Consider the following 1,147,919-nt stretch of genomic DNA (forward strand, 5'->3'; position numbering starts at 1 on the left):
TGCCAACTTCCAGTTCTGCAATACCCCCTGAGAGGTGAGGGCACCCCTCCCCGATGAGAGCATCCACTATTTATTCCAATTTCCAGTTCTGCGATACCCCCTGAGAGGCGAAGGCACCCCTCCCCCATCACAGCATCCACTCTTTATCCCAACTTCCAGTTCTGCGATACCCCCTGAGAGGTGAGGGCACCCCTCCCCCATCACAGCATCCACTCTTTATGCCAAATTCCAGTTCTGCGATACCCCCTGAGAGGTGAAGGCACCCCTCCCCCATCACAGCATCCACTCTTTATCCCAACTTCCAGTTCTGCGATACCCCCTGAGAGGTGAGGGCATCCCTCCCCCATCACAGCATCCACTCTTTATGCCAAATTCCAGTTCTGCGATACCCACTGAGAGGTGAGGGCACCCCTCCCCCATCATAGCATCCACTCTTTATGCCAACTTCCAGTTGTGCGATACCCACTGAGAGGTATAGGCACCTCTCCCCCATGACAGCATCCACTCTATATGCCAACTTCCAGTTCCGCAATACCCCCTGAGCCATGAGGGCACCCCTCCCCCATCACAGCATCCACTCTTTATGCCAACTTCCAGTTCTGTGATACCCCCTGAGAGGTATAGGCACCCCTCCCCCATCACAGCATCCACTCTTTATGCCAACTTCCAGTTCTGCAATTCCCCCTGAGAGGTGAGGGCACACCTCCCCCATCACAGCATCCACTCTTTATGCCAAATTCCAGTTCTGCGATACCCACTGAGAGGTGAGGGCACCCCTCACCCATCACAGCATCCACTCTTTATGCCAACTTCCAGTTCTGCGATACCCACTGAGAGGTATAGGCACCTCTCCCCCATGACAGCATCCACTCTTATGCCAACTTCCAGTTCTCCAATAGCCCCAGAGAGGTGAGGGCACCCCTCCCCCATGACAGCTTCCACTCTATATGCCAACTTCCAGTTCTGCGATACCCACTGGGAGGTATAGGTACCCTCCCCCATCACAGCATCCACTCTTTATGCCAACTTCCAGTTCTGCGATACCCACTGAGAGGTATAGGCACCCCTCCCCCATCACAGCATCCACTCTTTATGCCAACTTCCAGTTCTGCAATACCCCCTGAGAGGTGAGAGCACCCCTCCCCCATCACAGAATCCACTCTTTATGCCAACTTCCAGTTCTGCAATACCCCCTGAGAGGTGAGGGCACCCCTCCCCCATCACAGCATCCACTCTTTATGCCAACTTCCAGTTCTGCAATACCCACTGAGAGGTGAGGGCACCCCTCCCCCATGACAGCATCCACTCTATATGCCAACTTCCACTTCTGCAAGACCCACTGAGAGGTGAGGGCACCCCTCCCCCATGACAGCATCCACTCTATATGCCAACTTCCACTTCTGCGATACCCCCTGAGAGGTGAGGGCACCCCATCACAGCATCCACTCTTTATGCCAACTTCCAGTTCTGCGATACCCACTGAGAGGTGAGGGCATCCCTCCCCATCACAGCTTCCACTCTATATGCCAACTTCCAGTTCTGCGATACCCCCTGAGAGGTGAGGGCACCCCTCCCCATGACAGCTTCCACTCTTTATGCCAACTTCCAGTTCTGCGATACCCACTGGGAGGTATAGGTACCCCTCCCCCATGACAGCATCCACTCTTTATGGCAATTTCCAGTTCTGCGATACCCCCTGAGAGGTGAGGGCACCCCTCCCCCATCACAGCATCCACTCTTTATGCCAACTTCCAGTCTGCGATACCCCCTGAGAGGTGAGGGCACCCCTCCCCCATCACAGCATCCACTCTTTATGCCAACTTCCAGTTCTGCGATACCCCCTGAGAGGTGAGGGCACCCCTCCCCCATCACAGCATCCACTCTTTATGCCAAATTCCAGTTCTGCGATACCCCCTGAGAGGTGAGGGCACCCCTCCCCCATCACAGCATTCACTCTTTATCCCAACTTACAGTTCTGCGATACCCCCTGAGAGGTGAGGGCACCCCTCCCCCATCACAGCATTCACTCTTTATCCCAACTTCCAGTTCTGCGATACCCCCTGAGAGGTGAGGGCACCCCTCCCCCATCACAGCTTCCACTCTATATGCCAACTTCCAGTTTTGCGTGCAATACCCACTGGGAGGTATAGGTACCCTCCCCATCACAGCTTCCACTCTTTATGCCAACTTCCAGTTCTGCGATACCCACTGGGAGGTATAGGTACCCCTCCCCCATGACAGCATCCACTCTTTATGCCAACTTCCAGTTCTGCGATACCCCCTGAGAGGTGAGGGCACCCCTCCCCCATGACAGCATCCACTCTTTATGCCAACTTCCAGTTCGGCGATACCCCCTGAGAGGTGAGGGCACCCCTCCCCCATGACAGCATCCACTCTTTATGCCAACTTCCAGTTCTGCGATACCCCCTGAGAGGTGAGGGCATCCCTCCCCCATCACAGCATCCACTTTTTATGGCAACTTCCAGTTCTGCGATACCCCCTGAGAGGTGAGGGCACCCCTCCCCCACCACAGCTTCCACTCTATATGCCAACTTCCAGTTCTGCGATACCCCCTGAGAGGTGAGGGCACCCCTCCCCATTACAGCATCCACTCTTTTTCCCAACTTCCAGTTCTGCGATACCCCCTGAGAGGTGAGGGCACCCCTCCCCCATCACAGCATCCACTCTTTATGCCAACTTCCAGCTCTGCGATACCCCCTGAGAGGTGAGGGCACCCCTCCCCCATCACAGCATCCACTCTTTATCCCAAATTCCAGTTCTGCAATACCCCCTGAGAGGTGAGGGCACCCCTCCCCCATCACAGGATCCACTCTTTATGCCAACTTCCAGTTCTGCGATACCCACTGAGAGGTATAGGCACCTCTCGCCCATGACAACATCCACTCTATATGCCAACTTCCACTTCTGCAATACCCACTGAGAGGTGAGGGCACCCCTCCCCCATCACAGTATCCACTCTTTATTACAACTTCCAGTTCTGCGATACCCACTGAGAGGTATAGGCACCTCTCCCCCATGACAGCATCCACTCTATATGCCAACTTCCACTTCTGCAATACCCACTGAGAGGTGAGGGCACCCCTCCACCATCACAGCATCCACTCTTTATGCCAACTTCCAGTTCTGCGATACCCACTGAGAGGTATAGGCACCTCTCCCCCATGACAGCATCAACTCTATATGCCAACTTCCACTTCTGCAATACCCACTGAGAGGTGAGGGCACCCATCCCCCATCACAGCGTCCACTCTATATGCCAACTTCCAGTTCTGCGATACCCACTGGGAGGTATAGGTACCCTCCCCCATGAGAGCATCCACTCTTTATGCCAACTTCCAGTTCTGCAATACCCACTGGGAGGTATAGGCACCCATCCCCATGACAGCATCCACTCTATATGCCAACTTCCACTTCTGCAATACCCCCTGAGAGGTATAGGCACCCCTCCCCCATCACAGCATCCACTCTTTATGCCAACTTCCAGTTCTGCAATACCCCCTGAGAGGAGAGGGCACCCCTCCCCCATCACAGCATCCACTCTTTATGCCAACTTCCAGTTCTGCAATACCCACTGAGAGGTATAGGCACCTCTCCCCCATGACAGCATCCACTCTTATGCCAACTTCCAGTTCTCCAATAGCCCCAGAGAGGTGAGGGCACCCCTCCCAGATCACAGCATCCACTCTTTATGCCAACTTCCAGTTCTGCGATACCCACTGAGAGGTATAGGCACCTCTCCCCCATGACAGCATCCACTCTATATGCCAACTTCCACTTCTGCAATACCACCTGAGAGGTATAGGCACCCCTCCCCCATCACAGCATCCACTCTTTATGCCAACTTCCAGTTCTGCAATACCCCCTGAGAGGTGAGGGCACCCCTCCCCATCACAGAATCCACTCTTTATGCCAACTTACAGTTCTGCAATACCCCCTGAGAGGTGAGAGCACCCCTCCCCCATCACAGCATCCACTCTTTATGCCAACTTCCAGTTCTGCAATACCCACTGAGAGGTGAGGGCACCCCTCCCCCATGACAGCATCCACTCTATATGCCAACTTCCACTTCTGCAAGACCCACTGAGAGGTGAGGGCACCCCTCCCCCATGACAGCATCCACTCTATATGCCAACTTCCACTTCTGCGACACCCCCTGAGAGGTGAGGGCACCTCTCCCCCATCACAACATCCACTCTTTATGCCAACTTCCAGTTCTGCGATACCCACTGAGAGGTGAGGGCATCCCTCCCCATCACAGCTTCCACTCTATATGCCAACTTCCACTTCTGCGATACCCCCTGAGAGGTGAGGGCACCCCTCCCCCATCACAGCATCCACTCTTTATGCCAACTTCCAGTTCCGCAATACCCCCTGAGAGGTGAGGGCACCCCTCCCCCATCAAAGCTTCCACTCTATATGCCAACTTCCAGTTTTGCGTGCGATACCCACTGGGAGGTATAGGTACCCTCCCCATCACAGCTTCCACTCTTTATGCCAACTTCCAGTTCTGCGATACCCACTGGGAGGTATAGGTACCCCTCCCCCATGACAGCATCCACTCTTTATGCCAACTTCCAGTTCTGCAATACCCCCTGAGAGGTGAGGGCACCCCTCCCCCATGACAGCATCCACTCTTTATGCCAACTTCCAGTTCGGCGATACCCCCTGAGAGGTGAGGGCACCCCTCCCCCTTCACAGCATCCACTCTTTATGCCAACTTCCAGTTGTGCGATACCCACTGAGAGGTATAGGCACCTCTCCCCCATGACAGCATCCACTCTATATGCCAACTTCCAGTTCCGCAATACCCCCTGAGCCGTGAGGGCACCCCTCCCCCATCACAGCATCCACTCTTTATGCCAACTTCCAGTTCTGTGATACCCCCTGAGAGGTATAGGCACCCCTCCCCCATCACAGCATCCACTCTTTATGCCAACTTCCAGTTCTGCAATTCCCCCTGAGAGGTGAGGGCACACCTCCCCCATCACAGCATCCACTCTTTATGCCAAATTCCAGTTCTGCGATACCCACTGAGAGGTGAGGGCACCCCTCACCCATCACAGCATCCACTCTTTATGCCAACTTCCAGTTCTGCGATACCCACTGAGAGGTATAGGAACCTCTCCCCCATGACAGCATCCACTCTTATGCCAACTTCCAGTTCTCCAATAGCCCCAGAGAGGTGAGGGCACACCTCCCCCATGACAGCTTCCACTCTATATGCCAACTTCCAGTTCAACGATACCCACTGGGAGGTATAGGTACCCTCCCCCATCACAGCATCCACTCTTTATGCCAACTTCCAGTTCTGCGATACCCACTGAGAGGTATAGGCACCCCTCCCCCATCACAGCATCCACTCTTTATGCCAACTTCCAGTTCTGCAATACCCCCTGAGAGGTGAGAGCACCCCTCCCCCATCACAGAATCCACTCTTTATGCCAACTTCCAGTTCTGCAATACCCCCTGAGAGGTGAGGGCACCCCTCCCCCATCACAGCATCCACTCTTTATGCCAACTTCCAGTTCTGCAATACCCACTGAGAGGTGAGGGCACCCCTCCCCCATGACAGCATCCACTCTATATGCCAACTTCCACTTCTGCAAGACCCACTGAGAGGTGAGGGCACCCCTCCCCCATGACAGCATCCACTCTATATGCCAACTTCCACTTCTGCGATACCCCCTGAGAGGTGAGGGCACCCCATCACAGCATCCACTCTTTATGCCAACTTCCAGTTCTGCGATACCCACTGAGAGGTGAGGGCATCCCTCCCCATCACAGCTTCCACTCTATATGCCAACTTCCAGTTCTGCGATACCCCCTGAGAGGTGAGGGCACCCCTCCCCATGACAGCTTCCACTCTTTATGCCAACTTCCAGTTCTGCGATACCCACTGGGAGGTATAGGTACCCCTCCCCCATGACAGCATCCACTCTTTATGGCAATTTCCAGTTCTGCGATACCCCCTGAGAGGTGAGGGCACCCCTCCCCCATCACAGCATCCACTCTTTATGCCAACTTCCAGTCTGCGATACCCCCTGAGAGGTGAGGGCACCCCTCCCCGATCACAGCATCCACTCTTTATGCCAACTTCCAGTTCTGCGATACCCCCTGAGAGGTGAGGGCACCCCTCCCCCATCACAGCATCCACTCTTTATGCCAAATTCCAGTTCTGCGATACCCCCTGAGAGGTGAGGGCACCCCTCCCCCATCACAGCATTCACTCTTTATCCCAACTTACAGTTCTGCGATACCCCCTGAGAGGTGAGGGCACCCCTCCCCCATCACAGCATTCACTCTTTATCCCAACTTCCAGTTCTGCGATACCCCCTGAGAGGTGAGGGCACCCCTCCCCCATCACAGCTTCCACTCTATATGCCAACTTCCAGTTTTGCGTGCAATACCCACTGGGAGGTATAGGTACCCTCCCCATCACAGCTTCCACTCTTTATGCCAACTTCCAGTTCTGCGATACCCACTGGGAGGTATAGGTACCCCTCCCCCATGACAGCATCCACTCTTTATGCCAACTTCCAGTTCTGCGATACCCCCTGAGAGGTGAGGGCACCCCTCCCCCATGACAGCATCCACTCATTATGCCGACTTCCAGTTCGGCGATACCCCCTGAGAGGTGAGGGCACCCCTCCCCCATGACAGCATCCACTCTTTATGCCAACTTCCAGTTCTGCGATACCCCCTGAGAGGTGAGGGCACCCCTCCCCCACCACAGCTTCCACTCTATATGCCAACTTCCAGTTCTGCGATACCCCCTGAGAGGTGAGGGCACCCCTCCCCCATTACAGCATCCACTCTTTATCCCAACTTCCAGTTCTGCGATACCCCCTGAGAGGTGAGGGCACCCCTCCCCCATCACAGCATCCACTCTTTATGCCAACTTCCAGCTCTGCGATACCCCCTGAGAGGTGAGGGCACCCCTCCCCCATCACAGCATCCACTCTTTATCCCAAATTCCAGTTCTGCGATACCCCCTGAGAGGTGAGGGCACCCCTCCCCCATCACAGGATCCACTCTTTATGCCAACTTCCAGTTCTGCGATACCCACTGAGAGGTATAGGCACCTCTCGCCCATGACAACATCCACTCTATATGCCAACTTCCACTTCTGCAATACCCACTGAGAGGTGAGGGCACCCCTCCCCCATCACAGCATCCACTCTTTATTACAACTTCCAGTTCTGCGATACCCACTGAGAGGTATAGGCACCTCTCTCCCATGACAGCATCCACTCTATATGCCAACTTCCACTTCTGCAATACCCACTGAGAGGTGAGGGCACCCCTCCACCATCACAGCATCCACTCTTTATGCCAACTTCCAGTTCTGCGATACCCACTGAGAGGTATAGGCACCTCTCCCCCATGACAGCATCCACTCTATATGCCAACTTCCACTTCTGCAATACCCACTGAGAGGTGAGGGCACCCATCCCCCATCACAGCGTCCACTCTATATGCCAACTTCCAGTTCTGCGATACCCACTGGGAGGTATAGGTACCCTCCCCCATGAGAGCATCCACTCTTTATGCCAAATTCCAGTTCTGCAATACCCACTGGTAGGTATAGGCACCCATCCCCATGACAGCATCCACTCTATATGCCAACTTCCACTTCTGCGAAACCCACTGAGAGGTATAGGCACCTCTCCCCCATGACAGCATCCACTCTATATGCCAACTTCCACTTCTGCAATACCACCTGAGAGGTATAGGCACCCCTCCCCCATCACAGCATCCACTCTTTATGCCAACTTCCAGTTCTGCAATACCTCCTGAGAGGTGAGGGCACCCCTCCCCATCACAGAATCCACTCTTTATGCCAACTTACAGTTCTGCAATACCCCCTGAGAGGTGAGAGCACCCCTCCCCCATCACAGCATCCACTCTTTATGCCAACTTCCAGTTCTGCAATACCCACTGAGAGGTGAGGGCACCCCTCCCCCATGACAGCATCCACTCTATATGCCAACTTCCACTTCTGCAAGACCCACTGAGAGGTGAGGGCACCCCTCCCCCATGACAGCATCCACTCTATATGCCAACTTCCACTTCTGCGATACCCCCTGAGAGGTGAGGGCACCTCTCCCCCATCACAACATCCACTCTTTATGCCAACTTCCAGTTCTGCGATACCCACTGAGAGGTGAGGGCATCCCTCCCCATCACAGCTTCCACTCTATATGCCAACTTCCACTTCTGCGATACCCCCTGAGAGGTGAGGGCACCCCTCCCCCATCACAGCATCCACTCTTTATGCCAACTTCCAGTTCCGCAATACCCCCTGAGAGGTGAGGGCACCCCTCCCCCATCACAGCTTCCACTCTTTATGCCAACTTCCAGTTCTGCGATACCCACTGGGAGGTATAGGTACCCCTCCCCCATGACAGCATCCACTCTTTATGCCAACTTCCAGTTCTGCAATACCCCCTGAGAGGTGAGGGCACCCCTCCCCCATGACAGCATCCACTCTTTATGCCAACTTCCAGTTCGGCGATACCCCCTGAGAGGTGAGGGCACCCCTCCCCCATGACAGCATCCACTCTTTATGCCAACTTCCAGTTCTGCGATACCCCTTGAAAGGTGAGGGCATCCCTCCCCCATCACAGCATCCACTTTTTATGGCAACTTCCAGTTCTGCGATACCCCCTGAGAGGTGAGGGCACCCCTCCCCCACCACAGCTTCCACTCTATATGCCAACTTCCAGTTCTGCGATACCCCCTGAGAGGTGAGGGCACCCCTCCCCCATTACAGCATCCACTCTTTATCCCAACTTCCAGTTCTGCGATACCCCCTGAGAGGTGAGGGCACCCCTCCCCCATCACAGCATCCACTCTTTATGCCAACTTCCAGCTCTGCGATACCCCCTGAGAGGTGAGGGCACCCCTCCCCCATCACAGCATCCACTCTTTATCCCAAATTCCAGTTCTGCGATACCCCCTGAGAGGTGAGGGCACCCCTCCCCCATCACAGGATCCACTCTTTATGCCAAATTCCAGTTCTGCGAAACCCCCTGAGAGGTGAGGGAACCCCATCCCCCATCACAGCATCCACTCTTTATTCCAACTTCCAGTTCTGCGATACCCACTGAGAGGTATAGGCACCTCTCGCCCATGACAACATCCACTCTATATGTCAACTTCCACTTCTGCAATACCCACTGAGAGCTGAGGGCACCCCTCCTCCATCACAGCATCCACTCTTTATTACAACTTCCAGTTCTGCAATACCCACTGAGAGGTATAGGCACCTCTCCCCCATGACAGCATCCACTCTATATGCCAACTTCCACTTCTGCAATACCCACTGAGAGGTGAGGGCACCCCTCCCCCATCACAGCATCCACTCTTTATGCCAACTTCCAGTTCTGCGATACCCACTGAGAGGTATAGGCACCTCTCCCCCATGACAGCATCCACTCTATATGCCAACTTCCACTTCTGCAATACCCACTGAGAGGTGAGGGCACCCATCCCCCATCACAGCGTCCACTCTATATGCCAACTTCCAGTTCTGCGATACCCACTGGGAGGTATAGGTACCCTCCCCCATGACAGCATCCACTCTTTATGCCAACTTCCAGTTCTGCAATACCCACTAGGAGGTATAGGCACCCATCCCCATGACAGCATCCACTCTATATGCCAACTTCCAGTTCTGCAATACCCACTGAGAGGTGAGGGCACCCCTCCCCCATGACAGCATCCACTCTTTATGGCAATTTCCAGTTCTGCGATACCCCCTGAGAGGTGAGGGCACCCCTCCCCCATCACAGCATCCACTCTTTATGCCAACTTCCAGTCTGTGATACCCCCTGAGAGGTGAGGGCACCCCTCCCCCATCACAGCATCCATTCTTTATGCCAAATTCCAGTTCTGCGATACCCCCTGAGAGGTGAGGGCACCCCTCCCCCATCACAGCATCCGCTCTTTATCCCAACTTCCAGTTCTGCGATACCCCCTGAGAGGTGAGAGCACCCCTCCCCCATCACAGCATCCGCTCTTTATGCCAAATTCCAGTTCTGCGTTACCCACTGAGAGGTGAGGGCACCCCTACCCCATCACAGCATCCACTCTTTATGCCAACTTCCAGTTCTGCGATAATCACTGAGAGGTATAGGCACCTCTCCCCCATCACAGCATCTACTCTATATGCCAACTTCCACTTCTGCAATACCCCCCTGAGAGGTGAGGGCACCCCTCCCCATGACAGCTTCCACTCTATATGCCAACTTCCAGTTCTGCGATACCCCCTGAGAGGTGAGGGCACCACTCCCCCATCACAGCATCCACTCTTTATGCCAACTTCCAGTTCTGCGATACCCCCTGAGAGGTGAGGGCACCCCTCTGCTATGACAACTTCCTCTCTATATGCCAACTTCCAGTTCTGCGATACCCACTGGGAGGTATAGGTACCCTCCCCCATCACAGCATCCACTCTTTATGCCAACTTCCAGTTCTGCGATACCCCCTGAGCCGTGAGGGCACCCCTCCCCCATCACAGCATCCACTCTTTATGCCAACTTCCAGTTCTGCGATACCCACTGAGAGGTATAGGCACCTCTTCCCCATGACAGCATCCACTCTTTATGCCAACTTCCAGTTCTGCAATACCCCCTGAGAGGTGAGGGCACCCCTCCCCCATCACAGCTTCCACTTTATATGCCAACTTCCAGTTCTGCAATACCCCCTGAGAGGTGAAGGCACCCCTCCCCCATCACAGCTTCCAATTTATATGCCAACTTCCAGTTTTGCGTGCGATACCCACTGGGAGGTATAGGTACCCTCCCCCATCACAGCATCCAATCTTTATGCCAACTTCCAGTTCTGCAATACCCACTGGGAGGTATAGGCACCCATCCCCATGACAGCATCCACTCTTTATGCCAACTTCCAGTTCTGCAATACCCCCTGAGAGGTGAGGGCACCCCTCCCCCATCAGAGCATCCACTCTTTATCCCAACTTCCAGTTCTGCGATACCCCCTGAGAGGTGAGGGCACCCCTCCCCCATCACAGCATACACTCTTTATGCCAAATTCCAGTTCTGCGATACCCCCTGAGAGGTGAAGGCACCCCTCCCCCATCACAGCATCCACTCTTTATCCCAACTTCCAGTTCTGCGATACCCCCTGAGAGGTGAGGGCATCCCTCCCCCATCACAGCATCCACTCTTTATGCCAAATTCCAGTTCTGCGATACCCACTGAGAGGTGAGGGCACCCCTCCCCCATCACAGCATCCACTCTTTATGCCAACTTCCAGTTCTGCAATACCCCCTGAGAGGTGAGGGCACCCCTCCCCGATGAGAGCATCCACTATTTATTCCAATTTCCAGTTCTGCGATACCCCCTGAGAGGCGAAGGCACCCCTCCCCCATCACAGCATCCACTCTTTATCCCAACTTCCAGTTCTGCGATACCCCCTGAGAGGTGAGGGCACCCCTCCCCCATCACAGCATCCACTCTTTATGCCAAATTCCAGTTCTGCGATACCCCCTGAGAGGTGAAGGAACCCCTCCCCCATCACAGCATCCACTCTTTATCCCAACTTCCAGTTCTGCGATACCCCCTGAGAGGTGAGGGCATCCCTCCCCCATCACAGCATCCACTCTTTATGCCAAATTCCAGTTCTGCGATACCCACTGAGAGGTGAGGGCACCCCTCCCCCATCATAGCATCCACTCTTTATGCCAACTTCCAGTTGTGCGATACCCACTGAGAGGTATAGGCACCTCTCCCCCATGACAGCATCCACTCTATATGCCAACTTCCAGTTCCGCAATATCCCCTGAGCCGTGAGGGCACCCCTCCCCCATCACAGCATCCACTCTTTATGCCAACTTCCAGTTCTGTGATACCCCCTGAGAGGTATAGGCACCCCTCCCCCATCACAGCATCCACTCTTTATGCCAACTTCCAGTTCTGCAATTCCCCCTGAGAGGTGAGGGCACACCTCCCCCATCACAGCATCCACTCTTTATGCCAAATTCCAGTTCTGCGATACCCACTGAGAGGTGAGGGCACCCCTCACCCATCACAGCATCCACTCTTTATGCCAACTTCCAGTTCTGCGATACCCACTGAGAGGTATAGGCACCTCTCCCCCATGACAGCATCCACTCTTATGCCAACTTCCAGTTCTCCAATAGCCCCAGAGAGGTGAGGGCACCCCTCCCCCATGACAGCTTCCACTCTATATGCCAACTTCCAGTTCTGCGATACCCACTGGGAGGTATAGGTACCCTCCCCCATCACAGCATCCACTCTTTATGCCAACTTCCAGTTCTGCGATACCCACTGAGAGGTATAGGCACCCCTCCCCCATCACAGCATCCACTCTTTATGCCAACTTCCAGTTCTGCAATACCCCCTGAGAGGTGAGAGCACCCCTCCCCCATCACAGAATCCACTCTTTATGCCAACTTCCAGTTCTGCAATACCCCCTGAGAGGTGAGGGCACCCCTCCCCCATCACAGCATCCACTCTTTATGCCAACTTCCAGTTCTGCAATACCCACTGAGAGGTGAGGGCACCCCTCCCCCATGACAGCATCCACTCTATATGCCAACTTCCACTTCTGCAAGACCCACTGAGAGGTGAGGGCACCCCTCCCCCATGACAGCATCCACTCTATATGCCAACTTCCACTTCTGCGATACCCCCTGAGAGGTGAGGGCACCCCATCACAGCATCCACTCTTTATGCCAACTTCCAGTTCTGCGATACCCACTGAGAGGTGAGGGCATCCCTCCCCATCACAGCTTCCACTCTATATGCCAACTTCCAGTTCTGCGATACCCCCTGAGAGGTGAGGGCACCCCTCCCCATGACAGCTTCCACTCTTTATGCCAACTTCCAGTTCTGCGATACCCACTGGGAGGTATAGGTACCCCTCCCCCATGACAGCATCCACTCTTTATGGCAATTTCCAGTTCTGCGATACCCCCTGAGAGGTGAGGGAACCCCTCCCCCATCACAGCATCCACTCTTTATGCCAACTTCCAGTCTGCGATACCCCCTGAGAGGTGAGGGCACCCCTCCCCCATCACAGCATCCACTCTTTATGCCAACTTCCAGTTCTGCGATACCCCCTGAGAGGTGAGGGCACCCCTCCCCCATCACAGCATCCACTCTTTATGCCAAATTCCAGTTCTGCGATACCCCCTGAGAGGTGAGGGCACCCCTCCCCCATCACAGCATTCACTCTTTATCCCAACTTCCAGTTCTGCGATACCCGCTGAGAGGTGAGGGCACCCCTCCCCCATCACAGCATTCACTCTTTATCCCAACTTCCAGTTCTGCGATACCCCCTGAGAGGTGAGGGCACCCCTCCCCCATCACAGCTTCCACTCTATATGCCAACTTCCAGTTTTGCGTGCAATACCCACTGGGAGGTATAGGTACCCTCACCATCACAGCATCCACTCTTTATCCCAACTTCCAGTTCTGCGATACCCCCTGAGAGGTGAGGGCATCCCTCCCCCATCACAGCATCCACTCTTTATGCCAAATTCCAGTTCTGCGATACCCACTGAGAGGTGAGGGCACCCCTCCCCCATCACAGCATCTACTCTTTATGCCAACTTCCAGTTCTGCAATACCCCCTGAGAGGTGAGGGCACCCCTCCCCGATGAGAGCATCCACTATTTATTCCAATTTCCAGTTCTGCGATACCCCCTGAGAGGCGAAGGCACCCCTCCCCCATCACAGCATCCACTCTTTATCCCAACTTCCAGTTCTGCGATACCCCCTGAGAGGTGAGGGCACCCCTCCCCCATCACAGCATCCACTCTTTATGCCAAATTCCAGTTCTGCGATACCCCCTGAGAGGTGAAGGCACCCCTCCCCCATCACAGCATCCACTCTTTATCCCAACTTCCAGTTCTGCGATACCCCCTGAGAGGTGAGGGCATCCCTCCCCCATCACAGCATCCACTCTTTATGCCAAATTCCAGTTCTGCGATACCCACTGAGAGGTGAGGGCACCCCTCCCCCATCATAGCATCCACTCTTTATGCCAACTTCCAGTTGTGCGATACCCACTGAGAGGTATAGGCACCTCTCCCCCATGACAGCATCCACTCTATATGCCAACTTCCAGTTCCGCAATACCCCCTGAGCCATGAGGGCACCCCTCCCCCATCACAGCATCCACTCTTTATGCCAACTTCCAGTTCTGTGATACCCCCTGAGAGGTATAGGCACCCCTCCCCCATCACAGCATCCACTCTTTATGCCAACTTCCAGTTCTGCAATTCCCCCTGAGAGGTGAGGGCACACCTCCCCCATCACAGCATCCACTCTTTATGCCAAATTCCAGTTCTGCGATACCCACTGAGAGGTGAGGGCACCCCTCACCCATCACAGCATCCACTCTTTATGCCAACTTCCAGTTCTGCGATACCCACTGAGAGGTATAGGCACCTCTCCCCCATGACAGCATCCACTCTTATGCCAACTTCCAGTTCTCCAATAGCCCCAGAGAGGTGAGGGCACCCCTCCCCCATGACAGCTTCCACTCTATATGCCAACTTCCAGTTCTGCGATACCCACTGGGAGGTATAGGTACCCTCCCCCATCACAGCATCCATTCTTTATGCCAACTTCCAGTTCTGCGATACCCACTGAGAGGTATAGGCACCCCTCCCCCATCACAGCATCCACTCTTTATGCCAACTTCCAGTTCTGCAATACCCCCTGAGAGGTGAGAGCACCCCTCCCCCATCACAGAATCCACTCTTTATGCCAACTTCCAGTTCTGCAATACCCCCTGAGAGGTGAGGGCACCCCTCCCCCATCACAGCATCCACTCTTTATGCCAACTTCCAGTTCTGCAATACCCACTGAGAGGTGAGGGCACCCCTCCCCCATGACAGCATCCACTCTATATGCCAACTTCCACTTCTGCAAGACCCACTGAGAGGTGAGGGCACCCCTCCCCCATGACAGCATCCACTCTATATGCCAACTTCCACTTCTGCGATACCCCCTGAGAGGTGAGGGCACCCCATCACAGCATCCACTCTTTATGCCAACTTCCAGTTCTGCGATACCCACTGAGAGGTGAGGGCATCCCTCCCCATCACAGCTTCCACTCTATATGCCAACTTCCAGTTCTGCGATACCCCCTGAGAGGTGAGGGCACCCCTCCCCATGACAGCTTCCACTCTTTATGCCAACTTCCAGTTCTGCGATACCCACTGGGAGGTATAGGTACCCCTCCCCCATGACAGCATCCACTCTTTATGGCAATTTCCAGTTCTGCGATACCCCCTGAGAGGTGAGGGCACCCCTCCCCCATCACAGCATCCACTCTTTATGCCAACTTCCAGTCTGCGATACCCCCTGAGAGGTGAGGGCACCCCTCCCCCATCACAGCATCCACTCTTTATGCCAACTTCCAGTTCTGCGATACCCCCTGAGAGGTGAGGGCACCCCTCCCCCATCACAGCATCCACTCTTTATGCCAAATTCCAGTTCTGCGATACCCCCTGAGAGGTGAGGGCACCCCTCCCCCATCACAGCATTCACTCTTTATCCCAACTTACAGTTCTGCGATACCCCCTGAGAGGTGAGGGCACCCCTCCCCCATCACAGCATTCACTCTTTATCCCAACTTCCAGTTCTGCGATACCCCCTGAGAGGTGAGGGCACCCCTCCCCCATCACAGCTTCCACTCTATATGCCAACTTCCAGTTTTGCGTGCAATACCCACTGGGAGGTATAGGTACCCTCCCCATCACAGCTTCCACTCTTTATGCCAACTTCCAGTTCTGCGATACCCACTGGGAGGTATAGGTACCCCTCCCCCATGACAGCATCCACTCTTTATGCCAACTTCCAGTTCTGCGATACCCCCTGAGAGGTGAGGGCACCCCTCCCCCATGACAGCATCCACTCTTTATGCCAACTTCCAGTTCGGCGATACCCCCTGAGAGGTGAGGGCACCCCTCCCCCATGACAGCATCCACTCTTTATGCCAACTTCCAGTTCTGCGATACCCCCTGAGAGGTGAGGGCATCCCTCCCCCATCACAGCATCCACTTTTTATGGCAACTTCCAGTTCTGCGATACCCCCTGAGAGGTGAGGGCACCCCTCCCCCACCACAGCTTCCACTCTATATGCCAACTTCCAGTTCTGCGATACCCCCTGAGAGGTGAGGGCACCCCTCCCCATTACAGCATCCACTCTTTTTCCCAACTTCCAGTTCTGCGATACCCCCTGAGAGGTGAGGGCACCCCTCCCCCATCACAGCATCCACTCTTTATGCCAACTTCCAGCTCTGCGATACCCCCTGAGAGGTGAGGGCACCCCTCCCCCATCACAGCATCCACTCTTTATCCCAAATTCCAGTTCTGCAATACCCCCTGAGAGGTGAGGGCACCCCTCCCCCATCACAGGATCCACTCTTTATGCCAACTTCCAGTTCTGCGATACCCACTGAGAGGTATAGGCACCTCTCGCCCATGACAACATCCACTCTATATGCCAACTTCCACTTCTGCAATACCCACTGAGAGGTGAGGGCACCCCTCCCCCATCACAGTATCCACTCTTTATTACAACTTCCAGTTCTGCGATACCCACTGAGAGGTATAGGCACCTCTCCCCCATGACAGCATCCACTCTATATGCCAACTTCCACTTCTGCAATACCCACTGAGAGGTGAGGGCACCCCTCCACCATCACAGCATCCACTCTTTATGTCAACTTCCAGTTCTGCGATACCCACTGAGAGGTATAGGCACCTCTCCCCCATGACAGCATCAACTCTATATGCCAACTTCCACTTCTGCAATACCCACTGAGAGGTGAGGGCACCCATCCCCCATCACAGCGTCCACTCTATATGCCAACTTCCAGTTCTGCGATACCCACTGGGAGGTATAGGTACCCTCCCCCATGAGAGCATCCACTCTTTATGCCAACTTCCAGTTCTGCAATACCCACTGGGAGGTATAGGCACCCATCCCCATGACAGCATCCACTCTATATGCCAACTTCCACTTCTGCAATACCCCCTGAGAGGTATAGGCACCCCTCCCCCATCACAGCATCCACTCTTTATGCCAACTTCCAGTTCTGCAATACCCCCTGAGAGGAGAGGGCACCCCTCCCCCATCACAGCATCCACTCTTTATGCCAACTTCCAGTTCTGCAATACCCACTGAGAGGTATAGGCACCTCTCCCCCATGACAGCATCCACTCTTATGCCAACTTCCAGTTCTCCAATAGCCCCAGAGAGGTGAGGGCACCCCTCCCAGATCACAGCATCCACTCTTTATGCCAACTTCCAGTTCTGCGATACCCACTGAGAGGTATAGGCACCTCTCCCCCATGACAGCATCCACTCTATATGCAAACTTCCACTTCTGCAATACCACCTGAGAGGTATAGGCACCCCTCCCCCATCACAGCATCCACTCTTTATGCCAACTTCCAGTTCTGCAATACCCCCTGAGAGGTGAGGGCACCCCTCCCCATCACAGAATCCACTCTTTATGCCAACTTACAGTTCTGCAATACCCCCTGAGAGGTGAGAGCACCCCTCCCCCATCACAGCATCCACTCTTTATGCCAACTTCCAGTTCTGCAATACCCACTGAGAGGTGAGGGCACCCCTCCCCCATGACAGCATCCACTCTATATGCCAACTTCCACTTCTGCAAGACCCACTGAGAGGTGAGGGCACCCCTCCCCCATGACAGCATCCACTCTATATGCCAACTTCCACTTCTGCGACACCCCCTGAGAGGTGAGGGCACCTCTCCCCCATCACAACATCCACTCTTTATGCCAACTTCCAGTTCTGCGATACCCACTGAGAGGTGAGGGCACCCCTCCCCCATCACAGCATCCACTCTTTATGCCAACTTCCAGTTCCGCAATACCCCCTGAGAGGTGAGGGCACCCCTCCCCCATCAAAGCTTCCACTCTATATGCCAACTTCCAGTTTTGCGTGCGATACCCACTGGGAGGTATAGGTACCCTCCCCATCACAGCTTCCACTCTTTATGCCAACTTCCAGTTCTGCGATACCCACTGGGAGGTATAGGTACCCCTCCCCCATGACAGCATCCACTCTTTATGCCAACTTCCAGTTCTGCAATACCCCCTGAGAGGTGAGGGCACCCCTCCCCCATGACAGCATCCACTCTTTATGCCAACTTCCAGTTCGGCGATACCCCCTGAGAGGTGAGGGCACCCCTCCCCCTTCACAGCATCCACTCTTTATGCCAACTTCCAGTTGTGCGATACCCACTGAGAGGTATAGGCACCTCTCCCCCATGACAGCATCCACTCTATATGCCAACTTCCAGTTCCGCAATACCCCCTGAGCCGTGAGGGCACCCCTCCCCCATCACAGCATCCACTCTTTATGCCAACTTCCAGTTCTGTGATACCCCCTGAGAGGTATAGGCACCCCTCCCCCATCACAGCATCCACTCTTTATGCCAACTTCCAGTTCTGCAATTCCCCCTGAGAGGTGAGGGCACACCTCCCCCATCACAGCATCCACTCTTTATGCCAAATTCCAGTTCTGCGATACCCACTGAGAGGTGAGGGCACCCCTCACCCATCACAGCATCCACTCTTTATGCCAACTTCCAGTTCTGCGATACCCACTGAGAGGTATAGGAACCTCTCCCCCATGACAGCATCCACTCTTATGCCAACTTCCAGTTCTCCAATAGCCCCAGAGAGGTGAGGGCACACCTCCCCCATGACAGCTTCCACTCTATATGCCAACTTCCAGTTCAACGATACCCACTGGGAGGTATAGGTACCCTCCCCCATCACAGCATCCACTCTTTATGCCAACTTCCAGTTCTGCGATACCCACTGAGAGGTATAGGCACCCCTCCCCCATCACAGCATCCACTCTTTATGCCAACTTCCAGTTCTGCAATACCCCCTGAGAGGTGAGAGCACCCCTCCCCCATCACAGAATCCACTCTTTATGCCAACTTCCAGTTCTGCAATACCCCCTGAGAGGTGAGGGCACCCCTCCCCCATCACAGCATCCACTCTTTATGCCAACTTCCAGTTCTGCAATACCCACTGAGAGGTGAGGGCACCCCTCCCCCATGACAGCATCCACTCTATATGCCAACTTCCACTTCTGCAAGACCCACTGAGAGGTGAGGGCACCCCTCCCCCATGACAGCATCCACTCTATATGCCAACTTCCACTTCTGCGATACCCCCTGAGAGGTGAGGGCACCCCATCACAGCATCCACTCTTTATGCCAACTTCCAGTTCTGCGATACCCACTGAGAGGTGAGGGCATCCCTCCCCATCACAGCTTCCACTCTATATGCCAACTTCCAGTTCTGCGATACCCCCTGAGAGGTGAGGGCACCCCTCCCCATGACAGCTTCCACTCTTTATGCCAACTTCCAGTTCTGCGATACCCACTGGGAGGTATAGGTACCCCTCCCCCATGACAGCATCCACTCTTTATGGCAATTTCCAGTTCTGCGATACCCCCTGAGAGGTGAGGGCACCCCTCCCCCATCACAGCATCCACTCTTTATGCCAACTTCCAGTCTGCGATACCCCCTGAGAGGTGAGGGCACCCCTCCCCGATCACAGCATCCACTCTTTATGCCAACTTCCAGTTCTGCGATACCCCCTGAGAGGTGAGGGCACCCCTCCCCCATCACAGCATCCACTCTTTATGCCAAATTCCAGTTCTGCGATACCCCCTGAGAGGTGAGGGCACCCCTCCCCCATCACAGCATTCACTCTTTATCCCAACTTACAGTTCTGCGATACCCCCTGAGAGGTGAGGGCACCCCTCCCCCATCACAGCATTCACTCTTTATCCCAACTTCCAGTTCTGCGATACCCCCTGAGAGGTGAGGGCACCCCTCCCCCATCACAGCTTCCACTCTATATGCCAACTTCCAGTTTTGCGTGCAATACCCACTGGGAGGTATAGGTACCCTCCCCATCACAGCTTCCACTCTTTATGCCAACTTCCAGTTCTGCGATACCCACTGGGAGGTATAGGTACCCCTCCCCCATGACAGCATCCACTCTTTATGCCAACTTCCAGTTCTGCGATACCCCCTGAGAGGTGAGGGCACCCCTCCCCCATGACAGCATCCACTCATTATGCCGACTTCCAGTTCGGCGATACCCCCTGAGAGGTGAGGGCACCCCTCCCCCATGACAGCATCCACTCTTTATGCCAACTTCCAGTTCTGCGATACCCCCTGAGAGGTGAGGGCACCCCTCCCCCACCACAGCTTCCACTCTATATGCCAACTTCCAGTTCTGCGATACCCCCTGAGAGGTGAGGGCACCCCTCCCCCATTACAGCATCCACTCTTTATCCCAACTTCCAGTTCTGCGATACCCCCTGAGAGGTGAGGGCACCCCTCCCCCATCACAGCATCCACTCTTTATGCCAACTTCCAGCTCTGCGATACCCCCTGAGAGGTGAGGGCACCCCTCCCCCATCACAGCATCCACTCTTTATCCCAAATTCCAGTTCTGCGATACCCCCTGAGAGGTGAGGGCACCCCTCCCCCATCACAGGATCCACTCTTTATGCCAACTTCCAGTTCTGCGATACCCACTGAGAGGTATAGGCACCTCTCGCCCATGACAACATCCACTCTATATGCCAACTTCCACTTCTGCAATACCCACTGAGAGGTGAGGGCACCCCTCCCCCATCACAGCATCCACTCTTTATTACAACTTCCAGTTCTGCGATACCCACTGAGAGGTATAGGCACCTCTCTCCCATGACAGCATCCACTCTATATGCCAACTTCCACTTCTGCAATACCCACTGAGAGGTGAGGGCACCCCTCCACCATCACAGCATCCACTCTTTATGCCAACTTCCAGTTCTGCGATACCCACTGAGAGGTATAGGCACCTCTCCCCCATGACAGCATCCACTCTATATGCCAACTTCCACTTCTGCAATACCCACTGAGAGGTGAGGGCACCCATCCCCCATCACAGCGTCCACTCTATATGCCAACTTCCAGTTCTGCGATACCCACTGGGAGGTATAGGTACCCTCCCCCATGAGAGCATCCACTCTTTATGCCAAATTCCAGTTCTGCAATACCCACTGGTAGGTATAGGCACCCATCCCCATGACAGCATCCACTCTATATGCCAACTTCCACTTCTGCGAAACCCACTGAGAGGTATAGGCACCTCTCCCCCATGACAGCATCCACTCTATATGCCAACTTCCACTTCTGCAATACCACCTGAGAGGTATAGGCACCCCTCCCCCATCACAGCATCCACTCTTTATGCCAACTTCCAGTTCTGCAATACCTCCTGAGAGGTGAGGGCACCCCTCCCCATCACAGAATCCACTCTTTATGCCAACTTACAGTTCTGCAATACCCCCTGAGAGGTGAGAGCACCCCTCCCCCATCACAGCATCCACTCTTTATGCCAACTTCCAGTTCTGCAATACCCACTGAGAGGTGAGGGCACCCCTCCCCCATGACAGCATCCACTCTATATGCCAACTTCCACTTCTGCAAGACCCACTGAGAGGTGAGGGCACCCCTACCCCATGACAGCATCCACTCTATATGCCAACTTCCACTTCTGCGATACCCCCTGAGAGGTGAGGGCACCTCTCCCCCATCACAACATCCACTCTTTATGCCAACTTCCAGTTCTGCGATACCCACTGAGAGGTGAGGGCATCCCTCCCCATCACAGCTTCCACTCTATATGCCAACTTCCACTTCTGCGATACCCCCTGAGAGGTGAGGGCACCCCTCCCCCATCACAGCATCCACTCTTTATGCCAACTTCCAGTTCCGCAATACCCCCTGAGAGGTGAGGGCACCCCTCCCCCATCACAGCTTCCACTCTTTATGCCAACTTCCAGTTCTGCGATACCCACTGGGAGGTATAGGTACCCCTCCCCCATGACAGCATCCACTCTTTATGCCAACTTCCAGTTCTGCAATACCCCCTGAGAGGTGAGGGCACCCCTCCCCCATGACAGCATCCACTCTTTATGCCAACTTCCAGTTCGGCGATACCCCCTGAGAGGTGAGGGCACCCCTCCCCCATGACAGCATCCACTCTTTATGCCAACTTCCAGTTCTGCGATACCCCTTGAAAGGTGAGGGCATCCCTCCCCCATCACAGCATCCACTTTTTATGGCAACTTCCAGTTCTGCGATACCCCCTGAGAGGTGAGGGCACCCCTCCCCCACCACAGCTTCCACTCTATATGCCAACTTCCAGTTCTGCGATACCCCCTGAGAGGTGAGGGCACCCCTCCCCCATTACAGCATCCACTCTTTATCCCAACTTCCAGTTCTGCGATACCCCCTGAGAGGTGAGGGCACCCCTCCCCCATCACAGCATCCACTCTTTATGCCAACTTCCAGCTCTGCGATACCCCCTGAGAGGTGAGGGCACCCCTCCCCCATCACAGCATCCACTCTTTATCCCAAATTCCAGTTCTGCGATACCCCCTGAGAGGTGAGGGCACCCCTCCCCCATCACAGGATCCACTCTTTATGCCAAATTCCAGTTCTGCGAAACCCCCTGAGAGGTGAGGGAACCCCATCCCCCATCACAGCATCCACTCTTTATTCCAACTTCCAGTTCTGCGATACCCACTGAGAGGTATAGGCACCTCTCGCCCATGACAACATCCACTCTATATGTCAACTTCCACTTCTGCAATACCCACTGAGAGCTGAGGGCACCCCTCCTCCATCACAGCATCCACTCTTTATTACAACTTCCAGTTCTGCAATACCCACTGAGAGGTATAGGCACCTCTCCCCCATGACAGCATCCACTCTATATGCCAACTTCCACTTCTGCAATACCCACTGAGAGGTGAGGGCACCCCTCCCCCATCACAGCATCCACTCTTTATGCCAACTTCCAGTTCTGCGATACCCACTGAGAGGTATAGGCACCTCTCCCCCATGACAGCATCCACTCTATATGCCAACTTCCACTTCTGCAATACCCACTGAGAGGTGAGGGCACCCATCCCCCATCACAGCGTCCACTCTATATGCCAACTTCCAGTTCTGCGATACCCACTGGGAGGTATAGGTACCCTCCCCCATGACAGCATCCACTCTTTATGCCAACTTCCAGTTCTGCAATACCCACTAGGAGGTATAGGCACCCATCCCCATGACAGCATCCACTCTATATGCCAACTTCCAGTTCTGCAATACCCACTGAGAGGTGAGGGCACCCCTCCCCCATGACAGCATCCACTCTTTATGGCAATTTCCAGTTCTGCGATACCCCCTGAGAGGTGAGGGCACCCCTCCCCCATCACAGCATCCACTCTTTATGCCAACTTCCAGTCTGTGATACCCCCTGAGAGGTGAGGGCACCCCTCCCCCATCACAGCATCCATTCTTTATGCCAAATTCCAGTTCTGCGATACCCCCTGAGAGGTGAGGGCACCCCTCCCCCATCACAGCATCCGCTCTTTATCCCAACTTCCAGTTCTGCGATACCCCCTGAGAGGTGAGAGCACCCCTCCCCCATCACAGCATCCGCTCTTTATGCCAAATTCCAGTTCTGCGTTACCCACTGAGAGGTGAGGGCACCCCTACCCCATCACAGCATCCACTCTTTATGCCAACTTCCAGTTCTGCGATAATCACTGAGAGGTATAGGCACCTCTCCCCCATCACAGCATCCACTCTATATGCCAACTTCCACTTCTGCAATACCCCCCTGAGAGGTGAGGGCACCCCTCCCCATGACAGCTTCCACTCTATATGCCAACTTCCAGTTCTGCGATACCCCCTGAGAGGTGAGGGCACCACTCCCCCATCACAGCATCCACTCTTTATGCCAACTTCCAGTTCTGCGATACCCCCTGAGAGGTGAGGGCACCCCTCCCCCATGACAGCATCCACTCTTTATCCCAACTTCCAGTTCTGCGATACCCCCTGAGCCGTGAGGGCACTCCTCCCCCATCACAGCATCCACTCTTTATCCCAACTTCCAGTTCTGCAATACCCCCTGAGAGGAGAGGGCACCCCTCCCCCATAACAGCATCCACTCTTTATGCCAACTTCCAGTTCTGCAATACCCCCTGAGAGGTGAGGGCACCCCTCCCCCATCACAGCATCCACTCTTTATGCCAACTTCCAGTTCTGCAATACCCCCGGAGAGGTGAGGGCACCCCTCCCCCATCACAGCTTCCACTTTATATGCCAACTTCCAGTTTTGCGTGCGATACCCACTGGGAAGTATAGGTACCCTCCCCCATCACAGCATCCACTCTTTATGCCAACTTCCAGTTCTGCAATACCCACTGGGAGGTATAGGCACACATCCCCATGACAGCATCCACTCTTTATGCCAACTTCCAGTTCTGCAATACCCCCTGAGAGGTGAGGGCACCCCTCCCCATGACAGCTTCCACACTTTATGCCAACTTCCAGTTCTGCGATACCCACTGGGAGGTATAGGTACTCCTCTCCCATGACACATCCACTCTTTATGCCAACTTCCAGTTCTGCGATACCCCCTGAACCGTGAGGGCACCCCTCCCCCATCACAGCACCCACTCTTTATGCCAACTTCCAGCTCTGCGATACCCCCTGAGAGGTGAGGGCACCCCTCCCCCATCACAGCATCCACTCTTTATGCCAACTTCCAGTTCTGCAATACCCCCTGAGAGGTGTGGACACCCCTCCCCCATCACAGCTTCCACTTTATATGCCAACTTCCAGTTTTGCTTGCGATACCCACTGGGAGGTATAGGCACCCATCCCCATGACAGCATCCACCCTTTATGCCAACTTCCAGTTCTGCAATACCCCCTGAGAGGTGAGGGCACCCCACCACATGACAGCTTCCACCCTTTATGCCAACTTCCAGTTCTGCAATACCCCCTGAGAGGTGAGGGCACCTCTCCCCCATCACAGCATCCACTCTTTCTTCCAATTTCCAGTTCTGCGATACCCCCTGAGAGGTGAGGGCACCCCTCCCCCATCACAGCATCCACTCTTTATCCCAACTTCCAGTTCTGCGATACCCCCTGAGAGGTGAGGGCACCCCTCCCCCATCACAGCATCCACTCTTTATGCCAAATTCCAGTTCTGCGATACCCCCTGAGAGGTGAGGGCACCCCTCCCCCATCACAGCATCCACTCTTTATCCCAACTTCCAGTTCTGCGATACCCCCTGAGAGGTGAGGGCACCCCTCCCCCATCACAGCATCCACTCTTTATGCCAAATTCCAGTTCTGCGATACCCACTGAGAGGTGAGGGCACCCCTCCCCCATCACAGCATCCACTCTTTATGCCAACTTCCAGTTCTGCGATACCCACTGAGAGGTATAGGCACCTCTCCCCCATGACAGCATCCACTCTTATGCCAACTTCCAGTTCTGCGATACCCTCTGAGAGGTGAGGGCACCCCTCCCCCATGACAGCTTCCACTCTATATGCCAAATTCCAGTTCTGCGATACCCACTGGGAGGTATAGGTACCCTCCCCCATCACAGCATCCACTCTTTATGCCAGCTTCCAGTTCTGCGATACCCACTGAGAGGTATAGGCACCTCTCCCCCATGACAGCATACACTCTTTTTGCCAACTTCCAGTTCTGCGATTCCCCTGAGCCGTGAGGGCACCCCTCCCCCATCACAGCATTCACTCTTTATCCCAACTTCCGAAGATACCCCCTGAGAGGTGAGGGCACCCCTCCCCCATCACAGCATCCACTCTTTATCCCAACTTCCAGTTCTGCGATACCCCCTGAGAGGTGAGGGCACCCCTCCCCCTTCACAGCATCCACTCTTTATGCCAAATTCCAGTTCTGCGATACCCACTAAGAGGTGAGGGCACCCCTCCCCCATCACAGCAGCCACTCTTTATGCCAACTTCCAGTTCTGCGATACCCACTGAGAGGTATAGGCACCTCTCCCCCATGACAGCATCCACTCTTATTCCAACTTCCAGTTCTCCAATACCCCCAGAGAGGTGAGGGCCCCCCTCCCCCATGACAGCTTCCACTCTATATGCCAACTTCCAGTTCTGCAATACCCACTGGGAGGTATAGGTACCCTCCCCCATCACAGCATCCACTCTTTATGCCAACTTCCAGTTCTCCGATACCCCCAGAGAGGTGAGGGCACCCCTCCCCCATCACAGCATCCACTCTTTATGCCAAATTCCAGTTCTGCGATACCCCCTGAGAGGTGAGGGCACCCCTCCCCATCACAGCATACACTCTTTATGCCAATTTCCAGTTCTGCGATACCCCCTGAGAGGTGAGGGCACCCCTCCCCCATCACAGCATCCACTCTTTATGCCAACTTCCAGTTCTGCAATACCCCCTGAGAGGTGAGGGCACCCCTCCCCCATCACAGCTTCCACTCTATATGCCAACTTCCAGTTTTACGTGCGATACCCACTGGGAGGTTTAGGTACCCTCCCCCATCACAGCATCCACTCTTTATGCCAACTTCCAGTTCTGCAATACCCCCTGAGAGGTGAGGGCACCCCTCCCCATGACAGCTTCCACTCTTTATGCCAACTTCCAGTTCTGCGATACCCACTGGGAGGTAAAGGTACCCCTCCCCCATGACAGCATTCACTCTTTATGCCAACTTCCAGTTCTGCGATACCCCCTGAGAGGTGAGGGCACCCCTCCCCCATCACAGCATCCACTCTTTATCCCAACTTCCAGTTCTGCGATACCCCCTGAGAGGTGAGGGCACCCCTCCCCCATCACAGCATCCACTCTTTATCCCAACTTTCAGTTCTGCGATACCCCCTGAGAGGTGAGGGCACCCCTCCCCCATCACAGCATCCACTCTTTATGCCAACTTCCAGTTCTGCGATACCCACTGATAGGTATAGGCACCTCTCCCCCATGACAGCATCCACTCTTATGCCAACTTCCAGTTCTGCGATACCCCCTGAGAGGTGAGGGCACCCCTCCCCATGACAGCTTCCACTCTATATGCCAACTTCCAGTTCTGCGATACCCACTGGGAGGTATAGGTACCCTCCCCCATCACAGCATCCACTCTTTATGCCAACTTCCAGTTCTGCGATACCCACTGAGAGGTATAGGCACCTTTCCCCCATGACAGCATCCACTCTATATGCCAACTTCCACTTCTGCAATACCCCCCTGAGAGGTATAGGTACCCTCCCCCATCACAGCATCCACTCTTTATGCCAACTTCCAGTTCTGCAATACCCACTGGGAGGTATAGGCACCCATCCCCATGACAGCATCCACCCTTTATGCCAACTTCCAGTTCTGCAAAACCCCCTGAGAGGTGAGGGCACCCCTCCCCATGACAGCTTCCACTCTTTATGCCAACTTCCAGTTCTGCGATACCCACTGGGAGGTATAGGTACCCCTCCCCCATGACAGCATTCACCCTTTATGCCAACTTCCAGTTCTGTGATACCCCCTGAGAGGTGAGGGCACCCCTCCCCCATCACAGCATCCACTCTTTATCCCAACTTCCAGTTCTGCGATACCCCCTGAGAGGTGAGGGCACCCCTCCCCCATCACAGCATCCACTCTTTATGCCAAATTCCAGTTCTGCGATACCCCCTGAGAGGTGAGGGCACCCCTCCCCCATCACAGCATCCACTCTTTATCCCAACTTCCAGTTCTGCGATACCCCCTGAGAGGTGAGGGCACCCCTCCCCCATCACAGCATCCACTCTTTATGCCAACTTCCAGTTCTGCGATACCCACTGATAGGTATAGGCACCTCTCCCCCATGACAGCATCCACTCTTATGCCAACTTCCAGTTCTGCGATACCCCCTGATAGGTGAGGGCACCCCTCCCCATGACAGCTTCCACTCTATATGCCAACTTCCAGTTCTGCGATACCCACTGGGAGGTATAGGTACCCTCCCACATCACAGCATCCACTCTTTTTGCCAACTTCCAGTTCTGCGATACCCACTGAGAGGTATAGGCACCTCTCCCCCATGACAGCATCCACTCTATATGCCAACTTCCACTTCTGCAATACCCCCCTGAGAGGTATAGGTACCCTCCCCCATCACAGCATCCACTCTTTATGCCAACTTCCAGTTCTGCAATACCCACTGGGAGGTATAGGCACCCATCCCCATGACAGCACCCACCCTTTATGCCAACTTCCAGTTCTGCAATACCCCCTGAGAGGTGAGGGCACCCCGCCACATGACAGCTTCCACTCTTTATGCCAACTTCCAGTTTTGCGATACCCACTGGGAGGTATAGGTACCCCTCCCCATGACAGCATCCACTCTTTATGCCAACTTCCAGTTCTGCGATACCCCCTGAGAGGTGAGGGCACCTCTCCCCCATCACAGCATCCACTCTTTATTCCAATTTCCAGTTCTGCGATACCCCCTGAGAGGTGAGGGCACCCCTCCCCCATCACAGCATCCACTCTTTATCCCAACTTCCAGTTCTGCGATACCCCCTGAGAGGTGAGGGCACCCCTCCCCCATCACAGCATCCACTCTTTATGCCAAATTCCAGTTCTGCGATACCCCCTGAGAGGTGAGGGCACCCCTCCCCCATCACAGCATCCACTCTTTATCCCAACTTCCAGTTCTGCGATACCCCCTGAGAGGTGAGGGCATCCCTCCCCCATCACAGCATCCACTCTTTATGCCAAATTCCAGTTCTGCGATACCCACTGAGAGGTGAGGGCACCCCTCCCCCATCACAGCATCCACTCTTTATGCCAACTTCCAGTTCTGCGATACCCACTGAGAGGTATAGGCACCTCTCCCCCATCACAGCATCCACTCTTATGCCAACTTCCAGTTCTGCGATACCCCCTGAGAGGTGAGGGCACCCCTCCCCCATGACAGCTTCCACTCTATATTCCAACTTCCAGTTCTGCGATACCCACTGGGAGGTATAGGTACCCTCCCCCATCACAGCATCCACTCTTTATGCCAACTTCCAGTTCTGCGATACCCAGTGAGAGGTATAGGCACCTCTCCCCCATGACAGCATCCACTCTATATGCCAACTTCCACTTCTGCAATACCCCCCTGAGAGGTATAGGCACCCCTCCCGCATCACAGCATCCACTCTTTTTGCCAACTTCCAGTTCTGCGATACCCCCTGAGCCGTGAGGGCACCCCTCCCCATCACAGCATCCACTCTTTATGCCAACTTCCAGTTCTGGGATACCCACTGAGAGGTATAGGCACCTCTTCCCCATCACAGCATCCACTCTTTTTGCCAACTTCCAGTTCTGCGATACCCCCTGAGACGTGAGGGCACCCCTCCCCCATCACAGCATTCACTCTTTATCCCAACTTCCAGTTCTGCGATACCCCCTGAGAGGTGAGGGCACCCCTCCCCCATCACAGCATCCACTCTTTATGCCAAATTCCAGTTCTGCGATACCCACTGAGAGGTGAGGGCACCCCTCCCCCATCACAGCATCCACTCTTTATGCCAACTTCCAGTTCTGCGATACCCACTGGGAGGTATAGGTACCCTCCCCCATCACAGCATCCACTCTTTATGCCAACTTCCAGTTCTGCGATACCCACTGAGAGGTATAGGCACCCCTACCCATGACAGCATCCACTCTATATGCCAACTTCCAGTTCTGCGATACCCACTGAGAGGTATAGGCACCCCTACCCATCACAGCTTCCACTCTATATGCCAACTTCCAGTTTTGCGTGCGATACCCACTGGGAGGTATAGGCACCCATCCCCATGACAGCATCCACCATTTATGCCAACTTCCAGTTCTGCAATACCCCCTGCGAGGTGAGGGCACCCCTCCCCATGACAGCTTCCACTCTTTATGCCAACTTCCAGTTCTGCGATACCCACTGGGAGTTATAGGTACCCCTTCCCCATGACAGCATTCACTCTTTATGCCAACTTCCAGTTCTGCGATACCCCCTGAGAGGTGAGGGCACCCCTCCCCCATCACAGCATCCACTCTTTATCCCAACTTCCAGTTCTGCGATACCCCCTGAGAGGTGAGGGCAACCCTCCCCCATCACAGCATCCACTCTTTATGCCAAATTCCAGTTCTGCGATACCCCCTGAGAGGTGAGGGCACCCCTCCCCCATCACAGCATCCACTCTTTATCCCAACTTCCAGTTCTGCGATACCCGCTGAGAGGTGAGGGCACCCCTCCCCCATCACAGCATCCACTCTTTATGCCAAATTCCAGTTCTGCGATACCCACTGAGAGGTGAGGGCACCCCTCCCCCATCACAGCATGCACTCTTTATGCCAACTTCCAGTTCTGCGATACCCACTGATAGGTATAGGCACCTCTCCCCCATGACAGCATCCACTCTTATGCCAACTTCCAGTTCTGCGATACCCCCTGAGAGGTGAGGGCACCCCTCCACTATGACAGCTTCCTCTCTATATGCCAACTTCCAGTTCTGCGATACCCACTGGGAGGTATAGGTACCCTCCCCCATCACAGCATCCACTCTTTATGCCAACTTCCAGTTCTGCGATACCCCCTGAGCCGTGAGGGCACACCTCCCCCATCACAGCATCCACTCTTTATGCCAACTTCCAGTTCTGCGATACCCACTGAGAGGTATAGGCACCTCTTCCCCATGACAGCATCCACTCTATATGCCAACTTCCACTTCTGCAATACCCCCTGAGAGGTATAGGCACCCCTCCCCCATCACAGCATCCACTCTTTATCCCAACTTCCAGTTCTGCGATACCCCCTGAGCCGTGAGGGCACCCTCCCCCATCACAGCATCCACTCTTTATCCCAACTTCCAGTTCTGCGATACCCACTGAGAGGTGAGGTCACCCCTCCCCCATCACAGTATCCACTCTTTATGCCAAATTCCAGTTCTGCGATACCCCCTGAGAGGTGAGGGCACCCCTCCCCCATCACAGCATTCACTCTTTATCCCAACTTCCATTTCTGCGATACACCCTGAGAGGTGAGGGCACCCCTCCCCCATCACAGCATCCACTCTTCATGCCAACTTCCAGTTCTGGGATACCCACTGATTGGTGAGGGCACCCCTCCCCCATCACAGCATCCACTCTTTATGCCAACTTCCAGTTCTGCGATACCCACTGAGAGGTATAGGCACCTCTCCCCCATGACAGCATCCACTCTTATGCCAACTTCCAGTTCTCCAATACCCCCAGAGAGGTGAGGGCACCCCTCCCCCATGACAGCTTCCACTCTATATGCCAACTTCCAGTTCTGCGATACCCACTGGGAGGTATAGGCACCTCTCCCCCATGACAGCATCCACTCTATATGCCAACTTCCAGTTCTGCAATACCCCCTGAGAGGTGAGGGCACCCCACCCCCATCACAGCATCCACTCTTTATGCCAACTTCCAGTTCTGCGATACCCACTGAGAGGTATAGGCACCTCTCCCCCATGACAGCATCCACTCTATATGCCAACTTCCAGTTCTGCAATACCTCCTGAGAGGTGAGGGCACCCCTCCCCCATCACAGCATCCACTCTTTATGCCAACTTCCAGTTCTGAAATACCCCCTGAGAGGTGAGGGCACCCCTCCCCCATCACAGCTTCCAATTTATATGCCAACTTCCAGTTTTGCGTGCGATACCCACTGGGAGGTATAGGTACCCTCCCCCATCACAGCATCCAATCTTTATGCCAACTTCCAGTTCTGCAATACCCACTGGGAGGTGAGGGCACCCCCCCCCATCACAGCATCCACTCTTTATGCCAACTTCCAGTTCTGCAATACCCCCTGAGAGGTGAGGGCACCCCTCCCCCATCACAGCTTCCAATTTATATGCCAACTTCCAGTTTTGCGTGCAATACCCCCTGAGAGGTGAGGGCACCCCTCCCCATCACAGCATCCACTCTTTATGCCAACTTCCAGTTCTGCAATACACCCTGAGAGGTGATGGCACCCCTCCCCCATCACAGCATCCACTCTTTATGCCAACTTCCAGTTCTGCAATACCCCCTGAGAGGTGAGGGCACCCCTCCCCCATCACAGCTTCCACTCTATATGCCAACTTCCAGTTCTGCAATACCCACTGGGAGGTATAGGTACCCCTCCCCGATGAGAGCATCCACTATTTATGCCAACTTCCAGTTCTGCGATACCCCCTGAGAGGTGAGGGCACCCCTCCCCCATCACAGCATCCACTCTTTATGCCAACTTCCAGTTCTGCAATACCCACTGGGAGGTATAGGCACCTCTCCCCCATGACAGCATCCACTCTATATGCCAACTTCCAGTTCTGCAATACCCCCTGAGAGGTGAGGGCACCCCTCCCCCATCACAGCATCCACTCTTTATGCCAACTTCCAGTTCTGCGATACCCACTGAGAGGTATAGGCACCTCTCCCCCATGACAGCATCCACTCTTTATGCCAAATTCCAGTTCTGCAATACCCCCTGAGAGGTGAGGGCACCCCTCCCCCATCACAGCATCCACTCTTTATGCCAACTTCCAGTTCTGCAATACCCCCTGAGAGGTGAGGGCACCCCTCCCCCATCACAGCTTCCAATTTATATGCCAACTTCCAGTTTTGCGTGCGATACCCACTGGGAGGTATAGGCACCCCTCCCCATGACAGCATCCACTCTTTATGCCAACTTCCAGTTCTGCAATACCCACTGGGAGGTATAGGCACCCCTCCCCCATCACAGCATCCACTCTTTATGCCAACTTCCAGTTCTGCGATACCCCCTGAGAGGTGAGGGCACCCCTCCCCCATCACAGCATCCACTCTTTATGCCAACTTCCAGTTCTGCGATACCCCCTGAGAGGTGAGGGCACCCCTCCCCCATCACAGCATCCACTCTTTATGCCAACTTCCAGTTCTGCGATACCCCCTGAGAGGTGAGGGCACCCCTCCCCCATCACAGCATCCACTCTTTATGCCAACTTCCAGTTCTGCGATACCCCCTGAGAGGTGAGGGTACCCCTCCCCCATGACAGCTTCCACTATTTACCTAGCAGTCTAGTGTTGGTACCTGTTCTTAGGAGCTTGTGTCATCACATGGGCCGAAACCCCCTTGGCTCCAATTCCTGATGAGCAACACTTTTCCAGTCCAGTCATCTGCGCATGCTCAAAATGCACTTAAAACAAGCCCAGCCAATGCCAAACTTTCCATTTAATGAATCCTTGTCCCACAGAGTCCGCTGGAGGAAAATATCACTACCTAGTTATGCGATTAGAAGTTTGTTTGGTCCGTTTTGTTTATTATTGCTTTACTGATTGTTTTTATTTATGTATTTGGTTATTTCTCCCTTCCTGCACTGTACAAATTAGCTCTGTGTGTTGAGAGGTAAGTCTTTTCTAGTTTGATGGTTGTTGTTTTTCAAACTAGTCCCTATTTTTCAAACATTTTCTTGCTTTTGTTAGATCATTTTTCAGTGCTGGTTTTCAGCTCTCAGGATTTAGAAACTCTGGGCAGAGAATGTCCCAACCCCAAATGCCCCGAGGGGGGTTCCCTCCAGCAGAGGGGTGGGGGGGCATGAGACTTCACACACTTGCACCAGGCCCCTCTTCTGATGCTCACAACTGTGTCTTTCCTGAGGCTTTGCTGTCTCTGCACCAGGGGCAGGCTCCACCTGCTGCCATCAGCATGGAAACAGAACCATGAAGGAAATCATCACATATCCACCTTCCCACCCTCTTCTGGATCAGAGAGAAGGAGTCTCCCAGGTCACACACCTGAGCTCAGCTCCTCAGGCGTCTCCCGGGTCACACACCTGAGCTCAGCTCCTCAGGCGTCTCCCGGGTCACACACCTGAGCTCAGCTCCTCAGGAGTCTCCCGGGTCACACACCTGAGCTCAGCTCCTCAGGCGTCTCCCGGGTCACACACCTGAGCTCAGCTCCTCAGGCGTCTCCCGGGTCACACACCTGAGCTCAGCTCCTCAGGCGTTTCCCGGGTCACACACCTGAGCTCAGCTCCTCAGGCGTCTCCCAGGTCACACACCTGAGCTCAGCTCCTCAGGCGTCTCCCGGGTCACACACCTGAGTCCCGGGTCACACACCTGAGCTCAGCTCCTCAGGCGTCTCCCAGGTCACACACCTGAGCTCAGCTCCTCAGGCGTCTCCCGGGTCACACACCTGAGCTCAGCTCCTCAGGCATCTCCCGGGTCACACACCTGAGCTCAGCTCCTCAGGCGTCTCCCGGGTCACACACCTGAGCTCAGCTCCTCAGGCGTCTCCCGGGTCACACACCTGAGCTCAGCTCCTCAGGCGTCTCCCAGGTCACACACCTGAGCTCAGCCACTCAGGTGTCTCCCATGTCACGGTCACACACCTGAGCTCAGCTCCTCAGGCGTCTCCCGGGTCACGGTCACACACCTGAGCTCAGCTCCTCACGCGTCTCCGGGGTCACACACCTGAGCTCAGCTCCTCAGCTGTCTCCCGGGTCACACACCTGAGCTCAGCTGCTCAGGCGTCTCCCGGGTCACACACCTGAGCTCAGCTCCTCAGGTGTCTCTCGGGTCACACACCTGAGCTCAGCTCCTCACGCGTCTCCCGGGTTACACACCTGAGCTCAGCTCCTCAGGCGTCTCCTGGGTCACACACCTGAGCTCAGCTCCTCACGCGTCTCCCGAGTTACACACCTGAGCTCAGCTCCTCACGCGTCTCCCGGGTCACACACACGAGCTCAGCTCCTCAGGCGTCTCCCGGGTCACACACCTGAGCTCAGCTCCTCACGCGTCTCCCAGGTCACACACCTCAGCTCAGCTCCTGAGCAGGGGACAAGGACTCAGGGCCGCTTGAATGGACTCCAGCACAGGTCTTCTTTTGTAAGGAAGGACCAGCTGCCCTGTCATAAGCATCCACACATCCCATGTCCTTTGGGAGACGAGGGCCCTGCCTTGTACTTCTCTTTGCTCACTGGGACTTGTAGCCTTTGATTTATAATCAACAAGGCCCAAGTTATGCCAGGATGCACAGAAGAAAACAGGACTATCTGGGTGTCTCCCGGGTGACAAGGGGCATGTTGGTACATAGGGGGGTGTCTAGGGACTCCCAAAGCATCCCATGTCACCCACTGGGACCCTGCACTCCCATGTCACCCACTGGGACCCTGCACTCCCATGTCACCCACTGGGATCCTGCACTCCCATGTCACCCACTGGGACCCTGCACTCCATTGTCACCCACTGGGACCCTGCACTCCCATGTCACCCACTGGGACCCTGCACTCCCATGTCACCCACTGGGACCCTGCACTCCCATGTCACCCACTGGGATCCTGCACTCTCATGTCACCCACTGGGATCCTGCACTCCCATGTCACCCACTGGGACCCTGCACTCCCATGTCACCCACTGGGACCCTGCACTCCCATGTCACCCACTGGGACCCTGCACGCTGTCCTGGATTGCAGTTCCTTAAGGCGTGTGCCACGGACGTGCCTGGGCTGTAAAGCAAAATAAACATACTGGGCATATATGGGCTGGCCTTCTGCCATCAGATGTTACAGAGTGGGGTTTGTTATGGAAAGAACACTGGCTGCAACCTGGGATAGTTGGGACAATGCATCTTGTGATGTCGTGCACGAGTTGGGGAAGTGACGCAGAGTTAGGGAGGGGTTCCTGGGCAGGGAAAGGGTCAGTTGAGAATTAAAATAAAGAAGATTGATCACACATCCCTGGCGTCGTGTCAGTTAATCGCAACGGAGCGGTCCTCTGTAGCCAAGGACTCAGCCTTTCACATTGGCGACGATCAGAGGAAGGCCCACACAGCGGGTCACGGCCCCCACAGCCTGCATTCCTCCCGGCGGTGTAGAGGGCGGCATGAGACCACCCCATACCATACATGCCAACCTTCCGACACTCCTGGGAGGGAGATTTCCCCAGGGAAATTGGGAGACGTGCATTTTCCCATAGGAATCTATTGTGGCTACTGTTATTTTAGGCGGGAGATCGTGAAAAAGAGCTATATTTTTCTGTGAAAAATCGGGAGGGTTGGCATGTACGTCATGCCGTCGTATTGGTGTGCCCCGCTCACTGTGAGCGTACAGCGGGTGGGCGGCGGGAGCTGAGATGGAAGGAGGGGTGAGGTTCAGCACTCTAGGGAATCAGCGCACCTGCGGCGGTTTTCTTTGCAGTCAGCACCGTGCGGGCGCGGAGGCCCAAAACACAAAATGGCGCCACCTGGGGAACTGCAAGATAAGTGTGCTGGCCCATGAGTTGAACGGAAGGTACACCTGTGGGTTGACATACACAGATATCAGAGGGGGCACGCGCTATCACTGGCACAAAGGCGCTAGACCAGGGAAAAGTGACAATACACAGTGCCATACGAAAGGCAAGCACTGTCTGTACTAACATAGCTGAACTCCCAGCAAGGCTGAGCAGCCTGTTGGACGAAATTTGTGGGGGAACAGTGCAAGAGAAATCAACCACGTATCCCATGCCCATGGAGGGTATCATCATGTCGGACGGTGAGGTACCGGCCACAGTGTCGGCAAGGCCTTCAGACGCCTATCAGCAGACTCCAGGTGAGACCCAAGTTATGTACCGGCTCCCTGAATTTGACCTGCGTGACACCAGCAATCTCGGACCAAGACACACATGCAGGGAAGTCATTTCCGCAGTGTGCTCGCACAAGTCACACGCAGCATGTCTTCAGATTCATGCACCCAACAGTGGGTGTATTCTAAGCTTTAAGACTGGAGTAAACATGGGGCTGGTACATGTCCTCTACCAGTTGATGGCACATATGTATCTGGCAAAAGTTGAAGACATAGACAAGGTGTTCCCAAAACTATTCAATGGACTTGGAAAGCTCAGGGATTGCACAATTCATCTTCACATAGACCCTCACGTCAAGCCCATAGCCCAACACTACTGGGACATCTCGATCAACATGCAGAGACAGGTGGAGGATGAACTCAAGAAAGTATTGGATTAACAAGTCATTGAACCCGCTGAGGGGCCCACACCTTGGGCTTCCCTCATAGTACCAGTCTCCAAAAAGGTGACAGAAGGGTCCATCTGGTTATGTATGGACTAGAGAACAGCAAATGAGGTGATACAAAGAGGGAGACATCAGGCGCCTCGAATCACATACATGATTCACCCTCTTCAGGGTTCAAGGGTATTATCGAAACTGGACCTCACTAAGGGGTATCACCAGCTAGAAATTGCCTCGGAATCAAGGTATATAACCACATTCATGGTGCACATGGGTTTGTACCAATATAGACGACTCAGTTTCTGAATATCGTCTGCAGCCGAGATCTTTCAGGATGAGATCCACAAAGTCATATGACACATCCCGAACTGTTTAAACTTCTCAGACAATGTCCTGGTGTTTTAAAAATCCATTGAGGATCATGACGCCACACTCCACTGGGTGTATTCAGCACTTGAGGCACCGGGTCTGACATTAAACAATAACAAATGCAAGTTGTGCAAGGACTCACTGAGATTTTTCAGAAACATTTCCCGACTCACTGAGATTTTTCAGAAACATTTCCTGGCTCACTGAGATTTTTCAGAAACATTTCCCGGCTCACTGAGATTTTTCAGAAACATTTCCCGGCTCACTGAGATTTTTCAGGAAAATGTTTTCGGCTCACTGAGATTTTTCAGAGACATTTTCTCGGACAAAGGAATGCGACCTGATCGAGACAAAGTGGCGGTGCTCAATGACGCCACGAGACCACAGAAGGTGTCCAAGCTACTATCCTTTCTGGGGCTTGCTAGCTATTTCTTCAGGCACCAGCAAGACTATGCCACCATCAGTATGCCAGTGAGGCACCTCACCAAACATGAGCAGGCGTTTCAGTCAATGCAGGAATGTCAGGAAGACTTTGAGACCAGCTGCAACAATATCTCCAAAGTGGAAGACATGGGGACTCATCCCCTCCGCTCCCCGGCACCCGGCTGTTAGGGAGAATTCTCTGTTAAGGCTAATTTCCCAAACCTAGTGAGTCCCCAAGCAGCTTTGCTGGATTTTTGGGGTTTGTATTTTTCACCTGCTAAGAGTGAGACTCTTTTTCTCCCACTCTTAGACATGATTTGAGAATGTCCTTTGACTATGTAATGTGTTTTATGGGCTATGGGGTCTATGGGGTCTTTTGGGTCTTTTGGGGTCCATAGGGCTTCATGTGTTTTTGGTAACTCTTAGCATGTTTGATTGACAGCTAGGCTGATGAATGGGGGTTTTGCTGCATGAAAGCAAGGCTTTGGGGACTGGAACTTCAGAGGTCGCCACAGGACCTAAAGAATTCGAAGAGGGGAGAAGCTGAGCCATCTACAACGACGACACCACTGGTGGAGCCCTGCTGTACGAAACTCACCACTTTCCCGACGACAGAGAAGATCTTCTTCCAGGAGAGTCTTCTTCCCTTTGAGGTGGTGGGACCAACCAGTTCGCCTTTTTCGCCTTGCTGGAAAAATCGCCCATGCCAATGTCTCATGGTCAAATCGCCCATGCCAAGCACCCCGGGGGCCGGATAGCCACGCTTCACCACTACCACGAATAAAAGGGTAGTACCTTTTAACCGGGAAACTCCGCGGCTGGTTTATTCCCTGGCAGTGCAGCGATCCCCAGCTTTCCTCCACGTCAAGATCTTCTCTTCCCCTGGACGAAGCACCAACTTGCACCCGCTGCCAGGAACAACTGTCCCCGCTGGAGCTTTCTCACCATTTCAGGTACTGTGTCCCTCCTGGTCTCCCTTGCAACAGACTGTCCAAGGTGTCCCGTAAATCCTTGACTCTCTACCCTGGGGTGACCTCGGACCTGTTAACATTACCTTTCTAACTTGATCCAACCTCTTTTTGACTCTCCTGCAAAGACTTTTAGTGCCTTTCAACTGTGTGATCTTGGGCACATTACGCCTTGCTCTCTCCAAGAGTGGGCCTGGCCTATGAACTTTTTGCTCTACAGTAGACCCTGGCTTTCCTGACTTGCTGTGGTTCTTTAAAAGTGTTGGTATTGTGTATTTTTCCTATTTCTGCTTTTTCTCTCCCTTTTTAAATAATTATTGGAGTGCCATCTATGGTTACGCGCTCACCTCTGTTTTGCTAAATAAGTGGTGTATTAACCTAGACTTGTCAAATAATTAATTAGGGAGGTGTATATATTTCTAGTGACTGTATTTGTACTTGTTTGACATATTAGTGCCAGTGTATTTTTACAAGTGTGTTTTTAAATAAATAATTATATACTTTTATACCAAAGCTCTGGTCAGTGTTTGCTTTTACTACTGTATTTTGGGCCCTATTGTGTATACTCTATATACTGCCTAACTCTTCTTGAGAGAAGCCACAGCTGCCAGGTAAATCTGGGTGGTATAGACTGCTACCAATTGGGTTTACTGCTAACACCTGTAGTCTTAAACTTTTTGCAGTGGTCCCTAAGGGAACTGCAGGTTTCTGCCTAACACTGGTGTACAGCGGTGGGATTTGTATTGAGTATACATTTTAGTGTGCTTATAGATACCTTAGTGCAACTAACCACAAAGCTTAGCACTAAAAAGTTTATTTTCTAACCTGTCAACTATGGAAAGTTATAGTCAAGAGTCCCTTGCTACAAAAACTGCTGATTGTTTAAGAGTTCTCTGTAAGCATAAGAATCTCATGACTAAAGGCAAGACAATGGAGTTAATAGAAAGGTTGTTAGCAAACGAAAGTCTGGGGGATGGTTCAGAGGAACCCACTATCCGAGAGAATGTAGATAACAGTAATGACATTGATATTGATCAAAGTATTGATAATCCTGAGGAAGGGTCAGAAGAGGAGGGTGAGGCTGTTGTAACTGTCCCCCCCTGGGCCTCTGTCTGCTCTACCAGCTGTACCTACTGGATCTTTACCAGGTCCCACATTTAGTCCTCAATGTCTTGAACTAGAGAAAATGAAACTTGAATTGGAGTTTAAGAGACTTAATGCTCAAGCAGAACAAAGACACCAAGAACTGAATCAAGAACTAAGGCTCAGAGAAATGGAGCTCAAGCATGAGCTAGAGATGAAGAAATTGTCTGTTGAAAATGCTTCTCTCTCCAGATCCTCTAGGAGTACCAGTCCCTAAATACCCCGGATGCCTAAAGAGATTGTGGGTATGTTTGAGCCTAAGTTGGATGTGTTGGATTGGTTGGCTATGTTTGAGTATAATCATGGGCTCCAGGACACCTCAGGGAATGAGTTACTTTGAAGACCCCTTCCCAGTACCTTAAGAGGTTTAGTACCCTCAAAAAGCATGCTGGTACCCCTTGGGCTACCTGGGTGAGTGAAAGTTTGAAGAACTTAGAGGGATGGATTAAGGGTTACAAGGTGAACACTTATGAGGGAATGAAGAATCGTGTGATGTTGGAGTCAATTTATGATGCCTGCTCTCCTGACCTCAGACAGCACTTGGCTGATTCAAAGGCAATTGATCCTAAGAGGTTAGCAAGGGCTGTTGACTTGTGGGTTGCACAAGGTTGCTCACAAGGATTCAGGGGTAACTCAGAAAAAGGATGAGGGAAAGCAGCCACCAAAAGGGAACCAAGAGATTTCTAATACCTCCCAACCCAAAGAGGACCCCAAACAACAAAATAACCAGGGTAAGACCCAAGGGTAACCACAACAGGCTAGTGTACCTTCTGGTCACAAACTAGAAGGAGGTCAGAACAAGCCACCCTTCCAGAGAGCATTTGGAACATTCTATCTCTGTGGGGCAACTGACCACTTCAAAGGAGATCCAAAATGTAAGGGTAAACCTACAGGGATCAGCACAGGCTCCTTAGCCTTCACTCCTGAGGAGGAAGTCCACATGTCTAGTGCTCACATTGAAGTCTTTGCTGAAGAACCTTTGGGTCTTCAAGCAAGTGCATCAGTAGAGTCCATGGGTCTGGTTAGTACTCAGAATAGGAGTGTGTACAACTCCATACCAGAAAACTCTAACATTTATTATATGGACAGTGTTCTTGTCAATGGCCAGGATACCCCTGCCAGGCGAGACTCTGGGGCCAGCAGAACAGTAGTGGATGAAAGCTTTTTCAGGCCTGAGGATGTTGCTAATGCACCCAAAGGTCCCACTAAGATGTCTGGAGGCCCTGTCCAAATGGTTCCAATTCTACCAGCCCTCATTCAGTGTAATGACATGACAGTGTTGATTCCTGTCAGTGTTCAAACTGAGGTGCCTGGGAGAGTCCTGTTGGGGAATGATCTAAGAACTCTAGGAGTAGTATCCAGTACCCCCAGGCCTCCCAGTATGGAGACCTAGAACCAAACCAAATTGGCTAGAGAGGCCACCTTAAGGAACCACTCTAAGCCTGTGGGAACCTCTACAGAGAACCCCACTACAAGCCCTGGTGTTGGTAAATTGACCTCTGACCCAGGCAAATTTCAGGCTAAAATGTTAGGGAAAAGGGAGCCCGAACCAAGCTCCATCATTATTCCCCCAGTTTTAGAGTCTGTGACTCCCCCTGCTTCTGAGGAAGAGGTGGATAGACCAACTGGACCCCTACCTAGGCCTAAGAGAACTGGTAATTCTCAGTGCTGGTGGAAAACTAGAAAATAAAAGTCTAAGGCCAAAAGCCTTCAGACTGTTGGACCTTCTACTGAAGACTCCAACTCAAATCCTAGCATTAGGAGTGAAACTCCTAAAGTAGGTAATGGTAGATCTAAGAGGAAGGAAAAGCATGTACCTTGCTTATCTCCATCCCCTCCAACCAAGAGGCCCAAAACCCAACCTTCTCTCAACAGAGAGGTGGTGAGGAACTCTGGAGGCCCCTCTAGATCTAAGGAAATCCTTTATAAGGGCCCCTTGAAAAAGCCTAACACAGGTTCAGAAGTTGTACCAACTTCTGAGGGGCTGGTCAACCAGATCCCATAGTTTTAAAAAGACTGATGTTCCTCAAAGGGTTTGTATGTCATATACCTTACAAAGGAAAACCTTTGACTCTACCATTGAACATAGGTCAGGGTGTTACCACCAAAATGCTGATGGTCTCTCTAGGATGTTTATAATCGACTAGAGGTATGAGATTCATCCAGGAGTGGATTAAATCCGCCTGTCCCTTAGTCTGGGGGGGGGGGTGCGAGTGTTAGGGGGAATTCTCTGTTAAGGCTAATTTCTCAAACCTAGTGAGTCCCCCAGTAGCTTTGCTGGATTTTTGGGGTTTATTTATTTCTCCTGCTAAGAATGAGACTCTTTTTCTCCCACTCTTAGGCATGATTTGAGAGTGTCCTTTGACTATGTATGTGTTTTATGGGCTATGGGGTCTTTTACTTCATAGGGCTTCATGTGTTTTTGGTAAGTGTGTAACACAGCACCCTCAGTGCAGTAACACAAGGGTGTCACAGTGACCCCCTAACATAGACTCCATACCCTGGGACTGACTACTGTCTCCCAGGGCATGTAAAGTCACCATTGACTTTACTAGTCTTAAATTGTGAGCAGAACCAGTACAAACCATCATATTGTGGAAGTACTGGTAGGGGTAATTCGATTGCCCCTGGGTCTGTTTTCCAAGGGGGCACTGTCCAGTCCCCCCTTGTCGAGTTTCTGGTTGGTGACAGTGGATACCACGCAAAATATTCCACCGGAATATTTCCTATGGGATTTTCCCATTCATTTTAAACGCACCACTTTTTTGGTGCAATATTAAAGATACCGCCGGGTTATTTATTTAATATTTATTCCCCGGTTGGGTCTTTTTGCCAGAACTCGGTTTTAAAATGGCATTTGTGTTCGCCTCTGTTACTCCAACCCAAGTAGAGCCCCTTGTTCCACTTTTGTCGGGCTTCTGCACAGAAGCCTCCAAAAGTGGTGCCACTCAGACTGGGTCTACAGGATGTGTGGGAGAGGGGAAAAGGCACCCTGGACTGAGTTGCCTTGGCAACTCAAGTCGCACTCTTGTATGATTGGCCCAGTGGTGAGCCGCCCAGCTTACCACTTAGCATGTTTGATTGACAGCTAGGCTGATGAATGGGGGTTTTGCTGCATAAAAGCAGGGCTTTGGGTACTGGAACTTCAGAAGTCGTCACACGACCTAAAGAATCCAAAGAGGGGAGAAGCTGAACCATCTATAACGACGACACCACCGGTGGAGCCCTGCTGTACGAAACTCACCACTTTCCCGACGACAGAGAAGATCTTCTTCCAGGAGAGTCTTCTTCCCTTTGATTTGGTGCGACCAACCAATTCGCCTTTTTCTCCTTCCTGGATCCTGGCTATTCGGCCGCCAAGCACCCCGGCGGCCGAATAGCCATGCTTCACCACTACCGCGACTAAAAGGGTAGTACCTTTTAACCGGGAAACTCTGCGTCTGGTTTCTTCCCTGGCAGTGCAACGATCCCCAGCTTTCCTCCACATCGAGATCTTCTCTTCCCCTGGACGAAGCACCGACTTGCACCCGCTGCCACAAACAACTGCCCCCTGCTGGAGCTTTCTCACCATTTCAGGTACTGTGTCTCGCCTGGTCTCCCTTGCAACAGACTGTCCAAGGTGTCCCGTAAATCCTTGACTCTCTATCCTGGGGTGACCTCGGACCTGTTAACATTACCTTTCTAACTTGATCCAACCTCTTTTTGACTCTCCTGCAAAGACTTTTAGCGCCTTTCCACTGTGTGATCTTGGGCACATTACGCCTTGCTCTCTCCAAGAGTGGGCCTGTCCTATGAACTTTTTTGCTCTACAGTAGACCCTGCCTTTCCTGACTTGTTGTGGTTCTTTAAAAGTGTTGGTATTGTGTGTTTTTCCTGTTTCTGCCTTTTCTCTCCCTTTTTAAATAATTATTGGAGTGCCATCTATGGGTCCGCGTTCACCTCTGTTTTGCTAAATAAGTGGTGTATTAACCTAGACTTGTCAAATAATTAATTAGGGAGGTGTATATATTTCTAGTGACTGTGTTTGAACTTGCTTGACATATTAGTGGCAGTGTATTTTTACAAGTGTTTTTAAATAAATAATTATATACTTTTATACCAAAGCTCTGGTCAGTGTTTGCTTGTACTACTGTATTTTTAGCCCTATTGCGTATACTCTATATACTGCCCTACTCTTCTTGAGAGAAGTCTGACTGCTCAGCCACAGCTACCAGGTAAATCTGGGTGGTACAGACTGCTACCAATTGGGTTTACTGCTAACACCTGTAGTCTTAAACTTTTTGCAGGGGTCCCTAAGGGAACTGCACAGGTTTCTGCCTATTTCTGGCAATGGGGAATTACCAGGGCATTACAGCCCATGTGGACCGGGTAATTCCCCATTGCTGGGTGCCAGTAAAAATGACTCCACTTTCCCATTTGAGGCCCATTGGACTCAATGGAAAGGGGAGCAAGGTAATACCGGAACCATTCTGAATGGTGCCGGTGTATCCATCAAGGTCTGCGAGCGGGTGCCCTTCTGCCTGCCAGGTCAGACCTGGCAGGTAGAAGGGCACCCGCTCGCAGACACGTAGTTTGTCGGTCCGGTAACAAAGGTGCTGGTAGCTTACCGGCACCGTTGATAACCGTTCCGCCTCACTCGTAATGAGGCCCATGGCGTACTTTCACGCTGACCGGACCACGGAAGTGGTTGTGGACACTAGCCCAGTTGGAATAGGTGCCATTTTGACACAACAAGACAAAGACAATCCGCCCAGACAATTCATAGCAGCATATGCCAGCCAGAGCTTCACGCACACAGAGCAGGCATACTCACAGGCATACTCACAGACATACTCACAGGCTGAGAAAGAGAGCCTGGCCGTTATTTGGGCCTGTGAGTATTTCCATCTGTTTCTCTACGGGAAGGCATTCACAGTTGCCACGGACCACCAGCCCCTCCTGGCGATCTCTGGCAACCCAAAGGCAAGGATGCCCCTGAGAATTGCAAGGTGGGTCCTGTGTCTGCAGGATTACAAATTCAACATTGTTCACTGTCCGGGTGACGAGGCAAGCCCAGCTGACTACCTGTCCAGACACCCGACAGGGCAGGCGAGGGTGAGCCTGTGCATCGCACACGCATACCTCAACTACATGGTGCACCACATGCAACCTTTCCCGGTGGACTGGGCCACACTTAAGAAGAAATCAGAATGAGGTCCTGAACTGCTCATCATCGCAAGCTGTTTGAACAAAGGAAAAACGAAGCATGCGAGGGCACAGGTGAAAATCCAGACCGTGGCTGTGCAGGATGACGTGCGCTGTTTGGAACTGGTGCAGGATGAACTACGGTGGTGGAGGAGCACATTGTCCTGAAAGGATGTAGAGTCATACTGCCCAGCATGCTCCGGCAGCGTGTTGTCCATCTCGCACATGAGGGCACTGGGGGTGGTCTGGATAGAACTGGCCATGGACTTCTTTGGGCCACTGAGGCATCTAGGCGCTAGTTACAGAAAGCAGAGGTCACATTCGGTAGTTAGAGTCAGGTGAAATTCATACACAGCATCGGGCAGTGTGGGACATAATCGGTGGAGTAGCACGTGGCACGTGGGGATGGACCCCACGTGCTACTGGTGATCGATAAACATTCTAATTCCCCAAATGCACAGATAATTGTGACCACATCTGCTGCCTGTGTTTTACTGGTGCTGGATGGAATCCTCTCGGAAACAATGGGGTCTGGTCTTTCCACTAATGGAACAGTATGGATCTTGGTACAGTATGGGCCTCATTACGAGGTGGGGGGTAAGGGATTACCGGCACTGATAAGGGCACCGGTGCCAGTAATCCCTTACCTCCCTACTACGAGTTCCCTTTGCGGGTCCTTCCTTAACGCCTGTTTTTTGCAGGTGTTAAGGACGGGACCCGCAAAGGGGCTCTAGAGCTAATAATGGTACCGCAATTTGCAGTACCGTTATTAGCGCCTTCCCATTCCCATTGAGCCCTATGGGGGCTCCAATGGGAATGGGGAATGGCCCTGGTGAATGGGGAATTACCGGTCCCTCTGACCTCGGAATGGACCGGTAATTGTTCCATTCACCAGGGAGGAGTCGGAAGGGTTTTGGAAGCAGCCATGGAGCTGATAGCTCCATGGCTACCTCCAACCTCGTAATGAGGCCCTATGTGTTGAGTTCAATAAAACATGGCCAAAATGAATCAGCCTCCAAACGAACCCTTTAAAAATCCTGGATAATCCAGGTCAACATACAGGTAATCCAAATATATTGGTTTTCCCTCTAAAATTTCGCAGAAATACTGCATTCTACATGCATTTTTTCTTCTGCGGTTCAATCTGTAGTCGCTATTTATTTAATTGTTGAATCTTTTAAATCTTTTTTTATGTATAGAGTTAATCTTGTTCATATATGACAAAAATTAATATACAGAAAATCACAGACACATGTATTAGTGAATTCAATGTGAAACAAAAATACAGATATAAAATCCTGCTACACACAGGTATTAATTGACCACTTCAATGCAGTCAAACATAACATAAAAGTAAACTGTGATTGTATCAGAGTCATTAGGAGTGGGCCAATGAATGATTATGCTATACGTTCAATCATGACCAGTCCATGGTCAAAGTGAAAGAAGACCAGTGCTTCAGGTTCCAATCCTCTCGACATAAGTCATCAAAGCGGACAATAATCCTCCGTTCACTAGCCAGGACTTCGCACACTTTGCAGGATACGTGGGTTTTCACCATAGGAGGATCACACCGTTATGGTCACAATCCCAGCGAATTGCAGAGCAGTTCATGGCCAACATCAAGCGATCTCTGCAGGTGACCCAAGTCATTAGAAGCCATTTCAAACAGTCTCTATACCAGCTGCTCAGGGAGTACAAGCACGACCTTTGCAGCACCACGGGAGTATGTCCTGCTGATCTCATGTATGGTCTGGAGAGCAATTCGTACCCAACTACCAGAGGGCCCCAGTGTTCGTCCCAAGACCCCGCGAGACAACAAGACAGGGCTCGTGACCAGACAGAGAAAGAGAAAATGAAGGACAGGGCAGATGCCAGGAGGAGAGCCAAGGAAAGCAACCTACAAGTAGGAGACCAGGTGGTAGTGACTAATCATAACAGACAAAAGGGGAACAATTCTGACCACCCAAAGAGGGTCTCGCAGGTCAATAACACAAACACCTGGCATTTCAGCAGATGCCAAAGTGAGGACATGCCCTTGTGGAACCCTACCCGGGCTGACCGGCATGGCTCAGATTCAGATGACTCTTATCTAGGGGACAGAGAGCTGAAGAGGAGACAGCCGGCCCAGCTGGTGGCCCTGAGGTAGCCCCATCGGGACCGGCAAGATACCCTCAGCTGTCCCGCATAAAGCCCCGCTGACTGATTGAAGAGATGGGGTAAAATGTCATCTAACATGTTAAGAAAGGGGGAGATGTGATATTGTGCACCGGCGTTTGGCTAGGGGAGGGGCCTCGTTAGGCCAAGAGTTGCGGAAGTGACGCAGAGTTAGGGAGGGGTTACGGGGGAGGGAAAGGGTCTGTAGCCAAGACCTCCGCCTTTCACACATCTTCCCCCTGAATATGGCTACTTTCATACGTGCCAACATTCTGTAGCATTTAGAAACACTTGTGTAAAGGTGCGTTATAAATACCAAATCATATCGTATCATATCTGGGAGGGAAATTTCATCAGAGAAATCATGGGAAATTATTTTTCCTATAGGAATGCATTTGGTTGGAATTATTTGGGGAGGGAGAATGTGAAAAATAGCAATATTGTTCACTGAAAAATCGTGAGTCAACCGGGAGGGTTGGCATGTATTTACGTGGCATGTCTGGCTCCCATGAAACACACCTGAGCAGGTTTATGAACTGCAGGCACATGTGAAATAGGTTCTGGAAAAAAGTGGGTCCCTCTAAGAAAACTGCTTATGTCCATGAGAAATTCTGATTGTTCCAAAATCTAAGAGAGGAACCAGCCATCGAAGCAAAGCTGCCCAGTGGAGGTCTATGTTTGCAAACTTTGCTAATTAGTGCCTTTTCTCAGAGAATTACTTTTAATTCGAGTCTCTTGACTGAACATGCCCTGCTAATTCGTGCCTGATCTTTTCCTGAACATGCCTGGCTAATTAGTGCCTCTTCTTTGCCTGAACATGCCTTGCTAATTAGCGCCTCTTCTTTGCCTGCACATGCCTTGCTAATTAGCGCCTCTTCTTTGCCTGAACATGCCTTGCTAATTAGTGCCACTTCTTTGCCTGAACATGCCTGGCTAATTAGTGCCTCTTCTTTGCCTGCACATGCCTTGCTAATTAGCGCCTCTTCTTTGCCTGAACATGCCTTGCCTGAACATGCCTTGCTAATTAGTGCCTCTTCTTTGCCTGAACATGCCTTGCTAATTAGTGCCTCCTCTTTGGCTGCACATGCCTTGCTAATTAGTGCCTCTTCTCTGCCTGCACATGCCTGGCTAATTAGTGCCTCCCCTTTGCCTGCACATGCCTGGCTAATTAGTGCCTCTTCTTTGCCTGAACATGCCTTGCTAATTAGTGCCTCTTCTTTGCCTGCACATGCCTTGCTAATTAGTGCCTCTTCTTTGCCTGAACATGCCTTGCTAATTAGCGCCTCTTCTTTGCCTGAACATGCCTGGCTAATTAGTGCCTCTTCTTTGCCTGCACATGCCTTGCTAATTAGCGCCTCTTCTTTGCCTGAACATGCCTTGCTAATTAGTGCCACTTCTTTGCCTGAACATGCCTGGCTAATTAGTGCCTCTTCTTTGCCTGCACATGCCTTGCTAATTAGCGCCTCTTCTTTGCCTGAACATGCCTTGCCTGCACATGCCTTGCTAATTAGCGCCTCTTCTTTGCCTGAACATGCCTTGCTAATTAGTGCCTCCTCTTTGCCTGCACATGCCTGGCTAATTAGTGCCTCCCCTTTGCCTGCACATGCCTGTTTAATTAGTGCCTCTTCTTTGCCTGCACATGCCTGTCTAATTAGTGCCTCTTCTTTGCCTGCACATGCCTGGCTAATTAGTGCCTCTTCTTTGCCTGCACATGCCTTGCTGATTACTGCCTGTTCTTTGTCTGAACATGCCCTGCTAATTAGTGCCCCTTCTTCGCCTGAACATGCCTGGCTAATTAGTGCCTCTTCTTTGCCTGAACATGCCTGGCTGATTAGTGCCTCTTCTTTGCCTGAACATGCCTTGCTAATTAGTGCCTCTTCTTTGCCTGAACATGCCTTGCTAATTAGTGCCTCTTCTTTGCCTGCACATGCCTTGCTAATTAGTGCCTCTTCTTCGCCTGAACATGCCTTGCTAATTAGTGCCTCTTCTTTGCCTGAACACGCCTGGCTAATTAGTGCCTCTTCTTTGCCTGAACACGCCTGGCTAATTAGTGCCTCTTCTTTGCCTGAACATGCCTTGCTAATTAGTGCCTCTTCTTTGCCTGAACATGCCTTGCTAATTAGTGCCTCTTCTTTGCCTGCACATGCCTGGCTAATTAGTGCCTCTTCTTTGCCTGTACATACCTTGCTAATTACTGCCTCTTCTTCGCCTGAACATGCCTGGCTAATTAGTGCCTCTTCTTTGCCTGAACATGCCTTGCTAATTAGTGCCTCTTCTTTGCCTGAACATGCCTTGCTAATTAGTGCCTCTTCTTTGCCTGCACATGCCTTGCTAATTAGTGCCTCTTCTTCGCCTGAACATGCCCGGCTAATTAGTGCCTCTTCTTTGCCTGAACATGCCTTGCTAATTAGTGCCTCTTCTTTGCCTGAACATGCCTTGCTAATTAGTGCCTCTTCTTTGCCTGAACATGCCTGGCTAATTAGTGCCTCTTCTTCGCCTGAACATGCCTGGCTAATTAGTGCCTCTTATTCGCCTGAACATGCCTGGCTAATTAGTGCCTCTTCTTTGCCTGAACATGCCTGGCTAATTAGTGCCTCTTCTTCGCCTGAACATGCCTTGCTAATTAGTGCCTCTTCTTCGCCTGAACATGCCTGGCTAATTAGTGCCTCTTCTTTGCCTGTACATGCCTTGCTAATTAGTGCCTCTTCTTCGCCTGAACATGCCTGGCTAATTAGTGCCTCTTCTTTGCCTGTACATGCCTTGCTAATTAGTGCCTCTTCTTCGCCTGAACATGCCTTGCTAATTAGTGCCTCTTCTTCGCCTAAACATGCCTGGCTAATTAGTGCCTCTTCTTCGCCTGAACATGCCTTGCTAATTAGTGCTTCTTCTTTGCCTGAACATGCCTGGCTAATTAGTGCCTCTTCTTTGCCTGAACACGCCTGGCTAATTAGTGCCTCTTCTTTGCCTGCACATGCCTGGCTAATTAGTGCCTCTTCTTTGCCTGCACATGCCTGGCTAATTAGTGCCTCTTCTTTGCCTGTACATGCCTTGCTAATTAGTGCCTCTTCTTCGCCTGAACATGCCTGGCTAATTAGTGCCTCTTCTTTGCCTGTACATGCCTTGCTAATTAGTGCCTCTTCTTCGCCTGAACATGCCTTGCTAATTAGTGCTTCTTCTTTGCCTGAACATGCCTGGCTAATTAGTGCCTCTTCTTCGCCTGCACATGCCTGGCTAATTAGTACCTGTTCTTTGCCTGAACATGCCTTGCTAATTAGTGCCTCTTCTTTGCCTGCACATGCCTGGCTAATTAGTGACTGTTCTTCGCCTGAACATGCCTTGCTAATTAGTGCCTCTTCTTCGCCTGAACATGCCTGGCTAATTAGTGCCTCTTCTTCGCCTTAACATTCCTAGCTAATTAGTGCCTCTTCTTTGCCTGAGCATGCCTTGCTAATTAGTGCCTCTTCTTTGGCTGCACATGCCTTGCTAATTAGTGCCTCTTCTTCGCCTGAACATGCCTTGCTAATTAGTGCCTCTTCTTTGTCTGAACATGCCTTGCTAATTAGTGCCTCTTCTTCGCCTGAACATGCCTGGCTAATTAGTGCCTCTTCTTCGCCTGAACATGCCTTGCTAATTAGTGCCTCTTCTTCGCCTGAACATGCCTTGCTAATTAGTGCCTCTTCTTCGCCTGAACATTCCCTGCTAATTAGTGCCTCTTCTTTGCCTGAACATGCCTTGCTAATTAGTGCCTCTTCTTCGCCTGAACATGCCTGGCTAATTAGTGCCTCTTATTTGCCTGAAGGTGCCTGGCTAATTAGTGCCTCTTCTTTGCCTGAACGTGCCTTGCTAATTGGTGCCTCTTCTTTGCCTGAACATGCCCTGCTAATTAGTGCCTCTTCTTTACCTGCACATGCCTGGCTAATTAGTGCCTCTTCTTTGTCTGAACATGCCTTGCTAATTAGTGCCTCTTCTTCGCCTGAACATGCCTTGCTAATTAGTGCCTCTTCTTTGCCTGCACATGCCTTGCTAATTAGCGCCTCTTCTTTGCCTGAACATGCCTGGCTAATTAGTGCCTCTTCTTTGCCTGCACATGCCTTGCTAATTAGCGCCTCTTCTTTGCCAGAACATGCCTTGCTAATTAGTGCCACTTCTTTGCCTGAACATGCCTGGCTAATTAGTGCCTCTTCTTTGCCTGCACATGCCTTGCTAATTAGCGCCTCTTCTTTGCCTGAACATGCCTTGCCTGCACATGCCTTGCTAATTAGCGCCTCTTCTTTGCCTGAACATGCCTTGCTAATTAGTGCCTCCTCTTTGCCTGCACATGCCTGGCTAATTAGTGCCTCCCCTTTGCCTGCACATGCCTGTTTAATTAGTGCCTCTTCTTTGCCTGCACATGCCTGTCTAATTAGTGCCTCTTCTTTGCCTGCACATGCCTGGCTAATTAGTGCCTCTTCTTTGCCTGCACATGCCTTGCTAATTACTGCCTGTTCTTTGTCTGAACATGCCCTGCTAATTAGTGCCCCTTCTTCGCCTGAACATGCCTGGCTAATTAGTGCCTCTTCTTTGCCTGAACATGCCTGGCTGATTAGTGCCTCTTCTTTGCCTGAACATGCCTTGCTAATTAGTGTCTCTTCTTTGCCTGAACATGCCTTGCTAATTAGTGCCTCTTCTTCGCCTGCACATGCCTTGCTAATTAGTGCCTCTTCTTCGCCTGAACATGCCTTGCTAATTAGTGCCTCTTCTTTGCCTGAACACGCCTGGCTAATTAGTGCCTCTTCTTTGCCTGAACACGCCTGGCTAATTAGTGCCTCTTCTTTGCCTGAACATGCCTTGCTAATTAGTGCCTCTTCTTTGCCTGAACATGCCTTGCTAATTAGTGCCTCTTCTTTGCCTGCACATGCCTGGCTAATTAGTGCCTCTTCTTTGCCTGTACATACCTTGCTAATTACTGCCTCTTCTTCGCCTGAACATGCCTGGCTAATTAGTGCCTCTTCTTTGCCTGAACATGCCTTGCTAATTAGTGCCTCTTCTTTGCCTGAACATGCCTTGCTAATTAGTGCCTCTTCTTTGCCTGCACATGCCTTGCTAATTAGTGCCTCTTCTTCGCCTGAACATGCCCGGCTAATTAGTGCCTCTTCTTTGCCTGAACATGCCTTGCTAATTAGTGCCTCTTCTTTGCCTGAACATGCCTTGCTAATTAGTGCCTCTTCTTTGCCTGAACATGCCTGGCTAATTAGTGCCTCTTCTTCGCCTGAACATGCCTGGCTAATTAGTGCCTCTTATTCGCCTGAACATGCCTGGCTAATTAGTGCCTCTTCTTTGCCTGAACATGCCTGGCTAATTAGTGCCTCTTCTTCGCCTGAACATGCCTTGCTAATTAGTGCCTCTTCTTCGCCTGAACATGCCTGGCTAATTAGTGCCTCTTCTTTGCCTGTACATGCCTTGCTAATTAGTGCCTCTTCTTCGCCTGAACATGCCTGGCTAATTAGTGCCTCTTCTTTGCCTGTACATGCCTTGCTAATTAGTGCCTCTTCTTCGCCTGAACATGCCTTGCTAATTAGTGCCTCTTCTTCGCCTGAACATGCCTGGCTAATTAGTGCCTCTTCTTCGCCTGAACATGCCTTGCTAATTAGTGCTTCTTCTTTGCCTGAACATGCCTGGCTAATTAGTGCCTCTTCTTTGCCTGAACACGCCTGGCTAATTAGTGCCTCTTCTTTGCCTGCACATGCCTGGCTAATTAGTGCCTCTTCTTTGCCTGCACATGCCTGGCCAATTAGTGCCTCTTCTTTGCCTGTACATGCCTTGCTAATTAGTGCCTCTTCTTCGCCTGAACATGCCTGGCCAATTAGTGCCTCTTCTTTGCCTGTACATGCCTTGCTAATTAGTGCCTCTTCTTCGCCTGAACATGCCTTGCTAATTAGTGCTTCTTCTTTGCCTGAACATGCCTGGCTAATTAGTGCCTCTTCTTCGCCTGCACATGCCTGGCTAATTAGTACCTGTTCTTTGCCTGAACATGCCTTGCTAATTAGTGCCTCTTCTTTGTCTGCACATGCCTGGCTAATTAGTGACTGTTCTTCGCCTGAACATGCCTTGCTAATTAGTGCCTCTTCTTCGCCTGAACATGCCTGGCTAATTAGTGCCTCTTCTTCGCCTGAACATGCCTAGCTAATTAGTACCTCTTCTTTGCCTGAGCATGCCTTGCTAATTAGTGCCTCTTCTTTGGCTGCACATGCCTTGCTAATTAGTGCCTCTTCTTCGCCTGAACATGCCTTGCTAATTAGTGCCTCTTCTTTGTCTGAACATGCCTTGCTAATTAGTGCCTCTTCTTCACCTGAATATGCCTGGCTAATTAGTGCCTCTTCTTCGCCTGAACATGCCTTGCTAATTAGTGCCTCTTCTTCGCCTGAACATGCCTTGCTAATTAGTGCCTCTTCTTCGCCTGAACATTCCCTGCTAATTAGTGCCTCTTCTTTGCCTGAACATGCCTTGCTAATTAGTGCCTCTTCTTCGCCTGAACATGCCTGGCTAATTAGTGCCTCTTATTTGCCTGAAGGTGCCTGGCTAATTAGTGCCTCTTCTTTGCCTGAACGTGCCTTGCTAATTGGTGCCTCTTCTTTGCCTTAACATGCCCTGCTAATTAGTGCCTCTTCTTTACCTGCACATGCCTGGCTAATTAGTGCCTCTTCTTTGTCTGAACATGCCTTGCTAATTAGTGCCTCTTCTTCGCCTGAACATGCCTTGCTAATTAGTGCCTCTTCTTTGCCTGCACATGCCTGGCTAATTAGTGCCTCTTCTTTGCCTGTACATCCCTTGCTAATTACTGCCTGTTCTTTGCCTAAACATGCCCTGCTAATTAGTGCCTGTTCTTTGCCTGAACATGCCTTGCTAATTAGTGCCTCTTCTTTGCCTGAACATGCCTTGCTAATTAGTGCCTCTTCTTTGCCTGCACATGCCTGGCTAATTAGTGCCTCTTCTTTGCCTGTACATGCCTTGCTAATTACTGCCTGTTCTTTGCCTAAACATGCCCTGCTAATTAGTGCCTGTTCTTTGCCTGAACATGCCTTGCTAATTAGTGCCTCTTCTTCGCCTGAACATGCCTGGCTAATTAGTGCCTCTTCTTTGCCTGAACATGCCTTGCTAATTAGTGCCTCTTCTTCGCCTGAACATGCCTGGCTAATTAGTGCCTCTTCTTCGCCTGAACATGCCTGGCTAATTAGTGCCTGTTCTTCGCCTGAACATGCCTTGCTAATTAGTGCCTCTTCTTCGCCTGCACATGCCTTGCTAATTAGTGCCTCTTCTTTGCTTGAACATGCCTTGCTAATTAGTGCCTCTTCTTAGTGCCTCTTCTTTGCCTGAACATGCCTTGCTAATTAGTGCCTCTTCTTCGCCTGAACATGCCTGGCTAATTAGTGCCTCTTCTTCGCCTGAACGTGCCTGGCTAATTAGTGCCTCTTCTTTGCCTGAACACGCCTGGCTAATTAGTGCCTCTTCTTTGCCTGAACATGCCTGGCTAATTAGTGCCTCTTCTTTGCCTGAACATGCCTTGCTAATTAGTGCCTCTTCTTTGCCTGAACATGCCTTGCTAATTAGTGCCTCTTCTTTGCCTGGACGTGCCTGGCTAATTAGTGCCTCTTATTTGCCTGAACATGCCTGGCTAATTAGTGCCTCTTCTTTGCCTGAACATGCCTTGCTAATTAGTGCCTCTTCTTTGCCTGAACATGCCTTGCTAATTAGTGCCTCTTCTTTGCCTGAACATGCCCTGCTAATTAGTGCCTCTTCTTTGCCTGAACATGCCTTGCTAATTAGTGCCTCTTCTTTGCCTGAACGTGCCTGGCTAATTAGTGCCTCTTCTTTGCCTGAACATGCCTTGCTAATTAGTGCCTCTTCTTTGCCTGAACATGCCCTGCTAATTAGTGCCTCTTCTTTGCCTGCACATGCGTGGCTAATTAGTGCCTCTTCTTTGCCTGGACGTGCCTGGCTAATTAGTGCCTCTTCTTTGCCTGAACATGCCCTGCTAATTAGTGCCTCTTCTTTGCCTGAACATGCCTTGCTAATTAGTGCCTCTTCTTTGCCTGAACGTGCCTGGCTAATTAGTGCCTCTTCTTTGCCTGAACATGCCTTGCTAATTAGTGCCTCTTCTTTGCCTGAACATGCCCTGCTAATTAGTGCCTCTTCTGTGCCTGAACATGCCTGGCTAATTAGTGCCTCTTCTTTGCCTGAACATGCCTTGCTAATTAGTGCCTCTTCTTTGCCTGAACATGCCCTGCTAATTAGTGCCTCTTCTTTGCCTGAACATGCCCTGCTAATTAGTGCCTCTTCTTTGCCTGAACGTGCCTGGCTAATTAGTGCCTCTTCTTTGCCTGAACATGCCTTGCAAATTAGTGCCTCTTCTTTGCCTGAACATGCCCTGCTAATTAGTGCCTCTTCTTTGCCTGCACATGCGTGGCTAATTAGTGCCTCTTCTTTGCCTGGACGTGCCTGGCTAATTAGTGCCTCTTATTTGCCTGAACATGCCTGGCTAATTAGTGCCTCTTCTTTGCCTGAACATGCCTTGCTAATTAGTGCCTCTTCTTTGCCTGAACATGCCTTGCAGATAAAGGGCTCTTCTCAGTGTATGTCTATCCCTTACTGCTGCTTGACTTCATGCTGTGCATGTTCCCTTTCTGCGCGCGTCATTAGTATCTCGGCACTGCGCATGCTCGTGTAATTAAAGTCCCCGCACTGCGCATGTCCGCTCTTCAGCTCTGCGCTCGGCTCTCCCCTAGAGATCGATAGCTCTGGCATCTGCAGTCCCCCTGTGGATGTGCACTTATGTGTCTGGATCTTCATCCCTCCTCCTCCTCCTCCTCCTCCTCACAATCTATGAAGGAATAATGACAGCATAAGCTGCTGCAGGTGAGGAGCAGGACCTCACCTCTGCCCCCCTTTATGCACATTCTGCCCATCCTTGCTCCTGTGCATGTGGGGGGAAGGGGCTGTGGATAGGGGGGCATAAACTGCGGCAGGTGAGGGGCAGGGCCTCCCCTCTGCCTCCCTTTATGCACCTTCTGCCCATCCTTTCTCCTGTGCATGTGGTGGGGGGAGAGCCTGGGTAGTGGGGTGAGTCCCTCTCCCCCCCTTGACTTTCCATTATAGCTCCTCTCTGGGTGTCTTTTAAGCGCTTGGAGAATCTAAATCACTTCATTCTTGTTAAAGATGAATTAATAATCTAATGTCTGCTTTCTCCAGCCCTGAATACTTTATTGGTGTGTCTCGTGTTCAGCAAATGTGAGAAGCGCAGCCTGCAAAGCTGAGTACCTGCCTTGTAACTGTTTCTGTATCGCTACAGTCCCCCTACCAGCTCTTAACACCTTTGCACTTGCCACCTGTTGGCCGTTACTTTTACTTATTGTTTTTATTCTATTCCCATGTACTGCACTGTCCCTTCCCCACGCACTTTCTCCCTTCCCCCTTCCCATGCACTTGCGTGATCTGAATGACAACTGGCCTAGTAGGATCGTTGTCTGTCCTCCCTCTGTTTCCCCCTCCCTCATCGCGTGTATATGCGCGTTATAAATGCCATATCATAATTAAACATATTGAAACACAACAAAGTTGATATGGTTTTGGCACAATGAAAAGGACAGTAAAACCACTAAGAAGTCCCGGTAAAGGAATATACCAGGATGTTGACATTTGGGGAAAGATTTCAGGCAGGGAAGTATACCAGGCAATCCACCCGATTTGTATAACGTTTCTAACATTGTGGGGAGATACCTGGCAGAGGAATATACCAGTGGATCTAAGAAGCCTAGACGGGAAGTCCTGGCAACCAAATATACCAGGCATTTTGAAACTGCATATGAACTTTAAAACTGTGGGAACTTGCAGGGGAGTCTACCAGGAGATGGGAAGAACTCACAAGTGGATTCCTGGCAAAGCAGTACACCAGAGAAGCTAAAGCAACCTTATTGTGGAATCTTTTATATGAATGAGAACTTTTGTGAATCTGGTAACTTTGTGAATCCAGTAGAAAGAAACCAAGGAAGTGTTGGATGTCAGGAGAAGCATTGTTTGAACAAGAACTTCCTGAATCTAGCATAAAGAACTAAGAAGTCTGAGGAGTCAATAATGCGAGGTAGACAACTGTTTGTCGATTTCTCAAAATATGTCATTTTATTAAAATATAGTGAGAAAATACCTGCCCTGCCCGACTCTACAGAGAAATTCCCTCCCTAGTCTAAGGCTAAGGAAACATTCTCCAGCATGGGAAAACTGACCCTCTCACTAAACAACTAATATACAAAAGAAATGACATAAGATCACAATGCAATAACTAATATTAAAACAGTATCAGAATGGTTTTCTCCTCTCCAGGAAAATGTCCCTTCACCAGGCTTCAAAGTCACTTCAAAATAGTCTACAAAAGAAAAGAAAGGGGTTTTAACCAGTTATTGAAAGTTCAAAGTCAAACAAAAAGTCACCAAACAAAATCCCACTGGTAACAATTGCTTATTCCTGGTGAAAAGCTCCCTTTCCAACTTCCAGAAATCAAATAGCAGCAATGGTAATCCTGGTTATGATTGTTAACTGTCTCTGTTTCTGGATCTTCTGCTAAATTGTCACAGTTCAACACCATACACTTATTTACAGCTTCTTCTGTTCCATCCTTACATTTGGTATATTTGTCAGGATGTTTTCTCTGTGCTGCTGCTTCCCGTTTCAACAACAACACGTCCACTGCTGGTGCTATGGGAACCGGTACCTTTTTCCCACAGTACGTTCTGCTTCAACCACTTCAATGTAACATCTGCGGTCACTTTTAAATGTCACCACAGTTCAAGTGTCACTACTACTACTTCAGCAATGGTGCATTATTAGGTAGACACTGGTCCTGTGAGTTGCACTGCTTCCCTGATGTCCTCTGTTTCGTCTACTACTTCTGGCTTGCTGGGGACCCACAACCTTCTCCAGCATGGGTGTCTTCGGTCCGGCCACTTAAGGGATTTTGTTTTCACCCGAGATCCTAAGCTTGACTTCTGCTTCTGGCCTTAGTCTCCTGCACTTCCACGGCTTTGTAATAACTCTAACACGGCTCACATGGGGAAAACTCCTGCTCGTCTTCCGCTGCGCAGCCTCTGCAACTGAGAGCTTGACGGAAAAGGACTCTCTCAGAGCGTGCAGATAAAAATCTGCTGTCTCCATGCTTCGGTATCCCTTCCATTCTTCCACTTTCTCGTGATTTGCCTGCCTCATGCTTCTCCTCTACTACTGCTACTATGGCCAGCCTTCCAGTCCGTATTCCAGTTCCTTATACGCCTGCTTTCTTGCTCGAGCATTTTATGCCTCCCAGCTTGTGTGATAGACTTCAGGTGTGAGCCATTACCTTCAATTGCCTGACTCCTACAATGGCTACCAGGCCAAATTGCCTGACTACTACACATGCACGCCTCTTTAACCCTTTTCATCTCAGTCCCCCTAGGATTCTGGGACTTGTAGTTTATTCTGCAAAAAATAGGTTTTTCAACTTCTACATTCTTTTTAAAGGTAGATGTTACTCCCTTAATATTTTTAGCAGAGGGGCTGTGAGATTTGACTTTCACAGAGGAAGGTAGTGTAGAGAAGACAAGATCTCCATATCCCTTTACATTGTACACTTGGGACTGAGGAAGGGGTTTAGTTTGGGATACCGAAAAGCTTCCTTCTTTGGGTATAACTTGCTCTCCTTTCATAACCTTAGGGGTCACAGCCCCAGGTCTAACATAAGGGTAGAGACATCACAATGGCAATAAGCCATGACCTCGTTGGGCAGATGTGGAAGAATGCTCCTGTTAGAGGAAACATTCTGCATCGCATCCCATGGAATCCTCCCACTACCCTGGGCCCTGTCTCCTCCCAGGTGATCCTCCCGTAGTACACCACCGTGGGGGTTGGGATCAGGAAGTTTCTGCCCTCTCCTGGCCACTACCCTGGGCCCTGTCTCCTCCCAGGTGATCCTCCCGTAGTACACCACCCCCAGGGTTGGGATCAGGAAGCGTCTGCCCTCTCCTGGCCGCTACCCTGGGCCCTGTCTACACCCAGGTGATCCTCCCGCAGTACACCACCCCAGGGTTGGGATCAGGAAGTGTCTGCCCTCTCCTGGCCGCTACCCTGGGCCCTGTCTACACCCAGGTGATCCTCCCGCAGTACACCACCCCAGGGTTGGGATTAGGAAGCGTCTGCCCTCTCCTGCCCACCTGCAGTACACCACCCCAGGGTTGGGATTAGGAAGCGTCTGCCCTCTCCTGGCCGCTACCCTGGGCCCTGTCTCCTCCCAGGTGATCCTCCCGCAGTACACCACCCCAGGGTTGGGATTAGGAAGCGTCTGCCCTCTCCTGGCCGCTACCCTGGGCCCTGTCTCCTCCCAGGTGATCCTCCCGCAGTACACCACCCCAGGGTTGGGATTAGGAAGCATCTGCCCTCTCCTGGCCGCTATCCTGGGCCCTGTCTACACCCAGGTGATCCTCCCGCAGTACACCACCCCAGGGTTAGGATCAGGAAGCTTCTGCCCTCTCCTGGCCGCTACCCTGGGCCCTGTCTCCTCCCAGGTGATCCTCCCGCAGTACACCACCCCAGGGTTGGGATTAGGAAGCGTCTGCCCTCTCCTGGCCGCTACCCTGGGCCCTGTCTCTGCCCAGGTGATCCTCCCGCAGTACACCACCCCAGGGTTGGGATCAGGAAGCTTCTGCCCTCTCCTGGCCGCTACCCTGGGCCCTGTCTCTGCCCAGGTGATCCTCCCGCAGTACACCACCCCAGGGTTGGGATCAGGAAGCTTCTGCCCTCTCCTGGCCGCTACCCTGGGCCCTGTCTACACCCAGGTGATCTTCCCGCAGTACACCACCCCAGGGTTGGGATCAGGAAGCTTCTGCCCTCTCCTGGCCGCTACCCTGGGCCCTGTCTCCTCCCAGGTGATCCTCCCGCAGTACACCACCCCAGGGTTGGGATCAGGAAGTTTCTGCCCTCTCCTGGCCGCTACCCTTGGCCCTGTCTACACCCAGGTGATCCTCCCGCAGTACACCACCCCAGGGTTGGGATCAGGAAGCTTCTGCCCTCTCCTGGCCGCTACCCTGGGCCCTGTCTCCTTCCAGGTGATCCTCCCGCAGTACACCACCCCAGGGTTGGGATTAGGAAGCGTCTGCCCTCTCCTGGCCGCTACCCTGGGCCCTGTCTCTGCCCAGGTGATCCTCCCGTAGTACACCACCCCAGGGTTGGGATCAGGAAGCTTCTGCCCTCTCCTGGCCGCTACCCTGGGCCCTGTCTCCTCCCAGGTGATCCTCCCGCAGTACACCACCCCAGGGTTGGGATCAGGAAGCTTCTGCCCTCTCCTGGCCGCTACCCTGGGCCCTGTCTACGCCCAGGTGATCCTCCCGCAGTACACCACCCCAGGGTTGGGATCAGGAAGCTTCTGCCCTCTCCTGGCCGCTACCCTGGGCCCTGTCTCCGCCCAGGTGATCCTCCCGCAGTACACCACCCCAGTGTTGGGATCAGGAAGCTTCTGCCCTCTCCTGGCCGCTACCCTGGGCCCTGTCTCCGCCCAGGTGATCCTCCCGCAGTACACCACCCCAGGGTTGGGATCAGGAAGCTTCTGCCCTCTCCTGGCCGCTACCCTGGGCCCTGTCTCCTCCCAGGTGATCCTCCCGCAGTACACCACCCCAGGGTTGGGATCAGGAAGCTTCTGCCCTCTCCTGGCCGCTACCCTGGGCCCTGTCTTTGCCCAGGTGATCCTCCCGCAGTACACCACCCCAGGGTTGGGATCAGGAAGCTTCTGCCCTCTCCTGGCCGCTACCCTGGGCCCTGTCTCCGCCCAGGTGATCCTCCCGCAGTACACCACCCCAGGGTTGGGATCAGGAAGCTTCTGCACTCTCCTGGCCGCTACCCTGGGCCCTGTCTACACCCAGGTGATCCTCCCGCAGTACACCACCCCAGGGTTGGGATCAGGAAGCTTCTGCCCTCTCCTGGCCGCTACCCTGGGCCCTGTCTCTGTCCAGGTGATCCTCCCGCAGTACACCACCCCAGGGTTGGGATCAGGAAGCTTCTGCCCTCTCCTGGCCGCTACCCTGGGCCCTGTCTCCTCCCAGGTGATCCTCCCGCAGTACACCACCCCAGGGTTGGGATCAGGAAGCTTCTGCCCTCTCCTGGCCGCTACCCTGGGCCCTGTCTCCGCCCAGGTGATCCTCCAGCAGTACACCACCTCAGGGTTGGGATCACGAAGCTTCTGCCCTCTCCTGGCCGCTACCCTGGGCCCTGTCTCCGCCCAGGTGATCCTCCCGCAGTACACCACCCCAGGGTTGGGATCAGGAAGCTTCTGCCCTCTCCTGGCCGCTACCCTGGGCCCTGTCTCCGCCCAGGTGATCCTCCCGCAGTACACCACCCCAGGGTTGGGATCAGGAAGCTTCTGCCCTCTCCTGGCCGCTACCCTGGGCCCTGTCTACACCCAGGTGATCCTCCCGCAGTACACCACCCCAGGGTTGGGATCAGGAAGCTTCTGCCCTCTCCTGGCCGCTACCCTGGGCCCTGTCTCCTCCCAGGTGATCCTCCCGTAGTAGACTACCCCAGGATTGGGATCAGGAAGCTTCTGCCCTCTCCTGGCTGCTACCCTGGGTCCTGTCTCTGCCCAGGTGATCCTCCCGAAGTAGACTACCCCAGGGTTGGGATCAGGAAGCTTCTGCCCTCTCCTGGCTGCTACCCTGGGTCCTGTCTCTGCCCAGGTGATCCTCCCGCAGTACACCACCCCAGGGTTGGGATCAGGAAGCTTCTGCCCTCTCCTGGCCGCTACCCTGGGCCCTGTCTCCGCCCAGGTGATCCTCCCGCAGTACACCACCCCAGGGTTGGGATCAGGAAGCGTCGGCCCTCTCCTGGCCGCTACCCTGGGCCCTGTCTACACCCAGGTTATCCTCCCGCAGTACACCACCCCAGGGTTGGGATCAGGAAGCTTCTGCCCTCTCCTGGCCGCTACCCTGGGCCCTGTCTACACCCAGGTGATCCTCCCGCAGTACACCACCCCAGGGTTGGGATCAGGAAGCTTCTGCCCTCTCCTGGCCGCTGCCCTGGGCCCTGTCTCATCCCAGGTGATCCTCCCGCAGTACACCACCCCAGGGTTGGGATCAGGAAGCTTCTGCCCTCTCCTGGCCGCTACCCTGGGCCCTGTCTCCTCCCAGGTGATCCTCCCGTAGTAGACCACCCCGGGGTTGGGATCAGGAAGCTTCTGCCCTCTCCTGGCCGCTACCCTGGGCCCTGTCTCCTCCCAGGTGATCCTCCCACAGAACACCATCCAGGGGTTGGGATCAGGAAGCTTCTACCCTCTCCTGGCCGCTACCCTGGGCCCTGTCTCCTCCCAGGTGATCCTCCCGCAGTACACCACCCCAGGGTTGGGATCAGGAAGCGTCTGCCCTCTCCTGGCCGCTACCCTGGGCCCTGTCTCCTCCCAGGTGATCCTCCCGCAGTACACCACCCCAGGGTTGGGATCAGGAAGCGTTTGCCTTCCCCTGGCCACCTGAGAGGGGACTTGAGGCAGGGTTTCCATGAGGGATCTGTATGATTCTTCACAAGACACTTTTGCCATCCTCCCTAACTGTCCAGGGGAAGGGAACACCCTCTGGATCCAAGGGTTTCTCTGTTGGATTTATCTTTATATTTTGGTTATGAACACATTTTACTAAATATAAGTCAGAGCCATTTCCTTGCACCCCTTAGTGGTTTGTTTCTAGTGTGAGGGTCAGATTAGACGTCTTTAGAACAGGGTCAGAGAGGCATTTATCCAACCCATTTATGTTTAAGTAAACTGTCAGACAATGAGAATATTACATCTTTGTGTTTGCCTCTCAATTCTGACCTCTCACAGAGCGCACTCCGATTGGGAGCAGGAAGAGCGTGTGCATCTAGGGATCAGAGAAAGAGCACGGGGAGTAGGCACAGAGAGAGCACATGGGGAACAGAGAGAGTGCGCGTGGGGAAAGAGAGAGCATGCGGGCGCACATGGGGAGTGGAGAGAGCACAAGCGTGCTTGTGGAGTGGAGAAAACGGGCACGATAGCACACATCCGTGCAGAGCCTGCTGATGCAGGTTTGAATCCCGACATCCTTCCGCGGTCGATAAATGAGCACCACACACTGTGGGAAATAAGCAGTGCTCCGATACCGGAGGGTTCGTAGCGCTATCTAAATGCCCAAACAAACAAACGCACTTGTGAAGTGGGGAGAGCGTGCGGGCACGTGGAGGGCGGAAAGAGTGAGGGCGTGTGGAGAGCATAGAGTCAGCATGGGAATGGCAAAATGAGGCAGAGCGCATGCGCAATGTGCATCATTTGCCCTTTTTGAAATTCAGCAGGAAAATCAAATGTTACAGCAAGAATTGGGGCATTTGCTCGAGCGTAATAAAGATGTGTGTTTGTATTATGAAAAATGCACAGGTTTAACCACTGTATAAGTAGAGGCAGGTGGCTTACAGACCCACATGCAGAGTTGGATTGAAGCATAAATGAGGGACTAGTGGGAGAGTTCCCTGTGCAAGGAAAAGCAGGTGTATTGAAGGATGGGGACTAGCGGGAAGTCTTTCCCAAATGTCATGATGAAATGAAATACATTTCCATGTAAATGAGGTCATCTACTCTTTCTGTTCATATATTTTACACCATAATGATTAGGTGGTAAGCATTTTAGGAATATGGCATTGTTTTAATATTAAGTTTACTTATAATATTTCACATGTTATACAGCTTATATTTTTGGCTTCCAGCTTTGGGTCACCCTTTCAGTTTAGATGAGATAGTGGGCAGTGGTAGTTAAGTTTGGTTTGATATATTTTTTTGTTTTTGTTATATTGGTTAATAGAATATAAACCTTAAACATATTGGGCTTTACAGTTCAGCCAAATAATATTAATTGTGGAAATCTGTTCCTTTCCTTCAGTTCCTTGCTGATTTGTATTTTTTGCAGCAGTCTCATTCAACCATCGCTACCTAGAATGTCAATTATTTTGTCCATCATTTTCATGGCAGTGATTGTTATGCCAAATTTTTCTGCAGGTAGAATTCCTCCCCACCACATTTCATCATTCAGATGGGGGTATTGTTGATAGTAGTCACCTAGGAATGTTTGGCGAATTTCTGTAAAACCTAAGCAGGATATTATGAGGTGTTTTAGTGTCTCTGTGTTTCCAAATGAGTCACAAAATCGGCAGCCCGAGTCTTTATGAGCAATCTGTTTCCTCATTAACTTGATTTCCCCCGTAGCCAGAATGTTCAGTCGGCTTCTTATCAGCAAGTCCCGATAATAGGCTGATGGGAACTTTTTTTGGTAGCTTAGGGGAGATTTAGTTTCTTGATTTCCCAACAGATGGTAATACACATCTTAGATCCACTTCTTAGGTCTAAAGTACCTTGCCAGTCCTGGTCTTTACTGTACATGGTGAGGCCGGTAAAATAGCTCAGCGGGTTGAGCGCTCGCTGCTGCAATCTGAGTCTGATCTGCAGGTCGCAGGTTTGAATCCCGGCAAGGCCAACTCAGCCTTTCATCCTTCTGAGGTCGATAAATGAGTACCAATTTCGGTTGGGTGATATTGTATCTAAATATGTGCTCTGTAAAATGCTTTGGATTAAGGCGCTATATAAATAACACATCATTATCATTATCTACATTTATTCCTTCCAAGAAAACTTGACAGGATCTTTTCCATATTGAATAGTAGGTATCTGAGTTTATGTCAACTCTGTTCAGAATGGCAAAAGAAGCTGGTGGAGATTCTGTTATGCACTTCCTATACAGGGAAATGGTTTTCCACACCACTGTCGTCTGCATAGATTGAAGTCGTAGTTCGAATTGGATCATATAGCCAGGCTGAGAATTTGGGAGTCGCAGGATTCTCCTCCAAAAATAGCGTTCACCTGTATCCCAAAACCTCTGAAGCAGGTTAATTAATGCCTGCGCACCATATGTAAGGACTGCCACCACCTTTTGTTTGTAGAATGTTATGGTGGGCATTAGTGAGTACCTGGCATATCGATTAGGGATTGCTCTACCTTGGTTTGTCAACTTGAACAACTTCTCTCGAATAAGCTGATAATGGCCTGAGTGTTTGAAATTATTGTTGATTCTAACTTCTAAGTATGTGATTGAATCAACTACTTCTAGTTGTTGATTGCTCAGGAACCACCTATTTAGATCTTTAGTTTTTTTTCTACCCCAAGCCTTTTTGAGGATCAAGCTTTTGGATTTCCCCACATTCGCCTTCATCTGATTCTCTTCAAGGAAACATTGAAAGGCATTTAGACGTCTTTGCAGACTGATGGGCGTCTGGTCAATAAACACCAGGTTGTCTGCGTACAGAACCCATGATATGGGACTTACGTTTACTTTTGGTGGGAAAGCTTGCACTTCCTTTTGATTTTCATCCATGTCTATCATATATAGGACAAACAATATAGGTGCCAGTGCACAGCCTTGCTTTATTCCTCAGTAGGTACATATCTTATTGGATAGATGGCCGTCTTTAGACAGTTAGATTTGGATTTTGGTGTCCGAGTATAGGGCTCCTATTGCTTCTATTAGGCAATCGGGACATCCCCGTTTTTTCAACTTCATCCATAGGCGCTCGCGGCCAACCGAGTCGAAAGCTTGTTCAAGGTCCATAAAACCAAGAAAAATGTTGGACTTTTTGTTAATTGCCTGTTTCTTCAATAGGTTCAATAAGAGCAGAAAGGCAGTTTGTCTTGGATCTAATATATCTGTTGTAGTTGCCCACCTTGTCAGGTCTCTTAGTAATAGGGAGGCAAAGAGTTTGCCTATTGAATCCAGTAAGGCAATGGGGCGGTAATTTCTGGGGTCCCCTCGATCGCCTTTCTTATATATGGGGATAATTATTCCCTCTTTCCACGAGAGGGGAATTGATTTCGTCGTCATAACTTGTTTAAAGAGCAAGTAAATCATTTCACCCAATTTTTCTTTGTTTGATTTCAGTTCCATATTAGAGATGCCGTCCGGGCCGGCAGCTCTTGATGTGCTTAATTTCTGGATCATCAGGTCAATGTCAAGGCGATCAAAGTTTATCTTTCAGGGGTCCAGAGTAGGTTTCACATCATTGGCAGATAGAACTTGCAGAGTCTTCCTTCTGAACAGCTCTGTATAATGCTCGGTCCAGGTGCTTGGTTTGTTGTAATTGCCACTTGAACATCGTCACCTTTATTAATTATCTCCCACAGATTTCGCGCATTGCTCGTGGATATTGCTGCAAGAATCTTTTCCGCATTGGCTTGCGCTCTCATTGCTTTTGTGGACCTAATCCAGTTTTTATATGTCTGTTTTAATTGCCAAATTCTTTCCCTTTTGGTATCATTGGGGTTCTTTCGGATTTCTTGAATGTCTGATCTAAGCTTTTTCCTCTTGATGACTAGGTGTTTATCACAGGTAGGCTTCCTGGTCACTTCCCTCGTGCTATATGATTTCCTTTCCACTTCATTAGCTTTTAGCAGCCATCGATATTCGACTGTTGAAGGGTTAGACCTTACATAGGATTCGTACTCTTTTGTTACCTTTGGTATTTCCTCCGGTTTGATTCGTAGATGATTTAGTCCCCAGGTCACAGCCACCGGTTCCATTTTTTTTAGACAATTATTTGTGTTTGCTAGAGGGATAGTTGTTTCAATTTTCAGGAGCTCATGATCACGTGCATCACGGCACACTACTTCAAAGGTTTCAATTTGCCTCAGCATATTTTTCGAGAGGTAGCAGTAGTCAATGCATGCCGGTTTGTTTCCCCGCCCCCAGGTGGGTGCGCCATGAAGGTCCCCCTTTGTTTTGCCGTTTAGTCTCCTCACGTCTCTTATGGCCATTGCTTTTAACCTTTCTGATGCTCTACCCTTCAGCTGGGACGCTGTAATATCCTGCCCATCATTTTGTAGGAGCTTGATATTCAGGTCTATGCAAAGTATAATCAGTTGGCTTGGGGCTTTCAACATTGATGTGTCCATTTCTCTAGCTATGTCATTCAAGTAAGATTCAGGAGAGAGGTCATTTCCATTCCAATATGTATTAATCACTAGTAGTTTGATATGTAGGCCATTTGCGACAATCGTAATTTCCAAGATCTGTAGGCCAGGGTTAGGATTTCATCTGGTCATTACTTTTAGAGTGTTCTTTAATTTTACCAGCATCAGTAGGCCTCCATAGGGTCTGGCCGTAGGTCCTTTTCTGGCCAGATTTAGGAACACCTCATAATTTTCACAGATCGGCTTTTTCATCGTCTTCTCTTGAGAACAGGTGCAGTAATCCACATGTGTTCGCCATCTTAGTCTCTTGTCCTCCTCCTTGCTCTCACTCTATTGCTCTTGTTTCCTAGGTAGAGCATCAGCCATCCACGACCAATCTTGTGGGTTTGCTTTATCTCCTTGTTTTATGCCCCTGCTCTTGTGCGTTTTATCTTGAGTCATTTTCCGCCGCTAAAGCCACGTCCACCTCACCTATTACGCTGTCAATCCTATAAGAAATGATGTGCTTTTAGAGGGGTACAGTGGGGGTGCAGACACCTTGGATTTGTCGCAGCATTATCTGCCTCTGTATTTCCTGAGCGCCAACTGTTCATACGTGTCTGAACCATCCCAAATCGTAATGGACCACATTATGAGTTTGGCAGTAGCCGTGCCGGTAAAACCCGCCCGGCTACCACCAAACTCATCAAAATACCAGCACCTGGCAATGAGGAATTACTGGGTAATTCTGAATTAGCCGGACCCGGTAATTCCGTCATTGCCGGGTGCCAGTGCCTGTCAGTCCTCATAGGGCTCAATGGGAATGGGGACGTCAGACGCACCGGCACCATTTACAACAGTGCCAGTGCATCCGACTTGCTGTGCTTGCGGGTGCCGCTCTGCCCGCCAGGTCAGACGTGGCGGGCAAAGCGGCACCCGGGAGCACAACTGGTAGTATGGCGGTCCGGATTCAACGGCACCGGTAAGCTTACCAGTGCCGTTGTATCTGGACCGCCATACTCATAATGAGACCGTCTGTCTCCTTCCTCACATACCCAGATTCTGACAGCCAAGGATGGAGATAGTGCTGTCGGCCACATGCTGCACCGGCCATCGCAGCTCATGGCACCCAGCATGATTGTCTAAATGTGGATTGCTGGCATGTTCTATGAAACATGCTTACTTCATTAAACACAATCAGATCTCTAAATAGGCATGCTTTGGATATTCATGATCTATTGCCTACTCTAGACCTTGACATCCTCTGCTTAATGGAGACTTGGTTATCTGAGGCCAATGGCTCAACCATAGCGATGGCCGTCCCAGAAGGTACTCCATCAAGTGTCAAAATCGACCAGCAGGCATAGGTGGGGCGGTGGCGGTCGTTGCGAAAGAACACTTTCAGTTTTGTGAGGCGAGAATCACATGCAAAGACTTTGAGGTTTTACATCTGAAACTTACCACCTCCCCTTGCAGCTGCTTAAATCTTATCCTAATGTATCGACCACCACAAGACATGGTATACTTTAATCCCTTAACTGCCATAGGTTTACCCCCCCCCCAGTACCAACCTCTTTGTTACATTAGATATCTCGGCCAAATGTGGCCCCTTTTTTCTCACATGTAGCCCGTCGTAACACCACCGAGGAATTCTAGTTTGCTGTAGAGGGTGAGAGAAAAATAATCAAAAAAGGGGGACATTTGGGGTTTTTCAGAAAATGCCAATATAATGATGTACAAAGAAGCCTGTGTTTTTCTTTTCCTTGTAAGAGCTAGGAACAAATGGTTTGTTGTGCTGAATTTGCCATTTTCCAGGCTTTCAGGAACAGGTTGAGTGGAAACCAAAAAACATATCATGACATGGTTACAAGCCATTTTGTGAGAGGAAGGCGATTGTGTCCTTTTTTGTCCAATTGGACATGCATGGACGGAATGGAAGAGAAGGGTAGGAAAGCTGAATGGGAAGCCAGAAAGGCATACATTTCTGAAATGTAGACAAAATTCCAAGTTTAGGAAGGGGTGATTTGCACAGGTCAGGCAACAACTATGTAGGGTAAAATTCCATAGTTTGGGGAAAAACCAGGAAAATGACAGAAAAAAGGTATGTGGTGGACATGGTTGGCCCGGTAAGGCAATGGCTTCTGTGAATTTTGAGAAAAACAATACTCCCCTACATTCCCCCGACTCTTCCAGTTAGGAAATAAAAATGTTCGTAATGTTTCACAAAACAAGCAATACCACAAGCCAAAAACTGAGCCATGGTACACAGGATTTTTATGTGTATGGCCTAAACAGACACACTTAGCATGTGTAAATAATGAAAACAAATGTGGTGAGGAAGGGCAAGCATACATGTTCTGAAAGAGTACAGGCAGACCCTTTGAAGGGTAGGCGACTTGTGCAGGTTACAAAAGTGTATACGGCCTAACGCAACAATTAAATGTAGGTCACATTTGGGAAATAAAAGGGTTGTGTGACAAAGTGCAGCAGCAAATGTGTCAACGTTATGAAAACCATGTAAACAGAACAAATGTCATGCCTTCCCACATTCCCACAGGTGTCCTGACAAAAATGGTACCTCACGTGTGTGGGTGCACCTACCGGAGCGCAAAGGGAAGAAGCTAAACAACTGGTAACCCCAAGTATTTTGGCAGAGCAGATTTTGCTCATGTGAAAAATGTACAGATTTGGGCCTAGGATGTCGAAGCCACCAAGGAAAACAGGGAACCTCATGCATTTCCAAAAAGAAGACACCCGTGGGAATCCACAAATGTCTGGCTTGTGCAAATCGCCCCAGAATGTATTACACACAAGCCCCGGCAAAGAAACACATGGGAGACAGGTTCCCAAGGCCAGGGACATTACCCCCGACTTTCCTGGAGCTCTTGGTGGTCTGCGTTACAGCTTCTCCCTCTGGGAAAGGACGGGGAATGTCCCGAGCCTCCCTGGAACCAATGCTGGGCTTGGGGACTTTAATCCTACATGGCAGTCAGCCACCCAAGGCCAGGGATATGACCCCCTAATGCCCTGGAGCTCTGGCTGGGTTGCGTTACAGCTTCTCCATCTGGGAAAGGACGGGGACCCTGCCAAGGCTCCTTGGACCCACTGCTGGGCTTGGGGACGGTCAAACCACATGGGAGACATGCGCCCAAGGCCGGGGGCATCACCTCCAACCACCCTGAAGGTCTTGCTGGCCTGTGTTACAGCTTTTCCCCACCAGGGAGTCCTGGCAGTGTGCCAATACCTCCCCGAAGGGAAGAACTGTAATGCAGGCCAGCCAGAACTCCACGATGGTTGGAGGTGATGCCTCTGGCTTTGGGTGCCTTGTCTCCCATGTCGGTCAACCGCCCCCAAGTCCAGCAGCAGTTCCGGGGAGCCCCGGCAGGATCTCCATTTCTCCCCGGAGGTGACATCTGTAACGCAGCACAGCCAGAGGTGCAGCCTGGACTTGCGGACTGTCAACCTACATCAGAGACAGCTGCTCACAGGGAAACACCAATGTTATTCTGGCATGGGGGGCAATTTATGGCCTGACCCTGCAATTGTGTCCCAGCCCACTAAAATATCTCCCCAGACGCCCCACCCCAAATGGATTGGAGGGCCTCTCATGTAGCCCTCCTTGGGGGCAGATAGGGGCAGAAATCTGCCCCCAGGGAGAGCTACATGAGGTGCCCCCCATCCAAGTCAAGACACTAGGGGTATTCTTCAAAGCTGACATCATTACTGAAATAGAGACTACCTATACAGTAAAAAATTGCAATTACTTTCTGAAACTAATGAGGAAGATTCATCCTTTTATCTCAGAAGAAAACAGTGCCTTAATCGGTAGAGCCATTATTCTATCTGGAATTGACTACTGCAACGCCCTGTTGATTGGGCGAGAAAAAAGTGCATTCAACGGCTACGAACCCTCCAAAACGACGCAGTCAGGATCATTAAGGGCATCCCTAGATGGGAACCTATCTCGGCAAGGAGAGAATCCCTCCATTGGTTGCCCATTGCTGCTCGTATCCACTTCAAATCTGCCAACATTGTCCATAAATGTCTCTATGGTCATGCCCCAAACTACCTAAAGAGCCGGACATCTTCCTACATTCCCAACCAGGCTCCAACTTGTGAATGATTAAAACGCTCAGATTCAGAAATGCAGGAGAACTTCGTAGAGCCTTTCCGAAGAGGGCCGCTCAGATGTGGAACACGCTCCCAAGCAAACTTCGACTAGAACAAAATCTCAATAGTTTTCGAGCCCAATTTAATATGCTACTGTTCAAAATGGGTTAACACGTACTCACTAGGAAACTCTGATATCCCCCTTGCATGTTCCCTGCGCATTACAAAAGTGTGCGCAAACAACAAACACGTATATACAGCTACGATGAATGTCCCATTCTGTGGCCCCCTAGGAGAAATTACGTTTCACGCAACGCACAGGCATCCCATAAAAGCAAGAAAAAGAGATAAGCAACCCCTGTAGCCCACGTGCGTGTAAAAAAAAACACGCCATACGGTGTGGCAGCCAGGAACCCAAAAAATATGTTCCTTGATCAACATGCAGGCTAGTATGGGAGGAAAAAGGGGTACGTGACAAACATGGACACACGCAGTGGGAAAAATAGCGGGTGCGACTCACCGTCTGCTTTGCATGTAGAAGAAGAACGCGTAGCCAACACCCACCTGCTGCAAAGTAATCGCGTGTGAACCCCAACGCCTGGAAAACACACGCACCACGTTCCACGAAAAGCACGTACAGAGCGATGGAAACCCACGTGGGACACTCAACCCGTGCCAGGGAAATGCCCACACGTGTTACGTCACATACGCGCTTACACGCTAAGGCCCTTTCCTCGAATTACACGCTGATGTGCAGTTTTTTCACATGCCAAATCACTCCGTATCAAGCTGGCCACGCGACAACACACGGAAGACCACGTTCCTGCCCAGAAAGCCAAATTACTGCCCCAGAGCCCCGAGCAGCCTCCCACGAGCCAACTGCTGCTGCCTGCCTGCTGCCACCGTGTCCTGCCATTTAGTGCCTGCACATCTGCCATCTGCAGGGGTCCAGTTGCTGTGACCACCCCTGCTGGAACAGAAGACTCCTGACTGGTGTTCCATCACTTCACAGCCCACCCCCACGACCCAGTTTCCCACCCACACCTGCCTCAGGGGTTGCCATGTCCGACACAACACCTTCCGGCACTAGTGGCAACCCCCCAGCAGAGAGGCAGAGGGCTACCAGCTTCAGTGAAAAGGAAGTTGGTATCCTGGTGGAGCAAGTTCTGGGGCATTATGATGCCCTCTTCACACCATCGCGCGCCGACAATGAAGGGTGGAAGAGGATCTGGAAGGACATAGTGGTTGCCATAAACGCGGAGGGGGTGGCACCCCACAACATCAAACACCTCCAGAAGCGCTGGGAGGACTACAAGTCCACTGCCTCCAAGGGGAGGACTACGCGCCACTTGGAGGCAGCGGATGCAGTGGGGCGCCGGGCCCCGCTTACTACACAGCAGATGAGGGTCCTGGAGCACATTCACCCAGTGCTTCACCACCAGATCCTCAGGATGCAGGCCCGTCTGGAGTCGAGCAGTAAGTGCCCATGCATACACGTTTAAAACACTGCATGTTGAAGCGTGGTGGTAGTTAGCTACTCGGCTGCATGTGTGACATGGGTCATGTATGGATGTTTGTGTGCAGGGAAATGATGGTGCTGCATGTGAGTCGAGTCAGGCGTGACCCACATGGATGGTGTATGTGTTACAATGCATCATGCTGAGCAGCATGAGGAATGCACACATGTATGCATGCGCCTGTACTTTGACATGTTTGGGGTGAGAGATTTGTGTTGCTGTCATGGACATGCATGATGTACATGTCCGTGTGTCAGAGTAGTGTGTGTGCCATAGATGCATGACACATGTCCGTGATGATGTGTTGAATCACTGATACAGCCTACTCATCCTTGTGTCCACTGTGTCTGTGGGCATACGGGGCCAGATGCATGACCCTCTGGTGATGCGCGTGCATGTGATCAGCATGTCCCATGATGCATGTGAGTTTCAGGCCACCATTGGATGTTTCTACGGTGCGGTGGACATGGATGCAAATTATTCTTGCATGTACCATGCCGGTTCATGCATGTGTGTTGCCTACACTGACCCATGTGTTGTTGGGAGACATGATGGAAGTGACGGTTGACAGTGCCACTGATGTGCTATTGCTTTCTGTCTAGGGGACTTTTGTACAGTACTCTGATGCTTGTGTTCAATGTCTCCCTTTACACAGCGGCGAGTGATGAAGAGGGCGGAGACGGCGCTGTGGAGGAAAGCGGCAAGGATGCCTCCACCGGCCGGCGACGCATGGCCCAGTCACCCTCCCAGGAAATTCCATCATCCGGGAGCGAGGGGACTGGTGCAGCGTCTGCCACTACGGCTGCAGCGGAAGGGGCGGATGAGCCCCCACAGGGGCTTGCTATGGCAGAAGACGGTGTGGAGCCATCCAGGTTGGTGGTGTGTATAGAGGAGGAGGCCGCTACAGAGCCGGACATGGGGCCTGGTGGGGGTGGTACCACTGGTGCAAGTGGTGAGGCCAGGGGCAGGGGCAGGAGGCAGCACAGGTCGCCGTGAAGGTGCCTGTGCATGTCTCTGTCCCTGACACTGTGACTGCATCACCATGCACCAGCAGGGATGCCCCGTCCCAGGCCTGTCTGCAGGTAGGGGGGAGGTCCACGTCATCTGGCACTCCTCTACCTGCGGACGAGGGGACCTGTGACTTGATGGAGACCGTCCTGATTGGTGTTGCGTTGCGCACACGTGTCATTCGTGATGAGGTGCGTGCTTCCTGAAGGGACCACGCACGTCATCACGAAGAGCTGTGTGCCAACGTGACCCAGTTGGGAGGGGCCATGGTCGGGGGTTTCCGCCATGTGTCGGCCAGTCTTGCGGCCCTCTCCTCCTCTGTGCACACTATATGGCAGTTGTTCTCCGTGCTGTCTTCCGGCCCAGATGCCACCAGGGCCCCCTGTGGATCTGCCCCAGCCAACGCAGCCATCCAGGTGGAGATCCCATCCCTGCCGCGGTCTGAAGTCAGAGGTCCAGCAGGGGGGCCACCCCACCAACTGGACCCCAGGGGTGGAGGATGTGCCAGCATCATCAGGCAGGGCACGTGCACGACGGCGCCGGTGGATTCCATCAGCCCGGATGCCGTCGTGGTGGCAGAGGCAGTTGCGTCGGAGGCAGCAGCAGGCTCAGTGTGGGAGGCATCATGACTCGGGGCCATCAACACCCCGGGGGCAGGCATCGGCCGAGGGGCATGAGGACCCCGGACTGGGAGTGTCTTCCGTGTGGCAGCGGTTGGGCGGGCAAATAGATGCGGAGAGGCGGCGGGCGGAGAGGGCACAGCTCAGAATGGTCAGCGCGGAGAACTCCATGCACCAGGCTTTGAGGCGGGTGGAGGGGCTCGAGGAAACTCGCGGGGATTTGAGGGATTCCATGGCTGCATCCCTGTGAGACCTCGAGTCCAGGGAACAGGCCCGCCTCCGGAACATGGACATGGAGTTCAATGATGCCCTGGGCCGGAACATCAAACAGTGAGCTGTGGGACTAGCCTGCCGCCTTTGTAAATAGTTATGTAGTTGTAGGTTTCCTTTCTTTTTTTTTCCTTTGGGTGCATGGACTATGACCTGCCTTTTTGTTAATAGTTATTTATTAGGTAGGTTTTTTCTTAGGTTTCCTTTGGATTGTTGGGCACATGGACCCTTGATTTTTATATTGTATATAGTTATGGACCTGATTTTACATATTTATTTTTACCATGGAGGAATGGTTTTGTTTTTATTTTGGATTTGGTGCTATAGACGGACACTTTGGAGGCATTTTTCTTTGCATTTTATTCAATTCACCATTAATAATTTTTCCTTGATTTCGGACATCCTTTTATTTATCATTTAATTCTTATGTAATTTTGTTTCATTCATTCATTTTTGCATTTAATACATTTTTATTTTTTACTTCATTTGTGTGGTCTCTCATTGGTTTCGTGCATGTCACAATGTGGGTTTTCTCAGTCATGTGTCGCCATTGTGTGGGTCTGACGGACTTGTACTCATGCGCATACTGGTGATTTAGCATCTATCATGACATGGAGATTTCAATTTAGAGTGGATGGAATGCTTGGTTGGGTGTTTGGACTGGGGTGGCATGGGGTGGGATTTGAGTGGCCATAAGGTCCATGGATCTGGATTGTGATGACGTGTTGGGCGGGGGACATAAGTCGGGGCCTGCTGGCAGGTGCCCGTCACTGGGGGCGGTGGGGGACATGAGTCGGGGCCTTCTGGCAGGTGTCCGTCACTGGGGGGGGGTGGGGGACATAAGTCGGGGGTCCCAAGTGCATGGTGCCATGTGGCCTGCCTGTGGGGCATGCCCAGGGTGGATGGGCTGCCTTCCGGGCATGCCCAGGGGTGTGGGGTGGTGCCCTGTGGTGTTGGCTGCCTGAGGGGTATGGGGGGTGGGCACACTGGGAGGGAACACACTGCCAAATCACATGTGATACTTCACACGCACACCTCAGAATACACATACCCCGCTCGCACCAGGCCAATAGCGTGTAAAACTTCACACGCACCCCTCGGAATACACGTAACCCGCTCGTGCAAGGCCAATAGCGTGTAAAACTTGTGGTGGTCCTGTGGTGGTCAGAATCGTGTAACCTCAAGGAAAATTCTAATAAATACAAACATGACGATAAGAAAGTTTAATACATTGACAATCACATGCATTTTAATATAAAACTGGAATCGAGGCGGTCACCCGACTACTTAAACAAGTGAATGGCCTCTGTTCCAGGAAGCAGTTTATACCAAAGTGAAGCCACAAAAACATACACATGGCGGCACTACTAACAATATATGTTTTTAATTTTAACACATAATGGCAGAACGGCTAAAGCACAACATTCTTATAATCAGCATTTCATTAAGTTTATGAACTCAGGTGGGCATGGTTTACATTCCACAGGTCATCTTATCCAGGATCAATTTAATCTGTTAAATGCCTCTGTCCAGTGTTCCTTCCTGGAATCTAGATAGAACGGCCATGATGTCATTATGCTTAAAACTCATTTAAGGCAATAATGCACATTTCATTTTCAAAACTACACATGACTGGTGCTGCCTCGCAGCTCTGTGAATATTTATATTCCATTTGCCCTTTCTACTCTAGTCACTGTTAGGCAGAATCCTGTGCAGTGCCCTTAGGGACCACTACACACAATTAAGACTACAGGTGGCAATACAAGTTTTACCTTTGGTACACGCCTGTACTACTATGTTATAGTGGTAGCAGTAGCAGAGCAGCCAGGCTTATCTCAAGAGTATATGAGCAGCAGCAGAGATTACACAAAGGGACCACAATTACTGTGACTCAAGCAAACACTGACTCAAGTTTTCAGGTAAAAAATATAAGTACATTTATTTTTAAACCATTTGTTAGCAACACGACACTTCCATTAATTCATAAACCACACGTAAAATATACTACAACTAACCAATTAACTTTGTACAGTATTATTCGAGGTAAGTACCCTGTGTTTGAATGGACCGGTGTTACGAAACAGAACACGTTACCGGGAATACAATTACGATCACTTTTTGACAGTTCAGTCTACTAGATAAACGCGGCAAGAAATGCTACCGGGGTAAAAACACACTTAGCACCCGAGATACCCAGTGCGAGTTGGGGGCAAAAATCACAGGCAATATGATAGTTAGGCAGACAGAATCGAAGAACACACTTAGACATGAATTCAAGAGTCAAAGGGCCAGAGCCAAAGTCAAATGACACCGGGTGCCTGTTGTCGAGGATCACACAGTCGGACAGTTCGAGATTCAACATTGCAAAGAGTACTTTGATATTGTCAGTGTTCGGAAGCAAAAGTTATAAGAAGGAGGGAAAAGTAAGGACAAGCCTTAAAGTAGAGGAATAGGGATTTCACCCAAAATTCCTCAAGCAGGACACAGTACCTTTCTCAAAGAACGAAGCTGGTGCCACAGCAGTTGTTCCTGTTGGATTCCCGCAGACCCACGCTTTCCTGCAGCTTCTGCACGAAGAAGGACGATGAGGGGGTCCGCACCACACAGGGATGAGGCCGGCAGCAGCGACAATGAATAAAAAGTGTGCTCCTTAAAAACAGGAGAGGGCCTTCAGGTGGCTATCTGGACCACTACAGCAGTGTGTAGCGATTCCGACCACAAAGGCGACCTCGGGCTGAAGAAGATGAGCTGGTTATCCCCACCAGGCTCAAGGGAAGAAGACTCTGGTGTGGATCTTCTCTTAGTCGTTGAAGGGTAGATAGTTCAGGACTGCAGCAGTGCTTCACCGGTACGGGGTAGTTTCAGCAGTCGTCCTCTCCTCCACTTCTCGTCAGTTCCTTGTAGTTCCAGTGGCGACTCTCTGACATTCAGCCCAAGAGAACTGCCTTTTATGCGCAAATCCCCCATTCACACAGCCTGGCTGTCAATCACCCATCAGGGGGGTTGTCCAGCCTGGACAACCACCCTGGCCAATCATGACAAAGTGCGACTTGGGTTTCCTAGGATACCCTCTGCAGGGGGTGACTACACCCCTCCCTCACATTCAGCCCACCTAGACACCCAGGCACCTTGAGAAGGGCTTCTAGGTAGAACACAAGAAGGAGTTTAACAAAAAGAAATGGCGAATAAACCGCACCGGAGCCAAGCGAAAGAGGATTTGGTCAAGCGGGTTTTAGTTTGAGGCTAACACAATAGCCTACAATATTACCACGGTTATATAAGATAACCGCGGTAGAAATTTAGGGTGGATACCACGGCCACCAGCCATGTCTAAATGTTAAAAGAGCGAAACAATGCTCTAGGAGGTACAGATAAAAAGAGTTAAGAGTTAACCTTTCCAGCACTCCATGTAAGATGGTGTGTACTGGATCTGTGGTTAAATTTGACTAAGTAAAGTTAATTGTAACTTTACCCTTTTCTGGGGGACAGTAGTCACCTCAGAAATGGAGTCGGTGGGAGTCTGAATGACAACCCTGTGCCACTGCACAGAAGGTGCTGTGCGACACACACAAAGAAGGGGGCTACTGAAGTGGTGTACTCCAGGGCTCAGAATCTTAAAAAACAGGTAAAACACATAGCAAAATACAGGTAAGAGTGGGGGAAAAGCTCGCACTCTTACCAGGTGGAAAGAAACAACTCCAGAGATCCAGCAAAGCTGCTGAGGGACTCACTAGGTAAGGGAAATTATCCATAGAATGAAAATTCTCCCTAACAGTCACAAAGGTAATTTTGTAAACATTCCTTTCTTGGAAATGTTGACTTCTGCAGTAATGTTGCCGATTGCAGGTTCACACACTCCCTTCTCCAATTTCCACTTGATGGACATTGCCCGTTTACATGTGTTGTGCCAAGGCGAGTCTAATTAGCCATGTGAGAATACATAGCACTACCACCCAGCCTCCAACATTACACACCTTTGTTGCCAGACCATGATCTCCTGGTTCGCCCTCATCATGTTTCCCTTCTGTATCACGTTGGACAACATACCCTGCAGCAGCAACAGTTACATAACCTACCAGGATGGCCTAGCCAAACTCGGATGCCCAAGACACCACCCCATCCCCTGCCCCACACCCTTCCTACCATCCGTGTCCCCCTTCCTATCCACTCACCACCAGCCTCATACTCCCCCGTTAACCTCCCAGCCAACACAACACACAGCCACCCTAGACCGAACACTAAGCTTCACCATACCATACCAAACTGAAAACCAAACACCCTACACCATCCAAGCCTCCTGGCCTAACCCGCTCCTCCTTCACTCCTAACCTCACAGCCCGCAACGACAGACTGGGCGCTAGGCTCCCCACCACAACTACTAGGCCCAACGCCAAACCTAATACCAAAACCAATACAAAGCACAATGCGCCTTATAAGCCCATACCACCCCCACTAAAAGGAGCCCTACTGAATGTCAGATCCTTGGCTGCCCACCCCACAGAAATCACGGACATCATTCTCACCAATGATCTTGATTTCCTAGCCTTAACAGAAACGTGGCTTCATGAGGCATCCGGACCACACTTATCGCTAGCCATCCCGGACAAATACTCCATCCTCAGAGCTGATAGACCTAACACTAGAGGAGGAGGCGTAGTGATCATCTACAAATCCTCCTTAGACTTCAGATCAGCTTCCTCAGTGTCACTCACATCCTGTGAGATACTCACTGCCAAATTGCAAACTTCCCCCACAAACACGATCACCCTCCACCTCATATACAGAGCCCCATGTCCCCCTGGGGTCTTTGAAGAAGACCCCACATCTCTCATTGCTGAAAACTCCAAGCCCTCAGCACAAATTATGACCCTCGGGGACTTCAACCTCGGTTACCAGGACCCGAACGATGCACATGCTGCATCTCGAGCCAATGTTCTAACAGAACATGACTTCACACAACTCAATGTACTCCCCACCCACCAAAAGGGCAGAATCCTTGACTGGGTAGCAACTTACAATTGCAACACAACCTGCAAGGACCCCAACTTCTGGCATGGACAGATCATCACCTGATCCCTCTCGAGGTCAACATTAATCATGTACTACCCAATAAATCCCCCCTGGCACCAGCCTGTTCCACAAGGAACAATCGCAACATCAATGCCGAAGCCTTACTACCTCTGGTCCTACCCACCCTCAACGCTCTCCCAGCCAACGCTGACTTAAACCTATTGATTGACACCTTCAATGACTCCATGGCTAAGGCGATGGACACCATTGCCCCCCTGAAACTACGCAAAGACAAGCCAAAAGCTCATCTGAACTCGTGGTACAGCCCTGAACTCAAATTACTCAGAAAAAAGAAAGCTAAGGCACAACTCACATGGAAGACCAACCCCTCCGTGGAAAACAAATCTAACCTCACGAACATCTCCTCTATATACAAAAGCGAGATAATTCGTACCAAAAAAGATGTATCCAACACCAGGATTCCTCATGCAGGGTCCTCCACTAAAGAATTATTCAGAATTCTGAAAGAACTAGAAAACCCTATTTCACCTCCAGACACCAGCTTGAAAGACACATCCTGGTGCCACCAGCATCCAAAATGCCCTCAACAACAAAATCTCAGGACTCCAAACCAAAATAGAGGACAAACGCCAACAACTCTCCAATAACAAGGTCACCAACCCTGGCCTACCCACGGCCAACAATACTAGCTCTGGCTTCTCGTTTAAGAAACTTACCACAACTGAAGTCCAAAAAATTATCACCTCCTTAAAACCATCGAAATGCAAAGGGGACCGCTGTCCTGCCCCGATCATAAAAGACGCAGCTAGAGAGCTCTCCCCCTTCATCACCAAACTTATTAACCTATCCTTCATCAATAATTCAGTCCCCAGCAACTTAAAACAATCATGGGTTCTCCCACTCCTAAAAAATCAATCTCTCGACCCAGCCATACCCACCAACTACAGGCCCATCACCACAGTCCCCTTCCTACTAAAAATCCTGGACAGAGTCACCTACATCCAAATTCAGGAATACCTGGAATCCAACCAACTGCTAGGAATACGTCAATCTGGCTTCAGACCTCAACACGGAAAACAGAAACTGCCCTTGTTGATCTCAAAAGCCAGATTGATGAAATTAAAGACAAAGGCAATGCCGCAATTCTACTCCTCCTAGACCTCTCAGCGGCCTTTGACTTGGTCAGCCACGAAATCCTTTGCAATCACCTAGCCACTGCAGCTCACTTCTCCTCTTCTGCCATCACCTGGATACAATCTTTCCTTGTAAATATAACCATGCGGGTCTTATCAACAACAGCTGCAGCAGACCCCATCCCCATCTCATGCGGGGTCCCACAGGGCTCCTGTGTATCCCCCACTTTGTACAACATATTTACAAAGCCTCTATTTGACCAACTAGACCATCTGGGTGTCACCTACACGAATTACGTAGATGACACCCAGATACTCCTCACTATCACAGGCAATTACCAAGCAGACGTCACCCAGATCAACAAAATATTCTCCATCATTCAGGCATGGGTGGCCTCTCATGGCCTCTGCCTGAATGATGAGAAGACAGAGCTCCTCATCATCGGCTCCCCCAACACCCTAACTAAACTCAATCCCAGTTACAATAACATCACGATCGATGGCCACACCATCCCTATAGCCAAAAGCGTGAAAACCCTTGGCTTCTATCTAGATGCCAACACCAAACACACCAATATGACCGCTTCAGCCGCCGTCTACACTGGCAAGCTCATTAGGGCCAGCAGACCACTCCTTTCACCCTACAGCTGCCTCACCCTTGCCAGCGCCCTCATACAATCCAAACTAGATTACTGCAACAGCCTGTACCTAGGTGCTAATCAATCCGTACTCAACAAGCTGCAGGTAATACAAAATAACGCCCTGCGCGCAGTCCTCAACATTCCCAGACGAGAGCATATCTCCTCCACTAGGAAAGCCTGCAAACGGCTATACATACGCCAGAAAATTGACTTGAAAACCATCTGCCTCATGTACAAGTCCCTTAATAACCTAGCACCACCATATGTAGATAACAAATTCACCATGAAACCTGCCACCAGAACCACCAGATCCTCCAACACGCTATGCTTGACAGTGCCCAGATTCCACTTAAAAAGAGCCGGAGGAACCAGCTTCACAGTACTTGCCTCCCAACTCTGGAACACCCTACCTCTCGACATCAACACCATCGAGTCCTTCCAGATCTTCAGGAAGCAGGTCATAAGCTGGCTCCTGACCAAAGAATAGTACTACTGACTCCTCACCTCACATCGCCCGCTCAGTAAACTGCTGCATGTATTGTAAATGACTGCATATTGAAATTGTATATTGCTAACTGTAAATTGTACTCCTTTATACAATATATGTATATAGTATAGGTAGTTATGTATTAATTATGTAACACAAAGATATTTATCTATTATGTAACCGTCTTCTTAAAGCGCCCTTCTACCTCTGGGTTTGGAGCGCTATACAAATAAATAAAACAAACAAACAAACATCTTTTTCCAATTAGACTAAAGATGGCCCAAGATAACGAATTTTGAATATTTGACTCCCTATGTTTTGAAGTTGAAATTAAATTGACCTTTTGCGCGTATAAAAATGTAGGTCACTCCCAGTAGTGGCATTTGTTGTACATACATAAAAATACTGTAAGTAAAACATTTCTCTTTGTACTTTTCAGTTTCCTCTGTACATTATTTAGTAACACCTATAGAACACCTTCCAGTGTTACTGCACGGCTGGTATCCCTGGCTACCCATAGAACACCGTCCAGTGTTACTGCCTGGCTGGTATTACTGGGCACCTATAGAACACCATCCAGTATTACTGCCTGGCTGGTATCACTGGGTACCTATAGAACACCTTCCAGTGTTACTGCATTGCTGGTATTACTGGGTACCTATAGAACACCTTCCAGTGTTACTGCATGGCTGGCATCACTGGTGCCTATAGGACACTGTGGAAAACTCAATTTTATACGCTCATCATGTCCACAATATAACCCAACAAAGCTATACAAAATATCAGCTCATACCATGTAACTTGCAGTATAACCTGCTGTTTTAATGTAGCACCACTTAAGGCCATTTTCACTTATAAAAGCTGAAAGAGTAGGCCTCACATTAAGCCATTTGCCTGCTCAAATACACGATGCATGAAAAACTGCTTCTCTCGTCAAATGTATGAACAATACAGCTTGACTTCTATACAGAATATGTACGCATTTAGTTTTAGACAAATACATCAGATTAACCCCAGATGTGACAAATTCCTGCTGACATTAATTGGAAGTTACCGAAAAATGTATTAATAAAATGAGACTGGCAGAGCACTTCCCCTTTTCTGCTCGTGGTCTGAACTTTGTACACAGTAAAGCTGCTCTCTTCTTTTAATTCTTTTTTTCACATTTCCTCCTATTCCTCTGACATGACCCTGTGACGCGAATGCACTTTGAAATACATATACTGTCCTGACAAATTTTAGGATTACATCGCAGAAGTAACAGAGGGATGATTAATCAGCCACAGGATGTCTAGGCACGTATTGCGTGGAAAATGTTGTCAATTATCTGCCTATATAAACGGGAACATTCTGCTTGTAATTTGTCAGGCAGTAAGCTGCGGTGGCTATTTGCCATTGTGGCTTTTGGCTTTCCTATAAATATATATATATATGTTTTATAATAAATGCAAGCTTGTGTGGAAACTTCTGTGTCAGAGTCTATGAAAATATATGATGTAAAGATTGTTGTTTTTATTATATCCAGACGGGCGAATCCCATCACATGGCATTGTAAATTCCCTTTTTTAAAACACCTTCGATTGTTACTGCATGGCTGGTATCCCTGGGTACCTATAGAACACCTTCCAGTGTTACTGCCTGGCATCACTGGGCACCCATAGAACACCTTCCAGTGTTACTGCATGGCTGGTATCACAAGGCAGCTATAGAACACCTATCCCTGGGTACCTATAGAACACCTTCGATTGTTACTGCATGGCTGGTATCCCTGGGTACCTATAGAACACCTTCCAGTGTTACTGCCTGGCATCACTGGGCACCCATAGAACACCTTCCAGTGTTACTGCATGGCTGGTATCACAAGGCAGCTATAGAACACCTATCCCTGGGTACCTATAGAACACCTTCCAGTGTTACTGCATGGATGGTATCACTGGGCCAAGCAAGTCCACGGAGCGAAGGGGATGAGGCAGGAAGGCTGGCACCTGTGTGCAATCTTAGTGCCATCTTAGAACAAGGACATCCCTGTTACATGAGCAAAAATCAAAAAGGCTACACCCTCTGGCTACCTTCAGATCCAAGACATCCTCGTCTGGAGGGCTGGATGCCATAAAAGGTCCAAGGAGCTAGACACGGCACCTTAAACCCAATCTGAGAGATCACAGGAGTCCAGCGCAGACTGTAATGAAACAGAGCGATATAAAACATTTCTTAATGGCTGGCATAAGACATGCTGGCACTTTCTGCACCTGAAGTTTAGTCATATACGCCAGACACCCAGGAAAAACAATGACATCACCATAGTCAAGTCTGGAAAGACATAGTGTTCAAACAATTGAGTATGAAGGTTAAAAACGGGAGGGCTATTCTGCAAACATGTAAACTGTGGAAATAAACTGTCAACCACTGTTTTTGAGGGACAAGTGAGAGTGAAGCATGCAGAGTGCGACCCCAAAAATAAATATACCTATATGTCAGAGTTCAATGTAGCCAGTGAGATCCCATTTGCTCGTTCATGATATTCCAGATGTGCCAGAGTTCAATGCAGACAGTGAGATCCCATTCACTCGTTTATGATATACCAGATGTGTCAGAGTTCAATGTAGCCAGTGGGATCCCATTCACGTGTCAGAGTTCAATGCAGCCAGTGAGATCCCATTCACTCGTTCATGATATACCAGATGTGTCTGAGTTCAAAGTAGCCAGTGAGATCCCATTCACTCGTTCATGATATACCAGATGTGCATGAGTTCAATGCAGCCAGTGAGATCCAATTCACTCGTCCATGATATACCAGATGTGCATGAGTTCAATGCAGCCAGTGAGATCCCATTCACTCGTCCATGATATACCAGATGTGTCTGAGTTCAATGTAGCCAGTGAGATCCCATTCACTCGTTTATGATATACCAGATGTGCATGAGTTCAATGCAGCCAGTGAGATCCCATTCACTCGTCCATGATATACCAGATGTGTCAGAGTTCAATGCAGCCAGTGAGATCCAATTCACTCGTTCATGATATACCAGATGTGTCAGAGTTCAATGCAGCCAGTGGGATCCCATTCACTTGCTCATGATATACCAGATGTGCATGAGTTCAATGCAGCCAGTGAGATCCCATTCACTCGTTCATGATATACCAGATGTGTCAGAGTTCAAAGCAGCCAGTGGGATCCCATTCACTTGCTCATGATATACCAGATGTGCATGAGTTCAATGCAGCCAGTGAGATCCCATTCACTTGTTCATGATATACCAGATGTGCATGAGTTCAATGCAGCCAGTGAGATCCCATTCACTCGTTCATGATATACCAGATGTGTCAGAGTTCAAAGCAGCCAGTGAGATCCCATTCACTTGTTCATGATATACCAGATGTGCATGAGTTCAATGCAGCCAGTGAGATCCCATTCACTCGTTCATGATATACCAGATGTGTCAGAGTTCAAAGCAGCCAGTGGGATCCCATTCACTTGCTCATGATATACCAGATGTGCATGAGTTCAATGCAGCCAGTGAGATCCCATTCACTCGTTCATGATATACCAGGTGTGTCAGAGTTCTATGCCGCCAGTGAGATCCCATTCACTCGTTCATGATATACCAGATGTGTCAGAGTTCAAAGCAGCCAGTGAGACCCCATTCACTCGTTCATGATATACCAGATGTGTCAGAGTTCAAAGCAGCCAGTGAGATCCCATTCACTCGTTCATGATATACCAGATGTGTCAGAGTTCAAAGCAGCCAGTGAGATCCCATTCACTCGTTCATGATATACCAGATGTGTCAGAGTCCAAAGCAGCCAGTGAGACCCCATTCACTCATCCATGATATACCAGATGTGTCAGAGTTCAATGCAGCCAGTGAGATCACATTCACTCGTCCATGATATACCAGATGTGCATGAGTTCAATGCAGCCAGTGAGACCCCATTCACTCATCCATGATATACCAGATGTGTCAGAGTTCAATGCAGCCAGTGAGATCCCATTCACTCGTCCATGATATACCAGATGTGCATGAGTTCAATGCAGCCAGTGAGACCCCATTCACTCGTTCATGATATACCAGATGTGTCAGAGTTCAATGCAGCCAGTGAGATCCCATTCACTCGTCCATGATATACCAGATGTGCATGAGTTCAATGCAGCCAGTGAGACCCCATTCACTCGTTCATGATATACCAGATGTGTCAGAGTTCAAAGCAGCCAGTGAGATCCCATTCACTCGTTCATGATATACCAGATGAGTCAGAGTTCAATGCAGCCAGTGAGATCCAATTCACTCGTTCATGATATACCAGATGTGCATGAGTTCAATGCAGCCAGTGAGATCCCATTCACTCGTCCATGATATACCAGATGTGTCAGAGTTCAATGCAGCCAGTGAGATCCAATTCACTCGTTCATGATATACCAGATGTGTCAGAGTTCAATGCAGCCAGTGAGATCCCATTCACTCGTCCATGATATACCAGATGTGTCAGAGTTCAATGCAGCCAGTGAGACCCCATTCACTCGTTCATGATATACCAGATGTGTCAGAGTTCAAAGCAGCCAGTGAGATCCCATTCACTCGTTCATGATATACCAGATGTGTCAGAGTTCAAAGCAGCCAGTGAGATCCCATTCACTCGTTCATGATATACCAGATGTGTCAGAGTTCAATGCAGCCAGTGGGATCCCATTCACTCGTTCATGATATACCAGATGTGTCAGAGTTCAAAGCAGCCAGTGAGATCCCATTCACTCGTTCATGATATACCAGATGTGTTAGAGCTCAATGCAGCCAGTGAGATCCCATTCACTCGTCCATGATATACCAGATGTGCATGAGTTCAATGCAGCCAGTGGGATCCCATTCACTCGTTCATGATATACCAGATGTGTCAGAGTTCAATGCAGCCAGTGAGATCCCATTCACTCGTTCATGATATACCAGATGTGCATGAGTTCAATGCAGCCAGTGAGATCCCATTCACTTGTTCATGATATACCAGATGAGTCACAGTTCAATGTAGCCAGTGAGATCCCATTCACTCGTCCATGATATACCAGATGTGCATGAGTTCAATGCAGCCAGTGGGATCCCATTCACTCGTTCATGATATACCAGATGTGTCAGAGTTCAATGCAGCCAGTGAGATCCCATTCACTCGTTCATGATATACCAGATGTGCATGAGTTCAATGCAGCCAGTGAGATCCCATTCACTTGTTCATGATATACCAGATGAGTCACAGTTCAATGTAGCCAGTGAGATCCCATTCACTCGTCCATGATATACCAGATGTGCATGAGTTCAATGCAGCCAGTGGGATCCCATTCACTCGTTCATGATATACCAGATGTGTCAGAGTTCAATGCAGCCAGTGAGATCCCATTCACTCGTTCATGATATACCAGATGTGCATGAGTTCAATGCAGCCAGTGAGATCCCATTCACTTGTTCATGATATACCAGATGAGTCACAGTTCAATGTAGCCAGTGAGACCCCATTCACTTGTTCATGATATACCAGATGAGTCACAGTTCAATGTAGCCAGTGAGATCCCATTCACTTGTTCATGATATACCAGATGGGTCAGAGTTCAATGTAGCCAGTGAGTGAGATCCCATTCACTCGTTGATGATATACCAGATTATCATGAGTTCAATGCAGCCAGTGAGATCCAATTCACTCGTTCATGATATACCAGATTATCATGAGTTCAATGCAGCCAGTGAGATCCCATTCACTCGTTCATGATATACCAGATTATCATGAGTTCAATGCAGCCAGTGAGATCCAATTCACTCGTTCATGATATACCAGATTATCATGAGTTCAATGCAGCCAGTGAGATCCCATTCACTCGTTCATGATATACCAGATTATCATGAGTTCAATGCAGCCAGTGAGATCCCATTCACTCGTTCATGATATACCAGATTATCATGAGTTCAATGCAGCCAGTGAGATCCCATTCACTCGTTCATGATATACCAGATTATCATGAGTTCAATGCAGCCAGTGAGATCCCATTCACTCGTTCATGATATACCAGATGTGCATGAGTTCAATGCAGACAGTGAGACCCCATTCACTCGTTCATGATATACCAGATGTGCATGAGTTCAATGCAGCCAGTGAGATCCCATTCACTTGTTCATGAAATACCAGATGTGTCAGAGTTCAATGTAGCCAGTGAGACCCCATTCGCTCGTTCATGATATATCAGATGTGCCAGAGTTCAATGTAGCCAGTGAGACCCCATTCACTCGTTCATGATATACCAGATGTGTCAGAGTTCAAAACAGCCAGTGAGACCCCATTCACTCGTTCATGATATACCAGATGTGTCAGAGTTCAATGCAGCCAGTGAGATCCCATTCACTTGTTCATGATATACCAGATGGGTCAGAGTTCAATGCAGCCAGTGAGACCCCATTCACTCATTCATGATATGCCAGATGTGTCAGAGTTCAATGTAGCCAGTGGGATCCCATTCACTCATTCATGATATACCAGATGTGTCAGTGTTCAATAAAGCCATCGAGATCCCATTCACTTGTTCATGATATACCAGATGGGTCAGCGTTCAATAAAGCCAGTGAGATCTCATTCACTCGTTCATGATATACCAGATGAGTCAGAGTTTAATGCAGCCAGTGAGATCCCATTCACTCATTCATGATATACCAGATGTGCATGAGTTCAATGCAGCCAGTGAGATCCCATTCATTCGTTCATGATATACCAGATGTGTCAGATTTCAATGTGGCCAGTGAGATCCCATTCACTCATTCATGATATACCAGATGTGTCAGAGTTCAATGTAGCCAGTGAGTGAGATTGTCACGCCCCTGCGGAGACCATGGTCTCTGTGGCATAGATGGTCTCTTAGACGGATTGCGGCCATCTTTACTCCCAAGATGGCCGCCGCTACGGATGGTGTGGGTCTAGGTTTACACCAAGACCGCGCGGTGGAAGGACCGCCCCCCGGCTCCGGAGCCGGTTCATCTGTTCCTGCAGACAACGCGCGGAAACGTTGCTACTCTTCCACAACAACGCTTCGTGAGTTCGAAACTAGGATCTATTGCTTACTAGTTTGTTTGTCACTCCTTCTGTGTAATTCTACCCTTTTCACTCACCTATTTTCAGACCTGACTCCTTCTCCCAAATCTTGCACGACATCGGAGACTCGAGTGGACTCTCTCAGCCTCACTCGTTACAAGCTGAACCTCACTGATCGGTTTGCTAGTGAGAACTTCTCCCTGGCGAGCGGTACGTGAGAATTGATAGTCCCTTGTAGACCTGTGGGTTAGAAATAGACCCAGGATTGACACCTAACATTATCTCACCTCTGCAGAAACAGGGATATGCGAGGTCCGATCCGCAGCATTGAGATTTGAGAATCGTTCTCTTTCGGGAACGTCCTCAAGGTTACTCCTATCCGAGTCTTATCGGAAGATCTGCAATATAGCTCGATAAGTGGTGTCCCCTTTCCGATCAGGTACTCTTCGTATTTTTTTTCTACCCATATTCTGCTTTCTAGTTTCCCTTCTTAAACTTATCACTTTCCTCTGTCTTTATTCAGACGGCTCCCCTTCAGCGGATAGTCCGGGTACCAAGAACCTCTCCAGACAGACGACATCCATCCAGAGCATCGACACAGGGTTTTCTTCCCCAGAGGGTTTCCCTGGGGTCCTTCCCCTCCTTACTCCTTGTATTGTGGGCGGAGGAAGGGTCTCAGGGAGGCACTCATTCTCTACCCCTGTCGGAATCTTTCAGAAGAAGGCAGCTTAGGAAGGCGAACGACTGGTGTTTCTCTAAGGTAACCTTTTGGTGTTATTCAAATTTCTTGTAAATTGTCTAATTATTACAGTTAGCAACGCCCAAAAAGAAACAAAGATTAGAAATTACTGGGGTTTCCCAGGCGCTGAACGGTTGCCTTAAAGAAGTCAATAGTTCAAGGAGATATCATGGACGCAGCCCAACAGCAGCAATTGGTTTCTGCAGTCCAGTCTTTGACTGCAGAAGTCCAGGCATTAAAACAGGAAAATGACTTCTTGAGACAACAGGTTGGAAGGGTACCTAGTTGTTCAGAATTACCTCCAGGTCCCATTCCAGGGGGTTTATATGATGGGAATCCCCACAAACTTAAAGCTTTTATCGAAGCATGTACTGTCCAGTTTTCGTTCAAGACGGCCTTCTTTCAGAGTGATCGTGACAGGGTGGGACATATGATAGCTAACTTGACTGGACAGGCATTGGCATGGGCTACACCACTCGTTGTGACAAACAATGCTCTGCTAGACTCCTATCCCGCCTTTCTGAACAGTCTTAGATCCATGTTCAGTAGACAAGAGATCACCATTTCCTCCCAAGAGCAATTATTGGACTTCAAACAGGGATCACAGGATCTACTGTCTTATATCACCTCTTTTAAACAGCTTGCTGCGGGTACCTCTTGGGCTGATGATGCTCTGATAACACTATTTCGTAGGGGTTTGAATGAGGAACTTAAAGACGAGGTGTCTAGAGTGTCTCGACCTCCCAACCTAGCGGAAATGATTACATTAGTGATGCAGATGGACTACCGTCTACAGGAAAGGCTCAGAGAACGACGTTGAAATCGTTCTGTGAGACCATTGACTACGCATCCTACTAGTCCCATGAAAAACCCAATTGATGAACCAATGCAGATAGGAATCACAAGAGGAAGAGGTAGACTCACCTTGGAGGAACGTAATCGACGGAGAGCTAAGGGCTTGTGTATGTATTGTGGGTCCAAAGACCACCCAGTACAAGATTGCCCCATCACCCCTACCAAACGACAGGGAAACGCTTCCTCCCTACCGCATGGGGAACCGCGGCTAGGGAGCCAATAATAGGTTCCTCAACCAAGTCTTTGACTTCTCAAATCACAGACACACCCGATCCTCCCATGATTGTCATTCAGGTTTCAATGGAATGGGGCACCTCCGAGCCAATTTTGGTTCCCGCATTGATTGATTGCGGAGCTGCGGGGAATTTTGTAGACACCCATTGGAAGAATGACAAGAATATACCATGCTCCCTAAAGACCATTGCGGTTCCAGTAGAATCTGTTGACGGAAGTCCATTGATTTCCAGTCCTATCAGGGAACAAACAAGACCGATTCAAATGAAGATTGCATCTCATCAAGAGACTATTGTATTCGATGTCATTCGTACAGCACATTATCCCTTGATATTGGGGTTACCGTGGCTTAGAGCCCATAATCCATACATTAATTGGAAGGCCGGCACAATATTTCTAGGATCAGAACATTGCCTTACTCATTGCCTTTCTGGTGGAGCGTTAGGGTTCTGTTCTACACACTCCATCCAAGAAAGGAATTGCACTACCTCGGTGTTACATAACATCCAGGAGATTCCTCCTGACTACCAAGAATTTCAAGTAGTGTTTTCCAATTCAGAGCTCGCAGAATTACCTCCTCATCGTAGAGATGATTGCGCCCTTGAACTAGCTCCTGGTGTTCCAATCCCCTTTGGGCGCATGTATATACTATCAGCGCGCGAACGGGAAGTCCTAAATGAGTATCTCCAGAAGAATTTACATAACGGTCTCATTCAGGAATCCACTTCTCCTGCCGGCGCCTCACTGTTCTTTATCCCTAAGAAGGATTCGGCAGAACTCAGACCATGTGTAGACTATCGGGGTTTGAACAAGATCACCACTCCGGATCGCTACCCGATGCCCTTAATCCCGGATATTCTTGAGGCAGTCAAGGGTGCCAAGATATTTACCAAGCTAGACCTACGCGGAGCTTACCATCTTATCCGAATCCGCGTAGGGGATGAATGGAAAACTGCCTTTCGTACTCCCTTGGGCCACTATGAATACAAAGTGATGCCATTCGGACTTTCCAATGCACCAGCTGTTTTCCAACGTTTTATGGATCACATATTCTCGGATATTCTTCTACATACCGTCATTGTCTATTTAGACAACATACTGGTCTTCTCTGTATCCATGTCCGACCATATCCGGCATGTGAAGGAAGTATTGCAGAGACTGGAGGAGAATCATCTTTTTTGCAAGTTAGACAAGTGTGAATTCCGCAAGGATAGAGTGGCCTATTTGGGTTATATACTATCCGCCGAGGGAGTTGCCATGGATCCCAGGAAGATCTCTGCTATAACAGAATGGCCAGTTCCACTGGGTGTTAAAGATCTGCAGAGATTCTTAGGATTCGCCAACTTTTATAGGCGTTTCATTCCCCACTATTCAGAGAAGATTCTCCCTATGACGGCTCTCCTTAAGAAGAATGCTAAGTTCTTTTGGTCAGACGGGGCTCAAATAGCCTTTGAGAGTCTCAAGGAAGATTTCACCAAGGAACCTATACTCCTCACCCCTGACCAAAACAAGAGGTTCATTGTAGAATCGGACGCCTCGCATCATGCGGTAGGTGCCGTTCTACTGCAAGAGAATGAACAAGGAGACGAGTGTCCTGTGGCCTATCTATCTAAAACACTCTCACCTTCTGAGATCAATTACTCAGTCCTCGAAAAGGAATTATTAGCTATTAAGAGAGCCTTTGAGGAATGGCGACATCTGCTACTAGGGGCCAAACATGCCATTGAAGTACGGACCGATCACAGCAATCTCCGAGCCCTACAATACTCTCAAACACGAAATAGCCGCCAAGCTCGTTGGGCCCATTTTTTTTCGCCCTATGATATCGTCTTCTCCTTCATACCGGGAAGAGTCAACCTCAAGGCAGATGCATTATCCAGAAAGGATTACAACTCAACCACTCCCTTCGGTTCCGAACCCTTGTTTCCCAAGGCCAGAATTTTGCAGGAAATCACCACCTTTCTTCAACTGGTGGCTATGGATACCTCTCGATTTATTCAGACCAATCCTCGATTTGCCGCTCTCTGGATGCTTACCTCATCTCAAGGATGCTTCTATAGAGACAAACAGTTATTCATTCCCTCCGAAGAATTAAGAAGAGTAGTCCTTCAGCTCTGTCATGATTCTCCGATGGCAGGGCATCGAGGTATGGCTAATACCAAGGAATTGATTCAACGCCATTTTTGGTGGCCAAGGTTGAGTAGAGATATCAGAGACTATGTTTCAGCATGTGCCATATGTTTACAAACAAAGGTCCCTCGATCGGCCCCAGTTGGTCTCCTATCGGTGATGCCGATTCCGGATCGTCCCTGGCAGATAATTTCGACAGATTTCATAGTCGAACTCCCTATCTCGGATGGCTGTACAGTAATTATGGTTACAATCGACTACTTTACGAAGATGGTACACTTTATTCCTCTACCATGCATTCCCACTGCAGCTCAGATGGCGAAAATATTCCTTTCACGGATCTTCACGCTCCATGGGCTTCCAGAAACCATCATCTCCGATCGTGGTTCCCAATATACTTCACGTTATTGGCAACAGATATGTAAAAGCCTCAAAATTTCCCGGGCATTGAGTTCTGGCTTCCATCCTCAAACTAACGGCCAGACGGAACGACTGAACCAGACATTGGAGGGCTATCTGCGCTGCTACATCTCAGCCTCACAGGACAACTGGGTTTCTCTATTACCATTGGCGGAGTTTGCCTACAATAACTCCCGTCATTCCGCTCTGGGTTCCAGTGCTTTTTTTTGCTCATATGGATTTCACCCTTCCTGTTTTCCTACTGGCCTTCCTTCTTCATCACGATTTCCAGATGTGGATAACCTACTTCAAGTTATCCAGACAGGACATTTGGCGGCCAAATCTTTGCTACTTGAGGCTCAGGATAGAGTAAAACGATTTGCAGACAAGCACCGTTCTCCAGCGCCCTCCCTGAAGGCGGGTGATTTGGTATGGTTGGCCTCTCGTTTCTTACCACGGCATCTGGTCCCGTCCAAGCTGTCTCCTAAATATTTCGAACCTTTCCCCATCCTACAGAAGTTGGGTTCCTCTGCTTTCAAACTCAGACTTCCCCCTTCTTGGTCCCGGATTCATCCCGTGTTTCATGTATCCCAACTGAAGATAGATGTGTGTGATCGATTTTCAAGATTAAGGAATACTCACCCTCCTCCGGTGTCTACCCCGTCAGGTCCTGAATATGAGGTGGCGGATATTTGTGACTCTCGTATCTTTCGAGGTCGACTTCAGTTTTTGATTGACTGGCAAGGTTATACTCCTGCTGACCGTTGCTGGGAACCTGCCTCTGCAGTGCATGCACCGGCTCTTGTTCGCCGATTCTTCCGTAACCATCCAGGGAAGCCGGGGGCCCCTGCCCTTCGGAGGGGGCATACTGTCACACTGGCATGTGGCATAGATGGTCTCTGTGCCATCTATGCCACAGAGACCATGGTCTCTGTGGCATAGATGGTCTCTTAGACGGATTGCAGCCATCTTTACTCCCAAGATGGCAGCCGCTACGGATGGTGTTGGTCTAGGTTTACACCAAGACCGCGCGGTGGAAGGACCGCCCCCCGGCTCCGGAGCCGGTTCATCTGTTCCTGCAGACAACGCGCGGACGCGTTGCTACTCTTCCACAACAACGCTTCGTGAGTTCGAAACTAGGATCTATTGCTTACTAGTTTATTTGTCACTCCTTCTGTGTAATTCTACCCTTTTCACTCACCTATTTTCAGACCTGACTTCTTCTCCCAAATCTTGCACGACATCGGAGACTCGAGTGGACTCTCTCAGCCTCACTCGTTACAAGCTGAACCTCACTGATCGGTTTGCTAGTGAGAACTTCTCCCTGGCGAGCGGTACGTGAGAATTGATAGTCCCTTGTAGACCTGTGGGTTAGAAATAGACCCAGGATTGACACCTAACATTATTTCGCCTCTGCAGAAACAGGGATATGCGGGGTCCGATCCGCAGCATTGAGATTTGAGAATCGTTCTCTTTCGGGAACGTCCTCAAGGTTACTCCTATCCGAGTCTTATCGGAAGATCTGCAATATAGCTCGATAAGTGGTGTCCCCTTTCCGATCAGGTACTCTTCGTATTTTTTTTCTACCCATATTCTGCTTTCTAGTTTCCCTTCTTAAACTTATCACTTTCCTCTGTCTTTATTCAGACGGCTCCCCTTCAGCGGATAGTCCGGGTACCAAGAACCTCTCCAGACAGACGACATCCATCCAAAGCATCGACACAGGGTTTTCTTCCCCAGAGGGTTTCCCTGGGGTCCTTCCCCTCCTTACTCCTTGTATTGTGGGCGGAGGAAGGGTGTCAGGGAGGCACTCATTCTCTACCCCTGTCGGAATCTTTCGGAAGAAGGCAGCTTAGGAAGGCGAACGACTGGTGTTTCTCTAAGGTAACCTTTTGGTGTTATTCAAATTTCTTGTAAATTGTCTAATTATTACAGAGATCCCATTCACTCGTTTATGATATACCAGATGTGTCGGTTCAATGCAGCCAGTGAGTGAGATCCCATTCACTCATTCATGATATACCAGATGTGCATGAGTTCAATGCAGCCAGTGAGATCCCATTCACTTGTTCATGATATACCAGATGAGTCACAGTTCAATGTAGCCAGTGAGATCCCATTCACTTGTTCATGATATACCAGATGGGTCAGAGTTCAATGCAGCCAGTGAGATCCCATTCACTCATTCATGATATGCCAGATGTGTCAGAGTTCAATGTAGCCAGTGAGACCCCATTCGCTCGTTCATGATATGCCAGATGTGTCAGAGTTCAATGTAGCCAGTGAGACCCCATTCGCTCGTTCATGATATACCAGATGTGTCAGTGTTCAATAAAGCCATCGAGATCCCATTCACTCATTCATGATATACCAGATGTGTCAGAATGCAATGCAGCCAGAGTTCGATATACCAGATGTGCATGAGTTCAATGTAGCCGGTGAGATCCCATTCACTCGTTCATGATATACCAGATGTGTCAGAGTTCAATGTAGCCAGTGAGATCCCATTCACTCGTTCATGATATACCAGATGTGCATGAGTTCAATGTAGCCAGTGAGATCCCATTCACTTGTTCATGATATACCAGATGTGTCAGAGTTCAATGCAGCCAGTGAGATCCCATTCACTCGTTCATGATATACCAGATGTGTCAAGAGTTCAATGCAGCCAGTGGGATCCCATTCACTTGTTCATGATATACCAGATGTGTCAGAGTTCAATGCAGCCAGTGGGACCCCATTCACTTGTTCATGATATACCAGGTGTGTCAGAGTTCAATGTAGCCAGTGAGATCCCATTTACTCGTTCATGGTTAACAGGTAACTCTGAAAGTTTACTGAAGCTTTTGCTGATCTCCCAAATAAGCATACAAGACTCAGAGAGTTGAGACAGTAGAGTCGGTAGCAGTAGGAGAAGAGTAGCCTGGCCAATGGCAGAAAATAAAATGTTAGGATAGGGGTTAAGGCGGACCCCTGGGGCACACTAAATGCTGTCACTCAGGGACTGAGGCGTCATAGCTACTTATGTTCTATTCGGCTGGAAGGCTTGAATAGGTAGGGTCTCTGATGCAGGCATCCCTTAGATTAGGTAAGATCTAATGTTCACTGGTGTCAAAGGCAACCAAGAGGTCCAAGAGAATAGTAAAGGCTTCCCATATTCACTGATGCAGTTTCTCACCGGTATATGTTCTGTAGCATCAACTACCCAAATGATTACTCATTTAGTGCTAGGCAGCCTTTTGGTAATTAATTTGTATGGCAGTACCCAAGTATATCGGAGGGTCTATAGATATTCATTCAACCACTGTTTTTTAAGGCTTTTTCAAAATGTTAGTGCCCAACCATTTGCCTTAGGTCCTTAGGCAAAATGTTCCACAGGATTGGTACCTTAGTACAGAAGGTGCTATCTTCTTTTAGAATATTCCAGAAGGGATGCCATTTGAAACAGCAGTGAATCAACGAATGGTAAACAGACACTATTTTTGAGCAAAGAAAACTGGGAATTGTTTTTGTGACAGGTTTGTTTGTTTGTTTATTTTATTTATATCGCGCACCTGACCCAAAGGTAACTGGGCGCTAGTAAGACAGTAATGGTTACATGGCATAGTATAGACAATTTTATACATGAGAGATGCAGTTTATACAGTCAGGGTAAAATTACAATGGGAGATATATACATATTATACAGTCATAACATTGGGTCATAACAATAGTACAATAGGTCTTCCACAGTTTTGATTAATAGCCATGCCAAACTCATTACCACCAAACACGTGCTTTCTCCTCCCCAAAGCTTCAATTCCAGTGGATATGCCACCACAGGCATATCCTCGCTCATGACTGATAAGAACATCCTGCGTACTGAAGTGTTTCCTACATTCCATACACTGACATGGACCTTCATGGTCATCTTCTGTCTGGTGCCTAATGAGGCCACTGTCCACATTCAGTGTGTGCACTGTTACGCTTTCCCACCTGTATGTGTTCTTTGGTGGGAGATAAAATGTATCTTCAAAAAGAAGTTCTTCCCACATGCAGTACACATATAAGGTTTCTCGTGTGTATGTGAGAACTGATGGTAAAGAAGACCTCCCTGCCGACAGAACCTTTTCCCACATTCAGTGCACTCAGAAGGTTTCGCACCTGGTGGTGAATAAACTGCCCCTTTAGAACAAACTCTTTCCACATTCAGTGCACTCATGAGGATTCTGACCTGTTTGCGTTCTCTAGTGGACAGTAAGCTTTCCCTTCTCAGCAAATCCTTTCCTTTATAGCAGTCGCAATGTAAGCACCTAGAGTGCAGATCCTGGTAATAACCTCTATCATATTGGCACAACATATATCGCCTGAATAGGAAAACAAAGCCAACAAGGACAGCAAGTTTCTAATAAAATCTGTTCCCAGCCGGTCAAGTGGCACAACGAGTAGAGCGCTCGCTTTGACACCCGTGCAGAGCCTGAATCCCGGCGGGGCAAAACTCAGCCTTTCATCCTTCCGAGGTCGATAAATGAGCACCACACACAGTGGGTAATAATAAGCAGCACTCAGATACCTGAGGGTTCGTAGCGCTATATAAATGCCAAATTATTATTTATTATTATTTATTAAGTGCACTCATACGGTTTCTCACCTGTATGTGTTCTCTGGTGGTTAATAAGATGCCCCTTCTGAGCAAACCCTTTCCCACATTCAGTGCACTTATGAGGTTTCTCACCTGTATGCTTTCTCAGGTGGAGAGTAAGCTGTCCCTTCTGAGCAAACCCTTTCCCACATTCAGTGCACTCATGAGGTTTCTCACCTGTATGTGTTCTATGGTGGTGAATAAGCTGTCCCTTCTGAGCGAACCCTTTCCCACATTCAGTGCACACATGAGGTTTCTCACCTGTATGTGTTCTCAGGTGGATAGTAAGTTGTCCCTTCACAGAAAATCCTTTCCCACATTCAGTGCACTCATGAGGTTTCTCACCTGTATGTGTTCTCAGGTGGAGATTAAGAGATACTTTATGAGAAAATCCTTTCCCACATTCAGTGCACTCATGGGGTTTCTCACCTGTATGTGTTCTCAGGTGGATAGTAAGTTTTCCCTTCTCAGCAAATCTTTTCCCACATTCACTGCACTCATGAGGTTTTTCACCTGTATGTGTTCTCAGGTGGAGAGTAAGCTTTCCCTTCTCAGCAAATCCTTTCCCACATTCAGTGCACTTATGAGGTTTTTCACCTGCATGCGTTCTCAGGTGGAGAGTAAGAGATAACTTATGAGCAAATCCTTTCCCACATTCAGTGCACACATGAGGTTTCACACCTGTATGTGTTCTCTGGTGGCAAGTAAGCGCTCCTGTCTGTGCAAACCCTTTCCCACATTCAGTGCATTTATGAGGTTTCACACCTGTATGCATTCTCTGGTGGATAGTAAGCTCTCCCTTCTGTGCAAACCCTTTCCCACATTCAGTGCACTCATGAGGTTTCTCACCTGTATGTGTTCTCAGGTGGCTAGTAAGATTTCCCTTCTCAGCAAATCCTTTCCAACATTCAGTGCACACATGAGGTTTCTCACCTGTATGTGTTCGCTGGTGGATAGTAACCAGCCACTTCTGAGCAAACCGTTTCCCACATTCAGTGCACTCATGAGGTTTCACACCTGTATGTGTTCTCTGGTGGATAGTAAGCACTACCTTCTGTGCAAACCACTTCCCACATTCAGTGCACACATAAGGTTTCCTGCATGTATGTATTCTCTGGTGGATAGTAAGCTCTCCCTTATGTGCAAACCCTTTCCCACATTCAACGCACACATGAGGTTTCCCACCTGTATGTGTTCTCTGGTGGATAGTAAGCTCTCCCTTGTGATCAAACCCTTTTCCACATTCAGTGAACTCATGAGGTTTCTCACTTGAATGTGTCCTCAGGTGGCAGATAAGGGTATTATGCAAATGGACACTATTCTCAAATTCATTTAACTGATAAGATCTTTCACCTATGTTTTGACATGGGCAATACATATATTCCGTCGATAAATCCTTTTTCCACATTCTGTTCATAGGTAAAGCTTCTGGCCAGATTAATTCATGAGGTGCTTTAGAAGAGAACTCTTTCTATTGAAACATTTCCAAAATTCAGAAAGCAGATGAGTTTTTTCACGTGTAGGTCACTTCTGGTGACAAAGAAGATTTATCTTCTGACTGAAGCTTTTCAAATATTCAGGTCATGGATAATATTTGTCAATTCACATATACAGGTGTTTTAAAAAATAATGTAATATAACAACCCTTACATTCGACATGCATGTAAAATAGCACTTACATATGTTCTCTCAGAACTAATAGGCAAACAAGCTTTTCTTACTGCCCATCAAAGACTGTTGCTATCATTCTCAAAGTTGCTATCATTAGTCTGTAATGCTAGTTATGTATTTTAGCGTTGTGTTGCTGGATGCTACAATACATGTGTTGAATGGATGAAACCCAGCATGTTTTTTATAGGTTTCTCAATCCCAGCTCCTGTATACTCTGAGAAGACAACTGAACCACATGCGTGTATCCTTCCAAGATGTTCGGAAACTCCACTGTGTATCGATGAAGCTTTGCACCTTATTAGTCCAGTGAATTTAACAATCAGTCTTGTTGCATTTCTATGGCTTCAATCACCTATTGAAATTAAAGAAGCACATTATTAGTTTCAACGCGTGCACAGTCCCCGGCATCACATGTTACAGGCAGCGTGGTTCTCAGTAATAGTGATGTGCATTAGTTCATTACTCACATAATAACTACGGCTTTGAAGTGCCATCTATTGGGAAAAAGGCACACATGCAGGTGGCAGAGTAGTGATCTTCGGATGATAAAATATAATGTGATAGAGGTGATATTCAGCAGAAATAGTGTGATTCATTTTTATTTAGAACCATTGAGAGTATCCAAGAACATGAGGAAAAACAAATGAGGCCTTGTGAGTGGACAAGACATTTTCTGTGGATATTTTAAACATCAGGACCAAGCATGTGCTTTCTATTTTTTTATTTCTTCAGATCGAATTCAACTAGCACATGAAAGCTCCTCATTTCCATGTATTACACATTACATATACTTACACGTGATAAAGGCAGGTGTTTGACATTAGGTGAGCAGCTTTGCCACCAATCGTACACATCGTTTGAGCAATCTATTATGACATCAGTGATGACATCATTACCTTTGGACACATGTATACTGCCACAAACACAAATATGTAAGCAACAGCACTATTGAAGAAGTGAGGGCTGAACTGAGATTAAAAGACAAAGCACCAATCTCTTCCCACAGGGAGAATGGCACAGCCCATGCTGGCACTACCAACCTCTTCCCACAGGGAGAAGGGCACAGCCAATGCCGACACTCCCAATCTCTTCGCACAGTGATAATGGCAAAGCCCATGCTGACACTAGCAATCTCTTCCCACAGTGAGAATGGCACCGGCCATGCTGGCACTACCAATCTCTTCCCACAGGGAGAATGGCACAGCCCATGCTGGCACTACTAACCTCTTGCCACAGGGAGAAGGGCACAGCCCATGCTGACACTACCAATCTCTTCCCACAGTGGGAATGGCACAGCCCATGCTGGCACTACCAATCTCTTCCCACAGGGAGAATGGCACAGCCCATGCTGGCACTATTAACCTCTTCCCACAGGGAGAATGGCACAGCCCATGCTGGAACTACTAACCTCTTGCCACAGGGAGAAGGGCACAGTCCATGCTGACACTACCAATCTCTTCCCACAGTGGGAATGGCACAGCCCATGCTGGCACTACTACCTCTTCCCACAGGGAGAATGGCACAGCCCATGCTGACACTACCAATTTCTTCCTTCAGTGACAATGGCACAGCCCATGCTGGCACTACCAATCTCTTACCTCAGTGAAAATAGCACAACCCATGCTGGCACTACCAATCTCTTCCGACGGAGAATGGCACAGCCCATGCTGGCACTACTAATCTCTTCCCACAGGGAGAATGGCACAGCCCATGCTGGCACTACCAACCTCTTCCCACAGGGAGAATGGCACAGCCCATGCTGGCACTACTAATCTCTTCCCTCAGTGAAAATGGCACAGCCCATGCTGGCACTACCAATCTCTTCTCACAGGGAGAAATGCACAGCCCATGCTGACACTACCAATCTCTTCTCACAGGGAGAATGGCACATCCCATGCTGGCACTAGCAACCTCTTATCACAGGGAGAATGACACAGCCCATGCTGGCACTACCAATCTCTTCCCTCAGTGAAAATGGCACAGCCCATGCTGGCACTACCAATCTCTTCCCTCAGTGAAAATGGCACAACCCACGCTGGCACTACTAATCTCTTCCCACAGGGAGAATGGCACAGCCCATGCTGGAACTACTAATCTCTTCCCACAGGGAGAATGGCACAGCCCATGCGGGCACTACCAATCTCTTCCCACAGGGAGAATGGCACAGCCCATGCTGGCACTCCTAATCTCTTCCCACAGGGAGAAGGGCACAGCCCATGCTGGCACTATTAATCTCTTCCCACAGGGAGAATGGCACAGCCCATGTTGGCGCTACCAACCTCTTTCCACAGGGAGAATGACACAGCCCATGCTGGCACTACTAACCTCTTCCAACAGGGAGAATGGCACAGCCCATATTGGCACTACCAACCTCTTTCCACAGTGATAATGGCACAGCCCATGCTGGCACTACTAATCTCTTCCCACAGTGAGAATGGCACAGCCCATGCTAGCACTACCAATCTCTTCCCTCAGTGAAAATGGCACAGCCCATGCTGGCACTACCAATCTCTTCGCACAGGGAGAATGGCACAGCCCATGCTGCCACTACCAACCTCTTCCCTCAGTGAAAATGGCACAGCCCATGCTGGCACTACTAACCTCTTCCCACAGGGAGAATGGCACAGCCCATGCCGACACTACCAATCTCTTCCTTCAGTGACAATGGCACAGCCCATGCTGGCATTACCAATCACTTCCCTCAGTGAAAATGGCACAACCCATGCTGGCACTACCAATCTCTTCCCACAGGGAGAATGGAACAGCCCATGCTGGCACTTCTAATCTCTTCCCACAGGGAGAATGGCACAGCCCATGCTGGCACTACAAATCTCTTCACACAGGGAGAATGGCACAGCCCATGCTGGCACTACTAATCTCTTCCCACAGGGAGCATGACACAGCCCATGCTGGCACTACCAATCTCTTCCCTCAGTGAAAATGGCACAACCCACGCTGGCACTACTAATCTCTTCCCACAGGGAGAATGGAACAGCCCATGCTGGCACTACCAACCTCTTCCCACAGGGAGAAGGGCACAGCCCATGCTGACACTACCAATCACTTCCCACAGTGGGAATGGCACAGCCCATGCTGGCACTACCAATCTCTTCAAACAGGGAGAATGGCACAGCCCATGCTGGCACTACTAACCTCTTCCCACAGGGAGAATGGCACAGCCCATGCTGACACTACCAATCTCTTCCTTCAGTGACAATGGCACAGCCCATGTTGGCGCTACCAACCTCTTTCCACAGGGAGAATGACACAGCCCATGTTGGCACTACCAACCTCTTTCCACAGTGATAATGGTACAGCCCATGCTGGCAGTACTAATCTCTTCCCACAGTGAGAATGGCACAGCCCATGCTAGCACTACCAATCTCTTCCCTCAGTGAAAATGGCACAGCCCATGCTGGCACTACCAATCTCTTCGCACAGGGAGAATGGCACAGCCCATGCTGCCACTACCAATCTCTTCCCTCAGTGAAAATGGCACAGCCCATGCTGGCACTACCAATCTCTTCCCTCAGTGAAAATGGCACAACCCACGCTGGCACTACTAATCTCTTCCCACAGGGAGAATGGCACAGCCCATGCTGGAACTACTAATCTCTTCCCACAGGGAGAATGGCACAGCCCATGCGGGCACTACCAATCTCTTCCCACAGGGAGAATGGCACAGCCCATGCTGGCACTCCTAATCTCTTCCCACAGGGAGAAGGGCACAGCCCATGCTGGCACTATTAATCTCTTCCCACAGGGAGAATGGCACAGCCCATGTTGGCGCTACCAACCTCTTTCCACAGGGAGAATGACACAGCCCATGCTGGCACTACTAACCTCTTCCAACAGGGAGAATGGCACAGCCCATGTTGGCACTACCAACCTCTTTCCACAGTGATAATGGCACAGCCCATGCTGGCACTACTAATCTCTTCCCACAGTGAGAATGGCACAGCCCATGCTAGCACTACCAATCTCTTCCCTGAGTGAAAATGGCACAGCCCATGCTGGCACTACCAATCTCTTCGCACAGGGAGAATGGCACAGCCCATGCTGCCACTACCAACCTCTTCCCTCAGTGAAAATGGCACAGCCCATGCTGGCACTAATAGCCTCTTCCCACAGGGAGAATGGCACAGCCCATGCCGACACTACCAATCTCTTCCTTCAGTGACAATGACACAGCCCCTGCTGGCATTACCAATCACTTCCCTCAGTGAAAATGGCACAACCCATGCTGGCACTACCAATCTCTTCCCACAGGGAGAATGGCACAGCCCATGCTGGCACTTCTAATCTCTTCCCACAGGGAGAATGGCACAGCCCATGCTGGCACTACAAATCTCTTCACACAGGGAGAATGGCACAGCCCATGCTGGCACTACTAATCTCTTCCCACAGGGAGCATGACACAGCCCATGCTGGCACTACCAATCTCTTCCCTCAGTGAAAATGGCACAACCCATGCTGGCACTACTAATCTCTTCCCAGAGGGAGAATGGAACAGCCCATGCTGGCACTACCAACCTCTTCCCACAGGGAGAAGGGCACAGCCCATGCTGACACTACCAATCACTTCCCACAGTCGGAATGGCACAGCCCATGCTGGCACTACCAATCTCTTCAAACAGGGAGAATGGCACAGCCCATGCTGGCACTACTAACCTCTTCCCACAGGGAGAATGGCACAGCCCATGCTGACACTACCAATCTCTTCCTTCAGTGACAATGGCACAGCCCATGTTGGCGCTACCAACCTCTTTCCACAGGGAGAATGACACAGCCCATGCTGGCACTACTAACCTCTTCCAACAGGGAGAATGGCACAGCCCATGTTGGCACTACCAACCTCTTTCCACAGTGATAATGGTACAGACCATGCTGGCAGTACTAATCTCTTCCCACAGTGAGAATGGCACAGCCCATGCTAGCACTACCAATCTCTTCCCTCAGTGAAAATGGCACAGCCCATGCTGGCACTACCAATCTCTTCGCACAGGGAGAATGACACAGCCCATGCTGCCACTACCAACCTCTTCCCTCAGTGAAAATGGCACAGCCCATGCTGGCACTACTAACCTCTTCCCACCGGGAGAATGGCACAGCCCATGCTGACACTACCAATCTCTTCCTTCAGTGACAATGGCACAGCCCATGCTGGCATTACCAATCACTTCCCTCAGTGAAAATGGCACAACCCATGCTGGCACTACCAATCTCTTCCCACAGGGAGAATGGCACAGCCCATGCTGGCACTTCTAATCTCTTCCCACAGGGAGAATGGCACAGCCCATGCTGGCACTACAAATCTCTTCACACAGGGAGAATGGCACAGCCCATGCTGGCACTACTAATCTCTTCCCACAGGGAGAAGGGCACAGCCCATGCTGGCACTATTAATCTCTTCCCACAGGGAGAATGGCACAGCCCATGTTGGCGCTACCAACCTCTTTCCACAGGGAGAATGACACAGCCCATGCTGGCACTACTAACCTCTTCCAACAGGGAGAATGGCACAGCCCATGTTGGCACTACCAACCTCTTTCCACAGTGATAATGGCACAGCCCATGCTGGCACTACTAATCTCTTCCCACAGTGAGAATGGCACAGCCCATGCTAGCACTACCAATCTCTTCCCTCAGTGAAAATGGCACAGCCCATGCTGGCACTACCAATCTCTTCGCACAGGGAGAATGGCACAGCCCATGCTGCCACTACCAACCTCTTCCCTCAGTGAAAATGGCACAGCCCATGCTGGCACTACTAACCTCTTCCCACAGGGAGAATGGCACAGCCCATGCCGACACTACCAATCTCTTCCTTCAGTGACAATGGCACAGCCCATGCTGGCATTACCAATCACTTCCCTCAGTGAAAATGGCACAACCCATGCTGGCACTACCAATCTCTTCCCACAGGGAGAATGGCACAGCCCATGCTGGCACTTCTAATCTCTTCCCACAGGGAGAATGGCACAGCCCATGCTGGCACTACAAATCTCTTCACACAGGGAGAATGGCACAGCCCATGCTGGCACTACTAATCTCTTCCCACAGGGAGCATGACACAGCCCATGCTGGCACTACCAATCTCTTCCCTCAGTGAAAATGGCACAACCCACGCTGGCACTACTAATCTCTTCCCACAGGGAGAATGGAACAGCCCATGCTGGCACTACCAACCTCTTCCCACAGGGAGAAGGGCACAGCCCATGCTGACACTACCAATCACTTCCCACAGTGGGAATGGCACAGCCCATGCTGGCACTACCAATCTCTTCAAACAGGGAGAATGGCACAGCCCATGCTGGCACTACTAACCTCTTCCCACAGGGAGGATGGCACAGCCCATGCTGACACTACCAATCTCTTCCTTCAGTGACAATGGCACAGCCCATGTTGGCGCTACCAACCTCTTTCCACAGGGAGAATGACACAGCCCATGCTGGCACTACTAACCTCTTCCAACAGGGAGAATGGCACAGCCCATGTTGGCACTACCAACCTCTTTCCACAGTGATAATGGTACAGCCCATGCTGGCAGTACTAATCTCTTCCCACAGTGAGAATGGCACAGCCCATGCTAGCACTACCAATCTCTTCCCTCAGTGAAAATGGCACAGCCCATGCTGGCACTACCAATCTCTTCGCACAGGGAGAATGGCACAGCCCATGCTGCCACTACCAACCTCTTCCCTCAGTGAAAATGGCACAGCCCATGCTGGCACTACTAACCTCTTCCCACAGGGAGAATGGCACAGCCCATGCTGACACTACCAATCTCTTCCTTCAGTGACAATGGCACAGCCCATGCTGGCATTACCAATCACTTCCCTCAGTGAAAATGGCACAACCCATGCTGGCACTACCAATCTCTTCCCACAGGGAGAATGGCACAGCCCATGCTGGCACTTCTAATCTCTTCCCACAGGGAGAATGGCACAGCCCATGCTGGCACTACAAATCTCTTCACACAGGGAGAATGGCACAGCCCATGCTGGCACTACTAATCTCTTCCCACAGGGAGCATGACACAGCCCATGCTGGCACTACAATCTCTTCCATCAGTGAAAATGGCACAGCCCATGCTGGCACTACCAATCTCTTCCCTCAGTGAAAATGGCACAACCCACGCTGGCACTACTAATCTCTTCCCACAGGGAGAATGGAACAGCCCATGCTGGCACTACCAACCTCTTCCCACAGGGAGAAGGGCACAGCCCATGCTGACACTACCAATCACTTCCCACAGTGGGAATGGCACAGCCCATGCTGGCACTACCAATCTCTTCAAACAGGGAGAATGGCACAACCCATGCTGACACTACCAATTTCTTCCTTCAGTGACAATGGCACAGCCCATGCTGGCATTACCAATCTCTTCCCTCAGTGAAAATGGCACAACCCATGCTGGCACTACCAATCTCTTCCCACAGGGAGAATGGCACAGCCCATGCTGGCACTTCTAATCTCTTCCCACAGGGAGAAGGGCACAGCCCATGCTGACACTACCAATCTCTTCCCACAGTGGGAATGGCACAGCCCATGCTGGCACTACCAATCTCTTCCCACAGGGAGAATGGCACAACCCATGCTGGCACTACTAACCTCTTCCCACAGGGAGAATGGCACAGCCCATGCTGACACTACCAATCTCTTCCTTCAGGGAGAATGGCAAAGCCCATGCTGACACTACCAATCTCTTCCCACAGAGAGAATGGCACAGCCCATGCTGGCACTACCAATCTCTTCCTTCAGGGAGAATGGCACAGCCCATGCTGGCACTACCAATCTCTTCACACAGGGAGAATGGCACAGCCCATGCTGGCACTCCTAATCTCTTCCCACAGGGAGAAGGGCACAGCCCATGCTGGCACTATTAATCTCTTCCCACAGGGAGAATGGCACAGCCCATGTTGGCGCTACCAACCTCTTTCCACAGGGAGAATGACACAGCCCATGCTGGCACTACTAACCTCTTCCAACAGGGAGAATGGCACAGCCCATGTTGGCACTACCAACCTCTTTCCACAGTGATAATGGCACAGCCCATGCTGGCACTACTAATCTCTTCCCACAGTGAGAATGGCACAGCCCATGCTAGCACTACCAATCTCTTCCCTGAGTGAAAATGGCACAGCCCATGCTGGCACTACCAATCTCTTCGCACAGGGAGAATGGCACAGCCCATGCTGCCACTACCAACCTCTTCCCTCAGTGAAAATGGCACAGCCCATGCTGGCACTAATAGCCTCTTCCCACAGGGAGAATGGCACAGCCCATGCCGACACTACCAATCTCTTCCTTCAGTGACAATGGCACAGCCCATGCTGGCATTACCAATCACTTCCCTCAGTGAAAATGGCACAACCCATGCTGGCACTACCAATCTCTTCCCACAGGGAGAATGGCACAGCCCATGCTGGCACTTCTAATCTCTTCCCACAGGGAGAATGGCACAGCCCATGCTGGCACTACAAATCTCTTCACACAGGGAGAATGGCACAGCCCATGCTGGCACTACTAATCTCTTCCCACAGGGAGCATGACACAGCCCATGCTGGCACTACCAATCTCTTCCCTCAGTGAAAATGGCACAACCCACGCTGGCACTACTAATCTCTTCCCAGAGGGAGAATGGAACAGCCCATGCTGGCACTACCAACCTCTTCCCACAGGGAGAAGGGCACAGCCCATGCTGACACTACCAATCACTTCCCACAGTCGGAATGGCACAGCCCATGCTGGCACTACCAATCTCTTCAAACAGGGAGAATGGCACAGCCCATGCTGGCACTACTAACCTCTTCCCACAGGGAGAATGGCACAGCCCATGCTGACACTACCAATCTCTTCCTTCAGTGACAATGGCACAGCCCATGTTGGCGCTACCAACCTCTTTCCACAGGGAGAATGACACAGCCCATGCTGGCACTACTAACCTCTTCCAACAGGGAGAATGGCACAGCCCATGTTGGCACTACCAACCTCTTTCCACAGTGATAATGGTACAGACCATGCTGGCAGTACTAATCTCTTCCCACAGTGAGAATGGCACAGCCCATGCTAGCACTACCAATCTCTTCCCTCAGTGAAAATGGCACAGCCCATGCTGGCACTACCAATCTCTTCGCACAGGGAGAATGGCACAGCCCATGCTGCCACTACCAACCTCTTCCCTCAGTGAAAATGGCACAGCCCATGCTGGCACTACTAACCTCTTCCCACAGGGAGAATGGCACAGCCCATGCTGACACTACCAATCTCTTCCTTCAGTGACAATGGCACAGCCCATGCTGGCATTACCAATCACTTCCCTCAGTGAAAATGGCACAACCCATGCTGGCACTACCAATCTCTTCCCACAGGGAGAATGGCACAGCCCATGCTGGCACTTCTAATCTCTTCCCACAGGGAGAATGGCACAGCCCATGCTGGCACTACAAATCTCTTCACACAGGGAGAATGGCACAGCCCATGCTGGCACTACTAATCTCTTCCCACAGGGAGAAGGGCACAGCCCATGCTGGCACTATTAATCTCTTCCCACAGGGAGAATGGCACAGCCCATGTTGGCGCTACCAACCTCTTTCCACAGGGAGAATGACACAGCCCATGCTGGCACTACTAACCTCTTCCAACAGGGAGAATGGCACAGCCCATGTTGGCACTACCAACCTCTTTCCACAGTGATAATGGCACAGCCCATGCTGGCACTACTAATCTCTTCCCACAGTGAGAATGGCACAGCCCATGCTAGCACTACCAATCTCTTCCATCAGTGAAAATGGCACAACCCACGCTGGCACTACTAATCTCTTCCCACAGGGAGAATGGAACAGCCCATGCTGGCACTACCAACCTCTTCCCACAGGGAGAAGGGCACAGCCCATGCTGACACTACCAATCACTTCCCACAGTGGGAATGGCACAGCCCATGCTGGCACTACCAATCTCTTCAAACAGGGAGAATGGCACAGCCCATGCTGGCACTACTAACCTCTTCCCACAGGGAGAATGGCACAGCCCATGCTGACACTACCAATCTCTTCCTTCAGTGACAATGGCACAGCCCATGTTGGCGCTACCAACCTCTTTCCACAGGGAGAATGACACAGCCCATGTTGGCACTACCAACCTCTTTCCACAGTGATAATGGTACAGCCCATGCTGGCAGTACTAATCTCTTCCCACAGTGAGAATGGCACAGCCCATGCTAGCACTACCAATCTCTTCCCTCAGTGAAAATGGCACAGCCCATGCTGGCACTACCAATCTCTTCGCACAGGGAGAATGGCACAGCCCATGCTGCCACTACCAATCTCTTCCCTCAGTGAAAATGGCACAGCCCATGCTGGCACTACCAATCTCTTCCCTCAGTGAAAATGGCACAACCCACGCTGGCACTACTAATCTCTTCCCACAGGGAGAATGGCACAGCCCATGCTGGAACTACTAATCTCTTCCCACAGGGAGAATGGCACAGCCCATGCGGGCACTACCAATCTCTTCCCACAGGGAGAATGGCACAGCCCATGCTGGCACTCCTAATCTCTTCCCACAGGGAGAAGGGCACAGCCCATGCTGGCACTATTAATCTCTTCCCACAGGGAGAATGGCACAGCCCATGTTGGCGCTACCAACCTCTTTCCACAGGGAGAATGACACAGCCCATGCTGGCACTACTAACCTCTTCCAACAGGGAGAATGGCACAGCCCATGTTGGCACTACCAACCTCTTTCCACAGTGATAATGGCACAGCCCATGCTGGCACTACTAATCTCTTCCCACAGTGAGAATGGCACAGCCCATGCTAGCACTACCAATCTCTTCCCTGAGTGAAAATGGCACAGCCCATGCTGGCACTACCAATCTCTTCGCACAGGGAGAATGGCACAGCCCATGCTGCCACTACCAACCTCTTCCCTCAGTGAAAATGGCACAGCCCATGCTGGCACTAATAGCCTCTTCCCACAGGGAGAATGGCACAGCCCATGCCGACACTACCAATCTCTTCCTTCAGTGACAATGACACAGCCCCTGCTGGCATTACCAATCACTTCCCTCAGTGAAAATGGCACAACCCATGCTGGCACTACCAATCTCTTCCCACAGGGAGAATGGCACAGCCCATGCTGGCACTTCTAATCTCTTCCCACAGGGAGAATGGCACAGCCCATGCTGGCACTACAAATCTCTTCACACAGGGAGAATGGCACAGCCCATGCTGGCACTACTAATCTCTTCCCACAGGGAGCATGACACAGCCCATGCTGGCACTACCAATCTCTTCCCTCAGTGAAAATGGCACAACCCATGCTGGCACTACTAATCTCTTCCCAGAGGGAGAATGGAACAGCCCATGCTGGCACTACCAACCTCTTCCCACAGGGAGAAGGGCACAGCCCATGCTGACACTACCAATCACTTCCCACAGTCGGAATGGCACAGCCCATGCTGGCACTACCAATCTCTTCAAACAGGGAGAATGGCACAGCCCATGCTGGCACTACTAACCTCTTCCCACAGGGAGAATGGCACAGCCCATGCTGACACTACCAATCTCTTCCTTCAGTGACAATGGCACAGCCCATGTTGGCGCTACCAACCTCTTTCCACAGGGAGAATGACACAGCCCATGCTGGCACTACTAACCTCTTCCAACAGGGAGAATGGCACAGCCCATGTTGGCACTACCAACCTCTTTCCACAGTGATAATGGTACAGACCATGCTGGCAGTACTAATCTCTTCCCACAGTGAGAATGGCACAGCCCATGCTAGCACTACCAATCTCTTCCCTCAGTGAAAATGGCACAGCCCATGCTGGCACTACCAATCTCTTCGCACAGGGAGAATGACACAGCCCATGCTGCCACTACCAACCTCTTCCCTCAGTGAAAATGGCACAGCCCATGCTGGCACTACTAACCTCTTCCCACCGGGAGAATGGCACAGCCCATGCTGACACTACCAATCTCTTCCTTCAGTGACAATGGCACAGCCCATGCTGGCATTACCAATCACTTCCCTCAGTGAAAATGGCACAACCCATGCTGGCACTACCAATCTCTTCCCACAGGGAGAATGGCACAGCCCATGCTGGCACTTCTAATCTCTTCCCACAGGGAGAATGGCACAGCCCATGCTGGCACTACAAATCTCTTCACACAGGGAGAATGGCACAGCCCATGCTGGCACTACTAATCTCTTCCCACAGGGAGAAGGGCACAGCCCATGCTGGCACTATTAATCTCTTCCCACAGGGAGAATGGCACAGCCCATGTTGGCGCTACCAACCTCTTTCCACAGGGAGAATGACACAGCCCATGCTGGCACTACTAACCTCTTCCAACAGGGAGAATGGCACAGCCCATGTTGGCACTACCAACCTCTTTCCACAGTGATAATGGCACAGCCCATGCTGGCACTACTAATCTCTTCCCACAGTGAGAATGGCACAGCCCATGCTAGCACTACCAATCTCTTCCCTCAGTGAAAATGGCACAGCCCATGCTGGCACTACCAATCTCTTCGCACAGGGAGAATGGCACAGCCCATGCTGCCACTACCAACCTCTTCCCTCAGTGAAAATGGCACAGCCCATGCTGGCACTACTAACCTCTTCCCACAGGGAGAATGGCACAGCCCATGCCGACACTACCAATCTCTTCCTTCAGTGACAATGGCACAGCCCATGCTGGCATTACCAATCACTTCCCTCAGTGAAAATGGCACAACCCATGCTGGCACTACCAATCTCTTCCCACAGGGAGAATGGCACAGCCCATGCTGGCACTTCTAATCTCTTCCCACAGGGAGAATGGCACAGCCCATGCTGGCACTACAAATCTCTTCACACAGGGAGAATGGCACAGCCCATGCTGGCACTACTAATCTCTTCCCACAGGGAGCATGACACAGCCCATGCTGGCACTACCAATCTCTTCCCTCAGTGAAAATGGCACAACCCACGCTGGCACTACTAATCTCTTCCCACAGGGAGAATGGAACAGCCCATGCTGGCACTACCAACCTCTTCCCACAGGGAGAAGGGCACAGCCCATGCTGACACTACCAATCACTTCCCACAGTGGGAATGGCACAGCCCATGCTGGCACTACCAATCTCTTCAAACAGGGAGAATGGCACAGCCCATGCTGGCACTACTAACCTCTTCCCACAGGGAGGATGGCACAGCCCATGCTGACACTACCAATCTCTTCCTTCAGTGACAATGGCACAGCCCATGTTGGCGCTACCAACCTCTTTCCACAGGGAGAATGACACAGCCCATGCTGGCACTACTAACCTCTTCCAACAGGGAGAATGGCACAGCCCATGTTGGCACTACCAACCTCTTTCCACAGTGATAATGGTACAGCCCATGCTGGCAGTACTAATCTCTTCCCACAGTGAGAATGGCACAGCCCATGCTAGCACTACCAATCTCTTCCCTCAGTGAAAATGGCACAGCCCATGCTGGCACTACCAATCTCTTCGCACAGGGAGAATGGCACAGCCCATGCTGCCACTACCAACCTCTTCCCTCAGTGAAAATGGCACAGCCCATGCTGGCACTACTAACCTCTTCCCACAGGGAGAATGGCACAGCCCATGCTGACACTACCAATCTCTTCCTTCAGTGACAATGGCACAGCCCATGCTGGCATTACCAATCACTTCCCTCAGTGAAAATGGCACAACCCATGCTGGCACTACCAATCTCTTCCCACAGGGAGAATGGCACAGCCCATGCTGGCACTTCTAATCTCTTCCCACAGGGAGAATGGCACAGCCCATGCTGGCACTACAAATCTCTTCACACAGGGAGAATGGCACAGCCCATGCTGGCACTACTAATCTCTTCCCACAGGGAGCATGACACAGCCCATGCTGGCACTACAATCTCTTCCATCAGTGAAAATGGCACAGCCCATGCTGGCACTACCAATCTCTTCCCTCAGTGAAAATGGCACAACCCACGCTGGCACTACTAATCTCTTCCCACAGGGAGAATGGAACAGCCCATGCTGGCACTACCAACCTCTTCCCACAGGGAGAAGGGCACAGCCCATGCTGACACTACCAATCACTTCCCACAGTGGGAATGGCACAGCCCATGCTGGCACTACCAATCTCTTCAAACAGGGAGAATGGCACAACCCATGCTGACACTACCAATTTCTTCCTTCAGTGACAATGGCACAGCCCATGCTGGCATTACCAATCTCTTCCCTCAGTGAAAATGGCACAACCCATGCTGGCACTACCAATCTCTTCCCACAGGGAGAATGGCACAGCCCATGCTGGCACTTCTAATCTCTTCCCACAGGGAGAAGGGCACAGCCCATGCTGACACTACCAATCTCTTCCCACAGTGGGAATGGCACAGCCCATGCTGGCACTACCAATCTCTTCCCACAGGGAGAATGGCACAACCCATGCTGGCACTACTAACCTCTTCCCACAGGGAGAATGGCACAGCCCATGCTGACACTACCAATCTCTTCCTTCAGGGAGAATGGCAAAGCCCATGCTGACACTACCAATCTCTTCCCACAGAGAGAATGGCACAGCCCATGCTGGCACTACCAATCTCTTCCTTCAGGGAGAATGGCACAGCCCATGCTGGCACTACCAATCTCTTCACACAGGGAGAATGGCACAGCCCATGCTGGCACTCCTAATCTCTTCCCACAGGGAGAAGGGCACAGCCCATGCTGGCACTATTAATCTCTTCCCACAGGGAGAATGGCACAGCCCATGTTGGCGCTACCAACCTCTTTCCACAGGGAGAATGACACAGCCCATGCTGGCACTACTAACCTCTTCCAACAGGGAGAATGGCACAGCCCATGTTGGCACTACCAACCTCTTTCCACAGTGATAATGGCACAGCCCATGCTGGCACTACTAATCTCTTCCCACAGTGAGAATGGCACAGCCCATGCTAGCACTACCAATCTCTTCCCTGAGTGAAAATGGCACAGCCCATGCTGGCACTACCAATCTCTTCGCACAGGGAGAATGGCACAGCCCATGCTGCCACTACCAACCTCTTCCCTCAGTGAAAATGGCACAGCCCATGCTGGCACTAATAGCCTCTTCCCACAGGGAGAATGGCACAGCCCATGCCGACACTACCAATCTCTTCCTTCAGTGACAATGGCACAGCCCATGCTGGCATTACCAATCACTTCCCTCAGTGAAAATGGCACAACCCATGCTGGCACTACCAATCTCTTCCCACAGGGAGAATGGCACAGCCCATGCTGGCACTTCTAATCTCTTCCCACAGGGAGAATGGCACAGCCCATGCTGGCACTACAAATCTCTTCACACAGGGAGAATGGCACAGCCCATGCTGGCACTACTAATCTCTTCCCACAGGGAGCATGACACAGCCCATGCTGGCACTACCAATCTCTTCCCTCAGTGAAAATGGCACAACCCACGCTGGCACTACTAATCTCTTCCCAGAGGGAGAATGGAACAGCCCATGCTGGCACTACCAACCTCTTCCCACAGGGAGAAGGGCACAGCCCATGCTGACACTACCAATCACTTCCCACAGTCGGAATGGCACAGCCCATGCTGGCACTACCAATCTCTTCAAACAGGGAGAATGGCACAGCCCATGCTGGCACTACTAACCTCTTCCCACAGGGAGAATGGCACAGCCCATGCTGACACTACCAATCTCTTCCTTCAGTGACAATGGCACAGCCCATGTTGGCGCTACCAACCTCTTTCCACAGGGAGAATGACACAGCCCATGCTGGCACTACTAACCTCTTCCAACAGGGAGAATGGCACAGCCCATGTTGGCACTACCAACCTCTTTCCACAGTGATAATGGTACAGACCATGCTGGCAGTACTAATCTCTTCCCACAGTGAGAATGGCACAGCCCATGCTAGCACTACCAATCTCTTCCCTCAGTGAAAATGGCACAGCCCATGCTGGCACTACCAATCTCTTCGCACAGGGAGAATGGCACAGCCCATGCTGCCACTACCAACCTCTTCCCTCAGTGAAAATGGCACAGCCCATGCTGGCACTACTAACCTCTTCCCACAGGGAGAATGGCACAGCCCATGCTGACACTACCAATCTCTTCCTTCAGTGACAATGGCACAGCCCATGCTGGCATTACCAATCACTTCCCTCAGTGAAAATGGCACAACCCATGCTGGCACTACCAATCTCTTCCCACAGGGAGAATGGCACAGCCCATGCTGGCACTTCTAATCTCTTCCCACAGGGAGAATGGCACAGCCCATGCTGGCACTACAAATCTCTTCACACAGGGAGAATGGCACAGCCCATGCTGGCACTACTAATCTCTTCCCACAGGGAGAAGGGCACAGCCCATGCTGGCACTATTAATCTCTTCCCACAGGGAGAATGGCACAGCCCATGTTGGCGCTACCAACCTCTTTCCACAGGGAGAATGACACAGCCCATGCTGGCACTACTAACCTCTTCCAACAGGGAGAATGGCACAGCCCATGTTGGCACTACCAACCTCTTTCCACAGTGATAATGGCACAGCCCATGCTGGCACTACTAATCTCTTCCCACAGTGAGAATGGCACAGCCCATGCTAGCACTACCAATCTCTTCCATCAGTGAAAATGGCACAGCCCATGCTGGCACTACCAATCTCTTCCCTCAGTGAAAATGGCACAACCCACGCTGGCACTACTAATCTCTTCCCACAGGGAGAATGGAACAGCCCATGCTGGCACTACCAACCTCTTCCCACAGGGAGAAGGGCACAGCCCATGCTGACACTACCAATCACTTCCCACAGTGGGAATGGCACAGCCCATGCTGGCACTACTAATCTCTTCAAACAGGGAGAATGGCACAGCCCATGCTGGCACTACTAACCTCTTCCCACAGGGAGAATGGCACAGCCCATGCTGACACTACCAATCTCTTCCTTCAGTGACAATGGCACAGCCCATGCTGGCACTACCAATCTCTTCCCTCAGTGAAAATGGCACAACCCATGCTGACACTACCAATTTCTTCCTTCAGTGACAATGGCACAGCCCATGCTGGCATTACCAATCTCTTCCCTCAGTGAAAATGGCACAACCCATGCTGGCACTACCAATCTCTTCCCACAGGGAGAATGGCACAGCCCATGCTGGCACTTCTAATCTCTTCCCACAGGGAGAAGGGCACAGCCCATGCTGACACTACCAATCTCTTCCCACAGTGGGAATGGCACAGCCCATGCTGGCACTACCAATCTCTTCCCACAGGGAGAATGGCACAACCCATGCTGGCACTACTAACCTCTTCCCACAGGGAGAATGGCACAGCCCATGCTGACACTACCAATCTCTTCCTTCAGGGAGAATGGCAAAGCCCATGCTGACACTACCAATCTCTTCCCACAGAGAGAATGGCACACCCCATGCTGGCACTACCAATCTCTTCCTTCAGGGAGAATGGCACAGCCCATGCTGGCACTACCAATCTCTTCACACAGGGAGAATGGCACAGCCCATGCTGGCACTACTAATCTCTTCCCACAGGGAGAGAGGCACAGCCCATGCTGACACTACCAATCTCTTCTCACAGGGAGAATGGCACAGCCCTTGCTGGCACTACCAATCTCTTCTCACAGGGAGCATGACACAGCCAATGCTGGCACTACAATCTCTTCCATCAGTGAAAATGGCACAGCCCATGCTGGCACTACCAATCTCTTCTCTCAGTGAAAATGGCACAACCCACGCTGGCACTACTAATCTCTTCCCACAGAGTTAATGGCACAGCCCATGCTGGCACTACCAATCTCTTCCCACAGGGAGAATGGCACAGCCCATGCTGGCACTACCAACCTCTTCCCACAGTGGGAATGGCACAGCCCATGCTGGCACTACCAATCTCTTCCAACAGGGAGAATGGCACAGCCCATGCTGGTACTACTATTCTCTTCCCACAGGGAGAATGGCACAGCCCATGCTGACACTACCAATCTCTTCCTTCAGTGACAATGGCACAGCCCATGCTGGCACTACCATTCTCTTCCCTCAGTGAAAATGGCACAGCCCATGCTGGCACTACCAACCTCTTCCCACAGGGAGAATGGCACAGCCCATGCTGGCACTACTAATCTCTTCCCTCAGTGAAAATGGCACAGCCCATGCTGGCACTACCAATCTCTTCCCACAGGGAGAATGGCACAGCCCATGCTGGCACTACTAACCTCTTGCCACAGGGAGAAGGGCACAGCCCATGCTGACACTACCAATCTCTTCCCACAGTGGGAATGGCACAGCCCATGCTGGCACTACCAATCTCTTCCCACAGGGAGAATGGCACAGCCCATGCTGGCACTACTAACCTCTTCCCACAGGGAGAATGGCACAGCCCATGCTGACACTACCAATCTCTTCCTTCAGGGAGAATGACAAAGCCCATGCTGACACTACCAATCTCTTCCCACAGTGAGAATGGCACAGCCCATGCTGGAACTACCAATCTCTTCCTTCAGGGAGAATGGCACAGCCCATGCTGGCACTACCAACCTCTTCTCACAGGGAGAATGGCACAGCCCATGCTGGCACTACTAACCTCTTGCCACAGGGAGAAGGGCACAGCCCATGCTGACACTACCAATCTCTTCCCACAGTGGGAATGGCACAGCCCATGCTGGCACTACTAACCTCTTCCCACAGGGAGAATGGCACAGCCCATGCTGACACTACCAATTTCTTCCTTCAGTGACAATGGCACAGCCCATGCTGGCACTACCAATCTCTTCCCTCAGTGAAAATGGCACAACCCATGCTGGCACTACCAATCTCTTCCAACAGGGAGAATGGCACAGCCCATGCTGGCACAAATCTCTTCCCACAGGGAGAATGGCACAGCCCATGCTGGCACTACCAACCTCTCCCCACAGGGAGAATGGCACAGCCCATGCTGGCACTACTAATCTCTTCCCTCAGTGAAAATGGCACAGCCCATGCTGGCACTACCAATCTCTTCTCACAGGGAGAAATGCACAGCCCATGCTGACACTACCAATCTCTTCTCACAGGGAGAATGGCACAGCCCATGCTGGCACTACCAACCTCTTATCACAGGAAGAATGACACAGCCCATGCTGGCACTACCAATCTCTTCCCTCAGTGAAAATGGCACAGTCCATGCTGGCACTACCAATCTCTTCCCTCAGTGAAAATGGCACAACCCACGCTGGCACTACTAATCTCTTCCGACAGGGAGAATGGCACAGCCCATGCTGGAACTACTAATCTCTTCCCACAGGGAGAATGGCACAGCCCATGCGGGCACTACCAAGCTCTTCCCACAGGGAGAATGGCACAGCCCATGCTGGCACTCCTAATCTCTTCCCACAGGGAGAAGGGCACAGCCCATGCTGGCACTATTAATCTCTTCCCACAGGGAGAATGGCACAGCCCATGTTGGCGCTACCAACCTCTTTCCACAGGGAGAATGACACAGCCCATGCTGGCACTACTAACCTCTTCCAACAGGGAAAATGGCACAGCCAATGTTGGCACTACCAACCTCTTTCCACAGTGATAATGGCACAGCCCATGCTGGCACTACTAATCTCTTCCCAGAGTGAGAATGGCACAGCCCATGCTAGCACTACCAATCTCTTCCCTCAGTGAAAATGGCACAGCCCATGCTGGCACTACCAATCTCTTCCCACAGGGAGAATGGCACAGCCCATGCTGGCACTACCAACCTCTTCCCTCAGTGAAAATAGCACAGCCCATGCTGGACCTACCAATCTCTTCGCACAGGGAGAATGGCACAGCCCATGCTGTCACTACCAACCTCTTCCCTCAGTGAAAATGGCACAGCCCATGCTGGCACTGCTAACCTCTTTCCACAGGGAGAATGGCACAGCCCATGCTGACACTACCAATCTCTTCCTTCAGTGACAATGGCACAGCCCATGCTGGCATTACCAATCACTTCCCTCAGTGAAAATGGCACAACCCATGCTGGCACTACTCTCTTCCCACAGGGAGAATGGCACATCCCATGCTGGCACTTCTAATCTCTTCCCACAGGGAGAATGGCACAGCCCATGCTGGCACTACAAATCTCTTCACACAGGGAGAATGGCACAGCCCATGCTGGCACTACTAATCTCTTCCCACAGGGAGAGAGGCACAGCCCATGCTGACACTACCAGTCTCTTCTCACAGGGAGAATGGCACAGCCCATGCTGGCACTACCAATCTCTTCTCACAGGGAGCATGACACAGCCCATGCTGGCACTACAATCTCTTCCATCAGTGAAAATGGCACAGCCCATGCTGGCACTACCAATCTCTTCCCTCAGTGAAAATGGCACAACCCACGCTGGCACTACCAATCTCTTCCCACAGGGAGAATGGAACAGCCCATGCTGGCATTCCAACCTCTTCCAACAGGGAGAAGGGCACAGCCCATGCTGACACTACCAATCACTTCCCACAGTGGGAATGGCACAGCCCATGCTGGCACTACCAATCTCTTCCAACAGGGAGAATGGCACAGCCCATGCTGGCACTACTAACCTCTTCCCACAGGGAGAATGGCACAGCCCATGCTGACACTACCAATCTCTTCCTTCATTGACAATGGCACAGCCCATGCTGGCACTACCAATCTCTTCCCTCAGTGAAAATGGCACAACCCATGCTGACACTACCAATCTCTTCCCACAGGGAGAATGGCACAGCCCATGCTGGCACTTCTAATCTCTTCCCACAGGGAGAATGGCACAGCCCATGCTGGCACTACTAATCTCTTCCCACAGGGAGAGAGGCACAGCCCATTCTGACACTACCAATCTCTTCCTTCAGTGACAATGGCACAGCCCATGCTGACACTACCAATCTCTTCCTTCAGTGACAATGGCACAACCCATGCTGGCATTACCAATCTCTTCCCACAGGGAGAATGGCACAGCCCATGCTGGCACTTCTAATCTATTCACACAGGGAGAATGGCACAGCCCATGCTGGCGCTACTAATCTCTTCCCACAGGGAGAGAGGCACAGCCCATGCTGACACTACCAATCTCTTCCTTCAGTGACAATGGCACAGCCCATGCTGGCATTACCAATCTCTTCCCTCAGTGAAAATGGCACAACCCATGCTGGCACTACTAATCTCTTCCCACAGTGAGAATGGCACAGCCCATGCTAGCACTACCAATCTCTTCCCTCAGTGAAAATGGCACAGCCCATGCTGGCACTACCAATCTCTTCCCACAGGGAGAATGGCACAGCCCATGCTGGCACTACCCACCTCTTCCCTCAGTGAAAATAGCACAGCCCATGCTGGCACTACCAATCTCTTTGCACAGGGAGAATGGCACAGCCCATGCTGCCACTACCAACCTCTTCCCTCAGTGAAAATGGCACAGCCCATGCTGGCACTACTAACCTCTTCACACAGGGAGAATGGCGCAGCCCATGCTGACACTACCAATCTCTTCCTTCAGTGACAATGGCACAGCCCATGCTGGCATTACCAATCTCTTCCCTCAGTGAAAATGGCACAACCCATGCTGGCACTACCAATCTCTTCCCACAGGGAGAATGGCACAGCCCATGCTGGCACTTCTAATCTATTCCCACAGGGAGAATGGCAAAGCCCATGCTGGCACTACCAATCTATTCACACAGGGAGAATTGCACAGCCCATGCTGGCACTACTAATCTCTTCCCACAGGGAGAGGGGCACAGCCCATGCTGACACTACCAATCTCTTCTCACAGGGACAATGGCACAGCCCATGCTGGCACTACCAATCTCTTCTCACAGGGAGCATGACACAGCCAATTCTGGCACTACAATCTCTTCCATCAGTGAAAATGGCACAGCCCATGCTGGCACTACCAATCTCTTCCCTCAGTGAAAATGGCACAACCCACGCTGGCACTACTAATCTCTTCCCACAGAGTTAATGGCACAGCCCATGCTGGCACTACCAATCACTTCCCACAGGGAGAAGGGCACAGCCCATGCTGACACTACCAATCACGTCCCACAGTGGGAATGGCACAGCCCATGCTGACACTACCAATCACGTCCCACAGTGGGAATGGCACAGCCCATGCTGGCACTACCAATCTCTTCCAACAGGGAGAATGGCACAGCCCATGCTGGCACTACTAACCTCTTCCCACAGGGAGAATGGCACAGCCCATGCTGACACTACCAATCTCTTCCTTCAGTGACAATGGCACAACCCATGCTGGCACTACCAATCTCTTCCCTCAGTGAAAATGGCACAGCCCATGCTGGCACTACCAACCTCTTCCCACAGGGAGAATGGCACAGCCCATGCTGGCACTACCAATCTCTTCCCACAGGGAGAAATGCACAGCCCATGCTGACACTACCAATCTCATCTCACAGGTAGAATGGCACAGCCCATGCTGGCACTACCAACCTCTTATCACAGGGAGAATGACACAGCCCATGCTGGCACTACCAATCTCTTCCCTCAGTGAAAATGGCACAGCCCATGCTGGCACTACCAATCTCTTCCCTCAGTGAAAATGGCACAACCCACGCTGGCACTACTAATCTTTTCCCACAGGGAGAATGGCACAGCACATGCTGGCACTACTAATCTCTTCCCACAGGGAGAATGGCACAGCCCATGCGGGCACTACCAATCTCTTCCCACAGGGAGAATGGCACAGCCCATGCTGCCACTCCTAATCTCTTCCCACAGGGAGAAGGGCACAGCCCATGCTGGCACTATTAATCTCTTCCCACAGGGAGAATGGCACAGCCCATGTTGGCGCTACCAACCTCTTTCCACAGGGAGAATGACACAGCCCATGCTGGCACTACTAACCTCTTCCAACAGGGAGAATGGCACAGCCCATGTTGGCACTACCAACCTCTTTCCACAGTGATAATGGTACAGCCCATGCTGGCACTACTAATCTCTTCCCACAGTGAGAATGACACAGCCCATGCTGGCACTACTAACCTCTTCCAACAGGGAGAATGGCACAGCCCATGTTGGCACTACCAACCTCTTTCCACAGTGATAATGGCACAGCCCATGCTGGCACTACTAACCTCTTCCCACAGGGAGAATGGCACAGCCCATGCTGACACTACCAATCTCTTCCTTCAGTGACAATGGCACAACCCATGCTGGCACTACCAATCTCTTCCCTCAGTGAAAATGGCACAGCCCATGCTGGCACTACCAACCTCTTCCCACAGGGAGAATGGCACAGCCCATGCTGGCACTACCAATCTCTTCCCACAGGGAGAAATGCACAGCCCATGCTGACACTACCAATCTCATCTCACAGGTAGAATGGCACAGCCCATGCTGGCACTACCAACCTCTTATCACAGGGAGAATGACACAGCCCATGCTGGCACTACCAATCTCTTCCCTCAGTGAAAATGGCACAGCCCATGCTGGCACTACCAATCTCTTCCCTCAGTGAAAATGGCACAACCCACGCTGGCACTACTAATCTTTTCCCACAGGGAGAATGGCACAGCACATGCTGGCACTACTAATCTCTTCCCACAGGGAGAATGGCACAGCCCATGCGGGCACTACCAATCTCTTCCTACAGGGAGAATGGCACAGCCCATGCTGCCACTCCTAATCTCTTCCCACAGGGAGAAGGGCACAGCCCATGCTGGCACTATTAATCTCTTCCCACAGGGAGAATGGCACAGCCCATGTTGGCGCTACCAACCTCTTTCCACAGGGAGAATGACACAGCCCATGCTGGCACTACTAACCTCTTCCAACAGGGAGAATGGCACAGCCCATGTTGGCACTACCAACCTCTTTCCACAGTGATAATGGCACAGCCCATGCTGGCACTACTAATCTCTTCCCACAGTGAGAATGGCACAGCCCATGCTGGCACTACCAATCTCTTCGCACAGGGAGAATGGCACAGCCCATGCGGGCACTACCAATCTCTTTCCACAGGGAGAATGGCACAGCCCATGCTGGCACTAGTAATCTCTTCCCACAGGGAGAAGGGCACAGCCCATGCTGGCACTACTAATCCCTTCCCACAGAGAGAATGGCACAGCCCATGCTGGCACTACTAATCTCTTCACACAGGGAGAATGGCACAGCCCATGCTGACACTACCAATCTCTTCTCACAGGGAGAATGGCACAGCCCATGCTGGCACTAGCAATCTCTTCTCACAGGGAGCATGACACAACCCATGCTGGCACTACCAATCTCTTCCCTCAGTGAAAATGGCACAGCCCATGCTGGCACTACCAATCTCTTCCCTCAGTGAAAATGGCACAACCCACGCTGGCACTACTAATCTCTTCCCACAGAGTTAATGGCACAGCCCATGCGGGCACTACCATTCTCTTTCCACAGGGAGAATGGCACAGCCCATGCTGGCACTACTAATCTCTTCCCATAGGGAGAAGGGCACAGCCCATGCTGGCACTACTAATCTCTTCCCACAGGGAGAATGGCACAGCCCATGTTGGCACTACCAACCTCTTTCCACAGGGAGAATGACACAGCCCATGCTGGCACTACTAATCTCTTCCCACAGGGAGAATGGCACAGCCCATGTTGGCACTACCAACCTCTTTCCACAGTGAGAATGGCACAGCCCATGCTGGCACTACCAATCTCTTCCCACAGTGCAAATGGCACAGCCCATGCTGGCACTACCAATCTCTTTCCACAGGGAGAATGGCACAGCCCATGCTGGCACTACCAACCTCTTCCCTCAGTGAAAATGGCACAGCCCATGCTGGCACTACCAATCTCTTCGCAAAGGGAGAATGGCACAGCCCATGCTGCCACTACCAACCTCTTCCCTCAGTGAAAATGGCACAGCCCATGCTGGCACTACCAATCTCTTGCCACAGGAAGAATGGCACAGCCCATGCTGGCACTACTAATCTCTTCCCACAGGGAGAAGGGCACAGCCCATGCTGGCACTACTAATCTCTTCCCATAGGGAGAATGGCACAGAACATGCTGGCACTACTAATCTCTTCCCTCAGTGAAAATGGCACAGCGCACGCTGGAGCTACCAACCTCTTCCCTCAGTGAAAATGGCACAGCCCATGCTGGCACTACCAATCTCTTCTCACAGGGAGAGTGGCACAACCCTTGCGGGCACTACTAATCTCTTCCCATAGGGAGAATGGCACAGAACATGCTGGCACTACTAATCTCTTCCCTCAGTGAAAATGGCACAGCGCACGCTGGAGCTACCAACCTCTTCCCTCAGTGAAAATGGCACAGCCCATGCTGGCACTAATCTCTTGCCAGAGGGAGAATGGCACAGCCCATGATTGCACTACTAATCTCTTCCCTCAGTGAGAATGGCACAGCCCATGCTGACACTACCAATCTCTTCCCACAGGGAGAATGGCACAGCCCATGCTGGCACTACTAATCTCTTCCCTCAGTGAAAATGGCACAGCACATGCTGGAGCTACCAACCTCTTCCCTCAGTGAAAATGGCACAGCCCATGCTGGCACTAATCTCTTGCCAGAGGGAGAATGGCACAGCCCATGATGGCACTACTAATCTCTTGCCACCGGGAGAATGGCACAGCCCATGCTGGCACTACCAATCTCTTCCCACAGTGAGAATGGCACAGCCCATGCTGACACTACCAATCTCTTCCCACAGGGAGAATGGCACAGCCCATGCTGGCACTACTAATCTCTTCCCTCAGTGAAAATGGCACAGCACATGCTGGCACTACCAACCTCTTCCCTCAGAGAAAATGGCACAGCCCATGCTGGCACTACTAATCTCTTCTCTCAGTGAAAATGGCACAGCCCATGCTGGCGCTACCAATCTCTTCCCTCAGTGAAAATGGCACAGCCCACGCTGACACTACTAATCTCTTCCCACAGGGAGAATGGCACAACCCATGCTGGCCCTACCAATCTCTTCCCACAGTGAGAATGGCACAGCCCACGCTGACACTACCAATCTCTTCCCACAGTGAAAATGGCACAGCCCATGCTGGCACTACTAATCTCTTCTCACAGGCAGAATGGCACAGCCCATGATGGCACTACTAATCTCTTCCCTCAGGGAGAATGGCAGAGCCCATGATGGCACTACTAATCTCTTCCCTCAGTGAATATGGCACAGCCCATGCTGGCACTACCAATCTCTGCCCACAGGGAGAATGGCACAGCCCATGCTGACACTACCAATCTCTTTCCTCAGTGAAAATGGCACAGTCTATGCTGGCACTACCAGTCTCTTCCCTCAGTGATAGTGGCACAACCCAATCTGGCACAACTAATCTCTTCCCACAGGGAGAATGGCACAGTCTATGCTGGCACTAATCTCTTCCCACAGGGAGAATGGCACAGCCCATGCTGGCACTACTAATCTCTTCCCGCAGTGAAAATGGCACAGCCCATGCTGGCACTACTAATCTCTTCCCACAGGGAGAATGGCACAGCCCATGTTGGCACTACCAACCTCTTTCCACAGGGAGAATGGCACAGCCCATGCTGACACTACCAATCTCTTTCCTCAGTGAAAATGGCACAGCCTATGCTGGCACTACCAGTCTCTTCCCTCAGTGATAGTGGCACAACCCAATCTGGCACAACTAATCTCTTCCCACAGGGAGAATGGCACAGTCTATGCTGGCACTAATCTCTTCCCACAGGGAGAATGGCACAGCCCATGCTGGCACTACTAATCTCTTCCCGCAGTGAAAATGGCACAGTCCATGCTGGCACTACTAATCTCTTCTCACAGGGACAATGGCACAGCCCATGCTGGCACTACTAATCTCTTCCCACAGGGAGAATGGCACAGTCCATGTTGGCACTACCAACCTCTTTCCACAGGGAGAATGGCACAGCCCATGCTGGCACTACCAATCTCTTCCCTCAGTGAAAATGGCACAGCCCATGCTGGCACTACCAATCCCTTCCCACAGGGAGAATAGCACAGCCCATGCTGGCACTACCAACCTCTTTCCTCAGTGAAAATGGCACAGCCCATGCTGGCACTACCAATCTCTTCGCACAGGGAGAATGGCACAGCCCATGCTGCCACTACCAACCTCTTCCCTCAGTGTAAATGGCACAGCCCATGCTGGCACTACCAATCTCTTGCCACAGGAAGAATGGCACAGCCCATGCTGGCACTGCTAATCTCTTCCCACAGGGAGAAGGGCACAGCCCATGCTGGCACTACTAAACTCTTCCCACAGGGAGAAGGGCACAGCCCATGCTGGCACTATTAATCTCTTCCCACAGTGAAAATGGCACAGCCCATGCTGGCACTACCAATCTCTTCCCTCAGTGAGAATGGCACAGCCCATGCTGCACTACTAATCTCTTCCCACAGGGAGAAAGGCACAGCCCATGCTGACACTACCAATCTCCTCCCACAGTGGGAATGGCACAGCCCATGCTGGTACTACTAATCTCTTCCCACAGGGAGAATGGCACAGCCCATGCTGGCACTACTAATCTCTTCCCTCTGGAAGAATGGCACAGCCCATGCTGACATTGCCAATCTCTTCCCACGGGGAGAATGGTAGTGCCAGCATGGGCTGTGGCAATCTCTTCCCACAGGCTGAATGGCACAGACCATGCTGGCACTACTAATTTCTTCCCACAGGGAGAATGGCACAGTCCATGCTGGCACTACTAATCTCTTCCCGCTGGGAGAATGGCACAGCCCATGCTGGCACTACTAATCTCTTCCCACAGGGAGAATGGCATAGCCCATGTTGGCACTACCAATCTCTTCCCTCAGTGAAAATGGCACAGCCCATTCTGCCACTACCAATCTCTTCCCACAGGGTGAATGGCACAGCCCATGCTGGCACTACCAACCTCTTCCCTCAGTGAAAATGGCACAGCCCATGCTGGCACTACCTACCAATCTCTTCACACAGGGAGAATGGCACAGCCTATGCTGGCACTACCAACTTCTTCCCTCAGTGAAAACGGCACAGCCCATGCTGGCACTACCAGTCTCTTCCCTCATTGAGAATGGCACAGCCCATGCTGGCACTACTAATCTCTTCCCTCAGTGAAAATGGCACAGCGCACGCTGGCGCTACCAACCTCTTCCCTCAGTGAAAATGGCACAGCCCATGCTGGCACTACTAATCTCTTGCCACCGGGAGAATGGCACAGCCCATGATGGCACTACTAATCTCTTCCCTCAGTGGGAATGGCACAGCGCATGCTGGCGCTACCAACCTCTTCCCGTAGTGAAAATGGCACAGCCCATGCTGACACTACCAATCTCTTCCCACAGGGAGAATGGCACAGCCCATGCTGGCACTACTAATCTTTTCCCTCAGTGAAAATGGCACAGCGCATGCTGGCACTACTAATCTCTTCCCTCAGTGAAAATGGCACAGCGCATGCTGGCGCTACCAACCTCTTCCCTCAGTGAAAATGGCACAGCCCATGCTGACACTACCAATCTCTTCCCACAGGGAGAATGGCACACCCCATGCTGGCCCTACCAATCTCTTCCCACAGTGAGAATGGCACAGCCCATGCTGACACTACCAACCACTTTTCTCAGTGAAAATGGCACAGCCCATGCTGGCGCTACCAATCTCTTCCCTCAGTGAAAATGGCACAGCCCACGCTGACACTACCAATCTCTTCCCACAGGGAGAATGGCACACCCCATGCTGGCCCTACCAATCTCTTCCCACAGTGAGAATGGCACAGCCCATGCTGACACTACCAATCTCTTCCCACAGTGAAAATGGTACAGTGCATGCTGGCACTACTAATCTGTTCCCACAGGGAGAATGGCACAGCCCATGATGGCACTACTAATCTCTTCCCTCAGGGAGAATGGCAGAGCCCATGATGGCACTACTAATCTCTTCCCTCAGAGAAAATGGCACAGCCCATGCTGGCACTACCAATCTCTTTCCTCAGTGAAAATGGCACAGCGCACGCTGGCCCTACCAACCTCTTCCCTCAGTGAAAATGGCACAGCCCATGCTGGCACTACTAATCTCTTGCCGGAGGGAGAATGGCACAGCCCATGATGGCACTACTAATCTCTTCCCTCAGTGGGAATGGCACAGCGCATGCTGGCACTACTAATCTCTTGCCAGAGGGAGAATGGCACAGCCCATGCTGACACTACCAATCTCTTCCCACAGTGAAAATGGCACAGCCCATGCTGGCACTACTAATCTCTTCCCTCAGTGAAAATGGCACAGCCCATGCTGGCACTACTAATCTCTTCCCTCAGTGAAAATGGCACAGCCCATGCTGGCACTACTAATCTCTTGCCAGCGGGAGAATGGCACAGCCCATGATGGCACTACTAATCTCTTCCCTCAGTGGGAATGGCACAGCGCATGCTGGCGCTACCAACCTCTTCCCGCAGTGAAAATGGCACAGCCCATGCTGGCACTACTAATCTCTTGCCACCGGGAGAATGGCACAGCCCATGCTGGCACTACCAATCTCTTCCCACAGTGAGAATGGCACAGCCCATGCTGACACTACCAATCTCTTCCCACAGGGAGAATGGCACAGCCCATGCTGGCACTACTAATCTCTTCCCTCAGTGAAAATGGCACAGCGCATGCTGGCACTACTAATCTCTTCCCTCAGTGAAAATGGCACAGCGCATGCTGGCACTACCAACCTCTTCCCACAGTGAAAATGGTACAGTGCATGCTGGCACTACTAATCTGTTCCCACAGGGAGAATGGCACAGCCCATGATGGCACTACTAATCTCTTCCCTCAGGGAGAATGGCAGAGCCCATGATGGCACTACTAATCTCTTCCCTCAGAGAAAATGGCACAGCCCATGCTGGCACTACCAATCTCTTTCCTCAGTGAAAATGGCACAGCGCACGCTGGCCCTACCAACCTCTTCCCTCAGTGAAAATGGCACAGCCCATGCTGGCACTACCAATCTCTTCCCACAGTGAAAATGGCACAGCCCATGCTGGCACTACCAACCTCTTCTCTCAGTGAAAATGGCACAGCCCATGCTGGCGCTACCAATCTCTTCCCTCAGTGAAAATGGCACAGCCCACGCTGACACTACTAATCTCTTCCCACAGGGAGAATGGCACAACCCATGCTGGCCCTACCAATCTCTTCCCACAGTGAGAATGGCACAGCCCACGCTGACACTACCAATCTCTTCCCACAGTGAAAATGGCACAGCCCATGCTGGCACTACTAATCTCTTCTCACAGGCAGAATGGCACAGCCCATGATGGCACTACTAATCTCTTCCCTCAGGGAGAATGGCAGAGCCCATGATGGCACTACTAATCTCTTCCCTCAGTGAAAATAGCACAGCCCATGCTGGCACTACCAATCTCTTCCCACAGGGAGAATGGCACAGCCCATGCTGACACTACCAATCTCTTTCCTCAGTGAAAATGGCACAGCCTATGCTGGCACTACCAGTCTCTTCCCTCAGTGATAGTGGCACAACCCAATCTGGCACAACTAATCTCTTCCCACAGGGAGAATGGCACTGTCTATGCTGGCACTAATCTCTTCCCACAGGGAGAATGTCACAGTCCATGCTGGCACTACTAATCTCTTCTCACAGGGAGAATGGCACAGCCCATGCTGGCACTACTAATCTCTTCCCGCAGTGAAAATGGCACAGCCCATGCTGGCACTACCAATCTCTTCCCACAGGGAGAATGGCACAGCCCATGTTGGCACTACCAACCTCTTTCCACAGGGAGAATGGCACAGCCCATGCTGGCACTACCAATCTCTTCCCTCAGTGAAAATGGCACAGCCCATGCTGGCACTACCAATCTCTTCCCACAGGGAGAATGGCACAGCCCATGCTGGCACTACCAACCTCTTCCCTCAGTGAAAATGGCACAGCCCATGCTGGCACTACCAATCTCTTCGCACAGGGAGAATGGCACAGCCCATGCTGCCACTACCAACCTCTTCCCTCAGTGAAAATGGCACAGCCCATGCTGGCACTACCAATCTCTTGCCACAGGAAGAATGGCACAGCCCATGCTGGCACTACTAATCTCTTCCCACAGGGAGAAGGGCACAGCCCATGCTGGCACTACTAATCTCTTCCCACAGGGAGAAGGGCACAGCCCATGCTGGCACAACTAATCTCTTCCCACAGTGAAAATGGCACAGCCCATGCTGGCACTACCAATCTCTTCCCTCAGGGAGAATGGCACAGCCCATGCTGGCACTACTAATCTCTTCCCACAGGGAGAATGGCACAGCCCATGCTGACACTGCCAATCTCTTCCCACGGGGAGAATGGCACAGCCCATGCTGGCACTACCAATCTCTTCCCACAGGGTGAATGGCACAGACCATGCTGGCACTACTAATTTCTTCCCACAGGGAGAATGGCACAGTCCATGCTGGCATTACTAATCTCTTCCCGCTGGGAGAATGGCACAGCCCATGCTGGCACTACTAATCTCTTCCCACAGGGAGAATGGCATAGCCCATGTTGGCACTACCAATCTCTTCCCTCAGTGAAAATGGCACAGCCCATTCTGCCACTACCAATCTCTTCCCACAGGGTGAATGGCACAGCCCATGCTGGCACTACCAACCTCTTCCCTCAGTGAAAATGGCACAGCCCATGCTGGCACTACCTACCAATCTCTTCGCACAGGGAGAATGGCACAGCCCATGCTGGCACTACCAACTTCCTCCCTCAGTGAAAACGGCACAGCCCATGCTGGCACTACTAATCTCTTCCCACAGGGAGAATGGCACAGCCCATGCTGGCACTACCAATCTCTTCCCACAGTGGGAATGGCACAGCCCATGCTGGCACTACCAGTCTCTTCCCTCATTGAGAATGGCACAGCCCATGCTGGCACTACTAATCTCTTCCCTCAGTGAAAATGGCACAGCGCACGCTTGCGCTACCAACCTCTTCCCTCAGTGAAAATGGCACAGCCCATGCTGGCACTAATCTCTTGCCAGAGGGAGAATGGCACAGCCCATGATGGCACTACTAATCTCTTCCCTCAGTGGGAATGGCACAGCGCATGCTGGCGCTACCAACCTCTTCCCGTAGTGAAAATGGAACAGCCCATGCTGGCAATCCTAATCTCTTGCCACCGGGAGAATGGCACAGCCCATGCTGGCACTACCAATCTCTTCCCACAGTGAGAATGGCACAGCCCATGCTGACACTACCAATCTCTTCCCACAGGGAGAATGGCACATCCCATGCTGGCACTACTAATCTCTTCCCTCAGTGAAAATGGCACAGCGCATGCTGGCACTACTAATCTCTTCCCTCAGTGAAAATGGCACAGCGCATGCTGGCGCTACCAACCTCTTCCCTCAGTGAAAATGGCACAGCCCATGCTGACACTACCAATCTCTTCCCACAGTGAAAATGGCACAGCCCATGCTGGCGCTACCAATCTCTTCCCTCAGTGAAAATGGCACAGCCCACGCTGACACTACTAATCTCTTCCCACAGGGAGAATGGCACACCCCATGCTGGCCCTACCAATCTCTTCCCACAGTGAGAATGGCACAGCCCATGCTGACACTACCAATCTCTTTCCACAGTGAAAATGGCACAGCCCATGCTGGCACAACAAATCTCTTCCCACAGGGAGAATGGCACAGCCCATGATGGCACTACTAATCTCTTCCCTCAGGGAGAATGGCAGAGCCCATGATGGCACTACTAATCTGTTCAGTCAGTGAAAATGGCACAGCCCATGCTGGCACTACCTACCAATCTCTTCGCACAGGGAGAATGGCACAGCCCATGCTGGCACTACCAACTTCTTCCCTCAGTGAAAACGGCACAGCCCATGCTGGCACTACTAATCTCTTCCCACAGGGAGAATGGCACAGCCCATGCTGGCACTACCAATCTCTTCCCACAGTGGGAATGGCACAGCCCATGCTGGCACTACCAGTCTCTTCCCTCATTGAGAATGGCACAGCCCATGCTGGCACTACTAATCTCTTGCCACCGGGAGAATGGCACAGCCCATGCTGGCACTACCAATCTCTTCCCACAGTGAGAATGGCACAGCCCATGCTGACACTACCAATCTCTTCCCACAGGGAGAATGGCACAGCCCATGCTGGCACTACTAATCTCTTCCCTCAGTGAAAATGGCACAGCGCATGCTGGCACTACTAATCTCTTCCCTCAGTGAAAATGGCACAGCGCATGCTGGCGCTACCAACCTCTTCCCTCAGTGAAAATGGCACAGCCCATGCTGACACTACCAATCTCTTCCCACAGTGAAAATGGCACAGCCCATGCTGGCGCTACCAATCTCTTCCCTCAGTGAAAATGGCACATCCCACGCTGACACTACTAATCTCTTCCCACAGGGAGAATGGCACACCCCATGCTGGCCCTACCAATCTCTTCCCACAGTGAGAATGGCACAGCCCATGCTGACACTACCAATCTCTTCCCACAGTGAAAATGGCACAGCCCATGCTGGCACTACTAATCTCTTCCCACAGGGAGAATGGCACAGCCCATGATGGCACTACTAATCTCTTCCCTCAGGGAGAATGGCAGAGCCCATGATGGCACTACTAATCTGTTCAGTCAGTGAAAATGGCACAGCCTATGCTGGCACTACCAATCTCTTCTCACAGGGAGAATGGCACAGCCCATGCTGGCACTACCAATCTCTTCCCACAGTGGGAATGGCACAGCCCATGCTGGCACTACCAGTCTCTTCCCTCATTGAGAATGGCACAGCCTATGCTGGCACTACCAATCTCTTCCCACAGGGAGAATGGCAAAGCCCATGCTGGCACTACCAATCTCTTCCCACAGTGGGAATGGCACAGCCCATGCTGGCACTACCAGTCTCTTCCCTCATTGAGAATGGCACAGCCCATGCTGGTACTACTAATCTCTTCCCTCAGTGAAAATGGCACAGCGCACGCTGGCCCTACCAACCTCTTCCCTCAGTGAAAATGGCACAGCCCATGCTGGCACTACTAATCTCTTGCCAGAGGGAGAATGGCACAGCCCATGATGGCACTACTAATCTCTTCCCTCAGTGGGAATGGCACAGCGCATGCTGGCACTACTAATCTCTTGCCAGAGGGAGAATGGCACAGCCCATGCTGACACTACCAATCTCTTCCCACAGTGAAAATGGCACAGCCCATGCTGGCACTACCAACCTCTTCTCTCAGTGAAAATGGCACAGCCCATGCTGGCGCTACCAATCTCTTCCCTCAGTGAAAATGGCACAGCCCACGCTGACACTACTAATCTCTTCCCTCAGTGAAAATGGCACAGCGCATGCTGGCGCTACCAACCTCTTCCCTCAGTGAAAATGGCACAGCCCATGCTGGCACTACTAATCTCTTCCCTCAGTGAAAATGGCACAGCCCATGCTGGCACTACTAATCTCTTCCCTCAGTGAAAATGGCACAGCCCATGCTGGCACTACTAATCTCTTGCCAGCGGGAGAATGGCACAGCCCATGATGGCACTACTAATCTCTTCCCTCAGTGGGAATGGCACAGCGCATGCTGGCGCTACCAACCTCTTCCCGCAGTGAAAATGGCACAGCGCATGCTGGCACTACTAATCTCTTCCCTCAGTGAAAATGGCACAGCGCATGCTGGCACTACCAACCTCTTCCCTCAGAGAAAATGGCACAGCCCATGCTGGCACTACTAATCTCTTCCCACAGTGAGAATGGCACAGCCCATGCTGGCACTACCAATCTCTTCCCACAGTGAAAATGGCACAGCCCATGCTGGCACTACCAACCTCTTCTCTCAGTGAAAATGGCACAGCCCATGCTGGCGCTACCAATCTCTTCCCTCAGTGAAAATGGCACAGCCCACGCTGACACTACTAATCTCTTCCCACAGGGAGAATGGCACAACCCATGCTGGCCCTACCAATCTCTTCCCACAGTGAGAATGGCACAGCCCACGCTGACACTACCAATCTCTTCCCACAGTGAAAATGGCACAGCCCATGCTGGCACTACTAATCTCTTCTCACAGGCAGAATGGCACAGCCCATGATAGCACTACTAATCTCTTCCCTCAGGGAGAATGGCAGAGCCCATGATGGCACTACTAATCTCTTCCCTCAGTGAAAATAGCACAGCCCATGCTGGCACTACCAATCTCTTCCCACAGGGAGAATGGCACAGCCCATGCTGACACTACCAATCTCTTTCCTCAGTGAAAATGGCACAGCCTATGCTGGCACTACCAGTCTCTTCCCTCAGTGATAGTGGCACAACCCAATCTGGCACAACTAATCTCTTCCCACAGGGAGAATGGCACTGTCTATGCTGGCACTAATCTCTTCCCACAGGGAGAATGTCACAGTCCATGCTGGCACTACTAATCTCTTCTCACAGGGAGAATGGCACAGCCCATGCTGGCACTACTAATCTCTTCCCGCAGTGAAAATGGCACAGCCCATGCTGGCACTACCAATCTCTTCCCACAGGGAGAATGGCACAGCCCATGTTGGCACTACCAACCTCTTTCCACAGGGAGAATGGCACAGCCCATGCTGGCACTACCAATCTCTTCCCTCAGTGAAAATGGCACAGCCCATGCTGGCACTACCAATCTCTTCCCACAGGGAGAATGGCACAGCCCATGCTGGCACTACCAACCTCTTCCCTCAGTGAAAATGGCACAGCCCATGCTGGCACTACCAATCTCTTCGCACAGGGAGAATGGCACAGCCCATGCTGCCACTACCAACCTCTTCCCTCAGTGAAAATGGCACAGCCCATGCTGGCACTACCAATCTCTTGCCACAGGAAGAATGGCACAGCCCATGCTGGCACTACTAATCTCTTCCCACAGGGAGAAGGGCACAGCCCATGCTGGCACTACTAATCTCTTCCCACAGGGAGAAGGGCACAGCCCATGCTGGCACAACTAATCTCTTCCCACAGTGAAAATGGCACAGCCCATGCTGGCACTACCAATCTCTTCCCTCAGGGAGAATGGCACAGCCCATGCTGGCACTACTAATCTCTTCCCACAGGGAGAATGGCAAAGCCCATGCTGGCACTACCAATCTCTTCCCACAGTGGGAATGGCACAGCCCATGCTGGCACTACCAGTCTCTTCCCTCATTGAGAATGGCACAGCCCATGCTGGTACTACTAATCTCTTCCCTCAGTGAAAATGGCACAGCGCACGCTGGCCCTACCAACCTCTTCCCTCAGTGAAAATGGCACAGCCCATGCTGGCACTACTAATCTCTTGCCAGAGGGAGAATGGCACAGCCCATGATGGCACTACTAATCTCTTCCCTCAGTGGGAATGGCACAGCGCATGCTGGCACTACTAATCTCTTGCCAGAGGGAGAATGGCACAGCCCATGCTGACACTACCAATCTCTTCCCACAGAGAAAATGGCACAGCCCATGCTGGCACTACCAACCTCTTCTCTCAGTGAAAATGGCACAGCCCATGCTGGCGCTACCAATCTCTTCCCTCAGTGAAAATGGCACAGCCCACGCTGACACTACTAATCTCTTCCCTCAGTGAAAATGGCACAGCGCATGCTGGCGCTACCAACCTCTTCCCTCAGTGAAAATGGCACAGCCCATGCTGGCACTACTAATCTCTTCCCTCAGTGAAAATGGCACAGCCCATGCTGGCACTACTAATCTCTTCCCACAGGGAGAATGGCACAGCCCATGTTGGCACTACCAACCTCTTTCCACAGGGAGAATGGCACAGCCCATGCTGGCACTACCAATCTCTTCCCTCAGTGAAAATGGCACAGCCCATGCTGGCACTACCAATCTCTTCCCACAGGGAGAATGGCACAGCCCATGCTGGCACTACCAACCTCTTCCCTCAGTGAAAATGGCACAGCCCATGCTGGCACTACCAATCTCTTCGCACAGGGAGAATGGCACAGCCCATGCTGCCACTACCAACCTCTTCCCTCAGTGAAAATGGCACAGCCCATGCTGGCACTACCAATCTCTTGCCACAGGAAGAATGGCACAGCCCATGCTGGCACTACTATTCTCTTCCCACAGGGAGAAGGGCACAGCCCATGCTGGCACTACTAATCTCTTCCCACAGGGAGACGGGCACAGCCCATGCTGGCACAACTAATCTCTTCCCACAGTGAAAATGGCACAGCCCATGCTGGCACTACCAATCTCTTCCCTCAGGGAGAATGGCACAGCCCATGCTGGCACTACTAATCTCTTCCCACAGGGAGAATGGCAAAGCCCATGCTGGCACTACCAATCTCTTCCCACAGTGGGAATGGCACAGCCCATGCTGGCACTACCAGTCTCTTCCCTCATTGAGAATGGCACAGCCCATGCTGGTACTACTAATCTCTTCCCTCAGTGAAAATGGCACAGCGCACGCTGGCCCTACCAACCTCTTCCCTCAGTGAAAATGGCACAGCCCATGCTGGCACTACTAATCTCTTCCCACAGGGAGAATGGCATAGCCCATGTTGGCACTACCAATCTCTTCCCTCAGTGAAAATGGCACAGCCCATTCTGCCACTACCAATCTCTTCCCACAGGGTGAATGGCACAGCCCATGCTGGCACTACCAACCTCTTCCCTCAGTGAAAATGGCACAGCCCATGCTGGCACTACCTACCAATCTCTTCGCACAGGGAGAATGGCACAGCCCATGCTGGCACTACCAACTTCCTCCCTCAGTGAAAACGGCACAGCCCATGCTGGCACTACTAATCTCTTCCCACAGGGAGAATGGCACAGCCCATGCTGGCACTACCAATCTCTTCCCACAGTGGGAATGGCACAGCCCATGCTGGCACTACCAGTCTCTTCCCTCATTGAGAATGGCACAGCCCATGCTGGCACTACTAATCTCTTCCCTCAGTGAAAATGGCACAGCGCACGCTTGCGCTACCAACCTCTTCCCTCAGTGAAAATGGCACAGCCCATGCTGGCACTAATCTCTTGCCAGAGGGAGAATGGCACAGCCCATGATGGCACTACTAATCTCTTCCCTCAGTGGGAATGGCACAGCGCATGCTGGCGCTACCAACCTCTTCCCGTAGTGAAAATGGCACAGCCCATGCTGGCAATCCTAATCTCTTGCCACCGGGAGAATGGCACAGCCCATGCTGGCACTACCAATCTCTTCCCACAGTGAGAATGGCACAGCCCATGCTGACACTACCAATCTCTTCCCACAGGGAGAATGGCACAGCCCATGCTGGCACTACTAATCTCTTCCCTCAGTGAAAATGGCACAGCGCATGCTGGCACTACTAATCTCTTCCCTCAGTGAAAATGGCACAGCGCATGCTGGCGCTACCAACCTCTTCCCTCAGTGAAAATGGCACAGCCCATGCTGACACTACCAATCTCTTCCCACAGTGAAAATGGCACAGCCCATGCTGGCGCTACCAATCTCTTCCCTCAGTGAAAATGGCACAGCCACGCTGACACTACTAATCTCTTCCCACAGGGAGAATGGCACACCCCATGCTGGCCCTACCAATCTCTTCCCACAGTGAGAATGGCACAGCCCATGCTGACACTAACAATCTCTTTCCACAGTGAAAATGGCACAGCCCATGCTGGCACAACAAATCTCTTCCCACAGGGAGAATGGCACAGCCCATGATGGCACTACTAATCTCTTCCCTCAGGGAGAATGGCAGAGCCCATGATGGCACTACTAATCTGTTCAGTCAGTGAAAATGGCACAGCCCATGCTGGCACTACCTACCAATCTCTTCGCACAGGGAGAATGGCACAGCCCATGCTGGCACTACCAACTTCTTCCCTCAGTGAAAACGGCACAGCCCATGCTGGCACTACTAATCTCTTCCCACAGGGAGAATGGCACAGCCCATGCTGGCACTACCAATCTCTTCCCACAGTGGGAATGGCACAGCCCATGCTGGCACTACCAGTCTCTTCCCTCATTGAGAATGGCACAGCCCATGCTGGCACTACTAATCTCTTGCCACCGGGAGAATGGCACAGCCCATGCTGGCACTACCAATCTCTTCCCACAGTGAGAATGGCACAGCCCATGCTGACACTACCAATCTCTTCCCACAGGGAGAATGGCACAGCCCATGCTGGCACTACTAATCTCTTCCCTCAGTGAAAATGGCACAGCGCATGCTGGCACTACTAATCTCTTCCCTCAGTGAAAATGGCACAGCGCATGCTGGCGCTACCAACCTCTTCCCTCAGTGAAAATGGCACAGCCCATGCTGACACTACCAATCTCTTCCCACAGTGAAAATGGCACAGCCCATGCTGGCGCTACCAATCTCTTCCCTCAGTGAAAATGGCACAGCCCACGCTGACACTACTAATCTCTTCCCACAGGGAGAATGGCACACCCCATGCTGGCCCTACCAATCTCTTCCCACAGTGAGAATGGCACAGCCCATGCTGACACTATCAATCTCTTCCCACAGTGAAAATGGCACAGCCGATGCTGGCACTACTAATCTCTTCCCACAGGGAGAATGGCACAGCCCATGATGGCACTACTAATCTCTTCCCTCAGGGAGAATGGCAGAGCCCATGATGGCACTACTAATCTGTTCAGTCAGTGAAAATGGCACAGCCCATGCTGGCACTACCAATCTCTTTCCTCAGTGAAAATGGCACAGCCTATGCTGGCACTACCAATCTCTTCTCACAGGGAGAATGGCACAGCCCATGCTGGCACTACCAATCTCTTCCCACAGTGGGAATGGCACAGCCCATGCTGGCACTACCAGTCTCTTCCCTCATTGAGAATGGCACAGCCCATGCTGGCACTACTAATCTCTTCCCTCAGTGAAAATGGCACAGCGCACGCTGGCGCTACCACCTCTTCCCTCAGTGAAAATGGCACAGCCCATGCTGGCACTACTAATCTCTTGCCAGAGGGAGAATGGCACAGCCCATGATGGCACTACTAATCTCTTCCCTCAGTGGGAATGGCACAGCGCATGCTGGCACTACTAATCTCTTGCCAGAGGGAGAATGGCACAGCCCATGCTGACACTACCAATCTCTTCCCACAGTGAAAATGGCACAGCCCATGCTGGCACTACCAACCTCTTCTCTCAGTGAAAATGGCACAGCCCATGCTGGCGCTACCAATCTCTTCCCTCAGTGAAAATGGCACAGCCCACGCTGACACTACTAATCTCTTCCCTCAGTGAAAATGGCACAGCGCATGCTGGCGCTACCAACCTCTTCCCTCAGTGAAAATGGCACAGCCCATGCTGACACTACCAATCTCTTCCCACAGTGAAAATGGCACAGCCCATGCTGGCACTACCAACCTCTTCTCTCAGTGAAAATGGCACAGCCCATGCTGGCGCTACCAATCTCTTCCCTCAGTGAAAATGGCACAGCCCACGCTGACACTACTAATCTCTTCCCACAGGGAGAATGGCACACCCCACGCTGGCCCTACCAATCTCTTCCCACAGTGAGAATGGCACAGCCCATGCTGACACTACCAATCTCTTCCCACAGTGAAAATGGCACAGCCCATGCTGGCACTACCAATCTCTTCCCACAGTGGGAATGGCACAGCCCATGCTGGCACTACCAGTCTCTTCCCTCATTGAGAATGGCACAGCCCATGCTGGCACTACTAATCTCTTCCCTCAGTGAAAATGGCACAGCGCACGCTGGCGCTACCAACCTCTTCCCTCAGTGAAAATGGCACAGCCCATGCTGGCACTACTAATCTCTTGCCAGAGGGAGAATGGCACAGCCCATGATGGCACTACTAATCTCTTCCCTCAGTGGGAATGGCACAGCGCATGCTGGCACTACTAATCTCTTGCCAGAGGGAGAATGGCACAGCGCATGCTGGCACTACTAATCTCTTGCCAGAGCGAGAATGGCACAGCCCATGCTGACACTACCAATCTCTTCCCACAGTGAAAATGGCACAGCCCATGCTGGCACTACCTACCTCTTCTCTCAGTGAAAATGGCACAGCCCATGCTGGCGCTACCAATCTCTTCCCTCAGTGAAAATGGCACAGCCCACGCTGACACTACTAATCTCTTCCCTCAGTGAAAATGGCACAGCGCATGCTGGCGCTACCAACCTCTTCCCTCAGTGAAAATGGCACAGCCCATGCTGACACTACCAATCTCTTCCCACAGTGAAAATGGCACAGCCCATGCTGGCACTACCAACCTCTTCTCTCAGTGAAAATGGCACAGCCCATGCTGGCGCTACCAATCTCTTCCCTCAGTGAAAATGGCACAGCCCACGCTGACACTACTAATCTCTTCCCACAGGGAGAATGGCACACCCCACGCTGGCCCTACCAATCTCTTCCCACAGTGAGAATGGCACAGCCCATGCTGACACTACCAATCTCTTCCCTCATTGAGAATGGCACGGCCCATGCTGGCACTACTAATCTCTTCCCTCAGTGAAATTGGCACAGCGCACGCTGGCGCTACCAACCTCTTCCATCAGTGAAAATGGCACAGCCCATGCTGGCACTACTAATCTCTTGCCAGAGGGAGAATGGCACAGCCCATGATGGCACTACTAATCTCTTCCCTCAGTGGGAATGGCACAGCGCATGCTGGCACTACTAATCTCTTGCCAGAGGGAGAATGGCACAGCCCATGCTGACACTACCAATCTCTTCCCACAGTGAAAATGGCACAGCCCATGCTGGCACTACCAACCTCTTCTCTCAGTGAAAATGGCACAGCCCATGCTGGCGCTACCAATCTCTTCCCTCAGTGAAAATGGCACAGCCCACGCTGACACTACTAATCTCTTCCCTCAGTGAAAATGGCACAGCGCATGCTGGCGCTACCAACCTCTTCCCTCAGTGAAAATGGCACAGCCCATGCTGACACTACCAATCTCTTCCCACAGTGAAAATGGCACAGCCCATGCTGGCACTACCAACCTCTTCTCTCAGTGAAAATGGCACAGCCCATGCTGCCGCTACCAATCTCTTCCCTCAGTGAAAATGGCACAGCCCACGCTGACACTACTAATCTCTTCCCACAGGGAGAATGGCACACCCCACACTGGCCCTACCAATCTCTTCCCACAGTGAGAATGGCACAGCCCATGCTGACACTACCAATCTCTTCCCACAGTGAAAATGGCACAGCCCATGCTGGCACTACTAATCTCTTCCCACAGGGAGAATGGCACAGCCCATGCTGGCACTACTAATCTCTTCCCACAGGGAGAATGGCACAGCCCATGATGGCACTACTAATCTCTTCCCTCAGGGAGAATGGCAGAGCCCATGATGGCACTACTAATCTCTTCCCTCGGGGAGAATGGCAGAGCCCATGATAGCATTACCAATCTCTTTCCTCAGTGAAAATGGCACAGCCTATGCTGGCACTATCAATCTCTTCCCACAGGGAGAATGGCACAGCCCATGCTGACACTACCAATCTCTTCCCTCAGTGATAGTGGCACAACCCAATCTGGCACTACTAATCTCTTCCCACAGGGAGAATGGCACAGTCTATGCTGGCACTAATCTCTTCCCACAGGGAGAATGTCACAGTCTATGCTGGCACTAATCTCTTCCCACAGGGAGAATGTCACAGTCCATGCTGGCACTACTAATCTCTTCTCACAGGGAGAATGGCACAGCCCATGCTGGCACTACTAATCTCTTCCCGCAGTGAAAATGGCACAGCCCATGCTGGCACTACCAAACTCGTCCCACAGGGAGAATGGCACAGCCCATGCTGGCACTACTAATCTCTTCCCACAGGGAGAATGGCACAGCCAATGCTGACACTACTAAACTCTTCCCACAGGGAGAATGGCACAGCCTATGTTGGCACTACCAATCTCTTCCCACAGTGAGAATGGCACAGCCCATGCTGGCACTACTAATCTCTTCCCACAGGGAGAATGGCACAGCCCATGATGGCACTACTAATCTCTTCCCTCAGGGAGAATGGCAGAGCCCATGATGGCACTACTAATCTCTTCCCTCAGTGAAAATGGCACAGCCCATGCTGGCACTACCAATCTCTTTCCTCAGTGAAAATGGCACAGCCTATGCTGGCACTACCAATCTCTTCCCACAGGAAGAATGGCACAGCCCATGCTGGCACTACCAATCTCTTCCCACAGTGGGAATGGCACAGCCCATGCTGGCACTACCAGTCTCTTCCCTCATTGAGAATGGCACAGCCCATGCTGGCACTACTAATCTCTTGCCAGAGGGAGAATGGCACAGCCCATGATGGCACTACTAATCTCTTCCCTCAGTGGGAATGGCACAGCGCATGCTGGCACTACTAATCTCTTGCCAGAGGGAGAATGGCACAGCCCATGCTGACACTACCAATCTCTTCCCACAGTGAAAATGGCACAGCCTATGCTGGCACTACCAACCTCTTCTCTCAGTGAAAATGGCATAGCCCATGCTGGCGCTACCAATCTCTTCCCTCAGTGAAAATGGCACAGCCCACGCTGACACTACTAATCTCTTCCCTCAGTGAAAATGGCACAGCGCATGCTGGCGCTACCAACCTCTTCCCTCAGTGAAAATGGCACAGCCCATGCGGACACTACCAATCTCTTCCCACAGTGAGAATGGCACAGCCCATGCTGACACTACTAATCTTTTCCCATTGTGAAAATGGCACAGCCCATGCTGGCACTACCAACCTCTTCTCTCAGTGAAAATGGCACAGCCCATGCTGGCGCTACCAATCTCTTCCCTCAGTGAAAATGGCACAGCCCACGCTGACACTACTAATCTCTTCCCACAGGGAGAATGGCACACCCCATGCTGGCCCTACCAATCTCTTCCCACAGTGAGAATGGCACAGCCCATGCTGACACTACCAATCTCTTCCCTCAGTGAAAATGGCACAGCCTATGCTGGCACTACCAATCTCTTCCCACAGGGAGAATGGCACAGCCCATGCTGACACTACCATCTCTTCCCACAGTGATAGTGGCACAACCCAATCTGGCACTACTAATCTCTTCCCACAGGGAGAATGGCACAGTCTATGCTGGCACTAATCTCTTCCCACAGGGAGAATGTCACAGTCTATGCTGGCACTAATCTCTTACCACAGGGAGAATGTCACAGTCCATGCTGGCACTACTAATCTCTTCTCACAGGGAGAATGGCACAGCCCATGCTGGCACTACTAATATCTTCCCACAGGGAGAATGGCACAGCCCATGCTGGCACTACCAAACTCGTCCCACAGGGAGAATGGCACAGCCCATGCTGGCACTACTAATCTCTTCCCACAGGGAGAATGGCACAGCCAATGCTGACACTACTAAACTCTTCCCACAGGGAGAATGGCTCAGCCTATGTTGGCACTACCAATCTCTTCCCATAGGGAGAATGGCACAGCCCATGCTGGCACTACCAACCTCTTCCCACAGTGAAAATGGCACAGCCCACGCTGACACTACTAATCTCTTCCCACAGGGAGAATGGCACACCCCATGCTGGCCCTACCAATCTCTTCCCACAGTGAGAATGGCACAGCCCATGCTGACACTACCAATCTCTTCCCACAGTGAAAATGGCACAACCCATGCTGGCACTACTAATCTCTTCCCACAGGGAGAATGGCACAGCCCATGATGGCACTACTAATCTCTTCACTCAGGGAGAATGGTAGAGCCCATGATGGCACTACTAATCTCTTCCCTCAGTGAAAATGGCACAGCCCATGCTGGCACTACCAATCTCTTCCCACAGGGAGAATGGCACAGCCCATGCTGACACTACCAATCTCTTTCCTCAGTGAAAATGGCACAGCCTATGCTGGCACTACCAATCTCTTCCCACAGGGAGAATGGCACAGCCAATGCTGACACTACCAATCTCTTCCCTCAGTGATAGTGGCACAACCCAATCTGGTACTACTAATCTCTTCCCAAAGGGAGAATGGCACAGTCTATGCTGGCACTAATCTCTTCCCACAGGGAGAATGTCACAGTCCATGCTGCCACTACTAATCTCTTCTCACAGGGAGAATGGCACAGCCCATGCTGGCACTACTAATCTCTTCCCGCAGTGAAAATGGCACAGCCCATGCTGGCACTACCAAACTCGTCCCACAGGGAGAATGGCACAGCCCATGCTGGCACTACTAATCTCTTCCCAAAGGGAGAATGGCACAGCCAATGCTGACACTACTAAACTCTTCCCACAGGGAGAATGGCACAGCCCATGCTGGCACTACCAACCTCTTCCCACAGTGAAAATGGCACAGCCCATGCTGGCACTACCAACCTCTTCCCACAGTGAAAATGGCACAGCCCATGCTGGCACTACCAATCTCTTCCCACAGGGAGAATGGCACAGCCCATGCTGGCACTACTAACCTCTTCCCACAGGGAGAATTGCACAGCCCACGCTAGCACTACCAATCTCTTCCCACAGTGAGAATGGCACAGCCCACGCTGGCACTACCAATCTCTTCCCACAGGGAGAATGGCACAGCCCATGCTGGCACTACTAACCTCTTCCCCCAGGGAGAAGGGCACACCACATGCTGACACTACCAATCTCTTCCCACGGGGAGAATGGCACAGCCCATGCTGGCACTACCAATCTTTTCCCACAGGGAGAATGGCACAGCTCATGCTGGCACTACTAATCTCCTCCCTCGGTGAGAATGGAACAGTCCATGCTGGCACTACTAATCTCTTCCCTCTGGGAGAATGGCACAGCCCATGCTGGCACTACCAATCTCTTTCCTCAGTGAAAATGGCACAGCCCACGCTGGCACTACCAATCTCTTCCCACAGGCAGAATGGCATAGCCCATGCTGGCACTACCAATCTCTTCACACAGGGAGAATGGCACAGCCCATGCTGGCACTACTAATCTCTCCCCAGAGGGAGAGAGGCACAGCCCATGCTGACACTACCAATCTCTTCTCACAGGGAGAATAGCACAGCCCATGCTGGCAATACCAATCTCTTCTCACAGGGAGCATGACACAGCCCAGGCTGGCACTACAATCTCTTCCATCAGTGAAAATGGCACAGCCCATGCTGGCACTACCAATCTCTTCCCTCAGTGAAAATGGCACAACCCACGCTGGCACTACTAATCTCTTCCCACAGAGTTAATGGCACAGCCCATGCGGGCACTACCAATCTCTTTCCACAGGGAGAATGGCACAGCCCATGCTGGCACTACCAATCTCTTCCCTCAGTGAAAATGGCACAACCCACGCTGGCACTACTAATCTCTTCCCACAGAGTTAATGGCACAGCCCATGCTGGCACTAGTAATCTCTTCCCACAGGGAGAAGGGCACAGCCCATGCTGGCACTACTAATCTCTTCCCACAGGGAGAATGGCACAGCCCATGCTGGGACTACCAATCTCTTCCCTCAGTGAAAATGGCACAGCCCATGCTGGCACTACCAATCTCTTCTCACAGGGAGAATGGCACAGCCCATGCTGGCGCTACCAATCTCTTCTCACAGGGAGCATGCCACACCCCATGCTGGCACTACCAATCTCTTCCCTCAGTGAAAATGGCACTGCCCATGCTGGCACTACCAATCTCTCCCCTCAGTGAAAATGGCAAAACCCACGCTGGCACTACTAATCTCTTCCCACAGAGTTAATGGCACAGCCCATGCTGGCACTACTAATCTCTTCCCACAGGGAGAAGGGCACAGCCCATGCTGGCACTACTAATCTCTTCCCACAGGGAGAATGGCACAGCCCATGCTGGGACTACCAATCTCTTCCCTCAGTGAAAATGGCACAGCCCATGCTGGCACTACCAATCTCTTCACACAGGGAGAATGGCACAGCCCATGCTGACACTACCAATCTCTTCTCACAGGGAGAATGGCACAGCCCATGCTGGCACTACCAATCTCTTCTCACAGGGAGCATGCCACACCCCATGCTGGCACTACCAATCTCTTCCCTCAGTGAAAATGGCACTGCCCATGCTGGCACTACCAATCTCTCCCCTCAGTGAAAATGGCAAAACCCACGCTGGCACTACTAATCTCTTCCCACAGAGTTAATGGCACAGCCCATGCTGGCACTACTAATCTCTTCCCACAGGGAGAATGGCACAGCCCATGCGGGCACTACCAATCTCTTTCCACAGGGAGAATGGCACAGCCCATGCTGGCACTACTAATCTCTTCCCACAGGGAGAAGGGCACAGCCCATGCTGGCACTAGTAATCTCTAACCACAGGGAGAATGGAACAGCTCATGTTGGCACTACCAACCTCTTTCCACAGGGAGAATGGCACAGCCCATGCTGGCACTACCAATCTCTTCCCTCAGTGAAAATGGCACAGCCCATGCTGGCACTACCAATCTCTTCCCACAGGGAGAATGGCACAGCCCATGCTGGCACTACCAACCTCTTCCCTCAGTGAAAATGGCACAGCCCATGCTGCCACTGCCAACCTCTTCCCTCAGTGTAAATGGCACAGCCCATGCTGGCACTACCAATCTCTTGCCACAGGAAGAATGGCACAGCCCATGCTGGCACTACTAATCTCTTCCCACAGGGAGAAGGGCACAGCCCATGCTGGCACTACTAATCTCTTCCCACAGGGAGAAGGGCACAGCCCATGCTGGCACTACTAATCTCTTCCCACAGTGAAAATGGCACAGCCCATGCTGGCACTACCAATCTCTTCCCTCAGTGAGAATGGTACAGCCCATGCTAGCACTACTAATCTCTTCCCACAGGGAGAATGGCACAGCCCATGCTGGCACTACTATTCTCTTCCCTCTGGGAGAATGGCACAGCCCATGCTGACACTACCAATCTCTTCCCACGGGCAGAATGGCACAGCCCATGCTGGCACTACCAATCTCTTCCCACAGGGAGAATGGCACAGACCATGCTGGCACTACTAATCTCTTCCCACAGGGAGAATGGCACAGTCCATGCTGGCACTACTAATCTCTTCCCACAGGGAGAACGGCACAGCCCATGCTGGCACTACTAATCTCTTCCCACAGGGAGAACGGCATAGCCCATGTTGGCACTACCAATCTCTTCCCTCAGTGAAAATTGCACAGCCCATGCTGCCACTACCAATCACTTCCCACAGGGTGAATGGCACAGCCCATGCTGGCACTACCAACCTCTTCCCTCAGTGAAAATGGCACAGCCCATGCTGGCACTACCAATCTCTTCGCACAGGGAGAATGGCACAGCCCATGCTGGCACTACCAACTTCTTCCCTCAGTGAGAATGGCACAGCCCATGCTGGCACTACTAATCTTTTCCCACAGGGAGAATGGCACAGCCCATGCTGGCACTACCAATCTCTTCCCACAGTGGGAATTGCACAGCCCATGCTGGCACTACCAGTCTCTTCCCTCATTGAGAATGGCACAGCCCATGCTGGCACTACTATTCTCTTCCCACAGGGAGAATGGCACAGCCTATGCTGGCACTGCTAATCTCTTCCCTCAGTGAAAATGGCACAGCGCATGCTGGTGCTACCAACCTCTTCCCTCAGTGAAAATGGCACAGCCCATGCTGACAATTCTAATCTCTTCCCTCAGTGAAAATGGCACAGCGCATGCTGGCACTACTAATCTCTTCCCTCAGTGAAAATGGCAAAGCGCATGCTGGCGCTACCAACCTCTTCCCTCAGTGAAAATGGCACAGCCCATGCTGGCACTACTAATCTCTTCCCACAGTGAAAATGGCACAGCCCATGCTGGCACTACCAACCTCTTCTCTCAGTGAAAATGGCACAGCCCATGCTGGCGCTACCAATCTCTTCCCTCAGTGAAAATGGCACAGCCCACGCTGACACTACTAATCTCTTCCCACAGGGAGAATGGCACAGCCCATGCTGGCCCTACCAATCTCTTCCCACAGTGAAAATGGCACAGCCCATGCTGGCACTACTAATCTCTTCCCACAGGGAGAATGGCACAGCCCATGATGGCACTACTAATCTCTTCCCTCAGGGAGAATGGCAGAGCCCATGATGGCACTACTAATCTCTTCCCTCAGTGAAAATGGCACAGCCCATGCTGGCACTACCAATCTCTTCCCACAGGGAGAATGGCACAGCCCATGCTGACACTACCAATCTCTTCCCTCAGTGATAGTGGCACAACCCAATCTGGCACTACTAATCTCTTCCCACAGGGAGAATGGCACAGTCCATGCTGGCACTACTAATCTCTTCCCACAGTGAGAATGGCACAGCCCATGCTGACACTACCAATCTCTTCCGACAGTGAAAATGGCACAGCCCATGCTGGCACTACCAACCTCTTCTCTCAGTGAAAATGGCACAGCCCATGCTGGCGCTACCAATCTCTTCCCTCAGTGAAAATGACACAGCCCACGCTGACACTACTAATCTCTTCCCACAGGGAGAAAGGCACAGCCCATGCTGGCCCTACCAATCTTTTCCCACAGTGAGAATGGCACAGCCCATGCTGACACTACCAATCTCTTCCCACAGTGAAAATGGCACAGCCCATGCTGGCACTACTAATCTCTTCCCACAGGAAGAATGGCACAGCCATGATGGCACTACTAATCTCTTCCCTCAGGGAGAATGGCAGAGCCCATGATGGCACTACTAATCTCTTCCCTCAGTGAAAATGGCACAGCCCATGCTGGCACTACCAATCTCTTCCCACAGGGAGAATGGCACAGCCCATGCTGACACTACCAATCTCTTTCCTCAGTGAAAATAGCACAGCCTATGCTGGCACTACCAATCTCTTCCCACAGTGAGAATGGCACAGCCCATGCTGACACTACCAATCTCTTCCCTCAGTGATAGTGGCACAACCCAATCTGGCACTACTAATCTCTTCCCACAGGGAGAATGGCACAGTCTATGCTGGCACTAATCTCTTCCCACGGGGAGAATGTCACAGTCCATGCTGGCACTACTAATCTCTTCTCACAGGGAGAATGGCACAGCCCATGCTGGCACTACTAATCTCTTCCCGCAGTGAAAATGGCACAGCCCATGCTGGCACTACCAAACTCGTCCGACAGGGAGAATGGCACAGCCCACGCTGGCACTACTAATCTCTTCCCACAGGGAGAATGGCACAGCCAATGCTGACACTACTAAACTCTTCCCACAGGGGGAATGGCACAGCCCATGTTGGCACTACCAATCTCTTCCCATAGGGAGAATGGCACAGCCCATGCTGGCACTACCAACCTCTTCCCACAGTGAAAATGGCACAGCCCATGCTGGCACTACCAATCTCTTCCCACAGGGAGAATGGCACAGCCCATGCTGGCACTACTAACCTCTTCCCACAGGGAGAATCGCACAGCCCACGCTAGCACTACCAATCTCTTCCCACAGTGAGAATGGCACAGCCCACGCTGGCACTACCAATCTCTTCCCACAGGGAGAATGGCACAGCCCATGCTGGCACTACTAACCTCTTCCCAGAGGGAGAAGGGCACACCCCATGCTGACACTACCAATCTCTTCCCACGGGGAGAATGGCACAGCCCATGCTGGCACTACCAATCTCTTCCCACAGGGAGAATGGCACAGCCCATGTTGGCACTACCAATCTCTTCCCACAGGGAGAAAGGCACAGCCCATGCTGGCACTATTAATCTCCTCCCTCGGTGAGAATGGAACAGTCCATGCTGGCACTACTAATCTCTTCCCTCTGGGAGAATGGCACAGCCCATGCTGGCACTACCAATCTCTTTCCTCAGTGAAAATGGCACAGCCCACGCTGGCATTACCAATCTCTTCCCACAGGCAGAATGGCACAGCCCATGCTGGCACTACCAATCCCTTCCCACAGGGAGAATGACACAACCCATGCTGACACTACCAATCTCTTCCCTCTACCAATCTCTTCCCACAGGGAGAATGGCACCGCCCATGCTGACACTACCAATCTCTTCCCACAGGGAGAATGACAATCAATACAGTAGAATCAATAACACCCTAGAGGAACTGGGCTTCAACCAGAAGATCACTGAGCCCACCCATATCAAAGGGAGAACTCTGGACTGGCTAGCTGTGCACAACTGCCCAGTCCTGGTCTCTGCCATACTCCCGCAGCCCTGGACAGACCATTACTTGATCTCGTTCACCCTAGAGGCAACCCCAGCAGAAACTAACAGCACAGCTCCAGCTGTCCAATCCCAAAATAAAAAAAACATCACCCCCGAAAACTTGATCCCGCTAATCACACCAACCATGAATGCCATCCAGGATCACACAGATCCATGCACGATGGTGGACATCTATAATAAAATCATTCCCTCATCTCTTGATGCCATAGCCTCTTTGAAGCTAAAAAAGAGCAAGCCCCGGAAACACATCAACTCCTGGTTTTAGCCTCATCTTAAAGCCCTCAGACAGGAAAAGCGACGTTGTGAAAAAACCTGGCGAGCTCACCCCTCAGAAAATAACAAAAAAAAAAAATTGGTGCAGTCTAGCTTCCCAATATAAAAAAGAAATTATATTGGTCAAACAAACGCCTTATAGTACGCGAATCTCACAAGCTAAATCTAACACTAGAGAGCTTTTCACAATACTTAAAGAGGTCAAATCCCCGATCCAAGTGCCCGACTTGTGTATCAAAGATAAAAACTGGTGCACGGGCATACAAAATGCCCTAGCGAACAAAATCTCCTCCCTTAAGACTAAGATAAGCATTAAAAAAGAATCTCTGCTCCCCTCTACTAAGCCGAGTACCATCACCCATAAAAAGGATCACCTGACTCAATCACCCCCCCAGCGCACAACCCCCCCTTTAACTTCCATAAAGTATCCACCAAAGAGGTAGAAAATACTATTCTCACCCTCAAAACTTCAAACTGTCACGGAGACCTATGCCTCGCTCAAATGATTAAGGATGCAGCCCGTGATCTCGCACCATTTATTACCAAACTAATAAATGCGTCTTTCACATCAGGCACCGTACATAATAATTTAAAACAGTCCTGGGTCCTCCCTCTGCTTAAAAAAACGAATTTAGACCCATCCACTCCAACTAACTACCGCCCCATTACCACAGTACCGTTTCTTCTTAAAATCCTCGACAAAATAGCATACCAACAGATCCAACATTACCTTGAGCACTTCCATCTCCTAGGCGTCCGACAATCGGGCTTCAGGCCACAGCATGGAACCGAAACTGCACTTATAGATCTCAAGGCACAGATAGACGAGCTGAGAGACCAGGGTAAGACAGCACTATTGCTACTCCTTGATCTCTCGGCGGCCTTCGATCTGGTCGACCATGTGATCCTGTGCAACCACCTACAAAAAGCTGCCCACTTCTGTCAAGAAGCAACCAATTGGATCAAATCCTTCCTTAACAACCGCACGATGAGAGTCTTCTCATTGTCAGCAGCAGCCGACCCTACACCTATCACTTGCGGCGTGCCTCAAGGATCTTGCGTCTCCCCTACACTTTATAACATCTTCACGAAGCCCCTTTTTGATGATCTAGACTATCTGGGTATCACCTACACTAATTACGCCGATGATACCCAGATCCTCATCCCGTTGTCGGGGGATTATGACAAGGATTTGGCCTTCGTTAATAAAGTGTACCTCATCATCCAGGCATGGATGGCCTCACACGGTCTATGCCTGAATGATGACAAGACGGAACTCCTTATTCTAGGCTCTACACACTACCTCAACAAGCTGGACCACAAATACTCATCGTTCATAATTGATGATAACGAGATCAAGGTAGCTAAGGAGGTTAAAACCCTTGGCTTCTATCTAGATTCCACCATTACCTTCAACAAACAAGTGAATGCAATGGCCTCCGCCACCTTCTACACTTGCAAACTCATTAGGGCAGCCAAACCCTTTCTCTCCCCCACCAACTGTACCACCCTGGCCAGGGCGCTGATCCAGTCCAAGTGGGACTATTGCAAAGCTCTATATGTAGGTTGTAACAAATATATCTCAAACAAAATTCAAATCCTCCAAAATAATGCCCTTAGAGCGGCCCTCAGTATCCCGAAGAAAGCCCATATCTCTGATTCCAGAAGATCTGTCAACTGGCTATCCACCAAGGACAAGATATTCCTTAAATCAGTGTCTCTGATTCATAAATGCCTCCACCAAGCAGTCCCTCAATACCTCAATACCTCATCTCCAGATTTACTAGACCCACCGTCTCTCGCTCCTCGAGAACGGCCAATTCCAACCTTCTTTTGGTGCCCAGGTTCAAACGTACAATGTCTGGAGGCAACAGCTTTCCAGTAAAAGCAGGGCAATTCTGGAACTCCCTTTCACCTACCTGCAGGGAGGATCTACCCTACCACCAGTTCAGAGCCAGGACTATCCACTGGCTCAAACCTCTCGACTCATAACGACCTTCCGATGCCCGGATGCGCTACTACCATGTGGCTCCTTACCTCATTGAATGTAAATATGTATATAGTATTGCCTATAATGTATATGTTCTACCCTTCCTATTCGGCGTGATACGTCCGGCACTGTAACCGCAGCTGGCTACCCCTGGGTTAGGTGCGCATTATAAATAAATACAATACAATACAATACCGCCCATGTTAACACTACTAATCTCTTCCCACAGGGAGAATGGCACAGCCCATGCTGGCACTACTAATCTCTTCCCACAGTGAGAATGGCACAGTCCATGCTGGCACTACCAATCTCTTCCCTCAGTGAGAATGGCACAGCACATGCTGGCACTACCAACCTCTTCCCTCAGTGAAATTGGCACAGCCCATGCTGGCACTACCAATCTCTTCCCACAGGGAGAAAGGCACAGCCCATGCTGACACTACCAATCTCTTCCCACAGGGAGAAAGGCACAGCCCATGCTGACACTACCAATTTCTTCCCACAGGGAGAATGGCACAGCCCATGCTGGCACTACTAATCTCTTCCCTCAGTGAAAATGGCACAGCGCATGCTGGCGCTAGCAACCTCTTCCCACAGGGAGAATGGCACAGCCCATGCTGACACTACCAATCTCTTTCCTCAGTGAAAATGGCACAGCACATGCTGGCACTACCAATCTCTTCCCACAGGGAGAATGGCACAGCCCATGCTGGCACTACCAATCTCTTCCCTCAGTGATAGTGGCACAGCCCATGCTGGCACTACTAATCTCTTCCCACAGGGAGAATGGCACAGTCCATACTGGCACTACTAATCTCTTCCCACAGGGAGAATGGCACAGTCCATGCTGGCACTAATAATCTCTTCCCACAGGGAGAATGGCAGAGCCCATGCTGGCACTACTAATCTCTTCCCACAGTGAAAATGGCACAGCTCATGCTGGCACTACCAATCTCTTCCCACAAAGAGAATGGCACAGCCCACGCTGGCACTACCAATCTCTTCCCACAGGGAGAATGGCCCAGCCCACGCTGGCACTACCAATCTCTTCCCACAGTGAGAATGGCCCAGCCCATGCTGGCACTACCAATCTCTTCCCACAGGGAGAATGGCACAGCCCACGCTGGCACTACTAATCTCTTCCAACAGTGAGAATGGCACAGCCCATGCTGGCATTACCAATCTCTTCCCACAAGGAGAATGGCACAACCCATGCTGGCACTACTAATCTCTTCCCTCAGTGATAGTGGCACAGCCCATGCTGGCACTACCAATCTCTTTCCTCAGTGAAAATGGCACAACCCATGCTGGCACTACTAATCTCCTTCCTCGGTTAGAATGGCACAGTCCATGCTGGCACTACTAATCTCTTCCCTCGGGGAGAATGGCACAGCCCATGCTGGCACTACCAATCTCTTCCCACAGGGAGAATGGCACAGCCCATCACCGATCTACCTCCATGCTCCGGATACAATACGATTCTAGTAATCGTGGACTTATTCTCCAAGATGGCGCATTTCATTCCGCTCAAAGGTTTGCCAACAGCAGCAACTCTGGCCCGAGAATTTCTCGAAAACATCGTCCGACTGCACGGTTTTCCTTCGGTTCTAATTTCGGATCGAGGTAGTCAATTTATTTCTCATTTTTGGCGAAGTTGCTGTCGGTCGGCTCAAATTGATGTGAGACTATCGACCAGTCACCACCCTCAGACCGACGGACAAACCGAGAGGACCAATCAAACTCTGGAACAGTATTTACGCTGCATGCTGCAACAAACTGAAAAAACTTGGAAAGACATCCTTTGGATAGCCGAATATGCCTACAATAACTCTGTCCATTCGGGAACTGGGAAAACCCTGTTTTTTCTTTTGTACGGCAGTCACCCTCGAACCTCGGAGTTGGATTCCCTCCAAGATCTTGAAACACCAGCAGTAGACTACCTGCATTTTACAATCACCCAAGCCTTTAAGGAAGCTGTTTCTCACCTTCAAAGGGCTAAAGAACAATACAAGAAAGGAGCAGATCAACATCGGAAGGAAGCCCCTCAATATCAAGTAGGGGATCAAGTCTGGTTATCCACCAAATATCTACCTCTAAAAGGGCCACGCACATTCAACCCAAGATACCTTGGTCCCTATTCCAGCACTACCATAGTAAATCCAGTAGCGGTCAAGTTGGACTTGCCCCCGCACATGAAGATACATCCGGTCTTCCACGTCTCTCTATTAAAACCCGTGCAACCTCAAACCCGACTAACTAAATCTTCAAAACCTATCCTAGTTGATGGAGAACTCGAGTTTGAAGTCAAAAGCATTCTGGACTCCAAGATCTCCAAATCTAAACTATTTTACCTAATTGACTGGAAAGGCTACGGCCCCCAAGAGAGATCCTGGGAACCTGCTGAATATGTCCACGCTCCTCGCCTAATCAAAAGATTTCACCGAACATTTCCTGACAAGCCAAAACCCCCGGAGAAGCCCGGTTTGGGAGGGGCCTTGAGGGGGGGTACTGTCATGATCTCTGCTTCCAAAAGGTCAGGGTTTTCCCAACTCCCTTGGAAGCAGATCCATAACCCAGATTCCGAGTGCCAACCAGTCCCAATTGGGACCTTTTGGACCCAGTCCTGGCGCCAGTGGCACCAGGCTCATAAATATGCCCAGTCCCAGCGCTGGAAGCGCCGGGCTCATAATGCTTGGGTGGACTTACCTGCAGCAGACCATGCTGCTTACTTGCCTGCCAGTTGAGCCTCTGATCCTCTTCTGTTTGGAACTACTTTTCCTGTTGGGTGGGGCAGGAGCCACTCCCTAGATTCAGAACACTGGAACTCTTCTGGAAAGCAGGAACTCTTTTCTTACCTAGGCGTGGCTGTGGAAGGAGACACCTAAGCACTACAGGAGGCTATTTAAACCACACCCGATGGATGAATCTTGCTTTGCGTTATTCTGCATCCTCTGCAGCAGAACGCTCATCGTGTCTTCTGCATCTGAGCCTGGTCCTAAGGAAAAAGGCTTACCATCCTGAATCCAGTCTTCAGCAACACCTATAAAGACAAGAAAGAACAGGTTAGCATTACGGTCTTCAGTGACAGCTCTTCACTTACCTGGTCCATCGGCTGTCACCAACGCCTCGGGCTGCATTCCGGCATCTGAAAGACAAAGGCTTACCTACTCTTCGTGCGCTCCGGAGGTCTTCACACTGCATTCCGGCATCTAAAAGACAAAAGCTTACCAACTCTTTGCACGCTCCGGAGGCCTTCGGCGCTGCATCCCGCATCTGAAAGACAAAACAAGGTGCATTTAAAGACATTGGGGAACTTTAATACTCACGTGCCATTACTCCTTTCCACATCTAACCCAGTGGGTATTCCGGCACCCTGCAGCCGCTCCGAACTTGTACCTGCAAAATAAAAAGACAGTTAGAGCGCATCGTGAAGCAGGCAAACAAGCGCTTACTTACGTGCTTCCAGGCGCTTCTATTCATCACACGGGCTCCATCTTCAACTCACTTCAGCCCGTCATCCGCCATCGCTGGAACCCTGCAAAACAAGAAACATCATTACTAAAGACTTTATAGACATTAGAATTACTCGAAACTTACCGTTCGTGCAGTAAACGACGGACAGCAGTCCTCTGAAGTCAAGAGGCCTGCTCCCCTTATCCAGTGAAGAAACTGGTTACAGCACCCTGCCCCGAAGCAGATGGAGAGCACGGCGTTCACTTACCTAAGGTGAGAGCGTTAACCTTTGGGGTTCTACAGGAGAAGAGAAAGGGAAGAAGAGAGAGACATTAAATAACCCAGTTCCTTAATCCCATATTTTCTATCTGCAGACATCTTACCCCTCAAGTCAGACATACAGTGCACAGAGGTCCAGCCCAAAGAGCCAGCCGTGTGTTACACATCACCTTTGCAGATACGGTATACGCCCAGTCAAGACCGGCGCCTCTACGGGAATCAGGTGAGCGTTACAGGCACTACCAATCCCTTCCCACAAGGAGAATGGCACAACCCATGCTGGCACTACTAATCTCTTCCCTCAGTGATAGTGGCACAGCCCATGCTGGCACTACCAATCTCTTTCCTCAGTGAAAATGGCACAACCCATGCTGGCACTACTAATCTCCTTCCTCTGTGAGAATGGCACAGTCCATGCTGGCACTACTAATCTCTTCCCTCGGGGAGAATGGCACAGCCCATGCTGGCACTACCAATCTCTTCCCACAGGGAGAATGGCACAGCCCATGTTGGCACTACCAATCTCTTCCCACAAAGAGAATGGCACAGCCCACGCTGGCACTACCAATCTCTTCCCACAGGGAGAATGGCCCAGCCCACGCTGGCACTACCAATCTCTTCCCACAGGGAGAATGGCCCAGCCCATGCTGGCACTACCAATCTCTTCCTCCAGGGAGAATGGCACAGCTCACGCTGGCATTACCAATCTCTTCCCACAGGCAGAATGGCACAGCCCATGCTGGCACTACCAATCCCTTCCCACAGGGAGAATGACACAACCCATGCTGACACTACCAATCTCTTCCCACAGGGAGAATGGCACAGCCCATGCTGGCACTACCAATCTCTTCCCATAGGGAGAATGGCACCGCCCATGCTGACACTACCAATCTCTTCCCACAGGGAGAATGACAATCAATACAGTAGAATCAATAACACCCTAGAGGAACTGGGCTTCAACCAGAAGATCACTGAGCCCACCCATATCAAAGGGAGAACTCTGGACTGGCTAGCTGTGCACATCTGCCCAGTCCTGGTCTCTGCCATACTCCCGCAGCCCTGGACAGACCATTACTTGATCTCGTTCACCCTAGAGGCAACCCCAGCACAAGCTAACAGCACAGCTCCAGCTGTCCAATCCCGAAATAAAAAAAAACATCACCCCCGAAAACTTGATCCCGCTAATCACACCAACCTTGAATGCCATCCAGGATCACACAGATCCATTCACGATGGTGGACATCTATAATAAAATCATTCTCTCATCTCTTGATGCCATAGCCTCTTTGAAGCTAAAAAAGAGCAAGCCCCGGAAACACATCAACTCCTGGTTTTAGCCTCATCTTAAAGCCCTCAGACAGGAAAAGCGACGCTGTGAAAAAACCTGGCGAGCTCACCCCTCAGAAAATAACAAAAAAAAAAAATTGGTGCAGTCTAGCTTCCCAATATAAAAAAGAAATTATATTGGTCAAACAAACGCCTTATAGTACGCGAATCTCACAAGCTAAATCTAACACTAGAGAGCTTTTCACAATACTTAAAGAGGTCAAATCCCCGATCCAAGTGCCCGACTTGTGAACTGGTGCACGGGCATACAAAATGCCCTAGCGAACAAAATCTCCTCCCTTAAGACTAAGATAAGCATTAAAAAAGAATCTCTGCTCCCCTCTACTAAGCCGAGTACCGTCACCCATAAAAAGGATCACCTGACTCAATCACCCCCCAGCACACAACCCCCCCTTTAACTTCCATAAAGTATCCACCAAAGAGGTAGAAAATACTATTCTCACCCTCAAAACTTCAAACTGTCACGGAGACCTATGCCCCGCTCAAATGATTAAGGATGCAGCCCGTGATCTCGCACCATTTATTACCAAACTAATAAATGCGTCTTTCACATCAGGCACCGTACATAATAATTTAAAACAGTCCTGGGTCCTCCCTCTGCTTAAAAAACCGAATTTAGACCCATCCACTCCAACTAACTACCGCCCCATTACCACAGTACCATTCCTTCTTAAAATCCTCGACAAAATAGCATACCAACAGATCCAACATTACCTTGAGCACTTCCATCTCCTAGGCGTCCAACAATCGGGCTTCAGGCCACAGCATGGAACCGAAACTGCACTTATAGATCTCAAGGCACAGATAGACGAGCTGAGAGACCAGAGTAAGAGAGCACTATTGCTACTCCTTGATCTCTCGGCGGCCTTCGATCTGGTCGACCATGTGATCCTGTGCAACCACCTACAAAAAGCTGCCCACTTCTCTCAAGAAGCAACCAATTGGATCAAATCCTTCCTTAACAACCGCACGATGAGAGTCTTCTCATTGTCAGCAGCAGCCGACCCTACACCTATCACTTGCGGCGTGCCTCAAGGATCTTGCGTCTCCCCTACACTTTATAACATCTTCACGAAGCCCCTTTTTGATGATCTAGACGATCTGGGTATCACCTACACTAATTACGCCGATGATACCCAGATCCTCATCCCGTTGTCGGGGGATTATGACAAGGATTTGGCCTTCGTTAATAAAGTGTACCTCATCATCCAGGCATGGATGGCCTCACACGGTCTATGCCTGAATGATGACAAGACGGAACTCCTTATTCTAGGCTCTACACACTACCTCAACAAGCTGGACCACAAATACTCATCGTTCATAATTGATGATAACAAGATCAAGGTAGCTAAGGAGGTTAAAACCCTCGGCTTCTATCTAGATTCCACCATTACCTTCAACAAACAAGTGAATGCAATGGCCTCCGCCACCTCCTACACTTGCAAACTCATTAGGGCAGCCTAACCCTTTCTCTCCCCCACCAACTGTACCACCCTGGCCAGGGCGCTGATCCAGTCCAAGTGGGACTATTGCAAAGCTCTATATGTAGGTTGTAACAAATATATCTCAAACAAAATTCAAATCCTCCAAAATAATGCCCTTAGAGCGGCCCTCAGTATCCCGAAGAAAGCCCATATCTCTGATTCCAGAAGATCTGTCAACTGGCTATCCACCAAGGACAAGATATTCCTTAAATCAGTGTCTCTGATTCATAAATGCCTCCACCAAGCAGTCCCTCAATACCTCATCTCCAGATTTACTAGACCCACCGTCTCTCGCTCCTCGAGAACGGCCAATTCCAACCTTCTTTTGGTGCCCAGGTTCAAACGTACAATGTCTGGAGGCAACAGCTTTCCAGTAAAAGCAGGGCAATTCTGGAACTCCCTTTCACCTACCTGCAGGGAGGATCTACCCTACCACCAGTTCAGAGCCAGGACTATCCACTGGCTCAAACCTCTCGACTCATAACGACCTTCCGATGCCCGGATGCGCTACTACCATGTGGCTCCTTACCTCATTGAATGTAAATATGTATATAGTATTGCCTATAATGTATATGTTCTACCCTTCCTATTCGGCGTGATACGTCCGGCACTGTAACCGCAGCTGGCTACCCCTGGGTTAGGTGCGCATTATAAATAAATACAATACAATACAATACCGCCCATGTTAACACTACTAATCTCTTCCCACAGGGAGAATGGCACAGCCCATGCTGGCACTACTAATCTCTTCCCACAGTGAGAATGGCACAGCCCATGCTGGCACTACTAATCTCTTCCCTCAGTGATAGTGGCACGGCCCATGCTGACACTACCAATCTCTTCCCACATGGAGAATGGCACAGCCCATGCTAGCACTACCAAACTCTTCCCACAGGGAGAATGGCAGAGCCCACGCTGGCACTACCAATCTCTTCCCACAGGGAGAATGGCCCAGCCCACGCTGGCACTACCAATCTCTTCCCACAGGGAGAATGGCCCAGCCCATGCTGGCACTACCAATCTCTTCCCACAGGGAGATTGGCACAGCCCACGCTGGCACTACTAATCTCTTCCAACAGTGAGAATGGCACAGCCCATGCTGGCATTACCAATCTCTTCCCACAAGGAGAATGGCACAACCCATGCTGGCACTACTAATCTCTTCCCTCAGTGATAGTGGCACAGCCCATGCTGGCACTACCAATCTCTTTCCTCAGTGAAAATGGCACAACCCATGCTGGCACTACTAATCTCCTTCCTCGGTGAGAATGGCACAGTTCATGCTGGCACTACTAATCTCTACCCTCGGGGAGAATGGCACAGCCCATGCTGGCACTACCAATCTCTTTCCTCAGTGAAAATGGCACAGCCCACGCTGGCACTACCAATCTCTTCTCACAGGGAGAATGGCACAACCCAGGCTGGCACTCCCAATCTCTTCCCACAGGGAGAATGGCACAGCCCATGCTGGCACTACTAATCTCTTCCCACAGGGAGAAGGGCACAGCCCATGCTGGCACTGCTAATCTCTTCCCTCAGTGATAGTGGCACATCCCATGCAGACACTACCAATCTCTTGCCACGGGGAGAATGGCACAGCCCATGCTGGCACTACTAATCTCTTCCCTCAATGAAAATGGCACAGTGCATGCTGGCACTAGCAATCTCTTCCCACAGGGAGAATGGCACAGCCCATGCTGGCACTACCAATCTCTTCCCACAGGGAGAATGGCACAGCCCAAGCTGGCACTACCAATCTCTTCCCACAGGGAGAATGACACAGCCCATGCTGACACTACCAATCTCTTCCCACAGGGAGAATGGCACAGCCCATGCTGGCACTACCAATCTCTTCCCTCTACCAATCTCTTCACACAGGGAGAATGACACCGCCCATGCTGGCACTACCAATCTCTTCCCACAGGGAGAATGGCACAGCCCATGCTGACACTACCAATCTCTTCCCACAGGGAGAATGGCATAGCCCATGCTGGCACTACTAATCTCTTCCCACAGGGAGAAGGGCACAGCCCATGCTGGCACTACTAATCTCTTCCCTCAGTGATAGTGGCACAGCCCATGCTGACACTACCAATCTCTTGCCACGGGGAGAATGGTACAGCCCATGCTGGCACTACTAATCTCTTCCCTCAATGAAAATGGCACAGTCCATGCTGGCACTACTAATCTCTTCCCACAGGGAGAATGGCACAGCCCATGCTGGCACTACCAATCTCTTTCCTCAGTGAAAATGGCACAGCCCATCCTGGCACTACCAATCTCTTCCCAAAGGGGGAATGGCACAGCCGATGCTGACACTACCAATCTCTTCCCGCAGGGAGAATGGCACAGCCCATTCTGGCACTACCAATCTCTTCCAACAGGGAGAATGGCACAGCGCATGCTGGCACTACCAATCTCTTCCCACAGGGAGAATGGCACAGCCCATGCTGGCACTACTAATCTCTTCCCTCGGTGAAAATGGCACAGTCCATGCTGGCACTACCAATCTCTTCCCTCTACCAATCTCTTCCCACAGGGAGAATGACACCGCCCATGCTGGCACTACCAATCTCTTCCCACAGGGAGAATGGCACAGCCCATGCTGACACTACCAATCTCTTCCCACAGGGAGAATGGCATAGCCCATGCTGGCACTACTAATCTCTTCCCACAGGGAGAAGGGCACAGCCCATGCTGGCACTACTAATCTCTTCCCTCAGTGATAGTGGCACAGCCCATGCTGACACTACCAATCTCTTTCCACGGGGAGAATGGTACAGCCCATGCTGGCACTACTAATCTCTTCCCTCAATGAAAATGGCACAGTCCATGCTGGCACTACTAATCTCTTCCCGCAGGGAGAATGGCAGAGCCCATGCTGGCACTACCAATCTCTTTCCTCAGTGAAAATGGCACAGCCCACCCTGGCACTACCAATCTCTTCCCACAGGGAGAATGGCACAGCCCATGCTGGCACTACCAATCTCTTCCCGCAGGGAGAATGGCACAGCGCATGCTGGCACTACCAATCTCTTCCCACAGGGAGAATGGCACAGCCCATGCTGGCACTACTAATCTCTTCCCTCGGTGAAAATGGCACAGTCTATGCTGGCACTACCAATCTCCTCCCACAGGGAGAATGGCACAGCCCATGCTGGCACTACCAATCTCTTCCCACAGGGAGAATGGCACAGCCGTTGCTGGCACTACTAATCTCTTCCCACAGGGAGAATGGCACAGCCCATGTTGGCACTACCAACCTCTTTCCACAGGGAGAATGGCACAGCCCATGCTGGCACTACCAATCTCTTCCCTCAGTGAAAATGGCACAGCCCATGCTGGCACTACCAATCTCTTCCCACAGGGAGAATAGCACAGCCCATGCTGGCACTACCAACCTCTTCCCTCAGTGAAAATGGCACAGCCCATGCTGGCACTACCAATCTCTTCGCACAGGGAGAATGGCACAGCCCATGCTGCCACTACCAACCTCTTCCCTCAGTGAAAATGGTACAGCCCATGCTGGCACTACCAATCTCTTGCCACAGGAAGAATGGCACAGCCCATGCTGGCACTACTAATCTCTTCCCACAGGGAGAAGGGCACAGCCCATGCTGGCACTACTAATCTCTTTCCTCAGTGAAAATGGCACAGCCCATGCTGGCACTACCAATCTCTTCTCACAGGGAGAATGGCACAACCCATGCTGGCACTCCCAATCTCTTCCCACAGGGAGAATGGCACAGCCCATGCTGGCACTACTAATCTCTTCCCACAGGGAGAAGGGCACAGCCCATGCTGGCACTACTAATCTCTTCCCTCAGTGATAGTGGCACAGCCCATGCTGACACTACCAATATCTTGCCACGGGGAGAATGGCACAGCCCATGCTGGCACTACTAATCTCTTCCCTCAATGAAAATGGCACAGCACATGCTGGCACTACTAATCTCTTCCCACAGGGAGAATGGCACAGCCCATGCTGGCACTACCAATCTCTTTCCTCAGTGAAAATGGCACAGCCCACCCTGGCACTACCAATCTCTTCCCACAGGGAGAATGGCACAGCCCATGCTGACACTACCAATCTCTTCCCGCAGGGAGAATGACACAGCCCATGCTGACACTACCAATCTCTTCCCACAGGGAGAATGGCACAGCCCATGCTGGCACTACCAATCTCTTCCCTCTAACAATCTCTTCCCACATGGAGAATGACACCGCCCATGCTGGCACTACCAATCTCTTCCCACAGGGAGAATGGCACAGCCCATGCTGACACTAACAATCTCTTCCCACAGGGAGAATGGCATAGCCATGCTGGCACTACTAATCTCTTCCCACAGGGAGAAGGGCACATCCCATGCTGGCACTACTAATCTCTTCCCTCAGTGATAGTGGCACAGCCCATGCTGACACTACCAATCTCTTGCCACGGGGAGAATGGCACAGCCGATGCCGGCACTACGAATCTCTCCCCTCAATGAAAATGGCACAGTCCATGCTGGCACTACTAATCTCTTCCCACAGGGAGAATGGCACAGCCCATGCTGGCACTACCAATCTCTTTCCTCAGTGAAAATGGCACAGCCCACCCTGACACTACCAATCTCTTCCCACAGGGAGAATGGCACAGCCCATGCTGGCACTACCAATCTCCTCCCACAGGGAGAATGGCACAGCCCATGCTGGCACTACCAACCTCTTCCCTCAGGGAAAATGGCACAGCTCATGCTGGCACTACTAATCTATTCCCTCGGTGAAAATGGCACAGTCCATGCTGGCACTACCAATCTCCTCCCACAGGGAGAATGGCACAGCCCATGCTGGCACTACTAATCCCTTCCCACAGTGAAAATGGCACAGCCCATGCTGGCACTACCAATCTCTTCCCTCAGTGATAGTGGCACAGCCCACGCTGACACTACCAATCTCTTCCCACGGGGAGAATGGCACAGCCCATGCTGGCACTACTAATCTCTTCCCTCAATGAAAATGGCACAGCTCATGCTGGCACTACTAATCTCTCCCCTCAGTGAAAATGGCACAGTCCATGATGGCACTACCAATCTCCTGCCACAGGGAGAATGGCACAGCCCATGCTGGCACTACCAATCTCTTCCCACAGGGAGAATGGCACAGCCCATGCTGGCACTACTAATCTATTCCCTCGGTGAAAATGGCACAGTCCATGCTGGCACTACCAATCACCTCCCACAGGGAGAATGGCACAGCCCATGCTGGCACTACTAATCTATTCCCTTGGCGAAAATGGCACAGTCCATGCTGGTACTACCAATCTCCTCCCACAGGGAGAATGGCACAGCCCATGCTGGCACTACTAATCCCTTCCCTCAGGGAGAATGGCAGAGCCCATGATGGCACTACCAATCTCTTCCCACAGGGAGAATGACACAGCCCATGCTGACACTACCAATCTCTTCCCACAGGGAGAATGGCACAGCCCATGCTGGGACTACCAATCTCTTCTCTCTACCAATCTCTTCCCACAGGGAGAATGACACCGCCCATGCTGGCACTACCAATCTCTTCCCACATGGAGAATGGCACAGCCCATCCCGACACTACCAATCTCTTCCCACAGGGAGAATGGCACAGCCCATGCTGGCACTACTAATCTCTTCCCACAGGGAGAAGGGCACAGCCCATGCTGGCACTACTAATCTCTTCCCACAGGGAGAATGGCACAGCCCATGCTGGCACTACCAATCTCTTCCCACACGGAGAATGGCACAGCCCATGCTGGCACTACTAATCTCTTCCCTCGGTGAAAATGGCACAGTCCATGCTGGCACTACCAATCTCCTCCCACAGGGAGAATGGCACAGCCCATGCTGGCACTACCAATCTCTTCCCACAGGGAGAATGGCACAGCCCATGCTGACACTACCAATCTCTTCCCACAGGGAGAATGGCACAGCCCATGCTGGCACTACTAATCTCTTCCCTCGGTGAAAATGGCACAGTCCATGCTGGCACTACCAATCTCCTCCCACAGGGAGAATGGCACAGCCCATGCTCGCACTACCAATCTCTTCCCACAGGGAGAATGGCACAGCCCATGCTGGCACTACTAATCCCTTCCCACTGGGAGAATGGCACAGCCCACGATGGCACTACATTCAAAGATCGAATTTAAAATGAACTCCAAACACATTATTTTTCCCCAGAATTGACAAAAAGAAGAACCTTGTGCCGGAGACCAATAGAATGAAATGTTTGGCAATGAGGCAAAATGTGTGGGGGATTTCCCTAAACTGACAACTACCGTTATTGATAACCACCTGCTGTGATCACTTCTGTACCTTTATTGTACTACATTGTGTGCTCTACTGCTTTTTGTACATGTTGTAGGATATATGTAAATAGGGTGTATATGCTATGGAATCTATGGAACATATGTAAATTTGCCTACCAAGTCTTTGCGCCTGGATGCCCCTGGGCCTGGCGCGCATTACAAATAAATAAAATACAAACACAAATCGTCCCATTTGCCAACCTTCTTGTTTTTCCAAATGCCTCATTTCTATGTACTGCAGTTAATTGACCAGAAAGGTAACAACGTCATTGCCCTGTTAAAATGATCTCTGGTTAGTGTTCAGTAGGGGTAACCCTCGGCGGTATTGTTTGGGAGCATATGTAAATGGTTCTAATAATTGTCTGTTTCCTAGAACGCTTTCAAGGTCCCTTCTTTTTGTGGATCCTAACAATTCGACCCTCGGTCCAACCTCAGCAGGACACTGTACCCTCAGCGCTCTGACCAAGTACTCACTCAATCGTATCATCAGAACGGCTTGCATCACATCTCCAATAACTAGTGGGGATGTGGCCCCATCATTGTAACAGCCAAGAACTGATTGCCACCATGTACTGATCACACACATCGTCACTGATATACTGTGGAGATTCCGGGCACCCATCTCTAGTGGACTCTGCTCAACATATTCTCACAGATCCAGGATCTGCTAGGAGAGAACTCCTATGACATCATCTATTCCAAATGTAACAACGCTGTTTGTGAGTCATATGGCATCAAATCCTAGGATACGATTTATTACGTATAAATAATGTGCATAGTTGGTCATCCCAGGATGCGCGAGCCACACACCATCCACCTGTCCATCAGACAGTCAGTTCTAAAATATGTGTATGTGGGTCTAGTGGAGGCAGCCTTCACAACAGTATATGCGAGAAACCTTGACATCTAGTGTGGGGGGAAACACCAGTTTTAGGCGACCGGATACAATCACTTTTCCAGCCATATGTAGTGTTGGCTCTTCCCGTCTGTTAGGCAGAATCATATGCAGTACCCTTTAGGAACACAACATATTATTAAGACTACAAGTGTAAGTACAATTTCACCTTTGGTACAAGCCTGTACTACACAGTAAAGTGGTAGCGATGACTGAGCAGTCAGACTTATTTCAAGAGTAAAGTGAGTAGTATCAGAAGTTACACAAAGGACAGCAATTACTATGGTTCAAACAAACACTGACTCAAGGTTTCTGAGTAAAATAATATACATTTATTTACACCATCAGTTATAAAACAGTTCACTAATATAAAGCAGCAGAAAATAATAATCTTAAACACTACACCACACCCAATCAATTCTGGACAAGTTAAGCTCAAAATAAAGTGTGAGCAAAATGGCACTCCAGCAATTTAAAAAGGGAGGGAAAGGACAAGGTTATCCAAAATCAACACCACCAACAAGTCATAGGCAGGGCAATCTAGAACAACTAGGATTCAAGTCAATAGGCCTGGGCCAATGTTAATGGTTCAGAGTCTTTGCAGAGGATCACACAGTTCAGAGTAGTTTGCGGCTAAGTCTTTGCAAAGAGTTCAAAACGAAGTTGGTTGGAGGAAAAGTTATTCAACAGAGTAGAGAAGGACAAGCCTTCGGAGAGGCGAAAGATTTAAAACACTTTCACTGCGTTCGGACGGAACGAACGTTCGGATTTGAACAGTACCTTAGATGAAGAAGAATGCTGTAGCTGAGGCGGTGGTTCCTGGCGGCTCACGGTTCCTGAAGCGACTGTCAGACTGACAAGAAGGTAAAAGACTGGAGGGTCATGCGCTGCCCAGGGAAGAAGCCAGCAGCAGAGCAAAGCAGCGAATAAAAGGTGTGCTCCTTAAAAGCACAAAGGGACTCTCTGTAACTGGTTATCCAGTGTCCTGTACCACAGCAAATTCGACCAGGCTGAAGAGGAGGTCCAAGGACTTTGTGAGCTGGTTGGTCCCACCAGGCTCAAGAGGAGAAGACTCCTTGTGGATCTTCTCTGTCTTTGGAGTTTCGTGCAATTAGGACCTGCAGCATGGCTTCATCGGGTGTCCAGTAGTTGCAGCAGTCGTCTTCCTTCAGCTTCTCGTTGGTTCTCTCGATCCAGTGGCGACTATGCCTTCCTAGTCCCAGAGACCTGCTTTTTAAGCAGTTTTCCCCCCATTCACACAGCCTGGCTGTCAATCACACAGCAGGGTCCTGGCAGTACAGTCACCTAGCCAAACAAACTAGAGAGCGACTTGGGTCTCCAAGGAGACCCTGTGGAGGGGGCATCAAACCCCTCCCTCACATCCTGTCCACCCATACACTCAGGCGCCTAAGGAGGCCTTCTGTGCAGAAGCCCGCCAAAGGATGGCAAACAAAGTAACTAAACCTGATTTGGCGCGCAGAGTAAAACACGAGAATGACCTTTACAAAAAGAAATGGCGAATAAACCCAGCTGAACCGAATAAAAATAAAAGGGGTCCAGCGGGTTTAGAGTTTGAGGCTACCACCACAGCCTCTAACATTACTGAGGCTATTTTCATAGCCCGCTGTAAAATAAAAATGATAGATACCACTGCCATCAGCCAAATCTTAGAGAAAGGGGAACAAAATAATGTTCCATGAGAAACAGACAAAAAAGGATAACTATTAACCCTTCCAGTACTCTATGGAAGATAGTTTGTACTGGGTCTGTAAATTTAAAAAAAGACTAGTAAAGTCAATGGCAACTTTACATGTTCTGGGAGACAGTAGTCAGTCCCAGAAAATGGACTTTAATAGTGGGAAGTCTAAAAAGACAACCCTGTGCCACTGCACTAAAGGTGCTGTGTGACACACAGTAAAAAGATGATGTCTATGGAGTATCGAGACTCCATAGTCCATGAGCACAAAATGTACAACACACAGCAAAACAGATCTAAGAGTGGGGAAAAAAAGCTCACACTCTTAGCAGGTGAAAAAAATAAATCCTAGAAATCCAGCAAAGCTGCTGAGGGACTCAGTATGTAAGGGAAATTAGCCATTTTGGAGAATTCTCCCTAACACCGTCTGGTTCTGCAAGTGCGTGTTCCTCTGGGCAGCGGAGCCGGCCCATGAGTGACTGAGGGGCAGGTGGTGAGACCCTTACTTCCGTTTGTGAGAAGCCGTGAGAGCAGAGGAGCTGCAGCATCAACTAAAGTGACCAGTGAGTTTCTGTGAGTAAAGAAACGTGGTGCATGAGCGAGAGGAAAAGAAGATACACTGTGGCAGAGCAGTACGTGTTGTCAATAAACCTGTGAGTGCTTCTGAACTGTATGAACAATCGAAGGCTATGCTTACGAGGTTGAACAAAGATACTGGCCCTCATTACAACAATGGCGCTAAACCATGGCGCTATTAGCACCATGGTTGGTGCCGGTGTTGTAACGGGTCCGCCATGGTTCAATGGGGAATTACCACCCCATTCCAAGGTTGGCGGGGCGGTAATTCCCCATTGAACTATGGCCCTTCCCCATTCCCATTCCCATTTTCGCCCCATAGGGCTCAATGGGACTGGGGAAGGCGCTAAGTACAGTACCACAAATTGCGGTACCGTACTTAGCACCAAGGTCCCTTTGCGGGTCCCTACTTTAACGGCTGGTGTAGACCAGCCGTTAAGGTCGGGTCCCGCAAAGGGACCTCTTAATCAGGCGTTAAGGTCTTAATGGCGCTGACACCTTTTACGGTGCCGTTAAACCCTTAACGCCAGGGTCATAATGACCCCCACTGTATATCAGAGTGATCGCTTATAGAAGATTTGGAACATTTTGAAATCCTTTCGAGTAACAGAGAAAGACTGATATGTTGGAAAGAGAATATCTTGAAACAGGATATCAGAGTGGTCAGGTGCAGGCAATAGGCACCGTTTTGAAAGTTCTCACCTTGGTCTTCTATTGATGTTTATTTTGTATGGAATGCTTAGAAATTGTTGCATACAATCTATTACTGTTGTATGTTTTAGTTAGAAGTAAGGAAGTTCATTAAAACATATTTCCTCTAAGCTTGAAACCCACATTCCTGCCAGACCTGAGAAAAAGGAACAACGGTGAACAACCAATGACACTCAGAAGAGACCCGGAAGCTGGAGCAAGGATACACTGCAGCCTGATCAGCCAATGACACTCAGAAGAGACCCGGAAGCTGGAGCAAGGATACACTGCAGCCAGATCAGCCAATGACTTTCAGAAGAGACCCGGAAGCAGGAGCAAGGACACACTGCAGCCTGATCAGCCAATGACACTCAGAATTGACCCGGAAGCAGGAGCAAGGATACACTGCAGCCAGATCAGCCAATGACTTTCAGAAGAGACCCGGAAGCAGGAGCAAAGATACACTGCAGCCTGAGCAGCCAATGACACTCAGAATTGACCCGGAAGCAGGAGCAAGGATACACTGCAGCCAGATCAGCCAATGACTTTCAGAAGAGACCCGGAAGCAGGAGCAAGGATACACTGCAGCCTGAGCAGCCAATGACACTCAGAAGAAACCCAGAAACAGGAGCAAGCACACACAGCAGCCTGATCAGCTGTCACTCAATGTCACGATGCAGGGCAGAGATCTGTGAGATTCCCGTGGAATTTGGAAGGGGCACCTGCTTTATAATGGAAACCTGACTAATGGATGGCTAAAAGTTATTAGCTCTCAAATCCCCAACACCTTCAAGCTCAGTCAATGAGAAAGATAAAGGTGGTGTAGGAATCACTGTGAAACACAGAGAGCACCTCAAACACGTGGATTGGGACCTCACAGATTCACCACATTGTGATGGACTATTGATTAATCTTGCACATAACCAGGAAACCAACTCATCCTTTCCACTCATAAACATACCACTATTCTGGTACAGCAAGGCAACATTTGCATAAGACGTTTAGAACTGGTAGAACACAAACGCCAATCCATCCTCAGACGTCAATATTTGGTTTGAAAAAATAGACTGAATCCTCTCCCACACCACTCAGCTCCAACATGGCTAGTTTGCACCTCAAACCAATGGTAAAGGGAGCCACGCATACTGGGCACAGGTTTCTGTCAAGAAGGCTTGATAACCACATTAACCCCATTCCAGTACTCCTGAGCAATCTTATGATTCCTTTCAGCATCAACGCAGCTGAAGTTGCTGAAGCTGGAACCCTGTGGCCCTAGTGTATGTTTTTGGGCACCTGTGTGTGGCCTACATAGCAGGGTACGGGCTGGTGGCAGCTCTGTGCTAAATTGACAGGTGCTCTTTTGGGATACCCAGGCCCTGTCATAGGAATCAGTTGATTCCTGATAGGAGACAAGATGGTCTCTGTGTCCTCTTGGTTTCTATTACCTGTTCATTTGTTTTCCCAAAGTCCTGGGAAGCCCTGACTCTGTCCCTTCCCCTGACCGGCTGTTGGTGGAAGAACCATATACTGTACATTTGGAGATGTTATAATGAGCGTAAAGTACAGGCGAAGGACTAATGTGTCTGCGTTACAATGTATTTCAAATAATGTTGCAGTCAGACTGGCGCCCCCTAAAGTTTGGCATCTGACGCAGCCACCTCGTGTTTCATGGACACAGCGGCACTGCACGTGTATGCGATTACAACTTCTCATGAATGCGTTGAGGCATTTTGTTGCAAAGTGAGAATGTATTTAGATTCTGAGTGGAGGTCACCAGCTTTGATTTTTTGGTTGCGAGCTAAGGAAGCCCACGCATCGGCCAGAAACTATAAAGGTCAATTGTTTTTTGACCTTGACAGAAAAGGAATATTTTGTGAGAAATGCAGTGAGAGGAGGTTTGTACTAATGAACATTTGATAAGCTTATGCATTCCAAAAGTGTGTAAGGAGCATGTAAAATCAGTTCATCAAGAGTCTTTGGTGCGAGCGCATTGGGCATCACGGTCTGAGTTACGGGAAGAGAATGGAGACAGTGAATATCATGTAAATTTGCTTTTGTCGACTGTACACCGGAACGAACATTAACTTATTATTAACTGAACATTTATTTTGGCAATGTACCTCACATACTACCTTTCTGTGTGGTTGTCTTTTTTATGTAGCTATGGGGAGTACAGAATGTAGGTGTATGTAGACTAACACTAGATTCACCCAGGTTGAACGCTAATATTTCTTTAAAATGTCCTGTATGACCATATCCAATTGTGTATCAGTTTCCACAATCTTTTTGTCTTGTTCAAGATTGTTTGATGTGTGTGCTAATCGTTAGTTTAAACTCTATGCCGAATTAAGAAATCAATACATTTATTGTGATAAAGGTCGAGTATTGATACTTATTTTCTGTTATGTTTTCAAAATAGCTACATGCTGCCTTACTGCGATTTCCATGGATTCCAGATGCCAACTGATGGATTTTTTATACGCCATGTGCACCTCGTCGGCAACGGCTGGCTCACCTTGACTGTTTTGTGGGACGATCGTGCAGGGCCCATCCCCGTACGCTGCACTAGCGATTAGGAGTAACATAACATCTTTTATGGTGCTTTAGGCCCAAGTTGTTGTAGACGCCCTAGAATTCACTGTGCGACCCAAGCGGTTGCTTTATTGAAAACAAACACTTTGTGTATGCAAAAAGAACAACGTGTGCATCACAATTAACATTTTGGACCACGAGCGAAGAAACAAATTTGCAATTTCATTGAATATGGAAATAGTCGGATGTCCTCGGAGAGCTCATTGTGAAATAAAAGTAATTTACAAATTGTACAGTGTTATTGATTTCTTTTAAAGACTGCTTTAATATTTCGATTTTTGAGAAGGTATGTTGTTAGTTGATGTGTGTCGCTTTTCGGTTTCTGCGTCACGTCACGTAGGTAATTATGGGCGCATTTGCCTACGCTGAAGAGGAACGTCACAGAGAAAGGTGTTGACTATCACTGGGGTTGGTTATGTGAGGGTCAGGGGTGGAGCAAATGATTTAGTGACGTCACAGCAGTTTACCTTTGGCAGATGCAGCAATGGATGAGAATAGCACAAGATGGGCGCGCCCTGCTGCCAGATTTCGTATGTTTCCAAAAGAGGCGACATGAGGTAAGGAACAAGTTACTTACCTGTAACTGTTGTCCTCCAGCATGGGTCTGGCATGGATTCACATACTCATTCCCCATCGTCAGGCTGGGAATCCTCGGTAAAGAAAAAATCAGTATCAGTTTGGTTTCTGATCTGTCTTTCTTAGTAGTAACCAATCACTGGTCTCTGGGTCATACTGCCCCCAGCCAATGACTGCCCTCTCCCTAAGCACCTCCCGTGGCAGCCATCCTCAGATTTGGTAGCACGTGAAGTGGCAGTATGACCAAGTGAAGAGCCGCAGAGGGGTAGAAGGGAGGGTTTGCATGTGAATCCATGCCAGACCCATGCTGGAGAACAACAGTTGCAGGTAAGTAACTTGTTCCTTCTCCAGCATGTGGTCTGGCATGGATTCACATGCTCATGAATATAAGAATACATAGCAGTACACACATGCACAACCATGGGAGGTGGAAAAGGGTCAACATTAAGCATTACATAGACTCAACATTAAGCAACTCTTACCTCCTCACCAAGCCCACCTTCAGGCGAACAGGTTGCGCAGCACTGCTTGGCCAACCCTGATCTCCTCCCTGGAGTCCCGATCGACACAGTAGAATCTCGTGAAGGTGTGCGTCGACCTCCATGTAGCAGCCCTGCAGATGTCCAGCAGGGGCACACCAGACAAGAACGCCGTAGTAGCAGCGATCGCTCTGGTCGAATGGGTTCTCGGACGGCCGGGCAACAGTCGGTTTGCCAACCGGTGACAGTGCATGATGCAGCCGGAAAGCCATCTGGAAATGGAAGCCTTCGATAGGGTCTTCCCTTGGTTCACAGGTCCAAAGTTCACAAAAAGCTGTGTTGTCTTCCGAAAACTCTTTGTGCGGTCCACGTAGAACTTCAGCGCTCTAGCTACATCCAGCGAGTGCAAAGTCCTCTCGGCCGGCGACAAAGGTGACGTTAAGAAAACTGGTAACACCAAGGGCTCGTTGGAAGTCTGACGGCACCTTGGACATGAAGGAGGGATGTGTCCTCAGCACCACCCTCGTCTCGTGGAAAGTCAAGTATGGAGGCTTGCAGGATAGGGCCTGGATCTCTCCCACCCGTCGTGCGGAGGTGATGGCCACAAGGAACGCTGTTTTCCACGACAGGAACTTCAACGGTGCAGAGTGCAGAGGCTCAAATGGCGGCCCCATGCGCCTGGTCAGCACCAAGTTGATCTCCCACGCCAGGGCCGGAGCCTTCACCGGCGGGAATGATCGGAACAGTCCTTTCATAAATTCCTTAACCAGTCGATGAGACCACAGGGATGATCGTCCTGTAGTGCTGGTGTATCGGGAAATCACTGCTAGATGGATCTTGATGGAAGCATGAGCTAGCCCCGCCTTGGCCAGCGACAGCAGGTACGGCAGCACTTGAGGGGCCGTAATTCGCAGAGGGTTAATCTTCTGTGCACGGCACCAGACAGAGAACCTCTTCCACTTGTGTCCGTAGCACTTGAGAGTGGAGGACGCCCTGGCCTTTGCAAGCACCACCTTGCAGTCCGCTGGGATATCGTACTCTCCAAACTCTAGTGCTGCAGGAGCCAGGCCTGCAAGTTCAGCAACTCCGGGTCGTGATGGAGGATAGCGCCTCCTTCTCTGGAGAGAAGATATGCGTCCGTCGACAGTTTGACTGGGGAGGATGCTGACAAGTAGGTCCGGAAACCAGATCTGTCTCGGCCACGTGGGTGCGAATACGATCATCCTGCACCGGGACCTCTTGAGTTGGTTGATGAGTCGAAGCAGCAATAGCAATGGAGGGAATGCATACAGGAACAGGCTGTCCCAGGGGAACGAGAAAGCACTGGGGAAACCTGCTGGCGAACCTCTAGCACTTGGAGTTCATCGCCGGTTTGCCCCATCGTTGGAAAAGTCAATTCACTTTATCCTGACGCAGTCCCCACTCGTGGCACGAGCGCACCTCCCTGCTGAGTGAGTAGGCGATGGTGTTCTTTATTCCTGCCAGATGGAAGGGCACCAGAAACATCCCCTGGGCGACAGCCCAGTGCCACAGATCCTGGGCCTCCTTGGACAGGGCTGGGGATATGGTGCCTCCCTGCTTCCGGATGTAGAAAATTGTGGTGGTGTTGTTGGTGAAGATCCGAAGATCCTCACCACCTTGCCCTTGAGGGATGGGAGAAACGACCCAAGGTCACAGAACACTGCTCAGAGCTCCAGGATGTTGATGTCGAGTGACCTCTCCTCTGGGAGCCAAAGGCCTCCCGCGTGCAGGTCTCCGGTGTGCGCTCCCCATCCCTCCAGGGAGGCATCCGTCATCACCGTCTCCTGATGTGCTGGGGTCTGAAAGTCTGTGCCAGCCGCGAGCCGCGCGTGGGTACCCCACCACCGAATTGCTTGGCGGAAGACCATGATGAGCGGGATTGTGTCTTTGAAACTGCGTCGAGGAACTCCTGTAGAGGACGTATCTGCAGCCTGCATAGGTGCACCAGGAAGATGCACAAGGACATCATGCCGAGAAGGGACTTGATGGGCCTTACCCTGGCCACGTCGGTGGCCAGCAGGCGCTACACCTTGCCCAGGATGGCCTTTGTCCTTTCCTCCGACGACGAGCCCAATCGTGCCACTGTATCGAGCTTGGCTCCCAGAAACAGTGCGACCTGCGACCGAACTAGGTGGGATTTGGGGAAGTTGATGGAGAATCCCAATCCGTGAGCAGTTGGACGGTCTTCGCTGTATGCTCGACGGCGAATTCCCTTGTCCTTGCTCGGATGAGCCAATCGTCCAGGTAGGGGTAAATGTGGATCCCCTGCAGGCGTAGCCGCGCTGCCACTGGTGCTAGGCACTTGGTGAATACCCTGGGCGCCGACTTCAATCTGAATGGAAGGGCCTTGAATTGGTAGTGCCGCCCTTGGACCACGAATCTGAGAAACTTTCGGTGACCTTTTAGAATGGGGATGTGGAAGTAAGCAGCCTCCAAGTCCGGCCACGATAGGAAGTCGCCATCCTCCAGCTGTCCTAGCACGTGCTGGAGGGTCACCATCCGGAACTTCTGGGCCTTGATGTATTTGTTTAATCGACGCAGGTCGAGGATGGGTCGCCAACCGCCTGTCTTCTTTCTGACGAGGAAGTATCTTGAGTATACTCCGGAGCCCCGGAACCTCTTTGAGACAAGCTTGATGGCTCCTTTCTTGAACATCGCCCTTACTTCTAACAGCAGTTGAGGGACGTGATTTTCCTTCCTGGCCACGGGAGGAATGCGGGGACACTTGTTAGGCAGAATCATGTGCAGTGCCCTTAGGGACCACTACACACAATTAAGACTACAGGTGGCAATACAAGGTTTACCTTTGGTACAAGCCTGTACTACTATGTTAGAGTGGTAGCAGTAGCGGAGCAGCCAGGCTTATCTGAAGAGTATATGAGCAGTAGCAGAGATTACACAAAGGGACCACAATTACAGTGACTCGAGCAAACACTGACTCAAGGTTTTAGGTACAAAATATAAGTACATTTATTTTTAAACCATTTGTTATCAACACGACACTTCTATTAATTCATAAACCACACGTAAAATATACTACAACTAACCAATTCACTTTGTACAGTATTATTCGAGGTAAGTACTCTGTGTTTGAATGGACCGTTGTTACGAAACAGAACACGTTACCGGGAATACAAAAAATGCGATCACTTTTTGACAGTTCAGTCTACTAGATAAACTCGTATCCGTGGCAAGAAATGCTACCGGGGCAAAAACACACTTAGCACCCGAAAAACCCAGAGAGAGGTGGTGAGAAAAATCACAGGCAATATGTTGGTTAGGCAGACAGAATCGAAGAACACATATAGACAGGTATTCAAGAGTCAAAGGGCCGGAGCCAAAGTCAAGTGACACCGGGTGCCTGTTGTAGAGGAGCACACAGTCGGATAGTTCAAGATTCAACGGTGCCCAGATTACTTTCATATTAGCAATGTTCAGAAGCAAAAGTTATAAGAAGGAGGGAAAAGTAAGGACAAGCCTTAAAGTAGAGAAATAGGGATTTCACTCTAACTTCCTCAAACAGGACACAGTACCTTTCTCAAAGAACGAAGCTGGTGCCACGGCAGTTGTTCCTGTTGGTTTCCCGCAGACCCACGCTTTCCTGCAGCTTCAGCACGAAGAAGGACGACGAGGGGCTCCGCAACACACAGGGATGAGGCCAGCAGCAGCGACAATGAATAAAAGGTGTGCTGCTTAAAAATAGGAGAGGGTCTTCAGGTGGCTATCCGGACCACTACAGCAGTGTGCTGCGATTTTGAGCACGAAGGCGACCTCTGGCTGAAGAAGATGAGCTGGTTATCCCCACCAGGCTCAAGGGAAGAAGACTCCGGACTGGATCTCCTTTAAGTCGTTGAAGGGTAGATAGTTCAGGACTGCAGTAGGGCTTCACCGGGGCGGGGTAGTTGCAGCAGTCGACCTCTCCTCCACTTCTCGTCGGTTCCTTGTAGTTCCAGTGGCGACTCTCTGACTTCCAGACAAAGAGACCTGCCTTTTATGCGCAAAACCCCCATTCACACAGCCTGGCTGTCAATCACCCAGCAGGGGTGTTGTCCAGCCCGGACAACCACCCTGGCCAATCATGACAAAGTGTGACCTGGGTTTCCTAGGATACCCTGTGCAGGGGGTGACTACACCCCTCCCTCACATTCAGCCCACCTAGACAACCAGGCGCCTTGAGGAGGGCTTCTAGGCAGAAGCCCACCAAAAGACAGTTAACAAAAAAGGCAAACCTAGTTTGCCGTGCAAAGTAATACACAAGAAGGTGTTTAACAAATAAAAATGGCGAATAAACCGCACCGGAGCCTGACAAAAAAGGATTTGGTCAAGCGGGTTTAAGTCTGAGGCTAACACAATTGCCTACAATATTACAACGGTTATATAAGATAACCGTGCTAGAATTTTAGGGTAGATACCACTGCCACCAGCCATGTCTAAATGTTAAAAGAGTGAAACAATGCTCTAGGAGGTAAAGATAAAAAGAGTTAAGAGTTAACCCTTCCAACACTCTATGTAAGATGGTGTGTACTGGATCTGTGGTTAAATTCGACTAAGTAAAGTTAATGGTAACTTTACCCTTTTCTGGGGGACAGTAGTCGCCTCAGAAATGGAGTCGGTGGGAGTCTGAACGACAACCCTGTGTCACTGCACTGAAGGTGCTGTGTGACAAGCAAAAAAAGGGGGCCACTGAGATGGTGTACTCCAGAGCCCACATTCACAAAAACAGGTAAAAAGACATAGCAAAATACCACTAAGAGTGGGGGAAAGCTCACACTCTTACCAAGTGGAAAGAAACAACTCCAGAGATCCAGCAAAGCTGGTGAGGGACTCACTAGGTAAGGGAAATTAGCCATGAAATGATAATTCTCCCTGACAGCACTTCTTCAGAAATTCGAGAGTGTGCCCGTGGGCCAGGGCATCCAACAGCCAACGGTCGGTGGAGATGGACTCCCACACGCTGACGAACTTCGCCAGCCGGCTTCCCAACGGGGTGCTCAGGTGGGGGCCCGACGCTACAGCCGGTTCGGTCCTACTTGGCGGTGGCCTTGCTGCCCTGGCCTCTTTGGCGACGACGAGATCCTCCTGACTTGCCGCACCCTCTGTAGGCCTCTTGCGACGAGGAACGGGCCGCCTGGCGGTACGCAGAGGAGCCACCGCCGAATCCTTTGGAGGCAAGCTTGCCTCCAGAGTTCCGAAAGTGCGGCTGTCGTTGCTGCAAAACTCGTAAGGCCCAAGCCGTCTCTGTGTCAGTCTTGATGGCCTGAAGTGACTCATCCACTGTCTTTCCAAACAGGTTGTTCCCGTCGAAGGACATGTCCAGAACTCTGGTTTGCATGTCCTGGTGGAAATCCGTTGACTTGAGCCGCCCCTGCCGTCGAAGGCAAACACTGTTGCCCAACTGGCAGAGCCCGGTGTCAGCAATGTCTGTGGCCACCGTTATGGCGTGGTCCGACGCCACCTCACCTTCCTGCCAGGATTCCAGGACCTCCAGGGCCTCTGCCCTCTTGTTGTCCGGGAGGAAGTCCAGCAGGGAGCGATCTTGAACCACAACTCCCTGTTGTAGTGGGCCACAATTGCCAGGGCTTTGGCTGTCTTAATTGCCGTCGCAGCAGATGAGATGACTTGTCGTCCCATGGCGTCCATTTTTTTTCCCTCGCCGTCCGGTGGGGAGGTTGAAGCTGAACCCATCGCCCCCACCGCTTTCTTCTTGGCCACCGCCGAGATGACCAAATCCGGGGTCGGCTGTGCCCTAAGGCACAAAGGGGTGGAATTGAGGACCCAGTACTTCTTCTCGTACCGATCCCTCTTAGCAGGCATCGTGGACGGGTCCTTCAGGAGAGCAAGTCCCTCGTCCCAGATGTCATCAAACAACGGCACTGAGAGGACTGTCTTCCTCTTGGCCTCACGCCATTGATAGAGGAAGCCTTCCTTCTTTTGTTCTTCGGGGCAGAGCTGGAAAAGCTCGGATGCCCTGGCAATCATGGCGTGGAAGGTGCCAATTTCGTCGGGTGGGGAGGCCCGAGGGGTTGGTGATGGAAGGCCCATCCCGTCGTCACCACCGTCGTCATCCGTCCCTGTCATTCCCATGTCATCCCTAGGATCAGGGCAAGGAGATGAAGGATGAGAGGGCCGCAAAGACTGGAAGGGCAGGGGGATGAACTCTCCTCTGCTTGTTTGGAGGGCTTCCCGACGGGCCCGGTTCTGCTGGGTCGTACGTTGGGGGTAGAGGCAACCTCGTCCTTATCTCCGTGCATAAGGCCAGGATTGCCATCAAGATGGCCCCCAAGTTGTCCTGAGGCTAGGGCACCAGCTGCGATGGGCGCAATGGTTGCTCCTCCTCCACGGAAGCCTCGTCAGTGCCACCGTCGCTCTCTTCGTCCGCCTCGTCGGGATTCCTCCCGTGGGACCGGACCTCCTCATACGTCTTGTTGAGAACCTTCACGACTTCAACCAGCTCCCCTTCTGAGGCTGTATCCGTGTCCGTAACGGCCACCGCCCCCCCTCTTTTTCCACCAGGGTTTTCACAGGGGTCTTATCGATGGGCTGAAAAGAGGATTCCCTCCGCGGAGGCAGGGAAACTCTGGGCCCCGAGGTTGCCTCCACTGGGTAGCCTCCACAGGCTTCGCCAGGGCCACCACGACTCCCTCGAATCAAGGCCTTCACCACCTTAGGTGCGCTTGATGCCTTCACCTTGGGGGCAGGGTTACCGCCTCGCTCCCCTTCGGCTGGTTCCTTTGGGATCGACCGGGGCCTTTCCAGAAGCTTACCCGGGTTCCCCGATTTTCTCTTCCCCGAGCCAGAGCGTTGGCTCATGATTGATGCCGTCGGTGAAAGTGCACCATGCCTGGCAGCCGAGGAGCCCGACCCTTCGGCGCTCCCGGTGCCCGCAGACTCGCAGTGCTTTGCCTTCTGTTGGACCCCCCGTCGCCGGGGCGCCCTCACAGAACTTAGAAGACCGCTCGGACTTCTTCTTCTTCTCACCTGCCGGGCCCTTCTCCAGCCAGCTGGCGAGGCGGATCCGACGATCCTTCATAGTCCGTTCCGACAAATTCTTGCAAAACGCACAGTCCTTCTCCAAGTGCGTTTTGTCTTCGTGAAGGCAGTAGATGTTAGTGAGAATTCTCTTATAAGGCTAATTTCCAATATCTAGTGAGTCCCCCAGCAGCTTTGCTGGATTTTTGGGGTTTGTTTTTTTCTCCTTCTAAGAGTGAGACTCTTCTACTCCCACTCTTAGACATGATTTGAGGTATGTCTTTGACTTGTTATGTGCGTATGGGCTATGGGGTTCCTTTTTACTCCATAGGGTATCATCTGTTTTTCTGATGTGTGGACACAGCACCCTCAGTGCAGTACCACAGGGGTGTCACAGTGACCCCCAAACATAGACTCCATACCTTGGGACTGACTACTGTCTCCCAGGGCATGTAAAGTCACCATTGGCTTTACTAGTCCAAATTTGTGAACAGAACCAGTACAAACCATCATATTGTGGAAGTAATGGTAAGGGGTCATTCGATTGACCCTGGGTCTGTTTTCGAGGGGGCACTGTCCTGTCCCCCCTCGTCAAGTTTCTGGCTGGTGGCAGTGGTTACCACGCAAAATATTCCACCGCAATATTCTCTATGGGATTGTCCCATGGATTTTAAACGCACCACTTTTTGGTGCAATGTTAACGATACCGCTGGTTTATTTATTTAATATTAAATCACTGGTTGGGTCTTTTTGCCAGAACTCTTTTCTAAAATGGTGTTTGTGTCCGTCTCTGTAACTCTGACCAAGGTCGAGCCCTTTGTTCCACTTTTTGGCGGGCTTCTCCACAGAAGCCCTCCAAATGGTGCCACTCTGTCTGGGTTCCACAGTAAGGGTGGAGGGAGGAATTGGCACCCTGGACTGGGTTGCCTTAGCAACCCAAGTCGCACTCTACTCTGATTGGCCCAGTGGTGAGCCGCCCGGCTCACCACTTAGCATGTGTGCTTGACAGCTAGGCTGATGAATGCAGGTTTTTCTGTATAAAAGCAGAATCCGGAGCCCGAGAGCCCCAAACGGGAAAGCAGATTCAGGCAGAAACACAACGCGGTTGTGTTGGAAAACGCTGCGGTTTTTCTTTCCGAGTTTCTCAGGCTCCTCCGAGCCGGAGGAGCCTGAGAAACTTGGAAAGAAAAACCGCAGCGTTTTCCAACACAATAACGTTGTATTTATGTTTGCGGTCGCTCCAAAAGCGACCGCAAACATAAATACATTTTTAAAGCTGCGGTTTTATTTCTAAGTTTTCCGGGCTCCTCCAGCCCGGAAAATTTAGAAAAAAAAACCCAGCTAGTGCTTATTTTTTAAAAAAAATAAATAGCACTTACCGAGATTCAGCTGCAGCTTTCCTGCTCTGGTCTCCGGTCCCCGTCCTCCGCGTACAGCACTAATGAAGGGAAAGCCACCCAGCGGTAGCTTTTGTTTACTACAGCTGGCTGGCTGGCTTTTCCTTCATTAGTGCCGCAAAAGCAAAAGCCAGCACAGGAGGGCATCCATTTCACAAAATGGATGCACCCATGTGCTTGCTTTTGCGAATTTTGAGCTTGAATAGCTCAAAATTTTACATAGGAAGTTTTAAAAAAGAGAATGCTAGTATTTTTTTTTTTATGTTGCCTATCTATTTTTTAAATAACATTTTTTACTAGACCATGCCTTTAATCTTTTTGCAGTGTTCCCCAAGGGAACTGCACAGGATTCTGCCTAACAGTAGAGACATCTCGAATGCTCGTCCTCCTTGAACACATTCTGTAATCCGCATCCAGGGCAGTTCCTAAACAGCTTGGATCCGGGTGTCGAGCTTCCCTTGTCCTGGGCCATATCCACGAGGTAGGCCTCAGAATATTCTGGAATCCTCCAAGAAGCGTAACCCGACGAAAACTTCGGCCTTGAGGGGCGTAGAAAAATCCTAAACGGGTCCCCGTTGATCCAAAGTAGAAACGGTGGAGCTTGAGAATCGACCGAAAAAATGAGATTAAACTCTTTGAAAAAACGCAAAACGCAGTAAAAGCTCGAGAGCTATAGCACGAGGACTCCCAACACTTGAACGTGCGGTGAAAATCTGAGGATGCTGCTTGGGGAGGGGCTTAGGGAGAGGGCAGTCATTGGCTGGGGGCAGTTTGACACAGAGACCAGTGATTGGTTACTACTAAGAAAGACAGATCAGAAACGAAACCGATACTGATTTTTTCTTTACCGAGGATTCCCAGCCTGACGACGGGGAATGAGCATCTGAATCCATGCCAGACCCCATGCTGGAGAAGGTGATTTGGAAATGTTTCCGATAGATCAACGTATGTATAAAAATACATGGTCCAACCCTTGCGGCCAATTTATATTTTCTTAACATTGCACTTGTGAAGCTTATGAAACAATGTTTGGGGAGGTCAGGGGTGATGATGATGGGTGGAATATTTCTGCCTTGCATTCAAATGATTTCACAAAGTTTGCTGACATTTTGTGCACAGCTTATATGACGGTTGTATGTGCAGTCACTTGACAGTTTGACAAATTTGCGTAAGGCTCATTGGCAAGGATCGAAAATCATGGTTTTGCAAATGTGGAAGTGTTTTCTTATTTGAGAAATGTCATAATGTAGTTAAAAAAAAAATAGCGTTATAGCTTTGGCGACTTAGGGGTAGGCTGTAGCCATGGGCAGTGGCCAGAATGTCGGGGTCATGGTATAAGGTCATGATCCAGACAATGGGCCTCTTTCCGAGGTGGGCGCAAAGGGATTACCGGCATCGGTAAGGAGACCGGTGCCAGTAATCCCCGGTGCGCCCTATTCCGAGGTCCCTTTGCGGCCTTATCCTTAATGCCTGCCTTTACCAGGCGTTATGGACGGGACCCGCAAAGGGACTTCAGAGCTAATAACGGTACCGTAATTTGCGGTACCGTTATTAGCGCCTTCCCCATTCCCATTGAGCCCTATGGGGGCTGAAATGGGAATGGGGAATGGCATTTCAAATGGGGACTTACCGGTCCCGCAAAGGACGGAAAAGACCGGTAAATCCCCATACCACCAAGTCGGTGGCGGTACCGGTATTGGTGCTAGTCATGGCACTAATAGCGCCATGACTTGCACCAACCACGGAATGAGGCCCAATGTGTCTACTGCCCATGACCAGAAGGGACAACACATACCATTAAAGTGGCCATGTGCACCTGGGACTGACTTTGATGGTAACGTTATTAAAAATTAGCATACATTTGAAAGGAAAGAAAAATGTGTTCGTGGTAACATGGTCATAGGGTGTTCTTTTTCCCTTCTGCAGGCTGCCATGGAAAGCAAAGAGGGGCACAGTATGCAACCATCGCCTTCCCTTTCCTTGGTGGCCATCTTGGAAAAGGATTTTCCTTCCTAAACCGGGACGCCTTGGCGTCCTGGTCTAGGACGAAAAATCCTGTTTTTTAGTAGCACAGGTTACCACTTTGGAAACCTATGCTGCTAATGGCCTTCATCCCCCATTTAAGGGGCTGGAATGGGGGGATAATGGTCCATAGACATCGTTATCCACCCTCGCTTCCATTGGGTGATAACTTGGCCTGCTGGGCCATTATCCACCTTTCCAGTCCCTGGAACGGAGGTTGAACGCCACTATATTCCCATTAGCATAACACAAAATGCAAATGGAAATGTTGGAAAATCTTATTGCGTCTATGTAGTTTACTGAGAAATATAAAGTAGATGGAGTCTATGCGATTTTTTTTTTTACTTCTATTTTTTACCTGTGAAAGGTGGTTCCTAAAGGAACATTTATTCTGTTTTTGAATGGCTTTTTTTGCCAGGAGAGCTAACAACGAAAGGTGGGGAGGGAAATGAGGGAAGAGGGACCAAACACTAATATGGAGGGGCAGGTGGACAGGGGAAATTGTTGCGTGTGTGTTACTTATAAGGTAGGGGGCAGTGTTTCTGATGCTCTTTGATTACAGCAGTGGTGGTGGTGTGTCTTGGGGAGGAGGGCTGCCCTTAGCTGATGTCATTTTAAGATAAATAGCAGTTTTGCCAAAAGTATGTACTGTGTACTAGATTGGGAAATGGCTGAGTACGATTAGGTATTGGAGCTGCGCAAGGGAAATGTTGAAGTTGCAAGTTCCTACATCAGTAGAAAATGTAATTGCACAGTGTCTACGAAGCACAGATCTTATTGTGAAGTGCGTACGGGTTCTCGAACACGTCATCATGCTGTGCACCAGTATATGATCATGTGGCATTCTCCGGAATGTGTGCAATGAAGTCACATGATTGTAGATATTATGGTTAAGTTGCGCTAATAAACACCTATGAAATTCAATAAAAAAACTTTGTTAAAGTGACGTTATGGTTCCAAGTAAAACCGAAAAACCCTTGAAATTCGCCAGTTATGGTAAGCTAAGCAACCATAACTCGCGCCACCACCATGCACTGCTAAGACTAACACCCAGGACATCAAAGATGACATCACAAATATCATTGATGACATCACTGATGACATCACATGTCTAGCCCCTTCTTTTTTGTTCACTATGTATGAGCGACCAAGGCCGAAGCTCTCAGGAGGTGATACAGGCTGGTTCTTAAGTGCAGTGCAGTCCCCAGGCACCCCACAAAGGAATGTCAACATACTATGTTATCTTCTAAAACAGTTCTTCATATAAAAAAATAAAGCTCAATATTTATATATATTTCTTTATTTGTGTTGGTTATACATAACCTTTACAAAATCATTTCAGTATACAAAGACGAAACTAAATACATATTTACAATTCAACTTGCAATACATAAATCATATAAAACACAATTAATATATATAACAAAATATATATATATATATATATATATATATATATATATATATATATATATATATATATATATATATATATTCAGTAAAAAAGCTTTGTTAATGGGACGTTATGGTTAAGTTACGCTACTAAAAACCTATGAAATTCAGAAGAGACCCGGAAGCAGGAGCAAGGACACACTGCAGCCTGATCAGCCAATGACACTCAGAAGAGACCCAGAAACAGGAGCAAGCACACACAGCAGCCTGATCAGCTGTCACTCAATGTCACGATGCCAGGTAGAGATCTGTGAGATTCCCTTGGAATTTGGAAGGGGCACATTCTTTATAATGGAAACCTGACTAATGGATGGCTAAAAGTTATTAGCTCTCAAATCCCCAACACCTTCAAGCTCATTCATGTCAATGAGACAGATAAAGGTGGTATAGGAATCGCTGTGAATCACAGAGAGCACCTCAAACGCGTGAATTGGGACCTCACAGATTCACCACATTGTGATGGACTATTGATTAATCTCGCACATAACCAGGAAACCAACTCATCCTTTCCACTCATAAACATACCACTATTCTGGTACAGCAAGGCAACATTTGCATAAGACGTTTAGAACTGGTAGAACACAAACGCCAATCCATCCTCAGGCGTCAATATTTGGTTTGAAAAAATAGACTGAATCCTCTCCCACACCACTCAGCTCCAACATGGCTAGTTTGCACCTCAAACTATTGGTAAAGGGAGCCACTCATACTGGGCACAGGTTTCTGTCAAGAAGGCTTGATAACCACATTAACCCCATTCCAGTACTCCTGAGCAATCATATGATTCCTTTCAGCATCAACGCACCAGAAGCTGATGAAGCTGGAACCATGTGCCCCTAGCGTATGTTTTTGAGCACCTGTGTGTGGCATACATAGCAGGGTACAGGCTGGTGGCAGCTCCATGCTGAATTGACAGGTGCTCTGAGTATCCTCCATTTTGGGATAGTCAGGCCCTGCCATTGGAATCAGTTGATTCCTGATGGGAGACCAGATGGCCCCTGTGGCCTCTTGGTTTCTATTACCCGTTACCTTGTTTTCCCAAAGTCCTGGGAAGCCCTACCTCTGTCCCTTCCCCTGACTGGCTGTTCGGTAGAAGAACCATATATGGTATTGTGGAGGAAGTCCAGGCCAGACTGGCTGGAGTCTTCCCAGTGACTGTATGTTTTGGGTACACCCTTGGGGTTGGACCTGTGTGAATGGAGTGTGTGGCAATAAGCACTTCATGTTATGGGTGTCTGGTATCTGTGTGTGTAACACAAAGAATGAGACAGCCCTGCCTGAAACTGACATGAATGCAGTGTGGTGTGCTGAAAGGCTGGGTGCTTGCCCCAATCCACATTCCTTGTTCTGGGTGTCTGGGGGAAAGTTAATGGCCTGAATGCACTGTGAGCCTGATTATCTGCCTACCTGCATGAATGCCCTTCTGACTGATTGGCAGACTGAGCTTGGCTCAGGAGTGTGAATGAGGGACAGATCTGTATATCTGGGGACCTCACACTTACCAAGATTATTCAGAAGCTAAAGTTGAAACTTGAAGCTGCTTTTCCTTGAAGCCAAGCTGGAAGAAGAAGGTTTGCTGCTGCTTTCCGTCGACAAAATCCAAATGCTGTTGTGTCTGTGAAGGGCTGTTCCAAGAGAGGACCTGTTTAGGAGATCTCTCCCAGAGCTATGAGGGAACATCATGCAGACACTGATCTTCATCAAGGCACCCTAGAAGTCAGTCCCAAAAAGCTGGCGACTGGAGACGGCGTCCGTCGAGAAACATTGAAGTAAAGCACAGGATATTGAGTCGTCGACGTTGGAGGATCACCGTAACCTCGTCGATTGGAGCTACAATGCTCCACTATTGCCTAAGAACATTTAAACCAAGGACTCCCTTGCCATCACCGTCAACCACTTTTTCCTTGCAGAGTCCCGACTGTCGACACCAACGCCGACGTCTGACATCTGCTGCCGGGCCTAGACTCGTCACTGAGTCCTCTTTGCAGCACAGAACTCTATCATCGAGGTACACCGCACGCCTCGTCTACGTAGGACGTCCATGACTGATCATCGACGAGCACAGCAGCATTTGAAAGCTGCTGTCCCGACGACAGTGTTATTACAGGTTGCCAAGGTGGGGGGATCCTCACTGAGAACTGTGTCTTAGTAGCAAGAGACCAATTCTGCCATTGTTTAAACTAACTTGCATTCCTTCCTATGATTTATGCTGTTACCCATCACTGTTTGATTTTATGCCATTAGTACTGTCAGCAGTTGATGCATTTTAAATGAATCAATAACTAAGTGTGGTACCACATAGACATTGTATATATTTGCTGTATTAGATCTGCCAAAGTACAAAGTGTGCTATTAACTGTGTATATATATACATATATATATATTCAGAGAAAAAACTTTGTTAAAGGGATGTTATGGTTCCAAGTAAAACCGAAAAACCCCTGAAATTCGCCAGTTATGGTAAGCTAAGCAACCATAACTCGCGCCACCACCGTGCACTGCTAAGCCTAACACCCAGGACATCAAAGATGACATCACAAATGTCATTGATGACATCACTGATGACATCACGTGTCTGACTCCCCCTTTTTTCCTTTCCTGACATATCTAGGGCACATGATTTTCTTCAGTAACAGTCAGGAACTAAAAATTGTAAATTACTATATTCGTAGACTTATCCTTCAAGTATGTTCTTACAATAATTCCCTTATGGTCCAGTCACATCATATGAAACATATACATAGGGGAAGACACAGGCTTGAAAGACAGCAATCCTTTCTGTGCATTAAAATTATCAGTAGATTTATCAGCACTTTCTGATAGTTTTGATGTTTTTTTATTACTGTTCTTTCCCTGTATATGCTCATATTTTTATATGTTGTACTCACCCTATTTTCCTTAGGGTCCAGACACATCATGTGATATATATAGATAGGGTAAGTAACAGCTTTGAAACAGAGCAATCATTTCTCTGCATAAAGGTAATCAGTTAGGTTATGAACACTTTCTGCTACCATTGCTGTTTCTTTTTCTTACTTCAATTCCCTTGTATATATTCATATTTGTATGTGGTGTTGTCTCTTTGTGTTTTGTCTATAATAATGCAATTATGTAGTAAGTGGGTTTTATTACCTACTTATCACAAGTTTCACTGTACACAAAACTCTAATAAGAACGCAGTTATCATTTCACTATTCAACATGGCAAGCTTATGAATATTGCACCTCCATCATGTATGCTGCACACAATGCCTATGTTTCTACCTGAGAACCTTAGTATACTGGATTGATATTTATATCAATGCATAGCTTAATGCACTGAGTAGCACTTGATATTTATTCCAATAATCTTTGACACTTTTTTAATTAATATTACACTAAGAATCCCTTGTACAGACTTTTCATGAAAGGTAAATGCACATGTGGTGTTAGGCTTAGCAGTGCACGGTGGTGGCGCGAGTTATGGTTGCTTAGCTTACCATAACTGTCGAATTTCAGGGGTTTTTCGGTTTTACTTGGAACCATAACATCCCTTTAACAAAGTTTTTTCACTGAATTTCATAGGTTTTTAGTTGCGCAACTTGTTAACAAAGTTTTTTCACTGAATTTCATAGGTTTTTAGTTGCGCAAGTTAACCATAAACTCCCTTTAACAAACCTTTTTCATTAGCACGTAGACAATATACAAAGATGGAGTGCAAAAAGCAATTTCTCAGGGATGGCTTTACACACAATGTTGCAAAGTAAGAATTTATGCTCGTTCACGGTGAAGGTCAGCTGCTTCCATTTTTTGCTCGCGGGCCGGAGTGGCCCACGACTCGCACTATAAGGTTCTATTGTTTTTTTACCTTGACAGACGGGGATGGTGCCAAAAGACTTCTTTTGAAGGAGGGGTGCAAAAACGTAAGAGAGGATAAGAATGAAATTTCTGAAACGAAACCGCTTTTATATATTATATCACTATGAGAAAGATTGTTGGCACAGACGCGTAGACAATGGAAAATGCTAATATAATGTAAGTAACCCTTTAGATTATTTTATACCGGAATATAATAACAATAGCGTGGCGTTAAAGCCCGGTTAAGTTGTACTTGTTTGTTCAATGTGTTATAGTGTTTTCTACCGCGCACTATCACTGCCGAAGTGGTCCCCTGGGGCTCAGATGGCTCTGAAAAAGGCAGAGGAGAGAGGGTGGGTTAGTGGGAATAAGTTAACATACTCCGTTGCACTATCCTCGCTAGCAAATAGTTTCACGCCCTAATAAATAAAATGAATATTTTTAATGAAGATCGGCTCGTGAGACTAATTTATGTTTTTAAAACAGGTACATCCTTCCCTACTGTCAATGCCATGATTTTCAGACCCCGGCCGACAGATTTTTTAACTGCCAGGTGCAGCTCCTAGTAAACAACTTCATGACCCTCACCATTTTATGGGACAATCGCCAAGGACCAATATGCCCTTACGCGTTACTAGCGGCTAGAAGCAACATACCAACCGTTATGGTGGTCTAATGCCTCGTTGTTGGAACAGCCTTCCGATTATCAGTGCGACCACAGTCCTTCTTTTATCATAAACCAACACCCTGTGTAGCGCAAAGGAACAGCGCGTGACTCAAGATGAACTTTTGCGGATCGACAGCAAAGACAAATGCAAATCGCTGAATATTCTCTAAACATTTGATGGCAAATAAATGTACTTTACGAAATGTACAATCTTGCTGTTTGCTTTTAAATCACAGTTTCATATTCCGAATTGTGGCGCGCTGTGTTGTGAGATGATCTGTGTTTTCCGGATTCTGTATGAAGTCGCGTATGAGCAGTGTTGGCAACTCCTTAGTAAGAAAAGTAGCTATTGGCCGTCATAAAAGTAGCTAGAAGTAGCTAAATGATGTCATACCCTAATTTGCATAATTCACCGGGTGCATGATGGGTGATTGCCGAGGTCATGGTTGTTATAGCCTCTCATTGAGCTCACCCCTTTTTTGTAATGAAAGTCGCAAATGCACAGATGCAAACTCACTACATTCATATGCAAATGCAGTAATATTTAAATAAACCCCACAATGATTAGGTTGTTCTGTTGTCGCTTCTTAAACGTGTACTGCCGTTTTTAATATGCTAGTATTTTATAATCCATAATGCCTCATTGTTGGAACAGCCTTCCGATTATCAGTGCGACCATAGTGCTTCTTTTATCATAAACCAACACCCTGTGTATCGCAAAGGAACAGCACGTTACTCAAGATGAACTTTTGCGGATCGACAGCAAAGACAAATGCAAATCGCTGAATATTCTTTAAACATTTGATGTCAAATAAATGTACTTTACGAAATTTACAATGTGGCTGTTGGCTTTTAAATCACAGTTTTATATACCGAATTGTGGCGCGCTGTGTTGTGAGATGATGTGTGTTGTTTTCCGGGTTCTGTGTAACTGGAGGACTGGAGATGACTGGTCGCGTTTGGCTGCGCACCCTGTAACGTCACAGAGAGAGACGGGGAATATGAATGCTTTGATAATGTCAGGCTTAGGGGCGGGAGATATGAATTAGTGTCGCAAAAACAGGTCAGCCAGGTCGATGGGGCAAGTGATAGGATTATCACATAATGTCGGCGTACAGCAGCCTGATTTATTGTTTGTTTAGTGGACAAAAAGTCGGGTAAGGCCCATAGGAAATTGTAATGTCAGTGGACATAAGGAGGGTTCTTAGAACACTTTCAACCTGACAACGAACAATACGAACAGCGTTCTCAGAACACCCCCATTTTGTTTAATTGCAAACATTTCAGGACACCGCAAGTGTTCTTAGAACACATTCAACTTGCCAGAGTATAATACGGACAGCGGCCTCAGGACACCCCATATTTTGTTTATGTACGAACATTTAAGGACACTGCGAGTGTTCTTAGCTCAATTTTAGCTTGATTGCGAACAAAACGGACACATACTCTGTCCTCAGAACACCCCACCATTTAGTTTATATAGAAAATTTCAGAACAGCCGTGTTGTCCGCAGACAAATCGAACACAACAAAAGCGTCTAGCACATAACAAAAACAGAACATTGAACCTATCTCATACTCGCCCACCCTCCTCAAACACTCTTACACACCAACACACTCCACTAAATACAATTTTTATTCCAAGTTTCACCACGCTGTCCGTGGTCGGCGGCGAATGCAAGATGGTGGGCGCCACAAAAAATCTGACGCGCTTCACGCACCACTCCATCCAATCAGCTAACACGTTGCATGTCCGCGGACATCACGCAAGCCGCTTGGCCAATCGTGGCGCTGTCCGCGGAGCGAACAGAGAAATCACTATTTTTTTTGCCTTACATTTTGGTCATTTAAAAAAAACCTACTGGACGGATTTACACCAAATTTTCAAAAGCACGCTTTCGGGACCAAGCCCCCGCTCCTGCCGCAAATTTGGTGTAAATCCGTCCAGCGGTTTGGGCTGTAGGCGTGCGCAAAGATTTTTCCCATTATGTCTATGGGAAAAAACCAAAGTTTTGGGACCCCCCCTATAACTTTGCCCCCCCTGGACCAAACCTCTCCAAACTGTGCAAATAAATTCAGAGTGGGCCATATTTTTGCAAAGTTTGGTGAGGTTTGGTCCGGGGGGGAGGGGGAGTTACATGGGGGATCCCAAATAGTCTTTTTTTCCCATAGACTGAATGGGGGAAAAACTTTGCGCACACCTACAGCCCAAACCGCTGGATGGATTTTCGCCAGATTTGCAGAAGGAGCAGCGGCTTGGTTTCAAAAGCGTACTTTTCTAAATTTGGTGCAAATCCATCCAGTAGTTTTCTTTAGGTCTAAAAAAATTAGTGATGTCCATGTCCGTGGACACACTTCCCTGTTCGCTCCGCGGACAGGACTTCGATTGGGTAATCGGCTTGCGTTAAGTCCGCGGACATGTGACGCGTTCCCTCAATGGATGGTGACGAGCGTGAAGTGCGTCAGATTGTTCCGATGCGCCCGCCATCTTTCAACCGTGTTTTGGTGACCGTGGACATTATGCAAAAACATACAACAACACACCACATTGCACTTGTTAACCTTATCAAATACTGTTTCGAAAGGTGACGGTTGATGAGGATGGGATGAGATGTGGCAGCAATAAGCAAATAAATTCTGTTTTTTTGTTACAAAAGTTATACGGTACATTTGGAGATGTTCCTTATTATAATGTGCATAAAGTACAGGCGAAGGACTAATGTGTCTGTGTTACAATGTATTTCAAATAATATTGCAGTCAGACTGGCGCCCCCTAGAGTTTGGCATCTGACGCATCCACCTGCAGTGTTTCATGGAAACAGCGGCACTGCACGTGTATGCGATTACAACTTCTCATGAATGCGTTGAGGCATGTTGTTGCAAAGTGAGAATGTATTTAGATTCTGATTGAAGGTCACCAGCTTTGATTTTTTGGTTGCGAGCTAAGGAAGCCCACGCATCGGCCAGAAACTATAAGGGTCAATTGTTTTTTGACCTTGACAGAAAAGGAATATTTTGTGAGAAATGCAGTGAGAGGAGGTTTGTACTAATGAACATTTGATAAGCTTATGCATTCCAAAAGTGTGTAAGGAACATGTAAAATCAGATCATCAAGAATCTGTGGTGCGAGTGCATTGGGCATCACGGTCTGAGTTACGGGAAGAGAATGGAGACGGTGAATATCATGTAAATTTGCTTTTGTCAACTGTACACAGCAACGAGCATTAACTTATTATTAACTGAACATTTATTTTGGCAATGTACCTCACGTACTACCTTTCTGTGTGGTTGTCTTTTTTTTATGTAGCTATGGGGAGTACAGAAAGTAGGTGTATGTAGACTAACACTAGATTCACCCAGGTTGAACGCTAATATTTCTTTAAAATGTCCTGTATGACCATATCCAATTGTGTATCAGTTTACACAATCTTTTTGTCTTTTTCAAGAATGTTTGATGTGTGCGCTAATCGTTAGTTTAAACTCTATGCCGAATTAAGAAATCAATACATTTTTTGTGATAAAGGTCGAGTATTGATACTTATTTTCTGTTATGTTTTCAAAATGCTGCCTTACTGCGATTGCCATGGACTACAGATGCCAACTGATGGATTTTTTATATGCCATGTGCACCTAGTCGGCAACGGGTGGCTCACTGTGACTGTTTTGTGGGACGATCACGCAGGGCCCATGTGTCCGTACGCTGCACTAGCGATTAGGAGTAACATAACATCTTTTATGGTGCTTTAGGCCCAAGTTGTTGTAGACGCCCTGGAAATCGCTGTGCGACCCAAGCGGATGCTTTATTGAAAACGAACACTTTGTGTATGCAAAAAGAACTTGTGCATCACGATTAACATTTTGGACCACGAGCGAAGAAACAAATTTGCAATCTGATTGAATATGGAAATAGTCGGATGTCCTCGGAGAGTTCATTGTGAAATAAATGTAATTTACAAATTGAACAGTGTTATTGATTTCTTTTAAAGACCGCTTTAATATTTCGATTTTTGACAAGTTATGTTGTTAGTCGATGTGTGTCGCTTTTTGGGTTCTGCGTCACGTCACATAGGTAATTATGGGCGCATTTGCCTACGCTGAAGAGGAACGTCACAGAGAGAGGTGTTGAATATCACTAGGGTTGATTATGTGAGGGTCAGGGGCGGAGCAAATGATTTAGTGACGTCACAGCAGTTTACCTTTGACAGATGCAGCAATGGATGAGAATAGCACAAGATGGACGCCCCCTGCTGTCAGATTTCGTATGTGTTTCCAAAAGAGGCGACATGAGGTAAGGAACAAGTTACTTACCTGTAACTGTTGTCCTCCAGCATGGGTCTGGCATGGATTCACATACTCATTCCCCGTCGTCAGGCTGGGAATCTTCAGTAAAGAAAAAATCAGTATCAAGTTTCGTTTCTGATCTGTCTTTCTTAGTAGTAACCAATCACTGGTCTCTGGGTCATACTGCCCCCAGCCAATGACTGCCCTCTCCCTAAGCACCTCCCCTGGCAGCCATCCTCAGATTTGGTAGCACGTGAAGTGGCAGCATGACCAAGTGAATAGCCACAGAGGAGTAGAAGGGAGGGGTCGCATGTGAATCCATGCCAGACCCATGCTGGAGAACAGTTACAGGTAAGTTATTGTTATTGTTATTGTTATTTTGCACTTATATAGCGCCTTATATACCATTGGTATGGTCTGAAGGCGCTGGTAGGTTGAACGCCCTTGGGAACCGAAGTTCAGATCAGTAGAGAGAGTAGGGAGAGTCAAAAAGGTGCGTGTGTGCACCGGATATGTGTGCAGCTCGTGCGGTACGCGTGTAATAGCTGATTCTTATCGGTAGGTGTGGTGGTTGAGAGATCAGGAGAATGTGTTAGTTCTGGCAGGATTAATCCGGAACGGATGTGGCTGCGTTAGGCCTGGGGAAAACGCCTGGCTGAGGGTGTGAGACCAGCAGTGTTTACATAGAATGATGTGGAGTAAGCGGCGGATGTTCGTATGAGAACAGTTATACCGAATGGTGTCATAGTATCTCTGTGTTCTAGTTGAGTGGTGATGTAAAGGAGAGAGTAAGCGTGGGGTGTGGTATGACTGGTTATATGCTCTTTCAGTGTGCAAACTTCTAAATGCAACTTTCCCAGATAGGGTACTGGGCGAACTTCTAAGTTCTATTTTCCACAGAGAGGCAACTAGGCAAACTTTTAAGTACAATTTTCCATACAGAGGCTATAGGGAACATTTCTAAATTCACTTTATCAGCGAGGCTACTGGGCACACTTCTAAGTGTAATTCTCGCAGAAGTTATTGGGTACACTTCTAAATGCAATTTTCGCAGGGCGTCTACTGGGCACATTTCTAAATTCAATTTTCCAGAGAGGTTATTGGGCGAACTTCTAAATGCAACTTTCCAGAGTGTCTATTGGATACACTTCTATAATCAACTTTCACAGATGCTATTGGTAGCACTTCTAAATGCAGCTTTCACAGCGTGGCTAATGGGCACACTTCAAATGCGGCTTTCACAGAGGATATTGGGCCCATATCTAAATTCAGTTTTCCACAGAGAGGCTACTGGGCGCACTATTAAGATCCATTTTCAGCGAGGCTATTGGGAATACTTCTAAATTCAATTTTCCAGCGAGGCTATTGGGAACACTTCTAAATTCAATTTACCAGGCTATTGGGCACACTTCTAAATGTAACTCTTACAGAGGCTAATGGGTACACTTCTAAATTTCACAGAGGGTTATTGGGCACACTTCTAAATGCAACTTTCAGCGAGTGGTTATTGGGAACACTACTAAATTCATAGCGAGGTTATTGGGCACACTTCTAAATGCAACTTTCCAGAGTGTCTATTGGGCACACTTCTAAATGCAATTTTCACAGAGTGGCTATTGGTCACACTTCTAAATGTAACTCTCGCAGAGGCTAATGGGTACACTTCTAAATTTCACAGAGGGGTTATTGGGCACACTTCTAAATGCAACTTTCCAGGGAGTCTATTGGGTACATTTCAAATGCAACTTTCCAGAATGTCTATTGGGCACACTTCTAAATGCAATTTTCACAGAGTGGCTATTGGGCACACTTCTAGATGTAGCTCTCATGGAGGCTAATGGGTACACCTCTAAATTTCACAGAGGGATTATTGGGCACACTTCTAAATGCAACTTTCACAGAGTGGTTATTGGGAACACTACTAAATTCACAGCGAGGTTATTGGGCACACTTCTAAATGCAACTTTCCCGAGTGTTTATTGGGTACATTTCTAAATGCAGCTTTCCAGAGTGTCTATTGGGCACACTTCTAAATGCAATTTTCACAGAGTGGCTATTGGGCACACTTCTAAATGTAACTTTCACAGAGGATCTTGGGCACACTTCTAAATTCAATTTACCAGAGAGGCTATTGGGCACATTTCTAAAATTCACGGAGAGGCTATTGGGTACACTTCTAAATGAAACTTTCACAGAGGATCTTGGGCACACTTCTAAATTCAAATTACCAGAGAGGCTATTGGGCACATTTCTAAAATTCACGGAGAGGCTATTGGGCACATTTCTAAGCTTGATGGAGAGGCTGTAGGGCACCTTTTCCAAATGCAACTTTCACATGCTAACCTTCACAGTTCCATCTAGATGCGGCGCAGGCCAATATTCACAATTCCATCAAGAGTGGATATGCCAACGTTCACAATTCCATCCAAGAGTGGACATGCCAACCTTCACAGTTCTATTCAAGTATGGGCATGCTAACTTTCACAATTCCGTCTAGGGGTGGACATGCTAACTTTCACAGTTCTTTCTAAGAGTGGACATGCTAACTTTCACAGTTCTATCTAAGAGTGGACATGCTAACTTTCACAGTTCTTTCTAAGAGTGGACATGCTAACTTTCACAGTTCTTTCTAAGTGTGGACATGCTTACTTTCACAGTTCTTTCTAAGTGTGGACATGCTAACTTTCACAGTTCTTTCTAAGAGTGGACATGCTAACTTTCACAGTTCTATCTAAGAGTGGACATGCTAACTTTCACAGTTCTTTCTAAGTGTGGACATGCTAACTTTCACAGTTCTTTCTAAGAGTGGACATGCTAACTTTCACAGTTCTATCTAAGAGTGGACATGCTAACTTTCACAGTTCTTTCTAAGTGTGGACATGCTAACTTTCACAATTCCGTCTAGGGGTGGACATGCTAACTTTCACAGTTCTATCTAAGAGTGGACATGCTAACTTTCACAGTTCTTTCTAAGTGTGGACATGCTAACTTTCACAATTCCGTCTAGGGGTGGACATGCTAACTTTCACAGTTCTATCTAAGAGTGGACATGCTAACTTTCACAGTTCTTTCTAAGTGTGGACATGCTAACTTTCACAATTCCGTCTAGGGGTGGACATGCTAACTTTCACAGTTCTATCTAAGAGTGGACATGCTAACTTTCACAGTTCTTTCTAAGAGTGGACATGCTAACATTATGGCAGTCTATGTTATTTGGAGGTAAAATAGAGTGGCATGGGCTTTCTGGAGTGGAGTGATTGCTCTACTCCCCCACCCATACCACACTCACGGTTTTGGTGGTGTCTGTTAGTTGCTGGCTTCATTGGCTTCCCCTGCTGACACCTGCAGACACATCTTGGAGCCGCCTCTGTTGGAGCCGCCCTTGGCCTTGGGGCCCTTAGCCGATGGGGCTGCCGGGCAGGGGCTGCCCTGGGGGGATTGGCTATGAATGGAAGTCCGCTTGATGTGACCAATGGGAGGGGGTGGGCGGGAGCGGGAGGCGGGGAGGGCCGGGGAATGAGGAAATGGATGCGGGGAGGGAATGGGAGGCGGATGGGCTACGGGGGGGGAACGGGGACCACGGATGCCACCAGAAGGGTGGATTTGGCGGCTAAAACACAGGCGGCTGCACTCACCAGGCTCTGGGGGGCTATGGGAGCCGGGCCAGGCACGCGAGTAGCTAGGGTAGATGCGAGGGTTGGATTGACCAATGGGAGGGGGTGGGCGGGAGCGGGAGGCGGGGAGGGCCGGGGAATGAGGAAATGGATGCGGGGAGGGAATGGGAGGCGGATGGGCTACGGGGGGGGAACGGGGACCACGGATGCCACCAGAAGGGTGGATTTGGCGGCTAAAACACAGGCGGCTGCACTCACCAGGCTCTGGGGGGCTATGGGAGCCGGGCCAGGCACGCGAGTAGCTAGGGTAGATGCGAGGGTTGGATTGACCAATGGGAGGGGGTGGGCGGGAGCGGGAGGCGGGGAGGGCCGGGGAATGAGGAAATGGATGCGGGGAGGGAATGGGAGGCGAATGGGCTACGGGGGGAACGGGGACCACGGATGCCACCAGAAGGGTGGATTTGGCGGCTAAAACACAGGCGGCTGCACTCACCAGGCTCTGGGTGGCTATGGGAGCCGGGCCAGGCACGCGAGTAGCTAGGGTAGATGCGAGGGTTGGATTGACCAATGGGAGGGAGTGGGCGGGAGCGGGAGGCGGGGAGGGCCGGGGAATGAGGAAATGGATGCGGGGAGGGAATGGGAGGCGGATGGGCTACGGGGGGGGAACGGGGACCACGGATGCCACCAGAAGGGTGGATTTGGCGGCTAAAACAGAGGCGGCTGCACTCACCAGGCTCTGGGGGGCTATGGGAGCCGGGCCAGGCACGCGAGTAGCTAGGGTAGATGCGAGGGTTGGATTGACCAATGGGAGGGGGTGGGCGGGAGCGGGAGGCGGGGAGGGCCGGGGAATGAGGAAATGGATGCGGGGAGGGAGTGGGAGGCGGATGGGCTACGGGGGGGAACGGGGACCACGGATGCCACCAGAAGGGTGGATTTGGCGGCTAAAACACAGGCGGCTGCACTCACCAGGCTCTGGGGGGCTATGGGAGCCGGGCCAGGCACGCGAGTAGCTAGGGTAGATGCGAGGGTTGGATTGACCAATGGGAGGGGGTGGGCGGGAGCGGGAGGCGGGGAGGGCCGGGGAATGAGGAAATGGATGCGGGGAGGGAATGGGAGGCGGATGGGCTACGGGGGGGAACGGGGACCACGGATGCCACCAGAAGGGTGGATTTGGCGGCTAAAACACAGGCGGCTGCACTCACCAGGCTCTGGGGGGCTATGGGAGCCGGGCCAGGCACGCGAGTAGCTAGGGTAGATGCGAGGGTTGGATTGACCAATGGGAGGGGGTGGGCGGGAGCGGGAGGCGGGGAGGGCCGGGGAATGAGGAAATGGATGCGTGGAGGGAATGGGAGGCGGATGGGCTACGGGGGGGAACGGGGACCACGGATGCCACCAGAAGGGTGGATTTGGCGGCTAAAACACAGGCGGCTGCACTCACCAGGCTCTGGGGGGCTATGGGAGCCGGGCCAGGCACGCGAGTAGCTAGGGTAGATGCGAGGGTTGGATTGACCAATGGGAGGGGGTGGGTGGGAGCGGGAGGCGGGGAGGGCCGGGGAATGAGGAAATGGATGCGGGGAGGGAATGGGAGGCGGATGGGCTACGGGGGGGGAACGGGGACCACGGATGCCACCAGAAGGGTGGATTTGGCGGCTAAAACACAGGCGGCTGCACTCACCAGGCTCTGGGGGGCTATGGGACAGTAACTTGTTCCTTCTCCAGCATGGGGTCTGGCATGGATTCACATGCTCATGAATATAAGAATACATAGCAGTACACACATGCACAACCACGGGAGGTGGCAAAGGCTCAACATTAAGCATTACATAGACTCAACATTAAGCAACTCTTACCTCCTCACCAAGCCCACCTTCAGGCGAACAGGTTGCGCAGCACTGCTTGGCCAACCCTGATCTCCTCCCTGGAGTCCCGATCGACACAGTAGAATCTCGTGAAGGTGTGCGTCGACCTCCATGTAGCAGCCCTGCAGATGTCCAGCAGGGGCACACCAGACAAGAACGCCGTAGTAGCAGCGATCGCTCTGGTCGAATGGGTTCTCGGACGGCCGGGCAACAGTCGGTTTGCCAACCGGTGACAGTGCATGATGCAGCCGGAAAGCCATCTGGAAATGGAAGCCTTCGAGAGGGTCTTCCCTTGGTTCACAGGTCCAAAGTTCACAAAAAGCTGTGTTGTCTTCCGAAAACTCTTTGTGCGGTCCACGTAGAACTTCAGCGCTCTAGCTACATCCAGCGAGTGCAAAGTCCTCTCGGCCGGCGACAAAGGTGACGTTAAGAAAACTGGTAACACCAAGGGCTCGTTGGAAGTCTGACGGCACCTTGGACATGAAGGAGGGATGTGTCCTCAGCACCACCCTCGTCTCGTGGAAAGTCAAGTATGGAGGCTTGCAGGATAGGGCCTGGATCTCTCCCACCCGTCGTGCGGAGGTGATGGCCACAAGGAACGCTGTTTTCCACGACAGGAACTTCAACAGTGCAGAGTGCAGAGGCTCAAATGGCGGCCCCATGCGCCTGGTCAGCACCAAGTTGATCTCCCACGCCAGGGCCGGAGCCTTCACCGGCGGGAATGATCGGAACAGTCCTTTCATAAATTCCTTAACCAGTCGATGAGACCACAGGGATGATCGTCCTGTAGTGCTGGTGTATCGGGAAATCACTGCTAGATGGATCTTGATGGAAGCATGAGCTAGCCCCGCCTTGGCCAGCGACAGCAGGTACGGCAGCACTTGAGGGGCCGTAATTCGCAGAGGGTTAATCTTCTGTGCACGGCACCAGACAGAGAACCTCTTCCACTTGTGTCCGTAGCACTTGAGAGTGGAGGACGCCCTGGCCTTTGCAAGCACCACCTTGCAGTCCGCTGGGATATCGTACTCTCCAAACTCTAGTGCTGCAGGAGCCAGGCCTGCAAGTTCAGCAACTCCGGGTCGTGATGGAGGATAGCGCCTCCTTCTCTGGAGAGAAGATATGCGTCCGTCGACAGTTTGACTGGGGAGGATGCTGACAAGTAGGTCCGGAAACCAGATCTGTCTCGGCCACGTGGGTGCGAATACGATCATCCTGCACCGGGACCTCTTGAGTTGGTTGATGAGTCGAAGCAGCAATAGCAATGGAGGGAATGCATACAGGAACAGGCTGTCCCAGGGGAACGAGAAAGCATCGCCCATGCTCCTCGGCTGGGGAAACCTGCTGGCGAACCTCTAGCACTTGGAGTTCATCGCCGGTTTGCCCCATCGTTGGAAAAGTCAATTCACTTTATCCTGACGCAGTTCCCACTCGTGGCACGAGCGCACCTCCCTGCTGAGTGAGTAGGCGATGGTGTTCTTTATTCCTGCCAGATGGAAGGGCACCAGAAACATCCCCTGGGCGACAGCCCAGTGCCACAGATCCTGGGCCTCCTTGGACAGGGCTGGGGATATGGTGCCTCCCTGCTTCCGGATGTAGAAAATTGTGGTGGTGTTGTTGGTGAAGATCCGAAGATCCTCACCACCTTGCCCTTGAGGGATGGGAGAAACGACCCAAGGTCACAGAACACTGCTCAGAGCTCCAGGATGTTGATGTCGAGTGACCTCTCCTCTGGGAGCCAAAGGCCTCCCGCGTGCAGGTCTCCGGTGTGCGCTCCCCATCCCTCCAGGGAGGCATCCGTCATCACCGTCTCCTGATGTGCTGGGGTCTGAAAGTCTGTGCCAGCCGCGAGCCGCGCGTGGGTACCCCACCACCGAATTGCTTGGCGGAAGACCATGATGAGCGGGATTGTGTCTTTGAAACTGCGTCGAGGAACTCCTGTAGAGGACGCATCTGCAGCCTGCATAGGTGCACCAGGAAGATGCACAAGGACATCATGCCGAGAAGGGACTTGATGGGCCTTACCCTGGCCACGTCGGTGGCCAGCAGGCGCTACACCTTGCCCAGGATGGCCTTTGTCCTTTCCTCCGACGACAAGCCCAATCGTGCCACTGTATCGAGCTTGGCTCCCAGAAACAGTGCGACCTGCGACCGAACTAGGTGGGATTTGGGGAAGTTGATGGAGAATCCCAAATCCGTGAGCAGTTGGACGGTCTTCGCTGTATGCTCGACGGCGAATTCCCTTGTCCTTGCTCGGATGAGCCAATCGTCCAGGTAGGGGTAAATGTGGATCCCCTGCAGGCGTAGCCGCGCTGCCACTGGTGCTAGGCACTTGGTGAATACCCTGGGCGCCGACTTCAATCTGAATGGAAGGGCCTTGAATTGGTAGTGCCGCCCTTGGACCACGAATCTGAGAAACTTTCGGTGACCTTTTAGAATGGGGATGTGGAAGTAAGCAGCCTCCAAGTCCGGCCACGATAGGAAGTCGCCATCCTCCAGCTGTCCTAGCACGTGCTGGAGGGTCACCATCCGGAACTTCTGGGCCTTGATGTATTTGTTTAATCGACGCAGGTCGAGGATGGGTCGCCAACCGCCTGTCTTCTTTCTGACGAGGAAGTATCTTGAGTATACTCCGGAGCCCCGGAACCTCTTTGAGACAAGCTTGATGGCTCCTTTCTTGAGCATCGCCCTTACTTCTAACAGCAGTTGAGGGACGTGATTTTCCTTCCTGGCCACGGGAGGAATGCGGGGACACTTGTTAGGCAGAATCATGTGCAGTGCCCTTAGGGACCACTACACACAATTAAGACTACAGGTGGCAATACAAGGTTTACCTTTGGTACAAGCCTGTACTACTATGTTAGAGTGGTAGCAGTAGCGGAGCAGCCAGGCTTATCTGAAGTGTATATGAGCAGTAGCAGAGATTACACAAAGGGCCCACAATTACTGTGACTCAAGCAAACACGGACTCAAGTTTTTAGGTAAAAAATATAAGTACATTTATTTTTAAACCATTTATTATGAACACGACACTTTTATTAATTCATAAACCAAACGTAAAATATACTACAATAAACCAATTCACTTTGTATAGTATTATTCGAGGTAAGTACTCTGTGTTTGAATCGACTGGTGTTACGAAACAGAACACGTTACCGGGAATACAAATGCGATCACTTTTTGACAGTTCGGTCTACTAGATAAACGCATATCCGTGGCAAGAAATGCTACTGGGGCAAAAACACCCGAGATACCCAGAGCGGGTTGGGGGCAATATATCACAATATGTTGGTTAGGCAGACAGAATTGAAGAACACATATAGAAATTCAAGAGTCAAAGGGCCGGAGCCAAAGTCAAGTGACACCGGGTGCCTGTTGTCGAGCATTGCACAGTCAGATAGTTCAAGATTCAACGTTGCCCTGAGTACTTTGATATTGTCAATGTTCGGAAGCAAAAGTTATAAGAAGGAGGGAAAAGTAAGGACAAGCCTTAAAGTAGAGCAATAGGGATTTAACTCTAACTTCCTCAAACAGGACACAGTACCTTTCTCAAAGAACGAAGCTGGTGCCACAGCAGTTGTTCCTGTTGGTTTCCCGCAGACCCACGCTTTCCTGCAGCTTCAGCATGAAGAAGGACGATGAGGGGGTCCGCACCACATAGGGATGAGGCCGGCAGCAGCAACAATGAATAAAAGGTGCGCTCCTTAAAAATAGGAGAGGGTCTTCAGGTGGCTATCCGGACCACTACAGCAGTGTGCTGCGATTTCGACCACGAAGGCGACCTCTGGCTGAAGAAGATGAGCTGGTTATCCCCACCAGGCTCAAGGGAAGAAGACTCCGGACTGGATCTCCTCTTAGTCGTTGAAGGGTATATAGTTAAGGACTGCAGCAGGGCTTCACCGGGGCGGGGTAGTTGCAGCAGTCGACCTCTCCTCCACTTCCAGCCCAAAAGACCTGCCTTTTATTCGCAAAACCCCCATTCACACAGCCTGGCTGTCAATCACCCAGCAGCGGGGTTGTCCCGCCCGGACAACCACCTCGGCCAATCATGACAAAGTGCGACTTGGGTTTCCTAGGATATCCTGTGCAGGGGGTGACTACACCCCTCCCTCACATTCAGCCCACCTAGACACCCAGGCACCTTGAGGAGAGCTTCTAGGTAGAAGCCTGCCAAAAGACAGTGAACAAAGATGACAAACCTAGTTTGCCGTGCAAAGTAAAACACAAGAAGGAGTTTAACAAAAAGAAATGGCGAATAATCCACACCGGAGCCAAACGAAAAAGGATTTGGTCAAGCTAGTTTAAGTCTGAGGCTAACACAATAGCCTACAATATTACCACGGTTATATAAGATAACTGAGGTAGAAATTTAGGGTAGATACCACTGCCACCAGCCATGTCTAAATGTTAAAAGAGCGAAACAATGCTCTACGAGGTACAGATAAAAAGAGTTAAGAGTTAACCCTTCCAGCACTCCATGTAAAATGGTGTGTACTGGACTGTGGTTAAATTCGACTAAGTAAAGGTAATGGTAACTTTACCCTTTTCTGGGGGACGATAGTCACCTCAGAAATGGAGTCGGGGGGAGTCTGAATGACAACCCTGTGTCACTGCACTGAAGGTGCTGTGTGACACACACAAAGAAGGGGGCTACTGAAGTGGTGTACTCCAGAGCTCACAATCACAAAAACAGGTCAAAACACATAGCAAAACACAAGTAAGAGTGGGGGAAAAGCTCACACTCTTACCAAGTGGAAAGAAGCAACTCCAGAGATCCAGCAAAGCTGCTGAGGGACTCACTAGGTATGGGAAATTAGCCATGAAATGAGAATTCTCCCTAACAGCACTTCTTCAGAAATTCGAGAGTGTGCCGTGGGCCAGGGCATCCAGCACCCAATGGTCGGTGGAGATGGACTCTGTTAAGTAGTGAGCCGGAGACACCAGAGTATTTTGACAAATGATATTTATTTCTTGATATTACTTCAAGTTGCAAAAAGGGAGGTTATGCAAAAATCTCAATTCGAAATGAACAGTGCCAACCAGGCTTCTCAGAATCTCTTTTTAAAACGTGACCGTAATCATAGGTTCAGGTTTACCTCTAAGAAAACTTTGTTCGTGCCGTGCTGAGCGGTTTCCTTCACACACTCGACTGAGCACCCCGTTAGAGAGAGTTCCGTCATATAAAGTTCCTCCAGTCTTCTTGCCGTCCTTGAAGTGAAAGGAAAAACTCAAACTCCAGTATTTTTATCACCTTGTGAGCAGTCCCTCTCGTGTTGACTGTGCTCTGCTCTGTGCATAGTGTTGCCTGCCGTCTCGATAAGGGTTCGTCCTGCGGAGTGCCCTTCTTCCTCTAATAAGCCCACCAGTGTTGTGAGCTGGTCTCTTTCCACTCGGAATCCACGCCGGCCTTCGCCTTCCACTCCTGCAAAATGAGACACACGTTGAGGTGTTTAGTGCAGCTTTAAACCCTTGGGCCACTCCTCCTCCTCCCCAGCAATTAATCACAGGTGCTGCCTCTGGGCGTAGTACAGCCGATGCTAATTCCCCTCCTTCCTGCTTCACACACTCTGAATCAGCGTTAGTTTTCACCCTTAACTGGGAGAGTCTATTCATATATGGAAATGTGGATTCCCTCCTTCTTTCCCTGTTTTCTTTTCCCCGTTGTTGGCTTTTATTTAAAAAATGCATCTGTTGAGGCCTTCTGGGAGTTGTAGTCCGTTTCGTTACTGTATCAATCATTTCGCCTGCTGTGATGTGTGAGGTCTGCCCCTTTGTACCGTTTTGTTCTTTATCATTTCTCGATAACCTGTCCGCTGCTACAGGTTCTCTATCACAGACTCCCACACGCTGACGAACTTCACCAGCCCGCTTCCCACCGGGGAGCTCAGGTGGGGGCCCGACGCAACACCCGGTTCAGTCCTGCTTGGCGGTGGCTTTGCCGCCCTGGCCTCTTAGGCGACGACAAGATCCTCCTGACTTGCCGCACCCTCTGAGGGCCTCTTGCGATGAGGAACGGGCCGCCTGGCGGTACGTAGAGGAGCCACTGCCGAATCCTTTGGAGGCAAGCTTGCCTCCGGAGTTCCGAAAGGGCGGCTGTCGTTGCTGCAAAACTCCTAAGGCCCGAGTTGTCTCTGTGTCGGTCTTGATGGCCTGAAGTGACTCATACACTGTCTTTCCAAACAGGTTGTTACCGTCGAAGGGCATGTCCAGACCTCTGGTTTGCACGTCCTAGCGGAAATCCGTTGACTTGAGCCACCCCCGCCGTCGAAGGCAAACACTGTTGCCCAACTGGCGGAGCCCCGTGTCAGCAATGCCTGTGGCCACTGTTATGGCGTGGCCCGACGCCACCTCACCTTCCTGCCAGGATTCCAGGATCTCCAGGGCCTCTGCCCTCTTGTCATCCGGGAGGAAGCCCAGCAGGGGAGCGATCTTGAACCACAACTCCCTGTCGTAGCGGGCCACAATCGCTAGGGCGTTGGCCGCCTTTATTGTCGTTGCAGCAGACGAGATGACTCTTCGTCCCATGGCGTCCAGTTTCTTTCCCTCGCCGTCCGGTGGGGAGGTTGAAGCTGAAGCCATCGCCCCCGCCGCTTTCTTCTTGGCCGCCGCCGAGACGACCGAATCCGGGGTCAGCTGTGCCCTAAGGCACAAAGGGGCGGAATCGAGGACCCAGTACTTCTTCGCATACCGATCCCTCTTAGCAGGCGTCGTGGACGGGTTCTTCAGGAGAGCAAGTCCCTCATCCCAGATGTCATCAAGCAATGGCACCGAGAGGACTGTCTTCCTCTTGGCCTCACGCCATTGATAGAGGAAGCCTTCCTTCTTCTGTTCTTCAGGGCAGAGCTGGAAAAGCTTGGATGCCCTGGCAATCATGGCATGGAAGGAGCCAATTTCGTCGGGCGGGGAGGCCGAGGGGTTGGTGATGAAAGACTCATCCCATCGTCACCACCGTCGTCATCGGTCCCTGTCGTGGCCATATCTGTTCCCGTGTCATCCCTAGGATCAGAGGAAGGAGATGAAGGCTGGGAGGGCCGCAAAGGCTGGAAGGGCAGGGGGGGGTGAACTCTCCTCCGCTTGTTTGGAGGGCTTCCCGACGGGCCCGGTTCTGCTGGGTCGTCCGTTGGGGGTAGAGGCAACCTCGTCCTTATCTCCATGCAGAAGGCCTCGATTGCCATCAAGATGGCCCCCGAGTTGTCCTGAGGCTCAGGCACCGGCTGCGACGGGCGCAATGGTTGCTCCTCCTCCACAGGAGCCTCATCAGCGCCACCGTCTTCGTCCGCCTCGTCGGGATTCCTCCCGTGGGACCAGACCTCCTCAAACGTCTTGTTGAGGACCTTCACGACTTCAACCAGCTCCCCTTCTGAGGCTGTATTCGTGTCCGTAACGGCCACCGCCCCCCTCTTTTTCCACTGGGGTTTTCACAGGGGTCTTATCGATGGGCTGAAAAGAGGATTCCCTCCACGGTGGCAGGGAAACTCTGGGCACCGAGGTCGCCTCCACTGGGGTAGCCTCCACGGCTTCGCCAGGGCCGCCACGACTCCCTCGATAGAGGCCTTAGCCAGGTGAATCAAGGCATTCACCACTTTAGGTGCACTTGAGGCCTTCACCTTGGGAGGAGGGTCACCGCCTCGCTCCTCCTCGGCTGGTTCCTTCGGGATCGGCCCGGGCCTCTCCAGAAGCTTACCCGGGTTCTCTGATTTTCTCTTCCCCAAGCCAGAGTGTTGGCTTGTGATTGATGGCGTCAGTGAAAGTGCACCCTACCTGGCAGCTGAGGAGCCTGACCCTTCGGTGCTCCCGGTGCCCGCAGACTCGCAGTGCTTTGCCTTCTGTTGGACCCCCATCGCTGGGCGCCCTCACGGGACTTAGAAGACAGCTCAGACTTCTTCTCACCCGCCGGGCCCTTCTCCAGCCAGCTGGCGAGGCGGATCCAACGATCCTCCATATTCTGTTCCGACAAATTCTTGCAAAACGTTCAGTCCTTCTCCACGTGCGTTTTGTATTCGTGAAGGCAGTATGTGTTCAATGCTTGTCCGCCTTGAACACATTCTGTAATCCTCCACAGGCTTCGCAGATCCTAAACAGCTTGGATCTGGGCATCGAGCTTCCCTTGTCCTTGGCCATGTCCATGAGGTAGGCCTCAGAATATTCTGGAATCTTCCAAGAAGCGTAACTCGACGAAAACTTCGGGCTTGAGGGGGCTTAGAAAAATCCAAAACAGGTCTCCGTTGATCCGAAGTAGAAACAGTGGAGCTTGAGGCTCGATTGACCGAAAAAATGAGATTAAACTCTTTGAAAAAACGCAAAACGCAATAAAAGCTCGAGAGCTATAGCACGAGGACTCCCAACACTTTAACGTGCGGTAAAAATCCGAGGATGGCTTCTTGGGGAGGGGCTTAGGGAGAGGGCAGTCATTGGCTGGGGGCAGTATCACACAGAGACCAGTGATTGGTTACTACTAAGAAAGACAGATCAGAAACTTAACCGATACTGATTTTTTCTTTACCGAGGATTCCCAGCCTGACGACGGGGAATGAGCATGTGAATCCATGCCAGACCCCATGCTGGAGAAGGTGATTTGGAAATGTTTCCGATAGATCAACGTATGTATAAAAATACATGGTCCAACCCTTGCGGCCAATTTATATTTTCTTAACATTGCACTTGCGAAGCTTATGAAACAATGTTTGGGGAGGTCAGGGGTGATGATGATGGGTGGAATATTTCTGCCTTGCGTTCAAATGATTTCACAAAGTTTGCTGACATTTTGTGCACAGCTTATATGACGGTTGTATGTGCAGTCACTTGACAGTTTTGAAAAAAGTAAATTGGGTGGCTTTCCAGCAAATTTGCGTAAGGCTCATTGGCAAGGATCGAAAATCATGGTTTTGCAAATGTGGAAGTGTTTTCTTATTTGAGAAATGTCATTGGGCCTCATTACGACCCTGGCGGTAAGTTACCGCCAGGGCCGTGACTTTACCGCCATGGTGCTAACTACGTTAACGCCATGGCGGTAAGGGGATTTACCGCCCCATTCCGACCTTGGCGGGGCGGTAAATCCCCAATCCCCATTTACCCTTCCCCATTCCCATTTTTGCCCCATAGGGCATAATGGGAGTGGGGAAGGCGTTAATTACGCCACCGTAAATTACGGTGGCGTAATTAACACCAAGTTCCCTTACCGCCATGGTTTTTTACACCCGCTAAAAGCAGGTGTAAAAACCGCCATGGCGGAAAGGGAACTCGTAATTGGCGGTAAGGGGTCGGCGCAGCTAACGCTGGCGCTAACCCCTTACCGCCAGGGTCGTAATGAGGCCCATAATGTAGTTAAAAAAAAAATAGCGTTATAGCTTTGGCGACTTAGGGGTAGGAAGTAGCCATGGGCAGTGGCCAGAATGTCGGGGTCATGGTATAAGGTCATGATCCAGACAATGGGCCTCTTTCCGAGGTGGGCGCAAAGGGATTACCGGTACCGGTAAGGAGACCGGTGCCAGTAATCCCCGGTGCGCCCTATTCCGAGGTCCCTTTGCGGCCTTATCCTTAATGCCTGCCTTTACCAGGTGTTATGGACGGGACCCGCAAAGGGACTTCAGAGCTAATAACGGTACCGTAATTTGCGGTACCGTTATTAGCGCCTTCCCCATTCCCATTGAGCCCTATGGGGGCTGAAATGGGAATGGGGAATGGCATTTCAAATGGGGACTTACCGGTCCCGCAAAGGTCAGAATAGACCGGTAAATCCCCATACCACCAAGTCGGTGGCAGTACCGGTATTGGTGCGACTTGCACCAACCACGGAATGAGGCCCAATGTGTCTACTGCCCATGACCAGAAGGGACAACACATACCATTAAAGTGGCCATGTGCACCTGGGACTGACTTTGATGGTAACGTTATTAAAAATTAGCATACATGTGAAAGGAAAGAAAAATGTGTTCATGGTAATATGGTTGTTAGGCAGAAACCTGTGCAGTTCCCTTAGGGACCACTGCAAAAGATTTAAGACTACATGTGTTGGCAGTAAACCCACTTGGTAGCAGTTTGTACCACCCAGATTTACCTGGTAGCTGTGGCTGAGCAGTCAGACTTCTCTCAAGAAGAGTTAGGCAGTATGCAAAGTATACACAATAGGCACTCAGACACACTAATACAAGCAAACACTGACCAGAGTTTTGGTATCAAAGTATATAATTATTTATTTAAAAACACACTGTTTACATACGGCCACCATGAGGCGCACGGACGATGCCAGCCTTCGTGTGAGCTCCTAACCCACGGGCCCCCATAAGTGAATTGAGCCCCCACTTCGGCCCCCCCCGTACCCAACAACGACAGCCTGAGCCACTAGAAAGGCCCCCCCACCCCCTGAGCGAAAACCCGGCCGAAATCGGACCTTTGGTCCATGAGAAAAACGCCAGAGGAATCGACCTCCCCCCGCCGGTGGAGACGCAGACACGGGAGAAGGCCGCGGCCCGCGGCGCTGGACTCCGCCCCCGGCCCTCATCGAAGAACACCAGCGCGGAGCCTGAGCTCCGGAGGGAGAGGCAGCGGACCGCCGCCCGCTCCGGAGCGCGTGGAGGGTCGCCCCCCCCCCGCGCTTCCGAAGAGCGGACTCCTCGAGCAGCCGGTCCCACGCCACAAGGGATCGGCCCCGCGGAGGTAAGTGCCCGTCCGGGCGTGGGGGCTTCGGACTGCGCCACCCCGGTGAGGGCCCGCACCGCCCCCCTGGACTAGAATAACCGCGCTACCAGGACCCCCCCCGCACCAGCAGGAGACCCGAATCTCCCGCAACCAAGGGAGACCTGCCACGAGCCTGCCTCCCACGGCGCCCCCCTCTGATTGGAGCACGCAAATCAACCGGAGGAGGCCCTGGGTTGGTGCGGGTGCCGCGGCCCCAACATCGCTCCCATCGGCCGCAACGCGGGTTCCCACGAGGCCGCGCTCCCTACCTGGCTGCAGGGGACCCACACGCCAGCAGGCGAGAAAGGAAACATCCGGTCCTCTTGGTGAACCATAACTACATATCTACGGAGGACCCCCTTGCTGGGGGTCTCCCCCCACGCAGCGAATTTGCCAGCACACGAAAGGAGGGGCGGAAGGTTGGGCCCCCACTCCTGGGGCGTGTGCCCTCTTCTGAAAAGGCCCCAAGTTACAAGCAGAACGGAAGAAGGACAAAAGGCCCTACAATTGGAGGACAGTGCAATACACGGTGGCGCGCGGCCCCCCTCCAAGCATCTGCACCTTAAATCCTCGCCCTGAGACCTGGGCCCACACACCTTCACCAGGGCCCGGCTACAGGATGATATCGACACCTAATACCCCCCCGAAAAGACGTTGAATCCGACGAAGGACATAAATCAGTGCGGAGGGTAGAGCCCCTGGAGACAGGGCGTGTGCCTCCTCCCACTCCCGCCAAAGGAACCCCCGCCACGAGGACAACCACCCGGGTACTCCCCGATACCCCCCATGTGCTCTTCAACACACTGGTTCCGAGGGTAAGGCCCCCGACCCAGGGGCGTGTGCCTCCTCGTTGGATACCCCTCCATGAACATACCGAACAAGCTTGCCAAGTACGCCTACAGACCAGCAGCTCAGGCTCCCGGCCCTGGATCAACAATGTCGGTAGAAGCCATCGAAACGGGTGCAGCTGCCACCAAGGGAGACATCGCCGCCCTTTTAGCCGAAATCCGAAACATGGGCGCCAATCTCGGCGGCAAAATGGATAAGATGACCCAAAGGGTAGACAACATCGAGGAGAGACTAGAAGGGGTCGAGAATAACCAAGCCTCTATTGACACTCTAGAAGCCCAAATGGAGCTCAGAATACGAAACATAGAAAAGAAGGAGGATGAGATTCGCCTGAAGATAGACGATTTGGAAAATAGAGAGAGAAGAAATAACCTACGGTTTTTTGGAATCCCGGAGAGAGAAGGGGAGACAGAGGAAGACCTCAAGCAGACTATACACGACATCATCAAAATCCTGACTGCGGACGAGGACATTGATGAACTCAAGACCGAGAGAATTCACAGAGCCGGCGGCCCCCCGGGAGGCCCGAGATCAGTCCTTGCCAGATTCCATAGATATCAGGACAGAACGAAGATACTCGCCAAGACCAGGTCTGGAGGCACTCTTACCCTCGGGGGAGCCCAGATTACTATTTTCCAGGACCTTTCATCACTGACACTGGCATTGCGTCGCTTATGCGGTCCCCTCACGAGATGGCTAAAAGAGCAGGGCACGAGATACAGGTGGGGATACCCCTTCTCCCTCGCGTTTGAACATGGAACCAGAAAGTTCCTACTACGCTCTGAAGAAGAAATTCGAGAATGCATTGCCGACCTCCTCGGACAGACCCCGGAGGAGGGCACTCAGGGAACCCTATCGCAGGGCAGATCACGCTGGGAACTTCAGGGCCCGAGAAGGAAACGAGTGAAAGGCTCCAGAAAGTACAGGCGGCCCAACGACACACCTGAACACAACCAATGACATAGTCGCTTCAAGCTCTAAATCCTGGCGACTCAGGACTTCATGATCCTGGCAGGGAACCCACTTACATAACGGATCATGGCACCCCTTAGTCCGCGGTTCCACCACACGAGGAGTGAACTGCCAGTCCAGCACAAAGGAGATACCGAGGAAGGATGACTCCCGAAACTGCATGTATCATAGAATATGTTACCTTGAAGTGGGAATCCTTGTTGTTTGAAACACTGTTGTTTGATACGTGATTTCATGAGAAGGGGGGTGGGGGCTCAAAATGTTACCTTGATACTATAAGTTTACGGGGTCGTACGGTTACGACCCTCACTGGTGGTCCGACAGAAGACCGGTTGTTCACATCCAGTCCAACTCGGACGCCACCACGGACAGTCACAAACCCTCATTGTAGAATTAAAGATCGACGCGATAGTCTAGAGGGTGATGGGTATGCAGTCCAATACCCTACAGGGACGGGAGGGGGGAGGGAAACGGGGAATGACACAGCCTCAGACAAAGCCTCTGTTAGATAGAGGCACATACAATGCTACTTCCAATATGGCAATTTCGTACAATGGGCTCCACGACGATGCGAAGAAACTCCACGGACGCACTGATGTCACACAGACATGATAAACCAAATGACACGCAGGATAAGCTTAAAATTGGCACGCTCAATGTTAAGGGCCTTAATTCCCCCACCAAAAGGTCACTGGTGATGAGAGAATTCAAGAGGGCTGAACTAGACATTCTTTTCTTACAAGAAACTCGATGCCAAGCTGGGATCGGAATACTGGGGCTCTGGCCCGCTGAAGAAGGCAGGAGTTGGCGTATTAATCAACAGAAAGATCCAATTTGAACTCTTAAAGTCATGGATGGACGTCAGTGGTAGAGCACTAGCCCTGGTGGGCAGCATACAGGGCACGGTTGTTACCCTTGTGGCAATATACGCCCCCAATACAGGCCAAGACAGATTCCTCCAGAGGATAATACCTAAAATCATGTGCGAAGCAGAAGGCGAAGTAATTATCGGAGGTGATCTGAACATGTGGATGGACCCGGAACAGGATAGACAATCAGGTCGCCTCTCTACACCCCCACTCGTTGGTGCCAGGCGCCCACTAGCCGCAGACATGATGACCGCCTACAACCTCACCGATGCATGGAGGCATGCCAACCCCAACCGTACTGGCTTTACCTTTTTCTCGGCACCACATGCAACCTTCTCCAGAATAGACTATGTATACCTAACCGCAGACCTCATCACGGCGATGACTGAAGCCGCCATAAACCCTGTCTCCTGGTCGGACCATGATATGGTCACGGTCACCCTCGACCAAATGGCCCTGCCCCGAAGATGCTCCAAATGGCGCTGTAATGAAACCCTCTTTAAGGATCCCACCTTTCGAGAGGAACTAGAACAGGACATTACCCGATACTTTGAGATCAACAACACAGGGGAAACCTCTATGAACACAGTTTGGGAGGCAGGCAAGGCGACCTGGAGAGGACTACTTATCCGAGAAGGAGCAGCCAAAAAAAGAGAAAGACAACTAATTGAGAACAGGATCCGGAATGAAATCACACAACTGGACCACATGGCACAAACGGCTGATCAGGATAGACCACGAAAGATTAAAGAGGCCAACGATAAGACAGAGGAATTAAGACAACTAGAGGCGGGAAGCGTAGCGCGTAAGCTACAGCATCTGAAGCAGAAGCACTATGAACATGGGGACAAAGCGGGTGCCCTGCTTGCCGCAAGACTACGAGGCCAACGCCACGAGAGGTGGGTCCCCACGATTCAAACAGAAGAGAACTCTGACGAACCAATTTCTCCCAGTGTCCCTGAAGCTTTTGCCGACTTTTACGAAAAATTATACTCAGCACGCCCCCCCTTGCACACGGAAGCTATAAATGAATACCTAGAGCGAGCACCCTTGCCCACCCTCCCAACGGATATTGCACTCACATTAGAAGCCCCCATAACAGGAGAGGAAATCGAAGAAGCTATCAAAAGACTCCCAACAGGGAAAGCCCCCGGAAACGATGGATACACGGCAGGGTTCTATAAAACTTTTAAAGACGCCCTTCTCCCATTTCTGGTTCCCCTATTCAACAACATCCTAGACTCCGGCGTGGCACCCGACTCCTTCTCCGAGGCGCTGATAACAGTCATCCCCAAGGAGGGTAGGGACCCAAAGTTGTGCACCTCCTACCGCCCAATATCTCTATTAAACATTGACGCCAAAATCTATACGAGAATCCTGGCTGCAAGACTGGAGTCACATATGCCGGCAATAATCCACAATGACCAAGTAGGCTTCATTCTGGGCAGACAAGGAGCAGACTCCACCCGGAAAACCCTACACTTAATCCATGAGGCCCAAACTTCACAGATCAATCCAGCGCTACTCTCAATTGATGCAGAGAAGGCATTCGATAGAGTCGACTGGCACTTCCTCGAGGCCACATTGCAAAAGATAGGCCTAGGCCCCACACTCCGACGAGGAATCAAAGCAATCTATAAGTCTCCAAGAGCATCGGTCTCGGCGAACGCTCAATTCTCCCGGTGGTTCCCCCTCAACAGGGGTACAAGACAAGGTTGCCCCCTATCGGCGATACTGTTCGCACTGTCCTTAGAACCTCTCGCCGTGATGCTACGAGCTGATCCTGCAGTGGAGGGAATCCAAGTGAGTGGTAAAGAATATAAACTAGCCTTGTATGCGGACGACATTCTGCTCCACCTGTCAAACCCAACGTCTTCCGTTCCGAGAGCGATCCAGCTAATAGAGGAGTACGGCGCACTCTCGGGATTTAAAATCAACAAATCCAAATCTACTCTTTTTCCACTCCATGAACCATCGTCGGAACACCAGAGCGCCCTTGCGCAACTCGGGCTGATCGTCGGAGGCCCGACATTGAAATATTTGGGAATCAACTTAACGCGACACCTCGACGGCCTCTACGAAGCCAACTTTCCCCACCTCCTCGAAGCTCTCAAGGCCGATCTCAAGAAATGGAAACCGTTAACGATATCCTGGATGGGACGCCTGAATGCGATCAAAATGGTGTCCCTCCCACGGTTTCTCTACCCCTTTCAGGTCCTGCCTATCACAATTCCGGATCACTTCTTCAAGCAAGTCAGAAAAGCCATCCTACACTTTTTGTGGAACGGAAAGAAACTCAGAATCCCCTACGATGTCTTAATACTACCAAAAGAGTTCGGGGGGGTTGGCCTACCGGACATAGAACACTATTATCAGGCCACACAGCTCAGGATCTTAATCCCACATCTCCGAGAAAGGAAAGACCTCCAATGGGTCCACCTAGACAACAACGTTCTATACAACGTGACTCTGGCAGAGTGGTTATGGGTCCCCAGATCGAAGCTATCGAGGAAGCTGCGCAACCACCCGATACTAAGCACGTTGTGGAACATATGGAGGAAGGGAAGAGCAATGTCAGGAGTCACCACGTGGCCTTTGCCACTGAGCCATCTTTGGTCCCCTGGAATCAGAGAGGAAATCCCGGAACATGCCAGATACCAATCTTGGTTTGATGCCGGCCTTGAGAGGGTCGGCCAGCTATGGAGAAAAGGGAAATTCATTTCGATAACGGAACTCGAGGAGGCCCTCCAAATCCGCCCGATACCAGTTTTCCTGTACCTACGTCTGAAAGGCGTCATATCCAGAAAGGAATGGAAGGATACCACACAGAGAGAACTAACGCCCTTCGAGACGATCCTAGACACAACTACTACCTCCAAATGCCTCATAGCGAGAATGTACAGAGCCCTAATCACCAAAGACAACGCACCTAACCATCGTCTAAAAGCAAGATGGGAACGAGACTTTGCCAGAGAGTTCGACCAGCAAGCCTGGAATAAAATATGTGAAACACCATCCAAAATATCAATCGCGGCCCAATATAAATTGCACGCTATACAATTACTACATAGATGGCAATACGACCCACAAAGACTGTCCAAAATGTTCCAGACCTCCAGCCCGAGATGCTGGCGACATTGTGGGATGAACGCCGATTACTGGCACATGTGGTGGGCCTGCCCCAAAGTCCGCATCTACTGGCAGGAGGTCCTGGGATGGAACAGCTGGAAGGCATAAATAGAGAACTGTCACCCCTCCTGATCCTGTTTGGCCTCGAAGAAGAAGACGACGAAATGACAAGAGTGAAAGGTCTGATATCCCCCCTCTTACTTGCGGCGAGAGCTGCCCTCGTGATAAAATGGAAAGCTCCTCGCCTACCTAATAAGAGGGACTGGATACAGATCGCTACAAATATTTACACTATGGAGAAAGTAACAGCAATATTACATGACAGAGCTGCGCGACAGGAGGAAGTCTGGTTCGATTTCACAACAAAATACATCTCGCGCTCGACCATGGAAGACTCGACTCAGCAGGGAAACTGCTCCTGATCCATGCTACCAATCACTGAAAACTGAAAGACCCCTTGCTGACAACCCTTGCGTGTCACAGACCACACAGGAGAACAATGATCGTTGGATGTTCCAAGATGCGCGTCACGTAGCTCACTACGACTCAGAATGCCAATGCCCCGAAGGAAGCGGACATGAGAAATGGGGATAGGGAGGGGGGTGGGAAGGGGGGAGGGGAGGGGGGTTCTTCTTTTCTCTTCTTTATTCTCTTTTTCTTTCTTCCTTCTGCTTTCACCTGGAATACGGAGCGTTAATGTTGATAACTGTTGTTAAGGTGGACTTGGAGTTTCTAATGAAGTAGCTCGCTACCTGTATGTTCACATCCCTTGTTAAAAACAATACAAGTCAAATTTAAAAAAAAAAAAACACACTGTTTGAAACACTCCAGCACTCTTATTGTAAAATATTCTAAACACAGTTACTATTGTAATATATACCCCCCTTTTTCCTTATCAGATAAGTCACAGTAAAACACCACTAGATGGCACTCCAATAAGTTTGTGAGAAAGGGAGGGGAAAAAAGACAGAATATGGAAAGGTACACCACTCTAAGATTCAGGAACACTGTTAGCAAGGCAGAAGAGCAAAAGTCACTGGTGAGCCAAAGTCCAAAGGCTGGGCCCACTCTTAGAGAGAGCAGAGCACAAATGCGCCCAAGATCACACAGTTACACTAGGCTTTGAAAGTCTTGCAGCGGGTTCAAAAAGAGTTCAGAGAGGCTTTAGGAAAGTTTAGCCAGGGTGTCCCAGGCTAATCCAGGTTCGAAAGCCGGGGGCTAAATCTACCCCGTACAGTCGGTAGCAAGGGAAGCCGGGCGGGACACGGTACCTTCAGTGGGAAGGATCATCCAGCGGTGCAGTTGTTCCTGGCAGTGGGTGCAAGTCGCGTCGTCGTCCAGGGAAAGAGAAGATCTCAACTTGGAGAAACGATGAAGGTCGTTGCACTACCAGGGAAGAAACCAGCCGCAGAGTTTTCCGGTTAAAGGTGGTACCTTTGTTCGCGGTCGTGGTAAAACGTGGCATCCCGGTTGCCGGGGTGCTTGGCACAGGCAAGGCGGCCACGAGGTACGTCGGGAAGGCGAAAAGACGGTGAAACTCGTTATCCCCACCAGTCAAAGGAAGAAGACTCTCCGGCGGGAGATCTCCTCTGTCGTTGGCAAAAGTGGTGAGACGGTCCAGCAGGGCTCCACCAGTGGTGGTGTCATGGCAGGTCGGCTCAACTTCTCCCTCGTTGGATTCTTAGGTCCTGTGGCGACTTCTGAAGTTCCAGTCCCCAAAGCCCTGCTTTTATGCAGAAAACCCCCATTCCCTCAGCCTAGCTGTCACTCAAACATGCTAAGTGGTGAGCCGGCCGGCTCACCACTTGGGCCAATCAGGATGGAGTGCGACTTGAGTTGTCTAGGCAACTCAGTCCAGGGTACCTAAATTCCCCTCCACCCCTCCTAAGTACCCTAGACAGAGTGGCACCACTTTGGAGGGCTTCTGTGGAGAAGCCCGCCAAAAAGTGGAACAAAGGGCTCGACTTGGGTTGGAGTCACAGAAGAGAACACAAACGCCATTTTAGAATCAAGTTTGGCAAAAAATACCAACCGGAGAATCAATATTAATTAAATAAACCGGCGGTATGTTCGAGGCTACCGTTAATAATTAAATAAAGGTAGTAGCCTAAAACAATGGGAAATCCCATAGGAAAATATTCGCGGTTGAATATAAAAAGTAGTATCCACTGCCACCAGCCAAAACTCGATCAGGGGGGACGGAGACGTGCCCCGTCGACTAACAGACCCCGGGGCAATTGAATTGCCCCAGCCAGTACGTCCACAATATGATGGTTTGTACTGGTTCTGTTCAGAATTTAAGACTAGTAAAGTCAATGGTGACTTTACATGCCCTGGGAGACAGTAGTCAGTCCCAGGGTATGGAGTCTATACTGGGGGGTCACTATGACACCCCTGTGTCACTGCACTGAGGGTGCTGTGTAACACACATCACACATGACATCACAAATATCATTGATGACATTACTGATGACATCACATGTCTAGCCCCTTCTTTTTTGTTCACTGCCATATCTAGGCCAGGTGGTTTTATTTATAGATGTTGCTATTCTCAGATTGTTCTTACACTACTTTCCTTATAATTTAATCGCATCTTATGATGTACATATATAGGAGCAGAAGCAGTCCTGAAACACAGAATTCATTTTTGTGCGTAAATACAATCATGTAGATTATACTCAGTTGCTAATGATACTGGCTCTTGTTTGCTTACTTTACTCTCCATATATAAGCCCCATATTTGTATGCATTCTAGTCTATTTATGTTTTGTGGGTATTAGTAGAAATATGTAGTAAGTGATGCATTATTACTACTCAGTACATGTTTCACAGTACGGAAAAGTCTGATATAGAAGCATTCACCGCTTTTTTACATAACTTTGGAAAACTACAAATATAGCACCTCTGTGGTGTATGCTGCAGCCAATACCTACATTTCTGTATAAGTAGGTTCCTGTACTAGAAAGAACACTGCATTGGAATGTTCTTTAGAACACTGCATTGCGTAATGAAGTTAGTAGTTTATTACACATCTACCGATAATACCTCATACTTTTTTATCAACATTACATTCACAACCACTTGTATGAAAAGTAAATGCACATGTGATGTCATCAGTGATGTCATCAATGATATTTGTGATGTCATCTTTGATGTCCTGGGTGTTAGTCTTAGCAGTGCACGGTGGTGGCACGAGTTATGGTTGCTTAGCTTACCATAACTGGCGAATTTCAAGGGTTTTTCGGTTTTACTTGGAACCATAACGTCACTTTAACAAAGGTTTTTTTTACTGAATTTCATAGGTTTTTATTAGCGCAATCTAACCATAATATCTACAATCATCTGACTTCATTGCACACATTCCAGAGAATGCCACATGACCGTATTCTAGTGCACAGCATGATGACGTGTCCGAGAACCCGTACGCACTTCACAATAACATTTGTGCTTCGTAGACACTGTGCAATTACATTTTCTACTGACATAGGAACTTGCAACTTCAACATTTCCCTTGCGCAGCTCCAATACCTAATCGTACTCAGCCATTTCCCAATCTAGTACACAGTACATACTTTTGGCAAAACTGCTATTTATCTTAAAATGACATCAGCTAAGGGCAGCCCTCCTCCCCAAGACACACCACCACCACTGCTGTAATCAAAGAGCATCAGAAACACTGCCCCCTACCTTATAAGTAACACACGCGCAACAATTTCCCCTGTCCACCTCGTCCTCCATATTAGTGTTTGGTCCCTCTTCCCTCATTTCCCTTCCCGACCTTTCGTTGTTAGCTCTCCTGGCAAAAAAAGCCATTCAAAAACAGAATAAATGTTCCTTAAAGGAACCACCTTTCACAGGTAAAAAATAGAAGTAAAAAGAAAACGCATAGACTCCATCTACTTTATATTTCTCAGTAAACTACATAGACGCAATAAGATTTTCCAACATTCCCATTTGCATTTTGTGTTATGCTAATGGGAATATAGTGGCGTTCAACCTCCGTTCCAGGGACTGGAAAGGTGGATAATGGCCCAGCAGGCCAAGTTATCACCCAATGGAAGCGAGGGTAGATAACAAGGTCTCTGGACCATTATCCCCCCATTCCAGCCCCTGGGATCTGTATCTGTACCCATACAGTCCCCCACTTTTCCTCTGCACTTATCAGATATACCCCATCTGACTAATCATGCACTTGCCACGTGTCTGGCTATACTACCTTTTTGTCTGCACTTCCTTATTTATCCCACTTATTATTTATTCTGTTCTCTCCTCTGTCTGCACTTTCCACTTCTCCCCCTCCACGCACTTTCCCGCTCTTCCATTTTCCATGCACTTGCACGTTCTTAATGTCACTGGGCCTAGTAAGATTGTATTTTGTTCTCCCCTGCTCCCCTCCCTTTGCTTGGTCGCGCTCTGAAACACATGTGTAAGAGCGTGATATAAATATAATATTATATCATATCATATAATTTCCCTGGTTGTATCATTGAATTTACATATAATAAGTCACACTGCGAAATTCGCTCATATCTGTGGGTATTCCGTGCTGCCATACCAAAGGGTAACATATCCGTGTTTACGGAACAACTTTTGGCCCGCAAGTAAACTAAAGGCTGTAACGTAAAGAGAGAGAGTGCGTGTGTGTAAGCGCACAAGTGCATACTACCATCAGCCTCCATTGATCTGTGGCATGCAGATTATCAAAATGGCAACATGTTCATCTTCACCAGTAACCAGTGGGGGAGCTAAAAGCCTAAACGACCACTTAAGAAAAGCTATTAAGTTTGCTTTGACAGTTGCAGCAGGGCCCCCCCCCTCCTCCTCCTCTGCACACGTGTCAGTGGAAAGTATGCTGAAAAGCCAAATTCTGGGCCTGGGTGCCTGGTTTTGTTTGTGATGATAAATCTGACAATTTATGACCTTTTAAGAAAATATTTGTTAAGATTAGATAACGCCACCTCCTATACCGTGAAAACCATGATATACCATCATTTGGCAAGAAGGTTATCGTACCGCCATAAAACTAATACCGTGACACCCCTAGCAGCTACAAGTGTGTGCGTTACAAGAAGCCCTGGCAGGAGAATATACCAGGCAGTTGTAAATGTGTAACAATCAAATCCCTCCTAAGAGCGTTGGTTTCTTGCCTGGCTGAATGTACTTCAGCACGTAATTGTCCCAACAACTGAACTAACTGGTCAGTCTCTGAAGTCTCCATGGCGCCCAGGTGGATAATATTATTGAGGCTTTGCATTCTGTTACACTCACCTGGCATCCACGGGGACGCCACCCAGCCCTGGTTGGATGATTTGCACTCTCGAACCCTCTCCCAGTCCCTTGGTAAGGCCTCTGGTTAAAGATGGGTCTGCAATATAGGAGAGCTGGATTCAATACCAGATTGTCTTTATGTTTTCCCACCTCCCTTGGCCTCAACTCCTTCCTCCTACTTGGGCCTTCTCCTCACCTTAATATTGTAAAAGGTGGATTCTCCGTCCTGCTCCTCGTGGCAGGGGCGCGTAGATGTGGGGGGCGAGCAGCAACCAAGTTACTTCACTGGTGCAAGCCCCCCTGTGGGAATCCAGGCCTTCTGCGACTCCGTAGGTTGGCTGCTTTACAGTCTTTATATGCAGTTTGAAGATGAGCATGGGCAGGTAGGCGAAAGCGCGGTGTGCGCAATGCTGTCCGGTGAGTAATGTGCGATGCGCGGCGCTGTTTCGCCTTTTATATTGCTAACCTGTGTCTTTTCTCTCCTTGCAGGTTGCGATGTTCCTCACCGAGCGCCGTAATGTTCCAGCAATGATACTGACCAGGAGATGACTACCCAGGTAAGAAATGTGTGTCTTTCTTCATTCGGGAGGAAACATGAGTAAACGCTTACTAATGCTGTCTTTCTTTCTCCTCTTTCCAGGTTATGGTATACCAGGATGCATGCGGTGCCGGATGATGGAGTTCGTACCTTCAGGTGAGTGGAACTGAAGTCGGCGATGGATTAAAGACAGGATACTTGTTCCAGGTAAGTTTTCTAGTGTTCTTTCTCTCTCTGCAGGTCCTGGGTTCAGGTAAACTGGCATCATAGAACTGGACACAGTGAGCGTTACGCTGGGCACGGCAGAATAACGCAAAGCATGTTCTGCTGTATGGGTGCGATATAAATAGTCTCAGGTAAAGTAGTCCAGGTAAAATAGTCCCAGGCCTGCCACACCCAAAGTAGTCCAGGTAAAGTAGTCCCAGGCCTGCCACACCCAAAAGACTAGACCACATAGCTCAGGGATGAACCCCCCACCACCCCCCCCCCCGCCAAGTTAAATAGTCCCAAGTAAATAGTCCCATTCTAATGTTGGTCTTCATGATGGTTATGAGCCTGGCACCAAAGGCTCCAGGACTGACTCCAAGAGAGACTTGGATGAGGTTGTAAGGCCTTTGTCCTGGCCCTAACTGGAAGGCTGACTTGCCAGTGAGGGCCAGGGTCAAGGGTCAAGACAAGCACCTAGAATAGAGAATCCAGTAAAGTGGGAGAGTGGCCTAGTTTTCACAGAATAGCGGGCAGTAATGTAGCACCTACAGTGAATCCTGTAAAGTGGGAGAGAGGCATACATTGTTGGGGAGAATGTGTGTGTTTTTTTTTTTTTTTCTCTCTCTCTCTCTCTCTCTCTCTCTCCCCTCGACCCCCTCTCTCCCCCCCCTCCCTCCCCCTCCCCCCCCCCATGATAAACAAAACAAGCATCTTCGAGGTGACACATGAGGGAAAGGGTCAGTGTGGAATTAGAGATATTACGATAATCTGGTAATATGTCATTAGTTGGTACCAAGTTCAACCTAAGTCTTAGTACTTGAGACCTAAAACTTCTCGACGGATGTTTTTTTCAAATAAGGTGCTGGTAAATTGAAGTTTTTACAAGTCCACACAAAATTATCACCAAAACATTAAAAAAACATAATCATTCCTCTCAAATGTGTCCAAACATCCCTGCACCATCTTAGCTTAGCTACTTTTGGTGTGAGGCCCAATTCTTCTACAGATATGTCTGCACCTTTGAGCATTGACCTATTCCGTGAGGACCCTACAGCCCCCCTGCAGCCTTACCAGGTTTAACTGCTCCAAAACCGAGGCCACTGGAGGGTTCAGAATGTTCATGAAGACCTGTAACTCCCCCAATCTATCATTGTCTGAATGGGGAGCTGTCCCAGCTCATACAAAATCCCTACAAGTGGTACTGATTGTGGTAGTTGCGGAAGACCTCTCCACAATGCTCCCTCCAATTTTGCCCAGTCTAAGGACCAAGACTTGGTTTGGGCACCATAAGTTAATTTAGGCACGAGTTGCTGCTTGTACAGTTTCAAAACTGGCAAAAGTGAGTATCTTCCATCGAAGACACGCAGCTTCACCAGTGCCCCTGAGAATGTGACCTTAAGGTCTTCATGATACTCTGTGCCTGTAACACCAAGATAAACAAACTTGTTTACTACTTCTAGCTTACCATTTTTCAGATGCCAGAGTACTGTTTTACACATGTTTCCCCCCTTTTAAAACAAGGACCTTTGATTTTGTTGTATTTAGTGAGAGTCCAGACTCCCCAGAAAATCTACCACAGCTGTTAATGCTCTCTGCAGACCAATAGCTGTTAAATCGCATAAAACAATGTTGTCCGCATACAGTAGATATTGAATTACCAGGGAGCCCAATCTTGAGGGGAAGGTATTGAATAAACCTAATGACCTCCCTGGCCCAGCAAGTAGAAACAGAAAAGAAATGAGTATGTTGATTAGCAGACAGAGAATCCTCAAACCGTAACCTAACATGCTCAGGTGCTATGTTCAGTGGCCTGCTGAGACGACTGCCAGTCGAGAGCAGCGCAAGTCATTCATCAGGTGTTCCTCAGGGACAGGGAATTGGTCGGGGCAAAACTAAGAATCCCTGCTCATTTCACCCGGAGGTGTACCCTGCTGTCTCCCACAAACCCTAAAGTCTTCTCACACTGTCCAAAATGAACACCTTCATCCACTGCCAAACAGCCACAACTCACCAGGTGCTGACACAGCAACAGACCTTCAGTAACAGATTGATGCTGCAACCCTGCAGGGGATTCTTCATGATGAAATGAGGAGCAGAAAAAATGGAAAGTGGAGTGGGGATTCCTGAAAAAAAGGAACAAAATATAATTACTAAACACTTTCAATTCCACTGGGTATCCTGGCACTATAGACAGATAAAAGGTTTCCATGGTTACACATCTCAGTGGTGCTTAATTATGTCACTCTCAGAAGATGGATGGAGGGCTGAGTGGACGTGCAGGGATTTGAACCAGTGACCATGAGGTTCACCACAGATCAGACACCAGGACCCGGAATTAGGGATCCGCAGGCCATGAACACCAATTCCAGGAAAGGTCAGGAGGAGAGGAAAAGGGGAAAGGGGCAGGAGGAGAGGAAAGGGGGAAGTACAGGAGGAGAGGAAAGAGGCAAGGGGTGAAAGGGGCAGGAGGAGAGTAAAGGGGGAAAGGGCAGGAAGAGAGGAAAGGGGCAGGAGGAGAGGAAATGGGAAAGGGGCAGGACAGGAAAGGGGCAGGAGGAGAAGAAAGAGGGAAAGGGTCAAAGGGACAGGAGGAGAGGAAAGGGGAAGGGCAGGAGGAAAGGGTGAAAGTGCCAGGAGGAGATGAAAGAGAGAAAGGGTGAAAGGGGTAGGAGGAGAGTAAAGGGGGAAAGGGCAGGAAGAGAGGAAAGGGGCAGGAGGAGAGTAAAGGGGGAAAGGGTCAAAGGGACAGGAGGAGAGGAAAGGGGGAAAGGGCGGCAGGAGGAGAGGAAAGGGGGAATGGGGAGGAGAAGAGGAAAGGGGGAATGGGGAGAAGAGGAAAGGGGAAAGGGAGAGGAGAGGAAAGGGACAAACTGGCAGGAGGAGAATAAAGGGGGAACGGGGCAGGAGGAGAGGAAAGGGAGAAATAGTGAAAGGGGCAGGAAGAGAGGAAAGGGGTATAGGGTTAGGAGGGGAAGGGGCAGGAGGAGAGGAAAGGGACAGGAGGAGAGGAAAGGGGGAAAGAGTGAAAGGGGCAGGATGAGAGGAAAGGGGAAGGGGCAGGAGGTGAGGAAAGGGACAGGAGAGGAAAGGGGGATTGGGGCAGGAGGAAAGGAAAGGGGGAAGAGTGAAAGGGGAAAGGTGGGAAAGGGGCAGGAGGAGAGGAAAGGGGGAAAGGGGCAGGAGGAGAGGAAAGGGTGAAAGGGGCGGGAGGAGATTAAAGGTGGGAATGGAGCAGGAGGAGAGGAAAGGGGGAACACAGAAGCAAAGAACACCATGTGCAGGGGCAGAATTCATCTTTAGATTTTCCAAGCGCTTAAAAGACACCCAGGGAGGATATATAATAGAACCCCCCTCCCCTCCCCTCCCCCCTCCCCTCCTACCCCCAGCCATCCTCCCCATGCACAGGAGAAAGGATGGTCAGAAGGTGCCTAAAGGGGGGCAGAGGTGAGGCCCTGCCCCTCACCTGCAGCAGCTTATGCTGTCATTATTCCGTCATAGATTGTGAGGAGGAGGAGGAGGGAAGAAGATCCAGACACATAAGTGCACATCCACAGGGTGTCTGCAGATGCCAGAGCTATCGATCTCTGGGGGAGAGCGGAAGAGCGGGCATGCGCAGTGCGGAGATATTTTCCACTCGAACATGCGCAGCGCAAATACACTAATCACGCGAGCATGCGCAGAAAAGGGGACATCAACAGCACCAAATCAGGCAGCAGTAAGGGAAAGGCATGCACAGAGCAGATACCTTTATCTGCAAGGCATGTGCAGGCAAAGGACAGGTACTAATTAGCAAGGCACGGCCAGGCAAAGAACAGGCACTAATTAGCAGGGCATGTGCAGGCAAAGAAGAGGCACTAATTAGCCAGGCATGTGCAGGCAAAGAACAGGCACGAATTAGCCAGGCATGTGCAGGCGAAGAAGAGGCACTAATTAGCCAGGCAAGTTCAGGCAAAGAATTCTAATTAAAAGTCATTCTCTAAGAAGAGGCACTAATTAGCAAAGTTTGCAAACATAGACCTCCACTGGGCAGCTTTGCTTCGATGGCTGGTACCTCTCATAGATTTTGGAACAATCAGAATTTCTCATGGTCATAAGCAGCTTTCCTAGAGGGACCCACTGTTTTCCAGAACCTATTTCACATGTGCCTGCAGTTCATAAACCTGCTCAGGTGTGCTTCATGGGAGCCAGACATGCCATGTATGCTGCAAGAAATTGCATGTTTTGGGTTGCAGATGCATACATGCCAACCCTCCCTATTTAGGTGGGAGACTCCCGACTGTTCAATGAAAAATATTTCTATTTTTCACATTCTCCTCCCTCGAATAATTCTAACAAAATGCATTCCCATAGGAAAATTCATTTCTCCCAATTTCTCTGATGAAATTTCCCTCCCAGATATTATATGATATGATTTGGTATTTATAACGCACCTTTCACAAGTGTTTCTAGATGTTACAGCATGTTGGCACGTATGCAAGTAGCCATATTCAGGGGGAAGATGTGTGAAAGGCTGAGTCCTTGGCTACAGAGGAATGCTCCGTTGTGATTAACTGACACGGACACCAGGGATGCGTGATCAACCTTCTTTATTATAATTCTCAACTGACCCTTTCCCTGCCCCAGAACCCCTCCCTATCCCTGCGTCACTTCCCCAACTCTTGGCCTAACAAGGCCCCTCCCCTAGACAAACACCAGTGATGGGCTGTGCATTGGTGCACAACATCAAATCTCCCCCTTTCTTAACATGTTAGATGACATTGAGAGCCATAGCTCTCAACTCACACGCTTTTGGCGGGTGTCACCCGCCTTGTAAAAGGCTGACTCACCCGCCAAGCCTCCTGCACGCCCATTCATTCCAATGGGCGTCTCACCCGTCAAAAACAAAATCGGGTGATTTCACCCGCCTTTGCAACACAAATGGTTGAGAGCTATGTTTTACCCCACGTCTTCAATCAGTCTGCGGGGCTTTATACGGGACAGCTGAGGGTGTCTCGCCGGTCCCGACAGGGCTGCCTCAGGACCACCAGCTGGGCCGGCTGTCTCCTCTTCATACTGGGAGAACTATCTGTCCCCTAAATAAGAGTCATCTGAATCTGAGCCATGCCAGTAACCCCGGGTAGGGTACCACAAGGGCATGTCCTCACTTGGGCACCTTGGGTGGTCACCATTGTTCCCCTTTAGTCTGCGCAGTGCAGAGACACTACTCACGCCATAATGCAGGGCTATTGTGTCCAACCTAACACCTGAGCAGACAGACGGTGACTGCAGATCCCAGAGCTATCGATATCTAGGGGAGAGCTGAGCGCAGAATTGAAGAGCGTGTTCTAGCCATTGAGGGGCCCCGGGCCGCCCCACACAGCACGCACGCAAGCACACCAGAAGGAAAGACAAACGGACACGCTGCTTGCTATGGGGTCCCGGCGGCAACTGCCGTCTCGGTCCTCGTTTATTAGGAAAGCGCATGCGTGAACCAGAATGAGGCTCGCGCATGCGTGCACACATCTTTACTACGTAACATCTCTCCTTTTCTTTAAACAAGATAACATTGCATAATATAACATGACAACAACTCATCGTGAGTTAACCAACATTGCTTCATCCCACTCTAGCCGTCGGGGTCCATGACATAGTATCGAAATTGAGCAGGGGGTTGTCGTCCCTCTCTGCTCGGATACCTACTGCTACTCCCTGAGGTCGGCAGTGGTACTTCTTCTGCTGGCTGGCCTTCTTCCCCGTTTGGGTTTCCAGACGGCCAGGATCCCTCTGGACCGGACTGCTCAGGCGACTCCGGCAGGCCAGCTGCTGGCTTGCCTCGATCTTCTTGAAGAATGACCTGTTTCTGGTCACCGTCTCCCACCCATTGGCGGCTGTCACCATAGACCCTCTCACATGGGTTACCCCGAGGGGTTGTGGTTCATAGGTGAGGAACATCTTCCCTTCGGGATGTCGGTTCCTTACTAGCACTGTGTCTCCCACCGCTTTCTCCTGGAGTTTTCTCCGCTCGCTCTCTCTCTCTCATTTCTGTCCTTCCGCTCCTGCCTGACGTGTTCGTCATCAATCACTCCCGGTGTTCTTCCCTCCACTTCCAGAATCAGTCCTCGCGGACAGTGTTTGAATAGGGCTTCCGCCGGTGGGACGCCTGTGGACTGGTGTGGAGTTGTCCTGTATTCCTGCAGATACTCTAATAGGTTCCTTCGTAACTCCCCTCCCCCATTTAGGGAGATGCGAAAGATCTTTTTCAGGGTTCGCATAACCCTCTCTTCTTCTCCGTTGGCCCTAGGTCAGAGCGGTGTCACTTTCTGGTGTCTAATCCCTCTTTCTTCCAGGTATTTCGCAAATTGGTTACCTTGAAATGGCAGGCCATTGTCCGAACATAGTACTAGTGGGAACCCATGGGTGGCAAATATCTTTTCCAATGCCAAGATGGTGTGGTCGCAGGCCGTCGATTCCACCAGTTCCACTTCTGGATATCTTGACCACTGGTCTACAACCGCTAGGAAGTACATGCCTCTTCCTGTGGACCCAAAGTCTTCATGAACGGTACCCCAAGGCTGCTCACTCCTCTCCATTGATCTGATCGGGCGTGCTCTCTCTGCAGGACTCGCCGCTTGGCATGGGACACACCCTTGTACAAAGTGGTCCACCCTGCTCTCCAGATCAGGGAACTATACTTTGGTCCTTAAGCGTGCTTTTGTTTTTGCTGTCCCTTGATTCCCTATGTGCACCAGTTCCAGTACCTTGATTACGAGTGATCTCGGGATGACTATTTGTCGGCCCCGTAGGATGAGTCCATCTTCGGATACTGATAGCTTATTTCTTGCTTTTCATAGTGCTTGCATGTCCCGCTGAGCACCTGTCTCCCGTCTGGAATTGTTGACGAGCACTTCTTTCCATTCCCCACTTCCAATGGCAGACCTTATGACCCGGAACACCTCATCGTTGTCCGATGCCACTATGATGTCCTGATGTACCAACGCCACCGGCATGGCAGCCTCCACTATGTTGTGTATCATTTCCAGGCTCTCTAATACATACATGCCAACATTCGGAGCCACCTGGGAGGGAGATTGTCACAGGGAAATCGGGAGACCAATATTTCACCATAGGAATGCATTGGGGCTAAAGTAATTTTAAGCAGGATAATGTGAAAAATAGCTATATTTTTCACCAGAAAATCGGGAGTCTCCCGCCTAAATCGGGAGGGTTGGCATGTATGCCACTACCTCTACCTGGTCCAGCGTGCGACTTGTGCTGGGGTGGCGTGATAGATAGTCTGCAGGATTATGTGTGCCAGGCCTGTACTGTAGCTTCACCCCGTACTGGATCAGTGATAGCATCCACCATTCTATATGCGGGGTTGGTTTCGATGAGGCGCCAGCCATGATTGGTATAAGAGGCTTATGGTCCGTGATGACCACCACTGGTTTTCCTAGAATGTACAGTCGGAAGTGGCGGTAACCCCACAATATCGCCAGGGCTTCCCTCTCAATTTGAGAGTACCTCCTTTCAGTTTCGGAGAGGGCTTTGCTGTCGTAAGCAATGGGGCACATGTTTCCCTGTGCATTGGCCTGCAACAGTACTGCACCCAAACCCACTGGGCTAGCGTCTACCACAATTTCGGACTCCCTTTCTGGGTTGAAGTACGCCATGGTTTCCTGGTCCGACAGCGCTGGCTTGATGTCTGTAAACGCATTTTGCTCCCTCTCAGTCCATGTCCATGCCACATTGTTTTTTGTTAGCACCCTTAAAGGCTCAGATAACGATGCCAGGCCCTTAATGAATCTGCCGCAATAATTCACCATGCCCAGGAAACTTCGAACCTATGCAGGTGATTCCGGGACGGCCACTTCGCGAATGTCACAAACATTTTTCAGGATCTGGAGAAAACACCCCAGCATGGAAGATGAAGCCAAATAATTTGATGCGGTCCTTGAAAAATTCTCACTTGGTTTTGTGAAGTGTGAGACCTAGGCTGCTTAACCTGTCCAGTGCCTGCTCCAGCCGCTTCATGTGATCAGCCTCAGACGCCGCGAAGACAAGGATGTCGTCGCTTATGTTGACGACTCCTTTCAGTCCGGCGAGGGCTCCCCTGATGACGTTTTGGAACACCTCCACCGCTGACGATACTCCAAAGCTCAACCTCTTGAACTGGTACAACCCTTCATGTGTGGTGAAGGTTGTAATGTAGCGTGACTCTGGATGCAGTTCTAGTTGGTGGTACCCTGAACGCAAATCCAATTTTGAGAACACCTTTGCCCCTTGCAATTCGCCTATGATGTCATCTAATGTCGGTGTGAGCTGACGTTCCCTTTTTATGGTGGCGTTGGGTAGGCGCATGTCGATGTAAATGCGTACTGCTCCGGGCTGCTTTGGTTTTGGTGCAACCACAATCGGGGATACCCACGGGGTGGGGCCCTCCACCCTCTCTATGATGTCCATGTCTATCAGTGGCTGGAGTTCCTTCTCAACTTGTGCTTTTAGATGAAATGGTATTCTTCTATGTTTCAAAGAGGTGGGTCTCACTGTTTCATCGATGTGAAGATGTATTGGTTCTGCCATCAGCTTCCCCACCCCATGGAAGGGGTTGATATGATATGATATGATATGGCATTTGTAACGCGCCTATACACAAGTGTTTCAAGGCACGACGAGGCAGGGAGGGGGGAAACAAGGGGAAGACAGACAACGATCCTACTAGGCCAGGTGTCATTCAGACCGCGCAAGTGCAGGTGTAGGGGGAGGGAAAAGTGCAAGGGGAAAGGGGAGGGGGAAGTGCAGTACAAGTAAGTAGAATAAAATAAATAAATAAATAAATAGGGCCAGCTGGTGGCAAGTGCAAAGTAAGTGCAGACAAGTGCTGGGAAGGGGGGGCTGTAGGGATACAGAGACAGACCGCAGTGCCGAGGTTGCCAGGGAAGCAGTGCAAGTGGAGAGGGGCTGGGGCCAGGACCGAGGTCAGTGAGAGTGGCCCAGTTGCAGATTCAGTGCAGTTTCAGTGAAGGATTTAGCAGGGGAGAGGGAGAGAGAAAGAAGAGGCAAAGAGGAAGGTTTTGAGGTGCTTACGGAACCGGAGATGGTTCTCCTCAAGTTTCAGGGAGGCAGGAAGGCTGTTCCAGGGGGAGGCCCCTGCCGCGGAGAGAGATCTAACCCCAGCTCGTTGCTTCGAGAAGCGGCTAACCCTGAGGGAGTTGGAGACGGAAGACCAAAGGGCTCGGGAAGGAAGATATTTAGGAAGAGAGAGTTGAAGGTATTGAGGCCCCAGGCCCCAGAAGGCCTTGTGGACAATGCAGAGGGTTCTCATATCTTTCTAGAAGTCGTTCAACATCTGAGTGGTACACCGACATGGTGAAATGTACAATGTTCAGGGCCTCTGAGGCAGCGCAACTGAGCAGGGAGTGGGGACTTACGTCGGTCACAAAGAACATGGCCTTGATTGCATTTTGTCCATGGGTGACCGGTGCCAATAAGAACCCTTGTATGGGTAACGGCGTGCTACCACCAAAGGTGTAGATCCTCGCTCTGGATGTTTCAAGCACTGGCGGGCCAGAGAGGGCTCCATAATGTTCGGTCGCTAGGAAGCATACCGATGCCCGAGTATCAATCAATACTGGCGTCGGGGTGCCACCAATGCCTACTATGCACGTCGGTTGTCTCCTCTTCCTGGCTCCCGTGGCTATGTTGGAGATAAAGACTACCTCCTCATCCTCTTCTTCCTCCTCCGCTATGTCAAGTTTTTGTATGCCTTGTTCCACGGTTGCTACACTCCTGGATCTCCTGAAGTTTCCTCCGTTCACTCTTGCTGGACCTCGAGAAGTGGCCACCGGAGTCGCTGCCCTGCACACCCTGGTATAATGTCTTGGCTTGCTGCACCGGCCGCATACTCTCGTTTTCGCCGGGCATTCTCCTACGTGTGGCAAATCATGCCCAGAGTATTGGCATGATGGCAGAGTGCTGTGGACGGGAGGGCTGTCAGTTCGCTTTTGGCCCCACCGTGGCTTGGGAGGGGTGGTCCGTCCTACTGCAAAAACCTCTTCACTCTTTCCTGGGCAGACAGCCGCATCCATCTTTGCACCCCTGCTTTCTGCGAGCTGATAGGCACAACCAGTGTCCAAAATCTGTGTTAATGTCATTCCTGGTGCCGAAGGACTTGCCTCCTCAATTTTCCAGAGCTGCACCCCTGAATGATCTGGTTTCACACCATGCCCTCTTCATTTTCCCAACTACATGTGCTTGTCAGTTGACGCAATCTAGTACAGAATTGATCCAGGGATTCATCACCATATTGCTTTTCTCCGCACATTATGAATCTGTCATAGTCCATGTTCGCCATGGGGAGGAAGTGATTTTACAGAGCTGCTTTGACTGCTGCATAGGTGGTGACTTGTAGGTTTAATGACTCGAAAATGCGGTGCACTTCTGTCCCAGCAGAATATAACAGGGTTGCTACTTTTGCATGATCATCATTCTCACCAGTAGCTCTGAAAAACATTTCAAGTTTCTTGACCCACAGTAACCATTTAGGCCCAAGCTTGTACGGAGGTCCTGATGTGTCAAATTCTGGCATTGGCACCAGCGTGCCTTGCTGTCGACATGGTATCTGTGCCGGGGCGATGGCTGCTCCATCCTGCTCGCCCATCTCTGCAGTTCGCACAGGCACCCCACACTACGGTGTGAGGCCGCAAACCTGTGGTGTGTTGGCTGCGTTGGCGCTATGATGCCTTCTTGTACCCCTTTTCAGATTCCGTGATACCACAGCTGGCCAGGATGTTCACTGACCTGAATGACTCTTCTCCAGGGTGAATAAATCTTGTGCTGCAAAAATTATTTTGTAGAACTTCCCCAGCCACTTCGACCAGTCTGTGCAGGAAGGTGTGTACAAACACCTTCACATCAGCATAATCACGGCTACCACAGGGCTGGAAGCCGTGAACGTTCCAAAAATGTCTTCAAGAGAGTCACACGGACAGCGCACGAGCACCGTCTCGGGCCGCAACTGTCGCACGTGAAACTCTAAAATGGCCACCAATTGCCACGTTGGATCCGGAGCTGCGTAATATGAGGAGATGCCACTTCCGACGTTTAGCACGTGTAATGGATCCCACACACATACACAGCACTACCTCCTCGTCGCCAATGTTGTAGCCATTGAGGTTCCCCAGGCCGCCCCACACAGCACGCACGCACACCAGAAGGAAAGACTCACAGACACGTCTGCTTGCTATGTGGTCCCAGAGGCAACTGCCGTTTCGGTCCTCGTTTATTAGTCAATCGCATGTGCGAGCCGTAACGAGGCTTGTGCATTTGTGCACACATCTCTACTACGTAACAGAGAAGACATGCGCAGTGTGGAGATACTATTCACGCCATAATTCAGGGCTATTGTGTCCACCCTAACACCTCAGCAGATAGATGGTGACTGCAGATGCCAGATCTATAGATATCTAGGGGAGAGCTGAGCGCAGAACTGAAGAGCGGACATGCGCAGTGCGGAGACACTACTCACGCCATAATGCGGGGCTATTGTGTATTGTGTTCAACCTAACACCTCAGCAGATAGACGGTGACTGCAGATCCCAGAGCTATCGATTTCTAGGGGGGAGCTGAAGAGCAGACATGCGCATTGCGGAGACACTACTCACGCCATAATGCAGGGCTATTGTGTCCAAACTAACACCTGAGCAGATAGACGGTGACTGCAGATGCCAGAGCTATCAATATCTAGGGGAGAGCTAAGCGCAGAACTGAAGAGCGGACAAGCGCAGTGCAGAGACACTACTCACGCCATAATGCAGTGCTATTGTGTCCAACCTAACACCTCAGCAGATAGACGGTGGGTGGCCCGCCTCCACTCACTGGGACGGGCCAGACCAGGTGTCTAGACCGCCCTACATGGGTCCTTTGGGGGCTGCACTCACGCAGGTCACCTGCTGCAGGGGTCACCCTGCCCCGTCTGGATCACCGGACAGATGCCTCAGCTGGGGGTTCCCAGCACTCTGCGGCCACGGCCTTGGGGGCACCCTGGCCGGGCCAGCACACACAGGCCACGATCATGTGGCAGACCCAGTCCCAACAAAAGATGCTTCCTGGGCTCTGCTGCACTGCCTTGTGCGTGCCAGAAGAGACCCTTTTATTAGAGAGGCGTCATGACGAGGTCAAGACGCTCTAGGCCAGGGCATAGCTCTCAACTCTCACGCTTTTGGCGGGTGTCACCCGCCTTGTAAACAGCTGACTCACCCGCCAAGCCTCCTGCACGCCCATTCATGTCAATGGGCCTCTCACCCGCTAAAAATAAAATCGGCTGTTTTCACCCGCCTTTGCGACACAAATGGTTGAGAGCTATGGGCCAGGGGTGCACAACTGATTTTGACAGAGGGCCGAAAGTACCTTACATGAGGGCTATAGTGGGCCGAAAAGTAAATGTGGGCGGAGCGGTAGACGGGGCGTGGCAGGAGGCTTTTTAAACCCCCAATTTGTACTAAACACATGGAAAAAGAATGTTTTTGAGGGGTAACGATTTTTATTTGCATTTCAAACTTACATTTTGTACTACACATTTTCCATTGTTTTAATTTATTTCTATTTAGTTATTGTATCTCGCCTGTTTAATTAACTTATATATATTTTATTGACCCTAGATTGGAAATGCCGTTATTTTGGACTGCTACAGTTTGCTGTTTGGGTTGCCCAAGAGGAGTATGGCCTTCCTTGAGTCAGGTTTCCTCAAAAAGCCAAAGATGAACATCTCCTAACTGTGCCTGTTATAGCTTTATTATAGTGTTCACTCTTGGAGTGCAACACTATGCCCCATGGCCCCCTCACCCCAACCAAGCACTATGCCCCATGTCCCTCACCCCCAACCAAACACTATGCCCCATGGCCCCCTCACACCCAACCAAACACTATGCCCCATGCCCTACTCACCCCCAACCAAACACTATGCCCCATGGCCCCCTCACCCCCAACCAAACATTATGCCCCATGTCCCTCACCCCCAACCAAACACTATGCCCCAGGGCCCCCTTACCCCCAACCAAACACTATGCCCCATGTCCCCCTCACACCCAACCAAACACAATGCCCCATGGCCCCTTCACCCCCAACCAAACACTATGCCCCATGGCCCCCTCACCCCCAACCAAACACTATTCCCCATGTCCCTCACCCCCAACCAAACACTATTCCCCATGGCCCCCTCACACCCAACCAAACATGCCCCATGGCACCCTCACCCCCAACCAAACACTATGCCCCATGTCCCTCACCCCCAACCAAACACTATGCCCCAGGGCCCCCTCACACCCAACCAAACACTATGCCCCATGGCCCCCTCACACCCAACCAAACACAATGCCCCATGGTCCTTTACCCCCAACCAAACACTATGCCCCATGGCCCCCTCACCCCCAACCAAACATTATGGCTCATGTCCCTCACCCCCAACCAAACACTATGCCCCAGGGCCCCCTTACCCCCAACCAAACACTATGCCCCATGGCCCCCTCACCCCCAACCAAACACTATGCCCCATGTCCCCCTCACCCCCAACCAAACACTATGCCCCATGTCCCTCACCCCAACCAAACACTATGCCCCATGGCCCCCTCACACCCAACCAAACATTATGCCCTATGGCACCCTCACCCCCCAAATCAGCACACTCTCAAACAATCACCCATATAGACCCGAACCCCCCACCTCCCCAACTCCAAACCCCCACCCCCCAAATCAGCACACACACTAACCAGCACCCATACAGACCCGAACCCCCACCCCCAACTCAGCACACACACAAACATGCACCCATACAGACCCAAACCCCCCACCCCCCAACTCCAAACCCCCAACCCCCAAATCAGCACACACACAAACCAGCACCCATACAGACCTGAACCCCCACCCCCAACTCAGCACACACACAAACATGCACCCATACAGACCCGAACCCCCCACCCCCCAAATCAGCACACTCTCAAACAAGCACCCATACAGACCCGAACCCCCCACCTCCCCAACTCCAAACCCCCACCCCCCCAAATCAGCACACACACAAACCAGCACCCATACAGACCCGAACCCCCACCCCCCAACTCAGCACACTCTCAAACATGCAAACATACAGACCCAAACCCCCCAGCCCCCAACTCAGCACACACACTCTCAAGCATTTATTTATTTGCATTTGTTAAGCGCGCTTGCAGCCCATAAGGCATCGAGGCGCTGTTACAGAGGATGCGCAAATTTAGGATTACAGACAGGTGCCAGGAGGGCTCTTAGTTACAGATTGGCAGGCATATATGCAGTGGAAGATACAGGTTCAGGTTAAACAAAGAGTCTGGTTTTGATAGACTTACGGAAGGCTAGGTGGGATTCAATGAGTCTTAGGTGAGATGGCAGAGCGTTCCAGTGCGTGGCTGCTAGGGTGGGGAAGCTGGAGCCACCAGCACGCACTTTCCGAGTAGTAGGCGTGACAATTGAGTTGGCATAAGGGGACCTGAGAGGTCTCGTGGCGGTGTGCCTAGTAATTCTGTTGGTCAGGTAAGGAGGGGCAAGTTCGTGAAGGCATTTGTGGGTGAGAGCAAGAGTTTTAAAGACAATTCTCTCTTTGACAGGGAGCCAGTGGGCTTGCCTTCTGATTTCGGAGATATGGTTTCTTCTTGAGGTGCCGGTGGCTGCCCTTAGCGCATTGTTCTGGGCTAGCTGCAATTTGGCCAGGTTTTTGCTGGATGTCCCCACGAGAAGGGCATTACAGTAGTCAAGTCTTGACCCGATAATTGCCCTGGCAATCGTGAGGCAATTTTGATGGGCCAAGAAGGGCCTGGCTGCATTGAGGACTTTGGAGTAGTAGGCTGAGGATGCAGCGATAGCATTGACCTGTCTATTCATAGACAGGTCGGAGTCAAGGTAGACTCAGAGTGTCTTAACATGGTTCGAGACCTTGATTGGAATGTTATCAATGGTGAAGGAGGCGTACTGATCTCCGAGGTTACCCAGAGTGGAGGGTGACCCAATGAGGAGGAGTTTGGTTTTTTTTCCGCTGTTGAGGCACAGCCAATTCTCCGCCATCCAGGATTGGATGGTAGTGTAGATAGAGGTGAGGGTGTTGGAATCTGCTAGGTAGTCGCCCGTGAGTGGGATCAGTACCTGCGTATCGTCAGCATAGTTGGTATATGAAATACCAAGGGAATCCAGGATGCTAAACATGGGCCTTGTAAAGAGGTTATAGAGTGTTGGGGCGATACAGGATCCCTGAGGGACACCGCAGGTGAGGAGTCTAGGGGTGGCGGCGGCAACTTCAGAAAAGACTTTCATGGCCCTTTCTTGGAGAAAGGAGGTGATCCACTGGCAGGCTTTCGGGGAGAAGTTGGCCTGGGTGGCTAGGTGGTGACACAGGGTGTTGTGGTCAACCAGATCGAATGCTACGGATAGATCCAGGAGCAGTAGGAGGGCAGGTTTGCCTGCATCTCTGAGGTCATCCATTTGGTTCTTTAGATCTAGGAGGGCCGTTTCAGTGTCATGTCGGGGGCGGAACCCAGATTGCCACAGGCCAAGGAGACGGTTGTCCTCTAGGAACTTTGGGTGTGCTGACCCAAAGGTGTGGCTGTGTTTTTTTTCGCGTCGGAAGCGGCCTCGTCACGCCACTTGCTGGATTCTGAGTGTGTGTGTCGGTAGGTGCGGCTTGACGCCTTGACGCCTTGACGCCTAGACGCTGGTACCGAAGTCGCAGGGTGCTTTTTTCTAACATCAACCAGCACCGTACGACGAGGCGAAGCGGGCGCAGCGCAGCGCTAGTAACCAGGACGGACGCTGCGCTGGAGAGGGGGCTGCAGAGGGCTGTGGAGGGCCGGAAGAGAAGAGAGCCGTGAAGCTGAGGTGAGCTACCCACAACCTCTGGCTGGGACGTGGACGAATGTGGCAGAGGTGAGACCCTGTAAGCGGTGACACGGAGGATTCGGGGGATCGAGCTGGGATCTGCCTCGCCCCTAGCCCCTCTCACCGCGACCCTCAGCCCCTCTAACCCCTCCTCCCCCCCACCCCCCTCCACCTGGGGTCGAAATAGGGATTGGGGAAAGCTGAGAGAGGCGAAAGTGGAGCGGAGCTGAGCCTAGTTGTTCTGAGGCTCAGACAGCTCCCGAGTTCTAATAAATCGCGTTGACGTGTGCAGCGAAGGAGAGGCATAGTGAGTGGCGCCATAGGGGATTGAGCAGGGATTCTCCTTGCCCCCGGCCCCCCCCTCGTACCGCCCCCCTCCCCCTTCCCCCCCTCCCCCTCAAATTGGCAAAAGAACCTTCTGTGTTATCCTCTGCCTGGTGGTCTCTACTTCTTACCTTTTGGCACACGTGGCCTGCCATTGCATCCAGCACTGTTGCCTGAACCTCTGTACATCAGTTGACAACTTCATAACGGGAACTTTTGCATATTCCCCTTGCCTCACTACCTGCTCTGCCTGTATGTAGAACAACGGCATGCTAGTCAGAGTTTAGGGTAGATGCAACTTAAAGACACAGGCCTCATACTGTGAACCGGGAAAATCTTCGGACATTTTTATCGAGCCTAGGACACAACAGTTTTGCACACTAATTGAAAGCTCTACTTGTGTCCTTATAGCAATGGCGCTAACTACCTGAGGATCTGCTCAATTACCCCTAAGATATCCCGCTTGTGCTCCCTAGCGTTTTTGAAAGAACTAAGGGAATATCATATACCATCAGCTAAAAACAACCCTATTGGACATATTGCCCACGGTACATTCCCCTTCTACCCTGATCCGACAAGGTAGCGAATAGCATCACTATGCTAACTGTCAAGAAGTGTTCTGCCACGAGATACAACCTTCGGAATCAGAAGGACAGAACCTCTACCACAGGGCCGAACAAGGGTAAGGGCATGAAAACTGTTCCAAAGGAAAGAGGAATCATCACTGATTTTTTCCCACCTCCATCTACTTCAAATACCATAAATCCATCGCTAAGCGAGGAGAAGGAGCCGAGTATTCACAGTAGAACGAACAATTCAGCGAGCCTAGGGGAGAGTATAATTGACAACAACTCATTGCTTGACCTCTGTCTCTCTATGCAGAGAGCCATGACTCCGCTACCGCGAAGCAGTACAAGCAATCAAATCAATAGTTACCAACCCCAGACGACAACTTCGCAACGGGAAGCGATAGATAGATTATCTGCTTCCCCTAACCTTGCTGTTCACTTAGGGTCTCAGGAATCTGAAAACAACAGTGACCTCAGAGAAGGCAGCACGAACCTGGGGGATTTGCAAGCATCTGTTGCATCTGTACAATTTGCATTAAATATTCTACTGAAGATGTGCGGGAAGATACTTGACGTTACTCTCGCAATCGCAACAAGCGATACTGAGAAAAACAACCCAATGGAGAATGAGCCGGAACCCATCAACATTAATACGCAAGATGGCACTGACTTTGGGACCCAGGACCCAAACATTACCAATAATTTGGAAATCTACCTCTCACGTAAACAGAAACGCCTGACAAAAAAGGCGATTGGAAGAAGAAAGCGTCAAACTGCAACGATCATACTACCAGACACAGCAGAGACAGCGGAGGAAATCTTGAGGCCAACAGTAGGTAGCACTCCCAAAAAAGGACAGAGAAAAGTCAAACGGAGAGCGGCACGGGCACGCAAACGCACTGCAGCAAAAGAAGGAAAGCTCACTAGTTGGCTTATTAATGACAAATGCAATACCTCTAAATTAACAGCGGCTCCAGAATCAGAATCCTCTTTATATGAAAAAGAACAGGATGCAAATATATCTCAGAATAACACAAATAACATATCAGTCATCCCAATACCCTTGATCAACGAGCCTCAATCAACAACAACATCACCAGCTGAGGAAAAGGGTAACCTTATGGTACCTAGAGGCGGAAGAATCTGCCTGATTAAAAATCTCTATCAATCTAGCAACCACGACTGGATTACCAGATCAGCATTAATGATCAGATTACATACCATTCCGCAGCTGAGAGTACTACGATCTGAGGATTTTGCATTTGTTGAACCATTAGAAGTGACGAACTCAAGCACATCGGCCCTTCACTGCAAATTTCTAGCCACTGCAGAACTACTGCGTAACTTTAAAACCAACCTGAGGGAAGTTGACCTGGAAATAGATGTTGACCCGAACGTCACCGATCCACAGTGGCCGACCCAGATGTCAAATTCCACTATGGAAGAAAGGACCATAATACAGCCACCTAAAGATGACTCTGTACAGCTGGTAGACATACAGAAGGTCCTTAAATGGCTAATAGAGTCCCTACCAAAAGCAACAGCAAACCGATGAGATCAAACCATTATTTCTTGGAATTGCCGGGGATTCGGCCATTTGCTATCTCCTGATGGCTCAATGCCCTTACTAGTGGGCCATACCTGTACATGTTTACAAGAGACGTGGCTTACCTCCCGAGCCTTACTAAATGGGTACACTATACACCAGGAATTAGCAAAAAAGGGACCAAGGGGAAGACCATATGGAGGTCTATTAACTGGCATCCTGCATCCGCTAAGATCCATCCGCATTCATACGAAAATGGACGAATTCATACTGGCAGTGGAACTGGAGCTCCCTGGCGAAGATAAAACGGAACACATCCTCCTGGTTAACATATATAATCCATTTGAATCTACTCAGAGCGAGATAATCCAGGAAGCTTGCCATGAACTGTTGATCAATTGGCTGATGGAGCCACAGAAAAATATGGTTATCTTTGTTGGGGATTTTAATTGCCACTTAATTGGTGAGCCGAGCACCAGTAACAACCCCCTGCTGAAGCAAATAGGCAAATTGAAACATGGAAGTGTAAATGCGGAGGGACAACTATGGTTCAACTTTTTTAAATCATGGAACTTTGAACTATTAAATGGCAGAACCATCAGTGACTATCCGGGAAAAGCAACATGGAGAAACTTCATAGCCAGTAGTACATTGGACTATATGTACACAAGTCCTACCATGACCACCTGGGTCACAGATATGAAGATCAAGGATAATGATTGGAGCGACCATGCTATTCTTACACTCTCTTTCAATTATATCACACAATTTACATCGTATAAACCTATTGGTGAGCTGAAGACGAATCACGCTCTCTCCAAGATACGATGGTCTGACAGCAATATTAAACGAGCCATAGAATATACAATCAACTACCCAAATCTGTGTCATATAGAACTCTTGGCCATGACCAGCAAGGAGATCGAAGAATGGATCGCAGCATTCTCTAACACCTATGCAGCGACTAAAATAATTATGCGGGCCCCTGAGACCAAGACCACGAATATATTTGATATCGAAATCAGAAATGCCAAACGAACTTTAAGAGCTGACCTGAGGAAATTACGTAAAGCTTCCACTACACTGCACAACTACCTAACTCTAAGCAAGAAGCTAAAAAATGCCTACAGAACATGGCTAAAACTGAAACGCTATGCAACAAAATTGCTCAAATGGCAAACAACAGTCCAAACGTTATGTACGGGTAACTCCCGAACTATATGGGGTCTATTGAGCACGGCTCGGGGTGACACCAGCATCCCCTTAACTAACTCAATTGGCATCAGTCAATGGGAGCAATTCTTGAAAACCCGGAACGGCACGGACCAGGTAAAGATACAGGAGAGGATGCCCCAGGATCCACCTTTGTTCCCTTTCAAAGTGTCAGTTGAATCTCTGATTACTAGGATAAAAAAGCTCAAATCTTCAAGAGCTCCGGGACCTAACGGCTTAGCAAATGTAGTATTAAAGAGCAACCCGGAATATTGGGCAGAGGTACTCAAGATCCTCTTTGAAAAGATTCTGAAGGAAGGTAAAATCCCAGAATCCTGGCAGACGGCAATCTTGATCCCTGTATACAAGAGAGGTGACCGCTCAGACCCTGGAAATTACCGTCTACTTTCAATGTTGGACTGCACGGGCAAGCTATTTGCAGCATATCTTCTTCAGGAACTCCAAACATGGGCAGACAGAGAAAAGATCCTTGATTGTTTCCAATGTGGATTTAGAAGCGGATATTCCACTACACATAACTTGGTAGTAATGGACATTCTCTGCAACAAGGCTAGAACATCAGGTAACCCACCTCTATATGCCTTGTTCATAGATTTTAAGTCCGCCTTTGATTTAGTCCCCAGGGAACTACTTTGGGCCAAACTTGAAAAACTGGGATGCCCTAAAGCAATACTATATTATCTCAAGTTAATGCATTACAATACCACAGTTTCCCTGAAGTTGGACGCAAAAGGGAATATGACCAGCAAGATCAACCAAAACTGTGGCGTGAAACAAGGATGTGTTACGGCACCCATATTGTATAACCTGTTTGTCCATGATATACCTAAAGCGCTATCACTGGAAAACAATTGCCCCCCTAAGATTGGATCCACCCACTGTGTAGTGCTAGCATACGCTGACGATTTAGTCATCTTGGACCACACTATCAGCGGCATTCGTAGATCAGCTGAGGCACTATGGACCTATACTCAAGCCAACGGGCTGGCTATTAATCTAAATAAAACACAGATGGTAATGTTCAGCTCCAAGAAGATAGCAAGAACAGGTCTAAACATATATGGGACGGCAATCAAATATACCCCATATTATAGATACCTGGGTGTCGAGATTGAGCACAAGGGGCATTATACCATCTGTAAACATATTAGAACTTCAAGAGCTGCCCAAGTAACAGCACTTATTCATCGCTTTTCTACAACTCACTGTGGCTATACCATCTGGGCAGCACGCCAACTATACCTACAGGTCTTAACACCAATGATAATCTATGGCCTAGAGGCATTGCAATTGATAGAACTAGACTGGCTTCAAATCCTCGAAGGAAAATTTTGGAAAAAAATACTCGGTCTTCCGGGTTGCATCCCAATGGCCATCCTTAGATTAGAGCTCGGCCTCACTTCCTGGAAGTCTCTTGTACTCAGGAAGAGAGCCGAATTATACCTAAAAGCAACACCGGATACAGCTAATTTACTGTTAGCGGCGATTCATTGTGAAATTAACAAAGCAGCCTCATATCCTTTTATGAAAAAGAACATCGTTAAATATCTTGAAGAGATCGGTTGGACCCAAAAACAACAAGAGGTCTCCATTCCTGTACTGAGAGCGTTAACTAAGAAATCTGAATTGCACGATTGGATTAGCAACTTTGCACATTTGGAAAATCTAAAGCGCTATAAATTTGTGCAATTCATGAATTACACTCTCAAGAAGCCGTTGCCTTATCTGAATCTATGCCCTTCGCCACGGCTACGTCGTTTTATTCTTATGTTAAGGATCGATCAGTTGCCTGTACTAGCCATAAGTGGGATTAAGAATAATCTCCCCTCACCCGAACGTTTCTGCAGGCTATGTAAGGACAAAACGAAATCAGAAACGGGCAAACATGTTCTTACCAGATGTGTCGCTATGATAAAGGTCTACACATCATTTTACATAGATTTTGTCCATAATATGGAACATGTTGGTAGTAATGAATTCTGGCAAAGAGCCGTTAATGCAAAGGGAAACGGAATGAAATTATACATTGCCGTGTATAATGTTTGGACGATTATTGAGAAATCATTGGGCATAACCATATAGCGAACTGTCAACTCATGGATGGTCACCTCCTTTTATCATGGGAAAGTTTCTATTAGGATAAAACTCTCTATAACTTTCCCATCAGCAATAGGTATTTGGACTTGTAGCCTTCAATATGTAAAGGCATTAATATTCATCTACTGGTGGATTATGAACACATCTGTATATTCTTTTAATTTTGAACTCTGAATGTAACTCATTTCACTCTTTACTCTTAATTGTCTTATTTTCTTTTTTTCTTTTTTCTCTTTTCTCTTTTTTTTCTCTTTCTTGTTTATTTTTTCTAAATTTGCTTTTTATATTACTATTTTTCTTTTTTCTCTTTATTTATTTAATATGTCAGTATTTACTTTTATGACCATTGTCTTATTTTTGTTGAATGTAATTTCTTATGTTATGTGAAAAGCTTATAATAAGCTGTAACACATTAATAATAAATTAAATTAAACTAGGAACTTTTGGACCTGCAGGTAGGCTGCTTTGTCCAAGATTTTGAGCAGGAATGGTACAGTTGTGATGGGCCTGTAATTCCCCGGGACGGTTGGATCGAGTGAGGGTTTCTTGAGGAGTGGGCGTACCCACCCTTCCTTGAGTCCTGATGGGACATGGCCTGATTGGAAGGAGGAGTTAATAAAGGCTGTAAGGAAGGGGGCAAGGGTATGTGCGGAGTCTTTGATGAGGCTGGCTGGGCAGGCATCGCCTTTACAATTGGAGGGTTTGATAGAATTGAGCAGGGTGATGACCTCTTGCTCAGTGATGTCTTTGAATTCGAACATCGGGGATGACGTGATCTTGATGGGTGGCTTGGCGTGGGTGTTCGCTATAATATGGGAGAGGGCTTTTTGGTGGCCACAAAATTTTGTTTAGAGGGTGTTGAGCTTCTCTAGCATGGCAGATTGAATGCTGTTGCACCACTTGTCATCTCTGATAACTGAGGAGGGGGGGGGCAGATGGTTTTTCAAGTTCCCTAAAGATTGTGAATAGTTCCTTAGATCCTGACTTGGCGTCAGAGATCCTGGCGTTGAAGGAGGCAGCCTTTGCCAGTGTGATGTTAGTCTTGTAGGATTTGGAAATGGCTTTGAACTTCTGTTTAGTGGCTTCAGAGGGGTTTACTTTCCAGGAGGATAGTGCAATCCTCTTTTGCGCACGTTGGTCAAGGAGTTCTTTAGAGAACCAGTGGCTGAAACCTGGCTGAATGAAAGGCCCGGCCTTATCACTCGCCATCCCACCTGGATATTCCATCTTTAGGAAAGACCGCACCTCTCAGAGAGGTGGAGGCGTTGCCCTCATCGCGAGGGACACCCTTACCATCAGAGAAGCTGAAGGCATCCTTGATAGCAATAGTGACTACCTCCCGCTAAAAATCAATGTCTCGCCCAACTGCACCATATCCATGCACATTGCATACAGCGGAGGGCATGCACCCATACAGACCAGAACCCCCACCCCCAAATCAGCACACACACAGACCCGAACCCCCCACCCCCCAACTCAGCACACACACAAACATGCACCCATACAGACCCAAACCCCCACCCCCCAACTCAGCACACAAAAAACATTCAAATACAAACATTCATACACATCCGACACCCCCCACCCCCGCATCTCAACATACACACAAAAAACATTAAAATCCAAACATTCATACACATCCAACACCCCCCCACCCACCCACTCCCGCATCTCAACATACACACAAAATACATTCAAATCCAAACATTCATACACATCCGACACCCACCCCCATCGCAACATACACACACAAACATAAAGCAAAACAGACCCGATACACAAACACAAACAGACCACTTACCGGAGACGTGCTGGAAGGCAGGTAAGCGGCAGGTAAGCTGGAACGCTGGAATCGTACTACGGCTGGCGTGGTCCAAGGCTGAAATGCCTTCCGGCATCAAGCCTTATGGACCACGCCAGCTGTAGTGCTGGCCCTCCATTGGTGCAGCACACACGTACTACGTGGCTCGAAGGAGCGATGTGGTGCAAGTGTGCGCTGAGCCAATGAGGGCCTATCTTTTGTCCGGCCCGTGAGGCACAAAGACTTTCCTAATGGAGGGCGGCGCGGGCCGCCCTCCATTAGGAAAGTCTTTGTGCCTCGCGGGCCGGACAAAAGAGCATGGCGGGCCGCAACTAGTCCGCGGGCCGTATGTTGTGCACCCATGCTCTAGACCCACACACAACATCCTCCTTTATTATAACAAAAGAGAAATCACCCCCCCACCTGCTACAAACAGTGACCCTATACTGGGTCTAACTTGATGCATTCTAGTCTGCGCACCCATTCGGTTCCTACGTCATCACTGCAAACCCAGGGTGCATTCCAGTCTGAGCACCACGTACTAACTAATCAAAACCTTGAACCGTCAACACTGCAAACAAACAGGTGTGTTCCAGTCCGCACACCACGGGCCCGACAGCAGGCTGTTTGAATTCAGAAAATTCTGGGATCGAACTGGCCAGTGGTGCTACTGCAGGACAAGAAGAATACATTTTCTTCATCTTCCTCCTCTCCCACATCATACTGCGTTCTCCGTCGGTCTTCCGCCACTTGGACCGTAGCCACTCTGGGGGTTTTTCTCCCCTACGACTCACCCCCCCCCCTGATGTCCCCACCATGCTGGCTGGTGTCGGGGCAAGGCACACCCGTGATAAGTGATCTACCTTCCCGCACCTCCCACAGATGTGACCTTTCGCAGGGCAGTCCTGCGGGTGTGGAAGATCCGACCTGCACTGATGGCATATCGCAGCACCAGGGTCTCTCCTTGGCCAGTCTCCCCTCCTCATCGGCTTTCCTCCTTGCCACTTGCCGACCGCTGACACCTCCTCCATCTTGATCCGCTGTATGGGGGCCTCCAGCTTGAGGTGCTGTCTGGATGAGTCCATGACTGAGGCCTGCACCTCTGCCAGTTCCTGGGCACGGCCAAGGTCTAGTATCTGGTCGAGGGTTAGCGCTGGGTCCCTCAGGACTTGCTTGTGCAGTTTCAACGAACTGCAGCCGTATATGATCTGCGCCCTGATCTCGTCCTCCTCGAAATTTCCCAGGGCACAGGACAGTGCAATGCCGCACAGCTTCCCGTGAAATGCATCAAGGCTCTCCCCTTCCTACTGCCTCGCACACCTCATCCTGAATCGTTCATAATCCCTGTTGACCATGAGTCTGAAGTCATAGCTCTCAACCATTTGTCTCGCAAAGGCGGGTGAAATCACCCGATTTTGTTTTTGGCAGGTGAGACGCCCATTTGAATGAATGGGAGTGCAGGAGGCTTGGCGGGTGAGTCAGCCCTTTGAAAGGCGGGTGACACCCGCCAAAAGCGGGTGAGTTGAGAGCTCTGCTGAACTATTTGTTCAAGGCTGCGATGGCTGCATCATAGGTCTGATTTAGGGGCCTTAATGTCTTGAACAAACTTTGGACGGCCAGTCCAGCAGAGTACAGGAGGGTTGGGCGTTTGGCCTTGTCCTTCATTTCCACCGCCTCAAAGTCTAGTTCCAGGTTCTCTACCCAAGCGGTCCATAATGCAGAGCTATTGTATCCAACCTAACACCTGAGCAGATAGACGGTGACTGCAGATGCCAGAGCTATCGATATCCAGGGGAGAGGTGAGCGCAGAACTGAAGAGCGGACAAGCGCAGTGTGGAGACACTACTCACGCCATAATACAGAGCTATTGTGTCCAACCTAACACCTGAGCAGCTAGACGGTGACTGCAGATGCGAGAGCTATCGATATCTAGGGGGGAGCTGAAGAGCGGACATGCGCAGTGAGGAGACACTACTCACGCCATAATGCAGGGCTATTGTGTCCAACCCAACACCTGAGCAGATAGACGGTGACTGCAGATGCGAGAGCTATCGATATCTAGGGGGGAGCTGAAGAGCGGACGTGCGCAGTGCGGAGACACTACTCACGCCATAATGCAGGGCTATTGTGTCCAACCTAACACCTGAACAGATAGACGGTGACTGCAGATGCCAGAGCTATCGATATCTAGGGGGCAGCTGAGCGCAGAACTGAAGAGCGGACATGCACAGTGCAGACACTAATCACGCCATAATGCAGTGCTATTGTGTATTTGCATTTGTATTTTTATTATTTATATAGCGCACCAGGCCCAAGAGCATCCGGCTGCATCACTTAGGTTACAGACATAATACATAACAAAGTAATGAGGAAAAACAGTACAGTGAACAAAGACAATTTAGAAAAATAGACAAGTTATATACATATTAACAATCAGGTTATAACTACTAACAAATAGGCGCTAGTGTTATGAAGAGGGGAAGAGTGGATGCTCTGAGTCAGGACAGGTCTTGGGCAGACAGCCAAGCTTGGGCTTTGCGCTTGAAGGCCAAGAAGGAGGATTCCGCTCTGAGAGGATTAGGTAACGAGTTCCACAGTTTCACCGCCAAGACTGGGAAGCTGCTGCCACCAGATCTCTGAAGATTAAAGCGCGGTAAGGGAATGCAATTAGTTTGGGCACTTCTGAGTGGTTTTATGGTAGTGTGGATAGTAAATCTGCTGGCCAGATAACTAGGTGCTTGGTTGGAGAGGCTTTTATGAGTTAGCGCTAGCGCTTTAAGTGAGACTCTTTGAGATACTCAGAGCCATTGGATACTCCGTCTAGTGTCAGAGATGTGAAGATTCCTGGGGATGTTCAGTGCCGCTCTGATAGCATTTTTATGGATGACTTGTAACTTATTGATAGTGCATTGGTTAGTGCCAAGATAGAGGGTGTTGCAATAGTCAATTTTGGACATGACCAAGGTCCTCGCTAGGGTGGTGCAATTGTGTCGTGTCTCCCAACGTACGCCACCATCAAGACTCACGTGGCCTACGTGTCCCTGCAGGCGAGCGGCGAGGGTCTCCTGCCAAACAGAGGAGACCCGCACATCACGGCCCGAGGGATCTTCGCCCTTTCCTTCACTGGCACCTCCCATGGAGGCTTTCACACAACCGGCGCTGCCGATTGGGCACACATAGAACCGCACGTCACGTGACTAGGCATCCACAACAGCCTTCGTCATCATCACGGGTCACGTGACTCAGACTACTCACGTTCCCCTCCCGTGATGTGATCACGTGACCTTCCACACAAGCTAAAGGGAGCAGAGAAACACGGAAGCACCGCTTCACAGCTGCTTCCTTCACGGATTGCTTTGGCGTTTCTTTGGATTTTGCTACCACGAATACTTGACCACGGAACTGTTAACGGATTGCCTCATTCTTAATCCCGGATATCACGCTGTTTGTTTGCTACTGGTTTCTTGACTCGGAATTGCTCACTGGACTGCCTACGGATATTCCCTTGAACACTGAACTTTGGTTATCGACCCCGGAACTGCCTATTGGACTGCTCACGGATTATCCCACGTATTTGCCTCGGAGTTCTACATCACGAGTCCTGTCAGAGATACAATCGACCAGTGCTCGCTGTACCCCCACTACTCCACCACACATTTCAGGCCACCCTCTCCTTCGCTTTCGGTGGTCAGAGGGTCTTTGGCGTTTCTGGTTCCTGATAAGACGACATTCTCCACCTGCGGTTTCAAGCGCTGCACGGGCTGTTGTCATCTCCTGCCTGGGTGGTGCTTGGGGTCGGAGGTGGTAGGACTAATCTGCACGACCACCAAGAGCAAAACAGACTGTGAAGCCTTTTTTGGTCGTCCGGATTATGAACGTCTCGGCTGAGGACCCTGTGACCGCTCTAATGCAGGCAGTCGCGGCCCTTCGGTCAGACATGGCCGCAGCCACCTTCCAGCGCTTCGTTAACGAAGTATTCAGTGACATCTTAGACGTGTACGTCGTGGTCTATCTGGATGACATTTTGATATTCTCCCCTTCTCTGGAAGACCACATCGTCCACGTTAGGGAGGTTCTGGCCCGTCTACACAGAAACGCCTTGTTTGCTAAACCCGAAAAGTGCCTGTTTCACACTAAGGAGGTCGACTTCCTGGGGTTCCACCTAACGCCTGGGGGTCTATCAATGAACCAGTCAAAGGTTCGTGCCATCACGGATTGGCCTGCTCCAAAGACCCTCAAGCAGTTACAATCTTTTCTGGGTTTCGCTAATTTCTATCGGAGGTTCATTGCTGGCTTCTCCTCCATAGTGGCTCCCCTTACCGCTCTTACCAGTCCACTGGTTCCATTCTCTTGGACCCTGAAACATCAGCAGGCGTTTGAGGAGCTGAAAACCAGATTCGTGACTGCTCCCGTGCTTCAGCACCCGGACCCTGTACTCCCATACATCGTGGAGGCGGACGCTTCCTCTTTTGCTTTGGGTGCAGTCCTTTCCCAACCCTGTCCGGCCACTGGTCGTTTGCATCCCGTGGTTTTTCACTCACGGAAACTCACCCCAGCCGAGTTACATTATACTGTCACTGAGAAGGAATTGTTGGCCATCAAGGACGCACTGCAAACCTGGCGTCACCACCTCCTTGGGGCCCGGCACCAGACCACGATTTATTCCGACCATAAGAACCTGCAGGACCTGGCTACCCTTAAATGCATTAATAGTCGACAGGTGCGTTGGCACCTGTTTTTTGCTGCATATGATTTTGTAATTAGGCATAGACCGGGTGCTGTCCATGGGAAGGCCGATGCTCTGTCACGTTCACCGGGGGGGGAGTCTCTTCCGTCTTTTCCTGCCACGTTGCTCGAGGGGGGTCATGTCATTTGTGTCTGCACACCGTCCTCGTCCATGCAGTCCACCATCCGTCATTGGGTCTCCCAACATCCACACGCACTGGCGGAATGGGATCTGGTTCTTCAGGAGGGGTTACCGTTCATCCAAGACAAGCTCTTTCTTCCCACTACCGACACACGCAACCAAGCACTAGAATGGTCACACGATGCCGCCATTAATGGCCACCCGGGGCAGCGTCGCACACTAGAACTGCTAAAACGCTGGTGTTGGTGGCCATCAATGAAACGTGACGTGGAGAACTACGTAAACACGTGCTCAGTGTGTGCGCAGGGTAAATCACGCAGGGGTCGCCCGTTGGGGTTACTCCAGCCATTACCGATTCCCCCCAGACCCTGGCACACTATCTCGATGGACCTCATCACAGACCTGCCACGCAGGCAAGGATTCGACACCATCTGGGTAGTGGTAGACTCCTATACCAAAATGGCACGCTTTGTACCTTGTACTGGGATACCCTCCGCTCCTACCCTGGCCCAGTTGTTTTTCAAGTCTGTGTTTTGTCTCTTCGGTCTGCCACAGATCATTATATCAGATCGTGGGACTCAGTTTACTTCCCGTTTCTGGACATCCTTGACCAAGCTACTCGGCATTGATGCCCGCTTTTCCTCAGCCTATCACCCGCAAACAGATGGGCAAACAGAGAGGGTGAACCAAGCCCTCGAGCAGTACCTGCGCTGTTTAACTCTCCAGTACCAAGACACGTGGCTTAACTTACTACACCTGGCGGAATTTGCCTATAACAACTCCCTGCACTCCTCCACTGGCTTTTCTCCCTTTTATTCCATGTACGGTCAGCATCCCCGCACCCTTCCATTTCCTGATTTCACTTCATCCACTACTCCTGCTGCCAATACCTGCGCCCGTGATCTAGTCTCGGTCCATGCGCAAACCCTAGTCCACTTGCGCGAAGCCCAGGTCTCCATGAAATCCGCAGCTGACAAAAAACGGGTGGCGGCTCCCGAATATCGGGTGGGGGATCGAGTGTGGTTGTCCTCCCGCCACCTACACATCCCTGGCTGCCGCAAGTTGCTTCCCCGGTTTGTGGGTCCCTACCGTATAGTCAAAGTCCTGAACCCTGTGGCTCTACGGTTGTCTGTTCCTACCACCTGGCGTATCCATCCGGTTTTTCATACCTCCTTGCTTAAGCCCTATCTAGGTCCTACCCGTCTCACTGCCCCTCCTGCCCCTGTCGCCTTGTCCTCTCCTGACATCTATGAGGTCAGTGCTATCTTGGGTTCCCGCCATGTTCGGGGTCGCTTGCACTATCTCGTGGACTGGTTAGGTTACGGCCCTGAGGAACGTTCCTGGGTGCCCTCCAGGGATGTCCGGGCCCCCCGGTTGGTTGGCCAGTTCCATCGTGATCATCCATCTAGCCCACGGGGTCGTGGGCCGTTAGGGGGGGGCTCTGTCGTGTCTCCCAACGTACGCCACCATCAAGACTCACGTGGCCTACGTGTCCCTGCAGGCGAGCGGCGAGGGTCTCCTGCCAAACAGAGGAGACCCGCACATCACGGCCCGAGGGATCTTCGCCCTTTCCTTCACTGGCACCTCCCATGGAGGCTTTCACACAACCGGCGCTGCCGATTGGGCACACATAGAACCGCACGTCACGTGACTAGGCATCCACAACAGCCTTCGTCATCATCACGGGTCACGTGACTCAGACTACTCACGTTCCCCTCCCGTGATGTGATCACGTGACCTTCCACACAAGCTAAAGGGAGCAGAGAAACACGGAAGCACCGCTTCACAGCTGCTTCCTTCACGGATTGCTTTGGCGTTTCTTTGGATTTTGCTACCACGAATACTTGACCACGGAACTGTTAACGGATTGCCTCATTCTTAATCCCGGATATCACGCTGTTTGTTTGCTACTGGTTTCTTGACTCGGAATTGCTCACTGGACTGCCTACGGATATTGCCTTGAACACTGAACTTTGGTTATCGACCCCGGAACTGCCTATTGGACTGCTCACGGATTATCCCACGTATTTGCCTCGGAGTTCTACATCACGAGTCCTGTCAGAGATACAATCGACCAGTGCTCGCTGTACCCCCACTACTCCACCACACATTTCAGGCCACCCTCTCCTTCGCTTTCGGTGGTCAGAGGGTCTTTGGCGTTTCTGGTTCCTGATAAGACGACATTCTCCACCTGCGGTTTCAAGCGCTGCACGGGCTGTTGTCATCTCCTGCCTGGGTGGTGCTTGGGGTCGGAGGTGGTAGGACTAATCTGCACGACCACCAAGAGCAAAACAAATTGGCTGGTGATAGGAAGGGTCGACATGCAGTAATGAGCTTGCAGGTGTAGGCTGCAGCAGATGATACTGCGGTGGTTTGTCTGGTCAATGAGAGGGTCGAGTCGATATAGATGCCAAGCATTTTTGTATCCTTAGCAAATTTAAAAGTAGGTGACTGGCGAGGTTTCAGCAGTGGCAGAGGGGGGCAAAAACCCTCATGGATCTGTTTTCCAAGAATGAAGTGATCCGAGCTGTTGCTTTATCCGAGAAGTGGGCGGCAGTTTTAAGGTGACGGCAAAGGATTTGGTGATTTACTAGGTCGAAGGCTGCAGATAGATCTAAGAGGAGTAGAAGGGCCAGTTTACCCTTATCATTTAGGTCTTCAATCTGTGTTTTGAGATCTATAAGGGCAGTTTCCGTGCCGTACCGAGGACGGAATCCTGATTGCCTCAGTTCCAAGAGATTATTATTTTGGATCTGCAGGTAAGAAGCACAATCAAGTATTCTTAACAGGAAAGGGACCGTGGTGATGGGTCTGTAATTGGTAGGTATGTTCGCATCCAGTGTAGGTTTTTTGAGGAGTGGTATGACCCAGGCATCCTTCAGGTTGTCAGGGACAATCCCAGAGCTAAATGAAGAATGTATGAGCGTTGTAATGAAGGGCACTAGATTATGCGATGCCTCCTTAATAATGGAAGCAGGACATAAATCACCTTGGCAGTTACAGGGTTTGAGATTGTTGATAATATGTTTAACTTCGGTGATGGAAAGGGGCGAGAACCTGAAGGGTTTCAGGGAATCAAAGTTGCTGTTATTGCCGATCTGCAGACTGTTTTTTTTGTCATTGATTTTAGTTTGGAGAGTGACGATTTTGCCAAGCAGTGCCTTTTGAATATTGGCGCACCATGTGCTGTCTTTGGTACAGGTGTCAGGAGGAGAGGCAGGGGATTCCAGCTCCTTTAATATTCGGAATAACTCTTTGGTATTTGATTTAGCTTGTTCGATGTGCTTGTTATATGTATCTCTTTTAGCCTGAAGTATAGCCTCTTTGTAGTTCAGAGAAGCTAATGCAATGCTTGCTTTATTTGTTTCCGTTGGATTGCTTTATCAACGTGCTGCAAGGTTCCGTTTTTCTTTACGTAGGATTCTCAGCTGTGGTGTAAACCAGGAATGGAGGTGGGCCCGTGGTTTAGGTTTTCTGGGTTTGATAGGTGCAAAAAGGTTGAGGGCTTTCAGCATAGTCTGGTTGAACTTGTCTACCAGGACTGTAGGATCAGAGCATGAGGAGGAGTGTTTGTTAAGAACTGGGAGGATGAGTGGGAGTAATTTAGCGCAGGTTATGTTGCGCTTGTTTCTTTTGGAGGTAGCAGGTGCGGTATGGAGGATTCTGGTTGGGATACTGAAGGTGATTAGGTGGTGATCTGTTCACGCACATGGTTGGTTAGATTTAACATTAATGTCACAATTTCAGACTTGCCAACATTCTGTGACAAAAAGATGTAGGATTTTTCAAGTTTCAAAAATAATGCTGACATTACAGGACAATACAAAATATACCAAAGTATTTTGGCACCACTAAAATACACAACCCTTCAAACAACACAACATGGAATGATGTACAAATGCTTACGTTGTATACTTCTGAATGGTAAGTTAACACCAAATTCAATGACCTAACTTCACACAGAGCTGGTAGGCAATGTTTGCCACTGCTCTGTAGCAGCAGCCTGGGAGTACATACTTATTCCTGCAGCACAAGCTGAATACTGAACGACAGACTGATACCCGCCTCCATCTGACAGGCAGATGCTGTGTTATGGTAGCCCGCTCTGCCACTTGTCTTCACTGTCGGTTCACCAAAATTGAACGGTGGGTCACTGAAAGTCTGTCCCGACAAGAGTCACGTAGCTGTCAGGTCAATGGATTGACCTGGGCCCATCACTCAAAGTAATTACTTACCTGCCCACCGCACAAACACATTAATGTGTTGCATGCTTTGTCCTAGTCCCAGTCTCAAGCAGCCTGCCTTAGAGTCACATAAATTACCTGCCACTGGAAAAAGCGGTAGGATATGTCCCCCAAATCTGTAGGCGGTAGTCCCGCTTAAATAGCAGTAGCCTACTGCCTAAATCAGTAGGGTTAGCAAGTATGCAATTTAAGTCAGCTATCCAGTCTAGAATCCTGCCCTTAGAGTGTGTTGGCATGTTGATCTGTTGTATGAAGCATAGATTAAGTAGCAGGTTGTTGATATTATGGGCTGAGGCATCATTAGGGTATTGTGTCCAACCTAACACCTGAGCAGATAGACAGTGACTGCAGATGCGAGAGCTATCGATTTCTAGGGGAGAGCTGAAGAGCGGACATGCGCAGTGCGGAGACACTACTCACGCCATTATGCAGGGCTATTTTGTCCAACCTAACACCTCAGCAGATAGACAGTGACTGCAGATGCCAGAGCTATCGATATCTAGGGGGCAGCTGAGCGCAGAACTGAAGAGCGGACATGCGCAGTGCGGGGACACTAATAATCACGCCATAATGCAGGGCTATTGTCTCCAACCTAAAACCTCAGCAAATAGAAGCATGTTCTTTGTTCTGCAGCTTCTTTTAGTACTTGTCTTGTTTTCCTGTAACACGGCTGACCTCATTCACACTTCTTTATTATGTCCCAATATCAGTGGTACTGCACCTCTCCAAAAAATAATTGAATTGAATTGAATCATTTATAAAGCGTGCCTGACGAACTCAATTGTATCTGGGCACAGCTGGAACCGTAAAGGGGACCCCCTAAGGGATCAACCATCTCATACAAAAATCCTACCAACTTTCACACCCACTGATGCCCAGGCTAAGTAGATATGTTGCCAAGTTTCCCAGCTTAACCGAATAACTGTGTTTTCAGAACTTTCCGGAAAGCAGCAAGTGTTTTTAATGCTCACATTCATAATGGGAGTTTGTGGCACAACTTTGGGCCATAAATCCCAAATCTTCGGTCACCCCTAAAGACACATTTAGAAGGGGGGACTAGCAACAGCAACTTATCACAGGAACATAGCTGATGTGATCGTTTATACAATTTAAATGTGTCCACAAGATAGCTAAGGGCTGAATGATTAATATATTAAAATAACATAGAAAGAATGTTAAAGTCAATCCTCTCCTTCACTGCGAGACAACGAAGGGACCGACTGTCACGACCGCTGGGCACTGGCGGCTGTGGGAGAGGTGGAAGCGAGGCCGCCATTGAATGTGCCGCCACGTTTTTTCCCTTTGACAGTATTATCGGTCTAGTCTTTTTCAACATGGCCGCCGCCTATGCGTATTTATTTCCACACGCTAGGCTGTTCGGCGCGTTGCAACTTCGGATTTCCCTCTGTTGCTCTCGCTCTATTATTGTTTTCTCCTTGGCGGTGCTCCACCCTTGCTTTTGGGGCTCTTGCCCTAGTTACCTTTCCCTTGTGATCTTTCCCTTCCAGCCTTCCCAGTGTTCTCTCTTCCCAGTTGGTATCGATTCCGCTCCCTTTCGTGGCTATCTCTTTCTCGGCTCCTTTCTCTCATTTTCTACCGGTCCCTCGAAATCCTCTCTCTACCTTGGATTTCATTCGGATTCTCCCCAAGTTCCCCTGTTAGCTGGTTCCTGCCTGCACAAGTACTCAGAGGGGTTTTTATGCCATTCGGGCTTTTCCCCTCTCTCCGTTGTTAGTCCATCGCGGAGGGGGGTCACCGTGCCTCCTGTTATCGGAGCCGCGGTGGCTTCCTTTCGAGGCCGACCTTACCTTCTACAGAAGAATAGTCTTCCCACTCTCCACGCCAGAAGGAAGAAGCTTAATTCAATCTCAGGTGAGGAGAAAAGGGAACGGGAGCACGACCAATGTCCTACTGATGAGGAAGACTTATTTGAACAATCTGATAAATCGGTTAGTCCGCCAGCCCATATTGACAGATTGCAACGCCTAAATATTGAGATGGCAACCCCACAACAATTCCAGGAACTCGTCGCTGCCGTACAAGGATTGAGTCAGGAGGTTCAGACTTTAAAGGCAGACAATGCCGCCCTGCAACTAAGGGTTGCTGCTCGAGAACAGCTTACTGCCGATCTTCCCCCCCTACCCTTGGTATCAGGCAAATTTGATGGCACCGAGAGGAAAGTAAAAGAATTCCTTGATGCTTGTGATATTCACTTTGCTTTCCGAAGAGGCACCTTTTCCACAGACCATACCAAGGTAGGGTTCATGATAACCCATATGACGGGTAATGCCTTAGCATGGGCCACTCCTTTGGTATCTCGATCTGACCCAGTCCTACAAGATTATGCGGCTTTCAAAGATTTTCTCAAACAGACTTTCCTTCATACTGAAACAGCCTTTTTAGCCAGTGAAGACCTCCTTGACGTGCGTCAAGGAAATTCAGACTTACTTTCCTATCTGTCCGCTTTCAAACGGATAGCAGCGGAGGCTGGTTGGCAAGAAGAAGCACAGTATACCATATTCCGGAGGGGTTTGCGGGAGGACTTAAAGGACGAACTAGCCAGAATTCCCCGCCCAGACTCTTTCTCCGATCTCATCAAGGCGATAATTAGGATCGATTATCGCATGACCGAAAGAAAGAACGAGAAGAAGAAGACTCGTCCTCCCGGATTTTCCCTTGAAGCCCACGCGTCGACCTCCTCACCTGTTACTCGTCCACCTTCCAGAGACGAACCAATGCAGATTGGTACCACCCGGGCCCCTTTGACAGCGGAAGAAAAGAAGAGAAGGCGAGAAGGCAATCTGTGTCTTTATTGTGGTTCGACAAGACACCTTTTGAGGGACTGTCCTGACGTACCCCCGAGGAGGCCGGGAAACGAACGCCCTCGGTAGTCGGTGGAACAGACTATCGAGGGGCGTCAGCGGGTTCCTATGCTACACTTTCTGTGACCTCTGCCAAAACCTCCGAAGACCATCGATTGATGGTAGTTGCCGTTCAGCTCCAGTTCAGAGGACAACAGATAGAGACACAAGCCCTGCTTGACTGTGGAGCTGCGGGAAATTTTCTAGACACTGTGTGGGCCGAAAAAGTGGGCCTTCTCCGAGTACCAAAGAAGGAAGACCAGAAGGTAGAAGGGGTGGATGGTACTCCTTTATGCTCTGGGCCCATAACCCACACCACTGAGGAAGTCCAGGTATCTATTCAACTACACTCCGAAGTCCTTAAGTTCGACATCATTAGGGCCGCCCATTTTCCTGTGATATTGGGTATCGGTTGGCTCCGCAGACACAACCCAACAATAAATTGGACAGACAACCTGCTGAGCTTCCACTCTTCCTTTTGTAAAGAAAGGTGTCTGCCGGAACCTATGTTTGAAACGGTAAAGACTATATGCGCTACTGAGAATAACTCCATCCACAATTTACCCAGGATATTCGAAGAATTTGCTGACATCTTCAAGGAACAACAACCTTCGGTACTCCCCCCTCATCGGCCGGAAGATTGTAATATAGACCTCATACCTCAGGCCTTGGTTCCTTTTGGAAGAATGTACCCCCTATCTTTGGCTGAAAAGGCAGTTCTCCGGCGCTACCTGGATGACAATCTTGCTAACGGATTGATCCGACCATCAAGATCCCCAGCAGGTGCTTCGTTATTTTTTATACCTAAGAGAGACACAAAGGAGTTGAGACCTTGTATTGATTACAGAGGTCTAAATCAAGTCACGATCAAGGACAGATATCCCATGCCCATAATCTCGGAGATACTTGAAGCCGTTCAGGGATCTGTATTGTTTACGAAGCTCGATCTTCGGAATACATACCACTTGCTTCGGGTTAGATCCGGTGATGAATGGAAGACTGCTTTCCGCACTCCATACGGGCTTTTTGAGTACCGAGTGATGCCATTTGGACTGGTAAATGCTCCCTCTATTTTCCAGAGGTTTATGGATCGCATATTTTCCGATCTATTAGGTATCAACACAGTAGTGTACCTTGATGACATCTTGATATTTTCCCGGAAGAAAGAAGAGCATTCTTCCCAGGTATTGGAGGTGTTACACCGACTCCGCATACATCATCTATTGGTCAAACCAGAGAAATGTGCTTTCGCTAAATCATCCATACCCTATTTAGGGTTTATTCTCTCTGAAGAAGGTATAACCATGGATCCCGAGAAGGTGGAAGCCATTCTCTCATGGCCATCTCCTTCCTCTGTAAAGGACATCCAGAGGTTTTTAGGTCTGGCAAACTTTTATCGGAAATTTGTTCCGGGGTTTTCAAGACTTATCTTGCCCATCACTTCTCTACTTAAGAAATCCTCTAAACCTTTTCTTTGGAATGATGCAGCCGAAGACAGCTTTACCAGTCTCAAAGGTAAATTCTGCACGGCTCCTATTCTTCGGCAACCAGATCAATTGAAACCTTTCATTATGGAGACCGACGCTTCTTCGGCTGCAGTAGGTGCCGTTCTTCTCCAAATCAACCACGGCATGGAACATCCGATAGCCTATTTTTCCAAGACCTTAACAACCAGTCAACAAAACTACTCAGTCATCGAGAAAGAGCTACTGGCTATGAAATTGGCTTGTCTGGAATGGAGACACTTACTTCAAGGAAGTATGCACCCGTTTCAGATACGAACTGATCATAAAAACCTGCAGGTTTTGAGACAACAGGAATGCTATAACACCCGACAAGCCAGATGGGCACACTTCTTTGCTCAGTTTCATTTCACCATCACGTATATTCCGGGTTCTCAAAACCAAGTTGCTGATGCGTTGTCTCGAAGAAACGAAGTACACCAGTCCGATCAGAAGGAACTCATGTTTCCCCGTATTAAGATCGTTCTGGTGGTATCGTCTTTTCTGGAAGAGGTTAAGGGGGCTTATACTCCTTTGGAAGGTCCCACTCCCACTCTAAAGAATTTATCTATCGAGGAAAAGGATGGACTGTATTTCAACCAAGGAAGACTAATCCTACCCACTCATGACCTTCAAGTACGAGCTCTAAAGTGGTGTCACGACTCAAAGGTTGCGGGTCATCGCGGCCTGCGTGGTACCCTTGAACTGCTCCAAAGAACCTTCTTTTGGCCCAAGATGCGAGCAGACACTCAGACTTATATTCAAAAATGTTTGACTTGTTTACGTAACAAGTATTCTACTCAGAAATCGTTGGGGTTACTTCAATCCAGCCCGATCCCTCCAGGTCCTTGGATTAACATTTCTACGGACTTCATCGTCGACTTACCAAAGTCCCAAGGGTGTACATGCATTATGGTAACAGTCGATACCTATTCCAAACTGGCGCATTTCTCCCCACTGTCTGGCATACCTTCTGCTTCACTCACGGCTGAAGTCTTTCTTAAAGACATATTTAGATTGCATGGACTCCCGCAAAAGATTGTATCCGATCGTGGCAGCCAGTACACCTCTAAGTTTTGGTCAGCTTTATGCAAACTGTTGGGTATTGAGAGGGCTCTTTCTTCGGGATTCCATCCTCAGACTAATGGCCAAACTGAGAGGTTAAACGGAACCCTTGAACAATATCTGAGATGTTTCGTAAACCAGTCTCAAGACAATTGGGTTTCACTCCTCCCTACTGCCGAGTTCTCGTACAACAATGCTATGCATGCTTCTTTAGGTATGAGCCCATTTTATTGTACTTATGGATATAACCCCAGATCTATTATACCCACTTTCTGGAAGGAAACTCCTATCCCGTCGGTTGAGTCGGGTTTGGCACAACTGAGAGAAGCTCACTTATCTGCCAAACAGAGTCTTAAAGAGGCAAGCATTCAATACAAAGACCAAGCAGATCGCCACCGGAGACAGGTACCTATGTGGGAGAAAGGTACGAAGGTTATGCTGTCTACAAAGTTTCTACCCCGATGGGTTAGACCTTCCAAGTTGTCCCCCCGGTATATTGGACCTTTTACCATCCTGACCAAGATCAACCCAGTGGCTTACCGCCTCAAGTTACCTAAGTCACTCAGTCGTGTTCATCCGACTTTTCATTCTTCACAGCTCCGCTCTTATGTGGCTGATGAGAGAAAGCAGAGAGTTCCCAGACTTCATATTCCGCCCGACCCTAACACTGAAGTATACGAAGTCTCCCACATCAGGGATTCCCGTTACCATAAGGGACGCCTGGAATACCTTATACACTGGAAGGGCTTCCCTTCGTCCGAGGATTCCTGGGAACCCCGATCTTATGTTAATGCACCCCGTTTGCTACACCGATTCCACAACCTACATCCCGGCAAACCCGGGGGGTATCGCCCTAGAGGGGGGCATACTGTCACGACCGCTGGGCACTGGCAGCTGTGGGAGAGGTGGAAGCGAGGCCGCCATTGAATGTGCCGCCACGTTTTTTCCCTTTGACAGTATTATCGGTCTAGTCTTTTTCAACATGGCCGCCGCCTATGCGTATTTATTTCCACACGCTAGGCTGTTCGGCGCGTTGCAACTTCGGATTTCCCTCTGTTGCTCTCGCTCTATTATTGTTTTCTCCTTGGCGGTGCTCCGCCCTTGCTTTTGGGGCTCTTGCCCTAGTTACCTTTCCCTTGTGATCTTTCCCTTCCAGCCTTCCCAGTGTTCTCTCTTCCCAGTTGGTATCGATTCCGCTCCCTTTCGTGGCTATCTCTTTCTCGGCTCCTTTCTCTCATTTTCTACCGGTCCCTCGAAATCCTCTCTCTACCTTGGATTTCATTCGGATTCTCCCCAAGTTCCCCTGTTAGCTGGTTCCTGCCTGCACAAGTACTCAGAGGGGTTTTTATGCCATTCGGGCTTTTCCCCTCTCTCCGTTGTTAGTCCTTCGCGGAGGGGGGTCACCGTGCCTCCTGTTATCGGAGCCGCGGTGGCTTCCTTTCGAGGCCGACCTTACCTTCTACAGAAGAAGAGTCTTCCCACTCTCCACGCCAGAAGGAAGAAGCTTAATTCAATCTCAGGTGAGGAGAAAAGGGAACGGGAGCACGACCGATGTCCTACTGATGAGGAAGACTTATTTGAACAATCTGATAAATCGGTTAGTCCGCCAGCCCATATTGACACCGACACAAGTCTGGAATTGGGGAGGATTTAGGAACCCCACAGATAAGCCTAGCAGCCGTGTTTTGGGCTTATCTGCAATCTGTGGTCTTGAGCAGCTGGAAAACCAGACAACAGAGCATTGCAATAGTCCAAACGTGAGTTTATAAGGCTTCCCACCACTACTGTGTGATCCTGTGCTGGTATAAAAGAACATGTCTTAACAGGCGCAAGGTCCCAAAGTCTGACTGAACTTTCGCACTCACCTGCGCTTTACTCCCCTGATCCTCCTCCCAAATACAAGTTTTTTATCTTGGGTGCTAGAGCCAGATGTGAGCCCAAAAAGCAGGGGGGTGGCGGGTGCCTATCATTCTGAAGCAAATGTTTTGGGGCAAATAGAGTGACCTCGGTTTTCCCAGTATTCAGCAGGAGCCGATTTGCACACATCCACGCTTGAACTTCCTTTATGAACATACATGCCAACATTCCGACGCACCTGGTAGGGAGATTTCGCCAGGGAAATCGGGAGATGTAAATTTCCCCATAGGAATACATTGGGCTAGAATGATTACAGGCGGGAGAACGTGAAGAATAGATACATTTTTTACTTAAAAGTCGGGAGTCTCCCGCCTAAATCGGGAGGGTTGGCATGTATGTATGAAGCTCTCAGCAATCTCACAAGTCTCCTCGATCTTACAGACCTTTAGGAACACCTGAATATCCTTCTGCGTATGAGTGAAATTTCACTTTGTGTTTCCTCAAGATGTCTATAAGCGGTCTCACATATAGGTTAGAATGAGGGGTGAGAGAGAGAGGAACCCTGGGGAAACTGCATGTCTGTGAGAGAGACAGGTAACCCCCAAGTCTAAACTGTTGTTCCCGATCTGACAGAAAGGTGCGGAACCACCCGCAGGCATATTTGGACACATTCCCGATCTCACTAAGACGTTGCGGCATTATACCGTAATCCACTGTATCAAATGCCGCTGACCGATCCAACATGATTAGCAGCGATAACTCCCCCTGATCAGTCACCTCGAGGAGGTCACCCCAAACTGTCAGCAGGGCCGTCTCTGTACCGAACCCAGGTTGAAACAAAAGCCTGACTGAAGGGGTCCAACAAGGACTCCGGCTCCACATTCTCCTGCAATTGAGAGGTTTCAGTTTTCTCAAGAATCTTACCTGGCCAGGGTAGCCCAGCCACTGGCATATAGTTCTGCAGGTTTTGAGGATCTAATTTCATTTTTTTAAGAGAGGGGTAACCACTGATTTTTTTTTATCACTGTGGGTATTGAGCCTGAAGATAAGGATTTGTTCACGAAAACGGCCACAAAGGGAGCTATATCTGAAGCAACCCTTTTGGCTACACAGGCGGCATGGGGAATAATGTATCATTTGTGGGTTTCAAATTCTGATGAAGCGATTGTACTGTCTCCTCTTTTACATTAGAGAAGTTAAAGGATTCCCTAACTGGTGAACCATTGGGTTCCGTAGATCTACTACGTTCACTTGTACGCTCCAGTTCAGTGACTGACGATTGTGTGATTTTGTCCTGAATCAGCTCAATCTTTTTAAGAAAGAATGGCCCTCATTACGACCCAGGCGTTGGACCATGGTGCTAATAGCACCATAGTCCGTGCCGGTAACTTACCGACTCCGTCATGGCGGAATGGGGAATTACCACCCCATTCCGAGGTTTGCGGGGCGGTAATTCCCCATGCCGCCATGGCCCTTCCCCATTCCCATTTATGTCCCAATGGGGCTCAATGGGAATGGGGAAGGCGCTAAGTACGGTGCTGCAAATTGCGGCACCGTACTTAGCACCAAGGTCCCTTTGCGGGTTGTTTTTTTAACACCTGCTAAAAGCAGGCGTTAAAGTGCCACCCGCAAAGGGACCTCGTAATCAGGCGTTAAGGGTTTAACGGCGCCGCCACCTTTTACGGCGCCGTTAACCCCTTAACGCCTGGGTTGTAATGAGGGCCAATGAGTTGAACATGTCCGCCTGAGTCTGAGAAGCTTCTAAAGCCAATGAGGCTCATTTTGGTTCAGCAAACGTGGTAATGACCGAGTATAATTCTCTATGTACTGGTGACCTCATCGATCCCTTTTATCAAAAAGTTTCATTTGGCTTTAAAGATGGCTTCGTTATAGGCAACTTGCGCAGCCTTTACCCTCTCACTAAGGTTAGGAGTTCTAGCCCTCCTCCATTTATTTTCCACTGATCTAAGATGTCGACGTAACGTGAGCAGTTCTTGTGTAAACATGGCTTAGAAACTTTCTTGGGTTTACCCTCCTTCATAGGGGCATCTCAATTACAGATCTTGTCCATAATCTCCATCCCTGCATTAAAGAACTCATCACAGTTCCAGCTGTGAAACACATATGTCTATAGGCGCTATACAAATAAATTATCAATATCAAGAAGGATTGATTGCCTTGAATGCTTTCTTTTTATTCACTACCAGATATCTCCTGCAAATCCTTAGACCTCTGATATTGAGCATACATAGGGTTGTTCCTTCCCAGACACCCTGCTCCAACCCGGTTAATCCTAAACATTTGTGCGGCATGGTCGGACCAAGGTACAGCAAGGGTAACTAGAAATGCTATGCTCTCTCCCCTGTATAACAATACATCAAGACAGTGGGCCTCATTATGAATGTGGCGGAAAGGCAACAACGGCGCCGGTAGTGCTACCGGCGCCGTTGTTACCATACCTCCACATTACGAGTTCTGCTTGTGGCACCCGTGAGCAGAACTTGTGATTGCACCGGCACCATTATAAACGGTTCCAGTGCAACCATGTTCCCCACCCCCATTCTGCCCTACGGGGCAGAATGGGGATCGGGAGCCCGGCCATACTGGCACCCGCGAATGGGCAATTACCGGCACATTCAACACGTAATGGGCCGGTAATGGCCAATTCGCGGGTGACGGAAGCGAGTTTGGCGGTAGCTGTGCCCTTCTTAAGGGCACAGCTACCGCCAAACTCGTAATGAGGCCCAGTGTCCCTGATTATGCGATTGGGATACTGCTGGTGGTATTAGCTCATGAGTGGATACACTGTCCAATAGCTCCTTTGTATCCGGAGAAGTGACAGCATTCAACCAAACATTGAAGTCACCCAGACACAGCAGCTCCTTATGTTTGCTTCTAATATCTATAAGAAACTGATCTAGTTTTTTCAAAAACACCCATGCTGAACCTGGTGGTCGATTTCCAAAATGAATTTGGGAGCACCAAATACAGACGTGTCCTATCTGTGTGGAGGCTTCACAGTCTAGCACTTCTAAATGAGACAGCTTAAGTGAAGATCTAAGAATGACTGCCACCCCACCCCCTTTCTTGGCTGATCTATTTATGAACTGGATAGAATAATCTTGGGGGACCAGTAAATGGAACATGGCCTGCGACGAATCATTGAACCATGTTTATGTAATAAACAGACAATCAAGATCATGAGTCTTAATAAAAGTATTAATTTCACATGCATGTGGAACTGCCGACCTAACGCTCAATGGGCCTCCCGTTAATTCCAACCCTTCACCTGGGCCGCTAGTGTTAATGACTTTTCGCTCTAGGCCCATAGCTCTCAACCATTTGTGTTGCAAAGGCGGGTGAAATCACCCGATTTTGTTTTTGGCGGGTGAGACGCCCATTGGAATGAATGGGCGTGCAGGAGGCTTGGCGGGTGAGTCAGTCCTTTACAAGGCGGGTGACACCCGCCAAAAGCGTGTGAGTTGAGAGCTATGCTAGGCCTAAACTCCTAATTTTGTGTAAAGTCTGAAGGGACAGATGGACTTTGTTAAGGCCAAGCTCCCTCAACCCGCACCCGAGAAAAAAAAGCATTCTCCTCCATGCAGTAGGTACTGGGCTATCAAATCTACATACACTCACAGGGAATCAAAGACAGGAATTGCACAAGAAGTTACCAGCCCCAGCACACCGACTGTCGCACAGAGTTTCTCGCCAAACACAACGAAACCGGCCGCAAGCAGGCCTAAATAGGGAAATGAAGTGCAATAGGTCCATAGTATCAGCTGGGGACCTCCGATGCCCTGACTAACTCCAAATACACAGGCTAAAATACACAGGCTAAAATACACAGGCTAAATGTGCCTACAAAATAATGGCACCAGCTAAGTCAAACAAGCCCCGAATTACAACACCAAGATCAGCTGTAAATTCACATAATGACTTATGATAGCAGTATACAGAAAAGGAAATCTACGGTAGCCCAGAAGGGCCAGGAAAGTAGCCCAAATATAGCCCAACACCCTCTGGCTGCGAAAAGAAAGATCACTATGCAGACCCAGCTTTGAAAGTGACACAGACATGGTACAGCTCTCCTGATTAGGAGAAAACCATGTCCGACGATTATGCCACAGTATTTCCAGTTGCCAAACCAACCACAAAATCAGCTTTCTGGCATCCCTTTACACTCTATCTTCTCTGTAGCAATGGTGTTGGTGATATTTTGTTGGCAAAAAATGAGTTCCTACGCATCAGTGCAAACATATTGTGACAAATCGTAGGAACTCATCCCTTCTACCAAAGGGGGAGCCCACCCATGTGAGCCTAGGGAGGTGAGCTTACTCTGTAATACCAGCCCTAGGGGTAGAGGCAAGTGGGACCTCACCGGGAGAGATTCCCCCTTTTGGGGCAAGGACTTGCGTTCCTGTAAGGAACTCCCTAGAGCACTTTCTAAAATAACTTCTCCAAACCTTTGCCATAAAAATTTACCTGAAGAGAAATCCAGTATGTGTTATTGTCAACAGGAAATTGTAAATCTTCCTGGGACGAAGAAGATCACGTGTAGAGGAGAAAGGAACAAGAAGTTGCGCCAAGGAAGCCCCATGGCTAGATAAATCCTGAACGTGGAGGAGGCTGGAGACACGAGGGAAGAACCAGTGAATTACAAAAAGGCTTGAACGCTGGCTGGAGAGTGAGAGCGGACATGCAGCAACATGAAGTTGTTAGAGTGCAAGAAGCGGAGAGAGACGCGCTACAACTTGTAGCGAGGAGACAAAGAGAAACAGAGCCAGATGCGGGGTGTCCTAGACTAGAGAGAGAGAGGGAGAGAGAGAGACGGAGAGTGTTGGTGTGACCATGGAAGGCTTGTGGTGGGCCAAGAGTCAAAGAAACAATGCTGAAACCACTGTGTACTGGCAAACATGGAACATGCCGAAATATGAAATACTGAGTGACCATATAACAGGAAGAGATGGAGAAAAAGATGCTAAAGAGACATGACAGACCACTCTGGAGAGAGCCGACCCCAAGAGAACACAAAACCCCGTGACGTTATGTTAGTCACATGCAGTACCCTTTGGGAACACTACAGGCAATTAGGACTACAAGTGTAAGCACAATTTCACCTTTGATACAAACTACCATAGCTCTCAACTCACCCGCATTTGGCGGGTGTCACCCGCCTTGAAAGCAGATGAATCACCCGCCAAGTCCCTCAGGCGCCCATTCACTTCTATGGGCCTCTCACCTGCCAAAAAGAAAATTGGGTGTTTTCACCCGCCTTGGAGACGAAAAAGGGTGGGAGCTATGTACTACACAGTAAAGTGGTAGCGATGACTGAGCAGCCAGACTTATCTCAAGAGTTTAAGTGAGCAGTAGAACAAGTTACACAAAGGACCAACCAATACAGTGATTCAAATACACACTTACTCAAGGTTTCTTGGTAAAAGAATATACATTTATTTACTCAGTCAGTTAGAAAACATTACTCTAGCATAAGCAGTTCAATATCACACACTAATACACCAAAAAAATCCAACTGGTAAGTAAATGAACAAGTTTAGCTCCTGTGAAGTGGGAGCAAAATGGCACTTCAGATACTTATTAAAGGGATAAAAAGACAAGGTTATAAGAATAGACAGCCCAAATACATTCATAGGCGGGGCAGAGGGTTTCAGTTAAATACAACCAGCAATTCTTCTCAACAAGCCTGGGCCGAAGTCAATGGTTCAGTGTCTTTTGTATAGGATAGCACAGTTCTGGTATATAACGGTTAAGTCTTTGCCATGGATGTTTAAAGGATTTGGCTAGGCGAAAAGTTTGACAAATGTTTGGGGAAGGACAAGGCTTCGTATTTGAGGAAAGTTTCAAGCACTTTCTCGATGGCCGAAAAGATTTCCGGACCGCGTTTACACAGTACCTTGTCAATGGAGAAAGCTGTAGCTGAGGCAGTTGCTCCTGGCAGTTCGAGCAGATCTTGCTTTTCCTGATCTTCAGTCGTGGGTACAAGAGGAAGGATGTCAGGAGGTTCCTGCACTGCCCAGGGAAGAGGCCAAAAGCTGTAGCAAGACATCGGTTAAAGGTGTGAGTGCCTTTAAGTCCACAAGCTGGTTTCCTTGTCTCTGGCTATCCGGTTTTCAACAGCACTCTGATGAAAATTCGACCAGAATAGGACGGTGTCCATGTACCTCCGAGTTGGTTATTCCCACCAAACTTAAGGGAAGAAGTTAACCTTGAAGGTCTTCTCTGTCGATGGAGTTTCAGGCAATTTGGATCTGCAGCCGGGCTTCACTGGTCGTCCAGGAGTTGCAGCAGTCCTCTTCCTTCAGCTCGTCTTCGGTTCTTTCGTTACAGTGGTCGACTCTGTTTTCCAAGTCCCAGAGATCTGCTTTTAAACAGTTTTCTCCCATTCATTCCAGCCTGGCTGTCACTCACACAGCAGGGTGGCTGTCCTTGCTGGACAGCCAACCGGCCAATCACGGCAGAGTGCATTCAGGTCTCTTAGAAGACTAAGCACAGGGAGTTTTGGGTGTCTCCCTCACATCCTGTCCACCCCATACACTCAGGCACCAGAGGAGGGCTTCAGCACTGAAGCCCGCCATGGGGCCAACGAACAAAGGGACCAAACCTGGTTTAGCGCACTGAGACAAACACAAGAAGGACTTTTTGTAAAAGAAATGGTGAAAAAAGATGACCAGAGTCTGTTTTTACAGACAGGTCTGGGGCGCCATATTGAAAAACACAGCTGACCCGATTTTTAGCTACCGTAGTTAGTGGTCGGGAAAAATCACAGTAGTTGATCTAAACCACTGCCACCAGCCATTTAAAGTAGGAAAGGGTCACATTTTACTGTTACATGAGTGTTTTGACTCAGGGGAAGCTAGGCAACCCCTCCAGCACTCTATAGGAAGATAGTGTGTGCTGGGTCAGTAAATTCAAAGGAATAGCAAAGTCAATTTAAATTTACATTCACTGGGAGACAGTAGTCCGTCCTAGAGGAGGTAGTTAAACCTTGGGAAGTCTGAAAGACATCCCCGTGCCACTGCACCGAAGGTGCTGTGTGACACACAAGAAAAAGATGATGCCTATGGAGTTGTCTAAAACTCCATAACCAAAGAACACAAAAGTAGAACACACACAAAATGAAAAGTTCAAAGCCCCAAAATATAGCAAAAGAGCTGGAGGGCTCTAAGGTAAAGGGAATTTAGCACTTGGGTGAGAAATCTCCCTACGAACATGAGGTAATAGGGAAAATGGGAGACACGAGAGGGGGCGGAGAATCATTATTGGAATGATCATACTCGTCCCAGTCACGAGAAAGATATTATAACATTGTGTGAGGAAACCGGAGGGCATTCTCTCACCTACTCCCCCGGGATCTTCCATCCAGGTGGCCAGGGAAGGGCAATCGCTTTTGGATCCCGACCCTGGGCGTGGACAAGTGAGGGAGGATCACCCGAGTGGAGGCTCACGGACGATTGGGAGAAGAATACCCAAGGGCGAGACATGGTATTCCCCTTTCCCAATTGTACACCAACCCACTCTCTCTCAGCCTTTATGGGGTATTTCCAAATCACACCCCATCTCATGCTCCCCTTTTCAAATAAATACTGGGAAGGGGAAGAGGCTGATCAAGAGAAATTAGGATTACCCATAAGAACAGCATGGGGATGCAAGAGGAGGCCTACTACATAGCACCCTTAGGCTATCCCATTAATAGAGTCAGGCAAGGTCAGGCACTTTACTTCATCTGTGCACACCTGACTCCACTTGACTCTCACTTGCACTATAAAAAGATGTGTTTTTGCCAGAAGCAGCGAACAAGCTGGGGTTGCTGGATGGAACGTGGAAGCCAGAGGGCAGAAGGCTGCAGCAAAAGGCGCCCAGCAGGTACGGTTGAGAACAGGATGCAGAGACGCTGACCCTGTGTCAGATAGGTTGCAGCGTGGCAAGGGAGCTGTGTCTTCAGGGAGCCGGAGCATGACGAACTGCAGGCTATTGCCCGTGTCTAGGCCAGTGCTCGTTCCCCTTGGACGTATGCTGGTCCCAGGGGAATCTGAGTGACAAGTGGTGAGATCCTGACCTCAACCCAAGACCCTGAGGAACTGCTCGCCTGCACCATGCTACATTGGTGAATTTCATGCGTGAGAGAGAGAGAGAACCTCAGTAGCGTGCAGGTGGCTGGAGCGGGAGCAGAAGTCGGCAAGCGGCCCAATGCTTTAAAAGCAGAAGAGAAGTAAAGCAAAGCAAAGCGAAGCAAGATAAGGGGCGCAAGTGGTTCGGAAACCCAAGAAGACAGAAAGAGCAAGAGAAAGTGTGTTAGCGGCGCGGGGTCAGAAGAAACAGAAAGAAAGTGGGAAGAAAGCGAAGAGAGGGTGTGAGCGACCCATAAATGGGGAAAAGGGTGCGAGCGACCTGAAACCAAGAACAGAATGTGCAAGAGTGCATGAAACAGTAAAGAGAAGCGTGCAAGAGTCACAGCAAGGTGGCAAGAGGATGCAAGAGCGCATGAAACAGTAAAGAGAAGCGTACAAGAGGCACAACAATGTGGCAAGAGGGTGCAAGAGTGCATGAAACAGTAAAGAGAAGCGTGCAAGAGTCACAGCAAGGTGGCAAGAGTGTGCAAGAGTGCATGAAACAGTAAAGCGAAGCGTGCAAGAGCCACAACAAGTTGGCAAGAGGGTGCAAGAGTGCATGAAATAGTAAAGAGAAGCGTGCAAGAGGCACAGCAATGTGGCAAGAGGGTGCAAGAGTGCTTGAAACAGTAAAGAGAAGCGTGCAAGAGGCACAGCAAGGTGGCAAGAGGGTGCAAGAGTGCATGAAACGGTAAAGAGAAGCGTGCAAGAGGCACAGCAAGGTGGCAAGAGGGTGCAAGAGCGCATGAAACAGTAAAGAGAAGCGTGCAATAGGCACAGCAAAGTGGCAAGAAGGTGTAAGATTGCATGAAACAGTAAAGAGAAGCATGCAAGAGGCACAGCAAGGTGGTGCAAGAGTGCATGAAACAGTAAAGAGAAGCGTGCAAGAGGCACAGCAAGGTGGCAAGAGGGTGCAAGAGCGTAAAGAGAAGCATGCAAGAGGCATAGCAAGGTGGCAATAGGGTGCAAGAGTGCATGAAACAGTAAAGAGAAGCATGCAAGAGGCATAGCAAGGTGGCAAGAGGGTGCAATAGCGCATGAAACAGTAAAGAGAAGCATGCAAAAGGCACAGCAAGGTGGCAAGAGGGTACAAGAGCGCATGAAACAGTAAGGTGGCAAGAGGGTGCAAGAGAACATGAAACAGTAAAGAGAAGCGTGCAAGAGGCACAGCAAGGTGGCAAGACGGTACAAGAGCACATGAAACAGTAAAGAGAAGTGTGCAAGAGGCACAGCAAGGTGGCAAGAGGGTGCAAGAGCGCATGAAACAGTAAAGAGAAGCGTGCAAGAGGCACAGCAAGGTGGCAAGAGGGTGCAAGAGCGCATGAAACAGTAAAGAAAAGCGTGCAAGAGGCACAACAAGGTGGCAAGAGGGTGCAAGACCGCATGAAACAGTAAAGAGAAGTGTGCAAGAGGCACAGCAAGGTGGCAAGAGGGTGTAAGAATGCATGAAACAGTAAACAGAAGCGTGCAAGAGGCACAGCAAGCTGGCAAGAGGGTGCAAGAGTGCATGACATAGCAAAGAGAAGCATGCAAGAGGCACAGCAAGGTGGCAAGAGGGTGCAAGAGCTCATCAAACAGTAAAGAGAAGCGTGCAAGAGGCACAGTAAGGTGGCAAGAGGATGCAAGAGCGCATGAAACAGTAAAGAAATGCGTGCAAGAGGCACAGCAAGGTGGCAAGAGGGTGCAAGAGCGCATGAAACAGTAAAGAGAAGCGTGCAAGAGGCACAGCAAGGTGGCAAGAGGGTGCAAGACCGCATGAAACAGTAAAGAGAAGCGTGCAAGAGGCACAGCAAGGTGGCAAGAGGGTGCAAGACCGCATGAAACAGTAAAGAGAAGCATGCAAGAGGCACAGCAAGGTGGCAAGAGGGTGCAAGAGTGCATGAAACAGTAAAGAGAAGCGTGCAAGAGGCACAGCAAGGTGGCAAGAGGGTGCAAGAGCGCATGATACAGTAAAGAGAAGCGTGCCGGAGGCACAGCAAGGTGGCAAGAGGGTGCAAGAGCACATGAAACAGTAAAGAGAAGCATGCAGGAGGCACAGCAAGGTGGCAAGAGGGTGCAAGAGCGTATGAAACAGTAAAGAGAAGCGTGCAAGAGGCACAGCAAGGTGGCAAGAGGGTGCAAGAGTGCATGAAACAGTAAAGAGAAGCGTGCAAGAGGCACAGCAAGGTGGCAAGAGGGTGCAAGTGGTATGAAACAGAAAATAGAAGCATGCAAGAGGCACAGCAAAGTTGCAAGAGGGTGCAAGACCGCATGAAACAGAAAAGAGAAGCATGCAAGAGGCACTGCAAGGTGGCAAGAGGGTGCAAGAGTGCATGAAATAGTAAAGAGAAGCGTGCAAGAGGCACAGCAAGGTAGCAAGAGGGTGCAAGAGTGCATGAAACAGTAAAGAGAAGCGTGCAAGAGGCACAGCAAGGTGGCAAGAGGGTGCAAGAGTGCATGAAACAGTAAAGAGAAGCGTGCAAGAGGCACAGCAAGGTGGCAAGAGGGTGCAAGAGTGCATGAAACAGTAAAGAGAAGCGTGCAAGAGTCACAGCAAGGTGGCAAGAGGGTGCAAGAGTGCATGAAACAGTAAAGAGAAGCGTGCAAGAGGCACAGCAAGATGGCAAGAGGGTGCAAGAGCGCATGAAACAGTAAAGAGAAGCGTGCAAGAAGCACAGCAAAGTGGCAAGAAGGTGCAAGAGCGCATGAAACAGTAAAGAGAAGCATGCAAGAGGCACAGCAAGGTGGAAAGAGCTTGCAAGAGTGCATGAAACAGTAAAGAGAAGCGTGCAAGAGGCACAGCAAGGTGGCAAGAGGGTGTAAGATTGCATGAAACAGTAAAGAGAAGCATGCAAGAGGCACAGCAAGCTGGTACAAGAGTGCATGAAACAATAAAGAGAAGCGTGCAAGAGGCACAGCAAGGTGGCAAGAGGGTGCAAGAGCACATGAAACAGTAAAGAGAAGCGTGCAAGAGGCATGCAAGATGGCAAGAGGGTGCAAGAGCGCATGAAACAGTAAAGAGAAGCGTGCAAGAAGCACAGCAAAGTGGCAAGAAGGTGCAAGAGCGCATGAAACAGTAAAGAGAAGCGTGCAAGAGGCACACCAAGGTGGCAAGAGTGTGCAAGACCGCATGAAACAGTAAAGAGAAGTGAGCAAGAGGCACAGCAAGGTGGTGCAAGAGGGTGCAAGAGCGCATGAAACAGTAAAGAGAAGCGTGCAAGAGGCACAGCAAGGTGGCAAGAGGGTGCAAGAGTGCATGAAACAGTAAAGAGAAGCGTGCAAGAGGCACAGCAAGATGGCAAGAGGGTGCAAGAGCGCATGAAACAGTAAAGAGAAGCATGCAAGAAGCACAGCAAAGTGGCAAGAAGGTGCAAGAGCGCATGAAACAGTAAAGAGGAGCATGCAAGAGGCACAGCAAGGTGGCAAGAGGGTGCAAGAGCGCATGAAACAGTAAAGAGAAGCATGCAAGAGGCACAGCAAGGTGGCAAGAGGGTGCAAGAAACTTTGAAACAGTAAAGAGAAGCGTGCAAGAGGCACAGAAAGGTGGCAAGAGGGTGCAAGAGTGCTTGAAACAGTAAAGAGAAGCATGCAAGAGGCACAGCAAGGTGGCAAGAGGGTGCAAGAGCACATGAAACAGTAAAGAGAAGCATGCAAGAAGCACAGCAAAGTGGCAAGAAGGTGCAAGAGCGCATGAAACAGTAAAGAGAAGCATGCAAGAGGCACAGCAAGGTGGCAAGAGGGTGCAAGAGTGCTTGAAACAGTAAAGAGAAGCATGCAAGAGGCACAGCAAGGTGGCAAGAGGGTGCAAGAAACTTTGAAACAGTAAAGAGAAGCGTGCAAGAGGCACAGAAAGGTGGCAAGAGGGTGCAAGAGTGCTTGAAACAGTAAAGAGAAGCATGCAAGAGGCACAGCAAGGTGGCAAGAGGGTGCAAGAGCGCATGAAACAGTAAAGAGAAGCATGCAAGAAGCACAGCAAAGTGGCAAGAAGGTGCAAGAGCGCATGAAACAGTAAAGAGAAGCGTGGAAGAGGCACAGCAAGATGGCAAGAGGGTGCAAGAGCGCATGAAACAGTAAAGAGAAGCATGCAAGAGGCACAGCAAAGTGGCAAGAAGGTGCAAGAGCGCATGAAACAGTAAAGAGAAGCATGCAAGAGGCACAGCAAGGTGGCAAGAGGGTGCAAGAGTGCTTGAAACAGTAAAGAGAAGCATGCAAGAGGCACAGCAAGGTTGCAAGAGGGTGCAAGAGTGCATGAAACAGTAAAGAGAAGCGTGCAAGAGGCACAGCAAGATGGCAAGAGGGTGCAAGAGCACATGACACAGTAAAGAAAAGCGTGCAAGAGGCACAACAAGGTGGCAAGAGGGTGCAAGACCACATGAAACAGTAAAGAGAAGCGTGCAAGAGGCACAGCAAGGTGGCAAGAGGGTGCAAGAGTGCAAGAAACAGTAAACAGAAGCGTGCAAGAGGCACAGCAAGGTGGCAAGAGGGTGCAAGAGTGCATGAAACAGTAAAGAAAAGCATGCAAGAGGCACAACAAGGTGGCAAGAGGGTGCAAGAGCGCATGAAACAGTAAAGAAAAGCGTGCAAGAGGCACAGCAAGGTGGCAAGAGGGTGCAAGAGTGCATGAAACAGTAAACAGAAGCGTGCAAGAGGCACAGCAAGGTGGCAAGAGGGAACAAGAGTGCATGACATAGTAAAGAGAAGCGTGCAAGAGGCACAGCAAGGTGGCAAGAGGGTGCACAAGCACATGAAACAGTAAAGAGTAGCGTGCAAGAGGCACAGCAAGGTGGCAAGAGGGTGCAAGAGTGCATGAAACAGTAAAGAGAAGCGTGCAAGAGGCACACCAAGGTAGCAAGAGTGTGCAAGACCGCATGAAACAGTAAAGAGAAGTGAGCAAGAGGCACAGCAAGGTGGTGCAAGAGGGTGCAAGAGGGCATGAAACAGTAAAGCGAAGCGTGCAAGAGGCACAGCAAGATGGCAAGGGGGTGCAAGAGTGCATGAAACAACTAAGAGAAGCGTGCAAGAGGCACTGCAAGGTGGCAAGAGGGTGCAAGAGTGCATGAAATAGTAAAGAGAAGCGTGCAAGAGGCACAGCAAGGTAGCAAGAGGGTGCAAGAGTGCATGAAACAGTAAAGAGAAGCGTGCAAGAGGCACAGCAAGGTGGCAAGAGGGTGCAAGAGTGCATGAAACAGTAAAGAGAAGCGTGCAAGAGGCACAGCAAGGTGGCAAGAGGGTGCAAGAGTGCATGAAACAGTAAAGAGAAGCGTGCAAGAGGCACAGCAAGGTGGCAAGAGGGTGCAAGAGTGCATGAAACAGTAAAGAGAAGCTTGCAAGAGGCACAGCAAGATGGCAAGAGGGTGCAAGAGCGCATGAAACAGTAAAGAGAAGCGTGCAAGAAGCACAGCAAAGTGGCAAGAAGGTGCAAGAGCGCATGAAACAGTAAAGAGAAGCATGCAAGAGGCACAGCAAGGTGGCAAGAGGGTGCAAGAGTGCATGAAACAGTAAAGAGAAGCGTGCAAGAGGCACAGCAAGGTGGCAAGAGGGTGTAAGATTGCATGAAACAGTAAAGAGAAGCATGCAAGAGGCACAGCAAGCTGGTACAAGAGTGCATGAAACAGTAAAGAGAAGCGTGCAAGAGGCACAGCAAGGTGGCAAGAGGGTGCAAGAGCACATGAAACAGTAAAGAGAAGCGTGCAAGAGGCATGCAAGATGGCAAGAGGGTGCAAGAGCGCATGAAACAGTAAAGAGAAGCGTGCAAGAAGCACAGCAAAGTGGCAAGAAGGTGCAAGAGCGCATGAAACAGTAAAGAGAAGCGTGCAAGAGGCACACCAAGGTGGCAAGAGTGTGCAAGACCGCATGAAACAGTAAAGAGAAGTGAGCAAGAGGCACAGCAAGGTGGTGCAAGAGGGTGCAAGAGCGCATGAAACAGTAAAGAGAAGCGTGCAAGAGGCACAGCAAGGTGGCAAGAGGGTGCAAGAGTGCATGAAACAGTAAAGAGAAGCGTGCAAGAGGCACAGCAAGATGGCAAGAGGGTGCAAGAGCGCATGAAACAGTAAAGAGAAGCATGCAAGAAGCACAGCAAAGTGGCAAGAAGGTGCAAGAGCGCATGAAACAGTAAAGAGAAGCATGCAAGAGGCACAGCAAGGTGGCAAGAGGGTGCAAGAGCGCATGAAACAGTAAAGAGAAGCATGCAAGAGGCACAGCAAGGTGGCAAGAGAGTGCAAGAAACTTTGAAACAGTAAATAGAAGCTTGCAAGAGGCACAGAAAGGTGGCAAGAGGGTGCAAGAGTGCTTGAAACAGTAAAGAGAAGCATGCAAGAGGCACAGCAAGGTGGCAAGAGGGTGCAAGAGCGCATGAAACAGTAAAGAGAAGCATGCAAGAAGCACAGCAAAGTGGCAAGAAGGTGCAAGAGCGCATGAAACAGTAAAGAGAAGCATGCAAGAGGCACAGCAAGGTGGCAAGAGGGTGCAAGAGTGCTTGAAACAGTAAAGAGAAGCATGCAAGAGGCACAGCAAGGTGGCAAGAGGGTGCAAGAGAACATGAAACAGTAAAGAGAAGCGTGCAAGAGGCACAGCAAGGTGGCAAGACGGTACAAGAGCACATGAAACAGTAAAGAGAAGTGTGCAAGAGGCACAGCAAGGTGGCAAGAGGGTGCAAGAGCGCATGAAACAGTAAAGAGAAGCGTGCAAGAGGCACAGCAAGGTGGCAAGAGGGTGCAAGAGCGCATGAAACAGTAAAGAAAAGCGTGCAAGAGGCACAACAAGGTGGCAAGAGGGTGCAAGACCGCATGAAACAGTAAAGAGAAGCGTGCAAGAGGCACAGCAAGGTGGCAAGAGGGTGTAAGAATGCATGAAACAGTAAACAGAAGCGTGCAAGAGGCACAGCAAGCTGGCAAGAGGGTGCAAGAGTGCATGACATAGTAAAGAGAAGCATGCAAGAGGCACAGCAAGGTGGCAAGAGGGTGCAAGAGCTCATGAAACAGTAAAGAGAAGCGTGCAAGAGGCACAGTAAGGTGGCAAGAGGATGCAAGAGCGCATGAAACAGTAAAGAAATGCGTGCAAGAGGCACAGCAAGGTGGCAAGAGGGTGCAAGAGCGCATGAAACAGTAAAGAGAAGCGTGCAAGAGGCACAGCAAGGTGGCAAGAGGGTGCAAGACCGCATGAAACAGTAAAGAGAAGCGTGCAAGAGGCACAGCAAGGTGGCAAGAGGGTGCAAGACTGCATGAAACAGTAAAGAGAAGCATGCAAGAGGCACAGCAAGGTGGCAAGAGGGTGCAAGAGTGCAGTAAAGAGAAGCGTGCAGGAGGCACAGCAAGGTGGCAAGAGGGTGCAAGAGCACATGAAACAGTAAAGAGAAGCATGCAGGAGGCACAGCAAGGTGGCAAGAGGGTGCAAGAGCGTATGAAACAGTAAAGAGAAGCGTGCAAGAGGCACAGCAAGGTGGCAAGAGGGTGCAAGAGTGCATGAAACAGTAAAGAGAAGCGTGCAAGAGGCACAGCAAGGTGGCAAGAGGGTGCAAGTGGTATGAAACAGAAAATAGAAGCATGCAAGAGGCACAGCAAAGTTGCAAGAGGGTGCAAGACCGCATGAAACAGAAAAGAGAAGCATGCAAGAGGCACAGCAAGGTGGCAAGAGGGTGCAAGAGTGCTTGAAACAGTAAAGAGAAGCGTGCAAGAGGCACAGCAAGGTGGCAAGAGGGTGCAAGAGCACATGAAACAGTAAAGAGTAGCGTGCAAGAGGCACAGCAAGGTGGCAAGAGGGTGCAAGAGTGCATGAAACAGTAAAGAGAAGCGTGCAAGAGGCACACCAAGGTAGCAAGAGTGTGCAAGACCTCATGAAACAGTAAAGAGAAGTGAGCAAGAGGCACAGCAAGGTGGTGCAAGAGGGTGCAAGAGGGCATGAAACAGTAAAGAGAAGCGTGCAAGAGGCACAGCAAGATGGCAAGAGGGTGCAAGAGTGCATGAAACAATTAAGAGAAGCGTGCAAGAGGCACTGCAAGGTGGCAAGAGGGTGCAAGAGTGCATGAAATAGTAAAGAGAAGCGTGCAAGAGGCACAGCAAGGTAGCAAGAGGGTGCAAGAGTGCATGAAACAGTAAAGAGAAGCGTGCAAGAGGCACAGCAAGGTGGCAAGAGGGTGCAAGAGTGCATGAAACAGTAAAGAGAAGCGTGCAAGAGGCACAGCAAGGTGGCAAGAGGGTGCAAGAGTGCATGAAACAGTAAAGAGAAGCGTGCAAGAGGCACAGCAAGGTGGCAAGAGGGTGCAAGAGTGCATGAAACAGTAAAGAGAAGCGTGCAAGAGGCACAGCAAGATGGCAAGAGGGTGCAAGAGCGCATGAAACAGTAAAGAGAAGCGTGCAAGAAGCACAGCAAAGTGGCAAGAAGGTGCAAGAGCGCATGAAACAGTAAAGAGAAGCATGCAAGAGGCACAGCAAGGTGGAAAGAGGTTGCAAGAGTGCATGAAACAGTAAAGAGAAGCGTGCAAGAGGCACAGCAAGGTGGCAAGAGGGTGTAAGATTGCATGAAACAGTAAAGAGAAGCATGCAAGAGGCACAGCAAGCTGGTACAAGAGTGCATGAAACAGTAAAGAGAAGCGTGCAAGAGGCACAGCAAGGTGGCAAGAGGGTGCAAGAGCGCATGAAACAGTAAAGAGAAGCGTGCAAGAAGCACAGCAAAGTGGCAAGAAGGTGCAAGAGCGCATGAAACAGTAAAGAGAAGCGTGCAAGAGGCACACCAAGGTGGCAAGAGTGTGCAAGACCGCATGAAACAGTAAAGAGAAGTGAGCAAGAGGCACAGCAAGGTGGTGCAAGAGGGTGCAAGAGCGCATGAAACAGTAAAGAGAAGCGTGCAAGAGGCACAGCAAGGTGGCAAGAGGGTGCAAGAGTGCATGAAACAGTAAAGAGAAGCGTGCAAGAGGCACAGCAAGATGGCAAGAGGGTGCAAGAGTGCATGAAACAGTAAAGAGAAGCATGCAAGAAGCACAGCAAAGTGGCAAGAAGGTGCAAGAGCGCATGAAACAGTAAAGAGAAGCATGCAAGAGGCACAGCAAGGTGGCAAGAGGGTGCAAGAGCGCATGAAACAGTAAAGAGAAGCATGCAAGAGGCACAGCAAGGTGGCAAGAGGGTGCAAGAAACTTTGAAACAGTAAAGAGAAGCGTGCAAGAGGCACAGAAAGGTGGCAAGAGGGTGCAAGAGTGCTTGAAACAGTAAAGAGAAGCATGCAAGAGGCACAGCAAGGTGACAAGAGGGTGCAAGAGCACATGAAACAGTAAAGAGAAGCATGCAAGAAGCACAGCAAAGTGGCAAGAAGGTGCAAGAGCGCATGAAACAGTAAAGAGAAGCATGCAAGAGGCACAGCAAGGTGGCAAGAGGGTGCAAGAGTGCTTGAAACAGTAAAGAGAAGCATGCAAGAGGCACAGCAAGGTGGCAAGAGGGTGCAAGAAACTTTGAAACAGTAAAGAGAAGCGTGCAAGAGGCACAGAAAGGTGGCAAGAGGGTGCAAGAGTGCTTGAAACAGTAAAGAGAAGCATGCAAGAGGCACAGCAAGGTGGCAAGAGGGTGCAAGAGCGCATGAAACAGTAAAGAGAAGCATGCAAGAAGCACAGCAAAGTGGCAAGAAGGTGCAAGAGCGCATGAAACAGTAAAGAGAAGCGTGGAAGAGGCACAGCAAGGTGGCAAGAGGGTGCAAGAGCGCATGAAACAGTAAAGAGAAGCATGCAAGAAGCACAGCAAAGTGGCAAGAAGGTGCAAGAGTGCATGAAACAGTAAAGAGAAGCATGCAAGAGGCACAGCAAGGTGGCAAGAGGGTGCAAGAGTGCTTGAAACAGTAAAGAGAAGCATGCAAGAGGCACAGCAAGGTTGCAAGAGGGTGCAAGAGTGCATGAAACAGTAAAGAGAAGCGTGCAAGAGGCACAGCAAGATGGCAAGAGGGTGCAAGAGCACATGACACAGTAAAGAAAAGCGTGCAAGAGGCACAACAAGGTGGCAAGAGGGTGCAAGACCACATGAAACAGTAAAGAGAAGCGTGCAAGAGGCACAGCAAGGTGGCAAGAGGGTGCAGGAGTGCATGAAACAGTAAGGAAAAGCATGCAAGAGGCACAACAAGGTGGCAAGAGGGTGCAAGAGCGCATGAAACAGTAAAGAAAAGCGTGCAAGAGGCACAGCAAGGTGGCAAGAGGGTGCAAGAGTGCATGAAACAGTAAACAGAAGCGTGCAAGAGGCACAGCAAGGTGGCAAGAGGGAACAAGAGTGCATGACATAGTAAAGAGAAGCGTGCAAGAGGCACAGCAAGGTGGCAAGAGGGTGCAAGAGCACATGAAACAGTAAAGAGTAGCGTGCAAGAGGCACAGCAAGGTGGCAAGAGGGTGCAAGAGTGCATGAAACAGTAAAGAGAAGCGTGCAAGAGGCACACCAAGGTAGCAAGAGTGTGCAAGACCGCATGAAACAGTAAAGAGAAGTGAGCAAGAGGCACAGCAAGGTGGTGCAAGAGGGTGCAAGAGGGCATGAAACAGTAAAGAGAAGCGTGCAAGAGGCACAGCAAGATGGCAAGGGGGTGCAAGAGTGCATGAAACAACTAAGAGAAGCGTGCAAGAGGCACTGCAAGGTGGCAAGAGGGTGCAAGAGTGCATGAAATAGTAAAGAGAAGCGTGCAAGAGGCACAGCAAGGTAGCAAGAGGGTGCAAGAGTGCATGAAACAGTAAAGAGAAGCGTGCAAGAGGCACAGCAAGGTGGCAAGAGGGTGCAAGAGTGCATGAAACAGTAAAGAGAAGCGTGCAAGAGGCACAGCAAGGTGGCAAGAGGGTGCAAGAGTGCATGAAACAGTAAAGAGAAGCGTGCAAGAGGCACAGCAAGGTGGCAAGAGGGTGCAAGAGTGCATGAAACAGTAAAGAGAAGCTTGCAAGAGGCACAGCAAGATGACAAGAGGGTGCAAGAGCGCGTGAAACAGTAAAGAGAAGCGTGCAAGAAGCACAGCAAAGTGGCAAGAAGGTGCAAGAGCGCATGAAACAGTAAAGAGAAGCATGCAAGAGGCACAGCAAGGTGGCAAGAGGGTGCAAGAGTGCATGAAACAGTAAAGAGAAGCGTGCAAGAGGCACAGCAAGGTGGCAAGAGGGTGTAAGATTGCATGAAACAGTAAAGAGAAGCATGCAAGAGGCACAGCAAGCTGGTACAAGAGTGCATGAAACAGTAAAGAGAAGCGTGCAAGAGGCACAGCAAGGTGGCAAGAGGGTGCAAGAGCACATGAAACAGTAAAGAGAAGCGTGCAAGAGGCATGCAAGATGGCAAGAGGGTGCAAGAGCACATGAAACAGTAAAGAGAAGCGTGCAAGAAGCACAGCAAAGTAGCAAGAAGGTGCAAGAGCGCATGAAACAGTAAAGAGAAGCGTGCAAGAGGCACACCAAGGTGGCAAGAGTGTGCAAGACCGCATGAAACAGTAAAGAGAAGTGAGCAAGAGGCACAGCAAGGTGGTGCAAGAGGGTGCAAGAGCGCATGAAACAGTAAAGAGAAGCGTGCAAGAGGCACAGCAAGGTGGCAAGAGGGTGCAAGAGTGCATGAAACAGTAAAGAGAAGCGTGCAAGAGGCACAGCAAGATGGCAAGAGGGTGCAAGAGCGCATGAAACAGTAAAGAGAAGCATGCAAGAAGCACAGCAAAGTGGCAAGAAGGTGCAAGAGCGCATGAAACAGTAAAGAGAAGCATGCAAGAGGCACAGCAAGGTGGCAAGAGGGTGCAAGAGCGCATGAAACAGTAAAGAGAAGCATGCAAGAGGCACAGCAAGGTGGCAAGAGGGTGCAAGAAACTTTGAAACAGTAAAGAGAAGCGTGCAAGAGGCACAGAAAGGTGGCAAGAGGGTGCAAGAGTGCTTGAAACAGTAAAGAGAAGCATGCAAGAGGCACAGCAAGGTGGCAAGAGGGTGCAAGAGCGCATGAAACAGTAAAGAGAAGCATGCAAGAAGCACAGCAAAGTGGCAAGAAGGTGCAAGAGCGCATGAAACAGTAAAGAGAAGCATGCAAGAGGCACAGCAAGGTGGCAAGAGGGTGCAAGAGTGCTTGAAACAGTAAAGAGAAGCATGCAAGAGGCACAGCAAGGTGGCAAGAGGGTGCAAGAAACTTTGAAACAGTAAAGAGAAGCGTGCAAGAGGCACAGAAAGGTGGCAAGAGGGTGCAAGAGTGCTTGAAACAGTAAAGAGAAGCATGCAAGAGGCACAGCAAGGTGGCAAGAGGGTGCAAGAGCGCATGAAACAGTAAAGAGAAGCATGCAAGAAGCACAGCAAAGTGGCAAGAAGGTGCAAGAGCGCATGAAACAGTAAAGAGAAGCGTGCAAGAGGCACAGCAAGATGGCAAGAGGGTGCAAGAGCGCATGAAACAGTAAAGAGAAGCATGCAAGAAGCACAGCAAAGTGGCAAGAAGGTGCAAGAGCGCATGAAACAGTAAAGAGAAGCATGCAAGAGGCACAGCAAGGTGGCAAGAGGGTGCAAGAGTGCTTGAAACATTAAAGAGAAGCATGCAAGAGGCACAGCAAGGTGGCAAGAGGGTGCAAGAGTGCATGAAACAGTATAGAGAAGCGTGCAAGAGGCACAGCAAGATGGCAAGAGGGTGCAAGAGCACATGACACAGTAAAGAAAAGCGTGCAAGAGGCACAACAAGGTGGCAAGAGGGTGCAAGACCACATGAAACAGTAAAGAGAAGCGTGCAAGAGGCACAGCAAGGTGGCAAGAGGGTGCAAGAGTGCAAGAAACAGTAAACAGAAGCGTGCAAGAGGCACAGCAAGGTGGCAAGAGGGTGCAAGAGTGCATGAAACAGTAAAGAAAAGCGTGCAAGAGGCACAACAAGGTGGCAAGAGGGTGCAAGAGCGCATGAAACAGTAAAGAAAAGCGTGCAAGAGGCACAGCAAGGTGGCAAGAGGGTGCAAGAGTGCATGAAACAGTAAACAGAAGCGTGCAAGAGGCACAGCAAGGTGGCAAGAGGGAACCAGAGTGCATGACATAGTAAAGAGAAGCGTGCAAGAGGCACAGCAAGGTGGCAAGAGGGTGCAAGAGCTCATGAAACAGTAAAGAGAAGCGTGCAAGAGGCACAGCAAGGTGGCAAGTGTGTGCAAGAGTGCATGAAACAGTAAAGAAAAGCGTGCAAGAGGCACAGCAAGGTGGCAAGAGGGTGCAAGAGTGCATGAAACAGTAAACAGAAGCGTGCAAGAGGCACAGCAAGGTGGCAAGAGGGTGCAAGAGTGCATGACATAGTAAAGAGAAGCGTGCAAGAGGCACAGCAAGGTGGCAAGAGGGTGCAAGAGCTCATGAAACAGTAAAGAGAAGCGTGCAAGAGGCACAGCAAGGTGGCAAGAGGGTGCAAGAGTGCATGAAACAGTAAACAGAAGCGTGCAAGAGGCACAGCAAGGTGGCAAGAGGGTGCAAGAGTGCATGACATAGTAAAGAGAAGCGTGCAAGAGGCACAGCAAGGTGGCAAGAGGGTGCAAGAGCTCATGAAACAGTATAGAGAAGCATGCAAGAGGCACAGCAAGGTGGCAAGAGTGTGCAAGAGTGCATGAAACAGTAAAGAAAAGCATGCAAGAGGCACAACAAGGTGGCAAGAGGGTGCATGAGCGCATGAAACAGTAAAGAGAAGCGTGCAAGAGGCACAGCAAGGTGGCAAGAGGGTGCAAGAGTGCATGAAACAGTAAACAGAAGCGTGCAAGAGGCACAGCAAGGTGGCAAGAGGGTGCAAGAGTGCATGACATAGTAAAGAGAAGCGTGCAAGAGGCACAGCAAGGTGGCAAGAGGGTGCAAGAGCTCATGAAACAGTAAAGAGAAGCGTGCAAGAGGCACAGCAAGGTGGCAAGAGTGTGCAAGAGTGCATGAAACAGTAATTAGAAGCGTGCAAGAGGCACAGCAAGGTTGCAAGAGGGTGCAAGAGCGCATGAAACAGTAAAGCGAAGCGTGCAAGAGGCACAGCAATGTGGCAAGAGTGTGCAAGAGTGCATGATAAAGTAAAGAAAAGCGTGCAAGAGGCACAGCAAGGTGGCAAGAGTGTGCAAGAGTGCATGAAAAAGTAAAGAGAAGCGTGCAAGAGACACAACAAGGTGGCAAGAGGGTGCAAGAGAGCATGAAACAGTAAAGAGAAGCATGCAAGAGGCATAGCAAGGTGGCAAGCGGGTGCAAGACCGCATGAAACAGTAAAGAGAAGCGTGCAAGAGGCACAGCAAGGTGGCAAGAGGGTGCAAGAGCGCATGAAACAGTAAAGAGAAGCGTGCAAGAGACAAAGCAAGGTGGCAAGAGGGTGCAAAATCACATGAAACAGAAAAGAGAAGCCTGTAAGAGGCACAACAAGGTGACAAGCGGGTGCAAGACTGCATGAAACAGTAAAGAGATGCGTGCAAGAGGCACAGCAAGGTGGCAAGAGGGTGCAAGAGTGCATGAAACAGTAAAGAGAAGCATGCAAGAGGCACAGCAAGGTGGCAAGAGGGTGCAAGAGCTCATGAAACAGTAAAGAGAAGCGTGCAAGAGGCACAGCAACGTGGCAAGAGGATGCAAGAGCGCATGAAACAGTAAAGAGAAGCGTGCAAGAGGCACAGCAACGTGGCAAGAGTGTGCAAGAGTGCATGATAAAGTAAAGAGAAGCGTGCAAGAGGCACAGTAAGGTGGCAGGGGGGTGCAAGAGTGTATGAAACAGTAAAGAGAAGCATGCAAGAGGCACAGCAAGGTGGCAAGCGGGTGCAAGAAACTTTGAAACAGTAAAGAGAAGCGTGCAAGAGGCACAGCAACGTGGCAAGAGGATGCAAGAGCGCATGAAACAGTAAAGAGAAGCATGCAAGAGGCACAGCAAGGTGGCAAGAGTGTGCAAGAGTGCATGATAAAGTAAAGAGAAGCGTGCAAGAGGCACAGTAAGGTGGCAGGGGGGTGCAAGAGTGCTTGAAACAGTAAAGAGAAGCGTGCAAGAGGCACAGCAAGGTGGCAAGAGGGTGCAAGAAACTTTGAAACAGTAAAGAGAAGCGTGCAAGAGGCACAGAAAGGTGGCAAGAGGGTGCAAGAGTACTTGAAACAGTAAAGAGAAGCATGCAAGAGGCACAGCAAGGTGGCAAGAGGGTGCAAGAGCGCATGAAACAGTAAAGAGAAGCATGCAAGAAGCACAGCAAAGTGGCAAGAAGGTGCAAGAGCGCATGAAACAGTAAAGAGAAGCGTGCAAGAGGCACAGCAAGATGGCAAGAGGGTGCAAGAGCGCATGAAACAGTAAAGAGAAGCATGCAAGAAGCACAGCAAAGTGGCAAGAAGGTGCAAGAGCGCATGAAACAGTAAAGAGAAGCATGCAAGAGGCACAGCAAGGTGGCAAGAGGGTGCAAGAGTGCTTGAAACAGTAAAGAGAAGCATGCAAGAGGCACAGCAAGGTGGCAAGAGGGTGCAAGAGTGCATGAAACAGTAAAGAGAAGCGTGCAAGAGGCACAGCAAGATGGCAAGAGGGTGCAAGAGCACATGACACAGTAAAGAAAAGCGTGCAAGAGGCACAACAAGGTGGCAAGAGGGTGCAAGACCACATGAAACAGTAAAGAGAAGCGTGCAAGAGGCACAGCAAGGTGGCAAGAGGGTGCAAGAGTGCAAGAAACAGTAAACAGAAGCGTGCAAGAGGCACAGCAAGGTGGCAAGAGGGAACAAGAGTGCATGACATAGTAAAGAGAAGCGTGCAAGAGGCACAGCAAGGTGGCAAGAGGGTGCAAGAGCTCATGAAACAGTAAAGAGAAGCGTGCAAGAGCCACAGCAAGGTGGCAAGAGTGTGCAAGAGTGCATGAAACAGTAAAGAAAAGCGTGCAAGAGGCACAACAAGGTGGCAAGAGGGTGCAAGAGCGCATGAAACAGTAAAGAAAAGCGTGCAAGAGGCACAGCAAGGTGGCAAGAGGGTGCAAGAGTGCATGAAACAGTAAACAGAAGCGTGCAAGAGGCACAGCAAGGTGGCAAGAGGGTTCAAGAGTGCATGACATAGTAAAGAGAAGCGTGCAAGAGGCACAGCAAGGTGGCAAGAGGGTGCAAGAGCTCATGAAACAGTAAAGAGAAGCGTGCAAGAGGCACAGCAAGGTGGCAAGAGGGTGCAAGAGTGCATGAAACAGTAAACAGAAGCGTGCAAGAGTCACAGCAAGGTGGCAAGAGGGTGCAAGAGTGCATGACATAGTAAAGAGAAGCGTGCAAGAGGCACAGCAAGGTGGCAAGAGGGTGCAAGAGCTCATGAAACAGTAAAGAGAAGCGTGCAAGAGGCACAGCAAGGTGGCAAGAGTGTGCAAGAGTGCATGAAACAGTAAAGAAAAGCATGCAAGAGGCACAACAAGGTGGCAAGAGGGTGCATGAGCGCATTAAACAGTAAAGAGAAGCGTGCAAGAGGCACAGCAAGGTGGCAAGAGGGTGCAAGCGTGCATGAAACAGTAAACAGAAGCGTGCAAGAGGCACAGCAAGGTGGCAAGAGGGTGCAAGAGTGCATGACATAGTAAAGAGAAGCGTGCAAGAGGCACAGCAAGGTGGCAAGAGGGTGCAAGAGCTCATGAAACAGTAAAGAGAAGCGTGCAAGAGGCACAGCAAGGTGGCAAGAGTGTGCAAGAGTGCATGAAACAGTAATTAGAAGCGTGCAAGAGGCACAGCAAGGTGGCAAGAGGGTGCAAGAGCGCATGAAACAGTAAAGCGAAGCGTGCAAGAGGCACAGCAATGTGGCAAGAGTGTGCAAGAGTGCATGATAAAGTAAAGAGAAGCATGCAAGAGGCACAGCAAGGTGGCAAGAGGGTGCAAGAGTGCATGAAACAGTAAAGAGAAGCGTGCAAGAGGCACAGCAAGATGGCAAGAGGGTGCAAGAGCACATGACACAGTAAAGAAAAGCGTGCAAGAGGCACAACAAGGTGGCAAGAGGGTGCAAGACCACATGAAACAGTAAAGAGAAGCGTGCAAGAGGCACAGCAAGGTGGCAAGAGGGTGCAAGAGTGCAAGAAACAGTAAACAGAAGCGTGCAAGAGGCACAGCAAGGTGGCAAGAGGGAACAAGAGTGCATGACATAGTAAAGAGAAGCGTGCAAGAGGCACAGCAAGGTGGCAAGAGGGTGCAAGAGCTCATGAAACAGTAAAGAGAAGCGTGCAAGAGCCACAGCAAGGTGGCAAGAGTGTGCAAGAGTGCATGAAACAGTAAAGAAAAGCGTGCAAGAGGCACAACAAGGTGGCAAGAGGGTGCAAGAGCGCATGAAACAGTAAAGAAAAGCGTGCAAGAGGCACAGCAAGGTGGCAAGAGGGTGCAAGAGTGCATGAAACAGTAAACAGAAGCGTGCAAGAGGCACAGCAAGGTGGCAAGAGGGTTCAAGAGTGCATGACATAGTAAAGAGAAGCGTGCAAGAGGCACAGCAAGGTGGCAAGAGGGTGCAAGAGCTCATGAAACAGTAAAGAGAAGCGTGCAAGAGGCACAGCAAGGTGGCAAGAGGGTGCAAGAGTGCATGAAACAGTAAACAGAAGCGTGCAAGAGTCACAGCAAGGTGGCAAGAGGGTGCAAGAGTGCATGACATAGTAAAGAGAAGCGTGCAAGAGGCACAGCAAGGTGGCAAGAGGGTGCAAGAGCTCATGAAACAGTAAAGAGAAGCGTGCAAGAGGCACAGCAAGGTGGCAAGAGTGTGCAAGAGTGCATGAAACAGTAAAGAAAAGCATGCAAGAGGCACAACAAGGTGGCAAGAGGGTGCATGAGCGCATTAAACAGTAAAGAGAAGCGTGCAAGAGGCACAGCAAGGTGGCAAGAGGGTGCAAGCGTGCATGAAACAGTAAACAGAAGCGTGCAAGAGGCACAGCAAGGTGGCAAGAGGGTGCAAGAGTGCATGACATAGTAAAGAGAAGCGTGCAAGAGGCACAGCAAGGTGGCAAGAGGGTGCAAGAGCTCATGAAACAGTAAAGAGAAGCGTGCAAGAGGCACAGCAAGGTGGCAAGAGTGTGCAAGAGTGCATGAAACAGTAATTAGAAGCGTGCAAGAGGCACAGCAAGGTGGCAAGAGGGTGCAAGAGCGCATGAAACAGTAAAGCGAAGCGTGCAAGAGGCACAGCAATGTGGCAAGAGTGTGCAAGAGTGCATGATAAAGTAAAGAAAAGCGTGCAAGAGGCACAGCAAGGTAGCAAGAGTGTGCAAGAGTGCATGAAAAAGTAAAGAGAAGCGTGCAAGAGACACAACAAGGTGGCAAGAGGGTGCAAGAGCGCATGAAACAGTAAAGAGAAGCATGCAAGAGGCATAGCAAGGTGGCAAGCGGGTGCAAGACCGCATGAAACAGTAAAGAGAAGCGTGCAAGAGGCACAGCAAGGTGGCAAGAGGGTGCAAGAGCGCATGAAACAGTAAAGAGAAGCGTGCAAGAGACAAAGCAAGGTGGCAAGAGGGTGCAAAATCACATGAAACAGAAAAGAGAAGCCTGTAAGAGGCACAACAAGGTGACAAGAGGGTGCAAGACTGCATGAAACAGTAAAGAGAAGCATGCAAGAGGCACAGCAAGGTGGCAAGAGGGTGCAAGAGCTCATGAAACAGTAAAGAGAAGCGTGATAGAGGCACAGCAAGGTGGCAAAAGGGTGCAAGAGCGCATGAAACAGTAAAGAGAAGCGTGCAAGAGGCACAGCAACGTGGCAAGAGGATGCAAGAGCGCATGAAACAGTAAAGAGAAGCATGCAAGAGGCACAGCAAGGTAGCAAGAGTGTGCAAGAGTGCATGATAAAGTAAAGAGAAGCGTGCAAGAGGCACAGTAAGGTGGCAAGAGGGTGCAAGAGTGTATGAAACAGTAAAGAGAAGCATGCAAGAGGCACAGCAAGGTGGCAAGCGGGTGCAAGAGTGCTTGAAACAGTAAAGAGAAGCGTGCAAGAGGCACAGCAGGGTGGCAAGAGGGTGCAAGAGCACATGAAACAGTAAAGGGAAGCGTGCAAGAGGCACAGCAAGGTGGCAAGAGAGTGCAAGAGCGCATGAAACAGTAAAGAGAAGCATGCAAGAGGCAAAGCAAAGTGGCAAGAGGGTGTAAGAGTGCATGAAACAGTAAAGAGAAGCGTGCAAGAGGCACAGCAAGGTGGTGCAAGAGCGCATGAAACAGGAAAGAGAAACATGCAAGAGGCACAGCAAGGTGGCAAGAGGGTACAAGAGCGCATGAAACAGTAAAGAGAAGTGTGCAAGAGCCACAGCAAGGTGGCAAGAGGGTGCAAGAGCGCATGAAACAATAAATAGAAGCGTGCAAGAAGCACAACAAGGTGGCAAGAGGGTACAAGAGCGCATGAAACAGAAAAGAGAAGCCTGTAAGAGGCACAAAAAGGGGACAAGAGGGTGCAAGACTGCATGAAACAGTAAAGAGATGCGTGCAAGAGGCACAGCAAGGTGGCAAGAGGGTGCAAGAGTGCATGAAACAGAAAAGAGAAGCCTGTAAGAGGCACAAAAAGGGGACAAGAGGGTGCAAGACTGCATGAAACAGTAAAGAGATGCGTGCAAGAGGCACAGCAAGGTGGCAAGAGGGTGCAAGAGTGCATGAAACAGTAAAGAGAAGCATGCAAGAGGCACAGCAAGGTGGCAAGAGGGTGCAAGAGCTCATGAAACAGTAAAGAGAAGCGTGATAGAGGCACAGCAAGGTGGCAAAAGGGTGCAAGAGTGCATGAAACAGTAAAGAGAAGCGTGCAAGAGGCACAGCAACGTGGCAAGAGGATGCAAGAGCGCATGAAACAGTAAAGAGAAGCGTGCAAGAGGCGCAGCAAGATGGCAAGAGGGTGCAAGAATGCATGAAATAGTAAAGAGAAGCGTGCAAGAGGCACAGCAAGGTGGCAAGAGGGTGCAAGAGCGCATGAAACAGTAAAGAGAAGCGTGCAAGAGGCACAGCAAGGTGGCAAGAGGGTGCAAGAGCGCATGAAACAGTAAAGAGAAGCGTGCAAGAGGCACAGCAACATTGCAAGAGTGCATGAAACAGTAAAGAAAAGCGTGCAAGAGGCACAACAAGGTGGCAAGAGTGTGCAAGACCGCATGAAACAGTAAAGAGAAGCGTGCAAGAGGCACAACAAGGTGGCAAGAGGGTACAAGTGTGCATGAAACAGTAAAGAAAAGCGTGCAAGAGGCACAACAAGGTGGCAAGAGGGTGCAAGACCGCATGAAACAGTAAAGAGAAGCGTGCAAGAGACACAGCAAGGTGGCAAGAGGGTGCAAGAATGCATGAAACAGTAAAGAGAAGAGTGCAATAGGCACAGCAAGGTGGTGCAAGAGTGCATGAAACAGGAAAGAGAAACATGCAAGAGGCACAGCACGTTGGCAAGAGGGTACAAGAGCGCATGAAACAGTAAAGAGAAGTGTGCAAGAGCCACAGCAAGGTGGCAAGAGGGTGCAAGAGCGCATGAAACAATAAATAGAAGCGTGCAAGAAGCACAACAAGGTGGCAAGAGGGTACAAGAGCGCATGAAACAGAAAAGAGAAGCCTGTAAGAGGCACAACAAGGTGACAAGAGGGTGCAAGACTGCATGAAACAGTAAAGAGATGCGTGCAAGAGGCACAGCAAGGTGGCAAGAGGGTGCAAGAGTGCATGAAACAGTAAAGAGAAGCATGCAAGAGGCACAGCAAGGTGGCAAGAGGGTGCAAGAGCTCATGAAACAGTAAAGAGAAGCGTGATAGAGGCACAGCAAGGTGGCAAAAGGGTGCAACAGCGCATGAAACAGTAAAGAGAAGCATGCAAGAGGCAAAGCAAAGTGGCAAGAGGGTGTAAGAGTGCATGAAACAGTAAAGAGAAGCGTGCAAGAGGCACAGCAAGGTGGTGCAAGAGTGCATGAAACAGGAAAGAGAAACATGCAAGAGGCACAGCAAGGTGGCAAGAGGGTACAAGAGCGCATGAAACAGTAAAGAGAAGTGTGCAAGAGCCACAGCAAGGTGGCAAGAGGGTGCAAGAGCGCATGAAACAATAAATAGAAGCGTGCAAGAAGCACAACAAGGTGGCAAGAGGGTACAAGAGCGCATGAAACAGAAAAGAGAAGCCTGTAAGAGGCACAACAAGGTGAAAAGAGGGTGCAAGACTGCATGAAACAGTAAAGAGATGCGTGCAAGAGGCACAGCTAGGTGGCAAGAGGGTGCAAGAGTGCATGAAACAGTAAAGAGAAGCATGCAAGAGGCACAGCAAGGTGGCAAGAGGGTGCAAGAGCGCATAAAACAGTAAAGAGAAGCGTGCAAGAGGCACAGCAAGATGGCAAGAGGGTGCAAGAATGCATGAAATAGTAAAGAGAAGCGTGCAAGAGGCACAGCAAGGTGGCAAGAGGGTGCAAGAGCGCATGAAACAGTAAAGAGAAGCGTGCAAGAGGCACAGCAAGGTGGCAAGAGGGTGCAGGTCCGCATGAAACAGTAAAGAGAAGCGTGCAAGAGGCACAGCAACATTGCAAGAGTGCATGAAACAGTAAAGAAAAGCGTGCAAGAGGCACAACAAGGTGGCAAGAGTGTACAAGACCGCATGAAACAGTAAAGAGAAGCATGCAAGAGGCACAGCAAGGTGGCAAGAGGGTGCAAGAGTGCATGAAACAGTAAAGAGAAGCGTGCAAGAGGCACAGCAAGGTGGCAAGAGGGTACAAGAGAACTTGAAACAGTAAAGAGAAGTGTGCAAGAGGCACAGCAAGGTGGCAAGAGGGTGCAAGAGCGCATGAAACAATAAATAGAAGCGTGCAAGCGGCACAACAAGGTGGCAAGAGGGTACAAGTGTGCATGAAACAGTAAAGAAAAGCGTGCAAGAGGCACAACAAGGTGGCAAGAGGGTGCAAGACCGCATGAAACTGTAAAGAGAAGCGTGCAAGAGACACAGCAAGGTGGCAAGAGGGTGCAAGAATGCATGAAACAGTAAACAGAAGCGTGCAAGAGGCACAGCAAGCTAGCAAGAGGGTGCAAGAGTGCATGACATAGTAAAGAGAAGCGTGCAAGAGGCACAGCAAGGTGGCAAGAGGGTGCAAGAGCTCATGAAACAGTAAAGAGAAGCATGCAAGAGGCACAGTAAGGTGGCAAGAGGGTCAAGAGCGCATGAAACAGTAAAGAAAAGCATGCAAGAGGCACAACAAGGTGACAAGAGGGTGCAAGACTGCATGAAACAGTAAAGAGAAGCGTGCAAGAGGCACAGCAAGGTGGCAAGAGGGTGCAAGAGCGCATGAAACAGTAAAGAGAAGCGTGCAAGAGGCACAGCAAGGTGGCAAGAGGGTGCAGGTCCGCATGAAACAGTAAAGAGAAGCGTGCAAGAGGCACAGCAACATTGCAAGAGTGCATGAAACAGTAAAGAAAAGCGTGCAAGAGGCACAACAAGGTGGCAAGAGTGTACAAGACCGCATGAAACAGTAAAGAGAAGCATGCAAGAGGCACAGCAAGGTGGCAAGAGGGTGCAAGAGTGCATGAAACAGTAAAGAGAAGCGTGCAAGAGGCACAGCAAGGTGGCAAGAGGGTACAAGAGAACTTGAAACAGTAAAGAGAAGTGTGCAAGAGGCACAGCAAGGTGGCAAGAGGGTGCAAGAGCGCATGAAACAATAAATAGAAGCGTGCAAGCGGCACAACAAGGTGGCAAGAGGGTACAAGTGTGCATGAAACAGTAAAGAAAAGCGTGCAAGAGGCACAACAAGGTGGCAAGAGGGTGCAAGACCGCATGAAACTGTAAAGAGAAGCGTGCAAGAGACACAGCAAGGTGGCAAGAGGGTGCAAGAATGCATGAAACAGTAAACAGAAGCGTGCAAGAGGCACAGCAAGCTAGCAAGAGGGTGCAAGAGTGCATGACATAGTAAAGAGAAGCGTGCAAGAGGCACAGCAAGGTGGCAAGAGGGTGCAAGAGCTCATGAAACAGTAAAGAGAAGCATGCAAGAGGCACAGTAAGGTGGCAAGAGGGTCAAGAGCGCATGAAACAGTAAAGAAAAGCGTGCAAGAGGCACAACAAGGTGACAAGAGGGTGCAAGACTGCATGAAACAGTAAAGAGAAGCATGCAAGAGGCACAGCAAGGTGGCAAGAGGGTGCAAGAGTGCATGAAACAGTAAAGAGAAGCGTGCAAGAGGCACAGCAAAGTGGCAAGAGGGTGCAAGAGCTCATGAAACAGTAAAGAGAAGCGTGATAGAGGCACAGCAAGGTGGCAAAAGGGTGCAACAGCGCATGAAACAGTAAAGAGAAGCGTGCAAGAGGCACAGCAAGTTGGCAAGAGGGTGCAAGAGCGCATGAAACAGTAAAGGGAAGCGTGCAAGAGGCACCGCAAGGTGGCAAGAGGGTGAAAGAACGCATGAAATAGTAAAGAGAAGTGTGCAAGAGGCACAGCAACGTGGCAAGAGGGTGCAAGAGTGCATGAAACAGTAAAGCGAAGCATGCAAGAGGCACAGCAAGGTGTCAAGAGGGTGCAAGAATACATGAAACAGTAAAGAGAAGCGTGCAAGAGGCACAGCAAGGTGGCAAGAGGGTGCAAGACCACATGAAACAGTAAAGAGAAGCGTGCAAGAGGCACAGCAAGGTGGTGCAAGAGTGCATGAAACAGTAAAGAGAAACATGCAAGAGGCACAGCAAGGTGGCAAGAGGGTACAAGAGCGCATGAAACAGTATAGAGAAGCGTGCAAGAGGCACAGCAAGGTGGCAAGAGGGTGCAAGAGTGCATGAAACAATAAATAGAAGCGTGCAAGAAGCACAACAAGGTGGCAAGAGGGTACAAGAGCACATGAAACAGTAAAGAGAAGCATGCAAGAGGCACAGCAAGGTGGCAAGAGGGTGCAAGTCCGCATGAAACAGTAAAGAGAAGCGTGCAGGAGGCACAGCAACATGGCAAGAGGGTGCAAGAGTGCATGAAAGAATAAATAGAAGCGTGCAAGAAGCACAACAAGGTGGCAAGAGGGTACAAGAGCGCATGAAACAGTAAAGAGAAGAGTGTAAGAGGCACAACAAGGTGACAAGAGGGTGCAAGAGCTCATGAAACAGTAAAGAGAAGCGTGATAGAGGCACAGCAAGGTGGCAAAAGGGTGCAACAGCGCATGAAACAGTAAAGAGAAGCGTGCAAGAGGCACAGCAAGTTGGCAAGAGGGTGCAAGAGCGCATGAAACAGTAAAGGGAAGCGTGCAAGAGGCACAGCAAGGTGGCAAGAGGGTGAAAGAACGCATGAAATAGTAAAGAGAAGTGTGCAAGAGGCACAGCAACGTGGCAAGAGGGTGCAAGAGTGCATGAAACAGTAAAGCGAAGCATGCAAGAGGCACAGCAAGGTGTCAAGAGGGTGCAAGAATACATGAAACAGTAAAGAGAAGCGTGCAAGAGGCACAGCAAGGTGGCAAGAGGGTGCAAGACCACATGAAACAGTAAAGAGAAGCGTGCAAGAGGCACAGCAAGGTGGTGCAAGAGTGCATGAAACAGTAAAGAGAAACATGCAAGAGGCACAGCAAGGTGGCAAGAGGGTACAAGAGCGCATGAAACAGTATAGAGAAGCGTGCAAGAGGCACAGCAAGGTGGCAAGAGGGTGCAAGAGTGCATGAAACAATAAATAGAAGCGTGCAAGAAGCACAACAAGGTGGCAAGAGGGTACAAGAGCACATGAAACAGTAAAGAGAAGCGTGCAAGAGGCACAACAAGGTGACAAGAGGGTGCAAGACCGCATGAAACAGTAAAGAGAAGCGTGTAAGAGGCACAGCAAGGTGGCAAGAGGGTGCAAGTGTGCATGAAACAGTAAAGAGAAGCGTGCAAGAGGCACAGCAAGATGGCAAGAGGGTGCAAGAATGCATGAAACAGTAAACAGAAGCGTGCAAAAGGCACAGCAAGGTGGCAAGAGGGTACAAGAGTGCATGAAACAGTAAAGAGAAGCGTGCAAGAGGCACAGCAAGGTGGCAAGAGGGTGCAAGTCCGCATGAAACAGTAAAGAGAAGCGTGCAAGAGGCACAGCAACATGGCAAGAGGGTGCAAGAGTGCATGAAACAGTAAAGAGAAGCGTGCAAGAGGCACAGCAAGATGGCAAGAGGGTGCAAGAGCACATGACACAGTAAAGAGAAGTGTGCAAGAGCCACAGCAAGGTGGCAAGAGGGTGCAAGAGCGCATGAAAGAATAAATAGAAGCGTGCAAGAAGCACAACAAGGTAACAAGAGGGTACAAGAGCGCATGAAACAGTAAAGAGAAGAGTGTAAGAGGCACAACAAGGTGACAAGAGGGTGCAAGACCGCATGAAACAGTAAAGAGAAGCGTGCAAGAGGCACAGCAAGGTGGCAAGAGGGTGCAAGAGTGCATGAAACAGTAAAGAGAAGCATGCAAGAGGCACAGCAAGTTGGCAAGAGGGTGCAAGAGCTCATGAAACAGTAAAGAGAAGCGTGATAGAGGCACAGCAAGGTGGCAAAAGGGTGCAAGAGTGCATGAAACAGTAAAGAGAAGCGTGCAAGAGGCACAGCAACGTGGCAAGAGGGTGCAAGAGCGCATGAAACAGTAAAGAGAAGCGTGCAAGTGGCACAGCAAGATGGCAAGATGGTGCAAGAATGCATGAAATAGTAAAGAGAAGCGTGCAAGAGGCACAGCAAGGTGGCAAGAGGGTGCAAGAGCGCATGAAACAGTAAAGAGAAGCGTGCAAGAGGCACAGCAACATTGCAAGAGTGCATGAAACAGTAAAGAAAAGCGTGCAAGAGGCACAACAAGGTGGCAAGAGTGTGCAAGACCGCATGAAACAGTAAAGAGAAGCGTGCAAGAGGCACAGCAAGGTGGCAAGAGGGTGCAAGAGTGCATGAAACAGTAAAGAGAAGCGTGCAAGAGGCACAGCAAGGTGGCAAGAGGGTACAAGAGAACTTGAAACAGTAAAGAGAAGTGTGCAAGAGGCACAGCAAGGTGGCAAGAGGGTGCAAGAGCGCATGAAACAATAAATAGAAGCGTGCAAGCGGCACAACAAGGTGGCAAGAGGGTACAAGTGTGCATGAAACAGTAAAGAAAAGCGTGCAAGAGGCACAACAAGGTGGCAAGAGGGTGCAAGACCGCATGAAACTGTAAAGAGAAGCGTGCAAGAGACACAGCAAGGTGGCAAGAGGGTGCAAGAATGCATGAAACAGTAAACAGAAGCGTGCAAGAGGCACAGCAAGCTAGCAAGAGGGTGCAAGAGTGCATGACATAGTAAAGAGAAGCGTGCAAGAGGCACAGCAAGGTGGCAAGAGGGTGCAAGAGCTCATGAAACAGTAAAGAGAAGCATGCAAGAGGCACAGTAAGGTGGCAAGAGGGTCAAGAGCGCATGAAACAGTAAAGAAAAGCGTGCAAGAGGCACAACAAGGTGACAAGAGGGTGCAAGACTGCATGAAACAGTAAAGAGAAGCATGCAAGAGGCACAGCAAGGTGGCAAGAGGGTGCAAGAGTGCATGAAACAGTAAAGAGAAGCGTGCAAGAGGCACAGCAAAGTGGCAAGAGGGTGCAAGAGCTCATGAAACAGTAAAGAGAAGCGTGATAGAGGCACAGCAAGGTGGCAAAAGGGTGCAACAGCGCATGAAACAGTAAAGAGAAGCGTGCAAGAGGCACAGCAAGTTGGCAAGAGGGTGCAAGAGCGCATGAAACAGTAAAGGGAAGCGTGCAAGAGGCACAGCAAGGTGGCAAGAGGGTGAAAGAACGCATGAAATAGTAAAGAGAAGTGTGCAAGAGGCACAGCAACGTGGCAAGAGGGTGCAAGAGTGCATGAAACAGTAAAGCGAAGCATGCAAGAGGCACAGCAAGGTGTCAAGAGGGTGCAAGAATACATGAAACAGTAAAGAGAAGCGTGCAAGAGGCACAGCAAGGTGGCAAGAGGGTGCAAGACCACATGAAACAGTAAAGAGAAGCGTGCAAGAGGCACAGCAAGGTGGTGCAAGAGTGCATGAAACAGTAAAGAGAAACATGCAAGAGGCACAGCAAGGTGGCAAGAGGGTACAAGAGCGCATGAAACAGTATAGAGAAGCGTGCAAGAGGCACAGCAAGGTGGCAAGAGGGTGCAAGAGTGCATGAAACAATAAATAGAAGCGTGCAAGAAGCACAACAAGGTGGCAAGAGGGTACAAGAGCACATGAAACAGTAAAGAGAAGCATGCAAGAGGCACAGCAAGGTGGCAAGAGGGTGCAAGTCCGCATGAAACAGTAAAGAGAAGCGTGCAGGAGGCACAGCAACATGGCAAGAGGGTGCAAGAGTGCATGAAAGAATAAATAGAAGCGTGCAAGAAGCACAACAAGGTGGCAAGAGGGTACAAGAGCGCATGAAACAGTAAAGAGAAGAGTGTAAGAGGCACAACAAGGTGACAAGAGGGTGCAAGAGCTCATGAAACAGTAAAGAGAAGCGTGATAGAGGCACAGCAAGGTGGCAAAAGGGTGCAACAGCGCATGAAACAGTAAAGAGAAGCGTGCAAGAGGCACAGCAAGTTGGCAAGAGGGTGCAAGAGCGCATGAAACAGTAAAGGGAAGCGTGCAAGAGGCACAGCAAGGTGGCAAGAGGGTGAAAGAACGCATGAAATAGTAAAGAGAAGTGTGCAAGAGGCACAGCAACGTGGCAAGAGGGTGCAAGAGTGCATGAAACAGTAAAGCGAAGCATGCAAGAGGCACAGCAAGGTGTCAAGAGGGTGCAAGAATACATGAAACAGTAAAGAGAAGCGTGCAAGAGGCACAGCAAGGTGGCAAGAGGGTGCAAGACCACATGAAACAGTAAAGAGAAGCGTGCAAGAGGCACAGCAAGGTGGTGCAAGAGTGCATGAAACAGTAAAGAGAAACATGCAAGAGGCACAGCAAGGTGGCAAGAGGGTACAAGAGCGCATGAAACAGTATAGAGAAGCGTGCAAGAGGCACAGCAAGGTGGCAAGAGGGTGCAAGAGTGCATGAAACAATAAATAGAAGCGTGCAAGAAGCACAACAAGGTGGCAAGAGGGTACAAGAGCACATGAAACAGTAAAGAGAAGCGTGCAAGAGGCACAACAAGGTGACAAGAGGGTGCAAGACCGCATGAAACAGTAAAGAGAAGCGTGTAAGAGGCACAGCAAGGTGGCAAGAGGGTGCAAGTGTGCATGAAACAGTAAAGAGAAGCGTGCAAGAGGCACAGCAAGATGGCAAGAGGGTGCAAGAATGCATGAAACAGTAAACAGAAGCGTGCAAAAGGCACAGCAAGGTGGCAAGAGGGTACAAGAGTGCATGAAACAGTAAAGAGAAGCGTGCAAGAGGCACAGCAAGGTGGCAAGAGGGTGCAAGTCCGCATGAAACAGTAAAGAGAAGCGTGCAAGAGGCACAGCAACATGGCAAGAGGGTGCAAGAGTGCATGAAACAGTAAAGAGAAGCGTGCAAGAGGCACAGCAAGATGGCAAGAGGGTGCAAGAGCACATGACACAGTAAAGAGAAGTGTGCAAGAGCCACAGCAAGGTGGCAAGAGGGTGCAAGAGCGCATGAAAGAATAAATAGAAGCGTGCAAGAAGCACAACAAGGTAACAAGAGGGTACAAGAGCGCATGAAACAGTAAAGAGAAGAGTGTAAGAGGCACAACAAGGTGACAAGAGGGTGCAAGACCGCATGAAACAGTAAAGAGAAGCGTGCAAGAGGCACAGCAAGGTGGCAAGAGGGTGCAAGAGTGCATGAAACAGTAAAGAGAAGCATGCAAGAGGCACAGCAAGTTGGCAAGAGGGTGCAAGAGCTCATGAAACAGTAAAGAGAAGCGTGATAGAGGCACAGCAAGGTGGCAAAAGGGTGCAAGAGTGCATGAAACAGTAAAGAGAAGCGTGCAAGAGGCACAGCAACGTGGCAAGAGGGTGCAAGAGCGCATGAAACAGTAAAGAGAAGCGTGCAAGTGGCACAGCAAGATGGCAAGATGGTGCAAGAATGCATGAAATAGTAAAGAGAAGCGTGCAAGAGGCACAGCAAGGTGGCAAGAGGGTGCAAGAGCGCATGAAACAGTAAAGAGAAGCGTGCAAGAGGCACAGCAACATTGCAAGAGTGCATGAAACAGTAAAGAAAAGCGTGCAAGAGGCACAACAAGGTGGCAAGAGTGTGCAAGACCGCATGAAACAGTAAAGAGAAGCGTGCAAGAGGCACAGCAAGGTGGCAAGAGGGTGCAAGAGTGCATGAAACAGTAAAGAGAAGCGTGCAAGAGGCACAGCAAGGTGGCAAGAGGGTACAAGAGAACTTGAAACAGTAAAGAGAAGTGTGCAAGAGGCACAGCAAGGTGGCAAGAGGGTGCAAGAGCGCATGAAACAATAAATAGAAGCGTGCAAGCGGCACAACAAGGTGGCAAGAGGGTACAAGTGTGCATGAAACAGTAAAGAAAAGCGTGCAAGAGGCACAACAAGGTGGCAAGAGGGTGCAAGACCGCATGAAACAGTAAAGAGAAGCGTGCAAGAGACACAGCAAGGTGGCAAGAGGGTGCAAGAATGCATGAAACAGTAAACAGAAGCGTGCAAGAGGCACAGCAAGCTGGCAAGAGGGTGCAAGAGTGCATGACATAGTAAAGAGAAGCGTGCAAGAGGCACAGCAAGGTGGCAAGAGGGTGCAAGAGCTCATGAAACAGTAAAGAGAAGCATGCAAGAGGCACAGTAAGGTGGCAAGAGGGTCAAGAGCGCATGAAACAGTAAAGAAAAGCGTGCAAGAGGCACAACAAGGTGACAAGAGGGTGCAAGACTGCATGAAACAGTAAAGAGAAGCATGCAAGAGGCACAGCAAGGTGGCAAGAGGGTGCAAGAGCGCATGAAACAATAAATAGAAGCGTGCATGAAGCACAACAAGGTGGCAAGAGGGTACAAGAGCGCATGAAACAGAAAAGAGAAGCCTGTAAGAGGCACAACAAGGTGACAAGAGGGTGCAAGACTGCATGAAACAGTAAAGAGATGCGTGCAAGAGGCACAGCAAGGTGGCAAGAGGGTGCAAGAGTGCATGAAACAGTAAAGAGAAGCATGCAAGAGGCACAGCAAGGTGGCAAGAGGGTGAAAGAACGCATGAAATAGTAAAGAGAAGTGTGCAAGAGGCACAGCAACGTGGCAAGAGGGTGCAAGAGTGCATGAAACAGTAAACCGAAGCATGCAAGAGGCACAGCAAGGTGTCAAGAGGGTGCAAGAATACATGAAACAGTAAAGAGAAGCGTGCAAGAGGCACAGCAAGGTGGCAAGAGGGTGCAAGACCACATGAAACAGTAAAGAGAAGCGTGCAAGAGGCACAGCAAGGTGGTGCAAGAGTGCATGAAACAGTAAAGAGAAACATGCAAGAGGCACAGCAAGGTGGCAAGAGGGTACAAGAGCACATGAAACAGTATAGAGAAGCGTCCAAGAGGCACAGCAAGGTGGCAAGAGGGTGCAAGAGTGCATGAAACAATAAATAGAAGCGTGCAAGAAGCACAACAAGGTGGCAAGAGGGTACAAGAGCACATGAAACAGTAAAGAGAAGCGTGCAAGAGGCACAACAAGGTGACAAGAGGGTGCAAGACCGCATGAAACAGTAAAGAGAAGCGTGTAAGAGGCACAGCAAGGTGGCAAGAGGGTGCAAGAGTGCATGAAACAGTAAAGAGAAGCGTGCAAGAGGCACAGCAAGATGGCAAGAGGGTGCAAGAATGCATGAAACAGTAAACAGAAGCGTGCAAAAGGCACAGCAAGGTGGCAAGAGGGTGCAAGAGCGCATGAAAGAATAAATAGAAGCGTGCAAGAAGCACAACAAGGTGGCAAGAGGGTACAAGAGCGCATGAAACAGTAAAGAGAAGAGTGTAAGAGGCACAACAAGGTGACAAGAGGGTGCAAGACCGCATGAAACAGTAAAGAGAAGCGTGCAAGAGGCACAGCAAGGTGGCAAGAGGGTGCAAGAGTGCATGAAACAGTAAAGAGAAGCATGCAAGAGGCACAGCAAGGTGGCAAGAGGGTGAAAGAACGCATGAAATAGTAAAGAGAAGTGTGCAAGAGGCACAGCAACGTGGCAAGAGGGTGCAAGAGTGCATGAAACAGTAAAGCGAAGCATGCAAGAGGCACAGCAAGGTGTCAAGAGGGTGCAAGAATACATGAAACAGTAAAGAGAAGCGTGCAAGAGGCACAGCAAGGTGGCAAGAGGGTGCAAGACCACATGAAACAGTAAAGAGAAGCGTGCAAGAGGCACAGCAAGGTGGTGCAAGAGTGCATGAAACAGTAAAGAGAAACATGCAAGAGGCACAGCAAGGTGGCAAGAGGGTACAAGAGCGCATGAAACAGTATAGAGAAGCGTGCAAGAGGCACAGCAAGGTGGCAAGAGGGTGCAAGAGTGCATGAAACAATAAATAGAAGCGTGCAAGAAGCACAACAAGTTGGCAAGAGGGTACAAGAGCACATGAAACAGTAAAGAGAAGCGTGCAAGAGGCACAACAAGGTGACAAGAGGGTGCAAGACCGCATGAAACAGTAAAGAGAAGCGTGTAAGAGGCACAGCAAGGTGGCAAGAGGGTGCAAGAGTGCATGAAACAGTAAAGAGAAGCGTGCAAGAGGCACAGCAAGATGGCAAGAGGGTGCAAGAATGCATGAAACAGTAAACAGAAGCGTGCAAAAGGCACAGCAAGGTGGCAAGAGGGTACAAGAGTGCATGAAACAGTAAAGAGAAGCATGCAAGAGGCACAGCAACATGGCAAGAGGGTGCAAGAGTGCATGAAACAGTAAAGAGAAGCGTGCAAGAGGCACAGCAAGATGGCAAGAGGGTGCAAGAGCGCATGAAACAGTAAAGAGAAGCGTGCAAGAGGCACAGCAAGATGGCAAGAGGGTGCAAGAGCACATGACACAGTAAAGAGAAGTGTGCAAGAGCCACAGCAAGGTGGCAAGAGGGTGCAAGAGCGCATGAAAGAATAAATAGAAGCGTGCAAGAAGCACAACAAGGTAACAAGAGGGTACAAGAGCGCATGAAACAGTAAAGAGAAGAGTGTAAGAGGCACAACAAGGTGACAAGAGGGTGCAAGACCGCATGAAACAGTAAAGAGAAGCGTGCAAGAGGCACAGCAAGGTGGCAAGAGGGTGCAAGAGTGCATGAAACAGTAAAGAGAAGCATGCAAGAGGCACAGCAAGGTGGCAAGAGGGTGCAAGAGCTCATGAAACAGTAAAGAGAAGCGTGATAGAGGCACAGCAAGGTGGCAAAAGGGTGCAAGAGTGCATGAAACAGTAAAGAGAAGCGTGCAAGAGGCACAGCAACGTGGCAAGAGGGTGCAAGAGCGCATGAAACAGTAAAGAGAAGCGTGCAAGAGGCACAGCAAGATGGCAAGATGGTGCAAGAATGCATGAAATAGTAAAGAGAAGCGTGCAAGAGGCACAGCAAGGTGGCAAGAGGGTGCAAGAGCGCATGAAACAGTAAAGAGAAGCGTGCAAGAGGCACAGCAACATTGCAAGAGTGCATGAAACAGTAAAGAAAAGCGTGCAAGAGGCACAACAAGGTGGCAAGAGTGTGCAAGACCGCATGAAACAGTAAAGAGAAGCGTGCAAGAGGCACAGCAAGGTGGCAAGAGGGTGCAAGAGTGCATGAAACAGTAAAGAGAAGCGTGCAAGAGGCACAGCAAGGTGGCAAGAGGGTACAAGAGAACTTGAAACAGTAAAGAGAAGTGTGCAAGAGGCACAGCAAGGTGGCAAGAGGGTGCAAGAGCTCATGAAACAGTAAAGAGAAGCATGCAAGAGGCACAGTAAGGTGGCAAGAGGGTCAAGAGCGCATGAAACAGTAAAGAAAAGCGTGCAAGAGGCACAGTAAGGTGGCAAGAGGGTCAAGAGCGCATGAAACAGTAAAGAAAAGCGTGCAAGAGGCACAACAAGGTGACAAGAGGGTGCAAGACTGCATGAAACAGTAAAGAGAAGCATGCAAGAGGCACAGCAAGGTGGCAAGAGGGTGCAAGAGCGCATGAAACAATAAATAGAAGCGTGCAAGAAGCACAACAAGGTGGCAAGAGGGTACAAGAGCGCATGAAACAGAAAAGAGAAGCCTGTAAGAGGCACAACAAGGTGACAAGAGGGTGCAAGACTGCATGAAACAGTAAAGAGATGCGTGCAAGAGGCACAGCAAGGTGGCAAGAGGTTGCAAGAGTGCATGAAACAGTAAAGAGAAGCATGCAAGAGGCACAGCAAGGTGGCAAGAGGGTGAAAGAACGCATGAAATAGTAAAGAGAAGCGTGCAAGAGGCACAGCAAGGTGGCAAGAGGGTGCAAGAGTGCATGAAACAGTAAAGAGAAGCGTGCAAGAGGCACAGCAAGGTGGCAAGAGGGTACAAGAGAACTTGAAACAGTAAAGAGAAGTGTGCAAGAGGCACAGCAAGGTGGCAAGAGGGTGCAAGAGTGCATGACATAGTAAAGAGAAGCGTGCAAGAGGCACAGCAAGGTGGCAAGAGGGTGCAAGAGCTCATGAAACAGTAAAGAGAAGCATGCAAGAGGCACAGTAAGGTGGCAAGAGGGTCAAGAGCGCATGAAACAGTAAAGAAAAGCGTGCAAGAGGCACAACAAGGTGACAAGAGGGTGCAAGACTGCATGAAACAGTAAAGAGAAGCATGCAAGAGGCACAGCAAGGTGGCAAGAGGGTGCAAGAGCGCATGAAACAATAAATAGAAGCGTGCAAGAAGCACAACAAGGTGGCAAGAGGGTACAAGAGCGCATGAAACAGAAAAGAGAAGCCTGTAAGAGGCACAACAAGGTGACAAGAGGGTGCAAGACTGCATGAAACAGTAAAGAGATGCGTGCAAGAGGCACAGCAAGGTGGCAAGAGGTTGCAAGAGTGCATGAAACAGTAAAGAGAAGCATGCAAGAGGCACAGCAAGGTGGCAAGAGGGTGAAAGAACGCATGAAATAGTAAAGAGAAGTGTGCAAGAGGCACAGCAACGTGGCAAGAGGGTGCAAGAGTGCATGAAACAGTAAACCGAAGCATGCAAGAGGCACAGCAAGGTGTCAAGAGGGTGCAAGAATACATGAAACAGTAAAGAGAAGCGTGCAAGAGGCACAGCAAGGTGGCAAGAGGGTGCAAGACCACATGAAACAGTAAAGAGAAGCGTGCAAGAGGCACAGCAAGGTGGTGCAAGAGTGCATGAAACAGTAAAGAGAAACATGCAAGAGGCACAGCAAGGTGGCAAGAGGGTACAAGAGCGCATGAAACAGTATAGAGAAGCGTGCAAGAGGCACAGCAAGGTGGCAAGAGGGTGCAAGAGTGCATGAAACAATAAATAGAAGCGTGCAAGAAGCACAACAAGGTGGCAAGAGGGTACAAGAGCACATGAAACAGTAAAGAGAAGCGTGCAAGAGGCACAACAAGGTGACAAGAGGGTGCAAGACCGCATGAAACAGTAAAGAGAAGCGTGTAAGAGGCACAGCAAGGTGGCAAGAGGGTGCAAGAGTGCATGAAACAGTAAAGAGAAGCGTGCAAGAGGCACAGCAAGATGGCAAGAGGGTGCAAGAATGCATGAAACAGTAAACAGAAGCGTGCAAAAGGCACAGCAAGGTGGCAAGAGGGTGCAAGAGCGCATGAAAGAATAAATAGAAGCGTGCAAGAAGCACAACAAGGTGGCAAGAGGGTACAAGAGCGCATGAAACAGTAAAGAGAAGAGTGTAAGAGGCACAACAAGGTGACAAGAGGGTGCAAGACCGCATGAAACAGTAAAGAGAAGCGTGCAAGAGGCACAGCAAGGTGGCAAGAGGGTGCAAGAGTGCATGAAACAGTAAAGAGAAGCATGCAAGAGGCACAGCAAGGTGGCAAGAGGGTGCAAGAGCTCATGAAACAGTAAAGAGAAGCGTGATAGAGGCACAGCAAGGTGGCAAAAGGGTGCAAGAGCGCATGAAACAGTAAAGAGAAGCGTGCAAGAGGCACAGCAACGTGGCAAGAGGGTGCAAGAGCGCATGAAACAGTAAAGAGAAGCGTGCAAGAGGCACAGCAAGATGGCAAGATGGTGCAAGAATGCATGAAATAGTAAAGAGAAGCGTGCAAGAGGCACAGCAAGGTGGCAAGAGGGTGCAAGAGCGCATGAAACAGTAAAGAGAAGCGTGCAAGAGGCACAGCAACATTGCAAGAGTGCATGAAACAGTAAAGAAAAGCGTGCAAGAGGCACAACAAGGTGGCAAGAGTGTGCAAGACCGCATGAAACAGTAAAGAGAAGCGTGCAAGAGGCACAGCAAGGTGGCAAGAGGGTGCAAGAGTGCATGAAACAGTAAAGAGAAGCGTGCAAGAGGCACAGCAAGGTGGCAAGAGGGTACAAGAGAACTTGAAACAGTAAAGAGAAGTGTGCAAGAGGCACAGCAAGGTGGCAAGAGGGTGCAAGAGCGCATGAAACAATAAATAGAAGCGTGCAAGCGGCACAACAAGGTGGCAAGAGGGTACAAGTGTGCATGAAACAGTAAAGAAAAGCGTGCAAGAGGCACAACAAGGTGGCAAGAGGGTGCAAGACCGCATGAAACAGTAAAGAGAAGCGTGCAAGAGACACAGCAAGGTGGCAAGAGGGTGCAAGAATGCATGAAACAGTAAACAGAAGCGTGCAAGAGGCACAGCAAGCTGGCAAGAGGGTGCAAGAGTGCATGACATAGTAAAGAGAAGCGTGCAAGAGGCACAGCAAGGTGGCAAGAGGGTGCAAGAGCTCATGAAACAGTAAAGAGAAGCATGCAAGAGGCACAGTAAGGTGGCAAGAGGGTCAAGAGCGCATGAAACAGTAAAGAAAAGCGTGCAAGAGGCACAACAAGGTGACAAGAGGGTGCAAGACTGCATGAAACAGTAAAGAGAAGCGTGCAAGAGGCACAGCAAGGTGGCAAGAGGGTGCAAGAGCGCATGAAACAATAAATAGAAGCGTGCAAGAAGCACAACAAGGTGGCAAGAGGGTACAAGAGCGCATGAAACAGAAAAGAGAAGCCTGTAAGAGGCACAACAAGGTGACAAGAGGGTGCAAGACTGCATGAAACAGTAAAGAGATGCGTGCAAGAGGCACAGCAAGGTGGCAAGAGGGTGCAAGAGTGCATGAAACAGTAAAGAGAAGCATGCAAGAGGCACAGCAAGGTGGCAAGAGGGTGCAAGAGCTCATGAAACAGTAAAGAGAAGCGTGATAGAGGCACAGCAAGGTGGCAAAAGGGTGCAAGAGCGCTTGAAACAGTAAAGAGAAGCGTGCAAGAGGCACAGCAACGTGGCAAGAGGATGCAAGAGCGCATGAAACAGTAAAGAGAAGCATGCAAGAGGCACAGCAAGGTGGCAAGAGTGTGCAAGAGTGCATGATAAAGTAAAGAGAAGCGTGCAAGAGGCACAGTAAGGTGGCAAGAGGGTGCAAGAGTGTATGAAACAGTTAAGAGAAGCATGCAAGAGGCACAGCAAGGTGGCAAGAGGGTGCAAGAGTGCTTGAAACAGTAAAGAGAAGCGTGCAAGAGGCACAGCAGGGTGGCAAGAGGGTGCAAGAGCACATGAAACAGTAAAGGGAAGCGTGCAAGAGGCACAGCAAGGTGTCAAGAGGGTGCAAGAGCGCATGAAACAGTAAAGAGAAGCATGCAAGAGGCAAAGCAAAGTGGCAAGAGGGTGTAAGAGTGCATGAAACAGTAAAGAGAAGCGTGCAAGAGGCACAGCAAGGTGGTGCAAGAGTGCATGAAACAGGAAAGAGAAACATGCAAGAGGCACAGCAAGGTGGCAAGAGGGTACACGAGCGCATGAAAAAGTAAAGAGAAGTGTGCAAGAGCCACAGCAAGGTGGCAAGAGGGTGCAAGAGCGCATGAAACAATAAATAGAAGCGTGCAAGAAGCACAACAAGGTGGCAAGAGGGTACAAGAGCGCATGAAACAGAAAAGAGAAGCCTGTAAGAGGCACAACAAGGTGACAAGAGGGTGCAAGACTGCATGAAACAGTAAAGAGATGCGTGCAAGAGGCACAGCAAGGTGGCAAGAGGGTGCAAGAGTGCATGAAACAGTAAAGAGAAGCATGCAAGAGGCACAGCAAGGTGGCAAGAGGGTGCAAGAGCTCATGAAACAGTAAAGAGAAGCGTGATAGAGGCACAGCAAGGTGGCAAAAGGGTGCAAGAGCGCATGAAACAGTAAAGAGAAGCGTGCAAGAGGCACAGCAACGTGGCAAGAGGATGCAAGAGCGCATGAAACAGTAAAGAGAAGCATGCAAGAGGCACAGCAAGGTGGCAAGAGGGTGCAAGAGCGCATGAAACAGTAAAGAGAAGCGTGCAAGAGGCGCAGCAAGATGGCAAGATGGTGCAAGAATGCATGAAATAGTAAAGAGAAGCGTGCAAGAGGCACAGCAAGGTGGCAAGAGGGTGCAAGAGCGCATGAAACAGTAAAGAGAAGCGTGCAAGAGGCCCAGCAAGGTGGCAAGAGGGTGCAAGAGCGCATGAAACAGTAAAGAGAAGCGTGCAAGAGGCACAGCAACATTGCAAGAGTGCATGAAACAGTAAAGAAAAGCGTGCAAGAGGCACAACAAGGTGGCAAGAGTGTGCAAGACCGCATGAAACAGTAAAGAGAAGCGTGCAAGAGGCACAACAAGGTGGCAAGAGGGTACAAGTGTGCCTGAAACAGTAAAGAAAAGCGTGCAAGAGGCACAACAAGGTGGCAAGAGGGTGCAAGACCGCATGAAACAGTAAAGAGAAGCGTGCAAGAGACACAGCAAGGTGGCAAGAGGGTGCAAGAATGCATGAAACAGTAAAGAGAAGCGTGCAAGAGGCACAGCAAGGTGGTGCAAGAGTGCATGAAACAGGAAAGAGAAACATGCAAGAGGCACAGCACGGTGGCAAGAGGGTACAAGAGCGTATGAAACAGTAAAGAGAAGTGTGCAAGAGCCACAGCAAGGTGGCAAGAGGGTGCAAGAGCGCATGAAACAATAAATAGAAGCGTGCAAGAAGCACAACAAGGTGGCAAGAGGGTACAAGAGCGCATGAAACAGAAAAGAGAAGCCTGTAAGAGGCACAACAAGGTGACAAGAGGGTGCAAGACTGCATGAAACAGTAAAGAGATGCGTGCAAGAGGCACAGCAAGGTGGCAAGAGGGTGCAAGAGTGCATGAAACAGTAAAGAGAAGCATGCAAGAGGCACAGCAAGGTGGCAAGAGGGTGCAAGAGCTCATGAAACAGTAAAGAGAAGCGTGATAGAGGCACAGCAAGGTGGCAAAAGGGTGCAAGAGCGCATGAAACAGTAAAGAGAAACGTGCAAGAGGCACAGCAAGGTGGCAAGAGGGTGCAAGAGCGCATGAAACAGTAAAGAGAAGCATGCAAGAGGCAAAGCAAAGTGGCAAGAGGGTGTAAGAGTGCATGAAACAGTAAAGAGAAGCGTGCAAGAGGCACAGCAAGGTGGTGCAAGAGTGCATGAAACAGGAAAGAGAAACATGCAAGAGGCACAGCAAGGTGGCAAGAGGGTACAAGAGCGCATGAAACAGTAAAGAGAAGTGTGCAAGAGCCACAGCAAGGTGGCAAGAGGGTGCAAGAGCGCATGAAACAATAAATAGAAGCGTGCAAGAAGCACAACAAGGTGGCAAGAGGGTACAAGAGCGCATGAAACAGAAAAGAGAAGCCTGTAAGAGGCACAACAAGGTGACAAGAGGGTGCAAGACTGCATGAAACAGTAAAGAGATGCGTGCAAGAGGCACAGCAAGGTGGCAAGAGGGTGCAAGAGTGCATGAAACAGTAAAGAGATGCATGCAAGAGGCACAGCAAGGTGGCAAGAGGGTGCAAGAGCTCATGAAACAGTAAAGAGAAGCGTGATAGAGGCACAGCAAGGTGGCAAAAGGGTGCAAGAGCGCATGAAACAGTAAAGAGAAGCGTGCAAGAGGCACAGCAACGTGGCAAGAGGATGCAAGAGCGCATGAAACAGTAAGGAGAAGCATGCAAGAGGCACAGCAAGGTGGCAAGAGGGTGCAAGAGCGCATGAAACAGTAAAGAGAAGCGTGCAAGAGGCACAGCAAGATGGCAAGATGGTGCAAGAATGCATGAAATAGTAAAGAGAAGCGTGCAAGAGGCACAGCAAGGTGGCAAGAGGGTGCAAGAGCGCATGAAACAGTAAAGAGAAGCGTGCAAGAGGCACAGCAAGGTGGCAAGAGGGTGCAGGTCCGCATGAAACAGTAAAGAGAAGCGTGCAAGAGGCACAGCAACATTGCAAGAGTGCATGAAACAGTAAAGAAAAGCGTGCAAGAGGCACAACAAGGTGGCAAGAGTGTGCAAGACCGCATGAAACAGTAAAGAGAAGCGTGCAAGAGGCACAGCAAGGTGGCAAGAGGGTGCAAGAGTGCATGAAACAGTAAAGAGAAGCGTGCAAGAGGCACAGGAAGGTGGCAAGAGGGTACAAGAGCACTTGAAACAGTAAAGAGAAGTGTGCAAGAGGCACAGCAAGGTGGCAAGAGGGTGCAAGAGTGCATGAAACAATAAATAGAAGCGTACAAGAGGCACAGCAAGGTGGCAAGAGGGTGCAAGAGTGCATGAAACAGTAAAGAGATGCATGCAAGAGGCACAGCAAGGTGGCAAGAGGGTGCAAGAGCTCATGAAACAGTAAAGAGAAGCGTGATAGAGGCACAGCAAGGTGGCAAAAGGGTGCAAGAGCGCATGAAACAGTAAAGAGAAGCGTGCAAGAGGCACAGCAACGTGGCAAGAGGATGCAAGAGCGCATGAAACAGTAAAGAGAAGCATGCAAGAGGCACAGCAAGGTGGCAAGAGGGTGCAAGAGCGCATGAAACAGTAAAGAGAAGCGTGCAAGAGGCACAGCAAGATGGCAAGAGGGTGCAAGAATGCATGAAATAGTAAAGAGACGCGTGCAAGAGGCACAGCAAGGTGGCAAGAGGGTGCAAGAGCGCATGAAACAGTAAAGAGAAGCGTGCAAGAGGCACAGCAAGGTTAAAGAGGGTGCAGGTCCGCATGAAACAGTAAAGAGAAGCGTGCAAGCGGCACAACAAGGTGGCAAGAGGGTACAAGTGTGCATGAAACAGTAAAGAAAAGCGTGCAAGAGGCACAACAAGGTGGCAAGAGGGTGCAAGACAACATGAAACAGTAAAGAGAAGCGTGCAAGAGACACAGCAAGGTGGCAAGAGGGTGCAAGAATGCATGAAACAGTAAACAGAAGCGTGCAAGAGGCACAGCAAGCTAGCAAGAGGGTGCAAGAGTGCATGACATAGTAAAGAGAAGCGTGCAAGAGGCACAGCAAGGTGGCAAGAGGATGCAAGAGCTCATGAAACAGTAAAGAGAAGCATGCAAGAGGCACAGTAAGGTGGCAAGAGGGTCAAGAGCGCATGAAACAGTAAAGAAAAGCGTGCAAGAGGCACAACAAGGTGACAAGAGGGTGCAAGACTGCATGAAACAGTAAAGAGAAGCGTGCAAGAGGCACAGCAAGGTGGCAAGAGGGTGCAAGAGTGCATGAAACAGTAAAGAGAAGCGTGCAAGAGGCACAGCAAAGTGGCAAGAGGGTGCAAGAGCTCATGAAACAGTAAAGAGAAGCGTGATAGAGGCACAGCAAGGTGGCAAAAGGGTGCAACAGCGCATGAAACAGTAAAGAGAAGCGTGCAAGAGGCACAGCAAGTTGGCAAGAGGGTGCAAGAGCGCATGAAACAGTAAAGGGAAGCGTGCAAGAGGCACAGCAAGGTGGCAAGAGGGTGAAAGAACGCATGAAATAGTAAAGAGAAGTGTGCAAGAGGCACAGAAACGTGGCAAGAGGGTGCAAGAGTGCATGAAACAGTAAAGCGAAGCATGCAAGAGGCACAGCAAGGTGTCAAGAGGGTGCAAGAATACATGAAACAGTAAAGAGAAGCGTGCAAGAGGCACAGCAAGGTGGCAAGAGGGTGCAAGACCACATGAAACAGTAAAGAGAAGCGTGCAAGAGGCACAGCAAGGTGGTGCAAGAGTGCATGAAACAGTAAAGAGAAACATGCAAGAGGCACAGCAAGGTGGCAAGAGGGTACAAGAGTGCATGAAACAGTATAGAGAAGCGTGCAAGAGGCACAGCAAGGTGGCAAGAGGGTGCAAGAGTGCATGAAACAATAAATAGAAGCGTGCAAGAAGCACAACAAGGTGGCAAGAGGGTACAAGAGCACATGAAACAGTAAAGAGAAGCGTGCAAGAGGCACAACAAGGTGACAAGAGGGTGCAAGACCGCATGAAACAGTAAAGAGAAGCATGTAAGAGGCACAGCAAGGTGGCAAGAGGGTGCAAGAGTGCATGAAACAGTAAAGAGAAGCGTGCAAGAGGCACAGCAAGATGGCAAGAGGGTGCAAGAATGCATGAAACAGTAAACAGAAGCGTGCAAAAGGCACAGCAAGGTGGCAAGAGGGTACAAGAGTGCATGAAACAGTAAAGAGAAGCGTGCAAGAGGCACAGCAAGGTGGCAAGAGGGTGCAAGTCCGCATGAAACAGTAAAGAGAAGCGTGCAAGAGGCACAGCAACATGGCAAGAGGGTGCAAGAGTGCATGAAACAGTAAAGAGAAGCGTGCAAGAGGCACAGCAAGATGGCAAGAGGGTGCAAGAGCACATGACACAGTAAAGAGAAGTGTGCAAGAGCCACAGCAAGGTGGCAAGAGGGTGCAAGAGCGCATGAAAGAATAAATAGAAGCGTGCAAGAAGCACAACAAGGTGGCAAGAGGGTACAAGAGCGCATGAAACAGTAAAGAGAAGAGTGTAAGAGGCACAACAAGGTGACAAGAGGGTGCAAGACCGCATGAAACAGTAAAGAGAAGCGTGCAAGAGGCACAGCAAGGTGGCAAGAGGGTGCAAGAGTGCATGAAACAGTAAAGAGAAGCATGCAAGAGGCACAGCAAGGTGGCAAGAGGGTGCAAGAGCTCATGAAACAGTAGAGAGAAGCGTGATAGAGGCACAGCAAGGTGGCAAAAGGGTGCAAGAGTGCATGAAACAGTAAAGAGAAGCGTGCAAGAGGCACAGCAACGTGGCAAGAGGGTGCAAGAGCGCATGAAACAGTAAAGAGAAGCGTGCAAGAGGCACAGCAAGATGGCAAGATGGTGCAAGAATGCATGAAATAGTAAAGAGAAGCGTGCAAGAGGCACAGCAAGGTGGCAAGAGGGTGCAAGAGCGCATGAAACAGTAAAGAGAAGCGTGCAAGAGGCACAGCAAGGTGGCAAGAGGGTGCAGGTCCGCATGAAACAGTAAAGAGAAGCGTGCAAGAGGCACAGCAACATTGCAAGAGTGCATGAAACAGTAAAGAAAAGCGTGCAAGAGGCACAACAAGGTGGCAAGAGTGTGCAAGACCGCATGAAACAGTAAAGAGAAGCGTGCAAGAGGCACAGCAAGGTGGCAAGAGGGTGCAAGAGTGCATGAAACAGTAAAGAGAAGCGTGCAAGAGGCACAGCAAGGTGGCAAGAGGGTACAAGAGAACTTGAAACAGTAAAGAGAAGTGTGCAAGAGGCACAGCAAGGTGGCAAGAGGGTGCAAGAGCGCATGAAACAATAAAGAGAAGCGTGCAAGCGGCACAACAAGGTGGCAAGAGGGTACAAGTGTGCATGAAACAGTAAAGAAAAGCGTGCAAGAGGCACAACAAGGTGGCAAGAGGGTGCAAGACCGCATGAAACAGTAAAGAGAAGCGTGCAAGAGACACAGCAAGGTGGCAAGAGGGTGCAGGAATGCATGAAACAGTAAACAGAAGCGTGCAAGAGGCACAGCAAGCTGGCAAGAGGGTGCAAGAGTGCATGACATAGTAAAGAGAAGCGTGCAAGAGGCACAGCAAGGTGGCAAGAGGGTGCAAGAGCTCATGAAACAGTAAAGAGAAGCATGCAAGAGGCACAGTAAGGTGGCAAGAGGGTCAAGAGCGCATGAAACAGTAAAGAAAAGCGTGCAAGAGGCACAACAAGGTGACAAGAGGGTGCAAGACTGCATGAAACAGTAAAGAGAAGCGTGCAAGAGGCACAGCAAGGTGGCAAGAGGGTGCAAGAGCGCATGAAACAATAAATAGAAGCGTGCAAGAAGCACAACAAGGTGGCAAGAGGGTACAAGAGCGCATGAAACAGAAAAGAGAAGCCTGTAAGAGGCACAACAAGGTGACAAGAGGGTGCAAGACTGCATGAAACAGTAAAGAGATGCGTGCAAGAGGCACAGCAAGGTGGCAAGAGGGTGCAAGAGTGCATGAAACAGTAAAGAGAAGCATGCAAGAGGCACAGCAAGGTGGCAAGAGGGTGCAAGAGCTCATGAAACAGTAAAGAAAAGCGTGATAGAGGCACAGCAAGGTGGCAAAAGGGTGCAAGAGCGCATGAAACAGTAAAGAGAAGCGTGCAAGAGGCACAGCAACGTGGCAAGAGGATGCAAGAGCGCATGAAACAGTAAAGGGAAGCATGCAAGAGGCACAGCAAGGTGGCAAGAGTGTGCAAGAGTGCATGATAAAGTAAAGAGAAGCGTGCAAGAGGCACAGTAAGGTGGCAAGAGGGTGCAAGAGTGTATGAAACAGTTAAGAGAAGCATGCAAGAGGCACAGCAAGGTGGCAAGAGGGTGCAAGAGCACATGAAACAGTAAAGGGAAGCGTGCAAGAGGCACAGCAAGGTGGCAAGAGGGTGCAAGAGCGCATGAAACAGTAAAGAGAAGCATGCAAGAGGCAAACCAAAGTGGCAAGAGGGTGTAAGAGTGCATGAAACAGTAAAGAGAAGCGTGCAAGAGGCACAGCAAGGTGGTGCAAGAGTGCATGAAACAGGAAAGAGAAACATGCAAGAGGCACAGCAAGGTGGCAAGAGGGTACAAGAGCGCATGAAACAGTAAAGAGAAGTGTGCAAGAGCCACAGCAAGGTGGCAAGAGGGTGCAAGAGCGCATGAAACAATAAATAGAAGCGTGCAAGAAGCACAACAAGGTGGCAAGAGGGTACAAGAGCGCATGAAACAGAAAAGAGAAGCCTGTAAGAGGCACAACAAGGTGACAAGAGGGTGCAAGACTGCATGAAACAGTAAAGAGATGCGTGCAAGAGGCACAGTAAGGTGGCAAGAGGGTGCAAGAGTGCATGAAACAGTAAAGAGAAGCATGCAAGAGGCACAGCAAGGTGGCAAGAGGGTGCAAGAGCTCATGAAACAGTAAAGAGAAGCGTGATAGAGGCACAGCAAGGTGGCAAAAGGGTGCAAGAGCGCATGAAACAGTAAAGAGAAGCGTGCAAGAGGCACAGCAACGTGGCAAGAGGATGCAAGAGCGCATGAAACAGTAAAGAGAAGCATGCAAGAGGCACAGCAAGGTGGCAAGAGGGTGCAAGAGCGCATGAAACAGTAAAGAGAAGCGTGCAAGAGGCGCAGCAAGATGGCAAGATGGTGCAAGAATGCATGAAATAGTAAAGAGAAGCGTGCAAGAGGCACAGCAAGGTGGCAAGAGGGTGCAAGAGCGCATGAAACAGTAAAGAGAAGCGTGCAAGAGGCCCAGCAAGGTGGCAAGAGGGTGCAAGAGCGCATGAAACAGTAAAGAGAAGCGTGCAAGAGGCACAGCAACATTGCAAGAGTGCATGAAACAGTAAAGAAAAGCGTGCAAGAGGCACAACAAGGTGGCAAGAGTGTGCAAGACCGCATGAAACAGTAAAGTGAAGCGTGCAAGAGGCACAACAAGGTGGCAAAAGGGTACAAGTGTGCATGAAACAGTAAAGAAAAGCGTGCAAGAGGCACAACAAGGTGGCAAGAGGGTGCAAGACCGCATGAAACAGTAAAGAGAAGCGTGCAAGAGACACAGCAAGGTGGCAAGAGGGTGCAAGAATGCATGAAACAGTAAAGAGAAGCGTGCAAGAGGCACAGCAAGGTGGTGCAAGAGTGCATGAAACAGGAAAGAGAAACATGCAAGAGGCACAGCACGGTGGCAAGAGGGTACAAGAGCGCATGAAACAGTAAAGAGAAGTGTGCAAGAGCCACAGCAAGGTGGCAAGAGGGTGCAAGAGCGCATGAAACAATAAATATAAGCGTGCAAGAAGCACAACAAGGTGGCAAGAGGGTACAAGAGCGCATGAAACAGAAAAGAGAAGCCTGTAAGAGGCACAACAAGGTGACAAGAGGGTGCAAGACTGCATGACACAGTAAAGAGATGAGTGCAAGAGGCACAGCAAGGTGGCAAGAGGGTGCAAGAGTGCATGAAACAGTAAAGAGAAGCATGCAAGAGGCACAGCAAGGTGGCAAAAGGGTGCAAGAGCTCATGAAACAGTAAAGAGAAGCGTGATAGAGGCACAGCAAGGTGGCAAAAGGGTGCAAGAGCGCATGAAACAGTAAAGAGAAGCGTGCAAGAGGCACAGCAAGGTGGCAAGAGGGTGCAAGAGCGCATGAAACAGTAAAGAGAAGCGTGCAAGAGGCACAGCAACATTGCAAGAGTGTATGAAAAAGTAAAGAAAAGCGTGCAAGAGGCACAACAAGGTGGCAAGAGTGTGCAAGACCGCATGAAACAGTAAAGAGAAGCGTGCAAGAGGCACAACAAGGTGGCAAGAGGGTACAAGTGTGCATGAAACAGTAAAGAAAAGCGTGCAAGAGGCACAACAAGGTGGCAAGAGGGTGCAAGACCGCATGAAACAGTAAAGAGAAGCGTGCAAGAGACACAGCAAGGTGGCAAGAGGGTGCAAGAATGCATGAAACAGTAAAGAGAAGCGTGCAAGAGGCACAGCAAGGTGGTGCAAGAGTGCATGAAACAGGAAAGAGAAACATGCAAGAGGCACAGCACGGTGGCAAGAGGGTACAAGAGCGCATGAAACAGTAAAGAGAAGTGTGCAAGAGCCACAGCAAGGTGGCAAGAGGGTGCAAGAGCGCATGAAACAATAAATAGAAGCGTGCAAGAAGCACAACAAGGTGGCAAGAGGGTACAAGAGCGCATGAAACAGAAAAGAGAAGCCTGTAAGAGGCACAACAAGGTGACAAGAGGGTGCAAGACTGCATGAAACAGTAAAGAGATGAGTGCAAGAGGCACAGCAAGGTGGCAAGAGGGTGCAAGAGTGCATGAAACAGTAAAGAGAAGCATGCAAGAGGCACAGCAAGGTGGCAAAAGGGTGCAAGAGCTCATGAAACAGTAAAGAGAAGCGTGATAGAGGCACAGCAAGGTGGCAAAAGGGTGCAAGAGCGCATGAAACAGTAAAGAGAAGCGTGCAAGAGGCACAGCAAGGTGGCAAGGGGGTGCAAGAGCGCATGAAACAGTAAAGAGAAGCATGCAAGAGGCAAAGCAAAGTGGCAAGAGGGTGTAAGAGTGCATGAAACAGTAAAGAGAAGCGTGCAAGAGGCACAGCAAGGTGGTGCAAGAGTGCATGAAACAGGAAAGAGAAACATGCAAGAGCCACAGCAAGGTGGCAAGAGGGTGCAAGAGCGCATGAAACAATAAATAGAAGCGTGCAAGAAGCACAACAAGGTGGCAAGAGCGTACAAGAGCGCATGAAACAGAAAAGAGAAGCCTGTAAGAGACACAACAAGGTGACAAGAGGGTGCAAGACTGCATGAAACAGTAAAGAGATGAGTGCAAGAGGCACAGCAAGGTGGCAAGAGGGTGCAAGAGTGCATGAAACAGTAAAGAGAAGCATGCAAGAGGCACAGCAAGGTGGCAAAAGGGTGCAAGAGCTCATGAAACAGTAAAGAGAAGCGTGATAGAGGCACAGCAAGGTGGCAAAAGGGTGCAAGAGCGCGTGAAACAGTAAAGAGAAGCGTGCAAGAGGCACAGCAAGGTGGCAAGAGGGTGCAAGAGCGCATGAAACAGTAAAGAGAAGCGTGCAAGAGGCACAGCAACATTACAAGAGTGCATGAAACAGTAAAGAAAAGCGTGCAAGAGGCACAACAAGGTGGCAAGAGTGTGCAAGACCGCATGAAACAGTAAAGAGAAGCGTGCAAGAGGCACAACAAGGTGGCAAGAGGGTACAAGTGTGCATGAAACAGTAAAGAAAAGCGTGCAAGAGGCACAACAAGGTGGCAAGAGGGTGCAAGACCGCATGAAACAGTAAAGAGAAGCGTGCAAGAGACACAGCAAGGTGGCAAGAGGGTGCAAGAATGCATGAAACAGTAAAGAGAAGCGTGCAAGAGGCACAGTAAGGTGGTGCAAGAGTGCATGAAACAGGAAAGAGAAACATGCAAGAGGCACAGCACGGTGGCAAGAGGGTACAAGAGCGCATGAAACAGTAAAGAGAAGTGTGCAAGAGCCACAGCAAGGTGGCAAGAGGGTGCAAGAGCGCATGAAACAATAAATAGAAGCGTGCAAGAAGCACAACAAGGTGGCAAGAGGGTACAAGAGCGCATGAAACAGAAAAGAGAAGCCTGTAAGAGGCACAACAAGGTGACAAGAGGGTGCAAGACTGCATGAAACAGTAAAGAGAAGCGTGCAAGAGGCACAGCAAGGTGGCAAGAGGGTGCAAGAGCGCATGAAACAGTAAAGAGAAGCGTGCAAGAGGCACAGCAACATTGCAAGAGTGCATGAAACAGTAAAGAAAAGCGTGCAAGAGGCACAACAAGGTGGCAAGAGTGTGCAAGACCGCATGAAACAGTAAAGAGAAGCGTGCAAGAGGCACAACAAGGTGGCAAGAGGGTACAAGTGTGCATGAAACAGTAAAGAAAAGCGTGCAAGAGGCACATCAAGGTGGCAAGAGTGTGCAAGACCGCATGAAACAGTAAAGAGAAGCGTGCAAGAGGCACAACAAGGTGGCAAGAGGGTACAAGTGTGCATGAAACAGTAAAGAAAAGCGTGCAAGAGGCACAACAAGGTGGCAAGAGGGTGCAAGACCGCATGAAACAGTAAAGAGAAGCATGCAAGAGACACAGCAAGATGGCAAGAGGGTGCAAGAATGCATGAAACAGTAAAGAGAAGCGTGCAAGAGGCACAGCAAGGTGGTGCAAGAGTGCATGAAACAGGAAAGAGAAACATGCAAGAGGCACAGCACGGTGGCAAGAGGGTACAAGAGCGCATGAAACAGTAAAGAGAAGTGTGCAAGAGCCACAGCAAGGTGGCAAGAGGGTGTAAGAGCGCATGAAACAATAAATAGAAGCGTGCAAGAAGCACAACAAGGTGGCAAGAGGGTACAAGAGCGCATGAAACAGAAAAGAGAAGCCTGTAAGAGGCACAACAAGGTGACAAGAGGGTGCAAGACTGCATGAAACAGTAAAGAGATGAGTGCAAGAGGCACAGCAAGGTGGCAAGAGGGTGCAAGAGTGCATGAAACAGTAAAGAGAAGCATGCAAGAGGCACAGCAAGGTGGCAAAAGGGTGCAAGAGCTCATGAAACAGTAAAGAGAAGCGTGATAGAGGCACAGCAAGGTGGCAAAAGGGTGCAAGAGCGCATGAAACAGTAAAGAGAAGCGTGCAAGAGGCACAGCAAGGTGGCAAGAGGGTGCAAGTCCGCATGAAACAGTAAAGAGAAGCGTGCAAGAGGCACAGCAACATGGCAAGAGGGTGCAAGAGTGCATGAAAGAATAAATAGAAGCGTGCAAGAAGCACAACAAGGTGGCAAGAGGGTACAAGAGCGCATGAAACAGAAAAGAGAAGCCTGTAAGAGGCACAACTAGGTGACAAGAGGGTGCAAGACTGCATGAAACAGTAAAGAGATGAGTGCAAGAGGCACAGCAAGGTGGCAAGAGGGTGCAAGAGTGCATGAAACAGTAAAGAGAAGCATGCAAGAGGCACAGCAAGGTGGCAAAAGGGTGCAAGAGCTCATGAAACAGTAAAGAGAAGCGTGATAGAGGCACAGCAAGGTGGCAAAAGGGTGCAAGAGCTCATGAAACAGTAAAGAGAAGCGTGCAAGAGGCACAGCAAGGTGGCAAGAGGGTGCAAGTCCGCATGAAACAGTAAAGAGAAGCGTGCAAGAGGCACAGCAACATGGCAAGAGGGTGCAAGAGTGCATGAAAGAATAAATAGAAGCGTGCAAGAAGCACAACAAGGTGGCAATAGGGCACAAGAGCGCATGAAACAGTAAAGAGAAGAGTGTAAGAGGCACAACAAGGTGACAAGAGGGTGCAAGAGCTCATGAAACAGTAAAGAGAAGCGTGATAGAGGCGCAGCAAGGTGGCAAAAGGGTGCAACAGCGCATGAAACAGTAAAGAGAAGCGTGCAAGAGGCACAGCAAGTTGGCAAGAGGGTGCAAGAGCGCATGAAACAGTAAAGGGAAGCGTGCAAGAGGCACAGCAAGGTGGCAAGAGGGTGAAAGAACGCATGAAATAGTAAAGAGAAGTGTGCAAGAGGCACAGCAACGTGGCAAGAGGGTGCAAGAGTGCATGAAACAGTAAAGCGAAGCATGCAAGAGGCACAGCAAGGTGTCAAGAGGGTGCAAGAATACATGAAACAGTAAAGAGAAGCGTGCAAGAGGCACAGCAAGGTGGCAAGAGGGTGCAAGACCACATGAAACAGTAAAGAGAAGCGTGCAAGAGGCACAGCAAGGTGGTGCAAGAGTGCATGAAACAGTAAAGAGAAACATGCAAGAGGCACAGCAAGGTGGCAAGAGGGTACAAGAGCGCATGAAACAGTATAGAGAAGCGTGCAAGAGGCACAGCAAGGTGGCAAGAGGGTGCAAGAGTGCATGAAACAATAAATAGAAGCGTGCAAGAAGCACAACAAGGTGGCAAGAGGGTACAAGAGCACATGAAACAGTAAAGAGAAGCGTGCAAGAGGCACAACAAGGTGACAAGAGGGTGCAAGACCGCATGAAACAGTAAAGAGAAGCGTGTAAGAGGCACAGCAAGGTGGCAAGATGGTGCAAGAGTGCATGAAACAGTAAAGAGAAGCGTGCAAGAGGCACAGCAAGATGGCAAGAGGGTGCAAGAATGCATGAAACAGTAAACAGAAGCGTGCAAAAGGCACAGCAAGGTGGCAAGAGGGTACAAGAGTGCATGAAACAGTAAAGAGAAGCGTGCAAGAGGCACAGCAAGGTGGCAAGAGGGTGCAAGTCCGCATGAAACAGTAAAGAGAAGCGTGCAAGAGGCACAGCAACATGGCAAGAGGGTGCAAGAGTGCATGAAACTGTAAAGAGAAGCGTGCAAGAGGCACAGCAAGATGGCAAGAGGGTGCAAGAGCACATGACACAGTAAAGAGAAGTGTGCAAGAGCCACAGCAAGGTGGCAAGAGGGTGCAAGAGCGCATGAAAGAATAAATAGAAGCGTGCAAGAAGCACAACAAGGTAACAAGAGGGTACAAGAGCGCATGAAACAGTAAAGAGAAGAGTGTAAGAGGCACAACAAGGTGACAAGAGGGTGCAAGACCGCATGAAACAGTAAAGAGAAGCGTGCAAGAGGCACAGCAAGGTGGCAAGAGGGTGCAAGAGTGCATGAAACAGTAAAGAGAAGCATGCAAGAGGCACAGCAAGGTGGCAAGAGGGTGCAAGAGCTCATGAAACAGTAAAGAGAAGCGTGATAGAGGCACAGCAAGGTGGCAAAAGGGTGCAAGAGTGCATGAAACAGTAAAGAGAAGCGTGCAAGAGGCACAGCAACGTGGAAAGAGGGTGCAAGAGCGCATGAAACAGTAAAGAGAAGCGTGCAAGAGGCACAGCAAGATGGCAAGATGGTGCAAGAATGCATGAAATAGTAAAGAGAAGCGTGCAAGAGGCACAGCAAGGTGGCAAGAGGGTGCAAGAGCGCATGAAACAGTAAAGAGAAGCGTGCAAGAGGCACAGCAACATTGCAAGAGTGCATGAAACAGTAAAGAAAAGCGTGCAAGAGGCACAACAAGGTGGCAAGAGTGTGCAAGACCGCATGAAACAGTAAAGAGAAGCGTGCAAGAGGCACAGCAAGGTGGCAAGAGGGTGCAAGAGTGCATGAAACAGTAAAGAGAAGCGTGCAAGAGGCACAGCAAGGTGGCAAGAGGGTACAAGAGAACTTGAAACAGTAAAGAGAAGTGTGCAAGAGGCACAGCAAGGTGGCAAGAGGGTGCAAGAGCGCATGAAACAATAAATAGAAGCGTGCAAGCGGCACAACAAGGTGGCAAGAGGGTACAAGTGTGCATGAAACAGTAAAGAAAAGCGTGCAAGAGGCACAACAAGGTGGCAAGAGGGTGCAAGACCGCATGAAACAGTAAAGAGAAGCGTGCAAGAGACACAGCAAGGTGGCAAGAGGGTGCAAGAATGCATGAAACAGTAAACAGAAGCGTGCAAGAGGCACAGCAAGCTGGCAAGAGGGTGCAAGAGTGCATGACATAGTAAAGAGAAGCGTGCAAGAGGCACAGCAAGGTGGCAAGAGGGTGCAAGAGCTCATGAAACAGTAAAGAGAAGCATGCAAGAGGCACAGTAAGGTGGCAAGAGGGTCAAGAGCGCATGAAACAGTAAAGAAAAGCGTGCAAGAGGCACAACAAGGTGACAAGAGGGTGCAAGACTGCATGAAACAGTAAAGAGAAGCATGCAAGAGGCACAGCAAGGTGGCAAGAGGGTGCAAGAGCTCATGAAACAGTAAAGAGAAGCGTGATAGAGGCACAGCAAGGTGGCAAAAGGGTGCAAGAGCGCATGAAACAGTAAAGAGAAGCGTGCAAGAGGCACAGCAAGGTGGCAAGAGGGTGCAAGTCCGCATGAAACAGTAAAGAGAAGCGTGCAAGAGGCACAGCAACATGGCAAGAGGGTGCAAGAGTGCATGAAAGAATAAATAGAAGCGTGCAAGAAGCACAACAAGGTGGCAAGAGGGTACAAGAGCGCATGAAACAGAAAAGAGAAGCCTGTAAGAGGCACAACAAGGTGACAAGAGGGTGCAAGACTGCATGAAACAGTAAAGAGATGAGTGCAAGAGGCACAGCAAGGTGGCAAGAGGGTGCAAGAGTGCATGAAACAGTAAAGAGAAGCATGCAAGAGGCACAGCAAGGTGGCAAAAGGGTGCAAGAGCTCATGAAACAGTAAAGAGAAGCGTGATAGAGGCACAGCAAGGTGGCAAAAGGGTGCAAGAGCGCATGAAACAGTAAAGAGAAGCGTGCAAGAGGCACAGCAAGGTGGCAAGAGGGTACAAGAGCACTTGAAACAGTAAAGAGAAGTGTGCAAGAGGCACAACAAGGTGGCAAGAGGGTGCAAGTCCGCATGAAACAGTAAAGAGAAGCGTGCAAGAGGCACAGCAACATGGCAAGAGGGTGCAAGAGTGCATGAAAGAATAAATAGAAGCGTGCAAGAAGCACAACAAGGTGGCAATAGGGTACAAGAGCGCATGAAACAGTAAAGAGAAGAGTGTAAGAGGCACAACAAGGTGACAAGAGGGTGCAAGAGCTCATGAAACAGTAAAGAGAAGCGTGATAGAGGCACAGCAAGGTGGCAAAAGGGTGCAACAGCGCATGAAACAGTAAAGAGAAGCGTGCAAGAGGCAGAGCAAGTTGGCAAGAGGGTGCAAGAGCGCATGAAACAGTAAAGGGAAGCGTGCAAGAGGCACAGCAAGGTGGCAAGAGGGTGAAAGAACGCATGAAATAGTAAAGAGAAGTGTGCAAGAGGCACAGCAACGTGGCAAGAGGGTGCAAGAGTGCATGAAACAGTAAAGCGAAGCATGCAAGAGGCACAGCAAGGTGTCAAGAGGGTGCAAGAATACATGAAACAGTAAAGAGAAGCGTGCAAGAGGCACAGCAAGGTGGCAAGAGGGTGCAAGACCACATGAAACAGTAAAGAGAAGCGTGCAAGAGGCACAGCAAGGTGGTGCAAGAGTGCATGAAACAGTAAAGAGAAACATGCAAGAGGCACAGCAAGGTGGCAAGAGGGTACAAGAGCGCATGAAACAGTATAGAGAAGCGTGCAAGAGGCACAGCAAGGTGGCAAGAGGGTGCAAGAGTGCATGAAACAATAAATAGAAGCGTGCAAGAAGCACAACAAGGTGGCAAGAGGGTACAAGAGCACATGAAACAGTAAAGAGAAGCGTGCAAGAGGCACAACAAGGTGACAAGAGGGTGCAAGACCGCATGAAACAGTAAAGAGAAGCGTGTAAGAGGCACAGCAAGGTGGCAAGATGGTGCAAGAGTGCATGAAACAGTAAAGAGAAGCGTGCAAGAGGCACAGCAAGATGGCAAGAGGGTGCAAGAATGCATGAAACAGTAAACAGAAGCGTGCAAAAGGCACAGCAAGGTGGCAAGAGGGTACAAGAGTGCATGAAACAGTAAAGAGAAGCGTGCAAGAGGCACAGCAAGGTGGCAAGAGGGTGCAAGTCTGCATGAAACAGTAAAGAGAAGCGTGCAAGAGGCACAGCAACATGGCAAGAGGGTGCAAGAGTGCATGAAACAGTAAAGAGAAGCGTGCAAGAGGCACAGCAAGATGGCAAGAGGGTGCAAGAGCACATGACACAGTAAAGAGAAGTGTGCAAGAGCCACAGCAAGGTGGCAAGAGGGTGCAAGAGCGCATGAAAGAATAAATAGAAGCGTGCAAGAAGCACAACAAGGTAACAAGAGGGTACAAGAGCGCATGAAACAGTAAAGAGAAGAGTGTAAGAGGCACAACAAGGTGACAAGAGGGTGCAAGACCGCATGAAACAGTAAAGAGAAGCGTGCAAGAGGCACAGCAAGGTGGCAAGAGGGTGCAAGAGTGCATGAAACAGTAAAGAGAAGCATGCAAGAGGCACAGCAAGGTGGCAAGAGGGTGCAAGAGCTCATGAAACAGTAAAGAGTAGCGTGATAGAGGCACAGCAAGGTGGCAAAAGGGTGCAAGAGTGCATGAAACAGTAAAGAGAAGCGTGCAAGAGGCACAGCAACGTGGCAAGAGGGTGCAAGAGCGCATGAAACAGTAAAGAGAAGCGTGCAAGAGGCACAGCAAGATGGCAAGATGGTGCAAGAATGCATGAAATAGTCAAGAGAAGCGTGCAAGAGGCACAGCAAGGTGGCAAGAGGGTGCAAGAGCGCATGAAACAGTAAAGAGAAGCGTGCAAGAGGCACAGCAACATTGCAAGAGTGCATGAAACAGTAAAGAAAAGCGTGCAAGAGGCACAACAAGGTGGCAAGAGTGTGCAAGACCGCATGAAACAGTAAAGAGAAGCGTGCAAGAGGCACAGCAAGGTGGCAAGAGGGTGCAAGAGTGCATGAAACAGTAAAGAGAAGCGTGCAAGAGGCACAGCAAGGTGGCAAGATGGTACAAGAGAACTTGAAACAGTAAAGAGAAGTGTGCAAGAGGCACAGCAAGGTGGCAAGAGGGTGCAAGAGCGCATGAAACAATAAATAGAAGCGTGCAAGCGGCACAACAAGGTGGCAAGAGGGTACAAGTGTGCATGAAACAGTAAAGAAAAGCGTGCAAGAGGCACAACAAGGTGGCAAGAGGGTGCAAGACCGCATGAAACAGTAAAGAGAAGCGTGCAAGAGACACAGCAAGGTGGCAAGAGGGTGCAAGAATGCATGAAACAGTAAACAGAAGCGTGCAAGAGGCACAGCAAGCTGGCAAGAGGGTGCAAGAGCTCATGAAACAGTAAAGAGAAGCATGCAAGAGGCACAGTAAGGTGGCAAGAGGGTCAAGAGCGCATGAAACTGTAAAGAAAAGCGTGCAAGAGGCACAACAAGGTGACAAGAGGGTGCAAGACTGCATGAAACAGTAAAGAGAAGCATGCAAGAGGCACAGCAAGGTGGCAAGAGGGTGCAAGAGCGCATAAAACAATAAATAGAAGCGTGCAAGAAGCACAACAAGGTGGCAAGAGGGTACAAGAGCGCATGAAACAGAAAAGAGAGGCCTGTAAGAGGCACAACAAGGTGACAAGAGGGTGCAAGACTGCATGCAACAGTAAAGAGATGCGTGCAAGAGGCACAGCAAGGTGGCAAGAGGGTGCATGAAACAGTAAAGAGAAGCATGCAAGAGGCACAGCAAGGTGGCAAGAGGGTGAAAGAACGCATGAAATAGTAAAGAGAAGTGTGCAAGAGGCACAGCAACGTGGCAAGAGGGTGCAAGAGTGCATGAAACAGTAAACCGAAGCATGCAAGAGGCACAGCAAGGTGTCAAGAGGGTGCAAGAATACATGAAACAGTAAAGAGAAGCGTGCAAGAGGCACAGCAAGGTGGCAAGAGGGTGCAAGACCACATGAAACAGTAAAGAGAAGCGTGCAAGAGGCACAGCAAGGTGGTGCAAGAGTGCATGAAAGAGTAAAGAGAAACATGCAAGAGGCACAGCAAGGTGGCAAGAGGGTACAAGAGCGCATGAAACAGTATAGAGAAGCGTGCAAGAGGCACAGCAAGGTGGCAAGAGGGTGCAAGAGTGCATGAAACAATAAATAGAAGCGTGCAAGAAGCACAACAAGGTGGCAAGAGGGTACAAGAGCACATGAAACAGTAAAGAGAAGCGTGCAAGAGGCACAACAAGGTGACAAGAGGGTGCAAGACCGCATGAAACAGTAAAGAGAAGCGTGTAAGAGGCACAGCAAGGTGGCAAGAGGGTGCAAGAGTGCATGAAACAGTAAAGAGAAGCGTGCAAGAGGCACAGCAAGATGGCAAGAGGGTGCAAGAGCTCATGAAACAGTAAAGAGAAGCGTGCAAGAGGCACAACAAGGTGGCAAGAGGGTACAAGTGTGCATGAAACAGTAAAGAAAAGCGTGCAAGAGGCACAGCAACGTGGCAAGAGGGTGCAAGAGCGCATGAAACAGTAAAGAGAAGCGTGCAAGAGGCACAGCAAGGTGGCAAGAGGGTGCAAGAGTGCATGAAACAGTAAAGAGAAGCGTGCAAGAGGCACAGCAAGATGGCAAGAGGGTGCAGGAGCTCATGAAACAGTAAAGAGAAGCGTGCAAGAGGCACAACAAGGTGGCAAGAGGGTACAAGTGTGCATGAAACAGTAAAGAAAAGCGTGCAAGAGGCACAGCAACGTGGCAAGAGGGTGCAAGAGCGCATGAAACAGTAAACAGAAGCGTGCAAAAGGCACAGCAAGGTGGCAAGAGGGTGCAAGAGCGCATGAAAGAATAAATAGAAGCGTGCAAGAAGCACAACAAGGTGGCAAGAGGGTACAAGAGCGCATGAAGCAGTAAAGAGAAGAGTGTAAGAGGCACAACAAGGTGACAAGAGGGTGCAAGACCGCATGAAACAGTAAAGAGAAGCGTGCAAGAGGCACAGCAAGGTGGCAAGAGGGTGCAAGAGTGCATGAAACAGTAAAGAGAAGCATGCAAGAGGCACAGCAAGGTGGCAAGAGGGTGCAAGAGCTCATGAAACAGTAAAGAGAAGCGTGATAGAGGCACAGCAATTTGGCAAAAGGGTGCAAGAGTGCATGAAACAGTAAAGAGAAGCGTGCAAGAGGCACAGCAACGTGGCAAGAGGGTGCAAGAGCGCATGAAACAGTAAAGAGAAGCGTGCAAGAGGCACAGCAAGATGGCAAGATGGTGCAAGAATGCATGAAATAGTAAAGAGAAGCGTGCAAGAGGCACAGCAAGGTGGCAAGAGGGTGCAAGAGCGCATGAAACAGTAAAGAGAAGCGTGCAAGAGGCACAGCAACATTGCAAGAGTGCATGAAACAGTAAAGAAAAGCGTGCAAAAGGCACAACAAGGTGGCAAGAGTGTGCAAGACCGCATGAAACAGTAAAGAGAAGCATGCAAGAGGCACAGCAAGGTGGCAAGAGGGTGCAAGAGTGCTTGAAACAGTAAAGAGAAGCGTGCAAGAGGCACAGCAGGGTGGCAAGAGGGTGCAAGAGCACATGAAACAGTAAAGGGAAGCGTGCAAGAGGCACAGCAAGGTGGCAAGAGGGTGCAAGAGCGCATGAAACAGTAAAGAGAAGCATGCAAGAGGCAAAGCAAAGTGGCAAGAGGGTGTAAGAGTGCATGAAACAGTAAAGAGAAGCGTGCAAGAGGCACAGCAAGGTGGTGCAAGAGTGCATGAAACAGGAAAGAGAAACATGCAAGAGGCACAGCAAGGTGGCAAGAGGGTACACGAGCGCATGAAACAGTAAAGAGAAGTGTGTAAGAGCCACAGCAAGGTGGCAAGAGGGTGCAAGAGCGCATGAAACAATAAATAGAAGCGTGCAAGAAGCACAACAAGGTGGCAAGAGGGTACAAGAGCGCATGAAACAGAAAAGAGAAGCCTGTAAGAGGCACAACAAGGTGACAAGAGGGTGCAAGACTGCATGAAACAGTAAAGAGATGCGTGCAAGAGGCACAGCAAGGTGGCAAGAGGGTGCAAGAGTGCATGAAACAGTAAAGAGAAGCATGCAAGAGGCACAGCAAGGTGGCAAGAGGGTGCAAGAGCTCATGAAACAGTAAAGAGAAGCGTGATAGAGGCACAGCAAGGTGGCAAAAGGGTGCAAGAGCGCATGTAACAGTAAAGAGAAGCGTGCAAGAGGCACAGCAACGTGGCAAGAGGATGCAAGAGCGCATGAAACAGTAAAGAGAAGCATGCAAGAGGCACAGCAAGGTGGCAAGAGGGTGCAAGAGCGCATGAAACAGTAAAGAGAAGCGTGCAAGAGGCGCAGCAAGATGGCAAGATGGTGCAAGAATGCATGAAATAGTAAAGAGAAGCGTGCAAGAGGCACAGCAAGGTGGCAAGAGGGTGCAAGAGCGCATGAAACAGTAAAGAGAAGCGTGCAAGAGGCACAGCAAGATGGCAAGAGGGTGCAAGAATGCATGAAACAGTAAACAGAAGCGTGCAAAAGGCACAGCAAGGTGGCAAGAGGGTACAAGAGTGCATGAAACAGTAAAGAGAAGCGTGCAAGAGGCACAGCAAGGTGGCAAGAGGGTGCAAGTCCGCATGAAACAGTAAAGAGAAGCGTGCAAGAGGCACAGCAACATGGCAAGAGGGTGCAAGAGTGCATGAAACAGTAAAGAGAAGCGTGCAAGAGGCACAGCAAGATGGCAAGAGGGTGCAAGAGCACATGACACAGTAAAGAGAAGTGTGCAAGAGCCACAGCAAGGTGGCAAGAGGGTGCAAGAGCGCATGAAAGAATAAATAGAAGCGTGCAAGAAGCACAACAAGGTAACAAGAGGGTACAAGAGCGCATGAAACAGTAAAGAGAAGAGTGTAAGAGGCACAACAAGGTGACAAGAGGGTGCAAGACCGCATGAAACAGTAAAGAGAAGCGTGCAAGAGGCACAGCAAGGTGGCAAGAGGGTGCAAGAGTGCATGAAACAGTAAAGAGAAGCATGCAAGAGGCACAGCAAGGTGGCAAGAGGGTGCAAGAGCTCATGAAACAGTAAAGAGTAGCGTGATAGAGGCACAGCAAGGTGGCAAAAGGGTGCAAGAGTGCATGAAACAGTAAAGAGAAGCGTGCAAGAGGCACAGCAACGTGGCAAGAGGGTGCAAGAGCGCATGAAACAGTAAAGAGAAGCGTGCAAGAGGCACAGCAAGATGGCAAGATGGTGCAAGAATGCATGAAATAGTCAAGAGAAGCGTGCAAGAGGCACAGCAAGGTGGCAAGAGGGTGCAAGAGCGCATGAAACAGTAAAGAGAAGCGTGCAAGAGGCACAGCAACATTGCAAGAGTGCATGAAACAGTAAAGAAAAGCGTGCAAGAGGCACAACAAGGTGGCAAGAGTGTGCAAGACCGCATGAAACAGTAAAGAGAAGCGTGCAAGAGGCACAGCAAGGTGGCAAGAGGGTGCAAGAGTGCATGAAACAGTAAAGAGAAGCGTGCAAGAGGCACAGCAAGGTGGCAAGAGGGTACAAGAGAACTTGAAACAGTAAAGAGAAGTGTGCAAGAGGCACAGCAAGGTGGCAAGAGGGTGCAAGAGCGCATGAAACAATAAATAGAAGCGTGCAAGCGGCACAACAAGGTGGCAAGAGGGTACAAGTGTGCATGAAACAGTAAAGAAAAGCGTGCAAGAGGCACAACAAGGTGGCAAGAGGGTGCAAGACCGCATGAAACAGTAAAGAGAAGCGTGCAAGAGACACAGCAAGGTGGCAAGAGGGTGCAAGAATGCATGAAACAGTAAACAGAAGCGTGCAAGAGGCACAGCAAGCTGGCAAGAGGGTGCAAGAGCTCATGAAACAGTAAAGAGAAGCATGCAAGAGGCACAGTAAGGTGGCAAGAGGGTCAAGAGCGCATGAAACTGTAAAGAAAAGCGTGCAAGAGGCACAACAAGGTGACAAGAGGGTGCAAGACTGCATGAAACAGTAAAGAGAAGCATGCAAGAGGCACAGCAAGGTGGCAAGAGGGTGCAAGAGCGCATGAAACAATAAATAGAAGCGTGCAAGAAGCACAACAAGGTGGCAAGAGGGTACAAGAGCGCATGAAACAGAAAAGAGAGGCCTGTAAGAGGCACAACAAGGTGACAAGAGGGTGCAAGACTGCATGCAACAGTAAAGAGATGCGTGCAAGAGGCACAGCAAGGTGGCAAGAGGGTGCAAGAGTGCATGAAACAGTAAAGAGAAGCATGCAAGAGGCACAGCAAGGTGGCAAGAGGGTGAAAGAACGCATGAAATAGTAAAGAGAAGTGTGCAAGAGGCACAGCAACGTGGCAAGAGGGTGCAAGAGTGCATGAAACAGTAAACCGAAGCATGCAAGAGGCACAGCAAGGTGTCAAGAGGGTGCAAGAATACATGAAACAGTAAAGAGAAGCGTGCAAGAGGCACAGCAAGGTGGCAAGAGGGTGCAAGACCACATGAAACAGTAAAGAGAAGCGTGCAAGAGGCACAGCAAGGTGGTGCAAGAGTGCATGAAAGAGTAAAGAGAAACATGCAAGAGGCACAGCAAGGTGGCAAGAGGGTACAAGAGCGCATGAAACAGTATAGAGAAGCGTGCAAGAGGCACAGCAAGGTGGCAAGAGGGTGCAAGAGTGCATGAAACAATAAATAGAAGCGTGCAAGAAGCACAACAAGGTGGCAAGAGGGTACAAGAGCACATGAAACAGTAAAGAGAAGCGTGCAAGAGGCACAACAAGGTGACAAGAGGGTGCAAGACCGCATGAAACAGTAAAGAGAAGCGTGTAAGAGGCACAGCAAGGTGGCAAGAGGGTGCAAGAGTGCATGAAACAGTAAAGAGAAGCGTGCAAGAGGCACAGCAAGATGGCAAGAGGGTGCAAGAATGCATGAAACAGTAAACAGAAGCGTGCAAAAGGCACAGCAAGGTGGCAAGAGGGTGCAAGAGCGCATGAAAGAATAAATAGAAGCGTGCAAGAAGCACAACAAGGTGGCAAGAGGGTACAAGAGCGCATGAAGCAGTAAAGAGAAGAGTGTAAGAGGCACAACAAGGTGACAAGAGGGTGCAAGACCGCATGAAACAGTAAAGAGAAGCGTGCAAGAGGCACAGCAAGGTGGCAAGAGGGTGCAAGAGTGCATGAAACAGTAAAGAGAAGCATGCAAGAGGCACAGCAAGGTGGCAAGAGGGTGCAAGAGCTCATGAAACAGTAAAGAGAAGCGTGATAGAGGCACAGCAATTTGGCAAAAGGGTGCAAGAGTGCATGAAACAGTAAAGAGAAGCGTGCAAGAGGCACAGCAACGTGGCAAGAGGGTGCAAGAGCGCATGAAACAGTAAAGAGAAGCGTGCAAGAGGCACAGCAAGATGGCAAGATGGTGCAAGAATGCATGAAATAGTAAAGAGAAGCGTGCAAGAGGCACAGCAAGGTGGCAAGAGGGTGCAAGAGCGCATGAAACAGTAAAGAGAAGCGTGCAAGAGGCACAGCAACATTGCAAGAGTGCATGAAACAGTAAAGAAAAGCGTGCAAAAGGCACAACAAGGTGGCAAGAGTGTGCAAGACCGCATGAAACAGTAAAGAGAAGCCTGCAAGAGGCACAGCAAGGTGGCAAGAGGGTGCAAGAGTGCTTGAAACAGTAAAGAGAAGCGTGCAAGAGGCACAGCAGGGTGGCAAGAGGGTGCAAGAGCACATGAAACAGTAAAGGGAAGCGTGCAAGAGGCACAGCAAGGTGGCAAGAGGGTGCAAGAGCGCATGAAACAGTAAAGAGAAGCATGCAAGAGGCAAAGCAAAGTGGCAAGAGGGTGTAAGAGTGCATGAAACAGTAAAGAGAAGCGTGCAAGAGGCACAGCAAGGTGGTGCAAGAGTGCATGAAACAGGAAAGAGAAACATGCAAGAGGCACAGCAAGGTGGCAAGAGGGTACACGAGCGCATGAAACAGTAAAGAGAAGTGTGTAAGAGCCACAGCAAGGTGGCAAGAGGGTGCAAGAGCGCATGAAACAATAAATAGAAGCGTGCAAGAAGCACAACAAGGTGGCAAGAGGGTACAAGAGCGCATGAAACAGAAAAGAGAAGCCTGTAAGAGGCACAACAAGGTGACAAGAGGGTGCAAGACTGCATGAAACAGTAAAGAGATGCGTGCAAGAGGCACAGCAAGGTGGCAAGAGGGTGCAAGAGTGCATGAAACAGTAAAGAGAAGCATGCAAGAGGCACAGCAAGGTGGCAAGAGGGTGCAAGAGCTCATGAAACAGTAAAGAGAAGCGTGATAGAGGCACAGCAAGGTGGCAAAAGGGTGCAAGAGCGCATGTAACAGTAAAGAGAAGCGTGCAAGAGGCACAGCAACGTGGCAAGAGGATGCAAGAGCGCATGAAACAGTAAAGAGAAGCATGCAAGAGGCACAGCAAGGTGGCAAGAGGGTGCAAGAGCGCATGAAACAGTAAAGAGAAGCGTGCAAGAGGCGCAGCAAGATGGCAAGATGGTGCAAGAATGCATGAAATAGTAAAGAGAAGCGTGCAAGAGGCACAGCAAGGTGGCAAGAGGGTGCAAGAGCGCATGAAACAGTAAAGAGAAGCGTGCAAGAGGCCCAGCAAGGTGGCAAGAGGGTGCAAGAGCGCATGAAACAGTAAAGAGAAGCGTGCAAGAGGCACAGCAACATTGCAAGAGTGCATGAAACAGTAAAGAAAAGCGTGCAAGAGGCACAACAAGGTGGCAAGAGTGTGCAAGACCGCATGAAACAGTAAAGAGAAGCGTGCAAGAGGCACAACAAGGTGGCAAGAGGGTACAAGTGTGCATGAAACAGTAAAGAAAAGCGTGCAAGAGGCACAACAAGGTGGCAAGAGGGTGCAAGACCGCATGAAACAGTAAAGAGAAGCGTGCAAGAGACACAGCAAGGTGGCAAGAGGGTGCAAGAATGCATGAAACAGTAAAGAGAAGCGTGCAAGAGGCACAGCAAGGTGGTGCAAGAGTGCATGAAACAGGAAAGAGAAACATGCAAGAGGCACAGCACGGTGGCAAGAGGGTACAAGAGCGTATGAAACAGTAAAGAGAAGTGTGCAAGAGCCACAGCAAGGTGGCAAGAGGGTGCAAGAGCGCATGAAACAATAAATAGAAGCGTGCAAGAAGCACAACAAGGTGGCAAGAGGGTACAAGAGCGCATGAAACAGAAAAGAGAAGCCTATAAGAGGCACAACAAGGTGACAAGAGGGTGCAAGACTGCATGAAACAGTAAAGAGATGCGTGCAAGAGGCACAGCAAGGTGGCAAGAGGGTGCAAGAGTGCATGAAACAGTAAAGAGAAGCATGCAAGAGGCACAGCAAGGTGGCAAGAGGGTGCAAGAGCTCATGAAACAGTAAAGAGAAGCGTGATAGAGGCACAGCAAGGTGGCAAAAGGGTGCAAGAGCGCATGAAACAGTAAAGAGAAGCGTGCAAGAGGCACAGCAAGGTGGCAAGAGGGTGCAAGAGCGCATGAAACAGTAAAGAGAAGCATGCAAGAGGCAAAGCAAAGTGGCAAGAGGGTGTAAGAGTGCATGAAACAGTAAAGAGAAGCGTGCAAGAGGCACAGCAAGGTGGTGCAAGAGTGCATGAAACAGGAAAGAGAAACATGCAAGAGGCACAGCAAGGTGGCAAGAGGGTACAAGAGCGCATGAAACAGTAAAGAGAAGTGTGCAAGAGCCACAGCAAGGTGGCAAGAGGGTGCAAGAGCGCATGAAACAATAAATAGAAGCGTGCAAGAAGCACAACAAGGTGGCAAGAGGGTACAAGAGCGCATGAAACAGAAAAGAGAAGCCTGTAAGAGGCACAACAAGGTGACAAGAGGGTGCAAGACTGCATGAAACAGTAAAGAGATGCGTGCAAGAGGCACAGCAAGGTGGCAAGAGGGTGCAAGAGTGCATGAAACAGTAAAGAGATGCATGCAAGAGGCACAGCAAGGTGGCAAGAGGGTGCAAGAGCTCATGAAACAGTAAAGAGAAGCGTGATAGAGGCACAGCAAGGTGGCAAAAGGGTGCAAGAGCGCATGAAACAGTAAAGAGAAGCGTGCAAGAGTCACAGCAACGTGGCAAGAGGATGCAAGAGCGCATGAAACAGTAAAGAGAAGCATGCAAGAGGCACAGCAAGGTGGCAAGAGGGTGCAAGAGCGCATGAAACAGTAAAGAGAAGCGTGCAAGAGGCACAGCAAGATGGCAAGATGGTGCAAGAATGCATGAAATAGTAAAGAGAAGCGTGCAAGAGGCACAGCAAGGTGGCAAGAGGGTGCAAGAGCGCATGAAACAGTAAAGAGAAGCGTGCAAGAGGCACAGCAAGGTGGCAAGAGGGTGCAGGTCCGCATGAAACAGTAAAGAGAAGCGTGCAAGAGGCACAGCAACATTGCAAGAGTGCATGAAACAGTAAAGAAAAGCGTGCAAGAGGCACAACAAGGTGGCAAGAGTGTGCAAGACCGCATGAAACAGTAAAGAGAAGCGTGCAAGAGGCACAGCAAGGTGGCAAGAGGGTGCAAGAGTGCATGAAACAGTAAAGAGAAGCGTGCAAGAGGCACAGGAAGGTGGCAAGAGGGTACAAGAGCACTTGAAACAGTAAAGAGAAGTGTGCAAGAGGCACAGCAAGGTGGCAAGAGGGTGCAAGAGCGCATGAAACAATAAATAGAAGCGTGCAAGCGGCACAACAAGGTGGCAAGAGGGTACAAGTGTGCATGAAACAGTAAAGAAAAGCGTGCAAGAGGCACAACAAGGTGGCAAGAGGGTGCAAGACCGCATGAAACAGTAAAGAGAAGCGTGCAAGAGACACAGCAAGGTGGCAAGAGGGTGCAAGAATGCATGAAACAGTAAACGGAAGCGTGCAAGAGGCACAGCAAGCTGGCAAGAGGGTGCAAGAGTGCATGACATAGTAAAGAGAAGCGTGCAAGAGGCACAGCAAGGTGGCAAGAGGGTGCAAGAGCTCATGAAACAGTAAAGAGAAGCATGCAAGAGGCACAGTAAGGTGGCAAGAGGGTCAAGAGCGCATGAAACAGTAAAGAAAAGCGTGCAAGAGGCACAACAAGGTGATAAGAGGGTGCAAGACTGCATGAAACAGTAAAGAGAAGCGTGCAAGAGGCACAGCAAAGTGGCAAGAGGGTGCAAGAGCTCATGAAACAGTAAAGAGAAGCGTGATAGAGGCACAGCAAGGTGGCAAAAGGGTGCAACAGCGCATGAAACAGTAAAGAGAAGCGTGCAAGAGGCACAGCAAGTTGGCAAGAGGGTGAAAGAACGCATGAAACAGTAAAGAGAAGTGTGCAAGAGGCACAGCAACGTGGCAAGAGGGTGCAAGAGTGCATGAAACAGTAAAGCGAAGCATGCAAGAGGCACAGCAACATGGCAAGAGGGTGCAAGAGTGCATAAATTAGTAAAGAGAAGCGTGCAAGAGTCACAGCAAGATGGCAAGAGGGTGCAAGAGCGCATGAAACAGTAAAGAAAAGCGTGCAAGAGGCACAACAAGGTGGCAAGAGGGTGCAAGACCACATGAAACAGTAAAGAGAAGCGTGCAAGAGCCACAGCAAGGTGGTGCAAGAGTGCATGAAACAGTAAAGAGAAACATGCAAGAGGCACAGCAAGGTGGCAAGAGGGTACAAGAGCGCATGGAACAGTATAGAGAAGCGTGCAAGAGGCACAGCAAGGTGGCAAGAGGGTGCAAGAGTGCATGAAACAGTAAAGAGAAACATGCAAGAGGCACAGCAAGGTGGCAAGAGGGTACAAGAGCGCATGAAACAGTATAGAGAAGCGTGCAAGAGGCACAGCAAGGTGGCAAGAGTGCATGAAACAATAAATAGAAGCATGCAAGAAGCACAACAAGGTGGCAAGAGGGTGCAAGACCGCATGAAACAGTAAAGAGAAGCTTGTAAGAGGCACAGCAAGGTGGCAAGAGGGTGCAAGAGTGCATGAAACAGTAAACAGAAGCGTGCAAAAGGCACAGCAAGGTGGCAAGAGGGTGCAAGAGCGCATGAAATAGTAAAGAGAAGCGTGCAAGAGGCACAGCAAGGTGGCTAGAGGGTGCAAGAGCACATGAAACAGTAAAGAGAAGCGTGCAAGAGGCACAGCAACATTGCAAGAGTGCATGAAACAGTAAAGAAAAGCGTGCAAGAGGCACAACAAGGTGGCAAGAGTGTGCAAGACCGCATGAAACAGTAAAGAGATGCGTGCAAGAGGCACAGCAAGGTGGCAAGAGGGTGCAAGAGTGCAGGAAACAGTAAAGAGAAGCATGCAAGAGGCACAGCAAGGTGGCAAGAGGGTGCAAGAGCTCATGAAACAGTAAAGAGAAGCGTGATAGAGGCACAGCAAGGTGGCAAAAGGGTGCAAGAGCGCATGAAACAGTAAAGAGAAGCGTGCAAGAGGCACAGCAAGGTGGCAAGAGGGTGCAAGAGCGCATGAAACAGTAAAGAGAAGCATGCAAGAGGCAAAGCAAAGTGGCAAGAGGGTTTAAGAGTGCATGAAACAGTAAAGAGAAGCGTGCAAGAGGCACAGCAAGGTGGTGCAAGAGTGCATGAAACAGGAAAGAGAAACATGCAAGAGGCACAGCAAGGTGGCAAGAGGGTACAAGAGCGCATGAAACAGTAAAGAGAAGTGTGCAAGAGCCACAGCAAGGTGGCAAGAGGGTGCAAGAGCGCATGAAACAATAAATAGAAGCGTGCAAGAAGCACAACAAGGTGGCAAGAGGGTACAAGAGCGCATGAAACAGAAAAGAGAAGCCTGTAAGAGGCACAACAAGGTGGCAAGAGGGTGCAAGAGTGCATGAAACAGTAAAGAAAAGCATGCAAGAGGCACAGCAAGGTGGCAAGAGGGTGCAAGAGCTCATGAAACAGTAAAGAGAAGCGTGATAGAGGCACAGCAAGGTGGCAAAAGGGTGCAAGAGCGCATGAAACAGTAAAGAGAAGCGTGCAAGAGGCACAGCAAGGTGGCAAGAGGGTGCAAGAGCGCATGAAACAGTAAAGAGAAGCATGCAAGAGGCAAAGCAAAGTGGCAAGAGGGTGTAAGAGTGCATGAAACAGTAAAGAGAAGCGTGCAAGAGGCACAGCAAGGTGGCAAGAGGGTGCAAGAGCACATGAAACAGTAAAGAGAAGCGTGCAAGAGGCACAGCAACATTGCAAGAGTGCATGAAACAGTAAAGAAAAGCGTGCAAGAGGCACAACAAGGTGGCAAGAGTGTGCAAGACCGCATGAAACAGTAAAGAGATGCGTGCAAGAGGCACAGCAAGGTGGCAAGAGGGTGCAAGAGTGCAGGAAACAGTAAAGAGAAGCATGCAAGAGGCACAGCAAGGTGGCAAGAGGGTGCAAGAGCTCATGAAACAGTAAAGAGAAGCGTGATAGAGGCACAGCAAGGTGGCAAAAGGGTGCAAGAGCGCATGAAACAGTAAAGAGAAGCGTGCAAGAGGCACAGCAAGGTGGCAAGAGGGTGCAAGAGCGCATGAAACAGTAAAGAGAAGCATGCAAGAGGCAAAGCAAAGTGGCAAGAGGGTTTAAGAGTGCATGAAACAGTAAAGAGAAGCGTGCAAGAGGCACAGCAAGGTGGTGCAAGAGTGCATGAAACAGGAAAGAGAAACATGCAAGAGGCACAGCAAGGTGGCAAGAGGGTACAAGAGCGCATGAAACAGTAAAGAGAAGTGTGCAAGAGCCACAGCAAGGTGGCAAGAGGGTGCAAGAGCGCATGAAACAATAAATAGAAGCGTGCAAGAAGCACAACAAGGTGGCAAGAGGGTACAAGAGCGCATGAAACAGAAAAGAGAAGCCTGTAAGAGGCACAACAAGGTGACAAGAGGGTGCAAGACTGCATGAAACAGTAAAGAGATGCGTGCAAGAGGCACAGCAAGGTGGCAAGAGGGTGCAAGAGTGCATGAAACAGTAAAGAAAAGCATGCAAGAGGCACAGCAAGGTGGCAAGAGGGTGCAAGAGCTCATGAAACAGTAAAGAGAAGCGTGATAGAGGCACAGCAAGGTGGCAAAAGGGTGCAAGAGCGCATGAAACAGTAAAGAGAAGCGTGCAAGAGGCACAGCAAGGTGGCAAGAGGGTGCAAGAGCGCATGAAACAGTAAAGAGAAGCATGCAAGAGGCAAAGCAAAGTGGCAAGAGGGTGTAAGAGTGCATGAAACAGTAAAGAGAAGCGTGCAAGAGGCACAGCAAGGTGGTGCAAGAGTGCATGAAACAGGAAAGAGAAACATGCAAGAGGCACAGCAAGGTGGCAAGAGGGTACAAGAGCGCATGAAACAGTAAAGAGAAGTGTGCAAGAGCCACAGCAAGGTGGCAAGAGGGTGCAAGAGCGCATGAAACAATAAATAGAAGCGTGCAAGAAGCACAACAAGGTGGCAAGAGGGTACAAGAGCGCATGAAACAGAAAAGAGAAGCCTGTAAGAGGCACAACAAGGTGACAAGAGGGTGCAAGACTGCATGAAACAGTAAAGAGATGCGTGCAAGAGGCACAGCAAGGTGGCAAGAGGGTGCAAGAGTGCATGAAACAGTAAAGAGATGCATGCAAGAGGCACAGCAAGGTGGCAAGAGGGTGCAAGAGCTCATGAAACAGTAAAGAGAAGCGTGATAGAGGCACAGCAAGGTGGCAAAAGGGTGCAAGAGCGCATGAAACAGTAAAGAGAAGCGTGCAAGAGGCACAGCAACGTGGCAAGAGGATGCAAGAGCGCATGAAACAGTAAAGAGAAGCATGCAAGAGGCACAGCAAGGTGGCAAGAGGGTGCAAGAGCGCATGAAACAGTAAAGAGAAGCGTGCAAGAGGCACAGCAAGATGGCAAGATGGTGCAAGAATGCATGAAATAGTAAAGAGAAGCGTGCAAGAGGCACAGCAAGGTGGCAAGAGGGTGCAAGAGCGCATGAAACAGTAAAGAGAAGCGTGCAAGAGGCACAGCAAGGTGGCAAGAGGGTGCAGGTCCGCATGAAACAGTAAAGAGAAGCGTGCAAGAGGCACAGCAACATTGCAAGAGTGCATGAAACAGTAAAGAAAAGCGTGCAAGAGGCACAACAAGGTGGCAAGAGTGTGCAAGACCGCATGAAACAGTAAAGAGAAGCGTGCAAGAGGCACAGCAAGGTGGCAAGAGGGTGCAAGAGTGCATGAAACAGTAAAGAGAAGCGTGCAAGAGGCACAGGAAGGTGGCAAGAGGGTACAAGAGCACTTGAAACAGTAAAGAGAAGTGTGCAAGAGGCACAGCAAGGTGGCAAGAGGGTGCAAGAGCGCATGAAACAATAAATAGAAGCGTGCAAGCGGCACAACAAGGTGGCAAGAGGGTACAAGTGTGCATGAAACAGTAAAGAAAAGCGTGCAAGAGGCACAACAAGGTGGCAAGAGGGTGCAAGACCGCATGAAACAGTAAAGAGAAGCGTGCAAGAGACACAGCAAGGTGGCAAGAGGGTGCAAGAATGCATGAAACAGTAAACGGAAGCATGCAAGAGGCACAGCAAGCTGGCAAGAGGGTGCAAGAGTGCATGACATAGTAAAGAGAAGCGTGCAAGAGGCACAGCAAGGTGGCAAGAGGGTGCAAGAGCTCATGAAACAGTAAAGAGAAGCATGCAAGAGGCACAGTAAGGTGGCAAGAGGGTCAAGAGCGCATGAAACAGTAAAGAAAAGCGTGCAAGAGGCACAACAAGGTGACAAGAGGGTGCAAGACTGCATGAAACAGTAAAGAGAAGCGTGCAAGAGGCACAGCAAAGTGGCAAGAGGGTGCAAGAGCTCATGAAACAGTAAAGAGAAGCGTGATAGAGGCACAGCAAGGTGGCAAAAGGGTGCAACAGCGCATGAAACAGTAAAGAGAAGCGTGCAAGAGGCACAGCAAGTTGGCAAGAGGGTGCAAGAGCGCATGAAACAGTAAAGGGAAGCGTGCAAGAGGCACAGCAAGGTGGCAAGAGGGTGAAAGAACGCATGAAACAGTAAAGAGAAGTGTGCAAGAGGCACAGCAACGTGGCAAGAGGGTGCAAGAGTGCATGAAACAGTAAAGCGAAGCATGCAAGAGGCACAGCAAGGTGTCAAGAGGGTGCAAGAATACATGAAACAGTAAAGAGAAGCGTGCAAGAGGCACAGCAAGGTGGCAAGAGGGTGCAAGTCCGCATGAAACAGTAAAGAGAAGCGTGCAAGAGGCACAGCAACATGGCAAGAGGGTGCAAGAGTGCATAAATTAGTAAAGAGAAGCGTGCAAGAGTCACAGCAAGATGGCAAGAGGGTGCAAGAGCGCATGAAACAGTAAAGAAAAGCGTGCAAGAGGCACAACAAGGTGGCAAGAGGGTGCAAGACCACATGAAACAGTAAAGAGAAGCGTGCAAGAGGCACAGCAAGGTGGTGCAAGAGTGCATGAAACAGTAAAGAGAAACATGCAAGAGGCACAGCAAGGTGGCAAGAGGGTACAAGAGCGCATGAAACAGTATAGAGAAGCGTGCAAGAGGCACAGCAAGGTGGCAAGAGGGTGCAAGAGTGCATGAAACAATAAATAGAAGCGTGCAAGAAGCACAACAAGCTGGCAAGAGGGTACAAGAGCGCATGAAACAGTAAAGAGAAGCGTGCAAGAGGCACAGCAAGGTGGTGCAAGAGTGCATGAAACAGTAAAGAGAAACATGCAAGAGGCACAGCAAGGTGGCAAGAGGGTACAAGAGCGCATGAAACAGTATAGAGAAGCGTGCAAGAGGCACAGCAAGGTGGCAAGAGTGCATGAAACAATAAATAGAAGCGTGCAAGAAGCACAACAAGGTGGCAAGAGGGTGCAAGACCGCATGAAACAGTAAAGAGAAGCTTGTAAGAGGCACAGCAAGGTGGCAAGAGGGTGCAAGAGTGCATGAAACAGTAAAGAGAAGCGTGCAAGAGGCACAGCAAGATGGCAAGAGGGTGCAAGAATGCATGAAACAGTAAACAGAAGCGTGCAAAAGGCACAGCAAGGTGGCAAGAGGGTGCAAGAGCGCATGAAATAGTAAAGAGAAGCGTGCAAGAGGCACAGCAAGGTGGCAAGAGGGTGCAAGAGCGCATGAAACAGTAAAGAGAAGCGTGCAAGAGGCACAGCAACATTGCAAGAGTGCATGAAACAGTAAAGAAAAGCGTGCAAGAGGCACAACAAGGTGGCAAGAGTGTGCAAGACCGCATGAAACAGTAAAGAGATGCGTGCAAGAGGCACAGCAAGGTGGCAAGAGGGTGCAAGAGTGCATGAAACAGTAAAGAGAAGCATGCAAGAGGCACAGCAAGGTGGCAAGAGGGTGCAAGAGCTCATGAAACAGTAAAGAGAAGCGTGATAGAGGCACAGCAAGGTGGCAAAAGGGTGCAAGAGCGCATGAAACAGTAAAGAGAAGCGTGCAAGAGGCACAGCAAGGTGGCAAGAGGGTGCAAGAGCGCATGAAACAGTAAAGAGAAGCATGCAAGAGGCAAAGCAAAGTGGCAAGAGGGTGTAAGAGTGCATGAAACAGTAAAGAGAAGCGTGCAAGAGGCACAGCAAGGTGGTGCAAGAGTGCATGAAACAGGAAAGAGAAACATGCAAGAGGCACAGCAAGGTGGCAAGAGGGTACAAGAGCGCATGAAACAGTAAAGAGAAGTGTGCAAGAGCCACAGCAAGGTGGCAAGAGGGTGCAAGAGCGCATGAAACAATAAATAGAAGCGTGCAAGAAGCACAACAAGGTGGCAAGAGGGTACAAGAGCGCATGAAACAGAAAAGAGAAGCCTGTAAGAGGCACAACAAGGTGACAAGAGGGTGCAAGACTGCATGAAACAGTAAAGAGATGCATGCAAGAGGCACAGCAAGGTGGCAAGAGGGTGCAAGAGTGCATGAAACAGTAAAGAGATGCATGCAAGAGGCACAGCAAGGAGGCAAGAGGGTGCAAGAGCTCATGAAACAGTAAAGAGAAGCGTGATAGAGGCACAGCAAGGTGGCAAAAGGGTGCAAGAGCGCATGAAACAGTAAAGAGAAGCGTGCAAGAGGCACAGCAACGTGGCAAGAGGATGCAAGAGCGCATGAAACAGTAAAGAGAAGCATGCAAGAGGCACAGCAAGGTGGCAAGAGGGTGCAAGAGCGCATGAAACAGTAAAGAGAAGCGTGCAAGAGGCACAGCAAGATGGCAAGAGGGTGCAAGAATGCATGAAATAGTAAAGAGAAGCGTGCAAGAGGCACAGCAAGGTGGCAAGAGGGTGCAAGAGCGCATGAAACAGTAAAGAGAAGCGTGCAAGAGGCACAGCAAGGTGGCAAGAGGGTGCAAGAGCGCATGAAACAGTAAAGAGAAGCGTGCAAGAGGCACAGCAAGGTGGCAAGAGGGTGCAAGACCGCATGAAACAGTAAAGAGAAGCTTGTAAGAGGCACAGCAAGGTGGCAAGAGGGTGCAAGAGTGCATGAAACAGTAAAGAGAAGCGTGCAAGAGGCACAGCAAGATGGCAAGAGGGTGCAAGAATGCATGAAACAGTAAACAGAAGCGTGCAAAAGGCACAGCAAGGTGGCAAGAGGGTGCAAGAGCGCATGAAATAGTAAAGAGAAGCGTGCAAGAGGCACAGCAAGGTGGCAAGAGGGTGCAAGAGCGCATGAAACAGTAAAGAGAAGCGTGCAAGAGGCACAGCAACATTGCAAGAGTGCATGAAACAGTAAAGAAAAGCGTGCAAGAGGCACAACAAGGTGGCAAGAGTGTGCAAGACCGCATGAAACAGTAAAGAGATGCGTGCAAGAGGCACAGCAAGGTGGCAAGAGGGTGCAAGAGTGCATGAAACAGTAAAGAGAAGCATGCAAGAGGCACAGCAAGGTGGCAAGAGGGTGCAAGAGCTCATGAAACAGTAAAGAGAAGCGTGATAGAGGCACAGCAAGGTGGCAAAAGGGTGCAAGAGCGCATGAAACAGTAAAGAGAAGCGTGCAAGAGGCACAGCAAGGTGGCAAGAGGGTGCAAGAGCGCATGAAACAGTAAAGAGAAGCATGCAAGAGGCAAAGCAAAGTGGCAAGAGGGTGTAAGAGTGCATGAAACAGTAAAGAGAAGCGTGCAAGAGGCACAGCAAGGTGGTGCAAGAGTGCATGAAACAGGAAAGAGAAACATGCAAGAGGCACAGCAAGGTGGCAAGAGGGTACAAGAGCGCATGAAACAGTAAAGAGAAGTGTGCAAGAGCCACAGCAAGGTGGCAAGAGGGTGCAAGAGCGCATGAAACAATAAATAGAAGCGTGCAAGAAGCACAACAAGGTGGCAAGAGGGTACAAGAGCGCATGAAACAGAAAAGAGAAGCCTGTAAGAGGCACAACAAGGTGACAAGAGGGTGCAAGACTGCATGAAACAGTAAAGAGATGCATGCAAGAGGCACAGCAAGGTGGCAAGAGGGTGCAAGAGTGCATGAAACAGTAAAGAGATGCATGCAAGAGGCACAGCAAGGTGGCAAGAGGGTGCAAGAGCTCATGAAACAGTAAATAGAAGCGTGATAGAGGCACAGCAAGGTGGCAAAAGGGTGCAAGAGCGCATGAAACAGTAAAGAGAAGCGTGCAAGAGGCACAGCAACGTGGCAAGAGGATGCAAGAGCGCATGAAACAGTAAAGAGAAGCATGCAAGAGGCACAGCAAGGTGGCAAGAGGGTGCAAGAGCGCATGAAACAGTAAAGAGAAGCGTGCAAGAGGCACAGCAAGATGGCAAGAGGGTGCAAGAATGCATGAAATAGTAAAGAGAAGCGTGCAAGAGGCACAGCAAGGTGGCAAGAGGGTGCAAGAGCGCATGAAACAGTAAAGAGAAGCGTGCAAGAGGCACAGCAAGGTGGCAAGAGGGTGCAGGTCCGCATGAAACAGTAAAGAGAAGCGTGCAAGAGGCACAGCAACATTGCAAGAGTGCATGAAACAGTAAAGAAAAGCGTGCAAGAGGCACAACAAGGTGGCAAGAGTGTGCAAGACCGCATGAAACAGTAAAGAGAAGCATGCAAGAGGCACAGCAAGGTGGCAAGAGGGTGCAAGAGTGCATGAAACAGTAAAGAGAAGCGTGCAAGAGGCACAGCAAGGTGGCAAGAGGGTACAAGAGAACTTAAAACAGTAAAGAGAAGTGTGCAAGAGGCACAGCAAGGTGGCAAGAGGGTGCAAGAGCGCATGAAACAATAAATAGAAGCGTGCAAGCGGCACAACAAGGTGGCAAGAGGGTACAAGTGTGCATGAAACAGTAAAGAAAAGCGTGCAAGAGGCACAACAAGGTGGCAAGAGGGTGCAAGACCGCATGAAACAGTAAAGAGAAGCGTGCAAGAGACACAGCAAGGTGGCAAGAGGGTGCAAGAATGCATGAAACAGTAAACAGAAGCGTGCAAGAGGCACAGCAAGCTAGCAAGAGGGTGCAAGAGTGCATGACATAGTAAAGAGAAGCATGCAAGAGGCACAGCAAGGTGGCAAGAGGATGCAAGAGCTCATGAAACAGTAAAGAGAAGCATGCAAGAGGCACAGTAAGGTGGCAAGAGGGTCAAGAGCGCATGAAACAGTAAAGAAAAGCGTGCAAGAGGCACAACAAGGTGACAAGAGGGTGCAAGACTGCATGAAACAGTAAAGAGAAGCGTGCAAGAGGCACAGCAAGGTGGCAAGAGGGTGCAAGAGTGCATGAAACAGTAAAGAGAAGCGTGCAAGAGGCACAGCAAAGTGGCAAGAGGGTGCAAGAGCTCATGAAACAGTAAAGAGAAGCATGATAGAGGCACAGCAAGGTGGCAAAAGGGTGCAAGAGCGCATGAAACAGTAAAGGGAAGCGTGCAAGAGGCACAGCAAGGTGGCAAGAGGGTGAAAGAACGCATGAAATAGTAAAGAGAAGTGTGCAAGAGGCACAGAAACGTGGCAAGAGGGTGCAAGAGTGCATGAAACAGTAAAGGGAAGCATGCAAGAGGCACAGCAAGGTGTCAAGAGGGTGCAAGAATACATGAAACAGTAAAGAGAAGCGTGCAAGAGGCACAGCAAGGTGGCAAGAGGGTGCAAGACCACATGAAACAGTAAAGAGAAGCGTGCAAGAGGCACAGCAAGGTGGTGCAAGAGTGCATGAAACAGTAAAGAGAAACATGCAAGAGGCACAGCAAGGTGGCAAGAGGGTACAAGAGCGCATGAAACAGTATAGAGAAGCGTGCAAGAGGCACAGCAAAGTGGCAAGAGGGTGCAAGAGTGCATGAAACAATAAATAGAAGCGTGCAAGAAGCACAACAAGGTGGCAAGAGGGTACAAGAGCACATGAAACAGTAAAGAGAAGCGTGCAAGAGGCACAACAAGGTGACAAGAGGGTGCAAGACCGCATGAAACAGTAAAGAGAAGCATGTAAGAGGCACAGCAAGGTGGCAAGAGGGTGCAAGAGTGCATGAAACAGTAAAGACAAGCGTGCAAGAGGCACAGCAAGATGGCAAGAGGGTGCAAGAATGCATGAAACAGTAAACAGAAGCGTGCAAAAGGCACAGCAAGGTGGCAAGAGGGTACAAGAGTGCATGAAACAGTAAAGAGAAGCGTGCAAGAGGCACAGCAAGGTGGCAAGAGGGTGCAAGTCCGCATGAAACAGTAAAGAGAAGCGTGCAAGAGGCACAGCAACATGGCAAGAGGGTGCAAGAGTGCATGAAACAGTAAAGAGAAGCGTGCAAGAGGCACAGCAAGATGGCAAGAGGGTGCAAGAGCACATGACACAGTAAAGAGAAGTGTGCAAGAGCCACAGCAAGGTGGCAAGAGGGTGCAAGAGCGCATGAAAGAATAAATAGAAGCGTGCAAGAAGCACAACAAGGTGGCAAGAGGGTACAAGAGCGCATGAAACAGTAAAGAGAAGAGTGTAAGAGGCACAACAAGGTGACAAGAGGGTGCAAGACCGCATGAAACAGTAAAGAGAAGCGTGCAAGAGGCACAGCAAGGTGGCAAGAGGGTGCAAGAGTGCATGAAACAGTAAAGAGAAGCATGCAAGAGGCACAGCAAGGTGGCAAGAGGGTGCAAGAGCTCATGAAACAGTAGAGAGAAGCGTGATAGAGGCACAGCAAGGTGGCAAAAGGGTGCAAGAGTGCATGAAACAGTAAAGAGAAGCGTGCAAGAGGCACAGCAACGTGGCAAGAGGGTGCAAGAGCGCATGAAACAGTAAAGAGAAGCGTGCAAGAGGCACAGCAAGATGGCAAGATGGTGCAAGAATGCATGAAATAGTAAAGAGAAGCGTGCAAGAGGCACAGCAAGGTGGCAAGAGGGTGCAAGAGCGCATGAAACAGTAAAGAGAAGCTTGCAAGAGGCACATCAAGGTGGCAAGAGGGTGCAGGTCCGCATGAAACAGTAAAGAGAAGCGTGCAAGAGGCACAGCAACATTGCAAGAGTGCTTGAAACAGTAAAGAAAAGCGTGCAAGAGGCACAACAAGGTGGCAAGAGTGTGCAAGACCGCATGAAACAGTAAAGAGAAGCGTGCAAGAGGCACAGCAAGGTGGCAAGAGGGTGCAAGAGTGCATGAAACAGTTAAGAGAAGCGTGCAAGAGGCACAGCAAGGTGGCAAGAGGGTACAAGAGAACTTGAAACAGTAAAGAGAAGTGTGCAAGAGGCACAGCAAGGTGGCAAGAGGGTGCAAGAGCGCATGAAACAATAAAGAGAAGCGTGCAAGCGGCACAACAAGGTGGCAAGAGGGTACAAGTGTGCATGAAACAGTAAAGAAAAGCGTGCAAGAGGCACAACAAGGTGGCAAGAGGGTGCAAGACCGCATGAAACAGTAAAGAAAAGCGTGCAAGAGACACAGCAAGGTGGCAAGAGGGTGCAAGAATGCATGAAACAGTAAACAGAAGCGTGCAAGAGGCACAGCAAGCTGGCAAGAGGGTGCAAGAGTGCATGACATAGTAAAGAGAAGCGTGCAAGAGGCACAGCAAGGTGGCAAGAGGGTGCAAGAGCTCATGAAACAGTAAAGAGAAGCATGCAAGAGGCACAGTAAGGTGGCAAGAGGGTCAAGAGCGCATGAAACAGTAAAGAAAAGCGTGCAAGAGGCACAACAAGGTGACAAGAGGGTGCAAGACTGCATGAAACAGTAAAGAGGAGCGTGCAAGAGGCACAGCAAGGTGGCAAGAGGGTGCAAGAGCGCATGAAACAATAAATAGAAGCGTGCAAGAAGCACAACAAGGTGGCAAGAGGGTACAAGAGCGCATGAAACAGAAAAGAGAAGCCTGTAAGAGGCACAACAAGGTGACAAGAGGGTGCAAGACTGCATGAAACAGTAAAGAGATGCGTGCAAGAGGCACAGCAAGGTGGCAAGAGGGTGCAAGAGTGCATTAAACAGTAAAGAGAATCATGCAAGAGGCACAGCAAGGTGGCAAGAGGGTCCAAGAGCTCATGAAACAGTAAAGAAAAGCGTGATAGAGGCACAGCAAGGTGGCAAAAGGGTGCAAGAGCGCATGAAACAGTAAAGAGAAGCGTGCAAGAGGCACAGCAACGTGGCAAGAGGATGCAAGAGCGCATGAAACAGTAAAGGGAAGCATGCAAGAGGCACAGCAAGGTGGCAAGAGTGTGCAAGAGTGCATGATAAAGTAAAGAGAAGCGTGCAAGAGGCACAGTAAGGTGGCAAGAGGGTGCAAGAGTGTATGAAACAGTTAAGAGAAGCATGCAAGAGGCACAGCAAGGTGGCAAGAGGGTGCAAGAGCACATGAAACAGTAAAGGGAAGCGTGCAAGAGGCACAGCAAAGTGGCAAGAGGGTGCAAGAGCGCATGAAACAGTAAAGAGAAGCATGCAAGAGGCAAAGCAAAGTGGCAAGAGGGTGTAAGAGTGCATGAAACAGTAAAGAGAAGCGTGCAAGAGGCACAGCAAGGTGGTGCAAGAGTGCATGAAACAGGAAAGAGAAACATGCAAGAGGCACAGCAAGGTGGCAAGAGGGTACAAGAGCGCATGAAACAGTAAAGAGAAGTGTGCAAGAGCCACAGCAAGGTGGCAAGAGGGTGCAAGAGCGCATGAAACAATAAATAGAAGCGTGCAAGAAGCACAACAAGGTGGCAAGAGGGTACAAGAGCGCATGAAACAGAAAAGAGAAGCCTGTAAGAGGCACAACAAGGTGACAAGAGGGTGCAAGACTGCATGAAACAGTAAAGAGATGCGTGCAAGAGGCACAGCAAGGTGGCAAGAGGGTGCAAGAGTGCATGAAACAGTAAAGAGAAGCATGCAAGAGGCACAGCAAGGTGGCAAGAGGGTGCAAGAGCTCATGAAACAGTAAAGAGAAGCGTGATAGAGGCACAGCAAGGTGGCAAAAGGGTGCAAGAGCGCATGAAACAGTAAAGAGAAGCGTGCAAGAGGCACAGCAACGTGGCAAGAGGATGCAAGAGCGCATGAAACAGTAAAGAGAAGCATGCAAGAGGCACAGCAAGGTGGCAAGAGGGTGCAAGAGCGCATGAAACAGTAAAGAGAAGCGTGCAAGAGGCGCAGCAAGATGGCAAGATGGTGCAAGAATGCATGAAATAGTAAAGAGAAGCGTGCAAGAGGCACAGCAAGGTGGCAAGAGGGTGCAAGAGCGCATGAAACAGTAAAGAGAAGCGTGCAAGAGGCCCAGCAAGGTGGCAAGAGGGTGCAAGAGTGCATGAAACAGTAAAGAGAAGCGTGCAAGAGGCACAGCAACATTGCAAGAGTGCATGAAACAGTAAAGAAAAGCGTGCAAGAGGCACAACAAGGTGGCAAGAGTGTGCAAGACCGCATGAAACAGTAAAGAGAAGCATGCAAGAGGCACAACAAGGTGGCAAAAGGGTACAAGTGTGCATGAAACAGTAAAGAAAAGCGTGCAAGAGGCACAACAAGGTGGCAAGAGGGTGCAAGACCGCATGAAACAGTAAAGAGAAGCGTGCAAGAGACACAGCAAGGTGGCAAGAGGGTGCAAGAATGCATGAAACAGTAAAGAGAAGCGTGCAAGAGGCACAGCAAGGTGGTGCAAGAGTGCATGAAACAGGAAAGAGAAACACGCAAGAGGCACAGCACGGTGGCAAGAGGGTACAAGAGCGCATGAAACAGTAAAGAGAAGTGTGCAAGAGCCACAGCAAGGTGGCAAGAGGGCGCAAGAGCGCATGAAACAATAAATAGAAGCGTGCAAGAAGCACAACAAGGTGGCAAGAGGGTACAAGAGCGCATGAAACAGAAAAGAGAAGCCTGTAAGAGGCAAGACAAGGTGACAAGAGGGTGCAAGACTGCATGAAACAGTAAAGAGAAGCGTGCAAGAGGCACAGCAAGGTGGCAAGAGGGTGCAAGAGCTCATGAAACAGTAAAGAGAAGCATGCAAGAGGCACAGTAAGGTGGCAAGAGGGTCAAGAGCGCATGAAACAGTAAAGAAAAGCGTGCAAGAGGCACAACAAGGTGACAAGAGGGTGCAAGACTGCATGAAACAGTAAAGAGGAGCGTGCAAGAGGCACAGCAAGGTGGCAAGAGGGTGCAAGAGCGCATGAAACAATAAATAGAAGCGTGCAAGAAGCACAACAAGGTGGCAAGAGGGTACAAGAGCGCATGAAACAGAAAAGAGAAGCCTGTAAGAGGCACAACAAGGTGACAAGAGGGTGCAAGACTGCATGAAACAGTAAAGAGATGCGTGCAAGAGGCACAGCAAGGTGGCAAGAGGGTGCAAGAGTGCATTAAACAGTAAAGAGAATCATGCAAGAGGCACAGCAAGGTGGCAAGAGGGTCCAAGAGCTCATGAAACAGTAAAGAAAAGCGTGATAGAGGCACAGCAAGGTGGCAAAAGGGTGCAAGAGCGCATGAAACAGTAAAGAGAAGCGTGCAAGAGGCACAGCAACGTGGCAAGAGGATGCAAGAGCGCATGAAACAGTAAAGGGAAGCATGCAAGAGGCACAGCAAGGTGGCAAGAGTGTGCAAGAGTGCATGATAAAGTAAAGAGAAGCGTGCAAGAGGCACAGTAAGGTGGCAAGAGGGTGCAAGAGTGTATGAAACAGTTAAGAGAAGCATGCAAGAGGCACAGCAAGGTGGCAAGAGGGTGCAAGAGCACATGAAACAGTAAAGGGAAGCGTGCAAGAGGCACAGCAAAGTGGCAAGAGGGTGCAAGAGCGCATGAAACAGTAAAGAGAAGCATGCAAGAGGCAAAGCAAAGTGGCAAGAGGGTGTAAGAGTGCATGAAACAGTAAAGAGAAGCGTGCAAGAGGCACAGCAAGGTGGTGCAAGAGTGCATGAAACAGGAAAGAGAAACATGCAAGAGGCACAGCAAGGTGGCAAGAGGGTACAAGAGCGCATGAAACAGTAAAGAGAAGTGTGCAAGAGCCAGAGCAAGGTGGCAAGAGGGTGCAAGAGCGCATGAAACAATAAATAGAAGCGTGCAAGAAGCACAACAAGGTGGCAAGAGGGTACAAGAGCGCATGAAACAGAAAAGAGAAGCCTGTAAGAGGCACAACAAGGTGACAAGAGGGTGCAAGACTGCATGAAACAGTAAAGAGATGCGTGCAAGAGGCACAGCAAGGTGGCAAGAGGGTGCAAGAGTGCATGAAACAGTAAAGAGAAGCATGCAAGAGGCACAGCAAGGTGGCAAGAGGGTGCAAGAGCTCATGAAACAGTAAAGAGAAGCGTGATAGAGGCACAGCAAGGTGGCAAAAGGGTGCAAGAGCGCATGAAACAGTAAAGAGAAGCGTGCAAGAGGCACAGCAACGTGGCAAGAGGATGCAAGAGCGCATGAAACAGTAAAGAGAAGCATGCAAGAGGCACAGCAAGGTGGCAAGAGGGTGCAAGAGCGCATGAAACAGTAAAGAGAAGCGTGCAAGAGGCGCAGCAAGATGGCAAGATGGTGCAAGAATGCATGAAATAGTAAAGAGAAGCGTGCAAGAGGCACAGCAAGGTGGCAAGAGGGTGCAAGAGCGCATGAAACAGTAAAGAGAAGCGTGCAAGAGGCCCAGCAAGGTGGCAAGAGGGTGCAAGAGTGCATGAAACAGTAAAGAGAAGCGTGCAAGAGGCACAGCAACATTGCAAGAGTGCATGAAACAGTAAAGAAAAGCGTGCAAGAGGCACAACAAGGTGGCAAGAGTGTGCAAGACCGCATGAAACAGTAAAGAGAAGCGTGCAAGAGGCACAACAAGGTGGCAAAAGGGTACAAGTGTGCATGAAACAGTAAAGAAAAGCGTGCAAGAGGCACAACAAGGTGGCAAGAGGGTGCAAGACCGCATGAAACAGTAAAGAGAAGCGTGCAAGAGACACAGCAAGGTGGCAAGAGGGTGCAAGAATGCATGAAACAGTAAAGAGAAGCGTGCAAGAGGCACAGCAAGGTGGTGCAAGAGTGCATGAAACAGGAAAGAGAAACACGCAAGAGGCACAGCACGGTGGCAAGAGGGTACAAGAGCGCATGAAACAGTAAAGAGAAGTGTGCAAGAGCCACAGCAAGGTGGCAAGAGGGCGCAAGAGCGCATGAAACAATAAATAGAAGCGTGCAAGAAGCACAACAAGGTGGCAAGAGGGTACAAGAGCGCATGAAACAGAAAAGAGAAGCCTGTAAGAGGCAAGACAAGGTGACAAGAGGGTGCAAGACTGCATGAAACAGTAAAGAGATGAGTGCAAGAGGCACAGCAAGGTGGCAAGAGGGTGCAAGAGTGCATGAAACAGTAAAGAGAAGCATGCAAGAGGCACAGCAAGGTGGCAAAAGGGTGCAAGAGCTCATGAAACAGTAAAGAGAAGCGTGATAGAGGCACAGCAAGGTGGCAAAAGGGTGCAAGAGCGCATGAAACAGTAAAGAGAAGCGTGCAAGAGGCACAGCAAGGTGGCAAGAGGGTGCAAGAGCGCATGAAACAGTAAAGAGAAGCATGCAAGAGGCAAAGCTAAGTGGTAAGAGGGTGCAAGACCGCATGAAACAGTAAAGAGAAGCGTGCAAGAGACACAGCAAGGTGGCAAGAGGGTGCAAGAATGCATGAAACAGTAAAGAGAAGCGTGCAAGAGGCACAGCAAGGTGGTGCAAGAGTGCATGAAACAGGAAAGAGAAACATGCAAGAGGCACAGCACGGTGGCAAGAGGGTACAAGAGCGCATGAAACAGTAAAGAGAAGTGTGCAAGAGCCACAGCAAGGTGGCAAGAGGGTGCAAGAGCGCATGAAACAATAAATAGAAGCGTGCAAGAAGCACAACAAGGTGGCAAGAGGGTACAAGAGCGCATGAAACAGAAAAGAGAAGCCTGTAAGAGGCACAACAAGGTGACAAGAGGGTGCAAGACTGCATGAAACAGTAAAGAGATGAGTGCAAGAGGCACAGCAAGGTGGCAAGAGGGTGCAAGAGTGCCTGAAACAGTAAAGAGAAGCATGCAAGAGGCACAGCAAGGTGGCAAAAGGGTGCAAGAGCTCATGAAACAGTAAAGAGAAGCGTGATAGAGGCACAGCAAGGTGGCAAAAGGGTGCAAGAGCGCATGAAACAGTAAAGAGAAGCGTGCAAGAGGCACAGCAAGGTGGCAAGTGGGTGCAAGAGCGCATGAAACAGTAAAGAGAAGCATGCAAGAGGCAAAGCAAAGTGGCAAGAGGGTGTAAGAGTGCATGAAACAGTAAAGAGAAGCGTGCAAGAGGCACAGCAAGGTGGTGCAAGAGTGCATGAAACAGGAAAGAGAAACATGCAAGAGCCACAGCAAGGTGGCAAGAGGGTGCAAGAGCGCATGAAACAATAAATAGAAGCGTGCAAGAAGCACAAGGTGGCAAGAGGGTACAAGAGCGCATGAAACAGAAAAGAGAAGCCTGTAAGAGGCACAACAAGGTGACAAGAGGGTGCAAGACTGCATGAAACAGTAAAGAGATGAGTGCAAGAGGCACAGCAAGGTGGCAAGAGGGTGCAAGAGTGCATGAAACAGTAAAGAGAAGCATGCAAGAGGCACAGCAAGGTGGCAAAAGGGTGCAAGAGCTCATGAAACAGTAAAGAGAAGCGTGATAGAGGCACAGCAAGGTGGCAAAAGGGTGCAAGAGCGCGTGAAACAGTAAAGAGAAGCGTGCAAGAGGCACAGCAAGGTGGCAAGAGGGTGCAAGAGCGCATGAAACAGTAAAGAGAAGCGTGCAAGAGGCACAGCAACATTACAAGAGTGCATGAAACAGTAAAGAAAAGCGTGCAAGAGGCACAACAAGGTGGCAAGAGTGTGCAAGACCGCATGAAACAGTAAAGAGAAGCGTGCAAGAGGCACAACAAGGTGGCAAGAGGGTACAAGTGTGCATGAAACAGTAAAGAAAAGCGTGCAAGAGGCACAACAAGGTGGCAAGAGGGTGCAAGACCGCATGAAACAGTAAAGAGAAGCGTGCAAGAGACACAGCAAGGTGGCAAGAGGGTGCAAGAATGCATGAAACAGTAAAGAGAAGCGTGCAAGAGGCACAGCAAGGTGGTGCAAGAGTGCATGAAACAGGAAAGAGAAACATGCAAGAGGCACAGCACGGTGGCAAGAGGGTACAAGAGCGCATGAAACAGTAAAGAGAAGTGTGCAAGAGCCACAGCAAGGTGGCAAGAGAGTGCAAGAGCGCATGAAACAATAAATAGAAGCGTGCAAGAAGCACAACAAGGTGGCAAGAGGGTACAAGAGCGCATGAAACAGAAAAGAGAAGCCTGTAAGAGGCACAACAAGGTGACAAGAGGGTGCAAGACTGCATGAAACAGTAAAGAGAAGCGTGCAAGAGGCACAGCAAGGTGGCAAGAGGGTGCAAGAGCGCATGAAACAGTAAAGAGAAGCGTGCAAGAGGCACAGCAACATTGCAAGACCGCATGAAACAGTAAAGAGAAGCGTGCAAGAGGCACAACAAGGTGGCAAGAGGGTACAAGTGTGCATGAAACAGTAAAGAAAAGCGTGCAAGAGGCACATCAAGGTGGCAAGAGTGTGCAAGACCGCATGAAACAGTAAAGAGAAGCGTGCAAGAGGTACAACAAGGTGGCAAGAGGGTACAAGTGTGCATGAAACAGTAAAGAAAAGCGTGCAAGAGGCACAACAAGGTGGCAAGAGGGTGCAAGACCGCATGAAACAGTAAAGAGAAGCGTGCAAGAGACACAGCAAGGTGGCAAGAGGGTGCATGAAACAGTAAAGAGAAGCGTGCAAGAGGCACAGCAAGGTGGTGCAAGAGTGCATGAAACAGGAAAGAGAAACATGCAAGAGGCACAGCACGGTGGCAAGAGGGTACAAGAGCGCATGAAACAGTAAAGAGAAGTGTGCAAGAGCCACAGCAAGGTGGCAAGAGGGTGTAAGAGAGCATGAAACAATAAATAGAAGCGTGCAAGAAGCACAACAAGGTGGCAAGAGGGTACAAGAGCGCATGAAACAGAAAAGAGAAGCCTGTAAGAGGCACAACAAGGTGACAAGAGGGTGCAAGACTGCATGAAACAGTAAAGAGATGAGTGCAAGAGGCACAGCAAGGTGGCAAGAGGGTGCAAGAGTGCATGAAACAGTAAAGAGAAGCTGGCAAGAGGCACAGCAAGGTGGCAAAAGGGTGCAAGAGCTCATGAAACAGTAAAGAGAAGCGTGATAGAGGCACAGCAAGGTGGCAAAAGGGTGCAAGAGCGCATGAAACAGTAAAGAGAAGCGTGCAAGAGGCACAGCAACATTGCAAGAGAGCATGAAACAGTAAAGAAAAGCGTGCAAGAGGCACAACAAGGTGGCAAGAGTGTGCAAGACCGCATGAAACAGTAAAGAGAAGCGTGCAAGAGGCACAACAAGGTGGCAAAAGGGTACAAGTGTGCATGAAACAGTAAAGAAAAGCGTGCAAGAGGCACAACAAGGTGGCAAGAGGGTGCAAGACCGCATGAAACAGTAAAGAGAAGCGTGCAAGAGACACAGCAAGGTGGCAAGAGGGTGCAAGAATGCATGAAACAGTAAAGAGAAGCGTGCAAGAGGCACAGCAAGGTGGTGCAAGAGTGCATGAAACAGGAAAGAGAAACATGCAAGAGGCACAGCACGGTGGCAAGAGGGTACAAGAGCGCATGAAACAGTAAAGAGAAGTGTGCAAGAGCCACAGCAAGGTGGCAAGAGGGTGCAAGAGCGCATGAAACAATAAATAGAAGCGTGCAAGAAGCACAACAAGGTGGCAAGAGGGTACAAGAGCGCATGAAACAGAAAAGAGAAGCCTGTAAGAGGCACAACAAGGTGACAAGAGGGTGCAAGACTGCATGAAACAGTAAAGAGATGAGTGCAAGAGGCACAGCAAGGTGGCAAGAGGGTGCAAGAGTGCATGAAACAGTAAAGAGAAGCATGCAAGAGGCACAGCAAGGTGGCAAAAGGGTGCAAGAGCTCATGAAACAGTAAAGAGAAGCGTGATAGAGGCACAGCAAGGTGGCAAAAGGGTGCAAGAGCGCATGAAACAGTAAAGAGAAGCGTGCAAGAGGCACAGCAAGGTGGCAAGAGGGTGCAAGAGCGCATGAAACAGTAAAGAGAAGCGTGCAAGAGGCACAGCAACATTGCAAGAGTGCATGAAACAGTAAAGAAAAGCGTGCAAGAGGCACAACAAGGTGGCAAGAGTGTGCAAGACCGCATGAAACAGTAAAGAGAAGCGTGCAAGAGGCACAACAAGGTGGCAAGAGGGTACAAGTGTGCATGAAACAGTAAAGAAAAGCGTGCAAGAGGCACAACAAGGTGGCAAGAGGGTGCAAGACCGCATGAAACAGTAAAGAGAAGCGTGCAAGAGACACAGCAAGGTGGCAAGAGGGTGCAAGAATGCATGAAACAGTAAAGAGAAGCGTGCAAGAGGCACAGCAAGGTGGTGCAAGAGTGCATGAAACAGGAAAGAGAAACATGCAAGAGGCACAGCACGGTGGCAAGAGGGTACAAGAGCGCATGAAACAGTAAAGAGAAGTGTGCAAGAGCCACAGCAAGGTGGCAAGAGGGTGCAAGAGCGCATGAAACAATAAATAGAAGCGTGCAAGAAGCACAACAAGGTGGCAAGAGGGTACAAGAGCGCATGAAACAGAAAAGAGAAGCCTGTAAGAGGCACAACAAGGTGACAAGAGGGTGCAAGACTGCATGAAACAGTAAAGAGATGAGTGCAAGAGGCACAGCAAGGTGGCAAGAGGGTGCAAGAGTGCATGAAACAGTAAAGAGAAGCATGCAAGAGGCACAGCAAGGGGGCAAAAGGGTGCAAGAGCTCATGAAACAGTAAAGAGAAGCGTGATAGAGGCACAGCAAGGTGGCAAAAGGGTGCAAGAGCGCATGAAACAGTAAAGAGAAGCGTGCAAGAGGCACAGCAAGGTGGCAAGAGGGTGCAAGAGCGCATGAAACAGTAAAGAGAAGCATGCAAGAGGCAAAGCAAAGTGGCAAGAGGGTGTAAGAGTGCATGAAACAGTAAAGAGAAGCGTGCAAGAGGCACAGCAAGGTGGTGCAAGAGTGCATGAAACAGGAAAGAGAAACATGCAAGAGCCACAGCAAGGTGGCAAGAGGGTGCAAGAGCGCATGAAACAATAAATAGAAGCGTGCAAGAAGCACAACAAGGTGGCAAGAGGGTACAAGAGCGCATGAAACAGAAAAGAGAAGCCTGTAAGAGGCACAACAAGGTGACAAGAGGGTGCAAGACTGCATGAAACAGTAAAGAGATGAGTGCAAGAGGCACAGCAAGGTGGCAAGAGGGTGCAAGAGTGCATGAAACAGTAAAGAGAAGCATGCAAGAGGCACAGCAAGGTGGCAAAAGGGTGCAAGAGCTCATGAAACAGTAAAGAGAAGCGAGATAGAGGCACAGCAAGGTGGCAAAAGGGTGCAAGAGCGCGTGAAACAGTAAAGAGAAGCGTGCAAGAGGCACAGCAAGGTGGCAAGAGGGTGCAAGAGCGCATGAAACAGTAAAGAGAAGCGTGCAAGAGGCACAGCAACATTACAAGAGTGCATGAAACAGTAAAGAAAAGCGTGCAAGAGGCACAACAAGGTGGCAAGAGTGTGCAAGACCGCATGAAACAGTAAAGAGAAGCGTGCAAGAGGCACAACAAGGTGGCAAGAGGGTACAAGTGTGCATGAAACAGTAAAGAAAAGCGTGCAAGAGGCACAACAAGGTGGCAAGAGGGTGCAAGACCGCATGAAACAGTAAAGAGAAGCGTGCAAGAGACACAGCAAGGTGGCAAGAGGGTGCAAGAATGCATGAAACAGTAAAGAGAAGCGTGCAAGAGGCACAGCAAGGTGGTGCAAGAGTGCATGAAACAGGAAAGAGAAACATGCAAGAGGCACAGCACGGTGGCAAGAGGGTACAAGAGCGCATGAAACAGTAAAGAGAAGTGTGCAAGAGCCACAACAAGGTGGCAAGAGGGTGCAAGAGCGCATGAAACAATAAATAGAAGCGTGCAAGAAGCACAACAAGGTGGCAAGAGGGTACAAGAGCGCATGAAACAGAAAAGAGAAGCCTGTAAGAGGCACAACAAGGTGACAAGAGGGTGCAAGACTGCATGAAACAGTAAAGAGAAGCGTGCAAGAGGCACAGCAAGGTGGCAAGAGGGTGCAAGAGCGCATGAAACAGTAAAGAGAAGCGTGCAAGAGGCACAGCAACATTGCAAGAGTGCATGAAACAGTAAAGAAAAGCGTGCAAGAGGCACAACAAGGTGGCAAGAGTGTGCAAGACCGCATGAAACAGTAAAGAGAAGCGTGCAAGAGGCACAACAAGGTGGCAAGAGGGTACAAGTGTGCATGAAACAGTAAAGAAAAGCGTGCAAGAGGCACATCAAGGTGGCAAGAGTGTGCAAGACTGCATGAAACAGTAAAGAGAAGCGTGCAAGAGGCACAGCAAGGTGGCAAGAGGGTGCAAGAGTGCATGAAACAATAAATAGAAGCGTGCAAGAAGCACAACAAGGTGGCAAGAGGGTACAAGAGCACATGAAACAGTAAAGAGAAGCGTGCAAGAGGCACAACAAGGTGACAAGAGGGTGCAAGACCGCATGAAACAGTAAAGAGAAGCGTGTAAGAGGCACAGCAAGGTGGCAAGAGGGTGCAAGAGTGCATGAAACAGTAAAGAGAAGCGTGCAAGAGGCACAGCAAGATGGCAAGAGGGTGCAAGAATGCATGAAACAGTAAACAGAAGCGTGCAAAAGGCACAGCAAGGTGGCAAGAGGGTACAAGAGTGCATGAAACAGTAAAGAGAAGCGTGCAAGAGGCACAGCAAGGTGGCAAGAGGGTGCAAGTCCGCATGAAACAGTAAAGAGAAGCGTGCAAGAGGCACAGCAACATGGCAAGAGGGTGCAAGAGTGCATGAAACAGTAAAGAGAAGCTTGCAAGAGGCACAGCAAGATGGCAAGAGGGTGCAAGAGCACATGACACAGTAAAGAGAAGTGTGCAAGAGCCACAGCAAGGTGGCAAGAGGGTGCAAGAGCGCATGAAAGAATAAATAGAAGCGTGCAAGAAGCACAACAAGGTAACAAGAGGGTACAAGAGCGCATGAAACAGTAAAGAGAAGAGTGTAAGAGGCACAACAAGGTGACAAGAGGGTGCAAGACCGCATGAAACAGTAAAGAGAAGCGTGCAAGAGGCACAGCAACATTGCAAGAGTGCATGAAACAGTAAAGAAAAGCGTGCAAGAGGCACAACAAGGTGGCAAGAGTGTGCAAGACCGCATGAAACAGTAAAGAGAAGCGTGCAAGAGGCACAGCAAGATGGCAAGATGGTGCAAGAATGCATGAAATAGTAAAGAGAAGCGTGCAAGAGGCACAGCAAGGTGGCAAGAGGGTGCAAGAGCGCATGAAACAGTAAAGAGAAGCGTGCAAGAGGCACAGCAACATTGCAAGAGTGCATGAAACAGTAAAGAAAAGCGTGCAAGAGGCACAACAAGGTGGCAAGAGTGTGCAAGACCGCATGAAACAGTAAAGAGAAGCGTGCAAGAGGCACAGCAAGGTGGCAAGAGGGTGCAAGAGTGCATGAAACAGTAAAGAGAAGCGTGCAAGAGGCACAGCAAGGTGGCAAGAGGGTACAAGAGAACTTGAAACAGTAAAGAGAAGTGTGCAAGAGGCACAGCAAGGTGGCAAGAGGGTACAAGTGTGCATGAAACAGTAAAGAAAAGCGTGCAAGAGGCACAGCAAGGTGGCAAGAGGGTGCAAGAATGCATGAAACAGTAAACAGAAGCGTGCAAGAGGCACAGCAAGCTGGCAAGAGGGTGCAAGAGTGCATGACATAGTAAAGAGAAGCGTGCAAGAGGCACAGCAAGGTGGCAAGAGGGTGCAAGAGTGCATGAAACAGTAAAGAGAAGCGTGCAAGAGGCACAGCAAGGTGGCAAGAGGGTACAAGTGTGCATGAAACAGTAAAGAAAAGCGTGCAAGAGGCACAACAAGGTGGCAAGAGGGTGCAAGACCGCATGAAACAGTAAAGAGAAGCGTGCAAGAGACACAGCAAGGTGGCAAGAGGGTGCAAGAATGCATGAAACAGTAAACAGAAGCGTGCAAGAGGCACAGCAAGCTGGCAAGAGGGTGCAAGAGTGCATGACATAGTAAAGAGAAGCGTGCAAGAGGCACAGCAAGGTGGCAAGAGGGTGCAAGAGCTCATGAAACAGTAAAGAGAAGCATGCAAGAGGCACAGTAAGGTGGCAAGAGGGTCAAGAGCGCATGAAACAGTAAAGAAAAGCGTGCAAGAGGCACAACAAGGTGACAAGAGGGTGCAAGACTGCATGAAACAGTAAAGAGAAGCGTGCAAGAGGCACAGCAAGGTGGCAAGAGGGTGCAAGAGTGCATGAAACAATAAATAGAAGCGTGCAAGAAGCACAACAAGGTGGCAAGAGGGTACAAGAGCGCATGAAACAGAAAAGAGAAGCCTGTAAGAGGCACAACAAGGTGACAAGAGGGTGCAAGACTGCATGAAACAGTAAAGAGATGCGTGCAAGAGGCACACCAAGGTGGCAAGAGGGTGCAAGAGTGCATGAAACAGTAAAGAGAAGCATGCAAGAGGCACAGCAAGGTGGCAAGAGGGTGCAAGAGCTCATGAAACAGTAAAGAGAAGCGTGATAGAGGCACAGCAAGGTGGCAAAAGGGTGCAAGAGCGCTTGAAACAGTAAAGAGAAGCGTGCAAGAGGCACAGCAACGTGGCAAGAGGATGCAAGAGCGCATGAAACAGTAAAGAGAAGCATGCAAGAGGCACAGCAAGGTGGCAAGAGTGTGCTAGAGTGCATGATAAAGTAAAGAGAAGCGTGCAAGAGGCACAGTAAGGTGGCAAGAGGGTGCAAGAGTGTATGAAACAGTTAAGAGAAGCATGCAAGAGGCACAGCAAGGTGGCAAGAGGGTGCAAGAGTGCTTGAAACAGTAAAGAGAAGAGTGCAAGAGGCACAGCAGGGTGGCAAGAGGGTGCAAGAGCACATGAAACAGTAAAGGGAAGCGTGCAAGAGGCACAGCAAGGTGGCAAGAGGGTGCAAGAGCGCATGAAACAGTAAAGAGAAGCATGCAAGAGGCAAAGCAAAGTGGCAAGAGGGTGTAAGAGTGCATGAAACAGTAAAGAGAAGCGTGCAAGAGGCACAGCAAGGTGGTGCAAGAGTGCATGAAACAGGAAAGAGAAACATGCAAGAGGCACAGCAAGGTGGCAAGAGGGTACACGAGCGCATGAAACAGTAAAGAGAAGTGTGCAAGAGCCACAGCAAGGTGGCAAGAGGGTGCAAGAGCGCATGAAACAATAAATAGAAGCGTGCAAGAAGCACAACAAGGTGGCAAGAGGGTACAAGAGCGCATGAAACAGAAAAGAGAAGCCTGTAAGAGGCACAACAAGGTGACAAGAGGGTGCAAGACTGCATGAAACAGTAAAGAGATGCGTGCAAGAGGCACAGCAAGGTGGAAAGAGGGTGCAAGAGTGCATGAAACAGTAAAGAGAAGCATGCAAGAGGCACAGCAAGGTGGCAAGAGGGTGCAAGAGCTCATGAAACAGTAAAGAGAAGCGTGATAGAGGCACAGCAAGGTGGCAAAAGGGTGCAAGAGCGCATGAAACAGTAAAGAGAAGCGTGCAAGAGGCACAGCAACGTGGCAAGAGGATGCAAGAGCGCATGAAACAGTAAAGAGAAGCATGCAAGAGGCACAGCAAGGTGGCAAGAGGGTGCAAGAGCGCATGAAACAGTAAAGAGAAGCGTGCAAGAGGCGCAGCAAGATGGCAAGATGGTGCAAGAATGCATGAAATAGTAAAGAGAAGCATGCAAGAGGCACAGCAAGGTGGCAAGAGGGTGCAAGAGCGCATGAAACAGTAAAGAGAAGCGTGCAAGAGGCCCAGCAAGGTGGCAAGAGGGTGCAAGAGCGCATGAAACAGTAAAGAGAAGCGTGCAAGAGGCACAGCAACATTGCAAGAGTGCATGAAACAGTAAAGAAAAGCGTGCAAGAGGCACAACAAGGTGGCAAGAGTGTGCAAGACCGCATGAAACAGTAAAGAGAAGCGTGCAAGAGGCACAACAAGGTGGCAAGAGGGTACAAGTGTGCATGAAACAGTAAAGAAAAGCGTGCAAGAGGCACAACAAGGTGGCAAGAGGGTGCAAGACCGCATGAAACAGTAAAGAGAAGCGTGCAAGAGACACAGCAAGGTGGCAAGAGGGTGCAAGAATGCATGAAACAGTAAAGAGAAGCGTGCAAGAGGCACAGCAAGGTGGTGCAAGAGTGCATGAAACAGGAAAGAGAAACATGCAAGAGGCACAGCACGGTGGCAAGAGGGTACAAGAGCGTATGAAACAGTAAAGAGAAGTGTGCAAGAGCCACAGCAAGGTGGCAAGAGGGTGCAAGAGCGCATGACATAGTAAAGAGAAGCGTGCAAGAGGCACAGCAAGGTGGCAAGAGGGTGCAAGAGCTCATGAAACAGTAAAGAGAAGCATGCAAGAGGCACAGTAAGGTGGCAAGAGGGTCAAGAGCGCATGAAACAGTAAAGAAAAGCGTGCAAGAGGCACAACAAGGTGACAAGAGGGTGCAAGACTGCATGAAACAGTAAAGAGAAGCGTGCAAGAGGCACAGCAAGGTGGCAAGAGGGTGCAAGAGTTCATGAAACAATAAATAGAAGCGTGCAAGAAGCACAACAAGGTGGCAAGAGGGTACAAGAGCGCATGAAACAGAAAAGAGAAGCCTGTAAGAGGCACAACAAGGTGACAAGAGGGTGCAAGACTGCATGAAACAGTAAAGAGATGCGTGCAAGAGGCACACCAAGGTGGCAAGAGGGTGCAAGAGTGCATGAAACAGTAAAGAGAAGCATGCAAGAGGCACAGCAAGGTGGCAAGAGGGTGCAAGAGCTCATGAAACAGTAAAGAGAAGCGTGATAGAGGCACAGCAAGGTGGCAAAAGGGTGCAAGAGCGCTTGAAACAGTAAAGAGAAGCCTGCAAGAGGCACAGCAACGTGGCAAGAGGATGCAAGAGCGCATGAAACAGTAAAGAGAAGCATGCAAGAGGCACAGCAAGGTGGCAAGAGTGTGCAAGAGTGCATGATAAAGTAAAGAGAAGCGTGCAAGAGGCACAGTAAGGTGGCAAGAGGGTGCAAGAGTGTATGAAACAGTTAAGAGAAGCATGCAAGAGGCACAGCAAGGTGGCAAGAGGGTGCAAGAGTGCTTGAAACAGTAAAGAGAAGCGTGCAAGAGGCACAGCAGGGTGGCAAGAGGGTGCAAGAGCACATGAAACAGTAAAGGGAAGCGTGCAAGAGGCACAGCAAGGTGGCAAGAGGGTGCAAGAGCGCATGAAACAGTAAAGAGAAGCATGCAAGAGGCAAAGCAAAGTGGCAAGAGGGTGTAAGAGTGCATGAAACAGTAAAGAGAAGCGTGCAAGAGGCACAGCAAGGTGGTGCAAGAGTGCATGAAACAGGAAAGAGAAACATGCAAGAGGCACAGCAAGGTGGCAAGAGGGTACACGAGCGCATGAAACAGTAAAGAGAAGTGTGCAAGAGCCACAGCAAGGTGGCAAGAGGGTGCAAGAGCGCATGAAACAATAAATAGAAGCGTGCAAGAAGCACAACAAGGTGGCAAGAGGGTACAAGAGCGCATGAAACAGAAAAGAGAAGCCTGTAAGAGGCACAACAAGGTGACAAGAGGGTGCAAGACTGCATGAAACAGTAAAGAGATGCGTGCAAGAGGCACAGCAAGGTGGAAAGAGGGTGCAAGAGTGCATGAAACAGTAAAGAGAAGCATGCAAGAGGCACAGCAAGGTGGCAAGAGGGTGCAAGAGCTCATGAAACAGTAAAGAGAAGCGTGATAGAGGCACAGCAAGGTGGCAAAAGGGTGCAAGAGCGCATGAAACAGTAAAGAGAAGCGTGCAAGAGGCACAGCAACGTGGCAAGAGGATGCAAGAGCGCATGAAACAGTAAAGAGAAGCATGCAAGAGGCACAGCAAGGTGGCAAGAGGGTGCAAGAGCGCATGAAACAGTAAAGAGAAGCGTGCAAGAGGCGCAGCAAGATGGCAAGATGGTGCAAGAATGCATGAAATAGTAAAGAGAAGCATGCAAGAGGCACAGCAAGGTGGCAAGAGGGTGCAAGAGCGCATGAAACAGTAAAGAGAAGCGTGCAAGAGGCCCAGCAAGGTGGCAAGAGGGTGCAAGAGCGCATGAAACAGTAAAGAGAAGCGTGCAAGAGGCACAGCAACATTGCAAGAGTGCATGAAACAGTAAAGAAAAGCGTGCAAGAGGCACAACAAGGTGGCAAGAGTGTGCAAGGCCGCATGAAACAGTAAAGAGAAGCGTGCAAGAGGCACAACAAGGTGGCAAGAGGGTACAAGTGTGCATGAAACAGTAAAGAAAAGCGTGCAAGAGGCACAACAAGGTGGCAAGAGGGTGCAAGACCGCATGAAACAGTAAAGAGAAGCGTGCAAGAGACACAGCAAGGTGGCAAGAGGGTGCAAGAATGCATGAAACAGTAAAGAGAAGCGTGCAAGAGGCACAGCAAGGTGGTGCAAGAGTGCATGAAACAGGAAAGAGAAACATGCAAGAGGCACAGCACGGTGGCAAGAGGGTACAAGAGCGTATGAAACAGTAAAGAGAAGTGTGCAAGAGCCACAGCAAGGTGGCAAGAGGGTGCAAGAGCGCATGAAACAATAAATAGAAGCGTGCAAGAAGCACAACAAGGTGGCAAGAGGGTACAAGAGCGCATGAAACAGAAAAGAGAAGCCTGTAAGAGGCACAACAAGGTGACAAGAGGGTGCAAGACTGCATGAAACAGTAAAGAGATGCGTGCAAGAGGCACAGCAAGGTGGCAAGAGGGTGCAAGAGTGCATGAAACAGTAAAGAGAAGCATGCAAGAGGCACAGCAAGGTGGCAAGAGGGTGCAAGAGCTCATGAAACAGTAAAGAGAAGCGTGATAGAGGCACAGCAAGGTGGCAAAAGGGTGCAAGAGCGCATGAAACAGTAAAGAGAAGCGTGCAAGAGGCACAGCAAGGTGGCAAGAGGGTGCAAGAGCGCATGAAACAGTAAAGAGAAGCATGCAAGAGGCAAAGCAAAGTGGCAAGAGGGTGTAAGAGTGCATGAAACAGTAAAGAGAAGCGTGCAAGAGGCACAGCAAGGTGGTGCAAGAGTGCATGAAACAGGAAAGAGAAACATGCAAGAGGCACAGCAAGGTGGTAAGAGGGTACAAGAGCGCATGAAACAGTAAAGAGAAGTGTGCAAGAGCCACAGCAAGGTGGCAAGAGGGTGCAAGAGCGCATGAAACAATAAATAGAAGCGTGCAAGAAGCACAACAAGGTGGCAAGAGGGTACAAGAGCGCATGAGACAGAAAAGAGAAGCCTGTAAGAGGCACAACAAGGTGACAAGAGGGTGCAAGACTGCATGAAACAGTAAAGAGATGCGTGCAAGAGGCACAGCAAGGTGGCAAGAGGGTGCAAGAGTGCATGAAACAGTAAAGAGATGCATGCAAGAGGCACAGCAAGGTGGCAAGAGGGTGCAAGAGCTCATGAAACAGTAAAGAGAAGCGTGATAGAGGCACAGCAAGGTGGCAAAAGGGTGCAAGAGCGCATGAAACAGTAAAGAGAAGCGTGCAAGAGGCACAGCAACTTGGCAAGAGGATGCAAGAGCGCATGAAACAGTAAAGAGAAGCATGCAAGAGGCACAGCAAGGTGGCAAGAGGGTGCAAGAGCGCATGAAACAGTAAAGAGAAGCGTGCAAGAGGCACAGCAAGATGGCAAGATGGTGCAAGAGCGCATGAAACAGTAAAGAGAAGCATGCAAGAGGCACAGCAAGGTGGCAAGAGGGTGCAAGAGCGCATGAAACAGTAAAGAGAAGCATGCAAGAGGCACAGCAAGGTGGCAAGAGGGTGCAGGTCCGCATGAAACAGTAAGGAGAAGCGTGCAAGAGGCACAGCAACATTGCAAGAGTGCATGAAACAGTAAAGAAAAGCGTGCAAGAGGCACAACAAGGTGGCAAGAGTGTGCAAGACCGCATGAAACAGTAAAGAGAAGCGTGCAAGAGGCACAGCAAGGTGGCAAGAGGGTGCAAGAGTGCATGAAACAGTAAAGAGAAGCGTGCAAGAGGCACAGGAAGGTGGCAAGAGGGTACAAGAGCACTTGAAACAGTAAAGAGAAGTGTGCAAGAGGCACAGCAAGGTGGCAAGAGGGTGCAAGAGCGCATGAAACAATAAATAGAAGCGTGCAAGCGGCACAACAAGGTGGCAAGAGGGTACAAGTGTGCATGAAACAGTAAAGAAAAGCGTGCAAGAGGCACAACAAGGTGGCAAGAGGGTGCAAGACCGCATGAAACAGTAAAGAGAAGCGTGCAAGAGACACAGCAAGGTGGCAAGAGGGTGCAAGAATGCATGAAACAGTAAACGGAAGCGTGCAAGAGGCACAGCAAGCTGGCAAGAGGGTGCAAGAGTGCATGACATAGTAAAGAGAAGCGTGCAAGAGGCACAGCAAGGTGGAAAGAGGGTGCAAGAGCTCATGAAACAGTAAAGAGAAGCATGCAAGAGGCACAGTAAGGTGGCAAGAGGGTCAAGAGCGCATGAAACAGTAAAGAAAAGCGTGCAAGAGGCACAACAAGGTGACAAGAGGGTGCAAGACTGCATGAAACAGTAAAGAGAAGCGTGCAAGAGGCACAGAAAGGTGGCAAGAGGGTGCAAGAGTGCATGAAACAGTAAAGAGAAGCGTGCAAGAGGCACAGCAAAGTGGCAAGAGGGTGCAAGAGCTCATGAAACAGTAAAGAGAAGCGTGATAGAGGCACAGCAAGGTGGCAAAAGGGTGCAACAGCGCATGAAACAGTAAAGAGAAGCGTGCAAGAGGCACAGCAAGTTGGCAAGAGGGTGCAAGAGCGCATGAAACAGTAAAGGGAAGCGTGCAAGAGGCACAGCAAGGTGGCAAGAGGGTGAAAGAACGCATGAAACAGTAAAGAGAAGTGTGCAAGAGGCACAGCAACGTGGCAAGAGGGTGCAAGAGTGCATGAAACAGTAAAGCGAAGCATGCAAGAGGCACAGCAAGGTGTCAAGAGGGTGCAAGAATACATGAAACAGTAAAGAGAAGCGTGCAAGAGGCACAGCAAGGTGGCAAGAGGGTGCAAGTCCGCATGAAACAGTAAAGAGAAGCGTGCAAGAGGCACAGCAACATGGCAAGAGGGTGTAAGAGTGCATAAATTAGTAAAGAGAAGCGTGCAAGAGTCACAGCAAGATGGCAAGAGGGTGCAAGAGCGCATGAAACAGTAAAGAAAAGCGTGCAAGAGGCACAACAAGGTGGCAAGAGGGTGCAAGACCACATGAAACAGTAAAGAGAAGCGTGCAAGAGGCACAGCAAGGTGGTGCAAGAGTGCATGAAACAGTAAAGAGAAACATGCAAGAGGCACAGCAAGGTGGCAAGAGGGTACAAGAGCGCATGAAACAGTATAGAGAAGCGTGCAAGAGGCACAGCAAGGTGGCAAGAGGGTGCAAGAGTGCATGAAACAATAGAAGCGTGCAAGAAGCACAACAAGGTGGCAAGAGGGTACAAGAGCGCATGAAACAGTAAAGAGAAGCGTGCAAGAGGCACAGCAAGGTGGTGCAAGAGTGCATGAAACAGTAAAGAGAAACATGCAAGAGGCACAGCAAGGTGGCAAGAGGGTACAAGAGCGCATGAAACAGTATAGAGAAGCTTGCAAGAGGCACAGCAAGGTGGCAAGAGTGCATGAAACAATAAATAGAAGCGTGCAAGAAGCACAACAAGGTGGCAAGAGGGTGCAAGACCGCATGAAACAGTAAAGAGAAGCGTGTAAGAGGCACAGCAAGGTGGCAAGAGGGTGCAAGAGTGCATGAAACAGTAAAGAGAAGCGTGCAAGAGGCACAGCAAGATGGCAAGAGGGTGCAAAAATGCATGAAACAGTAAACAGAAGCGTGCAAAAGGCACAGCAAGGTGGCAAGAGGGTGCAAGAGCGCATGAAATAGTAAAGAGAAGCGTGCAAGAGGCACAGCAAGGTGGCAAAAGGGTGCAAGAGCGCATGAAACAGTAAAGAGAAGCGTGCAAGAGGCACAGCAACATTGCAAGAGTGCATGAAACAGTAAAGAAAAGCGTGCAAGAGGCACAACAAGGTGGCAAGAGTGTGCAAGACCGCATGAAACAGTAAAGAGATGCGTGCAAGAGGCACAGCAAGGTGGCAAGAGGGTGCAAGAGTGCATGAAACAGTAAAGAGAAGCATGCAAGAGGCACAGCAAGGTGGCAAGAGGGTGCAAGAGCTCATGAAACAGTAAAGAGAAGCGTGATAGAGGCACAGCAAGGTGGCAAAAGGGTGCAAGAGCGCATGAAACAGTAAAGAGAAGCGTGCAAGAGGCACAGTAAGGTGGCAAGAGGGTGCAAGAATGCATGAAACAGTAAAGAGAAGCGTGCAAGAGGCACAGCAAGGTGGTGCAAGAGTGCATGAAACAGGAAAGAGAAACATGCAAGAGGCACAGCACGGTGGCAAGAGGGTACAAGAGCGTATGAAACAGTAAAGAGAAGTGTGCAAGAGCCACAGCAAGGTGGCAAGAGGGTGCAAGAGCGCATGAAACAATAAATAGAAGCGTGCAAGAAGCACAACAAGGTGGCAAGAGGGTACAAGAGCGCATGAAACAGAAAAGAGAAGCCTGTAAGAGGCACAACAAGGTGACAAGAGGGTGCAAGACTGCATGAAACAGTAAAGAGATGCGTGCAAGAGGCACAGCAAGGTGGCAAGAGGGTGCAAGAGTGCATGAAACAGTAAAGAGAAGCATGCAAGAGGCACAGCAAGGTGGCAAGAGGGTGCAAGAGCTCATGAAACAGTAAAGAGAAGCGTGATAGAGGCACAGCAAGGTGGCAAAAGGGTGCAAGAGCGCATGAAACCGTAAAGAGAAGCGTGCAAGAGGCACAGCAAGGTGGCAAGAGGGTGCAAGAGCGCATGAAACAGTAAAGAGAAGCATGCAAGAGGCAAAGCAAAGTGGCAAGAGGGTGTAAGAGTGCATGAAACAGTAAAGAGAAGCGTGCAAGAGGCACAGCAAGGTGGTGCAAGAGTGCATGAAACAGGAAAGAGAAACATGCAAGAGGCACAGCAAGGTGGCAAGAGGGTACAAGAGCGCATGAAACAGTAAAGAGAAGTGTGCAAGAGCCACAGCAAGGTGGCAAGAGGGTGCAAGAGCGCATGAAACAATAAATAGAAGAGTGCAAGAAGCACAACAAGGTGGCAAGAGGGTACAAGAGCGCATGAAACAGAAAAGAGAAGCCTGTAAGAGGCACAACAAGGTGACAAGAGGGTGCAAGACTGCATGAAACAGTAAAGAGATGCGTGCAAGAGGCACAGCAAGGTGGCAAGAGGGTGCAAGAGTGCATGAAACAGTAAAGAGATGCATGCAAGAGGCACAGCAAGGTGGCAAGAGGGTGCAAGAGCTCATGAAACAGTAAAGAGAAGCGTGATAGAGGCACAGCAAGGTGGCAAAAGGGTGCAAGAGCGCATGAAACAGTAAAGAGAAGCGTGCAAGAGGCACAGCAACTTGGCAAGAGGATGCAAGAGCGCATGAAACAGTAAAGAGAAGCATGCAAGAGGCACAGCAAGGTGGCAAGAGGGTGCAAGAGCGCATGAAACAGTAAAGAGAAGCGTGCAAGAGGCACAGCAAGATGGCAAGATGGTGCAAGAATGCATGAAATAGTAAAGAGAAGCGTGCAAGAGGCACAGCAAGGTGGCAAGAGGGTGCAAGAGCGCATGAAACAGTAAAGAGAAGCATGCAAGAGGCACAGCAAGGTGGCAAGAGGGTGCAGGTCCGCATGAAACAGTAAAGAGAAGCGTGCAAGAGGCACAGCAACATTGCAAGAGTGCATGAAACAGTAAAGAAAAGCGTGCAAGAGGCACAACAAGGTGGCAAGAGTGTGCAAGACCGCATGAAACAGTAAAGAGAAGCGTGCAAGAGGCACAGCAAGGTGGCAAGAGGGTGCAAGAGTGCATGAAACAGTAAAGAGAAGCGTGCAAGAGGCACAGGAAGGTGGCAAGAGGGTACAAGAGCACTTGAAACAGTAAAGAGAAGTGTGCAAGAGGCACAGCAAGGTGGCAAGAGGGTGCAAGAGCGCATGAAACAATAAATAGAAGCGTGCAAGCGGCACAACAAGGTGGCAAGAGGGTACAAGTGTGCATGAAACAGTAAAGAAAAGCGTGCAAGAGGCACAACAAGGTGGCAAGAGGGTGCAAGACCGCATGAAACAGTAAAGAGAAGCGTGCAAGAGACACAGCAAGGTGGCAAGAGGGTGCAAGAATGCATGAAACAGTAAACGGAAGCGTGCAAGAGGCACAGCAAGCTGGCAAGAGGGTGCAAGAGTGCATGACATAGTAAAGAGAAGCGTGCAAGAGGCACAGCAAGGTGGCAAGAGGGTGCAAGAGCTCATGAAACAGTAAAGAGAAGCATGCAAGAGGCACAGTAAGGTGGCAAGAGGGTCAAGAGCGCATGAAACAGTAAAGAAAAGCGTGCAAGAGGCACAACAAGGTGACAAGAGGGTGCAAGACTGCATGAAACAGTAAAGAGAAGCGTGCAAGAGGCACAGCAAGGTGGCAAGAGGGTGCAAGAGTGCATGAAACAGTAAAGAGAAGCGTGCAAGAGGCACAGCAAAGTGGCAAGAGGGTGCAAGAGCTCATGAAACAGTAAAGAGAAGCGTGATAGAGGCACAGCAAGGTGGCAAAAGGGTGCAACAGCGCATGAAACAGTAAAGAGAAGCGTGCAAGAGGCACAGCAAGTTGGCAAGAGGGTGCAAGAGTGCATGAAACAGTAAAGGGAAGCGTGCAAGAGGCACAGCAAGGTGGCAAGAGGGTGAAAGAACGCATGAAACAGTAAAGAGAAGTGTGCAAGAGGCACAGCAACGTGGCAAGAGGGTGCAAGAGTGCATGAAACAGTAAAGCGAAGCATGCAAGAGGCACAGCAAGGTGTCAAGAGGGTGCAAGAATACATGAAACAGTAAAGAGAAGCGTGCAAGAGGCACAGCAAGGTGGCAAGAGGGTGCAAGTCCGCATGAAACAGTAAAGAGAAGCGTGCAAGAGGCACAGCAACATGGCAAGAGGGTGTAAGAGTGCATAAATTAGTAAAGAGAAGCGTGCAAGAGTCACAGCAAGGTGGCAAGAGGGTGCAAGAGTGCCTGAAACAGTAAAGAGAAGCATGCAAGAGGCACAGCAAGGTGGCAAAAGGGTGCAAGAGCTCATGAAACAGTAAAGAGAAGCGTGATAGAGGCACAGCAAGGTGGCAAAAGGGTGCAAGAGCGCATGAAACAGTAAAGAGAAGCATGCAAGAGGCAAAGCAAAGTGGCAAGAGGGTGTAAGAGTGCATGAAACAGTAAAGAGAAGCGTGCAAGAGGCACAGCAAGGTGGTGCAAGAGTGCATGAAACAGGAAAGAGAAACATGCAAGAGCCACAGCAAGGTGGCAAGAGGGTGCAAGAGCGCATGAAACAATAAATAGAAGCGTGCAAGAAGCACAAGGTGGCAAGAGGGTACAAGAGCGCATGAAACAGAAAAGAGAAGCCTGTAAGAGGCACAACAAGGTGACAAGAGGGTGCAAGACTGCATGAAACAGTAAAGAGATGAGTGCAAGAGGCACAGCAAGGTGGCAAGAGGGTGCAAGAGTGCATGAAACAGTAAAGAGAAGCATGCAAGAGGCACAGCAAGGTGGCAAAAGGGTGCAAGAGCTCATGAAACAGTAAAGAGAAGCGTGATAGAGGCACAGCAAGGTGGCAAAAGGGTGCAAGAGCGCGTGAAACAGTAAAGAGAAGCGTGCAAGAGGCACAGCAAGGTGGCAAGAGGGTGCAAGAGCGCATGAAACAGTAAAGAGAAGCGTGCAAGAGGCACAGCAACATTACAAGAGTGCATGAAACAGTAAAGAAAAGCGTGCAAGAGGCACAACAAGGTGGCAAGAGTGTGCAAGACCGCATGAAACAGTAAAGAGAAGCGTGCAAGAGGCACAACAAGGTGGCAAGAGGGTACAAGTGTGCATGAAACAGTAAAGAAAAGCGTGCAAGAGGCACAACAAGGTGGCAAGAGGGTGCAAGACCGCATGAAACAGTAAAGAGAAGCGTGCAAGAGACACAGCAAGGTGGCAAGAGGGTGCAAGAATGCATGAAACAGTAAAGAGAAGCGTGCAAGAGGCACAGCAAGGTGGTGCAAGAGTGCATGAAACAGGAAAGAGAAACATGCAAGAGGCACAGCACGGTGGCAAGAGGGTACAAGAGCGCATGAAACAGTAAAGAGAAGTGTGCAAGAGCCACAGCAAGGTGGCAAGAGAGTGCAAGAGCGCATGAAACAATAAATAGAAGCGTGCAAGAAGCACAACAAGGTGGCAAGAGGGTACAAGAGCGCATGAAACAGAAAAGAGAAGCCTGTAAGAGGCACAACAAGGTGACAAGAGGGTGCAAGACTGCATGAAACAGTAAAGAGAAGCGTGCAAGAGGCACAGCAAGGTGGCAAGAGGGTGCAAGAGCGCATGAAACAGTAAAGAGAAGCGTGCAAGAGGCACAGCAACATTGCAAGACCGCATGAAACAGTAAAGAGAAGCGTGCAAGAGGCACAACAAGGTGGCAAGAGGGTACAAGTGTGCATGAAACAGTAAAGAAAAGCGTGCAAGAGGCACATCAAGGTGGCAAGAGTGTGCAAGACCGCATGAAACAGTAAAGAGAAGCGTGCAAGAGGCACAACAAGGTGGCAAGAGGGTACAAGTGTGCATGAAACAGTAAAGAAAAGCGTGCAAGAGGCACAACAAGGTGGCAAGAGGGTGCAAGACCGCATGAAACAGTAAAGAGAAGCGTGCAAGAGACACAGCAAGGTGGCAAGAGGGTGCATGAAACAGTAAAGAGAAGCGTGCAAGAGGCACAGCAAGGTGGTGCAAGAGTGCATGAAACAGGAAAGAGAAACATGCAAGAGGCACAGCACGGTGGCAAGAGGGTACAAGAGCGCATGAAACAGTAAAGAGAAGTGTGCAAGAGCCACAGCAAGGTGGCAAGAGGGTGTAAGAGAGCATGAAACAATAAATAGAAGCGTGCAAGAAGCACAACAAGGTGGCAAGAGGGTACAAGAGCGCATGAAACAGAAAAGAGAAGCCTGTAAGAGGCACAACAAGGTGACAAGAGGGTGCAAGACTGCATGAAACAGTAAAGAGATGAGTGCAAGAGGCACAGCAAGGTGGCAAGAGGGTGCAAGAGTGCATGAAACAGTAAAGAGAAGCTGGCAAGAGGCACAGCAAGGTGGCAAAAGGGTGCAAGAGCTCATGAAACAGTAAAGAGAAGCGTGATAGAGGCACAGCAAGGTGGCAAAAGGGTGCAAGAGCGCATGAAACAGTAAAGAGAAGCGTGCAAGAGGCACAGCAACATTGCAAGAGAGCATGAAACAGTAAAGAAAAGCGTGCAAGAGGCACAACAAGGTGGCAAGAGTGTGCAAGACCGCATGAAACAGTAAAGAGAAGCGTGCAAGAGGCACAACAAGGTGGCAAAAGGGTACAAGTGTGCATGAAACAGTAAAGAAAAGCGTGCAAGAGGCACAACAAGGTGGCAAGAGGGTGCAAGACCGCATGAAACAGTAAAGAGAAGCGTGCAAGAGACACAGCAAGGTGGCAAGAGGGTGCAAGAATGCATGAAACAGTAAAGAGAAGCGTGCAAGAGGCACAGCAAGGTGGTGCAAGAGTGCATGAAACAGGAAAGAGAAACATGCAAGAGGCACAGCACGGTGGCAAGAGGGTACAAGAGCGCATGAAACAGTAAAGAGAAGTGTGCAAGAGCCACAGCAAGGTGGCAAGAGGGTGCAAGAGCGCATGAAACAATAAATAGAAGCGTGCAAGAAGCACAACAAGGTGGCAAGAGGGTACAAGAGCGCATGAAACAGAAAAGAGAAGCCTGTAAGAGGCACAACAAGGTGACAAGAGGGTGCAAGACTGCATGAAACAGTAAAGAGATGAGTGCAAGAGGCACAGCAAGGTGGCAAGAGGGTGCAAGAGTGCATGAAACAGTAAAGAGAAGCATGCAAGAGGCACAGCAAGGTGGCAAAAGGGTGCAAGAGCTCATGAAACAGTAAAGAGAAGCGTGATAGAGGCACAGCAAGGTGGCAAAAGGGTGCAAGAGCGCATGAAACAGTAAAGAGAAGCGTGCAAGAGGCACAGCAAGGTGGCAAGAGGGTGCAAGAGCGCATGAAACAGTAAAGAGAAGCGTGCAAGAGGCACAGCAACATTGCAAGAGTGCATGAAACAGTAAAGAAAAGCGTGCAAGAGGCACAACAAGGTGGCAAGAGTGTGCAAGACCGCATGAAACAGTAAAGAGAAGCGTGCAAGAGGCACAACAAGGTGGCAAGAGGGTACAAGTGTGCATGAAACAGTAAAGAAAAGCGTGCAAGAGGCACAACAAGGTGGCAAGAGGGTGCAAGACCGCATGAAACAGTAAAGAGAAGCGTGCAAGAGACACAGCAAGGTGGCAAGAGGGTGCAAGAATGCATGAAACAGTAAAGAGAAGCGTGCAAGAGGCACAGCAAGGTGGTGCAAGAGTGCATGAAACAGGAAAGAGAAACATGCAAGAGGCACAGCACGGTGGCAAGAGGGTACAAGAGCGCATGAAACAGTAAAGAGAAGTGTGCAAGAGCCACAGCAAGGTGGCAAGAGGGTGCAAGAGCGCATGAAACAATAAATAGAAGCGTGCAAGAAGCACAACAAGGTGGCAAGAGGGTACAAGAGCGCATGAAACAGAAAAGAGAAGCCTGTAAGAGGCACAACAAGGTGACAAGAGGGTGCAAGACTGCATGAAACAGTAAAGAGATGAGTGCAAGAGGCACAGCAAGGTGGCAAGAGGGTGCAAGAGTGCATGAAACAGTAAAGAGAAGCATGCAAGAGGCACAGCAAGGGGGCAAAAGGGTGCAAGAGCTCATGAAACAGTAAAGAGAAGCGTGATAGAGGCACAGCAAGGTGGCAAAAGGGTGCAAGAGCGCATGAAACAGTAAAGAGAAGCGTGCAAGAGGCACAGCAAGGTGGCAAGAGGGTGCAAGAGCGCATGAAACAGTAAAGAGAAGCATGCAAGAGGCAAAGCAAAGTGGCAAGAGGGTGTAAGAGTGCATGAAACAGTAAAGAGAAGCGTGCAAGAGGCACAGCAAGGTGGTGCAAGAGTGCATGAAACAGGAAAGAGAAACATGCAAGAGCCACAGCAAGGTGGCAAGAGGGTGCAAGAGCGCATGAAACAATAAATAGAAGCGTGCAAGAAGCACAACAAGGTGGCAAGAGGGTACAAGAGCGCATGAAACAGAAAAGAGAAGCCTGTAAGAGGCACAACAAGGTGACAAGAGGGTGCAAGACTGCATGAAACAGTAAAGAGATGAGTGCAAGAGGCACAGCAAGGTGGCAAGAGGGTGCAAGAGTGCATGAAACAGTAAAGAGAAGCATGCAAGAGGCACAGCAAGGTGGCAAAAGGGTGCAAGAGCTCATGAAACAGTAAAGAGAAGCGAGATAGAGGCACAGCAAGGTGGCAAAAGGGTGCAAGAGCGCGTGAAACAGTAAAGAGAAGCGTGCAAGAGGCACAGCAAGGTGGCAAGAGGGTGCAAGAGCGCATGAAACAGTAAAGAGAAGCGTGCAAGAGGCACAGCAACATTACAAGAGTGCATGAAACAGTAAAGAAAAGCGTGCAAGAGGCACAACAAGGTGGCAAGAGTGTGCAAGACCGCATGAAACAGTAAAGAGAAGCGTGCAAGAGGCACAACAAGGTGGCAAGAGGGTACAAGTGTGCATGAAACAGTAAAGAAAAGCGTGCAAGAGGCACAACAAGGTGGCAAGAGGGTGCAAGACCGCATGAAACAGTAAAGAGAAGCGTGCAAGAGACACAGCAAGGTGGCAAGAGGGTGCAAGAATGCATGAAACAGTAAAGAGAAGCGTGCAAGAGGCACAGCAAGGTGGTGCAAGAGTGCATGAAACAGGAAAGAGAAACATGCAAGAGGCACAGCACGGTGGCAAGAGGGTACAAGAGCGCATGAAACAGTAAAGAGAAGTGTGCAAGAGCCACAACAAGGTGGCAAGAGGGTGCAAGAGCGCATGAAACAATAAATAGAAGCGTGCAAGAAGCACAACAAGGTGGCAAGAGGGTACAAGAGCGCATGAAACAGAAAAGAGAAGCCTGTAAGAGGCACAACAAGGTGACAAGAGGGTGCAAGACTGCATGAAACAGTAAAGAGAAGCGTGCAAGAGGCACAGCAAGGTGGCAAGAGGGTGCAAGAGCGCATGAAACAGTAAAGAGAAGCGTGCAAGAGGCACAGCAACATTGCAAGAGTGCATGAAACAGTAAAGAAAAGCGTGCAAGAGGCACAACAAGGTGGCAAGAGTGTGCAAGACCGCATGAAACAGTAAAGAGAAGCGTGCAAGAGGCACAACAAGGTGGCAAGAGGGTACAAGTGTGCATGAAACAGTAAAGAAAAGCGTGCAAGAGGCACATCAAGGTGGCAAGAGTGTGCAAGACTGCATGAAACAGTAAAGAGAAGCGTGCAAGAGGCACAGCAAGGTGGCAAGAGGGTGCAAGAGTGCATGAAACAATAAATAGAAGCGTGCAAGAAGCACAACAAGGTGGCAAGAGGGTACAAGAGCACATGAAACAGTAAAGAGAAGCGTGCAAGAGGCACAACAAGGTGACAAGAGGGTGCAAGACCGCATGAAACAGTAAAGAGAAGCGTGTAAGAGGCACAGCAAGGTGGCAAGAGGGTGCAAGAGTGCATGAAACAGTAAAGAGAAGCGTGCAAGAGGCACAGCAAGATGGCAAGAGGGTGCAAGAATGCATGAAACAGTAAACAGAAGCGTGCAAAAGGCACAGCAAGGTGGCAAGAGGGTACAAGAGTGCATGAAACAGTAAAGAGAAGCGTGCAAGAGGCACAGCAAGGTGGCAAGAGGGTGCAAGTCCGCATGAAACAGTAAAGAGAAGCGTGCAAGAGGCACAGCAACATGGCAAGAGGGTGCAAGAGTGCATGAAACAGTAAAGAGAAGCTTGCAAGAGGCACAGCAAGATGGCAAGAGGGTGCAAGAGCACATGACACAGTAAAGAGAAGTGTGCAAGAGCCACAGCAAGGTGGCAAGAGGGTGCAAGAGCGCATGAAAGAATAAATAGAAGCGTGCAAGAAGCACAACAAGGTAACAAGAGGGTACAAGAGCGCATGAAACAGTAAAGAGAAGAGTGTAAGAGGCACAACAAGGTGACAAGAGGGTGCAAGACCGCATGAAACAGTAAAGAGAAGCGTGCAAGAGGCACAGCAACATTGCAAGAGTGCATGAAACAGTAAAGAAAAGCGTGCAAGAGGCACAACAAGGTGGCAAGAGTGTGCAAGACCGCATGAAACAGTAAAGAGAAGCGTGCAAGAGGCACAGCAAGATGGCAAGATGGTGCAAGAATGCATGAAATAGTAAAGAGAAGCGTGCAAGAGGCACAGCAAGGTGGCAAGAGGGTGCAAGAGCGCATGAAACAGTAAAGAGAAGCGTGCAAGAGGCACAGCAACATTGCAAGAGTGCATGAAACAGTAAAGAAAAGCGTGCAAGAGGCACAACAAGGTGGCAAGAGTGTGCAAGACCGCATGAAACAGTAAAGAGAAGCGTGCAAGAGGCACAGCAAGGTGGCAAGAGGGTGCAAGAGTGCATGAAACAGTAAAGAGAAGCGTGCAAGAGGCACAGCAAGGTGGCAAGAGGGTACAAGAGAACTTGAAACAGTAAAGAGAAGTGTGCAAGAGGCACAGCAAGGTGGCAAGAGGGTACAAGTGTGCATGAAACAGTAAAGAAAAGCGTGCAAGAGGCACAGCAAGGTGGCAAGAGGGTGCAAGAATGCATGAAACAGTAAACAGAAGCGTGCAAGAGGCACAGCAAGCTGGCAAGAGGGTGCAAGAGTGCATGACATAGTAAAGAGAAGCGTGCAAGAGGCACAGCAAGGTGGCAAGAGGGTGCAAGAGTGCATGAAACAGTAAAGAGAAGCGTGCAAGAGGCACAGCAAGGTGGCAAGAGGGTACAAGTGTGCATGAAACAGTAAAGAAAAGCGTGCAAGAGGCACAACAAGGTGGCAAGAGGGTGCAAGACCGCATGAAACAGTAAAGAGAAGCGTGCAAGAGACACAGCAAGGTGGCAAGAGGGTGCAAGAATGCATGAAACAGTAAACAGAAGCGTGCAAGAGGCACAGCAAGCTGGCAAGAGGGTGCAAGAGTGCATGACATAGTAAAGAGAAGCGTGCAAGAGGCACAGCAAGGTGGCAAGAGGGTGCAAGAGCTCATGAAACAGTAAAGAGAAGCATGCAAGAGGCACAGTAAGGTGGCAAGAGGGTCAAGAGCGCATGAAACAGTAAAGAAAAGCGTGCAAGAGGCACAACAAGGTGACAAGAGGGTGCAAGACTGCATGAAACAGTAAAGAGAAGCGTGCAAGAGGCACAGCAAGGTGGCAAGAGGGTGCAAGAGTGCATGAAACAATAAATAGAAGCGTGCAAGAAGCACAACAAGGTGGCAAGAGGGTACAAGAGCGCATGAAACAGAAAAGAGAAGCCTGTAAGAGGCACAACAAGGTGACAAGAGGGTGCAAGACTGCATGAAACAGTAAAGAGATGCGTGCAAGAGGCACACCAAGGTGGCAAGAGGGTGCAAGAGTGCATGAAACAGTAAAGAGAAGCATGCAAGAGGCACAGCAAGGTGGCAAGAGGGTGCAAGAGCTCATGAAACAGTAAAGAGAAGCGTGATAGAGGCACAGCAAGGTGGCAAAAGGGTGCAAGAGCGCTTGAAACAGTAAAGAGAAGCGTGCAAGAGGCACAGCAACGTGGCAAGAGGATGCAAGAGCGCATGAAACAGTAAAGAGAAGCATGCAAGAGGCACAGCAAGGTGGCAAGAGTGTGCTAGAGTGCATGATAAAGTAAAGAGAAGCGTGCAAGAGGCACAGTAAGGTGGCAAGAGGGTGCAAGAGTGTATGAAACAGTTAAGAGAAGCATGCAAGAGGCACAGCAAGGTGGCAAGAGGGTGCAAGAGTGCTTGAAACAGTAAAGAGAAGAGTGCAAGAGGCACAGCAGGGTGGCAAGAGGGTGCAAGAGCACATGAAACAGTAAAGGGAAGCGTGCAAGAGGCACAGCAAGGTGGCAAGAGGGTGCAAGAGCGCATGAAACAGTAAAGAGAAGCATGCAAGAGGCAAAGCAAAGTGGCAAGAGGGTGTAAGAGTGCATGAAACAGTAAAGAGAAGCGTGCAAGAGGCACAGCAAGGTGGTGCAAGAGTGCATGAAACAGGAAAGAGAAACATGCAAGAGGCACAGCAAGGTGGCAAGAGGGTACACGAGCGCATGAAACAGTAAAGAGAAGTGTGCAAGAGCCACAGCAAGGTGGCAAGAGGGTGCAAGAGCGCATGAAACAATAAATAGAAGCGTGCAAGAAGCACAACAAGGTGGCAAGAGGGTACAAGAGCGCATGAAACAGAAAAGAGAAGCCTGTAAGAGGCACAACAAGGTGACAAGAGGGTGCAAGACTGCATGAAACAGTAAAGAGATGCGTGCAAGAGGCACAGCAAGGTGGAAAGAGGGTGCAAGAGTGCATGAAACAGTAAAGAGAAGCATGCAAGAGGCACAGCAAGGTGGCAAGAGGGTGCAAGAGCTCATGAAACAGTAAAGAGAAGCGTGATAGAGGCACAGCAAGGTGGCAAAAGGGTGCAAGAGCGCATGAAACAGTAAAGAGAAGCGTGCAAGAGGCACAGCAACGTGGCAAGAGGATGCAAGAGCGCATGAAACAGTAAAGAGAAGCATGCAAGAGGCACAGCAAGGTGGCAAGAGGGTGCAAGAGCGCATGAAACAGTAAAGAGAAGCGTGCAAGAGGCGCAGCAAGATGGCAAGATGGTGCAAGAATGCATGAAATAGTAAAGAGAAGCATGCAAGAGGCACAGCAAGGTGGCAAGAGGGTGCAAGAGCGCATGAAACAGTAAAGAGAAGCGTGCAAGAGGCCCAGCAAGGTGGCAAGAGGGTGCAAGAGCGCATGAAACAGTAAAGAGAAGCGTGCAAGAGGCACAGCAACATTGCAAGAGTGCATGAAACAGTAAAGAAAAGCGTGCAAGAGGCACAACAAGGTGGCAAGAGTGTGCAAGACCGCATGAAACAGTAAAGAGAAGCGTGCAAGAGGCACAACAAGGTGGCAAGAGGGTACAAGTGTGCATGAAACAGTAAAGAAAAGCGTGCAAGAGGCACAACAAGGTGGCAAGAGGGTGCAAGACCGCATGAAACAGTAAAGAGAAGCGTGCAAGAGACACAGCAAGGTGGCAAGAGGGTGCAAGAATGCATGAAACAGTAAAGAGAAGCGTGCAAGAGGCACAGCAAGGTGGTGCAAGAGTGCATGAAACAGGAAAGAGAAACATGCAAGAGGCACAGCACGGTGGCAAGAGGGTACAAGAGCGTATGAAACAGTAAAGAGAAGTGTGCAAGAGCCACAGCAAGGTGGCAAGAGGGTGCAAGAGCGCATGACATAGTAAAGAGAAGCGTGCAAGAGGCACAGCAAGGTGGCAAGAGGGTGCAAGAGCTCATGAAACAGTAAAGAGAAGCATGCAAGAGGCACAGTAAGGTGGCAAGAGGGTCAAGAGCGCATGAAACAGTAAAGAAAAGCGTGCAAGAGGCACAACAAGGTGACAAGAGGGTGCAAGACTGCATGAAACAGTAAAGAGAAGCGTGCAAGAGGCACAGCAAGGTGGCAAGAGGGTGCAAGAGTTCATGAAACAATAAATAGAAGCGTGCAAGAAGCACAACAAGGTGGCAAGAGGGTACAAGAGCGCATGAAACAGAAAAGAGAAGCCTGTAAGAGGCACAACAAGGTGACAAGAGGGTGCAAGACTGCATGAAACAGTAAAGAGATGCGTGCAAGAGGCACACCAAGGTGGCAAGAGGGTGCAAGAGTGCATGAAACAGTAAAGAGAAGCATGCAAGAGGCACAGCAAGGTGGCAAGAGGGTGCAAGAGCTCATGAAACAGTAAAGAGAAGCGTGATAGAGGCACAGCAAGGTGGCAAAAGGGTGCAAGAGCGCTTGAAACAGTAAAGAGAAGCCTGCAAGAGGCACAGCAACGTGGCAAGAGGATGCAAGAGCGCATGAAACAGTAAAGAGAAGCATGCAAGAGGCACAGCAAGGTGGCAAGAGTGTGCAAGAGTGCATGATAAAGTAAAGAGAAGCGTGCAAGAGGCACAGTAAGGTGGCAAGAGGGTGCAAGAGTGTATGAAACAGTTAAGAGAAGCATGCAAGAGGCACAGCAAGGTGGCAAGAGGGTGCAAGAGTGCTTGAAACAGTAAAGAGAAGCGTGCAAGAGGCACAGCAGGGTGGCAAGAGGGTGCAAGAGCACATGAAACAGTAAAGGGAAGCGTGCAAGAGGCACAGCAAGGTGGCAAGAGGGTGCAAGAGCGCATGAAACAGTAAAGAGAAGCATGCAAGAGGCAAAGCAAAGTGGCAAGAGGGTGTAAGAGTGCATGAAACAGTAAAGAGAAGCGTGCAAGAGGCACAGCAAGGTGGTGCAAGAGTGCATGAAACAGGAAAGAGAAACATGCAAGAGGCACAGCAAGGTGGCAAGAGGGTACACGAGCGCATGAAACAGTAAAGAGAAGTGTGCAAGAGCCACAGCAAGGTGGCAAGAGGGTGCAAGAGCGCATGAAACAATAAATAGAAGCGTGCAAGAAGCACAACAAGGTGGCAAGAGGGTACAAGAGCGCATGAAACAGAAAAGAGAAGCCTGTAAGAGGCACAACAAGGTGACAAGAGGGTGCAAGACTGCATGAAACAGTAAAGAGATGCGTGCAAGAGGCACAGCAAGGTGGAAAGAGGGTGCAAGAGTGCATGAAACAGTAAAGAGAAGCATGCAAGAGGCACAGCAAGGTGGCAAGAGGGTGCAAGAGCTCATGAAACAGTAAAGAGAAGCGTGATAGAGGCACAGCAAGGTGGCAAAAGGGTGCAAGAGCGCATGAAACAGTAAAGAGAAGCGTGCAAGAGGCACAGCAACGTGGCAAGAGGATGCAAGAGCGCATGAAACAGTAAAGAGAAGCATGCAAGAGGCACAGCAAGGTGGCAAGAGGGTGCAAGAGCGCATGAAACAGTAAAGAGAAGCGTGCAAGAGGCGCAGCAAGATGGCAAGATGGTGCAAGAATGCATGAAATAGTAAAGAGAAGCATGCAAGAGGCACAGCAAGGTGGCAAGAGGGTGCAAGAGCGCATGAAACAGTAAAGAGAAGCGTGCAAGAGGCCCAGCAAGGTGGCAAGAGGGTGCAAGAGCGCATGAAACAGTAAAGAGAAGCGTGCAAGAGGCACAGCAACATTGCAAGAGTGCATGAAACAGTAAAGAAAAGCGTGCAAGAGGCACAACAAGGTGGCAAGAGTGTGCAAGGCCGCATGAAACAGTAAAGAGAAGCGTGCAAGAGGCACAACAAGGTGGCAAGAGGGTACAAGTGTGCATGAAACAGTAAAGAAAAGCGTGCAAGAGGCACAACAAGGTGGCAAGAGGGTGCAAGACCGCATGAAACAGTAAAGAGAAGCGTGCAAGAGACACAGCAAGGTGGCAAGAGGGTGCAAGAATGCATGAAACAGTAAAGAGAAGCGTGCAAGAGGCACAGCAAGGTGGTGCAAGAGTGCATGAAACAGGAAAGAGAAACATGCAAGAGGCACAGCACGGTGGCAAGAGGGTACAAGAGCGTATGAAACAGTAAAGAGAAGTGTGCAAGAGCCACAGCAAGGTGGCAAGAGGGTGCAAGAGCGCATGAAACAATAAATAGAAGCGTGCAAGAAGCACAACAAGGTGGCAAGAGGGTACAAGAGCGCATGAAACAGAAAAGAGAAGCCTGTAAGAGGCACAACAAGGTGACAAGAGGGTGCAAGACTGCATGAAACAGTAAAGAGATGCGTGCAAGAGGCACAGCAAGGTGGCAAGAGGGTGCAAGAGTGCATGAAACAGTAAAGAGAAGCATGCAAGAGGCACAGCAAGGTGGCAAGAGGGTGCAAGAGCTCATGAAACAGTAAAGAGAAGCGTGATAGAGGCACAGCAAGGTGGCAAAAGGGTGCAAGAGCGCATGAAACAGTAAAGAGAAGCGTGCAAGAGGCACAGCAAGGTGGCAAGAGGGTGCAAGAGCGCATGAAACAGTAAAGAGAAGCATGCAAGAGGCAAAGCAAAGTGGCAAGAGGGTGTAAGAGTGCATGAAACAGTAAAGAGAAGCGTGCAAGAGGCACAGCAAGGTGGTGCAAGAGTGCATGAAACAGGAAAGAGAAACATGCAAGAGGCACAGCAAGGTGGTAAGAGGGTACAAGAGCGCATGAAACAGTAAAGAGAAGTGTGCAAGAGCCACAGCAAGGTGGCAAGAGGGTGCAAGAGCGCATGAAACAATAAATAGAAGCGTGCAAGAAGCACAACAAGGTGGCAAGAGGGTACAAGAGCGCATGAGACAGAAAAGAGAAGCCTGTAAGAGGCACAACAAGGTGACAAGAGGGTGCAAGACTGCATGAAACAGTAAAGAGATGCGTGCAAGAGGCACAGCAAGGTGGCAAGAGGGTGCAAGAGTGCATGAAACAGTAAAGAGATGCATGCAAGAGGCACAGCAAGGTGGCAAGAGGGTGCAAGAGCTCATGAAACAGTAAAGAGAAGCGTGATAGAGGCACAGCAAGGTGGCAAAAGGGTGCAAGAGCGCATGAAACAGTAAAGAGAAGCGTGCAAGAGGCACAGCAACTTGGCAAGAGGATGCAAGAGCGCATGAAACAGTAAAGAGAAGCATGCAAGAGGCACAGCAAGGTGGCAAGAGGGTGCAAGAGCGCATGAAACAGTAAAGAGAAGCGTGCAAGAGGCACAGCAAGATGGCAAGATGGTGCAAGAGCGCATGAAACAGTAAAGAGAAGCATGCAAGAGGCACAGCAAGGTGGCAAGAGGGTGCAAGAGCGCATGAAACAGTAAAGAGAAGCATGCAAGAGGCACAGCAAGGTGGCAAGAGGGTGCAGGTCCGCATGAAACAGTAAGGAGAAGCGTGCAAGAGGCACAGCAACATTGCAAGAGTGCATGAAACAGTAAAGAAAAGCGTGCAAGAGGCACAACAAGGTGGCAAGAGTGTGCAAGACCGCATGAAACAGTAAAGAGAAGCGTGCAAGAGGCACAGCAAGGTGGCAAGAGGGTGCAAGAGTGCATGAAACAGTAAAGAGAAGCGTGCAAGAGGCACAGGAAGGTGGCAAGAGGGTACAAGAGCACTTGAAACAGTAAAGAGAAGTGTGCAAGAGGCACAGCAAGGTGGCAAGAGGGTGCAAGAGCGCATGAAACAATAAATAGAAGCGTGCAAGCGGCACAACAAGGTGGCAAGAGGGTACAAGTGTGCATGAAACAGTAAAGAAAAGCGTGCAAGAGGCACAACAAGGTGGCAAGAGGGTGCAAGACCGCATGAAACAGTAAAGAGAAGCGTGCAAGAGACACAGCAAGGTGGCAAGAGGGTGCAAGAATGCATGAAACAGTAAACGGAAGCGTGCAAGAGGCACAGCAAGCTGGCAAGAGGGTGCAAGAGTGCATGACATAGTAAAGAGAAGCGTGCAAGAGGCACAGCAAGGTGGAAAGAGGGTGCAAGAGCTCATGAAACAGTAAAGAGAAGCATGCAAGAGGCACAGTAAGGTGGCAAGAGGGTCAAGAGCGCATGAAACAGTAAAGAAAAGCGTGCAAGAGGCACAACAAGGTGACAAGAGGGTGCAAGACTGCATGAAACAGTAAAGAGAAGCGTGCAAGAGGCACAGAAAGGTGGCAAGAGGGTGCAAGAGTGCATGAAACAGTAAAGAGAAGCGTGCAAGAGGCACAGCAAAGTGGCAAGAGGGTGCAAGAGCTCATGAAACAGTAAAGAGAAGCGTGATAGAGGCACAGCAAGGTGGCAAAAGGGTGCAACAGCGCATGAAACAGTAAAGAGAAGCGTGCAAGAGGCACAGCAAGTTGGCAAGAGGGTGCAAGAGCGCATGAAACAGTAAAGGGAAGCGTGCAAGAGGCACAGCAAGGTGGCAAGAGGGTGAAAGAACGCATGAAACAGTAAAGAGAAGTGTGCAAGAGGCACAGCAACGTGGCAAGAGGGTGCAAGAGTGCATGAAACAGTAAAGCGAAGCATGCAAGAGGCACAGCAAGGTGTCAAGAGGGTGCAAGAATACATGAAACAGTAAAGAGAAGCGTGCAAGAGGCACAGCAAGGTGGCAAGAGGGTGCAAGTCCGCATGAAACAGTAAAGAGAAGCGTGCAAGAGGCACAGCAACATGGCAAGAGGGTGTAAGAGTGCATAAATTAGTAAAGAGAAGCGTGCAAGAGTCACAGCAAGATGGCAAGAGGGTGCAAGAGCGCATGAAACAGTAAAGAAAAGCGTGCAAGAGGCACAACAAGGTGGCAAGAGGGTGCAAGACCACATGAAACAGTAAAGAGAAGCGTGCAAGAGGCACAGCAAGGTGGTGCAAGAGTGCATGAAACAGTAAAGAGAAACATGCAAGAGGCACAGCAAGGTGGCAAGAGGGTACAAGAGCGCATGAAACAGTATAGAGAAGCGTGCAAGAGGCACAGCAAGGTGGCAAGAGGGTGCAAGAGTGCATGAAACAATAGAAGCGTGCAAGAAGCACAACAAGGTGGCAAGAGGGTACAAGAGCGCATGAAACAGTAAAGAGAAGCGTGCAAGAGGCACAGCAAGGTGGTGCAAGAGTGCATGAAACAGTAAAGAGAAACATGCAAGAGGCACAGCAAGGTGGCAAGAGGGTACAAGAGCGCATGAAACAGTATAGAGAAGCTTGCAAGAGGCACAGCAAGGTGGCAAGAGTGCATGAAACAATAAATAGAAGCGTGCAAGAAGCACAACAAGGTGGCAAGAGGGTGCAAGACCGCATGAAACAGTAAAGAGAAGCGTGTAAGAGGCACAGCAAGGTGGCAAGAGGGTGCAAGAGTGCATGAAACAGTAAAGAGAAGCGTGCAAGAGGCACAGCAAGATGGCAAGAGGGTGCAAAAATGCATGAAACAGTAAACAGAAGCGTGCAAAAGGCACAGCAAGGTGGCAAGAGGGTGCAAGAGCGCATGAAATAGTAAAGAGAAGCGTGCAAGAGGCACAGCAAGGTGGCAAAAGGGTGCAAGAGCGCATGAAACAGTAAAGAGAAGCGTGCAAGAGGCACAGCAACATTGCAAGAGTGCATGAAACAGTAAAGAAAAGCGTGCAAGAGGCACAACAAGGTGGCAAGAGTGTGCAAGACCGCATGAAACAGTAAAGAGATGCGTGCAAGAGGCACAGCAAGGTGGCAAGAGGGTGCAAGAGTGCATGAAACAGTAAAGAGAAGCATGCAAGAGGCACAGCAAGGTGGCAAGAGGGTGCAAGAGCTCATGAAACAGTAAAGAGAAGCGTGATAGAGGCACAGCAAGGTGGCAAAAGGGTGCAAGAGCGCATGAAACAGTAAAGAGAAGCGTGCAAGAGGCACAGTAAGGTGGCAAGAGGGTGCAAGAATGCATGAAACAGTAAAGAGAAGCGTGCAAGAGGCACAGCAAGGTGGTGCAAGAGTGCATGAAACAGGAAAGAGAAACATGCAAGAGGCACAGCACGGTGGCAAGAGGGTACAAGAGCGTATGAAACAGTAAAGAGAAGTGTGCAAGAGCCACAGCAAGGTGGCAAGAGGGTGCAAGAGCGCATGAAACAATAAATAGAAGCGTGCAAGAAGCACAACAAGGTGGCAAGAGGGTACAAGAGCGCATGAAACAGAAAAGAGAAGCCTGTAAGAGGCACAACAAGGTGACAAGAGGGTGCAAGACTGCATGAAACAGTAAAGAGATGCGTGCAAGAGGCACAGCAAGGTGGCAAGAGGGTGCAAGAGTGCATGAAACAGTAAAGAGAAGCATGCAAGAGGCACAGCAAGGTGGCAAGAGGGTGCAAGAGCTCATGAAACAGTAAAGAGAAGCGTGATAGAGGCACAGCAAGGTGGCAAAAGGGTGCAAGAGCGCATGAAACCGTAAAGAGAAGCGTGCAAGAGGCACAGCAAGGTGGCAAGAGGGTGCAAGAGCGCATGAAACAGTAAAGAGAAGCATGCAAGAGGCAAAGCAAAGTGGCAAGAGGGTGTAAGAGTGCATGAAACAGTAAAGAGAAGCGTGCAAGAGGCACAGCAAGGTGGTGCAAGAGTGCATGAAACAGGAAAGAGAAACATGCAAGAGGCACAGCAAGGTGGCAAGAGGGTACAAGAGCGCATGAAACAGTAAAGAGAAGTGTGCAAGAGCCACAGCAAGGTGGCAAGAGGGTGCAAGAGCGCATGAAACAATAAATAGAAGAGTGCAAGAAGCACAACAAGGTGGCAAGAGGGTACAAGAGCGCATGAAACAGAAAAGAGAAGCCTGTAAGAGGCACAACAAGGTGACAAGAGGGTGCAAGACTGCATGAAACAGTAAAGAGATGCGTGCAAGAGGCACAGCAAGGTGGCAAGAGGGTGCAAGAGTGCATGAAACAGTAAAGAGATGCATGCAAGAGGCACAGCAAGGTGGCAAGAGGGTGCAAGAGCTCATGAAACAGTAAAGAGAAGCGTGATAGAGGCACAGCAAGGTGGCAAAAGGGTGCAAGAGCGCATGAAACAGTAAAGAGAAGCGTGCAAGAGGCACAGCAACTTGGCAAGAGGATGCAAGAGCGCATGAAACAGTAAAGAGAAGCATGCAAGAGGCACAGCAAGGTGGCAAGAGGGTGCAAGAGCGCATGAAACAGTAAAGAGAAGCGTGCAAGAGGCACAGCAAGATGGCAAGATGGTGCAAGAATGCATGAAATAGTAAAGAGAAGCGTGCAAGAGGCACAGCAAGGTGGCAAGAGGGTGCAAGAGCGCATGAAACAGTAAAGAGAAGCATGCAAGAGGCACAGCAAGGTGGCAAGAGGGTGCAGGTCCGCATGAAACAGTAAAGAGAAGCGTGCAAGAGGCACAGCAACATTGCAAGAGTGCATGAAACAGTAAAGAAAAGCGTGCAAGAGGCACAACAAGGTGGCAAGAGTGTGCAAGACCGCATGAAACAGTAAAGAGAAGCGTGCAAGAGGCACAGCAAGGTGGCAAGAGGGTGCAAGAGTGCATGAAACAGTAAAGAGAAGCGTGCAAGAGGCACAGGAAGGTGGCAAGAGGGTACAAGAGCACTTGAAACAGTAAAGAGAAGTGTGCAAGAGGCACAGCAAGGTGGCAAGAGGGTGCAAGAGCGCATGAAACAATAAATAGAAGCGTGCAAGCGGCACAACAAGGTGGCAAGAGGGTACAAGTGTGCATGAAACAGTAAAGAAAAGCGTGCAAGAGGCACAACAAGGTGGCAAGAGGGTGCAAGACCGCATGAAACAGTAAAGAGAAGCGTGCAAGAGACACAGCAAGGTGGCAAGAGGGTGCAAGAATGCATGAAACAGTAAACGGAAGCGTGCAAGAGGCACAGCAAGCTGGCAAGAGGGTGCAAGAGTGCATGACATAGTAAAGAGAAGCGTGCAAGAGGCACAGCAAGGTGGCAAGAGGGTGCAAGAGCTCATGAAACAGTAAAGAGAAGCATGCAAGAGGCACAGTAAGGTGGCAAGAGGGTCAAGAGCGCATGAAACAGTAAAGAAAAGCGTGCAAGAGGCACAACAAGGTGACAAGAGGGTGCAAGACTGCATGAAACAGTAAAGAGAAGCGTGCAAGAGGCACAGCAAGGTGGCAAGAGGGTGCAAGAGTGCATGAAACAGTAAAGAGAAGCGTGCAAGAGGCACAGCAAAGTGGCAAGAGGGTGCAAGAGCTCATGAAACAGTAAAGAGAAGCGTGATAGAGGCACAGCAAGGTGGCAAAAGGGTGCAACAGCGCATGAAACAGTAAAGAGAAGCGTGCAAGAGGCACAGCAAGTTGGCAAGAGGGTGCAAGAGTGCATGAAACAGTAAAGGGAAGCGTGCAAGAGGCACAGCAAGGTGGCAAGAGGGTGAAAGAACGCATGAAACAGTAAAGAGAAGTGTGCAAGAGGCACAGCAACGTGGCAAGAGGGTGCAAGAGTGCATGAAACAGTAAAGCGAAGCATGCAAGAGGCACAGCAAGGTGTCAAGAGGGTGCAAGAATACATGAAACAGTAAAGAGAAGCGTGCAAGAGGCACAGCAAGGTGGCAAGAGGGTGCAAGTCCGCATGAAACAGTAAAGAGAAGCGTGCAAGAGGCACAGCAACATGGCAAGAGGGTGTAAGAGTGCATAAATTAGTAAAGAGAAGCGTGCAAGAGTCACAGCAAGATGGCAAGAGGGTGCAAGAGCGCATGAAACAGTAAAGAAAAGCGTGCAAGAGGCACAACAAGGTGGCAAGAGGGTGCAAGACCACATGAAACAGTAAAGAGAAGCGTGCAAGAGGCACAGCAAGGTGGTGCAAGAGTGCATGAAACAGTAAAGAGAAACATGCAAGAGGCACAGCAAGGTGGCAAGAGGGTACAAGAGCGCATGAAACAGTATAGAGAAGCGTGCAAGAGGCACAGCAAGGTGGCAAGAGGGTGCAAGAGTGCATGAAACAATAAATAGAAGCGTGCAAGAAGCACAACAAGGTGGCAAGAGGGTACAAGAGCGCATGAAACAGTAAAGAGAAGCGTGCAAGAGGCACAGCAAGGTGGTGCAAGAGTGCATGAAACAGTAAAGAGAAACATGCAAGAGGCACAGCAAGGTGGCAAGAGGGTACAAGAGCGCATGAAACAGTATAGAGAAGCGTGCAAGAGGCACAGCAAGGTGGCAAGAGTGCATGAAACAATAAATAGAAGCGTGCAAGAAGCACAACAAGGTGGCAAGAGGGTGCAAGACCGCATGAAACAGTAAAGAGAAGCGTGTAAGAGGCACAGCAAGGTGGCAAGAGGGTGCAAGAGTGCATGAAACAGTAAAGAGAAGCGTGCAAGAGGCACAGCAAGATGGCAAGAGGGTGCAAGAATGCATGAAACAGTAAACAGAAGCGTGCAAAAGGCACAGCAAGGTGGCAAGAGGGTGCAAGAGCGCATGAAATAGTAAAGAGAAGCGTGCAAGAGGCACAGCAAGGTGGCAAGAGGGTGCAAGAGCGCATGAAACAGTAAAGAGAAGCGTGCAAGAGGCACAGCAACATTGCAAGAGTGCATGAAACAGTAAAGAAAAGCGTGCAAGAGGCACAACAAGGTGGCAAGAGTGTGCAAGACCGCATGAAACAGTAAAGAGATGCGTGCAAGAGGCACAGCAAGGTGGCAAGAGGGTGCAAGAGTGCATGAAACAGTAAAGAGAAGCATGCAAGAGGCACAGCAAGGTGGCAAGAGGGTGCAAGAGCTCATGAAACAGTAAAGAGAAGCGTGATAGAGGCACAGCAAGGTGGCAAAAGGGTGCAAGAGCGCATGAAACAGTAAAGAGAAGCGTGCAAGAGGCACAGTAAGGTGGCAAGAGGGTGCAAGAGCGCATGAAACAGTAAAGAGAAGCATGCAAGAGGCAAAGCAAAGTGGCAAGAGGGTGTAAGAGTGCATGAAACAGTAAAGAGAAGCGTGCAAGAGGCACAGCAAGGTGGTGCAAGAGTGCATGAAACAGGAAAGAGAAACATGCAAGAGGCACAGCAAGGTGGCAAGAGGGTACAAGAGCGCATGAAACAGTAAAGAGAAGTGTGCAAGAGCCACAGCAAGGTGGCAAGAGGGTGCAACAGCGCATGAAACAATAAATAGAAGCATGCAAGAAGCACAACAAGGTGGCAAGAGGGTACAAGAGCGCATGAAACAGAAAAGAGAAGCCTGTAAGAGGCACAACAAGGTGACAAGAGGGTGCAAGACTGCATGAAACAGTAAAGAGATGCGTGCAAGAGGCACAGCAAGGTGGCAAGAGGGTGCAAGAGTGCATGAAACAGTAAAGAGATGCATGCAAGAGGCACAGCAAGGTGGCAAGAGGGTGCAAGAGCTCATGAAACAGTAAAGAGAAGCGTGATAGAGGCACAGCAAGGTGGCAAAAGGGTGCAAGAGCGCATGAAACAGTAAAGAGAAGCGTGCAAGAGGCACAGCAACGTGGCAAGAGGATGCAAGAGCGCATGAAACAGTAAAGAGAAGCATGCAAGAGGCACAGCAAGTTGGCAAGAGGGTGCAAGAGCGCATGAAACAGTAAAGAGAAGCGTGCAAGAGGCACAGCAAGATGGCAAGAGGGTGCAAGAATGCATGAAATAGTAAAGAGAAGCGTGCAAGAGGCACAGCAAGGTGGCAAGAGGGTGCAAGAGCGCATGAAACAGTAAAGAGAAGCGTGCAAGAGGCACAGCAAGGTGGCAAGAGGGTGCAGGTCCGCATGAAACAGTAAAGAGAAGCGTGCAAGAGGCACAGCAACATTGCAAGAGTGCATGAAACAGTAAAGAAAAGCGTGCAAGAGGCACAACAAGGTGGCAAGAGTGTGCAAGACCGCATGAAACAGTAAAGAGAAGCATGCAAGAGGCACAGCAAGGTGGCAAGAGGGTGCAAGAGTGCATGAAACAGTAAAGAGAAGCGTGCAAGAGGCACAGCAAGGTGGCAAGAGGGTACAAGAGAACTTAAAACAGTAAAGAGAAGTGTGCAAGAGGCACAGCAAGGTGGCAAGAGGGTGCAAGAGCGCATGAAACAATAAATAGAAGCGTGCAAGCGGCACAACAAGGTGGCAAGAGGGTACAAGTGTGCATGAAACAGTAAAGAAAAGCGTGCAAGAGGCACAACAAGGTGGCAAGAGGGTGCAAGACCGCATGAAACAGTAAAGAGAAGCGTGCAAGAGACACAGCAAGGTGGCAAGAGGGTGCAAGAATGCATGAAACAGTAAACAGAAGCGTGCAAGAGGCACAGCAAGCTAGCAAGAGGGTGCAAGAGTGCATGACATAGTAAAGAGAAGCGTGCAAGAGGCACAGCAAGGTGGCAAGAGGATGCAAGAGCTCATGAAACAGTAAAGAGAAGCATGCAAGAGGCACAGTAAGGTGGCAAGAGGGTCAAGAGCGCATGAAACAGTAAAGAAAAGCGTGCAAGAGGCACAACAAGGTGACAAGAGGGTGCAAGACTGCATGAAACAGTAAAGAGAAGCGTGCAAGAGGCACAGCAAGGTGGCAAGAGGGTGCAAGAGTGCATGAAACAGTAAAGAGAAGCGTGCAAGAGGCACAGCAAAGTGGCAAGAGGGTGCAAGAGCTCATGAAACAGTAAAGAGAAGCGTGATAGAGGCACAGCAAGGTGGCAAAAGGGTGCAACAGCGCATGAAACAGTAAAGAGAAGAGTGCAAGAGGCACAGCAAGTTGGCAAGAGGGTGCAAGAGCGCATGAAACAGTAAAGGGAAGCGTGCAAGAGGCACAGCAAGGTGGCAAGAGGGTGAAAGAACGCATGAAATAGTAAAGAGAAGTGTGCAAGAGGCACAGAAATGTGGCAAGAGGGTGCAAGAGTGCATGAAACAGTAAAGCGAAGCATGCAAGAGGCACAGCAAGGTGTCAAGAGGGTGCAAGAATACATGAAACAGTAAAGAGAAGCGTGCAAGAGGCACAGCAAGGTGGCAAGAGGGTGCAAGACCACATGAAACAGTAAAGAGAAGCGTGCAAGAGGCACAGCAAGGTGGTGCAAGAGTGCATGAAACAGTAAAGAGAAACATGCAAGAGGCACAGCAAGGTGGCAAGAGGGTACAAGAGCGCATGAAACAGTATAGAGAAGCGTGCAAGAGGCACAGCAAGGTGGCAAGAGGGTGCAAGAGTGCATGAAACAATAAATAGAAGCGTGCAAGAAGCACAACAAGGTGGCAAGAGGGTACAAGAGCACATGAAACAGTAAAGAGAAGCGTGCAAGAGGCACAACAAGGTGACAAGAGGGTGCAAGACCGCATGAAACAGTAAAGAGAAGCGTGCAAGAGGCACAGCAAGGTGGCAAGAGGGTGCAAGAGTGCATGAAACAGTAAAGAGAAGCGTGTAAGAGGCACAGCAAGGTGGCAAGAGGGTGCAAGAGTGCATGAAACAGTAAAGAGAAGCGTGCAAGAGGCACAGCAAGATGGCAAGAGGGTGCAAGAATGCATGAAACAGTAAACAGAAGCGTGCAAAAGGCACAGCAAGGTGGCAAGAGGGTACAAGAGTGCATGAAACAGTAAAGAGAAGCGTGCAAGAGGCACAGCAAGGTGGCAAGAGGGTGCAAGTCCGCATGAAACAGTAAAGAGAAGCGTGCAAGAGGCACAGCAACATGGCAAGAGGGTGCAAGAGTGCATGAAACAGTAAAGAGAAGCGTGCAAGAGGCACAGCAAGATGGCAAGAGGGTGCAAGAGCACATGACACAGTAAAGAGAAGTGTGCAAGAGCCACAGCAAGGTGGCAAGAGGGTGCAAGAGCGCATGAAAGAATAAATAGAAGCGTGCAAGAAGCACAACAAGGTGGCAAGAGGGTACAAGAGCGCATGAAACAGTAAAGAGAAGAGTGTAAGAGGCACAACAAGGTGACAAGAGGGTGCAAGACCGCATGAAACAGTAAAGAGAAGCGTGCAAGAGGCACAGCAAGGTGGCAAGAGGGTGCAAGAGTGCATGAAACAGTAAAGAGAAGCATGCAAGAGGCACAGCAAGGTGGCTAGAGGGTGCAAGAGCTCATGAAACAGTAGAGAGAAGCGTGATAGAGGCACAGCAAGGTGGCAAAAGGGTGCAAGAGTGCATGAAACAGTAAAGAGAAGCGTGCAAGAGGCACAGCAACGTGGCAAGAGGGTGCAAGAGCGCATGAAACAGTAAAGAGAAGCGTGCAAGAGGCACAGCAAGGTGGCAAGAGGGTACAAGAGCGCATGAAACAGTATAGAGAAGCGTGCAAGAGGCACAGCAAGGTGGCAAGAGGGTGCAAGAGTGCATGAAACAATAAATAGAAGCGTGCAAGAAGCACAACAAGGTGGCAAGAGGGTACAAGAGCGCATGAAACAGTAAAGAGAAGCGTGCAAGAGGCACAGCAAGGTGGTGCAAGAGTGCATGAAACAGTAAAGAGAAACATGCAAGAGGCACAGCAAGGTGGCAAGAGGGTACAAGAGCGCATGAAACAGTATAGAGAAGCGTGCAAGAGGCACAGCAAGGTGGCAAGAGTGCATGAAACAATAAATAGAAGCGTGCAAGAAGCACAACAAGGTGGCAAGAGGGTGCAAGACCGCATGAAACAGTAAAGAGAAGCGTGTAAGAGGCACAGCAAGGTGGCAAGAGGGTGCAAGAGTGCATGAAACAGTAAAGAGAAGCGTGCAAGAGGCACAGCAAGATGGCAAGAGGGTGCAAGAATGCATGAAACAGTAAACAGAAGCGTGCAAAAGGCACAGCAAGGTGGCAAGAGGGTGCAAGAGCGCATGAAATAGTAAAGAGAAGCGTGCAAGAGGCACAGCAAGGTGGCAAGAGGGTGCAAGAGCGCATGAAACAGTAAAGAGAAGCGTGCAAGAGGCACAGCAACATTGCAAGAGTGCATGAAACAGTAAAGAAAAGCGTGCAAGAGGCACAACAAGGTGGCAAGAGTGTGCAAGACCGCATGAAACAGTAAAGAGATGCGTGCAAGAGGCACAGCAAGGTGGCAAGAGGGTGCAAGAGTGCATGAAACAGTAAAGAGAAGCATGCAAGAGGCACAGCAAGGTGGCAAGAGGGTGCAAGAGCTCATGAAACAGTAAAGAGAAGCGTGATAGAGGCACAGCAAGGTGGCAAAAGGGTGCAAGAGCGCATGAAACAGTAAAGAGAAGCGTGCAAGAGGCACAGTAAGGTGGCAAGAGGGTGCAAGAGCGCATGAAACAGTAAAGAGAAGCATGCAAGAGGCAAAGCAAAGTGGCAAGAGGGTGTAAGAGTGCATGAAACAGTAAAGAGAAGCGTGCAAGAGGCACAGCAAATTGGTGCAAGAGTGCATGAAACAGGAAAGAGAAACATGCAAGAGGCACAGCAAGGTGGCAAGAGGGTACAAGAGCGCATGAAACAGTAAAGAGAAGTGTGCAAGAGCCACAGCAAGGTGGCAAGAGGGTGCAACAGCGCATGAAACAATAAATAGAAGCGTGCAAGAAGCACAACAAGGTGGCAAGAGGGTACAAGAGCGCATGAAACAGAAAAGAGAAGCCTGTAAGAGGCACAACAAGGTGACAAGAGGGTGCAAGACTGCATGAAACAGTAAAGAGATGCGTGCAAGAGGCACAGCAAGGTGGCAAGAGGGTGCAAGAGTGCATGAAACAGTAAAGAGATGCATGCAAGAGGCACAGCAAGGTGGCAAGAGGGTGCAAGAGCTCATGAAACAGTAAAGAGAAGCGTGATAGAGGCACAGCAAGGTGGCAAAAGGGTGCAAGAGCGCATGAAACAGTAAAGAGAAGCGTGCAAGAGGCACAGCAACGTGGCAAGAGGATGCAAGAGCGCATGAAACAGTAAAGAGAAGCATGCAAGAGGCACAGCAAGGTGGCAAGAGGGTGCAAGAGCGCATGAAACAGTAAAGAGAAGCGTGCAAGAGGCACAGCAAGATGGCAAGAGGGTGCAAGAATGCATGAAATAGTAAAGAGAAGCGTGCAAGAGGCACAGCAAGGTGGCAAGAGGGTGCAAGAGCGCATGAAACAGTAAAGAGAAGCGTGCAAGAGGCACAGCAAGGTGGCAAGAGGGTGCAGGTCCGCATGAAACAGTAAAGAGAAGCGTGCAAGAGGCACAGCAACATTGCAAGAGTGCATGAAACAGTAAAGAAAAGCGTGCAAGAGGCACAACAAGGTGGCAAGAGTGTGCAAGACCGCATGAAACAGTAAAGAGAAGCATGCAAGAGGCACAGCAAGGTGGCAAGAGGGTGCAAGAGTGCATGAAACAGTAAAGAGAAGCGTGCAAGAGGCACAGCAAGGTGGCAAGAGGGTACAAGAGAACTTAAAACAGTAAAGAGAAGTGTGCAAGAGGCACAGCAAGGTGGCAAGAGGGTGCAAGAGCGCATGAAACAATAAATAGAAGCGTGCAAGCGGCACAACAAGGTGGCAAGAGGGTACAAGTGTGCATGAAACAGTAAAGAAAAGCGTGCAAGAGGCACAACAAGGTGGCAAGAGGGTGCAAGACCGCATGAAACAGTAAAGAGAAGCGTGCAAGAGACACAGCAAGGTGGCAAGAGGGTGCAAGAATGCATGAAACAGTAAACAGAAGCGTGCAAGAGGCACAGCAAGCTAGCAAGAGGGTGCAAGAGTGCATGACATAGTAAAGAGAAGCGTGCAAGAGGCACAGCAAGGTGGCAAGAGGATGCAAGAGCTCATGAAACAGTAAAGAGAAGCATGCAAGAGGCACAGTAAGGTGGCAAGAGGGTCAAGAGCGCATGAAACAGTAAAGAAAAGCGTGCAAGAGGCACAACAAGGTGACAAGAGGGTGCAAGACTGCATGAAACAGTAAAGAGAAGCGTGCAAGAAGCACAGCAAGGTGGCAAGAGGGTGCAAGAGTGCATGAAACAGTAAAGAGAAGCGTGCAAGAGGCACAGCAAAGTGGCAAGAGGGTGCAAGAGCTCATGAAACAGTAAAGAGAAGCGTGATAGAGGCACAGCAAGGTGGCAAAAGGGTGCAACAGCGCATGAAACAGTAAAGAGAAGAGTGCAAGAGGCACAGCAAGTTGGCAAGAGGGTGCAAGAGCGCATGAAACAGTAAAGGGAAGCGTGCAAGAGGCACAGCAAGGTGGCAAGAGGGTGAAAGAACGCATGAAATAGTAAAGAGAAGTGTGCAAGAGGCACAGAAACGTGGCAAGAGGGTGCAAGAGTGCATGAAACAGTAAAGCGAAGCATGCAAGAGGCACAGCAAGGTGTCAAGAGGGTGCAAGAATACATGAAACAGTAAAGAGAAGCGTGCAAGAGGCACAGCAAGGTGGCAAGAGGGTGCAAGACCACATGAAACAGTAAAGAGAAGCGTGCAAGAGGCACAGCAAGGTGGTGCAAGAGTGCATGAAACAGTAAAGAGAAACATGCAAGAGGCACAGCAAGGTGGCAAGAGGGTACAAGAGCGCATGAAACAGTATAGAGAAGCGTGCAAGAGGCACAGCAAGGTGGCAAGAGGGTGCAAGAGTGCATGAAACAATAAATAGAAGCGTGCAAGAAGCACAACAAGGTGGCAAGAGGGTACAAGAGCACATGAAACAGTAAAGAGAAGCGTGCAAGAGGCACAACAAGGTGACAAGAGGGTGCAAGACCGCATGAAACAGTAAAGAGAAGCGTGTAAGAGGCACAGCAAGGTGGCAAGAGGGTGCAAGAGTGCATGAAACAGTAAAGAGAAGCGTGCAAGAGGCACAGCAAGATGGCAAGAGGGTGCAAGAATGCATGAAACAGTAAACAGAAGCGTGCAAAAGGCACAGCAAGGTGGCAAGAGGGTACAAGAGTGCATGAAACAGTAAAGAGAAGCGTGCAAGAGGCACAGCAAGGTGGCAAGAGGGTGCAAGTCCGCATGAAACAGTAAAGAGAAGCGTGCAAGAGGCACAGCAACATGGCAAGAGGGTGCAAGAGTGCATGAAACAGTAAAGAGAAGCGTGCAAGAGGCACAGCAAGATGGCAAGAGGGTGCAAGAGCACATGACACAGTAAAGAGAAGTGTGCAAGAGCCACAGCAAGGTGGCAAGAGGGTGCAAGAGCGCATGAAAGAATAAATAGAAGCGTGCAAGAAGCACAACAAGGTGGCAAGAGGGTACAAGAGCGCATGAAACAGTAAAGAGAAGAATGTAAGAGGCACAACAAGGTGACAAGAGGGTGCAAGACCGCATGAAACAGTAAAGAGAAGCGTGCAAGAGGCACAGCACGGTGGCAGGAGGGTGCAAGAGTGCATGAAACAGTAAAGAGAAGCATGCAAGAGGCACAGCAAGGTGGCTAGAGGGTGCAAGAGCTCATGAAACAGTAGAGAGAAGCGTGATAGAGGCACAGCAAGGTGGCAAAAGGGTGCAAGAGTGCATGAAACAGTAAAGAGAAGCGTGCAAGAGGCACAGCAACGTGGCAAGAGGGTGCAAGAGCGCATGAAACAGTAAAGAGAAGCGTGCAAGAGGCACAGCAAGATGGCAAGATGGTGCAAGAATGCATGAAATAGTAAAGAGAAGCGTGCAAGAGGCACAGCAAGGTGGCAAGAGGGTGCAAGAGCGCATGAAACAGTAAAGAGAAGCGTGCAAGAGGCACAGCAAGGTGGCAAGAGGGTGCAGGTCCGCATGAAACAGTAAAGAGAAGCGTGCAAGAGGCACAGCAACATTGCAAGAGTGCATGAAACAGTAAAGAAAAGCGTGCAAGAGGCACAACAAGGTGGCAAGAGTGTGCAAGACCGCATGAAACAGTAAAGAGAAGCGTGCAAGAGGCACAGCAAGGTGGCAAGAGGGTGCAAGAGTGCATGAAACAGTAAAGAGAAGCGTGCAAGAGGCACAGCAAGGTGGTAAGAGGGTACAAGAGAACTTGAAACAGTAAAGAGAAGTGTGCAAGAGGCACAGCAAGGTGGCAAGAGGGTGCAAGAGCGCATGAAACAATAAAGAGAAGCGTGCAAGCGGCACAACAAGGTGGCAAGAGGGTACAAGTGTGCATGAAACAGTAAAGAAAAGCGTGCAAGAGGCACAACAAGGTGGCAAGAGGGTGCAAGACCGCATGAAACAGTAAAGAGAAGCGTGCAAGAGACACAGCAAGGTGGCAAGAGGGTGCAAGAATGCATGAAACAGTAAACAGAAGCGTGCAAGAGGCACAGCAAGCTGGCAAGAGGGTGCAAGAGTGCATGACATAGTAAAGAGAAGCGTGCAAGAGGCACAGCAAGGTGGCAAGAGGGTGCAAGAGCTCATGAAACAGTAAAGAGAAGCATGCAAGAGGCACAGTAAGGTGGCAAGAGGGTCAAGAGCGCATGAAACAGTAAAGAAAAGCGTGCAAGAGGCACAACAAGGTGACAAGAGGGTGCAAGACTGCATGAAACAGTAAAGAGAAGCGTGCAAGAGGCACAGCAAGGTGGCAAGAGGGTGCAAGAGGGCATGAAACAATAAATAGAAGCGTGCAAGAAGCACAACAAGGTGGCAAGAGGGTACAAGAGCGCATGAAACAGAAAAGAGAAGCCTGTAAGAGGCACAACAAGGTGACAAGAGGGTGCAAGACTGCATGAAACAGTAAAGAGATGCGTGCAAGAGGCACAGCAAGGTGGCAAGAGGGTGCAAGAGTGCATGAAACAGTAAAGAGAAGCATGCAAGAGGCACAGCAAGGTGGCAAGAGGGTGTAAGAGCTCATGAAACAGTAAAGAAAAGCGTGATAGAGGCACAGCAAGGTGGCAAAAGGGTGCAAGAGCGCATGAAACAGTAAAGAGAAGCGTGCAAGAGGCATAGCAACGTGGCAAGAGGATGCAAGAGCGCATGAAACAGTAAAGGGAAGCATGCAAGAGGCACATCAAGGTGGCAAGAGTGTGCAAGAGTGCATGATAAAGTAAAGAGAAGCGTGCAAGAGGCACAGTAAGGTGGCAAGAGGGTGCAAGAGTGTATGAAACAGTTAAGAGAAGCATGCAAGAGGCACAGCAAGGTGGCAAGAGGGTGCAAGAGCACATGAAACAGTAAAGGGAAGCGTGCAAGAGGCACAGCAAGGTGGCAAGAGGGTGCAAGAGCGCATGAAACAGTAAAGAGAAGCATGCAAGAGGCAAAGCAAAGTGGCAAGAGGGTGTAAGAGTGCATGAAACAGTAAAGAGAAGCGTGCAAGAGGCACAGCAAGGTGGTGCAAGAGTGCATGAAACAGGAAAGAGAAACATGCAAGAGGCACAGCAAGGTGGCAAGAGGGTACAAGAGCGCATGAAACAGTAAAGAGAAGTGTGCAAGAGCCACAGCAAGGTGGCAAGAGGGTGCAAGACTGCATGAAACAGTAAAGAGATGCGTGCAAGAGGCACAGCAAGGTGGCAAGAGGGTGCAAGAGTGCATGAAACAGTAAAGAGAAGCATGCAAGAGGCACAGCAAGGTGGCAAGAGGGTGCAAGAGCTCATGAAACAGTAAAGAGAAGCGTGATAGAGGCACAGCAAGGTGGCAAAAGGGTGCAAGAGCGCATGAAACAGTAAAGAGAAGCGTGCAAGAGGCACAGCAACGTGGCAAGAGGATGCAAGAGCGCATGAAACAGTAAAGAGAAGCATGCAAGAGGCACAGCAAGGTGGCAAGAGGGTGCAAGAGCGCATGAAACAGTAAAGAGAAGCGTGCAAGAGGCGCAGCAAGATGGCAAGATGGTGCAAGAATGCATGAAATAGTAAAGAGAAGCGTGCAAGAGGCACAGCAAGGTGGCAAGAGGGTGCAAGAGCGCATAAAACAGTAAAGAGAAGCGTGCAAGAGGCCCAGCAAGGTGGCAAGAGGGTGCAAGAGCGCATGAAACAGTAAAGAGAAGCGTGCAAGAGGCACAGCAACATTGCAAGAGTGCATGAAACAGTAAAGAAAAGCGTGCAAGAGGCACAACAAGGTGGCAAGAGTGTGCAAGACCGCATGAAACAGTAAAGAGAAGCGTGCAAGAGGCACAACAAGGTGGCAAAAGGGTACAAGTGTGCATGAAACAGTAAAGAAAAGCGTGCAAGAGGCACAACAAGGTGGCAAGAGGGTGCAAGACCGCATGAAACAGTAAAGAGAAGCGTGCAAGAGACACAGCAAGGTGGCAAGAGGGTGCAAGAATGCATGAAACAGTAAAGAGAAGCGTGCAAGAGGCACAGCAAGGTGGTGCAAGAGTGCATGAAACAGGAAAGAGAAACATGCAAGAGGCACAGCACGGTGGCAAGAGGGTACAAGAGCGCATGAAACAGTAAAGAGAAGTGTGCAAGAGCCACAGCAAGGTGGCAAGAGGGTGCAAGAGCGCATGAAACAATAAATAGAAGCGTGCAAGAAGCACAACAAGGTGGCAAGAGGGTACAAGAGCGCATGAAACAGAAAAGAGAAGTCTGTAAGTGGCACAACAAGGTGACAAGAGGGTGCCAGACTGCATGAAACAATAAAGATATGAGTGCAAGAGGCACAGCAAGGTGGCAAGAGGGTGCAAGAGTGCATGAAACAGTAAAGAGAAGCATGCAAGAGGCACAGCAAGGTGGCAAAAGGGTGCAAGAGCTCATGAAACAGTAAAGAGAAGCGTGATAGAGGCACAGCAAGGTGGCAAAAGGGTGCAAGAGCGCATGAAACAGTAAAGAGAAGCGTGCAAGAGGCACAGCAAGGTGGCAAGAGGGTGTAAGAGCGCATGAAACAGTAAAGAGAAGCATGCAAGAGGCACAGCAACATTGCAAGAGTGCATGAAACAGTAAAGAAAAGCGTGCAAGAGGCACAACAAGGTGGCAAGAGTGTGCAAGACCGCATGAAACAGTAAAGAGAAGCGTGCAAGAGGCACAACAAGGTGGCAAGAGGGTACAAGTGTGCATGAAACAGTAAAGAAAAGCGTGCAAGAGGCACAACAAGGTGGCAAGAGGGTGCAAGACCGCATGAAACAGTAAAGAGAAGCGTGCAAGAGACACAGCAAGGTGGCAAGAGGGTGCAAGAATGCATGAAACAGTAAAGAGAAGCGTGCAAGAGGCACAGCAAGATGGCAAGATGGTGCAAGAATGCATGAAACAGTAAACAGAAGCGTGCAAAAGGCACAGCAAGGTGGCAAGAGGGTGCAAGAGCGCATGAAATAGTAAAGAGAAGCGTGCAAGAGGCACAGCAAGGTGGCAAGAGGGTGCAAGAGCGCATGAAACAGTAAAGAGAAGCGTGCAAGAGGCACAGCAACATTGCAAGAGTGCATGAAACAGTAAAGAAAAGCGTGCAAGAGGCACAACAAGGTGGCAAGAGTGTGCAAGACCGCATGAAACAGTAAAGAGAAGCGTGCAAGAGGCACAGCAACATTGCAAGAGTGCATGAAACAGTAAAGAAAAGCGTGCAAGAGGCACAGCAAGGTGGCAAGAGGGTGCAAGAGTGCATGAAACAGTAAAGAGAAGCGTGCAAGAGGCACAGCAAGGTGGCAAGAGGGTACAAGAGAACTTAAAACAGTAAAGAGAAGTGTGCAAGAGGCACAGCAAGGTGGCAAGAGGGTGCAAGAGCGCATGAAACAATAAATAGAAGCGTGCAAGCGGCACAACAAGGTGGCAAGAGGGTACAAGTGTGCATGAAACAGTAAAGAAAAGCGTGCAAGAGGTACAACAAGGTGGCAAGAGGGTGCAAGACCGCATGAAACAGTAAAGAGAAGCGTGCAAGAGACACAGCAAGGTGGCAAGAGGGTGCAAGAATGCATGAAACAGTAAACAGAAGCGTGCAAGAGGCACAGCAAGCTAGCAAGAGGGTGCAAGAGTGCATGACATAGTAAAGAGAAGCGTGCAAGAGGCACAGCAAGGTGGCAAGAGGATGCAAGAGCTCATGAAACAGTAAAGAGAAGCATGCAAGAGGCACAGTAAGGTGGCAAGAGGGTCAAGAGCGCATGAAACAGTAAAGAAAAGCGTGCAAGAGGCACAACAAGGTGACAAGAGGGTGCAAGACTGCATGAAACAGTAAAGAGAAGCGTGCAAGAGGCACAGCAAGGTGGCAAGAGGGTGCAAGAGTGCATGAAACAGTAAAGAGAAGCGTGCAAGAGGCACAGCAAAGTGGCAAGAGGGTGCAAGAGCTCATGAAACAGTAAAGAGAAGCGTGATAGAGGCACAGCAAGGTGGCAAAAGGGTGCAACAGCGCATGAAACAGTAAAGAGAAGAGTGCAAGAGGCACAGCAAGTTGGCAAGAGGGTGCAAGAGCGCATGAAACAGTAAAGGGAAGCGTGCAAGATGCACAGCAAGGTGGCAAGAGGGTGAAAGAACGCATGAAATAGTAAAGAGAAGTGTGCAAGAGGCACAGAAACGTGGCAAGAGGGTGCAAGAGTGCATGAAACAGTAAAGCGAAGCATGCAAGAGGCACAGCAAGGTGTCAAGAGGGTGCAAGAATACATGAAACAGTAAAGAGAAGCGTGCAAGAGGCACAGCAAGGTGGCAAGAGGGTGCAAGACCACATGAAACAGTAAAGAGAAGCGTGCAAGAGGCACAGCAAGGTGGTGCAAGAGTGCATGAAACAGTAAAGAGAAACATGCAAGAGGCACAGCAAGGTGGCAAGAGGGTACAAGAGCGCATGAAACAGTATAGAGAAGCGTGCAAGAGGCACAGAAGGTGGCAAGAGGGTGCAAGAGTGCATGAAACAATAAATAGAAGCGTGCAAGAAGCACAACAAGGTGGCAAGAGGGTACAAGAGCACATGAAACAGTAAAGAGAAGCGTGCAAGAGGCACAACAAGGTGACAAGAGGGTGCAAGACCGCATGAAACAGTAAAGAGAAGCGTGTAAGAGGCACAGCAAGGTGGCAAGAGGGTGCAAGAGTGCATGAAACAGTAAAGAGAAGCGTGCAAGAGGCACAGCAAGATGGCAAGAGGGTGCAAGAATGCATGAAACAGTAAACAGAAGCGTGCAAAAGGCACAGCAAGGTGGCAAGAGGGTACAAGAGTGCATGAAACAGTAAAGAGAAGCGTGCAAGAGGCACAGCAAGGTGGCAAGAGGGTGCAAGTCCGCATGAAACAGTAAAGAGAAGCGTGCAAGAGGCACAGCAACATGGCAAGAGGGTGCAAGAGTGCATGAAACAGTAAAGAGAAGCGTGCAAGAGGCACAGCAAGATGGCAAGAGGGTGCAAGAGCACATGACACAGTAAAGAGAAGTGTGCAAGAGCCACAGCAAGGTGGCAAGAGGGTGCAAGAGCGCATGAAAGAATAAATAGAAGCGTGCAAGAAGCACAACAAGGTGGCAAGAGGGTACAAGAGCGCATGAAACAGTAAAGAGAAGAGTGTAAGAGGCACAACAAGGTGACAAGAGGGTGCAAGACCGCATGAAACAGTAAAGAGAAGCGTGCAAGAGGCACAGCAAGGTGGCAAGAGGGTGCAAGAGTGCATGAAACAGTAAAGAGAAGCGTGCAAGAGGCACAGCAAGGTGGCAAGAGGGTGCAAGAGTGCATGAAACAGTAAAGAGAAGCGTGCAAGAGGCACAGCAAGGTGGTGCAAGAGTGCATGAAACAGGAAAGAGAAACATGCAAGAGGCACAGCAAGGTGGCAAGAGGGTACAAGAGCGCATGAAACAGTAAAGAGAAGTGTGCAAGAGCCACAGCAAGGTGGCAAGAGGGTGCAAGACTGCATGAAACAGTAAAGAGATGCGTGCAAGAGGCACAGCAAGGTGGCAAGAGGGTGCAAGAGTGCATGAAACAGTAAAGAGAAGCATGCAAGAGGCACAGCAAGGTGGCAAGAGGGTGCAAGAGCTCATGAAACAGTAAAGAGAAGCGTGATAGAGGCACAGCAAGGTGGCAAAAGGGTGCAAGAGCGCATGAAACAGTAAAGAGAAGCGTGCAAGAGGCACAGCAACGTGGCAAGAGGATGCAAGAGCGCATGAAACAGTAAAGAGAAGCATGCAAGAGGCACAGCAAGGTGGCAAGAGGGTGCAAGAGCGCATGAAACAGTAAAGAGAAGCGTGCAAGAGGCGCAGCAAGATGGCAAGATGGTGCAAGGCCCAGCAAGGTGGCAAGAGGGTGCAAGAGCGCATGAAACAGTAAAGAGAAGCGTGCAAGAGGCACAGCAACATTGCAAGAGTGCATGAAACAGTAAAGAAAAGCGTGCAAGAGGCACAACAAGGTGGCAAGAGTGTGCAAGACCGCATGAAACAGTAAAGAGAAGCGTGCAAGAGGCACAACAAGGTGGCAAAAGGGTACAAGTGTGCATGAAACAGTAAAGAAAAGCGTGCAAGAGGCACAACAAGGTGGCAAGAGGGTGCAAGACCGCATGAAACAGTAAAGAGAAGCGTGCAAGAGACACAGCAAGGTGGCAAGAGGGTGCAAGAATGCATGAAACAGTAAAGAGAAGCGTGCAAGAGGCACAGCAAGGTGGTGCAAGAGTGCATGAAACAGGAAAGAGAAACATGCAAGAGGCACAGCACGGTGGCAAGAGGGTACAAGAGCGCATGAAACAGTAAAGAGAAGTGTGCAAGAGCCACAGCAAGGTGGCAAGAGGGTGCAAGAGCGCATGAAACAATAAATAGAAGCGTGCAAGAAGCACAACAAGGTGGCAAGAGGGTACAAGAGCGCATGAAACAGAAAAGAGAAGCCTGTAAGAGGCACAACAAGGTGACAAGAGGGTGCAAGACTGCATGAAACAGTAAAGAGATGAGTGCAAGAGGCACAGCAAGGTGGCAAGAGGGTGCAAGAGTGCATGAAACAGTAAAGAGAAGCATGCAAGAGGCACAGCAAGGTGGCAAAAGGGTGCAAGAGCTCATGAAACAGTAAAGAGAAGCGTGATAGAGGCACAGCAAGGTGGCAAAAGGGTGCAAGAGCGCATGAAACAGTAAAGAGAAGCGTGCAAGAGGCACAGCAAGGTGGCAAGAGGGTGTAAGAGCGCATGAAACAGTAAAGAGAAGCATGCAAGAGGCACAGCAACATTGCAAGAGTGCATGAAACAGTAAAGAAAAGCGTGCAAGAGGCACAACAAGGTGGCAAGAGTGTGCAAGACCGCATGAAACAGTAAAGAGAAGCGTGCAAGAGGCACAACAAGGTGGCAAGAGGGTACAAGTGTGCATGAAACAGTAAAGAAAAGCGTGCAAGAGGCACAACAAGGTGGCAAGAGGGTGCAAGACCGCATGAAACAGTAAAGAGAAGCGTGCAAGAGACACAGCAAGGTGGCAAGAGGGTGCAAGAATGCATGAAACAGTAAAGAGAAGCGTGCAAGAGGCACAGCAAGATGGCAAGATGGTGCAAGAATGCATGAAACAGTAAACAGAAGCGTGCAAAAGGCACAGCAAGGTGGCAAGAGGGTGCAAGAGCGCATGAAATAGTAAAGAGAAGCGTGCAAGAGGCACAGCAAGGTGGCAAGAGGGTGCAAGAGCGCATGAAACAGTAAAGAGAAGCGTGCAAGAGGCACAGCAACATTGCAAGAGTGCATGAAACAGTAAAGAAAAGCGTGCAAGAGGCACAACAAGGTGGCAAGAGTGTGCAAGACCGCATGAAACAGTAAAGAGAAGCGTGCAAGAGGCACAGCAACATTGCAAGAGTGCATGAAACAGTAAAGAAAAGCGTGCAAGAGGCACAGCAAGGTGGCAAGAGGGTGCAAGAGTGCATGAAACAGTAAAGAGAAGCGTGCAAGAGGCACAGCAAGGTGGCAAGAGGGTACAAGAGAACTTAAAACAGTAAAGAGAAGTGTGCAAGAGGCACAGCAAGGTGGCAAGAGGGTGCAAGAGCGCATGAAACAATAAATAGAAGCGTGCAAGCGGCACAACAAGGTGGCAAGAGGGTACAAGTGTGCATGAAACAGTAAAGAAAAGCGTGCAAGAGGCACAACAAGGTGGCAAGAGGGTGCAAGACCGCATGAAACAGTAAAGAGAAGCGTGCAAGAGACACAGCAAGGTGGCAAGAGGGTGCAAGAATGCATGAAACAGTAAACAGAAGCGTGCAAGAGGCACAGCAAGCTAGCAAGAGGGTGCAAGAGTGCATGACATAGTAAAGAGAAGCGTGCAAGAGGCACAGCAAGGTGGCAAGAGGATGCAAGAGCTCATGAAACAGTAAAGAGAAGCATGCAAGAGGCACAGTAAGGTGGCAAGAGGGTCAAGAGCGCATGAAACAGTAAAGAAAAGCGTGCAAGAGGCACAACAAGGTGACAAGAGGGTGCAAGACTGCATGAAACAGTAAAGAGAAGCGTGCAAGAGGCACAGCAAGGTGGCAAGAGGGTGCAAGAGTGCATGAAACAGTAAAGAGAAGCGTGCAAGAGGCACAGCAAAGTGGCAAGAGGGTGCAAGAGCTCATGAAACAGTAAAGAGAAGCGTGATAGAGGCACAGCAAGGTGGCAAAAGGGTGCAACAGCGCATGAAACAGTAAAGAGAAGAGTGCAAGAGGCACAGCAAGTTGGCAAGAGGGTGCAAGAGCGCATGAAACAGTAAAGGGAAGCGTGCAAGAGGCACAGCAAGGTGGCAAGAGGGTGAAAGAACGCATGAAATAGTAAAGAGAAGTGTGCAAGAGGCACAGAAACGTGGCAAGAGGGTGCAAGAGTGCATGAAACAGTAAAGCGAAGCATGCAAGAGGCACAGCAAGGTGTCAAGAGGGTGCAAGAATACATGAAACAGTAAAGAGAAGCGTGCAAGAGGCACAGCAAGGTGGCAAGAGGGTGCAAGACCACATGAAACAGTAAAGAGAAGCGTGCAAGAGGCACAGCAAGGTGGTGCAAGAGTGCATGAAACAGTAAAGAGAAACATGCAAGAGGCACAGCAAGGTGGCAAGAGGGTACAAGAGCGCATGAAACAGTATAGAGAAGCGTGCAAGAGGCACAGCAAGGTGGCAAGAGGGTGCAAGAGTGCATGAAACAATAAATAGAAGCGTGCAAGAAGCACAACAAGGTGGCAAGAGGGTACAAGAGCACATGAAACAGTAAAGAGAAGCGTGCAAGAGGCACAACAAGGTGACAAGAGGGTGCAAGACCGCATGAAACAGTAAAGAGAAGCGTGTAAGAGGCACAGCAAGGTGGCAAGAGGGTGCAAGAGTGCATGAAACAGTAAAGAGAAGCGTGCAAGAGGCACAGCAAGATGGCAAGAGGGTGCAAGAATGCATGAAACAGTAAACAGAAGCGTGCAAAAGGCACAGCAAGGTGGCAAGAGGGTACAAGAGTGCATGAAACAGTAAAGAGAAGCGTGCAAGAGGCACAGCAAGGTGGCAAGAGGGTGCAAGTCCGCATGAAACAGTAAAGAGAAGCGTGCAAGAGGCACAGCAACATGGCAAGAGGGTGCAAGAGTGCATGAAACAGTAAAGAGAAGCGTGCAAGAGGCACAGCAAGATGGCAAGAGGGTGCAAGAGCACATGACACAGTAAAGAGAAGTGTGCAAGAGCCACAGCAAGGTGGCAAGAGGGTGCAAGAGCGCATGAAAGAATAAATAGAAGCGTGCAAGAAGCACAACAAGGTGGCAAGAGGGTACAAGAGCGCATGAAACAGTAAAGAGAAGAGTGTAAGAGGCACAACAAGGTGACAAGAGGGTGCAAGACCGCATGAAACAGTAAAGAGAAGCGTGCAAGAGGCACAGCAAGGTGGCAAGAGGGTGCAAGAGTGCATGAAACAGTAAAGAGAAGCATGCAAGAGGCACAGCAAGGTGGCTAGAGGGTGCAAGAGCTCATGAAACAGTAGAGAGAAGCGTGATAGAGGCACAGCAAGGTGGCAAAAGGGTGCAAGAGTGCATGAAACAGTAAAGAGAAGCGTGCAAGAGGCACAGCAACGTGGCAAGAGGGTGCAAGAGCGCATGAAACAGTAAAGAGAAGCGTGCAAGAGGCACAGCAAGGTGGCAAGAGGGTACAAGAGCGCATGAAACAGTATAGAGAAGCGTGCAAGAGGCACAGCAAGGTGGCAAGAGGGTGCAAGAGTGCATGAAACAATAAATAGAAGCGTGCAAGAAGCACAACAAGGTGGCAAGAGGGTACAAGAGCGCATGAAACAGTAAAGAGAAGCGTGCAAGAGGCACAGCAAGGTGGTGCAAGAGTGCATGAAACAGTAAAGAGAAACATGCAAGAGGCACAGCAAGGTGGCAAGAGGGTACAAGAGCGCATGAAACAGTATAGAGAAGCGTGCAAGAGGCACAGCAAGGTGGCAAGAGTGCATGAAACAATAAATAGAAGCGTGCAAGAAGCACAACAAGGTGGCAAGAGGGTGCAAGACCGCATGAAACAGTAAAGAGAAGCGTGTAAGAGGCACAGCAAGGTGGCAAGAGGGTGCAAGAGTGCATGAAACAGTAAAGAGAAGCGTGCAAGAGGCACAGCAAGATGGCAAGAGGGTGCAAGAATGCATGAAACAGTAAACAGAAGCGTGCAAAAGGCACAGCAAGGTGGCAAGAGGGTGCAAGAGCGCATGAAATAGTAAAGAGAAGCGTGCAAGAGGCACAGCAAGGTGGCAAGAGGGTGCAAGAGCGCATGAAACAGTAAAGAGAAGCGTGCAAGAGGCACAGCAACATTGCAAGAGTGCATGAAACAGTAAAGAAAAGCGTGCAAGAGGCACAACAAGGTGGCAAGAGTGTGCAAGACCGCATGAAACAGTAAAGAGATGCGTGCAAGAGGCACAGCAAGGTGGCAAGAGGGTGCAAGAGTGCATGAAACAGTAAAGAGAAGCATGCAAGAGGCACAGCAAGGTGGCAAGAGGGTGCAAGAGCTCATGAAACAGTAAAGAGAAGCGTGATAGAGGCACAGCAAGGTGGCAAAAGGGTGCAAGAGCGCATGAAACAGTAAAGAGAAGCGTGCAAGAGGCACAGTAAGGTGGCAAGAGGGTGCAAGAGCGCATGAAACAGTAAAGAGAAGCATGCAAGAGGCAAAGCAAAGTGGCAAGAGGGTGTAAGAGTGCATGAAACAGTAAAGAGAAGCGTGCAAGAGGCACAGCAAATTGGTGCAAGAGTGCATGAAACAGGAAAGAGAAACATGCAAGAGGCACAGCAAGGTGGCAAGAGGGTACAAGAGCGCATGAAACAGTAAAGAGAAGTGTGCAAGAGCCACAGCAAGGTGGCAAGAGGGTGCAACAGCGCATGAAACAATAAATAGAAGCGTGCAAGAAGCACAACAAGGTGGCAAGAGGGTACAAGAGCGCATGAAACAGAAAAGAGAAGCCTGTAAGAGGCACAACAAGGTGACAAGAGGGTGCAAGACTGCATGAAACAGTAAAGAGATGCGTGCAAGAGGCACAGCAAGGTGGCAAGAGGGTGCAAGAGTGCATGAAACAGTAAAGAGATGCATGCAAGAGGCACAGCAAGGTGGCAAGAGGGTGCAAGAGCTCATGAAACAGTAAAGAGAAGCGTGATAGAGGCACAGCAAGGTGGCAAAAGGGTGCAAGAGCGCATGAAACAGTAAAGAGAAGCGTGCAAGAGGCACAGCAACGTGGCAAGAGGATGCAAGAGCGCATGAAACAGTAAAGAGAAGCATGCAAGAGGCACAGCAAGGTGGCAAGAGGGTGCAAGAGCGCATGAAACAGTAAAGAGAAGCGTGCAAGAGGCACAGCAAGATGGCAAGAGGGTGCAAGAATGCATGAAATAGTAAAGAGAAGCGTGCAAGAGGCACAGCAAGGTGGCAAGAGGGTGCAAGAGCGCATGAAACAGTAAAGAGAAGCGTGCAAGAGGCACAGCAAGGTGGCAAGAGGGTGCAGGTCCGCATGAAACAGTAAAGAGAAGCGTGCAAGAGGCACAGCAACATTGCAAGAGTGCATGAAACAGTAAAGAAAAGCGTGCAAGAGGCACAACAAGGTGGCAAGAGTGTGCAAGACCGCATGAAACAGTAAAGAGAAGCATGCAAGAGGCACAGCAAGGTGGCAAGAGGGTGCAAGAGTGCATGAAACAGTAAAGAGAAGCGTGCAAGAGGCACAGCAAGGTGGCAAGAGGGTACAAGAGAACTTAAAACAGTAAAGAGAAGTGTGCAAGAGGCACAGCAAGGTGGCAAGAGGGTGCAAGAGCGCATGAAACAATAAATAGAAGCGTGCAAGCGGCACAACAAGGTGGCAAGAGGGTACAAGTGTGCATGAAACAGTAAAGAAAAGCGTGCAAGAGGCACAACAAGGTGGCAAGAGGGTGCAAGACCGCATGAAACAGTAAAGAGAAGCGTGCAAGAGACACAGCAAGGTGGCAAGAGGGTGCAAGAATGCATGAAACAGTAAACAGAAGCGTGCAAGAGGCACAGCAAGCTAGCAAGAGGGTGCAAGAGTGCATGACATAGTAAAGAGAAGCGTGCAAGAGGCACAGCAAGGTGGCAAGAGGATGCAAGAGCTCATGAAACAGTAAAGAGAAGCATGCAAGAGGCACAGTAAGGTGGCAAGAGGGTCAAGAGCGCATGAAACAGTAAAGAAAAGCGTGCAAGAGGCACAACAAGGTGACAAGAGGGTGCAAGACTGCATGAAACAGTAAAGAGAAGCGTGCAAGAAGCACAGCAAGGTGGCAAGAGGGTGCAAGAGTGCATGAAACAGTAAAGAGAAGCGTGCAAGAGGCACAGCAAAGTGGCAAGAGGGTGCAAGAGCTCATGAAACAGTAAAGAGAAGCGTGATAGAGGCACAGCAAGGTGGCAAAAGGGTGCAACAGCGCATGAAACAGTAAAGAGAAGAGTGCAAGAGGCACAGCAAGTTGGCAAGAGGGTGCAAGAGCGCATGAAACAGTAAAGGGAAGCGTGCAAGAGGCACAGCAAGGTGGCAAGAGGGTGAAAGAACGCATGAAATAGTAAAGAGAAGTGTGCAAGAGGCACAGAAACGTGGCAAGAGGGTGCAAGAGTGCATGAAACAGTAAAGCGAAGCATGCAAGAGGCACAGCAAGGTGTCAAGAGGGTGCAAGAATACATGAAACAGTAAAGAGAAGCGTGCAAGAGGCACAGCAAGGTGGCAAGAGGGTGCAAGACCACATGAAACAGTAAAGAGAAGCGTGCAAGAGGCACAGCAAGGTGGTGCAAGAGTGCATGAAACAGTAAAGAGAAACATGCAAGAGGCACAGCAAGGTGGCAAGAGGGTACAAGAGCGCATGAAACAGTATAGAGAAGCGTGCAAGAGGCACAGCAAGGTGGCAAGAGGGTGCAAGAGTGCATGAAACAATAAATAGAAGCGTGCAAGAAGCACAACAAGGTGGCAAGAGGGTACAAGAGCACATGAAACAGTAAAGAGAAGCGTGCAAGAGGCACAACAAGGTGACAAGAGGGTGCAAGACCGCATGAAACAGTAAAGAGAAGCGTGTAAGAGGCACAGCAAGGTGGCAAGAGGGTGCAAGAGTGCATGAAACAGTAAAGAGAAGCGTGCAAGAGGCACAGCAAGATGGCAAGAGGGTGCAAGAATGCATGAAACAGTAAACAGAAGCGTGCAAAAGGCACAGCAAGGTGGCAAGAGGGTACAAGAGTGCATGAAACAGTAAAGAGAAGCGTGCAAGAGGCACAGCAAGGTGGCAAGAGGGTGCAAGTCCGCATGAAACAGTAAAGAGAAGCGTGCAAGAGGCACAGCAACATGGCAAGAGGGTGCAAGAGTGCATGAAACAGTAAAGAGAAGCGTGCAAGAGGCACAGCAAGATGGCAAGAGGGTGCAAGAGCACATGACACAGTAAAGAGAAGTGTGCAAGAGCCACAGCAAGGTGGCAAGAGGGTGCAAGAGCGCATGAAAGAATAAATAGAAGCGTGCAAGAAGCACAACAAGGTGGCAAGAGGGTACAAGAGCGCATGAAACAGTAAAGAGAAGAATGTAAGAGGCACAACAAGGTGACAAGAGGGTGCAAGACCGCATGAAACAGTAAAGAGAAGCGTGCAAGAGGCACAGCAAGGTGGCAGGAGGGTGCAAGAGTGCATGAAACAGTAAAGAGAAGCATGCAAGAGGCACAGCAAGGTGGCTAGAGGGTGCAAGAGCTCATGAAACAGTAGAGAGAAGCGTGATAGAGGCACAGCAAGGTGGCAAAAGGGTGCAAGAGTGCATGAAACAGTAAAGAGAAGCGTGCAAGAGGCACAGCAACGTGGCAAGAGGGTGCAAGAGCGCATGAAACAGTAAAGAGAAGCGTGCAAGAGGCACAGCAAGATGGCAAGATGGTGCAAGAATGCATGAAATAGTAAAGAGAAGCGTGCAAGAGGCACAGCAAGGTGGCAAGAGGGTGCAAGAGCGCATGAAACAGTAAAGAGAAGCGTGCAAGAGGCACAGCAAGGTGGCAAGAGGGTGCAGGTCCGCATGAAACAGTAAAGAGAAGCGTGCAAGAGGCACAGCAACATTGCAAGAGTGCATGAAACAGTAAAGAAAAGCGTGCAAGAGGCACAACAAGGTGGCAAGAGTGTGCAAGACCGCATGAAACAGTAAAGAGAAGCGTGCAAGAGGCACAGCAAGGTGGCAAGAGGGTGCAAGAGTGCATGAAACAGTAAAGAGAAGCGTGCAAGAGGCACAGCAAGGTGGTAAGAGGGTACAAGAGAACTTGAAACAGTAAAGAGAAGTGTGCAAGAGGCACAGCAAGGTGGCAAGAGGGTGCAAGAGCGCATGAAACAATAAAGAGAAGCGTGCAAGCGGCACAACAAGGTGGCAAGAGGGTACAAGTGTGCATGAAACAGTAAAGAAAAGCGTGCAAGAGGCACAACAAGGTGGCAAGAGGGTGCAAGACCGCATGAAACAGTAAAGAGAAGCGTGCAAGAGACACAGCAAGGTGGCAAGATGGTGCAAGAATGCATGAAACAGTAAACAGAAGCGTGCAAGAGGCACAGCAAGCTGGCAAGAGGGTGCAAGAGTGCATGACATAGTAAAGAGAAGCGTGCAAGAGGCACAGCAAGGTGGCAAGAGGGTGCAAGAGCTCATGAAACAGTAAAGAGAAGCATGCAAGAGGCACAGTAAGGTGGCAAGAGGGTCAAGAGCGCATGAAACAGTAAAGAAAAGCGTGCAAGAGGCACAACAAGGTGACAAGAGGGTGCAAGACTGCATGAAACAGTAAAGAGAAGCGTGCAAGAGGCACAGCAAGGTGGCAAGAGGGTGCAAGAGGGCATGAAACAATAAATAGAAGCGTGCAAGAAGCACAACAAGGTGGCAAGAGGGTACAAGAGCGCATGAAACAGAAAAGAGAAGCCTGTAAGAGGCACAACAAGGTGACAAGAGGGTGCAAGAGCTCATGAAACAGTAAAGAAAAGCGTGATAGAGGCACAGCAAGGTGGCAAAAGGGTGCAAGAGCGCATGAAACAGTAAAGAGAAGCGTGCAAGAGGCATAGCAACGTGGCAAGAGGATGCAAGAGCGCATGAAACAGTAAAGGGAAGCATGCAAGAGGCACATCAAGGTGGCAAGAGTGTGCAAGAGTGCATGATAAAGTAAAGAGAAGCGTGCAAGAGGCATAGCAACGTGGCAAGAGGATGCAAGAGCGCATGAAACAGTAAAGGGAAGCATGCAAGAGGCACATCAAGGTGGCAAGAGTGTGCAAGAGTGCATGATAAAGTAAAGAGAAGCGTGCAAGAGGCACAGTAAGGTGGCAAGAGGGTGCAAGAGTGTATGAAACAGTTAAGAGAAGCATGCAAGAGGCACAGCAAGGTGGCAAGAGGGTGCAAGAGCACATGAAACAGTAAAGGGAAGCGTGCAAGAGGCACAGCAAGGTGGCAAGAGGGTGCAAGAGCGCATGAAACAGTAAAGAGAAGCATGCAAGAGGCAAAGCAAAGTGGCAAGAGGGTGTAAGAGTGCATGAAACAGTAAAGAGAAGCGTGCAAGAGGCACAGCAAGGTGGTGCAAGAGTGCATGAAACAGGAAAGAGAAACATGCAAGAGGCACAGCAAGGTGGCAAGAGGGTACAAGAGCGCATGAAACAGTAAAGAGAAGTGTGCAAGAGCCACAGCAAGGTGGCAAGAGGGTGCAAGACTGCATGAAACAGTAAAGAGATGCGTGCAAGAGGCACAGCAAGGTGGCAAGAGGGTGCAAGAGTGCATGAAACAGTAAAGAGAAGCATGCAAGAGGCACAGCAAGGTGGCAAGAGGGTGCAAGAGCTCATGAAACAGTAAAGAGAAGCGTGATAGAGGCACAGCAAGGTGGCAAAAGGGTGCAAGAGCGCATGAAACAGTAAAGAGAAGCGTGCAAGAGGCACAGCAACGTGGCAAGAGGATGCAAGAGCGCATGAAACAGTAAAGAGAAGCATGCAAGAGGCACAGCAAGGTGGCAAGAGGGTGCAAGAGCGCATGAAACAGTAAAGAGAAGCGTGCAAGAGGCGCAGCAAGATGGCAAGATGGTGCAAGAATGCATGAAATAGTAAAGAGAAGCGTGCAAGAGGCACAGCAAGGTGGCAAGAGGGTGCAAGAGCGCATAAAACAGTAAAGAGAAGCGTGCAAGAGGCCCAGCAAGGTGGCAAGAGGGTGCAAGAGCGCATGAAACAGTAAAGAGAAGCGTGCAAGAGGCACAGCAACATTGCAAGAGTGCATGAAACAGTAAAGAAAAGCGTGCAAGAGGCACAACAAGGTGGCAAGAGTGTGCAAGACCGCATGAAACAGTAAAGAGAAGCGTGCAAGAGGCACAACAAGGTGGCAAAAGGGTACAAGTGTGCATGAAACAGTAAAGAAAAGCGTGCAAGAGGCACAACAAGGTGGCAAGAGGGTGCAAGACCGCATGAAACAGTAAAGAGAAGCGTGCAAGAGACACAGCAAGGTGGCAAGAGGGTGCAAGAATGCATGAAACAGTAAAGAGAAGCGTGCAAGAGGCACAGCAAGGTGGTGCAAGAGTGCATGAAACAGGAAAGAGAAACATGCAAGAGGCACAGCACGGTGGCAAGAGGGTACAAGAGCGCATGAAACAGTAAAGAGAAGTGTGCAAGAGCCACAGCAAGGTGGCAAGAGGGTGCAAGAGCGCATGAAACAATAAATAGAAGCGTGCAAGAAGCACAACAAGGTGGCAAGAGGGTACAAGAGCGCATGAAACAGAAAAGAGAAGCCTGTAAGAGGCACAACAAGGTGACAAGAGGGTGCAAGACTGCATGAAACAGTAAAGAGATGAGTGCAAGAGGCACAGCAAGGTGGCAAGAGGGTGCAAGAGTGCATGAAACAGTAAAGAGAAGCATGCAAGAGGCACAGCAAGGTGGCAAAAGGGTGCAAGAGCTCATGAAACAGTAAAGAGAAGCGTGATAGAGGCACAGCAAGGTGGCAAAAGGGTGCAAGAGCGCATGAAACAGTAAAGAGAAGCGTGCAAGAGGCACAGCAAGGTGGCAAGAGGGTGTAAGAGCGCATGAAACAGTAAAGAGAAGCATGCAAGAGGCACAGCAACATTGCAAGAGTGCATGAAACAGTAAAGAAAAGCGTGCAAGAGGCACAACAAGGTGGCAAGAGTGTGCAAGACCGCATGAAACAGTAAAGAGAAGCGTGCAAGAGGCACAACAAGGTGGCAAGAGGGTACAAGTGTGCATGAAACAGTAAAGAAAAGCGTGCAAGAGGCACAACAAGGTGGCAAGAGGGTGCAAGACCGCATGAAACAGTAAAGAGAAGCGTGCAAGAGACACAGCAAGGTGCCAAGAGGGTGCAAGAATGCATGAAACAGTAAAGAGAAGCGTGCAAGAGGCACAGCAAGATGGCAAGATGGTGCAAGAATGCATGAAACAGTAAACAGAAGCGTGCAAAAGGCACAGCAAGGTGGCAAGAGGGTGCAAGAGCGCATGAAATAGTAAAGAGAAGCGTGCAAGAGGCACAGCAAGGTGGCAAGAGGGTGCAAGAGCGCATGAAACAGTAAAGAGAAGCGTGCAAGAGGCACAGCAACATTGCAAGAGTGCATGAAACAGTAAAGAAAAGCGTGCAAGAGGCACAACAAGGTGGCAAGAGTGTGCAAGACCGCATGAAACAGTAAAGAGATGCGTGCAAGAGGCACAGCAAGGTGGCAAGAGGGTGCAAGAGTGCATGAAACAGTAAAGAGAAGCATGCAAGAGGCACAGCAAGGTGGCAAGAGGGTGCAAGAGCTCATGAAACAGTAAAGAGAAGCGTGATAGAGGCACAGCAAGGTGGCAAAAGGGTGCAAGAGCGCATGAAACAGTAAAGAGAAGCGTGCAAGAGGCACAGCAAGGTGGCAAGAGGGTGCAAGAGCGCATGAAACAGTAAAGAGAAGCATGCAAGAGGCAAAGCAAAGTGGCAAGAGGGTGTAAGAGTGCATGAAACAGTAAAGAGAAGCGTGCAAGAGGCACAGCAAGGTGGTGCAAGAGTGCATGAAACAGGAAAGAGAAACATGCAAGAGGCACAGCAAGGTGGCAAGAGGGTACAAGAGCGCATGAAACAGTAAAGAGAAGTGTGCAAGAGCCACAGCAAGGTGGCAAGAGGGTGCAACAGCGCATGAAACAATAAATAGAAGCGTGCAAGAAGCACAACAAGGTGGCAAGAGGGTACAAGAGCGCATGAAACAGAAAAGAGAAGCCTGTAAGAGGCACAACAAGGTGACAAGAGGGTGCAAGACTGCATGAAACAGTAAAGAGATGCGTGCAAGAGGCACAGCAAGGTGGCAAGAGGGTGCAAGAGTGCATGAAACAGTAAAGAGATGCATGCAAGAGGCACAGCAAGGTGGCAAGAGGGTGCAAGAGCTCATGAAACAGTAAAGAGAAGCGTGATAGAGGCACAGCAAGGTGGCAAAAGGGTGCAAGAGCGCATGAAACAGTAAAGAGAAGCGTGTAAGAGGCACAGCAACGTGGCAAGAGGATGCAAGAGCGCATGAAACAGTAAAGAGAAGCATGCAAGAGGCACAGCAAGGTGGCAAGAGGGTGCAAGAGCGCATGAAACAGTAAAGAGAAGCGTGCAAGAGGCACAGCAAGATGGCAAGAGGGTGCAAGAATGCATGAAATAGTAAAGAGAAGCGTGCAAGAGGCACAGCAAGGTGGCAAGAGGGTGCAAGAGCGCATGAAACAGTAAAGAGAAGCGTGCAAGAGGCACAGCAAGGTGGCAAGAGGGTGCAGGTCCGCATGAAACAGTAAAGAGAAGCGTGCAAGAGGCACAGCAACATTGCAAGAGTGCATGAAACAGTAAAGAAAAGCGTGCAAGAGGCACAACAAGGTGGCAAGAGTGTGCAAGACCGCATGAAACAGTAAAGAGAAGCATGCAAGAGGCACAGCAAGGTGGCAAGAGGGTGCAAGAGTGCATGAAACATTAAAGAGAAGCGTGCAAGAGGCACAGCAAGGTGGCAAGAGGGTACAAGAGAACTTAAAACAGTAAAGAGAAGTGTGCAAGAGGCACAGCAAGGTGGCAAGAGGGTGCAAGAGCGCATGAAACAATAAATAGAAGCGTGCAAGCGGCACAACAAGGTGGCAAGAGGGTACAAGTGTGCATGAAACAGTAAAGAAAAGCGTGCAAGAGGCACAACAAGGTGGCAAGAGGGTGCAAGACCGCATGAAACAGTAAAGAGAAGCGTGCAAGAGCCACAGCAAGGTGGCAAGAGGGTGCAAGAATGCATGAAACAGTAAACAGAAGCGTGCAGGAGGCACAGCAAGCTAGCAAGAGGGTGCAAGAGTGCATGACATAGTAAAGAGAAGCATGCAAGAGGCACAGTAAGGTGGCAAGAGGGTCAAGAGCGCATGAAACAGTAAAGAAAAGCGTGCAAGAGGCACAACAAGGTGACAAGAGGGTGCAAGACTGCATGAAACAGTAAAGAGAAGCGTGCAAGAGGCACAGCAAAGTGGCAAGAGGGTGCAAGAGCTCATGAAACAGTAAAGAGAAGCGTGATAGAGGCACAGCAAGGTGGCAAAAGGGTGCAACAGCGCATGAAACAGTAAAGAGAAGCGTGCAAGAGGCACAGCAAGTTGGCAAGAGGGTGCAAGAGCGCATGAAACAGTAAAGGGAAGCGTGCAAGAGGCACAGCAAGGTGGCAAGAGGGTGAAAGAACGCATGAAATAGTAAAGAGAAGTGTGCAAGAGGCACAGAAACGTGGCAAGAGGGTGCAAGAGTGCATGAAACAGTAAAGCGAAGCATGCAAGAGGCACAGCAAGGTGTCAAGAGGGTGCAAGAATACATGAAACAGTAAAGAGAAGCGTGCAAGAGGCACAGCAAGGTGGCAAGAGGGTGCAAGACCACATGAAACAGTAAAGAGAAGCGTGCAAGAGGCACAGCAAGGTGGTGCAAGAGTGCATGAAACAGTAAAGAGAAACATGCAAGAGGCACAGCAAGGTGGCAAGAGGGTACAAGAGCGCATGAAACAGTATAGAGAAGCGTGCAAGAGGCACAGCAAGGTGGCAAGAGGGTGCAAGAGTGCATGAAACAATAAATAGAAGCGTGCAAGAAGCACAACAAGGTGGCAAGAGGGTACAAGAGCACATGAAACAGTAAAGAGAAGCGTGCAAGAGGCACAACAAGGTGACAAGAGGGTGCAAGACCGCATGAAACAGTAAAGAGAAGCGTGTAAGAGGCACAGCAAGGTGGCAAGAGGGTGCAAGAGTGCATGAAACAGTAAAGAGAAGCATGCAAGAGGCACAGCAAGATGGCAAGAGGGTGCAAGAATGCATGAAACAGTAAACAGAAGCGTGCAAAAGGCACAGCAAGGTGGCAAGAGGGTACAAGAGTGCATGAAACAGTAAAGAGAAGCGTGCAAGAGGCACAGCAAGGTGGCAAGAGGGTGCAAGTCCGCATGAAACAGTAAAGAGAAGCGTGCAAGAGGCACAGCAACATGGCAAGAGGGTGCAAGAGTGCATCAAACAGTAAAGAGAAGCGTGCAAGAGGCACAGCAACATGGCAAGAGGGTGCAAGAGTGCATGACACAGTAAAGAGAAGTGTGCAAGAGCCACAGCAAGGTGGCAAGAGGGTGCAAGAGCGCATGAAAGAATAAATAGAAGCGTGCAAGAAGCACAACAAGGTGGCAAGAGGGTACAAGAGCGCATGAAACAGTAAAGAGAAGAGTGTAAGAGGCACAACAAGGTGACAAGAGGGTGCAAGACCGCATGAAACAGTAAAGAGAAGCGTGCAAGAGGCACAGCAAGGTGGCAAGAGGGTGCAAGAATGCATGAAACAGTAAAGAGAAGCATGCAAGAGGCACAGCAAGGTGGCAAGAGGGTGCAAGAGCTCATGAAACAGTAGAGAGAAGCGTGATAGAGGCACAGCAAGGTGGCAAAAGGGTGCAAGAGTGCATGAAACAGTAAAGAGAAGCGTGCAAGAGGCACAGCAACGTGGCAAGAGGGTGCAAGAGCGCATGAAACAGTAAAGAGAAGCGTGCAAGAGGCACAGCAAGATGGCAAGATGGTGCAAGAATGCATGAAATAGTAAAGAGAAGCATGCAAGAGGCACAGCAAGGTGGCAAGAGGGTGCAAGAGCGCATGAAACAGTAAAGAGAAGCGTGCAAGAGGCACAGCAAGGTGGCAAGAGGGTGCAGGTCCGCATGAAACAGTAAAGAGAAGCGTGCAAGAGGCACAGCAACATTGCAAGAGTGCATGAAACAGTAAAGAAAAGCGTGCAAGAGGCACAACAAGGTGGCAAGAGTGTGCAAGACCGCATGAAACAGTAAAGAGAAGCGTGCAAGAGGCACAGCAAGGTGGCAAGAGGGTGCAAGAGTGCATGAAACAGTAAAGAGAAGCGTGCAAGAGGCACAGCAAGGTGGCAAGAGGGTACAAGAGAACTTGAAACAGTAAAGAGAAGTGTGCAAGAGGCACAGCAAGGTGGCAAGAGGGTTCAAGAGCGCATGAAACAATAAAGAGAAGCGTGCAAGCGGCACAACAAGGTGGCAAGAGGGTACAAGTGTGCATGAAACAGTAAAGAAAAGCGTGCAAGAGGCACAACAAGGTGGCAAGAGGGTGCAAGACCGCATGAAACAGTAAAGAGAAGCGTGCAAGAGACACAGCAAGGTGGCAAGAGGGTGCAAGAATGCATGAAACAGTAAACAGAAGCGTGCAAGAGGCACAGCAAGCTGGCAAGAGGGTGCAAGAGTGCATGACATAGTAAAGAGAAGCGTGCAAGAGGCACAGCAAGGTGGCAAGAGGGTGCAAGAGCTCATGAAACAGTAAAGAGAAGCATGCAAGAGGCACAGTAAGGTGGCAAGAGGGTCAAGAGCGCATGAAACAGTAAAGAAAAGCGTGCAAGAGGCACAACAAGGTGACAAGAGGGTGCAAGACTGCATGAAACAGTAAAGAGAAGCGTGCAAGAGGCACAGCAAGGTGGCAAGAGGGTGCAAGAGCGCATGAAACAATAAATAGAAGCGTGCAAGAAGCACAACAAGGTGGCAAGAGGGTACAAGAGCGCATGAAACAGAAAAGAGAAGCCTGTAAGAGGCACAACAAGGTGACAAGAGGGTGCAAGACTGCATGAAACAGTAAAGAGATGCGTGCAAGAGGCACAGCAAGGTGGCAAGAGGGTGCAAGAGTGCATGAAACAGTAAAGAGAAGCATGCAAGAGGCACAGCAAGGTGGCAAGAGGGTGCAAGAGCTCATGAAACAGTAAAGAAAAGCGTGATAGAGGCACAGCAAGGTGGCAAAAGGGTGCAAGAGCGCATGAAACAGTAAAGAGAAGCGTGCAAGAGGCACAGCAACGTGGCAAGAGGATGCAAGAGCGCATGAAACAGTAAAGGGAAGCATGCAAGAGGCACATCAAGGTGGCAAGAGTGTGCAAGAGTGCATGATAAAGTAAAGAGAAGCGTGCAAGAGGCACAGTAAGGTGGCAAGAGGGTGCAAGAGTGTATGAAACAGTTAAGAGAAGCATGCAAGAGGCACAGCAAGGTGGCAAGAGGGTGCAAGAGCACATGAAACAGTAAAGGGAAGCGTGCAAGAGGCACAGCAAGGTGGCAAGAGGGTGCAAGAGCGCATGAAACAGTAAAGAGAAGCATGCAAGAGGCAAAGCAAAGTGGCAAGAGGGTGTAAGAGTGCATGAAACAGTAAAGAGAAGCGTGCAAGAGGCACAGCAAGGTGGTGCAAGAGTGCATGAAACAGGAAAGAGAAACATGCAAGAGGCACAGCAAGGTGGCAAGAGGGTACAAGAGCGCATGAAACAGTAAAGAGAAGTGTGCAAGAGCCACAGCAAGGTGGCAAGAGGGTGCAAGAGCGCATGAAACAATAAATAGAAGCGTGCAAGAAGCACAACAAGGTGGCAAGAGGGTACAAGAGCGCATGAAACAGAAAAGAGAAGCCTGTAAGAGGCACAACAAGGTGACAAGAGGGTGCAAGACTGCATGAAACAGTAAAGAGATGCGTGCAAGAGGCACAGCAAGGTGGCAAGAGGGTGCAAGAGTGCATGAAACAGTAAAGAGAAGCATGCAAGAGGCACAGCAAGGTGGCAAGAGGGTGCAAGAGCTCATGAAACAGTAAAGAGAAGCGTGATAGAGGCACAGCAAGGTGGCAAAAGGGTGCAAGAGCGCATGAAACAGTAAAGAGAAGCGTGCAAGAGGCACAGCAACGTGGCAAGAGGATGCAAGAGCGCATGAAACAGTAAAGAGAAGCATGCAAGAGGCACAGCAAGGTGGCAAGAGGGTGCAAGAGCGCATGAAACAGTAAAGAGAAGCGTGCAAGAGGCGCAGCAAGATGGCAAGATGGTGCAAGAATGCATGAAATAGTAAAGAGAAGCGTGCAAGAGGCACAGCAAGGTGGCAAGAGGGTGCAAGAGCGCATGAAACAGTAAAGAGAAGCGTGCAAGAGGCCCAGCAAGGTGGCAAGAGGGTGCAAGAGCGCATGAAACAGTAAAGAGAAGCGTGCAAGAGGCACAGCAACATTGCAAGAGTGCATGAAACAGTAAAGAAAAGCGTGCAAGAGGCACAACAAGGTGGCAAGAGTGTGCAAGACCGCATGAAACAGTAAAGAGAAGCGTGCAAGAGGCACAACAAGGTGGCAAAAGGGTACAAGTGTGCATGAAACAGTAAAGAAAAGCGTGCAAGAGGCACAACAAGGTGGCAAGAGGGTGCAAGACCGCATGAAACAGTAAAGAGAAGCGTGCAAGAGACACAGCAAGGTGGCAAGAGGGTGCAAGAATGCATGAAACAGTAAAGAGAAGCGTGCAAGAGGCACAGCAAGGTGGTGCAAGAGTGCATGAAACAGGAAAGAGAAACATGCAAGAGGCACAGCACGGTGGCAAGAGGGTACAAGAGCGCATGAAACAGTAAAGAGAAGTGTGCAAGAGCCACAGCAAGGTGGCAAGAGGGTGCAAGAGCGCATGAAACAATAAATAGAAGCGTGCAAGAAGCACAACAAGGTGGCAAGAGGGTACAAGAGCGCATGAAACAGAAAAGAGAAGCCTGTAAGAGGCACAACAAGGTGACAAGAGGGTGCAAGACTGCATGAAACAGTAAAGAGATGAGTGCAAGAGGCACAGCAAGGTGGCAAGAGGGTGCAAGAGTGCATGAAACAGTAAAGAGAAGCATGCAAGAGGCACAGCAAGGTGGCAAAAGGGTGCAAGAGCTCATGAAACAGTAAACAGAAGCGTGATAGAGGCACAGCAAGGTGGCAAAAGGGTGCAAGAGCGCATGAAACAGTAAAGAGAAGCGTGCAAGAGGCACAGCAAGGTGGCAAGAGGGTGCAAGAGCGCATGAAACAGTAAAGAGAAGCGTGCAAGAGGCACAGCAACATTGCAAGAGTGCATGAAACAGTAAAGAAAAGCGTGCAAGAGGCACAACAAGGTGGCAAGAGTGTGCAAGACCGCATGAAACAGTAAAGAGAAGCGTGCAAGAGGCACAACAAGGTGGCAAGAGGGTACAAGTGTGCATGAAACAGTAAAGAAAAGCGTGCAAGAGGCACAACAAGGTGGCAAGAGGGTGCAAGACCGCATGAAACAGTAAAGAGAAGCGTGCAAGAGACACAGCAAGGTGGCAAGAGGGTGCAAGAATGCATGAAACAGTAAAGAGAAGCGTGCAAGAGGCACAGCAAGGTGGTGCAAGAGTGCATGAAACAGGAAAGAGAAACATTCAAGAGGCACAGCACGGTGGCAAGAGGGTACAAGAGCGCATGAAACAGTAAAGAGAAGTGTGCAAGAGCCACAGCAAGGTGGCAAGAGGGTGCAAGAGCGCATGAAACAATAAATAGAAGCGTGCAAGAAGCACAACAAGGTGGCAAGAGGGTACAAGAGCGCATGAAACAGAAAAGAGAAGCCTGTAAGAGGCACAACAAGGTGACAAGAGGGTGCAAGACTGCATGAAACAGTAAAGAGATGAGTGCAAGAGGCACAGCAAGGTGGCAAGAGGGTGCAAGAGTGCATGAAACAGTAAAGAGAAGCATGCAAGAGGCACAGCAAGGTGGCAAAAGGGTGCAAGAGCTCATGAAACAGTAAAGAGAAGCGTGATAGAGGCACAGCAAGGTGGCAAAAGGGTGCAAGAGCGCATGAAACAGCAAAGAGAAGCGTGCAAGAGGCACAGCAAGGTGGCAAGAGGGTGCAAGAGCGCATGAAACAGTAAAGAGAAGCATGCAAGAGGCAAAGCAAAGTGGCAAGAGGGTGTAAGAGTGCATGAAACAGTAAAGAGAAGCGTGCAAGAGGCACAGCAAGGTGGTGCAAGAGTGCATGAAACAGGAAAGAGAAACATGCAAGAGCCACAGCAAGGTGGCAAGAGGGTGCAAGAGCGCATGAAACAATAAATAGAAGCGTGCAAGAAGCACAACAAGGTGGCAAGAGGGTACAAGAGCGCATGAAACAGAAAAGAGAAGCCTGTAAGAGGCACAACAAGGTGACAAGAGGGTGCAAGACTGCATGAAACAGTAAAGAGATGAGTGCAAGAGGCACAGCAAGGTGGCAAGAGGGTGCAAGAGTGCATGAAACAGTAAAGAGAAGCATGCAAGAGGCACAGCAAGGTGGCAAAAGGGTGCAAGAGCTCATGAAACAGTAAAGAGAAGCGTGATAGAGGCACAGCAAGGTGGCAAAAGGGTGCAAGAGCACGTGAAACAGTAAAGAGAAGCGTGCAAGAGGCACAGCAAGGTGGCAAGAGGGTGCAAGAGCGCATGAAACAGTAAAGAGAAGCGTGCAAGAGGCACAGCAACATTACAAGAGTGCATGAAACAGTAAAGAAAAGCGTGCAAGAGGCACAACAAGGTGGCAAGAGTGTGCAAGACCGCATGAAACAGTAAAGAGAAGCGTGCAAGAGGCACAACAAGGTGGCAAAAGGGTACAAGTGTGCATGAAACAGTAAAGAAAAGCGTGCAAGAGGCACAACAAGGTGGCAAGAGGGTGCAAGACCGCATGAAACAGTAAAGAGAAGCGTGCAAGAGACACAGCAAGGTGGCAAGAGGGTGCAAGAATGCATTAAACAGTAAAGAGAAGCGTGCAAGAGGCACAGCAAGGTGGTGCAAGAGTGCATGAAACAGGAAAGAGAAACATGCAAGAGGCACAGCACGGTGGCAAGAGGGTAGAAGAGCGCATGAAACAGTAAAGAGAAGTGTGCAAGAGCCACAGCAAGGTGGCAAGAGGGTGCAAGAGTGCATGAAACAATAAATAGAAGCGTGCAAGAAGCACAACAAGGTGGCAAGAGGGTACAAGAGCGCATGAAACAGAAAAGAGAAGCCTGTAAGAGGCACAACAAGGTGACAAGAGGGTGCAAGACTGCATGAAACAGTAAAGAGAAGCGTGCAAGAGGCACAGCAAGGTGGCAAGAGGGTGCAAGAGCACATGAAACAGTAAAGAGAAGCGTGCAAGAGGCACAGCAACATTGCAAGAGTGCATGAAACAGTAAAGAAAAGCGTGCAAGAGGCACAACAAGGTGGCAAGAGTGTGCAAGACCGCATGAAACAGTAAAGAGAAGCGTGCAAGAGGCACAACAAGGTGGCAAGAGGGTACAAGTGTGCATGAAACAGTAAAGAAAAGCGTGCAAGAGGCACATCAAGGGGGCAAGAGTGTGCAAGACCGCATGAAACAGTAAAGAGAAGCGTGCAAGAGGCACAGCAAGGTGGCAAGAGGGTACAAGTGTGCATGAAACAGTAAAGAAAAGCGTGCAAGAGGCACAACAAGGTGGCAAGAGGGTGCAAGACCGCATGAAACAGTAAAGAGAAGCGTGCAAGAGACACAGCAAGGTGGCAAGAGGGTGCAAGAATGCATGAAACAGTAAAGAGAAGCGTGCAAGAGGCACAGCAAGGTGGTGCAAGAGTGCATGAAACAGGAAAGAGAAACATGCAAGAGGCACAGCACGGTGGCAAGAGGGTACAAGAGCGCATGAAACAGTAAAGAGAAGTGTGCAAGAGCCACAGCAAGGTGGCAAGAGGGTGTAAGAGCGCATGAAACAATAAATAGAAGCGTGCAAGAAGCACAACAAGGTGGCAAGAGGGTACAAGAGCGCATGAAACAGAAAAGAGAAGCCTGTAAGAGGCACAACAAGGTGACAAGAGGGTGCAAGACTGCATGAAACAGTAAAGAGATGAGTGCAAGAGGCACAGCAAGGTGGCAAGAGGGTGCAAGAGTGCATGAAACAGTAAAGAGAAGCATGCAAGAGGCACAGCAAGGTGGCAAAAGGGTGCAAGAGCTCATGAAACAGTAAAGAGAAGCGTGATAGAGGCACAGCAAGGTGGCAAAAGGGTGCAAGAGCGCATGAAACAGTAAAGAGAAGCGTGCAAGAGGCACAGCAAGGTGGCAAGAGGGTGCAAGAGCGCATGAAACAGTAAAGAGAAGCATGCAAGAGGCAAAGCAAAGTGGCAAGAGGGTGTAAGAGTGCATGAAACAGTAAAGAGAAGCGTGCAAGAGGCACAGCAAGGTGGTGCAAGAGTGCATGAAACATGAAAGAGAAACATGCAAGAGGCACAGCAAGGTGGCAAGAGTGTGCAAGACCGCATGAAACAGTAAAGAGAAGCGTGCAAGAGGCACAACAAGGTGGCAAGAGGGTACAAGTGTGCATGAAACAGTAAAGAAAAGCTAGCAAGAGGCACAACAAGGTGGCAAGAGGGTGCAAGACCGCATGAAACAGTAAAGAGAAGCGTGCAAGAGACACAGCAAGGTGGCAAGAGGGTGCAAGAATGCATGAAACAGTAAAGAGAAGCGTGCAAGAGGCACAGCAAGGTGGTGCAAGAGTGCATGAAACAGGAAAGAGAAACATGCAAGAGGCACAGCACGGTGGCAAGAGGGTACAAGAGCGCATGAAACAGTAAAGAGAAGTGTGCAAGAGCCACAGCAAGGTGGCAAGAGGGTGCAAGAGCGCATGAAACAATAAATAGAAGCGTGCAAGAAGCACAACAAGGTGGCAAGAGGGTAAAAGAGCGCATGAAACAGAAAAGAGAAGCCTGTAAGAGGCACAACAAGGTGACAAGAGGGTGCAAGACTGCATGAAACAGTAAAGAGATGAGTGCAAGAGGCACAGCAAGGTGGCAAGAGGGTGCAAGAGTGCATGAAACAGTAAAGAGAAGCATGCAAGAGGCACAGCAAGGTGGCAAAAGGGTGCAAGAGCTCATGAAACAGTAAAGAGAAGCGTGATAGAGGCACAGCAAGGTGGCAAAAGGGTGCAAGAGCGCATGAAACAGTAAAGAGAAGCGTGCAAGAGGCACAGCAAGGTGGCAAGAGGGTGCAAGAGTGCATGAAACAGTAAAGAGAAGCGTGCAAGAGGCACAGCAAGGTGGCAAGAGTGTGCAAGAGTGCATGATAAAGTAAAGAGAAGCGTGCAAGAGGCACAGTAAGGTGGTGCAAGAGTGCATGAAACAGGAAAGAGAAACATGCAAGAGGCACAGCAAGGTGGCAAGAGGGTGCAAGAGCACGTGAAACAGTAAAGAGAAGCGTGCAAGAGGCACAGCAAGGTGGCAAGAGGGTGCAAGAGCACGTGAAACAGTAAAGAGAAGCGTGCAAGAGGCACAGCAAGGTGGCAAGAGGGTGCAAGAGCGCATGAAACAGTAAAGAGAAGCGTGCAAGAGGCACAGCAAGGTGGCAAAAGGGTGCAAGAGCACGTGAAACAGTAAAGAGAAGCGTGCAAGAGGCACAGCAAGGTGGCAAGAGGGTGCAAGAGCGCATGAAACAGTAAAGAGAAGCGTGCAAGAGGCACAGCAACATTACAAGAGTGCATGAAACAGTAAAGAAAAGCGTGCAAGAGGCACAACAAGGTGGCAAGAGTGTGCAAGACCGCATGAAACAGTAAAGAGAAGCGTGCAAGAGGCACAACAAGGTGGCAAGAGGGTACAAGTGTGCATGAAACAGTAAAGAAAAGCGTGCAAGAGGCACAACAAGGTGGCAAGAGGGTGCAAGACCGCATGAAACAGTAAAGAGAAGCGTGCAAGAGACACAGCAAGGTGGCAAGAGGGTGCAAGAATGCATTAAACAGTAAAGAGAAGCGTGCAAGAGGCACAGCAAGGTGGTGCAAGAGAGCATGAAACAGGAAAGAGAAACATGCAAGAGGCACAGCACGGTGGCAAGAGGGTACAAGAGCGCATGAAACAGTAAAGAGAAGTGTGCAAGAGCCACAGCAAGGTGGCAAGAGGGTGCAAGAGTGCATGAAACAATAAATAGAAGCGTGCAAGAAGCACAACAAGGTGGCAAGAGGGTACAAGAGCGCATGAAACAGAAAAGAGAAGCCTGTAAGAGGCACAACAAGGTGACAAGAGGGTGCAAGACTGCATGAAACAGTAAAGAGAAGCGTGCAAGAGGCACAGCAAGGTGGCAAGAGGGTGCAAGAGCGCATGAAACAGTAAAGAGAAGCGTGCAAGAGGCACAGCAACATTGCAAGAGTGCATGAAACAGTAAAGAAAAGCGTGCAAGAGGCACAACAAGGTGGCAAGAGTGTGCAAGACCGCATGAAACAGTAAAGAGAAGCGTGCAAGAGGCACAACAAGGTGGCAAGAGGGTACAAGTGTGCATGAAACAGTAAAGAAAAGCGTGCAAGAGGCACATCAAGGGGGCAAGAGTGTGCAAGACCGCATGAAACAGTAAAGAGAAGCGTGCAAGAGGCACAGCAAGGTGGCAAGAGGGTACAAGTGTGCATGAAACAGTAAAGAAAAGCGTGCAAGAGGCACAACAAGGTGGCAAGAGGGTGCAAGACCGCATGAAACAGTAAAGAGAAGCGTGCAAGAGACACAGCAAGGTGGCAAGAGGGTGCAAGAATGCATGAAACAGTAAAGAGAAGCGTGCAAGAGGCACAGCAAGGTGGTGCAAGAGTGCATGAAACAGGAAAGAGAAACATGCAAGAGGCACAGCACGGTGGCAAGAGGGTACAAGAGCGCATGAAACAGTAAAGAGAAGTGTGCAAGAGCCACAGCAAGGTGGCAAGAGGGTGTAAGAGCGCATGAAACAATAAATAGAAGCGTGCAAGAAGCACAACAAGGTGGCAAGAGGGTACAAGAGCGCATGAAACAGAAAAGAGAAGCCTGTAAGAGGCACAACAAGGTGACAAGAGGGTGCAAGACTGCATGAAACAGTAAAGAGATGAGTGCAAGAGGCACAGCAAGGTGGCAAGAGGGTGCAAGAGTGCATGAAACAGTAAAGAGAAGCATGCAAGAGGCACAGCAAGGTGGCAAAAGGGTGCAAGAGCTCATGAAACAGTAAAGAGAAGCGTGATAGAGGCACAGCAAGGTGGCAAAAGGGTGCAAGAGCGCATGAAACAGTAAAGAGAAGCGTGCAAGAGGCACAGCAAGGTGGCAAGAGGGTGCAAGAGCGCATGAAACAGTAAAGAGAAGCATGCAAGAGGCAAAGCAAAGTGGCAAGAGGGTGTAAGAGTGCATGAAACAGTAAAGAGAAGCGTGCAAGAGGCACAGCAAGGTGGTGCAAGAGTGCATGAAACATGAAAGAGAAACATGCAAGAGGCACAGCAAGGTGGCAAGAGTGTGCAAGACCGCATGAAACAGTAAAGAGAAGCGTGCAAGAGGCACAACAAGGTGGCAAGAGGGTACAAGTGTGCATGAAACAGTAAAGAAAAGCTAGCAAGAGGCACAACAAGGTGGCAAGAGGGTGCAAGACCGCATGAAACAGTAAAGAGAAGCGTGCAAGAGACACAGCAAGGTGGCAAGAGGGTGCAAGAATGCATGAAACAGTAAAGAGAAGCGTGCAAGAGGCACAGCAAGGTGGTGCAAGAGTGCATGAAACAGGAAAGAGAAACATGCAAGAGGCACAGCACGGTGGCAAGAGGGTACAAGAGCGCATGAAACAGTAAAGAGAAGTGTGCAAGAGCCACAGCAAGGTGGCAAGAGGGTGCAAGAGCGCATGAAACAATAAATAGAAGCGTGCAAGAAGCACAACAAGGTGGCAAGAGGGTACAAGAGCGCATGAAACAGAAAAGAGAAGCCTGTAAGAGGCACAACAAGGTGACAAGAGGGTGCAAGACTGCATGAAACAGTAAAGAGATGAGTGCAAGAGGCACAGCAAGGTGGCAAGAGGGTGCAAGAGTGCATGAAACAGTAAAGAGAAGCATGCAAGAGGCACAGCAAGGTGGCAAAAGGGTGCAAGAGCTCATGAAACAGTAAAGAGAAGCGTGATAGAGGCACAGCAAGGTGGCAAAAGGGTGCAAGAGCGCATGAAACAGTAAAGAGAAGCGTGCAAGAGGCACAGCAAGGTGGCAAGAGGGTGCAAGAGCGCATGAAACAGTAAAGAGAAGCATGCAAGAGGCAAAGCAAAGTGGCAAGAGGGTGTAAGAGTGCATGAAACAGTAAAGAGAAGCGTGCAAGAGGCACAGCAAGGTGGTGCAAGAGTGCATGAAACAGGAAAGAGAAACATGCAAGAGCCACAGCAAGGTGGCAAGAGGGTGCAAGAGCGCATGAAACAATAAATAGAAGCGTGCAAGAAGCACAACAAGGTGGCAAGAGGGTACAAGAGCGCATGAAACAGAAAAGAGAAGCCTGTAAGAGGCACAACAAGGTGACAAGAGGGTGCAAGACTGCATGAAACAGTAAAGAGATGAGTGCAAGAGGCACAGCAAGGTGGCAAGAGGGTGCAAGAGTGCATGAAACAGTAAAGAGAAGCATGCAAGAGGCACAGCAAGGTGGCAAGAGGGTGCAAGAGTGCATGAAACAGTAAAGAGAAGCGTGCAAGAGGCACAGCAAGGTGGCAAGAGGGTGCAAGAGCGCATGATACAGTAAAGAGAAGCGTGCCGGAGGCACAGCAAGGTGGCAAGAGGGTACAAGTGTGCATGAAACAGTAAAGAAAAGCGTGCAAGAGGCACATCAAGGGGGCAAGAGTGTGCAAGACCGCATGAAACAGTAAAGAGAAGCGTGCAAGAGGCACAGCACGGTGGCAAGAGGGTACAAGAGCGCATGAAACAGTAAAGAGAAGTGTGCAAGAGCCACAGCAAGGTGGCAAGAGGGTGCAAGAGTGCATGAAACAATAAATAGAAGCGTGCAAGAAGCACAACAAGGTGGCAAGAGGGTACAAGAGCGCATGAAACAGAAAAGAGAAGCCTGTAAGAGGCACAACAAGGTGACAAGAGGGTGCAAGACTGCATGAAACAGTAAAGAGAAGCGTGCAAGAGGCACAGCAAGGTGGCAAGAGGGTGCAAGAGCGCATGAAACAGTAAAGAGAAGCGTGCAAGAGGCACAGCAACATTGCAAGAGTGCATGAAACAGTAAAGAAAAGCGTGCAAGAGGCACAACAAGGTGGCAAGAGTGTGCAAGACCGCATGAAACAGTAAAGAGAAGCGTGCAAGAGGCACAACAAGGTGGCAAGAGGGTACAAGTGTGCATGAAACAGTAAAGAAAAGCGTGCAAGAGGCACATCAAGGGGGCAAGAGTGTGCAAGACCGCATGAAACAGTAAAGAGAAGCGTGCAAGAGGCACAGCAAGGTGGCAAGAGGGTACAAGTGTGCATGAAACAGTAAAGAAAAGCGTGCAAGAGGCACAACAAGGTGGCAAGAGGGTGCAAGACCGCATGAAACAGTAAAGAGAAGCGTGCAAGAGACACAGCAAGGTGGCAAGAGGGTGCAAGAATGCATGAAACAGTAAAGAGAAGCGTGCAAGAGGCACAGCAAGGTGGTGCAAGAGTGCATGAAACAGGAAAGAGAAACATGCAAGAGGCACAGCACGGTGGCAAGAGGGTACAAGAGCGCATGAAACAGTAAAGAGAAGTGTGCAAGAGCCACAGCAAGGTGGCAAGAGGGTGTAAGAGCGCATGAAACAATAAATAGAAGCGTGCAAGAAGCACAACAAGGTGGCAAGAGGGTACAAGAGCGCATGAAACAGAAAAGAGAAGCCTGTAAGAGGCACAACAAGGTGACAAGAGGGTGCAAGACTGCATGAAACAGTAAAGAGATGAGTGCAAGAGGCACAGCAAGGTGGCAAGAGGGTGCAAGAGTGCATGAAACAGTAAAGAGAAGCATGCAAGAGGCACAGCAAGGTGGCAAAAGGGTGCAAGAGCTCATGAAACAGTAAAGAGAAGCGTGATAGAGGCACAGCAAGGTGGCAAAAGGGTGCAAGAGCGCATGAAACAGTAAAGAGAAGCGTGCAAGAGGCACAGCAAGGTGGCAAGAGGGTGCAAGAGCGCATGAAACAGTAAAGAGAAGCATGCAAGAGGCAAAGCAAAGTGGCAAGAGGGTGTAAGAGTGCATGAAACAGTAAAGAGAAGCGTGCAAGAGGCACAGCAAGGTGGTGCAAGAGTGCATGAAACATGAAAGAGAAACATGCAAGAGGCACAGCAAGGTGGCAAGAGTGTGCAAGACCGCATGAAACAGTAAAGAGAAGCGTGCAAGAGGCACAACAAGGTGGCAAGAGGGTACAAGTGTGCATGAAACAGTAAAGAAAAGCTAGCAAGAGGCACAACAAGGTGGCAAGAGGGTGCAAGACCGCATGAAACAGTAAAGAGAAGCGTGCAAGAGACACAGCAAGGTGGCAAGAGGGTGCAAGAATGCATGAAACAGTAAAGAGAAGCGTGCAAGAGGCACAGCAAGGTGGTGCAAGAGTGCATGAAACAGGAAAGAGAAACATGCAAGAGGCACAGCACGGTGGCAAGAGGGTACAAGAGCGCATGAAACAGTAAAGAGAAGTGTGCAAGAGCCACAGCAAGGTGGCAAGAGGGTGCAAGAGCGCATGAAACGATAAATAGAAGCGTGCAAGAAGCACAACAAGGTGGCAAGAGGGTACAAGAGCGCATGAAACAGAAAAGAGAAGCCTGTAAGAGGCACAACAAGGTGACAAGAGGGTGCAAGACTGCATGAAACAGTAAAGAGATGAGTGCAAGAGGCACAGCAAGGTGGCAAGAGGGTGCAAGAGTGCATGAAACAGTAAAGAGAAGCATGCAAGAGGCACAGCAAGGTGGCAAAAGGGTGCAAGAGCTCATGAAACAGTAAAGAGAAGCGTGATAGAGGCACAGCAAGGTGGCAAAAGGGTGCAAGAGCGCATGAAACAGTAAAGAGAAGCGTGCAAGAGGCACAGCAAGGTGGCAAGAGGGTGCAAGAGCGCATGAAACAGTAAAGAGAAGCATGCAAGAGGCAAAGCAAAGTGGCAAGAGGGTGTAAGAGTGCATGAAACAGTAAAGAGAAGCGTGCAAGAGGCACAGCAAGGTGGTGCAAGAGTGCATGAAACAGGAAAGAGAAACATGCAAGAGCCACAGCAAGGTGGCAAGAGGGTGCAAGAGCGCATGAAACAATAAATAGAAGCGTGCAAGAAGCACAACAAGGTGGCAAGAGGGTACAAGAGCGCATGAAACAGAAAAGAGAAGCCTGTAAGAGGCACAACAAGGTGACAAGAGGGTGCAAGACTGCATGAAACAGTAAAGAGATGAGTGCAAGAGGCACAGCAAGGTGGCAAGAGGGTGCAAGAGTGCATGAAACAGTAAAGAGAAGCATGCAAGAGGCACAGCAAGGTGGCAAAAGGGTGCAAGAGCTCATGAAACAGTAAAGAGAAGCGTGATAGAGGCACAGCAAGGTGGCAAAAGGGTGCAAGAGCGCGTGAAACAGTAAAGAGAAGCGTGCAAGAGGCACAGCAAGGTGGCAAGAGGGTGCAAGAGCGCATGAAACAGTAAAGAGAAGCGTGCAAGAGGCACAGCAACATTGCAAGAGTGCATGAAACAGTAAAGAAAAGCGTGCAAGAGGCACAACAAGGTGGCAAGAGTGTGCAAGACCGCATGAAACAGTAAAGAGAAGCGTGCAAGAGGCACAACAAGGTGGCAAGAGGGTACAAGTGTGCATGAAACAGTAAAGAAAAGGGTGCAAGAGGCACAACAAGGTGGCAAGAGGGTGCAAGACCGCATGAAACAGTAAAGAGAAGCGTGCAAGAGACACAGCAAGGTGGCAAGAGGGTGCAAGAATGCATGAAACAGTAAAGAGAAGCGTGCAAGAGGCACAGCAAGGTGGTGCAAGAGTGCATGAAACAGGAAAGAGAAACATGCAAGAGGCACAGCACGGTGGCAAGAGGGTACAAGAGCACATGAAACAGTAAAGAGAAGTGTGCAAGAGCCACAGCAAGGTGGCAAGAGGGTGCAAGAGCGCATGAAACAATAAATAGAAGCGTGCAAGAAGCACAACAAGGTGGCAAGAGGGTACAAGAGCGCATGAAACAGAAAAGAGAAGCCTGTAAGAGGCACAACAAGGTGACAAGAGGGTGCAAGACTGCATGAAACAGTAAAGAGAAGCGTGCAAGAGGCACAGCAAGGTGGCAAGAGGGTGCAAGAGCGCATGAAACAGTAAAGAGAAGCGTGCAAGAGGCACAGCAACATTGCAAGAGTGCATGAAACAGTAAAGAAAAGCGTGCAAGAGGCACAACAAGGTGGCAAGAGTGTGCAAGACCGCATGAAACAGTAAAGAGAAGCGTGCAAGAGGCACAACAAGGTGGCAAGAGGGTACAAGTGTGCATGAAACAGTAAAGAAAAGCGTGCAAGAGGCACATCAAGGTGGCAAGAGTGTGCAAGACCGCATGAAACAGTAAAGAGAAGCGTGCAAGAGGCACAACAAGGTGGCAAGAGGGTACAAGTGTGCATGAAACAGTAAAGAAAAGCGTGCAAGAGGCACAACAAGGTGGCAAGAGGGTGCAAGACCGCATGAAACAGTAAAGAGAAGCGTGCAAGAGACACAGCAAGGTGGCAAGAGGGTGCAAGAATGCATGAAACAGTAAAGAGAAGCGTGCAAGAGGCACAGCAAGGTGGTGCAAGAGTGCATGAAACAGGAAAGAGAAACATGCAAGAGGCACAGCACGGTGGCAAGAGGGTACAAGAGCGCATGAAACAGTAAAGAGAAGTGTGCAAGAGCCACAGCAAGGTGGCAAGAGGGTGCAAGAGCGCATGAAACAATAAATAGAAGCGTGCAAGAAGCACAACAAGGTGGCAAGAGGGTACAAGAGCGCATGAAACAGAAAAGAGAAGCCTGTAAGAGGCACAACAAGGTGACAAGAGGGTGCAAGACTGCATGAAACAGTAAAGAGATGAGTGCAAGAGGCACAGCAAGGTGGCAAGAGGGTGCAAGAGTGCATGAAACAGTAAAGAGAAGCATGCAAGAGGCACAGCAAGGTGGCAAAAGGGTGCAAGAGCTCATGAAACAGTAAAGAGAAGCGTGATAGAGGCACAGCAAGGTGGCAAAAGGGTGCAAGAGCGCATGAAACAGTAAAGAGAAGCGTGCAAGAGGCACAGCAAGGTGGCAAGAGGGTGCAAGAGCGCATGAAACAGTAAAGAGAAGCATGCAAGAGGCAAAGCAAAGTGGCAAGAGGGTGTAAGAGTGCATGAAACAGTAAAGAGAAGCGTGCAAGAGGCACAGCAAGGTGGTGCAAGAGTGCATGAAACATGAAAGAGAAACATGCAAGAGGCACAGCAAGGTGGCAAGAGGGTACAAGAGCGCATGAAATAGTAAAGAGAAGTGTGCAAGAGCCACAGCAAGGTGGCAAGAGGGTGCAAGAGCGCATGAAACAATAAATAGAAGCGTGCAAGAAGCACAACAAGGTGGCAAGAGGGTACAAGAGCGCATGAAACAGAAAAGAGTAGCCTGTAAGAGGCACAACAAGGTGACAAGAGGGTGCAAGACTGCATGAAACAGTAAAGAGATGCGTGCAAGAGGCACAGCAAGGTGGCAAGAGGGTGCAAGAGTGCATGAAACAGTAAAGAGATGCATGCAAGAGGCACAGCAAGGTGGCAAGAGGGTGCAAGAGCTCAAGAAACAGTAAAGAGAAGCGTGATAGAGGCACAGCAAGGTGGCAAAAGGGTGCAAGAGCGCATGAAACAGTAAAGAGAAGCGTGCAAGAGGCACAGCAACGTGGCAAGAGGATGCAAGAGCGCATGAAACAGTAAAGAGAAGCATGCAAGAGGCACAGCAAGGTGGCAAGAGGGTGCAAGAGCGCATGAAACAGTAAAGAGAAGCGTGCAAGAGGCACAGCAAGATGGCAAGATGGTGCAAGAATGCATGAAATAGTAAAGAGAAGCGTGCAAGAGGCACAGCAAGGTGGCAAGAGGGTGCAAGAGCGCATGAAACAGTAAAGAGAAGCGTGCAAGAGGCACAGCAAGGTGGCAAGAGGGTGCAGGTCCGCATGAAACAGTAAAGAGAAGCGTGCAAGAGGCACAGCAACATTGCAAGAGTGCATGAAACAGTAAAGAAAAGCGTGCAAGAGGCACAACAAGGTGGCAAGAGTGTGCAAGACCGCATGAAACAGTAAAGAGAAGCGTGCAAGAGGCACAGCAAGGTGGCAAGAGGGTGCAAGAGTGCATGAAACAGTAAAGAGAAGCGTGCAAGAGGCACAGCAAGGTGGCAAGAGGGTACAAGAGCACTTGAAACAGTAAAGAGAAGTGTGCAAGAGGCACAGCAAGGTGGCAAGAGCGTGCAAGAGCGCATGAAACAATAAATAGAAGCGTGCAAGCGGCACAACAAGGTGGCAAGAGGGTACAAGTGTGCATGAAACAGTAAAGAAAAGCGTGCAAGAGACACAGCAAGGTGGCAAGAGGGTGCAAGAGTGCATGAAACAGTAAAGAGAAGCATGCAAGAGGCACAGCAAGGTGGCAAAAGGGTGCAAGAGCTCATGAAACAGTAAAGAGAAGCGTGATAGAGGCACAGCAAGGTGGCAAAAGGGTGCAAGAGCGCGTGAAACAGTAAAGAGAAGCGTGCAAGAGGCACAGCAAGGTGGCAAGAGGGTGCAAGAGCGCATGAAACAGTAAAGAGAAGCGTGCAAGAGGCACAACAAGGTGGCAAGAGTGTGCAAGACCGCATGAAACAGTAAAGAGAAGCGTGCAAGAGGCACAACAAGGTGGCAAGAGGGTACAAGTGTGCATGAAACAGTAAAGAAAAGCGTGCAAGAGGCACAACAAGGTGGCAAGAGGGTGCAAGAATGCATGAAACAGTAAAGAGAAGCGTGCAAGAGGCACAGCAAGGTGGTGCAAGAGTGCATGAAACAGGAAAGAGAAACATGCAAGAGGCACAGCACGGTGGCAAGAGGGTACAAGAGCGCATGAAACAGTAAAGAGAAGTGTGCAAGAGCCACAGCAAGGTGGCAAGAGGGTGCAAGAGCGCATGAAACAATAAATAGAAGCGTGCAAGAAGCACAACAAGGTGGCAAGAGGGTACAAGAGCGCATGAAACAGAAAAGAGAAGCCTGTAAGAGGCACAACAAGGTGACAAGAGGGTGCAAGACTGCATGAAACAGTAAAGAGAAGCGTGCAAGAGGCACAGCAAGGTGGCAAGAGGGTGCAAGAGCGCATGAAACAGTAAAGAGAAGCGTGCAAGAGGCACAGCAACATTGCAAGAGTGCATGAAACAGTAAAGAAAAGCGTGCAAGAGGCACAACAAGGTGGCAAGAGTGTGCAAGACCGCATGAAACAGTAAAGAGAAGCGTGCAAGAGGCACAACAAGGTGGCAAGAGGGTACAAGTGTGCATGAAACAGTAAAGAAAAGCGTGCAAGAGGCACATCAAGGTGGCAAGAGTGTGCAAGACCGCATGAAACAGTAAAGAGAAGCATGCAAGAGGCACAACAAGGTGGCAAGAGGGTACAAGTGTGCATGAAACAGTAAAGAAAAGCGTGCAAGAGGCACAACAAGGTGGCAAGAGGGTGCAAGACCGCATGAAACAGTAAAGAGAAGCGTGCAAGAGACACAGCAAGGTGGCAAGAGGGTGCAAGAATGCATGAAACAGTAAAGAGAAGCGTGCAAGAGGCACAGCAAGGTGGTGCAAGAGTGCATGAAACAGGAAAGAGAAACATGCAAGAGGCACAGCACGGTGGCAAGAGGGTACAAGAGCGCATGAAACAGTAAAGAGAAGTGTGCAAGAGCCACAGCAAGGTGGCAAGAGGGTGCAAGAGCGCATGAAACAATAAATAGAAGCGTGCAAGAAGCACAACAAGGTGGCAAGAGGGTACAAGAGCGCATGAAACAGAAAAGAGAAGCCTGTAAGATACACAACAAGGTGACAAGAGGGTGCAAGACTGCATGAAACAGTAAAGAGATGAGTGCAAGAGGCACAGCAAGGTGGCAAGAGGGTGCAAGAGCGCATGAAACAGTAAAGAGAAGCGTGCAAGAGGCACAGCAACATTGCAAGAGTGCATGAAACAGTAAAGAAAAGCGTGCAAGAGGCACAACAAGGTGGCAAGAGTGTGCAAGACCGCATGAAACAGTAAAGAGAAGCGTGCAAGAGGCACAACAAGGTGGCAAGAGGGTACAAGTGTGCATGAAACAGTAAAGAAAAGCGTGCAAGAGTCACAACAAGGTGGCAAGAGGGTGCAAGAATGCATGAAACAGTAAAGAGAAGCGTGCAAGAGGCACAGCAAGGTGGTGCAAGAGTGCATGAAACAGGAAAGAGAAACATGCAAGAGGCACAGCACGGTGGCAAGAGGGTACAAGAGCGCATGAAACAGTAAAGAGAAGTGTGCAAGAGCCACAGCAAGGTGGCAAGAGGGTGCAAGAGCGCATGAAACAATAAATAGAAGCGTGCAAGAAGCACAACAAGGTGGCAAGAGGGTACAAGAGCGCATGAAACAGAAAAGAGAAGCCTGTAAGAGGCACAACAAGGTGACAAGAGGGTGCAAGACTGCATGAAACAGTAAAGAGAAGCGTGCAAGAGGCACAGCAAGGTGGCAAGAGGGTGCAAGAGCGCATGAAACAGTAAAGAGAAGCGTGCAAGAGGCACAGCAACATTGCAAGAGTGCATGAAACAGTAAAGAAAAGCGTGCAAGAGGCACAACAAGGTGGCAAGAGTGTGCAAGACCGCATGAAACAGTAAAGAGAAGCGTGCAAGAGGCACAACAAGGTGGCAAGAGGGTACAAGTGTGCATGAAACAGTAAAGAAAAGCGTGCAAGAGGCACATCAAGGTGGCAAGAGTGTGCAAGACCGCATGAAACAGTAAAGAGAAGCATGCAAGAGGCACAACAAGGTGGCAAGAGGGTACAAGTGTGCATGAAACAGTAAAGAAAAGCGTGCAAGAGGCACAACAAGGTGGCAAGAGGGTGCAAGACCGCATGAAACAGTAAAGAGAAGCGTGCAAGAGACACAGCAAGGTGGCAAGAGGGTGCAAGAATGCATGAAACAGTAAAGAGAAGCGTGCAAGAGGCACAGCAAGGTGGTGCAAGAGTGCATGAAACAGGAAAGAGAAACATGCAAGAGGCACAGCACGGTGGCAAGAGGGTACAAGAGCGCATGAAACAGTAAAGAGAAGTGTGCAAGAGCCACAGCAAGGTGGCAAGAGGGTGCAAGAGCGCATGAAACAATAAATAGAAGCGTGCAAGAAGCACAACAAGGTGGCAAGAGGGTACAAGAGCGCATGAAACAGAAAAGAGAAGCCTGTAAGATACACAACAAGGTGACAAGAGGGTGCAAGACTGCATGAAACAGTAAAGAGATGAGTGCAAGAGGCACAGCAAGGTGGCAAGAGGGTGCAAGAGTGCATGAAACAGTAAAGAGAAGCATACAAGAGGCTCAGCAAGGTGGCAAAAGGGTGCAAGAGCTCATGAAACAGTAAAGAGAAGCGTGATAGAGGCACAGCAAGGTGGCAAAAGGGTGCAAGAGCGCATGAAACAGTAAAGAGAAGCGTGCAAGAGGCACAGCAAGGTGGCAAGAGGGTGCAAGAGCGCATGAAATAGTAAAGAGAAGCATGCAAGAGGCAAAGCAAAGTGGCAAGAGGGTGTAAGAGTGCATGAAACAGTAAAGAGAAGCGTGCAAGAGGCACAGCAAGGTGGTGCAAGAGTGCATGAAACATGAAAGAGAAACATGCAAGAGGCACAGCAAGGTGGCAAGAGGGTACAAGAGCGCATGAAACAGTAAAGAGAAGTGTGCAAGAGCCACAGCAAGGTGGCAAGAGGGTGCAAGAGCGCATGAAACAATAAATAGAAGCGTGCAAGAAGCACAACAAGGTGGCAAGAGGGTACAAGAGCGCATGAAACAGAAAAGAGAAGCCTGTAAGAGGCACAACAAGGTGACAAGAGGGTGCAAGACTGCATGAAACAGTAAAGAGATGCGTGCAAGAGGCACAGCAAGGTGGCAAGAGGGTGCAAGAGTGCATGAAACAGTAAAGAGATGCATGCAAGAGGCACAGCAAGGTGGCAAGAGGGTGCAAGAGCTCATGAAACAGTAAAGAGAAGCGTGATAGAGGCACAGCAAGCTGGCAAAAGGGTGCAAGAGCGCATGAAACAGTAAAGAGAAGCGTGCAAGAGGCACAGCAACGTGGCAAGAGGATGCAAGAGCGCATGAAACAGTAAAGAGAAGCGTGCAAGAGGCACAGCAAGGTGGCAAGAGGGTGCAAGAGTGCATGAAACAGTAAAGAGAAGCGTGCAAGAGGCACAGCAAGGTGGCAAGAGGGTACAAGAGCACTTGAAACAGTAAAGAGAAGTGTGCAAGAGGCACAGCAAGGTGGCAAGAGGGTGCAAGAGCGCATGAAACAATAAATAGAAGCGTGCAAGCGGCACAACAAGGTGGCAAGAGGGTACAAGTGTGCATGAAACAGTAAAGAAAAGCGTGCAAGAGGCACAACAAGGTGGCAAGAGGGTGCAAGACCGCATGAAACAGTAAAGAGAAGCGTGCAAGAGACACAGCAAGGTGGCAAGAGGGTGCAAGAATGCATGAAACAGTAAACAGAAGCGTGCAAGAGGCACAGCAAGCTGGCAAGAGGGTGCAAGAGTGCATGACATAGTAAAGATAAGCGTGCAAGAGGCACAGCAAGGTGGCAAGAGGGTGCAAGAGCTCATGAAACAGTAAAGAGAAGCATGCAAGAGGCACAGTAAGGTGGCAAGAGGGTCAAGAGCGCATGAAACAGTAAAGAAAAGCGTGCAAGAGGCACAACAAGGTGACAAGAAGGTGCAAGACTGCATGAAACAGTAAAGAGAAGCGTGCAAGAGGCACAGCAAGGTGGCAAGAGGGTGCAAGAGTGCATGAAACAGTAAAGAGAAGCGTGCAAGAGGCACAGCAAAGTGGCAAGAGGGTGCAAGAGCTCATGAAACAGTAAAGAGAAGCGTGATAGAGGCACAGCAAGGTGGCAAAAGGGTGCAACAGCGCATGAAACAGTAAAGAGAAGCGTGCAAGAGGCACAGCAAGTTGGCAAGAGGGTGCAAGAGCGCATGAAACAGTAAAGGGAAGCGTGCAAGAGGCACAGCAAGGTGGCAAGAGGGCGAAAGAATGCATGAAACAGTAAAGAGAAGTGTGCAAGAGGCACAGCAACGTGGCAAGAGGGTGCAAGAGTGCATGAAACAGTAAAGCGAAGCATGCAAGAGGCACAGCAAGGTGTCAAGAGGGTGCAAGAATACATGAAACAGTAAAGAGAAGCGTGCAAGAGGCACAGCAAGGTGGCAAGAGGGTGCAAGTCCGCATGAAACAGTAAAGAGTAGCGTGCAAGAGGCACAGCAACATGGCAAGAGGGTGCAAGAGTGCATAAATTAGTAAAGAGAAGCGTGCAAGAGTCACAGCAAGATGGCAAGAGGGTGCAAGAGCGCATGAAACAGTAAAGAAAAGCGTGCAAGAGGCACAACAAGGTGGCAAGAGGGGGCAAGACCACATGAAACAGTAAAGAGAAGCGTGCAAGAGGCACAGCAACGTGGTGCAAGAGTGCATGAAACAGTAAAGAGAAACATGCAAGAGGCACAGCAAGGTGGCAAGAGGGTACAAGAGCGCATGAAACAGTATAGAGAAGCGTGCAAGAGGCACAGCAGGGTGGCAAGAGGGTGCAAGAGTGCATGAAACAATAAATAGAAGCGTGCAAGAAGCACAACAAGGTGGTAAGAGGGTACAAGAGCGCATGAAACAGTAAAGAGAAGCGTGCAAGAGGCACAGCAAGGTGGTGCAAGAGTGCATGAAACAATAAAGAGAAACATGCAAGAGGCACAGCAAGGTGGCAAGAGGGTACAGGAGCGCATGAAACAGTATAGAGAAGCGTGCAAGAGGCACAGCAAGGTGGCAAGAGGGTGCAAGAGTGCATGAAACAATAAATAGAAGCGTGCAAGAAGCACAACAAGGTGGCAAGAGGGTGCAAGACCGCATGAAACAGTAAAGAGAAGCGTGTAAGAGGCACAGCAAGGTGGCAAGAGGGTGCAAGAGTGCATGAAACAGTAAAGAGAAGCGTGCAAGAGGCACAGCAAGATGGCAAGAGGGTGCAAGAATGCATGAAACAGTAAACAGAAGCGTGCAAAAGGCACAGCAAGGTGGCAAGAGGGTACAAGAGTGCATGAAACAGTAAAGAGAAGCGTGCAATAGACGCACAGCAAGGTGGCAAGAGGGTGCAAGTCCGCATGAAACAGTAAAGAGAAGCGTGCAAGAGGCACAGCAACATGGCAAGAGGGTGCAAGAGTACATGAAACAGTAAAGAGAAGCGTGCAAGAGGCACAGCAAGATGGCAAGAGGGTGCAAGAGCACATGACACAGTAAAGAGAAGTGTGCAAGAGCCACAGCAAGGTGGCAAGAGGGTGCAAGAGCGCATGAAAGAATAAATAGAAGCGTGCAAGAAGCACAACAAGGTGGCAAGAGGGTACAAGAGCGCATGAAACAGTAAAGAGAAGCGTGTAAGAGGCACAACAAGGTGACAAGAGGGTGCAAGACCGCATGAAACAGTAAAGAGAAGCGTGCAAGAGGCACAGCAAGGTGGCAAGAGGGTGCAAGAGTACATGAAACAGTAAAGAGAAGCATGCAAGAGGCACAGCAAGGTGGCAAGAGGGTGCAAGAGCTCATGAAACAGTAAAGAGAAGCGTGATAGAGGCACAGCAAGGTGGCAAAAGGGTGCAAGAGTGCATGAAACAGTAAAGAGAAGCGTGCAAGAGGCACAGCAACGTGGCAAGAGGGTGCAAGAGCGCATGAAACAGTAAAGAGAAGCGTGCAAGAGGCACAGCAAGGTGGCAAGAGGGTGCAAGAGCGCATGAAACAGTAAAGAGAAGCGTGCAAGAGGCACAGCAAGATGGCAAGAGGGTGCAAGAATGCATGAAATAGTAAAGAGAAGCGTGCAAGAGGCACAGCAAGGTGGCAAGAGGGTGCAAGAGTGCATGAAACAGTAAAGAGAAGCATGCAAGAGGCACAGCAAGGTGTCAAGAGGGTGCAAGAATACATGAAACAGTAAAGAGAAGCGTGCAAGAGGCACAGCAAGGTGGCAAGAGGGTGCAAGTCCGCATGAAACACTAAAGAGAAGCGTGCAAGAGGCACAGCAACATGGCAAGAGGGTGCAAGAGCGCATGAAACAGTAAAGAAAAGCGTGCAAGAGGCACAACAAGGTGGCAAGAGGGTGCAAGACCACATGAAACAGTAAAGAGAAGCGTGCAAGAGGCACAGCAAGGTGGTGCAAGAGTGCATGAAACAGTAAAGAGAAACATGCAAGAGGCACAGCAAGGTGGCAAGAGGGTACAAGAGCGCATGAAACAGTATAGAGAAGCGTGCAAGAGGCACAGCAAGGTGGCAAGAGGGTGCAAGAGTGCATGAAACAATAAATAGAAGCGTGCAAGAAGCACAACAAGGTGGCAAGAGGGTACAAGAGCGCATGAAACAGTAAAGAGAAGCGTGCAAGAGGCACAACAAGGTGACAAGAGGGTGCAAGACCGCATGAAACAGTAAAGAGAAGCGTGTAAGAGGCACAGCAAGGTGGCAAGAGGGTGCAAGAGTGCATGAAACAGTAAAGAGAAGCGTGCAAGAGGCACAGCAAGATGGCAAGAGGGTGCAAGAATGCATGAAACTGTAAGCAGAAGCGTGCAAAAGGCACAGCAAGGTGGCAAGAGGGTACAAGAGTGCATGAAACAGTAAAGAGAAGCGTGCAAGAGGCACAGCAAGGTGGCAAGAGGGTGCAAGTCCGCATGAAACAGTAAAGAGAAGCGTGCAAGAGGCACAGCAACATGGCAAGAGGGTGCAAGAGTGCATGAAACAGTAAAGAGAAGCGTGCAAGAGGCACAGCAAGATGGCAAGAGGGTGCAAGAGCACATGACACAGTAAAGAAAAGCGTGCAAGAGGCACAACAAGGTGGCAAGAGGGTGCAAGACCGCATGAAACAGTAAAGAGAAGCGTGCAAGAGGCACAGCAAGGTGGCAAGAGGGTGCAAGAGTGCATGAAACAGTAAACAGAAGCGTGCAAGAGGCACAGCAAGGTGGCAAGAGGGTGCAAGAGTGCATGAAACAGTAAAGAAAAGCGTGCAAGAGGCACAGCAAGGTGGCAAGAGTGTGCAAGAGTGCATGAAACAGTAAACAGAAGCGTGCAAGAGGCACAGCAAGGTGGCAAGAGGGTGCAAGAGTGCATGAAATAGTAAAGAGAAGCGTGCAAGAGGCACAGCAAGGTGGCAAGAGGGTGCAAGAGTGCATGAAACAGTAAAGAGAAGCGTGCAAGAGGCACAGCAAGGTGGCAAGAGGGTACAAGAGCACTTGAAACAGTAAAGAGAAGTGTGCAAGAGGCACAGCAAGGTGGCAAGAGGGTACAAGAGCGCATGAAACAGTAAAGAGAAGTGTGCAAGAGCCACAGCAAGGTGGCAAGAGGGTGCAAGAGCGCATGAAAGAATAAATAGAAGCGTGCAAGAAGCACAACAAGGTGGCAAGAGGGTACAAGAGCGCATGAAACAGTAAAGAGAAGCGTGTAAGAGGCACAACAAGGTGACAAGAGGGTGCAAGACCGCATGAAACAGTAAAGAGAAGCGTGCAAGAGGCACAGCAAGGTGGCAAGAGGGTGCAAGAGTGCATGAAACAGTAAAGAGAAGCATGCAAGAGGCACAGCAAGGTGGCAAGAGGGTGCAAGAGTGCATGAAACAGTAAAGAGAAGCATGCAAGAGGCACAGCAAGGTGGCAAGAGGGTGCAAGAGCTCATGAAACAGTAAAGAGAAGCGTGATAGAGGCACAGCAAGGTGGCAAAATGGTGCAAGAGTGCATGAAACAGTAAAGAGAAGCGTGCAAGAGGCACAGCAACGTGGCAAGAGGGTGCAAGAGCGCATGAAACAGTAAAGAGAAGCGTGCAAGAGGCACAGCAAGGTGGCAAGAGGGTGCAAGAGCGCATGAAACAGTAAAGAGAAGCGTGCAAGAGGCACAGCAAGGTGGCAAAAGGGTGCAAGAATGCATGAAATAGTAAAGAGAAGCGTGCAAGAGGCACAGCACGCATGAAACAGTAAAGAGAAGCGTGCAAGAGGCACAGCAAGGTGGCAAGAGGGTGCAGGTCCGCATGAAACAGTAAAGAGAAGCGTGCAAGAGGCACAGCAACATTCCAAGAGTGCATGAAACAGTAAAGAAAAGCGTGCAAGAGGCACAACAAGGTGGCAAGAGTGTGCAAGACCGCATGAAACAGTAAAGAGAAGCATGCAAGAGGCACAGCAAGGTGGCAAGAGGGTGCAAGAGCGCATGAAACAGTAAAGAGAAGCGTGCAAGAGGCACAGCAAGGTGGCAAGAGGGTGCAGGTCCGCATGAAACAGTAAAGAGAAGCGTGCAAGAGGCACAGCAACATTGCAAGAGTGCATGAAACAGTAAAGAAAAGCGTGCAAGAGGCACAACAAGGTGGCAAGAGTGTGCAAGACCGCATGAAACAGTAAAGAGAAGCGTGCAAGAGGCACAGCAAGGTGGCAAGAGGGTGCAAGAGTGCATGAAACAGTAAAGAGAAGCGTGCAAGAGGCACAGCAAGGTGGCAAGAGGGTACAAGAGCACTTGAAACAGTAAAGAGAAGTGTGCAAGAGGCACAGCAAGGTGGCAAGAGGGTACAACAGTGCATGAAACAGTAAAGAAAAGCGTGCAAGAGGCACAACAAGGTGGCAAGAGGGTGCAAGATTGCATGAAACAGTAAAGAGAAGCGTGCAAGAGGCACAGCAAGGTGGCAAGAGGGTGCAAGAATGCATGAAACAGTAAACAGAAGCGTGCAAGAGGCACAGCAAGCTGGCAAGAGGGTGCAAGAGTGCATGACATAGTAAAGAGAAGCGTGCAAGAGGCACAGCAAGGTGGCAAGAGGGTGCAAGAGCTCATGAAACAGTAAAGAGAAGCATGCAAGAGGCACAGTAAGGTGGCAAGAGGGTCAAGAGCGCATGAAACAGTAAAGAAAAGCGTGTAAGAGGCACAACAAGGTGACAAGAGGGTGCAAGACCGCATGAAACAGTAAAGAGAAGCGTGCAAGAGGCACAGCAAAGTGGCAAGAGGGTGCAAGAGCTCATGAAACAGTAAAGAGAAGCGTGATAGAGGCACAGCAAGGTGGCAAAAGGGTGCAACAGCGCATGAAACAGTAAAGAGAAGCGTGCAAGAGGCACAGCAAGTTGGCAAGAGGGTGCAAGACCGCATGAAACAGTAAAGAGAAGCGTGCAAGAGGCACAGCAAGGTGGCAAGAGGGTGAAAGAACGCATGAAACAGTAAAGAGAAGCGTGCAAGAGGCACAGCAACGTGGCAAGAGGGTGCAAGAGTGCATTTAACAGTAAAGAGAAGCATGCAAGAGGCACAACAAGGTGTCAAGAGGGTGCAAGAATGCATGAAACAGTAAAGAGAAGCGTGCAAGAGGCACAGCAAGGTGGCAAGAGGGTACAAGAGCGCATGAAACAGTAAAGAAAAGCGTGCAAGAGGCACAGCAAGGTGGCAAGAGGGTGCAAGTCCGCATGAAACAGTAAAGAGAAGCGTGCAAGAGGCTCAGCAACATGGCAAGAGGGTGCAAGAGTGCATGAAACAGTAAAGAGAAGCGTGCAAGAGGCACAGCAAGGTGGCAAGAGGGTGCAAGAGTGCATGAAACAATAAATAGAAGCGTGCAAGAAGCACAACAAGGTGGCAAGAGGGTACAAGAGTGCATGAAACAGTAAAGAGAAGCGTGCAAGAGGCACAACAAGGTGACAAGAGGGTGCAAGACCGCATGAAACAGTAAAGAGAAGCGTGTAAGAGGCACAGCAAGGTGGGAAGAGGGTACAAGAGTGCATGAAACAGTAAAGAGAAGCGTGCAAGAGTCACAGCAAGGTGGCAAGAGGGTGCAAGAGCTCATGAAACAGTAAAGAGAAGCGTGATAGAGGCACAGCAAGGTGGCTAAAGGGTGCAAGAGCGCATGAAACAGTAAAGAGAAGCGTGCAAGAGGCACAGCAAGTTGGCAAGAGGGTGCAAGAGCGCATGAAACAGTAAAGAGAAGCGTGCAAGAGGCACAGCAAGATGGCAAGAGGGTGCAAGAATGCATGAAACAGTAAAGAGAAGCGTGCAAGAGGCACAGCAAGGTGGCAAGAGGGTACAAGAGTGCATGAAACAGTAAAGAGAAGCGTGCAAGAGGCACAGCAAAGTGGCAAGAGGGTGCAAGAGCTCATGAAACAGTAAAGAGAAGCGTGATAGAGGCACAGCAAGGTGGCAAAAGGGTGCAACAGCGCATGAAACAGTAAAGAGAAGCGTGCAAGAGGCACAGCAAGTTGGCAAGAGGGTGCAAGACCGCATGAAACAGTAAAGAGAAGCGTGCAAGAGGCACAGCAAGGTGGCAAGAGGGTGCAAGAATGCATGAAACAGTAAAGAGAAGCGTGCAAGAGGCACAGCAAGGTGGCAAGAGGGTACAAGAGTGCATGAAACAGTAAAGAGAAGCGTGCAAGAGGCACAGCAAAGTGGCAAGAGGGTGCAAGAGCTCATGAAACAGTAAAGAGAAGCGTGATAGAGGCACAGCAAGGTGGCAAAAGGGTGCAACAGCGCATGAAACAGTAAAGAGAAGCGTGCAAGAGGCACAGCAAGTTGGCAAGAGGGTGCAAGACCGCATGAAACAGTAAAGAAAAGCGTGCAAGAGGCACAACAAGGTGACAAGAGGGTGCAAGACCGCATGAAACAGTAAAGAGAAGCGTGCAAGAGGCACAGCAAAGTGGCAAGAGGGTGCAAGAGCTCATGAAACAGTAAAGAGAAGCGTGATAGAGGCACAGCAAGGTGGCAAAAGGGTGCAACAGCGCATGAAACAGTAAAGAGAAGCGTGCAAGAGGCACAGCAAGTTGGCAAGAGGGTGCAAGACCGCATGACACAGTAAAGAGAAGCGTGCAAGAGGCACAGCAAGGTGGCAAGAGGGTGAAAGAACGCATGAAACAGTAAAGAGAAGCGTGCAAGAGGCACAGCAACGTGGCAAGAGGGTGCAAGAGTGCATGAAACAGTAAAGAGAAGCATGCAAGAGGCACAACAAGGTGTCAAGAGGGTGCAAGAATGCATGAAACAGTAAAGAGAAGCGTGCAAGAGGCACAGCAAGGTGGCAAGAGGGTACAAGAGCGCATGAAACAGTAAAGAAAAGCGTGCAAGAGGCACAGCAAGGTGGCAAGAGGGTGCAAGTCCGCATGAAACAGTAAAGAGAAGCGTGCAAGAGGCACAGCAACATGGCAAGAGGGTGCAAGAGTGCATGAAACAGTAAAGAGAAGCGTGCAAGAGTCACAGCAAGATGGCAAGAGGGTGCAAGAGTGCATGAAACAGTAAAGAAAAGCGTGCAAGAGGCACAACAAGGTGGCAAGAGGGTGCAAGACCACATGAAACAGTAAAGAGAAGCGTGCAAGAGGCACAGCAAGGTGGTGCAAGGGTGCATGAAACAGTAAAGAGAAACATGCAAGAGGCACAGCAAGGTGGCAAGAGGGTACACAAGCGCATGAAACAGTATAAAGAAGCGTGCAAGAGGCACAGCAAGGTGGCAAGAGGGTGCAAGAGTGCATGAAACAATAAATAGAAGCGTGCAAGAAGCACAACAAGGTGGCAAGAGGGTACAAGAGTGCATGAAACAGTAAAGAGAAGCGTGCAAGAGGCACAACAAGGTGACAAGAGGGTGCAAGACCGCATGAAACAGTAAAGAGAAGCGTGTAAGAGGCACAGCAAGGTGGGAAGAGGGTGCAAGAGTGCATGAAACAGTAAAGAGAAGCGTGCAAGAGTCACAGCAAGGTGGCAAGAGGGTGCAAGAGCTCATGAAACAGTAAAGAGAAGCGTGATAGAGGCACAGCAAGGTGGCTAAAGGGTGCAAGAGCGCATGAAACAGTAAAGAGAAGCGTGCAAGAGGCACAGCAAGTTGGCAAGAGGGTGCAAGAGCGCATGAAACAGTAAAGAGAAGCGTGCAAGAGGCACAGCAAGATGGCAAGAGGGTGCAAGAATGCATGAAACAGTAAAGAGAAGCGTGCAAGAGGCACAGCAAGGTGGCAAGAGGGTACAAGAGTGCATGAAACAGTAAAGAGAAGCGTGCAAGAGGCACAGCAAGGTGGCAAGAGGGTGCAAGTCCGCATGAAACAGTAAAGAGAAGCGTGCAAGAGGCACAACAAGGTGGCAAGAGGGTGCAAGACCGCATGAAACAATAAAGAGAAGCGTGCAAGAGGCACAGCAAGGTGGCAAGAGGGTGCAAGAGTGCATGAAACAGTAAACAGAAGCGTGCAAGAGGCACAGCAAGGTGGCAAGAGGGTGCAAGAGTGCATAAAACAGTAAAGAAAAGCGTACAAGAGGCACAACAAGGTGGCAAGAGTGTGCAAGAGTGCATGAAACAGTAAAGAGAAGTGTGCAAGAGGCACAGCAAGGTGGCAAGAGGGTACAAGAGCGCATGAAACAATAAATAGAAGCGTGCAAGCGGCACAACAAGGTGGCAAGAGGGTACAAGAGTGCATGAAACAGTAAAGAAAAGCGTGCAAGAGGCACAACAAGGTGGCAAGAGGGTGCAAGATTGCATGAAACAGTAAAGAGAAGCGTGCAAGAGGCACAGCAAGGTGGCAAGAGGGTGCAAGAATGCATGAAACAGTAAACAGAAGCGTGCAAGAGGCACAGCAAGCTGGCAAGAGGGTGCAAGAGTGCATGACATAGTAAAGAGAAGCGTGCAAGAGGCACAGCAAGGTGGCAAGAGGGTGCAAGAGCTCATGAAACAGTAAAGAGAAGCGTGCAAGAGGCACAGTAAGGTGGCAAGAGGGTCAAGAGTGCATGAAACAGTAAAGAAAAGCGTGCAAGAGGCACAACAAGGTGACAAGAGGGTGCAAGACCGCATGAAACAGTAAAGAGAAGCGTGCAAGAGGCACAGCAAGGTGGCAAGAGGGTGCAAGAGTGCATGAAACAGTAAAGAGAAGCGTGCAAGAGGCACAGCAAAGTGGCAAGAGGGTGCAAGAGCTCATGAAACAGTAAAGAGAAGCGTGATAGAGGCACAGCAAGGTGGCAAAAGGGTGCAACAGCGCATGAAACAGTAAAGAGAAGCGTGCAAGAGGCACAGCAAGTTGGCAAGAGGGTGCAAGAGCGCATGAAACAGTAAAGAGAAGCGTGCAAGAGGCACAGCAAGGTGGCAAGAGGGTGAAAGACCGCATGAAACAGTAAAGAGAAGCGTGCAAGAGGCACAGCAACGTGGCAAGAGGGTGCAAGAGTGCATGAAACAGTAAAGAGAAGCGTGCAAGCGGCACAGCAAGGTGTCAAGAGGGTGCAAGAATGCATGAAACAGTAAAGAGAAGCGTGCAAGAGGCACAGCAAGGTGGCAAGAGGGTACAAGAGAGCATGAAACAGTAAAGAAAAGCGTGCAAGAGGCACAGCAAGGTGGCAAGAGGGTGCAAGTCCGCATGAAACAGTAAAGTGAAGCGTGCAAGAGGCACAGCAACATGGCAAGAGGGTGCAAGAGTGCATGAAACAGTAAAGAGAAGCGTGCAAGAGGCACAACAAGGTGGCAAGAGGGTGCAAGACCACATGAAACAGTAAAGATGAGCGTGCAAGAGGCACAGCAAGGTGGTGCAAGAGTGCATGAAACAGTAAAGAGAAACATGCAAGAGGCACAGCAAGGTGGCAAGAGGGTACAAGAGCGCATGAAACAGTAAAGAGAAGCGTGCAAGAGGCACAGCAAGGTGGCAAGAGGGTGCAAGAGTGCATGAACAATAAATAGAAGCGTGCAAGAAGCACAACAAGGTGGCAAGAGGGTACAAGAGTGCATGAAACAGTAAAGAGAAGCGTGCAAGAGGCACAACAAGGTGACAAGAGGGTGCAAGACCGCATGAAACAGTAAAGAGAAGCATGCAAGAGGCACAGCAAGGTGGCAAGAGGGTGCAAGAGTGCATGAAACAGTAAAGAGAAGCGTGCAAGCGGCACAGCAAGGTGTCAAGAGGGTGCAAGAATGCATGAAACAGTAAAGAGAAGTGTGCAAGAGCCACAGCAAGGTGGCAAGAGGGTGCAAGAGCGCATGAAAGAATAAATAGAAGCGTGCAAGAAGCACAACAAGGTGGCAAGAGGGTACAAGAGCGCATGAAACAGTAAAGAGAAGCGTGTAAGAGGCACAACAAGGTGACAAGAGGGAGCAAGACCGCATGAAACAGTAAAGAGAAGCGTGCAAGAGGCACAGCAAGGTGGCAAGAGGGTGCAAGAGTGCATGAAACAGTAAAGAGAAGCATGCAAGAGGCACAGCAAGGTGGCAAGAGGGTGCAAGAGTGCATGAAACAGTAAAGAGAAGCATGCAAGAGGCACAGCAAGGTGGCAAGAGGGTGCAAGAGCTCATGAAACAGTAAAGAGAAGCGTGATAGAGGCACAGCAAGGTGGCAAAATGGTGCAAGAGTGGATGAAACAGTAAAGAGAAGCGTGCAAGAGGCACAGCAAAGTGGCAAGAGGGTGCAAGAGCGCATGAAACAGTAAAGAGAAGCGTGCAAGAGGCACAGCAAGGTGGCAAGAGGGTGCAAGAGCGCATGAAACAGTAAAGAGAAGCGTGCAAGAGGCACAGCAAGGAGGCAAGAGGGTGCAAGAATGCATGAAATAGTAAAGAGAAGCGTGCAAGAGGCACAGCACGCATGAAACAGTAAAGAGAAGCGTGCAAGAGGCACAGCAAGGTGGCAAGAGGGTGCAGGTCCACATGAAACAGTAAAGAGAAGCGTGCAAGAGGCACAGCAACATTCCAAGAGTGCATGAAACAGTAAAGAAAAGCGTGCAAGAGGCACAACAAGGTGGCAAGAGTGTGCAAGACCGCATGAAACAGTAAAGAGAAGCGTGCAAGAGGCACAGCAAGGTGGCAAGAGGGTGCAAGAGCGCATGAAACAGTAAAGAGAAGCATGCAAGAGGCACAGCAAGGTGGCAAGAGGGTGCAGGTCCGCATGAAACAGTAAAGAGAAGCGTGCAAGATGCACAGCAACATTGCAAGAGTGCATGAAACAGTAAAGAAAAGCGTGCAAGAGGCACAACAAGGTGGCAAGAGTGTGCAAGACCGCATGAAACAGTAAAGAGAAGCGTGCAAGAGGCACAGCAAGGTGGCAAGAGGGCGAAAGAATGCATGAAACAGTAAAGAGAAGTGTGCAAGAGGCACAGCAACGTGGCAAGAGGGTGCAAGAGTGCATGAAACAGTAAAGCGAAGCATGCAAGAGGCACAGCAAGGTGTCAAGAGGGTGCAAGAATACATGAAACAGTAAAGAGAAGCGTGCAAGAGGCACAGCAAGGTGGCAAGAGGGTGCAAGTCCGCATGAAACAGTAAAGAGTAGCGTGCAAGAGGCACAGCAACATGGCAAGAGGGTGCAAGAGTGCATAAATTAGTAAAGAGAAGCGTGCAAGAGTCACAGCAAGATGGCAAGAGGGTGCAAGAGCGCATGAAACAGTAAAGAAAAGCGTGCAAGAGGCACAACAAGGTGGCAAGAGGGGGCAAGACCACATGAAACAGTAAAGAGAAGCGTGCAAGAGGCACAGCAACGTGGTGCAAGAGTGCATGAAACAGTAAAGAGAAACATGCAAGAGGCACAGCAAGGTGGCAAGAGGGTACAAGAGCGCATGAAACAGTATAGAGAAGCGTGCAAGAGGCACAGCAAGGTGGCAAGAGGGTGCAAGAGTGCATGAAACAATAAATAGAAGCGTGCAAGAAGCACAACAAGGTGGTAAGAGGGTACAAGAGCGCATGAAACAGTAAAGAGAAGTGTGCAAGAGGCACAGCAAGGTGGTGCAAGAGTGCATGAAACAATAAAGAGAAACATGCAAGAGGCACAGCAAGGTGGCAAGAGGGTACAGGAGCGCATGAAACAGTATAGAGAAGCGTGCAAGAGGCACAGCAAGGTGGCAAGAGGGTGCAAGAGTGCATGAAACAATAAATAGAAGCGTGCAAGAAGCACAACAAGGTGGCAAGAGGGTGCAAGACCGCATGAAACAGTAAAGAGAAGCGTGTAAGAGGCACAGCAAGGTGGCAAGAGGGTGCAAGAGTGCATGAAACAGTAAAGAGAAGCGTGCAAGAGGCACAGCAAGATGGCAAGAGGGTGCAAGAATGCATGAAACAGTAAACAGAAGCGTGCAAAAGGCACAGCAAGGTGGCAAGAGGGTACAAGAGTGCATGAAACAGTAAAGAGAAGCGTGCAATAGACGCACAGCAAGGTGGCAAGAGGGTGCAAGTCCGCATGAAACAGTAAAGAGAAGCGTGCAAGAGGCACAGCAACATGGCAAGAGGGTGCAAGAGTACATGAAACAGTAAAGAGAAGCGTGCAAGAGGCACAGCAAGATGGCAAGAGGGTGCAAGAGCACATGACACAGTAAAGAGAAGTGTGCAAGAGCCACAGCAAGGTGGCAAGAGGGTGCAAGAGCGCATGAAAGAATAAATAGAAGCGTGCAAGAAGCACAACAAGGTGGCAAGAGGGTACAAGAGCGCATGAAACAGTAAAGAGAAGCGTGTAAGAGGCACAACAAGGTGACAAGAGGGTGCAAGACCGCATGAAACAGTAAAGAGAAGCATGCAAGAGGCACAGCAAGGTGGCAAGAGGGTGCAAGAGTACATGAAACAGTAAAGAGAAGCATGCAAGAGGCACAGCAAGGTGGCAAGAGGGTGCAAGAGCTCATGAAACAGTAAAGAGAAGCGTGATAGAGGCACAGCAAGGTGGCAAAAGGGTGCAAGAGTGCATGAAACAGTAAAGAGAAGCGTGCAAGAGGCACAGCAACGTGGCAAGAGGGTGCAAGAGCGCATGAAACAGTAAAGAGAAGCGTGCAAGAGGCACAGCAAGGTGGCAAGAGGGTGCAAGAGCGCATGAAACAGTAAAGAGAAGCGTGCAAGAGGCACAGCAAGATGGCAAGAGGGTGCAAGAATGCATGAAATAGTAAAGAGAAGCGTGCAAGAGGCACAGCAAGGTGGCAAGAGGGTGCAAGAGCGCATGAAACAGTAAAGAGAAGCGTGCAAGAGGCACAGCAAGGTGGCAAGAGGGTGCAAGAGTGCATGAAACAGTAAAGAGAAGCATGCAAGAGGCACAGCAAGGTGTCAAGAGGGTGCAAGAATACATGAAACAGTAAAGAGAAGCGTGCAAGAGGCACAGCAAGGTGGCAAGAGGGTGCAAGTCCGCATGAAACAGTAAAGAGAAGCGTGCAAGAGGCACAGCAACATGGCAAGAGGGTGCAAGAGTGCATGAATTAGTAAAGAGAAGCGTGCAAGAGTCACAGCAAGATGGCAAGAGGGTGCAAGAGCGCATGAAACAGTAAAGAAAAGCGTGCAAGAGGCACAACAAGGTGGCAAGAGGGTGCAAGACCACATGAAACAGTAAAGAGAAGCGTGCAAGAGGCACAGCAAGGTGGTGCAAGAGTGCATGAAACAGTAAAGAGAAACATGCAAGAGGCACAGCAAGGTGGCAAGAGGGTACAAGAGCGCATGAAACAGTATAGAGAAGCGTGCAAGAGGCACAGCAAGGTGGCAAGAGGGTGCAAGAGTGCATGAAACAATAAATAGAAGCGTGCAAGAAGCACAACAAGGTGGCAAGAGGGTACAAGAGCGCATGAAACAGTAAAGAGAAGCGTGCAAGAGGCACAACAAGGTGACAAGAGGGTGCAAGACCGCATGAAACAGTAAAGAGAAGCGTGTAAGAGGCACAGCAAGGTGGCAAGAGGGTGCAAGAGTGCATGAAACAGTAAAGAGAAGCGTGCAAGAGGCACAGCAAGATGGCAAGAGGGTGCAAGAATGCATGAAACTGTAAGCAGAAGCGTGCAAAAGGCACAGCAAGGTGGCAAGAGGGTACAAGAGTGCATGAAACAGTAAAGAGAAGCGTGCAAGAGGCACAGCAAGGTGGCAAGAGGGTGCAAGTCCGCATGAAACAGTAAAGAGAAGCGTGCAAGAGGCACAGCAACATGGCAAGAGGGTGCAAGAGTGCATGAAACAGTAAAGAGAAGCGTGCAAGAGGCACAGCAAGATGGCAAGAGGGTGCAAGAGCACATGACACAGTAAAGAAAAGCGTGCAAGAGGCACAACAAGGTGGCAAGAGGGTGCAAGACCGCATGAAACAGTAAAGAGAAGCGTGCAAGAGGCACAGCAAGGTGGCAAGAGGGTGCAAGAGTTCATGAAACAGTAAACAGAAGCGTGCAAGAGGCACAGCAAGGTGGCAAGAGGGTGCAAGAGTGCATGAAACAGTAAAGAAAAGCGTGCAAGAGGCACAGCAAGGTGGCAAGAGTGTGCAAGAGTGCATGAAACAGTAAACAGAAGCGTGCAAGAGGCACAGCAAGGTGGCAAGAGGGTGCAAGAGTGCATGAAATAGTAAAGAGAAGCGTGCAAGAGGCACAGCAAGGTGGCAAGAGGGTGCAAGAGTGCATGAAACAGTAAAGAGAAGCGTGCAAGAGGCACAGCAAGGTGGCAAGAGGGTACAAGAGCACTTGAAACAGTAAAGAGAAGTGTGCAAGAGGCACAGCAAGGTGGCAAGAGGGTACAAGAGCGCATGAAACAGTAAAGAGAAGTGTGCAAGAGCCACAGCAAGGTGGCAAGAGGGTGCAAGAGCGCATGAAAGAATAAATAGAAGCGTGCAAGAAGCACAACAAGGTGGCAAGAGGGTACAAGAGCGCATGAAACAGTAAAGAGAAGCGTGTAAGAGGCACAACAAGGTGACAAGAGGGTGCAAGACCGCATGAAACAGTAAAGAGAAGCGTGCAAGAGGCACAGCAAGGTGGCAAGAGGGTGCAAGAGTGCATGAAACAGTAAAGAGAAGCATGCAAGAGGCACAGCAAGGTGGCAAGAGGGTGCAAGAGTGCATGAAACAGTAAAGAGAAGCATGCAAGAGGCACAGCAAGGTGGCAAGAGGGTGCAAGAGCTCATGAAACAGTAAAGAGAAGCGTGATAGAGGCACAGCAAGGTGGCAAAATGGTGCAAGAGTGCATGAAACAGTAAAGAGAAGCGTGCAAGAGGCACAGCAACATGGCAAGAGGGTGCAAGAGCGCATGAAACAGTAAAGAGAAGCGTGCAAGAGGCACAGCAAGGTGGCAAGAGGGTGCAAGAGCGCATGAAACAGTAAAGAGAAGCGTGCAAGAGGCACAGCAAGGTGGCAAAAGGGTGCAAGAATGCATGAAATAGTAAAGAGAAGCGTGCAAGAGGCACAGCACGCATGAAACAGTAAAGAGAAGCGTGCAAGAGGCACAGCAAGGTGGCAAGAGGGTGCAGGTCCGCATGAAACAGTAAAGAGAAGCGTGCAAGAGGCACAGCAACATTCCAAGAGTGCATGAAACAGTAAAGAAAAGCGTGCAAGAGGCACAACAAGGTGGCAAGAGTGTGCAAGACCGCATGAAACAGTAAAGAGAAGCGTGCAAGAGGCACAGCAAGGTGGCAAGAGGGTGCAAGAGCGCATGAAACAGTAAAGAGAAGCGTGCAAGAGGCACAGCAAGGTGGCAAGAGGGTGCAGGTCCGCATGAAACAGTAAAGAGAAGCGTGCAAGAGGCACAGCAACATTGCAAGAGTGCATGAAACAGTAAAGAAAAGCGTGCAAGAGGCACAACAAGGTGGCAAGAGTGTGCAAGACCGCATGAAACAGTAAAGAGAAGCGTGCAAGAGGCACAGCAAGGTGGCAAGAGGGTGCAAGAGTGCATGAAACAGTAAAGAGAAGCGTGCAAGAGGCACAGCAAGGTGGCAAGAGGGTACAAGAGCACTTGAAACAGTAAAGAGAAGTGTGCAAGAGGCACAGCAAGGTGGCAAGAGGGTACAAGAGTGCATGAAACAGTAAAGAAAAGCGTGCAAGAGGCACAACAAGGTGGCAAGAGGGTGCAAGATTGCATGAAACAGTAAAGAGAAGCGTGCAAGAGGCACAGCAAGGTGGCAAGAGGGTGCAAGAATGCATGAAACAGTAAACAGAAGCGTGCAAGAGGCACAGCAAGCTGGCAAGAGGGTGCAAGAGTGCATGACATAGTAAAGAGAAGCGTGCAAGAGGCACAGCAAGGTGGCAAGAGGGTGCAAGAGCTCATGAAACAGTAAAGAGAAGCATGCAAGAGGCACAGTAAGGTGGCAAGAGGGTCAAGAGCGCATGAAACAGTAAAGAAAAGCGTGCAAGAGGCACAACAAGGTGACAAGAGGGTGCAAGACCGCATGAAACAGTAAAGAGAAGCGTGCAAGAGGCACAGCAAAGTGGCAAGAGGGTGCAAGAGCTCATGAAACAGTAAAGAGAAGCGTGATAGAGGCACAGCAAGGTGGCAAAAGGGTGCAACAGCGCATGAAACAGTAAAGAGAAGCGTGCAAGAGGCACAGCAAGTTGGCAAGAGGGTGCAAGACCGCATGAAACAGTAAAGAGAAGCGTGCAAGAGGCACAGCAAGGTGGCAAGAGGGTGAAAGAACGCATGAAACAGTAAAGAGAAGCGTGCAAGAGGCACAGCAACGTGGCAAGAGGGTGCAAGAGTGCATGAAACAGTAAAGAGAAGCATGCAAGAGGCACAACAAGGTGTCAAGAGGGTGCAAGAATGCATGAAACAGTAAAGAGAAGCGTGCAAGAGGCACAGCAAGGTGGCAAGAGGGTACAAGAGCGCATGAAACAGTAAAGAAAAGCGTGCAAGAGGCACAGCAAGGTGGCAAGAGGGTGCAAGTCCGCATGAAACAGTAAAGAGAAGCGTGCAAGAGGCACAGCAACATGGCAAGAGGGTGCAAGAGTGCATGAAACAGTAAAGAGAAGCGTGCAAGAGTCACAGCAAGATGGCAAGAGGGTGCAAGAGTGCATGAAACAGTAAAGAAAAGCATGCAAGAGGCACAACAAGGTGGCAAGAGGGTGCAAGACCACATGAAACAGTAAAGAGAAGCGTGCAAGAGGCACAGCAAGGTGGTGCAAGGGTGCATGAAACAGTAAAGAGAAACATGCAAGAGGCACAGCAAGGTGGCAAGAGGGTACACAAGCGCATGAAACAGTATAAAGAAGCGTGCAAGAGGCACAGCAAGGTGGCAAGAGGGTGCAAGAGTGCATGAACAATAAATAGAAGCGTGCAAGAAGCACAACAAGGTGGCAAGAGGGTACAAGAGTGCATGAAACAGTAAAGAGAAGCGTGCAAGAGGCACAACAAGGTGACAAGAGGGTGCAAGACCGCATGAAACAGTAAAGAGAAGCATGCAAGAGGCACAGCAAGGTGGCAAGAGGGTGCAAGAGTGCATGAAACAGTAAAGAGAAGCGTGCAAGCGGCACAGCAAGGTGTCAAGAGGGTGCAAGAATGCATGAAACAGTAAAGAGAAGTGTGCAAGAGCCACAGCAAGGTGGCAAGAGGGTGCAAGAGCGCATGAAAGAATAAATAGAAGCGTGCAAGAAGCACAACAAGGTGGCAAGAGGGTACAAGAGCGCATGAAACAGTAAAGAGAAGCGTGTAAGAGGCACAACAAGGTGACAAGAGGGAGCAAGACCGCATGAAACAGTAAAGAGAAGCGTGCAAGAGGCACAGCAAGGTGGCAAGAGGGTGCAAGAGTGCATGAAACAGTAAAGAGAAGCATGCAAGAGGCACAGCAAGGTGGCAAGAGGGTGCAAGAGTGCATGAAACAGTAAAGAGAAGCATGCAAGAGGCACAGCAAGGTGGCAAGAGGGTGCAAGAGCTCATGAAACAGTAAAGAGAAGCGTGATAGAGGCACAGCAAGGTGGCAAAATGGTGCAAGAGTGGATGAAACAGTAAAGAGAAGCGTGCAAGAGGCACAGCAAAGTGGCAAGAGGGTGCAAGAGCGCATGAAACAGTAAAGAGAAGCGTGCAAGAGGCACAGCAAGGTGGCAAGAGGGTGCAAGAGCGCATGAAACAGTAAAGAGAAGCGTGCAAGAGGCACAGCAAGGAGGCAAGAGGGTGCAAGAATGCATGAAATAGTAAAGAGAAGCGTGCAAGAGGCACAGCACGCATGAAACAGTAAAGAGAAGCGTGCAAGAGGCACAGCAAGGTGGCAAGAGGGTGCAGGTCCACATGAAACAGTAAAGAGAAGCGTGCAAGAGGCACAGCAACATTCCAAGAGTGCATGAAACAGTAAAGAAAAGCGTGCAAGAGGCACAACAAGGTGGCAAGAGTGTGCAAGACCGCATGAAACAGTAAAGAGAAGCGTGCAAGAGGCACAGCAAGGTGGCAAGAGGGTGCAAGAGCGCATGAAACAGTAAAGAGAAGCATGCAAGAGGCACAGCAAGGTGGCAAGAGGGTGCAGGTCCGCATGAAACAGTAAAGAGAAGCGTGCAAGATGCACAGCAACATTGCAAGAGTGCATGAAACAGTAAAGAAAAGCGTGCAAGAGGCACAACAAGGTGGCAAGAGTGTGCAAGACCGCATGAAACAGTAAAGAGAAGCGTGCAAGAGGCACAGCAAGGTGGCAAGAGGGCGAAAGAATGCATGAAACAGTAAAGAGAAGTGTGCAAGAGGCACAGCAACGTGGCAAGAGGATGCAAGAGTGCATGAAACAGTAAAGCGAAGCATGCAAGAGGCACAGCAAGGTGTCAAGAGGGTGCAAGAATACATGAAACAGTAAAGAGAAGCGTGCAAGAGGCACAGCAAGGTGGCAAGAGGGTGCAAGTCCGCATGAAACAGTAAAGAGTAGCGTGCAAGAGGCACAGCAACATGGCAAGAGGGTGCAAGAGTGCATAAATTAGTAAAGAGAAGCGTGCAAGAGTCACAGCAAGATGGCAAGAGGGTGCAAGAGCGCATGAAACAGTAAAGAAAAGCGTGCAAGAGGCACAACAAGGTGGCAAGAGGGGGCAAGACCACATGAAACAGTAAAGAGAAGCGTGCAAGAGGCACAGCAACGTGGTGCAAGAGTGCATGAAACAGTAAAGAGAAACATGCAAGAGGCACAGCAAGGTGGCAAGAGGGTACAAGAGCGCATGAAACAGTATAGAGAAGCGTGCAAGAGGCACAGCAAGGTGGCAAGAGGGTGCAAGAGTGCATGAAACAATAAATAGAAGCGTGCAAGAAGCACAACAAGGTGGTAAGAGGGTACAAGAGCGCATGAAACAGTAAAGAGAAGCGTGCAAGAGGCACAGCAAGGTGGTGCAAGAGTGCATGAAACAATAAAGAGAAACATGCAAGAGGCACAGCAAGGTGGCAAGAGGGTACAGGAGCGCATGAAACAGTATAGAGAAGCGTGCAAGAGGCACAGCAAGGTGGCAAGAGGGTGCAAGAGTGCATGAAACAATAAATAGAAGCATGCAAGAAGCACAACAAGGTGGCAAGAGGGTGCAAGACCGCATGAAACAGTAAAGAGAAGCGTGTAAGAGGCACAGCAAGGTGGCAAGAGGGTGCAAGAGTGCATGAAACAGTAAAGAGAAGCGTGCAAGAGGCACAGCAAGATGGCAAGAGGGTGCAAGAATGCATGAAACAGTAAACAGAAGCGTGCAAAAGGCACAGCAAGGTGGCAAGAGGGTACAAGAGTGCATGAAACAGTAAAGAGAAGCGTGCAATAGACGCACAGCAAGGTGGCAAGAGGGTGCAAGTCCGCATGAAACAGTAAAGAGAAGCGTGCAAGAGGCACAGCAACATGGCAAGAGGGTGCAAGAGTACATGAAACAGTAAAGAGAAGCGTGCAAGAGGCACAGCAAGATGGCAAGAGGGTGCAAGAGCACATGACACAGTAAAGAGAAGTGTGCAAGAGCCACAGCAAGGTGGCAAGAGGGTGCAAGAGCGCATGAAAGAATAAATAGAAGCGTGCAAGAAGCACAACAAGGTGGCAAGAGGGTACAAGAGCGCATGAAACAGTAAAGAGAAGCGTGTAAGAGGCACAACAAGGTGACAAGAGGGTGCAAGACCGCATGAAACAGTAAAGAGAAGCATGCAAGAGGCACAGCAAGGTGGCAAGAGGGTGCAAGAGTACATGAAACAGTAAAGAGAAGCATGCAAGAGGCACAGCAAGGTGGCAAGAGGGTGCAAGAGCTCATGAAACAGTAAAGAGAAGCGTGATAGAGGCACAGCAAGGTGGCAAAAGGGTGCAAGAGTGCATGAAACAGTAAAGAGAAGCGTGCAAGAGGCACAGCAACGTGGCAAGAGGCTGCAAGAGCGCATGAAACAGTAAAGAGAAGCGTGCAAGAGGCACAGCAAGGTGGCAAGAGGGTGCAAGAGCGCATGAAACAGTAAAGAGAAGCGTGCAAGAGGCACAGCAAGATGGCAAGAGGGTGCAAGAATGCATGAAATAGTAAAGAGAAGCGTGCAAGAGGCACAGCAAGGTGGCAAGAGGGTGCAAGAGCGCATGAAACAGTAAAGAGAAGCGTGCAAGAGGCACAGCAAGGTGGCAAGAGGGTGCAAGAGTGCATGAAACAGTAAAGAGAAGCGTGCAAGAGGCACAGCAAGGTGTCAAGAGGGTGCAAGAATACATGAAACAGTAAAGAGAAGCGTGCAAGAGGCACAGCAAGGTGGCAAGAGGGTGCAAGTCCGCATGAAACAGTAAGGAGAAGCGTGCAAGAGGCACAGCAACATGGCAAGAGGGTGCAAGAGTGCATGAATTAGTAAAGAGAAGCGTGCAAGAGTCACAGCAAGATGGCAAGAGGGTGCAAGAGCGCATGAAACAGCAAAGAAAAGCGTGCAAGAGGCACAACAAGGTGGCAAGAGGGTGCAAGACCACATGAAACAGTAAAGAGAAGCGTGCAAGAGGCACAGCAAGGTGGTGCAAGAGTGCATGAAACAGTAAAGAGAAACATGCAAGAGGCACAGCAAGGTGGCAAGAGGGTACAAGAGCGCATGAAACAGTATAGAGAAGCGTGCAAGAGGCACAGCAAGGTGGCAAGAGGGTGCAAGAGTGCATGAAACAATAAATAGAAGCGTGCAAGAAGCACAACAAGGTGGCAAGAGGGTACAAGAGCGCATGAAACAGTAAAGAGAAGCGTGCAAGAGGCACAACAAGGTGACAAGAGGGTGCAAGACCGCATGAAACAGTAAAGAGAAGCGTGTAAGAGGCACAGCAAGGTGGCAAGAGGGTGCAAGAGTGCATGAAACAGTAAAGAGAAGCGTGCAAGAGGCACAGCAAGATGGCAAGAGGGTGCAAGAATGCATGAAACTGTAAGCAGAAGCGTGCAAAAGGCACAGCAAGGTGGCAAGAGGGTACAAGAGTGCATGAAACAGTAAAGAGAAGCGTGCAAGAGGCACAGCAAGGTGGCAAGAGGGTGCAAGTCCGCATGAAACAGTAAAGAGAAGCGTGCAAGAGGCACAGCAACATGGCAAGAGGGTGCAAGAGTGCATGAAACAGTAAAGAGAAGCGTGCAAGAGGCACAGCAAGATGGCAAGAGGGTGCAAGAGCACATGACACAGTAAAGAAAAGCGTGCAAGAGGCACAACAAGGTGGCAAGAGGGTGCAAGACCGCATGAAACAGTAAAGAGAAGCGTGCAAGAGGCACAGCAAGGTGGCAAGAGGGTGCAAGAGTGCATGAAACAGTAAACAGAAGCGTGCAAGAGGCACAGCAAGGTGGCAAGAGGGTGCAAGAGTGCATGAAACAGTAAAGAAAAGCGTGCAAGAGGCACAGCAAGGTGGCAAGAGTGTGCAAGAGTGCATGAAACAGTAAACAGAAGCGTGCAAGAGGCACAGCAAGGTGGCAAGAGGGTGCAAGAGTGCATGAAATAGTAAAGAGAAGCGTGCAAGAGGCACAGCAAGGTGGCAAGAGGGTGCAAGAGTGCATGAAACAGTAAAGAGAAGCGTGCAAGAGGCACAGCAAGGTGGCAAGAGGGTACAAGAGCACTTGAAACAGTAAAGAGAAGTGTGCAAGAGGCACAGCAAGGTGGCAAGAGGGTACAAGAGCGCATGAAACAGTAAAGAGAAGTGTGCAAGAGCCACAGCAAGGTGGCAAGAGGGTGCAAGAGCGCATGAAAGAATAAATAGAAGCGTGCAAGAAGCACAACAAGGTGGCAAGAGGGTACAAGAGCGCATGAAACAGTAAAGAGAAGCGTGTAAGAGGCACAACAAGGTGACAAGAGGGTGCAAGACCGCATGAAACAGTAAAGAGAAGCGTGCAAGAGGCACAGCAAGGTGGCAAGAGGGTGCAAGAGTGCATGAAACAGTAAAGAGAAGCATGCAAGAGGCACAGCAAGGTGGCAAGAGGGTGCAAGAGTGCATGAAACAGTAAAGAGAAGCATGCAAGAGGCACAGCAAGGTGGCAAGAGGGTGCAAGAGCTCATGAAACAGTAAAGAGAAGCGTGATAGAGGCACAGCAAGGTGGCAAAATGGTGCAAGAGTGCATGAAACAGTAAAGAGAAGCGTGCAAGAGGCACAGCAACGTGGCAAGAGGGTGCAAGAGCGCATGAAACAGTAAAGAGAAGCGTGCAAGAGGCACAGCAAGGTGGCAAGAGGGTGCAAGAGCGCATGAAACAGTAAAGAGAAGCGTGCAAGAGGCACAGCAAGGTGGCAAAAGGGTGCAAGAATGCATGAAATAGTAAAGAGAAGCGTGCAAGAGGCACAGCACGCATGAAACAGTAAAGAGAAGCGTGCAAGAGGCACAGCAAGGTGGCAAGAGGGTGCAGGTCCGCATGAAACAGTAAAGAGAAGCGTGCAAGAGGCACAGCAACATTCCAAGAGTGCATGAAACAGTAAAGAAAAGCGTGCAAGAGGCACAACAAGGTGGCAAGAGTGTGCAAGACCGCATGAAACAGTAAAGAGAAGCGTGCAAGAGGCACAGCAAGGTGGCAAGAGGGTGCAAGAGCGCATGAAACAGTAAAGAGAAGCGTGCAAGAGGCACAGCAAGGTGGCAAGAGGGTGCAGGTCCGCATGAAACAGTAAAGAGAAGCGTGCAAGAGGCACAGCAACATTGCAAGAGTGCATGAAACAGTAAAGAAAAGCGTGCAAGAGGCACAACAAGGTGGCAAGAGTGTGCAAGACCGCATGAAACAGTAAAGAGAAGCGTGCAAGAGGCACAGCAAGGTGGCAAGAGGGTGCAAGAGTGCATGAAACAGTAAAGAGAAGCGTGCAAGAGGCACAGCAAGGTGGCAAGAGGGTACAAGAGCACTTGAAACAGTAAAGAGAAGTGTGCAAGAGGCACAGCAAGGTGGCAAGAGGGTACAAGAGTGCATGAAACAGTAAAGAAAAGCGTGCAAGAGGCACAACAAGGTGGCAAGAGGGTGCAAGATTGCATGAAACAGTAAAGAGAAGCGTGCAAGAGGCACAGCAAGGTGGCAAGAGGGTGCAAGAATGCATGAAACAGTAAACAGAAGCGTGCAAGAGGCACAGCAAGCTGGCAAGAGGGTGCAAGAGTGCATGACATAGTAAAGAGAAGCGTGCAAGAGGCACAGCAAGGTGGCAAGAGGGTGCAAGAGCTCATGAAACAGTAAAGAGAAGCATGCAAGAGGCACAGTAAGGTGGCAAGAGGGTCAAGAGCGCATGAAACAGTAAAGAAAAGCGTGCAAGAGGCACAACAAGGTGACAAGAGGGTGCAAGACCGCATGAAACAGTAAAGAGAAGCGTGCAAGAGGCACAGCAAAGTGGCAAGAGGGTGCAAGAGCTCATGAAACAGTAAAGAGAAGCGTGATAGAGGCACAGCAAGGTGGCAAAAGGGTGCAACAGCGCATGAAACAGTAAAGAGAAGCGTGCAAGAGGCACAGCAAGTTGGCAAGAGGGTGCAAGACCGCATGAAACAGTAAAGAGAAGCGTGCAAGAGGCACAGCAAGGTGGCAAGAGGGTGAAAGAACGCATGAAACAGTAAAGAGAAGCATGCAAGAGGCACAGCAACGTGGCAAGAGGGTGCAAGAGTGCATGAAACAGTAAAGAGAAGCATGCAAGAGGCACAACAAGGTGTCAAGAGGGTGCAAGAATGCATGAAACAGTAAAGAGAAGCGTGCAAGAGGCACAGCAAGGTGGCAAGAGGGTACAAGAGCGCATGAAACAGTAAAGAAAAGCGTGCAAGAGGCACAGCAAGGTGGCAAGAGGGTGCAAGTCCGCATGAAACAGTAAAGAGAAGCGTGCAAGAGGCACAGCAACATGGCAAGAGGGTGCAAGAGTGCATGAAACAGTAAAGAGAAGCGTGCAAGAGTCACAGCAAGATGGCAAGAGGGTGCAAGAGTGCATGAAACAGTAAAGAAAAGCATGCAAGAGGCACAACAAGGTGGCAAGAGGGTGCAAGACCACATGAAACAGTAAAGAGAAGCGTGCAAGAGGCACAGCAAGGTGGTGCAAGGGTGCATGAAACAGTAAAGAGAAACATGCAAGAGGCACAGCAAGGTGGCAAGAGGGTACACAAGCGCATGAAACAGTATGAAGAAGCGTGCAAGAGGCACAGCAAGGTGGCAAGAGGGTGCAAGAGTGCATGAAACAATAAATAGAAGCGTGCAAGAAGCACAACAAGGTGGCAAGAGGGTACAAGAGTGCATGAAACAGTAAAGAGAAGCGTGCAAGAGGCACAACAAGGTGACAAGAGGGTGCAAGACCGCATGAAACAGTAAAGAGAAGCGTGTAAGAGGCACAGCAAGGTGGCAAGAGGGTGCAAGAGTGCATGAAACAGTAAAGAGAAGCGTGCAAGAGGCACAGCAAGGTGGCAAGAGGGTACAAGAGCACTTGAAACAGTAAAGAGAAGTGTGCAAGAGGCACAGCAAGGTGGCAAGAGGGTACAAGAGCGCATGAAACAGTAAAGAGAAGTGTGCAAGAGCCACAGCAAGGTGGCAAGAGGGTGCAAGAGCGCATGAAAGAATAAATAGAAGCGTGCAAGAAGCACAACAAGGTGGCAAGAGGGTACAAGAGCGCATGAAACAGTAAAGAGAAGCGTGTAAGAGGCACAACAAGGTGACAAGAGGGTGCAAGACCGCATGAAACAGTAAAGAGAAGCGTGCAAGAGGCACAGCAAGGTGGCAAGAGGGTGCAAGAGTGCATGAAACAGTAAAGAGAAGCATGCAAGAGGCACAGCAAGGTGGCAAGAGGGTGCAAGAGTGCATGAAACAGTAAAGAGAAGCATGCAAGAGGCACAGCAAGGTGGCAAGAGGGTGCAAGAGCTCATGAAACAGTAAAGAGAAGCGTGATAGAGGCACAGCAAGGTGGCAAAATGGTGCAAGAGTGCATGAAACAGTAAAGAGAAGCGTGCAAGAGGCACAGCAACATGGCAAGAGGGTGCAAGAGCGCATGAAACAGTAAAGAGAAGCGTGCAAGAGGCACAGCAAGGTGGCAAGAGGGTGCAAGAGCGCATGAAACAGTAAAGAGAAGCGTGCAAGAGGCACAGCAAGGTGGCAAAAGGGTGCAAGAATGCATGAAATAGTAAAGAGAAGCGTGCAAGAGGCACAGCACGCATGAAACAGTAAAGAGAAGCGTGCAAGAGGCACAGCAAGGTGGCAAGAGGGTGCAGGTCCGCATGAAACAGTAAAGAGAAGCGTGCAAGAGGCACAGCAACATTCCAAGAGTGCATGAAACAGTAAAGAAAAGCGTGCAAGAGGCACAACAAGGTGGCAAGAGTGTGCAAGACCGCATGAAACAGTAAAGAGAAGCGTGCAAGAGGCACAGCAAGGTGGCAAGAGGGTGCAAGAGCGCATGAAACAGTAAAGAGAAGCGTGCAAGAGGCACAGCAAGGTGGCAAGAGGGTGCAGGTCCGCATGAAACAGTAAAGAGAAGCGTGCAAGAGGCACAGCAACATTGCAAGAGTGCATGAAACAGTAAAGAAAAGCGTGCAAGAGGCACAACAAGGTGGCAAGAGTGTGCAAGACCGCATGAAACAGTAAAGAGAAGCGTGCAAGAGGCACAGCAAGGTGGCAAGAGGGTGCAAGAGTGCATGAAACAGTAAAGAGAAGCGTGCAAGAGGCACAGCAAGGTGGCAAGAGGGTACAAGAGCACTTGAAACAGTAAAGAGAAGTGTGCAAGAGGCACAGCAAGGTGGCAAGAGGGTACAAGAGTGCATGAAACAGTAAAGAAAAGCGTGCAAGAGGCACAACAAGGTGGCAAGAGGGTGCAAGATTGCATGAAACAGTAAAGAGAAGCGTGCAAGAGGCACAGCAAGGTGGCAAGAGGGTGCAAGAATGCATGAAACAGTAAACAGAAGCGTGCAAGAGGCACAGCAAGCTGGCAAGAGGGTGCAAGAGTGCATGACATAGTAAAGAGAAGCGTGCAAGAGGCACAGCAAGGTGGCAAGAGGGTGCAAGAGCTCATGAAACAGTAAAGAGAAGCATGCAAGAGGCACAGTAAGGTGGCAAGAGGGTCAAGAGCGCATGAAACAGTAAAGAAAAGCGTGCAAGAGGCACAACAAGGTGACAAGAGGGTGCAAGACCGCATGAAACAGTAAAGAGAAGCGTGCAAGAGGCACAGCAAAGTGGCAAGAGGGTGCAAGAGCTCATGAAACAGTAAAGAGAAGCGTGATAGAGGCACAGCAAGGTGGCAAAAGGGTGCAACAGCGCATGAAACAGTAAAGAGAAGCGTGCAAGAGGCACAGCAAGTTGGCAAGAGGGTGCAAGACCGCATGAAACAGTAAAGAGAAGCGTGCAAGAGGCACAGCAAGGTGGCAAGAGGGTGAAAGAACGCATGAAACAGTAAAGAGAAGCGTGCAAGAGGCACAGCAACGTGGCAAGAGGGTGCAAGAGTGCATGAAACAGTAAAGAGAAGCATGCAAGAGGCACAACAAGGTGTCAAGAGGGTGCAAGAATGCATGAAACAGTAAAGAGAAGCGTGCAAGAGGCACAGCAAGGTGGCAAGAGGGTACAAGAGCGCATGAAACAGTAAAGAAAAGCGTGCAAGAGGCACAGCAAGGTGGCAAGAGGGTGCAAGTCCGCATGAAACAGTAAAGAGAAGCGTGCAAGAGGCACAGCAACATGGCAAGAGGGTGCAAGAGTGCATGAAACAGTAAAGAGAAGCGTGCAAGAGTCACAGCAAGATGGCAAGAGGGTGCAAGAGTGCATGAAACAGTAAAGAAAAGCATGCAAGAGGCACAACAAGGTGGCAAGAGGGTGCAAGACCACATGAAACAGTAAAGAGAAGCGTGCAAGAGGCACAGCAAGGTGGTGCAAGGGTGCATGAAACAGTAAAGAGAAACATGCAAGAGGCACAGCAAGGTGGCAAGAGGGTACACAAGCGCATGAAACAGTATAAAGAAGCGTGCAAGAGGCACAGCAAGGTGGCAAGAGGGTGCAAGAGTGCATGAACAATAAATAGAAGCGTGCAAGAAGCACAACAAGGTGGCAAGAGGGTACAAGAGTGCATGAAACAGTAAAGAGAAGCGTGCAAGAGGCACAACAAGGTGACAAGAGGGTGCAAGACCGCATGAAACAGTAAAGAGAAGCATGCAAGAGGCACAGCAAGGTGGCAAGAGGGTGCAAGAGTGCATGAAACAGTAAAGAGAAGCGTGCAAGCGGCACAGCAAGGTGTCAAGAGGGTGCAAGAATGCATGAAACAGTAAAGAGAAGTGTGCAAGAGCCACAGCAAGGTGGCAAGAGGGTGCAAGAGCGCATGAAAGAATAAATAGAAGCGTGCAAGAAGCACAACAAGGTGGCAAGAGGGTACAAGAGCGCATGAAACAGTAAAGAGAAGCGTGTAAGAGGCACAACAAGGTGACAAGAGGGAGCAAGACCGCATGAAACAGTAAAGAGAAGCGTGCAAGAGGCACAGCAAGGTGGCAAGAGGGTGCAAGAGTGCATGAAACAGTAAAGAGAAGCATGCAAGAGGCACAGCAAGGTGGCAAGAGGGTGCAAGAGTGCATGAAACAGTAAAGAGAAGCATGCAAGAGGCACAGCAAGGTGGCAAGAGGGTGCAAGAGCTCATGAAACAGTAAAGAGAAGCGTGATAGAGGCACAGCAAGGTGGCAAAATGGTGCAAGAGTGGATGAAACAGTAAAGAGAAGCGTGCAAGAGGCACAGCAAAGTGGCAAGAGGGTGCAAGAGCGCATGAAACAGTAAAGAGAAGCGTGCAAGAGGCACAGCAAGGTGGCAAGAGGGTGCAAGAGCGCATGAAACAGTAAAGAGAAGCGTGCAAGAGGCACAGCAAGGAGGCAAGAGGGTGCAAGAATGCATGAAATAGTAAAGAGAAGCGTGCAAGAGGCACAGCACGCATGAAACAGTAAAGAGAAGCGTGCAAGAGGCACAGCAAGGTGGCAAGAGGGTGCAGGTCCACATGAAACAGTAAAGAGAAGCGTGCAAGAGGCACAGCAACATTCCAAGAGTGCATGAAACAGTAAAGAAAAGCGTGCAAGAGGCACAACAAGGTGGCAAGAGTGTGCAAGACCGCATGAAACAGTAAAGAGAAGCGTGCAAGAGGCACAGCAAGGTGGCAAGAGGGTGCAAGAGCGCATGAAACAGTAAAGAGAAGCATGCAAGAGGCACAGCAAGGTGGCAAGAGGGTGCAGGTCCGCATGAAACAGTAAAGAGAAGCGTGCAAGATGCACAGCAACATTGCAAGAGTGCATGAAACAGTAAAGAAAAGCGTGCAAGAGGCACAACAAGGTGGCAAGAGTGTGCAAGACCGCATGAAACAGTAAAGAGAAGCGTGCAAGAGGCACAGCAAGGTGGCAAGAGGGCGAAAGAATGCATGAAACAGTAAAGAGAAGTGTGCAAGAGGCACAGCAACGTGGCAAGAGGATGCAAGAGTGCATGAAACAGTAAAGCGAAGCATGCAAGAGGCACAGCAAGGTGTCAAGAGGGTGCAAGAATACATGAAACAGTAAAGAGAAGCGTGCAAGAGGCACAGCAAGGTGGCAAGAGGGTGCAAGTCCGCATGAAACAGTAAAGAGTAGCGTGCAAGAGGCACAGCAACATGGCAAGAGGGTGCAAGAGTGCATAAATTAGTAAAGAGAAGCGTGCAAGAGTCACAGCAAGATGGCAAGAGGGTGCAAGAGCGCATGAAACAGTAAAGAAAAGCGTGCAAGAGGCACAACAAGGTGGCAAGAGGGGGCAAGACCACATGAAACAGTAAAGAGAAGCGTGCAAGAGGCACAGCAACGTGGTGCAAGAGTGCATGAAACAGTAAAGAGAAACATGCAAGAGGCACAGCAAGGTGGCAAGAGGGTACAAGAGCGCATGAAACAGTATAGAGAAGCGTGCAAGAGGCACAGCAAGGTGGCAAGAGGGTGCAAGAGTGCATGAAACAATAAATAGAAGCGTGCAAGAAGCACAACAAGGTGGTAAGAGGGTACAAGAGCGCATGAAACAGTAAAGAGAAGCGTGCAAGAGGCACAGCAAGGTGGTGCAAGAGTGCATGAAACAATAAAGAGAAACATGCAAGAGGCACAGCAAGGTGGCAAGAGGGTACAGGAGCGCATGAAACAGTATAGAGAAGCGTGCAAGAGGCACAGCAAGGTGGCAAGAGGGTGCAAGAGTGCATGAAACAATAAATAGAAGCATGCAAGAAGCACAACAAGGTGGCAAGAGGGTGCAAGACCGCATGAAACAGTAAAGAGAAGCGTGTAAGAGGCACAGCAAGGTGGCAAGAGGGTGCAAGAGTGCATGAAACAGTAAAGAGAAGCGTGCAAGAGGCACAGCAAGATGGCAAGAGGGTGCAAGAATGCATGAAACAGTAAACAGAAGCGTGCAAAAGGCACAGCAAGGTGGCAAGAGGGTACAAGAGTGCATGAAACAGTAAAGAGAAGCGTGCAATAGACGCACAGCAAGGTGGCAAGAGGGTGCAAGTCCGCATGAAACAGTAAAGAGAAGCGTGCAAGAGGCACAGCAACATGGCAAGAGGGTGCAAGAGTACATGAAACAGTAAAGAGAAGCGTGCAAGAGGCACAGCAAGATGGCAAGAGGGTGCAAGAGCACATGACACAGTAAAGAGAAGTGTGCAAGAGCCACAGCAAGGTGGCAAGAGGGTGCAAGAGCGCATGAAAGAATAAATAGAAGCGTGCAAGAAGCACAACAAGGTGGCAAGAGGGTACAAGAGCGCATGAAACAGTAAAGAGAAGCGTGTAAGAGGCACAACAAGGTGACAAGAGGGTGCAAGACCGCATGAAACAGTAAAGAGAAGCATGCAAGAGGCACAGCAAGGTGGCAAGAGGGTGCAAGAGTACATGAAACAGTAAAGAGAAGCATGCAAGAGGCACAGCAAGGTGGCAAGAGGGTGCAAGAGCTCATGAAACAGTAAAGAGAAGCGTGATAGAGGCACAGCAAGGTGGCAAAAGGGTGCAAGAGTGCATGAAACAGTAAAGAGAAGCGTGCAAGAGGCACAGCAACGTGGCAAGAGGCTGCAAGAGCGCATGAAACAGTAAAGAGAAGCGTGCAAGAGGCACAGCAAGGTGGCAAGAGGGTGCAAGAGCGCATGAAACAGTAAAGAGAAGCGTGCAAGAGGCACAGCAAGATGGCAAGAGGGTGCAAGAATGCATGAAATAGTAAAGAGAAGCGTGCAAGAGGCACAGCAAGGTGGCAAGAGGGTGCAAGAGCGCATGAAACAGTAAAGAGAAGCGTGCAAGAGGCACAGCAAGGTGGCAAGAGGGTGCAAGAGTGCATGAAACAGTAAAGAGAAGCGTGCAAGAGGCACAGCAAGGTGTCAAGAGGGTGCAAGAATACATGAAACAGTAAAGAGAAGCGTGCAAGAGGCACAGCAAGGTGGCAAGAGGGTGCAAGTCCGCATGAAACAGTAAAGAGAAGCGTGCAAGAGGCACAGCAACATGGCAAGAGGGTGCAAGAGTGCATGAATTAGTAAAGAGAAGCGTGCAAGAGTCACAGCAAGATGGCAAGAGGGTGCAAGAGCGCATGAAACAGTAAAGAAAAGCGTGCAAGAGGCACAACAAGGTGGCAAGAGGGTGCAAGACCACATGAAACAGTAAAGAGAAGCGTGCAAGAGGCACAGCAAGGTGGTGCAAGAGTGCATGAAACAGTAAAGAGAAACATGCAAGAGGCACAGCAAGGTGGCAAGAGGGTACAAGAGCGCATGAAACAGTATAGAGAAGCGTGCAAGAGGCACAGCAAGGTGGCAAGAGGGTGCAAGAGTGCATGAAACAATAAATAGAAGCGTGCAAGAAGCACAACAAGGTGGCAAGAGGGTACAAGAGCGCATGAAACAGTAAAGAGAAGCGTGCAAGAGGCACAACAAGGTGACAAGAGGGTGCAAGACCGCATGAAACAGTAAAGAGAAGCGTGTAAGAGGCACAGCAAGGTGGCAAGAGGGTGCAAGAGTGCATGAAACAGTAAAGAGAAGCGTGCAAGAGGCACAGCAAGATGGCAAGAGGGTGCAAGAATGCATGAAACTGTAAGCAGAAGCGTGCAAAAGGCACAGCAAGGTGGCAAGAGGGTACAAGAGTGCATGAAACAGTAAAGAGAAGCGTGCAAGAGGCACAGCAAGGTGGCAAGAGGGTGCAAGTCCGCATGAAACAGTAAAGAGAAGCGTGCAAGAGGCACAGCAACATGGCAAGAGGGTGCAAGAGTGCATGAAACAGTAAAGAGAAGCGTGCAAGAGGCACAGCAAGATGGCAAGAGGGTGCAAGAGCACATGACACAGTAAAGAAAAGCGTGCAAGAGGCACAACAAGGTGGCAAGAGGGTGCAAGACCGCATGAAACAGTAAAGAGAAGCGTGCAAGAGGCACAGCAAGGTGGCAAGAGGGTGCAAGAGTGCATGAAACAGTAAACAGAAGCGTGCAAGAGGCACAGCAAGGTGGCAAGAGGGTGCAAGAGTGCATGAAACAGTAAAGAAAAGCGTGCAAGAGGCACAGCAAGGTGGCAAGAGTGTGCAAGAGTGCATGAAACAGTAAACAGAAGCGTGCAAGAGGCACAGCAAGGTGGCAAGAGGGTGCAAGAGTGCATGAAATAGTAAAGAGAAGCGTGCAAGAGGCACAGCAAGGTGGCAAGAGGGTGCAAGAGTGCATGAAACAGTAAAGAGAAGCGTGCAAGAGGCACAGCAAGGTGGCAAGAGGGTACAAGAGCACTTGAAACAGTAAAGAGAAGTGTGCAAGAGGCACAGCAAGGTGGCAAGAGGGTACAAGAGCGCATGAAACAGTAAAGAGAAGTGTGCAAGAGGCACAACAAGGTGACAAGAGGGTGCAAGACCGCATGAAACAGTAAAGAGAAGCGTGCAAGAGGCACAGCAAGGTGGCAAGAGGGTGCAAGAGTGCATGAAACAGTAAAGAGAAGCATGCAAGAGGCACAGCAAGGTGGCAAGAGGGTGCAAGAGTGCATGAAACAGTAAAGAGAAGCATGCAAGAGGCACAGCAAGGTGGCAAGAGGGTGCAAGAGCTCATGAAACAGTAAAGAGAAGCGTGATAGAGGCACAGCAAGATGGCAAAATGGTGCAAGAGTGCATGAAACAGTAAAGAGAAGCGTGCAAGAGGCACAGCAACGTGGCAAGAGGGTGCAAGAGCGCATGAAACAGTAAAGAGAAGCGTGCAAGAGGCACAGCAAGGTGGCAAGAGGGTGCAAGAGCGCATGAAACAGTAAAGAGAAGCGTGCAAGAGGCACAGCAAGGTGGCAAAAGGGTGCAAGAATGCATGAAATAGTAAAGAGAAGCGTGCAAGAGGCACAGCACGCATGAAACAGTAAAGAGAAGCGTGCAAGAGGCACAGCAAGGTGGCAAGAGGGTGCAGGTCCGCATGAAACAGTAAAGAGAAGCGTGCAAGAGGCACAGCAACATTCCAAGAGTGCATGAAACAGTAAAGAAAAGCGTGCAAGAGGCACAACAAGGTGGCAAGAGTGTGCAAGACCGCATGAAACAGTAAAGAGAAGCGTGCAAGAGGCACAGCAAGGTGGCAAGAGGGTGCAAGAGCGCATGAAACAGTAAAGAGAAGCGTGCAAGAGGCACAGCAAGGTGGCAAGAGGGTGCAGGTCCGCATGAAACAGTAAAGAGAAGCGTGCAAGAGGCACAGCAACATTGCAAGAGTGCATGAAACAGTAAAGAAAAGCGTGCAAGAGGCACAACAAGGTGGCAAGAGTGTGCAAGACCGCATGAAACAGTAAAGAGAAGCGTGCAAGAGGCACAGCAAGGTGGCAAGAGGGTGCAAGAGTGCATGAAACAGTAAAGAGAAGCGTGCAAGAGGCACAGCAAGGTGGCAAGAGGGTACAAGAGCACTTGAAACAGTAAAGAGAAGTGTGCAAGAGGCACAGCAAGGTGGCAAGAGGGTACAAGAGTGCATGAAACAGTAAAGAAAAGCGTGCAAGAGGCACAACAAGGTGGCAAGAGGGTGCAAGATTGCATGAAACAGTAAAGAGAAGCGTGCAAGAGGCACAGCAAGGTGGCAAGAGGGTGCAAGAATGCATGAAACAGTAAACAGAAGCGTGCAAGAGGCACAGCAAGCTGGCAAGAGGGTGCAAGAGTGCATGACATAGTAAAGAGAAGCGTGCAAGAGGCACAGCAAGGTGGCAAGAGGGTGCAAGAGCTCATGAAACAGTAAAGAGAAGCATGCAAGAGGCACAGTAAGGTGGCAAGAGGGTCAAGAGCGCATGAAACAGTAAAGAAAAGCGTGCAAGAGGCACAACAAGGTGACAAGAGGGTGCAAGACCGCATGAAACAGTAAAGAGAAGCGTGCAAGAGGCACAGCAAAGTGGCAAGAGGGTGCAAGAGCTCATGAAACAGTAAAGAGAAGCGTGATAGAGGCACAGCAAGGTGGCAAAAGGGTGCAACAGCGCATGAAACAGTAAAGAGAAGCGTGCAAGAGGCACAGCAAGTTGGCAAGAGGGTGCAAGACCGCATGAAACAGTAAAGAGAAGCGTGCAAGAGGCACAGCAAGGTGGCAAGAGGGTGAAAGAACGCATGAAACAGTAAAGAGAAGCATGCAAGAGGCACAGCAACGTGGCAAGAGGGTGCAAGAGTGCATGAAACAGTAAAGAGAAGCATGCAAGAGGCACAACAAGGTGTCAAGAGGGTGCAAGAATGCATGAAACAGTAAAGAGAAGCGTGCAAGAGGCACAGCAAGGTGGCAAGAGGGTACAAGAGCGCATGAAACAGTAAAGAAAAGCGTGCAAGAGGCACAGCAAGGTGGCAAGAGGGTGCAAGTCCGCATGAAACAGTAAAGAGAAGCGTGCAAGAGGCACAGCAACATGGCAAGAGGGTGCAAGAGTGCATGAAACAGTAAAGAGAAGCGTGCAAGAGTCACAGCAAGATGGCAAGAGGGTGCAAGAGTGCATGAAACAGTAAAGAAAAGCATGCAAGAGGCACAACAAGGTGGCAAGAGGGTGCAAGACCACATGAAACAGTAAAGAGAAGCGTGCAAGAGGCACAGCAAGGTGGTGCAAGGGTGCATGAAACAGTAAAGAGAAACATGCAAGAGGCACAGCAAGGTGGCAAGAGGGTACACAAGCGCATGAAACAGTATGAAGAAGCGTGCAAGAGGCACAGCAAGGTGGCAAGAGGGTGCAAGAGTGCATGAAACAATAAATAGAAGCGTGCAAGAAGCACAACAAGGTGGCAAGAGGGTACAAGAGTGCATGAAACAGTAAAGAGAAGCGTGCAAGAGGCACAACAAGGTGACAAGAGGGTGCAAGACCGCATGAAACAGTAAAGAGAAGCGTGTAAGAGGCACAGCAAGGTGGGAAGAGGGTACAAGAGTGCATGAAACAGTAAAGAGAAGCGTGCAAGAGTCACAGCAAGGTGGCAAGAGGGTGCAAGAGCTCATGAAACAGTAAAGAGAAGCGTGATAGAGGCACAGCAAGGTGGCTAAAGGGTGCAAGAGCGCATGAAACAGTAAAGAGAAGCGTGCAAGAGGCACAGCAAGTTGGCAAGAGGGTGCAAGAGCGCATGAAACAGTAAAGAGAAGCGTGCAAGAGGCACAGCAAGATGGCAAGAGGGTGCAAGAATGCATGAAACAGTAAAGAGAAGCGTGCAAGAGGCACAGCAAGGTGGCAAGAGGGTACAAGAGTGCATGAAACAGTAAAGAGAAGCGTGCAAGAGGCACAGCAAGGTGGCAAGAGGGTGCAAGTCCGCATGAAACAGTAAAGAGAAGCGTGCAAGAGGCACAACAAGGTGGCAAGAGGGTGCAAGACCGCATGAAACAATAAAGAGAAGCGTGCAAGAGGCACAGCAAGGTGGCAAGAGGGTGCAAGAGTGCATGAAACAGTAAACAGAAGCGTGCAAGAGGCACAGCAAGGTGGCAAGAGGGTACAAGAGCGCATGAAACAATAAATAGAAGCGTGCAAGCGGCACAACAAGGTGGCAAGAGGGTACAAGAGTGCATGAAACAGTAAAGAAAAGCGTGCAAGAGGCACAACAAGGTGGCAAGAGGGTGCAAGATTGCATGAAACAGTAAAGAGAAGCGTGCAAGAGGCACAGCAAGGTGGCAAGAGGGTGCAAGAATGCATGAAACAGTAAACAGAAGCGTGCAAGAGGCACAGCAAGCTGGCAAGAGGGTGCAAGAGTGCATGACATAGTAAAGAGAAGCGTGCAAGAGGCACAGCAAGGTGGCAAGAGGGTGCAAGAGCTCATGAAACAGTAAAGAGAAGCGTGCAAGAGGCACAGTAAGGTGGCAAGAGGGTCAAGAGTGCATGAAACAGTAAAGAAAAGCGTGCAAGAGGCACAACAAGGTGACAAGAGGGTGCAAGACCGCATGAAACAGTAAAGAGAAGCGTGCAAGAGGCACAGCAAGGTGGCAAGAGGGTGCAAGAGTGCATGAAACAGTAAAGAGAAGCGTGCAAGAGGCACAGCAAAGTGGCAAGAGGGTGCAAGAGCTCATGAAACAGTAAAGAGAAGCGTGATAGAGGCACAGCAAGGTGGCAAAAGGGTGCAACAGCGCATGAAACAGTAAAGAGAAGCGTGCAAGAGGCACAGCAAGTTGGCAAGAGGGTGCAAGAGCGCATGAAACAGTAAAGAGAAGCGTGCAAGAGGCACAGCAAGGTGGCAAGAGGGTGAAAGACCGCATGAAACAGTAAAGAGAAGCGTGCAAGAGGCACAGCAACGTGGCAAGAGGGTGCAAGAGTGCATGAAACAGTAAAGAGAAGCGTGCAAGCGGCACAGCAAGGTGTCAAGAGGGTGCAATAATGCATGAAACAGTAAAGAGAAGCGTGCAAGAGGCACAGCAAGGTGGCAAGAGGGTACAAGAGAGCATGAAACAGTAAAGAAAAGCGTGCAAGAGGCACAGCAAGGTGGCAAGAGGGTGCAAGTCCGCATGAAACAGTAAAGTGAAGCGTGCAAGAGGCACAGCAACATGGCAAGAGGGTGCAAGAGTGCATGAAACAGTAAAGAGAAGCGTGCAAGAGGCACAACAAGGTGGCAAGAGGGTGCAAGACCACATGAAACAGTAAAGATGAGCGTGCAAGAGGCACAGCAAGGTGGTGCAAGAGTGCATGAAACAGTAAAGAGAAACATGCAAGAGGCACAGCAAGGTGGCAAGAGGGTACAAGAGCGCATGAAACAGTAAAGAGAAGCGTGCAAGAGGCACAGCAAGGTGGCAAGAGGGTGCAAGAGTGCATGAAACAATAAATAGAAGCGTGCAAGAAGCACAACAAGGTGGCAAGAGGGTACAAGAGTGCATGAAACAGTAAAGAGAAGCGTGCAAGAGGCACAACAAGGTGACAAGAGGGTGCAAGACCGCATGAAACAGTAAAGAGAAGCATGCAAGAGGCACAGCAAGGTGGCAAGAGGGTGCAAGAGTGCATGAAACAGTAAAGAGAAGCGTGCAAGCGGCACAGCAAGGTGTCAAGAGGGTGCAAGAATGCATGAAACAGTAAAGAGAAGTGTGCAAGAGCCACAGCAAGGTGGCAAGAGGGTGCAAGAGCGCATGAAAGAATAAATAGAAGCGTGCAAGAAGCACAACAAGGTGGCAAGAGGGTACAAGAGCGCATGAAACAGTAAAGAGAAGCGTGTAAGAGGCACAACAAGGTGACAAGAGGGAGCAAGACCGCATGAAACAGTAAAGAGAAGCGTGCAAGAGGCACAGCAAGGTGGCAAGAGGGTGCAAGAGTGCATGAAACAGTAAAGAGAAGCATGCAAGAGGCACAGCAAGGTGGCAAGAGGGTGCAAGAGTGCATGAAACAGTAAAGAGAAGCATGCAAGAGGCACAGCAAGGTGGCAAGAGGGTGCAAGAGCTCATGAAACAGTAAAGAGAAGCGTGATAGAGGCACAGCAAGGTGGCAAAATGGTGCAAGAGTGGATGAAACAGTAAAGAGAAGCGTGCAAGAGGCACAGCAAAGTGGCAAGAGGGTGCAAGAGCGCATGAAACAGTAAAGAGAAGCGTGCAAGAGGCACAGCAAGGTGGCAAGAGGGTGCAAGAGCGCATGAAACAGTAAAGAGAAGCGTGCAAGAGGCACAGCAAGGAGGCAAGAGGGTGCAAGAATGCATGAAATAGTAAAGAGAAGCGTGCAAGAGGCACAGCACGCATGAAACAGTAAAGAGAAGCGTGCAAGAGGCACAGCAAGGTGGCAAGAGGGTGCAGGTCCACATGAAACAGTAAAGAGAAGCGTGCAAGAGGCACAGCAACATTCCAAGAGTGCATGAAACAGTAAAGAAAAGCGTGCAAGAGGCACAACAAGGTGGCAAGAGTGTGCAAGACCGCATGAAACAGTAAAGAGAAGCGTGCAAGAGGCACAGCAAGGTGGCAAGAGGGTGCAAGAGCGCATGAAACAGTAAAGAGAAGCATGCAAGAGGCACAGCAAGGTGGCAAGAGGGTGCAGGTCCGCATGAAACAGTAAAGAGAAGCGTGCAAGATGCACAGCAACATTGCAAGAGTGCATGAAACAGTAAAGAAAAGCGTGCAAGATGCACAACAAGGTGGCAAGAGTGTGCAAGACCGCATGAAACAGTAAAGAGAAGCGTGCAAGAGGCACAGCAAGGTGGCAAGAGGGTGCAAGAGTGCATGAAACAGTAAAGAGAAGCGTGCAAGAGGCACAGCAAGGTGGCAAGAGGGTACAAGAGCACTTGAAACAGTAAAGAGAAGTGTGCAAGAGGCACAGCAAGGTGGCAAGAGGGTACAAGAGTGCATGAAACAGTAAAGAAAAGCGTGCAAGAGGCACAACAAGGTGGCAAGAGGGTGCAAGATTGCATGAAACAGTAAAGAGAAGCATGCAAGAGGCACAGCAAGGTGGCAAGAGGGTGCAAGAATGCATGAAACAGTAAACAGAAGCGTGCAAGAGGCACAGCAAGCTGGCAAGAGGGTGCAAGAGTGCATGACATAGTAAAGAGAAGCGTGCAAGAGGCACAGCAAGGTGGCAAGAGGGTGCAAGAGTTCATGAAACAGTAAAGAGAAGCATGCAAGAGGCACAGTAAGGTGGCAAGAGGGTCAAGAGCGCATGAAACAGTAAAGAAAAGCGTGCAAGAGGCACAACAAGGTGACAAGAGGGTGCAAGACCGCATGAAACAGTAAAGAGAAGCGTGCAAGAGGCACAGCAAAGTGGCAAGAGGGTGCAAGAGCTCATGAAACAGTAAAGAGAAGCGTGATAGAGGCACAGAAGGGTGCAACAGCGCATGAAACAGTAAAGAGAAGCGTGCAAGAGGCACAGCAAGGTGGCAAGAGGGTGAAAGAACGCATGAAACAGTAAAGAGAAGCGTGCAAGAGGCACATCAACGTGGCAAGAGGGTGCAAGAGTGCATGAAACAGTAAAGAGAAGCATGCAAGAGGCACAGCAAGGTGTCAAGAGGGTGCAAGAATGCATGAAACAGTAAAGAGAAGCGTGCAAGAGGCACAGCAAGGTGGCAAGAGGGTACAAGAGCGCATGAAACAGTAAAGAAAAGCGTGCAAGAGGCACAACAACATGGCAAGAGGGTGCAAGAGTGCATGAAACAGTAAAGAGAAGCGTGCAAGAGTCACAGCAAGATGGCAAGAGGGTGCAAGAGTGCATGAAACAGTAAAGAAAAGCGTGCAAGAGGCACAACAAGGTGGCAAGAGGGTGCAAGACCACATGAAACAGTAAAGAGAAGCGTGCAAGAGGCACAGCAAGGTGGTGCAAGGGTGCATGAAACAGTAAAGAGAAACATGCAAGAGGCACAGCAAGGTGGCAAGAGGGTACACGAGCGCATGAAACAGTATAGAGAAGCGTGCAAGAGGCACAGCAAGGTGGCAAGAGGGTGGAAGAGTGCATGAAACAGTAAAGAGAAGCGTGATAGAGGCACAGCAAGGTGGCAAAAGGGTGCAACAGCGCATGAAACAGTAAAGAGAAGCGTGCAAGAGGCACAACAAGGTGACAAGAGGGTGCAAGACCGCATGAAACAGTAAAGAGAAGCGTGCAAGAGGCACAGCAAAGTGGCAAGAGGGTGCAAGAGCTCATGAAACAGTAAAGAGAAGCGTGATAGAGGCACAGCAAGGTGGCAAAAGGGTGCAACAGCGCATGAAACAGTAAAGAGAAGCGTGCAAGAGGCACAGCAAGGTGGCAAGAGGGTGAAAGAACGCATGAAACAGTAAAGAGAAGCGTGCAAGAGGCACAGCAACGTGGCAAGAGGGTGCAAGAGTGCATGAAACAGTAAAGAGAAGCATGCAAGAGGCACAGCAAGGTGTCAAGAGGGTGCAAGAATGCATGAAACAGTAAAGAGAAGCATGCAAGAGGCACAGCAAGGTGGCAAGAGGGTACAAGAGCGCATGAAACAGTAAAGAAAAGCGTGCAAGAGGCACAGCAAGGTGGCAAGAGGGTGCAAGTCCGCATGAAACAGTAAAGAGAAGCGTGCAAGAGGCACAGTAACATGGCAAGAGGGTGCAAGAGTGCATGAAACAGTAAAGAGAAGCGTGCAAGAGTCACAGCAAGATGGCAAGAGGGTGCAAGAGTGCATGAAACAGTAAAGAAAAGCGTGCAAGAGGCACAACAAGGTGGCAAGAGGGTGCAAGACCACATGAAACAGTAAAGAGAAGCGTGCAAGAGGCACAGCAAGGTGGTGCAAGGGTGCATGAAACAGTAAAGAGAAACATGCAAGAGGCACAGCAAGGTGGCAAGAGGGTACACGAGCGCATGAAACAGTATAGAGAAGCGTGCAAGAGGCACAGCAAGGTGGCAAGAGGGTGGAAGAGTGCATGAAACAATAAATAGAAGCGTGCAAGAAGCACAACAAGGTGGCAAGAGGGTACAAGAGCGCATGAAACAGTAAAGAGAAGCGTGCAAGACGCACAACAAGGTGACAAGAGGGTGCAAGACCGCATGAAACAGTGAAGAGAAGCGTGTAAGAGGCACAGCAAGGTGGCAAGAGGGTACAAGAGTGCATGAAACAGTAAAGAGAAGCGTGCAAGAGTCACAGCAAGGTGGCAAGAGGGTGCAAGAGCTCATGAAACAGTAAAGAGAAGCGTGATAGAGGCACAGCAAGGTGGCTAAAGGGTGCAAGAGCGCATGAAACAGTAAAGAGAAGCGTGCAAGAGGCACAGCAAGTTGGCAAGAGGGTGCAAGAGCGCATGAAACAGTAAAGAGAAGCGTGCAAGAGGCACAGCAAGATGGCAAGAGGGTGCAAGAATGCATGAAACAGTAAAGAGAAGCATGCAAGAGGCACAGCAAGGTGGCAAGAGGGTACAAGAGTGCATGAAACAGTAAAGAGAAGCGTGCAAGAGGCACAGCAAGGTGGCAAGAGGGTGCAAGTCCGCATGAAACAGTAAAGAGAAGCGTGCAAGAGGCACAGCAAGATGGCAAGAGGGTGCAAGAGCACATGACACAGTAAAGAAAAGCGTGCAAGAGGCACAACAAGGTGGCAAGAGGGTGCAAGACCGCATGAAACAATAAAGAGAAGCGTGCAAGAGGCACAGCAAGGTGGCAAGAGGGTGCAAGAGTGCATGAAACAGTAAACAGAAGCGTGCAAGAGGCACAGAAAGGTGGCAAGAGGGTGCAAGAGTGCATAAAACAGTAAAGAAAAGCGTACAAGAGGCACAACAAGGTGGCAAGAGTGTGCAAGAGTGCATGAAACAGTAAAGAGAAGCGTGCAAGCGGCACAACAAGGTGGCAAGAGGGTACAAGAGTGCATGAAACAGTAAAGAAAAGCGTGCAAGAGGCACAGCAAGGTGGCAAGAGGGTGCAAGACCGCATGAAACAGTAAAGAGAAGCGTGCAAGAGGCACAGCAAGGTGGCAAGAGGGTGGAAGAATGCATGAAACAGTAAACAGAAGCGTGCAAGAGGCACAGCAAGCTGGCAAGAGGGTGCAAGAGTGCATGACATAGTAAAGAGAAGCGTGCAAGAGGCACAGCAAGGTGGCAAGAGGGTGCAAGAGCTCATGAAACAGTAAAGAGAAGCGTGCAAGAGGCACAGTAAGGTGGCAAGAGGGTCAAGAGCGCATGAAACAGTAAAGAAAAGCGTGCAAGAGGCACAACAAGGTGACAAGAGGGTGCAAGACCGCATGAAACAGTAAAGAGAAGCGTGCAAGAGGCACAGCAGGTGGCAAGAGGGTGCAAGAGTGCATGAAACAGTAAAGAGAAGCGTGCAAGAGGCACAGCAAAGTGGCAAGAGGGTGCAAGAGCTCATGAAACAGTAAAGAGAAGCGTGATAGAGGCACAGCAAGGTGGCAAAAGGGTGCAACAGCGCATGAAACAGTAAAGAGAAGCGTGCAAGAGGCACAGCAAGTTGGCAAGAGGGTGCAAGAGCGCATGAAACAGTAAAGAGAAGCGTGCAAGAGGCACAGCAAGGTTGCAAGAGGGTGAAAGACCGCATGAAACAGTAAAGAGAAGCGTGCAAGAGGCACAGCAACGTGGCAAGAGGGTGCAAGAGTGCATGAAACAGTAAAGAGAAGCGTGCAAGCGGCACAGCAAGGTGTCAAGAGGGTGCAAGAATGCATGAAACAGTAAAGAGAAGCGTGCAAGAGGCACAGCAAGGTGGCAAGAGGGTACAAGAGAGCATGAAACAGTAAAGAAAAGCGTGCAAGAGGCACAGCAAGGTTGCAAGAGGGTGAAAGACCGCATGAAACAGTAAAGAGAAGCGTGCAAGAGGCACAGCAACGTGGCAAGAGGGTGCAAGAGTGCATGAAACAGTAAAGAGAAGCGTGCAAGCGGCACAGCAAGGTGTCAAGAGGGTGCAAGAATGCATGAAACAGTAAAGAGAAGCGTGCAAGAGGCACAGCAAGGTGGCAAGAGGGTACAAGAGAGCATGAAACAGTAAAGAAAAGCGTGCAAGAGGCACAGCAAGGTGGCAAGAGGGTGCAAGTCCGCATGAAACAGTAAAGTGAAGCGTGCAAGAGGCACAGCAACATGGCAAGAGGGTGCAAGAGTGCATGAAACAGTAAAGAGAAGCGTGCAAGAGGCACAACAAGGTGGCAAGAGGGTGCAAGACCACATGAAACAGTAAAGAGAAGCGTGCAAGAGGCACAGCAAGGTGGTGCAAGAGTGCATGAAACAGTAAAGAGAAACATTCAAGAGGCACAGCAAGGTGGCAAGAGGGTACAAGAGCGCATGAAACAGTAAAGAGAAGCGTGCAAGAGGCACAGCAAGGTGGCAAGAGGGTGCAAGAGTGCATGAAACAATAAATAGAAGCGTGCAAGAAGCACAACAAGGTGGCAAGAGGGTACAAGAGCGCATGAAACAGTAAAGAGAAGCGTGCAAGAGGCACAACAAGGTGACAAGAGGGTGCAAGACCGCATGAAACAGTAAAGAGAAGAGTGCAAGAGGCACAGCAAGGTGGCAAGAGGGTGCAAGAGTGCATGAAACAGTAAAGAGAAGCGTGCAAGAGGCACAGCAAGGTGGCAATAGGGTGCAAGAGCTCATGAAACAGTAAAGAGAAGCGTGATAGAGGCACAGCAAGGTGGCAAAAGGGTGCAAGAGCGCATGAAACAGTAAAGAGAAGCGTGCAAGAGGCACAGCAAGTTGGCAAGAGGGTGCAAGAGCGCATGAAACAGTAAAGAGAAGCGTGCAAGAGGCACAGCAAGATGGCAAGAGGGTGCAAGAATGCATGAAACAGTAAAGAGAAGCGTGCAAGAGGCACAGCAAGGTGGCAAGAGGGTACAAGAGAGCATGAAACAGTAAAGAGAAGCATGCAAGAGGCACAGCAAGGTGGTAAGAGGGTGCAAGTCCGCATGAAACAGTAAAGAGAAGCGTGCAAGAGGCACAGCAACATGGCAAGAGGGTGCAAGAGTGCATGAAACAGTAAAGAGAAGCGTGCAAGAGGCACAGCAAGATGGCACGAGGGTGCAAGAGCACATGACACAGTAAAGAAAAGCGTGCAAGAGGCACAACAAGGTGGCAAGAGGGTGCAAGACCGCATGAAACAGTAAAGAGAAGCGTGCAAGAGGCACAGCAAGGTGGCAAGAGGGTGCAAGAGTGCATGAAACAGTAAACAGAAGCGTGCAAGAGGCACAGCAAGGTGGCAAGAGGGTGCAGGAGTGCATGAAACAGTAAAGAAAAGCGTGCAAGAGGCACAACAAGGTGGCAAGAGGGTGCAAGAGTGCATGAAACAGTAAAGAGTAGCATGCAAGAGGCACAGCAAGGTGGCAAGAGGGTGCAAGAGTGCATGAAACAGTAAAGAGAAGCGTGCAAGAGGCACAGCAAGGTGGCAAGAGGGTGCAAGAGTGTATTAAACAGTAAAGAGAAGCGTGCAAGAGGCACAGCAAGGTGGCAAGAGGGTGCAAGAGCGCATGAAACAGTAAAGAGAAGCATTCAAGAGGCACAGCAAAGTGGCAAGAGGGTGTAAGAGCGCATGACACAGTAAAGAGAAGCTGCAAGAGGCACAGCAAGGTGGTGCAAGAGTGCATGAAACAGTAAAGAGAAGCGTGCAAGAGGCACAGCAAGGTGGTAAGAGGGTGCAAGAGCGCAGGAAACAGTAAAGAGAAGGGTGCAAGAGGCACAGCAAGGTGGCAAGAGGGTGCAAGAGCGCATGAAACAGTAAAGAGAAGCGTGCAAGAGGCACAGCAAGGTGGCAAGAGGGTGCAAGAGCGCATTAAACAGTAAAGAGAAGCATGCAAGAGTCACAACAAGGTGGCAAGAGGGTGCAAGAGCGCATGAAACAGTGAAGAGAAGCGTGCATGAGGCACAGCAAGGTGGCAAGAGGGTGCAAGTGTGTATGAAACAGAAAATGGAAGCGTGCAAGAGACACAGCAAGGTGGCAAGAGGGTGCAAGACCACATGAAACAGTAAAGAGAAGCGTGCAAGAGGCACAGCAAGATGGCAAGAGGGTGCAAGAGCGCATGAAACAGTAAAGAGAAGCGTGCAAGAAGCATAGCAAGGTGGCAAGAGGGTGCAAGAGCGCATGAAGCAGTAAAGAGAAGCGTGCAAGAGGCACAGCAAGGTGGCAAGAGGGTGCAAAAGCGCATGAAACAGTAAAGAGAAGGGTGCAAGAGGCACAGCAAGGTGGCAAGAGGGTGCAAGAGCGGATGAAATAGTAAAGAGAAGCAAGCAAGAGTCACAAAAAGGTGGCAAGAGGGTGCAAGAGCGCATGAAACAGTGAAGAGAAGCGTGCATGAGGCACAGCAAGGTGGCAAGAGGGTGCAAGTGTGTATGAAACAGAAAATGGAAGCGTGCAAGAGGCACAGCAAGGTGGCAAGAGGGTGCAAGACCGCATGAAACAGTAAAGAGTAGCATGCAAGAGGCACAGCAAGGTGGCAAGAGGGTGCAAGAGTGCATGAAACAGTAAAGAGAAGCGTGCAAGAGGCACAGCAAAGTGGCAAGAGGGTGCAAGAGTGCTTGAAACAGTAAAGAGAAGCGTGCAAGAGGCACAGCAAGGTGGCAAGAGGGTGCAAGAGCGCATGAAACAGTAAAGAGTAGCATGCAAGAGGCACAGCAAGGTGGCAAGAGGGTGCAAGAGTGCATGAAACAGTAAAGAGAAGCGTGCAAGAGGCACAGCAAGGTGGCAAGAGGGTGCAAGAGCGTATGAAACAGTAAAGAGAAGTGTGCAAGAGGCACAGCAAGGTGGCAAGAGTGTGCAAAAGCGCATGAAACAATAAAGAGAAGCGTACAATAGGCACAGCAAAGTGGCAAGAGTGTGCAAGAGCGCATGAAACAGTAAAGAGAAGCGTGCAAGAGGCACAGCAAGGTGGCAAGAGTGTGCAAGAGCGCATGAAACAGTAAAAAGAAGGGTGCAAGAAGCACAACAAGGTGGCAAGAGGGTACAAGAGCGCATGAAACAGTAAAGAGAAGCGTGCAAGAGGCACAGCAAGGTGGTGCAAGAGTGCATGAAAAAGTAAAGAGAAACATGCAAGAGGCACAGCAAGGTGGCAAGAGGGTGCAAGAGTGCATGAAACAATAAATAGAAGCTGCAAGAAGCACAACAAGGTGGCAAGAGGGTGCAAGACCGCATGAAACAGTAAAGAGAAGCATGTAAGAGGCACAGCAAGGTGGCAAGAGGGTGCAAGAGTGCATGAAACAGTAAAGAGAAGCGTGCAAGAGGCACAGCAAGATGGCAAGAGGGTGCAAGAATGCATGAAACAGTAAACAGAAGCGTGCAAAAGGCACAGCAAGGTGGCAAGAGGGTACAAGAGTGCATGAAACAGTAAAGAGAAGCGTGCAATAGACGCACAGCAAGGTGGCAAGAGGGTGCAAGTCCGCATGAAACAGTAAAGAGAAGCGTGCAAGAGGCACAGCAACATGGCAAGAGTGTGCAAGAGTACATGAAACAGTAAAGAGAAGCGTGCAAGAGGCACAGCAAGATGGCAAGAGGGTGCAAGAGCACATGACACAGTAAATAGAAGCGTGCAAGCGGCACAACAAGGTGGCAAGAGGGTACAAGTGTGCATGAAACAGTAAAGAAAAGCGTGCAAGAGGCACAACAAGGTGGCAAGAGGGTGCAAGACCGCATGAAACAGTAAAGAGAAGCGTGCAAGAGACACAGCAAGGTGGCAAGAGGGTGCAAGAATGCATGAAACAGTAAACAGAAGCGTGCAAGAGGCACAGCAAGCTAGCAAGAGGGTGCAAGAGTGCATGACATAGTAAAGAGAAGCGTGCAAGAGGCACAGCAAGGTGGCAAGAGGGTGCAAGAGTGCATGAAACAATAAATAGAAGCGTGCAAGAAGCACAACAAGGTGGCAAGAGGGTACAAGAGCGCATGAAACAGTAAAGAGAAGCGTGCAAGAGGCACAACAAGGTGACAAGAGGGTGCAAGACCGCATGAAACAGTAAAGAGAAGCGTGTAAGAGGCACAGCAAGGTGGCAAGAGGGTGCAAGAGTGCATGAAACAGTAAAGAGAAGCGTGCAAGAGGCACAGCAAGATGGCAAGAGGGTGCAAGAATGCATGAAACAGTAAGCAGAAGCGTGCAAAAGGCACAGCAAGGTGGCAAGAGGGTACAAGAGTGCATGAAACAGTAAAGAGAAGCGTGCAAGAGGCACAGCAAGGTGGCAAGAGGGTGCAAGTCCGCATGAAACAGTAAAGAGAATCGTGCAAAAGGCACAGCAAGGTGGCAAGAGGGTACAAGAGTGCATGAAACAGTAAAGAGAAGCGTGCAAGAGGCACAGCAAGGTGGCAAGAGGGTGCAAGTCCGCATGAAACAGTAAAGAGAATCGTGCAAGAGGCACAGCAACATGGCAAGAGGGTGCAAGAGTGCATGAAACAGTAAAGAGAAGCGTGCAAGAGGCACAGCAAGATGGCAAGAGGGTGCAAGAGCACATGACACAGTAAAGAAAAGCGTGCAAGAGGCACAACAAGGTGGCAAGAGGGTGCAAGACCGCATGAAACAGTAAAGAGAAGCGTGCAAGAGGCACAGCAAGGTGGCAAGAGGGTGCAAGAGTGCATGAAACAGTAAACAGAAGCGTGCAAGAGGCACAGCAAGGTGGCAAGAGGGTGCAAGAGTGCATGAAACAGTAAAGAAAAGCGTGCAAGAGGCACAGCAAGGTGGCAAGAGTGTGCAAGAGTGCATGAAACAGTAAACAGAAGCATTCAAGAGGCACAGCAAGGTGGCAAGAGGGTGCAAGAGTGCATGAAATAGTAAAGAGAAGCGTGCAAGAGGCACAGCAAGGTGGCAAGAGGGTGCAAGAGTGCATGAAACAGTAAAGAGAAGCGTGCAAGAGGCACAGCAAGGTGGCAAGAGGGTACAAGAGCACTTGAAACAGTAAAGAGAAGTGTGCAAGAGCCACAGCAAGGTGGCAAGAGGGTGCAAGAGCGCATGAAAGAATAAATAGAAGCGTGCAAGAAGCACAACAAGGTGGCAAGAGGGTACAAGAGCGCATGAAACAGTAAAGAGACGCGTGTAAGAGGCACAACAAGGTGACAAGAGGGTGCAAGACCGCATGAAACAGTAAAGAGAAGCGTGCAAGAGGCACAGCAAGGTGGCAAGAGGGTGCAAGAGTGCATGAAACAGTAAAGAGAAGCATGCAAGAGGCACAGCAAGGTGGCAAGAGGGTGCAAGAGTGCATGAAACAGTAAAGAGAAGCATGCAAGAGGCACAGCAAGGTGGCAAGAGGGTGCAAGAGCTCATGAAACAGTAAAGAGAAGCGTGATAGAGGCACAGCAAGGTGGCAAAATGGTGCAAGAGTGCATGAAACAGTAAAGAGAAGCGTGCAAGAGGCACAGCAACGTGGCAAGAGGGTGCAAGAGCGCATGAAACAGTAAAGAGAAGCGTGCAAGAGGCACAGCAAGGTGGCAAGAGGGTGCAAGAGCGCATGAAACAGTAAAGAGAAGCGTGCAAGAGGCACAGCAAGGTGGCAAGAGGGTGCAAGAATGCATGAAATAGTAAAGAGAAGCGTGCAAGAGGCACAGCACGCATGAAACAGTAAAGAGAAGCGTGCAAGAGGCACAGCATGGTGGCAAGAGGGTGCAGGTCCGCATGAAACAGTAAAGAGAAGCGTGCAAGAGGCACAGCAACATTCCAAGAGTGCATGAAACAGTAAAGAAAAGCGTGCAAGAGGCACAACAAGGTGGCAAGAGTGTGCAAGACCGCATGAAACAGTAAAGAGAAGCGTGCAAGAGGCACAGCAAGGTGGCAAGAGTGTGCAAGACCGCATGAAACAGTAAAGAGAAGCGTGCAAGAGGCACAGCAAGGTGGCAAGAGGGTGCAGGTCCGCATGAAACAGTAAAGAGAAGCGTGCAAGAGGCACAGCAACATTGCAAGAGTGCATGAAACAGTAAAGAAAAGCGTGCAAGAGGCACAACAAGGTGGCACGAGAGTGCAAGACCGCATGAAACAGTAAAGAGAAGCGTGCAAGAGGCACAGCAAGGTGGCAAGAGGGTGCAAGAGTGCATGAAACAGTAAAGAGAAGCGTGCAAGAGGCACAGCAAGGTGGCAAGAGGGTACAAGAGCACTTCAAACAGTAAAGAGAAGTGTGCAAGAGGCACAGCAAGGTGGCAAGAGGGTACAAGAGTGCATGAAACAGTAAAGAAAAGCGTGCAAGAGGCACAACAAGGTGGCAAGAGGGTGCAAGATTGCATGAAACAGTAAAGAGAAGCGTGCAAGAGGCACAGCAAGGTGGCAAGAGGGTGCAAGAATGCATGAAACAGTAAACAGAAGCGTGCAAGAGGCACAGCAAGCTGGCAAGAGGGTGCAAGAGTGCATGACATAGTAAAGAGAAGCGTGCAAGAGGCACAGCAAGGTGGCAAGAGGGTGCAAGAGCTCATGAAACAGTAAAGAGAAGCATGCAAGAGGCACAGTAAGGTGGCAAGAGGGTCAAGAGCGCATGAAACAGTAAAGAAAAGCGTGCAAGAGGCACAACAAGGTGACAAGAGGGTGCAAGACCGCATGAAACAGTAAAGAGAAGCGTGCAAGAGGCACAGCAAAGTGGCAAGAGGGTGCAAGAGCTCATGAAACAGTAAAGAGAAGCGTGATAGAGGCACAGCAAGGTGGCAAAAGGGTGCAACAGCGCATGAAACAGTAAAGAGAAGCGTGCAAGAGGCACAGCAAGTTGGCAAGAGGGTGCAAGACCGCATGAAACAGTAAAGAGAAGCGTGCAAGAGGCACAGCAAGGTGGCAAGAGGGTGAAAGAACGCATGAAACAGTAAAGAGAAGCGTGCAAGAGGCACAGCAACGTGGCAAGAGGGTGCAAGAGTGCATGAAACAGTAAAGAGAAGCATGCAAGAGGCACAGCAAGGTGTCAAGAGGGTGCAAGAATGCATGAAACAGTAAAGAGAAGCGTGCAAGAGGCACAGCAAGGTGGCAAGAGGGTACAAGAGCGCATGAAACAGTAAAGAAAAGCGTGCAAGAGGCACAGCAAGGTGGCAAGAGGGTGCAAGTCCGCATGAAACAGTAAAGAGAAGCGTGCAAGAGGCACAGCAACATGGCAAGAGGGTGCAAGAGTGCATGAAACAGTAAAGAGAAGCGTGCAAGAGTCACAGCAAGATGGCAAGAGGGTGCAAGAGTGCATGAAACAGTAAAGAAAAGCGTGCAAGAGGCACAACAAGGTGGCAAGAGGGTGCAAGACCACATGAAACAGTAAAGAGAAGCGTGCAAGAGGCACAGCAAGGTGGTGCAAGGGTGCATGAAACAGTATAGAGAAGCGTGCAAGAGGCACAGCAAGGTGGCAAGAGGGTGCAAGAGTGCATGAAACAATAAATAGAAGCGTGCAAGAAGCACAACAAGGTGGCAAGAGGGTACAAGAGCGCATGAAACAGTAAAGAGAAGCGTGCAAGAGGCACAACAAGGTGACAAGAGGGTGCAAGACCGCATGAAACAGTAAAGAGAAGCGTGTAAGAGGCACAGCAAGGTGGCAAGAGGGTACAAGAGTGCATGAAACAGTAAAGAGAAGCGTGCAAGAGTCACAGCAAGGTGGCAAGAGGGTGCAATAGCTCATGAAACAGTAAAGAGAAGCGTGATAGAGGCACAGCAAGGTGGCTAAAGGGTGCAAAAGCGCATGAAACAGTAAAGAGAAGCGTGCAAGAGGCACAGCAAGTTGGCAAGAGGGTGCAAGAGCGCATGAAACAGTAAAGAGAAGCGTGCAAGAGGCACAGCAAGATGGCAAGAGGGTGCAAGAATGCATGAAACAGTAAAGAGAAGCGTGCAAGAGGCACAGCAAGGTGGCAAGAGGGTACAAGAGTGCATGAAACAGTAAAGAGAAGCGTGCAAGAGGCACAGCAAGGTGGCAAGAGGGTGCAAGAGTGCATGAAACAGTAAACAGAAGCGTGCAAGAGGCACAGCAAGGTGGCAAGAGGATGCAAGAGTGCATAAAACAGTAAAGAAAAGCGTACAAGAGGCACAACAAGGTGGCAAGAGTGTAAAGAGTGCATGAAACAGTAAAGAGAAGTGTGCAAGAGGCACAGCAAGGTGGCAAGAGGGTGCAAGACCGCATGAAACAGTAAAGAGAAGTGTGCAAGAGGCACAGCAAGGTGGCAAGAGGGTGGAAGAATGCATGAAACAGTAAACAGAAGCGTGCAAGGGGCACAGCAAGCTGGCAAGAGGGTGCAAGAGTGCATGACATAGTAAAGAGAAGCGTGCAAGAGGCACAGCAAGGTGGCAAGAGGGTGCAAGAGCTCATGAAACAGTAAAGAGAAGCGTGCAAGAGGCACAGTAAGTTGGCAAGAGGGTCAAGAGCGCATGAAACAGTAAAGAAAAGCGTGCAAGAGGCACAACAAGGTGACAAGAGGGTGCAAGACTTCATGAAACAGTAAAGAGAAGCGTGCAAGAGGCACAGCAAGGTGGCAAGAGGGTGCAAGAGTGCATGAAACAGTAAAGAGAAGCGTGCAAGAGGCACAGCAAAGTGGCAAGAGGGTGCAAGAGCTCATGAAACAGTAAAGAGAAGCGTGATAGAGGCACAGCAAGGTGGAAAAAGGGTGCAACAGTGCATGAAACAGTAAAGAGAAGCGTGCAAGAGGCACAGCAAGTTGGCAAGAGGGTGCAAGAGCGCATGAAACAGTAAAGAGAAGCGTGCAAGAGGCACAGCAAGGTGGCAAGAGGGTGAAAGACCGCATGAAACAGTAAAGAGAAGCGTGCAAGAGGCACAGCAACGTGGCAAGAGGGTGCAAGAGTGCATGAAACAGTAAAGAGAAGCGTGCAAGCGGCACAGCAAGGTGTCAAGAGGGTGCAAGAATGCATGAAACAGTAAAGAGAAGCGTGCAAGAGGCACAGCAAGGTGGCAAGAGGGTACAAGAGAGCATGAAACAGTAAAGAAAAGCGTGAAAGAGGCACAGCAAGGTGGCAAGAGGGTGCAAGTCCGCATGAAACAGTAAAGTGAAGCGTGCAAGAGGCACAGCAACATGGCAAGAGGGTGCAAGAGTGCATGAAACAGTAAAGAGAAGCGTGCAAGAGGCACAACAAGGTGGCAAGAGGGTGCAAGACCACATGAAACAGTAAAGAGAAGCGTGCAAGAGGCACAGCAAGGTGGTGCAAGAGTGCATGAAACAGTAAAGAGAAACATGCAAGAGGCAGAGCAAGGTGGCAAGAGGGTACAAGAGCGCATGAAACAGTAAAGAGAAGCGTGCAAGAGGCACAGCAAGGTGGCAAGAGGGTGCAAGAGTGCATGAAACAATAAATAGAAGCGTGCAAGAAGCACAACAAGGTGGCAAGAGGGTACAAGAGCGCATGAAACAGTAAAGAGAAGCGTGCAAGAGGCACAACAAGGTGACAAGAGGGTGCAAGACCGCATGAAACAGTAAAGAGAAGCGTGCAAGAGGCACAGCAAGGTGGCAAGAGGGTGCAAGAGTGCATGAAACAGTAAAGAGAAGCATGATAGAGGCACAGCAAGGTGGCAAGAGGGTGCAAGTCCGCATGAAACAGTAAAGAGAAGCGTGCAAGAGGCACAGTAACATGGCAAGAGGGTGCAAGAGTGCATGAAACAGTAAAGAGAAGCGTGCAAGAGTCACAGCAAGATGGCAAGAGGGTGCAAGAGTGCATGAAACAGTAAAGAAAAGCGTGCAAGAGGCACAACAAGGTGGCAAGAGGGTGCAAGACCACATGAAACAGTAAAGAGAAGCGTGCAAGAGGCACAGCAAGGTGGTGCAAGGGTGCATGAAACAGTAAAGAGAAACATGCAAGAGGCACAGCAAGGTGGCAAGAGGGTACACGAGCGCATGAAACAGTATAGAGAAGCGTGCAAGAGGCACAGCAAGGTGCCAAGAGGGTGGAAGAGTGCATGAAACAATAAATAGAAGCGTGCAAGAAGCACAACAAGGTGGCAAGAGGGTACAAGAGCGCATGAAACAGTAAAGAGAAGCGTGCAAGACGCACAACAAGGTGACAAGAGGGTGCAAGACCGCATGAAACAGTGAAGAGAAGCGTGTAAGAGGCACAGCAAGGTGGCAAGAGGGTACAAGAGTGCATGAAACAGTAAAGAGAAGCGTGCAAGAGTCACAGCAAGGTGGCAAGAGGGTGCAAGAGCTCATGAAACAGTAAAGAGAAGCGTGATAGAGGCACAGCAAGGTGGCTAAAGGGTGCAAGAGCGCATGAAACAGTAAAGAGAAGCGTGCAAGAGGCACAGCAAGTTGGCAAGAGGGTGCAAGAGCGCATGAAACAGTAAAGAGAAGCGTGCAAGAGGCACAGCAAGATGGCAAGAGGGTGCAAGAATGCATGAAACAGTAAAGAGAAGCATGCAAGAGGCACAGCAAGGTGGCAAGAGGGTACAAGAGTGCATGAAACAGTAAAGAGAAGCGTGCAAGAGGCACAGCAAGGTGGCAAGAGGGTGCAAGTCCGCATGAAACAGTAAAGAGAAGCGTGCAAGAGGCACAGCAAGATGGCAAGAGGGTGCAAGAGCACATGACACAGTAAAGAAAAGCGTGCAAGAGGCACAACAAGGTGGCAAGAGGGTGCAAGACCGCATGAAACAATAAAGAGAAGCGTGCAAGAGGCACAGCAAGGTGGCAAGAGGGTGCAAGAGTGCATGAAACAGTAAACAGAAGCGTGCAAGAGGCACAGAAAGGTGGCAAGAGGGTGCAAGAGTGCATAAAACAGTAAAGAAAAGCGTACAAGAGGCACAACAAGGTGGCAAGAGTGTGCAAGAGTGCATGAAACAGTAAAGAGAAGCGTGCAAGCGGCACAACAAGGTGGCAAGAGGGTACAAGAGTGCATGAAACAGTAAAGAAAAGCGTGCAAGAGGCACAGCAAGGTGGCAAGAGGGTGCAAGACCGCATGAAACAGTAAAGAGAAGCGTGCAAGAGGCACAGCAAGGTGGCAAGAGGGTGGAAGAATGCATGAAACAGTAAACAGAAGCGTGCAAGAGGCACAGCAAGCTGGCAAGAGGGTGCAAGAGTGCATGACATAGTAAAGAGAAGCGTGCAAGAGGCACAGCAAGGTGGCAAGAGGGTGCAAGAGCTCATGAAACAGTAAAGAGAAGCGTGCAAGAGGCACAGTAAGGTGGCAAGAGGGTCAAGAGCGCATGAAACAGTAAAGAAAAGCGTGCAAGAGGCACAACAAGGTGACAAGAGGGTGCAAGACCGCATGAAACAGTAAAGAGAAGCGTGCAAGAGGCACAGCAGGTGGCAAGAGGGTGCAAGAGTGCATGAAACAGTAAAGAGAAGCGTGCAAGAGGCACAGCAAAGTGGCAAGAGGGTGCAAGAGCTCATGAAACAGTAAAGAGAAGCGTGATAGAGGCACAGCAAGGTGGCAAAAGGGTGCAACAGCGCATGAAACAGTAAAGAGAAGCGTGCAAGAGGCACAGCAAGTTGGCAAGAGGGTGCAAGAGCGCATGAAACAGTAAAGAGAAGCGTGCAAGAGGCACAGCAAGGTTGCAAGAGGGTGAAAGACCGCATGAAACAGTAAAGAGAAGCGTGCAAGAGGCACAGCAACGTGGCAAGAGGGTGCAAGAGTGCATGAAACAGTAAAGAGAAGCGTGCAAGCGGCACAGCAAGGTGTCAAGAGGGTGCAAGAATGCATGAAACAGTAAAGAGAAGCGTGCAAGAGGCACAGCAAGGTGGCAAGAGGGTACAAGAGAGCATGAAACAGTAAAGAAAAGCGTGCAAGAGGCACAGCAAGGTTGCAAGAGGGTGAAAGACCGCATGAAACAGTAAAGAGAAGCGTGCAAGAGGCACAGCAACGTGGCAAGAGGGTGCAAGAGTGCATGAAACAGTAAAGAGAAGCGTGCAAGCGGCACAGCAAGGTGTCAAGAGGGTGCAAGAATGCATGAAACAGTAAAGAGAAGCGTGCAAGAGGCACAGCAAGGTGGCAAGAGGGTACAAGAGAGCATGAAACAGTAAAGAAAAGCGTGCAAGAGGCACAGCAAGGTGGCAAGAGGGTGCAAGTCCGCATGAAACAGTAAAGTGAAGCGTGCAAGAGGCACAGCAACATGGCAAGAGGGTGCAAGAGTGCATGAAACAGTAAAGAGAAGCGTGCAAGAGGCACAACAAGGTGGCAAGAGGGTGCAAGACCACATGAAACAGTAAAGAGAAGCGTGCAAGAGGCACAGCAAGGTGGTGCAAGAGTGCATGAAACAGTAAAGAGAAACATTCAAGAGGCACAGCAAGGTGGCAAGAGGGTACAAGAGCGCATGAAACAGTAAAGAGAAGCGTGCAAGAGGCACAGCAAGGTGGCAAGAGGGTGCAAGAGTGCATGAAACAATAAATAGAAGCGTGCAAGAAGCACAACAAGGTGGCAAGAGGGTACAAGAGCGCATGAAACAGTAAAGAGAAGCGTGCAAGAGGCACAACAAGGTGACAAGAGGGTGCAAGACCGCATGAAACAGTAAAGAGAAGAGTGCAAGAGGCACAGCAAGGTGGCAAGAGGGTGCAAGAGTGCATGAAACAGTAAAGAGAAGCGTGCAAGAGGCACAGCAAGGTGGCAATAGGGTGCAAGAGCTCATGAAACAGTAAAGAGAAGCGTGATAGAGGCACAGCAAGGTGGCAAAAGGGTGCAAGAGCGCATGAAACAGTAAAGAGAAGCGTGCAAGAGGCACAGCAAGTTGGCAAGAGGGTGCAAGAGCGCATGAAACAGTAAAGAGAAGCGTGCAAGAGGCACAGCAAGATGGCAAGAGGGTGCAAGAATGCATGAAACAGTAAAGAGAAGCGTGCAAGAGGCACAGCAAGGTGGCAAGAGGGTACAAGAGAGCATGAAACAGTAAAGAGAAGCATGCAAGAGGCACAGCAAGGTGGTAAGAGGGTGCAAGTCCGCATGAAACAGTAAAGAGAAGCGTGCAAGAGGCACAGCAACATGGCAAGAGGGTGCAAGAGTGCATGAAACAGTAAAGAGAAGCGTGCAAGAGGCACAGCAAGATGGCACGAGGGTGCAAGAGCACATGACACAGTAAAGAAAAGCGTGCAAGAGGCACAACAAGGTGGCAAGAGGGTGCAAGACCGCATGAAACAGTAAAGAGAAGCGTGCAAGAGGCACAGCAAGGTGGCAAGAGGGTGCAAGAGTGCATGAAACAGTAAACAGAAGCGTGCAAGAGGCACAGCAAGGTGGCAAGAGGGTGCAGGAGTGCATGAAACAGTAAAGAAAAGCGTGCAAGAGGCACAACAAGGTGGCAAGAGGGTGCAAGAGTGCATGAAACAGTAAAGAGTAGCATGCAAGAGGCACAGCAAGGTGGCAAGAGGGTGCAAGAGTGCATGAAACAGTAAAGAGAAGCGTGCAAGAGGCACAGCAAGGTGGCAAGAGGGTGCAAGAGTGTATTAAACAGTAAAGAGAAGCGTGCAAGAGGCACAGCAAGGTGGCAAGAGGGTGCAAGAGCGCATGAAACAGTAAAGAGAAGCATTCAAGAGGCACAGCAAAGTGGCAAGAGGGTGTAAGAGCGCATGACACAGTAAAGAGAAGCTGCAAGAGGCACAGCAAGGTGGTGCAAGAGTGCATGAAACAGTAAAGAGAAGCGTGCAAGAGGCACAGCAAGGTGGTAAGAGGGTGCAAGAGCGCAGGAAACAGTAAAGAGAAGGGTGCAAGAGGCACAGCAAGGTGGCAAGAGGGTGCAAGAGCGCATGAAACAGTAAAGAGAAGCGTGCAAGAGGCACAGCAAGGTGGCAAGAGGGTGCAAGAGCGCATTAAACAGTAAAGAGAAGCATGCAAGAGTCACAACAAGGTGGCAAGAGGGTGCAAGAGCGCATGAAACAGTGAAGAGAAGCGTGCATGAGGCACAGCAAGGTGGCAAGAGGGTGCAAGTGTGTATGAAACAGAAAATGGAAGCGTGCAAGAGACACAGCAAGGTGGCAAGAGGGTGCAAGACCACATGAAACAGTAAAGAGAAGCGTGCAAGAGGCACAGCAAGATGGCAAGAGGGTGCAAGAGCGCATGAAACAGTAAAGAGAAGCGTGCAAGAAGCATAGCAAGGTGGCAAGAGGGTGCAAGAGCGCATGAAGCAGTAAAGAGAAGCGTGCAAGAGGCACAGCAAGGTGGCAAGAGGGTGCAAAAGCGCATGAAACAGTAAAGAGAAGGGTGCAAGAGGCACAGCAAGGTGGCAAGAGGGTGCAAGAGCGGATGAAATAGTAAAGAGAAGCAAGCAAGAGTCACAAAAAGGTGGCAAGAGGGTGCAAGAGCGCATGAAACAGTGAAGAGAAGCGTGCATGAGGCACAGCAAGGTGGCAAGAGGGTGCAAGTGTGTATGAAACAGAAAATGGAAGCGTGCAAGAGGCACAGCAAGGTGGCAAGAGGGTGCAAGACCGCATGAAACAGTAAAGAGTAGCATGCAAGAGGCACAGCAAGGTGGCAAGAGGGTGCAAGAGTGCATGAAACAGTAAAGAGAAGCGTGCAAGAGGCACAGCAAAGTGGCAAGAGGGTGCAAGAGTGCTTGAAACAGTAAAGAGAAGCGTGCAAGAGGCACAGCAAGGTGGCAAGAGGGTGCAAGAGCGCATGAAACAGTAAAGAGTAGCATGCAAGAGGCACAGCAAGGTGGCAAGAGGGTGCAAGAGTGCATGAAACAGTAAAGAGAAGCGTGCAAGAGGCACAGCAAGGTGGCAAGAGGGTGCAAGAGCGTATGAAACAGTAAAGAGAAGTGTGCAAGAGGCACAGCAAGGTGGCAAGAGTGTGCAAAAGCGCATGAAACAATAAAGAGAAGCGTACAATAGGCACAGCAAAGTGGCAAGAGTGTGCAAGAGCGCATGAAACAGTAAAGAGAAGCGTGCAAGAGGCACAGCAAGGTGGCAAGAGTGTGCAAGAGCGCATGAAACAGTAAAAAGAAGGGTGCAAGAAGCACAACAAGGTGGCAAGAGGGTACAAGAGCGCATGAAACAGTAAAGAGAAGCGTGCAAGAGGCACAGCAAGGTGGTGCAAGAGTGCATGAAAAAGTAAAGAGAAACATGCAAGAGGCACAGCAAGGTGGCAAGAGGGTGCAAGAGTGCATGAAACAATAAATAGAAGCTGCAAGAAGCACAACAAGGTGGCAAGAGGGTGCAAGACCGCATGAAACAGTAAAGAGAAGCATGTAAGAGGCACAGCAAGGTGGCAAGAGGGTGCAAGAGTGCATGAAACAGTAAAGAGAAGCGTGCAAGAGGCACAGCAAGATGGCAAGAGGGTGCAAGAATGCATGAAACAGTAAACAGAAGCGTGCAAAAGGCACAGCAAGGTGGCAAGAGGGTACAAGAGTGCATGAAACAGTAAAGAGAAGCGTGCAATAGACGCACAGCAAGGTGGCAAGAGGGTGCAAGTCCGCATGAAACAGTAAAGAGAAGCGTGCAAGAGGCACAGCAACATGGCAAGAGTGTGCAAGAGTACATGAAACAGTAAAGAGAAGCGTGCAAGAGGCACAGCAAGATGGCAAGAGGGTGCAAGAGCACATGACACAGTAAATAGAAGCGTGCAAGCGGCACAACAAGGTGGCAAGAGGGTACAAGTGTGCATGAAACAGTAAAGAAAAGCGTGCAAGAGGCACAACAAGGTGGCAAGAGGGTGCAAGACCGCATGAAACAGTAAAGAGAAGCGTGCAAGAGACACAGCAAGGTGGCAAGAGGGTGCAAGAATGCATGAAACAGTAAACAGAAGCGTGCAAGAGGCACAGCAAGCTAGCAAGAGGGTGCAAGAGTGCATGACATAGTAAAGAGAAGCGTGCAAGAGGCACAGCAAGGTGGCAAGAGGGTGCAAGAGTGCATGAAACAATAAATAGAAGCGTGCAAGAAGCACAACAAGGTGGCAAGAGGGTACAAGAGCGCATGAAACAGTAAAGAGAAGCGTGCAAGAGGCACAACAAGGTGACAAGAGGGTGCAAGACCGCATGAAACAGTAAAGAGAAGCGTGTAAGAGGCACAGCAAGGTGGCAAGAGGGTGCAAGAGTGCATGAAACAGTAAAGAGAAGCGTGCAAGAGGCACAGCAAGATGGCAAGAGGGTGCAAGAATGCATGAAACAGTAAGCAGAAGCGTGCAAAAGGCACAGCAAGGTGGCAAGAGGGTACAAGAGTGCATGAAACAGTAAAGAGAAGCGTGCAAGAGGCACAGCAAGGTGGCAAGAGGGTGCAAGTCCGCATGAAACAGTAAAGAGAATCGTGCAAAAGGCACAGCAAGGTGGCAAGAGGGTACAAGAGTGCATGAAACAGTAAAGAGAAGCGTGCAAGAGGCACAGCAAGGTGGCAAGAGGGTGCAAGTCCGCATGAAACAGTAAAGAGAATCGTGCAAGAGGCACAGCAACATGGCAAGAGGGTGCAAGAGTGCATGAAACAGTAAAGAGAAGCGTGCAAGAGGCACAGCAAGATGGCAAGAGGGTGCAAGAGCACATGACACAGTAAAGAAAAGCGTGCAAGAGGCACAACAAGGTGGCAAGAGGGTGCAAGACCGCATGAAACAGTAAAGAGAAGCGTGCAAGAGGCACAGCAAGGTGGCAAGAGGGTGCAAGAGTGCATGAAACAGTAAACAGAAGCGTGCAAGAGGCACAGCAAGGTGGCAAGAGGGTGCAAGAGTGCATGAAACAGTAAAGAAAAGCGTGCAAGAGGCACAGCAAGGTGGCAAGAGTGTGCAAGAGTGCATGAAACAGTAAACAGAAGCATTCAAGAGGCACAGCAAGGTGGCAAGAGGGTGCAAGAGTGCATGAAATAGTAAAGAGAAGCGTGCAAGAGGCACAGCAAGGTGGCAAGAGGGTGCAAGAGTGCATGAAACAGTAAAGAGAAGCGTGCAAGAGGCACAGCAAGGTGGCAAGAGGGTACAAGAGCACTTGAAACAGTAAAGAGAAGTGTGCAAGAGCCACAGCAAGGTGGCAAGAGGGTGCAAGAGCGCATGAAAGAATAAATAGAAGCGTGCAAGAAGCACAACAAGGTGGCAAGAGGGTACAAGAGCGCATGAAACAGTAAAGAGACGCGTGTAAGAGGCACAACAAGGTGACAAGAGGGTGCAAGACCGCATGAAACAGTAAAGAGAAGCGTGCAAGAGGCACAGCAAGGTGGCAAGAGGGTGCAAGAGTGCATGAAACAGTAAAGAGAAGCATGCAAGAGGCACAGCAAGGTGGCAAGAGGGTGCAAGAGTGCATGAAACAGTAAAGAGAAGCATGCAAGAGGCACAGCAAGGTGGCAAGAGGGTGCAAGAGCTCATGAAACAGTAAAGAGAAGCGTGATAGAGGCACAGCAAGGTGGCAAAATGGTGCAAGAGTGCATGAAACAGTAAAGAGAAGCGTGCAAGAGGCACAGCAACGTGGCAAGAGGGTGCAAGAGCGCATGAAACAGTAAAGAGAAGCGTGCAAGAGGCACAGCAAGGTGGCAAGAGGGTGCAAGAGCGCATGAAACAGTAAAGAGAAGCGTGCAAGAGGCACAGCAAGGTGGCAAGAGGGTGCAAGAATGCATGAAATAGTAAAGAGAAGCGTGCAAGAGGCACAGCACGCATGAAACAGTAAAGAGAAGCGTGCAAGAGGCACAGCAAGGTGGCAAGAGGGTGCAGGTCCGCATGAAACAGTAAAGAGAAGCGTGCAAGAGGCACAGCAACATTCCAAGAGTGCATGAAACAGTAAAGAAAAGCGTGCAAGAGGCACAACAAGGTGGCAAGAGTGTGCAAGACCGCATGAAACAGTAAAGAGAAGCGTGCAAGAGGCACAGCAAGGTGGCAAGAGTGTGCAAGACCGCATGAAACAGTAAAGAGAAGTGTGCAAGAGGCACAGCAAGGTGGCAAGAGGGTGCAGGTCCGCATGAAACAGTAAAGAGAAGCGTGCAAGAGGCACAGCAACATTGCAAGAGTGCATGAAACAGTAAAGAAAAGCGTGCAAGAGGCACAACAAGGTGGCACGAGAGTGCAAGACCGCATGAAACAGTAAAGAGAAGCGTGCAAGAGGCACAGCAAGGTGGCAAGAGGGTGCAAGAGTGCATGAAACAGTAAAGAGAAGCGTGCAAGAGGCACAGCAAGGTGGCAAGAGGGTACAAGAGCACTTCAAACAGTAAAGAGAAGTGTGCAAGAGGCACAGCAAGGTGGCAAGAGGGTACAAGAGTGCATGAAACAGTAAAGAAAAGCGTGCAAGAGGCACAACAAGGTGGCAAGAGGGTGCAAGATTGCATGAAACAGTAAAGAGAAGCGTGCAAGAGGCACAGCAAGGTGGCAAGAGGGTGCAAGAATGCATGAAACAGTAAACAGAAGCGTGCAAGAGGCACAGCAAGCTGGCAAGAGGGTGCAAGAGTGCATGACATAGTAAAGAGAAGCGTGCAAGAGGCACAGCAAGGTGGCAAGAGGGTGCAAGAGCTCATGAAACAGTAAAGAGAAGCATGCAAGAGGCACAGTAAGGTGGCAAGAGGGTCAAGAGCGCATGAAACAGTAAAGAAAAGCGTGCAAGAGGCACAACAAGGTGACAAGAGGGTGCAAGACCGCATGAAACAGTAAAGAGAAGCGTGCAAGAGGCACAGCAAAGTGGCAAGAGGGTGCAAGAGCTCATGAAACAGTAAAGAGAAGCGTGATAGAGGCACAGCAAGGTGGCAAAAGGGTGCAACAGCGCATGAAACAGTAAAGAGAAGCGTGCAAGAGGCACAGCAAGTTGGCAAGAGGGTGCAAGACCGCATGAAACAGTAAAGAGAAGCGTGCAAGAGGCACAGCAAGGTGGCAAGAGGGTGAAAGAACGCATGAAACAGTAAAGAGAAGCGTGCAAGAGGCACAGCAACGTGGCAAGAGGGTGCAAGAGTGCATGAAACAGTAAAGAGAAGCATGCAAGAGGCACAGCAAGGTGTCAAGAGGGTGCAAGAATGCATGAAACAGTAAAGAGAAGCGTGCAAGAGGCACAGCAAGGTGGCAAGAGGGTACAAGAGCGCATGAAACAGTAAAGAAAAACGTGCAAGAGGCACAGCAAGGTGGCAAGAGGGTGCAAGTCCGCATGAAACAGTAAAGAGAAGCGTGCAAGAGGCACAGCAACATGGCAAGAGGGTGCAAGAGTGCATGAAACAGTAAAGAGAAGCGTGCAAGAGTCACAGCAAGATGGCAAGAGGGTGCAAGAGTGCATGAAACAGTAAAGAAAAGCGTGCAAGAGGCACAACAAGGTGGCAAGAGGGTGCAAGACCACATGAAACAGTAAAGAGAAGCGTGCAAGAGGCACAGCAAGGTGGTGCAAGGGTGCATGAAACAGTATAGAGAAGCGTGCAAGAGGCACAGCAAGGTGGCAAGAGGGTGCAAGAGTGCATGAAACAATAAATAGAAGCGTGCAAGAAGCACAACAAGGTGGCAAGAGGGTACAAGAGCGCATGAAACAGTAAAGAGAAGCGTGCAAGAGGCACAACAAGGTGACAAGAGGGTGCAAGACCGCATGAAACAGTAAAGAGAAGCGTGTAAGAGGCACAGCAAGGTGGCAAGAGGGTACAAGAGTGCATGAAACAGTAAAGAGAAGCGTGCAAGAGTCACAGCAAGGTGGCAAGAGGGTGCAATAGCTCATGAAACAGTAAAGAGAAGCGTGATAGAGGCACAGCAAGGTGGCTAAAGGGTGCAAAAGCGCATGAAACAGTAAAGAGAAGCGTGCAAGAGGCACAGCAAGTTGGCAAGAGGGTGCAAGAGCGCATGAAACAGTAAAGAGAAGCGTGCAAGAGGCACAGCAAGATGGCAAGAGGGTGCAAGAATGCATGAAACAGTAAAGAGAAGCGTGCAAGAGGCACAGCAAGGTGGCAAGAGGGTACAAGAGTGCATGAAACAGTAAAGAGAAGCGTGCAAGAGGCACAGCAAGGTGGCAAGAGGGTGCAAGAGTGCATGAAACAGTAAACAGAAGCGTGCAAGAGGCACAGCAAGGTGGCAAGAGGATGCAAGAGTGCATAAAACAGTAAAGAAAAGCGTACAAGAGGCACAACAAGGTGGCAAGAGTGTAAAGAGTGCATGAAACAGTAAAGAGAAGTGTGCAAGAGGCACAGCAAGGTGGCAAGAGGGTGCAAGACCGCATGAAACAGTAAAGAGAAGTGTGCAAGAGGCACAGCAAGGTGGCAAGAGGGTGGAAGAATGCATGAAACAGTAAACAGAAGCGTGCAAGGGGCACAGCAAGCTGGCAAGAGGGTGCAAGAGTGCATGACATAGTAAAGAGAAGCGTGCAAGAGGCACAGCAAGGTGGCAAGAGGGTGCAAGAGCTCATGAAACAGTAAAGAGAAGCGTGCAAGAGGCACAGTAAGGTGGCAAGAGGGTCAAGAGCGCATGAAACAGTAAAGAAAAGCGTGCAAGAGGCACAACAAGGTGACAAGAGGGTGCAAGACCTCATGAAACAGTAAAGAGAAGCGTGCAAGAGGCACAGCAAGGTGGCAAGAGGGTGCAAGAGTGCATGAAACAGTAAAGAGAAGCGTGCAAGAGGCACAGCAAAGTGGCAAGAGGGTGCAAGAGCTCATGAAACAGTAAAGAGAAGCGTGATAGAGGCACAGCAAGGTGGAAAAAGGGTGCAACAGTGCATGAAACAGTAAAGAGAAGCGTGCAAGAGGCACAGCAAGTTGGCAAGAGGGTGCAAGAGCGCATGAAACAGTAAAGAGAAGCGTGCAAGAGGCACAGCAAGGTGGCAAGAGGGTGAAAGACCGCATGAAACAGTAAAGAGAAGCGTGCAAGAGGCACAGCAACGTGGCAAGAGGGTGCAAGAGTGCATGAAACAGTAAAGAGAAGCGTGCAAGCGGCACAGCAAGGTGTCAAGAGGGTGCAAGAATGCATGAAACAGTAAAGAGAAGCGTGCAAGAGGCACAGCAAGGTGGCAAGAGGGTACAAGAGAGCATGAAACAGTAAAGAAAAGCGTGAAAGAGGCACAGCAAGGTGGCAAGAGGGTGCAAGTCCGCATGAAACAGTAAAGTGAAGCGTGCAAGAGGCACAGCAACATGGCAAGAGGGTGCAAGAGTGCATGAAACAGTAAAGAGAAGCGTGCAAGAGGCACAACAAGGTGGCAAGAGGGTGCAAGACCACATGAAACAGTAAAGAGAAGCGTGCAAGAGGCACAGCAAGGTGGTGCAAGAGTGCATGAAACAGTAAAGAGAAACATGCAAGAGGCAGAGCAAGGTGGCAAGAGGGTACAAGAGCGCATGAAACAGTAAAGAGAAGCGTGCAAGAGGCACAGCAAGGTGGCAAGAGGGTGCAAGAGTGCATGAAACAATAAATAGAAGCGTGCAAGAAGCACAACAAGGTGGCAAGAGGGTACAAGAGCGCATGAAACAGTAAAGAGAAGCGTGCAAGAGGCACAACAAGGTGACAAGAGGGTGCAAGACCGCATGAAACAGTAAAGAGAAGCGTGCAAGAGGCACAGCAAGGTGGCAAGAGGGTGCAAGAGTGCATGAAACAGTAAAGAGAAGCATGATAGAGGCACAGCAAGGTGGCAAAAGGGTGCAAGAGCACATGAAACAGTAAAGAGAAGCATGATAGAGGCACAGCAAGTTGGCAAGAGGGTGCAAGAGCGCATGAAACAGTAAAGAGAAGCGTGCAAGAGTCACAGCAAGATGGCAAGAGGGTGCAAGAATGCATGAAACAGTAAAGAGAAGCGTGCAAGAGGCACAGCAAGGTGGCAAGAGGGTACAAGAGCGCATGAAACAGTAAAGAGAAGCATGCAAGAGGCACAGCAAGGTGGTAAGAGGGTGCAAGTCCGCATGAAACAGTAAAGAGAAGCGTGCAAGAGGCACAGCAACATGGCAAGAGGGTGCAAGAGTGCATGAAACAGTAAAGAGAAGCGTGCAAGAGGCACAGCAAGATGGCAAGAGGGTGCAAGAGCACATGACACAGTAAAGAAAAGCGTGCAAGAGGCACAACAAGGTGGCAAGAGGGTGCAAGACCGCATGAAACAGTAAAGAGAAGCGTGCAAGAGGCACAGCAAGGTGGCAAGAGGGTGCAAGAGTGCATGAAACAGTAAACAGAAGCGTGCAAGAGGCACAGCAAGGTGGCAAGAGGGTGCAGGAGTGCATGAAACAGTAAAGAAAAGCGTGCAAGAGGCACAACAAGGTGGCAAGAGGGTGCAAGAGTGCATGAAACAGTAAAGAGTAGCATGCAAGAGGCACAGCAAGGTGGCAAGAGGGTGCAAGAGTGCATGAAACAGTAAAGAGAAGCGTGCAAGAGGCACAGCAAGGTGTGCAAGAGGGTGCAAGAGTGTATTAAACAGTAAAGAGAAGCGTGCAAGAGGCACAGCAAGGTGGCAAGAGGGTGCAAGAGCGCATGAAACAGTAAAGAGAAGCATTCAAGAGGCACAGCAAAGTGGCAAGAGCGTGTAAGAGCGCATGACACAGTAAAGAGAAGCTGCAAGAGGCACAGCAAGGTGGTGCAAGAGTGCATGAAACAGTAAAGAGAAGCGTGCAAGAGGCACAGCAAGGTGGTAAGAGGGTGCAAGAGCGCAGGAAACAGTAAAGAGAAGGGTGCAAGAGGCACAGCAAGGTGGCAAGAGGGTGCAAGAGCGCATGAAACAGTAAAGAGAAGCGTGCAAGAGGCACAGCAAGGTGGCAAGAGGGTGCAAGAGCGCATGAAACAGTAAAGAGAAGCATGCAAGAGTCACAACAAGGTGGCAAGAGTGTGCAAGAGCGCATGAAACAGTGAAGAGAAGCGTGCATGAGGCACAGCAAGGTGGCAAGAGGGTGCAAGTGTGTATGAAACAGAAAATGGAAGCGTGCAAGAGGCACAGCAAGGTGGCAAGAGGGTGCAAGACCACATGAAACAGTAAAGAGAAGCGTGCAAGAGGCACAGCAAGATGGCAAGAGGGTGCAAGAGCGCATGAAACAGTAAAGAGAAGCGTGCAAGAGGCATAGCAAGGTGGCAAGAGGGTGCAAGAGCGCATGAAGCAGTAAAGAGAAGCGTGCAAGAGGCACAGCAAGGTGGCAAGAGGGTGCAAAAGCGCATGAAACAGTAAAGAGAAGGCTGCAAGAGGCACAGCAAGGTGGCAAGAGGGTGCAAGAGCGGATGAAACAGTAAAGAGAAGCAAGCAAGAGTCACAAAAAGGTGGCAAGAGGGTGCAAGAGCGCATGAAACAGTGAAGAGAAGCGTGCATGAGGCACAGCAAGGTGGCAAGAGGGTGCAAGTGTGTATGAAACAGAAAATGGAAGCGTGCAAGAGGCACAGCAAGGTGGCAAGAGGGTGCAAGACCGCATGAAACAGTAAAGAGTAGCATGCAAGAGGCACAGCAAGGTGGCAAGAGGGTTCAAGAGTGCATGAAACAGTAAAGAGAAGCGTGCAAGAGGCACAGCAAAGTGGCAAGAGGGTGCAAGAGTGCTTGAAACAGTAAAGAGAAGCGTGCAAGAGGCACAGCAAGGTGGCAAGAGGGTGCAAGAGCGCATGAAACAGTAAAGAGTAGCATGCAAGAGGCACAGCAAGGTGGCAAGAGGGTCAAGAGCGCATGAAACAGTAAAGAAAAGCGTGCAAGAGGCACAACAAGGTGACAAGAGGGTGCAAGACCTCATGAAACAGTAAAGAGAAGCGTGCAAGAGGCACAGCAAGGTGGCAAGAGGGTGCAAGAGTGCATGAAACAGTAAAGAGAAGCGTGCAAGAGGCACAGCAAAGTGGCAAGAGGGTGCAAGAGCTCATGAAACAGTAAAGAGAAGCGTGATAGAGGCACAGCAAGGTGGAAAAAGGGTGCAACAGTGCATGAAACAGTAAAGAGAAGCGTGCAAGAGGCACAGCAAGTTGGCAAGAGGGTGCAAGAGCGCATGAAACAGTAAAGAGAAGCGTGCAAGAGGCACAGCAAGGTGGCAAGAGGGTGAAAGACCGCATGAAACAGTAAAGAGAAGCGTGCAAGAGGCACAGCAACGTGGCAAGAGGGTGCAAGAGTGCATGAAACAGTAAAGAGAAGCGTGCAAGCGGCACAGCAAGGTGTCAAGAGGGTGCAAGAATGCATGAAACAGTAAAGAGAAGCGTGCAAGAGGCACAGCAAGGTGGCAAGAGGGTACAAGAGAGCATGAAACAGTAAAGAAAAGCGTGAAAGAGGCACAGCAAGGTGGCAAGAGGGTGCAAGTCCGCATGAAACAGTAAAGTGAAGCGTGCAAGAGGCACAGCAACATGGCAAGAGGGTGCAAGAGTGCATGAAACAGTAAAGAGAAGCGTGCAAGAGGCACAACAAGGTGGCAAGAGGGTGCAAGACCACATGAAACAGTAAAGAGAAGCGTGCAAGAGGCACAGCAAGGTGGTGCAAGAGTGCATGAAACAGTAAAGAGAAACATGCAAGAGGCAGAGCAAGGTGGCAAGAGGGTACAAGAGCGCATGAAACAGTAAAGAGAAGCGTGCAAGAGGCACAGCAAGGTGGCAAGAGGGTGCAAGACCACATGAAACAGTAAAGAGAAGCGTGCAAGAGGCACAGCAAGGTGGTGCAAGAGTGCATGAAACAGTAAAGAGAAACATGCAAGAGGCAGAGCAAGGTGGCAAGAGGGTACAAGAGCGCATGAAACAGTAAAGAGAAGCGTGCAAGAGGCACAGCAAGGTGGCAAGAGGGTGCAAGAGTGCATGAAACAATAAATAGAAGCGTGCAAGAAGCACAACAAGGTGGCAAGAGGGTACAAGAGCGCATGAAACAGTAAAGAGAAGCGTGCAAGAGGCACAACAAGGTGACAAGAGGGTGCAAGACCGCATGAAACAGTAAAGAGAAGCGTGCAAGAGGCACAGCAAGGTGGCAAGAGGGTGCAAGAGTGCATGAAACAGTAAAGAGAAGCATGATAGAGGCACAGCAAGGTGGCAAGAGGGTGCAAGTCCGCATGAAACAGTAAAGAGAAGCGTGCAAGAGGCACAGTAACATGGCAAGAGGGTGCAAGAGTGCATGAAACAGTAAAGAGAAGCGTGCAAGAGTCACAGCAAGATGGCAAGAGGGTGCAAGAGTGCATGAAACAGTAAAGAAAAGCGTGCAAGAGGCACAACAAGGTGGCAAGAGGGTGCAAGACCACATGAAACAGTAAAGAGAAGCGTGCAAGAGGCACAGCAAGGTGGTGCAAGGGTGCATGAAACAGTAAAGAGAAACATGCAAGAGGCACAGCAAGGTGGCAAGAGGGTACACGAGCGCATGAAACAGTATAGAGAAGCGTGCAAGAGGCACAGCAAGGTGGCAAGAGGGTGGAAGAGTGCATGAAACAATAAATAGAAGCGTGCAAGAAGCACAACAAGGTGGCAAGAGGGTACAAGAGCGCATGAAACAGTAAAGAGAAGCGTGCAAGACGCACAACAAGGTGACAAGAGGGTGCAAGACCGCATGAAACAGTGAAGAGAAGCGTGTAAGAGGCACAGCAAGGTGGCAAGAGGGTACAAGAGTGCATGAAACAGTAAAGAGAAGCGTGCAAGAGTCACAGCAAGGTGGCAAGAGGGTGCAAGAGCTCATGAAACAGTAAAGAGAAGCGTGATAGAGGCACAGCAAGGTGGCTAAAGGGTGCAAGAGCGCATGAAACAGTAAAGAGAAGCGTGCAAGAGGCACAGCAAGTTGGCAAGAGGGTGCAAGAGCGCATGAAACAGTAAAGAGAAGCGTGCAAGAGGCACAGCAAGATGGCAAGAGGGTGCAAGAATGCATGAAACAGTAAAGAGAAGCATGCAAGAGGCACAGCAAGGTGGCAAGAGGGTACAAGAGTGCATGAAACAGTAAAGAGAAGCGTGCAAGAGGCACAGCAAGGTGGCAAGAGGGTGCAAGTCCGCATGAAACAGTAAAGAGAAGCGTGCAAGAGGCACAGCAAGATGGCAAGAGGGTGCAAGAGCACATGACACAGTAAAGAAAAGCGTGCAAGAGGCACAACAAGGTGGCAAGAGGGTGCAAGACCGCATGAAACAATAAAGAGAAGCGTGCAAGAGGCACAGCAAGGTGGCAAGAGGGTGCAAGAGTGCATGAAACAGTAAACAGAAGCGTGCAAGAGGCACAGAAAGGTGGCAAGAGGGTGCAAGAGTGCATAAAACAGTAAAGAAAAGCGTACAAGAGGCACAACAAGGTGGCAAGAGTGTGCAAGAGTGCATGAAACAGTAAAGAGAAGCGTGCAAGCGGCACAACAAGGTGGCAAGAGGGTACAAGAGTGCATGAAACAGTAAAGAAAAGCGTGCAAGAGGCACAGCAAGGTGGCAAGAGGGTGCAAGACCGCATGAAACAGTAAAGAGAAGCGTGCAAGAGGCACAGCAAGGTGGCAAGAGGGTGGAAGAATGCATGAAACAGTAAACAGAAGCGTGCAAGAGGCACAGCAAGCTGGCAAGAGGGTGCAAGAGTGCATGACATAGTAAAGAGAAGCGTGCAAGAGGCACAGCAAGGTGGCAAGAGGGTGCAAGAGCTCATGAAACAGTAAAGAGAAGCGTGCAAGAGGCACAGTAAGGTGGCAAGAGGGTCAAGAGCGCATGAAACAGTAAAGAAAAGCGTGCAAGAGGCACAACAAGGTGACAAGAGGGTGCAAGACCGCATGAAACAGTAAAGAGAAGCGTGCAAGAGGCACAGCAGGTGGCAAGAGGGTGCAAGAGTGCATGAAACAGTAAAGAGAAGCGTGCAAGAGGCACAGCAAAGTGGCAAGAGGGTGCAAGAGCTCATGAAACAGTAAAGAGAAGCGTGATAGAGGCACAGCAAGGTGGCAAAAGGGTGCAACAGCGCATGAAACAGTAAAGAGAAGCGTGCAAGAGGCACAGCAAGTTGGCAAGAGGGTGCAAGAGCGCATGAAACAGTAAAGAGAAGCGTGCAAGAGGCACAGCAAGGTTGCAAGAGGGTGAAAGACCGCATGAAACAGTAAAGAGAAGCGTGCAAGAGGCACAGCAACGTGGCAAGAGGGTGCAAGAGTGCATGAAACAGTAAAGAGAAGCGTGCAAGCGGCACAGCAAGGTGTCAAGAGGGTGCAAGAATGCATGAAACAGTAAAGAGAAGCGTGCAAGAGGCACAGCAAGGTGGCAAGAGGGTACAAGAGAGCATGAAACAGTAAAGAAAAGCGTGCAAGAGGCACAGCAAGGTTGCAAGAGGGTGAAAGACCGCATGAAACAGTAAAGAGAAGCGTGCAAGAGGCACAGCAACGTGGCAAGAGGGTGCAAGAGTGCATGAAACAGTAAAGAGAAGCGTGCAAGCGGCACAGCAAGGTGTCAAGAGGGTGCAAGAATGCATGAAACAGTAAAGAGAAGCGTGCAAGAGGCACAGCAAGGTGGCAAGAGGGTACAAGAGAGCATGAAACAGTAAAGAAAAGCGTGCAAGAGGCACAGCAAGGTGGCAAGAGGGTGCAAGTCCGCATGAAACAGTAAAGTGAAGCGTGCAAGAGGCACAGCAACATGGCAAGAGGGTGCAAGAGTGCATGAAACAGTAAAGAGAAGCGTGCAAGAGGCACAACAAGGTGGCAAGAGGGTGCAAGACCACATGAAACAGTAAAGAGAAGCGTGCAAGAGGCACAGCAAGGTGGTGCAAGAGTGCATGAAACAGTAAAGAGAAACATTCAAGAGGCACAGCAAGGTGGCAAGAGGGTACAAGAGCGCATGAAACAGTAAAGAGAAGCGTGCAAGAGGCACAGCAAGGTGGCAAGAGGGTGCAAGAGTGCATGAAACAATAAATAGAAGCGTGCAAGAAGCACAACAAGGTGGCAAGAGGGTACAAGAGCGCATGAAACAGTAAAGAGAAGCGTGCAAGAGGCACAACAAGGTGACAAGAGGGTGCAAGACCGCATGAAACAGTAAAGAGAAGAGTGCAAGAGGCACAGCAAGGTGGCAAGAGGGTGCAAGAGTGCATGAAACAGTAAAGAGAAGCGTGCAAGAGGCACAGCAAGGTGGCAATAGGGTGCAAGAGCTCATGAAACAGTAAAGAGAAGCGTGATAGAGGCACAGCAAGGTGGCAAAAGGGTGCAAGAGCGCATGAAACAGTAAAGAGAAGCGTGCAAGAGGCACAGCAAGTTGGCAAGAGGGTGCAAGAGCGCATGAAACAGTAAAGAGAAGCGTGCAAGAGGCACAGCAAGATGGCAAGAGGGTGCAAGAATGCATGAAACAGTAAAGAGAAGCGTGCAAGAGGCACAGCAAGGTGGCAAGAGGGTACAAGAGAGCATGAAACAGTAAAGAGAAGCATGCAAGAGGCACAGCAAGGTGGTAAGAGGGTGCAAGTCCGCATGAAACAGTAAAGAGAAGCGTGCAAGAGGCACAGCAACATGGCAAGAGGGTGCAAGAGTGCATGAAACAGTAAAGAGAAGCGTGCAAGAGGCACAGCAAGATGGCACGAGGGTGCAAGAGCACATGACACAGTAAAGAAAAGCGTGCAAGAGGCACAACAAGGTGGCAAGAGGGTGCAAGACCGCATGAAACAGTAAAGAGAAGCGTGCAAGAGGCACAGCAAGGTGGCAAGAGGGTGCAAGAGTGCATGAAACAGTAAACAGAAGCGTGCAAGAGGCACAGCAAGGTGGCAAGAGGGTGCAGGAGTGCATGAAACAGTAAAGAAAAGCGTGCAAGAGGCACAACAAGGTGGCAAGAGGGTGCAAGAGTGCATGAAACAGTAAAGAGTAGCATGCAAGAGGCACAGCAAGGTGGCAAGAGGGTGCAAGAGTGCATGAAACAGTAAAGAGAAGCGTGCAAGAGGCACAGCAAGGTGGCAAGAGGGTGCAAGAGTGTATTAAACAGTAAAGAGAAGCGTGCAAGAGGCACAGCAAGGTGGCAAGAGGGTGCAAGAGCGCATGAAACAGTAAAGAGAAGCATTCAAGAGGCACAGCAAAGTGGCAAGAGGGTGTAAGAGCGCATGACACAGTAAAGAGAAGCTGCAAGAGGCACAGCAAGGTGGTGCAAGAGTGCATGAAACAGTAAAGAGAAGCGTGCAAGAGGCACAGCAAGGTGGTAAGAGGGTGCAAGAGCGCAGGAAACAGTAAAGAGAAGGGTGCAAGAGGCACAGCAAGGTGGCAAGAGGGTGCAAGAGCGCATGAAACAGTAAAGAGAAGCGTGCAAGAGGCACAGCAAGGTGGCAAGAGGGTGCAAGAGCGCATTAAACAGTAAAGAGAAGCATGCAAGAGTCACAACAAGGTGGCAAGAGGGTGCAAGAGCGCATGAAACAGTGAAGAGAAGCGTGCATGAGGCACAGCAAGGTGGCAAGAGGGTGCAAGTGTGTATGAAACAGAAAATGGAAGCGTGCAAGAGACACAGCAAGGTGGCAAGAGGGTGCAAGACCACATGAAACAGTAAAGAGAAGCGTGCAAGAGGCACAGCAAGATGGCAAGAGGGTGCAAGAGCGCATGAAACAGTAAAGAGAAGCGTGCAAGAAGCATAGCAAGGTGGCAAGAGGGTGCAAGAGCGCATGAAGCAGTAAAGAGAAGCGTGCAAGAGGCACAGCAAGGTGGCAAGAGGGTGCAAAAGCGCATGAAACAGTAAAGAGAAGGGTGCAAGAGGCACAGCAAGGTGGCAAGAGGGTGCAAGAGCGGATGAAATAGTAAAGAGAAGCAAGCAAGAGTCACAAAAAGGTGGCAAGAGGGTGCAAGAGCGCATGAAACAGTGAAGAGAAGCGTGCATGAGGCACAGCAAGGTGGCAAGAGGGTGCAAGTGTGTATGAAACAGAAAATGGAAGCGTGCAAGAGGCACAGCAAGGTGGCAAGAGGGTGCAAGACCGCATGAAACAGTAAAGAGTAGCATGCAAGAGGCACAGCAAGGTGGCAAGAGGGTGCAAGAGTGCATGAAACAGTAAAGAGAAGCGTGCAAGAGGCACAGCAAAGTGGCAAGAGGGTGCAAGAGTGCTTGAAACAGTAAAGAGAAGCGTGCAAGAGGCACAGCAAGGTGGCAAGAGGGTGCAAGAGCGCATGAAACAGTAAAGAGTAGCATGCAAGAGGCACAGCAAGGTGGCAAGAGGGTGCAAGAGTGCATGAAACAGTAAAGAGAAGCGTGCAAGAGGCACAGCAAGGTGGCAAGAGGGTGCAAGAGCGTATGAAACAGTAAAGAGAAGTGTGCAAGAGGCACAGCAAGGTGGCAAGAGTGTGCAAAAGCGCATGAAACAATAAAGAGAAGCGTACAATAGGCACAGCAAAGTGGCAAGAGTGTGCAAGAGCGCATGAAACAGTAAAGAGAAGCGTGCAAGAGGCACAGCAAGGTGGCAAGAGTGTGCAAGAGCGCATGAAACAGTAAAAAGAAGGGTGCAAGAAGCACAACAAGGTGGCAAGAGGGTACAAGAGCGCATGAAACAGTAAAGAGAAGCGTGCAAGAGGCACAGCAAGGTGGTGCAAGAGTGCATGAAAAAGTAAAGAGAAACATGCAAGAGGCACAGCAAGGTGGCAAGAGGGTGCAAGAGTGCATGAAACAATAAATAGAAGCTGCAAGAAGCACAACAAGGTGGCAAGAGGGTGCAAGACCGCATGAAACAGTAAAGAGAAGCATGTAAGAGGCACAGCAAGGTGGCAAGAGGGTGCAAGAGTGCATGAAACAGTAAAGAGAAGCGTGCAAGAGGCACAGCAAGATGGCAAGAGGGTGCAAGAATGCATGAAACAGTAAACAGAAGCGTGCAAAAGGCACAGCAAGGTGGCAAGAGGGTACAAGAGTGCATGAAACAGTAAAGAGAAGCGTGCAATAGACGCACAGCAAGGTGGCAAGAGGGTGCAAGTCCGCATGAAACAGTAAAGAGAAGCGTGCAAGAGGCACAGCAACATGGCAAGAGTGTGCAAGAGTACATGAAACAGTAAAGAGAAGCGTGCAAGAGGCACAGCAAGATGGCAAGAGGGTGCAAGAGCACATGACACAGTAAATAGAAGCGTGCAAGCGGCACAACAAGGTGGCAAGAGGGTACAAGTGTGCATGAAACAGTAAAGAAAAGCGTGCAAGAGGCACAACAAGGTGGCAAGAGGGTGCAAGACCGCATGAAACAGTAAAGAGAAGCGTGCAAGAGACACAGCAAGGTGGCAAGAGGGTGCAAGAATGCATGAAACAGTAAACAGAAGCGTGCAAGAGGCACAGCAAGCTAGCAAGAGGGTGCAAGAGTGCATGACATAGTAAAGAGAAGCGTGCAAGAGGCACAGCAAGGTGGCAAGAGGGTGCAAGAGTGCATGAAACAATAAATAGAAGCGTGCAAGAAGCACAACAAGGTGGCAAGAGGGTACAAGAGCGCATGAAACAGTAAAGAGAAGCGTGCAAGAGGCACAACAAGGTGACAAGAGGGTGCAAGACCGCATGAAACAGTAAAGAGAAGCGTGTAAGAGGCACAGCAAGGTGGCAAGAGGGTGCAAGAGTGCATGAAACAGTAAAGAGAAGCGTGCAAGAGGCACAGCAAGATGGCAAGAGGGTGCAAGAATGCATGAAACAGTAAGCAGAAGCGTGCAAAAGGCACAGCAAGGTGGCAAGAGGGTACAAGAGTGCATGAAACAGTAAAGAGAAGCGTGCAAGAGGCACAGCAAGGTGGCAAGAGGGTGCAAGTCCGCATGAAACAGTAAAGAGAATCGTGCAAAAGGCACAGCAAGGTGGCAAGAGGGTACAAGAGTGCATGAAACAGTAAAGAGAAGCGTGCAAGAGGCACAGCAAGGTGGCAAGAGGGTGCAAGTCCGCATGAAACAGTAAAGAGAATCGTGCAAGAGGCACAGCAACATGGCAAGAGGGTGCAAGAGTGCATGAAACAGTAAAGAGAAGCGTGCAAGAGGCACAGCAAGATGGCAAGAGGGTGCAAGAGCACATGACACAGTAAAGAAAAGCGTGCAAGAGGCACAACAAGGTGGCAAGAGGGTGCAAGACCGCATGAAACAGTAAAGAGAAGCGTGCAAGAGGCACAGCAAGGTGGCAAGAGGGTGCAAGAGTGCATGAAACAGTAAACAGAAGCGTGCAAGAGGCACAGCAAGGTGGCAAGAGGGTGCAAGAGTGCATGAAACAGTAAAGAAAAGCGTGCAAGAGGCACAGCAAGGTGGCAAGAGTGTGCAAGAGTGCATGAAACAGTAAACAGAAGCATTCAAGAGGCACAGCAAGGTGGCAAGAGGGTGCAAGAGTGCATGAAATAGTAAAGAGAAGCGTGCAAGAGGCACAGCAAGGTGGCAAGAGGGTGCAAGAGTGCATGAAACAGTAAAGAGAAGCGTGCAAGAGGCACAGCAAGGTGGCAAGAGGGTACAAGAGCACTTGAAACAGTAAAGAGAAGTGTGCAAGAGCCACAGCAAGGTGGCAAGAGGGTGCAAGAGCGCATGAAAGAATAAATAGAAGCGTGCAAGAAGCACAACAAGGTGGCAAGAGGGTACAAGAGCGCATGAAACAGTAAAGAGACGCGTGTAAGAGGCACAACAAGGTGACAAGAGGGTGCAAGACCGCATGAAACAGTAAAGAGAAGCGTGCAAGAGGCACAGCAAGGTGGCAAGAGGGTGCAAGAGTGCATGAAACAGTAAAGAGAAGCATGCAAGAGGCACAGCAAGGTGGCAAGAGGGTGCAAGAGTGCATGAAACAGTAAAGAGAAGCATGCAAGAGGCACAGCAAGGTGGCAAGAGGGTGCAAGAGCTCATGAAACAGTAAAGAGAAGCGTGATAGAGGCACAGCAAGGTGGCAAAATGGTGCAAGAGTGCATGAAACAGTAAAGAGAAGCGTGCAAGAGGCACAGCAACGTGGCAAGAGGGTGCAAGAGCGCATGAAACAGTAAAGAGAAGCGTGCAAGAGGCACAGCAAGGTGGCAAGAGGGTGCAAGAGCGCATGAAACAGTAAAGAGAAGCGTGCAAGAGGCACAGCAAGGTGGCAAGAGGGTGCAAGAATGCATGAAATAGTAAAGAGAAGCGTGCAAGAGGCACAGCACGCATGAAACAGTAAAGAGAAGCGTGCAAGAGGCACAGCAAGGTGGCAAGAGGGTGCAGGTCCGCATGAAACAGTAAAGAGAAGCGTGCAAGAGGCACAGCAACATTCCAAGAGTGCATGAAACAGTAAAGAAAAGCGTGCAAGAGGCACAACAAGGTGGCAAGAGTGTGCAAGACCGCATGAAACAGTAAAGAGAAGCGTGCAAGAGGCACAGCAAGGTGGCAAGAGTGTGCAAGACCGCATGAAACAGTAAAGAGAAGTGTGCAAGAGGCACAGCAAGGTGGCAAGAGGGTGCAGGTCCGCATGAAACAGTAAAGAGAAGCGTGCAAGAGGCACAGCAACATTGCAAGAGTGCATGAAACAGTAAAGAAAAGCGTGCAAGAGGCACAACAAGGTGGCACGAGAGTGCAAGACCGCATGAAACAGTAAAGAGAAGCGTGCAAGAGGCACAGCAAGGTGGCAAGAGGGTGCAAGAGTGCATGAAACAGTAAAGAGAAGCGTGCAAGAGGCACAGCAAGGTGGCAAGAGGGTACAAGAGCACTTCAAACAGTAAAGAGAAGTGTGCAAGAGGCACAGCAAGGTGGCAAGAGGGTACAAGAGTGCATGAAACAGTAAAGAAAAGCGTGCAAGAGGCACAACAAGGTGGCAAGAGGGTGCAAGATTGCAAAAAACAGTAAAGAGAAGCGTGCAAGAGGCACAGCAAGGTGGCAAGAGGGTGCAAGAATGCATGAAACAGTAAACAGAAGCGTGCAAGAGGCACAGCAAGCTGGCAAGAGGGTGCAAGAGTGCATGACATAGTAAAGAGAAGCGTGCAAGAGGCACAGCAAGGTGGCAAGAGGGTGCAAGAGCTCATGAAACAGTAAAGAGAAGCATGCAAGAGGCACAGTAAGGTGGCAAGAGGGTCAAGAGCGCATGAAACAGTAAAGAAAAGCGTGCAAGAGGCACAACAAGGTGACAAGAGGGTGCAAGACCGCATGAAACAGTAAAGAGAAGCGTGCAAGAGGCACAGCAAAGTGGCAAGAGGGTGCAAGAGCTCATGAAACAGTAAAGAGAAGCGTGATAGAGGCACAGCAAGGTGGCAAAAGGGTGCAACAGCGCATGAAACAGTAAAGAGAAGCGTGCAAGAGGCACAGCAAGTTGGCAAGAGGGTGCAAGACCGCATGAAACAGTAAAGAGAAGCGTGCAAGAGGCACAGCAAGGTGGCAAGAGGGTGAAAGAACGCATGAAACAGTAAAGAGAAGCGTGCAAGAGGCACAGCAACGTGGCAAGAGGGTGCAAGAGTGCATGAAACAGTAAAGAGAAGCATGCAAGAGGCACAGCAAGGTGTCAAGAGGGTGCAAGAATGCATGAAACAGTAAAGAGAAGCGTGCAAGAGGCACAGCAAGGTGGCAAGAGGGTACAAGAGCGCATGAAACAGTAAAGAAAAGCGTGCAAGAGGCACAGCAAGGTGGCAAGAGGGTGCAAGTCCGCATGAAACAGTAAAGAGAAGCGTGCAAGAGGCACAGCAACATGGCAAGAGGGTGCAAGAGTGCATGAAACAGTAAAGAGAAGCGTGCAAGAGTCACAGCAAGATGGCAAGAGGGTGCAAGAGTGCATGAAACAGTAAAGAAAAGCGTGCAAGAGGCACAACAAGGTGGCAAGAGGGTGCAAGACCACATGAAACAGTAAAGAGAAGCGTGCAAGAGGCACAGCAAGGTGGTGCAAGGGTGCATGAAACAGTATAGAGAAGCGTGCAAGAGGCACAGCAAGGTGGCAAGAGGGTGCAAGAGTGCATGAAACAATAAATAGAAGCGTGCAAGAAGCACAACAAGGTGGCAAGAGGGTACAAGAGCGCATGAAACAGTAAAGAGAAGCGTGCAAGAGGCACAACAAGGTGACAAGAGGGTGCAAGACCGCATGAAACAGTAAAGAGAAGCGTGTAAGAGGCACAGCAAGGTGGCAAGAGGGTACAAGAGTGCATGAAACAGTAAAGAGAAGCGTGCAAGAGTCACAGCAAGGTGGCAAGAGGGTGCAATAGCTCATGAAACAGTAAAGAGAAGCGTGATAGAGGCACAGCAAGGTGGCTAAAGGGTGCAAAAGCGCATGAAACAGTAAAGAGAAGCGTGCAAGAGGCACAGCAAGTTGGCAAGAGGGTGCAAGAGCGCATGAAACAGTAAAGAGAAGCGTGCAAGAGGCACAGCAAGATGGCAAGAGGGTGCAAGAATGCATGAAACAGTAAAGAGAAGCGTGCAAGAGGCACAGCAAGGTGGCAAGAGGGTACAAGAGTGCATGAAACAGTAAAGAGAAGCGTGCAAGAGGCACAGCAAGGTGGCAAGAGGGTGCAAGAGTGCATGAAACAGTAAACAGAAGCGTGCAAGAGGCACAGCAAGGTGGCAAGAGGATGCAAGAGTGCATAAAACAGTAAAGAAAAGCGTACAAGAGGCACAACAAGGTGGCAAGAGTGTAAAGAGTGCATGAAACAGTAAAGAGAAGTGTGCAAGAGGCACAGCAAGGTGGCAAGAGGGTGCAAGACCGCATGAAACAGTAAAGAGAAGTGTGCAAGAGGCACAGCAAGGTGGCAAGAGGGTGGAAGAATGCATGAAACAGTAAACAGAAGCGTGCAAGGGGCACAGCAAGCTGGCAAGAGGGTGCAAGAGTGCATGACATAGTAAAGAGAAGCGTGCAAGAGGCACAGCAAGGTGGCAAGAGGGTGCAAGAGCTCATGAAACAGTAAAGAGAAGCGTGCAAGAGGCACAGTAAGGTGGCAAGAGGGTCAAGAGCGCATGAAACAGTAAAGAAAAGCGTGCAAGAGGCACAACAAGGTGACAAGAGGGTGCAAGACCTCATGAAACAGTAAAGAGAAGCGTGCAAGAGGCACAGCAAGGTGGCAAGAGGGTGCAAGAGTGCATGAAACAGTAAAGAGAAGCGTGCAAGAGGCACAGCAAAGTGGCAAGAGGGTGCAAGAGCTCATGAAACAGTAAAGAGAAGCGTGATAGAGGCACAGCAAGGTGGAAAAAGGGTGCAACAGTGCATGAAACAGTAAAGAGAAGCGTGCAAGAGGCACAGCAAGTTGGCAAGAGGGTGCAAGAGCGCATGAAACAGTAAAGAGAAGCGTGCAAGAGGCACAGCAAGGTGGCAAGAGGGTGAAAGACCGCATGAAACAGTAAAGAGAAGCGTGCAAGAGGCACAGCAACGTGGCAAGAGGGTGCAAGAGTGCATGAAACAGTAAAGAGAAGCGTGCAAGCGGCACAGCAAGGTGTCAAGAGGGTGCAAGAATGCATGAAACAGTAAAGAGAAGCGTGCAAGAGGCACAGCAAGGTGGCAAGAGGGTACAAGAGAGCATGAAACAGTAAAGAAAAGCGTGAAAGAGGCACAGCAAGGTGGCAAGAGGGTGCAAGTCCGCATGAAACAGTAAAGTGAAGCGTGCAAGAGGCACAGCAACATGGCAAGAGGGTGCAAGAGTGCATGAAACAGTAAAGAGAAGCGTGCAAGAGGCACAACAAGGTGGCAAGAGGGTGCAAGACCACATGAAACAGTAAAGAGAAGCGTGCAAGAGGCACAGCAAGGTGGTGCAAGAGTGCATGAAACAGTAAAGAGAAACATGCAAGAGGCAGAGCAAGGTGGCAAGAGGGTACAAGAGCGCATGAAACAGTAAAGAGAAGCGTGCAAGAGGCACAGCAAGGTGGCAAGAGGGTGCAAGAGTGCATGAAACAATAAATAGAAGCGTGCAAGAAGCACAACAAGGTGGCAAGAGGGTACAAGAGCGCATGAAACAGTAAAGAGAAGCGTGCAAGAGGCACAACAAGGTGACAAGAGGGTGCAAGACCGCATGAAACAGTAAAGAGAAGCGTGCAAGAGGCACAGCAAGGTGGCAAGAGGGTGCAAGAGTGCATGAAACAGTAAAGAGAAGCATGATAGAGGCACAGCAAGGTGGCAAAAGGGTGCAAGAGCACATGAAACAGTAAAGAGAAGCATGATAGAGGCACAGCAAGTTGGCAAGAGGGTGCAAGAGCGCATGAAACAGTAAAGAGAAGCGTGCAAGAGTCACAGCAAGATGGCAAGAGGGTGCAAGAATGCATGAAACAGTAAAGAGAAGCGTGCAAGAGGCACAGCAAGGTGGCAAGAGGGTACAAGAGCGCATGAAACAGTAAAGAGAAGCATGCAAGAGGCACAGCAAGGTGGTAAGAGGGTGCAAGTCCGCATGAAACAGTAAAGAGAAGCGTGCAAGAGGCACAGCAACATGGCAAGAGGGTGCAAGAGTGCATGAAACAGTAAAGAGAAGCGTGCAAGAGGCACAGCAAGATGGCAAGAGGGTGCAAGAGCACATGACACAGTAAAGAAAAGCGTGCAAGAGGCACAACAAGGTGGCAAGAGGGTGCAAGACCGCATGAAACAGTAAAGAGAAGCGTGCAAGAGGCACAGCAAGGTGGCAAGAGGGTGCAAGAGTGCATGAAACAGTAAACAGAAGCGTGCAAGAGGCACAGCAAGGTGGCAAGAGGGTGCAGGAGTGCATGAAACAGTAAAGAAAAGCGTGCAAGAGGCACAACAAGGTGGCAAGAGGGTGCAAGAGTGCATGAAACAGTAAAGAGTAGCATGCAAGAGGCACAGCAAGGTGGCAAGAGGGTGCAAGAGTGCATGAAACAGTAAAGAGAAGCGTGCAAGAGGCACAGCAAGGTGTGCAAGAGGGTGCAAGAGTGTATTAAACAGTAAAGAGAAGCGTGCAAGAGGCACAGCAAGGTGGCAAGAGGGTGCAAGAGCGCATGAAACAGTAAAGAGAAGCATTCAAGAGGCACAGCAAAGTGGCAAGAGCGTGTAAGAGCGCATGACACAGTAAAGAGAAGCTGCAAGAGGCACAGCAAGGTGGTGCAAGAGTGCATGAAACAGTAAAGAGAAGCGTGCAAGAGGCACAGCAAGGTGGTAAGAGGGTGCAAGAGCGCAGGAAACAGTAAAGAGAAGGGTGCAAGAGGCACAGCAAGGTGGCAAGAGGGTGCAAGAGCGCATGAAACAGTAAAGAGAAGCGTGCAAGAGGCACAGCAAGGTGGCAAGAGGGTGCAAGAGCGCATGAAACAGTAAAGAGAAGCATGCAAGAGTCACAACAAGGTGGCAAGAGTGTGCAAGAGCGCATGAAACAGTGAAGAGAAGCGTGCATGAGGCACAGCAAGGTGGCAAGAGGGTGCAAGTGTGTATGAAACAGAAAATGGAAGCGTGCAAGAGGCACAGCAAGGTGGCAAGAGGGTGCAAGACCACATGAAACAGTAAAGAGAAGCGTGCAAGAGGCACAGCAAGATGGCAAGAGGGTGCAAGAGCGCATGAAACAGTAAAGAGAAGCGTGCAAGAGGCATAGCAAGGTGGCAAGAGGGTGCAAGAGCGCATGAAGCAGTAAAGAGAAGCGTGCAAGAGGCACAGCAAGGTGGCAAGAGGGTGCAAAAGCGCATGAAACAGTAAAGAGAAGGGTGCAAGAGGCACAGCAAGGTGGCAAGAGGGTGCAAGAGCGGATGAAACAGTAAAGAGAAGCAAGCAAGAGTCACAAAAAGGTGGCAAGAGGGTGCAAGAGCGCATGAAACAGTGAAGAGAAGCGTGCATGAGGCACTGCAAGGTGGCAAGAGGGTGCAAGTGTGTATGAAACAGAAAATGGAAGCGTGCAAGAGGCACAGCAAGGTGGCAAGAGGGTGCAAGACCGCATGAAACAGTAAAGAGTAGCATGCAAGAGGCACAGCAAGGTGGCAAGAGGGTTCAAGAGTGCATGAAACAGTAAAGAGAAGCGTGCAAGAGGCACAGCAAAGTGGCAAGAGGGTGCAAGAGTGCTTGAAACAGTAAAGAGAAGCGTGCAAGAGGCACAGCAAGGTGGCAAGAGGGTGCAAGAGCGCATGAAACAGTAAAGAGTAGCATGCAAGAGGCACAGCAAGGTGGCAAGAGGGTCAAGAGCGCATGAAACAGTAAAGAAAAGCGTGCAAGAGGCACAACAAGGTGACAAGAGGGTGCAAGACCTCATGAAACAGTAAAGAGAAGCGTGCAAGAGGCACAGCAAGGTGGCAAGAGGGTGCAAGAGTGCATGAAACAGTAAAGAGAAGCGTGCAAGAGGCACAGCAAAGTGGCAAGAGGGTGCAAGAGCTCATGAAACAGTAAAGAGAAGCGTGATAGAGGCACAGCAAGGTGGAAAAAGGGTGCAACAGTGCATGAAACAGTAAAGAGAAGCGTGCAAGAGGCACAGCAAGTTGGCAAGAGGGTGCAAGAGCGCATGAAACAGTAAAGAGAAGCGTGCAAGAGGCACAGCAAGGTGGCAAGAGGGTGAAAGACCGCATGAAACAGTAAAGAGAAGCGTGCAAGAGGCACAGCAACGTGGCAAGAGGGTGCAAGAGTGCATGAAACAGTAAAGAGAAGCGTGCAAGCGGCACAGCAAGGTGTCAAGAGGGTGCAAGAATGCATGAAACAGTAAAGAGAAGCGTGCAAGAGGCACAGCAAGGTGGCAAGAGGGTACAAGAGAGCATGAAACAGTAAAGAAAAGCGTGAAAGAGGCACAGCAAGGTGGCAAGAGGGTGCAAGTCCGCATGAAACAGTAAAGTGAAGCGTGCAAGAGGCACAGCAACATGGCAAGAGGGTGCAAGAGTGCATGAAACAGTAAAGAGAAGCGTGCAAGAGGCACAACAAGGTGGCAAGAGGGTGCAAGACCACATGAAACAGTAAAGAGAAGCGTGCAAGAGGCACAGCAAGGTGGTGCAAGAGTGCATGAAACAGTAAAGAGAAACATGCAAGAGGCAGAGCAAGGTGGCAAGAGGGTACAAGAGCGCATGAAACAGTAAAGAGAAGCGTGCAAGAGGCACAGCAAGGTGGCAAGAGGGTGCAAGAGTGCATGAAACAATAAATAGAAGCGTGCAAGAAGCACAACAAGGTGGCAAGAGGGTACAAGAGCGCATGAAACAGTAAAGAGAAGCGTGCAAGAGGCACAACAAGGTGACAAGAGGGTGCAAGACCGCATGAAACAGTAAAGAGAAGCGTGCAAGAGGCACAGCAAGGTGGCAAGAGGGTGCAAGAGTGCATGAAACAGTAAAGAGAAGCATGATAGAGGCACAGCAAGGTGGCAAAAGGGTGCAAGAGCACATGAAACAGTAAAGAGAAGCATGATAGAGGCACAGCAAGTTGGCAAGAGGGTGCAAGAGCGCATGAAACAGTAAAGAGAAGCGTGCAAGAGTCACAGCAAGATGGCAAGAGGGTGCAAGAATGCATGAAACAGTAAAGAGAAGCGTGCAAGAGGCACAGCAAGGTGGCAAGAGGGTACAAGAGCGCATGAAACAGTAAAGAGAAGCATGCAAGAGGCACAGCAAGGTGGTAAGAGGGTGCAAGTCCGCATGAAACAGTAAAGAGAAGCGTGCAAGAGGCACAGCAACATGGCAAGAGGGTGCAAGAGTGCATGAAACAGTAAAGAGAAGCGTGCAAGAGGCACAGCAAGATGGCAAGAGGGTGCAAGAGCACATGACACAGTAAAGAAAAGCGTGCAAGAGGCACAACAAGGTGGCAAGAGGGTGCAAGACCGCATGAAACAGTAAAGAGAAGCGTGCAAGAGGCACAGCAAGGTGGCAAGAGGGTGCAAGAGTGCATGAAACAGTAAACAGAAGCGTGCAAGAGGCACAGCAAGGTGGCAAGAGGGTGCAGGAGTGCATGAAACAGTAAAGAAAAGCGTGCAAGAGGCACAACAAGGTGGCAAGAGGGTGCAAGAGTGCATGAAACAGTAAAGAGTAGCATGCAAGAGGCACAGCAAGGTGGCAAGAGGGTGCAAGAGTGCATGAAACAGTAAAGAGAAGCGTGCAAGAGGCACAGCAAGGTGTGCAAGAGGGTGCAAGAGTGTATTAAACAGTAAAGAGAAGCGTGCAAGAGGCACAGCAAGGTGGCAAGAGGGTGCAAGAGCGCATGAAACAGTAAAGAGAAGCATTCAAGAGGCACAGCAAAGTGGCAAGAGCGTGTAAGAGCGCATGACACAGTAAAGAGAAGCTGCAAGAGGCACAGCAAGGTGGTGCAAGAGTGCATGAAACAGTAAAGAGAAGCGTGCAAGAGGCACAGCAAGGTGGTAAGAGGGTGCAAGAGCGCAGGAAACAGTAAAGAGAAGGGTGCAAGAGGCACAGCAAGGTGGCAAGAGGGTGCAAGAGCGCATGAAACAGTAAAGAGAAGCGTGCAAGAGGCACAGCAAGGTGGCAAGAGGGTGCAAGAGCGCATGAAACAGTAAAGAGAAGCGTGCAAGAGGCACAGCAAGGTGGCAAGAGGGTGCAAGAGCGCATGAAACAGTAAAGAGAAGCATGCAAGAGTCACAACAAGGTGGCAAGAGTGTGCAAGAGCGCATGAAACAGTGAAGAGAAGCGTGCATGAGGCACAGCAAGGTGGCAAGAGGGTGCAAGTGTGTATGAAACAGAAAATGGAAGCGTGCAAGAGGCACAGCAAGGTGGCAAGAGGGTGCAAGACCACATGAAACAGTAAAGAGAAGCGTGCAAGAGGCACAGCAAGATGGCAAGAGGGTGCAAGAGCGCATGAAACAGTAAAGAGAAGCGTGCAAGAGGCATAGCAAGGTGGCAAGAGGGTGCAAGAGCGCATGAAGCAGTAAAGAGAAGCGTGCAAGAGGCACAGCAAGGTGGCAAGAGGGTGCAAAAGCGCATGAAACAGTAAAGAGAAGGGTGCAAGAGGCACAGCAAGGTGGCAAGAGGGTGCAAGAGCGGATGAAACAGTAAAGAGAAGCAAGCAAGAGTCACAAAAAGGTGGCAAGAGGGTGCAAGAGCGCATGAAACAGTGAAGAGAAGCGTGCATGAGGCACAGCAAGGTGGCAAGAGGGTGCAAGTGTGTATGAAACAGAAAATGGAAGCGTGCAAGAGGCACAGCAAGGTGGCAAGAGGGTGCAAGACCGCATGAAACAGTAAAGAGTAGCATGCAAGAGGCACAGCAAGGTGGCAAGAGGGTTCAAGAGTGCATGAAACAGTAAAGAGAAGCGTGCAAGAGGCACAGCAAAGTGGCAAGAGGGTGCAAGAGTGCTTGAAACAGTAAAGAGAAGCGTGCAAGAGGCACAGCAAGGTGGCAAGAGGGTGCAAGAGCGCATGAAACAGTAAAGAGTAGCATGCAAGAGGCACAGCAAGGTGGCAAGAGGGTGCAAGAGTGCATGAAACAGTAAAGAGAAGCGTGCAAGAGGCACAGCAAGGTGGCAAGAGGGTGCAAGAGCGTATGAAACAGTAAAGAGAAGCGTGCAAGAGGCACAGCAAGGTGGCAAGAGTGTGCAAAAGCGCATGAAACAATAAAGAGAAGCGTACAATAGGCACAGCAAAGTGGCAAGAGTGTGCAAGAGCGCATGAAACAGTAAAGAGAAGCGTGCAAGAGGCACAGCAAGGTGGCAAGAGTGTGCAAGAGCGCATGAAACAGTAAAAAGAAGCATGCAAGAGGCACAGCAAAGTGGCAAGAGGGTGCAAGAGTGCATGAAACAGTAAAGAGAAGCGTGCAACAGGCACAGCAAGGTGGCAAAAGGGTGCAAGAGCGCATGAAACAGTAAAGAGAAGCGTGCAAGAGGCACAGCAAGGTGGCAAGAGGGTGCAAGAGCGCATGAAACAGTAAAGAGAAGCGTGCAAGAAGCACAGCAAGGTGGCAAGAGGGTGCAAGAGCGCATGAAACAGTAAAGAGAAGCGTGCAAGAGGCACAGCAAGGTGGCAAGAGGGTGCAAGAATGCATGAAACAGTAAAGAGAAGCGTGCAAGAGGCAGAGCAAGGTGGCAAGATGGTGCAAGAGCGCATGAAACAGTGAAGAGAAGCATGCAAGAGTCACAACAAGGTGGCAAGAGGGTGCAAGAGCGCATGAAACAGTGAAGAGAAGCGTGCAAGAGGCACAGCAAGGTGGCAAGAGGGTGCAAGTGTGTATGAAACAGAAAATAGAAGCGTGCAAGAGGCACAGCAAGGTGGCAAGAGGGTGCAAGACCACATGAAACAGTAAAGAGAAGCATGCAAGAGACACAGCAAGGTGGCAAGAGGGTGCAAGAGTGCTTGAAACAGTAAAGAGAACCGTGCAAGAGGCACAGCAAGGTGGCAAGAGGGTGCAAGAGTGCATGAAACAGTAAAGAGTAGCATGCAAGAGGCACAGCAAGGTGGCAAGAGGGTGCAAGAGTGCATGAAACAGTAAAGAGAAGCGTGCAAGAGGCACAGCAAGGTGGCAAGAGGGTGCAAGAGTGTATTAAACAGTAAAGAGAAGCGTGCAAGAGGCACAGCAAGGTGGCAAGAAGGTGCAAGAGCGCATGAAACAGTGAAGAGAAGCGTTCAAGAGGCACAGCAAAGTGGCAAGAGGGTTTAAGAGCGCATGAAACAGTAAAGAGAAGCTGCAAGAGGCACAGCAAGGTGGTGCAAGAGTGCATGAAACAGTAAAGAGAAGCGTGCAAGAGGCACAGCAAGGTGGTAAGAGGGTGCAAGAGCGCATGAAACAGTAAAGAGAAGCGTGCAAGAGGCACAGCAAGGTGGCAAGAGGGTGCAAGAGTGCATGAAACAGTAAAGAGAAGCGTGCAAGAGGCACAGCAAGGTGGCAAGAGGGTGCAAGAGTGCATGAAACAGTAAAGAGAAGCGTGCAAGAGCCACAGCAAGGTGGCAAGAGGGTGCAAGAATGCATGAAACAGTAAAGAGAAGTGTGCAAGAGGCACAACAAGGTGGCAAGAGGGTGCAAGACCGCATGAAACAGTGAAGAGAAGCATGCAAGAGGCACAGCAACGTGGCAAGAGTGTGCAAGAGCGCATGAAACAGTAAAGAGAAGCGTTCAACAGGCACAGCAAGGTGGCAAGAGGGTGCAAGAGCGCATGAAACAGTAAAGAGAAGCATGCAACAGGCACAGCAAGGTGGCAAGAGGGTGCAAGAGCGCATGAAACAGTAAAGAGAAGGTGGCAAGAGTGTGCAAGAGCGCATGAAACAGTAAAGAGAAGCATGCAACAGGCACAGCAAGGTGGCAAGAGGGTGCAAGAGTGCATGAAACAGTAAAGAGAAGCATGCAAGAGGCACAGCAAGGTGGCAAGAGGGTGCAAGAGCTCATGAAACAGTAAAGAGAAGCGTGATAGATGCACAGCAAGGTGGCAAAAGGGTGCAAGAGCGCATGAAACAGTAAAGAGAAGCGTGCAAGAGGCACAGCAAGGTGGCAAGAGGGTGCAAGAGCGCATGAAACAGTAAAGAGAAGCATGCAAGAGGCAAAGCAAAGTGGCAAGAGGGTGTAAGAGTGCATGAAACAGTAAAGAGAAGCGTGCAAGAGGCACAGCAAGGTGGTGCAAGAGTGCATGAAACAGGAAAGAGAAACATGCAAGAGGCACAGCAAGGTGGCAAGAGGGTACAAGAGCGCATGAAACAGTAAAGAGAAGTGTGCAAGAGCCACAGCAAGGTGGCAAGAGGGTGCAAGAGCGCATGAAACAATAAATAGAAGCGTGCAAGAAGCACAACAAGGTGGCAAGAGGGTACAAGAGCGCATGAAACAGAAAAGAGAAGCCTGTAAGAGGCACAACAAGGTGACAAGAGGGTGCAAGTCTGCATGAAACAGTAAAGAGATGCGTGCAAGAGGCACAGCAAGGTGGCAAGAGGGTGCAAGAGTGCATGAAACAGTAAAGAGATGCATGCAAGAGGCACAGCAAGGTGGCAAGAGGGTGCAAGAGCTCATGAAACAGTAAAGAGAAGCGTGATAGAGGCACAGCAAGGTGGCAAAAGGGTGCAAGAGCGCATGAAACAGTAAAGAGAAGCGTGCAAGAGGCACAGCAACGTGGCAAGAGGATGCAAGAGCGCATGAAACAGTAAAGAGAAGCATGCAAGAGGCACTCCAAGGTGGCAAGAGGGTGCAAGAGCGCATGAAACAGTAAAGAGAAGCGTGCAAGAGGCACAGCAAGATGGCAAGATGGTGCAAGAATGCATGAAATAGTAAAGAGAAGCGTGCAAGAGGCACAGCAAGGTGGCAAGAGGGTGCAAGAGCGCATGAAACAGTAAAGAGAAGCGTGCAAGAGGCACAGCAAGGTGGCAAGAGGGTGCAGGTCCGCATGAAACAGTAAAGAGAAGCGTGCAAGAGGCACAGCAACATTGCAAGAGTGCATGAAACAGTAAAGAAAAGCGTGCAAGAGGCACAACAAGGTGGCAAGAGTGTGCAAGACCGCATGAAACAGTAAAGAGAAGCGTGCAAGAGGCACAGCAAGGTGGCAAGAGGGTGCAAGAGTGCATGAAACAGTAAAGAGAAGCGTGCAAGAGGCACAGCAAGGTGGCAAGAGGGTACAAGAGCACTTGAAACAGTAAAGAGAAGTGTGCAAGAGGCACAGCAAGGTGGCAAGAGGGTGCAAGAGCGCATGAAACAATAAATAGAAGCGTGCAAGCGGCACAACAAGGTGGCAAGAGGGTACAAGTGTGCATGAAACAGTAAAGAAAAGCGTGCAAGAGGCACAACAAGGTGGCAAGAGGGTGCAAGACCGCATGAAACAGTAAAGAGAAGCGTGCAAGAGACACAGCAAGGTGGCAAGAGGGTGCAAAAATGCATGAAACAGTAAACAGAAGCGTGCAAGAGGCACAGCAAGCTGGCAAGAGGATGCAAGAGTGCATGACATAGTAAAGAGAAGCGTGCAAGAGGCACAGCAAGGTGGCAAGAGGGTGCAAGAGCTCATGAAACAGTAAAGAGAAGCATGCAAGAGGCACAGTAAGGTGGCAAGAGGGTCAAGAGCGCATGAAACAGTAAAGAAAAGCGTGCAAGAGGCACAACAAGGTGACAAGAGGGTGCAAGACTGCATGAAACAGTAAAGAGAAGCGTGCAAGAGGCACAGCAAGGTGGCAAGAGGGTGCAAGAGTGCATGAAACAGTAAAGAGAAGCGTGCAAGAGGCACAGCAAAGTGGCAAGAGGGTGCAAGAGCTCATGAAACAGTAAAGAGAAGCGTGATAGAGGCACAGCAAGGTGGCAAAAGAGTGCAACAGCGCATGAAACAGTAAAGAGAAGCGTGCAAGAGGCACAGCAAGCTGGCAAGAGGATGCAAGAGTGCATGACATAGTAAAGAGAAGCGTGCAAGAGGCACAGCAAGGTGGCAAGAGGGTGCAAGAGCTCATGAAACAGTAAAGAGAAGCATGCAAGAGGCACAGTAAGGTGGCAAGAGGGTCAAGAGCGCATGAAACAGTAAAGAAAAGCGTGCAAGAGGCACAACAAGGTGACAAGAGGGTGCAAGACTGCATGAAACAGTAAAGAGAAGCGTGCAAGAGGCACAGCAAGGTGGCAAGAGGGTGCAAGAGTGCATGAAACAGTAAAGAGAAGCGTGCAAGAGGCACAGCAAAGTGGCAAGAGGGTGCAAGAGCTCATGAAACAGTAAAGAGAAGCGTGATAGAGGCACAGCAAGGTGGCAAAAGAGTGCAACAGCGCATGAAACAGTAAAGAGAAGCGTGCAAGAGGCACAGCAAGTTGGCAAGAGGATGCAAGAGCGCATGAAACAGTAAAGGGAAGTGTGCAAGAGGCACAGCAAGGTGGCAAGAGGGTGAAAGAACGCATGAAACAGTAAAGAGAAGTGTGCAAGAGGCACAGCAACGTGGCAAGAGGGTGCAAGAGTGCATGAAACAGTAAAGCGAAGCATGCAAGAGGCACAGCAAGGTGTCAAGAGGGTGCAAGAATACATGAAACAGTAAAGAGAAGCGTGCAAGAGGCACAGCAAGGTGGCAAGAGGGTGCAAGTCCGCATGAAACAGTAAAGAGAAGCGTGCAAGAGGCACAGCAAGGTGGCAAGAGGGTGCAGGTCCGCATGAAACAGTAAAGAGAAGCGTGCAAGAGGCACAGCAACATTGCAAGAGTGCATGAAACAGTAAAGAAAAGCGTGCAAGAGGCACAACAAGGTGGCAAGAGTGTGCAAGACCGCATGAAACAGTAAAGAGAAGCGTGCAAGAGGCACAGCAAGGTGGCAAGAGGGTGCAAGAGTGCATGAAACAGTAAAGAGAAGCGTGCAAGAGGCACAGCAAGGTGGCAAGAGGGTACAAGAGCACTTGAAACAGTAAAGAGAAGTGTGCAAGAGGCACAGCAAGGTGGCAAGAGGGTGCAAGAGCGCATGAAACAATAAATAGAAGCGTGCAAGCGGCACAACAAGGTGGCAAGAGGGTACAAGTGTACATGAAACAGTAAAGAAAAGCGTGCAAGAGGCACAACAAGGTGGCAAGAGGGTGCAAGACCGCATGAAACAGTAAAGAGAAGCGTGCAAGAGACACAGCAAGGTGGCAAGAGGGTGCAAAAATGCATGAAACAGTAAACAGAAGCGTGCAAGAGGCACAGCAAGCTGGCAAGAGGGTGCAAGAGTGCATGACATAGTAAAGAGAAGCGTGCAAGAGGCACAGCAAGGTGGCAAGAGGGTGCAAGAGCTCATGAAACAGTAAAGAGAAGCATGCAAGAGGCACAGTAAGGTGGCAAGAGGGTCAAGAGCGCATGAAACAGTAAAGAAAAGCGTGCAAGAGGCACAACAAGGTGACAAGAGGGTGCAAGACTGCATGAAACAGTAAAGAGAAGCGTGCAAGAGGCACAGCAAGGTGGCAAGAGGGTGCAAGAGTGCATGAAACAGTAAAGAGAAGCGTGCAAGAGGCACAGCAAAGTGGCAAGAGGGTGCAAGAGCTCATGAAACAGTAAAGAGAAGCGTGATAGAGGCACAGCAAGGTGGCAAAAGGGTGCAACAGCGCATGAAACAGTAAAGAGAAGCGTGCAAGAGGCACAGCAAGTTGGCAAGAGGATGCAAGAGCGCATGAAACAGTAAAGGGAAGCGTGCAAGAGGCACAGCAAGGTGGCAAGAGGGTGAAAGAACGCATGAAACAGTAAAGAGAAGTGTGCAAGAGGCACAGCAACGTGGCAAGAGGGTGCAAGAGTGCATGAAACAGTAAAGCGAAGCATGCAAGAGGCACAGCAAGGTGTCAAGAGGGTGCAAGAATACATGAAACAGTAAAGAGAAGCGTGCAAGAGGCACAGCAAGGTGGCAAGAGGGTGCAAGTCCGCATGAAACAGTAAAGAGAAGCGTGCAAGAGGCACAGCAAGGTGGCAAGAGGGTGCAGGTCCGCATGAAACAGTAAAGAGAAGCGTGCAAGAGGCACAACAACATTGCAAGAGTGCATGAAACAGTAAAGAAAAGCGTGCAAGAGGCACAACAAGGTGGCAAGAGCGTGCAAGACCGCATGAAACAGTAAAGAGAAGTGTGCAAGAGGCACAGCAAGGTGGCAAGAGGGTGCAAGAGTGCATGAAACAGTAAAGAGAAGCGTGCAAGAGGCACAGCAAGGTGGCAAGAGGGTACAAGAGCACTTGAAACAGTAAAGAGAAGTGTGCAAGAGGCACAGCAAGGTGGCAAGAGGGTGCAAGAGCGCATGAAACAATAAATAGAAGCGTGCAAGCGGCACAACAAGGTGGCAAGAGGGTACAAGTGTGCATGAAACAGTAAAGAAAAGCGTGCAAGAGGCACAACAAGGTGGCAAGAGGGTGCAAGACCGCATGAAACAGTAAAGAGAAGCGTGCAAGAGACACAGCAAGGTGGCAAGAGGGTGCAAAAATGCATGAAACAGTAAACAGAAGCGTGCAAGAGGCACAGCAAGCTGGCAAGAGGGTGCAAGAGTGCATGACATAGTAAAGAGAAGCGTGCAAGAGGCACAGCAAGGTGGCAAGAGGGTGCAAGAGCTCATGAAACAGTAAAGAGAAGCATGCAAGAGGCACAGTAAGGTGGCAAGAGGGTCAAGAGCGCATGAAACAGTAAAGAAAAGCGTGCAAGAGGCACAACAAGGTGACAAGAGGGTGCAAGACTGTATGAAACAGTAAAGAGAAGCGTGCAAGAGGCACAGCAAGGTGGCAAGAGGGTGCAAGAGTGCATGAAACAGTAAAGAGAAGCGTGCAAGAGGCACAGCAAAGTGGCAAGAGGGTGCAAGAGCTCATGAAACAGTAAAGAGAAGCGTGATAGAGGCACAGCAAGGTGGCAAAAGGGTGCAACAGCGCATGAAACAGTAAAGAGAAGCGTGCAAGAGGCACAGCAAGTTGGCAAGAGGATGCAAGAGCGCATGAAACAGTAAAGGGAAGCGTGCAAGAGGCACAGCAAGGTGGCAAGAGGGTGAAAGAACGCATGAAACAGTAAAGAGAAGTGTGCAAGAGGCACAGCAACGTGGCAAGAGGGTGCAAGAGTGCATGAAACAGTAAAGCGAAGCATGCAAGAGGCACAGCAAGGTGTCAAGAGGGTGCAAGAATACATGAAACAGTAAAGAGAAGCGTGCAAGAGGCACAGCAAGGTGGCAAGAGGGTGCAAGTCCGCATGAAACAGTAAAGAGAAGCGTGCAAGAGGCACAGCAAGGTGGCAAGAGGGTGCAGGTCCGCATGAAACAGTAAAGAGAAGCGTGCAAGAGGCACAACAACATTGCAAGAGTGCATGAAACAGTAAAGAAAAGCGTGCAAGAGGCACAACAAGGTGGCAAGAGCGTGCAAGACCGCATGAAACAGTAAAGAGAAGCGTGCAAGAGGCACAGCAAGGTGGCAAGAGGGTGCAAGAGTGCATGAAACAGTAAAGAGAAGCGTGCAAGAGGCACAGCAAGGTGGCAAGAGGGTACAAGAGCACTTGAAACAGTAAAGAGAAGTGTGCAAGAGGCACAGCAAGGTGGCAAGAGGGTGCAAGAGCGCATGAAACAATAAATAGAAGCGTGCAAGCGGCACAACAAGGTGGCAAGAGGGTACAAGTGTGCATGAAACAGTAAAGAAAAGCGTGCAAGAGGCACAACAAGGTGGCAAGAGGGTGCAAGACCGCATGAAACAGTAAAGAGAAGCGTGCAAGAGACACAGCAAGGTGGCAAGAGGGTGCAAAAATGCATGAAACAGTAAACAGAAGCGTGCAAGAGGCACAGCAAGCTGGCAAGAGGGTGCAAGAGTGCATGACATAGTAAAGAGAAGCGTGCAAGAGGCACAGCAAGGTGGCAAGAGGGTGCAAGAGCTCATGAAACAGTAAAGAGAAGCATGCAAGAGGCACAGTAAGGTGGCAAGAGGGTCAAGAGCGCATGAAACAGTAAAGAAAAGCGTGCAAGAGGCACAACAAGGTGACAAGAGGGTGCAAGACTGCATGAAACAGTAAAGAGAAGCGTGCAAGAGGCACAGCAAGGTGGCAAGAGGGTGCAAGAGTGCATGAAACAGTAAAGAGAAGCATGCAAGAGGCACAGCAAAGTGGCAAGAGGGTGCAAGAGCTCATGAAACAGTAAAGAGAAGCGTGATAGAGGCACAGCAAGGTGGCAAAAGGGTGCAACAGCGCATGAAACAGTAAAGAGAAGCGTGCAAGAGGCACAGCAAGTTGGCAAGAGGATGCAAGAGCGCATGAAACAGTAAAGGGAAGCGTGCAAGAGGCACAGCAAGGTGGCAAGAGGGTGAAAGAACGCATGAAACAGTAAAGAGAAGTGTGCAAGAGGCACAGCAACGTGGCAAGAGGGTGCAAGAGTGCATGAAACAGTAAAGCGAAGCATGCAAGAGGCACAGCAAGGTGTCAAGAGGGTGCAAGAATACATGAAACAGTAAAGAGAAGCGTGCAAGAGGCACAGCAAGGTGGCAAGAGGGTGCAAGTCCGCATGAAACAGTAAAGAGAAGCGTGCAAGAGGCACAGCAACATGGCAAGAGGGTGCAAGAGTGCATAAATTAGTAAAGAGAAGTGTGCAAGAGTCACAGCAAGATGGCAAGAGGGTGCAAGAGTGCATGAAACAATAAATAGAAGCGTGCAAGAAGCACAACAAGGTGGCAAGAGGGTACAAGAGCGCATGAAACAGTAAAGAGAAGCGTGCAAGAGTCACAGCAAGGTGGTGCAAGAGTGCAGGAAACAGTAAAGAGAAACATGCAAGAGGCACAGCAAGGTGGCAAGAGGGTACAAGAGCGCATGAAACAGTATAGAGAAGCGTGCAAGAGGCACAGCAAGGTGGCAAGAGGGTGCAAGAGTGCATGAAACAATAAATAGAAGCGTGCAAGAAGCACAACAAGGTGGCAAGAGGGTACAAGAGCGCATGAAACAGTAAAGAGAAGCGTGCAAGAGGCACAGCAAGGTGGTGCAAGAGTGCATGAAACAGTAAAGAGAAACATGCAAGAGGCACAGCAAGGTGGCAAGAGGGTACAAGAGCGCATGAAACAGTATAGAGAAGCGTGCAAGAGGCACAGCAAGGTGGCAAGAGGGTGCAAGAGTGCATGAAACAATAAATAGAAGCATGCAAGAAGCACAACAAGGTGGCAAGAGGGTACAAGAGCGCATGAAACAGTAAAGGGAAGCCTGCAAGAGGCACAGCAAGGTGGCAAGAGGGTGCAAGACCACATGAAACAGTAAAGAGAAGCGTGCAAGAGGCACAGCAAGGTGGTGCAAGAGTGCATGAAACAGTAAAGAGAAACATGCAAGAGGCACAGCAAGGTGGCAAGAGGGTACAAGAGCGCATGAAACAGTATAGAGAAGCGTGCAAGAGGCACAGCAAGGTGGTGCAAGAGTGCATGAAACAGTAAAGAGAAACATGCAAGAGGCACAGCAAGGTGGCAAGAGGGTACAAGAGCGCATGAAACAGTATAGAGAAGCGTGCAAGAGGCACAGCAAGGTGGCAAGAGGGTGCAAGAGTGCATGAAACAATAAATAGAAGCGTGCAAGAAGCACAACAAGGTGGCAAGAGGGTACAAGAGCGCATGAAACAGTAAAGAGAAGCGTGCAAGAGGCACAGCAAGGTGGTGCAAGAGTGCATGAAACAGTAAAGAGAAACATGCAAGAGGCACAGCAAGGTGGCAAGAGGGTACAAGAGCGCATGAAACAGTATAGAGAAGCGTGCAAGAGGCACAGCAAGGTGGCAAGAGGGTGCAAGAGTGCATGAAACAATAAATAGAAGCGTGCAAGAAGCACAACAAGGTGGCAAGAGGGTGCAAGACCGCATGAAACAGTAAAGAGAAGCGTGTAAGAGGCACAGCAAGGTGGCAAGAGGGTGCAAGAGTGCATGAAACAGTAAAGAGAAGCATGCAAGAGGCACAGCAAGATGGCAAGAGGGTGCAAGAATGCATGAAACAGTAAACAGAAGCGTGCAAAAGGCACAGCAAGGTGGCAAGAGGGTACAAGAGTGCATGAAACAGTAAAGAGAAGCGTGCAATAGACGCACAGCAAGGTGGCAAGAGGGTGCAAGTCCGCATGAAACAGTAAAGAGAAGCGTGCAAGAGGCACAGCAACATGGCAAGAGGGTGCAAGAGTACATGAAACAGTAAAGAGAAGCGTGCAAGAGGCACAGCAAGATGGCAAGAGGGTGCAAGAGCACATGACACAGTAAAGAGAAGTGTGCAAGAGCCACAGCAAGGTGGCAAGAGGGTGCAAGAGCGCATGAAAGAATAAATAGAAGCGTGCAAGAAGCACAACAAGGTGGCAAGAGGGTACAAGAGCGCATGAAACAGTAAAGAGAAGCGTGTAAGAGGCACAACAAGGTGACAAGAGGGTGCAAGACCGCATGAAACAGTAAAGAGAAGCATGCAAGAGGCACAGCAAGGTGGCAAGAGGGTGCAAGAGTGCATGAAACAGTAAAGAGAAGCATGCAAGAGGCACAGCAAGGTGGCAAGAGGGTGCAAGAGCTCATGAAACAGTAAAGAGAAGCGTGATAGAGGCACAGCAAGGTGGCAAAAGGGTGCAAGAGTGCATGAAACAGTAAAGAGAAGCGTGCAAGAGGCACAGCAACGTGGCAAGAGGGTGCAAGAGCGCATGAAACAGTAAAGAGAAGCGTGCAAGAGGCACAGCAAGGTGGCAAGAGGGTGCAAGAGCGCATGAAACAGTAAAGAGAAGCATGCAAGAGGCACAGCAAGATGGCAAGAGGGTGCAAGAATGCATGAAATAGTAAAGAGAAGCGTGCAAGAGGCACAGCAAGGTGGCAAGAGGGTGCAAGAGCGCATGAAACAGTAAAGAGAAGCGTGCAAGAGGCACAGCAAGGTGGCAAGAGGGTGCAAGAGTGCATGAAACAGTAAAGAGAAGCATGCAAGAGGCACAGCAAGGTGTCAAGAGGGTGCAAGAATACATGAAACAGTAAAGAGAAGCGTGTAAGAGGCACAGCAAGGTGGCAAGAGGGTGCAAGTCCGCATGAAACAGTAAAGAGAAGCGTGCAAGAGGCACAGCAACATGGCAAGAGGGTGCAAGAGTGCAGGAATTAGTAAAGAGAAGCGTGCAAGAGTCACAGCAAGATGGCAAGAGGGTGCAAGAGCGCATGAAACAGTAAAGAAAAGCGTGCAAAAGGCACAGCAAGGTGGCAAGAGGGTACAAGAGTGCATGAAACAGTAAAGAGAAGCGTGCAATAGACGCACAGCAAGGTGGCAAGAGGGTGCAAGTCCGCATGAAACAGTAAAGAGAAGCGTGCAAGAGGCACAGCAACATGGCAAGAGGGTGCAAGAGTACATGAAACAGAAAAGAGAAGCGTGCAAGAGGCACAGCAAGATGGCAAGAGGGTGCAAGAGCACATGACACAGTAAAGAGAAGTGTGCAAGAGCCACAGCAAGGTGGCAAGAGGGTGCAAGAGCGCATGAAAGAATAAATAGAAGCGTGCAAGAAGCACAACAAGGTGGCAAGAGGGTACAAGAGCGCATGAAACAGTAAAGAGAAGCGTGTAAGAGGCACAACAAGGTGACAAGAGGGTGCAAGACCGCATGAAACAGTAAAGAGAAGCATGCAAGAGGCACAGCAAGGTGGCAAGAGGGTGCAAGAGTGCATGAAACAGTAAAGAGAAGCATGCAAGAGGCACAGCAAGGTGGCAAGAGGGTGCAAGAGCTCATGAAACAGTAAAGAGAAGCGTGATAGAGGCACAGCAAGGTGGCAAAAGGGTGCAAGAGTGCATGAAACAGTAAAGAGAAGCGTGCAAGAGGCACAGCAAGATGGCAAGAGGGTGCAAGAATGCATGAAATAGTAAAGAGAAGCGTGCAAGAGGCACAGCAAGGTGGCAAGAGGGTGCAAGAGCGCATGAAACAGTAAAGAGAAGCGTGCAAGAGGCACAGCAAGGTGGCAAGAGGGTGCAAGAGTGCATGAAACAGTAAAGAGAAGCATGCAAGAGGCACAGCAAGGTGTCAAGAGGGTGCAAGAATACATGAAACAGTAAAGAGAAGCGTGTAAGAGGCACAGCAAGGTGGCAAGAGGGTGCAAGTCCGCATGAAACAGTAAAGAGAAGCGTGCAAGAGGCACAGCAACATGGCAAGAGGGTGCAAGAGTGCATGAATTAGTAAAGAGAAGCGTGCAAGAGTCACAGCAAGATGGCAAGAGGGTGCAAGAGCGCATGAAACAGTAATGAAAAGCGTGCAAGAGGCACAACAAGGTGTCAAGAGGGTGCAAGACCACATGAAACAGTAAAGAGAAGCGTGCAAGAGGCACAGCAAGGTGGTGCAAGAGTGCATGAAACAGTAAAGAGAAACATGCAAGAGGCACAGCAAGGTGGCAAGAGGGTACAAGAGCGCATGAAACAGTATAGAGAAGCGTGCAAGAGGCACAGCAAGGTGGCAAGAGGGTGCAAGAGTGCATGAAACAATAAATAGAAGCGTGCAAGAAGCACAACAAGGTGGCAAGAGGGTACAAGAGCGCATGAAACAGTAAAGAGAAGCGTGCAAGAGGCACAACAAGGTGACAAGAGGGTGCAAGACCGCATGAAACAGTAAAGAGAAGCGTGTAAGAGGCACAGCAAGGTGGCAAGAGGGTGCAAGAGTGCATGAAACAGTAAAGAGAAGCGTGCAAGAGGCACAGCAAGATGGCAAGAGGGTGCAAGAATGCATGAAACAGTAAGCAGAAGCGTGCAAAAGGCACAGCAAGGTGGCAAGAGGGTACAAGAGTGCATGAAACAGTAAAGAGAAGCGTGCAAGAGGCACAGCAAGGTGGCAAGAGGGTGCAAGTCCGCATGAAACAGTAAAGAGAAGCGTGCAAGAGGCACAGCAACGTGGCAAGAGGGTGCAAGAGTGCATGAAACAGTAAAGAGAAGCGTGCAAGAGGCACAGCAAGATGGCAAGAGGGTGCAAGAGCACATGACACAGTAAAGAAAAGCGTGCAAGAGGCACAACAAGGTGGCAAGAGGGTGCAAGACCGCATGAAACAGTAAAGAGAAGCGTGCAAGAGGCACAGCAAGGTGGCAAGAGGGTGCAAGAGTGCATGAAACAGTAAACAGAAGCGTGCAAGAGGCACAGCAAGGTGGCAAGAGGGTGCAAGAGTGCATGAAACAGTAAAGAAAAGCGTGCAAGAGGCACAGCAAGGTGGCAAGAGTGTGCAAGAGTGCATGAAACAGTAAAGAGTAGCATGCAAGAGGCACAGCAAAGTGGCAAGAGCGTGTAAGAGCGCATGACACAGTAAAGAGAAGCTGCAAGAGGCACAGCAAGGTGGTGCAAGAGTGCATGAAACAGTAAAGAGAAGCGTGCAAGAGGCACAGCAAGGTGGTAAGAGGGTGCAAGAGCGCAGGAAACAGTAAAGAGAAGGGTGCAAGAGGCACAGCAAGGTGGCAAGAGGGTGCAAGAGCGCATGAAACAGTAAAGAGAAGCGTGCAAGAGGCACAGCAAGGTGGCAAGAGGGTGCAAGAGCGCATGAAACAGTAAAGAGAAGCATGCAAGAGTCACAACAAGGCGGCAAGAGGGTGCAAGAGCGCATGAAACAGTGAAGAGAAGCGTGCATGAGGCACAGCAAGGTGGCAAGAGGGTGCAAGTGTGTATGAAACAGAAAATGGAAGCGTGCAAGAGGCACAGCAAGGTGGCAAGAGGGTGCAAGACCACATGAAACAGTAAAGAGAAGCGTGCAAGAGGCACAGCAAGATGGCAAGAGGGTGCAAGAGCGCATGAAACAGTAAAGAGAAGCGTGCAAGAGGCATAGCAAGGTGGCAAGAGGGTGCAAGAGCGCATGAAGCAGTAAAGAGAAGCGTGCAAGAGGCACAGCAAGGTGGCAAGAGGGTGCAAAAGCGCATGAAACAGTAAAGAGAAGGGTGCAAGAGGCACAGCAAGGTGGCAAGAGGGTGCAAGAGCGGATGAAACAGTAAAGAGAAGCGTGCAAGAGGCACAGCAAGGTGGCAAGAGGGTGCAAGACCGCATGAAACAGTAAAGAGTAGCATGCAAGAGGCACAGCAAGGTGGCAAGAGGGTGCAAGAGTGCATGAAACAGTAAAGAGAAGCGTGCAAGAGGCACAGCAAAGTGGCAAGAGGGTGCAAGAGTGCTTGAAACAGTAAAGAGAAGCGTGCAGGAGGCACAGCAAGGTGGCAAGAGGGTGCAAGAGCGCATGAAACAGTAAAGAGTAGCAGGCAAGAGGCACAGCAAGGTGGCAAGAGGGTGCAAGAGTGCATGAAACAGTAAAGAGAAGCGTGCAAGAGGCACAGCAAGGTGGCAAGAGGGTGCAAGAGCGTATGAAACAGTATAGAGAAGCGTGCAAGAGGCACAGCAAGGTGGCAAGAGTGTGCAAAAGCGCATGAAACAATAAAGAGAAGCGTACAATAGGCACAGCAAAGTGGCAAGAGTGTGCAAGAGCGCATGAAACAGTAAAGAGAAGCGTGCAAGAGGCACAGCAAGGTGGCAAGAGGGTGCAAGAGCGCATGAAACAGTAAAGAGAAGCATTCAAGAGGCACAGCAAAGTGGCAAGAGCGTGTAAGAGCGCATGACACAGTAAAGAGAAGCTGCAAGAGGCACAGCAAGGTGGTGCAAGAGTGCATGAAACAGTAAAGAGAAGCGTGCAAGAGGCACAGCAAGGTGGTAAGAGGGTGCAAGAGCGCAGGAAACAGTAAAGAGAAGGGTGCAAGAGGCACAGCAAGGTGGCAAGAGGGTGCAAGAGCGCATGAAACAGTAAAGAGAAGCGTGCAAGAGGCACAGCAAGGTGGCAAGAGGGTGCAAGAGCGCATGAAACAGTAAAGAGAAGCATGCAAGAGTCACAACAACGCGGCAAGAGGGTGCAAGAGCGCATGAAACAGTGAAGAGAAGCGTGCATGAGGCACAGCAAGGTGGCAAGAGGGTGCAAGTGTGTATGAAACAGAAAATGGAAGCGTGCAAGAGGCACAGCAAGGTGGCAAGAGGGTGCAAGACCACATGAAACAGTAAAGAGAAGCGTGCAAGAGGCACAGCAAGATGGCAAGAGGGTGCAAGAGCGCATGAAACAGTAAAGAGAAGCGTGCAAGAGGCATAGCAAGGTGGCAAGAGGGTGCAAGAGCGCATGAAGCAGTAAAGAGAAGCGTGCAAGAGGCACAGCAAGGTGGCAAGAGGGTGCAAAAGCGCATGAAACAGTAAAGAGAAGCGTGCAACAGGCACAGCAAGGTGGCAAAAGGGTGCAAGAGCGCATGAAACAGTAAAGAGAAGCGTGCAAGAGGCACAGCAAGGTGGCAAGAGGGTGCAAGAGCGCATGAAACAGTAAAGAGAAGCGTGCAAGAGGCACAGCAAGGTGGCAAGAGGGTGCAAGAATGCATGAAACAGTAAAGAGAAGCATGCAAGAGGCACAGCAAGGTGGCAAGAGGGTGCAAGTGTGTATGAAACAGTAAAGAGAAGCGTGCAAGAGGCACAGCAAGGTGGCAAGAGGGTGCAAGAATGCATGAAACAGTAAAGAGAAGCGTGCAAGAGGCACAGCAAGGTGGCAAGAGGGTGCAAGTGTGTATGAAACAGAAAATAGAAGCGTGCAAGAGGCACAGCAAGGTGGCAAGAGGGTGCAAGACCACATGAAACAGTAAAGAGAAGCATGCAAGAGACACAGCAAGGTGGCAAGAGGGTGCAAGAGTGCTTGAAACAGTAAAGAGAACCGTGCAAGAGGCACAGCAAGGTGGCAAGAGGGTGCAAGAGTGCATGAAACAGTAAAGAGTAGCATGCAAGAGGCACAGCAAGGTGGCAAGAGGGTGCAAGAGTGCATGAAACAGTAAAGAGAAGCGTGCAAGAGGCACAGCAAGGTGGCAAGAGGGTGCAAGAGTGTATTAAACAGTAAAGAGAAGCGTGCAAGAGGCACAGCAAGGTGGCAAGAAGGTGCAAGAGCGCATGAAACAGTGAAGAGAAGCGTTCAAGAGGCACAGCAAAGTGGCAAGAGGGTGTAAGAGCGCATGAAACAGTAAAGAGAAGCTGCAAGAGGCACAGCAAGGTGGTGCAAGAGTGCATGAAACAGTAAAGAGAAGCGTGCAAGAGGCACAGCAAGGTGGTAAGAGGGTGCAAGAGCGCATGAAATAGTAAAGAGAAGCGTGCAAGAGGCACAGCAAGGTGGCAAGAGGGTGCAAGAGTGCATGAAACAGTAAAGAGAAGCGTGCAAGAGCCACAGTAAGGTGGCAAGAGGGTGCAAGAATGCATGAAACAGTAAAGAGAAGTGTGCAAGAGGCACAACAAGGTGGCAAGAGGGTGCAAGACCGCATGAAACAGTGAAGAGAAGCATGCAAGAGGCACAGCAACGTGGCAAGAGTGTGCAAGAGCGCATGAAACAGTAAAGAGAAGCGTGCAAGAGGCACAGCAAAGTGGCAAGAGTGTGCAAGAGCGCATGAAACAGTAAAGAGAAGCGTTCAACAGGCACAGCAAGGTGGCAAGAGGGTGCAAGAGCGCATGAAACAGTAAAGAGAAGCATGCAACAGGCACAGCAAGGTGGCAAGAGGGTGCAAGAGCGCATGAAACAGTAAAGAGAAGGTGGCAAGAGTGTGCAAGAGCGCATGAAACAGTAAAGAGAAGCATGCAACAGGCACAGCAAGGTGGCAAGAGGGTGCAAGAGTGCATGAAACAGTAAAGAGAAGCATGCAAGAGGCACAGCAAGGTGGCAAGAGGGTGCAAGAGCTCATGAAACAGTAAAGACAAGCGTGATAGAGGCACAGCAAGGTGGCAAAAGGGTGCAAGAGCGCATGAAACAGTAAAGAGAAGCGTGCAAGAGGCACAACAAGGTGGCAAGAGGGTGCAAGAGCGCATGAAACAGTAAAGAGAAGCATGCAAGAGGCAAAGCAAAGTGGCAAGAGGGTGTAAGAGTGCATGAAACAGTAAAGAGAAGCGTGCAAGAGGCACAGCAAGGTGGTGCAAGAGTGCATGAAACAGGAAAGAGAAACATGCAAGAGGCACAGCAAGGTGGCAAGAGGGTACAAGAGCGCATGAAACAGTAAAGAGAAGCGTGCAAGAGGCACAGCAACATGGCAAGAGGGTGCAAGAGTGCAGGAATTAGTAAAGAGAAGCGTGCAAGAGTCACAGCAAGATGGCAAGAGGGTGCAAGAGCGCATGAAACAGTAAAGAAAAGCGTGCAAAAGGCACAGCAAGGTGGCAAGAGGGTACAAGAGTGCATGAAACAGTAAAGAGAAGCGTGCAATAGACGCACAGCAAGGTGGCAAGAGGGTGCAAGTCCGCATGAAACAGTAAAGAGAAGCGTGCAAGAGGCACAGCAACATGGCAAGAGGGTGCAAGAGTACATGAAACAGTAAAGAGAAGCGTGCAAGAGGCACAGCAAGATGGCAAGAGGGTGCAAGAGCACATGACACAGTAAAGAGAAGTGTGCAAGAGCCACAGCAAGGTGGCAAGAGGGTGCAAGAGCGCATGAAAGAATAAATAGAAGCGTGCAAGAAGCACAACAAGGTGGCAAGAGGGTACAAGAGCGCATGAAACAGTAAAGAGAAGCGTGTAAGAGGCACAACAAGGTGACAAGAGGGTGCAAGACCGCATGAAACAGTAAAGAGAAGCGTGCAAGAGGCACAGCAAGGTGGCAAGAGGGTGCAAGAGTGCATGAAACAGTAAAGAGAAGCATGCAAGAGGCACAGCAAGGTGGCAAGAGGGTGCAAGAGCTCATGAAACAGTAAAGAGAAGCGTGATAGAGGCACAGCAAGGTGGCAAAAGGGTGCAAGAGTGCATGAAACAGTAAAGAGAAGCGTGCAAGAGGCACAGCAACGTGGCAAGAGGGTGCAAGAGCGCATGAAACAGTAAAGAGAAGCGTGCAAGAGGCACAGCAAGGTGGCAAGAGGGTGCAAGAGCGCATGAAACAGTAAAGAGAAGCGTGCAAGAGGCACAGCAAGATGGCAAGAGGGTGCAAGAATGCATGAAATAGTAAAGAGAAGCGTGCAAGAGGCACAGCAAGGTGGCAAGAGGGTGCAAGAGCGCATGAAACAGTAAAGAGAAGCGTGCAAGAGGCACAGCAAGGTGGCAAGAGGGTGCAAGAGTGCATGAAACAGTAAAGAGAAGCATGCAAGAGGCACAGCAAGGTGTCAAGAGGGTGCAAGAATACATGAAACAGTAAAGAGAAGCGTGTAAGAGGCACAGCAAGGTGGCAAGAGGGTGCAAGTCCGCATGAAACAGTAAAGAGAAGCGTGCAAGAGGCACAGCAACAATGCAAGAGGGTGCAAGAGCGCATGAAACAGTAAAGAAAAGCGTGCAAGAGGCACAACAAGGTGTCAAGAGGGTGCAAGACCACATGAAACAGTAAAGAGAAGCGTGCAAGAGGCACAGCAAGGTGGTGCAAGAGTGCATGAAACAGTAAAGAGAAACATGCAAGAGGCACAGCAAGGTGGCAAGAGGGTACAAGAGCGCATGAAACAGTATAGAGAAGCGTGCAAGAGGCACAGCAAGGTGGCAAGAGGGTGCAAGAGTGCATGAAACAATAAATAGAAGCGTGCAAGAAGCACAACAAGGTGGCAAGAGGGTACAAGAGCACATGAAACAGTAAAGAGAAGCGTGCAAGAGGCACAACAAGGTGACAAGAGGGTGCAAGACCGCATGAAACAGTAAAGAGAAGCGTGTAAGAGGCACAGCAAGGTGGCAAGAGGGTGCAAGAGTGCATGAAACAGTAAAGAGAAGCGTGCAAGAGGCACAGCAAGATGGCAAGAGGGTGCAAGAATGCATGAAACAGTAAGCAGAAGCGTGCAAAAGGCACAGCAAGGTGGCAAGAGGGTACAAGAGTGCATGAAACAGTAAAGAGAAGCGTGCAAGAGGCACAGCAAGGTGGCAAGAGGGTGCAAGTCCGCATGAAACAGTAAAGAGAAGCGTGCAAGAGGCACAGCAACATGGCAAGAGGGTGCAAGAGTGCATGAAACAGTAAAGAGAAGCGTGCAAGAGGCACAGCAAGATGGCAAGAGGGTGCAAGAGCACATGACACAGTAATGAAAAGCGTGCAAGAGGCACAACAAGGTGGCAAGAGGGTGCAAGACCGCATGAAACAGTAAAGAGAAGCGTGCAAGAGGCACAGCAAGGTGGCAAGAGGGTGCAAGAGTGCATGAAACAGTAAACAGAAGCGTGCAAGAGGCACAGCAAGGTGGCAAGAGGGTGCAAGAGTGCATGAAACAGTAAAGAAAAGCGTGCAAGAGGCACAGCAAGGTGGCAAGAGTGTGCAAGAGTGCATGAAACAGTAAAGAGTAGCATGCAAGAGGCACAGCAAGGTGGCAAGAGGGTGCAAGAGTGCATGAAACAGTAAAGAGAAGCGTGCAAGAGGCACAGCAAGGTGGCAAGAGGGTGCAAGAGTGTATTAAACAGTAAAGAGAAGCGTGCAAGAGGCACAGCAAGGTGGCAAGAGGGTGCAAGAGCACATGAAACAGTAAAGAGAAGCATTCAAGAGGCACAGCAAAGTGGCAAGAGCGTGTAAGAGCGCATGACACAGTAAAGAGAAGCTGCAAGAGGCACAGCAAGGTGGTGCAAGAGTGCATGAAACAGTAAAGAGAAGCGTGCAAGAGGCACAGCAAGGTGGTAAGAGGGTGCAAGAGCGCAGGAAACAGTAAAGAGAAGGGTGCCAGAGGCACAGCAAGGTGGCAAGAGGGTGCAAGAGCGCATGAAACAGTAAAGAGAAGCGTGCAAGAGGCACAGCAAGGTGGCAAGAGGGTGCAAGAGCGCATGAAACAGTAAAGAGAAGCATGCAAGAGTCACAACAAGGCGGCAAGAGGGTGCAAGAGCGCATGAAACAGTGAAGAGAAGCGTGCATGAGGCACAGCAAGGTGGCAAGAGGGTGCAAGTGTGTATGAAACAGAAAATGGAAGCGTGCAAGAGGCACAGCAAGGTGGCAAGAGGGTGCAAGACCACATGAAACAGTAAAGAGAAGCGTGCAAGAGGCACAGCAAGATGGCAAGAGGGTGCAAGAGCGCATGAAACAGTAAAGAGAAGCGTGCAAGAGGCATAGCAAGGTGGCAAGAGGGTGCAAGAGCGCATGAAGCAGTAAAGAGAAGCGTGCAAGAGGCACAGCAAGGTGGCAAGAGGGTGCAAAAGCGCATGAAACAGTAAAGAGAAGGGTGCAAGAGGCACAGCAAGGTGGCAAGAGGGTGCAAGAGCGGATGAAACAGTAAAGAGAAGCAAGCAAGAGTCACAAAAAGGTGGCAAGAGGGTGCAAGAGCGCATGAAACAGTGAAGAGAAGCGTGCATGAGGCACAGCAAGGTGGCAAGAGGGTGCAAGTGTGTATGAAACAGAAAATGGAAGCGTGCAAGAGGCACAGCAAGGTGGCAAGAGGGTGCAAGACCGCATGAAACAGTAAAGAGTAGCATGCAAGAGGCACAGCAAGGTGGCAAGAGGGTGCAAGAGTGCATGAAACAGTAAAGAGAAGCGTGCAAGAGGCACAGCAAAGTGGCAAGAGGGTGCAAGAGTGCTTGAAACAGTAAAGAGAAGCGTGCAGGAGGCACAGCAAGGTGGCAAGAGGGTGCAAGAGCGCATGAAACAGTAAAGAGTAGCATGCAAGAGGCACAGCAAGGTGGCAAGAGGGTGCAAGAGTGCATGAAACAGTAAAGAGAAGCGTGCAAGAGGCACAGCAAGGTGGCAAGAGGGTGCAAGAGCGTATGAAACAGTATAGAGAAGCGTGCAAGAGGCACAGCAAGGTGGCAAGACTGTGCAAAAGCGCATGAAACAATAAAGAGAAGCGTACAATAGGCACAGCAAAGTGGCAAGAGTGTGCAAGAGCGCATGAAACAGTAAAGAGAAGCGTGCAAGAGGCACAGCAAGGTGGCAAGAGTGTGCAAGAGCGCATGAAACAGTAAAAAGAAGCATGCAAGAGGCACAGCAAAGTGGCAAGAGTGTGCAAGAGCGCATGAAACAGTAAAGAGAAGCGTGCAACAGGCACAGCAGGGTGGCAAAAGGGTGCAAGAGCGCATGAAACAGTAAAGAGAAGCGTGCAAGAGGCACAGCAAGGTGGCAAGAGGGGGCAAGAGCGCATGAAACACTAAAGAGAAGCGTGCAAGAGGCACAGCAAGGTGGCAAGAGGGTGCAAGAATGCATGAAACAGTAAAGAGAAGCGTGCAAGAGGCACAGCAAGGTGGCAAGAGGGTGCAAGTGTGTATGAAACAGTAAAGAGAAGCGTGCAAGAGGCACAGCAAGGTGGCAAGAGGGTGCAAGAATGCATGAAACAGTAAAGAGAAGCGTGCAAGAGGCACAGCAAGGTGGCAAGAGGGTGCAAGTGTGTATGAAACAGAAAATAGAAGCGTGCAAGAGACACAGCAAGGTGGCAAGAGGGTGCAAGAGTGCTTGAAACAGTAAAGAGAACCGTGCAAGAGGCACAGCAAGGTGGCAAGAGGGTGCAAGAGTGCATGAAACAGTAAAGAGTAGCATGCAAGAGGCACAGCAAGGTGGCAAGAGGGTGCAAGAGTGCATGAAACAGTAAAGAGAAGCGTGCAAGAGGCACAGCAAGGTGGCAAGAGGGTGCAAGAGTGTATTAAACAGTAAAGAGAAGCGTGCAAGAGGCACAGCAAGGTGGCAAGAAGGTGCAAGAGCGCATGAAACAGTGAAGAGAAGCGTTCAAGAGGCACAGCAAAGTGGCAAGAGGGTGCAAGAGCACATGAAACAGTAAAGAGAAGCGTGCAAGAGGCATAGCAAGGTGGCAAGAGGGTGCAAGAGCGCATGAAACAGTAAAGAGAAGCGTGCAAGAGGCACAGCAAGGTGGCAAGAGTGTACAAGAGCGCATGATACAGTAAAGAGAAGCGTGCAAGAGGCACAGCAAGGTGGCAAGAGGGTGCAAGAGCGCATGAAACAGTAAAGAGAAGCGTGCAAGAGGCACAGCAAGATGGCAAGAGGGTGCAAGAATGCATGAAATAGTAAAGAGAAGCGTGCAAGAGGCACAGCAAGGTGGCAAGAGGGTGCAAGAGCGCATGAAACAGTAAAGAGAAGCGTGCAAGAGGCACAGCAAGGTGGCAAGAGGGTGCAAGAGTGCATGAAACAGTAAAGAGAAGCATGCAAGAGGCACAGCAAGGTGTCAAGAGGGTGCAAGAATACATGAAACAGTAAAGAGAAGCGTGTAAGAGGCACAGCAAGGTGGCAAGAGGGTGCAAGTCCGCATGAAACAGTAAAGAGAAGCGTGCAAGAGGCACAGCAACATGGCAAGAGGGTGCAAGAGTGCATGAATTAGTAAAGAGAAGCGTGCAAGAGTCACAGCAAGATGGCCAGAGGGTGCAAGAGCGCATGAAACAGTAAAGAAAAGCGTGCAAGAGGCACAACAAGGTGTCAAGAGGGTGCAAGACCACATGAAACAGTAAAGAGAAGCGTGCAAGAGGCACAGCAAGGTGGTGCAAGAGTGCATGAAACAGTAAAGAGAAACATGCAAGAGGCACAGCAAGGTGGCAAGAGGGTACAAGAGCGCATGAAACAGTATAGAGAAGCGTGCAAGAGGCACAGCAAGGTGGCAAGAGGGTGCAAGAGTGCATGAAACAATAAATAGAAGCGTGCAAGAAGCACAACAAGGTGGCAAGAGGGTACAAGAGCGCATGAAACAGTAAAGAGAAGCGTGCAAGAGGCACAACAAGGTGACAAGAGGGTGCAAGACCGCATGAAACAGTAAAGAGAAGCGTGTAAGAGGCACAGCAAGGTGGCAAGAGGGTGCAAGAGTGCATGAAACAGTAAAGAGAAGCGTGCAAGAGGCACAGCAAGATGGCAAGAGGGTGCAAGAATGCATGAAACAGTAAGCAGAAGCGTGCAAAAGGCACAGCAAGGTGGCAAGAGGGTACAAGAGTGCATGAAACAGTAAAGAGAAGCGTGCAAGAGGCACAGCAAGGTGGCAAGAGGGTGCAAGTCCGCATGAAACAGTAAAGAGAAGCGTGCAAGAGGCACAGCAACATGGCAAGAGGGTGCAAGAGTGCATGAAACAGTAAAGAGAAGCGTGCAAGAGGCACAGCAAGATGGCAAGAGGGTGCAAGAGCACATGACACAGTAATGAAAAGCGTGCAAGAGGCACAACAAGGTGGCAAGAGGGTGCAAGACCGCATGAAACAGTAAAGAGAAGCGTGCAAGAGGCACAGCAAGGTGGCAAGAGGGTGCAAGAGTGCATGAAACAGTAAACAGAAGCGTGCAAGAGGCACAGCAAGGTGGCAAGAGGGTGCAAGAGTGCATGAAACAGTAAAGAAAAGCGTGCAAGAGGCACAGCAAGGTGGCAAGAGTGTGCAAGAGTGCATGAAACAGTAAAGAGTAGCATGCAAGAGGCACAGCAAGGTGGCAAGAGGGTGCAAGAGTGCATGAAACAGTAAAGAGAAGCGTGCAAGAGGCACAGCAAGGTGGCAAGAGGGTGCAAGAGTGTATTAAACAGTAAAGAGAAGCGTGCAAGAGGCACAGCAAGGTGGCAAGAGGGTGCAAGAGCGCATGAAACAGTAAAGAGAAGCATTCAAGAGGCACAGCAAAGTGGCAAGAGCGTGTAAGAGCGCATGACACAGTAAAGAGAAGCTGCAAGAGGCACAGCAAGGTGGTGCAAGAGTGCATGAAACAGTAAAGAGAAGCGTGCAAGAGGCACAGCAAGGTGGTAAGAGGGTGCAAGAGCGCAGGAAACAGTAAAGAGAAGGGTGCAAGAGGCACAGCAAGGTGGCAAGAGGGTGCAAGAGCGCATGAAACAGTAAAGAGAAGCGTGCAAGAGGCACAGCAAGGTGGCAAGAGGGTGCAAGAGCGCATGAAACAGTAAAGAGAAGCATGCAAGAGTCACAACAAGGCGGCAAGAGGGTGCAAGAGCGCATGAAACAGTGAAGAGAAGCGTGCATGAGGCACAGCAAGGTGGCAAGAGGGTGCAAGTGTGTATGAAACAGAAAATGGAAGCGTGCAAGAGGCACAGCAAGGTGGCAAGAGGGTGCAAGACCACATGAAACAGTAAAGAGAAGCGTGCAAGAGGCACAGCAAGATGGCAAGAGGGTGCAAGAGCGCATGAAACAGTAAAGAGAAGCGTGCAAGAGGCATAGCAAGGTGGCAAGAGGGTGCAAGAGCGCATGAAGCAGTAAAGAGAAGCGTGCAAGAGGCACAGCAAGGTGGCAAGAGGGTGCAAAAGCGCATGAAACAGTAAAGAGAAGGGTGCAAGAGGCACAGCAAGGTGGCAAGAGGGTGCAAGAGCGGATGAAACAGTAAAGAGAAGCAAGCAAGAGTCACAAAAAGGTGGCAAGAGGGTGCAAGAGCGCATGAAACAGTGAAGAGAAGCGTGCATGAGGCACAGCAAGGTGGCAAGAGGGTGCAAGTGTGTATGAAACAGAAAATGGAAGCGTGCAAGAGGCACAGCAAGGTGGCAAGAGGGTGCAAGCCCGCATGAAACAGTAAAGAGTAGCATGCAAGAGGCACAGCAAGGTGGCAAGAGGGTGCAAGAGTGCATGAAACAGTAAAGAGAAGCGTGCAAGAGGCACAGCAAAGTGGCAAGAGGGTGCAAGAGTGCTTGAAACAGTAAAGAGAAGCGTGCAGGAGGCACAGCAAGGTGGCAAGAGGGTGCAAGAGCGCATGAAACAGTAAAGAGTAGCATGCAAGAGGCACAGCAAGGTGGCAAGAGGGTGCAAGAGTGCATGAAACAGTAAAGAGAAGCGTGCAAGAGGCACAGCAAGGTGGCAAGAGGGTGCAAGAGCGTATGAAACAGTATAGAGAAGCGTGCAAGAGGCACAGCAAGGTGGCAAGAGTGTGCAAAAGCGCATGAAACAATAAAGAGAAGCGTACAATAGGCACAGCAAAGTGGCAAGAGTGTGCAAGAGCGCATGAAACAGTAAAGAGAAGCGTGCAAGAGGCACAGCAAGGTGGCAAGAGTGTGCAAGAGCGCATGAAACAGTAAAAAGAAGCATGCAAGAGGCACAGCAAAGTGGCAAGAGGGTGCAAGAGTGCATGAAACAGTAAAGAGAAGCGTGCAACAGGCACAGCAAGGTGGCAAAAGGGTGCAAGAGCGCATGAAACAGTAAAGAGAAGCGTGCAAGAGGCACAGCAAGGTGGCAAGAGGGTGCAAGAGCGCATGAAACACTAAAGAGAAGCGTGCAAGAGGCACAGCAAGGTGGCAAGAGGGTGCAAGAATGCATGAAACAGTAAAGAGAAGCGTGCAAGAGGCACAGCAAGGTGGCAAGAGGGTGCAAGTGTGTATGAAACAGTAAAGAGAAGCGTGCAAGAGGCACAGCAAGGTGGCAAGAGGGTGCAAGAATGCATGAAACAGTAAAGAGAAGCGTGCAAGAGGCACAGCAAGGTGGCAAGAGGGTGCAAGTGTGTATGAAACAGAAAATAGAAGCGTGCAAGAGGCACAGCAAGGTGGCAAGAGGATGCAAGACCACATGAAACAGTAAAGAGAAGCATGCAAGAGACACAGCAAGGTGGCAAGAGGGTGCAAGAGTGCTTGAAACAGTAAAGAGAACCGTGCAAGAGGCACAGCAAGGTGGCAAGAGGGTGCAAGAGTGCATGAAACAGTAAAGAGTAGCATGCAAGAGGCACAGCAAGGTGGCAAGAGGGTGCAAGAGTGCATGAAACAGTAAAGAGAAGCGTGCAAGAGGCACAGCAAGGTGGCAAGAGGGTGCAAGAGTGTATTAAACAGTAAAGAGAAGCATGCAAGAGGCACAGCAAGGTGGCAAGAAGGTGCAAGAGCGCATGAAACAGTGAAGAGAAGCGTTCAAGAGGCACAGCAAAGTGGCAAGAGGGTGTAAGAGCGCATGAAACAGTAAAGAGAAGCTGCAAGAGGCACAGCAAGGTGGTGCAAGAGTGCATGAAACAGTAAAGAGAAGCGTGCAAGAGGCACAGCAAGGTGGTAAGAGGGTGCAAGAGCGCATGAAATAGTAAAGAGAAGCGTGCAAGAGGCACAGCAAGGTGGCAAGAGGGTGCAAGAGTGCATGAAACAGTAAAGAGAAGCGTGCAAGAGCCACAGCAAGGTGGCAAGAGGGTGCAAGAATGCATGAAACAGTAAAGAGAAGTGTGCAAGAGGCACAACAAGGTGGCAAGAGGGTGCAAGACCGCATGAAACAGTGAAGAGAAGCATGCAAGAGGCACAGCAACGTGGCAAGAGTGTGCAAGAGCGCATGAAACAGTAAAGAGAAGCGTGCAAGAGGCACAGCAAAGTGGCAAGAGTGTGCAAGAGCGCATGAAACAGTAAAGAGAAGCGTTCAACAGGCACAGCAAGGTGGCAAGAGGGTGCAAGAGCGCATGAAACAGTAAAGAGAAGCATGCAACAGGCACAGCAAGGTGGCAAGAGGGTGCAAGAGCGCATGAAACAGTAAAGAGAAGGTGGCAAGAGTGTGCAAGAGCGCATGAAACAGTAAAGAGAAGCATGCAACAGGCACAGCAAGGTGGCAAGAGGGTGCAAGAGTGCATGAAACAGTAAAGAGAAGCATGCAAGAGGCACAGCAAGGTGGCAAGAGGGTGCAAGAGCTCATGAAACAGTAAAGACAAGCGTGATAGAGGCACAGCAAGGTGGCAAAAGGGTGCAAGAGCGCATGAAACAGTAAAGAGAAGCGTGCAAGAGGCACAACAAGGTGGCAAGAGGGTGCAAGAGCGCATGAAACAGTAAAGAGAAGCATGCAAGAGGCAAAGCAAAGTGGCAAGAGGGTGTAAGAGTGCATGAAACAGTAAAGAGAAGCGTGCAAGAGGCACAGCAAGGTGGTGCAAGAGTGCATGAAACAGGAAAGAGAAACATGCAAGAGGCACAGCAAGGTGGCAAGAGGGTACAAGAGCGCATGAAACAGTAAAGAGAAGTGTGCAAGAGCCACAGCAAGGTGGCAAGAGGGTGCAAGAGCGCATGAAACAATAAATAGAAGCGTGCAAGAAGCACAACAAGGTGGCAAGAGGGTACAAGAGCGCATGAAACAGAAAAGAGAAGCCTGTAAGATGCACAACAAGGTGACAAGAGGGTGCAAGACTGCATGAAACAGTAAAGAGATGCGTGCAAGAGGCACAGCAAGGTGGCAAGAGGGTGCAAGAGTGCATGAAACAGTAAAGAGATGCATGCAAGAGGCACAGCAAGGTGGCAAGAGGGTGCAAGAGCTCATGAAACAGTAAAGAGAAGCGTGATAGAGGCACAGCAAGGTGGCAAAAGGGTGCAAGAGCGCATGAAACAGTAAAGAGAAGCGTGCAAGAGGCACAGCAACGTGGCAAGAGGATGCAAGAGCGAATGAAACAGTAAAGAGAAGCATGCAAGAGGCACAGCAAGGTGGCAAGAGGGTGCAAGAGCGCATGAAACAGTAAAGAGAAGCGTGCAAGAGGCACAGCAAGATGGCAAGATGGTGCAAGAATGCATGAAATAGTAAAGAGAAGCGTGCAAGAGGCACAGCAAGGTGGCAAGAGGGTGCAAGAGCGCATGAAACAGTAAAGAGAAGCATGCAAGAGGCACAGCAAGGTGGCAAGAGGGTGCAGGTTCGCATGAAACAGTAAAGAGAAGCGTGCAAGAGGCACAGCAACATTGCAAGAGGGTACAAGAGCACTTGAAACAGTAAAGAGAAGTGTGCAAGAGGCACAGCAAGGTGGCAAGAGGGTGCAAGAGCGCATGAAACAATAAATAGAAGCGTGCAAGCGGCACAACAAGGTGGCAAGAGGGTACAAGTGTGCATGAAACAGTAAAGAAAAGCGTGCAAGAGGCACAGCAAGATGGCAAGAGGGTGCAAGAGCACATGACACAGTAATGAAAAGCGTGCAAGAGGCACAACAAGGTGGCAAGAGGGTGCAAGACCGCATGAAACAGTAAAGAGAAGCGTGCAAGAGGCACAGCAAGGTGGCAAGAGGGTGCAAGAGTGCATGAAACAGTAAACAGAAGCGTGCAAGAGGCACAGCAAGGTGGCAAGAGGGTGCAAGAGTGCATGAAACAGTAAAGAAAAGCGTGCAAGAGGCACAGCAAGGTGGCAAGAGTGTGCAAGAGTGCATGAAACAGTAAAGAGTAGCATGCAAGAGGCACAGCAAGGTGGCAAGAGGGTGCAAGAGTGCATGAAACAGTAAAGAGAAGCGTGCAAGAGGCACAGCAAGGTGGCAAGAGGGTGCAAGAGTGTATTAAACAGTAAAGAGAAGCGTGCAAGAGGCACAGCAAGGTGGCAAGAGGGTGCAAGAGCGCATGAAACAGTAAAGAGAAGCATTCAAGAGGCACAGCAAAGTGGCAAGAGCGTGTAAGAGCGCATGACACAGTAAAGAGAAGCTGCAAGAGGCACAGCAAGGTGGTGCAAGAGTGCATGAAACAGTAAAGAGAAGCGTGCAAGAGGCACAGCAAGGTGGTAAGAGGGTGCAAGAGCGCAGGAAACAGTAAAGAGAAGGGTGCAAGAGGCACAGCAAGGTGGCAAGAGGGTGCAAGAGCGCATGAAACAGTAAAGAGAAGCGTGCAAGAGGCACAGCAAGGTGGCAAGAGGGTGCAAGAGCGCATGAAACAGTAAAGAGAAGCATGCAAGAGTCACAACAAGGCGGCAAGAGGGTGCAAGAGCGCATGAAACAGTGAAGAGAAGCGTGCATGAGGCACAGCAAGGTGGCAAGAGGGTGCAAGTGTGTATGAAACAGAAAATGGAAGCGTGCAAGAGGCACAGCAAGGTGGCAAGAGGGTGCAAGACCACATGAAACAGTAAAGAGAAGCGTGCAAGAGGCACAGCAAGATGGCAAGAGGGTGCAAGAGCGCATGAAACAGTAAAGAGAAGCGTGCAAGAGGCATAGCAAGGTGGCAAGAGGGTGCAAGAGCGCATGAAGCAGTAAAGAGAAGCGTGCAAGAGGCACAGCAAGGTGGCAAGAGGGTGCAAAAGCGCATGAAACAGTAAAGAGAAGGGTGCAAGAGGCACAGCAAGGTGGCAAGAGGGTGCAAGAGCGGATGAAACAGTAAAGAGAAGCAAGCAAGAGTCACAAAAAGGTGGCAAGAGGGTGCAAGAGCGCATGAAACAGTGAAGAGAAGCGTGCATGAGGCACAGCAAGGTGGCAAGAGGGTGCAAGTGTGTATGAAACAGAAAATGGAAGCGTGCAAGAGGCACAGCAAGGTGGCAAGAGGGTGCAAGCCCGCATGAAACAGTAAAGAGTAGCATGCAAGAGGCACAGCAAGGTGGCAAGAGGGTGCAAGAGTGCATGAAACAGTAAAGAGAAGCGTGCAAGAGGCACAGCAAAGTGGCAAGAGGGTGCAAGAGTGCTTGAAACAGTAAAGAGAAGCGTGCAGGAGGCACAGCAAGGTGGCAAGAGGGTGCAAGAGCGCATGAAACAGTAAAGAGTAGCATGCAAGAGGCACAGCAAGGTGGCAAGAGGGTGCAAGAGTGCATGAAACAGTAAAGAGAAGCGTGCAAGAGGCACAGCAAGGTGGCAAGAGGGTGCAAGAGCGTATGAAACAGTATAGAGAAGCGTGCAAGAGGCACAGCAAGGTGGCAAGAGTGTGCAAAAGCGCATGAAACAATAAAGAGAAGCGTACAATAGGCACAGCAAAGTGGCAAGAGTGTGCAAGAGCGCATGAAACAGTAAAGAGAAGCGTGCAAGAGGCACAGCAAGGTGGCAAGAGTGTGCAAGAGCGCATGAAACAGTAAAAAGAAGCATGCAAGAGGCACAGCAAAGTGGCAAGAGGGTGCAAGAGTGCATGAAACAGTAAAGAGAAGCGTGCAACAGGCACAGCAAGGTGGCAAAAGGGTGCAAGAGCGCATGAAACAGTAAAGAGAAGCGTGCAAGAGGCACAGCAAGGTGGCAAGAGGGTGCAAGAGCGCATGAAACACTAAAGAGAAGCGTGCAAGAGGCACAGCAAGGTGGCAAGAGGGTGCAAGAATGCATGAAACAGTAAAGAGAAGCGTGCAAGAGGCACAGCAAGGTGGCAAGAGGGTGCAAGTGTGTATGAAACAGTAAAGAGAAGCGTGCAAGAGGCACAGCAAGGTGGCAAGAGGGTGCAAGAATGCATGAAACAGTAAAGAGAAGCGTGCAAGAGGCACAGCAAGGTGGCAAGAGGGTGCAAGTGTGTATGAAACAGAAAATAGAAGCGTGCAAGAGGCACAGCAAGGTGGCAAGAGGATGCAAGACCACATGAAACAGTAAAGAGAAGCATGCAAGAGACACAGCAAGGTGGCAAGAGGGTGCAAGAGTGCTTGAAACAGTAAAGAGAACCGTGCAAGAGGCACAGCAAGGTGGCAAGAGGGTGCAAGAGTGCATGAAACAGTAAAGAGTAGCATGCAAGAGGCACAGCAAGGTGGCAAGAGGGTGCAAGAGTGCATGAAACAGTAAAGAGAAGCGTGCAAGAGGCACAGCAAGGTGGCAAGAGGGTGCAAGAGTGTATTAAACAGTAAAGAGAAGCATGCAAGAGGCACAGCAAGGTGGCAAGAAGGTGCAAGAGCGCATGAAACAGTGAAGAGAAGCGTTCAAGAGGCACAGCAAAGTGGCAAGAGGGTGTAAGAGCGCATGAAACAGTAAAGAGAAGCTGCAAGAGGCACAGCAAGGTGGTGCAAGAGTGCATGAAACAGTAAAGAGAAGCGTGCAAGAGGCACAGCAAGGTGGTAAGAGGGTGCAAGAGCGCATGAAATAGTAAAGAGAAGCGTGCAAGAGGCACAGCAAGGTGGCAAGAGGGTGCAAGAGTGCATGAAACAGTAAAGAGAAGCGTGCAAGAGCCACAGCAAGGTGGCAAGAGGGTGCAAGAATGCATGAAACAGTAAAGAGAAGTGTGCAAGAGGCACAACAAGGTGGCAAGAGGGTGCAAGACCGCATGAAACAGTGAAGAGAAGCATGCAAGAGGCACAGCAACGTGGCAAGAGTGTGCAAGAGCGCATGAAACAGTAAAGAGAAGCGTGCAAGAGGCACAGCAAAGTGGCAAGAGTGTGCAAGAGCGCATGAAACAGTAAAGAGAAGCGTTCAACAGGCACAGCAAGGTGGCAAGAGGGTGCAAGAGCGCATGAAACAGTAAAGAGAAGCATGCAACAGGCACAGCAAGGTGGCAAGAGGGTGCAAGAGCGCATGAAACAGTAAAGAGAAGGTGGCAAGAGTGTGCAAGAGCGCATGAAACAGTAAAGAGAAGCATGCAACAGGCACAGCAAGGTGGCAAGAGGGTGCAAGAGTGCATGAAACAGTAAAGAGAAGCATGCAAGAGGCACAGCAAGGTGGCAAGAGGGTGCAAGAGCTCATGAAACAGTAAAGACAAGCGTGATAGAGGCACAGCAAGGTGGCAAAAGGGTGCAAGAGCGCATGAAACAGTAAAGAGAAGCGTGCAAGAGGCACAACAAGGTGGCAAGAGGGTGCAAGAGCGCATGAAACAGTAAAGAGAAGCATGCAAGAGGCAAAGCAAAGTGGCAAGAGGGTGTAAGAGTGCATGAAACAGTAAAGAGAAGCGTGCAAGAGGCACAGCAAGGTGGTGCAAGAGTGCATGAAACAGGAAAGAGAAACATGCAAGAGGCACAGCAAGGTGGCAAGAGGGTACAAGAGCGCATGAAACAGTAAAGAGAAGTGTGCAAGAGCCACAGCAAGGTGGCAAGAGGGTGCAAGAGCGCATGAAACAATAAATAGAAGCGTGCAAGAAGCACAACAAGGTGGCAAGAGGGTACAAGAGCGCATGAAACAGAAAAGAGAAGCCTGTAAGATGCACAACAAGGTGACAAGAGGGTGCAAGACTGCATGAAACAGTAAAGAGATGCGTGCAAGAGGCACAGCAAGGTGGCAAGAGGGTGCAAGAGTGCATGAAACAGTAAAGAGATGCATGCAAGAGGCACAGCAAGGTGGCAAGAGGGTGCAAGAGCTCATGAAACAGTAAAGAGAAGCGTGATAGAGGCACAGCAAGGTGGCAAAAGGGTGCAAGAGCGCATGAAACAGTAAAGAGAAGCGTGCAAGAGGCACAGCAACGTGGCAAGAGGATGCAAGAGCGAATGAAACAGTAAAGAGAAGCATGCAAGAGGCACAGCAAGGTGGCAAGAGGGTGCAAGAGCGCATGAAACAGTAAAGAGAAGCGTGCAAGAGGCACAGCAAGATGGCAAGATGGTGCAAGAATGCATGAAATAGTAAAGAGAAGCGTGCAAGAGGCACAGCAAGGTGGCAAGAGGGTGCAAGAGCGCATGAAACAGTAAAGAGAAGCATGCAAGAGGCACAGCAAGGTGGCAAGAGGGTGCAGGTTCGCATGAAACAGTAAAGAGAAGCGTGCAAGAGGCACAGCAACATTGCAAGAGGGTACAAGAGCACTTGAAACAGTAAAGAGAAGTGTGCAAGAGGCACAGCAAGGTGGCAAGAGGGTGCAAGAGCGCATGAAACAATAAATAGAAGCGTGCAAGCGGCACAACAAGGTGGCAAGAGGGTACAAGTGTGCATGAAACAGTAAAGAAAAGCGTGCAAGAGGCACAACAAGGTGGCAAGAGGGTGCAAGACCGCATGAAACAGTAAAGAGAAGCGTGCAAGAGGCACAGCAAGGTGGCAAGAGGGTGCAAGAGCTCATGAAACAGTAAAGAGAAGCGTGATAGAGGCACAGCAAGGTGGCAAAAGGGTGCAAGAGCGCATGAAACAGTAAAGAGAAGCGTGCAAGAGGCACAGCAACGTGGCAAGAGGATGCAAGAGCGAATGAAACAGTAAAGAGAAGCATGCAAGAGGCACAGCAAGGTGGCAAGAGGGTGCAAGAGTGCATGAAACAGTAAAGAGAAGGGTGCAAGAGGCACAGCAAGATGGCAAGATGGTGCAAGAATGCATGAAATAGTAAAGAGAAGCGTGCAAGAGGCACAGCAAGGTGGCAAGAGGGTGCAAGAGCGCATGAAACAGTAAAGAGAAGCGTGCAAGAGGCACAGCAAGGTGGCAAGAGGGTGCAGGTTCGCATGAAACAGTAAAGAGAAGCGTGCAAGAGGCACAGCAACATTGCAAGAGGGTACAAGAGCACTTGAAACAGTAAAGAGAAGTGTGCAAGAGGCACAGCAAGGTGGCAAGAGGGTGCAAGAGCGCATGAAACAATAAATAGAAGCGTGCAAGCGGCACAACAAGGTGGCAAGAGGGTACAAGTGTGCATGAAACAGTAAAGAAAAGCGTGCAAGAGGCACAACAAGGTGGCAAGAGGGTGCAAGACCGCATGAAACAGTAAAGAGAAGCGTGCAAGAGACACAGCAAGGTGGCAAGAGGGTGCAAGAATGCATGAAACAGTAAACAGAAGCGTGCAAGAGGCACAGCAAGCTGGCAAGAGGGTGCAAGAGTGCATGACATAGTAAAGAGAAGCGTGCAAGAGGCACAGCAAGGTGGCAAGAGGGTGCAAGAGCTCATGAAACAGTAAAGAGAAGCATGCAAGAGGCACAGTAAGGTGGCAAGAGGGTCAAGAGCGCATGAAACAGTAAAGAAAAGCGTGCAAGAGGCACAACAAGGTGACAAGAGGGTGCAAGACTGCATGAAACAGTAAAGAGAAGCGTGCAAGAGGCAAAGCAAAGTGGCAAGAGGGTGTAAGAGTCCATGAAACAGTAAAGAGAAGCGTGCAAGAGGCACAGCAAGGTGGTGCAAGAGTGCATGAAACAGGAAAGAGAAACATGCAAGAGGCACAGCAAGGTGGCAAGAGGGTACAAGAGCGCATGAAACAGTAAAGAGAAGCGTGCAAGAGGCACAGCAACATGGCAAGAGGGTGCAAGAGTGCAGGAATTAGTAAAGAGAAGCGTGCAAGAGTCACAGCAAGATGGCAAGAGGGTGCAAGAGCGCATGAAACAGTAAAGAAAAGCGTGCAAAAGGCACAGCAAGGTGGCAAGAGGGTACAAGAGTGCATGAAACAGTAAAAAGAAGCGTGCAATAGACGCACAGCAAGGTGGCAAGAGGGTGCAAGTCCGCATGAAACAGTAAAGAGAAGCGTGCAAGAGGCACAGCAACATGGCAAGAGGGTGCAAGAGTACATGAAACAGTAAAGAGAAGCGTGCAAGAGGCACAGCAAGATGGCAAGAGGGTGCAAGAGCACATGAAACAGTAAAGAGAAGCGTGCAAGAGGCACAACAAGGTGGCAAGAGGGTGCAAGAGCGCATGAAACAGTAAAGAGAAGCATGCAAGAGGCAAAGCAAAGTGGCAAGAGGATGTAAGAGTGCATGAAACAGTAAAGAGAAGCGTGCAAGAGGCACAGCAAGGTGGTGCAAGAGTGCATGAAACAGGAAAGAGAAACATGCAAGAGGCACAGCAAGGTGGCAAGAGGGTACAAGAGCGCATGAAACAGTAAAGAGAAGCGTGCAAGAGGCACAGCAACATGGCAAGAGGGTGCAAGAGTGCAGGAATTAGTAAAGAGAAGCGTGCAAGAGTCACAGCAAGATGGCAAGAGGGTGCAAGAGCGCATGAAACAGTAAAGAAAAGCGTGCAAAAGGCACAGCAAGGTGGCAAGAGGGTACAAGAGTGCATGAAACAGTAAAGAGAAGCGTGCAATAGACGCACAGCAAGGTGGCAAGAGGGTGCAAGTCCGCATGAAACAGTAAAGAGAAGCGTGCAAGAGGCACAGCAAGGTGGCAAGAGGGTGCAAGAGTGCATGAAACAGTAAAGAGTAGCATGCAAGAGGCACAGCAAGGTGGCAAGAGGGTGCAAGAGTGCATGAAACAGTAAAGAGAAGCGTGCAAGAGGCACAGCAAGGTGGCAAGAGGGTGCAAGAGTGTATTAAACAGTAAAGAGAAGCTTGCAAGAGGCACAGCAAGGTGGCAAGAAGGTGCAAGAGCGCATGAAACAGTGAAGAGAAGCGTTCAAGAGGCACAGCAAAGTGGCAAGAGGGTGCAAGAGCACATGAAACAGTAAAGAGAAGCGTGCAAGAGGCATAGCAAGGTGGCAAGAGGGTGCAAGAGCGCATGAAACAGTAAAGAGAAGCGTGCAAGAGGCACAGCAAGGTGGCAAGAGTGTACAAGAGCGCATGATACAGTAAAGAGAAGCGTGCAAGAGGCACAGCAAGGTGGCAAGAGGGTGCAAGAGCGCATGAAACAGTAAAGAGAAGCGTGCAAGAGGCACAGCAAGATGGCAAGAGGGTGCAAGAATGCATGAAATAGTAAAGAGAAGCGTGCAAGAGGCACAGCAAGGTGGCAAGAGGGTGCAAGAGCGCATGAAACAGTAAAGAGAAGCGTGCAAGAGGCACAGCAAGGTGGCAAGAGGGTGCAAGAGTGCATGAAACAGTAAAGAGAAGCATGCAAGAGGCACAGCAAGGTGTCAAGAGGGTGCAAGAATACATGAAACAGTAAAGAGAAGCGTGTAAGAGGCACAGCAAGGTGGCAAGAGGGTGCAAGTCCGCATGAAACAGTAAAGAGAAGCGTGCAAGAGGCACAGCAACATGGCAAGAGGGTGCAAGAGTGCATGAATTAGTAAAGAGAAGCGTGCAAGAGTCACAGCAAGATGGCAAGAGGGTGCAAGAGCGCATGAAACAGTAAAGAAAAGCGTGCAAGAGGCACAACAAGGTGTCAAGAGGGTGCAAGACCACATGAAACAGTAAAGAGAAGCGTGCAAGAGGCACAGCAAGGTGGTGCAAGAGTGCATGAAACAGTAAAGAGAAACATGCAAGAGGCACAGCAAGGTGGCAAGAGGGTACAAGAGCGCATGAAACAGTATAGAGAAGCGTGCAAGAGGCACAGCAAGGTGGCAAGAGGGTGCAAGAGTGCATGAAACAATAAATAGAAGCGTGCAAGAAGCACAACAAGGTGGCAAGAGGGTACAAGAGCGCATGAAACAGTAAAGAGAAGCGTGCAAGAGGCACAACAAGGTGACAAGAGGGTGCAAGACCGCATGAAACAGTAAAGAGAAGCGTGTAAGAGGCACAGCAAGGTGGCAAGAGGGTGCAAGAGTGCATGAAACAGTAAAGAGAAGCGTGCAAGAGGCACAGCAAGATGGCAAGAGGGTGCAAGAATGCATGAAACAGTAAGCAGAAGCGTGCAAAAGGCACAGCAAGGTGGCAAGAGGGTACAAGAGTGCATGAAACAGTAAAGAGAAGCGTGCAAGAGGCACAGCAAGGTGGCAAGAGGGTGCAAGTCCGCATGAAACAGTAAAGAGAAGCGTGCAAGAGGCACAGCAACATGGCAAGAGGGTGCAAGAGTGCATGAAACAGTAAAGAGAAGCGTGCAAGAGGCACAGCAAGATGGCAAGAGGGTGCAAGACCGCATGAAACAGTAAAGAGAAGCGTGCAAGAGGCACAGCAAGGTGGCAAGAGGGTGCAAGAGTGCATGAAACAGTAAACAGAAGCGTGCAAGAGGCACAGCAAGGTGGCAAGAGGGTGCAAGAGTGCATGAAACAGTAAAGAAAAGCGTGCAAGAGGCACAGCAAGGTGGCAAGAGTGTGCAAGAGTGCATGAAACAGTAAAGAGTAGCATGCAAGAGGCACAGCAAGGTGGCAAGAGGGTGCAAGAGTGCATGAAACAGTAAAGAGAAGCGTGCAAGAGGCACAGCAAGGTGGCAAGAGGGTGCAAGAGTGTATTAAACAGTAAAGAGAAGCGTGCAAGAGGCACAGCAAGGTGGCAAGAGGGTGCAAGAGCGCATGAAACAGTAAAGAGAAGCATTCAAGAGGCACAGCAAAGTGGCAAGAGCGTGTAAGAGCGCATGACACAGTAAAGAGAAGCTGCAAGAGGCACAGCAAGGTGGTGCAAGAGTGCATGAAACAGTAAAGAGAAGCGTGCAAGAGGCACAGCAAGGTGGTAAGAGGGTGCAAGAGCGCAGGAAACAGTAAAGAGAAGGGTGCAAGAGGCACAGCAAGGTGGCAAGAGGGTGCAAGAGCGCATGAAACAGTAAAGAGAAGCGTGCAAGAGGCACAGCAAGGTGGCAAGAGGGTGCAAGAGCGCATGAAACAGTAAAGAGAAGCATGCAAGAGTCACAACAAGGCGGCAAGAGGGTGCAAGAGCGCATGAAACAGTGAAGAGAAGCGTGCATGAGGCACAGCAAGGTGGCAAGAGGGTGCAAGTGTGTATGAAACAGAAAATGGAAGCGTGCAAGAGGCACAGCAAGGTGGCAAGAGGGTGCAAGACCACATGAAACAGTAAAGAGAAGCGTGCAAGAGGCACAGCAAGATGGCAAGAGGGTGCAAGAGCGCATGAAACAGTAAAGAGAAGCGTGCAAGAGGCATAGCAAGGTGGCAAGAGGGTGCAAGAGCGCATGAAGCAGTAAAGAGAAGCGTGCAAGAGGCACAGCAAGGTGGCAAGAGGGTGCAAAAGCGCATGAAACAGTAAAGAGAAGGGTGCAAGAGGCACAGCAAGGTGGCAAGAGGGTGCAAGAGCGGATGAAACAGTAAAGAGAAGCAAGCAAGAGTCACAAAAAGGTGGCAAGAGGGTGCAAGAGCGCATGAAACAGTGAAGAGAAGCGTGCATGAGGCACAGCAAGGTGGCAAGAGGGTGCAAGTGTGTATGAAACAGAAAATGGAAGCGTGCAAGAGGCACAGCAAGGTGGCAAGAGGGTGCAAGCCCGCATGAAACAGTAAAGAGTAGCATGCAAGAGGCACAGCAAGGTGGCAAGAGGGTGCAAGAGTGCATGAAACAGTAAAGAGAAGCGTGCAAGAGGCACAGCAAAGTGGCAAGAGGGTGCAAGAGTGCTTGAAACAGTAAAGAGAAGCGTGCAGGAGGCACAGCAAGGTGGCAAGAGGGTGCAAGAGCGCATGAAACAGTAAAGAGTAGCATGCAAGAGGCACAGCAAGGTGGCAAGAGGGTGCAAGAGTGCATGAAACAGTAAAGAGAAGCGTGCAAGAGGCACAGCAAGGTGGCAAGAGGGTGCAAGAGCGTATGAAACAGTATAGAGAAGCGTGCAAGAGGCACAGCAAGGTGGCAAGAGTGTGCAAAAGCGCATGAAACAATAAAGAGAAGCGTACAATAGGCACAGCAAAGTGGCAAGAGTGTGCAAGAGCGCATGAAACAGTAAAGAGAAGCGTGCAAGAGGCACAGCAAGGTGGCAAGAGTGTGCAAGAGCGCATGAAACAGTAAAAAGAAGCATGCAAGAGGCACAGCAAAGTGGCAAGAGGGTGCAAGAGTGCATGAAACAGTAAAGAGAAGCGTGCAACAGGCACAGCAAGGTGGCAAAAGGGTGCAAGAGCGCATGAAACAGTAAAGAGAAGCGTGCAAGAGGCACAGCAAGGTGGCAAGAGGGTGCAAGAGCGCATGAAACACTAAAGAGAAGCGTGCAAGAGGCACAGCAAGGTGGCAAGAGGGTGCAAGAATGCATGAAACAGTAAAGAGAAGCGTGCAAGAGGCACAGCAAGGTGGCAAGAGGGTGCAAGTGTGTATGAAACAGTAAAGAGAAGCGTGCAAGAGGCACAGCAAGGTGGCAAGAGGGTGCAAGAATGCATGAAACAGTAAAGAGAAGCGTGCAAGAGGCACAGCAAGGTGGCAAGAGGGTGCAAGTGTGTATGAAACAGAAAATAGAAGCGTGCAAGAGGCACAGCAAGGTGGCAAGAGGATGCAAGACCACATGAAACAGTAAAGAGAAGCATGCAAGAGACACAGCAAGGTGGCAAGAGGGTGCAAGAGTGCTTGAAACAGTAAAGAGAACCGTGCAAGAGGCACAGCAAGGTGGCAAGAGGGTGCAAGAGTGCATGAAACAGTAAAGAGTAGCATGCAAGAGGCACAGCAAGGTGGCAAGAGGGTGCAAGAGTGCATGAAACAGTAAAGAGAAGCGTGCAAGAGGCACAGCAAGGTGGCAAGAGGGTGCAAGAGTGTATTAAACAGTAAAGAGAAGCATGCAAGAGGCACAGCAAGGTGGCAAGAAGGTGCAAGAGCGCATGAAACAGTGAAGAGAAGCGTTCAAGAGGCACAGCAAAGTGGCAAGAGGGTGTAAGAGCGCATGAAACAGTAAAGAGAAGCTGCAAGAGGCACAGCAAGGTGGTGCAAGAGTGCATGAAACAGTAAAGAGAAGCGTGCAAGAGGCACAGCAAGGTGGTAAGAGGGTGCAAGAGCGCATGAAATAGTAAAGAGAAGCGTGCAAGAGGCACAGCAAGGTGGCAAGAGGGTGCAAGAGTGCATGAAACAGTAAAGAGAAGCGTGCAAGAGCCACAGCAAGGTGGCAAGAGGGTGCAAGAATGCATGAAACAGTAAAGAGAAGTGTGCAAGAGGCACAACAAGGTGGCAAGAGGGTGCAAGACCGCATGAAACAGTGAAGAGAAGCATGCAAGAGGCACAGCAACGTGGCAAGAGTGTGCAAGAGCGCATGAAACAGTAAAGAGAAGCGTGCAAGAGGCACAGCAAAGTGGCAAGAGTGTGCAAGAGCGCATGAAACAGTAAAGAGAAGCGTTCAACAGGCACAGCAAGGTGGCAAGAGGGTGCAAGAGCGCATGAAATAGTAAAGAGAAGCATGCAACAGGCACAGCAAGGTGGCAAGAGGGTGCAAGAGCGCATGAAACAGTAAAGAGAAGGTGGCAAGAGTGTGCAAGAGCGCATGAAACAGTAAAGAGAAGCATGCAACAGGCACAGCAAGGTGGCAAGAGGGTGCAAGAGTGCATGAAACAGTAAAGAGAAGCATGCAAGAGGCACAGCAAGGTGGCAAGAGGGTGCAAGAGCTCATGAAACAGTAAAGACAAGCGTGATAGAGGCACAGCAAGGTGGCAAAAGGGTGCAAGAGCGCATGAAACAGTAAAGAGAAGCGTGCAAGAGGCACAACAAGGTGGCAAGAGGGTGCAAGAGCGCATGAAACAGTAAAGAGAAGCATGCAAGAGGCAAAGCAAAGTGGCAAGAGGGTGTAAGAGTGCATGAAACAGTAAAGAGAAGCGTGCAAGAGGCACAGCAAGGTGGTGCAAGAGTGCATGAAACAGGAAAGAGAAACATGCAAGAGGCACAGCAAGGTGGCAAGAGGGTACAAGAGCGCATGAAACAGTAAAGAGAAGTGTGCAAGAGCCACAGCAAGGTGGCAAGAGGGTGCAAGAGCGCATGAAACAATAAATAGAAGCGTGCAAGAAGCACAACAAGGTGGCAAGAGGGTACAAGAGCGCATGAAACAGAAAAGAGAAGCCTGTAAGATGCACAACAAGGTGACAAGAGGGTGCAAGACTGCATGAAACAGTAAAGAGATGCGTGCAAGAGGCACAGCAAGGTGGCAAGAGGGTGCAAGAGTGCATGAAACAGTAAAGAGATGCATGCAAGAGGCACAGCAAGGTGGCAAGAGGGTGCAAGAGCTCATGAAACAGTAAAGAGAAGCGTGATAGAGGCACAGCAAGGTGGCAAAAGGGTGCAAGAGCGCATGAAACAGTAAAGAGAAGCGTGCAAGAGGCACAGCAACGTGGCAAGAGGATGCAAGAGCGAATGAAACAGTAAAGAGAAGCATGCAAGAGGCACAGCAAGGTGGCAAGATGGTGCAAGAATGCATGAAATAGTAAAGAGAAGCGTGCAAGAGGCACAGCAAGGTGGCAAGAGGGTGCAAGAGCGCATGAAACAGTAAAGAGAAGCATGCAAGAGGCACAGCAAGGTGGCAAGAGGGTGCAGGTTCGCATGAAACAGTAAAGAGAAGCGTGCAAGAGGCACAGCAAGGTGGCAAGAGGGTGCAAGAGCGCATGAAACAATAAATAGAAGCGTGCAAGAAGCACAACAAGGTGGCAAGAGGGTACAAGAGCGCATGAAACAGAAAAGAGAAGCCTGTAAGATGCACAACAAGGTGACAAGAGGGTGCAAGACTGCATGAAACAGTAAAGAGATGCATGCAAGAGGCACAGCAAGGTGGCAAGAGGGTGCAAGAGTGCATGAAACAGTAAAGAGATGCATGCAAGAGGCACAGCAAGGTGGCAAGAGGGTGCAAGAGCTCATGAAACAGTAAAGAGAAGCGTGATAGAGGCACAGCAAGGTGGCAAAAGGGTGCAAGAGCGCATGAAACAGTAAAGAGAAGCGTGCAAGAGGCACAGCAACGTGGCAAGAGGATGCAAGAGCGAATGAAACAGTAAAGAGAAGCATGCAAGAGGCACAGCAAGGTGGCAAGATGGTGCAAGAATGCATGAAATAGTAAAGAGAAGCGTGCAAGAGGCACAGCAAGGTGGCAAGAGGGTGCAAGAGCGCATGAAACAATAAATAGAAGCGTGCAAGCGGCACAACAAGGTGGCAAGAGGGTACAAGTGTGCATGAAACAGTAAAGAAAAGCGTGCAAGAGGCACAACAAGGTGGCAAGAGGGTGCAAGACCGCATGAAACAGTAAAGAGAAGCGTGCAAGAGGCACAGCAAGGTGGCAAGAGGGTGCAAGAGCTCATGAAACAGTAAAGAGAAGCGTGATAGAGGCACAGCAAGGTGGCAAAAGGGTGCAAGAGCGCATGAAACAGTAAAGAGAAGCGTGCAAGAGGCACAGCAACGTGGCAAGAGGATGCAAGAGCGAATGAAACAGTAAAGAGAAGCATGCAAGAGGCACAGCAAGGTGGCAAGAGGGTGCAAGAGTGCATGAAACAGTAAAGAGAAGCGTGCAAGAGGCACAGCAAGATGGCAAGATGGTGCAAGAATGCATGAAATAGTAAAGAGAAGCGTGCAAGAGGCACAGCAAGGTGGCAAGAGGGTGCAAGAGCGCATGAAACAGTAAAGAGAAGCGTGCAAGAGGCACAGCAAGGTGGCAAGAGGGTGCAGGTTCGCATGAAACAGTAAAGAGAAGCGTGCAAGAGGCACAGCAACATTGCAAGAGGGTACAAGAGCACTTGAAACAGTAAAGAGAAGTGTGCAAGAGGCACAGCAAGGTGGCAAGAGGGTGCAAGAGCGCATGAAACAATAAATAGAAGCGTGCAAGTGGCACAACAAGGTGGCAAGAGGGTACAAGTGTGCATGAAACAGTAAAGAAAAGCGTGCAAGAGGCACAACAAGGTGGCAAGAGGGTGCAAGACCGCATGAAACAGTAAAGAGAAGCGTGCAAGAGACACAGCAAGGTGGCAAGAGGGTGCAAGAATGCATGAAACAGTAAACAGAAGCGTGCAAGAGGCACAGCAAGCTGGCAAGAGGGTGCAAGAGTGCATGACATAGTAAAGAGAAGCGTGCAAGAGGCACAGCAAGGTGGCAAGAGGGTGCAAGAGCTCATGAAACAGTAAAGAGAAGCATGCAAGAGGCACAGTAAGGTGGCAAGAGGGTCAAGAGCGCATGAAACAGTAAAGAAAAGCGTGCAAGAGGCACAACAAGGTGACAAGAGGGTGCAAGACTGCATGAAACAGTAAAGAGAAGCGTGCAAGAGGCAAAGCAAAGTGGCAAGAGGGTGTAAGAGTCCATGAAACAGTAAAGAGAAGCGTGCAAGAGGCACAGCAAGGTGGTGCAAGAGTGCATGAAACAGGAAAGAGAAACATGCAGGAGGCACAGCAAGGTGGCAAGAGGGTACAAGAGCGCATGAAACAGTAAAGAGAAGCGTGCAAGAGGCACAGCAACATGGCAAGAGGGTGCAAGAGTGCAGGAATTAGTAAAGAGAAGCGTGCAAGAGTCACAGCAAGATGGCAAGAGGGTGCAAGAGCGCATGAAACAGTAAAGAAAAGCGTGCAAAAGGCACAGCAAGGTGGCAAGAGGGTACAAGAGTGCATGAAACAGTAAAGAGAAGCGTGCAATAGACGCACAGCAAGGTGGCAAGAGGGTGCAAGTCCGCATGAAACAGTAAAGAGAAGCGTGCAAGAGGCACAGCAACATGGCAAGAGGGTGCAAGAGTACATGAAACAGTAAAGAGAAGCGTGCAAGAGGCACAGCAAGATGGCAAGAGGGTGCAAGAGCACATGAAACAGTAAAGAGAAGCGTGCAAGAGGCACAACAAGGTGGCAAGAGGGTGCAAGAGCGCATGAAACAGTAAAGAGAAGCATGCAAGAGGCAAAGCAAAGTGGCAAGAGGGTGTAAGAGTGCATGAAACAGTAAAGAGAAGCGTGCAAGAGGCACAGCAAGGTGGTGCAAGAGTGCATGAAACAGGAAAGAGAAACATGCAAGAGGCACAGCAAGGTGGCAAGAGGGTACAAGAGCGCATGAAACAGTAAAGAGAAGCGTGCAAGAGGCACAGCAACATGGCAAGAGGGTGCAAGAGTGCAGGAATTAGTAAAGAGAAGCGTGCAAGAGTCACAGCAAGATGGCAAGAGGGTGCAAGAGCGCATGAAACAGTAAAGAAAAGCGTGCAAAAGGCACAGCAAGGTGGCAAGAGGGTACAAGAGTGCATGAAACAGTAAAGAGAAGCGTGCAATAGACGCACAGCAAGGTGGCAAGAGGGTGCAAGTCCGCATGAAACAGTAAAGAGAAGCGTGCAAGAGGCACAGCAACATGGCAAGAGGGTGCAAGAGTACATGAAACAGTAAAGAGAAGCGTGCAAGAGGCACAGCAAGATGGCAAGAGGGTGCAAGAGCACATGACACAGTAAAGAGAAGTGTGCAAGAGCCACAGCAAGGTGGCAAGAGGGTGCAAGAGCGCATGAAAGAATAAATAGAAGCGTGCAAGAAGCACAACAAGGTGGCAAGAGGGTACAAGAGCACATGAAACAGTAAAGAGAAGCGTGTAAGAGGCACAACAAGGTGACAAGAGGGTGCAAGACCGCATGAAACAGTAAAGAGAAGCGTGCAAGAGGCACAGCAAGGTGGCAAGAGGGTGCAAGAGTGCATGAAACAGTAAAGAGAAGCATGCAAGAGGCACAGCAAGGTGGCAAGAGGGTGCAAGAGCTCATGAAACAGTAAAGAGAAGCGTGATAGAGGCACAGCAAGGTGGCAAAAGGGTGCAAGAGTGCATGAAACAGTAAAGAGAAGCGTGCAAGAGGCACAGCAAGGTGGCAAGAGGGTGCAAGAGCGCATGAAACAGTAAAGAGAAGCGTGCAAGAGGCACAGCAAGATGGCAAGAGGGTGCAAGAATGCATGAAATAGTAAAGAGAAGCGTGCAAGAGGCACAGCAAGGTGGCAAGAGGGTGCAAGAGCGCATGAAACAGTAAAGAGAAGCGTGCAAGAGGCACAGCAAGGTGGCAAGAGGGTGCAAGAGTGCATGAAACAGTAAAGAGAAGCATGCAAGAGGCACAGCAAGGTGTCAAGAGGGTGCAAGAATACATGAAACAGTAAAGAGAAGCGTGTAAGAGGCACAGCAAGGTGGCAAGAGGGTGCAAGTCCGCATGAAACAGTAAAGAGAAGCGTGCAAGAGGCACAGCAACATGGCAAGAGGGTGCAAGAGTGCATGAATTAGTAAAGAGAAGCGTGCAAGAGTCACAGCAAGATGGCAAGAGGGTGCAAGAGCGCATGAAACAGTAAAGAAAAGCGTGCAAGAGGCACAACAAGGTGTCAAGAGGGTGCAAGACCACATGAAACAGTAAAGAGAAGCGTGCAAGAGGCACAGCAAGGTGGTGCAAGAGTGCATGAAACAGTAAAGAGAAACATGCAAGAGGCACAGCAAGGTGGCAAGAGGGTACAAGAGCGCATGAAACAGTATAGAGAAGCGTGCAAGAGGCACAGCAAGGTGGCAAGAGGGTGCAAGAGTGCATGAAACAATAAATAGAAGCGTGCAAGAAGCACAACAAGGTGGCAAGAGGGTACAAGAGCGCATGAAACAGTAAAGAGAAGCGTGCAAGAGGCACAACAAGGTGACAAGAGGGTGCAAGACCGCATGAAACAGTAAAGAGAAGCGTGTAAGAGGCACAGCAAGGTGGCAAGAGGGTGCAAGAGTGCATGAAACAGTAAAGAGAAGCGTGCAAGAGGCACAGCAAGATGGCAAGAGGGTGCAAGAATGCATGAAACAGTAAGCAGAAGCGTGCAAAAGGCACAGCAAGGTGGCAAGAGGGTACAAGAGTGCATGAAACAGTAAAGAGAAGCGTGCAAGAGGCACAGCAAGGTGGCAAGAGGGTGCAAGTCCGCATGAAACAGTAAAGAGAAGCGTGCAAGAGGCACAGCAACATGGCAAGAGGGTGCAAGAGTGCATGAAACAGTAAAGAGAAGCGTGCAAGAGGCACAGCAAGATGGCAAGAGGGTGCAAGAGCACATGACACAGTAATGAAAAGCGTGCAAGAGGCACAACAAGGTGGCAAGAGGGTGCAAGACCGCATGAAACAGTAAAGAGAAGCGTGCAAGAGGCACAGCAAGGTGGCAAGAGGGTGCAAGAGTGCATGAAACAGTAAACAGAAGCGTGCAAGAGGCACAGCAAGGTGGCAAGAGGGTGCAAGAGTGCATGAAACAGTAAAGAAAAGCGTGCAAGAGGCACAGCAAGGTGGCAAGAGTGTGCAAGAGTGCATGAAACAGTAAAGAGTAGCATGCAAGAGGCACAGCAAGGTGGCAAGAGGGTGCAAGAGTGCATGAAACAGTAAAGAGAAGCATGCAAGAGGCACAGCAAGGTGGCAAGAGGGTGCAAGAGTGTATTAAACAGTAAAGAGAAGCGTCCAAGAGGCACAGCAAGGTGGCAAGAGGGTACAAGAGCGCATGAAACAGTAAAGAGAAGCATTCAAGAGGCACAGCAAAGTGGCAAGTGCGTGTAAGAGCGCATGACACAGTAAAGAGAAGCTGCAAGAGGCACAGCAAGGTGGTGCAAGAGTGCATGAAACAGTAAAGAGAAGCGTGCAAGAGGCACAGCAAGGTGGTAAGAGGGTGCAAGAGCGCAGGAAACAGTAAAGAGAAGGGTGCAAGAGGCACAGCAAGGTGGCAAGAGGGTGCAAGAGCGCATGAAACAGTAAAGGGAAGCGTGCAAGAGGCACAGCAAGGTGGCAAGAGGGTGCAAGAGCGCATGAAACAGTAAAGAGAAGCATGCAAGAGTCACAACAAGGCGGCAAGAGGGTGCAAGAGCGCATGAAACAGTGAAGAGAAGCGTGCATGAGGCACAGCAAGGTGGCAAGAGGGTGCAAGTGTGTATGAAACAGAAAATGGAAGCGTGCAAGAGGCACAGCAAGGTGGCAAGAGGGTGCAAGACCACATGAAACAGTAAAGAGAAGCGTGCAAGAGGCACAGCAAGATGGCAAGAGGGTGCAAGAGCGCATGAAACAGTAAAGAGAAGCGTGCAAGAGGCATAGCAAGGTGGCAAGAGGGTGCAAGAGCGCATGAAGCAGTAAAGAGAAGCGTGCAAGAGGCACAGCAAGGTGGCAAGAGGGTGCAAAAGCGCATGAAACAGTAAAGAGAAGGGTGCAAGAGGCACAGCAAGGTGGCAAGAGGGTGCAAGAGCGGATGAACGAGTAAAGAGAAGCAAGCAAGCGTCACAAAAAGGTGGCAAGAGGGTGCAAGAGCGCATGAAACAGTGAAGAGAAGCGTGCATGAGGCACAGCAAGGTGGCAAGAGGGTGCAAGTGTGTATGAAACAGAAAATGGAAGCGTGCAAGAGGCACAGCAAGGTGGCAAGAGGGTGCAAGACCGCATGAAACAGTAAAGAGTAGCATGCAAGAGGCACAGCAAGGTGGCAAGAGGGTGCAAGAGTGCATGAAACAGTAAAGAGAAGCGTGCAAGAGGCACAGCAAAGTGGCAAGAGGGTGCAAGAGTGCTTGAAACAGTAAAGAGAAGCGTGCAGGAGGCACAGCAAGGTGGCAAGAGGGTGCAAGAGCGCATGAAACAGTAAAGAGTAGCATGCAAGAGGCACAGCAAGGTGGCAAGAGGGTGCAAGAGTGCATGAAACAGTAAAGAGAAGCGTGCAAGAGGCACAGCAAGGTGGCAAGAGGGTGCAAGAGCATATGAAACAGTATAGAGAAGCGTGCAAGAGGCACAGCAAGGTGGCAAGAGTGTGCAAAAGCGCATGAAACAATAAAGAGAAGCGTACAATAGGCACAGCAAAGTGGCAAGAGTGTGCAAGAGCGCATGAAACAGTAAAGAGAAGCGTGCAAGAGGCACAGCAAGGTGGCAAGAGTGTGCAAGAGCGCATGAAACAGTAAAAAGAAGCATGCAAGAAGCACAGCAAAGTGGCAAGAGGGTGCAAGAGTGCATGAAACAGTAAAGAGAAGCGTGCAACAGGCACAGCAAGGTGGCAAAAGGGTGCAAGAGCGCATGAAACAGTAAAGAGAAGCGTGCAAGAGGCACAGCAAGGTGGCAAGAGGGTGCAAGAGCGCATGAAACACTAAAGAGAAGCGTGCAAGAGGCACAGCAAGGTGGCAAGAGGGTGCAAGAATGCATGAAACAGTAAAGAGAAGCGTGCAAGAGGCACAGCAAGGTGGCAAGAGGGTGCAAGTGTGTATGAAACAGTAAAGAGAAGCGTGCAAGAGGCACAGCAAGGTGGCAAGAGGGTGCAAGAATGCATGAAACAGTAAAGAGAAGCGTGCAAGAGGCACAGCAAGGTGGCAAGAGGGTGCAAGTGTGTATGAAACAGAAAATAGAAGCGTGCAAGAGGCACAGCAAGGTGGCAAGAGGATGCAAGACCACATGAAACAGTAAAGAGAAGCATGCAAGAGACACAGCAAGGTGGCAAGAGGGTGCAAGAGTGCTTGAAACAGTAAAGAGAACCGTGCAAGAGGCACAGCAAGGTGGCAAGAGAGTGCAAGAGTGCATGAAACAGTAAAGAGAAGCGTGCAAGAGGCACAGCAAGGTGGCAAGAGGGTGCAAGAGTGTATTAAACAGTAAAGAGAAGCGTGCAAGAGGCACAGCAAGGTGGCAAGAAGGTGCAAGAGCGCATGAAACAGTGAAGAGAAGCGTTCAAGAGGCACAGCAAAGTGGCAAGAGGGTGTAAGAGCGCATGAAACAGTAAAGAGAAGCTGCAAGAGGCACAGCAAGGTGGTGCAAGAGTGCATGAAACAGTAAAGAGAAGCGTGCAAGAGGCACAGCAAGGTGGTAAGAGGGTGCAAGAGCGCATGAAATAGTAAAGAGAAGCGTGCAAGAGGCACAGCAAGGTGGCAAGAGGGTGCAAGAGTGCATGAAACAGTAAAGAGAAGCGTGCAAGAGCCACAGCAAGGTGGCAAGAGGGTGCAAGAATGCATGAAACAGTAAAGAGAAGTGTGCAAGAGGCACAACAAGGTGGCAAGAGGGTGCAAGACCGCATGAAACAGTGAAGAGAAGCATGCAAGAGGCACAGCAACGTGGCAAGAGTGTGCAAGAGCGCATGAAACAGTAAAGAGAAGCGTGCAAGAGGCACAGCAAAGTGGCAAGAGTGTGCAAGAGCGCATGAAACAGTAAAGAGAAGCGTTCAACAGGCACAGCAAGGTGGCAAGAGGGTGCATGAGCGCATGAAACAGTAAAGAGAAGCATGCAACAGGCACAGCAAGGTGGCAAGAGGGTGCAAGAGCGCATGAAACAGTAAAGAGAAGGTGGCAAGAGTGTGCAAGAGCGCATGAAACAGTAAAGAGAAGCATGCAACAGGCACAGCAAGGTGGCAAGAGAGTGCAAGAGCTCATGAAACAGTAAAGAGAAGCGTGATAGAGGCACAGCAAGGTGGCAAAAGGGTGCAAGAGCGCATTAAACAGTAAAGAGAAGCGTGCAAGAGGCACAGCAAGGTGGTGCAAGAGTGCATGAAACAGGAAAGAGAAACATGCAAGAGGCACAGCAAGGTGGCAAGAGGGTACAAGAGCGCATGAAACAGTAAAGAGAAGCGTGCAAGAGGCACAGCAACATGGCAAGAGGGTGCAAGAGTGCAGGAATTAGTAAAGAGAAGCGTGCAAGAGTCACAGCAAGATGGCAAGAGGGTGCAAGAGCGCATGAAACAGTAAAGAAAAGCGTGCAAAAGGCACAGCAAGGTGGCAAGAGGGTACAAGAGTGCATGAAACAGTAAAGAGAAGCGTGCAATAGACGCACAGCAAGGTGGCAAGAGGGTGCAAGTCCGCATGAAACAGTAAAGAGAAGCGTGCAAGAGGCACAGCAACATGGCAAGAGGGTGCAAGAGTACATGAAACAGTAAAGAGAAGCGTGCAAGAGGCACAGCAAGATGGCAAGAGGGTGCAAGAGCACATGACACAGTAAAGAGAAGTGTGCAAGAGCCACAGCAAGGTGGCAAGAGGGTGCAAGAGCGCATGAAAGAATAAATAGAAGCGTGCAAGAAGCACAACAAGGTGGCAAGAGGGTACAAGAGCGCATGAAACAGTAAAGAGAAGCGTGTAAGAGGCACAACAAGGTGACAAGAGGGTGCAAGACCGCATGAAACAGTAAAGAGAAGCGTGCAAGAGGCACAGCAAGGTGGCAAGAGGGTGCAAGAGTGCATGAAACAGTAAAGAGAAGCATGCAAGAGGCACAGCAAGGTGGCAAGAGGGTGCAAGAGCTCATGAAACAGTAAAGAGAAGCGTGATAGAGGCACAGCAAGGTGGCAAAAGGGTGCAAGAGTGCATGAAACAGTAAAGAGAAGCGTGCAAGAGGCACAGCAACGTGGCAAGAGGGTGCAAGAGCGCATGAAACAGTAAAGAGAAGCGTGCAAGAGGCACAGCAAGATGGCAAGAGGGTGCAAGAATGCATGAAATAGTAAAGAGAAGCGTGCAAGAGGCACAGCAAGGTGGCAAGAGGGTGCAAGAGCGCATGAAACAGTAAAGAGAAGCGTGCAAGAGGCACAGCAAGGTGGCAAGAGGGTGCAAGAGTGCATGAAACAGTAAAGAGAAGCATGCAAGAGGCACAGCAAGGTGTCAAGAGGGTGCAAGAATACATGAAGCAGTAAAGAGAAGCGTGTAAGAGGCACAGCAAGGTGGCAAGAGGGTGCAAGTCCGCATGAAACAGTAAAGAGAAGCGTGCAAGAGGCACAGCAACATGGCAAGAGGGTGCAAGAGTGCATGAATTAGTAAAGAGAAGCGTGCAAGAGTCACAGCAAGATGGCAAGAGGGTGCAAGAGCGCATGAAACAGTAAAGAAAAGCATGCAAGAGGCACAACAAGGTGTCAAGAGGGTGCAAGACCACATGAAACAGTAAAGAGAAGCGTGCAAGAGGCACAGCAAGGTGGTGCAAGAGTGCATGAAACAGTAAAGAGAAACATGCAAGAGGCACAGCAAGGTGGCAAGAGGGTACAAGAGCGCATGAAACAGTATAGAGAAGCGTGCAAGAGGCACAGCAAGGTGGCAAGAGGGTGCAAGAGTGCATGAAACAATAAATAGAAGCGTGCAAGAAGCACAACAAGGTGGCAAGAGGGTACAAGAGCACATGAAACAGTAAAGAGAAGCGTGCAAGAGGCACAACAAGGTGACAAGAGGGTGCAAGACCGCATGAAACAGTAAAGAGAAGCGTGTAAGAGGCACAGCAAGGTGGCAAGAGGGTGCAAGAGTGCATGAAACAGTAAAGAGAAGCGTGCAAGAGGCACAGCAAGATGGCAAGAGGGTGCAAGAATGCATGAAACAGTAAGCAGAAGCGTGCAAAAGGCACAGCAAGGTGGCAAGAGGGTACAAGAGTGCATGAAACAGTAAAGAGAAGCGTGCAAGAGGCACAGCAAGGTGGCAAGAGGGTGCAAGTCCGCATGAAACAGTAAAGAGAAGCGTGCAAGAGGCACAGCAACATGGCAAGAGGGTGCAAGAGTGCATGAAACAGTAAAGAGAAGCGTGCAAGAGGCACAGCAAGATGGCAAGAGGGTGCAAGAGCACATGACACAGTAATGAAAAGCGTGCAAGAGGCACAACAAGGTGGCAAGAGGGTGCAAGACCGCATGAAACAGTAAAGAGAAGCGTGCAAGAGGCACAGCAAGGTGGCAAGAGGGTGCAAGAGTGCATGAAACAGTAAACAGAAGCGTGCAAGAGGCACAGCAAGGTGGCAAGAGGGTGCAAGAGTGCATGAAACAGTAAAGAAAAGCGTGCAAGAGGCACAGCAAGGTGGCAAGAGTGTGCAAGAGTGCATGAAACAGTAAAGAGTAGCATGCAAGAGGCACAGCAAGGTGGCAAGAGGGTGCAAGAGTGCATGAAACAGTAAAGAGAAGCGTGCAAGAGGCACAGCAAGGTGGCAAGAGGGTGCAAGAGTGTATTAAACAGTAAAGAGAAGCGTGCAAGAGGCACAGCAAGGTGGCAAGAGGGTGCAAGAGCGCATGAAACAGTAAAGAGAAGCATTCAAGAGGCACAGCAAAGTGGCAAGAGCGTGTAAGAGCGCATGACACAGTAAAGAGAAGCTGCAAGAGGCACAGCAAGGTGGTGCAAGAGTGCATGAAACAGTAAAGAGAAGCGTGCAAGAGGAACAGCAAGGTGGTAAGAGGGTGCAAGAGCGCAGGAAACAGTAAAGAGAAGGGTGCAAGAGGCAAAGCAAGGTGGCAAGAGGGTGCAAGAGCGCATGAAACAGTAAAGAGAAGCGTGCAAGAGGCACAGCAAGGTGGCAAGAGGGTGCAAGAGCGCATGAAACAGTAAAGAGAAGCATGCAAGAGTCACAACAAGGCGGCAAGAGGGTGCAAGAGCGCATGAAACAGTGAAGAGAAGCGTGCATGAGGCACAGCAAGGTGGCAAGAGGGTGCAAGTGTGTATGAAACAGAAAATGGAAGCGTGCAAGAGGCACAGCAAGGTGGCAAGAGGGTGCAAGACCACATGAAACAGTAAAGAGAAGCGTGCAAGAGGCACAGCAAGATGGCAAGAGGGTGCAAGAGCGCATGAAACAGTAAAGAGAAGCGTGCAAGAGGCATAGCAAGGTGGCAAGAGGGTGCAAGAGCGCATGAAGCAGTAAAGAGAAGCGTGCAAGAGGCACAGCAAGGTGGCAAGAGGGTGCAAAAGCGCATGAAACAGTAAAGAGAAGGGTGCAAGAGGCACAGCAAGGTGGCAAGAGGGTGCAAGAGCGGAGGAAACAGTAAAGAGAAGCAAGCAAGAGTCACAAAAAGGTGGCAAGAGGGTGCAAGAGCGCATGAAACAGTGAAGAGAAGCGTGCATGAGGCACAGCAAGGTGGCAAGAGGGTGCAAGTGTGTATGAAACAGAAAATGGAAGCGTGCAAGAGGCACAGCAAGGTGGCAAGAGGGTGCAAGACCGCATGAAACAGTAAAGAGTAGCATGCAAGAGGCACAGCAAGGTGGCAAGAGGGTGCAAGAGTGCATGAAACAGTAAAGAGAAGCGTGCAAGAGGCACAGCAAAGTGGCAAGAGGGTGCAAGAGTGCTTGAAACAGTAAAGAGAAGCGTGCAGGAGGCACAGCAAGGTGGCAAGAGGGTGCAAGAGCGCATGAAACAGTAAAGAGTAGCATGCAAGAGGCACAGCAAGGTGGCAAGAGGGTGCAAGAGTGCATGAAACAGTAAAGAGAAGCGTGCAAGAGGCACAGCAAGGTGGCAAGAGGGTGCAAGAGCGTATGAAACAGTATAGAGAAGCGTGCAAGAGGCACAGCAAGGTGGCAAGAGTGTGCAAAAGCGCATGAAACAATAAAGAGAAGCGTACAATAGGCACAGCAAAGTGGCAAGAGTGTGCAAGAGCGCATGAAACAGTAAAGAGAAGCGTGCAAGAGGCACAGCAAGGTGGCAAGAGTGTGCAAGAGCGCATGAAACAGTAAAAAGAAGCATGCAAGAGGCACAGCAAAGTGGCAAGAGGGTGCAAGAGTGCATGAAACAGTAAAGAGAAGCGTGCAACAGGCACAGCAAGGTGGCAAAAGGGTGCAAGAGCGCATGAAACAGTAAAGAGAAGCGTGCAAGAGGCACAGCAAGGTGGCAAGAGGGTGCAAGAGCGCATGAAACACTAAAGAGAAGCGTGCAAGAGGCACAGCAAGGTGGCAAGAGGGTGCAAGAATGCATGAAACAGTAAAGAGAAGCGTGCAAGAGGCACAGCAAGGTGGCAAGAGGGTGCAAGTGTGTATGAAACAGTAAAGAGAAGCGTGCAAGAGGCACAGCAAGGTGGCAAGAGGGTGCAAGAATGCATGAAACAGTAAAGAGAAGCGTGCAAGAGGCACAGCAAGGTGGCAAGAGGGTGCAAGTGTGTATGAAACAGAAAATAGAAGCGTGCAAGAGGCACAGCAAGGTGGCAAGAGGATGCAAGACCACATGAAACAGTAAAGAGAAGCATGCAAGAGACACAGCAAGGTGGCAAGAGGGTGCAAGAGTGCTTGAAACAGTAAAGAGAACCGTGCAAGAGGCACAGCAAGGTGGCAAGAGGGTGCAAGAGTGCATGAAACAGTAAAGAGTAGCATGCAAGAGGCACAGCAAGGTGGCAAGAGGGTGCAAGAGTGCATGAAACAGTAAAGAGAAGCGTGCAAGAGGCACAGCAAGGTGGCAAGAGGGTGCAAGAGTGTATTAAACAGTAAAGAGAAGCGTGCAAGAGGCACAGCAAGGTGGCAAGAAGGTGCAAGAGCGCATGAAACAGTGAAGAGAAGCGTTCAAGAGGCACAGCAAAGTGGCAAGAGGGTGTAAGAGCGCATGAAACAGTAAAGAGAAGCTGCAAGAGGCACAGCAAGGTGGTGCAAGAGTGCATGAAACAGTAAAGAGAAGCGTGCAAGAGGCACAGCAAGGTGGTAAGAGGGTGCAAGAGCGCATGAAATAGTAAAGAGAAGCGTGCAAGAGGCACAGCAAGGTGGCAAGAGGGTGCAAGAGTGCATGAAACAGTAAAGAGAAGCGTGCAAGAGCCACAGCAAGGTGGCAAGAGGGTGCAAGAATGCATGAAACAGTAAAGAGAAGTGTGCAAGAGGCACAACAAGGTGGCAAGAGGGTGCAAGACCGCATGAAACAGTGAAGAGAAGCATGCAAGAGGCACAGCAACGTGGCAAGAGTGTGCAAGAGCGCATGAAACAGTAAAGAGAAGCGTGCAAGAGGCACAGCAAAGTGGCAAGAGTGTGCAAGAGCGCATGAAACAGTAAAGAGAAGCGTTCAACAGGCACAGCAAGGTGGCAAGAGGGTGCAAGAGCGCATGAAACAGTAAAGAGAAGCATGCAACAGGCACAGCAAGGTGGCAAGAGGGTGCAAGAGCGCATGAAACAGTAAAGAGAAGGTGGCAAGAGTGTGCAAGAGCGCATGAAACAGTAAAGAGAAGCATGCAACAGGCACAGCAAGGTGGCAAGAGGGTGCAAGAGTGCATGAAACAGTAAAGAGAAGCATGCAAGAGGCACAGCAAGGTGGCAAGAGGGTGCAAGAGCTCATGAAACAGTAAAGACAAGCGTGATAGAGGCAGAGCAAGGTGGCAAAAGGGTGCAAGAGCGCATGAAACAGTAAAGAGAAGCGTGCAAGAGGCACAACAAGGTGGCAAGAGGGTGCAAGAGCGCATGAAACAGTAAAGAGAAGCATGCAAGAGGCAAAGCAAAGTGGCAAGAGGGTGTAAGAGTGCATGAAACAGTAAAGAGAAGCGTGCAAGAGGCACAGCAAGGTGGTGCAAGAGTGCATGAAACAGGAAAGAGAAACATGCAAGAGGCACAGCAAGGTGGCAAGAGGGTACAAGAGCGCATGAAACAGTAAAGAGAAGTGTGCAAGAGCCACAGCAAGGTGGCAAGAGGGTGCAAGAGCGCATGAAACAATAAATAGAAGCGTGCAAGAAGCACAACAAGGTGGCAAGAGGGTACAAGAGCGCATGAAACAGAAAAGAGAAGCCTGTAAGATGCACAACAAGGTGACAAGAGGGTGCAAGACTGCATGAAACAGTAAAGAGATGCGTGCAAGAGGCACAGCAAGGTGGCAAGAGGGTGCAAGAGTGCATGAAACAGTAAAGAGATGCATGCAAGAGGCACAGCAAGGTGGCAAGAGGGTGCAAGAGCTCATGAAACAGTAAAGAGAAGCGTGATAGAGGCACAGCAAGGTAGCAAAAGGGTGCAAGAGCGCATGAAACAGTAAAGAGAAGCGTGCAAGAGGCACAGCAACGTGGCAAGAGGATGCAAGAGCGAATGAAACAGTAAAGAGAAGCATGCAAGAGGCACAGCAAGGTGGCAAGAGGGTGCAAGAGCGCATGAAACAGTAAAGAGAAGCGTGCAAGAGGCACAGCAAGATGGCAAGATGGTGCAAGAATGCATGAAATAGTAAAGAGAAGCGTGCAAGAGGCACAGCAAGGTGGCAAGAGGGTGCAAGAGCGCATGAAACAGTAAAGAGAAGCGTGCAAGAGGCACAGCAAGGTGGCAAGAGGGTGCAGGTTCGCATGAAACAGTAAAGAGAAGCGTGCAAGAGGCACAGCAACATTGCAAGAGGGTACAAGAGCACTTGAAACAGTAAAGAGAAGTGTGCAAGAGGCACAGCAAGGTGGCAAGAGGGTGCAAGAGCGCATGAAACAATAAATAGAAGCGTGCAAGCGGCACAACAAGGTGGCAAGAGGGTACAAGTGTGCATGAAACAGTAAAGAAAAGCGTGCAAGAGGCACAACAAGGTGGCAAGAGGGTGCAAGACCGCATGAAACAGTAAAGAGAAGCGTGCAAGAGGCACAGCAAGGTGGCAAGAGGGTGCAAGAGCTCATGAAACAGTAAAGAGAAGCGTGATAGAGGCACAGCAAGGTGGCAAAAGGGTGCAAGAGCGCATGAAACAGTAAAGAGAAGCGTGCAAGAGGCACAGCAACGTGGCAAGAGGATGCAAGAGCGAATGAAACAGTAAAGAGAAGCATGCAAGAGGCACAGCAAGGTGGCAAGAGGGTGCAAGAGTGCATGAAACAGTAAAGAGAAGCGTGCAAGAGGCACAGCAAGATGGCAAGATGGTGCAAGAATGCATGAAATAGTAAAGAGAAGCGTGCAAGAGGCACAGCAAGGTGGCAAGAGGGTGCAAGAGCGCATGAAACAGTAAAGAGAAGCGTGCAAGAGGCACAGCAAGGTGGCAAGAGGGTGCAGGTTCGCATGAAACAGTAAAGAGAAGCGTGCAAGAGGCACAGCAACATTGCAAGAGGGTACAAGAGCACTTGAAACAGTAAAGAGAAGTGTGCAAGAGGCACAGCAAGGTGGCAAGAGGGTGCAAGAGCGCATGAAACAATAAATAGAAGCGTGCAAGCGGCACAACAAGGTGGCAAGAGGGTACAAGTGTGCATGAAACAGTAAAGAAAAGCGTGCAAGAGGCACAACAAGGTGGCAAGAGGGTGCAAGACCGCATGAAACAGTAAAGAGAAGCGTGCAAGAGACACAGCAAGGTGGCAAGAGGGTGCAAGAATGCATGAAACAGTAAACAGAAGCGTGCAAGAGGCACAGCAAGCTGGCAAGAGGGTGCAAGAGTGCATGACATAGTAAAGAGAAGCGTGCAAGAGGCACAGCAAGGTGGCAAGAGGGTGCAAGAGCTCATGAAACAGTAAAGAGAAGCATGCAAGAGGCACAGTAAGGTGGCAAGAGGGTCAAGAGCGCATGAAACAGTAAAGAAAAGCGTGCAAGAGGCACAACAAGGTGACAAGAGGGTGCAAGACTGCATGAAACAGTAAAGAGAAGCGTGCAAGAGGCAAAGCAAAGTGGCAAGAGGGTGTAAGAGTGCATGAAACAGTAAAGAGAAGCGTGCAAGAGGCACAGCAAGGTGGTGCAAGAGTGCATGAAACAGGAAAGAGAAACATGCAAGAGGCACAGCAAGGTGGCAAGAGGGTACAAGAGCGCATGAAACAGTAAAGAGAAGCGTGCAAGAGGCACAGCAACATGGCAAGAGGGTGCAAGAGTGCAGGAATTAGTAAAGAGAAGCGTGCAAGAGTCACAGCAAGATGGCAAGAGGGTGCAAGAGCGCATGAAACAGTAAAGAAAAGCGTGCAAAAGGCACAGCAAGGTGGCAAGAGGGTACAAGAGTGCATGAAACAGTAAAGAGAAGCGTGCAATAGACGCACAGCAAGGTGGCAAGAGGGTGCAAGTCCGCATGAAACAGTAAAGAGAAGCGTGCAAGAGGCACAGCAACATGGCAAGAGGGTGCAAGAGTACATGAAACAGTAAAGAGAAGCGTGCAAGAGGCACAGCAAGATGGCAAGAGGGTGCAAGAGCACATGAAACAGTAAAGAGAAGCGTGCAAGAGGCACAACAAGGTGGCAAGAGGGTGCAAGAGCGCATGAAACAGTAAAGAGAAGCATGCAAGAGGCAAAGCAAAGTGGCAAGAGGGTGTAAGAGTGCATGAAACAGTAAAGAGAAGCGTGCAAGAGGCACAGCAAGGTGGTGCAAGAGTGCATGAAACAGGAAAGAGAAACATGCAAGAGGCACAGCAAGGTGGCAAGAGGGTACAAGAGCGCATGAAACAGTAAAGAGAAGCGTGCAAGAGGCACAGCAACATGGCAAGAGGGTGCAAGAGTGCAGGAATTAGTAAAGAGAAGCGTGCAAGAGTCACAGCAAGATGGCATGAGGGTGCAAGAGCGCATGAAACAGTAAAGAAAAGCATGCAAAAGGCACAGCAAGGTGGCAAGAGGGTACAAGAGTGCATGAAACAGTAAAGAGAAGCGTGCAATAGACGCACAGCAAGGTGGCAAGAGGGTGCAAGTCCGCATGAAACAGTAAAGAGAAGCGTGCAAGAGGCACAGCAACATGGCAAGAGGGTGCAAGAGTACATGAAACAGTAAAGAGAAGCGTGCAAGAGGCACAGCAAGATGGCAAGAGGGTGCAAGAGCACATGACACAGTAAAGAGAAGTGTGCAAGAGCCACAGCAAGGTGGCAAGAGGGTGCAAGAGCGCATGAAAGAATAAATAGAAGCGTGCAAGAAGCACAACAAGGTGGCAAGAGGGTACAAGAGCGCATGAAACAGTAAAGAGAAGCGTGTAAGAGGCACAACAAGGTGACAAGAGGGTGCAAGACCGCATGAAACAGTAAAGAGAAGCGTGCAAGAGGCACAGCAAGGTGGCAAGAGGGTGCAAGAGTGCATGAAACAGTAAAGAGAAGCATGCAAGAGGCACAGCAAGGTGGCAAGAGGGTGCAAGAGCTCATGAAACAGTAAAGAGAAGCGTGATAGAGGCACAGCAAGGTGGCAAAAGGGTGCAAGAGTGCATGAAACAGTAAAGAGAAGCGTGCAAGAGGCACAGCAACGTGGCAAGAGGGTGCAAGAGCGCATGAAACAGTAAAGAGAAGCGTGCAAGAGGCACAGCAAGGTGGCAAGAGGGTGCAAGAGCGCATGAAACAGTAAAGAGAAGCGTGCAAGAGGCACAGCAAGATGGCAAGAGGGTGCAAGAATGCATGAAATAGTAAAGAGAAGCGTGCAAGAGGCACAGCAAGGTGGCAAGAGGGTGCAAGAGCGCATGAAACAGTAAAGAGAAGCGTGCAAGAGGCACAGCAAGGTGGCAAGAGGGTGCAAGAGTGCATGAAACAGTAAAGAGAAGCATGCAAGAGGCACAGCAAGGTGTCAAGAGGGTGCAAGAATACATGAAACAGTAAAGAGAAGCGTGTAAGAGGCACAGCAAGGTGGCAAGAGGGTGCAAGTCCGCATGAAACAGTAAAGAGAAGCGTGCAAGAGGCACAGCAACATGGCAAGAGGGTGCAAGAGTGCATGAATTAGTAAAGAGAAGCGTGCAAGAGTCACAGCAAGATGGCAAGAGGGTGCAAGAGCGCATGAAACAGTAAAGAAAAGCGTGCAAGAGGCACAACAAGGTGTCAAGAGGGTGCAAGACCACATGAAACAGTAAAGAGAAGCGTGCAAGAGGCACAGCAAGGTCGTGCAAGAGTGCATGAAACAGTAAAGAGAAACATGCAAGAGGCACAGCAAGGTGGCAAGAGGGTACAAGAGCGCATGAAACAGTATAGAGAAGCGTGCAAGAGGCACAGCAAGGTGGCAAGAGGGTGCAAGAGTGCATGAAACAATAAATAGAAGCGTGCAAGAAGCACAACAAGGTGGCAAGAGGGTACAAGAGCGCATGAAACAGTAAAGAGAAGCGTGCAAGAGGCACAACAAGGTGACAAGAGGGTGCAAGACCGCATGAAACAGTAAAGAGAAGCGTGTAAGAGGCACAGCAAGGTGGCAAGAGGGTGCAAGAGTGCATGAAACAGTAAAGAGAAGCGTGCAAGAGGCACAGCAAGATGGCAAGAGGGTGCAAGAATGCATGAAACAGTAAGCAGAAGCGTGCAAAAGGCACAGCAAGGTGGCAAGAGGGTACAAGAGTGCATGAAACAGTAAAGAGAAGCGTGCAAGAGGCACAGCAAGGTGGCAAGAGGGTGCAAGTCCGCATGAAACAGTAAAGAGAAGCGTGCAAGAGGCACAGCAACATGGCAAGAGGGTGCAAGAGTGCATGAAACAGTAAAGAGAAGCGTGCAAGAGGCACAGCAAGATGGCAAGAGGGTGCAAGAGCACATGACACAGTAATGAAAAGCGTGCAAGAGGCACAACAAGGTGGCAAGAGGGTGCAAGACCGCATGAAACAGTAAAGAGAAGCGTGCAAGAGGCACAGCAAGGTGGCAAGAGGGTGCAAGAGTGCATGAAACAGTAAACAGAAGCGTGCAAGAGGCACAGCAAGGTGGCAAGAGGGTGCAAGAGTGCATGAAACAGTAAAGAAAAGCGTGCAAGAGGCACAGCAAGGTGGCAAGAGTGTGCAAGAGTGCATGAAACAGTAAAGAGTAGCATGCAAGAGGCACAGCAAGGTGGCAAGAGGGTGCAAGAGTGCATGAAACAGTAAAGAGAAGCGTGCAAGAGGCACAGCAAGGTGGCAAGAGGGTGCAAGAGTGTATTAAACAGTAAAGAGAAGCGTCCAAGAGGCACAGCAAGGTGGCAAGAGGGTGCAAGAGCGCATGAAACAGTAAAGAGAAGGATTCAAGAGGCACAGCAAAGTGGCAAGAGCGTGTAAGAGCGCATGACACAGTAAAGAGAAGCTGCAAGAGGCACAGCAAGGTGGTGCAAGAGTGCATGAAACAGTAAAGAGAAGCGTGCAAGAGGCACAGCAAGGTGGTAAGAGGGTGCAAGAGCTCAGGAAACAGTAAAGAGAAGGGTGCAAGAGGCACAGCAAGGTGGCAAGAGGGTGCAAGAGCGCATGAAACAGTAAAGAGAAGCGTGCAAGAGGCACAGCAAGGTGGCAAGAGGGTGCAAGAGCGCATGAAACAGTAAAGAGAAGCATGCAAGAGTCACAACAAGGCGGCAAGAGGGTGCAAGAGCGCATGAAACAGTGAAGAGAAGCGTGCATGAGGCACAGCAAGGTGGCAAGAGGGTGCAAGTGTGTATGAAACAGAAAATGGAAGCGTGCAAGAGGCACAGCAAGGTGGCAAGAGGGTGCAAGACCACATGAAACAGTAAAGAGAAGCGTGCAAGAGGCACAGCAAGATGGCAAGAGGGTGCAAGAGCGCATGAAACAGTAAAGAGAAGCGTGCAAGAGGCATAGCAAGGTGGCAAGAGGGTGCAAGAGCGCATGAAGCAGTAAAGAGAAGCGTGCAAGAGGCACAGCAAGGTGGCAAGAGGGTGCAAAAGCGCATGAAACAGTAAAGAGAAGGGTGCAAGAGGCACAGCAAGGTGGCAAGAGGGTGCAAGAGCGGATGAAACAGTAAAGAGAAGCAAGCAAGAGTCACAAAAAGGTGGCAAGAGGGTGCAAGAGCGCATGAAACAGTGAAGAGAAGCGTGCATGAGGCACAGCAAGGTGGCAAGAGGGTGCAAGTGTGTATGAAACAGAAAATGGAAGCGTGCAAGAGGCACAGCAAGGTGGCAAGAGGGTGCAAGACCGCATGAAACAGTAAAGAGTAGCATGCAAGAGGCACAGCAAGGTGGCAAGAGGGTGCAAGAGTGCATGAAACAGTAAAGAGAAGCGTGCAAGAGGCACAGCAAAGTGGCAAGAGGGTGCAAGAGTGCTTGAAACAGTAAAGAGAAGCGTGCAGGAGGCACAGCAAGGTGGCAAGAGGGTGCAAGAGCGCATGAAACAGTAAAGAGTAGCATGCAAGAGGCACAGCAAGGTGGCAAGAGGGTGCAAGAGTGCATGAAACAGTAAAGAGAAGCGTGCAAGAGGCACAGCAAGGTGGCAAGAGGGTGCAAGAGCGTATGAAACAGTATAGAGAAGCGTGCAAGAGGCACAGCAAGGTGGCAAGAGTGTGCAAAAGCGCATGAAACAATAAAGAGAAGCGTACAATAGGCACAGCAAAGTGGCAAGAGTGTGCAAGAGCGCATGAAACAGTAAAGAGAAGCATGCAAGAGGCACAGCAAGGTGGCAAGAGTGTGCAAGAGCGCATGAAACAGTAAAGAGAAGCATGCAAGAGGCACAGCAAAGTGGCAAGAGGGTGCAAGAGCGCATGAAACAGTAAAGAGAAGCGTGCAACAGGCACAGCAAAGTGGCAAGAGGGTGCAAGAGTGCATGAAACAGTAAAGAGAAGCGTGCAACAGGCACAGCAAGGTGGCAAAAGGGTGCAAGAGCGCATGAAACAGTAAAGAGAAGAGTGCAAGAGGCACAGCAAGGTGGCAAGAGGGTGCAAGAGCGCATGAAACACTAAAGAGAAGCGTGCAAGAGGCACAGCAAGGTGGCAAGAGGGTGCAAGAATGCATGAAACAGTAAAGAGAAGCGTGCAAGAGGCACAGCAAGGTGGCAAGAGGGTGCAAGTGTGTATGAAACAGTAAAGAGAAGCGTGCAAGAGGCACAGCAAGGTGGCAAGAGGGTGCAAGAATGCATGAAACAGTAAAGAGAAGCGTGCAAGAGGCACAGCAAGGTGGCAAGAGGGTGCAAGTGTGTATGAAACAGAAAATAGAAGCGTGCAAGAGGCACAGCAAGGTGGCAAGAGGATGCAAGACCACATGAAACAGTAAAGAGAAGCATGCAAGAGACACAGCAAGGTGGCAAGAGGGTGCAAGAGTGCTTGAAACAGTAAAGAGAACCGTGCAAGAGGCACAGCAAGGTGGCAAGAGGGTGCAAGAGTGCATGAAACAGTAAAGAGTAGCATGCAAGAGGCACAGCAAGGTGGCAAGAGGGTGCAAGAGTGCATGAAACAGTAAAGAGAAGCGTGCAAGAGGCACAGCAAGGTGGCAAGAGGGTGCAAGAGTGTATTAAACAGTAAAGAGAAGCGTGCAAGAGGCACAGCAAGGTGGCAAGAAGGTGCAAGAGCGCATGAAACAGTGAAGAGAAGCGTTCAAGAGGCACAGCAAAGTGGCAAGAGGGTGTAAGAGCGCATGAAACAGTAAAGAGAAGCTGCAAGAGGCACAGCAAGGTGGTGCAAGAGTGCATGAAACAGTAAAGAGAAGCGTGCAAGAGGCACAGCAAGGTGGTAAGAGGGTGCAAGAGCGCATGAAATAGTAAAGAGAAGCGTGCAAGAGGCACAGCAAGGTGGCAAGAGGGTGCAAGAGTGCATGAAACAGTAAAGAGAAGCGTGCAAGAGCCACAGCAAGGTGGCAAGAGGGTGCAAGAATGCATGAAACAGTAAAGAGAAGTGTGCAAGAGGCACAACAAGGTGGCAAGAGGGTGCAAGACCGCATGAAACAGTGAAGAGAAGCATGCAAGAGGCACAGCAACGTGGCAAGAGTGTGCAAGAGCGCATGAAACAGTAAAGAGAAGCATGCAACAGGCACAGCAAGGTGGCAAGAGGGTGCAAGAGCGCATGAAACAGTAAAGAGAAGGTGGCAAGAGTGTGCAAGAGCGCATGAAACAGTAAAGAGAAGCATGCAACAGGCACAGCAAGGTGGCAAGAGGGTGCAAGAGTGCATGAAACAGTAAAGAGAAGCATGCAAGAGGCACAGCAAGGTGGCAAGAGGGTGCAAGAGCTCATGAAACAGTAAAGACAAGCGTGATAGAGGCACAGCAAGGTGGCAAAAGGGTGCAAGAGCTCATGAAACAGTAAAGAGAAGCGTGCAAGAGGCACAACAAGGTGGCAAGAGGGTGCAAGAGCGCATGAAACAGTAAAGAGAAGCGTGCAAGAGGCACAGCAAGGTGGCAAGAGTGTGCAAGAGCGCATGAAACAGTAAAGAGAAGCATGCAAGAGGCACAGCAAAGTGGCAAGAGGGTGCAAGAGCGCATGAAACAGTAAAGAGAAGCGTGCAACAGGCACAGCAAAGTGGCAAGAGGGTGCAAGAGTGCATGAAACAGTAAAGAGAAGCGTGCAACAGGCACAGCAAGGTGGCAAAAGGGTGCAAGAGCGCATGAAACAGTAAAGAGAAGAGTGCAAGAGGCACAGCAAGGTGGCAAGAGGGTGCAAGAGCGCATGAAACACTAAAGAGAAGCGTGCAAGAGGCACAGCAAGGTGGCAAGAGGGTGCAAGAATGCATGAAACAGTAAAGAGAAGCGTGCAAGAGGCACAGCAAGGTGGCAAGAGGGTGCAAGTGTGTATGAAACAGTAAAGAGAAGCGTGCAAGAGGCACAGCAAGGTGGCAAGAGGGTGCAAGAATGCATGAAACAGTAAAGAGAAGCGTGCAAGAGGCACAGCAAGGTGGCAAGAGGGTGCAAGTGTGTATGAAACAGAAAATAGAAGCGTGCAAGAGGCACAGCAAGGTGGCAAGAGGATGCAAGACCACATGAAACAGTAAAGAGAAGCATGCAAGAGACACAGCAAGGTGGCAAGAGGGTGCAAGAGTGCTTGAAACAGTAAAGAGAACCGTGCAAGAGGCACAGCAAGGTGGCAAGAGGGTGCAAGAGTGCATGAAACAGTAAAGAGTAGCATGCAAGAGGCACAGCAAGGTGGCAAGAGGGTGCAAGAGTGCATGAAACAGTAAAGAGAAGCGTGCAAGAGGCACAGCAAGGTGGCAAGAGGGTGCAAGAGTGTATTAAACAGTAAAGAGAAGCGTGCAAGAGGCACAGCAAGGTGGCAAGAAGGTGCAAGAGCGCATGAAACAGTGAAGAGAAGCGTTCAAGAGGCACAGCAAAGTGGCAAGAGGGTGTAAGAGCGCATGAAACAGTAAAGAGAAGCTGCAAGAGGCACAGCAAGGTGGTGCAAGAGTGCATGAAACAGTAAAGAGAAGCGTGCAAGAGGCACAGCAATTTGGTAAGAGGGTGCAAGAGCGCATGAAATAGTAAAGAGAAGCGTGCAAGAGGCACAGCAAGGTGGCAAGAGGGTGCAAGAGTGCATGAAACAGTAAAGAGAAGCGTGCAAGAGCCACAGCAAGGTGGCAAGAGGGTGCAAGAATGCATGAAACAGTAAAGAGAAGTGTGCAAGAGGCACAACAAGGTGGCAAGAGGGTGCAAGACCGCATGAAACAGTGAAGAGAAGCATGCAAGAGACACAGCAACGTGGCAAGAGTGTGCAAGAGCGCATGAAACAGTAAAGAGAAGCATGCAACAGGCACAGCAAGGTGGCAAGAGGGTGCAAGAGCGCATGAAACAGTAAAGAGAAGGTGGCAAGAGTGTGCAAGAGCGCATGAAACAGTAAAGAGAAGCATGCAACAGGCACAGCAAGGTGGCAAGAGGGTGCAAGAGTGCATGAAACAGTAAAGAGAAGCATGCAAGAGGCACAGAAAGGTGGCAAGAGGGTGCAAGAGCTCATGAAACAGTAAAGACAAGCGTGATAGAGGCACAGCAAGGTGGCAAAAGGGTGCAAGAGCTCATGAAACAGTAAAGAGAAGCGTGCAAGAGGCACAACAAGGTGGCAAGAGGGTGCAAGAGCGCATGAAACAGTAAAGAGAAGCATGCAAGAGGCAAAGCAAAGTGGCAAGAGGGTGTAAGAGTGCATGAAACAGTAAAGAGAAGCGTGCAAGAGGCACAGCAAGGTGGTGCAAGAGTGCATGAAACAGGAAAGAGAAACATGCAAGAGGCACAGCAAGGTGGCAAGAGGGTACAAGAGCGCATGAAACAGTAAAGAGAAGTGTGCAAGAGCCACAGCAAGGTGGCAAGAGGGTGCAAGAGCGCATGAAACAATAAATAGAAGCGTGCAAGAAGCACAACAAGGTGGCAAGAGGGTACAAGAGCGCATGAAACAGAAAAGAGAAGCCTGTAAGATGCACAACAAGGTGACAAGAGGGTGCAAGACTGCATGAAACAGTAAAGAGATGCGTGCAAGAGGCACAGCAAGGTGGCAAGAGGGTGCAAGAGTGCATGAAACAGTAAAGAGATGCATGCAAGAGGCACAGCAAGGTGGCAAGAGGGTGCAAGAGCTCATGAAACAGTAAAGAGAAGCGTGATAGAGGCACAGCAAGGTGGCAAAAGGGTGCAAGAGCGCATGAAACAGTAAAGAGAAGCGTGCAAGAGGCACAGCAACGTGTCAAGAGGATGCAAGAGCAAATGAAACAGTAAAGAGAAGCATGCAAGAGGCACAGCAAGGTGGCAAGAGGGTGCAAGAGCGCATGAAACAGTAAAGAGAAGCGTGCAAGAGGCACAGCAAGATGGCAAGATGGTGCAAGAATGCATGAAATAGTAAAGAGAAGCGTGCAAGAGGCACAGCAAGGTGGCAAGAGGGTGCAAGAGCGCATGAAACAGTAAAGAGAAGCGTGCAAGAGGCACAGCAAGGTGGCAAGAGGGTGCAGGTTCGCATGAAACAGTAAAGAGAAGCGTGCAAGAGGCACAGCAACATTGCAAGAGGGTACAAGAGCACTTGAAACAGTAAAGAGAAGTGTGCAAGAGGCACAGCAAGGTGGCAAGAGGGTGCAAGAGCGCATGAAACAATAAATAGAAGCGTGCAAGCGGCACAACAAGGTGGCAAGAGGGTACAAGTGTGCATGAAACAGTAAAGAAAAGCGTGCAAGAGGCACAACAAGGTGGCAAGAGGGTGCAAGACCGCATGAAACAGTAAAGAGAAGCGTGCAAGAGGCACAGCAAGGTGGCAAGAGGGTGCAAGAGCTCATGAAACAGTAAAGAGAAGCGTGATAGAGGCACAGCAAGGTGGCAAAAGGGTGCAAGAGCGCATGAAACAGTAAAGAGAAGCGTGCAAGAGGCACAGCAACGTGGCAAGAGGATGCAAGAGCGAATGAAACAGTAAAGAGAAGCATGCAAGAGGCACAGCAAGGTGGCAAGAGGGTGCAAGAGTGCATGAAACAGTAAAGAGAAGCGTGCAAGAGGCACAGCAAGATGGCAAGATGGTGCAAGAATGCATGAAATAGTAAAGAGAAGCGTGCAAGAGGCACAGCAAGGTGGCAAGAGGGTGCAAGAGCGCATGAAACAGTAAAGAGAAGCGTGCAAGAGGCACAGCAAGGTGGCAAGAGGGTGCAGGTTCGCATGAAACAGTAAAGAGAAGCGTGCAAGAGGCACAGCAACATTGCAAGAGGGTACAAGAGCACTTGAAACAGTAAAGAGAAGTGTGCAAGAGGCACAGCAAGGTGGCAAGAGGGTGCAAGAGCGCATGAAACAATAAATAGAAGCGTGCAAGCGGCACAACAAGGTGGCAAGAGGGTACAAGTGTGCATGAAACAGTAAAGAAAAGCGTGCAAGAGGCACAGCAAGCTGGCAAGAGGGTGCAAGAGTGCATGACATAGTAAAGAGAAGCGTGCAAGAGGCACAGCAAGGTGGCAAGAGGGTGCAAGAGCTCATGAAACAGTAAAGAGAAGCATGCAAGAGGCACAGTAAGGTGGCAAGAGGGTCAAGAGCGCATGAAACAGTAAAGAAAAGCGTGCAAGAGGCACAACAAGGTGACAAGAGGGTGCAAGACTGCATGAAACAGTAAAGAGAAGCGTGCAAGAGGCACAGCAAGGTGGCAAGAGGGTGCAAGAGTGCATGAAACAGTAAAGAGAAGCGTGCAAGAGGCACAGCAAAGTGGCAAGAGGGTGCAAGAGCTCATGAAACAGTAAAGAGAAGCGTGATAGAGGCACAGCAAGGTGGCAAAAGGGTGCAACAGCGCATGAAACAGTAAAGAGAAGCGTGCAAGAGGCACAGCAAGTTGGCAAGAGGGTGCAAGAGCGCATGAAACAGTAAAGGGAAGCGTGCAAGAGGCACAGCAAGGTGGCAAGAGGGTGAAAGAACGCATGAAACAGTAAAGAGAAGTGTGCAAGAGGCACAGCAACGTGGCAAGAGGGTGCAAGAGTGCATGAAACAGTAAAGCGAAGCATGCAAGAGGCACAGCAAGGTGTCAAGAGGGTGCAAGAATACATGAAACAGTAAAGAGAAGCGTGCAAGAGGCACAGCAAGGTGGCAAGAGGGTGCAAGTCCGCATGAAACAGTAAAGAGAAGCGTGCAAGAGGCACAGCAACATGGCAAGAGGGTGCAAGAGTGCATAAATTAGTAAAGAGAAGCGTGCAAGAGGCACAGCAAGGTGGCAAGAGGGTGCAAGAGTGCATGAAACAGTAAAGAGAAGCGTGCAAGAGGCACAGCAAGGTGGCAAGAGGGTGCAAGAGTGCATGAAACAGTAAAGAGAAGCGTGCAAGAGGCACAGCAAAGTGGCAAGAGGGTGCAAGAGCTCATGAAACAGTAAAGAGAAGCGTGATAGAGGCACAGCAAGGTGGCAAAAGGGTGCAACAGCGCATGAAACAGTAAAGAGAAGCGTGCAAGAGGCACAGCAAGTTGGCAAGAGGGTGCAAGAGCGCATGAAACAGTAAAGGGAAGCGTGCAAGAGGCACAGCAAGGTGGCAAGAGGGTGAAAGAACGCATGAAACAGTAAAGAGAAGTGTGCAAGAGGCACAGCAACGTGGCAAGAGGGTGCAAGAGTGCATGAAACAGTAAAGCGAAGCATGCAAGAGGCACAGCAAGGTGTCAAGAGGGTGCAAGAATACATGAAACAGTAAAGAGAAGCGTGCAAGAGGCACAGCAAGGTGGCAAGAGGGTGCAAGTCCGCATGAAACAGTAAAGAGAAGCGTGCAAGAGGCACAGCAACATGGCAAGAGGGTGCAAGAGTGCATAAATTAGTAAAGAGAAGCGTGCAAGAGTCACAGCAAGATGGCAAGAGGGTGCAAGAGCGCATGAAACAGTAAAGAAAAGCGTGTGTGCAAGAGGCACAACAAGGTGGCAAGAGGGTGCAAGACCACATGAAACAGTAAAGAGAAGCGTGCAAGAGGCACAGCAAGGTGGTGCAAGAGTGCATGAAACAGTAAAGAAAAACATGCAAGAGGCACAGCAAGGTGGCAAGAGGGTACAGGAGCGCATGAAACAGTATAGAGAAGCGTGCAAGAGGCACAGCAAGGTGGCAAGAGGGTGCAAGAGTGCATGAAACAATAAATAGAAGCGTGCAAGAAGTACAACAAGGTGGCAAGAGGGTACAAGAGCGCATGAAACAGTAAAGAGAAGCGTGCAAGAGGCACAGCAAGGTGGTGCAAGAGTGCATGAAACAGTAAAGAGAAACATGCAAGAGGCACAGCAAGGTGGCAAGAGGGTACAAGAGCGCATGAAACAGTATAGAGAAGCGTGCAAGAGGCACAGCAAGGTGGCAAGAGGGTGCAAGAGTGCATGAAACAATAAATAGAAGCGTGCAAGAAGCACAACAAGGTGGCAAGAGGGTGCAAGACCGCATGAAACAGTAAAGAGAAGCGTGTAAGAGGCACAGCAAGGTGGCAAGAGGGTGCAAGCGTGCATGAAACAGTAAAGAGAAGCATGCAAGAGGCACAGCAAGATGGCAAGAGGGTGCAAGAATGCATGAAACAGTAAACAGAAGCGTGCAAAAGGCACAGCAAGGTGGCAAGAGGCTACAAGAGTGCATGAAACAGTAAAGAGAAGCGTGCAATAGACGCACAGCAAGGTGGCAAGAGGGTGCAAGTCCGCATGAAACAGTAAAGAGAAGCGTGCAAGAGGCACAGCAACATGGCAAGAGGGTGCAAGAGTACATGAAACAGTAAAGAGAAGCGTGCAAGAGGCACATCAAGATGGCAAGAGGGTGCAAGAGCACATGACACAGTAAAGAGAAGTGTGCAAGAGCCACAGCAAGGTGGCAAGAGGGTGCAAGAGCGCATGAAAGAATAAATAGAAGCGTGCAAGAAGCACAACAAGGTGGCAAGAGGGTACAAGAGCGCATGAAACAGTAAAGAGAAGCATGTAAGAGGCACAACAAGGTGACAAGAGGGTGCAAGACCGCATGAAACAGTAAAGAGAAGCGTGCAAGAGGCACAGCAAGGTGGCAAGAGGGTGCAAGAGTGCATGAAACAGTAAAGAGAAGCATGCAAGAGGCACAGCAAGGTGGCAAGAGGCTGCAAGAGCTCATGAAACAGTAAAGAGAAGCGTGATAGAGGCACAGCAAGGTGGCAAAAGGGTGCAAGAGTGCATGAAACAGTAAAGAGAAGCGTGCAAGAGGCACAGCAACGTGGCAAGAGGGTGCAAGAGCGCATGAAACAGTAAAGAGAAGCGTGCAAGAGGCACAGCAAGGTGGCAAGAGGGTGCAAGAGCGCATGAAACAGTAAAGAGAAGCGTGCAAGAGGCACAGCAAGATGGCAAGAGGGTGCAAGAATGCATGAAATAGTAAAGAGAAGCGTGCAAGAGGCACAGCAAGGTGGCAAGAGGGTGCAAGAGCGCATGAAACAGTAAAGAGAAGCGTGCAAGAGGCACAGCAAGGTGGCAAGAGGGTGCAAGAGTGCATGAAACAGTAAAGAGAAGCATGCAAGAGGCACAGCAAGGTGTCAAGAGGGTGCAAGAATACATGAAACAGTAAAGAGAAGCGTGTAAGAGGCACAGCAAGGTGGCAAGAGGGTGCAAGTCCGCATGAAACAGTAAAGAGAAGCGTGCAAGAGGCACAGCAACATGGCAAGAGGGTGCAAGAGTGCATGAATTCGTAAAGAGAAGCGTGCAAGAGTCACAGCAAGATGGCAAGAGGGTGCAAGAGCGCATGAAACAGTAAAGAAAAGCGTGCAAGAGGCACAACAAGGTGGCAAGAGGGTGCAAGACCACATGAAACAGTAAAGAGAAGCGTGCAAGAGGCACAGCAAGGTGGTGCAAGAGTGCATGAAACAGTAAAGAGAAACATGCAAGAGGCACAGCAAGGTGGCAAGAGGGTACAAGAGCGCATGAAACAGTATAGAGAAGCGTGCAAGAGGCACAGCAAGGTGGCAAGAGGGTGCAAGAGTGCATGAAACAATAAATAGAAGCGTGCAAGAAGCACAACAAGGTGGCAAGAGGGTACAAGAGCGCATGAAACAGTAAAGAGAAGCGTGCAAGAGGCACAACAAGGTGACAAGAGGGTGCAAGACCGCATGAAACAGTAAAGAGAAGCGTGTAAGAGGCACAGCAAGGTGGCAAGAGGGTGCAAGAGTGCATGAAACAGTAAAGAGAAGCGTGCAAGAGGCACAGCAAGATGGCAAGAGGGTGCAAGAATGCATGAAACAGTAAGCAGAAGCGTGCAAAAGGCACAGCAAGGTGGCAAGAGGGTACAAGAGTGCATGAAACAGTAAAGAGAAGCGTGCAAGAGGCACAGCAAGGTGGCAAGAGGGTGCAAGTCCGCATGAAACAGTAAAGAGAAGCGTGCAAGAGGCACAGCAACATGGCAAGAGGGTGCAAGAGTGCATGAAACAGTAAAGAGAAGCGTGCAAGAGGCACAGCAAGATGGCAAGAGGGTGCAAAAGCACATGACACAGTAAAGAAAAGCGTGCAAGAGGCACAACAAGGTGGCAAGAGGGTGCAAGACCGCATGAAACAGTAAAGAGAAGCGTGCAAGAGGCACAGCAAGGTGGCAAGAGGGTGCAAGAGTGCATGAAACAGTAAACAGAAGCGTGCAAGAGGCACAGCAAGGTGGCAAGAGGGTGCAAGAGTGCATGAAACAGTAAAGAAAAGCGTGCAAGAGGCACAGCAAGGTGGCAAGAGTGTGCAAGAGTGCATGAAACAGTAAACAGAAGCGTGCAAGAGGCACAGCAAGGTGGCAAGAGGGTGCAAGAGTGCATGAAATAGTAAAGAGAAGCGTGCAAGAGGCACAGCAAGGTGGCAAGAGGGTGCAAGAGTGCATGAAACAGTAAAGAGAAGCGTGCAAGAGGCACAGCAAGGTGGCAAGAGGGTACAAGAGCACTTGAAACAGTAAAGAGAAGTGTGCAAGAGGCACAGCAAGGTGGCAAGAGGGTACAAGAGCGCATGAAACAGTAAAGAGAAGTGTGCAAGAGCCACAGCAAGGTGGCAAGAGGGTGCAAGAGCGCATGAAAGAATAAATAGAAGCGTGCAAGAAGCACAACAAGGTGGCAAGAGGGTACAAGAGCGCATGAAACAGTAAAGAGAAGCGTGTAAGAGGCACAACAAGGTGACAAGAGGGTGCAAGACCGCATGAAACAGTAAAGAGAAGCATGCAAGAGGCACAGCAAGGTGGCAAGAGGGTGCAAGAGTGCATGAAACAGTAAAGAGAAGCATGCAAGAGGCACAGCAAGGTGGCAAGAGGGTGCAAGAGCTCATGAAACAGTAAAGAGAAGCGTGATAGAGGCACAGCAAGGTGGCAAAATGGTGCAAGAGTGCATGAAACAGTAAAGAGAAGCGTGCAAGAGGCACAGCAACGTGGCAAGAGGGTGCAAGAGCGCATGAAACAGTAAAGAGAAGCGTGCAAGAGGCACAGCAAGGTGGCAAGAGGGTGCAAGAGCGCATGAAACAGTAAAGAGAAGCGTGCAAGAGGCACAGCAAGGTGGCAAGAGGGTGCAAGAATGCATGAAATAGTAAAGAGAAGCGTGCAAGAGGCACAGCACGCATGAAACAGTAAAGAGAAGCGTGCAAGAGGCACAGCAAGGTGGCAAGAGGGAGCAGGTCCGCATGAAACAGTAAAGAGAAGCGTGCAAGAGGCACAGCAACATTGCAAGAGTGCATGAAACAGTAAAGAAAAGCGTGCAAGAGGCACAACAAGGTGGCAAGAGTGTGCAAGAGCGCATGAAACAGTAATGAGAAGCGTGCAAGAGGCACAGCAAGGTGGCAAGAGGGTGCAGGTCCGCATGAAACAGTAAAGAGAAGCGTGCAAGAGGCACAGCAACATTGCAAGAGTGCATGAAACAGTAAAGAAAAGCGTGCAAGAGGCACAACAAGGTGGCAAGAGTGTGCAAGACCGCATGAAACAGTAAAGAGAAGCGTGCAAGAGGGACAGCAAGGTGGCAAGAGGGTGCAAGAGTGCATGAAACAGTAAAGAGAAGCGTGCAAGAGGCACAGCAAGGTGGCAAGAGGGTACAAGAGCACTTGAAACAGTAAAGAGAAGTGTGCAAGAGGCACAGCAAGGTGGCAAGAGGGTACAAGAGTGCATGAAACAGTAAAGAAAAGCGTGCAAGAGGCACAACAAGGTGGCAAGAGGGTGCAAGATTGCATGAAACAGTAAAGAGAAGCGTGCAAGAGGCACAGCAAGGTGGCAAGAGGGTGCAAGAATGCATGAAACAGTAAACAGAAGCGTGCAAGAGGCACAGCAAGCTGGCAAGAGGGTGCAAGAGTGCATGACATAGTAAAGAGAAGCGTGCAAGAGGCACAGCAAGGTGGCAAGAGGGTGCAAGAGCTCATGAAACAGTAAAGAGAAGCATGCAAGAGGCACAGTAAGGTGGCAAGAGGGTCAAGAGCGCATGAAACAGTAAAGAAAAGCGTGCAAGAGGCACAACAAGGTGACAAGAGGGTGCAAGAGCTCATGAAACAGTAAAGAGAAGCGTGATAGAGGCACAGCAAGGTGGCAAAAGGGTGCAACAGCGCATGAAACAGTAAAGAGAAGCGTGCAACAGGCACAGCAAGTTGGCAAGAGGGTGCAAGACCGCATGAAACAGTAAAGAGAAGCGTGCAAGAGGCACAGCAAGGTGGCAAGAGGGTGAAAGAACGCATGAAACAGTAAAGAGAAGCGTGCAAGAGGCACAGCAACGTGGCAAGAGGGTGCAAGAGTGCATGAAACAGTAAAGAGAAGCATGCAAGAGGCACAGCAAGGTGTCAAGTGGGTGCAAGAATGCATGAAACAGTAAAGAGAAGCGTGCAAGAGGCACAGCAAGGTGGCAAGAGGGTACAAGAGCGCATGAAACAGTAAAGAAAAGCATGCAAGAGGCACAGCAAGGTGGCAAGAGGGTGCAAGTCCGCATGAAACAGTAAAGAGAAGCGTGCAAGAGGCACAGCAACATGGCAAGAGGGTGCAAGAGTGCATGAAACAGTAAAGAGAAGCGTGCAAGAGTCACAGCAAGATGGCAAGAGGGTGCAAGAGTGCATGAAACAGTAAAGAAAAGCGTGCAAGAGGCACAACAAGGTGGCAAGAGGGTGCAAGACCACATGAAACAGTAAAGAGAAGCGTGCAAGAGGCACAGCAAGGTGGTGCAAGGGTGCATGAAACAGTAAAGAGAAACATGCAAGAGGCACAGCAAGGTGGCAAGAGGGTACACGAGCGCATGAAACAGTATAGAGAAGCGTGCAAGAGGCACAGCAAGGTGGCAAGAGGGTGCAAGAGTGCATGAAACAATAAATAGAAGCGTGCAAGAAGCACAACAAGGTGGCAAGAGGGTACAAGAGCGCATGAAACAGTAAAGAGAAGCGTGCAAGAGGCACAACAAGGTGACAAGAGGGTGCAAGACCGCATGAAACAGTAAAGAGAAGCGTGTAAGAGGCACAGCAAGGTGGCAAGAGGGTACAAGAGTGCATGAAACAGTAAAGAGAAGCGTGCAAGAGTCACAGCAAGGTGGCAAGAGGGTGCAAGAGCTCATGAAACAGTAAAGAGAAGCGTGATAGAGGCACAGCAAGGTGGCAAGAGGGTGCAAGAGTGCATGAAACAATAAATAGAAGCGTGCAAGAAGCACAACAAGGTGGCAAGAGGGTACAAGAGCGCATGAAACAGTAAAGAGAAGCGTGCAAGAGGCACAACAAGGTGACAAGAGGGTGCAAGACCGCATGAAACAGTAAAGAGAAGCGTGTAAGAGGCACAGCAAGGTGGCAAGAGGGTACAAGAGTGCATGAAACAGTAAAGAGAAGCGTGCAAGAGGCACAGCAAGGTGGCAAGAGGGTGCAAGTCCGCATGAAACAGTAAAGAGAAGCGTGCAAGAGGCACAGCAAGATGGCAAGAGGGTGCAAGAGCACATGACACAGTAAAGAAAAGCGTGCAAGAGGCACAACAAGGTGGCAAGAGGGTGCAAGACCGCATGAAACAATAAACAGAAGCGTGCAAGAGGCACAGCAAGGTGGCAAGAGGGTGCAAGAGTGCATAAAACAGTAAAGAAAAGCGTACAAGAGGCACAACAAGGTGGCAAGAGTGTGCAAGAGTGCATGAAACAGTAAAGAGAAGTGTGCAAGAGGCACAGCAAGGTGGCAAGAGGGTACAAGAGCGCATGAAACAATAAATAGAAGCGTGCAAGCGGCACAACAAGGTGGCAAGAGGGTACAAGAGTGCATGAAACAGTAAAGAAAAGCGTGCAAGAGGCACAGCAAGGTGGCAAGAGGGTGCAAGACCGCATGAAACAGTAAAGAGAAGCGTGCAAGAGGCACAGCAAGGTGGCAAGAGGGTGGAAGAATGCATGAAACAGTAAACAGAAGCGTGCAAGAGGCACAGCAAGCTGGCAAGAGGGTGCAAGAGTGCATGACATAGTAAAGAGAAGCGTGCAAGAGGCACAGCAAGGTGGCAAGAGGGTGCAAGAGCTCATGAAACAGTAAAGAGAAGCGTGCAAGAGGCACAGTAAGGTGGCAAGAGGGTCAAGAGCGCATGAAACAGTAAAGAAAAGCGTGCAAGAGGCACAACAAGGTGACAAGAGGGAGCAAGACCGCATGAAACAGTAAAGAGAAGCGTGCAAGAGGCACAGCAAGGTGGCAAGAGGGTGCAAGAGTGCATGAAACAGTAAAGAGAAGCGTGCAAGAGGCACAGCAAAGTGGCAAGAGGGTGCAAGAGCTCATGAAACAGTAAAGAGAAGCGTGATAGAGGCACAGCAAGGTGGCAAAAGGGTGCAACAGCGCATGAAACAGTAAAGAGAAGCGTGCAAGAGGCACAGCAAGTTGGCAAGAGGGTGCAAGAGCGCATGAAACAGTAAAGAGAAGCGTGCAAGAGGCACAGCAAGGTGGCAAGAGGGTGAAAGACCGCATGAAACAGTAAAGAGAAGCGTGCAAGAGGCAGAGCAACGTGGCAAGAGGGTCCAAGAGTGCATGAAACAGTAAAGAGAAGCGTGCAAGCGGCACAGCAAGGTGTCAAGAGGGTGCAAGAATGCATGAAACAGTAAAGAGAAGCGTGCAAGAGGCACAGCAAGGTGGCAAGAGGGTACAAGAGATCATGAAACAGTAAAGAAAAGCGTGCAAGAGGCACAGCAAGGTGGCAAGAGGGTGCAAGTCTGCATGAAACAGTAAAGTGAAGCGTGCAAGAGGCACAGCAACATGGCAAGAGGGTGCAAGAGTGCATGAAACAGTAAAGAGAAGCGTGCAAGAGGCACAACAAGGTGGCAAGAGGGTGCAAGACCACATGAAACAGTAAAGAGAAGCGTGCAAGAGGCACAGCAAGGTGGTGCAAGAGTGCATGAAACAGTAAAGAGAAACATGCAAGAGGCACAGCAAGGTGGCAAGAGGGTACAAGAGCGCATGAAACAGTAAAGAGAAGCGTGCAAGAGGCACAGCAAGGTGGCAAGAGGGTGCAAGAGTGCATGAAACAATAAATAGAAGCGTGCAAGAAGCACAACAAGGTGGCAAGAGGGTACAAGAGCGCATGAAACAGTAAAGAGAAGCGTGCAAGAGGCACAACAAGGTGACAAGAGGGTGCAAGACCGCATGACACAGTAAAGAGAAGCGTGCAAGAGGCACAGCAAGGTGGCAAGAGGGTGCAAGAGTGCATGAAACAGTAAAGAGAAGCGTGCAAGAGGCACAGCAAGGTGGCAAGAGGGTGCAAGAGTGCATGAAACAATAAATAGAAGCGTGCAAGAAGCACAACAAGGTGGCAAGAGGGTACAAGAGCGCATGAAACAGTAAAGAGAAGCGTGCAAGAGGCACAACAAGGTGACAAGAGGGTGCAAGACCGCATGAAACAGTAAAGAGAAGCGTGCAAGAGGCACAGCAAGGTGGCAAGAGGGTGCAAGAGTGCATGAAACAGTAAAGAGAAGCGTGCAAGAGGCACAACAAGGTGGCAAGAGGGTGCAAGAGTGCATGAAACAGTAAAGAGAAGCGTGCAAGAGGCACAACAAGGTGGCAAGAGGGTGCAAGACCACATGAAACAGTAAAGAGAAGCGTGCAAGAGGCACAGCAAGGTGGTGCAAGAGTGCATGAAACAGTAAAGAGAAACATGCAAGAGGCACAGCAAGGTGGCAAGAGGGTGCAAGTCTGCATGAAACAGTAAAGTGAAGCGTGCAAGAGGCACAGCAACATGGCAAGAGGGTTCAAGAGTGCATGAAACAGTAAAGAGAAGCGTGCAAGAGGCACAGCAAGGTGGCAAGAGGGTGCAAGTCTGCATGAAACAGTAAAGTGAAGCGTGCAAGAGGCACAGCAACATGGCAAGAGGGTGCAAGAGTGCATGAAACAGTAAAGAGAAGCGTGCAAGAGGCACAACAAGGTGGCAAGAGGGTGCAAGACCACATGAAACAGTAAAGAGAAGCGTGCAAGAGGCACAGCAAGGTGGTGCAAGAGTGCATGAAACAGTAAAGAGAAACATGCAAGAGGCACAGCAAGGTGGCAAGAGGGTACAAGAGCGCATGAAACAGTAAAGAGAAGCGTGCAAGAGGCACAGCAAGGTGGCAAGAGGGTGCAAGAGTGCATGAAACAATAAATAGAAGCGTGCAAGAAGCACAACAAGGTGGCAAGAGGGTACAAGAGCGCATGAAACAGTAAAGAGAAGCGTGCAAGAGGCACAACAAGGTGACAAGAGGGTGCAAGACCGCATGAAACAGTAAAGAGAAGCGTGCAAGAGGCACAGCAAGGTGGCAAGAGGTTGCAAGAGTGCATGAAACAGTAAAGAGAAGCGTGCAAGAGGCACAGCAAGGTGGCAATAGGGTGCAAGAGCTCATGAAACAGTAAAGAGAAGCGTGATAGAGGCACAGCAAGGTGGCAAAAGGGTGCAAGAGCGCATGAAACAGTAAAGAGAAGCGTGCAAGAGGCACAGCAAGTTGGCAAGAGGGTGCAAGAGCGCATGAAACAGTAAAGAGAAGCGTGCAAGAGGCACAGCAAGATGGCAAGAGGGTGCAAGAATGCATGAAACAGTAAAGAGAAGCGTGCAAGAGGCACAGCAAGGTGGCAAGAGGGTACAAGAGCGCATGAAACAGTAAAGAGAAGCATGCAAGAGGCACAGCAAGGTGGTAAGAGGGTGCAAGTCCGCATGAAACAGTAAAGAGAAGCATGCAAGAGGCACAGCAACATGGCAAGAGGGTGCAAGAGTGCATGAAACAGTAAAGAGAAGCGTGCAAGAGGCACAGCAAGATGGCAAGAGGGTGCAAGAGCACATGACACAGTAAAGAAAAGCGTGCAAGAGGCACAACAAGGTGGCAAGAGGGTGCAAGACCGCATGAAACAGTAAAGAGAAGCGTGCAAGAGGCACAGCAAGGTGGCAAGAGGGTGCAAGAGTGCATGAAACAGTAAACAGAAGCGTGCAAGAGGCACAGCAAGGTGGCAAGAGGGTGCAAGAGTGCATGAAACAGTAAAGAGTAGCATGCAAGAGGCACAGCAAGGTGGCAAGAGGGTGCAAGAGTGCATGAAACAGTAAAGAGAAGCGTGCAAGAGGCACAGCAAGGTGGCAAGAGGGTGCAAGAGTGTATTAAACAGTAAAGAGAAGCGTGCAAGAGGCACAGCAAGGTGGCAAGAGGGTGCAAGAGCGCATGAAACAGTAAAGAGAAGCATTCAAGAGGCACAGCAAAGTGGCAAGAGGGTGTAAGAGCGCATGACACAGTAAAGAGAAGCTGCAAGAGGCACAGCAAGGTGGTGCAAGAGTGCATGAAACAGTAAAGAGAAGCGTGCAGGAGGCACAGCAAGGTGGTAAGAGGGTGCAAGAGCGCAGGAAACAGTAAAGAGAAGGGTGCAAGAGGCACAGCAAGGTGGCAAGAGGGTGCAAGAGCGCATGAAACAGTAAAGAGAAGCGTGCAAGAGGCACAGCAAGGTGGCAAGAGGGTGCAAGAGCGCATGAAACAGTAAAGAGAAGCATGCAAGAGTCACAACAGGGTGGCAAGAGGGTGCAAGAGCGCATGAAACAGTGAAGAGAAGCGTTCAAGAGGCACAGCAAAGTGGCAAGAGGGTGTAAGAGCGCATGAAACAGTAAAGAGAAGCTGCAAGAGGCACAGCAAGGTGACAAGAGGGTGCAAGAGTGCATGAAACAGTAAACAGAAGCGTGCAAGAGGCACAGCAAGGTGGCAAGAGGGTGCAGGAGTGCATGAAACAGTAAAGAAAAGCGTGCAAGAGGCACAACAAGGTGGCAAGAGGGTGCAAGAGTGCATGAAACAGTAAAGAGTAGCATGCAAGAGGCACAGCAAGGTGGCAAGAGGGTGCAAGAGTGCATGAAACAGTAAAGAGAAGCGTGCAAGAGGCACAGCAAGGTGGCAAGAGGGTGCAAGAGTGTATTAAACAGTAAAGAGAAGCGTGCAAGAGGCACAGCAAGGTGGCAAGAGGGTGCAAGAGCGCATGAAACAGTAAAGAGAAGCATTCAAGAGGCACAGCAAAGTGGCAAGAGGGTGTAAGAGCGCATGACACAGTAAAGAGAAGCTGCAAGAGGCACAGCAAGGTGGTGCAAGAGTGCATGAAACAGTAAAGAGAAGCGTGCAAGAGGCACAGCAAGGTGGTAAGAGGGTGCAAGAGCGCAGGAAACAGTAAAGAGAAGGGTGCAAGAGGCACAGCAAGGTGGCAAGAGGGTGCAAGAGCGCATGAAACAGTAAAGAGAAGCGTGCAAGAGGCACAGCAAGGTGGCAAGAGGGTGCAAGAGCGCATGAAACAGTAAAGGGAAGCATGCAAGAGTCACAACAAGGTGGCAAGAGGGTGCAAGAGCGCATGAAACAGTGAAGAGAAACGTGCATGAGGCACAGCAAGGTGGCAAGAGGGTGCAAGTGTGTATGAAACAGAAAATGGAAGCGTGCAAGAGGCACAGCAAGGTGGCAAGAGGGTGCAAGACCACATGAAACAGTAAAGAGAAGCGTGCAAGAGGCACAGCAAGATGGCAAGAGGGTGCAAGAGCGCATGAAACAGTAAAGAGAAGCGTGCAAGAGGCATAGCAAGGTGGCAAGAGGGTGCAAGAGCGCATGAAGCAGTAAAGAGAAGCGTGCAAGAGGCACAGCAAGGTGGCAAGAGGGTGCAAAAGCGCATGAAACAGTAAAGAGAAGGGTGCAAGAGGCACAGCAAGGAGGCAAGAGGGTGCAAGAGCGGATGAAACAGTAAAGAGAAGCAAGCAAGAGTCACAAAAAGGTGGCAAGAGGGTGCAAGAGCGCATGAAACAGTGAAGAGAAGCGTGCATGAGGCACAGCAAGGTGGCAAGAGGGTGCAAGTGTGTATGAAACAGAAAATGGAAGCGTGCAAGAGGCACAGCAAGGTGGCAAGAGGGTGCAAGACCGCATGAAACAGTAAAGAGTAGCATGCAAGAGGCACAGCAAGTTGGCAAGAGGGTGCAAGAGTGCATGAAACAGTAAAGAGAAGCGTGCAAGAGGCACAGCAAAGTGGCAAGAGGGTGCAAGAGTGCTTGAAACAGTAAAGAGAAGCATGCAAGAGGCACAGCAAGGTGGCAAGAGGGTGCAAGAGCGCATGAAACAGTAAAGAGTAGCATGCAAGAGGCACAGCAAGGTGGCAAGAGTGTGCAAGAGTGCATGAAACAGTAAAGAGAAGCGTGCAAGAGGCACAGCAAGGTGGAAAGAGGGTGCAAGAGCGTATGAAACAGTAAAGAGAAGCGTGCAAGAGGCACAGCAAGGTGGCAAGAGTGTGCAAAAGCGCATGAAACAATAAAGAGAAGCGTACAATAGGCACAGCAAAGTGGCAAGAGTGTGCAAGAGCGCATGAAACAGTAAAGAGAAGCATGCAAGAGGCACAGCAAGGTGGCAAGAGTGTGCAAGAGCGCATGAAACAGTAAAAAGAAGCATGCAAGAGGCACAGCAAAGTGGCAAGAGGGTGCAAGAGTGCATGAAACAGTAAAGAGAAGCGTGCAACAGGCACAGCAAGGTGGCAAAAGGGTGCAAGAGCGCATGAAACAGTAAAGAGAAGCGTGCAAGAGGCACAGCAAGGTGGCAAGAGGGTGCAAGAGCGCATGAAACAGTAAAGAGAAGCGTGCAAGAGGCACAGCAAGGTGGCAAGAGGGTGCAAGAGCGCATGAAACAGTAAAGAGAAGCGTGCAAGAGGCACAGCAAGGTGGCAAGATGGTGCAAGAGCGCATGAAACAGTGAAGAGAAGCATGCAAGAGTCACAACAAGGTGGCAAGAGGGTGCAAGAGCGCATGAAACAGTGAAGAGAAGCGTGCAAGAGGCACAGCAAGGTGGCAAGAGGGTGCAAGTGTGTATGAAACAGAAAATAGAAGCGTGCAAGAGGCACAGCAAGGTGGCAAGAGGGTGCAAGACCACATGAAACACTAAAGAGAAGCATGCAAGAGACACAGCAAGGTGGCAAGAGGGTGCAAGAGTGCTTGAAACAGTAAAGAGAACCGTGCAAGAGGCACAGCAAGGTGGCAAGAGGGTGCAAGAGTGCATGAAACAGTAAAGAGTAGCATGCAAGAGGCACAGCAAGGTGGCAAGAGGGTGCAAGAGTGCATGAAACAGTAAAGAGAAGCGTGCAAGAGGCACAGCAAGGTGGCAAGAGGGTGCAAGAGTGTATTAAACAGTAAAGAGAAGCGTGCAAGAGGCACAGCAAGGTGGCAAGAAGGTGCAAGAGCGCATGAAACAGTGAAGAGAAGCGTTCAAGAGGCACAGCAAAGTGGCAAGAGGGTGTAAGAGCGCATGAAACAGTAAAGAGAAGCTGCAAGAGGCACAGCAAGGTGGTGCAAGAGTGCATGAAACAGTAAAGATAAGCGTGCAAGAGGCACAGCAAGGTGGTAAGAGGGTGCAAGAGCGCATGAAACAGTAAAGAGAAGCGTGCAAGAGGCACAGCAAGGTGGCAAGAGGGTGCAAGAGTGCATGAAACAGTAAAGAGAAGCGTGCAAGAGCCACAGCAAGGTGGCAAGAGGGTGCAAGAATGCATGAAACAGTAAAGAGAAGTGTGCAAGAGGCACAACAAGGTGGCAAGAGGGTGCAAGACCGCATGAAACAGTGAAGAGAAGTATGCAAGAGGCACAGCAACGTGGCAAGAGTGTGCAAGAGCGCATGAAACAGTAAAGAGAAGCGTGCAAGAGGCACAGCAAGGTGGCAAGAGGGTGCAAGAGCGCATGAAACAGTAAAGAGAAGTGTGCAAGAGGCACAGCAAGATGGCAAGAGGGTGCAAGAGTGAAACAGTGAAGAGAAGCATGCAAGAGGCACAGCAAGGTGGCAAGAGGGTGCAAGTGTGTATGAAACAGAAAATGGAAGCGTGCAAGAGGCACAGCAAGGTGGCAAGAGGGTGCAAGACCGCATGAAACAGTAAAGAGTAGCATGCAAGAGGCACAGCAAGGTGGCAAGAGGGTGCAAGAGTGCATGAAACAGTAAAGAGAAGCGTGCAAGAGGCACAGCAAAGTGGCAAGAGGGTGCAAGAGTGCTTGAAACAGTAAAGAGAAGCGTGCAAGAGGCACAGCAAGGTGGCAAGAGGGTGCAAGAGCGCATGAAACAGTAAAGAGTAGCATGCAAGAGGCACAGCAAGGTGGCAAGAGGGTGCAAGAGTGCATGAAACAGTAAAGAGAAGCGTGCAAGAGGCACAGCAAGGTGGCAAGAGGGTGCAAGAGCGTATGAAACAGTAAGCGTGCAAGAGGCACAGCAAGGTGGCAAGAGTGTGCAAAAGCGCATGGAACAATAAAGAGAAGCGTACAATAGGCACAGCAAAGTGGCAAGAGTGTGCAAGAGCGCATGAAACAGTAAAGAGAAGCGTGCAAGAGGCACAGCAAGGTGGCAAGAGTGTGCAAGAGCGCATGAAACAGTAAAAAGAAGCATGCAAGAGGCACAGCAAAGTGGCAAGAGGGTGCAAGAGCGCATGAAACAGTAAAGAGAAGCGTGCAAGAGGCACAGCAAGGTGGCAAGAGGGTGCAAGACCGCATGAAACAGTAAAGAGAAGCGTGCAAGAGGCACAGCAAGGTGGCAAGAGGGTGGAAGAATGCATGAAACAGTAAACAGAAGCGTGCAAGAGGCACAGCAAGCTGGCAAGAGGGTGCAAGAGTGCATGACATAGTAAAGAGAAGCGTGCAAGAGGCACAGCAAGGTGGCAAGAGGGTGCAAGAGCTCATGAAACAGTAAAGAGAAGCGTGCAAGAGGCACAGTAAGGTGGCAAGAGGGTCAAGAGCGCATGAAACAGTAAAGAAAAGCGTGCAAGAGGCACAACAAGGTGACAAGAGGGAGCAAGACCGCATGAAACAGTAAAGAGAAGCGTGCAAGAGGCACAGCAAGGTGGCAAGAGGGTGCAAGAGTGCATGAAACAGTAAAGAGAAGCGTGCAAGAGGCACAGCAAAGTGGCAAGAGGGTGCAAGAGCTCATGAAACAGTAAAGAGAAGCGTGATAGAGGCACAGCAAGGTGGCAAAAGGGTGCAACAGCGCATGAAACAGTAAAGAGAAGCGTGCAAGAGGCACAGCAAGTTGGCAAGAGGGTGCAAGAGCGCATGAAACAGTAAAGAGAAGCGTGCAAGAGGCACAGCAAGGTGGCAAGAGGGTGAAAGACCGCATGAAACAGTAAAGAGAAGCGTGCAAGAGGCAGAGCAACGTGGCAAGAGGGTCCAAGAGTGCATGAAACAGTAAAGAGAAGCGTGCAAGCGGCACAGCAAGGTGTCAAGAGGGTGCATGAATGCATGAAACAGTAAAGAGAAGCGTGCAAGAGGCACAGCAAGGTGGCAAGAGGGTACAAGAGATCATGAAACAGTAAAGAAAAGCGTGCAAGAGGCACAGCAAGGTGGCAAGAGGGTGCAAGTCTGCATGAAACAGTAAAGTGAAGCGTGCAAGAGGCACAGCAACATGGCAAGAGGGTGCAAGAGTGCATGAAACAGTAAAGAGAAGCGTGCAAGAGGCACAACAAGGTGGCAAGAGGGTGCAAGACCACATGAAACAGTAAAGAGAAGCGTGCAAGAGGCACAGCAAGGTGGTGCAAGAGTGCATGAAACAGTAAAGAGAAACATGCAAGAGGCACAGCAAGGTGGCAAGAGGGTACAAGAGCGCATGAAACAGTAAAGAGAAGCGTGCAAGAGGCACAGCAAGGTGGCAAGAGGGTGCAAGAGTGCATGAAACAATAAATAGAAGCGTGCAAGAAGCACAACAAGGTGGCAAGAGGGTACAAGAGCGCATGAAACAGTAAAGAGAAGCGTGCAAGAGGCACAACAAGGTGACAAGAGGGTGCAAGACCGCATGAAACAGTAAAGAGAAGCGTGCAAGAGGCACAGCAAGGTGGCAAGAGGGTGCAAGAGTGCATGAAACAGTAAAGAGAAGCGTGCAAGAGGCACAGCAAGGTGGCAAGAGGGTGCAAGAGTGCATGAAACAATAAATAGAAGCGTGCAAGAAGCACAACAAGGTGGCAAGAGGGTACAAGAGCGCATGAAACAGTAAAGAGAAGCGTGCAAGAGGCACAACAAGGTGACAAGAGGGTGCAAGACCGCATGAAACAGTAAAGAGAAGCGTGCAAGAGGCACAGCAAGGTGGCAAGAGGGTGCAAGAGTGCATGAAACAGTAAAGAGAAGCGTGCAAGAGGCACAACAAGGTGGCAAGAGGGTGCAAGAGTGCATGAAACAGTAAAGAGAAGCGTGCAAGAGGCACAACAAGGTGGCAAGAGGGTGCAAGACCACATGAAACAGTAAAGAGAAGCGTGCAAGAGGCACAGCAAGGTGGTGCAAGAGTGCATGAAACAGTAAAGAGAAACATGCAAGAGGCACAGCAAGGTGGCAAGAGGGTGCAAGTCTGCATGAAACAGTAAAGTGAAGCGTGCAAGAGGCACAGCAACATGGCAAGAGGGTTCAAGAGTGCATGAAACAGTAAAGAGAAGCGTGCAAGAGGCACAGCAAGGTGGCAAGAGGGTGCAAGTCTGCATGAAACAGTAAAGTGAAGCGTGCAAGAGGCACAGCAACATGGCAAGAGGGTGCAAGAGTGCATGAAACAGTAAAGAGAAGCGTGCAAGAGGCACAACAAGGTGGCAAGAGGGTGCAAGACCACATGAAACAGTAAAGAGAAGCGTGCAAGAGGCACAGCAAGGTGGTGCAAGAGTGCATGAAACAGTAAAGAGAAACATGCAAGAGGCACAGCAAGGTGGCAAGAGGGTACAAGAGCGCATGAAACAGTAAAGAGAAGCGTGCAAGAGGCACAGCAAGGTGGCAAGAGGGTGCAAGAGTGCATGAAACAATAAATAGAAGCGTGCAAGAAGCACAACAAGGTGGCAAGAGGGTACAAGAGCGCATGAAACAGTAAAGAGAAGCGTGCAAGAGGCACAACAAGGTGACAAGAGGGTGCAAGACCGCATGAAACAGTAAAGAGAAGCGTGCAAGAGGCACAGCAAGGTGGCAAGAGGTTGCAAGAGTGCATGAAACAGTAAAGAGAAGCGTGCAAGAGGCACAGCAAGGTGGCAATAGGGTGCAAGAGCTCATGAAACAGTAAAGAGAAGCGTGATAGAGGCACAGCAAGGTGGCAAAAGGGTGCAAGAGCGCATGAAACAGTAAAGAGAAGCGTGCAAGAGGCACAGCAAGTTGGCAAGAGGGTGCAAGAGCGCATGAAACAGTAAAGAGAAGCGTGCAAGAGGCACAGCAAGATGGCAAGAGGGTGCAAGAATGCATGAAACAGTAAAGAGAAGCGTGCAAGAGGCACAGCAAGGTGGCAAGAGGGTACAAGAGCGCATGAAACAGTAAAGAGAAGCATGCAAGAGGCACAGCAAGGTGGTAAGAGGGTGCAAGTCCGCATGAAACAGTAAAGAGAAGCATGCAAGAGGCACAGCAACATGGCAAGAGGGTGCAAGAGTGCATGAAACAGTAAAGAGAAGCGTGCAAGAGGCACAGCAAGATGGCAAGAGGGTGCAAGAGCACATGACACAGTAAAGAAAAGCGTGCAAGAGGCACAACAAGGTGGCAAGAGGGTGCAAGACCGCATGAAACAGTAAAGAGAAGCGTGCAAGAGGCACAGCAAGGTGGCAAGAGGGTGCAAGAGTGCATGAAACAGTAAACAGAAGCGTGCAAGAGGCACAGCAAGGTGGCAAGAGGGTGCAAGAGTGCATGAAACAGTAAAGAGTAGCATGCAAGAGGCACAGCAAGGTGGCAAGAGGGTGCAAGAGTGCATGAAACAGTAAAGAGAAGCGTGCAAGAGGCACAGCAAGGTGGCAAGAGGGTGCAAGAGTGTATTAAACAGTAAAGAGAAGCGTGCAAGAGGCACAGCAAGGTGGCAAGAGGGTGCAAGAGCGCATGAAACAGTAAAGAGAAGCATTCAAGAGGCACAGTAAAGTGGCAAGAGGGTGTAAGAGCGCATGACACAGTAAAGAGAAGCTGCAAGAGGCACAGCAAGGTGGTGCAAGAGTGCATGAAACAGTAAAGAGAAGCGTGCAAGAGGCACAGCAAGGTGGTAAGAGGGTGCAAGAGCGCAGGAAACAGTAAAGAGAAGGGTGCAAGAGGCACAGCAAGGTGGCAAGAGGGTGCAAGAGCGCATGAAACAGTAAAGAGAAGCGTGCAAGAGGCACAGCAAGGTGGCAAGAGGGTGCAAGAGCGCATGAAACAGTAAAGAGAAGCATGCAAGAGTCACAACAGGGTGGCAAGAGGGTGCAAGAGCGCATGAAACAGTGAAGAGAAGCGTTCAAGAGGCACAGCAAAGTGGCAAGAGGGTGTAAGAGCGCATGAAACAGTAAAGAGAAGCTGCAAGAGGCACAGCAAGGTGACAAGAGGGTGCAAGAGTGCATGAAACAGTAAACAGAAGCGTGCAAGAGGCACAGCAAGGTGGCAAGAGGGTGCAGGAGTGCATGAAACAGTAAAGAAAAGCGTGCAAGAGGCACAACAAGGTGGCAAGAGGGTGCAAGAGTGCATGAAACAGTAAAGAGTAGCATGCAAGAGGCACAGCAAGGTGGCAAGAGGGTGCAAGAGTGCATGAAACAGTAAAGAGAAGCGTGCAAGAGGCACAGCAAGGTGGCAAGAGGGTGCAAGAGTGTATTAAACAGTAAAGAGAAGCGTGCAAGAGGCACAGCAAGGTGGCAAGAGGGTGCAAGAGCGCATGAAACAGTAAAGAGAAGCATTCAAGAGGCACAGCAAAGTGGCAAGAGGGTGTAAGAGCGCTTTGACACAGTAAAGAGAAGCTGCAAGAGGCACAGCAAGGTGGTGCAAGAGTGCATGAAACAGTAAAGAGAAGCGTGCAAGAGGCACAGCAAGGTGGTAAGAGGGTGCAAGAGCGCAGGAAACAGTAAAGAGAAGGGTGCAAGAGGCACAGCAAGGTGGCAAGAGGGTGCAAGAGCGCATGAAACAGTAAAGAGAAGCGTGCAAGAGGCACAGCAAGGTGGCAAGAGGGTGCAAGAGCGCATGAAACAGTAAAGGGAAGCATGCAAGAGTCACAACAAGGTGGCAAGAGGGTGCAAGAGCGCATGAAACAGTGAAGAGAAACGTGCATGAGGCACAGCAAGGTGGCAAGAGGGTGCAAGTGTGTATGAAACAGAAAATGGAAGCGTGCAAGAGGCACAGCAAGGTGGCAAGAGGGTGCAAGACCACATGAAACAGTAAAGAGAAGCGTGCAAGAGGCACAGCAAGATGGCAAGAGGGTGCAAGAGCGCATGAAACAGTAAAGAGAAGCGTGCAAGAGGCATAGCAAGGTGGCAAGAGGGTGCAAGAGCGCATGAAGCAGTAAAGAGAAGCGTGCAAGAGGCACAGCAAGGTGGCAAGAGGGTGCAAAAGCGCATGAAACAGTAAAGAGAAGGGTGCAAGAGGCACAGCAAGGAGGCAAGAGGGTGCAAGAGCGGATGAAACAGTAAAGAGAAGCAAGCAAGAGTCACAAAAAGGTGGCAAGAGGGTGCAAGAGCGCATGAAACAGTGAAGAGAAGCGTGCATGAGGCACAGCAAGGTGGCAAGAGGGTGCAAGTGTGTATGAAACAGAAAATGGAAGCGTGCAAGAGGCACAGCAAGGTGGCAAGAGGGTGCAAGACCGCATGAAACAGTAAAGAGTAGCATGCAAGAGGCACAGCAAGTTGGCAAGAGGGTGCAAGAGTGCATGAAACAGCAAAGAGAAGCGTGCAAGAGGCACAGCAAAGTGGCAAGAGGGTGCAAGAGTGCTTGAAACAGTAAAGAGAAGCATGCAAGAGGCACAGCAAGGTGGCAAGAGGGTGCAAGAGCGCATGAAACAGTAAAGAGTAGCGTGCAAGAGGCACAGCAAGGTGGCAAGAGTGTGCAAGAGTGCATGAAACAGTAAAGAGAAGCGTGCAAGAGGCACAGCAAGGTGGCAAGAGGGTGCAAGAGCGTATGAAACAGTAAAGAGAAGCGTGCAAGAGGCACAGCAAGGTGGCAAGAGTGTGCAAAAGCGCATGAAACAATAAAGAGAAGCGTACAATAGGCACAGCAAAGTGGCAAGAGTGTGCAAGAGCGCATGAAACAGTAAAGAGAAGCATGCAAGAGGCACAGCAAGGTGGCAAGAGTGTGCAAGAGCGCATGAAACAGTAAAAAGAAGCATGCAAGAGGCACAGCAAAGTGGCAAGAGGGTGCAAGAGTGCATGAAACAGTAAAGAGAAGCGTGCAACAGGCACAGCAAGGTGGCAAAAGGGTGCAAGAGCGCATGAAACAGTAAAGAGAAGCGTGCAAGAGGCACCGCAAGGTGGCAAGAGGGTGCAAGAGCGCATGAAACAGTAAAGAGAAGCGTGCAAGAGGCACAGCAAGGTGGCAAGAGGGTGCAAGAGCGCATGAAACAGTAAAGAGAAGCGTGCAAGAGGCACAGCAAGGTGGCAAGATGGTGCAAGAGCGCATGAAACAGTGAAGAGAAGCATGCAAGAGTCACAACAAGGTGGCAAGAGGGTGCAAGAGCGCATGAAACAGTGAAGAGAAGCGTGCAAGAGGCACAGCAAGGTGGCAAGAGGGTGCAAGTGTGTATGAAACAGAAAATAGAAGCGTGCAAGAGGCACAGCAAGGTGGCAAGAGGGTGCAAGACCACATGAAACACTAAAGAGAAGCATGCAAGAGACACAGCAAGGTGGCAAGAGGGTGCAAGAGTGCTTGAAACAGTAAAGAGAACCGTGCAAGAGGCACAGCAAGGTGGCAAGAGGGTGCAAGAGTGCATGAAACAGTAAAGAGTAGCATGCAAGAGGCACAGCAAGGTGGCAAGAGGGTGCAAGAGTGCATGAAACAGTAAAGAGAAGCGTGCAAGAGGCACAGCAAGGTGGCAAGAGGGTGCAAGAGTGTATTAAACAGTAAAGAGAAGCGTGCAAGAGGCACAGCAAGGTGGCAAGAAGGTGCAAGAGCGCATGAAACAGTGAAGAGAAGCGTTCAAGAGGCACAGCAAAGTGGCAAGAGGGTGTAAGAGCGCATGAAACAGTAAAGAGAAGCTGCAAGAGGCACAGCAAGGTGGTGCAAGAGTGCATGAAACAGTAAAGATAAGCGTGCAAGAGGCACAGCAAGGTGGTAAGAGGGTGCAAGAGCGCATGAAACAGTAAAGAGAAGCGTGCAAGAGGCACAGCAAGGTGGCAAGAGGGTGCAAGAGTGCATGAAACAGTAAAGAGAAGCGTGCAAGAGCCACAGCAAGGTGGCAAGAGGGTGCAAGAATGCATGAAACAGTAAAGAGAAGTGTGCAAGAGGCACAACAAGGTGGCAAGAGGGTGCAAGACCGCATGAAACAGTGAAGAGAAGTATGCAAGAGGCACAGCAACGTGGCAAGAGTGTGCAAGAGCGCATGAAACAGTAAAGAGAAGCGTGCAAGAGGCACAGCAAGGTGGCAAGAGGGTGCAAGAGCGCATGAAACAGTAAAGAGAAGTGTGCAAGAGGCACAGCAAGATGGCAAGAGGGTGCAAGAGTGAAACAGTGAAGAGAAGCGTGCAAGAGGCACAGCAAGGTGGCAAGAGGGTGCAAGTGTGTATGAAACAGAAAATGGAAGCGTGCAAGAGGCACAGCAAGGTGGCAAGAGGGTGCAAGACCGCATGAAACAGTAAAGAGTAGCATGCAAGAGGCACAGCAAGGTGGCAAGAGGGTGCAAGAGTGCATGAAACAGTAAAGAGAAGCGTGCAAGAGGCACAGCAAAGTGGCAAGAGGGTGCAAGAGTGCTTGAAACAGTAAAGAGAAGCGTGCAAGAGGCACAGCAAGGTGGCAAGAGGGTGCAAGAGCGCATGAAACAGTAAAGAGTAGCATGCAAGAGGCACAGCAAGGTGGCAAGAGGGTGCAAGAGTGCCTGAAACAGTAAAGAGAAGCGTGCAAGAGGCACAGCAAGGTGGCAAGAGGGTGCAAGAGCGTATGAAACAGTAAGCGTGCAAGAGGCACAGCAAGGTGGCAAGAGTGTGCAAAAGCGCATGGAACAATAAAGAGAAGCGTACAATAGGCACAGCAAAGTGGCAAGAGTGTGCAAGAGCGCATGAAACAGTAAAGAGAAGCGTGCAAGAGGCACAGCAAGGTGGCAAGAGTGTGCAAGAGCGCATGAAACAGTAAAAAGAAGCATGCAAGAGGCACAGCAAAGTGGCAAGAGGGTGCAAGAGCGCATGAAACAGTAAAGAGAAGCGTGCAAGAGGCACAGCAAGGTGGCAAGAGGGTGCAAGAATGCATGAAACAGTAAAGAGAAGCGTGCAAGAGGCACAGCAAGGTGGCAAGATGGTGCAAGAGCGCATGAAACAGTGAAGAGAAGCATGCAAGAGGCACAGCAAGGTGGCAAGAGGGTGCAAGAGCGCATGAAACAGTAAAGAGAAGCATGCAAGAGACACAGCAAGGTGGCAAGAGGGTGCAAGAGTGCTTGAAACAGTAAAGAGAACCGTGCAAGAGGCACAGCAAGGTGGCAAGAGGGTTCAAGAGTGCATGAAACAGTAAAGAGAAGCGTGCAAGAGGCACAGCAAGGTGGCAAGAGGGTGCAAGAGTGTATTAAACAGTAAAGAGAAGCGTGCAAGAGGCACAGCAAGGTGGCAAGAAGGTGCAAGAGCGCATGAAACAGTGAAGAGAAGCGTTCAAGAGGCACAGCAAAGTGGCAAGAGGGTGTAAGAGCGCATGAAACAGTAAAGAGAAGCTGCAAGAGGCACAGCAAGGTGGTGCAAGAGTGCATGAAACAGTAAAGAGAAGCGTGCAAGAGGCACAGCAAGGTGGTAAGAGGGTGCAAGAGCGCATGAAACAGTAAAGAGAAGCGTGCAAGAGGCACAGCAAGGTGGCAAGAGGGTGCAAGAGTGCATGAAACAGTAAAGAGAAGCGTGCAAGAGCCACAGCAAGGTGGCAAGAGGGTGCAAGAATGCATGAAACAGTAAAGAGAAGTGTGCAAGAGGCACAACAAGGTGGCAAGAGGGTGCAAGACCGCATGAAACAGTGAAGAGAAGCATGCAAGAGGCACAGCAATGTGGCAAGAGTGTGCAAGAGCGCATGAAACAGTAAAGAGAAGCGTGCAAGAGGCACAGCAAAGTGGCAAGAGTGTGCAAGAGCGCATGAAACAGTAAAGAGAAGCGTTCAACAGGCACAGCAAGGTGGCAAGAGGGTGCAAGAGCGCATGAAACAGTAAAGAGAAGCATGCAACAGGCACAGCAAGGTGGCAAGAGGGTGCAAGAGCGCATGAAACAGTAAAGAGAAGAAGGCAAGAGGCACAGCAAGGTGGCAAGAGGGTGCAAGAGCACATGAAACAGTAAAGAGATGCGTGCAAGAGGCACAGCAAGGTGGCAAGATGGTTCAAGAGCACATGAAACAGTAAAGAGAAGCATGCAACAGTCACAACAAGGTGGCAAGAGGGTGCAAGAGCGCATGAAACAGTGAAGAGAAGCGTGCATGAGGCACAGCAAGGTGGCAAGAGGGTGCAAGTGTGTATGAAACAGAAAATGGAAGCGTGCAAGAGGCACAGCAAAGTGGCAAGAGTGTGCAAGAGCGCATGAAACAGTAAAGAGAAGCGTGCAAGAGGCACAGCAAGGTGGCAAGAGTGTGCAAGAGCGCATGAAACAGTAAAAAGAAGCATGCAAGAGGCACAGCAAAGTGGCAAGAGGGTGCAAGAGTGCATGAAACAGTAAAGAGAAGCGTGCAACAGGCACAGCAAGGTGGCAAAAGGGTGCAAGAGCGCATGAAACAGTAAAGAGAAGCGTGCAAGAGGCACAGCAAGGTGGCAAGAGGGTGCAAGAGCGCATGAAACAGTAAAGAGAAGCGTGCAAGAGGCACAGCAAGGTGGCAAGAGGGTGCAAGAGCGCATGAAACAGTAAAGAGAAGCGTGCAAGAGGCACAGCAAGGTGGCAAGAGGGTGCAAGAATGCATGAAACAGTAAAGAGAAGTGTGCAAGAGGCACAGCAAGGTGGCAAGATGGTGCAAGAGCGCATGAAACTGTGAAGAGAAGCATGCAAGAGGCACAGCAAGGTGGCAAGAGGGTGCAAGAGCGCATGAAACAGTAAAGAGAAGCATGCAAGAGACACAGCAAGGTGGCAAGAGGGTGCAAGAGTGCTTGAAACAGTAAAGAGAACCGTGCAAGAGGCACAGCAAGGTGGCAAGAGGGTGCAAGAGTGCATGAAACAGTAAAGAGTAGCATGCAAGAGGCACAGCAAGGTGGCAAGAGGGTGCAAGAGTGCATGAAACAGTAAAGAGAAGCGTGCAAGAGGCACAGCAAGGTGGCAAGAGGGTGCAAGAGTGTATTAAACAGTAAAGAGAAGCGTGCAAGAGGCACAGCAAGGTGGCAAGAAGGTGCAAGAGCGCATGAAACAGTGAAGAGAAGCGTTCAAGAGGCACAGCAAAGTGGCAAGAGGGTGTAAGAGCGCATGAAACAGTAAAGAGAAGCTGCAAGAGGCACAGCAAGGTGGTGCAAGAGTGCATGAAACAGTAAAGAGAAGCGTGCAAGAGGCACAGCAAGGTGGTAAGAGGGTGCAAGAGCGCATGAAACAGTAAAGAGAAGCGTGCAAGAGGCACAGCAAGGTGGCAAGAGGGTGCAAGAGTGCATGAAACAGTAAAGAGAAGCGTGCAAGAGCCACAGCAAGGTGGCAAGAGGGTGCAATAATGCATGAAACAGTAAAGAGAAGTGTGCAAGAGGCACAACAAGGTGGCAAGAGGGTGCAAGACCGCATGAAACAGTGAAGAGAAGCATGCAAGAGGCACAGCAACGTGGCAAGAGTGTGCAAGAGCGCATGAAACAGTAAAGAGAAGCGTGCAAGAGGCACAGCAAAGTGGCAAGAGTGTGCAAGAGCGCATGAAACAGTAAAGAGAAGCGTTCAACAGGCACAGCAAGGTGGCAAGAGGGTGCAAGAGCGCATGAAACAGTAAAGAGAAGCATGCAACAGGCACAGCAAGGTGGCAAGAGGGTGCAAGAGCGCATGAAACAGTAAAGAGAAGGTGGCAAGAGTGTGCAAGAGCGCATGAAACAGTAAAGAGAAGCATGCAAGAGGCACTGCAAAGTGGCAAGAGGGTGCAAGAGCGCATGAAACAGTAAAGAGAAGCATGCAACTGGCACAGCAAGGTGGCAAGAGGGTGCAAGAGTGTACGAAACAGTAAAGAGAAGCGTGCAAGAGGCACAGCAAGGTGGCAAGAGGGTGCAAGTGCGCATGAAACAGTAAAGAGAAGAAGAGAAGCGTGCAAGAGGCACAGCAAGGTGGCAAGAGGGTGCAAGAGTGCATGAAACAGTAAAGAGAAGAGTGCAAGAGGCACAGCAAGGTGGCAAGAGGGTTCAAAAATGCATGACATAGTAAAGAGAAGTGTACAAGAGGCACAGCAAGGTGGCAAGAGGGTGCAAGAGCTCATGAAACAGTAAAGAGAAGCGTGCAAGAGGCACAGTAAGGTGGCAAGAGGGTGCAAAAGCGCATGAAACAGTAAAGAGAAGTGTGCAAGATGCACAGCAAGGTGGCAAGAGGGTGCAAGAGTGCATGAAACAATAAAGAGAAGCATGCAAGAGGCACAGCAAGGTGGCAAGAGGGTGCAAGAGCGCATGAAACAGTAAAGAGAAGCGTGCAAGAGGCACAGCAAGGTGGCAAGAGGGTGCAAGAGCGCATGAAACAGTAAAGAGAAGTGTGCAAGAGGCACAGCAAGATGGCAAGAGGGTGCAAGAGTGAAACAGTGAAGAGAAGCGTGCAAGAGGCACAGCAAGGTGGCAAGAGGGTGCAAGTGTGTATGAAACAGAAAATTGAAGCGTGCAAGAGGCAAAGCAAGGTGGCAAGAGGGTGCAAGACCACATGAAACAGTAAAGAGAAGCATGCAAGAGACACAGCAAGGTGGCAAGAGGGTGCAAGAGTGCTTGAAACAGTAAAGAGAAGCGTGCAAGAGGCACAGCAAGGTGGCAAGAGTGTGCAAGAGTGCATGAAACAGTAAAGAGTAGCATGCAAGAGGCACAGCAAGGTGGCAAGAGGGTGCAAGAGTGCATGAAACAGTAAAGAGAAGCGTGCAAGAGGCACAGCAAGGTGGCAAGAGGGTGCAAGAGAGCATGAAACAGTAAAGAGAAGCGTTCAAGAGGCACAGCAAAGTGGCAAGAGGGTGTAAGAGCGCATGACACAGTAAAGAGAAGCTGCAAGAGGCACAGCAAGGTGGTGCAAGAGTGCATGAAACAGTAAAGAGAAGCGTGCAAGAGGCACAGCAAGGTGGTAAGAGGGTGCAAGAGCGCAGGAAACAGTAAAGAGAAGGGTGCAAGAGGCACAGCAAGGTTGCAAGAGGGTGCAAGAGCGCATGAAACAGTAAAGAGAAGCGTGCAAGAGGCACAGCAAGGTGGCAAGAGGGTGCAAGAGCGCATGAAACAGTAAAGAGAAGGGTGCAAGAGGCACAGCAAGGTGGCAAGAGGGTGCAAGAGCGCATGAAACAGTAAAGAGAAGAAGGCAAGAGGCACAGCAAGGTGGCAAGAGGGTGCAAGAGCACATGAAACAGTAAAGAGATGCGTGCAAGAGGCACAGCAAGGTGGCAAGATGGTGCAAGAGCACATGAAACAGTAAAGAGAAGCATGCAACAGTCACAACAAGGTGGCAAGAGGGTGCAAGAGCGCATGAAACAGTGAAGAGAAGCGTGCATGAGGCACAGCAAGGTGGCAAGAGGGTGCAAGTGTGTATGAAACAGAAAATGGAAGCGTGCAAGAGGCACAGCAAGGTGGCAAGAGGTTGCAAGACCGCATGAAACAGTAAAGAGAAGCATGCAAGAGGCACAGCAAGGTGGCAAGAGGGTGCAAGAGTGCTTGAAACAGTAAAGAGAAGCGTGCAAGAGGCACAGCAAGGTGGCAAGAGGGTGCAAGAGCGCAAGAAACCGTAAAGAGTAGCATGCAAGAGGCACAGCAAGGTGGCAAGAGGGTGCAAGAGTGCATGAAACAGTAAAGAGAAGCGTGCAAGAGGCACAGCAAGGTGGCAAGAGGGTGCAAGAGCGTATGAAACAGTAAAGAGAAGCGTGCAAGAGGCACAGCAAGGTGGCAAGAGTGTGCAAGAGTGCATGAAACAGTAAAGAGAAGCATGCAAGAGGCACAGCAAGGTGGCAAGAGGGTGCAAGAGTGTACGAAACAGTAAAGAGAAGCGTGCAAGAGGCACAGCAAGGTGACAAGAGGGTGCAAGTGCGCATGAAACAGAAAAGAGAAGAAGAGAAGCGTGCAAGAGGCACAGCAAGGTGGCAAGAGGGTGCAAGAGTGCATGAAACAGTAAAGAGAAGCGTGCAAGAGGCACAGCAAGGTGGCAAGAGGGTTAAAAAATGCATGACATAGTAAAGAGAAGTGTGCAAGAGGCACAGCAAGGTGGCAAGAGGGTGCAAGAGCTCATGAAACAGTAAAGAGAAGTGTGCAAGAGGCACAGTAAGGTGGCAAGAGGGTGCAAAAGCGCATGAAACAGTAAAGAGAAGCGTGCAAGAGGCACAGCAAGGTGGCAAGAGGGTGCAAGAATGCATGAAACAGTAAAGAGAAGCGTGCAAGAGGCACAGCAAGGTGGCAAGATGGTGCAAGAGCGCATGAAACAGTGAAGAGAAGCATGCAAGAGGCACAGCAAGGTGGCAAGAGGGTGCAAGAGCGCATGAAACAGTAAAGAGAAGCATGCAAGAGACACAGCAAGGTGGCAAGAGGGTGCAAGAGTGCTTGAAACAGTAAAGAGAACCGTGCAAGAGGCACAGCAAGGTGGCAAGAGGGTGCAAGAGTGCATGAAACAGTAAAGAGTAGCATGCAAGAGGCACAGCAAGGTGGCAAGAGGGTTCAAGAGTGCATGAAACAGTAAAGAGAAGCGTGCAAGAGGCACAGCAAGGTGGCAAGAGGGTGCAAGAGTGTATTAAACAGTAAAGAGAAGCGTGCAAGAGGCACAGCAAGGTGGCAAGAAGGTGCAAGAGCGCATGAAACAGTGAAGAGAAGCGTTCAAGAGGCACAGCAAAGTGGCAAGAGGGTGTAAGAGCGCATGAAACAGTAAAGAGAAGCTGCAAGAGGCACAGCAAGGTGGTGCAAGAGTGCATGAAACAGTAAAGAGAAGCGTGCAAGAGGCACAGCAAGGTGGTAAGAGGGTGCAAGAGCGCATGAAACAGTAAAGAGAAGCGTGCAAGAGGCACAGCAAGGTGGCAAGAGGGTGCAAGAGTGCATGAAACAGTAAAGAGAAGCGTGCAAGAGCCACAGCAAGGTGGCAAGAGGGTGCAAGAATGCATGAAACAGTAAAGAGAAGTGTGCAAGAGGCACAACAAGGTGGCAAGAGGGTGCAAGACCGCATGAAACAGTGAAGAGAAGCATGCAAGAGGCACAGCAACGTGGCAAGAGTGTGCAAGAGCGCATGAAACAGTAAAGAGAAGCGTGCAAGAGGCACAGCAAAGTGGCAAGAGTGTGCAAGAGCGCATGAAACAGTAAAGAGAAGCGTTCAACAGGCACAGCAAGGTGGCAAGAGGGTGCAAGAGCGCATGAAACAGTAAAGAGAAGCATGCAACAGGCACAGCAAGGTGGCAAGAGGGTGCAAGAGCGCATGAAACAGTAAAGAGAAGAAGGCAAGAGGCACAGCAAGGTGGCAAGAGGGTGCAAGAGCACATGAAACAGTAAAGAGATGCGTGCAAGAGGCACTGCAAGGTGGCAAGATGGTTCAAGAGCACATGAAACAGTAAAGAGAAGCATGCAACAGTCACAACAAGGTGGCAAGAGGGTGCAAGAGCGCATGAAACAGTGAAGAGAAGCGTGCATGAGGCACAGCAAGGTGGCAAGAGGGTGCAAGTGTGTATGAAACAGAAAATGGAAGCGTGCAAGAGGCACAGCAAAGTGGCAAGAGTGTGCAAGAGCGCATGAAACAGTAAAGAGAAGCGTGCAAGAGGCACAGCAAGGTGGCAAGAGTGTGCAAGAGCGCATGAAACAGTAAAAAGAAGCATGCAAGAGGCACAGCAAAGTGGCAAGAGGGTGCAAGAGTGCATGAAACAGTAAAGAGAAGCGTGCAACAGGCACAGCAAGGTGGCAAAAGGGTGCAAGAGCGCATGAAACAGTAAAGAGAAGCGTGCAAGAGGCACAGCAAGGTGGCAAGAGGGTGCAAGAGCGCATGAAACAGTAAAGAGAAGCGTGCAAGAGGCACAGCAAGGTGGCAAGAGGGTGCAAGAGCGCATGAAACAGTAAAGAGAAGCGTGCAAGAGGCACAGCAAGGTGGCAAGAGGGTGCAAGAATGCATGAAACAGTAAAGAGAAGCGTGCAAGAGGCACAGCAAGGTGGCAAGATGGTGCAAGAGCGCATGAAACAGTGAAGAGAAGCATGCAAGAGGCACAGCAAGGTGGCAAGAGGGTGCAAGAGTGCATGAAACAGTAAAGAGAAGCATGCAAGAGACACAGCAAGGTGGCAAGAGGGTGCAAGAGTGCTTGAAACAGTAAAGAGAACCGTGCAAGAGGCACAGCAAGGTGGCAAGAGGGTGCAAGAGTGCATGAAACAGTAAAGAGTAGCATGCAAGAGGCACAGCAAGGTGGCAAGAGGGTGCAAGAGTGCATGAAACAGTAAAGAGAAGCGTGCAAGAGGCACAGCAAGGTGGCAAGAGGGTGCAAGAGTGTATTAAACAGTAAAGAGAAGCGTGCAAGAGGCACAGCAAGGTGGCAAGAAGGTGCAAGAGCGCATGAAACAGTGAAGAGAAGCGTTCAAGAGGCACAGCAAAGTGGCAAGAGGGTGTAAGAGCGCATGAAACAGTAAAGAGAAGCTGCAAGAGGCACAGCAAGGTGGTGCAAGAGTGCATGAAACAGTAAAGAGAAGCGTGCAAGAGGCACAGCAAGGTGGTAAGAGGGTGCAAGAGCGCATGAAACAGTAAAGAGAAGCGTGCAAGAGGCACAGCAAGGTGGCAAGAGGGTGCAAGAGTGCATGAAACAGTAAAGAGAAGCGTGCAAGAGCCACAGCAAGGTGGCAAGAGGGTGCAAGAATGCATGAAACAGTAAAGAGAAGTGTGCAAGAGGCACAACAAGGTGGCAAGAGGGTGCAAGACCGCATGAAACAGTGAAGAGAAGCATGCAAGAGGCACAGCAACGTGGCAAGAGTGTGCAAGAGCGCATGAAACAGTAAAGAGAAGCGTTCAACAGGCACAGCAAGGTGGCAAGAGGGTGCAAGAGCACATGAAACAGTAAAGAGAAGCATGCAACAGGCACAGCAAGGTGGCAAGAGGGTGCAAGAGCGCATGAAACAGTAAAGAGAAGGTGGCAAGAGTGTGCAAGAGCGCATGAAACAGTAAAGAGAAGCATGCAAGAGGCACTGCAAAGTGGCAAGAGGGTGCAAGAGCGCATGAAACAGTAAAGAGAAGCATGCAACTGGCACAGCAAGGTGGCAAGAGGGTGCAAGAGTGTACGAAACAGTAAAGAGAAGCGTGCAAGAGGCACAGCAAGGTGGCAAGAGGGTGCAAGTGCGCATGAAACAGTAAAGAGAAGAAGAGAAGCGTGCAAGAGGCACAGCAAGGTGGCAAGAGGGTGCAAGAGTGCATGAAACAGTAAAGAGAAGAGTGCAAGAGGCACAGCAAGGTGGCAAGAGGGTTCAAAAATGCATGACATAGTAAAGAGAAGTGTGCAAGAGGCACAGCAAGGTGGCAAGAGGGTGCAAGAGCTCATGAAACAGTAAAGAGAAGCGTGCAAGAGGCACAGTAAGGTGGCAAGAGGGTGCAAAAGCGCATGAAACAGTAAAGAGAAGTGTGCAAGATGCACAGCAAGGTGGCAAGAGGGTGCAAGAGTGCATGAAACAATAAAGAGAAGCATGCAAGAGGCACAGCAAGGTGGCAAGAGGGTGCAAGAGCGCATGAAACAGTAAAGAGAAGCGTGCAAGAGGCACAGCAAGGTGGCAAGAGGGTGCAAGAGCGCATGAAACAGTAAAGAGAAGTGTGCAAGAGGCACAGCAAGATGGCAAGAGGGTGCAAGAGTGAAACAGTGAAGAGAAGCGTGCAAGAGGCACAGCAAGGTGGCAAGAGGGTGCAAGTGTGTATGAAACAGAAAATTGAAGCGTGCAAGAGGCAAAGCAAGGTGGCAAGAGGGTGCAAGACCACATGAAACAGTAAAGAGAAGCATGCAAGAGACACAGCAAGGTGGCAAGAGGGTGCAAGAGTGCTTGAAACAGTAAAGAGAAGCGTGCAAGAGGCACAGCAAGGTGGCAAGAGTGTGCAAGAGTGCATGAAACAGTAAAGAGTAGCATGCAAGAGGCACAGCAAGGTGGCAAGAGGGTGCAAGAGTGCATGAAACAGTAAAGAGAAGCGTGCAAGAGGCACAGCAAGGTGGCAAGAGGGTGCAAGAGAGCATGAAACAGTAAAGAGAAGCGTTCAAGAGGCACAGCAAAGTGGCAAGAGGGTGTAAGAGCGCATGACACAGTAAAGAGAAGCTGCAAGAGGCACAGCAAGGTGGTGCAAGAGTTCATGAAACAGTAAAGAGAAGCGTGCAAGAGGCACAGCAAGGTGGTAAGAGGGTGCAAGAGCGCAGGAAACAGTAAAGAGAAGGGTGCAAGAGGCACAGCAAGGTTGCAAGAGGGTGCAAGAGCGCATGAAACAGTAAAGAGAAGCGTGCAAGAGGCACAGCAAGGTGGCAAGAGGGTGCAAGAGCGCATGAAACAGTAAAGAGAAGGGTGCAAGAGGCACAGCAAGGTGGCAAGAGGGTGCAAGAGCGCATGAAACAGTAAAGAGAAGAAGGCAAGAGGCACAGCAAGGTGGCAAGAGGGTGCAAGAGCACATGAAACAGTAAAGAGATGCGTGCAAGAGGCACAGCAAGGTGGCAAGATGGTGCAAGAGCACATGAAACAGTAAAGAGAAGCATGCAACAGTCACAACAAGGTGGCAAGAGGGTGCAAGAGCGCATGAAACAGTGAAGAGAAGCGTGCATGAGGCACAGCAAGGTGGCAAGAGGGTGCAAGTGTGTATGAAACAGAAAATGGAAGCGTGCAAGAGGCACAGCAAGGTGGCAAGAGGTTGCAAGACCGCATGAAACAGTAAAGAGAAGCATGCAAGAGGCACAGCAAGGTGGCAAGAGGGTGCAAGAGTGCTTGAAACAGTAAAGAGAAGCGTGCAAGAGGCACAGCAAGGTGGCAAGAGGGTGCAAGAGCGCATGAAACCGTAAAGAGTAGCATGCAAGAGGCACAGCAAGGTGGCAAGAGGGTGCAAGAGTGCAAGAAACAGTAAAGAGAAGCGTGCAAGAGGCACAGCAAGGTGGCAAGAGGGTGCAAGAGCGTATGAAACAGTAAAGAGAAGCGTGCAAGAGGCACAGCAAGGTGGCAAGAGTGTGCAAGAGTGCATGAAACAGTAAAGAGAAGCATGCAAGAGGCACAGCAAGGTGGCAAGAGGGTGCAAGAGTGTACGAAACAGTAAAGAGAAGCGTGCAAGAGGCACAGCAAGGTGACAAGAGGGTGCAAGTGCGCATGAAACAGAAAAGAGAAGAAGAGAAGCGTGCAAGAGGCACAGCAAGGTGGCAAGAGGGTGCAAGAGTGCATGAAACAGTAAAGAGAAGCGTGCAGGAGGCACAGCAAGGTGGCAAGAGGGTTAAAAAATGCATGACATAGTAAAGAGAAGTGTGCAAGAGGCACAGCAAGGTGGCAAGAGGGTGCAAGAGCTCATGAAACAGTAAAGAGAAGTGTGCAAGAGGCACAGTAAGGTGGCAAGAGGGTGCAAAAGCGCATGAAACAGTAAAGAGAAGCGTGCAAGAGGCACAGCAAGGTGGCAAGAGGGTACAAGAGCGCATGAAACAGTTAAGAGAAGCGTGCAAGAGGCACAGCAAGGTGGCAAGAGGGTGCAAGAGCGCATGAAACAGTAAAGAGAAGCGTGCAAGAGGCACAGCAAGGTGGCAAGAGGGTGCAAGAGCGCATGAAACAGTAAAGAGAAGCGTGCAAGAGGCACAGCAAGGTGGCAAGAGGGTGCAAGAGCGCCTGAAACAGTAAAGAGAAGCGTGCAAGAGGCACAGCAAGGTGGCAAGAGGGTGCAAGAGCGCATGAAACAGTAAAGAGAAGCATGCAAGAGGCACAGCAAGGTGGCAAGAAGGTGTAAGTGCGCATGAAACAGAAAAGAGAAGAAGAGAAGCGTGCAAGAGGCACAGCAAGGTGGCAAGAGGGTGCAAGAGTGCATGAAACAGTAATTAGAAGTGTGCAAGAGGCACAGCAAGGTGGCAAGAGGGTGCAAGAGCGCATGAAACAGTAATGAGAAGCGTGCAAGAGGCACAGCAATGTGGCAAGAGTGTGCAAGAGTGCATGAAAAAGTAAAGAGAAGCGTGCAAGAGGCACTGCAAGTTGGCAAGAGTGTGCAAGAGTGCATGAAAAAGTAAAGAGAAGCATGCAAGAGACACAACAAGGTGGCAAGAGGGTGCAAGAGCGCATGAAACAGTAAAGAGAAGCGTGCAAGAGGCACAGCAAGGTGGCAAGAGGGTGCAAGACTGCATGAAACAGTAAAGAGAAGCGTGCAAGAGGCACAGCAAGGTGGCAAGAGGGTGCAAGAGCACATGAAACAGTAAAGAGAAGCGTGCAAGAGGCACAGCAAGGTGGCAAGAGGGTGCAAAATCACATGAAACAGTAAAGAGAAGCATGCAAGAGGCACAGCAAGGTGGCAAGAGGGTGCAAGAGCACATGAAACAGTAAAGAGAAGCAGGCAAGAGGCACAGCAAGGTGGCAAGAGGGTGCAAGTGGTATGAAACAGAAAATAGAAGCGTGCAAGAGGCACAGCAAGGTGGCAAGAGGGTGCAAGACCGCATGAAACAGTAAAGAGAAGCATGCAAGAGGCACAGCAAGGTGGCAAGAGGGTGCAAGAGTGCTTGAAACAGTAAAGAGAAGCATGCAGGAGGCACAGCAAGGTGGCAAGAGGGTGCAAGAGCACATGAAACAGTAAAGAATAGCGTGCAAGAGGCACAGCAAGGTGGCAAGAGGGTGCAAGAGTGCATGAAACAGTAAACAGAAGAGCGCAAGAGGCACAGCAAGGTGGCAAGAGGGTGCAAGAGTGCTTGAAACAGTAAAGAGAAGCATGCAGGAGGCACAGCAAGGTGGCAAGAGGGTGCAAGAGCACATGAAACAGTAAAGAATAGCGTGCAAGAGGCACAGCAAGGTGGCAAGAGGGTGCAAGAGTGCATGAAACAGTAAACAGAAGCGTGCAAGAGGCACGGCAAGGTGGCAAGAGTGTGCAAGAGTGCATGAAAAAGTAAAGAGAAGCATGCAAGAGACAGAACAAGGTGGCAAGAGGGTGCAAGAGCGCATGAAACAGTAAAGAGAAGCGTGCAAGAGGCACAGCAAGGTGGCAAGAGGGTGCAAGAGCGCATGAAACAGTAAAGAGAAGCGTGCAAGAGGCATGAAACAGTAAAGAGAAGCGTGCAAGAGGCACAGCAAGGTGGCAAGAGGGTGCAAGAGCGCATGAAACAGTAAAGAGAAGCGTGCAAGAGGCACAGCAAGGTGGCAAGAGGGTGCAAAATCACATGAAACAGTAAAGAGAAGCGTGCAAGAGGCACAGCAAGGTGGCAAGAGGGTGCAAGAGCACATGAAACAGTAAAGAGAAGCAGGCAAGAGGCACAGCAAGGTGGCAAGAGGGTGCAAGTGGTATGAAACAGAAAATAGAAGCGTGCAAGAGGCACAGCAAGGTTGCAAGAGGGTGCAAGACCGTATGAAACAGTAAAGAGAAGCATGCAAGAGGCACAGCAAGGTGGCAAGAGGGTGCAAGAGTGCTTGAAACAGTAAAGAGAAGCGTGCAAGAGGCACAGCATGGTGGCAAGAGCTTGCAAAAACGCATGAAACAGTAAAGAGAAGCGTGCAAGAGGCAAAGCAAGGTGGCAAGAGGGTAAAAAAACGCATGAAACAGTAAAGAGAAGCGTGCAAGAGGCACAGCAAGGTGGCAAGAGGGTGCAAGAGCGCATGAAACAGTAAAGAGAAGCAGGCAATAGGCACAGCAAGGTGGCAAGAGGGTGCAAGAGCGCATGAAACAGTAAAAAGAAGCGTGCAAGAGGCACAGCAAGGTGGCAAGAGGGTGCAAGAGTGCATGAAACAGTAAAGAGAAGCGTGCAAGAGTCACAGCAAGGTGGCAAGAGGGTGCAAGAGCGCATGAAACCGTAATGAGAAGCGTGCAAGAGGCACAGCAAGGTGGCAAGAGGGTGCAAGAGTGCTTGAAACAGTAAAGAGAAGCGTGCAAGAGGCACAGCAAGGTGGCAAGAGGGTGCAAGAGCGCATGAAACAGTAAAGAGTAGCGTGCAAGAGGCACAGCAAGGTGGCAAGAAGGGTGCAAGAGCGCATGAAACAGTAAAGAGAAGCGTGCAAGAGGCACAGCAAGGTGGCAAGAGGGTGAAAGAGTGTATGAAACAGTAAAGGGAAGCGTGCAAGAGGCACAGCAAGGTGGCAAGAGGGTGCAAGAGCTCATGAAACAGTAAAGAGAAGCTGCATGAGGCACAGCAAGGTGGTGCAAGAGTGCATGAAACAGTAAAGAGAAGCTGCATGAGGCACAGCAAGGTGGCAAGAGGGTGCAAGAGTGTATGAAACAGTAAAGGGAAGCGTGCAAGAGGCACAGCAAGGTGGCAAGAGGGTGCAAGAGCTCATGAAACAGTAAAGAGAAGCTGCATGAGGCACAGCAAGGTGGTGCAAGAGCGCATGAAACAGTAAAGAGAAGCGTGCAAGAGGCACAGCAAGGTGGCAAGAGGGTGCAAGAGCTCATGAAACAGTAAAGAGAAGCATGCAAGAGGCATAGCAAGGTGGCAAGAGGGTGCAAGAGCGCATGAAACAGTAAAGAGAAGCGCGGAAGAGGCACAGCAAGGTGGCAAGAGGGTGCAAGAGTGCATGAAACAGTAAAGAGAAGCGTGCAAGAGGCATAGCAAGGTGGCAAGAGGGTAAAAAACGCATGAAACAGTAAAGAGAAGCGTGCAAGAGGCACAGCAAGGTGGCAAGAGGGTGCAAGAGCGCATGAAACAGTAAAGAGAAGCAGGCAATAGGCACAGCAAGGTGGCAAGAGGGTGCAAGAGCGCATGAAACAGTAAAGAGAAGCGTGCAAGAGGCACAGCAAGGTGGCAAGAGGGTGCAAGAGTGCATGAAACAGTAAAGAGAAGCGTGCAAGAGTCACAGCAAGGTGGCAAGAGGGTGCAAGAGCGCATGAAACCGTAATGAGAAGCGTGCAAGAGGCACAGCAAGGTGGCAAGAGGGTGCAAGAGTGCTTGAAACAGTAAAGAGAAGCGTGCAAGAGGCACAGCAAGGTGGCAAGAGGGTGCAAGAGCGCATGAAACAGTAAAGAGTAGCGTGCAAGAGGCACAGCAAGGTGGCAAGAAGGGTGCAAGAGCGCATGAAACAGTAAAGAGAAGCGTGCAAGAGGCACAGCAAGGTGGCAAGAGGGTGCAAGAGTGTATGAAACAGTAAAGGGAAGCGTGCAAGAGGCACAGCAAGGTGGCAAGAGGGTGCAAGAGCTCATGAAACAGTAAAGAGAAGCTGCATGAGGCACAGCAAGGTCGTGCAAGAGTGCATGAAACAGTAAAGAGAAGCTGCATGAGGCACAGCAAGGTGGTGCAAGAGTGCATGAAACAGTAAAGAGAAGCGTGCAAGAGGCACAGCAAGGTGGCAAGAGGGTGCAAGAGCTCATGAAACAGTAAAGAGAAGCATGCAAGAGGCATAGCAAGGTGGCAAGAGGGTGCAAGAGCGCATGAAACAGTAAAGAGAAGCGTGCAAGAGGCACAGCATGGTGGCAAGAGGGTACAAGAGCGCATAAAACAGTAAAGAGAAGCATGCAAGAGGCACAGCAAGGTGGCAAGAGGGTGCAAGAATGCATGAAACAATAAATAGATGCGTGCAAGAGGCACAACAAGGTGGCAAGAGGGTACAAGAGCCCATGAAACAGTAAAGAGAAGCGTGCAAGAGGCACAACAAGGTGGCAAGAAGGTGCAAGACCGCATGAAACAGTAAAGAGAAGCGTGCAAGAGGCACAGCAAGGTGGCAAGAGGGTGCAAGAGTGCATGATACAGTAAAGTAAAGCGTGCAAGAGGCACAGCAAGGTGGCAAGAGAGTGCAAGTGCGCATGAAACAGTAAAGAGAAGTGTGCAAGAGGCACATCAAGGTGGCAAGAGGGTGCAAGAGTGCATGAAACAGTAAAGAGAAGCGTGCAAGAGGCACAGCAAGGTGGCAAGAGGGTGCAGGTGCGCATGAAACTGTAAAGAGAAGCGGGCAAGAGGCACAGCAATGTGGCAAGAAGCTGCAAGTGTGTATGAAACAGAAAATAGAAGCGTGCAAGAGGCACAGCAAGGTGGCAAGAGGGTGCAAGACCGCATGAAACAGTGAAGAGAAGCATGCAAGAGGCACAGCAAGGTGGCAAGAGGGTGCAAGAATGCATGAAACAATAAATAGATGCGTGCAAGAGGCACAACAAGGTGGCAAGAGGGTACAAGAGTGCATGAAACAGTAAAGAGAAGCGTGCAAGAGGCACAACAAGGTGGCAAGAGGGTGCAAGACTGCATGAAACAGTAAAGAGAAGTGTGCAAGAGGCACATCAAGGTGGCAAGAGGGTGCAAGAATGCATGAAACAATAAATAGATGCGTGCAAGAGGCACAACAAGGTGGCAAGAGGGTACAAGAGCGCATGAAACAGTAAAGAGAAGCGTGCAAGAGGCACAACAAGGTGGCAAGAGGGTGCAAGACCGCATGAAACAGTAAAGAGAAGTGTGCAAGAGGCACAGCAAGGTGGCAAGAGGGTGCAAGCGTGCATGAAACAGTAAAGAGAAGCGTGCAAGAGGCACAGCAAGGTGGCAAGAGGGTGCAAGTGCACATGAAACAGTAAAGAGAAGCGGGCAAGAGGCACAGCAAGGTGGCAAGAGGGTGCAAGTGTGTATGAAACAGAAAATAGAAGCGTGCAAGAGGCACAGCAAGGTGGCAAGAGGGTGCAAGACCGCATGAAACAGTGAAGAGAAGCATGCAAGAGGCACAGCAAGATGGCAAGAGGGTGCAAGAGCGCTTGAAACAGTAAAGAGAAGCGTGCAAGAGGCACAGTAAGGTGGTAAGAGGGTGCAAGAGTGCATGAAACAGTAAAGAGAAGCGTGCAAGAGGCACAGCAAGGTGGCAAGAGTGTGCAAGAGTGCTTGAAACAGTAAAGAGAAGCATGCAAGAGGCACACCAAAGTGGCAAGAGGGTGCAAGAGTGCATGAAACAGTAAAGAGAAGCGTGCAAGAGGCACAGCAAGGTGGCAAGAGGGTGCAAGAGTGTACGAAACAGTAAAGAGAAGTGTGCAAGAGGCACAGCAAGGTGGCAAGAGGGTGCAAGTGCGCATGAAACAGTAAAGAGAAGCGGGCAAGAGGCACAGCAAGGTGGCAAGAGGGTGCAAGTGTGTATGAAACAGAAAATAGAAGCATGCAAGAGGCAGAGCAAGGTGGCAAGAGGGTGCAAGAATGCATGAAACAATAAATAGATGCGTGCAAGAGGCACAACAAGGTGGCAAGAGGGTACAAGAGCGCATGAAACAGTAAAGAGAAGCGTGCAATAGGCACAACAAGGTGGCAAGAGGGTGCAAGACCGCATGAAACAGTAAAGAGAAGTGTGCAAGAGGCACAGCAAGATGTCAAGAGGGTGCAAGAGTGCATGAAACAGTAAAGAGAAGCGTGCAAGAGGCACAGCAAGGTGGCAAGAGGGTGCAAGTGCACATGAAACAGTAAAGAGAAGCGGGCAAGAGGCACAGCAAGGTGGCAAGAGGGTGCAAGTGTGTATGAAACAGAAAATAGAAGCGTGCAAGAGGCACAGCAAGGTGGCAAGAGGGTGCAAGACCGCATGAAACAGTGAAGAGAAGCATGCAAGAGGCACAGCAAGATGGCAAGAGGGTGCAAGAGCGCTTGAAACAGTAAAGAGAAGCGTGCAAGAGGCACAGTAAGGTGGTAAGAGGGTGCAAGAGTGCATGAAACAGTAAAGAGAAGCGTGCAAGAGGCACAGCAAGGTGGCAAGAGTGTGCAAGAGCGCTTGAAACAGTAAAGAGAAGCATGCAAGAGGCACACCAAAGTGGCAAGAGGGTGCAAGAGTGCATGAAACAGTAAAGAGAAGCGTGCAAGAGGCACAGCAAGGTGGCAAGAGGGTGCAAGAGTGTACGAAACAGTAAAGAGAAGCGTGCAAGAGGCACAGCAAGGTGGCAAGAGGGTGCAAGTGCGCATGAAACAGTAAAGAGAAGCGGGCAAGAGGCACAGCAAGGTGGCAAGAGGGTGCAAGTGTGTATGAAACAGAAAATAGAAGCATGCAAGAGGCAGAGCAAGGTGGCAAGAGGGTGCAAGATCGCATGAAACAGTGAAGAGAAGCATGCAAGAGGCAGAGCAAGGTGGCAAGAGGGTGCAAGAGCGCTTGAAACAGTAAAGAGTAGCGTGCAAGAGGCACAGCAAGGTGGCAAGAGGGTGCAAGAGTGCATGAAACAGGAAAGAGAAGCGTGCAAGAGGCACAGCAAGGTGGCAAGAGGGTGCAAGAGTGTATGAAACAGTAAAGAGAAGCGTGCAAGAGGCACAGCAAGGTGGCAAGAGGGTGCAAGAGAGCATGAAACAGTAAAGAGAAGCGTGCAAGAGGCACAGCAAGGTGGCAAGAGGGTGCAAGAGCGTATGAAACAGTAAAGAGAAGCATGCAAGAGGCACAGCAAAGTGGCAAGAGGGTGTAAGAGTGCATGAAACAATAAATAGATGCGTGCAAGAGGCACAGCAAGGTGGCAAGAGGGTGCAAGAGCGCATGAAACAGTAAAGAGAAGCGTGCAAGAGGCACAGCAAGGTGGCAAGAGGGTGCAAGAGTGTACGAAACAGTAAAGAGAAGTGTGCAAGAGGCACAGCAAGGTGGCAAGAGGGTGCAAGTGCGCATGAAACAGTAAAGAGAAGCGGGCAAGAGGCACAGCAAGGTGGCAAGAGAGTGCAAGTGTGTATGAAACAGAAACGAGAAGCATGCAAGAGGCAGAGCAAGGTGGCAAGAGGGTGCAAGAATGCATGAAACAATAAATAGATGCGTGCAAGAGGCACAACAAGGTGGCAAGAGGGTACAAGAGCGCATGAAACAGTAAAGAGAAGCGTGCAAGAGGCACAACAAGGTGGCAAGAGGGTGCAAGAATGCATGAAACAATAAATAGATGCGTGCAAGAGGCACAACAAGGTGGCAAGAGGGTACAAGAGCGCATGAAACCGTAATGAGAAGCGTGCAAGAGGCACAGCAAGGTGGCAAGAGGGTGCAAGAGTGCTTGAAACAGTAAAGAGAAGCGTGCAAGAGGCACAGCAAGGTGGCAAGAGGGTGCAAGAGCGCATGAAACAGTAAAGAGTAGCGTGCAAGAGGCACAGCAAGTTGGCAAGAAGGGTGCAAGAGCGCATGAAACAGTAAAGAGAAGCGTGCAAGAGGCACAGCAAGGTGGCAAGAGGGTGCAAGAGTGTATGAAACAGTAAAGGGAAGCGTGCAAGAGGCACAGCAAGGTGGCAAGAGGGTGCAAGAGCTCATGAAACAGTAAAGAGAAGCTGCATGAGGCACAGCAAGGTGGTGCAAGAGTGCATGAAACAGTAAAGAGAAGCTGCATGAGGCACAGCAAGGTGGTGCAAGAGTGCATGAAACAGTAAAGAGAAGCGTGCAAGAGGCACAGCAAGGTGGCAAGAGGGTGTAAGAGCTCATGAAACAGTAAAGAGAAGCATGCAAGAGGCATAGCAAGGTGGCAAGAGGGTACAAGAGCACATAAAACAGTAAAGAGAAGCATGCAAGAGGCACAGCAAGGTGGCAAGAGGGTGCAAGAATGCATGAAACAATAAATAGATGCGTGCAAGAGGCACAACAAGGTGGCAAGAGGGTACAAGAGCGCATGAAACAGTAAAGAGAAGCGTGCAAGAGGCACAACAAGGTGGCAAGAAGGTGCAAGACCGCATGAAACAGTAAAGAGAAGCGTGCAAGAGGCACAGCAAGGTGGCAGAGGGTGCAAGAGCGCATGAAACAGTAAAGAGAAGCGTGCAAGAGGCACAGCAAGGTGGCAAGAGGGTGCAAGAGTGTACGAAACAGTAAAGAGAAGTGTGCAAGAGGCACAGCAAGGTGGCAAGAGGGTGCAAGTGCGCATGAAACAGTAAAGAGAAGCGGGCAAGAGGCACAGCAAGGTGGCAAGAGAGTGCAAGTGTGTATGAAACAGAAACGAGAAGCATGCAAGAGGCAGAGCAAGGTGGCAAGAGGGTGCAAGAATGCATGAAACAATAAATAGATGCGTGCAAGAGGCACAACAAGGTGGCAAGAGGGTACAAGAGCGCATGAAACAGTAAAGAGAAGCGTGCAAGAGGCACAGCAAGGTGGCAAGAAGGTGTAAGTGCGCATGAAACAGAAAAGAGAAGAAGAGAAGCGTGCAAGAGGCACAGCAAGGTGGCAAGAGGGTGCAAGAGTGCATGAAACAGTAATTAGAAGTGTGCAAGAGGCACAGCAAGGTGGCAAGAGGGTGCAAGAGCGCATGAAACAGTAATGAGAAGCGTGCAAGAGGCACAGCAATGTGGCAAGAGTGTGCAAGAGTGCATGAAAAAGTAAAGAGAAGCGTGCAAGAGGCACTGCAAGTTGGCAAGAGTGTGCAAGAGTGCATGAAAAAGTAAAGAGAAGCATGCAAGAGACACAACAAGGTGGCAAGAGGGTGCAAGAGCGCATGAAACAGTAAAGAGAAGCGTGCAAGAGGCACAGCAAGGTGGCAAGAGGGTGCAAGACTGCATGAAACAGTAAAGAGAAGCGTGCAAGAGGCACAGCAAGGTGGCAAGAGGGTGCAAGAGCACATGAAACAGTAAAGAGAAGCGTGCAAGAGGCACTGCAAGGTGGCAAGAGGGTGCAAAATCACATGAAACAGTAAAGAGAAGCATGCAAGAGGCACAGCAAGGTGGCAAGAGGGTGCAAGAGCACATGAAACAGTAAAGAGAAGCAGGCAAGAGGCACAGCAAGGTGGCAAGAGGGTGCAAGTGGTATGAAACAGAAAATAGAAGCGTGCAAGAGGCACAGCAAGGTGGCAAGAGGGTGCAAGACCGCATGAAACAGTAAAGAGAAGCATGCAAGAGGCACAGCAAGGTGGCAAGAGGGTGCAAGAGTGCTTGAAACAGTAAAGAGAAGCATGCAGGAGGCACAGCAAGGTGGCAAGAGGGTGCAAGAGCACATGAAACAGTAAAGAATAGCGTGCAAGAGGCACAGCAAGGTGGCAAGAGGGTGCAAGAGTGCATGAAACAGTAAACAGAAGAGCGCAAGAGGCACAGCAAGGTGGCAAGAGGGTGCAAGAGTGCTTGAAACAGTAAAGAGAAGCATGCAGGAGGCACAGCAAGGTGGCAAGAGGGTGCAAGAGCACATGAAACAGTAAAGAATAGCGTGCAAGAGGCACAGCAAGGTGGCAAGAGGGTGCAAGAGTGCATGAAACAGTAAACAGAAGCGTGCAAGAGGCACGGCAAGGTGGCAAGAGTGTGCAAGAGTGCATGAAAAAGTAAAGAGAAGCATGCAAGAGACAGAACAAGGTGGAAAGAGGGTGCAAGAGCGCATGAAACAGTAAAGAGAAGCGTGCAAGAGGCACAGCAAGGTGGCAAGAGGGTGCAAGAGCGCATGAAACAGTAAAGAGAAGCGTGCAAGAGGCATGAAACAGTAAAGAGAAGCGTGCAAGAGGCACAGCAAGGTGGCAAGAGGGTGCAAGAGCGCATGAAACCGTAAAGAGAAGCGTGCAAGAGGCACAGCAAGGTGGCAAGAGGGTGCAAAATCACATGAAACAGTAAAGAGAAGCGTGCAAGAGGCACAGCAAGGTGGCAAGAGGGTGCAAGAGCACATGAAACAGTAAAGAGAAGCAGGCAAGAGGCACAGCAAGGTGGCAAGAGGGTGCAAGTGGTATGAAACAGAAAATAGAAGCGTGCAAGAGGCACAGCAAGGTTGCAAGAGGGTGCAAGACCGTATGAAACAGTAAAGAGAAGCATGCAAGAGGCACAGCAAGGTGGCAAGAGGGTGCAAGAGTGCTTGAAACAGTAAAGAGAAGCGTGCAAGAGGCACAGCATGGTGGCAAGAGCTTGCAAAAACGCATGAAACAGTAAAGAGAAGCGTGCAAGAGGCATAGCAAGGTGGCAAGAGGGTAAAAAAACGCATGAAACAGTAAAGAGAAGCGTGCAAGAGGCACAGCAAGGTGGCAAGAGGGTGCAAGAGCGCATGAAACAGTAAAGAGAAGCAGGCAATAGGCACAGCAAGGTGGCAAGAGGGTGCAAGAGCGCATGAAACAGTAAAAAGAAGCGTGCAAGAGGCACAGCAAGGTGGCAAGAGGGTGCAAGAGTGCATGAAACAGTAAAGAGAAGCGTGCAAGAGTCACAGCAAGGTGGCAAGAGGGTGCAAGAGCGCATGAAACCGTAATGAGAAGCGTGCAAGAGGCACAGCAAGGTGGCAAGAGGGTGCAAGAGTGCTTGAAACAGTAAAGAGAAGCGTGCAAGAGGCACAGCAAGGTGGCAAGAGGGTGCAAGAGCGCATGAAACAGTAAAGAGTAGCGTGCAAGAGGCACAGCAAGGTGGCAAGAAGGGTGCAAGAGCGCATGAAACAGTAAAGAGAAGCGTGCAAGAGGCACAGCAAGGTGGCAAGAGGGTGCAAGAGTGCATGAAACAGTAAAGAGAAGCGTGCAAGAGTCACAGCAAGGTGGCAAGAGGGTGCAAGAGCGCATGAAACCGTAATGAGAAGCGTGCAAGAGGCACAGCAAGGTGGCAAGAGGGTGCAAGAGTGCTTGAAACAGTAAAGAGAAGCGTGCAAGAGGCACAGCAAGGTGGCAAGAGGGTGCAAGAGCGCATGAAACAGTAAAGAGTAGCGTGCAAGAGGCACAGCAAGGTGGCAAGAAGGGTGCAAGAGCGCATGAAACAGTAAAGAGAAGCGTGCAAGAGGCACAGCAAGGTGGCAAGAGGGTGAAAGAGTGTATGAAACAGTAAAGGGAAGCGTGCAAGAGGCACAGCAAGGTGGCAAGAGGGTGCAAGAGCTCATGAAACAGTAAAGAGAAGCTGCATGAGGCACAGCAAGGTGGTGCAAGAGTGCATGAAACAGTAAAGAGAAGCTGCATGAGGCACAGCAAGGGGGCAAGAGGGTGCAAGAGTGTATGAAACAGTAAAGGGAAGCGTGCAAGAGGCACAGCAAGGTGGCAAGAGGGTGCAAGAGCTCATGAAACAGTAAAGAGAAGCTGCATGAGGCACAGCAAGGTGGTGCAAGAGCGCATGAAACAGTAAAGAGAAGCGTGCAAGAGGCACAGCAAGGTGGCAAGAGGGTGCAAGAGCTCATGAAACAGTAAAGAGAAGCATGCAAGAGGCATAGCAAGGTGGCAAGAGGGTGCAAGAGCGCATGAAACAGTAAAGAGAAGCGCGGAAGAGGCACAGCAAGGTGGCAAGAGGGTGCAAGAGTGCATGAAACAGTAAAGAGAAGCGTGCAAGAGGCATAGCAAGGTGGCAAGAGGGTAAAAAACGCATGAAACAGTAAAGAGAAGCGTGCAAGAGGCACAGCAAGGTGGCAAGAGGGTGCAAGAGCGCATGAAACAGTAAAGAGAAGCAGGCAATAGGCACAGCAAGGTGGCAAGAGGGTGCAAGAGCGCATGAAACAGTAAAGAGAAGCGTGCAAGAGGCACAGCAAGGTGGCAAGAGGGTGCAAGAGTGCATGAAACAGTAAAGAGAAGCGTGCAAGAGTCACAGCAAGGTGGCAAGAGGGTGCAAGAGCGCATGAAACCGTAATGAGAAGCGTGCAAGAGGCACAGCAAGGTGGCAAGAGGGTGCAAGAGTGCTTGAAACAGTAAAGAGAAGCGTGCAAGAGGCACAGCAAGGTGGCAAGAGGGTGCAAGAGCGCATGAAACAGTAAAGAGTAGCGTGCAAGAGGCACAGCAAGGTGGCAAGAAGGGTGCAAGAGCGCATGAAACAGTAAAGAGAAGCGTGCAAGAGGCACAGCAAGGTGGCAAGAGGGTGCAAGAGTGTATGAAACAGTAAAGGGAAGCGTGCAAGAGGCACAGCAAGGTGGCAAGAGGGTGCAAGAGCTCATGAAACAGTAAAGAGAAGCTGCATGAGGCACAGCAAGGTGGTGCAAGAGTGCATGAAACAGTAAAGAGAAGCTGCATGAGGCACAGCAAGGTGGTGCAAGAGTGCATGAAACAGTAAAGAGAAGCGTGCAAGAGGCACAGCAAGGTGGCAAGAGGGTGCAAGAGCTCATGAAACAGTAAAGAGAAGCATGCAAGAGGCATAGCAAGGTGGCAAGAGGGTGCAAGAGCGCATGAAACAGTAAAGAGAAGCGTGCAAGAGGCACAGCATGGTGGCAAGAGGGTACAAGAGCGCATAAAACAGTAAAGAGAAGCATGCAAGAGGCACAGCAAGGTGGCAAGAGGGTGCAAGAATGCATGAAACAATAAATAGATGCGTGCAAGAGGCACAACAAGGTGGCAAGAGGGTACAAGAGCGCATGAAACAGTAAAGAGAAGCGTGCAAGAGGCACAACAAGGTGGCAAGAAGGTGCAAGACCGCATGAAACAGTAAAGAGAAGCGTGCAAGAGGCACAGCAAGGTGGCAAGAGGGTGCAAGAGTGCATGATACAGTAAAGTAAAGCGTGCAAGAGGCACAGCAAGGTGGCAAGAGAGTGCAAGTGCGCATGAAACAGTAAAGAGAAGTGTGCAAGAGGCACATCAAGGTGGCAAGAGGGTGCAAGAGTGCATGAAACAGTAAAGAGAAGCGTGCAAGAGGCACAGCAAGGTGGCAAGAGGGTGCAGGTGCGCATGAAACTGTAAAGAGAAGCGGGCAAGAGGCACAGCAATGTGGCAAGAGGCTGCAAGTGTGTATGAAACAGAAAATAGAAGCGTGCAAGAGGCACAGCAAGGTGGCAAGAGGGTGCAAGACCGCATGAAACAGTGAAGAGAAGCATGCAAGAGGCACAGCAAGGTGGCAAGAGGGTGCAAGAATGCATGAAACAATAAATAGATGCGTGCAAGAGGCACAACAAGGTGGCAAGAGGGTACAAGAGTGCATGAAACAGTAAAGAGAAGCGTGCAAGAGGCACAACAAGGTGGCAAGAGGGTGCAAGACTGCATGAAACAGTAAAGAGAAGTGTGCAAGAGGCACATCAAGGTGGCAAGAGGGTGCAAGAATGCATGAAACAATAAATAGATGCGTGCAAGAGGCACAACAAGGTGGCAAGAGGGTACAAGAGCGCATGAAACAGTAAAGAGAAGCGTGCAAGAGGCACAACAAGGTGGCAAGAGGGTGCAAGACCGCATGAAACAGTAAAGAGAAGTGTGCAAGAGGCACAGCAAAGTGGCAAGAGGGTGCAAGCGTGCATGAAACAGTAAAGAGAAGCGTGCAAGAGGCACAGCAAGGTGGCAAGAGGGTGCAAGTGCACATGAAACAGTAAAGAGAAGCGGGCAAGAGGCACAGCAAGGTGGCAAGAGGGTGCAAGTGTGTATGAAACAGAAAATAGAAGCGTGCAAGAGGCACAGCAAGGTGGCAAGAGGGTGCAAGACCGCATGAAACAGTGAAGAGAAGCATGCAAGAGGCACAGCAAGATGGCAAGAGGGTGCAAGAGCGCTTGAAACAGTAAAGAGAAGCGTGCAAGAGGCACAGTAAGGTGGTAAGAGGGTGCAAGAGTGCATGAAACAGTAAAGAGAAGCGTGCAAGAGGCACAGCAAGGTGGCAAGAGTGTGCAAGAGCGCTTGAAACAGTAAAGAGAAGCATGCAAGAGGCACACCAAAGTGGCAAGAGGGTGCAAGAGTGCATGAAACAGTAAAGAGAAGCGTGCAAGAGGCACAGCAAGGTGGCAAGAGGGTGCAAGAGTGTACGAAACAGTAAAGAGAAGTGTGCAAGAGGCACAGCAAGGTGGCAAGAGGGTGCAAGTGCGCATGAAACAGTAAAGAGAAGCGGGCAAGAGGCACAGCAAGGTGGCAAGAGGGTGCAAGTGTGTATGAAACAGAAAATAGAAGCATGCAAGAGGCAGAGCAAGGTGGCAAGAGGGTGCAAGAATGCATGAAACAATAAATAGATGCATGCAAGAGGCACAACAAGGTGGCAAGAGGGTACAAGAGCGCATGAAACAGTAAAGAGAAGCGTGCAATAGGCACAACAAGGTGGCAAGAGGGTGCAAGACCGCATGAAACAGTAAAGAGAAGTGTGCAAGAGGCACAGCAAGATGTCAAGAGGGTGCAAGAGTGCATGAAACAGTAAAGAGAAGCGTGCAAGAGGCACAGCAAGGTGGCAAGAGGGTGCAAGAGCACATGAAACAGTAAAGAGAAGCATGCAAGAGGCACAGCAAGGTGGCAAGAGGGTGCAAGACCGCATGAAACAGTGAAGAGAAGCATGCAAGAGGCACAGCAAGATGGCAAGAGGGTGCAAGAGCGCTTGAAACAGTAAAGAGAAGCGTGCAAGAGGCACAGTAAGGTGGTAAGAGGGTGCAAGAGTGCATGAAACAGTAAAGAGAAGCGTGCAAGAGGCACAGCAAGGTGGCAAGAGTGTGCAAGAGCGCTTGAAACAGTAAAGAGAAGCATGCAAGAGGCACACCAAAGTGGCAAGAGGGTGCAAGAGTGCATGAAACAGTAAAGAGAAGCGTGCAAGAGGCACAGCAAGGTGGCAAGAGGGTGCAAGAGTGTACGAAACAGTAAAGAGAAGCGTGCAAGAGGCACAGCAAGGTGGCAAGAGGGTGCAAGTGCGCATGAAACAGTAAAGAGAAGCGGGCAAGAGGCACAGCAAGGTGGCAAGAGGGTGCAAGTGTGTATGAAACAGAAAATAGAAGCATGCAAGAGGCAGAGCAAGGTGGCAAGAGGGTGCAAGATCGCATGAAACAGTGAAGAGAAGCATGCAAGAGGCAGAGCAAGGTGGCAAGAGGGTGCAAGAGCGCTTGAAACAGTAAAGAGTAGCGTGCAAGAGGCACAGCAAGGTGGCAAGAGGGTGCAAGAGTGCATGAAACAGGAAAGAGAAGCGTGCAAGAGGCACAGCAAGGTGGCAAGAGGGTGCAAGAGTGTATGAAACAGTAAAGAGAAGCGTGCAAGAGGCACAGCAAGGTGGCAAGAGGGTGCAAGAGAGCATGAAACAGTAAAGAGAAGCGTGCAAGAGGCACAGCAAGGTGGCAAGAGGGTGCAAGAGCGTATGAAACAGTAAAGAGAAGCATGCAAGAGGCACAGCAAAGTGGCAAGAGGGTGTAAGAGTGCATGAAACAGTAAAGAGAAGTGTTCAAGAGCATAGCAAGGCGGTGCAAGAGTGCATGAAACGGTAAAGAGAAGCGTGCAAGAGGCACAGCAAGGTGGCAAGAGGGTGCAAGAGCGCATGAAACAGTAAAGAGAAGCGTGCAAGAGGCACAGCAAGGTGGCAAGAGGGTGCAAGAGTGTACGAAACAGTAAAGAGAAGTGTGCAAGAGGCACAGCAAGGTGGCAAGAGGGTGCAAGTGCGCATGAAACAGTAAAGAGAAGCGGGCAAGAGGCACAGCAAGGTGGCAAGAGAGTGCAAGTGTGTATGAAACAGAAACGAGAAGCATGCAAGAGGCAGAGCAAGGTGGCAAGAGGGTGCAAGAATGCATGAAACAATAAATAGATGCGTGCAAGAGGCACAACAAGGTGGCAAGAGGGTACAAGAGCGCATGAAACAGTAAAGAGAAGCATGCAAGAGGCACAACAAGGTGGCAAGAGGGTGCAAGAAAGCATGAAACAATAAATAGATGCGTGCAAGAGGCACAACAAGGTGGCAAGAGGGTACAAGAGCGCATGAAACCGTAATGAGAAGCGTGCAAGAGGCACAGCAAGGTGGCAAGAGGGTGCAAGAGTGCTTGAAACAGTAAAGAGAAGCGTGCAAGAGGCACAGCAAGGTGGCAAGAGGGTGCAAGAGCGCATGAAACAGTAAAGAGTAGCGTGCAAGAGGCACAGCAAGTTGGCAAGAAGGGTGCAAGAGCGCATGAAACAGTAAAGAGAAGCGTGCAAGAGGCACAGCAAGGTGGCAAGAGGGTGCAAGAGTGTATGAAACAGTAAAGGGAAGCGTGCAAGAGGCACAGCAAGGTGGCAAGAGGGTGCAAGAGCTCATGAAACAGTAAAGAGAAGCTGCATGAGGCACAGCAAGGTGGTGCAAGAGTGCATGAAACAGTAAAGAGAAGCTGCATGAGGCACAGCAAGGTGGTGCAAGAGTGCATGAAACAGTAAAGAGAAGCGTGCAAGAGGCACAGCAAGGTGGCAAGAGGGTGTAAGAGCTCATGAAACAGTAAAGAGAAGCATGCAAGAGGCATAGCAAGGTGGCAAGAGGGTACAAGAGCACATAAAACAGTAAAGAGAAGCATGCAAGAGGCACAGCAAGGTGGCAAGAGGGTGCAAGAATGCATGAAACAATAAATAGATGCGTGCAAGAGGCACAACAAGGTGGCAAGAGGGTACAAGAGCGCATGAAACAGTAAAGAGAAGCGTGCAAGAGGCACAACAAGGTGGCAAGAAGGTGCAAGACCGCATGAAACAGTAAAGAGAAGCGTGCAAGAGGCACAGCAAGGTGGCAAGAGGGTTCAAGAGCGCATGAAACAGTAAAGAGAAGCGTGCAAGAGGCACAGCAAGGTGGCAAGAGGGTGCAAGAGTGTACGAAACAGTAAAGAGAAGTGTGCAAGAGGCACAGCAAGGTGGCAAGAGGGTGCAAGTGCGCATGAAACAGTAAAGAGAAGCGGGCAAGAGGCACAGCAAGGTGGCAAGAGAGTGCAAGTGTGTATGAAACAGAAACGAGAAGCATGCAAGAGGCAGAGCAAGGTGGCAAGAGGGTGCAAGAATGCATGAAACAATAAATAGATGCGTGCAAGAGGCACAACAAGGTGGCAAGAGGGTACAAGAGCGCATGAAACAGTAAAGAGAAGCATGCAAGAGGCACAACAAGGTGGCAAGAGGGTGCAAGAATGCATGAAACAATAAATAGATGCGTGCAAGAGGCACAACAAGGTGGCAAGAGGGTACAAGAGCGCATGAAACCGTAATGAGAAGCGTGCAAGAGGCACAGCAAGGTGGCAAGAGGGTGCAAGAGTGCTTGAAACAGTAAAGAGAAGCGTGCAAGAGGCACAGCAAGGTGGCAAGAGGGTGCAAGAGCGCATGAAACAGTAAAGAGTAGCGTGCAAGAGGCACAGCAAGGTGGCAAGAAGGTTGCAAGAGCGCATGAAACAGTAAAGAGAAGCGTGCAAGAGGCACAGCAAGGTGGCAAGAGGGTGCAAGAGTGTATGAAACAGTAAAGGGAAGCGTGCAAGAGGCACAGCAAGGTGGCAAGAGGGTGCAAGAGCTCATGAAACAGTAAAGAGAAGCTGCATGAGGCACAGCAAGGTGGTGCAAGAGTGCATGAAACAGTAAAGAGAAGCTGCATGAGGCACAGCAAGGTGGTGCAAGAGTGCATGAAACAGTAAAGAGAAGCGTGCAAGAGGCACAGCAAGGTGGCAAGAGGGTGTAAGAGCTCATGAAACAGTAAAGAGAAGCATGCAAGAGGCATAGCAAGGTGGCAAGAGGGTACAAGAGCGCATAAAACAGTAAAGAGAAGCATGCAAGAGGCACAGCAAGGTGGCAAGAGGGTGCAAGAATGCATGAAACAATAAATAGATGCGTGCAAGAGGCACAACAAGGTGGCAAGAGGGTACAAGAGCGCATGAAACAGTAAAGAGAAGCGTGCAAGAGGCACAACAAGGTGGCAAGAAGGTGCAAGACCGCATGAAACAGTAAAGAGAAGCGTGCAAGAGGCACAGCAAGGTGGCAAGAGGGTGCAAGAGTGCATGATACAGTAAAGAGAAGCGTGCAAGAGGCACAGCAAGGTGGCAAGAGAGTGCAAGTGCGCATGAAACAGTAAAGAGAAGCGGGCAAGAGGCACAGCAATGTGGCAAGAGGGTGCAAGTGTGTATGAAACAGAAAATAGAAGCGTGCAAGAGGCACAGCAAGGTGGAAATAGGGTGCAAGACCGCATGAAACAGTGAAGAGAAGCATGCAAGAGGCACAGCAAGGTGGCAAGAGGGTGCAAGAATGCATGAAACAGTAACGAGAAGTGTGCAAGAGGCACATCAAGGTGGAAAGAGGGTGCAAGAGTGCATGAAACAGTAAAGAGAAGCGTGCAAGAGGCACAGCAAGGTGGCAAGAGGGTGCAGGTGCGCATGAAACTGTAAAGAGAAGCGGGCAAGAGGCACAGCAATGTGGCAAGAGGCTGCAAGTGTGTATGAAACAGAAAATAGAAGCGTGCAAGAGGCAAAGCAAGGTGGCAAGAGGGTGCAAGACCGCATGAAACAGTGAAGAGAAGCATGCAAGAGGCACAGCAAGGTGGCAAGAGGGTGCAAGAATGCATGAAACAATAAATAGATGCGTGCAAGAGGCACAACAAGGTGGCAAGAGGGTACAAGAGTGCATGAAACAGTAAAGAGAAGCGTGCAAGAGGCACAACAAGGTGGCAAGAGGGTGCAAGACTGCATGAAACAGTAAAGAGAAGTGTGCAAGAGGCACATCAAGGTGGCAAGAGGGTGCAAGAATGCATGAAACAATAAATAGATGCGTGCAAGAGGCACAACAAGGTGGCAAGAGGGTACAAGAGCGCATGAAACAGTAAAGAGAAGCGTGCAAGAGGCACAACAAGGTGGCAAGAGGGTGCAAGACCGCATGAAACAGTAAAGAGAAGTGTGCAAGAGGCACAGCAAGGTGGCAAGAGGGTGCAAGAGTGCATGAAACAGTAAAGAGAAGCGTGCAAGAGGCACAGCAAGGTGGCAAGAGGGTGCAAGTGCACATGAAACAGTAAAGAGAAGCGGGCAAGAGGCACAGCAAGGTGGCAAGAGGGTGCAAGTGTGTATGAAACAGAAAATAGAAGCGTGCAAGAGGCACAGCAAGGTGGCAAGAGGGTGCAAGACCGCATGAAACAGTGAAGAGAAGCATGCAAGAGGCACAGCAAGATGGCAAGAGGGTGCAAGAGCGCTTGAAACAGTAAAGAGAAGCGTGCAAGAGGCACAGTAAGGTGGTAAGAGGGTGCAAGAGTGCATGAAACAGTAAAGAGAAGCGTGCAAGAGGCACAGCAAGGTGGCAAGAGTGTGCAAGAGCGCTTGAAACAGTATAGAGAAGCATGCAAGAGGCACACCAAAGTGGCAAGAGGGTGCAAGAGTGTACGAAACAGTAAAGAGAAGCGTGCAAGAGGCACAGCAAGGTGGCAAGAGGGTGCAAGTGCGCATGAAACAGTAAAGAGAAGCGGGCAAGAGGCACAGCAAGGTGGCAAGAGGGTGCAAGTGTGTATGAAACAGAAAATAGAAGCATGCAAGAGGCTGAGCAAGGTGGCAAGAGGGTGCAAGATCGCATGAAACAGTCAAGAGAAGCATGCAAGAGGCAGAGCAAGGTGGCAAGAGGGTGCAAGAGCGCTTGAAACAGTAAAGAGTAGCGTGCAAGAGGCACAGCAAGGTGGCAAGAGGCTGCAAGAGTGCATGAAACAGGAAAGAGAAGCGTGCAAGAGGCACAGCAAGGTGGCAAGAGGGTGCAAGAGTGTATGAAACAGTAAAGAGAAGCGTGCAAGAGGCACAGCAAGGTGGCAAGAGGGTGCAAGAGAGCATGAAACAGTAAAGAGAAGCGTGCAAGAGGCACAGCAAGGTGGCAAGAGGGTGCAAGAGCGTATGAAACAGTAAAGAGAAGCATGCAAGAGGCACAGCAAAGTGGCAAGAGGGTGTAAGAGTGCATGAAACAGTAAAGAGAAGTGTTCAAGAGCATAGCAAGGCGGTGCAAGAGTGCATGAAACGGTAAAGAGAAGCATGCAAGAGGCACAGCAAGGTGGCAAGAGGGTGCAAGAGCGCATGAAACAGTAAAGAGAAGCGTGCAAGAGGCATAGCAAGGTGGCAAGAGGGTGCAAGAGCACATGAAACAGTAAAGAGAAGCGTGCAAGAGGCATAGCAAGGTGGCAAGAGGGTGCAAGAGCGCATGAAACAGTAAAGAGAAGCGTGCAAGAGGCACAGCAAGGTGGCAAGAGTGTACAAGAGCGCATGATACAGTAAAGAGAAGCGTGCAAGAGGCACAGCAAGGTGGCAAGGGGGTGCAAGAGCACATGAAACAGTAAAGAGAAGCATGCAAGAGGCACAGCAAGGTGGCAAGAGGGTGCAAGAGTGCATGAAATAGTAAAGAGAAGCATGAAAGAGGCACAGCAAGGTGGCAAGAGGGTGCAAGAGCTCATGAAAAAGTAAAGAGAAGCGTGCAAGAGGCACAGCAAGATGGCAAGAGGGTGCAAGAGTGCATGAAACAGTAAAGAGAAGCGTGCAAGAGGCACAGCAAGGTGGCAAGAGGGTGCAAGTGCACATGAAACAGTAAAGAGAAGCGTGCAAGAGGCACAGCAAGGTGGCAAGAGGGTGCAAAATCACTTGAAACAGTAAAGAGAAGCGTGTAAGAGGCACAGCAAGGTGGCAAGAGGGTGCAAGAGCACATGAAACAGTAAAGAGAAGCAGGCAAGAGGCACAGCAAGGTGGCAAGAGGGTGCAAGAGTGTATGAAACAGTAAAGAGAAGCGTGCAAGAGGCACAGCAAGATGGCAAGAGGGTGCAAGAGCGCTTGAAACAGTAAAGAGAAGCGTGGAAGAGGCACAGTAAGGTGGTAAGAGGGTGCAAGAGTGCATGAAACAGTAAAGAGAAGCGTGCAAGAGGCAAAGCAAGGTGGCAAGAGTGTGCAAGAGCGCTTGAAACAGTAAAGAGAAGCATGCAAGAGGCACACCAAAGTGGCAAGAGGGTGCAAGAGTGCATGAAACAGTAAAGAGAAGCGTGCAAGAGGCACAGCAAGGTGGCAAGAGGGTGCAAGAGTGTACGAAACAGTAAAGAGAAGCGTGCAAGAGGCACAGCAAGGTGGCAAGAGGGTGCAAGTGCGCATGAAACAGTAAAGAGAAGCGGGCAAGAGGCACAGCAAGGTGGCAAGAGGGTGCAAGTGTGTATGAAACAGAAAATAGAAGCATGCAAGAGGCAGAGCAAGGTGGCAAGAGGGTGCAAGATCGCATGAAACAGTGAAGAGAAGCATGCAAGAGGCAGAGCAAGGTGGCAAGAGGGTGCAAGAGCGCTTGAAACAGTAAAGAGTAGCGTGCAAGAGGCACAGCAAGGTGGCAAAAGGGTGCAAGAGTGCATGAAACAGGAAAGAGAAGTGTGCAAGAGGCACAGCAAGGTGGCAAGAGGGTGCAAGAGTGTATGAAACAGTAAAGAGAAGCGTGCAAGAGGCACAGCAAGGTGGCAAGAGGGTGCAAGAGAGCATGAAACAGTAAAGAGAAGCGTGCAAGAGGCACAGCAAGGTGGCAAGAGGGTGCAAGAGCGTATGAAACAGTAAAGAGAAGCATGCAAGAGGCGTAGCAAAGTGGCAAGAGGGTGTAAGAGTGCATGAAACAGTAAAGAGAAGTGTTCAAGAGCATAGCAAGGCGGTGCAAGAGTGCATGAAACGGTAAAGAGAAGCGTGCAAGAGGCACAGCAAGGTGGCAAGAGGGTGCAAGAGCGCATGAAACAGTAAAGAGAAGCGTGCAAGAGGCACAGCAAGGTGGCAAGAGGGTGCAAGAGTGTACGAAACAGTAAAGAGAAGTGTGCAAGAGGCACAGCAAGGAGGCAAGAGGGTGCAAGTGCGCATGAAACAGTAAAGAGAAGCGGGCAAGAGGCACAGCAAGGTGGCAAGAGGGTGCAAGTGTGTATGAAACAGAAAATAGAAGCATGCAAGAGGCAGAGCAAGGTGGCAAGAGGGTGCAAGAATGCATGAAACAATAAATAGATGCGTGCAAGAGGCACAACAAGGTGGCAAGAGGGTACAAGAGCGCATGAAACAGTAAAGAGAAGCGTGCAAGAGGCACAACAAGGTGGCAAGAGGGTGCAAGAATGCATGAAACAATAAATAGATGCGTGCAAGAGGCACAACAAGGTGGCAAGAGGGTACAAGAGCGCATGAAACCGTAATGAGAAGCGTGCAAGAGGCACAGCAAGGTGGCAAGAGGGTGCAAGAGTGCTTGAAACAGTAAAGAGAAGCGTGCAAGAGGCACAGCAAGGTGGCAAGAGGGTGCAAGAGCGCATGAAACAGTAAAGAGTAGCGTGCAAGAGGCACAGCAAGGTGGCAAGAAGGGTGCAAGAGCGCATGAAACAGTAAAGAGAAGCGTGCAAGAGGCACAGCAAGGTGGCAAGAGGGTGCAAGAGTGTATGAAACAGTAAAGGGAAGCGTGCAAGAGGCACAGCAAGGTGGCAAGAGGGTGCAAGAGCTCATGAAACAGTAAAGAGAAGCTGCATGAGGCACAGCAAGGTGGTGCAAGAGTGCATGAAACAGTAAAGAGAAGCTGCATGAGGCACAGCAAGGTGGTGCAAGAGTGCATGAAACAGTAAAGAGAAGCGTGCAAGAGGCACAGCAAGGTGGCAAGAGGGTGTAAGAGCTCATGAAACAGTAAAGAGAAGCATGCAAGAGGCATAGCAAGGTGGCAAGAGGGTGCAAGAGCGCATGAAACAGTAAAGAGAAGCGTGCAAGAGGCACAGCATGGTGGCAAGAGGGTACAAGAGCGCATAAAACAGTAAAGAGAAGCATGCAAGAGGCACAGCAAGGTGGCAAGAGGGTGCAAGAATGCATGAAACAATAAATAGATGCGTGCAAGAGGCACAACAAGGTGGCAAGAGGGTACAAGAGCGCATGAAACAGTAAAGAGAAGCGTGCAAGAGGCACAACAAGGTGGCAAGAAGGTGCAAGACCGCATGAAACAGTAAAGAGAAGCGTGCAAGAGGCACAGCAAGGTGGCAAGAGGGTGCAAGAGTGCATGATACAGTAAAGAGAAGCGTGCAAGAGGCACAGCAAGGTGGCAAGAGAGTGCAAGTGCGCATGAAACAGTAAAGAGAAGCAGGCAAGAGGCACAGCAATGTGGCAAGAGGGTGCAAGTGTGTATGAAACAGAAAATAGAAGCGTGCAAGAGGCACAGCAAGGTGGAAAGAGGGTGCAAGACCGCATGAAACAGTGAAGAGAAGCATGCAAGAGGCACAGCAAGGTGGAAAGAGGGTGCAAGACCGCATGAAACAGTGAAGAGAAGCGTGCAAGAGGCACAGCAAGGTGGCAAGAGGGTGGAAGAATGCATGAAACAGTAAAGAGAAGTGTGCAAGAGGCACATCAAGGTGGCAAGAGGGTGCAAGAGTGCATGAAACAGTAAAGAGAATCGTGCAAGAGGCACAGCAAGGTGGCAAGAGGGTGCAGGTGCGCATGAAACTGTAAAGAGAAGCGGGCAAGAGGCACAGCAATGTGGCAAGAGGCTGCAAGTGTGTATGAAACAGAAAATAGAAGCGTGCAAGAGGCAAAGCAAGGTGGCAAGAGGGTGCAAGACCGCATGAAACAGTGAAGAGAAGCATGCAAGAGGCACAGCAAGGTGGCAAGAGGGTGCAAGAATGCATGAAACAATAAATAGATGCGTGCAAGAGGCAAAACAAGGTGGCAAGAGGGTACAAGAGTGCATGAAACAGTAAAGAGAAGCGTGCAAGAGGCACAACAAGGTGGCAAGAGGGTGCAAGACTGCATGAAACAGTAAAGAGAAGTGTGCAAGAGGCACATCAAGGTGGCAAGAGGGTGCAAGAATGCATGAAACAATAAATAGATGCGTGCAAGAGGCAAAACAAGGTGGCAAGAGGGTACAAGAGCGCATGAAACAGTAAAGAGAAGCGTGCAGGAGGCACAACAAGGTGGCAAGAGGGTGCAAGACCGCATGAAACAGTGAAGAGAAGTGTGCAAGAGGCACAGCAAGGTGGCAAGAGGGTGCAAGAGTGCATGAAACAGTAAAGAGAAGCGTGCAAGAGGCACAGCAAGGTGGCAAGAGGGTGCAAGTGCACATGAAACAGTAAAGAGAAGCGGGCAAGAGGCACAGCAAGGTGGCAAGAGGGTGCAAGTGTGTATGAAACAGAAAATAGAAGCGTGCAAGAGGCACAGCAAGGTGGCAAGAGGGTGCAAGACCGCATGAAACAGTGAAGAGAAGCATGCAAGAGGCACAGCAAGATGGCAAGAGGGTGCAAGAGCGCTTGAAACAGTAAAGAGAAGCGTGCAAGAGGCACAGTAAGGTGGTAAGAGGGTGCAAGAGTGCATGAAACAGTAAAGAGAAGAGTGCAAGAGGCACAGCAAGGTGGCAAGAGTGTGCAAGAGCGCTTGAAACAGTAAAGAGAAGCATGCAAGAGGCACACCAAAGTGGCAAGAGGGTGCAAGAGTGCATGAAACAGTAAAGAGAAGCGTGCAAGAGGCACAGCAAGGTGGCAAGAGGGTGCAAGAGTGTACGAAACAGTAAAGAGAAGTGTGCAAGAGGCACAGCAAGGTGGCAAGAGGGTGCAAGTGCGCATGAAACAGTAAAGAGAAGCGGGCAAGAGGCACAGCAAGGTGGCAAGAGGGTGCAAGTTGTATGAAACAGAAAATAGAAGCATGCAAGAGGCAGAGCAAGGTGGCAAGAGGGTGCAAGATCGCATGAAACAGTGAAGAGAAGCATGCAAGAGGCAGAGCAAGGTGGCAAGAGGGTGCAAGAGCGCTTGAAACAGTAAAGAGTAGCGTGCAAGAGGCACAGCAAGGTGGCAAGAGGGTGCAAGAGTGCATGAAACAGGAAAGAGAAGCGTGCAAGAGGCACAGCAAGGTGGCAAGAGGGTGCAAGAGTGTATGAAACAGTAAAGAGAAGCGTGCAAGAGGCACAGCAAGGTGGCAAGAGGGTGCAAGAGAGCATGAAACAGTAAAGAGAAGCGTGCAAGAGGCACAGCAAGGTGGCAAGAGGGTGCAAGAGCGTATGAAACAGTAAAGAGAAGCATGCAAGAGGCACAGCAAAGTGGCAAGAGGGTGTAAGAGTGCATGAAACAGTAAAGAGAAGTGTTCAAGAGCATAGCAAGGCGGTGCAAGAGTGCATGAAACGGTAAAGAGAAGCGTGCAAGAGGCACAGCAAGGTGGCAAGAGGGTGCAAGAGCGCATGAAACAGTAAAGAGAAGCGTGCAAGAGGCATAGCAAGGTGGCAAGAGGGTGCAAGAGCACATGAAACAGTAAAGAGAAGCGTGCAAGAGGCATAGCAAGGTGGCAAGAGGGTGCAAGAGTGCATGAAACAGTAAAGAGAAGCGTGCAAGAGGCACAACAAGGTGACAAGAGGGTGCAAGAGCGCATGAAACAGTAAAGAGAAGCGTGCAAGAGGCACAGCAAGGTGGCAAGAGTGTACAAGAGCGCATGATACAGTAAAGAGAAGCGTGCAAGAGGCATAGCAAGGTGGCAAGGGGGTGCAAGAGCACATGAAACAGTAAAGAGAAGCATGCAAGAGGCACAGCAAGGTGGCAAGAGGGTGCAAGAGTGCATGAAATAGTAAAGAGAAGCATGAAAGAGGCACAGCAAGGTGGCAAGAGGGTGCAAGAGCTCATGAAAAAGTAAAGAGAAGCGTGCAAGAGGCACAGCAAGGTGGCAAGAGGGTGCAAGAGTGCATGAAACAGTAATTAGAAGTGTGCAAGAGGCACAGCAAGGTGGCAAGAGGGTGCAAGAGCGCATGAAACAGTAAAGAGAAGCGTGCAAGAGGCACAGCAATGTGGGAAGAGTGTGCAAGAGTGCATGAAAAAGTAAAGAGAAGCGTGCAAGAGGCACGGCAAGTTGGCAAGAGTGTGCAAGAGTGCATGAAAAAGTAAAGAGAAGCATGCAAGAGACACAACAAGGTGGCAAGAGGGTGCAAGAGCGCATGAAACAGTAAAGAGAAGCGTGCAAGAGGCACAGCAAGGTGGCAAGAGGGTGCAAGACTGCATGAAACAGTAAAGAGAAGCGTGCAAGAGGCACAGCAAGGTGGCAAGAGGGTGCAAGAGCACATGAAACAGTAAAGAGAAGCGTGCAAGAGGCACAGCAAGGTGGCAAGAGGGTGCAAAATCACATGAAACAGTAAAGAGAAGCATGCAAGAGGCACAGCAAGGTGGCAAGAGGGTGCAAGAGCACATGAAAGAGTAAAGAGAAGCAGGCAAGAGGCACAGCAAGGTGGCAAGAGGGTGCAAGTGGTATGAAACAGAAAATAGAAGCGTGCAAGAGGCACAGCAAGGTGGCAAGAGGGTGCAAGACCACATGAAACAGTAAAGAGAAGCATGCAAGAGGCACAGCAAGGTGGCAAGACGGTGCAAGAGTGCTTGAAACAGTAAAGAGAAGCATGCAGGAGGCACAGCAAGGTGGCAAGAGGGTGCAAGAGCACATGAAACAGTGAAGAATAGCGTGCAAGAGGCACAGCAAGGTGGCAAGAGGGTGCAAGAGTGCATGAAACAGTAAACAGAAGAGCGCAAGAGGCACATCAAGGTGGCAAGAGGGTTCAAGAGCGCATGAAACAGTAAAGAGAAGCGTGCAAGAGGCACAGCAATGTGGCAAGAGTGGGCAAGAGTGCATGAAAAAGTAAAGAGAAGCGTGCAAGAGGCACGGAAAGGTGACAAGAGTGTGCAAGAGTGCATGAAAAAGTAAAGAGAAGCATGCAAGAGACACAACAAGGTGGCAAGAGGGTGCAAGAGCGCAAGAAACAGTAAAGAGAAGCGTGCAAGAGGCACAGCAAGGTGGCAAGAGGGTGCAAGAGCGCATGAAACAGTAAAGAGAAGCGTGCAAGAGGCATGAAACAGTAAAGAGAAGCGTGCAAGAGGCACAGCAAGGTGGCAAGAGGGTGCAAGAGCGCATGAAACAGTAAAGAGAAGCGTGCAAGAGGCACAGCAAGGTGGCAAGAGGGTGCAAAATCACTTGAAACAGTAAAGAGAAGCGTGTAAGAGGCACAGCAAGGTGGCAAGAGGGTGCAAGAGCACATGAAACAGTAAAGAGAAGCAGGCAAGAGGCACAGCAAGGTGGCAAGAGGGTGCAAGAGTGTATGAAACAGTAAAGAGAAGCGTGCAAGAGGCACCGCAAGGTGGCAAGCGGGTGCAGGAGAGCATGAAACAGTAAAGAGAAGCGTGAAGAGGCACAGCAAGGTGGCAAGAGGGTGCAAGAGCGCATGAAACAGTAAAAAGATGCGTGCAAGAGGCACAGCAAAGTGGCAAGAGGGTGTAAGAGTGCATGAAACAGTAAAGAGAAGCGTGCAAGAGGCACAGCAAGGTGGTGCAAGAGTGCATGAAACAGTAAAGAGAAGCCTGCAAGAGGCACAGCAAGGTGGCAAGAGGGTGCAAGACCGCATGAAACAGTAAAGAGAAGCGTGCAAGAGGCACAGAAAGGTGGCAAGAGGGTGCAAGAGCACATGAAACAGTAAAGAGTAGCGTGCAAGAGGCACAGCAAGGTGGTAAGAGGGTGCAAGAGTGCATGAAACAGTAAAGAGAAGCGTGCAAGAGGCACAGCAAGGTGGCAAGAGGGTGCAAGAGTGTATGAAACAGTAAAGAGAAGCGTGCAAGAGGCACCGCAAGGTGGCAAGAGGGTGCAGGAGAGCATGAAACAGTAAAGAGAAGCGTGAAGAGGCACAGCAAGGTGGCAAGAGGGTGCAAGAGCGCATGAAACAGTAAAAAGATACGTGCAAGAGGCACAGCAAAGTGGCAAGAGGGTGTAAGAGTGCATGAAACAGTAAAGAGAAGCGTGCAAGAGGCACAGCAAGGTGGTGCAAGAGTGCATGAAACAGTAAAGAGAAGCCTGCAAGAGGCACAGCAAGGTGGCAAGAGGGTGCAAGAGCGCATGAAACAGTAAAGAGAAGCGTGCAAGAGTCATAGCAAGGTGGCAAGAGGGTGCAAGAGCGCATGAAACAGTAAAGAGAAGCATGCAAGAGGCATAGCAAGGTGGCAAGAGGGTGCAAGAGCACATGAAACAGTAAAGAGAAGCATGCAACAGGCACAGCAAGGTGGCAAGAGGGTGCAAGAGTGCATGAAACAGTAAAGAGAAGCATGCAAGAGGCACAGCAAGGTGGCAAGAGGGTGCAAGAGTGCTTGAAACAGTAAAGAGTAGCGTGCAAGAGGCACAGCAAGGTGGTAAGAGGGTGCAAGAGTGCATGAAACAGTAAAGAGAAGCGTGCAAGAGGCACAGCAAGGTGGCAAGAGGGTGCAAGAGCGTATGAAACAGTAAAGAGAAGCATGCAAGAGGCACAGCAAAGTGGCAAGAGGGTGTAAGAGTGCATGAAACAGTAAAGAGAAGTGTTCAAGAGCATAGCAAGGCGGTGCAAGAGTGCATGAAACGGTAAAGAGAAGCGTGCAAGAGGCACAGCAAGGTGGCAAGAGGGTGCAAGAGCGCATGAAACAGTAAAGAGAAGCATGCAAGAGGCATAGCAAGGTGGCAAGAGGGTGCAAGAGCACATGAAACAGTAAAGAGAAGCGTGCAAGAGGCATAGCAAGGTGGCAAGAGGGTGCAAGAGCGCATGAAACAGTAAAGAGAAGCGTGCAAGAGGCACAGCAAGGTGGCAAGAGTGTACAAGAGCGCATGATACAGTAAAGAGAAGCGTGCAAGAGGCACAGCAAGGTGGCAAGGGGGTGCAAGAGCACATGAAACAGTAAAGAGAAGCATGCAAGAGGCACAGCAAGGTGGCAAGAGGGTGCAAGAGTGCATGAAATAGTAAAGAGAAGCATGAAAGAGGCACAGCAAGGTGGCAAGAGGGTGCAAGAGCTCATGAAAAAGTAAAGAGAAGCGTGCAAGAGGCACAGCAAGGTGGCAAGAGGGTGCAAGCGTGCATGAAACAGTAATTAGAAGTGTGCAAGAGGCACAGCAAGGTGGCAAGAGGGTGCAAGAGCGCATGAAACAGTAAAGAGAAGCGTGCAAGAGGCACAGCAATGTGGGAAGAGTGTGCAAGAGTGCATGAAAAAGTAAAGAGAAGCGTGCAAGAGGCACGGCAAGTTGGCAAGAGTGTGCAAGAGTGCATGAAAAAGTAAAGAGAAGCATGCAAGAGACACAACAAGGTGGCAAGAGGGTGCAAGAGCGCATGAAACAGTAAAGAGAAGCGTGCAAGAGGCACAGCAAGGTGGCAAGAGGGTGCAAGACTGCATGAAACAGTAAAGAGAAGCGTGCAAGAGGCACAGCAAGGTGGCAAGAGGGTGCAAGAGCACATGAAACAGTAAAGAGAAGCGTGCAAGAGGCACAGCAAGGTGTCAAGAGGGTGCAAAATCACATGAAACAGTAAAGAGAAGCATGCAAGAGGCACAGCAAGGTGGCAAGAGGGTGCAAGAGCACATGAAAGAGTAAAGAGAAGCAGGCAAGAGGCACAGCAAGGTGGCAAGAGGGTGCAAGTGGTATGAAACAGAAAATAGAAGCGTGCAAGAGGCACAGCAAGGTGGCAAGAGGGTGCAAGACCACATGAAACAGTAAAGAGAAGCATGCAAGAGGCACAGCAAGGTGGCAAGACGGTGCAAGAGTGCTTGAAACAGTAAAGAGAAGCATGCAGGAGGCACAGCAAGGTGGCAAGAGGGTGCAAGAGCACATGAAACAGTGAAGAATAGCGTGCAAGAGGCACAGCAAGGTGGCAAGAGGGTGCAAGAGTGCATGAAACAGTAAACAGAAGAGCGCAAGAGGCACATCAAGGTGGCAAGAGGGTTCAAGAGCGCATGAAACAGTAAAGAGAAGCGTGCAAGAGGCACAGCAATGTGGCAAGAGTGGGCAAGAGTGCATGAAAAAGTAAAGAGAAGCGTGCAAGAGGCACGGAAAGGTGACAAGAGTGTGCAAGAGTGCATGAAAAAGTAAAGAGAAGCATGCAAGAGACACAACAAGGTGGCAAGAGGGTGCAAGAGCGCAAGAAACAGTAAAGAGAAGCGTGCAAGAGGCACAGCAAGGTGGCAAGAGGGTGCAAGAGCGCATGAAACAGTAAAGAGAAGCGTGCAAGAGGCATGAAACAGTAAAGAGAAGCGTGCAAGAGGCACAGCAAGGTGGCAAGAGGGTGCAAGAGCGCATGAAACAGTAAAGAGAAGCGTGCAAGAGGCACAGCAAGGTGGCAAGAGGGTGCAAAATCACTTGAAACAGTAAAGAGAAGCGTGTAAGAGGCACAGCAAGGTGGCAAGAGGGTGCAAGAGCACATGAAACAGTAAAGAGAAGCAGGCAAGAGGCACAGCAAGGTGGCAAGAGGGTGCAAGAGTGTATGAAACAGTAAAGAGAAGCGTGCAAGAGGCACCGCAAGGTGGCAAGCGGGTGCAGGAGAGCATGAAACAGTAAAGAGAAGAGTGAAGAGGCACAGCAAGGTGGCAAGAGGGTGCAAGAGCGCATGAAACAGTAAAAAGATGCGTGCAAGAGGCACAGCAAAGTGGCAAGAGGGTGTAAGAGTGCATGAAACAGTAAAGAGAAGCGTGCAAGAGGCACAGCAAGGTGGTGCAAGAGTGCATGAAACAGTAAAGAGAAGCCTGCAAGAGGCACAGCAAGGTGGCAAGAGGGTGCAAGAGTGCATGAAACAGTAAAGAGAAGTGTTCAAGAGCATAGCAAGGCGGTGCAAGAGTGCATGAAACGGTAAAGAGAAGCGTGCAAGAGGCACAGCAAGGTGGCAAGAGGGTGCAAGAGCGCATGAAACAGTAAAGAGAAGCGTGCAAGAGGCACAGCAAGGTGGCAAGAGGGTGCAAGAGTGTACGAAACAGTAAAGAGAAGTGTGCAAGAGGCACAGCAAGGTGGCAAGAGGGTGCAAGTGCGCATGAAACAGTAAAGAGAAGCGGGCAAGAGGCACAGCAAGGTGGCAAGAGAGTGCAAGTGTGTATGAAACAGAAACGAGAAGCATGCAAGAGGCAGAGCAAGGTGGCAAGAGGGTGCAAGAATGCATGAAACAATAAATAGATGCGTGCAAGAGGCACAACAAGGTGGCAAGAGGGTACAAGAGCGCATGAAACAGTAAAGAGAAGCGTGCAAGAGGCACAACAAGGTGGCAAGAGGGTGCAAGAATGCATGAAACAATAAATAGATGCGTGCAAGAGGCACAACAAGGTGGCAAGAGGGTACAAGAGCGCATGAAACCGTAATGAGAAGCGTGCAAGAGGCACAGCAAGGTGGCAAGAGGGTGCAAGAGTGCTTGAAACAGTAAAGAGAAGCGTGCAAGAGGCACAGCAAGGTGGCAAGAGGGTGCAAGAGCGCATGAAACAGTAAAGAGTAGCGTGCAAGAGGCACAGCAAGTTGGCAAGAAGGGTGCAAGAGCGCATGAAACAGTAAAGAGAAGCGTGCAAGAGGCACAGCAAGGTGGCAAGAGGGTGCAAGAGTGTATGAAACAGTAAAGGGAAGCGTGCAAGAGGCACAGCAAGGTGGCAAGAGGGTGCAAGAGCTCATGAAACAGTAAAGAGAAGCTGCATGAGGCACAGCAAGGTGGTGCAAGAGTGCATGAAACAGTAAAGAGAAGCTGCATGAGGCACAGCAAGGTGGTGCAAGAGTGCATGAAACAGTAAAGAGAAGCGTGCAAGAGGCACAGCAAGGTGGCAAGAGGGTGTAAGAGCTCATGAAACAGTAAAGAGAAGCATGCAAGAGGCATAGCAAGGTGGCAAGAGGGTACAAGAGCACATAAAACAGTAAAGAGAAGCATGCAAGAGGCACAGCAAGGTGGCAAGAGGGTGCAAGAATGCATGAAACAATAAATAGATGCGTGCAAGAGGCACAACAAGGTGGCAAGAGGGTACAAGAGCGCATGAAACAGTAAAGAGAAGCGTGCAAGAGGCACAACAAGGTGGCAAGAAGGTGCAAGACCGCATGAAACAGTAAAGAGAAGCGTGCAAGAGGCACAGCAAGGTGGCAAGAGGGTGCAAGAGCGCATGAAACAGTAAAGAGAAGCGTGCAAGAGGCACAGCAAGGTGGCAAGAGGGTGCAAGAGTGTACGAAACAGTAACGAGAAGTGTGCAAGAGGCACAGCAAGGTGGCAAGAGGGTGCAAGTGCGCATGAAACAGTAAAGAGAAGCGGGCAAGAGGCACAGCAAGGTGGCAAGAGAGTGCAAGTGTGTATGAAACAGAAACGAGAAGCATGCAAGAGGCAGAGCAAGGTGGCAAGAGGGTGCAAGAATGCATGAAACAATAAATAGATGCGTGCAAGAGGCACAACAAGGTGGCAAGAGGGTACAAGAGCGCATGAAACAGTAAAGAGAAGCGTGCAAGAGGCACAACAAGGTGGCAAGAGGGTGCAAGAATGCATGAAACAATAAATAGATGCGTGCAAGAGGCACAACAAGGTGGCAAGAGGGTACAAGAGCGCATGAAACCGTAATGAGAAGCGTGCAAGAGGCACAGCAAGGTGGCAAGAGGGTGCAAGAGTGCTTGAAACAGTAAAGAGAAGCGTGCAAGAGGCACAGCAAGGTGGCAAGAGGGTGCAAGAGCGCATGAAACAGTAAAGAGTAGCGTGCAAGAGGCACAGCAAGGTGGCAAGAAGGGTGCAAGAGCGCATGAAACAGTAAAGAGAAGCGTGCAAGAGGCACAGCAAGGTGGCAAGAGGGTGCAAGAGTGTATGAAACAGTAAAGGGAAGCGTGCAAGAGGCACAGCAAGGTGGCAAGAGGGTGCAAGAGCTCATGAAACAGTAAAGAGAAGCTGCATGAGGCACAGCAAGGTGGTGCAAGAGTGCATGAAACAGTAAAGAGAAGCTGCATGAGGCACAGCAAGGTGGTGCAAGAGTGCATGAAACAGTAAAGAGAAGCGTGCAAGAGGCACAGCAAGGTGGCAAGAGGGTGTAAGAGCTCATGAAACAGTAAAGAGAAGCATGCAAGAGGCATAGCAAGGTGGCAAGAGGGTACAAGAGCGCATAAAACAGTAAAGAGAAGCATGCAAGAGGCACAGCAAGGTGGCAAGAGGGTGCAAGAATGCATGAAACAATAAATAGATGCGTGCAAGAGGCACAACAAGGTGGCAAGAGGGTACAAGAGCGCATGAAACAGTAAAGAGAAGCGTGCAAGAGGCACAACAAGGTGGCAAGAAGGTGCAAGACCGCATGAAACAGTAAAGAGAAGCGTGCAAGAGGCACAGCAAGGTGGCAAGAGGGTGCAAGAATGCATGAAACAGTAAAGAGAAGCGTGCAAGAGACACAGCAAGGTGGCAAGAGGGTGCAGGTGCGCATGAAACTGTAAAGAGAAGCGGGCAAGAGGCACAGCAATGTGGCAAGAGGCTGCAAGTGTGTATGAAACAGAAAATAGAAGCGTGCAAGAGGCAAAGCAAGGTGGCAAGAGGGTGCAAGACCGCATGAAACAGTGAAGAGAAGCATGCAAGAGGCACAGCAAGGTGGCAAGAGGGTGCAAGAATGCATGAAACAATAAATAGATGCGTGCAAGAGGTACAACAAGGTGGCAAGAGGGTACAAGAGTGCATGAAACAGTAAAGAGAAGCGTGCAAGAGGCACAACAAGGTGGCAAGAGGGTGCAAGACTGCATGAAACAGTAAAGAGAAGTGTGCAAGAGGCACATCAAGGTGGCAAGAGGGTGCAAGAATGCATGAAACAATAAATAGATGCGTGCAAGAGGCACAACAAGGTGGCAAGAGGGTACAAGAGCGCATGAAACAGTAAAGAGAAGCGTGCAAGAGGCACAACAAGGTGGCAAGAGGGTGCAAGACCGCATGAAACAGTAAAGAGAAGTGTGCAAGAGGCACAGCAAGGTGGCAAGAGGGTGCAAGAGTGCATGAAACAGTAAAGAGAAGCGTGCAAGAGGCACAGCAAGGTGGCAAGAGGGTGCAAGTGCACATGAAACAGTAAAGAGAAGCGGGCAAGAGGCACAGCAAGGTGGCAAGAGGGTGCAAGTGTGTATGAAACAGAAAATAGAAGCGTGCAAGAGGCACAGCAAGGTGGCAAGAGGGTGCAAGACCGCATGAAACAGTGAAGAGAAGCATGCAAGAGGCACAGCAAGATGGCAAGAGGGTGCAAGAGCGCTTGAAACAGTAAAGAGAAGCGTGCAAGAGGCACAGTAAGGTGGTAAGAGGGTGCAAGAGTGCATGAAACAGTAAAGAGAAGCGTGCAAGAGGCACAGCAAGGTGGCAAGAGTGTGCAAGAGCGCTTGAAACAGTATAGAGAAGCATGCAAGAGGCACACCAAAGTGGCAAGAGGGTGCAAGAGTGCATGAAACAGTAAAGAGAAGCGTGCAAGAGGCACAGCAAGGTGGCAAGAGGGTGCAAGAGTGTACGAAACAGTAAAGAGAAGTGTGCAAGAGGCACAGCAAGGTGGCAAGAGGGTGCAAGTGCGCATGAAACAGTAAAGAGAAGCGGGCAAGAGGCACAGCAAGGTGGCAAGAGGGTGCAAGTGTGTATGAAACAGAAAATAGAAGCATGCAAGAGGCAGAGCAAGGTGGCAAGAGGGTGCAAGAATGCATGAAACAATAAATAGATGCGTGCAAGAGGCACAACAAGGTGGCAAGAGGGTACAAGAGCGCATGAAACAGTAAAGAGAAGCGTGCAAGAGGCACAACAAGGTGGCAAGAGGGTGCAAGACCGCATGAAACAGTAAAGAGAAGTGTGCAAGAGGCACAGCAAGATGGCAAGAGGGTGCAAGAGTGCATGAAACAGTAAAGAGAAGCGTGCAAGAGGCACAGCAAGGTGGCAAGAGGGTGCAAGTGCACATGAAACAGTAAAGAGAAGCGGGCAAGAGGCACAGCAAGGTGGCAAGAGGGTGCAAGTGTGTATGAAACAGAAAATAGAAGCGTGCAAGAGGCACAGCAAGGTGGAAAGAGGGTGCAAGACCGCATGAAACAGTGAAGAGAAGCATGCAAGAGGCACAGCAAGATGGCAAAAGGGTGCAAGAGCGCTTGAAACAGTAAAGAGAAGCGTGCAAGAGGCACAGTAAGGTGGTAAGAGGGTGCAAGAGTGCATGAAACAGTAAAGAGAAGCGTGCAAGAGGCACAGCAAGGTGGCAAGAGTGTGCAAGAGCGCTTGAAACAGTAAAGAGAAGCATGCAAGAGGCACACCAAAGTGGCAAGAGGGTGCAAGAGTGCATGAAACAGTAAAGAGAAGCGTGCAAGAGGCACAGCAAGGTGGCAAGAGGGTGCAAGAGTGTACGAAACAGTAAAGAGAAGCGTGCAAGAGGCACAGCAAGGTGGCAAGAGGGTGCAAGTGCGCATGAAACAGTAAAGAGAAGCGGGCAAGAGGCACAGCAAGGTGGCAAGAGGGTGCAAGTGTGTATGAAACAGAAAATAGAAGCATGCAAGAGGCAGAGCAAGGTGGCAAGAGGGTGCAAGATCGCATGAAACAGTCAAGAGAAGCATGCAAGAGGCAGAGCAAGGTGGCAAGAGGGTGCAAGAGCGCTTGAAACAGTAAAGAGTAGCGTGCAAGAGGCACAGCAAGGTGGCAAGAGGCTGCAAGAGTGCATGAAACAGGAAAGAGAAGCGTGCAAGAGGCACAGCAAGGTGGCAAGAGGGTGCAAGAGTGTATGAAACAGTAAAGAGAAGCGTGCAAGAGGCACAGCAAGGTGGCAAGAGGGTGCAAGAGAGCATGAAACAGTAAAGAGAAGCGTGCAAGAGGCACAGCAAGGTGGCAAGAGGGTGCAAGAGCGTATGAAACAGTAAAGAGAAGCATGCAAGAGGCACAGCAAAGTGGCAAGAGGGTGTAAGAGTGCATGAAACAGTAAAGAGAAGTGTTCAAGAGCATAGCAAGGCGGTGCAAGAGTGCATGAAACGGTAAAGAGAAGCGTGCAAGAGGCACAGCAAGGTGGCAAGAGGGTGCAAGAGCGCATGAAACAGTAAAGAGAAGCGTGCAAGAGGCATAGCAAGGTGGCAAGAGGGTGCAAGAGCACATGAAACAGTAAAGAGAAGCGTGCAAGAGGCATAGCAAGGTGGCAAGAGGGTGCAAGAGCGCATGAAACAGTAAAGAGAAGCGTGCAAGAGGCACAGCAAGGTGGCAAGAGTGTACAAGAGCGCATGATACAGTAAAGAGAAGCGTGCAAGAGGCACAGCAAGGTGGCAAGGGGGTGCAAGAGCACATGAAACAGTAAAGAGAAGCATGCAAGAGGCACAGCAAGGTGGCAAGAGGGTGCAAGAGTGCATGAAATAGTAAAGAGAAGCATGAAAGAGGCACAGCAAGGTGGCAAGAGGGTGCAAGAGCTCATGAAAAAGTAAAGAGAAGCGTGCAAGAGGCACAGCAAGATGGCAAGAGGGTGCAAGAGTGCATGAAACAGTAAAGAGAAGCGTGCAAGAGGCACAGCAAGGTGGCAAGAGGGTGCAAGTGCACATGAAACAGTAAAGAGAAGCGGGCAAGAGGCACAGCAAGGTGGCAAGAGGGTGCAAGTGTGTATGAAACAGAAAATAGAAGCGTGCAAGAGGCACAGCAAGGTGGCAAGAGGGTGCAAGAGTGCATGAAACAGTAAAGAGAAGCGTGCAAGAGGCACAGCAAGGTGGCAAGAGGGTGCAAGAGCACATGAAACAGTAAAGAGAAGCATGCAAGAGGCAAAGCAAGGTGGCAAGAGTGTGCAAGAGCGCTTGAAACAGTAAAGAGAAGCATGCAAGAGGCACACCAAAGTGGCAAGAGGGTGCAAGAGTGCATGAAACAGTAAAGAGAAGCGTGCAAGAGGCACAGCAAGGTGGCAAGAGGGTGCAAGAGTGTACGAAACAGTAAAGAGAAGCGTGCAAGAGGCACAGCAAGGTGGCAAGAGGGTGCAAGTGCGCATGAAACAGTAAAGAGAAGCGGGCAAGAGGCACAGCAAGGTGGCAAGAGGGTGCAAGTGTGTATGAAACAGAAAATAGAAGCATGCAAGAGGCAGAGCAAGGTGGCAAGAGGGTGCAAGATCGCATGAAACAGTGAAGAGAAGCATGCAAGAGGCAGAGCAAGGTGGCAAGAGGGTGCAAGAGCGCTTGAAACAGTAAAGAGTAGCGTGCAAGAGGCACAGCAAGGTGGCAAAAGGGTGCAAGAGTGCATGAAACAGGAAAGAGAAGTGTGCAAGAGGCACAGCAAGGTGGCAAGAGGGTGCAAGAGTGTATGAAACAGTAAAGAGAAGCGTGCAAGAGGCACAGCAAGGTGGCAAGAGGGTGCAAGAGAGCATGAAACAGTAAAGAGAAGCGTGCAAGAGGCACAGCAAGGTGGCAAGAGGGTGCAAGAGCGTATGAAACAGTAAAGAGAAGCATGCAAGAGGCATAGCAAAGTGGCAAGAGGGTGTAAGAGTGCATGAAACAGTAAAGAGAAGTGTTCAAGAGCATAGCAAGGCGGTGCAAGAGTGCATGAAACGGTAAAGAGAAGCGTGCAAGAGGCACAGCAAGGTGGCAAGAGGGTGCAAGAGCGCATGAAACAGTAAAGCGAAGCGTGCAAGAGGCACAGCAAGGTGGCAAGAGGGTGCAAGAGTGTACGAAACAGTAAAGAGAAGTGTGCAAGAGGCACAGCAAGGAGGCAAGAGGGTGCAAGTGCGCATGAAACAGTAAAGAGAAGCGGGCAAGAGGCACAGCAAGGTGGCAAGAGGGTGCAAGTGTGTATGAAACAGAAAATAGAAGCATGCAAGAGGCAGAGCAAGGTGGCAAGAGGGTGCAAGAATGCATGAAACAATAAATAGATGCGTGCAAGAGGCACAACAAGGTGGCAAGAGGGTACAAGAGCGCATGAAACAGTAAAGAGAAGCGTGCAAGAGGCACAACAAGGTGGCAAGAGGGTGCAAGAATGCATGAAACAATAAATAGATGCGTGCAAGAGGCACAACAAGGTGGCAAGAGGGTACAAGAGCGCATGAAACCGTAATGAGAAGCGTGCAAGAGGCACAGCAAGGTGGCAAGAGGGTGCAAGAGTGCTTGAAACAGTAAAGAGAAGCGTGCAAGAGGCACAGCAAGGTGGCAAGAGGGTGCAAGAGCGCATGAAACAGTAAAGAGTAGCGTGCAAGAGGCACAGCAAGGTGGCAAGAAGGGTGCAAGAGCGCATGAAACAGTAAAGAGAAGCGTGCAAGAGGCACAGCAAGGTGGCAAGAGGGTGCAAGAGTGTATGAAACAGTAAAGGGAAGCGTGCAAGAGGCACAGCAAGGTGGCAAGAGGGTGCAAGAGCTCATGAAACAGTAAAGAGAAGCTGCATGAGGCACAGCAAGGTGGTGCAAGAGTGCATGAAACAGTAAAGAGAAGCTGCATGAGGCACAGCAAGGTGGTGCAAGAGTGCATGAAACAGTAAAGAGAAGCGTGCAAGAGGCACAGCAAGGTGGCAAGAGGGTGTAAGAGCTCATGAAACAGTAAAGAGAAGCATGCAAGAGGCATAGCAAGGTGGCAAGAGGGTGCAAGAGCGCATGAAACAGTAAAGAGAAGCGTGCAAGAGGCACAGCATGGTGGCAAGAGGGTACAAGAGCGCATAAAACAGTAAAGAGAAGCATGCAAGAGGCACAGCAAGGTGGCAAGAGGGTGCAAGAATGCATGAAACAATAAATAGATGCGTGCAAGAGGCACAACAAGGTGGCAAGAGGGTACAAGAGCGCATGAAACAGTAAAGAGAAGCGTGCAAGAGGCACAACAAGGTGGCAAGAAGGTGCAAGACCGCATGAAACAGTAAAGAGAAGCGTGCAAGAGGCACAGCAAGGTGGCAAGAGGGTGCAAGAGTGCATGATACAGTAAAGAGAAGCGTGCAAGAGGCACAGCAAGGTGGCAAGAGAGTGCAAGTGCGCATGAAACAGTAAAGAGAAGCAGGCAAGAGGCACAGCAATGTGGCAAGAGGGTGCAAGTGTGTATGAAACAGAAAATAGAAGCGTGCAAGAGGCACAGCAAGGTGGAAAGAGGGTGCAAGACCGCATGAAACAGTGAAGAGAAGCATGCAAGAGGCACAGCAAGGTGGAAAGAGGGTGCAAGACCGCATGAAACAGTGAAGAGAAGCATGCAAGAGGCACAGCAAGGTGGCAAGAGGGTGGAAGAATGCATGAAACAGTAAAGAGAAGTGTGCAAGAGGCACATCAAGGTGGCAAGAGGGTGCAAGAGTGCATGAAACAGTAAAGAGAATCGTGCAAGAGGCACAGCAAGGTGGCAAGAGGGTGCAGGTGCGCATGAAACTGTAAAGAGAAGCGGGCAAGAGGCACAGCAATGTGGCCAGAGGCTGCAAGTGTGTATGAAACAGAAAATAGAAGCGTGCAAGAGGCAAAGCAAGGTGGCAAGAGGGTGCAAGACCGCATGAAACAGTGAAGAGAAGCATGCAAGAGGCACAGCAAGGTGGCAAGAGGGTGCAAGAATGCATGAAACAATAAATAGATGCGTGCAAGAGGCAAAACAAGGTGGCAAGAGGGTACAAGAGTGCATGAAACAGTAAAGAGAAGCGTGCAAGAGGCACAACAAGGTGGCAAGAGGGTGCAAGACTGCATGAAACAGTAAAGAGAAGTGTGCAAGAGGCACATCAAGGTGGCAAGAGGGTGCAAGAATGCATGAAACAATAAATAGATGCGTGCAAGAGGCAAAACAAGGTGGCAAGAGGGTACAAGAGCGCATGAAACAGTAAAGAGAAGCGTGCAGGAGGCACAACAAGGTGGCAAGAGGGTGCAAGACCGCATGAAACAGTGAAGAGAAGTGTGCAAGAGGCACAGCAAGGTGGCAAGAGGGTGCAAGAGTGCATGAAACAGTAAAGAGAAGCGTGCAAGAGGCACAGCAAGGTGGCAAGAGGGTGCAAGTGCACATGAAACAGTAAAGAGAAGCGGGCAAGAGGCACAGCAAGGTGGCAAGAGGGTGCAAGTGTGTATGAAACAGAAAATAGAAGCGTGCAAGAGGCACAGCAAGGTGGCAAGAGGGTGCAAGACCGCATGAAACAGTGAAGAGAAGCATGCAAGAGGCACAGCAAGATGGCAAGAGGGTGCAAGAGCGCTTGAAACAGTAAAGAGAAGCGTGCAAGAGGCACAGTAAGGTGGTAAGAGGGTGCAAGAGTGCATGAAACAGTAAAGAGAAGAGTGCAAGAGGCACAGCAAGGTGGCAAGAGTGTGCAAGAGCGCTTGAAACAGTAAAGAGAAGCATGCAAGAGGCACACCAAAGTGGCAAGAGGGTGCAAGAGTGCATGAAACAGTAAAGAGAAGCGTGCAAGAGGCACAGCAAGGTGGCAAGAGGGTGCAAGAGTGTACGAAACAGTAAAGAGAAGCGGGCAAGAGGCACAGCAAGGTGGCAAGAGGGTGCAAGTTGTATGAAACAGAAAATAGAAGCATGCAAGAGGCAGAGCAAGGTGGCAAGAGGGTGCAAGATCGCATGAAACAGTGAAGAGAAGCATGCAAGAGGCAGAGCAAGGTGGCAAGAGGGTGCAAGAGCGCTTGAAACAGTAAAGAGTAGCGTGCAAGAGGCACAGCAAGGTGGCAAGAGGGTGCAAGAGTGCATGAAACAGGAAAGAGAAGCGTGCAAGAGGCACAGCAAGGTGGCAAGAGGGTGCAAGAGTGTATGAAACAGTAAAGAGAAGCGTGCAAGAGGCACAGCAAGGTGGCAAGAGGGTGCAAGAGAGCATGAAACAGTAAAGAGAAGCGTGCAAGAGGCACAGCAAGGTGGCAAGAGGGTGCAAGAGCGTATGAAACAGTAAAGAGAAGCATGCAAGAGGCACAGCAAAGTGGCAAGAGGGTGTAAGAGTGCATGAAACAGTAAAGAGAAGTGTTCAAGAGCATAGCAAGGCGGTGCAAGAGTGCATGAAACGGTAAAGAGAAGCGTGCAAGAGGCACAGCAAGGTGGCAAGAGGGTGCAAGAGCGCATGAAACAGTAAAGAGAAGCGTGCAAGAGGCATAGCAAGGTGGCAAGAGGGTGCAAGAGCACATGAAACAGTAAAGAGAAGCGTGCAAGAGGCATAGCAAGGTGGCAAGAGGGTGCAAGAGCGCATGAAACAGTAAAGAGAAGCGTGCAAGAGGCACAGCAAGGTGGCAAGAGTGTACAAGAGCGCATGATACAGTAAAGAGAAGCGTGCAAGAGGCACAGCAAGGTGGCAAGGGGGTGCAAGAGCACATGAAACAGTAAAGAGAAGCATGCAAGAGGCACAGCAAGGTGGCAAGAGGGTGCAAGAGTGCATGAAATAGTAAAGAGAAGCATGAAAGAGGCACAGCAAGGTGGCAAGAGGGTGCAAGAGCTCATGAAAAAGTAAAGAGAAGCGTGCAAGAGGCACAGCAAGGTGGCAAGAGGGTGCAAGAGTGCATGAAACAGTAATTAGAAGTGTGCAAGAGGCACAGCAAGGTGGCAAGAGGGTGCAAGAGCGCATGAAACAGTAAAGAGAAGCGTGCAAGAGGCACAGCAATGTGGGAAGAGTGTGCAAGAGTGCATGAAAAAGTAAAGAGAAGCGTGCAAGAGGCACGGCAAGTTGGCAAGAGTGTGCAAGAGTGCATGAAAAAGTAAAGAGAAGCATGCAAGAGACACAACAAGGTGGCAAGAGGGTGCAAGAGCGCATGAAACAGTAAAGAGAAGCGTGCAAGAGGCACAGCAAGGTGGCAAGAGGGTGCAAGACTGCATGAAACAGTAAAGAGAAGCGTGCAAGAGGCACAGCAAGGTGGCAAGAGGGTGCAAGAGCACATGAAACAGTAAAGAGAAGCGTGCAAGAGGCACAGCAAGGTGGCAAGAGGGTGCAAAATCACATGAAACAGTAAAGAGAAGCATGCAAGAGGCACAGCAAGGTGGCAAGAGGGTGCAAGAGCACATGAAAGAGTAAAGAGAAGCAGGCAAGAGGCACAGCAAGGTGGCAAGAGGGTGCAAGTGGTATGAAACAGAAAATAGAAGCGTGCAAGAGGCACAGCAAGGTGGCAAGAGGGTGCAAGACCACATGAAACAGTAAAGAGAAGCATGCAAGAGGCACAGCAAGGTGGCAAGACGGTGCAAGAGTGCTTGAAACAGTAAAGAGAAGCATGCAGGAGGCACAGCAAGGTGGCAAGAGGGTGCAAGAGCACATGAAACAGTGAAGAATAGCGTGCAAGAGGCACAGCAAGGTGGCAAGAGGGTGCAAGAGTGCATGAAACAGTAAACAGAAGAGCGCAAGAGGCACATCAAGGTGGCAAGAGGGTTCAAGAGCGCATGAAACAGTAAAGAGAAGCGTGCAAGAGGCACAGCAATGTGGCAAGAGTGGGCAAGAGTGCATGAAAAAGTAAAGAGAAGCGTGCAAGAGGCACGGAAAGGTGACAAGAGTGTGCAAGAGTGCATGAAAAAGTAAAGAGAAGCATGCAAGAGACACAACAAGGTGGCAAGAGGGTGCAAGAGCGCAAGAAACAGTAAAGAGAAGCGTGCAAGAGGCACAGCAAGGTGGCAAGAGGGTGCAAGAGCGCATGAAACAGTAAAGAGAAGCGTGCAAGAGGCATGAAATAGTAAAGAGAAGCGTGCAAGAGGCACAGCAAGGTGGCAAGAGGGTGCAAGAGCGCATGAAACAGTAAAGAGAAGCGTGCAAGAGGCACAGCAAGGTGGCAAGAGGGTGCAAAATCACTTGAAACAGTAAAGAGAAGCGTGTAAGAGGCACAGCAAGGTGGCAAGAGGGTGCAAGAGCACATGAAACAGTAAAGAGAAGCAGGCAAGAGGCACAGCAAGGTGGCAAGAGGGTGCAAGAGTGTATGAAACAGTAAAGAGAAGCATGCAAGAGGCACCGCAAGGTGGCAAGCGGGTGCAGGAGAGCATGAAACAGTAAAGAGAAGCGTGAAGAGGCACAGCAAGGTGGCAAGAGGGTGCAAGAGCGCATGAAACAGTAAAAAGATGCGTGCAAGAGGCACAGCAAAGTGGCAAGAGGGTGTAAGAGTGCATGAAACAGTAAAGAGAAGCGTGCAAGAGGCACAGCAAGGTGGTGCAAGAGTGCATGAAACAGTAAAGAGAAGCCTGCAAGAGGCACAGCAAGGTGGCAAGAGGGTGCAAGACCGCATGAAACAGTAAAGAGAAGCGTGCAAGAGGCACAGAAAGGTGGCAAGAGGGTGCAAGAGCACATGAAACAGTAAAGAGTAGCATGCAAGAGGCACAGCAAGGTGGTAAGAGGGTGCAAGAGTGCATGAAACAGTAAAGAGAAGCGTGCAAGAGGCACAGCAAGGTGGCAAGAGGGTGCAAGAGTGTATGAAACAGTAAAGAGAAGCGTGCAAGAGGCACCGCAAGGTGGCAAGAGGGTGCAGGAGAGCATGAAACAGTAAAGAGAAGCGTGAAGAGGCACAGCAAGGTGGCAAGGGGGTGCAAGAGCGCATGAAACAGTAAAAAGATACGTGCAAGAGGCACAGCAAATTGGCAAGAGGGTGTAAGAGTGCATGAAACAGTAAAGAGAAGCGTGCAAGAGGCACAGCAAGGTGGTGCAAGAGTGCATGAAACAGTAAAGAGAAGCCTGCAAGAGGCACAGCAAGGTGGCAAGAGGGTGCAAGAGCGCATGAAACAGTAAAGAGAAGCGTGCAAGAGTCATAGCAAGGTGGCAAGAGGGTGCAAGAGCGCATGAAACAGTAAAGAGAAGCATGCAAGAGGCATAGCAAGGTGGCAAGAGGGTGCAAGAGCACATGAAACAGTAAAGAGAAGCATGCAACAGGCACAGCAAGGTGGCAAGAGGGTGCAAGAGTGCATGAAACAGTAAAGAGAAGCATGCAAGAGGCACAGCAAGGTGGCAAGAGTGTGCAAGAGTGCTTGAAACAGTAAAGAGTAGCGTGCAAGAGGCACAGCAAGGTGGTAAGAGGGTGCAAGAGTGCATGAAACAGTAAAGAGAAGCGTGCAAGAGGCACAGCAAGGTGGCAAGAGGGTGCAAGAGCGTATGAAACAGTAAAGAGAAGCATGCAAGAGGCACAGCAAAGTGGCAAGAGGGTGTAAGAGTGCATGAAACAGTAAAGAGAAGTGTTCAAGAGCATAGCAAGGCGGTGCAAGAGTGCATGAAACGGTAAAGAGAAGCGTGCAAGAGGCACAGCAAGGTGGCAAGAGGGTGCAAGAGCGCATGAAACAGTAAAGAGAAGCGTGCAAGAGGCATAGCAAGGTGGCAAGAGGGTGCAAGAGCACATGAAACAGTAAAGAGAAGCGTGCAAGAGGCATAGCAAGGTGGCAAGAGGGTGCAAGAGCGCATGAAACAGTAAAGAGAAGCGTGCAAGAGGCACAGCAAGGTGGCAAGAGTGTACAAGAGCGCATGATACAGTAAAGAGAAGCGTGCAAGAGGCACAGCAAGGTGGCAAGGGGGTGCAAGAGCACATGAAACAGTAAAGAGAAGCATGCAAGAGGCACAGCAAGGTGGCAAGAGGGTGCAAGAGTGCATGAAATAGTAAAGAGAAGCATGAAAGAGGCACAGCAAGGTGGCAAGAGGGTGCAAGAGCTCATGAAAAAGTAAAGAGAAGCGTGCAAGAGGCACAGCAAGGTGGCAAGAGGGTGCAAGAGTGCATGAAACAGTAATTAGAAGTGTGCAAGAGGCACAGCAAGGTGGCAAGAGGGTGCAAGAGCGCATGAAACAGTAAAGAGAAGCGTGCAAGAGGCACAGCAATGTGGGAAGAGTGTGCAAGAGTGCATGAAAAAGTAAAGAGAAGCGTGCAAGAGGCACGGCAAGTTGGCAAGAGTGTGCAAGAGTGCATGAAAAAGTAAAGAGAAGCATGCAAGAGACACAACAAGGTGGCAAGAGGGTGCAAGAGCGCATGAAACAGTAAAGAGAAGCGTGCAAGAGGCACAGCAAGGTGGCAAGAGGGTGCAAGACTGCATGAAACAGTAAAGAGAAGCGTGCAAGAGGCACAGCAAGGTGGCAAGAGGGTGCAAGAGCACATGAAACAGTAAAGAGAAGCGTGCAAGAGGCACAGCAAGGTGGCAAGAGGGTGCAAAATCACATGAAACAGTAAAGAGAAGCATGCAAGAGGCACAGCAAGGTGGCAAGAGGGTGCAAGAGCACATGAAAGAGTAAAGAGAAGCAGGCAAGAGGCACAGCAAGGTGGCAAGAGGGTGCAAGTGGTATGAAACAGAAAATAGAAGCGTGCAAGAGGCACAGCAAGGTGGCAAGAGGGTGCAAGACCACATGAAACAGTAAAGAGAAGCATGCAAGAGGCACAGCAAGGTGGCAAGACGGTGCAAGAGTGCTTGAAACAGTAAAGAGAAGCATGCAGGAGGCACAGCAAGGTGGCAAGAGGGTGCAAGAGCACATGAAACAGTGAAGAATAGCGTGCAAGAGGCACAGCAAGGTGGCAAGAGGGTGCAAGAGTGCATGAAACAGTAAACAGAAGAGCGCAAGAGGCACATCAAGGTGGCAAGAGGGTTCAAGAGCGCATGAAACAGCAAAGAGAAGCGTGCAAGAGGCACAGCAATGTGGCAAGAGTGGGCAAGAGTGCATGAAAAAGTAAAGAGAAGCGTGCAAGAGGCACGGAAAGGTGACAAGAGTGTGCAAGAGTGCATGAAAAAGTAAAGAGAAGCATGCAAGAGACACAACAAGGTGGCAAGAGGGTGCAAGAGCGCAAGAAACAGTAAAGAGAAGCGTGCAAGAGGCACAGCAAGGTGGCAAGAGGGTGCAAGAGCGCATGAAACAGTAAAGAGAAGCGTGCAAGAGGCATGAAACAGTAAAGAGAAGCGTGCAAGAGGCACAGCAAGGTGGCAAGAGGGTGCAAGAGCGCATGAAACAGTAAAGAGAAGCGTGCAAGAGGCACAGCAAGGTGGCAAGAGGGTGCAAAATCACTTGAAACAGTAAAGAGAAGCGTGTAAGAGGCACAGCAAGGTGGCAAGAGGGTGCAAGAGCACATGAAACAGTAAAGAGAAGCAGGCAAGAGGCACAGCAAGGTGGCAAGAGGGTGCAAGAGTGTATGAAACAGTAAAGAGAAGCGTGCAAGAGGCACCGCAAGGTGGCAAGCGGGTGCAGGAGAGCATGAAACAGTAAAGAGAAGCGTGAAGAGGCACAGCAAGGTGGCAAGAGGGTGCAAGAGCGCATGAAACAGTAAAAAGATGCGTGCAAGAGGCACAGCAAAGTGGCAAGAGGGTGTAAGAGTGCATGAAACAGTAAAGAGAAGCGTGCAAGAGGCACAGCAAGGTGGTGCAAGAGTGCATGAAACAGTAAAGAGAAGCCTGCAAGAGGCACAGCAAGGTGGCAAGAGGGTGCAAGACCGCATGAAACAGTAAAGAGAAGCGTGCAAGAGGCACAGAAAGGTGGCAAGAGGGTGCAAGAGCACATGAAACAGTAAAGAGTAGCGTGCAAGAGGCACAGCAAGGTGGTAAGAGGGTGCAAGAGTGCATGAAACAGTAAAGAGAAGCGTGCAAGAGGCACAGCAAGGTGGCAAGAGGGTGCAAGAGTGTATGAAACAGTAAAGAGAAGCGTGCAAGAGGCACCGCAAGGTGGCAAGAGGGTGCAGGAGAGCATGAAACAGTAAAGAGAAGCGTGAAGAGGCACAGCAAGGTGGCAAGAGGGTGCAAGAGCGCATGAAACAGTAAAAAGATACGTGCAAGAGGCACAGCAAAGTGGCAAGAGGGTGTAAGAGTGCATGAAACAGTAAAGAGAAGCGTGCAAGAGGCACAGCAAGGTGGTGCAAGAGTGCATGAAACAGTAAAGAGAAGCCTGCAAGAGGCACAGCAAGGTGGCAAGAGGGTGCAAGAGCGCATGAAACAGTAAAGAGAAGCGTGCAAGAGTCATAGCAAGGTGGCAAGAGGGTGCAAGAGCGCATGAAACAGTAAAGAGAAGCATGCAAGAGGCATAGCAAGGTGGCAAGAGGGTGCAAGAGCACATGAAACAGTAAAGAGAAGCATGCAACAGGCACAGCAAGGTGGCAAGAGGGTGCAAGAGTCCATGAAACAGTAAAGAGAAGCATGCAAGAGGCACAGCAAGGTGGCAAGAGGGTGCAAGAGTGCTTGAAACAGTAAAGAGTAGCGTGCAAGAGGCACAGCAAGGTGGTAAGAGGGTGCAAGAGTGCATGAAACAGTAAAGAGAAGCGTGCAAGAGGCACAGCAAGGTGGCAAGAGGGTGCAAGAGTGTATGAAACAGTAAAGAGAAGCGTGCAAGAGGCACCGCAAGGTGGCAAGAGGGTGCAGGAGAGCATGAAACAGTAAAGAGAAGCGTGAAGAGGCACAGCAAGGTGGCAAGAGGATGCAAGAGCGCATGAAACAGTAAAAAGATGCGTGCAAGAGGCACAGCAAAGTGGCAAGAGGGTGTAAGAGTGCATGAAACAGTAAAGAGAAGCGTGCAAGAGGCACAGCAAGGTGGTGCAAGAGTAAATGAAACAGTAAAGAGAAGCCTGCAAGAGGCACAGCAAGGTGGCAAGAGGGTGCAAGAGCGCATGAAACAGTAAAGAGAAGCGTGCAAGAGTCATAGCAATGTGGCAAGAGGGTGCAAGAGCGCATGAAACAGTAAAGAAAACCATGCAAGAGGCATAGCAATGTGGCAAGAGGGTGCAAGAGCACATGAAACAGTAAAGAGAAACGTGCAAGAGGCACAGCAAGGTGGCAAGAAGGTACAAGAACGCATGAAACAGTAAAGAGAAGCGTGCAAGAGGCAAAACAAGGTGGCAAGAGGGTGCAAGAGTGTATGAAACAGTAAAGGGAAGCGTGCAAGAGGCACAGCAAGGTGGCAAGAGGGTGCAAGAGCTCATGAAACAGTAAAGAGAAGCTGCTGAGGCACAGCAAGGTGGTGCAAGAGTGCATGAAACAGTAAAGAGAAGCTGCATGAGGCACAGCAAGGTGGTGCAAGAGTGCATGAAACAGTAAAGAGAAGCGTGCAAGAGGCACAGCAAGGTGGCAAGAGGGTGCAAGAGCTCATGAAACAGTAAAGAGAAGCATGCAAGAGGCATAGCAAGGTGGCAAGAGGGTGCAAGAGCGCATGAAACAGTAAAGAGAAGCGTGCAAGAGGCACAGCACGGTGGCAAGAGGGTACAAGAGCGCATGAAACAGTAAAGAGAAGCATGCAAGAGGCACAGCAAGGTGGCAAGAGGGTGCAAGAATGCATGAAACAATAAATAGATGCGTGCAAGAGGCACAACAAGGTGGCAAGAGGGTACAAGAGCGCATGAAACAGTAAAGAGAAGCGTGCAAGAGGCACAACAAGGTGGCAAGAAGGTGCAAGACCGCATGAAACAGTAAAGAGAAGCGTGCAAGAGGCACAGCAAGGTGGCAAGAGGGTGCAAGAGTGCATGATACAGTAAAGAGAAGCGTGCAAGAGGCACAGCAAGGTGGCAAGGGAGTGCAAGTGCGCATGAAACAGTAAAGAGAAGCGGGCAAGAGGCACAGCAATGTGGCAAGAGGGTGCAAGTGTGTATGAAACAGAAAATAGAAGCGTGCAAGAGGCACAGCAAGGTGGAAAGAGGGTGCAAGACTGCATGAAACAGTGAAGAGAAGCATGCAAGAGGCACAGCAAGGTGGCAAGAGGGTGCAAGAATGCATGAAACAATAAATAGATGCGTGCAAGAGGCACAACAAGGTGGCAAGAGGGTACAAGAGTGCATGAAACAGTAAAGAAAAGCGTGCAAGAGGCACAACAAGGTGGCAAGAGGGTGTAAGACCGCATGAAACAGTAAAGAGAAGTGTGCAAGAGGCACATCAAGGTGGCAAGAGGGTGCAAGAGTGCATGAAACAGTAAAGAGAAGCGTGCAAGAGGCACAGCAAGGTGGCAAGAGGGTGCAGGTGCGCATGAAACTGTAAAGAGAAGCGGGCAAGAGGCACAGCAATGTGGCAAGAGGCTGCAAGTGTGTATGAAACAGAAAATAGAAGCGTGCAAGAGGCACAGCAAGGTGGCAAGAGGGTGCAAGACCGCATGAAACAGTGAAGAGAAGCATGCAAGAGGCACAGCAAGGTGGCAAGAGGGTGCAAGAATGCATGAAACAATAAATAGATGCGTGCAAGAGGCACAACAAGGTGGCAAGAGGGTACAAGAGTGCATGAAACAGTAAAGAGAAGCGTGCAAGAGGCACAACAAGGTGGCAAGAGGGTGCAAGACTGCATGAAACAGTAAAGAGAAGTGTGCAAGAGGCACATCAAGGTGGCAAGAGGGTGCAAGAATGCATGAAACAATAAATAGATGCGTGCAAGAGGCACAACTAGGTGGCAAGAGGGTACAAGAGCGCATGAAACAGTAAAGAGAAGCGTGCAAGAGGCACAACAAGGTGGCAAGAGGGTGCAAGACCCCATGAAACAGTAAAGAGAAGTGTGCAAGAGGCACAGCAAGGTGGCAAGAGGGTGCAAGAGTGCATGAAACAGTAAAGAGAAGCGTGCAAGAGGCACAGCAAGGTGGCAAGAGGGTGCAAGTGCACATGAAACAGTAAAGAGAAGCGGGCAAGAGGCACAGCAAGGTGGCAAGAGGGTGCAAGACCGCATGAAACAGTGAAGAGAAGCATGCAAGAGGCACAGCAAGATGGCAAGAGGGTGCAAGAGCGCTTGAAACAGTAAAGAGAAGCGTGCAAGAGGCACAGTAAGGTGGTAAGAGGGTGCAAGAGTGCATGAAACAGTAAAGAGAAGCGTGCAAGAGGCACAGCAAGGTGGCAAGAGTGTGCAAGAGCGCTTGAAACAGTAAAGAGAAGCATGCAAGAGGCACACCAAAGTGGCAAGAGGGTGCAAGAGTGCATGAAACAGTAAAGAGAAGCGTGCAAGAGGCACAGCAAGGTGGCAAGAGGGTGCAAGAGTGTACGAAACAGTAAAGAGAAGTGTGCAAGAGGCACAGCAAGGTGGCAAGAGGGTGCAAGTGCGCATGAAACAGTAAAGAGAAGCGGGCAAGAGGCACAGCAAGGTGGCAAGAGGGTGCAAGTGTGTATGAAACAGAAAATAGAAGCATGCAAGAGGCAGAGCAAGGTGGCAAGAGGGTGCAAGAATGCATGAAACAATAAATAGATGCGTGCAAGAGGCACAACAAGGTGGCAAGAGGGTACAAGAGTGCATGAAACAGTAAAGAGAAGCGTGCAAGAGGCTCAACAAGGTGGCAAGAGGGTGTAAGACCGCATGAAACAGTAAAGAGAAGTGTGCAAGAGGCACATCAAGGTGGCAAGAGGGTGCAAGAGTGCATGAAACAGTAAAGAGAAGCGTGAAAGAGGCACAGCAAGGTGGCAAGAGGGTGCAGGTGCGCATGAAACTGTAAAGAGAAGCGGGCAAGAGGCACAGCAATGTGGCAAGAGGCTGCAAGTGTGTATGAAACAGAAAATAGAAGCGTGCAAGAGGCACAGCAAGGTGGCAAGAGGGTGCAAGACTGCATGAAACAGTGAAGAGAAGCATGCAAGAGGCACAGCAAGGTGGCAAGAGGGTGCAAGAATGCATGAAACAATAAATAGATGCGTGCAAGAGGCACAACAAGGTGGCAAGAGGGTACAAGAGTACATGAAACAGTAAAGAGAAGCGTGCAAGAGGCACAACAAGGTGGCAAGAGGGTGCAAGACTGCATGAAACAGTAAAGAGAAGTGTGCAAGAGGCACATCAAGGTGGCAAGAGGGTGCAAGAATGCATGAAACAATAAATAGATGCGTGCAAGAGGCACAACAAGGTGGCAAGAGGGTGCAAGACCGCATGAAACAGTAAAGAGAAGTGTGCAAGAGGCACAGCAAGGTGGCAAGAGGGTGCAAGAGTGCATGAAACAGTAAAGAGAAGCGTGCAAGAGGCACAGCAAGGTGGCAAGAGGGTGCAAGTGCACATGAAACAGTAAAGAGAAGCGGGCAAGAGGCACAGCAAGGTGGCAAGAGGGTGCAAGTGTGTATGAAACAGAAAATAGAAGCGTGCAAGAGGCACAGCAAGGTGGCAAGAGGGTGCAAGACCGCATGAAACAGTGAAGAGAAGCATGCAAGAGGCACAGCAAGATGGCAAGAGGGTGCAAGACCGCTTGAAACAGTAAAGAGAAGCGTGCAAGAGGCACAGTAAGGTGGTAAGAGGGTGCAAGAGTGCATGAAACAGTAAAGAGAAGCGTGCAAGAGGCACAGCAAGGTGGCAAGAGTGTGCAAGAGCGCTTGAAACAGTAAAGAGAAGCATGCAAGAGGCACACCAAAGTGGCAAGAGGGTGCAAGAGTGCATGAAACAGTAAAGAGAAGCGTGCAAGAGGCACAGCAAGGTGGCAAGAGGGTGCAAGAGTGTACGAAACAGTAAAGAGAAGTGTGCAAGAGGCACAGCAAGGTGGCAAGAGGGTGCAAGTGCGCATGAAACAGTAAAGAGAAGCGGGCAAGAGGCACAGCAAGGTGGCAAGAGGGTGCAAGTGTGTATGAAACAGAAAATAGAAGCATGCAAGAGGCAGAGCAAGGTGGCAAGAGGGTGCAAGAATGCATGAAACAATAAATAGATGCGTGCAAGAGGCACAACAAGGTGGCAAGAGGGTACAAGAGTGCATGAAACAGTAAAGAGAAGCGTGCAAGAGGCTCAACAAGGTGGCAAGAGGGTGCAAGACCGCATGAAACAGTAAAGAGAAGTGTGCAAGAGGCACATCAAGGTGGCAAGAGGGTGCAAGAATGCATGAAACAATAAATAGATGCGTGCAAGAGGCACAACAAGGTGGCAAGAGGGTACAAGAGCGCATGAAACAGTAAAGAGAAGCGTGCAAGAGGCACAACAAGGTGGCAAGAGGGTGCAAGACCGCATGAAACAGTAAAGAGAAGTGTGCAAGAGGCACAGCAAGATGGCAAGAGGGTGCAAGAGTGCATGAAACAGTAAAGAGAAGCGTGCAAGAGGCACAGCAAGGTGGCAAGAGGGTGCAAGTGCACATGAAACAGTAAAGAGAAGCGGGCAAGAGGCACAGCAAGGTGGCAAGAGGGTGCAAGTGTGTATGAAACAGAAAATAGAAGCGTGCAAGAGGCACAGCAAGGTGGCAAGAGGGTGCAAGACCGCATGAAACAGTAAAGAGAAGCGTGCAAGAGGCACAGCAAGGTGGCAAGAGGGTGCAAGAGCGCATGAAACAGTAAAGAGAAGCGTGCAAGAGTCACAGCAAGGTGGCAAGAGGGTGCAAGAGCGCATGAAACCGTAATGAGAAGCGTGCAAGAGGCACAGCAAGGTGGCAAGAGGGTACAAGAGCGCATGATACAGTAAAGAGAAGCGTGCAAGAGGCAGAGCAAGGTGGCAAGAGGGTGCAAGAATGCATGAAACAATAAATAGATGCGTGCAAGAGGCACAACAAGGTGGCAAGAGGGTACAAGAGCGCATGAAACAGTAAAGAGAAGCGTGCAAGAGGCACAACAAGGTGGCAAGAGGGTGCAAGACCGCATGAAACAGTAAAGAGAAGTGTGCAAGAGGCACAGCAAGATGGCAAGAGGGTGCAAGAGTGCATGAAACAGTAAAGAGAAGCGTGCAAGAGGCACAGCAAGGTGGCAAGAGGGTGCAAGTGCACATGAAACAGTAAAGAGAAGCGGGCAAGAGGCACAGCAAGGTGGCAAGAGGGTGCAAGTGTGTATGAAACAGAAAATAGAAGCGTGCAAGAGGCACAGCAAGGTGGCAAGAGGGTGCAAGACCGCATGAAACAGTGAAGAGAAGCATGCAAGAGGCACAGCAAGATGGCAAGAGGGTGCAAGAGCGCTTGAAACAGTAAAGAGAAGCGTGCAAGAGGCACAGTAAGGTGGTAAGAGGGTGCAAGAGTGCATGAAACAGTAAAGAGAAGCGTGCAAGAGGCACAGCAAGGTGGCAAGAGTGTGCAAGAGCGCTTGAAACAGTAAAGAGAAGCATGCAAGAGGCACACCAAAGTGGCAAGAGGGTGCAAGAGTGCATGAAACAGTAAGGAGAAGCGTGCAAGAGGCACAGCAAGGTGGCAAGAGGGTGAAAGAGTGTACGAAACAGTAAAGAGAAGCGTGCAAGAGGCACAGCAAGGTGGCAAGAGGGTGCAAGTGCGCATGAAAGAGTAAAGAGAAGCGGGCAAGAGGCACAGCAAGGTGGCAAGAGGGTGCAAGTGTGTATTAAACAGAAAATAGAAGCATGCAAGAGGCAGAGCAAGGTGGCAAGAGGGTGCAAGATCGCATGAAACAGTGAAGAGAAGCATGCAAGAGGCAGAGCAAGGTGGCAAGAGGGTGCAAGAGCGCTTGAAACAGTAAAGAGTAGCGTGCAAGAGGCACAGCAAGGTGGCAAGAGGGTGCAAGAGTGCATGAAACAGGAAAGAGAAGCGTGCAAGAGGCAAGGCAAGGTGGCAAGAGGGTGCAAGAGCGTATGAAACAGTAAAGAGAAGCATGCAAGAGGCACAGCAAAGTGGCAAGAGGGTGTAAGAGTGCATGAAACAGTAAAGAGAAGTGTTCAAGAGCATAGCATGCTCGTGCAAGAGTGCATGAAACGGTAAAGAGAAGCATGCAAGAGGCACAGCAAGGTGGCAAGAGGGTGCAAGAGCGCATGAAACAGTAAAGAGAAGCGTGCAAGAGGCATAGCAAGGTGGCAAGAGGGTGCAAGAGAACATGAAACAGTAAAGAGAAGCGTGCAAGAGGCATAGCAAGGTGGCAAGAGGGTGCAAGAGCGCATGAAACAGTAAAGAGAAGCATGCAAGAGGCACAGCAAGGTGGCAAGAATGTACAAGAGCGCATGATACAGTAAAGAGAAGCGTGCAAGAGGCACAGCAAGGTGGCAAGGGGGTGCAAGAGCACATGAAACAGTAAAGAGAAGCATGCAAGAGGCACAGCAAGGTGGCAAGGGGGTGCAAGAGCACATGAAATAGTAAAGAGAAGCATGAAAGAGGCACAGCAAGGTGGCAAGAGGGTGCAAGAGCTCATGAAAAAGTAAAGAGAAGCGTCCAGAGGCATAGCAATGTGGCAAGAGGGTGCAAGAGCGCATGAAACAGTAAAGAGAAGCGTGCAAGAGGCACAGCAAGGTGGCAAGAGTGTACAAGAGCGCATGATACAGTAAAGAGAAGCGTGCAAGAGGCACAGCAAGGTGGCAAGGGGTTGCAAGAGCACATGAAACAGTAAAGAGAAGCATGCAAGAGGCACAGCAAGGTGGCAAGGGGGTGAAAGAGCACATGAAATAGTAAAGAGAAGCATGAAAGAGGCACAGCAAGGTGGCAAGAGGGTGCAAGAGCTCATGAAAAAGTAAAGAGAAGCGTGCAAGAGGCACAGCAAGGTGGCAAGAGGGTGCAAGAGCGCATGAAACAGTAAAGAGAAGTGTGCAAGAGGTACAGCAAGGTGGCAATAGGGTGCAAGAGAGCATGAAACAGTAAAGAGAAGCGTGCAAGAGGCACAGCAAGGTGGCAAGAGGGTGCAAGAGCGTATGAAACAGTAAAGAGAAGCATGCAAGAGGCACAGCAAAGTGGCAAGAGGGTGTAAGAGTGCATGAAACAGTAAAGAGAAGCGTTCAAGAGCACAGCAAGGTGGTGCAAGAGTGCATGAAACGGTAAAGAGAAGCGTGCAAGAGGCACAGCAAGGTGGCAAGAGGGTGCAAGAGCACATGAAACAGTAAAGAGAAGCGTGCAAGAGGCATAGCAAGGTGGCAAGAGGGTGCAAGAGTGCATGAAACAGTAAAGAGAAGCATGCAAGAGGCATAGCAAGGTGGCAAGAGGGTGCAAGAGCACATGAAACAGTAAAGAGAAGCGTGCAAGAGGCACAGCAAGGTGGCAAGAGGGTACTAGAGCGCATGATACAGTAAAGAGAAGCGTGCAAGAGGCACAGCAAGGTGGCAAGAGGGTTCAAGAGCGCATGAAACAATAAATAGAAGTGTGCAAGAGGCACAACAAGGTGGCAAGAGGGTACAAGAGTGCATGAAATAGTAAAGAGAAGCGTGCAAGAGGCACAGCAAGGTGGCAAGAGTGCATGAAACAGTAAAGAGAAGCGTGCAAGAGGCACAGCAAGGTGCCAAGAGCGTGCAAGAGCGCATGAAACAGTAAAGAGAAGCGTGCAAGAGGCACAGCAAGGTGGCAAGAGGGTGCAAGAGTGCATGAAACAATAAAGAAAAGCGTGCAAGAGGCACAGCAATCTGGCAAGAGGGTGCAAGAGCACATGAAACATTAAAGAGAAGCCTGCAAGAGGCACAGCAAGGTGGCAAGAGGGTGCAAGAGCGTATGAAACAGTAAAGAGAAGCATGCAAGAGGCACAGCAAAGTGGCAAGAGGGTGTAAGAGTGCATGAAACAGTAAAGAGAAGTGTTCAAGAGCATAGCATGCTCGTGCAAGAGTGCATGAAACGGTAAAGAGAAGCATGCAAGAGGCACAGCAAGGTGGCAAGAGGGTGCAAGAGCGCATGAAACAGTAAAGAGAAGCGTGCAAGAGGCATAGCAAGGTGGCAAGAGGGTGCAAGAGAACATGAAACAGTAAAGAGAAGCGTGCAAGAGGCATAGCAAGGTGGCAAGAGGGTGCAAGAGCGCATGAAACAGTAAAGAGAAGCATGCAAGAGGCACAGCAAGGTGGCAAGAATGTACAAGAGCGCATGATACAGTAAAGAGAAGCGTGCAAGAGGCACAGCAAGGTGGCAAGGGGGTGCAAGAGCACATGAAACAGTAAAGAGAAGCATGCAAGAGGCACAGCAAGGTGGCAAGGGGGTGCAAGAGCACATGAAATAGTAAAGAGAAGCATGAAAGAGGCACAGCAAGGTGGCAAGAGGGTGCAAGAGCTCATGAAAAAGTAAAGAGAAGCGTCCAGAGGCATAGCAATGTGGCAAGAGGGTGCAAGAGCGCATGAAACAGTAAAGAGAAGCGTGCAAGAGGCACAGCAAGGTGGCAAGAGTGTACAAGAGCGCATGATACAGTAAAGAGAAGCGTGCAAGAGGCACAGCAAGGTGGCAAGGGGTTGCAAGAGCACATGAAACAGTAAAGAGAAGCATGCAAGAGGCACAGCAAGGTGGCAAGGGGGTGAAAGAGCACATGAAATAGTAAAGAGAAGCATGAAAGAGGCACAGCAAGGTGGCAAGAGGGTGCAAGAGCTCATGAAAAAGTAAAGAGAAGCGTGCAAGAGGCACAGCAAGGTGGCAAGAGGGTGCAAGAGCGCATGAAACAGTAAAGAGAAGTGTGCAAGAGGTACAGCAAGGTGGCAATAGGGTGCAAGAGAGCATGAAACAGTAAAGAGAAGCGTGCAAGAGGCACAGCAAGGTGGCAAGAGGGTGCAAGAGCGTATGAAACAGTAAAGAGAAGCATGCAAGAGGCACAGCAAAGTGGCAAGAGGGTGTAAGAGTGCATGAAACAGTAAAGAGAAGCGTTCAAGAGCACAGCAAGGTGGTGCAAGAGTGCATGAAACGGTAAAGAGAAGCGTGCAAGAGGCACAGCAAGGTGGCAAGAGGGTGCAAGAGCACATGAAACAGTAAAGAGAAGCGTGCAAGAGGCATAGCAAGGTGGCAAGAGGGTGCAAGAGTGCATGAAACAGTAAAGAGAAGCATGCAAGAGGCATAGCAAGGTGGCAAGAGGGTGCAAGAGCACATGAAACAGTAAAGAGAAGCGTGCAAGAGGCACAGCAAGGTGGCAAGAGGGTACTAGAGCGCATGATACAGTAAAGAGAAGCGTGCAAGAGGCACAGCAAGGTGGCAAGAGGGTTCAAGAGCGCATGAAACAATAAATAGAAGTGTGCAAGAGGCACAACAAGGTGGCAAGAGGGTACAAGAGTGCATGAAATAGTAAAGAGAAGCGTGCAAGAGGCACAGCAAGGTGGCAAGAGTGCATGAAACAGTAAAGAGAAGCGTGCAAGAGGCACAGCAAGGTGCCAAGAGCGTGCAAGAGCGCATGAAACAGTAAAGAGAAGCGTGCAAGAGGCACAGCAAGGTGGCAAGAGGGTGCAAGAGTGCATGAAACAATAAAGAAAAGCGTGCAAGAGGCACAGCAATCTGGCAAGAGGGTGCAAGAGCACATGAAACATTAAAGAGAAGCCTGCAAGAGGCACAGCAAGGTGGCAAGATGGTGCAAGAGCACATGAAACAGTAAAGAGAAGCGTGCAAGAGGCACAGCAAGGTGGCAAGAGGGTGCAAGACCACATGAAACAGTAAAGGGAAGCATGCAAGAGGCACAGCAAGGTGTCAAGAGGGTGCAAGAGTGGTTGAAACAGTAAAGAGAAGCGTGCAAGAGGCACAGCAAGGTGGCAAGAGGGTGCAAGAGCGCATGAAACAGTAAAGAGTAGCGTGCAAGAGGTACAGCAAGGTGGCAAGAGGGTGCAAGAGTGCATGAAACAGTAAAGAGAAGCATGCAAGAGGCACAGCAAGGTGGCAAGAGGGTGCAAGAGTGTATGAAACAGTAAAGAGAAGCGTGCAAGAGGCACAGCAAGGTGGCAAGAGGGTGCAAGTGCGCATGAAACAGTAAAGAGAAGAAGAGATGCGTGCAAGAGGCACAGCAAGGTGGCAAGAGTGTGCAAGAGTGCATGAAACAGTAATTATAAGCGTGCAAGAGGCACAGCAATGTGGCAAGAGGGTGCAAGAGCGCTTGAAACAGTAAAGAGAAGCGTGCAAGAGGCACAGCAAGGTGGCAAGAGTGTGCAAGAGTGCATGAAATTGTAAAGAGAAGCGTGCAAAAGGCACAGCAAGGTGGCAAGAGGGTGCAAGACCGCATGAAACAGTAAAGAGAAGCGCGCAAGAGGCACAGCAAGTTGGCAAGAGGGTGCAAGAGTGCATGAAACAGTAAAGAGAAGCGTGCAAGAGGCACAGCAAGGTTGCAAGAGGGTGCAAGAACGCATGAAACAGTAAAGAGAAGCGCACAAGAGGCACAGAAAGGTGGCAAGAGGGTGCAAGAGTGCATGAAACAGCAAAGAGAAGTGTGCAAGAGGCACAGCAAGGTTGCAAGAGGGTGCAAGAGCGCATGAAACAGTAAAGAGTGTCACGCCGCGCGCTCGCTCGCGGGCGTCGGCGCCACTTACCTGGGTCCCTGGTCCACGGCCGCAGCAGTCTCCTCCTTCATGGAGGCTGTACCCGCGGTGGCGACTCTCTTCACGCCGACCCGCGGCTCGGATGGGCGCCGTGGACGCCGCCATCTTGCGAGGATCTGCGCATGCGCGGATCGTCAGGATTCGACGTCCCGCGCATGCGCAGCATCGGAACATGCGTTCCAAGCCTCGTTTTGACCCCGGACCATAAATAGGCATCGCATACACAGGGACAACGCGTCTCAACGCGGTTGTTACTGTGTATGCGCTGCTGGAGCCCTGGTGCTAGGTTTTCAGTCCTCCAGTTTCCAGTTCTGCCTTTCCTGCTCAGTCCTGCCTCTTCTCCTTACTCCTTCTTGCTTACTGGTCCTCCTACCCTTCTTCCCTTATCTTGTTACTAGCCAGTCCCTGGTTCAGGGTGGAGGAGGTTTCGTCTGGGTTCCTAGTAGTAGTGGGGACCCCTGTCAGTACTGCTTCTTCTTGCAGTTTGCCTTCCTTTGCCTGTCTTGTGCCCTGCCGGTACCTGTGCCTTACTGCCTTGGAAGTTCCTGAGTTCCTCTCCGTTTTCATCGGTGATTTCATCAAGCCTTCTCAGCCAGTGGAAACACTGTCCCGACGTCACGCTAATCCTGAGAAGTGCCACCCGTGGCGTTGGGAGTTGGTTCAGTGCCATCCTGTCATATACCGTCAGGAAGGGATTGGGCTAATTTCTCGCGTTACTCTTTCATCGGCTATCAAGACTTCGACAGACTGGCAACCTCAACTCCACGGTCTACAGGAAAAAGAGGTAAACCACGATCCCGTGAAGATTTGTTTAACAGATTGAGACGCCTTAACCCCAGTTCCGACATGGACGACATACAGGAACTACGTGAAGAAATGCGTGCCATGCGTCTTGAAATGACCACTCTCCGCCAGGAGAACAACACCCTCAGACAGGCATTGGATCGGTGTTTGGCTAATCCCGCACAACCTGTCACACCGCCTGAGAACTCCATGGCTTACACGACTCCGATGAAGTATGATGGTGATCCGCGTCGAGTGGCCGAGTTCTGTACTCATTGTCGGATCCATTTCCAGTTCAGATCGACTCATTTTGCTCAAGACAAGGCCAAGATCGGGTACATCCTTGGCAATCTGACCGGCAATGCACTCGCCTGGGCAGCACCTCTAGTCTCTACTAACAGTCCTCTGTTGGGTGATTTCACTGCCTTTGAGAAAGCCTTTTTGGACGTCTTTAAACCACCCAATTTGGCAGCCATGGCTCAGAATCAATTAATGGAGATCAAGCAAGGGTCAGATGACATAATCCGCTACATCAGTCGGTTTCGACAATTAGCAACTGATTCACAATGGCCTGAAATTACTCAAAAAACCTTGTTTCGTCGGGGATTACGAGAGGAGTACAAGGATGAATTACTGCACATTCCGGAGCCAGAAACATTGCCTGCTTTGGTGGAACAAGTCTTACGCATTGACCACAGGTTGACCGAACGAAGGAGTGAACGCCGCAGGTCTGCCAGGTATCAACCGATTCCTCTTGCACAGAACCCCGGACCAGCTGTTTCTACTGAAGTAGGTCCAGAACCCATGCAGTTGGGTGCCGTCCGTGGTCCGTTGTCCGAGACCGAAAAGAAAAGAAGACGACAGAAGAATTTGTGCCTGTATTGCGGTGGTTCTGACCACTTTTTAGGCACCTGTCCGCTGCGCCCGCTGAAGAAACAGGAAAACTAACAGGCCCGTTGTTTGAGGCGAAGGCAGCAACGGGCCGCCCTTCTGATTCCGTCCTTCCTCCCATGAACTCAGTACCTTTGTTGATCCTGAAAATCGGTGTTGCCTGGCTTGGAAAATGTGTGCAGACCTGGGCCCTTTTGGATTGCGGAGCATCCGGCAACTACATCGATGCCTCATTTGCGATTGCCAAGGGGATCCGTTTACATAACAAGGAACGACCTACAGTGGTCGAGGTGATCGATGGTTCTACTTTGTCTTCGGGTCCTGTTTGCCAACACTCTGATCCCTTGTGGCTCTCTGTAGAAGGGCATCTCGAACGTATCTCCTTGGACGTCATCAAATCCCCCTCATTTCCGGTGGTTCTGGGGTTACCATGGTTGTTGTATCACAATCCCCAGGTCGACTGGACCGCTCGCTCTTTGATGTTTACTTCGACACGTTGCCCTAGTGATTGCGTAATCCATGAAACCTTTCCTGCAGTTATGGAGTCCCTCAATCCTGCTGACGTGTCTACTCGTCTATGTGCCACTCAATCGGTACCTCATGAATATGCTGACTACCACAAGGCGTTCTCCAAGCCTGAAGACATACCATTACCACCTCATCGGTACTTCGATTGTTCCATTGACATTCTGCCTGGTGCGATCATTCCCCACGGCAAGATTTATTCATTGACTCAACTCGAGAAAGGCATCCTACAGGAGTACATTACGGATTGCCTGAACAAAGGCTACATTATACCCTCCAAATCCCCTGCGGGATTCCCGTTATTCTTCGTCAAGAAGAAAGAGGGCACTTTGCGCCCTTGTATCGACTATCGTCAATTAAACGAAATCACGAGGAAAGACAAGTACCCGTTACCACTCATCCGGGACATCATCGAATCTCTGAAATCAGCACAGATCTTCACCAAACTGGATCTAAGAGGGGCCTATCACTTGGTGCGGATTAAGAATGGAGATGAGTGGAAGACGGCCTTCAAAACGCCTATTGGTCACTTCGAATACAGGGTGATGCCGTTTGGACTCTGCAATGCCCCGGCAGTCTTTCAACGGTTCATGGACGATGTCTTTTCTGACCTTATTGGGATTTCTGTCTGGGTTTACCTTGACGACATATTGGTTTTTTCTGACTCTCGTACTGCACACGTAGTGCATGTTCAGGAATTCCTCCGGAGGTTAATACACAACGGCCTGTATGCTAAAATCGAAAAATGTCAATTTCATAAGGAAAGCATGGAGTTCCTGGGTTATGTGATCAGCAACACAGGAGTACAGATGGATCCCGCAAAACTGCAAGCTATACAAGAATGGAAACCACCACATGGCGTGAAGTCGCTTCAAAGGTTCTTGGGCTTTGCCAACTTTTATCGGCGTTTCATCCCACGCTTTTCTAAACTGGCCAACAGTCTAACTCGCCTGACCAGTACCAAGGTGCCGTTTATCTGGGACACGCGGGCCGAGGAGGCATTCCTGGAATTAAAGAAATCTTTCATGTCGGCTCCTGTTCTTAGACATCCAGACGATGAAAAACCATTTGTGGTTGAGACAGACGCTTCTGACTACGCAATCGGTGCGGTCTTACTACAGCAAGATGCAGTCACAGGAACAGAGCACCCGGTGGCATATTACTCAAGGAAATTGTCAGTGAGCGAGAGAAACTATGCAGTAATAGAAAAGGAACTACTGGCAATAAAAGCTGCCTTCGAGGAATGGAGACATCACTTGCTGGGTGGGAGGTACTCGGTGGTGGTTCGCACGGATCACCGCAATCTACAGTTCCTGCGCTCTTTGCAATGCAGAACTTCCCGTCATGCTCGTTGGGCCTTTTTCTTTTCACAGTTTGATTTCACTGTCACGTACATTCCTTGTTCCCAGAACACGAAGGCTGATGCCTTGTCTCGTTCTTTGGAAAACAACGTTGAAGGTGTCAATGAACCGGAACCTTTGATTGCATCCAAACATTTTCTATTGATGCTGACTCCCCGGCTCCAACAGTTTGTTGAGGCCACACGTACGGATCCCACAAGAGCACAGATACTACAACGTGCCGACATTAAGGAACGTGACGGCTTGTTGTTCTTCAAGGATCGTCTGTACGTTCCCACATTGGAACTCCAGAAAATCATTCTACAGAATTGCCATGATTCCGTCGTTTGCGGTCACCGTGGAGTCCGCACAACACAAGAACTGGTTGCACGACAGTACTGGTGGCCTGGATGGGCTACACTGGTAAAGCAATACGTGGACTCCTGTCCTGTATGTGCCCAGATCAAGATTCCTCGCAAAAGGCCAATTGGCCTTCTGAAACCCACGCCTACGCCTCCGTACCCTTGGCATACCATCGCCACGGATTTCATCGTTGACCTGCCCTTGTCCGGTGGATTTACCTGTATAATGGTGGTGGTGGATTGTTTCACCAAGACGGCTCATTTCTTGCCCTTTCCTAAGCTGCCCACTGCATCTCAGATGGCACAATGTTTTCTACATGAGGTGTATCGCCTTCATGGTCTTCCGGAGAAGATCTTGTCAGACCGGGGGTCTCAGTACATCTCTTCCTTTTGGGGTCAACTGTGTCGACATTTGGACATTCAGCGAGCCCTGAGTTCCGGCTATCATCCGCAGACTAATGGACAGACAGAACGTACCAATCAGACCCTTGAGCAATACCTACGTTGTTATGCCAATGCTACCCAAGACAACTGGTCGGAATGGTTGGACACCGCGGAAGCAGCCTGCAACAACGCTGTTCATTCCGCTACTGGACTCAGCCCCTTTTATTGCTCTACTGGTCTTCATCCTCGCCTGCTGCCTGTTCATCCAATGTATTCCAGCACCGTTCCTTCCGCAGATGCCCTGGTGTCCCTGATCCGCGATCAACATCGTCTGGCGGCCAGTACCTTGGCAGCGGCACAAGCACATATGAAGGAGCAGGCTGACAAGAGACGGAGCCCGGAGCCTGTCCTTCATGTTGGGGACATGGTTTGGCTATCCTCCAAGAATCTACCAGTACGCAACTTACCTGTGAAACTAGCCCCCCGCTTTTTTGGTCCCTTCCGTGTCTCTGAGCGTATTTCCTCTGTTGCCTTTCGTTTGTCCTTGCCTCGCTCTTGGAGGATCCATCCTGTCTTTCATGTTTCCCTTCTAAAGCCCTATGTGCCCGATGTTATGGGTCGTACCTGTTCCCGTCCTGCTCCGTTATTGGTTCGGGGGGTCCCTGAATTTGAGGTGCAGGAGATTTGTGATTCACGAATTCGGCGCGGTGTTCTGCAGTTCCTGGTCAGCTGGAAGGGTTATCCAGCTTGTGACCGCACTTGGGAACCGCGCTCCTTCGTGCATGCACCGCGCCTGGTTCGAGATTTCTATCTCCGCTTTCCTTGGAAACCCGGTGCTCCAGGGTTGTCCGGGAGGGGGTATGGTGTCACGCCGCGCGCTCGCTCGCGGGCGTCGGCGCCACTTACCTGGGTCCCTGGTCCACGGCCGCAGCAGTCTCCTCCTTCATGGAGGCTGTACCCGCGGTGGCGACTCTCTTCACGCCGACCCGCGGCTCGGATGGGCGCCGTGGACGCCGCCATCTTGCGAGGATCTGCGCATGCGCGGATCGTCAGGATTCGACGTCCCGCGCATGCGCAGCATCGGAACATGCGTTCCAAGCCTCGTTTTGACCCCGGACCATAAATAGGCATCGCATACACAGGGACAACGCGTCTCAACGCGGTTGTTACTGTGTATGCGCTGCTGGAGCCCTGGTGCTAGGTTTTCAGTCCTCCAGTTTCCAGTTCTGCCTTTCCTGCTCAGTCCTGCCTCTTCTCCTTACTCCTTCTTGCTTACTGGTCCTCCTACCCTTCTTCCCTTATCTTGTTACTAGCCAGTCCCTGGTTCAGGGTGGAGGAGGTTTCGTCTGGGTTCCTAGTAGTAGTGGGGACCCCTGTCAGTACTGCTTCTTCTTGCAGTTTGCCTTCCTTTGCCTGTCTTGTGCCCTGCCGGTACCTGTGCCTTACTGCCTTGGAAGTTCCTGAGTTCCTCTCCGTTTTCATCGGTGATTTCATCAAGCCTTCTCAGCCAGTGGAAACACTGTCCCGACGTCACGCTAATCCTGAGAAGTGCCACCCGTGGCGTTGGGAGTTGGTTCAGTGCCATCCTGTCATATACCGTCAGGAGGGGATTGGGCTAATTCCTCGCGTTACTCTTTCATCGGCTATCAAGATTTCGACAGACTGGCAACCTCAACTCCACGGTCTACAGGAAAAAGAGGTAAACCACGATCCCGTGAAGATTTGTTTAACAAAGAGAAGCAGGCAAGAGTCACAGCAAGGTGGCAAGAGGGTGCAAGTGGTATGAAACAGAAAATAGAAGCGTGCAAGAGGCACAGCAAGGTGGCAAGAGGGGGCAAGACCGCATGAAACAGTAATGAGAAGCATGCAAGAGGCACAGCAAGGTGGCAAGAGGGTGCAAGAGTGCATGAAACATTAAAGAGAAGCCTGCAAGAGGCACAGCAAGGTGGCAAGAGGGTGCAAGAGCGCATGAAACAGTAAAGAGAAGCGTGCAAGAGGTACAGCAAGGTGGCAAGAGGGTGCAAGAGCGCATGAAACAGTAAAGAGAAGCGTGCAAGAGGCACAGCAAGGTGGCAAGAGGGTGCAAGAGTGCATGAAACAATAAATATAAGCGTGCAAGAGGCACAACAAGGTGGCAAGAGGGTACAAGAGCGCATGAAACAGTAAAGAGAAGCGTTCAAGAGGCACAGCAAGGTCGCAAGAGGGTGCAAGGATGCACGAAACAGTAAATAGAAGCGTGCAAGAGGCACAGCAAGGTGACAAGAGGGTGCAAGAGTGCATGAAATAGTAAAGTAAAGCATGCAAGAGGCACAGCAAGGTGGCAAGAGGGTGCAAGAGCTCATGAAACAGTAAAGAGAAGCGTGCAAGAGGCACAGCAAGGTGGCAAGAGGGTGCAAGACCGCATGAAACAGTAAAGAGAAGCGTGCAAGAGGCACAGCAAGGTGGCAAGAGGGTGCAAGAGTGCATGAAACATTAAAGAGAAGCGTGCAAGAGGCACAGCAAGGTGGCAAGAGGGTGCAAGAGCGCATGAAACAGTAAAGAGAAGCGTGCAAGAGGTACAGCAAGGTGGCAAGAGGGTGCAAGAGCGCATGAAACAGTAAAGAGAAGCGTGCAAGAGGCACAGCAAGGTGGCAAGAGGGTGCAAGAGCGCATGAAACAGTAAAGCGACGCGTGCAAGAGGCACAGCAAGTTGGCAAGAGGGTGCAAGAGCGCATGAAACAGTAAAGAGAAGCGTGCAAGAGGCACAGCAAGGTGGCAAGAGGGTGCAAGAGCACATGAAACAGTAAAGAGAAGCGTGCAAGAGGCACAACAAAGTGGCAAAAGGGTGCAAGAGCGTTTGAAACAGTAAAGAGAAGCGTGCAAGAGGCACAGCAAGGTGGCCAGAGGGTGTAAAAGCGCATGAAACAGTAAAAAGAAGCTTGCAAGAGGCAAAGCAAGGTGGCAAGAGGATGCAAGAGTGCATGAAACAGTAAAGAGAAGCGTGCAAGAGGCACAGAAAGGTGGCAAGAGGGTGCAAGAGTGCATGAAACAGTAAAGAGAAGCGTGCAAGAGGCACAGCAAGGTAGCAAGAGGGTGAAAGAGCGCATGAAACAGTAAAGAGAAGCGTGCAAGAGGCACAGCAAGGTGGCCAGAGGGTTCAAGAGCGTATGAAACAGTAAAGAGGAGCGTGCAAGAGGCACAGCAAGGTGGCAAGAGGGTGCAAGAGTGCATGAAACAGTAAAGATGAGCATGCGAGAGGCACAGCAAGGTGGCAAGAGGGTGCAAGAGAGTATGAAACAGTACAGAGAAGCGTGCAAGAGTCACAGCAAGGTGGCAAGAGTGTGCAAGAGTGCATGAAACAGTAAAGAGAAGACAGAAGCAAAGAGGAAGTTGTTGAGGTACTTCCGGAACTGAAGATGGTTCTCCTCAAGTTTCAGAGAGGCAGGGAGGCTGTTCCAGAGGGAGGCCCCAGTGGAAGAAAGAGACCTACCACCAACTCGTTGCTTGGAGTAGCAACTGACCCTTAGGGGTTTGGAAGTGGAGAAGCGAAGAGCTGGAGTAGGAAGGTATTTTCAAATTTATAGTTGAAGGTGTTTTGGACCCAGGCCCCAAAGGGCTTTGTGGACAATTCAGAGGGTCTTGAACTTAATCCTTGCAGCCACTGGGAGCTAATGCAGAGATTTCAGTGCTGGAGAGATACAATCCCTGGGCTTGAAGCCAAGGACAAGTCTTGCAGTCCTGTTCTGGATGAGTTGTAGAGGTTGGAGAGTAGTAACAGGCAGATTTAGAAAAAGGCTGTTGCTGTGGTCCAGCCTAGAGTGTAACCAGTGCCCTATAGACATTGAGCTTCTGGGGGAAGGAGAGGAAAGGAACAATACCTCTGAGGAGGTGCAGTTGGAAGTTTGACTTCTTACAGACGTCAGAGATGTGTGGAGAAAAGGAAAGCGTGGAGTCGAAGATGACCCCGAGGTCCCAGATGGGAGCAAGGAGAGGGCCAAGGGAGGCCGGCCAGAGAGTGACGGGAAAGGAAGGCACAGGACTGCCGATGATGAGGATCTGTCTTACTGGCATTAAGGCAGAGGCCATTGGCGGCACACCACACCTGGAATGTAGACAGACAGTCCGGGATGAGAGAGGGAGAGGAGGTGGTTACGGTGGAGCCGAACAACAAGCTGAGTGTCAGCATAGCACTGAAAGTTGGAGCCGAGAGCAGCAATGTGGTGGTCGAGGGGTGGCAGGTATTGGTTGAAAAGCCAAGGAGAGAGGTTAGACCCTGGGGAACACCACAGGTAGAGAGTGAGATTACTGAAAGGAAGGACACAAGTTGGACCTTGGAGGGTCAGTTGGAGAGGAAGAAGGTCAGCCCGGCCAGGGCCTGACCAGTGATACCCAGGTTATCACAGAGGCGGATGAGAAGGATTGCATGGTTGACCGTATCAAAGGCAGAAGAGAGATTGAGTAGGATGAAGACAGAGGGGAGATTAGAATCTAGGTTGGAGAGCAGGTCTTCACAGATGTTCAGGAGAGCAGTTTCTGTGCTTCTGGCAGCTCTGAAGTCAGACTGATGATCATGGAGGCAACCAACAGATTCAGTGTGGAGATTAAGCTGGGAGATGCCCAGCTTTACTAGGAGTTTGCCCATGAAAGGAGTGATAGAGAAATCGGGCGATAGTTAACCGGGCAGCAAGGGTAGGCTGTGGGTTTCTTGAGCAGAGGGCGCACAAGAGATTGCTTCAGGTGGAAGGGGAAGGCTCTAGTGGCCAAGGAGTGGTTGCAGAAGTCAGCCAGGACAGGAGCGAGGATGTCAATATGGTCCTCGATGGTTTTGGACAAGCAGGGAAGAATCTGTTTTGACTTGCCTAGAAATCTCATTGGGGAGAACAGAGGAAAGGAGGAGAAAGAGGGAGGCGAGGTGGCTGCAGGGGGTCCGCAGGTAGCGGAGAGGGAAGCTGAATTTAGAGGAGAGGACGAGAGGGTGGACAGGATGCCCCGAGTTTAAGAGATGAAATGAGTGTCCTGCTGAATGAGTCAGGCCAGAGGGAAGAATAGAAAGCGAGAGGGAGTCACAGAGATCGCAAAAGAGTACAGAGGAGGGACAGGAAGCATCCAGGTGGATGTTGAGGTCACCAAGCAGGAGGAGTTGAGTGGTCGAGGCCAGAGGCCAGGAGGGAGGAGGAGATGTCTGCCCTCTCTGAGAGGAAGGAGGTGATCTGACCAGGTAGCCGATAGCTAGTAGCAATGGTGAGAGAGTACCAGGAGAGAGAGAAAGCCTAAAGACACGGCATTCGAAGAAGGAGTAGCCCTGCACAGGTATCACAGAGGCAGGAATCCACTCCGGGAAGATGAAGGCTACATCCCCACCAGGACAGTTGGATCTGGACATGGAGAGCATCTTGTAGCCCTCAGGGGTGAGAGTGTGAACCATGTCTCAGTGAGACCGAGGACATTGAGGTCGAGTTCTTCCAGGAGGCGGCAGATGTCAGAGGAGTGTTTGATGGCAGAGCGAGAGTTGACAGTGGCAATATGGAGAAGGTTGCCATCCTTGAAAGATTTCCGGGGAGGAGTACAAATCAGAAGTACGCCGTGCAGAGGTGTAGAAGGAGCCCGAGGGAGGGCAACAGAGGAAGGAGGCAAGGGCAAGGTACCCAAGTAGGAGGCAGAGGTGGGAGGCAAGGAAGTCAGCGAGGAGAGAGAGGGCACAGCAGGAGCCGGAAGGAAGTTGATGAGGCGCAGGAAGCGTCTATCAAAGAGGAGAAGGTTGGCCTGAGGGCCTTGGACCAGGACGATGCAGTTCAGTTAGACATTAATGATTACCTTAGAGGAGTGAAAGGGATCCAGCAGGGCCTCCCACCGGGTGCCACCATTAATAGGCGAAGAAGAAAAGGGAGAGAGCACAGAGACCATATGAGGAGTCCAAAGGTCAGGCGAAGGACCGACAAAGAGGATGTCAGTTAGAGGGTCTGTCTGGAGGAAGCACTAGTGTAGGTGTCAGCGATATGGAGACCGGTGTTAGAGACCAGGATATCCTTTTTGAACTTCTTCCTGGCAGATTTAGTGAGAAGGGTAGGATAGTCAATGGAGAAGCAGTTAGAGAAGATAGGAGAAACAGAGAGTGCCATAGGTGATGTGGAGGAGGGGGAAGAGGAGGGAGGGGGGAGGGAAGGGAGTGAGAGAAGAGCAGGGGGGAGACAGGAACAGCAGGTCAGAGTAGCACAATGTAGTCACTGGGCACAGCCAAAATCCAAGCACAGTACAGCCACAGGGCACATCTAGAATCAAATTGGTAGCAGTAGGTGAAACACAGCTAGATTCAAATTTCTAGCAGTAGGTGAAACACAGCTAGATCAAATTGTTAGCGTAAGATGAAACACAGTCAGCCACAGGCAATAAGAGTGGGAGTCCAGGTGAGATGGAGTGAGGGTGGGAAAGTCAGAGGGGTAGGAGCATCAATAGGTAGAGGCGACTTACCAATGATTGGTGAAGTGAGAGAGTCACGATAGGTCCAGCTTCACCAAGGAGGACAGGTACCAGACAGGGCCTTCGTTGTGGGCCTTAGTGAGACGGGCCGGCTCCTGCTCCTTGCTGCTGCAATTGGGTCAAAAATACCAAGCCAGCCAATGGGAGGAGGAGCATGCTAAAGTCTCGACTGAATCTGCACCGAATCTGCAACTGGGCCACTCCCACCGACCTCGGTCCTGGTCCCAGCCACTCTCCTCTTGCACTGCCTCCCTGGCAACCCCTGCACTGAGGGACTGTCTCTGTATCCCTACAGCCCCCCCTTTCCCAGCACTTGTCTGCACTTACCTTGCACTTGCCACCAGCTGGCCCTATTTATTTACTTATTCTACTTACTTGTACTGCACTTCCCCCCTCCCCTTCCCCTTGCACTTTTCCCTTCCCCCTACCCCTGCACTTGCGCGGTCTGAATGACACCTGGCCTAGTAGGATTGTTGTCTGCCTTCCCCTTGTTTGCCCCCTCCCTGCTCGTCACGCCTTGATACACTTGTGTATAGGCGCGTTACAAATGCCATATCATATCATATCATATCATATCATGCTCAAGCAGCAGGTACCATGGAGACAAATGGAAGCAATGCAGCCATCTTGGAAGGGCAACAAAGGATTAGGCAGAAATCAAGATGTGAATGAAATCAGGAACGTAAAAGTGTGCTTGTGCAGGTTGATTCTTGCCCAAGACTGGCTTGTTAGTGCATTTTTTAAGGCTTGGTTGAAGGCTGGTTGTCGTGCTGCATATTCGGTTCCAGTTCTCGGTCCTTTTTGGGTAGCAGGATCTGGTCTCTGTAGGCTCAGCAATATGCCCCCAAAGTTGCAGGCAAAATTGCTCTTTGGTTGACACTGCACCACAGGACCCCGGTTTTGGTGGATTGCAGGCTGTGGAGGTCGCCGCTCTTGCAGGGATGGCGCAGAAGTGCAGTTTGTCTTGGGACTAGTTAAGCACCAGTCCAAGGGAGGAATTCTTCATCTTCGGATCTTCCCTGTCGCTCATACGTTGGTGTCAGGACAGCAGCGGTTACTCAGACGACTCTGGCGGTTGCTAGATGTAGCTGCGGACAAACCTCTTTTTCTTCGGAATCTTCAGTTCCAGTGGTCGACTTGAGTTTCAGCTCCAGGAACTCCAAATGTTTCCTGGAACACCGGCTGAGTCAACTAATCATCATGCATGCACCATTCAAACTTGGGGGGTGGCTGTCCAATGGGGACCTATATGCAAAGGAATGTCAGTAACGCACACCTGGTTTATCTTTGAGTAAAGCGTAACTGGTAAACACATGAATTTAGTTGAATTAACAGGTGCAGGGGAGAAAATGCGGCTCTGGCACCAAAAGTCGCTAATGTGCAATCATGAGAGAGCAAGTGTCCTTTGCTATTGAACACTCCCGTCCCCTGCACACCTCATATACTGACAATACAGTCAGACAAATCCCATTACTGTAAGAGATATGAGTTGTGCAGGGGAAGGGATTGTCCAGTAGCAAGGACACTTGCTTTCTCGTGATTGTCTAATGGGGACAGCCAGAATACCCGCACAAACTGGTTCCAGGAAGACACACTGCAGCACAAAGAGTCAGGGGAGTTTGATCACCTCCCCCACTTCCTGTACTCTCAGGCACTCGGAGAGTCTTTGCAGACTTTCCATGGGAGGCATACCAGAGACAAACCATCTAGGAAGACCTCCCCCACCCAGGCAGGTAGAAGAATGCTCAAGAAAGGACCAGTCAGCAAGACCTCCCCCACCCAGGCAGGTAGAAGAATGCTCAGGAAAGGACCAGTCAGCAAGACCTCCCCCACCCAGGCAGGTAGAAGAATGCTCAAGAAAGGACAAGTCGGCAAGACCTCCATCACCCAGGCAGGTAGAAGAATGCTCAAGAAAGGACAAGTCGGCAAGACCTCCCCCACCCAGGCAGGTAGAAGAATGCTCAAGAAAGGACAAGTCGGCAAGACCTCCATCACCCAGGCAGGTAGAAGAATGCTCAAGAAAGGACAAGTCGGCAAGACCTCCCCCATCCAGGCAGGTAGAAGAATGCTCAAGAAAGGACAAGTCGGCAAGACCTCCCCCACCCAGGCAGGTAGAAGAATGCTCAGGAAAGGACAAGTCGGCAAGACCTCCCCCACCCAGGCAGGTAGAAGAATGCTCAAGAAAGGACAAGTCGGCAAGACCTCCATCACCCAGGCAGGTAGAAGAATGCTCAAGAAAGGACAAGTCGGCAAGACCTCCCCCATCCAGGCAGGTAGAAGAATGCTCAAGAAAGGACAAGTCGGCAAGACCTCCCCCACCCAGGCAGGTAGAAGAATGCTCAGGAAAGGACAAGTCGGCAAGACCTCCCCCACCCAGGCAGGTAGAAGAATGCTCAAGAAAGGACAAGTCGGCAAGACCTCCCCCACCCAGGCAGGTAGAAGAATGCTCAGGAAAGGACAAGTCGGCAAGACCTCCCCCACCCAGGCAGGTATAAGAATGCTCAGGAAAGGACAAGACAGCAAGACCTCCCCCACCCAGGCAGGTAGAAGAATGCTCAGGAAAGGACAAGTCAGCAAGACCTCCCCCACCCAGGCAGGTAGAGGAATGCTCAGGAAAGGACAAGTCAGAAAGACCTCCCCCACCCAGGCAGGTGGAAGAATGCTCAGGAAAAGACAAGTCAGAAAGACCTCCCTCACCCAGGCAGGTAGAAGAATGCTCAAGAAAGGACCAGTCAGCAAGACCTCCCTCACCCAGGCAGGTAGAAGAATGCTCAAGAAAGGACAAGTCAGCAAGACCTCCCTCACCCAGGCAGGTAGAAGAATGCTCAAGAAAGGACCAGCCAGCAAGACCTCCCTCACCCAGGCAGGTAGAAGAATGCTCAAGAAAGGACAAGTCAGCAAGACCTCCCTCACCCAGGCAGGTAGAAGAATGCTCAAGAAAGGACAAGTCAGCAAGACCTCCCCCACCCAGGCAGGTAGAAGAATGCTCAAGAAAGGACAAGTCAGCAAGACCTCCCCCACCCAGGCAGGTAGAAGAATGCTCAAGAAAGGACCAGTCAGCAAGACCTCCCCCACCCAGGCAGATAGAAGAATGCTCAAGAAAGGACAAGTCAGCAAGACCTCCCCCACCCAGGCATGTAGAAGAATGCTCAAGAAAGGACCAGTCAGAAAGACCTCCCCCACCCAGGCAGGTAGAAGAATGCTCAGGAAAGGACAAGTCAGAAAGACCTCCCCCACCCAGGCAGGTAGAAGAATGCTCAAGAAAGGACAAGTCAGCAAGACCTCCCCCAGCCAGGCAGGTAGAAGAATGCTCAAGAAAGGACCAGTCAGCAAGACCTCCCCCACCCAGGCTGGTAGAAGAATGCTCAGGAAAGGACCAGTCAGCAAGACCTCCCCCACCCAGGCAGGTAGAAGAATGCTCAGGAAAGGGCAAGTCAGCAAGACCTCCCCCGCCCAGGCAGGTAGAAGAATGCTCAAGAAAGGACCAGTCAGAAAGACCTCCCCCGCCCAGGCAGGTAGAAGAATGCTCAAGAAAGGACCAGTCAGCAAGACCTCCCCCGCCCAGGCAAGCAGAAGAATGCTCAGGAAAGCACCAGTCAGCAAGACCTCCCCCACCCAGGCAGGTAGAAGAATGCTCAGGAAAGGACCAGTCAGCAAGACCTCCCCCACCCGGGCAGGTAGAGGAATGCTCAGGAAAAGACAAGTCAGCAAGACCTCCCCCACCCAGGCAGGTAGAGGAATGCTCAGGAAAAGACAAGTCAGCAAGACCTCCCCCACCCAGGCAGGTAGAGGAATGCTCAGGAAAGGACAAGTCAGAAAGACCTCCCCCACCCAGGCAGGTAGAGGAATGCTCAGGAAAGGACAAGTCAGAAAGACCTCCCCCACCCAGGCAGGTGGAAGAATGCTCAGGAAAGGACAAGTCAGCAAGACCTCCCCCACCCAGGCAGGTAGAAGAATGCTCAAGAAAGGACAAATCGGCAATACCTCCACCAACCAGGCAGGTAGAAGAATGCTCAAGAAAGGACCAGCCAGCAAGACCTCCCCCACCCAGGCATGTAGAAGAATGCTCAAGAAAGGACCAGCCAGCAAGACCTCCCCCACCCAGGCAGGTAGAAGAATGCCCAGGAAAGGACCAGTCAGCAAGACCTCCCTCACCCAGGCAGGTAGAAGAATGCTCAGGAAAGGACCAGTCAGCAAGACCTCCCTCACCCAGGCAGGTAGAAGCATGCTCAAGAAAGGACAAGTCAGCAACACCTCCCTCACCCAGGCAGGTAGAAGAATGCTCAAGAAAGGACAAGTCAGCAAGACCACGCTCACCCAGGCAGGTAGAAGAATGCTCAGGAAAGGACCAGTCAGCAAGACCTCCCTCACCCAGGCAGGTAGAAGAATGCTCAAGAAAGGACAAGTCAGCAAAACCCCCATCACCCATGCAGTTAGAAGAATGCTCAGGAATGGACAAGTCAGCAAGACCTCCATCACCCAGGCAGGTAGAAGAATGATCAGGAAAGGACAAGTCAGCAAGACCTCCCACACCCAGGCAGGTAGAAGAATGCTCAAGAAAGGACAAGTCAGCAAGACCTCCCCCACCCAGGCAGGTAGAAGAATGCCCAAAAAAGGACAAGTCAGCAAGACCTCCCCCACCCAGGCAGGTAGAAGAATGCTCAGTAAAGGACAAGTCAGCAAGACCTCCCCCACCCAGGCAGGTAGAAGAATGCTCAGGAAAGGACAAGTCAGCAAGACCTCCCCCACCCAGGCAGGTAGAATAATGCTCAAGAAAGGACAAGTCAGCAAGCCCTCCCCCACCCAGGCAGGCCGAAGAATGCTCAGGAAAGGACAAGTCAGCAAGACATCCCCCACCCAGGCAGGCAGAAGAATGCTCAGGAAAGGACAAGTCAGCAAGACCTCCCCCACCCAGGCAGGCAGAAGAATGCTCAGGAAAGGACAAGTCAGCAAAACCTCCCCCACCCAGGCAGGCAGAAGAATGCTCAGGAAAGGACAAGTCAGCAAGACCTCCCCCACCCAGGCAGGTAGAAGAATGCTCTGGAAAGGACAAGTCAGCATGACCTACTCCATCCAGGCAGGTAGAAGAAAGCTCAAGAAAGGACAAGTCAGCAAGACCTCCCCCAGGCAGGTAGAAGAATGCTCAGGAAAGGACAAGTCAGCAAGACCTCCCCCACTCAGGCAGGTAGAAGAATGCTCAAGAAAGGACAAGTCAGCAAGACCTCCCCCACCCAGGCACGTAGAAGAATGCTCAAGAAAGTACAAGTCAGCAAGACGTCCCCCACCCAGGCAGGTAGAAGAATGTTCAGGAAAGGACCAGTCAGCAAGACCTCCCCCACCCAGGCAAGTACAAGAATGCTCAAGAAAGGAAAGTCAGCAAGACCTCCCCCACCCAGGCAGGTAGAAGAATGCTCAGGAAAGGACAAGTCAGCAAGACCTCCCCCACCCAGGCAGGTAGAAGTATGCTCAGGAAAGGACAAGTCAGCAAGACCTCCCCAACCCAGGCAGGTAGAAGAATGCTCAAGAAGGGACAAGTCAGCAAGACCTCCCCCACCCAGGCAGGTAGAAGAATGCTCAAGAAAGGACAAGTCAGCAAGACCTCCCCCACCCAGGCAGGTAGAGGAATGCTCAGGAAAGGACAAGTCAGCAAGACCTCCCCCACCCAAGCAGGTAGAAGAATGCTCAAGAAAGGACAAGTGAGCAAGACCTCCCCCACCCAGGCAAGTAGAAGAATGCTCAAGAAAGGACAAGTGAGCAAGACCTCCCCCACCCAGGCAGGTAGAAGAATGCTCAAGAAAGGACAAGTGAGCAAGACCTCCCCCACCCAGGCAGGTAGAAGAATGCTCAAGAAAGGACCAGTCAGCTAGACCTCACCCACCCAGGCAGGTAGAAGAATGCTCAAAAAAGGACAAGTCAGCATGAGCAGGGCTTAGAAAAGTACAGCCACCATTTTAGGTGACCTTGTGTCTCCTATTGCAGCCGCGAATACAGCCTGTGACAAAAGTCCACAAAAAGTCATGCAAAAAGGTACACTGCTGATCTTGTGGCAGTAACCAAAACGTTACTGGAGAGGCGAGAAAAGGGATACAGCATTTCCCCTCAGCAATCCAGTTATGATGGGGAGTACTGATCTTGCCAAATAAAACACAGGTAGGATCAAAAGCATCCCCCTGCCCTGATAATGTGTTATCACAGGGAAAATAAAGAAACACCAAAAGGCAAGCACACACAAAGTGCTGTGTGCTGCAGTAATACAAATGTATATTTATTTGATTTATTGTGTATTTATCAAGCGCCTATGCAGGAAATGGTGTTTCAAGGCACCACAAGACAAAAAAGGGGGGCGGGGGGGAAGGAAGAAAACATCAATAATGGTATGATTAGGCCTTGTGTAATTTGGATCGTGCAAGTACAGTTCCAAGAAGTGCAAGAAGGTGGGAATTTGTTACGCTCACCTGGTTCCCACGGGGGCGTCGACCGGAACTGGGCCGCTGTTATTTCCACCAGCGTGACTTGTAGCGCCGAGATGACTGACTGGACTGGCCCGCTCAGGCTAGTTTGTCTGGCTCGCAAGAATATTCTTCTGCAAAGGAGAAGAGGAATTAACCACCCGTGGAATTGAGTGTCAACCCACCTTCCCCACTCCCGTTGTCTTCCCACTGATCACTCTTGATGTCCCCTCCTTAGTCTCACCTGATGGTTTGGAAGGATGAGCTCTCCATCTTGCGTCGACCGCAGGGGCGCGTTGATGACCAGTTACTTCACTGGTGTAGAGGAATTGGTGAGTTCCAGTATTGACTCTAAAGTCCAATTGTTCATAAGAGTTCAAATGTCTGCTCTTCACTCTGTCCGATTCCTTGCAGTTTGCCGATTATCCACTCGAAGATTTCCAAATGGCACTCGGAAAGATTCAGGTAAGTCTATTGTGTTTTTTCCCCTTAGGGGCCGGGGTACGGCGATGAAGCAGAGTTGACTGTGCCAACCCGAGATGAGGTGAGACCCCCGTGGTAAATCAGGTAAGTTTTGTGGGGGGTAACTGGTATTGTCCTTGCTTTCTCTCCTTAGGGGCCGGGGTACGGCGATGAAGCAGAGTTCACTGCGCCGACCCGAAATGAGTTGAGTATCTCCCGTGGTAAATCAGGTAAGTCCTAGCGGGTAGCTTGTATGGCCTTAGAGAGTCCCCTTGCTCACCTTGCTGTCTTTGTCTCCTTAGGTGTCGGAGGGCGGCCGCGAGATGGAGAGAGCGTGATGGAATGCTGAAGTACCGCCAAGCAGGTGAGTTCAGCGCGGCGCCGTAGGAATGCGAAGCGATGCTTCAAAGACTTCTGTCTTTCAGTTCCGTGGCGAGATGGATCAGGATTCAGGTAAGGATTAAAGTTAAAACTCCTGTTCTAACCTTTATCCTTCTTGTTTCAGGAGTCCTAGAACTGAAGCGGGCGTGGCTGAAGACTGGAGCTGCTGAAAACACGGTGAGCGTTACGCTGCAGCAAGCAGAATAACGCGAAGCACCTGTGGCTGTCCGGGCATGGTTTAAATACCCTTGGAAGAAGATCCAGGTAAGTATTCTTCCACAGCCCCACCCAAGTAACAAAATAGTCCCTTCAGTAAAATAGTCCCTCCAAGCCTCATTTGGCTTGAGTCTTCATGCAGCATGGTCTGCCTCAGGTGAGTATGCAGCATGGTCTGCTTCAGGTAAATTATCAACAATGAGCCTGGCGCCCATGGCGCCAGGACTGACTTTATCTTTATGAGCCTGGCGCCGACTGTACCCAAACAGCCCCTAACTGGGGCTTTTGGGCATGCTCCAAGTGGCATGATGCCTGCTTCCGGGGCTGCTGGGCCTGGTCTGGTCTTCCTGGGGCAGGCATCATGACAGAAGTGGGGAGGGGGAAAGGGAAGGTATACTGGTAGGGTGGGAACGAAGTGCGGGGAAGCGTGGTGGCATACGAGTGCAGGGGGGAGTGGGGCAGGAAGAAGATGGCCCCTAGGGGTGGGCAAGTGCCAGGGGATGCAGGGAGTGAGGACCACATGCTAAGTGCCAGGACGGGAGCACCCCCCCGCAGGATAGTCAGGGGAAGAGGGCCCAGAAGGGCAAGTGTAAGTTAGGGGAGCCCAGGAGGGCAAGTGCAGGTTAGAGGGGTGGAGGTGGTCAGGGAGACTGGGGTGCTGGAGTGAACTGGGCGAGAAGGGCCTGGTGTCCTGTAGGACTCAGAAGGGACCAGACAACCAGTCTATGTGGCAGAGGGGGGAATTAGCAGTGGAGGGGGAGAGGGTGGGAAGAAGAGAAAAGGAGGGTCTTGAGAAGCTTTTGGAATTTAAGGAGATCTGGCTCAATCTTGAGAGGGACGGGGAGGCCATTCCAGAGAGAGGATCCTGCCAAAGAGAGAGATCAACCCCCCATTTTCTACTTGGAAAAGTGTCTGATCTGCGGAGAGTTGGAGCTAGAGGACCGAAGGGCTCTAGCAGGGAGGTATTTAGGGAGAGAGTTGGATGATGTGGGTTCCCAGGCCCCAGAAAGCCTTGTGGATAATGCAGAGGGTCTTGAACTTGATCCTCGCAGCCACCGGGAGCCAGTGGAGAGATTTTAGGGCTGTAGAGATGCGGTCCCTGGGCTTGAGGCCAAGGATTAGTCTTGCAGTCCTATTCTGGATTAGTTGAAGTAGGCAAAGGGAGAATAAAAACAGTTTGAGGACGAAACTGTTGCAGTAGTCCAGCTTAGAGAGGACAAGAGCGCTGGAGACATTGGGCCTCATTACAAGTATGACGGTAAGGCAACAACGGTGCCAGTAGCGCTACCGGCAACGTTGGTACCGTGCCACCATACTGCAAGTTCTGCTTGCGGGTGTTCTTGCGGCCACCAGGTCTGACCTGGTGGCCGTAACGGCACCCACGAGAAGATCAGGACTGTAGCGCCAGTACCGTTAATAACGGTACCGGTGCTATCACCTTCCCCATTCCCATTGAGCCCTATAGGGCTCAGTGTGAATGGGGATGTACCGGGCCCGGCACCCGCGAAAGGGCAATTACCGGTTCCGACTGGGCCGGAATTGCCCGGTAATTGCCCATTTGCAGGTGCCGGGCCCGGATGCAAGTTTGGAGGTAGCCGTGCCGGTTTTACCGGCAAGGCTACCTCCAACCTCATTTAAGAGGCCCATTGAGTTTCTGGGGAAAAGTGAGGACCGGGAGAATGCCTCTGAGGAGGTGCAGCTGAAAGTGGGCCTTTATGGGAAGGTCCGCGATGTGAGCAGAGAAGGAGAGAGGAGTCGAAGATCAAGCCAAGGTTTTTAGGCACACAAGAGGGTGAGTAGAGGGGATCCATAGAGGGCGGCCAGAAGGTAAGAGGAAGGTGGGAGCAGGGGTCCCAATGAAAAGGATCTCAGTCTTACTTACTGGCATGAAGGCAGAGATCGCTAGCAGTGCACCATGCTTGAATAGCAGTCAGACAGTCAGGAATGAGAGAGGAAGAAGAGGAGGAAGTGGAGGGTAGCTGTTAGGCAGAAACCTGTGCAGTTCCCTCTGGGACCACTGCAAAAGATTTAAGACTACAGGTGTTTGGCAGTAAACCCACTTGGTTGCAGTCTGTACCACACAGATTCACTTGGTAGCTGTGGCTGAGCAGACTTCCCTCACGAAGAGTTAGGCAGTATACAGAGTATTCACAATAGGTCAAAAGAGCACAGTAGAACAAGTAAACACTGACCAGAGCTTGGTGTAAAAGAGATATAATTATTTATTTAAAACCACTTCTAGTAAAACACACAGGCACTAATGTTAAGCAGTTCAAAAACACGGTCACTAAAAGATATACACTCCCTTAAAAGAATATTAGACAATTCTTAAGTAAAGCCCCACTTATTTTCAGACAGTGGTGAGCGCTTAACGCAGATGGCACTCTAATAATTCGTTTTAAAAAGGGAGAGAAAAGCAGAGTATAATTTGAAACAGATCCCAACACTTTCACAAGAACACAACAAGAGAGGAAGGCAAAGTAAAACCGTGAAGTTAGAGTTCAGAAGGCCGGCTCCACTTTAAGAGGATCAGAACGAAATGTGTCCAAGGTAACACGGTTGCAGTGCACAAAAGTCTTGAAAAGGTTCAAAAAGAGTTGGACCAAAGAAAGGGACCAGTTAGATGGTCAAGGCGGCCAGCCCATTTCAGAAGGTTAAGGGATTATTATTACCTTGTAACAATCTTTAGACAGGGAGGCCTGGCGGACACAGTACCTTAAATTGGTGAGAATACTCCAGCGGGGGCAGTTGTTCCTGGCAGCGGATGCAAGTCGGTGCTTCGTCCGGGGGAAGAGAGGATCTCGTCGGGGAGGAAGACAGGAGTCTGTTGCACTGCCAGGGAAGAAACCAGCCGCGGAGTTCTCAGGTAAAAGGAGCGGTCCTTTTATGCGCGGTCCAGTGGTAAGTGGCTATCCGGTTGCCGGGGTGCTTGGTACGGGCAGTTCGACCACAAGACGTCCTGGGTTGCGAGGAAAAGAAGGTAAACTGGTTGTGCCCACCAGTCAGGGGAAGAAGCCTCTCCAGCCGGGAGATCTTCTCTGTCGTCGGGAAGTGGTGAGTCGGTTCCGCAGGGCTCCACCAGTGGTGTCGTCGTGGTAGGTCGGCTCAGCTTCTCCCTCATCGGATTCTCAGGTCCTGTGGCGACTTCTGAAGTTCCAGTCCCCAAAGCCCTGCTTTTATGCAGCACACCCCCATTCACTAAGCCTAGCTGTCAATCAAACATGCTAAGTGGTGAGCGGCCGGCTCACCACTTGGGCCAATCACACAAGAGTGCGACTTGAGTTACCAAGGTAACTCAGTCCAGGGTGCCTAAACCCCCTCCCATACCCCTCCCATACCCCCTGTGGCACCACTTTTGGAGGCTTCTGTGGAGAAGCCCGCCTAAAAGTGGAACAAAGGGCTCGACTTGGGTTGCAGTCACAGAAGAGAACACAAACGCCATTTTAGAATCGAGTCCTGGCAAAAAATACAAACCGGCGAATTAATATTAATTAAATAAACCGTCGGTATGTTCGAGGCTATGAGAATTAAATAATTAAAGTTGGTAGCCTCGAACAATGGGAAAATCCCATAGAGATATATTCGCGGTCGAATATAAAAAGTAGTATCCACTGCCACCAGCCAAAACTCGATCAGGGGGAACGGAGACGTGCCCCCTCGACTAACAGACCCCGGGGCAATCGAATTGCCCCGACCAGTATGTCCACAATATGATGGTTTGTACCAGTTTCTGTTAATAATTTGGGACTAGTAAAGCCAATGGTGACTTTACATGCCCTGGGAGACAGTAGTCAGTCCCAGGGTATGGAGTCTATGGTGGGGTGTCACTATGACACCCCTGTGTCACTGCATGGAGGGTGCTGTGTTACACACATAGTAAAAATACATGAGACCCTATGGAGTAAAGGACCCCAGAGCCCAGAAAACACATAACCAGTCAAAGGAACACCATAAATCATGTCCAAGAGTGGGAGAAAAAGAGTCTCACTCTTGGCAGGAGAAAAAAACAAACTCCAGAAATCCAGCAAAGCCGCTGGGGGACTCACTAGGTTAGGAAATTCAGCCTAAACAGAGAATTCTCCCTAACAGTAGCTTATTTATTTTATTGGTTTTTTGTAACACGCCTAATACCATACCTGAGTTTGATTTTTAATCGCGGATCCAGGATTCGACCCCTGTTGCTCTGCATGGTCTTGCTTCCAAGACCAGCGCGTTGCCCCTGTGATATCCTCCATTCACAAGCTTGAAGGAGAGCTGTGTGTCATCCGCATAGCACTGGAAGTGAGGGAGAAAGTGGAGATCAGGTGGGCCAGAGGGGCAAGGTAGATGTTGAAGAGCCACGGCGAGAGGCTAGAGCCTTGAGGGATGCCGCAGGTGGAGGGTGTGATAGAGAAGAGAAAAGGAACTAGTTGAACCTGGGAAGATTGGTCAGAAAGTAAGCAGGTCAACCAGTCCAGTGCCAGGTCTGTGATGCCAAGGGTATCACAGACCACTTTATAAGGGTAGCGTGATTTACTGTATCAAAGGCAGAGGAAAGGCCTAGAAGGATGAGAACAGAAGGAGAATTGGAGTCGAGATTTGAGAGCAAGTCTTCACGGGTGTTCAGGAGTGCAGTTCCGTGCCTCTGGCTGGTCTTTACATTGGTTTGGTATTCAATAGTATCAAGACAGGGTAGCGGGGGTTTACGCAGCGTTCCGGGTTCACATAGAACTAGTGAACTCACTGAGTGCTGTATACGCATCCGCTCGCTGCGCTGCCTTCTTGTCTTTGGTATACGTTACTTGGGGGAAAGTATTTAAAATAAAGGCTACCTGCCACACAACCTCTGCATACAAAGTCCTCAGGGGGGAAGTTTCCCAAAGAAATGCTTCCCACTGTGCAACCTCTGCAACAGGGTCTTGAAGCCGGCATCCACTTCACACACAGAGTGGCTCCGGTGTCTCAAACTTCCTGCAAATTCTGCTGCCACTGCAACGTGGAGTGTCGACCATGACTCCACTTTCTGCTTCTCCTAATGGCCTGTACCTGAGGGGGCACTTTATACTCAGACCGTCTCAGTGTGGGTCATTAGAATCACTGGACTGCACCTTGCAGTCCAATGCCTCCAAATTCTTCATCCCAGTACTTTGGTACTGTGGGACTTGAAGTCCCCAATGTTACTATTAACTTTTCCTACTAAGTTTTATTGGTTGGGGGGGAGCGTGTCTAGCCAGCCATGGAATTGGTCGTGTCTCTGCAATGCTCCTGCAGATCCTGAATAATCCAAGCCTGCACATGGAATAGCAATTGAGCACACGATACAATATTGAGCCTGTGGCTGTAGGAATATGGAAAGCATGCTGTAATACAGTCCGGGAGCTGAACCGAGGTGTGGCACTGAAGTTACGAGTGGAACAGAGGAGGTGAAGATCCACGAATATGGAAGCAAGATGGCGGTGGCTGCTAAACAAAGGACTGAGTGGGTGAGCAGTAACTAAACGCCATAAGGACCGGGACTGACCCGCCAAGGAAACCACCAGCAACGGGTTATGAGAACTGGGGAAGCTTAAGAAATCAGGACTCCCTCGCACCAACTCGTCAGATACAAGTACCCTGGTGAAGCGGGGAAGCATTGGAAATGCATGTACCGTGCCAACATATCGAGGCGTATTACACTGGTGACATAACCCTGTCCCAAGCAGAGAGCGACTGCCGCTTGTGGCACATAGCTAGGAAACAACACAGCCCCGAAGGTAGTGCTGGCTGATAACAAGCACGGATACAATTGGCAAAACACACTGCGCTGGTCTGCTGAGTCGGTGGCAAAGGACGGGGACAAGCTAAACTGAAGAATGTCGCTCAGCGAGAAGTGGCCGGGCGCAATATGGACCTGCGATGCATAGTGAACCTGATAATGTATGGCTCAGCTGAATATCTATAAGAGCACTTTCACCAGAAACAGATCTGTTTTTCCACTGATTCCCTATGTCATAGACCAACATCACCTAATTTGTGTCTACTTGATGTTTCATATATCAGCTGCAGCCAAATATAAAGAAATTTAAGAAGATTACACACATATCCCCCAGTATTTGGTGCACTAAGTAGGAAACAGCTACTGTCCGGCAACAGAATACGCTATGGGTTACATTATTTTTCGTATACATGAATATCTTTTATAAGCAGATACGAATCGAGTTACTTGCCCAACAATAATATAAAGCAAGGCTAGCTAGGACGGCTGTTATCTGCCCACTAAAAAGGTTTTGGGCCCATAGCCGAGGTCGGGTTAATGCATTCTTTTGCCCAATTCCAAATGCATCAACATGCAAAAAAGTACTCACACAAGATGGCGGCCAGTGAAATGCATATGCAAACGGTCCAGTATGACTAGTGTTTAGTTAGCTCTCCCGTGGGAGAACATAATATCCGCTAAACCGTGTGGGGTCTTTTGAACTAGGCTCCACTACGGGAATCAGTCCGGCACGTATGCAAGTAAGTGTCTGCCTGTTTTTTTAAACTTTGATGAATGCAATCATTAAGTAAAAGATGGCGTTTAATAGACTATTGTACACATTTCTGCAGGATTGCTGAAAGACTTTGTGTATGGATGAACAGGGAATGATATAAGGTGCCCCACGTCCAGTTGCCATTCAATACTGCAATTCATGGCGGTACAGCCGCGGCACATATCATCACATAAAGACAGTGAGGTCTGTGTCCTTTCCCCACTAGAGATTGAAACGATTCTTCCATACGTGTTTTTAATCTTAGATGGAACAATGAGGGATCATGGGCAGTGCAGTCCTATCTCTGGCGTGTCCTACTCCCAGAAATAATGAATGATGAATAGAAATCAACAAAAGAACGACACCATCAATTGCGATAAACATCTTATTCTAGCTGAAAAGGTAAATATGATGATTAACATGCGTTTAAATAAAAATGAAAGACCAAATATGTCACTTTGCAACTTAGACAAGAAGAAATGAGTAAAGGTTTGTTCTGACTTCTGCTATGGATTCATTCGGATGCACAAGTGTTTTGCACAGTAATATTTGAACTTGGACTCCTCCCACACTTGAAAGAAATTGAAAGCGGCAGGTCAGTGGGACAATTACCTCCCTCTATGTGTCTCATAGAAATAAGTAATATATTGGTATACAAGTTTTTAAAACATTTTTTATTTTGTTCCTAGGCAGAAATTGCTGTGCACATGGTCCGGTGCAGATAGCCAAATCGATCCTAGTACTAACGTTTGTTAGCGTCCTGAAGACGGGGGCCGATAACACATTGACATCAGGAATTAACCTGTTTGGGTATTTTTCCGCCCCGAGAAACACGATTTAGTGTAGACGTGTCATGATGTATAGAAATCTATTCATGATTGCTTAAATCACCTGTGTTACTAACACCAAACACCTCTGAATGTAGAAAGTTGTTTGTTGACTTATCTCATGTATGGAGGCTGACATTAATACCTTCATGTGATTCTTGTTGTTTTGCGAATTCAAAAAAACGCTGATTGCTACCATGGCCTGTAAGAGGCCTTTTATTGATTAGTTTTTACATATTGTTGTATACCTATTAAAATATGTCTTTTTGATACCTGAATTGATGTTGACACACATAGTTGAGTGAAGTTGAGTGAAAGTTATCTTCATTCAAGAAGTAGTTACCCCACGGCCGACGTGTTGGGAAGGTGGGAAGCTAGTGGTGAACGTGCTCTTATAGATATTTACCTCCTCAATCACCCTATTCCCCGAAAAAAAGAGGAACTTCTTTGCTCAATATTTTTGAAAAGTGGCTCAGATTAATGTATCTAATGGCACTTGAAAATAAAATACACCTGCTACACTGTAACAGTGCCAGCACATGAGTGCGAGGTCCGCTGTGCGGCAGAGCTGACGAGAACGAAACACCAGACTTTCAGGAAGAAAGGGATACAAGTATCCTATAGACAGTTACAGCGTGCACAGGATCAATCTTGACAGAGCCTCCAACTAAAGTAGCTGACAGGGCTCAGACCCGACGTGCACAGTGCATCCAAGGTGCGTGACAGTCATACTGCACGGGCTCAAGCAAGACGTGCTGGCAGACCCGAATGGGATTTATTTACGACACAGGAGCACCAAGCAGTGGGATACGTATGCCAGATAATGGCATGCAAATGCACCCGAGCGCCCACTGAGCCCCCACGGGAGTGCAGTGGAACTCAAGGCTAGGATATAAAGTAGTAATAGAGGGGTACAGAATGAACATTGGAGCCCCAACTGCACTGGAATCGACGGGCGCAAGGAGAGTGAAGACGTTGTCCCATAAGGGCACTTGTTTGGTTAACCACATTGGACGCTATATAAGCACAAACAAGACGCAACCGCACTGAACGGTGAGCAAGGGTAATGTCGTGGAAAGGTGTACATGAAACTCGCTGGCAGTGTTCTTTCAATGGTGCTACTTGACAACAGCGGAGAACTGGGAAAGGGCAATCAGCACACAACATTGAGGACTGGTAGAGCCCTGGCAGTGCAGTGACGTGCAAACTCAATATCGAGGCCTGAGCACAACAAGCAATCGGGGCACCCCAGATCCAGCAGGCAATGATATGTGCATGAATAGTGGATGCGAGTGAGTGGCAGGTGCACCTGGACCAATTATGGAAGGAAGAAAAGCCCACCAGACGCCTGAGACATGGAACTGAACAATGCACCTTAGCATAGAGTGAGGCAGCGGGGACAGCTGACACAAGATCCGTCGTCATAGCAGGCGGTGACATTGATAAACACAACTACAGCTATAACAGCTAGAACGGTACAGCTTCTGGTTAGAACCAGACAGCCCCCACTAGTGTAAGTGCATGAGGGGCACCTCCACATAGCCGAACAGACAAGCATTCCGGACGGCCCAACAGGAAGCCATAACGACAGCTGGCTGAGGAGTCACTCAGGAGCGACCAGAACTAAAGAGATAAACACTGGCGTGGCGGACCGCAGCAGAGCTACATACAGAAGAGGAGATGGCGTCCAAACCGGCAAGGCCAAAGTGAAACAACCTACAATGGACACGAATAGCACCTCATAGATAGCAAGGTCTGGAATGTGACTCTTCCCCCGTATGTAGCTCACTTCCAAGAACAGAAGCGAAACAAACCGAGTTCAAAGAAACCCAATAAAGGGGGGTGTAAACATGGCATAGCTGATTGTATGATATGCATTTTGTATATATGTAACTGATGTACGTAATTCGCTCTCTTGCGTCCCTCAAGGTCTAGAGATACACGTCGCGCTGCGTGAGACCGAGTTGGCCAACTGAGACTATTTGCTTTGCAATAAACCCTAGCTTTGGGAATACAACCTTGTGTCTGGCGTATCTATCGTGTGTGGTGACTTGCCTTAGCCCCTTTCAAGATGGCACCCGAATAGGGACCCTCCCCCACTTGTTCCATCGTGTACGTTGTAATTGAGTAAAGGTGGAGAACGGCGAGAACGGGACGATCGAGCCAGGATCAAGAGGTGTTCGCGGCGCCCTGTAGAAGTGATGAGAGATTCCTTTGCAGATCTGCACACATCTGATCCCTGATCGACGTATCTGGCCAGAGAACAAGGAGGCGAGGGTCCCGAAACCAGGCGGAAGCCAAGAAACGCAGACACGACGTCATTGGTTGCGTCAGTATACAGACGAATTGTGTCCCGGGGGACAAATTGATTTATCAGGTGAGTCATTCCCTGATTCAAAGTAATCCTGATATTGGTTGAGAGTTGACTTTGCAAAATCAAACGCCCTAGGTAAGGTTGATTAACCAGGGGGAAGGTTGAAACATGCCTGGGGTATTGTCCACCCTAGCGGGGTGTTTCCGCTGTGGTAGACAATCTTTGGAAGATGGCAAAATTGCACCACCTGGGGGAACGCCGGCGTATGAGATGTATGTGAAGTATGGTGTGGGAGCGATAATATTCTGTGAGACTTGGCATAGGCAAACCAGAAAGCAACAAGACCATCAGTGGCCGATAAATGGTCGTTTTGAGATAGCGAGAACAGATAACCTGGAAACGGTGTTGATAAGAAAGAAAGCGCGTCCTGCAGCATTTGATATCGTTAATGACTGGAGAAGGGAAGCAATGCTCCGATTTAGAAGTAGAGCGAAGCATGCGCGCAGGCATAAATCGAAAGGTGAAGTAGCGGAAGAAAAGGAGGAGGAGGAGTGGACTGAGAGTCTAAGGAAGTCAGGTAGATGTGACCAGTTGAATATAGAAAAAATATACCCACAACGAGAATTGCACATAGCAGATGAATTGATAGAAAACATATTGATCCATACAAAACAAGGCCCAAGATCAGAAGCGAGGCAAAACACGTCAGTAACTATTGCCTAAATACCTCCCGTAGCTCAAGCCCTCCCACAGCCACAGACCATGCACGTAACACTTCCTATTAGCCAACCAGGCTCACAGCAGACACTCCCCGCTCCTGTTGTGCCATCCGCACCTTCCGCCTTAGATACAGACTCGGTATCGTCCGTCCCTCCCGGGGTTGATATGATATGATATGATATGGCATTTGTAACGCGCCTATACACAAGTGTTTCAAGGCGCGACGAGGCAGGGAGGGGGGAACAAGGGGAGACAGACAAACGATCCTACTAGGCCAGGTGTCATTCAGATCGCGCAAGTGCATGGGTAGAGGGGACGGGAAAAGTGCAAGGGGGAAAAGGAGAGGGGAAAGTGCAGTACAAAGTGATTAGTAAAATACAAGAGAAATAATAAGGGCCAGCTGGTGGCAAGTGCAGTATAAGTACAGACAAGTGCTGGGAAGGGGGGCTGTAGGGATACAGAGACAGTCCCGCAGTGCAGGGGATGCCAGGGAGGCAGTGCAGGGGAGAGTGGCTGGGCCAAGGACCGAGATTGGTGAGTGGCCCAGTTGCTGATTCAGTACAGTTTCAGTGATTTAGCAGGGGAGAGGGGGAGAGAAAGCAGAAGCAAAGAGGAAGGTTTTGAGGTGCTTCCGGAACAGGAGATGGTTCTCCTCAAGTTTCAGGGAGGCAGGAAGGCTGTTCCAGAGGGAGGCCCCTGCTGCGGAGAGAGATCTCCCCTCAACTCGTTGCTTGGAGAAGCGGCTGACCCTGAGGGAGTTGGAGGCGGATGAGCGAAGTTGGAGGCGGATGAGCGAAGAGCTCGAGAAGGAAGATATTTAGCAAGAGATAGTTGAAGGTATTTTGGCCCAATGCCCCAGAAGGCCTTGTGGACAATGCAGAGGGTTTTGTACTTAATCCTCGCAGCCACAGGGAGCCAGTGTAGCGATTTCAGTCCTGGAGAGATACGGTCCCTGGGCTTGAGGACAAATCTTGCAGTCCTGTTCTGGATGAGTTGCAGCGGGCGGAGAGTAGAGGCAGGCAGATTTAGATAGAGGCTGTTACAGTAGTCCACCTTCGAGAGAACCAGGGCTCTGGAGACAGTGAGCTTCTGGGGGAAGGAGAGGAAAGGAATGATACATCTGAGGAGGTGCAGCTGGTAGTGTGACTTCTTAGAAACTTCAGAAATGTGAGGAGAGAAGGAGAGTGTGGAGTCGAAGATGACCTCAAGGTTTTTGCCTTACAGATAGGAGCAGGAAGAGGGCCAAGAGAGGCCGGCCAGAGAGCTGCAGGGAAGGAGGGAGTGGGTGTGCTGATGAGTAGAATCTCAGTCTTACTGGCATTAAGGCAGAGGTCGTTGGCGGCACACCATTCCTGGATAGCAGAAAGACAGTCAGAGATGAGGGAAGGAGAAGAGGAGGCCGAGGGTAGCCTGAAAATGAGCTGCATATCATCCGCATAGCACTCAAAGTAGGGGCAGAGAGCGGAGATGTGGTGGGCGAGAAGTGCCAGATACTGGTTGAACAGCCAGGGAGAGAGGTTAGATCCCTGGGGGACACCACAGGTAGAGAAGAAGATGTCAGAGAGGAAAGACCCCAGTTGGACCTGGGAGGGTCGATTTGAGAGGAAAGAGGTCAGCCACGTCAGAGCCTGACCAGTGATACCGAGGTTATCACGGAGACGGTTGAGCAGGATGGTATGGTTGACAGTATCAAAGGCAGAAGAGAGATCAAGCAAAATGAGAACACATGGAATGTTAGAGTCAAGGTTCGATAGTAGATCCTCACGGATGTTCAGGAGAGCAGTTTCCGTACTTCTGGCAGCTCTGAAGCCAGACTGATGGTCATGAAGACTACCAATAGATTCAGCATGGAGATTAAGCTGGGAGATGGCCAGTGTCTCCAGGAGCTTGCCCAGGAAGGGAGTGATAGAGATTGGGCGATAGTTAGCTGGGCAGGAAGGGTCGGAAGAGGGTTTCTTAAGAAGGGGGTGCACAAGGGAGTGCTTGAGAGGGGATGGGAAGACTCCAGAGGCGAAGGAGTGGTTGCAGAAGTCAGCAAGGGCAGGAGCCAAGGAGTCGATGTGGTCCTTGATAGTTTTGGAGGAACAGGGGTGGACCTGTTTTGACGAGACTTTCATAGATCGGACTTGTCTCGAAACCTCGTCAGCAGAAAAAAGGGGAAAGGCAGAGAAGGGGAGAGGAGGGGTGGCTGCAGAAGGGCCAGAGGATGGGCAGGGAATAGTGGGGGGGAGGTGATAGGAGGAGAGTGAGGACAGAATGTCCTGAGTTCTTAAAATGAAGTGGGAGGCCAGTGCCGTACAAAGGGCCTGGGAGGGGACAGGAGAGGTAGATACAGCAGCAGGGTTGGCAAGCTCCTTGAAGATTTTAAAGAGTTCGGCCGAATTGTTAGATGCCGCAGTGATGCGGGCTTGGATAAGGGCTCTCTTCTTGGTGAGAACGGAGAGCCGGAATTGCCTTTGGAGCAGGCGACAGCCCAGTTTGTCAGAGGATGAACATGAAGCACACCATTTCCTCTCTGCCACCCTGCACTTGCGTTTAAGGGTGACGAGATCCGAGTCATACCAGGAGTTGCATTAGGCTTTGGGCTTCAGGCAGATTCTCATGACAGGGGCAAGGATATCAAGAGTATCAGATATAGCTGAGTGGAGAGAGGAGAGGGCTGTGTCAGGATGGGAGTCAGCTGAGGGGGGAAGAGGGGGCGAGAAGGTGGCAGCGAAAGCCTCAACTGACACAACCTTCATGGGTCGGATGACCGAGAAGGAAGGTGGCAGTGATGAGGGTGGCTTTGCATGTTGGGTAGGGAGGGTGAGGTGGGGAGAAAGGAGAAAGTGATCACTCCAGGAGAGAGGGCAGAGAGGGGAAGGTCAGAAGAGATCAGGGCATCTAGAGTGTGCCCTGCAGAATGGGTCGACCCAGACGGGAGAATAGAGAGTGAGAGAGAGTCGGAGAGGTCACAAAAGAGTCCAGAGGGGGGACAGGAGGCATCCAGGTGGATGTTGAAGTCTCCAAGAATGAGGAGTTGAGTGGTTGAGGACAGGAGTGAGGAGGAGAGGTCCGCCCACTCGGAGAGGAAGGAGGAAATTTGACCAGGTGGCCGATAGATAGTAGCCATGGTAAGGGAATGGCTAGGAGAGATAGCGAGTCGGCAGACAAGACATTCAAAAGAGGAGTAGGTCTGCATGGGAATAGCAGTGGCAGGAATCCACTCAGGGAAGATAAGGGCCACACCCCTCCAGCACGGCAGGGCCTGGGCACGGAGAGGATCTTGTAGCCGTCAGGTAGGAGTGTGTCAAAGCTGGTGACAGAGCTGGCCGTGAACCATGGTTGAAGTTGAAACTGCGGGGGCGAGAGGCGGGACTGAACAAAGTAGATGCACAAGGGTAACTCGCAGTGTGATCAGCAAAGAAAGGAAGGTGGAATTGCAGCAACAGGCAGAAATCTATATAGACGGGAATGATGGGACGGCAGCATTGGCTTTGATGTATGACTTCCATAGAAGCAACGAAAGGCAGGTAGTGTTGGGATGCATGGGTGAATATTTGGTGGAGAGATGGAAACAGTTAATTGGGAAATTACCACTGCAGCGATTGTTAGACTTGAATGCATTAGCACGCTGTAAACAAAGAGATGAAGTAAGGGAACATGTATATGGACTTTTTGAACTTAAATATGAATTGGATAATGATTATGCTGAAATGTTTACTGCACCTGGGGACAGGGGTAAGGATATCGGGAGAGATAGGAAGGAAGCGGTAGAGCCATATATACAGCGACAACATCCGATGTCGTCAGTACAGAGGGGCGACAAATTGAAAGTATGTATACAAGAAGCGTTCAGATGGATGTCGGATCCCAGTATTCCCACAATGGAGATACATGAGATATTTGATGAATATTCCATGCCCATGAAAAGAAAAGCACTGCAGTCGATGGCTGAACATTTACTAGACAAAGATAAAAAAAATGACAAGGCCAGCCCACCCGAAATAATGGCAGTATATAGAAGAGCACTAGAGCGAGGGACAGGAGAAACAGCCCTATCGCTTGATCTGGGAATATTGTTACACATGGGAGAAGGGGGAGGGACAGTAAGTGGGGCATTTCCTATGAGAGAGGTCCCACCTACCTTTGTGCCCAAAGTAGAGATTCCTGCAGCGACCGTAGCGGCACAGGTAACACCAGCCCATTATACCACCCAATAAGTGCATGTCCCCTTTTCCAGACAGGAGGTGAACAGCATAAAGCAGATGATTCCTGATATAAGAAAGAATCCTGCAGGGTTTTACAAGGAAGTAGAGTCCTGCCTGCAATCATCCGTGCGTACCATGGGTGACATAGACCTGATATTTCCAGTGATCCTGCCAACAGACATATGGAAGCAAATAAGAAAGGTGGACGACGTAACGGCCTATGGCGCCACATGGGCGGATTTGGTAATAGAAGACAGGAATAAAGCGGTTGGAGGAACACCGGGAGCGAACCTGGTAGCATTACCAGCACGCATAGTACAGAAATTAAAAGAAATTGTCCCAGAGAAAAGAATTCAATGGGACAAATTGAGTGCATGTGTACAAGGCAAAGATGAGTTAGCTACAGATTATTTTAATAGGTTTGAAGAAGTATTTACAGACTTCAGCGGGCAGGATGTGAGCTCGGAAGCAGGGAAGAGGTTATTTGTTGACAAATATGTGAGGGGTTAAAACTTCCAATCCAGAACCTAATAATGACATCAGAGAGTGCATGGCAAGCAAAAATGCTGGGCGAAGTACTACACATGGCCCAATATTATGAGCACAGAGTGACTGCGGAGAAAGAGAAAGAGGAGAAGGAGAGGGTAAATCTGAAGACACGGGTGTTACTGCAGCAAGTAGCAGGACATAATAGAGGGAGAGGGAACGCACAAGGGAGGAGTAATTCGAATATGCATGGGGGGCCATTGGGACCAAATCAGTGTGCGTACTGTAAGGAGGAAGGACTCTGGCGAGCGCAATGTCCACATCTGCAGAATAGAAATGGACCCGGTCAGAGAAAACAGCACAGAGGGCACCAAGGAGCGAATGGACCAAATAGGAATAGTATGCAGCAGCACCACAATAATGGAGGTAATCAAAACCAAGGCCAAAATCAAAGTGCCCCTAACCAGAGTCAGGGTCAGCAAAACCAACAGTATGGGAATCAGAATGGGGGAAATAGAGGGAAGAGTGGGAACGTTTTCGATACACAGCCAAACATGTATTACTGTAATTGTCATGCCCGCGCCGCTGGCACACGCATTGGCAACCATCATGGACTACTTGGTACTCATTTATTCTCCTAATACTCTTTGAACAACTCCTATTCACGCCTTGGTCTTTAATTTCCATTTGCTCGACTCTGGTTCTTTCTTATTTTATTCAACTAACTACATTTACCATAATGCACCTTGCTACAGTCCTCAATTCCTGGCTATTCTCATTCATCGTTATTGGGACCACAATCCCCAGAAGCCCTAGCGGCCAGTGCTGCTTCCACCTGCTCAGGACCAGAGAGGGAGGAGGCAGATTGTCTTCAGGTGTGCTGCTCCAGGTGCTGTCAATTAGCCTGCCTCAGAACAGGGCAGAGCTGTATATAAGCAGCTGCCTGCAGGAGCACAGTGTCTTGCATCTTGAGATCTCCCCGCTCCCGTTTGCCTTGACCCTCTACTTTGTATGCTGTTCCTGTTGCTGCATTATCCTGCTTTGATCCAGTGCCCCCCTCTGGGCTCCCTGCCTTGCAGCCTGCCTCACTCCGGCTGCCTACAGTCCTTGTCCTCTGGGCTCCCTGCCTTGCAGCCTGCCTCACGCCAGCTGCCTACAGTCCTTGTCCTCTGGGCTCCCTGCCCTGCAGCCTGCCTCGCGCCGGCTGCCTACAGTCCTTGTCCTCTGGGCTCCCTGCCTTGCAGCCTGCCTCACTCCGGCTGCCTACAGTCCTTGTCCTCTGGGCTCCCTGCCCTGCAGCCTGCCTCACTCCGGCTGCCTAAAGTCCTTGTTCCTCTGGGCTCCCTACCTTGCAGCCTGCACCTCTTCTCTGCCTACAGCCCTTGTCCTCTGGGCTCCTTCCTTGCAGCCTGCTCCCTCCGCTGCCTACAGCCCTTGTCCTCTGGGCTCCTTCCTTGCAGCCTGTCTCCCTCCGCTGCCTACAGCCCTTGTCCTCTGGGCTCTCTGCCTTGCGGCTTACTGCACTCCTCTGCCTTACAGCCTGTTTTACACTTAGCTGCCTACAGCCCTGCTCCTCTGGGCTCCCTACCTCGCTGCCCTATTCTTTTGGGCTCTCTGTCTGTCACCTACTACTAATCTCTCTCTGTCCTGTTCCTCGGGACTCCCTGCCTTGCTGCCTACTACAGTCCTCCGCAGTCACTACAGTTTGCCTGCACCTAGTGCCACTCTTGACTGCAGACCTGCTTCCTACTTTTCAGCCCTTCTGTTTTCCTGACTGCTGCTCCCTTGTTCTCTTCCTTGAGTCCTCTGTACTCTACCTTAGGTTATCTACTTCAGTCTAACTGCCTTTCCTTCATTTCCTTCTGCTAGATTGCTCATTGACTTCCTTTTCGCTGGATATTTCTGTTCTTGTCTTCTCATGTGTCTTATGTAATCCCTTTGTACAGAGCTTGCCCGTTGGTTTCCGGCAGGCAACCTCTGCCCCTTCCCTTGTCGCATTTTCAGTGTTACAGACACCCACTGCTGTTGTTCCCAGCCATGAGCATACAGCGTGGGCCTCTGTTATAGCAATCTGTGCAGAAGGCTGGAGTTTCCTAAGGTTCGTGGAACACTCTTTCCCATTTCAGCATACACCCCAAGAGGGAATCCAGTTTGTTTGTACCTTTGTATCTTTTGCCCCTTTTGGCTCACAGCTACAGTTTCCTACTCTTCTTTCTTGTTGAACTTCCTACTGTGTGTGCTTATCTGCTACCTTACTTCAGCACAGCCACCCAAAACCTACCGGGGTGACCTGTGCCACTCTTGACAGAGTGCCATTCCTGACAGTAATAGTAGTGATTACACATCGGATGATGTGTTATTTCCCCAATAGGACAGCCCAGAGCAGGGGTTGGAACCAGTGTCTATTCCCGTGAATCAGACAGGACCCTACATAGAAATGAGAGTCGGGAATGAGGAGCACCGCTTCCTTGTAGATACAGGAGCGCAAAAGTGTTCAATAGACCATCACTTGGTCCTGGATATACCACTGTCAGGGCAAAAGAATGTTTCCGTAGGGTTCGCAGGTAAACCAGTCATAAACCCAGTGTCCCAACCAGTCCCAGTTACCATAGGACAATTCACTGACCATTGTCCTTTTCTCCTAACAGAAAATTGTGGGGAGAACCTGTTGGGATTAAATTTGTTGAAAAAGTTAGGTGCAGTTATACATTGTACGTCAGACGGGGTGTTCCTGCCGATTTGGCCACAAGATGCCCCTGTGTCAGAATTCATGTCTGAAGCTTTACCAGGAGAGTTAAGTAAAGTGCCAACCTGTATATGGGCAATGCATGACTACGATGTAGGATGCTTGAAGATAGAGCCAGTGAGGATCATTTTGAAAAAAGGAGTTACAAAGCCAAGAATTCCCCAGTATAAAATTTCAGCTAATGGAGAGAAAGGATTGAAAAGTATTTTTTCAGATTTGGTGAAATTAGGGGTAATTGAAGAAATTATAGGTAGTACATGTAACAGCCAGATTCTTCCAGTGTTTAAGAAAGGAGGCAATGAAGTACCATACCGTTTCATAATTGATTTGCACGCGCTGAACAAAGTAGTAGATCCAAAATTTCCTTTGGTCCCAGACGTCACTACAATATTGACAATGATACCTGTCTCAGCAGAATACTCTAGTGTAGTTGATCTAAAAAATGCTTTCTTTAGCATTCCGGTGGACAAGGACAGCAGATATTTGTTCGCGTTCACATCAGGAGGACGATCATTTACATTTACGCGGATTCCGCAAGGTTACACGGAAAGTCCAAGTATTTACAGTAGAGCATTAAAAGAACAGCTAGACATGCTGGAATTACCAGTGGGTTGTGTACTCTTGCAATACATAGATGATCTGTTGTTAGCTGCTGACACAGAGGAGATTTGTAAAGAAAACACTGTATTACTACTGTCACACCTAGCGGCACATGGCCATAAAGCTAGTCTGAAGAAATTTCAATATAATCGAAAGGAGGTGGCCTATTTAGGCTACCTACTTTCGAAAGAGGGGAGAAGGCTAACGCCAGAGCGGATAGAAAGTATTTCTTGTATGCCTATTCCAAAAACACAGAAAGGAGTCAGAGCCATAATAGGCATGGCTTCATATTGCCGACAATGGATTGGTAATTTTGCGTTAATTGTGAAACCGATGGTGAACTTGACTAGAAAGGATGCGGTCATGCCTTTACAGTGGGATGAGGAATGTCAGAGAGCGTTTGATCAATTGAAAACTGCATTATGCTCGGCTCCAGTTTTGGGTACGCCGAACTATGAGAAGATCTTTAGACTATTCGTGAGTGAAAGTGAAGGATGTGCATTGGCGGTTTTGACACAGGAACAAGGTGTAAAAAATAGGCCATGAGGCTATTATTCCTCCGCGCTGGATCCTGTAGCGTGCGCACTACCACGATGTTTGCGATCTGTCGCTGCGGCATACTTTAATTCTGATGGTGCCACATGCCATAGATGTCCTATTAAATAGGACACAGATGCAACACCTCACCTCCGCTAGACTTAAAGATATGAGATTATCTTGTTCGCGCCCAATATCCAAATTATGAGGTGTAGCGCTTTGAATCCTGCAGAATTAATGCCACTGCCCATAAAAGAAATTGGTGACAACGAATCACCACCCCATGATTGCTTAATGGTCACTGAGCAAGAAACGAAGGGGAGAGTTGATTTAAGTGACACCCCACAGAAAGAGCCAGATGGAGAGTTGTTTTGTGACGGCTCTTGTTTTAAATTACCTGATGGCACGACAACTGCCGTGTACGCTATCACTACCCCAGAGAGCGTTGTAGAAAGCAAAAGAATCACCTACAACACAAGCCGCAGAAATAATAGCATTGACCAGAGCCTGCGAGGTTTCTGAAAATTTGAATGTGAATATATATACTGATAGTCAGTATGCTTTTGGGGTGGTTCATAACTTTGGTCGACTCTGGGCTGAGAGAGGTTTCTTGACATCACATGGTGCCAGAATTCAACATGGTCCTTTGATTGTACAATTACTGTCTGCACTCACGTTTCCAAAGCGCCTAGCAATAGTGAAATGCGAGGCACATAAAAAGGTAACATGCAAAGTCAGAGAGGGAAACGCATTTGCAGACAGAATTGCGAAACAAACTGATACTGATTTCAATAATAAAATGACAGTCCAGACTGAGGAAGTACCCTGCATGATAGAAGATGGAATTGCCACTGTCAAAGAAATGCAGGCCGAAGCCACGGCCGATGAGATACAAGGATGGGCAGAGGGCTCTGCTTAATTAGATCTGGAGGGTTGTTGGGTGGACAAGGGAACTAAAAACTGGATGTTGCCAAATTCTTATGTGACTGCAATGGTCACAATGGCTCACAACCCTACTCACATCTGTGCAAAAAAAATAATACAGCACCTGTCTACGGTATGGCAGAATGTAAACATAAAGAAGAATGCAGAGAGGTTGGTGCAGAACTGTATCACGTGTTTACAACACAATGTAGGAAAGGGAACAGTGACTCCGGTAGGGAGTTTTGGCCCGCCCTCTATGCCTTTTAAGGTAATCCATTTTGATTTCATAGAGATGGAGGGATGCCAAAACTTAAAATATGTCTTAGTGGTGATCTGTGCATTCAGCAAGTGGTTGGAGGCATATCCCTTAAAAGACTGCACAGCGATGAGTACGGCAAAAGTAATGCTTAAAGAATATTTTTCCCATTTTGGCTTGCCCCGTGTCCTATGGTCAGACAAAGGTCCACACTTTGTGGGCGCAGTGATATTACAGATATGTGCAGGTCTCCAGATTAATAAGAGATTTCATAGTTCAAGACATCCGAGTTCGGCCGGTCTTGTGGAGAGGCACAACGGGATCCTCAAGTCAAAAATAAGCAAGATATGTGCAGGAAGCAAGTTGAGTTGGGTGGATGCATTACCAATAGCGCTATTATCCATGCGTACGTCTGTACAGGCTCGAACTGGGCTCTCCCCGTACGAAATCGTAATGGGGAGGCCGGCAAAAGTTTGGTGCGCACCTCAGCCAAAACAACTTAGCGAGGTAGAACATCCGGTGCTTGGTACTTATTGTGGCCTTTTAATGCAGAAATTGTGTTTGATTCGTCAGCAGGTGCAGGAGGCTCTACCAGTGAGATACACCGGTCCGGGGCACGCGCTGGAGCCAGGCAACTGGGTGCTGCTTAAGAATTTTGAAAGAAAATCATTGTTAGCACCCAGGTGGCACGGCCCCTATCAAGTACTCTTGGCAATGCAGACGGCGATACGGGTGGATGGATGGAAGCCGTGGATCCATGCCACCCATGCCAAAAAGATCCCATCTTCGCTGAAAGACTTGCCTGACCCAGACGACCGGAAAGAGACAGCGGTCCCAGAAATGAAAGAAACGGTTGCCATAAACTGCCACCAAATCTGCTCGAGCGAGAAGTGAAACTCGAAACGAAGCCTGAAAAGATTGCCAAAAAGGGGGAAGGGCAAAGAGTGCCCCAACGTTGCCCAGCAGAATCTACATCACTGTTGGCTGACAAAATCTGCATTGCAAATACCGGCAGACACTAAACGTGTACCCCTTTGGCGCCCACCAGCACTTGCCAGCACACCAAAGACCGAATCTGCATCACTGGCGCGGCGCACACCAGCACCTGCCGTAGCACCACAGGCTGACTTTGAGCCTGGACCTGGAAGTGCACCGGCACTGTTCACGGATCACACGATACCAGGAGTGAGGCGATATGATTTACGGCCTCGAAAGACAAAGTGATCCACAGTTCTTTTGTGCTTATGTTAACCTCTGGTTCCGCTCATGGACGGAGAAGGAACTAGAGGTGTAGAGGAGAGAAGCGTGAGAATTGTGCAAATCGGACAATTCAAGACTCGCGGCTCCTCGGTGCGATCATAAAAAGTACATGTGTCCGGAACCAGAGCCGACAAGCTGGGCGCACATGGTACTAAGGAAATAGATAACTGATCAGAGGTCCTCTGAGCAGTATGAGAAAGGACAAGTGATCTTGCCTAAAACAAATAAGCAAATCCAGGCTATAAAGGACTGGCAGACTGAACTGTGACAATTCTGTTGAACTTAATGACATCAGGACAAGTGCAACGAAGAGAGATATCCACGACAAACTTTAATCAGGAAGAAGAAGGATGATGAGAAACATGTCAGGACCGGTTCCAGCCTCCTCCTGCACCGCTGCTGAGAATTAGTTAATTATAAAGACTGTAAACTTAAGGAAACCGCATGGTAAAAAAAATTGTATGCTGGCATTGACAATAATCATGTGCTTCATGAGTGTGGTAGCACCAATAACGACAGCCTTAGTATTATGGTATGTGGAGTCTATACACCCATTGGGAATGTTCTTACCGATAGTTAATGTATCCACTACTGAAAGCCCGGTTCAGGTGATTACTTATACCTTGTCCCCAATGGAAGAAAGACACAGAGAAGGGTATGGGAACAATACACTGTTACTCATTATGAATATGACGCATGCAATTCTAAAGAAAACGAATTGCTGGGTATGTGCCCATTTACCGCAGCATGCTGGGAAAGGAATAGGTTGGTATGTACAGCCATTACCATTAAGTTCTGCTTGTAGTGCATCTTTAAGTGCAATGTTCTATGGGAAATGGAATAAGAGTGGTACGGGTCAATTAGACAGAACAAACATGAATGAGTTTGAGGAAATAATTATGAGGCCAGTGGGTTGTTCCATATTCCATAAAGCACAAGTGATGATCCCAGAACCTACGGCTAAAAGTAAGCAAAAAATAACACGACAAAATAGACAAGATAGATTGTCCCCTCCAGTGAAAACATCTGTAATGACGTTTCGTGTAAGAACAGACGGGAACAAAGATGCAGTTCCCCCTTCTTACACAGTGAATTATAACCCGAGAACTGTCCCTTTTTGTCTAAAAAAAGAAAGGCTCCTATTCAGTAGGAACATTTACTGAATACATGAATACAGTGGTATTAAAATGGGAAATAGAACCAGTATATGTGGGAGATCCAGTCTATTTTATATGTGGAGAGAAAGCATATCCTTGGTTGCCCAGAAACTGGGGAGGTACATGTTACCTAGGTCTACTGTTCCCGGGAGTGTTCCTCTTAGAAACAGCAGACATGGCCAGACTATCCAGATCTAGAACCAAAAGGAGTAGCGAAGGTGTTTTGATAGCGACTGACGTAGCAAAATCATTAATTCCATTCTTGTCCCAGATAGTGAACTCCTATAACATAAGGCAGCTGTCCAGAATACTAAAAGATACCATAAACACAACGACAGATATACTATTTAACATGACATCGGAAGAAAAAGGAATCAGGTTAATGACGCTGCAAAATAGAGTGGCTCTCGATGTGATCCTGGTTGATCGTGGGGGAATTTGCAAGATTGTGGGATCAGCGTGCTGTGTATTTGTAGATGACTATTCCCCTACGATTTTTGAAGCAATAAAGAAAATGCATGTCCTAAGCTCCGAACTCCCTACTGGAGAAGGGGGCTGGGGAATAGAGTCCTGGTTTTGGGGAATACTGCATTCTTGGGGATGGAACTTGATCTCGATATTAGTAGTGGTGTTTGGAATATTCATAACGTGCTGTTGTTTCATATACTGCCTACAAACTTATGGCCGGGATGACAGAGACACACATGAAATAAAAACAATGAAAGAATTAATGGCTATAGGTATTCATGAAGATGATGATGCTTATAATAGCATACAAGATTCCGACATAAGTGCTTCGGACTCGTCATCAGAGGAGGATACGATGAATGAATGAGACGTTTGGCATACGGCCAAAGGAGGGTTTGTAAGTCTAGAAAAATGGATACCTCTCATGATTGACGGCAAACGTATTTTGGTGGCCGTGGGCCAACCGTCTCATGTACATAACGATAGAAATACAGTTTTCCGAGTTTACCAATGAACGGCCATTTTGATGTAACAAGGATCGCCATTTTGTTTTCTAACAATTGCTCTTTGCTTTCTGTTCAAATTGCTTCGCAGCACATTTTCTGCTTACAATGCTCGACTGTTAATATTGTTGTCTGACCGTGAAAGGACAAGGCCGCAGGGCCGCGAGGCTAATAAGAGTTTGTTGAAACACAACGTAGGCAGCGCTGGGAAGGAATGCCCGGCTCCCTCCCGAATGTAGCCTTGAGGCAGAGCCGCAGGGCATTTAATCATTTCACAGCTGCCAGCCAGTCTCATTATATGGTAGAATATGTTAGAATAAAGCAGCTAAAGGCTTGAATTATGCTCTTCTTATGGCCCCCCTTTACCGAGCCCTGTAGAGCGTGTCGGCTCCCAGGACACGAATAGCACCTCATAGATAGCAAGGTCTGGAATGTGACTTTCCCCCGTATGTAGCTTGCTTCCAAGAACAGAAGCACTGTGTTCTATTCAACAAGTAAAAGATGTCTCTGCACTTGCAAAATTGCATATTGTTACTAGAATAGATATTTGAAGGTGTCATATTCGTCGAAAGGGTCCATCATCAAACCGAGTACAAAGAAAGCCAATAAAGGGGGGTGTTAAACATGTCATAGCTGATTGTATGATATGCATTTTGTGTATATGTAACTGATGTATGTAATTCGCTCTCTTGCGTCCCTCGAGGTCTAGAGATACACATCGCGGGGCGGGAGACCGAGTTGGCCAAGTGAGACTATTTGCTTTGCAATAAACCCTAGCTTTGGGAATACAACCTTGTGTCTGGTGTATCTATGGTGTGTGGTGACTTGCCTTGTTTCCATAGATGTGAGGGACCCCTAGGGGCCCCTTTCACAGGGGTTCACAGTGAAGAGAGCGCACAGAGCTCTAGCTAGGAGGCCTCCAACGGGCGCCCCTCCCCGGCCGATCATCGCCAAGATATTAAACTATAAAGACAGGGAAAAGATTTTGGGACACTTCCGCAAAGGTGGGACGAGAAGCAGAGTGTCGGCGACCATTACAGTGTACCCGACTACAACTTTCTGGTACAGAAACAGCGGCTGCACTACGTGGCGGTCAAGAGACGGCAGCGCGAATCTGGCTTCAAATACATGCTGATGTATCTAGCAAAACTGAAGATTATACACAAGAACAAGGCGTTTTTCTTCGAGACACCCGAGGACGTGACGGTCTGGCTGGACACACTGGGCTACCAGGCAGGAGCAGAAGGCCAGTCTCAGAGCGGACAGGATAAGTGAACCTGCATTCCTCCTGTAATGTACTATTGACTAAAACAATTGATGTAATATAGTGGTAGGAACACTGACATTGCCATTGGGAAGGAATACAATCCAGAGTGTATTAAAATGCAATAATATGCAAAATGCTCAGGAAGGGATTGTAGACATTGAACTATTGTGCAGAATATTGATTGCAAAGTGCAGGAGACGAAGGTGCTATCCTGTTACATGCAGCATTAGACGATACGCTATCACCCCCAATAGTTAGTTTAGTTAGGATACTGGTAGTGCAGTATCCTCCTGCAGCTCTTCGGGTACCGGTAGACCGGGAAAGAGACGAGATGCAGGGAAGCCTGAGATGCAGGGATGGAGCTGGACAACAGTTGGGGTTGGTTGGGGAAACGGTAGGGAGAGGAGTTGGGGTAATGGGGGTAGGTTGGCCTACATAAATACACAAAGGATGCGAATGAGAGGAGGGAGAAGTAAGGAGAAGTCCGTAGCAGTCTATGAAAATGGGTGATCTGAGAATTGTAACATGGAATGTCAGAGGGCTGAACAGCTATATAAAGAGAAATAGAATTATGGCATATCTTAAGCGGCAGAGAATTGATGTAGCACTCTTACAAGAGACTCACCTCGCCAGGGATAAATTAGATACACTGACAAGGAAATGGAGAGGAATTATGGTTGGTACAGCCTACTCAACGTATGCGAGAGGGGTCTTGATCTGGGTGGCACCAGGGTCTCGTTTTGGGTCCTTCAAACTGTAGTGGATAAGGACAGAAGGATGGCTATTGTCAGAGGCATGGTAGAGAACAAAGAGATATGTGTCATAAATACATATGCCCCAAATCAGAACACCACAGCTTATTTTAAAGGCACTATATGCCAAGATCAGCCTGCATAGGGACTGTGGGTTCATATGGGGGGGGGGCTTTAACTGCACGATAGACGCAGCAAAGGATAGGTTGGATGATACATTTTCTAACCCATCCCCAGCAGCCATTGAGGGTGTTGATACGAGACTTGAAATTGGCAGATGTATGGAGGAAATTGCATTTGCGAGACCGGGTATACTCGCATTATTCAACCCTGCAAAACCTGTATGCGAGACTGGACTATGTGTTTGCAGGCGACTTGGTGATGCACAAGTTTACACACGCCGAATATAAAGCTAGAGTCCTGGCCAATCACGTGCCCCGATTCATCGCATGGCAAATACGGCTTCTGCACGCGACGATCCCTACCTGGCGACTCAGAGTTGAAGCCTTAAAAGATGCGGGGTTCAGGGACCACATGCGAGAGGTGGTGCAGAAGTATTTTACACATAACACGGGTAGTGTAAGTTCGGCTGGTGTGTTGTGGCAAGCATTCAAGGTGGTGGTGCAGGAGCAGCAAAAGCCAAGTCCAAAGGGTTACAAGAGGAAATAGTGCGGGAACTGCAAAAGGCAGAGCAGAAAATGGAAGACATGATGAAGGCTAGTGGGGGGACACAAGAGGAAGCAAGAGAAGTGCTACGCCTCCTGCAGGAATGCATACTGCAATGGGAGAGGTGGGTACCCTGAGCTATAAAAAATATATTGAGCGTCAATACGCACAAGGGGATAAGGCCAGCAGCCTACTGGCATGGGTATATAAGAGTGAAGTTACACCGCAACCAATATGGGCGGTGCAAGGGGCAGATGGTCGCTTGCACAAAACCCAAGAGGAGGTAAACGAGTGCTTCCATGACTTTTACAGAGGCCTGTACAGTGTACCCACGAGGGAGGAAGTTGTGGACATACAAGGGGCACTATTGAAGATAAGCCTCCCCCGACTCACCGAAGAGAACAGAGACAGATTAGAAGTCCCCATAACTATTGAGGAACTAGAAAGTGTGATTAAAGACCTGCCCACCAACAAGGCTCCAGGGCAGATTGGCTCCCCAGTGAGTTTCACAAAATGTATAAGGCAGATATCCTCCCCCCATTGTTGACAATGTTAAATGAGGCATTAGAACAAGGCAAGTTGTCCGAATCACTAAGGGAGTGGATAATTGTCCCCTCCTCAAACCTAATAATCTAGACACAGACTGTGGGTCATACAGACCTCTGTCATTACTGAACCAGGACAGGAAGACCCTCACGCCAGTCATGGCTACGAGGCTGACATCGATGATAGGCAAGATTATCCACCCGGACCAGACGGGGTATGTCCCGCATTGGAACATCACTGACAACATGAGGAGGCTACATCACATAATAGATGACACCAATGGGAAGACAGATGAGGTGGTGGTGGTGTCGCTCGATGCTGTGAAAGCATTTGACTCAGTTAAGTGGCCCTGGTTGATGGCGGTTCTGAAGGCCTTCGGCATGGGACCCACGTATATAAGATGGGTGGAATTACTGTAGAACATCCCGATGGCCAGAGTCAAGACGGGCTCTGTGATCTCGGAGCAGTGGCAATTAAGTAAGAGAACGAGACAGGGGTGTCCATGGTCCCCGATGCTCTTCATACTTGCGCTGGAGCCATTGGCGATTTACTTGAGGGCGGAATTTGGGGAGGTGGGAGTAAGCACACAGGATGGGAGACATTTGGTCTCGCTGTATGCAGATATGTGGCTGTATTTGAGTTATCCGGAGGAAAATTTACAATATGCCCTGGAAGTGCTGGCACGGTACGCCTTAGTGTCTGAGTGTCTGGCATATCGGTGAATCCCCAGAAATCTAGTTTGTACCCCCTGGGGTGTTACAAAGGGAAGCCCACACACAGCCTGCCGGTGCTGCCTATCAAATGGGAGCCGGCTACGTTCAGGTACCTAGCAGTAGATATATATCACAATCCCAAAGCGGAACATAAGCACAACACGGAGAAAGCGGTGGAGCGTATAGAGAAGAGCATAACATTCTGGGGGAGGTTGCCATTAACCATGATGGGGCGGGCAGCACTATTGAAGATGGTGGTGCTGCCGAGGATTCTGCATTATTTCCCCCATGTCCCCTTTGCGATCCCGAAAAAGTTTTTTCATAAATTACATGGTGTATGCCAGAGCTTCATTTGGCATAAGTCAAGAAACAGGGTGGCGTTATGGAAGCTCTAGCATTCATATGAACAAAGGGGTATTAAATTGCCCAACTTTGAGACGTACTTTATAGACAGTCAGCTGCAGCATGTGGCCAGATGGCTGTCGGACGAACCGACTACTGAAGTGAGGCTGCTGAAAACAGCAGGCAGACCGTTCATCTTGAAGGAAGTGATATGGGTGCCTGATTTGCACAAAACCAGTGGGCACCTCCTGCTGCGCCTGGGCTGCAACATATGGCGTAGAGCACTGCGGCTGCTAAGTACCGCAGCACCATATTCCCCGCAGGTGCTGCTTGCGGCACTCGCGGGGGCAGATGAACAGACCAGGAAGAATGTACGGAAGAGTTGGGAATCCATTGGATTAGCCACAGTAGGAGATGTGCTTAAAGAAGGAGAGCCCCAGAGATTCGAAGGGCTTGTAGTAGATACTGGGACACATAGTGGTCAGTACATCACAAACGCCAAGCACGCTGACATGCTTGAAACTGAGATGGCCAGATCCTGTTACGCACATGCAGCCGAATAGGGTGATCAAATTCCTTTTATAATGTATTGGAAGGAGGACATGAAATCTCACACATAGATGAGTTATTGATGTCCGCAGTAGGGGGTGGGAAGTTGATCAAGTCAGGGGGAAGTGGGAGGCAGGCCTGGGAGCACCACTGTTAGATGTGAAAATGTACCAGAAGGAAGTATCGCGAAACGCAAGATTCCAGCAGATCCAGCTGTATGTGACACATAGGGCATAGTACAAAATAACCAAGTTTAATCGGACAAGTAACCAGGATTGCATGAAATGCGGAGAGAGAGATGCTAACTTGCTACATATGTTTTGGGCATGGGTGGAAATGAGTAGATTCTGGGGGAAGGCAGCACAACTGCTGTCGAATGCTGGGATCACGTTAGACGTAGAGTCTCCAAAAGCCTGCCTGCTAGGATGTTTCCCGAGACCCAAGCGGGCTAAACATGTAAGCAAGCTGAGAGGCCTAGCATATATTCTGGCAAAACGGAGAATAGCACTGTGATGGAAAGCATTGACGAGACCAGTAGCACAAGTATTGTGAAGGGATTTGTTAAAATGGGCCAATGTGGAGACGGTGGCGTGGATGGAAGCATCCAGTAGGGAAGAGGAACCAGGAGTGAGAGGAGTAGATATGTGGAAACAGCTCATAGCCGATTTAGACACCTCTGTACACGATACCCAGACAGTGGGGGCGATCCCCGTAAGCGAATCCGTGGCCACCGATGAAGTCGGCTCTGATAGAAGTGTGACCGTAATTGGAAGTGTAGGGTAGGCTCAAGCGGGGGGGGGGGGGACAGGAGTTGGGGAGGGAAGTTGTTAGGTACTTGTATTCGCTTGTGATTATTAAAAGTGTACATGGTTGTGTTTGTTTGATTAAATAAATAAAGAGACAATTGTTTTAAAAAAGTTTTTCTGGTTGATTGATTTGTTATTTATTATGCGCCTACACACACGTGTTTCAAGGCGCAACAAGGCAAGGTAGGGGACCAATAGGAAGACAAGACAAACGCTCTTACTAGGCCTCGTGTCATTACGATCGTGCAAGTGCGCAACACGAAGTGCAGGGGGAAGTGCAACCAGGGCAGATGGCTCTGACCTAGGTGCAAGGGAGGCTGGGACAACAGGGTGCATTCCCAGACAGAAGTGCAAGATGAGCCATGCAGCAAGTGCAGGAGGACTGCTCTCGGGGGTCATGGTGCTGTAAGGGAGGCATGGTATCACAAGTATGACACCGACTCAAAAGATACAAGTTTCAAAACCTTTATTAGATTCTTGGGGTTTGGAAAAACTCCTACGTTGCCCATAGCTATGATGGGAGTAGTCTCTACCATCAAATAATAAAGAAAACACAGTCCTAGTCAGACCTTGTCAAATCAGAATGGCCTAAACTAAAAAAACCTAATGCCTGCTGTATCTCTTATACAAAGAGTGTGTAAAGGGGAATGTGTACGCAAAGAAAATCAGTGTTATAACATAAAGGATCAAGATGGCTGAGTCAGCTCTCCCCCGCGTTGGACAGTACAGAGGCTGCCCCCCATAAACAGGATGACACACTATGGCTCAGGTTATCAAAAAAAGGCAGTTCAAAACGTGGGTCGAGGACAGCTTGGCCCTCCACTTTAAAGTCACTTATTCCAGCTTTCCAAAAGTGCTTTCACAGTTCAGCAAAAGTTCTTATAGGTCTCTCTCTGTCGGGCTCGACCCACTCAAGGCATCAATAGTTCACGTAGGTCTCCCTCAGTCGAGCTCAGACCTTTCAACCAAAAAAGTACCTGTTTCAACGTAGATCTCCCTCAGCTAGGTGCAGATCTCATCATCACAGCACTTGCAGGGGTTCCCTTCCCCAAGCTTCATTCACATTTTTTAGGGGTTCCCTTCCCCTAAATTATTTCATTTTCCTGTTCTCCCTCAGTCGGGCTCAGACCTTTCACTGATGTCGAAGACTTTCAAATGTGTGAGGCTTTTACCATAGACCTCCGCAGGACCACTTCGACTTTCACTTTAGCTCTCCCTTAATATTATTTGCCCCAAGTCTCTTGATCTTTGTAGTCCCATGCCACAATCAGAAAAGCAAGGACACTTACAAATTACTTCAGACAGGTGTTATATTAAAAATATAGACACATTTATTACAAGGCCTTTGTAACATCGACCATAGCAAAGAATCACAATAATACTAAAGTAAACCAACACATCACAATCAATACAATATATATACATTACCGAGTGGTCTAAGGAATTAGGAGCATGTAATATGTAGACCACCTAGATGGGGGGGAAAACAGACAGTGCAAGTAATCATTATTCCCAGTTCGACATCTGAAATACACCTAACTAGGAGGAAGTACGATCCCTACGAAGAGAGGAGCCTTATGCTCAAAAGTACCTGCACACGCTGGTGCCAATGGACAAAAGAGGGCCTCTTCAAGGATATCAGGCAGTTCAGGAAGGTGAATGAAGTGATGCAGAACAAGTCCCCACTTCTCAAGCAAGGCCTCCACTTGTGGGAAGAGGCAGGGTGAGAGTGTGGGATAGAGTTGCTATTTCCTAATAGCGGTAGAAAATAAACGGGCTCTTGCGCGAGGGGCCACCGGTTGGGGTATGGACTCACCTGTCCCTAACGCAGGCAGACCCAGACTTCTCCAGTTCAGTTCACGTTGCTGGCAGGTTCAGCTGCGATGATCAGGACGTCTTGACACAGTGTAGATTCTGCGTAGCAGGATGCAGGGTCAAGGGTGTCCCAAATGCAGCAGACGTGCTCAGGTTGTTACCACAGCAGGGAAACACGGCAACCGCGTTTACTCTGGTCCGGGTGCACTCGTCTCACTTCAGACCTGGGAATGCCAAGTGTACGAAATTCGGTGTGAGCAAGCAGTAAACCAAGTTTCGAGGGCTTCCCCGAAACAGCGGCGGTGACAGAGCAAAGCGTCCTGCGTAAGCTGGTCAGCCCACTGGTTGGCCCAGAGACACTTCCGAAGAGGCTTACTTGCAGGGTTTGATGAAGGTGCCAGGAATAGTTGATCCCACTATTCCAATGGGTCGAAGCGCCTTCGCAGACCTTCTAGGACGATCAGATGCAGAGGGTTCTCGCAGGACGACAGCAGTTCAGGGTGACAAACCTTCAGCGGGTCACCAGTGGTTCCTTGACTCAGCTTCTTGTTGCAGGATACTTGGCTCCTTATCCCTTGTTCGGTGTGAACTCAGGAGATCGACATGGTAGTGGTGTATCCAGTGTCCTCTTATCTAAAGTTCCCTTCGCACCAAAATGGAGAGGACCCAATGGGAGATCTGCTCACAAACACTCACACCATACGTGGACCTATCACGGACCACGGTGGTCCCAGGCATTCAGGACACTCTAGACTCACTGGCACCCAGGATGTGTATTGGGAACAGACATCCCAGCCCACATCCTGGAGGCACACACAAGGCATGCAGAAGTCTGCGAAAGCATTGTGTTTCGCGGGAAAGTGCATGACCAAATAAGGACTGCCCCGGGTTGGCTCGACCTGGGGAAAGGTGAAGGGGCAAGACGGTCAGCGGACAGGACAAAGAACCTCGTGGCATGGTCATTTAGGGAGCCAGGCCACCTATTCGTGCCAAACGCGGTAGGCGCGGATACATGGCAAAAAAGGGTTCAAAACACAAGAGAAACGATAGCTGCCACCAGTCCCGTCCATGACACACTTGCACAGTTCATAATAAGTCCAGCGAGAGTTTCTAGGGACTTTGGAATGACTAGAGACCCAAGAGAGTGGTAATGCAAGTTACGGTGCACTCTTGTTTCATGATGCACAAAAGCTGCAACATGAGGAAAGGACTAAGGGAAACAAAGTCTCCCAGTACTGACTGTTTTAAGGGCATGTCTGTTTCCCCATAAGAATTGAGCGAAAGCCCAGAGGAGTGCGGCGGAAGGCTGCGCTTCTCTGGCAAAGTCTAGATCGGGGTGTAAAACAACAGCAAAGAGATTGGGGGTTGCCACATGGAGGGAAAATTACATACAAAATAAAATCTTTCCTAACAGTCACCAAATTACACATTCTACCACAACGGTCATCAGTAGATAACTTCCATTGTGTTCCATGTGTTGCTTTCACAGGGAGTTGATGTGTACGCATACAAAGCCTGAATTTACGAACAAGTGGATCAGGGCAACGTATTAAATACATTTTGGGGCATAAGTACTTTTAAACTATCCCCTCAATGTACTTATTATTGTATAATTCACTCATTCACACAAAGTTACTTTCCCAATCCTGCTGTTTTATTTTAGTCTTAAAAGCATACTCAATACGCTCAAAACTACCATAGCGGCTACGTTCTAGGGACCAATCAAGTGCTTTAAAGTGCAGGTATTGTCGTAGGTGTTCCAATGATTTATTTTATCTAGTCGGGTAAGATTTAGGCCAATATTACAAAGCAAGTTACTTTCAGGATGGCAGATAGCGTTAAGGTACAAAAGACCTTGCTGTTGTGCAACTATAGAGCTCAAGGATTGGAGGCCCAACTCAAGTCTAATATAATATTGTACTGAACAAGCAGAGGGCAAGGACATCACATTTCTTCAATCTTGTCCAGCCAATGGAGGTTTTTCATTGATAGTGCTTCCAATCCATATACAACTACAGGGATAAACCATTGCCTGTGAAGTATGTGAATCCCCTTGAGGGAGTACCCAGCATAGTTACAACAAATCTCTTAGTAAGAGTTGTAATTTGATTTGCACGTCTGGTCTTATCTGTAATAAGCAAATTATACCCGATCTTACTACTAAACAAAACTCCAATGTACTTGTAGTTGTCAGTATATTTAATATTACACCACAATGTTTTCATTTGTGGTTTATTAATTTTTCTGAGGCCAAACAACCTAATTTGGGTCTTCTTTAGATTGATTGTAAGGCCATGTTCATTTGTAAAACAACCCAATTCTTCCAACATTGCTTTCATCCCACTGTACGTGTGATCTATAATAACAAGACAATCAACATACAGAAGTAGCTGCTGAACCCTGTTGTCGTGTGTTTTTTCTGGTATCATTCTCTTCCGCTAAGGCCACGTCCACCTCACCTGTTACGCTGTTAATCCTATAAGAAATTAGGTTCTTTTAGGGGGGTAGAGTGGGGGTGCAGACACCTCTGCCTCTGCATTTCCTGGGCGCCCACTGTTCTTTCATGCCTGAACCATCCCAAATCATACTCTGACTCCGACAGGGCTGAAGAGCGGCTCTTTTCTCCTTCCCTCACATACCCAGCTTCTGACCGCTAAGGGTGGAGGTAGTGCTGTGTGCCACGTGCGGTACCGCCCATCGCAGCTCATGGCACCCAGCATGATTGTCTAAATGTGGATTGCTTGCGTGTTCTATGAAACATGCACTGGTTAATTCATTGAACACAATAGGATCCTGTGCATAGAACGTTACACCTGCTGTGGTCAGAATGGTGGGACCTCAAGGAACAATCAGAGAAACGCAATCATGATGAGAAGAATCTTAATAAAATTGACAATCACATGCATTTTAACATAAAACCAGAATCGAGGCGGTCACCCCACTTATTAACACAAAGGAAATGCCTTTGTTCGAGGAAGCAGTTTACACCAAAGTGAAGCCAGAAAAACATACAGATGGAGGTACTACTGACAATACATGTTTTTAATTTTAACACATAATGGCAGAACGGCTAAAGCACAACATTCTTATGATCAGCATTTCATTAAGTTTATGAACTCAGGTGGGCATGGTTTACATTCCACAGGTCATCTTATCCAGGATCAATTTAATCTGGTAAACACCTCTGTCCAGTGTTCCTTCTTGGAATTTAGATAGAACAGCCATGATGTCATTATGCTTAAAACTCATTTAAGGCAAAAATGTGCATTTAATTTTCAAATCTACACATGACTGCTACTGCCTCGCAGCTCTGTGAATATTTATATTCCATTTGCCCTTTCTACTCTAGTCACAAAGGTCATTTTTTAAAACACATTTCCATATCATTTAATACAACACTTGACAACTTCTCCAGGCCCTTCACACCAAAACAATGTGTTAAGCAGTTGTGCTTTCAAAGTGGACATGCCCCCTCCCATATGTATTAGTTCCGTGGCCTAGGATCGGCACATGTAGGTACAATCTACTAATCTTAAGAGCAGCAATAAAAATAGACACTAGTGTTGGACAGCAGTGGGGCCCTGCAGTGCTGTAGAATGTGCTGTGAGATGGGGAACGCTGCAGTGTTCAGCTAGAAGGATGCGCCAGGCAAAGCATCCCTTTCTTGGGAATTCCTACTTCTACAGTAATGTTGGTGATTGCAGGTTCACAAACTCCATTCTCCAGGTTCCCTGTGATGGACATTGCCTGTTTACATGTGTTGTGCAAGGCTAGTCTAATTAGCCATGTGAGAATACATCTCTCTCCAATTGTATTAAAGAGGGCACAAGATAACTTAAATTTTGAACATTTTACTCCATATGTTTTGGAGTTGAAATATAAATTACTTTTTTGGGGTGTACAAGTGTAAGTCACTCCCATTAGTGGCATTTTCTGTACTTGCATAAAAATACTGCAAGTAAAATATTTCTCTTTGTAATTGACACTTCTTTGACATAGCAAGAAAGTAAAGAAAAATATTAATGTTTACGTGACAGTTTCCTCTGCACATTAGGTCATAGGTATGGTGGTATTAGTCCCCAGAGTCACATATGCAGTTTCTCATCTGTATATGTTCTGTAGCATCAACTACACACGATTACTCATTTAGTGCTAGGCAGCCCTTTGGTAATTAAATCGTATGGCAGTACCCGAGTATATCGGAGGGTCTATAGTTATTGATTCAAACACTGTGTTTTAAGGCTTTTTCAAAATGTTAGTTCCCAATAATTTGCCTTAGGTCCTTAGGCAAATGTTCCATAGGATTGGTACCTTAGAACAGAAGGTGCAGTCTTCTTTTAGAATATTCCAGAAGGGATGCATTTGAAACAGCAGTGATTCAACCAATCGTAACGAGACACTATTTTTGTGCAAAGGAAACTGGGAATTATTTTTGTGACAGGTCTTCCATAGTTTTGATCAATAGCCATGTTAAACTCATTACCACTGAAAATGTGCTTTCTCCTCTCCTATGCTTCAATTCCAGCGGATATGCCGCCACAGGCATATCCTCACTCATGACTGATAAGAACATCCTGCGTAATGAAGTGTTTCCCACACTCACTGCACTGAAATTGACCTTCTGTCTGGTGCCTAATTAGGTCGCTGTCCACATTCAGTGTGTGCACTGTTACGCTTTCTCGCCTGTATGTGTTCTTTGGTGGGAAATAAGATGTCCCTTCAAAAAGAAGCTCTTCCCACATTCAGTTTCTCGCGTGTATGTGAGAACTGATGGTAAAGAAGACTTCCCTGCCGACAGAACCTTTTCCCACATTCAATGCACTCATAAGGTTTCTCACCTGTATGTGTTCTCAGGTGGTGAGTAAGCTGCGCCTTCTGAGCAAATCCTTTCCCACATTCAGTGCACACATGAGGTTTCTCACCTGTATGTGTTCTCAGGTGGAGAGTAAGCATTCCCTTCTGAGCAAACCCTTTCCCACATTCAGTGCACTTGTGAAGTTTCTCATCGCTATGCATCCTCTGGTGGTGAGTAAGAATTCTCTGCAAAAGAAAACTCTTTCCACATTCATTGCACTCATGAGTATTCTGACGTGTATGTGAGAACTGATGGTAAATAAGACCTGCCTTGCGACTGAACCTTTTCCCACATTCAGTGCACTCATAAGGTTTCTCACCTGTATGTGTTCTCAGGTGGTGAGTAAGCTGTGCCTTCTGAGCAAATCCTTTCCCACATTCAGTGCACACATGAGGTTTCACACCTGTATGTGTTCTCAGGTGGAGAGTAAGCTTTCCTTTCACAGCAAATCCTTTCCCACATTCAATGCACTCATGAGGTTTCTCACCTGTATGTGTTCTCAGGTGGTGAATAAGCTGTCCCTTTCTAACAAATCCTTTCCCACATTCAGTGCACTCATGAGGTTTCTCACCTGTATGTGTTCTCAGGTGGTGAATAAGCTGTCCCTTTCTAACAAATCCTTTCCCACATTCAGTGCACTCATGAGGTTTCTCACCTGTATGTGTTCTCTGGTGGTGAGTAAGCTCTCCCTTACTAATAAATCTTTTCCCACATTCAGTGCACTCATGAGGTTTCTCACCTGTATGTGTTCTCAGGTGGATAGTAAGTTGTCCCTTCACAGCAAATCCTTTCCAACATTCAGTGCACACATGAGGTTTCACACCTGTATGTGTTCTCTGGTGGTGAATAAGCTGTCCCTTTTTAACAAATCCTTTCCCACATTCTGTGCACTCATGAGGTTTCTCACCTGTATGTGTTCTCTGGTGGGTAGTAAGATCTCCTTTTTTAACAAAACCTTTCCCGCATTCAGTGCACTCATGAGATTTCTCGCTTGAATGTGTCCTCTGGTGGCAGATAAGGGTATTATGCAAATGGACGCTATTCTCAAATTCATTTAACTGATAAGACCTTTCACCTATGTCTTCACATGGGTAAAACGTATGCTCCGTCGATAACACCTTTTTCCACATTCTGTTCATAGGTAGAGCTTCTGGCCAGTTTCATTTGTGAGGTGCTTTAAAAGAGAGCTCTTTCTATTGACCCATTTCCTAAATTCTGAGAGCAGATGAGCTTTTTGATGTGTAGGTCACTTCTGGTGACAAAGAAGATTTATCTTCTGACTGAAGCTTTTAAAATATTCAGGGCATGGACAATATTTGTCAATTCACATTTACAGGTATTAAAAAAAATGTCATCAAACGACCTTTCAATTCGACATGTATGTAAAATTGCACTTACATATGTTCTCTCAGAACTAATAGGCAAAAAAGCTTTTCTTACTGCACATCAAAGACTGTTGCTATCATTCTCAAAGTTGTTACCATTAGTCTGTATTGCTAGATATGTATTGTAGCGCTGTGCTGCTGGATGCTACAATGCATCTGTTGAATGGATGAAACCCAGCATGTATTCTATAGGCTTCTCAATCCCAGCTCCTGTATACTCTGAGAAGACAACTGGACCACATGCGTGTATCCTTCTAAGATGTTAGGAAACTCCACTGTGTATCGATGAAGCTTTGCACCTTATTAGTCCAGTGAATTTAACAATCAGTCTTGTTGCATTTCTGGGGCTTCAATCACCTATTGAAATTAAAGAAGCACATTATTAGGTTCAACACGTGCACAGTCGCCAGCATCACATGTTACAGGCAGCGTGGTTCTCAGTAATAGTGATGTGCATTAGTTCATTACTCACATAGTAACTACGGCTTTGAAGTGCCATCTATTGGGGAAAGGCACACATGCAGGTGGTAGAGTAGTGGTCTTTGGATGGAAGAATATAATGTGATAGAGGTGATACTCAGCAGAAATAGTGTGATTCATTTTTATTTAGAACCATTGAGTATCCAAGAGCACGAGGAAAAACAAATGAGACCGTGCGAGCAAGCAAAACATTTTCTGTGGATATTTTAAACATCAGGACCAAGCATGTGCATTCTACGATTTTATTTCTCCAGTTAGAATCCAACTTGTACATGAAAGCTCCCAATTTCCATGTATTACACATTACACATGCGTACACATGATAAAGGCAGGTGTTTGACATTGGGTGAGCAGCTTTGTCACCAATCGTACACATCGTTTGACCAGTCTATTATGACATCAGTGATGACATCATTACCTTTGGACACATGTATACTGCCCCAAACACAAATATGTAAGCACCAGCACTATTCAAGAAGTGAGGGCTGAACTGAGATTTAAAGACAAAGCACCAATCTCTTCCCACAGGGAGAATGGCACAGCCCAAGCTGGCACTACCAATCTCTTCCCACAGGGAGAATGGCACAGCCCATGCTGGCACTACCAATCTCTTCCCTCTACCAATCTCTTCTCACAGGGAGAATGGCACAGCCCATGCTGGCACTACCAATCTCTTCCCACAAGGAGAATGGCACAGCCCATGCTGGCACTACTAATCACTTCCCTCTACCAATCTCTTCTCACAGGGAGAATGGCACAGCCCATGCTGGCACTACCAATCTCTTCCCACAAGGAGAATGGCACAGCCCATGCTGGCACTACCAATCTCTTCCCTCTACCAATCTCTTCCCACAGGGAGAATGGCACAGCCCATGCTGGCACTACCAATTTCTGTGTGTGAGGTGTTAAGTGGTTTGCTAGGTAGAAAGGTGCCTGGGCATTTAGGCATTTATGGGTGAGGGCCAATGCGTTCAGTGAAATTCTTTGACATACTGAGAGCCAGCGTAAGTTTCGTCTGGTATCTGAACTGTGCTGACCCCTAGGGAAGTTTAGCGCCGCCCTGATGGCATTATTCTCTATGACCTGAAGTTTGTTTAGGTTCTGTTGACTTGTCCCTAAGTAGAGTGCGTTACAATAGTCGATCTTGGACATGATGAGCATTCTCGCTAGGATGATGCAATTTGCTGTAGTGAGGAAGGGGCGGCAGGCAGTGATCGAGTTTACATAAATAGGCAGAAGCGGAACTAACCGCGTTGGTTTGCCTCACGAGTGATAGAGTGGAATCGAGGTAGATACCAAGAGGGTAATTCATAGAATTAAGCGCACAAGTGGCGCACAATGTATTCATGGATTTTAGCCACCAAAAGCAGCCGCGGCGCAGAGTGGTGCAGCGACCCTGCAGCAGCGTCAATAACGCCCCCAAGAACGTCCCTCGTGCAAGGAAAAGCCATCAAAATCCACAATCCAGGGCAAAGGGCTGCGCTAACCCTGGACCAGTATACAGGGCCGCCACACAGCACACGGCAAGCAGGGAACATGTATTCCTGGGGTTTGTGGGAAGTTTCACCCGCGATTTCAGCAGGGTACGTGTATTCCTGGGGTGCGGGGAAGTCTAACACGCGATTTCAGCAGGGTACGTGTATTTCTGGGGTGCGCGGGAAGTTCCATACGCGATTGCAGCAGGGTACGTGTATTCCTGGGGTGCGGGCAAGTTTAACATGCGATTTCAGCAGGGTACATGTATTTCTGGGGTGCACAGGAAGTTCCACACGCGACTGCAGCAGGGTACGTGTATTCCTGGGGTGCGGGCAAGTTTAACACGCGATTTCAGCAGGGTACGTGTATTCCTGGGGTGCCGGCAAGTTTAACACGCGATTTCAGCAGGGTACGTGTATTTCTGGGGTGCGCAGGAAGTTTAACACGCGATTTCAGCAGGGTACGTGTATTTCTGGGGTGCGCGGGCAGTTCCACACGCGATTGCAGCAGGGTATGTGTATTTCTGGGGTGCGGGGAAGTTCCACACGCGATAGGCCCTGTGCGAGTGGGGTACGTGTATTTCGGGGATGCAGGGGATTCCTACACGTGAATTGGCAGTGTGGGTCCTCCCAGCAGTTCCCTCTACACCCTCCACAGCCCCTGCAGGCAGACCACACCACAGGGGACTACCCTGCACCCCTGGGCATGTCCCGCAGGCAGCCCAACAACCATGGGCATGCCCCCCAGCCAAGCCACATGTCACCTTGCACTAGTGATCACCAACGCATTACCCCCTTGCACCCCCACCCCCCAGCAGTGCAGGGCACCTGCCTGCAGGCCCCCACTCATGACCCCCAGCACCCCCACCCCCCAGCAGTCATGGGCACATGCATGCAGGCCCCCACTTATGTCCCCTTGCACCCCCACCCCCCAGCAGTGTGGGGCACCTGCCAGCAGGCCCCCACTCATGTCCCACTCATGTCTCCCTGCACCCCCACCCCCCAGCAGTGCAGGGCACCTGCCAGCAGGCCCTCACTCATGTCACCTTGCACACCCACCCCCCAGCAGTGCAGGGCACCTGCCAGCAGGCACCCACTCATGTCCCACTCATGTCCCCCTGCACCCCCACCCCCAGCAGTGCAGGGCACCTGCCAGCAGGCCCCCACTCATGTCCCCTTGCACACCCACCCACCAGCAGTGTGGGGCACCTGCCAACAGGCCCCCACTCATGTCCCCTTGCACCCCCAGCACTGAGGGGCACCTGCCAGCAGGCCACCACTCATGTCCCCTTGCACCCCCAGCACTGAGGGGCACCTGCCAGCAGGCCCCCACTCATGTCCCCTTGTACCCCCAGCACTGAGGGGCACCTGCCAGCAGGCCCCCACTCATGTCCCCATGTACCCCCAGCACTGAGGAGCACCTGCCAGCAGGCCCCCACTCATGTCCCCTTGCACACCCACCCCCCAGCAATGCGGGGCACCTGCCAGCAGGCACCCACTCATGTCCCACTAATGTCCCCTTGCACCCCCACCCCCCAGCAGTGCGGGGCACATGCCAACAGGCCCCGACCCATGTCCCCCAGCCAACACGTCATCACAATCTCAATCCCTGGCCCTTATGGGCATCCTCCACATGCCAAACACCCACCCAAGTATTTCATCCACCCACATAGAAATGCCAATTACATGACACAAGCCCAATGGCAAGTATGTAAATGAAGACATGTCCCTCACACACACACACAATGGGTGCAAGTGAATGTCAAAACCCATATCATGACATGCATTAAACCAATGAGATAATACCACACATCGAAGTTGGATGAAAAAAATGTATTAAAAGCAAAATGAATGGAATTAAAATCAAACAAACGACAATGGAAATTAAAAAAGAAAAGCTGCATGTCTGTAAATTAATGAAAAACAACAAATCATAATCCAAAGGAAAGGTGTCCAAAGTCACAGTTCCAAAAATGAAATCCAAGGGCAAACCATTGCTCCATGGGGAAATCCAAACAAAAAAGTAGAATCCAACAGTTAACTATATACAGATGAACAATCCAGGGCCCATGATCCCAAATGAAGAAATGAAACCTATCAAAAACTCCTACCTAATAAAAAAACTATATACAAAAATGTGGTCCATTGTCGTAAAACCACATGTTGATGTCCCGGGCCAGGGCATCATCAAACTCTTGCTCGATGTCCCGGAGGCGGTCCTCTTCCATGGCCCCGAGGGTTCGCAGGGACGATGACATCTGGAACTCCAGGGCCCTATGCATGGAGTTCTCCGCCCTGACCATCGTGAGCCGTGCCTCTTCTGGCCGCTGCCGCTCCACATCTATCGCATGGCCCAACCGCTGCCACACGGAAGACACTTCCCGTCCAGGTTCCTCCTGCCCTCCGGCCGATGCCTGCCCCTCCGATGATGAAGGCCCTGAGCCATCATGGCTCCCACCTTGTTGCTGCTGCTGCTGTGCTGCTGCCTGTGCCCTGGCTACTGCTGCCTGCACATCCTCCTCCAGCTGGGGTGCAGTTGTGGAGGTGGCCACCCCTGCTGGACGTCCGACTCCCGACTGTGGCAGGGATCTGTTGTCCACCAGCCTGGCCGCAGGGTCAGAGGCAGCTCCACAGGGCACCCAGGTGATACATGGGTGGGAAGATGGCATGGAGGACGACTGGGGCATAGGGGGTTCAGTTGAGGAGGGGGTCGGAACAAGGTCCAGGAAACGGAGGAATCCGGCCCTGGTGAGCTGTCCCAGTGGGTCACCGCGGTCAACGAGCCATGCGAGAAGACGTGCAGTCTCCTCATGAAAAGACTGCAGGTCACCTTGCATGGCACGTTGACGCAACGCCACCCCACCCAGGACAGGCTCAACCTGGTGCCGGATAGCCACATCCGCAGGGAGAGGAAGGCCAGTTGGTGTAAGCCAATCCCCTCCCTGAGAACGGGTCTGGACGTAGGCATCCCTGCTGGTGCAAGATGATGCAGTGACAGGATCAGGGACAGGATTGCACACAGGCACCTCCACGGCGGCCTGTGCTGCCTCCTGTCCCTGGTCCTGCACTGCACCACTAGCACCAGTGGAATCCCCACCTCCAGACCCCGTCTCTGTCCCTAGCACGGCCTCCTCCTCCACCAAACCCCCCACCAACCTGGATGACCCCATGCCATCTTCCTCCGTTGGGCCCTGTGGGGTCTCAGCTGCCCCTTCTGCTGCCGAGGAGTCCAACTCCAACCTCCGCCTCTTGGACCTCCCCTCGGCATCTGCGGCCTGGGACGCGGCACCGGACTCCTCACTCCCCGACGAGATCACAACCTGGGAGGGGAGCAGGGCCTTGCGTCTCCCGCTGGCGGTGCGATCCCTGCCTCTGTGCTCCACAGCACCTTCTCCGCCCTCTTCATCAGTTGACGCTGCAGACAGGGAGAAAGAAAACACAGGCATCAGGGCACTGTACAATGGACTCATACACACATGACAGTTGTACATGAGTGGCATTGTCAAACTTCAGACATGGCATCACAATCCCAAACACACATGTCATTTTGACTCACACACATTAGCTATTCCACAGCCATATTGCAGCAGCCAGCACCATCCATTCACATACAACAGCATGAGCAGCCAAAGGTGAGCCATACATCACATGAAACACAGGAAGTGCCCTACACATGCACACACGCCACCACACTTACATGCATGTGTACACCTCTGCCAACTGTCGCAGTGTTGAGATCGGCATCCATGTCACATCTGCCAATCAGTCTCCCACATATCAGTGTCACATGCATCCATGTTGCATCACTGTTGCACCCTTGTCAAATAGACACACATGCACATGTACACGGTGCAGATACATGCAGCTGGAACCAACATCCATGTGTGACACCACAACCATGCCAACTGACATACACAGTAATCCAAACATGTGTGCTCACACATCTGCATTTGGCTTGCATGCTTACCCACACATACACCATCTATGTGTCTCACACATGAAAGGACATGTGTCTGCCTCACAGCCCTGTACATACACATGCATACATGGCCCTAGAAAAACACATGTACAACCTGCACACTACTGGCACACTACCACACGCACAGCTTCCAATCAGTATGCATGTACATTTACCGCTCGACTTCAGACGGGTCTGCCTCTCAAGGACCTGGACGTGGAGCGCTGGGCATATGCGTTCCAGGACCCTCATCTGATGTTCCGACAGGTGGCCCCGGCGCCCCTTAGCATCCGCTGCCTTCAAGAGGCACCGGGCCTTGATGAGGGTCCTGGACCTGAAGTCCTCCCAGCGCTTCTTGACATGTTGGAAGTCACAGACTGCCACCCCCTCCGCGTTGATGGCAGTCACGATGTCCGTCCAGATCCGAGTCCGTCCTTCCTTGTCGGCGCGCGAACTTCCGAAGAGGGCATCATACTGCCCCAGGACTTGCTCCACCAGGAGAACAACTTCGGTGGTAGTGAAGCTGGTGGCCCTCTGCCTCTCTGGCTGGGGGTTGCCAGTGGTGCCAGATGGTGTAGTGCCCGACATGGCAACCCCAGAGGCAGGAGTGGGTGGGCAACTGGGTCCTGGGGCTGGGCTGTGGAGCGATGGTATCCCAGTCGGGAGTCTTCTGTTCCAGCAGGGGTGGTCACAGCAACTGCACCCCTGGCTGATGTGCAGGCAGCAAATAGCAGGGCACGTGGGCAGCAGTGCTTGGGGCTCTTGGGGGCAGTGATTCGGCCTTTTGGGCAGGAGCGTGGTCTTCCGTGTGTGAACGCGTGGCCAGCTTGATACAGAGTGATTTGGCAAGTGAACAATTTGCACGTCAGCGTGTGATTCGAGGAAAGGCCCCTAGCGCGTAAGCATGTCAGCACTCGTATGCGCTTTCATTGGACCAAAGGCCCTTCAAGCGTAAGCGCCTCTGTGACGTGTCGCGCGCGGGCGTGCGCGGGAGTTTCCCTCGTGACGTTAGCATAGTGGTTCAGCGCACCTCAAAAAAACTGCACGTCCGCGTGTGAATACGTGTAATCCGAGGAAAGGGCCCATGCGCGTAAGTGACGTGACGCGCGCGGGTGTTTCCCTCAGCACGGGTTAAAGGTGAGCGGGGGCAGCAGTTCGCTGTACGTGCCTTTCGTGGAGACCGACGTGTGTTGCTGCTTCCTGTTGTTTCGCACGCCATCACAACTTCACAGCTATCAAGGACGTATCTCTTCTTTTGGCGGGGGTATTGGCTGCGCGTGTTTTTCTGCATCGCGCTAGTCAGACGGTGAGTCGCACATGCTATTTTTCCCACTGCGGGTGCCCCTGTGTATCGCACCCATTTTCGAGGTCATAGTAGCCTGCGTGTCCCACGCGTATGCGTTATTCGTGTTACTGGGTGCCACCGTGTACTGCGGGAGGTTCATTCCACGCACGTAGGCTGCAGGGTTGCTTGCACGATTTTACTGCAGTTTTGGGGTGCCGGAGCGTTGCGTGTCCCCTCACTACATCACCGGGGTCACATGCAGCCTTGCAGGTGCAGGGGGGCTGTTAACATCTTGCTTCCCACCCCCTTCACCCCAATCGGCCAGGTCAATTGTGCTGTACACCTCCCATTGGCACTACTCCATCTGTGCCATGGTTGGGAGAACACCAAAGGTGAGGGGCGCCTCAGCTGGGCGTACTCCTCGTGGCGGGCGTGGTCGGGGACATGGCCATGGTGACCAGGGAGTAGGGGGACTCCAGGGTGTCCAGGGCGGCCACAGAGGGGGAAGAGGCAGGGAAAGTTGTGCCATGTGTCGGTGCAGTCATGCCACCACCCCCTGTGGTTCCGGGAGATGCAGCTTCTGCATCTGGCACTGGCACCCGTGTGACCCGGCAGTCCATTCCATCGACTGCCACGGGCCCAAGGGTAGTGGTAGCTGCAGGTGCATCTGTGGACACCACCACCCAGGCTCAGGGTCTGCCAGCGCAGGCTGCGTTGGCACTTGAGGAGCCCTTGGAAGATTTACAACAGGCCACGAGGGAAACCGTAGGGGCATGCAGGGCTGCTCTGACCAAGACACGTGTCCCTGGGGCAGTTATGTCATCTGCTGCCCCGAACAGCCGGGTGTTGGCAAGTGCAGGGGCAGATGCACCCAACAACACCCCGGTTGTGAGTCTGCCAACCAGGACCGTTGCGGTCAATGACCCTGCCACAGCGGATGTTGCTGCGCAGGGTCCATTAGAGGGCACCCAGCTGCCACTGACACAAGTCAGGCCTTTGGTCGTCCCTCCACCTGCCACTCCCTTGGCTCAATCCACCGAACCCACTGGCCATACTGGTCAGGGCGGCATTAGCCAGCCAGGGTCTGCGCCACAGTGCAAGAGGAGGAAGGTTGCACCTGCAGCACAGGCTGGGACCCCACACACAACCACGACCTCCTGCACGTCGAGGAAGAAGCCTTTCTGCAAGCAGGAACTGGACTTCCTCGTGGACTACGTGCGGGGCCACAGCCGTGACATGCTAGTGGGTGCCAATAGTCAGATTACGGCTGCCCACCATGACACCCACTGGAAGCAAGTTGCGGAACATGTCAGTTCATTCGGCCATGAGATGCGCACGGCGCAAGAGTGCAAAAAGCGTTGAAATGACCTCAAACGCAACGTTAAGGCTAAGCGTGCCTCAAATTACAACTTGACTCTGGTGACTGGCGGTGGGCCTGCACCAGAGGAGGAAGAGCTCACTCCGCATGAGTCACTCGTTGCGGAGTTCATACCACCTGAAACGGTCGAAGGAGTGGGAGAGATGCTGGACTTTGATGCCCAGTCCAGTGAGTGTTGATGCGTGTTTGTTGAGGACGTGTGTGTTTTACTTGTGGGATGTGTTGTGCATGATAGCCACTACATGGGACGTGTACATGGTTCTGATGTGCAAGTAATGCAATGGTGGACATGTGGAGCAGACGGGGACTGTCCGCATCACCACTATTGCACCCTACTCAGATGCTGGTTACCAGTATACCCCTCCGATCCATGTTCCAGCTCACTGGCCCTTCTGCCTGTGGCATGGGGTGACCTTCCTCTCAGCCCAGGCACAATGTCATAGCATGACTGACGTGCATGTGTCCTCTGCATGCATGCGGGCATGTAGGCATGCTCCCTTGCTCCTCCTCCGCCACTCTGCACCCCAGTTCCACCTTTGCACTGGTCTGCTTCAATCTTGCCATTGGGTACTTTCCTGTTCATGCGTCCTGTGTACATGCTAACTTCCAGCGTACAATCTGCCAGACATATGCTGTGTGGTACAGCCTTAGTACTTGATGCAGGGTATCTCACCTGTACTGTGCATAGGAAAGATGCCCCGCAGGGACATGAGTGCCCATTCATGCTCCATGTGCATTGCACGCATGCCCCTATGTGTCCTTGACTGGATGATCACTGTAATACAAGTCCTGGGTGACATACATTGCATGGCATCTCATCAGCTTTCCCATGTCAACTGTGGCTCAGTACTGCGTTGCACACATGTTTAGAGTCTGACGATCTGTGTGGGTCGCAGGCCTCAGCCTGTTTAATGGCCAATGACTCTGTCCGACTGTTGTAGTGTCTTCTTCACACGTGGGCGGCCTCCAGAGTTTTCATCATGTGTCCTGCTTACTGTCCCAGCATCATTTGCAGTGTTGTCACTTGAATCACATTAAGCTGTTGATGCCAGTCAACACTGCCTGTCAATACACAGGTGTATGGTCAGCCTTTTGATACCATGCTAGGCATCCCTGCTTTTGTACTTGGGTGGAGGGGTGCTTTGCTTGTAGATATGCTACCCATTGAATGCACAGTGCACGTGATGCCTGGATTTGACCTGGCACTGCCTTCACATTTCCTGACACACACCATGGAGTCCTTGTACATGTAGGTAGTGAGTGACATACACATTTGCTGCACTGCATAGACCCACTTCTATGCAAACTGCCACCTTTCAACAGGTCTGATCACAGAAGCAATTCAAAGTTGACCCAGCATGCATGCCAGGTTCTATTTTGTGTGTCACATGTCTGCCTGATGTGTTTGTTGTCGGTGTGTGTGTGTGTTGTGTGCTTCTGACATGTGTAGTGACCTTTTTTCTCTCTTTCTTTCAGGTGATGACGCAATGGAGGCGGAGGATGGTGTTGTCATGCCAGACACAGGGTTGTTACCACCACATCAACCCGGCACAAGTGGGGGTCGTGGGGTGGTAGGCCACGAAAACCCCCAAGTGCTACAGTCCATCTTGTCACTGGCTGCCTATATGTCCAGCCCTGATGACGACTCTGACGTCCATGTCGAGTTGGATGAGCATCAAGTCCATGTGTCAGGGGTGAGTGATTCTGATGTGGACACTCCTCTGTCCGCGACACCTGCACTGAGGAGTCAGACAGTCTTGGTACCTCCGCCCGTGGTGGATCGGGACGCAGGGTTACCCTCCACACCAGTCACTGATGTGCCTGGGACATCACGTCGACGGGGGCATGTAGTCGTGCAGCCGCGGGCGGTGCCAACACAGTGAGGACACCCGGTCCTTGAGTCTCGCAGGGGTCAAGCCCAGCAATGCGGTCGCCACGCGCAACCGCAGTATACTGAGTGGGAGCAAGACATGACTGCCAATTCAGAACGGCAGGGGGCAGCAATGGAGAACATCGCTGAGAGCATGGAGCCTGTGGCCCGATCTGTGCTCCCCCCTGCTAGGCAGGTGCTTCTCCAGCAGCAAGCGGCATGGTCCATGGCCCGCTCGCTCAGGCTGGGCATGGCGGCCTCAGACAGGGCACGCCAGGCTGAAATGTCGTCTCTGCGTCAAGCAATTGCTGCTCACGCAGAAGCGCACATGGATGCTCTGAGGGAGGAGTATGCTTCCCTCAAATCCACACTGGGTGTCCTTCTGATGTCCCAGAGGCAGTGGGCAGAGGAGAGGTTTGCACAGCTTGAGCGTACCATCTCGGCTGAGCTACAAGCTTGCCGGGAGGTGCAGCGGTTGTCCAGCCAGGCCTTGCAGGAGGAACTCTGTGTTACATGTGCTACCTTGCAAGAGGAAGCACGTGTATCACGTGAGGTTCTGCATGCAGACCTACGTCACATCGGCACACAGAACCAGGCTCACCCGTCCGGCAGACTTGCTGCCATCGAGGGGCAAGCTGCGGCTAGGCGTGGCCAGGCTACTGTGCCACGTCCTCCTTTCCAGGATGAGCCAGACTCGGACGACCATCTATCTCCGACATAGGTCGGGCTGTGCAGGCGTTGAGCCCATGGAGGTTTTTTTTTTGGCTCAGCATCATCGCATGTGGGTGTTGAGCAGCACCCTGTACCTCCCCCCTCCTGGGTGCCTCCCCTCCCCCCCCGGGTCATATGTGGCCATTTTTGATTTTTCTTTTAGTTTAGTTAGTTAAGTTTCTGTTTGATAGTTAGTTTAATTAGGTAATGTAGGTTTTTCATAGTTAGAGTAATTAGTTAATATAGTTTAAAATTGCTAGTCTATTGTGCTTTCATGTGACTGTGTGGTGCTTTGTGGCTTTTGAAAGCATCCACTGTCTGTTCCAGCTGGGCCCTTCAGGCTTATCTTGTGTATGTGTTTGCTGCTTGGGGTCCTTGACTCACATATGCTACTCCTGCCTCCCTTATCCATGGGCTCGCAAGGATGGTTCGGTGTAACGGCCTATTACACAAGGGCTTTGGACTGTCATATCTGTGGCATGTCTGGTGCTGTGTAACTTGTGTTAACACCCCTAGTGGGGATGATTGCGGTGTTATTGAACACTGTTCTGCTTTTGCTAGATGGGGTGTTTCATGATTAATGTGTACATTCATTGCTATGCATGTGTAGTATGTTTCTTATCTTTACTGTACACGTGCTTGTTGTAATTCATGCCGTAGATAGTGTGTTCCACACTTTGGATGTGAAAGACGGACTGATGGTGTGATTTTTGATGTACGTCTCTGACATGGTCCAGTAATGAGATGCCTGAAGAGACACACACAGATGACTCTGAAGCATTAATCATGTGTTTCATGCCCTTTCTGCAGGGGGATGAGCCTCCAGACCACCTTTGCCAGCAGACATGGCCCATTGGACGTCTGGATTCTGGACATGTTTGTCGGTGCCCACATGCACATGTGTGCACAAGCAGGGGCACAGGGATTGCAGACATACATCCTAGAACTGCAGACGTGTCTCAAGGAACTCCAGGCAAGGTGAGCAGCACAGGGGGGCCACAACACAGCAAAGCTTCCACCAGGTTAGTTGCACATGCAGGCTTAGTAGCAGCACTGAGGGTGAGCTTGGACGAATATTGGTGTTGAAGCACACAATACAGCTCAGATGTGTTGGTGGACTGATGGCTAGTTGATTGTAAGGTTGTCTGGGGCACCTGCAGGGGCAGTGGCACATACCCTCCGGTCCACCATGGGCCATTGAGGCACTTGCATCACCCATGTTGCCTTCCGAGACATGGAAAGGAGCAGCTCACAGGGACATACAGCAAGGGACAGACTCGGGTGCAGTGCATTTCATTTCCATGTACATTTTGTAACATGCACTGCCTATTTTTTTACGGTCATGGTGGGACACGACTTTTTCTGAAGTCATACCTTGCTATATGCGTCTGTCTGCTTACCCAGGGAACATTGCATGTTGTGTGAATCGTGACACATTGGTGTTCCATTTGCCACGCACCCACCGGCGCCTAACTTACTGCATTGACTGTGTATGAACCATCACAGGGGGAATGTTACGTATGGGTATGAAGCATCCACACCAGATTGTCTGTTTGTAGAGTAGTTTGTTGCTATGGGGCATATTTGGGGGTGTGTTTGTGTGTTATGGGCATGCACAGATTATTAACTGTGTCTCTCTTTGCAGCATTGAAGTGCTCCTATAACCGGACCTGAGAGTGCGCAGGCAGGAGGCCAGCACTCAAAACCAGAGCTGAGTGTCTTGTTGTTTTTCTTTCAAACTGCTCTACATAGGCTTGATGGAGGGTGCACGGATGCATGGATGAATGTGTAATTCAATTTGGTATGTTTTTTTTTCCATAATCACCCCGAGTCCTATCCAATTCTAAACCCTGTACCCTCTACCCGGTGTTCCTGCTTCCCGTACCTATCCAACCAACGTTCCCTAACCCTCTTTCCCCGCTGGGGTTGCGGATGCCTGTGTAAGCCCCAAGCTTGCAGGCGCCAAAACCCTAGAGGGGGTGGTTGGTTCGTGCCACTCCTGCGCCTGGACTCCGGAAGGCCATGACAATGATGTCCAAGTTTGTTCGGATTGTGTATGTGTTCATGCAGTTAGTACATTTTCGTGCATTCCCTACTTTCATGTGTCATTCCTCCTCCCCTCTCCTGCCACTCATTCCATTTATCCAGTGTGCCAACACCAGTCCCGACTGCATATCCCTGACCCTCCTTCCCCACCAGGGTCTCAGAGGCTTGTGTGAGTTTGACCTTGCAGGCACCCGGGCCACGGTGGGGGTGGTTGTTTCGTGCCACTCCTGCGCCTGTACACGGGACCTGTGACAGTACACATCCGTTTGTGGTGCATCATTCTATGTTATGTACCACACATGGTTCACATCCTGTTGTGACATTGTTTTACTGTGCTACCTTGGTTGTTACATCATTGTGGTAGTACTTGGACTTTGTGAGGTACTGCTACTTCAAGTCATCTACTGGAGGCTGTTCTGGTTTGTTTTTCTGCCTTGGATTTTGTGTCTTTGCAAATGAAGGTGGACTCTGAGGGTGCAGGCAACTTTTAACACACAAGGTGGGAGATGGTGACGAAGGGGAAGGGTGATCCTGTGGCCAGGTGAAATTGAGGGTTGAAGGCTCCATGACCCAGGTGCAGTTGTTCAGTGGGTCATGGTCATTTGTGAGGCAGGGTGGTGTTTTGTTGTTGATAGTTGCCTTGCCCTGCAGTGTGATGGGAACCCTGACATTGTAATTGTGGTATCCTATGTACATGATGTGTTCTGCTGATCAATGCATGTTCATGTGTTGTATTTACCTTTCAGGTGTGAGGGGATAGTTTTGGTTTGACATGCTGGGGTGTACACTTGGTGAATGTTCACATGTGATGTGTAGAGGACACTGATGGTCAATTGATTGCACATGCATATGTTGAGTGCATGTCCTTGCTGACCCGCACACTCGCACTATGATGCACTACATGTACAACCACCCTTCGATATCCACATGTACACTCTGTTTGCCTTCTGCTGCCCACTGTGTCCCTGCAGCACATGTTCTGTGACCAATTATGGATCCTGTACATGCCTACTTTGCTTTTTGATGTGGTTTGTCGCTTAGATGTGATGCTCAGGGTGTGCATCACACACAATGGCTGTTCACTGTGCTGTGCACTGAGCAGTGTGTTGCAGGAGTTGGACACAGCACACAGAAGCTGCAGTGTTGATTTTGCAATGCACAATGTGCATGTAGACAGGCATTCTTTGTTATGTTGCGGCTACTACTTTTGTGATGCATTTGTGAATGACTTATTTTGGGTGGGAGGTTGTTGGTCAGTCATTTCATCTGATTCCATGTCAGGCATCATTGTCTGATGCCAATTTACATTTTTCACATGGCAATGTGTACCTTATTGGTACTGTGTTGGTGTATGGCTATTGCTTGCCATGTCATGTTGTGGTTTGGGAGGGTTTGAGTGACATAACAGTGATGGTCATGGCCTGTTTTGCAGGTGTGTGTGATTCACACCTTGCATGTCAGGATCAGCCGCTTCTCGAAGCAACGAGCTGGGGGTAGATCTCTCTCCGCGGCAGGGGCCTCCCTCTGGAACGGCCTTCCTGCCTCCCTGAAACTTGAGGAGAACCATCTCCGCTTTAGGAAGCACCTCAACACCTTCCTCTTTGCTTTTGCTTTCTCTCTCCCTCTCCCTTGCTAATTTCTGCACTGAAACTGCACTGAATCTGCAACTGGGCCACTCTCACCGACCTCGGTCCCTGGCTCAGCCACTCTCCACTTGCACTGCCTCCCTGGCAACCCCTGCACTGCGGGACTGTCTCTGTATCCCTACAGCCCCCCTTACCAGCACTTGTCTGCACTTACCTTTGCACTTGCCACCAGCTGGCCTATTTATTTATTTTGTATTCTACTTACCCTGTACTGCACTCCCCCCTCCCCTTCCCCTTGCACTTTTCCCTTCCACCTACCCATGCCCTTGTGCAATCTAAATGACACCTGGCCTAGTAGGATCGTTGTCTGTTTTCCCTTGTTCTCCCCTCCCTGCCACATTGCGTCTTGCAACACTTGTGCATAGGCACGTTACAAATGCCATATCATATCTTATATCATGTGTGTGCCTTTTGGTCACACAGGATAGCTTGTGTTTAAGTAGCTAGGGATGCACACAATGTGGCACTTACATGGCAACAATCTCAGGGTGGTAAGGTTGTGACAGTTGACTGTCTCTTTGTCATGATCGATTGTTACCTGGTATGTGCCAGGCCTGTGTGCACTCCGCAGGGGTGGGAGTTTAGGTGAAAAATGTGGCCACAAGCTGGGTCCGGGCTTCCTCGCCACGTGCCCTATCCCCTCCCATGGGCAGCGCCTGTGCCTGTGGTTGGAGATGTGGGGGCACCACCATGTCCACCGGTACGCCCTGCCGTGTTGCAACATTGTGCAGGACACATGCTGCCACAATGATCCTGCACACTACTGGGCGTGCATAGAGTAGCTGCCCGCCCGAGTGGTCAAGGGAGCGGAAGCGTGACTTACCTGGGGTGGTGTGGTGGGGTTCCGGATTGGCGTCATCATGTGGTTGCTCAGAGGGTAGGCACTGTCCCCTGGGGAGGTGATAATAGTTGAGATTATTAGGGTTTGGATATTTGTCTGTGTGTGACTTGCATGCATGTGCACAGGCATTTGTACTCACCTAGGAGCCATGTGTCACCATGCTGCCCAGCTTCCAGGGCCCGGCTCAGGGCGGACATTCTGTATATGAAACTGTCATGGGTGGAGCCAGGGTAGTTTGCATAGACAGAGGTGATGATTCCCTTTGCATCGCATACCACCTGTACGTTGATGGAATGCCAGTGCTTGCGGTTTCGGTAGATGTGCTCAGTGGCGCTAGGTGGACGTAGGGCCACATGGGTGCAATCTATGGCACCGAGCACTTTGGGGAAGTGTGCCACCCTGTAAAAATCCAGGACAACGGCCTGCCTTTCTGCGGGTGTTCTGGGCATGTATATGTGCCTGAGGACTGAGGGGCGCGCTGTCATGATTGCCAAGACCTGGTGTAGGCAGCGTGACTGCGTGGCCTGTGAGACCCCCCCACTATGGCAGTGGTCCGCTGAAATGACCCAGTGGCCAAAAAATGCAGAACATTGAGCACCTTCTCCAAGGAGCACAATGCTTGGGAGCAAAGGGTGGGGGATGTAAGGTCATCTTCCCACTCCCAGACCAGGTCTAGGATGATGTGGGGTGGAAACCTATACCTGCCGTAGACCTGGTCGGCAGGCATCCCAAAAAGGCTTGTCCGTGGTGAGAAAATGCGTGCCCTGGCTATTCGCTATAAATAATAAACAAACAAACAAACATTCTCCTCCTCCTGCGGTGTCCCACGATCAGTGCTGCGACAAATGGGGCATTCATCATAGCTGTATATAAGTGTTTGTTGTTTGCGCCACTTTTATACTGTGCACGGGGACGCTTCCGCCTGCCTTCAATTTGTGTTTTCAAATCAATGAGGGTGGTTTCAGTACCGTTTTTGGGGCGGAAGCCAGATTGCCTAGGTCCGAGGCGTTTGTTGGTTTCTAAATAGTCTGGATTTTAAGGTATGCAGCTCAGTCAAGTGTTTTAAGCAAAAATGGAACTGTGGTAATAGGTCTGTAGTTGGTAGGTATATTTGGGTCGAGGGTGGATTTTTTAAGGAGGGGGATGACCCGCGCGTCCTTGAGATTGTCTGGTACCATACATGTTTGGAATGATGAATTAATGAAGGCAGTGATAAAAGGGGCTAATTCGTGGGTAGCCTCTTTGATAATGGGGGCTGGACAGGAGTCACCTTGACAGTTAGATGGTTTAAGTTTGTTAATGATATTTTCAACCTCTGTGACAGTTAAAGGAGAGAAGCTGAATAGAGTGTGTGAGGGGGGAGTGGACGTGGTGGTGTGGGTGGGCAGTTTGGGCAAGGAGTCGGGTTGGAGGCAACTTTGTTTAGCATTTGAATGTTAAAGCACCAGGTGCTGTTTTTAATGCAGACATCAGGGAGAGTGACTGGGGTCTCGAGTTCCTTGAGAATCTTAAAGAGTTCTTTAGTGTTTGACTCAGCTTGTATAATGTGCTTGGTATAAGTGTCTTTTTTTGGCTTCCTTAAAGTTGACGGATGCTATTGGAATCACTGGGGAGACTTTTCTAGAGGATTTCGGCGGAACGCTTCTCTTTTCGCAACGCTCTCAATTGTGGTGTGACCCACGAATTAAGGTGAGCACACGGTTTGGGATTCCTTATCTTGAGAGGAGCAATGGTATTCAGGGCTTGGAGCATATCCTGGTTGTAGGTGTCGACTAGTGTTGTAGGATCGGAGCAGGCCGATGATACATTATTCAGAATCGGTAGGATGAGAGGTAGGAGCCTGTCTATTGTGATGTCCCTTTTATTTCTAGTGTGAATGGCGGGAGCAGAGTCTTGTTTGGAGGGAGGTGCATTAGCTTTAATGTTGAATGTGATCAGCAGGATGAGTTAGATTTTACGTTGATGTTGCAGTTTAAGTCGGTGAGTCAGTCAAGGGTTCTCCCCTTTATGCGGGTGGGTTCCTGAATGTGATGAGCGAAGCCCAAATCTGACATGGTGTTAGCAATGTCCAGGGCTGTGGTGTCATTAGGGTCCTGGAAGCCAAGGTTGAAATCCCTGAGTAGGATGATTTGGGAATTAAGTTTGGTTTTGTCTGCGATGATGGAATTAATATCGTCCGCAAAGGTGGTGATGGGTCCAGGAGGTCGGTATATCAGGTGGATGGTGGCAGTTAGGTTAGGTGATATAGGGGGTTTAACTGAGAGTAGTTCAGCTGATGCGAAAGAACTGAGAGTAGTTCAGCTCTAATGCAGACAGACTTTTTATGAATAATGGCGACGCCTCCGCCTTTAGATTGACTCGTGTTGCGATTTCATCTAATGATTGAGTAATCTGTTGGTTAGGGTGAGGGCTAGTTAAGGACCTGAGGCAGCGTGAAGCCAGGTTTCCGTTATCGCCAGGAGATCAAGATCTTGGGTGGTGATAAAATCAGCGATGTCTAGAGCGCGTGCGGTAAGGGACCTGGCGTAAATCAGGGCACATTTGATCAGTGGGTCTTTAGATACTTGAATGTTATGAGTAGGTATGGGAGAGGTTAAAGTTTCGGTGGATTTGTGGGTGTAGGTAGGCATGCAGGCGCACTGAACTTTTGTATGTGATAGGTTGGGTGATGGAGTCTGGAGCCTAATCTCAGATTCCAAAGGTGCAATGCGCAGGGTTGGTTTGGTGTAGGTTTTGTGGCAAAATGTTCCAGCCATAGAGCTGGGGAGCTCAAGTATGGATTTTGGGGAGGTGTTAAGGCAGTTAGTGTTGGTGTAGAGTTCTGTGGTCTGTAGTGCGGGTCCTGGGCCCAAGGGGAATTACGTGTGCTCTGGAGATTAGGATGGCTATAGGGTTTAGACATTGTGTTGCATTCTGTTTTAATGTTGGGGGGTAATGTTGTAATGGGGGTTATGCATATTACCGTGTGCTATGGCTAGTGAGAGTAACGTACAGAGTAGTGAAAAGTAGCACAGGGTAGGGTAATAGCTGCACAAAGTGTTCTGTAATGAGAACAATAATTCAATAGGAGTTTGTGGATCTGTATCAGGCTGGGCAACCTGGGGACCTTAGGCTATGGGCGTTAGTAGTATTGCTTATTTATCCCGCATTAGTTCGAGCAAAAACACTCAGTTTGCTAGGGTGGTGCAAAGGGGTGAAAGTGGGGCGGTTAAAGGACAGTAGAACAGTGGAGGCAGCTGATTAGATTCTATCTGAAGTCAAACAGGTAACAATGATGAACAGAAACCGATAGGGCATACATGTGCTGTGGGCGGGCTAACAAGCTAGGCAAGATGTAATCAGTAAACATGTGGAACAAGCAGGCTAAGCGAGTAGGTCAATACAGACTCGCGCATCAAGAGCCATGGAATATACCATACAGTAATGCAAGTTTAACTTAGTAGACGCATGAGGCATGCATACATAGGAAAATCAGGGAAGCTCGCGCAACAGGCAATAATGCAGGTTTCACTTAGTCGGCAGAGTGAAGTAAGCATACATAGGTGAATCAGTCAAGGGCATGGATACGTTCATAGCAGCGGCTACAGCATCGTACGGTGCAAGCAAGGAGTGTGATTATTGACCTGCATCCGTGAGGCGGGTATGAATGTGCTAAGCAATCCTAAGAGGCAAATGCATGAGGCATAGCTTTTGAGGCAAAAGGGTGAACGCGGTAGACTGGATTGGTCCAGTACATATGTGAATATGGGTTGGGGGAGGTTAATATACTCTTAGTTAGATTGAAGTGCATAGGACGTGCTATATAGTGAGGTACATATTACCATAAACATTGCACGGAGCAAGACACCGAGAATCCGTCAAGCATAACATATAAGCAGTTATATAAAGCATGAAATACAATACTGTAGACACCCGTGTCTAATAGAGCATAACTGCATTACAAGGTGCTAACATAACGAGTAACGAGTCTGGCTATTAATAATAGATGCAGGTGTTCCAATGGGCACAGTGAAGGCAGTGTAGTCGAGTGCACAGTACATGGATGATCTGGGATGCTGATGTCAGACTGTCAGACTATGGCGAGCAGAGTAGTACGCTTGAAATCATTTGCATGTGAAAGTACATAATGTTTAGGGCTGCTTACCAGGATAGGTGGTAACAGGCTGATGGCAGGGTTCCTGGTCCTGGCCTCTGTCGTCTCTGGACAGGCTCGGGACAGGTACAGTTCCTTGTTGGGTGGTTCCTTAGTGGGTGGGTCCGGCGTTTGCCTCCCGGCGGGTGATCGGTCCAGATAAAGAAACAATTGGCCAATGATGTCGAATTGCAGAACTGGGGGCAGAATGAATCATGCAGCAACACAGGGGAAGCTGTCGGCCATCTTATGCTGGGGTAATGGGGTAAGGGGTTAAAATGGGTGGGGATGGGGTTGGGGTGGCGTTATAAGGGTGGTAAATTGGTGTTTTGCCCACGATGAAATGTACCACTCTGTAATTGTGGTCAGTAAAATCACATAACCATTTCATCCATCCAAATAATGAATAAAAGTCATACTGTTGAATTCACATTCTGTTGTCTGTGTCATCGATTGATACCATACTTGTCTCACACTTTGCATTCCTTTCCCACTTCCAAACACGTAATGCACATGGTCTCACTTCAGGGAAGGTTCTCCCGACCCTTGGATTGTTCCACATTTTGGGGGACGGCTTCTAGTCGGGCTGTGAGGAACCTACGGCTGAAAACTGTCCCACAAGTTGGCAATGCAATTCTAGAAGGAGTAAATCCTGCCCCAAGATCTAATTAATCTTTATAACACATTGGCCCTCATTACGAGGGTGGCCTACCGGCAACCTCGGCTTACCATTTCAACCATCCAATATCCTGGTAATACCAAGATATTACGGGTGGCGGCGGAACAGTACGTTCGGAAGCCTATGGAGCCCCATAGGACTCCATGGGACAGGGAACACTGAAGCATCGTTAGTAATGGTACCAGTGCTTCTGTGAAGATTCTGCCAGAAGAGGCTTCAATTACTGGCAAATCAGGCCTGCCAGTAGTTCCCTGTCCCTCCCAGCAGACTTGTAGATTGCCGGTCTGGAAAAGGTGCCAGTAACCGTTATTACTGGCACTTTTTCCAGACCGGCAAACATATAATGAGGGCCATTGTCTTGCTTCTAAGACTAACGTGTTACCCCAGAGTTATCCTCCCAAAATCTGATGCATTGTCATTAATAGCCTTCATCACTTGTGTCTCTAGAGTCCCAATTTCATATCATCCTTAAATGAAGTAAGGCAGGGTTCAAACTGCTCCTTGTGAGACTCTGTTGATGACTGCATTCTCCCCCTTATACATGCTTAGGGTAACAGGGTCCCTCAGGTAAATTTGTAATCTACAGTGTCAGGAATAAGCTCAGTTTTTCCCAACAGAGATCCCTGGCTCCACAGATTGGGGAGCATCCCCGGAGTCAACCCCTCTAGAAATGTGTGTCAGGAATTGGGGATGGGGCAGGAAAAGGCGTGTTGGCATAAAAAACGCTAAAGAGCTGGGGAAAAGACACTTCCAAGCAGCCGTGGGAAGGTTCGGTAGCCCAGGCTTCGCGCGCAGCAACAGCTGATTTCAATGGAAGGGACTATTTCATACGCCGGCTGCCCGTGTTCAGGTGCAGATTATTGATCCTTTTCGGCACGGGCAGTCACAGCAGCGTTTATGAGGAAGACAGGAAGGAGCAGGGATGCTGGTATTTGCTGAGCGCGGGTTGCAGCGGTGAATAGAGGCGGCCCAGAGAGTTCTTCGCCTTACCTCTCCAGGCCCGTGAAGTCCTGCGGGACTCCCCAGGCATTCAGTTAAGTAACTGCAAAATGTTTCCCTGCTGTGCATGTGTGAGAACGGTACGTGCGCTCTCTGCACATGTGTATGCAACCTTATTGAGGGCTTCTGCCTGCATGGTCTGCTTACCCTTCGGCTGAAGGGCTGTTTTTGGACATTACTTACAAGCATTGTTTCATGTTCTCCAAGGGAAGATACGAGTTTGCACAAAAGCGCGGAATGCCCATCTGAGTGGGAAAGTGTGTGCTAGTGTTAAAGCACAGTCATTACATGAGGTAGGAGCAGTCAGAAACTACTAGATTGCATTATGGGGAACCCTTCAATGTAATGTACATTATGTTTGCTTTTGCTTGCCCAACGGGCCATGTGTTTTGTTATTTTATAGAGGGGAACCCCATTGTACGTGCCATGCTGCTTGCTACAGTGTCCATAAATGTTTCCATGTTGCATTAAGTTCCTCGTTATGTGTCTCAATCCCACTAGGAGGGTTCTAGGCCTAGGCAGGAGTCTTTAGGTTACAGTTCTAGGTTCAGGTGACAGGCAGGTCTGGTAGTGAGAGGTCAGGATTGCTGGTATATGTATGTCTTGCTTTTTCCTAACTTCCCCCAAACCTATCCAATTATGCTTCCCTTTACCCTCTTTCCGGTGTTCCTTACTTCCCCCTCCCTATCCATAACCTCTCCCTAATCCCTCTTCCCCCCATTGCTGCCACCTGACTACCTGTTAATCCATACATCAGGCGCCACTGGCAACCACAGGGGGAGGGTCAATCGATTCGTCTTCTGTGGTTCGGGGGAGAGTGTCGATATTCGCTCCTCCTTTTTTGGGTCTTGACAAAATAATCCGCCCCCGATTGTGGGGTATATTAACCACCAAGGCGAAATGTAGTCAAACCCTCCCCTTTAGCAGAAGTGCTAAAGGCTTGCCAAGATATACAGATTGAGTTAGCTCATGCTAGGCAGGAATCGATCGCTTTAAAGGCCCGGTGCAGGGGTTAGTGGCGCATGGTACCCCTTTAGAAACAGCCACTGCCAGGCCCTCAGGAGGGGTTACAACGGGCAGGGTCTATACAGTTACTGTGCAACCGCCAAGCAATGTGCAATTCGTGGCACCTGAAGGATTTGCGGGAGACCCTAGGAAGTATATGATGTTCTTGACTCAATGTGGTTTTACACTTTTTGTGTAAACCTGCTGCCTTTGAAACAATTCAGGCTAGAACCATGTTTGTGATTTTATATTTGACGGGAGATGCCTCTGCGTGGGCTATGCCTCAGGTCCAGAAGGATGACCCTTTACTATATAATTGGGAGCAGTTTTTGACAGAGTTTGGGTGGTTGTTTGACAGACGGGAGGTTTAATTGGCGCAGGATAAGGAATTATTGGCACTAAGGCAGGGAACACGTGATTGGGTGTCGTACGTGACACAGTTCAATCGGTTGGTAATAGAGACAGATTGGCCGGAGGTTTAAGGGAAGAATTGAAAAAGGCAATTGGGCAGGTGGAGCCTCAATCAACTAGATGTCCCACCATGATTGATATGGCTTTACGGTTAGATCACTGTATGAATGAACGCAAGGATGATAGGAAGAGACCAGAGGTGTTACCCCCTGAGAGATTGGATAAGGTTCGTGGAGAAGGGTAACCTATGGAAATTGGGAGTGTAACGCAAGGAGGAACAGCGCAAAACTAATAATCTTTGTCTGTATTGTGGGCAATCAAGACATTATATTAGTACCTGCCCCAATACTGTGAGAAAGTGTTTGGAGGGGATTGGAGCAAGGGGGAGATGGGTAAAGGATTGGGATCGGCCTTGGGGGAACTCAGTTGACAGGCCTGTATGAATCAAGGTTCCCTGTTGGGTAGCAAACACAGTAGGAAGCAGGACCTCTCATTTGTATATTTTGGTGACATTGTTTTTTGCACTAACTAAGCAGGTGGTGTCAGCAATGGTGGATTCTGGGGCCACAGGGAATTTTATTGATTATCAATTTGGCAGAACAATTGGTATTGCCGTTGTAGGACTAACAGCGGGTGGAGGGAGTGCAGTCGGTGGATGGATCTTCATTGACTTGGTTGGTCCTCAGTTCGGTCTCATTTTAGGAATGCCATGTTTAGTTCAGCATAACCCACGGATTGATTGGGCAATTCAGGAAGTGTTTTTTGAGGCTTTGGAGTGCGAAAGGCATATGGAGGGGGGTTTGGGCCTGATATGTTTTTGGAAGACAGGACACAGGTACCGCAGTGTGTGGGAGCAGTGGGGACTGGAATTCCATCCCATTATACTGAGTTCGCTGGAGTATTTGACAAACCTGGGGCCGAGAGGTTGCCACCCCATCGATCTTATGACTGTGTGATTGAGTCGGAACCTGGGCTAAGTTGCCCTGTAGTAGGATTTACACTCTCACTGATGCCGCAAACCAATATTTGAGGTACTTGGATGAGATGTTGGCAAAGGGGCTCATCAGGCATTCTACCTCCCCGTTGTGTCCCCACCCCTATGTTTTGTGCCTAGGAAGGAAGGGTCACATAGGACCTGCATTAACTATCGAGCATTGAATAAGGTGACAATTAAGAACAGGTACCCATTGCCTTTGATTGCTGTATTATTAGATCAAGTCAAATTGGCGGTGGTATACACGAAACTGGATTTGAGGGGCGCGTACCATTTAATGTAGGGAAAGGGCCGTCAGGTGTGTGTTAATGTCGTCAATTGTCTGACCCTTGCGTTGGGACAGGTCATGTAAGCGGCTCTAATATTAGTCGGTTGTCGCTAGCAGGGTGAGAAAGTGTCCGTGTCGGTAAGGGGGGGGGAGAGTTTCTGAGTATCCTACTGGACAGGATGGGGTAAAGGTGTCATAAGAAAGGGGATACTGCGTTGCACCATCCGGTGTCCCACTCCCAAGGCTGGAAGACCCCCATTCAGGTGAGTCTCCCTCACTGGTCCACTGCCAGAGAACTGGATCCAAAAGCGATGGCTGTGTCCTGGCCACCTGGATGACAGATCCCCAGGAACTAGTGCATCTCTCACAATGTACATGTCAAGTACATGTCAAGTACACGTCAAGTACATGTCAAGTACATGTCAAGTACATGTCAAGTACATGTTGCACAAGCATTGATTTGAATGTGATTCTTTTTTGACTGGCAGCCAATGTAGCATCTTTCGTGCTCGAGTGATGTGGTCCCTTTGTGAGAGTTTGGGGAGAAGTCTGACCGCTGCATTCTGTATAGTACAGTAGTCCGTTTAGAGAAGACAAACGTGGTTAAGAGATGCTTGGTGGTGTTGAAAGGAAGAAGGTGCCTGATTTTCCTACTATTTGGGAGGTTGAGGCGAGCTGCTGTTGCTGTTTTGGAGATGACAGTAGAGACGGCGTGAGAAGGTTCACAGATGATGCCAAGGTTTCCAGCTGAAGAAGAGTAGGAGAGAGTGTCAGTTGTGAACTGGATAGAAAGAGGAAGAGATGAGAGAGAGTCTTTGGCAGGGACAGAGAGCACCTCTGTTTTGGTAGAAATTAACATAAGAGAGTGTGAAGCCATCCAATATTTAATGGCAGAGAGACAGTTTGAAATGTTGACAGAGGGATCAGAGGAGAGTTCAGGAAAAGAAAAGATTATTTGGGTGTCATTCATGAAGAGTTGGTACGAGAACCCATAGGAGTACATGGGCCATGCAATGTTGATATATTTGTATACATTATGTGCAAATACAAATGCAAAACAATAATATTTAGTTGTGTCTCTTATGTATGACTCCATGGCATCCTGAACACCATGCCCCAGCCCTAAGCTTTTGTTTCATTTTCAGTTGCATTCTGGGAGATGTCATTTTGGGCTGCTTCAGGTGAATACAATTGACTAAAGTAAATGTGAAGCACAACGTTATAACATAGTGACCCCAGTGACATAGAGTCACGTGGTAACTCTCCCCAAACACATGCAAATAATAACCTGTTCCGTTCCAGTTACTCCTGGAAGACAACAAGATGAACCCATGTGCACCCCCCCTATGGAGGAAGGAGGAAGTTAACATATGCTTTTTAGATTTGACTTTGTGTGAGAGTTACAAAAACCTATGAACATATTACATATATGTATAGGGAAAGCTGCAATAACGCTCAGTGCCTTGAGCCATGGTTCTCACCATCTTCCCTGCAAAAAGGTTCTGCCAGAATGTTGCACACATTTTGGGGGGCCTTTGTGTGCCAGGAGAAGGAAATCGGTAGGGATCTCAGCTTCTACCCAGCCAGGACCGAATATTGTGGGGAAAATAAAAGCATTTGGGAACAATGACCATTTTGGAGGGTGAGAACCTGTCATAGACTGAGGGGAAGAGCTGCCCACTCTTTAATCTTGGCATTGAGAATTTGTCAAGTAAGCGAAGTGGTTACCTTTGAGCCTACATAACTTAAAAACTCTGTTGCTCAGGTGAGTTACGCTTCACCTCTACCGAGAAAGAACACGGGCAAATAACCTGTTCTCTGGGTAGGTCCCCACTCGTGAGGGTGTACAACCATGTTTTAGCTCACTGTACCTTTCACAAAGAAGAAATATCAGTCTAGTCCCACCCACTTGGACAGTCTAGCACCGAAATTCTAGGCAATTCTCCTCTGAATTAAAGTGCCAACAGCAATCCCAGCCCTGGCATTTGACCCATGTTCATTGTCACTAGACAGGGTTCCCGCACTCTTTTGTAAATGCAAAATATAACAAAACCACAGTTATATCAAGCATAGATTTGGAAACTATCTCTCCTTGTGATCTGGGAAATGGGCCCTTCCCCAAATTCAGAGCAGGAATTTGTAACAACAGTTCATAAATGGGAAAGTGCTGGTTTTCAGCAAAGTTCTGGTGATAAGGTTATTCTTCCTCCAAAAGCCTGTTAATGTGCTTTTCCAACAGTTCAAAATAAATAACAAATCCTTGCTTCTCCAAAAAGTTCAACACAACTGCTTCTGAAGAACCAAAACACTTTCATGGTCCCTTAATAGCAACAGAAATAGTTTGTCAGGAAAATTCTGCAATGATTCACACAATCATATAGTGGCCTTGACCCTTCTTGTCCACAGTCTTTAACCACAACGCAGCACTTCAACAAATTCTACCTGGTCCACTCACCTGCCAGGTCTAACACTACAAGGTAGCTTGCCCTGGTATACTTGCCTTCCAGGACTAGAAGCTTCTATATCTACTGCAAGTAAGTCTGTGGTTAATTTCAGGTTAACCAACTTAGAAACGTCTCTTGCCTTTCAACAGCTTCAGTAATAAACACTTCTTCTGGAAAGACGAGACACGCTGGTGCTGTTTATACAACATATAATGCAGATTATTCAGTAATGAACACTTCTTCTGGAAAGACATGAGACTCGTTGGTGCTGTTTATGCCACATGTAATTAAGCAATAAGCCCCGAGCTGCAGGGGCTTTACAGGTTCAGGTAATGCCCCGGGGCCCATAGTTACAGGCCCGAACAAAGACCGGGTACTAATAGCATTGTTTTTCTGTTCCGATACGCTGCAGGGTTTTAGAACATAAAAAACAACAAAAAAACCCCACAAAAAACAGCCACCAGATAGGGAACACAGAATCCATTTTCCCTTTCCATGATGGCCACCTGGAAGCGGACACGCTGGAGACAGAAGTGTACCCAGCCCGTTCACTCCCAAAAAAGGACCAAAAAGAAGGTAAGTGGGCTTGGGAGGGTAAGGAGGGGATTATTTGGAGGGTGAGGTTGGGGGAGGGACAAAACACTTACCTGAACCCTTAGTGGGGGAGGATGACAGGTTCCAGCCGTGTGGAGGCTCGGAGCGGGGATTGCCCTGTTTCAAGCCTCTTCCTTGGCTGAGGGGCTGCCATGCCCCCTGCCGGGAAAAAAAAAAAGAAGAACTCCGGGTGAGGTATTCACGGTCGGGTAAAGCCCCGGCGAGGGCCAATCAGATTGCATGTAACAATCTGATTGTCCCTCGCCAGGGTTCTAATGCAGCTTATGCTCCTCTCCTCCTCAATGCTGGCTATCAGGGGTGCAGAGCTCTTCTGCCACCCTTGTTTTCCCCTTCTTAAGCCAACCAAACGCTGATAATGGATTTGTATCACTCGTATTCCTTTGTGGTTTAGCCAATGCTTGTTTGGTGTCTTTATAACCTGTTTCCTCTTCCTCTCTGTGACAATAGGATTTACCATTAGTCTGTTTCTTAATTGCCCTCTTTAGGTTTTGGCAATATTGGTTGTTGGTAATGTCTCTTAATATTGCCTTCTCTTGGGTTTAGCAATGGTGGTTTTTGTTCCCTTTAAAATTAAACTGCCCCCAATGTTCTTATTCTGCCACTTTAATCGATAAGCCTCAGATTAAAGTTACTCTTAGGTTGACATTTCCGCTTCTTTTCATTGGTTCGGTATTCAATAGTATAAAGACAGGCTAGCGGGCAATAGCGGAGCGTTCTGGGGTCACATAAAACTAGTGAATTCGCTGGGTGCTGCATACGCATACGCTCGATCGCTGCCTTCTTGTCTTTGGCTTCCTCCACTTCCCTTCACAAGGTAAAACACTGCTTTCTGGCTTCTGAGGCCCGCGCGGGTCAGGAGTGGAGCGTTTCTCACTCCATGTGCACTCTGGTGCTCCCTTGCCACTGGAGCATACCTTACTTGGGTGAAAGCTTACACAACCGCTGCATAAAAAGTTCTAAGGGGGAAAGTTTCCCAAAGCAACGCTTCCCACTGTGCAACCTCTGCATACAGAGTCTCGAAGTCAGCATCCGTTTGTCACACAGTGGTAGTTCTGGTGTCTCAACCTTCCTGCAACTTCTGCTGCCACTGCAACGTGCAGTGTCGACAACGACTCCACCATCTGCTTCTCCTAATGGCCTGCATCTGAGTGGGCCTTTTATACTCAGACCGTCTCAGTGTCGGTCATTAGAATCACTGGACTGCACCTTGCAGTCCAATGCCTCCAAATCCCTCTTCTTCATCCCAGTACTTTGGGTATTGTGGGACATAAAGTCCCCAATGTTACAATTAACTTTTCCTACTAACTTTTATTGGACGATTGATTTGTTATTTATTAAGTTCCTACACACAAGTGTTTCAAGGCGCAACAAGGCAAGGAAGGTGAACAAAGGGAAGACAAGACAAATGCTCTTACTAGGCCTCGTGTCATTACGATCGTGCAAGTGCGCAACATGAAGTGCAGAGGAAAGAGTGCAGGGGGAAGTGCAACTAGAGCAGTGGGCTCTAAGTTAAGTGCAAGGGAGGCTGGGACAACAGGGTGTAATCCCAGACATAAGTGCAAGGTAGGCCAGGCGGCAAGTGCAGGAGGACTGGTCCGGGGGGGCATGGTGCTGTGAGGGAGGCATGGAATCAAAAGTTATAGGTTTCAAAACCTTTATTAGATTCTTGGGGTTTGGAAGGAGTACTCTCTACCATCAAATAATAAAGAAAACACAGTCCTACATGGCCTATACTAAAAAAAAAAAAAAAAACGAATGCCTGCCCTATCTCTTATACGAAAATTGTGTAAAGGGGAATGTGTACGCAAAGGAAAGTGGGTGTTATAACATAAAGGATCAAGATGGCTGAGTCAGCTCTCCTCCCCACATTGGACAGTACAGAGTAAGGCCCCCCTCATAAACAGGATGACACACTCTAGCTCAGGTTACCAAAAAAAGGCAATTTTAAAACATGGGTCGAGGCTGGCTTGGCCCTCCACGTTAAAGTCACTTATTCCAGCTTTCCAAAAGTTCTTTCACAGTTCAACAAAAGTTCACATAGGTCTCTCTATGTCGTGCTCGGACCTCTCAAGGCATCAATACTTCACGTAGGTCTCCCTCAGTCGGGCTCAGTACCTGATTTAATGTAGATCTTCCACAGCTGGGTGTGGACCTCGTCATCACAGCACTTGGAGGGGTTCCCTTCCCCTAGCTTCATTTACATTCTTTAGGGGTTCCCTTCCCCTAACTTATTTCATGTTTCCGTTCTCCTTCAGTCGGGCTCAGACCTTTCACTGATGTCGAAGACTTTCAAATGTGTGAGGCTTTTACCATAGACCTCCGCAGGACCACTTCGACTTTCACTTTAGCTCTCCCTTAATGTTATTTGCCCCAAGTCTCTTGGTCTTGGTAGTCCCATGCCACAATCAGAAAAGTTCAAAGAAATATTCTTCTTAAAACAATCACCTTTTAACTTCCCCTTTCATCAGGGTTAATCTTGACCATTGCCCATTTGAAAGTTTATTCACTTTGCCGCTTAATAACAAGACCTCAAACATTTCGTGGAGACTTTCAAGTGGGCTATTTCCTTTCGACAGACCACTGTGCTACTCTGTTAACTGGCTTCACGGTTAAGAGCAGATGAAGAAAAGGGCAGTTCCTGTTTGGACCTGTTCGGACCAGGAGGACCCAGGGCCTTACCCCCTGCCCAGACAGCAGGTAAGCATGCACTAAAACATGTGTCACTCCCTCTGTCCCCACAGGCCATACCCACCCCCTCTGGTCCCCCCCTGATGTTCCCTTGTGCCCCCCCATTCTCGCACACAGGTGTTGCCTGCTTTTCTTGATTCTTCTACCCTGCTTCTCCCTCACCCCCCTCAAGCCTACTTCTGCAGGAGTCTGTCCTGATACATTCTGGTTTCACCATCACCGTCTTGTGGCCAATGCTGGATTTGACTTTTATGGGCTTCATTGATTCACGGTGCGTCACCCTTTCTCAACTCTCATGCTGGACTTCCTCTGCATCTTGTACTCATGGTGGCCCTGAATCATGCTGTTCCCATCTTCATCTTGTATCCTGCCTTTCAACATTATGTGCATACTACTGACTTCTGCAATTGTATTCACTCTCCCCTCTTGCTTCTCCACTCTTTTGACTGCTAACTCTCTGTTCTCTCCTCCTTTCCCTTCTCCCTTTTCCTATCTCCTCCCCTCCTCCTCCGGCTCTACCAGAAATGTCGTCAGGCCGAGTACGATAGTTAATTTCACATCCTTACTGTTCATGGCCTGTAAGAATGTCATTGTATATTCCCTTATCATATGTTACGCCTTTTATCCGTGTGGGGGGAGCTAATGGGTTTCAGATGTATGTGATTAAGGTCAAGTTCCTGACTTTGCCTGGCCTGATTAATGGGAAAAGTCCATTGAGATATGGAAGGATTAGCCTCTTTACTCTCATTCGCCCTCTTCCTCAGCCCAGTGTTTGAGTACGAAGGGAAGGGAGTTGGGACGTTGGAGGATCCTATAAAATAGGATGGGGATCATCGCACAGGAAAGGGAGGGATACCGCGTCTCAGCATCGGTTGCCTCACCCCCACTCCCTGAAAATCCTCACCAGGTGATGCTGTCGCACTGGTCCAAACCCAGGGTCTGGATCCAAAGGTGATGGCCATGCCTTGGCAACCTGAGAGAGGGGTCCCCGAGGACTAGCGAACGAGACACCCTTTGGTTTCTCACAGGGCACTGTATGACTCAGAGGGCACCAAGCAGCCAGTCAGCAGAGTAGGAGGAGCAGCAGCAGCAAAGGTAGGTTAGCAGAGGAGAAGGAGAGAGAAAGAAGAGAGGGTCTTGAGGAGCTCTCGGAACTTAAGGATATCCGGCTCGAGACAGAGAGAGGCAGGGAGGCCCTTCCAGAGGGAGGCTCCTGCAGAGGAGGGAGATCTCCCCCCCCCCCACTCTCTGCTTGGAGAAGAAACTGACCCGCAGAGAGTTGGGGGTAAATGAGCGGACAGCTCTAGCAGGAAGGTATTTAGGAAGAGAGAGTTGAAGATAGTAAGGGTCATGGCCCCAAAAAGCCTTGATGCAGTGTGGCTTGAACTTGATCCTTGCAGCCATCGGGAGCCAGTGGAGGGATTTTAGGGCTGGAAAGATGTGGTGCCTGGGCTTGAGGCCAAGGATAAGTCTTGCAGTCCTGTTCTGGATAAGTTGTAAAGGTCGAACGGTAGAGGCAGCTCCGCACAAGCCCAGTTCTCATGGAAGTCCAGCCATGTATTGTTGCGAATCTTCAGTTTCTTTCCAGTGTCAGATGAGCACATTGCCCTGTGTGTGACCGGAGTAGGCCCTGGCCTGTGTGTCCATCTATCTCCACAAACCCATCTGTGGTCCCTCGAACCCAACCCCGCCTAGCCACAGCTCACTAAACCAAAGCCCCTCAACCTCTTCTAACCTTTGAAAGTGACCAAGTCCGAACACCCACCACTGCCCTAATCTATCCACTTTACAAACAACACATGTCCATCCGTATCATGAGGCATCAGGTAGATCAAAAATAAAACAAGGCGGGCACCTGGGTCTGGGGCACTGTGTTTTTTGGGTCCTTGGGTGTAAAGGGTAAACCAACCATATACTTGTCAGTGAACTCCAGAGCACCCTCATTCATGTCAGCTTTTAATGATGGCCATTTGTCTCATTCCAAGGAGTCCCTGTTGTTTTGGGCAGATAGTTAGATTATGTTGCATCTTGAAAGCCTGACCTTCACCCCACGGAGACAAACCCAGCTGACCCACGTGCTGCCGGACGGACACCCAAGAAACCGCCAATCCAGAGTGGTCATCTCCTCTAATTGTTTAATGTATCCATATGTATAACCAATAGTATTGTAGAATCGAGTACCGATAGTGATGCGTCACTAGTGATGCTTCTTAGCCTTATAATGTGCTGTCCATGTGAAGTTTGGTAGAGCGCTCTCAGCGCAACAAATTTCTCTGCGTGCACAGTTACCTGGGCACGGTCATATCTGGGATAGACCGCGAACGGAGGCTCTTGGGAGACCACGGACACGCAAGTATTGATTCCAAGGGGAAGCTATAAGGGAAAGTGGGAAGGGATGGAGCAGATTAATTAAAGGGAACACGCCAGGGTTGGGCTGTATGTGAGTGAGTGGAGTGATTGTTTAAGACGAAGCGCTCTTTTTTTCCATGGCTATTAGGTTTTTTTATAAATAAGGTGATGAAATAAGAGGAGATACGGGAACCTGGCTCCGCATAGCACTATCCCAACCATTGCAAGGATATAAGTGAGGAAAAGGAAAAGAGTAGGAGCCTCATATATTTAGTAGGCTCTGGAAAATAGTAGTGTTAATTTTTCTTTAGCATTCTTTAATCTTTTGGAGGTAGGCCCAGAAGGGGCAGAGGTGATGTAAATGTGGTGTGTGAAATTAGGGGTAGTAAAATATCAATGAGGAGAGGGCCCAAGGTATAAGGGGTTGCTCTAAGGTTTTATGTTCTATGTTTTGGTGGTGTTAGTATATTCGTTGGTTGGTCCTGTCCAATGTTCGATGGCCAATGTCTCTATGTGTATGTTATGAAAAATGTATAAATAATGTATTGAAAACTGTGTTGCATATACCAAAAGTTAAGAGGCAAAGGTGACAGTGGAACGGGGCAGCAACATGGGGGTGGATACGCCACTCTCACATATTTGCAAGCACCTCCATCTGTATAGTGATAAAATAAAGAAGTATCATGGGCAGTGGGTGGCAGAAATTAAAGGGGAGGGATCGCCTCAGGTCTGGCTGGAAGAGGGGTCTTTTGATAAAGGCATGCTAGACCACGTAGCTACTTACTTAATGGCTAAATACAAGGGCAAACAGCTTCAAAATAGACGGGAAGTGTTAGATTTGTGGAGAATGTTTGAGGAAATGCCCCCTACAAATAACAAAGAAAAAGAATAATTTCCCTTAGCAGTGTCAAATAACGAGGTAGGAGAAAAGGGAAAAGAAGTGAAGAACCTAATACCCACTGCTTACAAGGCCCGCCGAAGGGTGTTGCGAACCGATATACTTGCCAGGATGGAGTTCGCCAGCCACACCAGTCACTGCACCGCCCCCTCCATATGTTCCATCGAACACAAATGCTGCCCCAATGGGTCCATATGTTTCGTCAAACACAACTCCTGCCCCCATAGGGCCAACCTCCCAAGATCTAGAAATATTACTGACAAATACCCAAGTACAATTGTCCCAATTGCGAACATTGTGCGAGACAACCCTGCCACTACAGGAGGGAGGGCAAACCCTGTTACCACCCCCATTAAAAAGCTCCTCCGTGCTACCAGAAGATGAATGAAAATCCGGGGATTCCCTCTTCCGAATAGATAGCGCCCCAATTAAACCGTCCGGGTGGAACAAGAAGGTGAGGTAGTGAGTGTGGGATATAACTCAGTAACCTCAGAGAGGGAAGAGGAATGTTGGAGTGATTTTGAGAAATCAGACGAAGGGGCGGTAGGGGGAACACAGTGGGTTCAATGGGCAACTCCACAAGTGAGAGTTGGAAAAGGAAGGATGGGAGGGAAGGGTCCGAAACAGGTTAGGGAGGATAGCATTGGCAAAAAAGAAAGGAGTAAAGGTAAGTAAAGGGAAGGTGAGGTCAAAGCTACAGATGCCCCTCATCCACAAGGGAGCGGGATGACCCTATTTTGTGCCATGGGCACTGATGGACAAAAAGCTTGTTTGCTTGTTGCCGTGGACGGGTTACATCGCGTTTGAATTCGTAGATATGCTACCCCATATGGATATTGTAATCCAGTGCGCGCTGTTGGACTTGTATCATCTTGGCACTATTTTGGCATGATTGGCAGCTTTATTCACGTCATGTGCTAAAGAAGGTGTTTAAGGAACATCAGTCTGACCAAGTGGGCGAAACAATTGTGGCATATATATAAACAACATCAGCATTGTCAACAGACCCATTGAAGGGGTCATATTTTGAATCCGTACAGCCAGGGGTGTGCCTGGCCGGGAATCAACGGTGCATCCTTGTAAGCTCTGTGTCCTGTCCACACGTCTGTATCTCTGTATTCCAACTCCCCTGAAAATACTGGACCCACTTACCCCTGAGGAATTTCTAAAGAAACTGAATATATATATAGAAAGAAACATGTTGGGCCGGGGAATTTGATGTTGTAGTAAAGACAGAAGTTTATATCACAGTGTTGTGTATTATGTAAAATATTTTGTTATTCCACTGTGATACTCTCCGATATATTGTTGGTATTGGAGTTTGTATTTTAGTACACTGTTTTATAGTCATCTGTGAATTGTTATAATTGAAGGAAACAACAATTATAATTGAAAGAAATAATAGTGAATTGAATTTGAATGTTTGAGTATGAGTGAAGTGTGTTTGCAGTATGGTCTCTGGGAGAGGATGGTAATACAGTGTTGTATGAGATTGACTTTGAGTGTCTGATATATTTTTTAGAGGTGCTATTAGGTTGGCACGATGGATGATTTTTAGATATATATTATGACTTTGTATTGGTATATCTTTTTCTAAACATTTATTATTAAATAAAATTAAAATTTAAAAATGAGTTTAGTAAAGTAAATTGGATTGACTTTATATATTTTGTTTTTACATGATACATTTCTTGTGTAAGTGTGTTCACTGGTCTAGAGCTTACCACACAGAGTACCCCGCTTTATGGTCTTTTGTTTGCCTTTATAAATTTAACGGTTTTCTCCAGGTTAGACCATATAGCTTGGATAGACCTGGTATTCTTTGTTACTTTAGTTTCTTGTGGACAAAAATAATCTACCGAAATCCCTTCCAGCGCTCTCAAGGGGCGCGGGGAAATCAATATACGCATCTGAGAAGAACACCGCAGGGTCCCACTAGCCATAGGGGGCATCAAAAGCCTCTTAATATCAGCAGTGGGTGATCAGGCAGACTAAGTGTGGGTGAAGGCGGGGTTCCAGGCAGTAACGATGGGTAATGACAGCCATGATGGGGCGTCATTTAACAATGTGAGAACACAGGTATAGGATGGACTGCAGTGGACCTTCCCTGACGCCCCAGATTTACACTATGATGCAATGCACCATGAGGGACGAGGCAGATCCTGCACAATTAATTCTCTGGGTGCAGGAGATGGGGCGGGAAGAGACAGGCACGGCCTGGGACCAATCCATCTCCCTGGAGGTACAGAAGGCCCTTGATAAAATTGCTGGGATAGAAGCCAAGGGATGGCCAGAAATACAAAGCATCATAGAACACCATTGCAGGAGGATCAAAGAAAGGGAAAAACAAATAGCTCAGAGGAGATTAGCAGACGAAACAAAGCTGGTGCAGAGCAAGTTAGTGAAGGTCGCAGCAGTAACTGCAGGGCTGCCCCGGAACGGCAGGGAGAAGAAGGGGACATGTCAGTAGCCCTACAGGCTAGAATGACAGCTACTTTGGTCAGGAACAATGGGGTGGAGAAGAGCGGAACGGAGGACCCCAGTGGAAGGGAAGACCCACGAGAGGAAGATGTGGGTAACGAGGGCAACAGGGAGGAGGAGTAGGATATGGAGTGCAAGGACCAAGGCGGGGTAACCGGGACCATGCTGGTCATGTGGGAGGTGGGGCCATTTTGCAAGGGAATATCGCATCGGACCTGTAGCATATTATCAGGATAACCAGAGATACAATATGGCCACCCACACCCAGGCAGCCCATATGGCTTACCTATGGGTGGCTATGAGCAAAACATGCAACCTAATAACAGACCCACACCAGGATATAATACACCTAATACCACACTGCACTACATGCAATCCCGCCCTGACCATCAAAACCAAGTGACACACACATACCAAGCCCTTTGCCACCACTGCAAATGGTGCACCAGCACCTTACCGCAGAACTTGTGTGCTCGGGGACAGTGCTTTCTCTTGCCCCGGGACAAGCACCCACCCAGACTAGGACAGCCCACAGGGAGCCCTTCCGTGTCCAGTCCTATCAACTACCTTACTCCCAGACGAGGAACCACTGGTGGGGGCAGGGATAGGAAACAAACTGTTCATCTTTATGGTGGACTCGGGGGCAGAGAAATCATGTCTGTGTCAAAGGCAATTTTCTGCTATCTGGAAAAAATCTCGAGACGCAGGGATTCTCTGGGGCTGTGGTCACGGTTCCTTACACAAAGGATTTGGACGTTAAGATAGGTGGGAGAACAGTAGGAGCACTCCTACTCTACCATGAAACTTCACCTGTAAATTTATTGGGAAGAAATCTCCTCAGTAAGCTCAGAGAGGGGAATAGTGTGCTCTACCCCGGGCATGTGCCCCCTCCGAGCAATCTTACTAATACAAACAATAGCCAATGAAACAATAATGCAAGGAATTCCCATCAATGCAGATATGTTCATATACGGCCTGATTTGCATATGGTCTGTCCCCTTCTGTAACGGCTTGGCAGGTGAAGAATGATGGTCTGGAGGGTGCCCAGAGCAATGTCAGTGGTTAAGATTCATTCTAAACCTTCCAGTCATCACCTCTTTGTTTTTGCTTTGTCACCCCGAGTGGGACGGGTATGCCCAGACGTGGGTCCCGTGCCTGCTGGGCCTATGGACCCAAGCTACTCCTCACTGATGAGGCCCAACAAGGCTGAAACATGTTTGGGGATGCTTGTGGTCTCGTGCAGAAGGGATGGGACCTAACAGTTCGGGCTGGGCTGCCCCTTTTGGGGTGAGGCCAAGCCTGATTTGCATATGGTCTGTCCCCTTCTGTAACGGCTTGGCAGGTGAAGAATGATGGTCTGGAGGGTGCCCAGAGCAATGCCAGTGGTTAAGATTCATTCTAAACCTTCCAGTCATCACCTCTTTGTTTTTGCTTTGTCACCCCGAGTGGGACGGGTATGCCCAGACGTGGGTCCCGTGCCTGCTGGGCCTATGGACCCAAGCTACTCCTCACTGATGAGGCCCAACAAGGCTGAAACATGTTTGGGGATGCTTGTGGTCTCGTGCAGAAGGGATGTGACCTAGCAGTTCGGGCTGGGCTGCCCCTTTTGGGGTGGGACCAAGCCTGATTTGCATATGGTCTTTCCCCTTCTGTAACGGCTTGGCAGGGGGAGAACGATGGTCTGGAGGGTGCCCAGAGCAATGCCAGTGGTTAAGATTCATTCTAAACCTGCCAGTCATCACCTCTTTGTTTTTGCTTTGTCACCCCGAGTGGGACGGGTATGCCCAGACGTGGGTCCCGTGCCTGCTGGGCCTAGAGACCCAAGCTACTCCTCACTGATGAGGCCCAACAAGGCTGAAACATGTTTGGGGATGCTTGTGGTCTCGTGCAGAAGGGATGTGACCTAGCAGTTCGGGCTGGACTGCCCCACTTGGGGTGGGACCAAGCCTGATTTGCATATGGTCTTTCTCCTTCTGTAACAGGTTTCAGGCGAAGAACGATGGTCTGGAAGGTGCCCAGAGCAATGCCAGTGGTTAAGATTCATTCTAAACCTTCCAGTCATCACCTCTTTGTTTTTGCTTTGTCACCCCGAGTGGGACGGGTATGCCCAGACGTGGGTCCCGTGCCTGCTGGGCCTAGTGACCCAAGCTACTCCTCACTGATGAGGCCCAACAAGGCTGAAACATGTTTGGGGATGCTTGTGGTCTCGTGCAGAAGGGATGTGACCTAGCAGTTCGGGCTGGGCTGCCCCTTTTGGGGTGGAACCAAGCCTGATTTGCATATGGTCTTTCCCCTTCTGTAACGGCTTGGCAGGCGAAGAACGATGGTCTGGAGGGTGCCCAGAGCAATGCTAGTGGTTAAGATTCATTCTAAACCTTCCAGTCATCACCTCTTTGTTTATGCTTTGTCACCCCGAGTGGGAGGGGTATGCCCAGACGTGGGTCCTGTGCCTGCTGGGCCTAGAGACCCAAGCTACTCCTCACTGATGAGGCCCAACAAGGCTGAAACATGTTTGGGGATGCTTGTGGTCTCGTGCAGAAGGGATGTGACCTAGCAGTTCGGGCTGGACTGCCCCTTTTGGGGTGGGACCAAGCCTGATTTGCATATGGTCTTTCCCCTTCTGTAACGGCTTGGCAGGCGAAGAACGATGGTCTGGAGGGTGCCCAGAGCAATGCCAGTGGTTAAGATTCATTCTAAACCTTCCAGTCATCACCTCTTTGTGTTTTGGCATACAAGTAGTGCCAGAAATACCATGAAAAGACTGGAGAGTGCCCTCTGATTTCGTTTTCCGCCCAGTAGCCACCCCCAAAATATTGCCTGGTACTGTCCTCTCACTAGATTTGCAAGGCATACAGGTGTCATCAAAGCGCATTGTGACAATTGGTCTGGACATGCATGGGTGCGAGTGGCGATCAGTATTATATACACAAATATAGCTTTGCGCGATTTGACGGATGAGGAATTGTTCACTGACAATGACACTGATGGGGAAATAATAATGGAAATCTGTATGCCATGTGACATAATGATACAAAACAGACGAGTAACAAACCCCCTCATGGCCATTGTCAGTGCACCACCATCATTTTGCGATGCAGACTTGCAACAGGAACCATCAATTTTGATGTTGGGTTATTGAAAGAAGTGACCCCAGTAAAAATAAAGCTCAAACCCGGAGCAGAAGAAGGAATAAAAGACACAAAACATGCACTATTGCAACAGAATATTATAGTGTCTTCCAACTTCCCATGCAACACCTTGATTTATAGCAAAAGGGGGGTTGTGGCGTGTGGTGCAAGACCTTCGCCAATTGAATGATATTCTTCACAAGGAGTTCCCCCCTCGTCCCAAACAAGGCATCTATCTTGTGCAGCATCCAAAAACAGGCCACACACTGCACTGTGGTGGACCTGAGAAATGCCCTTTTCTCAGTGCCCCTTGATCCAGACTCCCAATACCTAACTGCCGTCACCCTAGGAAAAAATGATATGAGCATTGTCGATTACAGCAGGGGCACTGCGAGAGCCTGAGTATCTTTAACAGAATATTGCATGAAGACTTGGGCAACATTGATGTTCAAAGCACCATCATTCAATATGTAGATGACCTCCTGGTATGTAGTGAAGGGGAGAACACATGTGAAGACTCTATCACACTCCTTACATTGTTGGCCCACAAAGGGGACAAGGTGGACAGAAACAAACTCCAATATTGCCTGGCAGAGGTATTGTACCTGGGTCAGTTGATCTCAAAGGATGGCAAAAGAATCATACCAGTCAGAGCTGCTACAGTGTGTGCTGCAGCCAGACCCCACACAGTGAAGGACATCGAAAGGTTCCTCTGCATATGTAATTACTGCAGAGCATTGATACTAGATTATGCAGCGTACACTAGGCCCCTGTTACAAGCACTGAAGGAAGCACAGAAAAACAATACCACACTTATATGGTCACCTGAGATGCACACTGCTTTCACTACACTGAAAGAATTGATATCCACAGCCCCAGTTCTAGCGACGTTAGATTATGAATGGGAATTTTTCCTGTTCTCACACTCTAATGGAACGCTGATGACAGCAGTACTGACACCAAAAACATCCCTGGGTCACAAGCCTTTAGCTTACTACAGCGACACCCTTGATTCAGTAATGCAAGGGCATTTTGCTTGCGAACAGGCTCTTGCAGCCGCTGCCTTCGCAATTGAAAAAAGCCCCACAATCGTGATGGGATGCTCTGTCACGTTGATCATGGAACACTCTGTCTTCCATCCTTGAACGATCAAAATCAATGCTCACCACAAAAAAAGCAACAGCCTATGAAATAATAATCTCAAGCCCAAATGTTCTCATAGTATGCTACAAGACAGTAAACCCCGCCACATTCCTTACAGAACCATGCACAGTAGAAGACATACAAAACAATGATTGTGGCACTTATGAGGGAGAAGGAGACGACATTTCCAAAGCAAGTGAAAACGCCCTAGATGAGGGTGAAGTCTACTTTGTAGACGGGTCAGCATCCATCTGTCCAGAAACAGGTAAAAACATGTGGGTGCAGCAGTAGTGAGAATGGAAGAAGGAGAGTATGAGATGCAGATACAAAAATGATTACCAATGCATTATTCAGCACAGGCATCAGAATTAGTAGCCCTAGTAGGAGCATTGCATGCAGCAAAAGGATGTGCAGTGACAATATATTCTGATTCATCATATGTCACCACAACGGTACATGCAGGATTGTCCCGCTGGAGAAGGGGATTCAGGAGGGCAGATGGGTCACCAGTACACAGCACTGTTACTGAATGAGCTAATCAAAGCACTCGCAGAACCATCAGTAGTAGCCCTGGTAAAATGCCAAGCCCACACAAATAACAATGACCAAATATCACTGGGAAACTCAGCGGTAGACGCCGCAGCCTAACTAGCAGCATATTTTCAAAAACCACTAACCACAGAATGTGTGCTAAAATGCAAACCCAAGGAAGAAAGGGAGAGTGGGTACAATACACTGTCAGTAGCACAAATAATAGAGCTCCAAAGGAAATCACCCGCTGCAGAACAGGACCTATGGTCAAAGAGAGGTTAAACACAGTCACCCACAGATCTCCTCTGGAGGCAAGACACCACAGGAAAGGTAGTAATGCCAGTAGAACTTTTACAAGTAGCATTCCAGCAATTGCACTTCCCCGCCCACACGACAAATCAGCACATAGCTGCAGACATCCAGGAGGACTGGTTTATTCCAAACCTCCAAGAGTACCTCATTAAAATGTCCATTGAATGTGTCACATGTCAAATGTAAAATTCAGGAATGCCCCTCAGAACACTATGAGGAACATTGGCCCGCCCCATCGGACTTTTCCGTGAACTGTACATCGATTACGCAGACATGGGAGAGAGGTGCAATGGAGTGAGATGCCTAGTAGTGGTGGCCTGTCCCTTTTCGCAAAGGGTGGAAGCAGGACCTGGTGCCCACCCAGACGCGAAATGTGCGGTAAAAGTTTTGGTGCAAGAGGTCTTCCTACTGTTAGGAAGAATTCTCATAAATGTGCTAATTCCTCTCTACCTTAGAACCCCCAGCTCATTTGCTGAATTTTGGGACTTTGTACTTTTCAATTCAATGTGTTTTCTGAGTTTGTTTCTTTGGTTATGGAGTCTAACCAACTCCATAGGCATCATCTTTTCATTTGTGTCACACAGCACCCGCAGTGCAGTGGCACAGGGAAGCCTTTCAAGCTTTCCCAAGGTTTTACTACCTTCTCTGGGATAAACTACTGTTTCCCAGAGAAAGTAAAGTGAAATTGACTTTACTAGTCTTTTTAATTCCTAGACCCAGCACACCCTATCTTACAATAGAGTGCTGGAGGGGTTACTTAGTATCCCGTATCTAGATACACATGGAGCATTCAAATGTTACCCTTTCCTCTCAGAATGGATGGTGGCAGTGGTTTTACAACAAACTACCATATTTTCCCGACCGTGAACTATTCGTAACTCCGGTAACGTTAAATCGTGGGAGCCATGTTTTTCAAGATGGCACCAAAGCCTCCGTTGTTAAAACGGGTCTCGGTCTTGTTTTTCACCATTTCTTTGTGGAATGGTCCTTCTAGAGTTTCCTCTGTGCTCCAGGTTTCGTCTCTTTGTTTGTTTGCCTTTGGCGGGCTTCATGAGTGAAGACCGCCCTCTGGCTCTAGAGTGTCTGGGGCAGGCAGGAAGTGTGGGAGGTGCCCGAAACTCCCTGTGCTTAGTCTCCTAGGAGACCCAAATGCACTCTGTGATGATTGGCTGGCTGACTGTCCGGAAAGGTGAAGCCCGCTGCAGGTCTGAATCGCCAAGTTTGCATCTACAGAGAAGTCCTGCAAGGACGACTTCTCCCTTTGAGTTGGTGGGACAAATCAACTCCCAAGTAAGCCACCTGGACACCCATCTCGGAGCTGGTTGCATTTCCTCAGAGTACTGCAGGAAACCGTAGAGCCAGGGAGAGGGACACCAGATTTTGTGAGTTGCTTGTAAGCTGGCCTAAAGCATTTGGAAGATCCTCCTGACTCCCACAACGTCGGTCTGACCGAGCCTGACTCCCCTCAGCCGAGTGTGGGACCTCAGAAGCAAGGACAGTCCACCTTGACAGCCAGGAACAGCGTTGTTACCAGTGCGGTAGCTGAAACGCAAAACAGCTACTGAAATTGAAGTTTGCCAGTTGCGAGCTTTGGACTGTTCCAGTGCAGTGCAGGTGTCCCCCAACTTCCTCCGTCTTGTCCCCACGACTGAGGCCCAGGAACAGCGAGATCTGCAGGAACTGCTAGGAACAGAAGTCACCAGCTGCATCTCTTTCTTCATATTAAGGTACTGTAAAACTGGCCTAAGAGAGCATTACTCTTACTGTGGAAGTGCTTGTAACTTCTGCAATTCACAAGTCTAATCAGCTTGTGGCCCTACATTTGGTTCTTCTTGTTCTCAAAGACTCCTAAGAACTCGTGCAAAGACTTTAGTCTTCTAAGAGCTACCTGAAAGTATTTGCCCTGCTTATGATTATTTGTATTTCTTGTGTTCTAATAACGTTTGCCTTTCACTTACTTTTTTTAAGAGTATACAGCATTGAAGTATATTTGTGTGTTACTATTCTATTGCTCCCATTCTGAAGGCTTTATAACTGACTGATAAATAAATTAATAATTGTTTATGAAAAAACTTTGAGTGGAAGAGTTTATTTAAATACCTATAACTTTGAATATTTGTCTAACTCCACTACAGCTCACAATTCCCCTCTTGAGATAAGCCTGGCTGCTCACATGCTACCAAAACTGTGTAGTACAGACTTATACCAAAGGTTGGTTTGCTTACACCTGTAGTCATAGTTGTGTGTAGTGTTCATAGAGGGTACTGCATGCAAACTTTGCCTAACACCCACGTTGGGGAATATGTGATGTCATACGCTCCGACAACGGAACACATTTCGTTAATGACCTTTTCAAAGAAGGGACAGCTTTGTTAGGAATAAAACATAAAGGGCCTCATTAGGACCCTGGCGGAAGGGGGTTTACGCCAGCGTTAAAAACGCCGACCCCTTCCGCCATACTACGAGTTCCCTTAGCGCCAAGGTGATTTTAACGCCTGCTTTTTGCGGGCGTTAAAATCCATGGCGCTAAGGGACCTTGTTGTTAATTACGCCACCGTAATTTACGGTGGCGTAATTAACGCCTTCCCCACTCCCATTATGCCCTATGGGGCAAGAATGGGAATGGGGAAGGGTAAAATGGGGACTGGGGATTTACCGCCCCGCCTGGGTCGGAATGGGGCGGTAAATCCGCCAACCACCATGGCGGAGTTGGCAGCTTAGCGCCATGGACCATGGTGCTAATAGCACCATGGTCCTCCGCCATGGTCGTAATGAGGCCCAAACTGTGTTAGATTTACCACCCCAAGCGAATGGGGTGGTCGAGAAGATAAACAGACTCAGTAAAAGCAGATTGTCTAAATTGTGCCACACCCTGAAGAAAAATTAGGTATATTGCTTACCCTTGGCCTTATTCCAATTGCACACACAGCCAAGCAAGGACCACCACTTGTCCCCCCACAAAATAGTAACAGGCAGCCCCTGTCACCAGTACGAAGGATGTCAGATGCCCACAGAACAGGAGGAGTGCCTAACACAGCTCACACAAGCAGTGAGAAGCATTGCAAAGCAAATTGCCCTGCCATTCACGAGAGACAGTGAAACGGACACAACAGCGGCTGCAGCAGACAACCCAATGACACCAATAATGCCACGGGACTTAGTATATGTCTGCAGCTTTGTGAGGAGGTGGACTTCTCCAAGATTTCATGGCCCTTACGAAGTAATTTACTCTACACCTTAATCAGTGAAGGTGAAGGGCCTGAAATATCGGATCCATTTTTCAGATGTCAGAAAGTCACATGACAGTGTGCCACCTGAAACAGTGGAATCAAATGAACGAGAGGCAGCTACCTCTTAAAAATGACTTAGCAAGAAAGTACTATGCCAGCTAGACAAGGGGGGAGGAACATCTAAGAGTAATTGGTAAATTATATATATACATTCATATTACATGGCCTGCGGTGGTGGCCATGTAGTTATGGTTAAGTTGCTCATCTCATAGGAAGAGCACTTTTTGAGCGGCTCATAACTTTGCTACCTCTGGACGCATCCTCACCAAACTTTGCAAAAAAAAGTATATGGCCCACTCTGAATAATTTGCAAAGTTTGGTGAGGTTTGGTCCAGGGGGGCAAAGTCATAGGGGGGGGGGGTCCCAAATTTGTTCTTTTCACATCACGCCAAAAGCCCAAACCGCTGGAGGGATTTCCACCAAGTTTGCGGCAGGAATGGCGGCTTGGTCCCGAAAGCATGCTTTTGTTAATTTCGCCGACAGGACACTGATTGGCTAATAGACTTGTGTCATGCCCGCGGACACACAACGTGTTTGCTGATTGGTTGTCGTGAAGCGTGAGGTGCGTCAGATTTTTGGAAATGCACACCATCTTGGATTCACGGACATCGGCCGGTGTCCGCGGACATCACGGTAAAAACAGATTAAAAAACACAACATTGCACTTATCAAACTTATCAAATAATCTCTGAGGAGGTGAGGGGTGATGAGGATGGGATGGAATATGGCTGCAAGAAGAAAAAAACAGGTGATTTTTGCTGCGAAAGTCCACAAACAGTTCAGATGTTTGCGGACAGTCCTGAGAAGTTCGGGGACACTTCAGATGTTTGGGGGCAGTTTTTAGATGGCATATAACTGTGTCACCACTCAATGAAACCGCATGGGATTTTGCAATTATTTTCCCGTCCTGATTCCGAATGTGTTTGCAAAGTTTGGTGGGATTCTGTCAAGAGGGGGGGGTCTCAAAATAATGTAAAGGCTTATAAATGAGGTGCCATTTGACAAATGTACACTTAATTTGGCAAACTGATAATAGAACTAGATATTAATGTTTTTGCGAAGTTTGGTGGGATTTTCTCAAGGGGAGGCACAATTAGTGGGGGGTCCCAAAATATTGTAACGGCTTATAAATGTGGTGCCATTTGATAAATCTACACAAAGGTTTGCAAAAAGATTATAGATCTAGATATAAATGTTTTCGTAAAGTCTAAATGGATTTTGTTTTTTCACAAGTGTCATAATGTAGGTACAAAAAATTGTGATTGACCTTTGGTGACTAAGGTGTAGCCTGTGGCCATGGGCAGTGGCCAGATTGTCCGGGTCATGGAATAATGTCATGATCCGGACAATCAGGCTACTGGACATGACCACGAGGGACAACAAATGGGGTTAAAGTGGCCATGTCCACCTGGGACTGGCTTTGTGGTAAGGTTATTCGAAATTGGGATAGGTTTGAAAGGGAAGAAACATGTGCTTGTGTATGCACCCATGAGGGTACACACTCTCTGCTGCTAGTGCTTTTAGTGCAACCTACATTGTAGAGGCGTTAGTCTTACATCACTGCAATAGTTCTTTGCAGTATCACTCCGTGTGAAGCTTCCACACAAATCTGAAGCGGATGACAGAAAAAGACTGTGAATGAATTTTGAAAGCCTACACTGAGAACAACCATTGAATTATTATTAGAAGCCCGCATCTACAGGTAAATATGGTATGATTGGATGATGGTATATTCTGAAACAGGACCCCTAAGCTCTTAAGATGTGACCCACACATATCCTTTCTGTGTCTCCAATAGCGCAAAGGGAATATAGTGACCATGCACATGCCAAAAAAGACCTGGGAATCACACTACTGAGGCAGTTTGACAAGCAGCTGCGCTAACATCTTCCTGAAGTGTGAACAACAGGTAAATCGAATTGCTGTGAACCCCTTACAAACAGCTGGGAACTCTGAAAAATGTATGCTATTGGGATCAAATGGTACATGCCTGTGCTACATCTGGCAACTATAGGCCGATACCAACGTGCCATTTATTTAAGGACAACACCCCCCTGACCACCCCCACCTTACCCCCTTTCCTCCTCTAGGGTGGGAAGAGGCTACCTGTTTAAACACCCATTGGGCTCCTTTTAATTAACTGCATATGTTGCGTTCAAATTACTTATGCACTATCCTACTTACCCCAGAGGAGTCACTCCAAATTTTCGATCTTCCCATTCAGAAGTTGCTGTGTCATCCTTGATGGGTCTACAGATTTGTGTTCTCTGATGGAAGAAATTGGTCCTGATGAAGATGATGAACGAAGATAAATGTCATTGAAAACGGTCGACCACTACCTCGGAAGTCTCATAATCAAGGGAGACCCGTAGAAAACTACTAAATATATAGACCACCCTAGAGGACTAAAAACCTTGTGGCGTAGTCTCCTTTCTTTTTTACCCTTGATATCCCCCTTACAAAAGCCAGTAGAGGGTTTGCCAATATACGAGATAGTATTTCTATTTCAAACTAGATGCCAATTGAGAACATCTAACATAGAGAGAGTCACTCTCCGCACCCGCATCAGATGGTTCATAATTTTGGAACTTTATGATAATCTTTATATACATTTTGTTTTTATTTAAAAAAAATGATACACTTATACATTTTCATTTCACTCTCGAGTGATACAAGCACACTTCACGGAGGGCAAATAAATTGTCCTTTCTGACCAACAGGCCCGTGTGAACTGCTTGATCAATTGAGACAGACAGTATATGGAATAATACTGTTTCTTAATGGTTAACATTTTAACTACATACAAGAATATATCATCTTGCCCCATATGGCATCCATTGTAGCAATAGGGTAAGTTTCCCTCCTACCTATCCCTTTTAGTTAGGCGATGCCACAGCGCTTCCTAGAGACTGCTTACACCACCCAGGGCGAGGGTGTTCTTCCTTGCAGGGCAATTGTTAGGGTACACATTAGTAGTGCAATAAGTTTTGTTAGAATGATAGCCCCACATGTCCTTTTGTTTTGTGTGATACTCTCGTGGTAATACGGTCATAGGGTTCTCTTTTCGCCTTCTGCAGGCTGCCATGGAAAGCGAAGAGAGGCTCTGTACAGAACCCCACCTTCCCTTTCCATGGTAGCCATCTTGGAAAATCCATTTTTAGCACCCTGGGATCCCACTTTGGGAACCTAGGGTGCTAATGGCCTTCATATCCCATTTCAGGGGCTGGAATGGGGGTATAATGGTCCGGAGACCTCGTTATCCACCCTTGCTTTGCTTGGGCTGATAACTTGGGCTGCCAGGTCGGTATCCACCGTTCCATCCCTGGAACGGGGGATAAACGCCAAACTATCGCCATTAGCATAACACAAAATGCAAATGGAAATGTTGGAAAATCTTATTGAGTCTCTGTACTTTACTGAGAAATATAAAGTAGATGGAGTCTGTACGTTTCTTTTTAGTTCTATTTTTTAACTGTGAAAGGTGGTTCCTAAAGGAACATTTATTTTATTGGTTTTGGATGCATTTTATTTTTTTGGCAGGAGAGCTTAGAACGAAAGGTGGGGAGGGAAATGAGGGAAGAGGCACCAAACACTAATATGGAGGGGTAGGTGGACAAGGGAAAATGTTGCGCGTGTGTTATTTCTAAGGTAGGGGGCAGTGTTTCTGATGCTCCTTGATTACAGCAGTGGTGGTGGTGTGTCTTGGGGAGGAGGGATGGCCTTAGCTGATTCTATTTTAAGATAAATAGCAGTTTTGCTAAAAGTATGTACTGTGTACTGGATTGTTAATGGATAATGAGTAGGAATAGGTGTTGGAGCTGTGCAAGGGAAATTTTGAAGTTGAAAGTTCCTAGATCAGTAGAAAATGTAGTTCTGAACTGTCTGCGAAGCACGGATCTTATTGTGAAGTGCGGACGGGTTCTTGGACACGTCATCATGCCGCACGCCAGCATATGGTCATGTGGCACTTTCCGGAAGGTCCGCAATGAAGTCCGATGTTCGTAGATGTTAGTTCAGGGGACTTTATGGTTAAGTTGCACTAATAAAAACCTATGAAATTCAATGAAAAAACTTTGTTAAGGAGACGTTATGGATAAGTTGCAATCATAAAAACCTATGAAATTCAATGAAAAAAGTTTTTTAGATATTTTATCTGGATTTGCTTCAAGTGTTTCTTCCAAGACATTTAGTTCTTCCAGAAGGCCTAGGTTTCTCAGCTTCCAGTCTTTCAATGCTTGAATCTTGCCAATTATCATTTCTTTGTTCACCAGCTCTAAAGCTTTTGGTCTATTCTCCAGTTGGACTTTTCTCTATAGCATTAGCATGTTTCTCTCCTGATACAAGGCATAATTCCCTCCTTAGAAGTGGCAATGGTGTTGATTGAGCCAAGTTGAGGACTTTCTGTCAGGATTAGACAGGCGAGTACAAAGGCAGCGAATATGGCAAGGGAAATGTGTACACAGGAACAACGACTCATGTATGCTAGAACCCAGGAGTGCAAATAGAGTGTGACATCAAAACCAATATATGAAAAGGGATGTGGGGTAAGCACCTGACCGCGAGGAAAGTCGGCAAGCGCCTTACCCCCAATTGCTGTTACAGGTACTGACAGCGCTAAACCCACGTGGAAGGCAAGCAATGACAGGATCTGTGAACTAACACTCTTGATGGTATTAAATAAGGGAACTAAAGAACTGTACTCACGAGGACGAGAATAACCTCTTGAATGTCAGCTAGCCCACGGTTCCTGTTGATGAAACTGGGACCCCGAAAGGCTAGAACAGCAATGGGAGGAAAACTAAATACCTAAGTTGGAATAGTGATTACAAATTAGTGAGGAAAACATAAGCATTCACACAGGAGCTAGCTACAACCGCACACCACACCTAATAATCAAATGGGAAATAAATGCAGAAGTGCAATGGAAAACATGGAATGGATCTCAATAGAAAGTAAGGATCAGGAGCAGGGAAAAACGAAATAACCAATGCAAACTTCTCCCTACCCCTCCAAGGAAAAGGCAGGAAGCTAATCTAAGAGGAAGGCTAAGGCATACGGGTTTACAGCAGCAAAGGACAGAGTCAAAGAAATATAGAACACAGACAAACTGGGCTGCATCTAAAAGGGGAAAGCACTGAGAAACGCTGCCTGCAAATAGAGGAAGAAAAAAAGGGAATCAAAGGAGCAGAAATCAATTAGCGCATGAATCCGAGATTCAGGGCGTAGGAACAGGAAGACAGGAACTAGGAACTAGGTACAAAGGCAAGGAACAAGGAACAAGGGACTAGTCACAACAGGAACACTGCAAACGATGACCAGCGCTGGACTGAAGTAAGACTGAGGCTTTTAAAGCTGCTTAACGAGCACACGCCTCAGGTGTGCTGATTACTGCACCTGCAGCCACAGCTGTTGCCTATCCTCCACCCAACCTTGTCCTGCAAGGGTGGAGGTGGAGCAGTGGGCCAGGCATTCTGGGAAGCATAGTCATTTGGTTAAAGAAGCATGCTGGCTGCCAAAAACCTGGAATGGATCCAGGAGGGAAGTAGCTTGGAAAATAGGGATTTAACGCTCCCAATTCATCACAGCACTGTAGCATAAGGAAAGGTCCAGTAGGGAATAAAGCCCAAATCATGCCCCCAAGTGGTGGGAACGGGAGCGAAGGGAGCGAGTCGTGACACTTTCTTCCAGAAGTAGCTCTCAAGTTTAATCCAGAAACATTGCATCTGCTCCGTATAGGGTCGATGGAACCACCTTTGATTTATAGAAGTTGATTGCAGCCAATAATGAACATTTCCCGTACTTTCTGTCTACCATCCTTGCTTGGGTCGTTAAAGTTTTCATCTTTGTCCACAGAAGATTTTGCATTGAAGTTTCCACACCACTGGTGCACATCATGACTCCCAGATATTTAAAGTCATTTACTGTTTCCAGTTTTGCACCTTCAGCGAACCAATTTGGTTTGTTATGCGTCTCCTTTCTATTGCCTTCCCAGGACATAATCTTGATTTTTTCGGGATTCAGCCTTAAATTGTTCAACTTTAGATATGCGATCAAGTTTGAGAGCTGTCTTTGCAGGCCAACTGGAGTGTTATCAAGAAAAATGATATTGGGCCTCATTACGAGTCCGGCGGTAACCGCGGCGGTAAAACCGCCTGGTTACAGTCGAACTCGTATTACCATTCCGCCTCCGTGATTCCCGGAATTACTGGGGCATTACAACCCCGGTTTTCCGGGAATCACGGAGGCGGAATGGTGTTAATCCCCATTCCCATTGAGTCCTATGGGATTCGATGGGAATGGGGATCATGGAAACACCGGCAGCATCTGGTAATGCTGCCAGTGTTTCCTCGGCTGCCTCAGGCGGGCGGTGTTAAACCCGCCAGGTCAGACCTGGCGGGAACATCACCTCCCGCCTGCAGGAGTCGGGATCAGGCGGTCCGGAAACAATGGTGGCGGCGGGTTTACCGCCACCGTTATTTCCGGACCGCCTGAGTTATAATGAGGCCCATTGTCTGCATAAAACAGGCGCGATATTTTTACGCCGCCAATAGTTGGGGAGAAGTTTCTTATTTCCTTCTCATAGTCCGCGTAGTCAGCGATATACGCGTAATACAGTGCAGGAGCCAGAGGGAATCCCTGTTTCACTCCTCTAAAGGTAGATATTTCCTTCAACAGCAATCCATCTTGCCTAAGCCTTACTTTGATCGATGTATCCTGGTATAGAGTTTGGATTGGGCCCATAATAGAGACAGGGCATTTCATGGCTTCCAGCTTTTCCCACAATAGATCCCTGTTGACCTGGTCAAACGCCTGGACACGGTCAACAAATGCCATACATACAGGTTGAGCGGTCTGCTTAGCCTTGGCTTTGATTGTTGTCAACATCAGTATGTTAGTCGATGTTCCTGCATTCTTTACGAATCCTGTCTGAAATGGATCGCCAAGGGTTTCTGCTGTTAGCCAGGCTTGAAATTCTTCCAAGGCGAGCCCGCCGAAAATGTTCCTGATGACGTCCAGTAAGGATATAGGGCGGTAATGGCAAGGATCCTCTCGATTTCCACATTTAAAAATTGGGACCACTAAAGCTTTTCTCCATGAAGCAGGTATATATTTTGTTCCTGGTTACAGTTATTGAAGATATTACTCATCAGGGGGCCCATGTATCCTGATGTTGCTTCAAATCACTCTTCGAGATCCCATCAGGTCCTGGGGCCCTGGAATAATTACGTTTTTTAATTTTCATTAGGATGTCTTCTTCCTTTGTTGTGATGTTCCATCTCGACTCCGTCCCCCTTTTCTTTTTTTGCAGACTACATCTCTCCCTCACTGGCAGAGGTGCATATAAGTTAGGAAAATGGGACATCCAAGTCACTTCTCCTACACTATTTTGTAGTGCGTTATTACAGGACGTCATGGTGCCCTTTATTAGCATCCAGAACTCTTTTGAATTTTTTCCACATAGTGTTTTTAACATTAGTTCTGAGTCTGCCTGGTATAGAGAATAACTTTTTTGTATTATCCAGGATTTGTAATTCCTATTAGCGTTTTTCCATTGTTCTTGCTTCAGTTGTGTTCCTGATCTGTTTGCTATCCGTTTTAATTTTCGTAGTGTTCTTCTTCTTGCTACTAGTTCCCGATTATAAGTATGGCGATGGTTCTTTGGGATCTCCTTGATTTTATTAGATGTCTTTATATATTTTTTTAGCAAGAGTGTGTAGTCCACCAACTGCTCTGTTTTTTTTGTTGTACTCTCTTTAACTGTCATTAAGATAGAGTACTTTTCCGCAATTTGCTTAATCGCGTTTCCGTCAATTTTAACCTGGAGCCTTTGCTGTTCACAACCAGTTCATGATTAAAAACCTGTTGGGGTTTCTGTGGATTGGTCCATCTTGTGTGTTGCAAATTATGGTCGCTGTTTAAAGTCCTTACCATAGCAAAACTGACCGTCAGTCCGAGCAGCTCCTTGGACACATATGTATGGTCAATTGTTCCTAATTGATCTGCTCTTTGCCAAGAAGGGATCTTCACATTTTTGTCTGTTCGTAACCAGTGAAGATTATGAAGGTCTCTTGATCCAGTTGGGCCTGGGCTCAGAAAGGATCTTGTAGCCCTCAGGGAGGAGAGTGTCAAAACTTGTGACAGAGCTGGCCATGAACCATGTCTTGGTGAGAGCGAGAACATCTAGGTCCTGGAGTTCAAGGAGATGGCAGATGTCGGCGGAGTGTTTGACGGCAGAGCGAGTGTTGAGAGTAGCTACGTAGAGCAGGTTGCCACTTTTGAAAGATTGCCAGGAGGAGTACAGGAGAGAGGAGTACCCATAGGAAGTGGCAAAGGAGCCGATGTGGAGGGAGAAGGTGGCAGAGGAGCAAGCAAGGTTGTAGGAGGAGGTGGCAGATGAGTCAGTGAGGTAATAGAGGTTGTAGATGGCAAGGGAGCCAGCGAGGTGGAAGGCGGAGGTGGCGGAGGAGCCAATGCCGAGAAAGAGGGAGTAGCAAGAGGAAGGAAATTCATGAGGAGAGGGAGGGAGATTGGACTGACGGCCCTGGACCATGACAGTGCCGTTTAGATAGACATTAATGATGACTCTGGAGGACAGGAAGGGGGACATGAGGACCTCTTACCGGGTGCCACCATTAATGGGAGAGGAAGAAGAAGGAGAGAGAAGTGCAACCATATGGAGGGTCCATAGGCCAGGAGAACAAATGACAAAGAGGATTCCTGTGAGAGTCTTTCTGGCACAGGCACTGACATAGGGGTCATCGATGGGAAGGTCTGGGTTGGGGACCAGGGTATCTTGAGCTTCTTCCTTCCAGATTTAGTGAGAGGGGTAGGATAGGTGATAGAATATCAGTAAGAGAAGATGGGAGAAATTAAGAGCACCATAGAGAGTGCGGAAGAGGAGGGAGATCGCAGGAGAGAAGAGGAGAGAAAAGGATGCACAGCACAGAGCTAGGCCACACAGGAAACACAGGGAGGGGTCTAGGGAAGGGGTAGGGGGGACAGAGGGAGACAGCAAACAACAGCAGAGTGCAGATGGATACCAGTCAACACCACACAAGAAACACAGGGAGGGGTCAACAGAGAAAGACAACAAGTAACAGCAGAGCAGAGACATATATGAGTCAACAGAGGGCAGTACACCAGTAGTGAGTGGACCAGTGATGAGCCAACTGGGTTCAATAACGACCTAGAGAGGAAAAAGGCCTAGAGGACACAACAATAAGCAGTGCGACAGGCACACGCAGGAACATCTCATCTGGAGAGAAAATGCAGAAAAATGCACGGGAAATGCAAAGAAACAGTAGTGAAACACAAAAACACAAGTACGGCTACCCAGGAGAAGAGGAAACCTAATGGGTGCCCAGGTACAGTGTAGAATGTGTCAAGCATTAAAAGGAGTAAACGTAAGGTAGGGCAGTTTAGTAGGGTGCAGAAATTGATACACGTGCGTCACACAACACTGCCCCCTTACCAAACATGGGCTTTGCCATAGCAGGTCTGATCCTCGATTTATAAAGGATAATCTGGATCGGTGTAGCACAATGTGCTACATATCAATCGGCCAGAGTCTCCTGTGGTCCTGCATCGCACAACGCGCCCTTAGCCTATGTTGGCTTTGCAACGGGGGGTCCGATCCTCCGTTCTTAAAGGATATGCTGAGTGTGAGTAGCACAACATGCTACGTTTCAATGGGCCAATGTCTCCTGCATTCCTGCGTCGCACAACACCGCGACTTTACTCTACGCTGGCTTTGCCATGGATTGTCCGATCCTCGGTTCTTAAAGGATATGCTGCGCGGGCATAGCACTGTTAGGGAGAATTCTCCAGAATGGCTAATTTCCCTTACCTGCTAAGTCCCTCAGCAGCTTTGCTGGATTTCTAGGATTTATTTTTTTCACCTGGTAAGAGTGTGAGCACTTTTTCCCACCCTTACATGTGTTTTGCTGTGTGTGTTTTACATTTATTGTGTGTTCTTGGACTGTGGAGCCTCACCTACTCCACAGGCATCATCTTTTTGCTTTGTGTTACACAGCACCTTCAGTGCAGTGACACAGGGTTGTCTTTTAGACTTCACAACTCAGACTCCATTTTCTGGGACTGACTACTGTCTCCCAGAACATGTAAAGTTGCCATTGACTTTATTAGTCTCTCTAATCCACAGACCCAGTACACCCCATCTTACATGGAGTATTGGAAAGGGTTAATACTTATCCCTTTGTGTCCGTTTCTCTTGGAGCACTGTTTCACTCCCTTTTCATCAAGACTTGGCTGGTGGCAGTGGTAACTACCCTATTTTCCCTACCGCGGTTATGTTAAATAACTATAGTAGTGTTTTAGGCTATCTTGGTAGCCTAGAACTTAAATCCGCTGGCCCATATAGATTTTTATACAGTTCTGGCTTGGTTTATTCGCCATTTCTTTTTGAAAATGTCTTTCTTGTGTTTTACTCTGCATGCCAAACCAGGTTTGGTTCCTTTGTTTGCCGTCCTTTTGCAGGCTTCTACCCAGAAGCCCTCCTTAGGCGCCTGAAAGTCTGGGTAGGCAGGATGTGAGGGAGGGTTTTTAGGACCCCTGCCATGGGTTCCCTTGGTAACCCAAGACGCACTCCTGTTTGATTGGCTAGGTGACTGTCCCGCCAGGACAGCCACCCTGCTGTGTGATTGAAAGCCAGGCTGTCTGAATGGGGGAAAACTGCATTAAAAGTAGGTCTCTGTGACTGGCAAGACATAGTCGCCACAGGAACGAAAGAACCGACGAGGAGCAGACAGAAGAGGACCCCTACAACGACTGAACCGCCCGATGAAGCCCTGTTGCAGGTCTGAATCTTCAGACTCCAACGACAAAAGAAGAACCTCCAGGAATCTTCTTCCCCTGAGCTGGTGGGACCAACCAGTTCACCCAAAGTACAAGCCAGGACTCCCTCCTCTGGTCGAATTCGCTGTACAGAGCTACAGTGGGCCGGATAGCCAGGAAGGTCGGACCCTGCTTGGGTTTTAAGGAGTGCAACTTTTGTTCGTTGCTTTGCTCTGCTGCTGGTTTCTTCCCTGGGTAGTGCAGGACCCTCCAGTCTTCCTACTTCGTGTCAGTCCGACAGTCACTTCAGGAACCGTGAGCCTGCAGGAACTACCAGGAACGTCCGCCTCAGCTACAGCTTCTTCTCCATTTGAAGGTACTGTGCAAATCCGGTTGTTCGTTTCATCCAGCCGCGGCGAAGGTGTGTGAAACCTTTCGCCAATCCGAGGGCTTGTCCTTCTCTTCTCTTCAAACTAACTTTTCTGCCGACCAACTTCATCCGGAACTCTTGGCAAAGACTTAACCGTGAACTACCCCGAACTGTGTGATCTTGAGCAAAAGACTTTTGTCCTATTGACTTTGGTCCTAAGCCTTTTTGATTTAATTCCATCATTGTAGTTCCGCTTTCTAGATTGCCCTGCTTACCTATCTGTTGGTGCTGCTCAATTTTAGTCTAACTTTGTTTTTCTCTCCTTTTTTGATTTACTGGAGTGCCATTTTGCTCACACTTCATTTTGAGTTTAACTTGTCCAGAATCTATTGGGAGTGGTGTGGTGTATTGAGAGTGTGATTTTTAGACTGCTTTACTTTAGTGAAATGTTTTATAACTGATGTGTAAATAAATGTATATTCTTTTACTCAGAAACCTTGAGTCAGTGTTTGTTTGAATCATAGTAAGAGCTGTCCTCTGTTTAACTATTTATACTGTTCACTTACTCTTGAGATAAGTCTGGCTGCTCAGCCATCGCTACCACTTTACTGTGTAGTACGGGTTTGTACCAAAGGTGAATTTGTACTGTCACTTGTAGTCTAAATTGTGTGTGGTGTTCCCAAAGGGCACTGCATATAATTCTGCCTAACACTGGTGTACAGCGGTGAGGATTAAGTATAGTGATGACACTTAGAGTGCTGCTATTACCTTGGATCAACTAACCACAAGGCTAAACATCACTAAAAAGCAATATTAAAACTTGTGGAACAGGATTTGCATTGGCCTTTTCTAATATGCTCTGACAAAAGCACAGTACTGATAGCGCTGGTAAACTTTCTGGAATCATTGAATTTAGAAAATGCTGCTACTTCTGGTGAGAAATTCAAACAAATGGCAAGCATAGCATAAATGTTACCAGCAAAAGCAAACCATGGACCGCTGTACTTGCAGTTAAATATAATATTGTACAAATTGTTATGCGTGTGTCTTTTACTCTGTATGTTGTATAGGTTGGCAACAATGATTGTTTTATAATAGGGCAATGATCACATGGAATGGAATGTTAAATACATAAACGTGTATTTCATAGAATTGAATGTTAAATGCATGTAAATGTTTATTTCATTTCATTTTATTTTTATTAACTGCCTTTCCTGTTTTATCAATTTTTTTATCAATTGTATTTTATTTGTATTTTTGTCTACTATTTTTATTATTTGCTTGATGTATATTGTGTATTGAAAAGCTGATTAATTTTAGCTAACTACAATAATATAATTAATTATAATTATAAAAAGCAATATTAATCATGTCTGATATGGAACCACACACCGTGGGTAATAATAAGCAGCACTCTCAGATACCTGAGGGTTTGTAGCGCTATATAAATGCCAAATTATTATTATTATTATTATTATTATTATCAAAGCTACAGTCAGGAGACCCTCCTTAGTTACACTGTGGATTATCTGAAAAATCTGTGCAGAAACAGGAATCTCTCTGTTAAAGGCAAAAAGTCTGAATTGATTGAAAGGTTGTTAGAGAAACAAAGTCTGGAGGGTGGGTCTGAAATACCTGACCCCTCAGCAAATGTGGAAAATGATGAGGGTGGTAATGTGTCTATTATTGATGAGTTAGAAGAGACATGGGTGTCTCACAATGTAGGCCTCACTGCTCCCTTACCTGCTCAGCAACCTCAACCTTTGTCTACTGGGACCCCACCAGGTCCTACTGTTAGGCAGAAACCTGTGCAGTTCCCTCTGGGACCACTGCAAAAGATTTAGGACTACAGGTGTTTGGCAGTAAACCCACTTGGTAGCAGTCTGTACCACCCAGATTTACCTGGTAGCTGTGGCTGAGGAGTCAGACTTCCCTCAAGAAGAGTTAGGCAGTATACAGAGTATTCACAATAGGTCAAGAGAACACAATAGAACAAGTAAACACTGACCAGGGCTTGGTGTAAAAGAGATATAATTATTTATTTAAAACCACATCTAGAAAAACACACAGGCACTAATAGTAAGCAATTCAAAAACACGGTCACTAAAAGATATACACTCCCTTAAAAGAATATTAGACAAGTCTTAAGTAAAGCCCCACTTATTTTCAGACAGCGGTAAGCGCTTAACATAGATGGCACTCTAATAGTTCGTTTTAAAAAGGGAGAGAAGAACAGAGAACAAATTGAAACAGATCCCAACACTTTTTCAAGAACACAACAAGAGGGGAAGGCAAGGTAAAACCGTGAAGTTAGAGTTCAAGAGGCCGGATCCACTTTCAGAGGATCCAAATGAAATGTGTTCAAGGTCACACGGTTGCAGTGCACAAAGGTCTTGTAAAGGTTCAAAAAGGAGTTGGACCACAGAATGGGACCAGTTAGAGGGTCAAGGCAGCCAGCCCAGTCCAGAAGGTTAAGGGGTTATTATTACCTTGTAGCAATCTTTAGAAAGGGAGGCCTGGCGGACACGGTACCTTAAAGTGGTGAGAATACTCCAGCGGGGGCAGTTATTCCTGGCAGCGGGTGCAAGTCGGTGCTTCGTCCGGGGGAAGAGAGGATCTCGTCAGGGAGGAAGACAGGAGTCTGTTGCACTGCCAGGGAAGAAACCAGCCGTGGAGTTTCTCAGGTACAAAGAGCGGTCCAGTGATTTGCGGTTCAGTGGTGGCTATCCGGCTGCCGGGGTGCTTGGCACGGGCAGTTCGACCACAAACCGGGCTGAGGTGCGAAGAAAGAAACGAAAACTTGTTGTGCCCACCAGTCAGGGGAAGAAGCCTGTCCAGCCGGGGAGATCTTCTCTGTCGTCGGGAAGTGGTGAGTCGGTTCTGCAGGGCTCCACCGGTGGTAGTCGTGGTAGGTCGGCTCAGCTTCACTCTCGTCAGATTTTCAGGTCCTGTGGCGTCTTCTGAAGTTCCAGTCCCCAAAGCCCTGCTTTTATGCAGAAAACCCCCATTCACTCAGCCTAGCTGTCACTCAAACATGCTAAGTGGTGAGCCGGCCGGCTCACCACTTGGGCCAATCACACAAGAGTGCTACTTGAGTTACCAAGGTAACTCAGTCCAGGGTGCCTAAACCCCCTCCCACACTCCCTGTGGTACCCAGACAGAGTGGCACCACTTTTGGAGGCTTCTGTGGAGAAGCCCGCCAAAAAGTGGAACAAAGGGCTCGACTTGGGTTGGAGTCACAGAAGAGAACACAAACGCCATTTTAGAATCGAGTCTTGGCAAAAAATACCAAGCGGAGAATTAATATTAATTAAATAAACCGGCGGTATGTTCAAGGCTATGAGAATTAAATAATTAAAGTTGGTAGCCTCGAACAATGGGAAAATCCCATAGGAAAATATTTGCGGTCGAATATAAAAAGTAGTTTCCACTGCCACCAGCCAAAACTCAATCAGGGGGAACGGAGACGGGCCCCCTCGACTAACAGACCCCGGGGAAATCGAATTGCCCCGACCAGTATGCCCACAATATGATGGTTTGTACTAGTTTCTGTTAATAATTTGGGTCTAGTAAAGCCAATGGTGACTTTACATGCCCTGGGAGACAGTAGTTAGTCCCAGGGTAAGGAGTCTATGGTGGGGTGTCACTATGACACCCCTGTGTTACTGCACGGAGGGTGCTGTGTAACACACATAGGAAAAACACATGAGACCCTATGGCGTAAAGGACCCCATCGCCCATAAAACACATTACCAGTCAAAGGAATACCATAAATCATGTCCAAGAGTGGGAGGAAAAGAGTCTCACTCTTGGCAGGAGGAAAAAAACAAACCCCAGAAATCCAGCAAAGCTGCTGGGGGACTCACTAGGTTAGGAAATTCAGCCTAAAGAGAGAATTCTCCCTAACACCTACATTCAGTCCTGAATTCATTGCTCTAGAAAAGATGAGGCTTGAATTGGAATTCAAACGTTTAAATGCTCAAACTGAACAGAAACACTAAGAACTTAAGCTCAGAGAAATGGAGTTGAATCATGAACTAGAAATGAAAATGTTATCTCTTGAAAATGCTTCTCTCCCAGTGTCTTCTAGGTCTTCAAGTCCTAAGAGACCCTGTATGCCTAAAGAAATTGTGGGTATGTATGAGGTTAAGCTTGATGTTTTGGATTGGTTGGCAATTGTCACACTCTCTGTCACGCACTCCACTCACTCTCCCTTCAGTTCCTCTAGGGTTCCCGTTTCCCGCCCCTTGCCTCCATTTCCCCCCATCCTCTTGCCCGGTTCCGGGACTCACATGTGCTTTCTTCGAATCCCCAGGTGCCACAGCGCCAAGTGCCACAGTGCATGGTTCGGCATGCTGCTTGCCCACAGAGACGGCCGCTCCATTGGCGTCTTTCCTGGCGGTTGCGAGACCGGCTTCTTCCGCGTCACATGACCACCGCCTCCCGCTCACGTGTTTCTCAGCAATGCTCACGTGATGCGGTCGCGGCTATTGTGACCGGGAGGAAGTAGCAGCGCTAGTATTTAAAGGCTGCATCGTAGTGCTTCGGTGCTTCACAGCTGTTCTCTTGGACTCCTGTACGGCGATATACTTATCTTTTGTCACCTCTGGATTTTGGACTCGGATTTCACTACAGACTGTTATCGGATTACCCCTGATTCTGGTTTCTGCTTCTTGGATTCATTGCTACGATCACGGACTGCCTCTCGGACTTCTATCCACTACGTTCCGCCTTCATTGTGCGGATTCTGGCACCCGGTTGGCCCGGCTCTTGCAACACTGCTGGGATCGCTACACTGCTGAAGGAACAGCCTTGTTGGGTCTCGGAACCTCCCCTATAGGTACAACTGATACGCCATGGACACCTCTTGGTAAGACCGTTCCACTTACTTGTTGAGTGGTTGTTGATGCTGTTTTGGCTTGATACTTAACCGGTGTTTCCCTTACAGTGGTTTGGGGTTCCACAAGTTCCACAGTTCCGGAAGAACATCTCCCACCTGTGGCCTCAAAGGTTGTACAGAGAGTGACTTTCATTCTCTCTGTGCGGCACTTGTGGACAGAGGACTCTTCGACTACACGACAGTCAAGACACAACAGACTGTGAAGCCATCCTGTCGTGTAGCCTATGGAGGGAGCTGCGGATGACCCCTTGACCACTATGGTTCAGGCCATAACCATTTTACGTGCAGACATGGCCGCAGTGAATACTGCCATTCACCAACGCTTAGATAACATCCAGAGTTCTAGACACCCCTTGCCCCCGGAAGCTGAATTTGGGGATTTGCCACCAGCCCCTCCACCCGTCCAGCCTCCTGTTCCACCCACTTCTAACCCCATCCCCATGATATTTCCCTCTCTTTTTCCCTTGGCGGCCCCCGAGAGGTATCATGGGGATCCCAGCAAGTGTAAAACCTTCCTGAACCAATGCAAGTTGCATTTCTTGTGCAGGCCCCTGGCCTTTCCGGACTCCACCACCAAGGCAGCCTTTACTCTCTCGCATCTAGCTGGTACGGCCGCTGCCTGGGCTAACCCACTCTTAGAAAACAACAACACATCGACACTCGTCATAAAGTTCAGTCCCGAGACCTGGAACTCCTGGATCTGGGGCAGGGTAGGGTGTTCTTCATCAAATACATCACTAAGTTCAACCAGTTTGCAGCCGAAAAGTCCTGGCCCGAAACCAAACAGGCTGTTGTATATTATCGAGGCCTAAACAACGCTATGAAGGACGCCCTTGCGTTTGTTCCCTCCTTACCGATCTCTTACCAGGATCTAGTAGACCTAACCCTGCAACTGGATGGCAGACGTTCTGAACGCAGGGCTGAGGCTGGTTTTGTGCACACAACTGCCCCATCTCCTTCCACCTCTGCCCCCTCTGGCACCAGTCCCGAACCCATGCAGATTGGGGGCATCAGGAGCCCGATCACACCCATAGAAAGGGAACCTATGGAGGGTTGCCAACGCGTGCTATTATTGCGGCCTACCTGGCCATTATGTGAAGGAGTGTCCCCGTCGCCCAAAGCTTAAACCTTTGGGTTTTCGGAGTGCTCCACCCTAGCCTCGGGGACTGGATTGAGCGCTCCTTGTCATACCCCGAACCCTGTGTTTGCTTTTGGTCGCATCAGGCCCATTTATGTACAAGCCGTTCTACAACCCATGCCTGATGTCTCTCACCCAGTTACTATTATCATAGATTCCGGGCCACAGGCAACTACATGGATATCATGCTTGCTCAAACCCTGAACCTACCTCTTCTAGCCAAAACCAGGCCGGAACCAGTGCAGGCAGTCGATGGTACGTCTCTAGCATCTGGGCCAATCAAACAACAGACCGCCCCAATGCTCCTGAACATACAAGCCATACATAAGGAAACCTTGAGTTTCGATCTCATCTCGATGCCCCAGTCCGGTGTAATATTGGGGATACCCTGGCTTTGGGAGCACAATCCCTTAATTAACTGGAAAGTGGGTTCGGTGCATTTTGAATCCGATCTCTGTCAACACTATTGTCTAACAGCAACCACTAGCATCGATACACCCGCTCAAGCGTTGGGAGTCATAGCTCAATTAACCCTAGAAGAGCCCACTATTCCATCTACAGAACACCACACAGTTGGATTGGTCTCCACACTCATTGCAGCTCAATACCAAGATTTCATGGGAGTGTTTGACCATGGTTCGTCAGAAGTCCTACCGCCACATCGTCCGTACGACTGCCCGATAGATCAGGTTCTGGACCGTGCTATTCCCACAGGCCATATCTATTCCCTTTCCCCTACTGAAGACCTAGCCCTCAAGGAGTACATTCAGAAATCCCTCCGTTTGGGCCAGATACATCCTTCTACTTCCCCGGCGGCTAGCCCCATCTTCTTTGTTCCCAAGAAGGAGGGTGACTTACGGCCTTGTGTGGACTATCGCCGACTCAATGCCATCACGAAGAAAGACCGCTACCCCATTCCACTAATCACGCCCCTGTTGGACCGTCTCACGCACGCCATTGTTTTCACTAAATTGGACCTCCGCGGTGCCTACAATCTAGTCCGTGTGCGTCCCGGAGATGAATGGAAGACCGCTTTTTGTACCCGCTATGGCTTGTACGAGTATATGGTCATGCCGTTCGGTTTGTGCAACGCTCCTGCCATGATCCAGAGGTTCATGAACGACATCTTCTCTGACATCCTGGACGTGTTTGGTGTGGTCTATTTAGATGACATCTTGATATTCTCCCAGACCATGAAGGAACACGTACAACACGTTAGGGAAGTGCTTTCCCGCCTACAAAGCCACTCCTTGTTTGCCAAACCCGAGAAGTGCCAGTTCCATGCCGACTCCGTAGAGTTCCTTGGTTTTCACATCTCGTCTGGAGGGCTAGCCATGAATACCTCCAAAGTTCGAGCGGTGTTGGACTGGCCGGTCCCCGAGTCCCTGAAGGCGCTCCAGTCTTTCCTTGGCTTCGCTAACTTTTACAGGCGGTTTATCTCTGGGTTCTCATCTCTGGTGGCTCCTCTTACCTCTCTGACTAGCCCTCGCTCTCCTTTCTTGTGGACGGAGGCACATTAACGAGCCTTTGAGGCCTTAAAGACGGCGTTCACTACCGCCCCTATTCTACAGCACCCAGACCCCGAACTGCCGTTCATAGTGGAGGCTGATGCCTCATCTTTTGCCCTAGGTGCTGTATTGTCACAGACTTGCTTTACCTCTGGTCGTCTTCACCCCGTGGCCTTCCATTCCCGTAAGTTCACAGATGCTGAGTCCCACTATACCGTGACCGAAAAAGAACTACTGGCGGTCATGGACACATTCCGCGTTTGGCGACATCATCTCTTGGGTGCTAAGCACCGTATCACGGTTTATTCCGATCACCAGAACTTACAGGACCTAGCGTCCCTGAAATGTACCAACAGCAGACAGGTCAGGTGGCATCTCTTCTTTGCGGCCTTTGATTTTGTTATCAAACATCGCCCAGGTTCTATCCATAGCAAAGCTGATGCCTTATCGCGTTCCCCTGGGGGGGGGGGTGGCCTTGCTGACATTTCCAGATAACTTTCTAGATGTCGGTAAGGTGGTTTGTTTGTGTACTCCGACCTTGCCCTTGCTTGACGCAATACGGAACTGGGTTACCTTACACCCAGATCAGTTGTCCGATTGGGATTTGGTGGTTCACGGTGGTCTTCCCTTTGTTTCTGATTGGCTATTCCTGCCCACGGTAGACACCCGCAACATGGCCTTGGAGTGGTCCCAAGATGCTGCGGTTCATGGACATCGCAGTCAGAAACGCACTTTGGAGTTGTTGAGAAGGTGGTGCTGGTGGCCGTCTATGAGAAGGGATGTTGAATCATACGTCAACGCATGTGCTGTTTGCGCGCAGAGTAAGCATCGTAGGGGTCGCCCTGTGGGTCTCTTGCTTCCTCTACCTGTCCCTCCCAAACCATGGCACACCTTGACCATGGACTTCGTTACTGACCTACCCTGGATCCGGGGCTTTGATACCTTGTGGGTAGTCATCGACTCCTTTTCTAAGATGGCTCGCTTTATCTCTTGTAAGGGCATTCCCTCTGCACCTACACTGGCCCGACTGTTCTTCGAGAATGTCTTCTGTCTTTTCGGGCTTCCCACGGTTCTCATTTCAGATAGAGGTTCCCAGTTTACGTCACGCTTTTGGCGGGCCCTGACCAAGCTACTCGGTATGGTCGTCCGCTTCTCCTCAGCATACCATCCCGAAACGGACGGCCAGACCGAAAGACTTAACCAGACGCTGGAGCAGTACCTGTGTTGTCTGACCTTACAGATGCAGTCTTCTTGGTTAAACGTGTTACATCTCGCGGAATTCGCGTACAACAACGCCGTGCATTCCTCCACTGGTTTCTCCCCGTTCTATGTGCTGTATGGTCAGCATCCTCGTGTTTTGCCCTTCACGGATCTGCCTCCCTCAGACAACCCGGCTGCCCTTGCATGTGTTAGGGACCTGACCTCGGTCCACGCTCAGGTGTCGACTCATCTTGTGAAGGCTCAGGCATCCATGAAGGCGCAGGTGGATAGGAAACGGGTGATGGCCGCGTTGTATTCTGTGGGGTCCCGTGTTTGGTTGTCCACTCGTCGCCTGCGGTTGGTGGGTTGCCGCAAGCTTCTGCCTTGTTTTGTGGGTCCCTATGTTTTCACCCGTGTTATCAATCCTGTGTCCTATCGTCTTGCACTTCCAGGGTCCTGGCGGCTTCACCCCGTTTTCCATGTTTCCCTGCTCAAGCCCTGTCACGCTCCCAGGCAGCTTCGCTCCCCTGTGGCTCCGGTGTCTCTGTCCACCCCGGATGTGTTTGAGGTCTCTGCCATTCTGGGTTCCCGTGTCTCTAGGGGGTGCCTCCAGTACCTCGTGGATTGGTCAGGCTATGGCCCCGAGGAGAGGTCCTGGGTCCCTGCTGCTGATGTCCAGGCGCCACGTCTGGTGGCGTGGTTCCATAGGGACAATCCTTCGTGCCCACTGGGTCGTGGGCCTTTGGGGGGGGCTCTGTCACGCACTCTGTCACGCACTCCACTCACTCTCCCTTCAGTTCCTCTAGGGTTCCCGTTTCCCGCCCCCGTACCTCCATTTCCCCCCGTCCTCTTGCCCGGTTACGGGCTTTCCTCGAATCCCCAGGTGCCACGGCGCCAAGTGCCACAGCGCATGGTTTGGCATGCTGCTGCCCACGGAGACGCCCGCTCCATTGGCGTCTTCCCTGGCGGTTGCGAGACCGGCTTCTTCCGCGTCACATGACCACCGCCTCCCGCTCGCGTGTTTCTCAGCTATGCTCACGTGATGCGGTCACGGCTCATGTGACCGAGAGGAAGTAGCAGCGCTAGTATTTAAACGGCTGCATCGTAGTGCTTCGGTTCTTCACAGCTGTTCTCTTGGACTCCTATACGGCGCTATACTTACCTTTTGTCACCTCTGGATTTTGGACTCGGATTTCACTACGGACTGTTATCGGATTACCCCTGGCTCTGGTTTCTGCTTCTTGGATTCATTGCTACGATCACAGACTGCCTCTCGGACTTCTATCCACTACGTTCTGCCTTCATTGTGCGGATTCTGGCACCCGGTGGGCCCGGCTCTTGCAACACTGCTGGGATCGCTACAATGCTGAAGGAACAGCCTTGTTGGGTCTCGGAACCTCTCCTATAAGTACAACTGATACGCCACGGACACCTCTTGGTAAGACCGTTCCACTTACTTGTTGATTGGTTGTTGATGCTGTTTTGGCTTGATACTTAACCGGTGTTTCCCTTACAGTGGTTCGGGGTTCCACGAGTTCCGCAGTTCCGGAAGAACATCTCCCACCTGTGGCCTCAAAGATTGTACAGAGAGTGACTTTGATTCTCGCTGTGCGGCACTTGTGGACAGAGGACTCTTCGACTACACGACAGTCAAGACACAACAGCAATCACCATGGGATTCAAGACATTATAGGGAATCAGTTGCTTTCTTGGCTCTTCTCTAGGCTACCCACTTTTGTATTTGATGTTGTGATGGAGTTGGGGAGGTGGATAGGATGGATAATGAGTGTGTGAAGCTAGCTTTAATTGCTAGATTTGGGAAGACCCCTTCCCAGTACCTTAAGAGGTTTAGGACCCTCATAAAGCATGATGGTACCCCTTGGGCTACCTGGGTATTTGAATGTTTGAAAAACGTAGATGGTTGGGTTAAGGGTTATAGAGTAAACACTTATGAAGGTTTGAGGAAACATTGGTATGTTGGAGTCTATTTATGATGCCTGCTCTCCTGAGCTCAGACAGCACTTGGCTGATTCTAAGGAGATAGGTCCAAAGAAGTTAGCTAAGGCTGCTGACTTGTGGGTTGCCAACAGGGCTACTCACAAGGATTCCGGGGCTACTCAGAAGAAGGATGAGGGAAAGCAGCCAAAGAAAGATAACAAGGAGAATTCTAATACCTCCAATCCAAAAGAGGGCCACAAACAGCAACATAAGGGTAAACCACAGGGAAAACCGAATCAGGCTTGTGCACCATCTGGACCCAAACCAGATGGAGGTCAGAACAAACCCCCATTCATCAAGACATTTGGGAAATGTTATGTTTGTGGGTCAACTGACCATGTGAAAGGGGATCCCAGATGTAAGGATAAACCTTCAGGGGTCCACACTGTCTCCTTAGCCTTCTCCCCAGAGAAGGAAGTACCTATGGCAAGTGGAAACTTTTACCTACTGGCTGATGAACCCATGAGAGTCGCAGGTAGTATTTCTTTAGTGTCCCTGGGCTTGTGGGAACAACAGATTTTAGATGTCTACAATTCCATCCCAGATAATACTAAAGAGTATTATAAAGATAGTGTTCTTGTGAATGGCCAGGAGACTCCTGCCATCAGAGACACTGGAGCCAGCATAACTGTGGTGGATGAATCATTTTTCAAAGTGGAGGATGTTGCTAAGGCACCCAAACGCCTCACCAAGTTAGCTGGAGGCCCTGTGCAAATGCTTCCCCAGTTACCAGCTCTCATCCAATGTAATGATATGACTGTCAAAATACCTGTTAGTGTGCAGAGTGAAGTACCTGGGAGAGTTCTGTTGGGTAATTACCTGAAAACTCTTGGAGTTGTGTCAAGCACCCCCAGAACTCCCAGTAAGAGGAAACAGGAGCTCACTAGGTCTGCAAGGGAGAGGACCTTGAGGTGCTCTCCAGAGGAGTTGATAGAGGAAACTGTCTCTCCCACTCCACAGGAGTTGCTCACTGCTATTTCTAAGAAGAAAGAGGCAAAGGGGAAACCCAAGACCTCAAGGAAAAAGTCAGACAGCACCCCTGTGCTACCAACAAGGACATCCCCTAGGTTGTCCAAGATCACACTTCCTTTGAAACAGATTAAGCAATGCCATAGCGGAGTCAGTGCAGAGTCTAAGGAGCTGTCTGAGCTGTCTGAGCTGAATGCTGTTTGCTCAGTCTGTCCACACTGTCCTCTACTGCTGTGGGCATGCCTGTGTTCGGCGTGTTCGGCGTGCCTGCATTCTACAAAGACTCGACTCCCCCGCGGAGCGGGCGTGGTGTCAGTGCAGAGTCTAAGGAGTCCGAGGAAGTCCGTGGAATCAGTGGACTAACTCCTTTCACTGTCCCCAATTGAATTGAACTGCACAACCATGAGAGACAGCCTAAAGGCTGTCTCATTTTCAAAAACTCGTGCACAAAGGCGGCTTGAAGCTGCGTCGCCTATGGAAAAAGGCTCTGTCAGCGGCCGGGATCTCACAGCCTCCTCCCTGCCTGCAGCGCCGGGTGCTTCACCAAGCCCATCACCTGCCCACTTAAAACCGACAACTACGCTCGTACAACAAGTAAGTGCCAACACGGAAGGAGGCTCTGCAATATGTACGAATGACACTATACTTACAACTAATGATGGCACTTGTCTGATTGAAGCGCAGCCTGATCCCAATGTGCCCCCGAGACTTGTAGAAATGGATGCTGGTGTGGTCTGTACACTTCCGACGGCGGAGTATGCGGGGGGAGTGGGGTCAGCGTGACTGTCCATCTGGTACCCGCTGAACTTGCCGACACTGCGTCTGTTGCCAGCTATGCCGCACCGGCTGATGGTGTAACACAAGCAGTAAGCGACTTGTTTATTCTTCCACGCAGCGACTGAGAGCACTCTGTGCCTGCAAGCAGTGTGCGACAGTGCTCTAGTGTTTTCGCACGATGTTTGGAGGTGGTACCTGACATCCCAAGCTGCAATGCCTTGATTTCAGAACTGCCTAAAAGTGCAAGCCTAGAGTCTCCTCGAAGCCGCTTCTATAGCGCTGTGGACAACATGGGCAGTCTAGGAGAAATGCCGCCTTTCATTTGTGTTGTTGTCCCATGCGGAGGAGAAGATGGTGGCTCTGTCAGTGAGGACGAGGCCGCCGTGTTCTGCCTCCCACAGGGATGCGTGCCAAGAGGTGGAGTAAGTTTCCAAGACGGCCCTCGGCAGCAACCTACCAGGACCCACCTCTCCACTGCTGAAATCTCATTTGGCATCGGGTGAAGAAACTCGTTGGAGGTTGCCAACAAATTGTTGGTAGACCTCACGCGTATTAACAAAGAAAGAAACCACAAGACTGCATCTAACGGAGGGTCGGCCATACAGGATGTGCAGGACCTGGAAAAGGGGAAGACTGTTGGCGAAAACGGGTTCCTTCCTAAGTAACCACAGTCTCAACCTCCTAGGGCTAAAAGTCTAATCAAATGTAGGAGACCCGATGAGAGCATCTCGCCCAGCATTAGATGCTCGCAGAACAAAAAGATCAAAATGTCCACCACCTGTTCAAAAAATTCCTTGACCTCGCCATCTGAGCTCTCCCCACCGGAACAAGGCACAATTGACGCGCGCTTGTTGATAAGCGATTCCACCTCCGATCAAGTCTCTTCAGATTCCTCGCTAATGGAACGTCCATTCCTGAAGATCAGACGGCCAGTAAACCGCAGGAGAAGAGGCTCACGGCCTGGAGGCATTGAATCGAGCGCCCTGGGATCTGTCCAAAAAACGAAAGACCTACAAGTGCTGATAATGTCTTCCATGTCTATATCCATTGCCCCATTTATCAAATTGTATGAGCAGCTCAATGAGAACATAAAAGACCTCTCGTCTGTAGTGGCGGCAATGACCAGTAAACTACACAGTGTAGAAAATGAGAACACATACTTCAAGGAAGCACTTCAGGAGATGCACAAGAAGGCGGACTGGGCCTTTGCAGTCATGGCAGACCACGCCAAAAACACAAATACGGATAAAAAAACTCTTGCCGGAGGTAGCAAAAGAAGCTCTGAACCTTTTCCAACAAAAAAGGGAGCAGGCCGGCATAGCTGTTCAAGCCAACTGCGCAAAGTGCCAAACCTCATCTCCCGTCAGGGCTCGGACCCTTAATAGCCATGAGGTAACTCCCGTGACTAACAATCCCGAGAGTGAAGCAAGGCTGCTCGGAGGTGCAGTTGCGCCCCTAAAAGACGCCCCACTGTTACAGGCAGTCGCCTCTCTCTCGGCTGAGAAGACTGTCAACGCAACTTCGCCTTCTGATCCTGGTTTTCCCCTTGTAACCACGGTAAAGGAAGGAAGCGCCTCCCTACAAAAACCTCAAAACCCAATAAGCGTGGAGGCAACCCAGCCCAGCATTGGGTTTGTTACGGCTGTAAAGGAATCTCTGGCCGCCGCCAATCTAGCCTTACAAAATCCACAAACGGCCTCAACCTCAAAGGTAACCACCAATCAGGAGCTGCTCGCACAAGAAACGCCACCCCTAAAAGAGGCCGCTTCAGGCAATACGACTGCCCTATATGACATCTTTAAGGACTTGGCGGACACCCTCAAAGATCAAGTACCAAGTGGCCCTGCAACAAAAACAAAAAAAAACTTACCAGCAAGGAAAGTGAGACGCGGTAATGACTCTCGAAAATTTCTGCGCAACATCAAAACAGTGAACGTAACTGTCAATGGTCCTATCACCAAAGACGAAGTCTTTGAATGAAGGCAGTCCGCAAAAGCCTCCAATGCAGTGGTAACTGAACCAGAGTGGTCCTAGACCTGTATTAGTGATGTTCTGATAATTTTACGAATCTATCCATATACGAAGACAAAGAAGAGACTGCCATTGTCTCGAATCTGGCTTCTGTACAGGTTATTCCTACGACGCCAACACCACTATCTCCTCAAAACGCCCAGGTTGAGTTCAACCCATTTCTGGGCACAGGTAAGACGTTAAGCATTCCCCTGCTGAAAGTCATAAACGAGGGGCCCAACGGCAAAGCCTACCCGAATAAAGCGGCAGGATCATGTCAATTGATTCAACCACTGCTCTTGCCTCAACCAGCGAAAGTCGCTCAGGAGCCGCAATTTCTGACTCTGGCTGCCAAACAAACACTGCTGGTAGACAAGTTCAGCACTTCCTGTGTATCATCAAGTGAGAAAGCGGCCACAGTCAACCTGACTGGCAGCAACAAGCCGCCTGCCAACAGTCGGTCAGTGCCTCCAGTACCCAACGCCTCACTAAGTGAGCATAAGCAAGACAGAGCGACTCAAACTCCACATAGCCAGCCAAAGACTCAACCAGACACGCAGAATAACATCACCTCGAACCACCAAGTCCCAAATGTGGGAGAAAGCCTCAAATCCTCTTGCCTCAAACCCTACATCGGCTTACTTTAGAACGCATTGAATCCTCGGACGATCTAATCTTAAATCGTCACAACATACTATGGCTTTGTCATCTGATCCTAAGCCTAAGAGCAATCGAATTTGAGGACCTGAAGATTGTCAAATTCCTCAATGAAAAGAAAAACAACGCTGTGATACTGCATCTACAGTCTAAACTTATAGCAGACGCACTGCTTGACGCCGGTCCTGTGCCGATGTCATTGGGATTCGACATATCAAAAGTAGATGAAAGCTTTCAGCCTAAAGTGCCTAAGGTCGACTCCCACAGCAGAACAGATTCCGTAGTGAGTCGAGCCTGGTCTCAGTTAGCTGAGATAAGAGCATCTGCTTTGTTGACACAGGCCCCGCTGACCACAAATCTTCCCACCGTTGACTCTTTTGAGACACCATATACGGGAGAACTTATAAGGATAACAGTCAACGGAGTGGAGAGCTCACTTGCCACGAGAGATGAGGATAATTTAAAAGACAACATGACTCACAAGGCGGATGACTGGTCCTGGCTGGTGGCATCCTTAAACACGGACTTGACCAATTAACGCCAGGCATTGGAGGACCTCAGCACTTGTACCATGGATTCTTGGAACACTAGAGGCTTTACTCACCTGTTTGAAACACTGTGCGCAACCAAGCTACACCTCGTGTGCTTACAAGAAACATGGCTAAGTGAAAACCCACTCTTTTAGAAGGGTTTGAAATAGCAATCAACCCAGCGATTAGGCAACAAAAGGGCTGACATATGGCCGGACTACTGCTGGCTGTCAGAAAAGCGTCAGGATTCAGACTATTGAAATCCCTCAACCTAACCCCGCTCATTCAAGTGTCTACAATCGGCGTCCCACCGAAAGATAAGACCAAGGGTTCGCGCCTACATATCATCAATGTATATTGGAATCACTTGTCAAAAGATGCAATGTCATTTATTGATCAAGTGACAGCAGTGATTGACAACTTACTCGAAAAGGAACACCCACTAGACCTGATTATATGTGGCGACCTAAACATCGTATGTACTCCAAGTACAGAACCTTGCGGCAGTAAGAAAAGTCACTTAGAACAAATAGCATTCCAATGGTGCCTGGAAATGGATCTTCGCGGGCTGTCGGTGCTAAATGCTGGCCCAGCCAACTTGGAGACGGCTTGATCAAAACTCAGATTATATATTTGTCTCCGAAAATATCCATAAGAGAGCTCTGCACCTAGAAGTCCTCAAAAGGAACCATAGTGACCATGACATGGTACAACTCACAATCAACAAATAATACTCCGGCGTCCAAGAGAGCTGGCCGCATGCGGTGAGTATGGGCTCTAGCAGGATTTGCCTAAACCTTCTTGACACTGAAGTATCAGTTATCTCATCTAACTTCGAGAAGAACACAGTGGGCCTGGAATAACAACATCTGTTGTCCCAATTTGAAGAACGCAAGCACACTCTGAAGCACGTCGAGTTACGACCAAAACATACATTCGACGTGACCGTTCTGCAACGGAAAAGATCTATGAGACAAGACCTAAGGAAACTAAAAGGATTAAACATCGAAACCATGAGAGAGAGCAAAAGGGCGATCAAGCAAAAATATAAAAACTGGCTCAAAACACATGCGGCCACCATGCTTCAAAATGATTCAGAGGACATGTTGACAAAAATGGAAGGAAATAATTCAGCTGAGTACTGGAAGCTGATAAACAACAGCCTGGCACCTCAACACGCATTAGAGGCCAACGCAGTCACAGAAAAAGAATGGGCAGAGTTTTACACAGCCCTATTTTGCAAAGACGCAGTAACTGTAGACTGCGAATCCACATCCGTAAAACATTGGGATCCCGTGTTTGAGAGAGAAGACATCTTACTCGCAATTAAAAACGTGCGTGAATCCAGAGCTCCAGGGCCCGACGGTTTAACGAACTATACAATCAAGCTTAATCCGGGTCTATGGGCAGACTTCTGTGTCACCTTATTCAGCAGAATTGTCAAGAGTCGCTCCACCCCTAAGTCATGGAAGAGCGCCGTGGTGGTCCCAATCTTTAAAAAGGGGAACCGAACCAACCCAAAAAACTATAGACCTATAGCGCTCCTTTACGTCTTGGGTTAAGATCTATGGCACCCTCCTCCAACAAAAACTCCTAAAATGGGCCGAAGTTTCCAACCATGTAGACCCAAGACAAGCAGGGTTTGTAAGAGGGGTTGGTTGCGGCTTAAACCTGCTCTGACTGAATCTACTCAAGATGGAAGCAATTAGATCGAACTCAAAGACCTACCTGGCACTGATAGACCTCTCCCACGCTTTTGATAGTATCAATAGGGAGATGCTGTGGCAAAAACTGACCAAGTGGAATTGTCCTCCTAGTTTAGTGGACGCAATTCGTGAATTACACACCGATACCTCCATCAAGATCCGACTAGACATGAAGGCACGCTGTCCGCTCCAATCAACACATATAAGGGTGTGAAACAAGGTTGCCCCTTTGCAGCAATTATCTTCAACTTGTTCATTTCTGATGTAAATGAGGCATTTCATGGTGTAACCATGTTTCCTCCAAAAATTCACGGCACTCCCATAGACTACTTAGTCTACGCTGACGACCTTATTCTGGTAGATCTGACCCCAATAGGTCTTCAGCGCAAACCGAACCTCCTGGACACCTACATAACATCCAACGGGCTTCAAATTAACAAACAAAAATGTGAAATCCTAATCCTGGAGAGATTATCTGGTCCAAGCGGGAAAAGAAAGAAGATGAACTGGTACCCCGCTAAGGAACGAATCCAGGTCGTAAAAAACACCACATACCTAGGCATGAGGATCAGTGCAAGCAGGAACGATGCTCCATGGGCTGAAGTGGCCAAAAGTAAGTGCCGGCAGTTGGCGTGTCAAGCCTTGCTGATCAACAAAAAATTCGGAAAGTTCTTGTTAAAACCAATCATCATGTTTTGTCAGCAAAAAGTTGTCCCAGCTCTAATCTATGGAGGGGAAAATGCCTTTGGGTGTACAAGTGACCTGTGGAGTTCACTCGAAAACATTTTCTGGACCCGAGTGTTACATCTTCCAAAAGTTACCTCAACTGTCTGTATAGAGTACGAACTGCGCCTCACTTCAATTCACGCACGAGTATCATGGAATTTACCGAGCTTGTTTCAAAAAACCATGCTGAAGGCTCCGGCGGCCCAAATTCGTATCTTGCACAAACCTGATACAGACAAAGAATACACCATCCTCTCCAAATGGAATCGCCTTTGTCAAGATCTGCTAAACGAGTACGACATCACTCTCTTGATGCTAATAGGAAATCCAGATATGGCAAAGAGGAACATCTGGAGATTAGACTGGATTAACACCTGCGAGTTAAGACTCAAATCGAAACTGATGCATGAGGTACCAGTAGAAGCAAAAGCGTATGGCTGACGCCACACCTACCTAACCCGCTTGCCAAACCTGCATGCTAGAGCGCTATACATGCGCTTTAGACTAGTCACATTGCTAACGAAAGAACGCCTGGGCACTTGGACTAAGTATGTCGAAATCGACCTCAAGTGCCGTTTTTTTTTTAAACAACGCTAAAGAAACCCTAAAACATCTGATCATGTCATGTCCGGAACTTCAGCACCAAAGAGGTCTTATTTTTGGTCCAGTGATTAATCTTCATAGAACAAGGAGTATTGAGGAGTGGTAGAAAGTTATTTTTGAAGGATCTAATAGAGCAGTATTGTTTGCCCTGTTAAACTTTCTCCAAGTGCTAAAAACTCGGTTGGACGATTTGAAAGTAAACTGAGTGTTCAAGCAAAAGTAGAAAGACTTGTTGACTGAGGCTGTGGCCAACGGAGTCCCATGTGACAAATTGGACTTGCTACCGAAAACAGGAGGGAGGGAGGGAAGACACTGATGTGTCATTTGTTTTCTTCTTTTTTAAAGGTTGAACAAACCATTAAATTTCTTTTTTTTTAAAAAGATCACACTTGTGGTACAACCCTGTGTGGTTGATCCAGTTTCTGAAGAGTCCGATCTGGAGGAAGAAACTGGGCCTCATAACGGCTTTGGCGGTAGCCATGCCGCTATTGGCGGCATGGCTGCCACCAAAACCGGGTCCAGGTCCGGGTTCCCTGAATGGGGAATTACCGGGCCATTCCGAGGTTGGAGGGCCCGGTAATTCCCCCTAGAGGCAACGCGGGCCCGGACTTTCCCCATTCCTTTTTGAGCCCCCATAGGGCTCAATGGGAATGGGTGCAGGGAGCTAACAATGGGCCGATTACGACCGGCCCGTTGTTAGCTCCCTGATCCCCTCATGGGACACAGTAATGACGCCTGGTTTTACCAGGTGTTCTTACCGGGTCCCGCGAGGGAACCTCGTAATCAGGCGGAATGGGTTTAACGGGTCTGCATCCATTTGCGGCACCCGTTAATCCATTCCGCCAGAGTTGTAATGAGGGTGCCTGGTTTGGTTGGACATCTTGACTATGTTGACCATCCTGAGCTACTGTCTTTACTGGTAGAAGGTGGACCCAACAGACTTCAGCAGAGGACAAAGAGAGTGTCCTACTCTCGAAGGACTTCACCTACAGGCAGCTTCTCAGCTCGATGGGCAAGAGCCTGAAGCATAGGTTGCACTGGGAAGATGGCCTCTTCTACAGTGAACCGACTGAGTCGACCCCTGGGGACTGCAAGAAACTTGTAGTCCCACTAGAAAACAGACTCCAGTTCCTACAGTTGGCCCATGAGATACCTTTGGCTGGTCATTTGAGTTTCAAAAAGACCAAGGAAAGCCTCTCCTTATACTTCTACTGGCCTAAGATGGGTTCAGAAGTTGACAAATTCTGTAGGAGCTGTCACACTTGCCAAACCTCTGGCAAGAGTGGAGCCAAGAATGTGGCACCCCTGGTGCCTCTCCCAGTGGTGGGAGCTCCTTTTGAGAGGGTGGGCATCAACATTGTTGGTCCCCTTGACCCTCCCACATCTTCAGGGAACAGGTTCATCCTGGTTGTAGTAGACCATGCTACAAGATACTCAGAAGCTATACCCATGAGAACTGTTACAGCTCAGGCTGTGGCTAAGGCTCTACTTCGTATTTTTACCAGAGTATGGTTTCCTAGGGAAGTGATATCCGACAGGGGATCCAATTGCATGTCCACCTACATGCAAGCCATGTGGAAAAACTGTATTGTCACTTACAAGTTCTCTAGTGCCTACCATCCACAGACAAATGGACTGGTAGAGAGGTTTAATCGTACTATGAAGAGCATGATAGGTGCTTTAGAAGAACCCCTTTAAAAGAAAGTTGGACCTTCTACTGCCATGCCTTCTCTTTGCATATAGAGAAATCCCTCAGGATGGAGTTGGTTACAGTCCCTTTGAGCTGCTCTATGGCCATCCAGTCAGAGGTCCCTTGGTCCTGATTAAGGAGGGGTTGGAGAGTGCTCCTTCCCCCAAGCCAGTCAGAGTGACTATGTGATAGGTCTCCAGAGGAGAATGTCACACATGAAGGCAGAAGCAAGTGATAACTTAAAAGCAGGTCAGGCTCTGGTCAAACATTGGCATGACCAGAAGGCCAGCAGGGCTGAGTTTACTCAAGACCAGCTTGTATTAGTTATGGTGCCAACAAGGAAGAGGGCTTTGCAGAACAAATGGATGGGACCCTTCAAGGTTGCGGGCAAACTTGGAGAGGTGAACTATTTGGTGGACTTAGGCAGACCTAAGGAGGATCCCAGAGTCTTTCACACCAGCCGTTTGAAGGAATATGTCTCGAGACCAGAAGTGGGAGCTTTGCTTCTAGCTTCAGCTCAAGAGGAGGAGGAGAGTGAACCTCTACCTGACCTTCTCAGAGGCCAACCTTTGGATGAGAAAATAGGAGGAGTCAATCTCTCTTCTCAACTAACATCTGAACAACAGGAGGAGTGCAAAGTTCTGCTAAACCAGTTTGCCTCCATGTTTTCACAATCACCAGGCTTGACCCCTTGGGGCCAGCATGATATTCTCAGTGGTGAGTGTCTACGTGTGAAAAGCAGAGGTTGCAGAATGTCAGAACATGTGAGATCCCACATCAAAGGAGAGGTCAAGAAGATGCTTCATCTCAGGGTTATAGAGCCCTCTACTAGTCCATGGTCTACTCCAGTTGTTCTAGTACCAAAGGCAGGATCCAAGGAGTTGAGATTCTGTGTGGACTATAGAGCTCTAAATGCAGTCAGTAAGACTGATGCCCATCCTTTGTCAAATACAGATGAACTGGCGGATAGACTTGGTTCAGCCAAGTACCTCAGTACATTTGATCTGACGTCAGGCTATTGGCAAATAGCCCTGACAGACCATGCCATGGAGAAAACTGCATTTTCCACCACAGCAGGCCTCTACCAGTTTAAGGTTATGTCTTTTGGATTAAAAATTGCACCTGCTACATTCCAAAGGATGGTCAATCAAGTTCTGAATGGGATGGAGGACTTCTGCGTGGCATACTTGGATGACATTGCAGTGTTCATCCCTACATGGAAAGAACATATTGATCACTTAGGATATGTTACACAGGCTCTTGAGCAGGTCCATCTGACCATAAAAGCAAGCAAATGTCAAATTGGTCAGATTAAAGTGGTCTACCTTGGTCATGAGGTAGGGGGAGGTGAAATAAGGCCATTGTCTAGCAAAGTACAGGCTGTACAAAACTGGGCCACCCCTACTACTCAAACCCAAGTGAGAGCTTTCCTAAGTCTCACTGGGTACTACAGGAATTTCATAGAGAACTATGGGACCATAGCTTCTCCTTTGAATGTAGTCTCCTCTCCAAAATTCCCTAAAAAGGTTAGATGGAAGGAGGAGTGCACTCAAGCCTTTGAAAACCTGAAGAAAGCCCTTTGTCCAGCTCCAGTCCTAAGAGCTCCTGATTACCACCAACCCTTCATTGTGCAGACAGATGCATCCAATACAGGTATAGGTGTAGTCCTTATTCAACTGGATGAGAAAGGTAGGGAGCACCCCATTTGCTTCATCAGTAGGAAACTGAAGGAACCAGAAACAAGGTGGCCAACCATAGGGCATGAATGTGTTGCCATTGTGTGGTCTTTGAAGAAGTTTAGTCCATACTTGTATGGGTCTACTTTTGTGATTGAAACTGACCACCAACCCTTGAAATGGTTAATGCAAATGAAAGGGGAGAACCCAAAACTTCTAAGATGGCCAATCTGCCTGCAAGGGTTTGATTTCACCATTGAGCACAGTTCAGGATGTCACCCCCAAAATGCTGATGGTCTCTCTAGGATGTTTTTAACCGACTAGAGGTATGAGATTCTTCCAGGAGTGGATTAAATCCTCCTATCCCTTTGTTTTGATGTGTGTGTTTTACATGTATTGTGTGTTCTTGGACTGTGGAGCCTCACTTACTCCACAGGCATCATATTTTTACTTTGTGTTACACAGCACCTTCAGTACAGTGACACAGGGTTGTCTTTTAGACTTCCCAAACTCAGACTCCATTTTCTGGGACTGACTACTGTCTCCCAGAACATGTAAAATTGCCATTGACTTAATTAGTCTCTTTAATCCACAGACCCAGCACACCCCATCTTACATGGAGTATTGAAAAGGGTTAATACTTATCCCTTTTTGTCTGTTTCTCTTGGAGCACTGTTTCACTCCCTTTTCATCAAGACTTGGCTGGTGGCAGTGGTAACTACCCAGTTTTCCTACCACGGTTATCTTAAATAACCACAGTAGTGTTTTAGGCTATCTTGGTAGCCTAGACCTTAAACCCGCTGGCCCATTTAGATTGTTATACGGTTCTGACTGGGTTTATTTGCCATTTCTTTTTGAAAATGTCTTTCTCGTGTTTTACTGTGTGCCAAACCAGGTTTGGTCCCTTTGTTCGCCGTCCTTTCGCAGGCTTCTACACAGAAGCAGTCCTTAGGCGCCTGAAAGTCTGGGTAGGCAGGATGTGAGGGAGGGGTTTTAGGACCCCTGCCATGGGTTCCCTTGGTAACCCAAGTCGCGCTCCTGTCTGATTGGCTAGGTGACAGTCCCGCCAGGACAGCCACCCTGCTGTGTGATTGACAGCCAGGCTGTCTGAATAGGGGAAAACTGCATAAAAAGCAGGTCTCTGGGACTGGCAAGACAGAGTCGCCACTGGAATGAAAGAACTGACGAGGAGCTGACAGAAGAGGATCCCTACAACAACTGAACCACCCGGCGAAGCCCTGCTGCAAGTCCGAATCTTCAAACTCCAAAGACAAGAGAAGATCCTCCAGCAATCTTCTTCCCTGAACTGGTGGGACAAACTAGTTCACCCAAACTACAAGCCAGGACTCAGCCCTTCTCTGGTTGAATTCGCTGTACAGAGCTACAGTTGGCCGGATAGCCAGGAAGGTCGGCCCATGCTTGGGTTTTAAGGAGCGTACCTTTTATTCGTTGCTTTGCTCTGCTGCTAGTTTCTTCCCTGGGTAGTGCAGGAACCTCCAGTCTTCCTACTTTGTGTCAGTCCGACAGTCGCTTCAGGAACCGTGAGCCTGCAGGACCTGCCAGGAACTTCCGCCTCAGCTATAGCCTTCTTCTCCATTTAAAGGTACTGTGCAAATCCGGTTGTTCATTTCGTCCAGCCGCGGCGAAGGTGTGTGAAACCTTTCACCAATCTGAGCGCTTGTCCTTCTCTTCTCTTTAAAATAACTTTTCTGCCGACCAACTTTGTCCGGAACTCTTGGCAAAGACTTAACTGCGAACTACCCTGAACTGTGCGATCTTGAGCAAAAGACTTTTGTCCTATTGACTTTGGCCCTAAGCCTTTTTGATTTGATTCAATCATTGTAGTTGCTCTTTATAGATTGTCCTGCTTACTTACCTGTTGGTGCTGCTCAATTTTAGTCTAACTTTGTTTTTCCCTCCTTTTTCGATTTACTGGAGTGCCATTTTGCTCACACTTCATTTTGAGTTTAACTTGTCCAGAATCTATTGGGAGTGGTGCGGTGTATTAAGAGTGTGATTTTTAGACTGCTTTACTTTAGTGAAATGTTTTATAACTGATGTGTAAATAAATGTATATTCTTTTACTCAGAAACCTTGAGTCAGTGTTTGTTTGAATCATAGTAATTGCTGTACTTTGTGTAACTATTGATACTGCTCACTTACTCTTGAGATAAGTCTGGCTGCTCAGCCATCGCTACCACTTATACTGTGTAGTACAGGCTTGTACCAAAGGTGAATTTGTACTGTCACTTGTAGTCTAAATTGTGTGTGGTGTTCCCAAAAGGTACTGCATATAATTCTGCCTAACAAGCACAACGCTCTACGTATCAATCATCCAGCGTCTTCTGCAGTCCTGTGTCGCACAACACTGCACCCTTAACCTTAGCCTACGTGGGCTTTTTCAATTTTACAATAGGCCATTAATAGCGTAGGGTCTCTGAGGAAGTTGGTAAGGGTACTATCAGAATTTCTCCTGACCTGTTCTTCCCCTCAGACCCCCACATGTATTCCTTCCACAGAGCACGACCCCTAGGGTAAGGATCAGGAAGTGTCTGCCTCTTACTGGCCACATGCGAAGGGTCCCAGGCTAGGTTTTCTGTGGGAATCATCTCTGATTCATCACATAGTGCAATTCAAAATACAGTACCTGTATAAAAAATGCATAATATATCAAAGCACCACAGAAAAAGGATGTTGCATATTATTGTTCAAGTTCATACACCCTTATCTGCGCCCTACATATTTTGGTCCCAAAAACAAATTAACAGGGTCGTCTTCAGGGGCAACAACAGTTTTGTGGTGTGTAGCATCTAAAATAAATCATAGAGCCTCATTAGGACTCTGGCGGTAGCCGTGCCGGTAAAACCGGCAGGATGCCGCCAGAGTCATCTTTTTTCCGGCGAAAAAAGCAACTCCCCAGTTCCATTGGACTCAATTGGAATGGGGAAGACGGATGAACCGGCACTGTGTGCAACAGTGCCGGTGCATCTGTCAAAGTCTGCGGACGGGTGGCATTCCGCCCGTGAGGTCAGACCTGGCGGGCAGGACAGCACCCGTCTGTAGAACTCAGAGTGTGCCGGTCCGGTAACAACGGTGCCGGTAGCTTACCGGCACCATTGTTACAGTGACCAAAACACACTCATAATGAGGCCCATTGAATGAGTAGAAAGAAATTGGCAACAGCATTCATGTCAACCGATTATTTATTATTAAAATACATGGTAAAGACCACATAGTAGTGTCTTACCAATCTCTCCAAGTGAGAAATGCAGGTAGAGATTATTCAATACAATGGTAAAAGTGAGGAGGAGGGGGCATGGGTGGTGGGGGGCTGGTGCCCTGTAGAACTAAGTCAGTCACTGCGGCATACAGGGGTGTTAGCAGGGGAGTGGGAAAGGGAAGGAAGAAGAGAAAAGGAGGGTCTTGAGGAACTTCCGGAACTTAATGAGATCTGGCTCAAGCCTGAGAGGGGCAGGGAGACACTTCCAGAGGGAGGCTCCTCCGGAGGAGAGAGATCTACCCCCTCACTCTCTGCTTAGAGAAGCGTCTGATCTGCAGAGAGTTTGTGCTAGAGGACCAAAGGGCTTTAGCAGGGAGGTATTACGGGAGAGAGAGTTTGATGTAGCAAGGTCACAGGCCTCTGAAAGCCTTTTAGATGATGCAGAGGGTATTGAACTTAATCCTGCAGCAACTGGGAGCCAGTGGAGAGATTTTAGGGCTGGAGAGATGCAGTCCCTGGGCTTGAGGCCAAGGATAAATCTTGAAGTCCTATTCTGGATTAGTTGAAGGGGGTGAATGGAGGATAAAGGAAGATTGAGGAAGAGGCTGTTGCACTAGTCCGTCCAGCCTAGAGAGGACCAGAGCTCTGGAGACATTGAGTTTCTGGGGGAAGGAGAGGAAAGAGAGAATGCATTCTTGGCAAGGTCTGGGATGTGAGGAAAGAAGGAGAGGGAGGAGTCAAAGATGAGTTTTTATCCTCACAAGAGGGTGAGGGGAGGGGACCCATAGAGGGTGGCCACAGGGTAGCAGAAAGGAGGCAGCTGGGGTCCCAATGAGAAGGATCTCAGTCTGACTGGCATTAAGGCAGAGATCATTGGCAGTACACAATGCCTGAATAGCAGTCAGACACTTAGGGATGAGAGAGGCAGTAGAGGTAAGCTTGAAGGAGAGCTGTGTGTCATCTGCATAACACTGGAAGCGAGGAGAGGAGGGGATCAGGTGGGCCAGAAGGGCAAGGTAGATGATGAAGAGCCGCGGCAAGAGGATAGAGTCTTGAGGGACACCGCAGGTGGCGAGTGTGATAGGGAAGAGAAAAGGGCCCAGCTGAACCTGGGAAGGTCGATCGGAGAGGAAAGAGGTCAACCAGTCCAGTGCCAGGCCCGTAATGCCAAGGGTGTCACAGAGCCGATTTGTCAGGGTGGCATGATTGACCGTGTCGAAGGCAGAGGAAAGATCCAGAACAATAAGAAAGTATGACGAGTTGAAATCAAGATTTGAGAGCAAGTCTTCACAGGTGTTCAGTAGAGCAGTTTCTGTGGCTCTGGCTGCTCTGAAGCCAGACTGGTGGTCATGGAGACAAGCAACAGATCCAGTGTGGTGGATCAGTTGGGATAGTTTGCCCAGGAAGGAAGTAATGGAAATAGGGTCATAGTTAGCCATAGTTAGCCGGGCAGGAAGGGTGCCAGAAAAGATGGAGGAACGCATGACTTCAAAACGATGTATTAAAAAAATAAGTAAAAAGGGTTCCCATGATCAGAGTAAGGCTTGGCAGGGCATGAGGTGAGTGGGTGCTCCGGAGCTGGCACCAGCATTTGGCGATACAGAAGCTGTTTGTTTTGATCTGAAGCTGTCACTTGTAAGCAGGAGCATTAGTTGTATAGCAAATTGGATTGTTATTGGCATACAGCACTTTTGTGACTCACAAGTATATATTGGTGTTAGGTAGGATTGTATGTAGTAACTCTGTGGGAGACCACACCAGCCTTGTCTTCTTGGCAATAGGTAACCCAACCTTTGGTATAAGTCTGTACTACACAAGTAGGTAGAGTGTCTGAGTAGCCAGGCTAATCTCAAGAGGGGTCAATGTGAGCTGTAGGGTTTCAAAATAGAGTTTCACTGTGACAAGTATACAAATAACACTCATACTCAAGGTTTCTTGATTAAATAATTATGTATTAATTTAACAGTCAGTTTTAAAATAAGCCTTCTTTAGAAGGGAGCAATTGTCAACAATACAGTTGCACTTCAAACTACACTCATTCAGTTCAGTAAGTAAGTATATCCTTTTTGGGATAGCACACAGAATTTCCTACACCCTGAGGGGACTTCAATAGCTAGGACACTGTGGACAGTAATATATCACTTTTCACACTTAAATGGTAATACCGATGTTGTGGCAAAAAGGAAAAGGTTAGTGAAGGAAACAAAGGTTAACAAGCTTCTCAAACAGGTAAGCACTTTTGTACCTCCTAATGCAATGTAGATTAACCCTTTCCCAGCTATAAAAGTAAGGTATGTATGTCTTTTTGGGGTAATGGCCCAATATGTTGTCCTCACAATTACGACGGCCAAAAAAGCTGAAATTCTTTGATATTAAGCACCCCTTACACCATATGTGGGGGGTGGTATGTGATATAATGGTAATATGGGAGGATGCAGCGGTCTCTCCCTGAATATGTATGTGGTGTAAAGGGGATTAAACTTTTTTATTTTTTTTAAGTCGCCATTTTCAGCCGTCGTAATTATGGGGGTCGCAATAATCACAGATGCCTTTTTAGAGGGACAGTTTAAACACAAAGTCAGAGGTTAGAAGAGTCTGCAGGGAGCCAGGACAGCCAATGCCACTTGAGCAAAGTCTAGGGGAGCTGAGGCACTTCTTGAAAGTAAGTATAAGTCTTCCACAATGTTATAGTGAGTTTTCTTGAAAAAGAAATCACTTGTTGGGCCACAAGCTGGGAGGCTTGTGGAGGTCAAAGATGCAAGCAACGCTGCAAAAGTCAGCAAATGCAAGTCTCAACTGAGAGCAAGCAAGCTACACAGATAAGAGGTAAGTAACTCTTAGTTCACAGTACCTTACGTCTGAAAAAATGCTTCCAGCTGGCTTCTGTCCCTGTTGTAGGTCCTGCAGATCATGTTATCCTGGGCCTCAGTCGTGGGGACAAGAGGGAGGACGTCTGGGCACCCCTACACTACGGTTTGAAGGTCTGCAGCAGCAATTGGCAACTTTCAGATCAGCGGCACTTCACGGTTTCAGCTTCTCGGGAATAGCACCACTGCGGTTCTCGGATAACTTGTGGGCTTTCCTTGCTTCTGGGGTCCAGCACTCTGTTGAGGTGGCTCAGGCTTGGTTAGTCCTGTTTTGAAATAGTCCAGAGGATCTTCCTGGAGCTCGGGTCCTGCTTAAAAACGATGCACTTGATTCTGGTGTTCCTCTCCCTGGCACTCGGTTCCTGCATCAGCAATGGAAGTACAGCCAGCAGAGAGAGGAGTTCCAGTCGAGTTCCTCTTGGGGTCGATTGGTCCCACCAACCCAAGGGGAGAAGTTGTCCTTTACAGGGCTTCTCTAGTCGAGGCGAATTCGGAGCTTCAGCACAGCAGCAGGGCTTCACTGGGCAAACCAACGGTCCAGGAGTTGCAGCAAGCCTCTCTTCCAAGTTCTTCTTCGGATTCCTTCGAAACAGAAAAGAAAGTGTGCAGGAAGCATCGTAATGTGGAAAGAACAGTTTGAAAGAGGCACAGAAGGGAAGAGGTGCCAGAAGAAAGTTGCAGAGAATAAGGAGAGGGGTTGGAAGTCAGAGTGGTTGCGGCTGGGAGGAGCAAAGAGCCCCGCGTTTTTCAAAAGTCTCTGATACTGCCCCCATGTACATTGAGAGATACATCCTGACAAGGGGAACATTTTGATTAAAAGCCTAAGAGGCCTAGACTTGGGGAAGGGAACCGTGAGAGGCCCACCAGGCCAGTGCAAACTTTACAGGAGAGGCCTAGACTTGGGAAAGGGAACCCTGAGAGGCCCACCGGGACAGCATGAACTTTACAGGAGGCATAGACTTGGGGAAGGGAACCCTGAGAGGACCACCAGGACAGTGTGAACTTTACAAGAGAGGCCTACACTTGGGGAACGGAAACCTGAGAGGCCCATCAGGACAGCGTGTACTTTACTGGAGAGGCCTAGAGTTGGTGACGGAAACCCTGAGAAGCCCACCAGGACAGTGTGAACTTTACAAGAGAGGCCTAGACTTGGGGAAGGGAACCCTGAGAGGCCCACCCGGACAGCGTGAACTTTACAGGAGAGGCCTAGACTTGGGAAAGGGAACCCTGAGAGGCCCACCAGGACAGCATGAACTTTAGAGGAGAGGCCTAGACTTGGGAAAGGGAACCCTGAGAGGCCCACCAGGACAGTGTGAACTTTACAGGAGAGGCCGAGAGTTGGTGACGGGAACCATGAGAAGCCCACCAGGACAGTGTGAACTTTACAAGAGAGGCCTAGACTTGGGGAAGGGAACCCTGAGAGGCCCACCAGGACAGTGTGAACTTTACAGAAGAGGTCTGGACGTGGGGAATGGAACCCTGAGAGGCCCTCCAGGACAGTGTGAACTTTACAGGAGAGGCCTAGAGTTGGTGACAGGAACCATGAGAAGTCCACCAGGACAGTGTGAACTTTACAAGAGAGGCCTAGACTTGGGGAAGGGAACCCTGAGAGGCTCACCAGGACAGTGTGAACTTTACAGAAGAGGTCTGGACGTGGGGAATGGAACCCTGAGAGGCCCTCCAGGACAGTGTGAACTTTACAGGAGAGGCCTAGAGTTGGTGACAGGAACCATGAGAAGTCCACCAGGACAGTGTGAACTTTACAAGAGAGGCCTAGACTTGGGGAAGGGAACCCTGAGAGGCCCACCAGGACAGTGTGAACTTTACAGGAGAGGCCTAGAGTTGGTGACGGGAACCATGAGAAGCCCACCAGGACAGTGTGAACTTTACAGGAGAGGCCTAGAGTTGGTGACGGGAACCCTGAGAGGCCCTCCAGGACAGTGTGAACTTTACAGGAGAGGCCTAGAGTTGGTGACGGGAACCCTGAGAGGCCCTCCAGGACAGTGTGAACTTTACAGGAGAGGCCTAGAGTTGGTGACAGGAACCATGAGAAGTCCACCAGGACAGTGTGAACTTTACAAGAGAGGCCTAGACTTGGGGAAGGGAACCCTGAGAGGCCCACCAGGACAGTGTGAACTTTACAGGAGAGGCCTAGAGTTGGTGACGGGAACCATGAGAAGCCCACCAGGACAGTGTGAACTTTACAGGAGAGGCCTAGAGTTGGTGACGGGAACCCTGAGAGGCCCTCCAGGACAGTGTGAACTTTACAGGAGAGGCCTAGAGTTGGTGACGGGAACCCTGAGAGGCCCTCCAGGACAGTGTGAACTTTACAGGAGAGGCCTAGAGTTGGTGACGGGAACCATGAGAAGCCCACCAGGACAGTGTGAACTTTACAAGAGAGGCCTAGACTTGGGGAAGGGAACCCTGAGAGGCCCACCAGGACAGTGTGAACTTTACAAAAGAGGTCTGGACGTGGGGAATGGAACCCTGAGAGGCCCTCCAGGACAGTGTGAACTTTACAGGAGAGGCCTAGAGTTGGTGACGGGAACCCTGAGAGGCCCTCCAGGACAGTGTGAACTTTACAGGAGAGGCCTAGAGTTGGTGACGGGAACCATGAGAAGTCCACCAGGACAGTGTGAACTTTACAAGAGAGGCCTAGACTTGGGGAAGGGAACCCTGAGAGGCCCACCAGGACAGTGTGAACTTTACAGGAGAGGCCTAGAGTTGGTGACGGGAACCCTGAGAGGCCCTCCAGGACAGTGTGAACTTTACAGGAGAGGCCTAGAGTTGGTGACGGGAACCATGAGAAGTCCACCAGGACAGTGTGAACTTTACAAGAGAGGCCTAGACTTGGGGAAGGGAACCCCGAGAGGCCCACCAGGACAGTGTGAACTTTACAGGAGAGGCCTAGAGTTGGTGACGGGAACCCTGAGAGGCCCACCAGGACAGTGTGAACTTTACAGACGAGTCCTAGACTTGATATGATATATTTTATTTACATCGTACCCATACACAAGTGTTTCAGGGTGCGACGAGGCAAGGGAGGGGTAACAGTGATCTTACTAGGCCCAGTGACATTGAGAATACGCAAGTGCAGGGGAGAGGGATGGGAAACGTACAAGGGGAAGGGGAGGAGTTGAAAGTGCTGAACAGGTGATCAAAACAACAAAAGGTAGTGCGGCCAACAGGTGGCAAGTGCAAGAATAATGCGCAGACAACGGTTGTCAAATAAGTGCAGGAAGGGACTGTAGGGTTGCAGATACAGACCCAAGTGCAAGGGTTACCAGGAGGCAGTGCGGGTATGCGGCTGGGAGGGCAGGGATCAGGGCCCAAAATCATAAGGTAGCCCGGGGCCCAGTGCCGAAGCAGGCAGAGATCAGCTGGGGAGAGGGAGAGTGAAGGCAGAAGCAATGAGGAAGGTCTTGAGGTGCTACCGGAACCGAAGATGGTTCTCCTCAAGTTTCAGAGAGGCAGGGAGGCTGTTCCAGAGGGAGGCCACAGCCGAAGAAAGATATCTACCACTAACTCGTTACTTGGAGAAGCGACTGACCCTGAGGGAGTTGGATTTCCGAAGGGAGAGTTGCAGGTATTGCGGACCCATGTCCCAGAAGGCCTTGTGGTCCATGCAAAGGGTCTTGAACATAATCCTTCCAGCCACTGGGAGCCAATGCAGAGATTTCAGGGCTGGAGAGATACGATCCCTGGGCTTGAGGCCAGGAACCTAAGGTGTATTGGAAGGGCACATGCTACCTAACTTGCTCATGTGCTCTGCTCAGTGGCCTGCTGGTACTATTGCCAGTCGAGGGCAGCGCAACATGTTCATCAGGTGTTCATCGGGTGATTGGTCGGTGAAAGACCCGGAATCCCTGCTCATTTCACCCAGAGGACTACCCTGCTGTCTCCCACAACCCCCAAAGTCTTCTCACACTGTCGAAAATAAACAGTTTCATCCACTACCAAACAGCCACAACTCACCAGGTTTTGCACAGCAACAGGCCTTCAGTATCAGAGTGATAATGCAGCCCTGGAGGGGATTCGTCACGATGAAACGAGGAGCAGAAAAGATGGATTTCTGAAAAAAAGTAACAAAAATTAATTACTAAACCTTGTGGGTAGGGTCAATTTTTTGTGTCCAACAGAGCACATTGCTGGGTCCAATACGAACATACAGAGGAAGGTGTTAACGTAACATAATAGGGTATTTGTAGAGTTCACTTTCAATTCCACTGGGTATCCCGGGGCTATAGACAGATAACAGGTTTCCATGGTTACACATCTCAGTGGTGCTTAATTCTGTCACTCTCAGAAGGATGGATGGAGGGCTGAGTGGACTTGCAGGGATTTAAACCAGTGACCATGAGGTCAAACAGATCCCACATCAGGACCCAGAATCAGGGATCTGCAGGCCATGGACACCAAATCCAGGAAAGGGGCAGGAGGAGAGGAAAGAGGGAAAGGGTGAAAGGGACAGGAGGAGAGGAAAGGGGGAAGGGCAAGAGGAGAGGAAAGGGTGAAAGTGGCAGGAGGAGAGGAAAGGTGGGAAAGGGGCAGGAGGAGAGGAAAGAGGGAAAGGGTGAAAGGGACAGGAGGAGAGGAAAGGGGGAAGGGCAAGAGGAAAGAGGGAAAGGGTGAAAGGGACAGGAGGAGAGGAAAGGGGGAAAGGCAAGAGGAGAGGAAAGGGGGAAGGGCGAGAGGAAATGGGGAGGAGGAGAGGAACGAGGGAAAGGGTAAAATAGACAGGAGAGGAAAGTGGGAAGGGCAAGAGGAGAGGAAAGGGTGAAAGTGGCAGGAGGAGAGGAAAGGTGGGAAAGGGGCAGGAGGAGAGGAAAGAGGGAAAGGGTGAAAGGGACAGGAGGAGAGGAAAGGGGGAAGGGCAAGAGGAAAGAGGGAAAGGGTGAAAGGGACAGGAGGAGAGGAAAGGGGGAAAGGCAAGAGGAGAGGAAAGGGGGAAGGGCGAGAGGAAATGGGGAGGAGGAGAGGAACGAGGGAAAGGGTAAAATAGACAGGAGAGGAAAGTGGGAAGGGCAAGAGGAGAGGAAAGGGTGAAAGTGGCAGGAGGAGAGGAAAGGTGGGAAAGGGGCAGGAGGAGAGGAAATGGCAGGAGAGAAAAGGGTGAAAGGGACAGGAGAAGAAAGGGGCAGGAGGAGAGGACAGAGGGAAAGGGGCAGGAGGAGAGGAAAGGGGTTAGGGGAGGAAAGGGGGAAAGAGTGAAATGGGCAGGAGGAGAGGAAAGGGGCAGGAGGAGAGGAAAGGGTGAAAGGGGCAGGAAGTGAGAAAAGGGGGAAAGGGTGAAAGGGGCAGGAAGAGAGGAAAGGGGCAGGAGGAGAGGAAAGGCTGAAAGGGGCAGGAGGAGAGGAAAGGGGCAGGAGGGGAGGCAGTCCTGGGCACAAGCGAACTCAGAAGCAAAGAACACCCTGTGCAGAAGCAGAAGCCAAAGCAGGTACTCACCTTTGCAGCCTGAACCTCCCACATTTGCTGATCACGTGACACACCAATAAAGTATTCAGGGCTGGAGAAAGCAGACATTAGATTATTAATTCATCTTTAACAAGAATGAAGTGATTTAGATTCTCCAAGCACTTAAAAGACACTCAGAGAGGAGGTGTCCCCCCACTGCCCCCCCACATGCACAGGAGAAAGGATGGGCAAAAGGTGCATAAAGGGAGGCAGAGGTGAGGCCCTGCCCCTCACCTGCAGCAGCTTATGCCACCCTACCCCCAGCCCCCCTCCCCCATATGCACAGAAGAAAGGTTTGCAAAATGTGCATAGAGGGAGGCAGAGGTGAGGCCCTGCCCCTCACCTGCAGCAGCTTATGCCCCCCGACCCCAAGCCCCCCCCCCCCACATGCACAGGAGAAAGGATGGGCAGAAGGTGCATAAAGGGAGGCAGAGATGAGGCCCAGCCCCTCACCTGCAGCAGTTTATGCCCCCACTACCCCCAGCCCCTCCCCCCCACATCCACAGGAGAAAGGATGGGCAGAAAGTGCATAAAGGGAGGCAGAGGGAAGGTCCTGCCCCTCACCTGCAGCATCTTATGCTGTCATTATTCCTTCATAGATTGTGATGAGCAACAAGGAGGGATGAAGATCCAGACACATAAGTGCACATCCACAGGGAGGCTGCAGATACCAGAGCTATCGATCCCCGGGGGAGAGCCGAGCGCAGAGCTGAAGAGCGGACATGCGCAGTGCGTAGACACTGATCACGAACGCATGCGCATTGGTGGCACTAATTAGGCGAGCACGTGTATTGTAAAGATACAAAGCAAGCGAGCATGCGCACTACGGAGAGGTCAGCTCGCGAGCATGCGCAGAAAGGGGATATGGACAGCACCAAGTCAGGCAGCAGCAAGGGAGAGGCATGCACAGAGCAGAGACCTTTATCTGCAAGGCATGTGCAGGCAAAGAAGAGGCACTAATTAGCAGGGCACGGCCAGGCAAAGAACAGGCACTAATTAGCAGGGCATGTTCAGGCAAAGAACAGGCATTAATTAGCAGGGCATGTTCAGGCAAAGAAGAGGCACTAATTAGCCAGGCATGTGCAGGCAAAGAACAGGCACTAATTAGCAGGGCATGTTCAGGCAAAGAAGAGGCACTAATTAGCCAGGCATGTGCAGGCAAAGAAGAGGCACTAATTAGCCAGGCATGTCCAGGCAAAGAAGAGGCACTAATTAGCCAGGCATGTTCAGGCAAAGAAGAGGCACTAATTAGCAAGGCATGCTCAGGCAAAGAAGAGGCACTAATTAGCAGGGCATGTGCAGGCAAAGAAGAGGCACTAATTAGCCAGGCATGTGCAGGCAAAGAAGAGGCACTAATTAGCCAGGCACGGCCAGGCGAAGAACAGGCACTAATTAGCAGGGCATGTTCAGGTAAAGAAGAGGCACTAATTAGCCAGGCATGTTCAGGCAAAGAAGAGGCACTAATTAGCCAGGCATGTGCAGGCACTAATTAGCCAGGCATGTTCAGGCAAAGAAGAGGCACTAATTAGCCAGGCATGTTCAGGCAAAGAAGAGGCACTAATTAGCAGGGCATGTTCAGGCAAAGCACAGGCACTAATTAGCAGGGAATGTTCAGGCAAAGAAGAGGCACTAATTAGCAAGACATGTTCCGGCAAAGAAGAGGCACTAATTAGCAGGGCATGTTCAGGCAAAGCACAGGCACTAATTAGCAGGGAATGTTCAGGCAAAGAAGAGGCACTAATTAGCCAGGCATGTTCAGGCAAAGAAGAAGCACTAATTAGCAGGGCATGTTCAGGCAAAGAAGAGACACTAATTAGCCAGGCATGTTCAGGCAAAGAAGAGGCACTAATTAGCAGGGAATGTTCAGGCAAAGAAGAGGCACTAATTAGCAAGACATGTTCCGGCAAAGAAGAGGCACTAATTAGCCAGGCATGTTCAGGCCAAGAAGAGGCACTAATTAGCCAGGCATGTGCAGGCAAAGAAGAGGCACTAATTAGCCAGGCATGTCCAGGCAAAGAAGAGGCACTAATTAGCCAGGCATATGCAGGCAAAGAACAGGCACTAATTAGCAAGACATGTTCCGGCAAAGAAGAGGCACTAATTAGCCAGGCATGTTCCGGCAAAGAAGAGGCACTAATTAACAGGGAATGTTCAGGCAAAGAAGAGGCACTAATTAGCAACACCTGTTCCGGCAAAGAAGAGGCACTAATTAGCCAGGCATGTTCAGGCCAAGAAGAGGCACTAATTAGCCAGGCATGTTCAAGCAAAGAAGAGGCACTAATTAGCAGGGAATGTTCATTCAAAGAAGAGGCACTAATTAGCAAGACATGTTCCGGCAAAGAAGAGGCACTAATTAGCCAGGCATGTTCAGGCCAAGAAGAGGCACTAATTAGCCAGGCATGTGCAGGCAAAGAAGAGGCACTAATTAGCCAGGCATGTCCAGGCAAAGAAGAGGCACTAATTAGCCAGGCATGTGCAGGCAAAGAACAGGCACTAATTAGCAAGACATGTTCCGGCAAAGAAGAGGCACTAATTAGCCAGGCATGTTCAGGCAAAGAAGAGGCACTAATTAGCAGGGCATGTTCAGGCAAAGCACAGGCACTAATTAGCAGGGAATGTTCAGGCAAAGAAGAGGCACTAATTAGCAAGACATGTTCCGGCAAAGAAGAGTCACTAATTAGCCAGGCATGTTCAGGCCAAGAAGAGGCACTAATTAGCCAGGCATGTGCAGGCAAAGAAGAGGCACTAATTAGCCAGGCATGTGCAGGCAAAGAAGAGGCACTAATTAGCCAGGCATGTTCAGGCAAAGAAGAGGCACTAATTAGCAGGGCATGTTCAGGCAAAGCACAGGCACTAATTAGCAGGGAATGTTCAGGCAAAGAAGAGGCACTAATTAGCAAGACATGTTCCGGCAAAGAAGAGGCACTAATTAATCAGGCATGTTCAGGCAAAGAAGAGGCACTAATTAGCAGGGCATGTTCAGGCAAAGCACATGCACTAATTAGCAGGGAATGTTCAGGCAAAGAAGAGGCACTAATTAGCAAGGCATGTTCAGGCAAAGCACAGGCACTAATTAGCAGGGAATGTTCAGGCAAAGAAGAGGCACTAATTAGCAAGACATGTTCCGGCAAAGAACAGGCACTAAATAGCCAGGCATGTTCAGGCAAAGAATAGGCACTAATTAGCCAGGCATGTTCAGGCAAAGAAGAGGCACTAATTAGCAATGCATGTTCAGGCAAAGCACATGCACTAATTAGCCAGGCATGTTCAGAGCAGAGACTAATTAAAGGGCATTCTCTGAGAAGAGTCACTAATTAGCAAAGTTTGCAAACATAGACTCCACTGGGCAGCTTTGCTTCGATGGCTGGTTCCTCTCTTAGATTTTGGAACAATCAGAATTTCTCATGGTCATAAGCAGCTTTCTTAGAGGGACCCACTTTTTTCCTGAACCTATTTCACATGTGCCTGCAGTTCATAAACCTGCGCAGGTGTGTTTCATGGGAGCCAGACATGCCATGTATGTTGCAAGAAATTGCATGTTTTGGGTTGCAGATCAAGTGGCCATATAATTTTAGGTTGCAGCCAGCGTTATTTCAATAAAATATCCCACGCTGTAGCAAATGATGCAGAAGGAGATCCCATATATTCCCAGTCTGTTTATTTTGCTTTACAGCCCAGGCACGTCCGGGGCACACGCCTTAACGAACTGCAATCCAGGACAGCGTGCAGGGTCCCAGTGGGTGACATGGGCGTGCAGGGTCTCAGTGGGTGACATGGGAGTGCAGGGTCCCAGTGGGTGACATGGGAGTGCAGGGTCCCAGTGGGTGTCATGGGAGTGCAGGGTCCCAGTGGGTGACATGGGAGTGCAGGATCCCAGTGGGTGACATGGGAGTGCAGGATCCCAGTGGGTGACATGGGAGTGCAGGGTCCCAGTGGGTGACATGGGAGTGCAGGGTCCCAGTGGGTGACATGGGAGTGCAGGGTCCCAGTGGGTGTCATGGGAGTGCAGGGTCCCAGTGGGTTACATGGGATGCTTTGGCAGTCACTAGAACAGATACATCCAGAAAAACACACCCCTACGTGCCAACATGCCCCTTGTCATTCGGGAGACACCCAACTAGTGCATCCTAGAATAACTTGGGCCTTGTTCATTATAAATCAAGGGCTACAAGTTCCAGTGAGCAAAGAGAAGTACAAGGCAGGGCCCTCGTCTCCCAAATGACATGGGATGTTTAGATGCTTATGACAGGGCAGATGGTCCTTCATTACAAAAGAAGGCCTGTGCTGGAGCCCATTCCCCCGACTCTTCTAGTTAGGAAATCACACATTTTTCGGAATGTTTCACAAAACAAGCAAAGCCAAAATCAGAGCCATAGTAGACAGGATTTATATGCTGACGGCCTAAACAGACGTACGTAACATGTGAAAATAAGGAAAACAAATGTGGTGAGGAAGAGCAAGCATAACATTTTTGAAAGAACACTGGAAGACCCTTTGAAGGATAGGTGACTTGGCAGGTTACAAAAGCATATAGTGCCTAAAGCAGCAACTAAATGTAGGTTACATTTTGGAAATGAAAGGGTTGTGTAACAAAGTGCAGTAGCAAATGTATGAAAACATTATCAAAACCAAGAGAAAACAACACATGACCTCCCGTCCCACGTTCCCACAGGTGCCCCGATGAAAACGGTACCTCACATGTATGGGTGCTCCTACCTGGGCCCAAAGGGAAAAGGCTAAACCACCAGTATCCCAAAGGATTTCGGGAGAGGACTTTTTTAGGATTTTGCTTTTGTGGACAATCTACAGATTTGGGCCTGGGGTGTCCCAGCCACCAAGGAAAAAAGGAAACCCCATACAATTCAGAAAATAAGACACCCATTGGAATCCACAGAGGTCTGACTTTTGCGAATCGCCCTAGAATGTATTACCCACAAGGCCCAGCAAAGTCCAAAATCTTGGGGAAAAAAACTACATTTTCAGACATTTGCCACCAGGAAACCACCGAAACACGCTGCCAACAACACATGCCGTACCTTCCCACGTTTTCACAGGTGTCCTGATGAAAACAGTACTTCACATGTGTGGTTGCACCTACCTGGGTGCAAACGGAAAAGTCTAAACCACTGGTATCCCAAAGAGTTTGGGGAGAGGACATTTTTAGGATTTTGCTCTTGTTGGCTACCTACAGATTTGAGCCTTAGGTGTCGCAGCCACCAAGAAAAACATGGAAACCCATGTATTTCTGAAAAGAAGACACCTTTGGGAATCCACAAAGGTATGACTTGCACGAATTGCCCTAGAATGTATTACCCACAAGGCCTGGATAAGTTCAAATTTTAAGGGAAAAAACAACATTTTCAGACATTTGCCACCACGAAACCACCGAAACACACCGGCAACAACACATGTCCCACATTCCCACAGATGTCCCAATGAAAACGGTACCTCACATGTGTGGGTGCGCCTACCTGGGCAGAAAAGAAAAAGTGTCTACCATCCTTGAGTCCAACGGCAGTCCCAGGGAGCCCGGAATGGTCCCCATCCCTACCCGGAGTGAAAAGCTCTAACGCAGTGCAGCTAGAACTCTACAACGGTCGGAGGTGATGTCCCGGCCATGGGCACCGGTCTCCCATGTGGATTGATCGTCCCCCCAAGTCTAGCGCCAGTTCCAAGGAGCCCCGGTAGGGTCTCCATCCCTTACCGGAGGGAAAATCTGTAATGCAGCCCAGCTAGAGCTCCAGGATGATCAGCAGTGATGTCTTGTTTAGTTTTAGTTGTGAGAGCAAGCAGAAATGTTGGACACAGACAGACTTTTAAGTTGAACTCTTTAACTTTCCCTAGTTTTGTTCAGGTAGGGAAATCCCACCTTAGTATAGAGCAAGTTAGGCCTTCTACCATCCTGATATTTGATTTAATAAACTGTTTTGTTTTGAACTTTAAATCTGTTGTCTGTGTCTTGCTTCATGATGCCTTCACAGCCCCTTATTGAATACCTGGCTTCAGGGGGAATTTTCTTGAGTGTTGTGAGAAACCTCAAGGTGTCTCACCCGCTAGGCCCCGGGGATCTGTCATGCAGGTTGCCAGAACATGGCCATCGCTATTGAATTCAGTTCCTGGAGGTGGACCAGTGCGGGCGGATATGATATGATATGATATGATATAACATTTGTAACGCGCCTATACACAAGTGTTTCAAGGCGCAGCGAGGCAGGGAGGGGGGAACAAGGGGAGACAAACGATCCTACTAGGCCAGGTGTCATTCAGATCGTGCAAGTGCATGGGTAGGGGGGACGGGAAAAGTGCAAGGGGGAAAGGGAGAGGGGAAAGTGCAGTACAAAGTGATTAGTAAAATACAAGATAAATAATAAGGGCCAGCTGGTGGCAAGTGCAGGATAAGTGCAGACAAGTGCTGGGAAGGGGGACTGTAAGGATACAAAGACAGTCCCGCAGTGCAGGGGTTGCCAGGGAGGCAGTGAAGGGGAGAGTGGCTGGGCCAAGGGCCGAGATTGGTGAGTGGCCCAGTTGCTGATTCAGTACAGTTTCAGTGATTTAGCAGGGGAGAGGGGGAGAGAAAGCAGAAGCAAAGAGGAAGGTTTTGAGGTGCTTCCGGAACCGGAGATGGTTCTCCTCAAGTTTCAGGGAGGCAGGAAGGCTGTTCCAGAGGGAGGCCCCTGCTGCGGAGAGAGATCTCCCCCCAACTCGTTGCTTGGAGAAGCGGCTGACCCTGAGGAAGTTGGAGGCAGATGAGCGAAGAGCTCGAGAAGGAAGATATTTAGGAAGAGAGAGTTGAAGGTATTTTGACCCAAAGCCCCAGAAGGCCTTGTGGACAATGCAGAGGGTTTTGAACTTAATCCTCGCTGCCACAGGGAGCCAGTGTAGCGATCACCTGGATGGGGGGTCATCAGGGAGTGGAAGTAGGATACTGAAGAGTGAGATGCGGTACCCCCTTCCTTATAATACCTTTTCCCCATCCTACCCAGTATGGTATCTAGAAACTCAACCCCCACCCCTTTCCTGACACAAACACTTTCTCAAAGACTGTTCACTGGGAGAGATAACAAACTAACACCATAGCCGTATACCTGACATGTCCCAACACAAGGGTCAGGCAGAGTCAGCTATTGTTGATAACTACACACACCTGACTTCCCTTTATCTTCCCCAGAGGCATAAAAGACAGAGCACAAAAGCACACTCTGAGCATGGCCAAACGCATGAGAAAGCAGCTATTCTGGGACTGCAGTTCAAATGGAGGAGAAAGGCGGCGAGACCTGAAAGGACGACAATGAGGGGATTGCCCTTTCCCTTTTCAACACAGACCCGCAAAGCTTTTGAGAAGGAAAACGTAAGACCGGGAATCGCAGCTGGCAAATGGCGTGGCGGATGTCAGCGGTAAATGGGACCTTCCCGCACTGATAGCCAGGTTGGGGAGAAGCGGTTACTATTGTGGTACCGACCTTGACTCCAGAGAAAAGAAACGCCAGTGAGTCGGAAGATACTGATAGTGGACCGGACTGTGTTAGGCTCAAGGTTGCAGTGGCAATATTATATGAAGAAAGAAGACGAATGTACAAAGGTCTTTTGTAAATGAATTTGGCACCAGAGATAGAGTGGTCCGGCGCCACGTGGGTGCTCATTCGAATGTCTCTGGCTGGTACCCCTCTCCTGAACAAAGAAAATGTATTGAACTAAGGAATTGAAGTTGTCCTGCAGCGGGTTATGTTGAATCCCGTGCACATTCGAAAGTCTTCAATTGTTGTTGAAAAGTAGGCTTAGGCAAGGCTGGCGTGAGGTGCCAAAGTGGTAAGACGAGGTCATACCAAACCCCTTGTACAGTCGAAAGTCTTTGACACAAATGGGCCTCATTATGACCCTGGCACTCCCGTAATGAAGGGTGCCGGTATGGGACTGGCACCGTTCATTATGGGATGCCCTATTACGAGGAGCCCTTGCGGGACCCGGTAAGGACGCCTGGTCAGACCAGACGTCCTTTGCGGGTCCCGCGAGGGGACCAGGGAGCTAATAACAGGCCCCTTATTAACGGGCCCGTTATTAGCTCCCTCCCCATTCCCATTGAGCCCTATGGGGGCTCAAATGGGAATGGGGATGGGTTCCTTCAATGAGGAATTACCGGGTCTTCCAAGGTTGGAATGACCCGGTAATTCCTTATTGAAGGAACCCGGTCCTGGAACCCGGTATGGAGGCAGCCATGCTCTTATTAAGGGCATGGTTACCTCCATATTCGTAATAAGGCCCATTGAGCCTCATTACGGGGCTGCCACTGGTATTTTATTTTTCCGGCCCCCAGGAATGGGCAATTGCCAGGTCATTGCGACCTTGCCGGACCCGGTAATTGGCCATTTACGGGCACCGGAAAATATTCTTCCCCATTCCCATTTGAGCTCAATGGGAATGGGGAAGCCGGATATACCGGCACCGTTATCAATGGTGCCGGTGCATCCGACATGCTCTGCTCGCGGGTGCCGGTATGGCCGTCAGGTCAGACCTGGCAGCCGCAATGGCACCTGCGAGCAGAACATGTAGTTTGCCGGACCAGGAGCTACGGTACCGGGATGCTTACTGGTACCGTAGTTCCCGGACCGGCAAACTTGTAATGAGGCCCATTGGCCTCATTCCAAGTCTAGCGGTCCGGAAAAGAGGGTGCCAGTAGCGATGTACCGGCACCCTTTATGGACCACCAGACTACAAACAAGTGCTCCCGGCAGGTCTGACCTGCCAGGAGCACTGGCCCCTGCAGGCATGGTTCTTACGGAAGCACCATTACCGTTAGCAACGGTGCCGGTGCTTCCGAGTCCCCATTCCCCAGGGAATGCCAGGTAGTTTTTTGTGCTGCTCCATAAATTATAATAGGAATTCCTTTTTGTAACTAGAATACCAATGCCGGTTGATTGAAAATGTACCATATTTCTATTGGAGTGCTTTGCCCTGTGTCGCTAAGGCCTTCATTCACAGTTTTAACTCTATTTTATATGGAAGATTTGATGCAAGGTTATTTAAATGCACTCCTAGGTATTTGTACTGTGGTAACTGGAGTAATGTAGTTTGCGAAAGTGACCATTTGAATGTATAGTCTTGGTTCGATGATTGATGTTTAAAGACTAGGGTTTTAGATTTTGGAGGTTGTCAGCAGAGGCATCCAGAGCATTTCACTTTCTTTGGAATCCTTTTGGGGTTTGATCTTAGATTATTAGGTTGGCCGCACATAATAGCCAGCTTTCTTGACATGATCCAAGTTTGGGAGATTCAAAGGCCTTGAAGATGTCATTTATATAACTATTAAATAAGATTGATGCAAAGGTGCAGCCTTGTTTTAGGCTTGTGGAGGTAGGTATTTCCTTAGACAGAAGGCCCTCAGTAGTCAGCTTGACTCGAACTGTAGTGTTAGTATAAAATCTAAGTATTAAAAAGAATAAATAAGATGGCCAATTTGCATTTAAAAGTTTAGTCTATGAAATCTCACGCACAACTGTATAAAAGGCTGCTTAAAGTCAACTAGGGCAACATATATTGGTTGTTTGGTGGTTATTGCTTGTCTTTTAAGAGCTGCCAAGATATATAGATTTTAAGATGTCCCTACTCCCTGGGTGAATCCTGATTGGTGAATGTCTATTCATTTGTTTTCTGTAAGCCATATTGTAAAGTCGCGAAGTATGATGCGACAGAAGATTTTTCCAGGAAGATCCAATAGTGCTATTGGTCTATAGTTTAGTGGGTTAGATCTGGGTATCATTATGGACTGTTTCGAGGATTGGGGTATTCAACCTGATTTGATAATCTCACAAAATATGAGTTCTAGTTTCTCTGCCGACTCTTCTGGGTGTGCTTTAATGACAACGTTCGATACATTGTCAGGGCCTGGGCTCTAGATGAACTCAGTTTTTTAATGATAATCATAATATCTAGTTTGTCAAAGACAAGGTTATCGAGCGCGGTACCGGTGGTATCTGACCTAGAGAATTAGATCGAGTTTTATTGAGCAGTTTCTGATAGTGTTTGCTCCATGTGGATTCATCAATAGTATTAAGGAGGAAAGACAGGGATGCAGGTGTTACTGTGTCATTGATAAGATTCCAGATCTGAGATGTTGCTTTATTTATAATTGCATGTAGCATTTTCTCTGCAGCCGGTTGCTTTTTATCCGCTATAATTTGCTTAATGCTATTGCAATATTTAGTGCGGACCAGGTGTCTTTGAGTAGCACAGGTGATCATCGGAAGTTTCCTGATGGCTTGTCTGTAAATTGAATATCTCCACATCGCACGAGTATTAGTATTTGAAGACGCAGGGGCCAGTGGTAGCGTATTGCTGGTGTAACCCATTGAGTAATAGATAGTCTCTCTTTGCCACTGCTCATTGCTCATGAATTGTTTTTTCAGCAATCCTATCATCTGGGTCTTCCATGATAGACGCTTTCTTGCTTGGTTTAGTTGAACTGATTGGGGATTATAAATTGGGGCGTTAGTGAAATGTGGAGTCCATTTGACTTCAAGTATTTCATGGTCACTTGCAGGATTAGGAGTAATCCTAAAGGATGCTATTCATTTATTAGTATTTTTTAAAATAAAGATATAGGGGGTAATTCATAGAATTAGGCGCACAAGTGCCGCACTCGGTTGGTGCACAGAGTGCACATGCGGCAGTCTGCGCCAGCCGCGTGCGCCTAAACCCATTTAGGCGCACAGCGTATACATGGATGTATACATCCATAAGCAGCAGTGGCGCAGAGTGGCGCAGCGACCCTGCAGCAGCGCCAGTTACGCCCCAACCCCACCCCGCGCGCCAAAAACATTGCACAAATCCAGTGCATGGCGCAAAGGCCAGTGGACCAGCATACAGCCCCCCAACCATGAAAACGCGTGTAAAACTCCCTGCGCACCCCTTGGTATACACGTACCCCGTTCGCGCCAGCAAAAACGCGTGTAAAACTCCCCGCGCACCCCTCGGAATACACATACCCCGCTCGCGCCAGCGAAAACATGTGTAAAACTTTCTGCGCACCCCTCGGTAAACACGTTCCCCACTCGCGCCAGCAAAATCGTGTGTAAAACTTCCCGCGCACCCCTCGGAAAACACATACCCCGCTTGCGCCAGTGAAATCGCATGTAAAACTTCCCACGCACCTCTTGGAAAACACGTACCCCGCTCGCGCCAGGTCTATCGCGTATGAAACACCACGCGAACCCCGGAATACATGTACCCTGCTCACGCCAGGCCAATCGCATGTAAAACTTCACACGCACTCCTCGGAATACACGTACCCCGCTTGCGCCAACGAGAACGCATGAAAAACTCCCCGCACACCCCTCAGAATACACGTACCCCGCTCGCGCCAGCGAAATCGTGTGTAAAACTCCCCATGCACCCCTCCGAATACACGTACCCCACACGCGCCAGCGAAAACGCGTGTAAAACTCCCCGCGCTCCCCTCGGAATACACGTACCCCGCTAGCGCCAGGCCTATCGCATGTGAAACTCCACGCGCACCCCCGGAATACACGTACCCCGCTCGTGCCAGGCCAATCGTGTGTAAAACTTCACACGCACCCCTCGGAATACATGTACCGCGCTTGCGCCAACGAAAACGCGTGTAAAACACCCCGCGCACCTCTCGGAATACACGTATACCGCTCGCGCCAGTGAAAACACGTGGAAAAAGTCCCCCCTGTGGAGTGTTCTGCCTGCGGAGCATGCCCAGGGTGGATGGGCTGCCAGCGGGGTATGGACTGGGTTGATGGGCTGCCTGCGGGCTATGGACTGGGGTGATGGGCTGCCTGTGGAGCATGCCCAGGGTGGATGAGCTGCCTGCGGGGTATGGACTAGGGTGATGGTCTGCCTGCGGGGTATGCCCAGGGGTGATGGGCTGCCTGCGGGCTATGGACTGGGGTGATGGGCTGCCTTTGGGGCATGGGGAGGGTGGACGGGCTGCCTGCGTGAATTCCGGGGGTGCGCATGGACTTTCACATGCGATAGGCCTTGCGCGAGCAGGGTACGTGTATTTTGAGGGGTGCGTGTGAAGTTTCACACATGATAGGCCTGGCGCGAGCGGAGTATGTGTGTTCCGAGGGGTGCGTGTGAAGTTTTAAATCTGATTTGGCAGTGTGTGCCCTCCCGGGTGTGCCCCCCCATACCCTGCAGGCAGCCAACAACACAGGGGACCGCCCCACACCCCAGGGAATGCCCTGCAGGCAGCCCATCACCCCAGTCAATACCCCGCAGGCAGCTCATCCACCCTGGGCTTGCTCCGCAGGCAGTCCATCTCCCCAGTCCATAGCCCGCAGGCAGCCCATTACCCCTGGGCATGCCCCACAGGCAGGCCACATGGCACCATGCACCTGGGATCCCTGAAACATGTCCCCCACCCCACCCCCATTGACAGGCACCTACAAGCAGTCCCTGACACATGTCCCCCACCCCACCCCGATTGACGGGCACTTGCCAGCAGGCCCCGACACATGTCCCCCACCCCACCCCCGTTGACGGGCACCTGCCAGCTGGCCCCGGGCCATGTCCCCCACGACCCCCACCCACCCACCATTGATGGACACCTGCCAGCAGGCCCCCACTCATGTCACCCACCCACCCACCAGTGACGAGCACCTGCCAGCAGGCCCCGACTCATGTCCCCCACCCCCCCACTCACCCACCATTGACGGGCACCTGCCAGCAGGCCCCCACTCATGTCGACCACCCACCCACCATTGAAGGGCACCTGCCAGCGGGCCCCCACTCATGTCCCCCACCCACCCACCAGTGATGGGCACCTGCCAGCAGGCCCTGACTCATGTCCCCCACCCACCCACCAGTGACGGGAACCCGCCAGCAGGCCCCGACTTATGTCCCCCTCCCAACACGTCATCACAATCCAGATCCATGGCCCTTATGGCCACCCAAATCCCACCCCACCCCACGCCACCCCAGTCCAAACACCCAACCAAGCATTCCATCCACTCCACATTGAATTCCCCATGTCATGATAGATCCCAAATAACCAGTATGCGCATGATTATAAGTCCGTCAGACCCACACAATGGCGACACATGACTGAGAAAACCCACATTGTGACATGCACGAAACCAATGAGAGAAGACCACACAAATGAAGTAAACCATTTAAATGTATTATATACAAAAATGAATGAATGAAACAGAAATTACACAAGAAATAAATGATAAATAAAAGGAGGTCCGAAATGAAGGAAAAATTATTAATGGTGAAATGAATAAAATGCAAAGAAAAATGCCTCCAAAGTGTCCGTCCATAGCACCAAATCTAAAGTCAAAATAAAAACAAAACCATTCCTCCATGATGAAAGAAATATGTTAAATCAGGTCCATAACTATATACAATGTAAAAATCAAGGGTCCATGTGCCCAACAATCCAAAGGATACCTAAGAAAAAACCTACCTAATGAATAACTATTAACAAAAAGGCGGGGCATAGTCCATGCGCCCCAAAGGAAAAAAAAATAAACAACTACAACTACATAACTATTTACAAAGGCGGCGGGCTAGTCCCACGGCTCACTGTTTGATGTTCCGGCCCAGGGCATCATCGAACTCCATGTCGATGTTCCGGAGGCGGGCCTGTTCCCTGGACTCGAGGTCTCGCAGGGATGCAGCCATGGAATCCCTCAACTCCCTGTGAGTTTCCTCGAGCCATGACCATCCTGAGACATGCCCTTTCTGCCCACCACCTCTCGGCATCTATATACCGGCCCAACGGCTACCACACGGAAGACACTCCCAGTCCGTGGTCCTCCTGCCCCTCGGCCGATGCCTGCCCCCAGGGTGTTGATGGCCCAAGCCATGATGCCTCCCATGCTGAACCTGCTACTGCCTCTGAGGCAAATGCCTCTGCCATCACAACGGCATCAGGGCTGATGGAATCCCCCGGCGCCGTCGAGCACGTGCCATGCCCGATGATGCCGGCACATCCTCCATTCGCTGGGGTCCAGTTGGTGGGGTGGCCACCCCTGCTGGACCTCCGACTCCCGACTGCGGCAGGGATGGGATCTCCACCTGGCTGGCTGTGTTGGTTGGGGCAGATCCACAGGGAGCCCTGGTGCCATCTGGGCCAGAAGACGGCACAGAGAATGACTGGCGTATAGTGTGCACAGAGGAGGAGAGGGCCGCAAGACTGGCCGACATATGGAGGAAAACCCCCGACCATGGACCCTCCCAACTGGGCCACGTTGGCACACAGCTCTTCGTGATGACGTGCGTGGTCCCCCCAGGAAGCACGCATGTCATCACGAATGTCACGTGTGCGCAACGCGACACCAATCAGGACGGACTCCATCCGGTCACAGGTGACCTTGTTCGCAGATAGAGGAGTGCCAGATGACGTGGACCTCCCCCTACCTGCGGACGGGCCTGGGATGGGGCATCCCTGCTGGTGCATGGTGATGCAGTCACAGTGCCAGGGACAGAGACATGCACAGGCACCTCTGCAGTGACCTGTGCTGCCTCCTGCACCTGCCCATGGACTACACCACTTGCACCAGTGGTACCAACCCCACCAGGCCCCATGTGCGGCTCTGTAGCGGCCTCCTCCTCCTCTATAGACACCACCAACCTGGATGGCTCCGCACCGTCTTCCGCCATTGCAAGTCCATGTGGGGGCTCACCCGTCCCTTCCGCTGCAGCCGTAGTGGCAGACGCGGCACCAGTCCCCTTGCTCCCGGATGATGGAATTTCCTGGGAGGGTGACTGGGCCTTGCGTCGCCGGCCCCTGGAGGCATCCCTGCCGCTTTCCTCCACAGCGCCGTCTCTGCCCTCTTCTTCACTCGCCGCTGTGTAAAGGGAGACATTGAACACAAGCATCAGGGCACTGTACAATAGTCCCCTAGACAGAAAGCAATAGCACATGAGTGGCACTGTCAAACGTCACTTCCATCATGTCTCCCAACAACACATGGGTCAGTGCAGGCAACACACATGCAGGAACCGGCATGGCACATGCAGCTAACATTTGCATCCATGTCCACTGCACCGTAGACACATCCAATGGTGGGCTGAAACTCACATGCTTCATGGAACACGCTGATCACATGCACACACATCACCGGAGGGTCATGCATCTGGCCCCGTATGCTCACAGACACAGTGGATACAAGGATGAGTAGGCTGAATCAGTGATTCAACACATCGTCACGGACATGTGTCATGCATCCATGGCGCACACACTACTCAGACACACGGACATGTACATCATGCATGTCCATGACAGCAGCACACATCTCTCACACCCCAAACATGTCAAAGTATAGACACAGGCATGCATAAATGTGTGCGTTCCGCATGCTGCTCCTCATGATGCATTGTAACACATACACCAACCATGTGGGTCATGCCTGACTGGACACACATGCAGCACTATCATGTCCCTGCACACACACATCCAAACAAGACCCATGTCACACATGCAGCCAAGTAGCTAACTACTAGCACACTGAAACATGCACTGTTTTAAACGTGAAAGCATGGCCACTTACTGCTCGACTTCAGATGGGCCTGCATCCTGAGGATCTGGTGGTGAAGCACTGGGCGAATGTGCTCCAGGACCCTCATCTGCTGGGTGGTAAGCAGGGCCAGGGGCCCCCCTGCAGCCACTGCCTCTAAGAGGCGACGGGCCTTCTTGAGGTTCGTGGACTTGTAGTCCTCCTATAACTTCTGGACGTGTTTGCGATCGCAGGGTGCCACCCCTCCGCGTTGATGGCACCCACTATGTTCTTCCAGATCCTCTTCCGTCCTTCATTGTTGGCGCGTGATGGTGTGAAGAGGGCATCATAATGCACCAGAACTTGCTCCACCAGGATACCAACTTCCTTATCACTGAATCTGGTAGCCCTCTGCCAATGGTGCCAGAAGGTGTTGTGTCGGACATGGCAACCCCCGAGGCAGGTGTGGGTGGGCAACTGGGTCCTGGGGCTGGGCTGTGGAGTGATGGAACACCAGTCGGGAGACTTCTGTTCCAGCAGGGGTGGTCCCAGCAACTGGACCCCTGCAGATGGCAGATGTGCAGGCACCAAATGGCAGGGCACGGTGGCAGCAGGCAGGCAGCAGCAGTTGGCTCGTGGGAGGTTTCTCGGGGCTCTGGGGGGCAGTAATTCGGCTTTCTGGGCGGGTGCGTGGTCTTCCGTGTGTTGTCGCGTGGCCAGCGTGATACGGAGTGATTTGGCACGTGAAAAACAGCACGTTTGCGTGAATTCCGAGGAAAGGCCCTTGGTGCGTAAGCGCGTAGGTGACGTAACTTGCGTGCGGGCGGTTCCCTGTCACGGGTTGAAGGTCCCACATGGGTTTCCATCACTCTGCACGTGCTTTTTGTGGAAAGCGGTGCATGTGTTTTACAGGCTTTGGGGTTCACACGCGATTACTTCACAGCGGCTACAGTGCGTACTTCTTCTTTTGGCGTGGGTGTTGGCTACGCGTTCTTCTTCTACATGCAAGGCAGACGGTGAGTCGCACATGCTATTTTTCATAATGCGGGTGTCCCTGTTCATCGTAGTTTTATATACGTGTTTGTTGTTTGCGCACACTTTTGTAATCCGCAGGGACGCTACCGCCTGCCTTCGTGTGGCGGACGTGTTTAGGCCTGTGCGTGTCTTTAGCCATGCGCGGGTTTCCCGTATTCGATACCATGAATACGTGTAGTTCGCATGCGTGTGGGCATTCTGTGTACTTCCCAGCAGTACATCCCCAGTTACGCCCATATCTTCACATGTTGTTCCCCATTCCGCGCGTTCCGCCCCATGTTCCACCCCCTTTTTGGTGTGTGCGCTAACGTTGTGTGCTTTCATTGTGCACGTCGCACATGGCGTTCTGGATGTTGCAATGACGTGTGCGTCTGTGTGGCCACGCATGGATTTAGTGCACATCCCGGGGAAAACACGCGCTGGCCCTTCCATGAATCACATGCGTGCACTTGCTTTTTCACGCTTGCGCCAGCTTGCGCCACGATATTCGGCGCACATTTGTTCCATGAATCGGCCCCATAATCTATGGTGGAGAATGTTTGCCTCTAGAGCAAGTTGGAGCAGGAGGGAAGTCTTGTTGGGTGGAGCCATTTAGCATTGATACATTTCTAATGTGCATGAGTGAGAGCCATTTGATGGCTCTTGAACTGGAATTGATATTATTTTTTTATTGGACAATTAGTGTTGAAATCACCTGCAATGATAGTTGTTTGTTTTGTTGGCACATGTGCTGTGTGATCTAATATGGTTTCTATGTGAGCTTTGAACACTTCTTCTTTGATGGCACTAGGGTTCCAATAAATGTTAATAATAGCAGCCTGTGGGTATAGGGGTGTAGGACGTTGCACGAGGTAATTGTTACAACCTAAATGCTTGGAAGGGGCGTTAGCCAGCCTCTAAGATGCAATTGAGAGGAGGTAGAGACGGCACCTAAGAGGCCAGACGATGGCCGGCCTCTGGCAGATTTCAATGCCGGAATACATACTAGAGTGTGATCAGGCCATATTGGAGTGGTCGTGAGCCACGTTTCCTGGAGTAGGTCTATGCTATATACGATTAGTATATTAGCCTGGTTGGAGATTAAATGGGAGAACCCTTGCGTGTTCCAAGAAATTCATGAGCAGGTAAGTAGCAAGGACAATTCAGTGGTTTAGGATGTATTTCCCTGTTGAGAGCTAGCTTTAGGTTTTGAGAGCAATCCCATCTTGATAGCGGTTTGGGAGATTTCTTAGTTGGTCTAGTTGGTCTCATGTTATCTGAGCGCACATTTACAGACTGATTCTCTGGACTCGCCTCGTTTTGAAGGATTTGTCGTTTCGGTATAACAAATGGGCGCCACTTTTTGTATTCGTGTTAGGCGTCCATTAGTCTTTAAGCCTTGTCTGTGCTGCCATATGATATTTTTAACTATGTTTGATTTCATTGCTAGCTCGATTATGTCAGGATTTCCTTGTTCAATGTATCTAATGGCATCAATGGCTGCCGAGCTGATTTGCTCTAAGGCAGGAGTATTGGTAAAAATGGAAAGAATTGTTGCTCTATGTGGCTATGGATCCGTTGGCAATCTGTCCATCATTGTTATAATCAAAGTTTCATTTTCTCGACTCACTCTCTCTGAGTGATTTGGTATGGGGGGATTTGAAGCGGCGGGGTCCTGGAAATTTTCGTTCTGTCTAATAAGAGGTGGAGGTGTATGTTGTGCTGCGAACGGCATTAGTTCTTCTGTAGGTGTCTCATTACATTTCGCGAGTGCACATTTGTGCGTTTTTGGTCGATCTTCTTCAAGTTTGCATAGTCCATATCAATATTCACACAAAAGGTTTGCTTACGTTCATTTGGATTAAAGGAAGCATGATGTAGACTTTGGTGAACAATATTCGTAGTTGGAGGAGGTGATATTGGGTAAACTGAGAGATCAAGTAGATCTGGATCAATATCACCACCATCCATTTGTTCTGGCTTGTAGAATTCAGTGCCATTACATTCAATAATTGTTGTCAATTCAGATTTGGAATTGCAAAGACCTTGACTTGCTTGCGAAGGAGACACAGGAGGGAGGACAGGAGCCTTTATATCAGCTGTATTTGTCAATGGTGGAGGCTGAAGCCGGGATTGGTCAGGGTCTATGTTCATAGGAGAGGCTTCATGGCTCCTTGGTGGTGTTGATAGATTCTCTATGAATTGTTTTTGTTTCTTGGTAAACAGTTGTTGTTTTTAGATTTTCTCGGGAGTTGGGTCGATTGAGCAGGGATTTCTTGCCTGCATTTCTTACGCTTCCCTCTTTTGGTTTTACCAGATGGGTTAGGATTAAAGACATCATAGAGGGGAGTTTCACTAGGAAGCGGCTCAGGGGGGAGAATAGGATTGGAGTCATTCGCATTGGCAAGATTTGAATCAATTCATGGACTCACTGAGATTATTGATTTCTGTGAGGGAGCTACTATATCCGCCTCATTCTCCTTCCTGGTATCCGCTGAGCTTACATGGGAATCAATCGACAGGTTTGACTGAGGGATAGTAGAATTCGAGGTAAGTTTGGAACTGGGCGGGCGGCATTCTCCATCCAGTCCAATTTGGCATTTATACAATTTAAAGATGCAGATTGTTCCTTATCTTTCCCATTGGCGGTTTCGTGTAACTTGGTCATGGAGAGTATATTTGCATTTATTGCATTAAGAACAGAGAGCCTCATTATAACCCTGGCGCTCCCGTAATGAAGGGTGCCGGTACAGGACCGGCACCCTTTATTACGGGGGCGCCAATTACGAGGTTCCCTTTGCGGGACCCGGTAAGGACGCCTGCTAAAACCAGGCATCCTTAGCGGGTCCCGCAAGGGGAACAGGGAGCTAATAACGGGCCGTTATTAACGGCAACGTTATTAACTCCCTCCCCATTCCCATTGAGCCATATGGCGGCTCAAATGGGAATGGGGACGGGTTCCTTCAAGGAGGAATTACCGGGTCCTCCAATGTTTGAATGACCCGGTTATTCCTCATTGAAGGAACCCAGTGCTGGGACCCGGTATGGAGGCAGCCGTGCCCTTGTTAAGGGCATGGCTGCCTCTGTATCTGTATTTAAGGACAGGGATGATGGGAATCCAAATGAAGGACGAGGGGTGGGTTTACTGAAAGAATTAAGCAAGGATGATGCTGAGCAAGAAGGCGAGGGGCTTGCTGGTGCTTCCTTGGAGGAAAACAGTCTTGATGAAGTACATAATCTCGTAGATTGATCAGTAAAAGTAGCTGCCCCAGTTTCAACGGTTGCCTTTTGATTGTTTTTGGGGGATTGTAGGAGTGGAATCGTAAAGATTTGGTTTAGGCGGTGGAATTTGTACTACTTGCGAATAAAGTAGAGGGATATCTGAAGTATCTACAATATGGACAGCAGCTGTTGGTGTTACGGTGAAAAGCTGCTGTTGAGGTGTTAGAAAGAGATCAATATCCGGATCCTGGATAGGTGGGGTGAAGCAATCTTGCAATGTGGCGTCAGAGACTGAGCTGGGTGGAGCAGTATCTGAGTTGCCATCTATCGCACCAGTATTCTGTGCGACACCGGAATAGAAAACTGTGGCGTTAGGAGGATGTGACCTAGCAGGCGAGGTTTCATCTGTCCCTCCGTATTTATTTTGGAGGTAAAATTTGCGAATGTCAGCAGAATTTGCTGCATTTCACTTATGGATGTTAGGTATCAGGATTAAGTCTCTCATGATCGTTTGTCGAGGAGGTCGGGATTTGTCTTGTAAACCGGTCAGTGGTAGAGACGGCATGCCAGTTGTTAAGCGCATGCAAGACATGTTTGGTTTCCAGTCTTAGTTTGATGGTAGTCTTGAGAAAAAAGGATAGAAATGAATAAGAAAAGACAAACGGAACGGTGGAACTGTCCGTGGTAGAGAATTTGTGTAACAAGTTTTCCAAAACTTGTAAAACTATGGGGAGCAGAATTGAACCAAAGATATAAGCGGAGAGCCTAGCTGTCTCGCGGACGAGCGGACAGCAGACAGTACACTCCGGTGCACTCACTGTTATTGTGTTAAACCTGAATTGCCATATTATACCTTTATGAGTTTGATGTGTGTATAAGTGTGAAGGACAGATTCCTTTCATTAGAGTGTTTTCATTTAGTCTTAATTTGATAGGCAGGGAAATCCTCTTTAGGTTAGGGACAGCGAGGCGTTTATCATGCCTTTTTAAGTTGATAAAATGGCTACTTGTGAAAAACCTTTATCAAGTTATCTCGCTCACATTTCTGACCCCTCACAGCATGCATACTCTGTCCACTCCCTGTGCATGCGCTCACTCGGATCCCCACTTGCACCTTCCGCTTGCACCTTCCTTCTGCTACTGACACGTGTGCTCCCTCCGCTCCCTGCATGCTTGCGCTTCCTCCACTCCCTGCTCACGCATCATCCCTCAGCTTCCCACGTGCGCACACCATCAGTTCCCCCACACGCTCTCCCTCTGCTCCCTGTAAGTGAACTCTCTCCACTCCACATGTGCACATTCTCTCTCCACTTCCCGTGCCTGCATGCTCTCTCTGCTCTCCACACATGTGTTCTATATCTGCCTTCCCTGTTCCCATGCTCTCTGACCACTCACCTTGTTGCACCCTCTCTGCGCTCCTCTTCGCAGAGCATAACACTTTTTGGATCCTGAACGGGGTGGGGGGGTGAGGTGGAGGATGGCAGCCTCAGACAGTGCCAGTAGCCAGTAGCCAACTGCGGATGTATGTGATCTGCCCTCACACATTTTGTTCGTGGGCAGACTACCCGCAGTTAAACTGCTTGGGCCCCTGTCTTAACATTTCATTGAAAACGGGGGCCCAAGCAATTTTTGTCCCCCACAACTTCCGGGGCCGCAGATACCTGGACATGAGGAGCAGGGGACACCCCCGCAAACCCTGCTCCTCATGTTCAGCTAAGTAGGTAAAAAATGAAAACATTATTTAACAGAAAGAAAACTGAATGTTTAAGAGAAAGAAAACGGAATGCAGAATGAAAAGATGAGAATGGTACCGAGACAGGAAGAGAACAATAAATGGTATGTTTTATAGGATTGGAGGTTAGTTTTAAATTCGGTTAAAAGTGAAAAAGGTAAAAATGTACAGCTATAATTAGGTCAAACAGACATAACGACCAAGAATAAACAAGCAAATTGTGTAATACTGCACGTACTCTGCACTCCCTCTACTCGCTTTTGGTATGTTCGCAGCGCTGTCTTTCAATGAAGCAAATGGTGGAGAGAAATGTATTTTATTTAACATGAAATCTTCCTTGAGTCCCTCAAGCGTTACATTGAGGCAGTCGCCATGTCTTCATCTCGAGCGTTACATTGAGGCAGTAACCATGTCTTCATCTCGAGCGTCACATTGAGGCACTAGCCATGTCTTCATCTCGAGCGTTACATTGAGGCACTAGCCATGTCTTCATCTCGAGCGTTACATTGAGGCCGTAGCCATGTCTTCATCTCGAGCATTACATTGAGGCTGTAGCCATGTCTTCATCTCAAGCGTTACATTGAGGCAGTAGCCATGTCTTCATCTCGAGCGTTACATTGAGGCACTAGCCATGTCTTCATCTCGAGCGTTACATTGAGGCAGTAGCCATGTCTTCATCTTGAGCGTTACACTGAGGCAGTAGCCATGTCTTCATCTCGAGCGTTACATTGAGGCAGTAGCCATGTCTTCATCTCGAGCGTTACATTGAGGCTGTATTCATGTCTTCATCTCAAGCGTTACACTGAGGCAGTAGCCATGTCTTCATCTCGAGCGTTACATTGAGGCAGTAGCCATGTCTTCATCTCGAGCGTTACATTGAGGCAGTAGCCATGGCTTCATCTCGAGCGTTACATTGAGGCAGTAGCCATGTCTTCATCTCGAGCGTTACATTGAGGCACTAGCCATGTCTTCATCTCGAGCGTTAAACTGAGGCAGTAGCCATGTCTTCATCTCGAGCGTTACATTGAGGCAGTAGCCATGTCTTCATCTCGAGCGTTACATTGAGGCTGTATTCATGTCTTCATCTCAAGCGTTACATTGAGGCAGTAGCCATGTCTTCATCTCGAGCGTTACATTGAGGCAGTAGCCATGTCTTCATCTCGAGCGTTACATTGAGGCAGTAGCCATGTCTTCATCTCGAGCGTTACATTGAGGCAGTAGCCATGTCTTCATCTTGAGCGTTACATTGAGGCAGTAGCCATGTCTTCATCTCGAGCATTACATTGAGGCAGTAGCTATGTCTTCATCTCGAGCGTTACATTGAGGCCGTAGCCATGTCTTCATCTCGAGCGTTACATTGAGGCAGTAGCCATGTCTTCATCTCGAGCGTTACACTGAGGCAGTAGCCATGTCTTCATCTCGCGCGTTACATTGAGGCACTAGCCATGTCTTCATCTCGAGCGTTACATTGAGGCAGTAGCCATGGCTTCATCTTGAGCGTTACATTGAGACAGTAGCCATGTCTTCATCTTGAGCGTTACATTGAGGCAGTAGCCATGTCTTCATCTCGAGCGTTACATTGAGGCAGTAGCTATGTCTTCATCTTGAGCGTTACATTGAGGCAGTAGCCATGTCTTCATCTCGAGCGTTACATTGAGGCAGTAGCCATGTCTTCATCTCGAGCGTTACATTGAGGCAGTAGCCATGTCTTCATCTCGAGCGTTACATTGAAGCAGTAGCCATGTCTTTATCTCGAGCGTTACATTGAGGCAGTCGCCATGTCTTCATCTCGAGCTTTACATTGAGGCACTAGCCATGTCTTCATCTCGAGCGTTAAACTGAGGCAGTAGCCATGTCTTCATCTTGAGCGTTACATTGAGGCAGTAGCCATGTCTTCATCTCGAGCGTTACATTGAGGCTGTATTCATGTCTTCATCTCGAGCGTTACACTGAGGCAGTAGCCATGTCTTCATCTCGAGCGTTACATTGAGGCAGTAGCCATGTCTTCATCTCGAGCGTTACATTGAGGCAGTAGCCATGTCTTCATCTCGAGCGTTACATTGAGGCAGTAGCCATGTCTTCATCTCGAGCGTTACATTGAGGCAGTAGCCATGTCTTCATCTCGAGCGTTACATTGAGGCAGTAGCCATGTCTTCATCTTGAGCGTTACATTGAGGCAGTAGCCATGTCTTCATCTCGAGCGTTACATTGAGGCAGTAGCTATGTCTTCATCTCGAGCGTTACATTGAGGCCGTAGCCATGTCTTCATCTCGAGCGTTACATTGAGCCAGTAGCCATGTCTTCATCTCGAGCGTTACACTGAGGCAGTAGCCATGTCTTCATCTCGAGCGTTACATTGAGGCAGTAGCCATGTCTTCATCTCGAGCGTTACATTGAGGCTGTAGCCATGTCTTCATCTCGAGCGTTACATTGAGGCACTAGCCATGTCTTCATCTCGAGCGTTACATTGAGGCTGTATTCATGTCTTCATCTCAAGCGTTACATTGAGGCAGTAGCATTGAGGCAGTAGCCATATCTTCATCTCAAGCGTTACATTGAGGCAGTAGCCATGTCTTCATCTCGAGCGTTACATTGAGACAGTAGCCATGGCTTCATCTTGAGCGTTACATTGAGGCCTTAGCCATGTCTTCATCTCGAGCGTTACATTGAGGCAGTAGCCATGGCTTCATCTCGATCGTTACATTGAGGCACTAGCCATGTCTTCATCTCGAGCGTTACATTGAGGCAGTAGCCATGTCTTCATCTTGAGCGTTACATTGAGGCAGTAGCCATGGCTTCATCTTGAGCGTTACATTGAGGCAGTAGCCATGTCTTCATCTCGAGCGTTACATTGAGACAGTAGCCATGGCTTCATCTTGAGCGTTACATTGAGGCCTTAGCCATGTCTTCATCTCGAGCGTTACATTGAGGCAGTAGCCATGGCTTCATCTCGATCGTTACATTGAGGCACTAGCCATGTCTTCATCTCGAGCGTTACATTGAGGCAGTAGCCATGTCTTCATCTCGAGCGTTACATTGAGGCAGTAGCATTGAGGCAGTAGCCATGTCTTCATCTCGAGCATTACATTGAGGCTGTAGCCATGTCTTCATCTCGAGCGTTACATTGAGGCAGTAGCATTGAGGCAGTAGCCATGTCTTCATCTCGAGCATTACATTGAGGCTGTAGCCATGTCTTCATCTCGAGCGTTACATTGAGGCAGTAGCCATGTCTTCATCTCGAGCGTTACATTGAGGCAGTAGTCATGTCTTCATCTTGAGCGTTACATTGAGGCAGTAGCCATGTCTTCATCTCGAGCGTTACATTGAGGCAGTAGCCATATCTTCATCTCAAGCGTTACATTGAGGCAGTAGCCATGGCTTCATCTCGAGCGTTACATTGAGGCAGTAGCCATGTCTTCATCTCGAGCGTTACATTGAGGCTGTATTCATGTCTTCATCTCAAGCGTTACATTGAGGCAGTAGCATTGAGGCAGTAGCCATATCTTCATCTCAAGCGTTACATTGAGGCAGTAGCCATGGCTTCATCTCGAGCGTTACATTGAGGCAGTAGCCATGTCTTCATCTCTAGCGTTACATTGAGGCTGTAGCCATGGCTTCCTCTTGAGTGTTACATTGAGGCAGTAGCCATGTCTTCATCTCAAGCGTTACATTGAGGCCGTAGCCATGTCTTCATCTTCATGGCGTCACATTGAGGCAGTAGCCATGTCTTCATCTCGAGCGTTACATTGAGGCCGTAGCCATGTCTTCATCTCGAGCGTTACATTGAGGCCGTAGCCATGTCTTCATCTCTAGCGTTACATTGAGGCAGTAGCCATGTCTTCATCTCGAGCATTACATTGAGGCAGTAGCCATGGCTTCATCTCGAGAGTTACATTGAGGCCATAGCCATGTCTTCATCTCGAGCGTTACACTGAGGCAGTAGCCATGTCTTCATCTCGAGCGTTACATTGAGGCACTAGCCATGTCTTCATCTCGAGCATTACATTGAGGCAGTAGCCATGGCTTCATCTCGAGCGTTACATTGAGGCAGTAGCCATGTCTTCATCTTGAGCGTTACATTGAGGCCTTAGCCATGTCTTCATCTTGAGCGTTACATTGAGGCAGTAGCCATGTCTTCATCTCGAGCGTTACATTGAGGCAGTAGCCATGTCTTCATCTCGAGCGTTACATTGAGGCACTAGCCATGTCTTCATCTCGAGCGTTACATTGAGGCAGTAGCCATGTCTTCATCTTGAGCGTTACATTGAGGCAGTAGCCATGTCTTCATCTCGAGCGTTACATTGAGGCAGTAGCCATGTCTTCATCTCAAGCGTTACATTGAGGCTGTAGCCATGTCTTCATCTCGAGCGTTACATTGAGGCTGTAGCCATGTCTTCATCTCGAGCGTTACCTTGAGGCAGTAGCCATGTCTTCATCTCGAGCGTTACACTGAGGCACTAGCCATGTCTTCATCTCGAGCGTTACATTGAGGCTGTATTCATGTCTTCATCTCGAGCGTTACATTGAGGCAGCAGCCATGTCTTCATCTCGAGCATTACATTGAGGCAGTAGCCATGTCTTCATCTCGAGCGTTACATTGAGGCAGTAGCCATGTCTTCATCTCGAGCATTACATTGAGGCACTAGCCATGTCTTCATCTCGAGCGTTACATTGAGGCAGTAGCCATGTCTTCATCTCGAGCGTTACATTGAGGCAGTAGCCATGTCTTCATCTCGAGCGTTACACTGAGGCAGTAGCCATGTCTTCATCCCGAGCGTTACATTGAGGCAGTATCCATGTCTTCATCTCGAGCGTCACATTGAGGCAGTAGCCATGTCATCATCTCGAGCGTTACATTGAGGCTGTAGCCATGTCTTCATCTCGAGCGTTACATTGAGGCCTTAGCCATGTCTTCATCTTGAGCGTTACATTGAGGCAGTAGCCATGTCTTCATCTCGAGCGTTACATTGAGGCAGTAGCCATGTCTTCATCTCGAGCGTTACATTGAGGCACTAGCCATGTCTTCATCTCGAGCGTTACATTGAGGCAGTAGCCATGTCTTCATCTCGAGCGTTACATTGAGGCAGTAGCCATGTCTTCATCTCGAGCGTTACATTGAGGCACTAGCCATGTCTTCATCTCGAGCGTTACATTGAGGCAGTAGCCATGTCTTCATCTTGAGCGTTACATTGAGGCAGTAGCCATGTCTTCATCTCGAGCGTTACATTGAGGCAGTAGCCATGTCTTCATCTCAAGCGTTACATTGAGGCTGTAGCCATGTCTTCATCTCGAGCGTTACATTGAGGCTGTAGCCATGTCTTCATCTCGAGCGTTACCTTGAGGCAGTAGCCATGTCTTCATCTCGAGCGTTACACTGAGGCACTAGCCATGTCTTCATCTCGAGCGTTACATTGAGGCTGTATTCATGTCTTCATCTCGAGCGTTACATTGAGGCAGCAGCCATGTCTTCATCTCGAGCATTACATTGAGGCAGTAGCCATGTCTTCATCTCGAGCGTTACATTGAGGCAGTAGCCATGTCTTCATCTCGAGCATTACATTGAGGCACTAGCCATGTCTTCATCTCGAGCGTTACATTGAGGCAGTAGCCATGTCTTCATCTCGAGCGTTACATTGAGGCAGTAGCCATGTCTTCATCTCGAGCGTTACACTGAGGCAGTAGCCATGTCTTCATCCCGAGCGTTACATTGAGGCAGTATCCATGTCTTCATCTCGAGCGTCACATTGAGGCAGTAGCCATGTCATCATCTCGAGCGTTACATTGAGGCTGTAGCCATGTCTTCATCTCGAGCGTTACATTGAGGCAGTAGCCATGTCTTCATCTCGAGCATTACATTGAGGCAGTAGCCATGTCTTCATCTCGAGCGTTACATTGAGGCAGTAGCCATGTCTTCATCTCGTGCGTTACATTGAGGCCGTAGCCATGTCTTCATCTCAAGCATTACATTGAGGCTGTAGCCATGTCTTCATCTCGAGCGTTACATTGAGGCAGTAGCCATGTCTTCATCTCGAGCGTTACATTGAGGCACTAGCCATGTCTTCATCTCGAGCGTTACATTGAGGCAGTAGCCATGTCTTCATCTCGAGCGTTACATTGAGGCAGTAGCCATGGCTTCATCTTGAGCATTAAATTGAGGCAGTAGCCATGGCTTCATCTCGAGCGTTACATTGAGGCACTAGCCATGTCTTCATCTCGAGCGTTACATTGAGGCACTAGCCATGTCTTCATCTCGAGCATTACATTGAGGCTGTAGCCATGTCTTCATAACAGTCAGTTTGTTAGAGAATGCGACACCGATCCTCTCTTGTATTCAAGCAGTGTCTTCAGCTTTACAGAGCTGTATTTGACCTCTTTTTAGGGGCCGTGTGCGTGAGCACTACAATATAACATGTACAAAGAGAATCCCACAACAACGGCTTCCTCCTTTAAGCTAGAAGGACGTGCCTAATATCCACCTGACAGCTACACACGCTTTTCCTATTTAACACAGTTCCAGAGACAACTCCTGTTTATCAAAAATAACATACATATTTTAATAATTATACATTTCTAAAACATATTCATGATAAAAATCCAAACTTATAAAAACAATTATACAAGTGGTTCACACAAAACAGATCATTTTTTTCTCTCCAAACACCTTTTCATTGTTAGTGTACATGCATCACAACATTAAATGTGCCGACAAATCTTATCCTTATCAAACAACTCCTTTTCAGGGGAGAGTAGATATAACAACTCCTTTTCAGGGAAGATTAGATATAACAACTCCTTTTCAGGGGAGAGTAGATATAACAACTCCTTTTCAGGGGAGAGTAGATATAACAACTCCTTTTCAGGGGAGGCAAGATGTGTCAACACTCAAAATGTGTTTCTAGAACCAATGTCTATTTCAAAAATCCATACAAAACAATATTCCTTTGTATTTCTCACCGGTTCTGTCTTCAGGACACTTTATTGTGCACTTCACGTGGTACCATTCAACGTGTTGCATATCAGGACCATGACGTGTACCATACAATCTACAAGATTAAAGCAAAACGAAAACCTAAATTAATGTCATCTCTGATTTCGTGTGTGGTGTCTTAACAAACTGGATATATTAAGGACAACATTTCCTAACATTTCTTTATAGATTAGCGACTATCTATTCTTTAATAATAAATTGGGGCAAAAAACAACCAAATCTTTTCACCATAGTTTATATAGCCATATTTCTTAATTCTACACCACTAACCTTTCTTTTATTTTGTTCAAACAGGCCATTCACAGCTGCATAAGCAGCGTGCCACCTCTTTGCCATAACGACACATGTCTGCCCGCATTCTATTCAATCTTACATTATGAATGACATTGTGTTACCTCTTATTTCCTCTGTGTCATCGGAGGCAAATCTGATCGCCCAATTTGGTCTTGTGACGGTAGTTCTTGCACCTATTGCAAACAATCATATTCTACACATTAGCCCAACGCTATCATATTAGTTATTCTCATGCTACCCCACCCATTTCCAGGCAGTTCATGCGGGCTTACCACACATGAGCAAGGACCGCGTCTACTTCTTTCAGGACTGCGTGGTTCACTTTTCGCGATTTCCTTTTTCCGACCCCACCTGAATTGCTGATCGATACTGCGGGCCTATTAGAGATAGTGTTCAAAAAATGAAACCGATGCCCCCATGATTTCACGTGCGTAACATCCTTCTTAGTTTAGAAATTACCTGGATTATTCCGACGAGTAGTCCCGTGTGCTTGCGCTCGCGTCCCAGCTTCACACTGTCTGCTCGCAGACCGGACCGCTGCAGCCAATGTTGGTCACGTGATCGGTGTATCTCACGTATACGCGATGATGTTGCCTTTAAATACCGTTTCCTTCTCCATAATTGGACACCATTCGGTCTTTCAACCACAATCTGATTTACAACCTATCTAAATCTATTGGCGGCTGAACCGCCATTTTAGAGAATGCATTCAATCTTAGCACCATTATTCATATGAGCATAAACAAGGCCATGCTGTCGACCCCGCTTAACACGGGCAATCAAAAATTCTTTTTTAAAAGATTCCATGTGTGAATTCCACACATATTGCCTCCATGATATATGTTCTTTTGTTTTTTTGGAGAAATATTAATAAATAATACTCCTTATCCCATTTAGGTCTTCCAGACTAGGGAAGGTATATTAACAGAGGACAGCTCATTGGTGTCTCTCTCTATCTCCATACTCCCACTGGATCTAGACTTTTGTTTTGGAAAAGGCTTATGTTAATGGATGAACAGACCCCAGTCGATGGCGATATTCAGGCCATCTTTCACCGTATTGAGGTCAAAAATCAATTTTTGTTCCAATTTCTTTAGTCTTAAGTCCCTATCTCCTCCTCTTGGATGTGGTCCCAGTGTTTGAATAATCCACAACGCATATCCTCATGTGTGTGCTTGGCTAGTGAAAAATGAGCCATTAATAGTTTATCTGGCACATTGTTCTTGACACAGGATCTGTGTTCACAGATCCTTTGTTGCATGGGTCTTTTCGTCTTGCCGACATAGAAGAGCCCACAAGGGCATCTAATCACATATACCGCTCATTTTGTATTGCAATTGGAAAAATGTTTCAATGTCCATTTACGACCTTTCAGATCTATTTCTTTTATGTTTGATGTTAAGATACATACTGAACATTTTCTGCATTTATAGTGGCCCACAACAGGTTGCGTATTCCATAATGTGGGCTGGTCATTTACAGGGTGCACTTCCTTGTACGTGTATACCAATTTGTCACGTAAGTTCGACATGCGTTTAAACGCAAAATGCATTTTTTAATTGAAAAATCTTTTGTGTTGACCATATTCCAGTTCTTCAATATGCTTCGCCGTAAGGCATTGCTAATGGGCGAAAACGTGGATACACAGGTGATCTTTTCTTCTTTTGTCCTAGATCGTTTCTGAAGGAAATCTTGCCTGTTGGCCTTTCTGGCTCTCTTAAAGGATCTCCGTATCACATGGGGCGGATAACCCCGTTGTTTTAATCTAGCAGATAGGTCTTTGCTGTTACTCTCAAGGTCTTCTTTTAGGCTGCAATTCCATCTAATATGCAAGAATTGACCAAAAGGTAAATTTTCGCGCAAGCTTGCCGGATGGTAACTATTAAACAATAATAATGAATTCTTATCGGTTGATTTTCTAAACAGTGTCGTACCTATTGTGTTATTAATGCCTTTATAGATCTCTAGATCCAAAAAAGGAATCTTGGTGACACTTGAAGTCATTGTAATGTTTTTATGCAAGGCACCAGAAGACCTCTTTGTGACATTGGATGCGGAAGCTCTTTATACCAGTATTCCTCAAATGAAATGCATTAATATAATGCAAAGTGTGTTAGAAATAAGAGAGGACAAAACTGTCCCGTCCAATTTTATCATGGAGTGCATTAAACTTGCATTAACCAACAATTTTGTTCTTGTTGATGGCAAGATTTATTTACAACAACATGGCATAAGTATGGGTTTGACTTTTGCCCCAGACCTGACAAATCTTTTTATGGACGACTTGGAAGGTTGTTCAGTCTATGCAGAGGATAATCCATTTAAACATCAAATGAAAACCTGGCATAGGTATATTGACGATGTCTTCATGATATGGACTGGGAACAAACAAGATCTAGACTTGTTCCTAATATGGCTGAGCCAACAAGAGCCTTGTATAAACTTTACAATGACTTCAAGTGTCACCAAGATTCCTTTTTTGGATCTAGAGATCTATAAAGGCATTAATAACACAATAGGTACGACACTGTTTAGAAAATCAACCGATAGGAATTCATTATTATTGTTTAATAGTTACCATCCGGCAAGCTTACACGAAAATTTACCTTTTGGTCAATTCTTGCATATTAGATGGAATTGCAGCCTAAAAGAAGACCTTGAGATTAACAGCAAAGACCTATCTGCTAGATTAAAACAACGGGGTTATCCGCCCCATGTGATACGGAGATCCTTTAAGAGAGCCAGAAAGGCCAACAGGCAAGATTTCCTTCAGAAACGATCTAGGACAAAAGAAGAAAAGATCACATGTGTATCCACGTTTTCGCCCATTAGCAATGCCTGACGGCGAAGCATATTGAAGAACTGGAATATGGTCAACACAGAAGATTTTTCAATTAAAAAATGCATTTTGCGTTTAAACGCATGTCGAATTTACGCGACAAATTGGTACACACATACAAGGAAGTGCACCCTGTAAATGACCAGCCCACATTATGGAATACGCAACCTGTTGTGGGCCACTATAAATGCAGAAAATGTTCAGTATGTATCTTAACATCAAACATAAAAGAAATAGATCTGAAAGGTCGTAAATGGACATTTAAACATTTTTCCAATTGCAATACGAAATGAGCGGTATATGTGATTAGATGCCCTTGTGGGCTCTTCTATGTCGGCAAGACAAAAAGACCCATACAACAAAGGATCTGTGAACACAGATCCTGTGTCAAGAACAATGTGCCAGATAAACTATTAATGGCTCATTTTTCACTAGCCAAGCACACACATGAGGATATACGTTGGTGGATTATTCAAACACTGGGACCCCATCCAAGAGGAGGAGATAGGGACTTAAGACTGAGGAAATTGGAACAAAAATGGATTTTTGACCTCAATACAGTGAAAGATGGCCTGAATATCACCATCGAGTGGAGTCTGTTCATCCATTAACATAAGCCTTTTCAAAAACAAAAGGCTAGATCCAGTGGGAGTATGGAGATAGAGAGAGACACCAATGAGCTGTCCTCTGTTAATATACCTTCCCTAGTCTGGAAGACGTAAATGGGATAAGGAGTATTATTTATTAATATTTCTCCAAAAAAACATAATCATGGAGGCAATATGTGTAGAATTCACACAAAGGAATCTTTTAAGAAAGAATTTTTGATTGCCCGTGTTAAGCGGGGTCGCCAGCATGGCCTTGTTTATGCTCATATCAATAATGGTGCTAAGATTGAATGCATTCTCTAAAATGGCGGTTCAGCCGCCAATAGATTTAGATAGGTTGTAAATCAGATTGCGGTTGAAAGACCGAATGGTGTCCAATTAGGGAGAAGGAAACGGTATTTAAAGGGGACGTCATCGCGTACACGTGAGATACACCGATGACGTGACCAAAATTGGCTGCAGCGGTCCGGTTTGAGAGCAGACAGTGGGCCTCATTACGACCCTGGCGCTAATGGGTTAACAGCGCCGTAAAAGGCTGCAGCGCCATTAACCCTTTAGCACCTGATTACGAGGTCCCTTTGCAGGACCCGACCTTAACGGCTGGTCTACACCAGCCGTTAAAGTAGGGACCCGCAAAGGGACCTTGGTGCTAAGTACGGTACCGCAATTTGCGGTACTGTACTTAGCGCTTTCCCCATTCCCATTGAGCCCTATGGGGAAAAAATGGGAATGTGGAAGGGCCATGGAGGAAGGGCGAATTACCACCCCGCCAACCTTGTAATGGGGTGGTAATTCCCCCTTTCTCCATGGAGGAGTCGGTAAGTTACCCGCATGGACCATGGTGCTATTAGGGTCGTAATGATGCCCAGTGTGAAGCTGGAATGCGAGGGCAAGCACACGGGACTACTCGTCGGAATAATCCAGGTAATTTCTAAACTAAGAAGGATGTTATGCACGCGAAATCATGGGGGCATTGGTTTCATTTTTTGAACCCTATGGGCCTCATCACGAGTTTGGCGGTAACCCCTAAATCCGGCGGTCGCACTATTACCGCCGGATTTAAGGGTCCCCCAAATCAGGGCTTCGGCGGATTTCTCCCCAGCTCTGAGGTGGGGGGAAATCCGCCTAAAATTCCTGCAATTACCGCCGGCGGGGAAATCCCCCGGCGGTAAGAGCGCAAACATTCCCCATTGAGGCCAATGGGGAATGGGGCATTCCCGAATGGGCTCAGTGGGAATGGGGAATTCCATTACCGCCAAACCCGTGATCCGGTGCTAATGGCGCCGGGGGTTTGGCGGTAGGGCTAATACCGCCGGCAGTAATACCGTTGGCATTGCTGCCCAACTCGTGATGAGGCCCCATGTCTCTAATAGGCCCGCAGTATCGATCAGCAATTCAGGTGGGGTCGGAAAAAGGGAATCGCGAAAAGAGAACCACGCAGTCCTGAAAGAAGTAGACGCGGTCCTTGCTCATGTGTGGTAAGCCCGCATGAACTGCCTGGAAATGGGTGGGGTAGCATGAGAATAACTAATATGATAGCGTTGGGCTAATGTGTAGAATATGATTGTTTGCAATAGGTGCAAGAACTACCGTCACAAGACCAAATTGGGCAATCAGATTTGCCTCCGATGACACAGAGGAAATAAGAGGTAACACAATGTCATTCATAATGTAAGATTGAATAGAATGCGGGCAGACATGTGTCGTTATGGCAAAGAGGTGGCACGCTGCTTATGCAGCTGTGAATGGCCTGTTTGAACAAAATAAAAGAAAGGTTAGTGGTGTAGAATTAAGAAATATGGCTATATTAACTATGGTGAAAAGATTTGGGTTTTTTTTCACCCCAATTTATTATTAAAGAATAGATAGTCCCTAAGCTATAAAGAAATGTTAGGAAATGTTGTCTTTAATATATCCAGTTTGTTAAGACACCAAACACGAAATCAGAGATGACATTCATTTAGGTTTTCGTTTTGCTTTAATCTTGTAGATTGTATGGTACACGTCATGGTCCTAATATGCAACACGTTGAATGGTACCATGTGAAGTGCACAATAAAGTGTCCTGACGACAGAACCGATGAGAAATACAAAGGAGTATTGTTTTGTATGGATTTCTGAAATAGACATTGGTTCTAGAGTTGTTATATCTACTCTCCCCTGAAAAGGAGTTGTTATATCTACTCTCCCCTGAAAAGGAGTTGTTATATCTAATCTTCCCTGAAAAGGAGTTGTTATATCTACTCTCACCTGAAAAGGAGTTGTTTGATAAGGATAAGATTTGTCGGCACATTTAATGTTGTGATGCATGTACACTAACAATGAAAAGGTGTTTGGAGAGAAAAAAATGATCTGTTTTGTGTGAACCACTTGTATAATTGTTTTTATCAGTTTGGATTTTTATCATGAATATGTTTTAGAAATGTATAATTATTAAAATTTGTATGTTATTTTTAATAAACAGGAGTTGTCTCTGGAACGGTGTTAAATAGGAAAAGCGTGTGTAGCTGTCAGGTGGATATTAGGCACGTCCTTCTAGCTTAAAGGGAGGAAGCCGTTGTTGTGGGATTCTCTTTGTACATGTTCAAGCAGTGTCTTCCTATAGATGAGTGGGGCTTAGGTTCCATTAGTCTCCACAAAGACCTTTAGAGACCATATACAATGGTCAGATATACATTTCCTTCCCGTTACATAGTTTAACCCCAAAACAGATATCAAAGATCGTTAGACCGCATCAGACCAGAATAAATATGCCCAAAAGTCACCAGAGCCTTACCAGATCGGATTACCAGACCAGAATAAATATACCCAAAAGTCACCAGAGCCTCACCAGATCGGATTACCAGACCAGAATAAATATACCCAAAAGTCACCAGAGCCTCACCAGATCGGATTACCAGACCAGAATAAATATACCCAAAAGTCACCAGAGCCTCACCAGATCGGATTACCAGACCAGAATAAATATACCCAAAAGTCACCAGAGCCTCACCAGATCAGATTACCAGACCAGAATAAATATACCCAAAAGTCACCAGAGCCTCACCAGATCAGATTACCAGACCAGAATAAATATACCCAAAAGTCAATAGAGCCTCACCAGATCAGATTACCAGACCAGAATAAATATAACCAAAAGTCACCAGAGCCTCACCAGATCAGATTACCAGACCAGAATAAATATACCCAAAAGTCACCAGAGCCTCACCAGATCAGATAACCAGACCAGAATAAATATACCCAAAAGTCACCAGAGCCTCACCAGATAAGATAACCAGACCAGAATAAATATACCCAAAAGTCACCAGAGCCTCACCAGATCAGATTACCAGACCAGAATAAATATACCCAAAAGTCACCAGAGCCTCACCAGATCAGATTACCAGACCAGAATAAATATACCCAAATGTCACCAGAGCCTCACCAGATCAGATAACCAGACCAGAATAAATATACCCAGAAGTCACCAGAGCCTCACCAGATCAGATAACCAGACCAGAATAAATATACCCAGAAGTCACCAGAGCCTCACCAGATCAGATAACCAGACCAGAATAAATATACCCAAAAGTCACCAGAGCCTCACCAGATCAGATTACCAGACCAGAATAAATATACCCAAAAGTCACCAGAGCCTCACCAGATCAGATAACCAGACCAGAATAAATATACCCAAAAGTCACCAGAGCCTCACCAGATCAGATAACCAGACCAGAATAAATATACCCAAAAGTCACCAGAGCCTCACCAGATCAGATTACCAGATCAGAATAAATATACCCAAAAGTCACCAGAGCCTCACCAGATCAGATAACCAGACCAGAATAAATATACCCAAAAGTCACCAGAGCCTCACCAGATCAGATTACCAGACCAGAATAAATATACCCAAAAGTCACCAGAGCCTCACCAGATCAGATTACCAGACCAGAATAAATATACCCAAAAGTCACCAGAGCCTCACCAGATCAGATAACCAGACCAGAATAAATATACCCAAAAGTCACCAGAGCCTCACCAGATCAGATAACCAGACCAGAATAAATATACCCAAAAGTCACCAGAGCCTCACCAGATCAGATTACCAGACCAGAATAAATATACCCAAAAGTCACCAGAGCCTCACCAGATCAGATAACCAGACCAGAATAAATATACCCAAAAGTCACCAGAGCCTCACCAGATCAGATAACCAGACCAGAATAAATATACCCAAAAGTCACCAGAGCCTCACCAGATCAGATAACCAGACCAGAATAAATATACCCAAAAGTCACCAGAGCCTCACCAGATCAGATAACCAGACCAGAATAAATATACCCAAAAGTCACCAGAGCCTCACCAGATCAGATTACCAGACCAGAATAAATATACCCAAAAGTCACCAGAGCCTCACCAGATCAGATAACCAGACCAGAATAAATATACCCAAAAGTCACCAGAGCCTCACCAGATCAGATAACCAGACCAGAATAAATATACCCAAAAGTCACTAGAGCCTCACCAGATCAGAGTAATTGCTTATGGTCATTATCAGGCCAAACAGAAAAAAAAACAAGTGCCATACCAATTAACCGAGTTACTATAGTTACCGGACCAAAATATCCAAATCAGGACTTGCAAGGTAAGGAAAACAGCATCCTACATCTAATGGGAATTAACTGCACTAACTTAACTCGCACTTCATACACCTCACCTTCACAAATCGCTACTTACCTGACCAATTGGAAACCAGAGAATATTCTGGAACCCATTGCTTGGCCATTGGCAGGTGAATCCCTTCTCCCCCCCAAATACAGGAATTCAATAGTCTTTAGTCCTTCCACAGTGTCCACATCTGGTTACTGCATCATATGCCAACTTCCAGTTCTGCAATACCCACTGAGAGGTATAGGCGCCCCCTCCCCATCACAGCATTCACTCTATATGACAACTTCTAGTTCTGCAATACCCACTGAGAGGTATAGGTACCCCTCCCCCATCACAGCATCCACCCTCTATGCCAACTTCCAGTTCTGCGATACCCACTGGGAGGTATACGCACCCCTCCCAATCACAGTATCCACTCTTTATGCCAACTTCCAGTTCTGCAATACCCACTGAGAGGTATAGGCGCCCCCTCCCCATCACAGCATTCACTCTATATGACAACTTCTAGTTCTGCAATAGCCACTGAGAGGTATAGGTACCCATCCACCATGACAGTGTGAACTCTATATGCCAACTTCCAGTTCTGCAATACACACTGAGAGGTATAGGCACCCCTCCCCCATGACAGTTTCCACTATTTAACGAGCAGTTTATTGTTGGTACTAGTTCTTACGAGCGTCATCAAATGGGCCAAAACATTTGATTGCTTTCGTTAGATAATATTTCAGTGCTGGTTTTTAGCTGGCAGGATTAGAAACTCTGGGCAGAGAAGGTCCCATCCTCAAATGCCTCAAGGGGGGTTCCCTCCAGCAGAGGGGTGGGGGGCATGAGACTTCACACACTTGAACCAGGCCCCTCTTCTAATGCTCACAACTGTGTCTTTCCTGAGGCGTTGCTGTCTCTGCACCAGGGGCAGGCTCCACCTGCTGCCATCACCATGGAAACAGAACCATGAAGGAAATCATCACATATCCACCTTCCCACCCTCTTCTGGATCAGAGAGCAGGAGTCTCCCGGGTCACACACCTGAGCTCAGCTCCTCAGGTGTCTCCCGGGTCACACACCTGAGTCCCGGTTCACACACCTGAGCTCAGCTCCTCACGCGTCTCCCAGGTCACACACCTCAGCTCAGCTCCTCAGGCGTCTCCCGGGTCACACACCTCAGCTCAGCTCCTCAGGCGTCTCCCGGGTCACACACCTGAGCTCAGCTCCTCAGGTGTCTCCCGGGTCACACACCTGAGTCCCGGGTCACACACCTGAGCTCAGCTCCTCACGCGTCTCCCAGGTCACACACCTCAGCTCAGCTCCTCAGGCGTCTCCCGGGTCACACACCTGAGTCCCGGGTCACACACCTGAGCTCAGCTCCTCACGCGTCTCCCAGGTCACATACCTCAGCTCAGCTCCTCAGGCGTCTCCCAGGTCACACACCTCAGCTCAGCTCCTCAGGCGTCTCCCAGGTCACACACCTGAGCTCAGCTCCTCACGCGTCTCCCAGGTCACACACCTGAGCTCAGCTCCTCAGGCGTCTCCCGGGTCACACACCTGAGTCCCGGATCACACACCTGAGCTCAGCTCCTCAGGTGTCTCCCAGGTCACACACCTGAGCTCAGCTCCTCAGGTGTCTCCCGGGTCACACACCTGAGTCCCGGGTCACACACCTGAGCTCAGCTCCTCACGCGTCTCCCAGGTCACACACCTGAGCTCAGCTCCTCAGGTGTCTCCCAGGTCACACACCTGAGCTCAGCTCCTCAGGTGTCTCCCAGGTCACACACCTCAGCTCAGCTCCTCAGGCGTCTCCCGGGTCACACACCTGAGTCCCGGGTCACACACCTGAGTTCAGCTCCTCATGCTTCTCCCAGGTCACACACCTGAGTTCAGCTCCTCAGGCAGCTCAGCTCCTCAGGCGTCTCCCGGGTCACACACCTGAGCTCAGCTCCTCAGGTGTCTCCCAGGTCACACACCTCAGCTCAGCTCCTCAGGTGTCTCCCGGGTCACACACCTCAGTTCAGCTCCTCAGGCGTCTCCCGGGTCACACACCTGAGCTCAGCTCCTCAGGCGTCTCCCAGGTCACACACCTCAGCTCAGATCCTCAGGCGTCTCCCAGGTCACACACCTCAGCTCAGCTCCTCAGGTGTCTCCCAGGTCACACACCTCAGCTCAGCTCCTCAGGCGTCTCCCGGGTCACACACCTGAGCTCAGCTCCTCAGGCGTCTCCCGGGTCACACACCTGAGTCCCGGGTCACACACCTGAGTTCAGCTCCTCACGCTTCTCCCAGGTCACACACCTGAGTTCAGCTCCTCAGGCAGCTCACACACCTCAGCTCAGCTCCTCACGCGTCTCCCAGGTCACACACCTGAGTTCAGCTCCTCACGCGTCTCCCAGGTCACACACCTGAGTTCAGCTCCTCAGGCGTCTCCCGGGTCACACACCACTCCTCAGCTCAGCTCCTCACGCGTCTCCCAGGTCACACACCTGAGTTCAGCTCCTCAGGCGTCTCCCGGGTCACACACCTCAGCTCAGCTCCTCAGGCGTCTCCCAGGTCACACACCTCAGCTCAGCTCCTCAGGCGTCTCCCAGGTCACACACCTGAGCTCAGCTCCTCAGGCGTCTCCCGGGTCACACACCTCAGCTCAGCTCCTCAGGCGTCTCCCGGGTCACACACCTGAGCTCAGCTCCTCAGGCGTCTCCCGGGTCACACACCGGGTCACACACCTCAGCTCAGCTCCTCAGGCGTCTCCCAGGTCACACACCTGAGTTCAGCTCCTCAGGCAGCTCACACACCTCAGCTCAGCTCCTCACGCGTCTCCCAGGTCACACACCTGAGTTCAGCTCCTCAGGCGTCTCCCGGGTCACACACCACACCTCAGCTCAGCTCCTCACGCGTCTCCCAGGTCACACACCTGAGTTCAGCTCCTCAGGCGTCTCCCGGGTCACACACCTCAGCTCAGCTCCTCAGGCGTCTCCCAGGTCACACACCTCAGCTCAGCTCCTCAGGCGTCTCCCAGGTCACACACCTGAGCTCAGCTCCTCAGGCGTCTCCCGGGTCACACACCTCAGCTCAGCTCCTCAGGCGTCTCCCGGGTCACACACCTGAGCTCAGCTCCTCAGGCGTCTCCCGGGTCACACACCTGAGTCCCGGGTCACACACCTGAGCTCAGCTCCTCAGGCGTCTCCCAGGTCACACACCTGAGCTCAGCTCCTCAGGCGTCTCCCGGGTCACACACCTGAGCTCAGCTCCTCAGGCATCTCCCGGGTCACACACCTGAGCTCAGCTCCTCAGGCGTCTCCCAGGTCACACACCTCAGCTCAGCTCCTCAGGCGTCTCCCAGGTCACACACCTGAGCTCAGCTCCTCAGGCGTCTCCCAGGTCACACACCTGAGCTCAGCTCCTCAGGCGTCTCCCAGGTCACACACCTCAGCTCAGCTCCTCAGGCGTCTCCCAGGTCACACACCTCAGCTCAGCTCCTCAGGTGTCTCCCAGGTCACACACCTCAGCTCAGCTCCTGAGCTTGGGACAGGGACTCAGGGCCGCTCGAATGGACTCCAGCACAGGCCTTCTTTTGTAAGGAAGGACCAGCTGCCCTGTCATAAGCATCCACACATCCCATCTCATTTGGGAGACGAGGGTCCTGCGTTCCTCCAGGCGGTGTAGAGGGTGGCATGAGACCACCCCAGCACAGCTAACTTCAGCCCACACCGTGCCGTCGTACTTGTGTGCCCGCTCACTGTGAGCATACAGCGGGTGGCAGGTGGGAGTCGAGGGGGAAGGAGGGGTGCTGTCGAGCACTCTAGCGCGTTGGCACACCTCCAGCTGTTTTGTCTCCTTTGCCGTCAGCGGTCACGGAGGCCCAACACACAAAATGGCACCACCTGGGGAACAGTAAAGTTACAAAGCACCACCAGGGGAAATGCAAGATATGTGTGCTGGCCCATGGGTTGAACGGAAAGGTGCACCTGCGTGTGGGTTGACAGACAGATATAGAGGGGGCGCTAGACCAGGGAAAAGTGACAATACACAGTGCCATACGAAAAGCAAGCACTGTCTGTACTCCAGTAGCTGAACTCCCAGCAAGGCTGAGCAGCCTCCTGGATGAAAGTTGTGAGGCAACAGTGCAAGAGAAATCAAGCACGTATCCCATGCCACAGGGAGGGTTTCATCATGTCGGACGGTGAGGTACCGGCCACAGTGTCGGCAAGGCCTTCAGACGCCTATCAGCTGACTCCAGGTGAGACCCAAGTTATGCACCGGCTCCCTGAACTTGTCCTGCACGACACCAGCAATCTCGGACCGAGATGGGTGCGGTGACCAAGGGACTTTAACTTCCATGTAGGGGCCATGGGTCTCACCGATGACACCAGGGTAAAAAAACATACCCTCTCTGGCAGTGGGACCTGCAGTGAGATACATTGTAGGAGAGCTAATCGACATAGAGAAAGCATCATTCACACTCAGCAGGAGAAGGGCGAGACGTTCGGCAGCTCCGTCATGAGGCTGCACATCAAGATTAAGCATTGTGACTTTCACAGATATTCCACCAATGAGGCACTGCACTCTCAAGTCATTGCGGGCTGTCAATCACAGACATTCAGGAAGAAATTGATGCAGAAACAACGGTCCCTTGAAGATATTCTGGCACTTGCTTGCATGGAATTCGCCATTGATCAACAAATGGACAACATGAACAAAGTAGCCAGTGAAACCCAACAGGGAGAAGGTGAGAATGTGAACACGCTCGCTACGGCCACCAGCAACGCCCCTGAATGCAGTAATGCCACGTGCTTCAAGTTGGCTATAAATAGCCACACACAGGTGCGTGACCTGAGCTTGGACAGAAATGCACAGTCTACAGAGGTGATGATCACACGCGGGCCATCTGCAAGAATGCACCTTTAACGCCATAAGGGAGAAGTATGCCAAAAAAGAGATGAAGCGCCGCGCAGACAAAGCCATGCACAACAGGGGCTGGTAGTGAGACAAGAAGATCCAGGGTGGAGGACCGTGAGAGCACCAGGTCACACCCCTGCTGTGAACGCTGATTGTCTGATGGACAGTGGCGCTCCAGGCGCCGTATCTGCCACATAGAAGTGCAGTCCCCATCAAGCAGTGACTGAATATCAGACACTAAACAATGACGTGGCCATGGAACACAGCCTGACATTGATCATGCACATCAATGACACCTCCTCTGAGTTCCTCATCGACACAGGGGTGACCGTAAACATCTTGAGCAAAGAGGCATATAACAGTCTCTTACATCCCCCAAAGCTGAGACCGTCAACCATAGACATCTGTCCATATGGGTACATCACACCCTTGCCATACAGGAAAGTCATTTCTGCAGTGTGCTCGCACAAGTCACACGCAGCATGTCTTCAGATTCATGCACCCAACAGTGGGTGTATTCTAAGCTTTAAGACTGGAGTAAACATGGGGCTGGTACATGTCCTCTACCAGTTGATGGCACATATGTATCTGGCAAAAGTTGAAGACATAGAAAAGGCGTTCCCAAAACTATTCAATGGACTTGGAAAGCTCAGGGATTGCAAAATTCAGCTTCACATAGACCCCAACGTCAAGCCCATAGCCCAACACTGTTGGGGCATCTCGATCAACATTCAGAGACAGGTGGAGGATGAACTCAAGAAAGTATTGGATCAACACGTCATTGAACCCGCTGAGGGGGCCACACCTTGGGTTTCCCTCATAGTACCAGTATCCAAAAAGGCGGCAGAAGGGTCCATCTGGTTATGTATGGACATGAGAACAGCAAATGAGGTGATACAAAGAGAGAGACATCAGGCGCCTCGAATCACATACATGATTCACCCTCTTCACGGTGCAAGGGTATTCTCAAAATTATACCTCACCAAGGGATATCACCAGGTAGAAATTGCCCCGGAATCAATGTATATAACCACATTCTGTCATAAAGTACCAAAGTATTGAGTGAAAAGGATTCGGTACTCAAAAGGATACAGATGGTAGGGTCTTCCGGATCCCTGTTCACACGATTTGATAGTTGTGAAGTCAAGTTTAGACCTTCCAAATGATACAACTCTCTGACTGATAAAACAGGCAGAGAGATGGATCACTGGAAGGAAGTCAGCCTAGAACAAAATAAAGTATCATAAGAAACTGCCCCAAATTGACTCTCTATGATAGAACAGTATTTGACATTAATTCACACACTGACCTTATGTCTAGGGCAGAAGAATCCAGCAGAAGTCTCTTGAGGAAAATCCAGAAGTAGAACAAACGACAAGGAAGGGAAGATTAGTAAGGGAGACTTATCCCGAACGGAACGAGGCTCACGCTAGATACCGGGTTGATGCACCACAGGATAGCGTCCAAAGTACTGTTCACTGTCACCTTCCAACAGTCCTTGAAAAGCTTCCTTCCCACGTAGAGAAAAGTATAGAAATGAATAAATCCCCCTGTTAATATCACAGGTGCAGGAGTTGGAAATAGCGCCCTTTTATGGTATAAACAAAGTACACGCGGTTCTGAACAGCCGCGAAGAAAATAGGGTGCGTGTGTGGAATTACACGCGAACAGGATTCACGCAGTCCAGGCCAGCCGCGCTTGAAGACAACGTGCACGTGTGGATTTACACGCGAACGGGATTCACGCAGTCCAGGCCAGCCGCGCTTGAAGACAACGTGCGCGTGTGGATTTACACGCGAACAGGATTCACGCAGCCCAGGCCAGCCGCGCTTTAAGACAGCGTGCGCTTGTGGATTTGCACGCGAACAGGATTCACGCAGTCCAGGCCAGCCGCGCTTGAAGACAACGTGCGTGTGTGGATTTACACGCGAACAGGATTCACGCAGTCCAGGCCAGCCGCGCTTGAAGACAGCGTGCGCTTGTGGATTTGCACGCGAACAGGATTCACGCAGCCCCGGCCAGCCGCGTTTGAAGACAACGTGCGCGTGTGGATTTACACGCGAACAGGATTCACGCAGTCCAGGCCAGCCGCGCTTGAAGACAACGTGCGCGTGTGGATTTACACGCGAACAGGATTCACGCAGTCCAGGCCAGCCGCGCTTGAAGACAGCGTGCGCTTGTGGATTTGCACGCAAACAGGATTCACGCAGCCCAGGCCAGCCACGTTTGAAGACAACGTGCGCGTGTGGATTTACACGCGAACAAACAGCTCCAGGAATCAGCGTGTGGCGGAAAACACGCTATGAAGGCCCAAGAAGCAGCTGAGGAAAACTGCAAGGACGCAGATCGGAGGTTCACACAACACCAAATGATTCGATCAGAAGCAGCGAGTGAAGTTTCCACACTACTTATATACGTAATGCCGTAGTTCACGTGACGAAGCAGAATACACGTGAAGTTAGCGACGTGAAAAGTGCAGACGTCGTTTTCCTGGCAACGTATCGAACAACCGCCATTTGGAATAGAACGGTCTAGCTGTTCTACGAGCGTAAGAGGTAGAACCACGTCCAGCATGCATGACAGTGCCATCCCCCAAAGGGGCAACCTCTCCCCTTCTCGAGTGAAAACGCTTCAATAAAGCAGGAGCATGTATATTGGAAAGAGGTTCCCAGGACCTATCTTCGGGACCATAGCCCTTCCAATCCACCAGATAATATGGCCTACCAGAACGTAGCCTCATATCCAGTATGTCCTGTACCTCGTATTCATCTGAACCCCTCACAGAAATAGCAACAGGCCGTAGAGGCAATCTGGTAGCTTCAGAACACGGCTTAATGAGTGACACGTGGAATACGGGATGCACTCCCCATTGTTGTGGTAAAGCCAGACGGAGAGCAGCCGGATTAATTACTTGGAGTACTGCATACGGACCAATGTATTTAGGCAACAATTTCTTTTTGCCTGGTATCCTCAAGTTCTTAGTGGACAACCATACTTTCATACCAGCTTTGTAGACAGGTGCAGGTACTCTATGAGCATTGGCATAGATCTTGTTGCGTCTTTTAGCTTGCTCCAATTGCTGCTTCACTTTCCTCTGTAGATTCTTCAGATCACGAAAAGTATGGCCTGCAGCAGGAGTATCCAAAGAAAAGCTGGATTCCAAAGGTATTGATCGGGGGTGTTGTCCATAAAGAGCATAGAAAGGTGAAGTGCCTATGGCACTATGATAGGAGTTGTTGTAGGCGAATTATGCTGCTGGCAGGACCTTGAGCCAATGTGATTGAAACTGCAGACACAAACACCGCAGATATTGTTCCATAGTGCTATTGACTCTTTCGGTCTGTCCATCAGTTTGAGGGTGATAAGCACTGGACATTCTGTCATCAATCAGTAATGCTGAAGTTAGTGCTCTCCAAAAGCGTGACGCAAATTGTGAGCCCCTGTCCGTAATGATTACTGACGGTAGACCAAAGAAACGGAATATATGTTGAATGAATAGGTCAGCCAGAACAGCAGCTGTTGGTAAACCAATACAGGGAATATAAAGAGCCAATTTAGTGAAGTAATCCACAACAACCCATTTGGTATCGTATTCCTGGTTTTGTGGGAGTTCTACCACAAAGTCCATAGATATCATGTCCCATGGTTTGTTAGGGACAGGTAGGGACTGGAGTAAGCCCACTGGTTTACCAGGAGTGTTTTTGCATTGGATGCATACAGAACAAGTTGATACATGATTTATGACATCTTTTGTCATGGATGGCCACCAGCACCATCTTTTAAGCAGCTCTAGTGTTTTCTTCCGTCCAGGATGGGCTGCGATCAAGGAATCATGATTCCACTTGAGGGCCTCATTCCGCGTCGAAGACGTTGGTAAGTAGAGCACTCCTTGTGTGAAAGGTAAACCGTTATGTACGTCCAGCTTCATATCCTGGATATTTTGTGGATGATTTTTCACCCACTCTTGTACTTCGGTTTTTAAGGATGGTTGAACAGAACAACTGCATATTACATGATCTGCCAACAACTGATTATGCACCTGTGCTTCTTCCTTCGCCTCCTCACCAATACGAGACAACGCGTCCGACTTAACTTGTTCTCTGGCAGGACGATATGTGACCTGGAAATCGTATTGGGCAAAAAAGACATGCCATCTGGCCTGTCGTGCCGTAAGGCATTTCATAGATTTGAATGCTTGAAGATTTCTATGGTCAGAGTACACCAACACCTGATGTTTGGCCCCAAGAAGATGATGTCGCCATTCTCGGAAAGCATCCTTGATAGCCAGCAATTCCCGCTCAGTGACGGTGTAATTTCGTTCATATGGGGTAAGTTTGCGAGAGAAGAAAGCCACTGGGTGCTCCTCCTTGGTTTCTGTGCAAAATGTGAGAGTACCGCTCCAGTAGCGACACTGGATGCATCCGCTTCAACGATAAACTGGCGATCTGGATGTGGATGTTGAAGCACGGGTGCAGTGGTAAATGCTTCCTTTAACATTTCGAATGATGCTTGGGCATTCATGTTCCAACAGAAAGGAACTTTGGAACTAGTTAAAGCCGTCAAAGGAGCTACTGTTTTGGAGAAGGAACGAATAAACCTGCGATAAAAATTCGCAAAGCCTAGGAAAGACTGTAATGACTTGACATTGTGCGGAATAGGCCAATTCAATATGGCCTTCACTTTGGAACGACTCATTCGAACACCTAGATTGGTAATGTCGTAACCCAGGAATTCCACTTCCTGTGAATGAAAGACGCATTTCTCGGCTTTCACAAAAATAAGGTTCTCCCTGAGTCTTTGTAAGACTATAGAAACGTGTTTGACGTTTTCCGAAAAAGATGATGAATAAATCAGAATATCATCCAAATAAATCACCACGAACTGGTCCATTATATCCCTGAATATATCGTTCATGAAGAACTGAAAAGTAGCGGGAGCGTTGCACAGACCAAAAGGCATCACCAAATATTCGTAAAGACCATACCGTGTCTTGAAAGCGGTCTTCCATTCATCGCCCTCACGAATGCGAACTAAATTGTATGCTCCTCGCAAGTCCAATTTAGTGAAGTACCTGGAAGTACCTAATTGATCCAATAGAACGTTTATCAGCGGTAAAGGATATTGATTTTTTATGGTGATGTCGTTAAGTGCCCTGTAATCAATGCAAGGCCTTAGATCTCCCTCTTTCTTCGGAACAAAGAATAGAGGAGACGCAGCAGGCGATTGCGATGGCCGTATGAATCCCATCGCTAAAGCTTTATCTATGTATTCTTTCAACACAACGTCTTCTTTTGGAGTCAATGAATACAAACGACCTGTAGGAATTTTAGCTCCAGGAATCAATTCAATCGGACAGTCATACTGTCGATGTGGAGGCAATTGTTCTGCCTGGCCTTTATCAAAAACATCAGCATACTCAGCGTATTCGCATGGTATGGTAGTATCGATTTGATGTACCACACTAATAGTTGAAACTCCCCCCATAGAGGCCAATATATGTTGATTGTTTGACACCTCCTGACTGGTAAAGCAATGTTCATTGCAATAAATTGAAGGATACTGGAGCAATCCCGAAACCCAGTCAATGGCGGGATTATGAAGGGTTAACCAGGCAAGACCAAGTATGATTTCGTACTGCGGAGCAGCTATGACATCGAAGACGATTTCTTCCGAATGACTATTCGATAATGTCATCTGAACAGGTACCGTCTCCTGGGTTACCATACCAGAAGTCAAAACCGATCCGTCCACGGTATTAACCGTTTCAGGTTTGTTCTTGTTTACAAGGGGTATGGAACAATTCTTGGCATATGTGATGTCTATGTAATTGTTGGTGGCTCCGGAATCAACCATGGCCTTGGAAACCAATTCTCGGTCATCACAATGTAACGTCACCTCAACAGCTATGGGTGCGTGATTAGGAATGGTACTGGAGTCCGATGAAACACTCGACACAGGGACTCCTGCTACTGTCGAGTTTTGGCGTTTCCCGAACGCTTGACTGGTTTCTTAGGACATGTCGCTAATAAATGCTCGGATGAACCGCAATACATACATAAATGGTTCTTTCTTCGGTTCTCTCTTTCTGCATTGGACAACCGGCCTCTCACCGCGCCAATCTGCATTGGTTCAGGGTCGTTGGAGGGGACTGCCGGTGCCTCCGAACGAACCAAGGCTGGTAAGAAGGGTTTTTTCTCTCCTTTCCGAGCATTTCTTCGGGCATCGATTTGTAGAACCAAATCGAGCAACTCTGTGAATCCCGTAGGAACCACCGGAACTGTAGATAAGGCGTCTTTCAGTTCTTCTGAAAGACCCTTGTAGAAAACAGCCGTAGCGACCCCCAAACATAGACTCCATACCCTAGGACTGACTACTGTCTCCCAGGACATGTAAAGTCCCAATTGACTTTACTAGTCGATTTTTAGAAACTAAACCAGTACAAACCCTCTTACTATGGAGGTACTGAAAAGGGTTAATAGGGTTTCCCTTATGTTTTCAAGGGGGTACCGTACAGTCCCTCTCTCTAAAGTTTCTGGCTGGTGGCAGTGGTTACTACCGTAAATATTCGACCGCAAATATTTTCCTATGGGATTTTCCCACTGTACGAGGCTACCACTTTTTCTGACAGCCTCTAACATACCGCCGGTTTATTTTTATATTAACTTTACTCCGGTAGGTTTTATTTGCCAGAACTTTAATATCATTTCTTTCTCGTGTCTTTCTCTAAACTCCTAACCCAGGTCGGGATCCTTTGTTCGTCCTTTTGGCGGGCTTCTGCCCAGAAGCCCTCCTTTCAGCGCCACTGAGTCTGGAGTGGGTCCTTTGTGTGTGAGGGGGAGTAGGACCCATGGACAGGGTGCCTCACCAACCCATGTCGCACTCTGTCCTGATAGGCTGGAGGGTCTCCCGCCAAGATGACCACTCCACTGTGTGAGTGACAGCTAGGCTGTATGAATGGGGCTCTTTTTGCATAAAAGCAGGGTCCTGAGGACTGGAAGAGCAAGACGTTGCCACTGGAACTAAAGACGAAGAGGAGAGAAGCCAAAGACATCTGCAACAACTGAACCACCTGTGAAGCCCTGCTGCAGCATCTCACCACTTTTCTCCACACAACAAGAGAAGATCTTGATCTGCAAGAGCCTTCTTCCTTTGAGCTGGTAGGACCAACCAGTTTGCCAATCGCCTTCCTGGACCTGCCTTGGTCTAATCGCCAGTACCCTGTACTCGGAGGCCGGATAGCCAGGCACCAGTCCACCCAGACTGCGATTTAAAGGAGCGTACCTTTTATTCATCGGGCAGCACCGCGGCTGGTTTCATCCCTGGGTAGTGCAGTAACTCGAACCTTCCTCTACGACGAGAGCCTCTCTTCCTCTGCTGGATCCTCTGAACTGCAGGAACTACCAGGAACAACCGCCATTGCAGGAGCCACTTCTTCATTTTAAAGGTACATTGTTCAGCCAGGCCGCCCTTTTATCGTGGTAGTACTAAATGTGTTTTAAATCCTTTACCTATCTGTTGGGTTGGCCGCCCCTCTCTCTTAACCGTGTCTTTAGTTTTCTGCATCCACCTCTTCAAAATCGTTAACCAAAGACTTGACTGCAGCTACAAGAAAATTTTGCTCTGGGGCCCTTGCCCTGTACCACTGACTCTGGCAGAGGCCTACTGACTCTGACTACATTTGTTAGATCTGCCTTCTTTAGATTGATTCTCAATTAGAACTGTGTTGGTGCACCTGCTTCTGATAACTACCCTTTTCTTCCCCTTTCTAAACCTTGTGAAATACCATTTTGCTCAGTTTTCATTTAAGTATATTCTATACGGATGCACTGTCTTGCTTAATCTGGTTCACAAACTTATGGTAAGTGTTGCTAGGGTGTGTAAGAAGCTATTTCTATATAACTTGTGCATTCCCTCCCTTGTGAGAAATTGCTAGAGTATCCCTTGTGTGTGGTTTTCACTGTGCCGTTTTGCTCAGTTTTCACTCTGGTTCACTTGGTCTACAATTTAACTAGGGAGTGTGTATATCTTTTCTTTGACTTATTTTAACTTGCTTGATGACTGTGATAAATGTGTTTTTACTAGAAGTGTATAAAATAAATATATAACTACTTTGGTCAGTGTTTCCTTGTGCCATAGTACTGTAGGCCTAGTGTGTAAACCCTGAATACTGCTCATCTCCCTCTTGAGATAAGTATGACTGCTCAGCCACAGCTACCAACTAACAGGGTAATTCATAGAAATTTGCACAAAAATGGCGTACGCGGCTGGCGCACAGTGTCCCCGTGCGATACACTGCGCCAGCCGCGTGCGAAAAATCCTTTTCATCACACAGCGTATTCATGGATTTTAGCCTCCGAAACCAGCCGTGGTGCAGAGTGGCGCAGCGACCCTGCAGCAGCGCCAGTTACGCCCACAAGAACGCCCTCGCGCAAGGAAAAGCCTTCAAAATCCCCAAATCATCGCAAAGGGCTGCGCTAACCCTGGACCAGTTCACAGGGCTGGCAAACAGCAAACGCCAAGCAGGGAACGTGTATTTCAGTGGTTCGCAGGAAGTACCACACGCAATTGTCCTGGGTACGTGTACATCAGGGGTGCGTGGGAACTAACACACGCGATTCCATCAGGGCACGTGTATTCCAGGGGTGCGTGGGAAGTATCACACGCAAAAACAGTGCAGGGGCAGCATCCACCAGGCCCCCACTGATGTCTCCCATCACCCCCACCCCCAGCATCCAGGGGCAGCCTCCAGCAGGCCTCCACTCATGTCTCCCACCACCCCCACACCCCAGCCACCAGGGGCACCCTCCACCAGGCACCCACTCATGTCTCCCATCAACCCCACCCCCCAGCAGTGCAGGGGCGGCCTCCACCAGGCCCCCACTCATGTCTACCACCACCCCCAGCCACCAGCCACCAGGGGCACCCTCCACCAGGCCCCCACTCATGTCTCCCACCACCCCCACCCCCCAGCAGTGCAGGGGCAGCCTCCACCAGGACCCCACCCATGTCTCCCATCAGCCCCACCCCCCAGCATCCAAGGGCAGCCTCCACCAGGCCCCCACTCATGTCTCCCACCACCCTCACCCCCCAGCCACCAGGGGCAGCCTCCACCAGGCCCCCACTCATGTCTCCCACCACCCCCACCCCCCAGCATCCAGGGGCACCATCCACCAGGCCCCCACTCATGTCTACCACCACCCCCACCCCCCAGCCACCAGGGGCAGCCTCCACCAGGCCCCCACTCATGTCCCCCTGCACCCCCAGCCCCCAGCATCCAGGGGCACCCTCCACCAGGCCCCTACTCATGTCTACCATCACCCCCACCCCCCTGCCACCAGGGGCACCCTCCACCAGGCCCCCACTCATGTCTACCATCACCCCCACCACCCAGCAGTGCAGGGGCAGCCTCCACCAGGCCCCCACTCATGTCCCCCTGCACCCCCACCCCCCAGCAGTGCAGGGGCAGCCTCCACCAGGTCCCCACTCATGTCCAACTCATGTCTCCCTGCACCCCACCCCCCAGCCACCAGGGGCACCCTCCACCAGGCACCCACTCATATCTCCCATCACCCCCACCCCCCAGCAGTGCAGGGGTGGCCTCCACCAGGCCCCCACTCATGTCTACCACCACCCCCAGCCATCAGCCACCAGGGGCACCCTCCACCAGGGCCCCACTCATGTCTCCCACCACCCCCACCCCCCAGCAGTGCAGGGGCAGCCTCCACCAGGCGCCACTCATGTCTCCCACCACCCCCAACCCCCAGCCACGAGGGGCAGCCTCCACCAGGCCCCCACTCATGTCTACCACCACCCCACCCCCAGCAGTGCAGGGGCACCCTCCACCAGGCCCCCACTCATGTCTCCCACCACCCCCACCACCCAGCAGTGCAGGGGCACCCTCCACCAGACCCCCACTCATGTCTCCCACCACCCCCACGCCTCAGCACCCAGGGGCACCCTCCACGAGGCCCCCACTCATGTCTACCACCACCCCCACCCCCCAGCAGTGCAGGGGCACCATCCACCAGGCCCCCACTCATGTCTCCCACCACCCCCCAGCAGTGCAGGGGCACCCTCCACCAGGCCCCCACTCATGTCTCCCACCACCCCCACCCCCCAGCATCCAGGGGCACCCTCCACCAGGCCCCCACTCATGTCTACCACCACCCCCACCCCCCAGCCACCAGGGGCAGCCTAAACCAGGCCCCCACTCATGTCCCCCTGCACTCCCACCCCCAGCATCCAGGGGCACCCTCCACCAGGCCCCCACTCATGTCTCCCACCACCACCACCCCCCAGCAGTGCAGGGGCAGCCTCCACCAGGCCCCCACTCATGTCTACCACCACCTCCACCCCCCAGTATCCAGGGCACCCTCCACCAGGCCCCCACTCATGTCTCCCACCACCCCCACCCCCCAGCAGTGCAGGGGCAGCCTCCACCAGGCCCCCACTCATGTCTCCCATCACCCCCACCCCCCAGCATCCAGGGGCAGCCTCCACCAGGCCCCCACTCATGTCTCCCACCAACCCCACACCCCAGCCACCAGGGGCAGCCTCCACCAGGCCCCCACTCATGTCTCCCACCACCCCCAACCGCCAGCCACCAGGGGCAGCCTCCACCAGGCCCCCACTCATGTCCCCTATCACCCCAACCCCCCAGCAGTGCAGGGGCAGCCTCCACCAGGCCCCCACTCATGTCTACCGTCACCCCCACCCCCCAGCAGTGCAGGGGCAGCCTCCACCAGGCCCCCACTCATGTCCAACTCATGTCTCCCTGCACCCCCACCCCCCAGCCACCAGGGGCACCCTCCACCAGGCCCCCACTCATGTCTCCCACCACCCCCATCCCCCAGCAGTGCAGGGGCAGCCTCCACCAGGCCTCCACTCATGTCTACCACCACCCCCACCCCCCAGCATCCAGGGGCACCCTCCACCAGGCCCCCACTCATGTCTACCACCACCCCCACCCCCCAGCAGTGCAGGGGCAGCCTCCACCAGGCCCCCACTCATGTCCCCCAGCCAACATGTCACCACAATGTAGATCCCTGGCCTTTATGGTCAGCCTCCAAATGCCAAACACCCACCCGAGTATTGCATCCACCCACTTAGAAATGGCAAAAACATGATAGAACCCCAATTGCAAGTTTGGAAATGAACACATGTCCCTCACATACACCCAATGGGTGTCAGTGAATCTCAAAACCCATATCATGATATGCATGAAACCAATGAGATGATACTACACATTGAACTTTGAAGAAAAAATATGCATTAAAAGCAACATAAATTGAATCAAAAATGAACAAACAATAATAGAAATTAAAAAAAAAAAACAGCAGGTCCGTGAAATAATGCAAAACCACAAATCATAATGCAAAGGAAAGGTGTCCAAAGTCACAGTCCACAAAAGTAAATCCAATGGAAAATTAAAATCGAAAACCATTGCTCCATGGGGAAATCATTAAAAAAATTGAAAATCCAAAAGTCAACTATGTACAGATAAACAATCCAGGGTCCATGATCCCAACCGAAGAAATGAAACCTATCTAATAACACTACCTAAAAAATAAAACTATATACAAAAATGTGGCCCATTGTCCAAAAGGTCCAAAAAAAATGCTAAACCAAAGGAAACCTAACACTAACTATAGAAATATTTACAAGGGCAGCGGGCTAGTCCGACGGTTCACTTCGGGATGTTCCGGGCCAGGGCATCATCGAACTCCTGCTCAATGTCCCGGAGGCGGTCCTCTTCCATGGCCCCGAGGGTCTGCAGGGCCGTCCACATGGTCACCCCAAACTCCCAGCAGATTGCCTTGAGGCATGCGTCCCGTCTCAGGGCCCTCCGCATGGAGTTCTCCGCCCTGACCATCGGAGCCGTGCCTCTTCCGCTCCGCATCTATGGCGTGGCCCAACCGCTGCCACACGGAAGACACTTCCCGTCCTGGGTCCTCCTGCCCTCCGGCCGATGCCTGCCCCTCCGATGTGGAAGGCCCCGAGCCATCATGGCTCCCACCACGTTGCTGCTGCTGCTGCGCCTCTGCCCGTGCACTGCCTCCTGCTGCCTGCACATCCTCCGCTGGCTGGGGTGCAGTTGTTGATGTGGCCACCCCTGCTGGACGTCCGACTCCCGACTGTGGCAGGGATGCCTCCTCCACCAGCCTGGCCGCACCGTCAGAGACAGCTCCACAGGGCACCCAGGTGACTGATGGGTGGGAAGATGGCATGGAGAATGACTGGCGCATAGGGGGTTCAGTTGAGGAGGGGGTCGTAGCAAGCCCCATCAAACGGAGGAATCCGGCCTGGGTGTCCTGTCCCAATAGGCCGACACAGTCAACGAGCCATTTGAGATGACGTGCAGTCTCCTCATGAAAAGACTGCAGGTCACCTCGCATGGCCGGTTGACGCAACACCACACCAGTCAGGACAGGCTCAACCCGGACCCGGATAGCCACGTCCGCAGGCAGAGGAAGGCCAGTTACGTGAGCTCATCCCCTTCCTGAAAACGGGTCTGGACGTAGGCATCCCTGCTGGTGCAAGATGATGCAGGGACAGGATCAGGGACAGGATTGCACACAGGCACCTCCGCGGCGGCCTGTGCTGCCTCCTGTCCCTGGTCCTGCACTGCACCACTAGCACCAGTGGAATCCCCACCTCCAGACCCCATCTCTGTTGCTTGCACAGCCTCCTCCTCCACCAAACCCCCCACCAACCTGGATGACTCCGTGCCATCTTCCCCCGTTGGGCCCTGTGGGGTCTCAGCTGCCCCTTCGGCTGCTGAGGAGTCCAACTACGACCTCTGCCTCTTGGACCTCCCCCCGGCAGCTGCGGCCTGGGACGCGGCACCGGACTCCTCACTCCCCGACGAGATCACAACCTGGGAGGGGAGCCGGGCCTTGTGTCTCCGGCTGGCGGTGGGATCCCCGCCGCTGTGCTCCACAGCACCTTCTCCGCCCTCTTCATCAGTTGACGCTGCAGACAGGGAGAAATAAAACACAGGCATCAGGGCACTGTACAATGGACACATACACACATGACAGTTGTACATGAGTGGCATTGGCAAACCTCAGACATGCCATCACAATCCCCACCACACATGTCATTTCAACTCCCACACATGAGCCATACCACAGCCACATCGCAACTGCCAGCACCATCCATACACATACAACAGCATGAGCAGGCAAAGGTGAGCCAGACATCACATGCAACACAGGGAGTGCACTACACATGCACGCACACCACCACACTTGCATGCATGTGTACACCTCAGCCAACTGTCGCAGTGTTCCGATGGGCATCCATGTCACATCTGCCAATCAGGCTTCCACATCCCGCTGTCACATGCATCCATGTTGCATCACTGTTGCACCCTTGTCAAATACACACACATGCACATGTACACAGTGCTGAGACATGCAGCTGAAAACAACATACATGCGTGACATCACGAACATGCCCACTTACATACACATTCATCCAAACATGTGTTCCCACACAACTGCATTTGGCATGCAAGCCTACACACACAAGCACCATCCATGTCTCACACATGACAGCCCTCGCATGTGTTAGCCTCACAGTCCTGTACACCCCCACCCATACTCGGCCCCATACAAACAGATGTGCAACCTGCACACTACTGGCACATCACCACACGCACAGCTTACAATCATGATGCATGTACACTTACCGCTCGACTCCAGACGGGTCTGCCTCTCAAGGACCTTGACGTGGAGCGCTGGGGATATGCGTTCCAGGACCCTCATCTGATCGTCCGACAAGTGGCCCCGGCGCCCCTTTGCATCCGCTGCCTTCAAGAGGCGCCGGGCCTTGTTGAGGGTCCTGGACCTGAAGTCCTCCCAGAGCTTCTTGACATGATGGAATAGTCGGACTGCCACCCCTTCCACGTTGATGAAAGTCACGATGTCCGTCCAGATCCGAAAACTTCCGAAGAGGGCATCATACTGCCCCAGGACTTGCTCCACCAGGACACCAACTTCGGTGGCAGTGAAGCTGGTGGCCATCTGCCTCTCTGGCCGGGGGTTGTCAGTGGTGCCAGATGTTGCAGTGCCCGACATGACAACCCCAGAGGCAGGAGTGGGTGGGCAACTGGGTCCTGGGGGTGGGCTGTGGAGCGATGGAATCCCAGTCGGGAGTCTTCGGTTCCAGCAGAGGTGGTCATAGCAACAGCACCCCTGGCTGATGTGCAGGTAGCAAATGGCAGGGCACGTGGGCAGCAGGCAGTCAGGCAGCAGCAGATGGCAGGTGGGAGCGTGCTCGGGGCTCTGGGGGGCAGTAATTCAGCCTTCTGGGCAGGAGTGTGGTCTTCCGTGTGCTTACGCGTGGCCAGCTTGATACAGAGTGATTTTGCACGTGAAAATCCTGCACGTCTGTGTGTAAATCGAGGAAAGGCCCTTAGCACGTATGCACGTCAGCACGCATATGCGATTTCATTGGACCACAGGCCCTTAGCGCGTAAGCGCGTCTGTGACGTGACTCGCGCGTGGGTGTTTCCCTCATAACATGTGATGACAGAGCACACGTGGTAAAACTGCACGTCCGAGTGTCATCGCGTGTAATCGGAGGGAAGTGAGCGTACACGCTATTGGCCTGGGTACGTGTATTTCTGGGGTACGCAGGAAGTTTCACACGCGATTGGTGGAAATCCACGTGTGCTCTGTCATCACGTGTTATGAGGGAAACACCCGCGCGCGCGTCACGTCACAGACGCGCTTATGCGCTAAGGGCCTTTGGTCCAAAGAAATCGCATATGCGTGCTGACGTGCATTCGCGCTAAGGGCCTTTCCTCGATTTACACGCCGACGTGCAGGATTTTCACGTGCAAAATCACTCCGTATCAAGCTGGCCACGCGTAAGCACACGGAAGACCACGCTCCTGCCCAGAAGGCTGAATTACTGCCCCCCAGAGCTGGGAGCACGCTCCCACCTGCCATCTGCTGCTGCCTGACTGCCTGCTGCCCACGTGCCCTGCCATTTGCTGCCTGCACATCAGCCAGGGGTGCTGTTGCTGTGACCACCCCTGCTGGAACCGAAGACTCCCGCCTGGGATTCCATCGCTCCACAGCCCAGCCCTAGGACCCAGTTGCCCACCCACTCCTGCTTCTGGGGTTGTCATGTCGGGCACTGCACATCTGGCACCACTGACAACCCCCGGCCAGAGAGGCAGAGGGGCACTAGCTTCAGTGCCAGGGAAGTTGGTGTCCTGGTGGAGCAAGTCCTGGGGCAGTATGATGCCCTCTACGAAGTGTGCGCGCCGAAAAGGAAGGACGGACTCGGATCTGGATGGACATCGTGACTGCCATCAACGCGGAGGGGGTGGCAGTCTGCGGCTTCCAACATGTCAAGAAGCGCTAGGAGGACTTCAGGTCCAGGACCCTGAACAAGGCCCGGCGCCTCTTGAAGGCAGCGGATGCTAAGGGGTGCCGGGGCCACTTGTCGGGAGATCAGATGAGGGTCTTGGAACGCATATCCCCAGCGCTCCACGTCCAGGTCCTTGAGAGGCAGACCCGTCTGGAGTCGAGCGGTAAGTGTACATGCATTATGATTGTAAGCTGTGCTTGTGGTGATGTGCCAGTAGTGTGCAGGTTGCACATCTGTTTGTATGGGGCCGAGTATGGGTGGGGGTGTACAGGACCGTGAGGCTAACACATGCAAGGGCTGTCATGTGTGAGACATGGATGGTGCTTGTGTGTGTAGGCTTGCATGCCAAATGCAGTTGTGTGGGCACACATGTTTGGATGAATGTGTATGTAAGTGGGCATGTTCGTGATGTCACGCATGTATGTTGTTTTCAGCTGCATGTATCAGCACTGTGTACATGTGCATGTGTGTGTATTTGACAAGGGTGCAACAGTGATGCAACATGGATGCATGTGACAGCGGGATGTGGAAGCCTGATTGGCAGATGTGACATGGATGCCCATCGGAACACTGCGACAGTTGGCTGAGGTGTACACATGCATGCAAGTGTGGTGGTGTGCGTGCATGTGTAGTGCACTCCCTGTGTTGCATGTGATGTCTGGATCACCTTTGCCTGCTCATGCAGTTGTATGTGTATGGATGGTGCTGGCAGTTGCGATGTGGCTGTGGTATGGCTCATGTGTGCAAGTTGAAATGACATGTGTGTTGCCGATTGTGATGCCATGTCTGAGGTTTGCCAATGCCACTCATGTGCAACTGTCATGTGTGTATGTGTCCATTGTACAGTGCCCTGATGCCTGTGTTTTATTTCTCCCTGTCTGCAGTGTCAACTGATGAAGAGGGCGGAGAAGGTGCTGTGGAGCACAGCGGCAAGGATCGCACCTCCAGCCGGAGACGCAAGGCCCGGCTCCCCTCCCAGGTTGTGATCTCGTCTGGGAGTGAGGAGTCCGGTGCCGCGTCCCAGGACGCAGCTGCCGGGGGGAGGTCCAAAAGGCGGAGGTCGGAGTTGGACTCCTCGGCAGCAGAAGGGGCAGCTGGGACCCCACAGGGCCCAACGGGGGAAGATGGCACGGAGTCATCCAGGTTGGTGGGGGGTTTGGTGGAGGAGGAGGCCGTGCAAGCAACAGAGACGGGGTCTGGAGGTGGGGATTCCACTGGTGCTAGTGGTGCAGTGCAGGACCAGGTACAGGAGGCAGCACAGGTCGCCGCGGAGTTGCCTGTGTGCAATCCTGTCCCTGATCCTGTCACTGCATCATCTTGCACCAGCAGGGATGCCTACATCCAGACCCGTTTTCAGGCAGGGGATGAACTCACAACAACTGGCCTTCCTCTGCCTGCGGAAGTGGCTATCCGGGTCCGGGTTGAGCTTGTCCTGACTGGTGTGGCGTTGCGTCAACGGGCCATGCGAGGTGACCTGCAGTCATTTCATGAGGAGACTGCACGTCATCTCGAATGGCTCATTGACCGTGTCGGCCTACTGGGACAGGTCACCCAGGCCGGATTCCTCCGTTTGATGGGGCTTGCTACGACCCCCTCCTCAACTGAACACCCTATGCACCAGCCGTCCTCCATGCCATCTTCCACCCATCAGTCACCTGGGTGCCCTGTGGAGCTGCCTCTGACGGTGCGGCCAGGCTGGTGGAGGAGGCATCCCTGCCACAGTCGGGAGTCGGACGTCCAGCAGGGGTGGCCACATCAACGAATGCACCCCAGCCAGCGGAGGATGTGCTGGCAGCAGGAATCAGTGCACGGGCAGAGGCGCAGCAGCAGCAGCAACGTGGTGGGAGCCATGATGGCTCGGGGCCTTCCACATCGGAGGGACAGGCATCGGCCGGAGGGCAGGAGGACCCAGGACGGGAAGTGTCTTCCGTGTGGCAGCGGTTTGGCCACGCCATAGATGCGGAGCGGCAGCGGGCGGAAGAGGCACGGCTCCGATGGTCAGGGCGGAGAACTCCATGCGGAGGGCCCTGAGACGGGACGCGTGCCTCGAGGCAATCCGCTGGGAGTTTGGGGTGAACATGTGGACGGCCCTGCAGACCCTCGGGGCCATGGAGGAGGACCGCCTCCAGGACATTGAGCAGGAGTTCGATGATGCCCTGGCCCGGAACATCCCGAAGTGAACCGTCGGACTAGCCCGCTGCCCTTGTAAATAGTTCTGTAGTTAGTGTTAGGTTTCCTTTGGTTTAGCATTTTTTTTGGACCTTTTGGACAATGGGCCACATTTTTGTATATAGTTTTATTTTTTAGGTAGTGTTATTAGATAGGTTTCATTTCTTCGGTTGGGATCATGGACCCTGGATTGTTTATCTGTACATAGTTGACTTTTGGATTTTCAATTTTTTTTAATGATTTCCCCATGGAGCAATGGTTTTCGATTTTAATTTTCCATTGGATTTACTTTTGTGGACTGTGACTTTGGACACCTTTCCTTTGCATTATGATTTGTGGTTTTGCATTATTTCACGGACATGCTGTTTTTTTTTTTAATTTCTATTATTGTTTGTTTTTTTTTATTCAATTTATGTTGCTTTTAATACATATTTTTTCTTCAAAGTTCAATGTGTAGTATCATCTCATTGGTTTCATGCATATCATGATATGGGTTTTGACATTCACTGACACCCATTGGGTGTATGTGAGGGACATGTGTTCATTTACAAACTTGCAATTGGGGTTCTATCATGTTTTTGCCATTTCTAAGTGGGTGGATGCAATACTCGGGTGGGTGTTTGGCATTTGGAGGCTGCCCATAAGGGCCAGGGATCTACATTGTGGTGACATGTTGGCTGGGGGACATGAGTGGGGGCCTGGTGGAGGCTGCCCCTGCACTGCTGGGGGGTGGGGGTGGTAGTAGACATGAGTGGGGGCCTGGTGGAGGGTGCCCCTGGATGCTGGGGGGTGGGGGTGGTGGTAGACATGAGTGGGGGCCTGGTGGAGGCTGCCCCTGCACTGGTGGGGGGTGGGGGTGCAGGGAGACATGAGTTGGACATGAGTGGGGGCCTGGTGGAGGCTGCCCCTACGCTGCTGGGGGGTGGGGGTGATAGGGGACATGGGTGGGGGCCTGGTGGAGGCGGCCCCTGGTGGCTGGGGGGTGGGGGTGGTGGGAGACATGAGTGGGGGCCTGGTGGAGGGTGTCAGGTCGCCCCACATCGTTATGTGGGAGGACCCCGTTTGGGTCCTCAAGACATTGACGTCCCGGACGTGACGTCAAGGGCAGGGGGGAGGGTCAGGGGCATTGCGGCAGTTCCGCCGATGTTTGAATAAAGGAAGGTCACACCAAGTCTGGGCTCCGTGTGTTATTCCGGCGCACGCCGGGTTTCGTTGCGAGGGCCTGCTTCATAGGGAAGCAGGGCCCCAACAGAGGGTGCCCCTGGTGGCTGGTGGCTGGGGGTGGTGGTAGACATGAGTGGGGGCCTGATGGAGGCCGCCCCTGCACTGCTGGGGGGTGGGGGTGATGGGAGACATGAGTGGGTGCCTTGTGGAGGGTGCCCCTGGTGGCTGGGGGGTGGGGGTGCAGGGAGACATGAGTTGGACATGAGTGGGGGCCTGGTGGAGGCTGCCCCTGCACTGCTGGGGGGTGGGGGTGATGGGAGACATGAGTGGGGGCCTGGTGGAGGCTGCCCCTGGTGGCTGGGGGGTGGGGGTGGTGGGAGACATGAGTGAGGGCCTGGTGGAGGCTGCCCCTGGATGCTGGGGGGTGGGGGTGATGGGAGACATGAGTGGGGGCCTAGTGGAGGCTGCCCCTGCACTGCTGGGGGGTGGGGGTGGTGGGAAGCATGAGAGGGGCCTGGTGGAGGGTGCCCCTGGTGGCTGGGGGTGGTGGTAGACATGAGTGGGGGCCTGGTGGAGGCCGCCCCTGCACTGCTGGGGGGTAGGGGGTGATGGGACACATGAGTGGGTGCCTGGTGGAGGGTGCCCCTGGATGCTGGGGGGTGGGGGTGCAGGGGGACATGAGTGGGGGCCTGGTGGAGGCTGCCCCTGGTGGCTGGGGGGTGGGGGTGGTGGTAGACATGAGTGGGGGCCTGGTGGAGGGTGCCCCTGGATGCTGGGGGGTGGGGATGGTGGAAGACATGAGTGGGGGCCTGGTGGAGGGTGCCCCTGCACTGCTGGGGCGTGGGGTGGTGGGAGACATGAGTGGGGGCCTGGTGGAGGGTGCCCCTGCACTGCTGGGGGGTGGGGGTGGTGGTAGACATGAGTGGGGGCCTGGTGGAGGCAGCCCCTGGTGGCTGTGGGTGGGGGTGGTGGGAGACATGAGTGGGGACCTGGTGGAGGCTGCCCCTGCACTGCTGGGGGGTGGGGGTGGTGGGAGACATGAGTGGGGGCCTGGTGGAGGGTGCCGCTGGTGGCTGGGGGGTGGGGTGGTGGGAGACATGAGTGGGGGCCTGGTGGAGGGTGACTCTGGTGGCTGGGGGGTGGGGATGCAGGGAGACATGAGTTGGACATGAGTGGGGGCCTGGTGGAGGCTGCCCCTGCACTGCTGGGGGGTGGGGGTGGTGGTAGACATGAGTGGGGGCCTGGTGGAGGCTGCCCCTGCACTGCTGGGGGGTGGGGGTTGCGCGAGACATGAGTGGGGGCCTGGTGGAGGGTGCCTCTGGTGGCTGGTGGGTGGGGGTGCAGGGAGACATGAGTTGGACATGAGTGGGGGCCTGGTGGAGGCTGCCCCTGCACTGCTGGGGGGTGGGGGTGATGGTAGACATGAGTGGGGGCCTGGTGGAGGCTGCCCCTGGTGGCTGAGGGTGGTGGGAGACATGAGTGGGGGCCTGGTGGAGGGTGCCCCTGGATGCTGGGGGGTTGGGGTGGTGGTAGACATGAGTAGGGACCTGGTGGAGGCTGCCCCTGCACTGCTGGGGTGTGGGGGTGGTGGGAGACATGAGTGGGGGCCTGGTGGAGGGTGCCCCTGGTGGCTGGGGGGTGGGGGTGCAGGGAGAGATGAGTTGGACATGAGTGGGGGCCTGGTGGAGGGTGCCCCTCGATGCTGGGGGGTGGGGGTGGTGGTAGACATGAGTGGGGGCCTGGTGGAGGGTGCCCCTGCACTGCTAGGGGGTGGGGGTGCAGGGAGACATGAGTTGGACATGAGTGGGGTCCTGGTGGAGGCTGCCCCTGGTGGCTGGAGGGTGGGGGTGGTGGGAGACATGAGTGGGGGCCTGGTGGAGGCTGCCCCTGCACTGCTGGGGGGTGGGGGTGCGGGGAGACATGAGTTGGACATGAGTGGGGGCCTGGTGGAGGCTGCCCCTGGTGGCTGGGGATGGTGGGAGAAATGAGTGGGGGCCTGGTGGAGGCTGCCCCTGCACTGCTGGGGGGTGGGGGTGATGGGAGACATGAGTGGGGGCCTGGTGGAGGCTGCCCCTGCACTGCTGGGGCGTGGGGGTGATAGGGGACATGAGTGGGGGCCTGGTGGAGGCTCCCCTGGTGGCTGGGGGTGGGGGTGGTGGGAGACATGAGTGGGTGCCTGGTGGAGGGTGCCCCTGGTGGCTGCGGGTGGTGGTGGTGGGAGACATGAGTGGGGGCCTGGTGGAGGCTGCACCTGCACTGCTGGGGGTGGGGGTGATGGTAGGCATGAGTGGGGGCCTGGTGGAGGCTGCCCCTGCACTGCTTGGGGGGTGGGGGTGCGGGGAGACATGAGTTGGACATGAGTGGGGGCCTGGTGGAGGCTGCCCCTGGTGGCTGGGGGTGGTGGGAGACATGAGTGGGGGCCTGGTGGAGGCTGCCCCTGCACTGCTGGGGCGTGGGGGTGATAGGGGTCATGAGTGGGGGCCTGGTGGAGGCTCCCCTGGTGGCTGGGGGTGGGGGTGGTGGGAGACATGAGTGGGTGCCTGGTGGAGGGTGCACCTGCACTGCTGGGGGTGGGGGTGATGGTAGACATGAGTGGGGGCCTGGTGGAGGCTGCCCCTGGATGCTGGGAGGTGGGGGTGCAGGGGGACATGAGTGGGGGCCTGGTGGAGGCTGCCCCTGGTGGCTGGGGGTGTTGCTAGACATGAGTGGGGGCCTGGTGGAGGCTGCCCCTGCACTGCTGGGGGGTGGGGGTGATGGTAGACATGGGTGGGGGCCTGGTGGAGGGTGCCCCTGGTGGCTGGGGGGTGGGGGTGGTGGGAGACATGAGTGGGGGCCTGGTGGAGGGTGCCCCTGGATGCTGGGAGGTGGGGGTGGTGGGAGACATGAGTGGGGTCCTGGTGGAGGCTGCCCCTGGATGCTGGGGGGTGGGGGTGCAGGGGGACATGAGTGGGGGCCTGGTGGAGGCTGCCCCTGCACTGCTGGGGGGTGGGGGTGCAGGGGGACATGAGTGGGGTCCTGGTGGAGGCTGCCCCTGCACTGCTGGGTGGTGGGGGTGGCATAGCTCTCAACTCACACGCTTTTGGCGGGTGTCACCTGCCTTGTAAAGAGTGGACTCACCCGCCAAGCCTCCTGCATTCCCATTCATTTCAATGGGCCTCTCACCCGCCAAAAACAAAATCGGGTGTTTTCACCCGCTTTTGCGACTCAAATGGTTGAGAGCTATGGGGTGGTGGGAGACATGAGTGGGGGCCTGGAGGAGGGTGCCCCTGATGGCTGGGGGGTTGGGGTGGTGGTAGACATGAGTGGGGGCCTGGTGGAGGCTGCCCCTGCACTGCTGGGGGGTGGGGTGATGGTAGACATGAGTGGGGGCCTGGTGGAGGGTGCCCCTGGATGCTGGGGGGTGGGGGTGCAGGGGGACATGAGTGGGGGCCTCGTGGAGGCTGCCCCTGGTGGCTGGGGGTGGTGGTAGACATGAGTGGGGGCCTGGTGGAGGGTGCCCCTGGATGCTGGGGGGTGGGGGTACAGGGGGACATGAGTAGGGGCCTGGTGGAGGCTGCCCCTGGTGGCTGGGGGGTGGGGGTGGTGGTAGACATGAGTGGGGGCCTTGTGGAGGCTGCCCCTGCACTGCTGGGGGGTGGGGGTGATGGTAGACATGAGTGGGGGCCTGGTGGAGGGTGCCCCTGGTGGCTGGGGGATGGGGGGGTGGGAGACATGAGTGGGGGCCTGGTGGAGGGTGTCCCTGGATGCTGGGGTGTGGGGTGGTGGGAGACATGAGTGGGGGCCTGGTGGAGGATGCCCCTGGATGCTGGGGGGTGGGGGTGGTGGGAGACATGAGTGGGGGCCTGGTGGAGGGTGCCCCTGGATGCTGGGGGGTGGGGGTGCTGGGAGACATGTGTTTGTGATCAGTGGTGCAAGGTGACATGTGGGTTGGCTGGGGGGGCATGGCCATGGTGGATAGGTTGCCTGTGGGACATGAGCAGGGGTGCAGGGTAGTCCCCTGTGGTGTGGGTTGCCTGCAGGGGCCGTGGAGGGTGTAGAGGGTACACCTGGGAGGACCCACTCGGCCAAATCACGTGTAGCATTCCCCGGCACCACCGAAATACACGTACCCTGCTGAAATCCCGTGTGAATCTTCACGCCCACCTCGGAATACACGTATCCAGGCCAATCGCGTATGGAACTTCCCACGCACCCGAAGTACACGTACCCAGGCCAATCGCGAGTGGTACTTCCCGCGCATCCCGAAGTACACGTACCCAGGACAATCGCGTGTGGAACTTCCTGCGCACCCGAAACACACATACCCAGGCTAATCGCGTGTGGAACTTCCCGCGCACCCCGTAGTACACGTACCAAGGCTAATCGCGTGTGGGACTTCCCGCGCACCCCGAAGTACACATACCCAGGCCAATAGCGTGTGGAACTTCCCGCGCATCCCGAAGTACACATACCCAGGCCAATCGCGTGTGGAACTTCCCGCGCACCCCGAAGTACACGTACCCAGGCCAATCGCGTGTGGAACTTCCTGCGCACCCCAAAACACATGTACCCAGGCTAATTGCATGTGGAACTTCCCGCACTCCCCGTAGTACACGTACCCAGGCTAATCGCGTGTGGGACTTCCCAAGCACCCCGAAGTACACGTACCCAGGCCAATCGCGTGTGGAACTTCCCACGCACCCCGAAACACACGTACCCAGGCTAATCGCGTGCGAAACTTCCCACGCACCTCATAGTACACGTACCCAGGCTAATCGCGTGTCAGACTTCCCACGCACCCCGAAGTACACGTACCCAGGCCAATCGTGTGTGGGACTTCCCGCGCACCCCGAAGGACACGTAACCAGGCCAATCGCGTGTGGAACTTCCCGCGCATCCCGAAGTACACGTACCCAGGCCAATCGCGTGTGGAACTTCCCGCACACACAGGAACACACGCACACGCTATTTTTCACACAGTGGGTGTCCGTGTTTGTCGGTACCCCTTTGCACCTCATTTGTCCTAGAGGGCCACTGTATGGACCATTCATCATGGCTGTATATGGGTGCTTTTTGTTATCGCACATTTTGGCACACATTTTTTGCAGGCGCAGGGACACTACCGCCTGCTTTCTTGTGACGTACTTGTTTGGCCCTGTGCGCGTCTTTGACCGTGCGCTGCTTTGCCCTATTCGATTCCATGAATATGGGATGTAGGCCAGCGTGTGGCCGTTCCGCGCACTTGCCTCCTGTACTTCCCCCGTGACGCCCATATTTTCACGCGTTGTTCCCCATTCCGAGTGTTACGCCCCGTGTTCCGCCTACTTTTGTGATGTGTGCCGCGCTATGTACGATTTCGCAGTGGCCGTGGCGCACGCTATTGGATGACCTGTGCGCCGGCGTGCGCGGCGCACATTTTCAGCGCACATCCAATGTTTTTCTCGCACACGGACTTCCATAAATCGATGTGCGCTGGTTTCCCTGCGATTTTCACACTTGCACTGCGATTTTCGCACTTTTACTGCGGATCGCACGTTTTGGCACCTCTGCGTGGGAAGTTTCGGCGCACATTAATTCCATGAATCGACCCCTAAATCTTTGTGGTACAGACTGATACCAAAAGGGGATTTATTACTCTCACCTGTCGTCCTAATCTTCTGTAGTGCTCCCTAAGGGAACTGCACAGGATTCTGCCTAACACTAATTACTGCCTCGTCTTTGCCTGAACATGCCTTGCTAATTAGTGCCTGTTCTTTGCCTGAACATGCCTGGCTAATTAGTGCCTGTTCTTTGCCTGAACATGCCTGGCTATTTAGTGCCTGTTCTTTTCCTGACCATGCCCTGCTAATTAGTGCCTCTTCTCAGAGAATGCTTTTTTAATTAGAGTCTCTTGACGGAACATGCCTGGCTAATTAGTGCCTCTTTTTCTGCCTGAACATGCCTGGCTAATGACTGCCTCTTCTTTGCCTGAACATGCCTTGCTAATTAGTGCCTCTTCTTTGCCTGAACATGCCTTGCTAATTGGTGCCTGTTCTTTGCTTGAACATGCCTGGCTAATAAGTGCCTCTTCTTTGCCTGAACATGCCTTGCTAATTAGTGCCTCTTCTTTGCCTGAACATGCCTTGCTAATTAGCGCCTCTTCTTTGCCTGAACATGCCTTGCTAATTAGTGCCTCTTCTTTGCCTGAACATGCCTTGCTAATTAGCGCCTCTTCTTTGTCTGAACATGCCTGGCTAATTAGTGCCTCTTCTTTGCCTGCACATGTCTGGCTACTTAGTGCCTCTTCTTTGCCTGAACATGCCCTGCTAATTAGTGCCTGTTCTTTGCCTGAGCATGCCTGGCTAATTAGTGCCTGTTCTTTGCCTGCACATGCCTGGCTAATTAGTGCCTCTTCTTTGCCTGCACATGCCTGGCTAATTAGTGCCTCTTCTTTGCCTGCACATGCCCTGCTAATTAGTGCCTCTTCTTTGCCTGAGCATGCCTTGCTAATTAGTGCCTCTTCTTTGCCTGCACATGCCCTGCTAATTAGTGCCTGTTCTTTGCCTGGCCGTGCCTTGCTAATTAGTGCCTCTTCTTTGCCTGCACATGCCTTGCAGATAAAGGTCTCTGCTCTGTGCATGCCTTTCCCTTGCTGCTGCCTGATTTGGTGCTGTTCATATTTTCTTTCTGCGCATGCTCGCGTGATTAGTGTCTCCGCACTGCGCATGCCCGCTTTTCGGCTCTGCGCTCGGCTCTCCCCCGAGGATCGATAGCTCTGCCATCTGCAGCCTCCCTGTGGATGTGCACTTATGTGTCTTGATCTTCATCCCTCCTCCTCCTCCTCCTCCTTACAATCTATGACGGAATAATGACAGCATAAGATGCTGCAGGTGAGGAGCAGGGCCTCACCTCTGCCTCCCTTTTTGCACCTTCTGCCCATCCTTTCTCCTGTGCATGTGGGGGGGAGGGGCTGGGGGTAGTGGGGGCATAAGCTGCTGCAGGTGAGGGGCAGGACCTCACCTCTGCCCCCCTTTATGCACCTTCTGCCCATCCTTTCTCCTGTGCATGTGGGGGGGAGGGGCTGGGGGTAGTGGGGGCATAAGCTGCTGCAGGTGAGGGGCAGGACCTCACCTCTGCCCCCCTTTATGCACCTTCTGCCCATCCTTTCTCCTGTGCATGTGGGGGGGAGGGGCTGGGGGTAGTGGGGGCATAAGCTGCTGCAGGTGAGGGGCAGGGCCTCACCTCTGCCCCCCTTTTTGCACCTTCTGCCCATCCTTTCTCCTGTGCATGTGGGGGGGAGGGGCTGGGGGTAGTGGGGGCATAAGCTGCTGCAGGTGAGGGGCAGGGCCTCACCTCTGCCCCCCCTTTATGCACCTTCTGCCCATCCTTTCTCCTGTGCATGTGGTGGGGGGAGAGCCTGGGGTAGTGGGGTGAGTCCCCCTCCCCCCCTTGACTTTCCATTATAGCTCCTCTCTTGGTGTCTTTTAAGCGCTTGGAGAATCTAAATCACTTCATTCTTGTTAAAGATGAATTAATAATCTAATGTCTGCTTTCTCCAGCCCTGAATACTTTATTGGTGTGTCACGTGATCAGCAAATGTGGGAAGCACAGGCTGCAAAGGTGAGTAACTGCTGTGGCTTCAGCCTCTGCACAGGGTGTTCTTTGCTTCTGTGTTCCCCCTTTTCTCTCCTTCTGCCCTTCCCCCTTTCATCTCCTCCTGCCCCTTGCTCCTTTTCCACCTTTCCTCTCCTATCCTCTCCTCCTGCCCCTTTCCCCCTTTCCTCTCCTCCTGCGCCTTTCCCTCTTTCCTCTCCTCCCGCCCTCTCCTGGAATTGGTGTCCATGGCCTGCGGATCCCTGATTTGGGGTCCTGGTGTGGGATCTGTGTTGAACCTCTTGGTCACTGGTTCAATTCCTTGCAAGTCCACTCAGCCCTCCATCCATCCATACCACTGAGAGTGACATAATTAAGCACCACTGAGTTGTGTAACCATGGAAACCTGTTATCTGTTTATAACCCCTTGATACCCAGTCGAATTGAAAGTGAACTCTACAAATACACCTATTATGTTACGTTAATGCCTTCCTCTGTGTCTTCCTATTGGGCTCCGCAGTGTGCTCTGTTGGACACAAAAAAAATCCCCTACATGCAGAGCTTAGTAATTATTTTTTGTTACTTTTTTTCAGGAAACCCCACTCACTTTCCATTTATTCTGCTCGTCATTTCATCGTGAAGAATCTCCTGCAGGGTTGCATCATCACTCTGATACTGAAGCTCTGTTGCTGCGTCCACACCTGGTGAGTTGTGGCTGTTTGGTAGTGGATGAAGGTGTTCATTTTGGACAGTGCGAGAAGACTTTGGGGTTTGTGGGAGACAGCAGGGTAGTCCTCTGGGTGAAATGAGCAGGGATTCTGGGTTTTACCCCGACCAATTTCCCGAGGAACACCTGATGAATGCCTTGCACTGCCCTCGACTGGCAGTAGTCCCAGCAGACCACAGTGTAGAGCACCTGAGCATGTTAGGTTACGGTCTGGGGCATCTCTCTGCTAATCAACAGACTCAGGAAGGGAAAATGGTTGACCCGTGTCCTCACATTTTAAGCTGCCCTCCCAATGCACCTTAAGTTCTTGCCTCCCATAAGTGATTAGCAGATTATCGTAATGTCTGAGTTTCCACGCGGACCCTTTTCCTCATTTGTCATCTTGAAGATGCTTGGTTTGCTCTTCATGGAGTGCAATGTATCGGAGAGAGGAGAGAGGCAGAGGCATCGGAGCTAGAGAAATTAATGGGACATGTCTGGAAATGGCCAGGGGTAGGAGTGCAGGGTTGTAGGATGTTTTACCTTGTAAGGCCTACTCCCTCCTAACCCGACTAGCCGGCCTCCTCTCTAAATTTGCCTTCCACCTTACACTACACACACACCAAACCCGCAGCCCCACAGAAGGCCTCAACAGGCCTAGCTGTTAGCACATCAAAACTAACCGAGTCAGGACCAAGCTCTCCTCTTTAGAGCCCTGTCGCACTGCCCCACATCAGCGGCTAACGGACCCAAAGTGCTGTAGTCCACCACATGTTGGACCCGTCCCTATAGATAGCATACTCCCAAGTTTGTTATGCCAAATCCACAGAAAGCAGATTGGCACTCAAGAACTGGGTACTGCAGACCTGCACACAACACCACACAAGGTTTTGCATCTGCCTTTCCCACTGTCCCACTAATGAACCCCACCCCTTTTCCCTTACAGAGCCACGCACAGCACAACCACCAATATTGTCAGACAGGCGCTATACAAGACCACTTACATTAATTCTGGGGAATTGTAAGTCATGTGTAATGTTGCTAGACATTTTATCACAACTCTTTGCTGAATGGGGGAGTGAGGTTGTACAGGGGAATTAAATGGGCACATTACTAGATATGAGTGGAGTCGATTGCTGTCCTTCAAAATCACCTTGGTAAGGAGAGCTTGATGTTAAAGCCATGATGAGGAACACATGTGGTGATTGTGAAACGTTTCTCCTTACAATAGTCTCCTTGCCAGAATTCTATACCATCACCTGTCTGGCAGCCACTACTTTCCCTCAACACTCGCTCGCTATTTAGCGGTGGAGAGAATGGGAAGTAGCGCCAGGATTTAGCTGCGGATCCGTATCATTATATTTTGGGTCCAGACATTGGACTGCCTCTATTGCATGTATGATTGTCAGAGGGATTGCTTCTCTTAGGTCAGCCCTGAATCGCTGTGAGATGGTTCTCTATGACGTTTTGGGATTGTTTTGTGCATTCGGTATGTTTGCACTCACACTTAGGAGCTTGTTTTTTGCCACAAAAATATCACCAGCGCCATTGCTACAGAGAAGAGAGAGTGTGAAGGGTGCCAGAAAGCTGATTTTGTGGTTGGATTGACAACTGCAAATGCTGTGGCATAATTGTCTGACATGGCTTTCTCCTTATCAGGAGAGCTGTACCATGGGGGTCATTACGACCTGGGCGCAAAGGGATACCGGGCACCGGTAATGACACCGGTGCTGGTAATCCCTTTGCGCCCTATTCCGAGGTCCCTTTGCGGCCCCGTCCTTAACGCCTGGTCTGACCAGGCGTTATGTACAGGACCCGCAAAGGGATACCGGGGTCAATGTCGGTACCGCAAATTGCGATACTGTTATTGACGCCTTCCCATTGAGCCCTATGGGGGCTCAAATGGAAATGGGGAATGGACTTACAGGTCCTGCAAAGGTCAGAATAGACCGGTAAGTCCCCATACCACCAAGTCGGTGGCGGTATCGGTATTGGTGCTAGTCATGGCGCTAATAGCGCCATGACTCGCACCAACCTCGGAATGAGGGCCCATGTCTTTGTCACTTTCGAAGCCGGGGCAATGGAGTGATCTTTCTTTTTGTAGCCAGAGGGAGTTTGTGGGGGAATTCAGCCTACTGTGTGTGGTACCTGTGCTATGGACCCCCAAAATTATCCATAACCTGATCCGGTCCAAATACACCACGGACCCCATTGAAGACTTGCCAGCGCCACAGTCACCCATGTGTGGGAGAATGCAGCATCAGAAGTACTTTTGAGCATTCACAAAGACACTTCCTGGTTGGCATTCAGAGTGCACTACATGTGCACTCATTCACCTGTAGACAGGGTCTCTACCCACACATGACCTGCCTAAGGAGGTGCCCAGCAGAATAAATACCACCTGTTCTGAGGATGCCCATTTGCCAGTACACTGTGGCGAACCCTGTTCACTGAACTGATGTATGGACTATTGCCGCAGACCCACACGGTGGAGGCAATCCAGGACTGCTGGTAGTTCCTCTGCTACATAAAGGACATACTTTTGTTCGCCAGAACCCCCCGGGTTCTGAATGGGGAGTTGGTGACTATGTACCCCTCACCCAAGGTAAATTGACACTGCCCTTCTTCTTTGAAGGGGAAATGTAAACCTCCCTCAATGGGCCTCATTTCGGGTCTGGCGGTAACCCTGATACCGGCGGGTTGCCACCAGATCCGAAATAATTACTGGTACCTGAATTCTCAGTAACACCAGTGTGTTACATCCCCGGCAGTCTCACCGTTTGCAGAAACGGCTCCAGGTGGAGAGCGTATAAGAGCGGAGACAACGGGCAGCCCTGCTTAGTCCCCCTTTCTATACATACCGGCAGTGAAATTTGGCCATTTACTGCTAAGCGTATCATGGGGTCACTGTAATTTGCCTTTACTCACTTCAGGAAGCCCGGACCGAAAACCATTTTACCCATAGCCTCAAACAAAAACCCCTACTCCACGCGATCAAAGGCCTTCTCGGCATCAATCCCCAAAAGCAGGGCTGGTAGATTCTTTCTCTGAGCCTTTTCCACTAAATGAGCCAATCGCCTAACATTATCGGAAGTTTGTCTGCCCTTTATAAAACCCGCCTAGTCCCAGTTTATTAGTTTGGGGAGGATCCCCTCGAGACGATTGGCTAGGATCTTGGTGTGGATTTTAGCATCAACATTAATCAACGCAACGGGCGGTAAGATGCGCAGTTAGTCGGGTCTTTACCCTTTTTGTGGATGAGTATGACTTAAGCTTCATTCATGGAATCAGGGAGATGCCCTGTGGAGCCAATAGAATTGAACAATTTAGTGAGGATGGGGTTCAGGACCTCTTTATGTGTTTTGTAGAATTCAGACATGAACCCATCCGGACACGGGGCTTTGCTGGAGGGCATGTTGTTGATCACTCTGCGAACTTCATCCATGGTAATCTCAACCTCCAGCGCATCCCTATCGGCTTGCGAAATCTGACGACACCCCGACAATCGGATGTATGTCTCCTGCTCCGCGCGTGATGGAGCATCCGACCTGTAGAGGGCCGTGAAAAACATACAAAACTCCCTCTCTATATATCAGAGTTCCTAGTGAGAAGGGTTCCTCCCTCGCCTTTTATTTTTAGGATTGTTGTATCCCCTGACTCCTTCTGAAGTTTTCTGGCTAATAAACGGTCGGCCTTGTTGCCCTTAATATAGAACTTTTGACGTAGCTTGAGGAGTGTGCGTTCTGCAGCTCTGGTCTGAAGTAGGTTAAGCTGACCTCTCACTGCTCTAAATTCCCTTCAAACGGCAGCAGATGTCTTACTCCCCATATGGGACATCACCTCTTTAAGTCTGAGTTCAGGTTTTTGCTCCTCTAGGCGCAGCTCCCATTCCCTTCTTGCTTTTATGGCTATAATCCTACCCCTGATCGTAGCTTTAAGGGCGTCCCACCAAATTTGGGGGGTTGTGTCCTCCCATTTATTATAGCCGGTGTACTCTGCTACCTGCTCCTCAACCTCCTGAACCAGGGTGGGATCCCTGAATAGCAAGACTGGATACCTCCATTTGCAAATACCCACAGGGCTTTTCGGAGTGGAGAGCTTAAAGGTGAGTGGGGCATGATCCCCAAGGGCGATCGCCCCTATCTCTAACGCAAGAGCTCTTCCCATCAATGGTTTTGAAACCCAGACATAATCTATCCTCGAATGCAAACTATGCGTATGCGAGTAAAAGGTGAAACCCGCAGCATCCCCATAGAGTTCCCGCAAGACATCGACCAGGGCCAAATCACGCATTTTCCGCATCAAGTCTCCAGATGGTCCCGCCTGTGGTTCCCAAGAGGTGGAGCTCCTATCTTTAGAAGGGTCCCATGCTAAATTAAAGTCTCCCAACAGGAGAATATTAGCCCTGGCAAATTTCCCAAGGCGGCCAAGAATATTTTGTATGTAGGCATCCTGAGCTTGGTTAGGGGCATATAGTATTGCTATCGTGAAAGTGTCCACCTTCCCCTCCAGAATCAGGGCTAGATATCTACCACAGTTGTCTTTTTGCATGGCGCTGATAGTGAGATCAAGCCCATCTCTCAGGGCTATTAAAACCCCCCCTCTTATGTGGTTGTGTGGCCTGGAATAGCTGAGAATAGTCCCGAAATGTAATCCTATGAGTGTCCCTAGTATGTACATGGGTCTCCTGAAGGGCCACTACATGTGGTTGTTCGCACTTAAGAAACCTCTCCACCCTCATCCTTTTAACCTGGAAATTAAGGCCATTCACATTTAGTGAAAGGCACTTCAAAAAGTCGGTGCTAGCCATATCACAAGTTTGGCGAAATCTTGCTGCCCCCCTCGGGGCCCCAAAGTACTCCATCGTTTACCACCTGAAAGAACTCTTCCACCATAGGACACAAGACAGGCTCCCAATACCCGACCCCTGGATCCCTCCCCTTTCCCCCCCAAACCAGGCGAGTTCGGCTGGCACCAAGCCCCCCTCATGACCATTTCCCGTCAATCCCATTCCAAGTACCCGCCCCTCCTCCCTCCCTGGTGCTCAAACACCACAAATATGCTGCCCGACAAATGTTACAGAAAAGCTTAGACTGACGCCCTCCCCGGACTCAACTTTGATGGCCACATAGCTTTTCAGGTGCATATGTGTCCGTGGGGGGCATCCGAAGGACCCTTCGCTGTGTCAGTGCTAATGTCCCTCCTGGGAACCAGGCACATGGTTTTCTTCTTTCCCTGATTGGGTTTAGCAGTGGACCATTCCCAAGGTCTACGCTCGGTAGACTGTGCCTCCTGCGGTGCCGAGAGGGACAGCGACTGCCCCTCCAGACCAAGAAAGGCCAGACTCTGATCACAGGTCGTGATTTTATGTTGGGATCCTTGCCAAGTGAATGACAGACCAAACGGGTGGGCCCATTTGTACCGAATTTGCTGCAAACGTAGAAAGGACAGGACCGGGCCCATCCTTCTCCTTTTAATTAACGTAATCCGCGCCAGGTCTTGGTACAGAGCTATTTCGTGACCATTGTGGGTGATGCGCGTGGCCCTTCTCACCTTTTCCAAAATCTTCTTCAGCGCATAAATGTGGACCACCACTAGCACATCACGTAGACGAGAACCTGGCTCCGGACTGTGTGGGCCACCCGATGGACTCTGTCAAACTGCATGTCTGTGACCAGGTCAGAGTCTAGCAGGTCGCCGAAGATCTCTTTCAAAGTTGGGGATAGCTCCTGGTCAGTGACGCTCTCTGGAAGGGATTTAACCCTAATGTTCGACCTCCTAGACCTGTTCTCCAGATCCTCCGCTTGTAGCTCCAGGTCCAGGTTCTGAGTGGCTGTCGCCAGAGTTTCTAGGAGAATGTCCACTTTCCTTGCGTCCTCGGTCAGCTCTTGGATGGCTTGCTCATTGATATCCACCCTCTCTTCTACTTTGTTAATATCTCTTTTGATATCTCTGAGGGCTTCTGCCAGGTCTTCACGGAGCTTGTCCATCTGTAGCTGGCCCGCTGTTGTGATCTTCTCCACTAGGTCTGTCATGAAACACGTTAGCATAGCCTGAGTAACTGGTCCGTCGTGGTCTCCCTGGGCAACCCGGGGCACATTTTCCTCCGTGGATGTGGCTGTTTCCTGGCCGGATGTCATCTCTGGGTCTTTTACCCAAAGTTTTGTGAGGGCGCCTCCGTTGGTCGCCTGGGGCCTCTTCCTTGGGCTGGATTCTCTTTCTCCCTATTTCTGGACATCTCAATACTGGTCCAATATGCGTGACAAATGACTAGTACATCAGGGTCCTATCTCAGGGGCCAGCGGGGCCTCCCAACCGTAGGCTTGATCGATGCTGCAGGATTCCTCTCCTCCTACGGTGCTTCTCCAAAAGGGGGGGGTGCCGCCGCCACTGATCCGGTCTGGACACGCCAAGCTGCGCGTACCTCGGCGCTAGCTGGGACCCGGTCCCGTGTATACTCCCAGAATCAAGGTTCAGCGCCTGGGCTCAATGCAGTTCTCCGGGGCCCCGCTCGGGGGACCATGTATCCCAATTTCTTCACCGGGCCCCCCCCAACCACTCGGGCCTCTGCTAAGGCTACTATAGATAAATCTGCGGCCCCAGGCTTACCGCCGTCCCCTTTATCACCGCTCTTCCAGGGAGGGGGGCCCTCTTACCTCCCGCGGGCACCCCTGAGCGGTGATCAAAAGTGGTCCAGGGGCCGGGGAATCGCTCTCTTCCCCGCCCGCCTCGGACATCACCCAAAATGGTCCACTCTCCTCAGGCCCCAGGCCACCCCTGTACCTCCACTGGCGGATCGTCCTCCTCCGGCCGCCAGGATCCGAGCCGGGGCCGTGCACCCCCACCACCGTCAGGGCCCCAAGAGCCCGTCAGCTACTCGCGGGGCCCACCGCAGGAGTCCATCCACCCCGCCTCAGGGTCCGGCGGGTCTCTCCACCTCCTCCAGCCTTCGACCAAGGACCCGAGCGGCGTCACCGGAGCACCGCCCACAGCGCGTCGCTGCCCTGACACCGGGGTGGTTCTCCTGGGCTAAATGCAGAATTGCCGCTGCTATGAGCCCCCGCCGCCAACCCAAAATGCCAGGGAGGGCCGTAAGTGGGGCGGGCAGAGGAGTTGCCGTTACCAGATCAGGAGCTCGGGGCGCAACGTCCGCCTCCCTACGCAGCCATCTTGGAATCCCAAAACCTTTGTTTCTATGGGGTTGGAGACACTCCTACTTTGCCCTATAGCTAAGATGGAACTAGTCCCGACCATCAAATAATAAATAAAACAGTCCTAATTGAGTCTGTCAAATCAAAATGTCCTATACTAACAAAGACCGAATGCCTGCCCTATATCTTGTACAAAAAGTATAAAAAGGGGAATATGTATGCAAAGGAAAGTCAGTGTTCAAATATAAAGAATAGATGTGGGTGGGTCAGCTCTCCTCCCCACATTGGACAGCACGGAGTAAGGCGGTTCCTGTAGGCAAGATGACACACTCTGGCTCTTAAAAAAGGCAGTTCAAGACGTGGATCTAGGGCCGCCTGGTTTTCCATGTTAAAGTCTTACTTTCCAATTTCCAAAACACAGTTCACCAAAAAGTTCATGTTGGTCCCCCTCTGTCGGGCTCAGACCTTTCACAGCAAAGGTTCACATCAGTCTCCCTCAGTCAGGCTCAGACCTTTCAAAGCAAAGGTTTACATCGGTCTCCCTCAGGTCAGGCTCAGTCCTCTCAAAGCAAAACAAAACACTTGCAGGGGTTCCCTACCCCAAGCTTAATTCACCTCTTTTAGGGGTTCCCTTCCCCTAAGTTATTACACCTTCGGTCTCCATCATCGGGCTTGGACCGTTTCCTGACGTTGAAGACTTTTGAATGTTATGTTATTGTTATGTTATTTGGCATTTATATAGCGCTCTATATATCATTGGTATGGCCTCTGAGCGCTTGTGGGTTGAACGCCCTCGGGGACTGTAGTCCAAGTCATTCGAGAGAGTAGTGTATTATAGGGTGCTTGGGTGCACTCAATATGTGAGCCGCTGATGCGATTGTCTGATGGTAGCTGCATCCTAACATTAGGTGTGGTGGTATTGAGAGATCAGTTGAATGTGTGCAGTCTGGTGGTTGGTCTCTGAGATTGCAAACTGGGCCTGTGTAGGACGCTTATGTGAGCAGCTAGGCTTTTTTTTTCCTTTTTCATGGGATATGGCTGCGTTCTAGCAGGATGTTGAGGTGCTCATGGTTTATTGTTCTTATGTGAGAAGCTAGGCCGAAATTGATCGAGGGGTATAACTGCACTCTACTGTGTGTTGGTGTAGGATAGAGAGTAAGCATAGTGATAGGATAGGTGAGTATCCGGAGTGGATGTTTAGTTCTTACAAGCCCACTGTTCCGGATTATATTCACGCATTTTGTGATAGCTGTAGTCGGAGGGAGATGGCACAGGAGGCAGCTAGGGATGTGTAGTAGACTCACATTGACATTGAAGTCTTGGCCCATGGTGTTGTGGGGTTTCAGTGGCCCTAGGTCACCTTAATCAGGTTTTTGGAGCTTTTTTGGAAGGCTGTGTAGTCTTGGATGCGTCGAATGTGTGGGGGAGTGAGTTCCACAGAGTTGGAGCCAAGGTTGAGAAGGTGCATGCTCCAATCCTGGCTGAATTGGAGGTTGGAATCACTGGCAGGGGGGCAGTGCTTGATCTTCGGTTGCATGATGGGAGGTAGGTTATAATCTTCTCTTTTAGGTACGTTTGGCCAGACTTGTGCACTGTTCGGTGGGTAATGCATAGTGTTAGGGAGAATTCTCAGTTATGTGCTAATTCCCTTCTACCTTAGAGACCCCCATCTCTTTTGCTGGACTTTAGAACTTTTAATTTTTATCCGGGAGAGAGTACAACCTTTTTCTCACTCTCTCATGTATTTTTATTTGATTTAAACACTATTTCCTTTGGTTTCGGAGTCTGACAAACTCCATAGGCATAATCTCTTTACATTGTGACACACAGCACCTTCAAAGCAGTGGCACAGGGAAGTCTTTCAGATTTCCCAAAGGTTTAAATACCTGTCTCTTGGATAACTACTTTTTCTAAAAGTAGTGAAGTGGAATGGACTTTACTTGCATTTGTGACTTTCTAGACCCAGCGCACACTATCTTACCATAGGGTGCTGGAGGGGTTACTTAGTATCCCCTTTGTCTAGTTTCTCATGTAACATTTTTATTTTACCCTTTTTACAATTAATGGCTGGGGGCAGTGGTTTACTTTTTACTACCATTGAGTGTTTCTACCGCAGGCTGCAGTAAAGCACCCATGGTTGCCCATTTTGTTAAAATGGGCCTGGTCTTCTTTTTTCGCCATTTCTTGTTGTAAATGTCCTTCTAGAGATTTACTCTGCACGCCAAACCAGATTTGGTCCCTTTGTTCATTTTGTCTTTGGCGGGATTCACTGGTGAAGCCTGCCTCTGGCTGCAGCGTGTCTGGCAGGGCACGAAGCGAGGGAGGTCCCCGAAACTCTCTGTGCTTAGTCTTCTTGGTGACAGGAATGCACCCAAAGGGGATTGGCTGGCTGGTTGTCCTTGGAGGACAGCCACCCTGCTGTGTGATTGACAGCTAGGCTGAGAATGAATGGGAGAAACATGCATAAAAAGCGAGGTCTTTTGCTTGGAAGGCAGAGTCAACCACTGGAGGAAGAAGAACTTGGAAGAGATGCTTGCTGCAACTCCTGGACCGTTGGTTTGCCCAGTGAAGCCCTGCTGCAGTGCTGCAGTTCCGAATTCTCCTCGACTAGAGAAGCCCTGCAAAGGACGACTCCTCCCCTTGGGTTGGTGGGACCAATCGACCCCAAGATGAACTCATGTGGAAATCCTCTCGGAGCTGGCTGTACTTCCATTGCTGCTGCAGGAATCGATTGCCAGGGAGAGGAACACCGGAATTGATTGTGTCTTCTTTAAGTTGGACCTGAGCTCCAGGAAGATCCTCCGGACTCCCCTGAAGCAGGACTAACCGACCAAGCCTGAGACACCTCACCAGAGTGCTGGACCTCAGATGCGAGTAAAGTCCATTAAGGTATACGAAAACCACTGTGGTGCTACTCCCGAGAAGCTGAAACCTCAAAGTGCCGCTGATCTGAAGTTTGCCCATTGCTGCCGCCGACCTTCAAATCGTAGTGCAGGAGTCCCTAGACGTCCTGCCTCTTGTCCCCATAACTGAGGCCCAGGAACAACAGGATCTGCCATACTACAACAGGAACAGAAGCCAGCTGGAACCAATTTCTTCAGACCTAAGGTACTGTAAACTAAGGGGTACCTACCTCTTGCTGTGCAACTTGCTAGGTCTCTCTTGAGACTTGCCTTTGTTACCTTTTGCAGAGTTTCTTGCAGCTTTGCCCATCACAAGCCTCCCAGCTTGTGGCCCAACAGTGATTACTTTTTCAACAAAAACTCTCTATAAAATTATGCAAGACTTTTTACTTACCTTCAAGAAGATCTTCAGCTCCCCTAGACTTTGCTCAATTAACATTGGCTGCCCTGGCTCCCTGAGAGACTCTTCTTAACTCTGACTTCGTGTTTTGATCTGTCCCTCCAAAAAGTCATACATTCTGTACTTGTGTAGCTGGGATAGGGTTAATATGCATTGCTTTAGGTGGTTCAAAAGTACTTACCAGTTTGAGATAGGTGTTAACTATTGTTTCTCCCTCTAACCTTTTTCCCTTTTGACACCAAACTCATTATTGCTCTAAATGTACCAGTGATATATCAATGTCCACAGTGTCCTAGTTATTTAATTCACCTGAGGGTGTAGGAAGTGTCTGTGCCATCCCAAAAGGGTATCTACTGATTTATTGAAACTGAGAGTGTGTATTTTTGAAGTATATTTAAGTGTTACATATTTGCTCCCTTCTAAAGTAGTCTTATTCAAACTGACTGTAAAATAATTGTTTAACCAAGAAACCTTGAGTTATACGTTTTATTTGGATACTTGTCACTGTGCAACTCTATGTTGCAACCCTACAGCTCGCATTGACCCCTCTTGAGATAAGCCTGGCTGCTCAGTCACTCTACCAACTTCTGTAGTACATGCTTATACCAAAGGTTGGGTTAACTATTGCCAAGAGGACAAGACTGGTGCATTCTCCCACAGGGTCCTGCATACAATCTTGCCTAACACATAGGGTTTTGAAGGTGGTCCTTCATCCTAGAGGGAGCCAGTGAAGGGTGCGGAGAGCGGGGTGATGTGGTCTCTGTGTCCCAGGGTGAGAAGGAGTTTGGCAGCAGTATGTTGGGTTCTTTGGAATTTAAGTTGGTATGCCAGTGCTCCTAGGTACAAGGAGCTGGCATAGTCCAGTCTCAACATAATGGACATAACAGCTGTGTGTCTGTTGGGCTAGGTGAGGTAAGAGAAAATGCGTCTAAGGAGATTGAGGTGGTAGCGACAGGATTTTGATAAATTATTGATCTGACAGGAGATGGTTAGGTTTGAGTCCATAGTGCAGCCAAGGTCTTTGACTATTTTGGTGGGGTGCCAAGGGAGGTGGGCCATGGCAGTGGTTGCGCGAGAAGGGCAGAATTGCCGCACACCATCATTTTATTTTTATCTGGGTTCAGAAGGAGGTGGTTTCTTGTCATCCATCGATCAATATCACTGAGGCAAGCTTCAAGGTCGGGACGTGGGTTGGTGCTAGTTTTGGGAATTGTTAGGATAATTTGGGTATCGTCTGCGTAGTTTTAACAGGAGAGGTTGTGCACGCGGATGATTCCTGGCAGAGTGGTAAAATAGAGGTTGTAAAGGAGAGCAGAGAGGCAGGCACCTTGGGGTACCCCAGTGTTCATGGCGCAAGCAGTTGAGACAAAAGGGGAGAGGAAAGCGATTGTGCAATTGTGCAAATGTGCATGGCTTTTTTCTACAGACCTCCGTTGGACCCCTTCGACTTTCCAGCTTTTAACTCGCACTTCTGTGTTATTTGCCACAGTGCTTGCTGGTCTGGGTAGTTCACTGTATTATGCACCAAAGTTCAACGTTCACCTTTTTACTCTCCCCTTTTCTCTGGATCAATTTCAATCACCTCACTTTTACAGTTCATTCACTTTACCGTTACAAACTTTTCACCTTTCACAGAGACTTTCGAGTGGGCTATATCCTTTCACCAGACCACTCCATTGCTCAGTATCCCTGGTTTACCAGCTATCGTTACTTCAAGGTTCATTCGCAGGTCTGTCTTCCTTCGTGTCTCATACACACACATGCAGCTTTCAACTGTGCAATATAATGTTGCCACTTTAATCTTTCTTTAGCACACACCGGCCTCTCACATTGCTTGCCAACTCACCAGCTGTGTCCGTTTCTTTCTTGTCTTTACTGTCTTCCAGTTACGAATCAAGGTTAGTACCAAATGTTTAGCCTCGCCTCCCTAACTCTGCCGTTCACCCAGGAGGGTCGCTGGATTCCTTGAAACACAATGTAGCCTTCTTGTTTTGGATTCAGCCTTCTCCACGTGTCTATTGCAGCCTTTTGGAGTCAACAACCTCCAGCAGGGAACTCTTGAAGTTTTCCACCCTTGGCTCACGTCCCTCAGTCCGTTGCTCCACTCTAGAATGTTTGCCTTTGCCCCGAAAGTTCTGCTCTTACTAATGTTCCACCGTGCTCAAATTGTGGGCCTCACCACGAGTTTGGCTGTAGCCCTTAAATGCGGTGGTAACAGTATTACAGCCGCATTTAAGTGCTGGCCCTATCACGAGTTGGGCGCTAAATCGACTGTTTTACCTCCAGCTTTTTTCTGGAGGTGAAAATCTCTGTTTTCGGCTGTATTACAGCCGGCTGCATTAGCCCGCATAATTAGCGCCGAAAATTCCCCATTGGATCCAATAGACCCAATCAGGAATGGGGATTTACCGTTAAGGCCCAACTCGTGATCCGGTGGTAATACCACCGGACTGGTCGGTGTTAGGGCTATTACAGTCGGCTGTATTACAGCCGGGAATACAGCCCAACTCGTGATGAGGCCCTGTGTCTCTATGTTCTGCCTTTTATCCATGTAAGGAGAGCTACTTGGTATCAGATATATGCACTTAGAGTTAGCGGGACACGTCCAATGCGATTTCTAAGAGTTAGCATTATTAATCTCAGTCACCCTCTACCTGGGCCGAGTGTTTGTGTGGAAAGGGGGGGGAGTTGGGACATGAGATAATCCTATGAAAGAGGAGGGATCATGGGTACGGGAAAGGGAGGAACACAGCATCTCGCCATCGGCTGCCTCACCGTCACTCCCCGAAGACCCCTCACGCAGGTGATCCTCCCGCACTGGTCCACCCCGAAGGTCTGGATCTGTGTCCTGGCCACAGAGAGAGGGAGAGGCCCAGGGACTAGCAGGTGTAATGCCTTTTGGTTACTCACAGCGCAGGACCGTGTAGCGTGGCCTACATGTGCTCTGTTCCCTGCTGCATGTGAACACCCCACACCTGACTCAGGAATGTCTCTTCCCTGTGTCACATGTGTGCTAAAACGTAACACAGGGTAACGAAATGCATCATGAGAGAGTGTGCTCTAGGATGACAATGCTTGACTAGACGAGACCATCTCTCACCTTTCAGACAGACACCAATATATACTTGTGAGTCGCAAATGTGGCATATGGCATTAGCAATGCAGTTTGATACACAGCACATTTTCCTGCTTCTGAGTCGCCAAATGTCGGTGCCGGCTCCGAAGCCACCCGCTCACCTCATGCCCTGCCAAACCCTAGATTCCCACTGGTCTTTCCATGCTACTGATGAGCCTGCCATTATTTTGGTTTAGGTACATTTTGACTTTGCAGCAACGAAAATATCACCAACACCATTGCTACAGAGAAGAAAGAGAGTAAAGGGGTTCCAGAAAAGTGACTTTGTGGTTGGCATGGCAACTGGAAATGCTGTGGCATATCTTGTTCCATTACGCCAACGGAATCCAATAGTGGCTTGTTTAACACTTTTTCTCCCAATCAGCAGTACTGTCCCATGTCACATGTCTGTGTCACTTTCAAAGCTGGGGCCATGGACTGATCTTTCTTTTTTGCAGCCAGAGGGGGTTGAGCTACATTTGGGTACTTTCCTACATGTGGGATTGCCTTTCTGAATACTGTTACCATACAATGTATTATTTTTTGAAGAGGTGCAGAACCACTGGTAACTTACAGATTTCCTCATGAGAAATGCTAGATTTTTTATGAGGAAATCTTTGTTGTAAGTGGTTCTACAATTCTCCGATCGCAATGTGATTTCTTACGACATCTGTATGTTGTTAGTGGGACGGGTATGAAGAAAACACATGTTGTAGAGGTGCACTCACAAATGGTTGAGATTTCAGAGTTGGTTTTAATCACTTTAGACAAAATTTAAAAAAGATTTTAGGTGCTCCTGTGTATATCTTCGCTAACGTGAAAATGAGAGGTCCACCACGTTTTGGGGGTAGGGTTGTCTAAGGGGTATAGTGCAGCTCATTGTCTATACCACGCGTTTCGGGCGCTGTAGCCCTTCATCAGGTATGGGACTTGGAGTGGTTTCTGTGTTTCACAGTGTTTCCAAATGCACATGCTGAACGTTCAGCAAGTTGTATCAATCCGTAAAGGGAGAATCCTTTAGTTCAATGGTAAGGATCCAGCATAGATGCTGTCAAGTAAAAAAGTCATCAGTGTAATTTTCAGCAGGAAGATCACAGAGCAGCTTTCTTAGGGATTGAGTGATTTCAGCGTCACAAATCTGCGTGTCTAGGCTGCTTTAGCCAGCGGCGTGTGAATGAGAGATAGAACTCGCCTGACACGGCTGTGACAACCGCTACTGCTTTGCAGACACTCCTCTTCCCATTAGATGTAGCCGTGCTCCTCTGCATTTAGATAAGTCAGGCGAGTACTATCAAAACTACGGACCGATTCGCATCGGCTTGTGTATTGCTGTTATAAGTAAGTTCTGCATTGTCATTAAGTATTGCTGGATTGAAAAGCAACTATTTATGAACTCTTTTTTTCCTCATTAAAAGTCTTAGGGCCTCATAATAAGGCGGGCACTACCGGAATGAAGGGGGCCGGTACGGGACTGGGCCCCTTCATTCCGGGAGCGCCGATTACGAGCTTCCCATTGCGGGACCCGGATCGCACACCTGGTAAAACCAGGCGTGCTTTCCGGGTCCCACGAGGGGAAGAGGGAGGCAATAATGGGCCATTTGTAATCTGCCCATTATTACCTCCCTCCCCATTCCCATTGAGCCCTATGGGAGCCCTATGGGGGCTCAATGGGAATGGGGATGGGTTCCTGCAAGGAGGAATTATCGGGTCCTCCTATTTCGGAGTAACCCGGTAATTCCCCATTGCAGGAACACTGTAATGGAGCCCGGAGCTAATAGCTCCATGGCTACCTCCATTCTCGTAATGAGGCCCTTAGTTTGCTTAATATTCATTTACCTTATTGAAAAGCCAACTGTCTACATCAGCCAAAAGTGTGCCCTGTGCTTGTCCCCAAAGCTTGGTGGACCTCACATTTTCACAGTAGAACGGGTAGGCCCACACGTGGGTCCCAAGCCTGAAGGTCAAACATGTCTGGGGATGCTTGTGGTCTTATTCAGAAGGCTTTTGAGCTAGCAGTTTTGGGCTGGACTCCCCCTTTTGGGGTGGGACCAAGCCTGATTTGCATATGGCCTTTCTCCTTTTGTAATTGCTTGGCAGGCTGAAGAACTATGGTTTGGAGAGTTACCCAGAGCTGTGCCAGTGGTTACTGTTAGGGAAAGTTTGTATGCAGTACCATCTGGGACCACCACACACAATTAAGACTACAGGTATGATATGATATGATAGTTTATTTATATAGCGCCTATACATAATGTGTTTCAAAGCACTTCAAGGCAAGGAAGGGAACAAGGGAAAATACAACGACATTCTTACAGGCCATGAACAGTAAGGATGTGAAATTAACTATCGTACTCGGCCTGATGAAAAGCCTGACGACATTTCTGGTAGAGCCGGAGGAAAACAAAAGGTGAGGGAGAGGGGTGCAGAAAGGGAGGGGAGGAACAAAACAAGTGACTATCGTACTAGGCCAACGTTTCAGATAGTGCTGGAGGGAGGGGGGGGGCAACAGTAAGAGGATAGGGAGGCGACAGACGAGGTTGCTATCATAGTAGGTCCAGGGACAATTCTGATAGAGTAAGTGCATAGAAGAAAGGAAGGGGAGGAGGGGAGGAGATAGGAAAAGGGAGAGGGGAGGGGAGGAGAGAAGAGAGAGTAAGCAGTCAAAAAGAGTGGAGAAGCAAGAGAGGAGAGCGAATACAATTGCAGAAGTCAGTAGTAACACATAATGTTGCAAGCCAGGATACAAGATGAAGATGGAACAGCATGATTCAGGGCCACCATGAGTACAAGATGCAAAGGAAGTCCAGCATGAGAGTTGAGAAAGGGTGACGCACCGTGAATCAATGAAGTCCATAAAAGTAAAATCCAGCATTGGCCACAAGACTGTGATGGTGAAACCAGAATGTATCAGGACAGACTACTGTGTGCAGGAAGGGGGGGGTGCACAAGGGAACAACATGGGGGGATCAGAGAGGGTGGGGATGGCCTGTTGGGACAGAGGGTGTAAACACATGTTGGTGCAAGCTTACCTGCTGTTTTAGCAGGGGGTCGGACCCTGGATCCTCCTGGTCCGAACAGGTCCAAACAGCAATAGCACTTTCCTTTGACTGCCCTTCACTTTGGAGGCCCGGGCGAGAGACGCCCTTCATCTAAGAGTTAAGAGCAGGGAGGAAGAAGCAAGGCTAAGAAGGTGGGCGGGTCTTAGGCCAGGTGAACTAGATCCACTTACAGCTGCTCCCCAGCTGCAAAGGAAAAGAGGCTGGAGGGCTCCTTAAGTAGGAAAAAGAGTAGCAAGCAGGAAAGCACCAGGGCGGCGGGGCTTGCTAAGTTTTGAAAAGGAGTGGTAAGCAGGAAGGCACCAGGTGGGCGGAGCTTGCTAAGTGGTGAAAAGGAGCGGCAACCAGGAAGGCACCAGGTGGGCGCGGCTTGCTAAGTGGTGAAAAGGAGTGGCAAGCAGGAAGGCACCAGGTGGGCGGGGCTTGCTAAGTGGTGAAAAGGAGCGGCAACCAGGAAGGCACCAGGGGGGCGGGGCTTAGGCCAGGTGACCTAGATCCACTTACACCTGCTCCCCAGCTGCCGGTGCAGGATGTAAAATGCGCACAGCTAAATTCGTTTTTGTGCAATAGGTAAGCAGATGGAGAAGTGAAGGTGATGAGGATAGGAGGAGTGAGATGGGCACAGATATAGATCAGGATGCTAGTGAAGGAAGCAACATTGAATAGTTCAGCCACCACTCACTGGAGGATCAGTTCGTAGGGGTGCTGAGGACCAAGTTCATGGGAGAACAGGATATCACAGCAGGCCTCAGCATAGTTTGTGGAGGGGGGCAAGAAGGTAGGGGCTCTCCCGGCCTACAGAGTTTGTCTATGGCCCAGTAAGCTGCTGTGTGCAGCTACCGCTTCTCTTCCCAGCTAGGATGGTGCTCTGCTAGCGTTTAGTCCTGCCAGATCCGGATGGCCAGGAGGGGGTCTGCGGTGTAATGTGCTCACGAGTACCGGCAGGGTGTACAAGAGCAGGAGCCCCTTCGCTCAGGGCGAGCAGATAGGCAGTATCTTGGTGCGCGTCGGTGTAAGCAAAACCAACCTTTGATATAAGTCTGTACCACACAGTTGTTGATAGCGAGCTGAGCTGCCAGGCTTATCTCAAGAGGGAATGTGAGCTTGTAAGGGTGTTACACAAAGGTCTATAATTACAAGTATTCAGATAGACACTTACACTCAAGGTTTCTTGGTAAAACACTTATTAATTTATTACACAATCATTTATAAAGCATTCACTAAATGAGGCAACCAATATCACACAAAATGTATACTACAGTACTGATTACTAAGCAGTTGAGCTCCCTTGAAGTAGGAGCAAAATAGCATGGAAGTAGGAGCAAAAAGGCATACGTTAATAAAACGAATATTACAGTTACTTTAAAACAGTGCAAATAGTTTGAGTTCACCAGAGGAGTTGATTCAATGCAATAGGTAGGCCAAAGTCAATGGGCTAGTCTCTTGTATAAATAAAAATGGTTCTGGTATTTGAAACAGAAAAGTCTCTTTGCCACGGTTCTTAGAAGTAGTTTACGGAAAGAAAGGCTTGTATGTCTGGTCACAAGCTGACTAGGCCTGCAAGTTGCCAAAGTTATACGCACTTACGCAGTGAGAGGTAAGTTCTCTCGTCGGGTTTTCACAGTACCTTATTTTGAAGAAAAAATGCAGCTGAAGACTTCTGTACCAGGCAATTCCTGCAGATCTTGCTGTTCCTGAGCCTCAGTCGTGGGGACAAGAGGGAGGATGTCGGGGGACTCCTGCACTTCACAGGGACTGGTCACAAAGCTGGCGAATTGGTAAATCTTCGGTTGCTGTTCTTCAAGCACTCAAGCTGGTGTCCTTCCCCCTGGTTAATCCTCACCAGCTCCTAGAATGGTATCCAGGTGGCTTACGAGTTGATTGGACCGGAATTGCACAAACAGACCGTGAAAAAAAGTCTGAACGCACAAAATGTCTGAAAAATGCTACCACCAAAGGTTCGAACACCAAAAGTTTGAACCTGTGGTGGCAGCATGCATTGAAGGTAAGTAAACAAAAAAAAGATTACGGGGGCTGCAGGGGTGCCCCCCGCTCACTATACTGTGTGGTATAGTGAGCGGGGGTTGCGGGGGAAACCCCTGCAGCATTTCGTTTGTAAAAGAAATTTTAAAAAAGAAGAAAAGGACCCTACCGGGCCAGTTACCAGATCACGGAAGTGAAAGGGAACTGGTGTAGCAGGGAGACAGCCTGAAGAAAAGGTAAGTAGGGTTTGTTTATGTTGGGGGTGTGGGTGGGGGTGTGTTGAGGGTGTGGGTGGGGGGTCTGTCATGGGTGGGTTGTGGGTGATGTAGTGATGTGCAATGTTTGTTCGCATGGGAAATGTACGCACCTTTGGTGATGCGTACATTTCCCATGCAAACTTTTCCGTCACAGACTTTTCCGTGATGGAAGTATCACGCAGATCCGATTGGTCCTACCAACTCAAGGAAGAAGTCATCCTTGAAGGGGCTTCTCTGTCGAGGTGAACTTGGTGATTCAGACCTGCAGCAAGGCTCCACTGGGCAAACCAGCGGTCCAGTAGTTGCTGCAGCCGTCCTCTTCCAGCTCGTCTTCGGTTATTTCGTTCCAGTGGTCGACTCTGCCTTCCAGTCCAAGAGGATCACCTTTTAAACAATTTTCTCCCATTCATTCCAGCCTACCGGCCACTCACCCAGCAGGGTGGCTGTCCTTGCCGGACAGTCTGCCAGCCAATCACGCCATAGTGCATTTGGGTCTCCTAGGAGACTAAGCATAGGCACCTCACTCACTTCCTGTCCACCCCAGACACTCGGGCGCCAGAGGCGGTCTTCAGTCCTGAAGCCCGCCAAAGGCGTAGGAACAAAGGGACCAAACCTAGTTTGGCGCGCAGAGACGAGCTCTAGAAGGACCTATCCATAAAGAAATGGCAAAACAAGAAACTGGGACCTGTTTAAACAAAGGGGGCTCAGACGCCTTCTTGAAAAACATGGTTTCCGTGATTTTTTGCTACTGGTGTTCGCGGTCAGGAAAAATCATGGTTGTTTGTTGTATAACCACTGCCAACAGACATTTCGATAGGAAAGGGTAGCATCTGACTGCTACATGAGTTTCTAGACAAAGGGGATACTAGGTAACCCCTCCAGCACTCTATTGTAAGATAGTGTGTGCAGGGTCTAGGAATTTAAAAAGGAGAATAAAGTTAATTTAACTTTAAATTCTCTGGGCAACAGTAGTTTATCCCAGAAAAGGTATTTAAACATTGGGACCGCCTAAAAGGCTTCCCTGTGTCACTACACTGAGGGTGCTGTGTTACACACATGAAAAGATGATGCCTATGGAGTTATTTAAAACCCCATAATCAAAGAACTCGTAAAACACCCATCAAAATACATGAGAGAGTGGGAAAAAAGGCTCACACTCTCTTCAGGAAAAAAATAAAGTCCTCAACAATCCAGCAAAGTTGCTGGGGGTCTCTAAGGTGAAGGGAATTAGCACATTTAAGAGAATTCTCCCTGACAGTTACGATTGATTCACAACCTTCCAGCCGTCGCCTTTTGGTTTTGCGTCTGTGCTACTGCATCTGTCCAATAATGTTGTGAGCACATCCGTAAATTGTAGGTCATTGGAGAGGTGCGTTACCACTGACACGGGCTTTCTCCTGCTTACACCTTTTTTCATTTCTGTTTCCTAATTCCCTGGTTCTGTTTATTTTATTTCTTGAAATGTGCAGTACCACTGACCACATACAGATGTCCTCATACAAAATCTCAATGTGCTTTGTCATGAGGACATCTGTATGTTGTCAGTGGTACTGCACCTCTCCAATCTTCAGGTTGCAGATCATTGGAGGGGTGCAGTACCACTGACAAGAGACAGGAGTCCTCATAAGAAATCACATTGAGATCAAAACTGCAATATAGGGCAATTATATATACAACCAACAGATGTCAGTCCCAACTTGCAGTGCTGCTCCTTTTCCCCCCTTGTTCTGTCCCTCCTCCCCCCTGCGCTGTTCCTCCCCTCCCTTGTGCTGTTCCTCCCCTCCCTTGTGCTGTTCCTCCCCTCCCTTGTGCTGTTCCTCCCCTCCCTTGTGCTGTTCCTCCTCTCCCTTGTATTGTCCCTCCTCTCCCTTGTGCTGTCCCTCCTCTCCCTTGTGCTGTCCCTCCTCTCCCTTGTGCTGTCCCTCCTCTCCCTTGTGCTCTCCCTCCTCTCCCTTGTGCTGTCCCTCCTCTCCCTTGTGCTGTCCCTCCTCTCCCTTGTGCTGTCCCTCCTCTCCCTTGTGCTGTCCCTCCTCTCCCTTGTGCTGTCCCTTCTCCCCCTTGTTCTGTCCCTTCTCCCCCTTGTTCTGTCCCTTCTCCCCCTTGTTCTGTCCCTTCTCCCCCTTGTTCTGTCCCTTCTCCCCCTTGTGCTTTCCCTCTTCCCCCTTGTGCTCTCCCTCTTCCCCCTTGTGCTGTCCATCCTACCCCTTTGTGCTGTCCCTCCTCCCCTTTGTGCTGTCCCTCCTCGACCCCCTTGTGCTGTACCTCCTCCCCTTGTGTTGTCCCTCCTCCCCTTGTGTTGTCCCTCCTCCCTTTGTGTTGTTCCTCCTCCCCCTTGTGTTGTCCCTCCTCCCCCTTGTGTTGTCCCTCCTCCCCCTTGTTCTGTCCCTCCTCCCCCTATTCTGTCCCTACTCCCCCTTGTTCTGTCCCTCTTTCCCCTTGTGCTGCCCTTCTTTCCTCTTGTGCTGCCCTTCTTTCCCCTTGTGCTGCCCTTCCTCCCCTTGTCCTGTTCCTCTTTCCCCTTGTGCTGTCCCTCCTTCCCCTTGTGCTGTCCCTCCTTCCCCTTGTGCTGTCCCTCCTTCCCCTTGTGCTGTCCCTCCTTCCACTTGTGCTGTCCCTCCTTCCCCTTGTGCTGTCCCTCCTTCCCCTTGTGCTGTCCCTCCTTCCCCTTGTGATGTCCCTCTTTCCCCTTGTGATGTCCCTCCTTCCCCCTTGCTCTGTCCCTCCTCCCCCTTGTTCTGTCCCTCCTCCCCCTTGTTCTGTCCCTCCTCCCCTTGTGCTGTCCCTCCTCCCCCTTGTGCTGTCCCTCCTCCCCCTTGTGCTATCCCTTCTCCCCCTTGTGCTATCCCTCCTCCCCCTTGTGGTATTCCTCAACCCCCTTTTGCTGCCCCTTAATCCCCTTTTTCTGTCCCTCCTCCCCCGTATGTCCCTTTTCCCTGTATGTCCTGTCCCTGTGCTGTCGCCCCACCCCCCTGTGCTGTCGCCCCACCCCCCTGTGCTGTCGCCCCACCCCCCTGTGCTGTCACCCCTCCCCCCTGTGCTGTCGCCCCTCCCCCCTGTGCTGTCGCCCCTCCCCCCTGTGCTGTCGCCCCTCCCCCCTGTGCTGTCGCCCCTCCCCTCTGTGACCCCTCGCCCCTGCTCCCCCCCTGTGCTGTCGCTCCTCCTCCCCCCTGTGCTGTCGCTCCTCCTCCCCCCTGGTGCTGCTGCTCCTCCTCCCCCCTGGTGCTGTCCCTCTTCCCCCCTGGTGCTGTCCCTCTTCCCCCCTGGTGCGGTCCCCCCCGGTACTGTCTGTCTTCCCCCCATGGTTCTGTCCCTATTCCCCCCCCCCTTGTACTGTCCCTCTTCCCCCCCTTGTACTGTCCCTCTTCCCCCCTTGTACTGTCCCTCTTCCCCCCCTTCTTCTGTCCCTCTACCCCCCTTCTTCTGTCCCTCTACCCCCCTGGTTCTGTCCGTCTTCCCCCCCTGGTTCTGTCCGTCTTCCCCCCCTGGTTCTGTCCGTCTTCCCCCCCTGGTTCTGTCCGTCTTCCCCCCCTGGTTCTGTCTGTCTCCCCCCCCCTGGTTCTGTCTGTCTCCCCCCCCTGGTTCTGCCCCTCTTCCCCTTCTTGTTCTGTCCCTCCATCCCCCTTTTTCTGTCCCTCATCCCCCTTGTTCTGTCCCTCATCCCCCCTGCGCTGCCATTCCTTCCATTCATGCCGTATCACATTTTCAATCATTTGTATGGCGGAGAGGAGGGGCAGAACAAAACTTGTGTTTCTGCCACCTACCTTCCGCTCTGCCATACAAGCGCTCTAGCATTGGCGCTGCATGGATTGACATGCTGGCGCAAATGCTGGAGTTCCCTGTGGGGTCCGTCTGCTTTATGAAAAAGTATAAAGCAGGCGACCGCATAGGGACCCTTTGTACACAAGCATGGCAGGCATTGAGTAACATTATAATTAAATGCTGCCCGACATGTGAGTCGGGCAGTGCTTACTGACCTTGCACATAGGAGTGCAAAAGTGCAGGGCAAAGGTCGGCGTACACGTGTGCACTGACTTTTAACGTGCACTTTTACACTCCGCCATGCAAATGGCGAACATTTGGCTGTGGGGAGCCACCTATGGGTATGTCAACACATAAAGCCCCCCGCTGCCAAATTACACAATTAACAAACATGAGCTCCTTACTGACTGTTCTCACGGTGTTATTGATATTGGTATTGTTCAATGTGTTCTGTATGACCGCACTTACACTTGACTGTTTGCAGTGTCACTTCTATTTGATAATTAATGTATCAATGGTTTTAGGGTTGTATGTTACTATTTTAACATGTTTGGAATGACTCCTAATAGTATTTGTTGTGTACCAACTTTTTGACAAGTTGATAAAATATGTATTTGATTTAATTTCACTTAAGCAAAAAAAACGGAGAATTGGCCATAAATTAGAAGCCTGAGGTTGTACCGGGTACTAATAGTGATTTTCTCTCAAGTTGAGAAACAGCATGTTTGCCAGTTCTCAACTTGAGAAAAAACTACAAAACAAGATGTCTGCCATGGATCCGGGAGAAGGGAACTACTTGTAGTCCCATCTCACTTTCTGTGGTGGCCATTTCCTAGGAGATGCACCGGGAACTGTGAAAACCCAAGGGATTTTCACTGTACAGAACCTCGGCAAGCAGGGTAGGGGCACCCAATGATGAAACACGGTATCCCCTGAAGGCGTCCATTCCCCGACACAATATCCAAAACCTCGAATAATGGACGCACCCCGTAGGGAATGAGACCAGGAGATAGATTTCAAGTAGAACAAAGTTTTATATAAGATAAGGTGTGCACGCAGAGAACTCTGCTGCCCGGCGAGCGCTGTGCCAAACATTACATGGGCAGCACATTATAAGATAGAAAACGCGTCACTGATGACACCAACTATAAGTACACAATTCTACAATATAATTAGTGAAATGCATTAGTACAGTATGCATGCTTAGGTGCCGGCCACGTTGGATTGACGGTTGCTTGAGTGTCGCTCCTTCCGCACGTGGTTCAGCTGGGCTCAGTTCCGTGGGGTGTAGGCCATGCCGGCAAAGTGATACATGTCCCTGACTGCCTAAGCTAGAATAAAAGGATCTGAGGGCATGAGACAAATGACCATCATACACATTTGTCCCAAATAAGAGTACTTTCAAACTTCACTAACAGATCATATATCTACATTGTACCCTTTGCACCTTGGCACCCATACAACTAATGCCCCGACCCTGGTGCCCATCTTGGGGGGGGTTTTGATCTACCTGATGCCTCATGATACGGATAGACATGTGTTCGTTTTAGGAAGAATATATTGGTGTATGGGATTAGGGCTATGGCTGGTGTTCTCCTCTGGCCACTGTGAAGGGTCAGATGTGTATCTGTATCAAAGAGCAGAGGGGCCTGGCCCCAGAAGGTATGCCAGAGCGGGTTGGGGGTCGAGGGAGCACGGGCAGGTTAGTGGAGACGGATGATCACAAGGGGCAGGGGCCTGCTCCGGTCTCACACCATGCAGTGAGCTCATCTCCCTTCTGGGCGATACTAATTATTGCAACAATAAATGGCTGGACTTCCGTGAGAACAGAGTTCATGTAGAGCTGGCACGAGGTGGGGGTGGCCTGGGCTGTTGGTGCAAGGTGCTGGGCAGGGGAGAGATAGGTTTCTAGAGATCATTTATCGGGCCTAGTAAAATATGGCGTCTGTTGTGTTACAAAAATAGGGTCTTTGAGCTTCAATAAGGCTTGGTTACATGATTCCTTCGTTAGTAATGAGAGGATAATAATGCAGAACACACGCAGGTGGGAAGGGGGACGTCTCCCCCCCCTCCAGCATAGGCGAGATCCGTCTATGCAGGAATGGTGAGAGGGGTGGAAGAAGCTCACCTCTCCCCCAGTACCCCTTCCCTTTTTGACCTATTCTGCATCCTACTATACAGGAGATCCTGACTTCCATCCCCCCTTTTCCCTCAAACACTGAGACAAGTAGGAGAGAGATTGGGAGGATGTAGATTACTGACAAGAAACATGCTCAGAGATAAAAGACACACTCGTTCTTTTTGACAGGAGACCACCCCAGTAATGAGGCCAGGCAAAGTCAGGCCTCCCTTTACAACTATGCACACCTGAACCTAATTACCTCTCCCAGGAAGTATAAAAGGTGGAAGACAAAGGCACAATTTGACCGAGTCAGGGATGCTGGAAGGTGCCAGGAAGCAGGAGAAAGACTAAGCAAGCTGCAGAGACCCTGGGAGACCTAGAAGAGGAGTAAACGGCCCAAACACTGGACCTATGAGTTTAGAGAGGATACTGCAGTGTTGGGAGGGAACTGTATCTCAAGAAGGCAAGACCAGGGGAAGCTGGGGTTGCCAGGCGGTACTGTTATGGACTTGATCTTGATGGTCGTGTAGATTAGTAATGCCTCCGTCCCCAAGTACCACACAGACAACGAGATATTCAGTGCCTGTGCAGTCTTTGAGGCCACAGGTTGTTTTGTGAGCCGTCAGGTCTGGAACCGGAAACAGCCAGAAGGACCCCTGGAGCACTGTAAGGCAATAAGTGATTATCAAATAATGTGCGTGTTGTACAATGAATACCCAGCAAGGAAAAAGAGCACCGCTTACCTAGTGTATAGGAAGTGTCACCCTGAAGGATAGTGGGGCCCTGGACGGGGCGTGAACTTCCAATAGCAGAGGGTTAGGGGTTGGTGTGCGATACTCTGGATGGGTGCACTCCGTGGTTCGAGGCAATCCAGGTTATGCAGCCAGGCGAACGCCTTACAGAGGCTGGTGGCCAAAGTACCAAAACAAAACAAAATCCCTGAGGCAGTCCAAATCCAAGTCCGAGCTCGTGAAAAAAAATGCAAAGCCAAGGTTCAAAAGTGCCAGGGGTTTAGACAAAGCAATCCAGTAGACAATTCCGAGGTCGTGACAGAGTTCAATCCAAAGTTCAAAATGCCAAGGGTTAGACAACCCAATCCAGTAGACAAAATCCGAGGTCGTGACAGATCGTAGGAGCAAGGTTCAAAACAAGGAACAAGAGCCGTACAGTACTGAAAGAGTTCAGCTGTGAAGCAACGCTTTCGTGTTCCTGGGCGCTTTTGATTCCTTTAAAGAAATCACGTGATGCGTGTTACGTGATGCGGAAGCGTTGTTGCCACATGACTCATGGCGGTGCTAGCCCCCTCACGTGATGCGTGATCGTGTTGGCCCCCTCACGTGACGCGAGGATCGTTGCAAACGATGTGGATTGTTGCGAGCTGACAGTGGGAGTCTCCATTGTAATTTCCAGCGCTGGGATGCCCGGTATACCCCTGGTCCAAACAGTGTTTTGGTATGGTGGGTAAGAGGATGCAGTCTCTGACTGCCAGAGTGCATATAAGGAATCCCCTGATGGTTTTTGGCAGAGGCCGGGCGTGCGGAGGGAGCAGGGAGAGGGTGTGCAGGGGAAAGCGTGACAGGTACCCACAGCAGAACTCCTACACTGGGCCAGGCAGGCAAACCCTGCTCTATGAGGGGCAGGAGATGAGACCCTGACCTCATTTGGACATCCCCCTTTGGCTCCTGCAGCTCCCAAAATCATGGAATGCCGTTTTGGGGAGGTGTGAAGTGGGAGCGAAATTATCAGTGCATTGTGAGACTGGGAGTCCAAAACCATATATTGAAAACCGCGAATTTTGAAAGGAGGCTCGAGCCTGGCAGAGTGTAGTCTTCTCGTGAATTATAAATCTTGAGGAGAGGTGTCCGAACCGGGGAGAGGGAGACCCTAAGAACGATGCAAAATACACAAGGAAACAGAAGTTCCAAGATGGCAGTTTAAGACAAGGAGAATGACGGCAAGACCAGAGAGGTTTGCAAGGAGGGAAGTACCCTTGTCCTTTAAAAGCTGTTATTTTATTGAGCCTTGGAAAGTAAGAAGCCGAAGGCTGATCAAACCTACAGTGTGTCGGAGGTACCTGGGTCTCTCCCGCATCGATAACAAAGGCGGGGAGGAGCAATTGCCGCTGTGGTGCTGTCCTTGGCTCCAACAACAAAGCAGCATCAGAAAAGACAGCACAGCCGGTGAGTCACAGAGACTGACACCAAATCAGCTTGTGTTTTGAACCAAGGTTGCAAACGGCAACATTGTATAAAGAGAACAGTGTGTGAGGTGTTTGTGATGAGTGACTCGAATATAATTGGAGACCAAAGGAGTAGTTGAACTTTATAATTGAACTTTGGGAGGCCAAGAAAAGATACCATGCACAGAGGGGTCCGTTGCCACGTGGGTTCATTCGAAAGTCTCTGTTAGGTGTCCAACTGATGCTGAATGTGAGAGAAAGGAATACTGAGATTGAAGTGGTCATGTAACAGGTCAAGCTAAACCCTGTGCACATTCGAAAGTCTTCGATAGTTTAAAGTGCATCACAGTTGGTCCAAGCTCAGCTGAGGGAGGCTAATTGAGCGAAAGAAAGTGATCTGAGCCGGGCTGAAGCAGATCCGGGGGGTGAACTGTGAGTCACCCGAGAAAGAATTATCTGAACATAGTTTGAAAGGGATCTGAGCCAGGCTAAAGGGGATCCAGGGTGAATACCCAAATTGAATACTGGAAAATGAAAAGAACATTTTTGTGCTGTTTTTGTATACCAGGCCGTCTGAGTCAAGAGACTTGCAAGAAATAAAGAGGCTTGGACACAGAATTTCTTCAACTGTGAAAATGGAACTGTATCCTCGTACCACAGAAGCGTATGTCAGAGTGTGTGATTCGCTCGACTGAATCGCCTTATCCTGTGCTGAAAACATGGGGAAGGGAGGCCAACGGCCCGAATATCTGACTTATCATTTTGTGACACTTCTTTCTTTTTCTTGAACATCACCCCACATTATTTGTAAATTAGTGGTAAGGATTGGCAATAGGCTTTTTAATATAGGCCCTTTTAATTTAACAAGCCTCCAATTGTAACGCTCGCCTGGTATCCACGGGGACGTCATTCAGCCGGTGCTGGCCTCTTACGACCTCAAACCCTTCCCTGGAGGCTATTCGACTGGCGACTGGGCCTGAAACACAGGATTGGTAGAGTTTAACTCCCTATTGTCTCTGTGTGCTTGAACCCCTTCCTCCCCGGGGTCCAACCCTTCTCCTTTATCCACAGCTCACCTTGTTTTCTTGGATGGTGTGCTCTCCGTCCTGCTTTCAGCGCAGGGGCGCGTTAATTGATGCGGGCTCGTTGGTGCCTAGTTACTTCACTGGCGAGAGTCCGACAGGTAAGTATAATGAGTCTTTGAACAGTTCTCTAACTTCATTCCTTTCCTTCTTAGATGATGGCCGGCGTCTGGGGATGGCGGCGTGCTGCTGAGATGAGTGGCGCTGAAGGTGAGTGAGAGCGCGATGATGGCGATGCACCCTTTTTGTATTTGTATTGAACTGAGTTCTTTTTCTGTGTCTTCTAGGTGCCGCAACGTTGGCAGCGTGGATGCCGGTTATGAAGAATAAATGCGGTGAGTAAGCGCGGTATGCGGCGCGTCTAGATGTTTCCACGCTAACCTGGAGTGTCTTTTCCCCCTCACAGATTGATGAGAAGTTCCGGAGACACAGTTCCCCCAGAGCGGCTGGGATTCAGGTAAGCGTTTGAAGCTCGTACTGTATTTGAAAAAAAAATAAGCGAAGAGCTGTAAAATGCTTACTAATGCCTTTTCTCTGTTCTTTTCCTCTTCATTAGGAAGCGGCGTGCCGGGATGGGAATGACACTGCCGAAGATGTCCTCAGAACAGAAGAAGCGATGAATGATGGGCAGAAGGGCTGCAAGGTAAGGCTGTTCCTAACAGTGTTCTTGTTCTTGCAGGAGCTGAGAGCAGAAGAAAGATGCAGGCCCACTGGAGACCGATGCGAACACGGCGAGTGTCACGCTGCAGGTGCAGAAAATGCAAAGCATTCTTCTCAGCCTGGGTGTGGCTTAAATAGTCTCTGGGTATCACAGGTGCCTCTGGGCTGAACCACACCCAAAAGACTAGACTGCACATGCAGTTCTGGGAACCGAACTATGCGGGGGCATCCATCTTGTCCCCATCAATGCATTACAAGTCCAATCCCCAATGTTATCCCATGGGAGTGAGTGAGTCTGGTGCCACAAGCGCCAAGTCTGACTCCAAGTGAGTCTTTGGAGGGATGGAGAGGCCCTTGAGGGCCATGTAGGTGATCGTGGCCTGGAGGGCTGGGGACAAGAGGGGCAGGAATCATGAGACAATTAGAACTGCAGAGCGCAAGGTAGTGGGCAGGGGGTGAGAGCAGGTAGGGGCTGTAGAAAATTGGGCTGGTGGATGTGGGAAGGAGGGGATGATATGTGGCGGTTGCAATTACCTGATTGCTGGTAGGGGGACAATGTCAGCCTCTTGCTCCGAGAAATCTCAGAGCACAGGCTTTACTGTGTGGTAAAGCCCCCAGTATGAGTCTCCTGATTGGCGGCCACCCCCCCACCCTCGCTGGGTGCTAATTAAAAGTGATGTATTCAGTTGTTGGTCATGAATTGATCCCATGTAGAGATTTTGTGTTATTATATCTAGGTGAAAGTATACTATTACAAGTTTTGATATTGCACCAATGCTTCTGCGTGCCAGGGAGGAACCTTGACATTTTATCACCCAATGTATTCTGTAGTCAGCAATAATCTCTTTATTTCTCTCCATCTCTTCATTTTTCTCACACACCCCTCTCTTTTCAACTATGTATGATAGACTCGAAAATCATGATATAACCAATTACCTGAGGAAGTAAGGTGATCTAGATTTTGAATCACTGAAAATGGTTTGAGAATATGGCTGCAAGATGAAGTAATATAGACGTTCTGGCTTCTGTTCTCACATTGAACAGTGGATCTAGCTAAAATATGGGGCTCTCTGGCACAGGGTAGCCGGATAATGAGGGTGCAGTGATGTACAGTATTAGGGCAGAGGAGAATGATAGGATAGGGAAATGTTGATTGGTGCATGCTAACATGACCCATGTCATTCAGACGGTGCTGGTCGTTCATTCTGAGGATGCTCATCGTTTATTCAGAGAATGCTCGTTGCTGATTAAAAAGATGCTCATTCATTCAGATGAACAATGTTCATCATTGATTCCGAGGAGGTTCATCATTAATTCTGAGGATGTCAGAGGATGTTGGTTGTTCATTCAGAGTATGCCCATCGTTGATTCAGAGAAGGCTCATCAGTCATTCAGAGGAGGCTTGTTGGTGATTCAGAGGAGGCTCGTTGGTGATTCAGAGGTGGCTTATCGTTGATGCAGAATAGGCTCATCGTTCATCCAGAGTAGGCTCATTGTTCATCCAGAGTAGGCTCATTGTTCATCCAGAGTAGGCTCATTGTTCATCCAGAATAGGCTCATTGTTCATCCAGAATAGGCTCATCGTTCATTCAGAGAATGATCAACTTTTATTCAGAGGAGGTTCATCGTTCATTCAGAGGAGGTTCATAGTTCATTTAGAGGAGGCTTATCGGTCATCCAGGGTAGGATCTTTGTTCATACGAAGGAGGCTCATCGGCCACTTGAAGATGCTCATCTTTCATTCGGATGAGGTGCATCGTTCAGTTGGAGGAGGCTCATTGTTCATTCAGAGGGGGCTCATTGTTCATTCAGAGGGGGCTCATTGTTCGTTCAGAGGGGGCTCATTGTTCGTTCAGAGGGGGCTCATTGTTCGTTCAGAGGGGGCTCATTGTTCGTTCAGAGGGGGCTCATTGTTCGTTCAGAGGGGGCTCATCGTCTGTTCAGAGGGGGCTCATCGTCTGTTCAGAGGGGGCTCATCGTCTGTTCAGAGGGGGCTCATCGTCCGTTCAGAGGGGGCTCATTGTCCGTTCAGAGGGGGCTCATTGTCCGTTCAGAGGGGGCTCATTGTCCGTTCAGAGGGGGCTCAGTGTCCGTTCAGAGGGGGCTCAGTGTCCGTTCAGAGGGGGCTCATTGTCCGTTCAGAGGGGGCTCATTGTCCGTTCAGAGGGGGCTCATTGTCCGTTCAGAGGGGGCTCATTGTCCGTTCAGAGGGGGCTCATTGTCCGTTCAGAGGGGGCTCAGTGTCCGTTCAGAGGGGGCTCAGTGTCCGTTCAGAGGGGGCTCAGTGTCCGTTTAGAGGGGGCTCATCATCCATCCGTTCAGAGGGGGCTCATCATCCATCCGTTCAGAGGGGGCTCATCATCCATCCGTTCAGAGGGGGCTCATCGTCTGTTCAGAGGGGGCTCATCGTCTGTTCAGAGGGGGCTCATCGTCTGTTCAGAGGGGGCTCATTGTTCATTCAGAGGGGGCTCACCGTCTGTTCAGAGGGGGCTCACCGTCTGTTCAGAGGGGGCTCACCGTCTGTTCAGAGGGGGCTCACCGTCTGTTCAGAGGGGGCTCATCGTCTGTTCAGAGGGGGCTCATCGTCTGTTCAGAGGGGGCTCATCGTCTGTACAGAGGGGGCTCATCGTCTGTTCAGAGGGGGCTCATCGTCCGTTCAGAGGGGGCTCATCGTCCGTTCAGAGGGGGCTCATCGTCCGTTCAGAGGGGGCTCATCTACCGTTCAGGGGGGGGCTCATCTACCGTTCAGAGGGGGCTCATCATCCATCCGTTCAGAGGGGGCTCATTGTCCGCTCAGAGGGGGCTCATCGTTCAGAGGGGGCTCATCGTTCAGAGGGGGCTCATCGTTCAGAGGGGGCTCATCGTTCAGAGGGGGCTCATCGTTCAGAGGGGGCTCATTGTTCATTCAGAGGGGGCTCAGGTCCTTATGAGGAGGCTCATCGTTTATTCAGAGGAGACTTATATCAGTCATTCAGAGGAGGCTCATTGTTCATTGAAAGGATGCTCATCATTTATTCAAAGGATGCTCATTATTCTTTCTGAGGATGCTTGTTATTGATTAAGCTTATAGCAATATCAGACTTAATTTTCTTCTTACCTACCAGGCCGCTGGCCATGAAATTCCACTAATGAATAATGGTTGATTTTAACTTTTACCTCTCAAGTAGTCTGCAAGAACAGGGCTACGGACACGCGTTTCATCTGGACTCATTTTCAACTGCATTTTTCCTTCAGTTCCTCAAATATTCTGAACCTTGATCAATAATTTCAAGGAAACAAGATCTCCCAACTGCACTTAGAAAAAGTTTTGCAGAACGTCAGCCCATAATTCTAAACAAACCTGCCCACTCTGAAAAGACCTCCTCATATCAAGTGTTCTCGTACACCATTTGCCTGCTCTGAAAAGACCTCCTCTTATTCTAGTGTTCTCGTACACCATTTGCCTGCTCTGAAAAGACCTCTTATTCTAGTGTTCTCGTACACCGGTTGCCCACTCCGAAAAGACCTCCTCTTATCCTATTGTTCTTGTACACGGTGTGATCGCTCTGAACAGACCTCTTCTTAACCCACTGTTCTCGTACACCATCTGAATTAGAGTATTTTTGATCTTGCGGATGGGTTGGCTCCTCAGAAGCCTTCTAATAATTGTAGCGTTGCCGATAGAACACAATAGTCTATACAGCCGCATTCCTGGGAGTCATGATGGGAAGTGGTGAACGTTGCTATTATCTCAATGTAAAACTGGCTTTCAAGAGACACCTCGCCTTACAACGATCCCATTTGTAAAGCAAATTACAATTTACACATTGATATGGTTTCCTGTAGCTGGTTCTGTCACCACAGCTCTTTCTTTTTCCTTTCATGGACACCTGCGAGCAAGAGCAAGTCTCCTCCTGCTGCAGGATGTGCTTGAGGTTCCGGGCTACTGCTCTGTCTGAACCCTCGGCAGCGTGTTCCAAGGTTTTACCACAATGGTGGAGAAGGCGGTGCCTACGTGCCTTTCTTTGGAGTGTCGTCTTCTTTCGACTCATAGGTCTTTACTTGATCTTAAGTACTCTTATTGGTTGGTATTTTGAGATTTTGGATTTGATAAACTCATCTCCCTGACCCTGCAGCCATTCGCGAGTACAGAGCTGGGGTTATATGTTCACTGTTGTCGATTCTGGGTAGTAGTCTGGCTGCTGTGTCATATGGATATGTCATAGCTACTTTGTGAGCTGTACATGCATAAGCAAACTCTGTAAACTTAATCTGTTCTTGATAGATCCATGGATTATGTCTAGAGTTCTTCCACCAAAACACCATAGCTAAGGCCAACAATGAAAGCAGAGTGCTCTTCAAAGCCATCAAACCCTGCATCAACCCTCTGTCTGACCCACACTCCATCGAAAAATCCACCGCCATCAACTCTTTCTTCATCAGCAAGATCAACTCATAGATACCAGCTCGACAACTGAAAAAAACACAAATAGCTGTACATCTTTCAAGACACTAACTATGGAAGACCTCACTGCCACCTTAGTGGCCCTCAAGGCCACCTTGTATGCGGATGACATCCTCTGCATACCCAGGAGTTAGTACAGAGTGCACAGCAAATCTATTTTTGCGCAAAAGGCAAACTAACGTTTTGTCCATTTTATATTATTCAATATCCTCTAAATGTCCTTTAAGTGCGTTCTTTATTGTCCTTTATATACCGTGAGGAGTCAGGATTGATACTCAGACACAAGTGAGACATGGTTTTAGCTAAAGAGTTTTATTATAACATAAAATGGGTTGGGAAAAGGCCTTGCCATCCCTGCACTAGCAGAGTTTCCCTGCCTAAACTCACAACTAAGGATCTGTCGGTGTGAGAATGTCCAAAACAAAACAGTCCTGTGTCCAGAGTAATATTCTGACCCTCACTTTGTTACTGTTCAAAAGAAAGGAAAAATATATAACTCCCACAATAAGAAGTCTATCAAGGATGGCTATTGTAAGGAAGGCATGGTATTACTGCAGTCCTAGTGGAGTCTTTGTCCAAATAAAAGGGCCTATACTAATAAACCTATTGCCAGTACTTACTTCTAAATACATATGGTATGGGACAACAAGATATGCAAAAAGAAAAGTGTTCAAGAAATGATATGTCAGGATAGTTGAGCAGTTGGCTTCCCTTCCCCACGTTTTCAGCACGGGGCAAAGCGGCACACTCGAGCTTCGCACACACTCTGGCTTCTCTGACACAATGATATAGTGCAAAGCATAGGAATCAGGGCCTTCTGTGCCAAAGACTCTTACCAAATCAAAGTCTCTTGTTGTAGAGGGCGTGACCTAACAAAACAAGCAGGCTAGTTATGAATGGCATTGTACCCTGAGTGTTTATATCACACTGAGCACCTAATTGCTTCTTCCTGGTAATGCACTTGTTTCCATACGGCAGTATATGTCTCCCTCTTTGCCATGACTTTGTAAATTATCTGTAAATGCTTTGTTATGTTGTATATTTGTCTTTGTATTAATCCACTTGCTATGATTATATGTATGTAACCTTATGCATCTAAACTTTCTTGTAATGCGCCAAGATACCCCCGGGTGCGGTGCGCTCTATAAATCAATAAAACAAACAAACAAGCACCAAAGTTCTTTTTTATCAGGATTTTCACATTCACAAGTTCTCTGGTCCACTGTTCACCTTGGATCTCCCGTCTTCAGTTTTGGACTCCCGTTTAGCATAATGTTCTCAATTGGTCTCCCTCGTTCGGGCTCAGACCTCTCAAACACAATGGACCTCATTACAGGCCTGGCAGTAACCGTGCCAGGACCCGTAATGATTTACCAGTGCCTGACTTCCCGGTAATACCAGGGAATTACAAATCCGGCGGTCCGGGAAGTCAGGTGCTGGTAAATTGCAATTCCCCATTCCCATAAAGTCCAATAGGCTGGTTTAGATCGAATTGACCGAGAAAAAAAAGGTCAAAACGATCAAAAAATCTAAAAATTCTACCACCAAAGGATCGAACACCAAAAGTTCGATCCTTTGGTGGTAGCATTAAAAAAACCGGGAGCTGCGAGGGAGTCCCCCACATTGCCCCGCTCACTATACTTTATGGTATATTGAGCGGGGCCTGCGGTGGACACCCCCGCAGCCGTCTGTTTAAAAAAAAAAAAGAAAAGGACCCTGCAGCGCCAGTTCCCAATCACGAAAATTAAAGGGAACTGGCTCTGCAGGAACCAGTGTGAAGATGAAGTTAAGTGGGGTTTGTTTATGTTGGTGGTGTGGGTGGGGGTGTGCTGAGGGTGTGGGTGGGGGGGGTGTTACGGATGTGTTGTGTGTGTGTGTGTGTGTGTGTGTGTGTGTGTGAGAATGTGTGTTTTTGCAAATTATTGCGGCTGAAATGTCCGAAAACAAAGTGTTCGAACTTTTGGTCATTCGAAAATTTTGTTTTCGGATATTTCAGCTGCGATAATTTTGCCTTCGGAAAAATCACTTGGATTCCATAGGCTTCCGTGACAGTCTGCCTACCGTGGCCACTGTGCCCGACAGGGTCAGACCTGCCGGGCACAGCAACTCTGGTAGGCAGACCTGTAATATGCCGGTCCGGAAACAACATTGCCGCTAAGCTTACTGGCACGGTTGTTTCCTGACCGGCATAGTTGTAATGAGGTCCAATGTTCACAATTGGTCCCCCTCGTTTGGGCTCGGGCCTGTTTGTATCCAACAAATGTAAGACTTTCGATTCTGCGATGGATTTTGCTTAAACCGTTGCAGGACCTCTTTGATTCACTTAATTCCTCATTCTTGTTCTTTTACTTTCGCTTCTGCCACTTCTTGGCTGGACACCTTATAGAGACCTTCGATTGAGCACACTTGCAGTGCCGGACCACCTTGTTACTGGTATTGTATTTTTGTTCCTTCGTGTTCAAACATCCATCAGCAATTAAGCTTTCCTCACGTCTTTCATCACACCTGTTACCAATCTTTGTTCTTGGACTCTTCATACAATGTTGCCACTTGCAACCTTGACTTCAACACAGAACGGTCTTGCATCGGTCTCCCCAACTCACCGACGTTGTTGATCTCTCTGGCGCTGCTTTGATCTTGGAGCCAAGGACGGTACCACCGTGGCTGCTGCTCCTCCCTGACTCAATTAGCCATGCAGGAGGGACCCGGGTATTTCTGACACAAAATGCAGAATTCTTCATTCTGGTTTCCTTGCCTTACGCTTTTTAATCTGAAGGATTTAGAGAAGTCAGGGTTTCTTGCTGGAAATGTCAGGGGTATCTCCCCTTTTGCACCCTTCTAGGTTTGCCGTCTTTCTTTCCTCGTTCAGCTGCCATCCAGAAAATTCTATTCCTTCTTGTGCTATGCCTCGCTCAGAGTGTGCTCTTGTGCTCCGCCTTTTATCCATGTGGGGAAGTTTAATGGAAGTCAGGTGTGAGTGGTTACCAGTAATTAGCAAAAACAAGACCTTGGCTACAAAGCCAATGGTGTGTGCTGAGTTCCCAAAAACCACGTAGTGGTGTACAGTATTCTTGGTAGATTCAAAAGAAAAAATATATATGTCTTCTAAGAATCTGGATCTTCAATATTCATTTATTCACAGTATATCTTAGAAGATAGTTTCATCAGTAGTCAGCAGATGCATATTAGATCCAGGGGCTATGTATTTCGGACAGTAATGTCCTTCATCAGGGCCAGTGCTGTCTATTCATTAGGTCAGATAATTATGATTAATTGTCCATAACCAAACATTTGTTTGTATGATCCACATTGTTCAAACCCAAATTCATATTAATTTTGTGCACAGTTCATTTCCACATCAATTATGTACCATTTGTATCGTGCAAAGTACCATCATGCGTTTGTTAAAGATTAGTATGACAAATAGTTATGACATTGTGGTAAGATTCATACATACGTAAAGTGGAATTGCATGGACTGAAAGAAAGAAAAATAAAGAAAATCTAATGTGTCAACTGAAGCTGAACGTTATATGGCGTGATTCTGTATACAAGCTAGAATAGTCATAAGCTGACCTGATGCTGATTATAATATCGATATCTCTGTAAAACAGTATTTTTTAAACACTTTTTTAATTACTTGACTCAATTGTTTGAACAATTTTTGCAAGGGTGATGAAGGTCCTGCTTCTCCTGTCTTTGAATTTAATTAAAGTTTCTTAAAACTGTTGTTTTCCATCTTGATATCTTGGCTGGCTCTTGACCCAATTGGGGTTTTAAATCAGTTCTGCGGCTGTTTACCTGTTTCCAGAATTAGGTTGCCCCTGCCGACTCCAGACCAAGGCTCTGGAGAAATTGTGCAACGGCAATCACAGATTTGGAACTTTTGACGCTCATCAGGCGGTTCCACCAAAACTCCTCGTAGTTCTGCAGGTCCTTAGAGAGGTGTCCCATGTATGTTCGTCTCTTTGTAGTTGTGCCTGAACAGGACAGTAACAAATGTCTTATCGTTTCAACTTTGTCCTTAGAATCACAACAGTTGTTATAATTTGTGATACCTCTTGCTGCTAAGATCTCATTTGTTTTCAGGAGGTTTAGGCGTGCTCTCAGGAATGTTATGCTGAGCTTTCTGTTTGGAAATTTTGATAAGTAATCCAGTGTTATATTCACATTTTGTGTATTTATTGGTAGATGCTTTGTTAGTTTGTTCTTGGAGGCAGCCTCTAATGTTTGGATCCAATCCCACTCTTTTAGTCGATTTTTTTTGTTTTTTGTTTTCGTGGGCTTGTTTTTGAGTTCCTACCCTGAACTTCCAATTTCTTCAAGTAACAATTGATTCTTTTTCGCCCATTGGGACAGCATTTTGTTTTTGTCATTGTTCATTTCCCTGTGTATAATCATGAACATTTGTTAGCGAGGCTCTCAGATCTTTCTGAACAGCATCAGGCCATTTAGGTCGACCGTGGCCTTAAGAGACACCAAGCTCAATTCTCTCCTGATGGAAGCCATCGGAGTAAAGATGGCAAATTTAGAACTTTCCGCCAAAAGAGTCCCTCAAGTCTTATCTAGATCTTTTCGGGAATGGCGGGCATGGCTTCCGCTCCGTAGATGATTGAAGGGATCACTTTGGCTTTGTAAAAGTTGATCGCTGGGGTCATGGAGAAGCAACCACATTTTTTGTGCAATATCTTTGTTTGTGATATGAGATTCTTGGTTTTGGCATGTAGAGTTTCCTGCATAGGTGTTTCCTGGGGGTTGCCGTTTAGTGTTATGCCCAAGTATTTGAAGCTTGTGACTTTCTCTAATTGGTCTCAGGCGATGTGCCAATGAAGCTTTTCATTGCGTTTGGATGTTCTCTTGAGAATCATGATTTTAGTTTTGCCTGTATTGATTTCTAAGTCGTTTTCATTCAAGTAAACTTGCAGGCCGTCAAGTTTTTGATGGAGACCAATGGTGGTCTGGTCAAGTAAGATGATGTCGTCTGAATATAATATGCGGCTGACTTTCTCGTTTTCCATCTTTGGCGGGAATGATATTATGTTTTGGTCTTTAACCATAAAGTTGCCCATATATGTGTTGTATAAGGCTGGAGCCTGAGTACATCCTTGTTTGACAGCTTTTGAAATCACAATTTCATCTGAGAGGTGTCCTGCACCGCTGAGTCAAACTTGCATTGATGTTCTGGTATACATCTCCATAATTGGATACAAAATGGAGGTTGGGCACTTCTAGTTTGTAATCTTAGACCACAGTTTTTCTCTATTAACCCAGTCGAACGCTTGGGTAAGGTCTACAAAGACCAGGAACACTCTCGGACCCCCCCTCCAGTATTTTTGCTTGAAGTGTACTTAAAAGAATGATGTTTGCAGAGGGTTCCCAAGTTCTTTACCAAACCAGATTGGAAGGGGTCTGTCATGACTCATGTTTTTCCTTACCTACATAGGGTTACTCTCCGTAGACCCTGGTCTTTGCCATGGCGACTGTCACAACGTCCATACGCCACAGACAATGACAGGACTATATTTCCCTGCAGTATTAGTGTACGGCGGTCATGTGATCACGACCGTACGTCTCTGCGTTCCTTATTTATGTTAGCCTTTCCTCAGTTTCGGTGCTCCTAAACCATTGCTGTTTGTGGCTCGGAAAGTTTGGTTTTCCTGATCTCTTGCCTCCAGAGTTCTGTTTCTGTGTTGCCGACCCGGACCGTTTCTCAGACTTCTCCAAGGAACGCTCCTTGACGGCTTTCTGCTTTGAGTTCCTTCACGGCTACTGACTCCTGGCTTTGTTTTTGGACTTCTTTGGCTGGCTCTTATATGTCTGGCGTTTGCTCCCTAAAGAGAACCCGTACTCCCTATAGCTCCCGTGATATACAGTACACCTTCAATGCATCTTTCGCGTAACTGCGCTTACTTTGAAAACAGCTGTTCTAACGCGCTCCTCGCATTCTACTACTAGCACACAGATCAGCTGTTCACGAAGCACTTCTTGGGTTGCAACACTAGCACACTACACCAATTATCTGTTTTCCACACATCCCTTCAGCACAACTCTTCACTTACCACTAGCTCCTGCACCATTAGGATTGTTGGATTTACCCCTGATGGACGCTCTGCAGAGGAATCTTCAATTTTGCAAGTGATCTATTGGACGCTCTGCAGCATTTACCGTCGGATCACTTTTGGGATTACAATTAAAGACTTTTTTTTCGGACGCTCTGCTGTTCTTTTTTCTACTACAAGGTCTTTTGCAACACAAGACACTCACTTGGGAACATTCCATTCCTGCTTTCACTCTATTTCCTTGGGGACTTATTTCTACCAGTAGGTTTCAAGTTTCTTCACCATTCACTGCAGGTAAGAGTGGGGACATTAGGGTGGTGCGGCTGGGACTTGTGGTTCCCTGTTTGTACTTATATTCCACGGTGTATGTTTTTGTTTCCTTTAGCTCTGTTGCTGCTCCTGCCTTTTCACTCACCCCCTAGCCTGTCAGGTGTATTTGTTATCCTGCAGGCTGCGCTCTTGGGGGGGAAAGTCTTCTTTCATCGCTAACCAAGACTACTGTTGAGTGACCTGTTGTTCCAGGACTAGTGGCTCTTGTTCCCATAGTCTCCGGAGCATAACAGGGTCCTTGCACTGAGAGGACTGGGCCCAGGCTTGAAATTTGTCTAGCAGTAAAGACTGACAGAGTTTTCAAAGGACATCCAACAGGGCTATTGGATGATAATTTCCTGGGTTCCCCATGTCACCCATTTTGTAGATGGGGACCACGTTTGCAGTTTTCCATGAGTTTGGAATTGATAGTGACTGCACGTAGGTGTTTATGATCTCTGCAACCAGGCATGCCCAGTCTTCTGGATTTTTTTTTCAGGTCCATGTTTGTGATCCCATCGGGTCCAGGAGCTCTCGAGTTCTATCGTGCTCGATGCTCTAGGTTTTTGGCGATGGGGGTTGGTGGGTGTTTGGATCGCTCAAGGGCTTCTGAAAAAGTGCTGTGAAGTAGGTCACCCATTTTTTTTCTCCAACGTTGTTTGAGAGGGCATCCTGGGTAGTATGGACCAATGTGGATTTTAACGACTAGAAGTCTTTAGATTGTTTCCCACAAATGGTTCTGAGCAGGGTTTCTGAATCTTCTTGGTATAAAAATGTTTGGAGGATTTTATCCAGTTTTTATATGTCTCATTGGATGGTTGCTTTGCTAGCTAATTGTTTTCCCAGGTTGGGTTGACTTTTGCTCGTCTTGTTTTTTGTCGCATGTCTCTCCTTTTAGGAACCAGTAGTGAATTCTTTTTAATGCAAGTGTTGTTTTAAGGAGGGTTTTTGCTTTTGCCATGGTTGATGGAAAGGGAGTAGCAGAAGGCAGTAGTCGACATTTGCTGTTCCAGGAAGACTTTTGTTACCATACTTAGCCGTGTGGTATTGTTCAGTGATTAGTTTTATAGAGGTACTTGTTAACCTTAATCGCCACGATTACAGAGTTCAACTGCGGTTTCCATTTGTGGTCTTATCAAGTTTGATTGTACTGCCCAAGAGGTGACCAGCATGTTGTGGTCGCTGTTGACTGTTCTTATCACCTCAAATGAAGATACCAATGACCGTAACCTTTGGACACGTAGATGTGGTTGATTGTGGCCTAGGGTGGGAATGAGAGACTTGTTTAAAGCCTTTGCAGATTGTAGGTTATTGTAACACTTACCTAAACTCTGCAGGAACACCCTGGCTGCGTAGGTTCTTCGGGAACAGTTCTATGGAAGTATCCGTCACATAGGCTCTGAGGAAATAGAACAGTGAACACTCTCTATAAACATAGGCTTGGGTCTAATCCTTTCTTTAACAGTTGTGGTTAGAGTGTATAGGGTAGATTGCACTGCTCACCTGTATGGGTTATGTTATGAGCTCTCCATCCTGCATACATACAGGGGCGCTTGTTCTGAAGAATTAATCCAAGACTGGTAGGAATATTGAAGCGAATTTCAAGAAGGAAGAAGTCTTCTTTAAGTCTTTTACAGGATGATTGGAATCACTGGACAGTACTTTCTGAAGTAAGGCCTCTAAAACTCCAAATGGAAACAGACTATGGAGATTCTAGCTGGCAATGACAACTACCACATTTTGAGAGCGGAATTAGAATTTTTATATGTAGTAATTAGTTGATGTAAGGACTGCGGATAATTCTTGTCTATTCAGAGATGAGTCTCTAGCAACTGCCTAATGCTGTGGAAAACAACTGAAGAAAATGAGGACTGAAGAGAATTCTGACGATCCGAGATTATAGTCTCTTCATAATAAGTAGCGTAGCTATAAATGGAAGTAGAATGAATTCGCTACTACATAATGGCTCGTGCAATGTAAATGTCCACATACACGGAGAACGAATGAAAAGCTTATAACTGAGGTAAACTGACAACCGTGTCAAAACTGCCTCAGCTAAAACAGAACGTAACTACTGCAATGATAGGGAACACTAATTAAGTGCTGATAACAGCTTCTTGACAAACATTATGAGGAAATACATTGTCCTTCATTAAACATGACTTGCGATGGTGCTTGCAGTTTTGTAGTTCGCCGACAATGCGCAGCGTACACATGGAACAATGGGCAGACTGAGGAGTTCCACGGTACACACGCCTGGCTGGAAGCTGCTTCTGGGGTGACAGGAAAAGAAAAATTGAAAAAATGACTCGAAACTGAGAGCGGGCAGAAATGGACTGTTAGGCAGAAACCTGTGCAGTTCCCTCTGGGACCACTGCAAAATATTTAAGACTACAGGTGTTTGGCAGTAAACCCACTTGGTAGCAGTCCGTACCACGCAGATTCACTTGGCAGCTGTGGCTGAGCAGTCAGACTTCCCTCAAGAAGAGTTAGGCAGTGTACAGAGTATTCACAATAGGTCACAAGAACACAGTGGAACAAGCAAACACTGACCAGAGCTTGGTGTAAAAGAGATATAATTATTTATTTAAAACCACATCTAATAAAACACACAGGCACTAATATTAAGCAGTTCAAAAACACGGTCACTAAAAGATATACACTCCCTTAAAAGAATATTAGACAAGTCTTAAGTAAAACCCCACTTATTTTCAGACAGCGGTGAGCTGTCAGCTTCTCCCTTGTCGGATTCTCAGGTCCTGTGGCAACTTCTGAAGTTCCAGTCCCAAAAGTCCTGCTTTTATGCAGCACACCCCCATTCACTCAGCCTAGCTGTCAATCAAACATGCTAAGTGGTGAGCCGGCCGGCTCACCACTTGGGCCAATCACACAAGAGTACGACTTGAGTTATCAAGGTAACTCAGTCCAGGATGCCTAAACCCCCTCCCACATCCCCTGTGGTACCCAGACAGAGTGGCACCACTTTTGGAGGCTTCTGTGGAGAAGCCCGCCAAAAAGTGGAACAAAGGGCTCGACTTGGATTGGAGTCACAGAAGAGAACACAAACGCCATTTTAGAATCGAGTTCTGGCAAAAAATACCAACCGGCGAATTAATATTAAATAAATAAACCGGCGGTATGTTCGAGGCTATGAGAATTAAATAATTAAAGTTGGTAGCCTCAAACAATGGGAAAATCTCATAGAGATATATTTGCGGTCGAATATAAAAAGTAGTATCCACTGCCACCAGCCAAAGCTCGATCAGGGGGGATGGAGACGTGCCCCCTCGACTAACAGACCCCGGGACAATCGAATTGCCCCAACCAGTACGTCCACAATATGATGGTTTGTACTGGTTTCTGTTCATAATTTGGGACTAGTAAAGCCAATGGTGACTTTACATGCCCTGGGAGACAGTAGTCAGTCCCAGGGTATGGAGTCTATGGTGGGGTGTCACTATGACACCCCTGTGTCACTGCACGGAGGGTGCTGTGTAACACACATAGTCACAACACATGAGACCCTATGGAGTAAAGGACCCCATAGCCCATAAAACACATTTGCAGTCAAAGGAACACCACAAATCATGTCCAAGAGTGGGAGAAAAAGAGTCTCACTCTTGGCAGGAGAAAAAAACAAACTCCAGAAATCCAGCAAAGCTGCTGGGGGACTCACTAGGTTAGGAAATTCAGCCTAAACAGAATTCTCCCTAACATGGACAAAGAAGGGGCAACGGAATATACAAATGGGAACAGAACAAGGACTGGGGAACTGAGAGGGGCTAAGGGCTAAGGAGCAGGAACAGAGCCATGGTAAACGTTGCACTGCGCAAAGCAGATTCGACGCGAAGTGGAGACTTGCCGGTGGGCGGGGCTTATAAGGGAACCATAGCTGAAAGCCTAGAACAAAACCACTACATGCTGGGTACTAACAGATCCGCCATGTTGGGTTAACTGAAGTTCCCTGATAGCTCATTGGAATTCCTCTTCTGTAATACTCCATTTGTGTGTTAACCAGGAACGGTAGGCTGCTGTCCAATCCTTTTGGGAATTCCCACATGATGATTTGCCAGTGATCATGACAGTTATGGAGATCTCTCGAGTCCATGAGGTTAGTCCACTGGGTTCCTCTTAAGACTGAGCCTGTGGGTTTTGCCACATGGTTTGCGGTCTCATCTTCATCGCTGTTGTGGTCAAGTACTGTTTTGGTTCCCTGGTTTGGGCATGAGGCGTTTCGGTCGCCACATATCAAGATGTGGGCAATGTCATTCTCTGTTTGCCTCGTCTATGGGTGATTCTATCATGTTAGGAATTTCATGTCTACTTGAGCTTTTGGGTTCCAGTAGTTGTTGTTTATAAGGAACAAGTCCGATTTACTTTCTTCTTTCAGGACTGGGAGCAGTTTCCAGACTACCAAGGTGGCTAAGATAAATGTATCTGCCAATGCAGTGTTTACAAGTTGAAGGCCACTTCCTGAACGGATCGCTCTTCGCAACCCCGAGGAGGGTCCCCCCATTTGGCCTTTTGTTGCTGGGGAAGTGGCTATGTCAAAACCATCTTAAGTTGGAGGATTGAGACGCCAGGTCTCTTGTAAACAGAGGATGTTGAAGGCCCCTAGGTTTACATTGCTAGGTGATGTAGGTGGTTAAAACCACGGGTGTTCCATGATCCCAGAATCCGTGTGTTTGGTCTTGTTGTTTTCCTTTGCTGCACAGTGTGCTCAGCGGACGCCGGGGTGATGTTTTTAGTGGCTAGGATCTTGAAAAGTTCATCAAGGCTTCTGGTATCCAGGCCCACCTCTTTTGCTCCTTTTCCTTTAGACTTTGTGAGTAGACGCTGCTGGCCCCTGGACACCACATTCCTGCGGGGTCTTGCTAATGGTTACCTTCCAGTTTTGTAGGGGACCATGAGGCACCCGTTCATTGTCAAAAGAGGTGTCTAGGTCTGTGTTCGCGCCTCGCAGATGATCAGGTTCGCTGTCCTGCCTCGTTTTACTTTGCGCCTGTGATTGAGGATGTCTTGCTCGTTGTATTCTCTTCTGGTGTGCTTAAAGCAGCAAGGTGATGAGAGAATGCGGTCACGGTTGTTCTGTCCTCCCTTTTGGTCGATGGGTTTGAATGTTGGGCGGTCTTTGTAGTCTCTTCTCCCAGCGTCGTTTCTGTTGGAGGTTGAGGCCCCCCAAGGTGTGAGGGTTTCTGATGGTCTACTCCTGACTTTATCCAAGATGCTCCGGTTTCTGGCCCTGTTGTATGAAGGCTGAAGACTTCTCTGAGGACTTCTCCTTGAAATTGAACACTCTTGTTCTCGTTCCCACTTTTCAGTTGCTCTTAGGTCGTACCCTAGTGTTCTCAGGTTATCAGCTGCCTCCAAGAGCATTTGCTTTACCACAGGTGATGAAATATGCAAGAAGACGCTGTTCGTACAGTTTCTATGGGCAAATTCAAGGATGTCAATATCGTCCAGCTGGAGGGATCTCAAGTTTGGGATGTGATGGAGAAGCATCATTGTGGTCTTCCTGGTAAGCATGAGATGGTTGCCTTCTTCCTGTATTCTTTCTAGTTTAAGAGATTGTGTTTTTGGATCTGCCGTGTCTCATCAGTGAGGCTCTTTTAGAGTGTATGTCATCTTGTTTGGCTGGTTTCTTAGTATAGGCACGTGGAGAGACCTCTTTCGGTCTGTGCTTTGGCTTTTGGCCTGGAATCTTGGTGGGGGCGTCTGTAATTGTTTTTATTGAGTTCCTTGTTTCGGGTTTGTACAGCCTCATATTTTATTTGGGTTGGAGTTCCATCGTCTCTTTTGTTTTGGTGCCTTCTAGCTGTTTTATTTTCTTGCCGAGGTTTGGATTGCCAAGATTCTTCTTTGTCATTCTTTGTTGTCAAGCAGCGTTTGTCGTCTAATGTTAAGGAAGTAGGCAAGTTTGGCTCCAAGATCATTCATTTATTTTTTGCTTCGCCCAGTGGAGAGGTCAGCGTACCCGGGTTCCGCCTCTCTCTTACCCTGCGATTTCTCGTACAACTCACTTTCCGAGTACTCAATTGTTTATTGGCTAAGGTCCAATAAGTCAATGGAAGTTTTGTTGTCATCTGTAATGGTCTCGCCCTTTGTGGTTTCCTGTGGGAGATTTGGGGGGCAGGCTGGTGTTTCTGAAATTTTACATATTCCCCATAGAATTGTTCTTTGTTCAAAGATTCAGGCGATTTGTTACCCCTTGTCGGTGTTGTTGTCAGACCTTGACCACTGGACCTTTTGTTGATTAACTGTAACGCTCACCTGGTATCCACAGGGACGCCTCCCGATCTGGTTGGACTGCTTCCGACCTGGATCCGCCTCCCCCGGGTTCTCGTACTGCCAAGGATCTAGTCTGGAATACAGGAGTTCTGGTTTAGCCCACAATCTCTTCCTCTCTGGGCCCACCTCCCTTGCGAAAACAACAACCCTCCTAGAGCTTTCCTCACCTTGGATTTCGATAAGATGTGCTCTCCGTCCTGCAGTTCTGTGCAGGGGTGTGTCGTGGATGGGACGCTTTGCTGCCAAGTTTCTTCACTGGCGCGGGCCCAAGAGTCCAGAGCTGCTGCCACTCAGTTCTTCAGGTAAGTCTATTGTTTCTTGATAATTTGTCCACAATTGTAATTACCCCTGTTAATGTCCTCCTTCTCTCTTAGGTGCAGAAGGGATGATAAAGACGTCCAGCTGGTTGAGGAGGCTGTGCTCGAGTTGCTAAGTGAATGCGCGGAGCGCAGCACTATGTGCGCTTTTGCTGTTTGCTAACCTGTGTTCTTCTTCTCTTGCAGACCGCCGTGATGTTCTGGATGGTGAGCGGCCGGAAGGATGCAGAACAATGAGTAGATGTTGTCAGGACCGCCGTCAAGTAAGTATGAGAGCTAACCCGCCTTGCCTTTCTCTTGCAGGTTGATGGAGGCCGGCACGGGAATAAACCAACAGCGAGTTCCGCTCAGGTAAGCGTGCTTCCAAATGATGCTTGAATGAGGGATGCAAACGCTTATTAATGATGTCTTTCTTTTCCTTCCTCCAGGTTGCGGCTTTGAAGAGCGGATGAGCTTCTGAGGTGACACTGCAGCGATCAACAGGAGCAGGATTAACTAGCAGGTAAGGATGGCTAATAGTCTTCTTCTTCTTTTGCAGGTGCAGGCCTGGAATGCCGAGGACAGATCACGGTGAATGTCATCCTGTGAGTGCAGAGCAACGTGAAGCGTGTGCTGCAGCTCGGGCGTGGCTTAAATAGTCTGCAGGTATCCCAGGTGCCTTCAGGCCTGACCACACCCTAGATGCTAGACCGCATAGTTCAGTTCTGGAACTGAACCATGTGGGGGCAGCCATGTTGTTCCATTTCCATTGAGAGCTCCAGCTCCTCCTTCTTCCATATGAGCCTGTCTCCAGGAGAGTCTTGGGGGGCATGGTTGGATACAAATTGGGTACCCCGATCCGAGATCAGTACTGACGGGAACCCATGCAGCCGTACAATGTGTTCTAGAAATGTCAGGTTGGCTGCATTTGGGAGACCTTTAAACTGCAAGAAGTGGGGCATTTTAGAGAACAGGTCTACGACCACTAGGATGGTATTATATCCTTGACAAGAGGGTAGGTCGGTGATAAAGTCGAGAGAGAACGTATGCCATGGAGCCGGCGGAATGTCCAATGGTCTAAGGAGCCCAGGTGGTTTCTGTTTCAATTACTTATTCTGTGCACAAATATCACAAGAGATGATGAACTGAATAACGTCCTTGCGCCACGTTGGCCACCAGTAGCTCCGCCTCACCTTGGCCAGAGTTTTGGCAATTCCAGAGTGGCCTTCCATGAGGGAGTCATGATATTCCGAGATTACCTGTTCTTGAAGGTCTTTCTTGGGCAAGAATAAACGATTCCTGTATTATGGTAGTTGGTCCATAGTGTTCTCCCCGGGAATCCCATTCTTGGAATAATTCAGGAGTCATTTCTTGTTGGATTCCATGCAGCAATTCGCCTTGAGCCATGGTGGTTGTAATGCCTAAGAGTTTGTCGCTCGGGTTAATGGCCACAGGATCAGGGGTTGTGTACACCAGTTCATCTGTGCCCATGCGTGAAAGGGCATCAGCTTTGCCATTTCTGACTCCGGGTCGGTGTAACGCTCCCTGGTTCCCTCGGAGGCGCGGGTCTTGGCTGGGCGGTGAAACCGTCTTCAATGTTAGGCGTAGGGTTCGTTTGGCTCCCTGGTTTGGCCCCCTTCTCACCGAAAGCTTGACTTGGAGGGTGAGATGTCTACAAGTGGAAAAATCAGGGGATTAGTAGCTGGAAGGTTGGATGAAGTCTCTACCCCCACACTCTCTCCTCCCGTGGTACTCGGTTGCTAACTGTGCTCACCTGAAATAGGTGAATGCCGGGCTCTCCATCCTGCGTCTTGTGCAGGGGCTCTGGGTCCAGTCACTTCACTGGATTTGGGATCAGCCTCTTGATTGCAGAGGGTAAGTAGAGAGCGATTCCGCCGTTAATTGCACGAGCGTATTTTGCATATATCAAAGTCCTTAATGTTCTCTTTTAACGTCCCTTTTCTGCAGGGTTCACTGAGAAGAAATGATGGCGAAAGAATGCCACAGTTCGCGGAGGCACGTAAGTAGAATGAATGCCACAGTACTTTAATGCGCACCTTAATGTCTTTTCCTTTCAGATGGAGAATGATGAAGGCGCCGGAGATGATGTCCAGGTTTGTGCCGAAGAGTGAACAAGATGATGGAGCATATGAAGGCACGTAAGTAGAAAGTCTGTTCTAGGCCTTTAAACGCACCTTCATGTCTCTCTTTTGCCGTCCAGGTGGCGGAGTGCGGTGCAAGCTGACTTTGGAGCGTACGTCGTACAGGTAAGCCGTTCAGAAACAGAAAGTTACTAACCAATGTTCTTTTGTATTTGCAGGGCTCGATGGCGGAGAAAGAATGCGGCAAATACCTTAAACACTCCGGTGGATCGGGTAAGTTGAAGCGCTGACCTTGACTTTTCTAATCTGTGTTTTTGTTGTTTTGCAGATGCTGCTGAAGACTGAAGATTGGATTCTCATCAGGTAAATCGGGAGATTTCGCGTTCACAGGAGCCGGAATCGAAGATTCCCTGGAGCTGACACGGTGAGCGTCCTGCTGCTGATGCAGAATAACGCGAAGCACGTTGCACCAATCGGGTGTGATTTAAATAGTGCACAGGAGTGCTTAGGCGTCTTCTTCCACAGCCTCGCCCAGGCAAGAAAAAGAGTTCCAGTTTCCAGAAGAGTTCCAGTCCTAGGGAGTGGTGCCAGCCCCACCCAGAGGAAAAGTAGTTCCTGCCAGAAGAGGATGAAGACATCATCATGTCGGTAAGGAAGCAGCATGGTCTGCTGCAGGTAGGTCCACCCAAGCACTTCTGTATTTGCTATGAGCCCGGCGCTTCTTGTGCCGGGACCAGTCCCCACAATGAGCCTGGCACCACCGGAGCCAGGACAAGGCCCAAAAGGTCCCTAAAGGGACTTGCTGGCGTCTGCAATGAATGTTGTGAGCCTGCTTCCAAGGGCGTTGGGCTGCTCCTGACTCCTTGGAAGCAGTGGTCATGACAGCACCCCCTCCTCAAGGCCCCTCCCAAGTTCGTCTTCTCCGGGGGTCTTGGTTTGTCGGGAAAAGTTTGATGAAACTTCTTGACCAGACGGGGTGCATGCACATGTTCTGATGGTTCCCAAGACCGTTCCTGGGGGCCATAACCTTTCCAGTCAATCAGATAGTATAGCTTTGATTTGGAAATCTTGGAGTCTAGGATGTTCTGAATTTCGAACTCCAGTTCTCCATCCACTAGGATAGGGTCTGGAGATTTTGTCAAACGGGTTCCAGGTTGCATGGGTTTTAGTAAGGAAACGTGGAAGACGGGATGAACTTTCATATGAGTAGGTAGGCCCAATTTAACTGCCACTGGATTCATTATGGCAGTGATTGGGTAAGGTCCCAGGTATCGTGGATTGAAAGTACGTGGTCCTTTTAAGGGTAAATGTTTGGTGGACAGCCAGACTTGATCTCCCACTTGATATTGGGGAGCTTCCTTTCGATGTTGGTCTGCACCCTTCTTGTAATGTTCCTTGGCTTGCTGAAGATGAGAAGTGGCTTCCTTAAAGGCTTGAGTGATTGTAGAGTGCAGGTGATCTACAGCAGGTGTTCCAAGAGTCTGAGGTGGATCGAGATTTGAGGTGCGAGGGTGGATTCCATACAAGAGGAAAAAAGGGGTTTTTCCAGTTCCAGAATGGACTGAATTATTATAAGTGTACTCCGCAATCCAGAGGATTTCTTTCCAAGTGCCTTCTGCTTGCTGCAACATGCAGCGTAGATATTGTTCCAGAGTTTGGTTGGTCCTCTCGGTCTGCCCGTCGGTCTGGGGATGATGGCTGGTTGAAAGCCTTACGTCAATTTGGGCTAAGCGACAGCAACTCCGCCAGAAGTGGGAAATAAACTGACTTCCTCTATCCGAGATTAGAACTGAAGGAAAGCCGTGCAACCGAACGATGTTCTCGAGGAATTCCCAGGCTAGAATTGAAGCTGTGGGTAACCCCTTCAATGGAATAAAATGAGCCATTTTAGAAAATAGGTCCACAATTACTAAGATCGTATTATATCCGGAGCATGGTGGTAAATCCGTGATGAAATTCATGGAGAGAGTATGCCACGGGTGAGGAGGAATGTCTATTGGATGTAAGAGGCCTGATGGTTTCTCCTTCTGACTTTTGTTTTGAGCGCACACACCACAGGAGATTACAAAATCTTTAATGTCCTTCCTCCAAGATTGCCACCAGAAATGTCTTTTTACTTTTTCAGACGTTTTAGCAATGCCGGGATGCCCTTCCATTAAGGAGTCATGGTAACATGAGATGACCTGTGATTGTAAATCCGTACATGGCAGATATAATCTACCTTGAAAGTATGGTAAGTCTTTTTCCGTTGTAAAATCTTTCCCCTTGAGTTTCCAATCTTTTATTTCTGCTGGAGTTACAAGTTTTTTAACTTTCGCTTCAATATCTTCAAGGGATTGTGTGTTCATTAAACCCAGGATTCTTTGTTCCGGAATTATTGGTACGGGTTCAGGACTAGTCGTGAGTTCATCTACTCCCACTCGGGAGAGGGCATCAGCATTTCCATTCTTGTTGGCTGGTCGGTAAGTAATTACAAAGTCGAATTCGGCGAAAAATAAAGCCCAACGGAGTTGTCTAGAGGATTGAGCTTTGGCTGATTTCAAGTATTGTAAATTGCGATGATCCGTAATGCCGGTGACTGTGTGTCGGGCTCCCAGGAGATAGTGCCGGCAGGCCTTAAAGGCGGACTTAATAGCTAAAAGTTCTTTATCGGTAATGGTATAGTTGATTTCGGGCGCCGCAAATTTGCGGGACCAAAAGGCCACAGGGTGCAACTGGTTTGTTTCTGGGTCCCTCTGCGAAAGCACTGCTCCCATCGCAAGACTGGAGGCATCGGTCTCAACAATATAGGGAAGGTCCGGGTGGGGATGTTTTAAAACCGGAGCTGAGATTAATTTAGTTTTCAGTTCTTGAAAGGCTTGTTCGGCCTCCGTAGACCATTCGAAACGTTCGTTTTTTCTGAGAAGGGCTGTAATGGGTTGAACTATTCGAGAGAAGTCTGGAATAAACCTACGATAAAAGTTGGCGAAGCCCAACATGCTTTGGACTCCTTTTACTGAGGTTGGTGAGGGCCACTTAAGAATAGCGTCCACTTTTCTTGAGTCCATGTGAACTCCGTTAGGTGACAAAATGAATCCCAAAAATTCGACCTCAGTAATGTGAAAAACGCATTTCTCCAGCTTGGCAAAAAGTCTGTGTTGACGGAGCCTCTCCAGTACCGCTGTGACGTGTTTTCGATGATCAGCCTCAGAGGCCGAGTAGACCAGAATATCATCAATATAGACAACTACACACACATCAATGAGTTCTCTGAGGACGTCATTCATAAAGTACTGAAAAGCGGCCGGTGCATTGCATAATCCAAAGGACATTACTTGATACTCGAATAATCCATACTTAGTACGAAAGGCCGTCTTCCATTCATCGCCCTCTTTTATTCGTACCAAATGGTAAGCTCCTCTGAGGTCCAATTTAGTATAAATACAGGCACTTTTAACTTGGTCTAGTAGTTCTGGGATCAATGGTAACGGATATCTGTTCTTGATTGTTATCTGATTCAGGGCACGGTAATCTATACATGTTCTCAGGTCTCCCTCCTTTTTTGGAACGAAGAACAGAGCTGAAGAGGCTGGGGACTTTGAAGGACGGATAAATCCATTAGCCAGGTATTGGTCCAAATATTGCCTTAGGTGAAGATTTTCTGGTTCGGTAAGGGCATAAATTTGACTGCACAAGTGGATCCTGGAATCAGGTCTATCTGACAGTCGTATGACCTGTGAGGAGGCAGGGTGTTAGCTTGATCTTTCCGAAAGACATCATGATATTCCCGGTATTCAGGAGGCAATTGTGGAGTCTCAGAGGAGGTTGCTGCCAGCTTGTTGGGAGGCTGAGGATAACAGGTGGGAGCGCATTCTGGAAACCGAATTGTCTTTGCTCGCCAGTCGATTTGAGGATTGTGCTTCTCCAACCAAGGGATTCCCAGAATAACTTGAAACTGCGGGGCCTTGATCACGTCAAACACGATCTTCTCTTGATGTCCATCTTGGCCTACCAACGTCACTTCCAAGGTGGTGTGAGTTACTGGTCCGGAAGCTATTTCCGTACCGTCCACGGTGGTAATGACGTCTCTCACCGTCTTAGGACAAAGAGGTAGATTCATCCTGGCGGCCATTTCACAAGCCACGTAATTGCCGATCGCGCCACTATCAATGTATGCTTTTATGGCATGCATACGATTAGGCTGCTCTGGATTCACGAGGACCATAGGCATGACAAAATGCGAGGTCAAAGAACTGGTTTTAACGCTTGGCAAGCGGACCTCTACACTTGTCGGGCGAGGTCGTTTTCCGACTCAGAACCTTCGGCACCTTTATCGGATGCTCCTACCATCTTCTTCTTTGGTTTCACCGGGCAATCTCGAAGAAAGTGTCCTGAATTTCTGCAATAGAGGCATAATTGCAATTGTCTTCTCCTTTCCCGTTCCTTTTGGGTTAGTGGTCCTTTCACGACCCCAATTTGCATGGGTTCCACGGAATCATTTCCTTTAGCGGAGCTCTGTGGTCTTGAAAAAACACGAGATTCAAATCTGGAACGATCGGCCTTCCGATTCTGTAGCCTGTGATCTAATTGAACCACCAGATCGATATATTCAGAACAGTCTTGTGGCGGATTTACCACCTGGGCCAGAACGTCTTTAAGTTCCCCTCGCAGGCCTCTGTAGAAAAGCGTGATTCTCTTATCTTCCGGCCATCTGGTTTCCACCACTAGTCTGTTAAATGACGCAATGTAAGCCAAGAGGTCTTGATTACCCTGTCGTAGTGAAAGAAGTTCATTATCCAAGGCCTGACCCTGGGAGTGTCGTGCGAACAATCTCTCCATACTAGCTTGAAAGTCTTGGAAGTTATGAAGAACTGGGTCATCCTGAGTCACTAAAGGTATAGACCAATCTGCGGCACTGCCACTAAGATATGAGAGCACGAAGGCCACCTTGGCCTGGTCCGTTGGGAATGCGGCGGGTCTACACAAAAAGTGCAAGCGACACTGATTGAAGAATACAGCGAATCTCTTCGGATCACCAGAAAAAAGCTCGGGCAGGGCCAAAGGTACATTTCCTGGTAGATTAATCTGCACCGGATTAGTGGAAGTCGTTGGAGCATGGCTCCCTCCCGAGGCGGGCAGAGGAGTTTGTCCCGCTTGGGCTTGTAACAACTGTCTGGCAAGATCATCAGTTCGCTCCTTAGAAACAACTAACTCTCTCCTTAAGGCATTTGTTTCCTGGCGTGCTGCGTGTACTTCTGCCCTCAACTCCCCAAGCAACTGGGCCAATTGGTCTGTGTCTGAGGTTTCCATTGCGCCTGGGTTGGAAATGTGCGGTAAGGCTTCGCGTTCTGTAACGCTCACCTGATTCCCTCGGAGGCGCGGGTCTTGGCTGGGCGGTGAAACCGTCTTCAATGTTAGGCGTAGGGTTCCTTTGGCTCCCTGGTTTGGCCCCCTTCTCACCGAAAGCTTGACTTGGAGGGTGAGATGTCTACAAGTGGAAAAATCAGGGGATTAGTAGCTGGAAGGTTGGATGAAGTCTCTACCCCCACACTCTCTCCTTCCGTGGTACTCGGTTGCTAACTGTGCTCACCTTAAATAGGTGAATGCCGGGCTCTCCATCCTGCGTCTTGTGCAGGGGCTCTGGGTCCAGTTACTTCACTGGATTTGGGATCAGCCTCTTGATTGCAGAGGGTAAGTAGAGAGCGATGCTGCCGTTAATTGCACGAGCGTATTTTGCATATATCAAAGTCCTTAATGTTCTCTTTTAACGTCCCTTTTCTGCAGGGTTCACTGAGAAGAAATGATGGCGAAAGAATGCCACAGTTCGTGGAGGCACGTAAGTTGAATGAATGCCACAGTACTTTAATGCGCACCTTAATGTCTTTTCCTTTCAGATGGAGAATGATGAAGGCGCCGGAGATGATGCCCAGGTTTGTGCCGAAGAGTGAACAAGATGATGGAGCATATGAAGGCACGTAAGTAGAAAGTCTGTTCTAGGCCTTTAAACGCACCTTAATGTCTCTCTTTTGCTGTGCAGGTGGCGGAGTGCGGTGCGAGCTGACTTTGGAGCGTACGTTGTACAGGTAAGCCGTTCAGAAACAGAACGTTACTAACCAATGTTCTTTTGTCTTTGCAGGGCTCGATGGCAGAGAAAGAATGCGGCAAATACCTTAAACACTCCGGTGGATCGGGTAAGTTGAAGCGCTGACCTTGACTTTGCTAATCTGTGTTTTTGTTGTTTTGCAGATGCTGCTGAAGACTGAAGATTGGATTCTCATCAGGTAAATCCGGAGATTTCGCGTTCACAGGAGCCGGAATGGAAGATTCCCTGGAGCTGACACGGTGAGCGTCCTGCTGCTGATGCAGAATAACGCGAAGCACGTTGCACCAATCGGGTGTGGTTTAAATAGTGCACAGGAGTGCTTAGGCGTCTTCTTCCACAGCCTCGCCCAGGTAAGAAAAAGAGTTCCAGTTTCCAGAAGAGTTCCAGTCCTAGGGAGTGGTGCCAGCCCCACCCAGAGGAAAAGTAGTTCCTGCCAGAAGAGGATGAAGACATCATCTTGTCGGTAAGGAAGCAGCATGGCCTGCTGCAGGTAGGTCCACCCAAGCACTTCTGTATTTGCTATGAGCCCAGCGCTTCTTGTGCCGGGACCAGTCCCCACAATGATCCTGGCACCACCGGTGCCAGGACAAGGCCCAAAAGGTCCCTAAAGGGACTTGCTGGCGTCTGCAATTAATGTTGTGAGCCTGCTTCCAAGGGCGTTGGGCTGCTCCTGACTCCTTGGAAGCAGTGGTCATGACAGTCGTACTGTGATTACGTAGTCGTACTCTGCAAAGAAAAGGGTCCAGCAGAGTTGCCGAGGGGATTAAGCCTTCGCACTCTTTAAGTATTGTAGATTTCGATGGTCGATTATCACGGTGATGGTGTGCCTGGCCCCTAGCAGATAATGTCGCCAGGCCTTGAAGGCTGATTTTATGGCCAGAAGATCCTTGTCTGTGATGGCATAATTGAGCTCGGGTGGTGAAAACTTACGCGACCAGAAGGCTACTGGATGTAACTGGCCGGTGTGTGGGTCCATTTGCGATAGAACAGCACCCCTAGCCATACTGGAGGCATCCGTTTCTACCACATACAGAAGATCTGGGCGAGGGTGTCGTAAGATTGGAGCGGAAGTGAATCTCACCTTGAGTTCCTGAAAAGCCTTTTCAGCCTCTTCTGTCCACTGGAATTTCTTATTGCACTTCCTTAATAAAGACGTGATTCGATGTACTATTTGAGAGAATCCCAGGATGAATCGGCGGTAAAAGTTTGCAAAGCCCAACATGCTCTGGACCCCTTTGAATGAACTTGGGGCTGGCCAATTTAGAATGGCATCGACCTTGTGCACATCCATTCGGATTCCCTTTGGAGTGAGGATAAACCCAAGGAACTCTACCTCAGTAACGCGAAATGAGCATTTTTCAAGTTTGGCATAAAGATGATGTTGGCGAAGCTTGGTAAGGACGGAACGCACATGCTTGACATGGTTCTGTTTTGAGGCCAAATATACTAGGATGTCATCTATATAGACTAGGGCACAGACATCAATCAGCTCGCTCAAGACATTGTTAATGAAATACTGAAATGCGGCAGGGGCATTGCAAAGGCCAAATGGCATCACCTGGTATTCATATAAGCCATATTTGGTACGAAACACTGTTTTACATTTGTCCCCCTTTTTAATGCGAACAAGATGGTAGGCCCCCCTAAGGTCCAATTTCGTGTAGATTTGGGCATCTTTGACTTGGTCTAACAATTCCGGGATCAGGGGCAAGAGGTAACGATTCTTAACGGTGACTTGGTTCAGCGCACGATAGTCTATGCAAGTCTTCAAATCTCCTTTTTTCTTCAGCACGAAGAATATGGGAGACGCTGCAGGTGACTTTTAGGGGTGGATGAAACCGTTGGCCAGATACTGTTCCAAGTATGACTTCAAATGTTGGTTCTCTGGTTCTGTAAGCGCATAGATTTGACCACAACAGATTTGTGCACCAGGTACCAGGTCAATCTGGCAATTGTAGGGCCTGTGGGGTGGCAAGGTATTAGCTTGTTCCTTTTGAAACACGTCTTGAAAGTCCTGATATTGGCTTGGCAGGGTACCAACCACACCACAGGCACTTGCCGCTCCTTCCTGGACAGACGAGCCAGTGTTCGTTGTCTTCCTTCCATTATAATAGCAAGTGCGTGTACAGTCTTGGGAAAAATCCAGTTCTTGTGTATGCCAGTCAATTTGTGGATTGTGTGCGACCAGCCACGGCATCCCTAGGATCAATCGGAACTGAGGTACCTTGATAAGTTCAAAAGCGATTGATTCCCGATGGCCGTCCTGACATAAGAGGGTCAGAACAGTGGTACATTCAGACATGGGGTCTTAGGCGATTTCAGTACCGTCTACAGTGGTTACAGTCTCAGTGGTGGACTTAGGGCAGAGTGGGAGCCCCATCTTTGCTGCAAGATCCTGGTCCATATAATTCCCAACGGCTCCTCTGTCGATGTATGCTTCTACCAAATGCATCCTTGACGGCTGTTGGTGGTTGATTAGGATCACAGGCAACGCAAAATGGGAGGTCTGTAGTTGGGTTTCTTCGCTCGCCAAATGGACCCCTACATTTGCCGGGCTTGGTAGTTTTCCGACTCTACGCTTGATTTCTTCGTATCTGTGGCTCCTACGGTCCTTCTTGGTGGCTTTACTTGGCACTCTTTGAGGAAATGACCCGCCTTTCCGCAGTATAAGCATAACTGCTGTTCCCTCCTCTTGTCCCTTTTTGCTTTGGTTAAAGGGGGTTTTGCCCCTCCTAGTTGCTTTGGTCCCACAGAACTGTCTGTCCCTCACTGAACATGGTCCTTGGAGTGCACGAACATGGGGCGTGCGTCTGATCTGCTTCGGTCCGTTCTTCGATTTTGTAACCTATGATCGAGATAAACCACCAGGTTAATAAACTCGGCACAGTCGTTGGGTGGATCTCCTACTTGGGCAAGAACATCCTTTAGCTTCCCTCTTAAGCCTTGGTGGAATAGCGTGGTCCTTTTGTCCTCCGGCCACTCTGCTTCGACCACAAGCCTGTTGAAGGTTGCTATGTACATCAATAGGTCTTGGTTTCCTTGACGGAGGGACAAGAGTTCATTGTCTAAGGCCTGTCCATGAGAACGACAGGCGAAGAGCTTTTCCAGCTCCTGCTGAAAGCCCCCAAAATCGCGTAGCAGTGGGTCATCCCAGCTAATAAAATGCACAAACCAATCTGCAGCACTGCCACTTAGATAAGACAACACAAAGGCCACTCGTGACTGGTCATTGGGGAACGCCCCAGGTCTGCAAAGAAAATGGAGGCGACACACATTCATAAAGGTTGCGTACTTCCTAAGGTCCCCCGAGAAATGCTCCGGTGGTGCTAAAGGAACTGCTCCAGGAAGGGTGATCTGCAACGGGTTAATTGATGGTGTTGGCATCGATGGGATGGTCCCAGGCAAAGGGGCTTGCCCGGCCTGTGATTGAAGGAGTTGTCTATTTAGATCATCAGTATGTTCTTTGGTCACTATTAGTTCTCTCTGCAAGGCATTGGTCTCCTGTCTGGCTGAATGTAGCTCAGCATGTAACTGCCCCAGCATCTGAGCTAACTGGTCGGTTTCTGAAGTTTCCATGCTGGACGCTGGTGATTAAAGTTGTGAGGCTTTGCGTTCTGTAACGCTCACCTGGTATCCACAGGGCCGCCTCCCGAACCGGTTGGACTGCTCCCGACCTGGATCCGCCTCCCCAGGTTCTCGTTCTGCAGAGGATCTAGTCTGGAATACAGGAGTTCTGGTTTAGCTCACAATCTCTTCCTCTCTGGGCCCACCTCCCTTGCGTACCCAACGACCCTCCCAGAGATTTCCTCACCTTGGATTTCGATAAGATGCGCTCTCCATCCTGCAGTTCTGTGCAGGGGTGTGTCATAGATGGGGCACTTCGCTGCCAAGTTGCTTCACTGGCAGGGGCCGAGAGTCCTGACCTGCTCCGACGCAGTTCTTCAGGTAAGTCTATTCTTGATAATTTCTCCGTAATTGTAATTGCCCCAGTTAATGTCCTCCTTCTCTCTTAGGTGCAGAAGAGATGATAAAGACGTCGAGCTGGTTGAGGGGGCTGTTCTCGAGATGGTAAGTGAAAGCACGGAGCGCGGTGCTATGTGCGCTTTTGCTGTTTGCTAACCTGTGTACTTCTTCTCTTGCAGACCGCCATGATGTTCTGGATGGTGAGCGGCCGGGAGGATGCCGAACGATGAGTAGATGTTGTCCGGACCACCGTCGAGTAAGTATGAGTGCTAACCTGCCTTGCTTTTCTCTTGCAGGTTGATGGAGGCCGGCACGGGAATAAACCAAAAGCGAGTTCCGCTCAGGTAAGTGTGCTTCCTAATCACGCTTGAATGTGGTATGCGAACGCTTACTAATGCTGTCTTTCTTTTCCCTCCTCCAGGTTGCGGCTTTGAAGAGCGGATGAGCTTCCGAGGTGACACTGGAGCGATCGACAGGAGCAGGATTAACTAGCAGGTAAGGATGGCTAATGGTGGTGTTCTTCTTTTTTTGCAGGTGCAGGCCTGGAATGCCGTGGACAGATCATGGTGAACGTCATGCGGCGAGTGCAGAGCAACGCAAAGCGTGTGCTGCAGCTCGGGTGTGGCTTAAATAGTCTCCAGGTATCCCAGGTACCTTCAGGCCTGACCACACCCTAGATGCTAGACCGCCAGGTTCAGTTCTGGAACTGAACCATGTGGGGGCAGCCATGTTGTTCCTTTTCCATTGAGAGCTCCAGCTCCTCCTTCTGCCATATGAGCCTGGCGCCAAAGGCGCGAGGACTGACTCCAGTAGAGTCTTGGGGGGCATGGTTGGGCCCTTGGGGCCAATGCAGGGACACTTTGTGAGGCCCCGAGTACCAGGGCCAGGGGCCAGGGGCTATGGCCATGACATTAACCTTTGGAATTTCCTGATTAGTCTCTTTGGAGTAAGTTTTCCATTGAGCCTGGTTAAGGTTCTGGTTGGGGTCTGGTTTGTTGACTGTGAAGGGCGAGGTTTTCAGGCATAAATTTGATGAATCCCTTATTTTGTGCAGCAGTTCATGGCTACCCGAGACTGTACAGCCATTGGGTCTCACCACTCGGTTGGCTCTTAGGGTGGGTGGTTTGATTTGGGGTTTGTCTTTGTCACGCAGTTCGGTTTGCTCCCCGGTCTTCGCAGTCAGGTTCACAAACTGCGCTTTGTCCTTGTTTTGCTTTAAAGCCATAGTGTCACTCGCAGTTGGTGTGGGTTTCTCATTGTTGGTTTGTGTTGTTTTGTTTATTTTTTCTGTTTCTCTGACCGCTGTTTAAGGTGCATTGTTGACTAAGGTAGTTTCCGTTTGAGTGGATTTATTTTCCTGCTGTGTCCTTATCTTGGCTGTCGTTGATGTCCCTTTCCCTCTTAATTTCTTTTACGCTCCTCCTGTTACGCTGACCTGGTCTCTGCGGAGGAGTTGGGGCACGGTTGCAGGCCTCCCAGGGATGAAACTCCTCTTGTCTGTTCCTCCCTCTGTGTCTGTGTGGGAAACTGCGGTGATGAGCAGTGTGGTTCCTGTGTGAATATAAGGGGGGCCGTATGAGTACGCAGCCTGTGGTCCCTGACCCTTCTCTAGACCTCTTCTCCCTGGATGTGGTTTCCCTGGGGTTGCACTACTCTTGAGGCCCACCTGCTGAATGATGATGATGAGCTCTCCGTCCTGCTGCTTCTAGCAAGGGCGCTTTTTGGAGGGAACTGAGTTCCTTCACTGGTCGCTTGTTGTGGAAGTCCAGGGCAGCTGCCACTAGTCCACTTCTCTTGTGGGTAAGTGTTTCCCCTGTTTCCACTTGCCCGCTTGTCTTCCGACTGTTGTAATTGTTCTCTGTCCTTTGTATTTAATGTCTTTTTTCTCTCCTTCTCCCCTTGCAGGTGGTGTAGCGGTGCCGGCGGTAGCTGCGGTAGAAGAAGCGGAGCCGGCGGTACAGAGGAGCGGGCTGAGATGGTCCAACAGCTGGTAAGTAGCCTTTAATGGTGCCTTAGGGTGCATGTTGGGTTTTAAATGCGGTGCGACCCTGGGTTGGGTGTTTCGGGAGTTCTAACCTTGTCTTGTCTTTTTTTCTCGTTTCAGGACTTCCGCTTTGTGGGAGAGCGCAGGTGCTGCAGCGTCGATTTGGGATCTGCCAAGAAGATTGAGCGTTGCCGTGAGATGCGAGCCAGGGTTCAGGTAAGGATGCTGTTGTTGCAGGATCACGAGGTAAGTAGCTGGTCCAGGCGGTGTTGAGCATCACATTGCACAGAGGTGCAAAGTAACGCGAAGCGTTTGCTTGAGGGATTGGTGGGTTTATATAGTCTTGTTCCCGGCCACACCCAGTTGCTTTTGCCACATCCGTTGAGTCAGCACCTGAAGACCAGGCCTAGGAAGCCACGCCCGATGAGTCAGCACATGGGGATGTTCTCTGGAATAAAGGCTTCCAGCACCTGGAAAGTTCTTGTAAATAAAAAGCACTCCAGCACTGAAGTAAAATAAAAGCACTCCTGCACTTAAATAAAGTGTGCACTGAAGTAAAATAAAAGCACACCTGCATTGAAAAAAAGTGTTCCTGCTCACATCTCTATATGAGCCTGGCGCCAAAGGCCTAAGTCCAGCCAGGGCCCCTGTGTTTGAGTCCCAAAGGGACATAAGTGAGTCAAGTGACCCATTGCCCCCATCACTAGATGGTGTGGTTTTTGTGTTCTGGGGCATGTGCCCATGACAGCACGCCCTCCCCTGGCCCTGGTTTAGTGGGGTTATTGCGGTGGAACTGCCTGATTAATCATGGAGCGTGGACATGTTCATTGGGCTCTCAGGTCTAAGGTAGTATAGCTTGGACCGGACCATCTTATAGTCTAGGATCCTTTTAACTTCGTATTCTTGTTCTCCTTCAACTATTTCGGGATCCGGTGGCGTATCGATCCATGTACTTGGTCTCAGTGGTTTTAGGAGGGAGACATGAAACACCGGGTGGATTCGCATATGGGCCGGTAATTCTAATTTCATGGCCGCAGGGTTGATCACGGCTTTGATGGAATAGGGTCCTAGGTATCTGGGACAGAAGATTCTTGGCCCCTTCAGAGAAATGTTTTTGGAAGCTAACCAAACCTTGTCCCCGACCTGATAATTTGGAGCCTCCTTTCGGTGTCAGTCTGCAAACTGTTTCTGCTTTTCTTTGGCTCTGGTCAAATGTTCTGCTGCCTGCTTAAGGACTGAAGTCATGGTTTCATGTAATGGTTTCATGTAAGGTCGTTACCGCTGGCATCTCCAGTGCTTCAAGCGAATCAAAGACAGATGTTCATGGATGTCGACCATATACTGTGTAAAATGTAATTTGCCCAGTACTGGTGTGGATGGAATTGTTGTATGCATATTCGGCCAACCAGAGTATGTCCTTCCAGGTATCTTCGTTTGTTGTAACATGCACCTTAAGTACTGCTCTAGAGTTTGATTGGTCCGTTCGGTCTGACCATCGGTTTGGGGATGATGACTTGTGGACAATCAAAGGTCGATTTTGGCGATTCTGCAACATCTACTCCAGAGTGCTGAGACAAACTGAGTACCGCGGTCTGATATCAATATTGATGGGAATCCGTGTAGTCAGACAATTTGTTCCAAAAAGACGTGGCCAGAGTAGAGGCCATGGGGACCCCTTTTAGCGGAATGAAATGGGCCGTCTTAGAGAACAGATCCACGATGACCAGGATGGTGTTGTATCCGTTACACGGGGGAAGATCAGTAATAAAATCCATAGACAGCGTATGCCAAGGCGCCGGGGGCACCATCAAAGGGTGTAGAAGGCCTGCAGGACTTTGTTTTTGAGACTTGTGCTGAGCGCAAACACCACAGGTCGCGATGAACTGGGCAATATCTTTTCGCCAAGTGGGCCACCAGTAATTTTTCTTTATCTTAGCTTGAGTTTTAGCCATTCCTCGATGTCCTTCTATTAATGAGTCATGGTAGTTTGCTATAATTTGGTTTTGCAGGTCTTTATACAGAACGTACATGTCTTGCTTCAGTGATGTTCCGGGCACAGGTGTGCGCTCACTGCCACTAGAGCACTGCCTGTGCTCATGGATTCCTGTGCTCTGCATTAGTCTGCTCCTCTTCCTCATCTGTAAGGAACTCATGGTGGCAACATTAAAGACAGACACAAGTGATCACAGTTCAAGGGTGTTTATTAAACTGTAAATGCAGGGTGGAAAAACGCCTAACCTAAATCTAAGATGGGAACAAGCGTCTACCATCAAATGAATAATAAGGCAGTCCTTGTGGCGTTGTGTCAAAATAAAAGGGCCTATACTAAGAAAAACCTATTGCCAAACTCTACGCCAAATACAAAAGAGTGTGAGATAGGGTTTTAATAAAAAAAGAAGTGTTCTCAAATAATAAGTCAAGATGTGATTGCCAGGGGTCTCTCTTCCCCATGTTTTCAGCATGGGACAAGGTGGGACCTTGGAGCACAGCACACGCTCAAGCTTTCTCAGCACGAGCTCACAGTTACGTTCCAGCTATCAGGCTCTTCGATGGATAAGTCTCTTTTCAATAAAAAGTCTCTTGCCTTGGAGGGCTCATTGTAGTGAACAACAAATTAACAAAAAGTTCCTTTCTCAATGGATTTTGGGTGAGGACTTTTCACCCTTCGGTCTCCCTCGACCGTGCTCGGACCAACTAGACAAGGGGGGCCATTCGCTTCCCACTGGTCTTCTAATGCTTCTTACTTTCACGGGTCTTCATTTCTTTTTAAACAGTTCTTCATGCTTCGCCCCTGATTGTCCGCTTCCCTCTGCCGGGTTCTCTCTCGCCAACTTTTACACAAACAGCTCACTATGGGATTTCAGACTTTGCCCCCCTCTTGTTAGCATCGCTCCGCCGGGTTCACTCCAGCCAACTTTTATAGACGTCACTATGGGACTTTAGACATCTCACTGTCTCGTTAGCCTCCCTCTGCCGGGTTCACTCTCGCCAACTTTTACACACAGTTCACAAGGGACTTCATACTTCGCCCCTTCTCGTTAGCATCCCTTCGCTAGGTTCACTCTTGCCAATTTTTAACAAACAGTTCACTATGGGACTTCAGACTTCGCCCCGTCTCATTAGCATCCCTGCGCCGAGTTCGCTCTTGCCAACCTCTACAGATAGTTCACCATGGGATGTAAGAATTTGCCCTGTCTCGTTAGCATCCCTCCGCCGGGTTCACTCTTTCCAACTTTTATACACAGTTCACCATGGGACTTTAGACTTTGCCCTGCCTCGTTAGCACCCCTCTGCCGGTTTCACTCTTGCCAACTTTCACACACAGTTCACCATGGGACTTCAGACTTTGCCCCTTCTCGTTAGCATCCCTCTGCCGGGTACACATTTGCCAACCTTTAACAAACAGTTAATTATGGGACTTCAGATTTCACCCCGTCTCGTTAGCTTCCCTCTTGCCAACTTTTAACAAACAGATCATTATGGGACTTCAGATTTCACCCCATCTCGTAAGCCTCCCTCTGCCGGGTACACTCTCGCCAACTTCTGCAACACTGTGTTCATGTTCTAATTTTTACCAAGCAGGATTAATTTCCCTCTTTTTCACAATCATCTATTCATTCACAATGATCGGTCGGTCAAAGACATTCGACGGTACAGAGGATTTTACAAGTATGACCACTTTGACCTTTCTCCTCTTCTTCCTAAGGATTTCTGTTTATGGTAGTCTCTTATCAGTGGGTAATCACCCAGAGTTTTTCTGTGTGAGCACCCATGTGGTGCTGGTCACCTCTGTTACAGGTTTTCCCCCTTTTTTCTCAACAGTTCCTTTCAAAGTTCAAATCAGCTCTTGCTAAATTTCGTTCAGCATAGCTCGGTTTCTTATCGACTCTCCCCTCGACTCACCAGCTGTGATGAACTGCTTGGCTTTCTTCTCCTTCGAGTCAAGGTTGGTACCACAGAGACAAGCGTCTCTCCCCGGCTTGATTATCAGCGGAGGAGGGTCTTGTGTACCATAGACATCTGCTGCAACACACGCTGGCCTTTGTTCGTGGTCTTATGTTTCCGATTACAGAGGTTTCACAGACCTGGATCAGAAAGGGCAAGGTCACGTCTCTCCTTGTCACCCTCTCGGTATTCGCCATCTTTCACCTCCTCTTGAACTGCCGTGTTGACTTTGCTCTTATGTCGTGCAGTCTGCCTTTCTCGTCCTATGTTCTCGTGCTCCACCTTTTGTCCCAGTGGAGAAAGGGAAGGGCCTTCAGGTGTGTGTGATCTTGGTCAATTGCCTGACTTTGCCTGACCCTTAGGTTGGGACATGTCAGGGGAACAGCTTTGGAATTAGTCTGTTGTTTTCCTTGGTGTTGTGCAAAGGCGTTTGTGTCGGAAAGGAGGGTGTGTTAGAGTGTTCGAATATCCTATGGGATATAGTTCTGAAGAGGTGTCGTGAAGAAAACAGGAGTGATCGTGACTATGATGACAATATAAACATGGTGGTTTATGGGAATGGTAGTGTTTTATCTGATCAGGTTGGAAATGTAGGAAATGGTAATCAGAGGGACGGGGAGAAGAATGATTGGGGATATCCGGATAGAAGACAGAATAGCAGGGATTCTGGGAGTTGTGGTTTCTGATGGGTTTATCGGATGCGTAGGGGATGTTGGATTCTAATAGGGGAGATCTATTGGGCGGAAGGGAGGTAGATGTAGAACAGCCTATAAAAGCTATAGGGGCTGTCATGGTGCCTACCCCCGGAGCACCAGGACAGGCCCAGCACCCCGGGAGCAGGCATCATGCCCTCGGGTAAAAGCCCAGCGGCCCCTAATAGGGGCTCTTTGGACTTTGTCCTGGCGCCTATGGCGCCAGGCTCATGTTGGACATCAGTCCTGGCGCCATAGGCGCCAGGCTCATAAAAGAGGGTGTTTGGTGCACTTACCTGACGCAGACCATGCTGCATGAAGCCTCAAGCCAAATGAGGCTTAGGAGGGACTATTTTATCAAAGGAACTATTTTACTTGGGTGGGGACCGTGGAAGAATACTTACCTGGAACTTCTTCCAAGGCTATTTAAACCACGCCCGGTCTGCCACACGTGCTTCGCGTTGCTCTGCATCTAGCAGCTGAACGCTCACCGTGCCTGCTCCTGCATCTTGCCTCCAGCCACGCCCGCCTCGATCTTGGGATACCTGAAAGGAAGGAAGGGAAGAGAAAAGGTGAAAACCAAGAACTTAATCTAACTTCCTACCTGTGTCCGGAACCATCACGCCAGCGATCCTGAAGATAGACATTCTTTAAAAGCATTGCGCTACTTGTTGCAGCGCCGCGCATCACTCACCTGCCTCGTGGGCTCTTCACTATCCACCGCGACCTTCTGGGCATTCCGCCACATCTCTGCACCTGCAGGGGAGAAGAAGAGACAAAAGGTGAGCAGGAGGAACAAATGAGGAAAGCCTGATTTTCCGTCACAAGACTTACCTGGCCATATTTGACGGAACCACTCCTCATTTCGGGTCGGCGCCACGTCTTGGCCTGGTACCGCACCCCAGCCCCTAAGGGGAAAAAAGAAAGACATTACTAGAGGGATTCAAAGACATTTAAAGGGATCATTTATCACAAACTCACCTGAGTTTATCTCCGGCAATATCCCTCGAAGCATCACTTCCACTCTGCACCTATTTATAAGGACAGATCGCAGGTTAAGAAAAGCAAACAAAGAGAAGACTCTACTCTGGAACTTTTTAAACTGCATACTTACGGCATTTCGCCTTCCGAAACCAGTGAAGTAACTGGTCAAATACGCACCCCTGCACCAGAAGCAGGATGGAGAGCTCATCCATTCAAACATTAAGGTGAGCCTTGATTGGGGATTTCGGAGGTGGTCAGAGAAGAGCAAAGGGGAGGTGGGAAGCAATCACAATACTCTGCAGACAGTTAATCCCCTTTCTCCACCTACAGAAAGATTTTTCTACGGGCCAGACAAGCCAGATTTGGGGGTCCAGTTCAGTCGGTGTTTTGAATCCTGCGCATCACGCTTGAAGAGGTCACAGCAATCCAGACCAGGTCAGCGCCTCCGTGGGAGCCAGGTGAGCGTTACAGAACGCGAAGCCTTCCTACAAATTCCCACCCAGGCGCTATGGAAACTTCTGAGACTGATATGTTGGCCCAATTACTGGGGGAATTACGGGCCGAAGTACATGCCGCTCGTCAAGAGACTAATGCCCTCAGGAGGGAAATAATTGTATCTAAGGAACGAACTGATGACCTGGCTAGGCAGGTATTGCAAGGTCAAGCTGGGCAAACCCCTCTACCTGGTTCCGGGGGGAATTCTGTTCCTGTGGCTTCAAGTAACCCTGTGCAAATCAATCTACCTGGAAATATGCCGCTGGCCCCACCTGAACGCTTTGCTGGGGACCCCAAACGGTTCGCCGTATTCATGAATCAATGTCGTTTGCACTTCCTATGCAGACCTGGGGCCTTCCCTAATGACCAGACCAAGGTAGCTTTTGTGTTGTCATACCTTAGCGGCTGTGCTGCCGATTGGTCAGTACCACTGGTTACTCAAGATGACCCAATCCTCCGGGATTTGCAAGGATTTCAAGCAAGCATGGAGAGATTTGCTCGACATTCTCAGGGACAAGCTCTGGATGATGAACTTCTATCCCTGCGACAGGGCAACCAAGACCTCCTCTCCTACATAGCAACCTTTAACAGACTAATCGTGGAAACTGGGTGGCCAGAGGATAAAAGAATCACATTATTCTATCGGGGTCTACGCGGAGAACTTAAAGATGTCTTGGCCCAAGTTGTAAATCCGCCCCAAGAATGCACAGAATATATAGACTTAGTGGTCCAATTGGATCACAGGCTCCAAAACCGAAAAGCAGATCGGTCCAAGTTTGAAACCCGGGTGTTGGTCAAGACCCACGTCACTCCCAAGGGTGCCGATGTCTCCGAGCCTATGCAAATTGGAGGGGTTAGAGGACCTTTAACCCAAAAGGAATGTGAAAGGAGGCGGCAGTTAAAATTATGTCTTTATTGTGGGAACTCTGGACACTTTCTACGAGATTGCCCGGCAAAACCGCCCAAGAAGGTGGTAGGAGCCGCTGATAAAAATCATGAAGACTCTGTTTCGGGAAACGACTCCGCCCGACAAGCGTAGGGGTCCGCTTGCCGAGCTTGAAAACGAACTCTCAGACCTTGCATTTCATTGTGCCAATGGTTCTCGTAGATCCGGAACAGCCTAAGCGGTTGCATGCAATAAAGGCATACATCAATAGTGGGGCTATAGGAAACTATGTGGATCGTGAATTGGTCTCTAGGATTAACCTCCCTCTGCGTCCAAAAACCAGCAAAGATGTCATCACCACAGTCGATGGAACTGAAACTGCCTCAGGACCGGTAACACATTCCACTACTGAGGTGACTCTTATTGGTCCGGACGGCCATCAGGAGGCAGTTGTGTTTGACGTAATCAAGGCCCCACAGTTTCAGGTTATTCTTGGAATTCCTTGGTTAGAGACACATAATCCTCAAATTGATTGGCGAGCAAAGAGAATAACCTTCCCGGATTGTGCACAGACCTGCTACCCAGAAAATCTGAAGATTAGTCTAGCATCTGTAACCTCTGTCTCCATGCAACTACCTTCGGAATACCAAGACTTTCAGGACGTCTTCCAAAAGGAACAGGCCAACACGTTACCCCCCCACAGATCGTACGATTGCCAAATCGATCTGGTGCCCGGTGCACAACCCCATTGTAGCAGGATTTATGCCCTTACTGAACCTGAGAACCGGCATTTGAGACAATATTTAGATCAATACCTAGCCAATGGTTTCATTCGCCCGTCAAAGTCCCCGGCATCCTCAGCTTTGTTCTTCGTGCCCAAAAAAGAAGGCGACCTTAGAACTTGTATCGACTACCGCGCATTGAACCAGATAACGGTTAAAAACCGTTATCCTCTGCCTTTGATCCCTGAACTCCTTGACCAGGTGAAGGACGCTTGCGTATACACCAAGTTAGATCTCTGGGGGGCTTATCATCTGGTGCGAGTAAAAGAAGGCGACGAATGGAAAATGGCCTTCCGTACAAAATATGGTTTATTCGAATACCAGGTGATGCCTTTTGGGTTGTGCAACGCGCCTGCTGCCTTCCAATTCTTCATGAATGATGTCCTTCGGGAACTTATCGATGTTTGTGTTGTCGTATATATCGATGACATTCTTGTGTACTCCTCTTCGGAATCTGATCACAGAAAGCATGTCCGGGCCGTCCTTGTGAAATTGCGCCAGCACAAACTGTTTGCTAAGCTGGAAAAGTGTGTTTTCCATACCACCGAGGTGGAGTTTCTTGGATTCATCCTGACACCTAATGGGGTCCGAATGGACTCACAGAAAGTGGAGGCCATCCTCAAATGGCCATCTCCTAGCTCGGTAAAAGGGGTCCAAAGCATGCTTGGTTTTGCCAATTTTTATCGCAGATTTATTCCGCAATTTTCACGTGTAGTACAACCCATCACTGCACTCTTGGGGAAAAATAAACGTTTCGAATGGACCAAGGAAGCCGAACAGGCCTTTCAGGAATTGAAAGCTAAATTCACGTCTGCACCTATTTTGAAGCACCCGCGTCCCGATCTCCCATACATAGTCGAAACTGACGCGTCCAGTTTAGCCATGGGAGCTGTCCTTTCTCAGAGAGACCCTGAAACCAACCAACTGCATCCTGTAGCATTTTGGTCCAGAAAGTTCTCTCCGCCTGAGGTAAATTATGCAATTACTGATAAGGAATTATTAGCCATTAAGTCCGCCTTTAAGGCTTGGCGGCATTATCTTCTTGGCGCCAGGCACACCATCACCGTGATCACTGATCACCGAAATTTACAATATTTAAAGACTGCCAAAGCTCAATCATCACGTCAGCTCCGATGGGCTTTGTTCTTTGCTGAGTTTGATTTCGTAATCACTTACCGTCCCGGCTGTAAGAATGGCAAAGCAGACGCACTATCTAGAATAGGAATGGGAGAAATAGACACTAATTCAGAACCTGTGCCGATCATTCCCGAACAAAGAATTTTGCGATTAACCTCCTTACAAACCTTTGAAGACATTCAAGCACGAGTAAAACAACTCCTGGACTCTACCGCCTTGCAGGATTGGATCCAAAGGGGGTCTTACTTTTATGTCAACGATGGCCTACCTTACTTCCAAGGACGCTTATTTCTGCCAGGAAAGGAATTACAAGAACTGGTTATTTCCCGTCATCATGATACCCTGATGGAAGGACATCCTGGCATTGCCAAAACTGAGGAAAAAATTAAACGACAATTCTGGTGGCCTTACTGGCGAAAGGATATTAAATCTTTCGGGATGTCCTGTGGAGTTTGCGCCCAAAACAAAGGCCAAAAGACAAAACCCGCCGGTCTTCTTCAGCCTTTAGACATTCCACCAGCACCTAGGCACACCTTGTCACTAGATTTTATCACGGACCTGCCCCCTTCTAATGGACACAATACTATTCTGGTTGTGGTGGATCGATTTTCTAAAATGGCTCATTTTATTCCGTTGAAAGGATTACCTTCAGCTTCTGTTCTTGCTAAGGAATTCCTCGAAAATATCATCCGCTTGCATGGATTCCCGTCCATATTAGTCTCCAACCGGGGAAGCCAGTTTATTTCACATTTTTGGAAAAGGTGTTGTCAACTGGCACAAATCGACGTAAGACTCTCAACCAGCCATCACCCACAGACCGATGGCCAGACGGAGAGAACGAACCAGACCCTTGAACAATACCTACGGTGTATGTTGCACCAATCAGAGGGTAATTGGAAGGATTTGTTATGGGTGGCCGAATATGCATACAATAACTCGGTGCACTCTGGAACTGGACAAAGCCCCTTTTACTCCCTATATGGACATCACCCTCGTACTTCAGACCTGGACTCTCCTCTGAGCCTTGAAATGCCCGCAGTAGACCATTTGCATTCCTCTATAACTCAAGCATTCAATAATGCAACTGCCCATTTGCAACAAGCGAAAGAGAAATACAAGAAAAATGCAGATCTGCATCAGAAGAAGGCGACTTCATACCAAATAGGAGACCAAGTATGGTTGGCTACCAAACATGTATTGCTCAAGGGACCTCGAACTTTTAATCCAAGGTATTTGGGCCCTTATTCGATCAAAGCTATCATTAATCCAGTGGCAGTCAAGCTCGATCTGCCAGCTAACATGCGGATTCATCCCGTTTTTCATGTGTCACTTTTGAAACCAGTGCAACCAGGAACCAGATTAATAAAGCCACCAGAACCAATTCAGATACATGGGGAGCCTGAATTCGAGGTGAAGAACATTTTGGATTCTAAAATTTCAAAATCAAAACTTTTCTATCTAATTGATTGGAAAGGGTACGGGCCTCAGGAAAGGTCTTGGGAACCCAGCGACCACGTACATGCACCTCGGCTGGTAAAAAAGTTCCATCGGGATTTCCCAAACAAACCGAAACCTCCAGAGGGAACGACCTTGGGAGGGGCCTTGAAGGGGAGTGCTGTCATGATGCCTACCCCCAGAGCACCAGGACAGGCCCAGCACCCCCGGGAGCAGGCATCATGCCCTCAGGTAAAAGCCCAGCGGCCCCTAATAGGAGCTCTTTGGACTTTGACCTGGCGCCTTTGGCGCCAGGCTCATGTTGGACATCAGTCCTGGCGCCATAGGCGCCAGGCTCATAAAAGAGGGTGTTTAGTGCACTTACCTGACGCAGACCATGCTGCATGAAGCCTCAAACCAAATGAGGCTTAGGAGGGACTATTTTATCAAAGGAACTATTTTACTTGGGTGGGGACCGTGGAAGAATACTTACCTGGAACTTCTTCCAAGGCTATTTAAACCACGCCCGGACTGCCACACGTGCTTTGCGTTGCTCTGCATCCAGCAGCTGACTGCTCACCGTGCCTGCTCCCGCATCTTGCCTCCAGCCACGCCCGCCTCGATCTTGGGATACCTGAAAGGAAGGAAGGGAAGAGAAAAGGTGAAAACCAAGAACTTAATCTAACTTCCTACCTGTGTCCGGAACCATCACGCCAGCGATCCTGAAGATAGACATTCTTTAAAAGCATCGCCTGCCTCGTGGGCTCTTCACTATCCAGCGCGACCTTCTGGGCATTCCGCCACATCTCTGCACCTGCAGGGGAGAAGAAGAGACAAAAGGTGAGCAGGAGGAACAAATGAGGAAAGCCTGATTTTCCGTCACAAGACTTACCTGGCCATATTTGACGGAACCACTCCTCATTTCGGGCGGCGCCACTTCTTGGCCTGGTACCGCACCCAGGCCCCTAAGGGGAAAAAAGAAAGACATTACTAGAGGGATTCAAAGACATTTAAAGGGATCATTTATCAAGAACTCACCTGAGTTTATCTCCGGCAATATCCCTCGAAACATCACTTCCACTCTGCACCTATTTATAAGGACAGATCGCAGGTTAAGAAAAGCAAACAAAGAGAAGACTCTACTCTGGAACTTTTTAAACTGCATACTTACGGCATTTTGCCTTCCGAAACCAGTGAAGTAACTGGTCAAATACGCGCCCCTGCACCAGAAGCAGGATGGAGAGCTCATCCATTCAAACATTAAGGTGAGCCTTGATTGGGGATTTCGGAGGTGGTCAGAGAAGAGCAAAGGGGAGGTGGGAAGCAATCACAATACTCTGCAGACAGTTAATCCCCTTTCTCCACCTACAGAAAGATTTTTCTACGGGCCAGACAAGCCAGATTTGGGGGTCCAGTTCAGTCGGTGTTTTGAATCCTGCGCATCACGCTTGAAGAGGTCACAGCAATCCAGACCAGGTCAGCGCCTCCGTGGGAGCCAGGTGAGCGTTACAGGACTTCTTCCTCCTTACCTTCTTCCCCGGTATAATACTGCGCCTCTCCTGGGGTATTTCCCCAAACATACCCCCCTGTTCCCCTACCCAGGTGATCCTCCCTTGCTCGTCCACCCCCAGGGTTGGGATCTGAGAGTGCCAGCCCTTCCCTGGCCACCTGAATAAGGGACTCCCGAGGTCTACCTGGGAGAATACCCTCAGGTTACTCGCACATCCCATTATTGTGGGGATTTTGGGAATAGTAGTCCCTTCCTGAAAACACTTTATGAATGTTTTCAATGGGTTTTAAAGGCAAACTAGGTTTGGAAGAAGAGTAGGTGGAATTGGAAAAAGTGTTTCTTGTAATTTTTTAAGGCCAGTTAGATTTTGATAGGCAGTGTTTGGGGTGTTACACAAGATTTGCACTACTTTCCATGGGGGAAAGAGAGGGCAGTGTTATAATAAGTTATTATGGCATGGGGGATTGGAGATGTATCTTCAGAAAGAAAAGGGGGATACCATGTCTCACCCGATGATGCCATAACCCTCTCCCAGAGGCTGTGTCCCCACATGTGATCCTCCCTCATATAACCACCACCAGGGTCCAGATTAGGTAGTAGCTGCCGTCCCCTGGCCACATGGGAGGAGGTCACCGCCAGGGAATAAGTGATGATACCATCGGATTAATCACAATAAATTCCTACACATACACAGTTAATGTCACATAGCTAGGTTTTTATGGCACCACTTGCACCAGCAGCCAAAAGTAGCTCCATGTGGGAGATGATGGCTAGCATGCCATGTGGGAGGATGATGACTAGCATGCCGTGTGGGAGTAAGAGGGCTAGTGTGCCATGTGGGAGGATGATGGCTAGCGTGCCATGTGGGAGGATGATGGCTAGCGTGCCATGTGGGAGGATGATGGCTAGCATGCCGTGTGGGAGGATGATAGCTAGCATGCTGTGTGTTAGGATGATGGCTAGCGTGCCGTGTGGGGGGATAATGGCTAGCGTGCCGTGTGGGAGGATGATGGCTAGCGTGCCATGTGTGAGGCTGATGGCTAGCATGCCGTGTGGGAGGATGATAGCTATCATGCTATGTGGGAGGATGATGGCTAGCGTGCCGTGTGGGGGGATTATGGCTAGCGTGCCATGTGGGATGATGATGGCTAGCTTGCCATGTGAGAGGATGATGGCTAGCGTGCCATGTGGGAGCATGATGGCTAGCGTGCCATGTGGCAGGATGATGGCTAGCATGCCATGCGGCAGAATGATGGCTAATGTGCTCTGTGAGAGGATAATGGCTAGCCTGCCATGTGTGAGGATGATGGCTAGATTTTTCACTGTATTGGGGAAGAATTTACGTCTAGAATTACACTGCCAACTTGTGAGAGAGTTTTCAGCTGTAGGTTTCTTACAGCCCTGCTGAAAGCCGTCCATCAACTGTAAAGACTGAAGGGGGGGGGTTACCTGTACTCCTGCCCTCTATGTGGCAGAATAGAAACACAGAGCACCCCAGCCAAGATTCTCTATGCAGTAGCAATGGACGGGCAATCAAGGTTTACGCTCTCAGGAGGTGATGCAGGGTGGTTCTTAAGTACAGTGTAGTCCCCAAACCCACACAAAGGAATGTCAACACACTGTTATGTGATAACGCAGTTCTTTATATAAATAAGGTTGAAATATATATACACAATTAACAACACACTTTGTGCTTTGGAAAATCTAATATGGTAAATATGTAAAATGTCTATGTGGAACCACAGTTAACTCTTGACTCCTTTAAAATGCACCAACTGCTGACAGTTTCAATGGCATACATGTCAAATAGCAATGTGAACCAACATCAGGCACAGGAAGGAAGACAAGGTAGGTCAAACAATGGCAGAATCCTTTTCAGCCTTCCCTGACACAGTTCCGGGTGAGGATCCCTCCACCTGGGCAACCTGTAAATAAAGGGTTACAACAAGCCTAGTCAATGTATGTTTAAAATAGTCGTGTTTCCTGCAAAGAAATGTCTACTACCCCAATGTAGCTGCTCTAGCAGAGTTTCTTTGATGGTTAGTCTACAGGATCCTCGTGGGTGAACTCCCTTTAAGGCAGGAGCCACAGATGTCGAAACGTCCCGAAGAAATGGGCATACTGTCATCGAGATAACATCTTCGATCTCTGCAGTGCTCATCGCTGATCGGCCGTGGACGTACTGTGAAGATGAGGCTTGCGGTGCATCTTGATGATGAGAGTTTGTTGCTGCAAAAATGATCCAATGAAGAAAGCAGGCCCGGCAGTGGGCGTCGGGTGTTGGCGTCAATGATCGGGACTCGACCACGGCTGGCTTTCGGCTCTTCATTGGTCTTTGTGGACTTCAGGTGGAGGGAAACCCACCGGCGGATTCTCCTCGGTTCGCCGATGACCTTGACTCTCTCCGGCAGGACAAAACGGCCAACAATGATGGCAAGTGAGTCCTTTGGTTTAAATATTTTGGGCAATGGAGGATTGCAGCTCCGGTCGACGAGGAAACAGCGGTCCTCAGAACCTCGGTTGACTGTGATTGTCGTTGATGGCCTTGATGTCCTGGTGCTTTACTTCAGATTCCTCGCCAGACCCCATCTGCAATCGTCAGTCTTTCGGGACTGACTTCCAGGTTGCCTGGGTGAAGATTAGCTTTTCTGCACGATGTTCCCTCATTGCTCAGGAAGAGGTCTCGTAGCCAGGCCCTCTCTTGGATCAGTCTTTGACAGACACAACAGCTTTCAGATTTCGACGACGGCAAGGAGCAACAGACCTTCTTCTTTAGCTGGGCCTCAAGGATTAGCAGTTTCAAGATTCAACTTCAGCTTCTGAACAATTCTGGTAAGTGAGAGGTCCCCAGATATACAGATCTGTCCCTCATTCACACTGCTGAGCCAAGCTCAGTCAGCCAATCAGTCAGAAGGGCATTCATGCAGGCAGGCAGCCATTCAGGCCCACAGTGCATTCAGGCCATTCACTTCCACCCAGACACCCAGAACAAGGAATGTGGATTGGGGCAAGCACCCAGGCTTTCAGCACACCACCATGACCAACTCCATGACGAACAAAAAAACGACAATCACGTTGCCTGATGAGACCGTTCTACCACATATTGAAACTTTCAAGGTCACACAAATTACCAGCAGTGAAATGACCAAGGTACTTGGATCCATGAAATCTACGACATGTGCAGAAAATATCATTCCGCCTAAAATAATACTGGACAACTCTGACATATTCGCCCCTATATTAACTAAGATTATCAATGCCTCCTTCAGAGATCAGAACGTCCCTAATGCCATCAAAAAGGTCACAGTTACGCCATTGGTTAAGAAACCCAATCTCAACCAACGAGATCCCAATAACCTTAGACCTATAACTAATTGCAACTTTGTCCTTAAAATCATGGATAAAATAGCCACCATGCAGCTCCAGGCACACGTGGAGGCTTCAAACTCCCTACACATACAACAGTCAGGTTTCCGCCCCGCCCACAGCACTGCGACTGCCATGCTAGACCTACAAACCAAAATGCTTAGCATTATCGACAAGGGTTGGACAGGTCTCCTCATTCTCCTTGACCTCGGCGCTGCGTTTGACCTCCTCGACCATAACCTACTCCAGAAAGCACTAAAAAAGACCACCAACTGTTCTGACGAAGCCATCGGCTGGATAATGTCTTTCCTAAAAGATAGGATATCTAGGGTCCATTGGGGGGACAAGTTCTCCTTAGAAAAGGATATCCTCTGTGGAGTGCCGCAAGCGGCCAGCATGTCACCACTGCTATTCAACCTCTACCTGAGGTACCTATGCCTTGTCCTCGATCACATCAACACCTATTTTACAAACTACGCTGACGACACACAGCTGGTGTTTGAGTTAAGTGGCAACTATCAGAAAGACAGTAAGCAACTTACCACGATCTACAACAGCGTGGAGAAATGGGTGGACTCCAATTGGATGTGCCTCAATGGAAAAAAAACTGAGCTCATGATATTTGTCTCATCTTCAGCTAGAGCTAAATTACCTTCCTCCTATAAGTCCTTCCAGATCAAAGACACACCCATCCCAGTTCTATGTAAGGTTAAAACCCTCGGGATGATGCTGGAAGCATCACTTGGGGCAGATGCCCAAGTGCAATATATAAAATAAAAACTGTTCATACCATCTTAGACAAATAAAAGCCATCAGACCCTTCATATCAGAGGAAAACTGCGCAACCATAGCAAGAGCGACTATTATGTCACGCCTTGACTATGGCAACGCTCTAGTCCTGGGTGCCTCCAAGCAGTGTCTGCAAGTTTACCAAGTTGTCCAAAACAATGCAGTTAGAATTGTTAAGCTCAAGACCAGATCAGAGCAGAGCACATCAGCAATTCCAGAAGGGAGCTTCACTGGCTGAAGATCGAGGACAGGGTACATTTTAAGACCCTAACCATCGTGCACAGCTGTATCCATGGTAAAGCCCCTGCTTACCTTAAAACCAGGATTAACCCATATGTTCCTAGTTGAACACTAAGATCATCCAACCTTGGTAAAATCACAGTGCCACCATACAAAATCAAAAAGCGGCCTAGGCAGATCCTTCCCGACTATCGCAGCCTCTCTCTGGAACAACCTCCCAGACCACATAAGATTGGAAACTGCATCTGCTTCCGGAAACAGGTGAAGACCCACATTTTAAAATAAACGACCTTCTTCGTCAATGCCTAGTTCAGAGTAAACTTACATGGTCGTCCCGTCCTCATGTCTAGTCGCTGTCTGTCTGTCCACTGTGTCCTTGTATCTGCGCCCCGAGGCTTGCGAGCTACCGGCGCAATATAAATACTAAATACATTTTTTAAAAAACCACCGTGCATTGATGTCAGTTTGGGACAGGGCTGTCTCATTCTGTGTGTCACATGGAATGCATATTAGTCACACACTCTATTCACCCATATCCCACCCAACGGTGTACCCAAAACATACAGACACTGGTAAGGCTCCAGCCAGTCTAGCCCAGACTTCCCCACAATACCATACATGGTTCTTCCACCCAACAGCCAGTCAGGGGAAGGGACAGAGTCGGGGCTTCCCAGGATTTTGGGAAAACAAGGTAACAGGTAATAAAAACCAAAATGCCTCAGAGACCATCTTGTCTCCTATCAGGAATCCACTGATTCCTATGACAGGGCCTGGGTATCCCAAAATGGAGGATACTCAGAGCACCTGTCCATTTAGCACGGAGCGGCCACCAGCCCGTACCCTACTATGTGGGCCACACACAGGTGCCCAAAAACATACACTAGGGGTACATGGTTCCAGCTTCAGCAGCTTCTGGTGCGTTGATGCTGAAAGGAATCGTAAAATTGCTCAGGAGTACTGGAATGGGGTTAATCCACTGATTCCTATGGCAGGGCCTGGGTATCCCAAAATGTCAAATTCAGTATGGAGCTGCCACCAGCCTATGCCTTGCTCTGTGGACCACCCACAGGTGCCCAAAACATACACTAGGGGTACAAGGTTGTACCCCCCACCCATGGGTGCCATAAGGGTATCCCAAGAGTCTGTTCACCACAACCAAAAAGAGCTGCACTGCCAGGAGTCCCACATGGACTCCTGTGCAGAAAACAATACAGAACACCCATGATAAGGGAGTACAGGACAAGGAAATGGAGGCCCTGTCCCTCAAATGCATTTCCTGCATCACACCAACATGTGGAACAATGCAAAGATCCGGAGATCCTTCCCTGAAGGGAGCACATGTGCATTACATTTTTGGAAGTGGGAAAGGAATGCAAAATGTGAGACAAGTATGGTATCAAGCGATGACACAGACAACAGAATGTGAATTCAACAATATGACTTTTATTAATGATCTGGATGGATGTAATGGTTATATGAGATTTTACCAACCACAAATAAAGGGTAGTACGTTCCATCGCGGGCAAAACACTGAAAAACATTTTTTTAAAATAAAATATGTAAGCCTCCGATTTACCACCCTCATAACGCTACCCCAACCGACCCATTTTAACCCTCTACCCCACTACCCCTTATATATTTATTTAATGTGTGCAGTGTTTTGTTCCGGTGTTATTGTCCAAATTGAAATGTACCACTCTGTAATGTTTTAGATGAATTGACTGGGCACCGATCTAATGCCTAACTTGGTTTATAGCTATGGTGGGAATTTCCCTACCTAAAGAAACTAAGGAAAGTCTATATTCAGAAGTCCAAATCAAAAGTCGTCTTTGTACTTTAATTTGTTAACTTTATATTCAGTCTATCTCTTCCTTCACCAGGGTTTGCACCCTTTAGTTTCTCTTTTTCTCCCTCTTCACTGCTGCCCCCTCTGCTGTTCTCCCCCAACCGCTTTTAACCACTTTCACTTCACTCATAGTGCTTTAAATACTTTTTATTCATCCTCCGATTTCCAGAGACTTTCAAAACGGTGCCCATTACCTGCACCTGACCACTCTCATATCCTGTATCAAGATATTCTCTTGCCAATAAATCAGTCTTTCTCCCTCACTCGAAAGGATTTCAAAACGCTGCAAATCTTCTATACGTGTTCACTCTGACGGCTTCTCACGAACTGAGGTAAGGATCTCACCACCTGCCACCCAGGCACTCCTGGACAGGCTCCTCTGCCCAGGGGAACACGCACTTGCAGAACCAGACGGGAAGGTCCAACACTACATACAGCTTCCTTCCTTCGACCTCACCGGCTCCCTAGAGACACGACTCCTTCGCCACGCTTCCACAGAGCGCCATGCTCTGCATCTTTCCAGAGTTCTCGCTTTCAGCTCTCTTTCCGGTTCCCAACAGTTTTTCTGGGCTTCGCTGCTGCTCTCTTCTTCCCTTCTGCTGCTAACACGCCACCCTTTTATACACATGTATTCCATCAAGGGTGTTCAGGTGTGCTTCTTTGGCCTGTTTTGCCTGATTGCAATTAGAGCAATTACTGGGACATGCCGGACCTTCAGCTCTGTAGTGTTCAGACTCCCTCTTCTTCGTCCCAGTACTATAGTGGTGTTTCCAATGGGAAGTCTTCATTACTCTCAGTTGCCTCTTCCTCCTCTCAGTACTTGGTGTGAGATTACAGGGAAAAGCTGGAAAAGACTGACAATATCCCATGAAGACTGAGGGAGGGTCCAGTAGGTCAGTGTTAGTGAAGGGGGGATACCCTGTCTCGCCTTCAGGTACCGTCTCTCAAATCCCCAAAGACCCTCAACCAAGGTGATCCTCCCTCGCTAGTCTACCCCTAGGGTCGGGGATCCAAAAGTGATGGCCCTTCCCTGGCCACCTGAACAGAAGATCCCTGGGGAGATGATGTGAGAGTACCTTCAGGTTTCTCACAAAGGATATGGATGATAGTTTGAAGTGCCTCTTCTCTTTACTCATGGAATAACCACTGAGCTGCAATAACAAATGGACTTAGCTATGTTGTGAGGGAACTGTGTCAAGGGCAGGGATTTGGTCCTTGTTGTTTGTGAGTAAAGAACCACAACAATGGAGTTTTTTAATGTTTTTTATTTCAATGAGTCCAGAAGCAAGACTGGAGAGAATAGTATGGAGGGGGTCTGGGTACAGCAGTGCATTCATTTGTAAAGTAGAATGTGCCCTAGTAAATGTTATGTTATGTTATTTGGCATTTATATAGTGCCATTGGTATGATCTCAAAGCGCTGGTAGGTTAAACGACCTCGGGAACCGTAGTTCAAGTCAGTAGAGAGAGAAAGAGTCATAAGGTGCGTGTGTGCACCGGATATGTGTGCAGCCTGTGTGGCAGTTGTATGATAGCTGCTTCTTAGCGTTAGGTGGGGTGGTTGGGAGGTCGGGTATTTGTGTTCATTCTGGCAGTATGACACCCAGACTGATTTGTGGCTGCATTAGGCCTGAGGACACGTGTAGGCTAGCGGTGTGTGCTTAGCTAGCTGTGTCTAATTAGGGTGATGGGGAGTATGTGGCGGATGTTAGTATGAGCCGTACAAAAATGCAATCATCCGTATGTAAGTGCTCACCCTCCGATTGCTGATTTACATAATTCATGCGTAAAGAACGCCACATAATTCCTTCCAACGTAATAACCCTATTTAAAGGGTGTATGTTGTAGACAAGAGACAGTATGTCAGATTTCATTTATTTTATTCAATTGATCATACCATAATCATGAAAAACATTTAGAAAAAGACACATCAAGTACATTAATAACACATCTATTAAAAACCATTTCTCAAAAAACACATAATATCACACCAACGGAAAACTTTCATCTCACACATCATTCCTCACATACTCTTTCATCCCCATACATACCAAACCCCACTCGTACGTGTGCAAAAAACGCAATCCTGGTAATTCTGTTCTGTCAATCAGAACATCCCATCCATTTGGGTTAATACCTTAAATCGCTCAAAGTGCATAGTTAACAATGTTTTTAAGAATAAAAGACAGGATAAATGTTCTAAAGTGGTTGCTCTTGAACACAAAACAATTACCACATTTTATCTGTGTAAACCCAAGTTAGAGCCAACTCTGGGAAGAGTGGGCTCTATGGTGTTGTCGACTTGAGTTTCGGGCATCCAGGTTGGCCTGTATAGTTGCCGTTTGGTGCACCTCATCAGGACATATATAAAACAAACAACAAACAATTCTTTGTGCAAAGACAATTCAAGTTGGTGTAGATTTAACTGTAGTCCAATGTTCTTAGGGTAATTTCTTTCGCTTTACAGGATGCCAAGTTTCTGTAGACCAGATGTGTGTCGCGAAAGACCACTTTTACCAATGAAGGAGCACAAAGAGAAACCAGGAGAGAGAGAGAAAACAAAATGTTTACAATCCTTTTCTATAATTTCCTTCACATTTACTTTTACATTTTTCTTGACTATTATAAATCTGACAAACTGCTCTGTCTTGGATATGCCCGTGAATTCTCTGGGCATATCTCAATTTTGGGTTAGACTACCCATGATTAGTCACGTGAGTCAAAGTGCTCTTCCTGAAATTCCTGGAAGGGAAATGTCATTGACTCCCACTGGACATCATCTAACCCCCACCTCTCTCCCAAGTAGAAGAACCCAGCAAACAGGCTTCAGTTTAAGTCAGAAAAGATCAGTGATATAAGATAAAATAAACTTAGAAAACGTCAAGAAAAGGAATCAAAACTCAACCCCCACTCTCTTGACCTGACCCATAAATAGCCCTACGGTCAAGGAGTGTGAATGAACATGTGCTGCGCCCCAGAGTGACAGCCAAAGAATGTATAATCGCATATCATGTCGGACAATCAAAAACTGTGTTCTCTTACCCACAGTGTGTAGACGTAGGATCTAGTGTCTTCATGTAATGTTGACAGGGCTGCACCAGGGACGAAGTTCCTTCTTAGTTGAGACGTTATTATATCTGCAATTACAGACATGTATACATCCTGTTAGGGCCTTGCTCTCTGAATAGATGGCAAATTATCGTAATTCTGATCCAAGCGTTTGCACCATGGTGTAACAGTGTGTTACCCAGCCACCATTCTTAATATAAATGCATAATGGTTTACCTTGCAGATATAAACCTTTTTCGCAGAAGTATTGTTTTCTCCCAGCCAGATCAAATACAGACTGGATGGCTCAGGGGGTTGAAACCATTCACGTGTAGTCCCTGTGTCCTCCCCATAATTGGGGTATTCGAGATAGTTAATGTCTCACACTGACCATGTTCGCAAGCACTAAAAATTAAAAGAGAGAGACCAGAAAAAGAAAGTCAACTTATTACAAGGGCTTGGAGACGCCAAAGAGATTAACAGAGAAGAACAGAGTGCTGAAGCCCAATGAAAGGGCAAACATGAAGGCATGGAGACACACCCCAATACAATTTTCAGTCTGCCAGTTTAATTAGACAACATAGACAACAGCCCACTGTAGTAGGGCTGGAACCATGGAACATTTTTAACAGACCCGCCGGCTGTGGGTGTCCGCCGTGGAGCACGAGGCCCACAGGGGCACAGCAAACCGGTTGCTGTCCCCTGGGGCGACCCGATGTCCGCGGCGGCCACGGCACACAGTCGGGTCTGTAAAGAGACATGTTCCTGTCAAGCGGTTCAATCCATCGCGGCATACTTGCCAGCAGTGAAGCATTTGAGACATCCCCTCGGCCATGTGAGCCGTCGCGGAGCAAAAAGCCTCCAGAGACAAAGGAACCCAGCTGCTGACTCTCAGAGGGTGAGGGGGCTGTGAAGGGGTGAAAGAGGGAAGGGAGAAACCCACCCACTGTGACGGCCACAGCACATAGTTAGCGCTGTGGAACAATATCCTCGCCCCCGCGGGTCGAGTCTCCCGAGGCTTGCTCACCACTGATGCGATTCCCATATAGCGGCCGAGATCAGTCTGATCCTGTTCTTACCTCATGCCATTTCCTGTGTATTTCCCCGCCGTATGAGGTCCAAAATCCTCTGTCTGCGACTGCTGCTAAAATGCCGCTGAAGGGGCCCCTGAGGGACCCTCGCGTATGGAAACAAGGCACAATCACCACACACGAACTGATACGCCAGACACAAGGTTATATTCCCAAAAGCTAGGGTTTATTGCAAAGCAAATAGTCTCAGTTGGCCAACTGGGTCCCACGTCCCGCGACGTGTGTTTCCAAACCCCGGGGGACGCAAGAGCAAGAGAATTGTACAACATTTACATATATGCAAAGCGAGCATTTTACAATCAGTAGTGACACATCCAATACCGCCCCTAATACATTTCCTTTGAATTGGGCACAATGATTGACAATGGTGACGAGTATGACACCTTCAAACATTCATTTAGCAACAGTTTGCAATTTCTGCGAGCCTACAGACATAAGTCTTTATTTGAAAGAACACAATGCTTCTGTTTTTGCAAGCAAGCTGCGCGTAGGAGAGACACATTCCAGGCTTTGCTATCTCCTAGTTTCTATTTGTGAGCTGGGGGTCAGCTTGCTCTCCAGGGCTCTACAGGACTCAGAAAAGGAGGGCCGCAAAGAAGAGCATATTCAAGCCATTTAATGTTTGCTTCTAACATATCTACTGTATTCGCGAAACTATCTGGCACCTGTGTACTGATTATAATGCCTCGCTGCTTACTTCCAAGGATTTGTGAGCGAGGAGACCGGGCATTTCTGTCTGGGTTGCTGTGTTATGTTTCAACACGTCTCTCGTGGCCTTGTTATACACTAGTAAAGCAGAATAATAATTTCAGCGAAGCAATTTTGACCCAAAGCAAAAGGTGAACGTTAAAGAAAAACAAAATGGCGATTTCAGTCACCTTAAAATGGCCGCACTTTAGTCAAGCTTATGGCTATATATTTCTAACACTAAACACATGAGGCGGTTGGTCTTCGGCCAACAAAGTACATTGCCTTACGATCGAGGGGTGTCTACTTTTTCTGGACTGACAAACCCTCCTTTTGGCCGTATGCCAAACACCTCATCCGTTCTTGCATCCTCTTCCGACAAAGTTTCTGATTCTGATTCTGAATCTTGCACACCTCCTCATTGTCATCAATATTGATTGACATGAATTCTTTTACTGTTTTTAATTCATCATTACTGTGAGTACTTGGTTTACTAGTGTTCTTTTTTCCCACCATTTGGACACACTCCTCGCTTATTTCAGTGCATATTATTGGTAAGCAGTGTATGCAACAGCAACATGTCATGAATATTCCTAGCACTGCTACCAGGATTGCAAATAATTCCCATCCCCATGATCGTAATACTTCCCAGAACCAGGAGCTTATATTTAATTCCCAACTTCCTTCAGGGGGGTGAAGGTCAGAGCTTAAAACGTGCAACTTTCTTATCGCTTTGAAAATCGTAGGGGAGGAGTCACTTACAAATACGCAACACACTGATCCCACGATTTTGCACACTCCCCCACAATCAACCAGGATTACATCAAGAGCCATTCTATTTTGGAGTGACATTAATCTGATTCCTTTCTCCTCTAATGTCATATTATATAATATATCTGTCGTTCCATTTATTGTTTCCTCTAATATTCTGGACCGTCGTCTTATGTTATAAGAGTTTATTGCTTGGCCCCAGATGGTAATTTTGCTATGTCCTCCGCGATCAAAACTCCTTCCTCATTTCGCCGAGGTCTTGACCTGGCCAATTTGGCTATGTCTGCTGTTCTAGTAAGAAATACTCCAGGGAACAGGAATCCTAAGTAACAAGTACCTCCCCAGTTTCTACGTAACCAGGGACTGGCTGTACCTCCTTATCAAGAACTGCTATATTTACGCATCTAGTGAAGGTTCCTACCGAATAGGAACCCTTTTTCCTCAGGCAAAAAGGAACGGGCCGTGGACTGGCAAATTGCGGTACCGTAATTAGCTCCCTGGGTCCCTTTGCGGGTTGGTTTTTAACGCCTGCAAAAAGCAGGCGTTAAATCCCCCAACCCGCAAAGGGACCTCGTAGTAAGGCGGTAAGGATTTACCGGTACCGGTATTTTACCGGTACCGGTAAATCCTTACCGCCATCCGTGTAATGAGGCCCTATGTCTTTCTTCCATTGGGGGCAAAGTACCAGTGATTACATGAACCAGGCTTTCAGTAGCTGTTTTTGGCAAAAGTGTTTCTAATGGGTGTACGTACTCCAGGAACCATAGTGTAATAGCTGTTATTGTTGGTACTATCACACTTAAGAAACATAGGACCAATGTCCAAATTAGTACCTTAGTCTTCTCATCATGCTTTTTCCCTATATTTACAGTCTCTAAATCTATTATCTTTTCAGCTGGGATGCAGGAGGAGGCTGAAACCGGTCTTGACTTGTTCTTCATCGTCCTTCTTCTTGCTGGCGAAGTTCGTCGTGAATTTCTCTCGTTCTTGATGCCAGAAAAGTTCAACGAAAAATGTCACAGTTCAATTTTCCCAGCCTTTTCACAGCCTGGATCATTTATCCACTCTCAAGCAAGATTAGTTGTTCTTTCTCCCACTGCTCAGACGATTTCTGAACAGTTCTTTATTGACAGAGTACTATGTGCATCCAGCTTGTCCTGCTCTGGCTTAGGACAGATGTACTCTATCAGCCTTAGTACTTATGTGCGTCCAGCTTGTCCTGCTCTGGCTCCTGACACATGTACTTTTATATGCGCACCGAGGAGCCGTGAGTTTTGAATTGTCCGACTTGCACAATTCACTTCTCTCCTCTACGCCCCTGGCTCCTACTCCGTCCGTGAGTAGAACCAAAGGCCAAAAAGAAAAGCACCAAAGATCTGTGGATTACTTTGCCTGTCGAGGCCGCAGATTATATCGATTCACTCCTGCTATTGTATGATCCGTGAATAGTGCCCTTGCATTTCCAGTATCAGGCTCAGTGTCAGCCTGTGGCACAATGATGGGCAGCGATGGGCGTCGTGGCAATGATGTTGTTTCTTTCTCTGGCTTTGGTGCATTCGCGAGAACTGGTGGGCGCCAAAGGGGTGCACGCGTTGTTTCTGCTCGTGTTTGCAATGCAGGGTTTTGTCGTTCGGCAGTGATGTTGTTTCCGCTGAGCAACGTTGGGGCACTTTTCGCCCTTCCCCCTTACTGGCAGCCTCCTCAGGCTCTGTTTCGAGTTTCACTTCTCGTTTGCGCTTTGTTTCAACTTTCACTTCTCGCTCAGGCTGATGCTGTGGCACTGGACTGGCAACAGTTTCTTTCGTTTCCAAGACAGTTGTCTTTTTCTCATCGTCTGGATCAGGCAAAGTTTTCAGTGACGCTGGGAACCTTTTGGCATGGGTAGCATGGATCCATGCCTTGCGTCCGTCCACTCGGATGGCCGTCTGTGTTGCCAAAAGTACTTGATACGGGCCGTGCCACCTGGGTGCTAATTCTGTCTTCTGTTCAAAGTTTCTGATTAGCACCCAGCTCCCAGGTTCCAGTGAGTGCCCCGGTCCTGTATATCGCATCGGCAACGCCTCCTGCACCTGCTGATGAATCAAACGCAACTTTTGTATTAAAAGTCCACAGTAAGTGCTTAACATAGGATGCTCGACCTCATAATTTTCTGGGCTGCAGTGCGCACCATACATTTGCTGGTCTCCCCATTATAATCTCATAAGGGGAGAGCCCAGTCTTAGCCTGCGCAGACGTGCGCATACACAACAGCGCTAGGGGTAATGCATCCACCCAACTCAACTTGCTCCCAGCGCAAATTTTCGCTATCTTTGTCTTCAGGATTCCGTTGTGTCTCTCCACAAAGCCGGCAGAACTGGGATGCCTGGAACTGTGGAATCGCTTCTCTATTTGCAGACCTGCACAGATCTGTAGCACTACTGCGCCCACAAAGTGGGGGCCGTTGTCTGACCACAGGACACGAGGCAACCCAAACCGGGAGAAATACTCCTTCAGCATTACTTTTGCTGTGGACATGGCAGTACAGTCTTTTAAAGGATATGCCTCCACCCACTTGCTGAATGCACAGATTAGCACTAACACGTAATTGTAGTTCTGGCACCTTTCCATTTCTATGAAATCAAAACGGACTACCTCAAACGGCATAGAGGGTGGGCCGAAACTACCTGCTGGAGTCACGGTTACCTTTCCTACATTGTGTTGCAGTCAAGTGATACAATTCTGCACTAGCCTTTCTGCATTCCTTTTTATGTGCTCATTCTTCCATACTGTGGATAAATGCTGTACCATTTTCTTTGCGCAAATGTGGGTAGGGCTATGCGCCATTATAACCATTGCAGTTACGTAACAATTTGGCAACATCCAGTTCTTTGTTTCCTTGTCCACCCAACATCCTTCCAAATCTAACTCAGCAGAGCCCTTAGCCCACCCCTGAATCTCTTCGGTCGTGGCCTCAGCCTGCATTTCTTTGACTGTGGCAACTCCATTCTCTATCATACAAGGTACCTCCTCAATCTGTACTGTCATCATTTTATTCCCCAAATCTGTGGCTGTTTGCTTCGCAATCCTGTCTGCAAGCGCGTTTCCCTCTCCCACTCTGCATGTTACTTTCTAATGAGCCTCGCACTTTACTATAGCTAGGCGCTTTGGAAACGTGAGCGCAGACAACAATCGCACAATCAAAGGGCTATGCTGAATCCTGGCTCCATGTGATGTCAAGAAACCCCTCACAGCCCAAAGTCGGCCAAAATTGTGAACCACGCCAAACGCGTACTGGCTGTCAATATAAATATTTACGTTCAGATTCTCAGAGAGTTCACAGGCTCGGGTCAGTGCTATTATTTCTGCGGCTTGCGCCGAATTGTAGGGGATTCTTCTGTTTTCTACAACACTCTCTAGGGTAGTAATTGCATATGCAGCCGTTGATGTGCCATCAGGTAATTTAAAACAAGAGCCATCGCAAAATAACTCCCATCTGGCTCTTTTTGTGGGATATCGCTCAAATCAATCCTTCCCTTTGTTTCTTCTTCAGTGATCATTAAACAATCATGGGGTGGTGATTCGTTGTCACCAATTTCTGCTATGGGCAGTGGCATTAATTTTGCAGGATTCAATGCGCTACACCTCATAATTTGGATGTGGGGCGCGAACAAGATGATCTCATATCTTGTTAGTCTAGCAGAGGTGAGGTGTTGCGTCTGCGCCCTATTTAATAGAATGTCCATAGCATGTGGCACCATCAGAATTAAAGTGTGCCCCAATACTATTCCTTCCGTTTGTTTCACTGACGCAGCAGCCGCTGCGACGGATCGCAAACATCGTGGTAGAGCGCGCGCTACAGGGTCCAGCGCGGAAGAATAGCCGCACGGGCTATTTCTTCCACCTTGTTCCTGTGTCAAAACCCCCAATGCACATCCTTCACTCTCTCTCACAAATAGTCTAAAGATCTTTTTATAGTTAGGAGTGCCTAAAACTGGCGCAGCACACAATGCAGCTTTCAATTGCTCAAACGCTTTCTGACATTCCTCATCCCTCTGTAAAGGCATCTCTGCATCCTTTTTAGTCAATTTTATCATCGGCTTCACAATCAACGCACAATTACTGATCCACTGCCGACAATAAGAGTCCATGCCTATTACAGCTCTCACTCCTTTTTGAGTTTTTGGAATAGGCATGCTATAAATGTATTTATTTATTTATTAATGTGTTACAGCTTAACATATGCTTTTCACATATAAATCAATAAAACACTTCAAAGAGTAAAATTCTATTTGGATAGGAAAAAGGAAAATATCATTAATACAATATAATCAATGAAAAAAAACGAAGAGATGAGATAAGAAATATTAACAACATTAAATAAGTTAAAATAAGTGACCTTATATCAAAATAATAAAGAAAAAATTTTGAGTGTAAGATTTACACTGAGTTACATTTAAACCCTCTTTCAGCATTTATGCTTTATGTATCTAATAACAGTGTAAATTATATAAAAATAGGCATTCAGTCTGTATTATAAGACTTACATGTCAACAGCTCGTATAAACCTTAACTAAAGCAAACAACCGTATGACTAGTTGACTAGTTATAGTCACAGTAATGGAAAATCGGTAGAATATCTATATAGCTATTTCTAATAATTTTTCAATTGTTAGCCATACGTTATATAAAGCAATATAGAGCTTCATTCCTGAACCATTAAGCGCCCTAAACCAAAAGTCTTCACTGCAGATGTGGTCCAAATGGTGGACGAAATCCCCATAACAAGTTGCATAGGTTTTTTGCATGGCCGGACATCTGGTTAATACATGTTTACCTGATTCAGTCAGCATTTTATTCATGCATAGCCGGCAGGATCGTTCTATCTTGGTAAGATTACTCATAATCCCGCTAATAGCCAATACCGGGAGTTGGTCCATCCGCAACAATAGAATAAATCATCTTAACCACGGGGAGGGGCACAGAGATAGATAGGGAGCAGGTTTCTTAAAAGTGTATCTCATACGTTGGACAAATTTATAACGTTTCAACTCTTCCAAGTGTGCATAGTTTTCAATCCAATCATCTAATTCGGATTTTTTAGATAAGGCACTCAAAGTAGAGGTTCGAATGCCATTGAGCCTATTTGATCAGCCAATCTTTTCCAGATATTCCTCAAATGGTTTTCCCAATTCAAGTCTTAGGATAGACATTGGTATACAATTTGAGAGGCCAAGTAATTTCTTCCAGAATTTTCCTTCTAAGGTCTGGAGCCACCCCAAGTCCATCAGCTGCAGGGCTTCCAATCCGTAAATAATCATAGGGGTTAAAACCTGTAGATATAGTTGTCGTGCAGCCCAGACAGTGAGAAGTGGCAAAACGATATATTAGAGCACTGATTTGTGCCGCTCCCGTAATACGGACTTGCTTACACATCGTGTATTGACACTTAGGCTCTAATTCAATTCCCAAGTATCTATAGAAGGGAGTATATTGAATTTTAGACCCTTGTATTTGTAGACTCACTCTGGCAATTTTCTTATTGCTGATGACCATCATCTGGGTTTTGTCTAGGTTAATAGTAAGGCCATTTCTATTGGCCTAGCTCCATAGTGCCTCTGCAGAGTTTCGAAGACCTTTGATTGTATGGTCCATAATGACTAAGTCGTCCGCATAGGCTAGAACTGGACAGTGAGCAGTGCCAATCTTAGGGGGACAGTTATGGACTTCAGATAAGGCTTTTGGAATATCATGAACAAAGAGATTATATAGTGTTGGTGCTGTCACACAGCCTTGCTTTACGCCTCGCGATTGATCATATTACCCTTTGCGTCTAATTTTAAAAAGACTGTGGTATCCCAATGTAGCTGTTTAAGGTAATATAGTATTCCCTTCGGGCATCCCAGCTTTTCTAATTTGGTCCGCAACAAGTCTCTCGGCACTAGATCAAAGGCAGCCTTAAAATCAATGAATAATATATATAGTGGTGGACTGCCGGGAGATCTGGCCTTGTTACGAAGTATATCCATTATGGTCAAGTTGTGCACCGTAGAATATCCACTCCTGAAACCACATTGGAATTGATCCAAGACCTTTTCTCTGTCCATCCATATATGGAGCTCTTGAAGTAAATATGTCGCAAATAATTTGCCCGTGGAATCCAACATAGATAATAAACGATAGTTTAAGGGGTCTGTACGACTTCCCCTCTTGTATATGGGGACCAAAGTTGCTGTTCCCCATGAGTCCGGTATAAGACCATCTTTCAAAGTTTTTTCAAACAGTATTTTCAGAACCTCTGCCCAATATTCAGGATTGCTTTTTAGTATAACATTCGCTAGGCCATTGGGCCCAGGCTCTCTCGATGATTTAAGTTTTTTAATCATGATTATCAGTGAATCGACCGACACCTTGAAGGGAGGAGCGGGGCTGTTCCAGACCGTCGTCACCATAGGCAAACCAGGTGACTGGTTATTGCGACTTCTCAGAAATTCCTCTCAGTGGCCCTTGTCGATAGGATTGTTAAGACTACTATTCGTTTCGCCTCTGGCCTGACTCAGTAAACTCCATATAGAGCGGGAGTTTCCTGTGCATAATATTTGAACTGTCTTTTGCCATTTAGCTAATTGAAACACATAGCGTTTTTGTCTAAGCCAAGATCTAAAGGAATTTTTGCATTTCTTACTGGAAATCAGGTAGCTATCTGTCATGAGCACTACTCCCGAGGAGCCAGGACTAGCCCAGCGCCCCCGGAAGCAGACCCTTCTTCCACATCTCCGGACCCAGCAGACCCCTACAGGGGCCCTTTGGACCATGTCCTGGCGCCTTTGGCGCCAGGCTCATAAAGGACTTCAGTCCCGGCGCCATAGGCGCCTGGCTCATATTGATAAACTGTGTAATAATGCTTGGGTGGACTTACCTGAGGCAGGCCATGCTGCATACTTACCCAGAAAAATCCAGTCTAGCTGAAGTGCCCAGCCATCAGGGCTGGGAGGAACTATTTCCTCTATTCAGGAACTCTTTTCTTACCTGGATGGGGCCGGTGGAAGAACACACACCTGAAGCACTTCTCTGCTATTTAAACCACGCCCGATGGAATACACGTGCTTCGCGTTATTCTGCATCAGCAGCAGGACGCTCACCGAGTCGGCTCCTGCATCCTGGCTCCTGACACGCCCGCCAGCACCCGGAACACCTGCAAACATTTATTTATTTATTTTATTTTATTTATTTGTTACACGCCCAGACCCTCAGGTGTCACGGCGAGGATATAAGATGCCTTAGGAATTAGTCATATTCATACATTACATTAGTTGCTTTACATGATATAGGTTACAAACATATTCACAAAAATATACAGTGGCCTAGGTATTCACAGCAGTATCCGGTGGGAGGGGACCTATCTTTGGGTGCTAATATTGGTTGAATAACCAGGTTTTTAGCTGTTTCTTAAAGGTCGTGAAGGAGGGTGCTTTTTTGATGGTGGTGGGTAGGGTGTTCCAGTGTTTGGGGGCTAGAGTGGTGAAGCTGCTGCCCCCTGCTCTTGCGGTTTTGAATCGGGGGGGGTCCAGGAGGAGTTTGTCATTGGATCTCAGTAGTCTAATATTAGTTTTAGGATGCAGAGTGTTGTTGAGGTAGATGGGTCCTTTTTTTTTTGATGCATTTGTGGGTGATGCATAATGTTTTGAAAATGATGCGGGCTTTGATGGGGAGCCAGTGGGCATCTTTCCTGGTCTTGGATATATGGTCTGATTTTTTTATACCTAGCGCTGCCCTCAGACAAGAAAAGAGAAGGCGAGCATTAGAAATTATACTTACCGGAATCCGGCCTCAGCAATCCTACCTCCGACGATCCTGCAAAGGAAAGGTACAAGATTAGCAGCGCTCTCAAACGCTCGCAGCCGCGCCGCCTTGCCTTACCCATCCGTGGCCTCGCCGAACTCCACCGTGGCCACGACGCCGGCAGCATCTCGGCACCTGAAAGACAGAAAAAGACAGTCATTAGAGGTGCCCGCTCTAAAGCGGCCACATTTCTTCCACTTACTTACGTGCCTCATCACGCGCAACAGCGGCTGTGTCGCCGGCAGCATCTCGGCACCTGTAAGCAGAAAAAGACAGTAATTAGAAGTAAGCAGTCGCTTTTCTTTCACTTACCGTCCTCCACCGCGGCCACGACGCCAGCTACATCCCAGCACCTGCATAAGAGGAATACATGGTGAGCACTAACTAAGCACGGAGAACAAATACTCACCAAGAGACTTACCTGCTTTAGGTTTCTGGGCCCCGGCTCCTGTGGAGAAAAGACACTCCGCAGGAGAGACGAAAGGACACAGTGTCCGCAACTATTTCCCATCCAGTGACGTAACTGGATTCTACACACCCCTGCACCTGAAGCAGGATGGAGAGCTCATCTTTACAATACCTAAGGTGAGAGCTCGCAGAAACCAAGTTGGGGGTCAAGAAGAGTGAGAAACGGGAGATTGGTGGGAACACATATCCACCCCAGCTGGTAATCAATCCCTTTTCTTCCACCTGCAGAAAACTTACTCTACAAGCCAGGCAATCCAAATTCGGAGGCCCCGTCCAGAGCATCTTCCGGGCCCTGCGCGTCACGATAGAAGAAACGGTAGCAGTCCAGTTCGGGTCAGCATCTCTGTGGGAATCAGGTGAGCGTTACACTATCCCAGGTGATAGAGTTTTTATGTAACATCTTGAGTTCTGCTCTTAAAATTCTTTTAGCATCTCTGATTTCAACATCAAATGTGTTTGTTATTTTGGCATCAGGAGCGATTATGTTAATATTCACAGCGGCGTGGTTGTGTGAGAAGGAAGTTATCCACTTTTCAATATCATTGCTGGACATACTGAGAAGGGCAGCATGGCCTATAGCTGTCATTTCATTTATAGCTTCTACGGCTTTTGTGATATTTTTATCTGTCCAGCGAATATTTGAAGAAGTGTGGTTCGTTCTGAAATCGCCAATCGGTCGCGGGCAAGTATGTTGAAGAACAACATTAAATGTTAACAATAGGGAGGAATGGTCGCTCCAGTCATTGTCACTGACCTTCATATCCGCAGTCAGATTTGCCATTGAGGGGCTTACAAAGATGTAGTCTAGTGTACTACAGGCTCTGGTATTTCTCAATGTAGATTGACCTGGATAGTCACTAGGAGTTTTACCATTCAAGATTTCAAAATCCCAAGCGTTGAAAAAATTGAACCACAGCAGTCCCTCCGCGTTCGCCTCCTTGTGCCACATCATGCCAATGTTCTTCAACGAGGGATTATTAGTCTTACTCATCGGTCCCATAATATGGCAATTGAAGTCACCTACGATTGTTACCAGATTGTGGTCAGAATCGACCATCCAATCGATCAGCAGAGAATGGCAAGCTTCCCGGATGAGATCTCTGTATGGAGATTCAGGTGGATTGTAGAGGTTGATCACTAACATCTTCTCCACTTTATCTTTGCCAGTGAGTTCTATCTCAACAGCTAGTACAAATTTGTCTAAATCCGAGTGGATCCTCGAGGATTTTAATGGGTGTATGATTCCTGTTATAAGGCCCCCATACGGTCTTCCCTTGGCACCCTTTTTGGCTAATTCCTGATGAATTGAATAGCCATTGAGATGGGCCCGAGTCGTGATCCACGTCTCCTGTAGACAGATGCATGTTTTCCCTACTAGCAAAGAAGATCAGCCCACTGCCGATAATAAGTGGCTAAATCCCCGACAGTTCCATGTAATTAAACTTTGATCTCATTGGGTTAAGGAAAGCGTCGGTAGGGACTCGGCAAGCCATTTAAGGACATTCTGCACATCAGCTAGTTGTACTGCGTTGCCTTTAAGTAGCTTCGGAACTATAGTTTCAACAGCTTTGGTGCTTGGTATATGTATTGGCCATTGTGGATCGATTGTGTTGGGGTCGGCCTCTACTTCAATATCCACTTCCCACAGACTTGCTTTGAAGCTGCGAATCAGGTTAGCAGTCGCTAAAAATTTACAGTGTAGTGCCGAGGTATTAGAATTCTTCGCTTTCAAGGGCTCCACGTATTCAAAGTCTTCTGATCTCAGCACTCTAAGCTGTGGTATAGAATACAGTCTAGTCATCAGCGCCGATCTAGAGAGCCAATCATGATTGCTGTTTTGGTACAGGTTTTTGATAATACATATCCTTCCACCTTGATATGGTATATTATTACCTTTATCGTCATTTGGGAGTTCCCCTAATGGCGCAGATACTATATCTGTTTGAGCTGGATTGATTGGTACGGTATTAGTGATATCAACTGCGGGGTTATCCTTCAGCTCATCGGAACATGGTGAATGATCTGAATCTCTCTCCTCCGCTTGAAGTGCAATAATACTTTTATTAGAGTCAATCTCCTCAACTGAATTATTGATGGTGCTCTTCTCGAGAATGAGCCAACTAGTCAGTTTGCTCTCCCTACTAGCAATGCCTTTATTCACTCGAGGTGCCATGCGTTTAGATTTTCTCTTGTCTTGTTTAGGGGTGCTGCCTTTAGTAGGAGTGGAGATTTCTTCTTCCTGCTCCACTGTGTCCGGTGGTCTTAAAGTTACCATTTGGCGCTTTTTCCTCGCAAGGGCTCTTTTCACCAGTCGTCGCTGTTTACGTGAGTAGAAGACGTCCACATTCATTGTGGTGTTTGAATCGATGTCTTCGGTCTCCGGGCAGTCTGGCGAGATGGTCTTCTCTTCCTTGTGAGGCGGATCCATATTACTGTTATTTGCTGTATTTCCTGATGGTAAAGTAAGAGTGACTTCCAATATCCTCCCACACATCTTTAGTAGGATATTTAAAGCAAATTGAAGGGATGCAACCGAAGATTGCAAGCCACCCAAGGTTATTTGACTTTCACCTTGATCCCTACTGCAATCAGGTTCTGATGATTCCAGATGTACATCCAAGTTTGGAGAGGCAGATAGACTATTATATGTTTCACGCTAATCCGCCAAGCCCTAGCGTAGGCGCTTCTGCTGGTAAGTGTGAGTAGGCAGATGTTGGTAGCTATCATTCTGGATAGCCGGGTTGCTTCCTGGGTAAGGAGTCATAGATCTCTGCATAGATAAACACAGGTCCAATAGCGAGTTGTTATCTATTACACTTTCACCAAGTACCTCTGTGGAAGTATTCATACAGGAACCCCCCGTAGATTTTTCCACAGGGAGTATTGGTATTGTAGTATTAGCGGTGTTGGGGAGCGAGAAAAAATCAGTGATTGCTCCTTTCTCCACAGGTGCTTCTTTGGGTCCTTTACTTCTATTTGTTTTTATTGTCGGAGTTCCGCTCTTCTGATTACGTAGATTATATCTCGTCGCAGAGCATTTCCTGACTGAAAGCATGTTGAGTCTTGAGACGCTTCTCAAATTGATAATCTCTGGCAACTCAATATCACGTGTATAGAGTCACTGTTTAGAGCAGTGTAATGGCAATTCCCTGAGCTAAATGTGCCTACAAGCTCGATTGCAGACACCAGACCACAGTCTATAAACTATAGACTTATCTAAATGGAAATCAAGTGCTCACAAGAAACTGCTGATTGTGCCTAATGCATAAAACCAGGATCCAAGGAGTAACCCACAGTCTCCTGGTAAGGTCAGCGTATGACTAGACCTCCGAACCCCAATACAATGTGAAAACTTGGTCCTTCCAACGTTGATCCTAGCAGGGACAAAAACAGAGACCCAGAAAAAATAAATTAAAAAAAAGTGATGGCTGGGTTTCAAGAATCAATAGGTCTTACCAAGTTCTTGCCAAGCCCTAGCGTAGGCGCTTCTGCCTGCTGGTAGGTAGAGCTCACTGCACCGGCCGCCCTCGGCTTCTTGCTGGTCCGTGGGCAGCCCGCTGGGCCCTCTGCAGCTGCGGCTCCAGGCACAGGACCGCCGTATTCACGGGCCGCGGTGTCACCCCCGTGTATCAGCAGTGTGCCCGCCGCGACTCCGGTCCCTGGACAAAGTATGGGGCCGCAGATGCTGGCACTCAATATACGAAGGGCGGCGGACATACACACAGCGGCAACTCTGTTCTCTCCCGCAGTCTTGCCGATTAGAGTAACGGACCCGTTACAGTGTCAAAACGCGTCAAGCCGCACCACGTTCAAACGCTCGCGTCAATAGAGCACAGAACTGGCCGCTTCCGACGCTCACCTAGACTAGAAATACTTTTTATGCGTTCTGGTGTTAATCTTCTCCCTTCTTCCGATAGTAGGTATCCCAAATAAGACACCTTTTGATTATACTGGAATTTCTTCAAACTTGCCTTATGACCATGGGTCGCTAAATGTGTCAAGAGTAATACAGTACTTTCTTTGCAGATCTCTTTCATGTCAGCAGCTAATAACAAGTCATCTATGTACTGCAAGAGTACGCAACCTTCGGGTAGTTCTAGCATGTCTAGCTGCTCTTTTAGCGCTCTGCTGTAAATGCTCAGGCTTTCTGTATATCCTTGTGGAATGCGTGTGAATGTGAATGATCGACCTCCTAGAGTCAATGCGAACAGGTATCTACTGCTTTTATCCACTGGGATGCTAAAGAATGCGTTCTTCAAATCAACTACACTAAAGTATTCTGCAGTGGCCGGTATCATTGTCAGTATTGTTGTGACATCTGGGACAAAAGGGAATTGTGGGTCTATCACTTTGTTTAATGCGCGCAGATCAATTATGAAACGATAGGGTACTTCATTGCCTCCTTTCTTGTAAACTGGAAGAATCAGACTGTTGCACGTGCTTCCTGCAATTTCCTCAACCACCCACAATCTCACCAGGTCAGTAACAATGCTTTTCAATCCCTTCTCACCTTCAACAGAAATTTTATACTGGGGAATTCGTGGTAGTGTTACACCTTCTTTCAAAGTTATTTTTGCTGGCTCTATTTTCAAGCATCCTACATCATTATCATGCATTGCCCACAGACAGGTTGGTACTCTACTTAGCTCTTCTGGCAACTCTTTTGACATGAATTCCGTCACCGGTGCATCGTGAGGCCACATCGTGAGGAACACACCGTCTGCAGTACAATGTATGACTGCCCCCAATTTTCTCAACAAATTTAATCCTAGCAAGTTCTCTTCACAATTCTCTGTCAAAAGAAATGGACACTGCTCCATAAATGGTCCTATTGTAATTGGGACAGCTTCGGACATGGGGTTAATTACTGGTGTACCTGCAAACCCTACAGAAACATTCTTCTGCCCCGACAGTGGTATCTCCGGAACCAAGTGGTGGTCTATCGAACACTTCTGTGCCCCTGTATCTACAAGGAAACGGTGCTCCTTATTCCCGACTCTCATTTCTACGTAGCGTCCTCTCTGATTCACGGGAATAGACACTGGTTCCGACCCCTGTCGTGGGCTGTCCTATCGCGAAAATAACACATCGTCCGATGTGCAGTCACCGCTACTGCTATAATACGTGTTTGGTTGTGTATCAAAAATATTCCCGTTTCCCCCTCCATGTCCTCCACTCTGATCATTTCTCTGTTGGCCCTGCCCGCCCTGATTTTGGTTCGAAACACTTTGGTTCAATTTCTGGTTCTGTTGTGCTTGGTTTTGGCCATAGGATTGGGTTTGAGTACCTCCATTGGTATATCCCTGTTGCTGCTGCATGTTATTTCTGCTTGGGCCGTTTGACCCCTGATGTCCTCTATGAGGCCTTCTCTGACCAAACCCACCTCTATTCTGTAGGTGCAGGCATTGCGCTCGCCAGTGTCCTTCCTCTTTACAGTACGCACATTGATTTAATCCCAATGACACCCCATGCATATTATTCAAATTTCCCCTGCCTTGTGCACTTCCTCTACCTCTATTGTATCCAATTACCTGCTGCAGTAACACCCTTGTTTTTAAATTTACTCTATCCTTCATCTCTCTTTCTTTCGCCACATTTACCCTGTTCTCGTAATATTGGGCTATGTGTGATATCTCACTCACAGGTTTTGCTGCCCAGGAACTTTCCGATGTCATTAACATATCTTGAATTGGCGATATTACTGCCCTCACATATTTATCAACAAATAGCCTTTTCCCCGACACTGTGCTCACATCCTGCCCACTGAAGTCTGTGAATACTCCTTCAAATCTATTGAAAAAATCCGTTACTGGCTCATCCTTGCCCTGTACACATGTAGTTAATTTGTCCCACTGAATCCTTTTTTCTGGAATTATTTCCCTCAATCTCCGCATTATCCATTCTGGTAGATCTGCCATGCGGGCTCCCGGATTTTCCCCTACTTTTCTATTTTTATCCTCCAGTAGTAACTCTGCCCATGTGGCGCCAAAAACCCCCGCGTCATCTACCGTCCTCACCTGTTTCCATATATCTGCTGGCAAAATGGCTGGGAAAATCAAATCTATATCGCTCATAGTAAGCACTGCTGATCTCAGGGTTGACTCCACTTCCTTGTAGAACCCTGCTGGATTCTTTCTTATATCGGGAATCGTCTGTTTTATAGTATTCACCTCTTGCCTGGAAAAGGGGACATGCACATACTGGGCGGTGAAATGGGCTGGTGTTACCTGCGCTCCTACTGTTCCCGTCGCAGGGATCTCTACTTTTGGTACAAACGTGGGCGGGACCTCTCTCATTGGAAATGCCCCACTCACGATCCCTCCCCCTTCTCTTAGGTTCAATAGTATTCCTAAATCCAGTGATAGGCCCGTTTCTCTTGTACTTCGCTCGAATGCTCTCCTGTATACCGCTAGTATCTCAGGTGGGCTAGCCTTATTATTTTTTATATCCTTCTCCATCAAATGTTCAGCCATCGATTGCAGTGCCTTTCTTTTCATTGGTATGTAATATTCGTCAAATATGTCATGTATGACCATTGTTGGAATACTAGGATTTGATACCCATTTTACCGCTTCTCGTATACATACTTTCAATTTCTCGCCCCTTCTGTACAGATGACGTTGAATGTCTCCGCTCTATGTATGATTCTACCCTCCCCTCTCTTCTAATATCCCAACCCCTGTACCCAGGTGCAGCAAACATTTCGGCATATTCATTATCCAACTCATTTTTAAGATCAAAAGTCTATCCACATGTTCCAATCGTTGTGGTGGTAATTTGTCAAGTAACTTTTTCCATTCTCCCACCAAAAATTTCCCCATGCATTACAACACTACCTGTCTCTCGTCTCTTCTTCGGTACCCATACAATGAGGCTAATGCTGCTGTCTCATCATTTCCTTCTATGTACATTTCTGCCTCTTGTCGTAATTCAATCTTTCTCTCTTTGCTGATTGCGCTTCAAGTTACCCGTCCAAATCCTGTTCCTTCAGCCCCGCCTCTCGCCTCCCCGGTCTCAATCTCGACTTCGGGAGGGGCGGATGGTGCTGAATCTGTCTCTAGAGCGGGAGGAGCGGATGGGACAAGTGACAAAGGTGGCATCTGTGAAGGGCCTTGCTGGGTGCTGGGAAATTGTGTGTCCGCGGTCTGCGCTTGTGGGAGTGCTCGTGCTGTGGGCGGGGCTTGGGTTAACGCTTGCGTGAGGGGAAGTGCTCGGGCTGCGGGAGGGCCTATGAGAGCTATTGGTTGGGCCCGCGCAGTCACTGCTGGCGTGTTTGGTTTCGAGTCTGGTTTTGGGCCTCGACCCGTGTTAGTTAACAAATGTTCCATTAATTCATCTGCTATGTGTAGTTCCCGCTGCGGGTATATTCTGTCTATGTTCATCTGGTCCCGTCTCCCTTCCCGTCTTAGACTCTCAGTCCACTCCTCCTCTTCCTTCTCTTCTGCTATCTCAAGCTTCGTTTTATGCCTACGTGCATGCTTCTCTCTACTCCTTAGTCGGAGCATCGCTTCCCTCCTCCAATCTTTGACGGTCTCAAAAGCTGCAGGTTGCGCTTTCTTTCTAATCAGCACCCTCTCTAGGTTCTCTATCCTCCCCATCTCAAAACTACCATTAATCGGCCACTGATGGTCGGGTTGCTTTCTAGTTTTCCCATGCCAAATTTCACAAAATATTATCGCACCCACACCATATTTCGCATACATATCATAAGCCGGCGTTCCCCCATGCGGTGCACTTTGGCCATATTCCAAGGACTGTCTACCGCAGCTGAAAAGCCCTGCTAAAGTGGACAGTACTCCAGGCATGTTTCTTTAACCTTCCCCTTTGGTTAGCCACTTTTACCTGGACGTTTGAGTTTGCAAAATCAACACTCTACCAAAAATCAGGTTTCTCTTTGAATCGGGGAATGACTCACCTGATAAAATAAGTCGCCTGTTCTAACGCAACCTCTCCCCACATCATGTCTGCGCTTCTCTGGCTTCTGCCTCATCTCGGGACCCTCGCCTCCTTTGCCCTCTGGCCCAGTACATCGATCAGGGATCAGATGTGTGCAGATCTGCGGAAGGAATCTCTTCTCACTTCTACAGGGCGCCCCGTACACTTCTTGATCCCGGCTCGACCGTCCCGTCCTCGCCGTTCTTCCACCTTTACTCCGTTACAACGTATACGATGGGGCAAGTGAGGGAGGGTCCCTATTCGGGCGCCATCTTGAAAGGGGCCCCTAGGGGTCCCTCGTGCTATGGAAACAAGGCAATGACCATACACGAAAAGATGCGCCAGACACGAGGTTTCAAATTCCCAATGCTAGGGTTTATTGCAAGCAAAAGATAGTATCAATTGGCCAATTCTGATCTCACGCCCCGCAACGTGAGTTTCCTAGACCTCGAGGGACGCAAGACAGCGAATTACGTACAACAGTTACATATATATAAAATGCATATCATACAATCAGCAAAGTCATGTTCAACACCCCTCTGTATTAAGTTCCTTTGAACTCGGGATGACGATGGACATATCCGACGAGTATGACGATTATGATGCTTTCGATGTCTAAGTTTCAGCAAACTCTTCAGTCCCGCGACCTTGTCCTTTCATATTCAGACAACAATGTTAACAGTTGAGCAGAGAAAGCAGAATCCGCAAGAATTGCAAGCTGCAAAGCAGTTTTTAGACAAAAAGCAATGAGCAATGGTTAACAAGCAAGATGGCAATTCTTACTACATTTAAAATGGCCGCTCGTTGGTCAAGCATAGCAGTTCATATTTCTCCAATTCGGTGCATAAGACGGTTGGCCCACGGCCATCAAGTTACGTCTATCATTCAAATGAAGGGTATTCATTTTTCCAGATTGATATTCCGGTCAGTGTCCTTTCTGTATAATGATGTAAAATACAGCTTTGTTTGTGAGCAATAATCAGGTCCAGGAATGGTAGTTCTATTGGGTGCCAGTGGCCTGCGAAAATGAGGTTCGGTTTGCGCTCATTTAACCAGGATAGAAAGTCCTTCAGTTGTTCTTCAGCGCCTGTCCAAATGAAGAATATATCGTCGATATATCGCTTGTTGTTAGTATGAGAACAGCTATACCGAAAGTGTCATAGTATCGCTATGTTCTAGTTGTGTGTTGGTGTACAGGAGGGAGTAAGCGTGGTAGTGTGATATGGTTGTTATCAGTAAGGCGCTTGAGATCGAGCACTCCCATCTGTACCATCTGTTCTATCCATTTTATTTACTCTGTCCGTTCATTCCACTTTGTCTGTTCATCCATTTAGTCTGTTTCATCTATTTAATCTATTAGTTCATCCTTCATTCCATTCATTCAACCCATCATCCACATAATCTACTCCAATAAATTCCGCAGACCTGCTTAATCCTTCCCATCCGTTTAGTGTGTTCCACCCGTTCCATCAGTTTGATTCACTCCATCTGTTCCGTCCACCCCATCTGTTCTGTCTATTCCATCTGTTCCGTCTACTCCTTCTGTTCCGTCCACTCCTTCTGTTCCGTCCACTCCATCTGTTCCGTCCACTCCATCTGTTACGTCCACTCCATCTGTTCCATCAGTTCCGTCCACTCCATCTGTTCCATCCGCTCCATCTGTTCCGTCAACTCCATCTGTTCCGTCCACTCCATCTGTTCCATCAGTTCCGTCCGTTCCGTCTATTTCATCTGTTCCATCCACTCCTTCTTTTGCGTCCGCTCCTTCTGTTGCGTCCGCTCCTTCTGTTGCGTCCGCTCCTTCTGTTGCGTCCACTCCTTCTGTTGCGTCCACTCCTTCTGTTGCGTCCACTCCATCTGTTCCGTCCACTCCATCTGTTCCATCAGTTCCGTCCACTCCATCAGTTCCGTCCACTCCATCTGTTCCATCCGTTCCGTCCACTCCATCAGTTCCGTCCACTCCATCAGTTCCGTCCACTCCATCAGATTATGTCCACTCCATCAGATTCCGTCCGCTCCATCAGATTCCGTCCGCTCCATCAGTTCCATCTGCTCCATCAGTTCCATCCGCTCCACAGTTCCGTCCGCTCCACTAGCTCCATCTGCCCCAATAGTTTCATCCGCTCCATCTGTTCCATCTGTTCCATCCGCTCCATCTGTTCCATCCGCTCCATCTGTTCCATCCGCTCCATCTGTTCCATCCGCTCCATCTGTTCCCTCCACTCATCTGTTCCCTCCACTCTACCTGTTTCATCCACTCTACCTGTTTCATCCACTCTACCTGTTTCATCCACTCTACCTGTTTCATCCACTCTACCTGTTTCATCCACTCCATCTGTTACGTCCATTCCATCTGTTCCATCCACTCCATTTGTTTCATCCACTCCTTCTGTTCAGTCTACTGTGTCCGTTTCATCCACTGCATCCGTTCCATCCACTCGATTCATTCCATCTGTTCCTTTCGATAAAACTACTCATCCTTTTCATATGTTCAATCTGCTTGTTCGTCACATCCGTTCAATCTACTCATCCGTTCTATTCGTTAAATGAATCAGCATTGGGTGCTGGGGAGGATGGGAATTCAAAGGGGACTCGAGATGGAAACATTCAACACAAGGATATGGTGTGGCCCAGCTTTTTAAATGTTGTTTGGCTTTGACAGATTGAAAAGGGGCGGTGCTTGTGGGGAGTCTCAGCCTAAGGTGGTGGCTGTACAGATGACGCACCTGAAAACAGTCTTCTAGAGATAAATCACTAAGACCATGCAAGCGCTCACAGATGAGGGCTTGTTTGGCCATCTTGTTGTACACAACTTTCATCGGTACTCTTGATAGAGGTTTTAGCAGACCCTGAGTGCAGGTATGTCCTGGATGGAGGTTGCAATGGCAGACAAGACTCTGATTCAACCTTTTATATGCACACGCATGTAATCCAGGTTCTGAGCCTCTTTTGCAAGCTGCTATATGATAGAACAGAGAAGGAGAAGTGATTGCACCCGGTCGGCCTGAAGCTGGTGTTTGCCCCACACTAGATGTCAAAGGTTCTTGCATATACTGTTGTGAAGGCTGCCTCCACTAGACCCACATACAAATATTTTAGAACTGACTGTCTGATGGACAGGTGGATGGTGTGTGGCTCGCGCATCCTGGGGTAACCAACTATGCGCATTATTTATACGTAATAAATTGTATCCTAGTATTTGATGCCATATGACTCACAAACAACGTTGTCACATTTGCAATAAATGATGTCATAGGAGTGCTCTCCTATCAGATCCTGGATCTGTGATAATATGTTGAGCAGAGTCCACTAGAGATGGGTGCCTGGAATCTCCACAGTATATCAGTAATGATGTGTGTGATCAGTACATGTGGCAATCAGTTCTTGGCTGTTACAATGATGGGGCCACATCCCCACTAGTTATTGGAGATGTGATGCAAGCCGTTCTGATGATACGATTGAGTGAGTTTTTGGTCAGAACGCTGAGGGTACAGTGTCGAGGTTGAACCGAGGGACCAATTGTCAGAATCCACAAAAAGAAGGGACCTTGAAAGGGTTCTGGGAAACTGACAATTATTAGAACCATTTGCACATGCTCCCAACCAATACAGCTGAGGGTGCCCCCTACTGACCACTAACCAGTGATACTTTCAACAGGGCAATAACAGTGTTACCTTTCTGGTCAATAACTGCAGTACATAGCAAATGGGCATTTGTAAAAACAAGAAGGATGGCAAATGGGACGATAGTTGGGAGTTGAGGGAAGTCCCCCATGCATTTGCCTCATTGCCAAACATTTCATTCTATTGGTCTCCGGCACAAGGTTCTTCTTTTTGTCAATTCTCGGGAAGAATAATGTGTTTGGTGTTTATTTTGGTTTAAATTCCATGTTTGAATCTAGTGCCAGCAGGGGCTGTGCCATTCTCCCTGTGGGAGGAGATTGGTAGCGCCAGCATGGGCTGTGCCATTCTCCCTGTGGGAAGAGATCGGTAGCACCAGCATGCGCTGTGTCATTCTTCCAGTGGGAGGAGATTGGTAGCGCCAGCATGGGCTGTGCCATTCTCCCTGTGTGAAGAGATTGGTAGCGCCAGCATGGGCTGTGCCATTCTCCCTGTGGGAAGAGATTGGTAGCGCCAGCATGCGCTGTGCCATTCTCCCTGTGGGAAGAGATTGGTAGCGCCAGCATGGGCTGTGCCATTCTCCCTGTGGGAGGAGATTGGTAGCGCCAGCATGGGCTGTGCCATTCTCCCTGTGGGAAGATATTGGTAGAGGGAAGAGATTGGTAGTGCCAGCATGCGATGTGTCATTCTCCCTGTGGGAGGGGATTGGCAGTGACAGCATGCGCTGTGCCATTCTCCCTGTGGGAAGAGATTGGTAGAGGGAAGAGATTATGGGCTGTGCCATTTTCCCTGTGAGAAGAGATTGGTAGCGCCAGCATGGGCTGTGCCATTCTCCCTGTGGGAGGAGATTGGTAGCACCAGCATGGGCTGTGCAATTTTCCCTGTGGGAAGAGATTGGTAGCGCCAGCATGAGCTGTGCCATTCTCCCTGTGGGAAGAGATTGGTAGCGTCTGCATGGGCTGTGCCATTCTCCCTGTGGGAGGAGATTGGTAGCACCAGCATGGGCTGTGCCATTCTCCCTGTAGGAAGAGATTGGTAGTGCCAGCATGCACTGTGCCATTCTCCCTGTGGGAGGAGATTGATAGCACCAGCATGGGCTGTGCCATTCTCCCTGTGGGAAGAGATTGGTAATGCCAGCATGGGCTGTGCCATTCTCCCTGTGGGAAGAGATTGGTAGTGCCAGCATGCACTGTGCCATTCTCCCTGTGGGAAGAGATTGGTAGTGCCAGCATGGGCTGTGCCATTTTCCCTGTGAGAAGAGATTGGCAGTGCCAGCATGCGCTGTGTCATTCTCCCTGTGGGAAGAGATTGGTAGAGGGAAGAGAATGGTAGTGCCAGCATGGGCTGTGTCATTCTCCCTGTGGGAAGATATTAGTAGTGCCAGCATGGGCTGTGCCATTTTCCCTGTGAGATGAGATTGGCAGTGCCAGCATGGGCTGTCATTCTCCCTGTGGGAAGAGATTAGTAGTGCCAGCATGGGCTGTGCCATTCTCCCTGTGGGAAGAGATTAGTAGTGCCAGCATGGGCTATGCCATTTTCCCTGTGAGAAGAGATTGGCAGTTCCAGCATGGGCTGTGCCATTCTCCCTCCCTGTGGGAAGAGATTAGTAGTGCCAGCATGGGCTGTGCCACTCTCCCTGTGGGAAGAGATTAGTAGTGCCAGCATGGGCTGTGCCATTCTCCCTGTGGGAAGAGATTGGTAGAGGAAAGAGATTAGGCTGTGCCATTCTCCTTCTGGGAAGAGATTAGTAGTGCCAGCATGGGCTGTGCCATTCTCCCTGTGGGAAGAGATTAGTAGTGCCAGCATGGGCTGTGCCATTTTCCCTGTGAGAAGAGATTGGTAGTGCCAGCATGGACTGTGCCATTCTCCCTGTGGGAGGAGATTAGTAGTGCCAGCATGCGCTGTGCCATTCTCCCTGTGGGAAGAGATTGGTAGAGTGAAGAGATTAGTAGTGGCAGCATGGGCTGTACCATTCTCCCTCTGGGAAGATATTGGTAGAGGGAAGAGATTGGTAGCGCCAGCATGCGCTGTGTCATTCTCCCTGTGGGAGGAGATTGGTAGCGCCAGCATGGGCTGCGCCATTTTCCCTGTTGGAAGAGATTGGTAGCGCCAGCATGGGCTGTGCCATTCTCCCTGTGGGAAGAGATTGGTAGCGCCAGCATGGGCTGTGTCATTCTACCTGTGGGAAGAGATTGGTAGAAGGAAGAGATTGGTAGTGCCAGCATGGGCTTTGCCATTCTCCCTGTGGGAAGAGATGAGTAGTGCCAGCATGGGCTGTGCCATTTTCCCTGTGAGAAAAGATTGGCAGTGCCAGCATGGGCTGTGTCATTCTCCCTGTGGGAAGAGATTAGTAGTGCCAGCATGGGCTGTGCCATTATCCCTGTGGGAAGAAATTAGTAGTGCCAGCATGGGCTGTGCCATTCTCCCTGTGGGAAGAGATTGGTAGAGGAAAGAGATTAGGCTGTGCCATTCTCCTTCTGGGAAGAGATTAGTAGTGCCAGCATGGGCTTTGCCATTCTCCCTGTGGGAAGAGATTAGTAGTGCCAGCATGGGCGGTGCCATTTTCCCTGTGAGAAGAGATTGGTAGTGCCAGCATGGACTGTGCCATTCTCCCTGTGGGAGGAGATTAGTAGTGCCAGCATGCGCTGTGCCATTCTCCCTGTGGGAAGAGATTGGTAGAGTGAAGAGATTAGTAGTGCCAGCATGGGCTGTGCCATTCTCACTCTGGGAAGAGATTGGTAGAGGGAAGAGATTGGTAGCGCCAGCATGCGCTGTGCCATTCTCCCTGTGGGAGGAGATCGGTAGCGCCAGCATTGGCTGTGCCATTTTCCCTGTGGGAAGAGATTGGTAGCGCCAGCATGGGCTGCGCCATTCTCCCTGTGGGAAGAGATTGGTAGCGCCAGCATGGGCTGTGTCATTCTACCTGTGGGAAGAGATTGGTAGAGGGAAGAGATTGGTAGTGCCAGCATGGGCTTTGCCATTCTCCCTGTGGGAAGAGATGAGTAGTGCCAGCATGGGCTGTGCCATTTTCCCTGTGAGAAAAGATTGGCAGGGCCAGCATGGGCTGTGTCATTCTCCCTGTGGGAAGAGATTAGTAGTGCCAGCATGGGCTGTGCCATTCTCCCTGTGGGAAGAAATTAGTAGTGCCAGCATGGGCTGTGCCATTTTCCCTGTGAGAAGAGATTGGCAGTGCCAGCATGGGCTGTGTCATTCTCCCTGTGGGAAGAGATTAGTAGTGCCAACATGGGCTGTGCCATTCTCCCTGTGGGAAGAAATTAGTAGTGCCAGCATGGGCTGTGTCATTTTCCCTGTGAGAAGGGATTGGCAGTGCCAGCATGGGCTGTGTCATTCTCCCTGTGGGAAGAGATTAGTAGTGCCAGCATGGACTGTGCCACTCTCCCTGTGGGAAGAGATTAGTAGTGCCAGCATGGGCTGTGCCATTCTCCCTGTGGGAAGAGATTGGTAGAGGGAAGAGATTAGGCTGTGCCATTCTCCCTGTGGGAAGAGATTAGTAGTGCCAGCATGGGCTGTGCCATTCTCCCTGTGGGAAGAGATTAGTAGTGCCAGCATGGGCTGTGCCATTTTCCCTGTGAGAAGAGATTGGCAGTGCCAGCATGGACTGTGCCATTCTCCCTGTGGAAAGAGATTGGTAGTGCCAGCATGGACTGTGCCATTCGCACTGTCGGAAGAGATTAGTAGTGCTGGCATGCGCTGTGCCATTCTCCTTGTGGGAAGAAATTGGTAGAGGGAAGAGATTAGTAGTGCCAGCATGGGCTGTGCAATTCTCCCTGTGGGAAGAGATTGGTAGAGGGAAGAGATTAGTAGTGCCAGCAGGGGCTGTGCCATTCTCCCTGTGGGAAGAGATTAGTAGTGCCAGCATGGGCTGTGCCATTATCCCTGTGGAAAGAGATTGGTAGTGCCAGCATGGACTGTGCCATTCTCCCTGTGGGAAGAGATTAGTAGTGCCAGCATGCGCTGTGCCATTCTCCCTGTGGGAAGAGATTGGTAGAGGGAAGAGATTAGTAGTGCCAGCATGCGCTGTGGCATTCTCCCTGTGGGAAGAGATTGGTAGAGGGAAGAGATTAGTAGTGCCAGCATGGGCTGTGCCTTTCTCCCTGTGGGAAGAGATTAGTAGTGCCAGCATGGGCTGTGCCATTCTCCTTGTGGGAAGAGATTAGTAGTGCCAGCATGGGCTGTGCCATTCTCCCTGTGGGAAGAGATTGGTAGTGCCAGCATGGGCCGTGCCATTCTCCCTGTGGGAAGAGATTAGTAGTGCCAGCATGGGCTGTGACATTTTCACTGAGGGAAGAGATTGGTAGTGCCAGCATGGGCCGTGCCATTCTCCCTGTGGGAAGAGATTAGTAGTGCCAGCATGGGCTGTGACATTTTCACTGAGGGAAGAGATTGGTAGTGTCTGCATGTACTGTGCCATTATCCCTGTGGGAAGAGATTGGTAGTGCCAGCATGGGCTGTGCCATTCTCCCTGTGGGAAGAGATTAGTAGTGCCAGCATGGGCTGTGCCAATTTCACTGTGGGAAGAGATTGGTAGTGCCAGCATTGGCTGTGCCATTCTCCCTGTCGGAAGAGATTGGTAATGCCAGCATGGGCTGTGCCATTCTCCCTGTGGGAAGAGATTAGTAGTGTCAGCATTGGCTGTGCGATTATCCCTGTGGGAAGAGATTGGTAGTGTCAGCATTGGCTGTGCCATTCTCCCTGAAGGAAGAGATTAGTAGTGCCAGCATGGGCTGTGCCATTCTCCCTGTGGGAAGAGATTAGTAGTGCCAGCATGGGCTATGCCATTCTCCCTGTGGAAAGAGATTGGTAGTGTCAGCATGTGCTGTGCCATTCTCCCTGTGGGAAGAGATTGGTAGTGCCAGCATGGGTTGTGCCTTTCTCCCTGTGGGAAGAGATTAGTAGTGCCAGCATTGGCTGTGCCATTCTCCCTGTGGGAATAGATTAGTAGTGCCAGCTTGGGCTGTGCCATTCTCCCTGTGGGAAGAGATTAGTAGTGTCAGCATGGGCTGTGCCACTATCACTGAGGGAAGAGATTAGTAGTGCCAGCATGGGCTGTGCTATTCTCCCTGTGGGAAGAGATTAGTAGTGCCCACATGGGTTGTGCCACTCTTCCTGTGAGAAGAGATTGGTAGTGCCAGCATGGGCTGTGCCATTTTCACTGCGGGAAGAGATTAGTAGTGCCAGCATGGGCTGTGCCGTTCTCCCTCTGGGAAGAGATTAGTAGTGCCAGCATGGGCTGTGCCATTCTCCCTGTGGGAAGAGATTAGTAGTGCCAGCATGGGCTGTGCCATTTTCCCTGTGAGAAGAGATTGGTAGTGCCAGCATGGACTGTGCCATTCTCCCTGTGGGAGGAGATTAGTAGTGCCAGCATGCGCTGTGCCATTCTCCCTGTGGGAAGAGATTGGTAGAGTGAAGAGATTAGTAGTGGCAGCATGGGCTGTACCATTCTCCCTCTGGGAAGAGATTGGTAGAGGGAAGAGATTGGTAGCGCCAGCATGCGCTGTGTCATTCTCCCTGTGGGAGGAGATTGGTAGCGCCAGCATGGGCTGCGCCATTTTCCCTGTTGGAAGAGATTGGTAGCGCCAGCATGGGCTGTGCCATTCTCCCTGTGGGAAGAGATTGGTAGCGCCAGCATGGGCTGTGTCATTCTACCTGTGGGAAGAGATTGGTAGAGGGAAGAGATTGGTAGTGCCAGCATGGGCTTTGCCATTCTCCCTGTGGGAAGAGATGAGTAGTGCCAGCATGGGCTGTGCCATTTTCCCTGTGAGAAAAGATTGGCAGTGCCAGCATGGGCTGTGTCATTCTCCCTGTGGGAAGAGATTAGTAGTGCCAGCATGGGCTGTGCCATTATCCCTGTGGGAAGAAATTAGTAGTGCCAGCATGGGCTGTGCCATTCTCCCTGTGGGAAGAGATTTGTAGAGGAAAGAGATTAGGCTGTGCCATTCTCCTTCTGGGAAGAGATTAGTAGTGCCAGCATGGGCTTTGCCATTCTCCCTGTGGGAAGAGATTAGTAGTGCCAGCATGGGCGGTGCCATTTTCCCTGTGAGAAGAGATTGGTAGTGCCAGCATGGACTGTGCCATTCTCCCTGTGGGAGGAGATTAGTAGTGCCAGCATGCGCTGTGCCATTCTCCCTGTGGGAAGAGATTGGTAGAGTGAAGAGATTAGTAGTGCCAGCATGGGCTGTGCCATTCTCACTCTGGGAAGAGATTGGTAGAGGGAAGAGATTGGTAGCGCCAGCATGCGCTGTGCCATTCTCCCTGTGGGAGGAGATTGGTAGCGCCAGCATTGGCTGTGCCATTTTCCCTGTGGGAAGAGATTGGTAGCGCCAGCATGGGCTGTGCCATTCTCCCTGTGGGAAGAGATTGGTAGCGCCAGCATGGGCTGTGTCATTCTACCTGTGGGAAGAGATTGGTAGAGGGAAGAGATTGGTAGTGCCAGCATGGGCTTTGCCATTCTCCCTGTGGGAAGAGATGAGTAGTGCCAGCATGGGCTGTGCCATTTTCCCTCTGAGAAAAGATTGGCAGGGCCAGCATGGGCTGTGTCATTCTCCCTGTGGGAAGAGATTAGTAGTGCCAGCATGGGCTGTGCCATTCTCCCTGTGGGAAGAAATTAGTAGTGCCAGCATGGGCTGTGCCATTTTCCCTGTGAGAAGAGATTGGCAGTGCCAGCATGGGCTGTGTCATTCTCCCTGTGGGAAGAGATTAGTAGTGCCAACATGGGCTGTGCCATTCTCCCTGTGGGAAGAAATTAGTAGTGCCAGCATGGGCTGTGTCATTTTCCCTGTGAGAAGGGATTGGCAGTGCCAGCATGGGCTGTGTCATTCTCCCTGTGGGAAGAGATTAGTAGTGCCAGCATGGACTGTGCCACTCTCCCTGTGGGAAGAGATTAGTAGTGCCAGCATGGGCTGTGCCATTCTCCCTGTGGGAAGAGATTGGTAGAGGGAAGAGATTAGGCTGTGCCATTCTCCCTGTGGGAAGAGATTAGTAGTGCCAGCATGGGCTGTGCCATTCTCCCTGTGGGAAGAGATTAGTAGTGCCAGCATGGGCTCTGCCATTTTCCCTGTGAGAAGAGATTGGCAGTGCCAGCATGGACTGTGCCATTCTCCCTGTGGAAATAGATTGGTAGTGCCAGCATGGACTGTGCCATTCACACTGTCGGAAGAGATTAGTAGTGCTGGCATGCGCTGTGCCATTCTCCTTGTGGGAAGAAATTGGTAGAGGGAAGAGATTAGTAGTGCCAGCATGGGCTGTGCAATTCTCCCTGTGGGAAGAGATTGGTAGAGGGAAGAGATTAGTAGTGCCAGCAGGGGCTGTGCCATTCTCCCTGTGGGAAGAGATTAGTAGTGCCAGCATGGGCTGTGCCATTATCCCTGTGGAAAGAGATTGGTAGTGCCAGCATGGACTGTGCCATTCTCCCTGTGGGAAGAGATTAGTAGTGCCAGCATGCGCTGTGCCATTCTCCCTGTGGGAAGAGATTGGTAGAGGGAAGAGATTAGTAGTGCCAGCATGCGCTGTGGCATTCTCCCTGTGGGAAGAGATTGGTAGAGGGAAGAGATTAGTAGTGCCAGCATGGGCTGTGCCTTTCTCCCTGTGGGAAGAGATTAGTAGTGCCAGCATGGGCTGTGCCATTCTCCTTGTGGGAAGAGATTAGTAGTGCCAGCATGGGCTGTGCCATTCTCCCTGTGGGAAGAGATTGGTAGTGCCAGCATGGGCCGTGCCATTCTCCCTGTGGGAAGAGATTAGTAGTGCCAGCATGGGCTGTGACATTTTCACTGAGGGAAGAGATTGGTAGTGTCAGCATGTACTGTGCCATTATCCCTGTGGGAAGAGATTGGTAGTGCCAGCATGGGCTGTGCCATTCTCCCTGTGGGAAGAGATTAGTAGTGCCAGCATGGGCTGTGCCAATTTCACTGTGGGAAGAGATTGGTAGTGCCAGCATTGGCTGTGCCATTCTCCCTGTGGGAAAAGATTGGCAGGGCCAGCATGGGCTGTGTCATTCTCCCTGTGGGAAGAGATTAGTAGTGCCAGCATGGGCTGTGCCATTCTCCCTGTGGGAAGAAATTAGTAGTGCCAGCATGGGCTGTGCCATTTTCCCTGTGAGAAGAGATTGGCAGTGCCAGCATGGGCTGTGTCATTCTCCCTGTGGGAAGAGATTAGTAGTGCCAGCATGGGCTGTGCCATTCTCCCTGTGGGAAGAAATTAGTAGTGCCAGCATGGGCTGTGTCATTTTCCCTGTGAGAAGGGATTGGCAGTGCCAGCATGGGCTGCGCCATTTTCCCTGTTGGAAGAGATTGGTAGCGCCAGCATGGGCTGTGCCATTCTCCCTGTGGGAAGAGATTGGTAGCGCCAGCATGGGCTGTGTCATTCTACCTGTGGGAAGAGATTGGTAGAGGGAAGAGATTGGTAGTGCCAGCATGGGCTTTGCCATTCTCCCTGTGGGAAGAGATGAGTAGTGCCAGCATGCGCTGTGCCATTCTCCCTGTGGGAAGAGATTGGTAGAGGGAAGAGATTAGTAGTGCCAGCATGCGCTGTGGCATTCTCCCTGTGGGAAGAGATTGGTAGAGGGAAGAGATTAGTAGTGCCAGCATGGGCTGTGCCTTTCTCCCTGTGGGAAGAGATTAGTAGTGCCAGCATGGGCTGTGCCATTCTCCTTGTGGGAAGAGATTAGTAGTGCCAGCATGGGCTGTGCCATTCTCCCTGTGGGAAGAGATTGGTAGTGCCAGCATGGGCCGTGCCATTCTCCCTGTGGGAAGAGATTAGTAGTGCCAGCATGGGCTGTGACATTTTCACTGAGGGAAGAGATTGGTAGTGTCAGCATGTACTGTGCCATTATCCCTGTGGGAAGAGATTGGTAGTGCCAGCATGGGCTGTGCCATTCTCCCTGTGGGAAGGGATTAGTAGTGCCAGCATGGGCTGTGCCAATTTCACTGTGGGAAGAGATTGGTAGTGCCAGCATTGGCTGTGCCATTCTCCCTGTGGGAAAAGATTGGCAGGGCCAGCATGGGCTGTGTCATTCTCCCTGTGGGAAGAGATTAGTAGTGCCAGCATGGGCTGTGCCATTCTCCCTGTGGGAAGAAATTAGTAGTGCCAGCATGGGCTGTGCCATTTTCCCTGTGAGAAGAGATTGGCAGTGCCAGCATGGGCTGTGTCATTCTCCCTGTGGGAAGAGATTAGTAGTGCCAACATGGGCTGTGCCATTCTCCCTGTGGGAAGAAATTAGTAGTGCCAGCATGGGCTGTGTCATTTTCCCTGTGAGAAGGGATTGGCAGTGCCAGCATGGGCTGCGCCATTTTCCCTGTTGGAAGAGATTGGTAGCGCCAGCATGGGCTGTGCCATTCTCCCTGTGGGAAGAGATTGGTAGCGCCAGCATGGGCTGTGTCATTCTACCTGTGGGAAGAGATTGGTAGAGGGAAGAGATTGGTAGTGCCAGCATGGGCTTTGCCATTCTCCCTGTGGGAAGAGATGAGTAGTGCCAGCATGGGCTGTGCCATTTTCCCTGTGAGAAAAGATTGGCAGTGCCAGCATGGGCTGTGTCATTCTCCCTGTGGGAAGAGATTAGTAGTGCCAGCATGGGCTGTGCCATTATCCCTGTGGGAAGAAATTAGTAGTGCCAGCATGGGCTGTGCCATTCTCCCTGTGGGAAGAGATTGGTAGAGGAAAGAGATTAGGCTGTGCCATTCTCCTTCTGGGAAGAGATTAGTAGTGCCAGCATGGGCTTTGCCATTCTCCCTGTGGGAAGAGATTAGTAGTGCCAGCATGGGCGGTGCCATTTTCCCTGTGAGAAGAGATTGGTAGTGCCAGCATGGACTGTGCCATTCTCCCTGTGGGAGGAGATTAGTAGTGCCAGCATGCGCTGTGCCATTCTCCCTGTGGGAAGAGATTGGTAGAGTGAAGAGATTAGTAGTGCCAGCATGGGCTGTGCCATTCTCACTCTGAGAAGAGATTGGTAGAGGGAAGCGATTGGTAGCGCCAGCATGCGCTGTGCCATTCTCCCTGTGGGAGGGAGATTGGTAGCGCCAGCATTGGCTGTGCCATTTTCCCTGTGGGAAGAGATTGGTAGCGCCAGCATGGGCTGTGCCATTCTCCCTGTGGGAAGAGATTGGTAGCGCCAGCATGGGCTGTGTCATTCTACCTGTGGGAAGAGATTGGTAGAGGGAAGAGATTGGTAGTGCCAGCATGGGCTTTGCCATTCTCCCTGTGGGAAGAGATGAGTAGTGCCAGCATGGGCTGTGCCATTTTCCCTGTGAGAAAAGATTGGCAGGGCCAGCATGGGCTGTGTCATTCTCCCTGTGGGAAGAGATTAGTAGTGCCAGCATGGGCTGTGCCATTCTCCCTGTGGGAAGAAATTAGTAGTGCCAGCATGGGCTGTGCCATTTTCCCTGTGAGAAGAGATTGGCAGTGCCAGCATGGGCTGTGTCATTCTCCCTGTGGGAAGAGATTAGTAGTGCCAACATGGGCTGTGCCATTCTCCCTGTGGGAAGAAATTAGTAGTGCCAGCATGGGCTGTGTCATTTTCCCTGTGAGAAGGGATTGGCAGTGCCAGCATGGGCTGTGTCATTCTCCCTGTGGAAGAGATTAGTAGTGCCAGCATGGACTGTGCCACTCTCCCTGTGGGAAGAGATTAGTAGTGCCAGCATGGGCTGTGCCATTCTCCCTGTGGGAAGAGATTGGTAGAGGGAAGAGATTAGGCTGTGCCATTCTCCCTGTGGGAAGAGATTAGTAGTGCCAGCATGGGCTGTGCCATTCTCCCTGTGGGAAGAGATTAGTAGTGCCAGCATGGGCTGTGCCATTTTCCCTGTGAGAAGAGATTGGCAGTGCCAGCATGGACTGTGCCATTCTCCCTGTGGAAAGAGATTGGTAGTGCCAGCATGGACTGTGCCATTCGCACTGTCGGAAGAGATTAGTAGTGCTGGCATGCGCTGTGCCATTCTCCTTGTGGGAAGAAATTGGTAGAGGGAAGAGATTAGTAGTGCCAGCATGGGCTGTGCAATTCTCCCTGTGGGAAGAGATTGGTAGAGGGAAGAGATTAGTAGTGCCAGCAGGGGCTGTGCCATTCTCCCTGTGGGAAGAGATTAGTAGTGCCAGCATGGGCTGTGCCATTATCCCTGTGGAAAGAGATTGGTAGTGCCAGCATGGACTGTGCCATTCTCCCTGTGGGAAGAGATTAGTAGTGCCAGCATGCGCTGTGCCATTCTCCCTGTGGGAAGAGATTGGTAGAGGGAAGAGATTAGTAGTGCCAGCATGCGCTGTGGCATTCTCCCTGTGGGAAGAGATTGGTAGAGGGAAGAGATTAGTAGTGCCAGCATGGGCTGTGCCTTTCTCCCTGTGGGAAGAGATTAGTAGTGCCAGCATGGGCTGTGCCATTCTCCTTGTGGGAAGAGATTAGTAGTGCCAGCATGGGCTGTGCCATTCTCCCTGTGGGAAGAGATTGGTAGTGCCAGCATGGGCCGTGCCATTCTCCCTGTGGGAAGAGATTAGTAGTGCCAGCATGGGCTGTGACATTTTCACTCAGGGAAGAGATTGGTAGTGTCAGCATGTACTGTGCCATTATCCCTGTGGGAAGAGATTGGTAGTGCCAGCATGGGCTGTGCCATTCTGCCATTCTCCCTGTGGGAAGAGATTAGTAGTGCCAGCATGGGCTGTGCCAATTTCACTGTGGGAAGAGATTGGTAGTGCCAGCATTGGCTGTGCCATTCTCCCTGTGGGAAGAGATTGGTAATGCCAGCATGGGCTGTGCCATTCTCCCTGTGGGAAGAGATTAGTAGTGTCAGCATTGGCTGTGCGATTATCCCTGTGGGAAGAGATTGGTAGTGTCAGCATTGGCTGTGCCATTCTCCCTGAAGGAAGAGATTAGTAGTGCCAGCATGGGCTGTGCCATTCTCCCTGTGGGAAGAGATTAGTAGTGTCAGCATGGGCTATGCCATTCTCCCTGTGGGAAGAGATTGGTAGTGTCAGCATGTGCTGTGCCATTCTCCCTGTGGGAAGAGATTGGTAGTGCCAGCATGGGTTGTGCCTTTCTCCCTGTGGGAAGAGATTAGTAGTGCCAGCATTGGCTGTGCCATTCTCCCTGTGGGAATAGATTAGTAGTGCCAGCATGTGCTGTGCCATTCTCCCTGTGGGAAGAGATTGGTAGTGCCAGCATGGGTTGTGCCTTTCTCCCTGTGGGAAGAGATTAGTAGTGCCAGCATTGGCTGTGCCATTCTCCCTTTGGGAATAGATTAGTAGTGCCAGCTTGGGCTGTGACATTTTCACTGAGGGAAGAGATTGGTAGTGCCAGCATGGGCCGTGCCATTCTCCCTGTGGGAAGAGATTAGTAGTGCCAGCATGGGCTGTGACATTTTCACTGAGGGAAGAGATTGGTAGTGTCAGCATGTACTGTGCCATTATCCCTGTGGGAAGAGATTGGTAGTGCCAGCATGGGCTGTGCCATTCTCCCTGTGGGAAGAGATTAGTAGTGCCAGCATGGGCTGTGCCAATTTCACTGTGGGAAGAGATTGGTAGTGCCAGCATTGGCTGTGCCATTCTCCCTGTGGGAAGAGATTGGTAATGCCAGCATGGGCTGTGCCATTCTCCCTGTGGGAAGAGATTAGTAGTGTCAGCATTGGCTGTGCGATTATCCCTGTGGGAAGAGATTGGTAGTGTCAGCATTGGCTGTGCCATTCTCCCTGAAGGAAGAGATTAGTAGTGCCAGCATGGGCTGTGCCATTCTCCCTGTGGGAAGAGATTAGTAGTGCCAGCATGGGCTATGCCATTCTCCCTGTGGGAAGAGATTGGTAGTGTCAGCATGTGCTGTGCCATTCTCCCTGTGGGAAGAGATTGGTAGTGCCAGCATGGGTTGTGCCTTTCTCCCTGTGGGAAGAGATTAGTAGTGCCAGCATTGGCTGTGCCATTCTCCCTGTGGGAATAGATTAGTAGTGCCAGCTTGGGCTGTGCCATTCTCCCTGTGGGAAGAGATTAGTAGTGTCAGCATGGGCTGTGCCACTATCACTGAGGGAAGAGATTAGTAGTGCCAGCATGGGCTGTGCTATTCTCCCTGTGGGAAGAGATTAGTAGTGCCCACATGGGTTGTGCCACTCTTCCTGTGAGAAGAGATTGGTAGTGCCAGCATGGGCTGTGCCATTTTCACTGCGGGAAGAGATTAGTAGTGCCAGCATGGGCTGTGCCGTTCTCCCTCTGGGAAGAGATTAGTAGTGCCAGCATGGGCTGTGCCATTCTCCCTGTGGGAAGAGATTAGTAGTGCCAGCATGGACTGTGCCATTCTCCCTGTGGGAGGAGATTAGTAGTGCCAGCATGCGCTGTGCCATTCTCCCTGTGGGAAGAGATTGGTAGAGTGAAGAGATTAGTAGTGGCAGCATGGGCTGTACCATTCTCCCTCTGGGAAGAGATTGGTAGAGGGAAGAGATTGGTAGCGCCAGCATGCGCTGTGTCATTCTCCCTGTGGGAGGAGATTGGTAGCGCCAGCATGGGCTGCGCCATTTTCCCTGTTGGAAGAGATTGGTAGCGCCAGCATGGGCTGTGCCATTCTCCCTGTGGGAAGAGATTGGTAGCGCCAGCATGGGCTGTGTCATTCTACCTGTGGGAAGAGATTGGTAGAGGGAAGAGATTGGTAGTGCCAGCATGGGCTTTGCCATTCTCCCTGTGGGAAGAGATGAGTAGTGCCAGCATGGGCTGTGCCATTTTCCCTGTGAGAAAAGATTGGCAGTGCCAGCATGGGCTGTGTCATTCTCCCTGTGGGAAGAGATTAGTAGTGCCAGCATGGGCTGTGCCATTATCCCTGTGGGAAGAAATTAGTAGTGCCAGCATGGGCTGTGCCATTCTCCCTGTGGGAAGAGATTTGTAGAGGAAAGAGATTAGGCTGTGCCATTCTCCTTCTGGGAAGAGATTAGTAGTGCCAGCATGGGCTTTGCCATTCTCCCTGTGGGAAGAGATTAGTAGTGCCAGCATGGGCGGTGCCATTTTCCCTGTGAGAAGAGATTGGTAGTGCCAGCATGGACTGTGCCATTCTCCCTGTGGGAGGAGATTAGTAGTGCCAGCATGCGCTGTGCCATTCTCCCTGTGGGAAGAGATTGGTAGAGTGAAGAGATTAGTAGTGCCAGCATGGGCTGTGCCATTCTCACTCTGGGAAGAGATTGGTAGAGGGAAGAGATTGGTAGCGCCAGCATGCGCTGTGCCATTCTCCCTGTGGGAGGAGATTGGTAGCGCCAGCATTGGCTGTGCCATTTTCCCTGTGGGAAGAGATTGGTAGCGCCAGCATGGGCTGTGCCATTCTCCCTGTGGGAAGAGATTGGTAGCGCCAGCATGGGCTGTGTCATTCTACCTGTGGGAAGAGATTGGTAGAGGGAAGAGATTGGTAGTGCCAGCATGGGCTTTGCCATTCTCCCTGTGGGAAGAGATGAGTAGTGCCAGCATGGGCTGTGCCATTTTCCCTGTGAGAAAAGATTGGCAGGGCCAGCATGGGCTGTGTCATTCTCCCTGTGGGAAGAGATTAGTAGTGCCAGCATGGGCTGTGCCATTCTCCCTGTGGGAAGAAATTAGTAGTGCCAGCATGGGCTGTGCCATTTTCCCTGTGAGAAAAGATTGGCAGTGCCAGCATGGGCTGTGTCATTCTCCCTGTGGGAAGAGATTAGTAGTGCCAACATGGGCTGTGCCATTCTCCCTGTGGGAAGAAATTAGTAGTGCCAGCATGGGCTGTGTCATTTTCCCTGTGAGAATAGATTGGCAGTGCCAGCATGGGCTGTGTCATTCTCCCTGTGGGAAGAGATTAGTAGTGCCAGCATGGACTGTGCCACTCTCCCTGTGGGAAGAGATTAGTAGTGCCAGCATGGGCTGTGCCATTCTCCCTGTGGGAAGAGATTGGTAGAGGGAAGAGATTAGGCTGTGCCATTCTCCCTGTGGGAAGAGATTAGTAGTGCCAGCATGGGCTGTGCCATTCTCCCTGTGGGAAGAGATTAGTAGTGCCAGCATGGGCTGTGCCATTTTCCCTGTGAGAAGAGATTGGCAGTGCCAGCATGGACTGTGCCATTCTCCCTGTGGAAATAGATTGGTAGTGCCAGCATGGACTGTGCCATTCGCACTGTCGGAAGAGATTAGTAGTGCTGGCATGCGCTGTGCCATTCTCCTTGTGGGAAGAAATTGGTAGAGGGAAGAGATTAGTAGTGCCAGCATGGGCTGTGCAATTCTCCCTGTGGGAAGAGATTGGTAGAGGGAAGAGATTAGTAGTGCCAGCAGGGGCTGTGCCATTCTCCCTGTGGGAAGAGATTAGTAGTGCCAGCATGGGCTGTGCCATTATCCCTGTGGAAAGAGATTGGTAGTGCCAGCATGGACTGTGCCATTCTCCCTGTGGGAAGAGATTAGTAGTGCCAGCATGCGCTGTGCCATTCTCCCTGTGGGAAGAGATTGGTAGAGGGAAGAGATTAGTAGTGCCAGCATGCGCTGTGGCATTCTCCCTGTGGGAAGAGATTGGTAGAGGGAAGAGATTAGTAGTGCCAGCATGGGCTGTGCCTTTCTCCCTGTGGGAAGAGATTAGTAGTGCCAGCATGGGCTGTGCCATTCTCCTTGTGGGAAGAGATTAGTAGTGCCAGCATGGGCTGTGCCATTCTCCCTGTGGGAAGAGATTGGTAGTGCCAGCATGGGCCGTGCCATTCTCCCTGTGGGAAGAGATTAGTAGTGCCAGCATGGGCTGTGACATTTTCACTGAGGGAAGAGATTGGTAGTGTCAGCATGTACTGTGCCATTATCCCTGTGGGAAGAGATTGGTAGTGCCAGCATGGGCTGTGCCATTTTCCCTGTGGGAAGAGATTAGTAGTGCCAGCATGGGCTGTGCCAATTTCACTGTGGGAAGAGATTGGTAGTGCCAGCATTGGCTGTGCCATTCTCCCTGTGGGAAAAGATTGGCAGGGCCAGCATGGGCTGTGTCATTCTCCCTGTGGGAAGAGATTAGTAGTGCCAGCATGGGCTGTGCCATTCTCCCTGTGGGAAGAAATTAGTAGTGCCAGCATGGGCTGTGCCATTTTCCCTGTGAGAAGAGATTGGCAGTGCCAGCATGGGCTGTGTCATTCTCCCTGTGGGAAGAGATTAGTAGTGCCAACATGGGCTGTGCCATTCTCCCTGTGGGAAGAAATTAGTAGTGCCAGCATGGGCTGTGTCATTTTCCCTGTGAGAAGGGATTGGCAGTGCCAGCATGGGCTGTGTCATTCTCCCTGTGGGAAGAGATTAGTAGTGCCAGCATGGACTGTGCCACTCTCCCTGTGGGAAGAGATTAGTAGTGCCAGCATGGGCTGTGCCATTCTCCCTGTGGGAAGAGATTGGTAGAGGGAAGAGATTAGGCTGTGCCATTCTCCCTGTGGGAAGAGATTAGTAGTGCCAGCATGGGCTGTGCCATTCTCCCTGTGGGAAGAGATTAGTAGTGCCAGCATGGGCTGTGCCATTTTCCCTGTGAGAAGAGATTGGCAGTGCCAGCATGGACTGTGCCATTCTCCCTGTGGAAATAGATTGGTAGTGCCAGCATGGACTGTGCCATTCGCACTGTCGGAAGAGATTAGTAGTGCTGGCATGCGCTGTGCCATTCTCCTTGTGGGAAGAAATTGGTAGAGGGAAGAGATTAGTAGTGCCAGCATGGGCTGTGCAATTCTCCCTGTGGGAAGAGATTGGTAGAGGGAAGAGATTAGTAGTGCCAGCAGGGGCTGTGCCATTCTCCCTGTGGGAAGAGATTAGTAGTGCCAGCATGGGCTGTGCCATTATCCCTGTGGAAAGAGATTGGTAGTGCCAGCATGGACTGTGCCATTCTCCCTGTGGGAAGAGATTAGTAGTGCCAGCATGCGCTGTGCCATTCTCCCTGGTGGAAGAGATTGGTAGAGGGAAGAGATTAGTAGTGCCAGCATGCGCTGTGGCATTCTCCCTGTGGGAAGAGATTGGTAGAGGGAAGAGATTAATAGTGCCAGCATGGGCTGTGCCTTTCTCCCTGTGGGAAGAGATTAGTAGTGCCAGCATGGGCTGTGCCATTCTCCTTGTGGGAAGAGATTAGTAGTGCCAGCATGGGCTGTGCCATTCTCCCTGTGGGAAGAGATTGGTAGTGCCAGCATGGGCCGTGCCATTCTCCCTGTGGGAAGAGATTAGTAGTGCCAGCATGGGCTGTGACATTTTCACTGAGGGAAGAGATTGGTAGTGTCAGCATGTACTGTGCCATTATCCCTGTGGGAAGAGATTGGTAGTGCCAGCATGGGCTGTGCCATTCTCCCTGTGGGAAGAGATTAGTAGTGCCAGCATGGGCTGTGCCAATTTCACTGTGGGAAGAGATTGGTAGTGCCAGCATTGGCTGTGCCATTCTCCCTGTGGGAAGAGATTGGTAATGCCAGCATGGGCTGTGCCATTCTCCCTGTGGGAAGAGATTAGTAGTGTCAGCATTGGCTGTGCGATTATCCCTGTGGGAAGAGATTGGTAGTGTCAGCATTGGCTGTGCCATTCTCCCTGAAGGAAGAGATTAGTAGTGCCAGCATGGGCTGTGCCATTCTCCCTGTGGGAAGAGATTAGTAGTGCCAGCATGGGCTATGCCATTCTCCCTGTGGGAAGAGATTGGTAGTGTCAGCATGTGCTGTGCCATTCTCCCTGTGGGAAGAGATTGGTAGTGCCAGCATGGGTTGTGCCTTTCTCCCTGTGGGAAGAGATTAGTAGTGCCAGCATTGGCTGTGCCATTCTCCTTGTGGGAATAGATTAGTAGTGCCAGCTTGGGCTGTGCCATTCTCCCTGTGGGAAGAGATTAGTAGTGTCAGCATGGGCTGTGCCACTATCACTGAGGGAAGAGATTAGTAGTGCCAGCATGGGCTGTGCTATTCTCCCTGTGGGAAGAGATTAGTAGTGCCCACATGGGTTGTGCCACTCTTCCTGTGAGAAGAGATTGGTAGTGCCAGCATGGGCTGTGCCATTTTCACTGCGGGAAGAGATTAGTAGTGCCAGCATGGGCTGTGCCGTTCTCCCTGTGGGAAGAGATTAGTAGTGCTAGCATGGGCTGTGCCATTCTCCCTGTGGGAAGAGATTAGTAGTGCCAGCATTGGCTGTGCCATTTTCACTGAGGGAAGAGATTAGTAGTGCCAGCGTGGGCTGTGCCATTTTCACTGTGGGAAGAGATTAGTAATTCCAGCATGGACTGTGCCATTCTCCCTGTAGGAAGAGATTGGTAGTGCCAGCGTGGACTGTGCACTTCTCCCTGTGGGAAGAGATTGGTAGTGCCAGCATGGGCTGTGCCATTCTCCCTGTGGGAAGAGATTAGTAGTGCAAGCATGGGCTGTGCCATTCTCTCTGTGGGAAGAGATTGGTAGTGCCAGCATGGGCTGTGCCATTCTCCCTGTGGGAAGAGATTAGTAGTGCCAGCATGGGCTGTGCCATTCTCCCTGTGGGAAGAGATTGATAGTGCCAGCATGGGCTGTGCACTTCTCCCTGTGGAAAGAGATTAGTAGTGCCAGCATGGGCTGTGCCATTCTCCCTGTGGGAAGAGATTGGTAGTGTCAGCATGGGCGCTGCCATTTTCACTGAGGGAAGAGATTAGTAGTGCCAGCATGCACTGTGCCATTCTCCCTGTGGGAAGAGATTGGTAGTGCCAACATGGGCTGTGCCATTCTCCCTGTGGGAAGTGATTGGTAGTGCCAGCATGGGCTGTGCCACTATCATTGTGGGAAGAGATTAGTAGTGTCAGCATGGGCTGTGCCACTCTCCCTGTGGGAAGAGATTGGTAGTGCCAGCATGGGCTGTGGCACTATCACTGAGGGAAGAGATTGGTAGTGCCAGCATGGGCTGTGCCATTCTCCCTGTGGGATAAGTTTAGTAGTGCCAGCGTGGGCTGTGCCATTCTCCTTGTGGGAAGAGATTAGTAGCGCAACCATGGGCTGTGCCATTCTCCCTGTGGGAAGAGATTAGTAGCAAAAGCATGGGCTGTGCCATTCTCCCTGTGGGAAGAGCTTGGTAGTGTCAGCATGGGCTGTTCCATTCTCCCTGTGGGAAGAGATTGGTAGTGCCAGTATGGGCTGTTCCATTCTCCCTGTTTGAAGAGATTAGTAGTGCCAGCATGCGCTGTGCCATCCTCCCTGTGCGAAGAGATTGGTATTGCCAGCATGGGCTGTGCCATTTTCACTGTGGGAAGAGATTAGTAGTGCCAGCATGGGCTGTGCCATTCTCCCTGTGGGAAGAGATTGATAGTGCCAGCATGGGCTGTGCACTTCTCCCTGTGGGAAGAGATTAGTAGTGCCAGCATGGGCTGTGCCATTCTCCCTGTGGGAAGAGATTGGTAGTGTCAGCATGGGCGCTGCCATTTTCACTGAGGGAAGAGATTAGTAGTGCCAGCATGCACTGTGCCATTCTCCCTGTGGGAAGAGATTGGTAGTGCCAACATGGGCTGTGCCACTATCATTGTGGGAAGAGATTAGTAGTGCCAGCATGGTCTGTGCCATTCTCCCTGTGGGAAGAGATTAGTAGTGTCAGCATGGGCTGTGCCACTCTCCCTGTTGGAAGAGATTGGTAGTGCCAGCATGGGCTGTGCCACTATCACTGAGGGAAGAGATTGGTAGTGCCAGCATGGGCTGTGCCATTCTCCCTGTCGGAAGAGATTAGTAGTGCCAGCGTGGGCTGTGCCATTCTCCCTGTGGGAAGAGATTAGTAGTGCCAGCCTGGGCTGTGCCATTCTCCCTGTGGGAAGAGATTGGTTGTGCCAGCATGGGCTGTGCCATTCTCCTTGTGGGAAGAGATTAGTAGCAAAAGCATGGGCTGTGCCATTCTCCCTGTGGGAAGAGATTGGTAGTGCCAGTATGGGCTGTTCCATTCTCCCTGTTTGAAGAGATTAGTAGTGCCAGCATGCGCTGTGCCATCCTCCCTGTGGGAAGAGATTGGTAGTGCCAGCATGGGCTGTGCGATTTTCACTGTGGGAAGAGATTAGTAGTGCCAGCATGGGCTGTGCCATTCTCCCTGTGGGAAGAGATTAGTAGTACCAGCATGGGCTGTGCCATTCTCCCTGTGAGAAGAGATTGGTAGCGCCAGCATGCGCTGTGCCATTCTTCCTGTGGGAAGAGATTGGTAGTGCCAGCATGGGCTGTGCCATTTTCACTGTGGGAAGAGATTAGTAGTGCCCCCATGGGTTGTGCCACTCTCCCTGTGAGAAGAGATTGGTAGTGCCAGCATGGGCTGTGCCATTTTCACTGCGGGAAGAGATTAGTAGTTCCAGCATGGGTTGTGCCATTCTCCCTGTGGGAAGAGATTAGTAGTGCCAGCATGGGCTGTGCCATTCTCCCTGTCAGAAGAGATTAGTAGTGCCAGCATTGGCTGTGCCATTTTCACTGAGGAAAGAGATTAGTAGTGATTGCGTGGGCTGTGCCATTTTCACTGTGGGAAGAGATTAGTAGTTCCAGCATGGACTGTGCCATTCTCCCTGTGGGAAGAGATTAGCAGTGCCAGCGTGGACTGTGCACTTCTCCCTGTGGGAAGAGATTGGTATTGCCAGCATGGGCTGTGCCATTCTCCCTGTGGGAAGAGATTAGTAGTGCCAGCATGGGCTGTGTCATTTTCCCTGAGGGAAGAGATTAGTAGTGCCAGCATGGGCTGTGCCATTCTCCCTGTGGGAAGAGATTAGTAGTGCCAGCATGGGCTGTGCCACTCTCCCTCTGGGAAGAGATTAGTAGTGCCAGCATGGGTTGTGCCATTCTCCCTGTGGGAAGAGATTGGTAGTGCCAGCATGGGCTGTGCACTTCTCCCTGTGGGAAGAGATTAGTAGTGCCAGCATGGGCTGTGCCATTCTCCCTGTGGGAAGAGATTGGTAGTGTCAGCATGGGCTGTGCCATTTTCACTGAGGGAAGAGATTAGTAGTGCCAGCATGCACTGTGCCATTCTCCCTGTGGGAAGAGATTGGTAGTGCCAGCATCGGCTGTGCCACTATCACTGTGGGAAGCGATTAGTAGTGCCAGCATGGGCTGTGCCATTCTCCCTGTGGGAAGAGATTAGTAGTGTCAGCATTGGCTGTGCCACTCTCCCTGTGGGAAGAGATTAGTAGTGCCAGCGTGGGCTGTGCCATTCTCCCTGTGGGAAGAGATTAGTTGTGCCAGCGTGGGCTGTGCCATTCTCCTTGTGGGAAGAGATTGGTTGTGCCAGCGTGGGCTGTGCCATTCTCCCTGTGGGAAGAGATTGGTAGTGCCAGCATGGGCTGTGCCATTCTCCCTGTGGGAAGAGATTGGTAGTGCCAGCATGCGCTGTGCCATTCTCCCTGTGGGAAGAGATTGGTAGTGTCTGCATGGGCTGTGCCATGTTCCCTGTGAGAAGAAATTGGTAGCGCCAGCATGCGCTGTGCCATTCTCCCTGTGGGAAGCGATTAGTACTGCAAGCATGGGCTGTGCCATTCTGCCTGTGGGAAGAGATTAGTAGCGCCAGCATGGGCTGTGCCATTCTCCCTGTGGGAAGAGCTTGATAGTGTCAGCATGGGCTGTGCCATTCTCCCTGTGGGAAGAGATTGGTAGTGCCAGTATGGGCTGTTCCATTCTCCCTGTTTGATGAGATTAGTAGTGCCAGCATGCACTGTGCCATCCTCCCTGTGGGAAGAGATTGGTAGTGCCAGCATGGGCTGTGCCATTTTCACTGTGAGAAAAGATTGGTAGTGCCAGCATGGGCTTTGTCATTTTCACTGAGGGAAGAGATTAGTAGTGCCAGCATGGGCTGTGCCATTCTCCCTGTGGGAAGAGATTAGTAGTACCAGCATGGGCTGTGCCATTCTCCCTGTGGGAAGAGATTAGTAGTGCCAGCATGGGCTGTGCCATTCTCCCTGTGGGAAGAGATTAGTAGTGCCAGCATGGGCTGTGCCATTTTCACTGTGGGAAGAGATTAGTAGTGCCAGCATGGGCTGTGCCATTCTGCCTGTCGGAAGAGATTAGTAGTGCCAGCGTGGACTGAGCCATTCTTCCTGTGGGAAGAGATTGGTAGTGCCAGCATGGGCTGTGCACTTCTCCCTGTGGGAAGAGATTAGTAGTGCCAGCATGGGCTGTGCCATTCTCCCTGTGGGAAGAGATTGGTAGTGTCAGCATGGGCTGTGCCATTTTCACTGAGGGAAGAGATTAGTAGTGCCAGCATGCACTGTGCCATTCTCCCTGTGGGAAGAGATTGGTAGTGCCAGCATGGGCTGTGCCACTATCACTGTGGGAAGAGATTAGTACTGCCAGCATGGGCTGTGCCATTCTCCCTGCGGGAAGTTATTGGTAGTGCCAGCATGGGCTGTGCCACTATCACTCAGGGAAGAGATTGGTAGTGCCAGCATGGGCTGTGCCAGTCTCCCCGTGGGAAGAGATTAGTAGTGCCAGCGTGGGCTGTGCCATTTTCACTGTGGGAAGAGATTAGTAATTCCAGCATGGGCTGTGCCATTCTCCCTGTGGGAAGAGATTGGTAGTGCCAGCGTGGACTGTGCACTTCTCCCTGTGGGAAGAGATTGGTAGTGCCAGCATGGGCTGTGCCATTCTCCCTGTGGGAAGAGATTAGTAGTGCAAGCATGGGCTGTGCCATTCTCTCTGTGGGAAGAGATTGGTAGTGCCAGCATGGGCTGTGCCATTATCCCTGTGGGAAGAGATTAGTAGTGCCAGCATGGGCTGTGCCATTCTCCCTGTGGGAAGAGATTGATAGTGCCAGCATGGGCTGTGCACTTCTCCCTGTGGAAAGAGATTAGTAGTGCCAGCATGGGCTGTGCCATTCTCCCTGTGGGAAGAGATTGGTAGTGTCAGCATGGGCGCTGCCATGTTCACTGAGGGAAGAGATTAGTAGTGCCAGCATGCACTGTGCCATTCTCCCTGTGGGAAGAGATTGGTAGTGCCAACATGGGCTGTGCCACCCTCCCTGTGGGAAGAGATTGGTAGTGCCAGCATGGGCTGTGGCACTATCACTGAGGGAAGAGATTGGTAGTGCCAGCATAGGCTGTGCCATTCTCCCTGTGGGATAGGTTTAGTAGTGCCAGCGTGGGCTGTGCCATTCTCCCTGTGGGAAGAGATTAGTAGTGCCAGCCTGGGCTGTGCCATTCTCCCTGTGGGAAGAGATTGGTTGTGCCAGTATGGGCTGTGCCATTCTCCTTGTGGGAAGAGATTAGTAGCGCAACCATGGGCTTTGCCATTCTCCCTGTGGGAAGAGATTAGTAGCAAAAGCATGGGCTGTGCCATTCTCCCTGTGGGAAGAGCTTGGTAGTGTCAGCATGGGCTGTGCCATTCTCCCTGTGGTAAGAGATTGGTAGTGCCAGTATGGGCTGTTCCATTCTCCCTGTTTGAAGAGATTAGTAGTGCCAGCATGCGCTGTGCCATCCTCCCTGTGCGAAGAGATTGGTATTGCCAGCATGGGCTGTGCCATTTTCACTGTGGGAAGAGATTAGTAGTGCCAGCATGGGCTGTGCCATTCTCCCTGTGGGAAGAGATTGATAGTGCCAGCATGGGCTGTGCACTTCTCCCTGTGGGAAGAGATTAGTAGTGCCAGCATGGGCTGTGCCATTCTCCCTGTGGGAAGAGATTGGTAGTGTCAGCATGGGCGCTGCCATTTTCACTGAGGGAAGAGATTAGTAGTGCCAGCATGCACTGTGCCATTCTCCCTGTGGGAAGAGATTGGTAGTGCCAACATGGGCTGTGCCACTATCATTGTGGGAAGAGATTAGTAGCGCCAGCATGGTCTGTGCCATTCTCCCTGTGGGAAGAGATTAGTAGTGTCAGCATGGGCTGTGCCACTCTCCCTGTTGGAAGAGATTGGTAGTGCCAGCATGGGCTGTGCCACTATCACTGAGGGAAGAGATTGGTAGTGCCAGCATGGGCTGTGCCATTCTCCCTGTGGGAAGAGATTAGTAGTGCCAGCGTGGGCTGTGCCATTCTCCCTGTGGGAAGAGATTAGTAGTGCCAGCCTGGGCTGTGCCATTCTCCCTGTGGGAAGAGATTGGTTGTGCCAGCATGGGCTGTGCCATTCTCCTTGTGGGAAGAGATTAGTAGCGCAAGAATGGGCTGTGCCATTCTCCCTGTGGGAAGAGATTAGTAGCAAAAGCATGGGCTGTGCCATTCTCCCTGTGGGAAGAGCTTGGTAGTGTCAGCATGGGCTGTGCCATTCTCCCTGTGGGAAGAGATTGGTAGTGCCAGTATGGGCTGTTCCATTCTCCCTGTTTGAAGAGATTAGTAGTGCCAGCATGCGCTGTGCCATCCTCCCTGTGGGAAGAGATTGGTAGTGCCAGCATGGGCTGTGCGATTTTCACTGTGGGAAGAGATTAGTAGTGCCAGCATGGGCTGTGCCATTCTCCCTGTGGGAAGAGATTAGTAGTACCAGCATGGGCTGTGCCATTCTCCCTGTGAGAAGAGATTGATAGCGCCAGCATGCGCTGTGCCATTCTCCCTGTGGGAAGAGATTGGTAGTGCCAGCATGGGCTGTGCCATTTTCACTGTGGGAAGAGATTAGTAGTGCCCCCATGGGTTATGCCACTCTCCCTGTGAGAAGAGATTGGTAGTTCCAGCATGGGCTGTGCCATTCTCCCTGTGGGAAGAGATTAGTAGTGCCAGCATGGGCTGTGCCATTCTCCCTGTGGGAAGAGATTAGTAGTTCCAGCATGGGCTGTGCCATTCTCCCTGTGGGAAGAGATTAGTAGTGCCAGCATGGGCTGTGCCATCCTCCCTGTGGGAAGAGATTGGTAGTGCCAGCATGGGCTGTGCGATTTTCACTGTGGGAAGAGATTAGTAATGCCAGCATGGGCTGTGCCATTCTCCCTGTGGGAAGAGATTAGTAGTACCAGCATGGGCTGTGCCATTCTCCCTGTGAGAAGAGATTGGTAGCGCCAGCATGCGCTGTGCCATTCTCCCTGTGGGAAGAGATTGGTAGTGCCAGCATGGGCTGTGCCATTTTCACTGTGGGAAGAGATCAGTAGTGCCCCCATGGGTTGTGCCACTCTCCCTGTGAGAAGAGATTGGTAGTGCCAGCATGGGCTGTGCCATTTTCACTGCGGGAAGAGATTAGTAGTTCCAGCATGGGCTGTGCCATTCTCCCTGTGGGAAGAGATTAGTAGTGCCAGCATGGGCTGTGCCATTCTCCCTGTGGGAAGAGATTAGTAGTGCCAGCATTGGCTGTGCCATTTTCACTGAGGAAAGAGATTAGTAGTGCCAGCATGGGCTGTGCCAGTCTCCCTGTGGGAAGAGATTAGTAGTGCCAGCGTGGGCTGTGCCAGTCTCCCTGTGGGAAGAGATTAGTAGTGCCAGCGTGGGCTGTGCCATTCTCCCTGTGGGAAGAGATTAGTAGTGCCAGCGTGGGCTGTGCCATTCTCCCTGTGGGAAGAGATTAGTTGTGCCAGCGTGGGCTGTGCCATTCTCCTTGTGGGAAGAGATTGGTTGTGCCAGCGTGGGCTGTGCCATTCTCCCTGTGGGAAGAGATTGGTAGTGCCAGCATGGGCTGTGCCATTCTCCCTGTGGGAAGAGATTGGTAGTGCCAGCATGCGCTGTGCCATTCTCCCTGTGGGAAGAGATTGGTAGTGTCTGCATGGGCTGTGCCATGTTCCCTGTGAGAAGAGATTGGTAGCGCCAGCATGCGCTGTGCCATTCTCCCTGTGGGAAGCGATTAGTACTGCAAGCATGGGCTGTGCCATTCTGCCTGTGGGAAGAGATTAGTAGCGCCAGTATGGGCTGTTCCATTCTCCCTGTTTGATGAGATTAGTAGTGCCAGCATGCACTGTGCCATCCTCCCTGTGGGAAGAGATTGGTAGTGCCAGCATGGGCTGTGCCATTTTCACTGTGAGAAGAGATTGGTAGCGCCAGCATGCGCTGTGCCATTCTCCCTGTGGGAAGCGATTAGTACTGCAAGCATGGGCTGTGCCATTCTGCCTGTGGGAAGAGATTAGTAGCGCCAGTATGGGCTGTTCCATTCTCCCTGTTTGATGAGATTAGTAGTGCCAGCATGCACTGTGCCATCCTCCCTGTGGGAAGAGATTAGTAGTGCCAGCGTGGGCTGTGCCATTCTCCCTGTGGGAAGAGATTAGTAGTGCCAGCGTGGGCTGTGCCATTCTCCCTGTGGGAAGAGATTAGTTGTGCCAGCGTGGGCTGTGCCATTCTCCTTGTGGGAAGAGATTGGTTGTGCCAGCGTGGGCTGTGCCATTCTCCCTGTGGGAAGAGATTGGTAGTGCCAGCATGGGCTGTGCCATTCTCCCTGTGGGAAGAGCTTGATAGTGTCAGCATGGGCTGTGCCATTCTCCCTGTGGGAAGAGATTGGTAGTGCCAGTATGGGCTGTTCCATTCTCCCTGTTTGATGAGATTAGTAGTGCCAGCATGCACTGTGCCATCCTCCCTGTGGGAAGAGATTGGTAGTGCCAGCATGGGCTGTGCCATTTTCACTGTGAGAAAAGATTGGTAGTGCCAGCATGGGCTGTGTCATTTTCACTGAGGGAAGAGATTAGTAGTGCCAGCATGGGCTGTGCCATTCTCCCTGTGGGAAGAGATTAGTAGTACCAGCATGGGCTGTGCCATTCTCCCTGTGGGAAGAGATTAGTAGTGCCAGCATGGGCTGTGCCATTCTCCCTGTGGGAAGAGATTAGTAGTGCCAGCATGGGCTGTGCCATTTTCACTGTGGGAAGAGATTAGTAGTGCCAGCATGGGCTGTGCCATTCTGCCTGTCGGAAGAGATTAGTAGTGCCAGCGTGGACTGAGCCATTCTTCCTGTGGGAAGAGATTGGTAGTGCCAGCATGGGCTGTGCACTTCTCCCTGTGGGAAGAGATTAGTAGTGCCAGCATGGGCTGTGCCATTCTCCCTGTGGGAAGAGATTGGTAGTGTCAGCATGGGCTGTGCCATTTTCACTGAGGGAAGAGATTAGTAGTGCCAGCATGCACTGTGCTATTCTCCCTGTGGGAAGAGATTGGTAGTGCCAGCATGGGCTGTGCCACTATCACTGTGGGAAGAGATTAGTACTGCCAGCATGGGCTGTGCCATTCTCCCTGCGGGAAGATATTGGTAGTGCCAGCATGGGCTGTGCCACTATCACTCAGGGAAGAGATTGGTAGTGCCAGCATGGGCTGTGCCAGTCTCCCCGTGGGAAGAGATTAGTAGTGCCAGCGTGGGCTGTGCCATTTTCACTGTGGGAAGAGATTAGTAATTCCAGCATGGGCTGTGCCATTCTCCCTGTGGGAAGAGATTGGTAGTGCCAGCGTGGACTGTGCACTTCTCCCTGTGGGAAGAGATTGGTAGTGCCAGCATGGGCTGTGCCATTCTCCCTGTGGGAAGAGATTAGTAGTGCAAGCATGGGCTGTGCCATTCTCTCTGTGGGAAGAGATTGGTAGTGCCAGCATGGGCTGTGCCATTCTCCCTGTGGGAAGAGATTAGTAGTGCCAGCATGGGCTGTGCCATTCTCCCTGTGGGAAGAGATTGATAGTGCCAGCATGGGCTGTGCACTTCTCCCTGTGGAAAGAGATTAGTAGTGCCAGCATGGGCTGTGCCATTCTCCCTGTGGGAAGAGATTGGTAGTGTCAGCATGGGCGCTGCCATGTTCACTGAGGGAAGAGATTAGTAGTGCCAGCATGCACTGTGCCATTCTCCCTGTGGGAAGAGATTGGTAGTGCCAACATGGGCTGTGCCATTCTCCCTGTGGGAAGAGATTGGTAGTGCCAGCATGGGCTGTGCCACTATCATTGTGGGAAGAGATTAGTAGTGTCAGCATGGGCTGTGCCACCCTCCCTGTGGGAAGAGATTGGTAGTGCCAGCATGGGCTGTGGCACTATCACTGAGGGAAGAGATTGGTAGTGCCAGCATGGGCTGTGCCATTCTCCCTGTGGGATAGGTTTAGTAGTGCCAGCGTGGGCTGTGCCATTCTCCCTGTGGGAAGAGATTAGTAGTGCCAGCCTGGGCTGTGCCATTCTCCCTGTGGGAAGAGATTGGTTGTGCCAGTATGGGCTGTGCCATTCTCCTTGTGGGAAGAGATTAGTAGCGCAACCATGGGCTTTGCCATTCTCCCTGTGGGAAGAGATTAGTAGCAAAAGCATGGGCTGTGCCATTCTCCCTGTGGGAAGAGCTTGGTAGTGTCAGCATGGGCTGTGCCATTCTCCCTGTGGGAAGAGATTGGTAGTGCCAGTATGGGCTGTTCCATTCTCCCTGTTTGAAGAGATTAGTAGTGCCAGCATGCGCTGTGCCATCCTCCCTGTGCGAAGAGATTGGTATTGCCAGCATGGGCTGTGCCATTTTCACTGTGGGAAGAGATTAGTAGTGCCAGCATGGGCTGTGCCATTCTCCCTGTGGGAAGAGATTGATAGTGCCAGCATGGGCTGTGCACTTCTCCCTGTGGGAAGAGATTAGTAGTGCCAGCATGGGCTGTGCCATTCTCCCTGTGGGAAGAGATTGGTAGTGTCAGCATGGGCGCTGCCATTTTCACTGAGGGAAGAGATTAGTAGTGCCAGCATGCACTGTGCCATTCTCCCTGTGGGAAGAGATTGGTAGTGCCAACATGGGCTGTGCCACTATCATTGTGGGAAGAGATTAGTAGCGCCAGCATGGTCTGTGCCATTCTCCCTGTGGGAAGAGATTAGTAGTGTCAGCATGGGCTGTGCCACTCTCCCTGTTGGAAGAGATTGGTAGTGCCAGCATGGGCTGTGCCACTATCACTGAGGGAAGAGATTGGTAGTGCCAGCATGGGCTGTGCCATTCTCCCTGTGGGAAGAGATTAGTAGTGCCAGCGTGGGCTGTGCCATTCTCCCTGTGGGAAGAGATTAGTAGTGCCAGCCTGGGCTGTGCCATTCTCCCTGTGGGAAGAGATTGGTTGTGCCAGCATGGGCTGTGCCATTCTCCTTGTGGGAAGAGATTAGTAGCGCAAGAATGGGCTGTGCCATTCTCCCTGTGGGAAGAGATTAGTAGCAAAAGCATGGGCTGTGCCATTCTCCCTGTGGGAAGAGCTTGGTAGTGTCAGCATGGGCTGTGCCATTCTCCCTGTGGGAAGAGATTGGTAGTGCCAGTATGGGCTGTTCCATTCTCCCTGTTTGAAGAGATTAGTAGTGCCAGCATGCGCTGTGCCATCCTCCCTGTGGGAAGAGATTGGTAGTGCCAGCATGGGCTGTGTGCGATTTTCACTGTGGGAAGAGATTAGTAGTGCCAGCATGGGCTGTGCCATTCTCCCTGTGGGAAGAGATTAGTAGTACCAGCATGGGCTGTGCCATTCTCCCTGTGAGAAGAGATTGATAGCGCCAGCATGCGCTGTGCCATTCTCCCTGTGGGAAGAGATTGGTAGTGCCAGCATGGGCTGTGCCATTTTCACTGTGGGAAGAGATTAGTAGTGCCCCCATGGGTTATGCCACTCTCCCTGTGAGAAGAGATTGGTAGTGCCAGCATGGGCTGTGCCATTTTCACTGCGGGAAGAGATTAGTAGTTCCAGCATGGGCTGTGCCATTCTCCCTGTGGGAAGAGATTAGTAGTGCCAGCATGGGCTGTGCCATTCTCCCTGTGGGAATAGATTAGTAGTTCCAGCATGGGCTGTGCCATTCTCCCTGTGGGAAGAGATTAGTAGTGCCAGCATGGGCTGTGCCATCCTCCCTGTGGGAAGAGATTGGTAGTGCCAGCATGGGCTGTGCGATTTTCACTGTGGGAAGAGATTAGTAATGCCAGCATGGGCTGTGCCATTCTCCCTGTGGGAAGAGATTAGTAGTACCAGCATGGGCTGTGCCATTCTCCCTGTGAGAAGAGATTGGTAGCGCCAGCATGCGCTGTGCCATTCTCCCTGTGGGAAGAGATTGGTAGTGCCAGCATGGGCTGTGCCATTTTCACTGTGGGAAGAGATCAGTAGTGCCCCCATGGGTTGTGCCACTCTCCCTGTGAGAAGAGATTGGTAGTGCCAGCATGGGCTGTGCCATTTTCACTGCGGGAAGAGATTAGTAGTTCCAGCATGGGCTGTGCCATTCTCCCTGTGGGAAGAGATTAGTAGTGCCAGCATGGGCTGTGCCATTCTCCCTGTGGGAAGAGATTAGTAGTGCCAGCATTGGCTGTGCCATTTTCACTGAGGAAAGAGATTAGTAGTGCTTGCGTGGGCTGTGCCATTTTCACTGTGGGAAGAGATTAGTAGTTCCAGCATGGGCTGTGCCATTCTCCCTGTGGGAAGAGATTAGCAGTGCCAGCGTGGACTGTGCACTTCTCCCTGTGGGAAGAGATTGGTATTGCCAGCATGGGCTGTGCCATTCTCCCTGTGGGAAGAGATTAGTAGTGCCAGCATGGGCTGTGTCATTTTCCCTGAGGGAAGAGATTAGTAGTGCCAGCATGGGCTGTGCCATTCTCCCTGTGGGAAGAGATTAGTAGTGCCAGCATGGGCTGTGCCACTCTCCCTCTGGGAAGAGATTAGTAGTGCCAGCATGGGTTGTGCCATTCTCCCTGTGGGAAGAGATTGGTAGTGCCAGCATGGGCTGTGCACTTCTCCCTGTGGGAAGAGATTAGTAGTGCCAGCATGGGCTGTGCCATTCTCCCTGTGGGAAGAGATTGGTAGTATCAGCATGGGCTGTGCCATTTTCACTGAGGGAAGAGATTAGTAGTGCCAGCATGCACTGTGCCATTCTCCCTGTGGGAAGAGATTGGTAGTGCCAGCATGGGCTGTGCCACTATCACTGTGGGAAGCGATTAGTAGTGCCAGCATGGGCTGTGCCATTCTCCCTGTGGGAAGAGATTAGTAGTGTCAGCATTGGCTGTGCCACTCTCCCTGTGGGAAGAGATTGGTAGTGCCAGCATGGGCTGTGCCAGTCTCCCTGTGGGAAGAGATTAGTAGTGCCAGCGTGGGCTGTGCCATTCTCCCTGTGGGAAGAGATTAGTAGTGCCAGCGTGGGCTGTGCCATTCTCCCTGTGGGAAGAGATTAGTTGTGCCAGCGTGGGCTGTGCCATTCTCCTTGTGGGAAGAGATTGGTTGTGCCAGCGTGGGCTGTGCCATTCTCCCTGTGGGAAGAGATTGGTAGTGCCAGCATGGGCTGTGCCATTCTCCCTGTGGGAAGAGATTGGTAGTGCCAGCATGCGCTGTGCCATTCTCCCTGTGGGAAGAGATTGGTAGCGTCTGCATGGGCTGTGCCATGTTCCCTGTGAGAAGAGATTGGTAGCGCCAGCATGCGCTGTGCCATTCTCCCTGTGGGAAGCGATTAGTACTGCAAGCATGGGCTGTGCCATTCTGCCTGTGGGAAGAGATTAGTAGCGCCAGCATGGGCTGTGCCATTCTCCCTGTGGGAAGAGCTTGATAGTGTCAGCATGGGCTGTGCCATTCTCCCTGTGGGAAGAGATTGGTAGTGCCAGTATGGGCTGTTCCATTCTCCCTGTTTGATGAGATTAGTAGTGCCAGCATGCACTGTGCCATCCTCCCTGTGGGAAGAGATTGGTAGTGCCATCATGGGCTGTGCCATTTTCACTGTGAGAAAAGATTGGTAGTGCCAGCATGGGCTGTGTCATTTTCACTGAGGGAAGAGATTAGTAGTGCCAGCATGGGCTGTGCCATTCTCCCTGTGGGAAGAGATTAGTAGTACCAGCATGGGCTGTGCCATTCTCCCTGTGGGAAGAGATTAGTAGTGCCAGCATGGGCTGTGCCATTCTCCCTGTGGGAAGAGATTAGTAGTGCCAGCATGGGCTGTGCCATTTTCACTGTGGGAAGAGATTAGTAGTGCCAGCATGGGCTGTGCCATTCTGCCTGTCGGAAGAGATTAGTAGTGCCAGCGTGGACTGAGCCATTCTTCCTGTGGGAAGAGATTGGTAGTGCCAGCATGGGCTGTGCACTTCTCACTGTGGGAAGAGATTAGTAGTGCCAGCATGGGCTGTGCCATTCTCCCTGTGTGAAGAGATTGGTAGTGTCAGCATGGGCTGTGCCATTTTCACTGAGGGAAGAGATTAGTAGTGCCAGCATGCACTGTGCCATTCTCCCTGTGGGAAGAGATTGGTAGTGCCAGCATGGGCTGTGCCACTATCACTGTGGGAAGAGATTAGTACTGCCAGCATGGGCTGTGCCATTCTCCCTGCGGGAAGATATTGGTAGTGCCAGCATGGGCTGTGCCACTATCACTCAGGGAAGAGATTGGTAGTGCCAGCATGGGCTGTGCCAGTCTCCCGTGGGAAGAGATTAGTAGTGCAAGCATGGGCTGTGCCATTCTCTCTGTGGGAAGAGATTGGTAGTGCCAGCATGGGCTGTGCCATTCTCCCTGTGGGAAGAGATTAGTAGTGCCAGCATGGGCTGTGCCATTCTCCCTGTGGGAAGAGATTGGTAGTGCCAGCGTGGACTGTGCACTTCTCCCTGTGGGAAGAGATTGGTAGTGCCAGCATGGGCTGTGCCATTCTCCCTGTGGGAAGAGATTAGTAGTGCAAGCATGGGCTGTGCCATTCTCTCTGTGGGAAGAGATTGGTAGTGCCAGCATGGGCTGTGCCATTCTCCCTGTGGGAAGAGATTAGTAGTGCCAGCATGGGCTGTGCCATTCTCCATGTGGGAAGAGATTGATAGTGCCAGCATGGGCTGTGCACTTCTCCCTGTGGAAAGAGATTAGTAGTGCCAGCATGGGCTGTGCCACTATCATTGTGGGAAGAGATTAGTAGTGCCAGCATGGTCTGTGCCATTCTCCCTGTGGGAAGAGATTAGTAGTGTCAGCATGGGCTGTGCCACTCTCCCTGTTGGAAGAGATTGGTAGTGCCAGCATGGGCTGTGCCACTATCACTGAGGGAAGAGATTGGTAGTGCCAGCATGGGCTGTGCCATTCTCCCTGTGGGAAGAGATTAGTAGTGCCAGCGTGGGCTGTGCCATTTTCACTGTGGGAAGAGATTAGTAGTGCCCCCATGGGTTGTGCCACTCTCCCTGTGAGAAGAGATTGGTAGTGCCAGCATGGGCTGTGCCATTTTCACTGCGGGAAGAGATTAGTAGTTCCAGCATGGGCTGTGCCATTCTCCCTGTGGGAAGAGATTAGTAGTGCCAGCATGCACTGTGCCATTCTCCCTGTGGGAAGAGATTGGTAGTGCCAACATGGGCTGTGCCACTATCATTGTGGGAAGAGATTAGTAGTGCCAGCATGGTCTGTGCCATTCTCCCTGTGGGAAGAGATTAGTAGTGTCAGCATGGGCTGTGCCACTCTCCCTGTTGGAAGAGATTGGTAGTGCCAGCATGGGCTGTGCCACTATCACTGAGGGAAGAGATTGGTAGTGCCAGCATGGGCTGTGCCATTCTCCCTGTGGGAAGAGATTAGTAGTGCCAGCGTGGGCTGTGCCATTCTCCCTGTGGGAAGAGATTAGTAGTGCCAGCCTGGGCTGTGCCATTCTCCCTGTGGGAAGAGATTGGTTGTGCCAGCATGGGCTGTGCCATTCTCCTTGTGGGAAGAGATTAGTAGCGCAAGCATGGGCTGTGCCATTCTCCCTGTGGGAAGAGATTAGTAGCAAAAGCATGGGCTGTGCCATTCTCCCTGTGGGAAGAGCTTGGTAGTGTCAGCATGGGCTGTGCCATTCTCCCTGTGGGAAGAGATTGGTAGTGCCAGTATGGGCTGTTCCATTCTCCCTGTTTGAAGAGATTAGTAGTGCCAGCATGCGCTGTGCCATCCTCCCTGTGGGAAGAGATTGGTAGTGCCAGCATGGGCTGTGCGATTTTCACTGTGGGAAGAGATTAGTAGTGCCAGCATGGGCTGTGCCATTCTCCCTGTGGGAAGAGATTAGTAGTACCAGCATGGGCGGTGCCATTCTCCCTGTGAGAAGAGATTGGTAGCGCCAGCATGCGCTGTGCCATTCTCCCTGTGGGAAGAGATTGGTAGTGCCAGCATGGGCTGTGCCATTTTCACTGTGGGAAGAGATTAGTAGTGCCCCCATGGGTTGTGCCACTCTCCCTGTGAGAAGAGATTGGTAGTGCCAGCATGGGCTGCGCCATTTTCACTGCGGGAAGAGATTAGTAGTTCCAGCATGGGCTGTGCCATTCTCCCTGTGGGAAGAGATTAGTAGTGCCAGCATGGGCTGTGCCATTCTCCCTGTGGGAAGAGATTAGTAGTTCCAGCATGGGCTGTGCCATTCTCCCTGTGGGAAGAGATTAGTAGTGCCAGCATGGGCTGTGCCATCCTCCCTGTGGGAAGAGATTGGTAGTGCCAGCATGGGCTGTGCGATTTTCACTGTGGGAAGAGATTAGTAGTGCCAGCATGGGCTGTGCCATTCTCCCTGTGGGAAGAGATTAGTAGTACCAGCATGGGCTGTGCCATTCTCCCTGTGAGAAGAGATTGGTAGCGCCAGCATGCGCTGTGCCATTCTCCCTGTGGGAAGAGATTGGTAGTGCCAGCATGGGCTGTGCCATTTTCACTGTGGGAAGAGATTAGTAGTGCCCCCATGGGTTGTGCCACTCTCCCTGTGAGAAGAGATTGGTAGTGCCAGCATGGGCTGTGCCATTTTCACTGCAGGAAGAGATTAGTAGTTCCAGCATGGGCTGTGCCATTCTCCCTGTGGGAAGAGATTAGTAGTGCCAGCATGGGCTGTGCCATTCTCCCTGTGGGAAGAGATTAGTAGTGCCAGCATTGGCTGTGCCATTTTCACTGAGGAAAGAGATTAGTAGTGCTTGCGTGGGCTGTGCCATTTTCACTGTGGGAAGAGATTAGTAGTTCCAGCATGGGCTGTGCCATTCTCCCTGTGGGAAGAGATTAGTAGTGCCAGCATGGGCTGTGTCATTTTCCCTGAGCGAAGAGATTAGTAGTGCCAGCATGGGCTGTGCCATTCTCCCTGTGGGAAGAGATTAGTAGTGCCAGCATGGGCTGTGCCACTCTCCCTCTGGGAAGAGATTAGTAGTGCCAGCATGGGTTGTGCCATTCTCCCTGTGGGAAGAGATTGGTAGTGCCAGCATGGGCTGTGCACTTCTCCCTGTGGGAAGAGATTAGTAGTGCCAGCATGGGCTGTGCCATTCTCCCTGTGGGAAGAGATTGGTAGTGTCAGCATGGGCTGTGCCATTTTCACTGAGGGAAGAGATTAGTAGTGCCAGCATGCACTGTGCCATTCTCCCTGTGGGAAGAGATTGGTAGTGCCAGCATGGGCTGTGCCACTATCACTGTGGGAAGCGATTAGTAGTGCCAGCATGGGCTGTGCCATTCTCCCTGTGGGAAGAGATTAGTAGTGTCAGCATTGGCTGTGCCACTCTCCCTGTGGGAAGAGATTGGTAGTGCCAGCATGGGCTGTGCCAGTCTCCCTGTGGGAAGAGATTAGTAGTGCCAGCGTGGGCTGTGCCATTCTCCCTGTGGGAAGAGATTAGTAGTGCCAGCGTGGGCTGTGCCATTCTCCCTGTGGGAAGAGATTAGTTGTGCCAGCGTGGGCTGTGCCATTCTCCTTGTGGGAAGAGATTGGTTGTGCCAGCGTGGGCTGTGCCATTCTCCCTGTGGGAAGAGATTGGTAGTGCCAGCATGGGCTGTGCCATTCTCCCTGTGGGAAGAGATTGGTAGTGCCAGCATGCGCTGTGCCATTCTCCCTGTGGGAAGAGATTGGTAGCGTCTGCATGGGCTGTGCCATGTTCCCTGTGAGAAGAGATTGGTAGCGCCAGCATGCGCTGTGCCATTCTCCCTGTGGGAAGCGATTAGTACTGCAAGCATGGGCTGTGCCATTCTGCCTGTGGGAAGAGATTAGTAGCGCCAGCATGGGCTGTGCCATTCTCCCTGTGGGAAGAGCTTGATAGTGTCAGCATGGGCTGTGCCATTCTCCCTGTGGGAAGAGATTGGTAGTGCCAGTATGGGCTGTTCCATTCTCCCTGTTTGATGAGATTAGTAGTGCCAGCATGCACTGTGCCATCCTCCCTGTGGGAAGAGATTGGTAGTGCCAGCATGGGCTGTGCCATTTTCACTGTGAGAAAAGATTGGTAGTGCCAGCATGGGCTGTGTCATTTTCACTGAGGGAAGAGATTAGTAGTGCCAGCATGGGCTGTGCCATTCTCCCTGTGGGAAGAGATTAGTAGTGCCAGCATGGGCTGTGCCATTCTCCCTGTGGGAAGAGATTAGTAGTGCCAGCATGGGCTGTGCCATTTTCACTGTGGGAAGAGATTAGTAGTGCCAGCATGGGCTGTGCCATTCTGCCTGTCGGAAGAGATTAGTAGTGCCAGCGTGGACTGAGCCATTCTTCCTGTGGGAAGAGATTGGTAGTGCCAGCATGGGCTGTGCACTTCTCCCTGTGGGAAGAGATTAGTAGTGCCAGCATGGGCTGTGCCATTCTCCCTGTGGGAAGAGATTGGTAGTGTCAGCATGGGCTGTGCCATTTTCACTGAGGGAAGAGATTAGTAGTGCCAGCATGCACTGTGCCATTCTCCCTGTGGGAAGAGATTGGTAGTGCCAGCATGGGCTGTGCCACTATCACTGTGGGAAGAGATTAGTACTGCCAGCATGGGCTGTGCCATTCTCCCTGCGGGAAGATATTGGTAGTGCCAGCATGGGCTGTGCCACTATCACTCAGGGAAGAGAATCGTAGTGCCAGCATGGGCTGTGCCACTATCACTCAGGGAAGAGATTGGTAGTGCCAGCATGGGCTGTGCCAGTCTCCCCGTGGGAAGAGATTAGTAGTGCCAGCGTGGGCTGTGCCATTTTCACTGTGGGAAGAGATTAGTAATTCCAGCATGGGCTGTGCCATTCTCCCTGTGGGAAGAGATTGGTAGTGCCAGCGTGGACTGCGCACTTCTCCCTGTGGGAAGAGATTGGTAGTGCCAGCATGGGCTGTGCCATTCTCCCTGTGGGAAGAGATTAGTAGTGCAAGCATGGGCTGTGCCATTCTCTCTGTGGGAAGAGATTGGTAGTGCCAGCATGGGCTGTGCCATTCTCCCTGTGGGAAGAGATTAGTAGTGCCAGCATGGGCTGTGCCATTCTCCCTGTGGGAAGAGATTGATAGTGCCAGCATGGGCTGTGCACTTCTCCCTGTGGAAAGAGATTAGTAGTGCCAGCATGGGCTGTGCCATTCTCCCTGTGGGAAGAGATTGGTAGTGTCAGCATGGGCGCTGCCATTTTCACTGAGGGAAGAGATTAGTAGTGCCAGCATGCACTGTGCCATTCTCCCTGTGGGAAGAGATTGGTAGTGCCAACATGGGCTGTGCCATTCTCCCTGTGGGAAGAGATTGGTAGTGCCAGCATGGGCTGTGCCACTATCATTGTGGGAAGAGATTAGTAGTGTCAGCATGGGCTGTGCCACTCTCCCTGTGGGAAGAGATTGGTAGTGCCAGCATGGGCTGTGGCACTATCACTGAGGGAAGAGATTGGTAGTGCCAGCATGGGCTGTGCCATTCTCCCTGTGGGATAAGTTTAGTAGTGCCAGCGTGGGCTGTGCCATTCTCCCTGTGGGAAGAGATTAATAGTGCCAGCCTGGGCTGTGCCATTCTCCCTGTGGGAAGAGATTGGTTGTGCCAGTATGGGCTGTGCCATTCTCCTTGTGGGAAGAGATTAGTAGCGCAACCATGGGCTGTGCCATTCTCCCTGTGGGAAGAGATTAGTAGCAAAAGCATGGGCTGTGCCATTCTCCCTGTGGGAAGAGCTTGGTAGTGTCAGCATGGGCTGTGCCATTCTCCCTGTGGGAAGAGATTGGTAGTGCCAGTATGGGCTGTTCCATTCTCCCTGTTTGAAGAGATTAGTAGTGCCAGCATGCGCTGTGCCATCCTCCCTGTGCGAAGAGATTGGTATTGCCAGCATGGGCTGTGCCATTTTCACTGTGGGAAGAGATTAGTAGTGCCAGCATGGGCTGTGCCATTCTCCCTGTGAGAAGAGATTGATAGTGCCAGCATGGGCTGTGCACTTTTCCCTGTGGGAAGAGATTAGTAGTGCCAGCATGGGCTGTGCCATTCTCCCTGTGGGAAGAGATTGGTAGTGTCAGCATGGGCGCTGCCATTTTCGCTGAGGGAAGAGATTAGTAGTGCCAGCATGCACTGTGCCATTCTCCCTGTGGGAAGAGATTGGTAGTGCCAACATGGGCTGTGCCACTATCGTTGTGGGAAGAGATTAGTAGTGCCAGCATGGTCTGTGCCATTCTCCCTGTGGGAAGAGATTAGTAGTGTCAGCATGGGCTGTGCCACTCTCCCTGTTGGAAGAGATTGGTAGTGCCAGCATGGGCTGTGCCACTATCACTGAGGGAAGAGATTGGTAGTGCCAGCATGGGCTGTGCCATTCTCCCTGTGGGAAGAGATTAGTAGTGCCAGCGTGGGCTGTGCCATTCTCCCTGTGGGAAGAGATTAGTAGTGCCAGCCTGGGCTGTGCCATTCTCCCTGTGGGAAGATATTGTTTGTGCCAGCATGGGCTGTGCCATTCTCCTTGTGGGAAGAGATTAGTAGCGCAAGCATGGGCTGTGCCATTCTCCCTGTGGGAAGAGATTAGTAGCAAAAGCATGGGCTGTGCCATTCTCCCTGTGGGAAGAGCTTGATAGTGTCAGCATGGGCTGTGCCATTCTCCCTGTGGGAAGAGATTGGTAGTGCCAGTATGGGCTGTTCCATTCTCCCTGTTTGATGAGATTAGTAGTGCCAGCATGCACTGTGCCATCCTCCCTGTGGGAAGAGATTGGTAGTGCCAGCATGGGCTGTGCCATTCTCCCTGTGGGAAGAGATTGGTAGTGCCAGCATGGGCTGTGTCATTTTCACTGAGGGAAGAGATTAGTAGTGCCAGCATGGGCTGTGCCATTCTCCCTGTGGGAAGAGATTAGTAGTACCAGCATGGGCTGTGCCATGTTCCCTGTGAGAAGAGATTGGTAGCGCCAGCATGCGCTGTGCCATGCTCCCTGTGGGAAGCGATTAGTACTGCAAGCATGGGCTGTGCCATTTTGCCTGTGGGAAGAGATTAGTAGCGCCAGCATGGGCTGTGCCATTCTCCCTGTGGGAAGAGCTTGATATTGTCAGCATGGGCTGTGCCATTCTCCCTGTGGGAAGAGATTGGTAGTGCCAGTATGGGCTGTTCCATTCTCCCTGTTTGAAGAGATTAGTAGTGCCAGCATGCACTGTGCCATCCTCCCTGTGGGAAGAGATTGGTAGTGTCAGCATGGGCTGTGCCATTTTCACTGAGGGAAGAGATTAGTAGTGCCAGCATGCACTGTGCCATTCTCCCTGTGAGAAGAGATTGGTAGTGCCAGCATGGGCTGTGTCATTTTCACTGAGGGAAGAGATTAGTAGTGCCAGCATGGGCTGTGCCATTCTCCCTGTGGGAAGAGATTCGTAGTACCAGCATGGGCTGTGCCATTCTCCCTGTGGGAAGAGATTAGTAGTGCCAGCATGGGCTGTGCCATTCTCCCTGTGGGGAGAGATTAGTAGTGCCAGCATGGGCTGTGCCATTTTCACTGTGGGAAGAGATTAGTAGTGCTAGCATGGGCTGTGCCATTCTGCCTGTGGGAAGAGATTAGTAGTGCCAGCATGGGCTGTTCCATTTTCCCTGTTTGAAGAGATTAGTAGTGCCAGCATGCGCTGTGCCATCCTCCCTGTGCGAAGAGATTGGTATTGCCAGCATGGGCTGTGCCATTTTCACTGTGGGAAGAGATTAGTAGTGCCAGCATGGGCTGTGCCATTCTCCCTGTGGGAAGAGATTGATAGTGCCAGCATGGGCTGTGCACTTCTCCCTGTGGGAAGAGATTAGTAGTGCCAGCATGGGCTGTGCCATTCTCCCTGTGGGAAGAGATTGGTAGTGTCAGCATGGGCGCTGCCATTTTCACTGAGGGAAGAGATTAGTAGTGCCAGCATGCACTGTGCCATTCTCCCTGTGGGAAGAGATTGGTAGTGCCAACATGGGCTGTGCCACTATCATTGTGGGAAGAGATTAGTAGTGCCAGCATGGGCTGTGCCATTCTCCCTGTGGGAAGAGATTAGTAGTGTCAGCATGGGCTGTGCCACTCTCCCTGTTGGAAGAGATTGGTAGTGCCAGCATGGGCTGTGCCACTATCACTGAGGGAAGAGATTGGTAGTGCCAGCATGGGCTGTGCCATTCTCCCTGTGGGAAGAGATTAGTAGTGCCAGCGTGGGCTGTGCCATTCTCCCTGTGGGAAGAGATTAGTAGTGCCAGCCTGGGCTGTGCCATTCTCCCTGTGGGAAGAGATTGGTTGTGCCAGCATGGGCTGTACCATTCTCCTTGTGGGAAGAGATTAGTAGCGCAAGCATGTGCTGTGCCATTCTCCCTGTGGGAAGAGATTAGTAGCAAAAGCATGGGCTGTGCCATTCTCCCTGTGGGAAGAGCTTGGTAGTGTCAGCATGGGCTGTGCCATTCTCCCTGTGGGAAGAGATTGGTAGTGCCAGTATGGGCTGTTCCATTCTCCCTGTTTGAAGAGATTAGTAGTGCCAGCATGCGCTGTGCCATCCTCCCTGTGGGAAGAGATTGGTAGTGCCAGCAGGGGCTGTGCGATTTTCACTGTGGGAAGAGATTAGTAGTGCCAGCATGGGCTGTGCCATTCTCCCTGTGGGAAGAGATTAGTAGTACCAGCATGGGCTGTGCCATTCTCCCTGTGAGAAGAAATTGGTAGCGCCAGCATGCGCTGTGCCATTTTCACTGAGGGAAGAGATTAGTAGTGTCAGCGTGGGCTGTGCCATTTTCACTGAGGGAAGAGATTGGTAGCGCCAGCATGGGCTGTGCCATTTTCACTGAGGAAAGAGATTAGTAGTGCTTGCGTGGGCTGTGCCATTTTCACTGTGGGAAGAGATTAGTAGTTCCAGCATGGGCTGTGCCATTCTCCCTGTGGGAAGAGATTAGCAGTGCCAGCGTGGACTGTGCACTTCTCCCTGTGGGAAGAGATTGGTATTGCCAGCATGGGCTGTGCCATTCTCCCTGTGGGAAGAGATTAGTAGTGCCAGCATGGGCTGTGTCATTTTCCCTGAGGGAAGAGATTAGTAGTGCCAGCATTGGCTGTGCCATTCTCCCTGTGGGAAGAGATTAGTAGTGCCAGCATGGGCTGTGCCACTCTCCCTCTGGGAAGAGATTAGTAGTGCCAGCATGGGCTGTGCCATTCTCCCTGTGGGAAGAGATTGGTAGTGCCAGCATGGGCTGTGCACTTCTCCCTGTGGGAAGAGATTAGTAGTGCCAGCATGGGCTGTGCCATTCTCCCTGTGGATAGAGATTGGTAGTGTCAGCATGGGCTGTGCCATTTTCACTGAGGGAAGAGATTAGTAGTGCCAGCATGCACTGTGCCATTCTCCCTGTGGGAAGAGATTGGTAGTGCCAGCATGGGCTGTGCCACTATCACTGTGGGAAGCGATTAGTAGTGCCAGCATGGGCTGTGCCATTCTCCCTGTGGGAAGAGATTAGTAGTGTCAGCATTGGCTGTGCCACTCTCCCTGTGGGAAGAGATTGGTAGTGCCAGCATGGGCTATGCCAGTCTCCCTGTGGGAAGAGATTAGTAGTGCCAGCGTGGGCTGTGCCATTCTCCCTGTGGGAAGAGATTAGTAGTGCCAGCATGGGCTGTGCCATTCTCCCTGTGGGAAGAGATTAGTTGTGCCAGCGTGGGCTGTGCCATTCTCCTTGTGGGAAGAGATTGGTTGTGCCAGCGTGGGCTGTGCCATTCTCCCTGTGGGAAGAGATTGGTAGTGCCAGCATGGGCTGTGCCATTCTCCCTGTGGGAAGAGATTGGTAGTGCCAGCATGCGCTGTGCCATTCTCCCTGTGGGAAGAAATTGGTAGCGTCTGCATGGGCTGTGCCATGTTCCCTGTGAGAAGAGATTGGTAGCGCCAGCATGCGCTGTGCCATTCTCCCTGTGGGAAGCAATTAGTACTGCAAGCATGGGCTGTGCCATTCTGCCTGTGGGTAGAGATTAGTAGCGCCAGCATGGGCTGTGCCATTCTCCCTGTGGGAAGAGCTTGATAGTGTCAGCATGGGCTGTGCCATTCTCCCTGTGGGAAGAGATTGGTAGTGCCAGTATGGGCTGTTCCATTCTCCCTGTTTGAAGAGATTAGTAGTGCCAGCATGCACTGTGCCATCCTCCCTGTGGGAAGAGATTGGTAGTGCCAGCATGGGCTGTGCCATTTTCACTGTGAGAAGAGATTGGTAGTGCCAGCATGGGCTGTGTCATTTTCACTGAGGGAAGAGATTAGTAGTGCCAGCATGGGCTGTGCCATTCTCCCTGTGGGAAGAGATTAGTAGTACCAGCATGGGCTGTGCCATTCTCCCTGTGGGAAGAGATTAGTAGTGCCAGCATGGGCTGTGCCATTCTCCCTGTGGGAAGAGATTAGTAGTGCCAGCATGGGCTGTGCCATTTTCACTGTGGGAAGAGATTAGTAGTGCCAGCATGGGCTGTGCCATTCTGCCTGTCGGAAGAGGTTAGTAGTGCCAGCGTGGACTGAGCCATTCTTCCTGTGGGAAGAGATTGGTAGTGCCAGCATGGGCTGTGCACTTCTCCCTGTGTGAAGAGATTAGTAGTACCAGCATGGGCTGTGCCATTCTCCCTGTGGGAAGAGATTGGTAGTGTCAGCATGGGCTGTGCCATTTTCACTGAGGGAAGAGATTAGTAGTGCCAGCATGCACTGTGCCATTCTCCCTGTGGGAAGAGATTGGTAGTGCCAGCATGGGCTGTGCCACTATCACTGTGGGAAGAGATTAGTACTGCCAGCATGGGCTGTGCCATTCTCCCTGTGGGAAGATATTGGTAGTGCCAGCATGGGCTGTGCCACTATCACTCAGGGAAGAGATTGGTAGTGCCAGCATGGGCTGTGCCAGTCTCCCCGTGGGAAGAGATTAGTAGTGCCAGCGTGGGCTGTGCCATTCTCCCTGTGGGAAGTGATTAGTAGTGCCAGCATGGGCTGTGCCATTCTCCCTGTGGGAAGAGATTGGTTGTGCCAGCATGGCCTGTGCCATTCTCATTGTGGAAAGAGATTGGTTGTGCCAGCGTGCGCTGTGCCATTCTCCCTGTGGGAAGAGATTGGTAGTGCCAGCATGGGCTGTGCCATTCTCCCTGTGGGAAGAGATTGGTAGTGCCAGCATGCGCTGTGCCATTCTCCCTGTGGGAAGAGATTGGTAGCGTCTGCATGGGCTGTGCCATGTTCCCTGTGAGAAGAGATTGGTAGCGCCAGCATGCGCTGTGCCATTCTCCCTGTGGGAAGCGATTAGTACTGCAAGCATGGGCTGTGCCTTTCTGCCTGTGGGAAGAGATTAGTAGCGCCAGCATGGGCTGTGCCATTCTCCCTGTGGGAAGAGCTTGATAGTGTCAGCATGGGCTGTGCCATTCTCCCTGTGGGAAGAGATTGGTAGTGCCAGTATGGGCTGTTCCATTCTCCCTGTTTGAAGAGATTAGTAGTGCCAGCATGCACTGTGCCATCCTCCCTGTGGGAAGAGATTGGTAGTGCCAGCATGGGCTGTGCCATTTTCACTGTGGGAAGAGATTAGTAGTGCCAGCATGGGCTGTGCCATTCTCCCTGTGAGAAGAGATTGGTAGTGCCAGCATGGGCTGTGTCATTTTCACTGAGGGAAGAGATTAGTAGTGCCAGCATGGGCTGTGCCATTCTCCCTGTGGGAAGAGATTAGTAGTACCAGCATGGGCTGTGCCATTCTCCCTGTGGGAAGAGATTAGTAGTGCCAGCATGGGCTGTGCCATTTTCACTGTGGGAAGAGATTAGTAGTGCCAGCATGGGCTGTGCCATTCTGCCTGTGGGAAGAGATTAGTAGTGCCAGCGTGGACTGAGCCATTCTTCCTGTGGGAAGAGATTGGTAGTGCCAGCAGGGCTGTGCCATTCTCCCTGTGGGAAGAGATTAGTAGTGCCAGCATGGGTTGTGCCATTGTCCCTGTGGGAAGAAATTGGTAGTGCCAGCATGGGCTGTGCCATTCCCACCAAGGGAAGAGATTAGTAGTGCCAGCATGGGCTGTGCCATTCTCCCTGTGGGAAGAGATTGGTAGAGGGAAGAGATTAGGCTGTGCTATTCTCCCTCTGGGAAGAGATTAGTAGTGCCAACATGGGTTGTGCCATCCTCCCTGTGTGGAAGAGATTAGTAGTGCCAGCATGGGCTGTGCCATTTTCCCTGTGAGAAGAGATTGGTAGTTCCAGCATGGACTGTGCCATTCTCCCTGTGGAAAGAGATTGGTCGTGACAGCATGGACTGTGCCATTCTGACTGTGGGAAGAGATTAGTAGTGCCAGCATGCGCTGTGCCATTCTCCCTGTGGGAAGAGATTGGTAGAGGGAAGATATTAGTAGTGCCAGCATGGGCTTTGCCATTCTCCCTCTGGGAAGAGATTGGTAGAGGGAAGAGATTGGTAGCGCCAGCATGCGCTGTGCCATTCTCCTTGTGGGAGGAGATTGGTAGCGCCAGCATGGGCTGTTCCCTTTTCCCTTTGGGAAGAGATTGGTAGCGCCAGCATGGGCTGTGCCATTCTCCCTGTGGGAAGAGATTGGTAGCGCCAGCATGGGCTGTGTCATTCTCCCTGTGGGAAGAGAATAGTAGTGCCAGCATGGGCTGTGCCATTTTCCCTGTGAGAAGAGATTGGCAGTGCCAGCATGGGCTGTGTCATTCTCCCTGTGGGAAGAGATTAGTAGTGCCAGCATGGGCTGTGCCATTCTCCCTGTGGGAAGAAATTAGTAGTGCCAGCATGGGCTGTGCCATTTTCCCTGTGAGAAGAGATTGGCAGTGCCAGCATGGGCTGTGTCATTCTCCCTGTGGGAAGAGATTAGTAGTGCCAGCATGGACTGTGCCACTCTCCCTGTGGGAAGAGTGGGAAGAGATTAGTAGTGCCAGCATGGGCTGTGCCATTCTCCCTGTGGGAAGAGATTGGTAGAGTGAAGAGATTAGGCTGTGCCATTCTCCCTGTGGGAAGAGATTAGAAGTGCCAGCATGGGCTGTGCCATTCTCCCTGTGGGAAGAGATTAGTAGTGCCAGCATGGGCTGTGCCATTTTCCCTGTGAGAAGAGATTGGCAGTGCCAGCATGGACTGTGCCATTCTCCCTGTGGGAAGAGATTGGTAGTGCCAGCATGGACTGTGCCATTCTGCCTGTCGGAAGAGGTTAGTAGTGCCAGCGTGGACTGAGCCATTCTTCCTGTGGGAAGAGATTGGTAGTGCCAGCATGGGCTGTGCACTTCTCCCTGTGTGAAGAGATTAGTAGTACCAGCATGGGCTGTGCCATTCTCCCTGTGGGAAGAGATTGGTAGTGTCAGCATGGGCTGTGCCATTTTCACTGAGGGAAGAGATTAGTAGTGCCAGCATGCACTGTGCCATTCTCCCTGTGGGAAGAGATTGGTAGTGCCAGCATGGGCTGTGCCATTCTCCCTGTGGGAAGAGATTGGTAGTGCCAGCATGCGCTGTGCCATTCTCCCTGTGGGAAGAGATTGGTAGCGTCTGCATGGGCTGTGCCATGTTCCCTGTGAGAAGAGATTGGTAGCGCCAGCATGCGCTGTGCCATTCTCCCTGTGGGAAGCGATTAGTACTGCAAGCATGGGCTGTGCCATTCTGCCTGTGGGAAGAGATTAGTAGCGCCAGCATGGGCTGTGCCATTCTCCCTGTGGGAAGAGCTTGATAGTGTCAGCATGGGCTGTGCCATTCTCCCTGTGGGAAGAGATTGGTAGTGCCAGTATGGGCTGTTCCATTCTCCCTGTTTGAAGAGATTAGTAGTGCCAGCATGCACTGTGCCATCCTCCCTGTGGGAAGAGATTGGTAGTGCCAGCATGGGCTGTGCCATTTTCACTGTGGGAAGAGATTAGTAGTGCCAGCATGGGCTGTGCCATTCTCCCTGTGAGAAGAGATTGGTAGTGCCAGCATGGGCTGTGTCATTTTCACTGAGGGAAGAGATTAGTAGTGCCAGCATGGGCTGTGCCATTCTCCCTGTGGGAAGAGATTAGTAGTGCCAGCATGGGCTGTGCCATTTTCACTGTGGGAAGAGATTAGTAGTGCCAGCATGGGCTGTGCCATTCTGCCTATGGGAAGAGATTAGTAGTGCCAGCATGGACTGAGCCATTCTTCCTGTGGGAAGAGATTGGTAGTGCCAGCATGGGCTGTGCCATTCTCCCTGTGGGAAGAGATTAGTAGTGCCAGCATGGGTTGTGCCATTGTCCCTGTGGGAAGAAATTGGTAGTGCCAGCATGGGCTGTGCCATTCCCACCAAGGGAAGAGATTAGTAGTGCCAGCATGGGCTGTGCCATTCTCCCTGTGGGAAGAGATTGGTAGAGGGAAGAGATTAGGCTGTGCTATTCTCCCTCTGGGAAGAGATTAGTAGTGCCAACATGGGTTGTGCCATCCTCCCTGTGTGGAAGAGATTAGTAGTGCCAGCATGGGCTGTGCCATTTTCCCTGTGAGAAGAGATTGGTAGTGCCAGCATGGACTGTGCCATTCTCCCTGTGGAAAGAGATTGGTCGTGCCAGCATGGACTGTGCCATTCTGACTGTGGGAAGAGATTAGTAGTGCCAGCATGCGCTGTGCCATTCTCCCTGTGGGAAGAGATTGGTAGAGGGAAGATATTAGTAGTGCCAGCATGGGCTTTGCCATTCTCCCTCTGGGAAGAGATTGGTAGAGGGAAGAGATTGGTAGCGCCAGCATGCGCTGTGCCATTCTCCTTGTGGGAGGAGATTGGTAGCGCCAGCATGGGCTGTTCCCTTTTCCCTTTGGGAAGAGATTGGTAGCGCCAGCATGGGCTGTGCCATTCTCCCTGTGGGAAGAGATTGGTAGCGCCAGCATGGGCTGTGTCATTCTCCCTGTGGGAAGAGATTAGTAGTGCCAGCATGGGCTGTGCCATTCTCCCTGTGGGAAGAAATTAGTAGTGCCAGCATGGGCTGTGCCATTTTCCCTGTGAGAAGAGATTGGCAGTGCCAGCATGGGCTGTGTCATTCTCCCTGTGGGAAGAGATTAGTAGTGCCAGCATGGACTGTGCCACTCTCCCTGTGGGAAGAGATTAGTAGTGCCAGCATGGGCTGTGCCATTCTCCCTGTGGGAAGAGATTGGTAGAGTGAAGAGATTAGGCTGTGCCATTCTCCCTGTGGGAAGAGATTAGAAGTGCCAGCATGGGCTGTGCCATTCTCCCTGTGGGAAGAGATTAGTAGTGCCAGCATGGGCTGTGCCATTTTCCCTGTGAGAAGAGATTGGCAGTGCCAGCATGGACTGTGCCATTCTCCCTGTGGGAAGAGATTGGTAGTGCCAGCATGGACTGTGCCATTCTCCCTGTGGAAAGAGATTGGTAGTGCCAGCATGGGCTGTGCCATTCTCCCTGTGGGAAGGGATTAGTAGAGGGAAGAGATTAGTAGTGCCAGCATGGGCTGTGCCATTCTCCCTGTGGGATGATATTAGTAGTGCCAGCATGGGCTGTGCCATTCTCCCTGTGGGAAGAGATTAGTAGTGCCAGCATGGGCTGTGCCATTCTCCCTGTGGGAAGAGATTAGTAGTGCCAGCATGCGCTGTGCCATTCTCCCTGTGGGAAGAGATTGGTAGAGGGAAGAGATTAGTAGTGCCAGCATGGGCTGTGCCATTCTCCCTGTGGGAAGAGATTAGTAGTGCCAGCATGGGCTGTGCCATTCTCCCTGTGGGAAGAGATTAGTAGTGCCAGCATGGGCTGTGCCATTTTCACTGATGGAGGAGTTTAGTAGTGCCAGCATGGGCTGTGCCATTCTACTTGTGGGAAGAGATTAGTAGTGCCAGCATGGGCTGTGCCATTCTCCCTGTGGGAAGAGATTAGTAGTGCCAGCATGGGCTGTGCCATTTTCACTGAGGGAAGAGATTGGTAGTGTCAGCATGGGCTGTGCCATGCTCCCTGTGGGAAGAGATTGGTAGTGCCAGCATGGGCTGTGCCATTTTCACTGAGGGATGAGATTGGTAGTGTCATCATGTGCTGTGCCATTCTCCCTGTGGGAAGAGATTGGTAGTGCCAGCATGGGCTGTGCCATTCTCCCTGTGGGAAGAGATTAATAGTGCCAGCACGGGCTGTGCCATTTTCACTGTGGGAAGAGATTGGTAGTGCCAGCAAGGGCTGTGCCATTCTCCCTGTGGGAAGAGATTGGTAATGCCAGCATGGGCTGTGCCATTTTCACTGTGGGAAGAGATTAGTACTGCCAGCATGGGCTGTGCCATTCTCCCTGTGAGAAGAGATTGGTAGTGCCAGCATGGGCTGTGCCATTTTCACTGAGGGAAGAGATTGGTAGTGTCAGCATGGGCTGTGCCATTCTCCCTGTGGGAAGAGATTAGTAGTGCCAGCATGCGCTGTGCCATTATCCCTGTGGGAAGAGATTGGTAGAGGGAAGAGATTAGTAGTGCCAGCATGGGCTATGCCATTCTCCCTGTGGGAAGAGATTAGTAGTGCCAGCATGGGCTGTGCCATTTTCACTGAGGGAAGAGATTAGTAGTGCCAGCATGGGCTGTGCCATTCTCTCTGTGGGAAGAGATTAGTAGTGCCAGCATGGGCTGTGCCATTCTCCCTGTGGGAAGAGGTTAGTAGTGCCAGCATGGGCTGTGCCATTTTCACTGAGGGAAGAGATTGGTAGTGTCAGCATGGGCTGTGCCATGCTCCCTGTGGGAAGAGATTGGTAGTGCCAGCATGGGCTGTGCCATTCTCCCTGTGGGAAGAGATTGGTAGTGCCAGCACGGGCTGTGCCATTCTCCCTGTGGGAAGAGATTAATAGTGCCAGCAGGGGCTATGCCATTCTCACTGTGGGAAGAGATTGGTAGTGCCAGCAAGGGCTGTGCCATTCTCCCTGTGGGAAGAGATTGGTAATGCCAGCATGGGCTGTGCCATTTTCACTGAGGGAAGAGATTGGTAGTGTCTGCATAGGCTGTGCCATTTTCACTGAGGGAAGGAGATTGGTAGTGCCAGTATGGGCTGTGCCATTCTCCCTGTGGGAAGAGAGTGGTAGTGCCAGCATGGGCTGTGCCATTCTCCCTGTGGGAAGAGATTGGTAGTGCCAGCATGGGCTGTGCCATTCTCCCTGTGGGAAGAGATTGGTAGTGTCAGCATGTGCTGTGCCATTCTCCCTGTGGGAAGAGAATGGTAGTGCCAGCATGGGCTGTGCCATTCTCCCTGTGGGAAGAGATTGGTAGTGCCAGCATGTGCTGTGCCATTCTCCCTGTGGGAAGAGATTGGTAGTGCCAGCATGGGCTGTGCCATTCTCCCTGTGGGAAGAGATTGGTAGTGCCAGCAAGGGCTGTGACATTTTCACTGAGGGAAGAGATTAGTAGTACCTGCATGGGCTGTGCCATTCTCCCTGTGGGAAGAGATTGGTAGTGTCAGCATGGGCTGTGCTATTTTCACTGAGGGAAGAGATTGGTAGTGTCAGCATGGGCTGTGCCATGCTCCCTGTGGGAAGAGATTGGTAGTGCCAGCATGGGCTGTGCCATTCTCTCTGTGGGAAGAGATTAGTAGTGCCAGCATGGGCTGTGCCAATCTCCCTGTGGGAAGAGATTAGTAGTGCCAGCATGGGCTGTGCCATTTTCACTGAGGAAAGAGATTGGTAGTGTCAGCATGGGCTGTGCCATGCTCCCTGTGGGAAGAGATTGGTAGTGCCAGCATGGGCTGTGCCATTCTCCCTGTGGGAAGAGATTGGTAGAGGGAAGAGATTAGGCTGTGCTATTCTCCCTCTGGGAAGAGATTAGTAGTGCCAACATGGGTTGTGCCATCCTCCCTGTGTGGAAGAGATTAGTAGTGCCAGCATGGGCTGTGCCATTTTCCCTGTGAGAAGAGATTGGTAGTTCCAGCATGGACTGTGCCATTCTCCCTGTGGAAAGAGATTGGTCGTGACAGCATGGACTGTGCCATTCTGACTGTGGGAAGAGATTAGTAGTGCCAGCATGCGCTGTGCCATTCTCCCTGTGGGAAGAGATTGGTAGAGGGAAGATATTAGTAGTGCCAGCATGGGCTTTGCCATTCTCCCTCTGGGAAGAGATTGGTAGAGGGAAGAGATTGGTAGCGCCAGCATGCGCTGTGCCATTCTCCTTGTGGGAGGAGATTGGTAGCGCCAGCATGGGCTGTTCCCTTTTCCCTTTGGGAAGAGATTGGTAGCGCCAGCATGGGCTGTGCCATTCTCCCTGTGGGAAGAGATTGGTAGCGCCAGCATGGGCTGTGTCATTCTCCCTGTGGGAAGAGAATAGTAGTGCCAGCATGGGCTGTGCCATTTTCCCTGTGAGAAGAGATTGGCAGTGCCAGCATGGGCTGTGTCATTCTCCCTGTGGGAAGAGATTAGTAGTGCCAGCATGGGCTGTGCCATTCTCCCTGTGGGAAGAAATTAGTAGTGCCAGCATGGGCTGTGCCATTTTCCCTGTGAGAAGAGATTGGCAGTGCCAGCATGGGCTGTGTCATTCTCCCTGTGGGAAGAGATTAGTAGTGCCAGCATGGACTGTGCCACTCTCCCTGTGGGAAGAGTGGGAAGAGATTAGTAGTGCCAGCATGGGCTGTGCCATTCTCCCTGTGGGAAGAGATTGGTAGAGTGAAGAGATTAGGCTGTGCCATTCTCCCTGTGGGAAGAGATTAGAAGTGCCAGCATGGGCTGTGCCATTCTCCCTGTGGGAAGAGATTAGTAGTGCCAGCATGGGCTGTGCCATTTTCCCTGTGAGAAGAGATTGGCAGTGCCAGCATGGACTGTGCCATTCTCCCTGTGGGAAGAGATTGGTAGTGCCAGCATGGACTGTGCCATTCTGCCTGTCGGAAGAGGTTAGTAGTGCCAGCGTGGACTGAGCCATTCTTCCTGTGGGAAGAGATTGGTAGTGCCAGCATGGGCTGTGCACTTCTCCCTGTGTGAAGAGATTAGTAGTACCAGCATGGGCTGTGCCATTCTCCCTGTGGGAAGAGATTGGTAGTGTCAGCATGGGCTGTGCCATTTTCACTGAGGGAAGAGATTAGTAGTGCCAGCATGCACTGTGCCATTCTCCCTGTGGGAAGAGATTGGTAGTGCCAGCATGGGCTGTGCCATTCTCCCTGTGGGAAGAGATTGGTAGTGCCAGCATGCGCTGTGCCATTCTCCCTGTGGGAAGAGATTGGTAGCGTCTGCATGGGCTGTGCCATGTTCCCTGTGAGAAGAGATTGGTAGCGCCAGCATGCGCTGTGCCATTCTCCCTGTGGGAAGCGATTAGTACTGCAAGCATGGGCTGTGCCATTCTGCCTGTGGGAAGAGATTAGTAGCGCCAGCATGGGCTGTGCCATTCTCCCTGTGGGAAGAGCTTGATAGTGTCAGCATGGGCTGTGCCATTCTCCCTGTGGGAAGAGATTGGTAGTGCCAGTATGGGCTGTTCCATTCTCCCTGTTTGAAGAGATTAGTAGTGCCAGCATGCACTGTGCCATCCTCCCTGTGGGAAGAGATTGGTAGTGCCAGCATGGGCTGTGCCATTTTCACTGTGGGAAGAGATTAGTAGTGCCAGCATGGGCTGTGCCATTCTCCCTGTGAGAAGAGATTGGTAGTGCCAGCATGGGCTGTGTCATTTTCACTGAGGGAAGAGATTAGTAGTGCCAGCATGGGCTGTGCCATTCTCCCTGTGGGAAGAGATTAGTAGTGCCAGCATGGGCTGTGCCATTTTCACTGTGGGAAGAGATTAGTAGTGCCAGCATGGGCTGTGCCATTCTGCCTATGGGAAGAGATTAGTAGTGCCAGCATGGACTGAGCCATTCTTCCTGTGGGAAGAGATTGGTAGTGCCAGCATGGGCTGTGCCATTCTCCCTGTGGGAAGAGATTAGTAGTGCCAGCATGGGTTGTGCCATTGTCCCTGTGGGAAGAAATTGGTAGTGCCAGCATGGGCTGTGCCATTCCCACCAAGGGAAGAGATTAGTAGTGCCAGCATGGGCTGTGCCATTCTCCCTGTGGGAAGAGATTGGTAGAGGGAAGAGATTAGGCTGTGCTATTCTCCCTCTGGGAAGAGATTAGTAGTGCCAACATGGGTTGTGCCATCCTCCCTGTGTGGAAGAGATTAGTAGTGCCAGCATGGGCTGTGCCATTTTCCCTGTGAGAAGAGATTGGTAGTGCCAGCATGGACTGTGCCATTCTCCCTGTGGAAAGAGATTGGTCGTGCCAGCATGGACTGTGCCATTCTGACTGTGGGAAGAGATTAGTAGTGCCAGCATGCGCTGTGCCATTCTCCCTGTGGGAAGAGATTGGTAGAGGGAAGATATTAGTAGTGCCAGCATGGGCTTTGCCATTCTCCCTCTGGGAAGAGATTGGTAGAGGGAAGAGATTGGTAGCGCCAGCATGCGCTGTGCCATTCTCCTTGTGGGAGGAGATTGGTAGCGCCAGCATGGGCTGTTCCCTTTTCCCTTTGGGAAGAGATTGGTAGCGCCAGCATGGGCTGTGCCATTCTCCCTGTGGGAAGAGATTGGTAGCGCCAGCATGGGCTGTGTCATTCTCCCTGTGGGAAGAGATTAGTAGTGCCAGCATGGGCTGTGCCATTCTCCCTGTGGGAAGAAATTAGTAGTGCCAGCATGGGCTGTGCCATTTTCCCTGTGAGAAGAGATTGGCAGTGCCAGCATGGGCTGTGTCATTCTCCCTGTGGGAAGAGATTAGTAGTGCCAGCATGGACTGTGCCACTCTCCCTGTGGGAAGAGATTAGTAGTGCCAGCATGGGCTGTGCCATTCTCCCTGTGGGAAGAGATTGGTAGAGTGAAGAGATTAGGCTGTGCCATTCTCCCTGTGGGAAGAGATTAGAAGTGCCAGCATGGGCTGTGCCATTCTCCCTGTGGGAAGAGATTAGTAGTGCCAGCATGGGCTGTGCCATTTTCCCTGTGAGAAGAGATTGGCAGTGCCAGCATGGACTGTGCCATTCTCCCTGTGGGAAGAGATTGGTAGTGCCAGCATGGACTGTGCCATTCTCCCTGTGGAAAGAGATTGGTAGTGCCAGCATGGGCTGTGCCATTCTCCCTGTGGGAAGGGATTAGTAGAGGGAAGAGATTAGTAGTGCCAGCATGGGCTGTGCCATTCTCCCTGTGGGATGATATTAGTAGTGCCAGCATGGGCTGTGCCATTCTCCCTGTGGGAAGAGATTAGTAGTGCCAGCATGGGCTGTGCCATTCTCCCTGTGGGAAGAGATTAGTAGTGCCAGCATGCGCTGTGCCATTCTCCCTGTGGGAAGAGATTGGTAGAGGGAAGAGATTAGTAGTGCCAGCATGGGCTGTGCCATTCTCCCTGTGGGAAGAGATTAGTAGTGCCAGCATGGGCTGTGCCATTCTCCCTGTGGGAAGAGATTAGTAGTGCCAGCATGGGCTGTGCCATTTTCACTGAGGGAGGAGTTTAGTAGTGCCAGCATGGGCTGTGCCATTCTACTTGTGGGAAGAGATTAGTAGTGCCAGCATGGGCTGTGCCATTCTCCCTGTGGGAAGAGATTAGTAGTGCCAGCATGGGCTGTGCCATTTTCACTGAGGGAAGAGATTGGTAGTGTCAGCATGGGCTGTGCCATGCTCCCTGTGGGAAGAGATTGGTAGTGCCAGCATGGGCTGTGCCATTTTCACTGAGGGATGAGATTGGTAGTGTCATCATGTGCTGTGCCATTCTCCCTGTGGGAAGAGATTGGTAGTGCCAGCATGGGCTGTGCCATTCTCCCTGTGGGAAGAGATTAATAGTGCCAGCACGGGCTGTGCCATTTTCACTGTGGGAAGAGATTGGTAGTGCCAGCAAGGGCTGTGCCATTCTCCCTGTGGGAAGAGATTGGTAATGCCAGCATGGGCTGTGCCATTTTCACTGTGGGAAGAGATTAGTACTGCCAGCATGGGCTGTGCCATTCTCCCTGTGAGAAGAGATTGGTAGTGCCAGCATGGGCTGTGCCATTTTCACTGAGGGAAGAGATTGGTAGTGTCAGCATGGGCTGTGCCATTCTCCCTGTGGGAAGAGATTAGTAGTGCCAGCATGCGCTGTGCCATTATCCCTGTGGGAAGAGATTGGTAGAGGGAAGAGATTAGTAGTGCCAGCATGGGCTATGCCATTCTCCCTGTGGGAAGAGATTAGTAGTGCCAGCATGGGCTGTGCCATTTTCACTGAGGGAAGAGATTAGTAGTGCCAGCATGGGCTGTGCCATTCTCTCTGTGGGAAGAGATTAGTAGTGCCAGCATGGGCTGTGCCATTCTCCCTGTGGGAAGAGGTTAGTAGTGCCAGCATGGGCTGTGCCATTTTCACTGAGGGAAGAGATTGGTAGTGTCAGCATGGGCTGTGCCATGCTCCCTGTGGGAAGAGATTGGTAGTGCCAGCATGGGCTGTGCCATTCTCCCTGTGGGAAGAGATTGGTAGTGCCAGCACGGGCTGTGCCATTCTCCCTGTGGGAAGAGATTAATAGTGCCAGCAGGGGCTATGCCATTCTCACTGTGGGAAGAGATTGGTAGTGCCAGCAAGGGCTGTGCCATTCTCCCTGTGGGAAGAGATTGGTAATGCCAGCATGGGCTGTGCCATTTTCACTGAGGGAAGAGATTGGTAGTGTCTGCATAGGCTGTGCCATTTTCACTGAGGGAAGGAGATTGGTAGTGCCAGTATGGGCTGTGCCATTCTCCCTGTGGGAAGAGAGTGGTAGTGCCAGCATGGGCTGTGCCATTCTCCCTGTGGGAAGAGATTGGTAGTGCCAGCATGGGCTGTGCCATTCTCCCTGTGGGAAGAGATTGGTAGTGTCAGCATGTGCTGTGCCATTCTCCCTGTGGGAAGAGAATGGTAGTGCCAGCATGGGCTGTGCCATTCTCCCTGTGGGAAGAGATTGGTAGTGCCAGCATGTGCTGTGCCATTCTCCCTGTGGGAAGAGATTGGTAGTGCCAGCATGGGCTGTGCCATTCTCCCTGTGGGAAGAGATTGGTAGTGCCAGCAAGGGCTGTGACATTTTCACTGAGGGAAGAGATTAGTAGTACCTGCATGGGCTGTGCCATTCTCCCTGTGGGAAGAGATTGGTAGTGTCAGCATGGGCTGTGCTATTTTCACTGAGGGAAGAGATTGGTAGTGTCAGCATGGGCTGTGCCATGCTCCCTGTGGGAAGAGATTGGTAGTGCCAGCATGGGCTGTGCCATTCTCTCTGTGGGAAGAGATTAGTAGTGCCAGCATGGGCTGTGCCAATCTCCCTGTGGGAAGAGATTAGTAGTGCCAGCATGGGCTGTGCCATTTTCACTGAGGAAAGAGATTGGTAGTGTCAGCATGGGCTGTGCCATGCTCCCTGTGGGAAGAGATTGGTAGTGCCAGCATGGGCTGTGCCATTCTCCCTGTGGGAAGAGATTGGTAGTGCCAGCATGGGCTGTGCCATTCTCCCTGGGAAGAGATTAATAGTGCCAGCCGGGGCTATGCCATTTTCACTGTGGGAAGAGATTGATAGTGCCAGCAAGGGCTGTGCCATTCTCCCTGTGGGAAGAGATTGGTAATGCCAGCATGGGCTGTGCCATTTTCACTGAGGGAAGAGATTGGTAGTGTCTGCATGGGCTGTGCCATTTTCACTGAGGGGAAGAGATTGGTAGTGCCAGCATGGGCTGTGCCATTCTCCCTGTGGGAAGAGAGTGGAAGTGCCAGCATGGGCTGTGCCATTCTCCCTGTGGGAAGAGATTGGTAGTGCCAGCATGGGCTGTGCCATTCTCCCTGTGGGAAGAGATTGGTAGTGTCAGCATGTGCTGTGCCATTCTCCCTGTGGGAAGAGATTGGTAGTGCCAGCATGGGCTGTGCCACTCTCCCTTTGGGAAGAGATTGGTAGTGCCAGCATGGGCTGTGCCACTCTCCCTGTGGGAAGAGATTGGTAGTGCCAACTTCTCCCTGTGGGAAGAGATTAGTAGTGCCAGCATGGGCTGTGCCATTCTCCCTGTGGGAAGAGATTGGTAGTGCCAGCAAGGGATGTGACATTTTCACTGAGGGAAGAGATTAGTAGTACCAGCATGGGCTGTGCCATTCTCCCTGTGGGAAGAGATTGGTAGTGTCAGCATGGGCTGTGCCATTTTCACTGAGGGAAGAGATTAATAGTGCCAGCATGCGCCTTGCATTCTCCCTGTGGGAAGAGATTGGTAGTGCCAACATGGACTGTGCCATTCTCCCTGTGGTAAGAGATTGGTAGTGCCAGCATGGGCTGTGCCACTATCACTGTGGGAAGAGATTAGTAGTGCCAGCATGGGCTGTGCCATTCTCCCTGTGGGAAGAGATTAGTAGTGTCAGCGTGGGCTGTACCACTCTCCCTGTTTGAAGAGATTGGTAGTGCCAGCATGGGCTGTGACATTCTCCCTGTGGGAAGAGATTAGTAGTGCCAGCGTGGGCTGTGCCATTCTCCCTGTGGGAAGAGATTAGTAGTGCCAGCATGGGCTGTGCCATTCTCTCTGTGGGAAGAGATTGGTTGTGCCAGCATGGGCTGTGCCATTCTCCTTGTGGGAAGAGATTGGTAGTGCCAGCGTGGGCTGTGCCATTCTCCCTGTGGGAAGAGATTGGCAGTGCCAGCATGCGCTGTGCCATTCTCCCTGTGGGAAGAGATTAGTAGCGCAAGCATGGGCTGTGCCATTCTCCCTGTGGGAAGAGATTAGTAGTGCCAGCATGGGCTGTGCCATTCTCCCTGTGGGAAGAGCTTGGTAGTGTTAGCATGGGCTGTGCCATTCTCCCTGTGGGAAGAGATTGGTAGTGCCAGTATGGGCTGTGCCATTCTCCCTGTTTGAAGAGATTAGTAGTGCCAGCATGCGCTGTGCCATTCTCCCTGTGGGAAGAGATTGGTAGTGCCAGCATGGGCTGTGCCATTTTCACTGTGGGAAGAGATTAGTAGTGCCATCATGGGCTTTGCCATTCTCCCTGTGGGAAGAGATTAGTAGTGCCAGCATAGGCTGAGCCATTCTCCCTGTGAGAAGAGATTGGTAGCATGCGCTGTGCCATTCTCCCTGTGGGAAGAGATTGGTAGTGCCAGTATGGGCTGAGCCATTTTCACTGTGGGAAGAGATTAGTAGCGCCAGCATGGGCGGTGCCATTCTCCCTGTGAGAAGAGATTGGTAGTGCCAGCATGGGCTGTGCCATTTTCACTGAGGGAAGAGATCAGTAGTGCCAGCATGGGCTGTGCCATTCTCCCTGTGGGAAGAGATTAGTAGTGCCAGCATTGGCTGTGCCATTCTCCCTGTGGGAAGAGATCAGTAGTGCCAGCATGGGCTGTGCCATTTTCACTAGGGAAGAGATTAGTAGTGCCAGCGTGGGCTGTACCATTCTCCCTGTGGGAAGAGATTAGTAGTTTCAGCGTGGGCTGTACCACTCTCCCTGTGGGAAGAGATTAGTGCCAGCATGGGCTGTGTCATTCTCCCTGTGGGAAGAGATTGGTTGTGCCAGCGTGGGCTGTGCCATTCTCCTTGTGGGAAGAGATTGGTAGTGCCAGCGTGGGCTGTGCCATTCTCCCTGTGGGAAGAGATTGGCAGTGCCAGCATGCGCTGTGCCATTCTCCCTGTGGGAAGAGATTAGTAGCGCAAGCATGGGCTGTGCCATTCTCCCTGTGGGAAGACATTAGTAGTGCCAGCATGGGCTGTGCCATTCTACCTGTGGGAAGAGATTAGTAGTTTCAGCGTGGGCTGTACCACTCTCCCTGTGTGAAGAGATTGGTAGTGCCAGCATGGGCTGTGCCATTCTCCCTGTGGGAAGAGATAAGTAGTGCCAGCGTGGGCTGTGCCATTCTCCCTGTGGGAAGAGATTAGTAGTGCCAGCATGGGCTGTGTCATTCTCCCCGTGGGAAGAGATTGGTTGTGCCAGCGTGGGCTGTGCCATTCTCCTTGTGGGAAGAGATTGGTAGTGCCAGCGTGGGCTGTGCCATTCTCCCTGTGGGAAGAGATTGGCAGTGCCAGCATGCGCTGTGCCATTCTCCCTGTGGGAAGAGATTAGTAGCGCAAGCATGGGCTGTGCCATTCTCCCTGTGGGAAGAGATTGGTAGTGCCAGTATGGGCTGTGCCATTCTCCCTGTTTGAAGAGATTAGTAGTGCCAGCATGCGCTGTGCCATTCTCCCTGTGGGAAGAGATTGGTAGTGCCAGCATGGGTTGTGCCATTTTCACTGTGGGAAGAGATTAGTAGTGCCATCATGGGCTTTGCCATTCTCCCTGTGTGAAGAGATTAGTAGTGCCAGCATGGGCTGAGCCATTCTCCCTGTGAGAAGAGATTGGTAGCGCCAGCATGCGCTGTGCCATTCTCCCTGTGGGAAGAGATTGGTAGTGCCAGCATGGGCTGAGCCATTTTCACTGTGGGAAGAGATTAGTAGCGCCAGCATGGGCTGTGCCATTCTCCCTGTGAGAAGAGATTGGTAGTGCCAGCATGGGCTGTGCCATTTTCACTGAGGGAAGAGATCAGTAGTGCCAGCATGGGCTGTGCCATTCTCCCTGTGGGAAGAGATTAGTAGTGCCAGCATTGGCTGTGCCATTCTCCCTGTGGGAAGAGATCAGTAGTGCCAGCATGGGCTGTGCCACTCTCCCTGTGGGAAGAGATTGGTAGTGCCAGCATGGGCTGTGTCACTATCACTGAGGGAAGAGATTGGTAGTGCCAGCATGGGCTGTGCCATTCTCCCTGTGGGAAGAGATTAGTAGTTTCAGCGTGGGCTGTACCACTCTCCCTGTGGGAAGAGATTAGTAGTGCCAGCGTGGGCTGTGCCATTCTCCCTGTGGGAAGAGATTAGTAGTGCCAGCATGGGCTGTGTCATTCTCCCTGTGGGAAGAGATTGGTTGTGCCAGCATGGGCTGTGCCATTCTCCTTGTGGGAAGAGATTGGTAGTGCCAGCATGTGCTGTGCCATTCTCCCTGTGGGAAGAGATTGGTAGTGCCAGCATGCGCTGTGCCATTCTCCCTGTGGGAAGAGATTAGTAGCGCAAGCATGGGCTGTGCCATTCTCCCTGTGGGAAGAGATTAGTAGCGCCAGCATGGGCTGTGCCATTCTCCCTGTGGGAAGAGCTTGGTAGTGTCAGCATGGGCTGTGCCATTCTCCCTGTGGGAAGAGATTGGTAGTGCCAGTATGGGCTGTGCCATTCTCCCTGTTTGAAGAGATTGGTAGTGCCAGCATGCGCTGTGTCATTTTCACTGTGGGAAGAGATTAGTAGTGCCATCATGGGCTGTGCCATTCTCCCTGTGGGAAGAGATTAGTAGTGCCAGCATGGGCTGAGCCATTCTCCCTGTGAGAAGAGATTGGTAGCGCCAGCATGCGCTGTGCCATTCTCCCTGTGGGAAGAGATTGGTAGTGCCAGCATCGGCTGAGCCATTTTCACTGTGGGAAGAGATTAGTAGTGCCAGCATGGGCTGTGGCATTCTCCCTGTGAGAAGAGATTGGTAGTGCCAGCATGGGCTGTGCCATTTTCACTGAGGGAAGAGATCAGTAGTGCCAGCATGGGCTGTGCCATTCTCCCTGTGGGAAGAGATTAGTAGTGCCAGCATTGGCTGTGCCATTCTCCCTGTGGGAAGAGATCAGTAGTGCCAGCATGGGCTGTGCCATTCTCACTAGGGAAGAGATTAGTAGTGCCAGCATGGGCTGTGCCATTTTCACTGTGGGAAGAGATTAGTAGTGCCAGCATGGGCTGTGCCATTCTGCCTGTGGGAAGCGATTAGTAGTGCCAGCGTGGACTGTGCCATTCTGCCTGTGGAAAGAGATTGGTAGTGCCAGCATGGGATGTGCCATTCTCCCTGTGGGAAGAGATTAGTAGTGCCAGCATGGGCTGTGCCATTGTCCCTGTGGGAAAAAAATTGGTAGTGCCAGCATAGGCTGTGCCATTCTCCCTGTGGGAAGAGGTTAGTAGTGCCAGCATGGGCTGTGCCATTCCCCCTGTGGGACGAGATTAGTAGTGCCAGCATGGGCTGTGGCATTCTCACCAAGGGAAAAGATTAGTAGCGCAAGCATGGGCTGTGCCATTCTCCCTGTGGGAAGAGATTGGTAGTGCCAGCATGGGCTGTGCCATTCTCCCTGTGGGAAGAGCTTGGTAGTGTCAGCATGGGCTGTGCCATTCTCCCTGTGGGAAGAGATTGGGTTGCCAGTATGGGCTATGCCATTCTCCCTGTTTGAAGAGATTTGTAGTGCCAGCATGCGCTGTGCCATTCTCCCTGTGGGAAGAGATTGGTAGTGCCAGCATGGGCTGTGCCATTTTCACTGTGGATAGAGATTAGTAGTGCCAGCATGGGCTGTGCCATTCTCCCTGTGGGAAGAGATTAGTAGTGCCAGCATGGGCTGTGCCATTCTCCCTGTGAGAAGAGATTGGTAGCACCAGCATGCGCTGTGCCATTCTCCCTGTGGGAAGAGATTGGTAGTGCCAGCATGGGCTGTGCCATTTTCACTGTGGGAAGAGAGTAGTAGCGCCAGCATGGACTGTGCCATTCTCACCAAGGGAAGTGATTAGTAGTGCCAGCATGGGCTGTGCCATTCTCCCTGTGGGAAGAGATTAGTAGTGCCAGCATGGACTGTGCCATTCTCCCAATGGGAAGAGATTGGTAGTGCCAGCATGGGCTGTGCCATTCTCCCTGTGGGATGAGATTAGTAGTGCCAGCATGGGCTGTGCCATTCTCCCTGTGGGAAGAGATTGGTAGTGTCAGCATGGGCTGTACCATTTTCACTGAGGGCAAAGATTAGTAGTGCCAGCATGCGCTGTGCCATTCTCCCTGTGGGAAGAGATTGGTAGTGCCAGCATGGCCTGTGCCATTCTCCCTGTGGGAAGAGATAGTAGTGTCAGCATGGGCTGTGCCACTCTCCCTGTGGGAAGAGATTGGTAGTGCCAGCATGGGCTGTGCCACTATCACTGAGGGAAGAGATTGGTAGTGCCAGCGTGGGCTGTACCATTCTCCCTGTGGGAAGAGATTAGTAGTGCCAGCGTGGGCTGTGCCATTCCCCTGTGGGGAAGAGATTAGTAGTGCTAGCGTGGGCTGTGCCATTCTCCCTGTGGGAAGAGATTGGTAGTGTCAGCATGTGCTGTGCCATTCTCCCTGTGGGAAGAGATTAGTAGTGCCAGCATTGGCTGTGCCATTCTCCAAGTGGGAAGAGATTGGTAGTGCCAGCATGGGCTGTGCCATTCTCCCTGTGGGAAGAGATTGGTAGTGCCAGCATGCGCTGTGCCATTCTCCCTGTGGGAATAGATTGGTAGTGTCAGCATGTGCTGTGCCATTCTCCCTGTGGGAAGAGATTAGTAGCGCCAGCATTGGCTGTGCCATTCTCCAAGTGGGAAGAGATTGGTAGTACCAGCATGGGCTTTGCCATTCTCCCTGTGGGAAGCGATTAGTAGTGCCAGCATGGGCTGTGCCATTTTCACTAGGGAAGAGATTAGTAGTGCCAGCATGGGCTGTGCCATTTTCACTGTGGGAAGAGATAAGTAGTGCCAGCATGGGCTGTGCCATTCTGCCTGTGGGAAGAGATTAGTAGTGCCAGCATGGGCTGTGCCACTCTCCCTGTTGGAAGAGATTGCTAGTGCCAACATGGGCTTTGCACTTCTCCCTGCGGGAAGAGATTAGTAGTGCCAGCATGGGCTGTGCCATTCTCCCTGTGGGAGGAGATTGGTAGTGTCAGCATGGGCTGTGCCATTTTCACTGAGGGAAGAGATTAGTAGTTCCAGCATGGGCTGTGCCATTCTCCCTGTGGGAAGAGATTGGTAGTGCCAATATGGGCTGTGCCATTCTCCCTGTGGGAAGAGATTGGTAGTGCAAGCATGGGCTGTGCCACTATCACTGTGGGAAGAGATTAGTAGTGTCAGCATGGGCTGTGCCACTCTCCCTGTGGGAAGAGATTGGTAGTGCCAGCATGGGCTGTGCCACTATCACTGAGGGAAGAGATCGGTAGTGCCAGCATGGGCTGTGCCATTCTCCCTGTGGGAGGAGATAAGTAGTGCCAGCGTGGGCTGTGCCATTCTCCCTGTGGGAAGCGATTGGTAGTGCCAGCGTGGGCTGTGCCATTCTCCCTGTGGGAAGCGATTGGTAGTGCCAGCGTGGGCTGTGTCATTCTCCCTGCGGGAAGAGATTGGTAGTGCCAGCATGGGCTGTGCCATTCTCCTTGTGGGAAGAGATTGGTAGTGCCAGAGTGGGCTGTGCCATTCTCCCTGTGGGAAGAGATTGGCAGTGCCAGCATGCGCTGTGCCATTCTCCCTGTGGGAAGAGATTAGTAGCGCAAGCATGGGCTGTGCCATTCTCCCTGTGGGAAGAGATTAGTAGTGCCAGCATGGGCTGTGCCATTCTCCCTGTGGGAAGAGCTTGGTAGTGTTAGCATGGGCTGTGCCATTCTCCCTGTGGGAAGAGATTGGTAGTGCCAGTATGGGCTGTGCCATTCTCCCTGTTTGAAGAGATTAGTAGTGCCAGCATGCGCTGTGCCATTCTCCCTGTGGGAAGAGATTGGTAGTGCCAGCATGGGCTGTGCCATTTTCACTGTGGGAAGAGATTAGTAGTGCCATCATGGGCTTTGCCATTCTCCCTGTGGGAAGAGATTAGTAGTGCCAGCATGGGCTGAGCCATTCTCCCTGTGAGAAGAGATTGGTAGCATGCGCTGTGCCATTCTCCCTGTGGGAAGAGATTGGTAGTGCCAGTATGGGCTGAGCCATTTTCACTGTGGGAAGAGATTAGTAGCGCCAGCATGGGCTGTGCCATTCTCCCTGTGAGAAGAGATTGGTAGTGCCAGCATGGGCTGTGCCATTTTCACTGAGGGAAGAGATCGGTAGTGCCAGCATGGGCTGTGCCATTCTCCTTGTGGGAAGAGATTGGTAGTGCCAGCGTGGGCTGTGCCATTCTCCCTGTGGGAAGAGATTGGCAGTGCCAGCATGCGCTGTGCCATTCTCCCTGTGGGAAGAGATTAGTAGCGCAAGCATGGGCTGTGCCATTCTCCCTGTGGGAAGAGATTAGTAGTGCCAGCATGGGCTGTGCCATTCTACCTGTGGGAAGAGATTAGTAGTTTCAGCGTGGGCTGTACCACTCTCCCTGTGTGAAGAGATTGGTAGTGCCAGCATGGGCTGTGCCATTCTCCCTGTGGGAAGAGATTAGTAGTGCCAGCGTGGGCTGTGCCATTCTCCCTGTGGGAAGAGATTAGTAGTGCCAGCATGGGCTGTGTCATTCTCCCCGTGGGAAGAGATTGGTTGTGCCAATATGGGCTGTGCCATTCTCCCTGTGGGAAGAGATTGGTAGTGCAAGCATGGGCTGTGCCACTATCACTGTGGGAAGAGATTAGTAGTTTCAGCGTGGGCTGTACCACTCTCCCTGTGGGAAGAGATTGGTAGTGCCAGCGTGGGCTGTGCCATTCTCCCTGTGGGAAGAGATTAGTAGTGCCAGCATGGGCTGTGTCATTCTCCCTGTGGGAAGAGATTGGTTGTGCCAGCGTGGGCTGTGCCATTCTCCTTGTGGGAAGAGATTGGTAGTGCCAGCGTGGGCTGTGCCATTCTCCCTGTGGGAAGAGATTGGCAGTGCCAGCATGCGCTGTGCCATTCTCCCTGTGGGAAGAGATTAGTAGCGCAAGCATGGGCTGTGCCATTCTCCCTGTGGGAAGAGATTAGTAGTGCCAGCATGGGCTGTGCCATTCTACCTGTGGGAAGAGATTAGTAGTTTCAGCGTGGGCTGTACCACTCTCCCTGTGTGAAGAGATTGGTAGTGCCAGCATGGGCTGTGCCATTCTCCCTGTGGGAAGAGATTAGTAGTGCCAGCGTGGGCTGTGCCATTCTCCCTGTGGGAAGAGATTGGTAGTGCAAGCATGGGCTGTGCCACTATCACTGTGGGAAGAGATTAGTAGTGTCAGCATGGGCTGTGCCACTCTCCCTGTGGGAAGAGATTGGTAGTGCCAGCATGGGCTGTGCCACTATCACTGAGGGAAGAGATCGGTAGTGCCAGCATGGGCTGTGCCATTCTCCCTGTGGGAGGAGATAAGTAGTGCCAGCGTGGGCTGTGCCATTCTCCCTGTGGGAAGCGATTGGTAGTGCCAGTGTGGGCTGTGCCATTCTCCCTGTGGGAAGCGATTGGTAGTGCCAGCGTGGGCTGTGCCATTCTCCCTGTGGGAAGAGATTGGTAGTGCCAGCATGGGCTGTGCCATTCTCCTTGTGGGAAGAGATTGGTAGTGCCAGCGTGGGCTGTGCCATTCTCCCTGTGGGAAGAGATTGGCAGTGCCAGCATGCGCTGTGCCATTCTCCCTGTGGGAAGAGATTAGTAGCGCAAGCATGGGCTGTGCCATTCTCCCTGTTGGAAGAGATTAGTAGTGCCAGCATGGGCTGTGCCATTCTCCCTGTGGGAAGAGCTTGGTAGTGTTAGCATGGGCTGTGCCATTCTCCCTGTGGGAAGAGATTGGTAGTGCCAGTATGGGCTGTGCCATTCTCCCTGTTTGAAGAGATTAGTAGTGCCAGCATGCGCTGTGCCATTCTCCCTGTGGGAAGAGATTGGTAGTGCCAGCATGGGCTGTGCCATTTTCACTGTGGGAAGAGATTAGTAGTGCCATCATGGGCTTTGCCATTCTCCCTGTGGGAAGAGATTAGTAGTGCCAGCATGGGCTGAGCCATTCTCCCTGTGAGAAGAGATTGGTAGCATGCGCTGTGCCATTCTCCCTGTGGGAAGAGATTGGTAGTGCCAGTATGGGCTGAGCCATTTTCACTGTGGGAAGAGATTAGTAGCGCCAGCATGGGCTGTGCCATTCTCCCTGTGAGAAGAGATTGGTAGTGCCAGCATGGGCTGTGCCATTTTCACTGAGGGAAGAGATCAGTAGTGCCAGCATGGGCTGTGCCATTCTCCCTGTGGGAAGAGATTAGTAGTGCCAGCATTGGCTGTGCCATTCTCCCTGTGGGAAGAGATCAGTAGTGCCAGCATGGGCTGTGCCATTTTCACTAGGGAAGAGATTAGTAGTGCCAGCGTGGGCTGTACCATTCTCCCTGTGGGAAGAGATTAGTAGTGCCAGCATGGGCTGTGTCATTCTCCCTGTGGGAAGAGATTGGTTGTGCCAGCGTGGGCTGTGCCATTCTCCTTGTGGGAAGAGATTGGTAGTGCCAGCGTGGGCTGTGCCATTCTCCCTGTGGGAAGAGATTGGCAGTGCCAGCATGCGCTGTGCCATTCTCCCTGTGGGAAGAGATTAGTAGCGCAAGCATGGGCTGTGCCATTCTCCCTGTGGGAAGAGATTGGTAGTGTCAGCATGGGCTGTGCTATTTTCACTGAGGGAAGAGATTGGTAGTGTCAGCATGGGCTGTGCCATGCTCCCTGTGGGAAGAGATTGGTAGTGCCAGCATGGGCTGTGCCATTCTCTCTGTGGGAAGAGATTAGTAGTGCCAGCATGGGCTGTGCCAATCTCCCTGTGGGAAGAGATTAGTAGTGCCAGCATGGGCTGTGCCATTTTCACTGAGGAAAGAGATTGGTAGTGTCAGCATGGGCTGTGCCATGCTCCCTGTGGGAAGAGATTGGTAGTGCCAGCATGGGCTGTGCCATTCTCCCTGTGGGAAGAGATTGGTAGTGCCAGCATGGGCTGTGCCATTCTCCCTGGGAAGAGATTAATAGTGCCAGCCGGGGCTATGCCATTTTCACTGTGGGAAGAGATTGATAGTGCCAGCAAGGGCTGTGCCATTCTCCCTGTGGGAAGAGATTGGTAATGCCAGCATGGGCTGTGCCATTTTCACTGAGGGAAGAGATTGGTAGTGTCTGCATGGGCTGTGCCATTTTCACTGAGGGGAAGAGATTGGTAGTGCCAGCATGGGCTGTGCCATTCTCCCTGTGGGAAGAGAGTGGAAGTGCCAGCATGGGCTGTGCCATTCTCCCTGTGGGAAGAGATTGGTAGTGCCAGCATGGGCTGTGCCATTCTCCCTGTGGGAAGAGATTGGTAGTGTCAGCATGTGCTGTGCCATTCTCCCTGTGGGAAGAGATTGGTAGTGCCAGCATGGGCTGTGCCACTCTCCCTGTGGGAAGAGATTGGTAGTGCCAGCATGGGCTGTGCCACTCTCCCTGTGGGAAGAGATTGGTAGTGCCAACTTCTCCCTGTGGGAAGAGATTAGTAGTGCCAGCATGGGCTGTGCCATTCTCCCTGTGGGAAGAGATTGGTAGTGCCAGCAAGGGATGTGACATTTTCACTGAGGGAAGAGATTAGTAGTACCAGCATGGGCTGTGCCATTCTCCCTGTGGGAAGAGATTGGTAGTGTCAGCATGGGCTGTGCCATTTTCACTGAGGGAAGAGATTAATAGTGCCAGCATGCGCCTTGCATTCTCCCTGTGGGAAGAGATTGGTAGTGCCAACATGGACTGTGCCATTCTCCCTGTGGTAAGAGATTGGTAGTGCCAGCATGGGCTGTGCCACTATCACTGTGGGAAGAGATTAGTAGTGCCAGCATGGGCTGTGCCATTCTCCCTGTGGGAAGAGATTAGTAGTGTCAGCGTGGGCTGTACCACTCTCCCTGTTTGAAGAGATTGGTAGTGCCAGCATGGGCTGTGACATTCTCCCTGTGGGAAGAGATTAGTAGTGCCAGCGTGGGCTGTGCCATTCTCCCTGTGGGAAGAGATTAGTAGTGCCAGCATGGGCTGTGCCATTCTCTCTGTGGGAAGAGATTGGTTGTGCCAGCATGGGCTGTGCCATTCTCCTTGTGGGAAGAGATTGGTAGTGCCAGCGTGGGCTGTGCCATTCTCCCTGTGGGAAGAGATTGGCAGTGCCAGCATGCGCTGTGCCATTCTCCCTGTGGGAAGAGATTAGTAGCGCAAGCATGGGCTGTGCCATTCTCCCTGTGGGAAGAGATTAGTAGTGCCAGCATGGGCTGTGCCATTCTCCCTGTGGGAAGAGCTTGGTAGTGTTAGCATGGGCTGTGCCATTCTCCCTGTGGGAAGAGATTGGTAGTGCCAGTATGGGCTGTGCCATTCTCCCTGTTTGAAGAGATTAGTAGTGCCAGCATGCGCTGTGCCATTCTCCCTGTGGGAAGAGATTGGTAGTGCCAGCATGGGCTGTGCCATTTTCACTGTGGGAAGAGATTAGTAGTGCCATCATGGGCTTTGCCATTCTCCCTGTGGGAAGAGATTAGTAGTGCCAGCATAGGCTGAGCCATTCTCCCTGTGAGAAGAGATTGGTAGCATGCGCTGTGCCATTCTCCCTGTGGGAAGAGATTGGTAGTGCCAGTATGGGCTGAGCCATTTTCACTGTGGGAAGAGATTAGTAGCGCCAGCATGGGCGGTGCCATTCTCCCTGTGAGAAGAGATTGGTAGTGCCAGCATGGGCTGTGCCATTTTCACTGAGGGAAGAGATCAGTAGTGCCAGCATGGGCTGTGCCATTCTCCCTGTGGGAAGAGATTAGTAGTGCCAGCATTGGCTGTGCCATTCTCCCTGTGGGAAGAGATCAGTAGTGCCAGCATGGGCTGTGCCATTTTCACTAGGGAAGAGATTAGTAGTGCCAGCGTGGGCTGTACCATTCTCCCTGTGGGAAGAGATTAGTAGTTTCAGCGTGGGCTGTACCACTCTCCCTGTGGGAAGAGATTAGTGCCAGCATGGGCTGTGTCATTCTCCCTGTGGGAAGAGATTGGTTGTGCCAGCGTGGGCTGTGCCATTCTCCTTGTGGGAAGAGATTGGTAGTGCCAGCGTGGGCTGTGCCATTCTCCCTGTGGGAAGAGATTGGCAGTGCCAGCATGCGCTGTGCCATTCTCCCTGTGGGAAGAGATTAGTAGCGCAAGCATGGGCTGTGCCATTCTCCCTGTGGGAAGACATTAGTAGTGCCAGCATGGGCTGTGCCATTCTACCTGTGGGAAGAGATTAGTAGTTTCAGCGTGGGCTGTACCACTCTCCCTGTGTGAAGAGATTGGTAGTGCCAGCATGGGCTGTGCCATTCTCCCTGTGGGAAGAGATAAGTAGTGCCAGCGTGGGCTGTGCCATTCTCCCTGTGGGAAGAGATTAGTAGTGCCAGCATGGGCTGTGTCATTCTCCCCGTGGGAAGAGATTGGTTGTGCCAGCGTGGGCTGTGCCATTCTCCTTGTGGGAAGAGATTGGTAGTGCCAGCGTGGGCTGTGCCATTCTCCCTGTGGGAAGAGATTGGCAGTGCCAGCATGCGCTGTGCCATTCTCCCTGTGGGAAGAGATTAGTAGCGCAAGCATGGGCTGTGCCATTCTCCCTGTGGGAAGAGATTGGTAGTGCCAGTATGGGCTGTGCCATTCTCCCTGTTTGAAGAGATTAGTAGTGCCAGCATGCGCTGTGCCATTCTCCCTGTGGGAAGAGATTGGTAGTGCCAGCATGGGTTGTGCCATTTTCACTGTGGGAAGAGATTAGTAGTGCCATCATGGGCTTTGCCATTCTCCCTGTGTGAAGAGATTAGTAGTGCCAGCATGGGCTGAGCCATTCTCCCTGTGAGAAGAGATTGGTAGCGCCAGCATGCGCTGTGCCATTCTCCCTGTGGGAAGAGATTGGTAGTGCCAGCATGGGCTGAGCCATTTTCACTGTGGGAAGAGATTAGTAGCGCCAGCATGGGCTGTGCCATTCTCCCTGTGAGAAGAGATTGGTAGTGCCAGCATGGGCTGTGCCATTTTCACTGAGGGAAGAGATCAGTAGTGCCAGCATGGGCTGTGCCATTCTCCCTGTGGGAAGAGATTAGTAGTGCCAGCATTGGCTGTGCCATTCTCCCTGTGGGAAGAGATCAGTAGTGCCAGCATGGGCTGTGCCACTCTCCCTGTGGGAAGAGATTGGTAGTGCCAGCATGGGCTGTGTCACTATCACTGAGGGAAGAGATTGGTAGTGCCAGCATGGGCTGTGCCATTCTCCCTGTGGGAAGAGATTAGTAGTTTCAGCGTGGGCTGTACCACTCTCCCTGTGGGAAGAGATTAGTAGTGCCAGCGTGGGCTGTGCCATTCTCCCTGTGGGAAGAGATTAGTAGTGCCAGCATGGGCTGTGTCATTCTCCCTGTGGGAAGAGATTGGTTGTGCCAGCATGGGCTGTGCCATTCTCCTTGTGGGAAGAGATTGGTAGTGCCAGCATGTGCTGTGCCATTCTCCCTGTGGGAAGAGATTGGTAGTGCCAGCATGCGCTGTGCCATTCTCCCTGTGGGAAGAGATTAGTAGCGCAAGCATGGGCTGTGCCATTCTCCCTGTGGGAAGAGATTAGTAGCGCCAGCATGGGCTGTGCCATTCTCCCTGTGGGAAGAGCTTGGTAGTGTCAGCATGGGCTGTGCCATTCTCCCTGTGGGAAGAGATTGGTAGTGCCAGTATGGGCTGTGCCATTCTCCCTGTTTGAAGAGATTGGTAGTGCCAGCATGCGCTGTGTCATTTTCACTGTGGGAAGAGATTAGTAGTGCCATCATGGGCTGTGCCATTCTCCCTGTGGGAAGAGATTAGTAGTGCCAGCATGGGCTGAGCCATTCTCCCTGTGAGAAGAGATTGGTAGCGCCAGCATGCGCTGTGCCATTCTCCCTGTGGGAAGAGATTGGTAGTGCCAGCATCGGCTGAGCCATTTTCACTGTGGGAAGAGATTAGTAGTGCCAGCATGGGCTGTGGCATTCTCCCTGTGAGAAGAGATTGGTAGTGCCAGCATGGGCTGTGCCATTTTCACTGAGGGAAGAGATCAGTAGTGCCAGCATGGGCTGTGCCATTCTCCCTGTGGGAAGAGATTAGTAGTGCCAGCATTGGCTGTGCCATTCTCCCTGTGGGAAGAGATCAGTAGTGCCAGCATGGGCTGTGCCATTCTCACTAGGGAAGAGATTAGTAGTGCCAGCATGGGCTGTGCCATTTTCACTGTGGGAAGAGATTAGTAGTGCCAGCATGGGCTGTGCCATTCTGCCTGTGGGAAGCGATTAGTAGTGCCAGCGTGGACTGTGCCATTCTGCCTGTGGAAAGAGATTGGTAGTGCCAGCATGGGATGTGCCATTCTCCCTGTGGGAAGAGATTAGTAGTGCCAGCATGGGCTGTGCCATTGTCCCTGTGGGAAAAAATTGGTAGTGCCAGCATAGGCTGTGCCATTCTCCCTGTGGGAAGAGGTTAGTAGTGCCAGCATGGGCTGTGCCATTCCCCCTGTGGGACGAGATTAGTAGTGCCAGCATGGGCTGTGGCATTCTCACCAAGGGAAAAGATTAGTAGCGCAAGCATGGGCTGTGCCATTCTCCCTGTGGGAAGAGATTGGTAGTGCCAGCATGGGCTGTGCCATTCTCCCTGTGGGAAGAGCTTGGTAATGTCAGCATGGGCTGTGCCATTCTCCCTGTGGGAAGAGATTGGGTTGCCAGTATGGGCTATGCCATTCTCCCTGTTTGAAGAGATTTGTAGTGCCAGCATGCGCTGTGCCATTCTCCCTGTGGGAAGAGATTGGTAGTGCCAGCATGGGCTGTGCCATTTTCACTGTGGATAGAGATTAGTAGTGCCAGCATGGGCTGTGCCATTCTCCCTGTGGGAAGAGATTAGTAGTGCCAGCATGGGCTGTGCCAGTCTCCCTGTGAGAAGAGATTGGTAGCACCAGCATGCGCTGTGCCATTCTCCCTGTGGGAAGAGATTGGTAGTGCCAGCATGGGCTGTGCCATTTTCACTGTGGGAAGAGAGTAGTAGCGCCAGCATGGACTGTGCCATTCTCACCAAGGGAAGTGATTAGTAGTGCCAGCATGGGCTGTGCCATTCTCCCTGTGGGAAGAGATTAGTAGTGCCAGCATGGACTGTGCCATTCTCCCAATGGGAAGAGATTGGTAGTGCCAGCATGGGCTGTGCCATTCTCCCTGTGGGATGAGATTAGTAGTGCCAGCATGGGCTGTGCCATTCTCCCTGTGGGAAGAGATTGGTAGTGTCAGCATGGGCTGTACCATTTTCACTGAGGGCAAAGATTAGTAGTGCCAGCATGCGCTGTGCCATTCTCCCTGTGGGAAGAGATTGGTAGTGCCAGCATGGCCTGTGCCATTCTCCCTGTGGGAAGAGATAGTAGTGTCAGCATGGGCTGTGCCACTCTCCCTGTGGGAAGAGATTGGTAGTGCCAGCATGGGCTGTGCCACTATCACTGAGGGAAGAGATTGGTAGTGCCAGCGTGGGCTGTACCATTCTCCCTGTGGGAAGAGATTAGTAGTGCCAGCGTGGGCTGTGCCATTCCCCTGTGGGGAAGAGATTAGTAGTGCTAGCGTGGGCTGTGCCATTCTCCCTGTGGGAAGAGATTGGTAGTGTCAGCATGTGCTGTGCCATTCTCCCTGTGGGAAGAGATTAGTAGTGCCAGCATTGGCTGTGCCATTCTCCAAGTGGGAAGAGATTGGTAGTGCCAGCATGGGCTGTGCCATTCTCCCTGTGGGAAGAGATTGGTAGTGCCAGCATGCGCTGTGCCATTCTCCCTGTGGGAATAGATTGGTAGTGTCAGCATGTGCTGTGCCATTCTCCCTGTGGGAAGAGATTAGTAGTGCCAGCATTGGCTGTGCCATTCTCCAAGTGGGAAGAGATTGGTAGTACCAGCATGGGCTTTGCCATTCTCCCTGTGGGAAGCGATTAGTAGTGCCAGCATGGGCTGTGCCATTTTCACTAGGGAAGAGATTAGTAGTGCCAGCATGGGCTGTGCCATTTTCACTGTGGGAAGAGATAAGTAGTGCCAGCATGGGCTGTGCCATTCTGCCTGTGGGAAGAGATTAGTAGTGCCAGCATGGGCTGTGCCACTCTCCCTGTTGGAAGAGATTGCTAGTGCCAACATGGGCTTTGCACTTCTCCCTGCGGGAAGAGATTAGTAGTGCCAGCATGGGCTGTGCCATTCTCCCTGTGGGAGGAGATTGGTAGTGTCAGCATGGGCTGTGCCATTTTCACTGAGGGAAGAGATTAGTAGTTCCAGCATGGGCTGTGCCATTCTCCCTGTGGGAAGAGATTGGTAGTGCCAATATGGGCTGTGCCATTCTCCCTGTGGGAAGAGATTGGTAGTGCAAGCATGGGCTGTGCCACTATCACTGTGGGAAGAGATTAGTAGTGTCAGCATGGGCTGTGCCACTCTCCCTGTGGGAAGAGATTGGTAGTGCCAGCATGGGCTGTGCCACTATCACTGAGGGAAGAGATCGGTAGTGCCAGCATGGGCTGTGCCATTCTCCCTGTGGGAGGAGATAAGTAGTGCCAGCGTGGGCTGTGCCATTCTCCCTGTGGGAAGCGATTGGTAGTGCCAGCGTGGGCTGTGCCATTCTCCCTGTGGGAAGCGATTGGTAGTGCCAGCGTGGGCTGTGTCATTCTCCCTGCGGGAAGAGATTGGTAGTGCCAGCATGGGCTGTGCCATTCTCCTTGTGGGAAGAGATTGGTAGTGCCAGAGTGGGCTGTGCCATTCTCCCTGTGGGAAGAGATTGGCAGTGCCAGCATGCGCTGTGCCATTCTCCCTGTGGGAAGAGATTAGTAGCGCAAGCATGGGCTGTGCCATTCTCCCTGTGGGAAGAGATTAGTAGTGCCAGCATGGGCTGTGCCATTCTCCCTGTGGGAAGAGCTTGGTAGTGTTAGCATGGGCTGTGCCATTCTCCCTGTGGGAAGAGATTGGTAGTGCCAGTATGGGCTGTGCCATTCTCCCTGTTTGAAGAGATTAGTAGTGCCAGCATGCGCTGTGCCATTCTCCCTGTGGGAAGAGATTGGTAGTGCCAGCATGGGCTGTGCCATTTTCACTGTGGGAAGAGATTAGTAGTGCCATCATGGGCTTTGCCATTCTCCCTGTGGGAAGAGATTAGTAGTGCCAGCATGGGCTGAGCCATTCTCCCTGTGAGAAGAGATTGGTAGCATGCGCTGTGCCATTCTCCCTGTGGGAAGAGATTGGTAGTGCCAGTATGGGCTGAGCCATTTTCACTGTGGGAAGAGATTAGTAGCGCCAGCATGGGCTGTGCCATTCTCCCTGTGAGAAGAGATTGGTAGTGCCAGCATGGGCTGTGCCATTTTCACTGAGGGAAGAGATCGGTAGTGCCAGCATGGGCTGTGCCATTCTCCTTGTGGGAAGAGATTGGTAGTGCCAGCGTGGGCTGTGCCATTCTCCCTGTGGGAAGAGATTGGCAGTGCCAGCATGCACTGTGCCATTCTCCCTGTGGGAAGAGATTAGTAGCGCAAGCATGGGCTGTGCCATTCTCCCTGTGGGAAGAGATTAGTAGTGCCAGCATGGGCTGTGCCATTCTACCTGTGGGAAGAGATTAGTAGTTTCAGCGTGGGCTGTACCACTCTCCCTGTGTGAAGAGATTGGTAGTGCCAGCATGGGCTGTGCCATTCTCCCTGTGGGAAGAGATTAGTAGTGCCAGCGTGGGCTGTGCCATTCTCCCTGTGGGAAGAGATTAGTAGTGCCAGCATGGGCTGTGTCATTCTCCCCGTGGGAAGAGATTGGTTGTGCCAATATGGGCTGTGCCATTCTCCCTGTGGGAAGAGATTGGTAGTGCAAGCATGGGCTGTGCCACTATCACTGTGGGAAGAGATTAGTAGTTTCAGCGTGGGCTGTACCACTCTCCCTGTGGGAAGAGATTGGTAGTGCCAGCGTGGGCTGTGCCATTCTCCCTGTGGGAAGAGATTAGTAGTGCCAGCATGGGCTGTGTCATTCTCCCTGTGGGAAGAGATTGGTTGTGCCAGCGTGGGCTGTGCCATTCTCCTTGTGGGAAGAGATTGGTAGTGCCAGCGTGGGCTGTGCCATTCTCCCTGTGGGAAGAGATTGGCAGTGCCAGCATGCGCTGTGCCATTCTCCCTGTGGGAAGAGATTAGTAGCGCAAGCATGGGCTGTGCCATTCTCCCTGTGGGAAGAGATTAGTAGTGCCAGCATGGGCTGTGCCATTCTACCTGTGGGAAGAGATTAGTAGTTTCAGCGTGGGCTGTACCACTCTCCCTGTGTGAAGAGATTGGTAGTGCCAGCATGGGCTGTGCCATTCTCCCTGTGGGAAGAGATTAGTAGTGCCAGCGTGGGCTGTGCCATTCTCCCTGTGGGAAGAGATTGGTAGTGCAAGCATGGGCTGTGCCACTATCACTGTGGGAAGAGATTAGTAGTGTCAGCATGGGCTGTGCCACTCTCCCTGTGGGAAGAGATTGGTAGTGCCAGCATGGGCTGTGCCACTATCACTGAGGGAAGAGATCGGTAGTGCCAGCATGGGCTGTGCCATTCTCCCTGTGGGAGGAGATAAGTAGTGCCAGCGTGGGCTGTGCCATTCTCCCTGTGGGAAGCGATTGGTAGTGCCAGTGTGGGCTGTGCCATTCTCCCTGTGGGAAGCGATTGGTAGTGCCAGCGTGGGCTGTGCCATTCTCCCTGTGGGAAGAGATTGGTAGTGCCAGCATGGGCTGTGCCATTCTCCTTGTGGGAAGAGATTGGTAGTGCCAGCGTGGGCTGTGCCATTCTCCCTGTGGGAAGAGATTGGCAGTGCCAGCATGCGCTGTGCCATTCTCCCTGTGGGAAGAGATTAGTAGCGCAAGCATGGGCTGTGCCATTCTCCCTGTGGGAAGAGATTAGTAGTGCCAGCATGGGCTGTGCCATTCTCCCTGTGGGAAGAGCTTGGTAGTGTTAGCATGGGCTGTGCCATTCTCCCTGTGGGAAGAGATTGGTAGTGCCAGTATGGGCTGTGCCATTCTCCCTGTTTGAAGAGATTAGTAGTGCCAGCATGCGCTGTGCCATTCTCCCTGTGGGAAGAGATTGGTAGTGCCAGCATGGGCTGTGCCATTTTCACTGTGGGAAGAGATTAGTAGTGCCATCATGGGCTTTGCCATTCTCCCTGTGGGAAGAGATTAGTAGTGCCAGCATGGGCTGAGCCATTCTCCCTGTGAGAAGAGATTGGTAGCATGCGCTGTGCCATTCTCCCTGTGGGAAGAGATTGGTAGTGCCAGTATGGGCTGAGCCATTTTCACTGTGGGAAGAGATTAGTAGCGCCAGCATGGGCTGTGCCATTCTCCCTGTGAGAAGAGATTGGTAGTGCCAGCATGGGCTGTGCCATTTTCACTGAGGGAAGAGATCAGTAGTGCCAGCATGGGCTGTGCCATTCTCCCTGTGGGAAGAGATTAGTAGTGCCAGCATTGGCTGTGCCATTCTCCCTGTGGGAAGAGATCAGTAGTGCCAGCATGGGCTGTGCCATTTTCACTAGGGAAGAGATTAGTAGTGCCAGCGTGGGCTGTACCATTCTCCCTGTGGGAAGAGATTAGTAGTGCCAGCATGGGCTGTGTCATTCTCCCTGTGGGAAGAGATTGGTTGTGCCAGCGTGGGCTGTGCCATTCTCCTTGTGGGAAGAGATTGGTAGTGCCAGCGTGGGCTGTGCCATTCTCCCTGTGGGAAGAGATTGGCAGTGCCAGCATGCGCTGTGCCATTCTCCCTGTGGGAAGAGATTAGTAGCGCAAGCATGGGCTGTGCCATTCTCCCTGTGGGAAGAGATTAGTAGTGCCAGCATGGGCTGTGCCATTCTACCTGTGGGAAGAGATTAGTAGTTTCAGCGTGGGCTGTACCACTCTCCCTGTGTGAAGAGATTGGTAGTGCCAGCATGGGCTGTGCCATTCTCCCTGTGGGAAGAGATAAGTAGTGCCAGCGTGGACTGTGCCATTCTCCCTGTGGGAAGAGATTAGTAGTGCCAGCATGGGCTGTGTCATTCTCCCCGTGGGAAGAGATTGGTTGTGCCAGCGTGGGCTGTGCCATTCTCCTTGTGGGAAGAGATTGGTAGTGCCAGCGTGGGCTGTGCCATTCTCCCTGTGGGAAGAGATTGGCAGTGCCAGCATGCGCTGTGCCATTCTTCCTGTGGGAGAGATTAGTAGCGCAAGCATGGGCTGTGCCATTCTCCCTGTGGGAAGAGATTGGTAGTGCCAGTATGGGCTGTGCCATTCTCCCTGTTTGAAGAGATTAGTAGTGCCAGCATGCGCTGTGCCATTCTCCCTGTGGGAAGAGATTGGTAGTGCCAGCATGGGTTGTGCCATTTTCACTGTGGGAAGAGATTAGTAGTGCCATCATGGGCTTTGCCATTCTCCCTGTATGAAGAGATTAGTAGTGCCAGCATGGGCTGAGCCATTCTCCCTGTGAGAAGAGATTGGTAGCGCCAGCATGCGCTGTGCCATTCTCCCTGTGGGAAGAGATTGGTAGTGCCAGCATGGGCTGAGCCATTTTCACTGTGGGAAGAGATTAGTAGCGCCAGCATGGGCTGTGCCATTCTCCCTGTGAGAAGAGATTGGTAGTGCCAGCATGGGCTGTGCCATTTTCACTGAGGGAAGAGATCAGTAGTGCCAGCATGGGCTGTGCCATTCTCCCTGTGGGAAGAGATTAGTAGTGCCAGCATTGGCTGTGCCATTCTCCCTGTGGGAAGAGATCAGTAGTGCCAGCATGGGCTGTGCCACTCTCCCTGTGGGAAGAGATTGGTAGTGCCAGCATGGGCTGTGTCACTGTCACTTTGGGAAGAGATTGGTAGTGCCAGCATGGGCTGTGCCATTCTCCCTGTGGGAAGAGATTAGTAGTTTCACCGTGGGCTGTACCACTCTCCCTGTGGGAAGAGATTGGTAGTGCCAGCATGGGCTGTGTCACTATCACTGAGGGAAGAGATTGGTAGTGCCAGCATGGGCTGTGCCATTCTCCCTGTGGGAAGAGATTAGTAGTTTCAGCGTGGGCTGTACCACTCTCCCTGTGGGAAGAGATTAGTAGTGCCAGCGTGGGCTGTGCCATTCTCCCTGTGGGAAGAGATTAGTAGTGCCAGCATGGGCTGTGTCATTCTCCCTGTGGGAAGAGATTGGTTGTGCCAGCATGGGCTGTGCCATTCTCCTTGTGGGAAGAGATTGGTAGTGCCAGCGTGTGCTGTGCCATTCTCCCTGTGGGAAGAGATTGGTAGTGCCAGCGTGTGCTGTGCCATTCTCCCTGTGGGAAGAGATTAGTAGCGCAAGCATGGGCTGTGCCATTCTCCTTGTGGGAAGAGATTGGTTGTGCCAGCATGGGCTGTGCCATTCTCCTTGTGGGAAGAGATTGGTAGTGCCAGCGTGTGCTGTGCCATTCTCCCTGTGGGAAGAGATTAGTAGCGCAAGCATGGGCTGTGCCATTCTCCCTGTGGGAAGAGATTAGTAGCGCCAGCATGGGCTGTGCCATTCTCCCTGTGGGAAGAGCTTGGTAGTGTCAGCATGGGCTATGCCATTCTCCCTGTGGGAAGAGATTGGTAGTGCCAGTATGGGCTGTGCCATTCTCCCTGTTTGAAGAGATTGGTAGTGCCAGCATGCGCTGTGCCATTCTCCCTGTGGGAAGAGATTGGTAGTGCCAGCATGGGCTGTGTCATTTTCACTGTGGGAAGAGATTAGTAGTGCCATCATGGGCTGTGCCATTCTCCCTGTGGGAAGAGATTAGTAGTGCCAGCATGGGCTGAGCCATTCTCCCTGTGAGAAGAGATTGGTAGCGCCAGCATGCGCTGTGCCACTCTCCCTGTGGGAAGAGATTGGTAGTGCCAGCATGGGCTGTGCCACTCTCCCTGTGGGAAGAGATTGGTAGTGCCAACTTCTCCCTGTGGGAAGAGATTGGTAGTGCCAACTTCTCGCTGTGGGAAGAGATTAGTAGTGCCGGCATGGGCTGTGCCATTCTCCCTGTGGGAAGAGATTGGTAGTGCCAGCAAGGGATGTGACATTTTCACTGAGGGAAGAGATTAGTAGTACCAGCATGGGCTGTGCCATTCTCCCTGTGGGAAGAGATTGGTAGTGTCAGCATGGGCTGTGCCATTTTCACTGAGGGAAGAGATTAATAGTGCCAGCATGCGCCTTGCATTCTCCCTGTGGGAAGAGATTGGTAGTGCCAACATGGACTGTGCCATTCTCCCTGTGGTAAGAGATTGGTAGTGCCAGCATGGGCTGTGCCACTATCACTGTGGGAAGAGATTAGTAGTGCCAGCATGGGCTGTGCCATTCTCCCTGTGGGAAGAGATTAGTAGTGTCAGCGTGGGCTGTACCACTCTCCCTGTTTGAAGAGATTGGTAGTGCCAGCATGGGCTGTGACATTCTCCCTGTGGGAAGAGATTAGTAGTGCCAGCGTGGGCTGTGCCATTCTCCCTGTGGGAAGAGATTAGTAGTGCCAGCATGGGCTGTGCCATTCTCTCTGTGGGAAGAGATTGGTTGTGCCAGCATGGGCTGTGCCATTCTCCTTTTGGGAAGAGATTGGTAGTGCCAGCGTGGGCTGTGCCATTCTCCCTGTGGGAAGAGATTGGCAGTGCCAGCATGCGCTGTGCCATTCTCCCTGTGGGAAGAGATTAGTAGCGCAAGCATGGGCTGTGCCATTCTCCCTGTGGGAAGAGATTAGTAGTGCCAGCATGGGCTGTGCCATTCTCCCTGTGGGAAGAGCTTGGTAGTGTTAGCATGGGCTGTGCCATTCTCCATGTGGGAAGAGATTGGTAGTGCCAGTATGGGCTGTGCCATTCTCCCTGTTTGAAGAGATTAGTAGTGCCAGCATGCGCTGTGCCATTCTCCCTGTGGGAAGAGATTGGTAGTGCCAGCATGGGCTGTGCCATTTTCACTGTGGGAAGAGATTAGTAGTGCCATCATGGGCTTTGCCATTCTCCCTGTGGGAAGAGATTAGTAGTGCCAGCATAGGCTGAGCCATTCTCCCTGTGAGAAGAGATTGGTAGCATGCGCTGTGCCATTCTCCCTGTGGGAAGAGATTGGTAGTGCCAGTATGGGCTGAGCCATTTTCACTGTGGGAAGAGATTAGTAGCGCCAGCATGGGCGGTGCCATTCTACCTGTGAGAAGAGATTGGTAGTGCCAGCATGGGCTGTGCCATTTTCACTGAGGGAAGAGATCAGTAGTGCCAGCATGGGCTGTGCCATTCTCCCTGTGGGAAGAGATTAGTAGTGCCAGCATTGGCTGTGCCATTCTCCCTGTGGGAAGAGATCAGTAGTGCCAGCATGGGCTGTGCCATTTTCACTAGGGAAGAGATTAGTAGTGCCAGCGTGGGCTGTACCATTCTCCCTGTGGGAAGAGATTAGTAGTTTCAGCGTGGGCTGTGCCATTCTCCCTGTGGGAAGAGATTAGTAGTGCCAGCGTGGGCTGTGCCATTCTCCCTGTGGGAAGAGATTAGTAGTGCCAGCATGGGCTGTGTCATTCTCCCTGTGGGAAGAGATTGGTTGTGCCAGCGTGGGCTGTGCCATTCTCCTTGTGGGAAGAGATTGGTAGTGCCAGCGTGGGCTGTGCCATTCTCCCTGTGGGAAGAGATTGGCAGTGCCAGCATGCGCTGTGCCATTCTCTCTGTGGGAAGAGATTAGTAGCGCAAGCATGGGCTGTGCCATTCTCCCTGTGGGAAGAGATTAGTAGTGCCAGCATGGGCTGTGCCATTCTACCTGTGGGAAGAGATTAGTAGTTTCAGCGTGGGCTGTACCACTCTCCCTGTGTGAAGAGATTGGTTGTGCCAGCATGGGCTGTGCCATTCTCCTTTTGGGAAGAGATTGGTAGTGCCAGCGTGGGCTGTGCCATTCTCCCTGTGGGAAGAGATTGGCAGTGCCAGCATGCGCTGTGCCATTCTCCCTGTGGGAAGAGATTAGTAGCGCAAGCATGGGCTGTGCCATTCTCCCTGTGGGAAGAGATTAGTAGTGCCAGCATGGGCTGTGCCATTCTCCCTGTGGGAAGAGCTTGGTAGTGTTAGCATGGGCTGTGCCATTCTCCATGTGGGAAGAGATTGGTAGTGCCAGTATGGGCTGTGCCATTCTCCCTGTTTGAAGAGATTAGTAGTGCCAGCATGCGCTGTGCCATTCTCCCTGTGGGAAGAGATTGGTAGTGCCAGCATGGGCTGTGCCATTTTCACTGTGGGAAGAGATTAGTAGTGCCATCATGGGCTTTGCCATTCTCCCTGTGGGAAGAGATTAGTAGTGCCAGCATAGGCTGAGCCATTCTCCCTGTGAGAAGAGATTGGTAGCATGCGCTGTGCCATTCTCCCTGTGGGAAGAGATTGGTAGTGCCAGTATGGGCTGAGCCATTTTCACTGTGGGAAGAGATTAGTAGCGCCAGCATGGGCGGTGCCATTCTACCTGTGAGAAGAGATTGGTAGTGCCAGCATGGGCTGTGCCATTTTCACTGAGGGAAGAGATCAGTAGTGCCAGCATGGGCTGTGCCATTCTCCCTGTGGGAAGAGATTAGTAGTGCCAGCATTGGCTGTGCCATTCTCCCTGTGGGAAGAGATCAGTAGTGCCAGCATGGGCTGTGCCATTTTCACTAGGGAAGAGATTAGTAGTGCCAGCGTGGGCTGTACCATTCTCCCTGTGGGAAGAGATTAGTAGTTTCAGCGTGGGCTGTGCCATTCTCCCTGTGGGAAGAGATTAGTAGTGCCAGCGTGGGCTGTGCCATTCTCCCTGTGGGAAGAGATTAGTAGTGCCAGCATGGGCTGTGTCATTCTCCCTGTGGGAAGAGATTGGTTGTGCCAGCGTGGGCTGTGCCATTCTCCTTGTGGGAAGAGATTGGTAGTGCCAGCGTGGGCTGTGCCATTCTCCCTGTGGGAAGAGATTGGCAGTGCCAGCATGCGCTGTGCCATTCTCTCTGTGGGAAGAGATTAGTAGCGCAAGCATGGGCTGTGCCATTCTCCCTGTGGGAAGAGATTAGTAGTGCCAGCATGGGCTGTGCCATTCTACCTGTGGGAAGAGATTAGTAGTTTCAGCGTGGGCTGTACCACTCTCCCTGTGTGAAGAGATTGGTAGTGCCAGCATGGGCTGTGCCATTCTCCCTGTGGGAAGAGATAAGTAGTGCCAGCGTGGGCTGTGCCATTCTCCCTGTGGGAAGAGATTAGTAGTGCCAGCATGGGCTGTGTCATTCTCCCCGTGGGAAGAGATTGGTTGTGCCAGCGTGGGCTGTGCCATTCTCCTTGTGGGAAGAGATTGGTAGTGCCAGCGTGGGCTGTGCCATTCTCCCTGTGGGAAGAGATTGGCAGTGCCAGCATGCGCTGTGCCATTCTCCCTGTGGGAAGAGATTAGTAGCGCAAGCATGGGCTGTGCCATTCTCCCTGTGGGAAGAGATTGGTAGTGCCAGTATGGGCTGTGCCATTCTCCCTGTTTGAAGAGATTAGTAGTGCCAGCATGCGCTGTGCCATTCTCCCTGTGGGAAGAGATTGGTAGTGCCAGCATGGGTTGTGCCATTTTCACTGTGGGAAGAGATTAGTAGTGCCATCATGGGCTTTGCCATTCTCCCTGTGGGAAGAGATTAGTAGTGCCAGCATGGGCTGAGCCATTCTCCCTGTGAGAAGAGATTGGTAGCGCCAGCATGCGCTGTGCCATTCTCCCTGTGGGAAGAGATTGGTAGTGCCAGCATGGGCTGAGCCATTTTCACTGTGGGAAGAGATTAGTAGCGCCAGCATGGGCTGTGCCATTCTCCCTGTGAGAAGAGATTGGTAGTGCCAGCATGGGCTGTGCCATTTTCACTGAGGGAAGAGATCAGTAGTGCCAGCATGGGCTGTGCCATTCTCCCTGTGGGAAGAGATTAGTAGTGCCAGCATTGGCTGTGCCATTCTCCCTGTGGGAAGAGATCAGTAGTGCCAGCATGGGCTGTGCCACTCTCCCTGTGGGAAGAGATTGGTAGTGCCAGCATGGGCTGTGTCACTATCACTGAGGGAAGAGATTGGTAGTGCCAGCATGGGCTGTGCCATTCTCCCTGTGGGAAGAGATTAGTAGTTTCAGCGTGGGCTGTACCACTCTCCCTGTGGGAAGAGATTAGTAGTGCCAGCGTGGGCTGTGCCATTCTCCCTGTGGGAAGAGATTAGTAGTGCCAGCATGGGCTGTGTCATTCTCTCTGTGGGAAGAGATTGGTTGTGCCAGCATGGGCTGTGCCATTCTCCTTGTGGGAAGAGATTGGTAGTGCCAGCGTGTGCTGTGCCATTCTCCCTGTGGGAAGAGATTGGTAGTGCCAGCATGCGCTGTGCCATTCTCCCTGTGGGAAGAGATTAGTAGCGCAAGCATGGGCTGTGCCATTCTCCCTGTGGGAAGAGATTAGTAGCGCCAGCATGGGCTGTGCCATTCTCCCTGTGGGAAGAGCTTGGTAGTGTCAGCATGGGCTGTGCCATTCTCCCTGTGGGAAGAGATTGGTAGTGCCAGTATGGGCTGTGCCATTCTCCCTGTTTGAAGAGATTGGTAGTGCCAGCATGCGCTGTGTCATTTTCAATGTGGGAAGAGATTAGTAGTGCCATCATGGGCTGTGCCATTCTCCCTGTGGGAAGAGACTAGTAGTGCCAGCATGGGCTGAGCCATTCTCCCTGTGAGAAGAGATTGGTAGCGCCAGCATGCGCTGTGCCATTCTCCCTGTGGGAAGAGATTGGTAGTGCCAGCATGGGCTGAGCCATTTTCACTGTGGGAAGAGATTAGTAGTGCCAGCATGGGCTGTGGCATTCTCCCTGTGAGAAGAGATTGGCAGTGCCAGCATGGGCTGTGCCATTTTCACTGAGGGAAGAGATCAGTAGTGCCAGCATGGGCTGTGCCATTCTCCCTGTGGGAAGAGATTAGTAGTGCCAGCATTGGCTGTGCCATTCTCCCTGTGGGAAGAGATCAGTAGTGCCAGCATGGGCTGTGCCATTCTCACTAGGGAAGAGATTAGTAGTGCCAGCATGGGCTGTGCCATTTTCACTGTGGGAAGAGATTAGTAGTGCCAGCATGGGCTGTGCCATTCTGCCTGTGGGAAGCGATTAGTAGTGCCAGCGTGGACTGTGCCATTCTGCCTGTGGAAAGAGATTGGTAGTGCCAGCATGGGATGTGCCATTCTCCCTGTGGGAAGAGATTGGCAGTGCCAGCATGCGCTGTGCCATTCTCCCTGTGGGAAGAGATTAGTAGCGCAAGCATGGGCTGTGCCATTCTCCCTGTGGGAAGAGATTAGTAGTGCCAGCATGGGCTGTGCCATTCTACCTGTGGGAAGAGATTAGTAGTTTCAGCGTGGGCTGTACCACTCTCCCTGTGTGAAGAGATTGGCAGTGCCAGCATGCGCTGTGCCATTCTCCCTGTGGGAAGAGATTAGTAGCGCAAGCATGGGCTGTGCCATTCTCCCTGTGGGAAGAGATTAGTAGTGCCAGCATTGGCTGTGCCATTCTCCCTGTGGGAAGAGATCAGTAGTGCCAGCATGGGCTGTGCCATTTTCACTAGGGAAGAGATTAGTAGTGCCAGCGTGGGCTGTACCATTCTCCCTGTGGGAAGAGATTAGTAGTGCCAGCATGGGCTGTGTCATTCTCCCTGTGGGAAGAGATTGGTTGTGCCAGCGTGGGCTGTGCCATTCTCCTTGTGGGAAGAGATTGGTAGTGCCAGCGTGGGCTGTGCCATTCTCCCTGTGGGAAGAGATTGGCAGTGCCAGCATGCGCTGTGCCATTCTCCCTGTGGGAAGAGATTAGTAGCGCAAGCATGGGCTGTGCCATTCTCCCTGTGGGAAGAGATTAGTAGTGCCAGCATGGGCTGTGCCATTCTACCTGTGGGAAGAGATTAGTAGTTTCAGCGTGGGCTGTACCACTCTCCCTGTGTGAAGAGATTGGTAGTGCCAGCATGGGCTGTGCCATTCTCCCTGTGGGAAGAGATAAGTAGTGCCAGCGTGGACTGTGCCATTCTCCCTGTGGGAAGAGATTAGTAGTGCCAGCATGGGCTGTGTCATTCTCCCCGTGGGAAGAGATTGGTTGTGCCAGCGTGGGCTGTGCCATTCTCCTTGTGGGAAGAGATTGGTAGTGCCAGCGTGGGCTGTGCCATTCTCCCTGTGGGAAGAGATTGGCAGTGCCAGCATGCGCTGTGCCATTCTTCCTGTGGGAGAGATTAGTAGCGCAAGCATGGGCTGTGCCATTCTCCCTGTGGGAAGAGATTGGTAGTGCCAGTATGGGCTGTGCCATTCTCCCTGTTTGAAGAGATTAGTAGTGCCAGCATGCGCTGTGCCATTCTCCCTGTGGGAAGAGATTGGTAGTGCCAGCATGGGTTGTGCCATTTTCACTGTGGGAAGAGATTAGTAGTGCCATCATGGGCTTTGCCATTCTCCCTGTATGAAGAGATTAGTAGTGCCAGCATGGGCTGAGCCATTCTCCCTGTGAGAAGAGATTGGTAGCGCCAGCATGCGCTGTGCCATTCTCCCTGTGGGAAGAGATTGGTAGTGCCAGCATGGGCTGAGCCATTTTCACTGTGGGAAGAGATTAGTAGCGCCAGCATGGGCTGTGCCATTCTCCCTGTGAGAAGAGATTGGTAGTGCCAGCATGGGCTGTGCCATTTTCACTGAGGGAAGAGATCAGTAGTGCCAGCATGGGCTGTGCCATTCTCCCTGTGGGAAGAGATTAGTAGTGCCAGCATTGGCTGTGCCATTCTCCCTGTGGGAAGAGATCAGTAGTGCCAGCATGGGCTGTGCCACTCTCCCTGTGGGAAGAGATTGGTAGTGCCAGCATGGGCTGTGTCACTGTCACTTTGGGAAGAGATTGGTAGTGCCAGCATGGGCTGTGCCATTCTCCCTGTGGGAAGAGATTAGTAGTTTCACCGTGGGCTGTACCACTCTCCCTGTGGGAAGAGATTGGTAGTGCCAGCATGGGCTGTGTCACTATCACTGAGGGAAGAGATTGGTAGTGCCAGCATGGGCTGTGCCATTCTCCCTGTGGGAAGAGATTAGTAGTTTCAGCGTGGGCTGTACCACTCTCCCTGTGGGAAGAGATTAGTAGTGCCAGCGTGGGCTGTGCCATTCTCCCTGTGGGAAGAGATTAGTAGTGCCAGCATGGGCTGTGTCATTCTCCCTGTGGGAAGAGATTGGTTGTGCCAGCATGGGCTGTGCCATTCTCCTTGTGGGAAGAGATTGGTAGTGCCAGCGTGTGCTGTGCCATTCTCCCTGTGGGAAGAGATTGGTAGTGCCAGCGTGTGCTGTGCCATTCTCCCTGTGGGAAGAGATTAGTAGCGCAAGCATGGGCTGTGCCATTCTCCTTGTGGGAAGAGATTGGTTGTGCCAGCATGGGCTGTGCCATTCTCCTTGTGGGAAGAGATTGGTAGTGCCAGCGTGTGCTGTGCCATTCTCCCTGTGGGAAGAGATTAGTAGCGCAAGCATGGGCTGTGCCATTCTCCCTGTGGGAAGAGATTAGTAGCGCCAGCATGGGCTGTGCCATTCTCCCTGTGGGAAGAGCTTGGTAGTGTCAGCATGGGCTATGCCATTCTCCCTGTGGGAAGAGATTGGTAGTGCCAGTATGGGCTGTGCCATTCTCCCTGTTTGAAGAGATTGGTAGTGCCAGCATGCGCTGTGCCATTCTCCCTGTGGGAAGAGATTGGTAGTGCCAGCATGGGCTGTGTCATTTTCACTGTGGGAAGAGATTAGTAGTGCCATCATGGGCTGTGCCATTCTCCCTGTGGGAAGAGATTAGTAGTGCCAGCATGGGCTGAGCCATTCTCCCTGTGAGAAGAGATTGGTAGCGCCAGCATGCGCTGTGCCACTCTCCCTGTGGGAAGAGATTGGTAGTGCCAGCATGGGCTGTGCCACTCTCCCTGTGGGAAGAGATTGGTAGTGCCAACTTCTCCCTGTGGGAAGAGATTGGTAGTGCCAACTTCTCGCTGTGGGAAGAGATTAGTAGTGCCGGCATGGGCTGTGCCATTCTCCCTGTGGGAAGAGATTGGTAGTGCCAGCAAGGGATGTGACATTTTCACTGAGGGAAGAGATTAGTAGTACCAGCATGGGCTGTGCCATTCTCCCTGTGGGAAGAGATTGGTAGTGTCAGCATGGGCTGTGCCATTTTCACTGAGGGAAGAGATTAATAGTGCCAGCATGCGCCTTGCATTCTCCCTGTGGGAAGAGATTGGTAGTGCCAACATGGACTGTGCCATTCTCCCTGTGGTAAGAGATTGGTAGTGCCAGCATGGGCTGTGCCACTATCACTGTGGGAAGAGATTAGTAGTGCCAGCATGGGCTGTGCCATTCTCCCTGTGGGAAGAGATTAGTAGTGTCAGCGTGGGCTGTACCACTCTCCCTGTTTGAAGAGATTGGTAGTGCCAGCATGGGCTGTGACATTCTCCCTGTGGGAAGAGATTAGTAGTGCCAGCGTGGGCTGTGCCATTCTCCCTGTGGGAAGAGATTAGTAGTGCCAGCATGGGCTGTGCCATTCTCTCTGTGGGAAGAGATTGGTTGTGCCAGCATGGGCTGTGCCATTCTCCTTTTGGGAAGAGATTGGTAGTGCCAGCGTGGGCTGTGCCATTCTCCCTGTGGGAAGAGATTGGCAGTGCCAGCATGCGCTGTGCCATTCTCCCTGTGGGAAGAGATTAGTAGCGCAAGCATGGGCTGTGCCATTCTCCCTGTGGGAAGAGATTAGTAGTGCCAGCATGGGCTGTGCCATTCTCCCTGTGGGAAGAGCTTGGTAGTGTTAGCATGGGCTGTGCCATTCTCCATGTGGGAAGAGATTGGTAGTGCCAGTATGGGCTGTGCCATTCTCCCTGTTTGAAGAGATTAGTAGTGCCAGCATGCGCTGTGCCATTCTCCCTGTGGGAAGAGATTGGTAGTGCCAGCATGGGCTGTGCCATTTTCACTGTGGGAAGAGATTAGTAGTGCCATCATGGGCTTTGCCATTCTCCCTGTGGGAAGAGATTAGTAGTGCCAGCATAGGCTGAGCCATTCTCCCTGTGAGAAGAGATTGGTAGCATGCGCTGTGCCATTCTCCCTGTGGGAAGAGATTGGTAGTGCCAGTATGGGCTGAGCCATTTTCACTGTGGGAAGAGATTAGTAGCGCCAGCATGGGCGGTGCCATTCTACCTGTGAGAAGAGATTGGTAGTGCCAGCATGGGCTGTGCCATTTTCACTGAGGGAAGAGATCAGTAGTGCCAGCATGGGCTGTGCCATTCTCCCTGTGGGAAGAGATTAGTAGTGCCAGCATTGGCTGTGCCATTCTCCCTGTGGGAAGAGATCAGTAGTGCCAGCATGGGCTGTGCCATTTTCACTAGGGAAGAGATTAGTAGTGCCAGCGTGGGCTGTACCATTCTCCCTGTGGGAAGAGATTAGTAGTTTCAGCGTGGGCTGTGCCATTCTCCCTGTGGGAAGAGATTAGTAGTGCCAGCGTGGGCTGTGCCATTCTCCCTGTGGGAAGAGATTAGTAGTGCCAGCATGGGCTGTGTCATTCTCCCTGTGGGAAGAGATTGGTTGTGCCAGCGTGGGCTGTGCCATTCTCCTTGTGGGAAGAGATTGGTAGTGCCAGCGTGGGCTGTGCCATTCTCCCTGTGGGAAGAGATTGGCAGTGCCAGCATGCGCTGTGCCATTCTCTCTGTGGGAAGAGATTAGTAGCGCAAGCATGGGCTGTGCCATTCTCCCTGTGGGAAGAGATTAGTAGTGCCAGCATGGGCTGTGCCATTCTACCTGTGGGAAGAGATTAGTAGTTTCAGCGTGGGCTGTACCACTCTCCCTGTGTGAAGAGATTGGTTGTGCCAGCATGGGCTGTGCCATTCTCCTTTTGGGAAGAGATTGGTAGTGCCAGCGTGGGCTGTGCCATTCTCCCTGTGGGAAGAGATTGGCAGTGCCAGCATGCGCTGTGCCATTCTCCCTGTGGGAAGAGATTAGTAGCGCAAGCATGGGCTGTGCCATTCTCCCTGTGGGAAGAGATTAGTAGTGCCAGCATGGGCTGTGCCATTCTCCCTGTGGGAAGAGCTTGGTAGTGTTAGCATGGGCTGTGCCATTCTCCATGTGGGAAGAGATTGGTAGTGCCAGTATGGGCTGTGCCATTCTCCCTGTTTGAAGAGATTAGTAGTGCCAGCATGCGCTGTGCCATTCTCCCTGTGGGAAGAGATTGGTAGTGCCAGCATGGGCTGTGCCATTTTCACTGTGGGAAGAGATTAGTAGTGCCATCATGGGCTTTGCCATTCTCCCTGTGGGAAGAGATTAGTAGTGCCAGCATAGGCTGAGCCATTCTCCCTGTGAGAAGAGATTGGTAGCATGCGCTGTGCCATTCTCCCTGTGGGAAGAGATTGGTAGTGCCAGTATGGGCTGAGCCATTTTCACTGTGGGAAGAGATTAGTAGCGCCAGCATGGGCGGTGCCATTCTACCTGTGAGAAGAGATTGGTAGTGCCAGCATGGGCTGTGCCATTTTCACTGAGGGAAGAGATCAGTAGTGCCAGCATGGGCTGTGCCATTCTCCCTGTGGGAAGAGATTAGTAGTGCCAGCATTGGCTGTGCCATTCTCCCTGTGGGAAGAGATCAGTAGTGCCAGCATGGGCTGTGCCATTTTCACTAGGGAAGAGATTAGTAGTGCCAGCGTGGGCTGTACCATTCTCCCTGTGGGAAGAGATTAGTAGTTTCAGCGTGGGCTGTGCCATTCTCCCTGTGGGAAGAGATTAGTAGTGCCAGCGTGGGCTGTGCCATTCTCCCTGTGGGAAGAGATTAGTAGTGCCAGCATGGGCTGTGTCATTCTCCCTGTGGGAAGAGATTGGTTGTGCCAGCGTGGGCTGTGCCATTCTCCTTGTGGGAAGAGATTGGTAGTGCCAGCGTGGGCTGTGCCATTCTCCCTGTGGGAAGAGATTGGCAGTGCCAGCATGCGCTGTGCCATTCTCTCTGTGGGAAGAGATTAGTAGCGCAAGCATGGGCTGTGCCATTCTCCCTGTGGGAAGAGATTAGTAGTGCCAGCATGGGCTGTGCCATTCTACCTGTGGGAAGAGATTAGTAGTTTCAGCGTGGGCTGTACCACTCTCCCTGTGTGAAGAGATTGGTAGTGCCAGCATGGGCTGTGCCATTCTCCCTGTGGGAAGAGATAAGTAGTGCCAGCGTGGGCTGTGCCATTCTCCCTGTGGGAAGAGATTAGTAGTGCCAGCATGGGCTGTGTCATTCTCCCCGTGGGAAGAGATTGGTTGTGCCAGCGTGGGCTGTGCCATTCTCCTTGTGGGAAGAGATTGGTAGTGCCAGCGTGGGCTGTGCCATTCTCCCTGTGGGAAGAGATTGGCAGTGCCAGCATGCGCTGTGCCATTCTCCCTGTGGGAAGAGATTAGTAGCGCAAGCATGGGCTGTGCCATTCTCCCTGTGGGAAGAGATTGGTAGTGCCAGTATGGGCTGTGCCATTCTCCCTGTTTGAAGAGATTAGTAGTGCCAGCATGCGCTGTGCCATTCTCCCTGTGGGAAGAGATTGGTAGTGCCAGCATGGGTTGTGCCATTTTCACTGTGGGAAGAGATTAGTAGTGCCATCATGGGCTTTGCCATTCTCCCTGTGGGAAGAGATTAGTAGTGCCAGCATGGGCTGAGCCATTCTCCCTGTGAGAAGAGATTGGTAGCGCCAGCATGCGCTGTGCCATTCTCCCTGTGGGAAGAGATTGGTAGTGCCAGCATGGGCTGAGCCATTTTCACTGTGGGAAGAGATTAGTAGCGCCAGCATGGGCTGTGCCATTCTCCCTGTGAGAAGAGATTGGTAGTGCCAGCATGGGCTGTGCCATTTTCACTGAGGGAAGAGATCAGTAGTGCCAGCATGGGCTGTGCCATTCTCCCTGTGGGAAGAGATTAGTAGTGCCAGCATTGGCTGTGCCATTCTCCCTGTGGGAAGAGATCAGTAGTGCCAGCATGGGCTGTGCCACTCTCCCTGTGGGAAGAGATTGGTAGTGCCAGCATGGGCTGTGTCACTATCACTGAGGGAAGAGATTGGTAGTGCCAGCATGGGCTGTGCCATTCTCCCTGTGGGAAGAGATTAGTAGTTTCAGCGTGGGCTGTACCACTCTCCCTGTGGGAAGAGATTAGTAGTGCCAGCGTGGGCTGTGCCATTCTCCCTGTGGGAAGAGATTAGTAGTGCCAGCATGGGCTGTGTCATTCTCTCTGTGGGAAGAGATTGGTTGTGCCAGCATGGGCTGTGCCATTCTCCTTGTGGGAAGAGATTGGTAGTGCCAGCGTGTGCTGTGCCATTCTCCCTGTGGGAAGAGATTGGTAGTGCCAGCATGCGCTGTGCCATTCTCCCTGTGGGAAGAGATTAGTAGCGCAAGCATGGGCTGTGCCATTCTCCCTGTGGGAAGAGATTAGTAGCGCCAGCATGGGCTGTGCCATTCTCCCTGTGGGAAGAGCTTGGTAGTGTCAGCATGGGCTGTGCCATTCTCCCTGTGGGAAGAGATTGGTAGTGCCAGTATGGGCTGTGCCATTCTCCCTGTTTGAAGAGATTGGTAGTGCCAGCATGCGCTGTGTCATTTTCAATGTGGGAAGAGATTAGTAGTGCCATCATGGGCTGTGCCATTCTCCCTGTGGGAAGAGACTAGTAGTGCCAGCATGGGCTGAGCCATTCTCCCTGTGAGAAGAGATTGGTAGCGCCAGCATGCGCTGTGCCATTCTCCCTGTGGGAAGAGATTGGTAGTGCCAGCATGGGCTGAGCCATTTTCACTGTGGGAAGAGATTAGTAGTGCCAGCATGGGCTGTGGCATTCTCCCTGTGAGAAGAGATTGGCAGTGCCAGCATGGGCTGTGCCATTTTCACTGAGGGAAGAGATCAGTAGTGCCAGCATGGGCTGTGCCATTCTCCCTGTGGGAAGAGATTAGTAGTGCCAGCATTGGCTGTGCCATTCTCCCTGTGGGAAGAGATCAGTAGTGCCAGCATGGGCTGTGCCATTCTCACTAGGGAAGAGATTAGTAGTGCCAGCATGGGCTGTGCCATTTTCACTGTGGGAAGAGATTAGTAGTGCCAGCATGGGCTGTGCCATTCTGCCTGTGGGAAGCGATTAGTAGTGCCAGCGTGGACTGTGCCATTCTGCCTGTGGAAAGAGATTGGTAGTGCCAGCATGGGATGTGCCATTCTCCCTGTGGGAAGAGATTAGTAGTGCCAGCATGGGCTGTGCCATTGTCCCCGTGGGAAAAAATTGGTAGTGCCAGCATAGGCTGTGCCATTCTCCCTGTGGGAAGAGGTTAGTAGTGCCAGCATGGGCTGTGCCATTCCCCCTGTGGGACGAGATTAGTAGTGCCAGCATGGGCTGTGGCATTCTCACCAAGGGAAAAGATTAGTAGCGCAAGCATGGGCTGTGCCATTCTCCCTGTGGGAAGAGATTGGTAGTGCCAGCATGGGCTGTGCCATTCTCCCTGTGGGAAGAGCTTGGTAGTGTCAGCATGGGCTGTGCCATTCTCCCTGTGGGAAGAGATTGGGTTGCCAGTATGGGCTGTGCCATTCTCCCTGTTTGAAGAGATTTGTAGTGCCAGCATGCGCTGTGCCATTCTCCCTGTGGGAAGAGATTGGTAGTGCCAGCATGGGCTGTGCCATTTTCACTGTGGATAGAGATTAGTAGTGCCAGCATGGGCTGTGCCATTCTCCCTGTGGGAAGAGATTAGTAGTGCCAGCATGGGCTGTGCCATTCTCCCTGTGAGAAGAGATTGGTAGCACCAGCATGCGCTGTGCCATTCTCCCTGTGGGAAGAGATTGGTAGTGCCAGCATGGGCTGTGCCATTTTCACTGTGGGAAGAGAGTAGTAGCGCCAGCATGGACTGTGCCATTCTCACCAAGGGAAGTGATTAGTAGTGCCAGCATGGGATGTGCCATTCTCCCTGTGGGAAGAGATTAGTAGTGCCAGCATGGACTGTGCCATTCTCCCAATGGGAAGAGATTGGTAGTGCCAGCATGGGCTGTGCACTTCTCCCTGTGGGAAGAGATTAGCAGTGCCAGCATGGGCTGTGCCATTCTCCCTGTGGGATGAGATTAGTAGTGCCAGCATGGGCTGTGCCATTCTCCCTGTGGGAAGAGATTGGTAGTGTCAGCATGGGCTGTACCATTTTCACTGAGGGAAAAGATTAGTAGTGCCAGCATGCGCTGTGCCATTCTCCCTGTGGGAAGAGATTGGTAGTGCCAGCATGGCCTGTGCCATTCTCCCTGTGGGAAGAGATAGTAGTGTCAGCATGGGCTGTGCCACTCTCCCTGTGGGAAGAGATTGGTAGTGCCAGCATGGGCTGTGCCACTATCACTGAGGGAAGAGATTGGTAGTGCCAGCGTGGGCTGTACCATTCTCCCTGTGGGAAGAGATTAGTAGTGCCAGCGTGGGCTGTGCCATTCCCCTGTGGGGAAGAGATTAGTAGTGCTAGCGTGGGCTGTGCCATTCTCCCTGTGGGAAGAGATTGGTAGTGTCAGCATGTGCTGTGCCATTCTCCCTGTGGGAAGAGATTAGTAGTGCCAGCATTGGCTGTGCCATTCTCCAAGTGGGAAGAGATTGGTAGTGCCAGCATGGGCTGTGCCATTCTCCCTGTGGGAAGAGATTGGTAGTGCCAGCATGCGCTGTGCCATTCTCCCTGTGGGAATAGATTGGTAGTGTCAGCATGTGCTGTGCCATTCTCCCTGTGGGAAGAGATTAGTAGTGCCAGCATTGGCTGTGCCATTCTCCAAGTGGGAAGAGATTGGTAGTACCAGCATGGGCTTTGCCATTCTCCCTGTGGGAAGAGATTGGTAGTGCCAGCATGCGCTGTGCCATGCTCCCTGTGAGAAGAGATTGGTAGTGTCTGCATGGGCTGTGCCATGCTCCCTGTGAGAAGAGATTGGTAGTGCCATCATGGGCTTTGCCATTCTCCCTGTGGAAGAGATTGGTAGTGCCAGCATGCGCTGTGCCATTCTCCCTGTGGGAAGCGATTAGTAGTGCCAGCATGGGCTGTGCCATTTTCACTAGGGAAGAGATTAGTAGTGCCAGCATGGGCTGTGCCATTTTCACTGTGGGAAGAGATAAGTAGTGCCAGCATGGGCTTTGCCATTCTGCCTGTGGGAAGAGATTAGTAGTGCCAGCATGGGCTGTGCCACTCTCCCTGTTGGAAGAGATTGCTAGTGCCAACATGGGCTTTGCACTTCTCCCTGCGGGAAGAGATTAGTAGTGCCAGCATGGGCTGTGCCATTCTCCCTGTGGGAGGAGATTGGTAGTGTCAGCATGGGCTGTGCCATTTTCACTGAGGGAAGAGATTAGTAGTTCCAGCATGGGCTGTGCCATTCTCCCTGTGGGAAGAGATTGGTAGTGCCAATATGGGCTGTGCCATTCTCCCTGTGGGAAGAGATTGGTAGTGCAAGCATGGGCTGTGCCACTATCACTGTGGGAAGAGATTAGTAGTGTCAGCATGGGCTGTGCCACTCTCCCTGTGGGAAGAGATTGGTAGTGCCAGCATGGGCTGTGCCACTATCACTGAGGGAAGAGATCGGTAGTGCCAGCATGGGCTGTGCCATTCTCCCTGTGGGAGGAGATAAGTAGTGCCAGCGTGGGCTGTGCCATTCTCCCTGTGGGAAGCGATTGGTAGTGCCAGCGTGGGCTGTGCCATTCTCCCTGTGGGAAGCGATTGGTAGTGCCAGCGTGGGCTGTGTCATTCTCCCTGTGGGAAGAGATTGGTAGTGCCAGCATGGGCTGTGCCATTCTCCTTGTGGGAAGAGATTGGTAGTGCCAGAGTGGGCTGTGCCATTCTCCCTGTGGGAAGAGATTGGCAGTGCCAGCATGCGCTGTGCCATTCTCCCTGTGGGAAGAGATTAGTAGTGCCAGCATGGGCTGTGCCATTCTCCCTGTGGGAAGAGCTTGGTAGTGTTAGCATGGGCTGTGCCATTCTCCCTGTGGGAAGAGATTGGTAGTGCCAGTATGGGCTGTGCCATTCTCCCTGTTTGAAGAGATTAGTAGTGCCAGCATGTGCTGTGCCATTCTCCCTGTGGGAAGAGATTGGTAGTGCCAGCATGGGCTGTGCCATTTTCACTGTGGGAAGAGATTAGTAGTGCCATCATGGGCTTTGCCATTCTCCCTGTGGGAAGAGATTAGTAGTGCCAGCATGGGCTGAGCCATTCTCCCTGTGAGAAGAGATTGGTAGCATGCGCTGTGCCATTCTCCCTGTGGGAAGAGATTGGTAGTGCCAGTATGGGCTGAGCCATTTTCACTGTGGGAAGATATTAGTAGCGCCAGCATGGGCTGTGCCATTCTCCCTGTGAGAAGAGATTGGTAGTGCCAGCATGGGCTGTGCCATTTTCACTGAGGGAAGAGATCGGTAGTGCCAGCATGGGCAGTGCCATTCTCCCTGTGGGAGGAGATAAGCAGTGCCAGCGTGGGCTGTGCCATTCTCCCTGTGGGAAGCGATTGGTAGTGCCAGCGTGGGCTGTGCCATTCTCCCTGTGGGAAGAGATTGGTTGTGCCAGCGTGGGCTGTGCCATTCTCCTTGTGGGAAGAGATTGGTAGTGCCAGCGTGGGCTGTGCCATTCTCCCTGTGGGAAGAGATTGGCAGTGCCAGCATGCGCTGTGCCATTCTCCCTGTGGGAAGAGATTAGTAGCGCAAGCATGGGCTGTGCCATTCTCCCTGTGGGAAGAGATTAGTAGTGCCAGCATGGGCTGTGCCATTCTACCTGTGGGAAGAGATTAGTAGTTTCAGCGTGGGCTGTACCACTCTCCCTGTGTGAAGAGATTGGTAGTGCCAGCATGGGCTGTGCCATTCTCCCTGTGGGAAGAGATTAGTAGTGCAGCATGGGCTGTGCCATTCTCCCTGTGGGAAGAGATTAGTAGTGCCAGCATGGGCTGTGTCATTCTCCCCGTAGGAAGAGATTGGTTGTGCCAATATGGGCTGTGCCATTCTCCCTGTGGGAAGAGATTGGTAGTGCAAGCATGGGCTGTGCCACTATCACTGTGGGAAGAGATTAGTAGTTTCAGCGTGGGCTGTACCACTCTCCCTGTGGGAAGAGATTGGTAGTGCCAGCATGGGCTGTGCCATTCTCCCTGTGGGAAGAGATTAGTAGTGCCAGCGTGGGCTGTGCCATTCTCCCTGTGGGAAGAGATTAGTAGTGCCAGCATGGGCTGTGTCATTCTCCCTGTGGGAAGAGATTGGTTGTGCCAGCGTGGGCTGTGCCATTCTCCTTGTGGGAAGAGATTGGTAGTGCCAGCGTGGGCTGTGCCATTCTCCCTGTGGGAAGAGATTGGCAGTGCCAGCATGCGCTGTGCCATTCTCCCTGTGGGAAGAGATTAGTAGCGCAAGCATGGGCTGTGCCATTCTCCCTGTGGGAAGAGATTAGTAGTGCCAGCATGGGCTGTGCCATTCTACCTGTGGGAAGAGATTAGTAGTTTCAGCGTGGGCTGTACCACTCTCCCTGTGTGAAGAGATTGGTAGTGCCAGCATGGGCTGTGCCATTCTCCCTGTGGGAAGAGATTAGTAGTGCCAGCGTGGGCTGTGCCATTCTCCCTGTGGGAAGAGATTGGTAGTGCAAGCATGGGCTGTGCCACTATCACTGTGGGAAGAGATTAGTAGTGTCAGCATGGGCTGTGCCACTCTCCCTGTGGGAAGAGATTGGTAGTGCCAGCATGGGCTGTGCCACTATCACTGAGGGAAGAGATCGGTAGTGCCAGCATGGGCTGTGCCATTCTCCCTGTGGGAGGAGATAAGTAGTGCCAGCGTGGGCTGTGCCATTCTCCCTGTGGGAAGCGATTGGTAGTGCCAGTGTGGGCTGTGCCATTCTCCCTGTGGGAAGCGATTGGTAGTGCCAGCGTGGGCTGTGCCATTCTCCCTGTGGGAAGAGATTGGTAGTGCCAGCATGGGCTGTGCCATTCTCCTTGTGGGAAGAGATTGGTAGTGCCAGCGTGGGCTGTGCCATTCTCCCTGTGGGAAGAGATTGGCAGTGCCAGCATGCGCTGTGCCATTCTCCCTGTGGGAAGAGATTAGTAGCGCAAGCATGGGCTGTGCCATTCTCCCTGTGGGAAGAGATTAGTAGTGCCAGCATGGGCTGTGCCATTCTCCCTGTGGGAAGAGCTTGGTAGTGTTAGCATGGGCTGTGCCATTCTCCCTGTGGGAAGAGATTGGTAGTGCCAGTATGGGCTGTGCCATTCTCCCTGTTTGAAGAGATTAGTAGTGCCAGCATGCGCTGTGCCATTCTCCCTGTGGGAAGAGATTGGTAGTGCCAGCATGGGCTGTGCCATTTTCACTGTGGGAAGAGATTAGTAGTGCCAGCATGGGCTGAGCCATTCTCCCTGTGAGAAGAGATTGGTACCATGCGCTGTGCCATTCTCCCTGTGGGAAGAGATTGGTAGTGCCAGTATGGGCTGAGCCATTTTCACTGTGGGAAGAGATTAGTAGCGCCAGCATGGGCTGTGCCATTCTCCCTGTGAGAAGAGATTGGTAGTGCCAGCATGGGCTGTGCCATTTTCACTGAGGGAAGAGATCGGTAGTGCCAGCATGGGCTGTGCCATTCTCCCTGTGGGAGGAGATAAGTAGTGCCAGCGTGGGCTGTGCCATTCTCCCTGTGGGAAGCGATTGGTAGTGCCAGCGTGGGCTGTGCCATTCTCCCTGTGGGAAGAGATTGGTTGTGCCAGCGTGGGCTGTGCCATTCTCCTTGTGGGAAGAGATTGGTAGTGCCAGCGTGGGCTGTGCCATTCTCCCTGTGGGAAGAGATTGGCAGTGCCAGCATGCGCTGTGCCATTCTCCCTGTGGGAAGAGATTAGTAGCGCAAGCATGGGCTGTGCCATTCTCCCTGTGGGAAGAGATTAGTAGCGCCAGCATGGGCTGTGCCATTCTACCTGTGGGAAGAGATTAGTAGTTTCAGCGTGGGCTGTACCACTCTCCCTGTGTGAAGAGATTGGTAGTGCCAGCATGGGCTGTGCCATTCTCCCTGTGGGAAGAGATTAGTAGTGCCAGCGTGGGCTGTGCCATTCTCCCTGTGGGAAGAGATTAGTAGTGCCAGCATGGGCTGTGTCATTCTCCCCGTGGGAAGAGATTGGTTGTGCCAATATGGGCTGTGCCATTCTCCCTGTGGGAAGAGATTGGTAGTGCAAGCATGGGCTGTGCCACTATCACTGTGGGAAGAGATTAGTAGTTTCAGCGTGGGCTGTACCACTCTCCCTGTGGGAAGAGATTGGTAGTGCCAGCATGGGCTGTGCCATTCTCCCTGTGGGAAGAGATTAGTAGTGCCAGCGTGGGCTGTGCCATTCTCCCTGTGGGAAGAGATTAGTAGTGCCAGCATGGGCTGTGTCATTCTCCCTGTGGGAAGAGATTGGTTGTGCCAGCGTGGGCTGTGCCATTCTCCTTGTGGGAAGAGATTGGTAGTGCCAGCGTGGGCTGTGCCATTCTCCCTGTGGGAAGAGATTGGCAGTGCCAGCATGCGCTGTGCCATTCTCCCTGTGGGAAGAGATTAGTAGCGCAAGCATGGGCTGTGCCATTCTCCCTGTGGGAAGAGATTAGTAGTGCCAGCATGGGCTGTGCCATTCTACCTGTGGGAAGAGATTAGTAGTTTCAGCGTGGGCTGTACCACTCTCCCTGTGTGAAGAGATTGGTAGTGCCAGCATGGGCTGTGCCATTCTCCCTGTGGGAAGAGATTAGTAGTGCCAGCGTGGGCTGTGCCATTCTCCCTGTGGGAAGAGATTGGTAGTGCAAGCATGGGCTGTGCCACTATCACTGTGGGAAGAGATTAGTAGTGTCAGCATGGGCTGTGCCACTCTCCCTGTGGGAAGAGATTGGTAGTGCCAGCATGGGCTGTGCCACTATCACTGAGGGAAGAGATCGGTAGTGCCAGCATGGGCTGTGCCATTCTCCCTGTGGGAGGAGATAAGTAGTGCCAGCGTGGGCTGTGCCATTCTCCCTGTGGGAAGCGATTGGTAGTGCCAGCGTGGGCTGTGCCATTCTCCCTGTGGGAAGTGATTGGTAGTGCCAGCGTGGGCTGTGCCATTCTCCCTGTGGGAAGAGATTGGTAGTGCCAGCATGGGCTGTGCCATTCTCCTTGTGGGAAGAGATTAGTAGTGCCAGCATGGGCTGTGCCATTCTCCCTGTGGGAAGAGCTTGGTAGTGTTAGCATGGGCTGTGCCATTCTCCCTGTGGGAAGAGATTGGTAGTGCCAGTATGGGCTGTGCCATTCTCCCTGTTTGAAGAGATTAGTAGTGCCAGCATGCGCTGTGCCATTCTCCCTGTGGGAAGAGATTGGTAGTGCCAGCATGGGCTGTGCCATTTTCACTGTGGGAAGAGATTAGTAGTGCCATCATGGGCTTTGCCATTCTCCCTGTGGGAAGAGATTAGTAGTGCCAGCATGGGCTGAGCCATTCTCCCTGTGAGAAGAGATTGGTAGCATGCGCTGTGCCATTCTCCCTGTGGGAAGAGATTGGTAGTGCCAGTATGGGCTGAGCCATTTTCACTGTGGGAAGAGATTAGTAGCGCCAGCATGGGCTGTGCCATTCTCCCTGTGAGAAGAGATTGGTAGTGCCAGCATGGGCTGTGCCATTTTCACTGAGGGAAGAGATCAGTACTGCCAGCATGGGCTGTGCCATTCTCCCTGTGGGAAGAGATTAGTAGTGCCAGCATTGGCTGTGCCATTCTCCCTGTGGGAAGAGATCAGTAGTGCCAGCATGGGCTGTGCCATTTTCACTAGGGAAGAGATTAGTAGTGCCAGCGTGGGCTGTACCATTCTCCCTGTGGGAAGAGATTAGTAGTTTCAGCATGGGCTGTACCACTCTCCCTGTGGGAAGAGATTGGTAGTGCCAGCATGGGCTGTGCCATTCTCCCTGTGGGAAGAGATTAGTAGTGCCAGCGTGGGCTGTGCCATTCTCCCTGTGGGAAGAGATTAGTAGTGCCAGCATGGGCTGTGTCATTCTCCCTGTGGGAAGAGATTGGTTGTGCCAGCGTGGGCTCTGCCATTCTCCTTGTGGGAAGAGATTGGTAGTGCCAGCGTGGGCTGTGCCATTCTCCCTGTGGGAAGAGATTGGCAGTGCCAGCATGCGCTGTGCCATTCTCCCTGTGGGAAGAGATTAGTAGCGCAAGCATGGGCTGTGCCATTCTCCCTGTGGGAAGAGATTAGTAGTGCCAGCATGGGCTGTGCCATTCTACCTGTGGGAAGAGATTAGTAGTTTCAGCGTGGGCTGTACCACTCTCCCTGTGTGAAGAGATTGGTAGTGCCAGCATGGGCTGTGCCATTCTCCCTGTGGGAAGAGATTAGTAGTGCCAGCATGGGCTGTGCCATTCTCCCTGTGGGAAGAGATTAGTAGTGCCAGCATGGGCTGTGTCATTCTCCCCGTGGGAAGAGATTGGTTGTGCCAGCGTGGGCTGTGCCATTCTCCTTGTGGGAAGAGATTGGTAGTGCCAGCGTGGGCTGTGCCATTCTCCCTGTGGGAAGAGATTGGCAGTGCCAGCATGCGCTGTGCCATTCTCCCTGTGGGAAGAGATTAGTAGCGCAAGCATGGGCTGTGCCATTCTCCCTGTGGGAAGAGCTTGGTAGTGTCAGCATGGGCTGTGCCATTCTCCCTGTGGGAAGAGATTGGTAGTGCCAGTATGGGCTGTGCCATTCTCCCTGTTTGAAGAGATTAGTAGTGCCAGCATGCGCTGTGCCATTCTCCCTGTGGGAAGAGATTGGTAGTGCCAGCATGGGTTGTGCCATTTTCACTGTGGGAAGAGATTAGTAGTGCCATCATGGGCTTTGCCATTCTCCCTGTGGGAAGAGATTAGTAGTGCCAGCATGGGCTGAGCCATTCTCCCTGTGAGAAGAGATTGGTAGCGCCAGCATGCGCTGTGCCATTCTCCCTGTGGGAAGAGATTGGTAGTGCCAGCATGGGCTGAGCCATTTTCACTGTGGGAAGAGATTAGTAGCGCCAGCATGGGCTGTGCCATTCTCCCTGTGAGAAGAGATTGGTAGTGCCAGCATGGGCTGTGCCATTTTCACTGAGGGAAGAGATCAGTAGTGCCAGCATGGGCTGTGCCATTCTCCCTGTGGGAAGAGATTAGTAGTGCCAGCATTGGCTGTGCCATTCTCCCTGTGGGAAGAGATCAGTAGTGCCAGCTTGGGCTGTGCCACTCTCCCTGTGGGAAGAGATTGGTAGTGCCAGCATGGGCTGTGTCACTATCACTGAGGGAAGAGATTGGTAGTGCCAGCATGGGCTGTGCCATTCTCCCTGTGGGAAGAGATTAGTAGTTTCAGCGTGGGCTGTACCACTCTCCCTGTGGGAAGAGATTGGTAGTGCCAGCATGGGCTGTGTCACTATCACTGAGGGAAGAGATTGGTAGTGCCAGCATGGGCTGTGCCATTCTCCCTGTGGGATGAGATTAGTAGTTTCAGCGTGGGCTGTACCACTCTCCCTGTGGGAAGAGATTAGTAGTGCCAGCGTGGGCTGTGCTATTCTCCCTGTGGGAAGAGATTAGTAGTGCCAGCATGGGCTGTGTCATTCTCCCTGTGGGAAGAGATTGGTTGTGCCAGCATGGGCTGTGCCATTCTCCTTGTGGGAAGAGATTGGTAGTGCCAGCGTGTGCTGTGCCATTCTCCCTGTGGGAAGAGATTGGTAGTGCCAGCATGCGCTGTGCCATTCTCCCTGTGGGAAGAGATTAGTAGCGCAAGCATGGGCTGTGCCATTCTCCCTGTGGGAAGAGATTAGTAGCGCCAGCATGGGCTGTGCCATTCTCCCTGTGGGAAGAGCTTGGTAGTGTCAGCATGGGCTGTGCCATTCTCCCTGTGGGAAGAGATTGGTAGTGCCAGTATGGGCTGTGCCATTCTCCCTGTTTGAAGAGATTGGTAGTGCCAGCATGCGCTGTGCCATTCTCCCTGTGGGAAGAGATTGGTAGTGCCAGCATGGGCTGTGTCATTTTCACTGTGGGAAGAAATTAGTAGTGCCATCATGGGCTGTGCCATTCTCCCTGTGGGAAGAGATTAGTAGTGCCAGCATGGGCTGAGCCATTCTCCCTGTGAGAAGAGATTGGTAGCGCCAGCATGCGCTGTGCCATTCTCCCTGTGGGAAGAGATTGGTAGTGCCAGCATGGGCTGAGCCATTTTCACTGTGGGAAGAGATTAGTAGTGCCAGCATGGGCTGTGGCATTCTCCCTGTGAGAAGAGATTGGTAGTGCCAGCATGGGCTATGCCATTTTCACTGAGGGAAGAGATCAGTAGTGCCAGCATGGGCTGTGCCATTCTCCCTGTGGGAAGAGATTAGTAGTGCCAGCATTGGCTGTGCCATTCTCCCTGTGGGAAGAGATCAGTAGTGCCAGCATGGGCTGTGCCATTCTCACTAGGGAAGAGATTAGTAGTGCTAGCATGGGCTGTGCCATTTTCACTGTGGGAAGAGATTAGTAGTGCCAGCATGGGCTGTGCCATTCTGCCTGTGGGAAGCGATTAGTAGTGCCAGCGTGGACTGTGCCATTCTGCCTGTGGAAAGAGATTGGTAGTGCCAGCATGGGATGTGCCATTCTCCCTGTGGGAAGAGATTAGTAGTGCCAGCATGGGCTGTGCCATTGTCCCTGTGGGAAAAAATTGGTAGTGCCAGCATAGGCTGTGCCATTCTCCCTGTGGGAAGAGGTTAGTAGTGCCAGCATGGGCTGTGCCATTCCCCCTGTGGGACGAGATTAGTAGTGCCAGCATGGGCTGTGGCATTCTCACCAAGGGAAAAGATTAGTAGCGCAAGCATGGGCTGTGCCATTCTCCCTGTGGGAAGAGATTGGTAGTGCCAGCATGGGCTGTGCCATTCTCCCTGTGGGAAGAGCTTGGTAGTGTCAGCATGGGCTGTGCCATTCTCCCTGTGGGAAGAGATTGGGTTGCCAGTATGGGCTGTGCCATTCTCCCTGTTTGAAGAGATTTGTAGTGCCAGCATGCGCTGTGCCATTCTCCCTGTGTGAAGAGATTGGTAGTGCCAGCATGGGCTGTGCCATTTTCACTGTGGATAGAGATTAGTAGTGCCAGCATGGGCTGTGCCATTCTCCCTGTGGGAAGAGATTAGTAGTGCCAGCATGGGCTGTGCCATTCTCCCTGTGAGAAGAGATTGGTAGCACCAGCATGCGCTGTGCGATTCTCCCTGTGGGAAGAGATTGGTAGTGCCAGCATGGGCTGTGCCATTTTCACTGTGGGAAGAGAGTAGTAGCGCCAGCATGGACTGTGCCATTCTCACCAAGGGAAGTGATTAGTAGTGCCAGCATGGGCTGTGCCATTCTCCCTGTGGGAAGAGATTAGTAGTGCCAGCATGGACTGTGCCATTCTCCCAATGGGAAGAGATTGGTAGTGCCAGCATGGGCTGTGCACTTCTCCCTGTGGGAAGAGATTAGCAGTGCCAGCATGGGCTGTGCCATTCTCCCTGTGGGATGAGATTAGTAGTGCCAGCATGGGCTGTGCCATTCTCCCTGTGGGAAGAGATTGGTAGTGTCAGCATGGGCTGTACCATTTTCACTGAGGGAAAAGATTAGTAGTGCCAGCATGCGCTGTGCCATTCTCCCTGTGGGAAGAGATTGGTAGTGCCAGCATGGCCTGTGCCATTCTCCCTGTGGGAAGAGATAGTAGTGTCAGCATGGGCTGTGCCACTCTCCCTGTGGGAAGAGATTGGTAGTGCCAGCATGGGCTGTGCCACTATCACTGAGGGAAGAGATTGGTAGTGCCAGCGTGGGCTGTACCATTCTCCCTGTGGGAAGAGATTAGTAGTGCCAGCGTGGGCTGTGCCATTCCCCTGTGGGGAAGAGATTAGTAGTGCTAGCGTGGGCTGTGCCATTCTCCCTGTGGGAAGAGATTGGTAGTGTCAGCATGTGCTGTGCCATTCTCCCTGTGGGAAGAGATTAGTAGTGCCAGCATTGGCTGTGCCATTCTCCAAGTGGGAAGAGATTGGTAGTGCCAGCATGGGCTGTGCCATTCTCCCTGTGGGAAGAGATTGGTAGTGCCAGCATGCGCTGTGCCATTCTCCCTGTGGGAATAGATTGGTAGTGTCAGCATGTGCTGTGCCATTCTCCCTGTGGGAAGAGATTAGTAGTGCCAGCATTGGCTGTGCCATTCTCCAAGTGGGAAGAGATTGGTAGTGCCAGCATGGGCTTTGCCATTCTCCCTGTGGGAAGAGATTGGTAGTGCCAGCATGCGCTGTGCCATGCTCCCTGTGAGAAGAGATTGGTAGTGTCTGCATGGGCTGTGCCATGCTCCCTGTGAGAAGAGATTGGTAGTGCCATCATGGGCTTTGCCATTCTCCCTGTGGAAGAGATTGGTAGTGCCAGCATGCGCTGTGCCATTCTCCCTGTGGGAAGCGATTAGTAGTGCCAGCATGGGCTGTGCCATTTTCACTAGGGAAGAGATTAGTAGTGCCAGCATGGGCTGTGCCATTTTCACTGTGGGAAGAGATAAGTAGTGCCAGCATGGGCTGTGCCATTCTGCCTGTGGGAAGAGATTAGTAGTGCCAGCATGGGCTGTGCCACTCTCCCTGTTGGAAGAGATTGCTAGTGCCAACATGGGCTTTGCACTTCTCCCTGCGGGAAGAGATTAGTAGTGCCAGCATGGGCTGTGCCATTCTCCCTGTGGGAGGAGATTGGTAGTGTCAGCATGGGCTGTGCCATTTTCACTGAGGGAAGAGATTAGTAGTTCCAGCATGGGCTGTGCCATTCTCCCTGTGGGAAGAGATTGGTAGTGCAAGCATGGGCTGTGCCACTATCACTGTGGGAAGAGATTAGTAGTGTCAGCATGGGCTGTGCCACTCTCCCTGTGGGAAGAGATTGGTAGTGCCAGCATGGGCTGTGCCACTATCACTGAGGGAAGAGATTGGTAGTGCCAGCATGGGCTGTGCCATTCTCCCTGTGGGAGGAGATAAGTAGTGCCAGCGTGGGCTGTGCCATTCTCCCTGTGGGAAGTGATTGGTAGTGCCAGCGTGGGCTGTGCCATTCTCCCTGTGGGAAGCGATTGGTAGTGCCAGCGTGGGCTGTGCCATTCTCCCTGTGGGAAGCGATTGGTAGTGCCAGCGTGGGCTGTGCCATTCTCCCTGTGGGAAGAGATTGGTAGTGCCAGCATGGGATGTGCCATTCTCCCTGTGGAAAGAGATCGGTAGTGCCAGCATGGGCTGTGCCACTATCACTGTGGGAAGAGATTAGTAGTGTCAGCATGGGCTGTGCCACTCTCCCTGTGGGAAGAGATTGGTAGTGCCAGCATGGGCTGTGCCACTATCACTGAGGGAAGAGATCGGTAGTGCCAGCATGGGCTGTGCCATTCTCCCTGTGGGAAGAGATTGGTAGTGCCAGCATGCGCTGTGCCATTCTCCCTGTGGGAAAAGATTGGTAGTGTCTGCATGGGCTGTGCCATGTTCCCTGTGAGAAGAGCTTGGTAGTGTCAGCATGGGCTGTGCCATTCTCCCTGTGGGAAGAGATTGGTAGTGCCAGCATGGGCTGTGCCATTTTCACTGAGGGAAGAGATTGGTAGTGTCAACATGGACTGTGCCATTCTCCCTGTGGGAAGAGATTAGTAGTGCCAGCATGGGCTGTGCCATTCTCCCTTTGAGAAGAGATTGGTAGTGCCAGCATGCGCTGTGCCATTCTCCCTGTGGGAAGAGATTGGTAGCGCCAGCATGCACTGTGCCATTCTCCATGTGGGAAGAGATTAGTAGTGCCATCATGGACTGTGCCATTCTCCCTTTGGGAAGAGATTGGTAGTGCCAGCATGGGCTGTGCCATTTTTCCTGTGAAAAGAGATTGGTAGTGCCAGCATGGGCTGTGCCATTCTCACTGAGGGAAGAGATTAGTAGTGCCAGCATGGGCTGTGCCATTCTCCCTGTGGTAAGAGATTAGTAGTGCTAGCATGGGCTGTGCCATTCTCCCTGCGGGAAGAGCTTAGTAGTGCCAGCATGGGCTGTGCCATTTTCACTGAGTGCTGTTGCTTACATATTTGTGTTTGGGGCAGCATACATTTGTCCAAACGTAATGTCATCACTGATGACATAATAGACCAGTCAAACGATATGTATGATTGGTGACAAAGCTGCTCATCTAATGTCAAACACCTGCCTTTATCGTTTGTACGTATGTGCAATGTGTAATACATGGAAATGGGGAGCTTTCATGTACGAGTTGGATTCTAACTGAAGTAATAAAATCGTAGAATGCCCATGCTTTGTCCTGATGTTTAAAAAATCAACAGAAAATGTCTTGTCCACTCACAAGGTCTCATTTGTTTTTCCTCGTGCTCTTGGATACTCTATGGTTCTAAATAAGAATGAATCACACTATTTCTGCTGAATATCACCTCTATCACATTATATTTCTTCGTCCCAAGTCCACTACTCTGCCACTTGCTTTTGTGCCTTTCCCCACTAAGTGACATGTCAAAGCCGTATTAGTTACTATGTGAGTAATGAACTAATGCACATCACTATTACTGAGAACCACGCTGCCTGTAACATGTGATGCCGGGGACTGTGCATGCGTTGAAACTAATAATGTGCTTCTTTAATTTCATTAGGTGATTGAAGCCCCAGAAATGCAACAAGACTGATTGTTAAATTCACTGGACTAATAAGGTGCAAAGCTTCATCAATACACAGTGGAGTTTCCTAACATCTTAGAAGGATACACGCATGTGGTCCAGTTGTCTTCTCAGATTATACAGGAGCTGGGATTGAGAAGCCTAACGAATACATGCTGGGTTTCATCCATTCAACACATCCATTGTAGCATCCAGCAGCACAGCGCTACAATACATATCTAGCAATACAGACTAATGGTGGCAACTTTGAGAATGATAGCAACAGTCTTTGATGTGCAGTAAGAAAAGCTTTTTTGCCTATTAGTTCTGAGAGAACATATGTATGTGCTATTTTACATACATGTCGAATGTAACACCTGTATATGTGAATTGACAAATATTATCCATGCCCTGAATATTTTAAAAGCTTCAGTCAGAGGAAAAATCTTCTTTGTCACCAGAAGTGACCTACACATGAAAAAGCTCATCTGCTTTCTGAATTTGGGAAATGGTTCAATAGAAAGAGTTCTCTTTTAAAGCACCTCACAAATGTAACTGGCCAGAAGCCCTACCTATGAACAGAATGTGGGAAAAGGTGTTATCGAAAAATAAGCATACGTATTGCCCATGTGAAGACATAGGTGAAAGATCTCATCCATTAAATGCCTTTGAGAATAGCGTTCATTTGCATAATACACTTATCTGCCACCAGACGACACATTCACGTGAGAAACCTCATGAGGGCACTGAATGTGTGAAAGGGTTATATCAGAAGGGAGAACCTACTAACCACCAGAAAACACATACCGGTGAAAAACCTCATGAGAGCACTGAATGTGGGAAAGGGTTTGCACAGAAGGGAAATCTTGCTACCCACCAACGAACACATACAGGTGAGAAACCTCATAAGTGCACTGAATGTGGGAAAGGATTTGCTGAGAAGGGAAAGCTTACTATCCACCTGAGAACACATACAGGTGAGAAACCTCATGAGTGCACTGAATGCGGGAAAGGGTTTGCTGAGAAGGGAAATCTTGCTATCCACCACAGAAAACATACAGGTGAGAAACCTCATGAGTGCACTGAATGCGGGAAAGGGTTTGCTGAGAAGGGAAGTCTTGCTATCCACCAGAGAACGCATACGGGAGAGAAACCTTATAAGTGCACTGAATGTGGGAAAGGATTTGCTCATAAGGTATCTCTTACTCTCCACCTGAGAACCCATACAGGTGAAAAACCTCATCAGTGCACTGAATGTGGGAAAGGATTTGCTGAGAAGGGAAAGCTTACTATTCACCTGAGAACACATACAGGTGAGAAACCTCATGAATGCACTGAATGTGGGAAAGGGTTTGCTGAGAAGGGAAATCTTGCTATCCACCAGAAAACACATACAGGCGAGAAACCTCATGAGTGCATTGAATGTGGGAAAGGGTTTGCTGAGAAGGGAAATCTTACTATCCACCAGAGAACACATACAGGTGAGAAACCTCATGAGTGCATTGAATGTGGGAAAGGGTTTGCTGAGAAGGGAAATCTTGCTATCCACCAGAGAACGCATACAGGTGAGAAACCTCATGTGTGCACTGAATGTGGGAAAGGGTTTTCTCGGAAGTTAACACTTACTATCCACCAGAGAACGCATACAGGTGAGAAACCTTATAAGTGCACTGAATGTGGGAAAGGATTTGCTCATAAGGTATCTCTTACTCTCCACCTGAGAACACATACAGGTGAAAAACCTCATCAGTGCACTGAATGTGGGAAAGGATTTGCTGAGAAGGGAAAGCTTACTATACACCTGAGAACACATACAGGTGAGAAACCTCATGAATGCACTGAATGTGGCAAAGGGTTTGGTGAGAAGGGAAATCTTGCTATCCACCAGAAAACACATACAGGCGAGAAACCTCATGAGTGCATTGAATGTGGCAAAGGGTTTGCTGAGAAGGGAAATCTTGCTATCCACCAGAGAACACATACAGGTGAGAAACCTCATGAGTGCATTGAATGTGGGAAAGGGTTTGCTGAGAAGGGAAATCTTGCTATCCACCAGAGAACACATACAGGTGAGAAACCTCATGTGTGCACTGAATGTGGGAAAGGGTTTTCTCGGAAGTTAACACTTACTATCCACCAGAGAACGCATACAGGTGAGAAACCTCATGAGTGCATTGAATGTGGGAAAGGATTTGCTGAGAAGGGAAAGCTTACTCTCCATCTGAGAACACATACAGGTGAAAAACCTCATGAGTGCATTGAATGTGGGAAAGGGTTTGCTGAGAAGGGATATCTTGCTATCCACCAGAGGACACATACAGGTGGGAAAACTCATGTGTGCACTGAATGTGGGAAAGGGTTTTCTCGGAAGTTAACACTTACTATCCACCAGAGATCGCATACAGGTGAGAAACCTCATGAGTGCATTGAATGTGGGAAAAGGTTCGGTCAGCGGGGAGACCTTATTTGCCACTGGAGGACTCATTCAGGTGAGAAAGCTCATGAGTGCACTTAATGTAAGAACATGTTCAGTCACAAGGCAGGGCTTATTTACCATCACTTCTCACATACAGGAGAGAAAGCTCATGCGTGCACTGAATGTGGGAAGAGCTTCTTTTTGAAGGGAAATCTTACTCTCCACCAGAGAACACATAAAGGTGAGAACATTTATCTGTGTATAGACCGTGGGAAAGAATTTGCTACAAAGGGAAAGCTTACTCCCCACCAGTGAATGCATACAGGTCAGAATCCTCATGAGTGCAATGAATGTGGAGTTTACTTTTGAAGGGAAATCTTATTTGCCACCAGAGAATGCATAGATGTGAGAAACCTCACAAGTGCACTGAATGTGGGAAAGGGTTTGCTCAGAAGGGAATGCTTACTCTCCACCTGAGAACACATACAGGTGAGAAACCTCATGTGTGCACTGAATGTGGGAAAGGATTTTCTCAGAAGGCACAGCTTACTCACCACCTGAGAACACATACAGGTGAGAATTCTTATCAGTGCATTGAATGTGGGAAAATGTTCTGTCGGCAGGGAAGACTTCTTTACCATTGGTTCTCACATACACGCGAGAAACTGAATGTGGGAAGAGCTTCTTTTTGAAGGGACATCTTATCTCCCACCAAAGAACACATACAGGTGAGAAAGCGTAACAGTGCACACACTGAATGTGGACAGCAACCTAATTAGGCACCAGACAGAAGATGCCCAGGAAGGTCCATGTCAGTGTATGGAATTTAGGAAACACTTCAGCACACAGGATGTTCTTATCAGTCATGAGTGAGGATATGCCTGTGGCAGAATATCTGCTGGAATTGAAGCTTAGGAGAGGAGAAAGCACGTTTTCAGTGGTAATGAGTTTGGCATGGCTATTGTTCAAAACTTTGGAAGGCCTGTCACAAAAACAATTCCCAGTTTTATTTGCACAAAAATAGTGTCTTTTTACGATTGGTTGAATCACTGCTGTTTCAAATGCATCCCTTCTGGAATATTCTAAAAGAAGATTGCACCTTCTGTACTAAGGTACCAATCCTATGGAACACTTTGCCTAAGGACCTAAGGCAAATTATTGGGCACTAACATTTTGAAAGAGCCGTAAGAGACAGTGGTTGAATCAATAACTAAAGACCCTCCAATATACTCGGGTTCTGCCATACGGTTTGGCGGTCTATGAAAAATGGACACCTCTCACGATGGACGGCAAACGCATTTTATTGGCCGAAGGCCAAGCGTCTCATGTACGTAACAATAGGAATACAGGTTTCCGATTTTTGACCAATGAACGGCCATTTTGATGTAACAAGGATCGCCATTTTGTTTTCTAACGATTGCTCATTGCTTTCTGTTCAAACTGCTTCGCAGCACATTTCTGCTTACTCTGCTCATTTGTTAACATTGTTGTCTGAACGTGAAAGGACCAGGCCGCAAGGCCACGAGGCTAATAAGAGTTTGTTGAAACACAACGTAGGCAGCTCCGGAGAGGAATGCCCGGCTCCCTCCCGAATGTAGCCTTGAAGGAGAGCCGCAGGGCATTTAATCATTTCACAGCTTCCAGCCAGTTTCGTTATATGGTAGAATATGTTAGAATAAAGCAGATAAAGGCTTGAATTATGCTCTTCTTACGGCCCCCCTTTTCCAAGCCCTGTAGAGCGTGTCGGCTCCCAGGACACGAATAGAACCTCATAGATAGCAAGGTCTGGAATGTGACTCTTCCCCCGTATGTAGCTTGCTTACAAGAACAGAAGCACTGTGTTCTGTTCAACAAAGAAAAGATGTCTCCACACTTGCAAGGTTGCATATTGTTGCTAGAATAGATATTTGAAGGTGTCATATTCGTCGAAATTGTCCATCATCAAACCGAGTTCAAAGAAACCCAATAAAGGGGGGTATTAAACATGTCACAGCTGATTGTATGATATGCATCTTGTATATATGTAACTGATGTACGTAATTCGCTCTCTTGCATCCCTCGAGGTCTAGAGATACACGTTGCGGGGCGTGAGACCGAGTTGGCCAACTGAGACCATTTGCTTTGCAATAAACCCTAGCTTTGGGAATACAACCTTGTGTCTGGCGTATCTATCGTGTGTGGTGACTTGCCTTGTTTCCATAACGTGAGGGACCCCTAGGAGCCCCTTTCAAGATGGCGCCCGAATGGGGACCCTCCCCCACTTGTTCCATCATGTACGTTGTAATTGAGTAAAGGTGGAGAACGACGAGGACGGGACGATCGAGCCGGGATCAAGAGGTGTTCGGGGCGCCCTGTAGAAGTGATGAGAGATTCCTTTGCAGATCTGCACACATCTGATCCCTGATCGACGTATCTGGCCAGAGAACAAGGAGGCGGGGGTCCTGAAACGAGGCAGAAGCCAAGAAACGCAGAAACAACGTCATTGGTTGCGTCAGTATACAGACGAATTGTGTCCTGGAGGACAAATTGATTTATCAGGTGAGTCATACCCCGATTCAAAATAATCCTGATATTGGTTGAGAGTTGACTTTGCAAAATCAAACGCCCTAGGTAAGGTTGATTAACCAAGGGGAGGTTGAAACATGCCTGGGGTATTGTCCACCCAAGCGGGGTTTTTCCGCTGCGGTAGACAATCTTTGGAAGATGGCAAAATTGCACCACCTGGGGGAACGCCGGCGTATGAGATGTATGTGAAGTATGGTGTGGGAGCGATAATATTCTGTGAGACTTGGCATAGGCAAACCAGAAAGAAACAAGACCATCAGTGGCCGATAAATGGTAGTTTTGAGATAGCGAGAATAGATAATTTGGAAAGGGTGTTGATAAGAAAGAAAGCATGTCCCGCAGCATTTGATATCGTTAAGGACTGGAGAAGGGAAGCAATGCTCCGATTTAGAAGTAGAGCGAAGCATGCACGCAGGCATAAATTGAAAGGTGAAGTAGCGGAAGAAAAGGAGGAGGAGGAGTGGACTGAGAGTCTAAGGAGGTCAGGTAGACGTGACCAGTTGAATATAGAAAAAATATACCCACAACGAGAATTGAACATAGCAGATGAAGTGATGGAAAACATATTGATCCATACAAAACAAGGCCCAAGATCAGAAGCGAGGCCAAACACGTCAATAACTATTGCTCAACCCCCTCCCGTAGCTCAAACTCTCCCTCCCGTAGATCAAGCCCTCCCACAGCCACAGACCGCGCACGTAACACTTCCTATTAGCCAACCAGGCCAACAGCAGACACTCCCCGTTCCTATTGTCCCATTCGCACCTCCCGCCTTAGATACAGACTCGGTACCATCCGTCCCTCCAGGGGTTGAAGTTGAAACCACAGTGGCAAGAGGCGGGACTGAACAAAGTGGATGCACAAGGGTAACTCGCACTGCGATCAGCAAAGAAAGGAAGGTGGAATTGCAGCAACAGGCAGAAATGTATATAGACAGGAATGATGTGACGGCAGCATTGGCTTCGATGTTAGACTTCCGAAGAAGCAACGAAAGACAGGTAGTGTTGGGATGCATGGGTGAATATTTGGTGGAGAGATGGAAACAGTTAATTGGGAAATTACCACCGCAGCGATTGTTAGACTTGAATGCATTAGCACGCTGTAGACAAAGAGATGAAGAAGTGAGGGAACATGTGTATGGACTTTTTGACCTTAAAAATGAATTGGATAATGATTATGCTGAAATGCTTACTGCACCTGGGTACTGGGGTAAGGATATCGGGAGAGATAGGAAGGAAGTGCTAGGGCCACACAATTGATGGCAACAGTTACCATCGCCGGGGCGAAAGGCGATGGTGGACGAATTATTGTTATTAAAACAGGTGGGGGAAGACTTGAAAGCATGCATACTGAAAACAAGGGTGTTACTGCAGCAAGTAGCAGGACATAATAGAGGAAGAGAGAACGCACAAGGGAGGAGTAATTCGAATATGCATGGGGGGCCATTCGGGCCAAATCAGTGTGCATACTGTTAGGAGGAAGGACACTGGCGAGCGCAATGTCCGCATTTACAGAATAGAAATGGACCTGGTCAGAGAAGACAGCACAGAGGGCACCAAGGAGCGAATGGACCAAATAGGAATAGTATGCAGCAGCACCACAATAATGAAGGTAATCAAAACCAAGCCCAAAACTAAAGTGCTCCTAACCAGAGCCAGGGTCAGCAAAACCAACAGTATGGGAATCAGAGTGGGGGAAATAGAGGAAAGAATGGGAACATGTTCAATACACAGCCAAATACGTATTACAGTAATAGTAGTGTCTGCACATCAGATGATGTGTTATTTCCCCAATAGGACTGCCCAGGGCAGGGGTCGGAACCAGTGTCTATTCCCGTAAATCAGAGAGGTCCCTACGTAGAAATGGGAGTCGGGAATGAGGAGCACCGCTTCCTTGTAGATACAGGAGGGCAAAAGTGTTCAATAGACCATCACTTCATTCCAGATATACCACTGTCAGGGCAAAAGCATGTTTCCGTAGGGTTTGCAGGTACACCAGTCATAAACCCAGTGTCCCAACCAGTCCCAGTTACTATAGGACCATTCACTGAACATTGACCCTTTCTCCTAACAGAAAATTGTGGGGAGAACTTTTTGGGATTGAACTTGTTGAAAAAGCTAGGTGTGATTATACATTGTACGTCAGACGGGGTGTTTCTGACAATTTGGCCACAAGATGCCCCCGTGTCAGAATTCATGTCTGAAACCTTGCCCGCAGAGTTAAGAAAAGTGCCAACCTGTATATGGGCGATGTATGACAACGATGTAGGATGCTTGAAGATAGAGCCAGTAAGGATCATTTTGAAAGAAGGAGTTACACTGCCAAGAATTCCCCAGTATAAAATTTTGGCAAACGGAGAGAAAGGATTGAAAAGTATTGTTTCAGATTTGGTGAAATTAGGTGTAATTGAAGAAATTACAGGCAGTACATGTAACAGCCCGATTCTTCCAGTGTATAAGAAAGGAGGCAATGAAGTACCATATCGTTTCATAATTGATTTGCGCGCGCTAAACAAAGTAGTAGATCCACAATTTCCTTTGGTCCCAGATGTCACTACAATATTGACAATGATACCTGCCTCAGCAGAATACTTTAGCGTAATTGATCTAAAAAATTCTTTCTTTAGCATTCCGGTGGACAAGGACAGTAGATATTGGTTCGTGTTCACATTAGGGGGACGATCATTTACATTCACGCGCATTCCACAAGGATATATGGAAAGTCTGAGTATTTAGAGTACAGCGTTAAACGAGCAGCTAGACATGCTAGTATTACCAGTGGGGTGTGTACTATTGCAATACATAGATGATCTGTTGATTTCTGCTGATACAGAAGAGATTTGTAAAAAGAGCACCGTATTACTACTGTCACACCTAGCGGCACATGGCCATAAAGCTAGTTTGAAGAAGTTTCAATATAATCGAAAGGAGGTGGCTTATTTGGGCTACCTACTTTCGAAAGAAGGGAGAAGGCTAACGCCAGAACGCATAGAAAGTATTTCTTGTATGCCTATTCCAAAAACACAGAAAGGAGTCAGAGCCATAATAGGCATGGCTTCTTATTGCCGGATGTGGATCGGTATTTTGCGTTAATTGTGAAGCCAATGGTGCTATTAACTAAGAAGGATGTGGTGATGCCTTTGCAGTGGAATGAAGAATGTCAGAGAGCGTTTGATCAATTGTGTTCTGCTCCAGTTTTGGGCACGCCGAATTATAAAAAAGTTTTTAGATTATTTGTATGCGAGAATGAAGGATGTGCATTAGCTGTTTTGACACAGGAACAAAGTGGAAGAAATAGGCTGTGCGGTTATTTTTCTTCTGCGCTGGATGCTGTAGTGCGCGCATAACCACGATGTTTGTGATCTGTCGCGGCGGCTGCTGCGTCGGTGAAGCAAACGGAAGGGATGGTATTGGGGCATACTTCAATTCTGATGGTGCCACATGCCATAGATGTCCTATTAAATAGGACACAGATGCAACACCTCACCTCCGCTAGACTGACAAGATATGAGATTATCTTGTTCGCGCCCAATATCCAAATTATGAGGTGTAGCGCTTTGAATCCTGCAGAATTAATGCCACTGCCCATAAAAGAAATTGGTGACAACGAATCACCACCCCATGATTGCTTAATGGTCACTGAGGAAGAAACGAAGGGGAGAGTTGATTTAAGTGACATCCCACAAAAGGAGCCAGATGGAGAGTTCTTTTGTGACGGCTCTTGTTTCAAATTACCTGATGGCACGACAACTGCCGCCGACGCTATCACTACCCTAGAGAGTGTTGTAGAAAGCAAAAGAATCCCCTACAACTCGGCACAAGCCACAGAGATAATAGGATTGACCAGAGCCTGTGAGATTTCTGAAAATTTGAACGTGAATATTTATACTGATAGTCAGTATGCTTTTGGGGTGGTTCATAACTTTGGTCGACTCTGGGCTGAGAGAGGTTTCTTGACATCACATGGTGCCAGAATTCAATATGGCCCTTTGATTGTACGATTGCTGTCTGCACTCCCGTTTCCAAAGCGCCTAGCAATAGTGAAATGCGAGGCACATAAAATGGTAACATGCAAAGTGGGAGAGGGAAACGCATTTGCAGACAGAATTGCGAAACAAACTGCCACTGATTTGAATAATAAAATGATGACAGTCCAGACTGAGGAAGTACTCTGTATGATAGAAGATGGAATTGCCACTGTCAAAGAAATGCAGGCCGAAGCCACAACCGATGAGATAAAAGGGTGGGCAGAGGGCTCTGCTGAGTTAGATTTAGAGGGTTGTTGGGTGGACAAGGGAACTAAAAACTGGATGTTGCCAAATTCTTATGTAACTGCAATGGTCACAATGGTTCACAGCCCTACCCACATCTGTGCAAAAAAATTATAATACAGCACATATCTATGCCCTGGCAGAATGTAAACATAAAGAAGAATGCAGAGAGGTTGGTGCAGAACTGCATTATGTGTTTACAACACAATGTAGGAAAGGGAACAGTGACTCCAATAGGCAGTTTTGGCACACCCTCTATGCCTTTTGAGGTAATCCATTTTGATTTCATAGAGATGGAGAGGTGCCAAAACTTGAAATATGTCTTAGTGGTGATCTGTGCATTCAGCAAGTGGGTGGAGGCATATCCCTTAAAAGACTGCACAGCAATGAGTACGGCCAAAGTAATGCTTAAAGAATACTTTTCCCGTTTTGGCTTGCCCCGTGTCATATGGTCAGATAACGGTCCACATTTTGTGGGCGCAGTGGTATTACAGATATGTGCAGGTCTTCAGATTGATAAGAGATTTCATAGTTCGAGGCATCCGAGTTCGGCCGGTCTTGTTGAGAGGCACAACGAAATCCTCAAGTCAAAAATTAGCAAGATATGTGCAGGAAGCAAGTTGAGTTGGTTGGATGCATTACCGATAGAGCTATTGTGCATGCGTACATCTGTACAGGCTAGAACTGGGCTCTCCCCGTATGAGATTGTGATGGGGAGGCCGGCGAATGTTTGGTGCTCAACTCAGCCAAAACGACTGAGTGAAGTGGAAAATCCTGTACTTAGCACTTATTGTGGCCTTTTAATTCAGAAATTGTGTTTGATCCATCAGCAGGTGCAGGAGGTTCTACCCGTAAGATATACTGGTCCGTGGCACGCGCTGGAGCCAGGAGACTGGGTGCTGCTTAAGAACTTTGAGAGAAAATCATTGTTAGCACCCAGGAGGCGCTGCCCCTATCAAGTGCTTCTGGCAACACAGACTGCAATACGGGTGGATGGAAGGAAGGCGTGGATCCATGCCACCCATGCCAAAAAGATCCCATCATCACTGAAAGACTTGCCCAATCCAGATGACCGAAAAGAGACAGCGGTCCCAGAAACGAAAGAAACTGCTGCCAGTCCACTGCAGCTAAATCTGTCCAAGCGAGAAGTGAAACTCGAAACAAAGCCTGAAAAGATTGCCAAAAAGGGGGAAGGGAAAAGAGTGCCCCAACGTTGCCCAGCAGAACCTACAACACTGTTGGCCGACACGAAATCTGCATTGCAAATAACGACAGATACTAAACGTGTACCCCTTTGGCGCCCACCAGCACTTGCCATTGCGCCAGAGCCAAAGACCAAATCTGAATCACTGTCGCGCCGCACACCAGCATCTGCCATTGCGCCAAAGGCTGACTCTGAGCCTGGATCTGGAAGTGCACCGGCACTGTTCACAGATCACACAATACCAGGAGTGAGGCGATATGATTTGCGGCCTCGAAAGACAGAGTGATCCACAGTTCTTTGGTGTTTATGCTAACCTCTGGTTCCGCTCATGGACGAGAAGGAACTAGAGGTGTAGAGGAGAGAAGCGTGAGAATTGTGCAAGTCGGACAATTCAAGACTCGCAGCTCCTCTGTGCGATCATAAAAAGTACATGTGTCCTGAACCAGAGCGGACAAGCCGGGCGCACATGGTACAAAGGCAATAGATAACTGTTCAGAAGTCCTCTGAGCAGTGTGAGAGAGGACAAGTGATCTTGCCTAGAACGAATAAGCAAATCAGGCTGCAAAGGGCTGGCAGACTAAACTGCTGACAATTCCTTTGAACTTATTGACATCCAGACAAGTGCGACGAAGAGAGATATCCACGACGAACTATGTCAGGAAGAAGAAGGACGGTGAGAAAAATGTCGGGACCGGTTTCAGCCTCCTCCTGCACCACTGCACAGAATGAGTTAATTATAAAGACTGTGAACTTAAGGAAACCGCATGGTAAAAAAAATTGTATGCTGGCTTTGACAATAATCATGTGCTTCATGAGTGTGGTAGCAGCAATAACGACAGCCTTTGTGTTATGGTATGTGGAGTCTATACACCCATTGGGAATGTTTTTACCAATAGTTAATATATCCACTACAGAAAGCCCGGTTCAGGTGATTACTTATACCTTGTCCCCAATGGAAGAGAGACACAGAGAAGGGTATGGGAACAATACGCTATTACTCATCATGAACATGACGCATGCAATTCTAAAGAAAAATAATTGTTGGGTATGCGCCCATTTACCGCAGCATGCAGGGAAAGGAATAGGCTGGTATATACAACCATTACCATTAAGTTCTGCATGCAGTGCATCTTTAAGTGCAATGTTCTATGGGAAGTGGAATAAGAGTAGTACGGGTCAATTAGATAGAACAAACATGAATGCGTTTGAGGAAATAATTATGAGGCCTGTGGGTTGTTCCATATTCCATAAAGCGCAAGTGATGACCCCAGCACCTACGTTTATAAAGGCGCGAAAAATAACACGACAAAATAGACAAGATAGATTGTCCCCGCCAGTTAAAACATCTGTGATGACATTTCATGTAAGAACAGACGGGAACAAAGATGCAATTCCCCCTTCTTACACAGTGAATTACAACCCGAGAACTGTCCCTTTTTGTCTAAAAAAGAAAGGCTCCTATTTAGTAGGAACATTTACTGGATGCATGAATACAGCGGTACTATAAAGGGAAATAGAACTAGTGTATGTGGGAGATCCTGTTTATTTTATATGTGAAGAAAAAGCATATCCTTGGATGCCCAGAAACTGGGGAGGTACATGTTACCTATGCCTACTGTTCCCGGGAGTGTTCCTCTTAGAAACAGCAGACAAGGCCAGGCTATCCAGATCTAGAAACCGAAGGAGTAGCAAAGGTGTTTTGATAGCGAAAGACATAGCAAAATCATTCTTACCATTCTTGTCCCAGATAGTGAACTCCTATAACATAAGGCAGCTGTCCAGAATACTAAAAGATACGATAAACACAATGACAGATATACTATTTAACATGACGTTGGAAGAAAAGGGAAGTAGGTTAATGACGCTGCAAAATAGAATGGCTCTCAATGTAATCCTGGTTGATCGTGGGGGAATTTGCAAAATTGTGGGATCAGCGTGCTGCGTATTTGTAGATGACTACTCCCCTCCGATTTTTGAAGCAATAAAAAAAAATGCATGTCCTAAGCTCCGAACTCCGTACTGGAGAAGGGGGCTGAGGAATAGGGTCCTGGTTTTGGGGAATACTGCATTCTTGGGGATGGAAGTTGATTGCGATATTAGTAGTAGTGTTTGGAATATTCATAACGTGCTGTTGTTGCATACACTGCCTACCGATAGTTTGCACTGAGTTAACTGCAGTTTGAGGGATGTATGCATATGATAACAAAAAGAAAACAAACGTATGGCCGGGATGACAGAGACACAAATGAAATGAAAACAGTGAAAGAATTAATGGCTATAGATATTAATGACGATGATGATGCTTATAATAGCATGCAAAATTCAGACATAAGTACTTCAGACTTATCGTCATCAGAGGAGGATACAATGAATGAATGAGACGTTTGGCATGCGGCCAAAAGGAGGGGTTGTCGGTCTAGGAAAAATGGACACCTCTCACGATGGACGGCAAACGCATTTTGGTGGCCGAAGGCCAACCGTCTCATGTACGTAACGATAGAAATACAGGTTTCCGAGTTTGACCAATGAATGGCCATTTTGATGTAACAAGGATCGCCATTTATTTTCTAACGATTGCTCATTGCTTTCTGTTCAAACTGCTTCGCAGCACATTTCTGCTTACTCTCCTCAACTGTTAACATTGTTGTCTGAACGTGAAAGGACAAGGCTGCGAGGCCGCGAGGCTAATAAGAGTTTGTTGAAACACAACGTAGGCAGCTCCGGAGAAGAATGTCCGGCTCCCTCCAGAATGTAGCCTTGAAGGAGAGCCGCAGGGCATTTAATCATTTCACAGCTGCCAGCCAGTCTCAATATATGGTAGAATATGTTAGAATAAAGCAGCTAAAGGCTTGAATTATGCTCTTCTTAGGGCCCCCTTTTACGAGCCCTGTAGAGCGTGTCAGCTCCCAGGGCACGAATAGCACCTCATAGATTTCAAGGTCTGGATTGTAACTCTTCCCCCGTTTGTAGCTCGCTTACAAGAACAGAAGCACTGTGTTCTGTTCAACAAAGAAAACATGTCTCCACACTTGCAAGGTTGCATATTGTTGCTAGAATAGATATTTGAAGGTGACATATTCGTCAAAATTGTCCATCATCAAACCGAGTTCAAAGAAACCCAATAAAGGGGGGTGTTAAACATGTCACAGCTGATTGTATGAAATGCATTTTGTATATATGTAACTGATGTATGTAATTCGCTCTCTTGCGTCCCTCGAGGTCTAGAGATACACGTCGCGGAGCGTGAGACCGAGTTGGCCAACTAAGACTATTTGCTTTGCAATAAACCCTAGCTTTGGGAATACAACCTTGTGTCTGGCATATCTATCGTGTGTGGTGACTTGCCTTGTTTCCATAATGCGAGGGACCCCTAAGGGCCCCTTTCAAGATGGCGCCCGAATAGGGATCCTCTCCCACTTGCTCCATCGTGTACATTGTAATTGAGTAAAGGCGGAGAACGACGAGGACGGGACGATCGAGCCCGGATCAAGAGGTGTTCGGGCGCCCTGTAGAAGTGATGAGAGATTCCTTTGCAGTTGATGCTACAGAACATATACAGGTGAGTTACTGCCTCAGTGAATATGGGAAGCCTTTAGTATTCTCTTGGACCTTTCGGTTGCCTTTGACACCAGTGAACATTAGATCTTACCTAATCTAAGGGATGCCTGCATCAGAGATCCTACCCATTTAAGCCTTCCAGCCGAATGGAACATAAGTAGCTATGACGCCTCATTCCCTGAGTGACAGAATTTCGTGTGCCCCAGGGGTCCGCCTTAACCCCTGTCATAACATTTTATTTTCTGCACCTAGCTAGACTAATCTACTTCTACCGCTACCGACTCTACTGTCTCAACTCTCTGATCCTCTTATGCTTATTTGGGAGATGAGCAAAAGCTTCAGTAAACTTTCAGAGAAACCTGTTAATCGTGAATGAGTGAGTGGGATCTCACTGGCTGCATTGAACTCTGACACATCTGGTATATCATGAACGAGTGAATGGGATCTCACTGGCTGCATTGGACTCTGACTCATCTGGTATATCATGAACGAGTGAAAGGGATCTCAGTGGCTACATTACTATAGGTGCCCAGTGATTCCAGCCATGCAGTAACACTGGAAAATGTTCTATAGGTGCCCAGGGATACCAGCCAGGCAGTAACACTGGAAGGTCTTCTATAGGTGTCCAGTGATACCAGCCATGCAATAACACTGGCAGGTGTTCTATAGGTGCCCAGTGATACCAGCCATGAAATAACACTGGCAGGTGTTCTATAGATGCCCAGTGATACCAGCCATGCAGTAACACTGGAAGGTGTTCTATAGGTGCCCAGTGATACCAGCAATGAAGGTGTTCTATGGGCTTCCAGTGATACCATCCATGCAGTAACACTGGAAGGTGTTCTATAGGTACACAGTGATACCAGCCAGACAGTAACACTGGAAGGTGTTCTATAGGTGTTACTACATAATGTGCAGAGGAGACTGTAAAGTAAAAATGAATATTTTACTTTACTTTATTGCTAGGTGCAAAGAAGTGTCTATTACAGGGATAAATGTTTACTTACAGTATTTGTATGTAATTACAGAAAATGCCACTACTGGCAGTGACCTACATTTTTATACCGCAAAAAGACATTTTAATTTCAACTTCAAAACATAGGGAGTAAAATATTCCAAATTCAAGTTATCTGGTGCACTCTTTAATCCAATTGGAGAAAGATGTATTCTCACATGGCTAATTGGACTCTCCTTGGCACAACACATGTAAACAGGCAATGTCCATCAAGGGGAAACTGGAGAAGGGAGTGTGGGAACCTGCAATCGCCAACATTACTCCAGACGTCAGAATTCTCAAGAAAGGGATGCTTTGCCTGGAGCATCCTTACAGCTGAACGTTTCAGCGTTACCCCTTTTACTGCAATCGCCAACATTACTGCAGAAGTGTCACATCCCGTTATGGTTGGAAATTGCCATGGCGTTTACAAGAGCGCTCTTCAACACGCAGGACCCACTGGAAACTACGTTTCTCAAATTTCCTGCTTTATTAGTCACGTGACACGCACGTACCACGTTGCCGTGTCTTCTGAAGTCCGTATATTGTACTGCCTGTTTGATTGCTCGGCGCTCCTAAACTGTGTTAGTTTCGAGCTTTGTTCCTGACTCCTGTTTCCCCTGTGCTAATTCCGAGCCTTCGCCCCTGCCCTTCACGTCCTGTTCTTCGACTGATCTCCCGGAATCCTTGAACTTGGTTTGCATCTCGACCTCCTCTTCTATAAGTCCTTTGGCTGTGACGCTTTTGGTATTCAAGTACGTTATTTAAGGGAACCAGCGTGAAGTAACGCTAACTTCTTTTTCCCTGTTTAGTATTACCATCATTTATTTCTGGATGTTATCTGGGACGCTTTGCTGAATTTACTTTGGAACACTGTGGATATTTTCTTGGACGCTTTGCTGCAATTTACTTTGGAACACTGTGGATATTTTCTTGGACGCTTTGCTGTATTTACTTTGGAACACTGTGGATATTTTCTGGGACGCTTTGCTGCAACTTTGGAACACTGTGGATATTTTCTGGGACGCTCCGCTGCACTGAGATCCTATAGCACTAGTACCCCTCCATCACCCCTGATAATTGAGTTCCTCTCTGTGTCCACTACTAGCAGGCTACTGGTATATATTTGCTACGGACCAGGTAAGAGTGGGTACTTGGGGGGTGTCATTTGCTGTTAATACGGTAATACCTGGCTGTATACTGAACGTCTGCTCTGTCTTTTCCCTCCTTTAGCTCTGCCGAGTCTGCTCCTGCCTTTTCACTCAAGCCCTCAGCCTGACAGGTGGGATAGATTCATTGTAGGCTGAGCTCTTGGGGGGGAAGTCTTTGGCATATCACGTTAAAGACGTTCGTGTTTGAAGACAGAAAGTTACTTTTCCATACCCGGAAGAGTTATATCTGCGACAACTGGGATACCAATACCTAGGCTGTGACAGATTTAGGAGCCTAACCGTCTCTCGGTTATGGAGGCTGCAGCGGATCCGTTAGCAGCCCTCATGCAGGCTTTTTCTGCTCTTCGTACCGATATGGCATCAGCACATGCGACATTACATCAACGCATGGATGTTCTACAGAGCTTTGTGCAGCCTCTACCCCATGACGAGGAGTTTGGTGACGCTGCGGCTGCCGCGCCTCCTCCAGTACCACCTCCGGCTCCAGCTCCAGTAGTCCTCCCTGGGCCATTCCCTTTGGCCCCGCCTGAACGGTTTTTGGGTGATCCCAAAATGTATCGGACCTTTGTGAACCAATGTCGCCTTCATTTTCTTTGTCGTCCCTTAGCATTTCCAGATGCTACTACAAAGGCGGCATTTGTTCTTTCCCATTTGGGCGGTACTGCTGCAGCATGGGCTAATCCATTGCTGGAAGCAGATGACCCGGCTCTGTATGACTTCGATAGACTAATCCAAGCCATGAACAGTGTTTTTGACATGAGATATAAGGCACAATCCTCGGATCTGGAATTTCTGGCTATTAGTCAAGGCAAGTCGGATCTCCTGACATATCTTGCCCGCTTTAATCAATTAGCAGCGGAAACCACATGGCCAGAACAGAAAAAATCGGCTGTGTTTTATAAAGGGTTGTCGGACGACCTGAAAGATGCCTTATCAGTGGTACCTGCTCTTCCATCTGGCTTTCCCGAATTACTAGACCTAGTCTTACAGGTCGATGCTCGACTTCGACAGAGACGTGGCGAACGTCGCTATCCCGATATTCGCAACACCCCTCGATCAGATGGTAATACATCTGTTTCACAGGGAGAAGTCGAACCTATGCAAATCGGGGCAATTAGGGGTCCTTTGTCCAAGACCGAACGAGAAAGACGGATGGTGAATAATCTCTGTTTCTATTGTGGACAGTCAGGCCATTACATCCGTTTGTGTCCTAAAAGACCTGTTAAGTCGTCGGGAAACGCCAGGACTCGCCCTTAAACCGGGCCTTCCGGACGAGTCAAATGATCCCAGGCCCGGGAGAGTATGAGTATTTTCCGTCTTCGCATGTGTACCTTGCTATGTCCTTTACGGCCCCCGGCGTCACTACCTTTTCGAATCCGGTAATGATCGACTCAGGGGCTAGTGGGAATTATATGGACCTTAATTTGGCTAAACGTTATGGGCTAACTATAGTTCCCAAAGCAAGACCCGAGGAGATACATGCGGTAGATGGTTCACATTTAGTGTCTGGACATGTAACGGATCAAACAGGTCCACTACAAATGTCCACATTACAAGGACATTCGGAATCCATCACTTTCGACCTTATCACGGCCCCTCAATTTGGCATAATTCTGGGGCTTTCTTGGTTGCAAAGACACAATCCTGTAGTTGACTGGGTTGAACAAACCGTACGGTTTTCCTCCTCTTTTTGTATGCAGAGGTGCTTTGCTTCCCGTACTGTAGCGGTATTATCCCCTTGTTTGGCGATGGTAGACTGCCTTCCTTCTATCAACGCCACGTCAACTAACCCCGTTTCGGTACTCCCGTTGGAATACCGTGAATTTTCTGACGTGTTTAATAAAGGGCTATCAGAAAAACTGCCCCCACACAGATGCTATGATTGCCCCATCGATTTGATACCTGGGGCAGTCATCCCCCATGGTCGGATTTACTCCCTTACACAGAAGGAAGAAGAGTATCTACGGAACTATATTGACAACGCCTTAGTCTTGGACACATACGTCCGTCCCGTTCACCAGCGGCCTCCCCAATATTTTTTGTGCCAAAGAAAGAAGGGGATTTGCGCCCCTGCGTGGACTACCGCGCCCTTAACAAAATCACGGTGAAAAACCAGTATCCGTTGCCACTTATTACTGAGCTCCTCGACAAAATGACCTCCTCCACTATCTTCACCAAGTTGGACTTGCGGGGAGCGTACAATTTGGTAAGGATGAGAAAGGGAGATGAGTGGAAAACAGCCTTTAAGTCGAAATATGGGCTGTATGAATATTGTGTGATGCCCTTTGGGCTTTGTAATGCCCCGGCGACATTTCAACATTTTGTAAATGACATCTTCAGGGATATGCTGGATTGCTATGTTGTCATCTATTTAGATGACATTCTGATATATTCAGACGCTCTGTCCCAACATGTACAGCACGTGCGTTCTGTTCTACTTCGTCTCAGGGAATACTCTCTCTTTGCAAAATTAGAGAAGTGTGTATTCCATGTATCATCTGTAGAATTTTTGGGGTTTCAGATCTCCCAAAAAGGAGTTCTCATGTGTACTTCCAAGGTTCGGGCAGTTTTGGATTGGCCCGTTCCGAGCTCAGTGAAAGCACTTCAATCCTTCTTGGGTTTTGCCAATTTTTATAGGCGTTTCATCGCCTCATTCTCTGAAATAGTGGCCCCGTTAACCCGATTGACTAGTCCTAATGTTCCTTTTTTGGGATGACGAAGCGCAATTAGCTTTCCAGAACCTGAAGGATGCTTTTACCACCGCTCCTGTGTTGCAACACCCCAATCCTGCTCTCCCATTCATCGTGGAAGCAGATGCCTCTGCTATTGCAGTAGGGGCTATCCTTTCGCAGGTTTGCCTCGCTACTCAACGCCTACATCCAGTGGCTTTCCACTCTCGAAAACTTACTCCAGCAGAACGAAACTATACTATTATGGAAAGGGAACTCCTTGCAATCAAAGTGGCGTTCAAGGAATGGAGGCATCATCTTTTGGGCGCAAGACACCCGATAACTATGTATACAGACCATCGAAACCTTCAGGCCTTGTCACACGTGAAATGCACCAACGCCAGACAGATACGTTGGCATTTGTTTTTTACCATGTTTGATTTCACGGTGACGTATCGCCCTGGTCCTTTACATGGAAAGGCAGATGCCTTATCTCGCATTGGTACTGACACGGAAACTGTCAAACAATCCACACCAGTATTACCATCAGGGGCTGTTATATGTGTTTGTTCAGTCTCTCCGTCAATAGTAGTCAGTTTACGGAGATGGGCCAGGGATCATGTTTCTGTTCTGAAGAAAATGGATGCTGAGCTAATTACCGGACTACCCTACGTTAAACGTTTATTATACCTACCTGACAACCAAACCAGACGAAAGGCTCTTGAATGGTCCCATGACCTTCCGTTAGCAGCCCATCCTGGCCAGGCAAAAACTTACGATCTTTTACACCGTTGGTGCTGGTGGCCTGGAATGAAGAAAGATACCGAACAATACATCCGTAGGTGTGCTGTATGTACACAGTGTAAAAGACAACCGGGTAAACCCGTGGGTCTTCTAATGTGTATGCCTTTACCACCGCACCCCTGGCACACGGTGACCCTGGATTTCGTGGTAGAACTCCCCTGTATCGGGGGTATGTCCACAATTCTTGTGGTAGTGGATGTCTTTACCAAGATGGCTCGGTTTATACCATGTTCGGGGGTACCCAACGCTCCCACGTTAGCAAATTTGTTCTTTGACCATGTGGTACGCTTTTTTGGTCTACCTACAATACTGATTTCCGACCGGGGGTCTCAGTTTACCTCGCGGTTTTGGCGCACTCTCACTTCCTCATTGGGTATTGATGCCCGCTTGTCTTCGGCCTATCACCCCCAAACGGATGGCCAGACCGAACGTACCAATGGCACTATGGAACAGTTTCTTCGATGTCTGTGCCTACAACATCAATCTAATTGGTTGTCAGTCTTAGGTGCCGCGGAATTCGCCTATAACAACTCATTACACTCATCGGTAGGCTGTTCCCCGTTCTATGCATTATATGGGTTGCATCCAAGGACCCTTCCACCTGTTTTGCCTTCCCTGCGGCAGGTTCCTGCAGTCAATGCTGTTGGGGATTCATTGATTGCCATCCGTAAGTCCGTATTGGCACATCTAAAAGCTGCACAACATCGCACCAAGATACAGGCGGACAAACGGCGTACTCCGGCTCCTCCTTATTCCTGTGGGGACCGCGTATGGCTCTCAACAAAGCACCTGGCCATCCGGGGTAAACGAAAGCTTTTACCATGTTTTGTGGGTCCTTACACGATACTGAGGTGTCTCAACCCTGTTGCTGTCCGTTTGGACATACCGGCACATTGGAGAGTGCACCCGGTCTTTCATGTCTCCTTGCTTCGGCCTTTTGTACCCGGCACCCGATTGCCTCCCGTCCCAGCTCCACTTACCGTTCATGGCGAGGACGAATACGAGGTACGTGCCATTTTAGACACCCGCCTATGCCGTGGAGTTCGGTCCTATTTGATCGATTGGGTAGGGTATGGACCAGAGGACCGGTCCTGGGAACCAGCCTCTAATCTAAATGCACCCCGTTTGTTGCGTGCTTTCTGGTTGCATCGCTTGCGCGGGCACAGGAGAAATCGCTCTTTGTGGAGGGGTACTGTCACATCCCGTTATGGTTGGAAATTGCCATGGCGTTTACAAGAGCGCTCTTCAACACGCAGGACCCACTGAAAACTACGTTTCCCAAATTTCCTGCTTTATTAGTCACGTGACACGCACGTACCACGTTGCCGTGTCTTCTGAAGTCTGTATATTGTACTGCCTGTTTGATTGCTCGGCGCTCCTAAACTGTGTTAGTTTCGAGCTTTGTTCCTGACTCATGTTTCCCCTGTGCTAATTCCGAGCCTTCGCCCCTGCCCTTCCCGTCCTGTTCTTCGACTGATCTCCCGGAATCCTTGAACTTGGTTTGCATCTCGACCTCCTCTTCTATAAGTCCTTTGGCTGTGACGCTTTTGGTATTCAAGTACGTTATTTAAGGGAACCAGCGTGAAGTAACGCTAACTTCTTTTTCCCTGTTTACTATTACCATCATTTATTTCTGGATGTTATCTGGGACGCTTTGCTGAATTTACTTTGGAACACTGTGGATATTTTCTTGGACGCTTTGCTGCAATTTACTTTGGAACACTGTGGATATTTTCTTGGACGCTTTGCTGTATTTACTTTGGAACACTGTGGATATTTTCTGGGACGCTTTGCTGCAACTTTGGAACACTGTGGATATTTTCTGGGACGCTCCGCTGCACTGAGATCCTATAGCACTAGTACGCCTCCATCACCCCTGATAATTGAGTTCCTCTCTGTGTCCACTACTAGCAGGCTACTGGTATATAGTTGCTACGGACCAGGTAAGAGTGGGTACTTGGGGGGTGTCATTTGCTGTTAATACGGTAATACCTGGCTGTATACTGAACGTCTGCTCTGTCTTTTCCCTCCTTTAGCTCTGCCGAGTCTGCTCCTGCCTTTTCACTCAAGCCCTCAGCCTGACAGGTGGGATAGATTCATTGTAGGCTGAGCTCTTGGGGGGGAAGTCTTTGGCATATCACGTTAAAGACGTTCGTGTTTGAAGACAGAAAGTTACTTTTCCATACCCGGAAGAGTTATATCTGCGACAACTGGGATACCAATACCTAGGCTGTGACAAGAAGTCAGACTTCCCTAGAAAGGAATGCTTTGCCTGGCACATCCTTCTAGCTGAACGTGTCAGCGTTACCCCTTTTACTGCAATCGCCAACATTACTCCAGAAGTCAGAATTCCCAAGAAAGTAATGCTTTGCCTGGCGCATCCTTCTAGCTGAACGCTTCAGCGTTACCCCTTTTACTGCAATCGCTAACATTACTCCAGAAGTCAGAATTCCCAAGAAAGGAATGCTTTGCCTGGCGCATCCTTCTAGCTGAACGCTTCAGCGTTACCCCTTTTACTGCAATCGCCAACATTACTCCAGAAGTCAGAATTCCCAAGAAAGGGATGCTTTGCCTGGAGCATCCTTCTAGTTGAACGTTTCACTGTTGCCCCTTTTACTGCAATTGCCAACATTACTGCATAAGTCAGAATTCCCAAGTATCCCACATGACAGCTTCCACTCTATATGCCAACTTCTAGTTCTGCAATACCCACTGAGAGGTGTAGGCACCCCTCCCTCATGACAGCATGAACTATATATGCCAACTTCCAGTTGTGCAATACCCACTGAGAGGTGAGGGCACCTCTCCCCTATGACAGCTTACACTCTATATGCTAACCTCCAGTTCTGCAATACCCACTGAGTGGTATAGGCACCCCTCCCACATGACAGCATCCACTCTATATGCCAACTTCCAGTTCTGCGATAGCCACTGGGAAGTATAGGCACCCCTCCCAATCACAGTATCCAGTCTTTATGCCAACTTCCAATTCTGCAATACCCACTGAGAGGTGACGGCACCCCTCCCCCATCACAACATCTACTCTTTATGCCAACTTCCAATTCTGCAATACCCACCGAGACGTGCAGGCACCCCTCCCCCATGACAGCTTCCACTCTATATGCCAACTTCTAGTTCTGCAATACCCCCTGAGAGGTGTAGGCACCCCTCCCCCATGACAGCGTGAACTCTATATGCCAACTTCCAGTTCTGCAATACCCACTGAGGGGTGAGGGCACCCCTCCCCCATCACAGCTTCCACTCTATATTCCAACTTCAAGTTCTGCAATACCCACTGAGAGGTATAGGCACCCCTCCCCCATGACAGCTTCTACTCTATATGCCAACTTCCAGTCCTGCAATACCCACTGAGTGGTGAGGGCACCCCTCCCCCATCACAGCTTCCACTCTATATGCCAACTTCCAGTTCTGCAATACCCACTGAGAGGTATAGGCACCCCTCCCCCATTAGAGCTTCCACTCTATATGCCAACTTCCAGTTCTGCAATACCCACTGAGAGGTGAGGGCACCCCTCCCCGATCACAGCATCCACTCTATATGCCAACTTCCAGTTCTGCGATACCCACTGGGAGGTATACGCACCCCTCCCAATCGCAGTATCCACACTTTATGCCAACTTCCAATTCTGCAATACCCACTGAGGGTATAGGTACCCCAGCCCCATGACCGCTGCCACTCTATATGCCAACTTCCAATTCTGCAATACCCACTGAGAGGTGAGGGCACCCCTCCCCATGACAGCTTCCTCTCTATATACCAACTTCCAGTTCTGCAATACCCACTGGGAGGTATAGGCACCCATTCCCCCATCACACGTCCACTCTATATGCCAACTTCCAGTTCTGCAATACCCATTGAGCGGTATAGGTACCCCTGCCCCATCACAGCATCCACTCTTTATGCCAACTCCCAATTCTGCAATACCCACTGAAAGGTATAGGCGCCCCTCCCCCATGACAGAATCCACTCTATATGCCAACTTCCAGTTCTGCAATACTCACTGAGAGGTGATGGCACCCCTCCCCAGGACCACGTGAACTCTATATGCCAACTTACAGTTCTGCAATACCCACTGAGAGGTGATGGCACCCCTCCCCAGGACCGCGTGAACTCTATATGCCAACTTCCAGTTCTGCAATACCCACTGAGAGGTATAGGCACCCCTCCTCCATGACAGCATCCACTCTATATGCCAACTTCCAGTTCTGCAATACCCACTGAGAGGTGATGGCACCCCTCCCCCATAACAGCATCCACTCTATATGCCAACTTCCAGTTCTGCAATACCCACTGAGAGGTGATGGCACTCCTCCCCCATGACAGCGGTCACTCTATATGCCAACTTCCAGTTCTGCAATACCCACTGAGAGGTATAGTCACCCCTCCCCCATCACAGCATCCACTCTTTATGCTAACTTCCAGTTCTGCAATACCCACTGAGAGGTATAGGCACCCCTCCCCCATGACAGCGTGAACTCTATATGCCAATGTCCAGTTCTGCAATACCCACTGAGAGGTGAGGGCACCCCTCCCCAATGACAGCATCCACTCTATAATCCAACTTCCAGTTCTGCAATACCCCCTGAGAGGTATAGGCACCCCTCCCCATGACAGCATCCACTCTTTATGCCAACGTCCAGTTCTGCAATACCCACTGAGGGGTGTAGGTACCCCTCCCCATCACAGCATCCACCCTCTATGCCAACTTCCAGTTCTGCAATACCCACTGAGAGGTATACGCACCCCTCCCCCATGACAGCTACCACTCTATATGCCAACGTCCAGTTTTGCAATACCCATTGAGAGGTATAGGCACCCCTCCCCCATGACAGCGTGAACTCTATATGCTAACGTCCAGTTCTGCAATACCCACTGAGAGGTGAGGGCACCCCCCCATGTCAGCATCCACTCTATATGCCAACTTCCAGTTCTGCAATACCCCCAGAGAGGTATAGGCACCCCTCCCCATCACAGCATCCATTTTTTATGCGACTTCCAGTTCTGCAATACCCACTGAGAAGTATAGGCCCCTCCCCATCACAGCATCCACTCTTTATGCCAACTTGCAGTTCTGCAATACCCCCTGAGAGGTATAGGCACCCCTCCCCATTACAGCATGCATTCCTTATGCCAACTTCCTGTTCTGCAATACCCACTGAGAGGTATAGGCACCCCTGCCCCATCACAGCATTCACTCTATATGCCAACTTCCAGTTCTGCAATACCCACTGAGAGGTGAGGGCACCCCTCCCCGATGACAGTGTGAACTCTATATGCCAACTTCCAGTTCTGCAATACCCACTGAGAGGTATAGGCACCCCTCCCCCATGACAGCGTGAACTCTGTATGCCAACTTCCAGTTCTGCAATACCCACTGAGAGGTATAGGCACCCCTCCCCCATCGCAGCATCCACTCTATATGCCAACTTCCAGTTCTGCAATACCCACTGAGGGGTATAGGCACCCCTCCCCCATGACAGCTTCCACTCTACATGCCAGCTTCCAGTTCTGCAATACCCACTGAGGGGTGAGGGCACCCCTCCCAATGGCAACTTCCACTCTATATGCCAACTTCCAGTTCTGCAATACCCACTGAGAGGCATAGGCACCCCTCCACCATCACAGTATCCACTCCTTATGCCAACTTCCAGTTCTGCAATACCCACTGAGAGGTATAGGCACCCCTCCCCCATGACAGCGTGAACTCTGTATGCCAACTTCCAGTTCTGCAATACCCACTGAGAGGCATAGGCACCCCTCCACCATCACAGTATCCACTCCTTATGCCAACTTCCGGTTCTGCAATACCCACCGAGAGGTATAGGCACCCCTCCCCCATGACAGAGTGAACTCTATATGCCAACGTCCAGTTCTGCAATACCCACTGAGAGGTGAGGGCCCCCTCTCCCCCATGACAGCATCCACTCTATATGCCAACTTCCAGTTCTGCAATACCCCCTGAGAGGTATAGGCACGCCTCCCCATCACAGCATCCACTCTTTATGCCAACTTCCAGTTCTGCAATATCCACCGAGACTTGAGTGCACCTATCCCCCAAGACAGCTTCCACTCTATATGCCAATTTCTAGTTCTGCAATACCCACTGAGAGGTGTAGGCACTGTATAGGTAGAGGCAGGTGGCTTACAGACCGACGTGAAGAGTTGAATTGAATCATAGATGAGGGACTGGTGGGAGAGTTCCCTGTGCAAGGAAAAGCAGGTGTATTGAAAGATGGAGACTCGCGGGAAGTCGTGCCCCAATGTCATGATGCTGTGTAATACACTCCAGTGTAAATGAGGTCAGCTACTCTTTCTGTTCATATATTTTACACCATAATGATTAGGTTGTAGGAGTTGGCATTGTTTTGATATTAAGTTGACTTATAATATTTCCAATGTTATACAATGTATATTTTTGGCTACCAGCTTTGGGTCCCCCTTTCAGTCTGGATGAGGTAGTGGGCAGTGCTGGTTCAGTTTGGTTTGATTTACACATTAGCAGCTTGCTGCATCCTGTCTGCCAATCAGACTGCAGGGAATAATAGCTAAATCTTACAGAAGTAGCTGCTGAACCCTGCTGTAATGTCTTTTATCTGGTGTCACTTTCTGCCGCTAAGGCCACGTCCAACTCACCTATTACGCTGCCAATCCTATAAGAAATGAGGTGCTTTTAGAGGGGTACAGTGGGGGTGCAGACACCTCTTCCTGTCATACCTGTCAGTCTGCCCCTCCGTTCTTCACTGCAGGCTCCTCCTCATGTCAAAAATGTGCTTCCCCAGGCTGCTCACAGAACAGCCAGACCCTTCTACACGAGATGGAGGTTATTTGATGCATTACCCGGGAGGCGATATCTACAGCGAGTAAAGCTCTAACGTCAGGTGAGACTTGCCTGATCACATGACTGTGGTCATGTATTTAGCAGTTTGCGAACGTTCGCTCCCTGCTTCTGATTGTTGTCGCTACCACGGCGTTCCAGAAGCTGGATTCTGCACTTCCTTACCGGCTTCATCGGCCTTGACATCCTCTGCTTAACAAAGACATGGTTATCTGACGCCAATGGCCAACCATAGCGACGGCCGTCCCAGAAGGGTACTCCAACACTTGTGTATAGGTGCTTTATAAATGCCATATCATATCATATCATCCAGTGTCAAAATCGACCAGCAGGCATGGGTGGGGCGGTGGCGGTCATTGCAAAAGAACACTTTCAGTTTTTTGAGGCGAGAAGCACAGGCAAAGACTGTGAGGTTTCACATCTGAAAGTTACCACCTCCCCTTTCAGCAGCTTAAATCTTATCCTAATTTATCGATCACCACAAGACATGGTATACTTTAATGAGGAGCTATTACACTTGCATCAGTACCAGACAAAATAAAAACAGTTACTGTCCTGCCACAAGTTAAGGAGACAGGCTTGGATCCTAAGGATGCGACGAATATAAGGCCTATCACCAACACCAATTTTCTGTTGAAGATTCTTGATAAAATGGCAACTAAACAATTCCAGGGATACCTGAAATCAGCACGTGTACATGATATACAATCAGGTTTTAAGGCCAATTTTAGCACGGAGACTGCCCTCCTAGATCTACAGACAAACATGATAGAACTAGCTGATCAGGGAAAGCATGGACTTCTGATCCTTTGCGACCTATCAGCAGCGTTTTATCTCTTAGACCATGATCACCTTATAGATACTCTTGTAAAGGTAGGGAAGTGGGAGACTCAGACTACTGGCTACTTTAAATCCTTTCTTTCTCATAGGCAATCCTCTAGCTCATGGGATGGTGTCTCCTCGCAGTCTGCCCCCATTTGGTGCAGAGTTCCTCAGGGAGCGTGTATCTCACCTACCTTGTTTAATCTTTACATCAGGCCTCTCTGCGATCTGCTTGAATCATACGGGGTTAGGTTTAACAACTATGCTGACGACACCCAACTCATACTAGAGATCAGCAGAGACCACGTGAAGGATACTGAGAACCTGACCATGCTTTTTGATACAATAGAGAGTTGGATAACAGAGCATTGGCTCTTCCTCAATGAATCGAAAACTGACCTACTATTGTTTGGGAGCTCAGGGGCCAGAGCTAAACTGGGTCAGGAATACCGGCATTGGTGTATAAAAGACACTGTTATCACAGTTGCGGAGAAAGTCAAGACACTCATTAATACTGAAGTACAGACTACCTAAAAGAATTGCAATAACTATCGGAAACTAATGAGCTCACCTCTCAGTGGGCATTGCAGAACTGGAAGTTGGCAGATAGAGTGGATGCTGTCATGGGGGTGGGGTACCTATACCTCTCAGTGGGTATTGCAGAACTGGAAGTTGGCATATAGAGTGGAAGCTGTCATGGGGGAGGGGTGCCCTCACCTCTCAGTGGGTATTGCAGGACTGGAAGTTGGCATATAGAGTAGAGGCTGTCATGGGGGAGGGGTGCCTATACCTCTCAGTGGGTATTGCAGAACTTGAAGTTGGCATAAAGGGTGGATGCTGAGATGGGGAGGGGTACCTATACCTCTCAGTGGGTTTTGCAGAATTGGAAGTTGGCATATCGAGTGGCAACTGTCATGGGGCTGGGGTACCTATCCCCCTCAGTTGGTATTGCAGAATTGGAAGTTGGCATAAAGAGTGGATACTGTGATTGGGAGGGGTGCGTATACCTCTCAGTGGGTATTGCAGAACTGGAAGTTGGCATAAGGAGTGGATACTGTGATGGTAGAGGGGTGCCTATGCCTCTCAGTGGGCATTGCAGAACTGGAAGTTGGCATATAGAGTGGAAGCTGTCATGGGTAGGGGTGCCCTCACCTCTCAGTGGTTATTGCAGAACTGGAAGTTGGCATATAGAGTGGATGCTGTCATTGGGGAGGGGTGCCCTCACCTCTCAGTGGGTATTGCAGTACTGGACGTTGGCATATAGAGTTCACGCTGTCATGGGGGAGGGGTGCCTATATTTCTCAGTGGGTATTGCAGAACTGGAAGTTGGCATATAGAGTGGATGCTGTCATGGGGGAGGGGTGCCTATACCTCTCAGTGGGTATTGCAGAACTGGAAGTTGGCATAAAGGGTGGATGCTGTGATAGAGGAGGGATACCTATACCCCTCAGTGGGTATTGTAGAACTGGACGTTGGCATAAAGAGTGGATGCTGTCATGGGGAGTGGTGACTATACCTCTCAGTGGGTATTGCAGAACTGGAAGTTGGCATATAGAGTGACCGCTGTCATGGGGGAGGGGTGCCTACACCTCTCAGTGGGTATTGCAGAACTGGAAGTTGGCATATAGAGTGGATACTGTTATGGGGGAGGGGTGCCATCACCTCTCAGTGGGTATTGCAGAACTGGAAGTTGGCATATAGAGTGGATGCTGTCATGGGGGAGGGGTGGGTGCCTATACCTCTCAGTGGGTATTGGAGAAATGGAAGTTGGCATATAGAGTTCACGCTGTCATGGGGGAAGGGTTCCCTCACCTCTCAGTGGGTATTGCAGGAGTAAAGTTGGCATACAGAGTGGAAGCTGTTATGTGGGAGGGGTGCCTATACCCCTCAGTGGGTATTTCAGAACTGGAAGTTGGCATAAAGAGTAGATGCTGTGATGGGGAGGGGTACCTATACCTCTCAGTGGGTTATGCAGAACTGGAAGTTGGCATATAGAGTGGAAGCTGCCATGGGGAGGGGTGCCCTCACCCCTCAGTGGGTATTGCAGAACTGGAAGCTGGCATATAGAGTGGAAGCTGTCATGGGGGAGGAGTGCCCTCACCTCTCAGTGGGTATTGCAGTACTGGATGTTGGCAGATAGAGTTCACGCTGTCATGGGGGAGGGGTGCCTATACCTCTGAGAGGGTATTGCAGAACTGGAAGTTGGCATACAGAGTTCACACTGTCATGGCGGATGGGTGCCCTCACCTCTCAGTGGGTATCGCAGAACTGGAAGTTGGCATATAGAGGATGGGGGCCTATACCCCTCAGTGGGTATTCCAGAATTGGAAGTTGGCATATAGAGTGGATGCTGTGATCGGGGAGAGGTGCCCTCACCTCTCAGTGGGCATTGCAGAACTGGAAGTTGGCATATAGAGTGAAAGCTGTCATGGGGGAGGGGCGCCTATACCTCTCAGTGGGTATTGCTAAACTGGAAGTTGGCATATAGAGTGGAAGCTGTGATGGGGAGGGGTGCCCTCACCTCTCAGTGGGTATTGCAGAACTGGAAGTTGGCATATAGAGTTCACGCTGTCATGGTGGAGGGGTGCCTACACCTATCAGTGGGTATTGCAGAACTGGAAGTTGGCATATAGAGTGGAAGCTGTCATGGGGGAGGGGTGCCCGCACGTCTCGGTTGGTATTGCAGAACTGGAAGTTGGCATAAAGAGTAGATGTTGTGATGGGGAGGTGTGCCTATACCTCTCAGTGGGTTTTGCAGAATTGGAAGTTGGCATAAAGAGTAGAAACTGTGATTGGGAGGGGTGCCTATACCTCCCAGTGGCTATCGCAGAACTGGAAGTTGGCATATAGAGTGGATGCTGTGATCGGGGAGGGGTGCCCTCACCTCTCAGTGGGTATTGCAGAACTGGAAGTTGGCATATAGAGTGGAAACTGTCATGAGGGAGGGGTGCCTACACCTCTCAGTGGGTATTGCAGAACTAGAAGTTGGCATATAGAGTGGAAGCTGTCATGGGGGAGAGGTGCCCTCACATCTCGGTGGGTATTTCAGAATTGGAAGTTGGCATAAAGATTGGATGCTGTGATGGGGAGGGGTGCGTATACCTCTCAGTGGGTATTGTAGAACTAGAAGTTGGCATATAGAGTGGATGCTGTCATGAGGGATGGGGGCCTATACCTCTCAATGGGTATTGCAGAATTGGAAGTTGGCATATAGAGTGGCAGCTGTCATGGGGCTGAGGTACCTATACCCCTCAGTAGGTATTGCAGAATTGGAAGTTGGCATAAAGATTGGATACTGTGATTGGGAGGGGTGCGTATACCTACCAGTGGGTATCGGAGAACTGGAAGTTGGCATATAAAGTGGATGCTGTGATCGGGGAGAGGTGCCCTCACCTCTCAGTGGGCATTGCAGAACTGGAAGTTGGCATATAGAGTGGAAGCTTTGATGGGGGAGGGGTGCCCTCACCTCTCAGTGGGTATTGCAGAACTGGAAGTTGGCATATAGAGTGGAAGCTGTCATGGGGGAGGGGTGCCCGCACGTCTCAGTGGGTTTTGCAGAATTGGAAGTTGGCATATCGAGTGGCAGCTGTCATGGGGCTGGGGTACCTATACCCCTCAGTAGGTATTGCAGAATTGGAAGTTGGCATAAAGAGTGGATACTGTGATTGGGAGGAGTGCCTATACCTCCCAATGGGTATTGCAGAACTGGAAGTTGGCATATAGAGTGGATGCTGTGATTGGGGAGGGGTGCCCTCACCTCTCAGTGGGTATTGCAGACTGGAAGTTGGCATATAGACAGGAAGCTGTCATGGGGGACGGGTGCCTATACCTCTCAGTGGGTATTGCAGAACTGGAAGTTGGCATATAGAGTGGAAGCAGTGATAGGAAAGGGTACCTATACCTCTCAGTGGGTATTGCAGAACTGGAAGTTGGCATAAGGAGTGGATACTGTGATGGGGGAGGGGTGCCTAAACCTCTCAGTGGGTATTGCAGAACTGGAAGTTGGCATATAGAGTGGAAGCTGTCATGGGTAGGGGTGCCCTCACCTCTCAGTGGGTATTGCAGAACTGGAAGTTGGAATATAGAGTGGAAGCTGCCATTGGGAGGGGTGCCCTCACCCCTCAGTGGGTATTGCAGAACTGGAAGTTGGCATATAGAGTGGATGCTGCGATGGGAGAGGGTTACCTATACCCCGCAGTGGGTTTTGCAGAACTGGAAGTTGGCATATAGAGTTCACGCTGTCATGGGGGAGGTGTGCCTATACCTCTCAGTGGGTATTGCAGAACTGGAAGTTGGCATATAGAGTGGATGCTGTCATGGGGGAGGGGTGCCCTCACCTCTCAGTGGGTATTGCAGAACTGGATGTTGGCATATAGAGTTCACGCTGTCATGGGGGAGGGGTGCCTATATCTCTCAGTGGGTATTGCAGAACTGGAAGTTGGCATATAGAGTGGTAGCTGTAACGGGGAGGGGTGCCTAACCTCTCAGTGGGTATTGCAGAACTGGAAGTTGGCATAAAGAGTGGATGCTGTGATGGGGGAGGGGTGCCTATACCTCTCAGTGGGTATTGCAGAACTAGAAGTTGGCATATAGAGTGGAAGCTGTCATGGGGGAGAGGTGCCCTCACATCTCGGTGGGTATTGCAGAACTGGAAGTTGGCATAAAGATTGGATGCTGTGATGGGGAGGGGTGCGTATACCTCTCAGTGGGTATTGCAGAACTGGAAGTTGGCATAAAGAGTGGATGCTGTGATGGGGGAGGGGTGCCTATACCTCTCAGTGGGTATTGCAGAACTAGAAGTTGGCATATAGAGTGGAAGCTGTCATGGGGGAGAGGTGCCCTCACATCTCGGTGGGTATTGCAGAATTGGAAGTTGGCATAAAGAGTGGATACTGTGATTGGGAGGGGTGCGTATACCTACCAGTGGGTATCGGAGAACTGGAAGTTAGCATATAAAGTGGATGCTGTGATCGGGGAGAGGTGCCCTTACCTCTCAGTGGGCATTGCAGAACTGGAAGTTGGCATATAGAGTGGAAGCTTTGATGGGGGAGGGGTGCCCTCACCTCTCAGTGGGTATTGCAGAACTGGAAGTTGGCATAAAAAGTAGATGTTGTGATGGGGAGGTGTGCCTATACCTCTCAGTGGGTTTTGCAGAATTGGAAGTTGGCATATCGAGTGGCAGCTGTCATGGGGCTGGGGTACCTATAACCCTCAGTTGGTATTGCAGAATTGGAATTTGGCATAAAGAGTAGATACTGTGATTGGGAGGAGTGCCTATACCTCCCAATGGGTATTGCAGAACTGGAAGTTGGCATATAGAGTGGATGCTGTGATCGGGGAGGGGTGCCCTCACCTCTCAGTGGGTATTGCAGACTGGAAGTTGGCATATAGACAGGAAGCTGTCATGGGGGACGGGTGCCTATACCTCTCAGTGGGTATTGCAGAACTGGAAGTTGGCATATAGAGTGGAAGCAGTGATAGGAAAGGGTACCTATACCTCTCAGTGGGTATTGCAGAACTGGAAGTTGGCATAAGGAGTGGATACTGTGATGGGGGAGGGGTGCCTAAACCTCTCAGTGAGTATTGCAGAACTGGAAGTTGGCATATAGAGTGGAAGCTGTCATGGGTAGGGGTGCCCTCACCTCTCAGTGGGTATTGCAGAACTGGAAGTTGGAATATAGAGTGGAAGCTGCCATTGGGAGGGGTGCCCTCACCCCTCAGTGGGTATTGCAGAACTGGAAGTTGGCATATAGAGTGGATGCTGCGATGGGAGAGGGTTACCTATACCCCGCAGTGGGTTTTGCAGAACTGGAAGTTGGCATATAGAGTTCACGCTGTCATGGGGGAGGTGTGCCTATACCTCTCAGTGGGTATTGCAGAACTGGAAGTTGGCATATAGAGTGGATGCTGTCATGGGGGAGGGGTGCCCTCACCTCTCAGTGGGTATTGCAGAACTGGATGTTGGCATATAGAGTTCACGCTGTCATGGGGGAGGGGTGCCTATATCTCTCAGTGGGTATTGCAGAACTGGAAGTTGGCATATAGAGTGGTAGCTGTAACGGGGGGGAGGGTGCCTAACCTCTCAGTGGGTATTGCAGAACTGGAAGTTGGCATAAAGAGTGGATGCTGTGATGGGGGAGGGGTGCCTATACCTCTCAGTGGGTATTGCAGAACTGGAAGTTGGCATAAAGAGTGGATGCTGTCATGGGGAGGGGTGACTATACCTCTCACTGGGTATTGCAGAACTGGAAGTTGGCATATAGAGTGGATGCTGTCATGGGGGAGGGGTGCCCTCACCTCTCAGTGGGTATTGCAGAACTGGATGTTGGCATATAGAGTTCACGCTGTCATGGGGGAGGGGTGCCTATATCTCTCAGTGGGTATTGCAGAACTGGAAGTTGGCATATAGAGTGGTAGCTGTAACGGGGGGGGGGGGGTGCCTAACCTCTCAGTGGGTATTGCAGAACTGGAAGTTGGCATATAGAGTGGAAGCTGTCATGGGGAGGGGTGCCTATACCTCTCAGTGGGTATTGCAGAACTGGAAGTTGGCATATAGAGTGGATGCTGTCATGGGGAGGGGTGACTATACCTCTCACTGGGTATTGCAGAACTGGAAGTTGGCATATAGAGTGGAAGCTGTCATGGGGAGGGGTGCCTATACCTCTCAGTGGGTATTGCAGAACTGGAAGTTGGCATATAGAGTGGATGCTGTGATTGGGGAGGGGTGCCTATACCTCTCAGTGGGTATTGCAGAACTGGAAGTTGGCATATAGAGTGGAAGCTGTCATGGGTGAGGGGTGCCTATACCTCTCAGTGGGTATTGCAGAACTGGAAGTTGGCATATAGAGTTCACGCTGTCATGGGGGAGGGGTGCCTATATCTCTCAGTGGGTATTGCAGAACTGGAAGTTGGCATATAGAGTGGTAGCTGTAACGGGGAGGGGTGCCTAACCTCTCAGTGGGTATTGCAGAACTGGAAGTTGGCATAAAGAGTGGATGCTGTGATGGGGGAGGGGTGCCTATACCTCTCAGTGGGTATTGCAGAACTGGAAGTTGGCATAAAGGGTGGATGCTGAGATGGGGAGGGGTACCTATACCCCTCAGCTGGTATTGTAGAACTGGACGTTGTCATTAAGAGTGGATGCTGTCATGGGGAGGGGTGACTATACCTCTCAGTGGGTATTGCAGAACTGGAAGTTGGCATATAGAGTGGAAGCTGTCATGGGGAGGGGTGCCTATACCTCTCAGTGGGTATTGCAGAACTGGAAGTTGGCATAAAGAGTGGATGCTGTCATGGGGAGGGGTGACTATACCTCTCACTGGGTATTGTAGAACTGGAAGTTGGCATATAGAGTGGAAGCTGTCATGGGGAGGGGTGCCTATACCTCTCAGTGGGTATTGCAGAACTGGAAGTTGGCATATAGAGTGGATGCTGTGATTGGGGAGGGGTGCCTATACCTCTCAGTGGGTATTGCAGAACTGGAAGTTGGCATATAGAGTGGAAGCTGTCATGGGTGAGGGGTGCCTATACCTCTCAGTGGGTATTGCAGAACTGGAAGTTGGCATATAGAGTGGTAGCTGTAACGGGGAGGGGTGCCTAACCTCTCAGTGGGTATTGCAGAACTGGAAGTTGGCATAAAGCGTGGATGCTGTGATGGGGGAGGGGTGCCTATACCTCTCAGTGGGTATTGCAGAACTGGAAGTTGGCATATAGAGTGGATGCTGCGATGGGAGAGGGTTACCTATACCCCGCAGTGGGTTTTGCAGAACTGGAAGTTGGCATATAGAGTTCACGCTGTCATGGGGGAGGTGTGCCTATACCTCTCAGTGGGTATTGCAGAACTGGAAGTTGGCATATAGAGTGGATGCTGTCATGGGGGAGGGGTGCCCTCACCTCTCAGTGGGTATTGCAGAACTGGATGTTGGCATATAGAGTTCACGCTGTCATGGGGGAGGGGTGCCTATATCTCTCAGTGGGTATTGCAGAACTGGAAGTTGGCATATAGAGTGGTAGCTGTAACGGGGGGGGGGTGCCTAACCTCTCAGTGGGTATTGCAGAACTGGAAGTTGGCATAAAGAGTGGATGCTGTGATGGGGGAGGGGTGCCTATACCTCTCAGTGGGTATTGCAGAACTGGAAGTTGGCATAAAGGGTGGATGCTGATATGGGGAGGGGTACCTATACCCCTCAGCTGGTATTGTAGAACTGGACGTTGTCATTAAGAGTGGATGCTGTCATGGGGAGGGGTGACTATACCTCTCAGTGGGTATTGCAGAACTGGAAGTTGGCATATAGAGTGGAAGCTGTCATGGGGAGGGGTGCCTATACCTCTCAGTGGGTATTGCAGAACTGGAAGTTGGCATAAAGAGTGGATGCTGTCATGGGGAGGGGTGACTATACCTCTCACTGGGTATTGTAGAACTGGAAGTTGGCATATAGAGTGGAAGCTGTCATGGGGAGGGGTGCCTATACCTCTCAGTGGGTATTGCAGAACTGGAAGTTGGCATATAGAGTGGAAGCTGTGATTGGGGAGGGGTGCCTATACCTCTCAGTGGGTATTGCAGAACTGGAAGTTGGCATATAGAGTGGAAGCTGTCATGGGTGAGGGGTGCCTATACCTCTCAGTGGGTATTGCAGAACTGGAAGTTGGCATATAGAGTTCACGCTGTCATGGGGGAGGGGTGCCTATATCTCTCAGTGGGTATTGCAGAACTGGAAGTTGGCATATAGAGTGGTAGCTGTAACGGGGAGGGGTGCCTAACCTCTCAGTGGGTATTGCAGAACTGGAAGTTGGCATAAAGAGTGGATGCTGTGATGGGGGAGGGGTGCCTATACCTCTCAGTGGGTATTGCAGAACTGGAAGTTGGCATAAAGGGTGGATGCTGAGATGGGGAGGGGTACCTATACCCCTCAGCTGGTATTGTAGAACTGGACGTTGTCATTAAGAGTGGATGCTGTCATGGGGAGGGGTGACTATACCTCTCAGTGGGTATTGCAGAACTGGAAGTTGGCATATAGAGTGGAAGCTGTCATGGGGAGGGGTGCCTATACCTCTCAGTGGGTATTGCAGAACTGGAAGTTGGCATAAAGAGTGGATGCTGTCATGGGGAGGGGTGACTATACCTCTCACTGGGTATTGTAGAACTGGAAGTTGGCATATAGAGTGGAAGCTGTCATGGGGAGGGGTGCCTATACCTCTCAGTGGGTATTGCAGAACTGGAAGTTGGCATATAGAGTGGATGCTGTGATTGGGGAGGGGTGCCTATACCTCTCAGTGGGTATTGCAGAACTGGAAGTTGGCATATAGAGTGGAAGCTGTCATGGCGGAGGGATGCCTATACCTCTCAGTGGGTATTGCAGAACTGGAAGTTGGCATATAGAGTGGATGCTGTGATGGGGGAGGGGTGCCCTCACCTCTCAGTGGGTATTGCAGAACTGGAAGTTGGCATATAGAGTGGATGCTGTGATGGGGGAGGGGTGCCCTCACCTCTCAGTGGGTATTGCAGAACTGGAAGTTGGCATATAGAGTGGATGCTGTCATGGGGGAGGGGTGCATATACCTCTCAGTGGGTATTGGAGAACTGGAAGTTGACATATAGAGTTCACGCTGTCATGGGGGAGGGGTGCCCTCACCTCTCAGTGGGTATTGCAGAACTGGAAGTTGGCATATAGAGTGGAAGCTGTCATGGGGAGGGGTGCCTATACCTCTCAGTGGGTATTGCAGAACTGGAAGTTGGCATATAGAGTGGATGCTGTGATTGGGGAGGGGTGCCTATACCTCTCAGTGGGTATTGCAGAACTGGAAGTTGGCATATAGAGTGGAAGCTGTCATGGCGGAGGGATGCCTATACCTCTCAGTGGGTATTGCAGAACTGGAAGTTGGCATATAGAGTGGATGCTGTGATGGGGGAGGGGTGCCCTCACCTCTCAGTGGGTATTGCAGAACTGGAAGTTGGCATATAGAGTGGATGCTGTCATGGGGGAGGGGTGCATATACCTCTCAGTGGGTATTGGAGAACTGGAAGTTGACATATAGAGTTCACGCTGTCATGGGGGAGGGGTGCCCTCACCTCTTAGTGGGTATTGCAGAACTGGAAGTTGGCATACAGAGTGGAAGCTGTCATGTGGGAGGGGTGCCTATACCCCTCAGTGGGTAGTGCAGAACTGGAAGTTGGCATAAAGAGTGGATGCTGTGATGGGGAGGGGTACCTATACCCATCAGTGGGTATTGCAGAACTGGAAGTTGGCATATAGAGTTCACTCTGTCATGGGGGAGGGGTGCCTATACCTCTCAGTGGGTATTGCAGAACTGGAAGTTGGCATATAGAGTTCACGCTCTCATGGGGAGGGGTGCCATCACCTCTCAGCGGGTATTGCAGAACTGGAAGTTGGCAAATAGAGTGGATGCTGTCATGGGGGAGAGGCGCCTATACCTCTCAATGGGTATTGCAGAACTGGAAGTTGGCATATAGAGTGGATGCTGTAATGGAGGAGGGGAGCCCTCACCTCTCAGCGGGTATTGCAGAACTGGAAGTTGGCAAATAGAGTGGATGCTGTCATGGGGGATGGGTGCCTATAACTCCCAGTGGGTATTGCAGAACTGGAGGTTGGCATATAGAGTGGATGCTGTAATGGAGGAGGGGAGCCCTCACCTCTCAGTGGGTATTGCAGAAGTAGAAGTTGGCATATAGAGTGGAAGCTGTCATGAGTGAGGGGTGCCTATACCTCTCAGTGGGTATTGCAGAACTGGAAGTTGGCATATAGAGAGGAAGCTGTCATGGGGAACGGTGCCCTCACCTCTCAGTGGGTATTGCAGAACTGGAAGTTGGCATAAAGAATGGATGCTGTGATGGGGAGGGGTGCCCTCACCTCTCAGTGGGTATTGCAGAACTGGAAGTTGGCATATAAAGTTCACACTGTCATGGGGGAGGGGTGCCTATACCTCTCATTGGGTATTGCAGAACTGGTGGTTGGCATAAAGAATGGATGCTGTCATGGGGAGGGGTGCTTATACCTCTCAGTGGGCATTGCAGAATTGGAAGTTGGCATATAGAGTGGAAGCTGTGATGGGGGAGGGGTGCCTATACCTCTGAGTGGGTATTGCAGAACTGGAAGTTTTAAGATTAGTAGATTGTACCTACATGTGTCAATCCGAGGCCAGGGAACTAATACATATGGGAGGGGGAATGTCCACTTTGAAAGCACAACCGTTTAATACATTGTTTTGGTGTGAAGGGCCTGAAGAAGTTGTCAAGTGTTGTATGTTAAGTGATATCCAAATGTGTTTTAAAAAATGACCTTCGTGACTAGAGTAGAAAGGGCAAATGGAATATAAATATTCACAGAGCTGCGAGGCAGCACCAGTCATGTGTAGATTTGAAAATGAAATGTGCATTATTGCCTTAAATGAGTTTTAAGCATAATGACATCATGGCTGTTCTATCTAGATTCCAGGAAGGAACACTGGACAGAGCTGTTTACCAGATTAAATTGATCCTGGATAAGATGACCTGTAGAATGTAAACCATGCCCACCTGAGTTCATAAACTTAATGAAAACAACAGGAGTAATGGTCTACGCACAGGGTCCTATTGTGTTCAATGAATTAACCAGTGCATGGGTCATAGAACATGCAAGCAATCCACATTTAGACAATCATGCTGGGTGCCGTGAGCTATGGTGGCCGGTGCAGCATGTGCCACACAGCACTATTGTCATGCGCTCTCTGCGCACCCCCACGTGGCAGGTATGGAGTTGATGGAAGCTCCGCCGTCATTGAAACTTTCCATTGGGAGTTTTACACTTCCTCATTTTCTGGTCTAGTCTTTTTCTCCTTTGTTTTCTTCTGGTACTTAGCCATGCCCACCGTTCTGTCCGGTGCGTTGCAACCCTTCGCTTACTGCTCCGGGTGCTGTCACTCTCTCTCGTCCTCCTTAGCGCTGTTCTAAGGCGTCTTCTCTGTAGTTTATCCAGCAGTTCCTTTTCCTTCTGCCCTTGCCCTTTGTTTCCTCTTTTCCCTCTGTTTTCTCCCGCCCTTCGCCCGCCGCCTGGGTTCCATTATCATGGTACGAGTGGCGCTGACTTTTCTTTGTTTCTCCCTCACTGTGATTTCGCTTCCCTATCTTTATTGCTGTATCCTTTCCTCCGTTTCTTTTCTTACCACTTTCTGTGGATTCCTCTTCAATCTTTGGGCTCTCGCTTACCTCTTGTTTTCTCCCTCGTTCTTCCGGTGCCGGAGCCTAGTGGAGCTCCCGTTCAGTTACCAGGTTTTTGCTGTTTACTTTGGATTATCCTCCAGCTCCACTTCTCCGACTACTAAAGATACAATTTTCGGAAGCCTTCACTTACCCGTTCTACTTACCTGACGAACTTTGCAATCTTCAGAAAACCAGCAATACTTCTTCCATTCCAACCTGCCTGTCAACATTTCGAGAGGATTTTTTTAGCACTGCTTTTTTCCTCTCTACCGGCATTTCCCAGAAGGGGGTCCCCTATTCCCCTGTGTTCTTAAGGTCCCAGGGTGTCTTCTTTCCGGGGACGACCATTTCTCTTCTCAAAGAAAAAGACTCCCAAGAAGAAGGAAAGAAGAAAGAAATCTTCCTCAGAAGACTCAGGTGAGGAGGAAGGGGGTTTTGAAGAGTGGGAGTGTCCAGGAGTTGACAACTATCTCCATCCTTAGCGGTCAGAAGCGTGAAGGACGGAGAAAAGAGCTGCTCTGCAGCCTGTCAGAGTCATATTTGGGAGGGTTCAAGCAAGAATGAACAGTGGGCGCTCAGAAAATACAGAGGCAGATGATGCTAGAGGGACTGAGATGAAGAAGAGGGTTAAAGAGGCGTGCAGGTCTAGTAGTCAGGCAATTAGACCTAGTAGCCATTGTAGGAGTCGGGCAATTGAAGCTAATGGCTCACACCTGAAGTCTATCACACAAGCTGGGAGGAATAAAATGCCTGAGCAAGAACGCAGGAGTAGAAGGAGCTGGAATGGGGACTGGAAGGCTGGCCATAGTGGCAGTAGTAGAGGAGAAACACGAGGCAGGCAAATCACGAGAAAGTGGCAGAATAGATGGGATACTGAAGCATGCATGCCTGAGCTCTCTCTCTCCACTCTCCACGCATGTGCTCTTGCCCGTGCCTGTGCTCTCTCCATTCCCGCTGCATGAGCCTGCCCTCTCTCTGTTCCCCACAGGCACAACCGCATACTCTCTGTTCCCCACTGGAGAACCCACGTTCTCTTTGAACCCCATGCGCACCCCTGTGTATGCCCTCGCGCTGCTCCCTGCATGCTCTCTACGCTACCCATGCACGGGCATGCACTCTCTCTGCTCCCCAAGCATGCATGTGCCTCCCTCCGCTCCCCAAACATGCATGCGCTCTCTCCGCTCACCAAGCATGTCCTTGTTGTATCCGCTTCCCAAGAGTGTGTATGCTCTCTCTGCTCCCCAAACATGTATGCTTGTTCCCTCCATTCCCCGTGCATGTACTCCCTCTGCTTCTCCTTATGTGTGCTCCCTCTGCTCCCCATGCGTTCTTTCCCTCTGCTCCCCACATGAGCTCTCCCTCTACTCACAACGTGTGCATTCCCTCTGCTCCCAACACTCGCTCCCTCCACTTACTGGCATGCTCACTCCACTCCCCACTGGTGCTCTTTCTGCTCCCTACATGCATGCTTTCTCAGGTGCCCAAGTGCATGCTCTCTCTGCTCCCATGCGCAAGTGCTCTTTCTGCTTCCCAAGTGTGTGCATGCTGTCTCTGCTCCCCAATCATGCATGCACTCTCTTCACTCCCCAAGTGTGCGTATGTGCTCTCTCTACTCCCTAAGCAAGTGCTCTCTGTGCTCCCCAAGTGTGCGTTGTGATGAATCAGATATGATTATCCCAAGAACCCTGCACTCAGACCTTTCTCATGTGGCCAGGGAAAGGCAGACGCTTCCTGATCCTAACCCTGGGAGTGGTGCTCTGTGGGAGGATCACATGATACGGGACTCGGATCAGGAACATTAGGAGAACCCTCTACATACCTTCCCTAGATAGTCTACCGTTTTGATGGCCTATGCCTATGGGATCAAAAGTAACCAGAACATTGTGGACTTCAATTGCGACAATGCCTGAAGTACTGGGATGAGGAAGAGTGGCGCAAAGGTAAAGAACTGCAGTACGCAGTCTAGTGGTTCTAATGACCCACACCTGAGTGGAACCTTTGAATATTTAAAGCCCCTTCAAGTGCAAGCCATTAGAACAAGCAGGTGGAACAGTAGAAGGCGCTGCCAGCCATGGTTGCAGCAGCCAAAGCAGATGAACCAAGATGCCGGAGCCGCCGCCTCCTTTGAAGTGGATGTCGGTCCTCAGAGGGTCTTCAATGTTCTAAACTTGAAGTGCAGATGTTGCGTAGCGGGAAGCAGTGTTTTGACATGCTGTCCCATGGCTAAGAGAAGCTCCCCTTATTTCATGCCTTATCCCGGTGGCTGGCGAGCACTGGAGTGCAGGAGGAGCAAGACAGGCTCCTTTCCAGTACAGGCCACGGGAACATGACTGAAGCTTTCAGACGTTCAGGAATCAATAGAAGAAATAGTGCAGCAGTTCAAACAGTCATGTATAGAGAGACCGTTGAGTGATCCTATAGTAGATAACACCAAAACGCTCAGTGGTCGAACACTGACTGATAAATCTGTTGAATACCGAACTAATGCAAGAAAGTTATATTGGCATTATACTCACTTTAAAGGATGACCAGAAAAGAAAGGTTACAACTATTATTGCCAAGAAAAAAAGCGGGGAATACTGAATCGAAATAGAAACCCACAAAGCGGGTGCAATACTGAAGTAAAACTATAACCACCATTGCCAAAGTAAAGAGGGGGCAATTCTTCAGAAAGGACATAACCAGCGTTGGCAAAATAACAAAAGACCAACATTGCAGAAAGATTGTAACCATTATTCTCAGAGTGAGGAAGAGGTAATAGTTAAGCAAGACAGCAACACGCATTGCCGGAGCCAAAGTAGGGCCTGTAGAACAAAGACATTGGGCCTCATTCAAAGGCTGGCAGTCCCAAAATAAGGGTGCTGGTAGCAACGTACTGGCACCCTTTATGGACCGCCAGACTACAAGAATGATTGCAGGGGCCAATGCTCCCAGCAAGTCTGACCTTCCCAGTGTGATGCTGGAAATGCATCGGAGGGACAGGGCCTCCGTATCCTTGTCCTTTACTGCTTTTTATCATGTGTTCTGTCGTGTTTTCCGTGCAGGAGATCATGTGAGACTCCTGGCGGTTCAGCTCTCTCTTTTGGTTTGGTGAACAGACCCATGAGATACCCTTATGGCACCCATGGGTAGGGGTGCAACCCTGTGCCCCTAGTGTATGTTTTTGGGCACCTGTGTGTGGCCCACAGGGCAGGGTACGGGCTAGTGGCAGCTCTGTGCTGAAATAACTGGTGCCCTGAGCGTCCTCCATTTTGGGATGCCCAGGGCCTGTCATTGGAATCGGTAGATTGCGAATGGAGACAAAATGGCCCCCATGGCCCCTTGTCTTCCATCACCTGTTACCTTGATCTTCCCGAAGTCCCAGGAAGCCCTGACTCTGTCCCTTCCCCCTGACTGGCTGTTGGGTGGAAGTTCCATATGGTAGTGTGGGGAAGTGCTGACCAGACTAGCTGGAGCCTTCCCAATGACCGTATGTTGTGGGTACACATTTTGGTGGGACCTGGGTGAATGGAGTGTGTGGCGAATGCGCATTCTATGTTGTGGGTGTCTAGTATCTGGTGTTTGACACAATGGCCCTCATTACAACCCCGGCGCTAAACCATGGCGCTATTAGCACCATGGTTGGTGTCGGTGTTGTAACGAGTCTGCCATGGTGAAATGGGGAAATACTGCCCCATTCCAAGGTTGGCGGGGCAGTATTTCCCCATTTCACCATGGCCCTTCCCCATTCCCATTTTTCCCCCGTAGGGCTCAATGGGACTGGGGAAGGCGCTAAGTACGGTACTGCAAATTGCGGTACCGTAATTAGCACTGAGGTCCCTTTGCGGCACCCTACTTTAACGGCTGGTAAAACCAGCCGTTAAGGTCGGGTCCCGCAAAGGGACCTCGTAATCAGGCGTTAAGGGTTTAACGGCGCCGACACCTTTTACGGCGCCATTAAACCCTTAACGCCAGGGTCGTAATGACCCCCAATGGGCCTCATTACGACCCTGGCGGTAAGGGGTTTACGCCAGCGTTAGCTGCGCCGACCCCTTACCGCCAATTACGAGGTCCCTTAGCGCCATGGAGCTTTTAACACCCGCTTTTAGCGGGTGTTAAAATCCATGGCGCTAAGGGACCATGGAGTTAATTATGCCACCGTAATTTACGGTGGCGTAATTAACGCCTTCCCCACTCCCATTATGCCCTATGGGGCAAAAATGGGAATGGGGAAGGGTAAATGGGGATTGGGGACTTACCGCCCCGCCAAGGTCGGAATGGGGCGGTAAGTCCGCCAACCACCATGGCGTAAACGTAGTTTACGCCATGGTGGTAAAGTGACGGCCCAGGCGGTAACTTACCGCCTGGGTCGTAATGAGGCCCAATGACTGAGGCAGCCCTGCCCGAAACCAGGATGAATGCAGTATGGAATGTTGAATGGCTGGGTACTTGTCCCAATACACATAACTTGTTGTGCGTGTCTGGAGAGAAGTGAATGGCCTGAATGCACTGTGTGCCTGATTGACTGCCTGCCTGCATGAATGCCCTTAGTTGTGATTGGATGTTTCATTGTGACCCAGCGGAATGATTGAGAGATCAACAGTATATCTGGGGACCTCTCACTGCTAGGAATTGTGTTCAGAAGCTGAAGTCCACAACGACGAGTAATTGGAGTAACTGAAGCTTGACCTTGAAGCCCTGCTGGACGAGAAGAATTGCTGTTGCTCTCCTTCGCAATCTGAAAGCTGCTGTGTCTCCAAGAACTGACCCAGAGAGGACCTGGTAAGGCACCCTCTTACCGAGCTACGAGGGACCATCGTGCACCAGCTGATCTTTGATAAAAAGCTCCCTGGTAGACAGACCTTCGGCAGGCTGCCGACCCAATACGGGGACTGCTGCGGAACTCCAAGGAGAAGCACCCGGGCTGTTGTCCGCCACTGTCGACGACCGCCGTCGCCAAACGGAGCCGCCGTGCTCCCATTCTGCCTAAGAACTTTCGAATCCAAGGACGCTCTCATCCGCATCGTCGCCACTCTATCCTGCTGGAGAAGGCCTGACCGTTGACGCGCCAAGGAGCATCCACCGGGGGGTTTCCCCGCCACCCAAAGACCACAGAGACGCTGACGACTCGACGCCCTTGCTGGGCCACAGTTCTTCAAACTCTTTGCGGTCCAGCACTATCGACAACTCTTCCTTGCAGGACATTTACGCTTCCCCGTCAACGAGCACCGCTAGGAACGAAGCTGCCACTTCACTGCTGTAGCTCGACCTGTTCTCCGTCGGACGTTCGACGACCCGTGACTCCTGCCTGAAAGGATGGACACTCAAGAAGGGCTGTCGATTCCCCGACGAGGAACACTACAACGTCAGGTACTTTGGGGTTGCAGAACTATTGGGAAGTCTAGTGTGAACAATATATGGACTGGGCTTGTATCTTTCTTCTACAGGTTGCCCAGGTGGGGGGATCTCCACACAGAACTGTGTCTAGGTATCGGGACCAGTATTCTGCCAATTGTTCAACCATCTTGCTTCCCTTCCTCTCTCTACTGCTGGTTTCCTCTTTATTTCAATCTGTGTGTCATTCTGACCGTATGCACTTTTATGAGATCTGATATCGTTAGTGGTACCACTTAAGAACTGTATATATTTACCATTGTTGATTTTGGAGCACAAAGTGAGTTATTGTGATAGTGTACATGATCTTGAATATTAATTATATAAATACTGTGTTTTAACTGATACAGTGTGTGGCCATTCCTTTGTGGGTGCTTGGGGACTACACTGTACTTAAGAACCAGCCTGCATCACCTCCTGAGAAGCAGGGCCTTGATTGCTCGTCCATTGCTACCACAATAGAGAATCTTGGCCGGGGTCCTCTGTGCCTCCCCTCTACCATATATAGAGCAGACGTACAGACCACCCCCCTCCGGCATTTCTTTACACCCGGGAGCACCGGCCTCTGCAGGCATGGGTCTCAAGGAAGCACTGGTACCTTTAGCAACAGTGCGGGTACTTCTGTGTCCCCATTCCAATGGGATTGGGGACACGGTTTCTGCCACCGGGACTTATAATGTCCCGGTGGCACCGGGATATCAGGCGCCAGAAAGGTGTTACGAGGTTGGTGGCAACCCGCCGGTAGAATGAGGCCCATTGTCAGCAGTTGCTTGATGTGAATTTAGGAAATCATGAGTGGCAGGAGAGAAGCCCTCCTTTTAAAAAGTATCAAGGAGTAGAGAAGCATAACCTGCATTGTGTGTGTTTCTTCGCAGAAGAAGTTATGAATCTCAATGTTGTTGAAAGTCAAAGGGCATCATTACGACCCAGGCGATAGCCGTGCCCTTATTAAGGGCACGGCTGCCGTCGGTACTGACGGACCTGGTAATTGCCCTTTTATGGCAACTGGTACAAGTCAATCCCCATTCCCATTTCAGCCCCATAGGGCTCAATGGGAATGAGGATGATGGATGATGCTAACAACGGGCCCGTTAATGACAGGCCCGTTGTTAGCATCCTGGCCTGCTTGCGGGTCCCGCTTTTCACATCTGGTCGGACCAGGCATGAAAAGCGGGACCCGCTAGCAGGCCTCATAATAGAGCTGCCCGTAATAAACCTGCTAGGGTCCTACTGAGGCCCAAAGACTTTTGTAAATGTTTGAAACAAGCCTCAGCACTGAGTACTTGTAGTAGTGTTAGGAGTGTCTATCCTGGCAGGCGAGTACACCAGGAAAGGGATTAATGGTAGTCCTGACAGGTTAGTTGACCAAGAAGACATCGAAGTACTGCATTGTGGTTGAAGGTTGTGAAGGAAAGAAAGTCACAATGCCACTAAGGTGTTTGACAAACTGTGGTAAAAGTATTCTGAGAAAACTTCTTCTTTATGTTGATAAAGAAGAAGTGTTTGTTTTACAAGGAGGAGAAGTTACATTAAAATATTGACTATATGTTTGAAGACAAACAAGACTTTTTCGTTTTGTGGGAACATTACTAAAAGCCAAGTGAAAGACCTTTGGAGTGAGAAAAACTCTGTTATATTCAGAGCAGAGGTTGGCTACAAAAGGAACTTTCTTATTTGGAACTTTGATTTGGGAAATCCTCCTTTAAACCTGGGGAAGGAGAGCTGACTCTGGTTGCAAGGCTTATGTTTCAGTAATACAGTTATTGTGTTAAACCTGAATTGCCATATTATACCTTTATGAGTTTGATGTGTTTATAAGTGTGAGGGACAGATTCCTTTTATTAGAGTGTTTTCATTTAGTCTTAATTTGATAGGCAGGGAAATCATCTTTAGGTTAGGGATAGCGAGGCATTTATCACACCCTTATAAGTTAATAAATTGGCTATGTGTGAAAAATCTTTATCAAGTTGTCTGCCTCACATTTCAGACCCCTCACAGCGTGCATGCTCTGTCCACTCCCTGTGCATGTGCTCACTCGGCTCCCGACTTGCACCTCCCTTCTGCTACCGACACGTGTGCTCCCTCTGCTCCCTGCGTACTTGCGCACCCTTCACTCCCTGCTCACGCTTCATCCCTCAGCTTCCCACGTGCGCACACCATCATCTCCCCCCACATGCTCTTCCTCTGTTCCCTGTAAGTGCTCTCGCACCACTCCCCATGCGCACATTCTCTCTCTCTTGCCCGCACACTCTCTCTGCTACCCACATGTGCTCTCTATCTCCACTCCCTGCTCCTATGCTCACTGACCACTCGCCACGCATGTGCCCTCTCTGCACTCCCTGCGTGCATGCACGCTCTCTGCTCCCCATGCGCCTACATGCTCTCTCCACACCCTGCACGTGTGCACGCTCTCTCTGGTCCTTGAGCATGCGCTCTCTCCCCTCCCAATGTTTCCCTGCACTGCTGTATTCATAATGAGTCCCAATATTTCTAAAAGTATAACAGCTGCAGTTAGCAGATTGCCGACTGAACTTCCTGCTCTCGCATTCATGCTCGTCCTTCGCAGAGCATAACACTTTTTGTATCCTGAACAGGGGTGTGGTGGGATTTGGCTGCCTCAGACAATAACAGTAGCCAAGTTGCTACAACTTCCAGTGGCGACTGCCAATGTATACGATCTGCCCGCAAACATTTAGTTCGCAGGTAGCCTGCCGGCAGTAAAACTGCTCGGGCCCCGTTTTGACCATTCACTGAAAATGGGGACCCAAGCAATTTATGTCCCCTGCAACCCCAGAGGCCGCAGATACCTGAACATGAGGAATGGGGGACGCCCCCGCAAACCCTGCTCCTCGTGTTCAGCTAAGTAGGTCAAAAATGAATGTTTAAGAGAAAGAAAAGGGAATGCAGAATGAAAAGACGAGAATGGCACCAAAACAGGAAGAGGACAATAAATGGGAAGTGTTATAGGATTGGAGGTAAGTTTTAAATTAGATCAAAAGGGAAGAAGGTAAAAACGTACAGCTATAATTAGGTCAAACAGACATAACGACCAAAAATAAACCAGCAAATTGTGTAATACCCCGACTGCACGTACTCTGCACTTCCTCCACTCGCTTTTGCGCTTCAAATGTATGTGCGCAGCGCTGTCTTTCAATTAAGTGAATGGTGGAGATAAATGTATTTTTATTTAACATTAAATCTTTCTTCTGTACCTCTAGCGTTACATTGAGGCAGTCGCCATGTCTTCATCTCAAGCGTTACATTGAGGCAGTAGCCATGTCTTCATCTCGAGCGTTACATTGAGGCCGTAGCCATATCTTCATCTCAAGCGTTACATTGAGGCCGTAGCCATGTCTTCATCTCGAGCGTTACATTGAGGCCTTAGCCATGTCTTCATCTCGACTGTTACATTGAGGCAGTAGCCATGTCTTCATCTCGAGCGTTACATTGAGGCAATAGCCATGTCTTCATCTCGAGCGTTACATTGAGGCACTAGCCATGTCTTCATCTCGAGCGTTACATTGAGGCAGTAGCCATGTCTTCATCTCAAGCGTTACATTGAGGCAGTAGCCATGGCTTCATCTCGAGCGTTACATTGAGGCAGTAGCCATGGCTTCATCTCGAGCGTTACA

The 1,147,919-nt window shown here is 49.9% G+C and overlaps 2 protein-coding genes across 2 annotated transcripts; one reads left to right on the forward strand and one right to left on the reverse strand.

The window, feature by feature from the left end:
- Nucleotides 1-96,897: 96,897 nt before the first annotated feature.
- Nucleotides 96,898-823,170, reverse strand: LOC138515444 (zinc finger protein 585A-like). Its single transcript, XM_069630284.1, has 8 exons — nt 823,039-823,170; nt 822,466-822,526; nt 820,993-821,089; nt 732,103-733,978; nt 267,754-267,892; nt 229,949-230,500; nt 229,233-229,785; nt 96,898-99,470 (listed from the first exon to the last, which is right to left on the reverse strand). Exons 4-8 carry the CDS (start codon nt 733,373-733,375, stop codon nt 97,983-97,985), a joined length of 4,005 nt encoding a protein of 1,334 aa, XP_069486385.1. The 5' UTR covers nt 733,376-733,978; nt 820,993-821,089; nt 822,466-822,526; nt 823,039-823,170; the 3' UTR covers nt 96,898-97,982.
- A 66,443-nt stretch (nt 823,171-889,613) lies between these two features.
- On the forward strand, nt 889,614-1,103,954 carry LOC138517067 (zinc finger protein 268-like). The gene is made up of 4 exons (XM_069632576.1): nt 889,614-889,734; nt 890,404-890,464; nt 891,031-891,141; nt 1,099,385-1,103,954. The coding sequence occupies exon 4, from the start codon at nt 1,099,962-1,099,964 to the stop codon at nt 1,101,900-1,101,902; it is 1,941 nt and encodes a 646-aa protein (XP_069488677.1). The 5' UTR covers nt 889,614-889,734; nt 890,404-890,464; nt 891,031-891,141; nt 1,099,385-1,099,961; the 3' UTR covers nt 1,101,903-1,103,954.
- The last annotated feature ends 43,965 nt before the right edge of the window (nt 1,103,955-1,147,919 follow it).

This window comes from Ambystoma mexicanum, chromosome 6q (genome assembly GCF_040938575.1).
Source record: "Ambystoma mexicanum isolate Mex_15411 chromosome 6q, UKY_AmexF1_1, whole genome shotgun sequence".
NCBI classification, from domain to species: domain Eukaryota; kingdom Metazoa; phylum Chordata; class Amphibia; order Caudata; family Ambystomatidae; genus Ambystoma; species Ambystoma mexicanum.

Coding starts and splice junctions, on each gene's coding strand:
- LOC138515444 (XM_069630284.1), bottom strand. CDS start 733,375: ATGAACAGAATGTGGAAAAAGGTGTTATCGACGGAGCATACGTTTTAC. Junction 267,893..732,102: donor TGTGGGAAGAGCTTCTTTTT/GAAGGGACATCT, acceptor GTCTTGCTACAG/CTTTTGGCCTCTTCCCTGGG. Junction 229,786..229,948: donor CTCACACTTCACAAAACCAA/GTGAGAATTTTT, acceptor TTATTGCGGCAG/ATTCATTAAGGGCCTGGCAT.
- LOC138517067 (XM_069632576.1), top strand. CDS start 1,099,962: ATGAACAGAATGTGGGAAAAGGTGTTATCGAAAAATAAGCATACGTAT.